The 942,753-nt window shown below is 38.2% G+C and overlaps 6 protein-coding genes and 1 non-coding gene across 15 annotated transcripts; 4 read left to right on the top strand and 3 right to left on the bottom strand.

The window, feature by feature from the left end:
* Window positions 1-3,112: 3,112 nt before the first annotated feature.
* LOC6542553 lies at window positions 3,113-6,677 on the bottom strand. 2 transcript variants are annotated; one of them, XM_026979066.1, is made up of 4 exons: window positions 6,482-6,677; window positions 5,771-6,247; window positions 4,865-5,096; window positions 3,113-3,355 (listed from the first exon to the last, which is right to left on the bottom strand). In XM_026979066.1, the coding sequence occupies exons 1-4, from the start codon at window positions 6,561-6,563 to the stop codon at window positions 3,157-3,159; spliced, it is 990 nt and encodes a 329-aa protein (XP_026834867.1). In that variant the 5' UTR covers window positions 6,564-6,677; the 3' UTR covers window positions 3,113-3,156. The 2 variants fall into 2 exon arrangements, with proteins under 2 accessions (XP_026834867.1, XP_026834868.1); XM_026979067.1 differs by lacking the exon at window positions 3,113-3,355 and adding an exon at window positions 4,426-4,795.
* A 24,802-nt stretch (window positions 6,678-31,479) lies between these two features.
* On the top strand, window positions 31,480-32,724 carry LOC6542882 (mitochondrial fission 1 protein). 4 transcript variants are annotated; one of them, XM_001970789.3, is made up of 6 exons: window positions 31,480-31,625; window positions 31,682-31,749; window positions 31,816-31,864; window positions 31,921-32,088; window positions 32,288-32,400; window positions 32,544-32,724. In XM_001970789.3, exons 1-6 carry the CDS (start codon window positions 31,581-31,583, stop codon window positions 32,563-32,565), a joined length of 465 nt encoding a protein of 154 aa, XP_001970825.2. In that variant the 5' UTR covers window positions 31,480-31,580; the 3' UTR covers window positions 32,566-32,724. The 4 variants fall into 4 exon arrangements, with proteins under 4 accessions (XP_001970825.2, XP_026835016.1, XP_026835018.1 ...); XM_026979217.1 differs by lacking the exon at window positions 31,682-31,749 and having other exon boundaries at window positions 31,483-31,625; XM_026979215.1 differs by lacking the exons at window positions 31,682-31,749; window positions 31,816-31,864.
* Window positions 32,725-98,211: 65,487 nt separating this feature from the next.
* On the bottom strand, window positions 98,212-129,724 carry LOC6541458 (2-hydroxyacylsphingosine 1-beta-galactosyltransferase). Of its 4 annotated transcripts, XM_026978689.1 has the most exons (8): window positions 129,343-129,724; window positions 129,082-129,224; window positions 122,982-123,064; window positions 120,587-120,644; window positions 111,830-112,013; window positions 99,478-99,774; window positions 98,626-99,413; window positions 98,212-98,572 (listed from the first exon to the last, which is right to left on the bottom strand). In XM_026978689.1, exons 2-8 carry the CDS (start codon window positions 129,114-129,116, stop codon window positions 98,404-98,406), a joined length of 1,614 nt encoding a protein of 537 aa, XP_026834490.1. In that variant the 5' UTR covers window positions 129,117-129,224; window positions 129,343-129,724; the 3' UTR covers window positions 98,212-98,403. The 4 variants fall into 4 exon arrangements, with proteins under 4 accessions (XP_026834490.1, XP_026834492.1, XP_026834489.1 ...); XM_026978691.1 differs by lacking the exon at window positions 129,082-129,224 and having other exon boundaries at window positions 129,280-129,724; XM_026978688.1 differs by having other exon boundaries at window positions 129,082-129,724.
* Window positions 129,725-155,053: 25,329 nt separating this feature from the next.
* On the top strand, window positions 155,054-158,303 carry LOC113564075 (troponin C). Its single transcript, XM_026978725.1, has 6 exons — window positions 155,054-155,224; window positions 155,328-155,357; window positions 156,586-156,619; window positions 156,673-157,071; window positions 157,133-157,153; window positions 158,220-158,303. The coding sequence occupies exons 2-6, from the start codon at window positions 155,355-155,357 to the stop codon at window positions 158,222-158,224; spliced, it is 462 nt and encodes a 153-aa protein (XP_026834526.1). The 5' UTR covers window positions 155,054-155,224; window positions 155,328-155,354; the 3' UTR covers window positions 158,225-158,303.
* Window positions 158,304-211,608: 53,305 nt separating this feature from the next.
* LOC26527053 (polycystin-1) lies at window positions 211,609-212,654 on the bottom strand. The gene is given in 5 exon segments (XM_015153125.2): window positions 211,609-211,623; window positions 211,699-211,720; window positions 211,722-212,322; window positions 212,377-212,581; window positions 212,646-212,654. Coding segments are annotated over 5 exon segments (852 nt in total).
* A 206,393-nt stretch (window positions 212,655-419,047) lies between these two features.
* On the top strand, window positions 419,048-924,229 carry LOC26526662 (dynein beta chain, ciliary). Of its 2 annotated transcripts, none has more exons than XM_026979208.1 (21): window positions 419,048-419,095; window positions 419,151-419,249; window positions 552,954-553,127; window positions 553,186-553,445; window positions 553,500-553,839; window positions 553,896-554,161; window positions 554,221-554,788; window positions 554,844-554,956; window positions 555,009-555,300; window positions 555,356-555,509; window positions 571,375-572,205; window positions 572,262-572,713; window positions 572,760-575,567; window positions 735,034-736,706; window positions 824,102-824,321; window positions 824,380-826,418; window positions 871,139-871,277; window positions 871,335-871,496; window positions 871,549-874,316; window positions 905,612-905,806; window positions 924,048-924,229. In XM_026979208.1, exons 1-21 carry the CDS (start codon window positions 419,066-419,068, stop codon window positions 924,145-924,147), a joined length of 13,683 nt encoding a protein of 4,560 aa, XP_026835009.1. In that variant the 5' UTR covers window positions 419,048-419,065; the 3' UTR covers window positions 924,148-924,229. The 2 variants fall into 2 exon arrangements, with proteins under 2 accessions (XP_026835009.1, XP_026835008.1); XM_026979207.1 differs by having other exon boundaries at window positions 419,066-419,095; window positions 871,335-871,501; window positions 871,554-874,316.
* Window positions 887,560-887,738, top strand: LOC6556278. The gene has a single exon (XR_046945.1). It is a non-coding gene; the product is annotated as a 5.8S ribosomal RNA (ribosomal RNA).
* Window positions 924,230-942,753: the final 18,524 nt, after the last annotated feature.

A 942,753-nucleotide genomic window follows, 5' to 3' on the forward strand; every position in this document is an offset into this window, starting at 1 on the left:
ATTTATAAGACTTGGGACACTCATAGGTAGTCTTGGATTCATTTGGATTATATGGTTTGGAGCACTCATTAGTAGCCTTTGACTCATCTGGTTTTAAGGGGGTTTTACGCTTAATTTTACGGAAGGTTTTCTTCTTTTTTGGGGTATGTAGAGGGGTTTCCTCTAGGTTACGACTTGGTTACCACTAGGTTATGACTTGGGGTACTCATTGGTAACCTTTGACTCATCTGGTTTTAAGTGGGGTTACCGCTTAATTTTACGGAGGGTTTTCTCTTTTTTTGGGGTATGTAAAACGGTTTCCTCTAGGTTGGATGACTTGGGGTACTCATTGGTAGCCTTGGACTCATTTGTTTGTATGAAATCGTAATCGTAAATCGTATTCGAAATGAAATTTCTGCCCAATAGTAAGTCATATTTTTCTGAAAAATTGTGAATAAAGAATGTTTGTTTAGTGGGACAAGGTTTGCTTGAATGCAACGAAACGTTTTGGTTCACTTTCTCTCTGCCATTTGACGGGATGGTTTAGTGCATTACTACTGTTGGTAATTTAAAAGGGTGCTACCTTGATTTATCTTTTGCTTAAATTCATGCATTACTTGCTGATTTGATACAGTAGGCTTTGAATTATTTTTTGGATTTTATTTTCTTTATTCTTACAGGTTTGGGGTGGATTTGTGTTAGAATTGAAGATATTTTTTGGTTTCGTGCAGTCATTGAAAGTTACTTAATATAACCTTCTTGTTGAGCTATTTGTTTGAGTTTAGATACTGTCTTTATGTCAGGTCTAGCAGGAGTCATAAATAACGTATCGGGCAGTTTTCTCATGATTACATATTTTACTGTATCGTTTAATGCATTTGTGTATAATAAGGTGTTGTTAATGTTGTTTTCTAGCATAAGCTTATTTGATATTGTGAATGATTTAGTTTCTAATTCTTCGACGAACTTCAACTTCCGTTGAAGGGTGTATTGTAGAGGCGACAGAGTAGTTCTTCACATGGTGCTTGCGTTGCTTGATGAGCGAGTTCATTAGAGTTGGCCAGGTTGTCGCCCTGCGGTTTGCATCTCAATTGCGCTAAAGAACACATGTTTTTGTCTGGGGTCGGTTGTTGGGTAAAGTTGAAGTATAAACTCGATCCTTCGGATAAAGGCACTGAGCTCTTGGGTGTTGCACTGAATGAAGGTATTTGCCTAATTTGACTTAAGGCTTGATTAAGTGTGATTCTGATAATAATTGGACTTGTTCGGTTGCCATATTTGATTTAGTTTTTTTTTTAGTTTTTTGTTTTTACACTTTTGTTAATCGTATGCAGTAGGTTGACTTTTGTGTGTCAACTACCGATTATACGTCGTTCTTTTGAGGATAAATAGAGTCGATTGTAATATATTACGATTTATGTTCACTTTATGTTTAATCTTTAAAAGATATGCTTGGTCGTACAAAGATCTTTTGCCACTAGATTAATATTTGTAAACGAGTCACACAATTTTTTCTTTTTATCCTACCGACTGCGCCATTAATTCAGACCGAGTGCTTCATAAAAAAAGAACACAGTTGAGTTTTTATGTATTATTAAACGTTTTTATTTATTCCAATAATGAAAGAACTAGAGCCTTTGGATTATCACTAAGTTGGATAATGAACTTCGAAGTTGAAGTTGGCTTAGCAGTTATCGGAGTTGATAACGTACTCAGTGCGATTAGTGTACATAGGCATAACTTTCATCTTCAAATGTGATAATTAATTTTACTATTTATAGAACATTCGATTTAAATAAAATGCTGATGTCATATGGAATATGAATAGCGAGAGTGAGATGGCACAAACTAGATCAGGACAACAGTAAAACAGTAAATGTCGGAGCGTCAGGTTAAAGGAAACAACGGTACCAAGCTGGACTTGGACCCGGCAAACGGTAAAGCCGTGGACTTTGGACCGGGAGACTGGAGCCATCGGAGAATGACGGTTAAAGGATCCTATATAAGCAGGCCGAGCGCTGGAAGCGGGACAGTCAAGGAGAACATCAGGGAATCAAACCAAAGGGTTTAAAACAAATAAAGATTAAGAAAACAAGAACTGCTAAGTGTTGTTACTGTTAGGCGGGTGATCACGTTTAATATTAATTTGGCGGGACGATATCCACAGCTAGCCTCATGTATTTTGAAGCTAGCAGACCAATAAAATCAGTTCTGGCGCCCAAAGCTGTAGTATACAAAAACAAAAAAAATCACTATTGGTAGATGTAGATTCTACCGCCTTAAGAATAAGGATTTCGCATATATTGCACAGAGGTTTCGCGGCTAAAACGGAAAACGACCCAAGGAATGATCTTTCCGCTTAGAGATAGGAGAAAACCCCTCGAATTTCTATAGCACGTCCGCAAACACGTACGGTTTGGACCTAAACATGATTCCCCGAGTAATGCCGGAATAGATGCAGGGGAAGGCTCTGAAATGGTTCATTTCCAGCAATAGAAACTGGAGGACTTGGTCCGAGTTATACTATCTCCAGGCATACTTCTTTGCCCAGGGGATACTTTGCTAAGCTTGCAGACAAGATGATGCAAAGAAAGCGAGGGTTTAGGGAACCATTCAAGGTCGAAATTCAGACCCTAAGTCCTCATAAAATACAGGAACAGGAAACGCTAGAGATCATTAAGGAAAACTGCACCCAGACCTACGAAGAGCTCTAAGATCCTACGATCTTATACGAATACGCAATTCGAAGGCGCTATTAAATGAATTTGGGCTGACTTTTTTGCCCCAAGGCCTCCCACTCTTTTACCTTTTTTCGCAAGTGCTCTAGTGATATAGCCACTTATCTTAGCCTCAGCTGAAATCGCCCCAGGCGATCAAAGAAGCTGATGAAGTTCACAGTTTATTCAGTCTGTTTCACCCAATCTAGTATACCCTTTTACTCTATGAGTAACGGGTATAAAAATCTTTACTAAAAAAAGTCTACCATATACAGATTTTTTGCGGCTTGAATGCTCAGCCTAAACAAACAAACCGAAAAAGGCTACGAAATACTAGAAAAAAAGCTCTTTACTAAAGCTCTAAGAAACATTTTTTATAACCTTTTTACTTCATAAGCATATTATAAAAAACAAAATCCGTTATTGATATGATTTTATTATTCTTAGCGCTATTTTTTGGTTATCGCATTTGTGATTTTTTAGATTTAAGATAGCGTACAATAAATGGTACAGAACCTAACGTGATACTTATTCTAGCCGGGGCAAACACTTTGTGTACGGCGTATGCCACAACAAAGGTGCTCCCTGTGGCCGCTTTTTCCATAATGGCGGGTGAAGCGATTCCAATAAATTCCAGAGCTGGGACCAAGTTTATGCCACTGTGAAGTACAGCGAGAACAACGTATTACAAATAAGGGTTCCAAGTAATTATATTCAGCAGGAAGGCACAATATAGGGCAACACCATTTTTTTTTTTTTGATTATATACATATTTTATATTTTTATTATTTATTTTACACCCGTTACTCGTAGAATAAAGGATTTACTAGATTCGTTGAAAAGAATAAAACAGGGAACGTTTCCGACCATATAAAATACATAAATTCTGGATCAGGATCCTTAGCCGAGTCGATCCTGCCATGTCCGTCTGTATGAATGTCTCGATCTCAGGAACTACAAAAGCTAGAATGTTAAGATTAAGCATGCGGCTTCCAGAGACAGCAACGCAGCGCAAGTTTCCAAATGTTGCCACGCCCTCCTCCCCTTTCCCTCCTTCCCTCACGGCACTCAATTTTTTAATTTTATTATTTTTTCCCCCAATTTCCACCAATATTCTAGAAAATGTTGAATTTTCTCGTTTGCACTTCCACTAGCAGAGTAACGGGTAGCTGATCGTCGAAGAACTCGACTATAGAATTCTTTCTTGTTTATTTTATAATTATTCTCCGAGCTTACACCCCTAAAGGGTATTTGTTTATAAGTTGTAGCAGAACAGTTGTAGACAGAACGTGACCATACAAAGTACGTACATATACACTGGGTCATCATCATTAAACGAAGCTCGAAAACTATACGCCCCAGAAAGTCGAGCCTAAGCCTGCAGACTCCAGTGATGCCTACGCCCCGGAAAAGATTGGACGACGAAAAACTCCGAAAATTATTTTACAATTTTTTAATTGAAATATTATGATCTTCTAATTAATGCATTATAATGCGGTTAAAATTCGTCTGGCGCACGTAAATAAGATTAATTGGATTTTTTTCTTTGCAAAAAAAAAAAAAAAGTCTAATATTTTGAAAATCAATGAATTATAAAGTAAATAAGCGTATTGCGAAGCTGGGTGAAAACGTTACTCAGAGAACGGGAGTCTAAGGGAAAGTTCGGTGGTTTCTCAAATGCTCATAACTTAAAATTTCTTTAAAACAATAAAAGTGATACATAGTGCTTATATATATACTTACCACCCAATTTTATAATACACAAATAATAATTATGTAAATGTGGTCAATTAAAAAAAAAATTCTGTATGTAGGAGTTGGAAAAATAAAGTAACTAGTCCGAGCTTTTTAGTTCATATATTACAGCGATTTCGGCGGACATACTAACTGACTGACAGACAAAATAAGAGACGGATGTGCAGACGAGGATAACTAGATCGACTCGTGTAGTAAAGCTTCCTTTAGTCCGTTAGATAGTTCGATTAAATTTAATATATTCATTTGCTCTACGTGTAACGGGTAGGAAGAAACTAAAGCTAAAATTAACTTTTTAAGATCTATAGAACTTCAAAAGCCAGTATTGTAATGTGGACGCTAGTCTACAAAGGAATTTGTAGTCAAACACTGGGGACATTTATAGTTGTCAACTTATTGTAATATCACCTTACCTTGATACAAGCATATAGAAACCGCCAAGAGAAATCAGAGAAATTCCTACATGAAAGGCCACAATAGGCGCTCCATATTCCTTAAACGCCCTCTTTAGCTGCTCACTTTTACCTAGTTTGGAACCTGTGGATGTTTTTGTGGAAAGCGACTTTGATATTGCTGCCTTTATTGTTGTAGGGTTTTGCATAGGCGATTGCGTGCTATATTTTCTTCGACCCTTCGTAAAAAACTCTGTAAAATTTGTTTAAAATATATGTTTAGATAAATGTAAGTGTTAAGAATGCATGTCAGAAAACTATACACACCATTTAAAAAAAAATTACACCTATTTTATTTCAGAGTTTTATACCCGTTATTCGTAGATTAAAAGGGTATTCTAATTGAAAGAAAAGTATGTAACAGATGAAAGGAAAGTGTTTTTGACTACTCTCAATCCATAGCCATGTTCGACCGTATGAACGTCAATATATTCATAAATATACATAAACGCTGAAAAGTGCATACGAATTCTAGTGACCTGCTACTGTGCAAATCAGTTTCAAAACGTTGTCACATTGAAAAATATTTTGATTGTTTTTTTACATTTTGTCTTGTCATTTGGTATTTCTAAAAAATCTAACGCTCCCACACTTTTAATGAATGTTTTTATTTTCATTTAATTTTATGAATTCTATTGCCAATTCATTGCAATATTGCAAATTTTGAGGTATAAGATATAGGATTCCTGGGAACTGTAAGCAAATCCTTAAAATGAGTTCCTGATATATGCAGACATGTTAAAGCATCTCTCTCTCTTACAATGTAAGATATTTTTGTAGACATGAATATGATATATCCATTTATAATAATATTCATTGATACTTATACATTTTTTTACTCTTTACTTTTTTAGCGAAGCTGCTCACCTTGGCCATTAGTTTTAAGAGTAGCGTTCTGATCGTAAGTCGCCCAATCCGCTCGCAATCTGTCGCGAAGACTGCTGTAGTGAGACCACTGCATGTTTTGCGCTGTAAACTTAAACTCCTGGGACCACTGTCCGCCAGGCATGTTCAGATGCGAAAACTTGTTGAGCCCCCCAAACGGTGTTGGTACATTGCTTTGCATTGCGGAATTAAGACTGATCAACCCAAAGCAATCATAGGACTGTAGATGGGGATCTTGACAAACACTTGAGTCGCTTAAAACTGCGTGAAAACTGTTGTCAATAGTGATATCAATGCTTGAGATTGGTGCTTGTGCATTAATCACTGTAGACGAAATATCACGCGAGCGCTGGGGGGAGAATCGAGTTGTTTCCGCAGAGTCCACATTGATTGGAAGAGGTATTAAGGCTTCATTCACATAATTTTCCATTGCGGCACTCAAGTGCAATTGCCGAATAGCTATGTACGCAAGTAGACACAAATATACAAATATTAATACGAGAATACGTACATACTATGCACATACATATGCACATACGTACAAACATATAACAATTGCGCATTAAGTAAAACGTGTGAACATATGTATATACGGTATACTAGTTCGTATATAACTACAGGCAGATATACATATATTGTTATTAATATTGTCTACCTGCCTATTTTTGACGACGACAAAAAATCGTACGTTACCTGGCCATCTTTTACTATGAAAAAAACAATCACGTAAAGGTCCTTTCACCATCGCAAACGTCTTGCCAGTTGTCATGTACATTTTTGGCAACGGCAAAATAAATGTTTATTCTGGTTAAAGGTCGACGATCAAGTCGACGGAACTCAATTGCGTATATGCAATCGCTGTAGATAAATGGAAAAAATAAAATATATATCGATATATTTTTTAGAAAAATATTTTTCTATCGTTATAAATTGATAAATATAGCAATATCACGGATACTTACGATTTATTTAATATTAATATATTATAATAAACTGTTTAAATAGTCACCAGCACATAATGCATGCGGAATGAGTACATTTTATGTTTAGAAAGCAACGATAGCATTTGAAAATACCTTTACTACGTCTTATTACACAAGTCTCGAACTTCAGGCGTTTAAGGGCTATAGCATTATAAAACTTAGTTGTTTCCCGCTTATCTTGCATGTTTATTAACATGTAAGCCTGAAGTTCCTTATATCAAAGTAATTTGAATTCTTTAGATGGATACGATGGAATACGCTTTAAAAAAAAAATTTATTGGGGAAAAGGGTTAGTTATTATAAATATGGGAATAATTTAATTTCCTGTTAAAAGTCTATTTGTACGGTTGTATAAAAATAGTTATGGTATTAAAAGGAATACACAACTTTAAACAATAGCTAATATGAATAAAAGATTGTTAGATTCGTTTTTGTAATATTCACCAGAAAGTGGTGGTGAAAATTTACATCGATTGATTTTTTACTAAGACATGACTTTGTGGAAAAATTAAAAAAAATTTTCGGTTTAACTGTCTACAAAATGTTATTCCAAAATTCGAATATATTTGTTTTCCGTTTAAAATAAATTTCTCAATGCATGTTGAATATGAGTTGAAATAACTGAGGTTCTCGCTTGGTTCTTATGACTTGAAGATTGAAGAAGGTTTCGATAAATTACTCTTGAATTACTCATCCTCGAAATTCGGTTCCTTACCTACTGTTTCTCGAAGTTTCAATAAAGCATTCAATAGAATCATAGATTAAATCTGACCATTTTTCTGACTTGGCAATTGTCTTATCATATTGGTGTTCACAAGGTTATTTTGTTGCGAAAAGCTGTTTCTTGTATTCTTGTTTTGTATTTATTCTTATTTGTTTTTTATATTTTTTTTTTGTTTTCTTGTCTATATTTTTTTTGTTATTGTTTGTTTCTCTTACATACGAAGATTATGTAGTCCTGATGGTCTGTCGAACCTGCCAACAGACTTCTATAGCTTTTATTTTGTCTCCTTCGATTTTGGGTGCTGCGTAGATCAGTTAGATCTGTCTTAGTTCAAATTAAATATATTATAAAGTGGGTGAAATGAGTAAATGAAATGTTTCGATTAATTTCACAAGTGCTTCTTTGTAGCTTGTTTATTGGGATTATGAATTTATGAATGATTTAAAGTGGTTTCGAATGAATTAAATTCTAATGTAAAATATGTAATTTCTAAAAATGTTGGTGAACAAAGTCAGCGAAATTATGTTCTTATATTATTTTTATTTATGATTTCTCCCGTTTGTGTTTTAATGTTTAATCATGATTTCTAACGAATGGGGTTAATTGTGAAGAAATTTAAAGTTGAAGCAGTGCTAGTTTCCGACGGAATAGTGTTGCGAAACGCTATACATAGGTAGATCAGCTCATTCACCCTTTAGTATTCAAACAATTGACAAATTTAATATACATACATATGTTATCTCCCACAGATCTAAGAAACATGTCGTCCTGAATTGCATTTTCGTATCATGACAACCCATGACTGATTTCCGTATTATGACAATTTCGGCCAATTAAGCAAACTTCATGCGATATTTAGCGGAATAAATAAATAAAGGATTATAAATTAAATATGTTAAGCCAAGAATATTTTAAAAAATACATTTTTGTCTTGACGGCTTGAACTCTGCTGACGGAAAGTTTCCATGAGTTTTTTTTCGTAATGAGAGAATGAATTTCGATTTCGATTTAGAAGTGGAAATTGGTGACCTCAAAATTATGCTTCTGAAAATAATGTCACCAGGCCTTTTTTTGTTAATAATATTAAAAATGAAGTCCTTAAATGCCATAGTCTATAGAAGTTTGACAGGATTGTACATACCTTGAAATACCTCTAAAGATTGTCAAAAAGAAAACTCTTTAACATTTGAATTTTGTTTTCCTTGGCTTATCTGTGAGGTATTGTTATGTTAGAGGGTGAATATTTCATGTTGTTATAGCTCTGAGTTTAGCAATTTTTTTCTGTGATCCCTTTATAATATATGTCGTGTAGATCTCTTTAGAAAGTAGAAACCAAAAATTGGTTTGGTTAAAATATGAAGCAAATCTAATACCAAGAAATATTTGTTGTGAAATAATTTCGCTGATTTCGCCGGGAATTAAATATTCAGAGTTAATTTTCCTTAAGTTTCGGTACCATTTTTCTTCGGACTGGCCGGGCTCTTTCCGGACCACCCAGACTGATGAGAGTCTGATAATGGCCAAATAATATCGTCTAAAGGCATTTAGTTTTTCTATTCCTTAACCCCCTGCTTTAACGATGCTGGGTATGGGTAATCCTTTTCGTATGCCGAGAAATCTAACAATGTTAATTTTTCTAGCGTGCATGCTTGCTTTGTAACTGGGTCGACAAAGAGTGTTTCTATGTTCTCCATCGTGTAATTGCCTACCAAATTTAATGTAGCTAGTAAAATAAATTGTATGGGTGTATCTGCTAAATTAGGTGGTTAGGTGCTATAAATTATTTATGTGTTAAATAAAAAAATTGGTAATTCGGCTTTGGTTTCGGAACTAATTGATTTTTAATGTAATTTGTCTTTAGACAGTGCCAAATAAAATTGTTATGATTTTCCCGTTCCCCGAAGTTACTTTGATGTAAGGTGACGAGAAATGATTGATACTGCCATGTCTATGAATTCTTGATCTTCGAAATCCACTTATCATACTGTATCGGACTGATTTAATGCGTTCTCGCTACAACATGCAGCGGCTTACTTAGTTTAGGTCCTTTCAAAAAAGTAACGGATTTAATTTGTTGATGAATACTTTCATATAAAATTTAACAATATATCTAACACGGGTCAAACATGGATGGACCTGATGGACCGATACCAAAACCATTGTTGGAGACTGATTCGGATATAAACAAGCTACATTATAATTTTGAGAAATAACAATTACCTGGGGAGTCACATAATGAGTACGCTGATTATTGATGACCGTGACATCATCTTTGCTACTAGATTTAGCTTTCCACATGTTAGTAAACGTATGTACAATACGTAAGTTTAAGTTTTTAAATAGAACATCAAATGCAATTGAACTTGTCGACCGTAATCCCAAATTTATTTTAAATGATTTCTCCACAAATTTTGCCATGTATTCATGTTATAGACATTTGTTATAAATGGCATATTGACCAATAACATTTCCCTAGACTCAAAAAAGGGTCAAGCCAAGCACGCTCTCAAGAAACAGGTTATCAAGTTAGTTGGTAAATTGGTCTGCGAATTATTCCTCTATGAGTTCGTATGTTGTCACGCTCATGTTGTCAGCGCCCATAAGCCGCACGAAACAATCACGCCCACACTTTTGAAAAATGATTAGATATTTTTTCATTTCATTAGTCTTGTAAATTTCTATCGATTGGCAAAAAACAATGTTTGCCACGCAATAAACTGTCACGCCCACATTTTTTAAAAATGTAAATTTTTTTTTTCATTTTATTATTTTTTCTCCCAATTTCTAACGATATTCCGGAAAATATTGAAGTTTCTCATTCGCAAATCCACTAGCTGACTCTCGCATGCTCCATAAGACTTAAGACTCAAAACGAGATTAACAAACTACACCTGATGCTGCTAAACGACGTTTAAAAATCATTCATCGATGTCACCTTTGTTAGGAGAAAATCCTTAAAGATGCTGGCCCGTCCTCTGGGATTGGATATTCTCGTATGGTACACGAGCTTAACCAGCAGTAGACAGTTCCGGACTCTCACTTGGTAGAGCATAGCAACTATAGACGTGTTCGCCTTTAATTTTTGAGTAATTAAATTAATTACGCTTGCGCTCACTAATAAGCTTTCCAATCCTCTATAAAGAGGTTGCAGCAGAATTTGTCTGCTGCTGAGTGAAGAACCACCCCTGAGTTTCCCACCCCAGTGAAGTACAGTTCCCTTAGGACCACATGTGCACATTGCCTTTAAGCGCTGTCTGTGCCAAAAGACAATCTTTAAGATTGAGCTTAATTATGTTAAGTTGATTACGATGTCTCATAGCTCGTTTTGTGACGCTGGCTTTGCAGATAGGACGTGTAAACCCATCTGTAGGGTGGTTTTTATCCACATCCTTGCTACAGATCGGGCATCTTTACAGTCAATCTTTTTCCTCGCTCATCGCACCATACATAGAAACCGAGCGAGTTGCCTTACAGTTGAAACCCATGTGGCCTATGCCCCAGAAGCATCTCGAAGGTCGTACCTCCTGAATGATGCGAATCCATGAGCAGTCTACGGTTACCGAGCCCTTTTTTAATAGCAACCGTCGCTACATCACCTGGATCCCTTTGAACGGTGCCACCAGGCAACTGCGAAGCTTCTTAGCTGTCGTTGGCTCATTCATTCTGCTGCAGGTTAACGGCATTCTCTGCGCATTCGTGCTCACCGTAGCCAAATTACGTAGATGCCGACGTCATTGTACCATTGCTAGGAGGCTTCGCTGGGGCAGGTTTCACTGGGACGCGCCTGTTATCGGCCGTAGTGTGCGCTTCTTCCAGCTCGGCTTCCGTCAAACTTGGACTCATGTTGATAGGTCTGACACAACTTTAAAGTGTACAGCGATCGTTTTAGCATCAACTGACAGCTAAGCTTGTGGAGGCAGTGAGGACTAATGACTGACGAACGGCACGGATCCAGTTATTTTTCAGGAACTTCTAAAATATATTTTCCTTATGTTGGTGAGGTGAGAGGCTTACTTTATGGTGGCAAATTGGTGCCAGAACATTCAAGTCTTTTTACAAGACAAGGACACTAATATAGTTAGATCGGTGCTTAGCCGTTTATAAGCGATACCTTTTTGAATGAAATTTGGATATCGATTTGGGTCAAAAGGCGTTTTTAGCCAATTCCTCTATCTGATTTCCATTGAGTTTATGATACAGGTCCCGATTGATAGGTTGGCTCCGCTTTGTAGGTCTCAAAAATTAAACAGACTTCAAGTGATTAATATGGAGTGCGCGTGTGGTCACCTATGCGGTCTGTATTCAACTGCCAGAGCCGAGCTTTATTTCACATGTTCTTTATTCCTAGGCTTTCTTAAGCTTATAAATGTAGGTTACAATTAAGGGTACTCGAATAGTGATATTTGTATATATGACTGCCCCACGAAAATTTTCGACGATCTTAATTGTAGAAGTAGACAATGGTATATTAGTTAACTAAGTTAACCGGACTGATCGTCCGCTCACCAGCACCGGTCAAATTGCTGACCAAGCATTTGGCCGGAAGCTCGCACATAGCCGGCAGAAGCTCTGCACATTGGCAGAAGCCGCTATGAAGCTTTTTCTATGTTAGCTTTTAAGTCAGTTCGTTTTGGTCAATCCAATAATAAAAGCACAAGCTCATAAAAATTACTCCGGCATCTGTCGTTATCATTATAAACTACCATAGCTATCTGAGTCCTTAGGACAGAAGCCAAAAGGAAGACAGTCATCTTCCCAACATAATCATCATAAATCTTTAAGTGAATTCCCCCGCTTCCGTACACCTGGAGATCATCGGCAAACCGGCAATATACTAGTGACTGCGGCGAGGGATCCCCCTGCAGTACTATACTTATATTAATTGGCACCCAACACTTACACTGCGTTTCCATAACAATTAAAAAATCTATGTGTGTTGTGAATTACATTTACGTGCTATTATTGCAAAATTTAAACATTCCAGGCGCTGCGCTGAAGAAATATTTAATTTTAATATTGATTGACCTGGTGATTTGTATTTTATTGTGCGTATTTTATTCCACTCTCGTGTATTACTTGAACACTGTTGCAAATATTAATTGACTTTGCGGGTTATATTCTATTGTGTGCATTTAATTCCACTTTCGCATATGTCTGGACACTGTCGTTTCATTTAAACTTGAATTCTCTGCATTAGCTCCACAGCCGTCTCGGGCTTTTTTTATCGTTGCCCCGCTCCACTTTGTTACCCGATACAGCATCACCTTATCGATGCTGGACGAACCAACGGCTCCGCTCAACGAGCCCTCGGTCAATGTTATTAGAACGCCGACTCAGCCCCCGCGACCCCTCGCCGTACTAATGTACCCTATGGGCAAGACGGCTTGAGTGTATATATACTCAGCTCTTCATGAGCAATTCATTCCAACAGTATAGGATTTCGAAACAATACGCCAGCGACTCAGAGTCAGAAGACGAAGGGACGACAAAAAATTCTGCACAGAGAAGTGATTATTTTAACACACCCATAAACAAAAAAATGTCTTTTGAAGCGGAACAAATGAAAACCGTTATTCTGGCACTGCAAGAATAAGCTGTAGAAAGCCGTCGCAGAGAAATAGAACTGCGCCAAACTATTGAAGAGCTATCCAACCGAATCGCGGCGGTACAGGTTAACCCCGCCCAGGTGGCAGCGCCTCCGATCAAGGTTTACTATCCGGTAAAAATTGAAGGAGAAGACCAGTGCAATGAAACATTGGACGCTGTAAAATGTCTTCCAGAATGGACGCAGGAGACATATGTCTCCTGGCGACAGGCAGCAATAGCCGCATACTATATGTTTAGGAATTATCAAAATAGTTCTCGCCACTATCAAGCAGTAGTAATCATCAGGGGCAAAATCAAAGGCCCTGCTGATGAGGTTTTATCATCTTTTGGAACTGTGCTGAATTTCGATGCGATTATAAATCGGCTCGATTTCACGTACAGTGACAAACGGCCGATACACGTTATCGAGCAGGAACCCTTAGACAGGGAAGCCTCCCGCTACTTCAGTACTATGAGGTTAAGAAAAAACTCACCTTGCTCACCAACAAGGTGACTATGTCATACGAAGCGTCGGCAGCAACGGTTTTATGCGAGAAGTTCCGCCGTGCGCGTTTTCGTGTCATGCCATCAGCGCTCGCCCTGGTGCAGGGCGTTTCCAACCACGAAAGGTACACCTTCGCAACTTCGTTTGCAAGAAGCCAAGAAGATAGGAACCGTAGACAATGCAGGAGCGCCAGGAGGCCCCTCCATAGGCCAACTCGCAGGGAAGTGCCGGGAAGAACCCACACTTTACTAGACCGCACAGGCCACAAGTGCACTCTGCTCCACGAAGCGACAGGGTGGCTCGAGGAAGCACACCGGAACACATGGACGTTGACCCATCATTGTCCAAAATGCAACCTTCCCACGCCCCGGCTTTCCCGAAATGGGCCGCTCGGCCCCCCACATCCAGTGCAGCATCCTGGGTCGACGATGATGTCATCCTAGAGTATGACTCGGATGCTATTAATTTTTTAGGGGAAAATCCCTGCTCCCCGTCATCAGACGAATCAGACCCGTCATTAACCTAAAAGCTACGTTTTTTATACTACCAGATTTGACCTCCTTCGACGCCATCGTTGGCCTAGACCTGTTAAAGCAGGCCGGCGCGTCCCTTTGCCTAGCTTCCGGTCAGCTCAAATGGGGCTCCGGAGTAGAGCAAATTGACTTTCACACTTGCCCCGATGTCAATTTTACCAACGTAGATTGCTCGGACGCACCGCCCTTAATTAAGGGCACTTTTTTAAAAATGGCATTATCCAAAAATCTAAATCCCCTACAATAACCCAATATGGGTCGTAGACATGAGAAGACGTCATTCTCAGTAAACAGAGGGAAGTATGAGTTCCGAAGACTTCCATTCGGACTTAGGAATGATGCAAGCATCTTCCAGAGAACAATTGACGACATTCTGCGAGAGCAGATCGGCAAGTTCTGCTATGTTTACGTCGATGACGTTATCATCTTTTCAGAAGATGAAAATGTTAAGCACGTAGATTGGGTTCTAAAGAGCCTATATGATGCCAACATGAGTATATCGGCAGAAAAGTCGCGTTTTTTTAAGAAAAGCGTGAGCTTCCTAGGGTTCATCGTCGCCACCAATGGTGCGGCAACTGACCCAGGGAAGGTCAAGGCCATAAAAGAATTTCCAGAGACCAAAGAAGTATTTGAGGTCAGATCATTCCTGGGCTTGGCCAGCTATTATCGATGCTTTATCAAAGATTTCGCATCAATAGCGAGGCCCATTTCAGACATACTGAAGGGCGAAAATGGGAGTGTCCAGTAGTCGAGGGGTATCCAGGTACAATTTTCCGAAGCGCAACAACGTGCCTTTGAGAAACTACGTTATATCCTGGCATCTGAGGACGTCATCCTCAGATACCCTGATTACAAAAAAGCGTTTGATCTAACGACACATGCTTCGGCCTACGGCATTGGCGCAGTGCTGTCCCAAGAGAGACGTCCGATTACAATGATCTCTAGGACATTGAGCGTCAGAGAGGTTAACTATGCTACCAACGAAAGGGAGCTGTTAGCCATAGTCTGGGCACTAGCCAAGTTGCGGCACTACCTATACGCGGTCAAAGAAATAAACATCTTTACCGACCACCAACCGTTGACGTTTGCGGTATCGGAATCCAATCCGAACGCCAAGATAAAGAGGTGAAAAGCACGCATCGATGAGTCCGGCGCAAGCCCCGAAAAAATAACCTCGTTAAAAAATGCCCTCTCCAGACAAAAACTCAATGTTGTTGGAGACCACGAATTAGAGTCGTGCGGGGCCACGGTTCACAGCGAACTTTCGCTTACACACACGATCGAGTCCACGGACAAACCCGTGAATTGCTCCCAGGCGCGCTAGATACCAAATTTTCTAAGGTCGTGATGAAAGACAAGGTTTTCGCTGTTATGGTAACTCCTCCCCCCCTAGCACGGAGTGAGGCATGGGTTGAACGAGGATCACTGGCCTACAGTTTGGAACATCTGTAGGTATAAGCCTTAGTACACTGGCGACGATAATCTGAACATAGTTTGATTTTTTAATGATGCAGATTGTGCTTGCTTGTCCAGGTATAAGGTATTTGCGGCATGATAAACTTTAAAATTTTGACTTCTAAAATACTTGGACTGTTAATATATTGTCGCTGTTAGGCTTTATTTCTAGTTGACATTTATTGTAGTTTATTTTATAGGTAGTTTGTTTACTGATAATGAAATAATTTTAATAAATGCAATTTCTTTTTGCTTGAATATTGGTATTTGAAGGGGAATTTCATTATTCCGGAATTTTATCTTACTTCTAACAATCGGTACAGTTTTTTTTTGGTATTTAGTATAGTGATATTTTGGAATCTTTAATGTTTCTAGGAAAAATTTTTTTTATTTTTGCTTTGAGATAAATCTGAATCTTAAATTTATTAATTTGTTCATTTTTCTTATATTCATTATGCCCTTTTTTTTAACGTAAACTTTTCAAAATTTATTAAGGTTACATTTATACTAGTATTATTTATATTAACAAGTTTATTTAAATAAAATGTATTATTATATATTTATATATATTTTTGTGTTAATGACTCTTTTTTTTTTTTATTAATTCAATTTCATTTGTTTTTATTTTTGTAGTTGTCAGTTTACACTCTTATTTCGTTTAGCTCGTGTTCGATGTTGATGTGGAATCCAGATCTGTTGCTACCCTTATTGACTATTCTATTAATATTCCTTCTTATCTTTGATTTATGAAGTTTTTGCTTTGCATTCGAGCCTTTCTTTGGACTTTCGATCTATAATGATTCTATAGATTTCGGTTAGTGTGGAATGCAACCGTTCAACTGGGGCATTGCTTGAAGATAGCTGAAACGAAAAGGTTAGATTGAAATTCGACACCTTGGTGGCAAATGACTTTTTTTGGTATGCCAAAATTTTGAATAAATTGCAAAATAGCCCTTGTGGTATTTATACTATCCCTGGTTGGGATCGTAAAAGCTGCCGCAAATTTCGAGAACTTATCTATTATTGTAACCACGTTTCGGCCGTTAGTAGTATACAAGTCCGTGTTTACTATATTTAATGGTCCATCCGGGGTTTCTGTTTTTTGATATGCTTGTTTAGGTGGGTTTCTGTCATATTTCAAAGTTTTGCATACATTACAGTTTTGAATTATCTGTTGGAACTCTCTTTTGAGTTTTAGTGTCACTTCATCCGCCCCTCTATGATTTGTATTTTCATATTGCGTACGAATTTTACTGTGAGCAAAATATTGTGAGTACGCCTTCTGAATTAAGTTAAATATTCTGTCTGTTGTATATACTGCGCAGATTTTGTTGGGTTTTAGAAGAATTTTTAATGTTTTGGCTAAGCTTTCTAAGTTAAACTCTGGGTTTATGATTGTTCGACGTACTTTATTTTTAAAAGGGACTATTGTAAAGGACTCGGAGTTCGGTCCTTCTCCAAGGATCAATTGAAGTCTGAAATCATTAAGTGGTTTCTCTGAGATATGAATATTGTCGTTTGGTTGTTCTGAATAAAAGGTAAAATCCGCTGTGCCTTCCAATGCTTCAATGTCATTACAGTTAATTTCTACATTGACTGCAACGCATCTGCAACAACATTTTGTGAACCTTTTTTATAAACAATTTCAAACTCGTATTCTAGTAGTTTAAGTCGCCAGCGGTCAAGATTACTGCCCGGTTCCTTAAAATTCATTAACCAAGACAGGGTCGATGGTCCGTAATAATTTTGAATTTTGTACCAAATATATATGGTCTGAAATGTTGAATTGCCCAAATAATCGCCAGCATTTCATTCTCTACTGTACTATAATTCTGCTCGGTATCGTTCAAAGTTCTGCTGGCGAAGGATACAGGTTTGTCGCTTTCTAAACTGCCTTGAGACAATACCGCTCCCAATGCTACATTGCTAGCGTCTGTAGTCAGAATAAATTGTTTAGAAAAGTATGAATATTGTAGGATAGGATCATTACATAGAAGAGTTTTGCATATTTCGAATGTATCGACGAAATTTTGGTAAGTTTTAACTGTCCTCTCTTCTTTTAATTGTGCTGTTAAAGGTTTGGTTATCCTTGCGAAATCACGAATAAACTTTCTGTAGTATCCTAGCAATCCTAAAAATGATTTAATTTCCTTCCTTGTTCTGGGGAGTGTAAAATTTGTTATTGCTGTTAATTTGTTTGGGTTAGTTAGTAACGGTTAATGCCATCAGCTGATATAACATGTCCAAGGTATTCTATTTCTTTTCTTAAAAATTCTGATTTTTTAACTTGCAGCTTGAGGTTTGTAGACTTTAGTTTGGAAAAAACCTTATGTAGATTTTGTATATGCTCTTGCAGCGAAGATGAGAAAATTATAATATCGTCTAAATATATTAAACAACATTTGCTGAAATGTTGCTGGAGCGTTCGTTAACCCGAAGGGCATTCTGGCAAATTCGTAATGGCCACCTTCTGCGGAAAAAGCTGTTTTTGCCATGTCTTCGGCAGCCATTTCGATTTGATGATAGTCACTAGCCAGATCTAAAGCGGATAAATAAGTGGCCTTTCCTCGTTTATCGAGAACGTCGGTAAGAACTGGCATAGGATATCTATCTTTAACTGTTTTTTCATTTAGTTTTCTGAAATCCACCACTAATCTCCAATATTTTCTTAAGTTTTTATCCTGCTTTTTAGGGTCCAACCAAACCGGTGCGCTCCATGGGGAATAACTATCTCTAATAATGTTCATGTCCAATAACTTTCTTATTTGGTTTTGAATTTGGTATTGTTTTTGGTATTTCTTTCGAAGTGTCCATACCTGAATCCTGAATCGCTTGGTGTATATGGGGATGTCATCCGTAGTTGGAATGCTATGTTTTATTGTATTGGCAAAAGTTAATTTGGTGTCTTCATCATAAAATATGTCTTTTAATTTTGAACTAAGTTTCTTTAATTCTATATACTCTTCCGTATTAAGGTGTTCTAGATGTAATTGTTTAAAAAAATTAGTATTCGGTTTGTCTTGTAATTTTACATAATCGGAAAAATTAAATTCTATAACATTGTCTTGTTCCCATTCTTCAACTACTATTGGCGTGCTAAAGTCGATATGTTTAAAGGAATCAGAATGATTTACTACTTCGATGTAGCTGATGTAATCTGTGGCCTGGTACAATCCTTCAGACGAAAACAGATCCGGATCGATTTTTTTTTGTTCTGTAAGAAATGTGCCATTTTGCAAATTTACTGATCTTTACACTCCCGGGTTCTAAAATATATAATTTAGGATTCGGTTCTCAATTGTGATTTTACCAAATCAATTTCTGCTCCTATTTGCTATAGTATATCCATGTCAATCACTCCGTCAAAGGTATTGTGAAATTTGAACAATAAAATGGAAAAATTTCCAGACGTGTTAAATTCTCTAAATGCAGGGTATCTGACTTCCTCAAGTATTTGATGCGAATTTAAGACTGTTGTCAAGGTAAGTGGTTGAGCAAGTTTTCTAGTTCTAGATGGGGTAGCAAATTCTGGATTCATAAGTGATCTGGAAGCGCCTGTGTCGATAAGAAAAACTAATGGTCGTCTTGCGAGGCTTCTTGACGAAAATTTTCAGGTGCTGAAAGTGCTTCAATATTGAAAAGGTTTCCCTGAAGTCTATTTTGTTAGTTTGCTTGTTCGGGTTTTTGCATAATGGCCAATCTCTGATCAGAGTTCAAATTATTTCGTCTGAAACGTGAATTTCCGTCGCGATTGTTATTTCCGTAATAATTATTACGGTGAGACTGATTCTGATTATTTCTATAATTATAAGAGTAAGGCTTGTTGGTTGGTTATCTGATTTATTCTTTATCGGTCTCCACTGGTCATTACGCTTATATGTGGAGGCCGTGCCACTACCTGTATTTTCAAATTTTCTTTTTCGGGATTGTTCCTGATAATAAATGTTTCTTGATAGCAGACTCATAGGCATTTATAAGGGAAGTAAGTTTAGCTGGACTAATGAAAGAACCCAGAGGTCATTTTATACCTGAAACAAATGTATTTAAACATATTTATTTGAATGACTCTTTCTTTGCACTAGCTACTGCACTCGGTAATTCTTGGTTTTCAACCTGATTAAACAGGCTTGTCTTAATTTCTGTAATCGTTTTAAAAAGCTTAGTAACTGACAAATTTTGAAGAGAATTTTGAATTAAAGAATGCAATTCGTACAGTAACGTAGACTCGTCGCGTTTGTCGGAAAATGTATTAATAAGGGTTTGTTTGATGTCGTGCCACAGAAGTGGAGTACAGTACGATAATAGCGCTTCATTTGCCTTACCCTCAATCTTGTTGCGAATTTAATTTAACAGAATTTAATTTAACAGAATAGCGAATTTAACAGAATTTTTCCATATGAAGTCATCTCTGTACCCTTTATTATTATCAATATCTCCTCAACGTTTACTATAAATTCCTTGAGTGCCTTAAGGTTACCATCGTATACTAGTAGAAACCTAATTGCATCCGGCTTAGGAAGGGAGTGAAAGTGGTTACCGGAATGGAATCGGTTGTGAGGGATTCCGAGTTGGATGCTATATCGTCTGTTGACAACTCGGGGTATATTCTAGTCATATTTCTGGTTAATATTTGTTTTGTTTTGTATTGTTTAATTGAGGCATTTTCGTTAAATTGTGTGTATTATGTAGTTTATGTTTAGTAGATTTATATATTATATATGATACGTTTTTAATTGCTTAAATATATGTTTTTGTTTTTAATACAAGTGTATAAAAGACTAACTTAATATATTTGCAAGATATATTTTAATTCTAATGATTAATTATTTTATGGAAATTTAGATGGCTGTTAAAGAAATAGAGAAAGAAACAAAAAAAATGAGAGCATAGTTGAAATGTTGTGTGTATTTTTTTTTATAATTTTTTTTTTTTTAATGTTGCCCTATTGCAACCGCCTTATTGCGTTTTGTTTTCTTTTTTCTGTATGCGAACATGTGTATGTACTAAGTTGTAAGTGTACTGGCATTGTCTGATGGCAGTTGCAGACAGTTTCGGTTCTAACCTTCAAACACGATCACAAATGCTCGAACTAGTATTACGTCGGTCTGAAACACGTGTTTTAACACAGGCGAACTGGTTGCATCCAGCCGACCACACATGTTCGAACTCACACTCACTAACTTTTTGATTATTTGATTGATTATGATTGATTTTTTGATAATCGTGGTTCCCTCCTTCCAATGGATGTGGAGTACGAGCCGACTGCGCCAGTTACCAAATTGCCTTAGGTCGAGACGGTGGGAGTCTACGATGTGCATCCATAGACATCTCTATGTACATATGAATTGTCTTGTATTTAATTGTGTAAATGATTTTTCTATGCGGATAATCAAAAGATCGACTGTTCTAGTAGGTGGTACAAATCAGAATGATCAAGCTTTATTAAAAAATAATGATCTATGCTTCTATGGTTACACGCTAGAGCTTTTTATCCCGTTAGTCGATTCTCTTAGAGTAGAGACGAAAGCTTTATTAGGTATTTATGTATGTCACTATTGTTATTCGTCAGTGCTTATGATCCCGTTCGTTGATATGCACAGAGTAGAGACGAGTTCGTGATGAAAGACAAGGTTGTCGCTGTTATTGTAACTCGCTCCCCTTGGAAACGCACTTTTATACTATTTGGGAACAAGAGGCGCCGCTCGATCAACTTCTCGTGCAAATAAACTTTGCTAGAGGAACTTGCCAACACTATTATCCCTAATCACACGTTGGCACAAATCCAGGACGAGGTGGTTCGGCAATTTCCGGCCACAAAATTCAGGTATTGCAAAAAAAGGGTCACCAACATTTTCGCGTTCGAAGAGAGGAAGGAGTCCTCCCAGCCGAGCACAACAGAGAGCTCACAGGTCGGCCCAAGAAAACGTGAAGCGGGTACTCTCCGAGTACTACTTCCCGAAAATTACCAAATTGGCTAGCGAAATAGCAGCCAATTGCAAAACTTGCGCCAATGCAAAGTACGACAGACATCCGAAGAAACAGGATCTCGGTGATACCCCAATCCCGGCCCATATAGGAGAAATATTACACATTGATATTTTCACAACGTATAAAAAATACTTTCTCACCTGCGTTGACAAGTTTTCTAAATTCGCTATGGTGCAATCAATTCCGTCTAGAACCATAGAGGATTTGAAAGCACCCCTTTTAAAACTCATGAATGTTTTCCCCAAAGCCATCTACTGCGACAATGAACCATCATTGAAATCGCAAACAATAGTGGCTATGCTGGAAAACCATTTCGGCGTCAGCATCTCAAATGCACCGCCCCTCCGTTTCCAACGGACAGGTGAAACGCTTCCACAGCACGTTGGTCGAACTCGCTAGATGCCTAACAATCGACAAAGGCTTAAGTGACACGGTGGAGTTGATCTTGCTGGCCACAGCCAGATATAACAAGTCTATCCACTCTGTCATTAACAAGAAACCGGTCGAGATCATGCGGGCAGATCCGGACGATTTTCCTTGTCCAGGAAAAAATCAAAAACACCCAAAATTTGACAAGAAACCGAGAAAACGCTTCTCGGTGGAACAGAGTGTTCCACGTCGGCGATAAAGTCCTAGTAAAGTCAAACAGGCGACTAGGCAACAAACTCACTCCCTTATGCGAGGAGAGGACCGAGGCAGACTTGGGGACCACAGTCCTAATTAAAGGGTGGTCCACAAAGCCAACCTCAGAGCAGAGCCCAGTTGTGGTTCCCTCGGGCAATTTTTTTACTTTTTTCATTACCCATAGCCGCTTGGTATAGTTTTCATTATTCGTAGTCACTCGGCGTAATCTTTTCACTATTAGTGGTGGTGGGCAGTTAGATACTCGGCTAACCTCTCTGAGTATAAGCGAGTGATTGACGAAACCGACAGTAAGGTCGATATGTTACCCCAGTCCCACATGAAGAAGCTCCTGAGCATTGATATCGCTCATCTCCGTGACATGCTTGACTCGTTGAGCGTCCATCACAGAGTGGCCAGGAGCCTAGACTTCTTGGGAACTGCGATGAAGGTTGTCGCAGGGACACCTGACGCTGAAGACTTTGAGAAGATAAGGTTTGATTGAGATCAAGATTCAAACCAATACTAAAACGCAAGTTCGAATTAACGAATTAAAGTTTCCAAAAGTGCACAAATCGATACAGGCTATCTTTACGAAATGCTATTAACGCGCAATAGAATCATTGTTATGGAACTACAGAACCTTATGCTAACAATCACACTCGCAAAAATCAACGTAGTTAGTCCAAACTTCCTGGACCATGCAGACTTGGAGAAAGTTTGGGGCGAGGAGCCCACCAACACCCCCATAAGGGAAATATTTTCCTTTGCGTCCGTGAAAGTTTTACAATCCTTTAACATTTTGCATTTCATAATAAAATTCCCCAAGATCATAATGGCCTGTAATAACATCACCGTCCTTCCAGTGGCACACCATGATACGGTGTTGAGGTTAGAGGATAATGTGGTGGCGGAGTGCAACTGAGAAATCCGCACCGTGAAGAACTGCTCCATATCACCCGGGGCGACGTTTTGCCAGTTATCTTCGGTGAGCTCGTGTGCCCAAGAACTCCACGCTGGAGCCATGGCACATTGCGACACACAGCAGAGCGACCTACATCCGATCACCTATGTCGACGAAGGAATAATCATCATCAATGATAGACCAGCACTCGTGCGCGTGGATAATGGAACAACATCCACATTAGAGGCACGCACTTAATAACATTCAATGAGAGTGCTATGGTCAATGAGACCGTCTTCATAAATCACGACATTGTCCAGAAAAGGGCACCGGGAGTAGCTAACTCCCCTGTCCTGAATATCTCGATGATACACGAGATCCTGAGCCTGCCATATCTTCACCGCTTGAGTGAAAAGAATTTGGAGCAGATCAGGAAATTCGAGAAAGACGTCGACGGATACCGACTAAGTCAGATAGCGCTGATTGCAGGAGCAATTTTCTGCGCTCTTATCTGCATCGGCCTAACTTGCCAGCGAGCCACGAGGGCCAGAAAATCCGCAGCCCAACTGAAGGAAATCCTCGCCCAAATAGGGTCGGCCGAGGGCGGCCTTGATCTTGAGGGGGGAGTAGTTAACTAAGTTAACCGGACCGATCGTCCGCTCACCAGCACCGGTCAAATTGCTGACCAAGCATTTGGCCGGAAGCTCGCTCATAGCCGGCAGAAGTCAGTTCGTTTTGGTCAATCCAGAGCACAAGCTCATAAAACTTACTCCGGCATCTGTCGTTATCATTATAAACTACCATAGCTATCTGAGAAGCCATAAGGAAGACAGTCATCTTCTCAACATAATCATCATAAATCCTCAAGTGAATTCACTATCCCCCGCTTCCATACGAGGGACACCTGGAGATCATCAGCCAACCGGCCATATACAAGTGACTGCGGCGAGGGATCCCCCCTTATGAACTTATTTTAATTTTTAAATTTGTATTTCTTTTTAAGTTGATCACTGTATATTTCATTATTCTTCTATATAAGGTAGTTTCCATCTTGATGGTAGTTTTGTACTAGCTTATACTTAGGGTTCGATTTACCAACTTTATAATTTTATACATAATCATTTTCAAAGTTTGCCTTATTATTGTTTTTTAAATCCAATAGTTCCATATTATGCTTTATTACTTTTGTTATGTTTTGCTGTTGCTCTGCTATTAAAAGTTTATTTAGGAACTCGATTGGTTTTAACTTTGTAGTAGAATAAATAGTATTATTATATCATATTACCAGTGCATTGAAAAGTCTGTATTTTTAATATTCAATTGTCAGATTGAGCGCTGTGGACGGTTTCATAATTTGTAGATTGGATTGAGAATAGATTAGGTCAAACGAAAAGTCATTGCTAGTAGTGGGGAATATACGGTGATCAGTCGAGGCACGAACCTGCAATTAGCCGAGACATATTCAATTGATTAAATAGAATTCTTGTTGGAAAATTGATTAAGTTTCAGTAAAACCCTGTTTGAAAATTGGTGCCTAGAAGGTGTATAAGAAAAACGAGCAATAGAGATCTCTTTAGGGTATATTACGTATTGAGTTTACTTTGCAGGGAAGACGCAATTCTACACAAAAATATTTGTGTATGAAAATAAGAACACGTGGGAGTTTTAAAGCTCCTTTTTAACGCTGCGGTTTAGAAAACTATTGCGAATAATTTTAGTTGGGTTTGAGAAATCACTTTAAGGATTATGAAAAGTTATAGTAAAACTAATGATAATAATAATAATACAAAAATTCGCGCACAACCAATCTTGGAAGGCGGAGCGCACAAGCAGTCATGAGAACGGACGTGAAGGGTTGATATTTCAGTTCGGCAGTTAAGCACCTTCCCTCTTCCCTTCTTTTCTCTGAAGATAACGTGAGGGGGGAACATTTGATGAGAAATATTTTAAAATATCATGCAAACAGTCGCTCCCGTATATTCCAGCTACTCTCGGCTAACAGCTGAAGAAAAATTCTATTGGTTACACAAGGTTAATACATCATTATCGATATTTACGTGCATCCGGAACCCAAAATACATAGTGGTGTAGTTTGTTATCCATCCTTGTCTTCCTTTTGCCCCTCTAATAATCATTTGACTGTAGTTGGGACCGAGATTTTAAGTCGAGAACCAATCGGATTGATTCTACGAGTAAAGCACATACATCATGATCAGTTCTTCAAATGCTTCAGTACTGCATACCAATGGATATGACTGTAGAGTTTATCGACTCAGTAAATGGAAAAAATTTACATTTAACCCAAGACTATTATGTAGCTATAATTGAAGGCGAGGAATATGTGTAGGCTTCCGACTCTGAGGTATCGGTAGATCATTTCTTAAGGGGACCATTTGAACCATCAATGTCATTAACCCCCACCAAAAAGAAGCAGAATTCGCGTCTCTTGAGTGGATCGATTTTCGTTTTGGGTCCCAACGCAGGACGTTTTAAATGTTACGACAATGTTAATACGAGACAATGGAGGCGACCATGAAATGCAATATGCAGAGCAATTTGATTTGGATGAACAACACACAGGTCCAGTTCATCGAGCCAAGTCAACCAAGCATTTATTTAAGATTAAGACAAGACGTTTCATTTGATTCTAGGTTTTACAGAAATGTATTCAATAAAACTATTTTACAAAATTCAATGATCAAATTTTTTTTTTGATTTGATAACATTCCTTTGATTTACGCATACTCTTAAATTCTGCATCGTACATCAGCAAGAGGTGAACAGTGTAATTACATTGCAACCAGATTTTTCGTTCGCTGGGACAGAAATACCAGCAATAATAAGAATATTTTAATAGCTGAAGTTATGCATTTTTAAGATATATTTTTTTTAACCGTTGCGTGAAGTAAACGATTTTGTTTTCGAACACAACTCACAATAAAACTTTGTGATTCTGAGGATAAAAATATAACATTTATATTGTATTTATATGTTTTGTAAGCAAAGTGTTAGTTTGTAAAGTATTCCTTTTAAAAAAGGTTTCGAATATTTCTATGCTTATAATATAAATCATGGAATCGTATTCACAATATACCAGACAAGAAAGGGTTTCAATAAGAGGTTCTCGAAAATCTTCCTTCCTTCCCGATCATTATGTTTTATTCCACTTGATCTGTATGGCATATTATAGCCTATTGAGTTTTGAACGTTTTCAAGTTCGAATAGTCAAATTCCACAGCTTTCAAAAGAACTTGAACTCCATTTACCATTAGATTAAAGCGTTGTATTTTAAAATGTTCAAAATTAAATGGATCTAGTCCTTTTAATCATACAAAAAGCTATAAAATGATCGTATTGTCTATTGAAGGCGTATTGTTTCCTGGGTAAATGTTACGACTTTACTGATAATAATAATGTAATAATATATAATAATAGCCAATAAAATGCTCGGGTTAACAATTACATGGTTATGAAAAGTTGTGCTTCTAATATCTTTAAATTTGATTCGGTATAGACAAAATTAATAGATAATAATAAATAAATAAAATTCAGTTTTTTTCATATTAAATTTAATTTCTAAGTCAACATTATTGACAAGCAGTTTCGTTTGATTAAATATATCACCGTAAATTTTTCTAAATAGTTCTACCTTATTACTATTTTGAAATATATTTTTCAGAGTTTCATTAGGATAAACGTATTTTCCTGATGCTAATCTTCCAAAATTTGGAAAATAACCTTGCGAGGCCAAGTGGCTTTCCGAGGCATCACTCCCATAGTTTAAAACTGTTTGCATATATGCTCTATAATGATAATTATTATCACTCTGCGATACTAATATGTTTTTTAAATATACTGATGAAATTCTAAATATTGAATGTATTGTTTACTAAACCGACTGAATATCCTTCAATGACGCTGTTATCATTTTTTTTCAATTGCACCACAAGTTGTAAATAGACACTTTATAGATCTCGATATGTTTCACCATTTCCCAAACAAACAAATTCGATTGCTGAGGTACCGTCCAATGATTCAATTGGATTATAAAAAACCTCTTCGGTTCGTAGAATTGAACTTTGCGTGGGGTGTGGTGCAAACAAAACTAATTCGCTTTTTTCACATTCATTTTCATAACATGGTTACTCATTTTGCGTTAGAAAAAAAATCAGTAATATTTAATTTCCTTGTTGATTTTTTTCTTTTAAGATGGGTTTGGGTATGTTTACGTTGTCGTTTAGTTGTTTATATAGCATTTTTTATAGCATTTAAACCCGAAATGAAAAGTGGTTTTATGTAGTTAAAAAGTCCACTAAAAAGTTTCTGATTCCTCGACCTTGTTGAATAATTCGCGGGGTTACATGTGCTATATTGGACAGCTCCACCCACACTGATTCAATTAATAATCCTGATAAAATTACAACAAAGACACTAGAATAATAAAAACAGTAACCAAAAAAGTGTGCATGTGTGCGTGTTGTGCTAGAAGACGATTTTCGGTCCGAAATCAATTTTGATCTAAGAAACGAATTTAATTACAGTTTTGGTCAATTTCGTTGTAATATGATCTAATAAATTATTATTTTAAAATTGATGCCGTGACTATTTCTTTTTTTAAGAAGTTATTTTAGCTACCGTTTAATATGAATATTTCTATTTTTCTTATTAATAATAATTTAACATTTTTAATGTTTTCGTGTTTTTATGGCGCTGACGACAAGTTTGAACAGGGGTTGAAGCGGTTTCTTTTTGTGGAGACGAACTTACAGCATTGAAATCTATATCATCCATATTGCAACTATCATATTTAAAAAGGTTGCGACCTGGTATTGTTCCTTTCCTCTTGGCATAAAATCAGTGATGAAATGCACGCCACAAAATCTACTACTTTTTTATCAGTCTTGTAAATTTCTAACGAATTGCTGAAAACCCGTTTACAGTCCCACTCTACCGCCCACAAACCGCCCAAGACTGCTACGCCCGCAATTTTGAAAAATGTGATATTTTTTCATTTTTGAATAAATCTTGTAAATTTTTATAGATTTGCCAAAAAACTTTTTGCCACGCCCACAAGCCGCCTAAAACTCTCACACCCACACTCTCAAGAAATTGTTAAGTTTTTTTTAATTCAATTATTTTTTCCCCCATTTTTACCGATATTCCAGAAAATTTTGAAATTTCTCTTTTGCACTTGCAGTAGCTGAGTAACTGTTATCTGATTATCAAATGATTTATAATCTTCAGCACATTTGAAAGGTACGTCCGAAAACTCTTCGTTTCTTGAAAGTGAAACGCCGGACTTTATCTTTTTTTTAACATTTGATAACTTAGCAGTTTCTTTTGATTTGAAATCTTCTTCATCAGTTTTTTGAGGTAAATCCGATAACTCATAATTGTTTGAAAGTGGTGAAAACTGTGGTTTTAATTTTGAAGTTCCAGGATTTATATCAATCAAATCTAATGTTTAAGATTCAGCTGTTCTCGTTAAATGTATGTATTATATTTGTTAATTTGAAGTATTCCATGATTTACTACGTTTTTTATTTTGATAGTAATTCACTTCTTGTCGAATCTTAATCCATTTATCAAAATCACTTATTTTGTTGATATTTAAAATTGGTAAAAATGTAGTAATTTTTAATACATTCCCTCGATCATTGTTAAGTAATTTTTGAAAGGAATTGGGATGCATTAAAATAACTTAATTTAAATTATGCTTATTTTTAATCGTTTTTAAAATTTTTCCAAAAATTCCTGAAAGCAATGAACTAATTAGAATTAGTAACAGCCACTTTTTTGAATTTGGACTTTTTCTTAGAGTTAGGACATGAAACGTATCGCAATGCATTTGTATACTTTTTTGAGGCATTTAGATGCGCCTTAGTGTCTTTATGATCTCCTCGTAATGTATTTAAAACTATTTCTACTATAGTTTTTACCAGCTCATTATCACCATTGCTTATAATTGCCTTTCGTAGCTTGTTGTTGACCCTTTTGATATCATACATATGTTTGTTTGTTTGCTTTCAAGCGATTTAGGCTCTTTTTGTAAACCATTTTCGTCGGAATAACACACTGTATATCCCGAATCAAAAATGTGTGATCTAAATAAAAATTCCATTTTTGCCCAAGTCCAGTTTTGTAGATATGAAATTTCAAAAATGTTTGAAACTTTTCAAAAATTAAAAAGTTGACTTTTTTTTTAAATTGCAATAAATTTGTTTGCTTCATTTGCCCACCCTTTAGAATTTTGAAAATAACTTTTAGCTTAAATGATGACGTCAGCGTCGATGGTGAATGCCAAAGCTCGGTCGTATCGAAAATTGGTGGATAAGTCGTGCGGAAAACGACTTGCTAATAGGGCAATATATAATATCATGTGCATTCATTTGCACGTGCTAATTTGGAAATATTAATTTCAAATCGGTGGTTTTTAAATCCTCGTCGCCAGTGAGATCGGTACTTGGCTCTGTTTGGCTAAAAGCGTTTTTAGCGTTGTATGATACATGTCCCGATTGCTAGGTGGGCTCCGCTATGTCTCAAAAATGTAGACTTTCAGTAATTAGTTTGGAGTGCGAGTGCGGTCACTTTTGCGGTCTATACTCAACTGCCAGATCCAAGCTTTATTTCACATTTTCTCCCTCTTATCTTAAATCTTAGGCTTGCTTAAGCTTATACATGTAGGTTATATGCCTACGTAACAACAAATATTTCTTTTTTAACTCTAGGGTGGACAATATACATATGTGTTTCTGAAACAAGGTTTGATTTGCTTGTTTCTAATTGTCCTCCTGAAATGTCTTTGTTTTTAAATTAAAATTAATTAAAAATCAAAGTAAATTAAAAAAATGATATTGATATATCATAAAAAATATGGGTAAACTTAACTTTCTAGCGCTAATAGTTCCCGAAATTATAGTGCTATAAATAGATAGACCGACTGATTCGTCAGTCGACTCAACTAGTAAACAAAATCGAGAAATATATACTTTATTGGGTTAGAAACGCTTCCTTTTACCTGTTACATACATATGTACTTTTCAACGAGCCGAGTGTATACTCTTCTACTGTTCGTGTAAGGTTTATTAATGTTAACTATAGGTGCCCTTCTCGAGGCTATAAAAAATATCAAAAAAGTAAATATACTTGATTTTAATATGCAAAATGATGAAAAAAATTGTATTATTGAATAACGACATTAGAATATTAAATGTATGACATAATTTAAATAACTCTGATGAACAAAATGAACGACAGCGCTATATTTAATTCCGTTAGACTACTGACTTGAATAATGCCATCCTCTGCCGTGTCATCCTAATGCCATGACTCCTTTAAGTTTAAAAGGAAATGTTGTACTCTTGATCTGTTTATGAATGCTTGAATGCAGGATTGCAAAATTGCAATCATTTTCCCATAATATACTTAAAAAATGTTATTTATAATAACGGCTATTATAAATTAAAAAGACACTTAACACACTTATTGTATTCATTGGGAATTACATGAATTCAGGAATTTATGATACAACTTTATTATGTAATATATTAATGTATTAATAAATGAAGCTACAACAAATTTTAGAATACCATGATATGTTAAGTTTTCAAAACATCAAATGTTATTCAATTTTGGATTACTGAAGTTTTGTGGACCATTGTTAAACATAATTCTTAAGGGGTGACTCGTATTACCTTGCAGCTTCTAAAACAGCACAAGCCCGTATTTTTTTAATAAATGTCTCAAAACAACAGTTTACAATACAATTAATACAATTATTTAAAGAATTAAAGTTAAGTATTATCCAATAAAGTTCTTGCATAATTTAGTCATAAAAGTCTGAAGCCCACACCTTATTAACAAAATATGTTTATTAAAATATTTAAAGATTAATAGCCCACAAATTACCAAAAATTAGATATTACGTACCGGTAATATTAAGTTGCGTGACCACTACTGCCTATTATGTTTTGACTATAATAGACTTTATACTATTATCCTTTATATTAGACTCTCTGCCGCTTTTAAAGCGATCAATACTAACTTTATTAACACATAATCATTTCTTACAAATAATTATATATTTGCTCGTTCCTTTACTATTTCCTATATCCCGTCTATCTTTTCGCGAATCGAGTCGCCGCGAACCTACAATGTAATAACATTTAAATTAAGTATTTTCCAAGCAAACAATCAAATACATGCGTGTGTTCATTCGTTAATATTCAGCCAATATTCGTAAAATTGCTTAAAACTCTTAATTATTCGTTGTTGGAGAGCACCTAGAAATTAAAAAAACCTTGGCTAATTACGAAGCACCCCTGATTAATTAGTCTTAGTGGGAATCGAGTATTAAACAGCCCACTAAAAAGGTGAAGTAGATCTCTGGGAATTGTGTATAAGTAGTTTATATTTTTCTAATGAACGGTCACTCTGCGCTTTACATTCTCTGTATAAAGTCGTTTTATTTGCTAATAAAAATTTTGTAAAACAATGGAGGATCTCTTAAACGAAGTGGTTCCACAAGAAGATTTAGAGGTAAAGTATAGAATTTTAGTATTAGTTATGAAATAAATATTTTGCTTATGCTCTAGAGATTCGAAAAAAAGTATCATCACGAACTTGAGTTGGATGGTGAAGTTACCACAGACACAAAGTTTGAGTACGCAATCCTAAATCTGAAAGCATTAGATTACCGCTGAATTCTTAATTTCTAATAACACAATAGGTACGCATTCTGTCTGGTCCGTAGTCGTTATACAAATGACATTAGAAAGGTGACTCACTCATAAAGCTCCTGAAACGTAAATATAATATTTTATTTATAATCCAGGGTATTATGATTTTGGAGGAATTGGCTCGTACTCATCCAGACGGAAGGCGTGACTATATATATTATCTTGCCTTTGGTAATGCTCGCATCAAGGAATATTCGTCTGGCTTAAAGTACTGCAGAGCTTTTCTTGACATCGAATCAAATGATCAAGTTCGCTCCCTAGAGGTTAGTAACATGCACAAACATGTCACTTAGCATTCACTGAAGAAAATAGCAATTTGTTTGTAATGTCCCATAGATTCAAATAATAGTTTGCCCCAGAAAATTTCTCTGACACCACCAATTGGGAGGTTCTAGAGAAAACTAATTTTAGATTTTGCGTAAAATATGTACACATTTAAAAAATAAATATTACATATTTCAGAAATATATTAAAAAAGAAATCGATAAGGAAGTGGCAAAAGGAATGGCTGTTGCAGGCGGAGCAGCTTTGGTACTTGGCGGAATATTGGGACTTGGCATTGCTATGGCTAGAAAGTAATATTTAATAATAAAACGTTTTTAACCGAAACATGTTCTTCTAGAAACAGTTGATGATCAGTTGATTATTAAAGATTTATAATTTAAATTAAATCTACAGTGACCTAATTATTAATACAATGTGTCGTTTTTTTTTTTAGTAAACAAAAACGGGAGAAATAGTAACGTCAACACTATTTAAGGAACATGAAACCTTCTCGAAAGGTGCACATCAAAGATGTTATGAAGTTGAATACTTGATATATATTAATTTACTAAATCAGCATTCCAATTAATATTTATGTACGATTAAATCAATAAATTATCCAATTGTTTCTGGTAGATTGATGTGTGTGTTAATTACATATGTATGTATGTATGCCAATGTGCTAAAGTTCTAGGCATTCTCTCTTCATCAGTGAATCATTCTTCAGTAATATACTCAAACGCTTAATCACCTCTCAATTTCTATGAAATTGACATTTCTAGGCATGTTCTAGGGATTCATTGCTTAGTAAGAAAAACACACACACGCTATTAGTCACCTGTTAATGCACATTTTAACTGGCTAATCATCACCGGATTCATCACTGTTTCACCACCATTCAATCACTAAATTCTCCCTAAGAAACAGAAATTTCCATCACCTGTTTACTGGCTTTTAATGTCCTATTTATTTCAAACTTTTATTATGAATCATTAGGGTATTTCATCGTTATAATGTTTTAAAACATTGTATTTTTACATATTATTTAAATATTTCATATTATTTAAGTTTAGGCAAACAAATTCCGCAGTTTCATATAAAATTCCGCAGTTTCATATAAAATCGGAGTAGGATTCTTCTTTTCAGTTAAGTCGGAATATGGGACCACATGTTTAATTAATTTTAAAATAAAAACGTATGTATTCAAATTTATGAAAAAAAATTACCTTAAAATATTGCATTTAAAAATAAAAGCAACAGCGGAAAAGGGAATTTTCATGAGAACTACATTTCAAAGGGTAATAATAAGCAAGAGAGAAAGTTATTCTGTGGGCAAGTCAAAGTTTTCAGTAGCTACTGTCTCCCATCTTTAACCCGAAAAGAGTGAGCAGTACCCAGGGTCTGCACTTGGTCCCCACAATTAACCAGAAGGCAAGCTCTAGTAACAGGTTTGCTATTCTCGACACGGACATATTTACTAATGAAGAAAACGGGGAAGACATGATGTCTGAGGATGCCGATGATGTTAGTGCAATCTGCAGAAATCAATACTGCCAGTATATCTCAGGAAACATCTAACGCCATCAATCAACTCGAAGATTCTAAAAAACCACCGCAAATTGTTGTTAATATTAGCAACTTAAATGATCTATTTGAGCTTATAAAAGAAAAGGCAAATCTAGATAACGTCGTAGTCAAAGCTAACCAAGGGGAAACAGTCAGAATATTTCCCAAAGACAGTGACACAGAAAAATTGTTAGATATATGGATGAGATTGGTATGCAGTTTCACACTGTTCACAGTTTGTCACCAAATGCTGACAGAAAAAGCACACAGAATTGTAGTAAGGGACTTACATCACAGCACACAAAACAAAGATATAACGGCCGATCTGAAATGTTTAGGCTATGAAGTACTTCACATTCACAACCCTAGTTCAAGGATTAATAAAGATGAAAATCTTAATATTGTTTTCATTAACATTAGGCCCTGCCCTAATATTAATGAAATTTATCACGTAAAGACCCTTTGCCACGATCACATGGCTAGTTATAAAGGTTGCCATAAGTACCAGGAGCTTCTCCGCAGATCTATGAGGCCTGCAAAGAAGGCGAATCATTTAAATAGGAAGAATCATGGGTTCAACCATAGGGATCAGCAACAGATTCCTTCCGTGCAGATTAATCGCCGTAAGAGTACCAACCAGTCAACTGAACATCAGCAACCAACACAACAACACCAAAATATGGTACAACATCAACAATCTATAGGCCCTGGGGTAAATACAAAAGTATCCTATGCCACAGTAGCAAAAGAATACTCTAATACAAGTCCCTCCAAGGATGGACCAGCTCAGCGACGTTTATATAACATACAAACGCAACAGTTATCGCAGCAACAACGACTGAACGTTCAGCAAAATAATTCATTTGACGTCCAAGCATTGTTACAACAGCAACAACAACAGTTCCAAGAATGGCAGCAGCAAATGCAAAAACAACAACAACATCAGTTTCTTATGTGGTTGCAACAGCAGCAACAAGATCAGCAACATCATAGAATTCAAACCAATCAACGACTTGAAAAACTTGAAAGAATGGTATTTGAAATAACCACCATGTTAAAGCAAGGAGCTGGGAATGAACATACCAACTAGCTTTATAACAACGCTTCATACCCACAATGAATCCGCTAAAGATTCTTATTTAAAAGCTAAAGAAATTGAGCTTTACGCGATATATAATATATAATGTATGGGATAAATGTTCATTTACCCATGTTTACCACCATTATGTTATTTTTTGTATTTTATATGTAACTTATATAAGTTGACGCACAAAATAAAACAAATCGCCAGAAAGTTCAAGACACGTCCCAAACTCCATTCCCTAAGCCAAAATAACTAAGGCCCTTCAGGAGGAGCGCACTGATAACAAACTGTAGGACAAAAAGAAAAACACCAATTCTAACAATCATGAAAGTACATCGAGGGATCATTTTTCTCTAAGCATAGTTTTAAGTAATTTAACAAAATGAATTGAAATGAAATGAATTGAAAACAAGACGAGTTCCCGGACTATCAGATAACCGTTACTTAGCTAGGGGAAGTGCTAATGAGAATTTTCAAAATTTTCATAATCGGTAGAAATTGGGGAAAAATTAATAAAATGAAAAATAACTCAAAAATTTTTTAATAGTGTGTGTCCTTTTTTTTGGCGGTTTGTAGGCGTGGCAACATTTGGAAATAAACTTGCGCTGCGTCTATGTCCTGGAAGCTGCATGCTTAATCTTAACATTCTAGCTTTTGTAGTTCCTGAGATCGAGGCGTTCATACGGTCTGATCGACTACGCTATTGATCCTGATCGGGACCTTCATCATCGGTCTACCTAGACACCCAAATAAAGATGTCCACGTTCTGCACGAGTTTCAGAGCCTAGCTTAGAGAGTTTGCGTGTTCGTCCCACCAAGTTCCGTGCGGAAGCCTTGTGCAAGCCTCTACAGAATCTGTAACTTATCTCTGCGACCCTTTGTGATCCCTTTCCATACCAAATATAACGCAAGCAATAACAGGGAAATCTCTAAATTCTCGGCTATCTCTAATATTTTTAAAAATCACACATTTGCAGCACCTTTGTAGGTCAATTATACGACCTTGTTAGCAAGGTTTTATGAAAGCAGATCAACAACCTTTTGGAACTAACTTCCTTCGTAATACAAGGATTCAAAAATATTCTTCAAACAGATGTCATATACAATCATTCACTTTTAGTTTAGTTTAGTTAGAATTTGATTTATTAGGTTTCCCTGTTGATCTTCTAAAATTGATTTTAAATTATCTAAATGGCAGTTCCTCTTTAAAAATACTCTTTCTTGTATTCTCAGTCACATGCGACGTCCCACAAGTGACCGTGTAAATATGGGATGCAAATCTTATATTCGTCTTCTTCCAGTAAACTAATGTAAAATCATTGTAGATCTAACATATCATTGCATATCTATTATCTCTAATCCTGACACTCATCCGATCTTAAAGCAATTAATACAAAATTTTTTATTACAAATAAGTATTTATTTCCTCCTTCCTTTACTGTTTCCTATATCGAGTCTAGCTTTTCGAGAATCGAGCGAAATGAACTTGACTCCATCCGCATTCCAGCCTCCTTCGCTGTTGCTAGGTGCCGCTCTCCTGCACCTAGACGTTGATGGACGTTTTAGGACACAATTTCTTTCAATTAATAAAGAATTAGCACAGAATCTTCAAGACTTTTATGAATATTCGAACATAATTTGGGACACTAAATCGAATATTCATCGTGGAAAAAGAGTAATAAAATAACGTAGACTCAAAATCTGATAGTACCCCACAGGAAAGGATAGCCATTTTGAAATGCCTAACAGTGCATTTATCGACAAATGTGATTTAATAAGTTTATAATATCTGCTTTACAGCCTTAGTACAGGGTAGGATAAATGGATGCTTTTGTAATGCCCTGCATGACAGTAATTAGGGCATGTCCTACATTTATGTAGTCTGCTCGAGTATCCGATGACAAGAAATAAACTGATATCCTATATAGGAAAACCACCAATGTTACCACCAAAACCGGTACAAACGTATAGGTTGGTACCGACCAAGCAAAACGCATATCATACGTATAAGCTCCAATTATTTACTTGACCCAACCCAGCCCATGCAAACTAGTGTTTACAATCCAATCCAAGCACACTGCGGCTCACCAAAACAGGTTGTACTAGATTCGTTGAACAGTATGTAACCATATCCGACGTATGCGACCATAATAAGTATATATAGTGACATATTTACTCTTCATATAAAAAGCTAAAGCCGATCTTTTCGAAAGCTTCACTCTTCAAAAGCCTCATAAATAACATTCTCCCAAGACACCAACCGCTTAACGGTAACAAGCTTAATGATCCGGTAAGCTTGACATATAAAGCTAAGTAGAACTTAAAAGGCTTATGCAATCCTCTGTAAAAGGTTTGCTGGGCCGAAAGAATACATTTGTAAATTAGTTCATAACTGACCTCTGGTGAAAAATTATCAAATAAAGATTATAAAAAGAAAAATATTATATATTTTTTATTAAATCAATCACCTAAAAAATTGTTTGTCGCAGTCGGTAGGATACTGAAAAAAGTCCTAGTGAACTCGTTATCCTTTGACAATCTAGTGAAAAGAGGAAACTTTTACGATCAATTAAACTTTTCTGATTGTACCCGCGAATTGGCCGCAACAAAGTGATGTCAGTTCGTTTAAAGGACTAAAATCGGTATCCGCACAAGAACCTGTGCGATCGGAGTTAATTTAAAGACCTAGTCTTGTGGCCTGCTTCGTGAAGTGAGACCGCCACTAAGGTGAAATACAATTAAAAGGTGCACAGTGCAATTCACTAAGACATCTGTCTCGACATTCTGTAGCAGTCTGTGAACAAAAACAGTAGCCCACTAAAATCAAAAGTGCGACCCCTTATTGTATAAAACAACAAAGAGTTAAAACAGTGCAGTTCACTTAAGGCATACTGTAGCAGTCTGTGAACAAGAACAGAAACTAACTTTTAAATAAAACAAAAATGGCGTTAACAGCGGAAAATCTATCTCAATTACTTCGGTAAATACGCCAAGTACCGCAATTCTCTGGAGTCCCATCAAGTCTCAGCTCGTTCATCAGACGTATCGAATACCTGTTGAACTTATACAAACGACATTCGACAGAAGGCAATCATATTTGGAGCCATCGAACTTGTCGAAATTGTCGGAGATGCGGAATTCCAATTTGGAATGCACAACGAATGGACAACTTTAAAAGACACCCTAATCACGGAATGCAAGACTCAGACGCCCCTGGAGGAACTACTAGGAAGGTTGTATCGCACACCTTTTAGACCGTTCAAAAATTAAGATAAACCGCCCAACAAGAAGGTCTATACAAAGACCCAAGTATTCCATTCCCCTTTATTCCATTAACAAATCCCACACAGATCCAAACCACTAACGTAAACAATCAAACCCCTTTTAAACAAACTCCTCCGACCAGACAACAGCAACTTGATCAGAACAGAAATTTATACAGACTTACTTCAGGACCGTCAAAACGGCACCCGAAACTACTATCAGCCCCCCCAACAACCAAGAGTGCCGAATAAGCGTTTTAAAGAAGGCAGCGGACAATCACGTATGCAGAGAGATGAATTCATCACCAGTACGAATTAGATTACGATAACGAAACTAAACACTATAATGACGAACGGTTCCACAAAGATCAATTGCAGAATACTCAGACAGAAATGTTTACAGATCAGCAGCCTGGGATTCCACCAATACACAAAGATCACGTTTAATAACCACAGATATAATATGCATAGTTAATATTGGCTCTTCAATAAACATGATGAGCTCAAACTTTTTCAACCTTCAAGTTAAAGATAAGCAAATAACTGTCCGAAGTATGACAGGCTATTCTAAATTAAATAAATATGTAGACCTTCCAGCCAACGGTCTTTTTAAACAAACACAAAAAATCTATATTCATTCATTTTCACCTTATTATGACATTCTATTAGGTAGAAAAATACTAATGGAAAATAACGGTTTAATAGACTACTTTCGGAAGGAAACAATAATTAACGAAAGAACAATTATTCACAAAGATCCATGTGACGGGAAAGTTGTAAGTTGTTGTAACCAAAAGTTGTAAGCCCTCTAAAAAGAAAACAACTTTACATCAGAAGTAAACTTTGCCATGGACCTTTATATAGACTCAGAACACACATACAGACTAGAACATTTAAATAGTGAGGAGAAATACAAACTTACAAATTTCACAGTTCATCAGAACGCAACGAAACCTACATTGAAATTACAGAAAAACCAATAAACTATTTTGCAAGATAAATTGAATTTATTAAAGATACCGTAGAGCAAGTAGAGACAACGAAATACTTTTCCAAAACAAAACTGACTATCAAATACACTGACATGACCCTGACAAAGGCAACAGATATCCCCATTAAATAGTTCTTAAATAATAACAGTGCTATTTACCTGGAAAACGATAAAGAGTTTTTAGGTTTTCAAAATGCATATCGAGAAAGCATTAACCCACATGGTAACGTGAAAATTCTTAAAAGTATCATAAAGTTAAAATACTTGAAATCTTATCCTGAATTTAAAGAATTCATTATTTTTCCGATTATAATAAACTAATTCAAAACATTATCAATGATTGCGTAATCTGTAACCTTGCTAAGATGTTATTGATGCAATAACCTTGCAATTTATTTTACTGATTTGTATGCAATTGACAACGAACAGTATTTATCTTGTATAGACGTATATTCAAAATTCGCTTCACTTATTAAAACAAACAGTAGAGATTGGTTAGAGGCAAAAAGAGCCCTTACTAGAATTTTTAACGACATGGGAAAACCAAACCACATACAAATAGATATTACCACAAGTAAAACAGGAATAACAGACATAGAACGCCTTTATAAAACCATAAATGAAAAAATCAGAATTATCAAGAAAGAAACACGAATGGAGACAAAAAGAAAAACATAACGAAAATAATAGAGGACAAAACGTTATTCATTATAAAAGCAAATTCAAAAAGAAAAAGAAAATTAATGACAGTAAATACTTGCATCAAACCGACACCTCCCAATCATCGGACTCATAATCACCAGAATAACTTGTACTGCGACACAAACTACAGCAGGAACACTTAAAATCAACCCAATAGAAAACAATCAAGGATTTATCTTGTTTGAATCTGGAACAATACAAATCCACATAACCTTTATGCACCACTGTCCCATAATAAATATTACAAAAGTTGAGGAAACGTTTAATAGTATGATTAAACAATGTCAAGAATTTAAAAACGTTACACAAATTAAATATTTAACCGAGAAAATGGAGAGAGAAAAGAATGGCATACGAACCTCAAAACGAAACAAACGAGGATTGGTTAACTTTGTAGGTTCCACATTAAAATATCTTTTTGGCACACTAGACGAAGACGACAGACAACATATTGATCAAGAAATTTCGACTCTATCACAAGACTCAGTGCAGGTCAGCACTCTAAACCACGTTATTGACAGTCTTAATAATGGCATAGAAATAATTAACACCCAGTCCAATTCTTTGAAAAAGAACAAAAAATATTGTATTATCTTTCAACATTGAACATTTTACCGAATATCGAGGACATTGAAATGGGTTCACAACTAACACGACCAGGAATATTTAATCCCAAACTACTAAAACATGACAATATTGGCAACGTTAATTACAAAAATCTGATTAACATAAAAACTTCCGCTTGGTATAACTAATTGAATATTCATAATATGATAATATTCATAATATGGGAATATGACAAATTAAAATAACTAATAGTATTCAACAATACACAAATGTAATATTTACTGAACACAGTGTAACCAAAGTCGAAACAATGTCACACATAGAAATTAAAGAAATGATTTTGTTAAACAATAAGAATAACACAATTTACAGAAACATACTAATAATCTTCATATCTGTTTTAGTTTTAATTTACATATTTTACTTTTATATGAAATGTAAAACAGCGCCACACAAAATTATTATCTCATATTAATTCTATTCTATAAATTCTATTCTATAAATATAATCTCATATCAATTAAAACAGAAATAGTTTTGTGGGCGTGGCAAAAAGTTGTTTGTCAAATCGGTAGAAATTTACAGGATTAATAAAAAACTGAAAAAGTATCAAAACATTTTAAAAAGGTGTTGGCGTGGCAAAAAAACTTTTTAGATAGATACAAGACAGATACAAAACTGAAAAACGATGTTACCAGATCAGGCCTTGTGGTTCTTAGTACGCATTTACAACAGCATTTTGCTTAAGGTCGTCGCTTTCTTGGATGTTTTTTTGAGGCATTGAGGCGGCGTTTTGGGGGCATTGTATTCCATTTTCACCGGAGATATGTCCACCTATACAGCAATCACCCAATCTAATCGGAATGATGTCTTACTTGCAATATCTGCTGACTTGTCTTAATGGAACAGTCTTAGAGCATAAAACCTTTTACAAATACCCTGGTGTCATTCTAGACAGAAGATTAACCTTTGGAAGACATGTCAGCGCGGTACAGCAAGCATTCAAGTCCAAGGCTGATGCCACCGAGAAACAAGCTGTCCTTGGAAAATAAAGTTAGGATCTTTAAGTGCATATTAGCTCCTGGCCTATTTTATGCTATCCAAGTAAACGGTATTGCTTGGTTAAGCGGTTAAGCTTGGCTTTACCCGATTTAGTGTGCCCGAATACATAAACATCGAAAATCCTGACACAAATATCTCTAAGTTCTGGCGGCTCAAAAATGAAACTTCACTAACTATCGATTGCCCTAAACCGTTCCGCGACATCCCCACCCCCCTGAAGCACTCACATTCACCACGTCCAGGACAGCTAGCATCGAAGCGGGACGCATTGTCGTCTCGGCTCGATCGTTATTCCACATCTTGCGGTGAACACCTCTTCCACGACGCCTCGTTTTCACTCTCTTCGTGGTAAGGCCGGATCACATATGAACACCAGATCTCCTCGACGAATGGGCTCGACGTGCTTGCACTATTTTTCCCTGCGCACAAGTGTTGGCAGGTACTCATGCACCCATCTCTTCCAGAATCGATCCCGCATCATTCTTGCTATGCTTCCTGGTAGCGCATCTGTTGGACACCTGTCAATCATCTTGGGGAAGATCCAGAACATCGGGTACTCCCTTCAGCAAATCGTTGGGTGTCAGTGGAGCCTCCTGGTCCACCGTCGACGAGAGTTCACTATGCTCTCCGCCTCAATCAACAGCTTCTCCAGTACGTGCTTCTTGGGCGCGATCTCCTTCATTGTGTGCGCCAGCACCTTCTTCACGCCCTGCACCATTCTTACCGAGGCGCCACCCTCAGCTGGGTTCGCCGGGCAATTAAAGATCATTTCGACTCCTTGAGACGACACCTCGCCCTGGATTTATGCAGGCTCAAATACTTCGCTGAACTTCCTGGCCTCTCTATCGGCTCCAACGAAGTTCTTCCCGTTGTCGCTTCTTATCCTGACCACCGGTCCATGGCGGCTCATGAAGTTCCTCATGGCGATAATACAGGAATAGACAAACCGTTGGCCATATCCAAGAGGATAGCCCTTGTGGTTAGATACGTAAACAATGCCACCCACCTTTTCTCCGTGTGACGTCCAATAGTCACAAATAGCAGTCCAAAATGATCCAGGCCGGTATACTTAAATGGCCATCCGTTGGTCTCCAGCTGGTCCTCTGGCAGGGGACCCATCTCTGGCTGCGCAGGTCGCGCCTTCCGTAGCTTGCATACATTGCAGTTGCTCATCACCTTCCGTAGCAGCCTCCGTAAGTTCGTAATCCAGAACTTCTGCCGGATCGCTCCAATAGCTGCCTCCACGTTTTGGTGGCACATCCTCTCGGGGTGATGCTGCGCAATCATCTCCGACAGTGCCTCTTCTTGAGACAGTATAATCGGCCGTCGCGCGCTGTATGTGTGTGCCATGTGAGCGCCGCGTCGTCGCTCCTTCCGCTGGCTCGCAATACTCCGTCCTCGTAACAACCCATACAGTCAGCTGCCCTTGGCGGCTTTTCCTTGGCTGTCTTCAGCAAACGCTTCTCGCTGCGATTTCCTTATCAGTTCGTGCTCTGCCTCAGCGCACTCCATCGACGTCAGTCCATGGTCCTTTCGGTCGCAACGTAATCCACGACATCGTCGAATAAATCTGAGCACCCATGAGGTGCTCCTCACCAATCGGTTGTAGCTCGAAAATCTGTGTAACGATATAAAGTTCACCATGACCAGGGCAAACTCACATTTCATATCCTCTTCATCTGGCGTCGAGGGATTCCAGTCCTCGCGCGATCTCGGGTAGCTCTCTTCTGATCCTCGTAGGAATGGTGGACCACTTAGCCACCGCGAACCAATACTTAGGTCCACGCACTCGCGTGGCCTTGTTGCGTCATCTGTCACGTTTTTGGCAGCCTGAATCCATCTTCATTGGGACGCCTTCGTGAATTCTAAGATCTCCGCCACCCGGTTTCCGACGAATTGCTTGTATCTCCGGTGGGTGCTGCTTATCCAGTGCAGTACAGTCTTAGAATCCGTCCATAGTACGCAGTTGCTGATCTCCACACAGTGCTCCTGCCTGACGGTGTCCATCAGTCTCGTACCCAATACGGCTGCTTGAAATTCCAGTCACATGATTGACATAGTCCTCATCGGAGCGCACTTCGTCTTCGAGCATATGAAAGTGCACCTGCACAACAATCCACAAACAAGTGCAGCTGTAGTGTCCGCAATCGTCCAGCGCCGAAGTAGTAGCGCGGACATCGAAACTCCTCAATCTTGTTCATTCTTGCCGCCAGCTCTCAAAGGCTGCGGATAACATGTCTGGTAAAAGTTTATCCCAGCCGACTGCTCTCCGCCAAATCTCTCTCATTAATACTTTAGCGGTCACCACGTAGCAGCTCAAAAACCCAATCGGGTCGAACGTGGACATGACCAGGCTAAGGAACTTCCTCTTCGTGGGGACACGTTCTCCTGTCATCATGTATTTGACGCCGAACTTGAAGGCAGCTGTAGCTAGCTGCCAGTACATTCCTGGTACATTCTACTCAGCTTCGGTTCATATGACGCTAACGATGGATTTAAGTGGGTTCAACGCTCTTTCCGAACTGGAAGAAAATCGACACAAATCAAACCCAGCTTCTGCATGTATATCTCTCACCTGTGACGAGACGGCGATAGCTTCTTTTTCACTGGGGACACTGTCGACGTAGTCATCCACGTAGTGATACTCGTTGATCGCCTGGACTGCTCGCGGATCCGAGCATAATCCGCATAATCCGGATCACATAATCCGCCGAGCAAGATGAGCAGGCCGCTCCGAACGACATCACCTGCATCTCATATATGTTGAGCTCCCGACGATCGTCTCCGAACCTCTGGGCACATCTATCCTGTGGGTGCATCAATACCTGATGAAACATCTCCTTGATGTCTGCACAAACCCCAACTGCTCCTTCCCGGAAATGGAAGAGCATCGCTGGGAGGGGCTTGTAGCGCTGTAGGCCTTTCATAAGCGCTGAATTCAGGGACACTCCGTTCACCTTGGCAGCCGCGTCGAAGACCAGCCGGATTTTTTCAGGCTTGTTCGGGTTCTCTACCCCGAAGTGCGGCAGGCACTTCCTGGGACCTCTGGACTTCTTGGGGCTCCAGTCGTCGCGCGTAACCCTTCTTGACGTAATCGTCCATAGCACCATTGTAGGCCCGCGCGAAGTCCATATCGCGCCTCATTTTCCATTTAACGTTGGCAAGTCTCTTGAGTGTCATAATGTTACTGTCTGGCAGTCTCACCTCGTCGTCTCTCCATAGCAGCCCGGTCTCATATCGTCGGCCTACTCTCTTAGTCGTGTCCTCCAGGATACTCAGGGCCCGCGAGTTACCAATATGGCTCCCATGCCCTCTCCCCCACCGAAACCCCACCGGTGGCAATAACAGCCAAAGGCTTTGACCGATGTCCCAACACAGCATAGCGACACTTTGAGCCGACTCAGCAGCAGCCACCAGCAGACAATGTAGCAATATCCGCTGCAGCCTGCCTCGCGTAGGCAGCCAAATTGCTGACGCCGCAGCAACGAACACTTCAGCCCCACATATGTACTCAAGTACATAAACCCTAGCATAAGATATGTATACGAGCCCTTCAAAATAAAATGTCACTTGGATTTCGATACTCAAAGAACACAGTCGAACTTTATTATTATTCAAATCGTACACAATATCATCTGGCAACGAAGACACAATATCATCAACGGCACGATCGCAAGCCCCTCTCCTCCCAGATAGTAATTGGCGCAGCCGGATTCGGAATGAACTTACTACATATGTTCGTACTCTTTGTCACGTAAGCAAAAGTGGAAAAGCTATTGAAACCAACAAAAGCAAAATTGTACAAAACAAAATTAGTCAGATATACGCAAAAGAATTTTTCAACGACCAACTAATGTGCAAATAAATTGTCAAAACCCATGTGTGCAATAAGAGAGAACGACATATATATTTATTCAAAAAAAAAAATGTAAAACAAAAATTTTACACTACGTCCAATTAATGTGCAAACAAAACATACATGTGCATACATGTATATGTGCAAAGTAAATCCAACCAATAATAATCGTACCTACAACATGTTCCTTCTGCATACGTAATTAAAGTAATATTATGTGTGTGAAAGGTCGCGGAATTAATCGTTGATCACTGCGGCTTCGAACTCACATTTGTACAAAATATACTGCATGAAAACAAAACATATATTGGCCCGCATAAAGCCAAGCGGAATCAATCGTTGATCACTGCGACTTTTGATTCACATTTGTATATATATATATAATAACGAGTTCGCGGTTGCAAGTTTTGAAAAAAATATAAGTTTTTATTTCAAGATAATAATACAACTTTGAATCGCAGTCAATTCACGTCTTAATGGTATAGTGGATGAATTAGAACTAAATCTGGAGTGTTAGTTGAACGCTTAGCAAACCCTTGGTCGACTTTGTTTATATGAACTTGAAGGCTCTCCTCTTTATTCAAATGGGTTGCGCTCTTTAAGAGAGTTGCGCCTGGAAAATTACCAGGATTTGTGCTGCGTAAGCTATTTGGTTGCTTAGTGGGAATAACGAATTTCGGCATCGGCGGATGTTTATGTCTATGAATCAATTGTTTATGTTAACGCGGCCGAAATTGTTATTGTCGCCACGAGCTTGGGATCTGACTTATGTGTTGGGGTTTGCAAGTTTTAGTGTGTTGCTGGGCAAATGGATTGGGTGGGTGTGATCAAGTGGTACATATGTACTGTGTGTGTGTGTGACAAAGAGTTATACTATGGTACATATGCTACTATATATATATGCAAAATATAGCACATAAAAACAAAACATACATCGGGCCACATAAAGCCAAAAATCATTAAAACACAAACAATATAAAAACCTTGCGCATACAAAGGGACAGAATCATTTGATGATCGCTGCCACTATATATGAAGTCTTTTTCTACTTGTACACAAAACAAATATGATCAGCACAAACAAATCAACGAGCAGTACTTAAAAAAAAAAAATGCTCATATGAAAACAACCCTATCTCAAGTAGTCAAATTACGAGTTCAGTAACAAAGACCGCTTCGAAAAATAAAAAACACACTTAAATATGAATACACTAACGTCAAAATATTACATAAACTAATCGAGCAAAAGGAAAAACACAACTACAATATACAAATATCAATACAACCATATACCTAAACATTATTATAAGTAATACACATATTTCTATACACTATAATATACATATAAGCAGTTAAAATACGAATTAAACAAACTAATAATAACTAAGAAAAGGGAAAAACATTTAAAACTAACAGAAAATAGATGAACAGGAAAATAGGATTTAGAGTTACCAGGTCAAGATCAGACTTAAGAACCCCCTCCTTACCAGAAATCAGAGAACAATCAGTCGAAGAAGTCATAATGCTCATTAGGGGCACCGACCAGACTCCCTATGGCCTCCTCCTTTTGAGAGCCATCAGGAACAAGATCATTGGTAGGGCACATGACGCACTCAATCTGACCAAGACAGTGCTTATCTGGGACGATATCAAAAACACCTTGACAAACCTATATTCGAGCAAAAAAACGGAGGCCATGCTACTCCGCGACCATCAGCATTTCTCTGGCAATATGTCAATATGCCAACTTTTCTACGGCATCTCATGAAGCCAACTCTAGAAGCCAACTAACAGACCAACTCAAAGAGGCAGTTATTAGGGAACCACTAATCCTCGAGACTAAAAACAAACTATACCTGGAAATTTGCCTAAACACATTCCTTATCAACCTCAGGGATCCCCTCAAAACATCCGACTCAGGGGACTAGACACAATATAAAAAGCTTACGAACTTTGTAGAAGAAAACAAGACTTCTACTTTCAGACAAAAAAATCAGACAACGACAACCAAACAAAACCATACGCTCGTAACAACAATAAAAACAACAATACCCAAAACAATACCCAAAACAAACCAACAAAACAGAACTCAAAATAACTACCAACAGAACAAACACAACCCGTTTAAACAACCGACTCCAACCAACAATCAAACACATAACATAGAACAAACCCAATCATTTTCTGAGCTATGCAACATAACTGAAAATTTTCAAATTTTCAGGCAGCTGCCTCAACTGCTCCACAGGATATTTAACAAAGCAACGACACGGTCCAATTCTACCTTTTACATGGGTAATATCTATCACAAAACAACCAATGAAAGTTCTTATAGACACCGGATCAACCAACTCTTTCTTGGGTCCATCCATACCATCATACCATAACAATACGAACAGCACTAAACACTCACAGTATAAACGAAAAAATCACTATCACTACATAAACGGAATTCCAACAAAAAATCAATGCAAACTTCCTTCTTTTTAACTTTCACCCACACTTCAAAGGACTACTGGGAATGGACATATTAACAGAACTTAAAGCTAAAATAAACCTAGAAAATTTCACTCTACAAACAAAAAGTTCAAAAAGCACAATCTTTATACAAGACAACCCAGCATCAGAAACATACTCTATACCAGCTTACTCAAAAATTATCCCAGTCAGTAATAAAAACGGTAACTTCAACTACCCACGAAGCACCCTCGCTAATCACTTGACGATATCAGAGGGAATATATAATTCAAACAATGGCTTCAGTAAAATAGAAGTAAATAAGGAATCCTGCGAAGACCAAAACCTACAATTAGACATGCCATTAACAACAATACCTTATAACTCTAACGAATTCGTTGAAGTATACAACCTAACCCCAAACGAATATTACGTCAAAATACAGAATGCTTGTCAAAAATACAAACCGAACACCTTAATTCAGAAGAAAAACAGGCCCTACTCAAACTATGCGCAAACTACATTGACTTATTTTACAGAGAAGATCAAAAACTCACTTTCATGAACAAAATAAAACAACATGTCCGAACAACAGATAACTTACCAGTCTGAGTCAAAACTTACCGCTACCCATTCTCACTCAAAGAAGAAGTTAAAAGCCTCCATGCTTTAACAAGATATCATAAGAACTAGCTATTCTCCATGAAGCGCCCCAGTTTGGGTTGTGCCAAAAAAATCTGATTCCACTATACAAAAATGGAGGCTAGTTGTCGACTATAGAAAACTTAACGAAAAAACTATTTCCGACAAATACCCAATCCCGAACATTAACGACATCCTAAACCAAGCTACTTCTCAACGCTAGACCTAGCAAGCGGCTTCCATCAGATAGAGATGAACAAAACAGACGTACCCAAAACAGCATTTACAGTCGAAGGCGGACACAAAATTTGAGTTTGTGCGTATGCCCTTCGGCTTAAAAAACGCACCGGCAACCTTCCAGAGAGTAATGGATAACGTTCTGGGCAAACACGTTGGCACTACGTGCCTTGTATACCTAGACGATATCATAATTTTCTCGCCATCCTTCCAACAACACCTACTTGATATAAATAACATATTTGAGAGACTTAGGGCAGCAAATTTTAAAATACAAATAGCAAAATCAAACTTCCTTCGTAAAGAAGTAAATTTCCTCGGACATATAGTCACAGAAGGCGGAGTAAAGGCCAATCCAGGCAAAATAATAGCAATTAAAAATTTCCCTCTTCCAACAAATAGGAGACAAATAAAATCATTCCTCGGTATACTCGGCTACTACCGAAAATTCATAAAAGATTTTGCCCAATTAACATAACCACTTACCCTACAACTTAAAGGAAAAAAACCTGTCGAAATCAATAGCGAATTTACACCAAGGCAAGCCAAATAACGATAAACCAATCTCTTACGCTAGCCGTACATTGTCCGACGAGGAAACTCGCTATTCCGCCACTGAAAAATAAATGCTTGCTGTCCACTTGGCTATTAAACACTACAGGCCATACCTTTTCGGAAAGAAATTCACACTTATTTCTGACCATAAACCACTAACCTGGAATACCGGGCCACTCTCAACAAACTCCAACTTTTAGAATATCAGTATGAATTCATTTACAAAAGAGGCTCACAAAACGTGGTTGCCGATGCCCTTAGTAGAATACAAAACCAGGCAGACGTGAACATTAATGACGCAACCCAAGAGAACCCTACAGACAGCATCCTAACATCAGAAAAACCACTAAATGACTTTAATATACAAGCAATCATAACTAAAGAAACGCCACCCTCTTATACCACAACAACACCCTTTAAAAACAAAATAAGACGAACAATAAAATAACCAGACCTAAACGGGGATAACATATTACAAATTCTTAAAATAATTCTTAAGCCAAACAAAACAACAGCGATACACACAACAGACGAGATATTTAAACTAATACAAGAAACATACAACAAGTATTTTACTCACAATAAGAATTTTAAATTACTAAGATGCCTAGACTTACTAATCGACATGAACGACCCAACCGAACAAGAACAAACTATCATTGAAAACTAAAAAATAACCACCAAATAACCACGGTGTAGACGAAACCTTCCTACACCTAAAAAGAACAATATATTTCCCACTTATGAAAAACAAAATAGCCCAGACCTTAAAAAGTTGCTCGGTATGCCTAACACTTAAATATGACAGACACCCACAAAAACAACCGTTTATAACACCAATCCATCACATCCTTCTCAAAGTTTGCATGCGCATACCCACTGACAAATAGAAATTGCATAAGTGTCGTAAACTCTCTAAAAAACTTCACCAGCCTATTCGGCATTCCTAAAAAACTTGTGTACGACCAAGGAGCAGAATTCTCAGGATCCATACTCAAAGATTTCTGCGACATACAATGCCAAGCAGTAACTCCCCCGTAGAACGACTACACTCAACACTCATCGAAATATATAGAATACTAACTGACACCAAAAGAAAACACTTTCAACCTTGCCAACATAACGAACTTATGGCAGAAACCCTACAGACATATAACAATACCATCCAATCAAGTACTAAACACACACCATTTGAATTGTTCACCGGACGCACACACATATTTGCAAAAACAAACAAATTCAACAACGAACATGAATACCTACGTGTAAAGAGGCTGCAATATAAGCAAACGTCTACATTTGTTGAGTTGATATATAATATTATTTCAAACTAAATTTTATTTCTCTAAATCCTGCTTAGGTAGCTAATATGAAATTTACATGTTCTAATCTTATCTCTAACTAGACCAACGCCGTGGTCATTTGTTCCTCAGACATGGGAACGCATTCCTTATCTACACGAAAATGCGATACGACCGCTTGCATCGTTGTTTAAGCGATTAATCCATGCAGGAGTTCGTGGTATTTTTATTATATCTCTAACGCTCAAGAGTTGTTTATTTTTAAATATACATGTGCTGCAGCGGTCCAATCGTTTTACGTACAATATATATATACATATAATATTATATGTATATCCGTGTTCAAGTGTGAACATTCTGCCAAAGGGCCAGCAAAGCTAGGCATATATCTTAACATTTACAGTTGAAAGGTTAGACTAAATTTAATATATTTTTTACTTTTCGCCTTTAATATCTTAAGGTAACAATTTTGTTTTAAGAACAACGATATAGTGGACTGTATTCTTTATTATTATAATATAACTTTATTCTTTATTTTTGTTTTATCTTAATTGTTAAATTTTATAGTGCTGACAAAGTTATCGCTTGCACTCGTTGTCTAACAGCAAATTCCCGTAGCAAATATATTATTGAGTTTACCATGATTATTAAATCAGTAATTAAACCAGCATGTCCGGAAATATGTTGGAAATCTAAGTCTTTCAATTTGTAATGATGTTCTTTCATATATTTAATTTCAGTATTCAATCGTTCGAATTCTGCAGTATGATTTAATATTGACAATTTCAGCGGATCCCAAATAATCTTCGGAACTTCACTAACTTCTCCTATATAAGGTGTTGATAGCGCTTCTACGCTTTCGGATTGAATATTATGGTGCGCAACTAAATATTCCTTGCAAGGGACACATTGGTTCTTGTGATAAATCCTTCCTGCATCCTTACTTCAGCCACACGGACCTTATCATCATTCCCTTTATGGACTTTTTCTACTTTTCCTAAAGGCCATCTTGCTGGATGACAATTCTCATCTTTTAACAAAACTATTTTCCCTTCTTCTATATTAGGAATATCTCTTCTTCATTTATTCCTTTGCTGGAGTGTATGCAAATATTCATTTTTCCATTTTACCCAGAAATCTTTCCTCATTTTTTGGATAAGTCTCGATCTATCCAAATTTCCGATTCTTTGATCCTCCATCGGTTCGATTATTTCTAAGGGCGGTCTTCCAATCAGAAAATGACCTGGCGTTAAAGCTTCTTGTTGTTCCATCTCATTAACTATAGTGTATAATGGTCTTGAATTTAAACATACTTCTATTTGACATAAAAGGGTTGACATTTCTTCATATGTCAAAATATTGTCGCCAATTATACGCTTTAAATGGTATTTCATTGACTTGACCCCAGCTTCCCAAATACCTCCGAAGTGACGTCCTGCCGCCGGAATAAAATGCCAGTCAATCCTATCCTTGTCCAGTTGCGCTGCAATCGCTAAATTATCTTGGATGGCCAAAAAATCTTGATCTAATTTCCTAGCAGCTCCTACAAAATTTGTTCCGTTATCTGAATATATATTGGCACATTTCTCTTGTCTAGCAATGAATCTTCTGATATCCAATACTTTCTTTGAATACAATTACGCATAAGGTAATGTACGGTTTCCTTACGAGCATCTTTAATTATCAAGTAAGATATATGACATTTATCTAAAATAATTGGATGTTTAAGTTCGAATTCTGCATCGGAGTTTTGTAGTCTTCCTCCTACTCTGAGGAGTCCATCCTTATCCAGAAACGGATTCAGTGACAATATTCTGTTAGTTGTACTGATTTCTTTGTTGTTTTGCAAATACTTTATCTCTTGACTGAACTGAAATTTTTGTTGCTTTTTTATGACTATCCTTTCAGCTAACTTTAATTCTTTTACCTGAAGGTAGGAAGGATACGATTCACTTTTTGGGTTTTTATTTTAATAAATCTGATTGTGTAGGCTATAATACGTATTAGTTTTTGAAAGCAGGAATACCTCTCCAACAAATTGCAAATAGGATCATCGGTTTTATTATTTATTATTGTATTTATAATTGTCGTTTCCTCTTTCAATAGCTGCCGAGACAATTGCTCTTTTGCATCAGCTAGCCATTTTGAACCTTTCCACCAAAGATCACAGTGTGTCAATGATTTTGAATCAATTCCCATAGATGCTAAATCAGCTGGATTTTCTTCAGATCTTAGATCAGATCCATTCAGTGTTGGCTAGTTTTCGAATGTCATCTGTTCTTCGTCTGATAAATTTAACCTTACTTTTGCCACTCTTGATCCATGCTAAAGTGATAGTGGAATAACTCCAAGCATAAATTTCTACCTTACTGGTTAATGACTCCTTTATTCTTTGGATCAGTAGGGATAAGAAATGAGCGGCACACAGTTCTAGCTTAGAGATAGTTTTTCTATTTCTTATAGGATTGACTCTACTTTTGCTAGCTATTATAGTTACCGCATCTCCTACTTTAGCATACACTACTGCAGCATATGCTTTTCTGAGGCATCAGCAAATCCATGTAGCTGAATATTTATGCCATTTCTAGAATTAATCCATCTTTGGATTCGAATATTTTCTAAATATAATAAATTTTCTTTATATGCTTTCCAGTATTTCAAATCTTCTGCTGCTAATTCCTGATCCCATTCACATTTGCTTATCCAAAGTTTTTGAATGAAAAGCTTTCCTAAAATAGTCACGGAAGCCAACCATCCTAAGGGATCATATATTTTAGATAATATCGATAGTACTATCCTTTTGTTTGTCAATTTGGATGACCCGCAACTTACTTTAAACTTAGATAAATCCTTTTGTGGTTTCCATTGAAGTCCACGAGTTCTAACACTCTCATTTTCAATAATACTAAGAACCTTGTTATCCCGAGTATCCTCTACTGTTGATATTATTTCTGAATTATTAGATATCCATTTTCTTAAATTTTGTCTTTTTGACAATTTTACTTTTTGTAATTCGTTTGAATGTAGTTGGACAACATTTTTGGCGTCCATGTATTTTTATTTTGACATTTATCTGCTATGTCCACCAGAACCCTAGTAGCTATGTATGGTACAGATGCCGTACCATAAGTGACTGTTGTTAGTTTATAATTTTTAATTTTTTCTTCTGGAGAATTTCTCCATAAAATATATTATATTGATATTTTTGGTCATTTTCATTTATTTTAATCTGACGGTACATTTTTTCAATGTCCGCAGAAACAACAAATTCCCATTTTCTTAACAATAATGTCAAAAATATCTTTTTGAACTCGTGGACCAACCCAAACTTTCAAACGTTCAAACTTTTATTATTTGAAGTTTTTGCTGAAGCATCAAATACTACTCTCAGCTTGGTCGTCAGGCTTGAATCTTTGATAACAGCCTGGTGTGGTAAAAAATACTTACCATCATTAGTTACTTTGACCATGTGTCCTAACTCGATATATTCTTTCATAAATTTAGAATAATCAACCTTAAGTTTTTTATTATTTTTTAATTTCTTCTCCAAATTTACTTTGCTTGCTTCTTTGAATCTCCTAAGGTGACATCTTGTTTAAATGGGATAGACACATCGTATCGACCATCTGCGTCTTTTGTTGTTGTTTTCATGAAATTATCTTCGCATAATTCCGATTCGATTTATTTTTTTTTCGTGAAAAATAGATAACCATCTAAATCTTTTAATTCTATAGTTGTAGCTACAATAGTAGGGCAGAATTGTATTCTACTTAACTTAGCTGTTAAGCTGTCTTCTTCGAGGCGTAGTATTACTTGTTGGTGGGATACAGGGTAGACGGCAACCTTCTTACACCTGAATTTAACTCTTGGGTAGGCTATTAGTATATGTATGATATTATTGGACTGTAGGATTTTAATTTTAGAGGATTCTAACGGACTGACTATTGGGATATCTTGTTCGAAGAAAGAATTTAGATCGGCATGATCGAGAATTGTTGGGTTTGCAATATTAGATCTGGCTAGAGTAATTGTGAGAATTAGATTTTGAATTTCAGTGCTTAATATCCTATTTCTTGCTAACAACGCTTCAAATAAGTGTGGTGTGTCAACCAAATCTCTCTTTTGAGCTTTAATGATTTTATTTATAGTGTCAGTTAGTTTGTTTATGTGTTTCTGTGTCTTTGAGTTTATTGCTATTTGCCTGGAGTTTGATTCTACAAGTTGGGCCTTTGTAATCTTAATTTTTAGTAAATCATCGGCATTAGGTGTGCCTGCAACTACCTTAAGGGCTGATCCCAGGAAATCTAAGCTTCTTGCAAACCTATGGTGCACTTTAAGTACGGACAACAGTGTTTTTAAGTGATCAGTGTCGACGTCTAACAATTTGCGCATATGCGACTGGGGAAAGGAATCAGACAATTTTTCCGTCTCGTCAATCATGGCCATGTACTCTGAAAGGTTGCTCAGGTGTCTGAAACAGTCTCTTTGTTCGAACACCCATACCTCCCCGTCTATAATCGGTATGTACTTGGCGTGCGAAAAGTCGGTAATCCTCGCATTGACCGTTGTTAAGATGGTGAGTAACAAGATGATGAGCCTGAAATTTATATATGATAGGGCTGTTTATTTTGCTTAAAAAATTACTTACTAGCTACTTCTAATTGGAAGGGAGCCTACCTAAGGTTGTCCTTATGGACCACCCTCCCCTTAATAAGAACAGATGTTCCCAGATCTGCCTCCACTTTTTGCTCTGAGCACAGCGGAGTCAGCTTGTTGCCTAACCTTTTGTTGTTTTTTTGGTACACTTCCTCACCAACTTCGAAGGTACGGTTCTGCCTAGAGGTATTGAATCTTTTCATGTTCTCTTGTTGGGCTTTAATCAACCTACCTCTGATGTCTACGCGATGTTCGTTGGACCCTGCATGGACAATTTCAATGGGTTTCTCGCGGGTAACAGAATGTAAGGTCTTGTTATACTCTACTGTTGCCCTAAGTATGAGTTCCAATGTGTCACTAATTTTTTTGTCCAACTTTAAGCATCTGGCGATTTCTGCCAAGGTGCTATGGAAACGTTCAACCTGACCATTTGAAGAACTGTGAAGCGGAGGTGCGTTCACAATGTCAATGCCATAGTTGTTCCTGAGCATAGACGTGATAGTCTCAGAATTAAAAGCGGCTTCATTGTCGCAATAAATCGTTCTGATGTTTGGAAAAATGTTTATAAGTTGTAGTAGAGGGCCTGTAATGTCAACTATCGTTCTTGATAGTATTGGTTGCACTATTGCAAATTTTGAAAATTTGTCAACGCAAGTTAAAAATTGTTTTTTATCGGTCGAAAATATGTCGATATGTAACATTTCGCCGGTGTAGTTAGGGACCGGTGTTTCCTCTAGCTCTTGTCTTTTAGGATGCCTGTCGTATTTGGCTTTGGTGCAAATTTTGCAGTTTGCAGCCACTTCCTTGGATAGGCTGCCCATTTTTGGGAAGTAGTGATCGCGAAGGATTTGTTTTACATTTTCTTGTGCTGCCCTGTGCGCACGGTTGTGTTCAGCTGTTATTATCTCTAGCTGTTCGTTTCTGTCAGTTATGTCCTGGACAAAGTTTTTGCAGTAGCGGAATTGGGTATCCGGGAAAAGCAAAAGTAGGTCGTGCTGAAAACTAGCTAATGTTGGTAGGTCGCAGTGTATAGCGTTCACGACCCCTGGGTTTACTATCTCTTTGAGTATTTTGATGTTGCTGTTTTTATCAGTGAATGTTATTAAATGTCGCATTTTGTTCCGGAATAGCCCTAAGTTCCGTTTTTGTGGGAAGTGTGCTTCTTCCAGAACAATTTGGTTTCTGAAGCAATTTAGAGGCTTGTTAGTGGCCTCGACCGTGTAGGTCAGTGATAATTCACTGTGGACGGTTGCAGCGTCCGATTGGGGTTTATCGTGCAGAGCGTTGAGGCTTTGCCTCGAAAGGGCATCTGCGACAAAATTTTCTTTGCCTGGCTTGTAGAAGACTTTGGCATTGTGTTGATCAACATATGCTTTCCATCTTTTTATTTTTGCGTTCGTGTTTTTGTCGGCAACCGCAAACGTTAGCGGTTGATGGTCCGTGAAAATGTTAATTTCTCTTGAACCGTACAAAAAGTTTTGCAATTTGCCTAGAGCCCAACAATAGCCAACAGCTCTCTTTCGTTGGTGGCGTAGTTGAGCTCTGCCTGCTTTAGTGTGCGTGAAATCATTGTGATCGGTCTACCGTTTTGGGATAGAACTGCGCCAATGCCGCTCTTACGCTAGCCGTACATTGTCCGACGAGGAAACTCGCTATTCCGCCACTGAAAAATAAATGCTTGCTGTCCACTGGGCTATTAAACACTACAGGCCATACCTTTTCGGAAAGAAATTCACACTTATTTCTGACCATAAACCACTAACCTGGAATATCGGGCCACTCTCAACAAACTCCAACTTTTAGAATATCAGTATGAATTCATTTACAAAAGAGGCTCACAAAACGTGGTTGCCGATGCCCTTAGTAGAATACAAAACCAGGCAGACGTGAACATTAATGACGCAACCCAAGAGAACCCTACAGACAGCATCCTAACATCAGAAAAACCACTAAATGACTTTAATATACAAGCAATCATAACTAAAGAAACGCCACCCTCTTATACCACAACAACACCCTTTAAAAACAAAATAAGACGAACAATAAAATAACCAGACCTAAACGGGGATAACATATTACAAATTCTTAAAATAATTCTTAAGCCAAACAAAACAACAGCGATACACACAACAGACGAGATATTTAAACTAATACAAGAAACATACAACAAGTATTTTACTCACAATAAGAATTTTAAATTACTAAGATGCCTAGACTTACTAATCGACATGAACGACCCAACCGAACAAGAACAAACTATCATTGAAAACTAAAAAATAACCACCAAATAACCACGGTGTAGACGAAACCTTCCTACACCTAAAAAGAACAATATATTTCCCACTTATGAAAAACAAAATAGCCCAGACCTTAAAAAGTTGCTCGGTATGCCTAACACTTAAATATGACAGACACCCACAAAAACAACCGTTTATAACACCAATCCATCACATCCTTCTCAAAGTTTGCATGCGCATACCCACTGACAAATAGAAATTGCATAAGTGTCGTAAACTCTCTAAAAAACTTCACCAGCCTATTCGGCATTCCTAAAAAACTTGTGTACGACCAAGGAGCAGAATTCTCAGGATCCATACTCAAAGATTTCTGCGACATACAATGCCAAGCAGTAACTCCCCCGTAGAACGACTACACTCAACACTCATCGAAATATATAGAATACTAACTGACACCAAAAGAAAACACTTTCAACCTTGCCAACATAACGAACTTATGGCAGAAACCCTACAGACATATAACAATACCATCCAATCAAGTACTAAACACACACCATTTGAATTGTTCACCGGACGCACACACATATTTGCAAAAACAAACAAATTCAACAACGAACATGAATACCTACGTGTAAAGAGGCTGCAATATAAGCAAACGTCTACATTTGTTGAGTTGATATATAATATTATTTCAAACTAAATTTTATTTCTCTAAATCCTGCTTAGGTAGCTAATATGAAATTTACATGTTCTAATCTTATCTCTAACTAGACCAACGCCGTGGTCATTTGTTCCTCAGACATGGGAACGCATTCCTTATCTACACGAAAATGCGATACGACCGCTTGCATCGTTGTTTAAGCGATTAACCCATGCAGGAGTTCGTGGTATTTTTATTATATCTCTAACGCTCAAGAGTTGTTTATTTTTAAATATAGACCCATGTTTGACAATACATTTGCTGCAGCGGTCCAATCGTTTTACGTACAATATATATATACATATAATATTATATGTATATCCGTGTTCAAGTGTGAACATTCTGCCAAAGGGCCAGCAAAGCTAGGCATATATCTTAACATTTGCAGTTGAAAGGTTAGACTAAATTTAATATATTTTTTACTTTTCGCCTTTAATATCTTAAGGTAACAATTTTGTTTTAAGAACAACGATATAGTGGACTGTATTCTTTATTATTATAATATAACTTTATTCTTTATTTTTGTTTTATCTTAATTGTTAAATTTTATAGTGCTGACAAAGTTATCGCTTGCACTCGTTGTCTAACAGCAAATTCCCGTAGCAAATATATTATTGAGTTTACCATGATTATTAAATCAGTAATTAAACCAGCATGTCCGGAAATATGTTGGAAATCTAAGTCTTTCAATTTGTAATGATGTTCTTTCATATATTTAATTTCAGTATTCAATCGTTCGAATTCTGCAGTATGATTTAATATTGACAATTTCAGCGGATCCCAAATAATCTTCGGAACTTCACTAACTTCTCCTATATAAGGTGTTGATAGCGCTTCTACGCTTTCGGATTGAATATTATGGTGCGCAACTAAATATTCCTTGCAAGGGACACATTGGTTCTTGTGATAAATCCTTCCTGCATCCTTACTTCAGCCACACGGACCTTATCATCATTCCCTTTATGGACTTTTTCTACTTTTCCTAAAGGCCATCTTGCTGGATGACAATTCTCATCTTTTAACAAAACTATTTTCCCTTCTTCTATATTAGGAATATCTCTTCTTCATTTATTCCTTTGCTGGAGTGTATGCAAATATTCATTTTTCCATTTTACCCAGAAATCTTTCCTCATTTTTTGGATAAGTCTCGATCTATCCAAATTTCCGATTCTTTGATCCTCCATCGGTTCGATTATTTCTAAGGGCGGTCTTCCAATCAGAAAATGACCTGGCGTTAAAGCTTCTTGTTGTTCCATCTCATTAACTATAGTGTATAATGGTCTTGAATTTAAACATACTTCTATTTGACATAAAAGGGTTGACATTTCTTCATATGTCAAAATATTGTCGCCAATTATACGCTTTAAATGGTATTTCATTGACTTGACCCCAGCTTCCCAAATACCTCCGAAGTGACGTCCTGCCGCCGGAATAAAATGCCAGTCAATCCTATCCTTGTCCAGTTGCGCTGCAATCGCTAAATTATCTTGGATGGCCAAAAAAAATTCTTGATCTAATTTCCTAGCAGCTCCTACAAAATTTGTTCCGTTATCTGAATATAATAGGTTGGAAAATATCTCCCTTCCGCTTTTTTGCTCTTTATTCAATGCCTTATAAAAAGTGTTACAGTGATCGGATTTAGTTCAAATATGCGCCGTTTTGTTCGATAATCTGTTTCCATCTAGACGGCAACTTCATAATACCTCCCCTCCTTATTTGCGAAGAACTCGGACAGCCACTTTTCACAAGCCTCTTTTGAGTTCAACTATACACCACCAAGGGCATTCGCCATGGACAAGAACAGGTGGTAATCACTTGGCGCTATGTCCGGGCTATATGGTGGATGCGATAAAACCTCCCATCCGAGCTCCCTTAGCTTCTGACGAGTCATCAACGAAGTGTGTGGTCTGGCGTTGTCCTGGTGGAACACTACACCCTTCCTGTTGGCCAATTCTGGACGCTTCTGGTTGATCGCCTGCTTCAAGCGGTCCAGTTGTTCGCAGTAGATGGTAGAATTAAGTCCATATGGGAGGCCATATGGGAGCAGCTCATAGTGGATGATTCCCTTCCAATCCCACCAAACACACAGCAAAACCTTCCTGGCCGTCAATCCCGGCTTGGCCACTGTTTGGGACGATTCACCGGCCTTCGACCACGACCGTTTTCGATTGATATTGTCGTATGTGATCCATTTTTCGTCGCCAGTCACCATCCGCTTCAAGAATGGGTCGAGTTCGTTCCGTTTCAGCAGCATATCGCAGGCGTTGATTCGGTCCAGAAGGTTTTTTTGCGTCAAATCATGCGGCACCCAAACATCAAGCTTTTTTTTGTATCCAGCCTTCTGCAGATGGTTTAAAATGGTTTGGTGACTAACTCCCATCTCCTGGGCGATGTCACGAGATGCCACATGCCGGTCTAACTCGATGTATTCCATGATTTGATCGGTATTTGTCGTCACAGGTCTTCCGCCGGCTGGCTTATCCATGGTGTCGTTTTCACCGGCTCTGAATCGTCGAAACCATTCCTCCGCGGTTCGAAGTGATAGAGTACCATCCCCCAAAACACCATTAATCTCACGGAACGTTTCTCTGGCGGATTTGCCTTTAACGAAGGAAAACTTTAAAATAGCGCGAATTTCGGCGTTAGTGAACTCCATGTTTACACGTCTATAACTGTTGAACGCAATATACAAATATCATGCATAGCGTCGTTTTGTAGGTTATGTCAAGACCTTTCAAATTATGTATAGTATTGCCAGATACGAGCTCTGTAGCGCTTTGTACATAGCCGCGAAATTCAAAAGACAAAAAGGCGGAAGGGAGATATTTGCCAAACTAATATATTGGCACATTTCTCTTGTCTAGCAATGAATCTTCTGATATCCAATACTTTCTTTGAATACAATTACGCATAAGGTAATGTACGGTTTCCTTACGAGCATCTTTAATTATCAAGTAAGATATATGACATTTATCTAAAATAATTGGATGTTTAAGTTCGAATTCTGCATCGGAGTTTTGTAGTCTTCCTCCTACTCTGAGGAGTCCATCCTTATCCAGAAACGGATTCAGTGACAATATTCTGTTAGTTGTACTGATTTCTTTGTTGTTTTGCAAATACTTTATCTCTTGACTGAACTGAAATTTTTGTTGCTTTTTTATGACTATCCTTTCAGCTAACTTTAATTCTTTTACCTGAAGGTAGGAAGGATACGATTCACTTTTTGGGTTTTTATTTTAATAAATCTGATTGTGTAGGCTATAATACGTATTAGTTTTTGAAAGCAGGAATACCTCTCCAACAAATTGCAAATAGGATCATCGGTTTTATTATTTATTATTGTATTTATAATTGTCGTTTCCTCTTTCAATAGCTGCCGAGACAATTGCTCTTTTGCATCAGCTAGCCATTTTGAACCTTTCCACCAAAGATCACAGTGTGTCAATGATTTTGAATCAATTCCCATAGATGCTAAATCAGCTGGATTTTCTTCAGATCTTAGATCAGATCCATTCAGTGTTGGCTAGTTTTCGAATGTCATCTGTTCTTCGTCTGATAAATTTAACCTTACTTTTGCCACTCTTGATCCATGCTAAAGTGATAGTGGAATAACTCCAAGCATAAATTTCTACCTTACTGGTTAATGACTCCTTTATTCTTTGGATCAGTAGGGATAAGAAATGAGCGGCACACAGTTCTAGCTTAGAGATAGTTTTTCTATTTCTTATAGGATTGACTCTACTTTTGCTAGCTATTATAGTTACCGCATCTCCTACTTAAGCATACACTACTGCAGCATATGCTTTTCTGAGGCATCAGCAAATCCATGTAGCTGAATACTTATGCCATTTCTAGAATTAATCCATCTTTGGATTCGAATATTTTCTAAATATAATAAATTTTCTTTATATGCTTTCCAGTATTTCAAATCTTCTGCTGCTAATTCCTGATCCCATTCACATTTGCTTATCCAAAGTTTTTGAATGAAAAGCTTTCCTAAAATAGTCACGGAAGCCAACCATCCTAAGGGATCATATATTTTAGATAATATCGATAGTACTATCCTTTTGTTTGTCAATTTGGATGACCCGCAACTTACTTTAAACTTAGATAAATCCTTTTGTGGTTTCCATTGAAGTCCACGAGTTCTAACACTCTCATTTTCAATAATACTAAGAACCTTGTTATCCCGAGTATCCTCTACTGTTGATATTATTTCTGAATTATTAGATATCCATTTTCTTAAATTTTGTCTTTTTGACAATTTTACTTTTTGTAATTCGTTTGAATTTAGTTTGACAACATTTTTGGTGTCCATGTATTTTTATTTTGACATTTATCTGCTATGTCCACCAGAACCCTAGTAGCTATGTATGGTACAGATGCCGTACCATAAGTGACTGTTGTTAGTTTATAATTTTTAATTTTTTCTTCTGGAGAATTTCTCCATAAAATATATTATATTGATATTTTTGGTCATTTTCATTTATTTTAATCTGACGGTACATTTTTTCAATGTCCGCAGAAACAACAAATTCCCATTTTCTTAACAATAATGTCAAAAATATATTTTTGAACTCGTGGACCAACCCACATTATATCGTTCAAACTTTTATTATTTGAAGTTTTTGCTGAAGCATCAAATACTACTCTCAGCTTGGTCGTCAGGCTTGAATCTTTGATAACAGCCTGGTGTGGTAAAAAATACGTACCATCATTAGTTACTTTGACCATGTGTCCTAACTCGATATATTCTTTCATAAATTTAGAATAATCAACCTTAAGTTTTTTATTATTTTTTAATTTCTTCTCCAAATTTACTTTGCTTGCTTATTTGAATCTCCTAAGGTGACATCTTGTTTAAATGGGATAGACACATCGTATCGACCATCTGCGTCTTTTGTTGTTGTTTTCATGAAATTATCTTCGCATAATTCCGATTCGATTTATTTTTTTTTCGTGAAAAATAGATAACCATCTAAATCTTTTAATTCTATAGTTGTAGCTACAATAGTTTCCTTTCCTTTGGATTTTTTACATCCAGAAACTATCCACACGAAATCAGTTTTTTGACCAAGGAGACCGTCTATTTTCTATAGACTGTTATTGTCGAACTGCATTTTCTTTGTTACATTCAGTCTGACTTAACGAGGTAGTTGTACCGCTCCCTCTGCTTCAGATTTTGGCTGTTTTTGTGTGTGAGTCTTCAAAGTCTTATGATCCTAACAAGAGTGTGTAGAAATTATATTTAGTCTATGTAATCCCGCGAAGTCCCAGTATCTTGTCACCGGACGTTACGCTGGATGTAATTCCTAGAAGGCACGGGTAGAGTGTCTTCGTGTGTTAGATGTTGTGATGGCGGCAGCGTCTGTTGCCGTCCAGTGGGTTTTACAGATGAACTGCAGTTAATTAGGTATGACGATTACGTTGGGGAGATTACTGCTCCCAATCACTGGCCTTGTGGCTCAGCAATTATATCAAAATAATATCAAAGTCAATTACGGCTTGTGCCGGAGCAATGTTTATTATCTGAGCGTAGGCTTCAAGATCTTTTTCAAAACTAAAACTAAAGCACAATATTCTTTTCCTAGAACCGTTGAAATGTATCACGCCACAAACTCATGGTCGGCAAGCCGACTCAGCACTCTTCGGCATCAGGTGTGCCTGCAACTACCTTAAGGGCTGATCCCAGGAAATCTAAGCTTCTTGCAAACCTATGGTGCACTTTAAGTACGGACAACAGTGTTTTTAAGTGATCAGTGTCGACGTCTAACAATTTGCGCATATGCGACTGGGGAAAGGAATCAGACAATTTTTCCGTCTCGTCAATCATGGCCATGTACTCTGAAAGGTTGCTCGAGTGTCTGAAACAGTCTCTTTGTTCGAACACCCATACCTCCCCGTCTATAATCGGTATGTACTTGGCGTGCGAAAAGTCGGTAATCCTCGCATTGACCGTTGTTAAGATGGTGAGTAACAAGATGATGAGCCTGAAATTTATATATGATAGGGCTGTTTATTTTGCTTAAAAAATTACTTACTAGCTACTTCTAATTGGAAGGGAGCCTACCTAAGGTTGTCCTTATGGACCACCCTCCCCTTAATAAGAACAGATGTTCCCAGATCTGCCTCCACTTTTTGCTCTGAGCACAGCGGAGTCAGCTTGTTGCCTAACCTTTTGTTGTTTTTTTGGTACACTTCCTCACCAACTTCGAAGGTACGGTTCTGCCTAGAGGTATTGAATCTTTTCATGTTCTCTTGTTGGGCTTTAATCAACCTACCTCTGATGTCTACGCGATGTTCGTTGGACCCTGCATGGACAATTTCAATGGGTTTCTCGCGGGTAACAGAATGTAAGGTCTTGTTATACTCTACTGTTGCCCTAAGTATGAGTTCCAATGTGTCACTAATTTTTTTGTCCAACTTTAAGCATCTGGCGATTTCTGCCAAGGTGCTATGGAAACGTTCAACCTGACCATTTGAAGAACTGTGAAGCGGAGGTGCGTTCACAATGTCAATGCCATAGTTGTTCCTGAGCATAGACGTGATAGTCTCAGAATTAAAAGCGGCTTCATTGTCGCAATAAATCGTTCTGATGTTTGGAAAAATGTTTATAAGTTGTAGTAGAGGGCCTGTAATGTCAACTATCGTTCTTAATAGTATTGGTTGCACTATTGCAAATTTTGAAAATTTGTCAACGCAAGTTAAAAATTGTTTTTTATCGGTCGAAAATATGTCGATATGTAACATTTCGCCGGTGTAGCTAGGGACCGGTGTTTCCCCTAGCTCTTGTCTTTTAGGATGCCTGTCGTATTTGGCTTTGGTGCAAACTCTGCAGTTTGCAGCCACTTCCTTGGATAGGCTGCCCATTTTTGGGAAGTAGTGATCGCGAAGGATTTGTTTTACATTTTCTTGTGCTGCCCTGTGCGCACGGTTGTGTTCAGCTGTTATTATCTCTAGCTGTTCGTTTCTGTCAGTTATGTCCTGGACAAAGTTTTTGCAGTAGCGGAATTGGGTATCCGGGAAAAGCAAAAGTAGGTCGTGCTGAAAACTAGCTAATGTTGGTAGGTCGCAGTGTATAGCGTTCACGACCCCTGGGTTTACTATCTCTTTGAGTATTTTGATGTTGCTGTTTTTATCAGTGAATGTTATTAAATGTCGCATTTTGTTCCGGAATAGCACTAAGTTCCGTTTTTGTGGGAAGTGTGCTTCTTCCAGAACAATTTGGTTTCTGAAGCAATTTAGAGGCTTGTCAGTGGCCTCGACCGTGTAGGTCAGTGATAATTCACTGTGGACGGTTGCAGCGTCCGATTGGGGTTTATCGTGCAGAGCGTTGAGGCTTTGCCTCGAAAGGGCATCTGCGACAAAATTTTCTTGGGCTCTGCCTGCTTTAGTGTGCGTGAAATCATTGTGATCGGTCTACCGTTTTGGGATAGAACTGCGCCAATGCCGCTAGCAGATGCATCTGTGGTCAGATCGAATGGTTTTTTGAAGTCTGGGTACATGAGCACGACATCTTCTGATGCCAAAATGTTACGCAGACGTTCAAATGCATCGCGTTGAGTTTCATTAAACTCAACGGAAATTTTTTTTGACATGTGTTTGCTTACTGAGCCGTTTTCCCCTTTTAGTATGTCTGTTATTGGTCGCGCTATGGCGGCGAAGTCCTTAATAAAAACCCTATAATAGCTTGCTAAGCCTAGAAATGATCTGACACTGTAGACATTTTTTGGTTCGGGGTATTCTTGAATAGCTCTGACTTTTTGAGGGTCGGATTTTGCTCCGTCCTTGCTAACTATGAAACCTAAGTATTCTACGCTCTCTTTAAAAAACGTAGTTTTTTCTTGGCTAACCCTCATGTTGGCATCGATCAGGCATTTCAACACAGTATCAATGTGCTGAACATGATCTTTCTCATTTTCTGAAAAAATTATGACGTCATCAACGTAGACGTAACATATTTTCCCAATCTGTTCTCGTAACACATCATCAAGTGCTCTTTGGAAAATGCTTCTTGCATTCTTCAGGCCGAACGGTAGGCGACAGAATTCATATTTACCGCCGTTCACCGAAAATGACGTCTTCTCGCGGTCGTGTTCCGCAAGGTAAATTTGATGGTACCCTGATTTTAAATCAAGGGTAGTGAAAAATTTAGCTTTCCCAAGGTTCGCTAGAATCATGGGGATGCTGGGCATTGGGTACCGGTCGGGAATGGTTTGTTCGTTCAGTTTCCTGAAATCGATGACCAATCTCTTATTTGGGTTACCAAATTCGTCCGTACCTTTTTTATCAACAACCCAAGTCGGGCTGTTGTAAGGTGACCTCGAAGGCCTGATAATGCCGTCCTTTAGCAAATGTTTGACTTCGTTGTTTACAAAGTCTGTGACACCCATAAGGTGTGGGTAGGCTCTAGAGTACACCGGCTCGTTGTCTACTGTGCGAATTGTGGCAGTGACAGCGGTGTTGAAAGGAAGGGCCTCATTAGCTGTAGAAAAAGCTTTTTTCCTCTTTAGGATCATGTTCCTGAACTCCTTTTTGATGGAGTTGGGAACGACAATGTCATTGACATCAGTGAAATTAACATCAGAACAGTTGTGATACTGTATCTTTTTCGATATGCCCTGATATTCTAGACAGTTCTCAGCTAGGTTTAACTTTACTCCGGCTTGTGATAACAAGTCGAAGCCAATGATGGCGTCAAAAGAGCTTAGGGTGTCTAGTAAAAAAAATGGTGAAGTGTGGCGAAAAATGTTCATTAGGCACTTTTGTTTAATCTCAGTAGAGCCATGTATTGAGCTTACTGAGAAAGGTTTGGCGACTGGCATTATGGTTTTTAGCTCCTTTACGGGCTTGACATAATTTTTTGCCGCGCCTGTATCGATAAGCATTTTTAATGTTCTCCCAGCCAACCGTCGTTCAATGAACGGTAACCGGGAGCGTCCTCTAAAAAATGTATCGAGTTTTCACTTGGGGTGTATTCATTATCGCTTTCGATTTCTTCTACTGCAGCCTTTGCTGCCTTTTCATAATCTGCCTTGATCTTTTTGGAATCTGCTTGGACTACATGGTTTAGACGCTGACGTCTAGGTCCTGTCCAGCGTTCTGACGAATTTCTTCGTTTTGGGGCATTCGAATCATTTGCTTGGTTTTTGTTGTATTCAGTGGGATGTCTAAACTTTGAAGACGTGTCGACTTCCATTGGTTGCGGGGCCTGCGCCTGGTTCTCTTTGTGACCTTGTTCTTGAGTGTTGCCCTTTTGGCGTTTAACAAAGTGGGGGTTCCTTTCTTGGTTGTGGTCCTCTTTATTAAATTTTCCTGCTTTGCCGTAGGTACGGTCCTTGGTATTTTCAGCTATTTGGGCCCGCTCTTCTATAGCTTTAGCATAAGAGCTTGCAAATATGCTCCTCTCAATGCTTGCTTCCGCCTCTCTGGCTAGGGCCAGAGCAGATGGCAAGTCTTTAGGCTGTGCTGGGAAAACTACTGCCCTGAGTGACTTTTTTAGCCCCGAGATGAAAGCGTGTAGGGCATCGGCTCTAACCTCAGCGTTGAGCAAGTCTGCGCCCTCCTGCTCATGCGACATTACAATTTTGTTGGTCACTAAGGTGAGTTTCTTTTCAACCTCATCATAGTACTGCATGAGCGACATGTCGCCTTGTCTGACCATGTCTAAGCTCTGTCTTAGTAAGCGTAAGGAAGTCTTGTCCGAGTATGTGCAATCTAACCTTGCCAATATGGCGTCAAAGTTCAGCACAGTGTTATGGGACACGAGCAGTGCTCCAGCTGCGCCTCGAACTTTGTTTCGTATTATGGCAACAGCCTGGTAGTGGGCACTGCTGCCGTTATGTGGTTTGAATAGTTCATAAGCATAGATGGCTGCTTGCCTCCATGCTACGTATTCATCCTGTGTACCCGTGAATTCCGGTACAGATTTGATTATGTCCAGTGGAATGTCGCACTGGACACCGGCTATGACAGTTATTTTCTCATACGTTATAATTTGCGGTGCTTCCACCCGTAGGCTCTGTACCTGGAAAGCTAGTGAGTTTATTTGTGCCTGCAATGCTGATTGCTGTTGGGTCAATGCCTGTTTGACGGCATCCTCAATAAGCCGTTGAACCAAAGTAGGGTCCATGGTGTTATCTATCGGGTCAACTTCTAACGACTGGTCTGTTCTGGGGTTGTATAATTCTGCTTCCCAACTGTCGTCGCTGTCGTACTCTTGTTTTATTACCCTCCAGCTCATTGGCTATTGATTGACACTACACGAATATTTGTTTGCCGATAAAAAACAATCGGCAGCCTTGTGGGCTATAAGGTTGCTCTTGTGCAAGATATAAGGTGTATTTAAGCAAATGATATTAGGTTTTCCTATTTGTGTTAGACCGCACCTATTAAAAGGTAAGGTGTCTTACGGTCAGCACTAACATTCTTTCTAATTGAAAGTATGCAATATAATATTTTTAAATGTTTTGATAAAAGTATGCAGCAGAAAAATTTTTTGGTGCAAAAAGTATGCAATATAATATTTTTAAATGTTTGGCAAAAGTATGCAGCAAAGATTTTTTGGTGTAAAAAGTATGCACTTGAAAATTAATTTTACGTTAATTAAAAGCTGTGTGGCAAATTATGTCTGTCACAAAATACTTCTGAATTATGCCGAAAATTCGATTTTCGAACTTACATGTTATAACAGTGAGTTCTATTGTCGTTGGGCGTCAATTATATTTAGTCTATGTAATCCCGCGAAGTCCCAGTATCTTGTCACCGGACGTTACGCTGGATGTAATTCCTAGAAGGCACGGGTAGAGTGTCTTCGTGTGTCAGATGTTGTGATGGCGGCAGCGTCTGTTGCCGTCCAGTGGGTTTTACAGATGAACTGCAGTTAATTAGGTATGACGATTACGTTGGGGAGATTACTGCTCCCAATCACTGGCCTTGTGGCTCAGCAATTATATCAAAATAATATCAAAGTCAATTACGGCTTGTGCCGGAGCAATGTTTATTATCTGAGCGTAGGCTTCAAGATCTTTTTCAAAACTAAAACTAAAGTACAATATTCTTCTCCTAGAACCGTTGAAATGTATCACGCCACAAACTCATGGTCGGCAAGCCGACTCAGCATTTTAGTGCAGCGCGGCGCGGCACTCCAAATAGGAAGTGTTCGCTTACCGCTGCTGGCCGTTCTTTGCGTAGAGCATTGAACTCAAACTGGCGCATCAGCATTTTCGCGCAAGCTACTTAGTTGCTAGGGCAGAATTGTATTCTACTTAACTTAACTGTTAACTTAGATAATAGGCTCGAAGAGATCGACGCTGTGTCGCATGAAATGACTTCGCAAAAGAACAACGTACGTCATCTGGAATATAACCTGATTTGGTGTCCTCTTTTTATCAGGCGCCCATAAACGTGTGGCTTCGACCTACTTCTTTAAAAATTTCAAAATTTTTTGGAATATCGGTAGAAGTTGGGAAAAAATTAAATTAAAAAAAAGCTTACAAATTTTTCAAGTGTGGGCGTGACAGTTTTGTGCGGTTTGTGCGCTTAGTAGTGGGTAAAACGATTTTTGGCAAATCGATAATAACTTACAAAATTAATAAAGATTTGAAATAAAGTTCAAAACAATTTTTAAAAGTGTGGGCGTGGCAGTTTTTTGCGGTTTGCATGCAACTTGCGCTGCGTGTATGTCCCCGAAATCTGCATGCCCAATCTAAACTTTCTACCTTTTCTAGTTCCTGAGATCTCGACGTTCATACAGACGGACATGGCCAGTTCGATTCGGATATTGATCAATAATATATATACTTTATATGGTGGGAAACGTTTATATGGTCTGTTACTTACTTTTCAACGGATCTAGTATACCCTTTTACTATACGATTAACGGGTATAAAAATATGAATGAATTCAACTACGATAAAATGAGTAGGTAAACCATTTTCAAAGGAGGTGCTGACGCGAGTAGGTCAAAAATGATGACATAAGGTTTGACGGACCACCATGATAAAAAGGGATCGTATTGCGCGGTCTGCGACGATCCATTTGGCACACGGACGTATGAAGCGTATGGAATGTGGCAGCTACATTGTCCGAACGTTTTACGATCAAGCGACAGCTAACCTTGTAGTGCAGTGAGGACTGATGTCTGACGAACGGTACGAATCAATTGTTTTTACAGGCACTTCTTACATTTATGTTCGTTATGTTAGTCAGGTGAGAGGCTTACCAAGATCCCACAACCCGAATACGACGAACTTACGCTGGCCACCTGGTGCCTGAACTTCAAATGCCTCTCGCTCGGCCCAAGTCCTTATTCACTAATACGCGGACGTAACAGAATTGGCGCCCAACGAAAGGACTGTTCGTTTCTTAAGGAATGGTGTTATTTGGTTCGACGATTTAGATTCCTGCAGTATGAGATTAACGTATCTAAACAGGCATAAAAATTAATTTGACTATTTAAAGAATATTGGACTTAAGTAGAATCAGTGTACACGAAACATTCTTTTACTATTTAGAATGAAATAAAGTTCTCAGCTTCTGCAACCCAGAACACGCGTAAAGTGTAAAACCCATCAGAAGCAAAAAGAGCAATGATGATCACCGCGAGTAAGTAAGCACTGCAACCAAAACCCGTGGATCAAGATCACGGAGCCGAGATGCTGAACGACGAGAGAGTCTACTGGGCTGAGGCTGCAACGGAAAGGACCTAACATGGTCCGAAAGGGATTGTGGGGTCATTGGTTAGTTTCCTGTGACAGGAGTGGTCATAACAGGCGTGCAATTCTTGGTGTTTACCCACTGTGGTTCTGGGAAGAGCTCTGGTTCGACCTATGACTAACCACCATAATATCCTAGGTCTTATTCGAGCCGGCACGGATCCCATATTCGAGGATGACGCAGGACGACGAGGGAACGAGTGCGCACATCAGTCTGCGAGGAGTGTCGGAGCCCATATTCTGTATCCCTTTTATAAAGGTGACGTAAATCTGAAACCCTGTCTTCTTCTTGGTCGGGCAATCACACAAATCATTAATTTGGTGGGACGAACAAACAAACTCTCTGAGCTAGCCGTATCAACTCGTAGCGAGCAGATAAGCGGAAAGATCGTTACAATAAAATAATGCACGTATATGCATTATTCAAGGTTGCCAATGGCTGTGCTTTCCATGCTACCGCCGTGCGAAAAAAAGCACGTTAACCCACGTATGCCCAGAATGGTAGCGCCGGTACCACGCTCCGGGCACCCTCCATTTATACGCCACGCATACCCTGAAACAGTCGACCGGGTCTTCGCCAAGATCCTGCTTCGCTGACGTGTTTTCCTTTACTGTTTAACCGTTAATCGTTTGACGTCTTCAGTCTACAGTTCGTCTGGTCCAAAGTTCAGCTTTTTGCCGTTGCTTTCTTGAAATCGGATCTTCTCGCTCTCATTTTCCAATCTCTCCTCCAACATTTTTTTCTACTAACTTTTATCCTGCAAACTCTCTTCAAAATACTAGGCGCTGCTGATCATTTCCGCGACGTTTCTAGTTTCACCGCCCATCTTTTGTCTTTGTCCTTCTTCCGTCACAATACAGTGATGGTATAGTACACCGAACCTCGCTGCCAGTTTGGCAGCGAATCCCTCAATCGCTTTCGACAAATTGTTATTGTCCTTCACTACAGGTTATTGCAGCTTGCAGGTCTCAAAAATTACTTTTATTTTATTTATTATTATTATTATTATTAATATTATTATTATTATTATTATTATTATTATTATTATTATTATTATTATTATTATTATTATTATTATTATTATTATTATTATTATTATTATTATTATTATTATTATTATTATTATTATTATTATTATTATTATTATTATTATTATTATTATTATTATTATTATTATTATTATTATTATTATTATTATTATTATTATTATTATTATTATTATTATTATTATTATTATTATTATTATTATTATTATTATTATTATTATTATTATTATTATTATTATTATTATTATTATTATTATTATTATTATTATTATTATTATTATTATTATTAATTATTATTATTATATTAATTATTATTATTATTATTATCCTTATGCAAGCCCTATATTGCTGGTAAAGGAAAATAATGGTTCGGATAGACTTTGTGTTGACTATAGAGAGTTTTTTGAGATAATAATACATTTTTATTAATCGTTAAGCAACCAATTAAATGATTTCAAAACGTAGGGACTAACGAAATTGTATCAAACATAACATGGAAACATAAAAGGAAGGATAAACTAACAATTTTTATTACAATGGGTTTTATATATATTTTGTTTTTGACTACTAGAGGAGCACCCGCGTTCGTTGCCTCCTTGTTGACCAAAGGTCTCCTGGATGTCGCCTCTTCAGTCTTAGCCTGGACGTCGGGTTAACCAAAGAAGCCGCTAGGTGGTTCGTGTGGGCCTGAAGTCGATCGTTGTAGCGACTTGAATGGCGATTGATATGTTGCCTAACAGTGAGGATTTTGAGGTCGTTTGCAATGTCCACATTTCTTGCATACCAGGGCGCATTTGTGATCGTGCCCGACGCTCGGTTTTGAACCCTTTGCACTCGCATGATGTTCGAATCGGAGGCCGTACCCCATATCTGGACGCAGTAGGTCATCGAAGGGACCACGATGGCTCTGTAGAGCAGCACTTTATTCCTTAGGCTTAGCTGGCTCGTTGGCTTCAATAACCAGTTTAGTTTCCTAAGCTTCCCGCGGCAAGTTGCTGCAATTTTATTGGTGTGCTGCCTCCACATGAGCCGCTTGTCCAGGATCAATCCCAGGTAAATCGCTTGGGGTGATTGGGGGATAAGACTGTCATGCAATTTGACCCTAGAGGACTTTATGCCTCAGGGAAAAATTGCAGTGCTGGGACTTGATTCCATTGATGGATATATTCCACCTGTTTGTCCACTCGCTATACAGGTCCAAGAATTGTTGGGTTTTCCTGGATGCCTCCAATCGACACGGCGAGTTTGCGATGAAGGCTGTATCATCAGCATTCGTTGCCAGAAGGGTACTGGGATCTCTGGGTCGGAAGTGTAGAGGGTGTATAGAACAGGACCCAGTACACTATCATATATATTGCGCAGTTGGCAGGAGTGATTTTAGCTTTAAAAACAAAGCAAGCCATTATGCCACACTCGATCAAATGCTTCCTTCATGTCTAGGAAGACTGCAGAGCTGTATTGTCCGTTTTCAAAGGCATCTAGGATATGCTGCGTTACACGATGTGCTTGTTCTGGGATTCCATGGTGGTTCCGAATGCCGAACTGGTGATCCGGAATGGCGTCCTGAACACAACTAACTGCCATCATTCTGCTAAGAAATATTCTCTCGAATATTTTAGAGAATGTGGGCAGCAAGCTTATTGGTCTGTATGACGCAACAAGGTTCTCCGGTTTGCCTGGCTTTGGTATCATCGATATCACAGCGCACATCCATTGTGTAGGAAAGTGGTGGATACGTAACATGGAGTTAAACAGGAGCACAAGAAAGAGTTTTTTGGCAGAGCTTTGGCAACTCTGCTATCGATACCGTCGAATCCTGGAGCCTTAATGGGGTGCAATTTTTGTATCTGTAGACAAACTTCATCCGGACTCACATGACGAATGGGCATGCAGTATTAATGAATGTCAGTGTTTCTTCGACGTATTCGGGCTTCGCAAGGTCGAATGGCTGAAATCGTCCTTCCAATCCTTCAGCAAAGGCCAAGGAAACTTCAGCATCAGATCTGCACCAAGTGTTGTCAGCACGCTTTATAGGCATTCTGCGAGGGGGCTGCTGTTTTACTGATCTTGCTGCTTTCCAGAGGTTAAATCTGTGTGCTTTTGTGGGATCAGCATTTCGTAGCAAATTAGCGAAATAATCGTTTTTTGTTTTATGGAACAACTTCTTCAGCTGGTCCTCAGCACGACGATAAGCTCTTTTATCGGCCGGATCGGCCGCAAGGGTCTTTTTGACCTCACCAGATCCAGGACCTCAGAGCATGAGGTGGGTCTGGTGAGTTTATAGTACCTTGTCCGCAGGTTGAGGATTCAGGACGAAGAGCTCGGTGGCGTCGTCAATGTTTTCAGGGGAGCTTAGAATCATGTTAAGGTTAACAAGTTGGTTTACTGCTGCCTGGAACCGAGGAATATTCGCGTTTTGAGGAAGAATATGCGTCTTTCGAGAGAGCTTTCGAGCAGCAGTACTTAGTTCGATTACCAAGGTGATGTGGTCAGAACTAAGTTCCAAGCTGTCTGAGATGGATGAAAGCTCAGAGTGAATTCCTTCGTATATTGAAAAATCGATTGCTAATGGCGTACGCTGGCTGTACGGGTAGTGCGTGGGCCCTCCGGTTGCAAGGACCTGGATATTTGAACCGAAGATATACTCAGCCAAAACTCTTCCACTGGCTGTAGAATTTCGAGAGCCCCAAAGTCGATGGTGTGCATTCCAGTCTCCGGAAATTAGGAATTTGGGTCCTAGTTCCTCGAATAATGTGTTGAAGTCATCGCTGGTGCGCAGAAAGTTTGGAGGGCAATAAATAGATGCAAATGCTATTTCGCCTTGGTCCGTTTTAACCTTGACTGCAACACATTGAGCACTTTGATGTTCCATAGTTAAAAATTGGTAGTATTTAAGACAGGACTTTATGAGCACTGCAGATCTACGGTGACGATCAGCAGGATGGTTGGATTGGTGAAATCCATGAAGCTTGTAGTATGACCGGGTGCAGAAGTGTGTTTCGCTGACCAACATAATATCAATGTTATGATTTCGCACAAAAAGCTCCAGCTCCAGAGCCTTGTTGACCAGCCCATCGGCGTTCCACACGCCAATTTTAAGTGCAATTTGACTTATGGTTGGGTTTGACGAACAGGGAGAACACCAGAGGCAGCTAAGGCAGATCCTGACGCGTGTTGCGAAATAAGGCCAGTGATGAGCAGTGATAACATTTGTTCTTGTCGCTGCCATTGCTGTTCAGTATGATGTTTTCGCATTTGATGGGATAAGTTTGGTTGGAGAGACGGTAGCTGCGGTTGTGGACCTTGATGTTGCTCTGGTCTTGAGTTTGAGTCCAGCACCGGTTGCAGCGTCTACCGGTTGCGATCCCTTTGTTGGCTCTGTTTGTTCTGCTTGCGGTTCCTACTTCTTAGTGGAGGAAATTGTTGCTGCTCCAGGTGACTAGTCCATTGCTGCGGACTGGCCTGCTGCTTTTGGATGGATCCCCCTGCAACGCTCCCGTATGAAAGCATAGGTACAATGCTTCTTCGTGCAGCTGGTGCAATAGCTGGTTGTTGAGGCTCACTATCTGCTGGTAGACGAGACAGCCCTTGTAGCTGGCTGTATGTTTACCGCCACAGTTGACGCATTTAACTTGATGGACTTCTCGCTGGCAGTCCTCAATGGCATGTTGCTGGCCACATCTTATACAAATAATATCCTTATGGCAGTTATTTTTTGTATGGTTAAAGGATTGGCACCGATGGCATTGCACGACGTTGTCCTTTTTGTGAGGAAGTTCGATGCGTATCCGTGGGCGACAGAGCGTCTTAAGCTCATGTATTTCCTTGTTGTTGGCAGCGGTTTCTAGTTCAACAAAAACAAGGTTAACGAGCTTTGTTTTGTCGAAACGGCTTCTGAGTCTATTGATAAACCTCACTTATGGCCCAGTGAGTTAAGGCTTTCCTTAATGTCCTCATCTGGGACAGAGTGATGTACACCTCAGATAACAATGCGGTAGGATCTCTCCTCTTTAAGCTGCCAGGTATGGAAGGGTACCTTTTTTAAAGTAAGCGATTTCGTTACGGCTCTGCACGTATCTGAGTCTGAAGCCAGGATCGAAACGGATTTATCTGGGAGGCATTTGATGGAATATTTTGTTGGGTGAACGGTTTTATATAATATATAAATCTGATGAGTCCGTTCAGAGATTCGTAATTTTTGACTACAATTTGTGAGGCGGAGGAGTTACGTTACTGCCTGAGGTCTGATTTGGGATAGAACTGCTGCTGGTGGAGCTCTTTTTGTTGGCTTGGTTGGTGCTGCTGGTGCTGCAACTGGCTTGATTGGAGTTGATGGGGCTGACCTGGTTGCTATTGGTGTTGTTAGAGCTCGTACTGGCGTGGATTGGGTTGTTGTGGCTGGGGCTTTGAAGATCGATAGTCGTCTCGTCTTCTGTATCCGTATCCGACAGAACCGCGAACTGATTGGCAGATACTGTTGGTTGTGGGCTTTTTGAGTTCTTTGTGATTTTGGCGATCGAATTGGGGGACCTTGACTCTAAGCGTCGCTTGTTATTCTTGGGACGTGGGGTCCAAAAATCGTCGTCATCTTGCTCAGAAAGAGAGTCTTGAGCTGCAATGGGTGGAGCATTGTTAGAGGACGGCGCTGCATATAAGGCGCTAAATTCATTCAATGAGCGATTCAGAGCATCTCTCATTTTTTGTTGGGCCGCAGTCACATCCGTTGCAATATCAAAATCACTTTCGAACATAGTGAAGGATTTCTACTGCTTGACACTGCTTTACCGACTTCAGGTTCCCGGTGCCCCTTTGGATAGGCTCCAATAAGGCGGCCGTGGCCGAGTGGCCAAGGTGGCCGACTCCCAGTCAGGTGGCATTCGGCTCGAGTCCCAGCTGAGCATACGAATTGTTTTGTTTTTTACTTCAATGATTTCAGGGTTTTTCTGAGACTTGCAACGACAGCGATTTGCAATTGTTTCTTATCCGTTTTTCTTTCACTTGTAATCCGCCGGGCTCACAAAAATTTTTGCCACGAAAGTGGACTTGCTAATAGACTCAACACAAAGAATTTCGCAGCGATGCAAAAGCAAGACTCACTATAGAGAGCTAAATTCAAACACAGTCGCTGATAAATACCCACTGCCACTTATACAGGACCAAATAAATAGACTTCAAGGAGCTTATTATTTTACATGTTTAGATATGGCTATTGGCTATTACCAAATTCCTTTAAATGCGGATTCAATTGAGTATACAGCGTTTGTGACACCCGATGGCCAGTATGAGTTTTTATCTATGCCATTCGGGCTTATAAAGGCGGCTTTGGTATTTCAGGGGATCTTGCAAATTCTTATGTTATTGTCTACATTTATGGACGGCATCATGATAACTGCGTCAACACAATGTGAGGCGTTAGAAAGATTACAAATTGTTCTAGATGTTCTGACAGAGGCCGGGTTTTCATTCAACATTACAAAGGGTTCCTTCTTGAAAACATCGGTTCAATGGTGAAATTCGCCCAAACCCTCAGAAAATTGTTGAGTTGACTGCTCTTCCGCCTCCACAGTCAGTTACATCGCTTAGGCAATTTATTGGATTAGCAACTTATTTCAAGCAGTTTATTAAAGGATTTTCACAATTGATGAAACCGTTATATTTTTTAACGTCAGACAAAAATAAACTTATTTGGAAAACGGAACATGAACAGATACGGAAAGAGGGTTTTTCTACTCTTACTGATAAACCAGTCCTTGTTATTTTTGACCCAAAATATCCAGTTCAGTTGCATACGGATGCAAGTTGCAGTTGCTATGGTGCAATTTTATTACACAAAATTAATGACAAGCCCCAGGTAATAGAATACTATAGCAAAACTACTTCACCTGCAGAGTCAAGATACCACTCGTCCGAGCTGGAAACTTTAGCTGTTGTAAACTCCATTAAATATTTTCGGCATTATTTGTTGGGCAGGAACTTCACTGTTTTTACCGACTGTAACTCACTTAAGGCGTCAAGAAATAAACCAGATTTGACCCCTAGAGCGTAACTTTGGTGTGCTTATTTGCAATTATTTACATTTGAAATTCAGTTCCTTTAGATGGTCAGTAATAAATAAAGTACATGAGTCGACCATGCATTTAGGTTGGGAAAAGACACTAGATAAAGTTTACGATTTTTATTGGTTTGATAATATGTCAAAATATGTTAGGAAATTTGTTGACAACTGTATTACTTGCAAAATGTCCAAATCAAAATGAGGAAAAATTCAGGCCGAATTGCATCCAATCCCTAAAGTCAATATTCCTTTTTTGAAATAATATAGGTTTTGGAGAGTGACAGGTACACTTTAAAGTCCTTAACCAATAAAAGAAATTACAAATATGCACATGAAGATTTGAGAAAATTGCCAGAGGGGCAAGTGCCCGAGGAGGTGAATGTGTGTGATGATTATACTTATAATGTTGAGAGTGATAAAACAGTTACAGATGGTGAAGAGAGCGAAAATGAAAATGTTAAAGCCACTGAAGAAAGTGAAGTCCACCAATAAGGGTGACGAAAGGCTTACTGCTGGCCAAAGAGAATGGTAGAGTAATTAGACCCTATAAAATATTGGAAGCACAAGTGCAAAACAAACTGATGTTGTTTTGAATGTGTAACTCTAATGTTGAATGAAGAAGAATAATTAATCTTGATAAAAATTACTTTATAATAAAAATTATGTGAATATGTTGGTTAAGGAAGCTTGATACTGTTTTGTGAAATTGACTTGATAAGTTTATACGAATTAAAATAAAAAATAAATAAATAAAAAAAAATATAGAAAGACAAAGAAGAGTCAGGATGGCCGTGTCGGTGAATAAAGATTACTGGTTTCTTAGAGTGTAAATATTTCGCATAAACTCGAATTATTTCATCATTTTATGTTTTGCGTCTTTGCATTGTGGTTGTTTCTCTTCGTTCTTGCAGGCGCCATTGGAGCGGGGCGACAACGACGCGTCGCCTGTCTAGCTGCACGACGATGCGTCGAGACGTTGTCGCCGAGTGTGGTTCGAGGTAATTTCAGGGCAGAAAAACGAGCAGATCAGTATGCTTGAGTTATCGCCTGTATAAACATCGAAACGCGCATCGCTCGAGCATACGTCGACATGTATATACATAAAACATATCGAAAAGCAATAGTTACAAAACTAGAAAACTAAAATAATCATCAAAGCATCAAATTTTTAAATATTTTTTTAGATATTTATATTACAACGAAATTGACCAAAACAATAATCAAATTCGTTTCTTAGATCAAAATTAGGCACACATACACACTTTATTGCTTACTGGTTCCACTCGGACATGACAATTTAAATAATTTTCTGGGAGGATGGACAATAGAGCAAGAACCTTAATTTTTGAACCCCGAAGCTAAAGTAGGCTACGATACCTACTAACCGCTTTTGAATTTGGTTGCATTGAAGTTGCATTTGGTTAATTAATATTACGGAAAAACTATTTATATCTTGCTAGGTATTCTTTAAATTATTTTATAATGATTTAAATTTCTGTGGACATTTGATTTTCATATTATCTTAAATTAATAAAAATATTGGTCTATTGACGCTGTAGGTTCTCTAAATAAAGGCCACATCTAGAATCCTAAGCTCAAGTTTTATAGTGTGAGCATCGTCGAGGAGCCAAAAGAAAAATCAAATTTACATAGTAGAGAAGGGACCTATTGTTATACATCGTTTTGATATATGGTGGCCAAAATGCCTATATCGTAGCTTTCACCTCTACATCGCCAAGCCCAGTGACTCTTTTATTAAAAACTCAGTGCAACAAACCGCTCAAAAATAAAGATTTGTAATATATTGCGATAAAGTCAATGACCTTAAAAAATTTTCTTGCATTATTTATGGAATAAAATCTGACCAGGCACAATTTCAAAAATTATCCAGATATTGCATAGGTATGAGAATGTAAACGGTTTAATTATCGGCCCGATTACCAGGCCCAATCGTAGTCGGCGGCATTGCTAGTCCAAAGGCATCCTCTTCCACTGGGGGAGATTCTTTTGTCATTATTATTAATGATTAATTATTACTTTTGCTAGAATTTTGAAAACGTCACAGCTTAGCTGCTCCCGTGCCGCTAGATTCCTAGCTCTGACCTGAGCCGACAGCTTTATTTGTTCAGTCATCCTTCATATGCATATTATATTTCCGGCTTCTGACTGTTTTGACTGCATTAATTGTGCATGGCCCTCCGTTAGCCCTATGACCCCTACCTATTTCGTAACTTAAGTAACTTCGTCAGGGTTGTCAATCCCAGGAAATATTTTAATTTTGATTCAGCAATCGATCGAATTTTTTCTCTTACTTGAACTTGTTAAATCAGCTTAATCTTCCTTAGCACCAAGAAGAACTCTTTCCCTGGTTCTGATTCTTTTTCCCTCAGCTCAGTTATCTGATTTTTGAGTTGTTCCGCGTATCTGGGCAGCAAGAAATACTTTAGTAATTGCGTTGTTAGCTGTGCGCAACGGTTGATTCTCGTTGGTATCCTGTTCCACAGTCACTTGTAACTCTTTCCGAATAAAATACATGGATGCATTTTAGACCAGCAACTAGGTGACCTATCTGGCCTCCATTGCTCCAATAGGAAGAGGATTGGTAGTTCTTTAATACTGTATGCACCAACCTCGGACTTGGTCCCCGATGCTTCACCATTCTTTTTGCTTTTTAATTTCCTTGTTTGTCTTCATCTCCGCATTCGATGCCGGTATCGGATGCTAGATTCCTATCCCACCTTTGTCCTACCGAGGACTACCCCAGTGTTGTGCTTACTGCTTCCATATGTTCGACCATTTGTTGGTTGTCCGAGGTGGATCCGATCGTGTCGTCGGGTACCGACTACCTGCCATTCGCACCTCCATACTGCGTTCACTCAATTGAACACACTTTCAAATAATGGACAGAGTGAGCTCCAGCAAGACATACTAACTAATTTCGATCGAGGCGCTCCCGACTCAGAACGAAGGACTCAGCATGTTAGGACTTCTCCAGACTTTGGTAGCGATCAAAGTGATCTTTCTTTGGATAGACCTGACAGGATTTCCAATATAATATATAATTGGCTAATTAAATTCAGTCGGTCAGCCAACGACATTGCCATTGTCTCACTGCGCAATGCCTGAATGGATACATCGAACTACATTCCCAATTGGCGTGTTCATAGATCAGCAGATAACGTGAATTGGAATGTATTATGCATGCGCGTTGTGAGGAGTCTTAAAACTCCCCACAAATCGAGGTGCAGGGGAGCTGCCTAGCAACAACGGAGAAGGCTGGAATATAGAAGGAGTCAAGGGCAACCAGGTCAAACGAGAAATAATGGACCTTGGACCCGAGCAAAGCGGAGAGACCGTGAAATAACGGTACCGCGCTGGACCTTGGACTCAAGCCGGCCAAGGGCACAGAGTTAAAACGGTACCGGTGCGGACTTTGGACAAACACAAAGAGGATGCACCGTGAACTAACGGGACCTGGGTTGGACCTTGTACCCGAGCGGGCCGTGCGCAGAAAGGGAAAATAACAGGATCCCCGCAGTCAGGGAGAATACGTAAGAGTACGCAAGGAGCTGTGCCCCGGGAAAACAAAATTTTCAGTGAGAACGCGAGCGGCGCAGGAAAACAAGGCGCGATCAGAAGGGTCAGTGGAGTCATTGGTCGGTCAAGGTGGTCCGGACCCACGGACGATACACCTCCCCACCATAACATCCTAAGCCCCAAGCTAAAACACGGGACCACGGTCGAGGACGCCGCAGGACAACGAAGGGCATCGGCAGCGCACAGGAACCTAGCACGGTCAGAAAGGTCAGTGGAGTCATTGGTCGGTCAAGGTGGTCCGGACCCACGGACGATACACCTCCCCACCATAACATCCTAAGCCCCAAGCTAAAACACGGGACCACGGTCGAGGACGCAGCAGGACAACGAAGGGCATCGGAAGCGCCCAGGAACCTAGCACGGTCAGGGCGGGTCAGTGGGTCATTATTCGGTCAAGGTGATCCGGGAAAGAGCCGGGAAAGGCTTGACCTAACGGACGATACACCTCCCCACCATAACATCGTAAGCCTCTTTCGAGCCGACACGGTCGTGAAGCAAAGGAAGGACAACGAGAGAGCGACACCGCGCAGCCGACGGCGAGCACCATAGAAATCTGTCATTGAAGAAGTCTGCAAATAAAGTTGTTCTAACCTAAACTCTGTTTTCTCTTTGGGCAATCACACAAATCATAAATTTAATGGGACGAACACACAAACTCTCTGAGCTAGCCGTTGCAATTCGTAGCGAGCACAAGTAAGAAAACCAGTTCGTTACAGCGTAAAGGAGAGAATAACACCAGAGTAAAGACCAGAATTGCTTAAAACACAGGCCCGTTAGAGCGCGAGAGCGGGACAGGGAAGGTATTTAGCTGCAAGCACCGTTAGCGGTTAACGCACATAGCTGCAAATTCCGTGGGAGGCAGGTACACGGAGGAGAGGTCCCATTACCGGTATAGGCCCCACGGAATAACGGCACAAGGAGCAGACGGGAGAACCGAGGTTTCTTCGCGGAGAGGGCGGCTCGAGTCCGTCTTTTCAAAATCGAGCTTAAGAGATGGCAGCACGTGGCGACGAAAGCAACCGAGAGATGCGGGAAACCGGCATCAGGGAACAGCCCGGAGCGTTTGGAGTAGGGATTCCGATTCCTATCTCCAGTTCCTGGCGTCACCTCTGGTGTCGCGATCCCCATCCTCGCTGGAGGACCCGGAGGAGATTCCGGATGTCCGTTTGTCGGATGACGAACCGACAACGGAGACGGAGGAAGTGGTGGAGACCGTCACCCTCTCCTCCGAGAGTGAGGAGGACGACGGGGGTTCCAACGGTGGTGTCGTCGGATGAGGAGGAACGGCATGCGACGCAAGGCGACGGGCGGATAAGCCTCGGGGTCGCGCCGCCGACCGAGGACCCGGCGAAGGTGCGGAGGTTTATGGAGGCGCGGGTCGCCACTCTGCGACGGATCCAGCAGCTGGTGGAGGCACGGAAGGCGGCCGCCGCCAGGGCCGCGTTGCAGGAGCGGTTGGCCCGGCTGCAGGAGGAAGAGGAGGCGCTGTGGGCATCACTACCACCGCCGCCGAAAACACCGACGCAGACACCACCGCCGACAGCACCGACGCAGCCGCCGTTGCCGCAGACACCACCGCCGACAACACCGTCGTAGCAGCCGCCACCATCAACGCAGCCACCGTCGCCGCGGACACCACCAACGCACCCGCAGCCACCACCGCCGACACCATAGAAGTAGCCACCATTGCCACGGACACCACCGCCCCAGGCTGAGGCGCACGTCGGGCAGGCGTTGCGCTCCATTGAGTTGGGCGGGCGCCGGTGGCACCAACAGACGCCGGCGGAGGAGACGCCGGAGTCCCGTGTGTGGGAGGAGGTGGGCGCGATCGGGTGGAGGCCGGTGCCCCGGGTGACGCGCGATTTGCGTTTGCGCGCCCGGCCTGTCGATGACAGCCCGGAGGAGGAGAGCCCACAGGAAGCGCCGCCGCCGCGGCGACCCTGCCCCCGCAGGCAGGTGTCGCTGGCAGAACAGGTATGGAGGGAGTTGCCGAGGGAGGAGGCCACCCCAAGTGGCCGAGGAGGCCAGAAGACGGCACGAGGGAGGAAGGACCGCTGGGCCAAACTATTCCTCCATGACGGCCAGCGCTACCGCCTCAAGGTGCGGAGGGGAGGGGAGGCCAAGGTCTTGAGGGCCGAATAAAGTGGCGTTAATCAATGTGTATTGATTGGGTCAGGGGAGGGTAAGGGTGGCACTGCACTACACAATAACAAAAAGTGCGGGTGTCATCCGCAGCAGCCAGGGATGAACGCGAGGGGAGGTGACGCGGGGCCAGGCACGCGGGCCGGCAGAACGACGCGAGGCTGCCGCGGGCGCGAGAACGAAGTGAGGCTCTTGCTGCCGCAAGTTGGCCTCCGGGGCGCTTGGTCCAGGGCCAGCCATGTAATGTGCAACGTTTGAAAGCACTGACTTTGCGGGGCACGCTATAGGGTCCAGCTCTAGCTCGTCGACGTTGGGGGTGGAGGTCTTCTTAGTCTGATCTTGCATTTGCTTATTATTTATCAATCAAGAATTGAGCGTGCTGCGACGGCATACGAAAAGATATCGGAAATCGGGTAGAGAAACGTAAACAAATCCCAAAAGAGACGGTTAGAGAAAGAAAAGAGGAGGGAAATTCAGTAATGAGACGTAGGTGTTATTACTTCATCGGAGACCCGCCCAACCTATGATCACCATCTTCGAGTCTCACTCGGGTGATCCCTTCTGATACCCCTTACGACTGCTGAACCATCTGCCGAGTTCAAACAAAAAACAATTACTCCACGATTTCTATAGTATACATTTTAATAATAATAAGTCTAACAGCATAATACATTTTTATTCCTAATATCGCAAACCTCTGCATGCGTACAAAATGGGTTGGATTAGGCAATGCCTAAGAGTAGCATTTAGATTATCAATAATAAGCCGAATATAAAGCAAAAGATACAAAATAATAATTAATTGAATAGTGCATGCTAAATAAGGATTACAGTAACGGTATCATTACGTTTTAGCTATAAATATATATATACGTTGTGTGTCTCTTAGGTTAATTAATAGTTTTCATAAATTTTTAATTTCGGTGGGCATGACTTAATCTTCTTTAAGTTTACTTTCTTTATAAATTCCCTAAACTTGTATTTCAGTGTTCATCGTGTACTTGGTTTTCTAACTAGATTTAGTTTAATTTTTATATTACACAAAATTTATTCTTTTAAGGAAGATAAGTCGGTTTTGTTTGGTTCGGTTTTAAGTAGTTTTAACTAAATTCATCTTGATTTTGATTACCAATTTATTTTAGCGTTTAATTGGCAAATTTACTTTTGTTTAAATTAAAATGTTTGGCAAAATACTAGCCAAAAATTATATTCTTTATTTGTTGTTACTCACAGTGAAATAATTTTTCCAGCGACGAAAGATCGATCTCCCGAGCGATGGCTGTAAACGAATGCGACTTAAGATCGCCATGGGTTAATTTAAACAAATAGTGTTCACAACATGTAGCCAGCTAAATCTTTTAAACCTTTCTCTTAAACTTAAAACCGTATTAGTTCATGACTGCATTTTAACGAGACGGCTTAATCATTTTTATGATATAATTTCTTAACTTCCAAAACTTTTAAATTTACAAAATTAATTTAATTTACGAATTTTTTTGTTTTGTTCAATTCCATTCCATTTCATTTCATTTCAATGATTCTCTTTTTTTCCAGTTAATAATAATTCGATTTGTAATTCAAATTAATTAATTTCAAAATTCTTTCTCGCAGTGTAATTAACGTCAATAAGCATTGGCAGCATAGCTCTCGCCGAAATTAGGGAACTCGTGACCGCTTATAAAACTAATGTGTGGCTCGCTTTTAATAAATGTTCGTCTCTATTATCAAGGTATCACTGTATGGGACCGAAAAACCCACATTTTATAATCCCAAATCTAACAGCCTGGGTTCGGACACGAGTATGGGACTTAAATCTGCCTTTTGGCCACCTTTACGACCACCTATGCCGACTGCACTGAGAACACTGAAGGACTACATTCCCTCGGTGCTCCGCCGGACGAAGAGGCTTAGCTCTGCATCCTTAGCTGCCGAGCTAGTTGCTGCGCCTTTCTAGGCGATGACGGGGCGAAAATCCCAATCGGCGTCTGGAAGACGTAGTCCCAATCGGCTTCTGGAAGACGTAGTCCGTTGATTCCTCAGCAATGGCGGAGTAGGCGCTCTGCCGTTCCTATTTCGAACGGTCGCGAAACAAAGATACGAACTCGGGCTTTAACAAATGAAGGTCCAAATTTGGCATTATATCCCGTTTGAAAACCACTCTGCCGAAAGTTACGACGAAATACCTCTTGCCCGTCCCTAAAATTTACGGTATTAGCTCGAAGATTGAATCGCTTTTCATTATCGTATTGCATCATTCGCATACGTTTCTTAGCCTCCGAATGTATAATCTCAAAAGAGTCTGGACGGTTGAACATGATGGACCTATCGTCGAGCAAATTAAGCTTTCTGAGGAGAGAATATTTTGAACCCTAGGTAACCATATGCTGACCGTAGACCATATAGTAGGGAGAGGTTCCAATACTAGAATGTACCGAAGAACGTAAAGCACAACAAATCCTGCTCAAGTATTCATCCCAGTCCTTCTGGTCAGAACGTACGTAGGCCCTAATTCCTGAGATGACTGAACGATTAACACGTTCTGAAGCGTTAGCTTGCGGGGCATGCACTGCTGTAAGTACGTGCATAACTCCGTACGAGCGCATCAATTTCTTAAACCCTTCTGCACGAAACTGGGAGCCATTATCTGAAACGATAGTTTCAGGCACCCCAAATGTCATAAAAATCTCATTCTCGAAGTAATTACCTACTACATCCGTATTAATCTTCTTAACCGGCTTCAGAAAGACATTTTTGAGAAGTGATCGAGCACTATAAAGATACCGATATTTCCACTTTGGGAGCGCGGGTAGGGACCGAGAAAATCAATAAAAAGACGTTGGAAATACCGCTGTGTCTCTGGAGCTCCCCTTGCGGTGATCGATTTGAAATTTAAAGGGCTGTAGAGCGATCGCCCATCGTCCCAACCGAGAATTTAAATCGCGATTGGCCATAAGCCACTTAAGCGACGCGTGATCTGTGATAATTTGAAACTTGTGACCTTCGACGTACGCTCGGAATTGTTTAAGAGCAACTATGGCCGCCAAACACTCTTGTTCCGTGACCGTATAGTTGCGTTGAGCTTGGTTCAGCTTCTTTGACACGAAAGCAATTGGTCGTTCGTCACCTTTCTCCGAAACCTGTACCAAAACTGCTCCTACACCTGTCTTGCTTGCATCACAGTGTATTGAGAAGGGCTTCGAAAAATCTGGATTACACAACACCGGTGCTTCCGTGAGGCATTTCTTTACCTCATGAAAAGCCTTAATTGCTTCCGGGGTTAGACTGAATTTTCGCTTTGTAGTCATTAAATCGGTAGATGGAGCAGACAAAGCAGCGAAACTTGGAACAAACTTTCTATACCAACCGCAAATGCCCATGAAACTTCTAAGTCCTCGCAAGGTTTTAGGAATCGGAAAATTAGTGATCGCTGCTACTTTATCAGGATCTGTGCGTATCCCGCCGTCACCAATGATATGGCCCAAATATCGCACTTGCTTCATACAAAAATGGCTCTTACCGACGTTAATTGTCAGTCCTGCTCTCCTTATGTGTAAAGCCAGCTCTCTGAGTACCTCTAAATGCGTCTCAAAGCTTGAAGAAACAATCAACAAGTCGTCTAAATAAACGAAAACTTTATTTCGATAATGCGGTGGTACTTTGTCCATCAGTCTAGACATAGTACTTGTCGCATTACAAAGGCCAAATGTCATAACTTTAAATTGGTAGAGCGGTCTACCTGGGACCGTAAAGGCCGTCTTGTCACGAGAATTTACCTGTAAGGGCACCTGCGAATAGGCATCCTTTAAATCTAAGCTGGTTATAAATTCTGCCTTAGGAAATCGACTTAAAATCCCGCTAATCTGAGGCAAAGGATATGCGTCCTTTACGGAAAAAATATTTACCTTCCGGCAGTCAAGACAAATCCGAACTTTGCCAGGCTTCGTTACCATCACTATAGGTGAAGACCAAACACTTTGTGACTCTTCTATCACACCCAACCGCAACATTCTGTCTATTTCCGTATACATACTCTTTTCCACGGCAGGTGATACCGGGAAATGACGTTGTTTTATAGGTTTTGCATTACCCACGTCAATGGAATGTGAGATTAGGCTGGTTTTACCCAGCCCTTCTTTTGTAAAAGAGGGAAAGCAATCGATTACGTTCCTTAGCTTTGCACTCTGAACGTCGGATAACATATGCGTATCATCCACACTGATGTCGCTGGACTTATGTTCAGAAACAACTACCTCCTCTATCGCTAAGCTTTTGGGAAGAAGATCATACTGCCTCCAGAAGTCTATTCCCAAGTATAAATCGTGCTTTAGAGATGGCACTATGTAAAGAGGTAAGCATTTCATAACATTTGCATATCTCGACCTTGATTCGTCCTGTTATTCGCTGAGGACTTCCGTCAGCTGTGACGATTTCCCTTTCCAAAGATTTGAATGCAGTGTTGCCTCTCTCCAGTTCAGATGCGAAACCGCCTCCTACACAACTTATAGACGCTCCCCAATCGAGCAGGCCATAAACGGTGCGATCCATTAGGCGAACTGGAATAAAAGGTCGAGGATCCCTGGCTACATGAGGATTGGCCCAAATATAATCTAGGCCAAGTTTGCAACGCTTCACCTTTGCCAAAAGATTTTTATGCGCCTTGAACTACGAGTTTTGCGCTTCCGTAAGTCCAGTAAATAATTCATCTTTGGTATGTCCGGTATTTCTCCTAATTTAGGAATCTTTTGATGAAGCAGGGAAATATTTTGACTAGCTGCTACATCTAATAATGTGGGGTTATCGACTTTACGCGATATCCAAGTTAATTCGTCGTTGTTGACTGAGTTCTTAAGACACTCGAAGGCGTCGGTCTGAACTGCAACCTCGACGTGCCGACTTTGGAGTTTTTTGCACATTTAACATAACTTGGCTTGGATGGGTTGGGAACTCCACAACCATAACAAAAAACTTGGCTTGTATGTGTTGGGAACTCCACAACCATAACAAATAACTTTCCGTTCTGCTAAACAGTCCTGGTGGCCTTCTTTCCTACAGTTCCAGCATATTAGAGAGAAGGCATCAATCCCTAGCTCTGTCTCAGTCTCAAAATTATTATGATCTTCTAAATCTTGAGCTATCTCTGAGATCTCACGCCTAAACGGACTGGACTTTGCATATCCATGAGCCTCCTTCACTTCATCTAAGAAGACCTCGCGACTTCGGCAAGTTTCTCTTAACTCTGACACTGTTTGAATCTCGACGTTGAGAATTTCATGCCTGATCTCGGGACGTAAGTTATTCTTTAAAACAAGCTTACGAGCGGACCAAGGAACTTCCAACTGATCAACTAATGCCGATATGCTATCGTAACAGCAGTCAAACGATTCACTGGTCTTTTGCTTCCTGTTTCTGTTGAGATCTTCGATGTCTACATCGTCCCTTTCCTCACGGAATTGTACTCTCATGGCGGAACACAACAAATCCCATTGGATTCTTCTCACGGACTTGTGGTACCTCCAATTAAACTCATAAGCTTTACCTTCAAAAAGGACACTGGCGTGTCTGCACAGTACAGTAAAGTTCCCTTCTAAGATCTGGTGTGTGAGGGCCTCCACTCTGTATATGAAGTTGTCCACCGACACTCCGACTCCAGAGAGCTTCACTTTCCACCTATTCAGGATCTGCACGACTTAATCAGGCCGGTTATTTAAATCGGACACAACACTTCTTTGAGAATTGGGTGACCCCGCCTGGCTTAAACCGTTTCGGTTATATCTATCCCTCTCTTGGAGCCGGCCTTGACCTTCTGCAGTATGTGAAGGTGAATTAGGTCTTATTTCTCTATTCGAATTCGTAATGGCTGGAGTAACGACCAATCGCTGTAAACTTTTCTCTACTGAGCTCTGAACTAACCCTACTAACCTCTCTGACAGAGACGTGAGCAATCTCCGCTCCATACGCAGCCAACTATTCGGGTCATCACGGTTTGATTGGTTTGCATTCGTATCTTCATAGGTGGTACTTTTAATACGTCGTTTCTTCTCCGATCCTGATGGTTCTATCGAAACATCTTCCAAAATCAAACCCTTAGAACTCGTTTGCGGACCAATTGGCCTGCAAGACTCTAAGCAAACGGGACATTTATCATTCCCCTTAAAATGACTCTCAATACACTTCTTGTGAAACTCATGCTGGCATAACGTCACGTACACGTCTGCACCAACTCTTATTTCGGTTTCGCACATCGGGCAAAACGGAGCCGAGGTACCGACTGGAGATCGAATCATCTCGAAAAAAGAAAAATAAGATAACGCTAAACCGAATGCGATAAAGATATTCGGTAGCACTTAGCTAAGTGAAAAAAAGATAAACTCAAAATACTCAAAAGATACTGATTGAACTCTATGCTAGATGTCTGGCAAGTCGAAGGGTATTAATATAGTTTACCGAAATTTCCTTTATGGAAGTTAAAAGTAATAGGTTATAGAAAAATAATAATATAGAGTGAAAGTTATCTGCCGAATCGTTCCGGACAGAGTGCCATTCGAGAACAACGCTGCTTGTTTTACATGGATACTTCCTACAGATAAATGAATGAAGGTAATATATTAAATCATTCCGGACAGAGTTTCATTGGAGAACAACTCGTCTGTTTTCCAAGAATAATTCCTGCGGAAAATAATAGCATTCTCCAACTTCGACTGGATATGACCTTCTCGTAAGATATGTCTATATATTCCAAGTCTTAGTTTTCGAATTCGATTTTGAAGTTGTTTGAACTAAGAGCAAGGTACTTGTGCTTGGGCCAGAAGAACAACTTAGGTTACTGTCCTTTGTGTATTCCACAAACAATTGAACGCCACACTACTAGTTCGAAAAGAAAACAAATTTACACGCCGTATGTTTTGGTCTGGTCTACATGATTCCATATGAGTTCCAGAAACTCCACGGTTTACAAGGTAAAATATACAATTATATAGAGTATAGAAGGAAGATGATAAAGAATATCAACCTTTGAAATTTATTTACCAATGAGTCTTAATGAGTGAAGACAGTACTCACTAAGGCCAACATGTTGGGCGCCACTTTCTTAATAAAATAATAATTATTATTACTGTAACGTGCAACGTTTGTAAATCAGTGTTTCGACCATGATCTGAGTTTGCGGGGCACGCTATAGGGTCCGGCTCTAGCTCGTCGACGTTGGGGGTGGAGGTCTTCTTAGTCTGATCTTGCATTTCCTTATTATCTTTCAATCAAGAATTGAGCGTGCTGCGACGGCATACGAAAAGATATCGGAAATCGGGTAGAGAAACGTAAACAAATCCCAAAAGAGACGGTTAGAGAAAGAAAAGAGGAGGGAAATTCAGTAATGAGACGTAGGTGTTATTACTTCATCGGAGACCCGCCCAACCTATGATCTCCATCTTCGAGTCTCACTCGGGTGATCCCTTCTGATACCCCTTACGACTGCTGAACCATCTGCCGAGTTCAAACAAAAAACAATTACTCCATGATTTCGATAGTATACATTTTAATAATAATAATTAGGTCTAACAGCATAATACATTATTATTCCTAATATCGCAAACCTCTGCATGCGTACAAAATGGGTTGGATTAGGCAATGCCTAAGAGTAGCATTTAGATCATCAATAATAAGCCGAATATAAAGCAAAAGATACAAAATAATAATTAATTGAATAGTGCATGCTAAATAAGGATTACAGTAACGGTATCATTACGTTTTAGCTATAAATATATATATACGTTGTGTGTCTCTTAGGTTAATTCATAGTTTCATAAATTTTTAATTTCGGTGGGCATGACTTAATCTTCTTTAAGTTTACTTTCTTTATAAATTCCCTAAACTTGTATTTCAGTGTTCATCGTGTACTTGGTTTTCTAACTAGATTTTGTTTAATTTTTATATTACAAAAAATTTATTCTCTTAAGGAAGATAAGTCGGTTTTGTTTGGTTCGGTTTTAAGTAGTTTTAACTAAATTCATCTTGATTTTGATTATCAATTTATTTTAGCGTTTAATTGGCGAATTTACTTTTGTTTAAATTAAAATGTTTGGCAAAATACTAGCCAATAATTATATTCTTTATTTGTTGTTACTCACAGTGAAATAATTTTTCCAGCGACGAAAGATCGATCTCCCGAGCGATGGCTGTAAACGAATGCGACTTAAGATCGCCATGGGTTAATTTAAACAAATAGTGTTCACAACATGTAGCCAGCTAAATCTTTTAAACCTTTCTCTTAAACTTAAAACCGTATTAGTTCACGACTGCATTTTAACGAGACGGCTTAATCATTTTTATGATATAATTTCTTAACTTCTAAAACTTTTAAATTTACAAAATTAATTTAATTTACGAATTTTTTTGTTTTGTTCAATTCCATTCCATTTCATTTCAATGATTCTCTTTTTTTCCAGTTAATAATAATTCGATTTGTAATTCAAATTAATTAATTTCAAAATTCTTTCTCGCAGTGTAATTAACGTCAATAAGCATTGGCAGCATAGCTCTCGCCGAAATTAGGGAACTCGTGACCGCTTATAAAACTAATGTGTGGCTCGCTTTTAATAAATGTTCGTCTCTATTATCAAGGGATCACTGTATGGGACCGAAAAACCCACATTTTACATTTTACACATGTTACATTTATCTAACAGCCTGGGTTCGGACACGAGTATGGGACTTAAATCTGCCTTTTGGCCACCTTTACGACCACCTAAGCCGACTGCACTGAGAACACTGAAGGACTACATTCCCTCGATGCTCCGCTGGCCGTAGAGGGTGCTCCGCCGGACGAAGAGGCTTAGCTCTGCTTCCTTAGCTGCCGAGCTAGTTGCTGCGCCTTTCTAGGCGATGACGGGGCGAAAAATCCCAATCGGCGATGGGGTCCGGCGCTGCTGCTTCTGGAAGACGTAGTCCGTTGATTCCTCAGCAATGGCGGAGGGGGCGCTCTGCCGTTCCTATTTCGAACGGTCGCGAAACAAAGATACTGCCAGAATTACAACAGAAAACTATGGGCATTACCATGCTTACCTTGCCTTTCGCCAACTTATTAGAAATTGAGAAAATTTTCCCTCTTGGGAAAGAAGCACTAAGTCGCTGAGGTTACGTTTAGTTATATTGAACCCGCACTCGATTAAAACGCGTATAGTCGCTTCGGAATTTTCCAAGAAAAGAATGAGACCGGAATTTGATCTCAGGCTGGTGAAGTTGGCCGTGGTTCCAACGGTGAGCTTTGGATTGCGACTCTGTTACAGCTGCTCACTATCGGTTGCTCCGATGCAGCTACAACCTAAGTGCAATAATTGGCAACGAACTATTTAAAGTGCATACTTTCAGGCCAAATATTTATATATGGGTCAAAACGCTTCAGGCGCCGTTACAGCCACCCCGGAGCATGAAGGGGCATTAATGGAGTGTGGAGCTGCAATCGAAAGAGAGGATTGGTAAAGATGGCGGAAAATTGACGCATAAAGCCGCAAGACATACCTCCATTGAGCTGCAACACCGAAAACACATGTTGAGAAAATCGGGATGGGGGCGCTGCGATAGCGGCGGTCGATCGATAGTGAGATCGATAGGGAACAAAAATACTGGATACACATAGATCTTCAACATGTAGTCACACTATTGGCAACAACCGGCACAACATGGCAACCACAGGAATATTGACATAAACAGGAAGGGGCAACGCCGACCGATCATGGTGAGGTTCGGTGGAGTTGCCAGATACGCAAGGGTGTAGAATTCAAAAGGAGGCGGGAAGTTTAAATACGGAGCTGGTGACGAGGAGCAGACGGCAGCAGATGAAGGAAGCTGGAGAAGGGCGCGTTGAGGTTCGAGATGCCAAGTCAAGACGCTAAACGATGGGGTCTACTAGGTTGAGACTGCCAGGCTGAGAACAAAACTCGCAGGGTCGACGAGAGGAGAGACGAGGAAACTGCCTATGCGAGGAAACACCAAAGCGGAGGACCGCCGGAAGCTCCATCTTTTCAAAAAACTTCCGAATGAAGAAGGAGATGTGGTCGAGGTGCAGGGGAGCTGCCTAGCAACTGCAAAGAAGGCTGGAATATAGAAGGAGTCAAGGGCAACCAGGTCAAACGAGAAATAATGGACCTTGCACCCGAGCAAAGCGAAGAGACCGTGAAATAACGGTACCGCGCTGGACCTTGGACTCAAGCCGGCCAAGGGCACAGAGGTCAAACGGTAACGGTGCGGACTTTAAACAAGCACAAAGAGGACGCACCGTGAACTAACGGGATCTGGGTTGGACCTTGTACCCGAGCGGGCCGTGCGCAAAAGGGGGAAATAATGGGATCCCCGCAGTCAGGGAGAATACGTAAGAGTACGCAAGGAGCTGTGCCCCGGGACAAGTAAATTTTCAGTGAGAACGCGAGCGGCGCAGGAGGACGGTCCCTGAGAGTGGAAAACCAGGCGCGATCAGAAGGATCAGTGGAGTCATTGGTCGGTCAAGGTGGTCCGAACTCACGGACGATACACCTCCCCACCATAACATCCTAAGCCCCAATCCTAAACACGGGACCACGGTCGAGGACGCCGCAGGACAACGAAGGGCATCGACAGCGCCATCGACAAGACCCTAGAACGTACAGAAGGTACAGTGGAGTCATTGGTCGGTGAAGAGCCGACCGGTTAAGAGCTTCAGCTTGACCTAACGGGCGATACACCTCCCCACCATAACATCCTAAGCCCCATTCGAGCCGACACGGTCGTGAAGCAAAGGAAGGACAACGAGAGAGCGACACCGCGCAGCCGACAGCGAGGACCAAAGGAATCTGTCATAGAAGAAGTCTACAAAAAAAGCTGTTCTAACCTAAACTCTGTCTTCTGTTTGGTCGGGCAATCGCACAAATCATAAATAAATCACACAAACTCTCTGAGCTAGCCTCTGAGTCGTAGCGAGCAAAACTAAGGAAAACAGTTCGTTACAGCGTAAAGGAGAGAATAACAACAGAGTAAAGACCAGAATTGCTTAAAACACAGGCCCGTTAGAGCGCGAGAGCGGGACAGGGAAGGTATTTAGCTGCAAGCACCGTTAGCGGTTAACGCACATAGCTGCAAATTCCGTGGGAGGCAGGTACACGGAGGAGAGGCCGTGTTTTTCTGTTATGGTTGTGGAACACCGGAGGTGTATAAGCCCAACTGCTCAAAATGTATTTCAACCTCGGTAAACTCCAAACAGGGCATTGTTTGTGCGAACAAAGCGGATGTCCGTCGTTAGCCTCGAAAACACAAACAGAACCATATTCTGTTTCAAATGATGTTCATTCCAAATTGCCTTCAACTCAACGTGACGTATCATTAACCCAAACATTCAATGCATAGCATTTGCTTTTTCAAATATTTAAATCTGATTTTATTCATCACCGAAAACGTCGATCATCACGGCGAATTCGCAAATTTTGGATTCGTAAACGATCATTCAACCGATTTACCGGCTCATCAATCATTCATAACAAAAACGATATTCGACAAAATATTGACATAATAATTGACAAAATATTTCACAAATATTGACATATTTGGTCAATCGGACTTAGCTCCCCTGGACAATGGCGCCAACAAAAGCGTTATAGGTGGTGAGCTAGCACAACATATAATATCAGTTAAGCCATTTAATAAATTTAAATCGGTTGTACGAACTGCTGACGACCAAACGCAAAATGGTGCATTTACTATACAAATTCCCTTGACTTACAACTCAATTGACAATAACTTTGAATTCTTAATAGTTCATTCAATAAAGTAAAGCGTACTATACAGAATGGATTTCTGGTATACTTTTGTGATTTCTATTAAGCAAACAGTTTCAGTCAACGAAGTCAACTGTGAACATGTCTGATTCACAAAAATCTAAATTTTAGAAAGTAGTAGACTGTACTGTCGTCGTAATAGACTTTTTCCCGTCGATCGAGGATGAGGGCTTAGGATTAACTAATCTGATAGAGCACAATATCGACACATCCAATTCGATACCAATAAAACAACGGTTAAGCCCTCTTTCGCCAGCTAAAGACTGATTGGTACCAGCGATTCGTATTTAATTATTCCACAGTCATTTTCCATCTTACAGAATTATTACGCGCCAAACCATAAGTTGAAATGATCAGGCTCAAGAAGCTAGTGATAATATCAAAGACAAGTTATGCTCTGATCCTTGTATAGTTCACCCTAATTATGCTTCACTACACGGAGTGGGTGTAGTTCTAGCTCAATGTGATAATTTCGGTTGTGAACGTCCTATAGGATTAATTTCTAAGAAGCTGAATAAAGCCCAACGTAACTATACAGTTAAAGAACTCGAATGCATGGCAGTGGTTCTGCCAATTAAAAAGTTCAGAATATATATTAACGGTCGTAGTTTCAAAGCAGTCACCAACCACTCAAGTCTTTGATGGCTAATGAACCAATCAGATGTAAGCGGTGGATTGGCAAGATTTGCTATAAAACCTTAGGGCTATTCATTCGAACATCGCAAGGGAATCGAAAATGTGGTTGCGGACGCTCTGTCTCGATCGTTCGAGGATATCGATGATATTGCTGCAACAGATTTTGAAATCCGCCCCGAAATTTATCTATCTTCCAGACCATTTCAGTCAGGAGAGTACTCTGCTCTCAGAGAAAATTTCATGTCTTTAAAACTACCTGATTTTAAAGTCATGGATGAGTTTATTTACCATCGCAGAACATTCCCCAATTGTAATGACGCTTTACCAGACTCCAGATTGCTGGAAATTACTTGTACCTGAGTCTTCACGTCAAAGCGTAATAAGCTCATGATCAACCAACATCTGCTCCTTGTAGGGTGGCTACATGTTTAGAGCACATAAGACGGCGTTTCTATTAGCCAAATATGGTGTACCCGAAACAGTCGTGAGTGACAACGGAACTCAATTTAAGAACCGTGATCTTTGACTTTCTTTCGAAATATGGCATTCGTCAAATATTTACCGGTGCATATGCTCCACAATTCAACGGAGCTGAGAGAGTTAATCGTTCTATTAATGCGGCTTCAAGATCTTACATTCGCTCCGACCAACACCAATGGGACGTATTCCTCAGTAGCATCAAATGTTCTCTTCGTAACTCGATTCATCAATTCATCTGTATATCGCCCTATCATATAACATATGATATCCCACGGTAATGACTATAACTGTTGCGCAAACTTAATTTACTCGCAAACGGTGACGTAAAATTGTCAAGGACTGGCGAATTTCAAAGAATTCGCTCCAAACTTTGCCAGAAATTTGAATAGGTCGCGCTCAATCCTCGTGATCCCTTGTATTTTTTGCAGTATGTAACAACTTTACCTTGTGTTATCTTCATCCTTTTGTCCGACCGCTCTCTGACTAACTCTCTAGCTGTGCTTGTGCCGTCTCTTTAAAGGTTGTGTTGATTTAATCGATAGGCAGGAAATTCAAAGTGAACCAGACAAGGAGCAGATGGCAGTGGATAAATCGAAAGAAGAAAATGCTGGAGCAGAGCTCAGAAAGGATATACGACAAGTCTACCAGACTGAGACCACAGTCTAGTTCAACTAATAAACACATTATACATACATAAAACTTATAAACAATACTACTTAGTCCACATAAGAGAGTGAAAAGACAAAGCAGCACACTAAGGAACTGCAGCGGTGACCTGGAACTGCAACGCTGAGGTATTTTCTGAATTGAAGAAGTCAGTCGTCAGTGGTTCTTTTTGTACACCGCAAAAGTATTTTGCAATAATGTAAAGTGGTTCCAACATATGTTGACAAACTCATATTTTATATTGTTAAGTTATCAGGTAAAACCAGTTATAACAAAAATTAAAAAAAAAACACCCTTACCATTGCATTTAATAGAGGCTGCTTGCGATGACACTGGGTAGGAACCTGTGAATCAATCAATTAAATATAGCTGAATAAAAACTGATCTAAAAACCTCGGTTATTCTGTTGTTTGGGCAACAAACAAACACGCTGAGATGCGCTCTGAGATAGCCGCTGCAAGCTTGCTCGCTGCAGAATTTAGTTTCAACAGAAAATTAGTTCCCATTTTTATATCCGTTACTCGTAGAGTAAAAGGGTATAATAGAATCGGTATATATATTCTTCATCAGGATCAAAGGTCCGTTTGTACATAGACGCAGCGCAAGTTTGTTAAATGATGTTGCCACGCCCACAAGCCGCCCAAAACTGCAACGCCCACACTTTTGAAAAATGTGTATATTTTTTAATTTTTTATTAGTATTGTAAATTTGTATCGATTTGCCAAAAAAACATTTTGCCACGCCCACTCTAACGCCGACATATAGATTTTCTGATCGAAGAAGTTTTAAGTAAAACAAGTTTTTATTAAAATCATAAATTCAGTGTCAAAAGGATAAATAGGCCGTTATACATTAATTTATGTAGTAAATCATAATTGTATTATACCATCTTTGGAACAGTCAAAAATTTTTAATATATCCTTTTTTTACGCTTTGAATCAAAAAGGAAACTTCTTAATACTTAAACACCCCATTTTACGAAAAAAGTGTAGTTCACATTTTTGAGAACTCTTTAATTATTATTATCATAGAGTTGCTAAAAAATTCAGTATCAAGTACAATTTTCGGCAGAATGATCGGCACTCTACTATTTTCGCGGCACTTCTTTTTAATTTTTTTTGTATGCGCGTTTTTTTAATTCTTTAAATAATTATAAAATTAACAAAGTTTGTACAAAATATTTTTGTATACAATATTTGAAATAGTCAAAAGTTTCTAATCGATCCATTTGTTTGACGCTTTGAATCACAACGTATTCTTCTTATTATTTAGGCACCCCACTATAGAGATATAAATTAGTTCTGTTAAATCTTCTTTGACTTCGATTTTGCTATTGTAAATATAGGAGAAATCAGGGAATGAAGACTCCGTACCTTCTCGGATCGGAAGTCAATGCGCTTCAGTGCTGAAAACAGGCCGTAAAGTAAAATTAAATAAACGGCCACTACGTCGAGTAAGTAGTATTGCCACCATCTAAAAGGAAAAAGGATTAATATGGTAACAAAAAAATAATTATCTGAACTCACGTCATATTTCGGGAGGGAGTCTGTAGATGATAAGCGCCATTGTGTCGCAGCACATATTCGGTCCAGTATATTGCAGTATCTAACGCGGTTGAGCGCTGGTCCAGAAAGAGCTTTTGCCGATATCGCGCTGAATTTCTGTAGCGAGGATCGTGAATTACTTTCATAATAGCCTTGTACAACTGATTGGCTGACAGCGTCTGAAGATCTAGCTTTATGGCATACCCATCGACTTCGGCCTTGGCTGAGTTAACGTCGTGGTCGCAGAATACCGGCATTGTAACTACGGGTACTCCGTGAAATACCGTCTCAAACATGCTAAGCAACCCTCCATGTGTTACAAACGCTCTAAGCTTGGGATGTCCCAAAATGTCCTGTTGCGGTAGCCATCGTGAAAGTTTTACATTTGATGTGATGTCTTTTATATCTGTGGAACTTCCTTCATACTTCCATAGCACATGATACGGAAGACGTGCAAAGGTCCTTACAAGCATGTTCCTCAACGCCTCTGGCATGTTCGCGGCTTTTACTGAAGAACCCATAGAAACATAAATGAATCCAGATGATCCAGAAGCACCGATGAATTCCTCAAGGTGGGTAGGAAGTTTTCTAGCTGGCCTACAGTGAATGCAAGCCACTTCTGCTACATTTGGATTAAAGGCTCTAGGATAAGACAAAACTGCGTGTCCATTTTGCAAAATGAAACTCACGTTGCGCGACATTTCATAGGGATGCGGGATTTGAGCACCCAGATGCTGTCGCATCACAAGGTGTGTCCGACGCATTACATACTATAGTAAAAATTAAAGTAATGGTCATTAGTTAATATAAGGCTAGGATATGAATTCCTCTCACCATGTGCATCAATGTTTGTCCTATCTGCATGGCCGTGTTAATAGCCCGTTCGTAAAGATTCATTGTGTCCGTAAATCGAGAATAGAAGTTTGGAGTAATAGAGTAGCTAACGGGATTGCCTGCATTCGAGATACTCCCTGTATAGAAGCCCACCGTGTTAATGTACATAAATGGAATCTTTAAGTCGTACATTAATCCCAAAAAGCACTCTGGGAAAGCTCCATCCAATATGACCAAATCAAAGCTTTTCTTGGTCAGCTCCTTAGTTTCTGAGTCACGAAGCATTGCGTCGCATGACTGTAAATTAAAAAAAAAAAATATTTTTTTGTATCGTCTCTCACTTTTCTCTTACTTTATCATTAAAAAAAAAAACTTGTTTTTTCCGGTCATTTCCATTCAAATGGACGGTTCCCTGGCATAGCGCTTTGTACTCTTCAGATGCTAATTAGAGAATTCGAGCTAAAGCCTTATGAACCGAAACAAGAAGAAAAGAACACTTATAATTTCACTTTATATGCCAAGAAACATCTTAGTTTCGCTTTCAAAATGATGAGCAAGACACACATATTTTTGGATTTCGAATCATTAAGCTAATGGATACAAAGATTCTGTGAAAATTGTTTTGAGTATGCAGTTTTCTGATGTGGACGTGTTTAAGATACGCGAAAGACCATTTATTTTAGACTCAGCTGGCTAGAACAATTGTTGTTCGTGCACAGTCTGATAGTGGTAGTGTGCATTTCGGCTGCACGATCGAGACGAATTAAATTTGAATTCAAATTTGAATCTGTTTTCGAGTGGACCCATTCTGAGTGAACGAAGACGCTTGAAGCGTTGCCAAATCGCTTATTTTATACAAGGTGGGTTCCAAAGTAAACAGGAGTTTTTGAATCTAGCGCTCTAATGCGTTAGAATCTGCCATCCGTATTCGACTTCCAGTAAAAATTTCAAAACGTTTCATCTATTGGAACTGAATTTATTGCGTTTTATATATTGTGTTTTTGTCATCGGTGCGAAAATGAGCTTCGAACCAAGAGCCAACATTAAATTTTGTTTTAAAATTGGTTAAACTTTTACCGAAACGTTTCAATTGATGAAACAAGTTTATGGCGATGATTGTCTATCCCGAAGAACATCATTCAAAAATATGGGAGGTTTCCTTGTTATAATTATACTGATAATTATATTATCATTATACTGACCTTTTTTTTTTTATTAACGTAAATATAATTGGTTATTGCTTTTTTTTTTTTGCTGACGCTTCCAACGTATTAGGCCAAATAGCCAGGTCGTTCAAGAGGCTCGAGTCCAAGAAAAAGCAGGAGCGCAGATATAATGGTAATAATGGTAACGCATTAAGCGGTGCGGTGCGGATATATCGTTTGTTTGTCGATCCAGTACAGAGGGGTTGGGGGAACTAACCAAAAAACGTAAAGCCGACGCCGCCGGCGTATTAGGCTAAGGAGCCGGGTCGTTTGAGCGGATCGAGTCTTTACGGCTTTCCATGAGCATTTTTGGGCGGGGGACGATTTTAGATTCTTTGGCCGACGCTGCCGACGTACTAGGCCAAGTAGCCAGGTCGTTTGTGTGGCTCAAAACCTGGAAAATAGGAAAACTGGTGCGGAGTCCGAATGTATAGGTCAAACTACCGCGGGTAGTAGATCCCGACGGTATCAACTGTACAGCTTATCCAACGACTAGCGGGAGGGGGTTTTTGGACATACACTGTCTTAGGTGGGCAACTTCACGGATGAACCTGGTAAGAGCTCACCAACAAATGGAACCACTGTTTCAGGTGGGCTAGTTCCCGTATGAACCTAGTAAAAGCGCACCAACAATAGGAACCACTGTACGAGGTGGGCCAGTTCCCGTATGAACCTAGTAAAAGTGCCCTAAGCTGTGGAAGATGAAGGCATGTTGGCTGGATGTAACCATATCAGGGCAACGACCGACATCTCCGGGGTTGTTTGTTGGGCTTAAGTACCGGAAGAGTCTTTGACTGAGGAGAGACCTGTTAATCGCAAAACAGCATCCCAGACGATTATCTTATTATAACAAGTTGTAGTGAGCAATGTTCATTATAGATCATGTCATATATTTAGCTACATACCACGCAGAATATCTAAAACGATTCCAAAGTAAAGAAACCCACATACATAAATAAAGGGGGCGAAAAAGAAAGTGTTATTCCAACCACCCGGTCACGCATGCAAGAAGAGAGACGTGCACGTGCAAGCCCGGGAGACACTAATCACGGCACGTAATCAAGAGAGTCTCGAGAACTTCGAAAACCATCCGGAAGAGGTAGGACACCTGACAGACCAAATGGGCAACGAAATAGATGAAGCAGCAGGAGGGATGGATCTACCACTAGGACCTCCTAGAGGTCGCTTCAGCGTGCTTCCGCGGTACTAGGCAAGTTCGGAAGACCGGTCGGATGCTGCTGACCGGCGGGAACGCGAAGTGATATATGTATTTAGTGAGGCAAAGAGAGACGCAATCGGAAATGAGCGCTCAAATAAACGCTTTGAAGAAGGAAGTGGCTGAGTTGCAAGCCTTTACGGAGTAACCAGGAATGGCACCACCACCTGGGCTACCAAGAGACCCCACGGATAGCTTTCTAAGAAATCAAGACACCCCGCCACTAGAACCAGTGTCGCAAGAGTGTTTTAACAGCCAAATGCATCTATTGAGGGAGCCTAGACGAACGGCTACTCCACAGAACATACAAAGCGTACCAGTGGAGGGAGACCAGTCATCAATTTCACCCCGAATTAGATCGGATTATATCATTTCAAGGTCGAGTACCAAAGGGGGTTCGGCTAGATAAATGGAACTTGAAATTCGACGGAACCGTCCGCGGTATGACTGTTGAAAGTTTCTTATTCCGTGTGGAAAGGTTACAAGAATTATATGGAATAAGTCGGCAACAAGTTTTCAGAGAATTCCATAATCTACTGGTCGGCGCAGCAAGCAAATGCTATTGGCAATGGTTGGCAAATGGTATAATGGAGGATCGAGCGGAGGATTTTGACTACTATTCACCCACTAGGGATATGAAGCGGGATATGTCACGATTCCATGAGGTCACTTGAAGTTTTTGCCGGAAGCCATGTAATGACGTTAAACACTCGTGTTTTTCACGGAGGCCGCTAGGCCAGATCGGGGCAACCAGGCGGGCCGGGAATTCGCCAAACCCGTAACTGTTCTCAAGCTCAAGCGGAAGCACTCACTCCTAGAACAACTAGAACAACGAGAGCAGGAATATGCATTGGCACGAGAACTCAGTGTCAACGGCGCCGAGGAAGGGCTGCCCACAAAACTCAAAAACTCTATGGAAGCAGAACCGAACACCAACGTCTTAGACGGAGCGTCGTGTACACAGTGATAAATATACCACAAGAAAACCGGTTCTTTGCCAAAACTAAGATTGATGGAGAAGAAATACTGGTCTTACTGGATACCGGTGGTAGTTGGAATTGCATTGAAAAGGGGGCAAAACATTCTTGAAAAACAGACCACAGCCGATAATAAAACTGGAGGAAGAAAGGTCACCGCCAGCGGCAACGAAATCAGAGTGTCAGGGGTTATTACACTACCGGTGGAATGGGAAGGCGAAACCAAAAACTTGGAGTTCCTGGGGTACGCTGTAGGAGGGAATGCATCAGCACGGATGATGCAAGAATACAGAAAATACGCGATTTCCCCAGGCCAAATTCCGCTAAAAAAATGCGAAGGTTTGTAGGCATGACTGGAATTCATGACTGTATTAAGAATTAACGTGTAAGAAATTTGGGTTTCAGACGTTTGAGTCCCTAAAGAACAACATGGCAGCAACACCTGTGCCGCAAAACTAAACAAGGCACAGAGAAACTACAGTATAACTGAACTAGAATGCTACCCCGCAATCATGACGGAAATCAAAGAGACTACGAAACAGTCCACATTAGTCCGAACGCAGCTCCAGAAAGTAACCTCACAGCCGCAATCCACGCTGGAGTGCATCGGGGAGTTCCAGCAGAGTGTGGAGCAAGGAGAAGAAAAACTCAAAGCGCTCCACTTCCGACTACTAAAGTTAGAAATGACAGGCCGACGACTCGCGATTGCCAGCCTATACACTCAGAGACACATTTCATCAAGGAGGGTCGGAAGCAGTTGTTCCGGTACCACGAAAGGTTAAACAAGTTCCGACTAAAACTCGCCCTCAATCAAGAGAATGATAGACGCTTCAGCGCCCAGATCCGCCGGATGATGCGTGCCCTAGATAGATCTAATCCCACGATGGGATTAATTTGTCTGGTGGAATACTTTCTGATGTTACAGGCAGGAAGATCCAAAGAAAAATCAACAATTTTGAATAAACAAATAAAATACGCAAAATATATAAGACATATAAAAAAATTGTAACCACGTGTTAAAATTGTCTGTGTCCGGCTAGCTCAGGAATAGGTCGAAGCCACACGTTAATGGGCGCCTGATGAGAAGAGAAATCCAATACAGAGGGCGTATGAGTTTCTTTTGCGAAGTAATTCCATGCGTCAACGCATCGATCACTTCGAGCCTTTTACGTACCCCCTATATGTAAATTCATTCGCAGATTGACACATAAAGGGGGGAAGGGGTACAACCATTTCGTTGAGCTATACAGAATGCAACCCAGAAAATGCAGTTCGGCAATAAACGGGTGTCAGATAACCAGTCCAACGATCTCACGGAAAATCTACTCCAGTAACGGGCATAGTTCAGAAACACGGTATTGACTCCCAAAGCACGGGTAATATGAAATATGACTCCTAGGTTGGGACACTTGGCCTATCAGACCGATGACCAGAGTAGCCAAGAAAAAACTCTGAGCCGGTATAAAAAGACTTCAGCAAACAGAGACAGGGAGAGTGGAGTCCTTTCTTCATCTGGAAGGTGTCATACTCGGGAGAAGACTGTCTGAAGCCAAGGCAAGGATTGCTGTCCAAAGTAAAATGTCGTGATTTCGTAGTCAAGAAGTTCAGAGAACCCGGAGAGGACATCTTCGCTCCAATCCTATATAAAGTTCTAGGATTCTAGAGTCTTGGACTGGAATGACAAGTGGGCAAACCAACCGACTGGAAGACAAGCGGAAGACCGACAATTCAAAGCAACGTACAAGAAGTCTCAAGATGGGGGGCAAGGTGTCCAAGGCCTCCGACAATACAGCCAATGTGATCAGCACAGCGTACCCTTGATTTCTTCTTTGTTGGTCTTTATGGCGATATTCAGATTAGTAAATAATACAAGCGGTCACTGCAGCGGCGTCATGACCATCACCATACATTGGAAAAGATTGTATCCAGCATTCCACAGCCTCAATAAGTTGCATCGGGAAAGTCGGAGTCCGCTCAGAATGTGTGAGCAGTGACAATAAAAAAAATATCAAATTAAGCTCGCATAAGAATAACCAACAAACAAAAAAAAAAGTCAAGCAAAAACAAATTTATAACAATAACTTCCAAAAACAAGTGTGGGATTCAAGTAATTTGAGAATCAGATAGCGGTCAGAGCATGTATGTATATATACACTTATATATAACAATAATTAGTGTATTTTTTTTTTATGAGTATGACGTTCTTTTTTTTCTCTTAACTTTTAATTATTGGTTCACGAATATATGCAGTGGTGGAAAAAATAATAGAAACACGTTGGTTGAATCATTGATTTTAAATTTTGTGCTCAGAACGAAAGTAATATTTTTTAATCTTTATTTTTTTTAATTCATATATAAGTATATTTTACATTAAGGAACAAAAATATTTTTTTCATCTTTATATTAACTAAAAATAATAATTAACTTCATTTTTGGCGCTTGGAAGAAATAATAGAAACAAAACCCTTAAAACTAAGAAAAACGTAATTTTTATGAATTATCTTATAAAAATAGTTGTAATATTAATATTTAGTGGTATTTCCTTTATTTTTTATAACTGCTGAGCATCGACGGGGCATTGAATTCACTAAATTGGCGCAAATTTCGGGGTTAATGGCATACCACTCTGACTTAACTTTTTTCCACAGCTCTTCCTTATTTTTTGATTTAAAACCTCAAATTCCTCTTTTTAATATTCCCCATAAATGTTCTAAGGGGTTTAAGTCCGGGGATTGAGCAGGCCACTCCATAACATTAATTTTTTGGTCCTGAAACCATTTCTAACAAGGGTTGACGAATGTTTCGGATCATTATCCTGCATGAACTCCCATTTTAAGGGCATTTCCTCCTCAGCTTATGGTTTCATAACATTCTCCAATATGTTAAAGTAGTCGGGAGCACACATCCTATCTTTTATCCGGAATATCGGACCAACTCCAGACGTGGAAAAGCATCCCCATATCATGATGTTAGCTCCACCATGTTTTACTGTTTTTTTTTTTTTGTGTGCTTTGGATCAAATGTGGTATTTTTTGGACGTCTGGACGTATTTTGCCATCAGATACGAACAAATTAATTTTAGTTTCATCAGACCATAGAACATTATTCCAGTTTTTAAGGTCTAGGTGTCGCTTTGGAAAATACAGTCGTTTAGAGATATTTTTTTTACTAAGCAGTGGAACTTTCCTAGCCGAGTGTGCCTTCAAATTCTTTCCAATTAGTCTATATCTTATTGTTCGACTTGACACTGATGTCTGGAAAGTATTTTTCAGGTCCGTCGACGAGATAAAAGGATTTTTTTGGATGTTCGAATCAAAAGGTCGTCGAACTTTTGGGATGTGGCTCGCTTCCTGCCCCGTTTCTCCTTCGTATCTTTATAATGAATCGCGGAAAACACTTTTTTTTGCAGAGCAGTGCATTAGTTCAGCAATTTCCCTTATTGTTTTTCCTTCGTTTTTTAGTTTTTATATAATATCTCGTTCTACAGGTGAACAGTGCACTCCGCGCCCCATTTTGAATATAAAGGCGAAATTAAACATTTTTTTTTTACAAAATCACTTATTATGAGCTAAACATACCTGAAAGTATTTAATATATTGATTTACTTACAAAATTAACAGGGAAAAACTCAAACAAATCGCAGAAACGTAGCTTGTTTCTATTATTTTTTCCAGCTCAAACACGTGACCACTTCAAATACCGCTATGTACCGCAAATAACAAGATCGAAATCAACTCAAAAAGAAGAGCACAATAAAGTACCCTTATGAGTGGCTAATGTGCTAACGGTTTATCCACACACACTTCTTACATAATTAGTAATTTTGTTTTACATGCAGAAGCGATTCTTTATTCTATTATTTTTTCCACCACTGTATGTATGTATGTATAATACCATCAGCATAGCAACACCCAGGATCCAACGCGCCTCAGAATTAACGTTGGGAAAGTTTGACGACCCACAGTTCTTTATATCATAGAACATAGTTCCAGTATGTTTTTTATATATCTTTTATATATACATATATTGTCCAAGGCAATATATCTCATGGATTAAATTTAGATGTTTAATGTTTAATATAGAAATCAAATATAACTTCTCAGCGGCAATATTTTTGATATGCAAAGACAAGAGCCCTCAGAGTGACGTTTGTTGTCTGCGCTGACAATTATTGTCAACTTTTTAGAGTATTTGTATACTAGCCGTTAATTCTTATATTACTCGTGGTAATAGTCAGCAATATATTAATTAATAATGATATGCTATTAAATTAACTACAACTAAATGAGTAGGTAAACATTTTCACAAGCGGGGCTGTGGCGAGAGGTGGGGTAGGTCAGAAATGATGGGGATCAAAAATGGGATCATATTGCGCGGCCAGTGACGTTCCACTTGACACACGGATCGTTTTACGATCAAGCTTATAACTAAGCTTGTGGGGCAGTGAGGACTGCTGACTGACGAACTTTCTTAACTTAATTTAAACTTATTCCTAACTTATTATGAACTTATTGACGAACTGTAATTATTTTTACAGGCACTTCAAATATTTATTCTCGTTATGTTGGAGTGGTGACTTACCAAGAGGTAAGGGGGCAAGAGGTAAGAGAGGCTTACCAAGATCCCACGACCAAATACGACGAGCTTACGCTGGCAACCTGTTGCCTGAACAACGGATGCCTCTCCCTCGGCCCTAGTCCTTTTCCAGGACACGACATAAGAACCGTCTAGAGGAATTTCTATTCCATTATTTGCTTAATGCTGATATTAATAAATGGGCTAGTACATTTTACTCAGCACTAGTTGACGCTGAAAAGGCCTTAACACCACCTTTTATCTAACCACAACAGAAACAACCAGGAAATTGAACAGCTGGTGCTTGAAAAATTACGATAACAAAAAGAGGAAAAGCATCACAGATCGCCAAACACCAGAAACAGCTTACAGATAGCCACACAGACTTACCAAAGCTTTAAAGGTAGAGCAAGAAAATTCCCAATTTCGGTACAGTGAAAAACTGCCGCCCACTAGTACTAAGCATCTACTGAGAGCTCTCCAAAATCTTCGGGTACTAACCAAAACTGGTTTACCTCTGCCAGGCCCTATTGAAAACTGGCCACGTAACGATAAAGAAAGAGACAGTGCGTTTGCTAAACACCTAAAAAAAGTATTCTAGCCGAATCCAGTTACCAACTGATTTATTCTTCTTTCGTCAACTGGCATCTATCCATCTTTGGAGCCAATTAGATTTAAGTCAAACGAAATTATTGAAGTCATACGCCAGAAAATGACCTGATAACCCATAAAATGATAATTGCGCTACCACTATGTGTAATACTGATTATTTGCAAACTTTCTATTCCTCAAAGGTGGAAAAGGTCCATTCCAGACAAAACGCAACCATCGTCATATAGACCAACAAGTCTTCTGACATATTTTACAAGGCTGTTTGAAAAAGTATTTATCCTGCATGTAATGAAATCCTATCACATTAATTAGGCTTTAGGGAGAATCATGGAACAATTGAACAGGTCAATCGGTTCACTTCAGAAATTCGTACTGCATTTGAACAGCGCGAATACTTCTCGGCAACCCTTCTGGATGTTACACAAGCAATCGATCGAGTCTGGCTGGACGGACTCATTTACAAAATAGCAAAGCTGTTACCCACTTAACAAACGAACCTGCCCGCCCATAGTCCTGAACACCACATGCATCCCGCAAGCTAAAGAGGTAACATATCTGGGAATCCACTTAAATAGGCGGCTCATCTGGTGCAAGCATATAGAATCCAAGAAGGCACATTTGAAACTAAAAGTAGTCAGCCTCCATTAATAACCCCTCCCTTATTCACTCGGATATTCCAGCGTTATTACTTATTACATTATTTATTACATCCAGTTGGTTAAGGTTTCTTCGGGGTCAGAGGCGGTGGCAAGGAATGTGGTGTCGTCAGCGAATGTGGCAATAGTTAAATTCCTGGAGGGAATGGTGTGAAGGTCTGCGGTATAGAGGATGACTCCAAGGACGCTGCTTTGTGGTACTTACTCCCTGTGCCACAATATCACGATGCCAAAATTGCGAGAGATGATTTTTTTATTTTTAACTTTAAGCTATAAGCTGTAATTAAATACCTTATAACACAGTGACACTCTGTTGCAGTATTTCCATACAAAGGCATATTCAAGTGCACGGGGAACATGAGCTCATCGGAACGGCTTAAACGCGGAGTCAGCATTCCCACGTTGACCAACCGCTGATATATACATGGGCACCTTAAACACGTTTTACACGTTTATACTTCTTAAATACATATAAATTTAACATAATTACATAGATATATATAAGTTTTACATAATAATGCCGCTCCGCTGCTGACAGCGCTGCAATGCAACTTAACCTATCTAAATGTCACAAAAAATTGTCAGTGACACTTAACGTCAACCGTTTAACCGGAGTAGGTTCTATATAAAACAAATTCATAGCTCTAAAAGCAAAAGACTAAGAGTGACATAAAATGTCAATGGAACCTTAACGTACATCAACAGAAATAAGAACCTTCTTTCCAACAGATATCTGGGACTCTACCGTTAACAGTGGTTATAAAGTCCTATATATAGCTATTATATATAGTCTTAATAATATATAAATTACAGTTTTAAATAAAGTAAATGTCAAAATAGTGGTTAAACAAATTCAAAATTTATAAGTTTAAAAAATTTGTTACTAATTTCCTCCTAAAATGAAATCATGATGATTAAGAAAGCTTTAAAAACAATTTGTATCTAAAAATATCGGCTTAGATAAAAAACAATTCCCAAGCATATCTGAGAGCAAAAAATTTAAAACGTTCATCTAATAACATATTCATTTGAATTTTCCTTTGGAAGAACATCTGATAGATAACTACTTTAAAAGTTATGGTTTGGGGTGTTATTGACGACACCTTTCTCTTAATAATCCAACAACCAAGCTCCTTAAAGAAAATGAGTATTTACATTGAAGAAAGGAGAAAGGGGTAATTATTAAAAAGTAAGAGGGTAAGGGTAGTATGAAGGGTTAGGAGTTGTTTAAGGGTCAGGCGCCGGCTTGGAGGTCATGGAAATGCTTAGCCGCCTTATTACCACCCCAGCCAAGTAGCTTGTTTGGTCACAAAGGTCCGGACGCTACTGAACCGGTCGTCGAAATGGCCAAACCTGGTGAGTTAGCTGCTGAAGAATAAATTTTGCAGATCTCTCAGGGTAGTTCTAGGTAAGACCTGGTAGTTCTGGTAGTTCTATTGTCGCCCTATATAGCCTTTTATTCAGAGCACTTTCTATATTACATTAATTAACTGCGTTGGCCCCATGTCTTCAGCCGCTCTAGCTGCATTGAAAGCTCATTCTAGAAAACATCGCCTTCATCTGCACACTGTTCGGGTTACTTGACTGCTTAGGCTTGTCCGGACTGTCCATTCTCCGGTAACCCCGGACTGGTAACGCTATAATCCATAGAGATCGGAGAGCACCAGATTTCCCTACTACTCTGTCAGTTTCTCGTCGATATTCCTTGCATATGTGCATTTTATACCTTCTGACACGCTGTCAGGGTGCAATTCTACCAGTCACTATGGCACTGACCTCGGCCACATAGCCGCCCACTTTCTATCCGCCGCGACGTGTAGTTTGGATTGGGAGGGTGTGGGTGTTAAGTGCAGGCTTGCCGGTGGGAGTTATACCGCTTCTGCACACTCGCAGATCCCCTTTTTAAAGTTCTTCGCGTTACCGATGCATTTGGCTTTTAGTCAAGATAAGCTAGCGAAAAAAGTTTTATTAAAAACAGTTACGTGTTTAACAGTTATCTTTATGTGATCGAAAGACTTAAAAGATTCGCACATACAGGGGCAAAAAATCTGTAAGCAAAGGGAAGGGTGGAAATCGTTTGGTAAGTTTGACTGATATGCAGACTGAATGCAGTTTGGCAATTAATAATTGCCAAATAGCCAGTCCAACGGCCACAATCGCTTATATGGAAATTCTACTCCGGTAATAGGGGACATAGTGAACCATTACTCATAGGTAGGATTACTTACCCAACCCAACCAAATGACTAAACGTTCTAATCCGGTATTAAATACCTTGGCTCGCTATAAAAGGGAATCTAGCCTGGATCATGAGAGACAATAAGCTGGATCACTAGAGCCAGAGTCGACTAGACCTATAAATCGATAGAGCTAGTGCTCTGTTGACTCTAAGTCTTAATAAAAGGAGGATAACAGAGAGAATCATATCGAAATTTGGGTCACAAAATATTGGAATATTATTATTCTAATTTCGTAATACCACTTAGAATTTTACATCAACTTTTTAATAAACTCTTCAACAGCGAGTATCATATGATTCATCGATCAATTTGGGACACGAATGTGTGAAGGGAAGGTAATGTGTCCAAAACACAGTTCGATAGTTTTACGATCAAGGCACTTTTAATATTTATTCTCGATCCCACGACCCAAATACGGCGATCTTATGCAAGGGCACTAATATACCTACATAACAAAAAAAAAATCAGAATATAATGCCCTATGTCTGCAATATACATAGTTGAATTATAATTTATTCATTAATTTTCGAGTATGAATTCACCGACATGAAGAGGACAAAAAAAGCTGCAATTCTGCAGATCTGAGAGACGAATATCAAAAGAGTGAATCTCTTACATCCCAGAGATACACGGAATCTTAATGTTTTTGACTTTAACCGTCAGTCGAAATTAATATGTATGCAAGCCGTTAAAATGTTCAGTCGTAACAACCGAAGGGCCTTTATTTTGAGAAACTGTGCAGGTAAAGTTTAGAATTTTGCTATCAGTAATACTATAAAAGGGAGTTTTAATCAATATAATCATTTTGCAAAGGGTCGATTCACTTCTTTATATTCCTGATACTCTAAAATCAGTTTAAATTTCGAACTTACTTCAAAAGCGTATCGCAGGCCATCCCAGGGCTTAATGGGCATTTCTCCAGCCATTCGTGAGCCCAAAAGATCCCAATTGGTATAGTTGTGGATATATTCAACTAGGCCGGCTGGTGTTATCTCATGCAGTCCTTCAATGTTGAAATCAGCAGGAAATCCACTTAGAAAGGTAATATTGTGTCCTCTGAAAGCATAGAAATTTGTTAATAACAGGTCTAAATAAGTTATAATTAATTATAATTTGGGCATTTTTTTTTTTTTGGGGAAATTTTTAATTGTTTGCAGATTGTTTAACTAAAGAGTATTATCCTTGTTTTTGGTCTTTGAGCTGTTGAAACTCAGAGATCCACCATGGCATCTTGGCTTTCTGAATAATTATTTTTGTTTGTGGTATGCTGCAGTTAACAGCTGCTCGTATGGCTTTGGTCATTTAGACGACCAAAGCTTTTGGCGAGACGAAAGCCCGTCTACTTAAAATCCTAATGTAGGTAAAATTATTTACGACAAAAAAAAAAAATTAATTAAATAAATTTTTATTGTTGCATAAGGTTTTAAGAAGAAATCTCCATCCAAAGTTAACCCAACCTCGCTAGATGCATAAGCAACCTCACCTGGGTATGTACTTAACAAAGTTTGTTTTAAATTTATTAAAATTAATTTAAGTTGAACAGTAAAGCGATTCTTTTTTTTGCTGAGTATTAAATTTTTGTTTAATTATAGTATAATTATTTATTTAATACTAATTATTAACCTAACGTGATATGTTCTAAGATATAAAAAGAATGTACTATTTATGTAAAGTAAAATGCATTTTTTTGGATATGTCTCGAAAGCGAGATCGATTCTTCTCGATAATTAGTTCTGATCTTGCCGATACCGAGATCGATTCTTCTCGATACCGATATCGGTTTTTCTCGAAAAATATAGCGAAAATATATTTTCTCAATATAGATAAGAATTATCGATAATCATTTGCAACATGAGAATTGTTCGATCTCGGTCTGAACATGATCCGTCTTGGCTAGATTTTGAGATCGAAAATAGAGAATGTTGGGAATGGTTTTTTCTCTGAGTGTAAATTTTTTTAATATGAGGATGAGTAAGGATAGTAAGGTACACTAATAAGTTTTTATATATTTTCTTTAAAAACTTCTGATACCAATCAAAAACACTTCTTAACGTGGTAAAGACTGGTGACGTTCGGCCCTCAACACACAAAAGCTCTGATATCAACTGTTTTTTTTTCAACAAGGAAAAGAAAAACATGCTTGGAAACTTGGCATAAGCATTCTGTTTTTCGGGAATATGTTAATAAAATCCTTCATATTTTACTATTAAAGAGTATGTTGTTAACTTTGGACGAACTTTCCATTATTCCTGAATACGAATTCGGATTCAGAAGAAGTCACGGGAACTCTGAAAATTGCCGCATGGTCATCAAAAACAAAAACTACAGTACTGCTGCTTTTTTATAGGTAGCCATTACCAACTTGCCCTCAATTTAAAAAAAAATGTCACCATTTTCTAAAATTAAAGGCAATTTTTTTTAAATTAATATTTAAAATATTAAATATTATAAAAAATTTTTCCCAAATAAAAAGATCAATTTTTTTTTTTATATTTTTATTAGATGTATTTTTTTGTATATATTTTTATTAAATTTAATTTTATAAATAAATAAATAATACTTGGACTTAATATACATTTTATTATTTAATATTTGTGTTATTATTAAGGGGGGCTGCAAAGGCGGACGATGATACATAAGCATACATAAATACATATGTGCGATGAAATTGTACGAATATAAGGAAAAAAAACAGACATAATGATATAACTTATATAATTTTCCCATTTTTCCATCCGGTGGAAAAACTCGACAACTTCTCCAACAAGCTCTAAGCGAATTATTCATCGTAGCTAGTCCGACTTCAACGATTTAAGCGTTAAGACGCAAAATTGTTGTTCTAAAGGGAACGAATATGAAGCCTTAAATTATTATATGTAATATTCTATTATTTTCACAAAAATAACCTTACGTATTGATAAACACAAAATTAAATGAATGTACTTACCATAAAAAATCTTAAGTAAGGCTTTGTCTCCCATTTCTTTCAAAAAAATCGTCTACGTCTGTTGTAATGTTCTTGTCTTCACAACAATTAATGCACAAATAAAATTCCCGAAAGATCGACGAAAATACATGGTAATTCGCCCTTAATTTCAGGGTAGGTGCCAACGAAAAAATTTCCCGTAATTTTATAAAATCAAGCTTAAATTGCGAAAGAAAAAATTTCATGGCGCGTTGTTTTGCATTTATGATCCGTAGCGTTGCCTTTAAGATGCGTTGTCCTGACTTTTTGAGTGCACTTTTTCTATTAGTGTACTTCAAGGGTCGGAAACTCTTCCTGTCACATACTTTTCAACGGAAAAGCAAAGCTCATTTCTTTCTGTAGTATTAACATCACATTGACTGGTTTCTTAAGGGATTTGGGAGCCAGTGGATGGTTGTGGCTGGCGTACATACTCGTATAATTGCAGGTTAATTCAACAGTCGATCATTATAGGGAGCTATCGTAACGACGTTTGTTTTAGATGGACCAGGCTGTAAAGTTATCTACTGACTGAAATATCTTTATTGCCTGAACTTTCTTGCTGAACAGAAAACCCTGTCTGTTTCGAGCGTGATGTTCGTAATCCGTTAGATGGCTATCATTGCAGTTCGTCTTATTAGTACATGTTTCTCCTTCTGTAATGAATTTTAAGGCTGCAATTATGTAGATGCGTTCTTGCAGAACTTTGCAGCAGTTACAGCGCATTGGAAGTGGAGTATATGGACGTACCTCGACTCTTTCGAATCCAATCCAATGAATATAAACTCTGGGAGGTTTGAAAGCTTACCTTTAAAATCGAGTTTCTTAATACAATGTTTTTCCAAATTGTGTAAGTAATATTAACAAAGAAGAGAGAATGCTATAGTTGAGTTCCCCGACTATCAGATACCCGTTACTCCGCTAGTGCGAACGAGAAATTTCATAATTTTCTGGAATATCGGTAGAAATTGCGAAAAACAATAAAAATAAATGTTACACTTATTTAAAAGTGTGGGCGTGATAGTTTTGGGTGATTTGTGCGCGTTAGATTGGGCGTGGCAATAAGTTCCTTTGCAAATCGATAGAAATTTACAATATTGATAAAAAAAAATTAAAAAATAGGACATCATTTTTCAAAAGTGTGGGAGTGGCAGTTAAGTGGCGTTAAGGTGAGAGTGGCATCATCATATAATAACGTTGCGCTGCGTCTATGTCTCTGGAGTTTGCATTTCCTGAAATTTCCACGTTCATATGGACGGACAGGCGGACATGGCCGGATCGACTCCACTACTGATCAAGAATATATACACGTGTATACTTTATATGGTCGGAAACTCTTCCTTCTGCCTGATACGTACTTTTCAACGAATCTAGTATACTTTTTTAACCTACGAGTAACGGGTATTATCAAGAGTTTGCCGATGGTTCTTATTTTTACAATCACAATTACAAGTCGAAACTATGTTTTAGCTACACACAGTTTCTGTAGAATTACTAGCATCTTTTTTAATTATATTTGGATTTTAAGAAGTGCTCTTTTAAAATTTTGAATGTTAATATACATTTTTTATATATGTACGATGGGTTTTGGGTTCGGTTTTCTTTTTCTTCTTCTGCGTCCATCTTGATAGGCACAGCAAGTCCCCTGTGTGTTCTCCTTTCGATCTTTCTCACCAGACTAACTGTGAGCGTCGCTCTCTCTGAAAGCTTTACTTCGTCACTTCTTAAGTATTTCATCATCCTCCGTTGACACGAAACTCTACAAAGCTACAACCACAGACGCCATGCTCATTTGATTATACCTACAAACGATGCTCTCTCAATAACGGCACGCTCTTTTTGATAAATGTGCCCATCACTTTATTCTTAACATGACTTAATATTCAAATAATAATTCTTTAGAACAACTTAATCTCCGACACGGCCTTCCTGACATGCACACGTCCTCGTGTGTTTTGTCGCATTACATAGTTCCTTTCATATAACATAACGTTTTCTTTCTCCATTCGTTTTATTTATTTTTTAACTCAACATAATAATTTCTTTAATTTTTATTCAATTTCATAAAAACAACATATCGGCATCCCTTGCCTTGCTCAAGCTCTTAATTCATATTTTCTGATTTTATTTCTTTTTTTCAAACAGTAACGCATCTTTTGCCACCAATCTCTCTCTCTCTCTCTCTCTCTCTTCAACTCTCTATCAATTCACTCTCTCTTATGCTCTTGCTGCACTTCTTGCAACGTTCTCACGCATCAGAATGCGTCATGGTCCCTCTGGTCCCACATAGCCCTCGCCACATAGTAAGTGCGGAGATAACTCTATGGTGTAGCTGTAGCTGTAGTGAACCAGAGTCTATGGTATCTCCGAGTGCCTCAGTCGGCGACCTCTCGCATTGGTCTGCATCTACCTTAACAGACATCGACCTTAACTTCTCGTGGACATACTTACACGTTCTTTTGCTCGTCAAAGATCTCAACATATACATCGGTCACCATCAAGCTTTTCCGTTATTACAAATGGACTCCTAAACTTCGGGTTTGGTGCCGTTCTTCGTTATTGAGCCAGACATTGTCGTCTACATCATATCGTACTATTTTGCCTTTATTTTCATCAAATCTATGCTAATCATATTCAGAATTTCTTGTTATGTTTTGCAAGGTCGAATACCTAACACATTCTATATCAACCTTTTCTTCTTCTATTAATGGCATCATGCCCATTGGTCAAGCTTCCTTGCCAATTCCAAAGGACTAATTTTTGTGACTCGATTAGCCGTGCAATTCATAGCCAATTGAACCTTCGTCTCTACAGCTGTTAGCATAGCCTTCAGAGTGCTACGCGCTCGACCTGGCCGTTTGCGCGACTAGCACCCGTTGCAGTAATATGTATACCGATTTAATGCTATTCTCTACAAACTTTCGCACATATTTGGACATATTTTGAAACCAATACTGCGTGTATACCTTATCCAAGGTCTTTTCCCATCCCAAGTGCATAATAGCTTCATGGACATGGTTTATTATGGATCACATGAATGCTCGTAGTATTACTCGTAGGGACCTATTTCGGCCTTAGGGATATTTCGGCCTATTTCGGATCTTAGTTCGTACGTTTTTGCTATTTCGTGTTGCAATTCGTTATTTTGCAGTTTCAGAAATTTCTTCATCCCTATGCTGTTCCGCAAGCAAACAGTTATCAGTTCTACACGAACTTCAGATACCTTAGTGACGTCAGAGCGTTTAGCATCTGGTAGTGGATTCCTAGACAGAAACTCTACATGTGCCATACTCTGTTCTTTTCTATACTCAATCTCAAACTTATACGATCTACCTTATTGCAGTCTGTATAAACCACAAATGGGCGGCCATGTAGATACCGGCGGAAATGTTTTACTCCATTGTATACAGCAAGTGTTTCAAATCATAAGAGTGATACGTTGACTCTATATCTGTAGTGCTCTTACTATAATACTCTTTGACTCTTGGCTTACCATCAATTTTGTGCATCAATATGGCACCGTCTGCGCTAGCATCAGTGTGCAGTTCAACCCGGTACTTGGGGTCATAAATGATTATTACGGAGTCACTGACTAGAGTTGATATTTTCTCTTGGCGCACCTGCTCATGTCTGTCATGCTATTCAAATTGGCTATTTTATGATGTAAGTAAGTATAATGGCTTCATAAGCTCGTAAAAGCGTGGAACAAATTGTCGGAAAAATTACGAAAAGCCAATGAACTGTCTCAGTTGTGTAACTGCTTGTGGCGGCGACAATGCAGCCAATGCTTGAATTTTGGGTGGATTTGGTCTTATTTCGCCATTCTCAATTTTGTAGCCAAGATACTTAACGCTCGTCTTCAGAAATGAGCACTTGCTCATGTTAAACGAAAATCCCACACTAGATAACTTTTGCAGCACATCTTTTAATCTAACAAAAGCCGCCCCCTTTGTTCCAGCTACGATCAGAACATGATCTTTATAGACTACAGCATATGAGTACGCCATCTCACCTAAAGCTTTCATTATGGCTCGCTGAAACACAGATGAAGCGTTCTTTAAGCCAAAGGGCATGGCTGCGAACTCATATTGTCCTTCTTTTGTGACGAAGGCTGTGCGTTCTATCGATTCTGGCTTTATTGGTATCTGATAGAAACCGCTCGCCATATCGAGGCTTGTAAAATACTTGCTTCCACACACTCTATCAATTTGGTCTGATATCAAGGGAAAAGAAGAGTTTAGTTCGCGGTAATCAATGCACAAACGATCACTGCCATCCATTTTCTTTACCAACAACATTGGACTCGCAAACGGGGAACTACTTAGGCGTATAACATTTGAAGCTAAAAGTTCCTGAATTTATTTATTACCAACAACTTTTCTTCAATACTTAACCTATATGGACGCCTCACTACGGTTTTATTGGCATCAATCAAACGGATCTCTAATTAACCTGTGGTAACACGGTTACTTGACATACCATTTATAAATTTTGGTGCATAGGATTTCAATATTTCTGCAAGTTCAGTCTTGTCGGTCTGACCCAGTTTACTATCTCTATTTATGAAATCCATATAATTCATATAGGCAATGCTAGTCACTGTATTGACGGTATGAATTTTATATAAAACAAACTCGCTCTTATTATCAATATACAGTTATTATCAATTCTTTTTCCCATGAACTTATCTGATAATTTGTCTTTTAATAGGGAAAACTGGACGAACGATACCGCAATTTCTTCATTGTTAATTTCTTTCCACTTTAATAGTAATGCTGTTACTTGTCTGTTACTGGTTACTTCCATCCAACCTATTTTTGCATTAATTATTTTGCGCCATGCAGCTGCGTCCGCATTTGCAACTTCGTTTAAACTTCGGTAGAGTCACTTTGTTGAGTTGCGCCTTCATTTTGGAGGTCTGCATAGATTAAAATAACTCCATAAAAGTTTTGTTTTGAGATTTAAATAATGCACGCCACTAATCGTTCGAGAGATCTTGGGATTAGGCCGATCCAACTTCTGATGACGGGTTTTGGGTTCGGTTTTCTTTTTCTTCTTCTGCGTCCATATTGATAGGCCCAGCAAGTCGCCTGTGTGTTCTGTGAGCGACGCTCTCTCTCAAAGCTTTACTTCGATTTCGCCACTTCTTAAGTATTTCATCATACTCATTTCGTTGATACGAAACTATACAAAGCTACAACCACATGTTCATTTGAGTATACCTACAAACGATGCTCTCTCAATAACGGCTCGCTCTCTTGATAAATGTGCCCAGCACTTTATTCTAAACATGACTTAATAATAACAATTTCGGTTATATTAAAATAATAATACTTTAGAACAACTTAGTCTCCGACATGTACATATGTACCTTTTAGGAATGATTTAGGATTTCATATATAATATACATATGTGAAATATTTTCTCTAAAATGTGTCCATTTTGATTTCCTACATTGCCAAGAAGGGCAAGCTATTTGAACAAACGGTTTTTGAAAAATGAAAATAAAAAAAAAGAAGCCTAAATTTCTCAATCACAATTACAAGTCGTAACTATGTTTTAGCTACACACAGTTTCTGTAGAATTACTAGCATCTTTTTCAATTATAATATAATATAATTTTATAATATATTTTGATTAATGTGCTTTTTTTAAATTTGTGAATGTTAAATTTTTATATATAAATTTGTTAATATATCTACATTTGCACCTATTGGGAATGATTGAGGATTTAATATATAATATATACGTAATATTTTCTCTAAAATGTGTACATCATATGATTTCCTACATTGCCTGACGCTATATTTTTACAGCCATAGTAAGAAGGGCAATCAAATTTGAACAAACGGTTCTTACAAAACGCAATTAACGAAATCGAAAAAAAACCATACAAAAAAGTGCGTAGCATTATTGTTGCGTTTCTCATTACTTGCATTTTCAATTTTGAATTTTTAATATCGTCAGTGATTTCTGTTGTCTAAGAACGGCTTTAAAATATAGGTTAGTATTTTGCAAGTAAGTAGCACATTATTAATAATATTTTTAAATTCTAAATTTGCTAATGATACGGAAACTTATGCTGTCCTAATGTACATAATAAAATGAATAAATGAAATGTAATGTACATAAAAAAATAAGGGAGAATCCTATAGTCGAGTTCCGTTACTTAGGTAGTGCAAGTGCGACCGAGAAATTTTAACATTTTCGGTAGAATTTTGCGGGAAAAAAGTTAAATAAAATAAAATTTCACATAAGTTTGCAAATTTTTGTTGTTTTTTTCAAATCGATAGAAATTTACAAGACTATTAAAACAATTGAAAAAATCTCCAAACATTTTGCAAAAGTGTAAGCGTGGCAGTTTGTGAGACTGTCCTGAGATCTCGACGTTTATTCGGACGGACTTACAGACGGACGGACATGGCCAGATCGACTCGGCTATTGATCAAGAATATATATACCTTATATAGTCGGAAACGCTTCCTTCTACCTGTTACATACTTTTCAACGAATCTAGTATACCCTTTAAAAATACGAGTAACTGACATCACACTTAAATACCGCTAATCGAGTTTTAAAGAAAACAAACGTCCCAAAAGAAAAAAATTCTTTTTACATTATAGGATACAAACAAATTTTAAATAATTTCTTATTTCATATATACCTGGATATTAATCCCTTAGCTAACTCCCAGAATGGTATCTTGTGTGACTTCGTTCCGCCTGAAAATTTTAAAAAATATATTTTTAATTTGTACACGAGTAAGGTTTATCTTAGATTATACGCTCAAGGTGAAAAAATAAGGGTATTCATTGTTTAATGAGAAGAGAGAGAAGCTCTCGAAAACATGTTTTATTATACCCGTTACTCGTAGAGTAAAATGGTATACTAGCTTCGTTGAAAAGTATGTAACAGGCAGAAGAAAACGTTTCCGATTATATGAAGTATATATATCCTTCATCAGGATCAATAGCCGAGTCGATCTGGCCATTACGTCTGTTCGTCCGTCTGTCCGTATGAACGCATCGATCTCAGGAACTACAAAACCTAGACATTAAGCATGCAGCTTTCAGAGACTTAGACGCAGCGCAAGTTTATTTCCAAATGTTGCCACGCCCACTCTAACGCCTACAAATCGCACTAAACCGTCACGGCCACACCTTTGAAAAATGCGATATTTTTTTTAGTTTTTTTTTATGTATTGTATATTTCTATAGATTTGCAAAAAAAAATTTTGTCACGCCCAAACCAACGCCCAAAACTGTCACGCCTACACTTTTGAAAAATGTGATATTTTTTCTCATAAAACTTTTTGACACATCCACTCTGACGTCCACAAATCGCACAAAACTCTCACACCCGCACTTTTAAAAATTGTTTTTGCTTGAATTATTTTTTCCCCAATTTCTACCGATATTACAGAAAATTTTTAAATTTCTCGTTAGCACTTCCACTAGCACTAGCTGAGTAAAGGGAACTCGACAATAGCATTCTATCTTTTTTCTTAAAAAAATTTAATTTAAATTAACAGTTTTTATAACTGCAGAGCGTAGGCGTCAGTAAAACCTGAACTTTCTAGCTTTTACAGTTCCCAAATCACAGCGCTCATACGGACAGACAGATCAAACTGACGAACAGGCGAACATGGCTATATCAACTCTGCTCGTCATACTGATATAGAATATGTAAACTTTATAGGGAAAACGCTTCCTTATAACTGTTAGACGCTTTTGAAACGTATCTCGTATAGTATCTACAATATGAGTATAACTAATGACAATCAATATTTAGTATACTTATGTTTTTAAATCACTTTTATTTACAAAATTAGATAAAGTAAAGTTTAGAAGTAAATAAACGTTGTATAATGTTTTGAATAACTAGACCAACGAAGACTTTCGTTGTATGCAGAAATTCTAAAGCTCGTTGACTCGACTGTTGAGTTTGAATATGCACTATATATTGTTTCGGATATGTCACTTTCACTGGTTTAAATAAACAAAAATGACAGAATGGTCCAGTTCGCTGGATATCAAATAACAGTGGAAGTGCTAACGAAAAATTTCAAGATTTTCTGGAATATCGGTATAAATTGCGAAAAAAGTAATACAATTTAAAAATTGTAACATTTTTTACAAAGTGTGGGGTAAAAGTTTTGTGCAGTTTGTGAGCGTGGCAAAAAGTTTTAGGGCAAATTAATAGAAATTTCCAATTAAAAAATTGGAAACATCAAAACATTTTTCAAAAGTTTGGTCGTGGTAGTTTTGGGCGGTTGTGGCCGTTAAAAAAATAACATCAACAAAATAATAAACAAGCTTGCGCAGAATCAGCGTCTATGTCTATGGAATCTGCATGCCTGATCTTAACTTTCTAGCTTTTATAGCTCCTGAGATCTCGACGTTTATACGGACGGCCAGACAGATGGACATGGCCAGATAGACTCGGCTATTTATCCTGATCGAGAATATATATACTTTATATACTTTTACTCCACGAGTAACGGGTAATACAAAAAAAATTTGTCTATGAGGTGGAAAATATTTTGCCGGCATCAAAAATTAATACTCCTTAGTCTACCAATTTTGATCTTTGGACAATGGCATTGTTCTTGCCCAACTTAAAGAACACTCAAAATGAAATGAAGAATTAATTTTGTTTTATGTATTGTCCATATCATTGTATATAAGCTTAAAATACGGTGGTATGGTCACCCTTGGTATATATCAATCTAAGAGAATAAAGTTTCATAGTTTAGTTTAAGGAAACACTTAATATTATTTATGACATGATGAGATTATATCAAAATCAACTGTAAAATCACCTGTTTTTGGTAGCCTAAAATGGCATGGCATTCGAAAGTAATAACTCATTAAAGACGCATATAAATTAAAAGTGAATATATAAAAGTTTAAAAAATTTAACATTTAATATAATTGGGTAAGCAATTTAAAGGTTTTTTAGATTTTTTACTAATAAACTAAGTTGTAGGTATCTCAAAAGTCAAACCTTATCATTTCTTATTGACTAACAGAATGTATATAGTCTTAAACTATTCTTACCTTGTGTAGCCATTAGGATGTCCGCAGCCAATGTGCCGCAACTCCAGATAATAAGAAACAATGCAATTTTTGAAAGCATGTTGCTAAAAAAGAAGTTTATTTTAATCTAGTGGGTGTCGGACTTGGACTACTTAGGTTCTACACCGGCTTTTTTATTTTAAACCATTTGTCGCGACGTCAGGTCAGTACGTGGGCTTCAGCCTAATAGACTTTTTATCTATTTAGCTTGCTATTTAAGTCTTTTAATCGACCGTATAGTACACGGCTCAAAATTACATAATGTATATATAATTGATGCGATTCCATTTAAATTAACTTTTAATGTCGTACAGTGTCAGCAAAAAGTCAACAGGTAGTAGACTGGACTACCTCTAAAACACAAGCAACAAACATTTGGGTAATAAAAAGATGTTCGCCCAAAACGAAGACCCTTTTAATACCCATACTTCCTACTCATTAATTTCATTTGTTATACTACTCATACTAATGCTAAAAACGGCTTTACTCTAAGAGATCATTATACATTTTCCTGAATGCATTAAGATATATACAAAAGTAACACGTGAACAGAAAATAACTTTAAAAAGCCATAGTTGTCATAGCCTTTTATCTTTACGAGTGAGAATTTGACAAAAATTTCATAAATGTGATATAAATAAATAAATAGAAAAATTTTCAAATCAAAAGATGGTCAACTATACTATGCTATGCTATACGCTATGGAAACCAACGAAAATGGCTACAAATACCTTATTGATCAGTCTTCTTGACTACAATGCTCTTTTGCAAAATATTCAATCGTACAAAACGTATGCAAACGTACAAAGAATATATCAAATAAACGTGGTGAAGACAAAAAATATTTGATTTTACGGCCACAAACCATCCAAAGCTGTCACCAAAGACATTGAAATAAAATTCAAGTTTCTTAAATGTTGTTGCCATTCCCACTCTAACGCCCACAAACCGCCCAAAACTGCAACACCCACACGTTTGAAAAATGTTTTGATATTTTTTCGTTTTTGAATTAGTCTTGTACATTTTTTCTATTGCGGGGAACTCGACTATAGGGTTCTATCTTGTTATACTACTCAGAGACAAAATTCTGATTCTATAAAACTACTTTACTCTTAGCGATAGTAGCCACATCGCCTGTGTTGAAAAGACCCCTTTACAACATAATTGCTGAAAAAAATTAAAACTTTATTTGCAAAGGTTCAAGAATGACATTTATGAGCATATAGCAAATAAGTATTTATACTTAACAAATTTAATTGTATTTGTCATTATTTGAAATTATTGAAATTATTTATAAAATTGTAAGTATTTTTAAAAAATACACCTATCTTTGCCAAGTCGGAGTTCATATATCCTTTCTGTAAAGAGCATATCACAATTAAAAATTCTGTTTTGAAGAAATACAACCCTTCTTTTTATTTTTTAAAGTAGTAATCCCTATACACGTCATTATTAAAATCTTCTGATTCTCGGTAATGCATTGGAAAACATAAAACGTTTATTTTTACCACGCCCACTACCACGCCCACTCTTTTGAAAAATGTTTTGATTTTTTTCGATTTATTATTTGTCCCTTCATTATTTGTCAGTTTCTGTAGGTATACCAAAAACGTTTTGCCGTTACATTTATATGTTTTTTTTTTTGTTAAAGCAAAACCGCGCTGACACGGGCGCGAAATCACAGTCTGCGGCTTCTTCCGCAGTTAGAAGCCTTCAAGTTCTGCTTGATATTAGGATGGGTGCGAACAACTTGATCACATTTATACTGCATGGAGATGGTGATGGCTAGCCGCTTTGTAGCGACTGTTGTGCACGAGCTCCGAATGGAGCTGGATGATGCTCGATGTTATTGTTTTTTTGCAGACATTCGTTTCGCTTTCTTGTTCCATAGACTTTAAGCTAGATTTAAAAACATGGGACATTTCACGGGATTGTGCTATTTACGATCGTTAAAGCAGAGTATAGAAGAGCAGGATGAGGCAATAAAATGCCTTATCGAAATAACTTACTATATTTAGTTCTTAAAATCGGAACACGTCATCTGTTCCTCTTCAGCATGTACATGCGATTCAATATTTAGAGTTTTGATTGTTAGCATTCAAATTCATTATTCATGTTTTCCACGGTACCGATACGCATTATTGAATCAACTTTGTCATAGCTGCTTATATCACCGGAGCTAAAAGAATCTCTCATCGCTACTAATTGGCGTTAAAGGAACTGCCGCTTGTGTAACATTTTAAGTCCGTTGCCGAAATGTACAAAAGAAGAAAACGCGACATTGGGCCTTGGTAAATTGCAGAAGTCTTACCTAGAGAAAGCAAGGCTGCAACTACTGTTTTAAGTTTACATATAATTAAAAAGAAAGTAAAGAAGCTAGCTTCGCCAAGCCGAATCTTAAATACCCCTGCAGTAATTATATTTTAAAAGAAAACATGGTGTGTACCAAATAAGAACAGCTTATTACATTAAAAACAATGATGACTAACATATACCCGTTTCTCAGTTAGTGGAAGTGCGAAAGAGAAATTTTAACATTTTTCCGACATATCGGTAGAAATGGAGACAAACAATAATAAAATGAAAAAAAATTAAAATAATTTTCAAAAGTCTGCGCGTGCCTGTTTTGCACAAACCGCGGAGAACTGCCCACACTTTCGAAAAATGCTTAAATATTTTGTCATTATTTTTGTTAGATTGGTAAATTTCTAACGATTAGCAGAAAAACTTTTTACCACGTCCACTGTAACGCCCACAAACCGACCAAAACTGTCAACCCTCACTTGTTGATATTTTTCATTTTTGTATATAATTTGTAAATTTCTATAAGTTTGCCAAAAAACATTTCTCCACACTCCACAAAAATTTTTGATATTTCTTTAAAAAATTGTACATTTATTTTTTAATTTCTTATACTCTCTCCAATATCTGTCGATATTCCAGAAAATGTTGACATTTCTCATTTGCACTACCACTATCTGATAGTCGATGAACGCGACTTTATTTTTAATACGACACTCTTAAAACTTTATTGTGTTATTTTTATTGATTTTCAAAAAAACTTTTTTCTACGAACCCCCTAACACAATTTCTTGTTTGCAATAACACTAGCTAAGTAACAGGTATCCAGAAAAATATGAGAGTGACATGTTTTTAAAATTTGCGGGCGTTTAAGTGTGCGTGGCTAAAATGTTTTTGATATATTAAAATTGGCACGACAAATTAAAAAAGAAGTGTGGGCGTCAACTAATCGATTTTGCACAATTCTGGATATCTTAAATAGACTATGCTCTACAAGGAAAGTATTTGTTTTGAGGAGAAACTAATATTAATTTTAAATTTTTTATAACTTTTTAAAGCATGGAATTGAGGATGAATAGAAGTGGCGTTTATCGAATATATCATTGTTTCAAACAATAATTAAACGCCAAGATTTAAGGTCGAAACGAATTTTTAGAGATTTTTAAGAATTCTAATTTTGTTTGTAATCAAATATTTAGAGTTTTAAAACATTAGTCTATTATTTAGTTGTTTAAGTTATAAAATAATTTGTTTCAATTTCATAGATAAAGTTAAACTTAAATATAAGTTTAATAGACCAATATTGTTTGCGAAATATAAATTGAATACTTAAAGTAATGCTATTAATGTTAGCTTCATACAATTTCTTAAAATCTTTATTTTAGTTGAGATTACGAAACAGGCTATTTCGGAAAAGAAAAGTACCGGATTTTATAGAACGCATGGATATGAGCGGAAAATATGCAGAAGAAAAGGGAAAATGTAGTCGAGTAACTTGGCGGAATTCAGATACCTAACGAGGTAGCATCCCTTGAAGTATCCAGATTGAACTGAAACATAGTCAATATTGGAGTGAATCAGCAAACAGGTGAGCGAAATTCCATGTTAGAAACGGCAGAAACATTATTTAGATGATGGGAAGTTTTAAATTGTTTTAGAACTTATTTTTGCAACATGCCAGGTAGTTTTTGTACGGAGCAATGTAATACAAAAGTAAACTTTTTAAGACGTCCTAGCCCCATATTGGTTAAGGAACAACAGATTAAACTTGCTCCTTTGGCGAGAGGGATATTTCTTACTAATTTTGATTTAACAATTAAGATTTCTTTATTTATTTACTTTGGGAAATTCAAAATGTAATTAGTTAAGAATAATTTGTAAAGTAAAGTATGTATATGAATCAGTAGGTGCATCAATTGAGCTTAACCGATCGAATTTGTCTTAAAAAGTCATCATAGTGAAAGTGCGAACGAGCAATTTTAACATTTTCTGTAATATCCGTACAAATTGGGAAGATCGGAAGAAGTGTGGGCGTGAGAAAAAGTTTTTAGGTAAATTAATAGAACAAGGCTGATGAAAATATATCAAAACATTTTTTAAAAGTGTGGGCGAGACAGAGTTGAACAGTTTCTGGGCTTTAGAGTGGGCGTGGCAAAACGATTGTGTGGCAAATTGATAGAAGCTTACAAGACTAATCAAAAAATGGAAAAATATCAACACATCTTTCAAAAGTGTGGGAGTGACAGTTTTGCGCGGCTAGTGGGTGTTAGAGTGGGCGTGGCAACATCATCAAAAGCATATTCTCAACTATCTTCCAGTCCCTAAGATCTCGATGTTTATACCTACGGACAGACAGACGGAAAGATAATTTATATAGCCTGAAACGCTTCCTTCTACCCGTTGCATACTTCTCAACGAATCTAGTATAACCCTTTTACTGTGCGAGTAACGTTTATAAATATCAAAATATTTTTTAAAAGTGTGGGCGTGGCAACATCAGTAAACAAACTGCGTCTATGTCTGGGGAATCTGGATGTTTTATCTCAACTTTCCAGCGTTTATAGTTCCTAATTAAGAATATATATACATTTTATAGTCGGAAAAGCTTCCTTCTACCTGTTACATAAGAATACGTATATATATTCATATATACTTTATAGGGTCGGAAATGATTCCTTCCACCTGTGACATACTTTTCAACGAATCTAGTGTACCCTTTTACTCCACGACTATCGCGTATAACAAGAGAGAAAGTGAAGGTTGATCAAAAATATATATACTTTATTTTCCCATTTCCTGTTACATATTGTTCAACTTCTACTCTTGTATAAGTTTTGTAGAATTGTAAAATTTCTACAACTAACTGGTATAATTAAATCGACGGGACCAACAAAAATGGTTTATTACAAAATGACGGTCGGGCTTAAAGAATTTACTGAACCAGAAACAGTTTTTCTATAATTGGCTTTTAAAAACATTAGTTAAAGATATAAATGTTATATACATTTTTTACGTTGAAATTACGATCAACCAAAAACTTGTTCTGCCTTATTTGGTTATTGACATTCATTGTAGAGGTTCATATGAAAAAAAAAATCTTAAATAAAAACATTTGTTTTCCTCTCCAATCCAGTCCAACTTCGTAAATTTTGCCTAACGCAAAGCACCCTGTAACCTTTTTGCCAACCGAAAAAGGTGTAATACATAACTATGTGTATACCTGGCCGTTCGGGAGGAACATTTTGACACAGTCTCGCAATGCGTAGGTGTCACACAACTTGCATGATAAATTTCACCTCACACGGTCGCACAGACGGCCTGACAGACGGATATACATATGTATCGATCGACTCGGCTAGTACTTTTTGAAGTGTTCAGAGCTAATAATATAATATATCTGACTATTGTAACATATATTTCCAAAAGAAAACAAGAGTAACAGAAAGAGTTTCAGATATCAGTTTCAGTGACAGTTTTGGATTCCTTTTTTTTTGCCATATTGACCATATTCATTTACAGCGTTTATATATATTTTATATTTTACACAAAGAAGATGCGATAAAAGATAAAAGAAGAGGGATCCGATCAATATTGTGTACTTATAATCTAGTAAACATATGTGTTTTGGTTTTACACCGTTAGCTTCCTTCTTGTTTCTTGCATGAAATAAATATTAATAAAGAAAACTTCGTTCGAGTTGCCGAAGTGTAATACACTGCTTTTATCCTTGAAATATAAATTAATGAGTTATTATAATAATAAAAATGTACCATTATCTTACAAACATCGGCGCAGAACGTAAAAATTACATTTCATCTAAATATCTTTTACCGAATCGATTGCAGTTATTGTATAATTTCATAAAATTATATGGAATCATAATCCAAAATCTTTTCCTTTATTCTTTTATTCGGGTTATTCGTACTAGGTGTATAAAGGGAGTCAAAAGTTTATGAATAGTAGAACACGCTTTACGTACACAAATACTCAAATCATTAAAGCCGCATGTTAATTTTTAAATATATTGTGTTGCACTTAATACCCTATGCATATGACTTGCAGTGAGATAAGTTTTCTGAGGCCCAGCAGTATTGCTATTGCTGAGACTGTGTTTCGTCACGGCAGTATTTGAAGGCATACAAAACCGTTAGCACACTTTCACCAGAGTAAACGAACTTTTAAACTCCCATTTTAATATATTTCAAAATGCAAATATTTAATCATAACAGTTAATAGCATTGTGCTATGTATAAAACAGTATGCAATTGGAGAAGAATAAAATGGGTGTTTCGAATGCGGCACATCATCCAATCTATCTCATTAGCACATTGACACTTAGCCCGAAAAACCAAAACAAGCCAACAAGCAACACGACTTTTCACTTTTCTTTAAAGTTTAAGCTCTTGCCCCGACGAAGTTTCTTCTCCGCGAGTTAACTGAAACAAACTGAACATTGAGCTTGCTTTTTCTGGCTCTGTTTAACGTCACAGTGAGAGACCGGTGTTACAGCAATATATGCATACAACGTGTTTAGGTTACGTTTCAATAATTTAAGTTGACGGGGTTGCATCTGCGGTTCGCAATTTGGCAATTGCTTGAATTTCTTAAAAATTGTATAACTAATTGGTATATTGTATTCTAATTAGCATATTTTTAACGAATATGTCTACATTTGGATGCATTTCACACCCTTATTTGGTTATAATTTGTTGCACCATTTAAAATGACCCATTAAAAAAGACAAATTTGTTTAAGCGTATCGGTAGGTATTGGCTTGATAAACATATTCCAATCTGCAATTCAAAATATTAGCCGGTCAATAATATAATTTAAAAACTAATAGGACTTTTAGGGAGAGTGGGAGAGTTAGGAAGACATTTTAAAATGTTGTTGCGATAGAAATTGGCAAGAAAACGAAGAAAAAAATTACATTTTTAATGTTTTAGGTGTGACATTTTTTTTTTGGTTTGTAGGCCTGGACAAATTTTTGTCAGCAATTTAAAATTAAAACAATACTTAAAGAAATAAAAGAAGTCAGCTTCGGTTAGCCGGTTAATAATATTTTCAAAACGCTTTAGACGAGTTCCTCGACTATAACATGCACGTTACTAAGCTATTTTGAAATATCGAAGGAAATTGGCAACATAATTACCATTTAAAAATTGTAAAAATGATCAAAAGTGTAGTCGCGGTATTTTTGGGCGGTTCGTGGTTCGTTTGATTGGGCGTGTCAGCGGCTTAAATCAGAATTAAACGGCGTAGGCGTCTCTAAAATCCTGTCCCTTGGCATAAGAAGAATACTACATCAACACTAATGATAAACATAAAACATGTACATAATTACAAAATAGACGCGAAGTTTCCAACTCCATAATAGGTCGCACAGACATGTTACATGATGTAAGTAAATTATTTCTGTTTATCCCCTTACTCTTGATCAGGATCAATTGCCGAGTCGATCTGGCCATGTCCGCCTGTTCGTTCGTGAACATCAGGATCTCAGGAACTATAAAAGCTAGAAAGATGAGCTAGAAAGCTAGAATCTTGATTTGATTACCGCGCGCAGCTTGGATATTTCTATAAGGTCTAATAAATAATTTTATTTATCACTCACCTTCACTGTGCCGCATCCATCGATGAAAGCGAATTCAGCTAGTGGCTGCTGTTAAAAAAAATTAAACACAAAAAGTGGAATAGCTCAGAATGTGTCCTGAAACTTAAGTTACATCTATTAGTTTGGCAAATATCTCCCTTCCGTCTTTTTGTCTTTTGAATTTCGCGGCTATGTACAAAGCGCTACAGAGCTCGTATCTGGCAATACTATACATCATTTGAAAGGTCTTGACATAACCTACAAAACGACGCTATGCATGATTAGTTTGGATATTGCGTTCAACAGTTATAGACGTGTAGACATGGAGTTCACTAACGCCGAAATTCGCGCTATTTTAAAGTTTTCCTTCGTTAAAGGCAAATCCGCCAGAGAAACGTTCCGTGAGATTAATGGTGTTTTGGGGGATGGTACTCTATCACTTCGAACCGCGGAGCAATGGTTTCGACGATTCAGAGCCGGTGAAAACGACACCATGGGTAAGCCAGCCGGCGGAAGACCTGTGACGACAAATACCGATCAAATCATGGAATACATCGAGTTAGACCGGCATGTGGCATCTCCCAGGAGATGGGAGTTAGTCACCAAACCATTTAAACCATCTGCAGAAGGCTGGATACAAAAAAAAACTTGATGTTTGGGTGCCGCATGATTTGACAAAAAAAACCTTCTGGACCGAATCAACGCCTGCGATATGCTGCTGAAACGGAACGAACTCGACCCATTCTTGAAGCGGATGGTGACTGGCGACGAAAAATGGATCACATACGACAATATCAAGCGAAAACGGTCTTGGTCGAAGGCCGGTGAATCGTCCCAAACAGTGGCCAAGCCGGGATTGACGGCCAGGAAGGTTTTGCTGTGTGTTTGGTGGGATTGGAAGGGAATCATCCACTATGAGCTGCTCCCATATGGCCAGACGCTTAATTCTACCATCTACTGCGAACAACTGGATCGCTTGAAGCAGGCGATCGACCAGAAGCGTCCAGAATTAGCCAACAGGAAGGGTGTAGCTTTCCACCAGGACAACGCCAGACCACACACTTCGTTGATGACTCGTCAGAAGCTAAGGGAGCTCGGATGGGAGGTTTTATCGCATCCACCATATAGCCCGGACATAGCGCCAAGTGATTACCACCTGTTCCTGTCCATTGCGAATGCCCTTGGTGGTGTAAAGTTGAACTCAAAAGAGGCTTGTGAAAAGTGGCTGTCCGAGTTCTTCGCAAATAAGGAGGGGGGCTTCTACGAGGGAGGTATTATGAAGTTGCCATCTAGATGGAAACAGATTATCGAACAAAACGGCGCATATTTGAACTAAATCCGATCACTTTAACACTTTTTATAAGGCATTGAATAAAGAGCAAAAAAGCGGAAGGGAGATATTTTCCAACCTATTATAATATAATAACCAATACAAAACTGAAAAATATTATATAATAATACAAATATAATATTATATATTATAATAATATTATAATAGTGGGCGCGGCAACATTTGAAAAAAACCTTGCGCTGCGCCTATGTCTCTGAATCATTCAAGATTGAAGATTGATTTTAAAATTAATTTTCAGCACCGGTGTTTCTGCTGAACGCAGTTTAATAAAATTCAGTCTAATACTTTAGTTACTAAAGGATGTTTAGTTAGGAAGCGTTTCTGGCCCTATAAAGTATATGTATTCCAGATCAGGAAGGCTAGGTCCGTCTGTCCATGTCCGTCTGTCTGGCCGTCCATATGAACGTCAAAGTTTATATGATGAGAGTTGGAGGTGGTATATATTGCGTCATTCGACCCAAAATATTTGAATGTACATCTTCATTATTTTTAGGATCACTAGGACCAATAGCACCATTGCGATGAAATTAAGAGTGTGGTTCACAACAGTGTTAGCCACGTTTTCGGAGGCGTTGGACTCCCCCATCTTGGAATATTCTTTGGAACAGCTTGAAATTGCTGGCAGCAGTGGGTTTCGCAGGTTATCCTTGGAGAAGGGAGATAAGAGATGGATGTCATTCAAGTATTTTCCCGTCCCTTCCGGCCCTACGGCTCTGGCCTTGCTATTTTGATTCGATTTTTTTAAGACAATCGTGAAGAGAGGCTGCAGTCTGGGAACAGTCCGTGCGTCATCCTCCTTCAACATATCCCATGTATTTTGGCCTGGCTAGAGCAAAACTGACTTTTGTCTACCTTTCGCAGTTTTGCAAGCTGCAGACAATACCTGACCTGGCTTAACATAGCTAAGTTTTTTTTAAAGTAGCGATATAGCGGTCTGCCAGGTACTGTAAACTCCCTTCTTATAGGTTTCATTGGTATTATCCAAAATTAGTATTTTAAATCGATTACGGAAATATAAAAAGTTTCCGGAAGTCGACTTTATAAACTGTCAATGTGCAGCATCTTTGATAGTACGTGAATTAACAGATTTATTCTTCCCTGTTCACTTTAGTTTGGGACACAGTGCGCATGACTTTTTATTTGAGCCTTCAATGTTCCTCTCTGTAATAACATTTTTTATTTTGCGTGTGTCTCTTGTTGTGTCCCTTGTTGTGTCCCTCCGGCATGTTGCCCCGGTCTGACTACACCGTTGTGTTCGCGTTAGCATTCATCCTTAGCGAATGTGAGTTATGCGTGTGAAAGACATAGTCGGTAAAGGATTCGTTTTGTCCTTGCTTCCTTTCCATCTATTTTTTTTACCTTCACAACAATCCTGTACGATAAAAGCTAATTAAATTTTCCTGGTAATCAAATAATAGTCGAAATCATAATCCTCTGCTCTATCCTTCATTAGGTGCCAGTATCATTTGCTGGTAATCTCTTTGGCAAAATCAATCAAATTTATCTTAAACCAAGGTTTTTTGATGGAAGTCTAATCAAAATCTGCGAATCTTTCGGTACAAGAAATATGAAGACGAAGTAAGTTGAGTTTGTAAAAAAGTGTAATAGTGAATTAAGAACTATATTTTATAACAAATATTTTTATACCCGTTACTCGTAGAGTAAAAGGGTATACTAGATTCGTTGAAAAGTATGTTACAGGATAAGGATCAATAGCCGAGTTGATCAGGACATGTCTGTCTGTTTGTCCGTATTAACGTCGAGAGCTTAGGAAGTATAATTGTTAAGATTAAGCATTCCGATTCCAGAGACATAGACGCAGCGCAAGTTTGCTGACCCATGTTGCCACGCCCACCCTAACGCCCACGAACCGACCAACACTGAGACGCCAACACTTTTGAAAACTGTTTTTATATTTATTTAATTTTGTATTAGTCTTGTAAATTTCTTTCAGTATGCCAAAAATGGGTTTGCCACTCCTACTCTAGCCGCCCAAACCGCCACGCCCACCGTGGTGGATGGGCGTAGTGTTATACACGTTACTCGTAGAGTAAAAGGGTATACTTGATTCGTTGAAAAGAAGCGTTTCCGACCATATAAAGTATATATATTCTTGATCAGGATCAATAACCGAGTCGAACTGGCCATGTCGGTCTGTCCGTATGAACGTCGGGATCTCTGGAACTATAAAAGCGAGAAAGATGAGATTACGCATGTAGATTCCAGACATTCCAGAGACGCAATTTTTTTCCCCAAATTTTGGCACGTCGACTCTAACGCCCAAAAACCGCACAAAATTATCACGCCCACACTTTTGAAAAATGTAATATTTTTTCATTTTTGAATACTTCTTAAAAATTGTTATAGACTTTTCAAAAAACTTTAGGTTACGCTCACTCAAACGCCCGCAAACCGCCCAAAACAGTCACGTCCTCACTTTTGAAAAAAGTAATATTTTTTAAATGTGATTTTTTTTCATTTTTGAATATTTCCTGCAAATTTCTATAGACTTTCCAAAACTTTTATCCACGCCCACTCAAACGCCGACAAACCGCCCAAAACTGTCACGCCCACATTTATGAATAATTTAATATTTTTTCACTTTTTTCATGTCCTGTATAGATTTGCCAAAAAAACTATTTGCCCCGCCCACTCCAACGCCCACAAACTCTCAAACGGTCACGCCCCCACTTTTGAAAACTCTTGTGATATTTTTTCAATTTTTGATATAATATATCTTGTAAATTTCTATAAATTTGCAACAATACTTTTTGCCACGCCACTTTTTGCTAACGCACAAAACTCTTACGCCAATTTCTTCATAAAAATTTGGCAGACATCGAAAGAGGAAAAGTCGAATAAAGAATAGATACATAGGTGCTCAAATAGTCATTAACAAGTCAGGTATTACGAGCGTGCAATTTTCGGAGCACGCTAAAAATGAATATGCAATCAAGAAAAGGGGAATTATTGGAAATTTGTAACTCTCGGGATGTCAACGGTGGAATAAAAAAAAGGTAAATTCTACAAAAGGTGAAATAAAGATACAACTGGGAATCGCAGGCGCGCCCAAACTCGAAACACGCTGAAAGTGAGTAAAGAAAAGGCAAATTCTGAGAACAGTGGAAGAAAGCAACGACAAATACGCGCCATAATTAAGTTAATCAGGAAGAGAATAGTGGGCAATTATATACCTAAAGAAATAAAATGAAAAATACAATAAAATGCAGTAAATATAATAAAAGAAAACAAAAAAAGTAATAAAGAAAACTTTAAAATAAATTAAAAAAAATAAAAAATGTAAATTGTAAATAGTAATAGTAAATAGTAAAAAGTAATAGTAAATAGTAATAGTAAATAGTAAATAGTAAATAGTAAATAGTACATAGTAAATAGTAAATAGTAAATAGTAAATAGTACATAGTAAATAGTAAATAGTAAATCGTAAATAGTACCATAGTCAATAGTCCCCTCGTCACTCTCCCTCGTCCCTCGTCAAACTCGTCCCTCGTCCCTCGTCCCTCGTCCCTCGTCCCTCGTCCCTCGTCCCTCGTCCCTCGTCCCTCGTCCCTAGTCCCTCGTCCCTCGTACCTCCAGTCCCTCGTCCCTCGTCCCTCGTCCCTCGTCCCTCGTCACTCGTCCCTCGTCCTCGTCCCTCGTCCCTCGTACCATCGTCCCTCGTCCTCGTCCCTCGTCCCTCGTCCTCGTCCCTCGTCCCTCGTCACCGTCCTCTCCCTCAGTCCTCGTCCCTCGTCCCTCGTCACTCGTCCCTCGTCCCTCGTCCCTCGTCCCTCGTCCCTCGTCCCTCGTCCCTCGTCCCTTCCCTCGTCCCTCGTCCTCGTCCCTCGTCCCTCGTCCCTCGTCACCTCGTCCCTCGTCCCTCGTCCCTCGTCCCTCGTCCCTCGTCCCTCGTCCCTCGTCCCTCGTCCCTCGTCCCTCGTCCCTCGTCCCTCGTCCCTCGTCCTCGTCCCTCGTCCCTCGTCCCTCGTCCCTCGTCCCTCGTCCCTCGTCCCTCGTCCCTCGTCCCTCGTCCTCGTCCCTCGTCCCTCGTCCCTCGTCCCTCGTCCCTCGTCCCTCGTCCCTCGTCCCTCGTCCCTCGTCCCTCGTCCCTCGTCCCTCGTCCCTCGTCCCTCGTCCCTCGTCCCTCGTCCCTCGTCCTCGTCCCTCGTCCCTCGTCCCTCGTCCTCGTCCCTCGTCCCTCGTCCCTCGTCCCTCGTCCCTCGTCCCTCGTCCCTCGTCCCTCGTCCCTCGTCCCTCGTCCCTCGTCCCTCGTCCCTCGTCCCTCGTCCCTCGTCCCTCGTCCTCGTCCCTCGTCCCTCGTCCCTCGTCCCTCGTCCCTCGTCCCTCGTCCCTCGTCCCTCGTCCCTCGTCCCTCGTCCCTCGTCCTCGTCCCTCGTCCCTCGTCCCTCGTCCCTCGTCCCTCGTCCCTCGTCCCTCGTCCCTCGTCCCTCGTCCCTCGTCCCTCGTCCCTCGTCCCTCGTCCCTCGTCCCTCGTCTCGTCCCTCGTCCCTCGTCCCTCGTCCCTCGTCCCTCGTCCCTCGTCCCTCGTCCCTCGTCCCTCGTCCCTCGTCCCTCGTCCCTCGTCCCTCGTCCCTCGTCCCTCGTCCCTCGTCCCTCGTCCCTCGTCCCTCGTCCCTCGTCCCTCGTCCCTCGTCCCTCGTCCTCGTCCCTCGTCCCTCGTCCCTCGTCCCTCGTCCCTTCGTCCCTCGTCCCTTGTCCCCTCGTCCCTCGTCCCTCGTCCCTCGTCCCTCGTCCCTCGTCCCTCGTCCCTCGTCCCTCGTCCTCGTCCCTCGTCCCTCGTCCCTCGTCCCTCGTCCCTCGTCCCTCGTCCCTCGTCCCTCGTCCCTCGTCCCTCGTCCCTCGTCCCTCGTCCCTCGTCCCTCGTCCCTCGTCCCTCGTCCCTCGTCCCTCGTCCCTCGTCCCTCGTCCCTCGTCCCTCGTCCCTCGTCCCTCGTCCCTCGTCCCTCGTCCCTCGTCCCTCGTCCCTCGTCCCTCGTCCCTCGTCCCTCGTCCCTCGTCCCTCGTCCCTCGTCCCTCGTCCCTCGTCCCTCGTCCCTCGTCCCTCGTCCCTCGTCCCTCGTCCCTCGTCCCTCGTCCCTCGTCCCTCGTCCCTCGTCCCTCGTCCCTCGTCCCTCGTCCCTCGTCCCTCGTCCCTCGTCCCTCGTCCCTCGTCCCTCGTCCCTCGTCCCTCGTCCCTCGTCCCTCGTCCCTTGTCCCTTGTCCCTCGTCCCTCGTCCCTCGTCCCTCGTCCCTCGTCCCTCGTCCCTCGTCCCTCGTCCCTCGTCCCTCTCCCTCGTCCCTCGTCCCTCGTCCCTCGTCCCTCGTCCCTCGTCCTCGTCCCTCGTCCCTCGTCCCTCTCTTCCCTCTCCCGCTCACCTAGTCCCTCCGTACCCTCGTCCCTCGTCCCCCCGTCCCTCGTCACTCGTACCCGTCCTCTCCCCTGTTCCCGTTTCACTTGTCCCCTGTCCTTCTGTCAATTGTAGTATGCTCCCCTAGTCCGTGCCGTGTGACTATTCGTAATGATATAAAAGGGCTTATATTCCTGGCACACCCTGTCCGAATGGTGTTACTCGCAGCCCACATCACGTAAGTGAAAGTTCAAAAATTACGTTAGTATGTTGTGTAGACAATTGTGAAACCAGTCTTCATCGATTAGCACGCTTCGGAGCGGCATTCTTCGGTTTGTGCATTCCTAACCAATGGAAGCGTTTCAACCTCGTTTACAAGAAGCGATAGCTTTCTTAAGGTTTTAACCTTTGACCCACGCGTCAAACTTAATAACGAACTTTAATTAAAAAAATTAAAAAAATAATTATATAGTTCTTGGGGTTAGCAAGGCAGCATTAACGTAATTTCTAAGAGGCGATAGCCTTAACGAAGCTCAGATGTATCGTTAATGGGCCAGTCACTTAATTTCGGTATGTATTTTAAAAGGCTTTAGAAAGGAATAGAAGAGAAAGAGCGCCAAGATAGGGCACCATCATAGAGAAATAGAAGATCGAAAAGACAATTTTTTGGAAAAGCGAATAAAAGAAGAAAGAAACCGTAATTTCTTGAAATCACGAGCCCACCAATATCTGGCAGACATCCAAAGAGGAAAAGTCGAACAAAGAATAGATACATAGGTGCTCAAGTAGGGAACGAAAAAAAAAAATCATCAAATACTGGTATCACGAGCGTGCAAATTTCAGAGCACGCTTAAAGTGAATAGGCAAACAAAAAAAGGGGGTTCTAAGAATTATTGCAAGAAAGAACAACAAAATCTTGGAATCCCGTCAAATAATCAGGTAGATAATAATTGGCAATTAAATAACTAAAAAATAAAATGAAAATAAAATATAATAAAATGAAGTAAAATACAATACAAAAATAAAAAATAAAACTAAAATTTCAAAAAAAAATAAATTAAGGAATTTTAAAAAATAAATAAAAGAAAATAAAATAATAAACTGAATAAAAAATAGAATAGGTAATCAGTGCGCTAAATTCAGTTATTGTGTTCTAAGATAAACCTCATCGTGAAAAAAAGAATTCTATAGCAAAGCGGTACAAGCGCTAAAACTGTCAAGTCTCTATTGCTTACGCTTTCTATAGTTACCAGGAGCAAAAGGGCTGAAATCAAGGCTAAGATTTTCGAGGTAAAGAATCTTTAAGCACCTATAATAACAAGGTAATAAGGTCTTCTCACGTACTAATAATTCCGAACAAGAATTTTGTTGAAAATATATATACAAATATTCATAAAGGCACAGTCTTTGTCTGCATAGACAAGCAGTTAGATACATCTGAAAGATGTAATTTCAGTTTTAATTTCATGTAATTTCAGTTATCCGCATGGAATTCTTGCTGCGTAGGAACTACTCAAAGAAATTAAGTTTGTATATTCAAACGTTCGTTCACTTCGTGCAGTGTTTCCGCTGCTTTCAATTCGACCATGCCGTCTATCACTGCAAGGGCAAGAAAAAGTGCTTCAGTTGCGGAGCAGAACACGGGAAAGAGGTAGTATGTTCCAGGACCGAAGGCGAAAGATTAGTGTTGTCCGGCCAGGAAGAAAGCATACACAATTTAAAAAAAAACAATAGAGAATGCTTTAGTTTCCCCGACTATCAGATACCCGTTAATCAGCTAGTGGAAGTGCGAACGAGAATTATCAACATTTTCTGGAATATCGCTCGAAATTAGGAAAAAAAATAATAAAATGAAAAAAAAAACTTTAACAAATTTTAAAAGTGTGGGTGGGACAGTTTTTGGGCGGGTTAAACGTTTTTAGGCAAATCTATTTAAGTTTACAAAATATGTAAAAAAAAATGAAAAAATATAAAATTTTTTTTTGACGTTTTTGCGGGGTTTTTAGGAGTTAGATTGGGTCCATGTCTTTGGAAGATGCACGCTTAATCTCAACATCCTAGCTTTTGTAGTTCCTGAGCTCGAAGCGTTTATACTGACAGACGAACTCACTACTGACAGTTCGACTCGGCTATTGATCCTGATCAAGAATATATATAGTTTATATGGTCGAAAACGCTTCCGTTTGCCTGTTACATTTCTTTTCAACTATTTTCTATTATTTTTCAACGAATGTAGTATACCCTTTTACTCTACGAGTAACGGGTATAAAAACGCTGAAGAACCTAACCATTCAGGAGGTACGCACAAGGTACCCTTTTTTGTTTCAAATGGGAACCCCCGCTATACAGGATGAACTGTCTTAGCCCTCTCAATTTGGGCATGATCAAACTAACAGTACTCTCGAATCGGCTAAGAGTATGAAAAGCCATAACTGTTATGCCAAAATAGCAAAGTGGGCAAATATCTAACGCCATAAACACATTGGCTCAACTCACCAAAATAAAAAACATCACAAACCTAGTCACTCCGGCATTCCGAAAATAAATGCACCGTCCCAAGGAACTTTCAACGTACTACTGAGAACGTAGAACGTAGAACTACAACATAATTGTAGCATGTCACACAGAATTATACAGGAGAGCTGGGAAAAGGAGTATGCAGAATTTGTTGCAAACAAACAGCGGGGCTTTTGCGAACTCTTTCCAGGAAGAATAAAAAAAAACACGGTTTAAAAATCCCAATTGCAAACTTAAACCTTTAGATATCAAAATAATAAATTGACTACTTCTCGATAACGCATTTGACAATTATACTTTATACAAAATATACGTTTCAAATAATAACATATGTGACAATTGTAACGTTTTCTATAAAACATCCCACATTATATTCAGCTTTTCCAACACTGCTACACATCACCTGAAAAAATACCAAGGCATCTATAATTTCTCTAAACATGAAAACATAAAAAAGAAAATTGTGAACGAGAAGTTAAGGATTGTCGACTGTCCGACGATTAAATAAAATAAGGAGATATACAGTTTGTACCACCATACACTTCAGAACCCATAAGATGGAATTAACAAGGATGAACTGGCGGGACGACTGAATGAGTCCCCATTATTAGAGGGTGCTGGAGACGAGCACATCCTAGATCTAGCCCAAGAGTTGGTCTTAGATGACGAGTCATCAACGAACACTAAATCGAAGCTGATTCCTGCAGCGGCTTCGAGGGCCAAGGGAGACCAGTGACTTGCTATAGCTGAAGGAATGTTGTCTTTGCAACACATACGCGCTAAAATAAAGCTAATAAGAAAGAGCTCCAGAAAATTCTTGCTCAAGAACTGCTTTACAAAGAGTAACCAATTGATCTTGTGAACAATATGACCGAATACTGTAGCTAAGCAGTGATCGGCGTAACAGTTTAATTTGCAGTACATCGACCACTACAATAATGTTAAAGAAGCAGTTGGGGTAAAAATACCAAGGCCCGACAAAAGTGCCGATATCGATAACGGTGGTGATATCGATGTTAACAACAGTGTTCGGCAACTGCGAGTTGCAAAGGATGTGAACCAAATATCTCATATATTTGGCCAAAGAATTCAATATGGATTACGATAGATTGTCGTGTGCTAACGCTTGGACTCAGGAAGTACGTAACATTACAGAAATGTACAACCTGGAGACGGAGTGCATGAAATTTGTGATTGTGTCTAAGCTGAAGGGCATTGATGAGCGCTGGTCGCACGCAAATGTACCATGCATCATTGAGCCGGATGATGTTAGCATTGTTGAAACAGCTGATGTTAGCATTCAGCAATAAACTTTTTAAAGCAGAATTAAAGAGGCATCATACATAAAAATTCTCAGTGTTTTATGAAGCTAATACGATATTTGCAAGCAGTATCTATATTGAGCCGGACGAGTTGATTAATAAGAAAGTAGAGGGATCCAATGCAACGCCAGAGGATACCTAGCTAAGGATTGTCGAAAGCTAGCAAGGTAACCAGTGGCAAATTCAGTCAATTTGTAGTCCAACGGGAGGAGAGGAAGGAAAGTGCTGCATATAAATAATAGGTTGGAAAATATCTCCCTTCCGCTTTTTTGCTCTTTATTCAATGCCTTATAAAAAGTGTTAAAGTGATCGGATTTAGTTCAAATATGCGCCGTTTTGTTCGATAATCTGTTTCCATCTAGATGGCAACTTCATAATACCTCCCTCGTAGAAGCCCCCCTCCTTATTTGCGAAGAACTCGGACAGCCACTTTTCACAAGCCTCTTTTGAGTTCAACTTTACACCACCAAGGGCATTCGCAATGGACAGGAACAGGTGGTAATCACTTGGCGCTATGTCCGGGCTATATGGTGGATGCGATAAAACCTCCCATCCGAGCTCCCTTAGCTTCTGACGAGTCATCAACGAAGTGTGTGGTCTGGCGTTGTCCTGGTGGAACACTACACCCTTCCTGTTGGCCAATTCTGGACGCTTTTGGTCGATCGCCTGCTTCAAGCGGTCCAGTTGTTCGCAGTAGATGGTAGAATTGAGCGTCTGGCCATATGGGAGCAGCTCATAGTGGATGATTCCCTTCCAATCCCACCAAACACACAGCAAAACCTTCCTGGCCGTCAATCCCGGCTTGGCCACTGTTTGGGACGATTCACCGGCCTTCGACCACGACCGTTTTCGCTTGATATTGTCGTATGTGATCCATTTTTCGTCGCCAGTCACCATCCGCTTCAAGAATGGGTCGAGTTCGTTCCGTTTCAGCAGCATATCGCAGGCGTTGATTCGGTCCAGAATTTTTTTTTGCGTCAAATCATGCGGCACCCAAACATCAAGCTTTTTTTTGTATCCAGCCTTCTGCAGATGGTTTAAAATGGTTTGGTAACCAACTCCCATCTCCTGGGCGATGTCACGAGATGCCACATGCCGGTCTAACTCGATGTATTCCATGATTTGATCGGTATTTGTCGTCACAGGTCTTCCGCCGGCTGGCTTATCCATGGTGTCGTTTTCACCGGCTCTGAATCGTCGAAACCATTCCTCCGCGGTTCGAAGTGATAGAGTACCATCCCCCAAAACACCATTAATCTCACGGAACGTTTCTCTGGATTTGCCTTTAACGAAGGAAAACTTTAAAATAGCGCGAATTTCGGCGTTAGTGAACTCCATGTTTACACGTATATAACTGTTGAACGCAATATCCAAACTAATCATGCATAGCGTCGTTTTGTAGGTTATGTCAAGACCTTTCAAATTATGTATAGTATTGCCAGATACGAGCTCTGTAGCGCTTTGTACATAGCCGCGAAATTCAAAAGACAAAAAGGCGGAAGGGAGATATTTGCCAAACTAGCTAGCAAACTAAGCTATTTTAAAACTTATTTTGACAGTCAAATTATATCTACGGCTACATCCTGCATTGTAGACTCTGGCAATCGAATATCTTTTATAAAAATATCTATCTAGCCTACTGAGGCCGAATTTAAAAAAATCCTGGAAAAATATTTTGGTATTAATAAAAGTCAATTAAAAATATATGAAACTATTTTATTTTTTGTATGAAAGGAAGAATAAAATGCTATTTCAATTGAAAGGTTGTTGCCAATGAGTCTATGATGTATAATTACATCGAGAATTTCGCAACAGAAATATGGAATATTGATTGTGTAGATAAAGGAACGTATGAAATAAACTAGAACAAAAGCATTTCTTATCAGATGCAATGTAGTTAGTCCCAAAAAGACGATCACAACAACCGAAATAAACTATTTGTAAAGAATGCGAAACCTTTTAGTTCCAGTCCTCGAAGAACAAACGCAGAAAAGCAAAAGTTTCAACAATAACTAGTTTCTGCAATTACAACAATAGGACCAAGCAAATCAGAATTTGCAAATTCCAAATTAGTCCAAAAGAAAACAGGGGACATTACTTACTGTGTAATGTGATTATGCATTGATTATAGAAAGCTTAACAAAGCACTGCTAAGGGAAAACAACCCTCTCCCATACATTGATCATCTTTTAAATATTAAAATTATTAATATTAATATTAGTTGACAAACAAGTATTTTCAAAGCTATTTGTTAGTGAAGTATACGGTTGTTCAATGTTTAGTAAAAAAATTATCGATCGTATGCATGGACAATATGATGGTGGCCAGCAAAGATAGTATAATAACAGCACCTATAAATATAATTATAAAATTATTACAACAAATTTTTTAAAGACACCCACAATAGATTAGAACTTAGAATGGATAAATGTTAGTTTTTGAAAAATATATAAAGTATTTTGGATTTTCAATGAAAAAGGCATTAGTGCGGATAATAAAGCCATTGAAGCTGTAAAAAATTGTACAAAGCTTTTTAGGTCTTGCTTTATATTTTTGAAGATTTATTCGACAATAGCAAAACCATTGTATGACCTTTTGAGAAAAGCCAACTCATTTCGATTTGGAGAAGGTATGAATTGTTTTATTAAGTTAAAAGGAAAACTTATCAAGCCACCGGTAGTAGCATTATATAATAAGAAGATTAACATAGAATTGCATTGCGACGCGAGAGTTACAACATCAGCCGTCTCCACGCCAACTTCCCCGCCCCGTAAACAACCACGTCTGAACGGTTAGTTCGTCACCCTTTTTTACAACATAGTGTAATAATGAACATCGTGAATTGAACGTGTTGATTATTCATTTATTGAGGAAACGAAGGAGCCACAAAGGTCAAGCAAGGAGAGGTCCCATCCTTCACATAAAATAATTTCGCAGTCGGCAACTGGACTATGAGGCTATAAAGTAGGAAGTTGTGATGGATTAATGATGCAGTAAATACAGGAAAACAATTTTTTTTAAGCTACGTAGGAGTTCAAATAGAACAATTACAGTGGTTTGAAATTTCCAGTAAATGAAATGAAATGAAAAAGGCGATCAGGAAGTGGTTAGCGGAATCCGTAGATTGATCCGCACGTAGAATGCGGAGTCCATAATGATGATCCGCACGTGGAATGCGGAGTCCGTAATGATGATCCGCACCTAGAATGCCAGGGTGGTTCCTTGTTGCATCTGTTGTTCTTAGGCAGATGATGCCGTCACGATCCGTCAATGGATCCTTTTCAACTTTCCAGGGGAAACGGCCACTCGGGGTGCTCCGACCGGGAATGAATGTAGCGTAGTCCGCACTGAAGTCGCGGTCGCGTGTGTAGCGCGTGTGACGCTCTAGATACAGTCGAGGACCTCGCTCGTGCCCAGTTTTTGCTTTTAAAGCCTGTGTCCAGGAGTAACCTAAATTAGAAGGGCTGATGCCCAAAACTGCACAGAATCCACATACCTAATTCAGTTGGAAATAAGTATCACCAGATCCTTACTGAAGCAAGTACTCTTTTCACGTGTTTCTTCTTTCAAATCAGTATAACAAGAGGCCTAAGTGACGCCGAGAATAAAGGCGGTACGCTTCTAACAGCAGCAAAGATACATTTCGGGTGATCTCGCGTTAGGAAATTGTAATTATTTATCCTAGTCAAAAATGGTACGGCTGCCAGATTATGAACTGGAATAAATAAATAACTGGATAAATAAACGCTCGAGATCTTGACTATTTGAAAATAGTTTAAAACCGCCCTCACACCGACAGATTTAAAGGCACTCGAGCTTAAAACTGGAAAAGGGTGGTTAGATTTTGCATTCCCAAATGTCTTGGCCTGTCCGTTTAGGACCTCCAATAAGTACAATGAATTCCCTATTCGTTTTTTTACTCTTGCCTTATCACCTATGTGTGCTAATTTGGCGTTGAAATGATCTGCCAGATTGCTTATCGGAAAGTTCCTTTTAATTACCAGCGGTCCTAGTTGAAAAGATCATGGTCGACTGCGAAGGTCATAAACTTTCTCATTCTGCACATAATCCTTCTCCATATGGCGACGAATGCTTGAACGAATTCGATCGATTTTATCGCCTTAGTTGTGCCGTAGTTGTGCTTAGTTCTAGTAAGCAGCGGTTTCTAAGAACGGTATAATCCTTTCTATTAGTGACCATGTGTTGGCCATATACTACCATGTAGGGTGACTGGCCAATCGACTGGTGTACGCGTACGAAAGGCCTCGTAAACAGATCGATTGTCTCGCTCGGCAGAATTGCGTTGCGGCGAATAGACTCCAGTAAACACTTGGGTGATCCCATAAGAGGTCAGGAATGAAACGAACTTTCTAATGTTTCCGGCACTCCTATGCAAGAGAAAATATCCTACCTTAGATACTGTATAATGACCTTCGTGCATTTTTTTACTGACTTTAGGAAGGAAAATTTTAAAAAATTATCTAAGATTATAAATATTGCTATATTTCCTCGTTTAGATAGCTGGAAGGGTCCCATAAAAATAATCGTACAATAAATAATTTAACGGTATAAACGTACAGTCTTTGAAAAGGCCGATGCGTAACCACCGGAGATCGATGGCTTTAACGATCGCGTGGGATATTTAGACGTCTGACACAGTTCTCACTTGCCTACAAAATCCCATACGTCGACAACCATACGTAGCCAGTATAAATACCTTCGGATATGTTCCACAGTTTTGGCGATCCCGCGATGGGCACCTACTGGTTGACAGTGCGCAGATTCAAAAACGGATTGTCTAAGTCCAACCGGAACAAACAACTTCCACTCGGTTTCGATATCTCCTTCCAGTGATGGAAACTTGGGGCGATGTTATAAATACTTATCAATGACTTGATAATCAGGAATATCAGCCTTTACGAATTTTTCTTTTAGCTCTAGATATTCCTTGCTTAAAAACGCGGGAGAATTCGATGGCAGGGTCGTTTTCGATGTCGATGGCTGAGATATTGTTTTCTACTTTGTAAGCTCGTGAGAGCGCATCTGCCACTATACAGGGTGCGTTATGAAAGTAATGCGCATGGTTTCATTGTCACGTAACTACCTGTCGTAGCACACTCGGACCTGTCTGAAAATTTGGGGCGGAGTCTCTCCTTTCCAACGCGCTCGGTCTCAGTTCGCTCTGAGCAATAGAAGTGGTAGGACGTGTCGTAGAGCGAAGTCATTTTTTCTGTTGTGTCACGGTGCGATGGAGCGTTCGCTGGAACAGCGGTACGCCATAAAGTTTTGTGAGCGACTTGGCAAAAATGCATCGGAAACTTATCAAATGCTTCGAGAGGCCTTTAAGGAGGAGTGCATTTCGAGATCTCAGTGTGGAAGGTGCTAAAACTGCACCAATACCGTAGGACGACGCATAACATTGGGTTATGAATGGTCGGTGGTAATTGGGATGTCGAAGAAAGGGTGCCAAACACAGTTTGGATTTGATCGTCTTAAACGATTCTTGAACAGCTTCAGTCCATTCTAAGACTGTTCCTTTCAGCCGGCTAGAGAGTGACGCAGTCACTGCTGAGTAGTTTGGTACCGCTCATACCTTCTCTGGGTTGACTTGAACAGTACCTTCGCACACAATAGGACCGAGGTACTCCACCCTTTTTAATCCAAACTGGCTTTTTCGAATCATCTAAATAGACGAACACGTGCTCCTTCATTGCGCAGGGAATTACTTGATGCATAAGGCGATGTGTGGAGAATATAGTGTGTGTGGAACATTTCCGGTTCTCTTTGGCCGGCGATAATGGATAGAACCTTTTTTTTAATAGGTTTCGCTTGTCTGGTATCGATCGTATGTTCGATTAACGTAGTCTTTCTCAACCCATATCGCGCTAACGAGGGAAATAAGTGAGTCACTGCTTGTAATTCACGATGTTGGCAGCCGTTAGCTGAAGTTGGGTCACGCCCATAGATTAGATTCTTCCTTAGACCAAGTAACGCTCATTCAACAAAATAATATAGATAAATGGTCGGATGTCATCTCCTTTGTGAATAAGAGAGGAAATTAATCCTTGTTTGAACAGGTGTTTTTGTGACCCATAACGTCTTAGACGGTCTGTGGACCGGCGTTTCGGACGCAAGTCGACCTCGTCTATAAAGATTTCTGCTCGTCATCTTTTGTATTCTTTTAATCGCTCTTCTAGTAAGGCTGTTCCAAGACGTGTCTGAAGGGGTTGGAATATTCGGTTCGAGGCTGGGCTCCGAGGTAACATTCCAATCATGAATGACCCACGATGACCCACGCCTTCACAATTCCAGCATTTGGTTGAGCGAAGGGCATTTACTTCAAGTTCTTGCTTATCCTCTTGATCAGCTTTAGCGTCACACATAACTTCTTGAACCACACGCTTAGCCCTTTCATGGTCTCCATAATAATTTGTTGATAACGTGCCAATAGAATTCTTCGTGCATATGGTATTCGCTACGTAAAGCAGAAAAAATGTCAATTTACAATGATTGGAAATCTCCGGGAATTCTGATCTAAATGACAGTTGTGGATCCGGAATGACGTTGTCCCACTCAAGTGGCACCTCTTCCACTCTAGCAGACGGACCTTGCGGGAAGTGAAGGATTCTTAGGGCAACCATAAATTTTTCGGTAATCGACGCTAAGTCTTTCTCGAACTGTCTCTTGAAAATGAGTTAGAAATTAGCTAATAAGGCTGTGAACTCGTTGCTCAGATAAAGTTTCGGTGTTGTTCGCCACACTTCCTGTGGACGCACGTGGAAAACGAGAGACTGCAGCTGCCTGGGTGCGCTGGGTTGCGTTTGACGGATTTCTCCTTAAACGTGCTGGGGGTCCTGATCTAGCATCGCAGGAACCCGAATTATCGCGGGTATGACTTCGGGTGTTGGGTAAATCGTGGGCAATCGTGTCCGCGGCGTTATTAGCACTAACCGGGATTGACAGGGTTGTCGACTGATGTGCTAAGCTCCTGCTATTGGTCGTGGTTAACCTGTTGAGCTCGTTTAATTTACATGCTGTACGACAGTTGAGACAAGTGTCATTGTTAAGCATCCACAGCAATATACACTTGCTATGAAATCTGTGACGGCAGGTGGTTTATGATTGGAACTTCGCTAGCTATTGTATCGTTACAAATGGTGAATTCAGAATTGCTAACAGCATGGTTGTCGGTAATAGGCATAATGGTACAACAAAATCTTCTTGAAATAACAATACTAAAAAAGACTGGCCTGGTTCAGATACTGTTTTCAACAATTTCAAGCTAGCTGAAATTATCCTTCTTCCCAACTACTGTACACTAAATCTACTATTAATGTTAATGTTAATTGTATGGTTAAATAAGGAGTGATCTGAAAAAATCCAATATCAAACAGTCTCGATATCAACCATCCGTCGTCAATCTGAAGATCTGGTCGGTATAGAGTTGTAATAATACAATACTATCATTACATACTAGAAACTACTTAGTGACATCTAGCTTCGGTTTGATACAATATCAAACTCATGTAATTATGACCGGTCTGGCTTGACTCAAATATGCCATTTTCACCAATTCCTTGACATAGAAAATATAAAGTCTCGGGAAGTGGAGGTATTCGTAGGGTTATCTAAAAAATTATCTATTCGATTGTTTAATCAAGTTTTATTCACCAAAATGAGATTTCTTTGAGAATTTAATTCGTTCCGGGCCCACCTTGGGCGCCAATTACTCTCACGCCCTAGAGTCTTCTACTAACTAACTTGCCGGCTAGGTTCAGGGCTGGGGTAGGTTGTTTTGACTCTCTTTTTGAATCGCAGTCGTCACTTTATCAATATGTAGATAGAAGCAAATTAAAAAGCCGACGGGAAATTATAAATGCAAGAAAGAAAAATAGCTAAGCTAGCAGGGGAAGATTTAGGTGGTGGTTTCTTCCGGTCTATACCCACCCTCCTGAAAATATGTTAAAATCAGTCATAATTTCCCCTTTGTTGCAAACCGTTCCTCCCTCAGGCGCCCTTCATTAGATTTACTCAATCATAAATTATCTCCATGTAATTATTAATCATTGAATACATTCTAGTAACGATAAATTGTAAAGAAACACATAGATTCGAATGTTGATGTGTAAATAATGAATATAGATTAGAGATAGGTGTCAAGTATTGGAGTAATTTTGGGAGGGTATAGTTGGCGATAGTATTGTAGCAATGATTAAAATTTGAATTTCAATGAAGAACAATAAATAGCCGAAAATATAAATATTCTTCCACAATACGGGTGGAAGATCACCACAATATCATTTACTCCGAATGGACCCGCTGCGGACAACTGCGCCTCGCTACGAAACGAGCAAGGGCCGCTAGGAGTTTCTTGGTTGTAAGATCGGAGGCTGGTTCCAAATGGATCGCCTTCGTGGAAAAACACTCAAACATATCTCTTCTTTAAGAGACACGCTCTCCCCGTGTAATTTTTTATTTCCAATGAGCCGGCATAGGCCCTCGAGAAGGAGACTCTATCTGTCGGAAAATCGCCAATCAGCTGGGCTTGTAATCTGTGCAAATTTTACACGAATTCACCAGAGCATTCAAAAGATTCTTGATTTTAGAAATCAAATACTTCGATAATTTGACTATCGCCGTGAAGAGTAATCTGGTGAGCAAATTGAATGAGAAGGCGAGACAGCCTACAGTCGTAGATGGCGTTCATAATATTGTAGGCCTCTGGAGGCCGAGAGACGGCCGCATGCCCTTAAAAGGCCGTGTTGGTCCATGAATGGAAATAGATTCAGTTTTTACCTGCCAGATGTTTCTGCTCTTGGCCGGTGCTGCGCAATGGAGATCAGAGTTCTTTCTGCCTCTCGGATTTCTTCACTAGTGGGTCGTGAATTGCCCCTGCGGCAGTGCATAAGAACACGTCGAACACGTCGAAGTGCCTTGTCCAATTTCGAAAAACGTTCGAGGAAGTCGATAGACGGGGCCTTGATAAAATGCACTCTGACCGCGCGCTGCTCTAGCTCTGTCACTGAATGAGTGTCGCTTTGCGCTGGCCATAGCTCTCGTGGCCCTTGCAGCCACTCTGGTCCATGCCACCGGAGATGATTACCTGACAATTCATATAGGGATACGCCTCGACTGGCTAGATCGGCGGAGTTTTGTTCAGATCGAACGTGTGCCCAACAGTTGACTGGTGCGGCTGCGTGATCTTGGCGACCCTGTTGGCCACAAACGTGGTCCAGTTGCAAGCAGGCCTTCGTAACCAGACTAGAATAATAGTGGAATCTGTCCATCAGCGGATATCTGAACTGGCGGTTGGCATATGCGGAAGGATTGCTGCCACCATTTCGGTTAACAGCGGTTTCGGGCATCACAGCGCTCTAGCCGGGGAAGGGATACGGTTTGGCTGTAAGCAGACGAGTTAAGATCCTTTGCCCCATCTCGTCGAGGATGTACATAGCCTCTCTATAGGCTTTCTGAGACGCGTCACAGAACCCTTGATGCTTTATGGTTACCTCAGACCCATCTCGGAACGCGGATCTGGTTGGGGTCGGAATACTCATCTAAGAGGCAACCTCTGACCCATTTCGATGGGAAGCTTATCGTCCTAGCCTAAGTCCTGCAACCAAAGCTCCTGCATGAACATTTTGGAACGGATGATGACCGACGCGAGCCACCCGGCAGTATCGAACAACCTAGCGATTTGGGACAAAACTTCTCACTTTGTATAAGAGTGTCCCAAAGCTATTTCAGAAGGGACGAAATATAATTCGTCGGACTTTTCCCTCCACCGAATACCGAGCGTCTTGGCCGTTCTTTCGGCATCGATGTAGAGGAACTCGCTATGAAGGATGTGCTCGGCCGGGACTTCTTTCAGTACGCCCTCGTGGTTTGATATCCACATTCTCAACCGAAACCCGGAGGAACTTAGTGCTGCTTGCAACTCTCCAACTTTGGGCTTCGTTCACAAAATTAGCCCCTGCTAAAATGTCGTCGTCGAACATGTACTGCTTAATAATGCGGCTGGCTTTTGGAAATGGCACTTGGACGTCCTCTGCCAGCTGTTTCAGTACTCGAAAGTGTTTATTTCTTCTGAAGCTAGGATTTCGGATTGGGACGTTAAGGATTGTTCCCATAAGGGGAGGGTCAGCTTTAGCAGTTTGCTCGCGCAGAGGAAAACCAACAAACAATCCCAGTTGTCAATGGATATACGAGAATGAGCTATCGCTGTTAAACACCCCTGAATCGTGGACTGCATCTCCTTTAGAGCATGACCAGCTATTTTGGATATCGAACTCAAGTATAACAGGAGCTTGAGTTTTCTAATGACTAAAAGTCGTTTGTTTTGGAACCGATCTTGAAGCCAACCCCTCATTCGTAAGACTTTGGGATTTGGAAGCGATGGCCTTTGCCTCGCCGCTTGTTTTTGTGAGGAGATCAAACAACTTCTCGACCTGTGTCAGCCTGGGTCAGACATCGAAGACTTTCGTATCGCAAGGAGGCAAGCGGCAACTGGACGAAATAAGCGGCTGGGAGGGTGCTTCCGCGACTTGAGGCGTTGCAATGTGTCGACGGATCCTTCTAGGGCAATGAGGGCCGAAAATGTTTGTACTCTCTTTTCCACTTTCGGTCGGGCAATGACACTTCTTGGAGTTCTTCCTTTTGGACTAGAGTAGACTAGGGTTGAGTTTGGGTTATTTCCCTGGCGCATATATCTTTTTTTGTCTCGCTCTATGAGCATACTCAGTTATGAAAGGAAGAAAAAATAAGGCAAGGAGGCCTGCACGCCGCAAAAAATTGGAAGAGAAAAAGAATGACCAAACAACCCGGCTCTGGATGGAATTAAAAAATTTAAAACAATAATAATTAATATTGTTCGAAATTATTAGCCAATAAAGTGATATTCTCAGCTTCGAATTTGGTTTAGGAACGACAAAGAGATCGCAGAACACTGTGCGACGATCAAAAGATTGCTGTCGGACGCTAAGTAAGGATACGAGGTCAGCCGCTCGCTTTATATAGGGCTTGGCGAGGCTTCGTGTGCGAGTGTAATTATTTGAGTTCGAATTTAGAAACACACGGAAAATCATGAAAAACGACTGCGAAACACAAATAAAACAAAGCTAACACGCCAAAAAAAAAACTATCTAGAAAAGCTGATAACTCCGGAGGGAAATATTAAATAATTATCGAAAATTATTTAGGTTGGTTGGATCTTATCTTTAGGAACCGGACAAAAATTTAAAACCAATTCGGGGAAAAAACTGCCAAAATTGCCTAAAAATAGGCAAAACAGCCAAACACTCTTACAAATTTGGCTATAATTCTTAAATAATTATTTGGATAGGTTTTAAAATATTTGTTTCCATTTTTTTTCTTTTTTTTTTTTTTTTTTGTGTTTCGGTCACTGTGTCCCCGTTTTTTGTCATTGCAGTTTGCTGACTGAGCAAAAAGGAGACGAGAGAACTTGCACTTAGACAAACCTATGTAAATGATGTATGTACGTGTATGTAGAAGTTTGCCGCTCAGCGCAGAATAGAGCGGGAGCTTGTAAATATATTTGTATGTATGTAAAGGCTGGAATGTACCGGTCCGCGCAGAATAGCTTGCATATTTTTGGTTAAACGTATAAGTGGATCGAAACTATTTTATATTTATTTTTTTGGAACGAAAGGGTTTTTTTTCCTTTTCTCAATTTGGATGTTTAGTTTATTTTTTTTATATATATATTTTTTTTGTTTAATAGGTTCAGTTTGTTGATTATTCATTTATTGAGGAAACGAAGGAGTTATTTAACACCACAAACAAACAGTTTTAAACAGAATTTAATCATTTGTTATGGTAAAGCTTTAAAGACTTAGACTAAGACAGACTAAGACTAACCCTAAGGGATTGTAAATTGTTAATTATTTATAACTAACTTATAAAGTATTTAAACAACGATTTAATCAAATTATTTAACAAAAAATTACTTAATTTTGATAATTTTTTAACCCAAGTTTTGTTATTAACTATAATCACCAGTTGTCGCTGCCTTAGGCGCATTTTATTGTTCTTGAGGTAGACCCAAGTCAATCAGCTTTCTATAATTTTTCCGTTGGCCGCTGCCGATGCTTGCAGGCAGTGGAGCTGCGAACCGCTTGCATTTAAGAATACAAATAATGAGTAACCTATTTATGTACGAGCGCTTATCAAAACTCAAAAACCATTCTAATTTCTAAAAAGCGTGAATGAAACGGCTAAGGACAGTGGAGGAATATTTGGCATGACTGGGACCAAATATACCGGCATTAAGAACAAGTAATAACAAAATATTAAGAATATAAAAAAAAAATTAAAATATTAATTCAGTAAGCCGAAGCTTATACCCATGCAGTAATATAACAAAAGAGTAACACCATAGGGAATAATAGTCACTGAGCTAATGAGAGTGCAAGCGAGAAATGTCAAAATTTTTGGCATGTCGAAGAAACTGGCAGGAAAATATCAAAATAAAAAAAAAAAAATAAAAAAAAATATAAAAAAAAAAAATAAAAAATATATTAGATTCAACTCTTTATCTTAACTAAATTGTTTTGAATACAAAATAAATTGCTAAATAACGTTAACGGATAAGGTTCTCAAAAATAATAAACGTATGCATTAAAATGTACTATTGTTCGCCTTTTTTTTTAACAAAGTTTTATACTCGTTACTCGTTGAGTAAAGGGGTATACTAGACTCGTTTAAAAGTATGTAACCAATAGAAGAAAGCGTTTCCGACCCTATAAAGTATATATATTCTTGATCAGGATCAAGGGGTCATGTTCGACCGTTTGTCTGTCCGTTCAGAAAGATAGAAATCATGCAGTTTTCAGAGACAAACAGCCACGTATTACTTTTTATACTTTTATCGTTTTACTTTATGTCTGGCCATTTTCTATTGGTATTTCACTCTAGGTTCCACAAACCACACAAAACTGCCACACCCTATTCTTTGAACAAATTGTTATTTTTTTTTTCAAACATTTTTCATTATCTGATAATCCTGATATCTCCTGTTTTTCATATTATCTTTCGGCTTGCCAAATTGTCACGCACGAACGGTATTGAATATGGTTTTATTTGCCAGTCACACCCACAATTGATAAAAATGTTTTGATTTTTTACCAAAATTTTTTTTTTTACCGATTTCTGTCATATCGAAAAATTATTTTCAATTTCTTTGTGGTACTTCTACTTGCTGAGTAAAGCGGTCTGATATTAAAGGAACTCGACCTGTGGCGCTTTATCATAGCACACAGTGCAATTATCAGTAATTAATGCATCAATATAAACTTCTTGGTAAACACTCTTCAAGTATAAAGATAAATAGAGATATAAATATTACTGTGAAACGACGAACGCCTAAGAACATAAGTTCCCCGTAACAGATATGGTGAAGCTGTCAAAAGAAAATATTGTTAACTCCTTTAAGGATGAAGGCTGATATGACCATGTATGCTGCTTTTACTGTTTATATACCAAACATTCTGATAAATAAAAAAAAACTAAACAAAGAATTTAAAGAAAAGGTTTATTTCTATTACAATTTAAGGAATAATAATTTCGGCATAAAGACCACCCTTATCCTCCGAGCGCTTATTGCTCTTATTTCCTTATCATCGATTAGGATGAAAATTTAGCCGTTTGTATACAGTTGTAGTCGCTTACATTTTTATTGTTGGCGTTTGGTAAAGCTTTGGCATTTTCCATTGCCGATGAACTTAGCTAACATATAACACAAATCGAATTGTTTAAAAGCTTGACGATAATTGAAAGTACAGTACCCTGTTTCTTTAGCACCTACGTCTCTTCTGGGACACTTTTTAGATTACCAAACATATCGTATAGTAATATAGTATTTTGATATTATATTTAAAGGTTTAAAGGTTAAAACAACTTTATAAAATGGTAAGTTACGATAATTACTCTGGTCAAACTGAAAATTAATGGAGTTACTAACTACACAGACCCAATTTCTTATATAAAATTGATAATTTTCTCTAAATATTACACTATCACTTGTCATATAATAAAGATATAAATATTTATTCTTGGCTTAAAAAAAACATTACTATACATTTAAAATTCAACAAACAAACAAATAAATTCAAATTAAAAGATAAAATTATTTTCATATATAAAAAAATTATTTCATTTGTGAAATACTTAGAACATACGTTGTTTAGCTCACAATTCTTTAGATTTAAAACGTTTTCGAAACTGTTTGCGAACTCCATCCAGTAAAGGTGATATTATTTCTAAAAACTTTTAAGCCAGTGAACTAAACAGAATAACATATCCAAACTATTCTAGACTATCAGGTTCCCGCTACTCAGCTAGTGGGAATGCAAGGGACATAGGCAAAAGATAAAAAATAATACAAAAGAATATATAATACAAGAATGCACAAAACGATCAACCTTTGTCGTGGTTGTCAATCAAAAGTAATATCATTGTTTTTGACCTACTCCACTACTCGCGTCAGAAACCCCTTAAAACTGTAATTATCAACACATTCTATTGTATTCGTTTTCTCTTGGGTTGGGTCATACAAAAAAGACTGATACTCGCCGATGAAAGTCGAATTTTATTCAAAATAAACAATGTAAAAGATTTATATAAAAGAAACTAAAAATAAGTTATTCCAAGAATACCCAAATTAAACGTATTTTACCTACGAAGACGAGACTATTATAAATATTTATAATATCTCTAATATATATAAATATATATAATATATATGAATATATATAATATATATAAATATGTAAAAAAAATGCTTAGGAGCACCTTTTGGCTTGCTGGGCTCCTCTTTTGGAGTGTTTTCTGAAATCGAAAGAAATTGGCTAAACAAAACAATTTTTAAAAGAATGGTCGTTGCAATCGTGGGCGGTTTCAATTTTTTATTTTTTCATATCAGTAGAACCCGGAAAAATTCCAATAATTTCTACTGAATATTTTCCCTGCATTTTTAACTAAAAAGAGGGTCGTTTCAAAAATTTGTTGTATGTTACACACCCACCCTCCCCCTCCACCACCTTTAGAAAAATAGATACCATTCTGACACCATATGTTTCCTTAACATATTAAATCATATTATCTTACAAATTTTAACTTATAACCTCACTTCTTGCAGGCTGATGGAGAATACGACAAGGAACAACTGAGAAGTAATTTCAAATTAAACTTACATTTATTATTTAAAAACAAAACGACTTATTAGTCCTTAGGAATGCTTTCAAGGCTTTCGACCACGACGGTGTAGGATGCATCGAGCACGCTGATGTATCTAGCATTCTCGAAATATTAGGTCAGAAATTGGAACCACCTGCGGTAAAGGCACTTATTAAAGAGGTAGATAAAGGAACAACCGGTAAATTGGATTTTAGCCAGTTCTGCAAGCTGGCAGCTCGCTTTATTGAAGTTGAGGAAGATGTGGGAGCTCTTCAAAATGAGTTAAAAGAGGCCTTTCGGGTATATGATAAAGAGGGAAAAGGATACCTTACAGTTGCAACACTAAGAGGCATTCTTCACGAATTGGACGATAAGCTTTCTAACCAAGACTTAGATATGATCATAGAAGAAATTGATGCGGATGGGTCTGGTACGGTTGATTTTGACGGTAAGTTGCCTAACATTTATAATTTATAATTAAACATTCAATGATACAATTTTTATTGCAGAATTTATGCAAGTTATGACAGGTAATATATGTCATCCTTAAAAAAAAGATTTGTTCTACATATGCAAACAAAATAATACATATTCATTTAAAACTTTTGCAAGCCACAAAACAATAACAAATTACACTGAATAAAATAAAACTCCTCTTGACAAGGTAGGAAATGTATCGATCTCACAAAAGATAATCAACTTTGGTAACGAAAATTTATTTAAACATTCACTATATAAATTTAACTCATACGGCGCGCATGTTTAAAAAAATGATTCCTGTCCGACCGACTATTTTCTATTGAAGGTGCGAAAGTAACTCATTTTTTACCTTATCAAGAGCTCTTTTTATTCGAATTGAGAAGTTTTTGGAGAGATTTCTTTCTGAATAAAGAAAGATATGTAACAGGTAGAAGAAAGCTTTTCCGACAATATCTTAATCAGGATCAATAACCGAGTTGATCTGGCCATGTTCGTCTGTTCGTATGAACACCTTGATCTGAGGCTTATAGTTTCTAGCTAGAAGTTGAAACTGAGCACGCAAGCTCCAGAGATATACACGACCCAAGTTTGTTCCCAAATGTCCCACTCTTAATATCCCACTCTTCTCAATTTTTTGTTGATTTTTTTTTGTATTTTTTTTTTGCCATTTCTATCGACGAGTAAATGGTAAAGGGTAGTATTATCGAGGAACTTGACTATCGATATAGTATCTCCTGTACGTATTATATATATATATTTTTTGTTTTTTCAAATTCATGAGCATCTTGTGCTCACATACAGTGATCAACTGACGCTGCACGTGTACAAGAGAGCTGCGGGCTCTAGAGCGCTTTCTCTCTCTGGCTCTTGAACAACAATTCGAGAGAGCCTGGAGAGCTAGTACAAAAAAATCGTGTACAAAAAAATCGTATGGCGTTACGCATCTTCTTATTCTAATGTCTTTGGTAATGGTACAAGTAATAGTATCTTGTGTTAGGCTAGTATCTTAATATCTTAGGCTAGTGAAATATGTTTTATCAAATATTTATTTTTTAATTTTAATATTTCTCTATATAAATATATATTTCTTTTAAACATTAAATTTTTCAATTCTAGGTTAACCTGTATTGCTCTTTTTGCCATGATTTTCAAGAGCTCAGATATGGCAATATGGACGTTTTATCAAAAATATAAACAATAATTAATAGCTATTTGTACTCAGTCAAATATTATAAAAAGCATCTGATTAAAATGTATTATCACTATTTATTTTGGACTTAAACTTAAACAAATAGTAACATTGAAAAATATGCCGAAATGGAACTCACTGCGGAGCTATTTTTGTTCAGCCGTAAATTCCCGTCTGATAATCGCTAAAACAATTGCAATCTTTCAGCACTCATTTTATAAGATGTAAAATACTCTGCATGGCAGCATCTCTGACTCTGCATGGCAGCATCGGATGCTACACTACTCCACCTCATAACATACCGGTATTGTTTATGTCTTTAGATGGATATTAAGATAATTTTGCTCTGCGTCTATGTCTGTGGAATCAGCATGCTTAATATCAACTTTCTAGCTTTTATACGGATGGACAGATATACTATAAATTTCGGCCACGTCTACGCTAAAGCCCACATGACTCCCACGCGCACACTTTTGAAATTTTCTTTTGTTTTAATTTAATTTTTACCAATTTCTATCGATATGCCAAAAAGATTGATAAACTTTCTCGTTCGCAATCCCACTAGCTTGTTTTAATTTTGTCCTGTTATATATTTTCTAAGACTATATTTGCCACTGCATTTTCTTTTTTTTTATAAGTAGGCTTCATTTCGATGGCAAAGGATGTCCACAATTAGTAGTAGGCTTTATGAAGGCTTTAATGAAAGATCTTTGTTTTCACATGCTTTCTCTACTTATAACTAAAATGTGGTTGTCGATGACTTTTAAATAAAAATAACACTTCATATTTTCCACATCAATTATTTGCTGGTCTGTTCTCTTTGTCAATTTGTTGGTTCCCGCTAACGAAGAAAAGAAGAAAGTTTTCTTCTGCTGAATGCACAAAATGTCGATGGCGTATAGAAGGTAGAATAGATAGAATTTCTTTCTCCGCTCTTGTCACTGTGTCCCAAAGCTGAAAACAAAGTAATGCTTGTACATTATTTATTTTTACAGGCTTAACTTACTCTGTTTAAATTTTTTAAACAATTTAAATCTGCTAAAATTTTACTATTTTGGGATCAGCTTCTTAGTTCTTTTGGGGAACAGCATCATTAATTAATGATGCGAGTAATTACTCGCCTTCTTTAAAATGTGTGCACTTGCTTGGGCTTCGCCTTCACTGTAAGCATGAAAACGCACATCGCAAATTTTCCTCCCACACATTTCAGAACATTTAGAAGTGTAAAATGAAAGGATGGCCTCTTAGCTATCGCTTACAAAATATCGGTTTCTGCTTAAATTATTCATGGACAACTACCCGCTCGTTACATTCTCCTGCAAAGCATTGACAAAATAATTCGATTTGTCCTTTTTGCATGACCGTTAGCTCTTGGTGTTCTCACGGCGTTGAGAATAAGCTTCACATTGTTCGACTTGCAATATTTTTAAAAATCTTTGGATGTAAATGTCCAACGTAGCTGGTGACTTCTTGAAGGGCATCTAGGACGTGCTTTCTTGTTGTTGTTTTTTTTACTGCTTGAACTATGGAAAACGTAGTGAAAGCGTCGACAAGGACCAAAATATGCTAATTTCGCTTTGAACTTTTCGGAAACGGTCCCAGGTGATCCATGTGAACAGTGGAAAATGGAATCGGCTTGGTGTCATCGTACCTTCCTGGCGTTCACCTGGTATTTTATACATTGCGCAGCCGACCCAGGACTTTATTAAGCTTTTTACAAAACAGATTTAAAATCCCACTGATGGTTTTATCTGTGCTCATGTGTCGGGCTTTGTCGTGGCATTCGTGGAGGATATGGAATCTCAACTGCTTCTTGTTCGATCACATACTCGTCATTTTCAGATTCCTCTCGGCTTTCATATCAGCTAAAATTTTCTGGATTTTCTCATCTTGTAGTTGTATGGCAAACAACAAGTCGGCTTCATCAATGACTGTTTTTGCACATCTGAGTTCCTGCTATATGAAGAATATCGATGTCATATTTTTGTAATCGCAACCACCATCTTGCAATTTGTGGTATGAGCTCTCGTTTTTCCATGTACGTTTTTTAAGTATTGTAATCAGTAATAACCTTTACCATTTTTCCATAAATGTAATATTTAAAACGTTCCAACGACTCGTCGACTGCAAAGGCTTCTAGTTCGTAACTGTGATAATTTTTCTCTGGCTTGGATGTGGCTTGTCTATAATATGCGATTGGCTTCAGTTATCTTTCTGCATCAAAACTCCGGCTAATCTAACGGAACTTGCATCTTTATGTACTTCATGTTCAGCATCTACGCGGTAGCTAGTTACAACAGGCTTTGACGTGAGGCATATCTTCAATTTTTCAAAAGCATCATCTTGTGTCTGCTCCCATTTGAACTTTTGGTCTTTGCGCAAAAGGATTCGCAATGGCTATGATATTATTGCATATTATCCAGGTACTAATTTCCGGAAATATTCAGAGGGACTTGGATGCAGCAAGTGCATTTTTTAGCCCAAACGGAAGACATTGAAACTCAAACAATCCATCCGTGATGATAAATTCAGTTAACTTTCTGCTCTCTGGTTCCATTTCAATCTGATAATATCCGCTATTCAGTTCTAGGGATGAGAAATATGCGAAACGCTTCGCTTCCTGCAATCTCTCCTCAATATTCGGTAGGGGGAATTTTCCTTTCTGATCAGCTTGTACAACATCTTCCTTCTTCGGCTCGGACACTCGATATGGCGCTTGAGAAACTACTTGGCCACTCTCAACAACATTTTGTGCCTGGACGACGTTTGTCTTGCCTATGTATTCCAATACTGTGGAAAGAACGTCTGCAAACTTCTCGAGCAAACTGCATACTTATTCTTTCTGAAAATTAACAAGAAAAATACTCTTGGTAGAACTTGTTACCGACTGATGAACTGCTCTGTTGACTTCTATCTCGCTTGGCTCGAATTTTCACACAAATTCAGCGCATGTAATGACATCTTTTCCCAACAACAAATCCTTCTGCAACAGATTGTCGTCTGCGATGTAAGCTTCGGCTGTCACCATTTTTCGATATTTCATTTCATTTTCGATTTCGATATCCACTACCATATCTTCGGTAAGGATACGTGAGCCTCCACATATGCCCAGAATTTTTATGAAGCACTCCTGTCGATCTGCGTCGCACCCTGGCTTGGCTTCCAGTATCAATGAAAGCGTTAAAGCCTTTCTCGTTGATGTAGATTATCCGTGTGAACATCAACCGTGTGATGATCAACCTGTGAGGCTTGGCAAATTTCATCGGCGGAATGAAACTTATTGCATTTGGAGCAACGCGTCTTTTTCCTCTCCTTTGGGCATGAATTTGAAATTGAAGCATGCTCTAGCTTCTCTTGGCTTTGATTGTATCATCTCATTTTCCAGCCTTACCTCAAGAGTACTGGAAATGAGTAAGAACTTTTTCTTATTTGTATTGGACCTCCCTCTTTTTATGAAATATGACTCTGTAGCGTCACGAAACTCCTTCATCGACGAAAAATTAATGGCTGCAATACTGTTTTGCAACTCTCTGAGCTGTAGACCACCTCTATGACTGCTGCTTCACTAAGCTTAAATCGCACTCTAAGTGCTGACATACGGAAACAATACTCCTTTACGGTTTCCTTCAATCGTCTAGTTGCATTTGCCATTCTGAAATGAATTTCTGCCTCGTCCGGCTCTGATCCGAATTCCTCTCGGATTGCTGCTGCAAAACTGTTCCATGTTGTATGTAAAATCCTCGAAGAATGGAGCCACATTTTGGAGGGACCCTTTAGGTTTGTGTATATAGCAAGAAGTAAAATTTTGCCTTCCCATTGATACGCATCTACCTCTTTGTTGACACGATCGATGGACTGATTCACGGAGATCGAATTCTCATCTTCGGGGTCATAGTCTGGTAAGGTACTCGCTATTTCCTTAACTGACGCTTGTCTACCATGCTTATCGCCGCTTGATCGCCAGGGTTATGGTTGATAAACTTATCTAATAATTTTATAACTCATAATTTGAACTGCTTGTGGCAAATCCACTTCTTCAGAATTCTCGTGTTCCACTAGTCTCTGCACTAGCTCTGCCCTGGAGCCTGCAACTCCCAAGTTCCTCTCTCATGGCAAATACCGCAACTGGTCTGCCCTGAGGTCCGCTATCTTGACCATCTTCTCCAAAAACGATCGCTCCTCTCCGAAAACTTTGTCTGTTTTCCTTCCTATGTACGCACAACCACAATCGTTTGCACGCACAGTCTTGCACCCCTGAGCACCTATGTCGCTACTTTACCACAATTCTCGTGATTTTCGCCTCCTGTGAATTTCACAAAGACGCTACACATACCTCCGGGTATACAAGTTAACTAAAGCTAACGTCGCTCCCACGGGCGCATGAAATACGACGACATCGGCATACTGCAACGTAAGCATTATGCCGGATGTCGATACGTAGCCGGCAGACACTGCAGATTTGCGTGGCCGCTACGAATATGGGATCGCAGCAATGTGATCCTAAGTTTGAATTCTTGTATTTTTATATTCAGTTCTGATTTTGCCTCCGACGCTACAGCTCCGCTTGGCTCGGGATAATAAAGCATTAAAAGTAAACTCCTAATCTTCTTATTGTAACGGCTCCGCCTGACGTCCGATTACTAAAAGCCGCGCGCGTTAACCGCCGGCAAACCTTTCCCTAATTGGCGCCCAACCAGTGGTATTTGACAGTGCGTCAGTCATTACCCACAAACTAAAAAATCTCTAAAAATCTAAAATTTTACTAAAAGTAAATAAAACTCAGCCACATCAACAGGGCTTAGTGACAAGCAAACTTAAAAATTTCTAAAAATCTAAAATCTAACTAAAAGTGAATAAAACTCAGCCACGTCAACAGGGCTGTAGTGACAAACGTCAAGTGCCAACAACAAAAACAAGTGCTTGTGACCACTGTTGCTTACAACAGAACAATCTGACAAGTGGCTACTGCTGACCTACGTCAACACAGGCAGCACAGCGGAAACGTCATTGAACTCGCCTCTTGAGTGCAGTTGGCCGAGGTGCGCTATAGCGCAAATTTAATTTCACGTAACACCGAAGCCGCTGGAGCTCTTCGGGCAGCGACTTATCAGGTTAGCGCGCAAGCTATCTGGACAGCGGGGAGGCAGAGACAAGCGGTGTACAACAACAGACACCGACTTCAGTTTGGGACGCAACACAACACCAAAAAATGTAAGTGGGAACCTTTCTTTAAACTGCCCTAAAACCTGCGAAATAAAAATAAGCATATAAGCACAGTTTTTGCAAGTGTCTTGTCTTAAATGTAATTAAATAATAAAAAGTTTTAAAATACGTGAAACTAGTAGTGGATTAAGTTGACGGAAAATAGTAAACTATTGGCAGCAAAAATATATAAATATTTGTTGAATAATTACAAAAAGCGGCGCACCAAACGCATGCGCGCACAAATATTTTTTTTCCGTCTGCCTTTGTTTCGTTTGTTTTGTTTGGTCGTTCAACGTAATACGATCCGTGGAATTTGGCAACTTTGTTGCCTCCATCCTCAAGCGTTGTGTTCAAGTTTTCGTTGTTTATATTAGAGGCATATGACTTCACCCTTCCTCTTCTATAGAACCACTCGCCGACAGTGTAGTGATTCTGACTCTGATTGCGACGACCATCGCATTCGCCGTTCAGTGCCAAGACGCACACACTCACCCCCACCCTCACCTCGTCCTACAGACAGCGTCATGGACCCAGACCAGTTGAAACTCATAATACAGGCAGCCGTCACCGCTGCCTTAGCTGAGCAAGCCGCTACAAATAAGGTCTTGATTGACAAAGTCGAGTCAAGAGAGAGGTGCAAGCTTATGCACCCATAGATAAGAAATGATATCCGCTGCGACGAGCCATTAGATGCCGTCAAATGCTTGCCCGAGTTTGCAGGCGCACATGAATCGTATGTTTCATGGAGACAGGCGGCTCTCGCAGCCTATCGTATTTTTAGGCCGTACGACGGCAGTTCACGCCATTATCATAAGAAACAAAATCAGGGGGGCCGCGGACGTTGTTCTAGCCTCTTTCGGCACAGTTCTTAACTTCGACGCGATTATAAGTCGCCTCGACTTCACGTACAGCGACAAACGTCCAGTTCACGTAATCGAGCAAGAGCTGGCCACGCTGAGACAAGGCAGCATGTCTCTGCTGCAATACTATGATGAAGTCGGCAAAAAGCTTACATTGTTGACTAATAAAGTCAACATGTCATACGAGCCGGTCCTAGCAAAGGGCCTCTGCGAAAAGTTCCGCGAAGATGCACTACGTGTGTTTGTTTCGGGACTCAAGCGTAGTCTCACAGATGTGCTGTTCTCAGCAAAGCCAAGAGACTTGCCGTCAGCTCTGGCGCTCGCGCAAGAGGTGGAATCGAACCATGAAAGATATGCGTTCGCTGCCAACTTCACGAGAAGCATTGAGGAAAAAGAACACAAGGCAAGTACCCAACAGCGGTTCAAGCCACCCCAACAAGAAGCACAGGCAAGCGGGTCAAAGAACCCACATTTTAGTAGACAGAACAAGCAGCAAGGCCAATCCGGCCAGCGAAATGCCGAGCAGCAAACTCGCGCCAGTGCTCCAGAACCAATGGAGGTAGACCCTTCGCTGTCAAGATATAGACAGCCCACCCAGGCCTCCGCTGGCGTCAGCAAGCGGTCGGCCATGTCCGATCGCTCTAACGGAAAGGGCAAGCAACAAAGGGTGAATCATGTAACCCAAGATGCCGGGCAGGGGCAGACCTCGTACGCCGAAGCCGCCAACGGCGCTGTGGCGCAGATCGAGGACGATGCCGAAAGTGATTCTGACGCCCTCAATTTTTTAGGGGAAAATCCCTGCTACCCGTCATTAGACGAAGAGTAGCAGGGCACGATATGAGCTTCCTTATTGATACCGGCACGTCCAAAAATTACATCAAACCACACAAGGGGTTGCGTGGCGTCCGTCCGGTTAACTCACAATTCACCTTGCATTCCATCCATGGCTCAACCACCGTCACACAAAAATGCCTTGTTGCGTTGTTCAACGTGAAAGCAACATTTTTCATTTTACCAGACTTGTCAACCTTCGATGGGATAATCGGTCTCGATTTGTTAGCTCAGGCTGGGGCGTCACTCTGTTTGGCCTCCGGTCAGCTCAAATGGGGTACGAAAGTTGAGAAAATCTCCTTCCACAAATGCACTGATGTGAATTTCACCGATGTGGATTGCTCAGATGCACCCGCTTCAGTGCGGGAGACTTTTCGGAAATTATTAAAGGCCAGAAAAAAGGCCTTTGCAGACCCAAACGAGGCTCTGCCATACAATACTTCGGTGGTTGCCACCATCAGAACGGTGAGCGAAGAGCCCATCTATGCCAAGCTGTACCCATATCCCATGGGCGTAGCTGACTTCGTTAATAAGGAGATCCAAGATCTTCTAAGAAACGATATAATTCAGAAATCGGCATCCCCCTACAACAACCCCATATGGGTAGTAGATAAAAAGGGCACCGATGATGCGGGAAACCGCAAGAAGCGCTTGGTGATAGACTTCCGCAAGCTTAACGAGCACACCATTCCCGATAAATACCCCATGCCAAATATATCAATGATATTAGGCAATTTGGGCAAAGCACGCTATTTTTCGACACTGGATCTTAAATCAGGATACCATCAAGTCGTACTAGCGGAGCGCGATCGCGAAAAAACTTCCTTCTCGGTAAACGGAGGAAAGTATGAGTTTAAGAGATTGCCATTCGGCCTCAGGAATGCCGCCGGCATCTTCCAAAGAACGATCGATGACATCCTACGGGAACAAATAGGCAAATTTTGCTATGTTTATGTTGACGATGTGATCATCTTCTCGCAAGACGAGGAGGCTCACATCAAACATGTAGAGTGGGTGTTAAAGAGCTTACAAGAAGCTAACATGAGAGTATCGATCGAGAAATCGCGTTTTTTTAAGAAAAGCGTGAGCTTTCTCGGGTTCATTGTCACCAGTAACTGTGCAACAACGGACCCAGAAAAGTTAAAGGCCATAAAAGAATTTCCAGAGCCTAAGACGGTATTTGAAGTCAGGTCGTTTCTGGGCCTCGCGAGCTACTATAGGTGTTTCATCAGAGACTTCGCTGCTATAGCAAGGCCCATTTCGAACATATTAAAGGGCGAAAATGGAACAGTTAGTAGGCATAGATCGAGGAACATTCAGGTGCATTTCTCTGAGTACCAGCGAGAAGCGTTCCAAAAGCTGCGCAATATATTGGCATCAGAAGATGTCATGCTCAGCTACCCGGACTATAAGAAGCCATTTGATCTAACGACAGATGCTTCAGCCCATGGTATAGGTGCGGTGTTGTCTCAAGAGGGCCGCCCTATAACAATGATTTCAAGAACTCTTAAAGACAGTGAAGCCAACTACGCGACTAACGAGCGTGTGTTATTGGCTATCGTTTGGGCCCTGGCTAAACTGCGGCATTAATTGTATGGAGTGAAAGATATAAATATCTTCACTGACCATCAGCCGTTAACATTTTCTGTGTCAGAATCAAACCCGAACGCAAAAATTAAGAGGTGGAAGGCCCGCATAGACGAGTTCAATGCTCGTCTATTCTACAAGCCCGGTAAAGAGAACCTGGTAGCGGACGCCTTGTCCAGACAACAGCTTAATGTGCTGGAGCAAGAAGAGCCCGAATCTTGCGCAGCAACGATTCACAGTAAGGTGTCTCTCACCCACACAATCGAGTCAACGGACAAGCCATTGAACTGCTTCCAGAACCAGATAATACTGGAAGAAGCACGTTTCCCGTCTAAAAATACCTATATTTTATTCGGGAAAGGCGCCACACGGTTAACTTCGTCTGCAGGGGGTCCTTATTAGACGAACTGGCAGACACAATCGTCCCAAGGGCCGTAAACGCCTTCCATTGCGATTTGCACACGCTCGCAATGATACAAGATGAGATAGTCCGGAGGTTCCCAGCCACAAAGTTCTGGCATTGCAGGAACCGTGTCGTGGACGTACTCAGAATCGAAGAAAGAAGGGAAATCTTAACTGCTGAACATAATAGGGCGCATAGAGCAGCGCAAGAAAATGTAAAGCAGGTATTGTCGGAATACTACTTCCCCAAAATGGCCAAGCTGGCCAACGAGATCGTGCAGAATTGCAGGACTTGTGCGAGGGCAAAGTAAGACAGGCACCCGAGAAAACAAGAACTCGGTGAAACACCAATACCGTCACACACAGGGGAAATGTTGCACATCGACATTTTCTCTACCGACAGAAAGTTTTTCCTCACTTGCGTCGACAAGTTCTCTAAATTTGCCGTCGTACAACCAATCACCTCGAGAACTATTGAAGACCTGAAGCCAGCGCTGCTTCAGCTCATGAACTTTTTCCCGAGGGCAAAGACCATTTATTGCGACAACGAACCGTCGTTGAAGTCGCACACGATCGTGTCCATGCTGTGTAACAACTTTGGTGTAAGCATTACAAACGCACCACCACTGCACAGCACCTCCAACATGCAGGTGGAGCGTTTCCATAGCACGTTGCTGGAGCTAGCCAGATGCATAAAGATAGACAAGGGCTTGAGTGATACGGTCGAAATAATAATGTTGGCCACTACCCAGTATAATAAGTCGATTCACTCGGTCATCGACAGGAGACCGGCTGACATCGTCCTAACACACCCCGATGAGCCACAGCCAGAGATACGCAATAGGATCCAGAAGGCTCAGACCGCGCTGAGGGCCAGAGAAAACGCCTCGCGGCAGAATAGGACATTCGATGTTGGCAAAAAAGTGTTGGTAAAATCCAACCGAAGACTCGGCAACAAGCTCACGCCGTTGTGCGAAGAAAGAACTGCAGAAGCGGACATGGGGACGGTCCTTATTGAGGAGAGGGTGGTCCACAAGGACAATTTAAAATGACGCGCCCAGTAGCGAGGTCATTGTACCGCTTAATTTTAAATTCTTTTAGCCACTTGGCGTAATTTTTAATAGATCTAAGAGTAGCGCCATCCGCGCACATCATATTCTTAAGCATTTTTATTATTATTGGTGTTGGGTTCCCCCTTGTCTACAGAACAGAAAAATCAATCATTCAAACTTTCACCCACAGGACCAACCTTATCCTTCTCGTATCTCTATCATTGGCATCGGCTCACATCACCGATTATTCGCGCGCCAAATACATTCCCATAGTCGATGGCCAGATCTTGGTGTGGGAGAATTTCGCCTACGTGAGACACTCCGCGAATCTTTCGGAGTACGCACGTGTAGTAGAGGAGACGGTCGGTCTGCTTAGCCACTTCCCGCAGTCACACATGAGAAATTTGCTGAAAGTAGATTCAGCACACCTCCGGGACTTGCTGGATGCGCTGGGCGCGCACCATCGAGTGGCCAGAAGCTTGGACTTCCTGGGCTCTATACTAAAGGTTGTAGCCGGTACACCTGATGCCAGCGATTTGCAAAACAGTAGGGTCGTAGAGGCGCGATTGATAGACGCGAACAATAGGCAGATAGAAATCAACACAAAAATCCAGAGTCAAATTAATAAATTAACTGCCACTGTCAACTTAATCCTCAAAACAGCAAAAGCGTCGCAAATTGACTCCGGTCATTTGTATGAAACGTTGCTCGCGAGAAATAGAATGCTCATGATGGAGCTTCAAAATTTAATGTTGGCCGTGACACTTGCAAAAATGAACATTGTTAGCCCAAATATTCTTGATCACGCAGATTTGAGTTCAGTTTGGCTAGAGGAGCCCACCAACACCCCCATAGGGGACCTCATGTCCGTATCGTCTTTATCATTAAATTTCCGGTAATTAAGTTCGCCTGTAAGAAAATTACTATTTTCCCCGTCAGTCACGAAGGAGCCATGCTACGTTTAGATGATGGCGTTATCGCAGAATGCGACAACGAGGTCTACACCGTCAAAGCTTGCACCGCATCAACCAGCGCCACCTTCTGCCAGCTATCATCAGGCAGCTCTTGTGCGAAAGAACTCCATGCAGGCGGCGAGGCCTCTACGAATATGGGATCGCAACAATGTGTTTCGTTTTCATGCTAGCTCCTAAGTTTGAATTCTTGTATTTTTATATTCAGTTCTGATTTTGCCTCCGACGCTACAGCTCCGCTTGGCTCGGGATAATAAAGCATTAAAAGTAAAAGCCGCGCGCGTTAACCGCCGGCAAACCTTTCCCTAATTTACACATGCATGTATACCTCCAGGTTCACCAAGATTCCTGAGTAATCCGCTTTGAATCCATCAGTCACGTAGAAAAGGATGCATTATCTGTAATTTGTAATCTCTAGACTCTAGGACCTCTAGACTTTTAGGAACACCTATCCCATTACAAACTTTCCACACCTATCCCATTACAAACTTCCCACTCCGACGACTCTTCTGCTGCGTCTGCTTCTCCGTGTCTCTCACACTGTTACTGCCTCTTACACATTGCCAACTCGAGTTATCCCACTTCTGAACTGTAAAATGAAAGGATGGCTGCCTTATCGATTGGTGGAGTGATTATTGTTGGCTAAGAAAACAATATGAAACTAAAATAAACTAACAATCGGTTTCACAAATCTTCTCGTGCGATTCTTTACGCGTGCCTTTTCAATCTCCTCTTCTTTCTCCAATATCTGTATCGATATTACCTCGTAGTAATCGCAATTGGACAACAACCCGTTGGTTACAAAAGCTTTACTCCTTGCAAGTGATGGCAAAAACAGCAAAACTTAACTTTTCTGTTGCACAAGACTTATATAATGTCTCGAATTAGAAAACGTCTGCAGACGTTTCACATCAACATGCAGCACGAAAGGTTACCTTATGTTATTGCATTATACATGGTCACGTCAGCTCTCCAGAGGACAATAAATTGCTATTCTATTTTTGCTATTGGTTTTCTTTCTAGGAAAACTAGTAATAAATTGTAAAAAGTATTGATGTTTCTTCCCTACATATGGAATAATCTTTATTCGATACTTTTAGTGACGACAGTAGGTACTGTCGATACATATTATGTGTTAGAGATTACAGAGCTATCGGATAGTTGTAATGCCCTTCCACAATGTAAGCTCACATATTATTATTCCATACAAATTTAAATTCTTAGTAAGCTCACAATAACTTTGTTTCTGAAGGCTCTTCGTTAATATATCGGCAACCATCTGTTTAGTCGTTCGTTGTCTTCAACAGTGACGGACGTGTTTAAACCGAGCTCTGCGAAAAGCATTCGATTTGTCAGTGTAGTGAAAGTTTAATAAACAGATCAATATATCAAAGTCTCCAAATAAGGCGAATTGACGCTCAGTTCGATGAGAGCACTAATATAGTTTTGAGTTTCGTAATTATTTTCAAATAACACGCAAAAAAAAAAACCGTTACAACAACAACGGGACCGGTACAACGGGAACGGTAGCGACAACTCACCTAATTTCGTCAACAGCAGCAGCCGCACTCATTGGGTCAGCGACCGCAACATATGTAAATTATATAAGTTCCTGTTAGGTCCAGTGTTATGTTATTTCCAGTAGGTCCAGAGATCTTCCTTCTTTAGCTGAGGTTCGTCTTAGACACTGTTTATGGAGATTATGTTGGAGGGCTTGACTTCGCCCCCTTAGTTATTATCACTAGCCTTGTGGCGATAGCGATTTGATTGTAAATAAGAACAATTGTGTTTAACGGCAATGAGCCGGAGCAAGCTGTGGTTTATTTGGTCACAAGATTTGAACTGAGTAGAAGACAATATTGAAACTAAGTTTACCCTCGAGCAATGCATCGCGCCACCACAAGTCGGCAAGCCGACTCAGCATTTCTTGCAGCGTGAAGCAACACTCCCGATAGGAAGTGTCAGCTTTCCGCTGCCAGGCGTTCTTCGCGTGGAGCGCTGAACCCAATTCTGGCGCGTCAGCATTGTTTATACAAAGCTACAAAGCTGTTTATAGTTGCTACGAAGCAATACATTGTTAGTTGTTAACTACTCCCCCCTCAAGTTTATGACCGTCCTCGGTCATGTTGAAAGTGTCGATGGTGCGCTGTATCTCCCTGGAGGCTCGTCTTCTCCTTAATGCCAGATAAAGGACGAGAGAGCCAATCAAGCCGAAGTTTAGGACCACACCAGCCACGAACCAGAGTCTGGGTGAGCCTTCAGATTCCACATCATTCATAAGGTTTTGGATGGAATGTAGGTTTTCGTTACTCATCCTGTGTAACAGGGGGATGCTGAGCACAGGGTCGTGGCCGACGATGCTAAGTAGTGGTGAACGCACAACGCCTGGCTGCTTGCTTAGTGTTTTCCGTAGATTTACGAATTCGGAGCCGTTGATGGTTGCCGTCCGCTCGAAGGTTACCAGGTAGGTTCCCTCTATCAGTGTTTCGGGGCTGCCATCAGTGCTAACGTGAGCTACGGCCTCGTTGATAATCACAACGCCGTCATCTACGGGGTTTACTTCTCGCAAGTGGCTGGGTTGAGTGTGGCATTGAGCGGCGTTTCCAGCATGGAGTGAGCGCACGCAAGTTTCGCGCCGAGACCGCTCGCAGAACGTGAAGTGTGTGGTATCTGTGCATCCGGTGACAGCAAAGGTGTCATGTTCGCATTCGGCCAGTGTGTCTTCGTCGAGGCGCAAGATGGTGTGTTGGTGAGATACAGGGTAGACGGCGACTTTCTTGCAACTGAACTTGACTCTAGGATAGGCAATTAAAATATGAATGCTATTCTCGGACTGGAGGACCCTGATCTTAGATGCTTCTATTAAGCTGACAATTGGGGTATCCTGTTCTACAAGAGACTTCAAGTCGGCATGATCAAGAATTGTGGGATTTATAATGTTTGATTTGGCCAAAGTAATAGTGAGAATTAAATTTTGTATTTCTGTAGACAGCATCCTATTTCTTGCCAGTAGTGCTTCATATAAGTGTGGAGTGTCAACCAAGTCGCCTTTACGGGCATTGATCACCTTATTGATGGTGTCAGTTAACTTATTTATCTGTTTCTGGGTTTCGGAGTTTATAGCTATCTGCCTGGAATTAGATTCTACTAGTTGGGCCTCTGTGATCTTAATTTTTAAGAGGTCCGTGGCATCGGGAGTACCCGCCACCACTTTTAAGGCTGTACCTAAGAAATCAAGACTCCTAGCTATCCTATGGTGGACTTTGAGAACGGACAACAAGGTTCTAAGATGGTCAGTATCGACCTCTAGCAACTTACGCATATGTGAATGGGGAAAGGACTCGGACAGTTTCTGTGTTTCATCTATCATACTAACGTACTCGGGAAGGTTACTCGAATGTTTCAAGAGGTCACGCTGTTCAAACACCAGCACATCCCCATCTAACACAGGAATGTAGTTGGCATGCGAAAAGTCGGTGATCCGAGCATTCGCTACTACCAAGGACATGAACATCATGAGGGTGAACCTGGAAATTAAAGACAAGGTGATACTACAGTGCTCGGGTTTTTCCTTAACATAACTTACTACCTAATTGTAGAGGGAATGCCTACTTGAGGTTGTCCTTGTGGACCACCCTCCCCTTAATAAGAACAGACGTTCCCAGGTCTGCCTGCACTTTTTGCTCGGTGCATAGTGGAGTTAGCTTATTTCCTAACCTCTTGTTGTTTTTTACAAACACGTGTTCTCCCACCTCAAACACGCGGTTTTGCCGGGAAGGGTTGCTTCTTCCGATGCTGTTTTGCTGAGCCTTTACTAATCTTGCCTTGATTTCTAGGCAGCGCTCGTGGGCCCCTGGGTGAACCACCTCAATTGGTCTCTCACGAGTAACTGAGTGCACGGTTTTGTTATATTCTATCGTTGCCCTCAAGATTAGTTCTACTGTGTCATTCGTTTTTTTGTCCAACTTCAGGCACCTGGCGATTTCTGCCAATGTGCTGTGGAACCGTTCAACTTGGCCATTGGACGAGCTGTGGTGCGGGGGCGCATTTACTATGTCAATGCCGAAGCTGTTCTTGAGCATTGAGGTGACAGTTTCTGAGTTAAATGCGGGCTCATTGTCACAATAGACCGTTTTGATATTGGGGAACAGGTTAATAATCTGCAACAGGGGTGCTGTGATGTCCACTATTGTTCTAAGCACCACTGGTTGGACTATTGCATATTTAGAAAATTTGTCAATACACGTCAGGAACAGCTTCCTGTCGGTTGAAAATATGTCGATGTGCACCATTTCGCCAGTATAACTGGGTATGGGCGTTTCCCCGAGCTCTTGCTTCTTCGGGTGTCTGTCGTACTTTGCTTGGGTGCATACCCTGCAATTAGCTACCACTTCCTTCGTCAGGCTGCCCATTTTTGGAAAATAGTAGTCTCGAAGGACTTGTTTAATATTTTCCTGCGTGGCTCTGTGCGCACGGTTGTGCTCAGCAGTGACGATTTCAAGTTGTTCGTTTTTGTCAGTTATATCTAACACGACATTCTTGCAATTGCAATTGAGTGACTGGAAAGTGCGTAATGAGGTCGTGTTGGAAGCTTGCTAGTGTAGGCAAGTCGCAATGAATAGCGTTCACGACGTCAGGATTAACAACTTCTTTGAGGGTTTTTAGCAGGCAAATCTTGTCAGTAAAACTGATCAAGTGGCGAGATTTGCTTCGGAACAGCACTAGGTTCCGCTTGAGCGGGAAACGTGCTGCCTCCAGAATGATCTGGTTTCTGAAGCAATTTAAAGGTTTGTCTGTGGTCTCGACCGTGTAGGTCAGGGAGAGCTCGCTGTGTATAGTTACAGCGTCTGACTGGGGCTCATTTTGTAAGGCATTAAGATTTTGCCTGGAAAGGGCATCTGCCACGAAATTTTCCTTGCCAGGTTTATAGAAAACCTTGGCGTTGTGTTGGTCTATATAGGATTTCCACCTCTTAATCTTAGCGTTCGTGTTCCTGTCGGCAACAGCGAACGTGAGGGGTTGATGGTCGGTAAAAATATTAATTTCCCTAGAGCCATACAGGAAGTTCTGCAACTTACCTAGAGCCCATACAATCGCCAGCAACTCCCTTTCGTTTGTGGCGTAGTTCTGCTCGGGCTGTTTAAGGGTACGCGATATCATGGTGATTGGCCTGCCCTCCTGGGATAGGACTGCACCGATACCACTTGCCGAAGCATCTGTAGTAAGGTCAAAAGGCTTTTTAAAGTCGGGGTATTTGAGTATGACATCCTCGGATGCTAGTATGTTTCGCAGCCTTTGGAATGCGTTGCGTTGAGTTTCATTAAACTCAACAGGAATTTTTTTAGACATGTGTTTGCTCACCGAACCATTTTCCCCTTTTAGGATATCAGTGATATGGCAGCAAAGTCTTTGATGAAGACTCTGTAGTAGCTGGCTAAACCAAGGAAGGACCTAACCTTGTAAACGCTATCTGGTTCAGGGTACTCCTGAATGGCCTTCACCTTCTCTGGATCGGATTTAGTTCCGTCCTGACTGACAATAAAGCCGAGGTATTCTACACTCTCTTTAAAGAATCTAGTTTTCTCCTGGCTTACTCTCATGTTGGCATCGATTAGGCATTTTAACACCGTATCGATGTGGCGGACATGGTCGGCCTCATTTTCTGAGAAAATTATTACGTCATCTACATAGACGTAACATATTTTCCCAATTTGCTCTCTTAGCACATCGTCTAAGGCTCTTTGAAAAATGCTGCTTGCATTCCTCAGGCCGAACGGTAAACGGCAAAACTCGTATTTACCGCCGTTTACCGAGAACGACGTCTTCTCACGGTCATGTTCCGCGAGGTAAATTTGGTGATACCCTGATTTAAGATCAAGGGTAGTGAAGAATTTTGCCTTTCCCAGATTCGCTAGAATCATGGGAATGCTAGGCATAGGGTAACGGTCCGGGATAGTGCGCTCATTGAGCTTCCTGAAGTCTATTACCAACCTCTTGTTCGGGTTACCGAACGCGTCAGTGCCCTTTTTGTCAACAACCCACGTCGGGCTGTTATATGGGGACCTTGATGGCCTGATAATGCCATCCTTTAGCAATTGTTTGACTTCGTTATTCACGAAGTCAGAAACACCCATGAGGTTTGGGTAGGCTCTCGAGTACACCGGTTCGTTGTCTACTGTCCGAATTGTGGCAGTGACAGCGGTGTTGAAAGGGAGAGCTTCGTGTGAAGTAGAGAAGGCCTTTTTCCTTCTCAGAATTGTGTCCTTGAACTCCTTTTTAATGGAGGCAGGCACCACAATGTCATTCACATCCGTGAAGTTCACACTAGGGCAGCTGAAAAAATGAAGTTTTTCACAAATGCCCTGGTACTCTAAAGACTCCTCAGCTAGGTTCAACTTGACTCCGGCCTGTGTTAACAGGTCTAAGCCTATAATAGCGTCGAACGAGTTAATGGAATACAATAGGAAGAATGGAGAGTTGTGCTTGAAGACCTTCAAAAGGCACTTTTGTTTGATTTCGGTGGAGCCATGTATAGAGCTCACCGAGAACGGACTGGCGACCGGCCTTACATTTTTTAGCTCCTTTACGGGCTTAATGTAATTTTTTGCCGCGCCGGTGTCAATTAACATCTTTAAAGTCCTCCCAGCCAACCGTCGTTCAATGAACGGCAACCGGGAGCGCCCCCTAAAAAATTCAATGAGTCATCGCTTGGAGCGTACTCATTGTCACTATCAATTTCGTCAACGGCAGCCTTTGCTGCCTTCTCATACTCCTGCTTGGGGTCTTTTGTCTTCGAGTCATTGGATTTGGGGGTGTCTTGGACAACGTTGTTCAAGCGTTGACGTCTCGGCCCTGTGGAACGGTCCGAAGAATTTCTCCTCTTAGAGGCATTGGACTCATTGGGTTTATTCGTATTATACTCAGTGCGCTGCCTGAACTTGGAGGACGAGTCGACCTCCATAGGTTGAGGTGCCTGCGCCTGGTTGTCATTGTTGGTCTGACCATTACCATTACCCTTTTGTCGCCTGACAAAGTGTGGGTTTCTGTCCTGGCCCTGTTCCTCTTTGTTGTCTTTTCCCTGTCTATTCTGGAAGCGGCCTTTGCCGTTTCCAGACGTCTGCGCACGTTCCTCTACGGCCTTGGCGTAGGAAGTGGCGAACATGCTCCTTTCAATGCTTGCTTCTGCTTCTCTGGCCAGAGCCAGGGCAGATGGCAAGTCTTTAGGTTGAGCCGGGAAAACCACAGCTCTGAGGGACTTTTTGAGGCCCGAGATGAAAGCATGGAGGGCATCGGCCCTAACCTCCGCGTTGAGCAAGTCAGCGCCCTCTTGTTCGTGTGACATCACAATCTTATTGGTGACGAGCGTTAGCTTCTTCTCGACTTCGTCATAGTACTGCATCAATGGCAGGTCCCCTTGCCTAACCATCTCCAGTCCGTGCCTCAGTAGGCGTAGGGATGTCTTATCTGAATACGTGCAGTCTAACCTGGCCAAAATGGCATCGAAATTTAGCACAGTGTTGTGAGACACGAGCAAGGCCCCAGCTGCGCCTCTGATTTTGTTTCGTAAGATAGCTACAGCTTGGTAATGCGCACTACTGCCATTATAAGGCTTGAATAGGTCATAAGCGTATATGGCCGACTGTCTCCAGGCCACATACTCGTCTTGGGTGCCAGAGAACTCTGGCACGGACTTGATTATGTCTAATGGTAAGTCACACCTAACCTCAGGATTCACAGTAACCTTCTCGTACGTGATGATTTGCGGTGCTTCCACCTGCAAACTCTGTACCCGCTCAGCTAAGGTGTTTATTTGTGATTGAAACTGGGTCTGTTGCTGTGCCAATGCCTGTCTGACGGCATTGTCGACAAGTGCTTGGATCTGAGCTGGATCCATGGTGTTGTTTATAGGGGGGCTAGCTAACGGCTGATCTACTATCGGGCTTGCTTGTTCCTCCCCCCAACTGTCCTCACTATCGTATTCAACCTTTATGTCTCTATAAGTACCTGCCCAACTCATCGGTTGGTTGACACAACACAAATATGTATTTTCGCCGAGCAAAAATGATCGGCTTATTATGTATGACAGGAAAAGGTATGCAATATAATAATCTTTTATTGGGTATGCAACGAAAATTTGTTTCGTCAAAGTATGCAATATTTTTTATTAAAAGAGGGTATGCAATGTATTTTATTAAAAACGGGTATGCAATGAAAAATTATTTGGTTTCTCTAAAAAGTATGCAGCACTTATTTTTTGATAAGGTATGCAACAAATTTTTACTCTGCCGAAAATATGCAAAGTTTTTGCGATTAAATTCAACGCACACTTATTACGTGGCCAGATACACAACTTTTTTTTCACTAGTAAATTTCTTGATTGCGTCAAAGAAGTATCTTGTAAAACTTACATGCTTTTCTAACTTAACTACCCTGTTTGTCGCCTGACAAAGTGTGTTAAATTAGATTGGTGGGTTCAGATTGTTGGTTGGGCGCCAATTATATAAGTTCCTGTTAGGTCCAGTGTTATGTTATTTCCAGTAGGTCCAGAGATCTTCCTTCTTTAGCTGAGGTTCGTCTTAGACACTGTTTATGGAGATTATGTTGGAGGGCTTGACTTCGCCCCCTTAGTTATTATCACTAGCCTTGTGGCGATAGCGATTTGATTGTAAATAAGAACAATTGTGTTTAACGGCAATGAGCCGGAGCAAGCTGTGGTTTATTTGGTCACAAGATTTGAACTGAGTAGAAGACAATATTGAAACTAAGTTTACCCTCGAGCAATGCATCGCGCCACCACAAGTCGGCAAGCCGACTCAGCATTTCTTGCAGCGTGAAGCAACACTCCCGATAGGAAGTGTCAGCTTTCCGCTGCCAGGCGTTCTTCGCGTGGAGCGCTGAACCCAATTCTGGCGCGTCAGCATTGTTTATACAAAGCTACTTAGTTGCTACGAAGCAATACATTACATAAATACAAACAAAAACGTAGGGTCGACCTTGCAGACGGATACGGACCACTACATTACTATCAAAAGGAAATTAAGCCCTCAAAACACATATACGGGGAACAAACCAAAAATTACACATGACAATAGTAACTCAACCTACATCGAAGCGCCAACAAAAACCAATAGGTTCAAGCTTCTGGCAGAGAAAACTTTTTTTTTTTTTTTTTTTTTTTTTTTTTTTTATTGTAGTTTATTAAGATATACAGGATAGCTATGAACCCTTTTATTACCTTATTTTCTATTGTTTCTGCCAATTGGCGCTCCGGCTATAGGGAATATTTAATATAGCTTTTTCTATTTTGGTCTAATACTCTCATGTTGTTTTATAATTAATATTTAGCTATTAAGCTATTGTTATCTTAGCACTAAGTCTCTTGGTTGACGTCTTTTGATCCTCTGCCTCGGTCGAGTAATGGTGAGATCATTAGCGAGACGATTCCTGTGGTTCATCAGTCTTGAGTTGTACCGACTGGAGTGGAAGTTGATTTGTTGTAGTACCGTAACTAGTTTTAGGTCCCTATGTAGCACGCTATTTCGAATGTACCACTCACAGCCTGTAATTAGTCTCGCTATTTTGTTCTGGGCCACCTGAATATTTTTGATTTGGCTATCTCTTGCTATCCCCCAGATTTGGCAACCATATTGCCAGATGGGAGCAATGACCTGCTTGTATAGGGTGAGCTTATTTCGGGTGGAGAGTTTACTGTTGCTTCTTAGGAGCCACCAGTGCTTTGTCACAGCTGCTCTCACCCTTGTTTTGATGGCTGCTATGTGGGGAGCAAATGTGAGCCGGCGGTCTAATGTTATGCCAAGATATTTGGCCGTACTACACTGCTGTACCATCTCCTCACCTAGTTGAACAGCAGGTGGTGTTTTCCTCCTTAGTGAGAAGCACACGTTAGCTGACTTTTGACCATTTATGCCAATATTCCATCTTCTTGCCCATTGCTCGTACCTGTCAGCGTACTCTTGTAGGCCGTCTGCTGCTTCATATTCGCAGGATGATCTGTAAGTAACACAGACGTCATCGGCGAAAGTGGCTAGAGTCATCCTGTCAGGGTTGGCGTCCATACTAGCATTTGGCTGCGGCATATCGTTGGTATACAGACAGTACAATAATGGACCCAGTACACTTCCTTGAGGCACTCCTGCACTGACCTCATGTATCCCTGAGGTTGCGGAGTGGAAACGTACTGCGAACTGCCTATTCGCCAAGTAGGACCGCATTAGCAAGTAATACGGTGCTGGTAGTGTCATTTTTATTTTGGCCAATAGGCCAATATGCCAGACTCGGTCGAATGCTTCCTTAATGTCCAAAAAGAGCGCATTGCAGTATTCTTTCTCATCGTAGGCTTGCAATATTTGGTCAACGATGCGGTGCAGTTGTTCTATTGAGCTGTGACCTGCACGAAATCCAAATTGGTGATCAGGGATGGCTCTTCTGGATGACATTATCCCAGCAATTCGGGCAGAGATAAGTCTCTCAAAGATCTTCGAGATTGATGGGAGGAGACTGATTGGCCGGTAGGATGCTGGGTCACTCTCTGGCTTTCCGGGCTTGTGGATCATACTCACTAAGCCAAATTTCCACTGGGCAGGGAAGTAATGCAACCTCAACATAGCGTTGAAGATCAACGTTATGTAAGAGATCGCGTGAGTAGGCAGCGCCTTCAGAGTAGCGTTGCAGATGATGTCGTGGCCTGGTGCTCTTTTAGAGGATTGGCGGTTTATGATCGCTGATATCTCACATTGGTCGAACGGGAGAATCGGTGCATCCATTTGCAGCGCTTGCTCAAGGACTTCCTGCGTTTCTTGTTTTTCCTGTTGGCTGGCAAGGTTAAAGGGCTTGAACCGTTCAGCTAAGTGCCTAGCAAACACTTCCGCTTGTTCCTTGTCAGAACGACACCATGTTCCGTTCTCATTAGCTAGTGGTGCCTTCCTGGGGCACCTCCTTTTTATGCTACGCGTCGCTTTCCATAGAGAATGCCTCGCTTCGCTTCCAGTACCAGTGTTGGTAAGCCTCTCGTCGAACCATGCAGCTTTATGGTCCACCAGTTTCTTACGGAGGATATGTTGAGCTCTGTTCCACTCTAATTTGTCTAGAGGGTGGCGGGACCTCATCCATCTTGTCCGAAGTCGTCTCTTTTCAGCAATTAAAATAAGAATTTCCCGTGTGAGGGGTATACCTGCTGCTACGGGTCTCTGTGTCAACGATCGTGTAGCTGTTATGGCTGCCGATTTCACCTTTACAGCAAATAGGTTGATTGCGTCCTCAATATCTTCTTCTGAGTTGATTTCTATATCAAGATACAGAGATTGCTCTAGAAGACCGCAGAACATTTCTAAGTTGGTGTGCCTGGTTATCAATCGATCTGCTGCAGGATATGTCAATGCTGTGACATCCAGCGTTATGATGAGAGGCAGGTGATCAGAGCTGAGATCAGGAGCCGATGTTATGGAAGCATGAATATCGAGAATGCCTTTCGTTACTGCAAAATCAATGCAGCTTGGAGTTCCTCTCCTACCGTACGGATACCGAGTAGGACTGCCTGTAGCCAGCGTGTTGACTTCCGTACTAAGAATAAGATCCGCGAGAGCGCGACCTCTTTGATTGCATCTTCCTGAGCCCCAGAGCCAGTGAGATGCATTCCAGTCTCCTGCAATTATAAATTTTCGATGATTTAGCGGTAGTATGTCAGCAAATTCATTTGTTGTCCATGTGAAACGAGGAGGACAGTAAATCGCACCAAAGTTGATCACACCAAGCGCTGTGTTTATTCCTGCAGACGCTATTTGTACTTTTTCGCTGGTAACAGGGCTCAGAGGAAAATGCACCAAGCTAGATTTTATAAAGATCGCAGCTCCTCCTCTAGCATTGCCAACACTTGGATCATTAGCTGGATATGCATCAAAGCCATATATTTTTGGCACAAAGTTTCCTCGGCAGTGAGTCTCACTAATTAGTATGACATCGATCTTATTTTGTCGCGCAAAGCACTCAAGCTCTGGCAGCTTCGTGGAAACGCCATCGGCGTTCCACATTAGAATGCGCAGCGGCATCATATTGTTGATCGTTGCGCTTGGAGGGCAGCAAGCAAATTAAGAATTTGCCCCTGCTGCTGTGTCTGCTGTTGCTGCTGTTTGAGCATCATCATCATCATCTCCGTCTGTTTATCCTGTAACGAGCGGAGTGAATCGATATTTCCATTGAGGGTTCGCATCATGTTTTCAATGTTATTTTCAAGAGATGAGTGAAATTAAGGAAATTAAGCCCTCAAAACACATATACGGGGAACAAACCAAAAATTACACATGACAATAGTAACTCAACCTACATCGAAGCGCCAACAAAAACCAATAGGTTCAAGCTTCTGGCAGAGAAAACTGACGACCTGTCATCAGAGCCATCAGAAATGGCAAAAATGAAGCCAAAGCCCCACCTTTTTTTTATCCGTGAGAAGAGCTCAAGCGCTCTAGTGAATCAACTGGTTTCTTTCATTGGAAATAACAATTTTCACAATACTACGTAAAGGGCACAATCCACGAAATTAAAGTCCAAACAAATACGGAACACAACTACAGAGAGCTCACGAAGTATCTAAACGACAAAATCGAAAATTTGTACACCTACCAGCTTAAAAGCAGCAAGGGTCTACAAGTTGTTTTTAAGGGCATTGAGCCCGAGGTGACGCTCGAAGAAATTACTGAGGCGCTACAGGAAAAGGGTTTTTCCGCTAAATCAGTTTTTAACATTCTGAACAAAGACAAGAACACGCAACTACTTTTAAAGGGTGAGCACGAACCTGAAACCCAGCACCTAAAAATATAAGAGATTCATCCAATCAACAAGCTACAGTTTCTTTTGGATCGTAGAATCACAGTAGAAGAGGTGCATAAGCGCAAGACTCCTGTACAATGTACGAACTGTCAAGAATATGGCCACACCCGATCTTACTGCACACTGCGCACTATATGTGTAATATGTGGAGATCTCCACTCCTATGGACACTGCCCAGAACATACCCAGCGAGAAAAGGTGCGGAAACTGTGGTGGCAATCACACATCAAACTACAGAGGCTGCCCAATTTACAAGGAGCTAAAGAGTCGTCTGCAGCTACGAGGAATGCCCACACTCGTCCCATTAAACACAAACCTATAAATCTTCTTACCCAGAGCTTCAGGAACTGCCTCCGGGTCCGTCCGCTTTAACACTAAAGTAAGGTTTGCAAATGCATTAAAAACTGGACAGCTGCCCTCAGCGCAAACTACACAAACAAGCAACCGAACACCTCCAACAAAGTACATCGAGTCTGGCAAGGACCAAGATTATCAGCCCTCAGAACGAAATGAAACGAAAATAGAAGCCATGATGTACATTCTGTAAAAAAGCATGATGGAGTTTATGTCGTTTATGAGAACCACCATGCAAAAAAGACAAAACTTTCTGATACAAATACTTGTATCACAACAGTCCAAATAAATAATGCTTTCCCTAGGTATAGCTATGTGGGATGCTAATAGTGTTTCACAATGTAAACGTGAACAAACTCAATTCCTATACGAAAAACACATCGACGTAATTCTTATCTCGAAAACACACCTTACAAACAAATACCACTTTCAAATAAATGGCTACCTTTTTTACGGTACTAAACAGACTGATGGTAAAGCCCGTGGAGGGACAGGGATCTTTGTAAGGATCATCACTATTACAATGGACTTTGTGAAAATTATATGCAGGCCACATCTATAAACATACAGATATAAAGATACACACGCAATAACCACCTTACCCTAGTCACCGTATATTGTACCGACAGCTTCAAAACAAGGGAAGATCAATACCTTACATTTTTCAAATCACTTGGAGACCATTTCCTAGCTAAACGCGGACGTCCTCGGTCGAGATGTACAGCCTCTTTTGTGTTGTGGTTGGCCTAGAGTCTTCTTTAGGAGATGGTGTTTTTTCATTGGTCACCTTAAGGGTTGCTTGGCGAATTTTCCTTCCGATTATGAATCGTGCTAGCATTTCAGCCAGCACCTATGAGTGTTGCAGACATTGTGAGGTTTGCTGTTATGCTGATGTTGTGACTTTAGTTCAACCGATCCAGTTCCTTTGTATTGTTTATAACATTTGTAGAGATAACACTTCGTCTACTTTTGTTTTCTTTGCCATTAGTTGCAATAGAGGTGGTGTCGCTTCGACGGGAGTCATGTCCTTTGAGATATAGGTGTCATCATTAGTTGCGTTTTCATACTGTATGAGGAACTTCCCATTCAGGTCCATATTTTCCCTGTCTATTTCGATTGTTCCCACGAAATCGCTTAACAGGAGCGTGCCGGTAAACAGCTCTTCATGGTTGGACACGTGTTGACTATTTATTATTTTGCATTGTGGTATTTGGTTTTTAACAAGTGTGTGATCCATTTGGTTTCGCATGGTTCTTTCATTCCTAAAATTGGCTGATTGCATTTGCTATATTTTCGAATTTTATATCATATTTTTTTTAATTCTGGATTATCTTTTTCTGTTTTTATGATTGTGTTTGTTATTTGATTTGGTTTAGTCTGTCGTTTAGTACCTTGTTTATTACAATTTGTTTGTTATTGTTGTCAAGTTGTTCATTTATTTTATTTGCAAATTATCTCGTGATTTTTATGGTCCGGCGCGCCGGCCAACCATTTTCAAGCTGTACCCAAGATTTCTTATGGCCTTGTTTTCCTTTGGAATGGCCTGAGCCTTCCGAGGCTTTCCTCTGCTCTTTAGAGTTCGAATGCGAGGAATGGGTATAATAGATGAAACATGTTGGCAAGAAAAGTAACCTGGAAGAATATCATGTTTTTAAATTATTTTTTTGAACCAATTTTCCTAAACGAGTTTTAATGGTTGTGTTTTTGTCTTCTGCAACTATTTCTTTTCTGTATTTTGGCTACAATTTGAAACGTAACCTTTTATCGATCCTAATATAGACTACGTCACCTTTGTTGTATGGTTTTAATGGCGATTTCTTTTGGTTGTGGTATAGAATAGTTTCTTCCTGTTTATTTTTCAATGTTTTCAACTTTTTGAATGACCTCTTTGCGTGCCGAATCTAGTGCTTGGGTCTGTGATTTGCCGGCGGCTGAAAAATATGTCTATTCGTTTTATTTTAGTGGACAGATGCATTGTACTCCTGAACGGCTTTGAAGATTATTTCTTCGAATGTCTGCGCCAAAGTCTTTACTTAAGCATCTTATAATCTCTGTTTGAATCGAGTGGAATCTCTCAACTTGGCCATTACTGGTAGAGGAATAAGATGGTGTCCTGTACTTGCATTTAGCTGTTCTTGCAGCAAAAATTTTATGTTGGCGGAGTTAAATGCTTTCTCGTAGTCCATAACGATCAACTTAGGCATATCGAAGGCTATCATTATTTCCCTTAGCGGGTGTTTCAAGTCTTCTGAGGCTTTTGATTTTAGCAGTTTAATTTGGGCGTACTTAGAAAATTTGTCTATGGCTGTGAGTACCAATTGCTTTTGTGTGGTGTAAATGTCTATATGGATGACCTGGCCGGGATAAGTAGGTATGTGAATTGGTTGGATTTCTCCATTGTTCGGGTGTCTGTCATGCAGCTTTCGCTGTCGCTTCAGTTTTTTCCGGAGGCTTTATACTGCGTACCTATGTGCCCTCATATCTTCTATCGCTACTATGTCGTCCTGTTCGTCTTTCTCAGTTATGTCTTTCACCTGTTTTTGTGTGTACCTGACCTTATACCCACTGAAATTAATCGGATAGATGGTCTGTATCTTTTCCATTCCATTCATTTTCCATTCTCGCTGCGGTAAGTAAGCAATTTACAAGATTTCTATAAATTCTATCTTTTAGTATCCCCGAATTAGTTCTTCTTCTGAATCCTCTTTCCTCTTGACGTTATGTCGGTGGTAAATGGGGAAGGGTATGGAGAATTCTTCGGACCTCCTCCTCCTCTGAGGTTAGCAGTAGTAAATGGTTCTTGAAAAAGTTAATCGGTGCATGTTCTACTGGTATCAGGTTATGTAAAGAGCTGTGATCCCTGTGAATGTGGTTGTTGTGGAATTCACTTGCGTGCCTACTGGAATTCTAGACAGGGCGTCTGCCACTACGTTGGAGGTGCCTGGCTTGCATCTAAGCTCGTGGTTGCACTCTTCTAGGTAGCTCTTCCAGCGTTTTAGTTTTGTATTATTACTTTTTGCGTTCAGAGTAAAGGTTAGGGGCTGGTGGTCGATGTATATCAATACATTGGTAGTACCGTATAGGTACATACGCAAACTCTGAAGAGCCCATACTATCTAACTAACATTTCTTTTTCATTTGCAGCGTAGTTCTCTTCGGTCTTCCTTAGAGTGGGAGAAATAAATGTGATAGGGCGAGAATCTAGTTAGAGGACTGCACCGATAGCATAATTTGATGCATCGGTAGGTAATTGGAACTCTTTGTTGAAGTTTGGGTAGGACAGAATGATGTCTTGAGATGCTAAAGTTCGTCTTATTTTGCTGAACGCATCTAGTGCTTCCTTATCCAATTCTAGTTAAGTTCTGTCAGGTATGTTTTTGAATGCACGTCCTCTAAGTAGACTTGTGAGTGGTTTGGCTAGCTTCGCGAAGTCGGGAATGAATCTTCTATAGTAGCTGGCTAATCCTAAGAATGACCGTAATTCCCTTAAGGTTTTTGGGGCCGGAAATTTTTTATTGCTTTCACTTTTTCGGAATTTGTTTTACCGCCATGTTTAGAAATAGTGAACCCTAAGAAATCGACATCTCCTTTGAAGAACTCGCACTTATCTATTTGGACTATTATGTTGGCTTTCTTAGTATTTCGAATATGGTGCTTAAGTGCCAGGCTTGTTCGGACTCGGGCTGACTGAAAACTATGATATCATCGATATACACGTTATGGTCTCGTAAAATATCGTCCAACGCTCTCTGTAATATTGATGCAGAGTTCTTGAGGCCGAAAGGTAGTCGGGTGAACTCGTATTTTCTACCGTTTATTTAGAATGCCGTCTTTTCTATGTCTTTTGGTTTGGGGATTTGATGAACCCACTTTTTAGATCCAAAACTGAGAAATATCTGTTGTCCATAAATTGTGCGATTATTCATCCGATCTCAGGGATAGGGTACCTATCCAAAATGGTGACAGAGTTCAGTTTTCGATAGTTATTGACTATCCTATACTACCTCTCTCCAGTGATCAGCATCAGCTTTCTTGGAGACTATCCATACTGGAGCGTTATATGGTGACCGTGAAGGTCTTACGATGCCATCTTGTAGCAATTGGGTTATTTGCTTTTCGACTTCTGGTCTCAATGAGGTATGGGTGTTATACACCAGTAAATCCGATGAAGTTCTTAACTCTCCTTCTACTTCTACTCCTAGTACTTCTACTTGGGTGGTGTATGTTAGTTTTATACCTAGCCCTGCTATGGCAACGGTTAACCTGCCACGCATTCTCGAAGAAAATTTGAAGCACGAGGAAATATTCGTTTCGAAATCGGACAACTATTCTATTCTATTTGAGCTTGGGATTAATGGGATTATTTGGGATTAATTAACTTAATACACAAATAGTTTATCATAAGAAAGCTGTTGAGAGCCGCCGTCGTCGCTGCCGCTTTTGTCCGTACAGCTGGCCGCGGCTTGGAATTTGCTGACCAAGCGCAAGTGGCGGATGTTCAGGCTACGCTGGCCAGTAGTCCCACGTCTTTGGAAATGCTGACCAAGTGCACGTTGTGTATGTAGCTTTGCATCGTGGGAAGTTGCGTTTTTCATAAATTTCCATATGCAGGGCGCCAGTAGCATGAAAACAATGTGGTTTTGAAATGACATCTCGTTTTTATTAAGTTTTCTTCAATCAACCACTTCTTGTTTAACTAAATAACTAAAATTTAAACAAATACTGTTTACGAGATTAACTCAAAAGTATTGTTAACACAAGCTGACAAAGTGTGTTCTGTAAACACTTGTTTTAATTCTCTAACTTCTCAATTTGCACTCTCAGAAAAATCGGCCTTCTTGAAGTGCTTGCCACAAAATTTACTTTTACAGGACAGTTCTAGCCTATCCTCTTAGACCGCAATTCCCTTCTGTCTTCGCCGTTGGTTACTGAAAAAAACTTTTGTCCGCAGTTTTAACACAAAAAGTTAGTGAGGCCCAAAATACTTCAACTTCTTCGAAAGTCTTCAAGATAATTAGTTGTTTGTGAGGCTCTACACTCGACTCTCAGGTGGGTGCATCTCAAACGAGTAGGCTTACCCCTCTAGATCGCTGTCGCAGACTGATCAGGTCGTGCCAGCCGGAGCGCCTATATAGGTACTGACGCGATCGAGAGTGACCATAAAGTATTTGCATACACCGATTATGACCGGCCCAGTTGACTTTTGTGGTCGATCCCGACATTTATTGAATTTATTTGTTTCTTGGGGTGTAGCAGTGCTTAAATTATAGCGTGCGTTTTATTATCTGGCTTAATGCTTAAACTAGAATGAAAATAAGTGTTTATGGTGGGACTACGATTCCAATCGTCTCGGTTGGCTAGATGATCGGGCTGTTGCTGAGCTTTGTTTCACATTTATCGATTATAAGGAAATTGTTTACTATTGAATACAAAATGCAAATTGCTACATACATCGAAAATATATATGATCTTAATTTAAAAACAGAACATCAGATACCCGTTACTCAGCAGGTGAAATAGATAGTATATCGAAATAAATTATATTATCGATATTAATTTATCGATAGTGTACGATATTTTAAGGAAGTAACATAACCAGAAGAGGATTCACTAGCGTCGAAGAAAATCTAGATCAGCAAATTGGGATCGTGCAGACAGAGTCAAGGTGTCAATTAGTAAAATAAGTCGTCGAGGGATCAAGTCCGAGCATAGAAGTTGGTGTGTCGGAGGGTCAATCGTCATTCAAGTCGTCGAAAGCCATTATCAGCAAAGTCGAGAAGTCGCCGTTCCAATTATTTGTCATACCTCAATTCTTGTTAAATCAACATATCCAACTATATTAAAAAACAGGCAATAATGTCTTACATATAAATTAGTTTTTGGCCGGCGAATAACGCGCGCGGCGAGTTACGAGTCTAATGTCAGGCGGTGCCGTGACAATAAAAGACAAGGAGCTCAGATTTATTATTTATTATTCCGAGCCAAGCGTAGCTGTGGCGTTGGAGCACAAAATCAAACTAAGCTTCAGAGTACAGAAATTAAAGGCAAATAATGAAAACGAAACGTATTGTTTCGAATCCATGCTCATAGCGGCCACGCAAATATGCTGTGTTTGTTGTCTATGCAACGACGTCCGGCATAATGCTTACATTGCAGAATGCCGTTGCTGTCGTATCTTATTTGATTTTCTGGCTGTGTTAACTTTAGTTCACTACTCACCTTTCAAGATGGAGGCCGCCCTCGGCCGACCTTATTCCGGCGATGCCACGTTCAATTGCGTTGTAGATCTTCTGGCCATTAGAACACGCCAGCTCACGAGGCCAACGGAAATGAGTAGACAACATACTGCTTCCATGATAAGTGTCACCTGCTGGGGGCGATCAGCGTCTATTTCCTCCTTGAATTTTCGGATTGTCTCCGAATTGCCTTCACTCAGGCGATGAAGGTAAGGGAGCCTGAGCACGCTCTGGCTAGCAGTAACATTCAATAGGGGGATTTTGCTACCCCCGGTGTCCTCTGAACGCTATCCCGCTTTATGAACATAGTCTCGTTTATCGCGGCGTGCTGGGTGAATGTTATGAGGTGCGTACCGTGCACACAGACTTCAATGCCATTGTCAATTTGCACCTTGGCGGTCTTGTCGTTGATGATGATTCCATCGTCCACATAGGTAATGGGGTCCAAACTGCTTGGTTGCACCCCGCAGTGCGCCATGTCGTCAGGGTGGAGCTCTCTGGCACATGTGCTACCCGATGACAATCGACAAAAGGTGGTGCTGGTCGATGCGGTGCAATCCTTGACGGTGCAGACTTCGTTATTACATTCAGCGATGACGTTGTCGATGATTCGCAGCATGGCTCCTTGGTGGCTAACGGGGAAGATAGTAATTTTCTTGCAAGCAAACTTCATCTTAGGAAACTTAATGATAAAGTGCCGTGAGTTATTGGACTGAAGAACTTTTACGGACGACGCGGACATGAGGTCCCCTATAGGGCTGCTGGTGGGACTCTTTTGCCGTCTTGAGAAATAAGTTGACTGTGGAGGCTAGCTGATTTATCTGGTTCTCAACTTTAGTGTTTATTTCTATTTGCCTATTGTTCGCGTCGATCAATCGCGCTTCTAAAAATCTACTCCTCTCTAGATCGAGTTCCAGCAGGGTGCTGTGGAAACGCTCTACCTGCCCATTGGAGGTGCTGAGCAGCGGTGGTGCGTTTATAACGTTAACGCCAAAGTTGTTGGAAACGAATTTGGAAACTTGTCGATGCAAGTGAGGAAGAATTTTATATCAGTGGAGAAAAAATCTATGTGCAAAATTTCACCTGTGTGTGATGGTACTGGCGTTTCTCCTGTTTCCTTGGGTATCTGTCGCACTTAGCCCTTGCACAATGCTTCTCCTACAATGCTTCTCGACCAGTGCCTGCTGACTGCGCCCTTTAACATGCTCGAAATGGGCCTTGCTAAGGCGGCAAAATCCCTAATGAAATATCTCTAGAAGCTCGAGAGGCCTAAAAATTATCTGACAGTGTCTTGGAACTCTCTTATGGCTCTGATTTTTCTAGGTCCTTGAACTCATACTTTCCCCCGCTAAAAGAGAAAGATGTCTTTTCGCGGTCACGTTCCGCGAGTGTAGTTTAATGATAGCCAGATTTAATATCTATGGTTGAAAAGAAGTGGGCTTTGCCCAAATTGCTTAGTATCATTGAAATGTTCGGCATAGGGTATTTGTCGGGAATAGTTCTCTCATTGAGTTTGCGGAAGTCTATTACGAGCCGCTTTTTACGATTGCCCGCGTCATCGGTTCCTTTCTTATCTACTACCCATATGGGGTTGTTGTAAGGGGATGCCGATCTTGAATCTCCTTATTGAAAAGTTAAAGCTTAGCATAGATAGGCTCCTCACTCGCTGTCCTGATGGTGGCAACCACTGAGGTATTGTAAGGCAGGGCCTCTTTGGGATCTGCAAAGACCTTCCACTTGGATCTCAACATTTTTAAAAAAGTATCTCGCACCGATGTGGGTGCGTCTCAGGAATCTTTGTCAGGATTGCTCGGACGTATGGAAGGAGATCTTCTCAACTTCTGTGCCCCATTTAAGCTGGCCAGAGGCCAATCAAAGTGATACACCGGCCTGCGCTAGCAGTTCGAGGCCGATAATCGCGTCGAAAGTTGATAAATCTGATAGGAGGAAGAAGGTCGCTTTTACGTTGAATAACGCGACAAAGCACTTTTGTGTGACGCTAGTTGATCCATGGATCGAGTGTACTTTGAACGGGGAGGTAACCGGACGGACACCACGCAGCCCCTTGTGTGGCCTGATAAAATTTTTTGACGCGCCAGTGTCGATGAGGAAGTTCATATCAATCCCTACTATTCGGGAAGCAGGGATTTACCCCTAAAAAATTAAGAGCATCGGCGTTGCTCTCGCTGTCATCACCGATATGCGATACGGCACCTTTCACGGCAGCAGAGTACGATTCTGTCCCCTGCCCATCCCCCTGTGTAACATGGTTTACCCCTTGGTGCTTATTTCTGGTGTTGTTCTGGATGTGGCCGACCGCTTGTTGACATCATTTGTTGCCTGAGTGGGCTGCCTAAACTTTGAAAGTGAAGGGTCCACATCCATTGGTTCTGGCATGCTTCTACGATTTTGCTGCTCAGCACCAAACTGGCCCTGTTGTTTGTGCTGTCTGTTAAAATGGGGTTCTTTGACCCACTTGGTTTTGCCTCAGTCTGTTGATATGACCTAGTACGCTGATTGGCGTTTGCCCTGTGCCCTTTTTCTTCGCTGCCTCTCGCGAAGTTGGCTGCGAGAGCATATCGCCAGGTGGTTCGCCTTGGAGAGATTGGTGTCACTGTTGCTGCAAAAAATGTCACTTTAGTTTTATATATACTCTGAAATACTCCGCAAGAAAAAAACCTCATCAAATTAAATTAATAACAACCCTTGATTGGGAAATACCCGGAAGCTCATGATTCTGCTTTTATTCATAGAGTAAGAGGGTATACTAGATTCTTTGAAAAGTATGTAACACGCAGAAGGAAGCGCTTCCGACCATATAAAGTATATATATTCTTGACCAGGATCAATAGCCGAGTCGAACTGGCCATGTCCGTCCGTCCGTCCGTCCGTATGAACGCCTCGATCTGAGGAACTACAAAAGCTAGAATGTTGAGATTAAGCATGCAGCTTCCAGAGACATAGACGCATCGCAAGTTTGTTTCCAAATGTTGCCACGCCCACACAGCGCACCAAACTACCACCGCCACTTTTTTTAAAAATGTGATATTTTAACACTTTTTTATTAGTCCTATTTGTTATCGGTTTGCCGAAAAACTTTTTGCCACGCCCACTCTACCACACAAAACTCTCACGCCCACACTTTTGAATTTTTTTTTTAATTTTTCTATTTTTTTTTTTGAAATTTTTGCCGATATTCAAGAAAATTATGAAATTTCTCGTTCGCACTTCCACTATTTCAGTAACGGGTATCTGAAAGTCGGAGAACTCGACTATCTTGTTATACTTCTGATGGAGATTGATTTTCTTGAGACCTCCGGCACCTGCATTTCATTAAAATTTGTTGTAAATAATCTTAGTTACATATACATATGTATATGGATAGGACAATATAAAATAAAATAAAGAAAAAATTAACACACACAAATGAATAGTCAATACAAAAATGATTGTTAATATACATATGTACATACATGTATAGTTGTAAGTGTGTAAGCCCATGTATTTAATTACATAGAGATGACTTTTTGCCACTTTTTTGGTGGCGGAAATAATTGCCCTCTCTTCGCTAGCGTAAAATTGAGAGCAAAAAAATCTAAAAATATAATTCACTTCCTTGTGTGAGTAAAAACAATAAGCAATAAAGTGTGCGTAGTTGTGGACGATTATCGGTCCGAAAGCAATTTTGATCTTAGAAACGCATTTGATTATTGTTTTGGTAAATTTCGTTGTAATATGATGTAATAAAAATTAATATTAATATGTGATAATATTTAAAAATTAATGACGTGACTATTATTTTTTTTAAGAAGACATTTTAGTATTCGTTAGTTAAAATCGACTCTCGAATTAGCTACCGTTTACATATGAATATTTATATTTTTATTATTAATAATCTGTAATATATTATATATAGATTTTGGCACCCAGGGAACACCACGGGAGGACATTACAATTGTAATGGGGTCGTTTATTTATATGACCTTCGAGTCGACTTGAAATATTGAAATGTTAAACATTAAAATATTTCCATGTTCCCCAACTACGCTAGTTTCGATATATATTATTTTTCTCCTTTTTTTAAATTTATTTTATATATATTTATTTTTAGACGCCAGTCATTTATTTATTTTTGAGATAGAATGCTGAGTTTTGCTTAATTTTTTTGTTTATCAGCTATCACATTGCACTTGCAATGCTTAAAAAGTAAAACTTTTATAAGTTTGTCGACTCGAAGGCATAAAATTGATATTTTAAACAGACATTATTTGAGTGAAACCAAAATGAGAAATCGCTACTTTCATTTGTGAACTAAATGCATTGCTCTAAAATAAATTGTATTATACACCGTCGTATTTTATTATTTTTAAAAATATTTTCAAAAACTTTAATGTGTATTTTGGAGATATTAAAAAAAATTATCAGATGGTGCCTTTAGTTTTCCAAAGTCAGATTCTACCCAGTACTTTTTCTCATGTATGAAAAGGTCTGATGGAGCTGTTAAATACCCGCTGTCTTTTAAAATCAACGATCTGCATTTATCGCAACTGGATCCCTTAGCAATATACCCAACAAAATATCAACTCGAAGTTAATTCAATGGGTACATCATTGCACAAAAAATCATCCATATTTTGGTGAACGTACCTCTCATTGCCTTGTACAATTTCTGAGAATGTACAGAATATTTTTGCTGCTGTATTTCCTTTTTTTTTTAACGCAAGGCTGATATATAATTGAATCGAACTCTATTGGCCACATAACATCATCATCTGATTCGCAATTCGAATATTGTGAAAATTAAAAAAAGTGTAGGGATATTAGTTTGGCAATTATTATATTAAATTCGCTAACTGAAGGATTTCTACAGTTACCACCTTTTGCTCGAACGCACGCAAATATATTTTCAAGGGGATCCTGGTTAACTCTACTAGTTAAAAAGAAAAAATGGTCCTTGTGGTCCCTAAATATATCTTTGACGAGTCCATATAAAGCTTAAGTATTTGGATCAAACCATCAAGACAATATATACTGTTCCCGTGATTTTTGAAGTTCTTAGGTATTCCTGCATTTCCTTCAGTTTATTCAAAACAGTGTTGTTAAATTAAAGCGCACATTTCATGGGGTTTTTGTCTGTTAATACTCTGCTATTCAAGCAATCAAAGTAGTCATTAACTTTTTGGACAAATGTAGCCGTTGAGACTGCAACTTCGGGACTATTTCGATGATATTGCTTGTTTTGATTACAAGTTTTAATTGCCGCTAAGTTGCCCAATTGCCCAAGTTTTCAACAGTGTGACTAAGCGTCTGAATTGCCAGACATACCCGCATAAGTTCAAATCTAGTTGGATTAACGTGACTTCTTGTTAATTTAGTCATTCTCGTTACTGATCTCTGATCTAATTTTAAACCTCTCGGATGACAAGTCCGGATGTCGGATGACAAGTCCGGATGTCGGATGACAAGATTAAAGTCAACAAGTCCGCCAGGGGTTTCAAAATTAGCTTTCAGAAAATTATTCCTTATTGACTTGAAAAGATGCGGAATGTCATAAAACATCTAATATTTTTTATTATTAAAGGTAATAGGGGTCTCATTGAATTACATTTTCTATTGTTACCTTCTTGATCATAAACCATACCCCTCACTTTAAACCCAATATATTCAACAATATTAATGTTTTTATAAATAATCTTTTTTAAGTAATCGCCTTTTATATTTGTTTCGGGGACGAAATAATTTAATATAAATTTCCATTTTTTTGAATACAATGAATAACAAATACGCAAATGTGTTCCCATTTTATTAGAGCGATCAATTAAATGCTCTAGTCCATCTATTATATCAACAGATACATTGTAAGTTATGATTTTTTTATTGCTACTTCATCACAAGTTAATATTCATTCTTTCTCAGATGCATTCATTTCTTTAACGGTTTCTCAAAGGGCTGAGTAGAAACATTCGTTATCTCCCGGCTGTAATTTTTTTATGCTGTTCCACTTTTGTCACGATGATGGACAGGGAATATTTAATTTAGGCTAGTCCTTTAAAAATGTATATGTTAAAGTGGACATGTAATATATGCTCTGTGCAAACAATTTTTTTTTATCATTCCATTTTGTATTTTGGACCTTTCGCCCATTTTCGCCAATATTTTTCCTTTTCCCGTTAAACTAATTTTGTCAAATTGAGAAAGTAGGTTTTTTTCGGACTTTAATTTCAACTTAATCACCTTTCGTTTCAAATTTAAATGTTCTTTTCTCAGCATTATAATTTGAATTTGTCTTTCATCAGACATTTTTTTTAAGCCAAATATTTTTTTTTAAATTTTTAATGTTTTCGTGTTTTTTGGCACTGACGATAAACTTCAACAGGGGACTGTGAGTGGTATCGTTTTTGTGTAGGCGATCTTACAGCATTGAAATCTATATCATCATTATTGACACTATCATATTAATTAAGGTTGCCATCTGAAATTGTGCCTTTCCTCAGATATTTTACCCCAATATCATCTGGGGAGAAATGTTCTTGGCATAAAAACAGTGTTGAAATGCTCGCAACAAAAATGACATTGTAAATTGGCACTTTTCCGCCCATTTTATTAAAATTGTTGGATCCCTTTCAGGAAACCTAAACAATTTAAGAGCGGAGCAATCGCGCCTGTGCACTGACAGAGCACTTCCGGTTTGACCGGATGCTCTTAAATAGCCGGCAAGCTTTGCATGTTGGCAGATGCCGCTATGAAGTCCTTTTTGGTTAGCTTTTAAGTCAGTTCGTTCTGGATACTGATAGGATAAAGAGCACAAGCTCATAATACAACAACTCCGGCTATCCGCACTTCACCCCCCAATTAAACTCCCATATTACGCTATTCACGGACTGCTGCGTGGGACCTTTCAGAGATCATACAGGATTGTCCGAATAGTTTATCTACCCGAATCCACTGCAAAAAAAAAAAACAATAAAGTAAGCATCTCGACCACACTCCACTGCACATTTGAATATTTTCGTAGGTTTCAATAATTAAAGAAGGAAACAAATTATTTCCGTACTATACTGCTTCGCCAGAATCAATTCTAAGGTTCCATGATTATATATTAAAATATTTAAATATTTTTTGTGAATTCTGAATTTCTATAATAATTAAAACGCCTATATGTTTTCGTCATTTTTATTTATAAATTGGTTTTAAGATTTTAATATCCGAGCCAATGCGCTAAAAATATCAACTTTCGAATACTGATTGACTTTGTAATTTATTTTTAATTGTGTGCATTTCATTCCGCTTTCTTAAGTTATTGGGACATTGTCTCTCGTTTATATCAGAATTCTCTGCATTAGCGTCGCAGCTATCTGAGCCTTTTTTTCGTTGCTTCACTTCACTTTGCTACCCGATACAGTAGCACATGCATTGCTGTGGCAATTTGTTGACATAGTGACATATGTACCATTGAACCACTTGACAAATACATACAGGTACACACACAAAAACGTACAACATATGTACCACATTACCACTTGACCACATACACACACACAATATCAAAATGTATAGCAACTCATAAGTCAGACCCCAAATTCTTTGTGGCAATAACAACTTCGGCCGCGTTAACATAAACAATTGACTTATAGACATAAACATCCGCCGATAGCGAATTTGTTATTCCCGCTAAGCAACCAACTTGCCCAGCAGCTAGGGCAGGAACTTACCTTAAAACCTATTTAGGGAATCGCACAATATTCCATGAACCATCTATAAAGTCAAGGTTCCATTAACGCTCCAAGTCCAGCATTAAAAAGGCAAAGACCTGGTCAATTTAAAATGGCACTTCAGAACATTTTCATCATTATGCCTCAGACAGCGAACAGGAACATGATTATGAAGAAAGAGAACAAATAAATATTATTATGAACAACATTAAGCTCCGTTGTATAATAGATACCGGATCTTCAATAAACATAATGAAACAAAATTTCTTAAATTTTCCCATAATAAATTGTAAAATGTAAGTACATACCATTAACGATACAATTAAACTAAATAGAAATATAAATTAATACCAAGTAAACTTTGCCCAACAAAGCAAACATTTTACATTCATAATTTTACGAATAATTATGATATTACAGTACAGACTTTTTAGAAGACACTAATGCCTTAATAAACTATGCAAAATAAACCGTTAACTTAAATAGACATAATGCATTATAAAAGAAAATTTAGATTCTGAGGACGAGACTGCATTAAAATGCCTTGATCCGCCATCGTCAAATGATGCAGAATTTAACTTCTCATTACAAAATGAGTTAAGGGAGTTTAATGATTTCAGACTTGACCATTTAAACAACAAAGAGGAAATAGCCCTTACAAGGGTTTTGCATGAGTTTAAAGATATACAGTACAGGGAAGGTGAAAATTTGTCCTTCACTAGTACAAAAAAAACATTCAATAAATACAAAACATGAGGACCCAATATATAATATTTTCGTAACGGAAAAACCAATAAATTACTATATAGGCAAATAGAATTTATTAAAGATAATAATAATAATACAGAAACACTGAAATACTTCCACAAAACAAAACTTAAAATTCATTATGAAGAATTGACTAATGCCTATGCCAAAGAATTAAGAAAAGAATATTTGTCCACAATTTACAATATGGCATAATTTACTTCCACAACGAAAGAAATTTCATTACATTTCAAAACGCCTACATAGAAATTGTCAATCCGAACAATATAACTAAAGTTATGAGAGCAACCATTAAATTAATAGATATCAAAAAAAAAAAAAAAAACAAGAAAAATCCACTGAGAATCCAGGTATAGAGAAACAAATTAACATTTTTTAAAGAAAAATATTACTACCGAGACTACCAAAAGTTAATACAGAACATTATTAATGAATGCGAAATGTGTAACATGTGCAAAACAGAACATAGAGACACTAAACTTAGTTATGAAATAACTCCAGAAATTTCTAATCGCGGAGCAAAATATGTCATCGACTTTTATTTAATCGACAATAAAACATTTTTTGCATTGACATTTATTCCAAATATGCTGCCTTAATTGAAGTCAGCTCTAGAGACCGTCATGAAGCAAAAAGAGCCTTACTCTAAATCTTTAATGACATGTGAAAACCGTCCGAAAAGGTTCTGCATTCATGTGTGCTGCATTACATTTATGGCTAAAGTCCGAAAATGTGAACATAAATCTCAAAACAAACCAAAAATGGAATTTCTGACATTGAAAGGTTCCAAAAAAATATCAACGAAAAGTTAAGAATCATAAATAGTGAGTCCGAACCAGAAATTAAATTAACAAAATTTGAAATTAATAACTATAATCATAAAAGTAAACATAATACAACTTATAAAACACCAGCTGATATCTTCATTTAAGCAGGAACTCCCGCAAATGACACCCAGCAAGAATAAATCAATAGAATAGATAAGCTGAATGAAAATTGACATAGTTATGAAGTAGATACTAGATATAGACAAGCACCGTTAGTTAGGAGTAAAACTACTAACCCTTTTAAGAAAACAGGACAAATAAAACAAACACATGAGAAACAAATAGAGGAAAAAAAATTGAGCATTGCAAATCAAATTCAAGAAACAAAAGAAATTTAATAAAAGTAAGTACAATTCCCGCTCAACACCCGAATCCCAAATGGAACCTAATTAAACAGCTAATCACAATAACCTTCATAATATGTTTTGTCCGCATCGTCAAAACCTAGAAGTGAACCCAATACAAGCTAAGAATGGATATCTAATATTTAACTATAAAAAAAACTATTAAAAAACTATTAACTATGAATATCACTATTTGTCCGTAAATTTAACACAAACTGAATAAACTTTTAACGATTTAATTAAACAACCTGAAGAATAAAGCAGTATAGCCCAAATCCATTATTTATCAGAAAAATTAGAATAAGAATAAAAAAACGCAGTAGGCATGCTTTAATGAATATACCGTACCGTACCGAATATAAATATCTTTTTGGTATCTTAGATGAGAATGATAAAGAATAACTTGAACAAAAAATATATAATCTTCCCAAAACTCAGTTCAAATTAATGAATTAAATGAAGTTATAAAAGCAGTCAATAGAGGTATTGCAAGCCTAGAACTTTTAATATTCAATTTGCAACATTTCACGGAATACATTGAAGACATAGAACTCGGTATGCAACTTACAAGACTAGTCATTTTAAACCCCAAGTTATTGAAACTCAACCCCTTATCACATGTAAATTCTGAAAAATATTTGATCATTAAATCTACTCACTACCTGGTTGAAATCGGTTTAAAATGAAATACTTATTATTTCTCATATTCGTAGAGATATCATTAAAACAGCACTTTTCAATATTATATCATACCCAGACAAAGATACCAAAATATTAATAGAAGTTGTTCATGATAAATTTTACATTCAAAATAATCAAGTTTATAATCAATACTGTATATAGTGTATATAAATTAGCTTTTTCCTCCGGTCCGGATGTCCTCTGCGACTCCAGAGGCTGGGAATGCCTTCTTCCTGAGTCCTCGGTGTGTCCGGCTGCTAAGCCAGAGAGTGATGACTTGGGAATGTCTTCCTACGGAGTCCACGGTGCGTCCGGCTGCTAAGCCACAGAGTGATGACTTCTTATGGAGATTAGGATGGAGGGCGTAACTTTGCCCTCTTGGTCGATCGCTGCCCTTTTGGCTCAGCGAGAATGTTCAAAATAAACAAATGGTATTTTTACGGCCAAGTGGCGGAGTAGCTGTTCTTTATTGTTAAAGTGCTAGCTTAAAACTCAATACAAAGAATCGAGAAAATATGAATTTACCCTAGCTCCAATGCATCACGCCATAAACCCATGGTCGCAATTCGGTACCCCGGATAATGGGTGTCCGATTGTCGCTGCCGACCGTTCTTAGCGCGGAGCGCTGAACTCAGTTGGGGCGCATCAGCATTATTTGTATGAAGCCACTTAGTTGCTAGGGCATTATGAACGTAAACTATGTGGCTGCTGACTCAAATATATTGAGCGCTCTATTAGTTGTTAACTTATATTTTAAAATCTAATAATCTTGGAGTAATTTATAGGTAGGACCCCAATCAAATTCAAGCTCTTGTCGGCAATGCTGTCAGGCAGGCATTATTGCAACAGCAAACTCAGTTTCAGACCCAAATAAATTCCCTAGCTGCTCGGGTACAGAGTTTGCAGGTGGAAGCACCGCAAATCATAACGTATGAAAAGGTTTCTGTTAATCCCGATGTTAGGTGCGACATACCTTTAGACATAATAAAGTCCGTACCAGAGTTCTCCGGCACTCAAGACGAGTATGTGGCCTGGAGACAATCGGCCATATACGCCTACGACCTTTTCAAGCCCTACAATGGCAGCAGTGCCATTACCAAGCTGTTGCCATATTAAGGAACAAAATCCGTGGCGCAGCTGGAGCCTTACTCATATCCCACAATACGGTGCTAAATTTCGATGCCATTTTGGCCAGATTAGACTGCACGTACTCGGATAAGACATCCTTACGCCTTTTGAGGCAAGGATTAGAAATGGTTAGGCAGGGTGACCTACCTTTAATGCAATACTACGACGAAGTTGAGAAAAAGCTAACGCTTGTCACCAACAAGATCGTAATGACGCATGAACAAGAAGGTGCTGACCTGCTTAACGCTGAAGTCAGAGCCGACGCCCTACATGCTTTTATTTCATGGCTCAAAAAGTCCCTTAGAGCGGTGGTCTTCCCGGCCCAACCAAAAGACTTGCCATCTGCACTGTCTTTGGCTAGAGAAGCAGAAGCAAGCATAGAGAGAAGCATGTTCGCAAACTCCTACGCCAAGGCCGTAGAGGAGCGAGCGCATACAGCTGCAAGCGGCAAGAGCCGTTTCCAGGGGAAACCCAATAAAGATAACAGGGAAGAGCAGGGACAGGACAGGAACCCGCATTTCTTCAAACGTCAAAAAAATAACGTTAACGGACAAACAAGTAGTGACAATCAGGCGCAAGCTTCTCAGCCAATGGAGGTCGACTCGTCCTCCAGGTTTAGACAGCGCACTGAGCATAACAAGAGCCACCCCAATGAATCGAATGCTTCCAAGAGAAGAAATTCCTCAGAACGCTTGACAGGTCCGAGACGACAACGTCTTAATAACGTTGTCCAAGAGGCTCCTAAACCAAAAGACCCCAAAGAGGATTATGAGAAGGCAGCAAAGGCTGCAGCCGAGGAGATCGACAGTGAGAATGAGTACGCTCCCAGTGACGACTCATTGAATTTTTTAGGGGACGCTCACGGTTGCCGTTCATTGAACGACGGTTGGCTGGGAGAACCTTAAAGATGTTAATCGATACCGGCGCGGCAAAGAATTACATTAGGCCCGTAAAGGAGCTAAAAGATGTAATGCCGGTCGCCAGCCCTTTTTCGGTGAGCTCAATACACGGCTCCACTGAAATCAAACACAAGTGCTTAATGAAAGTCTTCAAGCACACCTCCCCATTTTTCCTTCTGGATTCTCTCAATGCGTTCGACGCTATTATAGGCCTGAACCTGTTAACACGGGCCGGGGTTAAGTTGAACCTACCAGAGGACACCCTAAAATACCAGGGCATCTCTGAAAAGCTTCACTATGTCAGCTGCCACAATGTAAACTTCACTGATGTCAACGATCTTGTTGTACCTGCCTCCGTTAAAAAGGAGTTCAAGGACACAATAATAAGGAGGAAGAAAGCGTTATCCACGTCAAATGAAGCTCTTCCATTTAACACCGCTGTGACTGCCACTATTCGGACAGTAGACAATGAACCGGTGTACTCAAGAGCCTACCCAAATTTTATGGGTATTTCTGACTTCGTAAACAACGAGGTCAAGCAATTGCTGAAAGACGGCATTATCAGGCCATCAAGGTCACCCTATAACAGCCCGACCTGGGTTGTGGACAAAAAGGGGACTGACGCCTTCGGGAACCCGAACAAGAGGTTGGTCATAGATTTTAGGAAGCTTAACGAGCGAACCATTCCTGACCGTTACCCGATGCCTAGTATTCCCATGATTCTAGCGAATCTTGGCAAGGCAAAATTCTTCACTACCCTTGACCTAAAGTCAGGGTATCACCAGATTTACCTTGCGGAACATGACCGTGAGAAGACGTCCTTCTCGGTAAGTGGCGGCAAATACGAATTTTGCCGTCTGCCGTTCGGCTTGAAAAATGCAAGCAGCATCTTTCAAAGAGGCCTAGACGATGTGCTGAGAGAGCAAATCGGGAAAATATGTTACGTCTATGTAGATGACGTCATAATTTTCTCAGAGAACGAGTCCGACCACGTCCGCCACATCGATACTGTGCTGAAATGTCTAATCGAGGCGAATATGAGGGTGAGCAAGGAAAAGACTAGATTCTTCAAAGAAAGTGTCGAATACCTCGGCTTCATAGTCAGCAAGGATGGAACTAAGTCCGATCCAGAGAAGGTAAAGGCCATTCAGGAATACCCTGAACCCAAAAGCGTCTACAGTGTTAGATCTTTCCTTGGTCTAGCCAGCTACTACAGAGTCTTCATCAAAGACTTTGCAGCCATAGCTCGTCCGATAACGGACATCCTGAAAGGGGAAAACGGTTCTGTGAGTAGGCATATATCTAAGAAGATTGGTGTTGAGTTTAATGAAACTCAACGCAGCGCATTTCAAAGACTTCGTAACATTCTGGCATCAGAGGATGTCATACTCAAGTACCCCGACTTCCAAAAGCCCTTTGACCTCACCACAGATGCGTCAGCAAATGGCATTGGTGCAGTCCTATCACAAGAGGAAATCACCATGATTTCCCGTACCCTGAAACAGGCTGAGCAAAATTATGGCACAAATGAGAGGGAGTTGCTAGCCATTGTATGGGCCCTAGGTAAACTACAGAATTTTCTGTACGGCTCCAGGGAAATCAATATTTTCACCGACCACCAGCCTCTCACGTTCGCTGTTACCGACAGGAACACGAACGCTAAGATTAAGAGGTGGAAATCCTATATAGACCAACACAACGCCAAGGTTTTCTATAAACCTGGCAAGGAAAATTTCGTGGCAGATGCCCTTTCCAGGCAAAATCTTAATGCCTTACAAAATGAGCCCCAGTCAGACGCTGTAACTATACACAGCGAGCTCTCCCTGACCTACACGGTCGAGACCACAGACAAACCTTTAAATTGCTTCAGAAACCAGATCATTCTGGAGGCAGCACGTTTCCCGCTCAAGCGGAACCTAGTGCTGTTCCGAAGCAAATCTCGCCACTTGATCAGTTTTACTGACAAGAGTTGCCTGCTAAAAACCCTCAAAGAAGTTGTTAATCCTGACGTCGTGAACGCTATTCATTGCGACTTGCCTACACTACCAAGCTTCCAACACGACCTCATTACGCACTTTCCAGTCACTCAATTGCAACTGCAAGAATGTCGTGTTAGATATAACTGACAAAAACGAACAACTTGAAATCGTCACTGCTGAGCACAACCGTGCGCACAGAGCCACGCAGGAAAATATTAAACAAGTCCTTCGAGACTACTATTTTCCAAAAATGGGCAGCCTGACGAAGGAAGTGGTAGCTAATTGCAGGGTATGCACCCAAGCAAAGTACGACAGACACCCGAAGAAGCAAGAGCTCGGGGAAACGCCCATACCCAGTTATACTGGCGAAATGGTGCACATCGACATATTTTCAACCGACAGGAAGCTGTTCCTGACGTGCGTCGACAAATTCTCTAAGTTTGCAATAGTGCAACCTGTTACATCAAGAACAATAGTGGACATCACAGGCCCCCTATTGCCCCCTTTTCCCAAACATCAAAACGATCTATTGCGACAACGAACCCGCATTCAGCTCAGAGACAATCACATCTTTGCTCAAGAACAACTACGGCATCGACATCATGAATGCGCCTCCGCTTCACAGCGTGTCTAATGGCCAAGTTGAACGGTTCCATAGCACCTTGGCAGAAATAGCCAGATGCCTGAAGTTAGACAAAAAAACTAACGACACAGTAGAGCTAATCTTGAGGGCCACGGTGGAATATAACAAAACCGTGCACTCAGTTACTCGTGAGAGACCAATTGAGGTTGTTCACTCAGGGGCCCACGAGCGCTGCCTAGAAATCAAGGCAAGATTAGTAAAGGCACAACAAGACAGCATCGGAAGATGCAATCCATCCCGAAAAAACCGTGTGTTTGAGGTAGGAGAACGCGTGTTTGTAAAGAACAACAAGAGGTTAGGAAATAAACTGACCCCACTATGCACGGAACAAAAAGTGCAAGCAGACCTGGGAACGTCTGTTCTTATTAAGGGGAGGGTGGTCCACAAGGACAACCTTAAGTAGGCATTCCCCTTGCAGTTAGTTAGTAGGTTACTTTAAGAAAGCCCAAGCGTTGGAGTCTCACCCTATATCTAAATTCCAGGTTTGCCCTCATGATGTTCATTACCCTGGCAACAGCGAATGCCCGGATCACCGACTTTTCGCATGCCAACTACATCCCTGTCGTAGATGGTGATGTGCTGGTTTTTGAACAGCGTGACCTCTTGAGGCACTCGAGCAACCTGTCCGAATTCGCCTTTATGATAGACGAAACAGAAAAATTGTCCGAGTCTTTTCCCCAATCGCATATGCGTAAGTTACTAGAGGTCGATACTGACCATCTTAGAACTTTGTTGTCCGTCCTCAAAGTCCATCATAGGATTGCTAGGAGTTTAGATTTCCTAGGAACAGCCTTAAAGGTAGTGGCGGGTACTCCCGATGCCACGGACCTTTTAAAGATTAAGATCACAGAGGCTCAACTAGTAGAGTCTAATTCCAGGCAGATAACTATAAATTCCGAAACCCAGAACCAAATAAACAAGTTAACTGACACCATCAATAAGGTGATCAATGCCCGTAAGAATGACTTGGTTGACACTCCACACTTATACGAAGCTCTACTGGCAAGAAATAGGATGCTATTTACAGAAATTCAAAATTTAATTCTCACTATCACTTTGGCCAAATCAAACATCGTAAATCCCACAATTCTTGACCATGCCGACTTGAAGTCTCTTGTAGAACAGGACACCCCAATTGTCAGCTTAATAGAAGCATCCAAGATCAGGGTCCTCCAGTCCGAAAATAGCATTCACATTTTAATTGCCTATCCCAGAGTCAAGTTCAGTTGCAAGAAGGTTGCCGTCTACCCTGTATCTCACCAACACATCATCTTAAGCCTCGACGAGGACACGCTGGCCGAATGCGAGCATGACACCTTTGCGGTCATCGGATGCACAGATACCACGCACTACACGTTCTGCGAGCGGTCTCGACGCGAAACTTGTGCGCGCTCGCTCCACGCAGGAAGCGCTCTGCTCAATGCCACACTCAACCCAGCCACTTGCAAGAAGTAACTCCCGTAGATGACGGCGTTGTGATTATCAACGAAGCATCAGCTCGCGTTAGCACCGATGGAAGCCCAGAAATACTGATAGAGGGTGACCTTTGAGCGAACGGCAACCATCAACGGCTCCGAGTTCGTCAACCTACGGAAGGCCTTAAGCAAGCAGCCAGGCATTGTGCGCTCACCTTTTCTTAACATCATCGGCCACGACCCTGTGCTCAGCATCCCTCTGCTACACCGGATGAGTAACGAGAACCTACGCTCCATCCAAGACTTTAAAGATGACATGGAATCTGAAGGTTCACTAAGACTCTGGTTCGTAGCTGGTGTGGCCCTAAACGTTGGCTTAATTGGCTCTTTCGCCCTTTATCTGGTACTAAGGAGAAGACGAGCTTCCAGGGAGATACAGCGAACCATCGACACATTCAACATGACCGAGGACGGTCATACACTTGAGGGGGGAGTAGTTAACAACTGTTAATGTATTTCTTGCAACTAAGTAGCTTCGCGTAAACAATGCTGACACGCCAGAAATGGGTTCAGCGCTCCGCGCAAGAACGTCAGGCAGCGGAAAGCTGACACTTCTGATTCGGAGTGTTGCTTCACGCTGCAAGGAATGCTGAGTCGGCTTGCCGACTTGTCGTGGTGGCGCTATGCATTGCTGTGAGGGTAAACTTAGTCTCGATAATTGTCAACTCTTCAGTCTTAGTTTGGAGTTATAATAAACCACTACTTGCTCCGGCATACAGCCGCAAACCCAATTGAAATTATTATCAATTACATTGCTACGCCACAAGGCTAGTAAATCTCACCAAGGGGGCGAAGTCAAGCCCTCCAACAGTAATCTTCCTAAGAAGACCCAAACAGACGTGATCGTCTAACCACCGCCGAGGACAGAAGACTCTGGATCGTCGCGGGACAAAATTCATTTTATAGCTTGTATAGTCACGATATGCCGCAGCCAGATGTAAACCTATACAGGAAATCTATGTTGGCCACATTTGGCCACATTTGCGTCACCTACAGGTCCCGATGCAAGCACGACGCAGCCGATGGTATCCAAGACTTTGCAGATCGATTTTCGGTATGGGCAAAGCGTTGGAACATTGGCATCAACAGCAGTAAATCCACCAACGTCTGCTACTGGCAACTACTGGCTGCTCTGCTCGCGCAATAAAATGTCACTCTCCAACAAGCTGACAATTTACAAACAGATCATAGCACCAAACTGGAAGTACGGGTGCCAAATCTGGGGCTTGGCATGTGACAGCAAAATCAAAAGGATCCAGGCTATCCAAAACAAGGTCGCCAGACTCATCACCGGCTGCGAGTGGTTTGTGCGAAACACCACCCTGCACAGAGACCTCAAACTCGCGACGGTATTTGACGAGATACACCAGCACTCGAGTCGATACCATGACAGGCTGGAGCGCCACAAAAATCGACTTGCCAGCGCTCTAAACAGATCTCGCCCACCAAGGAGCCTCAACAGAAGGCAACCGAGGGATCTGATTTCCCGATCTCATTTGACTGGGGCCAGCAGAAGCTGACCATCATCATAAATTATTGTTATCTGTGATTGTTTTGTTATTGTTAAAATTTTGTTAAACTGATAAAGCTAACTAGACTATAGTTAGCCGGCGCGCCCAAATGGGCTGAATCAATAGAGAAAAAGGACATAAAAGGGGTTCCCAGACTTCACCGTACGCCTCTATAAAGCCTTAAGAAAAAAAAAAGAAAGCATTGTTTATACAAAGCTACTTAGTTGTTATGAAGCAATACATTGTTAGTTGTTAGCTTGCACAATGATGTTAGCTTGTTTCCTAGCCTTTTATTGTTTTTGACAAAAACCTCGTCTCTTACCTCAAAAAAACGGTTTTGCCTAGCTGGGTTGCATCATTCGATGTTGTTCTTCTGGGCTTTATCAGCTTGTCTCTAATGCCCGAGTGGGGGATCTCGACCGGTTTCTCCTGAGTGACAGAATGTAGGGTCTTATTATACTCTATCGTTGCCCTCAAGATTAACTCTGTCGTATCGTTTTTTTGTCTAGTTTAAGACACCTGGCGATTTCTGTTAAGGTGCTGGAATCGTTCAACTTGACCGTTTGACGAGCTATGCAGCGGGGCCGCGTTCACAATGTCAATGTGGTAGCTGTTTAAGTAATGAGGTGATAGTTTCCGAATTGAAGGCGGTTTCATTGTCAGATTGTTTGGATTTTGGGGAACAAATTTACGAGTTGAAGCAGGGGCCCTGTGACGTCTACTATTGTTCTGGACAGTAATGGTTGCACTATTGCAAACTTTGAGAATTTGTCAACGCATGTTAAGAATTGCTTCTTATCGGTTGAGAAGATATCAATGTGCAACGCCGGTATAGCTAGGAATGGGTATTTCCCCGAGCTCCTGTTTCTTAGGGTGTCTGTCATATTTGGCCTTGGTGCATATTTTGCTATTTGCAACCACTTTCTTTGCTAGGCAGCTCATTTTGGGGAAATAATAATCGCGGAGGACTTGCTTGGTATTCTCCTGAGCCGCCCTGTGTGCACGATTGTGTTCCGAGCAATTGTAGGGTAGGTCGCAGTGAATCGCATTTACGACATCGGGGTTCACGACCTCTTTTAACATTTCCAAAATGGTGCTTTTGTCGGCGAAATTGATTAAGTGGGGGTTTTACTACGAAACAATACCAAGCTTCGCTTTAGTCGGAAACGTGCTCTTCTATAACAATTTGATTTCTGAAGCAGTTTACTGGTTGGTCTGTCGCTCAGTGACAGTTCGCTGTGAATAGTCGCAGCGTCTGACGGAGGCTCACTTTGTAAGGCATTAACGTTCTGCCTGGAAAGAGCGTCAGCTACATGGTTGTCTTTACCCGGTTTGTAGTGGATCTTTGCGTTATGATCATCAATATACGTTTTCCACCTTTTAATTTTCGGATGGTCGGATGGTCCGCTTAAATGTTAATATCGCGAGGTCCGTATAGGTAACTTGCCTAAACCCCACACTATGGCAAACAATTCTCTATCATTCGTGGCGAAGTGTGGCTCAATCTCTTTGAGGGTCCTAGAGATCATAGTGATGGGTCTTTTATCTTGTGATAGAACCGCACCGATACCGTTCGCGGAAGCATCCTTCGTTAAATCGAATGGCTTCCTGAAATCAGGGTATCTGAAAATTACATCCTCTGAAGCCAAGACATTTCTCAGCCTTTCGAATGCATCTCTCTGCAAATCACCGAACTCCATAGGGGTCTTCTTGGACATGTGCTTGCTGACAGAGCCGTTTTCTTCTGTCATCAAGCCTGTCAAAGGACTCGCGATCGCGGCAAAGTCTTTAACAAAGCAACGGTAATAACTAGCTAGACCCAAAAATGACATTAGCTCATACAAATTTGTAGGTTCTGGGTATTCCTTTATGGCCTTTACCTTTTCTGGGTCGGTTTTTGCACCTCCATTGGTGATAATAAATCCTAGATATTCAACGCTTTGCTTAAAAAAGTGCGTCTTCTCGTTCGATACCTTCATGTTGGCATCACACAGGCTTTTTAAAACCCAATCTAGGTGCCTAACATGGTTGTTTTAATTTTCAGAAAAAATAATGACGTCATATACGTAAACATAGCTCGATTTGCCAATCTGCTCCCGTAAGACGTCGTCGATCGCTCTTTTGAAGATGCTTCCCGCATTCTTCAACCCGAACGGTAATCGACAAAATTCATACTTTCCGCCGTTCACCGAAAGGGAGGTCTTTTCACGGTCGTGTTCGGCCAAGTATATCTGGGTTTGTTTGCTTGTGGTGAATAATAGAAACAACATTATACACAAGGTTCGTGTGGAAGTTTAACGGTATTAGTTATTTTTTGTTTCTTAAATTGTGTTTTGTAGTATTTGCTTTCCCTATTTCGATTAGTGATTTTGTAATGGTCTTCATCTATTTTTTCTACATTTTTATTTGGTTTAAATGGGTTTTCTAATATTTATCTTAAATTCCTGTCGATCTTCATTTATTTTATCTATTTTATTTTCTTTAATTTTTTGAGTATCTAATATTGGATGCCCAGCGTATAAGAAAATTTGAGCAGGTATTTGTCCAGTCGTGTCATGTTTAATTTTATGGTTTTATGTTATGCGGATTTTTTCATTTATTGTTTTATGTAGTCTTTCGACGTCTGCTACACCGTTTTTTGTCGTGTTGAGTTGCAATTCGATTCCTTCTGCTTCAAGCAATCGCCTTAAACTCAAACTGGAGAGAGCTAATGCGCATTAATGAGTTCCTGCATTCTATCCAGTCCTTTGTTTTAATTTGCTCAAGTGTAGCGAACTTAGAATAAATGTCAATGCAACTGATGTTATGTTTTCCGACAAATTTGTGACGGCAATGTTCAGGATTATGTGTGATTTTAAAAGACATTTTGGTGTTTCTATTTTCTGTGTTAGCCAAATTACATATGGTGCTTTCGATGATTATATTCTGAATTATTAGTCTGCTATCGGGAAAGAAGTGATTTTCTTTAAATAATTTTGTCACTAATTTTCTTTACTAAATATTGTTGAATACTTTATTTTTATCGGACTTAACGAAAATTGTTTGTTTTTTGAAATAGGTTATTGGTTTTTCGGATAAATGAATACACTATGTTGGCATTTTAATGTATTCATAATGCCCGCGTTTGGTAAAGAATGCGATTTTAAATATTGATTCTAGTTTCATTTCTATTTGGTGAATATCCCTTACCAGATCAATAGTTGTGAATATTGACATTTCAAGGATTTCGTCCATGTTTGGTATTGGATATCTGTAAGGGATAGTTATTTGTTTAAGTTTCCTATAATCAATTACTACTCTAATACTTAATTTTTCCACAAGCATCAGTTTTTTTTTGGTACTACCCAGGTAGGACTATTGAATGGTAAATTACTTTCCTTAATTAATCCCTGATTAAACATTTCCTGTACTTAGTTTTCGACTTAAATTTCGTGCTTTTGAGCAAGTCGGTAATGTTTTGAATAAATTGGGGAGTTATGTGTTGTATTTGAATATAAAAATTTTAAATTGTTCCCGGTTCTGAAGTAATAAACTTATATATTTTTTGTCGAAAAGAGTAAATTTGCTATTTTTGTAATTTAAAAATGCTTGTGCATTATTCAACAATATTCTGCAAATTAGCATATCGTAATTATTAGAAAAACTGTGAACATAAAATGGTTGATTGCTGGGTAAGATAATCAAGCTCTTCAAAGTAATAGGGCCATTTGATGTTGAATTTTGAATAGAAAGTCAAAATATATTTATATTGATCGTGGATCCTGTGTCTATTAGGCATTTGTATGTGTAATCTTTATATGATATTTCTATGTATGTCTGGGGCTGTTAACTGAAAATTTTCGTTTGGAAATTATTTTGATTTTCCTCGTCGTCAATTTGGACGGGTGGTACTTGTTGTTGTGAATTAGTGAACCCAAGGTATTGATATTGGACCATCTAAGGGGTTGATGGTCACTAGCAATGATAAACTGTCGTTCTAGTAAATAATGTCGAAAGGTTTTTGTTGCCCAAACTATGGCGAGTAATTCTTGATGGTCACTAGCAATGATAAACTGTCGTTCTAGTAAATAATGTCGAAAGGTTTTTGTTGCCCAAACTATGGCGAGTAATTCTTTTTCGATAGCGCTGTAATTTAATTCTTGTGCATTCCTAAGGCCAAATGGTATTTTAATGTATTCATAATGCCCGCTTTTGGTAAAGAATGCAGTTTTAAATATTGATTCTGGTTTAATTTCTATTTGGTGAATTTCCTTTGCCAATGTAGGCCAATAAGACGGTCCTACCGTTACCGACAGGGTAAAACAAATATTTAAAATTGTATTTTATTTTTATTTTGATGTCACGTATTAAAATATAAGAGTTTGTTTAACTTAACATTCGTAGAATTTTAAATGTTGGTTTTTAGTTGCTAGTTGCCTTTTTTATATTAGTTTTCTAGTTCCACTTCCACTTTTTGAGTTAGACAACCGTATTGGAATTATAATCCAAGTCAAAGGGTTTCTCGTATTTGTGTTGGGAATTATTTAAAAGAACTAGTTTATAACATTTTATTTATTAATTTATACCACTTCCACTTTTTGTGTTGAGCAACCGAATTGGAATTATAACCAAAAGATGAAGGGTGTTCGCGTCTTTGCGTTGGAAAATTTGTATGAGAACTGGATTATAAAATTTAATTTATTTTCCACTCGATGTTCTTTTTTCGGATACTTTTTGTATCCCACAGACTGCGCCAGTGAAATGTTTATAGTCAAACCGAGTCGAACAAATGTCCCGTCCCGTGGACTAACACAACACTAAGAAATAAAATAATAAAAAGAGCAATGAAATACGTTCACATCTTTATTGCTTTATAGCTTAAGACTAACTCTTGCGACAAAAATATTTCTTGTGCTGCCTTTGTTTTCATTAATTTTGGGACCGAGCTATCCCGCTTGGGGTATTGGTTGTACACAATATCGAAAGATTTGGAGTGCCTGTAAGAAGAGCGGCATATTCTAGATAAAAAACTAATAAAGCTGCGTCTCATAATGGTCAGCAAAATTCCATATTTATATAAATATTAAGAAAGAGAACAAAAGCAGTATATTATTACTTACCATAACAATAATGTGTTCTGTGGACTTGTATATCTTCTTCGGTTTTGCATTCATGGATTAAAAAATTGTCAACTCCAATACAATACATTAGGGGCTTAAATCTAGCTTGGCTTTGATTGCAATGTAATAAAAATTGTGTCTCATGCGCCTTTCCGACCTTGGGGCTTATTGAGCACGTAGTACCTGCAGGGCCCATGTTCTTTTCCAAAAAAACCCAGGATTTTCCGTAATAAGTAATTTTTGGGTTATATCGATTCACAGCCTCTACATTAAGGTTTATTGAAAGTAAGCGCTTTTTAGTTTCCTTAACATCAAAAATAAGCCTTTTTGATGCTCCTTCCACTGGTAAAGACTCCACTCGCCAGATCCATTTAAAAATTTTTTTATTTCGACAACGCAAGCATTGTCACTTTAGATGAATTGGCATTTGTATAGTGTATTTTGTACCATTGCAATTGCTGACGCATGCAATATTTATATTTATTAAGTGCCGAGATGAAGAAAACACTATAGTTTGTTTTGTAGTAGCTGTACGAAGAGGATCGAAGGTAGATCTTATTAACAGCACGACGTGGAATGTCTGATTATTGGGTTGGCTATATGCAGGTATAATTATCCTATTACCTGTGTAGTAAACATTATTAATACTTATACATAGAAAATATATTCGAAACTTACATGTGCCCATGTTCTGTTGACACACTTCTGTAAGTTGTTTTTTATTTGATGTACAAGACCATTTATATCCTAAGTGTTGTGACCTCGCTCGATACAAAGACAAATCCCTACTGAGACCAGCACTTACAGATATACTCTTGCCGCGAAATACGTTTCGATAATTTCCACCTCGAATAGAAGGGAACAAGCGTTGAGAAGCCAAAGCCTGTTACTTGGCTCTAAAAAAGATAAAAGAGCGTGTAGCATTGTATCGTTAAACAAAATAGAACCTTAGACATTGTTATAGATTTAACGCTATAATCGAGTTCCTCACGCAATTTGTGTTTCACCATATGTTTATTAAAAAAAAACGAATTTTATTTAATAAACTAGTTTTATAATTTTAAATAAAGAACACCAATCTGCTTAATTTTAATCCTCAAACTGAACTCAACTTCTTATTTCAACTTCTTTTACGATCATAACTCGTTTTTGACCTTTTATGAGCTGCTTTCCCTTTTCCCTTTCCCTATACCCTTTTACTCTACGAGTAAGAGTGCTAAAGGGTATACTAGATTCGTTGAAAAGTATGTTACAGGTAGAAGGTAACAGGTAACAGTATGTAACTGGTCGCCTTTATCTCAGAAAGTGCAAAAGCTAGAACGTTGAGACTAAGCATGCAGCGCAAGTTTGTTCCAAATTTTGCCATGCCCACTCTAACGCAACAAACCACACAAAACTGTGTCTAAACATGTGTTTAGACATGATAAGTAGACAATCTATAAATATGTTCTATTTAAGGGCTGCAATAAACATGTCACGGGACAGCATAAGTGGCAACTACAGATAAGTACGATTGCAGTGGTCTATTGCCGAAGTGTCAAGAGATATGATCACGCGGGAGGTGACTAGCGCGGTCATAGGCTTCAAACATAGATTTAAGATAAACCTCAGCTGCATTGACCAACGCAGACTGCAGCGTCTTACAAGCGCTGCATTATATAATTAGATGATAAGAACCTATGTAAGAATGAATAAAAGGCGATGCCCTCGCAGTAGCGAGTTAGTTAGATTCAAACACCCGAATTGAACTAATTAAGTGTACGCATTAGTTTATAGTGTGAACATTTTGGTCCTTCGAGAAATTCTGTTGTTTTCCCCCACCAGTGGTAAGAAACACAGAAGAAAAACCAGCGCTTCAAAGTAAAAAGAGCAAGGTTATTCGAGTGATTCTGTTGTTTCCCCCACCAGTGGTAAGAAACACAGAATAAAAGACCACGCCTTAAAGTACTAGGACTATAAGGTGAAACATTGTTTTCTTGCTTTTTTTTGGCTGAGCAATCAGCTGTGAGTCGATGCATAGCTAGGTCAACTGGGCGACCAATCAAAAAATCCTCCAACGGATCACGCCAAAGAATACAAGCAGAAAGCACAAAAAAGTCACAATGATTGTTTTCCCAAGATGTTGTCGGAAAGATCTGTGAAATTGATGCAAGACCACGGAGAGCTGCAGAACAAAATACTGCAAGCAATCAAGGAAAAGGCATCCAGCAATAGAAGCATTGGTAGTTCGATTTACTACTAACAATAATGCGCTGGTAAATTTGGGAGTTGGCGATCATCAATATTTTAATGATAAAGTATTTATTAAAACTATGGATGCTGTCAAGGCCTACAAGGAGTCGCAATTAAAGGTAGAAACACTTGAAGAAATAAATATACCAAGTGGATCAAAATTATCTGATACCGCATCAGCTCGGAGATCCAGTTCAGTTGATAATCTGGTTCAATTGCTGGATAGAAGAGCGGACAGGGTGAGGCAACAGATGAGCTTAATCTACGAAACCCTGGATAGTTCAAGTGAGATTGAACTAGTCAAGCAGCTGGCAATGATGGAAAGTCATTGGTCCAACGTGACGGACACACTGAAACTGCTTGAAAACAAGTATGACAGAACTATCTTTGATCAAGATGAGGCAGACATTCTGCAATCTGAAGTTGCCGCACTAGAGATGGTACTTCAAATGAAGTTGGAACAGTTCAAAAGTTCCAACTGCGACGTGCCAGAACTCCCAAAAGTGGACCTTCCAACGTTCAATGGAAATGCGAAGGAATGGCCAACATTTTACGAGCTGTTCTCTGAACTAATAGACAGCAGGAAAGATCTCAGCAACACAAGGAAGCTGGGATATTTAAGAGCCTGCTTAAAAGGAGAAGCTCAAATGGTGGTTAGCCATTTGATAACGGGATCAGCAGCTAGCTATGCAGCAGCGTGGGAGCTTATCTGCAAACGCTATGAGAATAGCAGAAAAATATTTTCCCAACACTTCAACAAATTAATGGAACTGGAGTGCTTGCTGCCCCATGATGAGAAAAATTTAGGGAAGTTTTTGGATACTGCGACCGAGAGCATATTCATCATAAAGCAAAAAGGAAAAATAGGAAGCTCTGCTGACGTAATTTTAGCAGAAATTCTGCTACGGAAATTTGGAAAGCATAATGCAATCGACTGCAGAAAGGAAATTACATGCAATCGATGCTCCAAAAGACACAACAGCCTTCTGCATGAAGACACAAAACGCAGTATCAACAGCAATAGCCTTAAGCAAGGCCAAGACACACTATTGGCTACAACTGTCGTTTTAGAGAAACACAAAGCTGGAGGTTACAACGAGTTGACGGCGCTTATTGACGGTGGATCCCAGAAGACGCTGATTTCAGAAAAAGCAGCACAAATATTAAGGATTCTCAGAGTAAAGAGTACTATAGAGGTCGAAGGTATCTCCCAGACTACTCCATTTTAAAAAAAAAATGTCCACCTGACGATCAAACCAAAAATTCCAAGCAGCTTCAAAGCATCAACGGAAGCATTGGTTTTACCAACACTCCATAGAGCCCTTCCCACCAAAAAGTTTGATATTGATATCAACAAAGAGTGGAAGGGCTACAGGCTAGCAGATCCACGATTCAACGAGCCAAGCAGAATTGACATAGTGATAGGTGTGGATCTATTTCCCCTGATTCATAATCATAATGGAGAAAATAAAAACCGTAAATGGAATCTTGGGACAAAAAACCAAATTTGGATGAATTGTGTCCGGAAATATAACTCGAGCAGCAAAGCAAAAAATTATAAGTGCCACTACACTAAATCTAAAGGACCTGGAACGCTTTTGGGAATTGGAAGATGAAGCCGATGAGACGATTACAGACAATGCAGAACGAGGAAGGCAGATTTGTGGTTTCAATTCCATTCCACCAAGAGACAAAGCTTGGGGACTCTCGCAAACAGCCAATGGCAAGGCTTATGGAAATGGAAAAGAAGTTTCAAAGAAACCCAAAGAACTGGGCTGCATACAACGAATTCATGAAAGAATACCTTAAGATGGGACATATGGAATCTGTAAAGACAACGAGTAAAGGTAAATACTATTTACCCCATCAAGCAATCATCAGGCCTGGAAGCTTAACTACGAAGTTACGAGTAGTTTTTGACGCATCCGCAAAGACGACAAATGGATAGCCTCTTTGCCAAGAGGATAGCGTCTTAGCAGAAACAATAAGAGACGAATTTTATATGGATGACCTCATAACTGGTGGAGACACAGTCAACGAGTGCTATGAACTTCAAAGGAAATTGAGACAAGTGATGGAGAAGGCCGGCATGCATCTGCGAAAATGGGTTGCAAATGACGAACGTATTTTAGCCGACATTCAGGACGACGGTGCTACGGAGAAAATCTGCATTGAGGAGAATGAATCGATCTAAACCTTAGGACTCCAATGGGATCCGAAGAAGGATACATTTACGTTTTCGGCAGAAAACCCAATGCTAACACGCATAACAAAGCGGTTAGTGTTATCACAGTTGTCCAGAATTTTCGAACCACTAGGATGGTTGGCACCTGTAACGATTCAAGGCAAATGTTTCATTCAGGAACTGTGGAAGTTACCGATGACTTGGGACGTTGAATTGGAATCCAACTTAGCAAACTGGTGGATGGAATATGCTAAAGGCCTATCAGATTTAGAAGAAATTATCATTTCACGCTGGACTGGATGCTCCAAAGGTAATATGGAGCTACATGGATTCTGCGATGCATCAGAGAAAGCATATGCAGCGGCTGTGTATACAAAAGTAGGCGGCAGAGTTACCTTGCTAGCAGCAAGAAGCAAAGTAAATCCTATAAAAAACAGGAAAACAATTCCAAAGTTGGAATTATGTGCTGCGCATTTACTAGCTAAGTTATTAGCGAAAGTGCAGACTATATGGAGCAACAAGACTACAACGCATGCATGGAGTGATTCGCAAATTACTATTTCTTGAGAGTGCTAGAGTGGAAGATATCAATAAACTAATTCCCAATGTCAAATGGAATTACGTTAAATCGGGAGAAAATCCAGCTCTTTAAATCTGTGAAATTTGGTGGAGAGGGCCGAATTGGCTATCTATGGATGCACAACACTGGCCCACTCAAAAGGAATCGGAATTTGTTGTGGTATCCACATTGATAAAATCCGAAACCATCTTTTATCGAAGTATTCATCGATCGACAAACTTCTTAGAGTAATGGCGTATATATTACGCTTCAGAACAAAGCTGAGAGGAAAATCGCAACAGCCGTCACATCTTACGGTGGAGGAATTAAAGCTAGCGAAGATTGCTGTGGTAAAGATACAACAACAGCTAGATTTTGGACACGAAGTCAGACTACTCAAAAACAAAAGACCATTTTTTGGATAGTGATGGCGTACTTCGAGTTGGTGGACGACTACAAAACGCAATGATACCGTATAATGTAAAACATCCAATTATACTGGATAAGTCACATTTGACTTAGTTAATTGTGAAGGATTTTCATAAAGAAACTCTGCATGGCGGAATTAACATTATGAGAACTTATATTCAGAGGGAGTTCTGGATATTTGTCATACAAAATTCCTTAAAGAAATATTTAAGGGAATGTATTGTATGCATACGATACAAGCAAGAGATGTCCAGTCAACTAATGGGAAATTTACCAGTTTATCGAGTAACGGCTGATTACTCGTTTCAAAATACTGGAATCGACTACGCCGGACCGTTCCAGATTCGATGCTCAAAGGGAAGAGGTCAAAAAACTTATAAAGGATACATTTGTGTAATTGTTTGTATGGCAACAAAAGCGATACATCTCGAAGCTGTTAGCGACCTTTCATCAGACAAATTCCTGGAGGCTCTTCGACGGTTCTTTGCAAGACGAGGCAAGAGTGAGAACATATACTCAGATAATGGAACAAACTGGTCGGAAGACCTCTAATTGGAGCTCCTAAACATTTTGACGAAAGTAACACAATCAGCTCTTTGGATAGATGGAAGCTTATTCAACGCATCAGAGGTGATTTTTGGAGGAAATGGAAAGAGGAGTATCTGGTGTCATTGCAACAGCGAACCAAATGGCGCCAAGTAAAGCCCAATCTGAAGGAGGGACAGCTGGTTCTTATAAAACATGAGAACACTCACCCTGCAAGATGGCCAATGGGGAGAATCATTAGTACGACTAAAGGACAAGATGATAAAGTCCGGGTAGTCACGGTCAAAACAAACGAGGGGGAAGTAAAAAGATCGCTAAATAAGATCTGTCAACTTCCTGTTAGCGAAGCAAAACCAGCTGGAGCTGCAACGCCATCTATAACGGAGTCAATGCAGCTACGCAAGGACAAGAAGCTTAGGCAGCGAGTTCCAAAAGACAAAAGGAATGGCACTGCAAGCATAGCTACTGTGCTATGCTGTTTATTGATATTGCAAGCTACAACTGCGACAGAAAAATCGGAACCTCAAAAACAGGCCAAAGAACTTGGGAAAATTTACGACATCGACGCAAAAGCTGCAGTTATGGTGAACAAAATTTGTAAAATTGAAGTCGCTACATCCAGTTGGCAATTATTGTTTTATTATGACATGCAAGCCTATTTTGATGTCATAAAACAATCAGATGACTTCCTGGAAAAATCCCGCTTGGTTTGCAAAAAAATGGGAGACTTCAAGGACTACTGCGATTTCTTCGGCACGACAATATGGACAAAAATTGACAACATAAAAGAAAAAGACAAAATACTACGGCACCGTACCAACCGAAAGAAAAGGTTTATACTGGTCTTTGATATCGGAAATGCAAATAGAATACAGGAAAATATGCAAACGATCATAAAAAACGAAAAACATCTAATGGAATATGTTGACAATCAGACCTCGGTCATCAATGCCACGGAAGAATTAGTAAGAGCAACTAAGATAGAATTTGGGAAAACTGACCCAACAAGTCAATATTATTGCAGAAACCATGAATGAGCACTTTATGGTATATAAGGAGTCAATTAAATTCCTTATGTTATTAAATCAAGTGCGAAACTGGATTGAAGAGGCAGAAAGCCTTCAAGCAACAGCGATCTCAATGATAACGGACATTAGTGTAGGAAGAATTCATCCTACACTAATTGCGTCTAACAAAATGCTGGAGGAGCTCGAAAAAGTTAAGAAAAAATTAGGACGAAAACAAATGCTACCGGGTGGAAATTCAGTTATACAATTACCACTGATCTATAAAATGATGAAGGCACAAGCTATGTTGAAGGATAATGTCCTATTCATGAACCAAAATTGCCGATATACAACAATCAGCAAACGGATCTCTTTGAAGTAATCCCAATACCACTGTGGACAAACGGAACAAAGCTTATTCCGAAATTGAATTCTATATATTTAGCGTTTAATACAGACATAAATGCATATCACATAGTGTCTGAAATGGAAATTAACCAATGCAGACAAGAGGATTCGACAACATGGCTTTGCGAAAGTAATTGGGCATGGAAAAACGCGGAAGATCACTCTTGCGAAATATCTCCATTGAAACCAAGCAAGGCACACTCATGCGAAATGATGGAATTCCAAGGCAATTCGTTCATCAAAGAGATAAGTGGATCCAACCGTTGGCTATTTAGACTGTTTCGGAATACAACAGCTAATATAAAATGCAACGAACAGCATCAAGTTATAAGACTGCCCAATCAAGGCATTATACAACTACTTGCAGGATGCACAGCAATATTAGGGGATACAAAAATAATTACTCATCAAAAAGTAATTTCGACAACGTCTGACAGCGTCTTCCCTAGTTTACGAATTATAGATGACAATGAGACATGGAACGTGGTCCCGCTGAAGCACTTGATTGTCAACAACACTAATGAACTGCAAAATCTTCAAGACTCTGAAAAATAACAAAGTACACATTGATGACTTGATTTTCCACACGGCAAGCGGACACTCGGCCCTAGCGTTGACAACGATTATAATAATTATAATGGTCATTTATATCCGGAGGCAACACATAAATGAGAGACAACTACTGTCCGTACATTTCTCCCCCCCGGAGAATGTCTAAACATGTGTTTAGACATGAGAAGTAGACAATCTATAAATATGTTCTATTTAAGGGCTGCAATAAACATGTCACGGGACAGCATAAGTGGCAACTACAGATAAGTACGATTGCAGCGGTCTATTGCCGAAGTGTCAAGAGATATGATCACGCGGGAGGTGACTAGCGCGGTCATAGGCTTCAAACATAGATTTAAGATAAACGTCAGCTGCATTGATCAACGCAGACTGCAGCGTCTTACAAGCGCTGCATTATATAATTAGATGATAAGAACCTATGTAAGAATGAATAAAAGGCGATGCCCTCGCAGTAGCGAGTTAGTTAGATTCAAATACCCGAATTAAACTCATTAAGTGTACGCATTAGTTTATAGTGTGAACAACTGTCATATTAAAAAAATATTATGATATTTTTTTATTTTTTTTTATATATTTTGCCACCCCCCTTCTCACGCCGACAAACCATCCAAAATTGCCACGACCACAATTCTTAACTTTTTTTTATTAGTATTTTAAATTTCTATCGATTTCCCGAAAGAGTTTTTGCCACGCACACTTTACCGCCCAAAACTGTCACGCCCACACTTTTGAACATTTGATATTTTTTCGAATTGACCGCGTTAAGGAATGCTAAGCGGTTGCCTTCCAGAAGCAAACTCTTGAGCTGATCACCGATCTTAGTAAAAGGTATTTTCGAGTAAGGTGTCGATTACGCCATTCTAGGCTGTCACCCGAGCGTCGTCAACCAATAAACCTTCTAAGTTCTCATCACTTTACACGTAATGCGGTGCACGGAGGTGCGCGGCTGATTTTGGCGCACTCTCACCATAGTTCTGGATACTAACAGGAACAGTTGTTCGGCAGAGCTCATGGGAGATTTACGCATCATAAAGTAAACGCTTTCTTCGCAGAGGATCACATGGCACTTCACTCCTCCTCAGTCGTCCAATATAGATCTAGAGGTGCCAACGCCAGCTCTTTTTTTGCTTGTGGACTCCATGCCTCCGGAATATCGACCGCAGTCCATGTCCTTCGAGGAGCAATACCGCATTCATCATACAAGACATTTCCGGAATGCCTAGAGTCGAGACTGGCTAGCTCATCTGCTGCAGAGGCCCAAGTGGTGCCAGGAGGCTGAAGTATGACCGATTTTCGCCGTCACAATGGTTACTAGGACGTGCCGTGGAGTTGCACCCAGGGACGGGGTCAGCTTATATATACTTATTCAGAACCTTAGACCAGAACAATAAAGATGAGAGAGAACAAAAGAGTAATAATTTATCTGAAAATAACTTACATAAGTTCCTATCTAAGATTAGGAAGATTATGTTGGAAGGGGAACTACCCTTCTTAACTGGTGGCCTAGAGACACATTCAGCTTTCAAAATGATAGAAGATATTTAACGGCTGTTGCCGGAGTAATTAGCTCTTTATTAGTAGAGGTCTCGCTTAGAACTAAATACAAAGAATATGGAAAATATGAATTTACCCTAGCTCCAATGCATCACGAAATAAGCTCATGGTCGGCAAGCCGACTCAGCACTTATGCAGCGCAGTTCGGTGCCCCGGCTACTGGGTGTCCTATTGCCGCTGCTGACAGTTCTTAGCGTGGAGCGCTGAACTCAGTTTGGGCGCATCAGCATTTTTTATATGAAGCTACTTAGTTGCTAGGGCATTTTAAACGTGAACTATGTAGCTGCTTTTATATTGGTCTCTCTATCAGTTGCTAACTACTCCCCCCCTCAAATTATGACCGTCCTCGGTTATATTAAGCTTATCGATGGTTTGTTGTATCTCGACGGAGGCTCGCCTTTTCCTTAATGACAAAAAAAGGAGAAGTGAACCAATCAGACTAACGTTCAGGATTACTCCAGCCATGAACCAAAGTTTAGGGGAACCCGCGGCGTCAACCTCGTCCTTGAACCCTTGGATAAAGCGCAGGTTGTCGTTGTTCATGCGGTGTAGCAAGGGCATGCTCAGTACCGGGTCGTGGCCGACGATGTTAAGTAGTGGTGATCTTACTACGCCAGGCTCCGTTCCGTTGATGGTAGCTGATCGTTCGAAGGTCACCAAATGTGTTCCTTTGACGAGCACCTCTGGGCCGCCATCTGTGCTGATGCGGGCTGTTGCCTCGTTAATGATAACGATGCCTTCATCTATAGGCATTACAGCCTTGACAACGATTATAATAATTATAATGGTCATTTATATCCGGAGGCAACACATAAATGAGAGACAACTTCTGGCCGTACATTTCTCCCCCCCGGAGAATGTCTAAACATGTGTTTAGACATGAGAAGTAGACAATCTATAAATATGTTCTATTTAAGGGCTGCAATAAACATGTCACGGGACAGCATAAGTGGCAACTACAGATAAGTACGATTGCAGTGGTCTATTGCCGAAGTGTCAAGAGATATGATCACGCGGGAGGTGACTAGCGCGGTCATAGGCTTCAAACATAGATTTAAGATAAACGTCAGCTGCATTGATCAACGCAGACTGCAGCGTCTTACAAGCGCTGCATTATATAATTAGATGATAAGAACCTATGTAAGAATGAATAAAAGGCGATGCCCTCGCAGTAGCGAGTTAGTTAGATTCAAACACCCGAATTAAACTCATTAAGTGTACGCATTAGTTTATAGTGTGAACAACTGTCATATTAAAAAAATATTATGATATTTTTTTATTTTTTTTTATATATTTTGCCACGCCCACTCTCACGCCGACAAACCATCCAAAATTGCCACGACCACAATTCTTAACTTTTTTTTATTAGTATTTTAAATTTCTATCGATTTCCCGAAAGAGTTTTTGCCACGCACACTTTACCGCCCAAAACTGTCACGCCCACACTTTTGAACATTTGATATTTTTTCGAATTGACCGCGTTAAGGAATGCTAAGCGGTTGCCTTCCAGAAGCAAACTCTTGAGCTGATCACCGATCTTAGTAAAAGGTATTTTCGAGTAAGGTGTCGATTACGCCATTCTAGGCTGTCACACGAGCGTCGTCAACCAATAAACCTTCTAAGTTCTCATCACTTTACACGTAATGCGGTGCACGGAGGTGCGCGGCTGATTTTGGCGCACTCTCACCATAGTTCTGGATACTAACAGGAACAGTTGTTCGGCAGAGCTCATGGGAGATTTACGCATCATAAAGGAAACGCTTTCTTCGCAGAGGATCACATGGCACTTCACTCCTCCTCAGTCGTCCAATATAGATCTAGAGGTGCTAACGCCAGCTCTTTTTTGCTTGTGGACTCCATGCCTCCGGAATATCGACCGCAGTCCATGTCCTTCGAGGAGCAATACCGCATTTATCATACAATGATATGACATTTCCGGAAGGCCTAGAGTCGAGACTGGCTAGCTCATCTGCTGCAGAGGCCCAAGTGGTGCCAGGAGGCTGAAGTATGACCGATTTTCGCCGTCACAATGGTTACTAGGACGTGCCGTGGAGTTGCACCCAGGGACGGGGTCAGCTTATATATACTTATTCAGAACCTTAGACCAGAACAATAAAGATGAGAGAGAACAAAAGAGTAATAATTTATCTGAAAATAACTTACATAAGTTCCTATCTAAGATTAGGAAGATTATGTTGGAAGGGGAACTACCCTTCTTAACTGGTGGCCTAGAGACACATTCAGCTTTCAAAATGATAGAAGATATTTAACGGCTGTTGCCGGAGTAATTAGCTCTTTATTAGTAGAGGTCTCGCTTTGAACTAAATACAAAGAATATGGAAAATATGAATTTACCCTAGCTCCAATGCATCACGAAATAAGCTCATGGTCGGCAAGCCGACTCAGCATTTTGGGCGCATCAGCATTTTTTATATGAAGCTACTTAGTTGCTAGGGCATTTTAAACGTGAACTATGTAGCTGCTTTTATATTGGTCTCTCTATCAGTTGCTAACTACTCCCCCCCTCAAATTATGACCGTCCTCGGTTATATTAAGCTTATCGATGGTTTGTTGTATCTCGACGGAGGCTCGCCTTTTCCTTAATGCCAAAAAAAGGAGAAGTGAACCAATCAGACTAACGTTCAGGATTACTCCAGCCACGAACCAAAGTTTAGGGGAACCCGCGGCGTCAACCTCGTCCTTGAACCCTTGGATAAAGCGCAGGTTGTCGTTGTTCATGCGGTGTAGCAAGGGCATGCTCAGTACCGGGTCGTGGCCGACGATGTTAAGTAGTGGTGATCTTACTACGCCAGGCTCCGTTCCGTTGATGGTAGCTGATCGTTCGAAGGTCACCAAATGTGTTCCTTTGACGAGCACCTCTGGGCCGCCATCTGTGCTGATGCGGGCTGTTGCCTCGTTAATGATAACGATGCCTTCATCTATAGGCATTACAGCCCCCAGGTGGCTGGGTTGAGTATGGCACTGGGCTGTGTTTCCCGCATGTTCTTCACAGTCTACCAAGGTGTCTTCGTCGAGTCGTAGTATTACTTGATAATGTGATACTGGGTACACGAGGACTTTTTTACATCTGACCTTGACTCTAGGACTGAAGGACCCTAATTTTAGAGGCTTCTAATAAACTAACTACTGGGGTGTCTTGTTCAATTTGTGATTTCAGATCGGCATTTATTATGTTAGCTTTCGCCAAGGTTACAGTGAGAATTAAATTTTGTACTTCTGTTGTTAGCATTCTATTTCTCGCTAGTAGTGCCTCGTACAGATGCGGGGTGTCAACCAAATCGTTACTTCGGTCAGTTTGTTTATCTGTTCCTGAGTTTCGGAGTTTATGTTAATCTGTCTGGAGTTTGAGTCCACTAGCTGGACTTCTGTCATTCTGATTTTTAGGAAATCTGAGGCATCGGGAATTTCCGCAACTGCGTTAAGAGCTGTTCTTAAGAAATCTAAACTTCTCGCGATTCTATGGTGTGTTTTTATAACGGACAACAAGGTTCTATATCGACATCTTGTAGTTTGCGCATATGCGACTGTGGAAAGGACTCGGACAATTTCTCTGTATCATCTACCATACTGATATATTCTGAAAGGTTGCTCGAATGCCTCAAGTAATCACGTCGTTCAAACACCAGCACATCTCCATTTATGACGGGAATGTAGTTGGCGTGAGAAAAGTCGGTAATCCGAGCATTTGTCGCCGCTAGGGTGATGAACGTTGGGAGGACGAACCTGCAATTCAAACGTAGAGTGAGACCACGTATTAACTTAAATCTGGCTTACTATTAAAAAATATGCCTTACAGCTAATTTGAAGTGGGGGAATCTATTTTAGGTTGTCGTTATGGACGACCCTCCCCTTAATGAGCTATGTAGCGGGGCCGCATTCACAATGTCAATGTGGTAGCTGTTTTTAAGTAATGAGGTGATAGTTTCCGAATTTGTTTGGATTTTGGGGAACAATTTTACGAGTTGAAGCAGGGCCCCTGTGACGTCCACTATTGTTCTGACAGCACTGGTTGGACTATTGCAAACTTTGAGAATTTGTCAACTCATGTTAAGAATTGCTTCTTATCGGTTGAGAAGATATTAATGTGCAACATTTCGCCGGTATAGCTAGGAATGGGTGTTTCCCCGAGCTGCTGTTTCTTAGGGTGCCTGTCATATTTAACCTTGGTGCATATTTTGCAATTTGCCACCACTTCCTTTGCTAGGCTGCTCATTTTGGGGAAATAATAATCGCGGAGGACTTGCTTGGAATTCTCCTGAGCCGCCCTGTGTGCACGATTGTGTTCTGTCGTGATAATTTCCAACTGCTCACTTCGATTGGTAACGTCTATTACAATATTCTTACAGTATCGAAACTGCGTAGCCGGGAAATGAGCGATTAAGTCGTGTTGAAAACTTGCCAGGGTGGGTAGGTCGCATTTACGACATCGGGGCTCACGACCTCCTTTAGCGAAATTGATTAAGTGGCGAGTTTTACTACGAAGCAATACCAAGCTTCGCTTTAGTCGGAAACGTGCATCTTCTATAACAATTTGATTTCTGAAGCAGTTTACTGGTTGGTCTGTCGCTTCGACCGTGTAGGTCAGGGATAGTTCGCTGTGAACAGTCGCAGCGTCTGACGGATGTTGTAAGGCATTAACGTTCTGCCTTGTCTTTACCCAGTGTGTAGTGGATTTTTGCGTTATGATCATCAATATATGCGCTTTCCACCTTTTAGTTTTCGGATTTGGATTCCGATCGGACACCGCGAATGTCAACGGTTGATGGTCCGTATAAATGTTAATATCGCGAGTGCCGTATAGGTAGTGTTGTAACTTAAGCCTAAAGCCCACACTATGGCCAACAATTCTATTTTATTCGTGGCGTAGTGTGACTCACTCTCTTTGAGGGTCCTAGAGATCATAGTGATGGGTCTTTTATCTTGTGACCGGTGTCTTGCCTGTGCTGTGTCACAGTGGAGCCTAACTCCATGGGTTCTGGTGACTGGTTATGGGCCGCATTATTTTGCGGGAACTTATTTGGCTTTTTATAGTAATGGGGGTTTCTTCCGTGGCCATCCTCGGCCCTGCTACTTTTTCGTTGACCTTCCTGCGAACGGTTTTGGTTTTTTTCGCTACCCATAGGTAAATGACTTTTCTTCCACCGCCTTTGCATACGTGGCCGCGAAGGCGGTGCGCTCCATGCTCGAATCGGATTCCCTAGCCAAAGCCAAGGCTGAGAGTAAATCTTTGGGTTGAGCTGGCAACACTATGGCTCTCAAGGGTTCCCTGAGCCCCGAAATGAACGCGTGGAGGGCATCATTTCTAACCTCATTATTGAACAGAGCGGCGCTATCCGGTTCATGTGTCATAACGATTTTGTTCGTCACTAGTGTTAGTCCCTTTTCTACCTCATCATAGTATTGCATCAAGGTAAGCTCGCCTTGCCTAACCGTTTCAAGACCCTGCCTAAGGACACGCAGCGACGTTTTGTCCGCGTATGGGCAGTCTAGTCGAGCAATGATGGCATTGAAATTTAGTACTGTGTTATGGGACACCAGTAGCGCTCTCGCTACCCCCTGATTTTATTCCTGATAATTGTGACAGCCTGGTAGTGCGTCTCGCTCTCATTGAACGACCTGAAAATTTCACAGGCGTTCACTGCCGCGGCTGACTGTCGCCACGCCACATAATCGTGTTGGTCCCCCTCAAACTCGGGAATTGTCTTTACTATGTCGAATTTTAAGTCACATTTAACGTTTGGCTTAAATTCAATTCTCTTATATGCATCTACCTGCGGTGCTTCCACACGTAAGTTCTGGATTTGTTGCCTAACCTGATCTAGTTGGGTCTGAAATGATTCCATCAGCCTAGTCTCCTGCTGAGCTAGGGCCTGGTTAACGGCTCCTTCTACGATTGCCTGCAACTGAGCAGCGTCCATGTCTGTATTATTGTTAGTCGTCGAGCGAAAACCTTGTTCTTCAAAATCCCACCCGTCGTCACTATTGTCACTATATGGGATAACCAAACCAATTCTTGAAGGCTGCCGAATTGAATTCACTAATAAAACTTACATGGTTCCTTTTCTTAACTACCCTGTTAAGATACTCTAGTTTCGTAATTATTGTTGGGTGCCAATTAGGTTTATTATGTGTGTTAGGCCGATGAGCGTAGTCCACAAGTAGCGGGAGGTCGTTCCTCGCTCCAGTTGGAGATGACTAAGAGCGATTAGCCTGCTGGCCTATAGACTTAGTCAGTTTTCAAAATGAAGATAAGATAAATGAAATAAATGAAGAAGATATTTAACGGCTCTTGTCGGAGTAATTAGCTCTTTATTAGTAGAGGTCTCGCTTAGAACTGAATACAAAGAATATGGAAAATATGAATTTACTCTAGCTCCAATGCATCACGAAATAAGCTCATGGTCGGCAAGCAGACTCAGCATTTATGTATGCAGCGCAGTTCGGTACGCCGGCTACTGGGTGTCCGATTGCCGCTGCTGGTAGTTCTTAGCGTGGAGCGCTGAACTCAGTTGGGGCGCATCAGCATTGTTTATATGAAGCTAGGTAGGTGCTAGGGTATTATAAACGTGAACTATGTAGCTGCTGACTCAAATATTAGTTTCCAATTATCTCCCTTCCGCCTTTTTGTCTTTTGAATTTCGCGGCTATGTACAAAGCGCTCATATCTATACATAATTTGAAAGGTCTTGACATAACCTACAAAACGACGCTAAGCATGATTAGTTTGGATATTGCGTTCAACAGTTATAAACGTGTAAACATGGAGTTCAGTAATGCCGAAATTCGCCCTATTTTAAAGTTTTCCTTCGTTAAAGGCAAATCTGCTAGAGAAACGTTGCGTGAGATTAATGGTGTTTTGGGGGATGGTACTCTATCACTTCGAACCGCGGAGGAATGGTTTCGACGATTCAGAGCCGGTGAAAACGACACCATGGATAAGCCACCCGGAGGAAGACTTGTGACGACAAATACCGATCAAATCATGGAATACATCGAGTTAGACCGGCATGTGGCATCTCGTGACATCGCCCAGGAGATGGGAGTTAGTCACCGAACCATTTTAAACCATCTGCAGAAGGCTGGATACAAGAAAAAGCTTTCGTTGCCAAGTTTGCCACCATCTCCTTTAAATAGTTGATTTGAGCTTGCATACTTGTGCTTGCGTTTTGTTCCAATATTTCATAGTCGTCAGTATAATGTTCACCATTTGTAGTTTCGTCATCAATTCGATGACCCGAAGGATAACGTCCAAATAACTAATCTTTAAGTCTTTTAACTTCACGTTTGCAGTCGTTGCCGTTTTTCTCTCCACTGCCGGGCATACGTTGTTTCTCTCTCGTTGTTCTCTTTTTCTTTGCGATCAACCGTTAAAATTCCTTGCCGTTTGCAATTCCTCCCCGTTTGTCAATCTGCTTCAGTTTATCTTTTATTTATATTTCTATCCGACGTTTTGCTATTTCGTGTTGTTTTGTCGAACCTCTCAATCGCTCTTGTACAACCGTTTTGCGATTACGTGCCGTTTTGTTGTACGTCTCTATTCCACTCGACTGAATTGTATTTAAAAATTGATGCCGTGACTTTTATTTTTTTAAGAAGTTGTTTTAATATTCTTTAGTTAAAATCGCCGCTCCGCCAGGCTCCGTTCCGTTGATGGTAGCTGATCGTTCGAAGGTCACCAAATGTGTTCCTTTGACGAGCACCTCTGGGCCGCCATCTGTGCTGATGCGGGCTGTTGCCTCGTTAATGATAACGATGCCTTCATCTATAGGCATTACAGCCTTGACAACGATTATAATAATTATAATGGTCATTTATATCCGGAGGCAACACATAAATGAGAAACAACTTCTGGCCGTACATTTCTCCCCCCCCGGAGAATGTCTAAACATGTGTTTAGACATGAGAAGTAGACAATCTATAAATATGTTCTATTTAAGGGCTGCAATAAACATGTCACGGGACAGCATAAGTGGCAACTACAGATAAGTACGATTGCAGCGGTCTATTGCCGAAGTGTCAAGAGATATGATCACGCGGGAGGTGACTAGCGGGGTCATAGGCTTCAAACATAGATTTAAGATAAACGTCAGCTGCATTGATCAACGCAGACTGCAGCGTCTTACAAGCGCTGCATTATATAATTAGATGATAAGAACCTATGTAAGAATGAATAAAAGGCGATGCCCTCGCAGTAGCGAGTTAGTTAGATTCAAATACCCGAATTAAACTCATTAAGTGTACGCATTAGTTTATAGTGTGAACAACTGTCATATTAAAAAAATATTATGATATTTTTTTATTTTTTTTTATATATTTTGCCACCCCCCTTCTCACGCCGACAAACCATCCAAAATTGCCACGACCACAATTCTTAACTTTTTTTTATTAGTCTTTTAAATTTCTATCGATTTCCCGAAAGAGTTTTTGCCACGCACACTTTACCGCCCAAAGCGCTCGTATCTGGCAATACTATACATAATTTGAAAGGTCTTGACATAACCTACAAAACGACGCTAAGCATGATTAGTTTGGATATTGCGTTCAACAGTTATAAACGTGTAAACATGGAGTTCAGTAATGCCGAAATTCGCCCTATTTTAAAGTTTTCCTTCGTTAAAGGCAAATCTGCTAGAGAAACGTTGCGTGAGATTAATGGTGTTTTGGGGGATGGTACTCTATCACTTCGAACCGCGGAGGAATGGTTTCGACGATTCAGAGCCGGTGAAAACGACACCATGGATAAGCCACCCGGAGGAAGACTTGTGACGACAAATACCGATCAAATCATGGAATACATCGAGTTAGACCGGCATGTGGCATCTCGTGACATCGCCCAGGAGATGGGAGTTAGTCACCGAACCATTTTAAACCATCTGCAGAAGGCTGGATACAAGAAAAAGCTTGATGTTTGGGTGCCGCATGATTTGACGCAAAAAAACCTTCTGGACCGAATCAACGCCTGCGATATGCTGCTGAAACGGAACGAACTCGACCCATTCTTGAAGCGGACTGGCGACGAAAAATGGATCACATACGACAATATCAAGCGAAAACGGTCGAAAACACCGAAGGCCGGTGAATCGTCCCAAACAGTGGCCAAGCCGGTATTCACGGCTAGGAAGGTTTTGCTGTGTGTTTGGTGGGATTGGAAGGGAATCATCCACTATGACCAGACGCTTAATTCTACCATCTACTGCGAACAACTGGACCGCTTGAAGCAGGCGATCGACCAGAAGCGTCCAGAATTGGCCAACAGGAAGGGTGTAGTGTTCCACCAGGACAACGCCAGACCACACACTTCGTTGATGACTCGTCAGAAGCTACGGGAGCTCGGGTGGAAGGTTTTATCGCATCCACCATATAGCCCGGACATAGCGCCAAGTGATTACCACCTGTTCCTGTCCATGGCGAATGCCCTTGGTGATGTAAAGTTGAACTCAAAAGAGGCTTGTGAAAAGTGGCTGTCCGAGTTCTTCGCAAATAAGGAGGGGGGCTTCTACGAGGGAGGTATTATGAAGTTGCCGTCTAGATGGAAACAGATTATCGAACAAAACGGCGCATATTTGAACTAAATCCGATCACTGTAACACTTTTTATAAAGCATTAAATAAAGAGCAAAAAAGCGGAAGGGAGATATTTGCCAATCTATTATATTGGTCGCTCTATCAGTTGTTAACTTACATGCAGTGACCCTTCAGGCTTTAATTTGTATATACAGCACTCTGGGCACGCAGATCTGTACTACTTCACATACCTCCTCATGCGTGGAAACCAAAAGTTCCGCTGAATACGTTGGATTGTCTTATCTTTGCCGTGATGTCCAATGTCGTCGTGGTTGCTTTTTTTTATCCTCCAGCGGATTGCTTGGGGAACAACTAATTTGTTACCTTGGGCCGTATTGCGTAACTTGGTTCCATTGTGAAATCTTCTCCTTAGTTCTGAATACTTAAAATATCTGTGCCAGTATTGGCTCTTGCCTTTGCATCGCATACACCCAATCTTCATCAGTTGGTACAATCGCTAATACATTGCCTGTTACTGTAAGAGAAATTTCTTTGTGTAGCAGCGTTGGTTGTCTGCTCATCCCAAGTACGTGTAGAATATCCGCTCCTGGTCCGAACTGAAAAACTCAATACAGGGGATATACACACAACTGAGACGGGGATACGACGTAACTAGCGCGAATGCAAACAGCACGGCGTCACTTGTCCACGTATATTCCGCTTGTAGTTGCTCTACCCTTGCAATGAATTGATCCGATGTAATCGATCTCTTGATTAGATGAAACTACGGCAGAATTCCTATCATTTCTTTGATGCTTTCAAACCCGTGACCTTGAGCTTCTGGCTATGGCGATAAGTGCATAAGGGCGTTTGGTGTGTGCGTGTATCTCGATCCATCCAGCGTCTCTCCTGTTGCCCGTATGTGTGCCGTTGGCCAGTGCACAGTCCCGTGCCCTTGACCTGGTTGCTGCGTTCACGCCTTTTGGACTATCGTTGCCAAGTTTGCCACCATCTCCTTTAAATAGTTGATTTGAGCTTGCATACTTGTGCTTGCGTTTTGTTCCAATATTTCATAGTCGTCAGTATAATGTTCACCATTTGTAGTTTCGTCATCAATTCGATGACCCGAAGGATAACGTCCAAATAACTAATCTTTAAGTCTTTTAACTTCACGTTTGCAGTCGTTGCCGTTTTTCTCTCCACTGCCGGGCATACGTTTTTTCTCTCTCGTTGTTCTCTTTTTCTTTGCGATCAACCGTTAAAATTCCTTGCCGTTTGCAATTCCTCCCCGTTTGTCAATCTGCTTCAGTTTATCTTTTATTTATATTTCTATCCGACGTTTTGCTATTTCGTGTTGTTTTGTCGAACCTCTCAATCGCTCTTGTACAACCGTTTTGCGATTTCGTGCCGTTTTGTTGTACGTCTCTATTCCACTCGACTGAATTGTATTTAAAAATTGATGCCGTGACTTTTATTTTTTTAAGAAGTTGTTTTAATATTCTTTAGTTAAAATCGCCGCTCCGCCAGGCTCCGTTCCGTTGATGGTAGCTGATCGTTCGAAGGTCACCAAATGTGTTCCTTTGACGAGCACCTCTGGGCCGCCATCTGTGCTGATGCGGGCTGTTGCCTCGTTAATGATAACGATGCCTTCATCTATAGGCATTACAGCCTTGACAACGATTATAATAATTATAATGGTCATTTATATCCGGAGGCAACACATAAATGAGAGACAACTTCTGGCCGTACATTTCTCCCCCCCCGGAGAATGTCTAAACATGTGTTTAGACATGAGAAGTAGACAATCTATAAATATGTTCTATTTAAGGGCTGCAATAAACATGTCACGGGACAGCATAAGTGGCAACTACAGATAAGTACGATTGCAGCGGTCTATTGCCGAAGTGTCAAGAGATATGATCACGCGGGAGGTGACTAGCGGGGTCATAGGCTTCAAACATAGATTTAAGATAAACGTCAGCTGCATTGATCAACGCAGACTGCAGCGTCTTACAAGCGCTGCATTATATAATTAGATGATAAGAACCTATGTAAGAATGAATAAAAGGCGATGCCCTCGCAGTAGCGAGTTAGTTAGATTCAAATACCCGAATTAAACTCATTAAGTGTACGCATTAGTTTATAGTGTGAACAACTGTCATATTAAAAAAATATTATGATATTTTTTATTTTTTTTTATATATTTTGCCACCCCCCTTCTCACGCCGACAAACCATCCAAAATTGCCACGACCACAATTCTTAACTTTTTTTTATTAGTCTTTTAAATTTCTATCGATTTCCCGAAAGAGTTTTTGCCACGCACACTTTACCGCCCAAAACTGTCACGCCCACACTTTTGAACATTTTATATTTTTTTTCGAATTGACCGCGTTAAGGAATGCTAAGCGGTTGCCTTCCAGAAGCAAACTCTTGAGCTGATCACCGATCTTAGTAAAAGGTATTTTCGAGTAAGGTGTCGATTACGCCATTCTAGGCTGTCACACGAGCGTCGTCAACCAATAAACCTTCTAAGTTCTCATCACTTTACACGTAATGCGGTGCACGGAGGTGCGCGGCTGATTTTGGCGCACTCTCACCATAGTTCTGGATACTAACAGGAACAGTTGTTCGGCAGAGCTCATGGGAGATTTACGCATCATAAAGGAAACGCTTTCTTCGCAGAGGACCACATGGCACTTCACTCCTCCTCAGTCGTCCAATATAGATCTAGAGGTGCTAACGCCAGCTCTTTTTTTGCTTGTGGACTCCATGCCTCCGGAATATCGACCGCAGTCCATGTCCTTCGAGGAGCAATACCGCAGACTGATCGAGGAGCAATATCGAGACTGGCTAGCTCATCTGCTGCAGAGGCCCAAGTGGTGCCAGGAGGCTGAAGTATGACCGATTTTCGCCGTCACAATGGTTACTAGGACGTGCCGTGGAGTTGCACCCAGGGACGGGGTCAGCTTATATATACTTATTCAGAACCTTAGACCAGAACAATAAAGATGAGAGAGAACAAAAGAGTAATAATTTATCTGAAAATAACTTACATAAGTTCCTATCTAAGATTAGGAAGATTATGTTGGAAGGGGAACTACCCTTCTTAACTGGTGGCCTAGAGACACATTCAGCTTTCAAAATGATAGAAGATATTTAACGGCTGTTGCCGGAGTAATTAGCTCTTTATTAGTAGAGGTCTCGCTTTGAACTAAATACAAAGAATATGGAAAATATGAATTTACCCTAGCTCCAATGCATCACGAAATAAGCTCATGGTCGGCAAGCCGACTCAGCATTTTGGGCGCATCAGCATTTTTTATATGAAGCTACTTAGTTGCTAGGGCATTTTAAACGTGAACTATGTAGCTGCTTTTATATTGGTCTCTCTATCAGTTGCTAACTACTCCCCCCCTCAAATTATGACCGTCCTCGGTTATATTAAGCTTATCGATGGTTTGTTGTATCTCGACGGAGGCTCGCCTTTTCCTTAATGCCAAAAAAAGGAGAAGTGAACCAATCAGACTAACGTTCAGGATTACTCCAGCCACGAACCAAAGTTTAGGGGAACCCGCGGCGTCAACCTCGTCCTTGAACCCTTGGATAAAGCGCAGGTTGTCGTTGTTCATGCGGTGTAGCAAGGGCATGCTCAGTACCGGGTCGTGGCCGACGATGTTAAGTAGTGGTGATCTTACTACGCCAGGCTGCTTGTCTATTGTTTTTCCGAAATTTACGAACTCCGTTCCGTTGATGGTAGCTGATCGTTCGAAGGTCACCAAATGTGTTCCTTTGACGAGCACCTCTGGGCCGCCATCTCTGCTGATGCGGGCTGTTGCCTCGTTAATGATAACGATGCCTTCATCTATAGGCATTACAGCCCCCAGGTGGCTGGGTTGAGTATGGCACTGGGCTGTGTTTCCCGCATGGAGCGAGCGAGCGCAGATTTCGCGTCGAGACCGCTCGCAGAAGGTGTTGTGCGTGGTCTCCATGCACTCGGTGACCGAAAAGGTGTGTTCTTCACAGTCTACCAAGGTGTCTTCGTCGAGTCGTAGGATTACTTGATAATGTGATACTGGGTACACGAGGACTTTTTTACATCTGACCTTGACTCTAGGACTGAAGGACCCTAATTTTAGAGGCTTCTAATAAACTAACTACTGGGGTGTCTTGTTCAATTAGTGATTTCAGATCGGCATTTATTATGTTAGCTTTCGCCAAGGTTACAGTGAGAATTAAATTTTGTACTTCTGTTGCTAGCATTCTATTTCTCGCTAGTAGTGCCTCGTACAGATGCGGGGTGTCAACCAAATCGTTACTTCGGTCAGTTTGTTTATCTGTTCCTGAGTTTCGGAGTTTATGTTAATCTGTCTGGAGTTTGAGTCCACTAGCTGGACTTCTGTCATTCTGATTTTTAGGAAATCTGAGGCATCGGGAATTTCCGCAACTGCGTTAAGAGCTGTTCTTAAGAAATCTAAACTTCTCGCGATTCTATGGTGTGTTTTTATAACGGACAACAAGGTTCTATATCGACATCTTGTAGTTTGCGCATATGCGACTGTGGAAAGGACTCGGACAATTTCTCTGTATCATCTACCATACTGATATATTCTGAAAGGTTGCTCGAATGCCTCAAGTAATCACGTCGTTCAAACACCAGCACATCTCCATTTATGACGGGAATGTAGTTGGCGTGAGAAAAGTCGGTAATCCGAGCATTTGTCGCCGCTAGGGTGATGAACGTTGGGAGGACGAACCTGCAATTCAAACGTAGAGTGAGACCACGTATTAACTTAAATCTGGCTTACTATTAAAAAATATGCCTTACAGCTAATTTGAAGTGGGGGAATCTATTTTAGGTTGTCGTTATGGACGACCCTCCCCTTAATGAGCTATGTAGCGGGGCCGCATTCACAATGTCAATGTGGTAGCTGTTTTTAAGTAATGAGGTGATAGTTTCCGAATTTGTTTGGATTTTGGGGAACAAATTTACGAGTTGAAGCAGGGCCCCTGTGACGTCCACTATTGTTCTGACAGCACTGGTTGGACTATTGCAAACTTTGAGAATTTGTCAACTCATGTTAAGAATTGCTTCTTATCGGTTGAGAAGATATTAATGTGCAACATTTCGCCGGTATAGCTAGGAATGGGTGTTTCCCCGAGCTGCTGTTTCTTAGGGTGCCTGTCATATTTAACCTTGGTGCATATTTTGCAATTTGCCACCACTTCCTTTGCTAGGCTGCTCATTTTGGGGAAATAATAATCGCGGAGGACTTGCTTGGAATTCTCCTGAGCCGCCCTGTGTGCACGATTGTGTTCTGTCGTGATAATTTCCAACTGCTCACTTCGATTGGTAACGTCTATTACAATATTCTTACAGTATCGAAACTGCGTAGCCGGGAAATGAGCGATTAAGTCGTGTTGAAAACTTGCCAGGGTGGGTAGGTCGCATTTACGACATCGGGGCTCACGACCTCCTTTAGCGAAATTGATTAAGTGGCGAGTTTTACTACGAAACAATACCAAGCTTCGCTTTAGTCGGAAACGTGCATCTTCTATAACAATTTGATTTCTGAAGCAGTTTACTGGTTGGTCTGTCGCTTCGACCGTGTAGGTCAGGGATAGTTCGCTGTGAACAGTCGCAGCGTCTGACGGATGTTGTAAGGCATTAACGTTCTGCCTTGTCTCTACCCGGTTTGTAGTGGATTTTTGCGTTATGATCATCAATATATGCGCTTTCCACCTTTTAGTTTTCGGATTTGGATTCCGATCGGACACCGCGAATGTCAACGGTTGATGGTCCGTATAAATGTTAATATCGCGAGTGCCGTATAGGTAGTGTTGTAACTTAAGCCTAAAGCCCACACTATGGCCAACAATTCTATTTTATTCGTGGCGTAGTGTGACTCACTCTCTTTGAGGGTCCTAGAGATCATAGTGATGGGTCTTTTATCTTGTGACCGGTGTCTTGCCTGTGCTGTGTCACAGTGGAGCCTTACTCCATGGGTTCTGGTGACTGGTTATGGGCCGCATTATTTTGCGGGAACTTATTTGGCTTTTTATAGTAATGGGGGTTTCTTCCGTGGCCATCCTCGGCCCTGCTACTTTTTCGTTGACCTTGTTTCATCGTTTCATTGTTTCATCGTATCGTTGCCAAGTTTGCCACCATCTCCTTTAAATAGTTGATTTGAGCTTGCATACTTGTGCTTGCGTTTTGTTCCAATATTTCATAGTCGTCAGTATAATGTTCACCATTTGTAGTTTCGTCATCAATTCGATGACCCGAAGGATAACGTCCAAATAACTAATCTTTAAGTCTTTTAACTTCACGTTTGCAGTCGTTGCCGTTTTTCTCTCCACTGCCGGGCATACGTTTTTTCTCTCTCGTTGTTCTCTTTTTCTTTGCGATCAACCGTTAAAATTCCTTGCCGTTTGCAATTCCTCCCCGTTTGTCAATCTGCTTCAGTTTATCTTTTATTTATATTTCTATCCGACGTTTTGCTATTTCGTGTTGTTTTGTCGAACCTCTCAATCGCTCTTGTACAACCGTTTTGCGATTTCGTGCCGTTTTGTTGTACGTCTCTATTCCACTCGACTGAATTGTATTTAAAAATTGATGCCGTGACTTTTATTTTTTTAAGAAGTTGTTTTAATATTCTTTAGTTAAAATCGCCGCTCCGCCAGGCTCCGTTCCGTTGATGGTAGCTGATCGTTCGAAGGTCACCAAATGTGTTCCTTTGACGAGCACCTCTGGGCCGCCATCTGTGCTGATGCGGGCTGTTGCCTCGTTAATGATAACGATGCCTTCATCTATAGGCATTACAGCCTTGACAACGATTATAATAATTATAATGGTCATTTATATCCGGAGGCAACACATAAATGAGAGACAACTTCTGGCCGTACATTTCTCCCCCCCCGGAGAATGTCTAAACATGTGTTTAGACATGAGAAGTAGACAATCTATAAATATGTTCTATTTAAGGGCTGCAATAAACATGTCACGGGACAGCATAAGTGGCAACTACAGATAAGTACGATTGCAGCGGTCTATTGCCGAAGTGTCAAGAGATATGATCACGCGGGAGGTGACTAGCGGGGTCATAGGCTTCAAACATAGATTTAAGATAAACGTCAGCTGCATTGATCAACGCAGACTGCAGCGTCTTACAAGCGCTGCATTATATAATTAGATGATAAGAACCTATGTAAGAATGAATAAAAGGCGATGCCCTCGCAGTAGCGAGTTAGTTAGATTCAAATACCCGAATTAAACTCATTAAGTGTACGCATTAGTTTATAGTGTGAACAACTGTCATATTAAAAAATATTATGATATTTTTTTATTTTTTTTTATATATTTTGCCACCCCCCTTCTCACGCCGACAAACCATCCAAAATTGCCACGACCACAATTCTTAACTTTTTTTTATTAGTCTTTTAAATTTCTATCGATTTCCCGAAAGAGTTTTTGCCACGCACACTTTACCGCCCAAAACTGTCACGCCCACACTTTTGAACATTTTATATTTTTTTTCGAATTGACCGCGTTAAGGAATGCTAAGCGGTTGCCTTCCAGAAGCAAACTCTTGAGCTGATCACCGATCTTAGTAATAGGTATTTTCGAGTAAGGTGTCGATTACGCCATTCTAGGCTGTCACACGAGCGTCGTCAACCAATAAACCTTCTAAGTTCTCATCACTTTACACGTAATGCGGTGCACGGAGGTGCGCGGCTGATTTTGGCGCACTCTCACCATAGTTCTGGATACTAACAGGAACAGTTGTTCGGCAGAGCTCATGGGAGATTTACGCATCATAAAGGAAACGCTTTCTTCGCAGAGGATCACATGGCACTTCACTCCTCCTCAGTCGTCCAATATAGATCTAGAGGTGCTAACGCCAGCTCTTTTTTTGCTTGTGGACTCCATGCCTCCGGAATATCGACCGCAGTCCATGTCCTTCGAGGAGCAATACCGCAGACTGATCGAGGAGCAATATCGAGACTGGCTAGCTCATCTGCTGCAGAGGCCCAAGTGGTGCCAGGAGGCTGAAGTATGACCGATTTTCGCCGTCACAATGGTTACTAGGACGTGCCGTGGAGTTGCACCCAGGGACGGGGTCAGCTTATATATACTTATTCAGAACCTTAGACCAGAACAATAAAGATGAGAGAGAACAAAAGAGTAATAATTTATCTGAAAATAACTTACATAAGTTCCTATCTAAGATTAGGAAGATTATGTTGGAAGGGGAACTACCCTTCTTAACTGGTGGCCTAGAGACACATTCAGCTTTCAAAATGATAGAAGATATTTAACGGCTGTTGCCGGAGTAATTAGCTCTTTATTAGTAGAGGTCTCGCTTAGAACTAAATACAAAGAATATGGAAAATATGAATTTACCCTAGCTCCAATGCATCACGAAATAAGCTCATGGTCGGCAAGCCGACTCAGCATTTATGCAGCGCAGTTCGGTGCCCCGGCTACTGGGTGTCCTATTGCCGCTGCTGACAGTTCTTAGAGTGGAGCGCTGAACTCAGTTTGGGCGCATCAGCATTTTTTATATGAAGCTACTTAGTTGCTAGGGCATTTTAAACGTGAACTATGTAGCTGCTTTTATATTGGTCTCTCTATCAGTTGCTAACTACTCCCCCCATCAAATTATGACCGTCCTCGGTTATATTAAGCTTATCGATGGTTTGTTGTATCTCGACGGAGGCTCGCCTTTTCCTTAATGCCAAAAAAAGGAGAAGTGAACCAATCAGACTAACGTTCAGGATTACTCCAGCCACGAACCAAAGTTTAGGGGAACCCGCGGCGTCAACCTCGTCCTTGAACCCTTGGATAAAGCGCAGGTTGTCGTTGTTCATGCGGTGTAGCATGGGCATGCTCAGTACCGGGTCGTGGCCGACGATGTTAAGTAGTGGTGATCTTACTACGCCAGGCTGCTTGTCTATTGTTTTTCCGAAATTTACGAACTCCGTTCCGTTGATGGTAGCTGATCGTTCGAAGGTCACCAAATGTGTTCCTTTGACGAGCACCTCTGGGCCGCCATCTCTGCTGATGCGGGCTGTTGCCTCGTTAATGATAACGATGCCTTCATCTATAGGCATTACAGCCCCCAGGTGGCTGGGTTGAGTATGGCACTGGGCTGTGTTTCCCGCATGGAGCGAGCGAGCGCAGATTTCGCGTCGAGACCGCTCGCAGAAGGTGTTGTGCGTGGTCTCCATGCACTCGGTGACCGAAAAGGTGTGTTCTTCACAGTCTACCAAGGTGTCTTCGTCGAGTCGTAGGATTACTTGATAATGTGATACTGGGTACACGAGGACTTTTTTACATCTGACCTTGACTCTAGGACTGAAGGACCCTAATTTTAGAGGCTTCTAATAAACTAACTACTGGGGTGTCTTGTTCAATTAGTGATTTCAGATCGGCATTTATTATGTTAGCTTTCGCCAAGGTTACAGTGAGAATTAAATTTTGTACTTCTGTTGCTAGCATTCTATTTCTCGCTAGTAGTGCCTCGTACAGATGCGGGGTGTCAACCAAATCGTTACTTCGGTCAGTTTGTTTATCTGTTCCTGAGTTTCGGAGTTTATGTTAATCTGTCTGGAGTTTGAGTCCACTAGCTGGACTTCTGTCATTCTGATTTTTAGGAAATCTGAGGCATCGGGAATTTCCGCAACTGCGTTAAGAGCTGTTCTTAAGAAATCTAAACTTCTCGCGATTCTATGGTGTGTTTTTATAACGGACAACAAGGTTCTATATCGACATCTTGTAGTTTGCGCATATGCGACTGTGGAAAGGACTCGGACAATTTCTCTGTATCATCTACCATACTGATATATTCTGAAAGGTTGCTCGAATGCCTCAAGTAATCACGTCGTTCAAACACCAGCACATCTCCATTTATGACGGGAATGTAGTTGGCGTGAGAAAAGTCGGTAATCCGAGCATTTGTCGCCGCTAGGGTGATGAACGTTGGGAGGACGAACCTGCAATTCAAACGTAGAGTGAGACCACGTATTAACTTAAATCTGGCTTACTATTAAAAAATATGCCTTACAGCTAATTTGAAGTGGGGGAATCTATTTTAGGTTGTCGTTATGGACGACCCTCCCCTTAATGAGCTATGTAGCGGGGCCGCATTCACAATGTCAATGTGGTAGCTGTTTTTAAGTAATGAGGTGATAGTTTCCGAATTTGTTTGGATTTTGGGGAACAAATTTACGAGTTGAAGCAGGGCCCCTGTGACGTCCACTATTGTTCTGACAGCACTGGTTGGACTATTGCAAACTTTGAGAATTTGTCAACTCATGTTAAGAATTGCTTCTTATCGGTTGAGAAGATATTAATGTGCAACATTTCGCCGGTATAGCTAGGAATGGGTGTTTCCCCGAGCTGCTGTTTCTTAGGGTGCCTGTCATATTTAACCTTGGTGCATATTTTGCAATTTGCCACCACTTCCTTTGCTAGGCTGCTCATTTTGGGGAAATAATAATCGCGGAGGACTTGCTTGGAATTCTCCTGAGCCGCCCTGTGTGCACGATTGTGTTCTGTCGTGATAATTTCCAACTGCTCACTTCGATTGGTAACGTCTATTACAATATTCTTACAGTATCGAAACTGCGTAGCCGGGAAATGAGCGATTAAGTCGTGTTGAAAACTTGCCAGGGTGGGTAGGTCGCATTTACGACATCGGGGCTCACGACCTCCTTTAGCGAAATTGATTAAGTGGCGAGTTTTACTACGAAACAATACCAAGCTTCGCTTTAGTCGGAAACGTGCATCTTCTATAACAATTTGATTTCTGAAGCAGTTTACTGGTTGGTCTGTCGCTTCGACCGTGTAGGTCAGGGATAGTTCGCTGTGAACAGTCGCAGCGTCTGACGGATGTTGTAAGGCATTAACGTTCTGCCTTGTCTCTACCCGGTTTGTAGTGGATTTTTGCGTTATGATCATCAATATATGCGCTTTCCACCTTTTAGTTTTCGGATTTGGATTCCGATCGGACACCGCGAATGTCAACGGTTGATGGTCCGTATAAATGTTAATATCGCGAGTGCCGTATAGGTAGTGTTGTAACTTAAGCCTAAAGCCCACACTATGGCCAACAATTCTATTTTATTCGTGGCGTAGTGTGACTCACTCTCTTTGAGGGTCCTAGAGATCATAGTGATGGGTCTTTTATCTTGTGACCGGTGTCTTGCCTGTGCTGTGTCACAGTGGAGCCTAACTCCATGGGTTCTGGTGACTGGTTATGGGCCGCATTATTTTGCGGGAACTTATTTGGCTTTTTATAGTAATGGGGGTTTCTTCCGTGGCCATCCTCGGCCCTGCTACTTTTTCGTTGACCTTCCTGCGAACGGTTTTGGTTTTTTTCGCTGCCCATAGGTAAATGACTTTTCTTCCACCGCCTTTGCATACGTGGCCGCGAAGGCGGTGCGCTCCATGCTCGAATCGGATTCCCTAGCCAAAGCCAAGGCTGAGAGTAAATCTTTGGGTTGAGCTGGCAACACTATGGCTCTCAAGGGTTCCCTGAGCCCCGAAATGAATGCGTGGAGGGCATCATTTCTAACCTCATTATTGAACAGAGCGGCGCTATCCGGTTCATGTGTCATAACGATTTTGTTCGTCACTAGTGTTAGTCGCTTTTCTACCTCATCATAGTATTGCATCAAGGTAAGCTCGCCTTGCCTAACCGTTTCAAGACCCTGCCTAAGGACACGCAGCGACGTTTTGTCCGCGTATGGGCAGTCTAGTCGAGCAATGATGGCATTGAAATTTAGTACTGTGTTATGGGACACCAGTAGCGCTCTCGCTACCCCCTGATTTTATTCCTGATAATTGTGACAGCCTGGTAGTGCGTCTCGCTCTCATTGAACGACCTGAAAATTTCACAGGCGTTCACTGCCGCGGCTGACTGTCGCCACGCCACATAATCATGTTGGTCCCCCTCAAACTCGGGAATTGTCTTTACTATGTCGAATTTTAAGTCACATTTAACGTTTGGCTTAAATTCAATTCTCTTATATGCATCTACCTGCGGTGCTTCCACACGTAAGTTCTGGATTTGTTGCCTAACCTGATCTAGTTGGGTCTGAAATGATTCCATCAGCCTAGTCTCCTGCTGAGCTAGGGCCTGGTTAACGGCTCCTTCTACGATTGCCTGCAACTGAGCAGCGTCCATGTCTGTATTATTGTTAGTCGTCGAGCGAAAACCTTGTTCTTCAAAATCCCACCCGTCGTCACTATCGTCACTATATGGGATAACCAAACCAATTCTTGAAGGCTGCCGAATTGAATTCACTAATAAAACTTACATGGTTCCTTTTCTTAACTACCCTGTTAAGATACTCTAGTTTCGTAATTATTGTTGGGTGCCAATTAGGTTTATTATGTGTGTTAGGCCGATGAGCGTAGTCCACAAGTAGCGGGAGGTCGTTCCTCGCTCCAGTTGGAGATGACTAAGAGCGATTAGCCTGCTGGCCTATAGACTTAGTCAGTTTTCAAAATGAAGATAAGATAAATGAAATAAATGAAGAAGATATTTAACGGCTCTTGTCGGAGTAATTAGCTCTTTATTAGTAGAGGTCTCGCTTAGAACTGAATACAAAGAATATGGAAAATATGAATTTACTCTAGCTCCAATTGCATCACGAAATAAGCTCATGGTCGGCAAGCAGACTCAGCATTTATGTATGCAGCGCAGTTCGGTACGCCGGCTACTGGGTGTCCGATTGCCGCTGCTGGTAGTTCTTAGCGTGGAGCGCTGAACTCAGTTGGGGCGCATCAGCATTGTTTATATGAAGCTAGGTAGGTGCTAGGGTATTATAAACGTGAACTATGTAGCTGCTGACTCAAATATTAGTTTCCAATTATCTCCCTTCCGCCTTTTTGTCTTTTGAATTTCGCGGCTATGTACAAAGCGCTCGTATCTGGCAATACTATACATAATTTGAAAGGTCTTGACAAAACCTACAAAACGACGCTAAGCATGATTAGTTTGGATATTGCGTTCAACAGTTATAAACGTGTAAACATGGAGTTCAGTAATGCCGAAATTCGCCCTATTTTAAAGTTTTCCTTCGTTAAAGGCAAATCTGCTAGAGAAACGTTGCGTGAGATTAATGGTGTTTTGGGGGATGGTACTCTATCACTTCGAACCGCGGAGGAATGGTTTCGACGATTCAGAGCCGGTGAAAACGACACCATGGATAAGCCACCCGGAGGAAGACTTGTGACGACAAATACCGATCAAATCATGGAATACATCGAGTTAGACCGGCATGTGGCATCTCGTGACATCGCCCAGGAGATGGGAGTTAGTCACCGAACCATTTTAAACCATCTGCAGAAGGCTGGATACAAGAAAAAGCTTGATGTTTGGGTGCCGCATGATTTGACGCAAAAAAACCTTCTGGACCGAATCAACGCCTGCGATATGCTGCTGAAACGGAACGAACTCGACCCATTCTTGAAGCGGACTGGCGACGAAAAATGGATCACATACGACAATATCAAGCGAAAACGGTCGAAAACACCGAACACACCGAAGGCCGGTGAATCGTCCCAAACAGTGGCCAAGCCGGTATTCACGGCTAGGAAGGTTTTGCTGTGTGTTTGGTGGGATTGAAAGGGAATCATCCACTATGACCAGACGCTTAATTCTACCATCTACTGCGAACAACTGGACCGCTTGAAGCAGGCGATCGACCAGAAGCGTCCAGAATTGGCCAACAGGAAGGGTGTAGTGTTCCACCAGGACAACGCCAGACCACACACTTCGTTGATGACTCGTCAGAAGCTACGGGAGCTCGGGTGGGAGGTTTTATCGCATCCACCATATAGCCCGGACATAGCGCCAAGTGATTACCACCTGTTCCTGTCCATGGCGAATGCCCTTGGTGATGTAAAGTTGAACTCAAAAGAGGCTTGTGAAAAGTGGCTGTCCGAGTTCTTCGCAAATAAGGAGGGGGGCTTCTACGAGGGAGGTATTATGAAGTTGCCGTCTAGATGGAAACAGATTATCGAACAAAACGGCGCATATTTGAACTAAATCCGATCACTGTAACACTTTTTATAAAGCATTAAATAAAGAGCAAAAAAGCGGAAGGGAGATATTTGCCAATCTATTATATTGGTCGCTCTATCAGTTGTTAACTTACATGCAGTGACCCTTCAGGCTTTAATTTGTATATACAGCACTCTGGGCACGCAGATCTGTACTACTTCACATACCTCCTCATGCGTGGAAACCAAAAGTTCCGCTGAATACGTTGGATTGTCTTATCTTTGCCGTGATGTCCAATGTCGTCGTGGTTGCTTTTTTTTTATCCTCCAGCGGATTGCTTGGGGAACAACTAATTTGTTACCTTGGGCCGTATTGCGTAACTTGGTTCCATTGTGAAATCTTCTCCTTAGTTCTGAATACTTAAAATATCTGTGCCAGTATTGGCTCTTGCCTTTGCATCGCATACACCCAATCTTCATCAGTTGGTACAATCGCTAATACATTGCCTGTTACTGTAAGAGAAATTTCTTTGTGTAGCAGCGTTGGTTGTCTGCTCATCCCAAGTACGTGTAGAATATCCGCTCCTGGTCCGAACTGAAAAACTCAATACAGGGGATATACACACAACTGAGACGGGGATACGACGTAACTAGCGCGAATGCAAACAGCACGGCGTCACTTGTCCACGTATATTCCGCTTGTAGTTGCTCTACCCTTGCAATGAATTGATCCGATGTAATCGATCTCTTGATTAGATGAAACTGCGGCAGAATTCCTATCATTTCTTTGATGCTTTCAAACCCGTGACCTTGAGCTTCTGGCTATGGCGATAAGTGCATAAGGGCGTTTGGTGTGTGCGTGTATCTCGATCCATCCAGCGTCTCTCCTGTTGCCCGTATGTGTGCCGTTGGCCAGTGCACAGTCCCGTGCCCTTGACCTTGTTGCTGCGTTCACGCCTTTTGGACTATCGTTGCCAAGTTTGCCACCATCTCCTTTAAATAGTTGATTTGAGCTTGCATACTTGTGCTTGCGTTTTGTTCCAATATTTCATAGTCGTCAGTATAATGTTCACCAATTTGTAGTTTCGTCATCAATTCGATGACCCGCAGGATAACGTCCAAATAACTAATCTTTAAGTCTTTTAACTTCACGTTTGCAGTCGTTGCCGTTTTTCTCTCCACTGCCGGGCATACGTTTTTTCTCTCTCGTTGTCCTCTTTTTCTTTGCGATCAACCGTTAAAATTCCTTGCCGTTTGCAATTCCTCCCCGTTTGTCAATCTGCTTCAGTTTATCTTTTATTTATATTTCTATCCGACGTTTTGCTATTTCGTGTTGTTTTGTCGAACCTCTCAATCGCTCTTGTACAACCGTTTTGCGATTTCGTGCCGTTTTGTTGTACGTCTCTATTCCACTCGACTGAATTGTATTTAAAAATTGATGCCGTGACTTTTATTTTTTTAAGAAGTTGTTTTAATATTCTTTAGTTAAAATCGCCGCTCGAATTAGCTACCGTTTACATATAAATATTTTTATTATTAATTATCTGTAATATATGTAATTTTTTGGTACCCAGGGAACATCACGGGGAGGACATTACAATTGTAATGGGGTCGTATATTTATATGACCTTCGAGTCGAGTTGAAATAATAAATGTTAAACATTAAAATATATTCATGTTCCCCAACTAAGCTAGTTTTCTAACCATTGCTTTTCGATATAATTTGCTCCTTTTTTTTAAATTAATTTTATTAAATTTTTTTACTATATATAGTAACATATCCATTATTACACCCACAGCTCCCCATAAGATTATTATAAGCAACATACACTAGTATAAGCTCATATACACACAATAATGTAAACACAATATATCTAAGTCTAAGCACAAAATGTAATCAAAGAACGAGAGCCCTTCGATTAACCTTGGACGCAGCGTCATGTTCCAAAGCCACCCTTTCTCACAGATCGCAAATCATAAACATAGACACTTGTCGCCTTATCATAAACATAGGCACTTGCCGCCTTTATAAACACAGACTCTCGTCCCCTAATCATTTGCATTCGACCACTTCGCGAGCCAACTGAAATAATAAAATTTCGCGATCGGCGCCTATGCACTTGTCCCAGGATTCTTCAATTACCCCTATTCTTCAGAAGACTCTCTTCCAACTGGAAAATAGAGGTTTACAACCCAACTCTCTTAAACTTCGCTCTTTGGCTTCCCCAAATTGCCTATAAAACAGCAAGCAAGCCACCATGCAGCAGTTCAGTACTGAGTACGTTATCAACCGCGATAACACCGCTTAAGCCAATTTAACTTTCCAATTTCGTGATTATCAAATGGCTCTAGTTCTTTCCATAAATGGAATTAATAAAAAGGTTTAATAAAAAAATAAAACTCAATCGTGTGTTTTTTTTATTAAACCCTCGGTCTGAATTCGAAAATGGCGCAGTCGGTAGGATAAAAAGAAAAAGGTGTACGTTGTAAGTTGTAAGTTTACAAATATCCAAACGTATCTTTTAATGATTGAACCACGCGAATCGGAGCTAAGTGAACGTAAATCGTAATACAATAAACTCTATTTATCCGCAAAAGAACTACGTATAATCGGTGGTTGTCACACAATAGTCAACCTACTGCATACGATTAATAAAAGTGTAAAATCAAAAAACCAAAAGACTCTACAGAAACAAAATCAACTGTAGTGTGCGCTTATGTAATGTTAAGAACATTAAAGCACAATAAACATTCAAATACATAGCGACACTTTGTTGCTATGTTTATGTTGACGACTTCAAGTGGAAGTAACATGATCGTCCACTTGAAGGCTACAAGTATAAGTGCATGGTCAGCATTCTCACGCCGATCAAATACATAATACATAAGTGCATAACTCACTCTCTCTATAAGCACAGATATATAAGAGAGCCGCTCCGCTGCTGGCGGATCTGGCAGCGCAGCTACGCGGTTTTAGGTTTAGCCGAAATATACTTAAGAATGTATCGCCAGATACTTGTGAATGTTTGAACGGGCAGAACCTTTTTCTGCCCTACAATAAATATATTTGCAAACAAAGAAAGAATTCTTATTATTTATGATGGAACACACTACATGGCGACCGTGACAGTCGTCCAACGTTGGACAAATAGAAGAGCAACAGAAACTGCCTAGGAGGATATTAAATTTAACCACAAAAAACAATAGGAGCAACACTGCCAAGCCAGCAATAGCAACCACAAAAGATGCAGCAGACGCGGCAATAGAATCAGCAGCAACAGCTACAACAATTAAAAGAAAAACTATCACTACTCGCAACAATAAGCTGGACTGGACTACAATTCATCTGGGAATAAATCTGAGTGAGTAGAGTTTTATTGAGATATGGGAAAACATCGTGGCGATTTGAAGACCAAATTAAACAAACGCATAGCCCACGTAGGTGGCTAATATACGGTCAACAAACGCCACCGGTTTGGTCGAAAGCTCTAAAACTACATGCAGAGCTAGACCACTTGCTGCAATATCAGCAAAAACTGAAAACCCAAAAACTCGAGAAAACTCACTCAGATAATATAAGAAATATAACAATTATTAATGAAGTTCCGAAACCCAAGGCATGCCCAGCACCAGCACCGGCACTAACAAAGCCAAAGAAGACCTGCCCACCGGACTGTGAAGGAATCTGGAGTCCTTACTGCCTGGGAACTTGTGAGAAGCCATTAACAACCAAGAAATAGACAGCAGCGAGGGAGTGTCAGCGTGCCACCCCCGGCGACGCCCAGCTTGCACTAGGAGATCAACAACATTAGCAACCAATAGACAGCAGTGAGGGAGTGACAGCGTACCACCCCCGGCGAAGCCCAACTGAAACTAGAAGAACATCGGCAGCAGTACTAATACTAACAAAATTAAACAATCATATAAAAAGAAAAGAAAAATTTTGTAAGACACATTGTAAAATGGAGCATATACTATTATGCCCTATTAACCCAATATGGCCCGTGAAGCCATAGCTAGAATCAGGCAGGCAATAATGTTTAAATTTTTTTTTTAAATATACTAACTAAAACGATAAAATTTAAAGAGAAATAATTTGAGATATAAATGTCCATAGAGACAAATAAAATAAGCAAAACTGAAAATAAAGAAGATTTTTTACAAAACGTTGAAATTAGAATACCCAAAATGGGTTTAATAGACACTAAAACTGTTGACTCCACAGCAAATGTTATAAACAAAGTGGAAGTCCAAAATGCAGATTTGTTCTGGATAACCATAATATTAATTATAATTGCTCTAATTATGGTATCCAATGCATTAATAAAAATATATAAACTCCATAACAAGTGTCTTAGGAAACGATACCGTAGCGCTGCTAACGGTTTAGATAGTATTTAAAGAAAAATCATTTATGAATGAAATAAAAAAAAAAAAAAATATATATAAGATTAAAAAGATAAAAAAAAAAAAAAAAAAAACGTAATATTGCTATTATCTAAGAACCCAGAATATAGCGCACTATAGAAACGAGAACATACGAGTTAGGATAAACCAGTAAAAAGTACCCAGCATGGACTGGGAACAGCGTATTGATCATATAGAAGAATCAAAACAAAATCAAAACAATACAAGCTGTAACAATAAATAAGAATGCCCAAACATTAGTAAATAGTTATAATAAAGTAAGAGAGCTAATACAGCAGAACAGAAAGAATTTAGACAGTAAACAGTGTGCTAGGGTTTCGAAACTACTGGTGGTTTTAAGGGAAAAATTAATATTAATAAAAAATAAATTCAGCCTACAGATAGAAATTCCGACTATAGTAAACACTCCATTAACAATACATGTTAATGAAGAAAGCACTGACTCAGACGAAGAACATACAACTGTAGCTGAGAAAGACATTAAGAAGAAGATCTTCACGATCTAACAATACCAGCAACATTAGTGCTGGAGGAAGCAAGTACTACCAATAACGCAGCTGACTTAAAAAATAACTTAACCATGGCTGAACAAGCAGCAGCCATTAGGTCTTACATTAAGGATGTCGCTTGCGCAGTGCCAGAATTTGATGGACAAAAGATCCATTTACAACGATTCATTAAGGCAATCAAATTGGTAGACTTAGCTAAGGGACCATTTGATGACATTGCAGTTGAGGTTGTTAAGTCAAAAATAGTTGGCACAATTTTGAACTCAGTTGACAATGAAACGACAATTCCAGCAATTATAAACAAATTGCAGAAAGTAGTTGTCGGTGAGACCTCTGGTAATGTCAAAGCAAAGCTATTAACAGTTCAGCAAAGAGGTAAAACTGCAACGCAATTTACCGCTGAGGTTGATTGACTGAGAAAGCTATTGGAGGCTTCCGTTGTTGATGAGGGTATACCTCTGGAACATGCCACCAGTCTAAGTACTAGAGACGCAATTGACACTCTGATAAACCGCGCTGAGCACGAAAGTGTCAAAACAGTGCTAGAAGCAGGGACTTGCACCACTATGGATGCAGCGATAAGCGCATACATAAAAACGAGTGCAAGAGTTACCAGTGACATCAATAAAGTGATGTACTTTAGAGGTAACAGATCTAACAGAGGATACGGCAATGTCAATAGAGGCTATAACCGGGGTAGAGGCTCCAATACCAATGGTTATAGAGGCAGCTATAACAACAGTTGGCAAAATGGAGGTTACCAGAATAACGGTTATCAAAACCGCAATACTGGAAACAGTGGCCGCTACAATAGCAACAATAGAGGCCGCAATAATGGAAACAGAGGCCGTAATAATAATGGCAATAATGCCTATGTGCGAGTAACCCAAGATCAGGGAAACTCGCAACAGCCCTTGGGTACCCAGTAGGAGAAGATCGTAGAGTATACGCCATCAATTATAATCTCAACATATTCACCACATTCATTCACGTAGAAACAGGTGAGAAACTTGTTTTCCTTCTCGATACAGGTGCAGATATCTCTATTCTCAAAGAGAATTCTGACAAATTTTCTAATATTCAAATAGCTAACAAAATAAATATTCAAGGCATAAACCAACAGATAGTTCAGTCTCAGGGACAGACTTTTATTGAGATACAGACAGGTAAATACATTATTCCACATAACTTTCATTTAGTAGATAAAAATTTTCCCATACCGTGTGATGGAATAATAGGAATAGATTTCATTAAAAAATATAATTGCCAACTTGATTTCAAACCAGCAGAAGATTGGTTTATACTTAGACCCAATAATTTGAAATTTCCCATTTATGTTCCAATAACGTACAGCTCTGGTAATAACACAACTCTATTACCAGCAAGATCCCAAGTTGTCCGTAGATTAATGGTGTCATCAAAAGATGATAACATTTTTATTCCGAACCAGGAAATACAAACTGGTATTTATGTTGCAAACACAATAGCAGCATCTAGTAGTGCATTTGTCCGAATTTTTAACACAGGAGATTCTGATCGATTGGTCAATATAGAAAATTTTAAATATGAGCCACTTTCGGATTACAATGTAGTTCGGGCAAATAGCGAGAACAGAAATGAAACTGTTTTGTCTCAGTTGAGGAAAAATTTCCCAAAATTGTTTAAATTACAATTGGAAACTTTATGCAGTAAATATACAGATATATTTGCATTAGAATCAGAACCAATAACGGTTAATAATTTTTATAAACAACAGTTGAGATTGAGGGATGATGAGCCAGTATACACAAGGTATTATAGAAGTCCTCATGGTCAGGTAGAAGAAGTACAGGCCCAGGTACAGAAGTTAATAAAAGATAAAATAGTTGAACCATCAATTTCAGAGTACAATAGCCCTTTGCTGTTAGTACCTAAAAAGTCAAGCCCGGGTTCAGATAAAAAGAAATGGAGATTAGTAATAGACTATCGTCAAATTAATAAGAAACTTTTGGCTGACAGATTTCCACTACCGAGAATAGATGATATTTTGGACCAACTTGGTCGAGCAAAGTATTTTTCTTGCCTCGACTTAATGTCAGGTTTTCATCAAATTGAGCTGGATGAAGGCTCAAGAGATATAACATCTTTCTCAACCAACAATGGCTCATATCGTTTCACGCGATTGCCATTTGGTTTAAAAATAGCGCCTAATTCATTTCAGAGAATGATGACTGTAGCATTCTCTGGAATAGAACCGTCTCAGGCATTCCTTTATATGGATGACTTAATAGTCATCGGTTGTTCCGAAAAGCATATGCTTAGAAACCTCACTGAAGTTTTTGATAAATGCAGGGAATACAACCTAAAGTTACATCCTGAAAAATGTTCATTTTTCATGCATGAGGTCACATTTTTGGGACATAAATGCACAGACAAGGGAATCTTGCCGGATGACAAAAAATATGACGTCATTCAGAACTACATTACAAAAACCTTGGCCAAGGTCAAAAGACATTTTTACTGGAAAAATATGAGTAAACATATAAAAGAGTATGTAAGAAAATGTCAAAAATGCCAAAAAGCGAAAACAACAAAGCATACAAAGACCCCAATGACTATAACAGACACACCAGAACATGCTTTCGATAGGGTTGTCGTGGACACAATTGGTCCACTACCTAAGTCGGAGAATGGTAACGAGTACGCAGTCACTCTCATATGTGATTTAACCAAGTACTTAGTTGCCATTCCAATAGCAAATAAAAGCGCAAAAACAGTCGCTCAAGCTATATTTGAATCTTTTATTCTAAAGTACGGTCCAATGAAGACGTTCATAACGGACATGGGAACAGAATATAAGAATTCAATAATTACTGACCTATGTAAATATTTGAAAATCAAAAATATAACATCAACAGCTCATCACCACCAGACAGTTGGAGTGGTCGAACGAAGTCATAGAGTTTTGAACGAGTATATACGATCCTATATATCGGCAGACAAAACCGATTGGGACGTATGGCTTCAATATTTCGTATACTGCTTCAACACGACCCCATCTATGGTACATAATTACTGTCCATATGAATTAGTTTTCGGTAGAACAAGTAATTTACCAAAACACTTTAATAAGTTGCATAGCATAGAACCAATATATAATATGGATGACTACGCTAAAGAAAGTAAATATAGGTTAGAAATAGCATATGCTCGAGCAAGAAAACTGCTTGAAGCACATAAAGAGAAAAATAAGGGAAATTACGACTTAAAAGCAAATAATATAGAGTTAGAAGTAGGAGATAAAGTTTTATTAAGAAATGAGGTAGGACATAAATTAGACTTTAAATACACAGGGCCCTATAAGATAGAAAGCATAGGAGAAAATAATAATATTACGTTACTGACTAATAAAAACAAGAAACAAACAGTTCATAAAGATCGATTAAAGAAATTTCATTCATGAATGATTTTACACTTATATTTTTCATTTACACAAAATGTTTACTTCTTATTACATTCGTTCTTATTAATTCGTTCTTATAATATTATTTTCAAAAAAAAAAATATAAATATAATTTGCATTCAAAACAAAAAAAAAAATAAAAAAAAATATATATATATAAATATAATTTGCATTTCATAAATAAAATAACTACACTAGGTTACGTTATTTTGCAAAAGGAGGGAGATGTAGTGTGCGCTTATGTAATGTTAAGAACATTAAAGCACAATAAACATTCAAATACATAGCGACACTTTGTTGCTATGTTTATGTTGACGACTTCAAGTGGAAGTAACATGATCGTCCACTTGAAGGCTACAAGTATAAGTGCATGGTCAGCATTCTCACGCCGATCAAATACATAATACATAAGTGCATAACTCACTCTCTCTATAAGCACAGATATATAAGAGAGCCGCTCCGCTGCTGGCGGATCTGGCAGCGCAGCTACGCGGTTTTAGGTTTAGCCGAAATATACTTAAGAATGTATCGCCAGATACTTGTGAATGTTTGAACGGGCAGAACCTTTTTCTGCCCTACAATAAATATATTTGCAAACAAAGAAAGAATTCTTATTATTTATGATGGAACACACTACACAACCATGGCAACCGAACAAATCCAACTATTATCAGAATCCCACTTGTATCAAGCCTTAAATCAAATTAGGCAAATACCTTCATTCAGTGGAGACACCCAAGAGCTCAGTGCCTTTATACGAAGAATAGAGTTCATACTCCAACTGTATCCAACAACGGACCCCAGAGAAAAACATGTATTCTTCAGCGCAATAGAGATGCAGCTCGCAAGAGATGCCCAACGAGTGTCACAATTATCTGGAGCAACAACCTGGCCAACTCTAATGAACGCACTCATCAGCGAATATAAAACGCAAATACCATGTGAAGAACTACTCCGTCGCCTCTACAATACACTCTTCAACGGAAGTATCCGTAAGTTCGTCGAAGAATTAGAAACTAAATCATTCACAATATCAAAAAAGCTCATGCTATAAAATAACGTTAACAACACCTTATTATACACAAATGCATTAAACAACACAGTTAAAGATGTGATCATGAGAAAATTGCGCGATAGGTTATTTATGACAGTATCTAAACTCAAACAAATAGCACAACAAGAAGTTGTATACGAAATAACCTTTAATAACCGAACAAAACACCAAAATAACTCCAATCCTAACACAAATCCACCCCAAACTTCTAAAAATAAAGGAAATTATCAAAATTTCGTGAATAATGTTATGCACAACACAAATAAATCAAATCCCAACAATAATTCAAAACCAATTGAATCAAACCAGCAGGTTATGCATGAATTTAATCAAAAGCTAAATCAGGATCAGGAACCCTTTAAATTACCCACAACAAAATAGTAAACCCTCCCGTCAAACCGCAGAGAGAAAGTGCTAGTGACCAATACAAAATGGACACAAACGAAAACACAAACGAGAACATCTAAATACTGAACAACTTTCACACGTTTTGCTCATTATATTCAGTACAAAGAAGGTGAAAATTTGACCTTCACAAGTACGATTAAACACTCTATTCATACAAAGCACGAAGACCCTATCTATAAAAAACCATATAAATACCCCCAAGCATTTGACCAAGAAGTTAATAAACAAATCAACGAAATGATAGAACAAAAAATAATTAGGAAATCAAAATCCCCCTATTGTTCTCCAATTTGGATTGTCCCAAAGAAAAGCGATGCTTCTGGCAAACCAAAATTTCGATTAGTCATAGACTATCGTAACCTCAATGAAATAACCATTAACGACAAATTCCCTATTCCCGTAATGGACGAAATATTAGACAAGCTTGAACGTTGTCAATACTTTAAAACTATTGGAACACATAATGTCATTGAAAAGGGTATTTGATAAACTACGATCAGCAAATCTAAAATTGCAACTTCATAAATGTGAATTTCTGAAGAAAGAAACAGAATTTCTCGGTCACATTATCATGACAGACGGTATAAATCCAAACCCTAACAAAATAAATTCAATTGTTAATTTTCCTATCTCAAAAAACAACAAAAGTAATAAAATCTTTCCTTGGACTCTGCGGATTCCACCGTAAGTTCATTCCCAATTTTGCAAAAATAGCAAAACCCATGACACTTAAATTGAAAAAAGAAGCAATAATTAACCCAAAAAATAATGACTACATGTCCGCCTTCGAGAAACTTAAAGTACTCATTACGTCCGATCTAATCCTAATATACCCTAACTTCGAAAAGAAATTCTCATTAACGACAGACGCAAGTAATATAGCTATAGGCGCTTTATTATCCCAAGAACACAAACCTATTTGTTATGCAAGCAGAACACTAGACGAACACGAACTTAACTATTCAGTAATAGAAAATGAACTATTAGCAATAGTATGGGCAACAAAATATTTTAGATCTTTCCTGTTCGGTAGAAAATTCGACATGTTAAGCGATCATAGGCCACTTGTATGGCTAAACAATATAAAAGACCCTAACATGAAGTTACAGAGATGGAAGATAAAACTTAACGAATACGATTATAATATCCATGCGGATGCTCTATCCAGAATTCAAATTCATGAAAACTTCCTAGGAGAAGATCCAATCTCCCTTCCCACAGCAGCTACTATACATAGTGCATCAGTAGATAACCAAAATCACATTCCAATAACAAAAAGAATACTTCTGTAATAAAAAAATGTTATTTACTTCCCTAATGAAATCGACTTTCAGATATTTCAAAATGCTTATATTCAAATCATAATTTCCGACAATTTCCCTAAAACCATGAAAACCAGTAACAAACTAATAGACATTCAACATATGTTTGAAGTTTAAGAGTTCAGATATTTAAAAATGCTTATATTCAAATCATATCACTAACACTTCAGTTCAAAGAACTTTATTATTACCCCGATTACCAAAAGCTTATCCAAAACATCATAAACGAATGTGAAATCTGTAACATCGCTAAAACCGAACATAGAAACACAAAATTAACTATCGAAACAACTCCAGTAACCTTCAACCCCAGAGACAAATATGTCATGGATTTCTACTTAATAAACAATAAACAATTCCTATCATGTATTGACATTTATTCTAAATACGCCTCCCTGATAGAAGTAAATAGTAGAGACTGGCTTGAAGCTAAAAGAGCTATTTTACGTATATTCAACGACATGGGTAAACCCATGAAAATGAAAGCCGACAAAGACTCCGCTTTCATGTGCACCGCACTTAAACTCTGGTTAGATTCAGAAGGAGTAACCTTAAATATAACGTCAAGTAAAAATGTAATTATGACATCCAGAGATTTCATAAAACCGTTAATGAAATATTAAGAATAATATCAAGCGAAAATGAACCTGAAAACCAATTCACAAAATTCGAGAAAATATTTTACGTATACAATCACAAAAAACACAACACAACTGGTCGAGCACCAGCAGACATTTTACATTTTGCAGAAACCCCTTTCTGTAACACACAAGAAAGTAAAGTGAATAAAATTAACAAACTCAATGAAACTAGACAAGACATCAGTATAGACACCAATTTCAGAGAATCCCCTCTAGTTAGATCAAAAACGACTAACCCATTCAAAAAGACAGGAAATTTAAGACAAATAGACGAAAAACATTTTGAAGAAACAAATAGAGGTAGAAAAATAATACACTATAAATCTAAGTTTAAAAGAAAATTAATTAAAGTAAATATAATAACGATATTTCCAGGCCTACTCCCGAGCATGATACTCATGTTATGCCTCCTATCGACAATTAACACACAATACTTAAAAGTAAAACCTATCCAGGCCAAAAACGGTTACCTAATCTTTCAAACCGGATCATTAGATTTACCAATAAACTATGAATATCACTACTTATCTGTTAATTTAACTAAAACCGAAAACACTTATGAAGAACTTATCAAGCAAACTCAAATCTTTGAAACTATACCACAAATTCAGTATCTAACAGAAAAACTTAACAGAGAAAAGAACGATATAAGAATTGCAAAACGTAGTAAACGCGGTCTCGCTAATTTTATAGGAAGCACTAGTGTATGTTGCTTATAATTATCTTATGGGGAGTTGTGGGTGTAATAATGGATATGTTACATCCCCATCCTTAAGAAAAAAGCCTGTCCTCAGGCGCATATTTTAGGGTACAATACAAAGGTATTTACTTGGAGTACAACGTTTTCTGTTTCAGCGTGTATAATAGTTATGATATGTTATAAGCTCATATACACACATTAATGTATAAACACAAAATATCTAAGTCTAAGCACAAAATGTAATCAAAGAACGAGAGCCCACGATTAACATTGGACACAGCGTCATGTTCCAAATCCAGCCTTTCTCACAGATCGCAAATCATAAACATAGACACTTGTCGCCTTATCATAAACATAGACACTTGCCGCCTTTATAAACACAGACTCTCGTCCCTTAATCATTTGCATTCGGCCAACTGAAATAATAAACTTTCGCGATCAGCGCCTACGCCTACGCACTTGTCCCAGGATTCTCCAATTACCCCTACTCTTCAGAAGACTCTCTTCCAACAGGAAAATAGAGGTTTACAACCCAACTCTCTTAAACTTCGCTCTTTGGCTTCCCCAAATTGCCTATAAAAAACCAAGCATGCTTCCATGCAGCATTTCAGTACTGAGTACGTTATCAACCGCGATAACTCCGCTAAAGCCGTTTTAAACTTCCAACTTAGTGATAATCAAATGGCTCTAGTTCTTTCCATAAATGGAATTAATAAAAAGGTTTAATAAAATATAAAACTCAATCGTGTGTTTTTTTTATCAAACCCTCGGTCTGAATTCGTAAATGGCGCAGTCGGTAGGATAAAAAGAAAAAGTTGTACGACTCGTTTACAAATATCAATCTAGTGACAAAAGATCCTTGTACGACCAAACGTATCTTTTAATGATTGAACCACACGAATCGGCGCTAAGTGAACGTAAATCGTAATACAAGAAAACTCTATTTATCCGCAAAAGAACTACGTATAATCGGTGGTTGTCACACAATAGTCAACCTACTGCATACGATTAATAAAAGTGTAAAATCAAAAAACCAAAAGACTCTAGAGAAACAAAATCAACCATGGCAACCGAACAAATCCAACTATTATCAGAATCCCACTTGTATCAAGCCTTAAATCAAATTAGGCAAATACCTTCATTCAGTGGAGACACCCAAGAGCTCAGTGCCTTTATACGAAGAATAGAGTTCATACTCCAACTGTATCCAACAACGGACCCCAGAGAAAAACATGTATTCTTCAGCGCAATAGAGATGCAGCTCGCAAGAGATGCCCAACGAGTGTCACAATTATCTGGAGCAACAACCTGGCCAACTCTAATGAACGCACTCATCAGCGAATATAAAACGCAAATACCATGTGAAGAATTACTCCGTCGCCTCTACAATACACTCTTCAACGGAAGTATCCGTAAGTTCGTCGAATAATTAGAAACTAAATCATTCACAATATCAAAAAAGCTCATGCTATAAAATAACGTTAACAACACCTTATTATACACAAATGCATTAAACAACACAGTTAAAGATGTGATCATGAGAAAATTGCGCGATAGGTTATTTATGACCCTTGCTAACGACAGTATCTAAACTCAAACAAATAGCACAACAAGAAGTTGTATACGAAATAACCTTTAATAACCGAACAAAACACCAAAATAACTCCAATCCTAACACAAATCCACCCCAAACTTCTAAAAATAAAGGAAATTATCAAAATTTCGTGAATAATGTTATGCACAACACAAATAAATCAAATCCCAACAATAATTCAAAACCAATTGAATCAAACCAGCAGGTTATGCATGAATTTAATCAAAAGCTAAATCAGGATCAGGAACCCTTTAAATTACCCACAACAAAATAGTAAACCCTCCCGTCAAACCGCAGAGAGAAAGTGCTAGTGACCAATACAAAATGGACACAAGCGAAAATTTTCTTCAACCAGCCTCGGAATCAGAAAGCGATCCAGAGGAGTAGGTAATCCATTCCTAAACATTAAACTAAATAATATGACTCTCAATTGCCTAGTAGACACTGGTTCGTCTATCAATATTATGAAAGAAAATTTTTTTAATTTCCAATAAAATTCTCTAAAATGAAAGTCCACACTATAAATGGCACTATAGTATTGAACCAAAGCGTTTCATTGCATTCAAGCAAACTTTGTCCGACTAAACAAACATTTTTTATTCACAATTTCTCAGAAAAAATGATTTACTATTAGGCTGAAACTAGGCAGTCAACCAACACTCAAATGAACTATTCAACACAAACAGTCAACATAAATGGCTACCCATTTAAAATGTGGTACGATCACATCCTAACAGATGAGTCAAAGGTTACCAATGAGTACCCCAAGTCATCTAACCCAGAGGAAACCTCTCTACATACTCCAAAAAAGGAGAAAACCCTCCGTAAAATTAAGCGGAAACCTGACTTAAAACCAGATGAGCCAAAGCCATCTAATCCGGAAGAATCCAAGACTACCAATGTGTGTCCCAAATCTTCTGAATCTGAGGAAAACCCTCTTATTACCCCTTATAAAGAAGAAGCCCTTCTAGTAACATCCTTTAACTACGCCTTAAACGTATTCAGATTAGAACATCTAAATACTGAACAACTTTCACACGTTTTGCTCATTATATTCAGTACAAAGAAGGTGAAAATTTGACCTTCACAAGTACGATTAAACACTCTATTCATACAAAGCACGAAGACCCTATCTATAAAAAACCATATAAGTACCCCCAAGCATTTGACCAAGAAGTTAATAAACAAATCAACGAAATGATAGAACAAAAAATAATTAGGAAATCAAAATCTCCCTATTGTTCTCCAATTTGGATTGACCCAAAGAAAAGCGATGCTTCTGGCAAACCAAAATTTCGATTAGTCATAGACTATCGTAGCCTTAATGAAATAACCATTGACGACAAATTCCCTATTCCTGTAATGGACGAAATATTAGACAAGCTTGGACGCTGTCAATACTTCACAACCATTGATCTAGCTAAAGGTTTCCATCAAATTCAAATGGACCAACAGTCAATACCCAAAACCGCATTCTCAACAAAACATGGACATTACGAATATACTCGTATGCCTTTCGGTTTGAAAAATGCACCAGCAACCTTTCAACGTTGCATGAATAACCTTCTAGAAGATTTAATCTATAAGGATTGTTTAGTCTACTTAGATGATATTATCGTTTACTCCACTTCACTAGAGGAACACATAATGTCATTGAAAAGGGTATTTGATAAGCTACGATCAGCAAATCTAAAATTGCAACTTGATAAATGTGAATTTCTAAAGAAAGAAACAGAATTTCTCGGTCACATTATCACGACAGACGGTATAAATCCAAACCCTAACAAAATAAAGGCAATTGTTAACTTTCCTATCCCAAAAACTACAAAAGGAATAAAATCTTTCCTTGGACTCTGCGGATTCTACCGTAAGTTTATTCCCAATTTTGCAAAAATAGCAAAACCCATGACACTTAAATTGAAAAAAGGAGCAACAATTAACACAAAAGATAATGACTACATGTCCGCCTTCGAGAAACTTAAAGTACTCATTACGTCCGATCCGATCCTAATATATCCTAACTTCGAAAAGAAATTCTCATTAACGACAGACGCAAGTAATATAGCTATAGGCGCTGTATTATCTCAAGAACACAAACCTATTTGTTATGCAAGCAGAACTCTAAACGAATACGAACTTAACTATTCAGCAATAGAAAAAGAACTATTAGCTATAGTATGGGCAACAAAATATTTTAGATCTTTCCTATTCGGTAGAAAATTCGACATATTAAGCGATCAAAGGCCACTTGTATGGCTAAACAACATAAAAGACCCTAACATGAAGTTACAGAGATGGAAGATAAAACTTAACGAATACGATTATAATATCCAATACCTACCTGGTAAAGAAAATCATGTCGCGGATGCTCACACAGCAGCTACTATACATAGTGCATCAGAAGATAACCAAAATCACATTCCAATAACAGAAAGACCCCTTAATTATTATAACAGACAATTCGAATTCATAAAAGACAATTTTGACGACGTCCAGATAATAAAATATTTCCACAAAACTAGAATAAAAATTAGTTATAAAGAAATGACCGACACCCTTGCTAAAGACTTAATTAAAGAATACTTCTGTAATAAGAAAAGTGTTATTTACTTCCCTAATGAAATCGACTTTCAGATATTTCAAAATGCTTATATTCAAATCGTAAGTCCCGACAATTTCACTAAAACCATGAAAACCAGTAACAAACTAATAGACATTCAAACATATGCCCAATTCAAAGAAATCATTCTTAAAACACATAAAGAATATTTACACCCTGGCATAGAAAAACTAACACTTCAGTTTAAAGAACTTTATTATTACCCCGATTACCAAAAGCTTATCCAAAACATCATAAATGAATGTGAAATCTGTAACATCGCTAAAACCGAACACAGAAACACAAAATTAACTATCGAAACAACCCCAGAAACCTTTAACCCCAGAGACAAATATGTCATGGATTTCTACTTAATAAACAATAAACAATTCCTATCATGTATTGACATTTATTCTAAATACGCCTCCCTGATAGAAGTAAATAGTAGAGACTGGCTTGAAGCTAAAAGAGCTATTTTTCGTATTTCCAACGACATGGGTAAACCCATGGAAATAAAAGCCGACATAGACTCCGCTTTCATGTGCGTCGCACTTAAACTCTGGTTAGATTCAGAAGGAGTAACCTTAAATATTACGACAAGTAAAAATGGAATTTCTGACATCGAGAGATTTCATAAAACCGTTAATGAAAAATTAAGAATAATATCAAGCGAAAATGAACCCGAAAATCAATTCAAAAAATTCGAGAAAATACTGTACGTATACAATCACAAAACAAAACACAACACAACTGGTCGAACACCAGCAGATATTTTTATTTTTGCAGGAACCCCTTGCTATAACACACAAGAAAATAAAGTGAACAAAATTAACAAACTCAATGAAACTAGACAAGACTTTAGTATAGACACCAATTTCAGAGAATCCCCTCTAGTTATATCAAAAACGACTAACCCATTCAAAAAGACAGGAAATTTAAGACAAATAGACGAAAAACATTTTGAAGAAACAAATAGAGGTAGAAAAATAATACACTATAAATCTAAGTTTAAAAAGAAAAAGAAAATTAATAAAAGTAAATATAATAACGATAATTCCAGGCCTACTCCCGAGCATGATACTCATGTTATGCCTCCTATCGACAATTAACACACAATACTTAGAAGTAACACCTATCCAGGCCAAAAATGTTTACCTAATCTTTCAAACCGGATCATTAGATTTACCAATAAACTATGAATATCACTACTTATCTGTTAATTTAACTAAAACCGAAAACACTTATGAAGAACTTATCAAGCAAGCTCAAATCTTTGAAACTCTACCACAAATTCAGTATCTAACAGAAAAACTTAACAGAGAAATGAACGGTATAAGAATTGCAAAACGTAGTAAACGCGGTCTCGCTAATTTTATAGGAACAATGTACAAATACTTATTCGGCACCCTAAATCAAGAAGATAAAGAAGAATTACAACAACAAATAGGTGATATCTCTAAAAATAATGTACAAGTAAGCGAACTCAACCACGTAATAGAAGCCATTAATAAAGGAATTGAATTGACCAATCATCTAAATAGTAACTTTGAAGGAGAACAAATGTTAGCCTTAGTAATTTTCAACCTACAACAATTCACTGAATACATAGAAGACATAGAACTTGGTTTGCAACTGACACGCTTAGGTATCTTTAACCCAAAACTTTTGAAACACGATCAATTCTGAAAAAATTCTTAATATCAAAACTTCTGCTTGGCTTAAATTTGATACGAACGAAATTCTGATAATATCCCACATTCCGAGAGAAATAATTAAAACACCAGTTTATGAAATAATACCCAGACGAAAACAGTAACATACTGACTGAAACAATACATGACAAATATTTTTTACACAATAATCAAACTTACACAGCAAGTTCCCAACGCGTGGTCATAAATAAATGTATAACAGGTATACTAAACCAACTCTCAACACAATGTAGATACAGTAAAACACATTCTGATTTTGAAATAAAATATGTAGAACCTAATATAATTACAACTTGGAACCTTCCCAAGACTATTTTAAACCAAAATTGTATTAATAGAGAAATTACAATAGAAGGTAACAATATGATAAAAACATTTAATTGTTCCGTTCAATTAGAAGATATATTAATTAGCAACACAATGTTAGATTACACTCAAACTATCTATGTAAATAATAACGTAACAAAACTTGAACCACTAGAATACATTCACACAAAAGAAATAATCGAACAACACAATCAGACGAATAATATCTTTCAAATAATAATACAGCATTAATCATACTAGTTATAATTGTTGCATTGTACTTTATTTATAAATATAAAACTATACCCCAAAAATTAATTGTAAAATTCAAAAATCAAACCCCAGAAAACGAAACTATTATACACCCTGACACAGAAAACGTTGTACCCCAGGTAAATACCCCTGTATTGTACCCTAAAATAAGCGCCTGACGACAGGCTTTTTTCTTAAGGATGGGGAAGTAACATATCCATTATTATACCCACAACTCCCCATAAGATAATTATAAGCAACATACACTAGTATAAGCTCATATACACACATTAATGTATAAACACAAAATATCTAAGTCTAAGCACAAAATGTAATCAAAGAACGAGAGCCCTTCGATTAACCTTGGACACAGCGTCATGTTCCAAAGCCACCCTTTCTCACAGATCGCAAATCGTAAACATAGACACTTGTCGCCTTATCATAAACATAGACACTTGCCGCCTTTATAAACACAGACTCTCGTCCCCTAATCATTTGCATTCGACCACTTGGCGAGCCAACTGAAATAATAAACTTTCGCGATCGGCGCCTACGCCTACGCACTTGTCCCAGGATTCTCCAATTACCCCTATTCTTCAGAAGACTCTCTTCCAACAAGAAAATAGAGGTTTACAACCCAACTCTCTTAAACTTCGCTATTTGGCTTCCCCAAATTGCCTATAAAACAGCAAGCATGCCTCCATGCAGCAGTTCAGTACTGAGTACGTTATCAACCGCGATAACACCGCTTAAGCCAATTTAACTTTCCAATTTCGTGATAATCAAATGGCTCTAGTTCTTTCCATAAATGGAATTAATAAAAAGGTTTAATAAAATATAAAACTCAATCGTGAATTTTTTTTTATCAAACCCTCGGTTTGAATTCGTAAATATATATATTATAATTACAACTTCGCGGTTTGTTGGTTTATAAAAAAATATTTTTATTAATGAAAAACTTAAGCGAACGTCGGAGACAAATTCACGTCTTACACAATTGAAGTATGAATAAAATCTAAATCTAATTTGCAAAGCGAACGCTTAGCAAACCCTTGGGTGAGCTTATTTACTTCTTCATATTGAGCGTACATAGGCTCTCATTTATGTTTACGTTAATTAGGCGCTCTCTTGAGTGGATTGCGCATGGATACAGATCAGCCGAGTTTGAGCTACGTTGAAAGTTTTGAAACTTTAAGCTGTGTAAGCAGTTTTCACACTTCTAGTGGGAATAACGAATAAGACTGCGGATGTTTATGTTAAATTGTTTACATCGGCCGAATTTGTTATTGTCACCAAGAGGTTGGGGTTCTTAAGTGCTAAGGCATTCTTGGTTCTGTGTTCTATTGTTGCTAAGTAAGAGAATATATAAAGTGGCTGGAATATGTTGTAGATATATGTTATGTGGTTGAGCATTACATATGTCACTACCCCACCCTTAAAATTTAGCCTGTCCTCAGGCGGATATTCTTGGATACAATACAGGATTACTATCAAGTACTGTATTTAAATTTTCTGTTGTTATACTATTTTGTTTTTCTATTTGTTGTGAATTCTCTTTTTTATATTTAACAATTAATTTTTTGGGAATGCCTTTATATTTATAAATAAAATATAGTATAAGTGCAAGTATTATAATAGCAAGTATAGTTAATGTAAAGATTTGTAATGTGTTGAATATATTATTGTGTTCTTTATTTATTTCTATAGCATGTAGATATGATAATGGTCCTAACTTTGTTACATTGTTATTGATATAGACCGTTTGTGTGTAGTCTAGTGTTGTGCTGGTGATTAATATGTTTTCTAAATGCTTTTATTATATTGTCTCCTATTATAATTTCTCTATTAGTTATACAGTTTAAATTTAATACAATTTTTGATAATTTCCAAGTTAAAATTATGTTTGGTTCTACATAAGTTATTCCAATATTGTTATGTGTTTTTGAATATCTACATTCTGTTGGTATTTGATTTAATATTCCTGTAATACATTTGTTTATTATTGTTCTAATCTTCTGTCACCTTCACTTCTTGCGCTTAAATGGTTGATTACTTCAATGCCTCTATTGACTACTTCTATTATTTCATTCAATTCATTAATTTGAATACTATGTTGAGAAAGATCGTTTATTTTTTGTTCTAATTCTTCATTGTCATTTTGATCTAAAGCCCCAAAAAGGGATTTATATTCGGTACCTATAATATTAATTAAACCACGTTTATTGTTTTTTAAATTTAGATTTATAATGTTCAACTTTTCTTCCTCTATTTGTTTCTTCGTAATGTTTCTCATCTATTTGTTCTATACGTCCTGTTTTCTTAAATGGGTTAATTGTTTTACTTTTTACCAATAGTGCTTGTTTATATCTGGTATCTACTTCATAGCTATGTCTATCTTTATTCAACTTATCTATTTTTGATTGCTTCTCCTTTTGGGTGTCATATGCAGGTGTTCCTGCATAAGTGAAAATATCAGCTAGTATTCTACCAGTTGTATTGTGTTTGGTTTTATGATTATATACATAGAGAATAGTTTCAAATTGTGTTATCTTATTTTCTGGGTCGGACTCACTATTAATGATTCTTAACTTTTCATTGACTGTTTTATGGAATCTTTCAATGTCAGAAATTCCATTTTTACTTGTGATATTTATATTCACATTTTCGGACCTAAGCCATAAGTGTAACGCGGAACATATAAAAGCTGAATCTTTATCGGCCTTTATTTCGGACGGTTTTCCCATTTCATTGAAAATTTTAAGGAGAGCTCTTTTCGCTTCCAGCCAGTCTCTACTGCTAACTTCAATCAAGGCGGCATATTTGGAATAATTGTTTTATTATTGATTAAATACAAATCGATAACATATTTTTCTCTGGGATTAAAAGTTTCTGGTGTTAACTCATAGTTTAGTTTAGTATCTCTATGTTCTGTATTGGATATGTTACATACTTCGCATTCATTAATAATGTTCTGTATTAACTTTTGGTAGTCTGGGTAATAATATTTTTCTTTGAAAATCTTAGTTTGTTTCTCTATTCCTGGGTGTAAAAGTTCTCTGTGGCTTTTTAAAATAATTTCTTTAAATTCTGAATATGTTTCAATATCTTTTAATTTGATGTTTGATTTCATAACTTTAGTTATGTTATTCGGACTGACAATTTCTATGTAAGCGTTTTGAAATGTAAGGAAATCTATTTCGTTATGAAAGAAAATTACGCTTCTTTTAGTACAAAAATATTCTTTAATTAATTCTATTTGTCATTTCTATGTCATGAATTTTCATTTTTGTTTTATGAAAGTATCCTTTAGTTTCTACGGTATTATTATCGTCTGTTATAGATTCTATCTTCCTGTTGTAGTAATTAATTGGCCTGTCCGTTAAGGAAATATAAGATTTGTTATCTTCTTGAGCACTGTGAATAGTAAGTAGCTTATGTTGGTAACGAAATGTTACTGGAGGTTTCTCCTAGGAAGTTTTCTTCAATTTTTACTCTTGATAGAGCATCTGCTACATGGTTTTCTTTTCCAGGGAGATATTTGATATGGTAATCAAATTAATTTAATTTGATTTTCCACATCTGAAGTTTCATGTTTGGCTCTTTAATTGAATCAAGCAAAGCAAAGGCAAATTTTCTACCGAATAAATAGGACCTGAAATATTTATTGGCCCAAACAATAGCAAGGAGTTCTTTTTCTATTCCGGAATAATTAATTTCATGTTCGTTCAGAGTTCTGCTCGCATAGCATATAGGTTTATGCTCTTGCGAATTAGTTATGACAATATGCATAGTCTAATTGCGAAATAGAATAGCCAGCAAAATTGCTGGCATCAGTAGTTAGTGAAAAAGACTTTTTAAAATCTGGGTGTATTAATATGGGATCGGACGTTATTAACACTTTTAGTTTTTCAAAAGCTAAGTAATAGTCTGAGTCTTTGATATTTATTATTGAGCCTTTTTTTAATCGTAATGTCGTTGGTTTTGCTATTTTAGCGAAGTTTGGAATAAATTGGCGGTAAAAACCGCAAATACCAAGAAATGATTTTATTTCCTTAGTGGACTTTGGTATAGGGAAATTCACTACGGCTTTAATTTTTGTGGGATTTGGTTTAATACCATCTGTTGTAATTATATGCCCTAGGAATTCAGTTTCTTTTTTAAGGAATTCGCATTTGTCTAGCTGTAATTTTAAATTTGCTTCCCTGAGCTTTAAGAATACCTTTCGCAAAGACATTATGTGCTCTTCCAATGAAGTGGAATACACAATTATGTCATCCATATATACGAGACAGTTTTTGTATTAAATCTACTAAGAGATTATTCATACAACGTTGAAAAGTTGCGGGTGCATTTTTTATACCAAATGCCATTCGAGTATATTCAAAATTACCATTTTTGGTGGAAAAAGCTGTCTTCGCTATGGAATTTTCATCCATTTGTATTTGATGAAGACCTTTTGCGAGGTCAATGGTTGTAAAGTATTGGCAATTTCCAAGCTTGTCCAATATTTTATTCATTACCGGTATTGCGTATTTGTCATCAACGGTTATTTCGTTGAGGTTGCGATAGTCAATGACTATGCGAAATTTCGATTTTCCCGATGCATTTGGCTTTTTGGGTACTACCCAAACCGGAGAGCAATACGGAGAATTCGATTTTCTTATGATGTCTTCTTGCATCATGTCTTTCATTTAAATGTGTATTTATTTAAAGTAACTGTATTGGATGTATAGCATATAGTTGCTTTGGAATCTTCCAAATATTCCCTACCTAACAAAATGTCGTATTTTTCTGAAAATTTATGTAAATAAAATGTTTGCTTTGTCGGACATAGTTTACTAGGTTTTAATGCAATTTATGATTTTAAAATAATTTGACCGTTTATGTGTGTACATCCAATGGAGCTTTTGAGTTATTCGGACAATTGAAAAAATTTTTACTCATCAAATTTATAGAACCTGTGTCAATCAAACATTTGAGTTTGATATCGTTCATAGTTATTTGTATGAATGGGTAGGTTCTTCTTCTTCTACTTCTGATTCCGATCCCGAGGCAAGTTGATGAAAATTTTCACTGGTGTCCATTTTAGACTGACCACTGGAACTTTCACGCTGCCTTTTTTTGGGCTGGTTAGTAGTAGAATAAGATGTGGGTTTTTGATAATTTAGAGCGTTTTGCTCTCTACCTTGGACTAACTTTTGTTTGCACTCACTATATGTCGCTTGATTATTTTCAACTTTTTTTGAATTATTACTTGCATAATTATTTTGATTTTGTGTTTGAATATAATAAGGTTTTGTCCTTGATCATTATTATTTCCTTTAATCTTTATTTAATCTAGTCTTAATAATGTTGTTGTTGTAATGTCGTATATTGCTAAAGTCATGAACATTCTGTCTGGAATTCTTTTATAAATTACATCTTTTATTGTATTAGCCATTGCGGCGGTATAAAGAGTTTTATTTGTATAATTATTTTGTAGTGATAATTTACTTGAAAATTCGAACATCTTTTTTTCTAGTTCTTCTACAAACTTACGAATACTACCACTCCAGTACGTGTTGTAAAGTCTTCTTAGCAGCTCTTCGTATGAGGACTGATCGCAGTTCAGCCCAAGTGTTGCACTGTTGTAGCTGGGACACTTCTTGTGCGTGTTGGGACAGCTGCATCTCGATGGCATTGTAGAGTACACTATGTTGCCTCTTGCCTGTTATCGGGTATAGGGACATCACGAAGTACACACGTCTCACAAATGATGCCAATTCTCTTGTGGAACCGTCAAATGTTGAGATGTGGCGAATCTGGCCCAGAGCCTGAGGCTATTGTTGATTTTTGCTTTTGAATCACTCGGTAGGTTAATACCGGGGTTTTTATTTTTTTTTAATTTTAAGATTCACACACCTTCGTAGCGGTCCAATCAATGTTAGATGGGCTACACTAACCTGGTAACAGTCACACCTTTTATTTATTTTGGTGGGTCACGCTTTAATGGTCACTTGCTGTTTTTAATTTGTATTAATATTAAAAAATATTATTAAAATATTATTAAAAAAAAATAATAACCAACATCGAGAGTTAGATAACTATTCACAAATATTTTGTTACATAGATTCTTTTGCGGATCTGCTTTGTATAAACTGTAGTGACCAACTTAACTTTACACTGCAATAACTCTTCAAGACACCCTCTCCCTAAATTATAGCAGCTTTTGTGTAAAACAAAAAGTGAGAGAATTGTCTTAGACCAATCAGGACAGAATATGATCGTACGATTATACAGTTAGGGAAAGGAAAGCTATAACAGCGACCACCAGCATGCAGCTTCCCAGAGCTTAGATCATTATCGGATAAGACTTCGTGGCGAACGCTCACAATTTTTGACGCTGCCCATTTAAACTTCGCATACACGTGGAAATATAATTTAGTTATATATATCCAATCTCATAAAAACAAGAGTTGGGATATTTCAATAAATTTCCGTGTTCGATTCGTGTGAAAGTGGCAACGAGATTCGACCCCAAGGCGTAAGGAAGGCCAGGCCTATATAAGAGCATTTGGTTGCTCTACAGCCGACTACCCCCCCGTCTCGTCGACCGCCGCATCAGCCCATGTTTTAAACCCCGTTCGCTCCAAGAAGAGGCCATGAGGCGACATAACCTTCAGCAACAAGTTACGCAACCGGCCACCTGCCGAATGATAACTGGCCAAATATATTGGAAGGCTAGAGCTCATCCAGAATATTCAGCTATGCAGAAGTTTAGACGACCGGAGCAGATTTAATTATATTTGAACATCATCATCGTCACGCAGTGAAGATCATCTCCTATGACCAACGGAGGTCTAACTTTGTGATTTCGTCTTATCGCAACGCAGCGTAACAGCCAGCGGTTTCCTAAGGTCTTATCGCTGCAGTACTGCAGTTATATTTCGTGTTTTGTTTTGATTCTTGATTTTCTTTTGTATTGCGATTTATAATGAGTTAAATACTCGCAGATTGACGGAACTTTTGGCATTTAAATAGGAATTTAACTTAGAACCTTTAAAGTTTGACCTACAGCTCGACAATGTCAACGTGAACTTGGGCCCAACTTTACGCACATCATGGAGTGGATATTTAAGGTCGTGAGTACTACAAACAACAATGATATAAACATTATTATGAATTACCTATATTAAAATTCTAACAAAATGCCACTCGAACGTGCCATTTATTTAGCCTCATAAATAACATTCTCCCAAGACACCAACCGCTTAACGGTAACAACTTAATGAGCAGGTAAACTTGACATATAAAGCTAGGTAGAACTTAAAAGGCTTATGTTAATCCTCTGTAAAAGGTTTTCTGAGTTTTTACTTTTGTAAATTAGTTCATAACTGACCTCTGGTGAAACCTATCCAATAAAGATTATAAGAAGAGAAAATATATTTTTGGTTAATTAAATATATCACCTAAAAAGTTTATTGGCGCAGTCGGTAGGATACTGAAAAAAATTTTCTAGTAAACTCGTTATCCTTTGACAATCTAGTGAAAAGAGGAAACTTGTACGACCAAGTATCCTTTTGTGATTGTACCCGCGAATTTGCCGCAATAAAGTGATTTCGGTTCATTAAAAGTGACTAAAATCGGTATCCGCACAAAAACCTGTGCGAACGGAGCTAATTTAAAGCCCTAATTTTGTGGCCGCTTTGTGAAGTGAGACCGCCTCTAAGGTGTAACACAATTAAAAGGTGCACAGTGCAGATCACTAAGACATAAGTCTAGACATTCTGTAGCAGTCTGTGAACAAAAACAGCGGCCCACTAAAATCAAAAGTGCTAATCAGACCGCTACTATTGTATAAAACAAAAAAAGGTAAAACCGTGCAGTTCACTTAAGGCATAAGTCTCGACATACTGTAGCAGTCTGTGAATAAAAAAAATAAACTGAACTAAAACTACCGCAATTCTCTGGAGACCCATCAAATCTCAGCTCGTTCATCAAACGTATCGAATACCTGGCAATCATATTTGGAGCCATCGAACTTCAAATTGTCGGAGATGCGGAAAAGGTTTCCCAATTTGGACGCCCCTGGAGGAACTACTAGGAAGGTTGTATCGCACTCCTTTTAGAGGTAGCTTACGTATATTCTGCGACCAATTAGAAGATAAGTCAACTGTAATTATAAATAAGTTAACATTAGAAAATTACCGAAATAATACAGCCGTTTATACACAAGCAATGGCAACTACTATAAAAATACAATTCAACGCTTACTACCCGATAGGTAATTAATAACCTTAGCGAGACATGACATTTCAACCGTTCAAAAATTAAGACAAACCGCCCAACAAGAAGGTCTATACGAAGACCCAATTTCAAAAAAATCCGCTAGTCAGCCAAGACTTCATTTAAATTCGCTTAACACATAAACATTAATAAAATCAATAACAGTCACCCCAACCAACGATTCATTCGCCCCTTTTTTCCATTAACAAATCCCACACAGACCCAAAACACTAAAGTAAACAATTTCCCTTTTAAACATTTTCCTCCGACCAGACAATAGCAATTTGATCAGAACAGAAATTTATACAACGAATTCATAAGTAAGTCTTCAGGACCGTCAAAACGACACCCGAAACTACTATCAGCCCCCCCCCACAAACCAAGAGTGCCGAATAAGCATTTTAAAGAAGGCAGCGGACAATCACGTATGCAGACAGATGACATTCATCACCAGTACGAATTAGATTACGATAACGAAACTAAACACTACATTAATAACGACGAACAGTTCCACGAAGATCAATTACAGATTACTCAGACAGAAATGTTTACAGATCTGCATTATGATTCTATTAGGAAGAAAAATACTAATGGAAAATAACGGTTTAATAGACTACTTTCGGAACGAAACAATAATTAACGAAAAAAGATTCATTCACAAGGAACTAGATCCAAGTAATAATCACTCTTAAAAAAATGCACTCAAATTTAATGCACTCTTACAAGAAACCAACTGTACACCAGAAATAAACTATGCCATGGACAACAACATAGACTCAGAACACACATACAGACTAGAACATTTAAATAGTGAAGAAAAAAACAGATTTACAAATTTATTAAAAGAGTTCAGTAACATTTAATATTGCAAAAATGAAAACCTTACATTCACAAGTATAATACACAAACAAATTGAGGAAATGTTAAATCAAGGTATTATACGCGAAAGTGACTCCCCTTACTGCAGTCCAGTACCCAAAAAGTTAGATGCCTCTGGCAAACCGAAATTGGCAAGACCTCATTAACAAGCATTACCTTGTTTATTTAGATTATGTGATCATCTATTCAACATCTCTGAATGAACACCTACACTCACTGAGAAAGGTTTTTGAGAAACTTAGAGAAACAATTGGACCAATGCGAATTTTTAAAAAAGCAAACATATTTCTTAGGTCAAATTATAAGACCACAAGGCATACGACCTAATAAAGACAAAGTTAAAGCAAAGATTGCAAAACCTCTGACAATATTTCTAAAAAAGGAGCGAAAATAGACATAAGGAACGAAGTATACAATAAATCATTTGAAAAATTGAAAACACTCATAATGAACGACCCAATTTTGATTTGCCCTGATTTCACAAAAACATTTCAAGTCACTACTTTAGGCGCTTTATCTCGCGTCCAAATTGAAGAAAACATGGAGGCGTCAGTTCGTCAGAAAGCAACGAAACCTACATTGAAATTACACAAAAACCAATAAACTATTTTGCAAGACAAATTGAATTTATTAAAGATACCGTAGAGCAAGTAGAGACAAAACAAATCACCAAATGACCATCAAATACACTGACATGACCCTGACAAAGGCAACAGATATCCTCATTAAATACTTCTTAAATTATAACAGTGTTATTTACGATAAAACGATAAACGATAAAACGGAAAACGATAAAGACTTTTTAGTTTTTCAAAAAGCACATCGAGAAACCATTACCCCACACAGTAACGTGAAAAGTATCATAAAGTTAAAAGACATAAAATCTTATCCGGAATTTAAAAAATTTTTTATTTATCACCATTTTAAATTGTTACAATTGTATTGAAAAAATGATACGATTATTTAAAGAAACTCACTATTTTCCCGATTATAATTAACTAATTCAAAACATTATCAATGATTGCGAAATCTGTAACCTTGCAAAGACAGAACATAGACCAACAAAACTTGCTTTAGAAATAATTCCAAAGACAAATAACCCACGAGAAATTTATGTTATTGATTTGTATGCCTTACAAACAATGCCTTACCCCGACAATAATAGCCAAATTATTAAGGAAAATATAAAGGCAAATTCTACTCACATAACGACAATTGCATAGCTAACATAATAAAACTCGAAACACCAACTTGTACTTTTAAAAAATATCGTAAACAATCATCGTAAGATTCAATACATTAAACGAAATATAATTATAACCTGGAATATGACAAGAGAAAAACTTTATCACAATTGTAAATGTCAGGAGATTTATAATGAAAAGAATAAAATTATAAAAATATCCAACAGCACAGCAGAATTAAAACAAATTACAATATCTAATAGTATTCAACAATACACAAATGTAATATAATATTTACAAAACACAATGTAACCAAAGTCGAACCAATGTCACACATAGAAATTAAAGAAATGATTTTGTTAAACAATAAGAATAACACAATTTACAGGAACATACTAATAATATATCTGTTTCAGTTTTAATTTAATTATTTTACTTTTATATGAAATGTAAAACAGAGTCACACAAAATTATTATATCTTACCTAAAACCAAGTAAAACCGCTAACAAAAATATCGAAAAAGAAACAAAATCAAAAACAGAAATATTCGAAATTGAAAATCCAGTACCACAATTATATCCACAAATAATCGCTTGAGGACAAGCTAATATCTAAAGTGGGGGAGTGACATATTCACTCTTCATATAAACAGTTAAAGCCGATCTTTTGGAAAGCTTCACTCTTCAAAAGCCTCATAAATAACATTCTCCCAAGACACCAACCGCTTAACGGTAACTACTTAATGATCCGATAAGCTTGACATATAAAGCTAAGTAAAACTTAAAAGGCTTATGTTAATCCTCTGTAAAATGTTTGCTGGGCCGAAAGAATACATTTGTAAATTAGTTCATAACTGGTGAAACTTATCCAATAAAGATTATAAAAGGAAAAATATATATTTTTTTTAATTAAATCTATCACCCTTAAAGTTTATTATATATAGTAACGTAATTATGCCTTCCTCATAATTCACTTATACGAGTCTCGTTAAAGAAACAAACATTTCTCGATATTGCGCATCCACTCAAGCCGCAACCAAAACCCAGCCTCTAGGAGGCACATAGCCACATAGTACATAAGAATTCTTTCACCATATGTCTAAATATGTGTTTAGACATGATAAGTAAGCAAAGTATAAATATGTTCTATTTATTTATTTTTAAACATTATGGGCACTAGTTTCTAATTACAATTACCGATGACTTGGTCTAGAGTTCTCTTATTAAATTTTGTATTCTTCATATTAATAATAAATAAATATGGACTAATTGAAGAGCTTATCTGCAAATGCGCATATTCTAAAAAGATTAGAAATGTTTTAATTATATTACACTTTACTAATAAACACTAAAAAAATCTAAACACTAAACAAAAATATAAACGTACTTCTTTGAAAAATATATTAAAATCCTTAAACAGCTAAAATTTGTATTCTTATTTATGATTTTCTTCTTTCTGGATCTATATTGTTTATCTGCGTACCGCATTAAACCACTTTTTGTGCACCAACACAAGCATGAACACATTTATTAACTGAATTCACGGAACTTCCTGCCCACGGTACGTATAATGAAATATAAACCATAACGAGTTAAGAATTATTTTTAAACTAATTTTTAGACTAATTGAAGAGCCTAATGTTATTAGCTTGAAATGCTCATATTTTGAAAAGATTGGAAACGTTTTAATTCTTTTACACTTTACATACTAAAAATTGTATTATTAAGACTACGATTTTAAACGCCCAAGACGTACTGCTTTTAAAAATATATTAATATCCGTAAGCAACTAACATATTTAGTCTTATCTGTGACTTCCTACTTTCTGGATGTAGATTGTTTATCTGCGCTCCGCATTAAACCACTTTTCGTGCACCAACACAAGCATGAACACATTTATTATTCACGGAACTTCCTGTTCTCTAGTTGATAAGCTGTTAGAGTGTACGTACAGTGAAATATAAGCTATAACAAGTTGGGAAATATTTTTAAACACTATTGGCACTACTTTCTTACTACCGAATTAAAATTACCGATGACTTGGTCTAAAGTGTCCACTAGTTTATCGGAAGTTAGAAGGTACGTATAATGAAATACAAACCATAACAAGTTGAGAATTATTTTTAAACTAATTTTTAGACTAATTGAAGAGCCTAACTATAGGTACTAGTTTCTAATTACAATTACCGATGACTTGGTATATACTTATTAAATTTTGTATCCCTCACATAAATATTAAAAACATAGGGACTAATTGAGGAGGTTAGTTGCAAATGCGCATATTTTAAAAAGATTGGAAATGTTTTCAATTCTTTTGCACTTTACTAATACATTGCCATTTTAAACGCCCAAAAACAGGTATCAAAAATATAAACGTTCTTCTTTCAAAAATATATTATGTAACGAACTGTTTTCCTTAGTTCTGCTCGCTACGAATTACAACGGCTAGCTCAGAGAGTTTGTGTGTGATTTGTATGATTGCCCGATCAAAGAGAAGACAGAGTTTTAGGTTAGAACAGCTTAATTTGCAGACTTCTTCAATGATAGATTCCTATGTTCCTCGCCGGTGTTTGCGCGGCGTCGCTCTCTCGTCGTCCTTCCCTTGCTTCACGACCGTTTCGGCTCGAATGGGGCTTAGGATGTTATGGTGGGGAGGTGTATCGCCCATTAGGTCAAGCTGAGGCTCTTCCCCGGACCACCTTGTCCGACCACTGACTCCACTGACCCTTCTGACCGTGCCCAGATTTCCATTTGAAGGGACCGTAGTCCTGGGATCCCGTTATTTACCCCTTTTGCGCCCGGCGCCCGGCCCCCGGCCCGGGGGTGTCTGAAATAATGAATAAAAACGAAATGTTTAATTTAAATCAATATTCTTTGTTGATAAAGCTAACTAGACTATAGTTAGCCGTCAATAGAGAAAAAGGACATAAAGGGGTTCCCAGATTTCCCCATACGCCTCAATAAAGCTTTCAAAAAAAAAAAAATATATATAGTAACATATCCATTATTACACCCACAACTCCCCATAAGATAACTATAAGCAACATACACTAGTATAAGCTCATATACACACATTAATGTATAAACACAAAATATCTAAGTCTAAGCACAAAATGTAATCAAAGAACGAGAGCCCTTCGATTAACCTTGGACACAGCGTCATGTTCCAAAGCCACCCTTTCTCACAGATCGCAAATCGTAAACATAGACACTTGCCGCCTTTATAAACACCGACTCTCGTCCCCTAATCATTTGCATTCGACCACTTGGCGAGCCAACTGAAATAATAAACTTTCGCGATCGGCGCCTACGCCTACGCACTTGTCCCAGGATTCTCCAATTACCCCTATTCTTCAGAAGACTCTCTTCCAACAAGAAAATAGAGGTTTACAATCCAACTCTCTTAAACTTCGCTCTTTGGCTTCCCCAAATTGCCTATAAAACAGCAAGCATGCCTCCATGCAGCAGTTCAGTACTGAGTACGTTATCAACCGCGATAACACCGCTTAAGCCAATTTAACTTTCCAATCTCGTGATAATCAAATGGCTCTAGTTCTTTCCATAAATGGAATTAATAAAAAGGTTTAATAAAATATAAAACTCAATCGTGTGTTTTTTTTTTATCAAACCCTCGGTCTGAATTCATAAATGGCGCAGTCGGTAGGATAAAAAGAAAAAGTTGTACGACTCGTTTACAAATATCAATCTAGTGACAAAAGATCCTTGTACGACCAAGCGTATCTTTTAATGATTGAACCACGCGAATCGGCGCTAAGTGAACGTAAATCGTAATACAATAAAACTCTATTTATCCGCAAAAGAACTACGTATAATCGGTGGTTGTCACACAATAGTCAACCTACTGCATACGATTAATAAAAGTGTAAAAACAAAAAACCAAAAAACTCTACAGAAACAAAAATCAACCATGGCAACCGAACAAATCCAACTATTATCAGAATCCCACTTGAATCAAGCCTTAAATCAAATTAGGCAAATACCTTCATTCAGTGGAGACACCCAAGAGCTCAGTGCCTTCATACGAAGGATAGAGTTCATACTCCAACTGTATCCAACAACGGACCCCAGACAAAAACATGTATTCTTCAGCGCAATAGAGATGCAGCTTGCAGGAGATGCCCAACGAGTGTCACAATTATCTGGAGCAACAACCTGGCCCACCCTAATGAACGCACTCATCAGCGAATATAAAACACAAACACCATGTGAAGAATTACTCCGTCGCCTCTACAATACACCCTTCAACGGAAGTATCCGTAAGTTCGTCGAAGAATTAGAAGTCAAATCATTCACAATATCAAATAAGCTTATGTTAGAAAATAACGTTAACAACACCTTATTATACACAAATGCATTAAATAACACAGTTAAAGATGTGATCATGAGAAAATTGCCCGATAGGTTATTTATGACCCTTGCTAGACATGACATAACGACAGTATCTAAGCTCAAACAAATAGCTCAACAAGAAGGTGTATACGAAATAACCTTCAATGACCGAACGAAACACCAAAATAACTCCAATCCTAACACAAATCCACCCCAAACTTCTAAGAATAAAGGAAATTATCAAAATTTCGCGAATTATGTTATGCACAACACAAATAAATCAAATCCCAACAATAATTCAAAACCTATTGTATCAAACCAGCAGGTTATGCATGAATTTAAACAAAAGCTAAATCAGGGTAGAGCCCAGAACCCTTTAAATTACCCACAACATAATAGTAAGGCACCAAACCCTCCCGTCAAACGGCAGAGAGAAAGTGCTAGGGACCAATACAAAATGGACACAAGCGAAAATTTTCTTCAACCAGCCTCGGAATCAGAAAACGATCCAGAGGAGTAGGTAATCCATTCCTAAAAATTAAACTAAATAATATTACTCTCAAATGCCTAGTAGAGACTGGTTCGTCTATCAATATTATGAAACAAAATTTCTTTAATTTCCCAATAAAATTCTCTAAAATGAAAGTCCACACTATCAATGGCACTATAGTATTGAACCAAAGCGTTTCATTGCATTCAAGCAAACTTTGTCCGACTAAACAAACATTCTTTATTCACAATTTCTCAGAAAAATATGATCTACTATTAGGCAGAAACTACTTAGAGTCAACCAACACTCAAATTAACTATTCAACACAAACAGTCAACATAAATGGCTACCCATTTAAAATGTGGTACGATCACATCCAAAAAGATGAGTCAAAAGTTACCAATGAGTACCCCAAGTCATCTAACCTAGAGGAAACTCCTCTACATACCCCAAAAAAGGAAAAATCCCTCCGTAAAATTAAGCGGAAACCCCACTTAAAACCAGATGAGCCAAAGCCATCCAATCCAGAAGAATCCAAGACTACCAATGAGTGTCCCAAATCTTCTGAATGTGAGGAAAACCCTCTTATTACCCCTTACATAGAAGAAGCCCTTCTAGTAACATCCTCTAACTACGCCTTAAACGACGAGTTAAGAGAATCCAACGTATTCAGATTAGAACATCTAAATACGGAAGAAAGGGAACAACTTTCACACGTTTTGCTCGAATATAGTGATATTCAGTACAAAGAAGGTGAAAATTTGACCTTTACAAGTACGATTAAACACTCTATTCATACAAAGCACGAAGACCCTATCTATAAAAAACCATATAAATACCCCCAAGCATTTGACCAAGAAGTTAATAAACAAATCAACGAAATGATAGAACAAAAAATAATTAGGAAATCAAAATCTCCCAATTGTTCTCCAATTTGGATTGTCCCAAAGAAAAGCGATGCTTCTGGCAAACCAAAATTTCGATTAGTCATAGACTATCGTAGCCTCAATGAAATAACTATTGACGACAAATTCCCTATTCCTGTAATGGACGAAATATTAGACAAGCTTGGACGCTGTCAATACTTCACAACCATTGATCTAGCTAAAGGTTTCCATCAAATTCAAATGGACCAACAGTCAATACCCAAAACCGCATTCTCAACAAAACATGGACATTACGAATATACTCGTATGCCTTTCGGTTTGAAAAATGCACCAGCAACCTTTCAACGTTGCATGAATAACCTTCTAGAAGATTTAATCTATAAGGATTGTTTAGTCTACTTAGATGATATTATCGTTTACTCCACTTCACTAGAGGAACACATAATGTCATTGAAAAGGGTATATGATAAGCTACGATCAGCAAATCTAAAATTGCAACTTGATAAATGTGAATTTCTAAAGAAAGAAACAGAATTTCTCGGTCACATTATCACGACAGACGGTATAAAACCAAACCCTAACAAAATAAAGGCAATTGTTAACTTTCCTATCCCAAAAACTACAAAAGGAATAAAATCTTTCCTTGGTCTCTGCGGATTCTACCGTAAGTTCATTCCCAATTTTGCAAAAATAGCAAAACCCATGACACTTAAATTGAAAAAAGGAGCAACAATTAACACAAAAGATAATGACTACATGTCCGCCTTCGAGAAACTTAAAGTACTCATTACGTCCGATCCGATCCTAATATATCCTAACTTCGAAAAGAAATTCTCATTAACGACAGACGCAAGTAATATAGCTATAGGCGCTGTATTATCTCAAGAACACGAACACGAACTTAACTATTCAGCAATAGAAAAAGAACTATTAGCTATAGTATGGGCAACCAAATATTTCAGATCTTACCTATTCGGTAGAAAGTTCGACATATTAAGCGATCATAGGCCACTTGTATGGCTAAACAATATAAAAGACCCTAACATGAAGTTACAGAGATGGAAGATAAAACTTAACGAATACGATTATAATATCCAATACCTACCTGGTAAAGAAAATCATGTCGCGGATGCTCTATCCAGAATTCAAATTCAAGAAAACTTCCTAGGAGAAGATGATCCAATCTCCCTTCCCACAGCAGCTACTATACATAGTGCATCAGAAGATAACCAAAATCACATTCCAATAACAGAAAGACCCCTTAATTATTATAACAGACAATTCGAATTCATAAAAGACAATTTTGACGACGTCCAGATAATAAAATATTTCCACAAAACTAGAATAAAAATTAGTTATAAAGAAATGACCGACACCCTTGTTAAAGACTTAATTAAAGAATACTTTTGTAATAAGAAAAGTGTTATTTACTTCCCTAATGAAATCGACTTTCAGATATTTCAAAATGCTTATATTCAAATCATAAGTCCTGACAATTTCACTAAAACCATGAAAACCAGTAACAAACTAATAGACATTCAAACATATGCCCAATTCAAAGAAATCATTCTTAAAACACATAAAGAATATTTACACCCTGGCATAGAAAAACTAACACTTCAGTTCAAAGAACTTTATTATTACCCCGATTACCAAAAGCTTATCCAAAACATCATAAATGAATGTGAAATCTGTAACATCGCTAAAACCGAACACAGAAACACAAAATTAACTATCGAAACAACCCCAGAAACCTTTAACCCCAGAGACAAATATGTCATAGACTTCTACTTAATAAACAATAAACAATTCCTATCATGTATTGACATTTATTCTAAATACGCCTCCCTGATAGAAGTAAATAGTAGAGACTGGCTTGAAGCTAAAAGAGCTATTTTACGTATATTCAACGACATGGGTAAACCCATAGAAATAAAAGCCGTCAAAGACTCCGCTTTCATGCGCGTCGCACTTAAACTCTGGTTAGATTCAGAAGGAGTAACCTTAAACATAACGACAAGTAAAAATGGAATTTCTGACATCGAGAGATTTCATAAAACCGTTAATGAAAAATTAAGAATAATATCAAGCGAAAATGAACCCGAAAACCAATTCACAAAATTCGAAAAAATACTTTACGTATACAATCACAAAACAAAACACAACACAACTGGTCGAACACCAGCAGACATTTTTATTTTTGCAGGAACCCCTTGCTATAACACACAAGAAAATAAAGTGAACAAAATTAACAAACTCAATGAAACTAGACAAGACTTTAGTATAGACACCAATTTCAGAGAATCCCCTCTAGTTAGATCAAAAACGACTAACCCATTCAAAAAGACAGGAAATTTAAGACAAATAGACGAAAAACATTTTGAGGAAACAAATAGAGGTAGAAAAATAATACACTATAAATCTAAGTTTAAAAAGAAAAAGAAAATTAATAAAAGTAAATATAATAACGATAATTCCAGGCCTACTCCCGAGCATGATACTCATGTTATGCCTCCTATCGACAATTAACACACAATACTTAGAAGTAACACCTATCCAGGCCAAAAACGGTTACCTAATCTTTCAAACCGGATCATTAGATTTACCAATAAACTATGAATATCACTACTTATCTGTTAATTTAACTAAAACTCAAAGCTCAAGCTCAAATCTTTGAAACTCTACAACAAATTCAGTATCTAACAGAAAAACTTAACAGAGAAATGAACGGTATAAGAATTGCAAAACGTAGTAAACGCGGTCTCGCTAATTTTATAGGAACAATGTACAAATATTTATTCGGCACCTTAAATCAAGAAGATAAAGAAGAATTACAACAACAAATAGGTGACATCTCTAAAAATAATGTACATGTAAGCGAACTCAACCACGTAATAGAAGCCATTAATAAAGGAATTGAATTGACCAATCATCTAAATAGTAACTTTGAAGGAGAACAAATGTTAGCCTTAGTAATTTTCAACCTACAACAATTCACTGAATACATAGAAGACATAGAACTTGGTTTGCAACTGACACGCTTAGGTATCTTTAACCCAAAACTTTTGAAACACGATTCATTAACACACGTCAATTCTGAAAAAATTCTTAATATCAAAACTTCTGCTTGGCTTAAATCTGATACGAACGAAATTCTGATAATATCCCACATTCCGAGAGAAATAATTAAAACACCAGTTTTTGAAATAATACCATACCCAGACGAAAACAGTAACATACTGACTGAAACAATACATGACAAATATTTTTTACACAATAATCAAACTTACACAGCAAGTTCCCAAAGCTTGGTCATAAATAAATGTATAACAGGTATACTAAACCAACTCTCAACACAATGTAGATACAGTAAAACACATTCTGATTTTGAAATAAAATATGTAGAACCTAATATAATTACAACTTGGAACCTTCCCAAGACTATTTTAAACCAAAATTGTATTAATAGAGAAATTATAATAGAAGGTAACAATATGATAAAAACATTTAATTGTTCCGTTCAATTAGAAGATATATTAATTAGCAACACAATGTTAGATTACACTCAAACTATCTATGTAAATAATAACGTAACAAAACTTGAACCACTAGAATACATTCACACAAAAGAAATAATCGAACAACACAATCAGACGAATAATATTTTTCAAATAATAACACTTACAGCATTAATCATACTAGTTATAATTGTTGCATTGTACTTTATTTATAAATATAAAACTATACCCCAAAAATTAATTGTAAAATTCAAAAATCAAACCCCAGAAAACGAAACTATTATACACCCTGAAACAGAAAACGTTGTACCCCAGGTAAATACCCCTGTATTGTACCCTACAATAAGCGCCTGAGGACAGGCTTTTTTCTTAAGGATGGGGAAGTAACATATCCATTATAACACCCACAACTCCCCATAAGATAACTACAAGCAACATACACTAGTATAAGCTCATATACACACATTAATGTATAAACACAAAATATCTAAGTCTAAGCACAAAATGTAATCAAAGAACGAGAGCCCTTCGATTAACCTTGGACACAGCGTCATGTTCCAAAGCCACCCTTTCTCACAGATCGCAAATCGTAAACATAGACACTTGCCGCCTTTATAAACACCGACTCTCGTCCCCTAATCATTTGCATTCGACCACTTGGCGAGCCAACTGAAATAATAAACTTTCGCGATCGGCGCCTACGCCTACGCACTTGTCCGAGGATTCTCCAATTACCCCTATTCTTCAGAAGACTCTCTTCCAACAAGAAAATAGAGGTTTACAATCCAACTCTCTTAAACTTCGCTCTTTGGCTTCCCCAAATTGCCTATAAAACAGCAAGCATGCCTCCATGCAGCAGTTCAGTACTGAGTACGTTATCAACCGCGATAACACCGCTTAAGCCAATTTAACTTTCCAATCTCGTGATAATCAAATGGCTCTAGTTCTTTCCATAAATGGAATTAATAAAAAGGTTTAATAAAATATAAAACTCAATCGTGTGTTTTTTTTTATCAAACCCTCGGTCTGAATTCGTAAATATATATATTCTTTGTAAATTTTATGTACCTCTAGCAATGTAAACAAATGAGCAATATAATGTTACCAGTTCCTGTCAATGTACAAGTTATTGCCCTATAAGTTATTGTCCCACATCTTATATTTCAACATCATTTCTGGGTAAACACAAGTGCCCAAAATGCTGACCAAAGGTCTGCATTCTTTCCGCTGTCAACGACCAGCTAAAAGTGCGATCATCTGCACTTCTCCGCCGCGTAGCCGCTGACGACCACTGATTCGCTGCCGACGCCTGCTGCGACGCTGCCGACGCCACACTTGATTACTAGGGACTTAGGGAAATATTTTGTATCTCAGCTTTAGTTTCAAACGAACAATTACAATAAACGGTCGCTTGCGATCTACAAAATAAAAATCAATAAATTGTAATTATTTACTGGCGCCCGAACAGGGACCAGCGAATAACGCGTACGACAGACAAAATTTTAAATCGCGAAGCAAAATAAAATTTTGCAAAAAAATTCTTTGGTCAAATTAGTGCCGAAGAAACTCCCGTGAGATAATAAAAAATTCGCGGTCGGCATTTATAAAAAAAAAAAAAAAAAAAAAACTTTTGTTTTCCGGAAGAGGAAAATATTCAACGGCAGAATATTGCCCATCGGTGGATCACATCTTTTGTCAGGCCATCCCGCAGAAGACCTTCTTTGGAGTGCTGACGTGGATCCCCAGTAGCACATGGCAAAAAGGATGACCTTCACCCAGCCAGGAGGAGTGACCACGGCCATTTTATTGTAAGACAAGAAAGAAATATTTTTTTTATAAAATTTATTTTAAGATTTAAAAATTTAATACATTTATACTTTAACATTTCATCAACCCCAGATCAGTTTCGACAGTACATTTAAATTTTAAATGTCCCTTTTAATTTACCTACGGTTGTGAAAAATATAATTCAAGCTCGAACAGTTCGAATGATTTAAATTGCCAAGATCATAACACTCGTGCCCTTTTGTTTTGTTTAAGTTCGTTTTGTGTAAGTGTTGTCCGAGTTAAAAGCCAACATGGCAAATGAGAGACCGGTACCCGTAGAAAGACCCGACCTGCCTGAACGGCATCGCGTAGATATGAATGTTGAACAGTTGACAGGGTTAATTGGCCAAACGGTAGCCCAAATTTTACCTGGACTGATAAAACAAATGAACAATGACACACTTGACTTTACTGACGTGAGAGATCAGGTCGTCGAGCCTGAATACAGAAACAATTTAGGGGATTTTGACAGGGTACCTGATATCGTAAAATCGATCAGGGAATTCTCTGGGGACCCAGCAGAAATCGGCTCTTGGAAAAAGAGCGTTGATAGAATCATGGAAACTTATACCCCATTTGTGGGTACTGTAGTGACCAACTTAACTTTACACTGCAATAACTCTTCAAGACACCCTCGCCCTAAATTATAGCAGCTTTTGTGTAAAACAAAACGCGAGAGAATTGTCTTAGACCAATCAGGACAGAATATGATCGTACGATTGTACTGTTAGGGAAAGAAAAGCTATAACAGCGACCACCAGCATGCAGCTTCCCAGAGCTTAGATCATTATCGGATTAAACTTCGTGGCGAACGCTCACAATTTTTGACGCTGCCCATTTAAACTTCGCATACACGTGGAAATATAATTAGTTATATTTATATTCAATCTCATAAAACAAGAGTGGGATATTTCAATAAATTTCCGTGTGCGATTCGTGTGAAAGTGGCAACGAGATTCGACCCCAAGGCGTAAGGAAGGCCAGGCCTATATAAGAGCATTTAGTTGCTCTACAGCCGACTAGCCCCCCCGCCTCGTCGACCCACGCATCAGCTCATGGTTTAAACCCCGTTCGCTCCAATAAGAGGCCACGAGGCGACATAACCTTCAGCAACAAGTTACGGAACCGGCCACCTGCCGAATGATAACTAGTCAAATATATTGGAAGACTGCAGCTCATGCAGATTATTCAGCTATGCAAAAGTTTAGACGACCGGAGCAGATTTAATTATATTTGAACATCATCATCGTCACGCAGTGAAGATCATCTCCTATGACCAACGGAGGTCTAACTTTGTGATTTCGTCTTATCGCAACGCAGCGTAGCAGCCAGCGGTTTCCTAAGGTCCTAAGGACTGCAGTTATATTTCGTGTTTTGTTTTGATTCTTGATTTTCTTTTGTATTGCGATTTATAATGAATTAAATACTCGCAGATTGACGGAACTTTTGGCATTTGAATAGGAATTTAACTTAGAACCTTTAAAGTTTGACCTACAGCTCGACAATGTCAACGTGAACTTGGGCCCAACTTTACGCACATCATGGAGTGGATATTTAAGGTCGTGAGTACTACAACAACAATGATAAAAACATTATTATAAATTACCTATATTAAAATTCTAACAAAATGCCACTCGAACGTCTAAATAAAATAAGATCTGCATTTGACTAAAGATTATGTAACTATAATTGTTAATTTTATATTCAATTACTTATATATAATTGCTTTATACTTTACTTTTATATACTTTATTTTACCCATTGAATATAAACGAAAATGACGAGTTAGAGAATGACTAAGATAATTATGCGTAGATTAAAAATTGTTAGTTTGTAAAAGAGATTTAATGGAACCGCTTATTAAACTGAATTTATATAAATGGAATTATGATTGAAGATATATTGAAAAAGAATGAATTGTGAATAAATAGATTTAATGGTTTGTCGAGTACTTATGTTGAACACTTTCGTAAAAATTTGGTAGAGTTATTTTGAACTTGGCCAAGGGACAATGTAAATATTTTAAGTAGCATTGTCATGGTAGGGAGGGTAAAGACTTAGTGAATTATTAACATCAAAATTCCCAATACTTATCAGAATCTGTAGCTTATCTTCACACGTGTCGGCGTGTATCATTAGTATCAATATAAAGCCATTTCTTTTTTTTAATCGATAATCCAGTTTTAAATATTGTTTATGAGTAAGACGCACTTATTAAAATGTAGTAGCGTTTCGTACTATCCTAAGCTAAAAGAACCCCGACCTACGGCGAGCTAGACCCGAGCATAGCAAGAGTGCGCATCCAGTAATTACCACCCACTATTAAAAGACCAACTAGTTAACGCGCCCAACGCGTGAAGCACGACAAGTACAACACATTTTTGGCTCAGACGTGAAGCTCGAAAAGTCCTTAACTTGTTATAGCACACTAAGCTCTAAAGTAATCCATCCACAGTTAAAACACAATATAACTAATTCCAATAAATTAACATATTGGATTGAGAGTATCTATTTGGAAGGGATAGTAAAACTTAGGAACATGCGATTCAATTTGAAAGAGAATTGATCGAAAAAGTGGAACTGTTTCGAATCCACAGAAGCTCATCACCATACGTTTCTTTACTCAACTTTATTTACAATTTGATTTTTTTTGGAATACATTATACTTACACTTCAATAAGTCCGTATATTATCCGATTTTCAAGTAAATAAAAGCATGAGGCAATAGACCAGCTACAACCCACTAACAAATAGAGATACAACTAAGATTCTGATAGAAGTGATCGACATAAAGAAAGACAAGCCAAATAATTAGAACATAGAAATTAGAACCGGCACATCCGGCGTAAGCGAATGTCAAGATAATAATGATATTTTCCCATTAAGGAGAAATACCAGATCAGGCAGGATCCGAGGTACACCTCCTAGACGAGGAGTGTCTACCAGAAATACTTACAGAGGAAATTTGGATAGGATCTTAACAGAACCTCCAACGAATTCCAGTATGGCTCTTAGTACTCAACCAGAGTTGATGAACTTTATACAGTTTACTGTTAGCCAACAACAGGCTCAACTCATGGATAACCTTACCTCTTATTTAGGGAAGACTATAGAGACATCTATTAAAAGTCATTTAGACAACTTACAATTATCTCAGCCCACACATACAAATTACACACCTGACAGTGTCCAACCAAATACAGATTTGAGCAGGAACAATTCCAATCAAAATCGGTATTCTCAGAATTTAGACAATAATGTAGAAGAAAGAGGCGGAAACAGGAGCAATGCAAGCTCATATGTTAGCCCGGAAAAAGTATCAGGAATCATTCAAAAATGGGGATTAAAGTTCGATGGTAGCAAAACAAGCATCAGAATAGATGAATTCATTTACAGGATATGCTCACTCACAAAACAAAATCTATGTAATGATTATAGACTTTTATGTGACCATTTGTACCTTCTGTTTGCAGGAAAAGCATGCGATTGGTATTGGAAGTTTCATCGAAACAATCCAAATTTCGATTGGAACACATTTTGTGGCGAATTTAGGAAGAGATTCGAAGATATAGAGACAGATTATGATATTTGGGAGGGAATCCGAAAACGCAAGCAAGGAGAAAATGAAGCATTTGAAGATTTCCAGGAAACCATGGAACGGTTGATTGACAGACTGCAAAATGGAGTTTCCGAAACACAATTAGTTGAGTTATTGGTTAGAAATTCGAAGCCTAGCTTACATCATGAGTTGTTGCATCTTAAAATACCAAACAGAACACAACTCCGATACGAAGTGCGCAGGCATGAACAGTTTTATAACAATCTCAGAACGTCGTTGCAGACACCTTATCCAGACAGAACGACCCAGCCATCGATGAATTTTGTCAAAATGGACCCATAGTCACGTAGATTCCCCACATTTCAAATCCACTGAATACTTGGACTTAATAAAGACAATATCTAACAATCAATCAAGATTTCCCGATCTACAAATCAGGGATGGATATATTTACAAAAGAACTACTTTTGTATCAGACGATATAAAGCAAGAAAATCCATGGAAACTATGGATACCTTCAGCTTTAGTACCCGATATATTGTTTCAGGCTCATGATGCACCAAGTTCATCTCATTGTGGCATGAGTAAAACTGTAGAAAAATTAAAAAGATATTTGTTTTGGCCTTGCATGGTTACGCAAATACGCAACTATATATCTAATTGTGTAATTTGTCGTACCACGAAAAGTCCAAACACGGTTCTAAAACCGCCAATGGGTAAACCGTTAGCCTCAGACATGCCATTCCAAAAATTATATATTGACCTCTTAGGCCCATACCCTCGCACAAAAAAAGGTCACATAGGTTTGTTGATTGTCGTTGACCATAACTCCCGTTTCCACTTTTTGTTACCTCTTAAGAAGTTCACCGCTCCTAAAATCTGTGTCTACTTAAAGGGGGCTATATCCAGAAGTAATACTTTCTGATAATGGAAGTCAGTTTAAGTCAAGCTATTTCCAAGCTTTCCTTACTAGTTTTGGCTTACAACAAAAACTTACGGCCATATATTCTCCACAGGCTAACGCGAGTGAAAGACTTAACAGATCGGTGCTAGCCGCTGTAAGAGCTTATATAGGGAAAGATCACACAAATTGGGATAACAACTTAGACGCTATTAGCGGATCTTTAAGAGCGTCGTTGCATAGAAGCGCAGGTTCGTCACCTTACTTTCTGACATTTGGACAAAATATGATCCTTAACGGAAAGGACTATAGTCTCCTGCGTACGCTAAATATGCTAGCGGACGACACTCGGTTATCTAAACCGGAGGCTTTAGAACTGCAGAGACGGCAAGCTAAACTGAACCTAAACCGATCACATGAAGAAAACGCGAATAGATACACCCTACGCACGCGGCAGATAGAATTTAAAAATGGCGATTTCGTTTACGCTAGAAACTTTACACAAAGTAATGCAGTAAAGAAATTCAGTAGTAAATTGGCACCCGTATTTATCCCAGCTAAAGTTTATAAGAAACGTAGCTCGTACTACTATGAATTAGAGGATGAGAGAGGAAAGAAATTAGGAGTATTCCATTTGAAGGATATACAAGCTAGAAAACAAGGAGTTTCTTCAGATAAGGCTTCCTTGAAATAGTCTCGTTACCCTTATCTGTGGGTGTAGTGACCAACTTAACTTTACACTGCAATAACTCTTCAAGACAGCCTCGCCCTAAATTATAGCAGCTTTTGTGTAAAACAAAACGCGAGAGAATTGTCTTAGACCAATCAGGACAGAATATGATCGTACGATTGTACTGTTAGGGAAAGAAAAGCTATAACAGCGACCACCAGCATGCAGCTTCCCAGAGCTTAGATTATCGGATTAAACTTCGTGGCGAACGCTCACAATTTTTGACGCTGCCCATTTAAACTTCGCATACACGTTGAAATATAATTAGTTATATTTATATCCAATCTCATAAAACAAGAGTGGGATATTTCAATAAATTTCCGTGTGCGATTCGTGTGAAAGTGGCAAAGAGATTCAGATTCGACCCCAAGGCGTAAGGAAGGCCAGGCCTATATAAGAGCATTTGGTTGCTCTACAGCCGACTACCCCCCCGACTCGTCGACCCCCGCATCAGCTCATGGTTTAAACCCCGTTCACTCCAAGAAGAGGCCACGAGGCGACATAACCTTCAGCAACAAGTTACACAACCAGCCACCTGCCGAATAATAACTGGCCAAATATATTGGAAGGCTAGAGCTCATCCCGATTATTCAACTGTGTAGAAGTTTAGACGACCGGAGCAGATTTAATTATATTTGGACATCATCAACGTTACGAAAAGAAGATCATCTCCTATGACCAACGGAGGTCTAACTTTGTGATTCCGTCTTATCGCAGCGCAGTGTAGCAGCCAGCGGTTTCCTAAGGTGCAGTTACATTTCGTGTTTTGTTTTGATTCTTGATTTTCTTATGTATTGCGATTAATAATGAATTAAATACTCGCAGATTGACGGAACTTTTGGCATTTGAATAGGAATTTAAATTAGAACCTTTAAAGTTTGACCTACAGCTCGACAATGTCAACGTGAACTTGGGCCCAACTTTACGCACATCATGGAGTGGATATTTAAGGTCGTGAGTACTACAACAACAATGATAAAAACATTATTATGAATTACCTATATTAAAATTCTAACAAAATGCCACTCGAACGTCTAAATAAAATAAGATCTGCATTTGACTAAAGATTATGTAACTATATTTGCTAATTTTATATTCAATTACTTATATTATATATTTGCTTTATACTTTACTTTTATATACTTTATTTTACCCATTGAATATAAACGAAAATGAAGAGTTAGAGAATGACTAGGATAATTATGCGTAGATTAAAAATTGTTAGTTTGTAAAAGAGATTTAATGGAACCGCTTATTAAACTGAATTTATATAAATGGAATTATGATTGAAGATATATTGAAAAAGAATGAATTGTGAATAAATAGATTTAATGGTTTGTCGAGTACTTATGTTGAACACTTTCTTAAATATGTGGTAGAGTTATTTTGAACTTGGCCAAGGGAAAATGTAAATATTTTAAGTAGCATTGTCATGGTAGGGAGGGTAAAGACTTAGGGAATTATTAACATCAAAATTCCCAATACTTATCAGAATCTGTAGCTTATCTTCACACGTGTCGGCGTGTATCATTAGTATCAATATAAAGCCATTTCTTTTTTTTAATCGATAATCCAGTTTTGAATATTGTTTATGAGTAAGACGCACTTATTAAAATGTACTAGCGTTTCGTACTATCCTAAGCTAAAAGAACCCCGACAAGAGTGCGCATCCCTAGCGAAGGAAGTACAAGGTCCTCTTTATTAGTAATTACCACCCACTATTAAAAGACCAACTAGTAAAAAATCTATCGAACTAAGTACACTACAGTACTCCAAAATATTATGGTATACTTCATACCATAAGAAATAAAATTGTCGGAAGTGCCGACGTGGCACTCGAGTCCTACAGCATTCCGCTGGATTGGAATGCCATGTCAAGATGTCTCACTCTGCACTACGCAGACAAACGAGACATAACTACACTAGAATACCAAATGTCAATTTTGGTCCAAGGTAGCCAACAATCGGTGGAGGACTTCCACCAAGACGTTCATAAAAATCTCTCGCTTATTTTAAATAAGCTTAGCTGCATGCAAATGACCCGAGAATCCGAGCATTTAATTACAGAGATAAAGCTCTGGACACTTTTATTAGAGGCCTTCGAGGAGACTTACCTCGCCTCTTGGCTGTAAAGGAGCCAGCCGATCGCCCTTCAGCTTTGCATTATTGCTTAAAAGTTGAAAACCAAACATACAGATCAAACCATGCGGCAAATAAGGGGCAACAGTCGAGCTTCAGGGTAAACGGAAAACCCATACCGGCACCCCGCAATTTTCAGCCGGCGAATGCCTTTGGCCATCGACCGCCTCCACCGGTCCCTCCACGAAACTTCATGAGGGGACCACCACAACACTTAGGCTGCGCCAAGACAACACATGCTCAATTTCGGTAATGCACCGTTCACCGCACCCCGACAAAATTATCAACAACAATGGCAACAATATAATGCCCCACCCCGTCCTTTCGCGGCCAAACCGCAACCAAGACCAGAACCAATGGACGTGGACCGCAGTATACAGACGAGAAATGTCAATTATATGAACCGAACACATTTTGACGCCGGCAAACGACCGAGCGGACAGACTACAGACATTAACAAAAGACAAAGAACTTATAATATCCAAACTATGGGCATGGGACAGCCATGTGTCAAAATAGCTGGGCCCAGTTCAAGCATGACAGACTATCAACGGTCGATGCAAGAATATGAAACCCAGAACGACATAAATGGCACCATGGACGAATATTGCAACGAACTGACGGACTACTTAAATGACGATGAGCAACAACAACAAGTGTTGCATTTTTTAGATTAGAAGACTCCTCACTGCCATACTTCGAATGTAGAGTGAGGAGTGGAAAGGTTCTAAAGGTGTTGATCGACACGGGCTCCAACAAAAATTATATTCAGCCCAAACTGGTGTCGAATGCAATACCAAATAACAAGCCTTTCATAGCTGCCACTCCGGGTGGCGATATAAAAATAACACACTACAAGAGAGCAGACCTTTTTGACTGGGAAATAAAATTTTTCCTATTACCATCTCTTACGACATTCGACGCAATACTCGGCAAAGACACCCTGAAAGAAATGGGAGCACAGATAGATTTAGGAAATTTGACCATGACACTAGGAAATGGGAAGAGGATTGCTATCAAGGAACGAAGGTTCGAGGCTGTTAATATAATCAGCACCAGAATAGATCACTTAGGACAAAAACAAAAAGAAAAACTGAATCGGGTAATTATCCAGGTCTCTTCCCAGACCCAAACCAAAAACTGACCTTCACAACAAATGTAAAGGCAGCAATTCGAACAACATCGGATACACCTGTGTATTCGAAGTTTTATCAGTACCCGATGTCCCTAAAAGATGAAGTCAATAAACAAATAGCGGAGCTTTTGCGCGACGGAATAATTCGACCATCAAGGTCACCCTACAATTCACCAGTGTGGATTGTGCCAAAAAAACTCGACTCCTCTGGTAAAAAGAAATTCAGAGTCGTGATTGATTACCGAATACTCAATATGGTAACAGTGGCAGATAGGTACCCTATCCCCGATATAAACGAAGTTATAGCCCAACTTGGTGACAACAAAGTTTTCTCGGTGCTCGATCTTAAAAGTGGGTTTCACCAGATCCCACTAAAAGACTCCGATATCGAAAAGACCGCCTTCTCCATAATACATGGAAAATACGAGTTCACTCGACTCCCATTCGGTCTGAAAAATGCACCATCAATATTCCAACGCGCACTCGACGATATCCTTCATGAGCATATTGGCAAAATATGTTTCATCTATATCGACGATATCATTATCTTTAGCAAAGAAGATGAAAACCATTACAAAAACCTGGACATAATTTTCAAGACCTTGCAACAAGCCAACATGAAATGTCAGTTGGACAAATGCGAGTTCATGAAGAGGAAGGTAGAATTCCTGGGATTCGTCGTGTCCGACAAGGGCATAGAAACCAATCCAATCAAAGTACAGGCAATTTCAGACTTCTCAATTCCAAAAACACTCAAAGAACTGAGATAATTCTTGGGATTATCCGGATATTACAGGAGATTTATTCCCAACTACGCTAATTTGGCAAAACCACTTAGCTCGCTTTTGAGAGGGGAGGATGGACGAATTTCCAATTTCGCAGTGGGTGCTGTTCTTTCACAAGAAAACAGACCCATTTCATTCTTATCGAGAACACTCTCGAAGGCAGAGGGAAACTACGCCACAAATGAGAAAGAAATGCTAGCCATTATCTGGGCTCTAAAAAAGCTCAAAATTTACCTTTACGGTAAAGCAAAGGTGAAAATCTTTACCGACCATCAGCCTCTGACCCATTCCCTCAGCAGCTGGAATGGAAATGCTGTGGCCGACGCTCTGTCCAGAGGACCGACAGCCGCGCAAATAAACTCGGTAACCTCAACGATGCACAGCTCTGACAGTTCGAGCCATGGGTTGATACCTAGCGTTAAAGCCCCAATAAATGCGTTTAAAAATCAAATTTTCTTCAGGAAATCAGAGTCGGAGAATTACTCAGTTAGCATTCCATTCCCGACATTCCATAGGCATTTAGTGGACCGTAAATTGTTCACACCTGATAGCCTCTTGTCAGATTTGAAGAAATATCTTAACCCATCCGTGATAAACGGAATTTTCACATCCAAGTATGTAATGGGGAAAATACAAATCCTCTACCCCATCCACTTTAAGGGTTTCAAGATTAGATTCACTCAGACTGAGGTCAAAGACCTTGTTACCGAAGCCGAACAGGAGGAAGAAATACTTAGGACACACAACAGAGCACACAGAAACGCTTTGAAAAATAAAGCTCAGCTGTCTGAAAGAGTGTATTTTCCTAAAATGAGGAAAAAAGTTTCAGCTATCGTGAGTCAGTGTTTGGTGTGTAAGACCTCTAAATATGACAGACACCCCACACATCCGGAAATCAGAGAAACTCCCTTGCCAGAATACCCCGGACAAATTATTCATGTCGACATCTACTCGACAGAACGATATCTGGTTCTCACAGAAATCGACAAATTCTCCAAGCTGGCTCTCGGAAGAGTCATTAAATCGAAAGCTGTAGAGGACATTAGAAAACCCTTAAGAGATATCGTATTCTATTATGGAGTGCCCAAACTAATAGTAATGGACAACGAAAAGTCCCTCAACTCAGCTTCTATCAAATTCATGTTGACAGACCAGCTGGGCATTGAGCTCTATAAAGCACCTCCGTACAAGAGTACAGTAAACGGACAGATAGAAAGATTTCACTCCACACTCTCCACACATAGAAGCTTCGAAGAACTTCTCGATAGAGCTATCTATGAATACAACTTCACTGTCCATTCGGTCACAAAGAAACGGCCACTAGAGGTGTTCTTCGGTAGGGTAACTACCGCGTCACCGGAACAGTACGAACAACCTAGACTGGACAATGTAGACCGTCTTAGAAAGAAACAGGAAACTGACATTAAAAATTACAACCGGACAAGAAAGCCCATAAAGACCTACATCAAGGGCCAAGAAATTTTCGTTAGGGTTAATACAAGATTAGGATCTAAGCTATCAAACAGATTTAGGAAAGAAATAGTTAAGCAAGATAGGAATACTACAATACTAACAGAGTCAGGAAAAATAGTGCACAAAAGTAACATCAGATCATGATTACTTTCAGGATACTTACGTGGTCGCATTGACAAACGGACTCATTGAAATAACTAACTACACCGACGCACAGACTGTGACGATTTACAACGGGATAGGACAGATACAGATAGGAACAACGAGAATTGTCCATATCATTGACTTGTACCACGTACAACTGACCATTGGAAAACTAAAAGACTACATCGATCAGGACTTCAACGATGACAAGTCATATCACTTACTGAACTACGAACTGACGAAGAACTTGCTCGACACTGTGATCCTGGCAAAGACAAGGAAAACTAGATCGATAAATCTTATAGGGACGGCTTGGAAGTATGTTGCCGGTAGCCCGGATCACGATGACCTTGTAGCTCTGACCGACGGGATAAACAACTTGACGGATAACAACAATAGACAGGTAATAATCAATAGACAGCTAGAAAATAAAATGAACCTTCTAACTGACGTGACCACGAAAATACAAAACTGAATCAGAAAAGATTCTACCTTAAAGGATGAGTTGGCCATAAGGCTACAGAACCAGATTAGGCTCGTAAAAGAAGAGATAGTCAACATTAAATTTGCCATTCAATGGACAAGGCTGGGTGTTATGAACACATTCCTGCTAAACGAGTTCGAGTTGAAAGAGATCGACAGCCTACTGAAAATCAATAATATGCCGACTTCTGCCTTAACGGTCGAAGAAATGTTAAAACTCTCAGACGTTTCCGTTTTGCATAACGGAACTACAATTTTGTATATTATCAAAATCCCAATTTTAAAACCAACTAATTTCCTAAATTATCAAATAAGGCCGGTAAAGAAAAACAATAATATCATTAATTTACCAGATAAAGAAATTTTTAAATTTAAAGACGAAATGTACGGAATTAATGCCTTCTGCAAAAGTTCCAACAGTTTAAAAATATGTAAAGATAAATTCATTTGTAATTTAAGTAAAGACCTTTGTCTACCCGAACTTTTAAATGGAAAGCAATCAAGGTGTAAGTTCGCCAATGCAGAACACATCCCTGCAATAGAAGAAATAGAGGACGGGCTGATATTACTCAACGACTTCAATGGCACGGTGTACTGGAGGGACATTGAGAGACGATTGAGCGGCACTTACTTGATAACGTTCCTGAACGAGACCCTGAAAATCAACGGCCGAGAGTTCAGTAACAATGAAGTGGCTTCAACAAAACCTGCGCCACCACTGATACAGCTAACTCCTTCGAATTCTCTCGCTAGAAGCACTCGGGCAACTTCATCTGAATAACACATCCGAGTTGCGCAAACTTCGAAAGCACTCAACAATAAACAGAGTGTTCGGCGCAACAATACTAATGATGATTGCTGTCCTGATCTTCGTGACAAATCGGTGCTGCCGGAGAGAAAAAAAGGTGGTTCTTCAAATCGACGCACCTGGCATTCAAACCATTGACGCGGTGCCCAAACCACCACAGATCACTCCACCAACAATGCGTTTCAGCAACATCCCGTTTTTTTGATAACCGCTTGAGGACAATCGTCGATTAAGAGGGGAGGAGTTATTGCCCTATAAGTTATTGTCCCACATCTTATATTTCAACATCATTTCTGGGTAAACACAAGTGCCCAAAATGCTGACCAAAGGTCTGCATTCTTTCCGCTGTCAACGACCAGCTAAAAGTGCGATCATCTGCACATCTCCGCCGCGTAGCCGCTGACGACCACTGATTCGCTGCCGACGCCTGCTGCGACGCTGCCGACGCCCACACTTGATTGCTAGGGACTTAGGGAAATATTTTGTATCTCAGCTTTAGTTTCAAACGAACAATTACAATAAACGGTCGCTTGCGATCTACAAAATAAAAATCAATAAATTATAATTATTTACTTACACACTAAGAAAATACTAACATAACATACTCACCTATTTACTAACATTTTTGTCCAATTCCAAAACTCACCTCCACAATGTTAATTTCATATATGTACATTCTTGTACCTATATATTACAAACAATTGTAATCAGTGGCAAAATAAATTGTGGATACGGCCCAGAAATCATTCTGCTCCGTACCTCCTTCATGCAAAGTGAAAAAAAAAACCTAAAGCATCTCAAAACCATTTTCCCGCCAAAAAAAACACATGCACACACACCTACACAAGATGATGACGCTAATGCATCCAAAGCATTAAAACCCAAGCCGCTAAAGCACGGCAAAACCCCGTCGCCCCTCTCCCAAAAGGGAAACTCAAACTCAACATGCATAGCTCTCACTCACCCAGACAAACCTGCAGCATTTCTAAACAATTTTCCAGCCAAAACTTTTGCAGTGCTAGTAAGAGAAAACGCTAAGGTTTCTCCTACTCGAATGCACAAGTTTTCCAACGCAATTTATGACACGGTGCTCTCGTACGCCTACCGGGTGCAGCTAAAATGAACGTAAACCAAATCCCAATTTACTGCCTTGGCAGACAGTCCCAGTAAGCAGGAAACCTCCATCAATCTCTTTGACCAATATCTAGCAGATTATCCCGCTAATCGAAAAACTAAACTATAAATCTGAACAAATCTGAACCTGGCAGTAATATCAGAATCCAGGGTAAATCGATGGAAGCCTACAAAGCTATCCAAATCTATCCTTCATGACGAAAATATCCCCCGACACTCTTATCAGCCAAAGAGTTCGAATGGTTTCCAAATTGTAATCAGACATCTCCATCAGTCAACTCCGACTAAATGGATTGAAAGCCAACTTTAAAACATTGGTATAGCTACAAAATTCATCAGGGCAATGCAGTATAGGGATACAAGAAATGCTATGCGGATACATGAGGAGGAGGTTGTACCCAAGGCTGACCGCAGCCACCTGCTTCTAAAATCCCTTGGAGGACAAACAGTCAAGGTCGAAAGGAAACGGGTATTCAATGTCATCGCTGTAAAATCTTTGGACATAAAAAAACGTTAGAAACCCGTTTAAATGCATGAAATGTGACCAGCTGCATGCCGCGGTCTTATGCACTAAGCCTTTCGGCCTATTGTGGAAACTGTAAGGGAAACCACGTCAGGTGCTATAAGGGATGTCATATTTTCCCAGAAGCAAAGCAAAGATTATCCGTCAACAAAATCCAAGCCCAACAACGACTCTAGATAGGAAACCTAGGAAGGAGACAAGCCCGCCGACAACTAGCAAAAAGAGCATTGCTTCGCTTCGCTCACTTCCGTCCACCCCCAAGAGCACAAAATACCCACAAGGTAGAAAAAAATCAAGCGAACCAGGAGCAACCTTGTAGAAATCGTAACTCGCTTACTAAATGAAGAAAACGCTGTTCCAAAATCTCCGACAAATCCTCTTCGAGCAAGAGAACCAATATTCGTGTAAATACTCTTTCTAGTGCTACTAGAAAGTGACATTTATTATGACATTTATTATGACTCAGACGGTCACCCTTAAAATTGCTTTCTGGAACAAAATAGACGAGCTTTAGCTATACATCCAAAATCAAAATGCCCATATAGTTATAGTCACGGAGACCAGAATTGACAACAAATCCAGTAAATTAGTATTCCCAGATCCTAGATTCATCTTGATGGAAGTCAACCTAGACAGAAGCACCTTCTTCTTGGAAAAGCAAAACAGTATCCTTAAGAAAAATACAAACACTGAGCTATTTAAGAAAATTCTTGACGGAAAGGTACTTCTAAATACTGAGATAAGAGTAACTCCAGACATTAATGACGCCATAAATATTTTTATCAAAAACATAATGGACTCGGCTACCGAAGCAACAAAAGAAAAATCAACCAAATTTTCCCCTCAAATTAGAAACCAATAATGTCTTTAAATGGACGAAAACGAATAGGGAGACAATGGAAGCGTTTGTTTCCCAATTGGAAGGAAGATTTAAGCCAAATAATAATGTACCTGATTACCACATAGATAAGTTATAAAAGTTATATAACCAACCTATCACCCTTAAAGAATTTAACGATGAAATAAAAAACTTATAAAATAATAAAAAAGCACCGGGAAAAGACCTAATAACAAACCAGCTAATAAAAACCCTTCCGACTAAAGCTACCCTGTACCTTATCCTAATCTATAACTCTATACTTAGAATAGGAAACATGCACAAGTTAAAATAATCTTAAAACCAGGGAAAAATGCAAACGAGCCAATTTCATGTAGGCCGATCAGTCTACTCTCGGGACTATATTTGATATTTTGAGATATTTGATATATTTTAGAGATATTTGAGAGACTACTCCTAAAGTGACTGTTCAAGATAGATATATTTAAAAAATCAATACCTCTGCACAAATTTGGGTTTAGAATAGAGCACGGATCCGAGCAGCAAATAGCCAGGGTTACCCAGTTCATCCTCGAGGCCTAAGAGAGAAAGGAATATTGCTCGGCAGTTTTTCTCGACATTACGGAGGCCTTTGACAGGGTTTGGCATTTGGGACTGTTACTCAAATTAGCTATGATCCTACCGTACAACCTATACATCATCCTCGAAAGCTACCTTACAAACAGAACTTTTGAAGTAAGGACCAAGCAGGAGAGATTTCGAGAATAGGACAAATAGGAAGGAAGTAATCTTGGCCCTTTATTGTACTCAGTCTTCTCCTCAGACATGCCTCTTCCAAAGCTCGTCCCTCACTAACAGATAGAATGCTGCTCTCAAGATACGCAGACGACACTATAATCCAGAGCCCAGTCAAACTAGCAGCTGCAGCCACAAGAAACAACGAGAACTACCTCAAATCTTTTTCTGATTGGGCGGACAAATTGGGTATCTCAGTAAATGCTGCTAAAACAGGCCATGTCATGTATACGCTAAAAAATGACTTACCTACAAACCTAAAGACTATCAGGATTAAGGGGCAAACAATAAAGAAGGAAAACCTTGGCATAATCCTTGACAACAAGCTAACCCTAAGTTCTCAAGTCACAAAGCTAGTGGGTAAATATGCTACAGCCTACAGAAAACTTTCATGGATATTAAACGAAAGAAGCAAACTGCCTACTAAAACAAATATACTAAAGTCAATTTTGGGTCCCCTTGTGACGGATGCATAGATAAAAAGGGTATAAGTCGAGAAAAATAATAAAAGGAGAAAAATATGCAGAGCGGGAAGATATACTAGAAATCAAACTATAAGGGTCAGCTTCGGTGTTCAAAATAACTCTACCACATATTTAAGAAAGTGTTCAACATAAGTACCCGACAAACCATTAAATCTATTTATTCACAATTCATTCTTTTTCAATATATCTTCAATTATAATTCCATTTATATAAATTCAGTTTAGTAAGCTGTTCCATTAAATCTCTTTTACAAACTAACAAATTTTAACCTACGCATAATTATCCTAGTCGGCTGTAGAGCAACCAAAGGCCCTTATATAGGCCTGGCTTTCCTTACGCCTTGGAGTCGAATCTCTTTGCCACGTGTATATGAAGTTTAATTGGGCAGCGTCAAAAATTGTGAGCGTTCGCCACGAGGTTTAATCCGATAATGAATTAAGCTCTGGGAAGCTGCATGCCGGTGGTCGCTGCTATAGCTTTTCTTTTCCTAACTGTACAATCATACGATCATATTATGTCCTGATTGATCTAAGACAATTCTCTCATTTTTTTTGGGTTATACAAAAGCTCCTATAATTTAGGGCGAGGGTGTCTTGAAGAGTTATTGCAGTGTAAAGTTAAATTGGTCACTACACCCACAGATTTTGTCCAAATGTCAGAAAGTAAGGTGACGAACCTCTGCTTCTATGTAACGACGCTCTTAAAGATCCGCTAATAGCGTCTAAGTTGTCATCCCAATTTGTGTGATCTTTCCCTATATAAGCTCTTACAGCGGCTAACACCGATATGTTAAGTCTTTCACTCGCCTTAGCCTGTGGAGAATATATGGCTGTAAGTTTTTGCTGTACGCCAAAAATAGTAAGGAAAGCCTGGAAATAGCTTGACTTAAACTGACTGCCAATATCAGAAAGTATTACTTCTGGAACGCCAAACGTATAGAATATAGCCCCCTTTAAGTAATCACAGATTTTAGGAGCGGTGAACTTCTTAAGAGGTAACAAAAAGTGTAAACGGGTGTTATGGTCAACGACAATCAACAAACCTATGTGACCTTTTTTTGTGCGAGGGTATGGGCCTAAGAGGTCAATATATAATTTTTGGAATGGCCTGTCTGAGGTTAACGGTTTACCCATTGGCGGTTTAAGAACCGTATTTGGACTTTTCGTGGTACGACAAATTACACAATTAGATATATAGTTGCGTATTTGCGTAACCATATAAGGCCAAAACAAATATCTTTTTAGTTTTTCTACAGTTTTACTCATGCCACAATAAGATGAACTTGGTGCATCATGAGCCTGAAACAATATATCGGGTACTAAAGCCGAAGGTATCCATAGTTTTCATGTATTTTCTTGCTTTATATCGTCTGATACAAAAGTAGTTCTTTTGTAAATATATCCATCCCTGATTTGTAGATCGGGAAATCTTGATTGATTGTTAGATATTGTCTTTATTAAGTCCAAGTATTCCGTGGATTTGAAATGTGGGGAATCTACGTCAACTGTGGGTCCATTTTGACAAAATTCATCGATGGCGGGATCGTTCTGTCTGGATAAGGTGTGTGCAACGACGTTCTGAGAACCGCTTCGATGTTTTATAGTAAACGTAAACGCTCTCAACTTCACTGACCATCGAGCTAACCTTCCTGATAAATCCTTCTGCCGCATCAGCCATTGAAGGGCTGCATGGTCTATTATGACTAGGACTTCAATATACGCGCGGAATTTTTTTATTCCTTTTATAACGGCAAGACATTCTAATTCGGAAACTGAATAGTTACGTTGCGCTTTGGACAATTTTTCGGACAAATACGAAATCGGAAGTTCTACTCCATCTCGTTCCTGAGCCAGTACACAACCAACACCAAAAGAGCTGGCGTCACACAACAAAATGTATTGCTTAGAAAAATCTGGTGTTATGAGAATTGGTGAGGCAGTAAGACATGATTTCAAGTTTTCAAAAGCGGTTTCAGCCTCTTCGTTCCACTCAAGCGTATTCTTCTTTTTAAGAAGTTCCGTCAAAGGGAAACTAATAGTGGCAAAGTTTTCTACAAACCGTCGGTAGCATCCCGCTAATCCTAGAAATCTTCGCAACTGCTTAATCGAAGTTGGTTGTCGAAATTCTACTATCGCTTTAACCTTATCTGGGTTGGTTCTTATTTGTCCATTCCCAATTATAAAACCGAGATATATGATCTCCTTCATACAAAATTAAGATTTGCTGACATTGATAGTGAGATTTACTTTACGTATGCATAAAACTATCTCCTGTAGTAAAAGCATATTGGATTCAAAATCCTCGGACAAAACTAAGAAGTCGTCAAGATAAGCAAATACTCTATACCTAAGATGAGCTGGAATGACTCGATCCATAAGACGACAAAGAGTTTGGGCCGCGTTACATAGACCAAAGGGCATCATTTTATACTGATATAGCGGTCTATTCGGTATTGTAAACGCAGTGTATTGCTTAGAATTTTCGTCGAGCGGTATCTGCCAGTATGCATGCTTCATGTCAATACCACTTATAAATTTAGCTGGCTGTAACCGGCTTAAGATGCCGTCTATATGAGGTAGAGGATATGCGTCCCGCTGAGTAACCTTGTTTACCTCTCTAGAATCAAGACATAGACGGTTCTTGTCTGCTTTCTTCACTAACACGCAATTACTGCTCCAAGCGCTAGTTGACTCTTCGATAACATCTAAAGCTAGCATATAATCCACTTCAGCGAACATCAGCTTTTCAATGGCAGGTGAAACTGGCCAATGCCGTTGTTTAACAGGACTCGCATTTCCTACATCAATGCTATGTGTGGACAAGGTAGTACGACCTAAACCTTCGGAAGCAAAGGATGGAAATGTTTTTATTACTGTCTCCAGCCGAAGTCTTTCTCCTTCGTTCAGCTCATGATATTTTGGAGAATCTTCATCATCATCCAAAGTACCGATGTCTAATTCAGCAATGGTCGGATTGCTCATAATTTTATTTATAATCCAAACTTTTGCCAAAAATCAATGCCTAAATATACATCCTGTTGAAGTTCTGGTATTATAACAAATTCCAGATTGTCTATCGTATCTCTATACTTAATGGAAGTTATAAGTTTTGACACTACTTTGCTTGTTGTTCCTTTCGCAGCGCGAATTTCGCCAGAACATTTTTTTACGTTGTTGTGTTTAAGGAAGTTCTGGGCAGCCAGAATCTAATAAAGCCTTGTAAGTTTGACCCTCTATATTAATATCTGTATAGAGTCTTTGGTCAGAGCTAAGTACTATAGCTAAAATAAGTTTCTGTCGGTCACAACGAACCTTTTTCCAAAATTCTCTCAATCGGCTAGTGGATCGTCTGGGTTGTAAATGAGTCCCTATACTATCTACTTTACCAAATATTTCTCTACGCTTATTATTGTAATTTTGAATTCTTATATGTAAGGGTATAAAAGAAAAATGAATATCAGGTTGACCAAAGGTTCTATCTCCTGAAATGCATGGGCTTCAGTGGTTGATTTTGACTTAGCAACTTCTGAATCTACGGATGTATCTTGTTGTGTCGGTTTCCCGGATTACAGTTTGGACAAGTCGGCTTGTACTTTTTTTTAAGTCCGCAACCGTAACAAAATATAATTCTTTTAGCCATACAATCATCGAATCTGTGGCCTTGTTTGTCACAATTCCAACAAGTTGTGGTATTTGAATTTGGTTTACCTCTTCACCTACTCTTACTAAACCTGTCTCCTCTTCTTCGGTGATTAATTCTGCCACGCAAGAGCGATAGTTTTGGCTTAAACGTCCTGAGATTGTTATAAAACTGTTCATGCCTGCGCACTTCGTATCGGAGTTGTGTTCTGTTTGGGATTTTAAGATGCAGCAACTCATGATGTAAGCTAGGCTTCGAATTTCTAACCAATAATTCAACTAATTGTGTTTCGGAAACTCCATTTTGCAGTCTGTCAATCAACCGTTCCATGGTTTCCTGGAAATCTTCAAATGCTTCATTTTCTCCTTGCTTGCGTTTTCGGATTCCCTCCCAAATATCACAATCTGTCTCTATATCTTCGAATCTCTTCCTAAATTCTCCACAAAATGTGTTCCAATCGAAATTTGGATTGTTTCGATGAAACTTCCAATACCAATCGCTTGCTTTTCCTGCAAACAGAAGGTACAAATGGTCACATAGAAGTCCATAATCATTACCTAGATTTTGTTTGGTAAGTGAGCATATCCTGTAAATGAATTCATCTATCCTGAAGCTTGTTTTGCTACCATCGAACTTTAATCACCATTTTTGAATGATTCCTGATACTTTTTTCGGGCTAACATATGAGCTTGCATTGCTCCTGTTTCCGCCTCTTTCTTCTACATTATTGTCTAAATTCTGAGAATACCGATTTTGATTGGAATCGTTCCTGCTCAAATCTGTATTTGGTTGGATATTGTCAGGTGTGTAATTGTATGTGTGGGCTGCGATAATTGTAAGTTGTCTAAATGACTTTTAATAGATGTCTCTATAGTCTCCCCTAAATAAGTGGTAAGGTTATCCATAAGTTGAGCCTGTTGTTGGCTAACAGTAAACTGTATAAAGTTCATCAACTCTGGTTCCTAAGATCCTATCCAAATTTCCTCTGTAAGTAGTTCTTGTAGACACTCCTCGTCTAGGGGGTGTACCTCGGATCCTGCCTGATCTGGTATTTCTCCTTAATGGTAAAATATCGTTATTATATTGACATTCGCTTACGCCGGATGTGCCAGCTGTTGCCGCATTTAATTCAGCGAACAGAGTGTTATTAGAGTGAGATAAATTCGATTCGTTGCAATCTGCATTGCAAATTGGACATGTTTGTGAACTTTTTTTTGTGACAAAACGGTTGGTGCTAAGATTTCTTTACATATGGCACAGCTATTTTCAACGCCTTGTGAAGCTTCAACTGCATTACCTGCACTATGCTTGGCTGCCATGTTATTGTTGTTAAATATGTAGTAATTATTTGGTTTGTCTTTCTTTATGTCGATCACTTCTATCAGAATCTTAGTTGTATCTCTATTTGTTAGTGGATTGTAGCTGGTCTATTGCCTCATTCTTTTATTTACTTGAAAATCTGACAATATACGGACTTATTGAAGTGTAAGTATAATGTATTCCAAAAAAAAATCAAATTGTGAATAAAGTTGAGTAAAGTTGAGGACCCTGTACTTCCTTCGCTAGGGATGCGCACTCTTTTTATGCTCGGGTCTAGCTCGCCGTAGGTCGGGGTTCTTTTAGCTTAGGATAGTACGAAACGCTACTACATTTTAATAAGTGCGTTTTACTCATAAACAATATTCAAAACTGGACTATCGATTTATTAAAGGAAATGGCTTTATATTGATACTACTGATACACGCCGACAGTATTATTGGGAATTTTTGGATGTTAATAATTCCCTAAGTCTTTACCCTCCCTACCATGACAATGCTACTTAAAATATTTACATTGTCCCTTGGCCAAGTTCAAAATAACTCTACCACATATTTAAGAAAGTGTTCAACATAAGTACTCGACAAACCATTAAATCTATTTATTCACAATTCATTCTTTTTCAATATATCTTCAATTATAATTCCATTTATATAAATTCAGTTTAGTAAGCGGTTCCATTAAATCTCTTTTACAAACTAACAAATTTTAACCTACGCATAATTATCCTAGTCATTCTCTAACTCTTCATTTTCCTTTACATTTAGTGAGTAAAATAAAGTATATAAAAGTAAAGTATAAAGCAAATATATATAAGTATTGAATATAAAATTAGCAAATATAGTTATATAATCTAACTATAATCTAACTATAACTATATAATAATCTGGGTAGTCGGCTGTAGAGCAACCAAAGGCCCTTATATAGGCCTGGCTTTCCTTACGCCTTGGGGTCGAATCTCTTTGCCACTCTCACACAAATCGCACACGGAAATTTATTGAAATATCCCACTCCTGTTTTATTGGATTGGATATATATAATTAAATTATATTTCCACGTGTATGTGAAGTTTAATTGGGCAGCGTCTAAAATTGTGAGCGTTCGCCACGAGGTTTAATCCGATAATGAATTAAGCTCTGGGAAGCTGCATGCCGGTGGTCACTGCTGTAGCTTCTCCTTTCCTAACTGTACAATCGTACGATCATATTCTGTCCTGATTGGTCTAAGACAATTCTCTCATTTTTTTTGGGTTATACAAAAGCTGCTATAATTTAGGGCGAGGGTGTCTTGAAGATTTATTGCAGTGTAAAGTTAAGTTGTAAAAGAATTCTATAAACTGACTGTTCATAGGTTCTCAGAAACTATAAAATCGCATCCTAATATAGCTGTTCCCAGGATCTTCTCTAGGCACTATATCCCCAAAAGACGTGGCTGAAGTGGCAAAGGACCATATTACCCAAAAGCAGACTGGACTGAATGCATCTAGCTGAACTCCCCACCCTACTAAGACTAGAAGAAAAAGAGAAAGAGCTCACTAGAATAAAAAAATAAGGAAGAGAGGGAAAAAAAGGGAAAACCAAAAGTGGCCCCCAGATAGATGGTGTGAAATGGAAATAAATCTATACAATAAACGATATAGAAATGGCGATAGAAATAACCAGGGACGAAATCATACAAAAATTCAGAAGGCAACCTTTGAATGTCCAGAGGATATTCCTACCTGAATACGAAGGAGTCTAAAAAAATTAAACTAAAGCAAAAGACTAAAAGAAGAAGGCTAAGCAAAAGGCAAAAATTAAAAGAAAAAGGGGGAAAAAAGGCTACAGGCTCAATTACAGGTAACTTAAAAATAAAAATAGACTCACAAATAGAATGGTAAAAATAACTTATAAAACCTGCTGGATAACAGCTTGATAATGGTTCCAAGTCTTCTGCTGCCTACTGATGATTGCGCTCTCCTTGCGCAGGATGATAACCACAGAACTGGCGATGCGAAACTGCTCCAACTGCACCGAGTAAAATCCATCTCACCATTTCAACCATCACGCAGTCCTGCTCGTTGATATGGTTGAATCATTTTGGACAGAGACACACCAACGCATCACCCTGAAAGAAAGAGACAAGCATTAGTTTTCTTTTCTCCTTAAATTGTTCTTCTTTAATTCCATTCCTGGCCAACCGGCGCTTGTGATTATACGATAATCATATTTCACCAATCTGAGGAGACCAACGATGCAACAGCACCGACCCTGATGTCTAGGTATGTTGCTTGAAGAAAGTGCCTCTCACTTGGTGATTTTCGGGCATGTGGAAGTTGGTGGCATTCCTGCATCGCGGGACTCTGTCGTCTTTTGGACCATCTCAAAAGGCAAATTGGGTCGCCTGCGGGACGGCAGCGTGCTGACCTGGACTTGGACTGGCCAGGGCTGCGATGCGTTGGTGTTCCGCGGCGACAGCGTGGACATCATCACTGGCGACAGAGTTTGGCAACACACAATGGCATAATTTGCAATTGCAGGTTGACACGAGAGTTTGGTTTCCAACGCGAGTTCTGCTGTTCCCAGAAAATAAAATGAGACCAGATCATGTCAACACTACCGATAAATACCCACTCCGATAAACACATACTACAAATTGCGCTACCATCGATTACATAATGAGACCAAAAAGACCAAAAAATTGCACTATTGAATTCTAGTATTATTACTAAACAACTAAATTAGATTAAATTAATACATACCAAAAATACTAAGCAAAATACTAATTAGGAGTGCGCTATTGACTTCTAGTCAATAAATTACATTTCTACGGATTGCCAAAAATGCATAATATCTCTGGCCACGAATTTGCACCCCTGCCCGTGGTTGTTTGCCATGAGGCAGCAGAAAGATGTCTCCTAAGACACAAAGAATACAATTCGTCAAAAACTTATCCTAAATCAGCCAATAAAAGCACTAATACTACCAACTTAATAACAATTCTCAAACAATCTAAATTTATAATACAAAAGAGGGTAATAAAGTCCAGACGAACGCGACTTCTGAAAGATGCTCTGACCACAGCCTCCTAAATGCCACATTCCCGCCTGCCGTAAGCAACTCAGACTGCTGCCATGCGAGCACAGAGGATTTCTTCACTCCCATTGGAAACGGCACTACAACGACAAGGCTCCCCTCGTCCGGCTCTGTTTTTCCAAGATTGTGCATCTTGGTCGCAGCAGGCTGGAATTGAGCCTGAAAACCAAAACAAACAAAAAGCTCAATTCAGTAAAGAAAACAATTTTCACACAATAAAAACCACTTATCTTTCCCGAGATCACTCTGCCTATGATGCTGTGGAGCCAACTGCCAATCTCTAACATCACAGCCATTCCTCGTTTCAATAGACCTGAAAAGTAAAGAAAATAAAATTTAAAACAATTTTCAAAACACCCGCCAACTCAAAGTCCTTTACCTGAAACTTCAGCTGCATGACACTCCGAATAGTCCTCTATTGACTCTGCAGTTCATCCACCGAGATACTTGTGCTTTCAGTGCTTCGTGGTCGTGCGCCGACTAACACCTGAGCAGCCAACTAAAACGGGCCAACTGTCGTCAACTCAAGTTCGCCTATTCTGCGATCTAAACTGCAGGAAATCGGCAATTTGTTGATGCCGTCTCCTTCTTCCACTGCCCCCGCGCTGGCAAAGACCCTTGGCGAGGTTTGGATGAACCGCAATCAAACTGAAAATCGCATTCTCCAACCCCACCTCTCCGGCAGACTACACCTCGGCGATCTCCCTCACATGTTATTGAGGAATACCCAGCGCATCACTGGCCTAGTAACTCTGGTCCGCCGAAAAGAAAATTAGCTCTGTGACCTGTAAAGTTGATGTAAAAATGTTGTAGTTGATAAATACTCACCCAAAATCTCAGCCACCCAAAATGCACTTTCTTGCTCGCGGTAAACAACACAGACTGCTGCTAGCAAGTACAATTGACGCCCTTACTCCCACTGGAATCGGGACATCCCACTTACTTCCACGACAGGACTCTCCTAGCTCGGTTCTTTTTGCTGGGATCGCTGCTTCCTGGCGACAGCGGACTGAAAGGGACTCTAGGATCAATTCCCTAACATAGGATGGAGCCTCTCCTCGCCAGGCCCTGCTCGCTTAGATCGCGGCATCCTGGCGGCAGCAGGCTGTAAGGGACTCCTCCAGGTTGAGTCTCTTGCCATAGGACGAAGGCTGAAAAATTAGAAAAAATAAGATTTTTAACTAGTTGGTCTTTTAATAGTGGGTGGTAATTACTAATAAAGAGGACCTTGTACTTCCTTCGCTAGGGATGCGCACTCTTGCTATGCTCGGGTCTAGCTCGCCGTAGGTCGGGGTTCTTTTAGCTTAGGATAGTACGAACGCTACTACATTTTAATAAGTGCGTCTTACTCATAAACAATATTCAAAACTGGACTACCGATTAATAATATTGATACTAATGATACACGCCGACACGTGTGAAGATAAGCTACAGATTCCGATAAGTATTGGGAATTCTGGATGTCAATGATTCCCTAAGTCTTTACCCTCCCTACCATGACAATGCTACTTAAAATATTTACATTGTCCCTTGGCCAAGTTCAAAATAGCTCTACCACATATTTAGAAAGTGTTCAACATAAGTACTCGACAAACCATTAAATCTATTTATTCACAATTCATTATTTTTCAATATATCTTCAATCATAATTCCATTTATATAAATTCAGTTTAATAAACGTTTCCATTAAATCTCTTTTACAAACTAACAAATTTTAATCTACGCATAATTATCCTAGTCATTCTCTAACTCTTCATTTTTGCTTATATTCAATGGGTAAAATAAAGTATATAAAAGTAAAGTATAAAGCAAAAATATATAAGTACTTGAATATAAAATTAGCAAATATAGTTATATAATCTTTAGTCAAATGCAGATATTATTTTATTTAGACGTTCGAGTGGCATTTGTGTGATTGCCCGACCAAAGAGAAGACAGAGTTTAGAATGTAACAGCTTTATTGCAGATTTCCTTAATGACAGATTCCTGGTTCTCGCCTTTCTTCTGCGCGGTGTCGCTCTCCCGTTGTCCTTCCTTTGCTTCGCACCCGTGTCGTCTCGAATGGGGCGTACAATCGCGCGTCCTGATCGCGCCTTCTTTCTACTCTCGGGGACCGTCCTCCTGCGCCGCTCGCGTTCTCACTGCAAATTCTTTTGTTCCGGGCACAGCTCCTTGCGAACTCTCTCGTATTCTCCCTGACTGATTGTCGATTAACCGCTCGCACCTATGACCTCCGCGTATGTAGCTGACTCTCTGTCGTCCCTCTGTCCCTCGCAGGGATCCCGTTATTTCCCCGTTTTGCGCACGACCCGCTTGGGTACAAGGTCCAACCTAGGTCCCGTTAGTTCACGGTGCGTCCTCTTTGTGCTTGTCCAAAGTCCGCACCGTTACCGTTCGATCTCTGTGCCCTTGGCCAGCTTGAGCCCAAGGTCCAGCGCAGTACCGTTAGTTCACGGTCTCTCCGCTTTGCTCGGGTCCAAGGTCCATTATTTCCCGTTTGATCTGGTTGCCCTTGACTCCTTCTACATTTGTAGTGACCAACTTAACTTTACACTGCAACAACTCTTCAAGACACCCTCGCCCTAAATTATAGCAGCTTTTGTATAAAACAAAAAGCGAGAGAATTGTCTTAGACCAATCAGGACAGATCGTACGATTATACAGTTAGGGAACGAAAAGCTATAACAGCGACCACCAGCATGCAGCTTCCCAGAGCTTAAATCATTATCGGATAAAACGTCGTGGCGAACGCTCACAATTATTGACGCTGCCCATTTAAACTTCACATACACGTGGAAATATAATATATATATATCCAATCTCATAAAACAAGAGTGGGATATTGCAATAAATTTACGTGTGCGATTTGTGTGAAAGTGGCAAAGAGATTCGACCCCAAGGCGTAAGGAAAGCCAGGCCTATATAAGAGCATTTGGTTGCTCTACAGCCGACTACCCCCCGTCTCGTCGACCCCCGCATCAGCTCATGGTTCAAAACCCCGTCGCTCCAAGAAGAGGCCACGAGGCGACATAACCTTCAGCAACAAGTTACGCAACCGGCCACCTGCCGAATGATAGCTGGCCAAATATATTGGAAGGCTAGAGCTCATCCCGTTTATTCAGCTATTCAGAAGTTTAGACGACCGGAGCAGATTTAATTATATTTGGACATCATCATCGTCACGCAGTGAAGATAATCTCCTATGACCAACGGAGGTCTAACTGTGTGATTTCGTCTAATCGCAACGCAGTGTAACAGCCAGCGGTTTCCTAAGGTCTTATCGCTGCAGCACTGCAGTTATATTTCGTGTTTTGTTTTGATTCTTGATTTTCTTTTGTATTGCGATTTATAATGAATTAAATACTCGCAGATTGACGGAACTTTTGGCATTTGGATAGGAATTTAAATTAGAACCTTTAAAGTTTGACCTACAGCTCGACAATGTCAACGTGAACTTGGGCCCAACTTTACGCACATCATGGAGTGGATATTTAAGGTCGTGAGTACTACAACAACAATGATAAAAACATTATTATTTTGAATTACCTATATTAAAATTCTAACAAAATGCCACTCGAACGTCTAAATAAAATAATATCTGCATTTGACTAAAGATTATATAACTATATTTGCTAATTTTATATTCAAGTACTTATATATATTTGCTTTATACTTTACTTTTATATACTTTATTTTACCCATTGAATATAAGCAAAAATGAAGAGTTAGAGAATGACTAGGATAATTATGCGTAGATTAAAATTTGTTAGTTTGTAAAAGAGATTTAATGGAAACGTTTATTAAACTGAATTTATATAAATGGAATTATGATTGAAGATATATTGAAAAATAATGAATTGTGAATAAATAGATTTAATGGTTTGTCGACTACTTATGTTGAACACTTTCTTAGATATGTGGTAGAGTTATTTTGAACTTGGCCAAGGGACAATGTAAATATTTTAAGTAGCATTGTCATGGTAGGGAGGGTAAAGACTTAGGGAATCATTGACATCCAGAATTCTCAATACTTATCGGAATCTGTAGCTTATCTTCAAACGTGTCGGCGTGTATCATTAGTATCAATATAAAGCCATTTCTTTTATTAATCGGTAGTCCAGTTTTGAATATTGTTTATGAGTAAGACGCACTTATTAAAATGTAGTAGCGTTCTTACTATCCTAAGCTAAAAGAACCCCGACCTACGGCGAGCTAGACCCGAGCATAGCAAGAGTGCGCATCCCTAGATAAGGAAGTACAAGGTCCTCTTTATTAGTAATTACCACCCACTATTAAAAGACCAACTAGTTAAAAATCTATCGAACTACGTACACTACACATTTTTTGGCGCCCAACGTGTGGGGCCCGAGAAAATACACTACACATTTTTGAAGCCCAACGAGTGGAGCACGACAAGTACTATACATTTTCGGCTCAGATGTGAAGCTCGAAAAGTCCTTAAGTTGTTATAGCACACTAAGCTCTAAAGTAATCCATCCACAGTTAAAACACAATATAACTAATTCCAATAAATTAACATATTGGATTGAGAGCATCTAATTGGAAGGGATAGTAAAACTTAGGAACATGCGATTCAATTTGAAAGAGAATTGATCGACCAAGTGGAACTGTTTCGAATCCACAGAAGCTCATCACCATACGTTTCTTTACTCAACTTTATTTACAATTTGATTTTTCTGGAATACATTATACTTACACTTCATAAGTCCGTATATTGTCCGATTTTCAAGTAAATAAAAGCATGAGGCAATAGACCAGCTACAATCCACTAACAAATAGAGATACAACTAAGATTCTGATAGAAGTAATCGACATAAAGAAAGACAAACCAAATAATTACAACATATCTTAACAACAATATTATGGCAGCCAAGAATAGTGCAGGTAATGCAGTTGAAGTTTCACAAGGCGTTGAAAATAGCTGTGTCATATGTAAAGAAATCTTTGCACCAACCGTTTTGTCAGCAACAACATCGTGCAGGCATACATTTCATAAAAAGTGCATTATAAACCACTTAAAAAGTACACAAACATGTCCAATTTGCAATGCAGATTGCAACGAATCGAATTTATCTCACTCTAATAACACTCTGTTCGCTGAATTAGATGCTGCAACAGCTGGCACATCCGGCGTAAGCGAATGTCAAGATAATAATGATATTTTCCCATTAAGGAGAAATACCAGATCAGGCAGGATCCGAGGTACACCTCCTAGACGAGGAGTGTCTACCAGAAATACTTACAGAGGAAATTTGGATAGGATCTTAACAGAACCTCCAACGAATTCCAGTATGGCTCTTAGTACTCAACCAGAGTTGATGAACTTTATACAGTTTACTGTTAGCCAACAACAGGCTCAACTCATGGATAACCTTACCTCTTATTTAGGGAAGACTATAGAGACATCTATTAAAAGTCATTTAGACAACTTACAATTATCTCAGCCCACTCATACAAATTCCACCCCTTGACAATGTCCAACCAAATACAGATTTGAGCAGGAACAATTCCAATCAAAATCGGTATTCTCAGAATTTAGACAATAATGTAGAAGAAAGAGGCGGAAACAGGAGCAACGCAAGCTCATATGTTAGTCCGGAAAAAGTATCAGGAATCATTCAAAAATGGGGATTAAAGTTCGACGGTAGCAAAACAAGCTTCAGGATAGATGAATTCATTTACAGGATATGCTCACTCACTAAACAAAATCTAGGTAATGATTATGGACTTTTATGCGACCATCTGTACCTTCTGTTTGCAGGAAAAGCAAGCGATTGGTATTGGAAGTTTCATCGAAACAATCCAAATTTCGATTGGAACACATTTTGTGGCGAATTTAGGAAGAGATTCGAAGATATAGAGACAGATTATGATATTTGGGAGGGAATCCGAAAACGCAAGCATCATCATCGTCACGCAGTGAAGATCATCTCCTATGACCAACGGAGGTCTAACTTTGTGATTCCGTCTTATCGCAACGCAGCGTAGCAGCCAGCGGTTTCCTAAGGTCTTATCGCTGCAGCACTGCAGTTATATTTCGTGTTTTGTTTTGATTCTTGATTTTCTTTTGTATTGCGATTTATAATGAATTAAATACTCGCAGATTGACGGAACTTTTGGCATTTGGATAGGAATTTAAATTAGAACCTTTAAAGTTTGACCTACAGCTCGACAATGTCAACGTGAACTTGGGCCCAACTTTACGCACATCATGGAGTGAATATTTAAGGTCGTGAGTACTACAACAACAATGATAAAAACATTATTATTTTGAATTACCTATATTAATGCCACTCGAACGTCTAAATAAAATAATATCTGCATTTGACTAAAGATTATATAACTATATTTGCTAATTTTATATTCAATACTTATATATATTTGCTTTATACTTTACTTTTATATACTTTATTTTACTCACTAAATGTAAAGGAAAATGAAGAGTTAGAGAATGACTAGGATAATTATGCGTAGGTTAAAATTTGTTAGTTTGTAAAAGAGATTTAATGGAACCGCTTACTAAACTGAATTTATATAAATGGAATTATAATTGAAGATATATTGAACAAGAATGAATTGTGAATAAATAGATTTAATGGTTTGTCGAGTACTTATGTTGAACACTTTCTTAAATATGTGGTAGAGTTATTTTGAACTTGGCCAAGGGACAATGTAAATATTTTAAGTAGCATTGTCATGGTAGGGAGGGTAAAAACTTAGGGAATTATTAACATCCAAAAATTCCCAATACTTATCAGAATCTGTACCTTATCTTCACACGTGTCGGCGTGTATCAGTAGTATCAATATAAAGCAATTTCTTTTATTAATCGATAGTCCAGTTTTGAATATTGTTTATGAGTAAAACGCACTTATTAAAATGTAGTAGCGTTTCGTACTATCCTAAGCTAAAAGAACCCCGACCTACGGCGAGCTAGACCCGAGCATAAAAAGAGTGCGCATCCCTAGCGAAGGAAGTACAGGGTCCTCAACTTTACTCAACTTTATTCACAATTTGATTTTTTTTTGGAATACATTATACTTACACTTCAATAAGTCCGTATATTGTCAGATTTTCAAGTAAATAAAAGAATGAGGCAATAGACCAGCTACAATCCACTAACAAATAGAGATACAACTAAGATTCTGATAGAAGTGATCGACATAAAGAAAGACAAACCAAATAATTACTACATATTTAACAACAATAACATGGCAGCCAAGCATAGTGCAGGTAATGCAGTTGAAGCTTCACAAGGCGTTGAAAATAGCTGTGCCATATGTAAAGAAATCTTAGCACCAACCGTTTTGTCACAAAAAAAAGTTCACAAACATGTCCAATTTGCAATGCAGATTGCAACGAATCGAATTTATCTCACTCTAATAACACTCTGTTCGCTGAATTAAATGCGGCAACAGCTGGCACATCCGGCGTAAGCGAATGTCAAGATAATAACGATATTTTACCATTAAGGAGAAATACCAGATCAGGCAGGATCCGAGGTACACCCCCTAGACGAGGAGTGTCTACAAGAACTACTTACAGAGGAAATTTGGATAGGATCTTAGGAACCAGAGTTGATGAACTTTATACAGTTTACTGTTAGCCAACAACAGGCTCAACATGGATAACCTTACCACTTATTTAGGGGAGACTATAGAGACATCTATTAAAAGTCATTTAGACAACTTACAATTTTATATTCAATACTTATATATATTTGCTTTATACTTTACTTTTATATACTTTATTTTACTCACTAAATGTAAAGGATAATGAAGAGTTAGAGAATGACTAGGATAATTATGCGTAGGTTAAAATTTGTTAGTTTGTAAAAGAGATTTAATGGAACCGCTTACTAAACTGAATTTATATAAATGGAATTATAATTGAAGATATATTGAAAAAGAATGAATTGTGAATAAATAGATTTAATGGTTTGTCGAGTACTTATGTTGAACACTTTCTTAAATATGTGGTAGAGTTATTTTGAACTTGGCCAAGGGACAATGTAAATATTTTAAGTAGCATTGTCATGGTAGGGAGGGTAAAGACTTAGGGAATTATTAACATCCAAAAATTCCCAATACTTATCAGAATCTGTACCTTATCTTCACACGTGTCGGCGTGTATCAGTAGTATCAATATAAAGCAATTTCTTTTATTAATCGATAGTCCAGTTTTGAATATTGTTTATGAGTAAAACGCACTTATTAAAATGTAGTAGCGTTTCGTACTATCCTAAGCTAAAAGAACCCCGACCTACGGCGAGCTAGACCCGAGCATAAAAAGAGTGCGCATCCCTAGCGAAGGAAGTACAGGGTCCTCAACTTTACTCAACTTTATTCACAATTTGATTTTTTACTTACACTTCAAAAAGTCCGTATATTGTCAGATTTTCAAGTAAATAAAAGCATGAGGCAATAGACCAGCTACAATCCACTAACAAATAGAGATACAACTAAGATTCTGATAGAAGTGATCGACATAAAGAAAGACAAACCAAATAATTACTACATATTTAACAACAATAACATGGCAGCCAAGCATAGTGCAGGTAATGCAGTTGAAGCTTCACAAGGCGTTGAAAATAGCTGTGCCATATGTAAAGAAATCTTAGCACCAACCGTTTTGTCACAAAAAAAAGTTCACAAACATGTCCAATTTGCAATGCAGATTGCAACGAATCGAATTTATCTCACTCTAATAACACTCTGTTCGCTGAATTAAATGCGGCAACAGCTGGCACATCCGGCGTAAGCGAATGTCAAGATAATAACGATATTTTACCATTAAGGAGAAATACCAGATCAGGCAGGATCCGAGGTGCACCCCCTAGACGAGGAGTGTCTACAAGAACTACTTACAGAGGAAATTTGGATAGGATCTTAGGAACCAGAGTTGATGAACTTTATACAGTTTACTGTTAGCCAACAACAGGCTCAACTTATGGATAACCTTACCACTTATTTAGGGGAGACTATAGAGACATCTATTAAAAGTCATTTAGACAACTTACAATTATCGCAGCCCACACATACAATTACACACCTGACAATATCCAACCAAATACAGATTTGAGCAGGAACGATTCCAATCAAAATCGGTATTCTCAGAATTTAGACAATAATGTAGAAGAAAGAGGCGGAAACAGGAGCAATGCAAGCTCATATGTTAGCCCGAAAAAAGTATCAGGAATCATTCAAAAATGGTGATTAAAGTTCGATGGTAGCAAAACAAGCTTCAGGATAGATGAATTCATTTACAGGATATGCTCACTTACCAAACAAAATCTAGGTAATGATTATGGACTTCTATGTGACCATTTGTACCTTCTGTTTGCAGGAAAAGCAAGCGATTGGTATTGGAAGTTTCATCGAAACAATCCAAATTTCGATTGGAACACATTTTGTGGAGAATTTAGGAAGAGATTCGAAGATATAGAGACAGATTGTGATATTTGGGAGGGAATCCGAAAACGCAAGCAAGGAGAAAATGAAGCATTTGAAGATTTCCAGGAAACCATGGAACGGTTGATTGACAGACTGCAAAATGGAGTTTCCGAAACACAATTAGTTGAATTATTGGTTAGAAATTCGAAGCCTAGCTTACATCATGAGCTGCTGCATCTTAAAATCCCAAACAGAACACAACTCCGATACGAAGTGCGCAGGCATGAACAGTTTTATAACAATCTCAGGACGTTTAAGCCAAAACTATCGCTCTTGCGTGGCAGAATTAATCACCGAAGAAGAGGAGACAGGTTTAGTAAGAGTAGGTGAAGAGGTAAACCAAATTCACAAATTCACAATTCACAAATCCACAACTTGTTGGAATTGTGACAAACAAGGCCACAGATTCGATGATTGTATGGCTAAAAGAATTATATTTTGTTACGGTTGCGGACTTAAAAAAAAGTACAAGCCGACTTGTCCAAACTGTAATCCGGGAAACCGACACAACAAGATACATCAGTAGATTCAGAAGTTGCTAAGTCAAAATCAACCACTGAAGCCCATGCATTTCAGGAGATAGAACCTTTGGTCAACCTGATATTCATTTTTCTTTTATACCCTTACATATAAGAATTCAAAATTACAATAATAAGCGTAGAGAAATATTTGGTAAAGTAGATAGTATAGGGACACATTTACAACCCAGACGATCCACTAGCCGATTGAGAGAATTTTGGAAAAAGGTTCGTTGTGACCGACAGAAACTTATTTCAGCTATAGTACTTAGCTCTGACCAAAGACTCTATACAGATATTAATATAGAGGGTCAAACTTACAAGGCTTTATTAGATTCTGGCTGCCCAGAACTTCCTTAAACACAACAACGTGCAAGCAACAAGCAAAGTAGTGTCAAAACTTATAACTTCCATTAAGTATAGAGATACGATAGACAATCTGGAATTAGTTATAATACCAGAACTTCAACAGGATGTATATTTAGGCATTGATTTTTGGCAAAAGTTTGGATTATAAATAAAATTATGAGCAATCCGACCATTGCTGAATTAGACATCGGTACTTTGGATGATGATGAAGATTCTCCAAAATATCATGAGCTGAACGAAGGAGAAAGACTTCGGCTGGAGACAGTAATAAAAACATTTCCATCCTTTGCTTCCGAAGGTTTAGGTCGTACTACCTTGTCCACACATAGCATTGATGTAGGAAATGCGAGTCCTGTTAAACAACGGCATTGGCCAGTTTCACCTGCCATTGAAAAGCTGATGTTCGCTGAAGTGGATTATATGCTAGCTTTAGATGTTATCGAAGAGTCAACTAGCGCTTGGAGCAGTAATTGCGTGTTAGTGAAGAAAGCAGACAAGAACCGTCTATGTCTTGATTCTAGAGAGGTAAACAAGGTTACTCAGCGGGACGCATATCCTCTACCTCATATAGACGGCATCTTAAGCCGGTTACAGCCAGCTAAATTTATAAGTGGTATTGACATGAAGCATGCATACTGGCAGGTACCGCTCGACGAAAATTCTAAGCAATACACTGCGTTTACAATACCGAATAGACCGCTATATCAGTATAAAATGATGCCCTTTGGTCTATGTAACGCGGCCCAAACTCTTTGTCGTCTTATGGATCGAGTCATTCCAGCTCATCTTAGGTATAGAGTATTTGCTTATCTTGACGACTTCTTAGTTTTGTCCGAGGATTTTGAATCCCATATGCTTTTACTACAGGAGATAGTTTTATGCATACGTAAAGTAAATCTCACTATCAATGTCAGCAAATCTAAATTTTGTATGAAGGAGATCATATATCTCGGTTTTATAATTGGGAATGGACAAATAAGAACCAACCCAGATAAGGTTAAAGCGATAGTAGAATTACGACAACCAACTTCGATTAAGCAGTTGCGAAGATTTCTAGGATTAGCGGGATGCTACCTACGGTTTGTAGAAAACTTTGCCACTATTAGTTTCCCTTTGACGGAACTTCTTAAAAAGAAGAATACGCTTGAATGGAACGAAGAGGCTGAAACCGCTTTTGAAAACTTGAAATCATGTCTTACTGCCTCACCAATTCTCATAACACCAGATTTTTCTAAGCAATACATTTTGTTGTGTGACGCCAGCTCTTTTGGTGTTGGTTGTGTACTGGCTCAGGAACGAGATGGAGTAGAACTTCCGATTTCGTATTTGTCCGAAAAATTGTCCAAAGCGCAACGTAACTATTCAGTTTCCGAATTAGAATGTCTTGCCGTTATAAAAGGAATAAAAAAATTCCGCGCGTATATTGAAGTCCTAGTCATAACAGACCATGCAGCCCTTCAATGGCTGATGCGGCAGAAGGATTTATCAGGAAGGTTAGCTCGATGGTCAGTGAAGTTGAGAGCGTTTACGTTTACTATAAAACATCGAAGCGGTTCTCAGAACGTCGTTGCAGACACCTTATCCAGACAGAACGATCCCGCCATCGATGAATTTTGTCAAAATGGACCCACAGTTGACGTAGATTCCCCACATTTCAAATCCACGGAATACTTGGACTTAATAAAGACAATATCTAACAATCAATCAAGATTTCCCGATCTACAAATCAGGGATGGATATATTTACAAAAGAACTACTTTTGTATCAGACGATATAAAGCAAGAAAATACATGAAAACTATGGATACCTTCGGCTTTAGTACCCGATATATTGTTTCAGGCTCATGATGCACCAAGTTCATCTCATTGTGGCATGAGTAAAACTGTAGAAAAATTAAAAAGATATTTGTTTTGGCCTTGCATGGTTACGCAAATACGCAACTATATATCTAATTGTGTAATTTGTCGTACCACGAAAAGTCCAAACACGGTTCTAAAACCGCCAATGGGTAAACCGTTAGCCTCAGACATGCCATTCCAAAAATTATATATTGACCTCTTAGGCCCATACCCTCGCACAAAAAAAGGTCACATAGGTTTGTTGATTGTCGTTGACCATAACTCCCGTTTCCACTTTTTGTTACCTCTTAAGAAGTTCACCGCTCCTAAAATCTGTGTCTACTTAAAGGGGGCTATATCCAGAAGTAATACTTTCTGATAATGGAAGTCAGTTTAAGTCAAGCTATTTCCAGGCTTTCCTTACTATTTTTGGCGTACAGCAAAAACTTACAGCCATATATTCTCCACAGGCTAAGGCGAGTGAAAGACTTAACATATCGGTGTTAGCCGCTGTAAGAGCTTATATAGGGAAAGATCACACAAATTGGGATGACAACTTAGACGCTATTAGCGGATCTTTAAGAGCGTCGTTACATAGAAGCAGAGGTTCGTCACCTTACTTTCTGACATTTGGACAAAATCTGTGGGTGAGAGCTGAGAGCTGAGAGAATTGTCTTAGATCAATCAGGACATAATATGATCGTATGATTGTACAGTTAGGAAAAGAAAAGCTATAGCAGCGACCACCGGCATGCAGCTTCCCAGAGCTTAATTCATTATCGGATTAAACCTCGTGGCGAACGCTCACAATTTTTGACGCTGCCCAATTAAACTTCATATACACGTGGCAAAGAGATTCGACTCCAAGGCGTAAGGAAAGCCAGGCCTATATAAGGGCCTTTGGTTGCTCTACAGCCGACTAGGATAATTATGCGTAGGTTAAAATTTGTTAGTTTGTAAAAGAGATTTAATGGAACAGCTTACTAAACTGAATTTATATAAATGGAATTATAATTGAAGATATATTGAAAAAGAATGAATTGTGAATAAATAGATTTAATGGTTTGTCGGGTACTTATGTTGAACACTTTCTTAAATATGTGGTAGAGTTATTTTGAACACCGAAGCTGACCCTTATAGTTTGATTTCTAGTATATCTTCCCGCTCTGCATATTTTTCTCCTTTTATTATTTTTCTCGACTTATACCCTTTTTATCTATGCATCCGTCACAAGGGGACCCAAAATTGACTTTAGTATATTTGTTTTAGTAGGCAGTTTGCTTCTTTCGTTTAATATCCATGAAAGTTTTCTGTAGGCTGTAGCATATTTACCCACTAGCTTTGTGACTTGAGAACTTAGGGTTAGCTTGTTGTCAAGGATTATGCCAAGGTTTTCCTTCTTTATTGTTTGCCCCTTAATCCTGATAGTCTTTAGGTTTGTAGGTAAGTCATTTTTTAGCGTATACATGACATGGCCTGTTTTAGCAGCATTTACTGAGATACCCAATTTGTCCGCCCAATCAGAAAAAGATTTGAGGTAGTTCTCGTTGTTTCTTGTGGCTGCAGCTGCTAGTTTGACTGGGCTCTGGATTATAGTGTCGTCTGCGTATCTTGAGAGCAGCATTCTATCTGTTAGTGAGGGACGAGCTTTGGAAGAGGCATGTCTGAGGAGAAGACTGAGTACAATAAAGGGCCAAGATTACTTCCTTCCTATTTGTCCTATTCTCGAAATCTCTCCTGCTTGGTCCTTACTTCAAAAGTTCTGTTTGTAAGGTAGCTTTCGAGGATGATGTATAGGTTGTACGGTAGGATCATAGCTAATTTGAGTAACAGTCCCAAATGCCAAACCCTGTCAAAGGCCTCCGTAATGTCGAGAAAAACTGCCGAGCAATATTCCTTTCTCTCTTAGGCCTCGAGGATGAACTGGGTAACCCTGGCTATTTGCTGCTCGGATCCGTGCTCTATTCTAAACCCAAATTTGTGCAGAGGTATTGATTTTTTAAATATATCTATCTTGAACAGTCACTTTAGGAGTAGTCTCTCAAATATCTCTAAAATATATCAAATATCTCAAAATATCAAATATAGTCCCGAGAGTAGACTGATCGGCCTACATGAAATTGGCTCGTTTGCATTTTTCCCTGGTTTTAAGATTATTTTAACTTGTGCATGTTTCCTATTCTAAGTATAGAGTTATAGATTAGGATAAGGTACAGGGTAGCTTTAGTCGGAAGGGTTTTTATTAGCTGGTTTGTTATTAGGTCTTTTCCCGGTGCTTTTTTATTATTTTATAAGTTTTTTATTTCATCGTTAAATTCTTTAAGGGTGATAGGTTGGTTATATAACTTTTATAACTTATCTATGTGGTAATCAGGTACATTATTATTTGGCTTAAATCTTCCTTCCAATTGGGAAACAAACGCTTCCATTGTCTCCCTATTCGTTTTCGTCCATTTAAAGACATTATTGGTTTCTAATTTGAGGGGAAAATTTGGTTGATTTTTCTTTTGTTGCTTCGGTAGCCGAGTCCATTATGTTTTTGATAAAAATATTTATGGCGTCATTAATGTCTGGAGTTACTCTTATCTCAGTATTTAGAAGTACCTTTCCGTCAAGAATTTTCTTAAATAGCTCAGTGTTTGTATTTTTCTTAAGGATACTGTTTTGCTTTTCCAAGAAGAAGGTGCTTCTGTCTAGGTTGACTTCCATCAAGATGAATCTAGGATCTGGGAATACTAATTTACTGGATTTGTTGTCAATTCTGGTCTCCGTGACTATAACTATATGGGCATTTTGATTTTGGATGTATAGCTAAAGCTCGTCTATTTTGTTCCAGAAAGCAATTTTAAGGGTGACCGTCTGAGTCATAATAAATGTCATAATAAATGTCACTTTCTAGTAGCACTAGAAAGAGTATTTACACGAATATTGGTTCTCTTGCTCGAAGAGGATTTGTCGGAGATTTTGGAACAGCGTTTTCTTCATTTAGTAAGCGAGTTACGATTTCTACAAGGTTGCTCCTGGTTCGCTTGATTTTTTTCTACCTTGTGGGTATTTTGTGCTCTTGGGGGTGGACGGAAGTGAGCGAAGCGAAGCAATGCTCTTTTTGCTAGTTGTCGGCGGGCTTGTCTCCTTCCTAGGTTTCCTATCTAGAGTCGTTGTTGGGCTTGGATTTTGTTGACGGATAATCTTTGCTTTGCTTCTGGGAAAATATGACATCCCTTATAGCACCTGACGTGGTTTCCCTTACAGTTTCCACAATAGGCCGAAAGGCTTAGTGCATAAGACCGCGGCATGCAGCTGGTCACATTTCATGCATTTAAACGGGTTTCTAACGTTTTTTTTATGTCCAAAGATTTTACAGCGATGACATTGAATACCCGTTTCCTTTCGACCTTGACTGTTTGTCCTCCAAGGGATTTTAGAAGCAGGTGGCTGCGGTCAGCCTTGGGTACAACCTCCTCCTCATGTATCCGCATAGCATTTCTTGTATCCCTATACTGCATTGCCCTGATGAATTTTGTAGCTATACCAATGTTTTAAAGTTGGCTTTCAATCCATTTAGTCGGAGTTGACTGATGGAGATGTCTGATTACAATTTGGAAACCATTCGAACTCTTTGGCTGATAAGAGTGTCGGGGGATATTTTCGTCATGAAGGATAGATTTGGATAGCTTTGTAGGCTTCCATCGATTTACCCTGGATTCTGATATTACTGCCAGGTTCAGATTTGTTCAGATTTATAGTTTAGTTTTTCGATTAGCGGGATAATCTGCTAGATATTGGTCAAAGAGATTGATGGAGGTTTCCTGCTTACTGGGACTGTCTGCCAAGGCAGTAAATTGGGATTTGGTTTACGTTCATTTTAGCTGCACCCGGTAGGCGTACGAGAGCACCGTGTCATAAATTGCGTTGGAAAACTTGTGCATTCGAGTAGGAGAAACCTTAGCGTTTTCTCTTACTAGCACTGCAAAAGTTTTGGCTGGAAAATTGTTTAGAAATGCTGCAGGTTTGTCTGGGTGAGTGAGAGCTATGCATGTTGAGTTTGAGTTTCCCTTTTGGGAGAGGGGCGACGGGGTTTTGCCGTGCTTTAGCGGCTTGGGTTTTAATGCTTTGGATGCATTAGCGTCATCATCTTGTGTAGGTGTGTGTGCATGTGTTTTTTTTGGCGGGAAAATGGTTTTGAGATGCTTTAGGTTTTTTTTTTCACTTTGCATGAAGGAGGTACGGAGCAGAATGATTTCTGGGCCGTATCCACAATTTATTTTGCCACTGATTACAATTGTTTGTAATATATAGGTACAAGAATGTACATATATGAAATTAACATTGTGGAGGTGAGTTTTGGAATTGGACAAAAATGTTAGTAAATAGGTGAGTATGTTATGTTAGTATTTTCTTAGTGTGTAAGTAAATAATTATAATTTATTGATTTTTATTTTGTAGATCGCAAGCGACCGTTTATTGTAATTGTTCGTTTGAAACTAAAGCTGAGATACAAAATATTTCCCTAAGTCCCTAGCAATCAAGTGTGGGCGTCGGCAGCGTCGCAGCAGGCGTCGGCAGCGAATCAGTGGTCGTCAGCGGCTACGCGGCGGAGATGTGCAGATGATCGCACTTTTAGCTGGTCGTTGACAGCGGAAAGAATGCAGACCTTTGGTCAGCATTTTGGGCACTTGTGTTTACCCAGAAATGATGTTGAAATATAAGATGTGGGACAATAACTTATAGGGCAATAACTCCTCCCCTCTTAATCGACGATTGTCCTCAAGCGGTCATCAAAAAAACGGGATGTTGCTGAAACGCATTGTTGGTGGAGTGATCTGTGGTGGTTTGGGCACCGCGTCAATGGTTTGAATGCCAGGTGCGTCGATTTGAAGAACCACCTTTTTTTCTCTCCGGCAGCACCGATTTGTCACGAAGATCAGGACAGCAATCATCATTAGTATTGTTGCGCCGAACACTCTGTTTATTGTTGAGTGCTTTCGAAGTTTGCGCAACTCGGATGTGTTATTCAGATGAAGTTGCCCGAGTGCTTCTAGCGAGAGAATTCGAAGGAGTTAGCTGTATCAGTGGTGGCGCAGGTTTTGTTGAAGCCACTTCATTGTTACTGAACTCTCGGCCGTTGATTTTCAGGGTCTCGTTCAGGAACGTTATCAAGTAAGTGCCGCTCAATCGTCTCTCAATGTCCCTCCAGTACACCGTGCCATTGAAGTCGTTGAGTAATATCAGCCCGTCCTCTATTTCTTCTATTGCAGGGATGTGTTCTGCATTGGCGAACTTACACCTTGATTGCTTTCCATTTAAAAGTTCGGGTAGACAAAGGTCTTTACTTAAATTACAAATGAATTTATCTTTACATATTTTTAAACTGTTGGAACTTTTGCAGAAGGCATTAATTCCGTACATTTCGTCTTTAAATTTAAAAATTTCTTTATCTGGTAAATTAATGATATTATTGTTTTTCTTTACCGGCCTTATTTGATAATTTAGGAAATTAGTTGGTTTTAAAATTGGGATTTTGATAATATACAAAATTGTAGTTCCGTTATGCAAAACGGAAACGTCTGAGAGTTTTAACATTTCTTCGACCGTTAAGGCAGAAGTCGGCATATTATTGATTTTCAGTAGGCTGTCGATCTCTTTCAACTCGAACTCGTTTAGCAGGAATGTGTTCATAACACCCAGCCTTGTCCATTGAATGGCAAATTTAATGTTGACTATCTCTTCTTTTACGAGCCTAATCTGGTTCTGTAGCCTTATGGCCAACTCATCCTTTAAGGTAGAATCTTTTCTGATTCAGTTTTGTATTTTCGTGGTCACGTCAGTTAGAAGGTTCATTTTATTTTCTAGCTGTCTATTGATTATTACCTGTCTATTGTTGTTATCCGTCAAGTTGTTTATCCCGTCGGTCAGAGCTACAAGGTCATCGTGATCCGGGCTACCGGCAACATACTTCCAAGCCGTCCCTATAAGATTTATCGATCTAGTTTTCCTTGTCTTTGCCAGGATCACAGTGTCGAGCAAGTTCTTCGTCAGTTCGTAGTTCAGTAAGTGATATGACTTGTCATCGTTGAAGTCCTGATCGATGTAGTCTTTTAGTTTTCCAATGGTCAGTTGTACGTGGTACAAGTCAATGATATGGACAATTCTCGTTGTTCCTATCTGTATCTGTCCTATCCCGTTGTAAATCGTCACAGTCTGTGCGTCGGTGTAGTTAGTTATTTCAATGAGTCCGTTTGTCAATGCGACCACGTAAGTATCCTGAAAGTAATCATGATCTGATGTTACTTTTGTGCACTATTTTTCCTGACTCTGTTAGTATTGTAGTATTCCTATCTTGCTTAACTATTTCTTTCCTAAATCTGTTTGATAGCTTAGATCCTAATCTTGTATTAACCCTAACGAAAATTTCTTGGCCCTTGATGTAGGTCTTTATGGGCTTTCTTGTCCGGTTGTAATTTTTAATGTCAGTTTCCTGTTTCTTTCTAAGACGGTCTACATTGTCCAGTCTAGGTTGTTCGTACTGTTCCGGTGACGCGGTAGTTACCCTACCGAAGAACACCCCTAGTGGCCGTTTCTTTGTGACCGAATGGACAGTGAAGTTGTATTCATAGATAGCTCTATCGAGAAGTTCTTCGAAGCTTCTATGTGTGGAGAGTGTGGAGTGAAATCTTTCTATCTGTCCGTTTACTGTACTCTTGTACGGAGGTGCTTTATAGAGCTCAATGCCCAGCTGGTCTGTCAACATGAATTTGATAGAAGCTGAGTTGAGGGACTTTTCGTTGTCCATTACTATTAGTTTGGGCACTCCATAATAGAATACGATATCTCTTAAGGGTTTTCTAATGTCCTCTACAGCTTTCGATTTAATGACTCTTCCGAGAGCCAGCTTGGAGAATTTGTCGATTTCTGTGAGAACCAGATATCGTTCTGTCGAGTAGATGTCGACATGAATAATTTGTCCGGGGTATTCTGGCAAGGGAGTTTCTCTGATTTCCGGATGTGTGGGGTGTCTGTCATATTTAGAGGTCTTACACACCAAACACTGACTCACGATAGCTGAAACTTTTTTCCTCATTTTAGGAAAATACACTCTTTCAGACAGCTGAGCTTTATTTTTCAAAGCGTTTCTGTGTGCTCTGTTGTGTGTCCTAAGTATTTCTTCCTCCTGTTCTGCTTCGGTAACAAGGTCTGAGTGAATCTAATCTTGAAACCCTTAAAGTGGATGGGGTAGAGGATTTGTATTTTCCCCATTACATACTTGGATGTGAAAATTCCGTTTATCACGGATGGGTTAAGATATTTCTTCAAATCTGACAAGAGGCTATCAGGTGTGAACAATTTACGGTCCACTAAATGCCTATGGAATGTCGGGAATGGAATGCTAACTGAGTAATTCTCCGACTCTGATTTTCTGAAGAAAATTTGATTTTTAAACGCATTTATTGGGGCTTCAACGCTAGGTATCAACCCATGGCTCGAACTGTCAGAGCTGTGCATCGTTGAGGTTACCGAGTTTATTTGCGCGGCTGTCGGTCCTCTGGACAGAGCGTCGGCCACAGCATTTCCATTCCAGCTGCTGAGGGAATGGGTCAGAGGCTGATGGTCGGTAAAGATTTTCACCTTTGCTTTACCGTAAAGGTAAATTTTGAGCTTTTTTAGAGCCCAGATAATGGCTAGCATTTCTTTCTCATTTGTGGCGTAGTTTCCCTCTGCCTTCGAGAGTGTTCTCGATAAGAATGAAATGGGTCTGTTTTCTTGTGAAAGAACAGCACCCACTGCGAAATTGGAAATTCGTCCATCCTCCCCTCTCAAAAGCGAGCTAAGTGGTTTTGCCAAATTAGCGTAGTTGGGAATAAATCTCCTGTAATATCCGGATAATCCCAAGAATTATCTCAGTTCTTTGAGTGTTTTTGGAATTGAGAAGTCTGAAATTGCCTGTACTTTGATTGGATTGGTTTCTATGCCCTTGTCGGACACGACGAATCCCAGGAATTCTACCTTCCTCTTCATGAACTCGCATTTGTCCAACTGACATTTCATGTTGGCTTGTTGCAAGGTCTTGAAAATTATGTCCAGGTTTTTGTAATGGTTTTCATCTTCTTTGCTAAAGATAATGATATCGTCGATATAGATGAAACATATTTTGCCAATATGCTCATGAAGGATATCGTCGAGTGCGCGTTGGAATATTGATGGTGCATTTTTCAGACCGAATGGGAGTCGAGTGAACTCGTATTTTCCATGTATTATGGAGAAGGCGGTCTTTTCGATATCGGAGTCTTTTAGTGGGATCTGGTGAAACCCACTTTTAAGATCGAGCACCGAGAAAACTTTGTTGTCACCAAGTTGGGCTATAACTTCGTTTATATTGGGGATAGGGTACCTATCTGCCACTGTTACCATATTGAGTATTCGGTAATCAATCACGACTCTGAATTTCTTTTTACCAGAGGAGTCGAGTTTTTTTGGCACAATCCACACTGGTGAATTGTAGGGTGACCTTGATGGTCGAATTATTCCGTCGCGCAAAAGCTCCGCTATTTGTTTATTGACTTCATCTTTTAGGGACATCGGGTACTGATAAAACTTCGAATACACAGGTGTATCCGATGTTGTTCGAATTGCTGCCTTTACATTTGTTGTGAAGGTCAGTTTTTGGTTTGGGTCTGGGAAGAGACCTGGATAATTACCCGATTCAGTTTTTCTTTTTGTTTTTGTCCTAAGTGATCTATTCTGGTGCTGATTATATTAACAGCCTCGAACCTTCGTTCCTTGATAGCAATCCTCTTCCCATTTCCTAGTGTCATGGTCAAATTTCCTAAATCTATCTGTGCTCCCATTTCTTTCAGGGTGTCTTTGCCGAGTATTGCGTCGAATGTCGTAAGAGATGGTAATAGGAAAAATTTTATTTCCCAGTCAAAAAGGTCTGCTCTCTTGTAGTGTGTTATTTTTATATCGCCACCCGGAGTGGCAGCTATGAAAGGCTTGTTATTTGGTATTGCATTCGACACCAGTTTGGGCTGAATATAATTTTTGTTGGAGCCCGTGTCGATCAACACCTTTAGAACCTTTCCACTCCTCACTCTACATTCGAAGTATGGCAGTGAGGAGTCTTCTAATCTAAAAAATGCAACACTTGTTGTTGTTGCTCATCGTCATTTAAGTAGTCCGTCAGTTCGTTGCAATATTCGTCCATGGTGCCATTTATGTCGTTCTGGGTTTCATATTCTTGCATCGACCGTTGATAGTCTGTCATGCTTGAACTGGGCCCAGCTATTTTGACACATGGCTGTCCCATGCCCATAGTTTGGATATTATAAGTTCTTTGTCTTTTGTTAATGTCTGTAGTCTGTCCGCTCGGTCGTTTGCCGGCGTCAAAATGTGTTCGGTTCATATAATTGACATTTCTCGTCTGTATACTGCGGTCCACGTCCATTGGTTCTGGTCTTGGTTGCGGTTTGGCCGCGAAAGGACGGGGTGGGGCATTATATTGTTGCCATTGTTGTTGATAATTTTGTCGGGGTGCGGTGAACGGTGCATTACCGAAATTGAGCATGTGTTGTCTTGGCGCAGCCTAAGTGTTGTGGTGGTCCCCTCATGAAGTTTCGTGGAGGGACCGGTGGAGGCGGTCGATGGCCAAAGGCATTCGCCGGCTGAAAATTGCGGGGTGCCGGTATGGGTTTTCCGTTTACCCTGAAGCTCGACTGTTGCCCCTTATTTGCCGCATGGTTTGATCTGTATGTTTGGTTTTCAACTTTTAAGCAATAATGCAAAGCTGAAGGGCGATCGGCTGGCTCCTTTACAGCCAAGAGGCGAGGTAAGTCTCCTCGAAGGCCTCTAATAAAAGTGTCCAGAGCTTTATCTCTGTAATTAAATGCTCGGATTCTCGGGTCATTTGCATGCAGCTAAGCTTATTTAAAATAAGCGAGAGATTTTTATGAACGTCTTGGTGGAAGTCCTCCACCGATTGTTGGCTACCTTGGACCAAAATTGACATTTGGTATTCTAGTGTAGTTATGTCTCGTTTGTCTGCGTAGTGCAGAGTGAGACATCTTGACATGGCATTCCAATCCAGCGGAATGCTGTAGGACTCGAGTGCCACGTCGGCACTTCCGACAATTTTATTTCTTATGGTATGAAGTATACCATAATATTTTGGAGTACTGTAGTGTACTTAGTTCGATAGATTTTTAACTAGTTGGTCTTTTAATAGTGGGTGGTAATTACTAATAAAGAGGACCTTGTACTTCCTTCGCTAGGGATGCGCACTCTTGCTATGCTCGGGTCTAGCTCGCCGTAGGTCGGGGTTCTTTTAGCTTAGGATAGTACGAAACGCTAGTACATTTTAATAAGTGCGTCTTACTCATAAACAATATTCAAAACTATTATTTTCGATTATCGATTAAAAAAAAGAAATGGCTTTATATTGATACTAATGATACACGCCGACACGTGTGAAGATAAGCTACAGATTCTGATAAGTATTGGGAATTTTGATGTTAATAATTCCCTAAGTCTTTACCCTCCCTACCATGACAATGCTACTTAAAATATTTACATTTTCCCTTGGCCAAGTTCAAAATAACTCTACCACATATTTAAGAAAGTGTTCAACATAAGTACTCGACAAACCATTAAATCTATTTATTCACAATTCATTCTTTTTCAATATATCTTCAATCATAATTCCATTTATATAAATTCAGTTTAATAAGCGGTTCCATTAAATCTCTTTTACAAACTAACAATTTTTAATCTACGCATAATTATCCTAGTCATTCTCTAACTCTTCATTTTCGTTTATATTCAATGGGTAAAATAAAGTATATAAAAGTAAAGTATATAGCAAATATATAATATAAGTAATTGAATATAAAATTAGCAAATATAGTTACATAATCTTTAGTCAAATGCAGATCTTATTTTATTTAGACTTTGTTAGAATTTTAATATAGGTAATTCATAATAATGTTTTTATCATTGTTGTTGTAGTACTCACGACCTTAAATATCCACTCCATGATGTGCGTAAAGTTGGGCCCAAGTTCACGTTGACATTGTCGAGCTGTAGGTCAAACTTTAAAGGTTCTAATTTAAATTCCTATTCAAATGCCAAAAGTTCCGTCAATCTGCGAGTATTTAATTCATTATTAATCGCAATACATAAGAAAATCAAGAATCAAAACAAAACGAAATGTAACTGCACCTTAGGAAACCGCTGGCTGCTACACTGCGCTGCGATAAGACGGAATCACAAAGTTAGACCTCCGTTGGTCATAGGAGATGATCTTCTTTTCGTAACGTTGATGATGTCCAAATATAATTAAATCTGCTCCGGTCGTCTAAACTTCTACACAGTTGAATAATCGGGATGAGCTCTAGCCTTCCAATATATTTGGCCAGTTATTATTCGGCAGGTGGCTGGTTGTGTAACTTGTTGCTGAAGGTTATGTCGCCTCGTGGCCTCTTCTTGGAGTGAACGGGGTTTAAACCATGAGCTGATGCGGGGGTCGACGAGTCGGGGGGGGTAGTCGGCTGTAGAGCAACCAAATGCTCTTATATAGGCCTGGCCTTCCTTACGCCTTGGGGTCGAATCTGAATCTCTTTGCCACTTTCACACGAATCGCACACGGAAATTTATTGAAATATCCCACTCTTGTTTTATGAGATTGGATATAAATATAACTAATTATATTTCAACGTGTATGCGAAGTTTAAATGGGCAGCGTCAAAAATTGTGAGCGTTCGCCACGAAGTTTAATCCGATAATCTAAGCTCTGGGAAGCTGCATGCTGGTGGTCGCTGTTATAGCTTTTCTTTCCCTAACAGTACAATCGTACGATCATATTCTGTCCTGATTGGTCTAAGACAATTCTCTCGCGTTTTGTTTTACACAAAAGCTGCTATAATTTAGGGCGAGGGTGTCTTGAAGAGTTATTGCAGTGTAAAGTTAAGTTGGTCACTACACCCACAGATAAGGGTAACGAGACTATTTCAAGGAAGCCTTATCTGAAGAAACTCCTTGTTTTCTAGCTTGTATATCCTTCAAATGGAATACTCCTAATTTCTTTCCTCTCTCATCCTCTAATTCATAGTAGTACGAGCTACGTTTCTTATAAACTTTAGCTGGGATAAATACGGGTGCCAATTTACTACTGAATTTCTTTACTGCATTACTTTGTGTAAAGTTTCTAGCGTAAACGAAATCGCCATTTTTAAATTCTATCTGCCGCGTGCGTAGGTTGTATCTATTCGCGTTTTCTTCATGTGATCGGTTTAGCGTACGCAGGAGACTATAGTCCTTGCCGTTAAGGATCATATTTTGTCCAAATGTCAGAAAGTAAGGTGACGAACCTGCGCTTCTATGCAACGACGCTCTTAAAGATCCGCTAATAGCGTCTAAGTTGTTATCCCAATTTGTGTGATCTTTCCCTATATAAGCTCTTACAGCGGCTAGCACCGATCTGTTAAGTCTTTCACTCGCGTTAGCCTGTGGAGAATATATGGCCGTAAGTTTTTGTTGTACGCCAAAACTAGTAAGGAAAGCTTGGAAATAGCTTGACTTAAACTGACTTCCATTATCAGAAAGTATTACTTCTGGATATAGCCCCCTTTAAGTAGACACAGATTTTAGGAGCGGTGAACTTCTTAAGAGGTAACAAAAAGTGGAAACGGGAGTTATGGTCAACGACAATCAACAAACCTATGTGACCTTTTTTTGTGCGAGGGTATGGGCCTAAGAGGTCAATATATAATTTTTGGAATGGCATGTCTGAGGCTAACGGTTTACCCATTGGCGGTTTTAGAACCGTGTTTGGACTTTTCGTGGTACGACAAATTACACAATTAGATATATAGTTGCGTATTTGCGTAACCATGCAAGGCCAAAACAAATATCTTTTTAATTTTTCTACAGTTTTACTCATGCCACAATGAGATGAACTTGGTGCATCATGAGCCTGAAACAATATATCGGGTACTAAAGCTGAAGGTATCCATAGTTTCCATGGATTTTCTTGTTTTATATCGTCTGATACAAAAGTAGTTCTTTTGTAAATATATCCATCCCTGATTTGTAGATCGGGAAATCTTGATTGATTGTTAGATATTGTCTTTATTAAGTCCAAGTATTCAGTGGATTTGGAATGTGGGGAATCTACGTCAACTATGGGTCCATTTTGACAAAATTCATCGATGGCTGGGTCGTTCTGTCCGGATAAGGTGTCTGCAACGACGTTCTGAGATTGTTATAAAACTGTTCATGCCTGCGCACTTCGTATCGGAGTTGTGTTCTGTTTGGTATTTTAAGATGCAACAACTCATGATGTAAGCTAGGCTTCGAATTTCTAACCAATAACTCAACTAATTGTGTTTCGGAAACTCCATTTTGCAGTCTGTCAATCAACCGTTCCATGGTTTCCTGGAAATCTTCAAATGCTTCATTTTCTCCTTGCTTGCGTTTTCGGATTCCCTCCCAAATATCATAATCTGTCTCTATATCTTCGAATCTCTTCCTAAATTCGCCACAAAATGTGTTCCAATCGAAATTTGGATTGTTTCGATGAAACTTCCAATACCAATCGCATGCTTTTCCTGCAAACAGAAGGTACAAATGGTCACATAAAAGTCTATAATCATTACATAGATTTTGTTTTGTGAGTGAGCATATCCTGTAAATGAATTCATCTATTCTGATGCTTGTTTTGCTACCATCGAACTTTAATCCCCATTTTTGAATGATTCCTGATACTTTTTCCGGGCTAACATATGAGCTTGCATTGCTCCTGTTTCCGCCTCTTTCTTCTACATTATTGTCTAAATTCTGAGAATACCGATTTTGATTGGAATTGTTCCTGCTCAAATCTGTATTTGGTTGGACACTGTCAGGTGTGTAATTTGTATGTGTGGGCTGAGATAATTGTAAGTTGTCTAAATGACTTTTAATAGATGTCTCTATAGTCTCCCCTAAATAAGTGGTAAGGTTATCCATGAGTTGAGCCTGTTGTTGGCTAACAGTAAACTGTATAAAGTTCATCAACTCTGGTTGAGTACTAAGAGCCATACTGGAATTCGTTGGAGGTTCTGTTAAGATCCTATCCAAATTTCCTCTGTAAGTATTTCTGGTAGACACTCCTCGTCTAGGAGGTGTACCTCGGATCCTGCCTGATCTGGTATTTCTCCTTAATGGGAAAATATCATTATTATCTTGACATTCGCTTACGCCGGATGTGCCAGCTGTTGCCGCATTTAATTCAGCGAACAGAGTGTTATTAGAGTGAGATAAATTCGATTCGTTGCAATCTGCATTGCAAATTGGACATGTTTGTGAACTTTTTTTTGTGACAAAACGGTTGGTGCTAAGATTTCTTTACATATGGCACAGCTATTTTCAACGCCTTGTGAAGCTTCAACTGCATTACCTGCACTATTCTTGGCTGCCATAATATTGTTGTTAAGATATGTTGTAATTATTTGGTTTGTCTTTCTTTATGTCGATCACTTCTATCAGAATCTTAGTTGTATCTCTATTTGTTAGTGGATTGTAGCTGGTCTATTGCCTCATGCTTTTATTTACTTGAAAATCTGACAATATACGGACTTATTGAAGTGTAAGTATAATGTATTCCAAAAAAAAATCAAATTGTGAATAAAGTTGAGTAAAGTTGAGGACCCTGTACTTCCTTCGCTAGGGATGCGCACTCTTTTTATGCTCGGGTCTAGCTCGCCGTAGGTCGGGGTTCTTTTAGCTTAGGATAGTACGAAACGCTAGTACATTTTAATAAGTGCGTCTTACTCATAAACAATATTCAAAACTGGACTATCGATTAATAAAAGAAATTGCTTTATATTGATACTACTGATGCACGCCGACACGTGTGAAGATAAGGTACAGATTCTGATAAGTATTGGGAATTTTTGGATGTTAATAATTCCCAGGAAGTTATAAGTTTTGACACTACTTTGCGTATTGTTTCGTTCGTAGCGCGAATTTCGCCAGAACATTTTTTTACGTTGCTGTGTTTAAGGAAGTTCTGAGCAGCTAATCCGCCTACACAACTTATTGTTGCTCCAGAATCTAATAAAGCCTTGTAAGTCTGAAGTATAGAGTCTTTGGTCAGAGCTAAGTACTATAGCGGAAATAAGTTTCTGTCGGTCACGACGAACCTTCTTCCAAAATTCTCTCAATCGGCTAGTAGATCGTCTGGGTTTTAAATGAGTCCCTATACTATCTACTTTACTAAATATTTCTCTACGCTTATTATTGTAATTTTGAATTCTTATGTGTAAGGGTATAAAAGAAAAATGAATATCAGGCTGACCTAAAGGTTCTATCTCCTGAAATTCACGGGCTTCAGTGGTTGACTTTGACTTAGCAACTTCTGAATCTACGGATGTATCTTGTTGCTCAGAGAAACATCCTTTTGTCGGTTTCCTGGATTACAGTTTGGACAAGTCGGCTTGTACTTTTCTTTAAGTCCGCAACCGTAACAAAATATAATTCTTTTAGCCATACAATCATCGAATCTGTGGCCTTGTTTGTCACAATTCCAACAAGTTGTGGTATTTCGACGTTGAATTTGGTTTACTTCTTCATCTACTCTTACTAAACCTGTTTCCTCTTCTTCGGTGGTTAATTCTGCCACGCAGGAGTGATAAGGTTTCGGCTTAAACGTCCTGAGATTGTTATAAAACTGTTCATGCCTGCGCACTTCGTATCGGAGTTGTGTTCTGTTTGGGATTTTAAGATGCAACAACTCATGATGTAAGCTAGGCTTCGAATTTCTAACCAATAACTCAACTAATTGTGTTTCGGAAAATCCATTTTGCAGTCTGTCAATCAACCGTTCCATGGTTTCCTGGAAATCTTCAAATGCTTCATTTTCTCCTTGCTTGCGTTTTCGGATTCCCTCCCAAATATCATAATCTGTCTCTATATCTTCGAATCTCTTCCTAAATTCGCCACAAAATGTGTTCCAATCGAAATTTGGATTGTTTCGATGAAACTTCCAATACCAATCGCTTGCTTTTCCTGCAAACAGAAGGTACAAATGGTCACATAAAAGTCCATAATCATTACCTAGATTTTGTTCGGTGAGTGAGCATATCCTGTAAATGAATTCATCTATCCTGATGCTTGTTTTGCTACCATCGAACTTTAATCCCCATTTTTGAATGATTCCTGATATTTTTTCCGGGCTAACATATGAGCTTGCATTGCTCCTGTTTCCGCCTCTTTCTTCTACATTATTGTCTAAATTCTGAGAATACCGATTTTGATTGGAATTGTTCCTGCTCAAATCTGTATTTGGTTGGACATTGTCAGGTGTGGAATTTGTATGTGTGGGCTGAGATAATTGTAAGTTGTCTAAATGACTTTTAATAGATGTCTCTATAGTCTTCCCTAAATAAGAGGTAAGGTTATCCATGAGTTGAGCCTGTTGTTGGCTAACAGTAAACTGTATAAAGTTCATCAACTCTGGTTGAGTACTAAGAGCCATACTGGAATTCGTTGGAGGTTCTGTTAAGATCCTATCCAAATTTCCTCTGTAAGTATTTCTGGTAGACACTCCTCGTCTAGGAGGTGTACCTCGGATCCTGCCTGATCTGGTATTTCTCCTTAATGGGAAAATATCATTATTATCTTGACATTCGCTTATGCCGGATGTGCCAGTTCTAATTTCTATGTTCTAATTATTTGGCTTGTCTTTCTTTATGTCGATCACTTCTATCAGAATCTTAGTTGTATCTCTATTTGTTAGTGGGTTCTAGCTGGTCTATTGCCTCATGCTTTTATTTACTTGAAAATCGGATAATATACGGACTTATTGAAGTGTAAGTATAATGTATTCCAAAAAAAATCAAATTGTAAATAAAGTTGAGTAAAGAAACGTATGGTGATGAGCTTCTGTGGATTCGAAACAGTTCCACTTTTTCGATCAATTCTCTTTCAAATTGAATCGCATGTTCCTAAGTTTTACTATCCCTTCCAAATAGATACTCTCAATCCAATATGTTAATTTATTGGAATTAGTTATATTGTGTTTTAACTGTGGATGGATTATTTTAGAGCTTAGTGTGCTATAACAAGTTAAGGACTTTTCGAGCTTCACGTCTGAGCCAAAAATGTGTAGTACTTGTCGTGCTCCACGCGTTGGGCGCGTTAACTAGTTGGTCTTTTAATAGTGGGTGGTAATTACTGGATGCGCACTCTTGCTATGCTCGGGTCTAGCTCGCCGTAGGTCGGGGTTCTTTTAGCTTAGGATAGTACGAAACGCTACTACATTTTAATAAGTGCGTCTTACTCATAAACAATATTCAAAACTGGATTATCGATTAAAAAAAAGAAATGGCTTTATATTGATACTAATGATACACGCCGACACGTGTGAAGATAAGCTACAGATTCTGATAAGTATTGGGAATTTTGATGTTAATAATTCACTAAGTCTTTACCCTCCCTACCATGACAATGCTACTTAAAATATTTACATTGTCCCTTGGCCAAGTTCAAAATAACTCTACCAAATTTTTACGAAAGTGTTCAACATAAGTACTCGACAAACCATTAAATCTATTTATTCACAATTCATTCTTTTTCAATATATCTTCAATCATAATTCCATTTATATAAATTCAGTTTAATAAGCGGTTCCATTAAATCTCTTTTACAAACTAACAATTTTTAATCTACGCATAATTATCCTAGTCATTCTCTAACTCGTCATTTTCGTTTATATTCAATGGGTAAAATAAAGTATATAAAAGTAAAGTATAAAGCAATTATATATAAGTAATTGAATATAAAATTAACAATTATAGTTACATAATCTTTAGTCAAATGCAGATCTTATTTTATTTAGACGTTCGAGTGGCATTTTGTTAGAATTTTAATATAGGTAATTTATAATAATGTTTTTATCATTGTTGTTGTAGTACTCACGACCTTAAATATCCACTCCATGATGTGCGTAAAGTTGGGGCCAAGTTCACGTTGACATTGTCGAGCTGTAGGTCAAACTTTAAAGGTTCTAAGTTAAATTCCTATTCAAATGCCAAAAGTTCCGTCAATCTGCGAGTATTTAATTCATTATAAATCGCTATACAAAAGAAAATCAAGAATCAAAACAAAACACGAAATATAACTGCAGTCCTTAGGACCTTAGGAAACCGCTGGCTGCTACGCTGCGTTGCGATAAGACGAAATCACAAAGTTAGACCTCCGTTGGTCATAGGAGATGATCTTCACTGCGTGACGGTGATGATGTTCAAATATAATTAAATCTGCTCCGGTCGTCTAAACTTTTGCATAGCTGAATAATCTGCATGAGCTGCAGTCTTCCAATATATTTGGCCAGTTATTATTCGGCAGGTGGCTGGTTGTGTAACTTGTTGCTGAAGGTTATGTCGCCTCGTGGCCTCTTCTTGGAGTGAACGGGGTTTAAACCATGAGCTGATGCGGGGGTCGACGAGTCGGGGGGGTAGTCGGCTGTAGAGCAACCAAATGCTCTTATATAGGCCTGGCCTTCCTTACGCCTTGGGGTCGAATCTCTTTGCCACTTTCACACAAATCGCACACGGAAATTTATTGAAATATCCCACTCTTGTTTTTATGAGATTGGATATATATATATATAACTAATTATATAGCTTTTCTTTCCCTAACAGTACAATCGTACGATCATATTCTGTCCTGATTGGTCTAAGACAATTCTCTCGCGCTTTGTTTTACACAAAAGCTGCTATAATTTAGGGCGAGGGTGTCTTGAAGAGTTATTGCAGTGTAAAGTTAAGTTGGTCACTACAGTACCCACAAATGGGGTATAAGTTTCCATGATTCTATCAACGCTCTTTTTCCAAGAGCCGATTTCTGCTGGGTCCCCAGAGAATTCCCTGATCGATTTTACGATATCAGGTACCCTGTCAAAATCCCCTAAATTGTTTCTGTATTCAGGCTCGACGACCTGATCTCTCACGTCAGTAAAGTCAAGTGTGTCATTGTTCATTTGTTTTATCAGTCTCTCTTTTGAAGAGTGAAGCTTTCCAAAAGATCGGCTTTAGCTGTTTATATAAAGAGTGAATATGTCACTCCCCCACCTTTTAGATGAACCGCTTGTCCTCAAGCGATATAATTTCTGGATGTAATTGTGGTACTGGATTTTCAATTTCAACTATTTCTGTTTTTGATTCTGTTTCATTTTCGATATTTTTGTTAGCGGCTTTACTTGGTTTTAGGTAAGAGAATATCATATAAAAGTGAAATATGTAAATTAAAACTAAAACAGATATGAAGATTATTAGTATGTTTCTGTAAATTGTGTTATTCTTATTGTTTAACAAAATCATTTCTTTAATTTCTATGTGTGCCATTGTGTTAAGTAAATATTACAGTTTTAGTAGCTTAGGATTAAATATTCCTAGTTGTGTTAGTTGTGAACCCATTTCAATGTCCTCGACATATTCGGTAAATGTTAAATATTAATAGATTCATTATTTGTTCTTTTTTCAAAGAATTATTATTTCTATGCCATTATTGAGACTGTCAATAACGTGGTTTATAGTGCTGACCTGTACTGTGTCTTGTGATAGAGTCGAAATTTGTTGTTCAATATGTTGTCTGTCGTCTTCGTCTAGTGTGCCAAAAAGATATTTTAATTTGGAACGTACAAAGTTAACCAGTCCTCGTTTGTTCCGTTTTGAGATGCGTATGCCATTCATTTCTCTTTCCATTTACTCGGTTAAATATTTAATGTGTGTAACGTTTTTAAATTTTTGACATTGTTTGATTATACTATTAAATGTTGTCGATTTCGAAATCCCGTCGTTTTTTGTTATGTTTTTTGATTTTAATTTCTTTAATCATCTGGGTATCATAAGTACCCATCCTTGCGTAAAGAAGGATGTTAGCCGGTGTCTGTCCGGTTGTGTTATGTTTAGTCTTGTGGTTGTATACGTATAAAATTGTCTCCATTCGTGTTTCTTTATTTTCCCTACTGTTCTCAGTATTTATAATTTTGATTTTTTCATTTATGGTTTTATGAAGGCGTTCTATGTTTGCTATTCCTTTTTTACTTGCGGTATAATCTATTTGTATGTTTTCGTTGTTCAGCCAAATTTTTAAAGAAGTGCTTATAAATGCGGTTTTTGTCTGCTTTAATTTTCTTTGGTTTTCCCATGTCGTTAAAAATTCTAGTAAGGGCTTGTTCACACTATAAACTTGTGCGTACACTTAATGAGTTCAATTCGGGTGTTTGAATCTAACTGACTCGCTACTGCGAGGGCTTCGCCTTTTATTCATTCTTACATAGGTTCTTATCATCTAATTATATAATGCAGCGCTTGTAAGACGCCGCAGTCTGCGTTTGTAAATGCAGCTGAGTTTTATTCTTATAAAACGCCTATAAAAGGCCTATGACCGCGCTAATCACCTCCCGCGTGGTCATATCTCTCGACACTTCGGCAATAGGCCGCTGCAATATACGTCTACACAAGATAAATACTGTTCGTTGTCAATTACATAAAAAACAATAAAATAAATTTCTCGTGGCTCATTTGTCTCTGGAGTTATTTCGAAAGCAAGTTTTGTTGGGTTATGTTCTGTCTTTGCAAGGTTACAGATTTCGCAATCATTGATAATGTTTTGAATTAGTTTATTATAATCGGGAAAATAGTGAGTTTCTTTAAATAATCGTATCATTTTTTCAATACCAGGGTGTAACAATTTAGAATGTTGAAAAATAATGAATTCTTTAAATTCAGGATAAGATTTTATGTCTTTTAACATTATGATAATTTTCAAAATTTTCACGTTACTATGTGGGTTAATGGTTTCTCGATATGCTTTTTGAAAAACTAAAAAGTCTTTATCGTTTTCCAGGTAAATAACACTGCTATTATTTAAGAAGTATTTAATAAGGATATCTTTTGCCTTTGTCAGGGTCATGTCAGTGTATTTGATGGTCAGTTTTGTTTCATCTCTACTTGCTCTACGGTATCTTTAATAAATTCAATTTGTTTTGCAAAATAGTTTATTGATTTATTTTTAGTTTATTATTCAATGTAGGTTTCGTTGCTTTCTGATGCACTGTGTATTGTTGCTGCTGTTGAAATATTTTCTTCTTCGCCTACCACGTTTTCTTCAATTTTGACGCGAGATAAAGCGTCTGCTACATGATTAAGTTTACCTTCTAAATATTTGATTTGAAATTATATTCACTAACTCTAATTCGCCAACGTTGTAGTTTCATGTTAGGTTCTTTAATATTATTTGGCCAAACAAGTGGTTTGTGATCGCTCAAAATCTCAAAGGGGATTCCATATAGATATGGGCGGAAATATTTGGTTGCCCAAAGGATTGCTAGTAGTTATTTTTCAATAGTGCGATAATTTTGTTTATGATCATTTAATGTCCTGCTTGCAAAGCAAAATTGCTAGCGTCAGTAGTGACTTGAAATGTTTTTGTGAAATCAGGGCTAATCAAAATTGGGTCGTTCATTATGAGTGTTTTCAATTTTTCAAATGTCTTATTGTATTCTTCGTTTATTATGTCTATTTTCGTTTTTTTTTTAAATATTGTCAGATGGGTGTCACTTTAGCGTACAATACCTTGTTTTAACGGATACGAGTATGGTCTTTTGAAAACTGGGCTTTCGTGAACGGTTTTTATATCACGACGTATTATACTTGTTAATTTAAGGAATATTCATTTCATTTTTGGAATATTGAATGTCACTGAACTCTTTTAATAAATTTGTAAGACTGTATTTTTCCTCAATATTTAAATGTTCTAGTCTGTATGTGTGTTCTGAGTCTATGTTGTTGTCCATGGCATAGTTTATTTCTGGTGTACAGTTGGTTTCTTGTAAGAGTGCATTAAATTTGAGTGCATTTTTTGAAGAGTTATTATTACTTGGATCTAGTTCCTTGTGAATGAATCTTTTTTCGTTAATTATTGTTTCGTTTCGAAAGTAGTCTATTAATCCGTTATTTTCCATTAGTATTTTTCTTCCTAATAGAATCATAATGCAGATCTGTAAACATTTCTGTCTGAGTATTCTGTAATTGATCTTCGTGGAATGTAGTGTTTAGTTTCGTTATCGTAATCTAATTCGTACTGGTGATGAATGTCATCTGTCTGCATACGTGATTGTCCGCTGCCTTCTTTAAAATGCTTATTCGGCACTCTTGGTTTGTGGGGGGGGCTGATAGTAGTTTCGGGTGTCGTTTTGACGGTCCTGAAGACTTACTTATGAATTCGTTGTATAAATTTCTGTTCTGATCAAATTGCTATTGTCTGGTCGGAGGAAAATGTTTAAAAGGGAAATTGTTTACTTTAGTGTTTTGGGTCTGTGTGGGATTTGTTAATGGAAAAAAGGGGCGAATGAATCGTTGGTTGGGGTGACTGTTATTGATTTTATTAATGTTTATGTGTTAAGCGAATTTAAATGAAGTCTTGGCTGACTAGCGGATTTTTTTGAAATTGGGTCTTCGTATAGACCTTCTTGTTGGGCGGTTTGTCTTAATTTTTGAACGGTTGAAATGTCATGTCTCGCTAAGGTTATTAATTACCTATCGGGTAGTAAGCGTTGAATTGTATTTTTATAGTAGTTGCCATTGCTTGTGTATAAACGGCTGTATTATTTCGGTAATTTTCTAATGTTAACTTATTTATAATTACAGTTGACTTATCTTCCAATTGGTCGCAAAATATACGTAAGCTACCTCTAAAAGGAGTGCGATACAACCTTCCTAGTAGTTCCTCCAGGGGCGTCCAAATTGGGAAACCTTTTCCGCATCTCCGACAATTTGAAGTTCGATGGCTCCAAATATGATTGCCAGGTATTCGACACGTTTGATGAACGAGCTGAGATTTGATGGGTCTCCAGAGAATTGCGGTAGTTTTAGTTCAGTTTATTTTTTTTATTCACAGACTGCTACAGTATGTCGAGACTTATGCCTTAAGTGAACTGCACGGTTTTACCTTTTTTTGTTTTAAACAATAGTAGCGGTCTGATTAGCACTTTTGATTTTAGTGGGCCGCTGTTTTTGTTCACAGACTGCTACAGAATGTCTAGACTTATGTCTTAGTGATCAGCACTGTGCACCTTTTAATTGTGTTACACCTTAGTGGCGGTCTCACTTCACAAAGCGGCCACAAAATTAGGGCTTTAAATTAGCTCCGTTCGCACAGGTTTTTGTGCGGATACCGATTTTAGTCACTTTTAATGAACCGAAATCACTTTATTGCGGCAAATTCGCGGCTACAATCACAAAAGGATACTTGGTCGTACAAGTTTCCTCTTTTCACTAGATTGTCAAAGGATAACGAGTTTACTAGAAAATTTTTTTCAGTATCCTACCGACTGCGCCAATAAACTTTTTAGGTGATATATTTAATTAACCAAAAATATATTTTTCTTCTTATAATCTTTATTGGATAGGTTTCACCAGAGGTCAGTTATGAACTAATTTACAAAAGTAAAAACTCAGAAAACCTTTTACAGAGGATTAACATAAGCCTTTTAAGTTCTACCTAGCTTTATATGTCAAGTTTACCGGCTCATTAAGTTGTTACCGTTAAGCGGTTGGTGTCTTGGGAGAATGTTATTTATGAGGCTTTTGAAGAGTGAAGCTTTCCAAAAGATCGGCTTTAGCTGTTTATATAAAGAGTGAATATGTCACTCCCCCACCTTTTAGATGAACCGCTTGTCCTCAAGCGATATAATTTCTGGATGTAATTGTGGTACTGGATTTTCAATTTCAACTATTTCTGTTTTTGATTCTGTTTCATTTTCGATATTTTTGTTAGCGGCTTTACTTGGTTTTAGGTAAGAGAATATCATATAAAAGTGAAATATGTAAATTAAAACTAAAACAGATATGAAGATTATTAGTATGTTTCTGTAAATTGTGTTATTCTTATTGTTTAACAAAATCATTTCTTTAATTTCTATGTGTGCCATTGTGTTAAGTAAATATTACATTTGTGTATTGTTGAATATATATTCAATAAAGTGATAAAGTTATTCTCTTGACATATTCCAGGTTATAAGTATATTTCGTTTAATGTATTGAATATGGGATTGTTTACGATATTTTTGAAAAGTACAAGTTGGTGTTTCGTGTTTAATTATGTTAGCTATGCAATCTTCTTTGACAATATTCTTTGTTAGTGTATTTAGAACATAGTTGGTTGTTCAATTGTATTCATAGGAATGTGGGACATTAGGAATATTTCATTAGTAGCTACGTTATACCAGGCGTAAGTTTTTATGTTTATCATATTATTGTAATTAACGTTGCCAATATAGTCGTTTTAGTAGCTTAGGATTAAATATTCCTAGTCGTGTTAGTTGTGAACCCATTTCAATGTCCTCGACATATTCGGTAAATGTTAAATATTAATAGATTCATTATTTGTTCTTTTTTCAAAGAATTATTATTTCTATGCCATTATTGAGACTGTCAATAACGTGGTTTATAGTGCTGACCTGTACTGTGTCTTGTGATAGAGTCGAAATTTGTTGTTCAATATGTTGTCTGTCGTCTTCGTCTAGTGTGCCAAAAAGATATTTTAATTTGGAACGTACAAAGTTAACCAGTCCTCGTTTGTTCCGTTTTGAGATGCGTATGCCATTCATTTCTCTTTCCATTTACTCGGTTGTTTGATTATACTATTAAATGTTGTCGATTTCGAAATCCCGTCGTTTTTTGTTATGTTTTTTGATTTTAATTTCTTTAATCATCTGGGTATCATAAGTACCCATCCTTGCGTAAAGAAGGATGTTAGCCGGTGTCTGTCCGGTTGTGTTATGTTTAGTCTTGTGGTTGTATACGTATAAAATTGTCTCCATTCGTGTTTCTTTATTTTCCCTACTGTTCTCAGTATTTATAATTTTGTTTTTTTCATTTATGGTTTTATGAAGGCGTTCTATGTTTGCTATTCCTTTTTTACTTGCGGTATAATCTATTTGTATGTTTTCGTTGTTCAGCCAAATTTTTAAAGAAGTGCTTATAAATGCGGTTTTTGTCTGCTTTAATTTTCTTTGGTTTTCCCATGTCGTTAAAAATTCTAGTAAGGGCTTGTTCACACTATAAACTTGTGCGTACACTTAATGAGTTCAATTCGGGTGTTTGAATCTAACTGACTCGCTACTGCGAGGGCTTCGCCTTTTATTCATTCTTACATAGGTTCTTATCATCTAATTATATAATGCAGCGCTTGTAAGACGCCGCAGTCTGCGTTTGTAAATGCAGCTGAGTTTTATTCTTATAAAACGCCTATAAAAGGCCTATGACCGCGCTAATCACCTCCCGCGTGGTCATATCTCTCGACACTTCGGCAATAGGCCGCTGCAATATACGTCTACACAATATAAATACTGTTCGTTGTCAATTACATAAAAAACAATAAAATAAATTTCTCGTGGCTCATTTGTCTCTGGAGTTATTTCGAAAGCAAGTTTTGTTGGGTTATGTTCTGTCTTTGCAAGGTTACAGATTTCGCGATCATTGATAATGTTTTGAATTAGTTTATTATAATCGGGAAAATAGTGAGTTTCTTTAAATAATCGTATCATTTTTTCAATACCAGGGTGTAACAACTTAGAATGTTGAAAAATAATAAATTTTTTAAATTCCGGATAAGATTTTATGTCTCTTAACGTTATGATACGTTACTGTATCACGTTACTGTGTGGGCTTGTGGTTTCTCGATATGCTTTTTGAAAAACTAAAAAGTCTTTATAGTTTTCCAGGTAAATAACACTGTTATTATTTAAGAAGTATTTAATGAGGATATTTTTTTGCCTTTGTCAGGGTCATGTCAGTGTATTTGATGGTCAGTTTTGTTTTATCTCTACTTGCTCTACGGTATCTTTAATAAATTCAATTTGTTTTGCAAAATAGTTTATTGATTTATTTTTAGTTTATTATTCAATGTAGGTTTCGTTGCTTTCTGATGCACTGTGTATTGTTGCTGCTGTTGAAATATTTTCTTCTTCGCCTATTTTCTATATTTTTTCTATTTCTATTTTCTATTTTTTCTATATTTTCTTCTTCGCTACATGATTAAGTTTACCTTCTAAATATTTGATTTGAAATTATATTCACTAACTCTAATTCGCCAACGTTGTAGTTTCATGTTAGGTTCTTTAATATTATTTGGCCAAACAAGTGGTTTGTGATCGCTCAAAATCTCAAAGGGGATTCCATATAGATATGGGCGGAAATATTTGGTTGCCCAAATGATTGCTAGTAGTTATTTTTCAATAGTGCGATAATTTTGTTTATGATCATTTAATGTCCTGCTTGCAAAGCAAAATTGCTAGCGTCAGTAGTGACTTGAAATGTTTTTGTGAAATCAGGGCTAATCAAAATTGGGTCGTTCATTATGAGTGTTTTCAATTTTTCAAATGTCTTATTGTATTCTTCGTTTCTTATGTCTATTTTCGTTTTTTTTTAAATATTGTCAGATGGGTGTCACTTTAGCGTACAATACCTTGTTTTAACGGATACGAGTATGGTCTTTTGAAAACTGGGTTTTCGTGAACGGTTTTTATATCACGACGTATTATACTTGTTAATTTAAGGAATATTCATTTCATTTTTGGAATATTGAATGTCACTGAACTCTTTTAATAAATTTGTAAGACTGTATTTTTCCTCAATATTTAAATGTTCTACTCTGTATGTGTGTTCTGAGTCTATGTTGTTGTCCATGGCATAGTTTATTTCTGGTGTACAGTTGGTTTCTTGTAAGAGTGCATTAAATTTGAGTGCATTTTTTTAAGAGTTATTATTACTTGGATCTAGTTCCTTGTGAATGAATCTTTTTTCGTTAATTATTGTTTCGTTCCGAAAGTAGTCTATTAAACCGTTATTTTCCATTAGTATTTTTCTTCCTAATAGAATCATAATGCAGATCTGTAAACATTTCTGTCTGAGTATTCTGTAATTGATCTTCGTGGAACTGTTCGTCGTTATTAATGTAGTGTTTAGTTTCGTTATCGTAATCTAATTCGTACTGGTGATGAATTTCATCTGTCTGCATACGTGATTGTCCGCTGCCTTCTTTAAAATGCTTATTCGGCACTCTTGGTTTGTGGGGGGGCTGATAGTAGTTTCGGGTGTCGTTTTGACGGTCCTGAAGACTTACTTCTGAATTCGTTGTATAAATTTCTGTTCTGATCAAATTGCTGTTGTCTGGTCGGAGGAAAATGTTTAAAAGGGAAATTGTTTACGTTAGTGTTTTGGGTCTGTGTGGGATTTGTTAATGGAAAAAAGGGGCGAATGAATCGTTGGATGGGGTGAGTGTTTTGATTAATGTTTGTAGGTTCATAGCTGTTAAGCGAATTTAAATTAAGTATTGGCTGACTAGCGGTTTTTTTTGAAATTCGGTCTTCGTATAGACCTTCTTGTTGGGCGGTTTGTCTTAATTTTTGAACGGTTGAAATGTCATGTCTCGCTAAGGTCATGAATTACCTATCGGGGAGTAAGCGTTGAATTGTATTTTTATAGTAGTTGCCATTGCTTGTGTATAAACCGCTATATTATTTCGGTCATTTTCTAATGGTAACTTATTTATAATTACAGTTGACTTATCTTCTAATTGGTCGCAGAATATACGTAAGCTACCTCTAAAAGGTGTGCGATACAACCTTCCTAGTAGTTCCTCCAGGGGCGTCCAAATTGGGAAACCTTTTCCGCATCTCCGACAATTTGAAGTTCGATGGCTCCAAATATGATTGCCTTCTGTCGAATGTCGTTTGAGAGGTATAGGTTCAACAGGTATTCGATACGTCTGATGTCTGGGTCTCGAGAGAATTGCGGTACTTGGTGTATTTGTTGAAGCAATTGAGAAAGATTTTCCGCAGATAACGCCATTTTAGTTTTAGTTCAGTTTTTTTTTTTATTCACAGACTGCTATAGTATGTCGAGACTTATGCCTTAAGTGAACTGCACTGTTTTAACTTTTTGTTGTTTTATACAATACTTTTGATTTTAGTGGGCTGCTGTTTTTGTTCATAGACTGCTACAGAATGTCTAGACTTATGTCTTAGTGATCTGCACTGTGCACCTTTTAATTGTGTTACACCTTAGTGGCGGTCTTACTTCACAAAGCGGCCACAAAATTAGGGCTTTAAATTAACTCCGTTCGCACAGGTTTTTGTGCGGATACTGATTTTAGACACTTTCAACGAACCGAAATCACTTTGTTGCGGCCAATTCTCGGGTACAATCAGAAAAGGTTACTTGGTCGTACAAGTTTCCTAATTTCACTAGATGGTTAAGGATAAGGAATTTTTTTCAGTATCCTACCGACTGCGCCAATAAACTTTTTAGGTGATAGATTTAATTAACAAAAATGTATTTTTCCGTTTATAATCTTTATTGGATAAATTTCACCAGAGGTCAGTTATGAACTAATTTACAAATGTATTCTTTCGGTCCAGAAAACCTTTTACAGAGGATTAACATAAGCCTTTTAAGTTCTACTTAGCTTTATATGTCAAGCTTACCGGATCATTAAGTTTTTACCGTTAAGCGGTTGGTGTCTTGGGGGAATGTTATTTATGAGGCTTTTAAAGAGTGAAGCTTTCCAAAAGATCGGCCTAAAGCCGTTTATATAAAGAGTGAATATGTCACTATATATGTGGAAGAATTTTAAAGACACGACTTGAGTTCTTGAAGCTTAAAACCAGAGTTAAGTTTATTGTCAGAAAAATCCCTTTCAGAGTTCTCTGTTTCAATCTTATATATAAGTACATAAGTTCTTAATGTAAACATAACTGACATGCTGCCTTAGCATTAGGCTAGACGGGTCTCTTGCCCGACAATGTCGCTGTGCAACTTTGTGTGCTATATCAGCACTCGGCCGTATGCGGTGCTCCAGTTGCCGTCTTCCCGATTTTGTCCGACGATTTGTTAGAGGCGTGGGGTTTTAGGCGTGGGGTGGTAACTGCTCCCTCCCCAGATCGAAGTGACGGCCATAGCGAAGGTATGGGTGGCGCGTAGATTGGACGCCGATGATCTTTGTGGATGTGGACGACGTGTTTCGTCCGTCGGTGCAGCCATAAGATGACTGCTAAGTTTTTCTGAAGTTTTTCTAGGCTTAATACCGTAATAGTGGCATTCCTAGTTACTTCTCGCATAGGGGGAAGGGCAAAATCCAGATGTTCAGGAAACGTGTCAGCCGTGTCGTCGTAATCGATACCGTTAATCTGTATCTTTTCGTTAAAGTATCTGATTATGGTTAACCCCATTATTGAGAACTCAGAGCCGTTTGTTAGAGATATTTCCAGCTTGTTTACATTGAACGCGAATATGTAACCTCTCTCTGCCTCGAACACGTCGGTGATGGGGCCGGTTTCCCGTACATTGCAGGAACTGTTTTCTCCGTTCAAAAGGTGTTCCAGGCATGTGTTATTCTGCGGTGTGTCAGTGTAAAAGTCCTCGTCGCACAAGAATCCAGTTTGGGGCATTTACGGGTCATATGATACTTCTTATTATTAATATTATATATTTATATAGTTATTTATTGGTAATGGAAATAGCCTGGCGAGGGTATAAACAGGCTGTTTAAAAATTGGGACTTTGATATTACAAATAATTTTTTGTTCGTAGCTTAGCGTATTCACTTGTAGGAAATTATATACATTTTGTTCATTTTTGACTGTGATATTTTGTTTTTATTTTATCTATTGCCTGATCATTTAGGATGAATTTGGGAATTATATTTATTTTCGCTAATAAAATACTTCTGTTAAGTCATTTAAGTGGTTAATGAATAATTCTATGTTATAATTAATCCTGTTGTAGTGACCAACTTAAACTTTACACTGCAATAGCTCTTCAAGACACCCTCGCCCAAATTATAGCAGCTTTTGTGTAACCCAAAAAGTGAGAGAATTGTCTAAGACCAATCAGGACAGAATATAATCGTACGATTGTACAGTTAGGAAAAGAAAAGCTATATAATTAGTTATATATATATATATCCAATCTCATAAAAACAAGAGTGGGATATTTCAATAAATTTCCGTGTGCGATTTGTGTGAAAGTGGCAAAGAGATTCGACCCCAAGGCGTAAGGAAGGCCAGGCCTATATAAGAGCATTTGGTTGCTCTACAGCCGACTACCCCCCCGACTCGTCGACCCCCGCATCAGCTCATGGTTTAAACCCCGTTCACTCCAAGAAGAGGCCACGAGGCGACATAACCTTCAGCAACAAGTTACACAACCAGCCACCTGCCGAATAATAACTGGCCAAATATATTGGAAGGCTAGAGCTCATCCCGATTATTCAACTGTGTAGAAGTTTAGACGACCGGAGCAGATTTAATTATATTTGGACATCATCAACGTTACGAAAAGAAGATCATCTCCTATGACCAACGGAGGTCTAACTTTGTGATTCCGTCTTATCGCAGCGCAGTGTAGCAGCCAGCGGTTTCCTAAGGTGCAGTTACATTTCGTGTTTTGTTTTGATTCTTGATTTTCTTATGTATTGCGATTAATAATGAATTAAATACTCGCAGATTGACGGAACTTTTGGCATTTGAATAGGAATTTAAATTAGAACCTTTAAAGTTTGACCTACAGCTTGACCATGTCAACGTGAACTTGGGCCCAACTTTACGCACATCATGGAGTGGATATTTAAGGTCGTGAGTACTACAAACCAACAATGATTAAAAATATTATTATAATTACCTATATTAAAATTCTAACAAAATGCCACTCGAACGTCAAAATAAAATAAGATCTGCATTTGACTAAAGATTATATAACTATATTTGCTAATTTTATATTCAATTACTTATATAATTATATATATATATATATATTATATATATTTGCTTTATACCTTACTTTTATATACTTTATTTTACTCACTAAATATTAACGAAAATGAAGAGTTAGAGAATGACTAGGATAATTATGCGTAGATTAAAATTTGTTATTTTGTAAAAAAGATTTAATGGAACCGTTTACTAAACTGAAGTTATATAAATGGAATTATAATTGAAGATATATTGAAAAAGAATGAATTGTGAATAAATAGATTTAATGGTTTGTCGAGTACTTATGTTGAACACTTTCTTAAATATGTGGTAGAGTTATTTTGAACTTGACCAAGGGACAATGTAAATATTTTAAGTAGCATTGTCATGGTAGGGAGGGTAAAGACTTAGTGAATTATTAACATCCAAAATTCCCAATACTTATCAGAATCTGTAGCTTATCTTCACACGTGTCGGCGTGTATCATTAGTATCAATATAAAGCCATTTCTTTTATTAATCGATAGTCCAGTTTTGAATATTGTTTATGAGTAAGACGCACTTAATAAAATGTTGTAGCGTTTCGTACTAAGCTAAAAGAACCCCGACCTACGGCGAGCTAGACCCGAGCATAGCAAGAGTGCGCATCCCTAGCGAAGGAAGTACATGGTCCTCTTTATTAGTAATTACCACCCACTATTAAAAGACCAAAGTTAAAAATCTGTCGAACTACGTACACTACACTGTTTAAATACTGTATTTCTTCAAGATACCCTCTTGCAAGTTTAATTGTTTGTAAGTTTTGTATTGTGAGGTATCAAAGAATTTGCTTATCAAAATTTGATCATTATCTATATGGTCCGTGATATTTTCGAATCGGATAAGTATTTCATTGTTAAACATTTCTTGTCTTTGGAGATTGTCATTAATGACTTCAGAATTTTTCTTTATATTGTCTAGTTGTTCATGTATTTTATCGTCGTTGGCATCCATATTGCCGGTAACAACCTTTATTAGACTACCCAATCCGTTAACCAACCCGTGTTTGTTTTTATTTAATGGTGTAAGGGCTTTGAGCTTCACTTGGGCTTGGGTTTATTTGGCTTTTAAAATTGTGACGGAGTCCGTCAAATTCGGAGTCAGGGTCAAATTTATTAATGGTCAGATGAAATTGTTCCATACATTTGCTGTAGTCTTGTAAGTTAATTACATGACTAATTATTTTGTACCTTTTAATTAGTAAGTCTTTTCCTAATTCTATAGGGGTGTCCTCATTTAAGTAATGGACTTATATAGCCTGAGTTGACCCAAGGGTGAACCTGAAATGGTAAGCTAAGAGGTAGTGGGGTCAGTTATTATCAGTGTTAGGTAAGTCGTTGGTTTTGTCTTCTTCTGATTTCTGATTTCTAGTAGTTATCAATGTACGGCCTTTGTCGTGTTTGACTTTGTGAATCGAGAACCTGGGTGTAATCTTATTACGTCTGTTTTCCTTTCTAAGGACTAAATTGTCTGGTTGTAGGTCTATAGGGTCTGTTCGGGTCCCATTTAATTTTAAGGTTCTCCTAACTACGTAATTTGCAAGTTTTTCCGTAATGAGGGGGTATAACTTCTTGCGAAATTCATTTAATTTCGTCAAGTAGTCGTGTTCATTATTGAACTGGATTGTTTGATTGTTTTGGTTTGGACGGGTACGTCCGTTAAATAGTTCAAAGGGGGTATGTTTAGTCGCAGAATGAAAAGCGTTATTATATGTAATTAGGGCTTTGGACATTATCTTCTGGCGTCAAGTACTACTTTTCTTCATGTTAAAATAATGAACACTCCCCGCAAAAACGATTTTTCAGCCACAAGCTTCGACATGATTGATACTGCACAACAATTGCTATGAACACAATAAGGCAATGTCATATACTGATGAAGATGCGCTATGTCAGTAGCTTCCAGAAGATTATTTACTTTTGTCTGTGTGACTATGAATAGTTGGCTAGCGCCATCTTTCGTAAAACGCTACGAATTAATTCCAACACCTAGTATTATTCCATATATCTCAGTTAATGGCGAGTGAAGCCGTTCAACGGGAGAGTTACTAGAAGATTGTTGAAAGGACGTAACGTGCAGGTCAATGTTAAATTAAGTACAGAACTTGTTGAACATATCGCTAGCGAATTCTGCTCCCTGATCATAGATCAGCTTTTTAGGAATACCAAATTGGAAAATGAAATGTTTCAAGGCTTTAACTACGTTAATTAAATTCCTATTAGCTATAGGGTAAGCAGCCGCAAACTTAGAAAATTTATCGATAATAGTAAGGTTATAATTTTGGTTAATGGTATAAATATCTATATGTAGGTGTATGTCCAACGGTTTTGAAGGTAGTTCGGGTATTTGGTAGGTGATCTTTTGAGGTTGTCTGTCATATTTTAATTTTAAACATGTTTCGCATTTCTTAACTATCTGGGCTACTCTCTCTTTCATATGTGGGAAGAGATTTTGTCGTTTTATGTCTTATCGATCCCTTGATGTTTACTATTACCGTGATAGTCGGTTATAAATTTTTCGATCAACGTACTATCAGTTATTTTCGCCAGTAGGTTTGGTAGGATTTATCTACCATTTGAAAAACGTGGTCGGGGGCAAATGCCGCATATGTCTTGTTCGGTTTTAACGAATGCATAAGAATGCTAACTACATCGTCATACTGAAAATCGGGTCTATAGAATTTCCACCTAAGTTTGTGTTTAAACGGGGTCAGTGTGACGTAATTTATATTTGGTGTTATTTTTAACAGGAGCTGAATATTAAAATCATTAAGAGGTTTCTCCGAAATAGTTTGGGACGAATAGTTTGAGGAGTCAGTAGTGTTTCGTTATAGATGACAGAGGTCTCTGGTCGACTGAGAGCGTCAGCAATTACATTTTCAGAACCTTTCTTGTAGACGACTTCGAAATCGTACTCTTGAAGCTCGAGTCTCCACTTAACTATTTTAGAAGTTAACCAAGTTAATGGTTTGTGATCGGTGACTATGGTGAATCTTTTGCCAAAGAGGTAGGGTCTAAAGTATTGGACCGCCACTATAATGGCCAGCATTTCCTTCTCAATTGTGGAATAATTTGTTTCGGAAGTTGACAAGGTTTTACTAGCAAAACATACGGGTTTATCACTATAAATAGGACCCTGTGATAGGACAGCTTCTATTGCGAAATTACTTGCGTCCGTGGTTAGTGTAAAAGGTTTCGTAAAGTCCGGGTATTTGATGATTGGGTCGTTAGAAATTAAGGTTTTGCAAGATTCGAAGGCCTTTTTGAATTCGTCATCTACTATAATCGATTTATTGTCGCCCTTCAATTTTTTTGTCATGGGTTGGGTAAGTCTCGCAAAATCTCTGAGGAATTTCCTGTAGTAACCCAATAAACCGAGAAAATACTTAATTGACTTTTTACTGTGGGGACATGGAAAATTCGTAATGGCTTCGATTTTATTGGGGTTTGGCTTAACACCCTCTTGTGAAACAATGTGGCCAAGGAATTCTGTCTCCCGCCTGAGGAAGTTGGATTTAGTGAGTTGTACTTTAAAGTTGGCAGACCTGAAATAGTTTTCAAGTGTATGAGGTGTTCTTGTAAGAAAGTTGAGAAAATTATTATATCGTGTAGGTAGACTAGGCAAATAGTTCCAATAAGGTCTCCAAAAATATTGTGCATCACCCTTTGGAAGGTGGCTGGGGCATTTTTGAGAACAAACGGCATTCTAATGAACTCGTAGTGACCCGCCTCTATTGTAAATGCAGTTTTGGGTATGTTGTCGGAATTCATTTCTATCTTATGAAATCCACTTGCCAGATCAAGTGTAGAGAAGTATTTGTCTTTGCCCAATCTGTCTAAGATGTCCGCGATGTTAGGTATGGGGTATCTATCTGATATAGTCTTCTCGTTAAGTTTTCTATAGTCGATAACGAGACGCCATTTTTGTTCTAGGAGTAGGAGTGATTTTCTTTGGAACAACCCAGACGGGGGCGCTCCACGGGGAATAACTGGATTTAATGATGTCCTGATTTAACATTCCCTCTAATTGCTTTTTGACTTCCTCCTTATGGACGTAAGGATACCTATAAGATTTTGTATGAATGGGGATATCGTCCGTGGTTTTAATCGTGTGTGTAATCTTGTTGGTGAAGGTCAGTGATTTGTCTTCGTTGTAGAAGATATCTAGATAACTTTTGCAAAGTGAAAGTAGACTTTGCTTCTCTTCAGAAGAGAGGTGTTCGACGTCAAGGGCTTGTAAAGATGTTGCGGAGTCTTGGGGTTAAGGGATGTCTGAAGTGATACTAAAAAGTTCAACACTGTTGGTTGTGGTGTATGGCATGCTTTCTATCAGGTTATACCTTTAACAACTTGCAATTGAGTCGTGTTAGAAGTCGCCCTGTTTGGTTTCCACTGGTAGTGGCAAAATAGTTTTCGTATGTCCAGAGATAGTAAATATGTTCGAAGTTAGTTACTGTGGGTCCGTAATGGTATAGTGTTACTTGTGGTTTTTAAGTTTAGGTTGGGTAAATCTATTTCTGTTTTTAAGTAGGATAATAAGTCCATTCCTATCAAGCCATCAAAAAAAGAGTGGAATTTGAAAGGAAAAAAGGGAATTTTGCACGTGATAAGGTAGGGCATCCTCCTACCGGCTAACTGGGGGTGTCCTAAATCCTTAGGTGATGGGTTGTTGGTGAGGTTGTGCAGATATATGTGATTGGCTTTGGTAAGTTTGAGCAGAAATGTACAGGTATGTATGGAAGATTATTAAAGACACGACTTGAGTTCTTGAACCAGAGTCAAGTTTATTGTCAGAAAAATTCTTTTCGCAGTTCTCTGTTTTAATCTTTTATATAAGTACATAAGTTCTTAATGTAAACTGACATGCTGCCTCAGCATTAGGCTAGCCGGGTCCCTTGCCCGACAATGTCGCTGTGCAACTTTGTGTGCTATGTCAGCACTCGGCCGGACGCGGTGCTCCAGTTGCCGTCTCCTCTGTTCAGTGTCCGACGATTTGTAAGAGGCGTGGGGGCTTAGGAGGTGGGGTGGTAGCTAGCGCGTTAGGTTTTGGGGCTGTATTGTTTCAGAGAAAATAAGATAGAAAACTGCATCCGATATTTTTCTTTTCAAAAAGGTCCACGACAACAGAAGCTAAATATCACAGCTTCGAATTAGAGACATTAGCTATCATTTATGCACTTAGGCGATTTAGAATCTATTTACAGGGTAAACCTTTTAGAATTGTCACGGATTGTAATTCTTTAACATTGACGTTGAATAATATAGAATTGAACCCAAGAATAGCAAGGTGGGCTTTAGAACTGCAAGAGGTTGAATAATTAAAAAAAATATATTTTTCCGTTTATAATCTTTATTGGATAAGTTTCACCAGAGGTCAGTTATGAACTAATTTACAAATGTATTCTTTCGGCCCAGCAAACCTTTTACAGAGGATTAACATAAGCCTTTTAAGTTCTACCTAGCATTATATGTCAAGCTTACCGGATCATTAAGTTTTTACCGTTAAGCGGTTGGTGTCTTGGGGGAATGTTATTTATGAGGCTTTTAAAGAGTGAAGCTTTCCAAAAGATCGGCCTAAAGCCGTTTATATAAAGAGTGAATATGTCACTATATATGTGGAAGAATTTTAAAGACACGACTTGAGTTCTTGAAGCTTAAAACCAGAGTTAAGTTTATTGTCAGAAAAATCCCTTTCAGAGTTCTCTGTTTCAATCTTATATATAAGTACATAAGTTCTTAATGTAAACATAACTGACATGCTGCCTTAGCATTAGGCTAGACGGGTCTCTTGCCCGACAATGTCGCTGTGCAACTTTGTGTGCTATATCAGCACTCGGCCGTATGCGGTGCTCCAGTTGCCGTCTTCCCGATTTTGTCCGACGATTTGTTAGAGGCGTGGGGTTTTAGGCGTGGGGTGGTAACTGCTCCCTCCCCAGATCGAAGTGACGGCCATAGCGAAGGTATGGGTGGCGCGTAGATTGGACGCCGATGATCTTTGTGGATGTGGACGACGTGTTTCGTCCGTCGGTGCAGCCATAAGATGACTGCTAAGTTTTTCTGAAGTTTTTCTAGGCTTAATACCGTAATAGTGGCATTCCTAGTTACTTCTCGCATAGGGGGAAGGGCAAAATCCAGATGTTCAGGAAACGTGTCAGCCGTGTCGTCGTAATCGATACCGTTAATCTGTATCTTTTCGTTAAAGTATCTGATTATGGTTAACCCCATTATTGAGAACTCAGAGCCGTTTGTTAGAGATATTTCCAGCTTGTTTACATTGAACGCGAATATGTAACCTCTCTCTGCCTCGAACACGTCGGTGATGGGGCCGGTTTCCCGTACATTGCAGGAACTGTTTTCTCCGTTCAAAAGGTGTTCCAGGCATGTGTTATTCTGCGGTGTGTCAGTGTAAAAGTCCTCGTCGCACAAGAATCCAGTTTGGGGCATTTACGGGTCATATGATACTTCTTATTATTAATATTATATATTTATATAGTTATTTATTGGTAATGGAAATAGCCTGGCGAGGGTATAAACAGGATGTTTAAAAATTGGGACTTTGATATTACAAATAATTTTTTGTTCGTAGCTTAGCGTATTCACTTGTAGGAAATTATATACATTTTGTTCATTTTTGACTGTGATATTTTGTTTTTCCAGTATTGCTTTTATTTTATCTATTTCCTTTTCACTTAGGATGAATTTGGGAATTATATTTATTTTCGCTAATAGCATACTTCTGTTAAGTCATTTATGTGGTTAATGAATAATTCTATGTTACAATTAAACCTGTTTAAATACTGCATTTCTTCAAGATACCCTCTTGCAAGTTTAATTGTTTGTAAATTTTGTTTCGTGAGGTATCACAGAACTTGCGTAACTAGCGCGTTCGGTTTTGGGGCTGTATTGTTTCAGAGAAAATAAGATAGAAAACTGCATCCGATAGTTTTGAAAATTTTGTGGTGGAAACTAATATAAAACACATAAAAATTGCTACAGGGTCACCACAAGCCAATGGTCAAGCTGAGCAAGTAAATAGAAGTTTGGGACCGATGATTGCAAAACTGACTAGAAAAAGGAGAGTATTCGTTAAATAATAGCAGCATAATAGCAGTTACAAGACATCAAGGGGTTTTGAGCGCAAATAATATTCGACATTGGATGGAAGATGAAAATAAATATACATAAATTAAATTAATTGAGAAAATTACTGAAAACTAAAAGGAAAATTGTAAACTAAAATTGTATGCGTTGTATAAGTTGTGTATTTTTTTGGAAGAATAAGTTAAGACATATTGTAATCCCGAGATAGTGGGCTATCTCAAAGTCAGAATGGCCGAGTTGTATCAGGATTAACATCCTCTGGAAACATTATTCTGGTGTTCTGGCTATATTATTTTTTTATATTATATACATATATTTACGAATTCAGACCGAGGGTTTGATAAAAAAAACACCCGATTGAGTTTTATATTTTATTAAACCTTTTTATTAATTCCATTTATGGAAAGAACTAGAGCCATTTGATTATCACGAAATTGAAAAGTTAAATTGGCTTAAGCGGTGTTATCGCGGTTAACGTACTCAGTACTGAACTGCTGCATGGAGGCATGCTTGCTGTTTTATAGGCAATTTGGGGAAGCCAAAGAGCGAAGTTTAAGAGAGTTTGGTTGTAAACCTCTATTTTCTTGTTGGAAGAGAGTCTTCTGAAGAATAGGGGTAATTGGAGAATCCTGGGACAAGTGCGTAGGCGTAGGCGCCGATCGCGAAAGTTTATTATTTCAGTTGGCTCGCCAAGTGGTCGAATGCAAATGATTAGGGGACGAGAGTCTGTGTGGCGGCAAGTGTCTATGTTTATGATAAGGCGACAAGTGTCTATGTTTATGATTTGCGATCTGTGAGAAAGGGTGGCTTTGGAACATGACGCTGTGTCCAAGGTTAATCGAAGGGCTCTCGTTCTTTGATTACATTTTGTGCTTAGACTTAGATATTTTGTGTTTATACATTAATGTGTGTATATGAGCTTATACTAGTGTATGTTGCTTATAGTTATCTTATGGGGAGTTGTGGGTTTTTTTTTTTTTTTTTTTTTTTTAAATCAGATTTTATTTGGGTTGATTGAGGATATACAAATATATACACGTTTGCGGGTGGTTGGTGAGGGAGGAGGAGGAGGGGTTCGGGTTGTTTGGAATAAAGGGAACAAGGTAGATCCTGGAGTCCCTGCGGTACTACCGCTAGGCTATGCTTCGCAGGGCCAGGGTGCGCTCTGAGTTAATCCGGTGGGCGTATTCTGGCTCTTTCCCTCTCAGCTGCACGCAACCGCTTCATCGAGTCCGCAGCGAACTTGCTGAACTGGTCCCAGAAACACTGGTCCGAGATCATGCGCTCCCCTAGGGTCGACGGCTCCATTATATTCCCCATTAAGCCTTCCCGGTCGCGGTCGAATCTCCGGCAATTAAAAATGATGTGCTCGGCAGTTTCCTCGACGCCGCATTCTGGGCAGTTGCGGTCATCATCGTGGCCGAACCTGGTTAGATAGCTTCTAAAACACCCATGACCGCTTAGGATCTGGGTCAGCCAGAAGTTAACCTCGCCATGGCGTCTTAGGGTCCATCTGGTCACGTCCGGGATAATCCTGTGGGTCCAACGCCCCTTCGTCGACTGCTGCCACCGACTCTGCCACCTTTCCAAGCTATGAGCTCTGGCGTTGGCTTTTATGGCTCGCCTCTGAGCAGTGCTGCACTCTTCTCCGATCTGCTTAATCGCGTCGAAGATCTCCTTTGCCTCTACCGCCAACAAGTCTATTGGGATGGTCCCAGCTATGACCTGGGCTGCGTCATCCGATATTGTCCGGAAACCGGAGCACACTCTCAGGGCACACAGTCTGTGCGTCGCTTCCAGGCCCCTGATGTAAGACTGCCTGTTGGTAGCTTCGGCCCATATGGGGGCTGCGTATAGTGCTGTCGCCCTACAGACAGACTGTAGCAGAAGCCTGCGTCCCTGCCTAGGGCCCCTGCAGTTGAGCATTATTCGTGCTAGGGCCCTAGCGACGCTCGCCGCCTTCCGATTTGTCTCCGCCAGGTGTTCTTTAAACGACAACCTGGTGTCTAGCATAATTCCAAGGTACCGGATTGCCCTTACCGACGTGATGGTGGCGCCACCGACTTGGATGGTGGCTGTCTCGACCTGCTTGCGGCTGGATATCAGCACGGCCTCCGTTTTGTGGTCTGCGATATCTAGCCCGACCGATGTGAGCCACTCCACTATGGTGCAGATAGATGCATTACCAAGGCCCTCGGCTTCCCGAACTGTCTTTGCCACAATTACTATGGCAATATCGTCGGCGAAGCCGATCACCTTGGTTCTTCCTGGTAGTGGTAATCTCAGCACCCCGTCGTACATTGCATTCCACAGCAGTGGCCCAAGTACTGAGCCTTGTGGGACTCCGCAGGTTACCCTGTGCTCCAGTGTGCCCCCTTCTGTGTCGTAGACTAGTACTCGGTCGCTGAAGTATGACTTAAGAATGCCCACTAATGCATCCGGTACGCCTAGGTTCCGTAGGGCTCCTATGGTGACGTCCCATCTTGCCGAATTGAACGCATTACGGATGTCTAGTGTCACCACTAGACAGTACTCCTTGGTGCCTCCTTGCCACCTGGTCCCTTGCACTGCCTTCGAGGCGATCTCCTTCACTGTAGCGATCGCGTCCACGGTAGATCTCGCCTTCCTGAAGCCAAACTGCATTGGCGAAAGGTCCCCTGCAGCGGAGATGGCTACCTGCAGTCTACTGCTCAGGCATCGCTCGAAAGCTTTGCCCAAGTGGTCAATCAGGCATATCGGCCTGTATGACGATGGACTCTCGGGAGGCTTGTTTGGTTTTGGAAGAAGTACCAGCTTCTGTCTCTTCCAGCGCTTTGGGAAAAGGCCTTCCGTGAGGCACTGGTTGAAAACCTTTGCGAAGGCTTCCGGGTGCTCGTTCATTCCTAGCTTGATGGCGATGTCCGGGATTCCATCTGGCCCTGGTGCTTTTCCCGATGGCAAATCCCTGGCTACCTTGCGTATTTCGTCCGATGTGAATATCAGTGCCGATGCGTCCGCAGGAGCCGCGTCTGCAGCTTGCGGAGCCAAGGGCACTGCTGGGAACAGGTGTTCCACGATCGCCGTCATGTGGGCGGCGTCTCCGGCTTTCAGAGGTTTCGCTTGACTTAGCTTTTTTATTACTATTTTATACGCTGATCCTCATGGGTCCTGCTCGGCTGAATCGCATAGATCCAGGAAGCATCTCCTTTTTGACTGCTTGATGAGTCTCTTCAGGATCCGACGGTTTACCGCGTATTCTTGCCTCCGGAACTCGTTGTTGGGGAGGCCCTGCCCTTACTAAGGCTAACATTTGTTCTCCTTCAAAGTTACTATTTAGATGATTGGTCAATTCAATTCCTTTATTAATGGCATCTATTACGTGGTTGAGTTCGCTTACTTGTACATTATTTTTAGAGATGTCACCTATTTGTTGTTGTAATTCTTCTTTATCTTCTTGGTTTAAGGTGCCGAATAAGTATTTGTACATTGTTCCTATAAAATTAGCGAGACCGCGTTTACTACGTTTAGCAATTCTTATACCGTTCATTTCTCTGTTAAGTTTTTCTGTTAGATACTGAATTTGTTGTAGAGTTTCAAAGATTTGAGCTTGCTTGATAAGTTCTTCATAAGTGTTTTCGGTTTTAGTTAAATTAACAGATAAGTAGTGATATTCATAGTTTATTGGTAAATCTAATGATCCGGTTTGAAAGATTAGGTAACCGTTTTTGGCCTGGATAGGTGTTACTTCTAAGTATTGTGTGTTAATTGTCGATAGGAGGCATAACATGAGTATCATGCTCGGGAGTAGGCCTGGAATTATCGTTATTATATTTACTTTTATTAATTTTCTTTTTCTTTTTAAACTTAGATTTATAGTGTATTATTTTTCTACCTCTATTTGTTTCCTCAAAATGTTTTTCGTCTATTTGTCTTAAATTTCCTGTCTTTTTGAATGGGTTAGTCGTTTTTGATCTAACTAGAGGGGATTCTCTCAAATTGGTGTCTATACTAAAGTCTTGTCTAGTTTCATTGAGTTTGTTAATTTTGTTCACTTTATTTTCTTGTGTGTTATAGCAAGGGGTTCCTGCAAAAATAAAAATGTCTGCTGGTGTTCGACCAGTTGTGTTGTGTTTTGCTTTGTGATTGTATACGTAAAGTATTTTTTCGAATTTTGTGAATTGGTTTTCGGGTTCATTTTCGCTTGATATTATTCTTAATTTTTCATTAACGGTTTTATGAAATCTCTCGATGTCAGAAATTCCATTTTTACTTGTCGTTATGTTTAAGGTTACTCCTTCTGAATCTAACCAGAGTTTAAGTGCGACGCACATGAAAGCGGAGTCTTTGTCGGCTTTTATTTCTATGGGTTTACCCATGTCGTTGAATATACGTAAAATAGCTCTTTTAGCTTCAAGCCAGTCTCTACTACTTACTTCTATCAGGGAGGCGTATTTAGAATAAATGTCAATACATGATAGGAATTGTTTATTGTTTATTAAGTAGAAATCCATGACATATTTGTCTCTGGGGTTAAAGGTTTCTGGGGTTGTTTCGATAGTTAATTTTGTGTTTCTGTGTTCGGTTTTAGCGATGTTACAGATTTCACATTCATTTATGATGTTTTGGATAAGCTTTTGGTAATCGGGGTAATAATAAAGTTCTTTGAACTGAAGTGTTAGTTTTTCTATGCCAGGGTGTAAATATTCTTTATGTGTTTTAAGAATGATTTCTTTGAATTGGGCATATGTTTGAATGTCTATTAGTTTGTTACTGGTTTTCATGGTTTTAGTGAAATTGTCGGGACTTATGATTTGAATATAAGCATTTTGAAATATCTGAAAGTCGATTTCATTAGGGAAGTAAATAACACTTTTCTTATTACAAAAGTACTCTTTAATTAAGTCTTTAGCAAGGGTGTCGGTCATTTCTTTATAACTGATTTTTATTCTAGTTTTGTGGAAATATTTTATTATCTGGACGTCGTCAAAATTGTCTTTTATGAATTCGAATTGTCTGTTATAATAATTAAGGGGTCTTTGTGTTATTGGAATGTGATTTTGGCTATCTTCTGATGCACTATGTATAGTAGCTGCTGTGGGAAGGGAGATTGGATCATCTTCTCCTAGGAAGTTTTCTTGAATTTGAATTCTGGATAGAGCATCCGCGACATGATTTTCTTTACCAGGTAGGTATTGGATATTATAATCGTATTCGTTAAGTTTTATCTTCCATCTCTGTAACTTCATGTTAGGGTCTTTTATATTGTTTAGCCATACAAGTGGCCTATGATCGCTTAATATGTCGAATTTTCTACCGAATAGGTAAGATCTGAAATATTTTGTTGCCCATACTATAGCTAATAGTTCTTTTTCTATTGCTGAATAGTTAAGTTCGTGTTCGTTTAGAGTTCTGCTTGCATAACAAATAGGTTTGTGTTCTTGAGATAATACAGCGCCTATAGCTATATTACTTGCGTCTGTCGTTAATGAGAATTTCTTTTCGAAGTTAGGATATATTAGGATCGGATCGGACGTAATGAGTACTTTAAGTTTCTCGAAGGCGGACATGTAGTCATTATCTTTTGTGTTAATTGTTGCTCCTTTTTTCAATTTAAGTGTCATTGGTTTTGCTATTTTTGCAAAATTGGGAATGAACTTACGGTAGAATCCGCAGAGTCCAAGGAAAGATTTTATTCCTTTTGTAGTTTTTGGGATAGGAAAGTTAACAATTGCCTTTATTTTGTTAGGGTTTGGATTTATACCGTCTGTCGTGATAATGTGACCGAGAAATTCTGTTTCTTTCTTTAGAAATTCACATTTATCAAGTTGCAATTTTAGATTTGCTGATCGTAGCTTATCAAATACCCTTTTCAATGACATTATGTGTTCCTCTAGTGAAGTGGAGTAAACGATAATATCATCTAAGTAGACTAAACAATCCTTATAGATTAAATCTTCTAGAAGGTTATTCATGCAACGTTGAAAGGTTGCTGGTGCATTTTTCAAACCGAAAGGCATACGAGTATATTCGTAATGTCCATGTTTTGTTGAGAATGCGGTTTTGGGTATTGACTGTTGGTCCATTTGAATTTGATGGAAACCTTTAGCTAGATCAATGGTTGTGAAGTATTGACAGCGTCCAAGCTTGTCTAATATTTCGTCCATTACAGGAATAGGGAATTTGTCGTCAATGGTTATTTCATTGAGGCTACGATAGTCTATGACTAATCGAAATTTTGGTTTGCCAGAAGCATCGCTTTTCTTTGGGACAATCCAAATTGGAGAACAATAGGGAGATTTTGATTTCCTAATTATTTTTTGTTCTATCATTTCGTTTGTTTATTAACTTCTTGGTCAAATGCTTGGGGGTATTTATATGGTTTTTTATAGATAGGGTCTTCGTGCTTTGTATGAATAGAGTGTTTAATCGTACTTGTGAAGGTCAAATTTTCACCTTCTTTGTAATGAATATCACTATATTCGAGAAAAACGTGTGAAAGTTGTTCCCTTTCTTCCGTATTTCGATGTTCTAATCTGAATACGTTGGATTCTCTTAACTCGTCGTTTAAGGCGTAGTTAGAGGATGTTACTAGAAGGGCTTCTTCTATTTAAGGGGTAATAAGAGGGATTTCCTCAGATTCAGAAGATTTGGGACACTCATTGGTAGTCTTGGATTCTTCTGGATTGGATGGCTTTGGCTCATCTGGTTTTAAGTGGGGTTTCCGCTTAATTTTACGGAGGGATTTTTCCTTTTTTGGGGTATGGAGGAGTTTCCTCTAGGTTAGATGACTTGGGGTACTCATTGGTAACTTTTGACTCATCTTTTTGGATGTGATCGTACCACATTTTAAATGGGTAGCCATTTATGTTGACTGTTTGTGTTGAATAGTTCATTTGAGTGTTGGTTGACTCTAAATAGTTTCTGCCTAATAGTAGATCATATTTTTCCGAGAAATTGTGAATAAAGAATGTTTGTTTAGTCGGGCAAAGTTTGCTTGAATGCAATGAAACGCTTTGGTTCAATACTATAGTGCCATTTATAGTGTGGACTTTCATTTTAGAGAATTTTATTGGGAAATTAAAGAAATTTTGTTTCATAATATTGATAGACGAACCAGTGTCTACTAGGCATTTGAGAGTAATATTATTTAGTTTAATTTTTAGGAATGGATTACCTACTCCTCTGGATCGCTTTCTGATTCCGAGGCTGGTTGAAGAAAATTTTCGCTTGTGTCCATTTTGTATTGGTCACTAGCACTTTCTCTCTGCCGTTTGACGGGAGGGTTTGGTGCCTTACTATTTTGTTGTGGGTAATTTAAAGGGTTCTGGGCTCTACCCTGATTTAGCTTTTGTTTAAATTCATGCATAACCTGCTGGTTTGATACAATAGGTTTTGAATTATTGTTGGGATTTGATTTATTTGTGTTGTGCATAACATAATTCGCGAAATTTTGATAATTTCCTTTATTCTTAGAAGTTTGGGGTGGATTTGTGTTAGGATTGGAGTTATTTTGGTGTTTCGTTCGGTCATTGAAGGTTATTTCGTATACACCTTCTTGTTGTGCTATTTGTTTGAGCTTAGATACTGTCGTTATGTCATGTCTAGCAAGGGTCATAAATAACCTATCGGGCAATTTTCTCATGATCACATCTTTAACTGTGTTGTTTAATGCATTTGTGTATAATAAGGTGTTGTTAACGTTATTTTCTAACATAAGCTTATTTGATATTGTGAATGATTTGGTTTCTAATTCTTCGACTAACTTACGGATACTTCCGTTGAAGGGTGTATTGTAGAGGCGACGGAGTAATTCTTCACATGGTGTTTGTGTTTTATATTCGCTGATGAGTGCGTTCATTAGGGTGGGCCAGGTTGTTGCTCCAGATAATTGTGACACTCGTTGGGCATCTCCTGCAAGCTGCATCTCTATTGCGCTGAAGAATACATGTTTTTGCCTGGGGTCCGTTGTTGGATACAGTTGGAGTATGAACTCTATCCTTCGTATAAAGGCACTGATCTCATGGGTGTCTCCACTGAATGAAGGTATTTGCCTAATTTGATTTAAGGCTTGATTCAAGTGGGATTCTGATAATAGTTGGATTTGTTCGGTTGCCATGGTTGATTTTTGTTTCTGTAGTCTTGGTTTTTTTGTTTTTACACTTTTATTAATCGTATGCAGTAGGTTGACTATTGTGTGACAACCACCGATTATACGTAGTTCTTTTGCGGATAAATAGAATTTTATTGTATTACGATTTACGTTCACTTAGCGCCGATTCGCGTGGTTCAATCATTAAAAGATACGCTTGGTCGTACAAGGATCTTTTGTCACTAGATTGATATTTGTAAACGAGTCGTACAACTTTTTCTTTTTATCCTACCGACTGCGCCATTTACGAATTCAGACCGAGGGTTTGATAAAAAAAACACACGATTGAGTTTTATATTTTATTAAACCTTTTTATTAATTCCATTTATGGAAAGAACTAGAGCCATTTGATTATCACGAAATTGGAAAGTTAAATTGGCTTAAGCGGTGTTATCGCGGTTGATAACGTACTCAGTACTGAACTGCTGCATGGAGGCATGTTTGCTGTTTTATAGGCAATTTGGGGAAGCCAAAGAGCGAAGTTTAAGAGAGTTTGGTTGTAAACCTCTATTTTCTTGTTGGAAGAGAGTCTTCTGAAGAATAGGGGTAATTGGAGAATCCTGGGACAAGTGCGTAGGCGTAGGCGCCGATCGCGAAAGTTTATTATTTCAGTTGGCTCGCCAAGTGGTCGAATGCAAATGATTAGGGGACGAGAGTCTGTGTTTATAAAGGCGGCAAGTGTCTATGTTTATGATAAGGCGACAAGTGTCTATGTTTATGATTTGCGATCTGTGAGAAAGGGTGGCTTTGGAACATGACGCTGTGTCCAAGGTTAATCGAAGGGCCCTCGTTCTTTGATTACATTTTGTGCTTAGACTTAGATATTTTGTGTTTATACATTAATGTGTGTATATGAGCTTATACTAGTGTATGTTGCTTATAGTTATCTTATGGGGAGTTGTGGGTGTAATAATGGATATGTTACTATATATATATATAATAATAATGAGTTCGCGGTTGCAAGTTTTGAAAAAAAATATAAGTTTTTATTTCAAGATAAAAATACAACTTTGAATCGGAGTCAATTCACGTCTTAATGGTATAGCGGATGAATTAGAACTAAATCTGGAGTGTGAATTGAACGCTTAGCAAACCCTTGGTCGAATTTATTCAAATGGGTTGCGCTCTTTAAGAGAGTTGCGCATGGAAAATTACCAGGATTTGTGCTGCGTAAGCTATTTGGTTGCTTAGTGGGAATAACGAATTTCGGCATCGGCGGATGTTTATGTCTATGAATCAATTGTTTATGTTAACGCGGCCGAAATTGTTATTGTCTCCAAGAGCTTGGGATCTGACTTATGTGTTGGGGCAAATGGATTGGGTGGGTGTGAACAAGTGGTACATATGTACTGTGTGTGTGTGGTGTGTGTGTGTGACAAAGTGTTATACTATGGTACATATGCTACTTCCCCATCCTTAAGAAATTAGCCTGTCCTCAGGCGGATAATTTAGGATACAAGACAGGATTTACATTATTTTCTATTACTGTTACATCATTGTTTATAATATTTGATTCAATAGGAGTGGGTACTTGTCTTTTGAATTTGATTATAATTTTCTTAGGTATATTCTTATATTTGTAGATATAATAGAATATTATTATGACAACTAAAACTATTAAAATAGTAAATGAAATTATTTGAAATTATTATTTGCTTTGTTATGGATTTCAAAAATATCTTTAGCTTGTATATAAGAAAGGGCTTTTAATTTAGTGATATTGTTGTTAACATAAATCGTTTGTGTGTAATCTAACATAGTGTTTGATATTGAGATGTCTTCGATTTGTATGGAACAGTTAAAAGCCTTTATTATGTTGTCTCCCTCTATTATTATATCTCTATTTATGCAATTTTGGTTAAGTATGGTTTTTGGTAAGTTCCAAGTTAATATTATATTAGGTTCGACATAATTGATTTCAAATTCTTTATGAGTTTTTACATATCTGCATTCTGTATTAAATTGGTTAAGTATGCCCGTTAAGCATTTGTTTATTATTAAAGTTTTTGAAGATGCCAAATAAGTTTGATTATTTTGAACATAAAATTTATTTTGTACATTTTCTATTAAAATGTTTTGATTACTATCTGGATATGGAATTATTGTAAAGATTGGGATTTTAATTATTTCTTTTGGAATATGGGAAAATATTAGAATTTCATTTGTATCCGTTTTCAGCCAAGTGGAAGTTTTAATATGTAGAAGATTTTCTGAGTTTATATTTGTTAGATAATCATGTTTTAGTAATTTAGGATTAAAAATGCCAAGTCTTGTTCACTGCATTCCAAGTTCAATATCTTCTACATACTTAGTAAACTGTTGTAAATTAAATAATAAAATGTTTAATCTTTGATCACTGTAATGCACTTAATAAATTTATTAATGTTATGCCTTTATTTACTGTTTTTATGACTTCGTTGAGTTCATTAGCTTGGACGCTGTTTTCGGACAAATTTTGAATTTTATATTCTAGCTCTTCTTTATCTGCTTGATCTAAGGTTCCAAAAAAATATTTATAAATTGTGCCCATAAAATTAGCTAAGCCGCGTTTGCTGCGCTTTGCTATTCTAATGCCATTCATTTCTCTTTTTAATTTCTCTGCTAAATATTGAACTTGGGATAAAGTTTGATATTCTTCTGATTGTTTTACTAAGTTATCATATGTTTGTTCTATTTTTGTAATATTTACAGATAAGTAGTGATACTCGTAATTGATTGGTAAACTTATTGATCCAGTATTAAATATAAGGTAGCCATTTTTGGCATGAATTGGGTTAACTTCAAGATTTTGTCCTTGGACATGTTGGATAAAACATAATAGAAAATAGTAAAGGATCATCAAAATTGTGTAATTATGTTGGATTGCCTTGGTCGTTTTGGGTTGTGCTGGAATTATTGTTATATTTAGTTTCATTAATTTTCTTTTTCTTTTTATATTTTGATTTGTAGTCGGTTATTCTCTGCCTCTGTTTTTCTCTTCATAATGTTTTTCGTCAATCTGTGTAATTTCTCCTGTCTTTTTATATGGGTTTGTTGTCTTTGATTTTACTAATGGTGCTTGTCTATATCTGGTATCTACTTCATAACTATGTCTATTTGCGTTTAATTTATTTATTTTATTAATTTTCTCTTGCTGGGTGTCATGTGCAGGTGTTCCTGCATATATAAAAATATCTGCTGGTGTTTTACCTGTTGTATTATGTTTAATTTTATGGTTATAAACATAGAGTAGGGTTTCAAATTTTGTTATTTTATTCTCTGGGTCGGACTCAGTGCTTATAATTCTTAACTTTTCGTTGACAGTTTAATGAAACCTCTCAATGTCAGAAATTCATTTTTTTACTTGTTGTGACGTTAAGGTGAACATTTTCGGACTTTAGCCATAAATGTAATGCAGCACACATAAATGCTGAGTCTTTATCGGCTTTTATTTCGGACGGTTTTCCCATTTCATTAAAAATTTTAAGTAGAGCTCTTTTTGCTTCGAGCCAATCCCTAGAGCTGACTTCATTTAAGGCGGCATACTTGGAATAAACGTCAATACATGACAGGAATGTTTTATTATCGATTAAATAAAAATCGATAACATATTTTTCTCTAGGATTGAAAATTTCTGGCGTTAGCTCGTAATTTAATTTAGTGTCTCTATGTTCTGTTTTGCACATGTTACATACTTCACATTCGTTGATAATGTTCTGTATTAACTTTTGATAGTCTGGGTAGTAATATTTTTCTTTAAAAATTTTGGTTTTGTTTTTCTATACCTGGATGTAAGAGTTCTCTGTGGGTTTTTATTATTACTTCTTTAAATTCTGAATATGTTTCAATATCTATTAATTTACTGGTTGCTCTCATAACTTTAGTTATGTTGTTCAGACTGACAATTTCTAAGAAGGCGTTTTGAAATGTAAGGAAATCTATTTCATTATGAAAATAAATTACGCTATTATTTGTACATAAATATTCTTTTATTAATTCTTTTGCATATGCGTTTGTCATTTCTTTATAATGGATTTTTAGTTTTGTTTTATGAAAATATTTTCTTATTTCTGTATTGTTATTGTCGTCTTTGACAAATTCTATTTGTCTATTATAGTAGTTTATTGGTCTTTCCGTAAAGGAAATGTAATTTTGGTTATCTATGTATGGTAGCAGCTGAAGTGGGAGATTCGCCGTAGAGGTTTCCAATAAAACTTATTTAGTTTGATTTTCCATCTTTGGAGTTTCATGTTTGGTTCCTTGATATTATCGAGCCAAACTAAAGGTTGATGATCACTAAGGATCTGAAATTTACGACCAAAAAGATAGAACCTGAAGTATTTAGTGGCCCAGACAATAAAAAGTTCTTTTTCTATTGCTGAATAATTAAGTTCATGTTCATTGAGAGTGCGGCTAGCGTAACAAACGGGTTTACGATCCTGTGATAATACAGCACCTAGAGCGGCATTGCTTGCATCTGTGGTTAATGAGAATGTTTTTTCGAAATAAATTCACATTTGTCAAGTTGTAACTTTAGATTAGCTTCTTGTAATTTAGCAAATACTTTACGTAGAGATAACAAGTGTTCTTCCAATGAAGTGGAAAAAACTATTATATCGTCCATGTAAACTAAACAATCTTTGTAAATTAGGTCTTCTAATAGATTGATAATACAACGTTGAAATGTTGCAGGTGCGTTCTTCAGTCCAGTCGGCATTCGAATGTACTCGTAAGGTCCATTTTTTGTGGAAAAAGCTGTTTTTTGAATCGAGCTTTCATCCATTTGGATCTGATGAAAACCTTTTGCTAAGTCTATGGTAGTGAAATATTGAGACCTACCTAGTCGATTACTATCCTGAACTTTGTTTTACCAGAAGCATCGCTTTTTGTCGGTATTATCCAGATAGAACAGTAGGGAGAGTTCGATTTTCGAACAATGCCTTGTTGAATCATTTCTTTGATTTGTACCTCGACTTCTTTGTCGTAGGCCTGGGGGTATTTGTAAGGTTTCCTATAGATTGGGTCTTCATGTTTAGTTTTGATGACATGCTTTACATTACTTGTGAAGGTCAAATTTTCACCTTCTCTGTATTGTAAGTCCCTAAATTCTTGAAGAATTTTAGTAAGGGCATTTGACTCTTCTTTATTTAGATGGTCAAGCCTGAATTCATTTGATTCCCTTATCTCGTTTCCTATTGCATAATTTGAGGCTTCATCATCAGTGGATAATGATGGCTGTAAAACATTCAAATAGTCGGGGTTGTCTTCTAGGCTACCTTCTCGTTCTGGTAGGTAGTCCATTAAGAAACTGTTGTTGTTTAAAACTACACTTCTTTTGCCAAAGTTTATTTGGGCGATGGCGTCTTCTAGGAACCCTTTACCTAATATCGTATCGTAATTTTCGGAAAAATTATGAATATAAAAACCTTGTTTAGTAGGGAAAAGCTTACTTGGTTTTAGAATTATGATTTTCTTTAGGGTTATTGTACCGTTAATTGTGTGTGTTTGTAAATTAGTAGTTTTAACTGGGAAATTAAAAATGTTTGCTTATGATGTTTATTGTAGACCCAGTGTGTATAACACATCGGAGCGGTATATTGTTTAAAACAATATTTATGAAGGAATTGTGTCTTCTTCTTCGTCCGAGGCATGTAGATGAAAATTTTCGGACGTATCCCTTTTTGAATGGCCGCTGGTATTAGGTCTTTGCCTTTTTGTTGCCGGATTCGGAGCGGATGAAGAAACTGGATTTTGTTGATAGTTGTTGGAATAATTTAAAGGATTTTGTGTCTGTGCTTGGTTGAGTTTTTGCTTAAATTCTTGGAATAGGTGTTCAAAAGGCTGGTCATGGCTGTTATTGTTTTTGTTCATATATTGATTTTTATTTTGGCTAATTGATGTTTGATTATAATTTTGATTTCTATTTTGATTATTTGAAGTGTTGTTATAGTTTGGGCTGTACTGATTTTTATTTTGGGTATTTTGAGTATTTTGGGATTTTGGGTGATCGGACCATGTACTGTCATAACAACCCTCCTGCTGTACAATTTGCTTTAATTTACTGACTGTTGTTATATCAAATCTGGCTAATTGCATGTAGAGTCTATCTGGGAGTTTTTTAATAATTACATTTTTTACTGTATTGTTAATTGCGTTTGTATAAATGTGATTATGTAGATCATTAATTTCTAAAGCTAGCGTCAGCGTCTAAAGCGTCAGTTGATGGATATAGTTGAAGTATGAAGTATTCTTCTTATGAACGAGCTCAGTTCCAGTGTCGTACCGGTAAATGTTGGTACCTGTCGAATCTGACCAAGAGCCTGGTTCAGATGATTCTCGGAGAGTAGTTGCACTTGTTGTTGTGGTAGTGCCATTGTTGTTTCTCTTGTTTTTGCTGTTGTTGATTTTATTTTATTTTTCACTCCTGGTAGCGGTCACGCTTTTTGTTTTGCGGGCTACACACTGTCTTTGGTTGATATGCAAAACCTGGGGCTTCAGTTACCCTTTAGTGGTCTTGTCTTTGCAGCACTTATGTAATAATTTTTTTCTTCTTCTAGTAGCGGTCACACTATTATAATGGGCTACCAAGTTGAAGCGGTTTTAATTATTAAGCACTGTATGACTGGCGGATAGTTACTTCTTGTAGCACTGATTAGCCACAAAGTTGAAGTTAAATCACACACGAAGGTTCTTTGTTGGTCACTATAAGTTTAGGACCACCGACTGCGCCAATAACGAGTTCGCGGTTGCAAGTTTTGAAAAAAAATATAAGTTTTTATTTCAAGATAAAAATACAACTTTGAATCGGAGTCAATTCACGTCTTAATGGTATAGCGGATGAATTAGAACTAAATCTGGAGTGTGAGTTGAACGCTTAGCAAACCCTTGGTCGACTTTGTTTATATGAGCTTGAAGGCTCTCCTCTTTATTCAAATGGGTTGCGCTCTTTAAGAGAGTTGCGCATGGAAAATTTGTGAATTTGTGCTGCGTAAGCTATTTGGTTGCTTAGTGGGAATAACGAATTTCGGCATCGGCGGATGTTTATGTCTATGAATCAATTGTTTATGTTAACGCGGCCGAAATTGTTATTGTCGCCAAGAGCTTGGGATCTGACTTATGTGTTGGGGTAAATGCATTGGGTGGGTGTGATCAAGTGGTACATATGTACTGTGTGTGGTGTGTGTGTGATAAAGTGTTATACTATGGTACATATGCTACTTCCCCATCCTTAAGTAATTAGCCTGTCCTCAGGCGGATAATTAGGATACAATACAGGATTTACATTATTTTCTATTTCTGTTACATCATTGTTTATAATATTTGATTCAATAGAAGTGGGTACTTGTCTTTTGAATTTGATTATAATTTTCTTAGGTATATTCTTATATTTGTAGATATAATAGAATATTATTATGACAACTAAAACTATTAAAATAGTAAATGAAATTATTTGAAATTTATTATTTGCTTTGTTATGGATTTCAAAAATAAATTTAGCTTGTATATAAGAAAGGGCTTTTAATTTAGTGATATTGTTGTTATCATAAATCGTTTGTGTGTAATCTAACATAGTGTTTGATATTGAGATGCCTTCGATTTGTATGGAACAGTTAAAAGCTTTTATTATGTTGTCTCCCTCTATTATTATATCTCTATTTATGCAATTTTGGTTAAGTATGGTTTTTGGTAAGTTCCAAGTTAATATTATATTAGACCGACCCAGAGAATAAAATAACAAAATTTGAAACCCTACTCTATGTTTATAACCATAAAATTAAACATAATACAACAGGTAAAACACCAGCAGATATTTTTATATATGCAGGAACACCAGCACATGACACCCAGCAAGAGAAAATTAATAAAATAAATAAATTAAACGAAAATAGACATAGTTATAAAGTAGATACCAGATATAGACAAGCACCATTAGTAAAATCAAAGACAACAAACCCATATAAAAAGACAGGAGAAATTACACAGATTGACGAAAAACATTATGAAGAGAAAAACAGAGGCAGGAAAATAACCCACTATAAATCAAAATATAAAAAGGAAAAGAAAATTAATGAAACTAAATATAACAATAATTCCAGCACAACCCAAAACGACCAAGGCAATCCAACATAATTACACAATTTTGATGATCCTTTACAATTTTCTATTATGTTTTATCCCACATGTCCAAGGAAAAATCTTGAAGTTAACCCAATTCATGCCAAAAATGGCTACCTTATATTTAATACTGGATCAATAAGTTTACCAATCAATTACGAGTAATACTACTTATCTGTAAATATTACAAAAATAGAACAAACATATGATAACTTAGTAAAACAATCAGAAGAATATAAAACTTTATCCCAAGTTCAATATTTAGCAGAGAAATTAAAAAGAGAAATGAATGGCAAGAATCAAGCAGATAAAGAAGAGCTAGAATATAAAATTCAAAATTTGTCCGAAAACAGCGTCCAATCTAATGAACTCAACGAAGTCATAAAAACAGTAAATGAAGGCATTACATTAATAAATTTATTAAGTGCATTACATGAAAGCAATCAAAGATTAAACATTTTATTATTTAATTTACAACAGTTTACTGAGTATGTAGAAGATATTGAACTTGGAATGCAGTTAACAAGACTTGGCATTTTTAATCCTAAATTACTAAGACATGATTATCTAACAAATATAAACTCAGAAAAACTTCTACATATTAAAACTTCCACTTGGCTGAAAACGGATACAAATGAAATTCTAATATTTTCCCATATTCCAAAAGAAATAATTAAAACCCCAATCTTTACAATAATTCCATATCCAGATAGTAATCAAAACATTTTAATAGAAAATGTACAAAATAAATTTTATGTTCAAAATAATCAAACTTATTTGGCATCTTCAAAAACTTTAATAATAAACAAATGCTTAACGGGCATACTTAATACTAATTTAATACAGAATGCAGATATGTAAAAACTCATAAAGAATTTGAAATCAATTATGTCGAACCTAATATAATATTAACTCAGAAGTTACCAAAAACCATACTTAACCAAAATTGCATAAATAGAGATATAATAATAGAGGGAGACAACATAATAAGAGCTTTTAACTGTTCCATACAAATCGAAGACATATTAATACCAAACAATATGTTAGATTACATACAAACGATTTATGTTAACAACAATATCACTAAATTAAAAGCCCTTTCTTATATACAAGCTAAATATATTTTTGAAATCCATAACAAAGCAAATAATAAATTTCAAATAATTTCATTTACTATTTTAATAGTTTTAGTTGTCATAATAATATTCTATTATATCTAACAATATCACTAAATTAAAAGACCTTTCTTATATACAAGTTAAAGATATTTTTGAAATCCATAACAAAGCAAATAATAAATTTCAAATAATTTCATTTACTATTTTAATAGTTTTAGTTGTCATAATAATATTCTATTATATCTACAAATATAAGAATATACCTAAGAAAATTATAATCAAATTCAAAAGACAAGTACCCACTTCTATTGAATCAAATATTATAAACAATGATGTAACAGAAATAGAAAATAATGTAAATCCTGTATTGTATCCTAAATTATCCGCCTGAGGACAGGCTAATTTCTTAAGGATGGGGAAGTAGCATATGTACCATAGTATAAAACTTTATCACACACACACCACACACACACACAGTACATATGTACCACTTGATCACACCCACCCAATGCATTTACCCCAACACATAAGTCAGATCCCAAGCTCTTGGCGACAATAACAATTTCGGCCGCGTTAACATAAACAATTGATTCATAGACATAAACATCCGCCGATGCCGAAATTCGTTATTCCCACTAAGCAACCAAATAGCTTACGCAGCACAAATCCTGGTAATTTTCCATGCGCAACTCTCTTAAAGAGCGCAACCCATTTGAATAAAGAGGAGAGCCTTCAAGCTCATATAAACAAAGTCGACCAAGGGTTTGCTAAGCGTTCAACTCACACTCCAGATTTAGTTCTAATTCATCCGCTATACCATTAAGACGTGAATTGACTCCGATTCAAAGTTGTATTTTTATCTTGAAATAAAAACTTATATTTTTTTTCAAAACTTGCAACCGCGAACTCGTTATTGGCGCAGTCGGTGGTCCTAAACTTATAGTGACCAACAAAGAACCTTCGTGTGTGATTTAACTTCAACTTTGTGGCTAATCAGTGCTACAAGAAGTAACTATCCGCCAGTCATACAGTGCTTAATAATTAAAACCGCTTCAACTTGGTAGCCCATTATAATAGTGTGACCTCTACTAGAAGAAAAAAAAAATTATTACATAAGTGCTGCAAAGACAAGACCACTAAAGGGTAACTGAAGCCCCAGGTTTTGCATATCAACCAAAGACAGTGTGTAGCCCGCAAAACAAAAAGCGTGACCGCTACCAGGAGTGAAAAATAAAATAAAATCAACAACAACAAAAACAAGAGAAACAACAATGGCACTACCACAACAACAAGTGCAACTACTCTCCGAGAATCATCTGAACCAGGCTCTTGGTCAGATTCGACAGGTACCAACATTTACCGGTACGACACTGGAACTGAGCTCGTTCATAAGAAGAATACTTCATACTTCAACTATATCCATCAACTGACGCTTTAGACGCTGACGCTAGCTTTAGAAATTAATGATCTACATAATCACATTTATACAAACGCAATTAACAATACAGTAAAAAATGTAATTATTAAAAAACTCCCAGATAGACTCTACATGCAATTAGCCAGATTTGATATAACAACAGTCAGTAAATTAAAGCAAATTGTACAGCAGGAGGGTTGTTATGACAGTACATGGTCCGATCACCCAAAATCCCAAAATACTCAAAATACCCAAAATAAAAATCAGTACAGCCCAAACTATAACAACACTTCAAATAATCAAAATAGAAATCAAAATTATAATCAAACATCAATTAGCCAAAATAAAAATCAATATATGAACAAAAACAATAACAGCCATGACCAGCCTTTTGAACACCTATTCCAAGAATTTAAGCAAAAACTCAACCAAGCACAGACACAAAATCCTTTAAATTATTCCAACAACTATCAACAAAATCCAGTTTCTTCATCCGCTCCGAATCCGGCAACAAAAAGGCAAAGACCTAATACCAGCGGCCATTCAAAAAGGGATACGTCCGAAAATTTTCATCTACATGCCTCGGACGAAGAAGAAGACACAATTCCTTCATAAATATTGTTTTAAACAATATACCGCTCCGATGTGTTATACACACTGGGTCTACAATAAACATCATAAGCAAACATTTTTAATTTCCCAGTTAAAACTACTAATTTACAAACACACACAATTAACGGTACAATAACCCTAAAGAAAATCATAATTCTAAAACCAAGTAAGCTTTTCCCTACTAAACAAGTTTTTTATATTCATAATTTTTTCCGAAAATTACGAAAATTAACTTTGGCAAAAGAAGTGTAGTTTTAAACAACAACAGTTTCTTAATGGACTACCTACCAGAACGAGAAGGTAGCCTAGAAGACAACCCCGACTATTTGAATGTTTTACAGCCATCATTATCCACTGATGATGAAGCCACAAATTATGCAATAGGAAACGAGATAAGGGAATCAAATGAATTCAGGCTTGACCATCTAAATAAAGAAGAGTCAAATGCCCTTACTAAAATTCTTCAAGAATTTAGGGACTTACAATACAGAGAAGGTGAAAATATGACCTTCACAAGTACTGTAAAGCATGTCATCAAAACTAAACATGAAGACCCAATCTATAGGAAACCTTACAAATACCCCCAGGCCTACGACAAAGAAGTCGAGGTACAAATCAAAGAAATGATTCAACAAGGCATTGTTCGAAAATCGAACTCACCCTACTGTTCTCCTATCTGGATAATACCGACAAAAAGCGATGCTTCTGGTAAAACAAAGTTCAGGATAGTAATCGACTATCGCAAACTAAACGAAATTACTATTGATGATAAATACCCAATTCCTGTCATGGATAAGCTAGGTAGCTCTCAGGTAGCTGCTACCATACATAGTAGCCATGAAGATAACCAAAATTACATTTCCTTTACGGAAAGACCAATAAAATACTATAATAGACAAATAGAATTTGTCAAAGACGACAATAACAATACAGAAATAAGAAAATATTTTCATAAAACAAAACTAAAAATCCATTATAAAGAAATGACAAGCGCATATGCAAAAGAATTAATAAAAGAATATTTGTGTACAAATAGCGTAATTTATTTTCATAATGAAATAGATTTCCTTACATTTCAAAATGCCTTTTTAGAAATTGTCAGTCCGAACAACATAACTAAAGTTATGAGAGCAACCAGTAAATTAATAGATATTGAACATATTCAGAATTTAAAGAAGTAATAATAAAAACCCACAGAAAAAACTTACATCCAGGTATAGAAAAACAAAGCAAAATTTTAAAAGAAAAATATTACTACCCAGACTATCAAAAGTTAATAAAGAACATTATCAACGAATGTGAAGTATGTAACATGTGCAAAACAGAATATAGAGACACTAAATTAAATTACGAGTTAACGCCAGAAATTTTCAATTCTAGAAAAAAATATGTTATCGATTTTTATTTAATCGATAATAAAACATTCCTGTCATGTATTGACGTTTATTCCAAATATGCCGCCTTAATTGAAGTCAGCTCTAGGGATTGGCTCGAAGCAAAAACAGCTCTACTTAAAATTTTTAATGGAATGGGAAAACCGTCCGAAATAAAAGCCCATACAGAGTCAGCAATTATGTGTGCTGCATTACATTTATGGCTAAAGTCCGAAAATGTTCACATTAACGTCACAACAAGTAAAAATGGGATTTCTGACATTGAGAGATTTCATAAAACTGTCAACGAAAAGTTAAGAATTATAAGCACTGAGTCCGACCCAGAGAATAAAATAAGAAAATTTGAAACCCTACTCTATGTTTATAACCCTAAAATTAAACATAATACAACAGGTAAAACACCAGCAGATATTTTTATATATGCAGGAACACCTGCACATGACACCCAGCAAGAGAAAATTAATAAAATAAATAAATTAAACGAAAATAGACATAGTTATGAAGTAGATACCAGATATAGACAAGCACCATTAGTAAAATCAAAGACAACAAACCCATATAAAAAGACAGGAGAAATTACACAGATTGACGAAAAACATTATGAAGAGAAAAACAGAGGCAGGAAAATAACCCACTATAAATCAAAATATAAAAAGGAAAAGAAAATTAATGAAACTAAATATAACAATAATTCCAGCACAACCCAAAACGACCAAGGCAATCCAACATAATTACACAATTTTGATGATCCTTTACTATTTTCTATTATGTTTTATCCAACATGTCCAAGGACAAAATCTTGAAGTTAACCCAATTCATGCCAAAAATGGCTACCTTATATTTAATACTGGATCAATAAGTTTACCAATCAATTACGAGTATCACTACTTATCTGTAAATATTACAAAAATAGAACAAACATATGATAACTTAGTAAAACAATCAGAAGAATATCAAACTTTATCCCAAGTTCAATATTTAGCAGAGAAATTAAAAAGAGAAATGAATGGCATTAGAATAGCAAAGCGCAGCAAACGCGGCTTAGCTAATTTTATGGGCACAATTTATAAATATTTTTTTGGAACCTTAGATCAAGCAGATAAAGAAGAGCTAGAATATAAAATTCAAAATTTGTCCGAAAACAGCGTCCAAGCTAATGTACTCAACGAAGTCATAAAAACAGTAAATGAAGGCATAACATTAATAAATTTATTAAGTGCATTACATGAAAGTGATCAAAGATTAAACATTTTATTATTTAATTTACAACAGTTTACTAAGTATGTAGAAGATATTGAACTTGGAATGCAGTTAACAAGACTTGGCATTTTTAATCCTAAATTACTAAAACATGATTATCTAACAAATATAAACTCAGAAAATCTTCTACATATTAAAACTTCCACTTGGCTGAAAACGGATACAAATGAAATTCTAATATTTTCCCATATTCCAAAAGAAATAATTAAAATCCCAATCTTTACAATAATTCCATATCCAGATAGTAATCAAAACATTTTAATAGAAAATGTACAAAATAAATTTTATGTTCAAAATAATCAAACTTATTTGGCATCTTCAAAAACTTTAATAATAAACAAATGCTTAACGGGCATACTTAACCAATTTAATACAGAATGCAGATATGTAAAAACTCATAAAGAATTTGAAATCAATTATGTCGAACCTAATATAATATTAACTTGGAACTTACCAAAAACCATACTTAACCAAAATTGCATAAATAGAGATATAATAATAGAGGGAGACAACATAATAAAGGCTTTTAACTGTTCCATACAAATCGAAGACATCTCAATATCAAACACTATGTTAGATTACACACAAACGATTTATGTTAACAACAATATCACTAAATTAAAAGCCCTTTCTTATATACAAGCTAAAGATATTTTTGAAATCCATAACAAAGCAAATAATAATTTCAAATAATTTCATTTACTATTTTAATAGTTTTAGTTGTCATAATAATATTCTATTATATCTACAAATATAAGAATATACCTAAGAAAATTATAATTAAATTCAAAAGACAAGTACCCACTCCTATTGAATCAAATATTATAAACAATGATGTAACAGTAATAGAAAATAATGTAAATCCTGTCTTGTATCCTAAATTATCCGCCTGAGGACAGGCTAATTTCTTAAGGATGGGGAAGTAGCATATGTACCATAGTATAACACTTTGTCACACACACACACCACACACACACAGTACGTATGTACCACTTGTTCACACCCACCCAATCCATTTGCCCCAACACATAAGTCAGATCCCAAGCTCTTGGAGACAATAACAATTTCGGCCGCGTTAACATAAACAATTGATTCATAGACATAAACATCCGCCGATGCCGAAATTCGTTATTCCCACTAAGCAACCAAATAGCTTACGCAGCACAAATCCTGGTAATTTTCCATGCGCAACTCTCTTAAAGAGCGCAACCCATTTGAATAAAGAGGAGAGCCTTTAAGCTCATATAAACAAAGTCGACCAAGGGTTTGCTAAGCGTTCAACTCACACTCCAGATTTAGTTCTAATTCATCCGCTATACCATTAAGACGTGAATTGACTCCGATTCAAAGTTGTATTTTTATCTTGAAATAAAAACTTATATTTTTTTCAAAACTTGCAACCGCGAACTCGGTATTATATATATGAAAAAATTATTATTATTTTAATGAAAAAAAATATATTTTCTTTTTTATGATCTTTATTTGAATAAGTTTTACCAGAGGTCAGTTAAGAACTAATTTACAAATGTATTCTTTCGGCCCAGCAAACCTTTTACAGAGGTTTAACATAAGCCTTTTAAGTTCTACTTAGCTTTATATGTCAAGCTTAACAGATCATTAAGCTCGTTACCGCCAAGCAGTTCGTATCTTGGGGGAATGTTATTTATGAGGCTTTTGGAGAGTGAAGCTTTCCAAAAGATCGGCTTTAGCTTTTTTATATGAAGAGTGAATATGTCGTATGAAGAAATGAATGTCACTCCCCCACCTTTTAGATATTAGCTTGTCCTCAAGCGATTATTTCTGGATATAAGTGTGGTACTGGATTTGCAATTTCATCTATTTCTGTTTTTGTTTCTGTTTCTTTTTCAATATTTTTGTTAGTGGTTTTACTTGGTTTTAGGTAAGAGATAATAATTTTGTGTGGCGCTGTTTTACATTTCATATAAAAGTAAAATATGTAAATTAAAACTAAAACAGATATGAAGATTATTAGTATGTTTCTGTAAATTGTGTTACTCTTATTGTTTAACAAAATCATTTCTTTAATTTCTATGTGTGACATTGGTTCGATTTTTGTTACATTGTGTTCAGTAAATATTACATTTGTGTATTGTTGAATACTATTAGATATTGTAATTTGTTTTAATTCTGCTGTGCAGTTGGATATTTTTATAATTTTATTATTTTCAATATAAATCTCCTGACCGTTACAATTGTGATAAAGTTTTTCTCTGGTCATATTCCAGGTTATAAGTATATTTGGTTTAATGTATTGAATATAGGATTGTTTACGATATTTTTGAAAAGTACAAGTTGGTGTTTCGTGTTTTATTATGTTAGTTATGCAATGGTCTTTGACAATATTCTTTGTTAGTGTATTTAGAACATAGTTGTTATGTGAGTAGAATTTGCCTTCAATATTTTCCTTAATAATTTGGCCATTATTGTCGGGGTAAGGTGCAATTATGAAAATTGGTCGTTCAATTGAAATCATAGGAATGTGGGACATTAGGAATATTTCATTAGTAGGTACGTTATACCATGCGGAAGTTTTTATGTTTATCAGATTTTAGTAATTAATGTTGCCAATATTGTCATGTTTTAGTAGTTTAGGATTAAATATTCCTAGTCGTGTTAGTTGTGAACCCATTTCAATGTCTTCGATATATTCGGTAAAATGTTCAATATTAAATATTAATAAATTCAAATTTTGTTCCTTTTTCAAAGAATTGGACTGGTTGTTAATTATTTCTATGCCATAATTGAGACTGTCAATAACGTGTTTTAGAGTGCTGACCTGTACTGTGTCTTGTGATAGAGTCGAAATTTGTTGTTCAATATGTTGTCTGTCGTCTTCGTCTAGTGTGCCAAAAAGATATCTTAATGTGGAACCTACAAAGTTAGCTAGTCCTCGTTTGTTTCGTTTTGAGATTCGTATGCCATTTATTTCTCTTTCCATTTTCTCGGTTAAATATTTAATTTGTGAGACATTTTTAAATTCTTGACATTGTTTAATTATACTATTAAATGTTTCTTCAACTTCTGTAATATTTATGGTGAGACAGTGATGCATAAAGGTGATGGGGATTTGTATTGTTCCAGATTCAAACAAGATAAATCCTTGATTGTTTTCTATTGGGTTGATTTCGATTGTTCCTGCTGTAGTTTGTGTCGCAATACAAGTTATTATGTGATTATGAGTCCGATGATTGGGAGGTGTCGGTTTGCTGCAAGTATTTGCTGTCATTAACTTTCTTTTTCTTTTTAAATTTGCTTTGATTTTGCGCGTGTTAAGGGTGCTTGTCTAAATTTTGTGTCGATTTCGAAATCCTGTCGTTTTTTGTTAAGATTTTTGATTTTCATTTCTTTAATCATCTGGGTATCATAAGTAGGTGTGTCTGCGTAAAGAAGGATGTTAGCCGGTATCTGTCTGGTTGTGTTATGTTTAGTCTTGTGGTTGTATATGTATAAAATTGATTCCATTCGTGTTTCTTTATTTTCTCTATTGTTTTCAGTATAATAAGGATAATTCAGGATAATTCTGATTTTTTCATTTATGGTTTTATGAAGGCGTTCTATGTCAGCTATTCCTGTTTTACTTGTGGTAATATCTATTTGTATGTCTTCGTTGTTTAGCCAAGTTTTTAAAGAAGTGCTTATAAACGCGGAGTCCTTGTCTGCTTTAATTTTCTGTGGTTTTCCCATGTCGTTAAAAATTCTAGTAAGGGCTCATTTTGCCTCTAACCAATCTCTACTGTTTGTTTTAATAAGTGAAGCAAATTTTGAATAAACGTCTATGCAAGATAAATACTGTTCGTTGTCAATAGCATAAGAGTCAATAACATAAATTTCGCGTGGGTTATTTGTCTCTGGAGTTATTTCGAAAACTAGTTTTGTTGGTCTATGTTCTGTCTTGAATGTTTTGAATTAGTTTATTATAATCGGGAAAATAGTGAGTTTCTTTAAATAATCGTATCATTTTTTCAATACCAGGGTGTAACAATTTAGAATGTTGAGTAATAATGAATTCTTTAAATTCAGGATAAGATTTTATGTCTTTTAACATTATGATAATTTTCAAAATTTTCACGTTACTATGTGGGTTAATGGTTTCTCGATATGCTTTTTGAAAAACTAAAAAGTCTTTATCGTTTTCCAGGTAAATAACACTGCTATTATTTAAGAAGTATTTAATAAGGATATCTTTTGCCTTTGTCAGGGTCATGTCAGTGTATTTGATGGTCAGTTTTATTTTGGAAAAGTATTTCGTTGTCTCTACTTGGTCTACGCTATCTTTTATAAATTCAATTTGTCTTGCAAAATAGATTATGGGTTTTTTTGTAATTTCAATGTAGGTTTCGTTGCTTTCTGATGAACTGTGTATTGTTGCTGCTGTTGAAATATTTTCTTCTTCGCCTACCATGTTTTCTTCAATTTTGACGCGAGATAAAGCGTCTGCTACATGATTAAGTTTACCTTCTAAATATTTGATTTTGAAATTATATTCGCTAAGTCTAATTCGCCAACGTTGTAGTTTTATGTTAGGCTCTTTAATATTATTTAGCCAAACAAGGGGTTTGTGATCGCTCAAAATCTCAAAGGGGATTCCATATAGATATGGGCGGAAATATTTGGTTGCCCAAACGATTGCTAGTAGTTCTTTTTCAATAGTGCTATAATTTTGTTCATGATCATTTAATGTTCTACTTGCAAAGCTTACTGGCTTATTGTCTTGTGATAACACGGCTCCTATGGCGAAATTGCTAGCGTCAGTAGTGACTTGAAATGTTTTTGTGAAATCGGGGCATATCAAAATTGGGTCGTTCATTATGAGTGTTTTCAATTTTTCAAATGATTTATTGTATTCTTCGTTTCTTGTGTCTATTTTAGCTCCTTTTTTTAGAAATATTGTCAGAGGTTTTGCAATCTTTGCAAAGTCTGAAATGAACTTACGATAGTATCCACATAAGCCTAAGAAAGATTTAATTTCTTTTGATGTCTTTGGGAGAGGAAATTTTTCGATTACCTTAACTTTCTCTTTATTAGATCGTATGCCTTCTGGACTTATAATATGACCTAAGAAATTTGTTTGCCTTTTTAAAAATTCGCATTTGTCCAATTGGAGTTAAAGATTGGCTTCTTTAAGTTTCTCAAAAACCTTTCTCAGTAAGTCTAGGTGTTCGTTCAGAGATGTTGAATAGATGATCACATCGTCTAAATAAACAAGGCAATGCTTATTTATGAGGTCTTTTAGGACGTAATTCATGCACCGTTGGAAGGTTGCAGGAGCATTTTTTAAGCCAAATGGCATGCGAGTGTACTCATAGTGACCATGTTTGGTCGAAAACGCCGTTTTTGGTATAGACTTAGGGTCCATTTCGATTTAATGAAAGCCTTTTGCTAAGTCAATTGTAGTAAAATACTGGCATTTTCCTAATTTGCCTAGTATTTCGTCCATGTTAGGAATCGAAGTTTATCATTTATTGTTATTTCATTTAGATTTCGATAGTCCACGACCAACCTGAATTTCGGTTTGACAGAGGCATCCATCTTTTTGGGGACAATCCATAATGGACTGCAATAAGGGGAGTCGCTTTCGCGTATAATGCCTTGTTTTAACATTTCCTCAATTTGCTTATTTACTTCTGCTTCGTAGGAAAACGGGTACGAGTATGGTCTTTTGTAAACTGGGTTTTCATGAGAGGTTTTTATATCGTGACGTATTATGCTTGTGAATGTAAGGTTTTCATTTTTGGAATATTGAATGTCATTGAACTCTTTTAATAAATTTGTAAGTCTGTATTTTTCCTCAATATTTAAATGTTCTAGTCTGTATGTGTGTTCTGAGTCTATGTTGTTGTCCATGGCATAGTTTATTTCTGATGTAAAGTTGTTTTCTTGTAAGAGTGCATTAAAGTTTTCCGAAGAGTTCTCATCACATGGATCTAGTTCTTTGTGAATGAATGTTCTTTCGTTAATTATTGTTTCTTTCCGAGAGTAGTCTATTAAACCGTTATTCTCCATTAGTTTTTTTCTTCCTAGCAGAATACCATAATAAGGTGAAAATGAATGAATATAGAATTTTTGCGTTTGTTGAAAAAGACCGTTGGCTGGAAGGTCTACATATTTATTTAATTTAGAATAGCCTGTCATACTTCGGACAGTTATTTGCTTATCTTTAACTTGAAGATTGAAAAAGTTTGAGCTCATCAAGTTTATCGAACAGCCAGTATCAACTATGCATCTATATCTGTGGTTATTAAACATGATATCTATGTATTGGTGGGATCCCAGGCTGGTATTGGAAAATTTTCAGCTTGTTGATATTGCTGATCTGTAAACAATTCTGTCTGAGTATTCTGTAATTGATCTTCGTGGAACTGTTCGTCGTTATTAATGTAGTGTTCAGTTTCGTTATCGTAATCTAATTCGTGCTGGTGAAAATTTTCATTTGTCTGCATACGCGATTGTTCGCTGCTTTCTTTAAGACGCTTATTTGGCACTCTTGGTTGTTGGGGGGCTGATAGTAGTTTCGGGTGTCGTTTTGACGGTCCTGAAGTAAGTCTGTTCTGAATCCGTTGTATAAATTTCTGTACTGATCAAGTTGCTGTTGTCTGGTCGGAGGAATTTGTCTAAAAGGGGTTTGATTGTTTACGTTAGTGTTTTGGGTCTGTGTGGGATTTAATGGAATAAAGGGGCGAATGAATCGTTGGTTGGGGTGAGTGTTTTTGATTTGGTTAATGTTTGTATGTTTATAGGTATTAGGTGAATTTGATTTAAATTTTGGCTGACTATCGAATGTTTTTGAAATTGGGTCTTCGTATAAACCTTCTTGTTGGGCGGTTTGCCTTAATTTTTGAACGGTTGAAATGTCATACCTCGCTAAGGTCATGAACAACCTATCGGGGAGTGAGCGTTGAATTGTATTTTTTATTGTGGTTGCCATTGCTTGTGTATAAACCACCATATTATTTCGGTCATTCTCTAATGCTAACTTATTTATAATTACACTGGACTTATCTTCTAATTGTTCACAGAATAGACGTAAGTTACCCTTAAAAGGTGTGCGATACAATCTTCCTAGTAGTTCCTCCAAGGGCGTCTGAGTCTTGAATTCCGTGATTAGGGCGTCTCTTAAAGTTGTCCATTCGTTGTGCATTCCAAATACAATAGTAGTATAGTATATATATATATATATATGTATATAGTTTATACAATAGTAGCGGTCGCACTTTTGATTTTAGTGGGCTACTGTTTTTGTTCACAGACTGCTACAGAATGTCGAGACTTATGTCTTAGTGAACTGCACTGTGCGCCTTTTAATTGTATTACACCTTAGTGGAGGTCTCACTTCACGAAGCGGTCCACAAAATTAGGTCTTTAAATTAACTCCGATCGCACAGGTTCTTGTGCGGATACCGATTTTAGTCACTTTAAACGAACCGAAATCACTTTGTTGCGGCCAATTCGCGGGTACAATCAGAAAAGGTTACTTGGTCGTACAAGTTTTCCTCTTTTCACTAGATTGTCAAAGGATAACGAGTTTACTAGGACTTTTTTCAGGCGCCAATAAACTTTTTTTTGGTGATAGATTTAATGAAAAAAAATATATTTTCCTTTTTATGATCTTTATTTGAATAAGTTTCACCAGAGGTCAGTTAAGAACTAATTTACAAATGTATTCTTTCGGCCCAGCAAACCTTTTACTGAGGATTAACATAAGCCTTTTAAGTTCTACTTAGCTTTATATGTCAAGCTTAACAGATCATTAAGCTCGTTACCGTTAAGCGGTTCGTATCTTGGGGGAATGTTATTTATGAGGCTTTTTGAGAGTGAAGCTTTCCAAAAGATCGTCTTTAGCTTTTTTATATGAAGTGTGAATATGTCGTATGAAGAAATGAATGTCACTATATATATGTTTATATATATATAATTAAAAAAAAGTTGAAAATAACCAAGCGACATACAGTGAGTTCAAACAAAAGTTAGTCCAAGGTAGAGAGCAAAACGCTCTAAATTATCAAAAACCCACATCTTATTCTACTACTAACCAGCCCCAAAAAAGGCAGCGTGAAAGTTCCAGTGGTCAGTCTTAAATGGACACCAGTGAAAATTTTCATCAACTTGCCTCGGGATCGGAATCAGAAGTAGAAGAAGAAGAACCTACCCACTCATACAAATAACTATGAACGATATCAAACTCAAATGATTGATTGACACAGGTTCAACAATAAATTTGATGAGTAAAAATTTTTTCAATTGTCCGATTAACTCAAAAGCTCCATTGTGTAGTGTACGTAGTTCGACAGATTTTTAACTAGTTGGTCTTTTAATAGTGGGTGGTAATTACTAATAAAGAGGACCTTGTACTTCCTTCTCTAGGGATGCGCACTCTTGCTATGCTCGGGACTAGCTCGCCGTAGGTCGGGGTTCTTTTCGCTTAGGATAGTACGAAACGCTACTACATTTTAATAAGTGCGTCTTACTCATAAACAATATTCAAAACTGGACTATCGATTAAAAAAAGAAATGGCTTTATATTGATACTAATGATACACGCCGACACGTGTGAAGATAAGCTACAGATTCTGATAAGTATTGGGAATTTTGGATGTTAGTAATTCCCTAAGTCTTTACCCTCCCTACCATGACAATGCTACTTAAAATATTTACATTGTCCCTTGGTCAAGTTCAAAATTTATTTAAGAAAGTGTTCAACATAAGTACTCGACAAACCATTAAATCTATTTATTCACAATACATTATTTTTTCAATATTTCTTCAATTATAATTCTATTTATATAAATTCAGTTTAGTAAGCGGTTCCATTAAATCTCTTCTACAAACTAACAAATTTTAATCTACGCATAATTATCCTAGTCATTTTCTAACTCTTCATTTTCGTTTATATTTAGTAAGTAAAATAAAGTATATAAAAGTAAAGTATAAAGCAAATCGTCATAAGTAATTGAATATAAAATTAGCAAATATAGTTATATAATCTTTAGTCAAATGCAGATCCTATTTTATTTAGACGTTCGAGTGGCATTTTGTTAGAATTTTAATATAGGTAATACATAATAATGTTTTTTTTATCATTGTTGTTTTGCAGTACTCACGACCTTAAATATCCACTCCATGATGTGCGTAAAGTTGGGCCCAAGTTCACGTTGACATTGTCGAGCTGTAGGTCAAACTTTAAAGGTTCTAAGTTAAATTCCTATGCAAATGCCAAAAGTTCCGTCAATCCGCGAGTATTTAATTCAATATAAATCGCAATACAAAAGAAAATCAAGAATCAAAACAAAGCACGAAATATAACTGCAGTACTGCTGGCTGCTACGCTGCGTTGCGATAAGACGAAATCACAAGACCTCCGTTGGTCATAGGAGATGATCTTCACTGCGTGACGTTGATGATGTCCAAATATAATTAAATCTGATCCAGTCGTCTAAACTTCTGCACAGCTGAATAATCTGGATGAGCTCTAGCCTTCCAATATATTTGCCCAGTTATTATTCGGTTGCGTAACTTGTTGGCTGAAGGTTATGTCGCCTCGTGGCCTCTTCTTGGAGCGAACGGGGTTTAAACCATGAGCTGATGCGGGGGTCGACGAGACGGGGGGTAGTCGGCTGTAGAGCAACCAAATGCTCTTATATAGGCCTGGCCTTCCTTACGCCTTGGGGTCGAATCTCTTTGCCACCTTCACACGAATCGCACTCGGAAATTTATTGAAATATCCCACTCTTGTTTTTATGAGATTGCATATATATATAGTAGCATATGTACCATAGTATAACACTTTGTCACACACACACACCACACACACACAGTACATATGTACCATTTGATCACACCCACCCAATCCATTTACCCCAACACATAAGTCAGATCCCAAGCTCTTGGCGACAATAACAATTTCGGCTGCGTTAACATAAACAATTGATTCATAGACATAAACATCCGCCGATGCCGAAATTCGTTATTCCCACCAAGCAACCAAATAGCTTACGCAGCACAAATCCTGGTAATTTTCCATGCGCAACTCTCTTAAAGAGCGCAACGCATTTGAATAAAGAGGAGAGCCTTCAAGCTCATATAAACAAAGTCGACCAAGGGTTTGCTAAGCGTTCAACTCACACTCCAGATTTAGTTCTAATTCATCCGCTATACCATTAAGACGTGAATTGACTCCGATTCAAAGTTGTATTTTTATCTTGAAATAAAAACTTATATTTTTTTTCAAAACTTACAACCGCGAACTAGTTATTTTCGCAGTCGGTGGTCCTAAACTTATAGTGACCAGCAAAGAACCTTCGTGTGTGATTTAACTTCAACTTTGTGGCTAATTTGTGCTTAATAATTAAAACCGCTTCAACTTGGTAGCCCACTATAATAGTGTGACCGCTACTAGAAGAAAAAAAAAAATTATTACATAAGTGCTGCAAAGGCAAGACCACTAAAGGGTAACTGAAGCCCCAGGTTTTGCCAGTGACAAAGACAGTGTGTAGCCCGCAAATCAAAAAGCGTGACCGCTACGAGGAGTGATAAATAAAATAAAATCAACAACAACAAAAACAAGAGAAACAACAATGGCACTACCGCAACAACAAGTGCAACTACTCTCCGAGAATCATCTGAACCAGGCTCTTGGTCAGACTCGACAGGTACCAACATTTACCAGTACGACACTGGAACTGAGCTCGTTCATAAGAAGAATAGAGTTCATACTTCAACTATATCCATCAACTGACGTCCGCCAGTTACACGTCCTCTTCAGTGCAATCGAAATGCAAATTGGAGGCGACGCCCAACGAGTATCCCAGCTCAGTGCAGCTAATACATGGCCGGAATTGAAGGAAGCCCTAATCGCCGAGTTCAAGACCCAGACACCATTCGAAGAGCTTTTGAGACGACTATATAACACCCAATTCAATGGATCAGTTCGTAAGTTCATAGAAGAGCTTGAAGCAAAATGCTTCGTAATAACAAATAAGCTAGCTTTAGAAAATAATGAACTACATAATCACATTTATACAAACGCAATGAACAATACAGTAAAAAGCGTAATTATTAAAAAACTCCCAGATAGACTCTACATGCAATTAGCCAGATTTGATATAACAACAGACAGTAAATGAAAGCAAATTGTACAGCAGGAGGGTTGTTATGACAGTACATGGTCCGATCACCCAAAATCCCAAAATACTCAAAATACCCAAAATAAAAATCAGTACAGCCCAAACTATAACAACACTTCAAATAATCAAAAAAGAAATCAAAATTATAATCAAACATCAATTAGCCAAAATAAAAATCAATATATGAACAAAAACAATAACAGCCATGACCAGCCTTTTGAACACCTATTCCAAGAATTTAAGCAAAAACTCAACCAAGCACAGACACAAAATCCTTTAAATTATTCCAACAACTATCAACAAAATCCAATTTCTTCATCCGCTCCGAATCCGGCAACAAAAAGGCAAAGATCTAGTACCAGCGGCCATTCAAAAATGGATACGTCCGAAAATTTTCATCTACATGCCTCGGACGAAAAAGAAGACACAATTCCTTCATAAATATAGTTTTAAACAATATACCGCTCCGATGTGTTATACACACTGGGTCTACAATAAACATCATAAGAGCAAACATTTTTAATTTCCCAGTTAAAACTACTAATTTACAAACACACACCATTAACGGTACAATAACCCTAAAGAAAATCATAATTCTAAAACCAAGTAAGCTTTGCCCTACTAAACAAGTTTTTTATATTCATAATTTTTCCGAAAATTACGATATGATATTAGGTACAGGGTTCCTAGAAGACGCCAATGCCCAAATAAACCTTGGCAAAAGAAGTGTACTTTTAAACAACAACAGATTCTTAATGGACTACCTACCAGCCTAGAAGACAACCCCAACTATTTGAATGTTGTACAGCCATTATCCACTGATAATGAAGCCACAAATTATGCAATAGGAAACGAGATAAGGGAATCAAATGAATTCAGGCTTGACCATCTAAATAAAGAAGAGTCAAATTCCCTTACTAAAATTCTTCAAGAATTTAGGGAGATACAATACAGAGAAGGTGAAAATTTGACCTTCACAAGTACTGTAAAGCATGTCATCAAAACTAAACATGAAGACCCAATCTATAGGAAACCTTACAAATACCCCCAGGCCTACGACAAAGAAGTCGAGGTACAAATCAAAGAAATGATTCAACAAGGCATTGTTCGAAAATCGAACTCACCCTTCTGTTCTCCTATCTGGATAATACCGAAAAAAAGCGATGCTTCTGGTAAAACAAAGTTCAGGATAGTAATCGACTATCGCAAACTAAACGAAATTACTATTGATGATAAATACCCAATCCATGACAGGGATGAAATACTAGATAAGCTAGGTAGGTCTCAATATTTCACTACCATAGACTTAGCAAAAGGTTTTCATCAGTTCCAAATGGATGAAAGCTCGATTCAAAAAACAGCTTTTTCCACAAAAAATGGACATTACGAGTACACTCGAATGCCGTTTGGACTGAAGAACGCACCTGCAACATTTCAACATTTGCAACATTAACAATCTATTAGAAGACCTAATTTACAAAGATTGTTTAGTTTACATGGACGATATAATAGTTTTTTCCACTTCATTGGAAGAACACTTGTTATCTCTACGTAAAGTATTTGCTAAATTACAAGAAGCTAATCTAAAGTTACAACTTGACAAATGTGAATTTATGAAAAGAGAAACAGAGTTCTTAGGACACATTGTAACTACTGAAGGCAGAAAGCCCAACCCAAATAAAATAGAAGCCATACAGAAATTCCCATTACCTAAAACTAATAAAGAAATAAAATCATTTTTAGGACTTTGCGGTTTCTACCGTAAATTTATCCCTAACTTTGCAAAAATTGCTAAACCCATAACACAAAAACTAAAAAAAGGTTCTGTTATAAATGCTAAAGATACCGAGTATAAATCAGCCTTTATTCTGTTCTTCTTCTGTTATAAATTCTAAAGATACCGAGTATATATCAGCCTTCGAAAAATTAAAATTTTTAATTATGTCCGAACCAATATTAATTTACCCAAATTTCGAAAAAACATTCTCATTAACCACAGATGCAAGCAATGCCGCTCTAGGTGCTGTATTATCACAGGATCGTAAACCCGTCTGTTACGCTAGCCGAACTCTCAATGAACATGAACTTAATTATTCAGCAATAGAAAAAGAACTTTTAGCTATTGTCTGGGCCACAAAATACTTCAGGTCCTATCTTTTTGGTCGAAAATTTCAGATCCTTAGTGATCATCAACCTTTAGTTTGGCTCGATAATATCAAGGAACCAAACATGAAACTCCAAAGATGGAAAATCAAACTAAATGAGTTTGATTACCATATAAAATATGTACCAGGAAAAGAAAACCATGTCGCCGACGCACTTTCACGTGTAAAAATAGAAAACTTCTACGGCGAATCTCCCACTTCAGCTGCTACCATACATAGTAGCCATGAAGATAACCAAAATTACATTTCCTTTACGGAAAGACCAATAAACTACTATAATAGACAAATAGAATTTGTCAAAGACGACAATAACAATACAGAAATAAGAAAATATTTTCATAAAACAAAACTAAAAATCCATTATAAAGAAATGACAAGCGCATATGCAAAATAGTTGATAAAAGAATATTTGTGTACAAATAATAGCGTAATTTATTTGCATAATGAAATAGATTTCCTTACATTTCAAAATGCCTTTTTAGAAATTGTCAGTCCGAACAACATAACTAAAGTTATGAGAGCAACCAGTAAATTAATAGATATTGAACATATTCAGAATTTAAAGAAGTAATAATAAAAACCCACAGAGAACTCTTACATCCAGGTATAGAAAAACAAACCAAAATTTTTAAAGAAAAATATTACTACCCAGACTATCAAAAGTTAATACAGAACATTATCAACGAATGTGAAGTATGTAACATATGCAAAACAGAACATAGAGACACTAAATTAAATTACGAGTTAACGCCAGAAATTTTCAATCCTAGAGAAAAATATGTTTTCGATTTTTATTTAATCGATAATAAAACATTCCTGTCATGTATTGACGTTTATTCCAAATATGCCGCCTTAATTGAAGTCAGCTCTAGGGATTGGCTCGAAGCAAAAAGAGCTCTACTTAAAATTTTTAATGAAATGGGAAAACCGTCCGAAATAAAAGCCGATAAAGACTCAGAATTTATGTGTGCTGCATTACATTTATGGCTAAAGTCCGAAAATGTTCACATTAACGTCACAACAAGTAAAAATGGAATTTCTGACATTGAGAGATTTCATAAAACTGTCAACGAAAAGTTAAGAATTATAAGCACTGAGTCCGACCCAGAGAATAAAATAACAAAATTTGAAACCCTACTCTATGTTTATAACCATAAAATCAGATCAGAACTTTGTGATTCCGTCTTATCGCAACGCAGCGTAGCAGTCAGCGGTTTCCTAAGGTCTTATCGCTGCAGCACTGCAGTTATATTTCGTGTTTTGTTTTGATTCTTGATTTTCTTTTGTATTGCGATCCGCTGGCTGCTACGCTGCGTTGCGATAAGACGGAATCACAAAGTTAGACCTCCGTTGGTCATAGGAGATGATCTTCACTGCGTGACGATGATGATGCTTGCGTTTTCGGATTCCCTCCCAAATATCATAATCTGTCTCTATATCTTCGAATCTCTTCCTAAATTCGCCACAAAATGTGTTCCAATCGAAATTTGGATTGTTTCGATGAAACTTCCAATACCAATCGCTTGCTTTTCCTGCAAACAGAAGGTACAGATGGTCGCATAAAAGTCCATAATCTTTACCTAGATTTTGTTTAGTGAGTGAGCATATCCTGTAAATGAATTCATCTATCCTGATGCTTGTTTTGCTACCGTCGAACTTTAATCCCCATTTTTGAATGATTCCTGATACTTTTTCCGGACTAACATATGAGCTTGCATTGCTCCTGTTTCCGCCTCTTTCTTCTACATTATTGTCTAAATTCTGAGAATACCGATTTTGATTGGAATTGTTCCTGCTCAAATCTGTATTTGGTTGGACATTGTCAAGGGGTGGAATTTGTATGAGTGGGCTGAGATAATTGTAAGTTGTCTAAATGACTTTTAATAGATGTCTCTATAGTCTTCCCTAAATAAGAGGTAAGGTTATCCATGAGTTGAGCCTGTTGTTGGCTAACAGTAAACTGTATAAAGTTCATCAACTCTGGTTGAGTACTAAGAGCCATACTGGAATTCGTTGGAGGTTCTGTTAAGATCCTATCCAAATTTCTTCTGTAAGTATTTCTGGTAGACACTCCTCGTCTAGGAGGTGTACCTCGGATCCTGCCTGATCTGGTATTTCTCCTTAATGGGAAAATATCATTATTATCTTGACATTCGCTTACGCCGGATGTGCCAGCTGTTGCAGCATCTAATTCAGCGAACAGAGTGTTATTAGAGTGAGATAAATTCGATTCGTTGCAATCTGCATTGCAAATTGGACATGTTTGTGTACTTTTTAAGTGGTTTATAATGCACTTTTTATGAAATGTATGCCTGCACGATGTTGTTGCTGACAAAACGGTTGGTGCTAAGATTTCTTTACATATGACACAGCTATTTTCAACGCCTTGTGAAACTTCAACTGCATTACCTGCACTATTCTTGGCTGCCATAATATTGTTGTTAAGATATGTTGTAATTATTTGGTTTGTCTTTCTTTATGTCGATCACTTCTATCAGAATCTTAGTTGTATCTCTATTTGTTAGTGGATTGTAGCTGGTCTATTGCCTCATGCTTTTATTTACTTGAAAATCGGACAAATTGTCCGATTAACTCAAAAGCTCCATTGTGTAGTGTACGTAGTTCGACAGATTTTTAACTAGTTGGTCTTTTAATAGTGGGTGGTAATTACTAATAAAGAGGACCTTGTACTTCCTTCTCTAGGGATGCGCACTCTTGCTATGCTCGGGACTAGCTCGCCGTAGGTCGGGGTTCTTTTCGCTTAGGATAGTACGAAACGCTACTACATTTTAATAAGTGCGTCTTACTCATAAACAATATTCAAAACTGGACTATCGATTAATAAAAGAAATGGCTTTATATTGATACTAATGATACACGCCGACACGTGTGAAGATAAGCTACAGATTCTGATAAGTATTGGGAATTTTGGATGTTAGTAATTCCCTAAGTCTTTACCCTCCCTACCATGACAATGCTACTTAAAATATTTACATTGTCCCTTGGTCAAGTTCAAAATTTATTTAAGAAAGTGTTCAACATAAGTACTCGACAAACCATTAAATCTATTTATTCACAATACATTATTTTTTCAATATTTCTTCAATTATAATTCTATTTATATAAATTCAGTTTAGTAAGCGGTTCCATTAAATCTCTTCTACAAACTAACAAATTTTAATCTACGCATAATTATCCTAGTCATTTTATAACTCTTCATTTTCGTTTATATTTAGTAAGTAAAATAAAGTACATAAAAGTAAAGTATAAAGCAAATCGTCATAAGTAATTGAATATAAAATTAGCAAATATAGTTATATAATCTTTAGTCAAATGCAGATCCTATTTTATTTAGACGTTCGAGTGGCATTTTGTTAGAATTTTAATATAGGTAATACATAATAATGTTTTTTTTATCATTGTTGTTTTGCAGTACTCACGACCTTAAATATCCACTCCATGATGTGCGTAAAGTTGGGCCCAAGTTCACGTTGACATTGTCGAGCTGTAGGTCAAACTTTAAAGGTTCTAAGTTAAATTCCTATGCAAATGCCAAAAGTTCCGTCAATCCGCGAGTATTTAATTCAATATAAATCGCAATACAAAAGAAAATCAAGAATCAAAACAAAGCACGAAATATAACTGCAGTACTGCTGGCTGCTACGCTGCGTTGCGATAAGACGAAATCACAAGACCTCCGTTGGTCATAGGAGATGATCTTCACTGCGTGACGTTGATGATGTCCAAATATAATTAAATCTGATCCAGTCGTCTAAACTTCTGCACAGCTGAATAATCTGGATGAGCTCTAGCCTTCCAATATATTTGCCCAGTTATTATTCGGTTGCGTAACTTGTTGGCTGAAGGTTATGTCGCCTCGTGGCCTCTTCTTGGAGCGAACGGGGTTTAAACCATGAGCTGATGCGGGGGTCGACGAGACGGGGGGTAGTCGGCTGTAGAGCAACCAAATGCTCTTATATAGGCCTGGCCTTCCTTACGCCTTGGGGTCGAATCTCTTTGCCACCTTCACACGAATCGCACTCGGAAATTTATTGAAATATCCCACTCTTGTTTTTATGAGATTGCATATATATATAGTAGCATATGTACCATAGTATAACACTTTGTCACACACACACACCACACACACACAGTACATATGTACCATTTGATCACACCCACCCAATCCATTTACCCCAACACATAAGTCAGATCCCAAGCTCTTGGCGACAATAACAATTTCGGCTGCGTTAACATAAACAATTGATTCATAGACATAAACATCCGCCGATGCCGAAATTCGTTATTCCCACCAAGCAACCAAATAGCTTACGCAGCACAAATCCTGGTAATTTTCCATGCGCAACTCTCTTAAAGAGCGCAACGCATTTGAATAAAGAGGAGAGCCTTCAAGCTCATATAAACAAAGTCGACCAAGGGTTTGCTAAGCGTTCAACTCACACTCCAGATTTAGTTCTAATTCATCCGCTATACCATTAAGACGTGAATTGACTCCGATTCAAAGTTGTATTTTTATCTTGAAATAAAAACTTATATTTTTTTTCAAAACTTACAACCGCGAACTAGTTATTTTCGCAGTCGGTGGTCCTAAACTTATAGTGACCAGCAAAGAACCTTCGTGTGTGATTTAACTTCAACTTTGTGGCTAATTTGTGCTTAATAATTAAAACCGCTTCAACTTGGTAGCCCACTATAATAGTGTGACCGCTACTAGAAGAAAAAAAAAAATTATTACATAAGTGCTGCAAAGGCAAGACCACTAAAGGGTAACTGAAGCCCCAGGTTTTGCCAGTGACAAAGACAGTGTGTAGCCCGCAAATCAAAAAGCGTGACCGCTACGAGGAGTGATAAATAAAATAAAATCAACAACAACAAAAACAAGAGAAACAACAATGGCACTACCGCAACAACAAGTGCAACTACTCTCCGAGAATCATCTGAACCAGGCTCTTGGTCAGACTCGACAGGTACCAACATTTACCAGTACGACACTGGAACTGAGCTCGTTCATAAGAAGAATAGAGTTCATACTTCAACTATATCCATCAACTGACGTCCGCCAGTTACACGTCCTCTTCAGTGCAATCGAAATGCAAATTGGAGGCGACGCCCAACGAGTATCCCAGCTCAGTGCAGCTAATACATGGCCGGAATTGAAGGAAGCCCTAATCGCCGAGTTCAAGACCCAGACACCATTCGAAGAGCTTTTGAGACGACTATATAACACCCAATTCAATGGATCAGTTCGTAAGTTCATAGAAGAGCTTGAAGCAAAATGCTTCGTAATAACAAATAAGCTAGCTTTAGAAAATAATGAACTACATAATCACATTTATACAAACGCAATGAACAATACAGTAAAAAGCGTAATTATTAAAAAACTCCCAGATAGACTCTACATGCAATTAGCCAGATTTGATATAACAACAGACAGTAAATGAAAGCAAATTGTACAGCAGGAGGGTTGTTATGACAGTACATGGTCCGATCACCCAAAATCCCAAAATACTCAAAATACCCAAAATAAAAATCAGTACAGCCCAAACTATAACAACACTTCAAATAATCAAAAAAGAAATCAAAATTATAATCAAACATCAATTAGCCAAAATAAAAATCAATATATGAACAAAAACAATAACAGCCATGACCAGCCTTTTGAACACCTATTCCAAGAATTTAAGCAAAAACTCAACCAAGCACAGACACAAAATCCTTTAAATTATTCCAACAACTATCAACAAAATCCAATTTCTTCATCCGCTCCGAATCCGGCAACAAAAAGGCAAAGATCTAGTACCAGCGGCCATTCAAAAATGGATACGTCCGAAAATTTTCATCTACATGCCTCGGACGAAAAAGAAGACACAATTCCTTCATAAATATTGTTTTAAACAATATACCGCTCCGATGTGTTATACACACTGGGTCTACAATAAACATCATAAGAGCAAACATTTTTAATTTCCCAGTTAAAACTACTAATTTACAAACACACACCATTAACGGTACAATAACCCTAAAGAAAATCATAATTCTAAAACCAAGTAAGCGTTGCCCTACTAAACAAGTTTTTTATATTCATAATTTTTCCGAAAATTACGATATGATATTAGGTACAGGGTTCCTAGAAGACGCCAATGCCCAAATAAACCTTGGCAAAAGAAGTGTACTTTTAAACAACAACAGATTCTTAATGGACTACCTACCAGCCTAGAAGACAACCCCAACTATTTGAATGTTGTACAGCCATTATCCACTGATAATGAAGCCACAAATTATGCAATAGGAAACGAGATAAGGGAATCAAATGAATTCAGGCTTGACCATCTAAATAAAGAAGAGTCAAATGCCCTTACTAAAATTCTTCAAGAATTTAGGGACATACAATACAGAGAAGGTGAAAATTTGACCTTCACAAGTACTGTAAAGCATGTCATCAAAACTAAACATGAAGACCCAATCTATAGGAAACCTTACAAATACCCCCAGGCCTACGACAAAGAAGTCGAGGTACAAATCAAAGAAATGATTCAACAAGGCATTGTTCGAAAATCGAACTCACCCTTCTGTTCTCCTATCTGGATAATACCGAAAAAAAGCGATGCTTCTGGTAAAACAAAGTTCAGGATAGTAATCGACTATCGCAAACTAAACGAAATTACTATTGATGATAAATACCCAATCCATGACAGGGATGAAATACTAGATAAGCTAGGTAGGTCTCAATATTTCACTACCATAGACTTAGCAAAAGGTTTTCATCAGTTCCAAATGGATGAAAGCTCGATTCAAAAAACAGCTTTTTCCACAAAAAATGGACATTACGAGTACACTCGAATGCCGTTTGGACTGAAGAACGCACCTGCAACATTTCAACGTTGTATTAACAATCTATTAGAAGACCTAATTTACAAAGATTGTTTAGTTTACATGGACGATATAATAGTTTTTTCCACTTCATTGGAAGAACACTTGTTATCTCTACGTAAAGTATTTGCTAAATTACAAGAAGCTAATCTAAAGTTACAACTTGACAAATGTGAATTTATGAAAAGAGAAACAGAGTTCTTAGGACACATTGTAACTACTGAAGGCAGAAAGCCCAACCCAAATAAAATAGAAGCCATACAGAAATTCCCATTACCTAAAACTAATAAAGAAATAAAATCATTTTTAGGACTTTGCGGTTTCTACCGTAAATTTATCCCTAACTTTGCAAAAATTGCTAAACCCATAACACAAAAACTAAAAAAAGGTTCTGTTATAAATGCTAAAGATACCGAGTATAAATCAGCCTTTATTCTGTTCTTCTTCTGTTATAAATTCTAAAGATACCGAGTATATATCAGCCTTCGAAAAATTAAAATTTTTAATTATGTCCGAACCAATATTAATTTACCCAAATTTCGAAAAAACATTCTCATTAACCACAGATGCAAGCAATGCCGCTCTAGGTGCTGTATTATCACAGGATCGTAAACCCGTCTGTTACGCTAGCCGAACTCTCAATGAACATGAACTTAATTATTCAGCAATAGAAAAAGAACTTTTAGCTATTGTCTGGGCCACAAAATACTTCAGGTCCTATCTTTTTGGTCGAAAATTTCAGATCCTTAGTGATCATCAACCTTTAGTTTGGCTCGATAATATCAAGGAACCAAACATGAAACTCCAAAGATGGAAAATCAAACTAAATGAGTTTGATTACCATATAAAATATGTACCAGGAAAAGAAAACCATGTCGCCGACGCACTTTCACGTGTAAAAATAGAAAACTTCTAAAGACCAATAAACTACTATAATAGACAAATAGAATTTGTCAAAGACGACAATAACAATACAGAAATAAGAAAATATTTTCATAAAACAAAACTAAAAATCCATTATAAAGAAATGACAAGCGCATATGCAAAATAGTTGATAAAAGAATATTTGTGTACAAATAATAGCGTAATTTATTTGCATAATGAAATAGATTTCCTTACATTTCAAAATGCCTTTTTAGAAATTGTCAGTCCGAACAACATAACTAAAGTTATGAGAGCAACCAGTAAATTAATAGATATTGAACATATTCAGAATTTAAAGAAGTAATAATAAAAACCCACAGAGAACTCTTACATCCAGGTATAGAAAAACAAACCAAAATTTTTAAAGAAAAATATTACTACCCAGACTATCAAAAGTTAATACAGAACATTATCAACGAATGTGAAGTATGTAACATATGCAAAACAGAACATAGAGACACTAAATTAAATTACGAGTTAACGCCAGAAATTTTCAATCCTAGAGAAAAATATGTTTTCGATTTTTATTTAATCGATAATAAAACATTCCTGTCATGTATTGACGTTTATTCCAAATATGCCGCCTTAATTGAAGTCAGCTCTAGGGATTGGCTCGAAGCAAAAAGAGCTCTACTTAAAATTTTTAATGAAATGGGAAAACCGTCCGAAATAAAAGCCGATAAAGACTCAGAATTTATGTGTGCTGCATTACATTTATGGCTAAAGTCCGAAAATGTTCACATTAACGTCACAACAAGTAAAAATGGAATTTCTGACATTGAGAGATTTCATAAAACTGTCAACGAAAAGTTAAGAATTATAAGCACTGAGTCCGACCCAGAGAATAAAATAACAAAATTTGAAACCCTACTCTATGTTTATAACCATAAAATCAGATCAGAACTTTGTGATTCCGTCTTATCGCAACGCAGCGTAGCAGTCAGCGGTTTCCTAAGGTCTTATCGCTGCAGCACTGCAGTTATATTTCGTGTTTTGTTTTGATTCTTGATTTTCTTTTGTATTGCGATCCGCTGGCTGCTACGCTGCGTTGCGATAAGACGGAATCACAAAGTTAGACCTCCGTTGGTCATAGGAGATGATCTTCACTGCGTGACGATGATGATGCTTGCGTTTTCGGATTCCCTCCCAAATATCATAATCTGTCTCTATATCTTCGAATCTCTTCCTAAATTCGCCACAAAATGTGTTCCAATCGAAATTTGGATTGTTTCGATGAAACTTCCAATACCAATCGCTTGCTTTTCCTGCAAACAGAAGGTACAGATGGTCGCATAAAAGTCCATAATCTTTACCTAGATTTTGTTTAGTGAGTGAGCATATCCTGTAAATGAATTCATCTATCCTGATGCTTGTTTTGCTACCGTCGAACTTTAATCCCCATTTTTGAATGATTCCTGATACTTTTTCCGGACTAACATATGAGCTTGCATTGCTCCTGTTTCCGCCTCTTTCTTCTACATTATTGTCTAAATTCTGAGAATACCGATTTTGATTGGAATTGTTCCTGCTCAAATCTGTATTTGGTTGGACATTGTCAAGGGGTGGAATTTGTATGAGTGGGCTGAGATAATTGTAAGTTGTCTAAATGACTTTTAATAGATGTCTCTATAGTCTTCCCTAAATAAGAGGTAAGGTTATCCATGAGTTGAGCCTGTTGTTGGCTAACAGTAAACTGTATAAAGTTCATCAACTCTGGTTGAGTACTAAGAGCCATACTGGAATTCGTTGGAGGTTCTGTTAAGATCCTATCCAAATTTCTTCTGTAAGTATTTCTGGTAGACACTCCTCGTCTAGGAGGTGTACCTCGGATCCTGCCTGATCTGGTATTTCTCCTTAATGGGAAAATATCATTATTATCTTGACATTCGCTTACGCCGGATGTGCCAGCTGTTGCAGCATCTAATTCAGCGAACAGAGTGTTATTAGAGTGAGATAAATTCGATTCGTTGCAATCTGCATTGCAAATTGGACATGTTTGTGTACTTTTTAAGTGGTTTATAATGCACTTTTTATGAAATGTATGCCTGCACGATGTTGTTGCTGACAAAACGGTTGGTGCTAAGATTTCTTTACATATGACACAGCTATTTTCAACGCCTTGTGAAACTTCAACTGCATTACCTGCACTATTCTTGGCTGCCATAATATTGTTGTTAAGATATGTTGTAATTATTTGGTTTGTCTTTCTTTATGTCGATCACTTCTATCAGAATCTTAGTTGTATCTCTATTTGTTAGTGGATTGTAGCTGGTCTATTGCCTCATGCTTTTATTTACTTGAAAATCGGACAATATACGGACTTATGAAGTGTAAGTATAATGTATTCCAGAAAAATCAAATTGTAAATAAAGTTGAGTAAAGAAACGTATGGTGATGAGCTTCTGTGGATTCGAAACAGTTCCACTTGGTCGATCAATTCTCTTTCAAATTGAATCGCATGTTCCTAAGTTTTACTATCCCTTCCAATTAGATGCTCTCAATCCAATATGTTAATTTATTGGAATTAGTTATATTGTGTTTTAACTGTGGATGGATTACTTTAGAGCTTTTCGAGCTTCACATCTGAGCCGAAAATGTATAGTACTTGTCGTGCTCCACTCGTTGGGCTTCAAAAATGTGTAGTGTATTTTCTCGGGCCCCACACGTTGGGCGCCAAAAAATGTGTAGTGTACGTAGTTCGATAGATTTTTAACTAGTTGGTCTTTTAATAGTGGGTGGTAATTACTAATAAAGAGGACCTTGTACTTCCTTCGCTAGGGATGCGCACTCTTGCTATGCTCGGGTCTAGCTCGCCGTAGGTCGGGGATCTTTTAGCTTAGGATAGTACGAACGCTTCTACATTTTAATAAGTGCGTCTTACTCATAAACAATATTCAAAACTGGACTACCGATTAATAAAAGAAATGGCTTTATATTGATACTAATGATACACGCCGACACGTGTGAAGATAAGCTACAGATTCCGATAAGTATTGAGAATTCTGGATGTCAATGATTCCCTAAGTCTTTACCCTCCCTACCATGACAATGCTACTTAAAATATTTACATTGTCCCTTGGCCAAGTTCAAAATAACTCTACCACATATTTAAGAAAGTGTTCAACATAAGTACTCGACAAACCATTAGATCTATTTATTCACAATTCATTATTTTTCAATATATCTTCAATCATAATTCCATTTATATAAATTCAGTTTAATAAACGTTTCCATTAAATCTCTTTTACAAACTAACAAATTTTAATCTACGCATAATTATCCTAGTCATTCTCTAACTCTTCATTTTTGCTTATATTCAATGGGTAAAATAAAGTATATAAAAGTAAAGTATAAAGCAAATATATATAAGTACTTGAATATAAAATTAGCAAATATAGTTATATAATCTTTAGTCAAATGCAGATATTATTTTATTTAGACGTTCGAGTGGCATTTGGTTAGAATTTTAATATAGGTAATTCAAAATAATAATGTTTTTATCATTGTTGTTGTAGTACTCACGACCTTAAATATCCACTCCATGATGTGCGTAAAGTTGGGCCCAAGTTCACGTTGAAATTGTCGAGCTGTAGGTCAAACTTTAAAGGTTCTAATTTAAATTCCTATCCAAATGCCAAAAGTTCCGTCAATCTGCTAGTATTTAATTCATTATAAATCGCAATACAAAAGAAAATCAAGAATCAAAACAAAACACGAAATATAACTGCAGTGCTGCAGCGATAAGACCTTAGGAAACCGCTGGCTGCTACGCTGCGTTGCGATAAGACGGAATCACAAAGTTAGACCTCCGTTGGTCATAGGAGATGATCTTCACTGCGTGACGATGATGATGTTCAAATATAATTAAATCTGCTCCGGTCGTCTAAACTTCTGCATAGCTGAATAACCTGGATGAACTCTAGCCTTCCAATATATTTGGCCAGTTATCATTCGGCAGGTGGCCGGTTGCGTAACTTGTTGCTGAAGGTTATGTCGCCTCGTGGCCTCTTCTTGGAGCGGCGGGGTTTTGAACCATGAGCTGATGCGGGGGTCGACGAGACGGGGGGTAGTCGGCTGTAGAGCAACCAAATGCTCTTATATAGGCCTGGCCTACCTTACGCATTGGGGTCGAATCTCTTTGCCACTTTCACACAAATCGCACACGTAAATTTATTGCAATATCCCACTCTTGTTTTATGAGATTGGATATATATATATTATATTTCCACGTGTATGTGAAGTTTAAATGGGCAGCGTCAAAAATTGTGAGCGTTCGCCACGACGTTTTATCCGATAATGATTTAAGCTCTGGGAAGCTGCATGCTGGTGGTCGCTGTAATAGCTTTTCGTTCCCTAACTGTATAATCGTACGATCTGTCCTGATTGGTCTAAGACAATTCTCTCGCTTTTTGTTTTATACAAAAGCTGCTATAATTTAGGGCGAGGGTGTCTTGAAGAGTTGTTGCAGTGTAAAGTTAAGTTGGTCACTACAAATGTAGAAGGAGTCAAGGGCAACCAGATCAAACGGGAAATAATGGACCTTGGACCCGAGCAAAGCGGAGAGACCGTGAACTAACGGTACTGCGCTGGACCTTGGGCTCAAGCTGGCCAAGGGCACAGAGATCGAACGGTAACGGTGCGGACTTTGGACAAGCACAAAGAGGACGCACCGTGAACTAACGGGACCTAGGTTGGACCTTGTACCCAAGCGGGTCGTGCGCAAAACGGGGAAATAACGGGATCCCTGCGAGGGACAGAGGGACGACAGAGAGTCAGCTACATACGCGGAGGTCATAGGTGCGAGCGGTTAATCGACAATCAGTCAGGGAGAATACGAGAGAGTTCGCAAGGAGCTGTGCCCGGAACAAAAGAATTTGCAGTGAGAACGCGAGCGGCGCAGGAGGACGGTCCCCGAGAGTAGAAAGAAGGCGCGATCAGGAGGGACAGTGGAGTCATTGGTCGGTCAAGGTGGTCCGGACTCACGGACGATACACCTTCCCACCATAACATTGTACGCCCCATTCGAGACGACACGGGTGCGAAGCAAAGGAAGGACAACGGGAGAGCGACACCGCGCAGAAGAAAGGCGAGAACCAGGAATATGTCATTAAGGAAATCTGCAATAAAGCTGTTACATTCTAAACTCTGTCTTCTCTTTGGTCGGGCAATCACACAAATCATAAATTTGGTGGGACGAACACACAAACTCTCTGAGCTAGCCGTTACAACTCAAGCTGGAGGGCTTGGTCGAGGAAATGCGGAAGACGCTGTCCGAGTTCATCGAACAGATGGTAGACGAGGCCGAAACGGTTGCCGTACTGGAGGCTCTACAAAATATGTACGGGAAGAGACCGGCCGTAGAGGTGAAAGTCACCGGCGTTGAGGGACTGGTGAGGAGCCTCGATTTCACCAGCATGATGGAAGCCAGCGGAGGCAGATCCGAAAGGCAGGAGGGCAGTCATGAACGGCGGGAAAACAGCCGTTCGAGGAGAGAGAGTCGGGAGGCCAGCCGGTATCGTCGGGATACCACAAAAGCAGCCCCCCAAGATTACGCAAAGTTGGCGAAACAGGTGCGAGAGTGGAGTTTCCGGTACGACGGGCACGAAAAGCCGTTGGAATTCCTGGAGCAGGTGGAGTGGTCAGCGATGACGTATGGGCTGGACATCAACCAGAACTGCTGAAGGGCAGGGCCTTAAAGTGGTTCATTGCCAACAACAGGTTCTGGAAGACATGGGCAGAGTTCATTGAGAGCTTCCAAGAATTCTTCCTGCGCAGAGGCTTCATGGCAAAGCTGGCGGACCAGGTCAGGCAGAGGAAGCAGCGACATGGCGAATGCTTCAAGGACTACATGGTGGACATGCAGACTGTCATGAGACCCTTGGGGTTGTCGCAGAGAGAGATACTGGAGCGGGTAAAGGAAAACAGCACCCCAGCCCTGCGCATGTTTGTTCGTCCGTACGAGTGCCGGCGAGTTCGAAGAGCTGGACATCCAAAGGGAACGGTTCGAGCTGGAGCGGACTCACAGGCCTCGCCACCAGCGGGATTTTCCAAGAGGGTAGCAGAACGCGGTGTGCAGGAGGTGCCAGGAGGACACCACGGGTCCGTCGAGCCACGACACCAACGGGCGGGGGCCGGACTCGGTGCGGCGGGGGTTTGTATTAAACCCGGCGCAAGCCTGCCAGGATCATTGGACCTGGGAGTGCCGGAACCGACCGATCAGTTTTTGCTGAATTTGCGGGAGGCTCGGCCCGAGCACCGTCGAGTGCAATCAGGCTTCGCAAGGTGCCGCCCCTCAAAATTAATGGGCAAACTGAAGGCGGAGGAAAGGTAACTGTCCGCCACAGTCCTTATAGATGGAGTGGAAGTTAAGGCCACGATAGACACCGGAGCCACGGCTAGTTTCATCAGCGAAGAGCTGGCGGACATGGTGCGGGCGTCGGGAGAGGTCGTACCCACGACGAGAGAAGTGCGGATGGCGGATGGTCGGTACGAGGAGGTCACATCGCTGATCGAGGTGGATATTGGACTTGGAGAGAGGACCGTACGGATGCAGCTGCTGATCCTCCACAACATAATCGACGCTCTAGTGTTGGGATGGGATTTCCTAATGAGAGTGGGAGCAAGGATGGAGTGCGCGGGACTGAGCGTCACGATTCCAGCGGATCCGGCGGTTAAAAGCAGGCCGCACGAGAGACTGTCAGTAGCGGTCGTGGAGAAGGTGACGGAATTCGCGGAGAACGATGTCGACGACTTCCTGCGGTCGGAGTTGGCCAGGTTAGCAGGAGTACAAGGGACATCAACGATAGCGGTGCATAAAATAACAATGAAAGACGATCAACCGGTCAAGCAGCGTTACTATCCGAAGAACCCGAAGATGCAGGTGGAAATTGACGCCAAGGTCGACGAATTGTTACAAAAAGGATGCATCGAGCCGTCGAGGAACCCATACAGCTCACCAATAGTGATGGTGAAAAAGAAGACGGGTCAATGGAGGTTGTGTGTGGATTCTCGCCAGATAAACGCAAGGTCCGTAAAGGACGCGTACCCAATGCTAATAATAAACTACATACTGGACCAGTTAAGGGAGGCGAAGTACATAAGCAGCCGGGATTTGAAGGACGGGTACTGGCAGATTCGGTTGGAGGCTGAAAGCCAGCAGTATACGACATTTACAGTGCCGGGAAAGGGACTGTTTCAGTGAAAGGTAATGCCATTCGGACTGCACTCCGCGTAGGCAACGATCCAGCGGGCGTTCGACCAGGTAATAGGACCCGAGATGATGCCGCACGCCTTCGCATATCAGGACGATATCATAGTGATCGGACGGACGCTGCAAGAGCATATACGCAATTTGAAGGAAGTTTTCCGGAGCCTGCGGAAGGCAAACCTGAAAGTAAATGCGGATAAGTGCAAATTCTTCAGAAAGGAGCTGCAATACTTGGGCCACCGAGTGACGGATCAAGGCATTGGGACGGACGCGGAAAAGGTAGCGCAGCTGAAGCCCCCAGGAAAGGTGAAGGAGCTGAGGCAGTATTTTTTTATTCTGCAACGGAAAAAGAATGCTTAGCAATAGTATGGGAAACATATAGGAAATTGAGACCGTATATGGAGATTTCGAAGTCATATTGTTGAAGTTCCAGTGCCCATCTTGCGAGTCTTCCGGACTGGCTCTCGATGCTATTTAGCCATTTCAAGGCCATGTGATCCGTTATCACTTTAAAATGGTAGCCCTCCAGGTACGGTCTCAAATTCCAAACGGCCCATACTATCGCTAAAAATTCTTTTCCCGTTGCAGAATAATTCCTTTCCGCTGAACTCAGCGTTCTACTGGAGTATCACCCGCTCGCCTTGATCGGAATGTTGTCTGAGGATCGCGCCAAGCCCATAGTCGCTAGACGACTGCAACACCAACGTCTTCGAGAAATCCGGGCATGCAAGGATTGGGTCGGCGACCAGCCTGGCATTGACGGCCTCAAATGCTTTTTGGTGAGCGTCCGTCCACGCCCACCTTGCCTGCTTCTTGAGGAGCCCATTCAGTGGTTGTACCAGCGTCGCAAATTCGGGTCTGTACCATGACGCCACTCCCAGGTACTGCCTCAGCTCCTTCACGTTTCCTGGGGGCTTCAGCTGCGCTACCTTTTCCGCGTCCGTCCCAATGCCTTTATCCGTCACTCGGTGGCCCAAGTATTGCAGCTCCTTTCTGAAGAATTTGCACTTATCCGCATTTACTTTCAGGTTTGCCTTCCGCAGGCTCCGGAAAACTTCCTTCAAATTGCGTATATGCTCTTGCAGCGTCCGTCCGATCACTATGATATCGTCCTGATATGCGAAGGCGTGCGGCATCATCTCGGGTCCTATTACCTGGTCGAACGCCCGCTGGATCGTTGCCTACGCGGAGTGCAGTCCGAATGGCATTACCTTTCACTGAAACAGTCCCTTTCCCGGCACTGTAAATGTCGTATACTGCTGGCTTTCCGCCTCCAACCGAATCTGCCAGTACCCGTACTTCAAATCCCGGCTGCTTATGTTCTTCGCCCCCCTTAACTGGTCCAGTATGCAGTTTATTATTAGAATTGGGTACGCGTCCTTTACGGATCTTGCGTTTATCTGGCGAGAATCCACACACAACCTCCATTGACCCGTCTTCTTTTTCACCATCACTATTGGTGAGCTGTATGGGCTCCTCGACGGCTCGATGCATCCTTTTTGTAACAATTCGTCGACCTTGGCGTCAATTTCCACCTGCATCTTCGGGTTCTTCGGATAGTAACGCTGCTTGACCGGTTGATCGTCTTTCATTGTTATTTTATGCACCGCTATCGTTGATGTCCCTTGTACTCCTGCTAACCTGGCCAACTCCCTGCATCCGTACGGTCCTCTCTCCAAGTCCAATATCCACCTCGATCAGCGATGTGACCTCCTCGTACCGTCCATCCGCCATCCGCACTTCTCTCGTCGTGGGTACGACCTCTCCCGACGTCCGCACCATGTCCGCCAGCTCTTCGCTGATGAAACTAGCCGTGCTGACCACTCCACCTGCTCCAGGAATTCCAACGGCTTTTCGTGCCCGTCGTACCGGAAACTCCACTCTCGCACCTGTTTCGCCAACTTTGCGTAATCTTGGGGGCTGGTTTTGTGGTATCCCGACGATCCCGGCTGGCCTCCCGACTCTCTCTCCTCGAACGGCTGTTTTCCCGCCGTTCATGACTGCCCTCCTGCCTTTCGGATCTGCCTCCGCTGGCCTCCATCATGCTGGTGAAATCGAGGCTCCTCACCAGTCCCTCAACGCCGGTGACTTTCACCTCTACGGCCGGTCTCTTCCCGTACATCTTTTGTAGAGCCTCCAGTACGGCAACCGTTTCGGCCTCGTCTACCATCTGTTCGATGAACTCGGACAGCGTCTCCGCATTTCCTCGACCAAGCCCTCCAGCTTGATCCCTAGAGCGCTCGCTATGGCGCGAAAGTCGTCCTTTTTCAGGCTGTACAGCCACGACTTCTTCATATTATTCTCTGTTCTTTTGGCCAGGACAATCACGGTTGGGCGCCAGATGTAACGAACTGTTTTCCTTCAGTTTTGCTCGCTACGAGTTGTAACGGCTAGCTCAGAGAGTTTGTGTGTTCGTCCCACAAAATTTATGATTTGTGTGATTGCCCGACCAAAGAGAAGACAGAGTTTAGATTGTAACAGCTTTATTGCAGATTTCCTTAATGACAGATTCCTGGTTCTCGCCGTTCTTCTGCGCGCTCCCGTTGTCCTTCCTTTGCTTCACACCCGTGTCGACTCGAATGGGGCGTAGGATGTTATGGTGGGAAGGTGTATCGTCCGTGAGTCCGGACCACCTTGACCGGCCAATGACTGCGCTGACCCTTCTGACCGTGCTAAGTTCCTGTGCGCTGCCGTCGTTGTCCTGCGGTGTCCTCGACCGCGGTCCCGTGTTTAGGCTTGGGACTTAGGATGTTATGGTGGGGAGGTGTATCGTCCGTGAGTCCGGACCACCTTGACCGACCAATGACTCCACTGACCCTCCTGATCGCGCCTTGTTTCTACTCTCGCGTTTTCACTGCAAATTCACTCGTTCCGGGCACAGCCCCTTGCGAACTTTCGCGTATTCTCCCTGTCTGATTGTCGATTAACCGCTCGCACCTATGACCTCCGCGTACCAGTCAGGCGACTGGTGACAGCAGATCTCCAAGCACTCGCCCCTCAATGGAGTACCGACTTCACATAATCGATCGTAGTACCAACGTAAAGTCATCTCACTCCTACCTGTTTCGATAATCAAGGAAATGCATCGTCGCAAAGACGACTTCAAACTCTACGCGGCCAACGACTCTATAATTGATACCTACGGCACGCTAAATCTAACCTTTGGTCTCAACCTACGTCGTTGCGAACGTCCAATCAGTAATCATCGGAGCAGATTTCCTCACGCACCACGGCCTCATCCTCGACCTCAAAAGTAAACGCCTTATGGATCCCTCAAAAGCTGTTTCGACCAAAACTCTACAACGTTTCTACGTTGCAATTTCCAGCGTGCAAATTTCCAGTAGAATAGATCGCCCGTACTCCAATCTTCTTAGTCGCTTTGTGCAGATCACACACCCTAATGTGCCTTTAGCAACCCGCATTCATAATGAGGTTGCGCATTACATTCAGACAACTTGCCCACCTGTTTTCTAAAAGCCAAGACGGCGAAAAATTAAAAGGTGCACGGGATTTCGATCTCTTACTGCAGCAAGGAGTGATTCGTCCCTCCAGCAGCCAATGGGCCAGTCCTATTCATTTGGCACCCAAGAAGAGCAACGAATGGCGTACTACTGGTGATCATCGCAAACTTAATGCTTCCACTATTTCAGATCGCTACCCGTGGGGAAGACATTCTTCAACGTCTGCATGTATGCTCGGTTTTCTCCACAATCGATTTGGTGCGTGCCTACCACCAGATCCCAGTCGCACCAGATGATATTCCGAAAACAGCCGTCACTACACCGTTCGGCCTTTTCGAGTTCGTCGGCATGCCACCCGGACTGCGCAATGCAGCGCAAACCTTCCAGCGCCACATGGACAACCTGCTTCGTGACTTTCCATTCTTAGGATGCTATATGGACGACAACATCGTGTTCTCCACAACGCATGAGGAGCATTTGAGGCACCTCCAGACAATCTTTGAGATTTTGCAGAGGAACCACCTACAAATTAACCCTCAAAAGTGCCAATTTGGTAAAATTGAGGTAATTTTCTTAGGGTTTGTAGTGTACGTAGCTCGACAGATTTTAACTAGTTGGTCTTTTAATAGTGGGTGGTAATTACTAATAAAGAGGACCTTGTACTTCCTTCGCTAGGGATGCGCACTCTTGCTATGCTCGGGTCTAGCTCGCCGTAGGTCGGGGTTCTCTTTGCTTAGGATAGTACGAAACGCTACTACATTTTAATAAGTGCGTCTTACTCATAAACAATATTCAAAACTGGACTATCGATTAATAAAAGAAATGGCTTTATATTGATACTACTGATACACGCCGACACGTGTGAAGATAAGCTACAGATTCTGATAAGTATTGGGAATTTTGGATGTTAATAATTCCCTAAGTCTTTACCCTCCCTACCATGACAATGCTACTTAAAATATTTACATTGTCCCTTGGCCAAGTTCAAAATAACTCTACCACATATTTAAGAAAGTGTTCAACATAAGTACTCGACAAACCATTAAATCTATTTATTCTCATTTCAATATATCTTCAATTATAGTTCCATTTATATAAATTCAGTTTAGTAAGCAGTTCCATTAAATCTCTTTTACAAACTAACAAATTTTAACCTACGCATAATTATCCTAGTCATTCTCTAACTCTTCATTTCCGTTTATATTTAGTGAGTAAAATAAAGTATATAAAAGTAAAGTATAAAGGAAATAGTCATAAGTAATTGAATATAAAATTAGCAAATATAGTTACATAATCTTCAGTCAAATGCAGATCTTATTTTATTTAGACGTTCGAGTGGCATTTTGTAGAATTTTAATATAGGTAATTCATAATAAGGTTTTTTATCATTGTTGTTTGGTAGTACTCACGACCTTAAATATCCACTCCATGATGTGCGTAAAGTTGGGCCCAAGTTCACGTTGACATTGTCGAGCTGTAGGTAAAATTTTAAAGGTTCTAATTTAAGTTCCTATTCAAATGCCAAAAGTTCCGTCAATCTGCGAGTATTTAATTCATTATTAATTGCTATACAAACGAAAATCAAGAATCAAAACAAAACACGAAATGTAACTGCAGCACTGCAGCGATAAGACCTTAGGAAACCGCTGGCTGCAACGCTGCGCCGCGATAAGACGGAATCACAAAGTAAGACATCTGTTGGTCATAGGAGATGATCTTCCTTGCGTTACGTTGATGATGTCCAAATATAATTAAATCTGATCCGGTCGTCTAAACTGCTGCACAGCTGAATAAAATGGATGAGTTCTAGCCTTCCAATATATTTGGCCAGTTATCATTCGGCAGGTGGCCGGTTGCGTCACTTGTTGGCTGAAGGTTATGTCGCCTCGTGGCCTCTCCTTGGAGCGAACTGGGTTTAAACCATGAGCTGATGCTGTTTTTATGCGATTGGATATATATAATTAAATTATATTCCACGTGTGTATGAAGTTTAGTTGGGCAGCGTCAAAAATTGGCAACGTTTGGCGGCCCATCGGGGTTTTCTCGCGGAAACTATCTCCGGCAGAGCAAGGCTATTTTCGCTGGTTTCATCCATTTCAAGCACATTCTAGAGGGTCGTCCATTCATCATCCAAACCGAGGATAAACCACTAAAATACGCTTTCAGGCAGAAAGCAAGCAAAGCATCGCTTCGACAACTCCGCCAATTGAATTTTATCTTCCAATACTCAACGGAGATTGTGTACAATCCCGGGGAAAACAACGCAGTGGCAGACACCTCTCATGCATCAACACCATAAGCATGCCGTCTAGCTTCAGTGCTCAAGCGATATTCGAGGCCCAACAAGCCGACGATGAAATGGCTGAGCTTCCTCGAACCACATCCCTTATTCTACAAGTAAGGAACATCGACAACCTAGACATCTGGTGTGACATCTCGGATGGACGCGAGCGGCAATATTTACCCAAAAGTCTGAGACGCCAAGCTTTGGATGCAGTACATGGATTGGCGCATCCCAGCGGCCGTACAACTGCAAAGTTACTTAAGCAGCAGGTTTGTCTGGCCAGGAATTAACCGTGTTGTCACCCTCTGGTCCCGACAGTGCGTTCCTTGCCAGCGGGCCAAAATCCATCGCCACACACGCAGCCCGGTGGAAAAGATCGATGTCCCTGACAATCGTTTCGAGCACATTCACGTCGATCTGATTGAGCTTCCCACTATCTGTAACTTACGCTACTGTCTTACCATCATCGACCGCTTTAGCAGATGGCCTGCAGCTATTCCACTATCCAACATTTATTTATACATTACATTATACATTCATTATACATTCCAATTTGATTTATACATTAAGTATTTGAAAGGATAGAATGAGATAGAATAAGATAGAATGCTATAGTCGAGTTCCCCGACTATCAGATACCCGTTACTCAGCTAGTGGAAGTGCTAACGAGAAATTTCAAAATTTCAAAAAAACATACAACTTTTTTAAAAGTGTTGGCGTGAGAGAGTTTTGTGCGATTTGTGGCCGTTAGAGTGGGCGTGGCAAAAAGTATTTTGGCAAAACTTTAAAAAAATAAAAAAGTGAAAAAATATTATATTTTTAATAAGGGTGGGCGTGACAGTTTCGGGCGGTTGGTGGGCGTTGGAGTGGGCGTGGCAACATTTGGACAAACAAACAAACTTGCGCTGCCGGTTTGTCTCTGGAAGCTGCATGCTTAATCTCCACACTCTAGCTTTTTTAGATCGTGAGATCGAGGGGCTTGCAGAGTACTAGTAATTATCTCAGTGTATTTAAGAAGTAAGCGTGTATTTGTAGAGAACAGTAGAACTAATAAAGAAGCACTATTGCGACTCTGTCTAAGCTTTAGATTCTGGCTGTTTAATGTGTGAATCTTCAAGTTCTTATGATCTTAAAACAAGCTCGAAGTGATCGGGGCTGTGAGCATTATTATTTATGAATAATTAACTCCAACTTAACTGATTTGCGATAACTTAACAACCTTTTAGAAGAGAGAGGCATGTATGAAGAAATAAACCTTACAAGTACAACTACCCAAAAGCCAAATATCTCCAAAGAGCCAAAAAAGTTGTTTAATCACAATAATAACCTGATTTATAATAATATCAGAAGATATCCAACACCCCAAAAATTTATCGAACACCACTAATTAATAATCCATATCCAGCCCCTAAATTATAACTACCATCCCACACATTGTCACCCCAATTCCAACAATAATTTTCAACCAAGCCGACATGACAATTTTTAACATCCGTCCAACATGCATTTGAGCAGAATAGATTTAGACAACAACCACAATATAAAAGTCAACAATCAGTACCTAATTCGAGTTCCCATGTGTCCAAACAACCAATAAAGCGATCAAAGCGAATACCAAGATTCTCATTCATACCAGCAATGGACCGCTCATTGTCAATAAATGTATGATTATACCTATACATTTTGTTCCCAGCACCAACAGAATTTAACTCTGTAAACTACGACCTCTTATTAGAAAAAAAACTTTTGGCAGATGGAAAAGCAACAAGAAGATAGCGCGATCAATTGGTGACTCTTTGCAATAACAAATACGAATTAATCGAATGCAAAGCAGCCAAGAAATGAGTCACTTTCAATATGAAACCATGCTCACACCATGCTCAGACAACCTAGAAATAATTCACTCCGTGAATTCATACCACGTACAATCTAGCCATTTATTCCAAATTATGCAGTTACCCACAGGCTTATGACCAAGAGGTCGAATGCAAAATACAAAATATGACAAATCAGGGTATTATACGTGCCAGTAACTTACCTTACAATAGCCCAATTTCTTAAGTCCCAAAGAAACAAATTGCACCAGGCAAACAGAAATTCCGAATTTTAATAGACCACAGAAAATTAGGCGAAATCACAGTGGGAGACAGACAGAAAATCCCTAAAAAATTCCGAACAGGGACGAAATTTTAGGAAACCTACCCAAATGCAACTACTTCACAACTATAGACTTATCAAAGGGTGCCCACCAGATCGAAATGGATACAGATTAAGTTTCACAGACAGCCTTTTCCACCAAGCATAGTCATTAAGAATACTAGCGCATGCATGAATGATTATCTGTACATCCCCGACATAATTGTACATCCCCGGAAGAACAAATACAATCCCTCGGACTATTTTTCGAAACACTGGCAAAAGCTAACCTTGACAAGTGTGCGTTCTTAAAGCAGGATACCACATTTTTATGTCACGTCCTTACACCAGACAGCATAAAACCAAACCCTGATAAAATTAAAGCTATTCAAAAATATCCAATTCACACTTAACCAAAAGAAGTAAAAGCTTTTCCTGGACTGACAGGATACTACCGTAAGTTCATTCCAAACTTTGCAGACGTAGCTAAAAGCATGACGAAAAATATAAAAAATTTATTTTTTGTGTTATTGACACTACCAACCCAAAATATGACTCGGCACTCAAAAAGTTAATAAATCTAATATCAGAGAACCCCTTTACCGCACAAAACTGTCACGCCCACACTTTTGAAAAATGTTTTTAAAATTTCTATAGATTTGCCAAAACAAGTTTTGCCACGCCCACAAACCGCCCAAACCTGTCACGCTAACAATTTTTAAAAATGTTTTGATATTTTTTCATTATTGAATATATCTTGTAAATGTCAATAGATTTACCAAAAAACTTTTTAACACGACCACTCTAGCGCTCACAAAAAAAAACTCACAAGCCCACAAAAATTTTTAATTTTAATTAATTTTTTTTTAATTATACTTCGTATATTTACTTCGTATAGTATACTTCGTTGAAAAGTATGTAACTGGCAGAAAGAAACGTTTCCGACCATATAAAGTGTATATATTCTTGATATCCGTCCGTAATTCCGTATGAACACCTCGATCTCAGGAACTACAAAAGCTAGAATGTTGAGGTTAAGCATGCAGTTTTTATTTTTTTTCGTTTTTCGAGAGAGCAGCAAAACTGCTTAGGACAAGCTTTAAGATTTGAATGGCTAAGTGACGTTGCCAAAGAATTGTTTATAAGAACGGTTACTGCGCATGCAGTATGAAAACGATTAAGTGCTTTATTGTTTACTGTTCTTTGAAATAATTTAATTGGCCGGTTTGGGTGGCATAAATACGTCACTATATATATTATTGATCAGGAGCAATAGCCACGCCTACACTTTTGAATTTATTGTTCATTATTTTTAGTTTATTATTTTTTTCTCTAAGTTTTAGATCCTTAGCGAACTTACCTGTGGCGTTTGATGTTTTGATTACGGCCATTTTTAGATGCATCCACTTAGTAGCCATTTCTTCATTAATTACTTCGAGGTTGAGAGTTGTCATGGTCCTCATAATGGCTCTGTAAATGACATGTACTTTTCTGGACTCTTTCCTTTTCAGTACCTCTATAAACGTTGTTTAGGTAGCAACTCTGTGCCTAGGAGCAAATGAATTTGTTGTCATATGTGAAATCAGATTTAATAATTGAAATCATATATCTAAGCTACTGAACACAAATTATCAAAAGAAAATTTAAATCACAATGGCAGACGAAAAGGAAAAGAAGGAGCCGGTAAGTATGTTCTAGACATTCAACTTTTAAGTCTAATTGGCAAAGCATTTTGCAGATCGACAACCGCCCAGAGTTTTTCTGGAACTATCTAACGAAGACAATGCGTCTTAAGTTGGATAAGTGGACTAAAATGATATCAACAAACGAGTTTAGGGTGAGTTCCTATTTCAAATATTAATTTAATTTGTATCTTCACGTAATTGTAGTAGACTCATGTTAGATAATAATGAACAGTGAGTCTAGCAGGTTCCATTTAGTCGATTGATAACACTTTTGAATTTTGTTCACACTATAAACTAATGCGTACACTTAATGAGTTCAATTCGGGTGTTTGAATCTAACTGACTCGCTACTGCGAGGGCATTGCCTTTTATTCATTCTTACATAGGTTCTTATCATCTAATTATATAATGCAGCGCTTGTAAGACGCTGCAGTCTGCGTTGGTCAATGCAGCTGAGGTTTATCTCAAATCTATGTTTGAAGCCTATGACCGCGCTAGTCACCTCCCGCGTGATCATATCTCTTGACACTTCGGCAATAGACCACTGCAACCGTACTTATCTGTAGTTGCCACTTATGCTGTCCCGTGACATGTTTATTGCAGCCCTTAAATAGAACATATTTATAGATTGTCTACTTATCATGTCTAAACACATGTTTAGACATTCTCCGGGGGGGAAAAATGTACGGCCAGTAGTCGTCTATCATTTATGCGTTCCAGCTCCAGCTGGTTTTGCTTCGCTAACAGGAAGTTGACAGATCTTGTTTAGCGATCTTTTTACTTCCCCATCGCTTGTTTTAACCGTGACTACCCGGACTTTATCATCTTGTCCTTTAGTCGTACTAATGATTCTTCCCATTGGCCATCTTGCAGGGTGAGTGTTCTCATGTTTTATAAGAACCCTCTGTCCCTCCTTCAGATTTGGCTTTTCTTGGCGCCATTTGGTTCGCTTTTGCAATGACACCAGATACTCCTCTTTCCATTTCTTCCAAAAATCACCTCTGATGCGTTGAATCAGCTTCCATTTATCCAATTCCCAAAAGCGTTTCAGTTCCTTTAGATTTATTGATGTAGTGGCACTTATAATTTTTTGCTTTGCTGCTCGAGTTATATTTCCGGACACAATCCCTCCAAATTTGGTTTTTTGTCCCAAGATTCCATTCACGGTTTTTATTTTCTCCATCATAATCAGGGGAAATAGATCCACACCTATCACCATGTCAATTCTGCTTGGCTCGTTGAATCGTGGATCTGCTAGCCTGTAGCCCTTCCACTCTTTGTTGATATCAATATCAAACTTTTTGCTGGGAAGGGCTCTATGGAGTGTTGGTAAAACCAATGCTTCCGTTGATGCTTTGAAGCTGCTTGGAATTTTTGGTTTGATCGTCAGGTGGACACTATTTTTTGATAGTTGAGTAGTCTGGGAGATACCTTCGACCTCTATAGTACTCCTTACTCTGGGAATCCTTAATATTTGTGCTGCTTCCTCTGAAATCAACGTCTTCTGGGATCCACCGTCAATAAGCGCCCTCAACTCGTTGTAACCTCCAGCTTTGTTTTTCACTAAAAGAACAGCTGTAGCCAATAGTGTGTCTTGGCCTTGCTTAAGGCTATTGCTGTTGATACAGCGTTTTGTGTCTTCATGCAGAAGGCTGTTGTGTCTTTTGGAGCATCGATTGCATGTAATTTCCTTTCTGCAGTCGATAGCATTATGCTTTCCAAAGCATCTAAAGCACATGTTGTTCTTTTGAACGAATTCTTTTCTTTTTTCGATTGATTGTGCTCTGAATTTGAGACACTTTATCATATCGTGGCCATCCTTAGAGCAAAAGGCACACGATCTAACTTGCACTTTTCTTGTAGCAAGCTGAGCGGTATTTTTGGTAATGGCGCTTACTGAGTTATATTGTTGCTCAATAAACTCCAGTACATCTTGTAAGGACTGTATAGCTCTTGCCTTTTTTACATGCTGTTCATACAGCTGCAAGGCTTCTGGCGAAAATTTCCGCAGCAGAATTTCTGCTTAAATTACGTCAGCAGAGCTTCCTATTTTTCCTTTTTGCTTTATGATGAATATGCTCTCGGTCGCAGTATCCAAAAACTTCCCTAAATTTTTCTCATCATGGGGCAGCAAGCACTCCAATTCCATTAATTTGTTGAAGTGTTGGGAGAATATTTTTCTGCTATTCTCATAGCGTTTGCAGATAAGCTCCCACGCTGCTGCATAGCTAGCTGCTGATCCCGTTATCAAATGGCTAACCATCATTTGAGCTTCTCCTTTTAAGCAGGCTCTTAAATATCCCAGCTTCCTTGTGTTGCTGAGCTCCTTCCTGCTGTCTATTAGTTCAGAGAACAGCTCGTAAAATGTTGGCCATTCCTTCGCATTTCCATTGAACGTTGGAAGGTCCACTTTTGGGAGTTCTGGCACGTCGCAGTTGGAACTTTTGAACTGTTCCAACTTCATTTGAAGTACCATCTCTAGTGCGGCAACTTCAGATTGCAGAATGTCTGCCTCATCTTGATCAAAGACAGTTCTGTCATACTTGTTTTCAAGCAGTTTCAGTGTGTCCGTCACATTGGACCAATGACTTTTCATCATTGCCAGCTGCTTGACTAGTTCAATCTCACTTGAACTATCCAGGGTTTCGTAGATTAGGCTCATCTGTTGCCTCACCCTGTCCGCTCTTCTATCCACTAGTTGAACCAGATTATCAACTGGACTGGAGTTCCGAGCTGATGCGCTATCAGATAATTTTGATCCACTTGGAATATTTATTTCTTCAAGTGTTTCTACCTTTAATTGCGACTCCTTGTAGGCCTTAACAGCATCCATAGTTTTAATAAATATTTTATCATTAAAATATTGATGATCGCCAACTCCCAATTTTACCAGGGCATTGTTGTTAGTAGTAAATCGAACTACCAATGCTTCTATTGCTGGTATAGATGCCTTTTCCTTGATTGCTTGCAGTATTTTGTTCTGCAGCTCTCCTTGGTCTTGCATCAATTTCACAGATCTTTCCGACAACATGTTGGGAAAACAATCACTGTGACTTTTTTGTGCTTTCTGCTTATATTCTTTGGCGTGATCCGTTGGAGGATTTTTTGATTGGTCGCCCAGTTGACCTAGCTGTGCCTCGACTCACAGCTGATTGATCAGCCAAGGAAAAGCAAGAACACAATGTTTCACCTTATAGTCCTAGTACTTTAAGGCGTGGTCTTTTATTCTGTGTTTCTTACCACTGGTGGGGGAAACAACAGAATCACTCGAATAACCTTGCTCTTTTTACTTTGAAGCGCTGGTTTTTTTCTTCTGTTTTTCTTACCACTGGTGGGGGAAAACAACAGAATTTCTCGAAGGACCAAAATGTAAAATTCACAATTGCTGATGTATGGCCTCAACACGCCTTACCACAATTTATAATGGTACACAAAGCAACCTTTAACTATAGACTATAAGGTGCTTGTTTTATTTAAAAACATAAAAGATTCTTTTGTATCATTTTGCTTTTTATATTTATACTCTGTTCCTTACCTTTGGTAGGGGGATACAAGAGTCAATTATTTTTGCTACCTTTAGCTGCAAGATTAACTTAGCAATGCTTAAAGGAGCTGGCCTTTCTCTGAATCCCTTACCATATAGGGGGAAACTGCAGAGTCGAATCCGGCTCGAAGGACCAAAATGTTCACACTATAAACTAATGCGTACACTTAATGAGTTCAATTCGGGTGTTTGAATCTAACTGACTCGCTACTGCGAGGGCATCGCCTTTTATTCATTCTTACATAGGTTCTTATCATCTAAATATATAATGCAGCGCTTGTAAGACGCTGCAGTCTGCGTTGGTCAATGCAGCTGAGGTTTATCTCAAATCTATGTTTGAAGCCTATGACCGCGCTAGTCACCTCCCGCGTGATCATATCTCTTGACACTTCGGCAATAGACCACTGCAACCGTACTTATCTGTAGTTGCCACTTATGCTGTCCAGTGACATGTTTATTGCAGCCCTTAAATAGAACATATTTATAGATTGTCTACTTATCATGTCTAAACACATGTTTAGACAATTTAGTTTGATGTTTCTTTATTAAAGGGGTAGCAGAGAGGGTACTGCTCCCTTTGAAAAATAAATGTTGAATGTATCTAAAAATCAAATCGGTCGCGGGTTCGCTGCCCGCAGAAGCTGGCAGCGGCCAGACTGCTTATGTGTATGTATGAATCACATTATACATTCGAGGCATGTCTGTCTTCTTCTGCGATCGAAAACTCAGTGACCGGTAACAGTGTTGCAATAACGCGTAGAACCTAAGTCTACACGCAATACCAACACAGTTTGGAGACTTATTTCACTCCACACACATCAATACCAACACACATAATGTAACTTTTCTAAATTCCTGGTGTTACGAGGACTGACTGGTTTGACAGCCCTTTTTAATAATTAATATCAAATTAGTACAAACGATATTGTATAATTCTTATTTAATTTATTAACGACTTCGTTTATTATACATACAGCATTAGTTAAGTGCGCTTGGTATGTAAGTGTCGCGAGAGACCGATTTGAACAAAAACGAAGAACGAAAATGTATGTGTTTGTATGTATATATATGTATGTATGTATGTTATATATATACCGAAAGCGCGGCACTTGAAACTAGCTGTATGGTATGCAAACCAAGCATATGTGATCCACTATGCACTTCTCAAAATTTTGTATTTAACTTTTGAAACACGTGTACAAAAGAATTTTTTAAAAATGTTTGAGTTTTTTGTTCGCTTAGAGCCTTTACATTGAATATGCACAAAGCGTTTTTTAATAATTATTAAAAACGATATTTTAATAATTAACCGAACCGAAAATTAGTGGTGTATCACGTCGGGGTCACCAATGTTACGAGGACTGACTGGTTTGACAGCCCTTTTTAATCATTAATATCAAATTAGTACAAACGATATTGTATAATTCTTATTTAATTTATTAACGATTTGGTTTATTATACATACAGCGTTGGTTAAGTGCGCTTAGAATGTAAGTGTCGCGAGATACCGATTAGAACAAATCGAAGAGCGACTTACGACTGACTTGAAGAGTCCAAAGCAAAAGCGTAAGAAGCTGAGCATGCGCAAAAGCTCGTTAAAGAAGAAAGCGATAATAACATAGTGAGATAATTGAAAGCTAATATGTGCAAGAAGTGACCGATTACAGTGGGCAAGAAAGATTATTTGAAAATGTGATTTACGTTAAAGTTTAAATTGGCAAAAGTATAAATGTTTTAGAGAAATTAAATAGATCGCTAGTTCTGCTCCCGACACCTGGTTAATCCCATTCTTAACGGAAATATATCTATCTCGCTATCCCGCTCGCGACCAAACTAAGTTTGACAGGAACTTAACAGTTATTTGCCACGCTTCCAAGAGGAGGAGAATGCGTACTCAATGAATATGCAAAACGAAATAAGCAAACACAAAGTAACAGAAACGGTCGTTATATTTGTCTGCGACACGGCCTTCCGGACCCTGCACACGTCCTCGTGTGTTTCCGATTAAAAACACATTCTCTTTTCTTAATTCATTAACATTATTATTATTTTATATCTTTATTATTAAAGAAAATTGAGAGATTTCTTTCAAATTTCATTTTTTAGTTTATCATTGAATTTTAAGCCCTGAGATCCGGATTACCACCAACTTTTATTCGTTTACATTCTTATTTCAATACATTCATTTATACATTTAATATACATTCATTTATACATTCAATACATTCAGTTTATCAAACTGCACACAGCTTACAACTCGACAAACAGGCCAACATACATGGCACACAGTTGACGCAATCTATAGGCCGGCCAACTAACCAACACCAGATCGTTTCCGGAATTCGAACTAATCTGCCACAAAATGGCGAACCCATAACTCGGGCAGCCATCTGAAGGGAATGTCGTTTCCCGTACCGATCCGAAGGTTTACAAAATCTTAATCAATTTCAAGATCAATTTATTTTTAAGTAGAACATGGACACCAACCTTGTGTCTCACAACAGTAGCTTTATTCTTGTCAAATCATTCTTTATCAATTTTGGCATTTTTTTCCATGTTACATTTTGCTATTTCACTAACCTTTTCAATATCGACAGTTATAAACCTATCGTTGTCTACGATAGCAAAACTACGACCTTGATCAACGATCAATCGAGAAGGAACACCAAATAAAGATATTAAAGACCTTACTGCCTTAATGCAACTTATCTAGCTTTATGGTATGGGATAAATAGACAAATATGGTAAATGCGTCTATTAGCACTATTATATATTCCTTCTGATCATTTTTGCCGCTAAGTTTTGCTGTAATATCGGCATGAACTGTATTCCACGGGATGTCAATCTTAGGAATGGGATGCAGTTCGGCTTGCATTTTGCAAGATGGAGGCTTTGAACATATTTGGACATTTTATCAAACCAATAAAACTCGTACAACTCGTTTTATCCCATCCAAGGTGCATGATTGATTCGTGGACATTGTTGACAGCGGACCACCTAAGCCTAGCTTTGAGATTATAGGCAGACAACGGAGCTTTAGAAACAATAGAAGCAGTTTCTTCGTCTCTTTGCTGTTCAGCCAACAATCAGATATTTCTGTCAAAGTGATATGCTTTTCGACTATACCTGCCTAAGTCCTAACACTTTCTGGAACTGGACTCCGAGACAGAAAGTCAACATGGGTGAACATACGTTCACCAGGGGTATACTCAATATTAAAATCAAAACTTTGCATGTACGACCACCACCTATGGATCCTGTGATTTAACCCTATTTTTGTACGGAAGGCTTTAGGCGAATTGCAATCGGTGAACACAACGAAATGACGGCCATGCAAGTAATGACGGAAATGTTTTATGGAGTTGTATTCGGCAAGAGTGTACGTAGTTCGACAGATTTTTAACTAGTTGGTCTTTTAATAGTGGGTGGCAAATACTAATAAAGAGGACCTTGTACTTCCTTCGCTAGGGATGCACACTCTTGCTATGCTCGGGTCTAGCTCGCCGTAGGTCGGGGCTCTTTTAGCTTAGGATAGTACGAAACGCTACTACATTTTAATAAGTGCGTCTTACTCAAAAACAATATTCAAAACTGGACTATCGATTAATGAAAGAAATGGCTTTATATTGATACTACTGATACACGCCGATACGTGTGAAGATAAGCTACAGATTCTGGTAAGTATTGGGAATTTGGATGTTAATAATTCCCTAAGTCTACTTAAAATACTTACAGTGTCCCTTGGCCAAGTTCAAAATAACTCTACCACATATTTAAGAAAGTGTTCAACATAAGTACTCGACAAACCATTAAATCTATTTATTCTCATTTCAATATATCTTCAATTATAATTCCATTTATATAAATTCAGTTTAGTAAGCAGTTCCATTAAATCTTTTTTACAAACTAACAAATTTTAACCTACGCATAATTATCCTAGTCATTCTCTAACTCTTCATTTCCGTTTACATTTAGTGAGTAAAATAAAGTATTTAAAAGTAAAGTATAAAGGAAATAGTCATAAGTAATTCAATATAAAATTAGCAAATATAGTTACATAATCTTCAGTCAAATGCAGATCTTATTTTATTTAAACGTTCGAGTGTCATTTTGTAGAATTTTAATATAGGTAATTCATAATAGGGTTTTTTATCATTGTTGTTTGGTAGTACTCACGACTCCATAGTACTCCATGATGTGCGTAAAGTTGGCCCAAGTTCACGTTGACATTGTCGAGCTGTAGGTCAAACTTTAAAGGTTCTAATTTAAGTTCCTATTCAAATGGCAAAAGTTCCGTCAATCTGCGAGTATTTAATTCATTATTAATTGCAATACAAAAGAAAATCAAAACAAAACACGAAATGTAACTGCAGCACTGCAGCGATAAGACCTTAGGAAACCGCTGGCTGCTACACTGCGCTGCGATAAGACGGAATCACAAAGTTAGACCTCCGTTGGTCATATGAGATGATCTTCCTTGCGTAACGTTGATGATGTCCAAATATAATTAAGGCTGATCCGGTCGTCTAAACTTCTGCACAGCTGAATAATCTGGATGAGCTCTAGCCTTCCCATATATATTTAGCCAGTTATCATTCGGCAGGTGGCCAGTTACGTAACTTGTTGCTGAAGGTTATGTCGCCTCGTGGCCTCTTCTTGGAGCGAACGGGGTTTAAACCAGGAGCTGATGCGGAGGTCGACGAGACGGGGGGGTAGTCGGCTGTAGAACAACCTAATGCCCTTATATAGGCTTGGCCTTCCTTACGCCTTGGGGTCGAATCTCTTTGCCACTCTCACACAATCGCACACGGAAATTTATTGAAATATCCCACTCTTGTTTTTATGAGATTTGATATATATATATAACTAAATTATATTTCCACGTGTATGTGCAGTTAAATGGGCAGCGTCAAAAATTGTGAGCGTTCGCCACGAGGTTTAATCCGATAATGAATTAAGCTCTGGGAAGCTGCATGCCGGTGGTCGCTGCTATAGCTTTTCTTTTCCTAACTGTACAATCGTACGATCATATTATGTCCTGATTGGTCTAAGACAATTCTCTCACTTTTTGGGTTACACAAAAGCTGCTATAATTTAGGGCGAGGGTGTCTTGAAGAGTTATTGCAGTGTAAAGTTAAGTTGGTCACTACACCCACAGATAAGGGTAACGAGACTATTTCAAGGAAGCCTTATCTGAAGAAGCTCCTTGTTTTCTAGCTTGTATATCCTTCAAATGGAATACTCCTAATTTCTTTCCTCTCTCATCCTCTAATTAATAGTAGTACGAGCTACGTTTCTTATAAACTTTAGCTGGGATAAATACGGGTGCCAATTTACTACTGAATTTCTTTACGGCATTACTTTGCGTTTTGTTCCGTTCGCAGCGCGAATTTCGCCAGAACATTTTTTTACGTTGTTGTGTTTAAGGAAGTTGTGAGCAGCTAATCCGCCTACACAACTTTTTGTTGCTCCAGAATCTAATAAAGCCTTTGACCCTCTATATTGATGTCCGTATAAAGTCTTTGGTCAGAGCTAAGTACTACAGCGGAAAAAAGTTTCTGTCGGTCACAAGGAACCTTTTTCCAAAATTCTCTCAATCGGCTAGTGGATCGTCTGGGTTTTAAATGAGTCCCTATACTATCTACTTTACCAAATATTTCTCTACGCTTATTATTGTAATTTTGAATTCTTATATGTAAGGGTATAAAGGAAAAATGAATATCAGGTTGACCTAAAGGTTCTATCTCCTGAAATTCATGGGCTTCAGTGGTTGATTTTGACTTAGCAACTTCTGAATCTACGGATGTATCTTGTTGCTCAGAGAAACATCCTTTTGTCGGTTTCCCGGATTACAGTTTGGACAAGTCGGCTTGTACTTTTCTTTTAGTCGGCAACCGTAACAAAATATAATTCTTTTAGCCATACAATCATCGAATCTGTGGCCTTGTTTGTCACAATTCCAACAAGTTGTGGTATTTGAATTTGGTTTACCTCTTCACCTACTCTTACTAAACCTGTCTCCTCTTCTTCGGTGATTAATTCTGCCACGCAAGAGCGATAGTTTTGGCTTAAACGTCCTGAGATTGTTAAAAAACTGTTCGTGCCTGCGAACTTCGTATCGGAGTTGTGTTCTGTTTGGGATTTTAAGATGCAGCAACTCATGTGTTTTAACTGTGGATGGATTACTTGTCTTGGACTTGTCGAGCTTCACGTCTGAGCCAAAAATGTGTAGTACATTTCGGGTCTCACGTCTGGCTTCAAAAATGTGTAGTGTACGTAGTTCGACAGATTTTTAACTAGTTGGTCTTTTAATAGTGGGTTGTAATTACTTATAAAGAGGACCTTGTACTTCCTTCGCTAGGGATGCGCACTTTTGCTATGCTCGGGTCTAGCTCGCCGTAGGTCGGGGTTCTTTTAGCTTAGGATAGTACGAAACGCTACTACATTTTAATAAGTGCGTCTTACTCAAAAACAATATTTTAAACTGGACTATCGATTAATGAAATGACATTATATTGATACCACTGATACACGCCGACACGTGTGAAGATAAGGTACAGATTCTGATAAGTATTGGGAATTTGGATGTTAATAATTCCCTAAGTCTTTACCCTCCCTACCATGACAATGTTACTTAAAATATTTACATTGTCCCTTGGCCTAGTTCAAAATAACTCTACCACATATTTAAGAAAGTGTTCAACATAAGTACTCGACAAACCAATAAATCTATTTATTCACAATTCATTATTTTTGAATATATCTTCAATTATAATTCCATTTATATAAATTCAGTTTAGTAGGCAGTTCCATTAAATCTCTTTTACAAACTAACAAATTTTAACCTACGCATAATTATCCTAGTCATTCTCTAACTCTTCATTTCCGTTTTTATTTAGTGAGTAAAAAAAAGTATATAAAAGTAAAGTATAAAGCAAATAGTCATAAGTAATTGAATATAAAATTAGCAAATATAGTTTCATAATCTTCAGTCAAATGCAGATCTTATTTTATTTAGACGTTCGAGTGGTATTTTGTAGAATTTTAATATAGGTAATTATACTCACGACCTTAAATATCCATTCCATGATGTGCGTAAAGTTACGCCCAACGCGTGGAGCACGACAAGTACTACACATTTTTGGCTCAGACGTGAAGCTCGACAAGTCCTTAACTTGTAATAGCACACTAAGCTCTAAAGTAATCCATCTACAGTCTCCAGTTCGTATGAATGGTAACGCGATTCTGCTGATAATGTCATCTTGCTAAAATATTCGATAGCTGGAGGCTTCTTTTCAATTCAGTGCAACAAAATAGCGCCATAGCAATCGGAACTAGCATCATTATGAAGCTCAGTAGCAAATTGTGGGTCGAATATTGTTACGAGGACTGACTGGTTTGACAGCCCTTTTTAATCATTAATATCAAATTAGTACAAACGATATTGTATAATTCTTATTTAATTTATTAACGATTTGGTTTATTATACATACTGTTCACACTATAAACTAATGCGTACACTTAATGAGTTCAATTCGGGTGTTTGAATCTAACTGACTCGCTGCTGCGAGGGCATCGCCTTTTATTCATTCTTACATAGGTTCTTATCATCTAATTATATAATGCAGCGCTTGTAAGACGCTGCAGTCTGCGTTGGTCAATGCAGCTGAGGTTTATCTCAAATCTATGTTTGAAGCCTATGACCGCGCTAGTCACCTCCCGCGTGGTCATATCTCTTGACACTTCGGCAATAGACCACTGCAACTGTACTTATCTGTAGTTGCCACTTATGCTGTCCCGTGACATGTTTATTGCAGCCCTTAAATAGAACATATTTATAGATTGTCTACTTATCATGTCTAAACACATGTTTAGACATTCTCCGGGGGGGAAAAATGTACGGCCAGTAGTTGTCTCTCATTTATGTGTTGCCTCCGGATATAAATGACCATTATAATTATAATAATCGTTGTCAACGCTAGGGCCGAGTGTCCGCTTGCCGTGTGGAAAATCAAGTCATCAATGTGTACTTTGTTATTTTTCAGAGTCTTGATGCGCATTTGAAGATTTTGCAGTTCATTAGTGTTGTTGATAATCAAGTGCTTCAGCGGGACCACGTTCCATGTCTCCTTGTCATCTATAATTCGTAAACTGGGGAAGATAGATATTTCAGACGCTGTCGAAATTACTTTTTGAGGAGTAATTATTGTTGTATCTCCTAATATTGCTGTGCATCCTGCAAGTAGTTGTATAATGCCTTGATTGGGCAGTCTTATAACTTGATGCTGTTCGTTGCATCTTATATTAGCTGTTGTATTCCGAAACAGTTTAAATAGCCAACGGTTGGATCCACTTATCTCTTTGATGAACGAATTGCCTTGGAATTCCATCATTTCGCATGAGTGTGCCTTGCTTGGTTTCAATGGAGATATTTCGCAAGAGTGATCTTCCGCGTTTTTCCATGCCCAATTACTTTCGCAAAGCCATGTTGTCGAATCCTCTTGTCTGCATTGGTTAATTTCCATTTCAGACATTAGGTGATATGCGTTTATGTCTGTATTGAACGCAAAATATTTAGAATTCAATTTCGGAATAAGTTTTGTTCCGTTTGTCCACAGTGGTATTGGGATTACTTCAAAGAGATCCGTTTCCTGATTGTTGTATATCGGCAATTTTGCTTCAATGAATAGGACATTATCCTTCAACATAGCTTGTGCCTTCATCAGTTTATAGATCAGTGGTAATTGTATAACTGAATTTCCACCCGGTAGCATTTGTTTTCGTCCTAATTTTTTCTTAACTTTTTCGAGCTCCTCCAGCATTTTGTTAGGGGCAATTAGTGTAGGATGAATTCTTCCTTCACTAATGTCCGTTATCATTGAGATCGCTGTTGCTTGTAGGCTTTCTGCCTCTTCAATCCAGTTTCGCACTTGATTTGATAACATAAGGAATTTAATTGACTCCTTATATACCATAAAGTGCTCCTTCATGGTTTCTGCAATAATATTGACTTGTTTGGTCAGTTTTCCCAAATTCCGGTTTGCTTCTATCGTAGTTGCTCTTACTAATTCTTCCGTGGCATTGATGACTGAGGTCTGATTGTCAACATATTCCATTAGATGTTTTTCGTTTCTTATGATCGTTTGCATATTTTCCTGTATTCTATTTGCATTTCCGATATCAAAGAACAGTATAAACCTTTTCTTTCGGTTGGTACGGTGCCGAAGTATTTTGTCTTTTTCTTTTATGTTGTCAATTTTTGTCCGTATTGTCGTGCCGAAGAAATCGCAGTAATCCTTGAAGTCTCCCATTTTTGTGCAAACCAAGCGGGATTTTTCCAGGAAGTCCTCTGATTGTTTTATGACATCAAAATAGGCTTGCATGTCATAATAAAACAATAATTGCCAACTGGACGTAGCGACTTCAATTTTACCAATTTTGTTCACCATAACTGCAGCTTTTGCGTCGATGTCGTAAATTTTCCCAAGTTCTTTGGCTTGTTTTTGAGGTTCCGATTTTTCTGTCGCATTTGTAGCTTGCAATATCAATAAACAGCATAGCACAGTAGCTATGCTTCCAGTGCCATTCCTTTTGTCCTTTGGAACTCTTGTCCTTGCGTAGCTGCATTGACTCCGTTGTAGATGGCGTTGCAGCTCCAGCTGGTTTTGCTTCGCTAACAGGAAGTTGACAGATCTTATTTAGCGATCTTTTTACTTCCCCCTCGTTTGTTTTGACCGTGACTACCCGGACTTTATCATCTTGTCCTTTAGTCGTACCAATGATTCTTCCCATTGGCCATCTTGCAGGGTGAGTATTCTCATGTTTTATAAGAACCAGCTGTCCCTCCTTCAGATTTGGCTTTACTTGCCGCCATTTGGTTCGCTGTTGCAATGACACCAGATACTCCTCTTTCCATTTCTTCCAAAAGTCACCTCTGATGCGTTGAATAAGCTTCCATCTATCCAAAGAGCTGATTGTCTTACTTTCGTCAAAATGTTCAGGAGCTCCAATTAGAGGTCTTCCCACCAGAAAATGACCCGGCGTTAATATGTCCTCACCATCGTTTTCGCTCCTTACAGTGACTAATGGGCGCGAGTTTAGCACTGCTTCGATTTGACACAGCAGCGATGCAAATTCTTCATATGTAAAGCTGTTTTCACCAATAAGTCGTTTAAGGTGATGCTTCACTGATTTTACGCCGGCTTCCCATAAACCTCCCATGTGGGGGCTTCCCGGGGGAATAAAGTGCCACTTGATGCCTTCTTTTTCTAGTGTAGGTGCTAACTCATTATTGTTTTTAATGGCAGCTAAAAATTCTTTGTCCAACACTCTTGAAGCTCCTACGAAGTTTGTTCCATTATCTGAGTATATGTTCTCACTCTTGCCTCGTCTTGCAAAGAACCGTCGAAGAGCCTCCAGGAATTTGTCTGATGAAAGGTCGCTAACAGCTTCCAGATGTATCGCTTTTGTTGCCATACAAACAAATACACAAATGTATCCTTTATAAGTTTTTTGACCTCTTCCCTTTGAGCACCGAATCTGGAACGGTCCGGCGTAGTCGATTCCAGTATTTTGAAACGAGTAATCAGCCGTTACTCGATAAACTGGTAAATTTCCCATCAGTTGACTGGACATCTCTTGCTTGTATCGTAGGCATACAATACATTCCCTTAAATATTTCTTTAAGGAATTTTGTATGCCAAATATCCAGAACTCCCTCTGAATATAAGTTCTCATAATGTTAATTCCGCCATGCAGAGTTTCTTTATGAGCATCCTTTGCAATTAACCAAGTCAAATGTGACTTATTCAGTATAATTGGATGTTTTACATTATACGGTATCATTGCGTTTTGTAGTCGTCCACCAACTCGAAGTACGCCATCACTATCCAAGGATTTAGCGCCTGTAACTTACTCTTTGGGTCTAATGGTCTTTTGTTCTTGAGTAGTCTGACTTCGTGTCCAAAATCTAGCTGTTGTTGTATCTTTACCTCAGCAATCTTCGCTAGCTTTAATTCCTCTACCGTAAGATGTGACGGCTGTTGCGATTTTCCTCTCAGCTTTGTTATGAAGCGTAATACATACGCCATTACTCTAAGAAGTTTGTCGATCGATGAATACTTCGATAAAAGATGGTTTTGTAGATATTCGGATTTTATCAATGTGGATACCACAACAATTTCCGATTCTTTTTGAGTGGGCCAGTGTTGTGCATCTATAGATAGCCAATTCGGCCCTCTCCACCAAATTTCACAGATTTTAAGCGCTTGTGGTGATATCCCTCTTGAAGCCACGTCTGCTGGATTTTCTTCCGACTTAACGTAATTCCATTTGACATTGGGAATTAGTTTATAGATTTCTTCCACTCTAGTTCTGACGAACTTATCTTTGCTGCGCTTGTTCTGTATCCAAGCAATAGTAATTTGCGAATCAATCCATGCATGCGTTGTAATCTTGTTGCTCCATATAGTCTGCACTTTCGCTAATAACTTAGCTAGTAAATGTGCAGCACATAATTCCAACTTTGGAATTGTTTTCCTGTTTTTTATGGGATTAACTTTGCTTTTTGCTGCTAGTAAGGTGACTCTGCCGCCTACTTTTGTATACACAGCCGCTGCATATGCTTTCTCTGATGCATCGCAGAATCCATGTAGCTCCATAATACCTTTGGAGCATCCAGTCCAGTGTGAAATGCTAATTCCTTCTAAATCTGATAGGCCTTTAGCATATTCCATCCACCAGTTTGCTAAGTTCGATTCCAATTCAACGTCCCAAGTCATCGGTAACTTCCACAGTTCCTGAATGAAACATTTGCCTTGAATCGTTACAGGTGCCAACCATCCTAGTGGGTCGAAAATTCTGGATAACTGTGATAACACTAACCGCTTTGTTATGCGTGTTAGCATTGGTTTTTCTGCCGAAAACGTAAATGTATCCTTCTTTGGATCCCATTGGAGTCCTAAGGTTTTGATCGATTCATTTTCCTCAATGCAGATTTTCTCCGTAGAACCGTCGTCCTGAATGTCGGCTAAAATACGTTCGTCATTTGCAACCCATTTTCGCAGATGCATGCCGGCCTTCTCCATTACTTGTCTTAATTTCCTTTGAAGTTCATAGCACTCGTTGACTGTGTCTCCACCAGTTATGAGGTCATCCATATAAAAGTCGTCTCTTATTGTTTCTGCTAAGACGCTATCCTCTTGGCAAAAGCGATCTGCCAACTCTCGTAGACATCGGACTGCTAAGAAAGGTGCTGCCGAGGTGCCATATGTTACGGTTGTTAACTTGAACTCACTGATCGGCAATTTTGGATCATCTCTCCATAGGATATATTGGTATTCTTGGTCTTTCTCAGCAACCTTTATTTGGCGATACATTTTTTCAATGTCGGCTACCATAACATATTGCCACTTGCGCCATTTAATTAGAATATCGAATATATCCTTTTGAATCTTAGGGCCAGCTATAATAACGTCATTTAGGCTTAGTCCATTTGTCGTCTTTGCGGATGCGTCAAAAACTACTCGTAACTTCGTAGTTAAGCTTCCAGGCCTGATGATTGCTTGATGGGGTAAATAGTATTTACCTTGACCCGTTGTCTTTACAGATTCCATATGTCCCATCTTAAGGTATTCTTTCATGAATTCGTTGTATGCAGCCCAGTTCTTTGGGTTTCTTTGAAACTTCTTTTCCATTTGCATAAGCCTTGCCATTGCCTGTTTGCGAGAGTCCCCAAGCTTTGCCTCTTGGTGGAATGGAATTGAAACCACAAATCTGCCTTCCTCGTTGATGACAGTTGTTTCTTGGAATTTTCTTTCGCATTCTGCATTGTCTGTAATCGTCTCATCGGTTTCATCTTCCAATTCCCAAAAGCGTTCCAGGTCCTTTAGATTTATTGTTGTAGTGGCACTTATAATTTTCTGCTTTGCTGCTCGAGTTATATTTCCGGACACAATCCATCCAAATTTGGTTTTTTGTCCCAAGATTCCATTCACGGTTTTAATTTTCTCCATCATAATCAGGGGAAATAGATCAACACCTATCACTATGTCAATTCTGCTTGGCTCGTTGAATCGTGGATCTGCTAGCCTGTAGCCCTTCCACTCTTTGTTGATATCAATATCAAACTTTTTGCTGGGAAGGGCTCTATGGAGTGTTGGTAAAACCAATGCTTCCGTTGATGCTTTGAAGCTGCTTGGAATTTTTGGTTTGATAGTTAGGTGGACACTATTTTTTGATAGTTGAGTAGTCTGGGAGATACCTTCGACCTCTATAGTACTCCTTACTCTGGGAATCCTTAATATTTGTGCTGCTTCCTCTGAAATCAGCGTCTTCTGGGATCCACCGTCAATAAGCGCCCTCAACTCATTGTAACCTCCAGCTTTGTTTTTCACTAAAACAACAGCTGTAGCCAATAGAGTGTCTTGGCCTTGCTTAAGGCTATTGCTGTTGATACTGCGTTTTGTGTCTTCATGCAGAAGGCTGTTGTGTCTTTTGGAGCATCGATTGCATGTAATTTCCTTTCTGCAGTCGATAGCTATATGCTTTCCAAAGCATCTAAAGCACATGTTGTTCTTTTGAACGAATTCTTTTCTTTTTTCGATTGATTGTGCTCTGAATTTGAGACACTTTATCATATCGTGGCCATCCTTAGAGCAAAAGGCACATGATCTAACTTGCACTTTTCTTGTAGCAAGCTGAGCGGTATTTTTGGTAATGGCGTTTACTGAGTTGTATTGTTGCTCAATAAACTCCAGTACGTCTTGTAAGGACTGTATATCTCTTGCCTTTTTTACATGCTGTTCATACAGCTGCAAGGCTTCTGGCGAAAATTTCCGCAGCAGAATTTCTGCTAAAATTACGTCAGCAGAGCTTCCTATTTTTCCTTTTTGCTTTATGATGAATATGCTCTCGGTCGCAGTATCCAAAAACTTCCCTAAATTTTTTTCATCATGGGGCAGCAAGCACTCCAATTCCATTAATTTGTTGAAGTGTTGGGAGAATATCCTTTAGAATTCCTAGGAGAATTCTCCTTTTAAGCAGGCTCTTAAATATCCCAGCTTCCTTGTGTTGCTGAGATCCTTCCTGCTGTCTATTAGCTCAGAGAACAGCTCGTAAAATGTTGGCCATTCCTTCGCATTTCCATTGAACGTTGGAAGGTCCACTTTTGGGAGTTCTGGCACGTCGCCGTTGGAACTTTTGAACTGTTCCAACTTCATTTGAAGTACCATCTCTAGTGCGGCAACTTCAGATTGCAGAATGTCTGCCTCATCTTGATCAAAGACAGTTCTGTCATACTTGTTTTCAAGCAGTTTCAGTGTGTCCGTCACGTTGGACCAATGACTTTTCATCATTGCCAGCTGCTTGACTAGTTCAATCTCACTTGAACTATCCAGGGTTTCGTAGATTAGGCTCATCTGTTGCCTCACCCTGTCCGCTCTTCTATCCACCAGTTGAACCAGATTATCAACTGGACTGGAGCTCCGAGCTGATGCGCTATCAGATAATTTTGATCCACTTGGTATATTTATTTCTTCAAGTGTTTCTACCTTTAATTGCGACTCCTTGTAGGCCTTGACAGCATCCATAGTTTTAATAAATATTTTATCATTAAAATATTGATGATCGCCAACTCCCAATTTTACCAGCGCATTGTTGTTAGTAGTAAATCGAACTACCAATGCTTCTATTGCTGGTATAGATGCCTTTTCCTTGATTGCTTGCAGTATTTTGTTCTGCAGCTCTCCTTGGTCTTGCATCAATTTCACAGATCTTTCCGACAACATGTTGGGAAAACAATCACTGTGACTTTTTTGTGCTTTCTGCTTATATTCTTTGGCGTGATCCGTTGGAGGATTTTTTGATTGGTCGCCCAGTTGACCTAGCTGTGCCTCGACTCACAGCTGATTGATCAGCCAAGGAAAAGCAAGAACACAATGTTTCACCTTATAGTCCTAGTACTTTAAGGCGTGGTCTTTTATTCTGTGTTTCTTACCACTGGTGGGGGAAACAACAGAATCACTCGAATAACCTTGCTCTTTTTACTTTGAAGCGCTGGTTTTTTTCTTCTGTGTTTCTTACCACTGGTGGGGGAAAACAACAGAATTTCTCGAAGGACCAAAATGTTCACACTATAAACTAATGCGTACACTTAATGAGTTCAATTCGGGTGTTTGAATCTAACTGACTCGCTGCTGCGAGGGCATCGCCTTTTATTCATTCTTACATAGGTTCTTATCATCTAATTATATAATGCAGCGCTTGTAAGACGCTGCAGTCTGCGTTGGTCAATGCAGCTGAGGTTTATCTCAAATCTATGTTTGAAGCCTATGACCGCGCTAGTCACCTCCCGCGTGGTCATATCTCTTGACACTTCGGCAATAGACCACTGCAACTGTACTTATCTGTAGTTGCCACTTTTGCTGTCCCGTGACATGTTTATTGCAGCCCTTAAATAGAACATATTTATAGATTGTCTACTTATCATGTCTAAAAACATGTTTAGACACATACAGCGTTGGTTAAGTGCGCTTAGAATGTAAGTGTCGCGAGAGACCGATTAGAACAAAACGAAGAGCGACTTACGACTGACTTGAAGAGTCCAAAGCAAAAACGTAAGAAGCTGAGCATGCGCAAAAGCTCGTTAAAGAAGAAAGCGATAATAACATAGTGAGATAATTGAAAGCTAATATGTGCAAGAAGTGACCGATTACAGTGGGCAAGAAAGATTATTTGAAAATGTGATTTACGTTAAAGTTTAAATTGGCAAAAGTATAAATGTTTTAGAGAAATTAAATAGATCGCTAGTTCTGCTCCCGACATGCTCCCCCCGTTGGAAGAGGCATCCTTTCAACCGAAGTGGTATCGACGGGCAGAACAGCAATCTTGTTGACGGCTCTCTTGATTAGTCCAGAAGAAGTGCGTATTATGACAACACGCACGCTTCCATCTTCGCCAGGAATGGTTTCTTCAATTCTTCCCAATCGCCATTGAAGTGGAGGAAGGTTGTCTTCTTTGATGACGACAATGTTGTTTGGCTCCAGATTTCGAACGGCCTTGCACCACTTGCCACGCTCTTGAAGAAGAGAGAGGTAATTGGAGCTCCACTTTCGCCAAAAGTTTTGCTGAATTTGGCAGACGCGTTGCCATCGACCAAGACGATTAAGGTCCAAATGCGTGACGTCAGGCTCATCGAAGGTAGCAAAGGTTGACCCAATCAAAAAGTGACCAGGAGTCAAAACACCTAAGTCGCTAGGATTTTCTGTAATTGGACAGAGAGGTCGTGAGCTTAGCATAGCAGAGATTTCACAAACAAGAGTGCGCAGTTCATGAAAGGTCAGGATCGTTTTTCCAACAACTCGATAAAAATGAAATTTGGCCGATTTTACAGCCGCCTCCCATAATCCACCAAAGTGAGGAGAGCGAGGTGGGATAAAATGCCATTTTACACCGATTGAGGAAAGGGCGTTGTTGAAATCCTTGGTTTGCGGATCACTGAGGAAGAGTTGACGAAGTTCCTTGAGCTCATTCTTTGCACCAACAAAGTTTGTTGCGTTGTCTGACCAAATTGTATTTGGTTTTCCTCTGATACAACTCGTATTAATCCAGTCTCGTCGATAAATGGATGCAAGGAAAGTAGATCGCTTTTGGATGAGAGTTCCTTTTTCGAGTGCAAAGCCTTAAACTCGTCAGCAAAATGAATCAATTGTATGCCTTTGATGAGTAAATAAGTGCCACTTCGAATGTCTTGAACCGTAAGTTCACCCTTTGTGCGAGGGCGATCTTTGAATCGAAGTTCCAAAAAGCGATGAATGTAAGCGAAGACTCGCTGCAGTTTGCCAAATGAGTTTTGATATTTGCAGCTAAACGATATATCAAGTTGATGAGCTGCAACTAAAACTTGACGACGACGTTCGGGAACGTTCGGGTGGCCCGATTGCAGGCCAATTGTTTGACTCTGAGCGTAGAAAGGCAGGCCCTTCACACCATTGGCTCGATGTGACTAGCTCAAGAGGCGAACATCCACGAGATAATATGTCGGCTGGGTTCATCTGCGTTGGCACATGTCTCCATGTCATGTTTTTGCTATTATCTTGTATTTGAGCCACCCTGTTAGAAACAAATATGTTGAAATTGGATGGGGCTTCACGAATCCAGGAGAGCGCTATAGTTGAATCCGACCAACAATAAAAGCTGCAAGAAAATGGAGCGATTTTAGAGATGTTGTATATGAGGTCAGAAAGTAGGTGTGCTGCAGCCAATTCCAATTTGGGGATTGTGAGTGTTTTTAAAGGAGCAACTCTTGATTTAGCACAAAGTAAATGCGAAGTAATAGATCCTTGACTTTCTGAGCGAACATATATACAGGCACCATAAGCGGATATGCTGGCATCGCAGAATCCATGTATTTCCAAAGACGCAGAAGGAAGCAAAACGAAACGAGGAAATTTGAGATATCTGGCAGTTGAGAATTGCGATTTATGCTCCAACCATGATGTATGAAGATTTAAAGGCAAGCTTTCATCCCAATCGAGCTTGTCTTTATGCAACAACTGCATGAATATTTTGAGTTTTGTAACTATGGGAGATATTAAACCAAGAGGATCATAAAATTTAGCGATGGTTGACAGGATGGATCTTTTTGTTGCTTTTTCGACAGCGAGATCTGTTGAGAAATTAAAGATCAAATGATCGCGACTTGGGTCCCAAACAAGACCAAGAGTTTTTGTAATGTCAGTTCCGTCGTGAAACTGAAGCAGCTTTTCTAAATCCTCTTCAGATTCGCCTTCGAGAGCGGCAGCTTCATTGGAGAAACCATTTTCTTATTGGGAAGTGACCACGTCGTAACAGCTCTTTGACCTGCATCCGAATTTGCGTTACTTCAACAGAATTGCCTCCCGAAATTAAGTCATCTACATAAAAGTCTCGGCGAATGATATTTGCTGCAAGTGGTAGATCAGTCTCCTCGTCCTGAGCTAATTGCTGCATAGCTCGAATTGCTAAGAAAGCAGCCGGCTTAGTTCCGTAGGTCACCGTATCCAAAGTGTATACCTTGACCTCGTCATCAGGATTGTCGCGCCACAAAATGCACTGCAGATATTGATCAGGATGTGTCATGCGGACACAACGGTACATCTTGCAAATATCGCCACACAAGGCAATCCTGAAAAATCGGAATCGAAGTAACGTGGTGAATAGCTTGGGTTGAATTGATGGTCCAGCCAAAAGAAGATCATTCAATGATTGGTTTGTGGTTGATTTTGCTGACCCCTGAAATACAACACGCAATTTTGTTGTTGTACTATTCGTTTTGCGAACGCAGTGATGTGGCAAATAGAATTGAGGCAAAGTAGACTGCTTTTTAGAAAGCGTCATGTGTTTCAAATCGAGGTATTCCTTAAGAAAGGCTGAGTATTGCAACTTTAAATCCAAGTCTTTAGCAAATTTGTTTTCGAGAGACTTAAGACGGCGTAATGCACGCTCATAAGAGTCTCCAAGAGAGTTCAAAGGAAATTTAGCTGGCAAACGAACTGAGTATTGTCCAGAGCTGAGTCGAGAATATCCCTTTTGAAATAGCTGCTCACACAGCAAATCATCGTCCGATATGGAAGATGCAGATCCAACGCAATGATCTATCTCCCAAAATCTTTTCAAAATGTTAGGTAAATCTTCAACTTCTGGAGAATGGGATGCTTCTAAGTTTGATACAGCCAATGCTGAAAGGCTTCTTGATGAGGGAGCAACAATTCCACCTACGATCCAACCGAGTCGTGTCTTTTGAAGATAGGGCAAATTTTCTGCAATTTTAATTTGGCCCGCGCAAAGTAATCCATAATATAGATAATAATAGGTCTATTCGTTGGCTTTTATTAAATAGTGGATCCGCAAGATGAATGTTCAGAGGAATATTCCAATCAGAAGATTTAATGTCAAAATGCGGATGATAGCCGGTGATTGTGTTTTGTACGGCAGCAGTAAGCGATGTGTGATACGATGAATCACGAGATTTAAGCTCAACGTCGATTGAACTATTTGATGAGAGAGAAGTTTCTCCAACTCCCGAAATCCGTATGCCAGTTCGATGGGATTTCAGCCGAAGTTGGTTGGCAAGGCGAGTGGTGATTAAATTTAGTTGAGCTGCATTATCTAATAGAGCTCGACAAGGAACAAAAACTCCAGAGCGATTTTTGAGATAAACTACAGCTGTGGCTAGCATCACGTATTCGGTCTGATTTTCATTTTTGGGCTTAGGTGATGCAATCGATGTAGATTTAGATACAAGAATAGAAGATGAATTGGGCTGAGAATCAAGAGGAGATTGCCTAACGACAGTGCTGGTGCTCAAATCCATGTGAAGCAATGAGTGGTGTTTGGATTGGCAATGCTTGCAATGCCCAGACTTGCACTGTTGTAAGCTGTGCCCTTTATGAAGGCAGTTTAGGCAAAGATGAAGACGCTTTGCCTCCTTGTAACGCATCGTTGGAATCAAATTCAAGAATTTAGGGCACTTAAACAAATTATGGTCTTTGGCGTTGCACAATGGGCAAGAGGGGCCAGACGAAGAGATGAGGGCATTTCGATACGGTTTTAATTTTCCCACCTGAGCGCTGGATGCTTGGGTTACCACAGCGTTTTCCAAATTTTCCATCATTCGGCATCTCTTCTCTAAAAACGTTGACATCTCAGTCCATTTCGGAAGCTTGTACGTTGGCAAAGACTCTTCCCATTTTTCGCGTGTAGCTGGATCCAATTTTGAAGCGATGAGATGAATCAGCACTCCATCAGCAATTTCCTGCGATGATGCTATTGTGCTCAAAGCCCGTAAATGTGAATTAATTTTTTTTTTTTAATTAATTCACGTAGACTGCTTGCAGAACCTCTCTCAACACCTTTGAACCCAAAAATTGACCGTACGTGTGCCTGAAAGTGTAATAATTTGTTATCAAAACGTTTCAATAATAAATCCAATGCGATATCATAATTTTCACTTGTCAGCTCCAGGGATCGTATAGTGTCCAACGCAGCGCCATCTAAGCAAGATCTTAGATGCTGAAATTTCTCCACTTTGCTCAGATCCTCGAGGTTTCCAACTGCGTTCTTGAACATGGAGTAAAAATCTGGCCAATACATGTCAGAACCGGAGAAACGCGGTAATTTGAATTCAGGGAGTCGAGAGCTGCTAGCTGAACACCGAAAAGTACTTTGATCCTCGATCACATTTCGAATTACCGTGGAATTAGCAATTAAGGATTTTTGTAAGCGATTGAGTTCACGATTTAATTTTGATCTGACACTGCAATAGACTTGGTTAAATTCGGTTCGCGCGTCAGAAGTCAACTCCAATAAGTCGAGCTTCTCTAGAGCGGTCTGAGATGCGTCAAAGTCTGATTGCATTCGAGCAGAAATTTCAATGCGCACCTCAAGATCCGACTCATCAAAATTATTTAGCTCTTCTTGAGTTAAAAAGTTGTTTAAAGCCACGATTTGCCGATATATTGAAGACGATTTAGCCTTATAAAAATCAATGTCCCTTGATGCCACAGTAGGGTTAGGAGATCCCGTAATCTCCGAATTCATTTTTATAATTTTTCGAAAAGTCTAAAAACTGCACAAAATGTATATAAGGTCCGAATGTATATACTCTTAAAGGTTAACCTTTGAAACAGCTATTTGGTCACTTCGAAATATCACGCGATAGAAAAGAACGAAAATGTATGTGTTTGTATGTATATATATGTATATATGCATGTTATATATATACCGAAAGCGCGGCACTTGAAACTAGCTGTATGGTATGCAAACCAAGCATATGTTATCCACTATGCACTTCTCAAAATTTTTTATTTAACTTTTGAAACACGTGTACAAAAGAGTCCAAAGCAAAAACGTAAGAAGCTGAGCATGCGCAAAAGCTCGTTAAAGAAGAAAGCGATAATAACATAGTGAGATAATTGAAAGCTAATATGTGCAAGAAGTGACCGATTACAGTGGGCAAGAAAGATTATTTGAAAATGTGATTTACGTTAAAGTTTAAATTGGCAAAAGTATAAATGTTTTAGAGAAATTAAATAGATCGCTAGTTCTGCTCCCGACAAATATAGTGAGAACAAATAGATATTAGTCAAAATAAATATTACTGCCGTATTGGCTCATGCTCCAATTCCCTCACAAATGATTTGCTTTTTGAAGTTAGGACGTAAAGAGGTTACAGCAGTTATGAAAACTTTGGTAATAATTGGGGAAAATACGAGGCAAGTCCACTAAATTGTCTCCATTGAGGGATGGGCCGCGGGAGTGGCAAATTAACAAGGGCTTGAATTTTGCTATGGTTTGGTTGAATCTCACCTTCTCTAACTTCAAAACCCAATTTCTCTATACAAGACTTGAGAAACGAGTGTTTTGCAATATTAAAAGAAAATCTTGCTTGAGTAAGTGTTTACAATACTACTCGTAGCCTGTCAAGAGCCTCTTTCTTTACTATCATTACGTCATCCATGTAGACAATGGCGTATGAATGGGTAAGATCACCTAAGGCGCAATTAATGGGTCTTTGGAACACAGCAGGGGCATTTTTAAGACCGAATGGCATAGTCAAATATTCGAATTGGCCTTCTGGGGTAACGAACGCCGTGCACTCAATTGAATTCGGGTGAATTGGGATATGGTGAAACCCGCTACCCATGTCTATACAACTGAAAAACCTGGCACCAGTCAGCCTAGCAATCTGATCTGAAATAAGCGGCAATGGATATTTCTCAGACTGTATTTGCATTACACAGAGTCGGTCTGTACCATTTTTTTTTGAGCAAGCAACATAGGGCTCGCAAAGGGTAACTAGGTCTTATAATGTTTGATTCTAAAAGGTGTTGAATTAGATGCCGAACTTTTTCCTTTTCCTCTACACACAACCTATACGGGGGCTTTGAACCGTCTTAGTTTGGTCGATAAAGCGAATTTCTAGGTGTCCTGTAGTCACACGGCTTTGTGGTATTCCACTAATAAATGATCTCGAATACTCTTGCAATATTGATAACTATTGGTCTCTATTAGATCCTATCTACATTAACCAAATCAGGATTGCATTCAGAAACCTCATTAGGTAATATAGATTTTTCGTTAAACATAGTAAGAGCCTTTGATGTAATTGTCACGCCGATTCCCCGGCTCAAAATATATCGACCAATCAGCGCGTTATACCTGATGTAATCGTCTATACCTGATGTAACCCTATATGAAACATTTCAAATGAACGTTTACAAATCACCACATTTGCCAATATCTGTACAGTGCTACTACCGGTTATAATATAATTTTTCTTAATTCCTGGTTAGTCCCATTCTTAACGGGAATATATCTATCTCGCTCTCACACCCGCGACCAGACTACGTTCGTCAGGAACTATATCAGTTATTTGCCACGCTTCCAAGAGGTAGAGAATGCGTACTCAAAGAATATGCTAAACGAAATAAGCTAACACAAAGTAACAGAAATGGTTTTAAATTTAATTTTTATTTTTTAAATTGTTGAAAATTAGATAATATAAATTTATGTGTTTATAATTATATGTTGGTAATATTAATAAGTCAAAAAAAAAATTTTTTTAACTGAATAATTACAACTCTTTTTGAAGAACACCCTTGTTAAATTAGGTCTCTAACTGAACTGAACTAATCTATATTGATTGACGTTCAAGCCTCGGTTTCGAGATTTGTAAATATGGATTTGAAAATGGATTTAGATTGGATTTTACGATTTTGAGAGAGTTATCTTGGATTCAAGTTCATTCGCTCTGGAATACAAGTGCTCTTGGATTCTTAAGATTTTGTTTATTTGAAATTTAAAAGTTTTGTTTTCGAGTTTGCGAGTTAGTTAATGACAATTATGTCAGGGTTTAGGCAATGAATGTTTAGTCTACCAGTGGTATTATTATGGTATTATCTGGTATTGATTGGGTACATAATAAGTAGCGTGGGGTATATTGGTTATACTGTGTATAAGTTAAATTCGAGTTTAAATTTTACAAGTTTAAACTCTTCAGAGTTCGTTTTTATTGAACGTCAAATTGGGACTGAATTCTTATTTCTTAATCTACCCTGAATCTAGCTGTGGGTCGTCGGCAGAGGCAGCGCTGTGGTGGGCAGAGGCAGCGCTGTGGTCGGCGTCGGCGGCGCTGTGGTCAGCTTTGGTTACCTTTTTTTTGTTGCTGCCTCCAGCTGCAGAAGTGCCAGATCTGCAAGATCGGCACTATTGGGCTAAAAGTGGGGGTCGAGCCGGATACTCGTGTTTATATTGTTCTTCGGAAATTGCGCTTTGGAATTTTTGGACTTCTACAAAATTGTCGCAAAGTTGCAGCAAGATATTGTTGAGCAAATGTTTTTACACTGACAGAAAATGTATCCGTTGTTAACTCTCCCTCCTCAAAATCCTTGTTGTCCCCAACAAGCGTTAGAAATATGAGAAATATTGTTGAATTCAGGTAATTTGCTGGTCTTCCTATATTGGACCTGAGGCAGGGTTTTTTGGATTTCTACTGTTACTGTTTCTTTCTTGTTGCAGATGAATTTAAAGATGGATATGATGAGCGTGAAGGCGCAAATCACTATAAATATCGCGATGCGATTTATTAGCGATTCGCTCTCTATTGTTTGTAGGTATTTCGTGTTTTTAATGTGTAGTGATTTTAGAGCTTCTAGGGATAAGACTTCGACACGTCTTGCTTCTTGAGGTGTAATCTGGATTCTCGGTATTCCTGGCTTCATAACCGTCGTCTCCTTATTTGTAAAGTTCCTGTTATTGATCCTAATAGTCTCGTCCCAGAAATGTATCAAGTATGTGCCTTTCGTCTTTTGGGAGGTTCCGTTCGCTGTGATCGTGCCGTTAAAGTTGTTGAGTAATACAAGTCCGGTGTCGATTTCCTCTATTTGCCGGATATGCGGATTCTGCGTTGCTGTAGTCACACAGGGCTTCCTTTCCCTGAACTAATTTTGCAATACAATTTGATTCTCTTATATCGATACTATTCTCTTTACAACATATTTTTATATGGTTTAGTACTGTACAGTCATACGGTAGGGCTATTATTAAATTTCGGTAGACAAAAATTTCGTTAGTTTCTAAGTGGACAATTCTTTGATTTTTTATTACTGGTTTTACAATCCAATTCTCATAATTTGTTGGTTCTAATTCTGGTATTTTTACGATGTAGACGAGGGTAGTTTTATTATGTAATATGGAGACGTTAACATATCCTAGCATTTCTTCTAAGGATAGTGAGGAAATGTTATTTTTTTGGAAAATTCTGTCTATTTCTTGGAATTCAGATTCGCTGAGCAGCATGGTGTTTATTACATTGATCTTTGCCCATTGAATGGCGTATTTTATGTTTGCTATTTCTTCCTTAATCAGCCTAACCTGATTTTGCAGGCTAGTTGCTATTTCGTTACTGAAATGCTCGTCTTTCTGTATTGTGTTCGCTAGCATGTTTGAGACTGAAGTTAAGTTGTTTATTCTATCCTGCAGTTGGTTGTTTATAATGATCTGGTCATTGTTGTTCGTAATTAAGTTAATGAGATTTCTTTCTATCATTACTAAATCATCATGGTCTGGATTTCCCGCAATGTATTTCCACGCAGTGCCTATAAGATTGATTGATCTTCTCTGACGATGCTTAGGTGTTATCGTAAGTGTGCTCAACGCAGAGAGCGATTGAGTGATTTCGTGAGTCAAGGTGTGGTATAAATAACTATATTTTAGCTCATTTATGGTATGTTCTCTAATTTTTAACAATTCTGACCGTAATTGCTCCAGATCTATTACGGGAACTAGTTTTACTGTAGATATTTTCAATTTTCCTGTCCCCCTGTAAACTGTTACGCTGTGAGCATCGATAAAGTTTGTGACCTCCTTAGTCGCCATAGCCAACGGCAACAATAGTATTAATAATTTCATCCTGTAATAATTTCATCCTGTAATAATAACAATGGTTGTTTAGGGTTATGGGCCGATCCCTCACGATCGGATAGATAACCCCAAGCGGACGACTTCTAGTGATGTTACGGGGTTTAGGGCTTTTCCTCTGATCTCCAAGTCGGACGGACAGTCAATGGTTCAATAAAATTCTGATAAAAGTATCAGTGCAGTTTCAAATTCGGTGCCATTTCAGAAATAAAAGGTTAATAACCAAAAAATATAATTATAAGAAACAAATCAATGAGCAACTATGAGAACAAGTCAACAATAATGACATCTCAAAATCAATATAAAGTATGCTAAAGAAGAACCCACGTGTGGCTGTACGTGCCGGCGATATCCTAGTTTCCTGGTCAAGTGTCCCAGATAATTCGCTAGGGGTGACGTCAGGATCGATGAGTAGCAAGGAGAATCCAATATAAATGCAAAATTTTTAGAGCTATGCGTGTTTTATTTACCGTCCCGGACTAATTCGGACAATTGATTTCCCTAAGTATTTCTCGGACTAATCGCTTTTAATGTTGCTTTTGTGGACTATTCTGCCTTCTGTGGTCACTATCGTTGTTTTCCGATTTTCCTTGACGAATTCCTTTTTAAAACGGGGAGATAATTTGGAACCTAGTCTAGTGTTTATTTTGACAAATATTTCTTGTCCCGGTAAGTACGTTTTAATGGGTTGCTTTTCTTTATTGTGGTTTTCTAAGTCAATTATTTGTTTCTGCTTAAGTTTCTCTATGTTGTCTTGTCTGCTTTTTTCGTATTGTTCTGGGTCTATGGTCACATTCCTGCCAAAAAATACTTCTAACGGTCGTTTTTTTGTGACCGAATGTATCGTGTAGTTATATTCGTAAACGGCTCTGTTTATGAATTTGTTTTAATTTAAGGCATCTCATAATTTCTGAAAGTGTGCTATGAAATCTCTCTATCTGTCCGTTAACTGAGCTTTTATAAGGTTGGGCTTTGTAGTTTTCTATATTTAATTGGTCCCTTAGCATGAAGGTAATGGTTGCCGAATTGAATGATTTCTCGTTATCCATTACAACGAATTTTGGTACCCCATAATAAAATAAAATGTCGCTTAGAGGTTTCTTTATGTCTTCTGTCGCTTTTGATTTTAAAATTTTAGCTTGTGCCAGTTTTGAAAATTTATCTATTGCTGTCAATACTTAATGTTTTTCTGTAGAAAATATATCGATATGGATTATATGTCCAGGATATTCCGGTATAGGGGTTTCCGTAATTTGTGGGTTTGGTGGATGCCTGTCGTACTTCGTTACCTTGCACACCTGGCATTGTTTGACAATTTTTTCAATTTTGTGTTTCATCTTAGGGAAATAATATTTTTCAGCTATTTGTTTTCTATTTTCGTCGGCGTTCCTATGAGCTCTGTTATGAGTTTCTAAAATTAATTCGTCCTACTCCGTATCTTTTCCCACATCCCCTACCTTTGTTTGAGTAAATCTAACCTTAAAGGTCCCAAAGTGTTCTGGGGAAATTTCCTGTATTTGTCCCATTAATGCTTCAGTTGTAAAAATTCCGTTTATCACGGATGGGTTTAAGTAACTTTTTAGTAACTGGATCAAATCGTTTCTGTGGAATTCTGGTCTAGAGATTGGTTGCCTATGGAAGGTGGGAAATGGATTAGTAAATTTATATTCAGGTGGTCTACCCATGAAATGCCCAGCATTTCTTTTTTCGCTGTTTCATAGTTTTCCTCCGTTTGGGACAAAGTCCTAGATAAAAATGCTATCGGTCTGTCCTTTTGAGAAAGTACCGCCCCGATCACATAGTCAGAAGCGTCTGTCGTAAGTGTGAATTCCTCGTTAAAATCTGGATAATGTAATATTACGTCTTCGGAAATTAAGGTGTTTTTTTTAGCTTAATGAATGCCTGCCTAGCTTCATCGTCAAGTACAATGCCTTTCCTTGATGATGCTTTCTTTGATATTCTGCCATCCTCACCTCTTAATAAATTGGTAAGGGGTTTCGCTAGTGCAGCATATCCCCTTATAAATCTCCTATAGTAACCGGATAGACCAAGAAAGGATCTCAATTCCTTCAGTGTTTTCGGACAAGGATAATTAACGATAGCTTCTACTTTAGTCGGACTTGTTTTGATTCCTCTGTCTGATACTACAAATCCTAGAAATTCGACCCTATTTTTAAAGAATTCGCACTTATCAAGATTGCATTTAATATTGGCTTTTCAAAGCGTGTCAAAAATCTTTTCTAAATTCTGTGAATGTGTCTCGTCGTCCTTACTGAAAACAATTATATCGTCGATATAAATGTAACAGATTTTTCCTATGTGTTCCCTGAGAATATCATCTAAGGCTCGCTGAAATATAGCTGCGGCATTTTTCAACCCGAAGGGGAGCCTAGTGAATTCATAATTGGCGTTGTTGATAGAAAATGCTGTCTTTTCCATATCGCTCTCCTTTAAATCGATTTGGTGAAACCCGCTTTTGAGGTCTAAGACGGAAAACATTTTATTGTGTCCTAATAGAGCTAGTACTGAATTAATGTCCGGTATTGGGTATCTTTCGGCTATTGTCACATTATTTAATTTCCTGAAGTCCGTTACCATTCTGTAATTTTCCATATTGGATGCATCAATCTTTTTCCGTACCATCCATACAGGTGCGTTATACGGTGATCGCGATTTTCGTATTATACCATTCTCTAAAAGCTCTGCTATCTGTTTTTCTACTTCGTCCTTTAAGGCCATTGGGTATTGATAAAATTTCGAGTAATCGGGAGTGTCGATAGTTGTACGGATTTCGGCTTTTACATTTGTGGTGTAGGTCAGTTTCTCGTCCGGTTCTGCAAAAAGTTTCGGATATTTTCGTATGAGATTAGTTAATTCTGTTTTTTGAAAGGTTGTGAGATGTTCTGTTCTAGGAATTATAAGGTTGACGGCTTCGAATTTCTTTTCCTTTATACGAAGTGTATTACCATTTTTGTCGATTACTGCTCCTAATTCTTTCAAGCTGTCGTTCCCCAAAATTGCGTCGAATGTACTGAGTGTAGGTAGCACAAAGAATTTTATGGTTACACTTGGATCAATAAATAAGCTTGCTGTTTTGTAGTGTGTAATTCCGGTGTTGCCTCCTACTGAGGTGGCAATAAAAGGGGTTTTATTTCTTTGTGGGTTGGTTACGAATTTGGGTGAAATGTAATTCTTATTTGAACCTGTATCTATTAGTATTTTTAGAGTTTCTCCATTCCTCGATCTACACTCAAAGTAAGGTAGGGAGGAATCGGTTATTCTAAAAAATTAATAAGGGTGTAATCGTACTGGTACTCATGTTCGTTATGGTCGATGGCGTCTACGTATTCTGTTAGTCTCGCCGCAGTCTGGTTGTACCTCGTCCTGGGTGTTTAAGATTTCCACGTATTCCTCCAAGGATGGGCTTGTTTCTTCGGTTATCTCAGGAACTTCCCCCCCTGACTGGATATTAAAATTCCTAGTTCTTTTCGTGGCTTCATTTAGAGGGTATGGTGGTCTTTTCCCAGTTGAAAGAGGGTTCGGTCTGTTCATATAATTAACCTGTCTCGTTTGCATGGATTTATCAATATTCATGGGTTCGGGTCTCGGTTGAGGTTTTGCCGCAGATGGCCGAGTTGGTTGGTAAGGTATTACAGGTTGATTTATAATTCGGGATGGACTGGGTCGGCTGGGATTATAGGTAGGCATTTGCTGACGCGGTTGGTTAAATACGTTGTAATCAGGTTTAAATAATGGAGACGGAATCTTGGTGTGAGCATTTGCAGTTGGGAATGCCCATTGTCCCAGCCCTGCCGGTCCTTTAACGGTAGCGTGATTAGCGCGGAATGCTTGATTCTCTAGCTTAAGACAAAGGTGGAAAGCGGAGGGTAAATCAGTAGGCTCCTTCATTCCCAGAAGGCGTGACAGATCTCCGCGGAGTCCTCTCACGAATGTGTCCAGAGCTTTATCCCTAAACATCTTTGTCATCAGCTGTTCTGCCTCAGCTCCTAATTCCATGCAGCCTACCTTGTTTAGAATTAATGAAAGGTGTTTATAGACTGCTTGGTGGAGTTCTTCCACTGATTGCTGAGGTCCCTGGCATATCGTTGTCATTTGATATTTAAGTGTTCCCAGATCCCTCTTGTCTGCGTAATGTAAAGTAAGGCATTTGGAAATTGCGGGCCAATTTAGAGGAACATTATATGATTCTAATGCAACATCTGCATTACCGGTGATTTTATTACAGATGGTATGCAAAATGCCAAAATACTTCGCCGTACCCACGGTGTGTTCATACGTTTTCAGAACCCTATCGACTCCCTTTTTCCAGGAACTAAATTCTGCTGGGTTTCCCGAAAATTCTCTTAAGCTCTTTACAATGTCAGGCACTCTATCTAACCCATCAAGATTTGCCCGAAATTCTGGAGAAATCTCCTGATTTACGGCTGCGGAAAAATCGAACCCTGGGTTCTGAGCTTGTCGTAATAAAATTGGCAACTGCTCATTCAAGATCTGTGTAATGGTTGCGTGTAATTCGTTAGCTGCCATGTTGACTCTATTTTGTTGGTATAATTCCTGCCTTTGAGCTACTGCTGTTGTTGAGCCAAAATCACTTGCTCGGCTTGCTGCTGCTCGGTAATAATTGCTGGTCTAATTTGGTTTTGCTGATTAGCCATCTGATTTTCCGAAATAATATTATTCACTCATGTGCCTGATACTGAATCTATTGTCAAGTCCCGTATTATTAATTGAAATTAAAATCCTGATAGTTGTATTAACAAATTTTCCTGATTCCCTAAAATTATGGTTTTAGGTTTTGTAATTCGAAGTGGGAAGTGGGGCTCTTTGGTTATTTAAATTTTTTTACTGTAGCTACTTTTTTTTTTACATTTTTCCTGTTCGGGTATTGTTTTGTTAAATTCCGGTTTTATTTTCCGGTTTATTATTTGCATTCATTCATTCTCACTATTACTTTTGCATTTGTTTAATTGAATTTGAATTTCGTTTTGCTTATTCGTTAGCTTTGTTTGCTCTTGGCATTCACTTATTACTTAACTTAGGAATTGATGTGGCTCCTCCTGGTGGTCCGGATTTTTTCCCTTTTGCTCAGCTGCTGAGGATCCTGCGACGCACACCTAATGGAGTTGTCCTGCAGGCGGGCCAGACAGTACACGAGTCCACCTTGCCGGCTTCCGTATTAGAGAAGGAGTCCCCGCGACTTAGACGTTGTGTTGACCAGTGGAGTCGCGCAGGATAATCGTCCTGCGCTAATCGAACTTAATCGGATTTCCTCTCACTGGTCCCTGTTCGGGCGCCAGTTAAATTCGAGTTTAAATTTTACAAGTTTAAACTCTTCAGAGTTCGTTTTTATTGAACGTCAAATTGGGACTGAATTCTTATTTCTTAATCTACCCTGAATCTAGCTGTGGGTCGTCGGCAGAGGCAGCGCTGTGGTCGGCGGCGGCGGCCCTGTGGTCAGCTTTGGTTGACGACGGAGGCAGCTGTAGAAGTGCCAGATCTGCAAGATCGGCACTTTTGGGCTAAGAGTGGGGGTCATTGCGCTTTGGAATTTTTGGACGTCTACAAAATTGTCGCAAAGTTGTAGCAAGATATTGTTGCGCAAATGTTTTTACACTGACAGAAAATGTATCCGTAATTATATGCTCAGGAGGCATATGCCTAAGTCTAAGGGACTTGAGGATATGTCAATATGTACATATTCTTTATGATATTTCTTTTGTATGGCCATACTATGCATTATGAATGGAAAATCTTCAATCTTTTACTTTTTATTTCATTTTTGTTCTTTGATATTATTAATTATATTTTTATTGTTTTCTACACTTTCAACTTTATATGGGCCATTTAAAATTTAATGTGTGAACTGTTTAATTTTAGTTTAAAATTTAATTTGTGAACTGTTTAATTTTAGTTGGAAATTTTTAATGTTCCTATCATTTTGAAAAATGTGAAATGTAAATTTTATTATTTTTGAATATAGGTTGGTCTTCTAGCCATTTGCAAAAAAATTGTTTGCCGCGCCCACTTCTACGCCCACAGACCGCCCAAAACTGTCCCGCCCGCAATTTTCAAAAATTTGATATTTTTTCATTTTTGAGATATATTATATCTTGTAAATTTATATATTTAAATATATATTATCTTAATATACTAGGTGTTGGAATTAATTCGTAGTTTTTTTTGCAAATTTTCGTGATTTATTATGAGGGTATCATTACAGTAACATTGTTACGAGGACTGACTGGTTGGACAGCCCTTTTTAATAATTAATATCAAATTAGTACAAACGATATTGTATAATTCTTATTTAATTTATTAACGACTTCGTTTATTATACATACAGCATTAGTTAAGTGCGCTTGGTATGTAAGTGTCGCGAGAGACCGATTAGAACAAAACGAAGAGCGACTTACGACTGACTTGAAGAGTCCAAAGCAAAAACGTAAGAAGCTGAGCATGCGCAAAAGCTCGTTAAAGAAGAAAGCGATAATAACATAGTGAGATAATTGAAAGCTAATATGTGCAAGAAGTGACCGATTACAGTGGGCAAGAAAGATTATTTGAAAATGTGATTTACGTTAAAGTTTAAATTGGCAAAAGTATAAATGTTTTAGAGAAATTAAATAGATCGCTAGTTCTGCTCCCGACATGCTCCCCCCGTTGGAAGAGGCATCCTTTCAACCGAAGTGGTATCGACGGGCAGAACAGCAATCTTGTTGACGGCTCTCTTGATTAGTCCAGAAGAAGTGCGTATTATGACAACACGCACGCTTCCATCTTCGCCAGGAATGGTTTCTTCAATTCTTCCCAATCGCCATTGAAGTGGAGGAAGGTTGTCTTCTTTGATGACGACAATGTTGTTTGGCTCCAGATTTCGAACGGCCTTGCACCACTTGCCACGCTCTTGAAGAAGAGAGAGGTAATTGGAGCTCCACTTTCGCCAAAAGTTTTGCTGAATTTGGCAGACGCGTTGCCATCGACCAAGACGATTAAGGTCCAAATGCGTGACGTCAGGCTCATCGAAGGTAGCAAAGGTTGACCCAATCAAAAAGTGACCAGGAGTCAAAACATCTAAGTCGCTAGCATTTTCTGTAATTGGACAGAGAGGTCGTGAGTTTAGCATAGCAGAGATTTCACAAACAAGAGTGCGCAGTTCATGAAAGGTCAGGATCGTTTTTCCAACAACTCGATAAAAATGAAATTTGGCCGATTTTACAGCCGCCTCCCATAATCCACCAAAGTGAGGAGAGCGAGGTGGGATAAAATGCCATTTTACACCGATTGAGGAAAGGGCGTTGTTGAAATCCTTGGTTTGCGGATCACTGAGGAAGAGTTGACGAATGTGTGAATGTGAATGTGAATGGATGTGTCATGCGGACACAACGGTACATCTTGCAAATATCGCCACACAAGGCAATCCTGAAAAATCGGAATCGAAGTAACGTGGTGAATAGCTTGGGTTGAATTGATGGTCCAGCCAAAAGAAGATCATTCAATGATTGGTTTGTGGTTGATTTTGCTGACCCATCAAATACAACACGCAATTTTGTTGTTGTACTATCCGTTTTGCGAACGCAGTGATGTGGCAAATAAAATTGAGGCAAAGTAGACTGCTTGTTAGAAAGCGACATGTGTTTCAAATCGAGGTATTTCTTAAGAAAAGCTGAGTATTGCAACTTTAAATCCAAGTCTTTAGCAAATTTGTTTTCGAGAGACTTACGACGGCGTAATGCACGATCATAAGAGTCTCCAAGAGAGTTCAACGGAAATTTAGCTGGCAAACGAACTGAATATTGTCCAGAGCTGAGTCGAGAATATCCCTTTTGAAATAGCTGCTCACACAGCAAATCATCGTCCGATATGGAAGATGCATATCCAACGCAATGATCTATCTCCCAAAATCTTTTCAAAATGTTAGGTAAATCTTCAACTTCTGGATGAGGGAGCAACAATTCCACCTACGATCCAACCGAGTCGTGTCTTTTGAAGATAGGGCAATTTTCTGCAATTTTAATTTGGCCCGCGCAAAGTAATCCATAATATAGACCACCTCCAATTAAAAGGTCTATTCGTTGGCTTTTATTAAAAAATGGATCCGCAAGATGAATGTTCAGAGGAATATTCCAATCAGAAGATTTAATGTCAAAATGCGGATGATAGCCGGTGATTGTGTTTTGTACGGCAGCAGTAAGCGATGTGTGATACGATGAATCACGAGATTTAAGCTCAACGTCGATTGAACTATTTGATGAGAGAGAAGTTTCTCCAACTCCCGAAATCCGTATGCCAGTTCGATGGGATTTCAGCCGAAGTTGGTTGGCGAGGCGAGTGGTGATTAAATTTAGTTGAGCTGCATTTTCTAATAGAGCTCGACAAGGAACAAAAACTCCAGAGCGATTTTTGAGATAAACTACAGCTGTGGCTAGCATCACGTATTCGGTCTGATTTTCATTTTTGGGCTTAGGTGATGCAATCGATGTAGATTTAGATACAAGAATAGAAGATGAATTGGGCTGAGAATCAAGAGGAGATTGCCTAACGACAGTGCTGGTGCTCAAATCCATGTGAAGCAATGAGTGGTGTTTGGATTGGCAATGCTTGCAATGCCCAGACTTGCACTGTTGTAAGCTGTGCCCTTTATGAAGGCAGTTTAGGCAAAGATGAAGACGCTTTGCCTCCTTGTAACGCATCGTTGGAATCAAACTCAAGAATTTAGGGCACTTAAACAAATTATGGTCTTTGGCGTTGCACAATGGGCAAGAGGGGCCAGACGAAGAGATGAGGGCATTTCGATACGGTTTTAATTTTCAGCGTTTTCCAAATTTTCCATCATTCGGCATCTCTTCTCTAAAAACGTTGACATCTCGGTCCATTTCGGAAGCTTGTACGTTGGCAAAGACTCTTCCCATTTTTCGCGTGTAGCTGGATCCAATTTTGAAGCGATGAGATGAATCAGCACTCCATCAGCAATTTCCTGCGATGATGGTATTGTGCTCAAAGCCCGTAAATGTGAATTAATTTTGTCGCTCAATTCACGTAGACTGCTTGCAGAACCTCTCTCAACACCTTTGAACCCAAAAATTGACCGTACGTGTGCCTGAAAGTGTAATAATTTGTTATCGAAACGTTTCAATAATAAATCCAATGCGATATCATAATTTTCACTTGTCAGCTCCAGGGATCGTATAGTGTCCAACGCAGCGTCATCTAAGCAAGATCTTAGATGCTGAAATTTCTCCACTTTGCTCAGATCCTCGAGGTTTCCAACTGCGTTCTTGAACATGGAGTAAAAATCTGGCCAATCCATGTAAGAACCGGAGAAACGCGGTAATTTGAATTCAGGGAGTCGAGAGCTGCTAGCTGAACACCGAAAAGTACTTTGATCCTCGATCACATTTCGAATTACCGTGGAATTAGCAATTAATTTTTTAAAAATGTTTGAGTTTTTTATTTGTTTAGAGCCTTTACACCGAATATGTACAAAGCGTTTTTTAATATTTATTAAAAACGATATTTTAATAATTAACCGAACCGAAAATTAGTGGTGGATCACGTCGGGGTCACCAATGGTACGAGGACTGACTGGTTTGACAGCCCTTTTTAATAATTAATATCAAATTAGTACAAACGATATTGTATAATTCTTATTTAATTTATTAACGACTTCGTTTATTATACATACAGCATTAGTTAAGTGCGCTTGGTATGTAAGTGTCGCGAGAGACAGATTAGAACAACCGAAGAACGACTTACGACTGACTTGAAGAGTCCAAAGCAAAAGCGTAAGAAGCTGAGCATGCGCAAAAGCTCGTTAAAGAAGAAAGCGATAATAACATAGTGAGATAATTGAAAACTAATATGTGCAAGAAGTGACCGATTACAGTGGGCAAGAAAGATTATTTGAAAATGTGATTTAAGTTAAAGTTTAAATTGGTAAAAGTATAAATGTTTTAGAGAAATTAAATAGATCGCTAGTTCTGCTCCCGACAAACATTATTCAAAGTATTGTCCATCGTTATCTACAACTTTTTGCCATCTTTCTGGTAAAGTTCAAATACCACGTCGAACAAATTCTTCTTCTTTCGATTCGATGAATGAATCGATCCAATTTTTGGTCATGCCGTAGTTTTCGAAGTGCTGCTCGAAGAACTTCCCATTTCAGCGTTTCCAAATAAGTTTTCAAGACTTTCGCAACATGGGGTCTTCCATTGTCATGAAGCAAAATTACTTTGTCGTGACGATCTTTTCATTGCGCCCGCTTTTCCTGCAATGCTTTGTTCAAACGCATCAATTGTCGTCTGTATACGTCACCAGTAATGGTTTCGTCGCCAGTGACTATACGATGCAAAAATCCCTTCCTTATCTGTCGTTGAAGAAGAATCTCACAGGTGGTTAAACGCCGTTGAATGTCCCTTGGCTTCAACTCATATGGAACCCACGTTCCCTGTTTTTGTACCATTCCTATGGCTTTGAGGCTTTTTCCGACCTTCGAAAAGTCGACTCCAAGTGATGTGGACAACTCCAGAATTATTTGGTACGGGTCTTCATCAAGCAACGCCACCAAATCTTCATCTTCGAACTTTTTCGGTTGTCCAGGATGTTCCTTGTCTGCATGTTTGGTCAGCGAGAGTATATTCACCGTATACTTCCACTAAAATACGATAATCTTTCGTAAAACGGTGCGAATTAATTCCAACACCTAGTATTTAAAGATATATTATCTTGTAAATTTCTATAGATTTTCCAAAAATTTGTTTGCCACGCACACACGTTGTTTGCCACGCTCACAAACCGCACAAAACTGTCACGTCCACACTTCCCTAATAACGAAGACTTTCCGATTTTACAGAGGGCATACACTGAAATCATAAGCTCTAGCAGTCTCACCAAATTTTTAAGATGTACCGAAGAGCTAATAGACATCTTAACGTACGCCGAATTTAAAGACTTAATATTGAAAAGGCATAAAGAAGTTTCGCCTCCAGAAAAAACCACTAACTGGTTTAAAAAAGAATACTATTTTCCAGATAGCCAAAAATTAATCCAGAATATCATTAACGAGTCCGGAATCTGTAGTATAGCGAACACAGAACACCAAAATACGAAATTTACCAAATGTCAATTCTAAAAACAACTTCGGAGATATTCAACGTAAGAGAAAAATACGTGATAGATTTCTATCTCGCCGGAAACCAAATATTTCTATTATGTCTATTCGAAACTTTCATCACTCATTGAGGTGAATAGTAGATATTGGTTAGAGGCAAAGAGGGCTATAACGAAACTATTTAATGACATGGGAAAACCACAGGAGATGAAAGTCGGTAAAGACTCAGCATTCATGTGCGTAGGTCTGCAGAATTGCAATAAACTACAAGTTACTACAAGTAAAAACGGCGTGTGCGATATACAGAGGTTCAAAAAGACCGTAAACGAGAAATTAAGAATCATTGGTAGCGAGCAAAATATAGAAGATAAATAAAATACGAAACAATCCTATATGTCTACAATCACAAAACTAAACATAACACTACCAAAAGATCTCCGGCGGATATCTTTTTGTATGCAGAAAGCCCAGACTTGTGATTACTTTTCTGTATAATACCCCTTGTCACCAATGCACTAGGACTCATACAAATACTTATACCTACATATACTTATATATTCATATTTTTTTAAAATTATTTATTACATCTATTTTGTATTTGAATTCTTTACCATAGATTATTGTGCCTTTATTAATCATTCTCTAATTTTCTTTTGTTTTTTTTTTTATTTTCAACAGAACAGATTTCCTCTTTTTTTTTAATTTTAGACTTTGTTTAAGTCGTCTGACCTACTTTTCATTATTCTTTTTGTTAGAAATTTGTCGTGGAATAAATAAATTTTAACAATTAGGTATCCACACTATATATTATAATATCAAGCTATATTCTATTGTTATATTATTATCTGTACGGTGCTTTGTGATACGGATAAAATTTTTAGTTCAATAGTTTGTCTGTCGTCATCGTCTAGTGAGCCACAGAGGTATATGTGAAACTTACGAAGTTAAACAGTCCTAGCTTGTTTCGTTTTGTTATACATATTCATTTTAGTTTTCATTTTTTATTACGTAATTTATTTGTGTTATGGTGCCAAATTCCTGACTTTCATGTTTGTGGATTATATGTTTCCATAAAGGTAATAGGAATTTATATTTTTCATGATTCAAATAAAATAAATCTGTGTTTGTTTTCAATACGGTTTATTCCTATTGTTACTGCTGTAGTGGGCGTCACCATAACATAATGACTGTTATTATGTAATTATTATTTATGTATTATTATTATGTAATTATTATGAATCCGTTGATTGGGTTGTATTGGTTGGCTGAAAGTATTTGTAACAGGCATTTTATGAGTGAAATCTGTGACTCTTTTGTTACTTCATGCTCGATAAAAATGATGTTGGTGTATTGTTGAATGGTATTAAATATTACAATTTTTTTAACTTTCTGTACAATTGAATAGGTTTAAGTTTTTGATATTTTCTATAAAAATATCTTGATTTTTACAGTATTGATAGTTTTTCTCGAGACATCTTCCAAGATACAAGTATATTAGGCTTAATGTATTATTATATCTGAAATGGTTTACGATATTTCTGGAAAGTACAAGTTGGTATTTCGTGTTTGATTATGCTAATGGTCTTTTATAATATTCTTTGTTTGTGTTGTTAAAACATAATTATTGTGTAGATAATTTGTGTTATGTTAATTGTGAGACAGTGGTTCAAATAAAATAAATCTGTGATTGTTTTCAATAGGGTTTATTCCGATTGTTACTGCAATAGAGGTAGTCGCTTTCACGTTAGTTATCTTCTGCTTCATAAGCGAAGGGATATTATGTATATACTGAGTTATCGTGAACGGTTTTTATTTTTTAACATATGATGCTGGTAAGAGTTAGGTTTTCTTTAACAGAATACTGGTTATCTTTAAATTCCTTCAATAATTGTGTTACCTTTTCCTTTTCATTGGCTAAGTCGGTATGTGTAATCAGAGTTATTGTCATTGTTTATTTTAATTTATTTTAGCTGTAAAATGATTTTCTTGTATAATTCCTTCGAAATTTGTTGAAGAATTTCGTTGTGTACACTGTTATTGATCTTTGTGGAACTGTTCATCATTGGTCAGCTATGTTTTTGTAATCTATCTCGTATTGAAGGTGACTTTCATATGTATGCATACGAGTTCATCCGCTGCCTTCTCTAAAACGCTTATTTGGTAAACTTGGTTGTTGAGGGGATCGAAACCTTGTTTACATTTGGTCTTTGGGTCTGCATAGGATTTATGAATGGATTAAACAGGATACTTAATTGTTGATCAGGCTTTTTATTTATGTTAGTATTGGTATTAGTGCTTGAGTTTATAGTTTGTATTTAGTTTTGAGAAGTCTCAATTTTTAGAAAGACCTTGCTGGAAGATTTGTCATAATTTTTTGATGTCATGCCTTGGTAGATCCGTGAACAACCTATCAGGACGTGAGCATTGAATACTGTTCTTTATTGTGGTTGATTATTAATAAACTAATGAATTATTTTGCTTGTTTTCTGAGACTAACTTATTAATAATAATAGTTGACTTCTCTTCTAACTGTTCACAAAATTGACGTAAATTAGCTTTGTGGGATGTACAATATAATGACAGACCTTCTTGGCATCGCCGATGCTTTCTGTCGAACATCATTGGTTGGATATAAGTTAAGCAGGTAATCATTAGTCTGATAAACGAACTTACGCTTCTTGGCTCTCCAGAGCACTCCGACACTTGTCATATTTGTCGAAGGAGTTCGGTTAGATTATACAGTTATAATGCCACAATATAATAGATAATTTGGTCATACAAATTACCTTTTCCCCTATATTTTGAAAAGACTACGGATTTTCTAGGATTTTTCATTCGATGTCCTACCGTCTGCGGCAATGAAATATTTAAGAGTTTACTTAAATAAAAAGTATAATTTTATAATTTTTATTTTATAGATTTGTAGTTCATTATACCAAACATTCATTCTTAACGAGGACCACGTCATCCACAGCTTACCCAGGCTTGGGAGTGCGCCACTTAGATATCTGCTGTAGCTAGGTTAAATACTCTTCCTTCTATCGGGACCAGAAAACGGGGTAGGCGATGCGCTGCAAGCTATACAAGCGTTTATTGAAGTTTAACTTTGTCACCATTCAAAAAATGCGCTGGAGTTAAAACATCAAGATCGGCAGGGTTTTCTGAAATTGATACTAAAGGTCGAGATTTAACTACCGCAGATATGTGTCAAAGAAGGGTTCTCACCTCATCGAAGGTCAAAAAAGAAGAGCCCACAGCACGATAAAAGTGATGCTTAGCTGTTTTCACTGCAGCTTCCCAAAGACCACTCGATATTCTCTACCAGGCAAAAATCGAACCCTGCATTGGTGTGGTCGTCGCTGAGAAATACACGCCTCAGTTCAAGCAAATCGTTCCTTGCGCCAACAAAGTTAGTTGCATTGTCGGACCAAATTTGTCGTGGCATATAAACCGTTTTAGGCCGTGCAAGAAAGCAACTGTAGAAAGATACTTAATGAGCTCCAAATGTATCGCCTTGGTTGCAAAGCAAAGAAAAACACACACGTAGCCACACAAACAAAAAAGCCAAACGATGTTGGTGGCAGTGACTTTAAACGCATGAGATCCATCAAGACGCTCTTTTGCTAGATCCGTCATTATGTGCTCAGTTAGTCGAGGTTTGGTTCGAAAACACCTGACGCACTTGCTTACTGCCCTGTTTACTGGATTCCTCCCCCCAATAAGCCAATATTGGGATCAAATTATGCTGAGAAGAGCACGAGCACGATTTATAATGGCCCTTGTTGATCGCCCAGTTGATCCTTTAGATGATTGGGTGGCGTCCATTGAAAGTTCTTTAACCGAACATCTACTCGAAGAAGCATAACTTGGTCAATGAAGGGTGACAGCAAGGCAAGTGGACTAGACGGATAAGTCCTGCAAGGATTATAAATGAGCATACTGAGCACGCTGAACCAGACCCACTTTGAACGTCGGTGACAGTAAGCCTAAGATGTCGAGTGGGCGAGACTTTGAACAAAGTAGCTGCTGTGAGATCGCCCCCTAGTCATGACATATACATAGGCTCCGTAAGCTTCAAGGCTGGCATCGGGCCAAAGAAATGCTTTCGTGCCAAGACAACTTTTCCTTGCACAGCAGCTGAAGAAAAATCTTGGACTTTGTGATTACCTGAGCAGCCAAATTAAGAGGAGCGTAGAACCGATAGATTGCGGCTTGATGTTGATTGAAGCTTTAAAAATGAAACCAACAGCTGTTCAGACACCGGATCCAAGGCGAGGCCTAGCGTTTTTGTAAAATTGCCTCCATCTTCAAACTTTAAGAAGGACTCCTTATAATATTCCGAAACTCCTTCCAAAACAGCCGTTACATTTCCTTTGTTTAAAATTGCCTCTGGACAAGAGCGCGGACGTCTAATGGCTTCTTCTTTGGAGCTGACGCCAGACATCAAGTCATCAACATAAAAGTCACGGCGAAGAATCTCAGCACCCACTGGAAATGTCGCCTCCTCGAGCAGGCTTAGTGTCATAAGTAATCGTATCCAGCTTAAATAATCTTGATAGAGAATCTCCAGCATAGATAATCTTGAAGAGAATCTCTCCACACAATGCAATGGAAATATCCTCAGCCGAAATATTGACACACCAGTGCATTTTACAGATGATTACATTTTACCTGAAGAAGTTGACGCCGATCCATCAAAACCGGCGCGAAGCTTTGTGGTGATGCTTTCATGACACAGTGATCAGGCAAAAATTACCGACAAGAATTGGATTCTTCTTCATCTGCAAGTACTCCTCAATAAAAGCCTTGTATTGGGCCTTGACGGCTGTACGATGCTCTCTCAAGATTTTCTCTCAATAGATAAGAATCTTTGCAGAGCTTGCTGGTAGGACTCAACAGATCTAAACTGAACTTGGAAATAGAACAAAATAATCCCCAAGCGAGCAAAGTGTTTAACGAAATGCGCTTCACAGTCAAGCTCTTCCCTAGTAGCCCGGACAATGAATCCCGGCAGATGTTTGACTTTACCAACAATTCAACTCGCTGGGGGCGATTAAACTCTGGATCCGCAAGCTTCAGGTTATGTGGTATGTAAACGTCGATGTTAAAGTTGAGCTGATGTTCGGTTATATTGGAAGTAATAACAGCAGTGATAGATGTCAAGTACTCAAAGGTTCGAGAACGTATTGTTAAGTTAACTGACAAATCATCTTGAAACTAACAAGCAGACGACTTTGTCTTTCTAAGCTGAAGCTAGTTTACAAATCGTGACGTTATTAAGCGGTTCTGCCGTATGATTATATAAATCTGAGGCCACCATTTCAGTAAGCTGAGATCTTTCGTGTGACGACACCAAGGCTAAGGGTCCCAAGTGAAGCAGAGTGTGGTGCTGAGATCCGCAGGAGCGGCTATGGCCGGAGTTGCACTGACTCAATTGGCTGCCCGGCGCATAGCTTGCCATGACAAAATCCATAGTCTACTGTAGTGACCAACTAAACTTTACACTGCAATAACTCTTCAAGACACCTAAATTATAGCAGCTTTTGTATAACCCGAATAGTGAGAGAATTATCTTAGACCAATCAGGACCGAATATGATCGTACGATTGTACAGTTAGGCAAAGAAAAGCTATAGCAGCGACCACCGGCATGCAGCTTCCCAGAGCTTAATTCATTATCGGATTAAACCTCGTAGCGAACGCTCACAATTTTTGACGCTGCCCAATTAAACTTCACATACACGTGGAAATATAATTTAATTATATAAATCTAATCTCATAAAAACAAGAGTGGGATATTTCAATAAATTTCCGTGTGCGATTTGTGTGAAAGTGGCAAGGAGATTCGACCCCAAGGCGTAAGGAAGGCCAGGCCTATATAACAGCATTTGGTTGCTCTACAGCCGACTACCCCCCGTCTCGTCGACCACCGCATCAGCTCATAGCTTAAACCCCGTTCGCTCCACGGAGAGGCCACGAGGCGACATAACCTTCAGCCCACAAGTTACGCAACCGACCGCCTGCCGAATGATAACTTGTAGTGTACGTAGTTCGATAGATTTTTAACTAGTGGGTCTTTTAATAGTGGGTGATAATTACTAATAAAGAGGACCTTGTACTTCCTTCGCTAGGGATGCGCACTCTTGCTATGCTCGGGTCTAGCTCGCCGTAGGTCGGGGTTCTTTTAGCTTAGGATAGTACGAACGCTACTACATTTTAATAAGTGCGTCTTACTCATAAACAATATTCAAAACTGGACTACCGATTAATAAAAGAAATGGCTTTATATTGATATTAATGATACACGCCGACACGTGTGAAGATAAGCTACAGATTCTGATAAGTATTGGGAATTTTGGATGTTAATGATTCCCTAAGTCTTTACCCTCCCTACCATGACAATGCTACTTAAAATATTTACATTGTCCCTTGGCCAAGTTCAAAATAACTCTACCACATATTTAAGAAAGTGTTCAACATAAGTACTCGACAAACCATTAAATCTATTTATTCACAATTCATTATTCTTCCAATATATCTTCAATTATAATTCCATTTATATAAATTCAGTTTAATAAACGGTTTCATTAAATCTCTTTTACAAACTAACAATATTTTTATCTACGCATAATTATCCTAGTCGTTCTCTAACTCTTCATTTTTGTTTATATTCCGTAAGTAAGATAAAGTATATAAAAGTAAAGTATAAAGCAAATATATATAAGTAATTGAATATAAAATTAACAAATATAATTATATAATCTTTAGTCAAATGCAGATATTATTTTAATTAGACGTTCGAGTGGCATTTTGTTAGAATTTTAATATAGGTAATTCATAATAAGGTATTTATCATTGTTGTTGTAGTACTCACGACCTTAAATATCCACTCCATGATGTGCGTAAAGTTGGGCCCAAGTTCACGTTGACATTGTCGAGCTGTAGGTCAAACTTTAAAGGTTCTAAGTTAAATTCCTATTCAAATGCCAAAAGTTCCGTCAATCTGCGAGTATTTAATTCATTATAAATCGCAATACAAAAGAAAATCAAGAATCAAAACAAAACACGAAATATAACTGCAGTGCTGCAGCGATAAGACCTTAGGAAACCGCTGGCTGCTACGCTGCGTTGCGATAAGACGAAATCACAAAGTTGAACCTCCGTTGGTCATAGGAGATGATCTTCACTGCGTGACGATGATGATGTTCAAATGAAATTAAATCTGCTCCGGTCGTCTAAACTTCTGCATAGTTGAATAATCTGGATGAGCTCTAGCCTTCCAATACATTTGGCCAGTTATCATACGGCAGGTGGCCGGTTGCGTAATTTGTTGCTGAAGGTTATGTCGCCTCGTGGCCTCTTCTTGGAGCGACGGGGTTTTGAACCATGAGCTGATGCGGGGGTCGACGAGACGGGGGGTAGTCGGCTGTAGAGCAACCAAATGCTCTTATATAGGCCTGGCCTTCCTTACGCCTTGGGGTCGAATCTCCTTGCCACTTTCACACAAATCGCACACGGAAATTTATTGAAATATCCCACTCTTCTTTTTTGGATATATATATTGGATATATATATGGATATATATTGGATATATATAATTAAATTATATTTCCACGTGTATGTGCAGTTTAAATGGGCAGCGTCAAAAATTGTGAGCGTTCGCCACGAGGTTTAATCCGATAATGAATTAAGCTCTGGGAAGCTGCATGCCGGTGGTCGCTGCTATAGCTTTTCTTTTCCTAACTGTACAATCGTACGATCATATTCTGTCCTGATTGGTCTAAGACAATTCTCTCACTTATTGTGTTACACAAAAGCTGCTATAATTTAGGGCGAGGGTGTCTTGAAGAGTTATTGCAGTGTAAAGTTGGTCACTACACGGTCTCCTAAGATCTTATCGCTGCAGTGCTGCAGTTACATTTCGTGTTTTGTTTTGATTCTTGATTTTCTTTTGTATTACCATAAATAATGAATTAAATACTCACAGATTGACGGAACTTTTGGCATTTGAATAGGAATATAAATTAGAACCTTTAAAATTTGACCTACAGCTCGACAATGTCAACGTGAACTTGGGCCCAACTTTAAGCACATCATGAAGTGGATATTTAAGGTCGTGAGTACCAAACAACATTGATAAAAAACCTTATTATAAATTACCTATATTAAAATTCTACAAAATGCCACTCGAACGTCTTAATAAAATAAGATCTGCATTTGACTAAAGATTATATAACTATATTTGCTAATTTTATATTCAATTACTTATGACTATTTGCTTTTTACTTTACTTTTATTTACATTATTTTATCCACTAAATATAAACGAAAATGAAGAGTTAGAGAATGACTAGGATAATTATGCGCAGATTAAAATTTGTTAGTTCGTAAAGGAGATTTAATGGAACCGCTTATTAAACTGAATTTATATAAATGGAATTATAATTGAAGATATATTGAAAAAGAATAAATTGTGAATAAATAGATTTAATGGTTTGTCGATTACTTATGTTGAACACTTTCTTAAATATGTGGTAGAGTTATTTTGAACTTGGCCAAGGTACAATGTAAATATTTTAAGTAGCATTGTCATGGTAGGGAGGGTAAAGACTTAGGGAATTTTTAACATCCAAAATTCCCAATACTTATCAGAATCTGTAGCTTATCTTCACACGTGTCGGCGTGTATCATTAGTATCAATATAAAGCCATTTCTTTTATAATCGATAGTCCAGTTTTGAATATTGTTTTTGAGTAAGACGCACTTATTAAAATGTAGTAGCGTTTCGTACTATCCTAAGCTAAAAGAACCCCGACCTACGGAGAGCTAGACCCGAGCAAGAGTGCGCATCCCTAGCGAAGGAAGTACAAGGTCCTCTTTATTAGTAATTACCTCCCACTATTAAAAGACCAACTAGTTAAAAATCTGTCGAACTACGTACACTACACTACAGAGTCCTGCATCGCTGCATTTGGAATTAAATTACGAAGAGCAGGGTTCTCCAAATGATCCTCCCATTTAACCTGACTCATCGGATCCAGCTTTTGGACAAGTAGTTGGACTATAATGCATCCAGCAATTTGTTCTGTTGTACCCCATCCGTTTAGACCGCGAATATGGCCGTTGAATTTATCCGACAGCTCACGAAGCATTGAAACGGAACCACTCTGCACCTTCCTTAGCCTCACAAACTCAGTTTTATATGCCTGAAATACCAAAAGACGATTAGCAATTCTGTTTTGTAACAAATCCAATGCGATAGCATAGTTGCCATCCGATATTTCCAGTGAGCAAATGGTTTCCACTCAGACGTGATGCTGCAGCTTTTCGATGTTTGTGAGGCCAGCCAGGATGGTAATCGTGGTAAACATAGAATAAAAGTCTAGCAAGATAGCATAGCTTCCAGCGAAATTTTGGAAGCTCAAGAGGGGGCAGAGACGGTGCCATATTCCGAGTGAAGGCTGCTGATGGCCACAATCGCACGGATAATGCCGCCGGAGAAATAGCATCCTATCTTGTTTTATTATAATAAGTTTTGTGTATAGTGGTGCCAAATCTATTTCTGCTATTAACAGATTTTCATTTAAAATTATGATATTGATTTATATTATACATTGTGTTACTCTTATTTTGTTCATTTTATTTCCGTATATTTTTGTATTATTAATTGTATTTTAGAAATTTTGTTTAAGAATGGTATGGGTTAAGTGCCAGCTTACTATTGTGTTCGGTTTTATGTATTTTATTTTTTAATCCGTGTGCACTGGCTTAAAATTCCAATGGTTAACCCCATTATTAAACACTTAAGTGTTATTGGGGACACTTTTTTTGTTTATTTATTTATATTTTATATATAACGACGCCTGTGTCGTGCCCAAATCAGACTGCGGATCCAGCGTGCTTTGTTAGAGTTATCCCAACCGGTTTGCCAGTTGGACAGGCTTTTTCTGCTGGCCTCCTTTTTTTTCCTCAGATCTTGCGCTACGCGCCGCTGTTCTACGCGGGTGATACTCCTTGCCCTTACGTACCAAAAGGAACCAGGTTCGGAAGGCGTAGGCTATCATCGCGCAGAGTCGCCGCTCGTCGAACGCTTCGACGCCGCGCATGTAAGACTTGGTCACAGCAGTCGCTGCGTAGAGCAGCTGGTCAGCATCTTTCGAGTAGCTTACTTTGGGCCCCTCGTGTTTAGTAGCATTCGCGACAAGGACCCAGCAATTGCGCTGGCTGTTTTATGTGCGTACTAGAGGTACTTTCGGAAAGACAGGCGAGTGTAGATCATGACTCCAAGACACTTTTTTTGTGAGGCTACATAATACTCCAGAGCAACGGTCCCAAAACAGAGCCCTGTAGGACTCCGGCCTTGAGCCCTCAGTCGATTCGAGGACGAGCACCCGTTTGCTGAAGTAGTTTCTTACATCCTTGCGCAAATAACCTGGGACCTTCAATACCCTCAGTAATCCGTACTGCTTCGTAGAAAGTCCCCCTGCAGCCGCTATTGCTTTGTCGAGCATTTCGATTGCGATCACCTTCGGCTCCTTGATCTTAGGCACCTTTGTAGTGATTGGCATGTCCAGCGTAGACCACCACATTTGTCCGGAACGTCACAAATTTGACAAAGAGACAACAACACAGCAGGCCGTCCCGCACTTATCCGCTTGCGGGGCCCTGCCACAGCCCTAGCGTACATGGATATCGCAAGAAATCGTGGTGCAGCCTACTCCTTCGCTGTGTATCCCTCCGTGTCAATAGAACACGATTAGATTGAAGGTTTATCTAGAGGAATATTATCGTGGGCACATGTCACTTCTAAGAATACTCTCTGTTGGCTCTTCACAGCATAGCGCTAGCCATGTTCTAGCCATGTCGATGTCCGAATATTATCGTACAAATTCCATTCCTAGCTTCCATAGACATAAAATATACTGACACGAATAATTACAGTATTACAGATAATATAATAGACAATCTAAGCCCCTTCCATAATCAACGGCATTCACACGACTGAATTTATATAATGGGAAAAATTCAGTCAAAGCACGATTGACCCAGTCCAGGGTAGGAGACTTGGAAGACGAAACTAAACAAGAAGACATTTTTTTCAAGTACATATTTAGAGCACATCTGGAAAACAGCTTTCAGAAGAATAAAAAAAATAAAATAAAAAAAAATAAAACACTTCATCAAGCACTGAAAAGTTTACAATGAAGCTGAGGAAACCCAATGCGGAAGGTCAAGAAACTCATATTGCAGACCACCCAGGTCAAAAATTGCACATTCACATTTATTCTACTGAATGATTATTTCCCTTCGCGTTACTTACATTACTTATTTCGGTGTCCCTAAACATATCGTTATGAACATCGATGTACCAATTCCCAATGAATTAAATTGATTCATTCATTTCAAATGGAATTTTATACTGAAGGAATACTTATATTCAACACATTCAGAAATAGAGAAAATGTCTCAAAAGAGAAGACACACAGAGAAATTTTTTCGGTAAGAGAGTGGACGGCAATACGAAACAGCTAATAAATATAACCTTGGAAAATTAAAAAACATACCTGGGTATGGGTAAACACTAGATTAGGTTCCAAGCTTTCCCCAAGAAATAGGAAGGAAATAGTTATGGAAAACAATCACACCACAATAATAAATAAATCGTGAAAAACAGTATATTAAAGCAATGAATTTCAAATTTTCACCTCATTTACATACTGAAAATAGACTTTAACGCATTATATTCTATAACCTTCATCATGAGATTTTCACAACCTATTCCATTCTGACAGCAGTTCCTTAATTTATTTATTAATTTATTACCAACTATGAATACAAATAAACTGTTCGTCATCTCAGCTGGGCTATCTAAGCATCTAAGCTCGCTCACGCGGTCTCTTTCTCTTGTTCTCACGAGCCTGCACCATTGTTTTAGTGTTCTGCTGTTCGCTCTGCAATTAATTTGCTCATTACTTTCGCTTTCGTAACCCATGCATGCTTGCAGTGATGCCAATTTCGTTCTAACAAACAAATAATGGCTATCAATTTAAATCAAATTTTTCTTCGAGGAAAAATATTTAAAAAGGTCAGAAAAAAAAATAAACTAATTCTCTTCAGTGGGTAATACGCAAGATCCATAATGCAACATCAGTGTCTGCATAATTTCTGTAGCGCTCAAAGCAGATTTCTAAGAATCTGTTTGCCCATGTTGGTTTAACTGCTAGTTTCATAACCTATTGGAAGCAAGGAAACCAACGTCGATTCTTTGCCATCAAGGGCAGCGCAGCCGACAGCTAAAGACTCACAGCTTGTTAGGGACAGTTCAGGTAGTTTAGTTTCTAATTGGATTTAAATCAATAAAGGCGTTGCTTTTGAAGTCCAATTCTTTTTATTTTTATTCCCGTTACTCGTAGGGTAAAAGGTTGAGTGGCGTGGCAACATTTGGAAACCAAACTTGCGCTGGGTCTATGTCTCTGGAAGCTTTGCATGTTTTATCTCAACATTCTAGCTTTTGTAGTTCCTAATATCCAGGCGTTCATACGCACAGACGGACATGGCCAGCTCGACTCTGTTAATAATATATTATATATAAAGGGCGATTTTTGAAAAGTTTGCTTTAAATTGAAAAAGAAAATGCACAGATAGAAGATTTTATTTACTCGAAAGATAATTCGATGGCATTAATATGGAATATAATTTCGGGCAAATGACTACCGCGAATGATTTTTCAGAAACTGCATACTGGAAGTCCAATTATTAACCACTTTGGACCCGTATGTCGGCAATAGCCCGTTCAATATTGGCTTCTAGGACCAGAATCGTGGTCCGCTTGTTCGCATAGACCAACGACTTCAAATACCCCCACAAACAATAATCCAATGGTGTAATATTGCACGAATAATATTCGCCTTCGAGATCCTTTGTGAGATCTGTTAACAGAGAGCCGTGAATAATCGATTTAGGTTAACTTTCAAGCCGTAGAATTGTGGACAAAATTTATCGCACATATTTTTGTCATTGTGACTGATTTTTCTTCTACCAACTCTATTATCGCTGGTATTGTTAGATCGTGTGGATCTTGTTCTTTTTCCTCTTCCTATTATTCTTCCATTTCTTCTACTTGGTCTACATGGTGTCTAATCTATTTCTGGTTTTAAAAGACTACTTCTACCAACTCTATTATCGCTGGTATTGTTAGATCGTGTTTTTCTTTGAAATAGTCTTCAAATTCTTTTTCGGTTTCTTCTACTTGGTCTACATGGTGTCAAATCTATTTCTGGGCTAAAAAGATTTTAATTTAAAATTATGGTATGGATTTCTATTTTAAATTGAGTTGCTGTTATCATTTAGTTTCCTTCTCTTTTTATATTAATAATTGGATTTTGGCAACTTTTTCATCAATTTCATAATTTTGTTTTTTTGCATTCCGTCATTTATCAATCGAAAGCGTCGTTGCTTTTAAATTGAAAAGGAATGCACAGGCTTTAAACGACTTTAAATACCCACAAAAAAAATAATCCAATGGTATTATTATATTATTATTATTATATTGCACGATCCGGGAGTCATGCCACTGTACCATTTCTGGAGACAGCATTGTTAACAAACACTTTGCCTTCGCACTGTTAGAATCTAGACCATCGACTATATTTCCGTGGTATATTGATCTGCAGTTTTTGCACTCTGTTGTGTATTAAGCAACTATTATTAATTAAGTTTTAATTGATGCCTTTAATACACTGTGAGGAGTCTTAAAGCTCCCCACAAATCGAGGTGCAGGAGAGCTGCATAGCAACAGCAAAGAAGGATGGAATGGAGTAGGAGTCAAGGGCAACTAGGACAAACGGGAAATGATGGACCTTGGACCCGAGCAAAGAGGAGAGACCGTGAAATAACGGTACCGCGCTGGACCTAGGACTCAAGCTGGCCAAGGGCACAGAGGTCGAAGCGGGCCGTGCGCAAAAGGGGGAAATAACGAGATCCCCGACGCCTATAAAGGGGAAGCGCAAGCGCAGCTCGGGACAGTCAGTGAGAATACGTGAGATTGCGCGAGGAGCTCTACCTCAGGCCAGACAGTCGGTGAGAATACCTGAGAATACGCGAGGAGCCCTACCTCAGGCCAGACAGTCAGTGTGAATACGCGACGAGCTGTACCCCAGGTCATAAAGTCAGTGAGAGTACGCGAAGAGCTGTACCCCGACGAGGGCGACGCAGGACAACGAAGGACATCAGGCAGCGCACAGAAAGGGTCAGAAGGGACGGTGGAATCATTGGTCGGTCAACGTGCTCAACGTGGATGGACGGTATGAGGAGGTCCCATCGCTGCTCGAGGTGGATATATGACTCGGAGAGAGTCATATTTCTTAACGCGAGTGGGAGCAAGGATGGAATGCGCGGTACTGAGCGTTACGATACCAGTGGGTCCGGCGGTTCAAAGTAGGCCGCACGAGAGACTGTCAGTAGCGATAGTGGAGACGGCGTCGGAATACGCGGAGGAGGATGTCGACGACTTCCTAAGGTTGCGGAAGTTCGAAAACTTGCAGCGCTGCCCAAAATACTCAAACTCAAGCACTTTAATTTCCTGTGGGTTTCAATGTTTATGTTATGATCTTATCGTGTTACAACTCTCTTACTTTACCAGAAACTATCGTGGGTTCTCTGACATCGATCAGAGGTATCGATTTACTTTCGATTGGGCTGCCCTAGTGCTAGAAACGCTTTGCCGAACTAGTTCTTAGAATTTATCGTAACACTCCCCACTGGTATATTCCGGTAGGATTCTACCCTCCTTTGTGGCGGGTCTCACGGTAGCGCTCCTTACTTGACCATTGTAGTGACCAATTTAACTTTACACTGCAATAACTCTTCACGACACCCTCGCCCTAAATTATAGCAGCTTTTGTGTAAAAGTAAAAGCGAGAGAATTGTCTTAGACCAATCAGAACAGAATATGATCGTACGATTATACAGTTAGGGAAAGAAAAGCTGTAACAGCGACCACCAGCATGCAGCTTCCCCAGAGCTTAGATCATTATCGGATAAAACTTCGTGGCGAACGCTCACAATTTTTGACGCTGCTCATTTAAACTTCATACACGTGGGAATATAATTTAGTTATTTATATATCCAATCTCATAAAACAAGAGAGGGATATTTCAATGAATTTCCGTGTTCGAGTGACGGACGGAGAGTGGACGGCAATACGAAACAGCTAATAAATATAACCTTGGAAAATTAAAAAACATACCTGGGTATGGGTAAACACTAGATTAGGTTCCAAGCTTTCCCCAAGAAATAGGAAGAAAATAGTTATGGAAAACAATCACACCACAATAATAAATAAATCGTGAAAAACAGTATATTAAAGCAATGAATTTCAAATTTTCACCTCATTTACATACTGAAAATAGACTTTAACGCATTATATTCTATAACCTTCATCATGAGATTTTCACAACCTATTCCATTCTGACAGCAGTTCCTTAATTTATTTATTAATTTATTACCAACTATGAATACAAATAAACTGTTCGTCATCTCAGCTGGGCTATCTAAGCATCTAAGCTCGCTCACGCGGTCTCTTTCTCTTGTTCTCACGAGCCTGCACCATTGTTTTAGTGTTCTGCTGTTCGCTCTGCAATTAATTTGCTCATTACTTTCGCTTTCGTAACCCATGCATGCTTGCAGTGATGCCAATTTCGTTCTAACAAACAAATAATGGCTATCAATTTAAATCAAATTTTTCTTCGAGGAAAAATATTTAAAAAGGTCAGAAAAAAAAATAAACTAATTCTCTTCAGTGGGTAATACGCAAGATCCATAATGCAACATCAGTGTCTGCATAATTTCTGTAGCGCTCAAAGCAGATTTCTAAGAATCTGTTTGCCCATGTTGGTTTAACTGCTAGTTTCATAACCTATTGGAAGCAAGGAAACCAACGTCGATTCTTTGCCATCAAGGGCAGCGCAGCCGACAGCTAAAGACTCACAGCTTGTTAGGGACAGTTCAGGTAGTTTAGTTTCTAATTGGATTTAAATCAATAAAGGCGTTGCTTTTGAAGTCCAATTCTTTTTATTTTTATTCCCGTTGCTCGTAGGGTAAAAGGTTGAGTGGCGTGGCAACATTTGGAAACCAAACTTGCGCTGGGTACATGTCTCTGGAAGCTTTGCATGTTTTATCTCAACATTCTAGCTTTTGTAGTTCCTAATATCCAGGCGTTCATACGCACAGACGGACATGGCCAGCTCGACTCTGTTAATAATATATTATATATAAAGGGCGATTTTTGAAAAGTTTGCTTTAAATTGAAAAAGAAAATGCACAGATAGCAGATTTTATTTACTTGAAAGATAATTCGATGGCATTAATATGGAATATAATTTCGGGCAAATGACCACCGCGAATGATTTTTCAGAAACTGCATACTGGAAGTCCAATTATTAACCACTTTGGACCCGTATGTCGGCAATAGCCCGTTCAATATTGGCTTCTAGGGCCAGAATCGTGGTCCGCTTGTTCGCATAGACCAACGACTTCAAATACCCCCACAAACAATAATCCAATGGTGTAATATTGCACGAATAATATTCGCCTTCGAGATCCTTTGTGAGATCTGTTAACAGAGAGCCGTGAATAATCGATTTAGGTTAACTTTCAAGCCGTAGAATTGTGGACAAAATTTATCGCACATATTTTTGTCATTGTGACTGATTTTTCTTCTACCAACTCTATTATCGCTGGTATTGTTAGATCGTGTGGATCTTGTTCTTTTTCCTCTTCCTATTATTCTTCCATTTCTTCTACTTGGTCTACATGGTGTCTAATCTATTTCTGGTTTTAAAAGACTACTTCTACCAACTCTATTATCGCTGGTATTGTTAGATCGTGTTTTTCTTTGAAATAGTCTTCAAATTCTTTTTCGGTTTCTTCTACTTGGTCTACATGGTGTCAAATCTATTTCTGGGCTAAAAAGATTTTAATTTAAAATTATGGTATGGATTTCTATTTTAAATTGAGTTGCTGTTATCATTTAGTTTCCTTCTCTTTTTATATTAATAATTGGATTTTGGCAACTTTTTCATCAATTTCATAATTTTGTTTTTTTGCATTCCGTCATTTATCAATCGAAAGCGTCGTTGCTTTTAAATTGAAAAGGAATGCACAGGCTTTAAACGACTTTAAATACCCACAAAAAAAATCTTCCAATGGTATTATTATATTATTATTATTATATTGCACGATCCGGGAGTCATGGCACTGTACCATTTCTGGAGACAGCATTGTTAACAAACACTTTGCCTTCGCACTGTTAGAATCTAGACCATCGACTATATTTCCGTGGTATATTGATCTGCAGTTTTTGCACTCTGTTGTGTATTAAGCAACTATTATTAATTAAGTTTTAATTGATGCCTTTAATACACTGTGAGGAGTCTTAAAGCTCCCCACAAATCGAGGTGCAGGAGAGCTGCATAGCAACAGCAAAGAAGGATGGAATGGAGTAGGAGTCAAGGGCAACTAGGACAAACGGGAAATGATGGACCTTGGACCCGAGCAAAGAGGAGAGACCGTGAAATAACGGTACCGCGCTGGACTTAGGACTCAAGCTGGCCAAGGGCACAGGTCGAAGCGGGCCGTGCGCAAAAGGGGGAAATAACGAGATCCCCGACGCCTATAAAGGGGAAGCGCAAGCGCAGCTCGGGACAGTCAGTGAGAATACGTGAGATTGCGCGAGGAGCTCTACCTCAGGCCAGACAGTCGGTGAGAATACCTGAGAATACGCGAGGAGCCCTACCTCAGGCCAGACAGTCAGTGTGAATACGCGACGAGCTGTACCCCAGGTCATAAAGTCAGTGAGAGTACGCGAAGAGCTGTACCCCGACGAGGGCGACGCAGGACAACGAAGGACATCAGGCAGCGCACAGAAAGGGTCAGAAGGGACGGTGGAATCATTGGTCGGTCAACGTGCTCAACGTTGATGGACGGTATGAGGAGGTCCCATCGCTGCTCGAGGTGGATATATGACTCGGAGAGAGTCATATTTCTTAACGCGAGTGGGAGCAAGGATGGAATGCGCGGTACTGTACGCGGTACCAGTGGGTCCGGCGGTTCAAAGTAGGCCGCACGAGAGACTGTCAGTAGCGATAGTGGAGACGGCGTCGGAATACGCGGAGGAGGATGTCGACGACTTCCTAAGGTTGCGGAAGTTCGAAAACTTGCAGCGCTGCCCAAAATACTCAAACTCAAGCACTTTAATTTCCTGTGGGTTTCAATGTTTATGTTATGATCTTATCGTGTTACAACTCTCTTACTTTACCAGAAACTATCGTGGGTTCTCTGACATTCTTAGAATTTATCGTAACACTCCCCACTGGTATATTCCGGTAGGATTCTACCCTCCTTTGTGGCGGGTCTCACGGTAGCGCTCCTTACTTGACCATTGTAGTGACCAATTTAACTTTACACCCTCGCCCTAAATTATAGCAGCTTTTGTGTAAAAGAAAAAGCGAGAGAATTGTCTTAGACCAATCAGAACAGAATATGATCGTACGATTATACAGTTAGGGAAAGAAAAGCTGTAACAGCGACCACCAGCATGCAGCTTCCCCAGAGCTTAGATCATTATCGGATAAAACTTCGTGGCGAACGCTCACAAATTTGACGCTGCTCATTTAAACTTCATACACGTGGGAATATAATTTAGTTATATATATATCCAATCTCATAAAACAAGAGAGGGATATTTCAATGAATTTCCGTGTTCGATTCGTGTGAAAGTGACAACGAGATTCGACCCCAAGGCGTAAGGAAGGCCAGGTCTATATAAGAGCATTTGATTGCTCTACAGCCGACTACCCCCCGTTTCGTCGACCCCCGCATCAGCTCATGGTTTAAACCCCGTCGCTCCAAGAAGAGGCCACGAGGCGACATAACCTTCAGCAACAAATTACGCAACCGGCCACCTGCCGAATGATAACCAGCCCAAATATATTGGAAGGCTAGAGCTCATCCCGATTATCCAACTATGCAGAAGTTTAAACGACCGGAGCAGATTTAATTATATTTGAACATCATCATCGTCACGCAGTGAAGATCATCTCCTATGACCAACGGAGGTCCAACTTTGTGATTTCGTCTTATCGCAAAGCAGCGTAGCAGCCAGCGGTTTCCTAAGGTCTTATCGCTGCAGCACTGCAGTTATATTTCGTGTTTTGTTTTGATTCTTGATTTTCTTTTGTATTGCGATTTATAATGAATTAAATTCTCGCAGATTGACGGAACTTTTGGCATTTGAATAGGAATTTAACTTAGAACCTTTAAAGTTTGACCTACAGCTCGACAATGTCAACGTGAACTTGGGCCCAACTTTACGCACATCATGGAGTGGATATTTAAGGTCGTGAGTACTACAAAACAACAATGATAAAAATCTTATTATGAATTACCTATATTAAAATTCTAACAAAATGCCACTCGAACGTCTAATTAAAATAATATCTGCATTTGACTAAAGATTATATAACTATAATTGTTAATTTTATATTCAATTACTTATATATATTTGCTTTATACTTTACTTTTATATACTTTATTTTACCCATTGAATATAAACAAAAATGAAGAGTTATGACGAAGAGAATGACTAGGATAATTATGCGTAGATAAAAATATTGTTAGTTTGTAAAAGAGATTTAATGGAACCGCTTATTAAACTGAATTTATATAAATGGAATTATGATTGAAGATATATTGAAAAATAATGAATTGTGAATAAATAGATTTAATGGTTTGTCGAGTACTTATGTTGAACACTTTCTTAAATATGTGGTAGAGTTATTTTGAACTTGGCCAAGGGACAATGTAAATATTTTAAGTAGCATTGTCATGGTAGGGAGGGTAAAGACTTAGGGAATCATTAACATCCAAAATTCCCAATACTTATCAGAATCTGTAGCTTATCTTCACACGTGTCGGCGTGTATCATTAGTATCAATATAAAGCCATTTCTTTTGTTAATCGATAATCCAGTTTTGAATATTGTTTATGAGTAAGACGCACTTATTAAAATGTAGTAGCGTTTCGTACTATCCTAAGCTAAAAGAACCCCGACCTACGGCGAGCTAGACCCGAGCATAGCAAGAGTGCGCATCCCTAGCGAAGGAAGTACAAGGTCCTCTTTATTAGTAATTACCACCCACTATTAAAAGACCCACTAGATAAAAATCTATCGAACTACGGTACACTACACATTTTTGGCGCCCGAACGTGGGGGCTCGAGAAAATACACTACACATTTTTTGAAGCCCAACGAGTGGAGCACGACAAGTACTACACATCTTTGGATCAGACGTGAAGCTCGAAAAGTCCTTAACTTGTTATAGCACACTAAGCTCTAAAGTAATCCATCCACAGTTAAAACACAATATAACTAATTCCAATAAATTAACATATTGGATTGAGAGTATCTATTTGGAAGGGATAGTAAAACTTAGGAACATGCGAGTTAATTTGAAAGAGAATTGATCGACCAAGTGGAACTGTTTCGAATCCACAGAAGCTCATCACCATACTTTTCTTTACTCAACTTTATTTACAATTTGATTTTTCTGGAATACATTATACTTACACTTCAATAAGTCCGTATATTGTCCGATTTTCAAGTAAATAAAAGCATGAGGCAATAGACCAGCTACAATCCACTAACAAATAGAGATACAACTAAGATTCTGATAGAAGTGATCGACATAAAGAAAGACAAACCAAATAATTACAACATATCTTAACAACAATAATATGGCAGCCAAGAATAGTGCAGGTATGGCAGTTGAAGTTTCACAAGCCGTTGAAAATAGCTGTGTCATATGTAAAGAAATCTTAGCACCAACCGTTTTGTCAGCAACAACATCGTGCAGGCATACATTTCATAAAAAGTGCATTATAAACCACTTAAAAAAACAAATCTCACTATCAATGTCAGCAAATCCAAATTTTGTATGAAGGAGATCATATATCTCGGTTTTATAATTGGGAATGGACAAATAAGAACCAATCCAGATAAGGTTAAAGCGATAGTAGAATTTCCACAACCAACTTCGATTAAGCAGTTACGAAGATTTCTAGGATTAGCGGGATGGTACCGACGGTTCGTAGAAAACTTTGCCACTATTAGTTTTCCTTTAACGGAACTTCTTAAAAAGAAGAATACGCTTGACTGGAACGAAGAGGCTCAAACCGCTTTTGAAAACTTGAAATCATGTCTTACTGCCTCACCAATTCTCATAACACCAGATTTTTCTAAGCAATTCATTTTGTTGTGTGACGCCAGCTCTTTTGGTGTTGGTTGCGTACTAGCTCAGGAACGAGATGGAGTAGAACTTCCGATTTCGTATATGTCCGAAAAATTGTCCAAAGCACATCGTAACTATTCAGTTTCCGAATTAGAATGTCTTGCCGTTATAAAAGGAATTAAAAAATTCCGCGCGTATATTGAAGGCCAGGATTTCTTAGTCATAACAGACCATGCAGCCCTTCAATGGCTAATGCGGCAGAAGGATTTATCAGGAAGGTTAGCTCGATGGTCAATGAAGTTGAGAGCGTTTACGTTCACTATAAAACATCGTAGCGGTTCTCAGAACGTCGTTGCAGACACCTTATCCAGACAGAACGACCCAGCCATCGATGAATTTTGTCAAAATGGACCCATAGTTGACGTAGATTCTCCACATTTCAAATCCACTGAATACTTGGACTTAATAAAGACAATATCTAACAATCAATCAAGATTTCCCGATCTACAAATCAATGATGGATATATTTACAAAAGAACTACTTTGGTATCAGATGATATAAAGCAAGAAAATCCATGGAAACTATGGATACCTTCAGCTTTAGTACCCGATATATTGTTTCAGGCTCATGATGCACCAAGTTCATCTCATTGTGGCATGAGTAAAACTGTAGAAAAACTAAAAAGATATTTGTTTTGGCCTTGCATGGTTACGCAAATACGCAACTATATATCCAATTGTGTAATTTGTCGTACCACGAAAAGTCCAAACACGGTTCTAACACCGCCAATGGGTAAACCGTTAACCTCAGACAGGCCATTCCAAAAATTATATATTGACCTCTTAGGCCCATACCCTCGCACAAAAAAAGGTCACATAGGTTTGTTGATTGTCGTTGATCATAATACCCGTTTTCACTTTTTGTTACCTCTTAAGAAGTTCACCGCTCCTAAAATCTGTGACCACTTAAAGGGGGCTCTATACGTTTGGCGTTCCAGAAGTAATACTTTCTGATAATGGGAGTCAGTTTAAGTCAAGCTGTTTCCAAGCTTTCCTTACTAGTTTTGGCGTACAGCAAAAACTTACAGCAATATATTCTCCACAGGCGAATGCGAGCGAAAGACTTAACAGATCGGTGTTAGCCGCTGTAAGAGCTTATATAGGGAAAGATCACACAAATTGGGATGACAACTTAGACGCTATTAGCGGATTTTTAAGAGCGTCGTTGCATAGAAGCAAAGGTTCGTCACCTTACTTTCTGACATTTGGACAAAACATGATCCTTAACGGCAAGGACTATAGTCTCCTGCGTTCTCTAAATATGTTAGCGGACGACACTCGGTTATCTAAACCGGAGGCTTTAGAACTGCAGAGACGGCAAGCTAAACTGAACCTAAACCGATCCCATGAAGAAAACGCGAATAGATACAACCTACGCACACGGCAGATAGAATTTAAAAACGGCGATTTCGTTTATGCCAGAAACTTTACACAAAGTAATGCCATAAATAAATTCAGTAGTAAATTGGCACCCGTATTTATACCAGCTAAAGTTTATAAGAAACGTAGCTCGTACTACTATGAATTAGAGGATGAGAGAGGAAAGAAATTAGGAGTATTCCATTTGAAGGATATACAAGCTAGAAAACAAGGAGTTTCTTCAGATAAGGCTTCCTTGAAATAGTCTCGTTACCCTTATGTGTGGTGTAGTGACCAACTTAACTTTACACTGCAATAACTCTTCAAGACACCCTCGCCCTAAATTATAGCAGCTTTTGTGTAAAAGAAAAAGCGGGAGAATTGTCTTAGACCAATCAGAACAGAATATGATCGTACGATTATACAGTTAGGGAAAGAAAAGCTGTAACAGCGACCACCAGCATGCAGCTTCCCCAGAGCTTAGATCATTATCGGATAAAACTTCGTGGCGAACGCTCACAATTTTTGACGCTGCTCATTTAAACTTCATACACGTGGGAATATAATTTAGTTATATATATATCCAATCTCATAAAACAAGAGAGGGATATTTCAATGAATTTCCGTGTTCGATTCGTGTGAAAGTGGCAACGAGATTCGACCCCAAGGCGTAAGGAAGGCCAGGTCTATATAAGAGCATTTGATTGCTCTACAGCCGACTACCCCCCGTTTCGTCGACCCCCGCATCAGCTCATGGCTTAAACCCCGTCGCTCCAAGAAGAGGCCACGAGGCGACATAACCTTCAGCAACAAATTACGCAACCGGCCACCTGCCGAATGATAACCAGCCCAAATATATTGGAAGGCTAGAGCTCATCCCGATTATCCAGCTATGCAGAAGTTTAGACGACCAGAGCAGATTTAATTATATTTGAACATCATCATCGTCACGCAGTGAAGATCATCTCCTATGACCAACGGAGGTCCAACTTTGTGATTTCGTCTTATCGCAAAGCAGCGTAGCAGCCAGCGGTTTCCTAAGGTCTTATCGCTGCAGCACTGCAGTTATATTTCGTGTTTTGTTTTGATTCTTGATTTTCTTTTGTATTGCGATTTATAATGAATTAAATACTCGCAGATTGACGGAACTTTTGGCATTTGAATAGGAATTTAACTTAGAACCTTTAAAGTTTGACCTACAGCTCGACAATGTCAACGTGAACTTGGGCCCAACTTTACGCACATCATGGAGTGGATATTTAAGGTCGTGAGTACTACAAAACAACAATGATAAAAATCTTATTATGAATTACCTATATTAAAATTCTAACAAAATGCCACTCGAACGTCTAATTAAAATAATATCTGCATTTGACTAAAGATTATATAACTATAATTGTTAATTTTATATTCAATTACTTATATATATTTGCTTTATACTTTACTTTTATATACTTTATTTTACCCATTGAATATAAACAAAAATGAAGAGTTAGAGAATGACTAGGATAATTATCCGTAGATAAAAATATTGTTAGTTTGTAAAAGAGATTTAATGGAACCGCTTATTAAACTGAATTTATATAAATGGAATTATGATTGAAGATATATTGAAAAATAATGAATTGTGAATAAATAGATTTAATGGTTTGTCGAGTACTTATGTTGAACACTTTCTTAAATATGTGGTAGAGTTATTTTGAACTTGGCCAAGGGACAATGTAAATATTTTAAGTAGCATTGTCATGGTAGGGAGGGTAAAGACTTAGGGAATCATTAACATCCAAAATTCCCAATACTTATCAGAATCTGTAGCTTATCTTCACACGTGTCGGCGTGTATCATTAGTATCAATATAAAGCCATTTCTTTTGTTAATCGATAATCCAGTTTTGAATATTGTTTATGAGTAAGACGCACTTATTAAAATGTAGTAGCGTTTCGTACTATCCTAAGCTAAAAGAACCCCGACCTACGGCGAGCTAGACCCGAGCATAGCAAGAGTGCGCATCCCTAGCGAAGGAAGTACAAGGTCCTCTTTATTAGTAATTACCACCCACTATTAAAAGACCCACTAGTTAAAAATCTATCGAACTACGGTACACTACACCATCAGCGCTAATCTTCACATCCAGTATACGTCCTTTTGGCTAGATCTCGGATTTTCAGGGTCGCAAATGTCAGGCGTTGCAGGAGGGATGAACTTTCATTTTATCTCAGGACCGGTGAATTCAGTAGTCAGTTGGTCCTTGGCTAGCGCTTCAAGATGTCTTCGTAGCTCGGTATTAGCCCCTTGGAAGTTAGTTCCGTTGTCGTCCCAAAGCTCAACTGAACTACCGCTCCGAGCTATGAAGATGCGAATTGCTAAAATACAAAAGTCTGTGGTTAAGAAATACGCTACCTCCAAGTGTATTGCTCTTGTAGAAAGACACGTAAACAATACGCCGTATCTTTTCTCCGAGCTTCGTCTGACTGCTACCAGAAGAGGTCCACAGTAATCCACTCCTGTGTAGCTAAAGGAACGATGGAATGCAGCCAGCCTTGGATATGGGAGTTCCGCCATCCGTGGTGGCCTAGGTGCTGCCCGTCGATTTTTGTATATTTGGCAGGCCTGACGTACTCTAGCCACTGTCGGCCTTAGCTTGAATATCCAAAACCTCTATCACAGCTCGTTGATCAAAGTTTCGTGATTGGCGTTCAGAAGTTTTCTGTGAAGTTCCGTAATCCGGTTTTCACTAGGTAGTACCACTCGGTCCTGACCGCTGCCCATCTTAACGCATTCTTAAATCCGTAGTACGCCATTATCGTCGATGTACGGTGCCAGTTTGTACAGCAAGCTGTTCCCTGTCAAGGGTCGTCCCTTGAGCATCAGTGCTATCTCGTCTTGGTAGTGCTCCGCCTGTGCTTCCGACCACACAGTCCTCTCCGCAATTAAAGGATCCTCTTTGGTGATTAAATCTTCGGCTTCCATCTGGGTAAGGTACTTTCTTTTCCAGCGTCGTAGGCTCCAGATCACTCTAGACATACTCCGCAGGAGCCTCATCCAGGGAAAAGCGTGTTGGGTCAATGAGCGGGGTACCACTCAAGATTGCATCGCTAGCGCAGACTACAACAAATTGCGCTTTTAACTCAGAATCAGCCTTGTTGTCTTTGGCGACCGTTTCCGTCGGCCAGCCTTCGGGTTCCTACCACCGGAACTTCGGTCCACGCAGCCAGCGGCTTCTGACGGTGAAGTTGGGTACGCGTGTCCACTTAGTTGCTTCGTCCGCCACATTTTGGGACTTCGGAACCCAGCGCCAGTCTTCCAGACTAGTGACCTTTGGGATACCCAAAACGCAACAAATTGTTTGTATTTCCTCTGGTCCGAGCGTATCCAGCTTAACACCGTTCTCGATTCGGTCCAGAATGTCCGCTTGCTAAGGTTCGTGGTCAGTGACTGCTCCATTCATTACGCTAATCTGGCTCCCAGAATTGCTCCCATTAATTTCCGGCTTGGAATAGATATCTGCTTCAGTGGTACTACCTTTGTTTTGCTGCCCAGTAAGCAGCATTGTATGTCGGGGCCATGTAGGTAGCACACAGCTGCAAACCCGTTTTCACCGGCGTCTACAAAGGTATACATTTCGACCTGTTGCTCCGACATCGTCTTGGGCATATATCATCTGGAGATAGACATTTTCTCAACGTTAGGGATGTGTTAAAGCCAGCGTTTCCATTTATTCCATTCTTTCTCACAAATGGGATTGTCTCACTGGCATCCCGATCGCCAAATTTCCTGGAACACTATTTTAGCGTACATAACGTACAAAGAAAGGAGTCCTAGCGGATCATAGATTGACATCATCATGCTTTTCCCCTTGTTTATATCGAGGGGATACACGGTATCTAATCATGTCGTCATTCATATCCTACCACATTCCGAGCCCTTTCTCTTCTCCCAGTGCTTTCAGGACCGTACGGGAGTTAGAAACCCAGTTGCGTATCTGGAATCCTGATTTCAAGTGTATGTGGGGGACGGCCATGGCCAGGTTAATTGCTTCTTCTTCTGTGTCAACGCTATCCAACATGTCATCTACATAGTGGTTTTCCTGTATGGGTATTTCCTTGGGTATTGTTTCTCGAATTCTGTGGCATTTTTATTTTTCACAAATTGCGCGCAGCTTGGGGAGCAGCTAGCTTCAAAGATCATTACTTGCATGACGTAGTTATCCCGAGTTTACGTGTCAGGATCTATGAATACAAATCGTTGATAATTTTGGTCCTCAATGCTTATTTTCTCCTGGTGAAACATTTCTGCAATATCTCCTCCAATTGCTATACTCTTTTCCCTGAATATGCGTAGTATGGGTACCAACTGTGCCAACTGATCTGGTCCTTTCAGCAGCATCGTGTTAAGAGAGACACCGTTAGATTTCGCAGCTGCGTATCACACAATGCAAAGCTTTCCCGGCTTGTTGACGTTGGCCACCGGAAATATTGGTAAGTACCAATATGGCTTTTCGACTGCTTCTTGTGGTGTGATTGCTCTGGCGTATCCTTTCCGAACGTACGTAGCCAGATCCGGCTGACGCAACAGCTTCTGATTAAGGCAGTGTGCGCGCTTAAGGGCTTTGGGCAAGCTGTCGGGTAGGTCGCTATCCTTATACTTCCATAGCAAGCTTGTCTCGCCCTTCTATTCGCTTCGTATTCGTATCTAATTGGCGTATAGCCAGCAGGTCGTCGTCGGATTGGCTTACACACTTCACTCCATAACCAGTGTCCTGTTCAGACCATATACTGTCTGAAAAGTCGCAGAATCTCCTTATTATTTTCCTCCTCACACTTGCATATCTGGAACACGTAATACCTTGGGGCATCTGTGTCCGTACCGCCACCTTTGAAGGTCTTTTCGACGATCGGGTCCCCTAAATTGCCTTCCATTGTGCGGAGGGCGCGTCCAGGGTACAGTTGTCAAGGCCTATTAAAAGCCGGGGCTGGGCCCGATCATATCCTTCCAGCGGTAAATGCTTTAGGTGCTTGAACTTGCTCTTGAAGTGTTCCACACTGTAGTGTACCGTAGTTCGATAGATTTTTAACTAGTTGGTCTTTTAATAGTGGGTGGTAATTACTAATAAAGAGGACCTTGTACTTCCTTCGCTAGGGATGCGCACTCTTGCTATGCTCGGGTCTAGCTCGCCGTAGGTCGGGGTTCTTTTAGCTTAGGATAGTACGAAACGCTACTACATTTTAATAAGTGCGTCTTACTCATAAACAATATTCAAAACTGGACTATCGATTAACAAAAGAAATGGCTTTATAATGATACTAATGATACACGCCGACACGTGTGAAGATAAGCTACAGATTCTGATAAGTATTGGGAATTTTGGATGTTAATAATTCCCTAAGTCTTTACCCTCCCTACCATGACAATGCTACTTAAAATATTTACATTGTCCCTTGGTCAAGTTCAAAATAACTCTACCACATATTTAAGAAAGTGTTCAACATAAGTACTCGACAAACCATTAAATCTATTTATTCACAATTCATTCTTTTTCAATATATCTTCAATCATAATTCCATTTATATAAATTCAGTTTAATAAACGTTTACATTAAATCTCTTTTACAACCTAACAATTTGTAATCTACGCATAATTATCCTAGTCATTCTCTAACTCTTCATTTTTGTTCATATTCAGTGATTAAAATAAAGTATATAAAAGTAAAGTACAATACAAATATATATAAGTAATTGAATATAAAATTAGCAAATATAATTACATAATCCTTAGTCAAATGCAGATATTATTTTAATTAGACGTTCGTGTGGCATTTTGTTAGAATTTTAATATAGGTAATTCATAATAAGGTATTTATCATTGTTGTTGTAGTACTCACGACCTTAAATATCCACTCCATGATGTGCGTAAAGTTGGGCCCAAGTTCACGTTGACATTGTCGAGCTGTAGGTCAAACTTTAAAGGTTCTAAGTTAAATTCCTATTCAAATGCCAAAAGTTCCGTCAATCTGCGAGTATTTAATTCATTATAAATCGCAATACAAAAGAAAATCAAGAATCAAAACAAAACACGAAATATAACTGCAGCACTGCAGCGATAAGACCTTAGGAAACCGCTGGCTGCTACGCTGCGTTGCGATAAGACGAAATCACATTCGGCAGGTGGCCGGTTGCGTAACTTGTTGCTGAAGGTTATGTCGCCTCGTGGCGTCTTCTTGGAGCGACGGGATTTAAACCATGAGCTGATGTCGGCTGTAGAGCAACCAAATGCTCTTATATAAGCCTGGCCTTCCTTACGCCTTGGGGTCAAATCTCGTTGCCACTTTTACACGAATCGCACACGGAAATTTATTGAAATATCCCACTCTTGTTTTTATGAGATTGGATATATATAACTAAATTATATTTCACGTGTATGTGCAGTTTAAATGGGCAGCGTCAAAAATTGTGAGCGTTCGCCACGAAGTTTAATCCGATAATGAATCGAGCTCTGGGAAGCTGCATGCTGGCGGTCGCTGTTATAGCTTTTCTTTTTCTAACTGTATAATCGTACGATCATATTCTGTCCTGATTGGTCTAAGACAATTCTCTAGCTTTTTGTTTTACACAAAAGCTGCTATAATTTAGGGCGAGGGTGTCTTGAAGAGTTGTTGCAGTGTAAAGTTAAGTTGGTCACTACACCACAGATAAGGGTAACGAGACTATTTCAAGGAAGCCTTATCTGAAGAAACTCCTTGTTTTCTAGCTTGTATATCCTTCAAATGGAATACTCCTAATTTCCTTCCTCTCTCATCCTCTAATTCATAGTAGTACGAGCTACGTTTCTTATAAACTTTAGCTGGTATAAATACGGGTACCAATTTACTACTGAATTTCTTTACGGCATTACTTTTCGTAAAGTTTCTAGCATAAACAAAATCGCCGTTTTTAAATTCTATCTGCCGTGTGCGTAGGTTGTATCTATTCGCGTTTTCTTCATGTGATCGGTTTAGGTTCAGTTTAGCTTGCCGTCTCTGCAGCTCTAAAGCCTCCGGTTTAGATAACCGAGTGTCGTCCGCTAACATATTTAGAGTACGCAGGAGACTATAGTCCTTGCCGTTAAGGATCATATTTTGTCCAAATGTCAGAAGGTAAGGTGACGAACCTGTGCTTCTATGTAACGACGCTCTTAAAGATCCGCTAATAGCGTCTAAGTTGTCATCCCAATTTGTGTGATCTTTCCCTATATAAGAGGTATGGTTATCCATGAGTTGGCCTGTTGTTGGCTAACAGTAAACTGTATAAAGTTCATCAACTCTGGTTGAGTATTAAGAGCCATACTGGAATTCGTTGGAGGTTCTGTTAAGATCCTATCCAAATTTCCTCTGTAAGTATTTCTGGTAGACACTCCTCGTCTAGGAGGTGTACCTCGGATCCTGCCTGATCTGGTATTTCTCCTTAATGGGAAAATATCATTATTATCTTGACATTCGCTTACGCCGGATGTGCCAGCTGTTGCAGCATCTAATTCAGCGAACAAGGTGTTATTAGAGTAAGATAAATTCGATTCGTTGCAATCTGCATTGCAAATTGGACATGTTTGTGTACTTTTTAAGTGGTTTATAATGCACTTTTTATGAAATGTATGCCTGCACGATGTTGTTGCTGACAAAACGGTTGGTGCTAAGATTTCTTTACATATGGCACAGCTATTTTCAACGCCTTGTGAAACTTCAACTGCATTACCTGCACTATTGCCATAATATTGTTGCCATAATATTGTTGTTGAGATATGTTGTAATTATTTGGTTTTTCTTTCTTTATGTCGATCACTTCTATCAGAATCTTAGTTGTATCTCTATTTGTTAGTGGATTGTAGCTGGTCTATAGCCTAATGCTTTTATTTACTTGAAAATCGGACAATATACAGACTTATTGAAGTGTAAGTATAATGTATTCCAGAAAAATTAAATTGTAAATAAAGTTCAGTAAAGAAACGTATGGTGATGAGCTTCTGTGGATTCGAAACAGTTCCACTTGGTCGATCAATTCTCTTTCAAATTGAATCGCATGTTCCTAAGTTTTACTATCCCTTCCAAATAGATGCTCTCAATCCAATATGTTCATTTATTGGAATTAGTTATATTGTGTTTTAACTGTGGATGGATTACTTTAGAGCTTAGTGAGCTATAACAAGTTAAGGACTTTTCGAGCTTCACGTCTGAGCCAAAAATGTGTAGTACTTGTCGTGCTCCACTCGTTGGACGCAAAAAAAAGTGTAGTGTATTTTCTCGGCCCCACGTTGGGCGCCAAAAATGTGTAGTGTACCGTAGTTCGATAGATTTTTAACTAGTTGGTCTTTTAATAGTGGGTGGTAATTATAAATAAAGAGGACCTTGTACTTCCTTCGCTAGGGATGCGCACTCTTGCTATGCTCGGGTCTAGCTCGCCGTAGGTCGGGGTTCTTTTAGCTTAGGATAGTACGAAACGCTACTACATTTTAATAAGTGCGTCTTACTCATAAACAATATTCAAAACTGGACTATCGATTAACAAAAGAAATGGCTTTATAATGATACTAATGATACACGCCGACACGTGTGAAGATAAGCTACAGATTCTGATAAGTATTGGGAATTTTGGATGTTAATAATTCCCTAAGTCTTTACCCTCCCTACCATGACAATGCTACTTAAAATATTTACATTGTCCCTTGGTCAAGTTCAAAATAACTCTACCACATATTTAAGAAAGTGTTCAACATAAGTACTCGACAAACCATTTAATCTATTTATTCACAATTCATTCTTTTTCAATATATCTTCAATCATAATTCCATTTATATAAATTCAGTTTAATAAACGTTTACATTAAATCTCTTTTACAACCTAACAATTTGTAATCTACGCATAATTATCCTAGTCATTCTCTAACTCTTCATTTTTGTTCATATTCAGTGATTAAAATAAAGTATATAAAAGTAAAGTACAATACAAATATATATAAGTAATTGAATATAAAATTAGCAAATATAATTACATAATCCTTAGTCAAATGCAGATATTATTTTAATTAGACGTTCGAGTGGCATTTTGTTAGAATTTTAATATAGGTAATTCATAATAATGTTTTTATCATTTTTGTTGTAGTACTCACGACCTTAAATATCCACTCCATGATGTGCGTAAAGTTGGGCCCAAGTTCACGTTGACATTGTCGAGCTGTAGGTCAAACTTTAAAGGTTCTAAGTTAAATTCCTATTCAAATGCCAAAAGTTCCGTCAATCTGCGAGTATTTAATTCATTATAAATCGCAATACAAAAGAAAATCAAGAATCAAAACAAAACACGAAATATAACTGCAGCACTGCAGCGATAAGACCTTAGGAAACCGCTGGCTGCTACTCTGCGTTGCGATAAGACGAAATCACAAAGTTGGACCTCCGTTGGTCATAGGAGATGATCTTCACTGCGTGACGATGATGATGTTCAAATATAATTAAATCTGCTCCGGTCGTCTAAACTTCTGCATAGCTGAATAATCTGGATGAGCTCTAGCCTTCCAATATATTTGGCCAGTTATCATTCGGCAGGTGGCCGGTTGCGTAACTTGTTGCTGAAGGTTATGTCGCCTCGTGGCCTCTTCTTGGAGCGACGGGATTTAAACCATGAGCTGATGCGGGGGTCGACGAGACGGGGGGTAGTCGGCTGTAGAGCAACCAAATGCTCTTATATAAGCCTGGCCTTCCTTACGCCTTGGGGTCGAATCTCGTTGCCACTTTCACACAAATCGCACACGGAAATTTATTGAAATATCCCACTCTTGTTTTTATGAGATTGGATATATATAACTAAATTATATTTCACGTGTATGTGCAGTTTAAATGGGCAGCGTCAAAAATTGTGAGCGTTCGCCACGAAGTTTAATCCGATAATGAATCGAGCTCTGGGAAGCTGCATGCTGGTGGTCGCTGTTATAGCTTTTCTTTTTCTAACTGTATAATCGTACGATCATATTCTGTCCTGATAGGTCTAAGACAATTCTCTCGCTTTTTGTTTTACACAAAAGCTGCTATAATTTAGGGCGAGGGTGTCTTGAAGAGTTGTTGCAGTGTAAAGTTAAGTTGGTCACTACAACACTTAGGGTTTATTCCGGAAGGCTAAGAGCTTTAACCGAGTGAACGTCGCGTAGATCATACGACTTAGTCATACCAGTACAAGAAATTCTAAGATTAACTTTCACAGATTTTTCTTCGTATCGGTGCATGCCTGCTGTCCATTGCATGCGGAGCGGTTGTGGCTGACCTTTCACTCCTAGAGCCTCCAGCAGTGGTTCGTCAATTAGCGTTAGACAAGATCCGACAGCGGCGTTAGACAGATTCACGACTCTGTTGTAGCAATGGGTTATGCCTCTTCGGACACCCTTCCACGCCGCACGTGCGTGCTACCTACGTCTGGACCATATGATTTGAGAGGCACCCATAGTCTAAGTCTCCTGACTTCATCCAACGATCGCGTAGTGTCATATCAGTAAACTCCTTACACTCCTGTTAGAAGTTACACCTGCAGCCCTTCGAGCACACCTTGCATACTTTACGAACCGCATGTGCATTCACCACACCTCGCCTCTCATGTCTTGCTTGAGAACTGGGAATCATCACATTGTTCGTTCCTTGCGCCATCTGAGAAATCCAAGTGCTTAAGTCTGCTAGGGTACATGCACTCAGAATCATCTTGTGCATTCCCCAAAAGGTCTGTAATATTCAGGGTAGCTTTGAGTAAGAGCTTGGTTGTTTAGATATGGTTCTAGTTTAGACGCCTGAAATCAACCCGAAATCAACCCAACCTGCACCAGTCCTCGACAGAAGCTCCTTCCGTCTGTGTAGCACTTGCTGTCTCAGTTGTAAAATGTTATCTTCTTCTTCCAACAACCTAAGCTCCGCCTGCAGGCGTAGTGTTTCCATTTTTGAGGCGTTTGCTCCATCCGCTTCTACCTCATCTTGATCACCGCATGCACGGACTTGATTAGGGCCTTTTGACACCTTCGCTGATCTTTCTTGATACGATTATCATGTAATCCTGCTTGTGGACATCAGTGTCGCACTCTCCGCAGATCCAACCTGACTCGACATTCATTGTTGCGGCGCACCTAGGATGGCACATGTCGTTCACAGTCGTCGCCATTGCAGCAGATTGTGACTTCTTCGTCCCATATCTTGCACAGGGAGTATTGAAAATCATTCCTTTCCTGGACGCTGGGTGTCGCAGGTGTGTCCATGATAAGTTTAGCACGTGTCACAGTACCGCTCTGATTAAGTTTCACCATCAAAGAAATTAAAGAATGTTACAAAATACTCAAGCTCACGTCGTTTTCAATAGACTATTAGTGCGAGCAGTTCTAGGCATGCACTTTAAATTCCTGTGGGTTTCAATGTTTATTTTATGATCTTATCGTGTTACAACTCTCTTACTTTTAGTCCGCTCACTACTCGTGCCAAATCAGAAAGAAAGATAGATTCACCGCGCGCCCACCTTTCCAGAAACTATCGTGGGTTCTCTGATATCGATCAGAAGAATCGATTTACTATCCTATTGGGCTGTCCTAGTGTTTGAAACGCTTTGCACAAAATAACAATGACAGTTGTTATTTGAATTAAAAAATTAATTAAATGAATAAAAAATAACAGACGATCAACCGGTCAAGCAGCTTTACTACCCGAAGAACCCGAAGACCCAGGTGGAACGCCAAGGTCGACGAATTGTTGCAAAAACGATGCATCGAGCCGTCAAGGAATGGTGATGCTGAAAAAAAAGACGGGTCAATGGAGGTTGTGAGCTGCTACATAAGCAGCCTGGACTTGAAGGATGGATACTGGCAGACTCCGTTGGAAGCGGGAAGCCGGCATTTACGATGCCGGGAAAGGGCTTATTTCAGTGGAAAGTAATGCCATTCGGACTACACTGCGCGTCGGCAACGTTCCAGCGGGCGTTGGACCAGGTGATAGAACCCGAGATGATGCCGCACGCCTTCGCATATCAGGACGATATCGTAGTGATCGGACGGACAGTGTCCGAACATACAGAGCATATGCGCAGCTTGAAGGAAGTTTTCCGGAGGCTGCAGGCGCGAACCTGAAGTGGAGAAGGCAGCGCAGGACAGACGCTACTATAATCTCCGGAGACGGCCGTGGAAACCCAAGGTAGGGGACACAGTGTGGGCCAAGGAATACCACCATTCGAGGCCAAGGCTCGACGGGCCGTTCAGGATAAAGAAGTTCACTTCACCAGTTATCTGCATCCTGGAACACGCGGCAATTAAGAAGGTGAAAACGACTCACATAAGAAACTTGAAGCCGGGAAGCGGGGCGCCGGCGGGCCAGAGGACACCGAGTGCTAATAACAGTAGCAGAACCCCCTTTGGTGATGAAGGGGGGAAGATGATACGGGGTATCGAAAAGCACAAAAGTCACTCATACACATACACAGGCCCGAAAGAGCGCGAGAGCGGAACAGGGAGGGTATGCAGCTGCAAGTACCGTTAGCGGTTAACTGTACCCCGTGTAGTGTACGTAGTTCGATAGATTTTTAACTAGTGGGTCTTTTAATAGTGGGTGATAATTACTAATAAAGAGGACCTTGTACTTCCTTCGCTAGGGATGCGCACTCTTGCTATGCTCGGGTCTAGCTCGCCGTAGGTCGGGGTTCTTTTAGCTTAGGATAGTACGAACGCTACTACATTTTAATAAGTGCGTCTTACTCATAAACAATATTCAAAACTGGATTATCGATTAACAAAAGAAATGGCTTTATATTGATACTAATGATACACGCCGACACGTGTGAAGATAAGCTACAGATTCTGATAAGTATTGGGAATTTTGGATGTTAATGATTCCCTAAGTCTTTACCCTCCCTACCATGACAATGCTACTTAAAATATTTACATTGTCCCTTGGCCAAGTTCAAAATAACTCTACCACATACTTAAGAAAGTGTTCAACATAAGTACTCGACAAACCATTAAATCTATTTATTCACAATTCATTATTTTTCAATATATCTTCAATCATAATTCCATAAATTCAGTTTAATAAACGTTTCCATTAAATCTCTTTTACAAACTAACAATCTTTTTTATCTACGCATAATTATCCTAGTCGGTCTCTAACTCTTCATTTTTGTTTATATTCCGTAAGTAAAATAAAATATATAAAAGTAAAGTATAAAGCAAATATATATAAGTAATTGAATATAAAATTAGCAAATATAATTATATAATCTTTAGTCAAATGCAGATATTATTTTAATTAGACGTTCGAGTGGCATTTTGTTAGAATTTAATTATAGGGGATTCATAATAATGTTTTTATCATTGTTGTTGTAGTACTCACGACCTTAAATATCCACTCCATGATGTGCGTAAAGTTGGGCCCAAGTTCACGTTGACATTGTCGAGCTGTAGGTCAAACTTTAAAGGTTCTAATTTAAATTCCTATTCAAATGCCAAAAGTTCCGTCAATCTGCGAGTATTTAATTCATTATAAATCGCAATACAAAAGAAAATCAAGAATCAAAACAAAACACGAAATATAACTGCAGTATTGCAGCGATAAGACCTTAGGAAACCGCTGGCTGCTACGCTGCGTTGCGATAAGACGAAATCACAAAGTAGGACCTCCGTTGGTCATAGGCGATGATCTTCACTGCGTGACGATGATGATGTTCAAATGTAATTAAATCTGCTCCGGTCGTCTAAACTTCTGCATAGTTGAATATCTGGATGAACTCTAGCCTTCCAATATATTTGGCCAGTTATCATACGGCAGGTGGCCGGTTGCGTAACTTGTTGCTGAAGGTTAGGTCGCCTCGTGGCCTCTTCTTGGAGCGACGGGGTTTAAACCATGAGCTGATGCGGGGGTCGACGAGACGGGGGGTAGTCGGCTGTAGAGCAATCAAATGCTCTTATATATAGGCCTGGTCTTCCTTACGCCTTGGGGTCGAATCTCGTTGCCACTTTCACACACAAATCGAACACGGAAATTTATTGAAATATACCAACTCTTGTTTTATGAGATTGGATATATATATAACTAAATTATATTTCCACGTGTATGTGAAGTTAAATGGGCAGCGTCAAAAATGTATGAGCGTTCGCCACGAAGATTTATCCGATAATGATCTAAGCTCTGGGGAAGCTGCATGCTGGTGGTCGCTGTTACAGCTTTTCTTTCCCTAACTGTATAATCGTACGATCATATTCTGTTCTGATTGGTCTAAGACAATTCTCTCGCTTTTTGTTTTGCACCAAAGCTGCTATAATTTAGGGCGAGGGTGTCTTGAAGAGTTTTTGCAGTGTAAAGTTAAGTTGGTCACTACACCACAGATAAGGGTAACGAGACTATTTCAAGGAAGCCTTATCTGAAGAAACTCCTTGTTTTCTAGCTTGTATATCCTTGTATATACTCCTAATTTCTTTCCTCTCTCATCCTCTAATTCATAGTAGTACGAGCTACGTTTCTTATAAACTTTCGCTGGGATAAATACGGGTGCCAATTTACTACTGAATTTCTTTACTGCATTACTTTGTGTACTTTTTAAGTGGTTTATAATGCACTTTTTATGAAATGTGTGCCTGCACGATGTTGTTGCTGACAAAAGGGTTGGTGCTAAGATTTCTTTACATATGGCACAGCTATTTTCAACGCCTTGTGAAACTTCAACTGCATTACCTGCACTATTCTTCGCTGCCATATTATTGTTGTTAAGATATGTTGTAATTATTTGGTTTGTCTTTCTTTATGTCGATCACTTCTATCAGAATCTTAGTTGTATCTCTATTTGTTAGTGGATTGTAGCTGGTCTATTGCCTCATGCTTTTATTTACTTGAAAATCGGACAATATACAGACTTATTGAAGTGTAAGTATAATGTATTCCAGAAAAATCAAATTGTAAATAAAGTTGAGTAAAGAAACGTATGGTGATGAGCTCCTGTGGATTCGAAACAGTTCCACTTGGTCGATCAATTCTCTTTCAAATTGAATCGCATGTTCCTAAGTTTTACTATCCCTTCCAAATAGATACTCTCAATCCAATATGTTAATTTATTGGAATTAGTTATATTGTGTTTTAACTGTGGATGGATTACTTTAGAGCTTAGTGTGCTATGACAAGTTACGGACTTTTCGAGCTTCACATCTGAGCCAAAAATGTGTAGTACTTGTCGTGCTCCACTCGTTGGGCTTCAAAAATGTGTAGTGTATTTTCTCGAGCCCCACACGTTCGGGCGCCAAAAATGTGTAGTGTACGTAGTTCGATAGATTTTTAACTAGTGGGTCTTTTAATAGTGGGTGATAATTACTAATAAAGAGGACCTTGTACTTCCTTCGCTAGGGATGCGCACTCTTGCTATGCTCGGGTCTAGCTCGCCGTAGGTCGGGGTTCTTTTAGCTTAGGATAGTACGAAACGCTACTACATTTTAATAAGTGCGTCTTACTCATAAACAATATTCAAAACTGGATTATCGATTAACAAAAGAAATGGCTTTATATTGATACTAATGATACACGCCGACACGTGTGAAGATAAGCTACAGATTCTGATAAGTATTGGGAATTTTGGATGTTAATGATTCCCTAAGTCTTTACCCTCCCTACCATGACAATGCTACTTAAAATATTTACATTGTCCCTTGGCCAAGTTCAAAATAACTCTACCACATACTTAAGAAAGTGTTCAACATAAGTACTCGACATACCATTAAATCTATTTATTCACAATTCATTATTTTTCAATATATCTTCAATCATAATTCCATAAATTCAGTTTAATAAACGTTTCCATTAAATCTCTTTTACAAACTAACAATCTTTTTTATCTACGCATAATTATCCTAGTCGGTCTCTAACTCTTCATTTTTGTTTATATTCCGTAAGTAAAATAAAATATATAAAAGTAAAGTATAAAGCAAATATATATAAGTAATTGAATATAAAATTAGCAAATATAATTATATAATCTTTAGTCAAATGCAGATATTATTTTAATTAGACGTTCGAGTGGCATTTTGTTAGAATTTAATTATAGGGGATTCATAATAATGTTTTTATCATTGTTGTTGTAGTACTCACGACCTTAAATATCCACTCCATGATGTGCGTAAAGTTGGGCCCAAGTTCACGTTGACATTGTCGAGCTGTAGGTCAAACTTTAAAGGTTCTAATTTAAATTCCTATTCAAATGCCAAAAGTTCCGTCAATCTGCGAGTATTTAATTCATTATAAATCGCAATACAAAAAAAAATCAAGAATCAAAACAAAACACGAAATATAACTGCAGTATTGCAGCGATAAGACCTTAGGAAACCGCTGGCTGCTACGCTGCGTTGCGATAAGACGAAATCACAAAGTAGGACCTCCGTTGGTCATAGGCGATGATCTTCACTGCGTGACGATGATGATGTTCAAATGTAATTAAATCTACTCCGGTCGTCTAAACTTCTGCATAGTTGAATATCTGGATGAACTCTAGCCTTCCAATATATTTGGCCAGTTATCATACGGCAGGTGGCCGGTTGCGTAACTTGTTGCTGAAGGTTAGGTCGCCTCGTGGCCTCTTCTTGGAGCGACGGGGTTTAAACCATGAGCTGATGCGGGGGTCGACGAGACGGGGGGTAGTCGGCTGTAGAGCAATCAAATGCTCTTATATATAGGCCTGGTCTTCCTTACGCCTTGGGGTCGAATCTCGTTGCCACTTTCACACACAAATCGAACACGGAAATTTATTGAAATATACCAACTCTTGTTTTATGAGATTGGATATATATATAACTAAATTATATTTCCACGTGTATGTGAAGTTAAATGGGCAGCGTCAAAAATGTATGAGCGTTCGCCACGAAGATTTATCCGATAATGATCTAAGCTCTGGGGAAGCTGCATGCTGGTGGTCGCTGTTACAGCTTTTCTTTCCCTAACTGTATAATCGTACGATCATATTCTGTTCTGATTGGTCTAAGACAATTCTCTCGCTTTTTGTTTTGCACCAAAGCTGCTATAATTTAGGGCGAGGGTGTCTTGAAGAGTTTTTGCAGTGTAAAGTTAAGTTGGTCACTACACCACAGATAAGGGTAACGAGACTATTTCAAGGAAGCCTTATCTGAAGAAACTCCTTGTTTTCTAGCTTGTATATCCTTGTATATACTCCTAATTTCTTTCCTCTCTCATCCTCTAATTCATAGTAGTACGAGCTACGTTTCTTATAAACTTTCGCTGGGATAAATACGGGTGCCAATTTACTACTGAATTTCTTTACTGCATTACTTTGTGTACTTTTTAAGTGGTTTATAATGCACTTTTTATGAAATGTGTGCCTGCACGATGTTGTTGCTGACAAAAGGGTTGGTGCTAAGATTTCTTTACATATGGCACAGCTATTTTCAACGCCTTGTGAAACTTCAACTGCATTACCTGCACTATTCTTCGCTGCCATATTATTGTTGTTAAGATATGTTGTAATTATTTGGTTTGTCTTTCTTTATGTCGATCACTTCTATCAGAATCTTAGTTGTATCTCTATTTGTTAGTGGATTGTAGCTGGTCTATTGCCTCATGCTTTTATTTACTTGAAAATCGGACAATATACAGACTTATTGAAGTGTAAGTATAATGTATTCCAGAAAAATCAAATTGTAAATAAAGTTGAGTAAAGAAACGTATGGTGATGAGCTCCTGTGGATTCGAAACAGTTCCACTTGGTCGATCAATTCTCTTTCAAATTGAATCGCATGTTCCTAAGTTTTACTATCCCTTCCAAATAGATACTCTCAATCCAATATGTTAATTTATTGGAATTAGTTATATTGTGTTTTAACTGTGGATGGATTACTTTAGAGCTTAGTGTGCTATGACAAGTTACGGACTTTTCGAGCTTCACATCTGAGCCAAAAATGTGTAGTACTTGTCGTGCTCCACTCGTTGGGCTTCAAAAATGTGTAGTGTATTTTCTCGAGCCCCACACGTTCGGGCGCCAAAAATGTGTAGTGTACGTAGTTCGATAGATTTTTAACTAGTGGGTCTTTTAATAGTGGGTGATAATTACTAATAAAGAGGACCTTGTACTTCCTTCGCTAGGGATGCGCACTCTTGCTATGCTCGGGTCTAGCTCGCCGTAGGTCGGGGTTCTTTTAGCTTAGGATAGTACGAAACGCTACTACATTTTAATAAGTGCGTCTTACTCATAAACAATATTCAAAACTGGATTATCGATTAACAAAAGAAATGGCTTTATATTGATACTAATGATACACGCCGACACGTGTGAAGATAAGCTACAGATTCTGATAAGTATTGGGAATTTTGGATGTTAATGATTCCCTAAGTCTTTACCCTCCCTACCATGACAATGCTACTTAAAATATTTACATTGTCCCTTGGCCAAGTTCAAAATAACTCTACCACATACTTAAGAAAGTGTTCAACATAAGTACTCGACAAACCATTAAATCTATTTATTCACAATTCATTATTTTTCAATATATCTTCAATCATAATTCCATAAATTCAGTTTAATAAACGTTTCCATTAAATCTCTTTTACAAACTAACAATCTTTTTTATCTACGCATAATTATCCTAGTCGGTCTCTAACTCTTCATTTTTGTTTATATTCCGTAAGTAAAATAAAATATATAAAAGTAAAGTATAAAGCAAATATATATAAGTAATTGAATATAAAATTAGCAAATATAATTATATAATCTTTAGTCAAATGCAGATATTATTTTAATTAGACGTTCGAGTGGCATTTTGTTAGAATTTAATTATAGGGGATTCATAATAATGTTTTTATCATTGTTGTTGTAGTACTCACGACCTTAAATATCCACTCCATGATGTGCGTAAAGTTGGGCCCAAGTTCACGTTGACATTGTCGAGCTGTAGGTCAAACTTTAAAGGTTCTAATTTAAATTCCTATTCAAATGCCAAAAGTTCCGTCAATCTGCGAGTATTTAATTCATTATAAATCGCAATACAAAAGAAAATCAAGAATCAAAACAAAACACGAAATATAACTGCAGTGCTGCAGCGATAAGACCTTAGGAAACCGCTGGCTGCTACGCTGCGTTGCGATAAGACGAAATCACAAAGTAGGACCTCCGTTGGTCATAGGCGATGATCTTCACTGCGTGACGATGATGATGTTCAAATGTAATTAAATCTGCTCCGGTCGTCTAAACTTCTGCATAGTTGAATATCTGGATGAACTCTAGCCTTCCAATATATTTGGCCAGTTATCATACGGCAGGTGGCCGGTTGCGTAACTTGTTGCTGAAGGTTAGGTCGCCTCGTGGCCTCTTCTTGGAGCGACGGGGTTTAAACCATGAGCTGATGCGGGGGTCGACGAGACGGGGGGTAGTCGGCTGTAGAGCAATCAAATGCTCTTATATATAGGCCTGGTCTTCCTTACGCCTTGGGGTCGAATCTCGTTGCCACTTTCACACACAAATCGAACACGGAAATTTATTGAAATATACCAACTCTTGTTTTATGAGATTGGATATATATATAACTAAATTATATTTCCACGTGTATGTGAAGTTAAATGGGCAGCGTCAAAAATGTATGAGCGTTCGCCACGAAGATTTATCCGATAATGATCTAAGCTCTGGGGAAGCTGCATGCTGGTGCTCGCTGTTACAGCTTTTCTTTACCTAACTGTATAATCGTACGATCATATTCTGTTCTGATTGGTCTAAGACAATTCTCTCGCTTTTTGTTTTGCACCAAAGCTGCTATAGGGCGAGGGTGTCTTGAAGAGTTTTTGCAGTGTAAAGTTAAGTTGGTCACTACACCCGGGTCAAGTGAACAGTCAGTGAGAACGCGAGAGGCACAGGAGGAAGGTCCCTGCAAGTGGACACGGTCAGAAAGGAAGGTGGAGTCATTAATCGGTCAAGGTGGTCCGGGGAAGAGCCTCAGTTTGACCTAACGGGCGATACATCTCTCCACCATAACATCCTAAGCCCCATTCGAGCCGACACTGGCCAGTGGTCGCGAACAAGGGAAGGACGACGAGAGGCCGACACCGCGCAGCCGACTAAATCTATCATTGAATAAGTCTGCAAATAAAGCTGTTCTAACCTAAAACTCTGTCTTGTCTTTGGTCGGGCAATCAAACTCTGAGCTAGCCGTTGCAATTCTAGCTAACTTAACTAACTTAACTTTCTAGCCGTAGAATTCAGGTATTGTGGACTAAATTTATTGCACATATTTCCAGCACTGTTTCTCATTGTGACTGATTTTCTTCAGTGGTTCTAGTGATCAAGTCTGTTTCAGAAGGTTCTTATACGTCTACGAACTCTATTACCGCTGGTAATGTTAGATCTTGTAGATCTTTTTCATTGAAATCCTGTTCCGATTCTCTTCGGTTTCTTTTACTTGGTCTACGTGGTGTCTAGTTAGTTGCTGTTATCACTTTGTTACCTTCTCTTTTTATATTATTAATTGGAATTTTGGCATTTTGTTTAAGAATGGTTTGGGCTAAGTTCCAGGGTACGATTGTGTTTGGTTCTATGTATTTTATTATTTCATCCGTGTGCAAATAATAATTTGGTTTAATATTGGTGACATCTTTATGTCATATATTCATATATTATGTTATATTCATATCTTTATTTATTTATGATTGTCCAATGTAGCTGATATCCGTTGGAGTCTGGGAATGGGATTATTATACCAGCTACTCGTAGAGTAAAAGTAGAGTACTCGTAGAGCAGAAGGAAGCGTTTCCGACCATATAAAGTATATATATTCTTGATCACGATTAATAGTAGAGTCGAACTGGCTATAAACGTCTGTCCGTCGGTCTGTCCGTATGAACGCCACGATCTCAGGAACTACCAAAGCTAGAACGTTGAGATAAAGCATGCAGCTTCCAAGTTTATTTCCAAATATGGTCACGCCCACTATAACGCCCACAAACCGCACAAAACTACCATGGCCATACTTGAAAAATTTTATGATATTTTTCAACTTTTTTATTAGTGTCTAAACATGTGTTTAGACATGATAAGTAGACAATCTATAAATATGTTCTATTTAAGGGCTGCAATAAACATGTCAGGGGACAGCATAAGTGGCAACTACAGATAAGTACGGATGCAGTGGTCTATTGCCGAAGTGTCAAGAGATGATAACAAGGGGAGGTGACTAGCGCGGTCATAGGCTTCAAACATAGATTTGAGATAAACCTCAGCTGTATTGACCAACGCAGTCTGCAGCGTCTTACAAGCGCTGCATTATATAATTAGATGATAAGAACCTATGTAAGAATGAATAAAAGGCGATGCCCTCGCAGTAGCGAGCCAGTTAGATTCAAACACCAGTACGCATTAGTTTATAGTGTAAACATTTTGGTCCTTCGAGCCGGATTCGACTCTGCAGTTTCCCCCTATATGGTAAGGGATTCAGAGAAAGGCCAGCTCCTTTAAGCATTGCTAGGTTAATCTTGCAGCTAAAGGTAGCAAAAATAATTGACTCTTGTTTCCCCCTACCAAAGGTAGGGCAAAAAGATGCAAAAGAATCTTTTATGTTTTTAAATAAAACAAGCACCTTATTATATAGCTAAAGGTTGCTTTGTGTACCATTATAAATTGTGGTAAGGCGTGTTGAGGCCATACATCAGCAATTGTGAATTTTACATTTTGGTCCTTCGAGAAATTCTGTTGTTTTCCCCCACCAGTGGTAAGAAACACAGAAGAAGAAAAAAACCAGCGCTTCAAAGTAAAAAGAGCAAGGTTATTCGAGTGATTCTGTTGTTTCCCCCACCAGTGGTAAGAAACACAGAATAAAAGACCACGCCTTAAAGTACTAGGACTATAAGGTGAAACATTGTGTTCTTGCTTTTCCTTGGCTGATCAATCAGCTGTGAGTCGAGGCACAGCTAGGTCAACTGGGCGACCAATCAAAAAATCCTCCAACGGATCACGCCAAAGAATATAAGCAGAAAGCACAAAAAAGTCACAGTGATTGTTTTCCCAACATGTTGTCGGAAAGATCTGTGAAATTGATGCAAGACCAAGGAGAGCTGCAGAACAAAATACTGCAAGCAATCAAGGAAAAGGCATCTATACCAGCAATAGAAGCATTGGTAGTTCGATTTACTACTAACAACAATGCGCTGGTAAAATTGGGAGTTGGCGATCATCAATATTTTAATAATAAAATATTTATTAAATCTATGGATGCTGTCAAGGCCTACAAGGAGTCGCAATTAAAGGTAGAAACACTTGAAGAAATAAATATACCAAGTGGATAAAAATTATCTGATAGCGCATCAGCTCGGAGCTCCAGTCCAGTTGATAATCTGGTTCAACTGGTGGATAGAAGAGCGGACAGGTTGAGGCAACAGATGAGCCTAATCTACGAAACCCTGGATAGTTAAAGTGAGATTGAACTCGTCAAGCAGCTGGCAATGCTGAAAAGTCATTGGTCCAACGTGACGGACACACTGAAACTGCTTGAAAAAAAGTATGACAGAACTGTCTTTGATCAAGATGAGGCAGACATTCTGCAATCTGAAGTTGCCGCACTAGAGATGGTACTTCAAATGAAGTTGGAACAGTTCAAAAGTTCCAACTGCGACGTGCCAGAACTCCCAAAAGAGGACCTTCCAACGTTCAATGGAAATGCGAAGGAATGGCCATTTTACGAGCTGTTCTCTGAACTAATAGACAGCAGGAAGGAGCTCAGCAACACAAGGAAGCTGGGATATTTAAGAGCCTGCTTAAAAGGAGAAGCTCAAATGGTGGTTAGCCATTTGATAACGGGATCAGCAGCTAGCTATGCAGCAGCGTGGGAGCTTATCTGCAAACGCTATGAGAATAGCAGAAAAATATTCTCCCAACACTTCAACAAATTAATGGAATTGGAGTGCTTGCTGCCCCATGATGAGAAAAATTTAGGGAAGTTTTTGGATACTGCGACCGAGAGCATATTCATCATAAAGCAAAAAGGAAAAATAGGAAGCTCTGCTGACGTAATTTTAGCAGAAATTCTGCTGCGGAAATTTTCGCCAGAAGCCTTGCAGCTGTATGAACAGCATGTAAAAAAGGCAAGAGCTATACAGTCCTTACAAGATGTACTGGAGTTTATTGAGCAACAATATAACTCAGTAAGCGTCATTACCAAAAATACCGCTCAGCTTGCTACAAGAAAAGTGCAAGTTAGATCGTGTGCCTTTTGCTCTAAGGATGGCCACGATATGATAAAGTGTCTCAAATTCAGAGCACAATCAATCGAAAAAAGAAAAGAATTCGTTCAAAAGGACAACATGTGCTTTAGATGCTTTGGAAAGCATAATGCTATCGACTGCAGAAAGGAAATTACATGCAATCGATGCTCCAAAAGACACAACAGCCTTCTGCATAAAGACACAAAACGCAGTATCAACAGCAATAGCCTTAAGCAAGGCCAAGACACACTATTGGCTACAGCTGTTGTTTTAGTGAAAAACAAAGCTGGAGGTTACAACGAGTTGAGGGCGCTTGTTGACGGTGGATCCCAGAAGACGCTGATTTCAGAGGAAGCAGCACAAATATTAAGGATTCCCAGAGTAAGGAGTACTATAGAGGTCGAAGGTATCTCCCAGACTACTCAACTATCAAAAAATAGTGTCCACCTAACGATCAAACCAAAAATTCCAAGCAGCTTCAAAGCATCAACGGAAGCATTGGTTTTACCAACACTCCATAGAGCCCTTCCCAGCAAAAAGTTTGATATTGATATCAACAAAGAGTGGAAGGGCTACAGGCTAGCAGATCCACGATTCAACGAGCCAAGCAGAATTGACATGGTGATAGGTGTGGATCTATTTCCCCTGATTATGATGGAGAAAATAAAAACCGTGAATGGAATCTTGGGACAAAAAACCAAATTTGGATGGATTGTGTCCGGAAATATAACTCGAGCAGCAAAGCAAAAAATTATAAGTGCCACTACATCAATAAATCTAAAGGACCTGAAACGCTTTTGGGAATTGGATAGATGGAAGCTGATTCAACGCATCAGAGGTGATTTTTGGAAGAAATGGAAAGAGGAGTATCTGGTGTCATTGCAAAAGCGAACCAAATGGCGCCAAGAAAAGCCAAATCTGAAGGAGGGACAGCTGGTTCTTATAAAACATGAGAACACTCACCCTGCAAGATGGCCAATGAGAAGAATCATTAGTACGACTAAAGGACAAGATGATAAAGTCCGGGTAGTCACGGTTAAAACAAACGATGGGGAAGTAAAAAGATCGCTAAACAAGATCTGTCAACTTCCTGTTCGCGAAGCAAAACCAGCTGGAGCTGGAACGACGACTACTGGCCGTACATTTTTCCCCCCGGAGAATGTCTAAACATGTGTTTAGACATGATAAGTAGACAATCTATAAATATGTTCTATTTAAGGGCTGCAATAAACATGTCACGGGACAGCATAAGTGGCTACTACAGATAAGTACGGTTGCAGTGGTCTATTGCCGAAGTGTCAAGAGATATGATCACGCGGGAGGTGACTAGCGCGGTCGTAGGCTTCATACATAGATTTGAGATAAACCTCAGCTGTATTGACCAACGCAGACTGCAGCGTCTTACAAGCGCTGCATTATATAATTAGATGATAAGAACCTATGTAAGAATGAATAAAAGGCGATGCCCTCGCAGTAGCGAGTCAGTTAGATTCAAACATCCGAATTGAACTCATTAAGTGTACGCATTAGTTTATAGTGTGAACAATTAGTCTGCTATCGATTTGCCGAAAAACTTTTTGCCAAGCCCACTCTAACGCCCACAAACCGCAAAAAACTGCCACGGCAACACTTCAGAATGTTATGATATTTTTTCACTATTTTATTATTCTTGTAAATTTCTATCGATATGCAGAAAATCAATTTGCCACGTCCACTCTATCGCTCACAAACCATTTTACCACGCCCACTTTCCCAAAACTGAAACGACCATATTATTACAAAACTTGATATTTTTTATTTTTTTTATTAGATTTGTAAATTTTTAATAGTTTTGGTTAAAAACTATTGGTTTTTGCCACGCCCACACTTATTATACTTCTTATTATTATACTCGCAGAGTAATAGGGTATACTAGATTCGTTGAAAAGAAGAAAACGTTTCGGAGTATATTTAGTATATATTCTTGATCAGGATTAATAATTTCGGGTGGGTAAAAAGGCGCGTTTGCCCAGAGCTGGCAAATACATAGAGCTTTTCGTTTGCTACTATTATTCTTGTGTCTTTGCTACGACTATACATTTATTTTCAGCTATCTTATCTTGCTATGCTTAGCAAATTTTCTTTTATACCTTTTAATACAGTATTCGATACCAAAAGTAAAAACTATGTTGAATCATTCGAATGGTTAAAACTTCAGATCCATTGCTGATATATCCAGATATTCTTTAAACTGATGTAATATTTTTTAAAGCCACGGAATTAAAAATTTTAATAAAATTTTCCTTCCGACCGTACGGGATTTTTCTTAGTTAATTTCCGCAGTTTATCTGACCACACGGGATTTTTTGTTATAGAAATCTACACGCATGAAGATTCTTTTGCGGATCCATTTAATTTAGAAATCAGTTTTAGTTTTGCTGGTCAGGTTAGCTAGTTGTATAGCATATCCTATAAATGACCAGTACTGTACTAAAAGGACTTCCTATTTTAATGATGATCCTATTAACTGAATAATTACAACTCTTTATTTTGAAGAACACCGACCTTCTTAATTTAGGTCTCAATCTGAACTCAACTTAGTGATCTAGATTGATTGACGTTCAAGCCTCGGTTTCAAGCTTTTCTTATATGGACTTTGGATTTTATGATTTAGAGAGATTTTATGATTTGCAGTTATTTGCATTTCTCCTGGATTCAAGATTTTGTTTATTTGAAATTTACAACTTTTGTTTTCGAGTTTGCGAGTCCGAACTTTAAACGTTGGAACGTGACAATTATGTGAGGGTTTAGGCAACGAATGTTTAGTCTACCAGTGGGAGATTTCTCTCAATTACATCCTTTATTCACATTCTGGTAATTATCTGGTATTGATTGGGTACATAATGGGTGTGGTTATACTGTGTATATGCTCGGTAGGCATATGTTTAAGTCTAAGGTACTTGAGGATAAGTCAGTATATAATGCCGATTTTTAGGAAGTTTGCTTTAAATTGAAAAAGAAAATGCACAGATAGCAGATTTATTTTACTTCAATTTACTTGATAATTTCGATGGCATGATGGCATAATGATGGAATATAAATTCGGGCAAATTTCCACTACGTGGGTTTTTCAGAAACTGCATCCTGGAAGTCCAATTATCAAGCACTTTTCCAAGCATCTGGGGCCGTATGTCGGCAATAGCCCGTTTAATATTGGCTTCTATGGCCAGAATCGTGGTGGACTTGTTCGCATAGACCAACGACTTTAAATACCCCCACAAAAAATAATCCAATGGTGTAATATTGCACGATCTTGGAGGCCATGGCACAGGACCATTTCTGAAGATAACGCTGTTACCGAACAATAAGTCGATGGTTTGACGGGCTGTGTGGCAAGTTGCACCGTCCTGTTGAAACTAAATGTTTTATAGACCATTTTCGATCTTGGTCTAATGAAAAGTGATCGACTTTTCGAAACAAAAATTCTTCAAGCACGGCTCGGTAGCGGTTGCCGTTGACGGTAACATTCATTCCTACGTCGCCTTTAAAGAATTACGGCCCTATAATACCGCTTGCTCTTAAACCGCAACATACTGCGCATTTCTGCATGATCGGCTGCTCATGGTGTGCTTGTGGATCGGTATCGGCCTATATGCGGCCCCGAATTTAGTTTGTTTACCACACCACCGAGACAAAAGTGAGTCCCTGAACAAAATTTTTCGCAAAATCCCCGAATTCTCTTTAAAACCAGTTCGTAAATCAGGAGAATTTTCTACGGCTTGATATACAAATCTTTGCGAATGATTTTCGCAGAGGTGTAACTCCTGCCCAATGTGACGAATCGAAGAGTACGGCTCTTCTGTTACACTAGCCTCAACGGCCGCAATATTTTTTTCAGTATGCACTCTATGGAGTGAATTGGGTACGAAACTTCTCGATAGTATTGCGCACAGTCCGAATTGATGGCCGATTATGAGCCGCAAGAAACGGGCCGCATTATGAGCCGCATTAAAGATGGCTGAATGGAATCCGTCTAAAAAACACCCGATACATTATATGGTCGGAAACGGTTACTTCTGCGAGCAACGGGTATAAATAATTACCATTATCCAGATCTAAAATATGCTAAGAAAAGCAGCAAATAGAATTACATCGAAATACCTGAGTCCTATAAATTACTTTTCACGACAAATTGAACTAATAAAAGGAAATAAATATACTAGTAAGGTTACACTTCATTTCCAAAAACTATACAAAATATATCTTATAAAAATTACAAAAACCCAAGCCAGGGAAATAATTAAATGAGCAAGAGGAGAACAATAATTAATTTACGTTAATCTTAACTATTATAATTGATCTTGTTTAATACTGCAGGCTGCGTGGCCCGACAGTCCCCTTGTAAAGATGTTGAAAATATTACAATTTCATATTAATCTTGTAGCCAATGCTGATATATAATATTTTTCCATATAACATGTTATGCTTACAACACTGAAATGTAAAGGGTGCACGTCACGGACTTCCTTTTTTGCGAACATCCTTTTTTTCGTTGAATTACATGTACAACACAGATCATGCGGATTGTACAATACATCTACTGTATTGTATTCTACAAGCAACAGCACATATGTTGACAAGCTCATCATGCATCAGGCATTTGCTAGCCGCACGGATCTCAGTCCAAATGACCTACAGTGCAGAACACACCTACTGCTGAAAAATATTTAAATTACGCCCCTCAGTTATGAGTATAAAGCATTAAGCGCAGAAATTCGTAGAAGTAATTAATGTTTTTTGGATGACAAAGGACGGAGGCATAACGTAGGACACCGTCAGAATTCCAATTTCATGTACGAAAAAATATGCAGCAGTTAATCTGGAGAAAGTAAGGGCTAGTGCAAGAGCATGGAAAGTCAAAAAAAAAAAAAAATTTAGAAAACTTTATAGAAGTCAGTGCCAGCGATCCTAGCATAAATAGTATTGAAAAAATTAATGGGGACATTAGAGAACTTTGTAACCCGGTGGATGGTCAAAAGATCCACCTACAAAAATTCATAATGGCTATATATAAAATATGTCTACCTCGCAATGTAATGTAATTTTCAAAACTTTGTTAATATTGCTTTACTCGATTACCGTTAGGACTTACTTGCCGAATTCTTTGCAAAGAATGATGACTATTTTATCCTCTTCACTTGGGCCTTCGAGAGCATTCCTTTAAATGTTTTGACATTTGCAGAAAAATATATTCGAAAAAAGGCTAATTAGTTTCGTTTTTAGGACATAAATGCATAGATAGGAAATGTAGGGGTAATTACTAATAAAGAGGACCTTGTACTTCCTTCGCTAGGGATGCGTACTCTTGCTATGCTCAGGTCTAGCTCGCCGTAGATCGGGGTTCTTTTAGCTTAGGATAGTGCGAAACGCTACTACATTTTAATAAGTGCGTCTTACTCATAAACAATATTCAAAAGTGGACTACCGATTAATAAAAGAAATGGCTTTATATTGATACTACTGATACACGCCGACACGTGTGAAGATAAGCTACAGATTCTGATAAGTATTGGGAATTTTGGATGTTAATACTTAAAATATTTACATTGTCCCTTGGCCAAGTTCAAAATAACTCTACCACATATTTAAGAAAGTGTTCAACATAAGAACCAAACCATTAAATCTATTTATTCACAATTCATTCTTTTTCAATATATCTTCAATTATAATTCCATTTATATAAATTCAGTTTAGTAAACGGTTCCACTAAATCTCTTTTACAAACAAATTTTAATCTACGCATAATTATCCTAGTCATTCTCTACTCTTAATTTTTGTTTATATTTAGTGATTAAAATAAAGTATATAAAAGTAAAGTATAAAGCAAATATATATAAGTAATTGAATATAAAATTAGCAAATATAGTTATATTATCTTTAGTCAAATGCAGATCTTATTTTATTTAGACGTTCGAGTGGCATTTTGTAGAATTTTAATATAGGTAATTCATAATAAGGTTTTTAATCATTGTTGGTTTGTAGTACTCACGACCTTAAATATCCACTCCATGATGTGCGTAAAGTTGGGCCCAAGTTCACGTTGACATTGTCGAGCTGTAGGTCAAACTTTAAAGATTCTAATTTAAATTCCTATTCAAATGTTGAAAGTTCCGTCGATCTGCGAGTATTTAATTCATCGCAATACAAAATTCAAATCGCAATACAAAAGAAAATCAAGAATCAAAACAAAACACGAAATATAACTGCAGCACTGCAGCGATAAGACCTTAGGAAACCGCTGGCTGCTACGCTGCGTTGCGATAAGACGAAATCACAAAGTTAGACCTCCGTTGGTCATAGGAGATGATCTTCACTGCGTGACGATGATGATGTCCAAATATAATTAAATCTGATCCGGTCGTCTAAACTTCTGCATAGCTGAATAATCTGGATGAGCTCTAGCTAATAATCCAATATATTTGGCCAGTTATCATTCGGCAGGTGGCCGGTTGCGTAACTTGTTGCTGAAGGTTATGTCGCCTCGTGTCCTCTTCTTGGAGCGAACGGGGTTTAAACCAGGAGCTGATGCGGGGGTCGACGAGACGGGGGGTAGTCGGCTGTAGAGCAACCAAATGCTCTTATATAGGCCTGGCCTACCTTACGCCTTGGGGTCGAATCTCTTTGCCACTTTCACACAAATCGCACTCGGAAATTTATTGAAATATCCCACTCTTGTTTTTATGAGATTGGATATATATATAACTAATTATATTTCCACGTGTATGTGAAGTTTAAATGGGTAGCGTCAAAATTGTGAGCGTTCGCCACGAAGTTTAATCCGATAATGAATTAAGCTCAGGGAAGCTGCATGCCGGTGGTCACTGTTATAGCTTTTCTTTCCCTAACTGTACAATCGTACGATCATTTTCTGTCCTGATTGGTCTAAGACAATTCTCTCACTTTTTGGGTTATACAAAAGCTGCTATAATTTAGGGCGAGGGTGTCTTGAAGAGTTATTGCAGTGTAAAGTTTAGTTGGTCACTACACCCACAGATAAGGGTAACGAGACTATTACCTTATCTGAAGAAACTCCTTGTTTTCTAGCTTGTATATCCTTCAAATGTAATACTCCTAATTTCTTTCCTCTGTCATCCTCTAATTCATAGTAGTACGAGCTACGTTTCTTATAAACTTTAGCTGGGATAAATACGGGTGCCAATTTACTACTGAATTTCTTTACGGCATTACTTTGCGTTTTGTTCCGTTCGCAGCCCGAATTTCGCCAGAACATTTTTTTACGTTGTTGTGTTTAAGGAAGTTCTGAGCAGCTAATCCGCCTACACAACTTATTGTTGCTCCAGAATCTAATAAAGCCTTGTAAGTTTGACCCTCTATATTGATATCTGTATAGAGTCTTTGTTCAGAGCTAAGTACTATAGCGGAAATAAGTTTCTGTCGGTCACGACGAACCTTCTTCCAAAATTCTCTCAATCGGCTAGTAGATCGTCTGGGTTTTAAATGAGTCCCTATACTATCTACTTTACTAAATATTTCTCTACGCTTATTATTGTAATTTTGAATTCTTATATGTAAGGGTATAAAGGAAAAATGAATATCAGGCTGACCTAAAGGTTCTATCTCCTGAAATTCACGGGCTTCAGTGGTTGAGTTTGACTTAGCAACTTCTGAATCTACGGATGTATCTTGTTGCTCAGAGAAACATCCTTTTGTCCTTTTTGTCGGAACGTTTCTCTAGCGGATTTGCCTTTAACGAAGGAAAACTTTAAAATAGCGCGAATTTCGGCGTTAGAGAACTCCATGTTTACACGTCTATAACTGTTGAACGCAATATCCAAACTAATCATGCATAGCGTCGTTTTGTAGGTTATGTCAAGACCTTTCAAATTATGTATAGTATTGCCAGATGCGAGTGTAGCGCTTTGTACATAGCCGCGAAATTCAAAAGACAAAAAGGCGGAAGGGAGATATTTGCCAAACTAATATAATTCTTTTAGCCATACAATCATCGAATCTGTGGCCTTGTTTGTCACAATTCCAACAAGTTGTGGTATTTCGACGTTGAATTTGGTTTACTTCTTCACCTACTCTTACTAAACCTGTTTCCTCTTCTTCGGTGGTTAATTCTGCCACGCAGGAGCGATAGGGTTTCGGCTTAAACGTCCTGAGATTGTGATAAAACTGTTCATGCCTGCGCACTTCGTATCGGAGTTGTTCTGTTTTGGATTTTAAGATGCAGCAACTCATGATGTAAGCTAGGCTTCGAATTTCTAACCAATAACTCAACTAATTGTGTTTCGGAAACTCCATTTTACAGTCTGTCAATCAACCGTTCCATGGTTTCCTGGAAATCTTCAAATGCTTCATTTTCTCCTTGCTTGCGTTTTCGGATTCCCTCCCAAATATCATAATCTGTCTCTATATCTTCGAATCTCTTCCTAAATTCGCCACAAAATGTGTTCCAATCGAAATTTGGATTGTTTCGATGAAACTTCCAATACCAACCGCTTGCGTTTCCTGCAAACAGAAGGTACAAATGGTCACATAAAAGTCCATAATCATTACCTAGATTTTGTTTGGTAAGTGAGCATATCCTGTAAGTGAATTCATCTATCCTGATGCTTGTTTTGCTACCGTCGAACTTTAATCCCCATTTTTGAATGATTCCTGATACTTTTTCCGGGCTAACATATGAGCTTGCATTGCTCTTCTACATTATTGTCTAAATTCTGAGAATACCGATTTTGATTGGAATTGTTCCTGCTCAAATCTGTATTTGGTTGGACATTGTCAGGTGTGTAATTTGTATGTGTGGGCTAAGATAATTGTAAGTTGTCTAAATGACTTTTAATAGATGTCTCTATAGTCTTCCCTAAATAAGTGGTAAGGTTATCCATAAGTTGAGCCTGTTGTTGGCTAACAGTAAACTGTATAAAGTTCATCAACTCTGGTTGAGTACTAAGAGCCATACTCGAATTCGTTGGAGGTTCTGTTAAGATCCTATCAAAATTTCCTCTGTAAGTATTTCTGGTAGACACTCCTCGTCTAGGAGGTGTACCTCGGATCCTGCCTGATCTGGTATTTCTCCTTAATGGGAAAATATCATTATTATCTTGACATTCGCTTACGCCGGATGTGCCAGCTGTTGCAGCATCTAATTCAGCGAACAGAGTGTTATTAGAGTGAGGTAAATTCGATTCGTTGCAATCTGCATTGCAAATTGGACATGTTTGTGTACTTTTTAAGTGATTTATGAAATGTATGCCTGCACGATGTTGTTACTGACAAAACGGTTGGTGCTAAGATTTCTTTACATATGGCACAGATAGCTGAATAGATGGATAGATAGATATAGAAAATAGTTTCAACGCCTTGCGAAACTTCAACTGCATTGCCTGCACTATGCTTGGCTGTCATATTATTGTTGTTAAGATATGTTGTAATTATTTGGTTTGTCTTTCTTTATGTCGATCACTTCTATCAGAATCTTAGTTGTATCTCTATTTGTTAGTGGATTGTAGATGGTCTATTGCCTCATGCTTTTATTTACTTGAAAATCGGACAATATACGGACTTATTGAAGTGTAAGTATAATGTATTCCAAAAAATAAAATTGTAAATAAAGTTGAGTAAAGAAACGTACGGTGATGAGCTTCTGTGGATTCGAAACAGTTCCACTTGGTCGATCAATTCTCTTTCAAATTAACTCGCATGTTCCTAAGTTTTACTATCCCTTCCAAATCGACGCTCTCAATCCAATATGTTAATTTATTGGAATTAGTTATATTGTGTTTTAACTGTGGTTGGATTACTTTAGAGTTTAGTGTGCTATAACAAGTTAAGGACTTTTCGAGCTTCACGTCTGAGCCAAAAATGTGTAGTACATTTCGGGTCTCACGTCTGGCTTCAAAAATGTGTAGTACTTGTCGTGTTCCATGTTTACACAAAAATGTGTAGTGTACGTAGTTCGGCAGATTTTTAACTAGTTGGTCTCTTAATAGTGGGTGGTAATTATAAATAAAGAGGACCTTGTACTTCCTTCGCTAGGGATGCGCACTCTTGCTATGCTCGGGTCTAGCTCGCCGTAGATCGGGGTTCTTTTAGCTTAGGATAGTGCGAAACGCTACTACATTTTAATAAGTGCGTCTTACTCATAAACAATATTCAAAAGTGGACTACCGATTAATAAAAGAAATGGCTTTATATTGATACTACTGATACACGCCGACACGTGTGAAGATAAGCTACAGATTCTGATAAGTATTGGGAATTTTGGATGTTAAAAATTCCCTAAGTCTTTACCCTCCCTACCATGACAACGCTACTTAAAATATTTACATTGTCCCTTGGCCAAGTTCAAAATAACTCTACCACATATTTAAGAAAGTGTTCAACATAAGTACTCGACAAACCATTAAATCTATTTATTCACAATTCATTCTTTTTCAATATATCTTCAATTATAATTCCATTTATATAAATTCAGTTTAGTAAACGGTTCCACTAAATCTCCTTTACAAACAAATTTTAATCTACGCATAATTATCCTAGTCATTCTCTACTCTTAATTTTTGTTTATATTTAGTGATTAAAATAAAGTATATAAAAGTAAAGTATAAAGCAAATATATATAAGTAATTGAATATAAAATTAGCAAATATAGTTATATAATCTTTAGTCAAATGCAGATCTTATTTTATTTAGACGTTCGAGTGGCATTTTGTAGAATTTTAATATAGGTAATTCATAATAAGGTTTTTAATCATTGTTGGTTTGTAGTACTCACGACCTTAAATATCCACTCCATGATGTGCGTAAAGTTGGGCCCAAGTTCACGTTGACATTGTCGAGCTGTAGATCAAACTTTAAAGATTCTAATTTAAATTCCTATTCAAATGCCGAAAGTTCCGTCGATCTGCGAGTATTTAATTCATCGCAATACAAAATTCAAATCGCAATACAAAAGAAAATCAAGAATTAAAACAAAACACGAAATATAACTGCAGCGATAAGATCTTAGGAAACCGCTGGCTGCTACGCAGCGTTGCGATAAGACGAAATCACAAAGTTAGACCTCCGTTGGTCATAGGAGATGATCTTCACTGCGTGACGATGATGATGTCCAAATATAATTAAATCTGATCCGGTCGTCTAAACTTCTGCATAGCTGAATAATCTGGATGAGCTCTAGCCTTCCAATATATTTGGCCAGTTATCATTCGGCAGGTGGCCGGTTGCGTAACTTGTTGCTGAAGGTTATGTCGCCTCGTGGCCTCTTCTTGGAGCGAACGGGGTTTAAACCAGGAGCTGAAGCGGGGGTCGACGAGACGGGGGGCAACCAAATGCTCTTATATAGGCCTGGCCTTCCTTACGCCTTGGGGTCGAATCTCTTTGCCACTTTCACACAAATCGCACACGGAAATTTATTGAAATGTCCCACTCTTGTTTTTATGAGATTTGATATATATATAACTAATTATATTTCCACGTGTATGTGAAGTTTAAATGGGCAGCGTCAAAATTGTGAGCGTTCGCCACGAAGTTTAATCCGATAATGAATTAAGCTCTGGGAAGCTGCATGCCGGTTGTCGCTGTTATAGATTTTCTTTCCCTAACTGTACAATCGTATGATCATATTCTGTCCTGATTGGTCTAAGACAATTCTCTCACTTTTTGGGTTATACAAAAGCTGCTATAATTTAGGGCGAGGGTGTCTTGAAGAGTTATTGCAGTGTAAAGTTTAGTTGGTCACTACAGAAAGAGATAAAAATATCGAGGTAATCAATTATTACGTAATTCCCCACGGTGCAAATTGACGCCCTGTCAGCGCTATATCACTTCCGATATCCTGCCAATGAGTGCAGTGGCATTGGGAGGCTGGGCAGTGCTTAAAGCTGAAGAAGAGACTGCAATTTTAAAATTCAGAAAAGTGTGATGCTTAGACCCACAAGCAGTGACTTGAATTGCATTGTCGTAGTTGATGGCCTCCTTTAAGGCAATTCATACACAGAGCAAGCCTTATCACCTCTTTAGGTCAATCAGATGGCGTCAGCTACCGGAACCGGGAACAATAGTAAATTTCATGACTTACATATGACAGAGCAAGAAGACAATAGTATTTGGGGCGATCGCTATAAATGAGAATATGTTATCGCTTCTATTCTTTCCCACCTGGCCCCCTGGCGTGTGAGTTGCCATAGCGTAGTCCACGGCTTCCAAAGTTCTGCAGAGCCGGATCGAGAGACGCTCTTCCCATTTGGCTTGAATTGTTGAGTCCAGTTTTTAGAGATGGGCTTGCACTATGATGGCTCCGACGATCTGCTCAAGCGAGCCAAAGCCTTTATCCGATTTATCCGTAGTGCTGCAACTTCTCAATGTTTGTAAGCTCCGGATTAACCTGAGTATCTATAATACTCATAAACATTGAGTAAAGGTCTGTCTAGTTCGCATAACGTCCGCTGAATGTTGGAAGCCACAAAGGCGGCAATGCAGGCGACCTGTGTCGCCGTGGATGCTGTGGATAACTAAAATTATTCGGCGTGACACCTTCGGCAAACGTGGAATGTGGAGTAAAATTGTCATTACGCTTGGCTATTTCCACTCGTACGCTAGCCTTGAATTACACGGTAAATTTGTCGAAGTTTTCATTTAATTCGCTGACAATTTCGTAAAACTCCAGTTCCTCTAGCTCGCTGTGAAGCGTCTTGAAAGCCTCACAAGCAGCGTTGGTTCATCGCAGACGCGATTTGCAACCTTCGTACCCTTGCGTATAATGCAGTTGACTTACGCTGCTTACATTATCCATGGCAAATAGCTTTAGTATCAACACAGCGCAAGCACAGAATAACAGAACGAACGGTAAAGTATATAACCAAACGGTATTTAACATCATTGTGTTTTATCATCTTTATCTTAATTATATCCAGTGGTGCATATAACGGTGTTAGCTCTATTTCCGGGTACAATAATTTTTACTTAATGTTTAATGTTAATGTTTTCGATTTCGATTCTGCATCAGGATAAGGGATTATTTTAATTGTGTTTTGATCAGTTTTTGGTTTATGGGTATGTGTGATATGATTAGTAATTCGTTGTCTTTGTGATTCATCCAAGTTGATGTTTTAATCAGTAGTATGTTTTCGCGGTTAACGTTAATAAGCAAGTAGTTTTGGGTTGAAAAGTCCTAAGCGTGAAAGTTGTAGTGTACGTTGTTCGACAGACTTTAACTAGGTGGTCTTTTAATAGTGGGTGGTAATTAGTAATACAGAGGACCTTGTACTTCCTTCGCTAGGGATGCGCACTCTTGCTATGCTCGGGTCTAGCTTAGGATAGTACGAAACGCTACTACACTTTAATAAGTGCGTTTTACTCATAAACAATATTCAAAACTGGACTATCGATTAATAAAAGAAATGGCTTTATATTGATACTACTGATACACGCCGACACGTGTTATCTTCACAAGCTACAGATTATGATAAGTATTGGGAATTTTTGGATGTTAATAATTCCCTAAGTCTTTACCCTCCCTACCTGACAATGCTACTTAAAATATTTACATTGTCCCTTTGCCAAGTTCAAAATAACTCTACCACATATTTAAGAAAGTGTTCAACATAAGTACTCGACAAACCATCAAATCTATTTATTCACAATTCATTCTTTTTCAATATATCTTCAATTATAATTCCCTATATATAAAAATATAGTTATATAGTGACGTATTTGCGCCACCCAAACAGTCCAATTTAATTATTTCAAAGAACTATAAACAATAAAGCACTTAATTGATTCCTATACTGTATGCCATCTGCGCAGTATGCGTTTTAATAAACAATTCTTTAGCAACGGCACTTAGCCGTTCTTGTAAGCAAATCCTAAAGCCTGACCCAAGCAACTTTGCCTGCTCTCAATGAAGCTTCTCCCAACTTAAGTATCCAAGAGCAACGCTCTCCCAAAATACAATATTCCTAAAATACTGAGGCTTCTCTTCAATCTCAAATTTTAAAGGTTCTAATTTAAATTCCTATTCAAATGCCAAAAGTTCCGTCGATCTGCGAGTATTTACTTCATTATTAATGGCAATACAAAAGAAAATCAAGAATCAAAACAAAACACGAAATGTAACTGCAGCACTGCAGCGATAAGACCTTAGGAGACCGCTGGCTGCTACGCTGCGCTGCGTTAAGACGGGATCACAAAGTCGTCTAAACTTCTGCACAGCTGAATAATCTGGATGAGCTCTAGCCTTCCAATATATTTGGCCAGTTATCATTCGGCAGGTGGCCGGTTGCGTAACTTGTTGGCTGAAGGTTATGTCGCCACGTGGTCTCTCCTTGGAGCGAACGGGGTTTAAACCATGAGCTGATGCGGGGGTCGACGAGACGGGGGGTAGTCGGCTGTAGATCAACCAAATGCCCTTATATAGGCCTGGCCTTCCTTACGCTTTGGGGTCGAATCTCTTTGCCACTTTCACACAAATCGCACACGGAAATTTTTTGAAATATCCCGCTCTTGTTTTTATGGGATTGGATATATATAATTAAATTATATTTCCACGTGTATGTGAAGTTTAATTGGGCAGCGTCAAAAATTATGAGCGTGCTGCATGCCGGTGGTCGCTGCTATAGCTTTTCTTTTCCTAACTGTACAATCGTACGATCATATTTTGTTCTGATTGGTCTAAGACAATTCTCTCACTTTTTTCGGTTATACAAAAGCTGCTATAATTTAGGGCGAGGGTGTCTTGAAAAGTTATTGCAGTGTAAAGTTAAGTTGGTCACTACACCCTCAGATAAGGGTAACGAGACTATTTCAAGGAAGCCTTATCTGAAGAAACTCCTTGTTTTCTAGCTTGTATATCCTTCAAGTGGAATACTCCTAATTTCTTTCCTCTCTCATCCTCTAATTCGTAGTAGTACGAGCTACGTTTCTTATAAACTTTAGCTGGGATAAATAAGGGTGCCAGTTTACTACTGAATTTCTTTACGGCATTACTTTGTGTAAAGTTTCTAGCGTAAACGAAATCGCCGTTTTTAAATTCTATCTGCCGTGTGCGTAGGTTGTATCTATTCGCGTTATCTTCATGTGATCGGTTTAGGTTCAGTTTAGCTTGCCGTCTCTGCAGTTCTAAAGCCTCCGGTTTAGATAACCGAGTGTCGTCCGATAACATATTTAGAGAACGCAGGAGACTATAGTCCTTGCCGTTAAGGATCATATTTTGTCCAAATGTCAGGAAGTAAGGTGACGAACCTGTGCTTCTATGTAACGACGCTCTTAAAGATCCGCTAATAGCTTCTAAGTTGTCATCCCAATTTGTATGATCTTTCCCTATATAAGCTCTTACACCGGCTAACACCGATCTGTTAAGTCTTTCACTCGCGTTAGCCTGTGGAGAATATATGGCTGTAAGTTTTTGTTGTACGCTAAAACTAGTAAGGAAAGCTTGGAAATAGCTTGACTTAAACTGACTGCCGTAATCAGAAAGTATTACTTCTGGAACGCCAAACGTATAGAATATAGCCCCCTTTAAGTAGTCACAGATTTTAGGAGCGGTGAACTTCTTAAGAGGTAACAAAAAGTGGAAACGGGTGTTATGGTCAACGACAATCAACAAACCTATGTGACCTTTTTTTGTGCGAGGGTATGGGCCTAAGAGGTCAATATATCATTTTTGGAATGGTCTGTCTGAGGTTAACGGTTTACCCATTGGCGGTTTTAGAACCGTGTTTGGACTTTTCGTGGTACAACAAATTACACAATTAGATATATAGTTGCGTATTTGCGTAACCATACAAGGCCAAAACAAATATCTTTTTAGTTTTTCTACAGTTTTACTCATGCCACAATGAGATGAACTTGGTGCATCATGAGCCTGAAACAATATATCGGGTACTAAAGCGGAAGGTATCCATAGTTTCTATGGATTTTCTTGCTTTATATCGTCGGATACAAAAGTTGTTCTTTTGTAAATATATCCATCCCTGATTTGTAGATCGGGAAAGTTTCAATGAAACTGGCCAATGCCGTTGTTTAACAGGACTCGCATTTCCTACATCAATGCTATGTGTGGACAAGGTAGTACGACCTAAACCTTCGGAAGCAAAGGATGGAAATGTTTTTATTACTGTCTCCAGCCGAAGTCTTTCTCCTTCGTTCAGCTCATGATATTTTGGAGAATCTTCATCATCATCCAAAGTACCGATGTCTAACTCAGCAATGGTCGGATTGCTCGTAATTTTATTTAGTAATCCAAACTTTTGCCAAAAATCAATGCCTAAATATACATCCTGTTGAAGTTCTGGTATTATAAATAACTCAAGATTGTCTTACACAACTTATTGTTGCTCCAGAATCTAATAAAGCCTTGTAAGTTTGACCCTCTATATTAATATCCGTATAGAGTCGTTGGTCAGAGCTAAGTACTATAGCGGAAATAAGTTTCTGTCGGTCACGACGAACCTTCTTCCAAAATTCTCTCAATCGGCTAGTGGATCGTCTGGGTTTTAAATGAGTCCCTATACTATCTACTTTACCAAATATTTATCTACGCTTATTATTGCAATTTTGAATTCTTATATGTAAGGGTATAAAGGAAAAATGAATATCAGGCTGACCTAAAGGTTCTATCTCCTGAAATTCACGGGCTTCAGTGGTTGACTTTGACTTAGCAACTTCTGAATCTACGGATGTATCTTGTTGCTCAGAGAAACATCCTTTTGTCGGTTTCCCGGATTACAGTTTGGACAAGTCAGCTTGTATTTTTCTTTAGTTCCGCAACCGTAACAAAATATAATTCTTTTAGCCATACAATCATCGAATCTGTGGCCTTGTTTGTCACAATTCCAACAAGTTGTGGTATTTCGACGTTGAATTTGGTTTACTTCTTCACCTACTCTTACTAAACCTGTTTCCTCTTCTTCGGTGGTTAATTCTGCCACGCAGGAGCGATAGGGTTTCGGCTTAAACGTCCTGAGATTGTTATAAAACTGTTCATGCCTGCGCACTTCGTATTGGAGTTGTTCTGTTTTGGATTTTAAGATGCAGCAACTCATGATGTAAGCTAGGCTTCGAATTTTTAACCAATAACTCAACTAATTGTGTTTCGGAAACTCCATTTTGCAGTCTTTCAATCAACCGTTCCATGGTTTCCTGGAAATCTTCAAATGCTTCATTTTCTCCTTGCTTGCGTTTTCGGATTCCCTCCCAAATATCATAATCTGTCTCTATATCTTCGAATCTCTTCCTAAATTCGCCACAAAATGTGTTCCAATCAAAATTTGGATTACTTTAGAGTTTAGTGTGCTATAACAAGTTAAAGACTTGTCGAGCTTCACGTCTGAGCCAAAAATGTGTAGTACATTTCGGGTCTCACGTCTGGCTTCAAAAATGTGTAGTACTTGTCGTGTTCCACGTTGGGCGCCAAAAATGTGTAGTGTACGTAGTTCGGCAGATTTTTAACTAGTTGGTCTTTTAATAGTGGGTGGTAATTATAAATAAAGAGGACCTTGTACTTCCTTCGCTAGGGATGCGCACTCTTGCTATGCTCGGGTCTAGCTCGCCGTAGATCGGGGTTCTTTTAGCTTAGGATAGTGCGAAACGCTACTACATTTTAATAAGTGCGTCTTACTCATAAACAATATTCAAAAGTGGACTACCGATTAATAAAAGAAATGGCTTTATATTGATACTACTGATACACGCCGACACGTGTGAAGATAAGCTACAGATTCTGATAAGTATTGGGAATTTTGGATGTTAATAATTCCCTAAGTCTTTACCCTCCCTACCATGACAACGCTACTTAAAATATTTACATTGTCCCTTGGCCAAGTTCAAAATAACTCTACCACATATTTAAGAAAGTGTTCAACATAAGTACTCGACAAACCATTAAATCTATTTATTCACAATTCATTCTTTTTCAATATATCTTCAATTATAATTCCATTTATATAAATTCAGTTTAGTAAACGGTTCCACTAAATCTCCTTTACAAACAAATTTTAATCTACGCATAATTATCCTAGTCATTCTCTACTCTTAATTTTTGTTTATATTTAGTGATTAAAATAAAGTATATAAAAGTAAAGTATAAAGCAAATATATATAAGTAATTGAATATAAAATTAGCAAATATAGTTATATAATCTTTAGTCAAATGCAGATCTTATTTTATTTAGACGTTCGAGTGGCATTTTGTAGAATTTTAATATAGGTAATTCATAATAAGGTTTTTAATCATTGTTGGTTTGTAGTACTCACGACCTTAAATATCCACTCCATGATGTGCGTAAAGTTGGGCCCAAGTTCACGTTGACATTGTCGAGCTGTAGATCAAACTTTAAAGATTCTAATTTAAATTCCTATTCAAATGCCGAAAGTTCCGTCGATCTGCGAGTATTTAATTCATCGCAATACAAAATTCAAATCGCAATACAAAAGAAAATCAAGAATTAAAACAAAACACGAAATATAACTGCAGCGATAAGACCTTAGGAAACCGCTGGCTGCTACGCAGCGTTGCGATAAGACGAAATCACAAAGTTAGACCTCCGTTGGTCATAGGAGATGATCTTCACTGCGTGACGATGATGATGTCCAAATATAATTAAATCTGATCCGGTCGTCTAAACTTCTGCATAGCTGAATAATCTGGATTAGCTCTAGCCTTCCAATATATTTGGCCAGTTATCATTCGGCAGGTGGCCGGTTGCGTAACTTGTTGCTGAAGGTTATGTCGCCTCGTGGCCTCTTCTTGGAGCGAACGGGGCTTAAACCAGGAGCTGATGCGGGGGTCGACGAGACGGGAGGCAACCAAATGCTCTTATATAGGCCTGGCCTTCCTTACGCCTTGGGGTCGAATCTCTTTGCCACTTTCTCACAAATCGCACACGGAAATTTATTGAAATGTCCCACTCTTGTTTTTATGAGATTGGATATATATATAACTAATTATATTTCCACGTGTATGTGAAGTTTAAATGGGCAGCGTCAAAATTGTGAGCGTTCGCCACGAAGTTTAATCCGATAATGAATTAAGCTCTGGGAAGCTGCATGCCGGTTGTCGCTGTTATAGATTTTCTTTCCCTAACTGTACAATCGTATGATCATATTCTGTCCTGATTGGTCTAAGACAATTCTCTCACTTTTTGGGTTATACAAAAGCTGCTATAATTTAGGGCGAGGGTGTCTTGAAGAGTTATTGCAGTGTAAAGTTTAGTTGGTCACTACAGAAAGAGATAAAAATATCGAGGTAATCAATTATTACGTAATTCCCCACGGTGCAAATTGACGCCCTGTCAGCGCTATATCACTCGATGTCCTCCTTTAAGGCAATTCATACACAGAGCAAGCCTTATCACCTCTTTAGGTCAATCAGATGGCGTCAGCTACCGGAACCGGGAACAATAGTAAATTTCATGACTTACATATGACAGAGCAAGAAGACAATAGTATTTGGGGCGATCGCTATAAATGAGAATATGTTATCGCTTCTATTCTTTCCCACCTGGCCCCCTGGCGTGTGAGTTGCCATAGCGTAGTCCACGGCTTCCAAAGTTCTGCAGAGCCGGATCGAGAGACGCTCTTCCCATTTGGCTTGAATTGTGGAGTCCAGTTTTTAGAGATGGTCTTGCACTATGATGGCTCAAGCGAGCCAAAGCCTTTATCCGATTTATCCGTAGTGCTGCAACTTCTCAATGTTTGTAAGCTCCGGATTAACCTGAGTATCTATAATACTCATAAACATTGAGTAAAGGTCTGTCTAGTTCGCATAACGTCCGCTGAATGTTGGAAGCCACAAAGGCGGCAATGCAGGCGACCTGTGTCGCCGTGGATGCTGTGGATAACTAGAATTATTCGGCGTGACACCTTCGGCAAACGTGGAATGTGGAGCAAAATTGTCATTACGCTTGGCTATTTCCACTCGTACGCTAGCCTTGAATTACACGGTAAATTTGTCGAAGTTTTCATTTAATTCGCTGACAATTTCGTAAAACTCCAGTTCCTCTAGCTCGCTGTGAAGCGTCTTGAAAGCCTCACAAGCAGCGTTGGACGCAGACGCGATTTGCAACCTTCGTACCCTTGCGTATAATGCAGTTGACTTACGCTGCTTACATTATCCATGGCAAATAGCTTTAGTATCAACACAGCGCAAGCACAGAATAACAGAACGAACGGTAAAGTATATAACCAAACGGTATTTAACATCATTGTGTTTTATCATCTTTATCTTAATTATATCCAGTGGTGCATATAACGGTGTTAGCTCTATTTCCGGGTACAATAATTTTTACTTAATGTTTAATGTTAATGTTTTCGATTTCGATTCTGCATCAGGATAAGGGATTATTTTAATTGTGTTTTGATCAGTTTTTGGTTTATGGGTATGTGTGATATGATTAGTAATTCGTTGTCTTTGTGATTCATCCAAGTTGATGTTTTAATCAGTAGTATGTTTTCGCGGTTAACGTTAATAAGCAAGTAGTTTTGGGTTGAAAAGTCCTAAGCGTGAAAGTTGTAGTGTATGTTGTTCGACAGACTTTAACTAGGTGGTCTTTTAATAGTGGGTGGTAATTAGTAATACAGAGGACCTTGTACTTCCTTCGCTAGGGATGCGCACTCTTGCTATGCTCGGGTCTAGCTTAGGATAGTACGAAACGCTACTACACTTTAATAAGTGCGTTTTACTCATAAACAATATTCAAAACTGGACTATCGATTAATAAAAGAAATGGCTTTATATTGATACTACTGATACACGCCGACACGTGTTATCTTCACAAGCTACAGATTATGATAAGTATTGGGAATTTTTGGATGTTAATAATTCCCTAAGTCTTTACCCTCCCTACCTGACAATGCTACTTAAAATATTTACATTGTCCCTTTGCCAAGTTCAAAATAACTCTACCACATATTTAAGAAAGTGTTCAACATAAGTACTCGACAAACCATCAAATCTATTTATTCACAATTCATTCTTTTTCAATATATCTTCAATTATAATTCCCTATATATAAAAATATAGTTATATAGTGACGTATTTGCGCCACCCAAACAGTCCAATTTAATTATTTCAAAGAACTATAAACAATAAAGCACTTAATTGATTCCTATACTGTATGCCATCTGCGCAGTATGCGTTTTAATAAACAATTCTTTGGCAACGGCACTTAGCCGTTCTTGTAAGCAAATCCTTAAGCCTGACCCAAGCAACTTTGCCTGCTCTCAATGAAGCTTCTCCCAACTTAAGTATCCAAGAGCAACGCTCTCCCAAAATACAATATTCCTAAAATACTGAGGCTTCTCCTCAATCTCACTTGCATTTGATTTTTATTCTTAAGCTGAATACTGAACAAAAAAGATCACAATCCAACCCGATTTGTAATTTCTTTTATTTGACAAAACTTCGGTTACAGCGTTGGTCTTAGTTACTGCAACGGTCCATTTAATAGACTCAAAAGTGAATAAATACACAATTATATAATCTTTAGTCAAATGCAGATCTTATTTTATTTAGACATTAGAGTGGCATTTTGTAGAATTTTAATATAGGTAATTCATAATAATGTTTTTTATCATTGTTGTTTTGTAGTACTCACGACCTTAAATATCCACTCCATGATGTGCGTAAATTTGGGTAAAGTTCACGTTGACATTGTCGAGCTGTAGGTCAAATTTTAAAGGTTCTAATTTAAATTCCTATTCAAATGCCAAAAGTTCCGTCGATCTGCGAGTATTTACTTCATTATTAATGGCAATACAAAAGAAAATCAAGAATCAAAACAAAACACGAAATGTAACTGCAGCACTGCAGCGATAAGACCTTAGGAGAACGCTGGCTGCTACGCTGCGCTGCGATAAGACGGGATCACAAAGTCGTCTAAACTTCTGCACAGCTGAATAATCTGGATGAGCTCTAGCCTTCCAATATATTTGGCCAGTTATCATTCGGCAGGTGGCCGGTTGCGTAACTTGTTGGCTGAAGGTTATGTCGCCACGTGGTCTCTCCTTGGAGCGAACGGGGTTTAAACCATGAGCTGATGCGGGGGTCGACGAGACGGGGGGTAGTCGGCTGTAGAGCAACCAAATGCCCTTATATAGGCCTGGCCTTCCTTACGCTTTGGGGTCGAATCTCTTTGCCACTTTCACACAAATCGCACACGGAAATTTTTTGAAATATCCCGCTCTTGTTTTTATGGGATTGGATATATATAATTAAATTATATTTCCACGTGTATGTGAAGTTTAAATGGGCAGCGTCAAAAATAATTTCTTTCCTCTCTCATCCTCTAATTCATAGTAGTACGAGCTACGTTTCTTATAAACTTTACCTGGGATAAATAAGGGTGCCAATTTACTACTGAATTTCTTTACGGCATTACTTTGTGTAAAGTTTCTAGCGTAAACGAAATCGCCGTTTTTAAATTCTATCTGCCGAGTGCGTAGGTTGTATCTATTCGCGTTTTCTTCATGGGATCGGTTTAGGTTCAGTTTAGCTTGCCGTCTCTGCAGTTCTAAAGCCTCCGGTTTAGATAACGGAGTGTCGTCCGCTAACATATTTAGAGTACGCAGGAGACTATAGTCGTTGCCGTTAAGGATCATATTTTGTATAAATGTCAGAAAGTAAGGTGACGAACCTGTGCTTCTATGTAACGACGCTCTTAAAGATCCGCTAATAGCGTCTATGTTGTCATCCCAATTTGTGTGATCTTTCCCTGTATAAGCTCTTACAGCGGCTAACACCGATCTGTTAAGTCTTTCACTCGCGTTAGCCTGTGGAGAATATATGGCTGTAAGTTTTTGCTGTACGCCAAAACTAGTAAGGAAAGCTTGGAAATAGCTTGACTTAAGCTGACTGCCATTATCAGAAAGTATTACTTCTTGAACGCCAAACGTATAGAATATAGCCCCCTTTAAGTAATCACAGATTTTAGGAGCGGTGAACTTCTTAAGAGGTAACAAAAAGTGGAAACGGGTGTTATGGTCAACGACAAACAACAAACCTGACCTTTTGTGCGAGGGTATGGGCCTAAGAGGTCAATATATCATTTTTGGAATGGTCTGTCTGAGGTTAACGGTTTACCCATTGGCGGTTTTAGAACCGTGTTTGGACTTTTCGTGGTACAACAAATTACACAATTAGATATATAGTTGCGTATTTGCGTAACCATACAAGGTCAAAACAAATATCTTTTTAGTTTTTCTACAGTTTTACTCATGCCACAATGAGATGAACTTGGTGCATCATGAGCCTGAAACAATATATCGGGTACTAAAGCGGAAGGTATCCATAGTTTCCATGGATTTTCTTGCTTTATATCGTCGGATACAAAAGTTGTTCTTTTGTAAATATATCCATCCCTGATTTGTAGATCGGGAAAGTTTCAATGAAACTGGCCAATGCCGTTGTTTAACAGGACTCGCATTTCCTACATCAATGCTATGTGTGGACAAGGTAGTACGACCTAAACCTTCGGAAGCAAAGGATGGAAATGTTTTTATTACTGTCTCCAGCCGAAGTCTTTCTCCTTCGTTCAGCTCATGATATTTTGGAGAATCTTCATCATCATCCAAAGTACCGATGTCTAACTCAGCAATGGTCGGATTGCTCGTAATTTTATTTAGTAATCCAAACTTTTGCCAAAAATCAATGCCTAAATATACATCCTGTTGAAGTTCTGGTATTATAAATAACTCAAGATTGTCTATCGTATCTCTATACTTAATGGAAGTTATAAGTTTTGACACTACTTTGCTTTTTGTTCCGTTCGCAGCGCGAATTTTGCCAGAACATTTTTTTACATTGTTGTCTTTAAGGAAGTTCTGAGCAGCTAATCCGCCTACACAACTTATTGTTGCTCCAGAATCTAATAAAGCCTTGTAAGTTTGACCCTCTATATTAATATCCGTATAGAGTCGTTGGTCAGAGCTAAGTACTATAGCGGAAATAAGTTTCTGTCGGTCACGACGAACCTTCTTCCAAAATTCTCTCAATCGGCTAGTGGATCGTCTGGGTTTTAAATGAGTCCCTATACTATCTACTTTACCAAATATTTATCTACGCTTATTATTGTAATTTTGAATTCTTATATGTAAGGGTATAAAGGAAAAATGAATATCAGGCTGACCTAAAGGTTCTATCTCCTGAAATTCACGGGCTTCAGTGGTTGACTTTGACTTAGCAACTTCTGAATCTACGGATGTATCTTGTTGCTCAGAGAAACATCCTTTTGTCGGTTTCCCGGATTACAGTTTGGACAAGTCAGCTTGTATTTTTCTTTAGTTCCGCAACCGTAAAAAAATATAATTCTTTTAGCCATACAATCATCGAATCTGTGGCCTTGTTTGTCACAATTCCAACAAGTTGTGGTATTTCGACGTTGAATTTGGTTTACTTCTTCACCTACTCTTACTAAACCTGTTTCCTCTTCTTCGGTGGTTAATTCTGCCACGCAGGAGCGATAGGGTTTCGGCTTAAACGTCCTGAGATTGTTATAAAACTGTTCATGCCTGCGCACTTCGTATTGGAGTTGTTCTGTTTTGGATTTTAAGATGCAGCAACTCATGATGTAAGCTAGGCTTCGAATTTTTAACCAATAACTCAACTAATTGTGTTTCGGAAACTCCATTTTGCAGTCTGTCAATCAACCATTTCCATTTCCTGGAAATCTTTAAATGCTTCATTTTCTCCTTGCTTGCGTTTTCGGATTCCCTCCCAAATATCATAATCTGTCTCTATATCTTCGAATCTCTTCCTAAATTCGCCACAAAATGTGTTCCAATCAAAATTTGGATTACTTTAGAGTTTAGTGTGCTTTAACAAGTTAAGGACTTGTCGAGCTTCACGTCTGAGCCAAAAATGTGTAGTACATTTCGGGTCTCACGTCTGGCTTCAAAAATGTGCCCCACGTTGGGCGCCAAAAATATGTAGTGTACGTAGTTCGGCTTTTTAACTAGTTGGTCTTTTAATAGTGGGTGGTAATTATAAATAAAGAGGACCTTGTACTTCCTTCGCTAGGGATGCGCACTCTTGCTATGCTCGGGTCTAGCTCGCCGTAGATCGGGGTTCTTTTAGCTTAGGATAGTGCGAAACGCTACTACATTTTAATAAGTGCGTCTTACTCATAAACAATATTCAAAAGTGGACTACCGATTAATAAAAGAAATGGCTTTATATTGATACTACTGATACACGCCGACACGTGTGAAGATAAGCTACAGATTCTGATAAGTATTGGGAATTTTGGATGTTAATAATTCCCTAAGTCTTTACCCTCCCTACCATGACAACGCTACTTAAAATATTTACATTGTCCCTTGGCCAAGTTCAAAATAACTCTACCACATATTTAAGAAAGTGTTCAACATAAGTACTCGACAAACCATTAAATCTATTTATTCACAATTCATTCTTTTTCAATATATCTTCAATTATAATTCCATTTATATAAATTCAGTTTAGTAAACGGTTCCACTAAATCTCTTTTACAAACAAATTTTAATCTACGCATAATTATCCTAGTCATTCTCTACTCTTAATTTTTGTTTATATTTAGTGATTAAAATAAAGTATATAAAAGTAAAGTATAAAGCAAATATATATAAGTAATTGAATATAAAATTAGCAAATATAGTTATATAATCTTTAGTCAAATGCAGATCTTATTTTATTTAGACGTTCGAGTGGCATTTTGTAGAATTTTAATATAGGTAATTCATAATAAGGTTTTTAATCATTGTTGGTTTGTAGTACTCACGACCTTAAATATCCACTCCATGATGTGCGTAAAGTTGGGCCCAAGTTCACGTTGACATTGTCGAGCTGTAGGTCAAACTTTAAAGGTTCTAATTTAAATTCCTATTCAAATGCCGAAAGTTCCGTCGATCTTCGAGTATTTAATTCATCGCAATACAAAATTCAAATCGCAATACAAAAGAAAATCAAGAATTAAAACAAAACACGAAATATAACTGCAGCACTGCAGCGATAAGACCTTAGGAAACCGCTGGCTGCTACGCTGCGTTGCGATAAGACGAAATCACAAAGTTAGACCTCCGTTGGTCATAGGAGATGATCTTCACGGCGTGACGATGATGATGTCCAAATATAATTAAATCTGATCCGGTCGTCTAAACTTCTGCATAGCTGAATAATCTGGATGAGCTCTAGCCTTCCAATATATTTGGCAGTTATCATTCGGCAGGTGGCCGGTTGCGTAACTTGTTGCTGAAGGTTATGTCGCCTCGTGGCCTCTTCTTGGAGCGAACGGGGTTTAAACCAGGAGCTGATGCGGGGGTCGACGAGACGGGGGGTAGTCGGCTGTAGAGCAACCAAATGCTCTTATATAGGCCTGGCCTTCCTTACGCCTTGGGGTCGAATCTCTTTGCCACTTTCACACAAATCGCACACGGAAATTTATTGAAATATCCCACTCTTGTTTTATATATAATTAAATTATATCTCCACGTGTACGTGAAGTTTAAATTGTGAGCGTTCGCCACGAGGTTTAATCCGATAATGAATTAAGATCTGGGAAGCTGCATGCCGGTGGTCACTGCTATAACTTTCCTTTCCCTAACTGTACAATCGTACGATCATATTCTGTCCTGATTTTTCTAAGACAATTCTCTCACTTTTTGGGTTATACAAAAGCTGCTATAATTTAGGGCGAGGGTGTCTTGAAAAGTTATTGCAGTATAAAGTTAAGTTGGTCACTACAAAGTTGCATGCCCATTTCTAAGTCCTCTATGTATTCAATGAATTGCATAAGTTCGTATACAAGAGTGTTGATGCTATTGCGATTATTCCATACATTTTAAGTCGTTGTAGTCCGTCGTTCATAAATTCATTTCAAGTAGTTGTATTGAATTTTCAGCGATTGAATCTAATTTTTCCTGAAAATGCACTCCATCATTTTCATCAAGTGTACCAAAAAGATATTTAAAAGATGAACCTATTACGTTTAATAGTCCACGCTTCCGTCTTTTTTTTTTTGGTGAATAGTTATTCCGTTTAATTCTTTAAGTAATTTATTATACAAATATTATATGCGGGGTGTGTCGTTTTTTATTTTATTCCCAAAATAATTAATCAAAGTGTTAATTTTATTTAAATTAATATTTAGGCAATGATGTTCAAATGCTGATGGTATTTGAATTGGTTTACTTGAAAAAAGCAGATAGCAGTGATTGGTGATTGTTTTTTTTTGAATTTGTGGGCCGTCCCAAATAATAGAAGTAACATTTCCTTAAACTGTAGAGGACCTAATTTATATAGAGTGTCTATATCAAATTCTTGTCTGTCAATATTTTTTTTCTATTTGCCTCTCTTTAATTTTTTGAGTGTCTAAAAGTATTATGCTTATTATAAGTGTTATGAGTATTATGAGTAGTATTATGCTTGGTTTTGTGATTGTATATGTAAAGAATGGTTTCTGTTACGAGGACTGACTGGTTTGACAGCCCTTTTTAATAATTAATATCAAATTAGTACAAACGATATTATATAATTCTTATTTAATTTATTAACGATTTTGTTTATTATACATACAGCATTAGTTAAGTGCGCTTAGAATGTAAGTGTCGCGAGAGACAGATTAGAACAAACGAAGAACGACTTACGACTGACTTGAAGAGTCCAAAGCAAAAGCGTAAGAAGCTGAGCATGCGCAAAAGCTCGTTAAAGAAGAAAGCGATAATAACATAGTGAGATAATTGAAAGCTAATATGTGCAAGAAGTGACCGATTACAGTGGGCAAGAAAGATTATTTGAAAATGTGATTTACGTTAAAGTTTAAATTGGCAAAAGTATAAATGTTTTAGAGAAATTAAATAGATCGCTAGTTCTGCTCCCGACATGCTCCCCCCGTTGGAAGAGGCATCCTTTCAACCGAAGTGGTATCGACGGGCAGAACAGCAATCTTGTTGACGGCTCTCTTGATTAGTCCAGAAGAAGTGCGTATTATGACAACACGCACGCTTCCATCTTCGCCAGGAATGGTTTCTTCAATTCTTCCCAATCGCCATTGAAGTGGAGGAAGGTTGTCTTCTTTGATGACGACAATGTTGTTTGGCTCCAGATCTCGAACGGCCTTGCACCACTTGCCACGCTCTTGAAGAAGAGAGAGGTAATTGGAGCTCCACTTTCGCCAAAAGTTTTGCTGAATTTGGCAGACGCGTTGCCATCGACCAAGACGATTAAGGTCCAAATGCGTGACGTCAGGCTCATCGAAGGTAGCAAAGGTTGACCCAATCAAAAAGTGACCAGGAGTCAAAACATCTAAGTCGCTAGCATTTTCTGTAATTGGACAGAGAGGTCGTGAGTTTAGCATAGCAGAGATTTCACAAACAAGAGTGCGCAGTTCATGAAAGGTCAGGATCGTTTTTCCAACAACTCGATAAAAATGAAATTTGGCCGATTTTACAGCCGCCTCCCATAATCCACCAAAGTGAGGAGAGCGAGGTGGGATAAAATGCCATTTTACACCGATTGAGGAAAGGGCGTTGTTGAAATCCTTGGTTTGCGGATCACTGAGGAAGAGTTGACGAAGTTCCTTGAGCTCATTCTTTGCACCAACAAAGTTTGTTGCGTTGTCTGACCAAATTGTATTTGGTTTTCCTCTGATACTAACGAATCGTTTAAGAGCAGCGATAAATGATGACGTAGAGAGGTCTTCAACCACTTCCAAATGTGTTGCCTTAGTGGTGAAGCAAACAAAAATTGAGATGTAGCATTTGGATGCAGGCCTGTTTCTCACTTCAGATTTGCAATAAAATGGGCCACAAAAATCGACTCATGTGATGAGAAATGGGCGATTTGGCTGCACACGATCGGCTGGCAATGGAGCCATGATATGCTCGCACAACTTTGGCTTCAAACGAAAACATCGTACGCACTTGCTGACAATGGCTGCAACTGTTTTTCGTCCACCGATTGGCCAAAATCTTTGCCGAATCGTAGCAAGAAGACTTTGTGGTCCAGCGTGTAGGAACTTGTGATGGTAGAACAAAATCATTGATGAAGTCACGGCATGTCGTTTTGGAAGCAGTATGGGATGTCGCGCGTTGAAGTCCAAAAGTGAATTTTGCAATCGACCGCCAATTCGTATTAATCCAGTCTCGTCGATAAATGAATGCAAGGAAAGTAGATCGCTTTTGGATGAGAGTTCCTTTTTCGAGTGCAAAGCCTTAAACTCGTCAGCAAAATGAATCAATTGTATGCCTTTGATGAGTAAATAAGTGCCACTTCGAATGTCTTGAACCGTAAGTTCACCCTTTGAGCGAGGGCGATCTTTGAATCGAAGTTCCAAAAAGCGATGAATGTAAGCGAAGACTCGCTGCAGTTTGCCAAATGAGTTTTGATATTTGCAGCTAAACGATATATCAAGTTGATGAGCTGCAACTAAAACTTGACGACGACGTTCGGGAAGCTCTGCTATAGGTGGCACGATTGCAGGCCAATTGTTTGACTCTGAGCGTAGAAAGGCAGACCCTTCACACCATTGGCTCGATGTGACTAGCTCAAGAGGCGAACATCCACGAGATAATATGTCGGCTGGGTTCATCTGCGTTGGCACATGTCTCCATGTCATGTTTTTGGTATTATCTTGTATTTGAGCCACCCTGTTAGAAACAAATATGTTGAAATTGGATGGGGCTTCACGAATCCAGGAGAGCGCTATAGTTGAATCCGACCAACAATAAAAGCTGCAAGAAAATGGAACGATTTTAGAGATGTTGTATATGAGGTCAGAAAGTAGGTGTGCTGCAGCCAATTCCAATTTGGGGATTGTGAGTGTTTTTAAAGGAGCAACTCTTGATTTAGCACAAAGTAAATGCGAAGTAATAGATCCTTGACTTTCTGAGCGAACATATATACAGGCACCATAAGCGGGTATGCTGGCATCGCAGAATCCATGTATTTCCAAAGACGCAGAAGGAAGCAAGACGAAACGAGGAAATTTGAGATATCTGGCAGTTTATGCTCCAACCATGATGTATGAAGATTTAAAGGCAAGCTTTCATCCCAATCGAGCTTGTCTTTATGCAACAACTGCATGAATATTTTGAGTTTTGTAACTATGGGAGATATTAATCCAAGAGGATCATACAATTTAGCGATGGTTGACAGGATGGATCTTTTTGTTGCTTTTTCGACAGCGAGATCTGTTGAGAAATTAAAGATCAAATGATCGCGACTTGGGTCCTAAACAAGACCAAGAGTTTTTGTAATGTCAGTTCCGTCGTGAAACTGAAGCAGCTTTTCTAAATCCTCTTCAGATTCGCCTTCGAGAGCGGCAGCTTCATTGGAGAAACCATTTTCTTATTGGGAAGTGACCACGTCGTAACAGCTCTTTGACCTGCATCCGAATTTGCGTTACTTCAACAGAATTGCCTCCCGAAATTAAGTCATCTACATAAAAGTCTCGGCGAATGATATTTGCTGCAAGTGGTAGATCAGTCTCCTCGTCCTGAGCTAATTGCTGCATAGCTCGAATTGCTAAGAAAGCAGCCGGCTTAGTTCCGTAGGTCACCGTATCCAAAGTGTATACCTTGACCTCGTCATCAGGATTGTCGCGCCACAAAATGCACTGCAGATATTGATCAGGATGTGTCATGCGGACACAACGGTACATCTTGCAAATATCGCCACACAAGGCAATCCTGAAAAATCGGAATCGAAGTAACGTGGTGAATAGCTTGGGTTGAATTGATGGTCCAGCCAAAAGAAGATCATTCAATGATTGGTTTGTGGTTGATTTTGCTGACCCATCAAATACAACACGCAATTTTGTTGTTGTACTATCCGTTTTGGGAACGCAGTGATGTGGCAAATAGAATTGAGGCAAAGTAGACTGCTTGTTAGAAAGCGACATGTGTTTCAAATCGGGGTATTCCTTAAGAAAGGCTGAGTATTGCAACTTTAAATCCAAGTCTTTAGCAAATTTGTTTTCGAGAGACTTAAGACGGCGTAATGCACGCTCATAAGAGTCTCCAAGAGAGTTCAAAGGAAATTTAGCTGGCAAACGAACTGAATATTGTCCAGAGCTGAGTCGAGAATATCCCTTTTGAAATAGCTGCTCACACAGCAAATCATCGTCCGATATGGAAGATGCAGATCCAACGCAATGATCTATCTCCCAAAATCTTTTCAAAATGTTAGGTAAATCTTCAACTTCTGGAGAATGGGATGCTTCTAAGTTTGATACAGCCAATGCTGAAAGGCTTCTTGATGAGGGAGCAACAATTCCACCTACGATCCAACCGAGTCGTGTCTTTTGAAGATAGGGCAAATTTTCTGCAATTTTAATTTGGCCCGCGCAAAGTAATCCATAATATAGATAATAATAGGTCTATTCGTTGGCTTTTATTAAAAAGTGGATCCGCAAGATGAATGTTCAGAGGAATATTCCAATCAGAAGATTTAATGTCAAAATGCGGATGATAGCCGGTGATTGTGTTTTGTACGGCAGCAGTAAGCGATGTGTGATACGATGAATCACGAGATTTAAGCTCAACGTCGATTGAACTATTTGATGAGAGAGAAGTTTCTCCAACTCCCGAAATCCGTATGCCAGTTCGATGGGATTTCAGCCGAAGTTGGTTGGCAAGGCGAGTGGTGATTAAATTTAGTTGAGCTGCATTATCTAATAGAGTTCGACAAGGAACAAAAACTCCAGAGCGATTTTTGAGATAAACTACAGCTGTGGCTAGCATCACGTATTCGGTCTGATTTTCATTTTTGGGCTTAGGTGATGCAATCGATGTAGATTTAGATACAAGAATAGAAGATGAATTGGGCTGAGAATCAAGAGGAGATTGCCTAACGACAGTGCTGGTGCTCAAATCCATGTGAAGCAATGAGTGGTGTTTGGATTGGCAATGCTTGCAATGCCCAGACTTGCACTGTTGTAAGCTGTGCCCTTTATGAAGGCAGTTTAGGCAAAGATGAAGACGCTTTGCCTCCTTGTAACGCATCGTTGGAATCAAATTCAAGAATTTAGGGCACTTAAACAAATTATGGTCTTTGGCGTTGCACAATGGGCAAGAGGGGCCAGACGAAGAGATGAGGGCATTTCGATACGGTTTTAATTTTCCCACCTGAGCGCTGGATGTTTGGGTTACCACAGCGTTTTCCAAATTTTCCATCATTCGGCATCTCTTCTCTAAAAACGTTGACATCTCGGTCCATTTCGGAAGCTTGTACGTTGGCAAAGACTCTTCCCATTTTTCGCGTGTAGCTGGATCCAATTTTGAAGCGATGAGATGAATCAGCATTCCATCAGCAATTTCCTGCGATGATGCTATTGTGCTCAAAGCCCGTAAATGTGAATTAATTTTGTCGCTCAATTCACGTAGACTGCTTGCAGAACCTCTCTCAACACCTTTGAACCCAAAAATTGACCGTACGTGTGCCTGAAAGTGTAATAATTTGTTATCAAAACGTTTCAATAATAAATCCAATGCGATATCATAATTTTCACTTGTCAGCTCCAGGGATCGTATAGTGTCCAACGCAGCGCCATCTAAGCAAGATCTTAGATGCTGAAATTTCTCCACTTTGCTCAGATCCTCGAGTTTTCCAACTGCGTTCTTGAACATGGAGTAAAAATCTGGCCAATCCATGTAAGAACCGGAGAAACGCGGTAATTTGAATTCAGGGAGTCGAGAGCTGCTAGCTGAACACCGAAAAGTACTTTGATCCTCGATCACATTTCGAATTACCGTGGAATTAGCAATTAAGGATTTTTGTAAGCGATTGAGTTCACGATTTAATTTTGATCTGACACTGCAATAGACTTGGTTAAATTCGGTTCGCGCGTCAGAAGTCAACTCCAATAAGTCGAGCTTCTCTAGAGTGGTCTGAGATGCGTCAAAGTCTGATTGCATTCGAGCAGAAATTTCAATGCGCACCTCAAGATCCGACTCATCAAAATTATTTAGCTCTTCTTGAGTTAAAAAGTTGTTTAAAGCCACGATTTGCCGAAATATTGAAGACGATTTAGCCTTATAAAAATCAATGTCCCTTGATGCCACAGAAGGGTTAGGAGATCCCGTAATCTCCGAATTCATTTTTATAATTTTTCGAAAAGTCTAAGAACTGTACAAAATGTATATACGGTCCGAATGTATATACTCTTAAAGGTTAGTGAACCTTTGAAACAGTTATTTGGTCACTTCGAAATATCACGCTATAGAAAAGAACGAAAATGTATGTGTTTGTATGTATATATATATATTTATATATATGTATGTATATATATGTATGTATATATATGTATGTATGTATGTTATATATATACCGAAAGCGCGGCAATTGAAACTAGCTGTATGGTATGTAAACCAAGCATATATGATCCACTATGCACTTCTCAAAATTTTGTATTTAACTTTGTTTAGAGCCTTTACACCGAATATGTACAAAGCGTTTTTTAATATTTATTAAAAACGATATTTTAATAATTAACCGAACCGAAAATTAGTGGTGGATCACGTCGGGGTCACCAATGTTACGAAGACTGACTGGTTTGACAGCCCTTTTTAATAATTAATATCAAATTAGTACAAACGATATTGTATAATTCTTATTTAATTTATTAACGATTTGGTTTATTATACATACAGCGTTGGTTAAGTGCGCTTAGAATGTAAGTGTCGCGAGAGACAGATTAGAACAAACGAAGAACGACTTACGACTGACTTGAAGAGTCCAAAGCAAAAGCGTAAGAAGCTGAGCATGCGCAAAAGCTCGTTAAAGAAGAAAGCGATAATAAAATAGTGAGATAATTGAAAGCTAATATGTGCAAGAAGTGACCGATTACAGTGGCCAAGAAAGATTATTTGAAAATGTGATATACGTTAAAAGTTAAGTTTGCAAAAGTATAAATGTTTTAGAGAAATTAAATAGATCGCTAGTTCTGCTCCCGACAGTTTCAATTTTGCTTAGTTTAGCTTCCTCATTATTAGATGAATTATTTATTCGAATTTTTTTATTTATTGTTTTATGTAACCTTTCGATATCTGCTACTCCGTGCTTTTCTGTGTTGAGTCGTAACTCAATCTCCTCACCTTAAAGTCATCGCTTAAGAGCCAAGAGCCATTAGTTTATTATGGTTTGAATTGGAGGTTGAGAATTTGGAAAATAATGGCATTCTTTAAATAACTGTAATTTTTTGGATACTTGCGTGCAAGAGTTTTTCATGTGATTGCAATATTATTTCTTCGAATTCTGCATATGAATGCACGTTTTTTAATAAGATGAGACTATGAATAATCTTTGTGTAGTTGGTATTAATGATTTCTTTATGTACTGCTTGTATAAATTCAAAATCTGCATCACTCATAATGTACATGGGGATGTATTTGTAAATGAAATGATCAAGCAAAAATTGCTTGGTTGAAATTGGTTGGTTTTTCTATTTTATTATTATCTGTTTTACCGAATATGATATGAATATGGCGAGTAATACCTTTTCAATCGCACTGTAATTTAATTCGTTTTTATTTAGTGTTCTGCTAATGAAAGATATTGGATGACCGTTTTGAGAAAGAACGGCACCAAGGGCTACGTTACTAGCATCTGTGGTAAGGACAAATTTTTTCAAAATCGGGGAGTTGTAGAATTGGTTCACTTATTATCAAGGCTTTTAGTTTCTCAAATGCATCTAAATAAATTTGATTTTTTGTGTCTATTTTCATTCCTTTTTTAAGACATTGTGTCAGAGGTTTTGCTATGTCAGCGTAATTGGGGATAAATTTGTGGTAATAATCGGTTAGTCCGAGGAATGCTTTGATCTCTTTTATATTAGTTGGAATTGGGTATGAAACGATAGATTTTACTTTAAGAGGGTTTGGTTTAATTCCATTCGGAGTTACAATATGACCAAGAAAACTGGCTTCTTTTTTTAAGAATTCGCATTTGTTTACTTGCAATTTTAAATTTGCTTCGGACAATTTATTAAAAAACAATTGTAATGAATTTAGATGTTCATCAAGCGATGAAGAAAAAACAATTATGTCATCCAAGTAAACTAAACAATGCTTATACAGCAGTGGTCGAAGAATGTTATTCATGCACCTTTGAAATGTTGCTGGTGCGTTTCTGAGACCAAATGGCATCCGAATGTATTCGTAATGACCGCTCTTGGTGGAGAATGCAGTTTTCTGGATTGATTCTGGGTTCGCTAGATCTATTGTAGTAAAATATTGGCACTGTCCTAGCTTACCAAGTATTTCATCTATGTTTGGCATGGGATATCTATCTGGAATTGTTATTTCGTTCAGCTTCCTCAAGTCATTTACAACTCTGTACTTCTCTTCACCCGAAGCGTCACGTTTCTTAGATACAACCCAACAGGGGCTTTTATATGGTGAATTGCTTTCTGTAATTAATCCTTGCTTAAGCTTTTCTTGTACCTGCTTTTTTACTTCTATTTCTTGCATATGAGCAAGTGGATATTGCTTAGAAGAAATAGGAGAATTGTGTGTTGTGTTTATTACGTGTTTTATCGTATTAGTGAATATTAAAGGATATCATTCTTGATATTGAAGATTCTTGAATTTATTTAATAATATTTTTTATTTAGAATTTTCCTCCTCATTTAATCGAAACAATTTAAAATCTAATTTTTTTATGAAAGTCGGAATTAATTTCTCAATGTAAAAGGGTGTACTTTATCATAAATTGAAACTGTAGAATTTTTATAGTTTTTATCACTGAGTAATTTTCTGCCAATTAATAAATCATAATCTTCTGAGAAATCATGTAAATAAAATTGTTCAGGCCTGTTAAAAATATTCGTTTTGTATTATGGCACCGTTAGATAAAAGCATCGCATTTAGATAAGATATTTTATCTTATCATGGTAATGGTCGATCCTTTTTGTATTTATGACCTTTGTGTGTAATTTCTATGTATTGGTGTTGTCCAAAGCTGGTAACCGAAAATGCTCGTTAGATTGAGAAATATTTTAATTTTGTTCGGATGGCGTCATAAGTTGATTACTGTCAGTCTGGGTTTGGTATTGATTGTAGTCAAAGAACGCTTGTTCATAAAAATGTTGATTACAGTTTTGATCAGTTGGTCCATATTCTTGTGCATCTTGTAGTCTAAGTTCGTCGGTAGACATTCTGGATTGGTCGCTGTCAGCTGGTCTAGGACGTTTAAAAGTTTGTTTAATGTTGGAGATGGAGTTGTTAGTTATAGTTTGTTGTGTTTGTGGAAATGGATTCCTATTAAAATTAGGTTGTAGGTTTGCAAATCTAGGTGCATCGAATTGATTTTGTCCAGGTCTCATGGGTGGTCTGTTGAACATTTGTCGTTGTTGAGTTTGAATGGGTGGATATTTTGATTGAATGGGTGGATACTGGTATGGATTAGGAAAAGGCTGTAAGGGTTGTTGATATGGAGGATATCTGGATTGATAGTGAGTTTGCAAGTGTGGATTCATTTTGCTTGTACTTGCATGGGGAGTATTATTTTCAATTTTAGTTATAATATTTTTTTTTAAGTTTTGCTTCGTATAAGCATTTGCGTGTTCTTCATAAATCCCCTCATTTTCTGCTATGTTAAATCAGGAAGCCAAAATACAAAACAAATTAGTTGGTAATTTTGGAATAAGTATCTTAATGGAGTCCCTAATTGCTTGCAAATAAATTATGAGGTCGGTATTATTACCTTCTAGATGTAGCTTAGATATTAAGAGTTGACGCCGACTTTCAGCTTCCTCGCAGAATGTTCGTAAATTTCCTTTGTAAGCCGTCTCCCGGAAATTTTCCAGAAGTTTGTAATTTGGCGTTTGTGGTTTGTATTCGCCAATTAACCTTGACCTCAATTTGCGGCAGTCCTCAATGCTTGGTAGTCACAATCATCTTATTACTTGTCCATCTATGTTTCGTTCCACAGCTCCGAGCAGAATGCGTTGTTGTCGCAGGTCGTTAGTTGGGTAGAGTTCTAGGATGTAATCCACTCTACTAATGAACGTATAAAGCGCTGAGGGATCTCCTTTAAATGAGAAAATGTCTTCGCGCTTCGCCCAGGTTGTTTTCGATTAGGGTTACGAGTTGTGGTGCAGCAATATTAGGTAGTTCCATTATTTATTTTGTTTTAGTTTTATGTTTTCACGTTTTTGTCTTCTGGAGTTTGTTATTGTTGATTTTTGTAAACAAGTTAATTTAGATGTATTATATTTTTTTTCTTTTTGCTTATTTGGTAGCTTAGTTGAAAAAATTACTACTCTTCTATAATTTTATTATTTGTAATGTTTCTTTCTCCTGCCGTTGGACTTATGGAATTAATTTTTTCTTGGGGATTTTCGTTGTTTTTCTTCCACTTTTTTAGGAAAACCGAAATGGATTTAAATTCCAAGTAACGAAAATCACAAGCGTAATTGTTCACGAGTACAGGATTATAAAAGTTAATTTATTTTCCACTCGCGGTTCTTTTGTTTCGGATACTTTTTTTGTATCCTACCGACTGCGCCAGTAAAATAGTTTTTGTTTTGAGTCGAAATTTTGAGTCGGAAATAAAAAAAACTCCGAATAAATCCGCTTTCCGTTTTTATAGATTGAATGTAGGCGTAAGACTGATAAATGGTGTGAGAAATTAAGATTGTACTGGGTTAGTGGGTTGTTTACTTAATCTGCGCAAGAGCGCTTCTTGCTTATGCTTATGTGCATACGTATGGAAAAAGAATTCTTATGTAATACGTAGCTATGTGCCTGCCTAGAGGCTGGGTTTTGGTTGAGGCTTGAGTGGATGCGCAATATCGAGAAATGTTTGTTTCCTTAACGAGACTCGCAATATTGAGAAATGTTTGTTTATTTAACGAGTAATCGATACGGCGGACCACCGCGGTCGGTCTTTGTATAAGTGAATTATGAGGAAGGCATAATTACGTTACTATATAGCTATATAATATAACTATAAACTTTACATGAGTATATATGTAAGCAATTAATTCCTGCTGGCATGAGAGAGTTTGTCTTTACGAGCGCTAAAGATAAGAATGTATAGAAGCGGTTGGTTAGATATATACGCAAATAAATAAGCGTTGACTTACGTTAATCCTAACTATTACAATTAATATTGTTTAATACTGCCGGCTGCGTAACCCGACAGTGTCTATTTAAGAAAAATATATCTTTTGTAGTATATTTAAACAAAACAAATAATTGAATTCCACACATAATATTATAATGCCTTTCTTATAATTTCATTGACTACATTTATAATAAGTTATAATAAGCAGTGTTATAAGTTAAAAACTTTCAAAAAAAAACAAATGGTAAAATATGTGAAATCAAAAGAAGATACACCAAAGAAACATATTGTAAACGAACTACCAAATCATAGCAGAATACCCTAGTCCTAGCCTGAGGACAGGCCAAATTCAAGAAATGGGGGCGTGACATAACCATAATCTGGTCCCACTACCTTACATATAAATACAGTATAAAACTAACTTCGAAAATAAAGTATTTTAAGATTAAAAAATAATATATAAAAAATAAAACAATAATGTTCTAGACATATTCGTACTAGGGTTACACGGCAACTTCCCTCAAATGGAAAAAAAACAGCATGTCGTGTAACAGACATAGGGCTAAGAAAATGTTTTAGGAACCAGAGTTCAGAGCCTCTACCTGCACCTTGCAACACTTCATTTATCAATAGACAACCACCAAATTCCAGCACCAAGAATTCGTCATTACCAATTGGGACAGCAACCGGTCGCTGGCCTCACAACGGAAGTCAACTTTTGTTAACTTCGGTTAACAGCTTAAACTCGACGTCTTCACCACCACCACCAACAACAGTTTTAAGACCACAAAGTAAAGTTTTTCCTTTTGCCCACATTAAAATCATTTCAGATTTGAATCATTTCAAATCAAATCAATCAGAAGTTAAAAATCAGCAAAAATATTATAATATTAAAAAATCTCAAAACGTCATCGAACGTAATCAAAATAAAATCGAAGCACTCAACACAATTATTCCGGGAAAATCGCACTTTGCCGATTTGCGAAAAACAAAGCTATTCGATAACTTAAGTCGAGTCCTGACCGAACCAAAAATCTGACCGCAATAAATGTGAATGTGATTTACCATTACTCCCTCCGAAACCGTCAAGACCCCGCTGAATGACGATGTCATCAAGGGCCACAGCAACAACAGCTCAGCAGTCTACATATTCTAGGGAACATACACTTACAACAGCTTATTGTGAAATAAGCCTATGCAAGTTAGCAACTAGTAATATTAGTATAAAATGCTGAAAAAATGGTAAAAAACGTTCAGCGCTCCGCGCTAAGAACGGACAGTAGCGGAAATCGGAGACTCCTTATCCGGGCTACCGGCGTGATGCATTGGAGCTAGGGTAAATTCATATTTTCCCGTTTCTCTGTATTCAGTTCTAAGCAAGCACTTTAAGAATAAAGGCTAGCAAGTCCGACACTACCCCGTTAAATACATTTGTTTGATTTAAATCATTCTCGCTGAGCCAAAAGGCCAGTGATCAGCAAAGGGCCAAGTAACGCCCTCCACCATAATCATCGTAAGATGTCACCCCACCTGGATAAATCCTGGACTAAGAACCGATCAACGTACTTCTTATCTGCCGAAGCCACTTAACTTGAGGACCATTAGGAAATACTTAATTGTCGCCCAACGAACATAAAGAACCCAATATCTTAACAGGGTAGTTAGAAAAAAAATCATTTAAGTTCGATAAGTGAATTCAATTCGGCAAATTTCAGGAGTTGATTTTTTTCTTTTTTTTTTGTGAATGTTTATTAAAGCATACGGGGAAATCTGGGAACCCCTTTGTGACCTTTTCTCTATTAATTCAGCCCTATTGGGCGCGCCGGCTAACTATGGAATAGTTAGCTTTATCAAATTTATCAAAATTTTAACAATTACATAACATTCACAAGTACGTGGGCTTCCTCGATATGTTCGGTGGAAAGTGCTGAATGGTATGATTTCAGCAACCTGAAATATGGAGCAGGCCAATGTGCCACACTCGAACAAACGTTTCTCGAATGTCCAAGAAGAATCTGTTGCAATATTCCTTATTGTCGATGGAGCTGCTTGAAAGTACAATGGCCAGCACGAAAACCGAACTGGAGCTCTGGATAATCCTCTGCGCTTCCATGATCCTTACAATCTTTGTAATTCTAAATTTAAGGGAGAAGACTGATCATCGGCTATCTCGCAAGGTCCAAACGGCGTGATTTGTAGATCCATTTGAAGCGTTTGGGTCAACTGGTCCTGAGTTTCTTAAACCTGTTGCAGGCTGGCAAGATTGAATGGTTGAAATCGCGCGGCGAATACCTCCGCTTGTTCCAAGTCGGTTCGACACCATGTCATATTACTATCGATTATAGTCCATGTCCCTTCCTCGTACAACTTCTTTGTGGGATTTAGAAGCACAAGGTTACCTTCCGACGACTAACAACAATACGAAGATGGACGCTGCTTAGTTGCAGGCAATTATAGAAGGAGCCGTTAGCGAGGCCCTAACTCAGCAGGAGTTTCATACCCAAAGCAAATTCTACTTCCGGTGTTTCCACCTGCAAGTTTTGCATTTGTTTCCTAACCTCATTTAGTCAAAGAATTATCATAGATCCAAACATTAGATGTGAGGTAAAAGTTGAACTGTTAAGGAACTGTGAAACCGTTACACCTGACCATTCGATGTAGCCGTAGTAGTAGTTATTTTGGTAGTTATTTCTTAGTAGAGATGTGATGGTATCAGAATTGAATTTATTGTCCCAATATATTGTTCTGATTTTTAGGAGCAAGTTTACTAGTTGAAGCAAAGGCCCTATGACAATACCACTGCGAATTTAGTGAACTTGTCGATACACGTTAGGAATTTCTTCTTATCGGTCGAAAATATGTAAACGTGCAACATCTCGCCGGTGTAACTAGGTATAGGCGTTTCCCCGAGCTCTTCCTTTTTTGGTGCCTGTTATACTTGGCCTTGGTACAGACCCTGCAATTTACAACCACCTCTTTCGTTAAGCTGCTCATTTTCGGGATGCTCATCATTACTCACGGAGGATTTGCCTGACGTTTTCCTGACCCTTATTTTCCCTGTGCAGTGATAATTTCCAAAATTGTGTTGCCGGGAACTGGCAGTAGGTCAGCGAAAGCTCACTGTGAACTGGCACTAATATTCTGCCTGAAAATAGCGTCTTTACCCGGTTTGTAGTGGATTTTTGCGTTATGACCGTCGATATCTCCATCCATCCATCTTTTTCTGCAATTTGCCTAACGCCCACACTAGCCAACAATTCTCATTCGTTCAGGCTCTTTTTAGTGTCCTAGAATTTATTGTGATAGGTCTTTTTTAGCGATAGGACCGCGTCGATACCGTAATTGTTTCCTGAAATCAGGGTATCCGAGGATCCCATCTTCGGAAGCCAAGACATTTCCCAGCCTCTCGAATGTATCCCTCTGCATGCTACCGAACTCAATAGGAATTTTCCTAGACGTGTGTTTACTGATAGAGCCATTTTCTCCTTTCAGCAGGTCTGTCAAAAACCTCACTATTGCCGCGAAGTCTTTAACGAAACATCGGTAGTAACTGGCTAGGCCTAAAAATGACCTAAGCTCATACAGATTCGTCGGTTCTGGGTATAATTTTATCGCTTTTTCTTTTTCTTGGTCGGTTTTTGCACCACCATTGTTTACAATAAATCCAAGATATTCCACACTTTGTTTAAAAAAAAATTTTTCAAACTCGACATTCTCGTTCTTTTCATCTTCATCTTCAATTTCGTCGTCTCCGGTTCCTCTTTATCAGCTCTTTAAGCAAATTTGCGCTTAGTGCTTAATAATTAAAATCGCTTCAACTTGGTAGCACACCATAAAGGTGTGTCCGCTACTAGAAGTGAAAAAATTACATAAGTGCTGCAAGGACAAGACCACTAAAGGGTAACTGAAGCCCCTGACAGTGACAGTGTGTAGCCCGCAAAACAAGAAGCGTGACCGCTACAAGGAGTGAAAAATAAGACAAAAAACAAAATTAACAATCAACAACAACAACTAAAAGAAGAAAAAACAACAATGGCACTACGACAGCAACAAGTGGAACTACTCTCCGAGAATCATCTGAACCAGGCTCTTAATCAGATTCGACAACATTTACCGGTACGACACTGGAACTAAGCTCGTTCATAAGAAGAATAGAGTTCATATTTCATCTCTACCCATTAACTGACGTCCGTCCGTTACACTTCCTATTCAGTGCATTTGAAATGCAAATTGGAGGCGACGCCCAACGAGTATCCCAGCTCAGTGCAGCTAATACCAGAATGATGGTACCAAATAATGGCCACGCCAAAATACATTTTGACGAAAGAAGCGTAGATTTAAACAACAACAATTTCTTAATGGACTACATACCAGAACGAGAAGGTAACCTCGACTGTTTGAATTATCCACTGATGATGAAGGCACAAATTATGCAATTGGAATCGAAATAAGGGAATCAAATGAATTCAGGCTTGACCATCTAAATTCTTCACGAATTTAGGGACATACAATACAGAGAAGGTGAAAAATTTGCCTTCACAAGTACTGTAAAGCATGTCATCAAAACTAAGCATGAAGACCCAATCTATAGGAAACCTTATAAATACCCCCAAGCCTACGACAAGGAACCTAAACAAAGTTTAGGTTAGTAATCGACTACCGCATACTAAAAGAAATTACTATTCATGATAAGTACCCAATTATTGTCATGGATGAAATACTGCTAAGCTAGGTAGGTCTCAATATTTCACTACCATAGATTTAGCAAAAGGTTTTCATCAGATCCAAATGGATGAAAGCTCGATTCAAAAAACAGCTTTTTCCACAAAAAATGAACATACACTCGAATGCCATTTGGACTGAAGAATGCACATGCAACATTTCAACTTTGTATTAACAATCTTTTAGAAGACCTAATTTACAAAGATTGTTGAGTTTACGTGGACGATATAATAGTTTTTTCCACTTCATTGGAAGAACACTTGTTATCTCTACGTAAAGTATTTGCTAAATTACAAGAAGCTAATCTAAAGTTACAATTTGACAAATGTGAATTTATGAAAAGAGAAACAGAGTTCTTAGGTCACATTGTAACTAATGAAGGCATAAACCCAACTCAAGTAAAACAGAAGCAAAAGGTTTTCATCAGATCCAAATGGATGAAAGCTAGATTCAAAAAACAAATTTTTCCACAAAAAATGAACATACACTCGAATTCCATTTGAATTGAACTGAAATCCAACCCAAGTAAAACAGAAGCCACACAAAAATTCCCATTATCTAAAACTAATAAAGACAAAATCATTTTTAGGACTTTGCGGTTTCTCCCGTAAATTTATCCCTAACTTTCCAAAAATTGCTAAACCGATAACACAAAAACTAAAAAAAGGTTCCGTTATAATTTTTAAAGATACCGATTATATATCAGCCTTCGAAAGATTAAAATTTTTAATTGTGTCCGAACCTATATTAATTTACCAAAATTTCGAAAAAACATTCTCATTAAACACAGATGCAAGCAACGCCGCTCTAGGTGCTGTATTATCACAGGATCATAAACCTGTTTGTTACGCTAGCCGTACTCTCAATGAACATGAACTTAATTATTCAGCAATAGAAAAATAACTTTTAGCTATTGTCTGGGCCACTAAATACTTCAGGTCCTATCTCTTTTGGTCGTAAATTTCAGATCCTTAGTGATCATCAACCTTTAGTTTGTCTCGATAATATCAAGGAACCAAACATGAAACTCCTAAGATGGAAATTCAGACTAAATGAATTTGAATATATATATATACCAGGAAAAGAAAACCATGTCGCCGATGCACTTTCACGTGTAAAAATAGTAAAACTTAAACGGCGAATCTCCCACTTCAGCTGCTGCCGTACATAGTAGCCATGAAGATAACCAAAATTACATTTCCTTTACGGAAAGACCAATAAACTACTTATAGTATATAAATATAGTATAGTCAATAGAATTTGTCAAAGACGACAATAACAATACAGAAATAAGAAAATATTTTCATAAAACAAAACTTAAAATCCATTATAAAGAAATGACAAGTGCGTATGCAAAAGTATTAATAAAAGATTTTTTGTACAAAAATTTTATTTTGTGTACGAAAAATAGCGAAATTTATTTTCATAATGAAAAAGATTATGAAAATATTATGAAAAAGATAATGAAAAAGACATTTAAAAACTCCTACATAGAAATTGTCGGTCCGAACAACATAACTAAAGTTATGAGATCAACCACTAAATTAATAGATGTTGAATCATATTCAAAATTTAAAGAAGTAATAATAAAAACCCACAGAACTCATACATCCAGGTATAGAAAAACAAAATAAAATTTTTTTAGAAAAATATTACTACCCAGACTATCAAAAGTTTATACAGAAAATTATTAAGGAATGTGAAGTATGTAACATGTGCAAAATTACGAGTTAACACCAGAAATTTTCAATCCTAGAGAAAAATTATCGATTTTTATTTAATCGATAATAAAACATTCCTGCCGCCTTTATTGAATTCAGCTCTAGGGATTGGCTCGAAGCAAAAAAAACTTTACTTAAAATTGTAAATGAAATAGGAAAACCATCCGAAATAAAAGTCGATTAAGATTCAGCATTTATGTGTACTGCATTACATTTATGGTTAAATTCCGAAAATGTGAACATTAACGTCACAACAAGTAATAATGGAATTTCTGACATTGAGAGATTTCATAAAACTGTCAAGAAAAGTTAAGAATTATAAATACTGAGTCCGACCCAGAAAATAAAATAACCAAAATTGAAACCATACTCTATGTTTATAACCAAAAAATTAAAAATAATACAACAGGTAAAACACCAGCAGATATTTTTATATATTATTTGCAGGAACACCTGCACGTGACACCCAGCAAAAGAAAATTAATAAAAATTAATAAAACAGAAAAAGAAAATGAATGAAATGTATTCCATGTATACCCAAAACGACCAAGGCAATCGAACATAATTACACATTTTTGATGATCCTTTACTATTGTCTATTATGTTTTATGCAACATGTCCAAGGACAAAGTCATAAAGTTAACCCAATTCAAGCCAAAAATGGCTACCTTATATTTAATACTGGATCTATATTTTACCAATCAACTACTACTTAACACTACTTATCTGTAAATATTACAAAAATAGAACAAACATAAACTTTATCCCAAGTTCAATATTTAGTAGAGAAATTAAAAAGAAAAAAATGAATGGCATAAAAATAGCAAAGCGTAGCAAACGCGGCTTAGCTAATTTTATGGGGACCATTTATAAATAAGAAGAGCTAGAATAAAAAATTCATATTTTTGTCTGAAAACTGCGTCCAAGCTAATGAACTCAACGAAGTTAGAAAAACAGTAAATGAAGGCATAAAATAATAAATTTAGGATATTAAATGCAATAAATGAAGGCGATCAAAGATTAAACATTTTATTTTTAAATTTACAACAGTTTACTGAGTATGTAGAAGATATTGAACTTGGAATGCAGTTAACAAGATTTGGCATTTCCTAAATTACTAAAACAGGATTATCTAATTCATAAACTCAGAAAAACTATTTTGTTTGTTACGCTAGCCGTTTTCTCAATGCACATGAACTTAATAATTCAGCAATAGAAAATAAACTTTTAGCCATCCAGGTATGGGGAAAAAAAAAAAAAATTAAAAAAAAATATTATTACACAAAATTATTATCATAAGTTAATACAGAACATTATTAATGAATGTGAAGTATGTAACATGTACAAAACATAGAGACATTAAATTAAATTACGAGTTAACGCCAGAAATTCTTAATCCTAGAGAAAAATATGTTATCGATTTTTATTTAATCGATAATAAAACTTCCTGTCATGTATTGACGTTTATTCCAAATATGCCGCCATAATTGAAGTCAGCTCTAGGGATTGGCTCGAAGCAAAAGAGCTTTACTTAAAATTTTTAATGAAATGGGAAAACCGTCCGAAAAAAATATTTTAAAAAATGGATAATATTAAAAATGGAATTTCTGACATTGAGAGATTTCATAAAACTGAAAAATAAGAATTATAAATACTGAGTCCGACCCAGAGAATAAAATTACTAAATTTGAAACCCTACTCTATGGTTATAACCATAAAATTAAACATAGTACAACAGGTAAAACAACAGCAGATAATTTTATATATGCAGGAACACCTGCATCCCTTTATCCCAAGTTCAATAATTAGTAGAGAAATTAAAAAGGGAAATTAATGGCATAATAATAGCAAAGCGCAGCAAACGCGGCTTAGCTAATTTTATGGGCACAATTTATAAATACCTTTTTGGAACCCTAGATCAAGCAGATAAAGAAGATCTAGAATATAAAATTCATAATTTGTCCGAAAACTGCGTCCAAGGTAATGAACTCAACGAAGTTATAACAGTTAATGAAGGCATAAAATAATAAATTTAGGAGATTAAATGCAATAAATGAAGGCTTTCAAAAATTAAACATTTTATTATTTAATTTACAACAGTTTACTGAGTATGTAGAAGATATTGAACTTGGAATGCAGTTAACAAGATTTGGCATTTTTAATCCTAAATTACTAAAACAGGATTATCTAACATATAAACTCAGAAAAACTTTTACATATTAAAACATCCACTTGGCTAAAAACGGATACAAATGAAATTCTTATATTTTCCCATATTCCAATAAAAATAATTCAAACCCCAATCTATACAATAATTCCACATCCAGATAGTAATACAAACATTTTAATAGAAAATTTACAAAATAATTTTTATGTTCAAAATAATCAAACTTATTTGGCATCTTCAAAAAATTTAATTATAAACGAATAGGCATACTTAATCAATTAATTACAGAATGTAGGTAATTACATATGTTGATTCCAATATAATATTAACTTGGAACTTCCAAAAACCACACTTAACCAAAATTGCAAAAATAATAATAGATAATATTTTTAGAACATAATAAAAGCTTTTAACTGTTCCATACAAATCGAAGACATCTCAATATCATTTACTATGTTAGATTACACACAAACGATTTATGTCAACTAAATATCACAAGCTAAAGATATTTTTAAAATCCATAAAGCAAATAATATATTTATAATATATTAATATTTAAATATACATAATATATTTCAAACATTAACTATATTAATAGTTTTAGATGTCATAATAATATTTTATTATAACTACAAATATAAGGCAATGTCTAAGACAATTATATGCACGCCTATTGAATCAAATATTGTAAACAATGATGTAACAGAAATAGAAAATAATGTAAATCCTATTTTGTATCTCAAATTATCCGCCTGAGGACAGTCTAATTTCTTAAGGATGGGGAAGTAGCATATGTACCGTAGTATAACACTTAATTACACATACTCACAAACAGTACATATGTACCACAGTACCACTTGATCACAACCACTCAATTACACCAATATCAAATGGTACATTTGCCCAGCAACACACTTAAACTTACAACCCTTGCACATAATTCAGACCCAAAGCTCTTGTTGATAATAACCATTTCGGCCGCATTAAAATAAACAATTGATTCATAGAAATAAACATGCGCCGATGGCGAATTCGTTATTCCAGCTAATCAACCAAATAGCTAACGCAGCACAAATCCTGGTAATTTTCCATGCGCAACTCTCTTAAAGAAACAACAAAGAAGAGAGCTACTCAAGCTCATATAAACAGAGCCAGAAAATGAGGTTGAGCAATTGATTAAAGATAAATAGTTGAACCTAGAGTTTCTGAATAAAACACCAAGGGGAGAAAGTAATAAGAGAACATGGCCAGTTCGACTCGGCTATTAATCTTGATCAAGAATACTAAAAGCTAGAAAGTTGAGATAAGGCATGCAGATTTCAGAGACTAGACGCAGCGCAGGTTTGTGATGTTGCCCACTCTAACTCCCACAGACCTCCCAAAGCTGCCCCTTAAAACTGTTGAAAATGTTTTGAAATTTTTGAATTTTTTTATTAGTATTGTAAATTTCTATCGATTTGCCAAAAAAATTTTTGCCAAGCCCACTATACCGCCTTATCGTTTGGAAAAATGTGATTTTTTTTTTTCTCCATTTTTATAGATGCTTAGAAAAGCTGAGTAACGGGTATACCATTCTCTCTTCTTTTATTTATTTTTGGAGTCGCTGTTGAGTTTTTTGGTTAATATACCTGAAAGCCAATAACATTTTTTTTTTTTAATAGGATGTTGTTATAGACTTTTTGAACAATCCCATAAAGAAACGGATAATATTCACAATCAACTCCGGTGGGCAACTTTATCCATCCTATAGCTTTCCAGTCAAACCACGGTCTAAAGTTGCTTACTTTATTCGGTACTTAACACCACTTCATTTAACTGAAGAAAATATGCTTAATGTGAGTATAAAATAAATATGCTACATTATATATGATATCTAATTTTTTAACAATTTAGTCGCTTCTTATTGGTGATCTATTACCAAATCCATTAGCAAATTTATCAATACTTTGCGATGAAGTGTTTTTTCCACTGCTAAATAACACAGTAAATCAAATGGGATGGACCAATGTGATCGCAAACGATATGAAGACAGAGTCTCAAGAAATGCGAAATGGAATTGCCCAGATGAAAGGGCTTGTTATAAACCGTACAATTTTTCCTCTTCCTATTTGCATGGATGAAGTCATGCAAGCCGCTCCAGCTATTGCCCATGGGTAAATAATGTAAATGAAGTTTATACTGTATAAGATTTTGGTTGCCTTTTTCAGTGATATTTCCGTAGTAAACCCTCTAATGAAGCATTCGCTTGAATTCATGGTGGTAAAGTGGCTTGATTCCGTTGAAGACCTCGTGAATATAAAAGCTGGAGAAAAGATATACTCAAAAGAAAATTTTCCACTACCAGAAGCAATATTTTCCTTTTGGGAGTCACGTTTGGAAAACCTTGAGAGCTTGGCTGAGCAATTAGGAGATCGGCGTATAAAGACTATTGGTTTTGTTCTTGAAAAAATTCAATCAATTTTCGAACATTCTTATCGCAGAATTGTTGAACTAGTACTTGAATCTTTGGCAGAGGCTAGAGACATAACTAAATGCTTGTCCCCGTTGGTACATAATATAATTTTTCAAATTACTACTTAAAAATTAAACAATAATAATTTTAGAAAAGGAAAATGGACAAGTTTGAGACAAACGATATGGATGAGAACCGACAGGATATTCGACCAATTATGCTAACTATTGGATTAGTGTGGGGTCACTCGCGGTATTTTCACACTTTGAATAACATGACACTTTTTTTTAACTTGTTTCATAACTCTTTAATCGACTGCGTCAACAGAACAGTAGAGCCAGATTCCATATTCCAAGGTGATGTCGACGAAGCCTATAAGAAATTGGACATAAATATGCAGCACCTGGAGTATTACAAGTAGGTATCAATATTTCAACTCAATTAAAAGAAAGGTATTGATTTATATAGTAATTTAGATATATATACAATGAATGCCGAAACTCTCTTAAGAAATTTAAAATAGGTACAACATTTAACTCTCAGGATTGGACCTGGCATCCCGATGAAATATTCGGTCGATTAGATAAATTTTTGGTCCGAATGGAAGAGCTAAAGGATCTATTTAATACTGGCCGCGATTTTCAAAAATTGGAAAAAATTGTAATGGGGGGGCTTAAGGGCAGGCAGGTAACTTCCGCTCTTGAGAAAATTCTTGAAGAATACAACAGCATATATCGTGAATGGACAAACATTCAGTACAACCCCATTGACCCGGATGCAGAAAATTCTCAGTTCCAAAGAGACCGTTTAAGCTTTAAAGCTAAGACTGATGTAATGGAGCGCATGGTATCATTTCAGTTTGAAAAAGCTCTTGAAGACACACATGATTTGCTTTTGGCAGGCTCATTACTTCTTCGACCTATTATCAGAAAACACGTTGAACCCCTGATGCATGTTATTGTAGATGATTTCGAGGAAGAGATCATGTGTGTTAAAAAAGAATTTAACAGCTTCAAGAACGGTTTTATGATGTTTGGATTAAGTGTGAGTACGAAGTAATTTTAAAAATTATTATTCTTTATGTTGTGGATTTACTTAGGAGCTTCCAACGGATGATTGCTTTCCAAAGGTTTCCGGTGCTATTTCGTTTCTTAAAAAACTTAGGCATCGTATCATTGGTTTGCACAAGGAGCACGAACTTTATGAATATCCGTATGTAGAGAATAATAATACATGTACGAATTGAAAAATTTTTTTTTTATAGACTTTTTGACAACGAACGCGGAGGTTACGTTTCTGAGATTTTTAACCTTATGGTACAAGAAATAGATGACTTTACGAAAATATTATTAGACAAATGGACTATTGAGTGTTGGCAGGGCATTCAGCAAGATATCATTCTAACTCTGCTTGAAAAAGATGAGACAAATAAACTAAGGGTTAACTTTACTGAGCGACTTATATTTGCTCTAAAAGATATTAAAGTTGTCCGACTTCTTGGCTGTGATGTTTCCAGTAACTTGACAAAATTCTTTAGTCGGGAAGACGAGCTTTGGGTAATTTAAACTTTAAAAAATAATTGTATTTAATTTAATATTTATTATCGTACAGCAAGCTCGTATTAAGCTCATGCGGATTGCAGAGTGGTATAATGACACATTCGAGCGTGCACACCCCACCGAAAAACGATTAATTGCAGCGGAAATGATTTTGATCGAGGAGCAAATGAAGCCTTTACTCGATTCCATTAAGTGGAGCGCATATAGTAAGTTTTTGTAATTGACGGATTTATTCTTTTAAATGTCTTGTCCGCAGTTCATTTTATTACCAAGGTAAACTCCTTAGTCTGTTTCTTCAATATTTGTAAAATCTACTTTTCACTGAACGGCTCGATGCGCAACAAGATAGATGCAATATACGAACGAGCCAATTTATAAATATAAGTAAGATCAGCTAATTATGTGTTAAATAAGGATTGAGAGGGAATTTCGCAGTATACACCCCAGGATGTCATTAGGAGCTTTTTTTCACGCTGCCATGGTCAACGGGATTTCACAAAATAATAATATGTGTCAGCATGGGGTTGAAAATTTCTGCTTTTTTATTCATTATTTTGTATTCAATAAGCTTCAATAATCTTCGCATCCTTAATTTATCTTCCCATTTTTCTTAATAGTTCTTATTCTTAGAATAATAATAATATATAATAATATAATAGGTTGGAAAATATCTCCCTTCCGCTTTTTTGCTCTTTATTCAATGCCTTATAAAAAGTGTTACAGTGATCGGATTTAGTTCAAATATGCGCCGTTTTGTTCGATAATCTGTTTCCATCTAGATGACAACTTCATAATACCTCCCTCGTAGAAGCCCCCCTCCTTATTTGCGAAGAACTCGGACAGCCACTTTTCACAAGCCTCTTTTGAGTTCAACTTTACACCACCAAGGGCATTCGCCATGGACAGGAACAGGTGTTAATCACTTGGCGCTATGTCCGGGCTATATGGTGGATGCAATAAAACCTCCCATCCGAGCTCCCTTAGCTTCTGACGAGTCATCAACGAAGTGTGTGGTCTGGCGTTGTCCTGGTGGAACACTACACCCTTCCTGTTGGCCAATTCTGGACGCTTCTGGTCGATCGCCTGCTTCAAGCGGTCCAGTTGTTCGCAGTAGATGGTAGAATTAAGCGTCTGGCCATATGGGAGCAGCTCATAGTGGATGATTCCCTTCCAATCCCACCAAACACACAGCAAAACCTTCCTGGCCGTCAATCCCGGCTTGGCCACTGTTTGGGACGATTCACCGGCCTTCAACCACGACCGTTTTCGCTTGATATTGTCGTATGTGATCCATTTTTCGTCGCCAGTCACCATCCGCTTCAAGAATGGGTCGAGTTCGTTCCGTTTCAGCAGCATATCGCAGGCGTTGATTCGGTCCAGAAGGTTTTTTTGCGTCAAATCATGCGGCACCCAAACATCAAGCTTTTTTTTGTATCCAGCCTTCTGCAGATGGTTTAAAATGGTTTGGTGACTAACTCCCATCTCCTGGGCGATATCACGAGATGCCACATGCCGGTCTAACTCGATGTATTCCATGATTTGATCGGTATTTGTCGTCAGAGGTCTTCCGCCGGCTGGCTTATCCATGGTGTCGTTTTCACCGGCTCTGAATCGTCGAAACCATTCCTCCGCGGTTCGAAGTGATAGAGTACCATCCCCCAAAACACCATTAATCTCACGGAACGTTTCTCTGGCGGATTTGCCTTTAACGAAGGAAAACTTAAAAAAAGCGCGAATTTCGGCGTTAGTGAACTCCATGTTTACACGTCTATAACTGTTGAACGCAATATCCAAACTAATCATAGCATGCATAGCGTCGTTTTGTAGGTTATGTCAAGACCTTTCAAATTATGTATAGTATAGCTCTGTAGCGCTTTGTACATAGCCGCGAAATTCAAAAGACAAAAAGGCGGAAGGGAGATATTTGCCAAACTAATATATTCATTTTTGTCTACTATGGTATTTGCATTTAAATCTGGATTATACATTTAAACATATATCATATAAACTGACGGAGATGTATATTCTTGTCCCACATGGTAAAATCCACTAATAAAATGGCTTCCATAGGTCTGGGGTTAAGCTGAAAAGTGTAATTAAAGGGACGGCTAGAAATAATGGGCACTCACCCACCACCTTATCGACCTATTTATTATTTCGTATACGGAATACTGTGATTACGGCAGAGAGTCAAAATTAGAGATAAGAGGATAACGTCTATTCTAGTTAGAACATAAAACTCTGTAGGGGTCATGCAAGTTATAGTTAGATCTATAATGATTTTAAACTATCTTATCTATCTTATCTTATCTTATTTTCTTAGAAACCTTCCTGGAATAAAGATGTTTAGTCGACTAGGCAAGGTCGATCAAAATAGTAAAAAGTCACGTTCATAACCACCAGAGAAAGACCGGTCAAATGTAGCCTAAAGTATAAAGTATATAGCCATAAAGTATAACCTGAACTCCTACCGTACGTGCGATATACGAACGCAAGTATATGCGACGTCTTTTTGAGATGCCAATTGCATTAATATTTATTTGCAAAAGTGAAAAGCTAATATTCGTAATCAGCAAATCAGCTGACTGGTGTTACCAGTCGTCGGCTAAATCCGCTGGTGGCTGTGTCTGGTTCCGATAACGAGGACCAGTATCGACATAGGTGTCGACATTATCCTTTTAGTTAAAAATTCCTCCGCCAGAATACGTAAACAGGAGAACCCAGGGAAGGAGAAACTGAAGACGATTAATCCACCACCCATCTTTATGACAAATATCAAGACTCTATCTAATAGCATTACGTAAACGACGTGCAGTATTTAAAGAGGTCTTGGTAGTAATACTATTTTTAGGGTAATGTTTTGATATGATATTGTTTCATATTAAGTAAGTAATTGATCGTTTATCGTAAAATCTATATTGGCTGTTGGAAAATCCGATGAGAGTCCTAGAGTTATCGAATATATTATCAATATATCGTGTCCAGCAGAATCGCGTTACCATTCATATAAATTGAAAACACTTGCTGAATCTCGCACAAAGGTAGAACTGACGCGGTCGTGGCTGTCTATCAAATTTGACAATAAGGTTATGGCTCTTGTTGTCTTGCTGTTGCTAATCTATTATCTTGTTGATGGATACCTCTTCAGGATACTCCTTAATCGATATTCTGATAACTGCTCCACTAGTTATCTATAGATGATATCAATATATGACCTACCGATATTTCAGCGCCATGATTTATGTTGATGATTTAAAAGGACGATTTCCTATAAGCTCTGAATTAGGGATACGTAGTTTTTGCGATGCCGGTATCGAGGCTTATATAGCCCGTGTTTACATCGTTTTTATTTCAAAGGGATAAAAATAGTCTTTGATAAATCTTATAAGTGCGTAAGCCAAAATAGAGAGATACAACAAAGTACTCTCAATAGGCACGCACAAATATTGGTAGAATGCTTAAATGAAGCACGCCAATTACTAAATATAAATAAAGATAGATTAACTATACATTTAACGCAAGCGTTAAAATTTTTAAACAAGTTTAGAGAAAACTTGTTACTAGTAAGGAAAAGGCATAATTTAAATCTGACTGTCCCTACAATATTCAACTCATCAGTTGAAATTGAAACAGGTGACAATACAGAAGTATCGGAAGACTCCGATCAATATAATAAAGAAGAGGACTCTGAACAGGAAATTAAGGATGAAGACCTACATGATCTTACAATACCGGCAACAATTAAATTGCCAGAAATAGGAGAAGAAGAAAGTTCAGAGCTTACAAACACAGACTTAGAACACAGTATGACTGACTCAGCCGCAACTTCAAGGGAATACATGCGACAAATTTCGTCCGCGATACCCGAGTTCGATGGCAAGAAAGTCAACCTAAACAGTTTTTTGACGAAAGGAGATCAGGAGATGTTAGCCGTTGAAATCATTAAGACAAAAATAATTGGACCTTTGTCATACAAAGTTGAAAATGAAAGGACCATTATTGGAATCATAAGTGTATTAAAGGCATCAGTTAAAGGCGAATCACCTGATGTCATTAAAGCTAAATACACAACAACGTGGTAGTGGTAAAACTGCAGCGCGGTATACCACAGAAATTGAAAATCTACGTAGATCGCTTGAGGCAGCCTACGTAGATGACGGACTAGACACAAACAACGCAGATAAGTTCGCGACGAAAGAAGCGATCACTGCGATGATAAAGAATTGCGATCATGATAAGCTCAAGACAATTCTAGAAGCAGGTAACTTCAGCACTATGAATAGTGTAATAGAAAAATACATACACTGCTGTACGGAAATGACCGGCAACTCGAACAATGTTTTCTTCTATAACAATAGAGGACATTCTCGAGGAAAGTCATCGATCAATAATAGGTTGGCAAATATCTCCCTTCCGTTTTTTTTTGCTCTTTATTCAATGCTTTATAACATTACAGTGATCGGATTTAGTTCAAATATGCGCCGTTTTGTTCGATAATCTGTTTCCATCTAGACGGCAACTTCATATACCTCCCTCGTAGAAGCCCCCCTCCTTATTTGCGAAGAACTCGGACAGCCACTTTTCACAAGCCTCTTTTGAGTTCAACTTTACACCACCAAGGGCATTCGCCATGGACAGGAACAGGTGTTAATCACTTGGCGCTATGTCCGGGCTATATGGTGGATGCAATAAAACCTCCCATCCGAGCTCCCTTAGCTTCTGACGAGTCATCAACGAAGTGTGTGGTCTGGCGTTGTCCTGGTGGAACACTACACCCTTCCTGTTGGCCAATTCTGGACGCTTCTGGTCGATCGCCTGCTTCAAGCGGTCCAGTTGTTCGCAGTAGATGGTAGAATTAAGCGTCTGGCCATATGGGAGCAGCTCATAGTGGATGATTCCCTTCCAATCCCACCAAACACACAGCAAAACCTTCCTGGCCGTCAATCCCGGCTTGGCCACTGTTTGGGACGATTCACCGGCCTTCGACCACGACCGTTTTCGCTTGATATTGTCGTATGTGATCCATTTTTTCACCATACGCTTCAAGAATGGGTCGAGTTCGTTCCGTTTCAGCAGCATATCGCAGGCGTTGATTCGGTCCAGAAGGTTTTTTTGCGTCAAAACATGCGGCACCCAAACATCAAGCTTTTTTTTGTATCCAGCCTTCTGCAGATGGTTTAAAATGGTTTGGTGACTAACTCCCATCTCCTGGGCGATGTCACGATATGACACATGCCGGTCTAACTCGATGTATTCCATGATTTGATCGGTATTTGTCGTCACAGGTCTTTCTTTCCATGATGATGCTTCCATGGTGTCGTTTTCACCGGCTCTGAATCGTCGAAACCATTCCTCCGCGGTTCAAAGTGATAGAGTACCATCCCCCAAAACACCATTAATCTCACGGAACGTTTCTCTAGCGGATTTGCCTTTAACGAAGGAAAACTTTAAAATAGCGCGAATTTCGGCGTTAGTGAACTCCATGTTTACACGTCTATAACTGTAACTGTAACGCAATATCCAAACTAATCATGTATATTGATTAATAATAGCGTCGTTTTGTAGGTTATGTCAAGACCTTTCATATTATGTATAGTATTGCCAGATACGAGCTCTGTAGCGCTTTGTACATAGCCGCGAAATTCAAAAGACAAAAAGGCGGAAGGGATATATTTGACAATCTTTATCAATAAATTATATATATAAAAGTTTACCAGATATATTCAAATATAAAATATAAAGTTTTTTGAAAAGTCAATAAAAATTTACATTTGTGCTTTCAAATCCTTTTCAATTAGTCGATTTCATATTGTTCGACTTGACACTGATGTCTGGAAAGTATTTTTCAGGTCTGTCCACGACATAAAAGAATTTTTTTTGGATGTTTGAATCAAAAGGTCGTCGAACTTTTGGGATGTGGCTCGCTTCCTGCCCCTTTCTCCTTCGTATCTTTATAATGAATCGCGGAAAACACTTTTTTTGCAGAGCAGTGCATTAGTTCAGCAATTTCCCTTATTGTTTTTCCTACTTTTGTTTGGTTTTTTTATTATATCTTGTTCTACATCTGAACAATGCACTCCGCGCCCCATTCTGAATATAAAAGCCGAAACTAACCATTTTTTTTACAAAATCACTTATTATGAGCTAAACATCCGTAATACCAAAAATCCGCCGATACCAAATTCGTTATTCCAGCTAAGCAACCAAATTGCTAACGCAGCACAAATCCCTGCCTAGTAATTTTCCATGCGCAACTCCCTTAAAAGGGCGTAGTTATTGGCGCAGTCTGTGGTCCTATTGAATCTTCCCGCAAAAGAATCTTCGTGTATGATTTAAAAACTTCAACTTCCAGCTATTGCCATATAAGAGCTCTGTAGCGCTTTGTACATAGCCGCGAAATTCAAAAGACAAAAAGGCGGAATGGAGATATTTGACAATCTTTATCAATCAATTATATATATAAAAGTGTGGGCATGGCAGTTTTAGGCGTTAGTGGGCGTGGAAAACATTTTTTTTTTATCAAATTTAAAGAAATTTACCAGATATATTCAAAATTAAAATATAAAGTTTTTTGAAAAGTCAATAAAAATTTACATTTGTGCTTTCAAATCCTTTTCAATTAGTCGATTTCATATTGTTCGACTTGACACTGATGTCTGGAAAGTATTTTTCAGGTCTGTCCACGACATAAAAGAATTTTTTTTGGATGTTTGAATCAAAAGGTCGTCGAACTTTTGGGATGTGGCTCGCTTCCTGTCCCGTTTCTCCTTCGTATCTTTATAATGAATCGCGGAAAACACTTTTTTTGCAGAGCAGAGCATTAGTTCAGCAATTTCCCTTATTGTTTTTCCAACTTTTGTTTGGTTTTTTTATAATATCTCGTTCTACAGCTGAACAATGCACTCCGCGCCCCATTCTGAATATAAAAGCCGAATCTAACCATTTTTTTTACAAAATCACTTATTATGAGCTAAACATCCGTAATACCAAACATCCGCCGATACCAAATTCGTTATTCCAGCTAAGCAACCAAATTACTAACGCAGCACAAATCCCTGCCTAGTAATTTTCCATGCGCAACTCCCTTAAAAGGGCGTAGTTATTGGCGCAGTCTGTGGTCCTAGTGAATCTTCCCGCAAAAGAATCTTCGTGTATGATTTAAAAACTTCAACTTCCAGCTATTGCCATATACGAGCTCTGTAGCGCTTTGTACATAGCCGCGAAATTCAAAAGACAAAAAGGCGGAATGGAGATATTTGACTATCTTTATCAATCAATTATATATATAAAAGTGTGGGCATGGCAGTCTTAGGCGTTAGTGGGCGTGGAAAACATTTTTTTTTTGTCAAATTTAAAGAAATTTACCAGATATATTCAAAATTAAAATATAAAGTTTTTTGAAAAGTCAATAAAAATTTACATTTGTGCTTTCAAATCCTTTTCAATTAGTCGATTTCATATTGTTCGACTTGACACTGATGTCTGGAAAGTATTTTTCAGGTCTGTCCACGACATAAAAGAATTTTTTTTGGATGTTCGAATCAAAAGGTAGTCGAACTTTTGGGATGTGGCTCGCTTCCTGTCCCGTTTCTCCTTCGTATCTTTATAATGAATCGCGGAAAACACTTTTTTTGCAGAGCAGTGCATTAGTTCAGCAATTTCCCTTATTGTTTTTCCTACTTTTGTTTGGTTTTTTTATAATATCTCGTTCTACAGCTGAACAATGCACTCCGCGCCCCATTCTGAATATAAAAGCCGAAACTAACCATCCGCAATACCAAACATCCGCCGATACCAAATTCGTTATTCCAGCTAAGCAACCAAATTGCTAACGCAGCACAAATCCCTGCCTAGTAATTTTCCTTGCGCAACTCTCTTAAAAGGGCGTAGTTATAGGCGCAGTCGGTGGTCCTAGTGAATCTTCCCGCAAAAGAATCTTCGTGTGTGATTTAAAAACTTCAACTTCGTAGCAAAAAAGTGTTACGAGAAGTGACTTATTCGCTTAAAAAAATTTTAAAATCAGTTCAGCCTGGTAGCCCATCATAAAGGTGTTACCGCTATTAGAAGTGCAAGTTCAAAACCACTAATGAGCAACTGAAGCCCAATGTTGGACCTAAGTGTAGCCCGCAAATCAAACAAGCGTGACCGCTACGTGGAGTGACAAAACTTGAAACCCCAGTGCAAAGTGCGCTTACTAAGTTAAACAACAACAACAACAACAAAAAATCACATCCCTGTGTGAAATGGAACAGTGCGACAAGTGTAGTTACTGTCGGAGAATCACCTCAACCAAGCACTAGGTCAAATTAGGCAAGTGCCTCTATTCACTGGAGTGATACAAGAATTGGTCTCGTTCATTAAAAGGATTGAGTTCATATTGCAGCTGTACCCAACGACGGATATCCGCCAGACCCATGTATTCTATAGTGCTCTAGAAATGCAGATTAGCGGCGATACCCAATGGGTGTCCCATCTAAGTGCGGCAAGGACTTGGATTGAGCTGAAGGAAGTATTAATATCCGAATTCAAGACCCAAACACCGTTAGAATAGTTACTAAGACGACTCTACAATACCACATTCACAGGATCAGTGCGTAAGTTCATCGAAGAAATTGAACAGAAATGTTTTGTAATTGTCAACAAATTTGCCTTAGATCAATTAAACAATCAAATATACACGAATGCCATGAATAGTAATGTAAAAGATATTATTGTACGAAAACTTCCAGATAGATTATTTATGTAATTGGCTAGGTACAACAGCAGATTAAAACAAATCGCACAAGAGGAATGCGTTCATGACATCTCATTGTCCAGGGCTCCAAAAGCTTCGGTTCACAGAGCCGAAGGGGAAGGTCCTCCTCTCGAGCAGTTAATTGGGAATATGGCCGAAACATAGCCCGATCGTTGTACAATCAAGCTTACATCTATGCTTGCTGTAAGGACTGCTGACTGCCGAATCAACGGAAATCAAAAACCTATTCAGGGAATCGCACAAAAACTAAACATAATCTTCCCGCTCGCGTAAAATTGAGAGCATAAAAATCTAAAAATAGAATTCACTTGCTTGTGTGAGTGAAAACAGTAAACAAAAAAGTGTGCATTTGTGCGTAGTTGTGCTAGAAGACGATTTTCGGTCCGAAATCAATTTTGATCTTAGAAACGAATTTGATTAATTTTTTGGTCAATTTCGTTGTAATATAAGCTAAAAATATATTATTTAAAAATTGATGCCGTGACTATTAATTTTTTTAAGTTGTTTTAATATTTTTTAGTTAAAATCGGCGCTAGAATTAGCTACCGTTTACATATAAAGATTTTTATTATTAATTATCTGTAATATATGTAATTTTTGGTACCCAGAGAACATCACGGGGAGGACATTACAATTGTAATGTGGTCGTATATTTACATGACCTTCGAGTCGACTTGAAATAATAAATGTTAAACATTAAAATATTTCCATGTTCCCCAACTAAGATAGTTTTCTAACTATTGCTTTTCGATATAAATTGCTCGTTTTTTTAAATTCATTTTATTAAATTTTTGTACAATATATATAATTATATATTATGTTGGTAATTTTTATTAACTGAATAATTACAACACTTTATTTTTGGAGAACACCGACCTTCTTAATTTAAGTCTCAAACTGAACTCATCTTGTTGATCTAGATTGATAACGTTCAAGCCTCGGGTTCGAGGTTTTCAAATATGGACTTTGGATTTTAAGATTAGGGAGAGAGAGCTATGGAGTTATCTGCATTTCTCTTGGAGAAGTGCATTCGCTCTTGGATACAAGTGCTCTTAGATTCTTAAGATTTTGTTTATTTGAAATTTAAAACTTTTGTTTTCGAGTTTGCGCGTCCGAACTTTGAACGTGGGAACTTGACAATTAGGCAAATAATGTTTAGTCTTCCAATGGGTGATTTATTTAAATAACATCCTCTATTCGTATTACTTGGGGTTTTTCCGCTTGGTCTTGGTGCTGGGATTCTGCTGACAGTTTTATTCTTATCTAGGGGCAGAGTACATAAAGGGTAATATGGGGTATGCTGATTTACAATTGTGAGGTGTAGTTGTGTGTGTAAATAAGTAGGCATGTGCTTAAGTCTAAGGGACTTATGGATATGTCACTCCCCCAACCTTTGTTTTTGGCCTGTCCTCAGGTCACTAAATTTGGACAATTTGGGTACAACATAACATTATGTGATTGAATTAAATTGTTTTCTGCTTGAATATTATCAATAGTTACTGGGTGCGGATGTTCTTCTTTTGGCTTACAATATTTTATCAGTACAGAACTAGGCTTATAGTTGCAATTACAAAAGTTGTCACACATATTATTTGGAATACATTGTAGTATTTTTATTATTTCCTGGGTTTGTAAATACTCTATGGGTTCTAATTTTGTAACATTATTAGTAATGTAAATTGTTTGTGTAAAATCTGCTAGATTGTTTGAAATTATGAAATCATCAATTTGGATTGTACAATTTTTAATCCTTACAATATTATTTCCTGATATTACAATTTTGTTGTTAGTGCAATCTTGATTCATAGTTGTTTCTGGTAGATTCCGTGTAATTGGTATATTCGGTTCTATGTAATTGATCAGAACATTTTTATGAGGGTTAGTGTATTTACACTGAATTTCTTCTTGTTTAAACAACTATGGATTTGTCATATATTACTAGCTCTTTTTCCTTATGGTATACTTGATTATTGAAAATATAGAACTTATCGAATATTTGCTCAGTTAGAATATTATTATGTTCATCTGGGTACGGGACTACTTGAAAGATTGGAACTTTTGTGACTTCGCTTGGAACATTGGAAATAATTAAAATCTCGTTTGTATCTGTTTTAAGCCAAGTTGATGTTTTTATTTTTAACATTTTTTCTGAGTTTTCTGAGTTTCAAGTAATCATGTTTTAAAATTTACAAGATTAAAAAACAAATAAAAATATCACGCAACAAGTTTTGGACATTTTGTGAGCATTGGAGTGGGCGTGGTAACATATCAAAACAAACTTGCGTTGCGTTTATGTCTCCGAAATTTAAATCTACGAGTAACGGGTTTAATAAAGATATATAAACTTTCTATACACTTTCAGTCCAACACAGGGTAAACAAAGCATATAGAGTGCTAAGATCTAAATAAAATCCCTTTTTTTTTCTTCTTTTTTTATTTACAATTTGCCATAAGCAAGTTTGACAATAAGTAGATTTTATAATTAATCTTAAATTAAAACAGGCAGTAGTTATCCATTAAGCCCTACTACATACTCTATGCATAACACGTTTTAATACTTAATGCCTGTCAGGGAGATCGACGTTCTGACGTTATTATTATTATTTGCCAAACTTAAGGCTAAGTTATTTTCATGGCTTCTTAGTGTGTCCACATATTTTTTACTATTTGCTATTTCTTCCTTAACATAAGGGATTCCTAAGTCTTTATGGATACTTCCATTTGAGATATAAAATGGAGCATTAACAATTTGTCTTAATATTTTTGATTGGTAGCGTTGTAGAATCTCAATATTTGAGTTGCTGGCTGTACTACAGAGCTGTATGCCATAAGTCCACACGGGCTTTAGTATAGCTTTGTATAAACGGACTTTATTTTCCAGAGTGGTTGCAGATATTCGGCGAAGCAAGCAAGTCATCTTCAAACTTTTTAAATTTAGTTTCTGGCCCTTTGCTTTTACGTGGTTTTCCACGTTAGTCTGCGATCGAGGTGCAAGCCATGGGTAAGAATGGGTAAGCTCATTTGGCAGGGTGACTCGAGAAAGTTATCAACTTCCCTTTCTGTTTGCGGGTTATCGATATCATTTGGCTTAAATATAGAGTGCAGGAGTAGCTTATCATGTTCGTCATCAGATCTACACCATTCGCCATTACAGTTTCGGACTACTGTGTTTCTACTGTTTTTTCTTAAAGCTGACAGTAGTTTGTTAAGATCAAATGCAGCCTTGTTATACGATCTTTTGTCGGCAGGGTATAGAGTTTCTTGCCATCTTTTACGCAGATTTCTGTTGTGTTGTATTTGTTGTCAGATTTCAGCTGAGAGATAGAGCTGATTTATTTGTGAGTTTCTGGCTGGAAGCTTCGTACATATGTAGCTTGCTTTAGGGATCTTGTTTGTGAGAAGCTCAACAGCATGGTCTATCTCCTCTCCTGATTTTAGCGAGATATCCAGACTGATAGCAGTTTCCAGGTAGCTTTTAAACGCATTGATATCAGTATTTGCAGAAATTACTCTGTATGGTTTTGTCAATATATGAGCTACTGTGCTGTATGTCACTATTAATGGAGAATTTTCTTTCCATTATTCGCATGTATGATTGTGGGATTCCAAAGTATGCTACGAAGTGTCTATTAGGTCTGGTTTTGTCAATCTGGAGCTCCACCAGGGGTGCTTAGCATTGAAAAAATTTCTTTAAATCTGCTTCTTTGAGAGAAAATTTTGGGGGAAGATAAATTGCTGTTACAGATACGTCCGCATGCATACGTTTGATCTTGACCGTGGCAGCCTGCAAAGCATTATCTCTAATGCTGTCCATAATTTAAAATTTTAGGACGTGTTTAATTAAAATAGTTTAATTAAAATAGCGCCACCATGAGCTCTGCCCGAGAGGTAGTCAGTTCTAATTATATCATATCCAACAACCTTGATATAAGATTTGCTGGTGAAGTTGTAGTGTACGTAGTTCGATAGATTTTTAACTAGTTGGTCTTTTAATAGTGGGTGGTAATTACTAATAAAGAGGACCTTGTACTTCCTTCGCTAGGGATGCGCACTCTTGCTATGCTCGGGTCTAGCTCGCCGTAGGTCGGGGTTCTTTTAGCTTAGGATAGTACGAAACGCTACTACATTTTAATAAGTGCGTTTTACTCATAAACAATATTCAAAACTGGACTATCGATTTATAAAAGAAATTGCTTTATATTGATACTACTGATACACGCCGACACGTGTGAAGATAAGCTACAGATTCTGATAAGTATTGGGAATTTGGATGTTAATAATTCCCTAAGTCTTTACCCTCCCTACTATGACAACGCTACTTAAAATATTTACATTGTCCCTTGGCCAAGTTCAAAATAACTCTACCACATATTTAAGAAAGTGTTCAACATAAGTACTCGACAAATTATTAAATCTATTTATTCACAATTCATTCTTTTTCAATATATCTTCAATCATAATTTCATTTGTATAAATTCAGTTTAATAAGCGGTTCCATTAAATCTCTTTTACAAACTAACAAATTTTAATCTACGCATAATTACCCTAGTCATTCTCTACTCTTCATTTTCGTTTATATTCAGTGAGTAAAATAAAGTATATAAAAGTAAAGTATAAACAAATAGTCAAAAGTAATTGAAAACATAGTTACATAATCTTTAGTCAAATGCAGATCCTATTTTATTTAGACGTTCGAGTGTCATTTTGTGGAATTTTAATATAGGTAATTCATAATAGGGTTTTTAATCATTGTTGTTTTGTAGTACTCACGACCTTAAATATCCACTCCATGATGTGCGTAAAGTTGGGCCCAAGTTCACGTTGACATTGTCGAGCTGTAGGTCAAACTTTAAAGGTTCTAAGTTAAATTCCTATTCAAATGCCAAAAGTTCCGTCAATCTGCGAGTATTTAATTCATTATTAATGGCAATACAAAAGAAAATCCAGAATCAAAACAAAAGACCTTAGGAAACCGCTGGCTGCTACTCTGCGTTGCGATAAGACGGAATCACAAAGTTAGACCTCCGTTGGTCATAGGAGATGATCTTCACTGCGTGACGATGATGATGTCCAAATATAATTAAATCTGCTCCAGTCGTCTAAACTTCGGCATAGCTGAATAATCTGGATGAGCTCTAGCCTTCCAATATATTTGGCCAGTTATCATTCGGCAGGTGGCCGGTTGCGTGACTTGTTGCTGAAGGTTATGTCGCCTCGTGGCCTATTCTTGGAGCGAACGGGGTTTAAACCATGAGCTGATGCGGGGGTAGACGAGACGGGGGGTAGTCGGCTGTAGAGCAACCAAATGCTCTTATATAGGCCTGGCCCTCCTTTATTTAAATTTATTGAAATATCCCACTCTTGTTTTTATGAGATTGGATATATATATAACTAAATTATATTTCCACGTGTATGTGAAGTTTAAATGGGCAGCGTCAAAATTGTGAGCGTTCGCCACGAAGTTTAATCCGATAATGATTTAAGCTCTGGGAAGCTGCATGCTGGTGTTCGCTGTTATAGCTTTTCTTTCCCTAACTGTACAATCGTACGATCATATTCTGTCCTGATTGGTCTAAGACAATTCTCTCGCTTTTTGGGTTACACAAAAGCTGCTATAATTTAGGGCGAGGGTGTCTTGAAGAGTTATTTCAGTGTAAAGTTAAGTTGGTCACTACAAAGTGTGTCTCGGAAATTAACATAATGTCAATTTCATTCGTTTTTATAAAGATGGATAATTCATTTACATGGTTGGAAAACCCATTGGCATTCCATATTTCTAGGTTAAGGATTTACTTGCATATTTTGTTTACAAGTAACATTATCATGTTAAGTAAATTTTTAGTAAGTTCACACTGTTTCTCTTTTCTCTCCAGTAAAGTGTTTGTGTTGCTATTTCCTGCTGCAATTTTGGCATAAGATTGATAATCGTTACTTTGTTGGGTGTATGTTGGCTTGTTCTGTATTTTTCGGGCAGATGTTGCTTCGGTGTCGAGAAGACCATTTTACACAGCGGTACGGTTTGTCACAATTTGTTTTTGTATGTCCGAATTCCTGCCAGCGATAGTATTGAACGATGTCATTGGTTTTGCGGGGTGGCTCTATATTGACAATAGCGTTAAATATGTCTCGGTTTTTGTTGTTAGGCTCAATATCTACATAGAACATGTTCAGTGACGTTTTGGTCGCAGGGCTTTTAATATTACTTATGTTTCTAACAACATGACCTTTTATTTCATCTAAATTTGTAGAAAAATGCAAATTCTGAATAACAACTCTAAATGCTCTGTCTTCCTTAGCTGGTATGTGTGGTACTTCACACAATCATTATTAAGTTTTTTGACTAATTTTCTGAATTCTTCAATACTTTTAACCATTACTCTTACATGTCCATCACGTGGATTCTTAAAATAGTAAAGTTCTCTTTTGATTTTAGAATTAAGATAGGCTAGAATTATATCATTGACGTCAGACAGAATGATAGATGGGGGCTTAGCAGAATCAAATACGCCTTCAATACGTCTTCAAATACCATTTCGAGATCTTCGTTTTTGTCATCGGTGCTTATCAGCAACTACAAACTTATTGTTGTATTTTATGATGTAACACAAGAAATAACTGAAGCAGAAGCTTCCGCACAAACTAGGCACGTCTAAACTCAAAGAGTGTTCGATCGCGACTTCCCACAAGCTGGCTGTTTGAGCGAAGATCCGTTGCTGTATCGCTTTAAAATGCTAATTTTCCTCAATTATGAAAATAAAATTTGTAATAAAGCCACTTCCAGTCTGACCAGATAAAATGAACGTGATCATTTAAAAGTGAAATATGGCTTGCATTCTAATTATTGGTCGGACAACTTTATTCCCATAATTATACCAGTTAGTCGTAGAGTAAAAGTAAAAAGTATATAACAAATGTTTCCGACCATATAATAGCCAGCGATCTGGCCATATCCGTCTGTCCGTTCGTCCGTCCGTCTCTCTGTATGTCTGTCCGTCTGTCCTTATAAACGTCTTGATATCAGGGACTACAAAAGCTAGAATGTTGAGATAAAGCACGCAGCTTACAGTGAGTTAGATGCAGATTGTTTCGAAATGTTGCCACGCCCACTCCAACGCCCACATACTTTTTTAATTTTTTCCTATATATTTTGAAAATATCTATGAGCTTGCCAAAACAAACTTTTTGTTGCCCACAAATCGCGCGAAACGGGTATCTGATAGCCGGGGAGCTCGACTATAGCATTCTACTTTGTTTTATTTTTAGATTATATATTTTATATTTATAGTTGTTTCCCATAATTTACTATTTATTTTCAGGCCAACGTTTTATTGTTATGATTTTCAAAATGGTGAAATACTTACATGATCGCTTAGTAGCTGCTCAAGAAAATCTTGAAGCCATTAAGGAGAGCATTCGATCTTGGGGAAAAGTTCCCCTCTTCCAACGCAAGGACTTGAATCCTGTACTTTTACTCCACACTGATCCGCGTGAGCCTATTTTAAGCTTAAGAGCAGCAAACGCAGCAGAGACACAGCGTCTTATAGATCTTCTTATGTACGTAAATTTAAAGTTATTTTTTGATATTCCGCGTCGGTATAGTTTACCTCCTGGAGAGCATGGGGAGGAGGATGAAGAAAGCGATGGGATTTGGCCTCCAATTATCAGCCTGTCTGTAATGACAAGTGTTAAATTTAAGAAGAAGAGAGAAGTGGTTGATGAAGAAGATGATTTAGAGGAGTTTGAGGAGGAACAATCGGACAGTGAAGAAGAGACCATTACACCTTTTCATAGGTATGAGCTTCTTAACGGCTTAAGTCAGGAGGAGCGCGCACTTTTCCGCGAGTATGAAATTTATGTTGACGAAATAATTGCTCAACATTTAGTTGATTCCGTTATAACTAGTAGCACCTACCTACGAATGGAGGTGGACAATCGATATGAGAACAATGCGCCAATCTTTGAAATATTTATGGAACTGCAAGAACCAAACGTAGTTTACTTTCTAAATCTTGACACTTCCTCTAAGACAGGATTTGCATTTTTTATTGAAACAATATTGGACGATATGAATAATATGATGAGTCTTTTAAATCGGGTCGCACAAGATCCCACAGAAATCACTAATAGGCCTCCTACCAGCTTCTTTGGTGAGTTACACGATTTTTGAAATATTTATTATATCAGTATTTTTAATTATTCATAGATGAGCTGCAAGATAAATCCGAGCTAGATAAGCAGCGAGTAGAAATTATGAACAAAATAAAGCTCGGTCTTCAGGCCATACGTGTCCATGGCAAGGGATTTATGGAATTTTCAAGTTTGTGGATTTGGGACAAATCAACGTATTTATCTGAAGTAAAAAAATTTGGTCGTAATTTAACACTAGACGAACGCGACGCTGAGGCTGACGTGGAAGGTAGCTCAGGGGTTAAGCTTCTAGGCTTGGAATATCCACCACTTTCTGTCTATAAAGAACAGTTGGATAAGTTCATTGAGTTACAAGATCAAATACGCACATGGGAAACTTATGAAGACTTTTTTGTATTTTTGCGTTTGAATATGACTGGCTTTAAAGTTTCTGTCCTAAGTCAAGTTGGACAATGGATTAGCCTCTTCAAATTGGATTTAATTAACCGCGTTAAAAATTCACTGAAGGTAATTTGTTGTAATAGTTTTCAATTTTTCATATATTTATTTATAGGAACTTCAAGACTTTGTGGATGAGGCCAATATAGTGCTCAAGATAGAATTACAAAAGGACGATTTTGAGGGTTTAGTCAAGATTTTATCCGTTTTAAATCAGATTAATGAAAAACAGTGTATTTATGACTCAATGTTTGATCCACTTAAGGAAATTATTGACTTACTTAGGCAATACAATTACGAGTTCAAGGACACTGAGCTAGCGCAAATTAATGAGCTGCCAGATGCCTGGATGAAAGTAAAGCGACTTGCAGCTACAACAAAACAACTAATTGCTCCCATACAAAGCTATCAAGTAGATTTAATTGAGAAACGAATTCTTCTTTGCGACAGTATGGCCAACACTTATAGAAAGAAGTTTCTGTCAAAAAAATTCTTTTTTGTACCATGTTTAAACTGTTACGAACTTATCGACGAGTCAGACTTGGAAATAGTTGCGCTTGAAGAGCGTCAGAAAAGTTTAGCAGAGTCTGCTGTCCTTTTTGAATTGCAAGGTCCAGATGCTTTGAAAATCGAACTTTGCCGTTTTGACCTCAAGCTTGTTAAAATAATGTGGGACTTTGCAATAACAATACAGTCAACAATTAATGACTGGAAAAAGACACCTTGGAAGAAAATAGACATTGAAAACATGGACCAAGAGTGTAAAAAGTTCGGTCGTGAACTAAGGGGCCTAGATAAATCCATGCGAACTTGGGAGCCCTTTATTTTTATGGAGGCTTCACTCAAGAACCTCATGACATCATTGCGAGCCGTCACTGAGCTTCAAAATCCTGCAATCCGTGACCGCCACTGGATAGAGCTGATGCAGACCACTAAAGTCAAGTTTAGTATGGACGACTCTACGACATTAAAAGACTTGATTGATCTTAATTTACATGAATACGAGGAAGAAGTAAAAAATATTGTCGATAAATCGGTAAAAGAGATGGCTATGGAAAAACAGCTCCGAGACATAGCAACCGCTTGGGGCACGATGGAGTTCGGTACAGATATTCATGACCGTACCAGTATTAAGCTATTAAAAGCATCTGAGGAGTTAATCGAGACTTTGGAGGACCATCAAGGTCAGTTACAGAATATGGCATCATCAAAGTATATTGCATTCTTCGAGCACGAAGTTCGACTTTGGCAAAATAGACTTTCCAATGCAGACCAGATTATAGGATCGTGGTTTGAAGTGCAACGTAAGTGGCAATATTTGGAGAGTATTTTCATTGGTTCGGAAGACATTCGATCTCAGCTGCCAGAAGACTCAAGGCGTTTTGACTACATTGATAAAGAGTTTAAGGCGCTTCTTGCTCAGATGAACGCAGACCGCAATGTTGTTAGGTCAACAAACCGATCAGGCAGCAAACTTTATGAACACTTAGAAATGCTACTTAAAATGCTTTTACTCTGTGAAAAAGCTTTAAATGATTATCTAGAAACTAAGCGATTGTCATATCCTCGATTTTATTTCGTATCATCAGCGGATCTTCTTGATATTCTGTCAAATGGCAACAATCCTGCTCTTGTCGCACGGCACCTTACGAAACTTTACGACTCAATGGGAAAATTAAATCTTATTTCCGGATCTAAAAATGCTGCCGGTATGGTTGCAAAAGAGCTGGAGGAATATGTTCCCTTCCTAGAGAACTGCGATTGCAGTGGGAAAGTAGAGGTGTGGCTGAATAGAATAACTGATAAGATGCGTGATACCTTAAGGGATCAGCTAAAGCGCTCCTTAACATTTTATGACCATAAGCCCCGACATGTGTGGATATTCGAGTGGCCTGCGCAGCCAGCTCTTGTTGGCACTCAAATCATGTGGACTACAGAGACAAACGACGCATTTGCTAAGGTTCAGCAGCGCTATGAAAACGCATTGAAAGACTACAATAAAAAACAAATAACCCAGCTAAATAACCTAATAATTTTACTATTAGGTGACCTAACAGCTGCTGAGCGACAGAAAATTATGACTATATGCACAATAGATGTGCACAGTCGTGATGTTGTTGGAACTATTATAGCTAAGAAAGTTGAAGTGCAAACAGCTTTCCAGTGGCAAAGCCAGCTAAGACATCGGTGGGATCCGAAGATTGATGATTGTTTTGCTAACATATGCGATGCTCAGTTTCGTTACGACTACGAATACCTTGGAAATACACCCCGGCTTGTCATCACGCCACTTACAGATCGTTGCTATATAACTTTAACGCAGTCACTTCATTTGGTAATGGGAGGAGCTCCAGCGGGTCCCGCTGGAACAGGTAAAACGGAAACCACTAAAGACCTTGGACGAGCGTTGGGAATGATGGTTTACGTATTTAACTGCTCAGAGCAAATGGATTACAAGTCCATTGGAGATATCCACAAGGGATTGGCTCAAACAGGTGCTTGGGGCTGCTTTGACGAGTTTAACCGTATTTCAGTCGAGGTATTATCAGTAGTGGCTGTCCAGGTTAAGTGTATTCAGGATGCCATCAAGAGCAAAAAGCAAACATTCAGTTTTTTAGGGGAGCATATCGCTTTACGCGCAACAGTTGGTGTGTTTATAACTATGAATCCAGGTTATGCAGGGCGAGCGGAACTGCCTGAAAACCTTAAAGCTTTATACCGCCCTTGTGCTATGGTCGTTCCCGACTTCGCCTTGATTAGTGAAATTATGTTGGTGGCCGAAGGATTTCAAGAAGCCCGTTTGCTGGCTCGCAAATTTATAACCCTCTACACTCTATGCAAGGAATTATTATCAAAGCAAGATCATTATGACTGGGGCCTACGAGCAATAAAATCGGTTCTCGTCGTTGCCGGAGCTCTTAGGGTAAGTTACTACAACATTTTTAGGTGTCATAATTTTATACGGATAATTTTATACATATATACGGATTGGCTATTACGTCATCAGTTCTCACTGCCACATAAGCTTGGCAATGTTTTGGCCTTATTCCCTCCCCTTTACACGTCCGTGGGCCAAATAGATCGTCGCAAGTCGCTCATTTAATTGTAGTTACATGGATATTATATTTTTATTCATTAATATATTATTGGCTAGGGCCATGTGTAAGAAAAAAAAGGTATAATATACGGAAGCTACAGAAAACCAATTTACAACCGGGGAACGGCAACAAAAAAATGACTGCTGATAGGCGCCGCTGAATAATTTACTTTATTTTAAAAAATACGAGAATATATTTATGGTGAACGGATAATAAGAAAATAGTTAACTGTGTTCCGGTAATCTTACCCGAATATAATCCTGCGGTATGAGATCTCTCCGATCTGAGCCACCATCTTTTTCTCCTATTACTGGGTCACTGCACTTTTTTTGCGTGTTATTGTATTTTGGTTTTACTTTATTTTGGCTGGGACTTAAAAATGCATAGGCTCCCTTTTTTTCTTTTGTTTTTTACTCCTGTAATTATTTGGGTCTAATTTGCTGGTTTATACCGCAAAGCGGAATACGTGTGTTAGTGATGTGTTATTGCGGATGCGACATTCTGGATGCACGACGATCTTTTCTAACGCTTGATCTATTGTACTTCACCAGTTTCTATATCGCTAGAAACACTAGCACTATAGCGATCAACACGCCTAATTGCGTTTTGCGGATTTTCTCGACCCTTCTGGGTCAACGATTCTTCAAACCTTCTTGAATCCCACAATTTTTTTCTTTATCGGAGAGACTGTGTCTTCTCTGGATTCGTAATCTGATGTCTCTGAGAGCGACTGTGTGCTTGGAAAAGAAACCTTTTTCCCAGGGAGACGGTGAACCTTCTGGACTTGAACTCTTCTGTCGCCTTGGGCACGAGATCTATAGTCCACCTCTTGGACATAAAAACTATAGTCCTCCCGATTTTTAGTGGGATTAGGTATTTTATACTGAACTAGAGATTTATTTTGTTTACTCCATAATCGGTTGTATGGGCTAAATATTTCTTAGTTTTGGGAGTTAGTGCCCGACTGATAACATTTGCCAATTATGGCATATTTCAATGGGAAGTATTTTCGAACTGCATATTCTTTGTTGCTATTAGTCTGACTCAACGAGCGAGTTGCACCCCTCACTTAAGTTTCTTGTTTGTTTGATGGGCGAATATTACTATCATATAAACAGGCCGACCTATACATTGTTATACATTGTTGTATAAAAGCTTTATATACACATAATTCGTTTGTACTATGTTCTGTTCCTTTTATACCAGAAACTCTTCATATACGCTACGCAACGTTGTAGAATATGAAATCAGTTGTCATGGTTGCAGTTATAGAGATAGAAGTTTAACCTTCTTTGCAAGTTAACGATAACAATGTTGGGTAGCTTTGCGTATTTGTCAAAGGAGCTGTGTAAAAAACGGTTTGTAAACTTTATAATACCAAAAATTTGTTTTATAAAAATCTGCAGCTCAAAAAATTAAATTTTTGTTGGTATTATTTTCCAGCTTATCTTATTACCTAAAATTAGCTTAGGAGCATAATATAGATCGTTGATATTAAATCACTGAAGTCGTATTACAGTTTTGCTCGCCAGCTTAGGTGCATTGCATTGCATTTAAGACTTGGAGATTGTACTATTTTTGTCCGTTTAGATGTTATCTGTTGTAGTGTACGTAGTTCGAGAGATTTTAACTATCTGGTATTTTAATAGTGGGTGGTAATTACTAATAAAGAGGACCTTGTACTTCCTTCGCTAGGGATGCGCACTCTTGCTATGCTCGGGTCTAGCTCGACGTAGGTCGGGGTTCCTTTAGCTTAGGATAGTACGAAACGCTACTACATTTAATAAGTGCGTCTTAATCAAAAACAATATTCAAAACTGGACTTTTGATTAATAAAAGAAATGGCTTTATATTGATACTACGGATACACGCCGACACGTGTGAAGATAAGCTACAGATTCTGATAAGTATTAGGAATTTTGGATGTTAATAATTCCCTAAGTCTTTACCCTCCCTACCATGACAATGCTACTTAAAATATTTACATTGTCCCTTGGCCAAGTTCAAAATAACTCTACCACATATTTAAGAAAGTGTTCAACATAAGTACTCGACAAAACATTAAATATATTTATTCACAATTCATTCTTTTTCAATATATCTTCAATCATAATTCCATTTATTTAAATCCAGTTTAGTAAGCGGTTCCATTAAATCTCTTTTACAAACTAACAAATTTTAACCCACGCATAATTATCATAGTCATTCTCAAACTCTTAATTTTTGTTTATATTTAGTGAGTAAAATAAAGTATATAAAAGTGAAGTATATTTGCTTTATACTAATCATAAGTAATTGAATATAAAATTTAGCAAATATAGATATACAATCTTTAGCCAAATGCAGATCTTATTTTATTTAGACGTTCGAGTGGCATTTTGTAGAATTTTAATATAGGTAATTCATAATAATGTTTTTTAATATTGTTGTACTCACGACCTCAAATATCCACTCCATGACGTGCGTAAAGTTGGGCCCAAGTTCACGTTGACATTGTCGAGCTGTAGGTCAAATTTTAAAGGTTCTAATTTAAATTCCTATTCAAATGCCAAAAGTTCCGTCAATCTGCGAGTATTTAATTTATTATTAATTGCAATATAAAAGAAAATCAAGAATCAAAACAAAATGGAACTGCAGCACTGCAGGGATAAGACCTTAGGTGACCGCTGGCTGTTACGCTGCGATAAGACGGAATCAGAAAGTTAGACTTCCACTGGTCATATGAGGTGATCTTCCTTGCGTAACTTTGATGATGTCCAAATATAATTAAATCCGATCCGGTCTTCTAAACTTCTGCACAGCTGAATAATCTGGATGAGTTCTAGCCTTCCTATATATTTGGCCAGTTATCATTCGGCAAGTGGTCGGTTGCGTAACTTGTTGCTGAAGGTTATGCCGGCCTCTTGGTCTCTTCTTGGAGCGAACTGGGTTTAAACCATGAGTTGATGCGGTGGTCGACGCGACGGGGGGGAGAAGTTGTCTGTAGAGCAAACAAATGCCAAATGCCCTTATATAGGCCTTGGCCCTTCTTCCGCCTTTTAGTCGAATCTCTTTTCCACTTTCACACAAATCACACACGGAAATTTATTGAAATATCCCACTCTTGTTTTTATGGGATTGGATATATATAATTAAATTATATTTCCACGTGTATGTGATGTTTAATTGGGCAGCGTCAAATATTGTGAGCGTTTTCCACGAGGTTTTATCTGATAATGAATTAAGCTGTGAATTAAGCATGCCGGTGGTCACTGCTATAGCTTTCCTTTCCCTAACTGTACCTTCGCACGATCATATTCGATCTTGATTGGTCTCAGACAATTCTCAGAGTTTTTGCGTTACACAAAATCTGCTATAATTTAGGGCGATTGTGTCTTAAAGAGTTATTGCAGTGTAAAGTTTAAGTTGGTCACTGCTATAGCTTTTCTTTTCCTAACTGTACAATCGTACGATCATATTCTGTCCTGATTGGTCTAAGACAATTCTCTCACTTTTTGGGTTACACAAAAGCTGCTATAATTTAGGGCGAGGGTGTCTTGAAGAGTTATTGCAGTGTAAAGTTAAGTTGGTCACTACACCCACTGATAAGGGTAACGAGACTATTTCAAGGAAGCCTTATCTGAAGAAACTCCTTGTTTTCTAGCTTGTATATCCTTCAAATGGAATACTCATAATTTCTTTCCTCTCTCATCCTCTAATTCGTAGTAGTACGAGCTACGTTTCTTATAAATTTAGCTGGGATAAATACGGGTGCCAATTTACTACTGAATTTCTTTACGGCATTACTTTGTGTAAAGTTTCTAGCGTAAACGAAATCGCCGTTTTTAAATTCTATCTGCCGAGTGCTTATGTTGTTTCTATTCGCGTTTTCTTCATGGGATCGGTTTAGGTTCAGTTTAGCTTGCCGTCTCTGTAGTTCTAAAGCCTCCGGTTTAGATAACCGAGTGTCGTCCGCTAACATATTTAGAGTGCGCAGGAGACTATAGTCCTTGCCGTTAAGGATCATATTTTGTCCAAATGTCAGAAAGTAAGGTGACGAACCTGTGCTTCTATGTATCGACGCTCTTAAAGATCCGCTAATGGCGTCTAAGTTGTCATCCCAATTTGTATGATCTTTCCCTATATAAGCTCTTACATCGGCTAACACCGATCTTTTAAGTCTTTCACTCGCGTTCGCCTGTGGAGAATATATGGCTGTACGTTGTTGCTGTACGCCAAAACTAGTAAGGAAAGCTTGGAAATAGCTTGACTTAAACTGACTGCCATTATCAGAAAGTATTACTTCTGGAATGCCAAACTTATAGAATATAGCCATCTTTAGGTAATCACAGATTTTAGAAGCGGTGAACTTCTTAAGAGGTAACAAAAAGTGGAAACGGGTGTTATGGTCAACGACAATCAACAAACCTACGTGACCTTTTTTTGTGCGAGGGTATGGGCCTAAGAGGTCAATATATAATTTTTGGAATGGCCTGTCTGAGGTTTACCATTGGCGGTTTTAGAACCGTGTTTGGACTTTTCGTGATACGACAAATTACACAATTGGATATATAGTTGCGTATTTGCGTAACCATAAAAGGCATCATGAGCCTGAAACAATACATCGGGTACTAAAGCCGAAGGTATCCATAGTTTCCATGGATTTTCTTGCTTTATATCGTATGATACAAAGGTAGTTCTTATGTAAATATATCCATCCCTGATTTGTAGATCGGGAAATCTTGATTGATTGTTAGATATTGTCTTTATTAAGTCCAAGTATTCCGTGGATTTGAAATGTGGAGAATCTACGTCAACTATGGGTCCATTTTGACAAAATTCATCGATGGCTGGGTCGTTCTGTCTGGATAAGGTGTCTGCAACGGCGTTCTGAGAACCGCTAAGATGTTTTATAGTGCACGTAAACGCTCTCAACTTCATTCTAAGCTATCAAGCTAACCTTCCTGATTAATCCTTCTGCCGCATCAGCCATTGAAGGGCTGCATGGTCTGTTATGCCTAGGAAATCCTGGCCCTCAATATACGCGCGGAATTTTTTAATTCCTTTTATAACGGCAAGATATTCTAATTAGGAAACTGAATAGTTACGTTGTTCTTTGGATAATTTTTCGGACATATACGAAATCGGAAGTTCTACTCCATCTCGCTCCTGAGCCAGTACGCAACCAACACCAAAAGAGCTGGCGTCACACAACAAAATGAATTGCTTGGAAAAATCTGGTGTTATGAGATTGGGCGAGGCAGTAAGACATGATTTTAAGTTTTTAAAAGCGGTTTGAGCCTCTTCGTTCCATTCAAGCGTATTCTTCTTTTTAAGAAGTTCCGTGAAAGGAAAACTAATAGTAACAACATTTTCTACAAACCGTCGGTACCATCCCGCTAATCTTAGAAATCTTCGCAACTGCTTAATCGAAGTTGGTTGTGGAAATTCTACTATCGCTTTAACCTTATCTGGGTTGGTTTTTATTTATCCATTCCCAATTATAAAGCCGAGATATATGATCTTCTTCATACAAAATATAGATTTGCTGACATAGATAGTGAGATTTGCTTTACGTCAGCATAAAGCTATCTCCTGTAGTAAAAGCATATGGGCATATTCAAAATCCTCGGACAAAACTAATAAGTCGTCAAGATAAACAAATACTCTATTCCTAAGACGAGCTGGAATGACTCTATCCATAAGACGACAAAGAGTTTGGGCCGCGTTACAGAGACCAAAGGGCATCATTTTATACTGATATTGCGGTCTATTCGGTATTGTAAACGCAGTGTATTGCTTAGAATTTTCATCGAGCGGTATCTGCCAGTATGCATGCTTCATGTCGATACCACTTATGCATTTAGCTGGTGGTAACCGGCTTAAGATGCCGTCTATATGAGGTAGAGGATATGCGTCTCGCTGAGTAACCTTGTTTACCTCTCTAGAATCAAGACATAGACGGTTCTTGTCTCCTTTCTTTACTAACACGCAATTACTGCTCCAAGCGCTAGTTGACTCTTCGATAACATCTAACACATACATCTAGCATGTTATCCACTTCAGCGAACATCAGCTTTTCAATGGCAGGTGAAACTGGCCAATGCCGTTGTTTAACAGGACTCGCATTTCCTATATCAATGCTATGTGTGGACAAGATAGTACGACCTAAACCTTCGGAAGCAAAGGATGGAAATGTTTTTATTACTGTCTCCAGCCGAAGTCTTTCTCCTTGGTTCAGCTCATGATATTTTGGAGAATCTCCATCATCATCCAAAGTACCGATGTCTAACTCCGCAAAGGTCGGATTGCTCGTAATTTTATTTAGTAATCCAAACTTTTGCCAATGCCAATGCTTCAATGCCTAAATATACATCCTGTTGAAGTTCTGGTATTATAAATAATTCAAGATTGTCTATCGTATCTCCATACTTAATGGAAGTTATAAGTTTTGACACTACTTTGCTTTTTGTTTCGTTCGCAACGCGAATTTCGCCAGAACATTTTTTTACGTTGTTGTGTTTAAGGAAGTTCTGAGCAGCTAATCCGCCTACACAACTTATTGTTGCTCCAGAATCTAATAAAGCCTTGTAAGTTTGACCCTCTATATTGATATCCGTATAGAGTCTTTGATCAGAGCTAAGTACTATAGCAGAAATAAGTTTCTGTCGGTCACGACGAACCTTCTTCCAAAATTCTCTCAATCGGCTAGTAGATCGTCTGGGTTTTAAATGAGTCCCTATACTACTTTACCAAATATTTCTCTACGCTTATTATTGTAATTTTGAATTCTTATGTGTAAGGGTATAAAGGAAAAATGAATATCAGGCTGACCTAATGGTTCTATCTCCTGAAATTCACGGGTTGTCTTTTACCTAGCAACTTCTGAATCTACGGATGTATCTTGTTGCTCAGAGAAACATCCTTTTGTCGGTGTCCCGGATTACAGTTTGGACAAGTCGGCAACCGTAACAAAATATAATTTTTTTAGCCATCATCGAATCTGTGGCCTTGTTTGTCACAATTCCAACAAGTTGTGGTATTTCGACGTTGAATTTGGTTTACTTCTACCTACTCTTCTAAACCTGTCTCCTCTTCTTCGGTGGTTAATTCTGCCACGCAGGAGCGATAGGGTTTTGGCTTAAACGTCCTGAGATTGTTATAAAACTGTTCATGCCTGCGCACTTCGTATCGGAGTTGTGCTCTGTTCAGGATTTTAAGATGCAGCAACTCATGATGTAAGCTAGGCTTCGAATTTCTAACCAGTAACTCAACTAATTGTGCTTCGGAAACTCCATTTTGCAGTCTGTCAATCAACCGTTCCATGGTTTCCTGGAAATCTTCAAATGCTTCATTTTCTCCTTGCTTGAGTTTTCGGATTCCCTCCCAAATATCAAAATCTGTGTCTATATCTTCGAATTTCTTCCTAAATTCGCCACAAAATGTGTTCCAATCGAAATTTGGATTGTTTCGATGAAACTTCCAATACCAATCGCTTGCTTTTCCTGCAAAAAGAAGGTACAAATGGTCACATAGAATTCCATGATCATTACGTAGATTTTGTTTGGTTAGTGAGCATATCCTGTAAATGAATTAATCTATCCTGATGCTTGTTTTGCTACCATCGAACTTAAATCCCCATTTTTGAATAATTCCTGATACTTTTTCCGGGCTAACATATGAGCTTGCATTGCTCCTGTTTCCGCCTCTTTCTTCTACATTATTTTTGCTAAATTCTGACAATACCGATTTTGATTGGAATCGTTCCTGCTCAAATCTGTATTTGGTTGGATATTGTCAGGTGTGGAATTTGTATGTGTGGGCTGAGGTAATTGCAAGTTGTCCAAATGACTTTTAATAGATGTCTCTATAGTCTTCCCTAAATAAGAGGTAAGGTTATCCATAAGTTGAGCCTGTTGTTGGCTAACAGTAAACTGTATAAAGTTCATCAACTCTGAGTACTAAGAGCCATACTGGAATTCGTTGGAGGTTCTGTTAAGATCCTATACAAATTTCCTCTGTAAGTATTTCTTGTAGACACTCCTCGTCTAGGAGATGTACCTCGGATTCTGCTTGATCTGGTATTTCTCCTTAATGGGAAAATATAATTATTATCCTGACATTCGCTTACGCCGAATATACCAGCTGTTGCAGCATCTAATTCAGCGAACAGCGTGTTATTAGAGTGAGATAAATTCGATTCGTTGCAATCTGCATTGCAAATTGGAAATGTTTGTGTACTTTTTAAGTGATTTATAATGCACTTTTTATGAAATGTATGCCTGCACGATGTTGTTGCTGACAAAACGGTTGGTGCTTAAATTTCTTTATATATGGCACAGATATTTTCAACGCCTTGTGAAACTTCAACTGCAATACCTGCACTGTGCTTGGCTGCCATATTATTGTTATTAATATATGTTGTAATTATTTGGTTTGTCTTTCTTTATGTCGATCACTTCTATCAGAATCTTAGTTGTATCTCTATTTGTTAGTGGATTGTAGCTGGTCTGTTGCCTCATGCAATCTTGGCGCCAAAAATGTGTAGTGTACGTAGTTCGACAGATTTTTAACTAGTTGGTCTTTTAATAGTGGGTGGTAATTACTAATAAAGAGGACCTTGTACTTCCTTCGCTAGGGATGCGCACTCTTGCTATGCTCGGGTCTAGCTCGCCGTAGGTCGGGGTTCTTTTAGCTTAGGATAGTACGAAACATAAGTGCGTCTTACTCAAAAACAATATTCAAAACTGGACTATCGATTAATAAAAGAAATGGCTTTATATTGATACTACGGATACACGCCGACACGTGTGAAGATAAGCTACAGATTCTGATAAGTATTGGGAATTTTGGATGTTAATAATTCCCTAAGTCTTTACCCTCCTTACCATGACAATGCTACTTAAAATATTTACATTGTCCCTTGGCCAAATTCAAAATAACTCTACCACATATTTAAGAAAGTGTATAACATAAGTACTCGACAAACCATTAAATCTTTTTATTCACAATTCATTCTTTTTCAATATATCTCCATTTATAATTCCATTTATATAAATTCAGTTTAGTAAGCGGTTATAAAAGTAAAGTATAAAGCAAATAGTCATAAGTAATTGAATATAAAATTTAGCAAATATAGATATACAATCTTTAGCCAAATGCAGATCTTATTTTATTTAGACGTTCGAGTGGCATTTTGTAGAATTTTAATATAGGTAATTCATAATAATGTTTTTTATCATTGTTGTTTTGTAGTACTCACGACCTTAAATATCCACTCCATGACGTGCGTAAGGTTGGGCCCAAGTTCACGTTGACATTGTCGAGCTGTAGGTCAAATTTTAAAGGTTCTAATTTAAATTCCTATTCAAATGCCAAAAGTTCCGTCAATCTGCGAGTATTTAATTCATTATTAATTGCAATACAAAAGAAAACCAAGAATCGAAACAAAACACGAAATGTAACTGCAGCTCTGCAGCGATAAGACCTTAGGAGACCGCTGGCTGCTACGCTGCGATAAGACGGAATCACAAAGTTAGAACTCCGCTGGTCATATGAGGTGATCTTCCTTGCGTAACGTTGATGATGTCCAAATATAATTAAATCCGATCCGGTCTTCTAAACTTCTGCACAGCTGAAGGCTAGATGAGTTCTAGCCTTCCAATATATTTGGCCAGTTATCATTCGGCAAGTGGTCGGTTGCGTAACTTGTTGCTGAAGGTTATGTCGGCCTCTTCACACAAATCACACACGGAAATTTATTGAAATATCCCACTCTTGCTTTTATGGGATTGGATATATATAATTAAATTATATTTCCACGTGTATGTGAACTTTAATTGGGCAGCGTCAAAAATTGTGAGAGTTCTCCACGAGGTTTTATCTGATAATAAATTAAGCTCTGGGAAGCTGCATGCCGGTGGTCACTGCTATAGCTTTCCTTTCCCTAACTGTACAATCGTACGATCTTATTCTGTCCTGATTGGTCTAAGACAATTCTCTCACTTTTTGTTTTGAAGAGTTATTGCAGTATAAAGTTTAAGTTGGTCACTACACTGTTTGAAAACTATTTTTGAAGCCCTGTCAGCCCGTCGAGGCCTGACGAATAGACGGGCTTAACACATTGAAGATCTGAAAGCAGCGGCGTTTAGAGTGGGAAAGAATGGGACTTTCTCCAGAATATGGTAACGAATGTATATATTGTTTGAACAAAATGGGTAGATTGGGTATGGCCTGATCCGATGCTTCCATAGAATTTCCAAGAAATAACAAGGAAGGGTTAGTATTACTAAAGTTATAAAACTGCTTCGGATCCTGCCCGAACTGGAACTTACAAGAAGGATTGAACTTTACATTTCTTAGTTGTGTCAACTCTTTATTAAAAGAACCAAGATCAATAAAACCAGAGCTAAAAAAATTTAATTACTGTGTACAAATTTTTATGGCATCTGCCATAATTTAGCAAGCGTAAAGATCGGACCAATTTACGACAGATATAAAAGCCTCAGAAAATAATGCTCAGAAAAAAAAACTTGTCTGATTTTTCTGTAACAACAGTAGAATGATATAAACTTAAGGTTGAGTAAGAGGAGATACACTCAACAATATATCGATGCCGTGTGCGGTTTGCTCTAAAATAGCTCTCGCAGTTCGGCAAATTATGTTTTATTGCCTTGGTCGTTTTGGGTTGTGCTGTAATTATCGTTATATTTAGTTTCATTAATTTTCTTTTTATATTTTGATTTAGCTTGGGTTATTTTCCTGCCTGTTTTTCTCTTCGTATTGTTTTTCGTCAATCTGTATAATTTCTCCTGTCTTTTTATATGTGTTTGTTGTCTTAGATTTTACTAATGGTGCTTGTCTATATCTGGTGTCTATATGCTGGGTGTCATGTGCAGGTGTTCCTGCATATATAAAAATATCTGCTGGTGGTTTACCTGTTAAATTTTATGGTTATAAACTTTTCGTTGACAGTTTTATAAAATCTCTCTCTCTCTCTCGTTAATGTACACATTTTCGGGCTTTAGCCAATCCCTAGAGTTGACTTCAATTAAGCTGCATATTTTGAATAAACGTCAATACATGACAGGAATGTTTTATATTTTTCTCTAGAATTGAACATTTCTGGCGTTAACTCGTAATTTAATTTAATGTCTATGTTTTGTACATGTTACATACTTCACATTCATTTATAATGTTCTGTATTAACTTATGATACTAATTTTGGGTAATAATATTTATTTTTTTAATTGAAATAATAATAATGAGAATAATGAGAAATAATGAGAATGTTTTTTCGAAATTTGGGTAAATTAATATTGGCTCGGAATTAAAATTTTTCAAGGGCTGATATACATTCAGTATCTTTAGAATTTATAACGGAACCTTTTTTTTAGTGTTTGTCTTATCGGTTTAGCAATATTAGCAAAGTTAGGGATAAATTTAAGGTAGAAACCGCAAAGTCCTAAAAATGATTTTATTTCTTTATTAGTTTTAGATAATGGGAATTTTTATATGGCTTCTATTTTATTTGGGTTGGGCTTTATGCCTTCAGTAGTTACAATGTGACCTAAAAGAAGTTTAGAAGTTTTCTATTTTTACACGTGAAAGTGCGTCGGCGAAATGGTTTTCTTTTCCTGGTACATATTTTATATGGTAATCAAACTCATTTAGTCTGATTTTCCATCTTTGGAGTTTCATGTTTGGTTCCTTGATATTATCGAGCCAAACTAAAGGTTGATGATCACTAAGGATCTGAAATTTACGACCAAAAAGATAGGACCTGAAGTATTTAGTGGCCCAGACAATAGCTAAAAGTTCTTTTTCTATTGCTGAATAATTAAGTTCATGTTCATTGAGAGTACTGCTAGCGTAACAAACGGGTTTACGATCCTGTGATAATACAGCACCTAGAGCGGCATTGCTTGCATCTGTGGTTAATGAGAATGTTTTTTCGAAATTTGGGTAAATTAATATTGGTTCGGACATAATTAAAAATTTTAATTTTTCGAAGGCTGATATATACTCGGTATCTTTAGAATTTATAACGGAACCTTTTTTTAGTTTTTGTGTTATTGGTTTAGCAATTTTTGCAAAGTTAGGGATAAATTTACGGTAGAAACCGCAAAGTCCTAAAAATTATTTTATTTCTTTATTAGTTTTAGGTAATGGGAATTTCTGTATGGCTTCTATTTTATTTGGGTTGGGCTTTATGCCTTCAGTAGTTACAATGTGTCCTAAGAACTCTGTTTCTCTTTTCATAAATTCACATTTGTCAAGTTTTAACTTTAGATTAGCTTCTTGTAATTTAACAAATACTTTACGTAGAGATAACAAGTGGAAAAAACTATTATATCGTCCAAACAATCGTCTAAACAATCTTTGTAAATTAGGTCTTCAATAAATTGTTAATACAACGTTGAAATGTTGCATGTGCATTCTTCAGTCAAAATGGCATTCAAATGTACTCGAAATGTCAATTTTTTGTGAGAAAAGCTGTTTCTTGAATCGAGCTTTCATCCATTTGGATCTCATGAAAACCTTTTGCTAAATCTATGGTAGTATTTCAGTATTTCATCGGGTACTTATCATCAATAGTAATTTCGTTTAGTTTGCGTCGCAAGCTTTAGCTGCTGCCTGGTATTATACGCAATAACTTCTTTTGGTTCCCCTTTCCACAGTTCCCCTGGGCAAGCAGTATTGCAGGTTGGACAACTTTTCTTGCTCGCAAAATGAGTTCGAATGCACTTTTTATGGAATCGGTTCCCGCACTTTGTGTTGAATGAATCTGCATAGGAAATATGTGTTTTACATAGGGCACACAACACTGTGAAGATCCCGCGCCCACTTCCTTATCCGAGGGGTCTAGTCCCATTATAACCAGACCTGTACTCTGTTCTATCTTGTGTCAATCCGATACAGCAGTTCCTCGGTTCCGATTAGCCCTGTATTCTACACTATTTTCCGTGAATTCACTTGTTGTAGCCATCAATACAACCAAAATGCCAACAACAACAAATATAAAAGAAATAAATAGAATATAAATAAAATAACACTCTATCAACCCGTAATTATCCGACAAATATATCCTAACAACATTTTACTCCATTGTTAACCAAGAGTTCATTGACCAATTGTTTTTTTATTTTCTGAGAGAGACAAAGAAAGAAGAAAAAGGAAAATTGACTACGCCAACACCTTGCGGAGCTTTGTTACTTTGACAAGCGCTGCCACGCATGTAGTCTATATAGGGACATACCATAAATATCAATCCAAGCACTCTGAATTTATTGGCTTCTCGACCGCGGCCACGCTATCTTTTTGTCAATTGCGGCAGTTAAGCGAATCTTATATTTTTGGCTATTCCGAACCCAAAGCAATTGACTTTTTACAACAAAAAATTTATGTAAATTTTCAATACTGCACTGGCTAGCTACCAACATACTCTAAAGCGATAGGTACTACATTCCAATGCTTAAGAAAGATTGATCAAATGATTGAAATTAAAAAGGGATAGTACTTTGTAGTAGAGCAACTCTACGTAGTGAAGCTCTACACGATACATTATTCAAGATATTATTTATTTATGATTTTTCTTGGCAATCCTTTCGGGGCCCCACGTTGGGCGCCATAATTCTTAAGTTATTATTTATTGTTATTCCTGTAACGAACAACGATGAGCTGAAGGTCTTCCCTGCTGATATACCCGCACGCATTTTAGTCCGGCTTTATCTCGTCAGCGAGTGTCGTGGTGTTATTAAGAGGTTGCTGTACGAATTAAAAGTGTATGCATGTCAACCGGCAACGAGCCTAAATCAGTCGTCCCTAGTGGTTATGCAAAAAGATATAAGGATTAATAGGGAGTTTATCTCTGTGCACACACCCCGGATGTTATTGGGGGTGTTAGTTTGTAGTGTACGTAGTTCGATAGATTTTTAACTAGTGGGTCTTTTAATAGTGGGTGATAATTACTAATAAAGAGGACCTTGTACTTCCTTCGCTAGGGATGCGCACTCTTGCTATGCTCGGGTCTAGCTCGCCGTAGGTCGGGGTTCTTTTAGCTTAGGATAGTACGGAACGCTACTACATTTTAATAAGTGCGTCTTACTCATAAACAATATTCAAAACTGGATTATCGATTAACAACAGAAATGGCTTTATATTGATATTAATGATACACGCCGACACGTGTGAAGATAAGCTACAGATTCTGATAAGTATTGGGAATTTCGGATGTTAATGATTCCCTAAGTCTTTACCCTCCCTACCATGACAATGCTACTTAAAATATTTACATTGTCCCTTGGCCAAGTTCAAAATAACTCTACCACATATTTAAGAAAGTGTTCAACATAAGTACTCGACAAACCATTAAATCTATTTATTCACAATTCATTACTTTTCAATATATCTTCAATCATAATTCCATTTATATAAATTCAGTTTAATAAACGGTTTCATTAAATCTCTTTTACAAACTAACAATATTTTTATCTACGCATAATTATCCTAGTCGTTCTCTAACTCTTCATTTTTGTTTATATTCCGTAAGTAAAATAAAGTATATAAAAGCAAAGTATAAAGCAAATATATATAAGTAATTGAATATAAAATTAGCAAATATAATTATATAATCTTTAGTCAAATGCAGATATTATTTTATTTAGACGTTCGAGTGGCATTTTGTTAGAATTTTAATATAGGTAATTCATAATAAGATTTATATCATTGTTGTTGTAGTACTCACGACCTTAAATATCCACTCCATGATGTGCGTAAAGTTGGGCCCAAGTTCACGTTGACATTGTCGAGCTGTAGGTCAAACTTTAAAGGTTCTAAGTTAAATTCCTATTCAAATGCCAAAAGTTCCGTCAATCTGCGAGTATTTAATTCATTATAAATCGCAATACAAAAGAAAATCGAGAATCAAAACAAAACACAAAATATAACTGCAGTATTGCAGCGATAAGACCTTAGGAAACCGCTGGCTGCTACGCTGCGTTGCGATAAGACGAAATCACAAAGTTGAACCTCCGTTGGTCATAGGAGATGATCTTCACTGCGTGACGATGATGATGTTCAAATGTAATTAAATCTGCTCCGGTCGTCTAAACTTCTGCATAGCTGAATATCTGGATGAACTCTAGCCTTCCAATATATTTGGCCAGTTATCATTCGGCAGGTGGCCGGTTGCGTAATTTGTTGCTGAAGGTTATGTCGCCTCGTGGCCTCTTCTTGGAGCGACGGGGTTTAAACCATGAGCTGATGCGGGGGTCGACGAGACGGGGGGTAGTCGGCTGTAGAGCAATCACATGCTCTTATATATAGGCCTGGCCTTCCTTACGCCTTGGGGTCGAATCTCGTTGCCACTTTCACACGAATCGAACACGGAAATTTATTGAAATATACCAACTCTTGTTTTTATGAGATTGGATATATATAACTAAATTATATTTCCACGTGTATGTGAAGTTAAATGGGCAGCGTCAAAAATGTATGAGCGTTCGCCACGAAGATTTATCCGATAATGCTCTAAGCTCTGGGAAGCTGCATGCTGGTGGTCGCTGTTATAGCTTTTGTTTCCCTAACTGTATAATCGTACGATCATATTCTGTTCTGATTGGCCTAAGACAATCCTCTCGCTTTTTGTTTTACACAAAAGCTGCTATAATTTAGGGCGAGGGTGTCTTGAAGAGTTTTTGCAGTGTAAAGTTAAGTTGGTCCCTACACCACAGATAAGGGTAACGAGACTATTTCAAGGAAGCCTTATCTGAAGAAACTCCTTGTTTTCTAGCTTGTATATCCTTCAAATGGAATACTCCTAATTTCCTTCCTCTCTCATCCTCTAATTCATAGTAGTACGAGCTACGTTTCTTATAAACTTTAGCTGGTATAAATACGGGTGCCAATTTACTACTGAATTTCTTTACGGCATTACTTTGTGTAAAGTTTCTAGCATAAACGAAATCGCCGTTTTTAAATTCTATCTGCCGTGTGCGTAGGTTGTATCTATTCGCGTTTTCTTCATGTGATCGGTTTAGGTTCAGTTTAGCTTGCCGTCTCTGCAGTTCTAAAGCCTCCGGTTTAGATAACCGAGTGTCGTCCGCTAACATATTTAGAGAACGCAGGAGACTATAGTCCTTGCCGTTAAGGATCATATTTTGTCCAAATGTCAGAAAGTAAGGTTATCCATGAGTTGAGCCTGTTGTTGGCTAACAGTAAACTGTATAAAGTTCATCAACTCTGGTTGAGTACTAAGCGCCATACTGGAATTCGTTGGAGGTTTTGTTAAGATCCTAACCAAATTTCCTCTGTAAGTATTTCTGGTAGACACTCCTCGTCTAGGAGGTGTACCTCGGATCCTGCCTGATCTGGTATTTCTCCTTAATGGGAAAATATCATTATTATCTTGACATTCGCTTACGCCGGATGTGCCAGCTGTTGCAGCATCTAATTCAGCGAACAGAGTGTTATTAGAGTGAGATAAATTCGATTCGTTGCAATCTGCATTGCAAATTGGACATGTTTGTGTGCTTTTTAGGTGGTTTATAATGCACTTTTTATGAAATGTGTGCCTGCACGATGTTGTTGCTGACAAAAGGGTTGGTGCTAAGATTTCCTTACATATGGCACAGCTATTTTCAACGCCTTGTGAAACTTCAACTGCTTTACCTGCGCTGCCTGCACTATTCTTCGCTGCCATAATATTGTTGTTAAGATATGTTGTAATTATTTGGTTTGTCTTTCTTTATGTCGATCACTTCTATCAGAATCTTAGTTGTATCTCTATTTGTTAGTGGATTGTAGCTGGTCTATTGCCTCATGCTTTTATTCACTTGAAAATCGGACAATATACGGACTTATTGAAGTGTAAGTATAATGTATTCCAGAAAAATCAAATTGTAAATAAAGTTGAGTAAAGAAACGTATGGTGATGAGCTCCTGTGGATTCGAAACAGTTCCACTTGGTCGATCAATTCTCTTTCAAATTGAATCGCATGTTCCTATGTTTTACTATCCCTTCCAAATAGATACTCTCAATCCAATATGTTAATTTATTGGAATTAGTTATATTGTGTTTTAACTGTGGATGGATTACTTTAGAGCTTAGTGTGCTATAACAAGTTACGGACTTTTCGAGCTTCACGTCTGAGCCAAAAATGTATAGTACTTGTCGAGCTCCACTCGTTGGGCTTCAAAAAATGTGTAGTGTATTTTCTCGTGCCCCACGTTGGGCGCCAAAAATGTGTAGTGTACGTAGTTCGATAGATTTTTAACTAGTGGGTCTTTTAATAGTGGGTGGTAATTACTAATAAAGAGGACCTTGTACTTCCTTCGCTAGGGATGCGCACTCTTGCTATGCTCGGGTCTAGCTCGCCGTAGGTCGGGGTTCTTTTAGCTTAGGATAGTACGAAACGCTACTACATTTTAATAAGTGCGTCTTACTCATAAACAATATTCAAAACTGGACTATCGATTAACAAAAGAAATGGCTTTATAATGATACTAATGATACACGCCGACACGTGTGAAGATAAGCTACAGATTCTGATAAGTATTGGGAATTTTGGATGTTAATAATTCCCTAAGTCTTTACCCTCCCTACCATGACAATGCTACTTAAAATATTTACATTGTCCCTTGGCCAAGTTCAAAATAACTCTACCACATATTTAAGAAAGTGTTCAACATAAGTACTCGACAAACCATTAAATCTATTTATTCACAATTCATTACTTTTCAATATATCTTCAATCATAATTCCATTTATATAAATTCAGTTTAATAAACGGTTTCATTAAATCTCTTTTACAAACTAACAATATTTTTATCTACGCATAATTATCCTAGTCGTTCTCTAACTCTTCATTTTTGTTTATATTCCGTAAGTAAAATAAAGTATATAAAAGCAAAGTATAAAGCAAATATATATAAGTAATTGAATATAAAATTAGCAAATATAATTATATAATCTTTAGTCAAATGCAGATATTATTTTATTCAGACGTTCGAGTGGCATTTTGTTAGAATTTTAATATAGGTAATTCATAATAAGATTTATATCATTGTTGTTGTAGTACTCACGACCTTAAATATCCACTCCATGATGTGCGTAAAGTTGGGCCCAAGTTCACGTTGACATTGTCGATCTGTAGGTCAAACTTTAAAGGTTCTAAGTTAAATTCCTATTCAAATGCCAAAAGTTCCGTCAATCTGCGAGTATTTAATTCATTATAAATCGCAATACAAAAGAAAATCGAGAATCAAAACAAAACACAAAATATAACTGCAGTATTGCAGCGATAAGACCTTAGGAAACCGCTGGCTGCTACGCTGCGTTGCGATAAGACGAAATCACAAAGTTGAACCTCCGTTGGTCATAGGAGATGATCTTCACTGCGTGACGATGATGATGTTCAAATGTAATTAAATCTGCTCCGGTCGTCTAAACTTCTGCATAGCTGAATATCTGGATGAACTCTAGCCTTCCAATATATTTGGCCAGTTATCATTCGGCAGGTGGCCGGTTGCGTAATTTGTTGCTGAAGGTTATGTCGCCTCGTGGCCTCTTCTTGGAGCGACGGGGTTTAAACCATGAGCTGATGCGGGGGTCGACGAGACGGGGGGTAGTCGGCTGTAGAGCAATCACATGCTCTTATATATAGGCCTGGCCTTCCTTACGCCTTGGGGTCGAATCTCGTTGCCACTTTCACACGAATCGAACACGGAAATTTATTGAAATATACCAACTCTTGTTTTTATGAGATTGGATATATATAACTAAATTATATTTCCACGTGTATGTGAAGTTAAATGGGCAGCGTCAAAAATGTATGAGCGTTCGCCACGAAGATTTATCCGATAATGCTCTAAGCTCTGGGAAGCTGCATGCTGGTGGTCGCTGTTATAGCTTTTGTTTCCCTAACTGTATAATCGTACGATCATATTCTGTTCTGATTGGCCTAAGACAATCCTCTCGCTTTTTGTTTTACACAAAAGCTGCTATAATTTAGGGCGAGGGTGTCTTGAAGAGTTTTTGCAGTGTAAAGTTAAGTTGGTCCCTACAAGTTGCCCACCCTGCCATGGCTAACGCGATTCCACAAAATTCTTCATTAGGCCGCTTGTATGATATTGGTCTACGTGAGTTCTTGGGTCAGCATGGAGTTAAAAACGGGTGTTTCTACTCAAACATAATTGGATTTTATTCACTAAAAGTAATAATAATTCTAAATTGAACTTCTATAATATTCGCATGTTTACAGTCTATATCTAGCTTTCGTTACCATTTTAATTCTTATATTAATTGAGCACTTGTGCGGTTCTTAATTACATAGTCTAGTACGAGTTAATTTCTTTTTGTTTACTGTATAAGATACGTGAAAATCTTTGGCAAAAATAAGACTTCCCTAGCTTCATTGCATATATATTCACACAGAACATTTTACTATTGTATATTTACTTCATAATGGTTTACTAATTGCTTAGCTTTTTTAATTTGAATTCAATACAACAAAATATGCATATAGGTAAATTTCAATCATACTTTGAGTTATACATTGAACTTATTAAAGTATATATCTTGTTTTCGTAACCATTTGAATTCTTATAATAATTGAGCACTTGTGCTATTCCCAATTACATAGTATAGTTCATTTCTTTTTATTTACTGTATGAGATACGCGAAAATCTTTGGTAATTCAAAAATAAGACTTCCTTAGCTTCATTGCATATATATTCACACAGAACATTTTAATATTGTTTATTTACCTCATAATGGTTTACTGATTGCTTAGGTTTTTTAATTTAAAGTCAAAACAACAAAATGTGCATATATGTAAATTTTAATCATACGTTTAGTTATACATTGAACTGCCGGTCACTTAATAAATTGGTCATTCTTGGCTCACCTGGTAAAATCAACTGATGAAAGCGCTTCCATAGTGTGGATTGTCCCCAAAAAAACTGCTGCATCAGGAGAACAAAACCGCAAGTTGAATAAAGTAACTATTGCGGATAAATATCCCATACCTGAAATCAATGAGGTACTCTCTCAACTCGGAAACAATAAACTGTTTTCCGTACTTGATCTCAAAAGTGGTTTCCACCAAATACCGCTGAGAGCGTGAGTTACAATCCTGTGGCCGGGGGAGGAAAAGCTTTCAAAAAAACAACTGTGTAGTTCGGGGTATGAAACGAGAGTGAGTCTCTTTATTACAAAAAGTTGTATGCTTAGGCAAAATGTCTCTTCGGCCGAGTTCGTGTTGGCGATCTTCGTTAAAACTCCTCGGCTCTGGACTTGTTGCCGGGTCGGTGTTGTTTCCCTGTGGCCGGGGAGAGGGGCATGTTAACTCCTCCCCCCCCCCATTCCGAAGAGAAGGCCATAAGGGGAATGGCCGGATCGGAGAAAGGTGATTAGGTGACGTGTTGTTGGTGTATGCCACGAACTCTGACGACATTTTGAATTTGACAGTTTTTTTTTTATGTTTTCGACTTTAACTGTAATGCATAAATTAAATAAGTATTCAATAGAGTGTAATTTAGAGGTTAGTGAACATGTGACAATAGACGTTAAGATGTTTGTGGATTGTTTTGTTGTTTTCTCTTATTTTTGTTGTTCTTTTTCTATACATATGTATATTTCTTGAATTATTTTTATTGATTTTATTTATGTATTTATTTTTTTGAAGTGGTTCTATTCTCGCAGTGCGTGGGGTGCAAAAAGAATTCAACAGTGTACAGCGAACACGGCGTCAAGCGTCGCGACGCCACTCTGGCGCGACATCAGCTCTTGGCGGCAGCCAATGTACAGTGATGCGTCGCATACACATATAAGTTATAAGATGGTGTGGGCGGTTGGCAATAGTATATCCCTCGCCGCTGTCTCCCAGTGTAGATAGCCGGTTGGCTGTTGCTAGTTGTCTAGTGAGGGGCCGGTTGGCCGTCCTGTTTCTATGATGAAATAGGATGATTAGGTTGGAAGGAGACTGTCCTTCAATACCGCTGGCCTAGAGACTCAGCCGGTATATTTTGTAATAAAAAGGTTTAACGGCTAGTTTCGATATATGAGCTTGTGCTCTTTATTAATTGAATATAAAATCAGAACTGAACTTAAGAACTAACAAAAGCTCATGCATGACCGGATACCCGTGGCAGACCGCTGACCAAGCGCATTTTGCAGAAGTCATATGATCGCTGCTAGCCAATGGGACAAAGCCACGGCCCATAAGGGCGCAATATGTTGGCTCAGCTCTCGGCCCAATTAGGGTGGACCCAATTTGGGGTGGACCATACATGAGTGGAGTAATAATTATAATATTAAATGCTTAATATTAATAAATTATGGGTAATAAAATGATTAACAGCCAATTCGTCAATGGATTTTTGCTACTGGGATGCCTCCCGTTTGCGCCTGCAGTGTTGTTGCAGCAGGACTAAGCCGCATAACGTGAAGCTAACGGCGACTCCCTGAGCTGTTCGTCGAAGATAGATTTAAGGTCATTGTGATTAAAAATAACTGGATTTATCATATTGTTTTTTGCGAGTGTGATCGTGAGCATGCAATTTTGTATTTCTGAAATTAGTATTCTATTTCTGGTTAAGAGGGTCTCGAAAAGGTGGCCGGCGTCAACCAGCCCGTCCCTTTTCTCTTTGAGGATTCTGTTTACTGTCTGTGAGTTGGTTAATATGTTTTTGTGTTTCTGTGTTTATTACTACCTGCCTATTGTTTGCCTCTATTAGGGCTGCTTCGTTAGTTTTGATTCTAAAGAGGTCCTCCGCGTCGGGCGTGCCCGCCACGACCTTGAGTGCCGAGCCCAGGAAATCCAGGCTCCTGGCCATTCTACGGTGCACGGTAATTTCATCCAGCTTGTTCTGGGCATGGTTGATGTCGACTTCCAGAAGTTTCCTCATGTGGGACTGTGGGAACAGTTCAAGCATTTTGACTGTAGAGTCAATTATGCTAAAAAGCTCAGACAGATTTGTCGAGTGCCTAATCAGGCCATACTGTTCCCATACTAATACATTCCCGTCTAACACCGGGATGTATTTTGCATGCGAGAAGTCGGTGACTCGCGCGCTTGCGGTGGTTAGAAGTATGATGGATATTACGGAAAGCCTGTGGAAATTATAGCATTTGGTGAGTGTTTAATATAAGGGTGAATGTGGCAGATGAAATGCCTATTTGATATTGTCCTTATGGACCACCCTCCCCCTAATGAGAACAGATGTTCCCAGATCTGCTTCCACACGCTCTTCTGAATAAAGCGGAGTCAATTTGTTACCTAACCTTTTGTTGTTACGTAGGTGTACTTTTTCACCAACTTCAAAGACTCGGTTTTGTCTAGAAGGGTTAATTCTGTCCAGGTTAGCTTGTTGTGCCTTGTCAATTCTATCTTTGATTGCCAACATGATCTCGTCATTGCCAGCGTGGATAACCTCCACTGGTCTAAACTTTGTGACCGAATGTAGCGACCTGTTGTATTCTATCGTAGCCCGTGAGATCAATTCCACAGTATCCTCTATTTTTTTTTATCAATTTTGAGGCATCTGGCGATTTCTGCCAGTGTTCTGTGAAACCTTTCAATTTGGCCATTGGAGCTACTGTGTAGCGGTGGTGCATTGACAACATCGATGCTGTATTGGTTTTTAAGCAACGACGTGATTGTCTCAGAGTTGAAAGAGGCTTCGTTGTCGCAATATATGGTTTTGATATTTGGGTAGAAGTTTACCAATTGGAGAATAGGGGCTCGTACATCGATGATTGCCCTAGAAACTAAGGGTGTGGCGATGGCGAATTTGGACAATTTGTCAATACAGGTTAAGAAGATTTTTCTGTCAGTGGAAAATATGTCGATATGCAACATTTCTCCAACGTATGAAGGTATTGGGGTATTCCCTAATTCCTGTTTCTTAGGATGGCGGTCGTATTTGGCTTTATTGCAGACTTTGCAATTTGCGACCACTTCGCTAGCTAGTTTAGACATATTCGGGAAGTAATAATCCCGGAGGATTTGTTTAGCGTTCTCTTGTGCAGCCCGATGGGCGCGATTGTGCTCAGTGTTAGTGATTTCAAGCTGTTCATTGACGTTGGTAATATCGCTGACGAAGGCTTTACAATGCCAAAACCTTGTCGCAGGAAACTCCTGCCTCAAGGCATGTTGAATACGCGCCAGGGTAGGGAAATCACAGTGAATCGCGTTCACGACATTGGCGTTGACAATTTCTTTAACGGATTCTACAAGCGAGTCTTTGTCATTAAAGTTAATGATATGGCGAGTTCTATTTCCGAAGATTATGAAGTCTCGCCGAAGCGGTTGGTTTGCTTCTTCCAAAATGATTTGGTTTCTGAAGCAATTCAGAGGTTTGTCTGTGGTTTCTATAGTGTACGAAAGGGAAAGCTCACTATGCACCGTGGCTGCATCGGACTGGGCCTCGGCCTCTAAGTTGTTCAGGGGTTGTCGAGATAGCGCGTCCGCTACCAGGTTTTGTTTTCCCGGTGTGTAAAATATTTTCCCGTTGTTCTCATCAATAAATGCTTTCCATCGCTTAATCTTAGCGTTGGTGTTTTTCTCGGATACCGCGTATGTGAGGGGCTGGTGATCTGTAAAGATCCTTACCTCTTTGGTACCGTATAGGTAATTTTGAAGTTTGCCTATTGCCCAGACTATCGCCAACAATTCTCTTTCGTTGGTGGCGTAGTTCAGTTCGCAGTCTTTCAGTGTACGAGAGATCATGGTGATGGGCCTCTTGTTCTGGGACAATACCGCGCCTATACCACTGCCTGAAGCGTCAGTGGTTAGGTCAAATGGTAATTTGAAATCGGGGTACGTCAAAATGACATCTTCTGATGCTAGGATGTTACGCAGGTGATCAAACGCATTGCGCTGGGTTTCATCAAATGTAACAGGATCTTTTTTCGACATGTTTTTACTCACTGTACCGTTTTCCCCTTTGAGAATATGAGTGAGAGGCCTGGCAATGGAGGCAAAATTCTTCACAAAGCTTCTGTAATAGCTCGCCAGGCCGAGGAAGGACCTAAGGCTAAAGAGATTTTTGGGTTCGGGGAACTCTTGTATTGCCCTGACTTTTTCAGGGTCTGTTTTCGTTCCCCCCCTAGTGACTATGAAGCCTAAGAATTCTACGCTTTCTTTAAAGAATTTAGTCTTTTCTCGTGCCACCTTCATGTTGGCCTCGAGTAGTCGCTTAAGCACTATATCGATGTGCTTAACATGTTCGGTTTCGTTTTCTGAAAATATAATGACGTCATCGACATAGACGTAACATATCTTGCCTATTTCTTCCCTCAGCACATCATCGATGGCTCTTTGGAATATGCTACCTGCGTTTTTTAATCCGAAAGGTAATCGGCAAAACTCGTATTTCCCTCCGTTAACTGAGAAAGAGGTTTTTCCCGGTCCTTCTCGGCCAAGTATATCTGGTGATACCCTGACCTTAAGTCTAGGGTAGTAAAGTATCTGGCTTTTCCCAAGTTTTCTAAAATCATGGGAATGCTTGGCATAGGGTAGCGGTCAGCAATTGTTTGTTCATTTAGTTTCCTAAAGTCGATTACCAAGCGCTTATTTTTGATGCCGTTATCGTCAGTCCCTTATTTGTCAACTACCCATGCAGGGCTGTTGTATGGGGATCTGGAAGGCCTTATTATGCCATTGCTCAGCAGCTCTTTGATCTCGTTGTTAACAAAGTCTGCTGCCCCCATGGGGTAGGGGTATAATTTGGAGTAGACGGGTTCGTCACTCTTAGTTCGAATAGTGGCGGTGACCGAGGTGTTGAAAGTTAGCGCCTCGTTAGAGGTCGAAAACACCTTTATTCTTTTCAGAATAACATTTTTAAATTCGGCTTTCACCGAATTTGGTACCACTATGTCATCAATTTTAGTGAAATTAACGTTTTCACAGTCAAAGAATTTGAGCTTTTCAGTGACGTTTGCGTATTTTATTACGCTGTCGCCTAAGTTCAATGCTACTCCTGCTCGCGTTAGCGAGTCGAAGCCTATTATAGCATCGAACGTGCTCAGTGTGACCAACAGGAAAAATGGGGCGTCTAACCCAAAAATGCGCATTATGCACTTGTTCTTGACGTCACTGGAGCCGTGAATAGAGCTCACAGTAAAGGGGGTCTCGACCGGCATTACATTTCTTAGCTCCTTTACGGGCTTAAGGTAATTCTTTGCCGCCCCCGTGTCGATAAGTATTTTTAGTGTTCTACCAGCCAACTGTCGTTCGATGAACGGCAGTCGGGAGCGTTCCCTAAAAAATGTAACAGATCTCTAAGTTTGTCGGAGTCGTTACCTTCTTCAATGCTGGCGACTTCCGCTTCAGCTGTGACGAAATAACCTGACTCTTCCTGCTCGTGGGATTGAGTTATATTATTGACACGCTGGCGTCTTTGTCCTGAATAACGCTGAGATGAATTCCGTCTTTTGTTGTTGCTATTATTATGAGGCTTTCCCCAATTTGTTTCCTGCCTAAGTTTGGCTGTCGAAGGGTCGATCTCCATAGGCTGTACTTTGTTATGGTCTACAGTTTCGGGGTCCCCGCGCTTCTGCCAGGGGCTGTTCTCTTGGGGCTTGCTTTGGAATTGCTTAGGAATGAAGTGTGGATTTTTATCCTCTCCTTTCCATTGCTTTCCCTGAAATTTATTAGTACGCCTGTTGCCATCGTGCACAAGGGCCTTGTCTTCGATGGCCTTCGCGTATGACGCCGCGAATGCACTTCTTTCAATGCTATTTTCAGCCTCCCGCGCAAGCGCTAACGCAGTCGTAAGGTCTTTTGGTTGTGCTGGTAGCACCAGTGCTTTGAGCGGTCTTTTCAGCCCTGCAATAAATGCGTGTAGGGCATCGTCCCTAACCTCCTTATTTAAGATAGTTGCCGTGTCCGCATTATGTGACATAACTATTTTGTTCGTGACGAGAGTGAGTTTCCTCTCGACTTCGTCATAGTATGCCATAAGATCGGCATCACGTTATTGAACCATCTCGAGATTTTGACGTAATACTCGTAGGGACGTTTTGTCCGCGTATGTGCAGTCCAGCCTAGCCAGAATTGCATCGAAATTTAGCACAGTATTATGTGACGTGAGGAGCGCTCGCGCGTTACCACAAATTTTGTTTTTAATAATTACCACTGCTTCATAGTGGGCCTCGCTGCCCTTATATCTCTTGAATACCTCGTACGCATCTGATGCGGCCTGCCTCCAAGACACGTATTCATCGTGGCTGCCGCTAAAGGTTGGGAGCGATTTCACAATATCTAACTTGACATCACACTTTATGCTGGGGTCTGGCGTTACCCTTTCATAAACTTCTACTTGGGGTGCCTGCACAGTTAACGAGCTGACCTGGTTTCTAACTGATTCAATTTCTGCCCGCCAGCGCTGCTCCTGTGCGGTTAGCGCGGCGTTGACGGCATTTGTTATGAGCGCTTGGACCATTTCTGCATTCATTTCTGATGCGTCTGGATGTCTGACTGCGGGGCAAAATCCGATTTCTTCACTATCGTCACTGACTACTTCTTGCTTCACTTCCCTATATTCCCAATTCATCGGCCGCAAATGAAGCTGAGTGAATTAGTTGGCAGTAATATGGGTGGCGAATAAAGGTAAAATTTGCGTTTCGTGCACCGCTTTTAGTTGGCCAACACTTGTAGATAAGTCAGGGTCTGGCGACGATGTACAATATTTTAGAGGAGTCACAACACAGTGGGCGAAGTATAACAAATTTGAGAGAAAATATAATAATAAACCCGCAGAATTTATATGTGTAAAACTTAGCAATCGTTTGCTGGAGTTGCTGCACAGAGAGTGGAGTCACAGAAAATTGGAGAAAACATCACAATAAAAACGCTGAGTTATACATCCCAAGAAAAATTCCAGTTGGGAAATGGTTGGCGAAGCACAGGCTTAGCAAACACACAGATATACTGGGAACAAAATTTCTACGTTTTTTTTTTATTTAAAATTAGACACATGCAAATTAAGTAAATTCACAGAGTACTCCAGGGGAAAGGTGCGGGGCATAATCGCCACACAAAAATGCAAAGAAATATATATATCGGGATTTTTCACTGTACGGAATTTTTACAGGCGAGGTATGCAGAACTCATAGGCACACTTTATTTATTCGTTTATTACAGTATTATGACCTGGTGCTATCTTAGTCTCACAGTCACTTACATTTTATGATCTTCAGGGTAGGTTCGAAGAGTAGTTGGGCGTCAGTTATAAGATGGTGTGGGCGGTTGGCAATAGTATATCCCTCGCCGCTGTCTCCCAGTGTAGATAGCCGGTTGGCTGTTGCTAGTTGTCTAGTGAGGGGCCGGTTGGCCGTCCTGTTTCTATGATGAAATAGGATGATTAGGTTGGAAGGAGACTGTCCTTCAATACCGCTGGCCTAGAGACTCAGCCGGTATATTTTGTAATAAAAAGGTTTAACGGCTAGGTGCCGGAGTTTCGATATATGAGCTTGTGCTCTTTATTAATTGAATATAAAATCAGAACTGAACTTAAGAACTAACAAAAGCTCATGCATGACCGGATACCCGTGGCAGACCGCTGACCAAGCGCATTTTGCAGAAGTCATATGATCGCTGCTAGACAATGGGACAAAGCCACGGCCCATAAGGGCGCAATATGTTGGCTCAGCTCTCGGCCCAATTAGGGTGGACCCAATTTGGGGTGGACCATACATGAGTGGAGTAATAATTATAATATTAAATGCTTAATATTAATAAATTATGGGTAATAAAATGATTAATAGCAATAGGAGGAATAAAAATAGGCCTGCTGATGCTAACCTGGGAGTCCGTTGTTAACTTACATGCTTACTTGATCTTGCCGAAGGAAAGTGTATCACTGTGTCAAATTTTAATTTTATTTATTATTTTTTTTTCCTTTATATGTAAAATAAATTTGCGTTCATGTAAATTGATAAGTGAAAACGATCCCGGTGCCTTAACAGCGATCGCGGATCAAGGCATTTTAATGCAGTCTCGTCCTCAGAATCGAAATTTTCTTTACATAAATAATGCATTATGAAGTTATGCCTATATAAGTTAACGGTTTGTTCTGCATAATCTTTTAAGGAGGCTTCTAAAAAGTCTCTCCCTAACAGAATATCATAATTATTCCAAAATTAATTATGTAAAATTTTTGCTTTGTTGGGCAAAGTATACTTGGTTTTAAATTTATAATTTTTTTTCAGTTTAACTGAATTAATGACCATTATTAACTGACCATTAATGGTCTGTAATTGCATTTTCCAATTTTTTATGGAAAAATTTCAGAAATTTGGTTTAAATATGTTTATTGAAGATCCGGTATCTATTACAACAACGGAGCTTAATGTTGTTCATAATAATATTTATGAACGAGTTTGTTCTCTTTCTTCTTGATCTTGTTCCAGTTCGCTGTCCGAGGCATGTTGATGAAAACTTTCTGAAGTGTCCATTTTAGGTTGACCACTGGTGCTAGGTCTTTACATTTTTAATGCCGGATTTGGAGTGTTAATGGAACCCTGACTTTATAAATGGTTAATGGAATTTAAAGCGATTCCCTGAATAAGTTTTTGGGTTTTTTTCTGAATAGTCTGGTTTTGTTAAGCATTGCTAGAACTTGCTGCTTGGATTATAATTTCCCTTATTCCTAATAGTTTGTTTTTATTATTTGCGTTTTGCAAAGTAAAGTTTTCTTTTTGTGAGTTTATATTGTTTGTTGTTTTACAAAGCATTTCTGTTCAATTTCTTTGACGAACTTACGGACTGATCCTGTGAATGGGGTATTGTAGAGTCGTCTTAGTAACTTCCCGAACGGTGTTTGGGTCTTGAATGCGCTATTTTTAACGTGGTACCTCGCAGTCCTGTGGGAAAAAGTTCTTGGTTTCGATGATGACGGCTCTTGCTAGAGGTGTAGATGTTTTTGTCGTTTCTTGTCCGTTGATTCGGCAGTTAGCAGTCCTTACAACAAGCATAGATGTAAGCTTGATTGTAAAACGATCGGGCTATGTTTCGGCCATATTCCCTCCTCCTCACACGTCCGTGTGACAAATGGACTGTCGCGGGCTGCGGAATACATTCCCCTTTTGTCAAAGCTGTCCGTCAAACGTTATGTCATCATTCCTGAGCTACTCCACTTCTCGCGTAACTATGCGACGTTAATTTGCGATTTGTTTTTTTGCCACTGCTTTGCTCATACATCCTAAGCGGACTCCGTCTTTCACGATGTGACTTATTGAGAATATGGGATGTTGGATACAATCCTTTCCAATGCATGGTGATAGTCACGACGCCGCTGCACTGACCGCAGCTAGTTTCACTAGGGGTTCACTAGTATTAATAACGCAATTAACACCAACACTTACGTGATGAAATTAATGATGTGTTGCATGCCTATCTCGTCCTTGTAGCCATTCTTCTTGTGTTAATCACATTGGCTTTGTTGGTGTGGGGTTTTTACTCCTTGCTGCCCATCTTGAAACTTCCTATCTATTGGTTTGAACAGCAGGTCTTCTTTCACAAGGCGTCCTTTTGACTAATTGTTTAAAGAGGGGATCTACATAGACGTGGTGTCGTTTTGCTTGCATGTCTTGACTCCTACTGCATTCCAGCCTTCTTTACTGTTGCTAGGCAGCTCTCCTGCACCTCGATTTGTGGGGTGTCTAAGACTCCTCACAGCGCTCTCTATCTCTCTCTCTGGCTTTTGAACAAGAATATAAAACGCAAATACCATGTGAAAATACCACTCCGTCGCCTGTACAATACGGAAGTATCCGTAAGTTCGTCGAAGAATTAGAAATAAATCATTCACTATATCAAATAAGCTTATGCTAGAAAATAACATTAACAACACCTTATTGTATACAAAAGTTAAAGATGCGATCATGAGAAAATAACACGATAGGTTATTTATGACTCATACTAGACATGACATAACGACAGTATCTAAACTCAAACAAATAGCACAACAAGAAGGTGTATACGAAATGACCGAACGGAACACAAATCCAAATTAAATTACCAACAAAGTAATTATGCACCAAACCTTCCCGAAAATTCTCTTCAACCAGCCTCGGAATCAGAAAGCGATTCAGAGGAGGAGGTAATCCATTCTTAAAAATGAAATTAAATAATATTACTCTCAAATGCCTATTAGGCACTGGTTCGTCTATTAATATTATGAAACAAAATTTCTTTAATTTCCCAGTCAAATTCTCCAAAATGAAAGTCCACACTAATTGAACCAAAGCGTTTCATTGCATTCAAGGAAACTTTGTCCCACTAAACAAACATTCTTTACCCACAATTTCTCGGAAAAATATGATTTTACTTTTAGGCATTAACTGTTCAACACAAACAGTCAATATAATGGCTATCCATTTAAAATGTGGTACGATCATATCCAAACAAATGAACTCAAGGTTACCAATGAGTCATCTAATCTAGAGGAAACCCCTTCACATACCCCAAAAAAGGAGAAAGAGCTCCGTAAAATTAAGTGGAAACCCCACTCAAAACCATATGAGTCAAAGGTTACCAATGAGTACCCCAAGTCATCTAACCTAGAGGAAACCACTCCACATACCCCAAAAAGGAGAAAGCCCTCTGTAATATTAACCCCACTTAAAACCAGATGGGCCAATGTTTACGAATGAGTGCCCCACACCATCTAATCCGGCAGAATCCAAGACTACCAATGAGTGTCTTCTGAATCTGAGGAAAACCCTCTTATTACCCCTTTCATAGAAGAAGCCCCTCTAGTAACATCCTCTAACTGAGCCTTAAACGACAAGTTCAGAGAATCTAACGTATTCAGATTACGTGAATACGTAATAATACGTATTTAGAATTAAATACAGAAGAAAGAGAACAACTTTCACACGTTTTGATCGAATACAGTGCTATTCAGTACAAAGAAGGTGAACTTGACCTTCACAAGTACGATTAAACACTCTATTCATACAAAACACGATGACCCTATCTATAAAAAAACATAAATACCCCTAAGCATTGATCAAGAAGTTAATAAAAAAATTAATGAAATGATAGAACGAAAAATAATTAGGAAATCTAAATCCCCCTGTTGTTCTCCATTTGGATTGTCCCAATACATACATAATATATAATATATAAAATAATATTTATATAATATAAAAAAAATAATATAACATGAAGTTATAGAGATGGAATATAAAACTTAACAAATTATAATGTCCAATACCTACGTGGTAAAGAAAATCTGGTCGCTGATGCCCTATCCAGAGTTCAAATTCAAGAAAACTTAATAGGGGAAGATGATCCAATTTCCCCTTTCCACAGCAACTACTATACAAAGTGCATCAGAAGATAACCAAAATCACATTCCAATAACAGAAAGGCCCCTAATTGTTATAACAGACAATTCTAATTCATAAAAGACAATTTTGACGACGTCCAGATAATAAAATATTTACACAAAACTATAATTAAAATCAGTTATAAAGAAATGACCGACACCATTGCTAAAGACTTAATTAAAGAATACCGCTGTATTAAGAAAAGTGTTATTTACTTCCCTAATGAAATCAACATTCAGATATTTAAAAATGCTTATATTCAATCATAAGTCCCGACAATTTCACTAAAATCATGAAAAGCAGTTGCAAACTAATAGACATTCAAACATATGCCCAATTCAAAGAAATCATTCTTAAAACACATCAAGAATATTTACACCTTGGAATAGTGACCAACTTAAACTTTACACTGCAATAACTCTTCAGGACACCCCACCCTAATTCATTATCAGATAAAACCTCTTGGCGAACGCTCACAATTTTTGAAGCTGCCCAATTAAACTTCACATACACGTGGAGATATAATTTAATTATATATATCCAATCAAATAAAAACAAGAGTGGGATTCGAACCCAAGGCGTAAGGAAGGCCAAGGCCTATATAAGGGCATTTGTTTGCTCTACAGCCGACTTCCCCCCCGTCTCGGCGACCACCGCATCAGCTCATGGTTTAAACACAGTTCGCTCCAAGAAGAGGCCAAGAGGCCGACATAACCTTCAGCCAACAAGTTACGCAACCAGCCACCTGCGAATGATAACTGGTCAAATATATTGGAAGGCTAGAGCTCATACAGATTATTCAGCTGTGCAGAAGTTTAGACGGGCGGACCGGATTTAATTATATTTGGACATCATCAACGTTACGCAGTGAGCATCACCTCATATGACCAGCGGAGGTCTAACTTAGTGATTCCATCTTATCGCAGCGCAGCGTAGCTGCCAGCGATCTACTAAGGTCTTATCGCTGCAGTGCTGCAGTTGCACTTCGGTGTTTTGTTTTGATTCTTGATTTTCTTTTGTATTGCAATTAATAATGAATTACTAGAAGATTGTCGGAACTTTTGGCATTTGAATAGGAATTTAAATTAGGACCTTTAAAAGTTGACCTACAGCTCGACAATGCCAACGTGAACTTGGGCCCAACTTTACGCACATCATGGAGTGGATATTTAAGGTCGTGAGTATTAAAAAACAATAACAAAAACATTATTATGAATTAACAATATTAAAATTCTACAAAATGCCACTCGAACGTCTAAATCAAATAAGATCTGCATTTGGCTAAAGATTGTTTAACTATATTTGCTAATTTTATATTCAATTACTTATATCTATTTGCTTTATACTTTACTTTTATATACTTTATTTTACTCACTAAATATAAACGAAAATGAGGAGTTAGAGTATGACTAGGATAATTATGCGTAGGTTAAAATTTGTTAGTTTGTAGAGATTTAATGGAACCGTTTACTAAACTGAATTTATATAAACGGAAACATAATTGAAGATATATTGAAAAAGAATGAATGTTGAATAAATAGATTTAATGGTTTGTCGAGTACTTATGTTGAACACTTTCTTAAATATGTGGTAGAGTTAACTTGGACAAGGGACAATGTAAATATTTTAAGTATTAACATCCAAAATTCCCAATACTTATCAGAATCTGTAGCTTATCTTCACACGTGTCGGCGTGTATCAGTAGTATCAATATAAAGCCATTTCTTTTATTAATCGATAGTCCAGTTTTGAATATTGTTTTTGAGTAAGACGCACTTATTAAAATGTAGTAGCGTTTCGTACTATCGTAAGCTAAAAGAACCCCGACCTACGGCGAGCTAGACCCGAGCATAGCAAGAGTGCGCATCCTTAGCGAAGGAAGTACAAGGTCCTCTTTATTAGTAATTATTACCCACTATTAAAAGACGAACTAGTTAAAAATCTGTCGAACTACGTACACTACACATTTTTGGCGCCAAGATTGCATGAGGCAATAGACCAGCTACAATCCACTAACAAATAGAGATCAAACTAAGATTCTGATAGAAGTGATCGACATAAAGAAAGACAAACGAAATAATTACAACATATCTTAACAACAATAATATGGCAGCCAAGAATATTGCAGGTAATGCAGTTTCACAAGGCGTTGAAAATAGCTGTGCCATATATAAAGAAATCTTAGCACCAACCGTTTTGTCAGCAACATCGTGCAGGCATACATTTCATAAAAAGTGCATTATAAATCATTTAAAAAGTACACAAACATGTCCAATTTGCAATGCAGATTGCAACGAATCGAATTTATCTCACTCTAATAACACTCTGTTCGCTGAATTAGATGCTGCAACAGCTGGTATATTCGGCGTAAGCGAATGTCAGGATAATAATTATATTTTCCCATTAAGGAGAAATACCAGATCAGGCAGGATCCGAGGTACACCTCCTAGACGAGGAGTGTCTACCAGAAATACTTACAGAGGAAATTTGGATAGGATCTTAACAGAACCTCCAACGAATTCCAGTATGGCTCTTAGTACTCAACCAGAGTTGATGAACTTTATACAGTTTACTGTTAGCCAACAACAGGCTCAACTTATGGATAATCTAACCTCTTATTTAGAGAAGACTATAGAGACATCTATTAAAAGTCATTTAGACAACTTACAATTATCTCAGCCCACACATACAAATTCCACACCTGACAATATCCAACCAAATACAGATTTGAGCAGGAACGATTCCAATCAAATTCAGTATTCTCAGAATTTAGACAATAATGTAGAAGAAAGAGGCGGAAACAGGAGCAATGCAAGCTCATATGTTAGCCCTGAAAAAGTATCAGGAATCATTCAAAAATGGGGATTAAAGTTGGATAGTAGCAAAACAAGCATCAGGATAGATTAATTCATTTACAGGATATGCTCACTCACCAAACAAAATCTAGGTAATGATTATGGACTTCTATGTGACCATTTGTACCTTCTGTTTGCAGGAAAAGCAAGCGATTGGTATTGGAAGTTTCATCGAAACAATCCAAATTTCGATTGGAACACATTTTGTGGCGAATTTAGGAAGAGATTCGAAGATATAGAGTCTGATTATGATATTTGTGAGGGAATCCGAAAACGCAAGCAAGGAGCAAATTAAGCATTTGAAGATTTCCAGGAAACCATGGAACGGTTGATTGACAGACTGCAAAATGGAGTTCCCGAAGCACAATTAGTTGAGTTACTGGTTAGAAATTCGAAGCCTAGCTTACATCATGAGTTGCTGCATCTTAAAATCCTGAACAGAGCACAACTCCGATACGAAGTGCGCAGGCATGAACAGTTTTATAACAGTCTCAGGACGTTTAAGCCGAAACCTTATCGCTCCTGCGTGGCAGAATTAACCACCGAAGAAGAGGAGACAGGTTTAGAAGAGTAGGTAGAAGTAAACCAAATTCAACGTCGAAATACCACAACTTGTTGGAATTGTGACAAACAAGGCCACAGATTCGATGATGGCTAAAAAAATTATATTTTGTTACGGTTGCCGACTTGTCCAAACTGTAATCCGGGACACCGACAAAAGGATGTTTCTCTGAGCAACAAGATACATCCGTAGATTCAGAAGTTGCTAAGTAAAAGACAACCCGTGAATTTCAGGAGATAGAACCTTTAGGTCAGCCTAATATTCATTTTTCCTTTAGACCCTTACACATAAGAATTCAAAATTACAATAATAAGCGTAGAGAAATATTTGGTAAAGTAGTATAGGGACATTTAAAACCCAGACGATCTACTAGCCGATTGAGAGAATTTTGGAAGAAGGTTCGTCGTGACCGACAGAAACTTATTTCCGCTATAGTACTTAGCTCTGACCAAAGACTCTATACAGATATTAATATAGAGGGTCAAACTTACAAGGCTTTATTAGATTCTGGAGAAACAATAAGTTTTGTAGGCGGATTAGCTGCTCAGAACTTCCTTAAACACAACAACGTAAAAAAATGTTCTGGCGAAATTCGCGTATTCGTATGGAGATACGATAGACAATCTTGAATTATTTATAATACCAGAACTTCAACAGGATGTATATTTAGGCATTGAGTTTGGATTACTAAATAAAATTACGAGCAATCCGACCATTGCTGAATTAGACATCGGTACTTTGGATGATGATGAAGATTCTCCAAAATATCATGAGCTGAACGAAGGAGAAAGACTTCGGCTGGAGACAGTAATAAAAACATTTCCATCCTTTGCTTCCGAAGGTTTAGGTCGTACTACCTTGTCCACACATAGCATTGATTTAGGAAATGCGAGTCCTGTTAAACAACGGCATTGGCCAGTTGCTTCGCATGCTAGCCTTAGATGTTATCGAAGAGTCAACTAGCGCTTGGAGCAGTAATTGCGTGTTAGTGAAGAAAGGAGACAAGAACCGTCTATGTCTTGATGTTAGAGAGGTAAACAAGGTTACTCAGCGGGACGCATATCCTCTACCTCATATAGGCGGCATCTTAAGCCGGTTACCACAACTAAATTCATAAGTGGTATCGACATGAAGCATGCATATTGGCAGATACCGCTCGATGAAAATTCTAAGCAATACACTGCGTTTACAATACCGAATAGACCGCAATATCAGTATAAAATGATGCCCTTTGGTCTCTGTAACGCGGCCCAAACTCTTTGTCGTCTTATGGATAGAGTCATTCCAGCTCGTCTTAGGAATAGAGTATTTGTTTATCTTGACGACTTATTAGTTTTGTCCGAGGATTTTGAATATGCCCATATGCTTTTACTACAGGAGATAGCTTTATGCTGACGTAAAGCAAATCTCACTATCTATGTCAGCAAATCTAAATTTTGTATGAAGAAGATCATATATCTCGGCTTTATAATTGGGAATGGATAAATAAAAACCAACCCAGATAAGGTTAAAGCGATAGTAGAATTTCCACAACCAACTTCGATTAAGCAGTTGCGAAGATTTCTAAGATTAGCGGGATGGTACCGACGGTTTGTAGAAAATTTTGTTACTATTAGTTTTCCTTTCACGGAACTTCTTAAAAAGAAGAATACGCTTGAATGGAACGAAGAGGCTCAAACCGCTTTTGAAAACTTGAAATCATGTCTTACTGCTTCGCCAATTCTCATAACACCAGATTCTCCAAGCAATTCATTTTGTTGTGTAACGCCAGCTCTTTTGGTGTTGGTTGCGTACTGGCTCAGGAACGAGATATGGAGTAGAACTTCCGATTTCGTATATGTCCGAAAAATTGTCCAAAGCACAACGTAACTATTCAGTTTCCGAATTAGAATGTCTTGCCGTTATAAAAGGAATTAAAAAATTCCGCGCATATATTGAAGGCCAGGATTTCCTAGTCATAACAGACCATGCAGCCCTTCAATGGCTGATACGGCAGAAGGATTTATCAGGAAGGTTAGCTCGATGGTCAATGAAGTTGAGAGCGTTTACGTTCACTATAAAACATCGTAGCGGTTCTCAGAACGTCGTTGCAGACACCTTATCCAGACAGAACGACCCAGCCATCGATGAATTTTGTTAAAATGGACCCATAGTTGACGTAGATTCCCCACATTTCAAATCCACGGAATACCTGGACTTAATAAAGACAATATCTAACAATCAATCAAGATTTCCCAAACTACAAATCGGGGATGGATATATTTACAAAAGAACTACTTTTGTATCAGACGATATAAAGCAAGAAAATCCATGGAAACTATGGATACCTTCGGCTTTAGTACCCGATATATTGTTTCAGGCTCATGATGCACCAAGTTCATCTCATTGTGGCATGAGTAAAACTGTAGAAAAACTAAAAAGATTTTTTTTGGCCTTGTATGGTTACGCAAATACGCAACTATATATCGAATTGTGTAATTTGTCGTACCACGAAAAGTCCAAACACGGTTCTAAAACCGCCAATGGGCAAACCGTTAACCTCAGACAGGCCATTCCAAAAATGATATATTGACCTCTTAGGCCCATACCCTCGCACAAAAAAAGGTCACATAGGTTTGTTGATTGTCGTTGACCATAACACCCGTTTCCACTTTTTTTACCTCTTAAGAAGTTCACCGCTCCTAAAATCTGTGATTACTTAAAGGGGGCTATATTCTATACGTTTGGCGTTCCAGAAGTAATACTCTCTGATAATGGCAGTCAGTTTAAGTCAAGCTATTTCCAAGCTTTCCTTACTAGTTTTGGCGTACAGCAAAAACTTACAGCCATATATTCTCCACAGGCGAACGCGAGTGAAAGCCTTAACAGATCGGTGCTAGCCGCTTTAAGAGCTTATATAGGGAAAGATCACACAAATTGGAATGACAACTTAGACGCAATTAGCGGATCTTTAAGAGCGTCGTTGCATAGAAGCCCAGGTTCGTCACCTTACTTTCTGACATTTGGACAAAATATGATCCTTAACGGCAAGGACTATAGTCTCCTGCGTACTCTAAATATGTTAGCGGACGACACTCCGTTATCTAAACCGGAGGCTTTAGAACTGCAGAGACGGCAAGCTAAACTGAACCTAAACCGATCCCATGAAGAAAACGCGAATAGATACAACCTACGCACTCGGCAGATAGAATTTAAAAACGGTGATTTCGTTTACGCTAGAAACTTTACACAAAGTAATGCCGTAAAGAAATTCAGTAGTAAATTGGCACCCGTATTTATCCCAGCTAAAGTTTATAAGAAACGTAGGTCGTACTACTATGAATTAGAGGATGATAGAGGAAAGAAATTAGGAGTATTCCATTTGAAGGATATACAAGCTAGAAAACAAGGAGTTTCTTCAGATAAGGTAATAGTCTCGTTACCCTTATCTGTGGGTGTAGTGACCAACTTAACTTTACACTGCAATAAGACACAAGACACCCTCGCCCTAAATTATAGCAGCTTTTGTATAACCCAAAAAAAATGAGAGAATTGTCTTAGACCAATCAGGACATAATATGATCGTATGATTGTACAGTTAGGAAAAGAAAAGCTATAGCAGCGACCACCGGCATGCAGCTTCCCAGAGCTTAATTCATTATCGGATTAAACCTCGTGGCGAACGCTCACAATTTTTGACACTGCCCAATTAAACTTCATATACACGTGGAAATATAATTTTATTATATATATCCAATCGCATAAAAACATCATCAGCTCATGGTTTAAACCCAGTTCGCTCCAAGGAGAGGCCACGAGGCGACATAACCTTCAGCCAACAAGTGACGCAACCGGCCACCTGCCGAATGATAACTGGCCAAATATATTGGAAGGCTAGAGCTCATCCAGATTATTCAGCTGTGCAGAAGTTTAGACGACCGGATCGGATTTAATTATATTTGGACATCATCAACGTTACGCAAGGAAGATAATCTCCTATGACCAACAGATGTCTAACTTTGTGATTCCGTCTTATCGCGGCGCAGCCAGCGGTTTCCTAAGGTCTTATCGCTGCAGTGCTGCAGTTACATTTGATTCTTGATTTTCTTTTGTATAGCAATTAATAATGAATTAAATACTCGCAGATTGACGGAACTTTTGGCATTTGAATAGGAATTTAAATTAGAACCTTTAAAATTTTACCTACAGCTCGACAATGTCAACGTGAATTTGGGCCCAACTTTACGCACATCATGGAGTGGATATTTAAGGTCGTGAGTACTACCAAACAACAATGATAAAAAACCTTGTTATGAATTACCTATATTAAAATTCTACAAAATGCCACTCGAACGTCTAAATAAAATAAGATCTGCATTTGACTAAAGATTATATAATTGTGTATTTATTCACTTTTGAGTCTATTAAATGGACCGTTGCAGTAACTAAGACCAACGCTGTAACCGAAGTTTTGTCAAATAAAAGAAATTACAAATCGGGTTGGATTGTGATCTTTATTGTTCAGTATTCAGCTTAAGAATAAAAATCAAATGCAAGTGAGATTGAGAAGCCTCAATATTTTAGGAATATTGTATTTTGGGAGACCGTTGCTCTTGGATACTTAAGTTTGGGAGAAGCTTCATTGAGAGCAGGCAAAGCTGCTTGGGTCAGGCTTTAGGATTTGTTTACAAGAACGGCTAAGTGCCGTTGCCAAAGAATTGTTTATTAAAAAGCATACTGCGCAGATGGCATACAGAATGGGAATCAATTAAGTGCTTTATTGTTTATAGTTCTTTGAAATAATTAAATTGGACGGTTTATATAACTATATAACTTTTATATAACTATATTTTTATATAAATAGAATTATAATTGAAGATATATTGAAAAAGAATGAATTGTGAATAAATAGATTTAATGGTTTGTCGAGTACTTATGTTGAACACTTTCTTAAATATGTGGTAGAGTTATTTTGAACTTGGACAAGGGACAATGTAAATATTTTAAGTAGCATTGTCATGGTAGGGAGTGTAAAGACTTAGTGAATTAACATCCAAAATTCCCAATACTTATCAGAATCTGTAGCTTATCTTCACACGTGTCGGCGTGTATCATTAGTATCAATATAAAGCCATTTCTTTTGTTAATCGATAATCCAGTTTTGAATATTGTTTATGAGTAAGACGCACTTATTAAAATGTAATAGCGTTTCGTACTATCCTAAGCTAAAAGAACCCCGACCTACGGCGAGCTAGACCCGAGCATAGCAAGAGTGCGCATCCCTAGCGAAGGAAGTACAAGGTCCTCTTTATTAGTAATTACCACCCACTATTAAAAGACCAACTAGTTAAAAATCTATCGAACTACGTACACTACACATTTTTGGCTCAGACGTGAAGCTCGAAAAGTCCTTAACTTGTTATAGCACACTAAGCTCTAAAGTAAACCATCCACAGTTAAAACACAATATACCTAATTGCAATAAATTAACATATTGGATTGAGAGCATCTATTTGGAAGGGATAGTAAAACTTAGGAACATGCGAGTTAATTTGAAAGAGAATTGATCGACCAAGTGGAACTGTTTCGAATCCACAGAAGCTCATCACCAACTTCTTTACTCAACTTTATTTACAATTTGATTTTTTGGAATACATTATACTTACACTTCAATAACCCCGTATATTGTCCGATTTTCAAGTAAACAAAGCATGAGGTAATAGACCAGCTAAAATCCACTAACAAATAGAGATACAACTAAGATTCTGATAGAAGTGATCGACATAAAGAAAGACAAACCAAATAATTACAACATATATTAATAACAATAATATGGCAGCCAAGCATAGTGCAGGTATTGCAGTTGAAGTTTCACAAGGCGTTGAAAATATCTGTGCCATATATAAAGAAATTTAAGCTCCAACCGTTTTGTCAGCAACAACATCGTGCAGGCATACATTTCATAAAAAGTGCATTATAAACCACTTAAAAAGCACACAAACACACATAACACTCTGTTCGCTGAATTAGATGCTGCAACAGCTGGCACATCCGGCGTAAGCGAATGTCAAGATAATAATGATATTTTCCCATTAAGAAGAAATACCAGATCAGGCAGGATCCGAGGTACACCTCCTAGACGAGGAGTGTCTACCAGAAATACTTACAGAGGAAATTTTGATAGGATCTTAACAGAACCTCCAACGAATTCCAGTATGACTCTTAGTACTCAACCAGAGTTGATGAACTTTATACAGTTTACTGTTAGCCAACAACAGGCTCAACTCATGGATAACCTTACCTCTTATTTAGGGAAGACTATAGAGACATCTATTAAAAGTCATTTAGACAACTTACAATTATCTCAGCCCACACATACAAATTCCACACCTGACAATGTCCAACCAAATACAGATTTGAGCAGGAACAATTCCAATCAAAATCGGTATTCTCAGAATTTAGACAATAATGTAGAAGAAAGAGGCGGAAACAGGAGCAATGCAAGCTCATATGTTAGCCCGGAAAAAGTATCAGGAATCATTCAAAAATGGGGATTAAAGTTCGATGGTAGCAAAACAAGTATCAGGATAGATGAATTCATTTACAGGATATGCTCACTCACCAAACAAAATCTAGGTAATGATTATAGACTTTTATGTGACCATTTGTACCTTCTGTTTGCAGGAAAAGCAAGCGATTGGTATTGGAAGTTTCATCGAAACAATCCAAATTTCGATTGGAACACATTTTGTGGCGAATTTAGGAAGAGATTCGAAGATATAGAGACAGATTATGATATTTGGGAGGGAATCCGAAAACGCAAGCAAGGAGAAAAAGAAGCATTTGAAGATTTCCAGGAAACCATGGAACGGTTGATTGACAGACTGTAAAATGGAGTTTCCGAAACACAATTAGTTGAGTTATTGGTTAGAAATTCGAGGCCTAGCTTACATCATGAGTTGTTGCATCTTAAAATCCCAAATAGAACACAACTCCGATACGAAGTGCGCAGGCATGAACAGTTTTATAACAGTCTCAGGACGTTTAAGCCGAAACCTTATCGCTCCTGCGTGGCAGAATTAACCACCGAAGAAGAGGAAACAGGTTTAGTAAGAGTAGGTGAAGAAGTAAACCAAATTCAACGTCGAAATACCACAACTTGTTGGAATTGTGACAAACAAGGCCACAGATTCGATGATTGTATGGCTAAAAGAATTATATTTTGTTACGGTTGCGGACTTAAAGAAAAGTACAAGCCGACTTGTCCAAACTGTAATCCGGGAAACCGACCAAAGGATGTTTCTCTGAGCAACAAGATACATCCGTAGATTCAGAAGTTGCTAAGTCAAGGTCAACCAGTGAAGCCCGTGAATTTCAGGAGATAAAACCCTTAGGTCAGCCTGATATTCATTTTTCTTTTATAGCCTTACACATAAGAATTCAAAATTACAATAATAAGCGTAGAGAAATATTTAGTAAAGTAGATAGTATAGGGACTCATTTAAAACCCAGACGATCTACTAGCCGATTGAGAGAATTTTGGAAGAAGGTTCGTCGTGACCGACAGAAACTTATTTCCGCTATAGTACTTAGCTCTGACCAAAGACTCTATACGGATATCAATATAGAGGGTCAGACTTACAAGGCTTTATTAGATTCTGGAGCAACAATAAGTTGTGTAGGCGGATTAGCTGCTCAGAACTTCCTTAAACACAACAACGTAAAAAAATGTTCTGGCGAAATTCGCGCTGCGAACGGAACAAAAAGCAAAGTAGTGTCAAAACTTATAACTTCCATTAAGTATGGAGATACGATAGACAATCTTGAATTATTTATAATACCAGAACTTCAACAGGATGTATATTTAGGCATTGATTTTTGGCAAAAGTTCGGATTACTAAATAAAATTACCAGCAATCCGGCCATCGCTGAATTAGACATCGGTACTTTGGATGATGATGAAGATTCTCCAAAATATCATGAGCTGAACGAAGGAGAAAGACTTCGGCTGGAGACAGTAATAAAAACATTTCCATCCTTTGCTTCCGAAGGTTTAGGTCGTACTACCTTGTCCACACATAGCATTGATGTAGGAAATGCGAGTCCTGTCAAACAACGGCATTGGCCAGTTTCACCTGCCATTGAAAAGCTGATGTTCGCTGAAGTGGATAACATGCTAGCCTTAGATGTTATCGAAGAGTCAACTAGCGCTTGGAGTAGTAATTGCGTGTTAGTAAAGGAAGGAGACAAGTACCGTCTATGTCTTGATTCTAGAGAGGTAAACAAGGTTACTCAGCGAGACGCATATCCTCTACCTCATATAGACGGCATCTTAAGCCGGTTACCACCAGCTAAATTCATAAGTGGTATCGACATGAAGCATGCATACTGGCAGATACCGCTCGACGAAAATTCTAAGCAATACACTGCGTTTACAATAGCGAATAGACCACTATATCAGTATAAAATGATGCCCTTTGGTCTATGTAACGCGGCCCAAACTCTTTGTCGTCTTATGGATCGAGTCATTCCAGCTTATCTTAGGAATAGAGTATTTGTTTATCTTGACGACTTATTAGTTTTGTCTGAGGATTTCGAATCCCATATGCTTTTACTACAGGAGATAGCTTTACGTAAAGCAAATCTCACTATCAATGTCAGCAAATCTAAATTTTGTATGAAGGAGATCATATATCTCGTTTTTATAATTGGGAATGGACAAAAAAGAACCAACCCAGATAAGGTTAAAGCGATAGCAGGATTTCAACAACCAACTTCGATTAAGCAGTTGCGAAAATTCTAGGATCGGCGGGATGGTACCGACGGTTTGTAGAAAACTTTGCCACTATTAGTTTCCCTTTGACGGAACTTCTTAAAAAGAAGAATACGCTTGAATGGAACGAAGAGGCTCAAACCGCTTTTGAAAACTTGAAATCATGTCTTACTGCTTCGCCAATTCTCATAACACCAGATTCTCCAAGCAATTCATTTTGTTGTGTAACGCCAGCTCTTTTGGTGTTGGTTGCGTACTGGCTCAGGAACGAGATATGGAGTAGAACTTCCGATTTCGTATATGTCCGAAAAATTGTCCAAAGCACAACGTAACTATTCAGTTTCCGAATTAGAATGTCTTGCCGTTATAAAAGGAATTAAAAAATTCCGCGCATATATTGAAGGCCAGGATTTCCTAGTCATAACAGACCATGCAGCCCTTCTATGGCTGATACGGCAGAAGGATTTATCAGGAAGGTTAGCTCGATGGTCAATGAAGTTGAGAGCGTTTACGTTCACTATAAAACATCGTAGCGGTTCTCAGAACGTCGTTGCAGACACCTTATCCAGACAGAACGACCCAGCCATCGATGAATTTTGTCAAAATGGACCCATAGTTGACGTAGATTCCCCACATTTCAAATCCACGGAATACCTGGACTTAATAAAGACAATATCTAACAATCAATCAAGATTTCCCAAACTACAAATCGGGGATGGATATATTTACAAAAGAACTACTTTAGTATCAGACGATATAAAGTAAGAAAATGGAAACTATGGATACCTTCGGCTTTAGTACCCGATATATTGTTTCAGGCTCATGATGCACCAAGTTCATCTCATTGTGGCATGAGTAAAACTGTAGAAAAACTAAAATGATATTTTTTTTGGCCTTGTATGGTTACGCAAATACGCAACTATATATCGAATTGTGTAATTTGTCGTACCACGAAAAGTCCAAACACGGTTCTAAAACCTCAGACAGGCCATTCCAAAAATTATATATTGACCTCTTAGGCCCATACCCTCGCACAAAAAAAGGTCACATAGGTTTGTTGATTGTCGTTGACCATAACACCCGTTTCCACTTTTTGTTACCTCTTAAGAAGTTCTCCGCTCCTAAAATCTGTGACTACTTAAAGGGGGCTATATTCTATACGTTTGGCGTTCCAGAAGTAATACTTTCTGATAATGGGAGTCAGCTTAAGTCAAGCTATTTCCAAGCTTTCCTTACTAGTTTTGGCGTATAGCAAAAACTTACAGCCATATATTCTCCACAGGCGAACGCGAGTGAAAGACTTAACAGATCGGTGTTAGCCGCTGTAAGAGCTTATATAGAGAAAGATCATACAAATTGGGATGACAACAGACGCTATTAGCGGATCTTTAAGAGCGTCGTTGCATAGAAACACAGGTTCGTCACCTTACTTTCTGACATTTGGACAAAATATGATCCTTAACGGCAAGGACTATAGTCTCCTGCGCACTCTAAATATGTTAGCGGACGACACTCGGTTATCTAAACCGGAGGCTTTAGAACTACAGAGACGGCAAGCTAAACTGAACCTAAACCGATCACATGAAGAAAACGCGAATAGATACAACCTACGCACACGGCAGATAGAATTTAAAAACGGCGATTTCGTTTACGCTAGAAACTTTACACAAAGTAATGCCGTAAAGAAATTCAGTAGTAAATTGGCACCCGTATTTATCCCAGCTAAAGTTTATAAGAAACGTGGCTCGTACTACTATGAATTAGAGGATGAGAGAGGAAAGAAATTAGGAGTATTCCACTTGAAGGATATACAAGCTAGAAAACAAGGAGTTTCTTCAGATAAGGCTTCCTTGAAATAGTCTCGTTACCCTTATCTGTGGGTGTAGTGACCAACTTAACTTTACACTGCTATAACTCTTCAAGACACCCTCGCCCTAAATTATAGCAGCTTTTGTGTAAAACAAAAAGCGAGAGAATTGTCTTAGACCAATCAGGACAGAATATGATCGTACGATTATACAGTTAGGAAAAGAAAAGCTATAACAGCCACCACCAGCATGCAGCTTCCCAGAGCTTGAGTCATTATCGGATTAAACTTCGTGGCGAACGCTCACAATTTTTGACGCTGCTCATTTAAACTGCACATACACGTGAAATATAATTAGTTATATATATATCCAATCTCATAAAACAAGAGTGGGATATTTCAATAAATTTCCGTGTGCGATTCGTGTGAAAGTGGCAACGAGATTCGACCCCAAGGCGTAAGGAAGGCCAGGCCTATATAAGAGCATTTGTCTCGTCGTCTCGTCGACCCCCGCATCAGCTCACGGTTTAAACCCCGTTCGCTCCCAGAAGAGGCCACGAGGCGACATAACCTTCAGCTAACAAGTTACGCAACCGGCCACCTGCCGAATGATAACTGGCCAAATATATTGGAAGGCTAGAGCTCATCCAGATTATCCAGCTATGCAGAAGTTTAGACGACCGGAGCAGATTTAATTATAGTCACGCAGTGAAGATCATCTCCTATGACCAACGGAGGTCTAACTTTGTGATTTCGTCTTATCGCAACGCAGCGTAGCAGCCAGCGGTTTCCTAAGGTCTTATCGCTGCAGTGCTGCAGTTATATTTCGTGTTTTGTTTTGATTCTTGATTTTCTTTTGTATTGCGATTTATAATGAATTAAATACTCGCAGATTGACGGAACTTTTGGCATTTGAATAGGAATTTAACTTAGAACCTTTAAAGTTTGACCTACAGCTCGACAATGTCAATGTGAACTTGGGCCCAACTTTACGCACATCATGGAGTGGATATTTAAGGTCGTGAGTACTACAAACCAACAATGATAAAAAACATTATTATGAATTACCTATTCTACAAAATTCTACAAAATGACACTCGAACGTCTAAATAAAATAAGATCTGCATTTGACTAAAGATTATATAACTATATTTGCTAATTTTATATTCAATTACTTATATATATCTGTTTTATAATTTACCTTTATATACGTTATTTTACTCACTGAATATAAACGAAAATGAAGAGTTAGAGCATGTAATGATGCGTAGATTAAAATTTGTTAGTTTGTAAAAGATATTTAATGGAACCGTTTACTAAACTGAATTTATATAAATGGAATTATAATTGAAGATATATTGAAAAAGAATTAATTGTGAATAAATAGATTTAATGGTTTGTCGAGTACTTATGTTAAACACTTTCTTAAATATGTGGTAAAGTTATTTTGAACTTGGCCAAGGGACAATGTAAATATTTTAAGTAGCATTGTCATGGTAGGGAGGGTAAAGACTTAGAAAATTATTAACATCCAAAATTCCCAATACTTATCAGAATCTGTAGCTTATCCTCACACGTGTCGGCATGTATCATTAGTATCAATATAAAGCCATTTCTTTTTTTTAATCGATAATCCAGTTTTGAATATTGAATATTTTGAATATTGACGCACTTATTAAAATGTAGTAGCGTTTCGTACTATCTTCACTGCGTGACGATGATGATGTTCAAATATAATTAAATCTGCTCCGGTCGTCTAAACTTCTGCATAGCTGGATAATCTGGATGAGCTCTAGCCTTCCAATATATTTGGCCAGTTATCATTCGGCAGGTGGCCGGTTGCGTAACTTGTTGGCTGAAGGTTATGTCGCCTCGTGGCCTCTTCTGGGAGCGAACGGGGTTTAAACCGTGAGCTGATGCGGGGGTCGACGAGACGGGGGGGTGGTCGGCTGTAGAGCAACCAAATGCTCTTATATAGGCCTGGCCTTCCTTACGCCTTGGGGTCGAATCTCGTTGCCACTTTCACACGAATCGCACACGGAAATTTATTGAAATATCCCACTCTTGTTTTATGAGATTGGATATATATATAACTAATTATATTTCACGTGTATGTGCAGTTTAAATGAGCAGCGTCAAAAATTGTGAGCGTTCGCCACGAAGTTTAATCCGATAATGACTCAAGCTCTGGGAAGCTGCATGCTGGTGGTCGCTGTTATAGCTTTTCTTTTCCTAACTGTATAATCGTACGATCATATTCTGTCCTGATTGGTCTAAGACAATTCTCTCGCTTTTTGTTTTACACAAAAGCTGCTATAATTTAGGGCGAGGGTGTCTTGAAGAGTTATTGCAGTGTAAAGTTAAGTTGGTCACTACAGTTTCGGCCATATTCTCAAGTAACTGCTCGAGAGGATGACCTTCCCCTTCGGCTCTGTGAACCGAAGCTTTTGGAGCCCTGGATTCCAAATTGGCTTAGATCAACCTAGACATCTTTTCGGTTAACTGTGTTAATAAGTCATGCTGCATTTCCCGAACTGCATCTAGCACTATGCTTTGATCTCCCTCGTTTGATCTTGACTTGTGCTCTCCATCACTCCATCACTCCGACCCTTTGGTTCTCGTCTTCGGATTGCAAACTCGCAAGCCTTAGCTGCTGGCTGGTATCCTTCGCAATAACTTCTTCTGGTTCCCCTTTCCACAGTTCCCCTGGGCAAGCAGTATTGCAGGTTGGACAACTTTTCTTGCTCGCAAAATGAGTTCGAATGCACTTTTTATGGAATCGGTTCCCGCACTTTGTGTTGAATGAAACTGCATAGGAAATATGTGTTTTACATAGGGCACACACCACTGTGAAGATCCCGCGCCCTCTTCCTTAATTGAGGGGTCTAGTCCCATTATAACCAGACCTGTACTCTGTTCTATCTTGTGTCAATCCGATACAGCAGTTCCTCGGTTCCGATTAGCCCTCTATTCTACACTATTTTCCGTGAATTCACTTGTTGTAGCCATCAATACAACCAAAATGCCAACAACAACAAATATAAAAGAAATAAATAGAATATAAATAAAATAACACTCTATCAACCCGTAATTATCCGACAAATATATCCTAACAACATTTTACTCCATTTTTAACCAAGAGTTCATTGACCAATTGTTTTTTTATTTTCTGAGAGAGACAAAGAAAGAAGAAAAAGGAAAATTGACTACGCCAACACCTTGCGGAGCTTTGTTACTTTGGGAAGGGCTGCCACGGATGTAGTCTATATAGGGACACACCATGAATATCAATCCAAGCACTCTGAATTTATTGGCTTCTCGACCGCGGCCACGCTATCTTTTTGTCAATTGCGGCAGTTAAGCTAATCTTATATTTTTGGCTATTCTGAATCCAAAGCAATTGACTTTATACAAACCAAAAATTTATGTAAATTTTCAATACTTTCTTCGTGGCTAGCTACCAACATACTCTAAAGCGATAGGTACTACATTCCAATGCTTAAGAAAGATTGATCAAATGATTGAAATTAAAAAGGGATAGTACTTTGTAGTGGAGCAACTGTACGTAGTGAAGCTCAACACGATATGGACGCCTCATTATTCAAGATCTTATTTATTTATGATTTTTCTTGGCAATCCTTTCGGGGCCCCACGTTGGGCGCCATAATTCTTAAGTTATTATTTATTGTTATTCCTGTAACGAACAACGATGAGCTGAAGGTCATTTTAGTCCGGCTCTATCTCGTCAGCGAGTGTCGTGGTGTTATTAAGAGGTTGCAGCAATTGGGTGCTCAGTCATAACTGTACGAATTAAAAGTGTATGCGTCTCAACCGGCAATGAGCCTAAATCAGTCGTCACTAGTGGTGGTTATGGAATAATATAGAAGGATTAATAGGGAGTTTATCTCAGTGCACACCCCAGGATGTTATTGGGGGTGTTAGATGCCCAACCTGCCAAAGCTAACGCGATTCCACAAAAATCGTCATTAGGCCGCTTGTATGATATTGGGTCAGCATGGAGCAGCGTAATTGGATTTAATTCACTAAAAGTAGTAATTATTCTAATTTGAACTTCTATAATATTCGCATGTTTAAAGTCTATATCTAGCTTTCGTTACCATTTTAATTCTTATATTAATTGAGCACTTGTGCGGTTCTTAATTATATAGTCTAGTACGAGCTAATTTCCTTTTATTTACTGTATAAGATACGCGAAAATCTTTGGTAATTCAAAAATAAGACTTCATTGCATATATATTCACACATAACATTTTAATATTGTATATTTACTTCATAATGGTTTACTGATTGCTTAGGTTTTTTAATTTAAATTCAAAACAACAAAATGTGCATATATGTAACTTTTAATCATAACATTAGTTATATATATACTGCCGGTCTCGTAATAAATTGGTCATTCTTGGCTCACCTGGTAAAATCAACTGGTGAAAGCGCTTCCATAGGTCGGTGGTTAAGCTGAAACATATAAATAACGGGTTGCCCAAAAATAATCGGATTCATCGCCTTATTGGCTTATCTACTTTCTCGTAGGCGAAATAATTTGGCTACACATTTTAATGTTCACTGATTTCTACACTTCTTTCAGTTGGTTGACTCCATTCTATTCATTCATGACTCATTTATATATTTACGTTACACCTATGTTTCTTATGTTTTCTACCTAGCTTAGATGCCAAGCTTCTTGTTTACAACTTTGAACGATATTATTTTACTATACTAGCTTTACACCTATGACAGCATCTTTCTAGGCGGCAGACTTCTTTGAGTTCAACGTGTGGTTATAGATTAGATAATTGAACAGATTACAAGTATCCATAAAGACTTACGAATCCCTTATGTTAAAGAAGAAATAGCAAAACATAGTAAAAAATATATAGAAAAAAAAAATCTACACTATTCTGATGATTGATATATTATGCCTAAGCTTTAATATTACTTACTAATATTATAATAATATAACTTACTTAATATTGGTTTATTAATATTTATCATCTTTTATTAGTATTTTGGTATCTTTGTCTGGGTATGGTATAATATTTAAAAGTGCTATTTTAATGATAGCTTTAGGAAATAATAAGTATTTCATTAGAATCCGATTTCAACCAGGTCGAAGTTTTAATGTTCAACAATTTTTCAGAATTTACATGGGATAAGGAGTCGTGTTTCAATAATTTTGGGTGCAAAATGCCTAGTCTTGTAAGTTGCATACCGAGTTTTATGCCTTCAATGCATTCTGTGAAATGTTTCAAATTGAATATTAAAAGTTCTAGTCCTTGATCACCTTCATAAATTCACCTTCAATACCTCCATTGGTTGCTTATATTAGTTTTAGTTTTTGGGATTATTATTATCATTATTATTATTCTCATTTAACGTGACAAAAGGTATTTATATGGGGTACCCTTAATATTAATTAAACGACGATTACTGAGGTTTTATTATTCTTATTCCATTCATTTCCCAATCTAATTTTTTTGTTCAGTTTTTGTTAAATTTACGGACAGATAGTGAAATTCATAGTTAATATTAATTCAGCCTATGTTAATTATTAGATAACCATAGATAACCATCACTTCTAGGTTTTGACCACGGATGATTTGGACAGAACATATTATGAAGGTTGGGATTCGGGTGTTGAACTTTACATGTACTTTTATTAATTTTCTTTTGTTTCTTGAATTTAGATTTGTAATGATAAATTTTTCTTCCTGTATTAGTTTCTTCGTAATGTTTGTCATCTGATTTTTTAAAGGGTTTAGTAGTTTTACTCTTAACTAACGGGTTTTGTCTAATTTGGTATCTACTTCGTAACTTTGTCTGTTTTCATTCAGCTTATCTATTCTATTAATTTTATCTAGGTGGGTGTCATATGCGGGTGTTCCTACATAAGTGAAGATGTCAGCTGGTGTTTTACCAGTTCTATTATGTTTAGTTTTATGATCATACACATATAGTTTCAAATTTTGTTAATTTAATTTCTGGGTCGGACTAACTATTTATGATTCTTAACTTTTCGTTGATAGTTTTATGGAACCTTTCAATGTCAGAAATTCCAGTTTTACTTGTTGTGACATTTATGTTCGCATTTTCGGACTTTAGTCATAATTTAATGGTTGCTCTCATAACTTTAGTTACTTTAGTTATTGTTCGGACTGACAATTTCTATGTAGGCGTTTTGAAATGTAATGAAATCTGTTTCGCTGTGAAAATAAATTATGCTATTCTTTGTGCACAAATATTCTTCTTTTTTCTTCTTTTTTCATAATGAATTTTAAGTTTTCTTTTGTGGAAGTATTTTATTGCTTCTGTATTATTATAATTATCTTTAATAAATTCTATTTGCCTTTATAGTGATTTATTGGTTTAATTGTGTTGGTAGCGAAATTTCACTAGAACTTTCACCTAAGAGATTTTTTTAAATTTTTACTCAAGTGCATCGGCTACAAGATTTTCTTTACCTGGGAGATATTTTATGTGGTAATCAAACTCATTTAATCTGATTTTCCACCTTTGAAGTTTCAAATTTGGTTCCTTTATTATCTCGAGCCATACTAACAGCGTGTGATCGCTTAACATCTCGAACCTGAGAACCAAAGAGATAGGACCTGAAATATTTAGTGGCCAAGCGACTGCGGTGTTGTGTTGTGTTATGTTTTGATTTTGATTTCTTATTTTGAATTTGGCATACAGCATCATGAATGGGTTAAATGATACAAATCTTAAATACAAATACAATAAAATAAGTGCAATTATGACAATGGTCATTAGTATGTAAAGTGTAATGTTGTTTTCTGAAATCATTTTAACGATGTCGTTATGTTTTACAATTTTTATTTTTGTTATATTAAGTGGGGTGTATAGTGGTGTCAAGTCTATTTCACTTAAAATTATGCCATCGATTTCTATTTTGCATTGGGTTACTCTTATCATTTTGTTTCCTTTTATTTTTAAATTATTAATTGGGTTTTGGCAATTTTGTTTAAGAATGGTTTGCGTTAAGTTCCAAGTTACAATTGTGTTAGGTTCTATGTATTTTATTATTTCTTTCGTGTGCACTGTCTTAAAATTACAAATTGGTTTTAAGTGTTTAATAATATTAGTGACACATTCATTGTTTATTTCTTTATTTTCAGCATTGTAAATTTTATTTGTTCTTTCAAAATATGATTGTGTGTCTGTGTAACCTAGCTGATAGCCGTTGGAATCTGGGTAAGGGATTATTAATTGTGGTTATTAATGAAAAGTTAATGGGTATGTGGGATATGAATAATAATTGGTTATCATTGTAGTTAATCCAAGTGGATGTTTTGATGTTTAAAATATTCTGGCTATTCACATTCTCAAGTTTGTCATAGTTTAGTAATTTGGGGTTAAACAGTCCGAGTCTGGAAAGCTGCATGGCCATTTCCAAATCTTCTACGTATTAGATTGTTAATGATGTTGTTGTTATTTTCATGATTCTGTATCTTTTGCATTCCGTCATTTATTAATCGTAAAGCGTCGTTGTACGTTCATGTAGTTTTACTGAGTTATGGGCGTTCATGTCAAGTTTCTTCTGTATTTCTACTCGATCATTTTCATCGAGTGTGCCAAACAAGTATTTGAAAACTGAGCCCACAATGTTAATAAGTCCCCGTTTGTTTCTGTGCTGCAGGGTTATTCCGGCTAGTTCTCTTTTCATTTTATTGTATAAAAATTTGACTTGGGGTGCATGGTAATTGGTTTGCAGCCTTTGCTCAAAATAGTCGGCCACAATGTCTATTTCAGTTAAATTGATTCTCAAGCAATGATGTTCAAAGGAGGATGGTATCTGGACTGGTTTATCGGAAAAAAGGAGATATCCGTGGTTGGTGTCAATATTATTAATTTGAATCTTGTGTCCGTGGACCGTTGTGATCAGCACAAGCAATAATGTTATCAGGTGCCAGGTGCCTGTGAAATTGAAAGTTGATTATTTTTCTTTCGCTTTCGTGTTTTTGTAGTAGTGAGTAACTCTATTTCTATTAGTGATTTTGTAATGGTCAGAGTCTGTCTGTTCTACATTTTTGGTTTGTTTAAATGGGTTTTCTAATTTGCCTTTCTGTAGTGGGCCTTTTCTGTATCGAGTGTCAACTTCATATTCTGCTCTGTCGTTATTTATTTTGTTTATTTTGTTTTCTTTGTTATGTTGGGTGTCAAAATTGGCTGTCCAGCGTAGAGAAATATGTGTGCAGGGGTCTCGTGTTTGGTATCCAGTGGTATCGTGTTTGGTCTTGTGATTGTATATGTTAAGTATTGTTTCTATTTTACTTAATTTGGCTTCGTCGTCGTCGGATGTTTTGATTATGCGAATCTTTTCATTAATTGTTTTATGTAGTCTCTCTATGTCCGCCACACCAGTTTTTGTTGTGTTAAGCTGCAATTCAACTTCCTCACTCTCCAGCCATCGCTTTAGGGCCAAACTGGAAAATGCGCCGTCTCTGTCTGCCTTTAGTAATTTTGGTTTGCCAAGCTGGCAATATACGCATAGGCGCATTTTTGCATTCTTCTAATGTGGCAAATTTTGAATAAATGTCCATGCAACTAACGTAATGTGTGCCTTCAGATGAATAAATGTCTATCATGAATATTTCGCGGCAATGTTCTGGTTTGGGTGTGGTTTTCATTCGCATGTCTGTGCTGCGGTGCTCCGTTTTTACCAGATTGCAAATATTGCATTTGTTTATTATATTCTGGATAAGTAGCTGGCTATTAGGGAAATAATATAGTAAGTTTCTCCGAAAAGTTTATTTGTTTTTTGTATGCCTGGGTGTAGAAGTTTTTCATGAGTAGTCAAGATCAACTCTTTAAATTATGCGTAAGTGGTTATGTTTTTCAATAAAATTGAGCTGCGTAAGATTTTTGTATATTTGGTGTTTATGGTTTGCTTGTGTGCGGCCTGAATGACTTCAAAATCTGCGTCACTCTCAATGTACAACGCACTCTTCTTACCGCAAAAATGGTCTATCAAATATTGTTCAGCTTTTTCTCTGGTCATAGTGTCCATATAAAATATTTGAACGATTTGTTTTTTAAAATATTTAGTAACTTTGATGACTGGTGGTCCTTTTGAGAATATTACCTGTCTGTTAAATGTGTTTATTTGTCTTTCTGTAATAAAGATTAAGTCACTATTGTCTTCCTCTGCACTATGTTGGGTTTGTTTGCTCAAGTATGTTTCCTCAATTTTTATTCTGGACAGGGCGTCTGCTACGCAATTTTCTTTTCCTTTTATATACTTTATGTCAAAATCGAATTCGGATAATTTTACTCTCCATCTGGTGAGTTTTGAATTTGGGTCTTTCATGCGGTACAACCAGCTAAGTGGTTGGTGGTCACTGGATATTTCAAAGTGTCTTCCAAGTAGTTAGTGTCGAAAAGTTTTTGTCGCCCACACTATTGCTAAGAGTTCTTTTTCAATTGTGCTGTAATTAGTTTCGTGCTCGTTAAGCGTTCGGCTAATGTAACTAAGTGGGTGTCCCTCTTGTGAGAGTACAGCTCCCAAAGCGACATCGCTTGCGTCTGTGGTTAATGTAAATTTTTTTGTAAAATCGGGTACTTTAAGAATTGTGTCCTCTGATATTAGATATTTTAATTATTTTTTGAATGCCGAATCATATTCTGGGTTGGTAGTGTCAACTTTCGTATTCTTTTTTAAATATTTCGTCATAGGTTTGGCTATGTCTGCAAAATTTGGAATGAACTTACGGTAGTATCCCGTCAGTCCAAGGAAAGCTTTTATTTCTTTTGGTTTAGTGGGAATTGGATATTTTTGAATAGCTTTAATTTTTTCAGGGTTTGGTTTTATGTCGTCTGGTGTTAAGACATGTCCCAGAAATGTGGTTTCCTGCTTTAGAAACTCACACTTGTCAAAGTTTTTCGAAAACCAGTTCGAGCGATTGTAGGTGCTCATCAAGGGATGTTGAGAATACAATTATGTCGTCCAAGTACACGAGACAGTGTTTATTTAAGAGTGGTCGCAAGATATCATTCATGCACCGTTGAAAGGTGGCTGGTGCCTTTTTTAATCCGAATGGCATGCGTAAGTACTCATAATGACCGTGCTTGGTAGAAAAGGCAGCCTTTGAAACTGAATCTGGATCCATTTTGATTTGGTGAAAACCCTTTGCCAGGTCTGTAGTTTTGAAATAATTGCATCTGCCTAGTTTTCCTAAGACTTCGTCCATATTTGGGATCGGGTGTCTGTCTCCTATTGTGATTTCATTCAATTTTCGGTAGTCTATTACAATTCTGAATTTTTGTTTGCTTGATGCATCTTGTTTCTTTAAGACTACCCAGATGGGGTTGTTGTAAGGTGAGTTACTGGTACGTATAATACCTTGATTTAGCATATCTTGTATTTGGCTTTCGACTTCTTGTTCATAAGCCTGTGGGTAACTGTATAATTTAGAATAAATGGGTAGATTGTGCTTGGTACTAATGGTATGTTTTGTTTGATTAGTAAATGCCAGTTTGTCACCCTCGTGGTATTGTATGTCATGGTATTGCTGCAGGAGTGCACACAATCTATGTATTTTTTCATTATTAAGATGTTCCAATCTGTATAGGTCTGATTTTATTATGGGTGAACTATTTCTTGGTTGTCTGAGCATGGTGTCAGGTGCCATGCTTACGTTTTGAAAGTGACTCTGTTCTTGTGCTGATTTGCCTTCGATTAATTCGTATTTGTTGTTGTAAAGAGTCACTACTTGATCGCGGTAACTAATTGTTGCTTTTGCCTCTGCCAAAAGTTTTGTTCCTAATAAGAGGTCGTAGTTTTCAGAGAAATGGTGCAATAAAAATTCTTTTGGTGTTGGGAACAAAATCTTTGAAGGTATGATTATACTCTTGTTAACTATGAGCGGTCCATTGCTGGTTTGAATAAGAATATTAGTAATTTGGATTGGTAGGTCAAATATATTTTGGGATATCATGTTAACCGTGGATCCTGTGTCAATAAGGCATTTCAAATTATTTTCTTTGTATTTAATTGTTATATATTGGGGTTTTCGATTGGTGTTAGAAATTGGTCGAGGTGCAAAGTTTGCATGTTGGCTTGGTTGAAAAATGTTGTTTGTATTAGGGTGATAGGGTGTTGGATGACGATATGGTGGGTTATTAATTGGTGGTGTTTGATAAATTTGTGGGGCTGGTTGTAATTCGGATTATAATTTCCCTTATTCCTAATAGTTTGTTTTTATTTATTTATTTTTTATTTTATTCATTTTTATCTCTTGTATTAACATTTAAATTTAATATTTTTAAACTATTTCATTTAAATTAATTATTTTCTTGATACGTAAAAAGAAAAATTTTAAAATTTTCATTATTTATAAATTTTTTATCTTTAGGTGGATTACCCCCATTTTTAGGATTTCTTCCTAAATGTCTCGTTATTCAACAATTAACACCCCAGGATGTTATTGGGGGTGTTAGTTGCCCACCCTGCCATAGCTAACGCGATTCCAAAAAAATCTTCATTAGGCCGCTTGTATGATATTGGTCTTTCGTGAGATCTTGGGTCAGCATGGAGCAGTGTAATTGGATTTTATTCACTAAAAGTAGTAATAATTAAAGTCTATATCTAGCTTTCGTTACCATTTTAATTCTTATATTAATTGAGCACTTGTGCGGTTCTTAATTATATAGTCTAGTACGAGCTAATTTCCATTTATTTACTGTATAAGACACGCGAAAATCTTTGGTAATTCAAAAATAAGACTTCATTGCATATATATTCACACAGAACATTTTAATATTGAATATTTACTTCATAATGGTTTACTGATTGCTTAGGTTTTTTAATTTAAATTCAAAACAACAAAATGTGCATATATGTAAGTTTTAATCATAACATTAGTTATACATATTATACATATACTGCCGGTCACGTAATAAATTGGTCATTCTTGGCTCACGTGGTGAAATCCACTGGTGAAAGCGCTTCCATAGATCGGTGGTTAAGCTGAAACATATAAATAACAGGTTGCCCAAAAATAATCGGATTCATTGCCTTATTGGCTTATCTACTTTCTCGTAGGCGAAATAATTTGGCTTTCAATAAGGCATTTCAAATTATTTTCTTTGTATTTAATTGTTAAATATTGGGGTTTTCGATTGGTGTTAGGAATTGGTCGAGGTGCAAAGTTTGCATGTTGGCTTGGTTGAAAAATGTTGTTTGTATTAGGGTGATAGGGTGTTGGATGACGATATGGTGGGTTATTAATTGGTGGTGTTTGATAAATTTGTGGGGCTGGATATGGCATTGGTGAATAATGTAGGAAAGGTGTTGGATATCTTCTGGTGTTGTTATTAGTCTGATTAGTATTGTGATTAAAGGGCTTTTGTGGCTTATCAGAAAGATTTTGTTTTTGGATAGGTGTATATGTGTGATTTATTTGTTCGTACATGCCTTTCTCTTGTAAAAGGTTTATAAGTGATCGCAAATCTGGTATGTTATGATTATTTATTCTTAAAGAAATGTGTGTAGGTAATGTTTCAATAAGGGATTCTATACTGGATTTAGTTAATCTTAAATAAAGGGTTTTTTCTTCAAGGTTTTGTTCTAATTAAAGCTTACTGGTGAGTGTTTGTCTGCGGTTTTCTGCTTCTTCCAGGAATGCTCGTACACTGCCTCAGAACGGGGTCTTCCGAAACTCCTCCAAAAGAACGTGGTTAGGGGTCTGGGGTTTATAGTTGAGTACTAGTTGTCGTCTAAGGTGGGGCCAGGTGGTCATGTCGTTGGCTCCAATGCAGCCCATAACGTCTCCGCTGATGCTGCGCTCGATATGCCCAAATAGGATCTGCTGTTGGCGTTCATCTCCGGTAACATAAAGGGCCAGTATGTAGTCAATCCGGCTCAAAAAAGGTGTATAGTGTGCTTGGATCACCGTTGAATTTCTCCACATTGCCAATCTGGTAAGCAACCTGGGACATGTTGTTATCTGACAGGGGTGGTACGGTTGTCATTTTGCTGACGTTTTTTTTTTTTTTTTGTGTTTTTTGTTTTTTTTTTTTTTGTTTTTTGAAAACAAGTTTATTTATTTGTTGTTATTCTTATTTGGTTTTATTTTTTATTTAGTTGACCTTTGACTTCGGTCTGTCTTTATGTATCTTAGTTTGTATCTTATTTATTTATCTTACTCAATATATTTTTTTTGTTTGTTTTTTTTTCACTTATTTATGTATTATTCTTATTTTTAAGTTTTTCTTAATGTACTTTTTTTCACAAGGGTTGGATTACAGCTTTTTTGTGATGTTTTGAGGTAACCAATTGGATTTACGACCTCTCACAAACGACGTCTTCCTGATATAAAATTAAGTTTTGTTGTTGACACTGCGTTACACGGTTTCGCGTTATTGTCCAGGTTTTTAATAAACTTAACACGATATTGACCGGGTGTATTGTATTGACATGGATGTCTAAAAGCGTGGTGTTTTTCGATAGAGTTAACCCTATCACGACCGACTGCGCCAATTGTGTATTTATTCACTTTTGAGTCTATTAAATGGACCGTTGCAGTAACTAAGACCAACGCTGTAACCGAAGGTTTGTCAAATAAAAGAAGTTACAAATCGGGTTGGATTGTGATCTTTATTGTTCAGTATTCAGCTTAAGACTAAAAATAAAATGCAAGTGAGATTGAGGAGAATCCTCAGTATTTTAGGAATATTGTATTTTGGGAGAGCGTTGCTCTTGGATACTTAAGTTGGGAGAAGCTTCATTGAGAGCAGGCAAAGCTGCTTGGGTCAGGCTTTAGGATTTGTTTACAAGAACGGCTAAGTGCCGTTGCCAAAGAATTGTTTATTAAAACGCATACTGTGCAGATGGCATACAGTATGGGAATCAAATAAGTGCTTTATTGTTTATAGTTCTTTGAAATAATTAAATTGGCCGGTTTGGGTGGCGCAAATACGTCACTATATAACTATATTTTTATATAAACGGAATTATAATTGAAGATATATTGAAAAAGAATGAATTGTGAATAAATAGATTTAATGGTTTGTCGAGTACTTATGTTGAACACTTTCAACTTGGCCAAGGGACAATGTAAATATTTTAAGTAGCATTGACCACTAGGTCCTTGGCCTTTTTAATGCCGGATTTGGAGTGTTAATGGAACCCTGACTTTAGAAATGGTTAATGGAATTTTGTGCGATTCCCTGAATAAGTTTTTGGGTTTATTCTGAATAGTCTGGTTTTGCAAAGTGAAGTTTTCTTTTTGTGAGTTTATATAGTTTGTTGTTTTACAAAGCATTTCTGTTTAATTTTTTTGACGAAGGTACGGACTTAGTAACTTCTCGAACGGTGTTTGGGTGTTAAATGCGCTATTTTTAACGTGGTACCTCGCAGTCCTGTGGGAAAATGTTCTTGGTTTCGGTGATGACGGTGTAGAGGTGTAGATGTTTTTGTCGTTTCTTTTCCGTTGATTCGGCAGTCAGCAGTCCTTACAACAAGCATAGATGTAAGCTTGATTGTACAACGATCGGGCTATGTTTCGGCCATATTCCCAATTAACTGCTCGAGAGGAGGACCTTCCCCTTCGGCTCTGTGAACCGAAGCTTTTGGAGCCCTGGATTCCAAGTTGGCTTGGATCAACCTAGACATCTTTTCGGTAAACTGTGTTAATAAGTCATGCTGCATTTCCCGAACTGCATCTAGCACTATGCTTTGATCTCACTCGTTTGATCTTGACTTGAGCTCTCCATCACTCCGACCCTTTGGTCCTCGTCTTCGGATTGCAAACTCGCAAGCCTTAGCTGCTGCCTGGTATTCTACGCAATAACTTCTTCTGCTTCCCCTTTCCACAGTTCCCCTGGGCAAGCAGTATTGCAGGTTGGACAACTTTTCTTGCTCGCAAAATGAGTTCGAATGCACTTTTTATGGAATCGGTGCCCGTACTTTGTCTTGAACGAATCTGCATCGGATATATGTGTTTTACATAGGGCACACCACTGTGAAGATCCACCACCCGTTATCTTCGTAATCCGAGTGGTCTAGTCCCATTATAACCAGAAGTTCCTCGGTTCCGATTAGCCCTCTATTCTACACTATTTTCCGTGAATTCACTTGATGTAGCCATCAATACAACCAAAATGCCAACAACAACAAATATAAAAGAAATAAATAGAATATATATAAAATAACACTCTATCGACCGGTAATTATCCGACAAATATATCCTAACAACATTTCACTCCATGTTTAACCAAGAGTTCATTGACCAATTGTTTTTTTATTTTCTGAGAGAGACAAAGAAAGAATAAAAAGGAAAATTGACTACGCCAACACCTTGCGGAGCTTTGTTACTTTGGGAAGGGCTGCCACGGATGTAGTCTATATAGGGACACACCATGAATATCTATCCAAGCACTCTGAATTTATTGGCTTCTCGACCGCGGCCACGCTATCTTTTTGTCAATTGCGGCAGTTAAGCTAATCTTATATTTTTTGCTATTCTGAATCCAAAGCAATTGACTTTATTCAAACGAAAATTTATGTAAATTTTCAATACTTTCTTCGTGGCTAGCTACCAACATACTCTAAAGCGATAGGTACTACATTCCAATGCTTAAGAAAGATTGATCAAATGATTGAAATTAAAAAGGGATAGTACTTTGTAGTGGAGCAACTCTACGTAGTGAAGCTCAACACGATATGGACGCCTCATTATTCAAGATCTTATTTATTTATGATTTTTCTTGGCAATCCTTTCGGGGCCCCACGTTGAGCGCCATAATTCTTAAGTTATTATTTATTGTTATTCCTGTAACGAACAACGATGAGCTGAATGTCATTTTAGTCCGGCTCTATCACGTCAGCGAGTGTCGTGGTGTTATTAAGAGGTTGCAGCAATTGGGTGCTCAGTCATAACTGTACGAATTAAAAGTGTATGCATGTCAACCGGCAATGAGCCTAAATCAGTCGTCACTAGTGGTGGTTATGCAAAAATATAGAAGGATTAATAGGGAGTTTATCTCAGTGCACACCACAGGATGTAACGAAAATAATAATCAAAAATAATCGGATTCATCGCCTTATTTATTGGCTTATCTACTTTCTCGTAGGCGAAATAATTTGGGTACACATTTTAATGTTCACTGATTTTTACAATTCTTTCAATTGGCTGACTCCATTCTCCTAAGAGATTTTCTTACATTTTTACTCAAGTGCATCGGCTACATGATTTTCTTTACCTGGGAGATATTTTATGTGGTAGTCAAACTCATTTAATCTGATTTTCCACCTTTGAAGTTTCAAATTTGGTTCCTTTATTATCTCGAGCCATACTAACAGCGTGTGATCGCTTAACATCTCGAACCTGAGAACCAAAGAGATAGGACCTGAAATATTTAGTGGCCAAGCGACTGCAGGGAGGTATTTCTCTATTGTGGAATAATTAAATTCATGCTCGTTTAGATTTCTACTGGCATAGCATATGGGTTTATGATCTTGCGACAGTTCCGCGCCTACAGTAAATTGCGTCAAATTGGCGTCAGTAGTTAATGAAAGGCTTTAAAAATTCGCATTTATTCAGTTTTAGATTTAAGTTAGCTTCTCTTAGCTAAAAGAATACCTTTCGCAAGGACAATATGTGTTCTTCCAATGAAGTGGAGTACACAATTATGTCGTCTTCTAAGAGATTATTCATGTAACGCTGAAAAGTTGCAAGTGAATTTTTTAAACTAAATGGCATTCGAGTGTATTCGAAATGGCCATTTTTAGTGGAAAAAGCCGTCTTCGCTATTGTATTTTCATCCATTTGTATTTGATGAAAACCTTTTTCTAGGTCAATGGTTGTGAAATACTGCCAATTACCAGGCTTGTCTTATATTTCATCCATTACTGGTATAGGGTATTTGTCGTCAATGGTTTTATCTTTGAGGTTGCGATAGTCAATGACTATGCGAAATTTTACCTTTCCCGATGCGTCTTCTTTTTTTGGTACTACCCAACTAGGAGAGCAATACGGAGACTTGGACTTTCTTATGATGCCTTGTCGCATCATGTCTTTCATTTGTTTTTCGACTTCATTATCGAACATTTTGGGGCCGAACATATAAGGCCTTTTATATATTGGTCCTCATGGTTTGTATTTATTGAATATTTTATTGTACTAGTGAAAGTCAAATTTTACCGTGTACTGAATATCTTTAAACTCATGCAAAACCTTTGTGAAGGCTATTTCCTTTTCGTTGTTTAAATGGTCTAGTCTGAATTCATTGAAAAGAAGTTCAATTCTGCATCATTTGACGATCGCGGATCAAGGCATTTTAATGCAGTCTCGTCCTCAGAATCTAAATTTTCTTTACATAAATAATGCATTATGAAGTTATGCCTATATAAGTTAACGGTTTGTTCTGCACAGTCTTTTAAAGAGGCTTCTAAAAGGTCTCCCCCTAACAGAATATCATAATTATTCCAAAATTAATTATGTAACATTTTTGCTTTGTTGGGCAAAGTATACTTGGTTTTAAATTTATAATTAATTTTCAGTTTAACTGAATTAATGACCATTATTAACTGACCATTAATGGTCTGTAATTGCATTTTCCAATTTTTTATGGAAAAATTTCAGAAATTTGGTTTAATTATGTTTATTGAAGATCCGGTATCTATTACAACAACGGAGCTTAATGTTGTTCATAATAATATTTATGAACGACTTTGTTCTCATTCTTCTTGATCTTGTTCCAGTTCGCTGTCCGAGCCATGTTGATGAAAACTTTCTGAAGTGTCCATTTTAGGTTGACCACTGGTGCTAGGTCTTTGCATTTTTAATGCCGGATTTGGAGTGTTAATGGAACCCTGACTTTATAAATGGTTAATGGAATTTTGTGCGATTCCCTGAATAAGTTTTTGGGTTGATTCTGAATAGTCTGGTTTTGTTTAGCATTGCTAGAACTTGCTGCTTGGTTGTAATTCGGATTATAATTTCCCTTATTCCTAATAGTTTGTTTTTATTTATTTATTTTTTATTTTATTCATTTTTATTTCTTGTATTAACATTTAAATTTAATATTTTTAAACTATTTCATTTAAATTAATTATTTTCTTGATACGTAAAAAGAAAAATTTTAAAATTTTCATTATTTATAAATTTTTTATCTTTAGGTGGATTACCCCCATTTTTAGGATTTCTTCCTAAATGTCTCGTTATTCAACAATTAACACCCCAGGATGTTATTGGGGGTGTTAGTTGCCCACCCTGCCATAGCTAACGCGATTCCAAAAAAATCTTCATTAGGCCGCTTGTATGATATTGGTCTTTCGTGAGATCTTGGGTCAGCATGGAGCAGTGTAATTGGATTTTATTCACTAAAAGTAGTAATAATTAAAGTCTATATCTAGCTTTCGTTACCATTTTAATTCTTATATTAATTGAGCACTTGTGCGGTTCTTAATTATATAGTCTAGTACGAGCTAATTTCCATTTATTTACTGTATAAGACACGCGAAAATCTTTGGTAATTCAAAAATAAGACTTCATTGCATATATATTCACACAGAACATTTTAATATTGAATATTTACTTCATAATGGTTTACTGATTGCTTAGGTTTTTTAATTTAAATTCAAAACAACAAAATGTGCATATATGTAAGTTTTAATCATAACATTAGTTATACATAGTTATACATATACTGCCGGTCACGTAATAAATTGGTCATTCTTGGCTCACGTGGTGAAATCCACTGGTGAAAGCGCTTCCATAGATCGGTGGTTAAGCTGAAACATATAAATAACAGGATGCCCAAAAATAATCGGATTCATTGCCTTATTGGCTTATCTACTTTCTCGTAGGCGAAATAATTTGGCTTTCAATAAGGCATTTCAAATTATTTTCTTTGTATTTAATTGTTAAATATAGGGGTTTTCGATTGGTGTTAGGAATTGGTCGAGGTGCAAAGTTTGCATGTTGGCTTGGTTGAAAAATGTTGTTTGTATTAGGGTGATAGGGTGTTGGATGACGATATGGTGGGTTATTAATTGGTGGTGTTTGATAAATTTGTGGGGCTGGATATGGCATTGGTGAATAATGTAGGAAAGGTGTTGGATATCTTCTGGTGTTGTTATTAGTCTGATTAGTATTGTGATTAAAGGGCTTTTGTGGCTTATCAGAAAGATTTTGTTTTTGGATAGGTGTATATGTGTGATTTATTTGTTCGTACATGCCTTTCTCTTGTAAAAGGTTTATAAGTGATCGCAAATCTGGTATGTTATGATTATTTATTCTTAAAGAAATGTGTGTAGGTAATGTTTCAATAAGGGATTCTATACTGGATTTAGTTAATCTTAAATAAAGGGTTTTTTCTTCAAGGTTTTGTTCTAATTAAAGCTTACTGGTGAGTGTTTGTCTGCGGTTTTCTGCTTCTTCCAGGAATGCTCGTACACTGCCTCAGAACGGGGTCTTCCGAAACTCCTCCAAAAGAACGTGGTTAGGGGTCTGGGGTTTATAGTTGAGTACTAGTTGTCGTCTAAGGTGGGGCCAGGTGGTCATGTCGTTGGCTCCAATGCAGCCCATAACGTCTCCGCTGATGCTGCGCTCGATATGCCCAAATAGGATCTGCTGTTGGCGTTCATCTCCGGTAACATAAAGGGCCAGTATGTAGTCAATCCGGCTCAATCCGGATCACCGTTGAATTTCTCCACATTGCCAATCTGGTAAGCAACCTGGGACATGTTGTTATCTGACAGGGGTGGTACGGTTGTCATTTTGCTGACGTTTTTTTTTTTTTTTTTTGTGTTTTTTGTTTTTTTGTTTTTTGAAAACAAGTTTATTTATTTGTTGTTATTCTTATTTGGTTTTATTTTTTATTTAGTTGACCTTTGACTTCGGTCTGTCTTTATGGTATCTTAGTTTGTATCTTATTTATTTATCTTACTCAATATATTTTTTTTGTTTGTTTTGTTTTTCACTTATTTATGTATTATTCTTATTTTTAAGTTTTTCTTAATGTACTTTTTTTTCACAAGGGTTGGATTACAGCTTTTTTGTGATGTTTTGAGGTAAGCAATTGGATTTACGACCTCTCACAAACGACGTCTTCCTGATATAAAATTCAGTTTTGTTGTTGACACTGCGTTACACGGTTTCGCGTTATTGTCCAGGTTTTTAATAAACTTAACACGATATTGACCGGGTGTATTGTATTGACATGGGTGTCTAAAAGCGTGGTGTTTTTCGATAGAGTTAACCCTATCACGACCGACTGCGCCAATTGTGTATTTATTCGCTTTTGAGTCTATTAAATGGACCGTTGCAGTAACTAAGACCAACTCTGTAACCGAAGGTTTGTCAAATAAAAGAAATTACAAATCGGGTTGGATTGTGATCTTTATTGTTCAGTATTCAGCTTAAGACTAAAAATAAAATGCAAGTGAGATTGAGGAGAATCCTCAGTATTTTAGGAATATTGTATTTTGGGAGAGCGTTGCTCTTGGATACTTAAGTTGGGAGAAGCTTCATTGAGAGCAGGCAAAGCTGCTTGGGTCAGGCTTTAGGATTTGTTTACAAGAACGGCTAAGTGCCGTTGCCAAAGAATTGTTTATTAAAACGCATACTGCGCAGATGGCATACAGTATGGGAATCAATTAAGTGCTTTATTGTTTATAGTTCTTTGAAATAATTAAATTGGCCGGTTTGGGTGGCGCAAATACGTCACTATATAACTATATTTTTATATAAACGGAATTATAATTGAAGATATATTGAAAAAGAATGAATTGTGAATAAATAGATTTAATGGTTTGTCGAGTACTTATGTTGAACACTTTCTTAAATATGTGGTAGAGTTATTTTCAACTTGGCCAAGGGACAATGTAAATATTTTAAGTAGCATTGACCACTGGTGCTAGGTCTTGGCCTTTTTTATGCCGGATTTGGAGTGTTAGTGGAACCCTGACTTTAGAAATGGTTAATGGAATTTTGTGCGATTCCCTGAATAAGTTTTTGGGTTTATTCTGAATAGTCTGGTTTTGCAAAGTAAAGTTTTCTTTTTGTGAGTTTATATAGTTTGTTGTTTTAAAAAGCATTTCTGTTCAATTTTTTTGACGAACGTACGGACTGATCCTGTGAATGTGTAGAGTCGTCTTAGTAACTTCTCGAACGGTGTTTGGGTGTTGAATGCGCTATTTTTAACGTGGTACCTCGCAGTCCTGTGGGAAAATGTTCTTGGTTTCGGTGATGACGGTGTAGAGGTGTAGATGTTTTTGTCGTTTCTTTTCCGTTGATTCGGCAGTCAGCAGTCCTTACAACAAGCATAGATGTAAGCTTGATTGTACAACGATCGGGCTATGTTTCGGCCATATTCCCAAGTAACTGCTCGAGAGGAGGACCTTCCCCTTCGGCTCTGTGAACCGAAGCTTTTGGAGCCCTGGATTCCAAATTGGCTTGGATCAACCTAGACATCTTTTCGGTTAACTGTGTTAATAAGTCATGCTGCATTTCCCGAACTGCATCTAGCACTATGCTTTGATCTCACTCGTTTGATCTTGACTTGTGCTCTCCATCACTCCATCACTCCGACCCTTTGGTCCTCGTCTTCGGATTGCAAACTCGCAAGCCTTAGCTGCTGCCTGGTATTCTACGCAATAACTTCTTCTGCTTTCCCTTTCCACAGTTCCCCTGGGCAAGCAGTATTGCAGGTTGGACAACTTTTCTTGCTCGCAAAATGAGTTCGAATGCACTTTTTATGGAATCGGTGCCCGTACTTTGTCTTAAACGAATCTGATGAGCTGAATGTCATTTTAGTCCGGCTCTATCACGTCAGCGAGTGTCGTGGTGTTATTAAGAGGTTGCAGCAATTGGGTGCTCAGTCATAACTGTACGAATTAAAAGTGTATGCATGTCAACCGGCAATGAGCCTAAATCAGTCGTCACTAGTGTTGGTTATGCAAAAATATGGAAGGATTAATAGGGAGTGTATCTCAGTGCACACCCCAGGATGTAACGAAAATAATAATCAAAAATAAACGGATTCATCGCCTTATTTATTGGCTTATCTACTTTCTCGTAGGCGAAATAATTTGGGTACACATTTTAATGTTCACTGATTTTTACAATTCTTTCAGTTGGCTGACTCCATTCTCCTAAGAGATTTTCTTACATTTTTACTCAAGTGCATCGGCTACATGATTTTCTTTACCTGGGAGATATTTTATGTGGTAGTCAAACTCATTTAATCTGATTTTCCACCTTTGAAGTTTCAAATCGAGCCATACTAACAGCGTGTGATCGCTTAACATCTCGAACCTGAGAACCAAAGAGATAGGACCTGAAATATTTAGTGGCCAAGCGACTGCAGGAAGGTATTTCACTATTGTGGAATAATTAAATTCATGCTCGTTTAGATTTCTACTGGCATAGCATATGGGTTTATGATCTTGCGACAGTTCCGCGCCTACTGTAAATTGCGTAAAATTGGCGTCAGTAGTTAATGAAAGGCTTTAAAAATTCGCATTTATTCAGTTGTAGATTTAAGTTAGCTTCTCTTAGCTAAAAGAATACCTTTCGCAAGGACAATATGTGTTCTTCCAATGAAGTGGAGTACACAATTATGTCGTCTTCTAAGAGATTATTCATGTAACGCTGATAAGTTGCAAGTGAATTTTTTAAACTAAATGGCATTCGAATGTATTCGAAATGGCCATTTTTAGTGGAAAAAGCCGTCTTCGCTATTGTATTTTCATCCATTTGTATTTGATGAAAACCTTTTTCTAGGTCAATGGTTGTGAAATACTGCCAATTACCAGGCTTGTCTTATATTTCATCCATTACTGGTATAGGGTATTTGTCGTCAATGGTTTTATCTTTGAGATTGCGATAGTCAATGACTATGCGAAATTTTACCTTTCCCGATGCGTCTTCTTTTTTTGGTACTACCCAACTAGGAGAGCAATACGGAGACTTGGACTTTCTTATGATGCCTTGTCGCATCATGTCTTTCATTTGTTTTTCGACTTCATTATCGAACATTTTGGGGCCGAACATATAAGGCCTTTTATATATTGGTCCTCATGGTTTGTATTTATTGAATATTTTATTGTACTAGTGAAAGTCAAATTTTACCGTGTACTGAATATCTTTAAACTCATGCAAAACCGTTGTGAAGGCTATTTCCTTTTCGTTGTTTAAATGGTCTAGTCTGAATTCATTGAAAAGAAGTTCAATTCTGCATCATTTGACGATCGCGGATCAAGGCATTTTAATGCAGTCTCGTCCTCAGAATCTAAATTTTCTTTACATAAATAATGCATTATGAAGTTATGCCTATATAAGTTAACGGTTTGTTCTGCACAGTCTTTTAAAGAGGCTTCTAAAAGGTCTCCCCCTAACAGAATATCATAATTATTCCAAAATTAATTATGTAACATTTTTGCTTTGTTGGGCAAAGTATACTTGGTTTTAAATTTATAATTTTTTTTCAGTTTAACTGAATTAATGACCATTATTAACTGACCATTAATGGTCTGTAATTACATTTTCCAATTTTTTATGGAAAAATTTCAGAAATTTGGTTTAATTATGTTTATTGAAGATCCGGTATCTATTACAACAACGGAGCTTAATGTTGTTCATAATAATATTTATGAACGACTTTGTTCTCTTTCTTCTTGATCTTGTTCCAGTTCGCTGTCCGAGGCATGTTGATGAAAACTTTCTGAAGTGTCCATTTTAGGTTGACCACTGGTGCTAGGTCTTTGCATTTTTAATGCCGGATTTGGAGTGTTAATGGAACCCTGACTTTATAAATGGTTAATGGAATTTTGTGCGATTCCCTGAATAAGTTTTTGGGTTGATTCTGAATAGTCTGGTTTTGTTTAGCATTGCTAGAACTTGCTGCTTGGTTGTAATTCGGATTATAATTTCCCTTATTCCTAATAGTTTGTTTTTATTTATTTATTTTTTATTTTATTCATTTTTATCTCTTGTATTAACATTTAAATTTAATATTTTTAAACTATTTCATTTAAATTAATTATTTTCTTGATACGTAAAAAGAAAAATTTTAAAATTTTCATTATTTATAAATTTTTTATCTTTAGGTGGATTACCCCCATTTTTAGGATTTCTTCCTAAATGTCTCGTTATTCAACAATTAACACCCCAGGATGTTATTGGGGGTGTTAGTTGCCCACCCTGCCATAGCTAACGCGATTCCAAAAAAATCTTCATTAGACCGCTTGTATTATATTGGTCTTTCGTGAGATCTTGGGTCAGCATGGAGCAGTGTAATTGGATTTTATTCACTAAAAGTAGTAATAATTAAAGTCTATATCTAGCTTTCGTTACCATTTTAATTCTTATATTAATTGAGCACTTGTGCGGTTCTTAATTATATAGTCTAGTACGAGCTAATTTCCTTTTATTTACTGTATAAGACACGCGAAAATCTTTGGTAATTCAAAAATAAGACTTCATTGCATATATATTCACACAGAACATTTTAATATTGAATATTTACTTCATAATGGTTTACTGATTGCTTAGGTTTTTTAATTTAAATTCAAAACAACAAAATGTGCATATATGTAAGTTTTAATCATAACATTAGTTATACATAGTTATACATATACTACCGGTCACGTAATAAATTGGTCATTCTTGGCTCACGTGGTGAAATCCACTGGTGAAAGCGCTTCCATAGATCGGTGGAACATATAAATAACAGGTTGCCCAAAAATAATCGGATTCATTGCCTTATTGGCTTATCTACTTTCTCGTAGGCGAAATAATTTGGCTTTCAATAAGGCATTTCAAATTATTTTCTTTGTATTTAATTGTTAAATATTGGGGTTTTCGATTGGTGTTAGGAATTGGTCGAGGTGCAAAGTTTGCATGTTGGCTTGGTTGAAAAATGTTGTTTGTATTAGGGTGATAGGGTGTTGGATGACGATATGGTGGGTTTTTAATTGGTGGTGTTTGATAAATTTGTGGGGCTGGATATGGCATTGGTGAATAATGTAGGAAAGGTGTTGGATATCTTCTGGTGTTGTTATTAGTCTGATTAGTATTGTGATTAAAGGGCTTTTGTGGCTTATCAGAAAGATTTTGTTTTTGGATAGGTGTATATGTGTGATTTATTTGTTCGTACATGCCTTTCTCTTGTAAAAGGTTTATAAGTGATCGCAAATCTGGTATGTTATGATTATTTATTCTTAAAGAAATGTGTGTAGGTAATGTTTCAATAAGGGATTCTATACTGGATTTAGTTAATCTTAAATAAAGGGTTTTTTCTTCAAGGTTTTGTTCTAATTAAAGCTTACTGGTGAGTGTTTGTCTGCGGTTTTCTGCTTCTTCCAGGAATGCTCGTACACTGCCTCAGAACGGGGTCTTCCGAAACTCCTCCAAAAGAACGTTGTTAGGGGTCTGGGGTTTATAGTTGAGTACTAGTTGTCGTCTAAGGTGGGGCCAGGTGGTCATGTCGTTGGCTCCAATGCAGCCCATAACGTCTCCGCTGATGCTGCGCTCGATATGCCCAAATAGGATCTGCTGTTGGCGTTCATCTCCGGTAACATAAAGGGCCAGTATGTAGTCAATCCGGTTCAATCCGGATCACCGTTGAATTTCTCCACATTGCCAATCTGGTAAGCAACCTGGGACATGTTGTTATCTGACAGGGGTGGTACGGTTGTCATTTTGCTGACGTTTTTTTTTTTTTTTTTGTGTTTTTTGTTTTTTTTTTGTTTTTTGTTTTTTGAAAACAAGTTTATTTATTTGTTGTTATTCTTATTTGGTTTTATTTTTTATTTAGTTGACCTTTGACTTCGGACTGTCTTTATGTATCTTAGTTTGTATCTTATTTATTTATCTTACTCAATATATTTTTTTTGTTTGTTTTGTTTTTCACTTATTTATGTATTATTCTTATTTTTAAGTTTTTCTTAATGTACTTTTTTTTTTCACAAGGGTTGGATTACAGCTTTTTTGTGATGTTTTGAGGTAACCAATTGGATTTACGACCTCTCACAAACGACGTCTTCCTGATATAAAATTAAGTTTTGTTGTTGACACTGCGTTACACGGTTTCGCGTTATTGTCCAGGTTTTTAATAAACTTAACACGATATTGACCGGGTGTATTGTATTGACATGGGTGTCTAAAAGCGTGGTGTTTTTCGATAGAGTTAACCCTATCACGACCGACTGCGCCAATTGTGTATTTATTCACTTTTGAGTCTATTAAATGGACCGTTGCAGTAACTAAGACCAACTCTGTAACCGAAGGTTTGTCAAATAAAAGAAATTACAAATCGGGTTGGATTGTGATCTTTATTGTTCAGTATTCAGCTTAAGACTAAAAATAAAATGCAAGTGAGATTGAGGAGAATCCTCAGTATTTTGGGAATATTGTATTTTGGGAGAGCGTTGCTCTTGGATACTTAAGTTGGGAGAAGCTTCATTGAGAGCAGGCAAAGCTGCTTGGGTCAGGCTTTAGGATTTGTTTACAAGAACGGCTAAGTGCCGTTGCCAAAGAATTGTTTATTAAAACGCATACTGCGCAGATGGCATACAGTATGGGAATCAATTAAGTGCTTTATTGTTTATAGTTCTTTGAAATAATTATTTTGGCCGGTTTATTGGCCGGTTTGGGTGGCGCAAATACGTCACTATATAACTATATTTTTATATAAACGGAATTATAATTGAAGATATATTGCATTGACCACTGGTGCTAGGTCTTGGCCTTTTTTATGCCGGAATTGGAGTGTTAGTGGAACCCTGACTTTAGAAATGGTTAATGGAATTTTGTGCGATTCCCTGAATAAGTTTTTGGGTTTATTCTGAATAGTCTGGTTTTGCAAAGTAAAGTTTTCTTTTTGTGAGTTTATATAGTTTGTTGTTTTACAAAGCATTTCTGTTCAATTTTTTTGACGAACGTACGGACTGATCCTGTGAATGTGTAGAGTCGTCTTAGTAACTTCTCGAACGGTGTTTGGGTGTTGAATGCGCTATTTTTAACGTGGTACCTCGCAGTCCTGTGGGAAAATGTTCTTGGTTTCGGTGATGACGGTGTAGAGGTGTAGATGTTTTTGTCGTTTCTTTTCCGTTGATTCGGCAGTCAGTAGTCCTTACAAAAAGCATAGATGTAAGCTTGATTGTACAACGATCGGGCTATGTTTCGGCCATATTCCCAAGTAACTGCTCGAGAGGAGGACCTTCCCCTTCGGCTCTGTGAACCGAAGCTTTTGGAGCCCTGGATTCCAAATTGGCTTGGATCAACCTAGACATCTTTTCGGTTAACTGTGTTAATAAGTCATGCTGCATTTCCCGAACTGCATCTAGCACTATGCTTTGATCTCACTCGTTTGATCTTGACTTGTGCTCTCCATCACTCCATCACTCCGACCCTTTGGTCCTCGTCTTCGGATTGCAAACTCGCAAGCCTTAGCTGCTGCCTGGTATTCTACGCAATAACTTCTTCTGCTTTCCCTTTCCACAGTTCCCCTGGGCAAGCAGTATTGCAGGTTGGACAACTTTTCTTGCTCGCAAAATGAGTTCGAATGCACTTTTTATGGAATCGGTGCCCGTACTTTGTCTTAAACGAATCTGCATCGGATATATGTGTTTTACATAGGGCACACACCACTGTGAAGATCCCGCGCCCTCTTCCTTATCCGAGGGGTCTAGTCCCATTATAACCAGACCTGTACTCTGTTCTATCTTGTGTCAATCCGATACAGCAGTTCCTCGGTTCCGATTAGCCCTCTATTCTACACTATTTTTCGTGAATTCACTTGTTGTAGCCATCAATACAACCAAAATGCCAACAACAACAAAAAAATAAATAGAATATATATAAAATAACACTCTATCGACCCGTAATTATCCGACAAATATATCCTAACAACATTTCACTCCATGTTTAACCAAGAGTTCATTGACCAATTGTTTTTTTATTTTCTGAGAGAGACAAAGAAAGAATAAAAAGGAAAATTGACTACGCAAACACCTTTCGGAGCTTTGTTACTTTGGGAAGAGCTGCCACGCATGTAGTCTATATAGGGACACACCATGAATGTCAATCCAAGCACTCTGAATTTATTGGCTCCTCGACCGCGGCCACGCTATCTTTTTGTCGATGTCGGAAGTTAAGCTAATCTTATACTTTTGGCTATTCTGAATCCAAAGCAATTGACTTTATACAAACAAAAATTTATGTAAATTTTCAATACTTTCTTCGTGGCTAGCTACCAACATACTCTAAAGCGATAGGTACTACATTCCAATGCTTAAGAAAGATTGATCAAATGATTGAAATTAAAAAGGGATAGTACTTTGTAGTGGAGCAACTCTACGTAGTGAAGCTCAACACGATATGGACGCCTCATTATTCAAGATCTTATTTATTTATGATTTTTCTTGGCAATCCTTTCGGGGCCCCACGTTGAGCGCAATAATTCTTAAGTTATTATTTATTGTTATTCCTGTAACGAACAACGATGAGCTGAATGTCATTTTAGTCCGGCTCTATCACGTCAGCGAGTGTCGTGGTGTTATTAGGAGGTTGCAGCAATTGGGTGCTCAGTCATAACTGTACGAATTAAAAGTGTATGCATGTCAACCGGCAATGAGCCTAAATCAGTCGTCACTAGTGGTGGTTATGCAAAAATATAGAAGGATTAATAGGGAGTTTATCTCAGTGCACACCCCAGGATGTAACGAAAATAATAATCAAAAATAATCGGATTCATCGCCTAATTTATTGGCTTATCTACTTTCTCGTAGGCGAAATAATTTGGGTACACATTTTAATGTTCACTGATTTTTACAATTCTTTCAGTTGGCTGACTCCATTCACCTAAGAGATTTTTTTAAATTTTTACTCAAGTGCATTGGCTACAAGATTTTCTTTACCTGGGAGATATTTTATGTGGTAGTCAAACTCATTTAATCTGATTTTCCACCTTTGAAGTTTCAAATTTGGTTCCTTTATTATCTCGAGCCATACTAACAGCGTGTGATCGCTTAACATCTCGAACCTGAGAACCAAAGAGATAGGACCTGAAATATTTAGTGGTCAAGCGACTGCAGGGAGGTATTTCTCTATTGTGGAATAATTAAATTCATGCTCGTTTAGATTTCTACTGGCATAGCATATGGGTTTATGATCTTGCGACAGTTCCGCGCCTACAGCAAATTGCGTCAAATTGGCGTCAGTAGTTAATGAAAAGCTTTAAAAATTCGCATTTATTCAGTTGTAGATTTAAGTTAGCTTCTCTTAGCAATGAAGTGGAGTACACAATTATGTCGTATTCTAAGAGATTATTCATATAACGTTGAAAAGTTGCAAGTGAATTTTTTAAACTAAATGGCATTCAAGTGTATTCGAAATGGCCATTTTTAGTGGAAAAAGCCGTCTTCGCTATTGTATTTTCATCCATTTGTATTTGATGAAAACCTTTTTCTAGGTCAATGGTTGTGAAATACTGCCAATTACCAGGCTTGTCTTATATTTCATCCATTACTGGTATAGGGTATTTGTCGTCAATGGTTTTATCTTTGAGGTTGCGATAGTCAATTTTACCTTTCCCGATGCGTCTTCTTTTTTTGGTACTACCCAACTAGGAGAGCAATACGGAGACTTGGACTTTCTTATGATGCCTTGTCGCATCATGTCTTTCATTTGTTTTTCGACTTCATTATCGAACATTTTGGGGCCGAACATATAAGGCCTTTTATATATTGGTCCTCATGGTTTGTATTTATTGAATATTTTATTGTACTAGTGAAAGTCAAATTTTACCGTGTACTGAATATCTTTAAACTCATGCAAAACCTTTGTGAAGGCTATTTCCTTTTCGTTGTTTAAATGGTCTAGTCTGAATTCATTGAAAAGAAGTTCAATTCTGCATCATTTGACGATCGCGGATCAAGGCATTTTAATGCAGTCTCGTCCTCAGAATCTAAATTTTCTTTACATAAATAATGCATTATGAAGTTATGCCTATATAAGTTAACGGTTTGTTCTGCATAGTCTTTTAAAGAGGCTTCTAAAAGGTCTCTCCCTAACAGATTATCATAATTATTCCAAAATTAATTATGTAAAATTTTTGCTTTGTTGGGCAAAGTATACTTGGTTTTAAATTTATAATTTTTTTTCAGTTTAACTGAATTAATGACCATTATTAACTGACCATTAATGGTCTGTAATTGCATTTTCCAATTTTTTATGGAAAAATTTCAGAAATTTGGTTTAATTATGTTTATTGAAGATCCGGTATCTATTACAACAACTGAGCTTAATGTTGTTCATAATAATATTTATGAACGAGTTTGTTCTCTTTCTTCTTGATCTTGTTCCAGTTCGCTGTCCGAGGCATGTTGATGAAAACTTTCTGAAGTGTCCATTTTAGGTTGACCACTGGTGCTAGGTCTTTGCATTTTTAATGCCGGATTTGGAGTGTTAATGGAACCCTGACTTTATAAATGGTTAATGGAATTTTGTGCGATTCCCTGAATAAGTTTTTGGGTTCATTCTGAATAGTCTGGTTTTGTTTAGCATTGCTAGAACTTGCTGCTTGGTTGTAATTCGGATTATAATTTCCCTTATTCCTAATAGTTTGTTTTTATTTATTTATTTTTTATTTTATTCATTTTTATCTCTTGTATTAACATTTAAATTTAATATTTTTAAACTATTTCATTTAAATCAATTATTTTCTTGATACGTAAAAAGAAAACTTTTATAATTTTCATTATTTATAAATTTTTTATCTTTAGGTGGATTACCCCCATTTTTAGGATTTCTTCCTAAATTCTTCTAAATTCCTTATTCAACAATTAACACCCCAGGATGTTATTGGGGGTGTTAGTTGCCCACCCTGCCATAGCTAACGCGATTCCAAAAAAATCTTCATTAGGCCGCTTGTATGATATTGGTCTACGTGAGATCTTGGGTCAGCATGGAGCAGTGTAATTGGATTTTATTCACTAAAAGTAGTAATTATTCTAAATTGAACTTCTATAATATTCGCATGTTTAAAGTCTATATCTTGTTGAGCACTTGTGCGGTTCTTAATTATATAGTCTAGTACGAGCTACTTTCCTTTTATTTACTGTATAAGATACGCGAAAATCTTTGGTAATTCAAAAATAAGACTTCATTGCATATATATTCACACAGAACATTTTAATATTGAATATTTACTTCATAATGGTTTACTGATTGCTTAGGTTTTTTAATTTAAATTCAAAACAACAAAATGTGCATATATGTAAATTTTAATCATAACATTAGTTATACATAGTTATACATATACTGCCGGTCACGTAATAAATTGGTCATTCTTGGCTCACGTGGTAAAATCCACTGGTGAAAGCGCTTCCATAGGTCGGTGGTTAAGCTGAAACATATAAATAACGGGTTGCCCAAAAATAATCGGATTCATTGCCTTATTGGCTTATCTACTTTCTCGTAGGCGAAATAATTTGGCTACACATTTTAATGTTCACTGATTTCTACACTTCTTTCAGTTGGTTGACTCCATTCTATTCATTCATGACTCATTTATATATTTACGTTACACCTGTTTCTTATATTTTCTACCTAGCTTAGATGCCTAGCTTCTTGTTTACAACTTTGAACGATATTATTTTACTATACTAGCTTTACACCTGTGACAGCATCTTTCTAGGCGGCAGACTTCTTTGAGTTCAACGTGTGGTTATAGATTAGATAATTGAACAGATTACAAGTATCCATAAAGACTTACGAATCCCTTATGTTAAAGAAGAAATAGCAAAACATAGTAAAAAATATATAGAAAAAAAAAAACTACACTCTTCTGATGATTGATTTATTATGCCTAAGTTTTAATATTACTTACTAGTAATATTACTTACTTAATATTGGTTTATTAATATTTATCATCTTTTATTAGTATTTTGGTATCTTTGTCTGGGTATGGTATAATATTTAAAAGTGCTATTTTAATGATAGCTTTAGGAAATAATAAGTATTTCATTAGAATCCGATTTCAACCAGGTCGAAGTTTTAATGTTCAACAATTTTTCAGAATTTACATGGGATAAGGAGTCGTGTTTCAATAATTTTGGGTGCAAAATGCCTAGTCTTGTAAGTTGCATACCGAGTTTTATGCCTTCAATGCATTCCGTGAAATGTTGCAAATTGAATATTAAAAGTTCTAGTCCTTGATCACCTTCATAAATTCACCTTCAATACCTCCATTGACTGCTTATATTAGTTTTAGTTTTTGGGATTATTATTATTATTATTCTCATTTAACGTGACAAAAGGTATTTATATGGGGCACCCTTAATATTAATTAAACTGAGTTTTATTATTCTTATTCCATTCATTTCCCAATCTAATTTTTTTTGTTTAATTTTTGTTCAGTTTTTGTTAAATTTACGGACAGATAGTGAAATTCATAGTTAATATTAATTCAGCCTATGTTAAATATTAGATAACCATTGGGCTCACTTCTAGGTTTTGACCACGGATGATTTGGACAGAACATATTATGAAGGTTGGGATTCGGGTGTTGAACTTTACATGTACTTTTATTAATTTTCTTTTGTTTCTTGAATTTAGATTTGTAATGATAAATTTTTCTTCCTGTATTAGTTTCTTCGTAATGTTTTTCATCTGATTTTTTAAAAGGTTTAGTAGATTTACTCTTAACTAACGGTCTTTGTCTATATTTGGTATCTACTTCGTCTGCTTTCATTCAGCTTATTTATTTTATTAATTTTTTCTAGGTGGGTGTCATATGCGGGTGTTCCTACACAAGTGAAGATGTCAGCTGGTGTTTTACCAGTTGTATTATGCTTAGTTTTATGATTATAGACATATAGTTTCAAATTTTGTTAATTTAATTTCTGGGTCGGACTAACTATTTATGATTCTTAACTTTTCGTTGATAGTTTTATGGAACCTTTCAATGTCAGAAATTCCAGTTTTACTTGTTGTGACATTTATGTTCGCTTTTTCGGACTTTAGCCATAATTTAATGGTTGCTCTCATAACTTTAGTTATATTGTTCGGACTGACAATTTCTATGTAGGCGTTTTGAAATGTAATGAAATCTGTTTCGCTGTGAAAATAAATTATGCTATTCTTTGTGCACAAATATTCTTCTTTTTTCTTCTTTTTTCATAATGAATTTTAAGTTTTCTTTTGTGGAAGTATTTTATTGTTTCCGTATTATTATAATTATCTTTAATAAATTATATTTGCCTTTATAGTGATTTATTGGTTTAATTGTGTTGGTAGCGAAATTTCACTAGAACTTTCACCTAAGAGATTTTTTTAAATTTTTACTCAAGTGCATTGGCTACAAGATTTTCTTTACCTGGGAGATATTTATAACCTGGGAGATATTTTATGTGGGAATCAAACTCATTTAATCTGATTTTCCACCTTTGAAGTTTCAAATTTGGTTCCTTTATTATCTCGAGCCATACTAACAGCGTGTGATCGCTTAACATCTCGAACCTGAGAACCAAAGAGATAGGACCTGAAATATTTAGTGGCCAAGCGACTATGCTCGTTTAGATTTCTACTGGCATAGCATATGGGTTTATGATCTTGCGACAGTACCGCGCCTACAGCAAATTGCGTCAAATTGGCGTCAGTAGTTAATGAAAAGCCTTTAAAATTCGCATTTATTCAGTTGTAGATTTAAGTTAGCTTCTCTTAGCTAAAAAAATACCTTTCGCAAGGACAATATGTGTTCTTCCAATGAAGTGGAGTACACAATTATGTCTTCTATGAGATTATTCATGTAACGCTGAAAAGTTGCAGATGAATTTTTTAAACTAAATGGCATTCGAGTGTATTCGAAATGGCCATTTTTTGTGGAAAAAGCCGTCTTCGCTATTGAATTTTCATCCATTTGTATTTGATGAAAACCTTCTAGGTCAATGGTTGTGAAATACTGCCAATTACCAGGCTGGCCTAATATTTCATCAATTACTGGTATAGGGTATTTGTCATCAATGGTTTTATCGTTGAGGTTGCAATAGTCAATGACTATGCGAAATTTTGCCTTTCCCGATGCGTTGTCTTTTTTTTGGTACTACCCAACTAAGAGAGCAATACGGAGACTTGGACTTTCTTATGGTGTCTTGTCGCATCATGTCTTTAATTTGCCTTTCGACTACATTATCGAACATTTCGGGGTGTTTATAAGGCCTTTTATGTATTGGTCCTCATGTTTTGTATTTATTAAATATTTTATTGAACTAGAGAAAGTCAGCCTCCGTGTATTGAATATCTTTAAACTCATGCAAAACCTTTGTGAAGGCTATTTCCTTTTCGTTGTTTAAATGGTCTAGTCTGAATTCATTGAATTCCCATTTCTCATTTTGTAACGAGAAGTTCAATTCTGCATCATTTGACGATCGCGGATCAGGCATTTTAATGCAGTCTCGTCCCCAGAATCTAAATTTTCTTTACATAAATAATGCATTATGAAGTTATGCCTATATAAGTTAACGGTTTGTTCTTCATAGTCTTTTAAAGAAGCTTCTAAAAGGTCTCTCCCTAACAGAATATCATAATTATTCCAAAATTATTAATGTAAAATTTTTGCTTTGTTGGGCAAAGTATGCTTGGTTTTAAATTTATAATTTTTTCAGTTTAACTGAATTAATGACCATTATTAACTGACCATTAATGGTCTGTAATTGCATTTTCCAATTTTTTATGGAAAAATTTAAGAAATTTGGTTTAATTATGTTTATTGAAGATCCGGTATCTATTACAACAACGGAGCTTAATGTTGTTCATAATAATATTTATGAACGAGTTTGTTCTCTTTCTTCTTGATCTTGTTCCTGTTCGCTGTCCGAGGCATGTTGATGAAAACTTTCTGAACTGTCCATTTTAGGTTGACCACTGGTGCTAGGTCTTTGCATTTTCAATGCCGGATTTGGAGTGTTAATGGAACCCTGACTTTATAAATGGTTAATGGAATTTTGTGCGATTCCCTGAATAAGTTTTTGGTTTGATTCTGAATAGTCTGGTTTTGTTTAGCATTGCTAGAACTTGCTGCTTGGTTGTAATTCGGATTATAATTTCATTTATTCCTAATAGTTTGTTTTTATTTATTTATTTTTTATTTTATTCATTTTTATCTTTTGTATTAACATTTATATTTAATATTTTTAAACTATTTCATTTAAATCAATTATTTTCTTGATACGTAAATAGAAAAATTTTAAAATTTTCGTTATTTATAAATTTTTTATCTTTAGGTGGATTACCCCCATTTTTAGGATTTCTCCCTAAATGACTTGTTATTCAACAATTAACACCCCAGGATGTTATTGGGGGTGTTAGTTGCCCACCCTGCCATAGCTAACGCGATTCCAAAAAAATCTTCATTAGGCCGCTTGTATGATATTGGTCTACGTGATATCTTGGGTCAGCATGGAGCAGTGTAATTGGAGTTTATTCACTAAAAGTAGTAATTATTCTAAATTGAACTTCTATAATATTCGCATGTTTAAAGTCTATATCTAGCTTTCGTTACCATTTTAATTCTTATATTAATTGAGCACTTGTGCGGTTCTTAATTATATAGTCTAGTACGAGCTAATTTCCTTTTATTTACTGTATAAGATACGCGAAAATCTTTGGTAATTCAAAAATAAGACTTCATTGCATATATATTCACACAGAACATTTTAATATTGAATATTTACTTCATAATGGTTTACTGATTGCTTAGGTTTTTTAATTTAAATTCAAAACAACAAAATGTGCATATATGTAAGTTTTAATCATAACATTAGTTATACATAGTTATACATATACTGCCGGTCACGTAATAAATTGGTCATTCTTGGCTCACGTGGTAAAATCCACTGGTGAAAGCGCTTCCATAGGTCGGTGGTTAAGCTGAAACATATAAATAACGGGTTGCCCAAAAATAATCGGATTCATCGCCTTATTGGCTTATCTGATCCTGTGAATGTGTAGAGTCGTCTTAGTAACTTCTCGAACGGTGTTTGGGTGTTAAATGCGCTATTTTTAACGTGGTACCTCGCAGTCCTGTGGGAAAATGTTCTTGGTTTCGGTGATGACGGTGTAGAGGTGTAGATGTTTTTGTCGTTTCTTTTCCGTTGATTCGGCAGTCAGCAGTCCTTACAACAAGCATAGATGTAAGATTGATTGTAAAACGATCGGGCTATGTTTTGTAGTGTACGTAGTTCGATAGATTTTTAACTAGTTGGTCTTTTAATATAGGGTGGTAATTACTAATAAGGAGGACCTTGTACTTCCTTCGCTAGGGATGCGCACTCTTGCTATGCTCGGGTCTAGCTCGCCGTAGGTTGGGGTTCTTTTAGCTTAGGATAGTACGAAACGCTACTACATTTTAATAAGTTCGTCAATATTCAAAATATTCAATATTCAAAACTGGATTATCGATTAAAAAAAAGAAATGGCTTTATATTGATACTAATGATACATGCCGACACGTGTGAAGATAAGCTACAGATTCTGATAAGTATTGGGAATTTTGGATGTTAATAATTTTCTAAGTCTTTACCCTCCCTACCATGACAATGCTACTTAAAATATTTACATTGTTCCTTGGCCAAGTTCAAAATAACTCTACCACATATTTAAGAAAGTGTTCAACATAAGTACTCGACAAACCATTAAATCTATTTATTCACAATTCATTCTTTTTCAATATATCTTCAATCATAATTCCATTTATATAAATTGAGTTTAGTAATCATTGTTGGTTTGTAGTACTCACGACCTTATATATCCACTCCATGATGTGCGTAAAGTTGGGCCCAAGTTCACGTTGACATTGTCGAGCTGTAGGTCAAACTTTAAAGGTTCTAAGTTAAATTCCTATTCAAATGCCAAAAGTTCCGTCAATCTGCGAGTATTTAATTCATTATAAATCGCAATACAAAAGAAAATCAAGAATCAAAACAAAACACGAAATATAACTGCAGCACTGCAGCGATAAGACCTTAGGAAACCGCTGGCTGCTACGCTGCGTTGCGATAAGACGAAATCACAAAGTTAGACCTCCGTTGGTCATAGGAGATGATCTTCACTGCGTGACTATAATTAAATCTGCTCCGGTCGTCTAAACTTCTGCATAGCTGGATAATCTGGATGAGCTCTAGCCTTCCAATATATTTGGCCAGTTATCATTCGGCAGGTGGCCGGTTGCGTAACTTGTTGGCTGAAGGTTATGTCGCCTCGTGGCCTCTTCTGGGAGCGAACGGGGTTTAAACCGTGAGCTGATGCGGTGGTCGACGAGACGGGGGGGTGGTCGGCTGTAGAGCAACCAAATGCTCTTATATAGGCCTGGCCTTCCTCACGCCTTGGGGTCGAATCTCGTTGCCACTTTCACACGAATCACACACGGAAATTTATTGAAATATCCCACTCTTGTTTTATGAGATTGGATATATATATAACTAATTATATTTCACGTGTATGTGCAGTTTAAATGAGCAGCGTCAAAAATTGTGAGCGTTCGCCACGAAGTTTAATCCGATAATGACTCAAGCTCTGGGAAGCTGCATGCTGGTGGTCGCTGTTATAGCTTTTCTTTTCCTAACTGTATAATCGTACGATCATATTCTGTCCTGATTGGTCTAAGACAATTCTCTCGCTTTTTGTTTTACACAAAAGCTGCTATAATTTAGGGCGAGGGTGTCTTGAAGAGTTATTGCAGTGTAAAGTTAAGTTGGTCACTACACCCACAGATAAGGGTAACGAGACTATTTCAAGGAAGCCTTATCTGAAGAAACTCCTTGTTTTCTAGCTTGTATATCCTTCAAGTGGACTCCTAATTTCTTTCCTCTCTCATCCTCTAATTCATAGTAGTACGAGCTACGTTTCTTATAAACTTTAGCTGGGATAAATACGGGTGCCAATTTACTACTGAATTTCTTTACGTCTAAGTTGTCATCCCAATTTGTGTGATCTTTCCCTATATAAGCTCTTACAGCGGCTAACACCGATCTGTTAAGTCTTTCACTCGCGTTAGCCTGTGGAGAATATATGGCTGTAAGTTTTTGCTATACGCCAAAACTAGTAAGGAAAGCTTGGAAATAGCTTGACTTAAGCTGACTCCCATTATCAGAAAGTATTACTTCTGGAACGCCAAACGTATAGAATATAGCCCCCTTTAAGTAGTCACAGATTTTAGGAGCGGAGAACTTCTTAAGAGGTAACAAAAAGTGGAAACGGGTGTTATGGTCAACGACAATCAACAAACATATGTGACCTTTTTTTGTGCGAGGGTATGGGCCTAAGAGGTCAATATATAATTTTTGGAATGGCCTGTCTGAGGTTTTAGAACCGTGTTTGGACTTTTCGTGGTACGACAAATTACACAATTCGATATATAGTTGCGTATTTGCGTAACCATACAAGGCAAAAAAAAATATCTTTTTAGTTTTTCTACAGTTTTACTCATGCCACAATGAGATGAACTTGGTGCATCATGAGCCTGAAACAATATATCGGGTACTAAAGCCGAAGGTATCCATAGTTTCCATGGATTTTCTTGCTTTATATCGTCTGATACAAAAGTAGTTCTTTTGTAAATATATCCATCCCCGATTTGTAGTTTGGGAAATCTTGATTGATTGTTAGATATTGTGTTTATTAAGTCCAAGTATTCAGTGGATTTGAAATGTGGAGAATCTACGTCAACTATGGGTCCATTTTGACAAAATTCATCGATGGCTGGGTCGTTCTGTCTGGATAAGGTGTCTGCAACGACGTTCTGAGAACCGCTACGATGTTTTATAGTGAACGTAAACGCTCTCAACTTGATTGACCATCGAGCTAACCTTCCTGATAAATCCTTCTGCCGCATTAGCTATTGAAGGGCTGCATGGTCTGTTATGACTAAGAAATCCTGTCCTTCAATATATGCGCGGAATTTTTAATTCCTTTTATAACGGCAAGACATTCTAATTCGGAAACTGAATAGTTACGTTGTGCTTTGGACAATTTTTCGGACATATACGAAATCGGAAGTTCTACTCCATCTCGTTCCTGAGCCAGTACGCAACCAACACCAAAAGAGCTGGCGTTACACAACAAAATGAATTGCTTGGAAAAATCTGGTGTTATGAGAATTGGCGAAGCAGTAAGACATGATTTCAAGTTTTCAAAAGCGGTTTGAGCCTCTTCGTTCCATTCAAGCGTATTCTTCTTTTTAAGAAGTTCCGTCAAAGGAAACTAATAGTGGCAAAGTTTTCTACAAACCGTCGGTACCATCCCGCTTATCCTAGAAATCTTCGTAACTGCTTAATCGAAGTTGGTTGTGGAAATTCTACTATCGCTTTAACTTTACCTGGATTGGTTCTTATTTGTCCATTCCCAATTATAAAATCGAGATATATGATCTCCTTCATACAAAATTTAGATTTGCTGACATTGATAGTGAGATTTGCTTTACGTAAGCATAAAGCTATCTCCTGTAGTAAAAGCATATGGGATTCAAAATCCTCAGACAAAACTAATAAGTCGTCAAGATAAACAAATACTCTATTCCTAAGATAAGCTGGAATGACTCGATCCATAAGACGACAAAGAGTTTGGGCCGCGTTACATAGACCAAAGGGCATCATTTTATACTGATATAGTGGTCTATTCGCTATTGTAAACGCAGTGTATTGCTTAGAATTTTCGTCGAGCGTTATTTGCCAGTATGCATGCTTCATGTCGATACCACTTATGAATTTAGCTGGTGGTAACCGGCTTAAGATGCCGTCTATATGAGGTAGAGGATATGCGTCTCGCTGAGTAACCTTGTTTACCTCTCTAGAATCAAGACATAGACGGTACTTGTCTCCTTCCTTTACTAACACGCAATTACTACTCCAAGCGCTAGTTGACTCTTCGATAACATCTAAGGCTAGCATGTTATCCACTTCAGCGAACATCAGCTTTTCAATGGCAGGTGAAACTGGCCAATGCCGTTGTTTGACAGGACTCGCATTTCCTACATCAATGCTATGTGTGGACAAGGTAGTACGACCTAAACCTTCGGAAGCAAAGGATGGAAATGTTTTTATTACTGTCTCCAGCCGAAGTCTTTCTCCTTCGTTCAGCTCATGATATTTTGGAGAATCTTCATCATCATCCAAAGTACCGATGTCTAATTCAGCGATGGCCGGATTGCTGGTAATTTTATTTAGTAATCCGAACTTTTGCCAAAAATCAATGCCTAAATATACATCCTGTTGAAGTTCTGGTATTATAAATAATTCAAGATTGTCTATCGTATCTCCATACTTAATGGAAGTTATAAGTTTTGACACTACTTTGCTTTTTCGCAGCGCGAATTTCGCCAGAACATTTTTTTACGTTGTTGTGTTTAAGGAAGTTCTGAGCAGCTAATCCGCCTACACAACTTATTGTTGCTCCAGAATCTAATAAAGCCTTGTAAGTCTGACCCTCTATATTGATATCCGTATAGAGTCTTTGGTCAGAGCTAAGTACTATAGCGGAAATAAGTTTCTGTCGGTCACGACGAACCTTCTTCCAAAATTCTCTCGATCGTCTGGGTTTTAAATGAGTCCCTATACTATCTACTTTACTAAATATTTCTCTACGCTTATTATTGTAATTTTGAATTCTTATGTGTAAGGGTATAAAAGAAAAATGAATATCAGGCTGACCTAAGGGTTTTATCTCCTGAAATTCACGGGCTTCACTGGTTGACCTTGACTTAGCAACTTCTGAATCTACGGATGTATCTTGTTGCTCAGAGAAACATCCTTTGGTCGGTTTCCCGGATTACAGTTTGGACAAGTCGGCTTGTACTTTTCTTTAAGTCCGCAACCGTAACAAAATATAATTCTTTTAGCCATACAATCATCGAATCTGTGGCCTTGTTTGTCACAATTCCAACAAGTTGTGGTATTTCGACGTTGAATTTGGTTTACTTCTTCACCTACTCTTACTAAACCTGTTTCCTCTTCTTCGGTGGTTAATTCTGCCACGCAGGAGCGATAAGGTTTCGGCTTAAACGTCCTGAGACTGTTATAAAACTGTTCATGCCTGCGCACTTCGTATCGGAGTTGTGTTCTATTTGGGATTTTAAGATGCAACAACTCATGATGTAAGCTAGGCCTCGAATTTCTAACCAATAACTCAACTAATTGTGTTTCGGAAACTCCATTTTACAGTCTGTCAATCAACCGTTCCATGGTTTCCTGGAAATCTTCAAATGCTTCTTTTTCTCCTTGCTTGCGTTTTCGGATTCCCTCCCAAATATCATAATCTGTCTCTATCTCTTCGAATCTCTTCCTAAATTCGCCACAAAATGTGTTCCAATCGAAATTTGGATTGTTTCGATGAAACTTCCAATACCAATCGCTTGCTTTTCCTGCAAACAGAAGGTACAAATGGTCACATAAAAGTCTATAATCATTACCTAGATTTTGTTTGGTGAGTGAGCATATCCTGTAAATGAATTCATCTATCCTGATACTTGTTTTGCTACCATCGAACTTTAATCCCCATTTTTGAATGATTCCTGATACTTTTTCCGGGCTAACATATGAGCTTGCATTGCTCCTGTTTCCGCCTCTTTCTTCTACATTATTGTCTAAATTCTGAGAATACCGATTTTGATTGGAATTGTTCCTGCTCAAATCTGTATTTGGTTGGACATTGTCAGGTGTGGAATTTGTATGTGTGGGCTGAGATAATTGTAAGTTGTCTAAATGACTTTTAATAGATGTCTCTATAGTCTTCCCTAAATAAGAGGTAAGGTTATCCATGAGTTGAGCCTGTTGTTGGCTAACAGTAAACTGTATAAAGTTCATCAACTCTGGTTGAGTACTAAGAGTCATACTGGAATTCGTTGGAGGTTCTGTTAAGATCCTATCAAAATTTCCTCTGTAAGTATTTCTGGTAGACACTCCTCGTCTAGGAGGTGTACCTCGGATCCTGCCTGATCTGGTATTTCTTCTTAATGGCAAAATATCATTATTATCTTGACATTCGCTTACGCCGGATGTGCCAGCTGTTGCAGCATCTAATTCAGCGAACAGAGTGTTATGTGTGTTTGTGTGCTTTTTAAGTGGTTTATAATGCACTTTTTATGAAATGTATGCCTGCACGATGTTGTTGCTGACAAAACGGTTGGAGCTTAAATTTCTTTATATATGGCACAGATATTTTCAACGCCTTGTGAAACTTCAACTGCAATACCTGCACTATGCTTGGCTGCCATATTATTGTTATTAATATATGTTGTAATTATTTGGTTTGTCTTTCTTTATGTCGATCACTTCTATCAGAATCTTAGTTGTATCTCTATTTGTTAGTGGATTTTAGCTGGTCTATTACCTCATGCTTTGTTTACTTGAAAATCGGACAATATACGGGGTTATTGAAGTGTAAGTATAATGTATTCCAAAAAATCAAATTGTAAATAAAGTTGAGTAAAGAAACGTATGGTGATGAGCTTCTGTGGATTCGAAACAGTTCCACTTGGTCGATCAATTCTCTTTCAAATTAACTCGCATGTTCCTAAGTTTTACTATCCCTTCCAAATAGATGCTCTCAATCCAATATGTTAATTTATTGCAATAAGGTATATTGTGTTTTAACTGTGGATGGATTACTTTAGAGCTTAGTGTGCTATAACAAGTTAAGGACTTTTCGAGCTTCACGTCTGATCCAAAAATGTGTAGTGTACGTAGTTCGATAGATTTTTAACTAGTTGGTCTTTTAATAGTGGGTGGTAATTACTAATAAAGAGGACCTTGTACTTCCTTCGCTAGGGATGCGCACTCTTGCTATGCTCGGGTCTAGCTCGCCGTAGGTCGGGGTTCTTTTAGCTTAGGATAGTACGAAACGCTACTACATTTTAATAAGTGCGTCTTACTCATAAACAATATTCAAAACTGGATGATCGATTAAAAAAAGAAATGGCTTTATATTGATACTAATGATACACGCCGACACGTGTGAAGATAAGCTACAGATTCTGATAAGTATTGGGAATTTTGGATGTTAATAATTCCCTAAGTCTTTACCCTCCCTACCATGACAATGCTACTTAAAATATTTACATTGTCCCTTGGCCAAGTTCAAAATAACTCTACCACATATTTAAGAAAGTGGTCAACATAAGTACTCGACAAACCATTAAATTTATTTATTCACAATTCATTCTTTTTCAATATATCTTCAATCATAATTCCATTTATATAAATTCAGTTTAGTAAACGTTTCCATTAAATCTCTTTTACAAACTAACAATCTTTAATCTACGCATAATTATCCTAGTCATTCTCTAACTCTTCATTTTCGTTTATACTTAGTGAGTAAAATAAAGTATATAAAACTAAAGTACAAAGCAAATATATATAAGTAATTGAATATAAAATTAGCAAATATAGTTACAAAATCTTTAGTCAAATGCAGATCTTATTTTATTTAGACGTTCGAGTGGCATGTTGTAAGAATTTTAATATAGGTAATTCATAATAAGTGTTTTAATCATTGTTGGTTTGTAGTACTCACGACCTTAAATATCCACTCCATGATGTGCGTAAAGTTGGGCCCAAGTTCACGTTGACATTGTCGAGCTGTAGGTCAAACTTTAAAGGTTCTAAGTTAAATTCCGGAAACCGCTGGCTGCTACGCTGCGTTGCGATAAGACGAAATCACAAAGTTAGACCTCCGTTGGTCAAAGGTCACTGCGTGACGATGATGATGTTCAAATATAATTAAATCTGCTCCGGTCGTCTAAACTTCTGCATAGCTGGATAATCTGGATGAGCTCTAGCCTTCCAATATATTTGGCCAGTTATCATTCGGCAGGTGGCCGGTTGCGTAACTTGTTGGCTGAAGGTTATGTCGCCTCGTGGCCTCTTCTGGGAGCGACGGGGTTTAAACCATGAGCTGATGCGGGGGGTCGACGAGACGGGGGGGTGGTCGGCTGTAGATATATAGGCCTGGCCTTCCTTACGCCTTGGGGTCGAATCTCGTTGCCACTTTCACACGAATCGCACACGTAAATTTATTGAAATATCCCACTCTTGTTCTATGATATTGGATATATATATAACTAATTATATTTCACGTGTATATGCAGTTTAAATGAGCAGCGTCAAAAATTGTGAGCGTTCGCCACGAAGTTTAATCCGATAATGACTCAAGCTCTGGGAAGCTGCATGCTGGTGGTCGCTGTTATAGCATTTCTTTTCCTAACTGTATAATCGTACGATCATATTCTGTCCTGATTGGTCTAAGACAATTCTCTCGCTTTTTGTTTTACACAAAAGCTGCTATAATTTATGGCGAGGGTGTCTTGAAGAGTTATTGCAGTGTAAAGTTAAGTTGGTCACTACAGTTTCGGCCATATTCTCAAGTAACTGCTCGAGAGGAGGACCTTCCCCTTCGGCTCTGTGAGCCGAAGCTTTTGGAGCCCTGGATTCCAAATTGGCTTAGATCAACCTAGACATCTTTTCGGTTAACTGTGTTAATAAGTCATGCTGCATTTCCCGAACTGCATCTAGCACTATGCTTTGATCTCCCTCGTTTGATCTTGACTTGTGCTCTCCATCACTCCATCACTCCGACCCTTTGGTCCTCGTCTTCGGATTGCAAACTCGCAAGCCTTAGCTGCTGGCTGGTATTCTACGCAATAACTTCTTCTGGTTCCCCTTTCCACAGTTCCCCTGGGCAAGCAGTATTGCAGGTTGGACAACTTTTCTTGCTCGCAAAATGAGTTCGAATGCACTTTTTATGGAATCGGTTAACGCACTTTGTGTTGAATGAATCTGCATAGGAATAATGTGTTTTACATAGGGCACACACCACTGTGAAGATCCCGCGCCCTCTTCCTTATCCGAGGGGTCTAGGTTGATAACACTCTATCAACCCGTAATTATTCGACAAATATATCCTAACAACATTTTACTCCATTGTTAACCAAGAGTTCATTGACCAATTGTTTTTTTATTTTCTGAGAGAGACAAAGAAAGAAGAAAAAGGAAAATTGACTACGCCAACACCTTACGGAGTTTTGTTACTTTGGCAAGCGCTGCCACGCATGTAGTCTATATAGGGACACACCATGAATATCTATCCAAGCACTCTGAATTTATTGGCTTCTCGACCGCGGCCACGCTATCTTTTTGTCAATTGCGGCAGTTAAGCTAATCTTATATTTTTGGCTATTCTGAATCCAAAGCAATTGACTTTAACAAACGAAAATTTATGTAAATTTTCAATACTTTCTTCGTGGCTAGCTACCAACATACTCTAAAGCGATAGGTACTACATTCCAATGCTTAAGAAAGATTGATCAAATGATTGAAATTAAAAAGGGATAGTACTTTGTAGTGGAGCAACTCTACGTAGTGAAGCTCAACACGATATGGACGCCTCATTATTCAAGATCTTATTTATTTATGATTTTTCTTGGCAATCCTTTCGGGGCCCCACGTTGGGCGCCATAATTCTTAAGTTATTATTTATTGTTATTCCTGTAACGAACAACGATGAGCTGAAGGTCATTTTAGTCCGGCTCTATCTCGTCAGCGAGTGTCGTGGTGTTATTAAGAGGTTGCAGCAATTGGGTGCTCAGTCATAACTGTACGAATTAAAAGTGTATGCGTGTCAACCGGCAATGAGCCTAAATCAGTCGTCACTAGTGGTGGTTATGGAAAAATATAGAAGGATTAATAGGGAGTTTATCTCAGTGCACACCCCAGGATGTTATTGGGGGTGTTAGTTGCCCACCCTGCCAAAGCTAACGCGATTCCACAAAAATCGTCATTAGGCCGCTTGTATGATATTGGTCTACGTGAGATCTTGGGTCAGCATGGAGCAGCGTAATTGGATTTTATTCACTAAAAGTAGTAATTATTCTAATTTGAACTTCTATAATATTCGCATGTTTAAAGTCTATATCTAGCTTTCGTTACTATTTTAATTCTTATATTAATTGAGCACTTGTGCGGTTCTTAATTATATAGTCAAGTACGAGCTAATTTCCTTTTATTTACTGTATAAGATACGCGAAAATCTTTGGTAATTCAAAAATAAGACTTCATTGCATATATATTCACACATAACATTTTAATATTGTATATTTACTTCATAATGGTTTACTGATTGCTTAGGTTTTTTAATTTAAATTCAAAACAACAAAATGTGCATATATGTAAGTTTTAATGATAACATTAGTTATACATATACTGCCGGTCTCGTAATAAATTGGTCATTCTTGGCTCACCTGGTAAAATCAACTGGTGAAAGCGCTTCCATAGGTCGGTGGTTAAGCTGAAACATATAAATAACGGGTTGCCCAAAAATAATCGGATTCATCGCCTTATTGGCTTATCTACTTTCTCGTAGGCGAAATAATTTGGCTACACATTTTATTGTTCACTGATTTCTACACTTTCAGTTGGTTGACTCCATTCTATTAATTCATGACTCATTTATATATTTACGTTACACCTATGTTTCTTATGTTTTCTACCTAGCTTAGATGCCAAGCTTCTTGTTTACAACTTTGAACGATATTATTTTACTATACTAGCTTTACACCTGTGACAGCATCTTTCTAGGCGGCAGACTTCTTTGAGTTCAACGTGTGGTTATACATTAGATAATTGAACAGATTACAAGTATCCATAAAGACTTACGAATACCTTATGTTAAAGAAGAAATAGCAAAACATAGTAAAAAATATATAGAAAAAAAAAATCTACACTATTCTGATGATTGATATATTATGCCTAAGCTTTAATATTACTTACTAATATTATAATAATATAACTTACTTAATATTGGTTTATTAATATTTATCATCTTTTCTTAGTATTTTGGTATCTTTGTCTGGGTATGGTATAATATTTAAAAGTGCTATCTTAATGATAGCTTTAGGAAATAATAAGTATTTCATTAGAATCCGATTTCAACCAGGTCGAAGTTTTAATGTTCAACAATTTTTCAGAATTTACATGGGATAAGGAGTCGTGTTTCAATAATTTTGGGTGCAAAATGCCTAGTCTTGTAAGTTGCATACCGAGTTTTATGCCTTCAATGCATTCTGTGAAATGTTTCAAATTGAATATTAAAAGTTCTAGTCCTTGATCACCTTCATAAATTCACCTTCAATACCTCCATTGGTTGCTTATATTAGTTTTAGTTTTTGGGATTATTATTATTATTATTATTATTATTATTATTATTATTATTATTCTCATTTAACGTGGCAAAAGGTATTTATATGGGGTACCCTTAATATTAAATAAACGACGATTACTGAGTTTTATTATTATTATTATTATTATTATTATTATTATTATTATTATTATTATTATTATTATTATTATTATTTGGTATCTACTTCGTCTGTTTTCATTCAGCTTATTTATTTTATTAATTTTTTCTAGGTGGGTGTCATATGCGGGTGTTCCTACATAAATGAAGATGTCAGCTGGTGTTTTACCAGTTGTATTATGCTTAGTTTTATGATTATAGACATATAGTTTCAAATTTTGTTAATTTAATTTCTGGGTCGGACTAACTATTTATGATTCTTAACTTTTCGTTGATAGTTTTATGGAACCTTTCAATGTCAGAAATTCAAGTTTTACTTGTTGTTTCTCTCATAACTTTAGTTATATTGTTCGGACTGACAATTTCAATGTAGGCGTTTTGAAATGTAATGAAATCTGTTTCGCTGTGAAAATAAATTATGCTATTCTTTGTGCACAAATATACTTAATTTTTTCTGTAAGATTATAATTATCTTTAATAAATTATATTTGCCTTTATAGTGATTTATTGGTTTAATTGTGTTGGTAACGAAATTTCACTAGAACTTTCACCTAAGAGATTTTTTTAAATTTTTACTCAAGTGCGTCGGCTACAAGATTTTCTTTACCTGGGAGATATTTTATGTGGTAATCAAACTCATTTAACCTGATTTTCCACCTTTGAAGTTTCAAATTTGGTTCCTTTATTATCTCGAGCCATACTAACAGCGTGTGATCGCTTAACATCTCGAACCTGAGAACCAAAGAGATAGGACCTGAAATATTTAGTGGCCAAGCGACTATGCTCGTTTAGATTTCTACTGGCATAGCATATGGGTTTATGATCTTGCGACAGTACCGCGCCTACAGCAAATTGCGTCAAATTGGCGTCAGTAGTTAATGAAAAGCCTTTAAAATTCGCATTTATTCAGTTGTAGATTTAAGTTAGCTTCTCTTAGCTAAAAAAATACCTTTCGCAAGGACAATATGTGTTCTTCCAATGAAGTGGAGTACACAATTATGTCTTCTATGAGATTATTCATGTAACGCTGAAAAGTTGCAGATGAATTTTTTAAACTAAATGGCATTCGAGTGTATTCGAAATGGCCATTTTTTGTGGAAAAAGCCGTCTTCGCTATTGAATTTACATCCATTTGTATTTGATGAAAACCTTCTAGGTCAATGGTTGTGAAATACTGCCAATTACCAGGCTGGCCTAATATTTCATCAATTACTGGTATAGGGTATTTGTCATCAATGGTTTTATCGTTGAGGTTGCGATAGTCAATGAAGTGGAGTACACAATTATGTTGTCTTCTAAGAGATTATTCATGTAACGCTGAAAAGTTGCAAGTGAATTTTTTAAAGTGGAAATTTTGCCTTTCCCGATGCGTTGTCTTTTTTTTTGGTACTACCCAACTAGGAGAGCAATACGGAGCCTTGGACTTTCTTATGATGCCTTGTCGCATCGTGTCTTTCATTTGTTTTTCGACTTTATTATCGAACATTTGGGGGCCGAACATATAAGGCCTTTTATATATTGGTCCTCATGGTTTGTATTTATTGAATATTTTATTGTACTAGTGAAAGTTAAATTTTACCGTGTACTGAATATCTTTAAACTCATGCAAAACCTTTGTGAACGCTATTTCCTTTTCGTTGTTTAAATGGTCTAGTCTGAATTCATTGAAAAGAAGTTCAATTCTGCATCATTTGACGATCGCGGATCAAGGCATTTTAATGCAGTCTTGTCCTCAGAATCTAAATTTTCTTTACATAAATAATGCATTATGAAGTTATGCCTATATAAGTTAACGGTTTGTTCTTCATAGTCTTTTAAGGAGGCTTCTAAAAAGTCTCTCCCTAACAGAATATCATAATTATTCCAAAAATTATTAATGTAAAATTTTTGCTTTGTTGGGCAAAGTATACTTGGTTTTAAATTTATAATTTTTTTCAGTTTAACTGTACCATTAATGGTATGTACTTGTATTTTCCAATTTTTTATGGAAAAATTTAAGAAATTTTGTTTCATTATGTTTATTGAAGATCCGGTATCTATTACAACAACGGAGCTTAATGTTGTTCAAAATAATATTTATGAACGAGTTTGTTCTCTTTCTTCTTGATCTTGTTCCTGTTCGCTGTCCGAGGCATGACTTTCTGAAGTGTTTATTTTAGATTGACCACTGGTGCTAGGTCTTTGCCTTTTTAATGCCGGATTTGGAGTGTTAATGGAACACTGACTTTATAAATGGTTAATGGAATTTTGTACGATTCCCTGAATAAGTTTTTTTCTTCACGATCGGAGAGAAAATGTCTTGAACACGAATCTCTATCTCTTCTCCCTCCGAGAATGACTCTTTTAGAATGTCGAGAACATCGACTCCCGAGAATGACTCCTTTCGAGAATAACTCCTCCCGGTGAATGTCTTCTCTTTCGTGTTTTCGGTGTACTTCCGTCATCGGTTCTATGGGCAAAGTGTTCTCACCTAGGAGTAATATTTCACTCTTTCCATTATCTTGGGAGTCAATGTCCAACTATGAACTTTGTTTTTGGATTGCTTATTTGACTCTAGTTTATTGTCGAACTAAATTTCCTTTGTTGTACTCGGTCTCCGAGAGGTAGTTGTGCCCCTTCTTCTGCTTCAGATTCTGGCTGTGCCTTGTTTAGTTTTGCAGACATGTACGCGAATCGGGTGTTCTCCGCCTGCGTCATCGTTCTGAAACAGAACTCCTCCCACTCCTCACAGCGCTCTCTATCTCTCTCTCTGGCTTTTGAACAAAAAGTCGAGTACACAAAGTACTGAAAGGTGTATAGGTTGCCCGGATCACCGTTGAACTTCTCCACATTGCCAATCTGGTAGGCAACCTGGGTCATGTTGCTGTCTGATAGGGGTGGCACGACTCTGGGTTCTGTCATTTTGTCGTTGTTCTCAAAATAATTTAATATTGTTATTTTTTGTTTTACTTTATTTTATTTACTTAATTTTTTTTTTTTTTTTATTTGTTGTTTTACGACTCTTAGTTTGTATGTATCTTATTTTGTCTCTTCACTAATTTATTTTATTTTTAGTTTTTGCTCTTAAGATAGATTTTGATTTACACATGGGTTGCACTATTGCTTTTCGTGGGGTTCTGAGGTAACCAATTGGATTTACAGCCTCTCACAAATTCAATAGCGTCTTCCTGATATTAAATTCAGGTTTGTTGTTGTCGAGGCTCCAATCAAAACTTTACACGATATTGACCGTCGCATGGGTGTCAAAAAACGTGGGTTTTTTTAGATAGCGATTAAATAGATTTTAACACTATCACGACCGACTGCGCCAGTTACATTATTATTTGCTTTTGAGTCTATTAAATAGACCGTTGTAGTAACTAAGACCAACGCTGAAACCGAAGTTTTGTTAAATAAAAGAAATTGCAAATCGAGTTGAATTATGATCTTTATTCTTCAGTGTTCAACTTAAGACTGAACATTAAATGTAAGTGATATTGAGGTGAAGCCTCTGTGCTTACGAAATATGTTAAATTTTTTTGGGTTAGGTCAGGCTTAGGGATTTGATTAAATGAATGGCCGCTGCCCAAGAATTTGTTTATCGCTGCCAAAGGATTTGTTTATCGAAAAGCATGCTGAGCAGAGGGCATACAGTACAGGAAGTGCTTTATTGTTCATGGAATTAATGAAATTGGCCAGTTTGGGTGGCGCAAATACGTCACTATATAAAATATAAAAAAACGAATCCACGGTAAGTTATTTAGAAAAAAATATAAATACTTTATTCAAATAATTTTACAATCGCTGAAGCGGAGACAATTCACTTCTTAAGTATAGAGCGAATTAATTAAATCTAAATCTGGAGTTTGAGTTTGTGAGTTAAACGCTTAGTCGACTTTGTTTATATGAGCTTGAGTGGCTCTCCACTTTGTTCAAATGGGTTGCGCTCGTTAAGTGAGTTGCGCATGGAAAATTACCAGGATTTGTGCTGCGTTAGCTATTTGGTTGCTTTGCGGGTATACCGAATTCGGCATGTTTCATTTGATATTGGTGTGAAATTAATCTTACCCACTCGGGTGTGATCAAGTGGTACATATGTACTGTGTGTGTGTGCGTGAATATGTGTTACAAAGTGTTATACTATGGTACATGTGCTACTTCCCCATCCTTAAGAAATTAGCCTGTCCTCAGGCGGATAATTTAGGATACCAAATAGGATTTACATTATTTTCTATTTCTGTTACATCATTGTTTACAATAGGAGTGGGAACTTGTCTTTTGAATTTGATTATGATTTTGTTAGGCATATTCTTATATTTGTAGATATAATAAAATATTATTAAGACAACTAAAACTATTTAAATAGTAAATGTAATTATTTGAAATTTATTATTTGCATTATTATGTATTTCAAAAATATCTTTAGCTTGTATATAAGAAAGGGCTTCTAGTTTAGTGATATTGTTGTTGACATAAATCGTTTGTGTGTAATCTAACATAGTATTTGATATAGAGATGTCTTAGATTTTTATAAAACACTTGAAATCTTTTATTATGTTGTCTCCCTCTATTATTATATCTCTATTTATGCAATTTTGGTTAAGTATGGTTCGACATAACTGATTTAAAATTATAAATTTATTAAGTTAAGCATTTGTTTATTAATAAAGTTTTTTTAGATGCCAAATAAGTAGGATTATTTTGAACATAACATTTAATTAGTACTTACTAGTTTTGATTACTATTTGGGTATGGAATTATTGTAAAGATTGGGGTTTTAATCATTTCTTTTGGAATATGGGAAAATATTAGAATTTCATTTGTATTCGTTTTCAGCAAAGTGGAAGTTTTAATATGTAAAAGTTTTTCTGAGTTTATGTATTAGATAATCCTGTTTAAGTAATTTAGAATTAAAAATGCCAAATCTTGTTAACTGGATTCCAAGTTAAATATCTTCTACATACTCAGTAAACTGTTGTAAATTTAAAAATAAAATGTTTAATCTTTGATCGCCTTCATTTATTGCATTTAATCTCCTAAATTTATTATTTTATGCCTTCATTTACTGTTTTTATAACTTCTTTGAGTTCATTAGCTTGGACGCAGTTTTCGGACAAATTATGAATTTTATATTCTAGCTCTTCTTTATCTGCTTGATTCAAAAAAAGGAATTTATAAATGGTCCCCATAAAATTAGCTACGCCGCGTTTGCTGCGCTTTGTTATTCTTATGCCATTAATTTCTCTTTTTAATTTCTCTACTAAATATTGAACTTGGTATAAAGTTTCATAGTCTTCTGATTGTTTTATTAAGTTATCATATGTTTGTTATATTTTTTTAATATTTACAGATAAGTAGTGATACTCGTAATTGATTGGTAAATTATTGATCCAGTATTAAATATTTAGTGGCCAAGCGACTGCAGGGAGGAATTTCTCTATTGTGGAATAATTAAATTCATGCTCGTTTAGATTTCTACTGGCATAGCATATGGGTTTATGATCTTGCGACAGTTCCGAGCCTACAGCAAATTGCGTCAAATTGGCGTCAGTAGCTAATGAAAAGCTTTAAAAATTCGCATTTATTCAGTTGTAGATTTAGCTTCTCTTAGCTAAAAGAATACCTTTCGCAAGGACAATATGTGTTCTTCCAATGAAGTGGAGTACACAATTATGTCGTCTTCTAAGAGATTATTCATGTAACGCTGAAAAGTTGCAAGTGAATTTTTTAAAGTGGAAATTTTTTTTTTTTAGTGGAAAAAGCCGTCTTCGCTTTTGTATTTTCATCCATTTGTATTTGATAAAAACCTTTTTCTAGGTCAATGGTTGTGAAATACTGCCAATTACCAGGCTTGTCGAATATTTCATCCATTACTGTTATAGGGTGTTTGTCATCAATGGTTTTATCATTGAGGTTGCAATAGTCAATGACTATGCGAAATTTTGCCTTTCCCGATGCGTTGTCTTTTTTTTGGTACTACCCAACTAGGAGAGCAATACGGAGCCTTGGACTTTCTTATGATGCCTTGTCGCATCATGTCTTTCATTTGTTTTTCGACTTTATTATCGAACATTTGGGGGCCGAACATATAAGGCCTTTTATATATTGGTCCTCATGGTTTGTATTTATTGAATATTTTATTGTACTAGGGAAAGTTAAATTTTACCCTGTACTGAATATCTTTAAACTCATGCAAAACCTTTGTGAACGCTATTTCCTTTTCGTTGTTTAAATGGTCTAGTCTGAATTCATTGAAAAGAAGTTCAATTCTGCATCATTTGACGATCGCGGATCAAGGCATTTTAATGCAGTCTTGTCCTCAGAATCTAAATTTTCTTTACATAAATAATGCATTATGAAGTTATGCCTATATAAGTTAACGGTTTGTTCTGCATAGTCTTTTAAGGAGGCTTCTAAAAAGTCTCTCCCTAACAGAATATCATAATTATTCCAAAAATTATTAATGTAAAATGTTTGCTTTGTTGGGCAAAGTATACTTGGTTTTAAATTTATAATTTTTTTCAGTTTAACTGTACCATTAATGGTATGTACTTGTATTTTCCAATTTTTTATGGAAAAATTTAAGAAATTTTGTTTCATTATGTTTATTGAAGATCCGGTATCTATTACAACAACGGAGCTTAATGTTGTTCATAATAATATTTATGAACGAGTTTGTTCTCTTTCTTCTTGATCTTGTTCCTGTTCGCTGTCCGAGGCATGTTGATGAAAACTTTCTGAAGTGTTTATTTTAGATTGACCACTGGTGCTAGGTCTTTGCCTTTTTAATGCCGGATTTGGAGTGTTAATGGAACACTGACTTTATAAATGGTTAATGGAATTTTGTGCGATTCCCTGAATAAGTTTTTTTCTTCACGATCGGAGAGAAAATGTCTTGAACACGAATCTCTATCTCTTCTCCCTCCGAGAATGACTCTTTTAGAATGTCGAGAACATCGACTCCCGAGAATGACTCCTTTCGAGAATAACTCCTCCCGGTGAATGTCTTCTCTTTCGTGTTTTCGGTGTACTTCCGTCATCGGTTCTATGGGCAAAGTGTTCTCACCTAGGAGTAATATTTCACTCTTTCCATTATCTTGGGAGTCAATGTCCAACTATGAACTTTGTTTTTGGATTGCTTATTTGACTCTAGTTTATTGTCGAACTAAATTTCCTTTGTTGTACTCGGTCTCCGAGAGGTAGTTGTGCCCCTTCTTCTGCTTCAGATTCTGGCTGTGCCTTGTTTAGTTTTGCAGACATGTACGCGAATCGGGTGTTCTCCGCCTGCGTCATCGTTCTGAAACAGAACTCCTCCCACTCCTCACAGCGCTCTCTATCTCTCTCTCTGGCTTTTGAACAAAAAGTCGAGTACACAAAGTACTGAAAGGTGTATAGGTTGCCCGGATCACCGTTGAACTTCTCCACATTGCCAATCTGGTAGGCAACCTGGGTCATGTTGCTGTCTGATAGGGGTGGCACGACTCTGGGTTCTGTCATTTTGTCGTTGTTCTCAAAATAATTTAATATTGTTATTTTTTGTTTTACTTTATTTTATTTACTTAATTTTTTTTTTTTTTTATTTGTTGTTTTACGACTCTTAGTTTGTATGTATCTTATTTTGTCTCTGCACTAATTTATTTTATTTTTAGTTTTTACTCTTAAGATAGATTTTGATTTTCACATGGGTTGCACTATTGCTTTTCGTGGGGTTCTGAGGTAACCAATTGGATTTACAGCCTCTCACAAATTCAATAGCGTCTTCCTGATATTAAATTCAGGTTTGTTGTTGACACTGCGTTACACGGTTTCGCGCTATTGTCGAGGCTCCAATCAAAACTTTACACGATATTGACCGTCGCATGGGTGTCTAAAAACGTGGGTTTTTTAGATAGCGATTAAATAGATTTTAACACTATCACGACCGACTGCGCCAGTTACATTATTATTTGCTTTTGAGTCTATTAAATAGACCGTTGTAGTAACTAAGACCAACGCTGAAACCGAAGTTTTGTTAAATAAAAGAAATTGCACATCGAGTTGAATTATGATCTTTATTCTTCAGTGTTCAACTTAAGACTGAACATTAAATGTAAGTGATATTGAGGTGAAGCCTCTGTGCTTAAGAAATATGTTAGTTTTTTTTGGGTTAGGTCAGGCTTAGGGATTTGATTAAATGAATGGCCGCTGCCCAAGAATTTGTTTATCGCTGCCAAAGGATTTGTTTATCAAAAAGCATGCTGAGCAGAGGGCATACAGTACAGGAAGTGCTTTATTGTTCATGGAATTAATGAAATTGGCCAGTTTGGGTGGCGCAAATACGTCACTATATAAAATATAAAAAAACGAATCCACGGTAAGTTATTTAGAAAAAAATATAAATACTTTATTCAAATAATTTTACAATCGCTGAAGCGGAGACAATTCACTTCTTAAGTATAGAGCGAATTAATTAAATCTAAATCTGGAGTTTGAGTTTGTGAGTTAAACGCTTAGTCGACTTTGTTTATATGAGCTTGAGTGGCTCTCCACTTTGTTCAAATGGGTTGCGCTCGTTAAGTGAGTTGCGCATGGAAAATTACCAGGATTTGTGCTGCGTTAGCTATTTGGTTGCTTTGCGGGTATACCGAATTCGGCATGTTTCATTTGATATTGGTGTGAAATTAATCACACCCACTCGGGTGTGATCAAGTGGTACATATGTACTGTGTGTGTGTGCGTGAATATGTGTAACAAAGTGTTATACTATGGTACATGTGCTACTTCCCCATCCTTAAGAAATTAGCCTGTCCTCAGGCGGATAATTTAGGATACCAAATAGGATTTACATTATTTTCTATTTCTGTTACATCATTGTTTACAATAGGAGTGGGAACTTGTCTTTTGAATTTGATTATAATTTTGTTAGGCATATTCTTATATTTGTAGATATAATAAAATATTATTAAGACAACTAAAACTATTTAAATAGTAAATGTAATTATTTGAAATTTATTATTTGCATTATTATGGATTTCAAAAATATCTTTAGCTTGTATATAAGAAAGGGCTTCTAGTTTAGTGATATTGTTGTTGACATAAATCGTTTGTGTGTAATCTAACATAGTATTTGATATAGAGATGTCTTAGATTTTTATAAAACACTTGAAATCTTTTATTATGTTGTCTCCCTCTATTCTTATATCTCTATTTATGCAATTTTGGTTAAGTATGGTTCGACAAAACTGATTTAAAATTATAAATTTATTAAGTTAAGCATTTGTTTATTAATAAATTTTTTTTAGATGCCAAATAAGTTGATTATTTTGTACATAAAATTTAATTTATACATTTTCAATTAAAATGTTTTGATTTCTATTTGGGTATGGAATTATTGTAAAGATTGGGGTTTTAATCATTTCTTTTGGAATATGGGAAAATATTAGAATTTCATTTGTATCCGTTTTCAGCAAAGTGGAAGTTTTAATATGTAAAAGTTTTTCTGAGTTTATGTGTTAGATAATCCTGTTTAAGTAATTTAGAATTTACTGTTTTTATAACTTCTTTGAGTTCATTAGCTTGGACGCAGTTTTCGGACAAATTATGAATTTTATATTCTAGCTCTTCTTTATCTGCTTGATTCAAAAAAAGGAATTTATAAATGGTCCCCAAAAAATTAGCTAAGCCGCGTTTGCTGCGCTTTGTTATTCTTATGCCATTAATTTCTCTTTTTAATTTCTCTACTAAATATTGAACTTGGTATAAATTTCATAGTCTTCTGATTGTTATATTAAGTTATCATATGTTTGTTCTATTTTTTTAATATTTACAGATAAGTAGTGATACTCGTAATTGATTGGTAAATTATTGATCCAGTATTAAATATAACGTACCCATTTTGGATTGAATTGGGTTAACTTGAAGACTTTGTCCTTGGATATGTTGCATAAAACATAATAGAAAGTAGTAAAGGATTATCAAAAATGTGTAATTATGTTGGATTGCCTTGGCTGTTTTGAGTTGTGCTGGAATCATTCATATACATGGAATACATTTCATTAATTTTCTTTTTCTTTTTTTATTTTTATTTATAATGGGTTTTTTTCCCGCCGATATAAAAATCAGATAAAAAAAATGCATCACACATAAATGCTGAATCTTTATCGGCTTTTATTTCGGATGGTTTTCCCATTTTTTTTTTTTTTAAATTTTAAGTAAAGCTCTTTTTGCTTCGAGTTAATCCCTAGAGCTGACTTCAATAAAGGCGGCAGGAATGTTTTATTATCAATTAAATAAAAATCGATAACATATTTTTCTCTAGATTTGAAAATTTCTGGTGTTTACTCGTAATTTAATTTAATGTCTCTATGTTCTGTTACACATGTTACATACTTCACATTCGTTAATAATGTTCTGTATTAACTTATGATAACGATTTATTTTTTTTTTAATTATTTTTTTTTCCCATAGCTGGATGGCTAAAAGTTCTTTTTCTATTGCTGAATTATTAAGTTCATGTGCATTGAGAGAACGGCTAGCGTAACAAACAAAAAAGTTTTTCTGAGTTTATGAATTAGATAATCCTGTTTTAGTAATTTAGGATTAAAAATTCCAAATCTTGTTAACTGCATTCCAAGTTCAATATCTTCTACATACTCAGTAAACTGTTGTAAATTTAAAAATAAAATGTTTAATCTTTGATCGCCTTCATTTATTGCATTTAATCTCCTAAATTGATTATTTTATGCCTTCATTTACTGTTTTTCTAACTTCGTTGAGTTCATTAGCTTGGACGCAGTTTTCAGACAAATTATGAATTTTTTATTATAGCTCTTCTTTATCTGCTTGATCTAAGGTTCCAAAAAATTATTTATAAATAGTCCCCATAAAATTAGCTAAGCCGCGTTTGCTACGCTTTGCCATTCATTTTTTTCTTTTTAATTTCTCTACTAAATATTGAACTTGGGATAAAGTTGCATAGTCTTCTGATTGTTTTATTAAGTTATCATATATTTGTTCTATTTTTGTAATATTTACAGATAAGTAGTGTTAAGTAGTAGTTGATTGGTAAAATATAGATCCAGTATTAAATATAAGGTAGCCATTTTTGGCTTGAATTGGGTTAACTTTATGACTTTGTCCTTGGACATGTTGCATAAAACATAATAGAAAATAGTAAAGGATCATCAAAAATGTGTAATTATGTTGGATTGCCTTGGGTTTTTTGGGTATACATGGAATACATTTCATTCATTTTCTTTTTCTTTTTTATTAATTTTTATTAATTTTCTTTTGCTGGGTGTCACGTGCAGGTATTCCTGCATATAATATATAAAAATATCTGCTGGTCTTTTACCTGTTGTATTATTTTTAATTTTTTGGTTATAAACATAGAGTATGGTTTCAAATTTGGCTATTTTATTTTCTGGGTCGGACTCAGTATTTATAATTCTTAACTTTTCTTGACAGTTCTATGAAATCTCTCAATGTCAGAAATTCCATTATTACTTGTTGTGACGTTAAATGTAATGCAGTACACATAAATGCTGAATCTTAATCGACTTTTATTTCGGATGGTTTTCCTATTTCCTTCACAATTTTAAGTAAAGCTTTTTTTGCTTCGAGCCAATCCCTAGAGCTGACTTCAATAAAGGCGGCAAAAATGTTTTATTATCGATTAAATAAAAATCGATAAATTATTTTTCTCTAGGATTGAAAATTTCTGGTGTTAATTCGTAATTTTGCAGATGTTACATACTTCACATTCGTTTATAATTTTCTGTATAAACTTTTGATAGTCTGGGTAGTAATATTTTTCTAAAAAAATTTTATTTTGTTTTTCTATACCTGGATGTACGAGTTCTGTGGGTTTTTATTATTACTTCTTTAAATTTTGAATATGATTCAACATCTATTAATTTAGTGGTTGATCTCATAACTTTAGTTATGTTGTTCGGACCGACAATTTCTATGTAAGAGTTTTTAAATGTAAGGAAATCTTTTTCATTATGAAAATAAATTTCGCTATTTCTCGTACACAAAATAAAATTTTTGTACAAAAAATCTTTTATAAATACTTTTGCATACGCACTTGCCATTTCTTTATAATGGATTTTAAGTTTTGTTTTATGAAAATATTTTCTTATTTCTGTATTGTTATTGTCGTCTTTGACAAATTCTATTTACTATACTATTTTTATATACTATAAGTAGTTTATTGGTCTTTCCGTAAAGGAAATGTAATTTTGGTTATCTTCATGGCTACTATGTACGGCAGCAGCTGAAGTGGGAGATTCGCGGTATAAGTTTTACTATTTTTACACGTGAAAGTGCATCGGCGACATGGTTTTCTTTTCCTGGTATCCTTGAATATATATCAAACTCATTTAGTCTGAATTTCCATCTTAGGAGTTTCATGTTTGGTTCCTTGATATTATCGAGCCAAACTAAAGGTTGATGATCACTAAGGATCTGAAATTTACGACCAAAAGAGATTGGACCTGAAGTATTTAGTAGCCAAGACATGAGCTAAAAGTTATTTTTCTATTGCTGAATAATTAAGTTCATGTTCATTGAGAGTACGGCTAGCGTAACAAACAGGTTTAAGATCCTGTGATAATACAGCACCTAGAGCGGCGTTGCTTGCATCTGTGGTCAATGAGAATGTTTTTTCGAAATTTTGGTAAATTAATATAGGTTCGGACACAATTAAAAATTTTAATCTTTCGAAGGCTGATATATAATCGGTATCTTTAGAAATTATAACGGAACCTTTTTTTAGTTTTTGTGTTATCGGCTTAGCAATTTTTGGAAAGTTAGGGATAAATTTACGGTAGAAACCGCAAAGTCCAAAAAATGATTTTGTCTTTACAATTTTCAATTGCTCTGAAGAGGACGTGGAACTGACGGACGTCAGTTGATGGATAAAGTTGAAGTTTGAACTCTATTCTTATGAACGAGCTCAGTTCCAGTTTCGTACCGGTAAATGTTGGTACCTTTAGAATCTGACCAAGAGCCTGGTTCAGAGGATTCTCGGAGAGTAGTTGCACTTGTTGTTGTGGTAGTGCCATTGTTGTTTTTTCTTGTTGTTGTTGATTTTATTTTCTTTTATTTTTCGCTCCTCGTAGCGGTCAGGGTTTTTGTTTTGCGGCTAGTCTTTGGTTAATATGCAAGACCTGGGTCTTCAGTTACCTTTTAGTGGTCTTGTCTTTGCAGCACTTTTGTAATTATTTCACTTCTAGTAGCGGTCACACCTTTATGGTTTTAATTATTATGCACTGTATTACTGTCGGATATCCACTTCTTGTAGCACTGATTAGCCACAAGTTAAAGTTAAAGTTAAATCACACACGAAGGTACTTTGTTGGTCACTATAAGTTTAGGACCATCGACTGCGCCAATAACGAAACCACGGTAATTCATTTAAAAAAAATATAAATTCTTTATTCAAATAACTGTACAATCGCGGAAGCGGAGACAATTCTCGTCTTAAGGGTTTTTGCGCATAGAAAATTACCAGGATTTGTGCCTAACACAGCTATTTGGTTGCTTAGCGGGAATAACGAATTCGTTATTCCACATCGGTGGATGTTTATGTCTATGAATAAATCTTTTATGTTATTGTCACCAAGAGCTTGGGATCTGACTTAAGTGTTAGGGTTATAAGTTTAATTGTAAAATTTAATTTAATTTAATTTCATATCATTTGCAAATTATTGGGGAAATCATTTGATATTGGTGTGATTGAGTGGGTGTGATCAAGTGGTACATATGTACTGTGTGTGTGTGAGTATGTTTGTGTAACAAAGTGTTATACTATATAGTGTTATACTATATATATATATATAGTGACATATGTAATGTTCATTCGACTACAATTCACCAGTGTGGATTGTCCCCAATCAGGAAAACAAAACCGCAAGTTGAATAAAGTAACTATTGCGGATAAATATCCCATACCTGAAATCAATGAGGTACTCTCGCAACTCGGAAACAATAAACTGTTTTCCGTACTTGATCTCAAAAGTGGTTTCCACCAAATACCGCTGAGAGCGTGAGTTACAATCCTGTGGCCGGGGGAGGAAAAGCTTTCAAAAAAACAACTGTGTAGTTCGGGGTATGAAACGAGAGTGAGTCTCTTTATTACAAAAAGTTGTATGCTTAGGCAAAATGTCTCTTCGGCCCAGTTCGTGTTGGCGATCTTCGTTAAAACTCCTCGGCTCTGGATTTGTTGCCGGGTCGGTGTTGTTTCCCTGTGGCCGGGGAGAGGGGCATGTTAACTCCTCCCCCCCCCCAGTCCGAAGAGAAGGCCATAAGGGGAATGGCCGGATCGGGGAAAGGTGATTAGGTGACGTGTTGTTGGTGTATGCCACGAACTCTGACGACATTTTGAATTTGACAGTTTTTTTTTTTTATGTTTTCGACTTTAACTGTAATGCATAAATTAAATAAGTATTCAATAGAGTGTAATTTAGAGGTTAGTGAACATGTGACAATAGACGTTAAGATGTTTGTGGATTGTTTTGTTGTTTTCTCTTATTTTTGTTGTTCTTTTTATATACATATGTATATTTCTTGAATTATTTTTATTGATTTTATTTATGTATTTATTTTTTTGAAGTGGTTCTATTCTCGCAGTGCGTGGGGTGCAAAAAGAATTCAACAGTGTACAGCGAACACGGCGTCAAGCGTCCCGACGCCACTCTGGCGCGACATCAGCTCTTGGCGGCAGCCAATGTACAGTGATGCGTCGCATACACATACATGCTTACTTGATCTTGCCGAAGGAAAGTGTATCACTCTGTCAAATTTTAATTTTATTTATTTTTTGTTTTTGGATTGCTTATATGACTCTAGTTTATTGTCGAACTAAATTTCCTTTGTTGTACTCGGTCTCCGAGAGGTAGTTGTGCCCCTTCTTCTGCTTCAGATTCTGGCTGTGCCTTGTTTAGTTTTGCAGACATGTACGCGAATCGGGTGTTCTCCGCCTGCGTCATCGTTCTGAAACAGAACTCCTCCCACTCCTCACAGCGCTCTCTATCTCTCTCTCTGGCTTTTGAACAAAAAGTCGAGTACACAAAGTACAGAAAGGTGTATAGGTTGCCCGGATCACCGTTGAACCTCTCCACATTTCCAATCTGGTAGGCAACCTGGGTCATGTTGCTGTCTGATAGGGGTGGCACGACTCTGGGTTCTGTCATTATGTCGTTGTTCTCAAAATAATTTAATATTGTTATTTTTTGTTTTACTTTATTTTATTTACTTAATTTTTTTTTTTTTATTTGTTGTTTTACGGTTCTTAGTTTGTATGTATCTTATTTTGTCTCTTCACTAATTTATTTTATTTTTAGTTTTTGCTCTTAGATTTTTTTGATTTTGATTTTCACATGGGTTGCACTATTGCTTTTCGTGGGGTTCTGAGGTAACCAATTGAATTTACAGTCTCTCACAAATTCAATAGCGTCTTCCTGATATTAAATTCAGGTTTGTTGTTGAGACTGCGTTACACGGTTTCGCGCTATTGTCGAGGCTCCAATCAAAACTTTACACGATATTGACCGTCGCATTGGTGTCTAAAAACGTGGGTTTTTTAGATAGCGATTAAATAGATTTTAACACTATCACGACCGACTGCGCCAGTTACATTATTATTTGCTTTTGAGTCTATTAAATAGACCGTTGTAGTAACTAAGACCAACGCTGAAACCGAAGTTTTGTTAAATAAAAGAAATTGCAAATCGAGTTGAATTATGATCTTTATTCTTCAGTGTTCAACTTAAGACTGAACATTAAATGTAAGTGATATTGAGTTGAAGCCTCTGTGCTTAGTCGATTTTGTTTATATGAGCTTGAGTTGCTCTCCTCTTTGTTCAAATGGGTTGCGCTCGTTAAGAGAGTTGCGCATGGAAAATTACCAGGATTTGTGCTGCGTTAGCTATTTGGTTGCTTTGCGGGTATAACGAATTCGGCATCGGCGGATGTTTATGTCTATGAATCAATTGTTTATGTTAACGCGGCCGAAATTGTTATTGTCACCAAGAGCTTGGGATCTGACTTATGTGTTAGGGTTGTAATTGTGTTGCTGGGCAAATGTTTCATTTGATATTGGTTTGAAATTAATCACACCCACTCGGGTGTGATCAAGTGGTACATATGTACTGTGTGTGTGTGCGTGAATATGTGTAACAAAGTGTTATACTATGGTACATGTGCTACTTCCCCATCCTTAAGAAATTATCATGTCCTCAGGCGGATACTTTAGGATACCAAATAGGATTTACATTATTTTCTATTTCTGTTACATCATTGTTTACAGTAGGAGTGGGAACTTGTCTTTTGAATTTGATTATGATTTTGTTAGGCATATTCTTATATTTGTAGATATAATAAAATATTATTAAGACAACTAAAACTATTAAAATAGTAAATGTAATTATTTGAAATTTATTATTTGCATTATTATGGATTTCAAAAATATCTTTAGCTTGTATATAAGAAAGGGCTTCTAGTTTAGTGATATTGTTGTTGACATAAATCGTTTGTGTGTAATCTAACATAGTATTTGATATAGAGATGTCTTAGATTTTTATAAAACACTTAAAATCTTTTATTATGTTGTCTCCCTCTATTATTATATCTCTATTTATGCAAATTTGGTTAAGTATGGTTCGACATAACTGATTTAAAATTATAAATTTATTAAGTTAAGCATTTGTTTATTATTAAAGTTTTTTAAGATGCCAAATAAGTTTGATTATTTTGAACATAAAATTTAATTTGTACATTTTCAATTAAAATGTGTTGATTACTATTTGGGTATGGAATTATTGTAAAGATTGGGGTTTTAATCATTTCTTTTGGAATATAGGAAAATATTAGAATTTCATTTGTATCCGTTTTCAGCAAAGTGGAAGTTTTAATATGTAAAAGTTTTTCTGAGTTTATGTGTTAGATAATCCTGTTTTAGTAATTTAGATTTAAAAATGCCAAATCTTGTTAACTGGATTCCAAGTTAAATATCTTCTACATACTCAGTAAACTGTTGTAAATTTAAAAATAAAATGTTTAATCTTTGATCGCCTTCATTTATTGCATTTAATCTCCTAAATTTATTATTTTATGCCTTCATTTACTGTTTTTCTAACTTCGTTGAGTTCATTAGCTTGGACGCAGTTTTCAGACAAATTATGAATTTTTTATTATAGCTCTTCTTTATCTGCTTGATTCAAAAAAAGGAATTTATAAATGGTCCCCAAAAAATTAGCTAAGCCGCGTTTGCTGCGCTTTGTTATTCTTATGCCATTAATTTCTCTTTTTAATTTCTCTACTAAATATTGAACTTGGGATAAAGTTGCATAGTCTTCTGATTGTTTTATTAAGTTATCATATATTTGTTCTATTTTTGTAATATTTACAGATAAGTAGTGTTAAGTAGTAGTTGATTGGTAAAATATATTTCCAGTATTAAATATTAGGAAGCCATTTTTGGCTTGAATTGTGTTAACTTTATGACTTTGTCCTTGGACATGTTGCATAAAACATAATAGAAAATAGTAAAGGATCATCAAAAATGTGTAATTATGTTAGATTGCCTTGGTTGTTTTGGGTATACATGGAATACATTTCATTCATTTTCTTTTTTATTAATTTTTATTAATTTTCTTTTGCTGGGTGTCACGTGCAGGTATTCCTGCATATAATATATAAAAATATCTGCTGGTCTTTTACCTGTTGTATTATTTTTAATTTTTTGGTTATAAACATAGAGTATGGTTTCAAATTTGGCTATTTTATTTTCTGGGTCGGACTCAGTATTTATAATTCTTAACTTTTCTTGACAGTTCTATGAAATCTCTCAATGTCAGAAATTCCATTATTACTTGTTGTGACGTTAAATGTAATGCAGTACACATAAATGCTGAATCTTAATCGACTTTTATTTCGGATGGTTTTCCTATTTCCTTCACAATTTTAAGTAAAGCTTTTTTTGCTTCGAGCCAATCCCTAGAGCTGACTTCAATAAAGGCGGCAAAAATGTTTTATTATCGATTAAATAAAAATCGATAAATTATTTTTCTCTAGGATTGAAAATTTCTGGTGTTAATTCGTAATTTTGCACATGTTACATACTTCACATTCGTTTATAATTTTCTGTATAAACTTTTGATAGTCTGGGTAGTAATATTTTTCTAAAAAAATTTTATTTTGTTTTTCTATACCTGGATGTACGAGTTCTGTGGGTTTTTATTATTACTTCTTTAAATTTTGAATATGATTCCACATCTATTAATTTAGTGGTTGATCTCATAACTTTAGTTATGTTGTTCGGACCGACAATTTCTATGTAAGAGTTTTTAAATGTAAGGAAATCTTTTTCATTATGAAAATAAATTTCGCTATTTCTCGTACACAAAATAAAATTTTTGTACAAAAAATCTTTTATAAATACTTTTGCATACGCACTTGCCATTTCTTTATAATGGATTTTAAGTTTTGTTTTATGAAAATATTTTCTTATTTCTGTATTGTTATTGTCGTCTTTGACAAATTCTATTTACTATACTATTTTTATATACTATAAGTAGTTTATTGGTCTTTCCGTAAAGGAAATGTAATTTTGGTTATCTTCATGGCTACTATGTACGGCAGCAGCTGAAGTGGGAGATTCGCGGTATAAGTTTTACTATTTTTACACGTGAAAGTGCATCGGCGACATGGTTTTCTTTTCCTGGTATCCTTGAATATATATCAAACTCATTTAGTCTGAATTTCCATCTTAGGAGTTTCATGTTTGGTTCCTTGATATTATCGAGCCAAACTAAAGGTTGATGATCACTAAGGATCTGAAATTTACGACCAAAAGAGATTGGACCTGAAGTATTTAGTAGCCAAGACATGAGCTAAAAGTTATTTTTCTATTGCTGAATAATTAAGTTCATGTTCATTGAGAGTACGGCTAGCGTAACAAACAGGTTTAAGATCCTGTGATAATACAGTACCTAGAGCTTGCATCTGTGGTCAATGAGAATGTTTTTTCGAAATTTTGGTAAATTAATATAGGTTCGGACACAATTAAAAATTTTAATCTTTCGAAGGCTGATATATAATCGGTATCTTTAGAAATTATAACGGAACCTTTTTTTAGTTTTTGTGTTATCGGCTTAGCAATTTTTGGAAAGTTAGGGATAAATTTACGGTAGAAACCGCAAAGTCCAAAAAATGATTTTGTCTTTACAATTTTCAATTGCTCTGAAGAGGACGTGGAACTGACGGACGTCAGTTGATGGATAAAGTTGAAGTATGAACTCTATTCTTATGAACGAGCTCAGTTCCAGTTTCGTACCGGTAAATGTTGGTACCTTTAGAATATGACCAAGAGCCTGGTTCAGAGGATTCTCGGAGAGTAGTTGCACTTGTTGTTGTGGTAGTGCCATTGTTGTTTTTTCTTGTTGTTGTTGATTTTATTTTCTTTTATTTTTCGCTCCTCGTAGCGGTCAGGGTTTTTGTTTTGCGGCTAGTCTTTGGTTAATATGCAAGACCTGGGTCTTCAGTTACCTTTTAGTGGTCTTGTCTTTGCAGCACTTTTGTAATTATTTCACTTCTAGTAGCGGTCACACCTTTATGGTTTTAATTATTATGCACTGTATTACTGTCGGATATCCACTTCTTGTAGCACTGATTAGCCACAAAGTTAAAGTTAAATCACACACGAAGGTACTTTGTTGGTCACTATAAGTTTAGGACCATCGACTGCGCCAATAACGAAACCACGGTAATTCATTTAAAAAAAATATAAATTCTTTATTCAAATAACTGTACAATCGCGGAAGCGGAGACAATTCACGTCTTAAGGGTTTTTGCGCATAGAAAATTACCAGGATTTGTGCCTAACACAGCTATTTGGTTGCTTAGCGGGAATAACGAATTCGTTATTCCACATCGGTGGATGTTTATGTCTATGAATAAATCTTTTATGTTATTGTCACCAAGAGCTTGGGATATGACTTATGTGTTAGGGTTGTAAGTTTAATTGTAAAATTTAATTTAATTTAATTTCATTTCATTTGCAAATTATTGGGGAAATCATTTGATATTGGTGTGATTGAGTGGGTGTGATCAAGTGGTACATATGTACTGTGTGTTTGTGAGTATGTTTGTGTAACAAAGTGTTATACTATGTAGTGTTATACTATATATATATATATAGTGACATATGTAATGTTCATTCGACTACAATTCACCAGTGTGGATTGTCCCCAAAAAAACTGCTGCATCAGGAGAACAAAACCGCAAGTTGAATAAAGTAACTATTGCGGATAAATATCCCATACCTGAAATCAATGAGGTACTCTCGCAACTCGGAAACAATAAACTGTTTTCCGTACTTGATCTCAAAAGTGGTTTCCACCAAATACCGCTGAGAGCGTGAGTTACAATCCTGTGGCCGGGGGAGGAAAAGCTTTCAAAAAAACAACTGTGTAGTTCGGGGTATGAAACGAGAGTGAGTCTCTTTATTACAAAAAGTTGTATGCTTAGGCAAAATGTCTCTTCGGCCGAGTTCGTGTTGGCGATCTTCGTTAAAACTCCTCGGCTCTGGATTTGTTGCCGGGTCGGTGTTGTTTCCCTGTGGCCGGGGAGAGGGGCATGTTAACTCCTCCCCCCCCAGTCCGAAGAGAAGGCCATAAGGGGAATGGCCGGATCGGAGAAAGGTGATTAGGTGACGTGTTGTTGGTGTATGACAGTTTTTTTTTTTATGTTTTCGACTTTAACTGTAATGCATAAATTAAATAAGTATTCAATAGAGTGTAATTTAGAGGTTAGTGAACATGTGACAATAGACGTTAAGATGTTTGTGGATTGTTTTGTTGTTTTCTCTTATTTTTATTGTTTTTTTTATATACATATGTATATTTCTTGAATTATTTTTATTGATTTTTTTTATGTATTTATTTTTTTGAAGTGGTGCGTGGGGTGCAAAAAGAATTCAACAGTGTACAGCGAACACGGCGTCAAGCGTCGCGACGCCACTCTGGCGCGACATCAGCTCTTGGCGGCAGCCAATGTACAGTGATGCGTCGCATACACATACATGCTTACTTGATCTTGCCGAAGGAAAGTGTATCACTCTGTCAAATTTTAATTTTATTTATTTTTTTTTTTTCCTTTATATGTAAAATAAATTTGATAAGTGAAAACGATCCCGGTGCCTTAACAGCGATCGCGGATCAAGGCATTTTAATGCAGTCTCGTCCTCAGAATCTAAATTTTCTTTACATAAATAATGCATTATGAAGTTATGCCTATATAAGATAACGGTTTGTTCTGCATAGTCTTTTAAGGAGACTTCTAAAAAGTCTCTCCCTAACAGAATATCATAATTATTCCAAAAATTAGTAATGTAAAATGTTTGCTTTGTTGGGCAAAGTATACTTGGTTTTATTTTTTTTCATTTTTCAGTTTAACTGTACTGGTATGTAAATTAGTTTATTATTTGTGTTAGGAGACGGTCCCCCGCTGCAGTCACTCTACCTTGGCCGGTTGGCCGATGAGCGTAGTTCACAGGTAGCGGGCGGTCGTTCCTCGCTCAAGTTGGAGATCGCTAAGTTCGTCTAGCCGCCTGGCTGTAGTTCCTATGTTGGAATAGGAAGATTATGTTGGAAGGGGAACTACCCTTCTTAGCTGGCCTAGAGACTCAGTCAGTTTTCAAAATGATAAAAGATATTTAACGGCTGTTGCCGGAGTAACTAGCTCTTTATTAGTAGAGGTCTCGCTTAGAACTAAATACAAAAGAATATGAAAAGTGTGGATCTACTCTGGCTCCAATGCATCACGCCATAAACCCATGGTCGGCAAGCCGACTCAGCATTTATGCAACATAGCTCGGCACCCGGATAAGGGGTGTCCGTTTGCTGTTGCAGACCGTTCGTAGCGCGGAGCGCTGAACTCAGTTGGGGCGCGTCAGCATTGTTTATATGAAGTACTTAGTGTTTGTGTATTGCTGACATAAATGTTGGTGCTCTTAGTTGTTAACTACTCCCCCTCTAAGATTATGACCGTCCTCGGTTATATTGAGTTTATCGATGTTGAATCTCGGCGGAGGCTCGCCTTCTCCTTAATGCCAGAAAAAGGATGAGTGAACCAATCAGACCAATGTTAAGGACTACTTAAGGACTACCAGCCGCAAACCAAAGTTTGGGGGAACCCGCGGCGTCAACCTCGTTTCGGGATCGCTCGCAGAAAGTGCTGTGCGTGGTTTCCATGCACTCGGTGACCGAAAAGGTGCTTCCTCGCACTCTGCTAAGGTGTCTTCATCGAGTCGCAGGATTGTCTGATAGTGTGATACCGTTTATACGAGAACCTTCTTACATCTGACCTTCACCCTAGGATAGGCTATTAGTATATGAATAATGCTATCGGACTGAAGAACCCTAATCTTAGAGGCTTCTAATAAGCTAACTATTGGAGTGTCTTGTTCAATTAATGAGCTCAAATCGGCATGATTAAGGATTGTGGGATTTACTATGTTAGCTTTAGCCAGTGTTATTGTGAGAATTAAATTTTGGATCTCTGTTGTCAGCATTCTATTTCTCGCTAGTAATGCCTCGTACAGATGCGGGGTGTCGCCCAAGTCGTTGTTTCGAGCTTTAATAATTTTGTTCACGGTGTCGGTCAGTTTGTTTATTTGTATTTGGGTTTCGGAATTTATATTAATTTGCCTGGAGTTGGAATCTATTAGCTGGGCTTCGGTCATTTTGATCTTTAGAAAATCTGAGGCGTCGGGAGTTCCCGCAACTACCTTAAGAGCTGTCCCTAAAAAGTGTAAGCTTCTAGCGATACGGTGGTGTATTTTTAAAACGGACAACAAGTTTATAATGTGATCTGTATCCACGTCTAACAACTTGCGCATATGCGACTGTGGAAAGGAAGCGGACAATTTCTTTGTTTCATCTACCATGTAAATATAATCAGACAGGTTGCTCGAATGCCTCAGGCAGTTACGATGCTCGAACACCAATACATCTCCATCTACGACGGGAATGTACTTGGCGTGGGAAAAGTCGGTAATCCGAGCACTTGCCACTGCCAGGGTGGTGAGTGTTATGATGGCGAATCTGCAAACCAAACGTAGAATGAGACCACGGCACATGTACTTAAATCTGGCTTACTACTAGGAATAGGCAAATAAAAGTGGGAATTTTATTTGAGGACCACCCTCCCCTTAATAAGAACAGACGTTCCCAGGTCTGCTTGCACCTTTCTTAATTATTTCTGTCGTATCGCTGATTTTTTTGTCTAACTTAAGACACCTGGCTATTTCTGTCAAGGTACTGTGGAATCGTTCCACTTGACCGTTTGACAGGCTATGCAGCGGGGCCGCATTCACAATGTCTATGTGGTAGTTGTTTTTAAGTAAGGAGGTGATAGTCTCCGAATTGAAGGCGGCTTCATTGTCGCAATATATCGTTTTGATTTTGGGGAACAAATTTACGAGTTGAAGCAGGGGCCCCGTGACGTCCACTATTGTTCTGGACAACACTGGTTGCACTATTGCAAATTTTGAGAACTTGTCAACGCATGTTAAGAATTGCTTCTTATCAGTTGAGAAGATATCGATGTGCAACATTTCGCCGGTATAGCCTGGTATGGGTGTTTCCCCGAGCTCTTGTTTCTTAGGGTGCCTGTCGTATTTGGCTTTGGTGCATGTTTTGCAATTTGCAACCACTTCCTTTGCTGGGCTGCTCATTTTGGGGAAATAGTAATCGCGGAGAAATTGCTTGGTATTCTCCTGAGCCGCCCTGTGTGCACGATTGTGCTCTGTCGTGATAATTTCCAACTGCTCATTTCTATTGGTAACGTCAATCACCATGTTCGTTCTTACAGTATCGAAACTGCGTAACCGGGAAATGAGAAATTAAATCATGTTGAAAACTTGCCAGGGTGGGCAGATCGCAGTGTATCGCATTCACGACTTCGGGGTTCACGACCTCCTTCAGCATTTCCAAAATGGTGCTTTTGTCGGCGAAATTGATTAAGTGGCGAGTTTTACTACGAAACAACACCAAGCTCCGCTTTAGTCGGAAACGTGCTTCTTCTATAATAATCTGATTTCTGAAGCAGTTTACCGGTTGGTCTGTCGCTTCGACCGTGTAGGTCAATGACAGTTCGCTGTGAATAGTCGCAGCGTCTGACTGAGGCTCATTTTGTAGGGCATTAATGTTTTGCCTAGAAAGAGCGTCAGCCACATGGTTGTCCTTACCCGGTTTGTAGTGGATTTTTGCGTTATGATCATCAATATACGCTTTCCATCTTTTTATCTTCGGGTTTGGATTCCGATCGGACACCGCGAATGTCAACGGCTGATGGTCCGTATAAATATTTATATCGCGAGTGCCGTAGAGGTAGTGCTGTAACTTGCCTAAGGCCCACACTATGGCCAACAGTTCTCTTTCATTTGTGGCGTAGTGTGACTCGCTTTCTTTCAGGGTCCTAGAGATCATAGTGATGGGTCTTTTATCTTGCGATAAAACCGCACCAATACCGTTCGCAGACGCATCCGTCGTTAGATCGAATGGCTTCTTGAAATCGGGGTATCTGAGAATTACATCTTCAGAAGCCAAGATGTTTCTCAGCCTCTCAAATGCATCTCTCTGCAAGTCACTGAAGTCAATAGGTGTTTTCTTGGACATGTGTTTGCTGATAGAGCCGTTTACTCCTTTCAGCAAATCTGTCAAAGGCCTCGCTATCGCCGCAAAGTCCTTCACGAAGCAACGGTAATAACTGGCCAGACCCAAAAATGACCTTAGCTTATACAAATTTGTAGGCTCTGGGTATTCCTTTATGGCCTTTACTTTTTCTGGGTCGGTCTTTGCACCTCCATTGGTAACAATAAATCCCAGATATTCAACACTATGCTTAAAGAAGTGTGTCTTTTCGCTGGATACCTTCAGTTGGCATTGCACAGGCTTTTTAAGACCCAATCTATATGTTTGACGTGGTCATTTTCGTTTTCAGAAAAAATAATGACGTCATCTACGTAGACATAGCATGATTTGCCAAATTGTTCTCGTAAGACGTCGTCGATCGCTCTTTGGAAGATGCTTCCCGCATTCTTCAACCCGAACGGTAACCGACAAAACTCATACTTTCCGCCGTTTACCGAAAAAGAGGTCTTTTCGCGGTCATGTTCGGCCAAGTATATCTGGTGGTAGCCGTACTTTAGATCTAACGTCGTAAAGTACTTAGCTTTTCCTAAGTTCGCCAGTATCATGGGGATGTTTGGCATTGGGTACTACTTATCAGCGATGGTTTTTTCGTTAAGTTTCCTAAAGTCTATAACCAAACGCTTATTTTTGTTCCCAAATTCATCCTGGCCTTTTTTGTCTACAACCCATGTTGGTTCTAATGATGCCTTTCTGAAGTAAGTCTGCGATTTCTCGCTTTACAAACTCAGATACACCCATGGGATGCGGGTATTGCTTGGAGTATACCGGCTTATCATCGCTTGTGCGAATTGTGGCGACAACAGAGGTGTTAAACGGCAGTGCCTCGTTAGAGGCTGAAAATGCCTTAGATCTGTTTTCGATCATGCCTCGAAATTGTGCTTTTACAGGCTCTGGTACGGCGATGTCATCTACGTTAGTAAAATTAACATTATCGCAATTATGATGCTGAAGCTTCTCAGAAACAGAACCATAATTTATCGTACCTTTCTCTGCGTCGAGTTTTGCTCCTACTTGAGCTAGGAGGTCAAATCCAATTATACCATCGAATGGTGTCAGTGCGTCCAAGAGAAAGAACGCAGATGTTTTTCCAAAAATCATTAAACATTTTTGGTGAACCCTGTTAGAGGCATGAATGGAACTAACCGTGAAAGGGGAATCGACGGGCACTACATGTTTAAGCTCCTTTACGGGCTTGATGTAGTTTTTTGCCGCCCCTGTGTCGATTAAAATTTTTAGTAGTCTCCCTTGGAGCTGTCGTTCAATGAACGGCAGTCGGGAGCGCTCCCTAAAAAATTGATCTGATCATTTTCATCAGACTCGTCATCTATCTCGGTAACGGCCGCTGCCGAATCTTTTCTGGCCTCGAGTACTCTCGGCCTTGGCGTTTGTAGGCTGACCGTTTCCAAAGGAGGTCTGTTGCCTATGTTGGGTTACAGTGGAGCCTAACTCCATAGGCTCAGGTGCTTGATTCTGATAGTTGTTATTATTCTGGGCAAAATTATTTTGTTTACCCTGCTTCTTGTAAAAATGAGGGTTTTTCCCTAGGCTGTCCTCGGCCCTGCTATATCTTCCATGCGGCTCCTTTGAGCGGTTTCGATCCTTTCGGTGCTCATAGGTGGTTGCCTTGTCCTCTAAAACCTTTGCATATGTATTGGCAAAGTTTGTGCGTTCTATGGTAGCCTCGGACTCCCTAGCCAAAGCTAAAGCTGAGGGCAAATCCTTGGGCTGCGCTGGCAAGACTATGGCCCTCAAGGGCTTCCTAAGAGCAGCAATAAACGCGTGGAGAGCATCCTCTCTAACTTCATTATTAAACAGAATAGCACTGTCGGGTTCGTGAGTCATAACGATCTTGTTTGTTATTAACGTCAATCGTTTCTCTACATCGTCGTAATATTCCATTAGGCTAAGCTCTCCTTGCATAACTGTTTCAAGTCCCTGCCTAAGTACGCGCAGCGACGTTTTGTCTGCGTAGGTACAGTCCAGTCTAGCAATAATGGCATCGAAATTTAGGACTGTGTTATGGGCAACTAGTAGCCCTCTCGCTGACCCCCTAACTTTGTTCCTGATAATCGAGACAGCCTGGTAGTGTGCCTCGCTACCCTCATACCGTTTGAAGATTTCGTATGCGTCTACGGCTGACTGCCGCCATGAAACATAGTCTTCCTGTTCCCCCGAAAAGTCTGGCAATGTCTTCACAATGTCAAGCTTAACCTCGCACCGTACTGTAGGTTCTGGGACTATTTTTTCGTATGCCTTTACTTGTGGTGCTTCTACACGAAAGTTATGCATCTGCTGTTTAACCTCATCTAATTGTGCCTGGAAATCCTGCTTTAGTCTGATTTCTTGTTCAGCCAAAGCCTGGCTAACAGCTCCAGCTATAATAGCTTGTAGCTGTGCGGCGTCCATGGCAGCAGTGTTACTTGTAGTATTCGGACAAAAACCTACTGGCTCTACACCTCGACTTTTATTTCTCTATATGCCGTCCAACTCATTTACCATTGGCTGACACCACGCAAATTAATTCTTTCCGAGCACTGTCGGTCGGCTATGCGGGGCGTGATATTTGTACGCGCGAGAAATATAAGGCGACACAAAGGAAAAAAAAAAAAATGTTTCCCCTAAAAACGACAAAGAAAAGGTCTGCGCAGAAGAAATATTTATTCCTTATTAATTTCTTTGGGCAGTAGCTCAAAGTAAAGTAAAGTAGAATTTACGTTTGGTAAAAGTAACTTGGGGTATGCTACAGAATTTACTCTTGTAAAAAATAAGCTGTGTAAAATCAATAGCTCAAGGTAAAGTAAAGTAGAATTTACGTTTGGTAAAAGTATGCTGTGGAAATATTGCTCCCGAAAAGCATGCAAAAAAAAGGCTGTTACCTTTTTTTATCTATTTGATATTCCACACTAAATTCCTCAGGTTGCCGAGTGACTTCACTAATCAAACTTACATGGCCTGTACTCTTAACTTCGTTGTTATGTTAAGATATTACTAAGTCCAGGTCCTTAATGCACGTTGGGCGCCAATTAGTTTATTATGTGTGTTAGGAGACGGTCCCCCGCTGCAGTCACTCTACCTTGGCCGGTTGGCCGATGAGCGTAGTCCACAGGTAGCGGGCGGTCGTTCCTCGCTCAAGTTGGAGATCGCTATGAGCGTCTAGCCGCCTGGCTGTAGTTCCTATGTTGGAAGAGGAAGATTATGTTGGAAGGGGAACTACCCTCCTTAGCTGCTGGCCTAGAGACTCAGTCAGTTTTCAAAATGATAAAAGATATTTAACGGCTGTTGCCGGAGTAACTAGCTCTTTATTAGTAGAGGTCTCGCTTAGAACTAAATACAAAAGAATATGAAAAGTGTGGATCTACTCTGGCTCCAATGCATCACGCCATAAACCCATGGTCGGCAAGGCGACTCAGCATTTATGCAACATAGCTCGGCACCCGGATAAGGGGTGTCCGTTTGCTGTTGCAGACCGTTCGAAGCGCGGAGCGCTGAACTCAGTTGGGGCGCGTCAGCATTGTTTATATAAAGTACTTAGTGTTTGTGTATTGCTGACATAAATGTTGGTGCTCTTAGTTGTTAACTTGTACTTGCATTTTCCAATTTTTTATGGAAAAATGTAAGAAATTTTGTTTAATTATGTTTATTGAAGATCCGGTATCTATTACAACAACGGAGCTTAATGTTGTTCATAATAATATTTATGAACGAGTTTGTTCTCTTTCTTCTTGATCTTGTTCCTGTTCGCTGTCCGAGGCATGTTGATGAAAACTTTCTGAAGTGTCCATTTTAGATTGACCACTGGTGCTAGGTCTTTGCCTTTTTAATGCCGGATTTGGAGTGTTAATGGAACCCTGACTTTATAAATGGTTAATGGAATTTTTTGCGATTCCCTGAATAAGTTTTTTTCTTCACGATCGGAGAGAAAATGTCTTGAACACGAAATCGGTTTCTCCCACTTTGGTCACGAATCTCTATCTCTTCTCCCCCCGAGAATGACTCTTTTAGAATGTCGAGAACATCGACTCCCGAGAAGAGGTCCTCCCGAGAATGACTCCTTTCGAGAATAACTCCTCCCGGTGAATGTCTTCTCTTTCGTGTTTTCGGTGTACTTCCGTCATCGGTTCTATGGGCAAAGTGTTCTCACCTAGGAGTAATATTTCACTCTTTCCATTATCTTGGAAGTATGGAACTATGAACTTTGTTTTTGGATTGCTTATTTGACTCTAGTTTATTGTCGAACTAAATTTCCTTTGTTGTACTCGGTCTCCGAGAGGTAGTTGTGCCCCTTCTTCTGCTTCAGATTCTGGCTGTGCCTTGTTTAGTTTTGCAGACATGTACGCGAATCGGGTGTTCTCCGCCTGCGTTATCGTTCTGAAACAGAACTCCTCCCACTCCTCACAGCGCTCTCTATCTTTCTCTCTGGCTTTTGAACAAAAAGTCGAGTACACAAAGTACAGAAAGGTGTATAGGTTGCCCGGATTACCGTTGAACTTCTCCACATTGCCAATCTGGTAGGCAACCTGGGTCATGTTGCTGTCTGATAGGGGTGGCACGACTCTGGGTTCTGTCATTTTGTCGTTGTTCTCAAAATAATTTAATATTGTTATTTTTTGTAACAGATTTTAACACTATCACGACCGACTGCGCCAGTTACATTATTATTTGCTTTTGAGTCTATTAAATGGACCGTTGTAGTAACTAAGACCAATGCTGAAACCGAAGTTTTGTTAAATAAAAGAAATTGCAAATCGAGTTGAATTATGATCTTTATTCTTCAGTGTTCAACTTAAGACTGAACATTAAACGTAAGTGATATTGAGGTGAAGCCTCTGTGCTTAAGAAATATGTTAGTGTTTTTTGGGTTAGGTTAGGCTTAGGGATTTGATTAAATGAATGGCCGCTGCCCAAGAATTTGTTTATCGCTGCCAAAGGATTTGTTTATCGAAAAGCATGCTGAGCAGAGGGCATACAGTACAGGAAGTGCTTTATTGTTCATGGAATTAATGAAATTGGCCAGTTTGGGTGGCGCCAATACGTCACTATATAATATATAAAAAAACGAATCCACGGTAAGTTATTTAGAAAAAAATATAAATACTTTATTGAAATAATTTTACAATCGCTGAAGCGGAGACAATTCACTTCTTAAGTATAGAGCGAATTAATTAAATCTAATTCTGGAGTTTGAGTTTGTGAGTTAAACGCTTAGTCGACTTTGTTTATATGAGCTTGATTGGCTCTCCTCTTTGTTCAAATGGGTTGCGCTCGTTAAGAGAGTTGCGCATGGAAAATTACCAGGATTTGTGCTGCGTTAGCTATTTGGTTGCTTTGCGGGTATAACGAATTCGGCATCTGCGGATGTTTATGTCTATGAATCAATTGTTTATGTTAACGCGGCCGAAATTGTTATTGTCACCAAGAGCTTGGGATCTGACTTATGTGTTAGGGTTGTAATTGTGTTGCTGGGCAAATGTTTCATTTGATATTGGTGTGAAATTAATCACACCCACTCGGGTGTGATCAAGTGGTAAATATGTACTGTGTGTGTGTGCGTGAATATGTGTAACAAAGTGTTATACTATGGTACATGTGCTACTTCCCCATCCTTAAGAAATTAGCCTGTCCTCAGGCGGATAATTTAGGATACCAAATAGGATTTACATTATTTTCTATTTCTGTTACATCATTGTTTACAATAGGAGTGGGAACTTGTCTTTTGAATTTGATTATAATTTTGTTAGGCATATTCTTATATTTGTAGATATAATAAAATATTATTAAGACAACTAAAACTATTAAAATAGTAAATGTAATTATTTGAAATTTATTATTTGCATTATTATGGATTTCAAAAATATCTTTAGCTTGTATATAAGAAAGGGCTTCTAGTTTAGTGATATTGTTGTTGACATAAATCGTTTGTGTGTAATCTAACATAGTATTTGATATAGAGATGTCTTAGATTTTTATAAAACACTTGAAATCTTTTATTATGTTGTCTCCCTCTATTCTTATATCTCTATTTATGCAATTTTGGTTAAGTATGGTTCGACAAAACTGATTTAAAATTATAAATTTATTAAGTTAAGCATTTGTTTATTAATAAATTTTTTTTAGATGCCAAATAAGTTTGATTATTTTGAACATAAAATTTAATTTGTACATTTTCAATTAAAATGTTTTGATTACTATTTGGGTATGGAATTATTGTAAAGATTGGGGTTTTAATCATTTCCTTTGGAATATGGGAAAATATTAGAATTTCATTTGTATCCGTTTTTAGCAAAGTGGAAGTTTTAATATGTAAAAGTTTTTCTGAGTTTATGTGCTAGATAATCCTGTTTTAGTAATTTAGAATTAAAAATGCCAAATCTTGTTACGTGGATTCCAAGTTAAATATCTTCTACATACTCAGTAAACTGTTGTAAATTTAAAAATAAAATGTTTAATCTTTGATCGCCTTCATTTATTGCATTTAATCTCCTAAATTTATTATTTTATGCCTTCATTTACTGTTTTTATAACTTCTTTGAGTTCATTAGCTTGGACGCAGTTTTCGGACAAATTATGAATTTTATATTCTAGCTCTTCTTTATCTGCTTGATTCAAAAAAAGGAATTTATAAATGGTCCCCATAAAATTAGCTAAGCCGCGTTTGCTGCGCTTTGTTATTCTTATGCCATTAATTTCTCTTTTTAATTTCTCTACTAAATATTGAACTTGGGATAAAGTTTCATAGTCTTCTGATTGTTTTATTAAGTCATCATATGTTTGTTCTATTTTTTTTTAATATTTACAGATAAGTAGTGATACTCGTAATTGATTGGTAAATTATTGATCCAGTATTAAATATAAGGTAGCCATTTTGGATTGAATTGGGTTAACTTCAAGACTTTGTCCTTGGACATGTTGCATAAAACATAATAGAAAGTAGTAAAGGATTATCAAAAATGTGTTGGATTGCCTTGGTTGTTTTGAGTTGTGCTGGAATCATACATATACATGGAATACATTTCATTAATTTTCTTTTTCTGTTTTTAATTTTATTTATAATGGGTTTTTTCCCGCCGATATAAAAATATCTGCTGGTGCTTAATGAAATGTTTAATTTTATGGTTATAAACATAGAGTAGGGTTTCAAATGTTGTTATTTTATTCTCTGGTTCGGACTCAGTATTTATAATTCATAACTTTTCGTTGACAGTTTTATGAAATCTCCTAATGTCAGAAATTCCATTTTTACTTATAAATGTAATGCATCACACATAAATGCTGAATCTTTATCGGCTTTTATTTCGGATGGTTTTCCCATTTTATTAAAAATTTTAAGTAAAGCTCTTTTTGCTTCGAGTTAATCCCTAGAGCTGACTTCAATAAAGGCGGCAGGAATGTTTTATTATCAATTAAATAAAAATCGATAACATATTTTTCTCTAGATTTGAAAATTTCTGGTGTTTACTCGTAATTTAATTTAATGTCTCTATGTTCTGTTTTGCACATGTTACATACTTCACATTCGTTAATAATGTTCTGTATTAACTTATGATAATTATTTTGGTTAATAATAATATATATTTTTTTTTTAATTATTTTTTTTTCCCATAGCTGGATGGCTAAAAGTTCTTTTTCTATTGCTGAATTATTAAGTTCATGTGCATTGAGAGAACGGCTAGCGTAACAAACAAAAAAGTTTTTCTGAGTTTATGAATTAGATAATCCTGTTTTAGTAATTTAGGATTAAAAATGCCAAATCTTGTTAACTGCATTCCAAGTTCAATATCTTCTACATACTCAGTAAACTGTTGTAAATTTAAAAATAAAATGTGTAATCTTTGATCGCCTTCATTTATTGCATTTAATCTCCTAAATTTATTATTTTATGCCTTCATTTACTGTTTTTCTAACTTCGTTGAGTTCATTAGCTTGGACGCAGTTTTCAGACAAATTATGAATTTTTTATTATAGCTCTTCTTTATCTGCTTGATCTAAGGTTCCAAAAAATTATTTATAAATAGTCCCCATAAAATTAGCTAAGCCGCGTTTGCTACGCTTTGCCATTCATTTTTTTCTTTTTAATTTCTCTACTAAATATTGAACTTGGGATAAAGTTGCATAGTCTTCTGATTGTTTTATTAAGTTATCATATATTTGTTCTATTTTTGTAATATTTACAGATAAGTAGTGTTAAGTAGTAGTTGATTGGTAAAATATAGATCCAGTATTAAATATAAGGTAGCCATTTTTGGCTTGAATTGGGTTAACTTTATGACTTTGTCCTTGGACATGTTGCATAAAACATAATAGAAAATAGTAAAGGATCATCAAAAATGTGTAATTATGTTGGATTGCCTTGGTTGTTTTGGGTATACATGGAATACATTTCATTCATTTTCTTTTTCTTTTTTATTAATTTTTATTAATTTTCTTTTGCTGGGTGTCACGTGCAGGTATTCCTGCATATAATATATAAAAATATCTGCTGGTCTTTTACCTGTTGTATTATTTTTAATTTTTTGGTTATAAACATAGAGTATGGTTTCAAATTTGGCTATTTTATTTTCTGGGTCGGACTCAGTATTTATAATTCTTAACTTTTCTTGACAGTTCTATGAAATCTCTCAATGTCAGAAATTCCATTATTACTTGTTGCGACGTTAATGTTCACATTTTCGGAATTTAACCATAAATGTAATGCAGTACACATAAATGCTGAATCTTAATCGACTTTTATTTCGGATGGTTTTCCTATTTCATTTACAATTTTAAGTAAAGCTTTTTTTGCTTCGAGCCAATCCCTAGAGCTGACTTCAATAAAGGCGGCAAAAATGTTTTATTATCGATTAAATAAAAATCGATAAATTATTTTTCTCTAGGATTGAAAATTTCTGGTGTTAACTCGTAATTTTGCACATGTTACATACTTCACATTCGTTTATAATTTTCTGTATAAACTTTTGATAGTCTGGGTAGTAATATTTTTCTAAAAAAATTTTATTTTGTTTTTCTATACCTGGATGTACCAGTTCTGTGGGTTTTTATTATTACTTCTTTAAATTTTGAATATGATTCAACATCTATTAATTTAGTGGTTGATCTCATAACTTTAGTTATGTTGTTCGGACCGACAATTTCTATGTAAGAGTTTTTAAATGTAAGGAAATCTTTTTCATTATGAAAATAAATTTCGCTATTTCTCGTACACAAAATAAAATTTTTGTACAAAAAATCTTTTATAAATACTTTTGCATACGCACTTGCCATTTCTTTATAATGGATTTTAAGTTTTGTTTTATGAAAATATTTTCTTATTTCTGTATTGTTATTGTCGTCTTTGACAAATTCTATTTACTATACTATTTTTATATACTATAAGTAGTTTATTGGTCTTTCCGTAAAGGAAATGTAATTTTGGTTATCTTCATGGCTACTATGTACGGCAGCAGCTGAAGTGGGAGATTCGCGGTATAAGTTATACTATTTTTACACGTGAAAGTGCATCGGCGACATGGTTTTCTTTTCCTGGTATCCTTGAATATATATCAAACTCATTTAGTCTGAATTTCCATCTTAGGAGTTTCATGTTTGGTTCCTTGATATTATCGAGACAAACTAAAGGTTGATGATCACTAAGGATCTGAAATTTACGACCAAAAGAGATAGGACCTGAAGTATTTAGTAGCCAAGACATGAGCTAAAAGTTATTTTTCTATTGCTGAATAATTAAGTTCATGTTCATTGAGAGTACGGCTAGCGTAACAAACAGGTTTATGATCCTGTGATAATACAGCTCCTAGAGCGGCGTTGCTTGCATCTGTGTTTAATGAGAATGTTTTTTCGAAATTTTGGTAAATTAATATAGGTTCGGACACAATTAAAAATTTTAATCTTTCGAAGGCTGATATATAATCGGTATCTTTAAAAATTATAACGGAACCTTTTTTTAGTTTTTGTGTTATCGGTTTAGCAATTTTTGGAAAGTTAGGGATAAATTTACGGGAGAAACCGCAAAGTCCTAAAAATGATTTTGTCTTTATTAGTTTTAGATAATGGGAATTTTTGTGTGGCTTCTGTTTTACTTGGGTTGGATTTCAGTTCAATTCAAATGGCATTCGAGTGTATGTTCATTTTTTGTGGAAAAATTTGTTTTTTGAATCTAGCTTTCATCCATTTGGATCTGATGAAAACCTTTTGCTAAATCTATTGTAGTGAAATATTGAGACCTACCTAGCTTATCTGTATTTCATCCATGACAATAATTGGGTACTAGTCATGAATTGTAATTTCTTTTAGTATGCGGTAGTCGATTACTAACCTAAACTTTGTTTAGGTTCCTTGTCGTAGGCTTGGGGGTATTTATAAGGTTTCCTATAGATTGGGTCTTCATGCTTAGTTTTGATGACATGCTTTACAGTACTTGTGAAGGCAAATTTTTCACCTTCTCTGTATTGTATGTCCCTAAATTCGTGAAGAATTTAGATGGTCAAGTCTGAATTCATTTGATTTCCTTATTTCGTTTCCTATTGCATAATTTGTGGCTTCATTATCAGTGGATAATGATGGCTGTAAATCATTCAAACAGTCGAGGTTGTCTTCTAGGCTACTTTTCCGTTCTGGTATTCAATCCATTAAGAAACTGTTGTTGTTTAAATCTACGCTTCTTTTGCCAGAATTTATATGGGCGTTGGCCTCTTCTACGAAGCCTGTGCCTAATATCATATCATAATTTTCAGAAAAATTATGAATATAAAAAACTTGTGTAGTAGGGCAAAGTGGTTTGAAAATTATGATTTTTAGGGTTCTTGCACCGTTAATGGTGTGAACTTGTAAATTAGTAGTTTTAACTGGGAAATTAAAAATGTTTGCTCTTATGATGTTTATTGTAGACCCAGTGTCTATAACACATCGGAACGGTATATTGTTTAAAACAATATTTATTAGGGAATTGTGTCTTTTTCTTCGTCCGAGGCATGTAGATGAAAATTTTCGGACGTATCCATTTTTGAAAGGCCGCTGGTACTAGTCTTTGCCATTTAGTTGCCGGACTCGGAGCGGATGAAGAAACTGGATTTTATTGATAGTTGGAAGAATATTGTTGATAATTTAAAAGATTTTGTGTCTGTGCGTGGTCGAGTATTTGCTTTTATTCTTGAAATAGGTATTCGCAACAGCCTTGAGAATAATAACATTGCTGTTATTATTTTTGTTCATAATAGTTTGTCAAATATCCCTTCCGCTTTTTTTGCTCTTTATTCAATGCTTTATAAAAAGTGTTACAGTGATCGGATTTAGTTCAAATATGCGCCGTTTTGTTCGATAATCTGTTTCCATCTAGACGGCAACTTCATAATACCTCCCTCGTAGAAACCCCCCTCCTTATTTGCGAAGAACTCAGACAGCCACTTTTCACAAGCCTCTTTTGAGTTCAACTTTACACCACCAAGGGCATTCGCCATGGACATGGAACAGGTGGTAATCACTTGGCGCTATGACCAGGCTATATGGTGGATGCGATAAAACCTCCCATTCGAGCTCCCGTAGCTTCTGACGAGTCATCAACGAAGTGTGTGGTCTGGCGTTGTCCTGGTGGAACACTACACCCTTCCTGTTGGCCAATTCTGGACGCTTCTGGTCGATCGCCTGCTTCAAGCGGTCCAGTTGTTCGCAGTAGATGGTAGAATTAAGCGTCTGGCCATATGGGAGCAGCTCATAGTGAATGATTCCCTTCCAATCCCACCAAACACACAGCAAAACCTTCCTGGCCGTCAATCCCGGCTTGGCCACTTTTTGGGACGATTCACCAGCCTTCGACCACGACCGTTTTCGCTTGATATTGTCGTATGTGATCCATTTTTCGTCGCCAGTCACCATCCGCTTCAAGAATGGGTCGAGTTCGTTCCGTTTCAGCAGCATATCGCAGGCGTTGATTCGGTCCAGAAGGTTTTTTTTGCGTCAAATCATGCGGCACCCAAACATCAAGCTTTTTTTTGGATCCAGCCTTCTGCAGATGGTTTAAAATGGTTTGGTGACTAACTCCCATCTCCTGGGCGATGTCACGAGATGCCACATGCCGGTCTCGATGTATTCCATGATTTGATCGGTATTTGTCGTCACAGGTCTTCCGCCGGCTGGCTTATCCATGGTGTCGTTTTCACCAGCTCTGAATCGTCGAAACCATTCCTCCGCGGTTCGAAGTGATAGAGTACCATCCCCCAAAACACCATTAATCTCACGGAACGTTTCTCTAGCGGATTTGCCTTTAACGAAGGAAAACTTTAAAATAGCGCGAATTTCGGCGTTAGTGAACTCCATGCTTACACGTCTATAACTGTTGAACGCAATATCGTTATGTTATAGTTTGGGCTGTACTGATTTTTATTTAGGTATTATGAGTGTTTTGGGATTTTGGGTGATCGGACCATGTACTGTCATAACAACCCTCCTGCTATACAATTTGCTTTAATTTTCTGACTGTTGTTATGTCAAATCTAACTAATTGCATATAGAGTCTATCTGGGAGTTTTTTAATAATTACATTTTTTACTGTATTGCTTATTGCATTTGTATAAATATGATTATGTAGATCATTATTTTCTAAAGCTAGCTTGTTTGTTATTACAAAGCATTTTGCTTCAAGTTCTGCTGTGAACTTACGAACTGATCCCAGCTGCACTGAGCTGGGATACTCGTTAGGCGTCGCCTCCAATTTGCATTTCAATTGCACTGAAGAGGACGTGGAACTGATGGACGTCAGTTGATGGATAAATTTGAGGTATGAACTCAATTCTTCTTATGAACGAGCTCAGTTCCAGTGTCGTACCGGTAAATGTTGGTACCTGTCAAATCTGACCAAGAGCCTGGTTCAGATGATTCTCGGAGAGTAGTTGCACTTGTTGTTGTGCTAGTGCCATTTTGGTGGCCATTTCCTCTTGTTGTTGTCGTTGTTGATTTTATTTTATTTTATTTTTCACTCCTCGTAGCGGTCATGCATTTTGTTTTGCGGGTACACACGGTTATATACACGGTTAATATGCAAAACCTGGAGCTTCAGTTACTGTATTACTGTCGGATAGCCACTTCTTGTAGCACTGATTAGCCACAAAGTTAAATCACACACGAAGGTACTTTGTTGGTCACTATAAGTTTAGGACCATCGACTGCGCCAATAACGAATCCACGGTAATTCATTTAAAAAAATATATAAATTCTTTATTAAAATAAATGTACAATTGCGGAAGCGGAGACTATTCACGTCTTAAGTATCGACCGAATGAATTAAATCTATATGAATAAATATAAATAAATCTATTTATATGAGCTTGAGTGAATATATATCAAACTCATTTAGTCTGAATTTCCATCTTAGGAGTTTCATGTTTGGTTCCTTGATATTATCGAGACAAACTAAAGGTTGATGATCACTAAGGATCTGAAATTTACGACCAAAAGAGATAGGACCTGAAGTATTTAGTAGCCAAGACATGAGCTAAAAGTTATTTTTCTATTGCTGAATAATTAAGTTCATGTTCATTGAGAGTACGGCTAGCGTAACAAACAGGTTTATGATCCTGTGATAATACAGCTCCTAGAGCGGCGTTGCTTGCATCTGTGTTTAATGAGAATGTTTTTTCGAAATTTTGGTAAATTAATATAGGTTCGGACACAATTAAAAATTTTAATCTTTCGAAGGCTGATATATAATCGGTATCTTTAAAAATTATAACGGAACCTTTTTTTAGTTTTTGTGTTATCGGTTTAGCAATTTTTGGAAAGTTAGGGATAAATTTACGGGAGAAACCGCAAAGTCCTAAAAATGATTTTGTCTTTATTAGTTTTAGATAATGGGAATTTTTGTGTGGCTTCTGTTTTACTTGGGTTGGATTTCAGTTCAATTCAAATGGAATTCGAGTGTATGTTCATTTTTTGTGGAAAAATTTGTTTTTTGAATCTAGCTTTCATCCATTTGGATCTGATGAAAACCTTTTGCTAAATCTATTGTAGTGAAATATTGAGACCTACCTAGCTTATCTGTATTTCATCCATGACAATAATTGGGTACTAGTCATGAATTGTAATTTCTTTTAGTATGCGGTAGTCGATTACTAACCTAAACTTTGTTTCGGTTCCTTGTCGTAGGCTTGGGGGTATTTATAAGGTTTCCTATAGATTGGGTCTTCATGCTTAGTTTTGATGACATGCTTTACAGTACTTGTGAAGGCAAATTTTTCACCTTCTCTGTATTGTATGTCCCTAAATTCGTGAAGAATTTAGATGGTCAAGTCTGAATTCATTTGATTTCCTTATTTGTGGCTTCATTATCAGTGGATAATGATGGCTGTAAATCATTCAAACAGTCGAGGTTGTCTTCTAGGCTACTTTCCCGTTCTGGTATTCAGTCCATTAAGAAACTGTTGTTGTTTAAATCTACGCTTCTTTTGCCAGAATTTATATGGGCGTTGGCCTCTTCTACGAAGCCTGTGCCTAATATCATATCATAATTTTCAGAAAAATTATGAATATAAAAAACTTGTGTAGTAGGGCAAAGTGGTTTGAAAATTATGATTTTTAGGGTTCCTGCACCGTTAATGGTGTGAACTTGTAAATTAGTAGTTTTAACTGGGAAATTAAAAATGTTTGCTCTTATGATGTTTATTGTAGACCCAGTGTCTATAACACATCGGAACGGTATATTGTTTAAAACAATATTTATTAGGGAATTGTGTCTTTTTCTTCGTCCGAGGCATGTAGATGAAAATTTTCGGACGTATCCATTTTTGAAAGGCCGCTGGTACTAGTCTTTGCCATTTAGTTGCCGGACTCGGAGCGGATGAAGAAACTGGATTTTATTGATAGTTGGAAGAATATTGTTGATAATTTAAAAGATTTTGTGTCTGTGCGTGGTCGAGTATTTGCTTTTATTCTTGAAATAGGTATTCGCAACAGCCTTGAGAATAATAACATTGCTGTTATTATTTTTGTTCATAATAGTTTGTCAAATATCCCTTCCGCTTTTTTTGCTCTTTATTCAATGCTTTATAAAAAGTGTTACAGTGATCGGATTTAGTTCAAATATGCGCCGTTTTGTTCGATAATCTGTTTCCATCTAGACGGCAACTTCATAATACCTCCCTCGTAGAAACCCCCCTCCTTATTTGCGAAGAACTCAGACAGCCACTTTTCACAAGCCTCTTTTGAGTTCAACTTTACACCACCAAGGGCATTCGCCATGGACATGGAACAGGTGGTAATCACTTGGCGCTATGACCAGGCTATATGGTGGATGCGATAAAACCTCCCATTCGAGCTCCCGTAGCTTCTGACGAGTCATCAACGAAGTGTGTGGTCTGGCGTTGTCCTGGTGGAACACTACACCCTTCCTGTTGGCCAATTCTGGACGCTTCTGGTCGATCGCCTGCTTCAAGCGGTCCAGTTGTTCGCAGTAGATGGTAGAATTAAGCGTCTGGCCATATGGGAGCAGCTCATAGTGAATGATTCCCTTCCAATCCCACCAAACACACAGCAAAACCTTCCTGGCCGTCACTTCCGGCTTGGCCACTTTTTGGGACGATTCACCAGCCTTCGACCACGACCGTTTTCGCTTGATATTGTCGTATGTGATCCATTTTTCGTCGCCAGTCACCATCCGCTTCAAGAATGGGTCGAGTTCGTTCCGTTTCAGCAGCATATCGCAGGCGTTGATTCGGTCCAGAAGGTTTTTTTTTGCGTCAAATCATGCGGCACCCAAACATCAAGCTTTTTTTTGGATCCAGCCTTCTGCAGATGGTTTAAAATGGTTTGGTGACTAACTCCCATCTCCTGGGCGATGTCACGAGATGCCACATGCCGGTCTCGATGTATTCCATGATTTGATCGGTATTTGTCGTCACAGGTCTTCCGCCGGCTGGCTTATCCATGGTGTCGTTTTCACCAGCTCTGAATCGTCGAAACCATTCCTCCGCGGTTCGAAGTGATAGAGTACCATCCCCCAAAACACCATTAATCTCACGGAACGTTTCTTTAGCGGATTTGCCTTTAACGAAGGAAAACTTTAAAATAGCGCGAATTTCGGCGTTAGTGAACTCCATGCTTACACGTCTATAACTGTTGAACTCAATATCGTTATGTTATAGTTTGGGCTGTACTGATTTTTATTTAGGTATTATGAGTGTTTTGGGATTTTGGGTGATCGGACCATGTACTGTCATAACAACCCTCCTGCTATACAATTTGCTTTAATTTTCTGACTGTTGTTATGTCAAATCTAACTAATTGCATATAGAGTCTATCTGGGAGTTTTTTAATAATTACATTTTTTACTGTATTGCTTATTGCATTTGTATAAATATGATTATGTAGATCATTATTTTCTAAAGCTAGCTTGTTTGTTATTACAAAGCATTTTGCTTCAAGTTCTGCTGTGAACTTACGAACTGATCCCAGCTGCACTGAGCTGGGATACTCGTTAGGCGTCGCCTCCAATTTGCATTTCAATTGCACTGAAGAGGACGTGGAACTGATGGACGTCAGTTGATGGATAAATTTGAGGTATGAACTCAATTCTTCTTATGAACGAGCTCAGTTCCAGTGTCGTACCGGTAAATGTTGGTACCTGTCAAATCTGACCAAGAGCCTGGTTCAGATGATTCTCGGAGAGTAGTTGCACTTGTTGTTGTGCTAGTGCCATTTTGGTGGCCATTTCCTCTTGTTGTTGTCGTTGTTGATTTTATTTTATTTTATTTTTCACTCCTCGTAGCGGTCATGCATTTTGTTTTGCGGGTACACACGGTTATATACACGGTTAATATGCAAAACCTGGAGCTTCAGTTACTGTATTACTGTCGGATAGCCACTTCTTGTAGCACTGATTAGCCACAAAGTTAAATCACACACGAAGGTACTTTGTTGGTCACTATAAGTTTAGGACCATCGACTGCGCCAATAACGAATCCACGGTAATTCATTTAAAAAAATATATAAATTCTTTATTAAAATAAATGTACAATCGCGGAAGCGGAGACTATTCACGTCTTAAGTATCGACCGAATGAATTAAATCTATATGAATAAATATAAATAAATCTATTTAAATGAGCTTGAGTGGCTCTCCTCTTTGTTGTGGTTCTCCTCTTTGGTTGCGCTCTTTAAGAGAGTTGCGCATGGAAAATTACCAGGATTTGTGCTGCGTTAGCTATTTGGTTGCTTAGCGGGAATAACGAATTTGGCATCGGCGGATGTTTATGTCTATGAATCAATTGTTTATGTTAACGCGGCCGAAATTGTTATTGTCACCAAGAGCTTGGGATCTGACTTATGTGTTAGGGTTGTAATTGTGTTGCTGGGCAAATGTTTCATTTGATATTGGTGTGATTGAGTGGGTGTGATCAAGTTGTACATATAAGGTTGTCAAATATCTAATATAAATGTATTTATTACGTTAATTTTCGTCCATTGAATGGCATACTTTATATTTATTATTTCTTCTTTAATGAGCCTAACTTGGTTTGAAGATGTTATCTCTTCCGCAAATTGATCATTTTTTCTAATAAAATTATTTCCATGCGGTGCCCAGTAAATTAATGGCTCTAACGGGTCTACTGTTATGGAAGAGGGAGTTAATAGTGTAGAAAGTGGATGTTGCGGGAGTTTGAAAACTTCCAGCGCTGCCCAAAATACTCAAGCTCACATCGTTTCCAATAATCTTTATTAGTGCGAGCAATTCTAAGCAAGCACTTTAATTTCCTGTGGGTTACAATGTTTAGGCTATGATCTTATCGTGTTACAACTCTTACTTTTAGTCCGCTCACTACTCGTTCCAAATCAGAAAGGAAAGCTAGATTCACCGCGCGCCTATCTTTCCAGAAACTATCGTGGATTCTCTGATATCGATCAGAGGTATCGGTTTACTATCGATTGGGCTGCCTAGTGTTATAAACGCTTGGCCGAACTAGTTCTTAGAATCTATCGTAACACTACCCACTGGCATATTACGGCTGGATTCTACCCTTCTTGCCTCGATAGATAGAGCTGCAAGCTTTGTGGCGGGTCTCACGTATATTCCAGAGATAGTCTTCACGGTAGCCCTCCTTACTTGACCATCGGCGGTAATCTTCACATCCAGTATACGTCCTCTAGCGGTTTGTTGTTGTGGTACCATTTACCACGTTTCGTGATGACCGGCAAATATTCCAAGAGCCGCCGCCTCCAGAACATGTCTGCAAGCTCCTGCGGTGCCATCCAGTTTCGTTTAAGCAGAATTCCACTGGAGCTACCAAGCAGGAAGTGGCTTGGTGTGAGGGCCTCCTCAATCACGTTTTCTAAAGGGATTTAGGTTAGCGGCCGAGAGTTGACAATCATATCTACCTCATCCGAGGGTCGTGCGCTTGTTAGAAGGGAATTCAGGGCTACTTTCACCGAACGCATTAAGCGTTTCCAAGACCCACCCATGTGAGGCGATGCAGGAGGGATGAACTTCCATTTTATCTCAGGACCTGTAAATTCCCTAGTCAGTTGGTCCTTGTCTAGCGCTTCGTAGCTCGGTATTAGCCCCTTGGAAGTTCCGTTGTCGCTCCAAAGCTCAACTGGACCGCCGTGCCGGGCTATGAAGTTGCGAATTGCTAAAATACAAGAGTCTGTGGTTAAGGAATACGCTACCTGCAAGTGTTTTGCTCTTGTAGAAAAACATATAAACAAAACGCCGCGTCTTTTCTCCGAGCTTCGTCTGACTGCAAAAGTAATTGCAAAATTTCAAAAATCCAAAGTAATCCACTCCTGTGTAGCTAAAGGGACGATGGAATGCAGCCAGCCTTGGATATCGGAGTTCCGCCATCCGTGGTGGCCTAGGAGTTGCCCGTCGATTTTTGCATATTTGGCAGGCCCGACGTACTCTAGCCACTGTCGGCCTTAGCTTGGATATCCAAAACCTCTACCGCAGCTCGTTGATCAAAGTATATCAGTTGCGTAATCCGGCTTTCACTAGGTAGTACCACTCGGTCCTGACCGCTGCCCATCTTAACGCGTTCTTGAATCCGTAGTATGCCATATTCGTCGATGTACGGTGCCAGTTTGTACAGCGAGCTCTTCCTTGTCAAGGGTCGTCCCTTGAGCAGCAGTGCAATCTCGTATAGGTAGTGCTCCGCCCGTGCGTCGGGCCACAGAGTCCTCTCCGCATTTCCTCTTGGCTGATTAAATCTTCGGCTTCCATCTAGGTTAGGTCGTTTCTTTTCCAGCGTCGTAGGCTCCAGATGGCGCTTTTAACTCGGAATCAGCGTTGTTGTCTTTGGCGACCGTTTCCGTCGGCCAGCCTTCGGGCTCCTGCTACAGGAACTTCTGTCCACGCCAGCGCCTTCTGTCGTCCGCCACATTTTGGGACGCCGGAACCCAGCGCCAGTCTTCCAAGACTAGTGACCTCGAGGATTTCGGATACCCGAAACGTAACAAATTTTTTGTATTTCCTCTGGTCCGAGCGTATCCAACTTAGGAAGCGGAGTCGGTCCAGAATGTCCGCTTTCGTAGTCAGTGACAGCTCCACTGAGTACGCTATTCTGGCTCCAGGCATGGAATAGATATCTGCTTTAGTGGTGCTACCTTTGTTTTGCTGCCCAGTAAGCAGCATTGTATGTCGGGGCCACAGCTGAAACGTAGGTAGCACACAGCTGCAAACCCGTTTTCACCGGCGTCTACGAAGGTGTGCATTTCGACCTGATGCTCCGACATCGTCTTGAGCATATAGCATCTGGGAATAGACATTTTCTCAACATCAGGGATGTGTTGAAGACAGCGTTTCCATTTAATCCTCACAAATCGGAATGTCCCACTGGCATCCTGATCGCCAAATTTCCTGGAACACTATTTTAGCGTACATCAGAAGAATGAAAGGAGTCCTAGCGGATCATAGATTGATATCATCATGCTTAGGAACACTCAATGAGGAGGGCGACGCTTTGCTTGGAGTATTTCCCCTTGTTTATATTGAGGGGATACACGGTATCTAATCATGTGTTCATTTGTATCCCACCACATTCCGTGCACTTTCTCTGTGTGCTTATCGTCGCCATCATCCAGTGGTATCGTTATAGATTTCTCCTCTTCCAGTGCCTTCAGGACCGTACGGGAGTTAGAAACCCAGTTGCGTATCTGGAATCCTGCTTTCAAGTGTATGTGTTGGACTGTCTTGGTCAGGTTAATTGCTTATTCTTCTGTGTCAACGCTATCCAACATGTCATCTACATAGTGGTTTTCCAGTATGCATTTTACGGCTCTTGGGTATTGTTTCTCGAATTCTTTGGCATTTTTGTTTTTCACAAATTTCTTTACGCTTTTCCCAAAATCTGCGTAGTATGGGTACCAAGTGTGCTAACTGATCTGGTCCTTTCAGCAGCATCGTGTTAAGGGAGACAACGATCGGGTCCTCTAAATTGCCTTCCCTTGTGCGGAGGGCGCGTCCCAGGGTACAGTTGTTAAGGCCTGTTAAAAGCCGGGGCTGGGCCCTGTCATATCCTTCCAGCGGTAAATGCTTTAGGTGCTTGAACTAGCTCTTTAAGTGTTCCGCATTTAGGGTTTGTTCCGGAAGGAAATTCGAAGATTAACTTTCACAGATTTTTCTTCGTAGCGGTGCATGCCTGCTGTCCATTGCATGCAGAGCGGTTGTGGCTGACCTTTCACTCCTAGAGCCTCCAGCAGTGGTTCGTCAATTAGCGTTAGACAAGATCCGTCGTCTATAAAGGCATACGTTCAGATTTCTTCTCGTTTGCATGAAGCGTCACGGGGACCACGCGAAACAATACCGCTGCGTCGGCGGTGAGCATTACAACTTGCTTGCATTAGTTCACGACTCCGATGTAGCAATGGGTTCTCTGATCTAAGGGAATTCTTTCATTTGCAACAACAGCAAGTCAATGATTATTTCAGGCCTTCCAAAATGCATTTCCAAAGTAGACAATATTTGCGGATCGCAGTCTCCATGCAGCATAAGGATCCTAACCGCTAACTTCGCTGGTCCCTCCAGCGCGTGGCTTAGGCGCATTAGATTTTCTGCATCGGAAAAGCCACATAGCTTAGGTGCATTAGATTTTCTGCATCGGAAAAGCCGAGTTGTGTGGCTTTTGATGATCGTATTTTGACTGATCGTATGTGGCCAAGAACATGGGCAAGTCCTCAGGTTTCCCGGAAAGGAAACCTCAGGTTTTCCTTTACTAGTTCAGCCACATTGGTCTTCCGCACTGCCAGGTGCTCCGCTGATATTCTTTCTGCTGGCCGGCCTGACCTAGCGGTAGGGGCTTGACTCGACATCCCGTGTTGCGGCGCATGTTTTCACAGCCGTCGCCATTGCAGCAGATTGTAATTTCTTCGTCCTATATCTTGCACAGGGAGCATTGAAAATCATTCCTTTCCTGGCCGCTGGGTGTCACAGGTGTGTCCATGATAAATGTAGCACGTGTCAGAGCACCGCTCTGAACAAGTTTCACCATAAAAGAAATTAAAGAATGTTGCGGGAGTTTGGCAGCAGCGCTGCCCAAAATACTCAAGCTCACGTCGTTTCCAATAATCTTTATTAGTGAGAGCAATTCTAGGCAAGCGTTTTAATTTCCTGTGGGTTACAATGTGTTTTCGTGTTACAACTCTTACTTTTATTCCGCCCACTACTCGTTCCAAATCAAAAAGGAAAGCTAGATTCACCTCGCGCCTATGTTTCCAGAAACTATCGTGGGTTCTCTGTTACCGATCAGAGGTATCGGTTTACTATCGATTGGGCTGTCCTAGTGTTAAAAATGCTTGGCCGAACTAGTTCTTAGAATCTATCGTAACAGTGGAGAAAGTTTGATTCATTTCGTGGTTCAGGATATTGTATTTGTCCGTAGTTTCTAGGTTATTTTCTATGTGTCCAGATAGTTTATTTAGTGTGTATCGATATGCTTCAAGTCAATGTTATGTATTAGTCTGGTTGTTGATGTTCTTATTTTACCTATTCCCTTATAGATCGTCGCTGTTTGTACTTCGTAATTTCCATGGTTGCGTCTGCTCCGGTCAGCGTCCCGAGAGTCAGTATTCTGCAAAAAAGGTCAGTCACTCATTAAGTTACTTTCATGTACTGTTCTGCCCGTCTCTGTTATTATAGTGGTTTCTTTGTGTTCTTTAACTATTTCCTTTTTGAATTTGGGTGATAACTTTGAACATAATCTGACGTTAATTCTAACGTAAACTTCGTCGCCTGTCTGTTTTAATGGGTTTTCGTTTATTGTTGTGGTATTGTAGGTTTTTTCGAAATCTTCGGGACCGACTGTCGATACTCTACCAAAGAAAACCTCTAGCAGATTTTGTCCTGTGACCGAATGGATCGAGTAATTATACTCGTACACAGCTCTATCCAACAGTTCTCCGAAATTCCTATAACTTCCATCCTTCTTAATACACCTAATTATTTCTGAGAGTATAGAATGGAATCTCTCGATTTGTCCATTGACTGTACTCTTATAGGGTGGTACTCGGAAAACTTCAATGTTAGCTGATCCTTGAGCATAAATTGAGCGTTGAGGCTGAATTGAGAGCCTTTTCGTTGTCCATTACGACGTACTTGGAAACGCTGAAATAAAAGACAATGTCTCTTAATGGGAGAAGATTGTCTTCCACCGCTTTAGATTTAATTATTTGAGCTTGAGCCAGTTTAGAAAATGTGTTAATTGCAGTCAACCCTAGCATCTTCTCAGTGGAGTAGATGTCGATATGGACAATATGACCTGGGTAATTCGGAAGCGGTGTCCGTTTCAATTCCGGGTTTGGGGGATGTCCGTCATATTTCCCCTCTTTGCAAATCCTGCATTGCCCAACTATAGTGTCCATCTTCCTCTTCAGTTTTGGAAAATAAAATCTTTCGGACAGTTGAAGCTTATTTTCATAAGAACTTCTATGAGATCTATTATGAACTTTAAAGATTTCTTCAACTTGGTCGGCCTCGTTTTCCAAATCTGTTACCTTGGATTGGGTGAAACGAATTCTATGAAGCGGACTCTTGAAGCGGACTGGGTATATTTCTTGAATGTTACTCATTATTGGTTCTGAGGTTTGTATGCCATTAACGACAGATGGGTTGAGGTATGTCTTGAGAAGTTTTATTAATTCGTCTTTGTGGTATTGTTCCCTGTGAATCTCGTGTCTATGGAAAGTAGGGAAGTAAAGAGAAATATTTGATTTCTATATACGTTTATGGGGTCTTCCATGCTAGGAATTATATCGTGAGTTAATCTCTCGGCACTATTTTGGGTTGAAGTTACTGAATTGATCTGGTTAGGGGAGGCTCGTGACAGAGCGTCTGCTACTACGTTCCCCTTTCAGGCTTATATTTCAACTCTTAGTCATATTCTTCCAGAGTCGCGTTCCACCTTTTGATTCTTGCATTACCATTCCAATTACTCAAGGAATGGGTCAAGGGTTGGTGGTCGGTATTGATCTTGACCTTGGCCCTACCATAGAGATAGTTCCTAAGAGTCTTCAATCCCCATACTAAGGCCAGCTTTTCTCGTTGGCAGCATAGTTTTCCTCTGCTCTTGTCAATGTCCTGTACAAGATGGACACATTGCGCCCAAAGCGTAGTTGGATGCATCGATTGTCAATTGAAGTACTTTCTTAAAATGAGGATAGCTGAGTATAACCTCTTTTGAGATCAAAGCACTTTTTAGTTTTCTGAAAGCTTGTAAAGCTTCTTCGTCAAGTTCTATTGTCTTAGCCTTGGATTGATTTTTGGACACACGTCCATCTTCCCCTCTTAAAAGAGAAGTCAGGGGCTTAGCGAGTCTAGCTTAGTCCCTTATGAACCGCCTGTAATACCCAGATAATCCAAAGAATTATCTTAATTCTTTCAAAGTCTTTGGGTTTGGGTTGGCAAAACTTTGTCCAGTTGACACTTCATGTTAGCGTCATTAAGAGTTTTAGAAGTTGTTTCCAAGTTTTGTGATTGTGTTTTCTCATCTTTGCTGAAAACCACAATATCGTCTATATAGACGATATAGATAGATATCTATATAGATATAACATATTTTTCCTATGTAGTCTCTAAGAAAATCGTCTAGAGCACGTTGGATAATAGATGGAACATTTTTGAGACCAAAGGGGAGTTGCGAGAGTACCTCATTGATTTCAGGTATGGGATATTTATCCGCAATAGTTACTTTATTCAACTTGCAGTTTTGTTCTCCCGATGCAGCAGTTTTTTTGGGGACAATCCACACTGAGGAATTTTAGTATGACTTTGACGGTCGAATGATGCCATCATTGAGAAGTTCCTTTTCTGGTTTGTCTACCTCTGCTTTAAGAGACATAGGGTATTGATAAAATTTTGAATAGATGGGTTCGTCCGATTTTGTCCGTATGTCTGCATTGACGTTAGTTACGAGCGTTAGCTTTTCGTTCGGCCTGGCAAGGAGTTGTGGGTATTTATTGGTCAGTTTATTTAGTTCTTTGATTTGTGGTGGAGTCATATGGTCGGTACGGAAGCAAATGCTGTTCACTGCCTCGAGTTTATTTTCCTTAATATGTAATTTAACACGTTTTTTAATCATCATTAGATTCTTATTGGAGTAAATAGTAGTTTGCAATTCTTTCAGGATATCGGTTTTTAGAATAGCATCAAGAGCTTTCAGTGTGGGAAGTAAGAAAAATTTAATGGGAACGTCGGAAATGTTAAACAAATTAGTTTTTATATGATGGGTTATTTTAATGCTACCTCCTACTGAGATTGCTTCGAAGGGTATTGGGTTAGAGACCCAACGAGGCTGAATATAATTTTTTTTGATCCCGTGTCAATTAGAATTTTTAATGTCTTCCCGCCCCTACATTTGCTTCGAAGTATGGCAAGGAGGAGCGGGTAATTCTAAAAGATGTAAATCCGTAGGTTCTTCTTCCATCTGGTCTGGTACTAATACGTCTTCCCTATCTGTGTATTATTGTAGGGTCTCATCGAATTCTCCTACTACGTTTTCCTGTTCCAGGATTTGAGCGTAGTCCTTTTCGGTCATGTCAATTTGTTCGTTGTCATATATCTGGATGTTAAAGTGTCTTGGTCTTTTATCGCCTATTGCTTGGTATGGTGTGGTTGGACTTTTAGTCCTATTCATAAAATTAATTTGCCTAGAACGGATACTAGAGTCGACCTCCATTGGTTCTGGTTTGGTAATGGTTTAAGTGCCAATGGTCGATGTGGTGGGGTTGGAAACCCGTTATCGACAGCTATTTTCCTTGGGAATGAATGCGGCCTAAATTATTTGGTACGGTGATTGGTATTGTTGTTGTGGTGGATCCTGATTAAAGAATTGCTGGTATAGATGTGGTTGTTATTGCACCGCTAGAACATCATTATAATTGATCTTGTTTCTGGGTAAGGGTACCGATATAAATTGTGCTGGTCTAAAACGCTGTTTACTATGGTTGGCATGGGCTGTCATTTTGGTTCTCAAGCTTCAGGCACAAGTATAGTGCTTGGGGCAAATCTTGTGGTTCTTTAATACCCAGAAGTTTAGGTAAGTCAAAGCCCTAAGAAAAGTTTCCAGGGCCCTGTCCCTATAGAAGTGAGTCATGACCCTTTCTGATTCTGATGCTCTAAAGTGTTTAAATCACGTTTATCTGCATAATGCAGAGTCAGACATCTGGATATGGCGGACCAATCCAACGGCACATTATAAGATTCTAGTACCGCGTCTGCGTGACCTGTTATTTTATTTTTTATGGTTAGCAGGATACCGAAATATTTTGGCTGCCCCAAATAGTGCCTTGTAGGCACTCAATAATCTCTCCACTGACTTTCTCCATGAATTAAATTCGGTTCGATTACCAGAAAATTCTCGTAAGCACTTAACTAAAGGTCGTTAAATTTTGTCTCAGAGCAGGATCAACTCCGATCTTTAATTGCCGGGGTTTTAATTTTTTATGTTGTTTATGTTTTTGTGTATCCGGGAGCCTGTCTCGATCGCGAAAGGTTTTTATTTAATTTTTTTTCTTTGTAACCGTCACTGTGCAGGATTTTTTCAGCACCTAACACAAGCTTAGTTTTATTCACTAGGGATAAGTATAGTCTATGGTCCTTGAATGATGTTGCTAATTATGTTTTAATTTCCATCCATGTCGTTGCTCTTGCTTGTATTACAACTTCCAGCACTAAGTCCGTGATCAGGAGTTTCACCGCTCCATATATTACATATGCCTGCCTGGCATCTTGGGTGGGATATAGATTGAGCGGTTGTTGCAGATGACAAATCCGGACAACTTGCTAGGTTTGCCATCGTAGTAATACAATACTTTAATCTGGCCAAGTAATTGATTCAGGTGGATCTCAGAAAGTTGTGGATCTGTCATATTGTAGTATTTGTAAAAGTATATTCTGGTTGTTAATGCTTTCTAACTAAAGTAATTGAGTAATTTTGGGTTAAAAACGCCAAGACGTGAAAGTTGCATGCCCATTTCAATGTATACAGTAAATAGCATGAGCTCATAAACGAGTGTGTCAATACTGTTGCGGTTATTTTCATAGTAAGTGAGTTTTTGCAGTCCTTCATTCACAAATCTTACGACATCATTTAATTTATGAACGTGAATTGAATTTTCTGCAAAATTTAAAAGATTTCAAAGATATTATGTCAAAGAATCCACGTTTCTGCCTAATTTGCTGATGAATAGTTATACCATTTAATTCATTCAGTATTCAAATATTTCATTCTATTTACCAAAAGATTTAGTAATGACATTATTTCAGTAAAATTAATTCTTAGACAGTGATGTTCATATACTACCGGAATTTGAATTGAATTGGATTACTTGAGAAGAGTAAATAGCCAAGTTTGGAATCTGAGTTGGTTTTTTGAATTTGTTGGGTATGGCACGTGATGAATAACATCACAATAAATAACACAATAACATCAACATCATTATACACAAGGTTCATGTGGAAGTTTAACGATGATGTTTATGATGTTTTATCTTTTGTTTTTTAAATTGTGTTTTGTAGTATCTGGTTTCAATTATGAATTTTTATTTTCATTAAATGGATTTTATTATTTTCCTTTCTGAATGGGACCTTTTCTGTATATAGTGTCTATATTGAATTCCTGTCGAACTTCATTTATTTTACCTATTTTCCATTCTAAAATTTGTTGAGTGTCTAATATAGGATGCCCAGCGTGTAAGAAAAATTTTGTGGGAAAGGAGTTATTTGAATAATTGGTCGTGTGTTCATGTATGGATTGGTTTCGAAATAATTAGGTTGTTAGGCATCTGCTGTGTGTAGGTGGGTCTAATTGGTTGCATGTTGCATATTTATTAAAATGAGATTTGAAGGGTTGGGAATATTGTGGGTAATTTGGTCGATATTGAGTTTGGTTATTAGAACTGAATTAGTGTGATTTAGAATTCTGATTAGGATTTTAGTTTTTATTAAAATTTTCCAGATTTTTATTTAATTCAAAATAAATATGTTTTTTATAAATTCCCTCATTTTGTGCAATAGTAATTAAAGAACTAAAGTCTGTAGTATCATGATGAGCCAAAATAGTGAATAATTTTATTGGTATTTTTCTGATCAGTATCTTAATGGAATCTTTAAAAGCCTGAATATAAATAATAAAATCTGGTTGCTTACCTTCAAGGTGTAATTTCGAAATCAACAACTGACATCGTCTTTCCGCTTCTTCTCAGAATGTAAGGTGTCTCCTTGAAGATTTCCAGTACTTCGGTGTTTGGGGTTAATTCTGCGATTAGTCTCGATTTGAGGGTAGGCCAATCTTCGATGTTCGGAAGTCCCAAAAATCGTCTTACTTGACAGTCCAAGTTCCTTTCGATGGCTCCAAGTAGGATCCTCTGTTGTCGCAAATCATTAGTTTGGTAGAGTGAAATTACGTAGTCCACTATGCTAACGAAGGTGTAGAGGGTTTCTGGATCACCCTAGAATGGAATGATGTCTGTAAGCGCAACGATTTGAGTTGTGGTAATCAGTGGTGGCGTCAATGCTTTTAATTTTGTTGTTTTATAAAAAAAAAATTATATTTTTCTTTTTTGTTTTTACTTTTTTAAGTATAAAAGTTTGTTTAAATTAACTTTTTTTTTTAGAATTTATCGTGTTGATTTTACCTGCTAGTTGCCTTTTGACTTTATGTTTTGGTTTAGTTTTTACTTTAAGTTTTTTTTTCTTGGTTTAGTTTTACTTTGGTTTAGTTTTTACCTTCACTTCCACTTTTTTGTTATTATTATAATATTATTATAATATTTTAATTATAATTATAATCCAAGTTTAAGGGATTTGGCGTATTTATGTTCGGACTTATTTACAAGAATTTAGTTTTCACTCGAGTTTCTTTTTTTTCGGATACTTGTTGTATCCTACCGACTGCGCCAGTAAAATCTTTACAGTTAAACCGAGTCGAAATCCCGTCCCGTGGACTAAGAACAACGCTAAGAAATAAATATTCGTATATACTGAGTATATGAATATGTCACTATATATAGTAACATATCCATTCTATACCCACAACTCTCCATAACATAATTACAAGCAACATACACAAGTATAAAAATCATATACACACATTAATGTCTAAACACAATATATTAAAGTCAAAGCACAGAATGTAATCAAATTACATTTGCCCTTCGATTAACCTTGGAGACAGCGTCATGTTCCAAAGCCTGCCTTTTTCACAGATCGCGAATCATAAACATAGAATCTTGTTGCCTTTATAAACATAGACTCCCGCTTTTGGCTACTCCAAATTGCCTATAAAACAACAAGCATGTTTCCATGCGCAGTTCAGTACAGAGTACGTTATCAACCGTGATAACTGCGCTAAGCCAACTTCAATTTGGAAGTCCGTTGTTGAACTTAGTGATAATCCAAAGGCTCTAGTTCATTCCTTATTGGAATAAATAAAAAGTTTAATATTACATAAAAACTCAATCGTATTTTTTTTTATTGAACCCTCGGTCTGAATTCGTAAATGGTGCAGTCGGTAGGATAAAAAGAAAAAGTTGTGCGACTCGTTTACAAATATCAATCTTATCAGAATCCCACTTGAATCAAATTAGGCAAATACCTTCATTCAGTGGTGAAACCCAAGAACTCAGTGCCCTTATACGAAGGATCGAGTTCATACTCCAACTGTACCCAACAACCGAAGCCAGACAAAAACATGTATTCTTCAGCGCAATTGAGATGCAACTCGCAGAAGATGCCCAACGAGTGTTACAATTATCCGGAGCAACAACCTGGCCAACTCTAATGAACGCACTCATCAGTGAATATAAAAAGCAAATACCATGTGAGGAATTACTCCGTCGCCTCTACAATACACCCTTCAACGAAAGTATACGAAAGTTCGTCAAATAAGCTTATGTTAGAAAATAACATTAACAACACCTTATTATACACAAATGCATTAAACAACACAGTTAAAGATGTGATCATGACAAAAATTGCCCGATAGATTATTTATGACTCTTGCTAGACATGACATAACGACAGTATCTAAACACAAACAAATAACACAACAAGAACGTGTTATACGAAGTAATTTTCAATGACCGAACGAAACACAGAGGAGGAGGTAATGCATTCTTAAAAATTAAATTAAATAATATTACTCTCATATGCCTAATAGACACTGGTTCGTCTATCAATATTATGAAACAAAATTTCTTTAATTTCCCAATAAAATTCTCTAAAATGAAAGTCCACACTATAAATGGCACTATAGTATTGAACCAAAGTGTTTCATTGCATTCAAGCAAACTTTGTCCCACTAAACAAACATTCTTTATTCATTTATAATTTCTCAGAAAATTATTTCTGATACACAATTTACTATTAGGAAGAAACTATTTAGAATTATCCAACACTCAAATTAACTATTTAACACAACCAGTCAATATAAATGGATACCCATTTAAAATGTGATACGATCACATCACCCAAGTCATCTAACCGATAGGAAACCCCTCTACATACCCCAAAAAAGGAGAAAATCCAAGTAAAATTAAGTGGAAACCTCACTCAAAACCAATGAGTACCCCAAGTCATCTAACCTAGAGGAATCCCCTCTGCATAGCCCAAAAAAAAAGAAAATCGTTCGTAAAATTAAGGGGGAACCCCACTTAAAACCAGATGAGCCAAAGGTTACGAATGAGAGCCCCACACCATCTAATCCAGAAGAATCCAAAACTACAAACGAATGTCTCCAATCTTCTGAATCTGAGGAAAACCCTCTTATTTCCCCTTACATTGAAGAGGCCCTTCTAGTAACATCCTCTAACTACGCCTTAAACGACGAGTTAAGAGAATCTAACGTATTCAGATTACGTATTCTAAATACAGAAGTAAGGGAACACCTTTCACAAATACAGTGATATTCAGTACAAAGAAGGTGAAAATTTGACCTTCACGAGTACGATTAAACACTCTATTCCTACAAAACACGAAGACCCTATCTATAAAAAACCATATAAATACCCCCAAGCTTCTGGCAAACCCAAATTTCGATATCGTAACCTCAATGAAATGAAATTGACGACAAATTCCCTATTCCCGCTGTCAATACTGCACAACTATTGATCTAGCTAAAGGTTTCCATCAAATTCAAATGGACCAGCAGTCAATACCCAAAACCGCATTCTCAACAAAACATGGACATTACGAATATACTCGTATGCCCTTCGGTTTAAAAAGTGCACCAGCAAACCTTTCATCGTTGCATGAACAACCTTCTAGAAGACTTAATCTATAAGGATTGTTTAGTCTACTTAGATGATATTATAATTTACTCCACTTCATTGGAGGAACACATAATATCATTGAAAATGGTATTTCATAAGCTACGATCAGCGAATCTAAAAGTGCAACTCGATAAATGTGAATTTCTGAAGAAAGAAACAGAATTTCTCGGTCACATTTTGTCGACAGACGGTATAAAACCAAACCCTAACAAAAAATGCTATTGTTAATTTTTTTATCCCAAAAACTACAAAAGGAATAAAATTTTTCCTAATCCGTATTCTACCGTAAGTTCATTCCCAATTTTGCAAAAGAGTAAGTGGAGTTTTATCACACTCCACTTCAAAGAACTTTATTATTACCCCGATTACCAAAAGCTTATCCAAAACATCACAAACGAATGTGAAATCCGTATCATCGCTAAAACCGAAAATAAAAACACAAGATTAACTATTGAAACAACCCAGAAACCTTCCACCCCAGAGATAAGTATGTCATGGATTTCTACTTAATAAACAATAAACAATTCCCATCATTTATTGACATTTATTCTAAATACGCCTCCCTGATAAAGTAAACAGTAGAAAAAGCTACTTTACGTATATTCAACTAGAAAACTACGTAATTCAACATATATATATTTCGTCCCAGACGAAAATAGTATCATACTAACTGAAACAATACATGACAAATATTTTTTACACATTAATCAAACTTACCCAGCAAGTTCTTAAAGCTTGGTCATAAATAAATGTATAACCAGGTCTCAACACAATGTAGATACAGTAAAACACATTCTTTTTGAAATAAAATAAGTAGATCCTAATATAATTACAACCTTCCCAAAACTATCTTAAACCAAAATTGTATTAATAGAGCAATTATAATAGACGGTAACATGATAAAAACATTTAATTTTTCCGTTCAATTAGATGATGTAATAATTACTAACACAATGTTAGATTACACTCAAACTATCTATGTAAACAATAACGTAACAAAACTTGAACCACTCGAATACATTCACACAAAAGAAATAATCGAACAAAACAATCAGACGAATAATGTCTTTCAAATAATATCACTTACAGCATTAATCATATTAGTTATAATTGTTGCATTTTAATTTATAATATTAGTTTGGCAAATATCTCCCTTCCGCCTTTTTGTCTTTTGAATTTCGCGGCTATGTACAAAGCGCTACAGAGCTCGTATCTGGCAATACTATACATAATTTGAAAAGTCTTGACATAACCTACAAAACGACGCTATGCATGATTAGATGGATATTGCGTTCAACAGTTATAGACGTGTAAACATGGAGTTCACTAACGCCGAAATTCGCGCTATTTTAAAGTTTTCCTTCGTTAAAGGCAAATCCGCCAGAGAAACGTTCCGTGAGATTAATGGTGTTTTGGGGGATGGTACTCTATCACTTCGAACCGCGGAGGAATGGTTTCGACGATTCAGAGCCGTTGAAAACGACACCATGGATAAGCCAGCCGGCGTAAGACCTGTGACGACAAATACCGATCAAATCATGGAATACATCAAGTTAGACCGGCATGTGGCATCTCGTGACATCGCCCATGAGATGGGAGTTAGTCACCAAACCATTTTAAACCATCTGCAGAAGGCTGGATACAAAAAAAAGCTTGATGTTTGGGTGCCGCATGATTTGACGCAAAAAAACCTTCTGGACCGAATCAACGCCTGCGATATGCTGCTGAAACGGAACGAACTCGACCCATTCTTGAAGCGGATGGTGACTGGCGACGAAAAATGGATCACATACGACAATATCAAGCGAAAACGGTCGTGGTCGAAGGCCGGTGAATCGTCCCAAACAGTGGCCAAGCCGGTATTGACGGCCAGGAAGGTTTTGCTGTGTGTTTGGTGGGATTGGAAGGGAATCATCCACTATGAGCTGCTCCCATATGGCCAGACGCCTAATTCTACCATCTACTGCGAACAACTGGACCGCTTGAAGCAGGCGATCGACCAGAAGCGTCCAGAATTGGCCAACAGGAAGGGTGTAGTGTTCCACCAGGACAACGCCAGACCACACACTTCGTTAATGACTCGTCAGAAGCTACGGGAGCTCGGATGGGAGGTTTTATCGCAATAAAGGTGTGTAAAGCGACAAAACATCACATGGGTTAGACAGGATATTCGAAAGACTATGTCGAATTTGTAGGGCTCTATCGGCATCGAAAATGTACATAGTCCAGTTCAAATTAGCGTTGCGTATTCAAATACTCACACTGAACACGTGCTAATCGAAATATACTATAGTTACAATATTGACGAGTTCTGCAGTGGATGTCAAGGAACAGGTGTTAAGTTGTGTACAGCGACAAAACATCACATGGATTAGACAGCAAATTAGCGTTGCGTATTCAAATACCCACAGATACGGCTTTTAAATGCTACAAGAACAAGCTAAAAATTCCATTTTTTGCGTTGCGTATTCAAATACCATGTTTATGATCCCACAGATCCAACTTTTAAATGCTAAAATTTAAAAGAACTTTAATAACAAACTGCAGCATCTGTTGCACATTGAGATCCACTTTACAGTCATAAAACAACTGCATAAAATTATTAGGGAACTAGAACAACCAGTCGAAACCGTACAGCTTAAAAAAGGATGACTGCGTCCTGCCCAGAATGCGATGGAAGTGCAGAGCGAAAAGGACGAGCAAAACCATATGAGAAGTCGAGAGGAATCGTACAGAACCGGACAGGAAGTCTGCCACCGGAACTTCAAACACAGAAATTATTGAAAAAGTTTTAGCACAAAACTGGCAGTGATCTTTATAAAATTGCGAGTTCGGAAAGAAGCTAGGAGGAGAGATCGAGGATCTTCAAGGAAAATTTATCGGTAAATATCACACCTATTAAAAGGATTCAGCTCAACAAGCTTATTCATATCTTGTTTGTAGCGCTGAAAGAAAGAACTTTCCAGTGCTGGAGAGAATTCCTTTATGTCCTTTGCCGGCTGAGGCTGTAATGTTGTTGTTGTAGGCAATGTTGTTTTGCTGGTGCTGTCTTGCAATATCTACATAGGAGACGCTGCCTCAAAAGATGGTAATCCGTCTGCCACCAGTGGTCGGTAAGCTGTTCACAAAGACTCTGTACGGCCTCCCTAAGCGGAACTATATTGCTCATCCTGTGTATGCATCGGCAGCTTAGAGCCTCATAACATCACCTCAAGCTTCGACGTTACACACATACGTCAGGCGGAATGGAAGCTGTTATTCTCTTCCACAGGCAATCTTCATTTTTGAATATATCTTGCAAATTTCTATAGATTTGCCACGCCCACTCTAACGCGCACAAAACACGCGAAACTGTTAAGCCCACACTTTTAAAAATATTTTAAGTTTTTTTTTCATTTTATTATTTTTTCCCAATTTCTACCAATATTCAGGAAAATGTAGAAATTTCTCGTTCGCACTTTCACTATTTGATTAACGAGTATCTGACAGTCCGGTAACTATGTAACAGGCAGTAGGAAACGTCCTATCCTACGCTAACAGGCCGCACATTTTCTTTAATTTGCCAAAGAAATTTTCTCCACTTTTTAAGTTTTTTTTTTTATTTTTTACCAATTTCTACAGATATTCCAGAAATTGTTAAAATTTATTTTTTGCACTTCCACTAGCTGAGTTACGGTAGTCGGGGAACACGACTATACTATTATAATACTATAAATATTTATAATAAATATATATACTACTACTCAAATATACTCGTTACTTGTCGAGAAAAAGAAAAAGTGTATGTTGCTTATGTTATGAGTAGTAGGGGAGTTGTGGGTGTAGAATGGATATGTTATTTCCCCATCCCTAAGAAAAAATTCTGTCCACAGGCGCTTATTTTAGGTTATAATACAGGGGTATTTACAAAAACTGTCTGTTTCAGGGTTTATAACAGTTTCGTTTTATGGGTTTTAGAATTTAGAATTTTACAATTTTACAATTAATTTTTGGTGTAATTTTATATGGGGTAATTTTATAATTTTAAATGAAGTACAATGCTACGATTATAACTATTATGATTAATGCTGGAAGTGTTATTATTTGATAGATTGTGTTATTCGTCTGATTGTGTTGTTCGATTATTTATTTTGCCTTAATGTATTCGTGTGGTTGAAGTTTTGTGACATTATTGTTTATATAGATAGTTTGAGTATAGTCTAATATTGTGTTGGTAATTAATATTTCTTTCAATTGAATGGAACAATTAAATGTTTGTATCTAGTTGTTCCCTTATAATATTATTATAATTATAATATAATTAATTTAATATAATATAATATAAATAATTAATTTATAATTATAATTATAATTATAATTATAATATTTTTAATAATACTAAAATATAATAAAACTAAATATATAACACTAAAAATATAATACTAAATAATTATTATAATAATAGGTTGGAAAATATCTCCCTTCCGCTTTTTTGCTCTTTATTCAATGCCTTATAAAAAGTGTTACAGTGATCGGATTTAGTTCAAATATGCGCCGTTTTGTTTGATAATCTGTTTCCATGTAGATGGCAACTTCATAATACCTCCCTCGAAGAAGCCCCCCTCCTTATTTGCGAAGAACTCGGACAGCCACTTTTCACAAGCCTCTTTTGAGTTCAACTTTACACCACCAAGGGCATTCGCCATGGACAGGAACAGGTGGTAATCACTTGGCGCTATGTCCGGGCTATATGGTGGATGCGATAAAACCTCCCATCCGAGCTCTCGTAGCTTCTGACGAGTCATCAACGAAGTGTGTGGTCTAACGTTGTCCTGGTGGAACACTACACCCTTCCTGTTGGCCAATTCTGGACGCTTCTGGTCGATCGCCTGCTTCAAGCGGTCCAGTTGTTCGCAGTAGATGGTAGAATTAGGCGTCTGGCCATATGGGAGCAGCTCATAGTGGATGATTCCCTTCCAATCCCACCAAACACACAGCAAAACCTTCCTGGCCGTCAATCCCGGCTTGGCCACTGTTTGGGACGATTCACCGGCTTGATATTGTCGTATGTGATCCATTTTTCGTCGCCAGTCACCATCCGCTTCAAATCATGCGGCACCCAAACATCAAGCTTTTTTTTGTATCCAGCCTTCTGCAGATGGTTTAAAATGGTTTGGTGACTAACTCCCATCTCCTGGGCGATGTCACGAGATGCCACATGCTGGTCTAACTCGATGTATTCCATAATTTGATCGGTATTTGTCGTCACAGGTCTTCCGCCGGCTGGCTTATCCATGGTGTCGTTTTCACCGGCTCTGAATCGTCGAAACCATTCCTCCGCGGTTCGAAGTGATAGAGTACCATCCCCCAAAACACCATTAATCTCACGGAACGTTTCTCTGGCGGATTTGCCTTTAACGAAGGAAAACTTTAAAATAGCGCGAATTTCGGCGTTAGTGAACTCCATGTTTACACGTCTATAACTGTTGAACGCAATATCCAAACTAATCCAAACTAATCATGCATAGCGTCGTTTTGTAGATTATGTCAAGACCTTTCAAATTATGTATAGTATTGCCAGATACGAGCTCTGTAGCGCTTTGTACATAGCCGCGAAATTCAAAAGACAAAAAGGCGGATATTTGCCAAACTAATATAACTATTATAATTTATCTATTGATACAATTTTGGTTTAAAATAGTCTTGGTTTCAAGATACATACATATTACATATTTTATTGCAAAATCAGAATGTGTTTTACTGTTTCTACATTGTGTTGAGACCTGGTTTAATATACTTTTTATACATTTATTTATGGCCAAGCTTTTAGAACTTTCAGTGTAAGTTTGATTGTTTGATTAAAATATTTGTCATGTATGTTAGTATGTTACTTTTTATACTTGTTACTCGTAGAGTAATACATATTCCTGATCAGGTTCAATAGCCGAATCGATCTAACCGTTTGTCCGTCCGTCTGTCCATCTGTCCGTATGAACGCCTCTATCTCAGGAACTACGAAAGCAAGAATGTTAAAATTAAGCATGCAGCTTCCAGAGAGATAAACGCAGCGCAAGTTTTTTTCCAAAGGCCCAATCTAACGGCCACAAACACCCCAAACCTGTCACGCCCACACTTGAAAAATGTTGTATTATTTTTTAGTTATTTGTATCGATTTGCACAAAGACTTTCTGCAACGCCCGCTCTACAGCCCAATACTGCAAAATTTTAAGTTTTCCCATTTTGTTATTTTTGTTCCCCATTACTACGGATATTGCAGAAAATGTTGAAATTTACCGTTTGCACTTCCCCTAGCTACATTTTTTTTTTCTTTCTTTCATTTTATTTACAATCTGTCTTAATTGGACAATAAGTAAATGTTGTAATTAATATTAAAAAATAACAGAGGCAGAAGAATTCATTAAGTCTACTACATAATGTAATTTTTTTTTTTTTTTAAATATATTTCTACTAGCTAAATAACGGGTTTTTGAAAGTCGTGGAACTCGATTACGTGACGTGGATTTCGATTAGAAGATTGGCGAGTGGAATCGCAGGCAGGACCCTTTTAAAATGGTCCTAATGGGCAAAAATGTACTAATTTTGTTAGGGGTTATGTACAACCTCTGAATAGCTTCGGCAGATCTAAAAAAATCAATACAACGTACCCCCAAATATGTGCTGCGCAACACCTCTTCGGATGGAAAAAGGCAGTTAATCTCCCAAATAGATTTTATCTGCCCGCCGCACATGTCTGTGCTCGGCGCATAAGCGAGCACTGCTTGTTTGTTTAAACTGAACAGCGAGAGTTTTATTTTCGGATTTCTTTATGTAAACTGGGGGTTTAAAATTTTTTTTTTGGAAAGATTTCTCTCTTTTATACCGGAATGACTAGTACATATCGTGTTTTTTTTTCCCGTGTATTTATGTGTGCCTTTGCCAAAACCAGCGGTTTTCTTTAATAATTAACTGGCTCTTCCACACAAAATCCAAAGTCCTAAGCGTGAAGACTTTCATAACTATTGTGTACCGATATAAAAGAAACCACCTTGATTTAAATAAGAAGAAAGAGTTAAGAAATTAACTCAACTTGATCAACTGGACACAGTTAAGAAATTTTAAGTCCAGTCTATAAAAAAAATTTAAGGATATCTGCTAAATTTTAAGGTATATTTTGTTGTGGTATATTTTGTTCCTTCTATTTCTAACAAACCTCCTTGGTTCAATAAAGATGTGACACACATAAGAAATTTAAGATCCGCCAACAACAGATCATATTTGGGCCTACATACCAGAAAATATCCATGCCTTTCCTACATTATAATTCACCAGCGTCCATATCAAGCTCCACAAAGTTATCCAACACCACCAAACACACCATCATAATCCACCTTATCGTCATCCAAAACAATGTATTTCATCCAAGCCAACATGCAAACAAGGCTCTTCAACCAAACCAACGTGTAAACACCTCAACCAATTTCTAATACCAATCGAAATAATGCATTCGATCAGAATAGGTTCAGACAACAACACCAATATCAAAATCACCAATCAACACAAAACGCAGGTTCCTATGTACCCAATCAATAAATAAATCAAAAAAAATAAATAAAGCGATTAACACAGGCTGAAAGTGGGCAGACTAAGATGAGTATTGACGAATCATTGTACCAAGAGGACCATTCGGAATATTATCCAGAATATCAGCATCAAACTGAAAACAATCATAATTTAGAAACAACCCAACAGCCACAGGAGATTAATACAGACGAGACAAGCAATGACAACCAAGAACCCAATGTTAAACAGGCCCTACATTTTCATGCACAAGCCTTGGAAAAAAACCCCAATATACGTATAATAGTTAAATACAAAAAAATTATTTGAAATGCCTTATTGATACCGGATCAACAGTTAACATGACATCCAAAAACATATTTGACTTAGCAATCCAGAATACTAATATTCTTATTCATACCAGCAACGGATCGCTCATTATCAGAAAAGTATAACTGTACCTTCATAGAATTTGTTTGCAACAGCAAACGAATTTTTACTGCACCCCTTTTCCGAGACTTACGATCTCTTATTACTTACGATCTTACAATAAGTTACTGCGACCAAGAAGTAACTCTGTGCAACAACAAATACAAATTATTAGAAAGAATAGCAGCACAAGAACAGAGTCATTTTCAAAATGTAAATATGATACCTGACATCATGCTCACACAACCAGAAAAAATGTCACCCATATTAGAATCAGACCTATACAGATTGGAACATTTAAATAACGAAGAAAAACAAAGATTGTGTATACTCCTGCAGCAATACCATGACATACAGTACCATGAAGATGACAAGTTGACATTTACTAATCAAACCAAACATACCATCAATACAAAGCATAATCTACCCATTTATTCTAAATTACACACTTACCGGCTTACAGTCTTATTACTGTTACAGGCTTATAAACAAGAGGTCGAAAGCCAAAAGATAGCCGAAAGATATGCTAAATCAGGGTATTATACGTTCCAGTAACTAACCTTACAATAGTCCCATCTGGGTGGTTCCAAAAAACAAGATGCATCAGGCAAACAGAAAGTTAGAATTGTAATAGACTACAATAGACTAACAGGCACAAACACCCAATCCCAAACATGGACGAAATTTTAGGAAAGCTAGGCAGATGTAATTATTTCACAAAATGGCAAAAACGTTTTCAACAGATCGAGATGGACCCAGAATCAGTTTCAAAGACAGCCTTTTCCACCAAGCACGGTACGAATATTTGCGCATGCCATTCGGATTAAAAAACGCTCCAGCCACCTTTCAGCGGTGCATGTATGACATTTTACGACCACTCTTAAATAAACACTGTCTTGTGTACCTGGACGACATAATTGTATTGTCGACATCCCTTGATGAGCAGCTATAATCGCTCAGACTAGTTTTCGAAAAACTAGCAAAGGCCAACCTTAAATTACAGTTTGACAAGTGTGACTTTCTCAAGCATAAAACCACATTTTTAGGACATGTTCTAACACCAGACGGAATAAAATCACACCCTGCAAAGATTAAAGATATTCAGAAGTATCCTATTCCCACTAAACCAAAAACAATAAAAGCTTTTCTTGGACTGACCGTAAATTCATTCCAAACTTTGCAGACATAGCCAAACCCATGACTAAATGTTTAAAAAAGGACATGAACATTTATACTACCATCCCAGAATATGACTCAGCATTGAAAAAAATTAAATACCTAATATGAGAAGACCCAATTCTTAAGGTACCCGACTTTACAAAGAAATTTATTTTAACCACAGACGCAAGTGATGTCGCTTTGGGAGCAGTACTCTCACAAGATGGACACCCACTTAGTTACATTAGCCGAACGCATAATGAACACGAGGTCAATTACAGCGCAATTGAGAAATAACTCTTCGCAGACAAAGACTTTCCGACAGTACCTACTTGGACGACACTTTGAAATATCCAGTGACCATCAACCATTAAGCTGGTTGTACCGTTTGAAAGATCCAAATTCAAAACTAACCCGATGGAGAGTAAAATTATCCGAACTCGAATTTGACCTAAAGTATATAAAAGGAAAAGAAAATTGCGTGGCGGACGCACTATCCAGAATAAATCTGGAGGAGACATACCTGGGCGCAGAAGAAGATAATAGTGACTTGATCTTATTACAGACAGGTGCTATTTTTGAAGGGACCACCAGATATTAAAATAATCTAGTATTTCAAAAAACGCATAACTCAGATTTATTACGACAATATGACCAGGGAAAAAGTTGATTGACCATTTTTGCGCTAAAAAGATTGCGTTTTAATATATATTGAAAGTGACGCAGATTTCGGGATCATTCAAGCCGTACATAAACAGACTATAAACACTAAATATACCAGAATCGTGCGAGGCATGATTATACTAAAAAACATAACCACTTATGCAGAATTTAGAGAATTGATCTTAAGCACTCACGAAAAACTTCTACACTCTGGAATACAGAAAAGCTTTTCGGTTAATGGTACTATTTCCCCAAAAGCCAACTACTTATCCGAAACATAATAAATGAATGCAATATCTGCAATTTAGCAAAGACAGAGCACCGTAACTCAGATATGCCAATGAAAACCACACCCAGACAAGAACATTGCCGCGAAAAATTCATGATAGGCATTACTAATCTGAAGGCAAACATTACGTTAGTTGCATGGACACATTTGAAATTTGCCACATTAGAAGAAATAAAAACAAATGACTGGATAGAATGCAAAAATGCACTTACTTATGCGTATATTCAACCAGCTGGGCAAGCCAAAAATACCAAAAGCAGACAGAGACCAAACCTTGAACACATATTTCTCTACGCTGGACAACCAATACTAGACACCCAACAAAACAAAGAAAACAAAATAAACAGTGACAGAATAGTATACGAAGTCGACACGAGATTATGCTTTTGATTTTTTTGATTATTATGTTTTTTGATAAACAACGATAAACAAAGCAAAGCCTAACCTACCTAAGCAGTTTTGTCTGCTCTCTTTGGGACTTCTCCTCAACTTAAGTATCCAAGAGCAATGCACAGAGGCTTCCCCTCAATTTCACTTACATTTAATTTTCAATCTTAAGCTGAGCATTAAATAATAAAGAACAAAAATCGGTCTCGATACTTTAATCGTCTTTTTATTTGGAGAAAACTTTGATTTCAGCGTTGGACTAAGTATGTATACGAAACGGTTAATTTAATTAATTAAAGGCAATTTGTTGTAGCCTTTAATTTGTGACTAATAAGCATAATAATAAGCAGAGATAAGCATAATCTGAAAACGAACTGCAGAACACTAACCTAAAAGAACACGAGATAAAAAAGGAAGAGAAAAAGATGCGAGCTTGGATGCTCCTGCAGCTTATCTGTAAATTTAAAATTTCTCATCAACCGAACTCCTTGATTTGTTTTGAAGATATTTATATAATATATAATATATAACTGTGAAGTTCTTAAATGGTCATACAAATAAATAAATGAATGTCGGTATAGTGAGCGGGATAACAACAAGAAAAAAAACGTGTAATAATAAAAGAATATAAAAAAAAATTAAATAAAAAAAAATTAATTTTATTTATTTTAAATAAAAATTAAAATAAAATTTAAAAGTATAAATCGTATATATTTCTCTTATAAGTATAGTACCGGCAATATATATATATTTATAATTATATGACAATGAATAATTTTAACATTTTTTCTTAGCGCGACGATAGACAGCGGCCTGAGGATCAAGTCCTAATGCGAGCCTTGCGAGACTTTAATATTCCGAAAATTGTTACAGATGATGTACCAGTATTCATGGGCCTAATTGGAGACCTGTTTCCGGCACTAGATGTACCGCGCAAACGTAACCCGGAGTTCGAAGCAGTTATTAAACGGTCCGCTCTGGACTTAAAGCTGCAGCCAGAGGACGGATTTATTTTAAAAATTGTTCAACTTGAAGAACTTTTTGCGGTACGTCATTCTGTGTTCATAATCGGATTCGCTGGAACAGGAAAATCAGAAGTATGGAAGACACTTAACAAGACTTACCAAAACCAGAAAAGAAAACCTCACTATAACGACCTTAACCCAAAAGCTGTTACTAATGATGAGCTATTTGGCATCGTCAACCCATCAACGCGCGAATGGAAGGATGGACTTTTTTCTATTCTTATGAGAGACCAGGCGAACCTAGGTGGAACAGGTCCCAAATGGATTGTTCTTGACGGCGACATTGACCCTATGTGGATTGAAAGCCTTAATACTGTGATGGATGATAACAAAGTGCTTACCCTGGCCAGCAATGAGCGCATTGCTCTTACCAAGGAAATGCGCTTGCTTTTTGAAATCGCATCTCTGCGCACGGCTACACCAGCTACTGTATCAAGGGCAGGTATACTTTATATCAATCCACAAGATCTGGGATGGACCCCGTTCATCCAGTCCTGGCTTGGAACCCGTACAAATTCAAGCGAAGTTTCAATGCTGAACGTTCTTTTTGACAAGTATGTGCCCCCTCTCTTGGACATATTTCGAAACCGACTTAAGTCTATAACTCCCATATCGGATATAGCACGGTTGCAAATGACTTGCTACTTACTAGATAGCATGCTAACTCCCCAGAACGTGCCGAATGATTGCCCAAAAGACTGGTATGAGATTTACTTTGTTTTCTGCATCGTATGGGGCTTCGGCTCATCGTTGTTTCAGGATCAAATTATAGACTGGCGTAACGAATTCAGCAAATGGTTCCTAAACGAATATAAAGCTGTAAAGTTTCCTTCATCGGGAACCATATTCTCTTTTTACATTGACCATGAGACAAAAAAATTTTTACCATGGACAAATCTTGTACCACAATTTGAGTTGGATATGGATTTGCCTTTACAATCAAACTTAGTGAACACAGCTGAGACTACTCGCTTGCGATTTTTTATGGATACTCTTATAGAGGACGATCACCCGCTGATGTTGATCGGACCCTCAGGATCGGGTAAGACCATTCTTATGAATGCAAAACTGAGTGCCTTAGCTTCCGATAAATACTCTGTTACAAATGTTCCTTTTAATTTCTATACCACTTCTGAGATGTTGCAGCGTATTCTTGAAAAGCCTTTGGAAAAAAAAGCAGGTAGAAACTACGGCCCCATTGGAAACAAACGAATGATATACTTTGTGGATGACATGAACATGCCTGAAGTTGACAAATATTTCACAGTTCAGCCGCATACGTTGATTAGGCAATTTATGGACTATCACCACTGGTACGACCGGCAAAAAATGACATTACGTGACATACATAAATGTAATATTGTAGCGTGCATGAACCCATCAGCTGGGTCATTCAAGATCGACCCCCGTCTTCAGCGGCACTTTTGCTCATTTGCAGTAAAGTAAGTTTAATGCTTAGAACTATTATTAACTACTACTATTAATAACTATTATTAATGTTGAAATTTAATTTATTAAAAAATTTTATATAACATCTTAAATAACCATCCTATAATAGGTTGTCGAATAGATTAAGAAAATTTCGAGCGAGCCGCGAAAATATCAAATTTTTTGAGTGGTTTTACTACCTGATGTTCTAAAATTAATGGGAATATAAATGAAATCAATGCTATAGTCGAGTTCCCCGACTATCAGATATCCGTTACTCAGATATTGGAAGTGCAAACGAGAAAATTCAACATTTTCTGGAATGTCGTTAGAAATTGGGAACAAAATAAAACAATGAAAAGAGCGGTCTTGACAGTTTTGCGATGTTTGTGGACGTTAATTATAATGGCAAAAAGTTTTTCGGCAAATTAATAGAAGACGAAAAAAGTCAATTCAAAAGACAATTCAAAGAAGACAATTCAAAAGTAACATTTAATAAAATAAAGAGGTTAAGATCATGTTAATGAGTGACCGAACCTCCCAAAGTATCAATAGGCAGCACGGCTAGCCTGTGGACAGGTCGACAACATGATCCCTTGCTGGTTCGAATTTGGGTCACTCGAATAAATCCGTCTTTGACAGGTACGACCCCTTCGATGCCTCCGATTTTCCATTGCCCCTACAAGAAGATTATCGTCTTGAATGAGGACCATTGCGTCCACCCTAATGCTCAATGATGGTGTCCTCCACTTGGTTCGTCCTCGAAGCTCGTTTATGTAATCGGCTGATCATATTCGCCAAAACGGTTGCTTATCAGCTTACGGCGAGGGGTAGGGCACTGACCTGATCGTGAACAACAACCTATCTAAAAAGTTCCGCTCGGCTTTCCGTATCGTAGGTCGGTACTCCCAGGGCCGACAAAGCTTTATAATATATTAAGTCGATACAGTGCATACATATGACAGAGTCTTAAAAGGATTCTACGTTATTTAAGAGAAACAATTGGCATGAAACTAATTGTTAAAAAAAAAGGAAGTGTTTAAAAATATGGTGAATGGATATGTAGATTCTTATTGGAGAGGTAACGAGACAGATAGGAGAAGAACAACAGGTTTTTTTTTTAAATAAAATTCATGGAACATCTTGCTGCTGAGTGAAAGTTAATTATTATATTGAGGTTTTTTTACCCGTTACTGGTAGAAAAAACTTCGTTCCGAAAGAATTAGTTGAAATTATGTCAATACGTTTTACAAATGTCTTAGAAAATAAGGGTCTCTGACACAAAAAAATATAATCACAAAATATTATCAATGCAATTATTTTGAAGTTTTTCTTAAATGGTGCAAAACTGAGTACATGCCGTTTGTTTTTGTTTTTGAATTATTACTATTCTACTACTATTAAAAAAAATATAAGAGTTGTATCATTTACTTCGTTCGTTTAGTTTTTATGTGCTCCCAATGAAATTCCCCGTTTGCCCTTCAACTAGTTGAGTAACGGGTATCTGATAGTCGGGGAACTTGACTATTGCGTTCTGTCTTTTTTGTATGTCAAAATTTAAAATTAATCTTTTGAATTATATAATCCATTATAATATGTGAAAATAAAAGAAATTTTTTTTTTATTTTTATTATAAAGAAAATATTCAAGAATAAGACTTATAATACTAAAAATAAAGATTAATTCGGGTGTTATTATGGAAGGTCGAAGTAGGAAAGTAACTCTTCTAACTTCCCGTGCATCGCATCTGTAAAGACTCCGTGAACGGCTTACGGTTACATTTCTGTATGTTTTTCAAAGCATGTATTCTAGAATACAATACTTTTGTAATAGTTATTGTTCTGGATAATTTCCAGGATCAATCGATCCGGCCACGTCCGTCTGTCCGAATGAAGACCTCGATATCGGGAACTATAAAAGCTAGAAAGTTGAGATAAAACATGTAGATTTTAGAGACAATAGACACACAATTGAATAATGTTAATATAATATATTTATACTCTTAGAGTAAAGGCAAAGTCATTAGAGAATAAAACATAATTTTGAACCCGATTTTTTTGTGCTATTTTATCGATTGCGGCCACCATGTAAAAAACTCTAATAAATGTACATAATAATACCTAATTAATATCATAAATTACTTTATACTAGAATAATTGTCGTTACAGTATTCAGCTCGCGACGTGGAAAATATATTTGAAGTTAATGATTCTTTTGTTCGATAATCTGTTTCCATCTAGACGGCAACTTCATAATACCTCCCTCGTAGAAGCCCCCTCCTTATTTGCGAAGAACTCGGACAGCAACTTTTCACAAGCCTCTTTTGAATTCAACTTTACACCACCAAGGGCATTCGCCATGGACAGGAACAGGTGGTAATCACTTGGCGCTATGTCCGGGCTATATGGTGGATGCGATAAAACCTCCCATCCGAGCTCCCGTAGCTTCTGACGAGTCATCAACGAAGTGTGTGGTCTGGCGTTGTCCTGGTGGAACACTACACCCTTCCTGATGGCCAATTCTTGACGCTTCTGGTCGATCGCCTGCTTCAAGCGGTCCAGTTGTTCGCAGTAGATGGTAGAATTAAGCGTCTGGCCATATGGCCACCAAACACACTGCAAAACCTTCCTGGCCGTCAATCCCGGCTTGGCCACTGTTTGGGACGATTCACCGGCCTTCGACCACGTCACCATTAATCTCACAGAACGTTTCTCTAGCGGATTTCCCTTTAACGAAAGAAAACTTTAAAATAGCGCGAATTTCGGCGTTAGTGAACTCCATGTTTACACGTCTATAACTGTTGAACGCAATATCCAAACTAATCATGCATAGCGTCGTTTAGGTTGTAGGTTATGTCAAGACCTTTCAAATTATGTATAGTATTGCCAGATACGAGCTGTAGCGCTTTGTACATAGCCGCGAAATTCAAAAGACAAAAAGGCGGAAGGGGGATATTTGCCAAACTAATATTAGCTTGCGATGTGACAAAATTTGAAGTTAGTGATTCTTAGGTGCTTATGTCCGCTGGTCCTGCCTCAAGAATTCAAATTTTCGATAAACAGGTTGCACATTTGTATGTACTTTATTTATTTTTTTTTTTTTTAATTTATGTAAAATTACCATAATAAATTGTTTTTGCCTATGATGATTTTGAATTATGTATTATGTATTATTATTATTATGTATTATTATGATCAATAGCTGCTGTCTGCCCGTTAGCATGAACGCCTCGATCTCAGGAACTACAAAAGCTTGAATGTTGAGATTAAGCATGCAGCTTCTAGAGTTTATTTGCAAATGTAGCAACGCCCACTCTAACGTCCACAAACGCTCATATTTAAAAAATTGTTTTGATTTTTTTAACTTTTGAATAGATCTTGAAAATTTCTACAGGTTTACCAAAATACTTTTTGCCACGCCCACAAACCGCCCAAATATGTCACGCTCACAATTTCTGAAAAATGCGATTTTTTCATTATTTTGTTTTTATATTACACATTTCTTATAAATTTAAATAGATTTAGTTTAGATAAATTTAAACCGCCCAAACTGTTACGCCCACACTATTGAAAAATGTTGTGATTCTTTTTCACTTTTTCATATATGTATATTGTAAATTCCTGTAGATTGGCCAAAAAACTTTTTGCCACGCCGACTCTACGCCCACACTTTTAACAAATTTTTAAGGTATTTTTCATTTTATTATTTTCCCCAATTCTTACCGATATTAAGGAAATTTTTGAAATTTCTCGTTATCACTTCCACTAGCTGAGTAAGGGGTATCTGATAGTCGGGGAACTCGACTATAGCATTCTATCTTGTTTCGTCTGAAAAATTTTAAAGCTATTTTAACATAACAGCCTATTTGGTGTTGTAATTCTTCTTTATCTGCTTGATCTAAAGTGCTGAATAAGTATTTTTAAATTGTTTCCATTAAGTTAGCAAGACCGCGATTACTACATTTTGCATTTCTTATACCGTTCATTTCTTTGTTAATTTGCTTGTTAATTTTGTTTACTTTATTTTGCTGTGTTATAGGCAGGGGTTACTGCAAAAATGAAGATGTATGCTGGAGCTCGACCGGTTGTGTTGTGTTTTGTTTTTGATTGTATATGTGAAGCCTTTTCTCGAATTTTGTGAATTGGTTTTTAGGTTCATCTTTATTTTTCATTGATGATTTTATGTACTTGTTGTTATATTTAAGGTTACTCCTTTTAAGTCTAACCAGAGTTTAAGCGTGATGCTCATGTAAGATGAGTGTCAGCTTTTATTTCTATGGGTTTAACCAAGTCGTTTAATATAAGTAAAATAGCTCTTTTATCTTCAACCAATCTCTACTGTTTACTTCTATCAGGGAGGCTCATTTAGAATAAATGTCAATACATGATAGGAATTGTTTATAATTTAAGTAAAAATCCATGACTTACTTGTCTCTGGGGTTGTCTATGTTGGGTTTTAGAGATGTTACAGATTTAACATTCGTTTATGATGTTTTGCAACAGCTATTGGTAATCTGGGTAATAGTAAAGTTCTTTGAACTGAAGTGTGAATTTTTCTATGCCAGGGTGTAATAATTCTTTTTGTGTTTTGAAATTGTTTGGGCGAATGTCTATTAGTTTACCACTGGTTTTTATAGTTTTAGTGAAATTGACGTGACTTATGATTTGAATATAAGCGTATTGAAAGATTTGAAAGTCGACTTCATTAGGGAAGTAGATAAGACTTTTCTTAGTGCAGAGGAATTCTTTAATTAGGTCTTGGCGAGGGTGTCGGTTATTTCTTCATAACTGATTTTTATTTTAGTTTTATGGAAATACTTTATTATCTTGACGTCGTCAACATTGTCTTTTATGAATTCTAATTGTCTGTTATAATAATTAAGAGGTATTTCTGTGATTAGTGATTTTGGTTTTCTTTTGGTGCATCGATCTGGATCTGAGTCGATAGCATCTGGATTAATATGTCGAATTTGTTACCGAATAGGTAGGACCTGAAATATTTTGTTGCCCATACTATAGCTAATAGTTCTTTTTCTATTGCCGAATAGTTAAGTTAGGTTTATGCTCTTAAGATAATACAGCCTGCTATGTTACTTGCATCTGTTGTTAGCGAACATTTCTTTTCGAAGTTAGGGTATATTAAGATTGGGTCGGACGATGAGTACTTTACGTTTCTCGAAGGAAGACATGTAATCATTATCTTTTGTGTTAATTACTGCTCCTTTTTTCAATTTAAGTATCATAGGTTTTGCTATTTTTGCAAAATTGGAAATGTACTTATGGTAGAATCCGCAGAGTCCAATAAAAGATTATATTCCTTTTGTAGGTTTAGGTTTGTTTAATAGCGTCTGTCGTGATAATTTCTGTTTCTTTCTTCAGAAATTCACATTTATCAAGTTGCAATTTTAGATAAGCTGATCATAGTTTATCAAATACCCTTTTCAATGATATTATGTCCAATGATATTATATCCAATGAAATGATTCTTCGAATCATAAAAAGTAATCAACATTGTCTTGATTAGAGACTTCTGAAAACGCAATTATTTTTGTTTTGGCTCGCCTTTGGACTTCCATTCAGCAGATTTACGCTTAGTTTCAGGGTTAAGAGGTTAAGAGGTCATGTTATGAGTTCGACCGAACACCTACTCGGTGTTCCCAGCCCAAGTATAGGCTTCTCTTTAAGGGGAGGGTTGTAAGGTATTTAAATAATAAACCACTTAATTGATTTCCATACTGCATGCCATCTGTGCAGTAAGCATTGTTATAAGCAATTCTTTGGCAACGGATGCTTCTCCCGAAGTGCACTAACATATTCTTAAAGAACTGAGCCTTCTTCAATTTTACGTACATGTGATTTTTAGTCTTAAGCTGATCGCTGAAGATTAAAGAATATAATTCCAACCCGGTTTCTTTTACTTGTAGGTCTTAGTCTATTAAGCCGGTCCACTAAATAAGTTTAAAAAATAAATAAGCGTAATGTTAATTCTATTGAATCGCTATCGAAAAATAAAGATTACGCTTTTAGACAGTTTTAATAAAAACCTCGACAACGCGAAACCGTGTAAGACACTGTTAACTACGATACTGAATCAGGAAGACGCTATTGAATTTGTGATTGTAAATCCATTTGTATACCTCCAAACAGGATGGTTACCTCCTGGCAGGATCGCCATTTTAGCTGAAGGATGGATTGATTATTATTTATTGTTTTGTTTTTATCGAGTATATTTTAAATCTCTAGTGTAAGTTAGTTCAGGGCGAAGGCGGGAGCATAATAAAGCTCTCTCTCGCTCTTTGCGAATTCTCCCCGCCTTCGCCAACTTTCGTTAAGCTAGGCTCTAAGTATGTATTATTATATGGAAAAATGGAAGTGAGATCGAAATTTTAAATCGTTAAGAGCACACCCGTTCCTTTCGTCCCCGCCGCCAAAATTTAATTATTTGCCACCATAGTTTTTGGTTGTTCTCGGATTTTTCCTTAATAAAATAATTACAATTTCACCATGAAAAAGCTAGAGTGCAAATCTTGTGAAAAATTTGAATCTATCTTAAGAAAAACTAAGAAAATTAATAAATAAATAAGTGAAAAAGGTCTAAATAAAACTAAATAAAAAAGTAAAAATAAATAAAACACAATAATAATAAATAAATAACTTGAAAACAACAACAAGAAAATCAGCGAAATGACAAACGTGACACCTCTGTCGGATAGCAACATGACCCAAGTTGCCTTCCAGATTGGCAATGTTGAGAAATTTAACGGTGACCCGGACACGATATTCATCCTCAGTGAGCCGAATGGACTACATACTCGGCCTTTATATTACCGAAGATGAACGCCAACGCCAGATCGTATTTTGGCATTAGAACAAAACCTTAAAGAAAAAAGTCTAAATTTAAGACTAATCAAATCCAGTATAGAATCTATTATTGAAAAATTTCCAACACATATATATTTAAGAATAAATAACCACAACGTAACTGATTTGCAATTACTTTTACAAGAGAAGGGCATGTATGAAGAAATAAACCATACAAATAATTCTACCCAAAAATAAAATCTCTGATAAGCCCCAAAAAATCCCTTCAACACAATTCTAACCAGACTAATAACATCAGAAAATTTTCTAGAGCATTCGGTTTAAAGTTAGTTATAGTTTAAGCCAAATATTTGATGTAGCTTTTCTTCGAGTCTGTAGAAAGCATTTGTTCATAATCTTATAATTAATGCATAAATTGACAAATTGTATTTTACAACGTAATCAAGCCTGCTGACTTCGTGGGAATCTCTGTTCGTACTGCATAGCCGCAATTATAAAACAGTTATGTATGTGACGGAAAAAAGCGCGCGTCCGACAAAAAAACACGTATAAGTTGAATAAAGGATTATTTATTTATTTTAAAAGAATGTTATTCGGACCAGTGGTCCGGATTTATTTGCACAAAAATTGGCACTAAATCTGAATAACATGTTTGGGTGATATTTATGCACCAGCTCCGTCGCTGACACTGACTGCGTCGGTGCCAACTCCGTCGCTACCTCTGCCTGCGTCGGTGCTGTTGGCTGCCGTCAGCGCTCTCACGGGAAGCCCTCCAGACGCTGATCTTGCAACTGCAAGGCCGGATGCGCGTGCAGGATTTCGCTGTTTGTGGTTCCACCTTTAAAATCGAGTGACCCCACTCGTTGCGGTCGTTGATCCGTTTGTCATTGGTGGTTCGGTTTATATGGAATTTTGTAACCTTCTTAATCAAGATGCGGATCGGTATTACGACGATTCCGGTGATTATGACGCAGCTCATCAGAATATCAGTTGTGTGGGAGGTCGTCTTTACAAGCTCTAGGGCATTAGTATTATCATGACCAATTCAATTCAAGATTCTGATTTCTCAAGATTTTTAATTGTCATCTCGGTTTGGAGGATTGCCGGCATAGATTGATGGTGTATGGTGTACTTGTTAAAGAAGACTTGTTCATCAATTTTTATTGTGGTATTGCTGAAGTTAATGACAAATAATCCATTAAGTGTTGACGTTGTTCCGTTGACTGAGATCTTGCCGCTGAACTTGTTGAGTAGGATAACTCCGGGTGCGATTTTATCGATTGTGGGGATGTTGTTGATTGTTGATTCTAGTGCAGGTGGCAGGGCGACTTCTTATGAGATTTGGTAGGCAAGATGAATTACTAATGTCTATCAAATTTTTATTTTTACAAATCGTTATTTCATTATATCTATTTTATTTTGTAGTCTTTGCGAATATTTTTTCCTTATTTTATTGACATATTGGCCAATGTTTATTGGTTTGATTCGAATTTATTCGCATAGCTAGATTAACTAATATAGATTAACTTTGGTCCGTTACTCGCTATGCTTACTTCTGCTATGTGCATGGCTTCCTCAAATTTTCTTTAAGGTAATTGATTCTGATCTAATATTCTTTTAACTTCATTGATCTCCTGGTCTCCTATTTGAGGATTGCTAATGTCTGCTTTTTCCCACTGTATGGCCTGATTGGGATAAAGAATTTCCTCTTTCTGCTAGTATTGTAGTGTGTTCTGTTTTCCTTGACAATTTTTTTTTTTGTATATGGCTGACAACTTGGTGCTTATAATCTTTTATTATTTTGTACGAATATCTCTTGTCCAGGATAATATTTTTTTATCTGCTCTCTACTTTTATTATGGTGAGCTAAATCTTTATCTTGTGTGAAGATCTTAGCGATCTTTGTCTGAAATATTCTGTCTTTCTGTCTGTAATAGTTGGGTCGAATGAAACTTTTCTGCCAAAGAATAAATCGACTGGTTTCCTGTTTGTGGTTGAGTGTATTGAATAATTATACTTGACGACTGTTCTCTCTATAAGGTCGTTTAATGGGGTTGAATAAAAAGGTGGTGCTTTTTAGATATTTATATTGAACTGGTCTTGCAGCATCCGCATTATGGGACCTGATCCAAGGGATTTTTCGTGTTCTATTATCACTACCGAAGTTTATTAATGTTTCTTTCAGGGTTTTCTTGGGTTGTTCGTGAATTGACTATCTGAGCCTGTGCGAATTTAGAAAATTTATCTATTGCTTTTAGGACCACATTTGAGGAAAAAGCCGACGTGAATACAAATTATTGTGGGTATTGTAGCAAGATCCAATTCGGCGCCGACCCCCACGGGCAGCGACACAACTATAGAACATTCAACCCGGACAATGTGCGAAGTCAGGATTCTACATAAACAACGTTGGAACATCACAGCGGGGGCATCCGCAACGCAAGGGCTTTCGCAGCGGACGGCACCCAAATGTGACGTTTCATGAAAATCAAAGCAAAAAATATACAGCATTCTTATTTGAACCACAGAAGAGAGAAGACGTTTATTCTAAAAAACCATTATACAAAGGACTTCAAACTGGCGCAGCCGAAACAGAAGAACATAAGGAAACAACGCAAAAACACCCAGGAAACAAGGGACACCAATATAACTAACAAGGAATGGAGACCACAGGAATACTAGCCATATTACTGTAATGCAGGTAAGGGGTCGTGGCCAAGTGATCTCAACAAATGTGTGCAAAATGTTAAAATAAATTCCAAATGAATAAAACTATCCAAATTAACAATTCCGTTCAATTGAATTCAACACCAAAGCAACAACAATAAAAAAAAAAAAAAACTAAAACCCGATTATTACAATTAAATTGCATACACCATGAACGAAACATATTTAAGCAGGCTTCAATGACTGATTGCCGCTGTTTAATGCATCGCGCATTTAAATATGTGAACATTAATGCATATATACAAGAAAACATATTTAAGCAGGCTTCAATCGCTGATTGCCGCTGTCTAATGCACCGCGCATTCAAATATGTAAACGTCCCATAGTGCAATAAAATTAGGGGAAATAAACCCCAAATATAACAGTTAAAATTGCGCACTGCCAAACAAACATATTTAAGTAGGCATCAATCGATGATCGCAACTACCTGATGCATCGCGCATTTAAATATATTAAAATATATATACGGTGCAATAAAAATCAAGGGATATAAACCTGAAATGTCACAGGTGAAATCAAGCACTCCCAAACAAAAAATATTTAAGCGGGCATCAATCGCTGATCACCGCTAGTGCACAAAATATGTAAAATATAGTCACACTGCGAGAGAGAAAATATAACAAAACCATTTTGTTGTGTGGCCGATGAAGAGTTGGAGGGGGTGTTACTTTAGCCAGCTGCTGTTCGACGTCCCCGGTTCCCAAGAAATCCGAAACACGAGTTCTGCAAACCGACGGCGGCTCATGGTAAGTAGTAAGAATGGATTCTAGTAACGCCACCGGGGGTTCTAGGACTATTAGACTTTCGCCCAATGCAAACAACATGGCCAACGCTAGTACCATTCTGACCACGTACATGAACACCTCAATAAGCACCACATTGAACCCGAAAGATATATTGCCTTTTGTCAAACTATTGCCAACCTTCGAGGGGACTCCAGGGACCCTCCAAAAATTTATCGTAAGCGTAGAAGAGGTGAGATCAGAGGGACGGATCAGACGCCGTACGGGCAATTATTACTTCGTACACTAAGAAATAAGGTAATAGGGAAAGCGGACAAAGCCCTGAACATGCTGGATACAAAACTGAACTCTCTGAGCGGAATTTCAACTATACGCCGACTTACTACAGACAAGACAACCAGAGGAATTCGTAACAGTGGAATTCGTATCAACGAAACAATCCCTTCCGACAGGAGCCGAACCGCAACAACGACACTAGGGGCCGTGACAATTTTAGAGCAGGACCATCTAACCCGGGACACCATCTAACCCGCAGGGAACCCGGCCCAATCTTCACAATTTACATTGTTAAGTAAAAGAACACACGGTTCATCCCTTCCCTATGTAACGCTAGCATTTAGCGACCCTTCTAAACCTCTAAAATTCCTCACCGAAACCGGTTCCACGTACTCCTTTATTGACCCAAATATTATTTCAAACGAACTAACCCGAGCACTGGACGAAGACATCCGAATCACTACCGTCATGGACAGTTACACATTAAAAACGGCAACTCTCTGCCTATACCAAGGGAATTTGGGGAGCAGGGCGATATAAATCTCATACTCTTCAAATTCCACCCTTTCTTCAACGGGCTCCTTGGTATCCTCACGAAACACAAGGCAAGAATAGATATCGAGAAGATAAAACTCGAGTCACCCCTTAACCGACACCTCGATCGATATAATAACGCAGGTTAACAGGGGAACGGAAGAGATCCGTATTCCACCACAAAGCAAATCTCGTGTTATGTGGATACAGACGAGGGAATTTCCTCTGCAACCACTTGGGAATTTATACTGACCTCTCTATCACAGGTGGCCTTTACAAAACCGTCAAAGGACACAGTTTCCTAGAGGTAACAAACAACTCCGAGGACGAACAAACACTTTGTCTGGACCAGCCGATAGAGTTTGGTATCGGCTACAACAATGACGACCACGACCAAATCTATAGCTTGACGCTGGGGACCGACACCCCTCGGAAGCACGAACGACCGATCGATTCAAAAACTCAGAAAAAAACCAGTTCAGGTAGTTGTTCTACAACGAAAATGAACCTCTTACCTTCTCAAACGCGGTCAAACACGCTATCCCAGCATTCAACAATCACGGAGTGTCATCTCAGTAAACTCCTGACACTCCTGTACAGACCTGCAGCCCTTCGCGCACACTGTGCGCATTCACCACACCTCGCCTCTCAGTTCTTGCTTAAGAACTGGGAATCATAACATTGTTCGCTGCTTGCGCCATCTGAGAAAGCCAGGTGCTAAAGGTGCTACTGTACGTACATGCGCTCAGAGTCATCTTATGCATTCCCCAAAAGGTCTGTAATATGCAGGGTAGCTTTCATACCATATCCTGAGTAAGAGCCGGGTTGTTTAGATATTGTTTTAGTTTAGACGCCTTCATGGTGGCGCACACATTTAGCACCTCATTTTGGGCCTTCCAAAACGCATTTCCAAAGTAGTCTGCATGCAGCATAAGGCTCCACTTCGGTGGTTCCTCCGCTCTGCCAGCTGCTCCGCTGATATTCTGTCTGCTGGCCGGCCTGACCTAGCGGTAAGGGCTTCCTACCAGTCGCTAGGGGCTTCTGTGCCGCTTGTGTACTGCTTGCCTCAGGCATCTTTTCTTCCCAACTGAAATCAACCGGCCCTGCTCCAGTCCTCGACAGAAGCTCCATCCGTCTCTGTAGCACTTCCTGTCTCAGTTGTAAAATGTTATCTTCTTCTTCAACAACCTAAGCTCCGCCTGCAGGCGCAGTGCTTTCATTGTTGATTCGTTTGCTCCACCCGCTTAGAAGCGGGTAGACCTCATCTTGTTCACCGCCTGCACGTGCTTGATTATGGCCTTTTGAAGATACAACTTCGCTGATTTTTCTTGTGCAGTGAATCTAGCTTTCTTTCTGATTTGGCACGAGTAGTGAGCGGACTAAAAGTAAGAGAGTTGTAAAACGATAAGATCATAACACGATAAGATGCAACCCACAGGAAATTAAAGTGCTTGCCTAGAATTGCCCGCACTAATAAAGATTATTGGAAACGAATTGAGCTTAAGTATTTTGGGCAGCGCTGCAAGTTTTCGACATTTCGGCCCGCAACATTCTTTAATTTCTTTTTTGGAGAAACTTGTTCAGAGCAGTGATCTGAAACGTGCTACATTTATCATGGACACACCTGTGACACCCAGCGGCCAGGAAAATAATGATTTTCAATGCTCCCTGTGCAAGAGATGGATCAGGCTGGATCTGCGGAGAGTGCGACACTGAAGCAGGATTACATGATTATCGGATCAAGAAAAATCAAAAAAAAAAAAAATTTTGTAAAAGAATAAATAAAGATATATTGAATAAATAAAGAAACACAAATTAAGGTATATTTATGATCATTTAAAAAAAAAAGAGAAAGAATTAAACAGACGATACACGATACAAACAAGATATATTAGTTTGGCAAATATTTATTTATTTAGAAATAAATTATTCAAAAAAAAAAAATAAATAAAATAAAATAAGAATGGAAAAAGTCATTGAACAGACTCTAATGATCTTAAGTAAATTTCATACGCTTATAAGCGTATATGATTTTGAAGAGGAATACATAGAAACCTTCGACTTGTATGCAAGTCCATTATTCCATTGTTCCACAATAGAAAAGGCAATCGTACCATATGTGAAAATAACATAGGTAATAGAAGATAATATATTTTTAGGAGAAGGAGAAGCAACAATTTATAAAGTTCGCTTGCACATATAAATCTATATTAACATATAAATGAACTGGCCCGAAATAAGAAACGAGCTAAAAGAAATTAAAACGACTTTCGACAAGTCTTATAAGTGCATGACGCAAAATAGAGAAGTGCAACCAGACTTTTCCACAAATATTGGTAAGATGCTTTAATGAAGCACGCCAATTGATACACAGAGAAAGAAAAAGAATAACAAAAAGTCATTTAAGCCAATCAATCAAATTTCTTAACAGGTTCCGTGAGAACTGGTTAAAGGTCAAAAGACACAATTTAAATGTAACTATCCCAACGATTTTAAGCACACATCGTTGAAATCGGTGAGGATATCGAATGTTTGGAGAATCTGGAATAGAAATCAAAGATGAGGATCCTCACGATCTTTCCATTCCAGCGGTAATAACATTAACCAAATTACTCGAAGAAGAACTTTCAGATTTAAATACTTCAAGTATACCAGAAATACACAAAATGACAGACTATGGCGCAACGTCAAGGGAATATGTGCGACAAATTTCGTGCACAATACGTGAGTTTGACGGCAAAAAGGTAAACCTAAATCGATTCCTCACGGCTCTACGGCTAACAGATCTGACAAAAGAAGATTAGGAGATGCTAGCGGTAGAGGTAATCAATAAGATACTTGTTGGACCATTATCGGTAATAAATGTATTGAAGGCATCAGTTAAAGGGGAATCGCCTGATAAAGCAAAACTGCTTAATACACAACAGCGTGGCAAAACTACAGCGCAATATACCACGGAAATAGAGAATCTACGTAGGTCGCTTGAGGCAGCCTACATAGATGATGGTTTAGATTCAAACAATGCAGACAAATTCGCTGCAAAGGAAGCCATCTCTGCAATGACTAAGAAGTGTGAGCACGATAAGCTCAAAACCATACTGGAAGCTGGAAATTTCAACACAATGAATAGTGTGATTGAAAAATACATACACTGCTGTATAGAAATTACCGGCAATTCAAATAGTCTATTATTCTATAATAATAGAAGACACTATCGAGGAAATAATTACCGAGGAAATTAAAAAAATTTTAATGGCCGAGGAAATTATAATTTCTATAATAACAATTAGAGAGGCCGAGGTTACTCAAGAGATAACCAAAATAATAATAGAGGTGGAGGTTACTCAAGAGGTAACCAAAACAATAATAACAACGCAAATTATGAAAGCAGTGTCCGAAACATTCAAACGGAAAACGAACATGCCCCCTTGAGCAACACTCAGCAGTAAAACTGTACAAAATTATTCTTAGTTTATGCATTTTTATACAATTAAATAATATGAGTACCAATTCATGGGTAACTCTTTTTATAGATACAGGTGCAGAAATTTCCCTGCTTAAATGCAGAAACAATAGTCTAAACGATTTAAATTCAAAAAACACGGCACGGCAAAATATTTTTCAACGCTCGACCTAACTAGCGGTTTTCATCAAATCGAGATGAAACAAGAAGATATCGCCAAAACAGCCTTTACAGTCGAAGGGGGTCACTACGAATTCATACGAATGCCCTTCGGCTTAAAAAACGCACCAGCTACTTTCAACGGGTTATGGACAGCGTTCTCGGCGATCTTAGCGGCACCCTTTGCTTAGTTTATCTTGACGATATTATAATTTTCTCGCCTTCCCTATAAAAACACCTATTGGACATAAAAATGGTATTCGAAAAACTTAGAGCATCAAACTTTAAGCTACAACCTTCAAAATCAGAATTCCTAAGGAACTAGAAAGAGAATTTCTAGGCCACATAGTCACAAACCCGAACAAGATAAGCGCGATCAATAAATTCCCTTTCCCCACCAACAGAAGATCCATCAAATCTTTCCTCAAATAGGAAAAAATATTTACAGCCCTCTTTCGATTTCGATAATATTGCTAAAATCTTGAAAGGAACCCTATAACCTATCAGGATTTGCGCATTCTTGGCGGACGATAATAATACCGCATTAATCGAAAATACATTCTTAACGTATTTTGCACACAAAAACACTTTAAAATTATCAGATGCAAATCACTTCTCCACCAAATCGTAGGAAATCCCGAACAAAATAAATTCATTCACGAATATCACACTAATAGCAATCACAGAGGCATAGATGAAACATTCATCTTCACAAACCTTCACCTTCACCTCAAACGAGAAACCTACTTCCCCAAATATGAAAAAAAAAATTTTTGAATTAATTAGGAATTGCGAAACCTGTCTAAAGCTTAAATACGACAGGCAACCACAAAATATTGTATTTGAAACCCCAGAAACCCCAACGAAACCCCTTGACATAATACACATAGACATCTACACCATTAACAATAATTTTAACCTGACAACCATAGACACGTTCTCGAAATTCGCAGTTGTCTACCCCATTCCAAATAGAAACGGTATCAATTGCACCAAAGTAATCAAAAATTTTTTCAGTCAATTTGGACTACCCAAAAAACTAATTCACGACCAAGGAGTAGAATTTTGCAACGACATATTCCGCAAGTTCTGCTCTCAATATAATATACTTTCCCATGTCACATCCTTCCAACAATCTTCAAGTAATTCTCCAGTAGAACGCTTACAGTCCTCTTTGACAGAGATTTAAAGAATAATACTACACACGAAAAAAAAAACACAAACTACCTACAGACCACGAAGAAATAATGTCTGAAACTGTAATAACATATAATACGGCAATCCACTTCACCACTAAACACACCCCTTTTGAACTTTTTAATGGTATGACCCATTTATTTGACAAAACATTAAATCCCAATAATGAACATGACTATTTAAATAAACTATATACGTTCCAAGACAAACTATACTCTGATATAAAAGAAAAATTGTCCACAAAAGCCCAACAAAGAACAGAAAAGCTAAACATAAGCAGAGTAGAACCAACAACAGTTCAACCTAACAGCACAATTTTCAGAAAAGAAAACAGGAGAAATAAATTAACACCACGGTTTTCCTTACACAGAACAGCAAAAGACAAAGGAAAAACTCTAGTACCCACAAAAAATCAAAAATCCGCAAATCAAAAATTGGGAAAATATTCAAACCAAATGACTTAAACCTTTCCACCTGCATTCCAGATCTTGCCATGGGGCAACCAATCTATCTCCATCCACAACTTCAATAGCACCAACCTCTTAGAAAAAGTGCCGCTAGGGAAAACACTCGTGATAGGAAACTATAAAAAAATTACCCACATAATCGACCTGTCCGAATACACCAACTGTATTGAAAAATTATACCACACTATCGATACCCTAAGACACGATGAAACACTCACCGACTCTATATCAATACTAAATGCTAAACTCGCCCAATCTCAAAGTAAAATAGACGCACTAACACCCTTTTCACGCCACAAAAGACTTATTAACTGGTTAGGTAGTTTAGTCAAAGTCGTCACTGGCAACATGGACGCCAATGATGCAAAGAATATAGAAACAGAAATTAACCACTTTAAAAGCCAGTCCACACCATCTCAGATAACTTCAAAATACAGAACTCGTTCAATGATAAAGATCAACTACGGTTCAAAAACTTAACAAGACACATTAACAATGAACAGAACTTGATTAAAAACTTCTTTGAAAACACTCCAAATACAATCTACACAAAAATATAATATATAACAATGAAGAAGAAATAAAGAAACTACAATATATAAATAGGCTTAACTATTATATAGATTTATTACTTAGTCAACTAAGCTACATTATAAAAAGTACACTCCTTGCCAAAATTAATGTTATTCCTAAACTGATTTTAGATAAGACAGAAATAACCAAAATCAAACAAATTTTTAAAACCCTGAACTACACAATAAAATCCGAACAAAACATTTATAATATGTTAAAAATGAACACACTCAATTACCAAGACAAAATAATTTTCAGTATCAAAATTCTTATTTTTCTAAATTTTAACTACGAAATGGCAAGACTAATTCCACTTCCAATAAATTCCACACAATTTGTAATAGCACCTAAGAACTTAATATAATATAATATATATAATATGTTATATGTTTTCAACCCTGTAATAGAAGAACAATTCGTCTGCGAAATCGATTCCATCAATAATCTTAAAAATAATACTTGCCTGGGACACCTTATCCAAAATAAGACCAGCTAATGCGACATAAAGGAAACGGGACTCACGACTGATGTGTTCGAACCGGAAAAAGGATTCATATTTGTATTTAACGGGAACCAACCTCCCAATCATCTCCTTCAACTAGACCTTAACTAATATCAATGGATCAGCTGTAATAAAGTATATCAATGAAATAAACTACGACAACACGGCGGTATCAACAGAAGAGCATCCCGACTTCATCCTACCACCAATGCGGAAACTAATAAAAAATGCCACTATCATACTAACCTTGGAAAGACTTCACCTGGATACATTCACAACATCCCTAGTCGCCGTAATACTCACCTGGACACTTCGTAGTGACACCCACATCTTCCATACCGGGCCCGACCACATTCTTCCAATCGTCGCTCCACCAATTCCTACGTTATGGCCGTCGCTTCAAACTGGTGGGGGGGAGGAGTTACCGACCCATCGGTACCATACACCATTCCCTGGCTACTTTCTGGATCATACAACTCCGCTCTGTTCTTCAATATCTCGCGAAGCTCCCCGGATGTAACTCACGCAAGACACACTGCGGACGCTGTTGGTGGTGGTGGTGGCACTGCAATTCTTGTTAAATATTTATTGATTAGTTAGCTGTTTGTATTTTTAGTAGTTAACTCTCCCTCCTCAAAAATTTTGCTAGTCCTCGGCAGTTTTGTTTATTTTATTTATTTTAATCTTTTTTTTTTGTTTTTTAAGATGGGATATTGTTAAATTCTCGATAAATATATTTGGGTTTTGATATCGTATTTATCGGGATGGTATTATTTCTTTTTTTTTAGTGTTTTTTATTATATTTGTAGGATAACTTTCTCTTTTGGTCGACAAAAGAATTTTGCAGCTGAAATAATTATGATTATGACGCAAATAACGGTAAGTATGGTTATGCGATTAGCCGTAGAGTGTGTTGCCAATTCGGTTACGTGCTTTGTTTTTTTTTTTATGGATAGTTTTTAATGCTTTTAAGGATAAAATTTATAGTCGCTCGGCTAATTTTGGAGTCATCTGTATTAGTGTTATTACCGGTATTTCAGGTCACACAGGTATTCCTTTCCCTGAACTAGCTTAAAAATACATTTTGTGTTATTTAGTTTTACAATTTTGTCCTTATTACACATTTTTAAATCCACTCTGTCCGAATACACCAACTGTATTGAAAAATTATACCACACTATCTAGGGTATCGATGAAACACTCAACGACTCTATATCAATACTAAATGCTAAACTCGCCCAAACTCAAAGTAAAATAGGCGCACTAATAGACGCACGTGAAAAGTCACGCCACAAAAGAGGTCTTAACTGGTTAGGTAGTTTCGTCAAAGTCGTCACTGGCAACATGGACGCCAATGATGGAAAGAATATAGAAACAAAAATTAACCACTTTAAAAGCCAGTCCACACCATCTCAGATAACTTCAAAATACAGAACTCGTTCAATGATGAAGTTCAAATACGGTTCAAAAACTTAACAAGACACATTAACAATGAACAGAACTTGATTTAAAACTGTTTTGAAAACACTCAAAATACAATCTGCACAATCTAACAATGAAGAAGAAATAAAGAAACTACAATATATAAATAGGCTTAACTATAATATAGATTTATTACTTACTAAGCTACATTATAAATATTACACTCCTTGCCAAAATTATTGTTATTCCAAAACTTATTTCAGATAAGACAGAAATAACCAAAATCAAACAAATTTTTAAAACCCTGAACTACACAATAAAATCCGAACAAAACATTTATAATATGTTAAAAATGAACACACTCAATTACCAAGACAAAATAATTTTCAGTATCAAAATTCTTATTTTTCTAAATTTTAACTACGAAATGGCAAGACTAATTCCACTTCCAATAAATTCCACACAATTTGTAATAGCACCTAAGAACTTAATATAATAGGTTCGCAAATATCTCCATTCCGCTTTTTTGCTCTTTATTCAATGCTTTATAAAATGTGTTACAGTGATCGGATTTAGTTCATATATGCGCCGTTTTGTTCGATAATCTGTTTCCATCTAGACGGCAACTTCATAATACCTCCCTCGTAGAAGCCCCCTCCTTATTTGCGAATAACTCGGACAGCCACTTTTCACAAGCCTCTTTTATGTTCAACTTTACACCACCAAGGGCATTCGCCATGGACAGGAACAGGTGGTAATCACTTGGCGCTATGTCCGGGCTATATGGTGGATGCGATAAAACCTCCCATCCGAGCTCCCGTAGCTTCTGACGAGTCATCAACGAAGTGTGTGGTCTGGCGTTGTCCTGGTGGAACACTACACCCTTCCTGTTGGCCAATTCTGGACGCTTCTGGTCGATCGCCTGCTTCAAGCGGTCCAGTTGTTCGCAGTAGATTTTTGAATTTCTACAACATCATAACATCAGAAAAATGACAATAAATATAAAAAAAATTTAATTTCTAAATTTGAATGCAGATCTTTAGAGAATTGCTCCAGAAACATTTAGAGGTATGCCACTTCAAAATCCGATTAAGATAAGTTGAGTTATGGACTTTAGAACTTCAGTCTTTGGACATTTTTAAATTTCTACAACATCATAACATCAGAAAAATGACAAAATATATAAAAAAAATTTAATTTCTAAATTTGAATGCAGATCTTTAGAGAATTGCTCCAGAAACATTTAGAGGTATGCCACTTAAAAATCCGATTAGGATAAGTTGAGTTATGGACTTTAGAACTTCAGTCCTTGGACATTTTTGAATTTCTACATCATAACATCAGAAAAATGACAAAAAATATAAAAAAAATTTAATTTCTAAATTTGAATGCAGATCTTTAGAGAATTGCTCCAGAAACATTTAGAGGTATGCCACTTCAAAATCCGATTACGATAAGTTGAGTTATGGACTTTAGAACTTCAGTCTTTGGACATTTTTGAATTTCTACAAAAATGGCGTCTGGCCATATGGGAGCAGCTCATAGTGGATGATTCCCTTCCAATCCCACCAAACACACAGCAAAACCTTCCTGGCCGTCAATCCCGGCTTGGTCACTGTTTGGGACGATTCACCGGCCTTCGACGACGACCATTTTCGCTTGATATTCTCGTATGTGATCCATTTTTCGTCGCCAGTCACCATCCGCTTCAAGAGTGGGTCGAGTTCGTTCCGATTCAGCAGCATATCGCAGGCGTTGATTCGGTCCAGAAGGTTTTTTTGCGTCAAATCATGCGGCACCCAAACATCAAGCTCTTTTTTTGTATCCAGCCTTCTGCAGATGGTTTAAAATGGTTTGGTGACTAACTCCCATCTCCTGGGCGATGTCACGAGATGCCACATGCCGGTCTAACTCGATGTATTCCATGATTTGATCGGTATTTGTCGTCACAGGTCTTCCGCCGGCTGGCTTATCCATGGTGTCATTTTCACCGGCTCTGAATCGTCGAAACCATTCCTCCGCGGTTCAAAGTGATAGAGTACCATCCCCCAAAACACCATTAATCTCACGGAACGTTTCTCTAGCGGATTTGCCTTTAACGAAGGAAAACTTTAAAATAGCGCGAATTTCGGCGTTAGTGAACTCCATTTTTACACGTCTATAACTGTTGTAGGGACCAACTTAACTTTACACTGCAATAACTCTTCAAGACACCCTCGCCTTAAATTATAGCAGCTTTTGTATAAAAGAAAAAGCGAGAGAATTGTCTTAGACCAATCAGAACAGAATATAATCGTACGATTATACAGTTAGGGAAACAAAAGCTGTAACAGCGACCACCAGTATGCAGCTTCCCCAGAGCTTAGATCATTATCGGATAAATCTTCGTGGCGAACGCTCACAATTTTTGACGCTGCCCGTTTAAACTTCATACACGTGGAAATATAATTTAGTTATATATATCCAATCTCATAAAACAAGAGTTGGGATATCGCAATAAATTTCCGTGTGCGATTCGTGTGAAAGTGGCAACGAGATTCGACCCCAAGGCGTAAGGAAGACCAGGCCTATATATAAGAGCATTTGATTGCTCTACAGCCGACTACCCCCCGTCTCGTCGACCCCCGCATCAGCTCATGGTTTAAACCCCGTCGCTCCAAGAAGAGGCCACGAGGCGACATAACCTTCAGCAACAAGTTACGCAACCGGCCACCTGCCGTATGATAACTAGCCAAATATATTGGAAGGCTAGAGTTCATCCAGATATTCAGCTATGCAGAAGTTTAGACGACCGGAGCAGATTTAATTACATTGGAACATCATCATCGTCACGCAGTGAAGATCATCTCCTATGACCAACGGAAGTTCAACTTTGTGATTTCGTCTTATCGCAACGCAGCGTAGCAGCCAGCGGTTTCCTAAGGTCTTATCGCTGCAATACTGCAGTTATATTTCGTGTTTTGTTTTGATTCTTGATTTTCTTTTGTATTGCGATTAATAATGAATTAAATACTCGCAGATTGACGGAACTTTTGGCATTTGAATAGGAATTTAAATTAGAACCTTTAAAGTTTGACCTACAGCTCGACAATGTCAACGTGAACTTGGGCCCAACTTTACGCACATCATGGAGTGGATATTTAAGGTCGTGAGTACTACAACAACAATGATAAATACCTTATTATGAATTACCTATATTAAAATTCTAACAAAATGCCACTCGAACGTCTAAATAAGATAAGATCTGCATTTGACTAAAGATTATATAATTATATTTGTAAATTTTATATTCAATTACTTATATATATTTGCTTTATACTTTACTTTTATATACTTTATTTTACTTGCGGAATATAAACAAAAATGAAGAGTTAGGGAACGACTAGGATAATTATGCGTAGATAAAAATATTGTTAGTTTGTAAAAGAGATTTAATGGAAACGTTTATTAAACTGAATTTATATAAATGGAATTATGATTGAAGATATATTGAAAATAATGAATTGTGAATAAATAGATTTAATGGTTTGTCGAGTACTTATGTTGAACACTTTCTTAAATATGTGGTAGAGTTATTTTGAACTTGGCCAAGGGACAATGTAAATATTTTAAGTAGCATTGTCATGGTAGGGAGGGTAAAGACTTAGGGAATCATTAACATCCAAAATTCCCAATACTTATCAGAATCTGTAGCTTATCTTCACACGTGTCGGCGTGTATCATTAGTATCAATATAAAGCCATTTCTTTTGTTAATCGATAATCCAGTTTTGAATATTGTTTATGAGTAAGACGCACTTATTAAAATGTAGTAGCGTTCGTACTATCGTAAGCTAAAAGAACCCCGACCTACGGCGAGCTAGACCCGAGCATAGCAAGAGTGCGCATCCCTAGCGAAGGAAGTACAAGGTCCTCTTTATTAGTAATTATCACCCACTATTAAAAGACCCACTAGTTAAAAATCTATCGAACTACGTACACTACACATTTTTGGCGCCCGAACGTGTGGGGCTCGAGAAAATACACTACACATTTTTGAAGCCCAACGAGTGGAGCTCGACAAGTACTATACATTTTCGGCTCAGATGTGAAGCTCGAAAAGTCCGTAACTTGTTATAGCACACTAAGCTCTAAAGTAATCCATCCACAGTTAAAACACAATATAACTAATTCCAATAAATTAACATATTGGATTGAGAGTATCTATTTGGAAGGGATAGTAAAACTTAGGAACATGCGATTCAATTTGAAAGAGAATTGATCGACCAAGTGGAACTGTTTCGAATCCACAGAAGCTCATCACCATACGTTTCTTTACTCAACTTTATTTACAATTTGATTTTTTCTGGAATACATTATACTTACACTTCAATAAGTCCGTATATTGTCCGATTTTCAAGTAAATAAAAGCATGAGGCAATAGACCAGCTACAATCCACTAACAAATAGAGATACAACTAAGATTCTGATAGAAGTGATCGACATAAAGAAAGACAAACCAAATAATTACAACATATCTTAACAACAATAATATGGCAGCGAAGAATAGTGCAGGTAATGCAGTTGAAGTTTCACAAGGCGTTGAAAATAGCTGTGCCATATGTAAAGAAATCTTAGCACCAACCGTTTTGTCAGCAACAACATCGTGCAGGCATACATTTACACGCATTCATTTCAAACATGTCCAATTTGCAATGCAGATTGCAACGAATCGAATTTATCTCACTCTAATAACACTCTGTTCGCTGAATTAGATGCTGCAACAGCTGGCACATCCGGCGTAAGCGAATGTCAAGATAATAATGATATTTTCCCATTAAGGAGAAATACCAGATCAGGCAGGATCCGAGGTACACCTCCTAGACGAGGAGTGTCTACCAGAAATACTTACAGAGGAAATTTGGATAGGATCTTAACAGAACCTCCAACGAATTCCAGTATGGCTCTTAGTACTCAACCAGAGTTGATGAACTTTATACAGTTTACTGTTAGCCAACAACAGGCTCAACTCATGGATAACCTTACTTTCTGACATTTGGACAAAATATGATCCTTAACGGCAAGGACTATAGTCTCCTGCGTTCTCTAAATATGTTAGCGGACGACACTCGGTTATCTAAACCGGAGGCTTTAGAACTGCAGAGACGGCAAGCTAAACTGAACCTAAACCGATCACATGAAGAAAACGCGAATAGATACAACCTACGTACACGGCAGATAGAATTTAAAAACGGCGATTTCGTTTATGCTAGAAACTTTACACAAAGTAATGCCGTAAAGAAATTCAGTAGTAAATTGGCACCCGTATTTATACCAGCTAAAGTTTATAAGAAACGTAGCTCGTACTACTATGAATTAGAGGATGAGAGAGGAAAGAAATTAGGAGTATTCCATTTGAAGGATATACAAGCTAGAAAACAAGGAGTTTCTTCAGATAAGGCTTCCTTGAAATAGTCTCGTTACCCTTATCTGTGGTGTAGGGACCAACTTAACTTTACACTGCAATAACTCTTCAAGACACCCTCGCCTTAAATTATAGCAGCTTTTGTATAAAAGAAAAAGCGAGAGAATTGTCTTAGACCAATCAGAACAGAATATAATCGTACGATTATACAGTTAGGGAAACAAAAGCTGTAACAGCGACCACCAGTATGCAGCTTCCCCAGAGCTTAGATCATTATCGGATAAATCTTCGTGGCGAACGCTCACAATTTTTGACGCTGCCCGTTTAAACTTCATACACGTGGAAATATAATTTAGTTATATAAGTTAACAACTAAGAGCACACACTATTAAGAGCACACATATACCAAATTAATTAATATAAACAATGCTGACGCGCCCAAACTGAGTTCAGCGCTCTGCGCCACGAACGGTCAGCAACAGCAATCGGACACCCCTTATCCGGGGTACCGAGCTATGTTGCATAAATGCTGAGTCGGCTTGCCGACCATGGCTTTATGGCGTGATGCATTGGAGCCACAGTAGATTTACATGTTCATATTCTTTTGTATTCAGTCTTAAGCCAGAGCTTTAATAAAGAGCAGCTATTCACTCCGGCTCGCAGCCGTAAAATATCATTTTATTATTTGAACATTCTCGCTGAGCCAAAAGGCCAGCGATCGACAAAGAGGGCAAAGTCACGCCCTCCAACATAAACTTCATAAGAAGATATTATCCCTGGTAGCAGCCAGCACCAGATCCCCACCGCCTGGAGACCACCGGACACATCCCGACGGAGGAACACATTAATTTATATATCCAATCTCATAAAACAAGAGTTGGGATATCGCAATAAATTTCCGTGTGCGATTCGTGTGAAAGTGGCAACGAGATTCGACCCCAAGGCGTAAGGAAGACCAGGCCTATATATAAGAGCATTTGATTGCTCTACAGCCGACTACCCCCCGCATCAGCTCATGGTTTAAACCCCGTCGCTCCAAGAAGAGGCCACGAGGCGACATAACCTTCAGCAACAAGTTACGCAACCGGCCACCTGCCGTATGATAACTAGCCAAATATATTGGAAGGCTAGAGTTCATCCAGATATTCAGCTATGCAGAAGTTTAGACGACCGGAGCAGATTTAATTACATTGGAACATCATCATCGTCACGCAGTGAAGATCATCTCCTATGACCAACGGAGGTTCAACTTTGTGATTTCGTCTTATCGCAACGCAGCGTAGCAGCCAGCGGTTTCCTAAGGTCTTATCGCTGCAATACTGCAGTTATATTTCGTGTTTTGTTTTGATTCTTGATTTTCTTTTGTATTGCGATTAATAATGAATTAAATACTCGCAGATTGACGGAACTTTTGGCATTTGAATAGGAATTTAAATTAGAACCTTTAAAGTTTGACCTACAGCTCGACAATGTCAACGTGAACTTGGGCCCAACTTTACGCACATCATGGAGTGGATATTTAAGGTCGTGAGTACTACAACAACAATGATAAATACCTTATTTGAATTACCTATATTAAAATTCTAACAAAATGCCACTCGAACGTCTAAATAAGATAAGATCTGCATTTGACTAAAGATTATATAATTATATTTGTAAATTTTATATTCAATTACTTATATATATTTGCTTTATACTTTACTTTTATATATTTTATTTTACTTGCGGAATATAAACAAAAATGAAGAGTTAGGGAACGACTAGGATAATTATGCGTAGATAAAAATATTGTTAGTTTGTAAAAGAGATTTAATGGAAACGTTTATTAAACTGAATTTATATAAATGGAATTATGATTGAAGATATATTGAAAATAATGAATTGTGAATAAATAGATTTAATGGTTTGTCGAGTACTTATGTTGAACACTTTCTTAAATATGTGGTAGAGTTATTTTGAACTTGGCCAAGGGACAATGTAAATATTTTAAGTAACATTGTCATGGTAGGGAGGGTAAAGACTTAGGGAATCATTAACATCCAAAATTCCCAATACTTATCAGAATCTGTAGCTTATCTTCACACGTGTCGGCGTGTATCATTAGTATCAATATAAAGCCATTTCTTTTGTTAATCGATAATCCAGTTTTGAATATTGTTTATGAGTAAGACGCACTTATTAAAATGTAGTAGCGTTCGTACTATCCTAAGCTAAAAGAACCCCGACCTACGGCGAGCTAGACCCGAGCATAGCAAGAGTGCGCATCCCTAGCGAAGGAAGTACAAGGTCCTCTTTATTAGTAATTATCACCCACTATTAAAAGACCCACTAGTTAAAAATCTATCGAACTACGTACACTACACTGTTGAACGCAATATCCGAACTAATCATGCATAGCGTCGTTTTGTAGGTTATGTCAAGAGCTTTCAAATTATGTATAGATACGAGCTCTGTAGCGCTTTGTACATAGCCGCGAAATTCAAAAGACTAAAAGGCGGAAGGGAGATATTTGCCAAACTAATATAATAAAAGTAATAGTATGTTTTCAACCCTGTAATAGAAGAACAATTCGTCTGCGAAATCGATTCCATCAATAATCTTAAAAATAATACTTGCCTGGGACACCTTATCCAAAATAAGACCAGCTACTGCGACATAAAGGAAACGGGACTCACGACTGATGTGTTCGAACCGGAAAAAGGATTCATATTTGTATTTAACGGGAACCAACCTCCCAATCATCTCCTTCAACTAGACTAATATCAATGGATCAGCTGTAATAAAGTATATCAATGAAATAAACTACGACAACACGGCGGTATCAACAGAAGAGCATCCCGACTTCATCCTACCACCAATGCGGAAACTAATAAAAAATGCCACTATCATACTAACCTTGGAAAGACTTCACCTGGATACATTCACAACATCCCTAGTCGCCGTAATACTCACCTGGACACTTCGTAGTGACACCCACATCTTCCATACCGGGCCCGACCACATTCTTCCAATCGTCGCTCCACCAATTCCTACGTTATGGCCGTCGCTTCAAACTGGTGGGGGGGAGGAGTTACCGACCCATCGGTACCATACACCACCCCTCCCTCTAAACCACAACGCCTACACACATAGAAGACATCGAACCGGGAAGCTTTGCATTACAAAGTTGCAATATAAACATCAACGACGAGTCAGCCGCCTACATCCGCTCAAAAAAGCTGACACCACATTCTTTTCGCTCAGACAGGACAACGCATACAATTCCATATACATACTTATAAACATACTTATACTTTCTGCTGTGTCAGATACTTTATTTCCAAGAACTTTAACATTGTAATACACACATACATATTCAATGTTTGCATATTTAAGAACAAGAATGAAGACGAGGAGCAGTTGATGTAGAGCAGCAAGCACTTGTGGACATATCTACTATTTAATCTCGCGACAAATATCTGATTGAATTCCCTGGCTACTTTCTGGATCATACAACTCCGCTCTGTTCTTCAATAGCTCGCGAAGCTCCCCGGATGTAACTCACGCAAGACACACTGCGGACGCTGTTGGTGGCACTGCAATTCTTGTTAAATATTTATTGATTAGTTAGCTGTTTGTATTTTTAGTAGTTAACTCTCCCTCCTCAAAAATTTTGCTAGTCCTCGGCAGTTTTGTTTATTTTAATTTTTTTTATATTTTTTTTTAATCTTTTTTTTTTGTTTTTTAAGATGGGATATTGTTAACTGGTGGCGCCACCGACTTGGATGGTGGCTGTCTCGACCTGCTTGCGGCTGGATATCAGCACGGCCTCCGATTTGTGATCTGCGATATCTAGCCCGACCGATGAGAGCCACTCCACTATGGTGCAAACAGATGCATTACCAAGGCCCTCGGCTTCCCGAACCTTTTTTGCCACAACTACTATGGCAATATCGTCGGCGAAGCCGATCACCTTGGTTCTTCCTGGCAGTGGTAACCTTAGCACCCCGTCGTACATTGCATTCCACAGCCGTGGCCCAAGTACTGAGCCTTGTGGGACTCCGCAGGTTACCCTGTGCTCCAGTGTGCCCCCTTCTGTGTCGTAGACTAGTACTCGGTCGCTGAAGTATGACTTAAGAATGCCCACTAATGCATCCGGTACGCCTAGGTTCCGTAAGGCTCCTATGGTGACGTCCCATCTTGCCGAGTTGAATGCATTACGGATGTCTAGTGTCACCACTAGACAGTACTCCTTGGTGCCTCCTTGCCACCTAGTCCCTTGCACTGCCTTCGAGGCGATCTCCTTCACTGTAGCGATCGCGTCCACGGTAGATCTCGCCTTCCTGAAGCCAAACTGCATTGGCGAAAGGTCCCCTGAAGCGGAGATGGCTACATGCAGTCTACTGCTAAGGCATCGCTCGAAAGCTTTGCCCAAGTGGTCAATCAGGCATATCGGCCTGTATGGGCCTCGGGAGGCTTGTTTGGCTTGGGAAGCAGTACCAGCTTCTGTCTTTTCCAGCTCTTTGGGAAAAGGCCTTCCGTGAGGCATGGTTGAAAACATTTGTGAATGCTTCCGGGTGCTCGTTCATGCCTAGCTTAATGGCGATGTCCGGGATTCCATCTGGCCCTGGTGCTTTTCCCGATGGAACCTTGGCTACCTTGCGAATTTCATCCGGTGTGAATATCAGTTCCGATGCGTCCGCAGGAGCCGCGTCTGCAGCTTGCGGAGCCAAGGGCACTACTGGGAACAGGTGTTCCACGATCGCCGTCATGTGGGTGGCGTCTCCGGCTTTCAGGGGTTGGGAAGGCCCTGCTCCCTTTGCTGACGCCGTCTTGCCCGTAGGCAATTTCTGCGTACCTCTGCGATCTCCTCTGTCCACCAATAGACTGGCCCCCGATTACGGGGATGGCTCCTCGACACCTTCATGCTGGCTCTAAATGCCGTCTTAACTGCTCGAGTGAGACACTCTACGCTGTCCACTGCGTTCCCGCCGATGACAGGATTTCCAAGTTCCCTCAGGAAAGTGTCCCTCTGGAGCGTCCTTGGGTTAAAGTGCCTTTGCATTGGTGGGGCTGCAGTGCGTCTTCTGCTGGTAAGGTCACAGATTATCGCTTTGTGGTCACTAGCCGTGTATACGTCGCTGAGGGACCATTGTGCGCGCTGGAATAGCGAGCTACTGCAAAATGTGAGGTCCACTACCGATCCGGCTCCAGCTCTGCTGAAGGTGTGCTCCGATCCTGTGTTTAAGAGAGCGACGCGAAAACTTCCTGGAGGGTTCGTCCTCTTGCGTTCGTGTGGACTGAGCCCCATTCTTCTGCCCAGGCGTTAAGGTCCCCCGCGATGACCACGTTCCGCTCTCCTCTTGCGTCGTTAGCCAGATCCTCTAGGATTTCTGAAAACTCCTGAAGGGTTAGTCGTGGTGGTAGGTAACAGCTGTACAGGCACAGGTCACCAACCACCCCCCGAACATAGAATGAGCCGATGCGCAGGTTCCTTGGTCGGCTTACCCCGTTGGTCAAGATCGCGGCGCTCTTTGTCTCGTCGAGTATTTAGTCCATCCCCGGGGTTTTATATACGGCTCGCTAATAAGAGCAACGTCAGCTTGAGTTTCGCGCATTGTTTGACTCAGCAGGTGGTGCGCAGCTTCGCAATGGTTGAGATTAATTTGGATAATCTTCACTTTCTCAGTGGCTTGGTACTCATGGGGCATCTTCTACTACCCGCAATGTGCTTTGCGTCGGCTTTCCTGGCACTGGTGCATAGGAAGCATTTGGCCTCTTGTGTGCAGCTGGCTATCTTATGACCGGTTTGTCCGCACTTGAGACAGCAGTCGCTACGATTTGCAGGGCTCTTGCATGGCACCGCAATGTGGCCGAACTCCAGGCACTTGAAGCATCTAGGTCTAGCCTCGCTCTCCTTGACTCTGCAGACTGTCCATCCCACATTCAGCTTTCCCTTGGCCAGGACCGCTTGCGTCTCGCTACACGGCAGGCCTAATGTTGCCGTTTGAGTATCCCTGAAGGAGGGTCGAAGGCTTCTCAGCTTTATTGAGCTTGGGTCAACATTAAACTTCATTAAACTCCTGCAGTTGACCGTCACTTCGCCTCGTAACCAAAGCCGAGACCTCGCTGTAGGTCTTGCCTTTTGCTTCCACTATCACCGCGTCGGGTCTCCGCGTCAAGCGTGCTTTCTTCCTCGCCTTATTCTCAACTATTCTGCAGACATAAATTAAATTTCCATGGTTGGAAATTGGTTCTCCAGCTACATGTTGTCGTTGTAGTTGATGTAGACTTTGCTTTTATACAATTTCTTCAGGCCGAAACCCCCGTCCTCCCACCAATCCCTTTTATCCCCCGTGACCCCGGACCTGCCACTTTGAGGAGTTAAGCAAAAATGCCTGCCAGGATGTGCTTCAGTATCTTTGTGGGCTTGTGTGTGCGGGTGGGTGAGTGCTGGGGATTTTTATAAAGCCTAAGGTAGTTTGATGTTATTTTATTTGATTTTTTTCGCCTGCCTGTCCGCCTTATGTCCATCTCTTCGTGCCAGGAGGAGGATGCCCTAGAAAAATGTTCGAAATGAAATGCCAACAGAGTGTAAACAAAACCATATACTCCTCGACTAGGTATTTATATGTACGAGTTATATGGCGAATGTGGGTACACACCCACTGTATATTTTGAGACTTCGCAAGAGAAGCGGCTAATTTGGCAAACCAACATATCAACCAAGCTGCGGGGGATGCGGGGCCTGGAGGACTCCGAACATAATGTTGACACTGGGCAAGAGAAAACCAATAACGTCGGATTGGTTTTGGTTGTGCAAAGATATTTGATGGAGCTAGAATTTGTAGTATAATTTTGGAGGCTAATTTTGGAGACATCTGTATTAGTGGTATTCCCGGTCACCCAGCTATTCCTTTCCCTGAACTAGCTTAAAAATACATTTTGTGTTATTTAGTTTTACAATTTTGTCCTTATTACAGATTTTTAAATTAATTTTGATAATTTGTTGTTTCAATTTCTCGATGTGGATTTATGGAATATATTATGGACTTCTGCAATTTCTAATGTGTAATAATATTACACTAATTGTAATGTTTTTATAATATTTAGTTTTGCCCATTGAATGGCGTATATAATGTTTACTATACCTTCCTTTTTTTATTAATAATTATTTGGTCGTTATTATTTGAAATTAGGTTGCTTAGATTAGCATCCCTTTGATTTATCTGGCCTGTCTATTTTTAAATGATAAAGTGATAGTGCCTAATGCTGCGATTGTTTTGACTATTTCATGGCTAAGGTATGGTAAAAGTAGCTATTTTTTAGGTCAGCGTATTTTCCCTTCTCCTTTGTATCTACAAGCAATACTTCAATAGTATGCAATACAATCTTGTTATAGTATGCGCGTCAGTGTAGTTTTGCCATTACCGATGGTAAAACCATTAAAATTAAAAAATACCAATTGTTACGATAGATTCTAAGATCTAGTTCGGCCAAGCGTTTCTTACAGTAGGGCAGCCCAATCGCTAGTAAACCGATATCTCTGATCGATATCAGAGAACGCACGATAGTTTCTGGAAATGTAGGCGCGCAGTGAATCTAGCTTTCCTTTCTGATTTGGCATGAGTAGAGAGCGGACTAAAAGTAATAGTTTTAAAACGATAAGATCATCACCTAAACATTGTAACTATCAGGAAATTAAAGTGCTTGCCTAGAATTGCTGGCACTAATAAAGATTATTGGAAACGACGTATTGAGTATTTTGGGCAGCGCTGCAAGTTTTTGAACTCCCGCAACATTCTTTAATTTCTTTTACGGTCTTTCAGTTCAAAACGGTGTCATTTATTATGGACACACCTGTGTCCAGCGGCCAGGAAAGGAATGATTTTCAATGCTCCCTGTGCAAGATATGGGACGAAGAAGTCACAATCTGCTGCAATGGCGACGACTGTGAAAACATGTGCCATCCTAGGTGCGCCGCAACAAGGGATGTCGAGTCTGGTTGGATCTGCGGAGAGTGCGATACTGATGTCCACAAGCAGGATTACATGATGATTGGATCAAGAAAGATCAGCGAAGGTGTATCTTCATAAGGCCATAATCAAGCCCGTGCAAGCGGTGATCAAGATGAGGTAGAAGCGGATGGAGCAAACGGAGGCGGAGCTTAGGTTGTTGAAGAAGAAGATAACATTTTACAACTGAGACAGCAAGTGCTACAGAGACGGAAGGAGCTTCTGTTGAGGACTGGAGCATGGCGGGTTGATTTCAGTTGGGAAGAAAAGATGCCTGATACATGCAGTACGAAAGCGGTACAGGAGCCCCTTGCGACTGGTAACACCCACAGGATATACAAGGAAGCGGCGCGCAGAAGTCTTCGCTGTACCCATGGATGTTGAGCACCAGTGGGGACCGTAATTCTAACGCCAGGTCAGGCCGACCAGCAGAAAGAATATCCGCGGAGCAGCTGGCAGCGGCGAAAACCAATGTGGGTGAACTAGTAAAGTTTTCCGGGAAACCTGAGGACTTGCCCATGTTCTTGGCAACATACGATCAGTCAACCGAGCTGTGTGGCTTTTCTGATGCTGGAGGGACCAGTGAAGTTAGCGGTTAGGAGCCTTATGCTGCATGCAGACTGCGTTTCGCAAATATTGTCTACTTTGGAAATGCGTTTTAGAAGGCTTGAAATAATCATTGACTTGCTGTTGAAGCAAATGAAACAATTCCCTCAGATCAGAGAAAATAAGTGGGAGAGTGTGTCGACACCATGAAGTCGTCTAAACTAGAACAATATGTAAACAACCCGGCTACTCAAGAGATGGTATCAAAACTACCCTGCATATTACATACCTTTTGGGGAATTCATAAGATGACTCTGAGATGACTTAAAATCATAAGATGACTTGAAAAGAGGATTCCAGATACGCAACTGGGTCCCGTACGGTCCTGAAGGCACTGGGAGAGGAGAAATCTACAACGATACCACTGGATTATGGCGACGATAAGCACACAGAGAAAGTGTTCGGAATAAGGTGGGATACGAATGACGACATGATTAGATACCGTGTATCCCCTCGATATAAACAAGGGGAAATACTCCAAAGAAAGCGTCGCCTTACTAAACGAGACGAGAGTTCCTAAGCATGATGATGTCCTTTCATTCTTCTGATGTACGCTAAAATAGTATTCCAGGAAATTTGGCGATCGGGATGCCAGTGGGACAATCCCATTTGTGAGGAAGAATGGATTAAATGGAATCGCTGGCTTCAACACATTTCTGATGTTGAGAAAATCCCCAGATGCTATATGCCCAAGACGATGTCGGTGCATCAGGACGCAATGCACACCTTCGTAGACGCCGGTGAAAACGCCGGTTTGCAGCTGTGTGCTACCTACTTTTCAGCTGTGGCCGCGACATACAATGCTGCTTACTGGGCAGCAAAACAAAGGTAGCACCACTGAAGCAGATATCTATTCCACGCCTGGAATTGATGGGAGCAACTCTGGGAGCCAGATTAGCGTACTCAATGGAGCTGTCACTAACCACGAAACTTAGCAAGGGGACATTCTGGACCGACTCGAGAACGGTGTTAAGCTGAATACACTCGGACCAGAGGAAATACAATCAATTTGTTGCGTTTCGGGTATCCGAAATCCTCGAGGTCCTGTGGTAGGAGCCCGAAGGCTGACCGACGGAAACGGTCGCCAAAGACAACAACGCTGATTCTGAGTTAAAAGCGCAATTTGTTGGAGTCTGCGCTAGCGATGCGATCTTGAGTCGTACCCCGCTCATTGACCCAACACGCTTTTCCACCTGGATGAGGTTTGTATGTATGGCTAGAGTGATCTGGAGCCTACGACGCTGGAAAAGAAAGGACCTAACCCAGATGGAAGCCGAAGATTTGATCAGCCAAGAGGATCTTTTATATGCGGACTCTGTGGTCGGACGCACGGGCGGAGCACTACCTATACGAGATTGCACTGCGGCTCAAGGGACGACCCTTGACAAGGAAGAGCTCGCTGTACAAACTGGCACCGTACATCGACGAATATGGCATACTACGGATTCAAGAACGCGTTAAGATGGGCAGCGGTCAGGACCGAGTGGTACTACCTAGGGAAAGCCGAATTACGCAACTGATATACTTTGATCAACGAGCTGCGACAGAGGTTTTGGATATCCAAGCTGAGGCCGACAGTGGCTAGAGTACGTCGGGCCTGCCAAATATGCAAAAATCGACGGGCAGCTCCTAGGCCACCACAGATGGCGGAACTGCCATGTCCAAGGCTAGCTGGATTCCATCGTCCCTTTAGCTACACAGGAGTGGATTACTTTGGACTTTTCAATTAGTTTTGCGGTCAGACGAAGCTCGGAGAAAAGATACGACGTTTTATTTACGTGTTTTTTTAAAAGAGCAATACACTTGGAGGAAGCGTATTCCATAACCACAGACTCTTATATTTTAGCAATTCGCGACTTCATAGCCCGGCGCGGCAGTCCAGATGAGCTTTGGAGCGACAACGGAACTAACTTCCTCTAATACCGAGCTTCGAAGACATCTTGAAGCGCTAGACAAGGACCAACTGACAAGGGAATTCACAGGTCCTGAGATGAAATGGAAGTTCATCCCTCCTGCATCGCCTCACATGGGTGGGTCTGGGGAACGCTTAATGTGTTCGGTGAAAGTAGCCCTGAATTCCCTTCTAACAAGCGCACGACCCTCGGAACCTACCCTAACCTACATCCCTTTAAAAAACGACATTGAGACATGTTCTGGAGGCGGTGGCTCTTGGAATATTTGCCGGTCATCATGGGAACGTGGTAAATGGTACAGCAACAACAAACCGCTAGAAACCGCTACAGGAAATTAAAGTGTTTGTCCAGAATTGCTCGCCCTGGGCAGCGCTGCAAGTTTTCGAACTCCCGCAACACCTATAAAAGGAAAACAAAAATTTTGTTTTATTAAACAATAAAGTTTTTGGCGGGCTTGGGCCGATCCCTTCATGATCGGATTGGTAACCGCAGTCGGATGACAGTTGGTGATTGGTCTTTATATTTTTTTTTATTGTTTTTATTTGTTTTACAAATTTTTTTTGGCCTGAACGGACTTATGTTTAATTTCTAAGAGTTTTTCGGACTTCTTAATTATTAATTATTTAAAATTTCTGGTCGCTTTTTATATGTTTATTTGTTAGTAAATTTTAATAGAATTTAAACATTTCCAATCTGTTTAAAATATGCGCATTTGCAGATAATAACATAAAGCTCTTCATTTAGTCCCTATTTTTTTGTAATAATAATGTAAAGAATACAAAATTTAATAAGTAAACTCTAGACCAAGTCATCTATAATTATAATTAGAAACTAGTGCCCATAGTGTTTAAAACTAATTCTTAACTTTTGATGGCTTATATTTCATTATACGTTCCCTCATGGTTTCGGCAAGAGTGGAATGGAATATTTCTATTTGTCTTTTATAAGGAGGAGCTTTCTAAATTTTTGATGCCTGATTGGTCTTTTAACATGAAGATAATGCTCGCTGAGTTAAACCATATTTCATTATCCATTACTATAAATTTGGGTACGCCGAAGTAAAACAAAATGTCATTCAAGGGTTTTTTTATATCTTCTATTGATTTTGAATTTATGTTTTGACTAGCACAAGCTAGTTTGGAAAATTTATCGATTGCTGTCAGAACTAATTTTCTTTCTGTCGATATGAATTGTGTGATCTGGATATTCCATAATTGGCGTTTCTGCTATTACTGGATTAGGGTGGCGCCTATCATATTTTACTTATTTACATACTTGACATTGCTTTACGAGAGTAGCTTTTTTTGTTTATCTTAGGGAGATAATATTTCTAATCTAATTTCCTTATGATTAAATATTTGGTTTTTAAATTCGTTAATCGGTACCTCGATTAAATTGTGGTTTGAGCTTTAAACACTATGTTGTGTTGAGGTAATCGAATTTATTTGATATCTTTTAGGGGCCCTAGAGAGAGCATCTGACATATATTTTCCTTTCCTGGTTTATAGAGGAGTTCTTTGATGTATTCGTCAAGGTATGTCTTCCATCTCCTAATTGCTATACCTCCTTTCCAATTACAGTCGTGTGTAAGCAGTTCATGATCTGTATAAATTTTCACTGCTGTCCCTTCGTACAGATAGCCTTTGAATGTTTTTACTGCCCAACATATGGCCAACATTTTTTTTTGCTGTTTCTGGGGTTTTAGATATGAATGATATTGGTCTGTCAGTTTGGGAAAGTACTCCTCCTATTGCGGCATCTGAGGCATTCTTTATTAAAGATGGGATATTGTAAAATGACATAATGGGATATTAAGGTTCTTTTGATTTTTACAAACGCCTTTATGGTGTTCCCATATATATGGGGTATTTTTTTTTTACAAGGGTGCTGGCTTAGTTTTGTTTTTTGAGATTGTGTTCTGGGAATTATTACGTTTATTGAATCAGATTTCTTTTCTTGTATAGGGACATTCATGCCAATTTTTAGGGTCATTAATTTTTTTGATGTCGATTACAGCACCTAATGCTTTTAAGCTGTCACTTCCCAGTATAGCGTCAAACGTCTTGAGTTTAGATAGTAGGAAAAACTTCACTATAGTATTTTGGTCGTTGAATAAGTTTGCCATCTTGTAATGGGTTATTTTAATGAGACTGCTTTTAAGAGACTGTTTGAAATGCATTTTTGTTTTGGGACAAATTTGGGCTGAATATAATTTCTATTTATATTTATATTAATATGTTAAGCACTTGTTGGCTCCTGACTTTGCATTGAAAATATGGTGATTAGAAGTTGGTTACTCTAAAAAATTAAGATTAGTGTATTCGTATTGATATTCTTCATCATTTTCCTCAAATTTTCCTCTTGGTCTTGCTCTTTCTTGGCTTGCAATTAACTGTTCATATTCGTCAAGTGTGATGTTAGAATATTGTGTGTCTGTTTGTTCGTCTGTACTTGTTTGAATGTTAAAATTTCTTTGCCTTTTGTTAGCTTCGTTCTGGCGGTCTTTTTCCCGCTTCCATCTGTTGTGGACTATTCATATAATTTATCTGTCTTGTTTGAAGGTTTTGGTTGTGCTTGGCAGTTAATGGTCGTGGTTAGGGTTAGAAATTGTGGATTAGTATTTTGTGCGGTCTGGGGGAATGGTCTTGTTGGTGGCTGCCCAAAATTATTACTAGGTCTGATCGTGACATAAGGATTTCTTGGTGAATTCTTTGTTTCTTTGTTGTAATTGGGGTTTTGTGGAAAATGTATTTGTTGTGGAACTGTAGTCGGCTATGGTGGTAGATTTCTATGTGCAATAGGCTGTCCCTCAATCGTCGCGTGCTTTATTTTCTAGTAAGTAGTGAAGGGTAAGACATTTGGAAATAGCATTCCAATTAAGGGGAACATTATATGATTCGGTATCTGCGTTACCGGTAATTTTATTTCTAATAGTATGTAAAATTCCAAAAATTTTTTGGTGTACCTATGGTGTGTTCATATGTCTTTAATATTCTATCAATTCCCTCTGGATTGCCAGAAAATTCGCGAAGACTTTTTACTATATCGGGAATCTCATCAAGATCAGCTAAATTTGCTCGGAATTGTGGTAAAATTTCTTGGTTTTCTGCGATTGTAAATAAATGTGATGGATTTATTTTTGCTTGAAATTATTTCGATTTTGTTAGTGTGTTGTTTCTGTTGTTTTTTCACTTATTCACTAGCTTACATCATTTGAATGGTGCGGCTACCCCTCCTGATGGTCCGGATGTTGTCCTGTTCGCTTTCTACGTGGGATCCTGCGATACACACAAAAATAGAGGGTGTCCTGCGGGCGTACCTGACAAGACTTGTATACCACCATCAGCAAAATTTAATTTTCCAATCCTGTGTTGCTCTCCGATTTCCAATTTGTTGGAAGGATCACTTCAAATTACAACAGGGTTTTGTTCTTGGGCCAGCTTTTAGTTTTTTTGCACTAAACTGAACTTAATCACTTTTCCTCGCACTGTTCAGGCGCCAATTAAATTCCACTTTAATTTAACAACACAAAAGCTACGAGACACTCTTGTTCGGCCACCGAATATTTTTTCTGTGCCTTGTTTAGCTTTTTGGAGACGAAAGCGATTCGTTGCCTCCTACACCGCTTTTGCTAGCATCGCAGTGGATGTAGAAAGGCTTCGAAATCGGGACTCCTAAGGACTGGCGCTGAACATCGTTTGCGTTGGAAAGTGGCGCTGCTTTATTGGCAGAGAGTGCAAAGAACGGGAATTGATCCACTATTTCTTGTAAGGTTTTCTTCTGTTCCTCAGTTAGGTTATGAGCATTAAGCTCTGAAATTCCAATCTCTGGAGGCAGTAAGTCGAACAGTTTCGAGAAATCAACGCCTATGAAGAGGTTCTGCCTTAATGAAGGAACAAAATATAATATTTATAAATAAAAAACTATACCATAAAAATTAATTGTAAAATTCAAAAATCAAACCCCCAGAAAACGAAAGTATTATACGCCCTGAAACAGAAAATGTTGTACCCCACGTAAATACCCCTGTATTGTACCCTAAAATAAGCGCCTGAGGACAGGCTTTATTCTTAAGGATGGGGAAGAAACATATACATTCTATACACCCAAAACTCACCATAACATAATTATAAGCAACATACACTAGTATAAAACCAGACACTAGAATAATAAGATGCGTAACGGCCATACATTGGCTTTGCACTATGCAACCACTTTTTTGGTGGCGGCAATAATTGTTCGCATAAAAATCTAAAAATAGAATTCACTTGAGTAAACAGAAAAGTATGCTTGTGTGCGTAGTTGTGCTAGAAGACGGTTTTCAGTCCGAAATCAATTTTGATCTAAGAAACGAATTTGATTATTGTTTTGGTCAATTTCGTTGTAATATGAGCTAATAAAATATTATTTAAAAATTGATGCCGTGACTATTATTTTTTTAAAGAAGTTGTTTTAATATTCTTTAGTTAAAATCGCCGCTCGAATTAGCTACTGTTTACATATAAATATTTTTATTATTAATTATCTGTATATATGTATGGTACCCAGGGAACATCACGGGGAGGACATTACAATTGTAATATTTATATCGTATATTTATGTGACCTTCGAGTCGACTTGAAATAATAAATGTTAAACATTAAAATATTTCCATGTTCCCCAAATAGGCTAGTTTCCTAACTATTGCTTTTCGATATAATTTGCTCCATTTTTTTAATTCATTTTATGAAATTTTTGTAAAATATATTTATAATAGGTTAGAAAATATCTCCCTTCCGCCTTTTTGTCTTTTGAATTTCGCGGCTATGTACAAAGCGCTACAGCTCGTATCTGGCAATACTATACATCATTTGAAAGGTCTTGACATAACCTACAAAACGACGCTATGCTTGATTAGTTTGGATATTGCGTTCAACAGTTATAGACTTGTAAACTTGGAGTTCAGTAACGCCGAAATTCGCGCTATTTTAAAGTTTTCCTTCGTTAAAGGCAAATCCGCCAGAGAAACGTTCCGTGAGATTAATGGTGTTTTGGGGGATGGTACTCTATCACTTCGAACCGCGGAGGAATGGTTTCGACGATTCAGAGCCGGTGAAAACGACACCATGGATAAGCCAGCCGGCGGAAGACCTGTGACGACAAATACCGATCAAATCATGGAATACATCGAGTTAGACCGGCATGTGGCATCTCGTGACATCGCCCAGGAGATGGGAGTTAGTCACCAAACCATTTTAAACAATCTGCAGAAGGCTGGATACAATATCAAGCGAAAACGGTCGTGGTCGAAGGCCGGTGAATCGTCCCAAACAGTGGCCAAGCCGGGATTGACGGCCAGGAAGGTTTTGCTGTGTGTTTGGTGGGATTGGAAGGGAATCATCCACTATGAGCTGCTCCCATATGGCCAGACGCTTAATTCTACCATCTACTGCGAACAACTGGACCGCTTGAAGCAGGCGATCGACCAGAAGCGTCCAGAATTGGCCAACAGGAAGGGTGTAGTGTTCCACCAGGACAACGCCAGACCACACACTTCGTTGATGACTCGTCAGAAGCTAAGGGAGCTCGGATGGGAGGTTTTATCGCATCTACCATATAGCCCGGACATAGCGCCAAGTGATTACCACCTGTTCCTGTCCATGGCGAATGCCCTTGGTGGTGTAAAGTTGAACTCAAAAGAGGCTTGTGAAAAGTGGCTGTCCGAGTTATTCGCAAATAAGGAGGGGGCTTCTACGAGGGAGGTATTATGAAGTTGCCGTCTAGATGGAAACAGATTATCGAACAAAAGAATCATTAACTTCAAATATATTTTCCACGTCGCGAGCTGAATACTCTAACGACATATTTTCTAGTATAAAGTAATTTATTTAAATAATTCGGTATTATTATATACAAGTATTCACCTATAACTATTTCTATGATTTATTTAAATAATTATCATGTTAAGGCAATGCAAAATTGTTTTTTACTTGGTGGCAATTGAGCATAAATAATATAGGTTGAAAGTCAATAAACTTCTGAAGTGAAGGGCATATTTTGTCAAATTTACAATATATGAGCATACGTGTGCACACATTATTCTATTATTATTATTCTAGTGATTTTGATAAAACTCATATTATTGTCTAACGTCGATTAAGCCACATGTTTGATAGCCACCATTTCTCACAGATCGCGAATCAAAAACATAGATTCTTCGCCTTTATAAACATAGACTCTCGTCGCCTAACTGTTTGCATTCGACCACTTGGCGAGCCAACTGAGTACTGAGTACGTTATCAACGGCGATAACTCCGCTAAGCCAACTTAAATTTCGAAGTCCATTGTCCAACTTAGTGATCCCAAGGCTCTAGTTCTTTCCTTATTGGAATAAATAAAAAGTTTAATAATACATAAAAACTCTATCGTGTTTTTTATTAAACCCTCGGTCTGGTAATATTCATAAGTTAAAAAAATATAATTTTTATTAACTTAATAATTAAAACTCTTTATTCTTTTGACTTTGGATTTTAGGATTTAGCATTCGGGGTGATTTGTCTCAGTTACATCATATGACAGTCTGGTTCTTATCTGGTATTGATTGAATACATAATGGGTAGTGTGGGGTGGGTTGGTTATACTGTGTATATGCTCAGTAGGCATATGCTTAAGTCTAAGGGACTTGAGAATGTGTCCGTCCCCCAACCATTGACTATGGTCGTTAAAATTGGTTACATCATTATATTTATTTCGGGGTGAATGCTGTAACGAACTGTTATTCTTAGTTTGCTCGCTACGAATTGCAACGGATAGCTCAGCGAGTAATTTATGATTTGTGTGATTGCCCGACCAAAGAGAAGACAGAGTTTAAGTTAGAACAGCTTTATTGCAGACTTCTTTAATGACAGATTCCTAATTCTCGCCGTCGGCTGCGCGGTGTCGCTCTCTCGTTGTCCTTCCTTTGCTTCACGACCGTTTCGGCTCGAATGGGGCTTAGGATGGGGAGGTGTATCGCCCGTTAGGTCAAGCTGAGGCTCTTCCCCGGACCACCTTGACCGATCAATGACTCCACTGACCCTCCTGATCGCGCCTTGTTTTCCACTCTCAGGGAGCGTCCTTCTGCGCAGCTCGCGTTGTCACTGAAAATTCACTTGTCCCGGGGCACAGCTCCTTGCGTACTCTCGCGTATTCTCACTGACTGGTTGTCCTCTTGCACGTACGGCTCTTCGCGTGTTTAGCTGACTGTCTGTCGCGCGGCCGCGCCGGGATTGCGACCGTACTCTGCCCGATTATCCTCTTGTACGTATGACTTACGCGTATTTAGCTGACTGGCCCGAGCTGCGCTTGCGTAGGCCGCGAAGATCCCGTTATTTCCCCTTTTTGCGCACAGCCCGCTCGGATACAAGGTCCAACCCAGGTCCCGTTAGTTCACGGTGCGTCCTCTTTGTGCTTGTCCAAAGTCCTCACCGTTACCGTTCGACCTCTGTACCTTTGGCCGGCTTGAGTCTAAGGTTGCGTAAAATCTGCTAGATTTATTGAAATTATGAATTCAATGAATTATGATTCAATAAATTATTAATTGAAAGTATATATTTCCTGATATTACAATTTGGAATACTTGATTATTAAAAATATAAAACTTATCAAATATTTGTTCAGTTAGAATGCAGTGGGTGAGGAACTACTTGGAAGATTGGAACTTTTGTGATTTCGCTTGGAACATGTGAAATAATTACAATTTTGTTCGTATCTGTTTTAAGCCAAGGTATTATTTTTTATCCATAACATTTTCTCTGAGCTTACTTGTTTGAAGTAATAAGGTTTTAATAGTTTCGGGTTAGATTCCTAGCCTAGTTAATTGCATACCCAATTCGATATCCTTTATATATTCAGTGAATTGTTGTAAATTGAATATTAATATCGCAATCTGTTGGTTCATTTCTTTTTCCGCTCTTAGCTTGTTTATAATGTCTATTCTGCTATTGATTACGTATATAACCATGTTTAAGTCCTGGTTTTTCACGGAATTCTGTGAAAGGGTATCCTGGTCTAATATACAAAATAAATATTTATACACTGTTCCTACTACATTTAAAAACCCTCTTTTAATTCGTTTAATAATTCTCATTCCATTGATTTCACGTTTTAATTTCTCAATTAAATATTGAATTTAGGGTACATTGAGAAAACTTTTGCCTCTTCTACTATTATTTTATTTCTTAGCGTTGTTCTTAGTAAACGGGTCGGGACGGGACATATATATAGTGACATAATCATAATCATAATCTGTTATTGCAAATCATTTCTCAACGCCAATTCGTCGCTTTAACGTAAACACACCAAAGCAAATCAAAGCAAAAATTAATGTAAGCAAATCAAAGGCAACGGCACTAAGCCGATATTGTAAACAACAGCGAGCAGAACAAAGCTCTTATTTTTATAAACAAATTTCCTTTGAACTGATTGATGTTCCCTTCTGAAACACTCTCAATTATTAAGCAATACGCTCTTTTATTTTTTTTACCACTGAGGCTTCTCAGCACTAGTTTTAAAACATAAGTTTTAGTCTTAAGCTGCACACCAAATAAACCAGACACCTTTAACATTATTATTATTAAATAATTAAAAAAACAATTACTCCTGGTAATTTGAGGAGCTATAAATTTATTTATCTGATTACAGTAAAATAAAATTTTATTATATATATTATAACAACGAATCTGAATAACGAATTTACAATTGCGGAAGCGGAGACAATTCACGTCTTAGGTATAGAGCGAATGAATTAAATCTAAATCTGGAATGTGAGTTAAACGCTTAGCAAACTCTTGGTCGACTTTGTTTATATGAGCTTGAGTTGCATTCTTCTTTGTTCAAATGGGTGGCGCACTTTAAGAGAGTTGCGCATGTGAAATTACCAGGATTTGTGCTGCGTTAGCTATTTGGTTGCTTAGCGGGAATAACGAATTCGTCATCGGCGGATGTTTATGTCTATGAATCAATTGTTTATGTTAACGCGGCCGAAATTGTTGTTGTCACCAAGAGCTTGGGGTCTGACTTATGTGTTAGGGTTGTAAGTTTAAGTGTGTTGCTGGGCAAATGAACCATTTGATATTGGTGTGATTGAGTGGGTGCTATCAAGTGGGACTGTGTGTGTACGTGTGTATGTAAGTATGTGTAAATAAGTGTTTGTTTACTATGGTACATATGCTACTTCCCCATCCTTAAGAAATTAGCCTGTCCTCAGGCGGATAGTTTAGCATACAAAATAGGATTTACATAATTTTCTATTACTGTTATATCATTTTTAAAATATTTGATACAATAGGAGTGGGTAATTGTCTTTTGAATTTGATTATAATTTTCTTAGGTATATTCTTATATTTTCAGATATAATAAAATATTATTATGACAACTAAAACTATTAAAATAGTAAATGTAATTATTTGAAATTTATTATTTGCTTTATTATGGATTTCAAAAATATCTTATGGTTTTAAAGCTTGTATATAAGAAATGGTTTCTAATTTAGTGATATTGTTGTCATAGTATTTGATATAGAGATGTATGGAACAGCTAAAAGCTTTTATTATGTTGTCTCTCTATTTATGCAATTTTGGCTTAGTATGGTTTTTGGTAAGTTCCAAGTTAATATTATATTAGATTCGACACAACTGATTCAAATTCCTTATGAGTTTTTACATATCTACATTCTGTATTAAATTGACTAAGTATTATTAAAGTTTTTTAAGATGCCAAATAAGTTTGATTATTTTGAACATACAATTTATTATGTACATTTTCTATTAAAATGTTTTGATTACTAGATATGTATAGAAATGGCTCTTCCTTAAGGTTCCAAAAAGGTATTTATAAATTGTGCCCATAAAAGCCCATAAATTGTGCCCAAAAATTAGCTAAGCCGCGTTTGCTGCGCTTTGCTATTCTTATGCCATTCATTTTTCTTTTTAATTTCTCTACTAAATATTGAACTTAAGATAAAGTTTCATATTCTTCTGATTGTTTTATTAAGTTATCATATGTTTGTACTATTTATATTTTTGTATTTACAGATAATTAGTGATACTAGACATTTTTTGGTAAACTTATTGATTCAGTATTAAATATAAGGTAAAATAGTAAAGGATCATCAAAAAAGTGTAATTATGTTGGATTGCCTTGGTCGTTTTGCGTTGTGCTGGAATTATCATTATATTTTGTTTAATTAATTTTCTTTTTTATTTTGATTTAAAATTTAGAATAATATATTGACTTATTATCCTGCCTCCATTTTTCTTTTCGTAATGTTTTTATCTATTTGGGTAATTTCTCCTGTCCTTCTATATGGTTTTGTTGTCTTAGATTTTACTAATGGTGCTTTTCTATATCTACTGTCTACTTCATAACTATTTCTATTTTCATTAAAATTATTAATTTTATTAGTTTTCTCTTGATGAGTGTTTCTGCATATATGAAATTATCTGCTGTTGTTTTACCTGTTGTATTATGTTTAATTTTATGGTTTTAAAGATAGAGTAGGGTTTTGAATTTTGTTATTTTATTCTCTGGGTCGGACTCGGTATTTATAATTCTTAACTTTTCGTTGACAGTTTTATATAATCTCTCAATGTCAGAAATTCCATTTTTAGTTGTGTTGTAGTTGCCGTTAATATTCACATTTTCGGACTTAAGCCATAAATGTAATGCAGCACACATAAATGCTAAATCTTCATCGGCTTTTATTTCGGAAGGTTTTCCCATTTCATTAAAAATTTTAAGTAAAGCTCTACTTGCTTCGACCCAAACCCTAGAGCTGACTTCAATTAAGACGGCATATTTGGAATAAATGTCAATACATGACAGGAAAGTTTTATTATCGATTAAATAAAAATCGATAAATTATTTTTCTCTAGGATTGAAAATTTCTGGTGTTAACTCGTAATTTAATTTAATTGGTCTATGTTCTGTTTTACACTGTTACATACTTCACATTCGTTGATTCTGTATTAACTTTTGACAGTCTGGGTAGTAATATTTTTCTTAAAAAATGTTAGTTTGTTTTTCTATACCTGGGTGTAAGAGTTCTCTGTGGGTTTTTATTATTACTTGTTAAAGAAGTTAATTAAGTTTAATATTCATTTATTCTGAATATGTTTCAATATATATAAATTTACTGGTTGTTCTATGTTGTTCGGACTGACAATTTCTATTTAGGCGTTTTGAAAAGTAAGGAAATCTATTTCATTTTGAAAATAAATTTCGCTATTTTTGATTTAATACAATTTTTGATAATTTCCAAGTTAAAATTATGTTTGTTTCTACATAGGTTATTCCAATATTGCTGTGTTTTTGAATATCTACATTCTGTTGGTATTTGATTTATGTAATTATTCATGTAATACATTTGTTTATTATTGGTTTTCTTGAGTTTTGTTTATAAACTTGATTATCTTGATTATCTTGAATATAATATTTATCATTTACATTTTCTATAAGTATATTATTACCTTTGTCTGGATATGGTACAATGTTAAAAAGTTCAGTTTTTATAATGTTTCTAGGAATATGGGAAATAATAAGTATTTCATTTGCATCTGATTTTAACCACGTAGAAGTTTTTATATTTAACAATTTTTCGGAATTTACATGTGATTATGGATCATGTTTTATTAATTTGGGATTAAAGATACCAAGTCTTGTTAATTGTATACCAAGTTCTATATCTTCAATGTATTCAGTAAATTGTTGTAAATTAAAAATTAAAAGTTATAATCTTCTGTCACCTTCACTTATTGCGCTTACTATGGTTAATTACTTCAATGCCTCTATTGACTACTTCATGCAATATATTAATTTGAATATTATGTTAAGAAAGATCGTTTATTTTTTGATTTTATTTTTTTTTTTATTTTGATCTAAAGTGCCACAAAGGTATTTATATGCGGTAGGTATAATATTAATTAAAGCTCGTTTATTGCTTTTTATTATTCTTATTCCTTTCATCTATCTGTCTAATTTTTCAGGTAAATATTGGATTTCGGCTATAGTAATTGTAATCTTCAGCTTGTTTAATTAAATTTGCAAAAGTTTGTTCGGTTTTTGTTAAGTTTACGGAAAAATAGTGATATTCATAGTTCATAGGTATATTAATTGACCCTGTTTTAAATATAAGATATCAACTTTTAGCTTGTATTGGTTTCACCTCCAGGCTTTGACCACGGACGGCACGGACGAAACATATTATAAGTGTTATTATGAATAACTGTTTAATCGGACCCCACTTGATTTTCGGGATTTGAACTGGAATAGTATTTACAGTTATTAATTTTCTTTTGTTTTTTAAATTTAGATATATAAGGTTCAATTTTTCTTCCTCTATTTGTTTTTTCGTAATTCAGAAATTCAGTAAATAAGAAATTTCATTTTTACTTGTTCTGATATTTATATTCACCTTTTCGGACCTCAGCGTTTGGTTTTATGATTATGTATAGTTTCAAATTTTGTTATCTTATTTTCTGGGTCGGACTCACTATTAATGATTCTTTACTTTTCATTGACTGTTTTATGGAATCTTTCAATGTCAGAAATTCTTTTTTTACTTGTTGTGATATTTATATTCACCTTTTCGGACCTAAGCCATAAGTGTAACGCGGAACATATAAAAGCTGAATCTCTATCGGTTATTATTTCTGACGGTTTTCCCATTTTATTGAAAGTTTAAAGGAGAGCTCTTTTTGCTTCAAGCCAGTCTCTACTGCTGACTTCAATCAAGGCGGCATATTTGGAATAAATGTCAATGCATGACAGGATTGTTTTATTATTGATTAAATAAAATTCAATAACATATTTTTCTCTGGGATTAGTTTCTGGTGTTAACCCATAGTTTAGTTTAGTATCTCTATTTTCTGTTTTGGATATGTTACATACTCGCATTCATTAATAATGTTCTGTAGTAACTTTTGATAGTCTGGGTAGAATTATTTTTCCTTAAAAAGTTTGTTCTAGAGTCCCCTGTGGGTTTTTAGTATTACTTTTCGGAATATGTTTCAATATCTATTAATTTACTGGTTATGTGGCTTAGTTTAGTTATGTGGTTCTGACTGATAATTTTTATGTAGGCGTTTTGAAATGTAAGGAAATCTATTTAATTTTGAAAATAATTTACGCTACTTTTTAATACACAAATATTTTTTTATTAATTCTTTTCATTGCAAATTTTATTTTAACAGAGAAATTATTTTAACACAGAACAGCCAGCTTGTGGGAAGTCGCGATCGAACACTCTTTGAGTTTAGACGTGTCTAGTTTGTGCGGAAATTCAGTTATTTCTTGTGTTACAATCATAAAATACAACAATAAGTTTGTGGTTGCTGATAAGCACCGAGTAACTTTTGACCCTCTTTGCTGCCAACAAGAGCGATAGCGACGAAAGCCTAACTGCTTTGAAATAGCAGAGAATAAAATCAAAGCCAAAAAAGAGACAAAGCCAAGCTTCTCTCAAAGTTCAAAGAAAAAAAAATGTACTGGACAATTCATCAAGCACCAGCGCTCTTTTAAGCGACGGAATGCCCGACATAAGACGAAATACAAAGGGTGTAGGATCTATCAGGAACTCTTGTGAAAAAAATCAGCAACCAATCGAAAATTACTGAATAGCAATAGAGACCAGAGTAAAAAAGATTTAGGAATCCCGCAATCGTTTGCTCCCCCTAACAAACCAACATATACCCAACAGAGTAACGATTATCAATCTTATGCCAAAATTGCTGAAGGAAATAGCAAAACAAACACTTTACTGGAAAGAATAGAGAAAGATATAGAAAAACAGTTTGAACTTACTAATAATTTAGTTAGCATGATAATGTTACTTGTAAACAAATTATGCAAGTAAATCTTAACCTAGGTATATGGAATGTCAATGGGGTTTCCAAACATGTAAATCTTTTCCATCTATGTTCCATCTTTATAAAAACGAATGAAATTGACATTATGTTAATTTCTGAGACACACTTCACCAACAAATCATATATCAAGGTTGTTGGATATGATATAATTAGAGCTACCACCCCTCGGGCAGAGCTCATGGTTGAGCAGCTATTTTAATTAAACAAGGCCTAAAATTTAAAATTATGGTCAGCATTAGAGAAAATGCTATGCAGGCTGACACGGTCAAGATCAAATGTATGCATGCGGACGTATCTGTAACAGCAATGTATCTTCCCCAATATTTGCTCTCAAAGAAACAGATTTTAGGAACTTGGACCACAGTTTATAGTAGGAGGCGACTTCAAGGCTCAGCACCCCTGGTGGGGCTCCAGATTGACAATTCGGAAGGAAGTGAACTGTACAAATGCATAGTAAACAACAGCATAACAACACTTTCAAACGGCAAGCCTACATACTGGCCTACTGACAGTAGAAAGATACCAGACTTAATAGACTTCGTAGCATACTTTGGAATCCCACAATCACACATGCGAATAATGGTAAGTTTTGATCTAAGCTCAGACCATTCTGCAATAATAGTGATACAGTACAGTAGCTCATATATTGACAAAACCGTACAAAGTAATTTCTGCAAATACTGATATCAATACGTTTAAAAGCTATTTGGAAGCAGCTTTCAGCCTGGATATCTTGCTAAATTCAGCAGAGGAGATAGACTATGCTGTGGAGCTTCTCACAAACAAGATCCATAAAGCGTGAAAGATGCAAAAAACTCTCTACCCTGCCGACAAAAGATTGTATAACAAAGCTGCATCTGATCTCAAAAAACTACTGTCAACTTTAAGAAATTAATCTCCCGCTGAATATCTTATCTGAATTATCTTAATTTATGGAGAGCAACCAAATATCTTAAGCGACCTGCAAAAAGAAACACAGTAGTCCGAAACTGTAATGGCGAATGGTATAGATCTGATGATGAACAAGCCAAAGGATTTGCTCAAAACGTGCACTCTGTATTTAAGCCAAATGATATTGATAAACCGCAAACAGAAAGGGAAGTAGATAACTTTCTCGAGTCACCCTGCCAAATGAGCTTACCCATTCGTAAAATCAGTATTAATGAAGTTTCATCAGAAATTAAATGGCTAAATAGTAAAAAGGCTCCAGGTTCGGACAAAATAGATGGCATAACCTTGAAAAATCTACCACCAGGAGTTGGAGTCCCACAAGGAAGCGTCTTAGGACCTGTCTTATACACCGTGTACACGGCCGATATTCCGGTAACAAATACCTGCAAATACCTTCCTCTAAAGAGGAAGCCTCACAACTCCTTCAAGCAGAGCTACGCCTTATTGAAAGCTGGTTCTTTCTATGGAACGTCAATCGCCCTGAATATGCGCAAATATATTTTGCATTAAGGAGAGGTGACTGCCCAGAAGTGTCATTTAATGGATCCCACAAAGTAATTGCATAAAGTACCTTGGCTTGCACCTCGATCACAGACTAAAGATTGCCTGGTTGCTTAGCCGAAAATCTGCAACCACTCTGAAAAATAAAGTCTGTTTATACAAAGTTATACTAAAGCCCGTGTGGACTTATGGCATACAGCTCTGGGGTACTGACAGCAACTCAAATATTGAGATTCTACAACGCTACCAATCAAAAATATTAAGGCAAATTGTTAATGCTCCATTTTATATCTCAAATGCAAGTATCCATATAGACTTGGAATCCCTTATCTTAAAGAAGAAATAGCAAAAAAAAATATATAGACAGATTAGGAACCTATGAAAATAACATAGCCTTAAGTTTGGCAAATAATAATAACAACGTCAGAAGACTTAAAAGATTTCACGTGCTAGGTATTAAGTATTAAAACATGTTATGCATAGAGTATGTATGTTAATTTAGGATTAATTATAAAATTTACTTGTAAATAAAAAGAGAAGAAAAAAAAAAAAAAATGTATTTATTTGCATACGCACTTGTAATTTCTTTATAATGTTTTTGTTTTATGAAAATATTTTCGTATTTCTGTATTGTTATTGTCGTCTTAGGCAAATTCTATTTTCCATTATAGTAGTTTATTGGTCTTTCCGTAAAAGCAATGTAATTTTGGTAATTTTCATGGCTACTATGTACGGTAGCAGCTGAAGTGGGAGATTCACCGTAGAAGTTTTCTATTTTTACAAGTGAAAGTACATCGGCGAGATGGTTTTCTTTTCCTGGTACATATGTTATATGTACAAACTCATTTAGTCTGATTTTCCATCTTTAGAGTTTTACATTTGGTTCCTTGATATTATCAAGCCAAACTAAAGGTTGATGTTCATGTTCATTGAGAGTACTAATAGCGTAACAAAGAGGTTTATAATCCTGTGATAATAAAGCACATAGAGCGGCATTACTTGCATCTGTGGTTAATGAGAACTTTTTTTCGAAATTTGGGTAAATTAATATTGGTTTGGACACAATTAAAAATTTTAATTTTTCGAAGGCTGATATAATATATAATCGGTATTTTAGAATTTATAACGGAACCTTTTTTAGTTTTTGTGTTATGGGCTTAGCAATTTTTACAAAGTTAGGGATAAATTACGTTGGAAACCGCAAAGTCTAAAAAATGATTTTATTTCTTTATCAGTTTTAGGTAATGGTAATTTTTGTATGGCTTCTATTTCATTTGGGTTGGGCTTTATGTCTTCAGTAGTTACATAATTTTTTTTTTCATTAATTCAAATTTGTCAAGTTGTAACTTTAGATTAGGTTCTTGTAATTTAGCAAATACCAAATTCCAATGAAGTATAAAAAACTATTATATTGTCCATGTAAGTTAGGGTGAACAGAAGGGTGATTTCGATTTCGGAACAAAGCCTTGTTGAATCATTGCTTTGATTTGCACCTTGACTTCATTGTCGTGACTTGGGCTATTTATAAGGTTTACTATAGATTGGGTCTTCATGTTTAGTTTTGATGACATGCTTTACAGTACTTGTGAAAAATAAATTTTCACCTTCTCTGTATAATAAGTCCCTTAATTCGTGAAGATTTTTAGTAATGGCAATTGACTCTTCTTTATTTAGATGGTCAAGGCTGAATTCATTTGATTCCCTTATTTCGTTTCGAGTCGAGGTTGTCTTCTAGGCTGCCTTCTCGTTCTGGTATGTAGTCCATTAAGAAATTGTTGTTGCTTAAATCTACGCCTCTTTTGCAAAAATTTATTTGGGCGTTGGCGTCTTCCAGGAAGCCTTTACCTAATATCATATCATAATTTTCAGAAAAATTATGAATATAAAAAAATTGTTTAGTGAGGCAAAGCCTTAATTCAATTTAAAAATTTTGATATATTTTAGGGCTATTGCACCGCTAATGTTGTGAACTTGTAAATTAGTATTTTTAACTGGGAAATAAAAAACGTTTGCTCCTTTGATGTTTATTGTAGACCCAGTGTCTATAACACATCGGAGCGGTATATTGTTTAAAACAATATTTATGAAGGAATTGTGTCTTCTTCTTCGTCCGAGGCATTTAGATGCAAATTACTAGGTCTTTGCCATTTTTTGGCGGATTTAGAGCAGATGATGAAACTGGATTTTGTTGATAGTTGGGAGAATTTTGTTGATAATTTAAGGGATTTTGTGTGCGTGCTTGGTCGAGTTAGTGGTTAAATTCTTGGAATAAGTATTCGAAAGTATTCGAAAGTATATTTTTGGCTAGTTGATGTTTGATTATAATAATTTTGATTTCAATTTTGATTATTTGAAGTGTTGTTATAGTTTGGGCTGTACTGATTTTTATTTTGGTTATTTTGAGTGTTTCTGGATTTTGGGCGATCGCGACCATGTACTGTCATAACGACCCTCCTGCTGTAGAATTTGTATTAATTTACAGACTGTTATGAAAAATCTGGCTAATTGCATGTAGAGTGCATTTGTATAAATATGATTATGTAGATCATTATTTTCTAAAGCTAGCTTGTTTGTTATTACAAAGCATTTTGCTACAAGTTCTGCTATGAACTTACGAACTGATCCATTGAATTGTGTGTTATATGGTCGTCTTAAAAGCTCTTCAAATGGTGTCTAAGTCTTGAACCCGGCGATTAGGGCTTCCTTCAATTCCGGCCATGTATTAGCTGCACTGAGCTGGGATACTCGTTGGGCGTCGTCTCCAATTTGCATTTCAATTGCACTGAAGAGGACGTGTAACTGACGGACGTCCGTTGATGGGTAAAGTTGAATGAAGTATGAACTCTATTCTTCTTATGAACGAGCTCAGTTGAGTCGATCTGTCGAATCTGACCAAGAGCCTGGTTCAGATGATTGTCGGAAAGTGGGAGACCAGAAGGAGTTATTGCGCAGAGCACCAGGCAGCAGGTAAGGCTTGCGAGTTTGCAATGCGAAGACGAGGATCAAAGGGTCGTAGTGATGGAGAGCACAAGTGAAGACCAAAAGAGTGGGCGTGAAGACTTACAAAGCATAGTGCAATTTGAAATCCAGGACTCCACAAGCTTCATTTCACAGAGCCGAAGGGGAAGTTTCTCCTCTCGAGCAGTTACTTGCCATAGACCCAGCGCAGTCGTATACAATGCGAAATATGGTGCAGGCCGACGTCGATATCATAAATCAGTTCAAACCGTTAAATAGAATGAATTATGCGTTGCACTGCGCAGCCAGTTTAGAGAAACTAGAAGAGATGTTAATTAGAGATCGCAAACAAAAGGAAAAATAATGTTTTTATACCTTTTACGATGAGGTGGTTCAGTTAACTGATAGTTTGGATTGTCAATTAGAAGTAAAAGCTCTAATATAAATATTAAAGCGAAATTTGCGGCCGGAAATAAGGCATGAAATTTGAAATATTCCAACAGAATTTCGCTGCCCGAAATTTGTCGGAGGCCTGAATGTTTCCTCGATGAAGTTAAGCGGGACCATATATAATAGGTTGGAAAATATCTCCCTTCCGCTTTTTTGCTCTTTTTTCAATGCCTTATAAAAAGTGTTACAGTGATCGGATTTAGTTTAAATATGCGCCGTTTTGTTCGATAATCTGTTTCCATCTAGACGGCAACTTCATAATACCTCCCTCGTAGAAGCCCCCCTCCTTATTTGCGAAGAACTCGGACAGCCACTTTTCACAAGCCTCTTTTGAGTTCAACTTTACACCACCAAGGGCATTCGCCATGGACAGGAACAGGTGGTAATCACTTGGCGCTATGTCCGGGCTATATGGTGGATGCGATAAAACCTCCCATCCGAGCTCCCTTAGCTTCTGACGAGTCATCAACGAAGTGTGTGGTCTGGCGTTGTCCTGGTGGAACACTACACCCTTCCTGTTGGCCAATTCTGGACGCTTCTGGTCGATCGCCTGCTTCAAGCGGTCCAGTTGTTCGCAGTAGATGGTAGAATTAAGCGTCTGGCCATATGGGAGCAGCTCATAGTGGATGATTCCCTTCCAATCCCACCAAACACACAGCAAAACCTTTCTGGCCGTCAATCCCGGCTTGGCCACTGTTTGGGACGATTCACCGGCCTTCGACCACGACCGTTTTCGCTTGATATTGTATCCAGCCTTTTGCAGATTGCTTAAAATGGTTTGGTGACTAACTCCCATCTCCTGGGTGATGTCACGAGATGCCACATGCCGGTCTAACTCGATGTATTCCATGATTTGATCGGTATTTGTCGTCACAGGTCTTCCGCCGGCTGGCTTATCCATGGTGTCGTTTTCACCGGCTCTGAATCGTCGAAACCATTCCACCGCGGTTCGAAGTGATAGAGTACCATCCCCCAAAACACCATTAATCTCACGGAACATTTCTCTAACGAAGGAAAACTTTAAAATAGCGCGAATTTCGGCGTTAGTGAACTCCATGTTTACACGTCTATAACTGTTGAACGCAATATCCAAACTAATATTTTGAAGTGTTGTTATAGTTTGGGCTGTACTGATTTTTATTTTGGTTATTTTGAGTGTTTCTGGATTTTGGGCGATCGCGACCATGTACTGTCATAATGACCCTCCTGCTGTAGAATTTATTTTAATTTAGTGACTGTTGTTATGAAAAATCTGGCTAATTGCATGTAGAGTGCATTTGTATAAATATGATTATGTAGATCATTATTTTCTAAAGCTAGCTTGTTTGTTATTACAAAGCATTTTGCTTCAAGTTCTGCTATGAACTTACGAACTGATCCATTGAATTGTGTGTTATATGGTCGTCTTAAAAGCTCTTCAAATGGTGTCTAAGTCTTGAACCCGGCGATTAGGGCTTCCTTCAATTCCGGCCATGTATTAGCTGCACTGAGCTGGGATACTCGTTGGGCGTCGTCTCCAATTTGCATTTCAATTGCACTGAAGAGGACGTGTAACTGACGGACGTCAGTTGATGGGTAAAGTTGAATGAAGTATGAACTCTATTCTTCTTATGAACGAGCTCAGTTGAGTCGATCTGTCGAATCTGACCAAGAGCCTGGTTCAGATGATTGTCGGAAAGTGGGAGACCAGAAGGAGTTATTGCGCAGAGCACCAGGCAGCAGGTAAGGCTTGCGAGTTTGCAATGCGAAGACGAGGATCAAAGGGTCGTAGTGATGGAGAGCACAAGTGAAGACCAAAAGAGTGGGCGTGAAGACTTACAAAGCATAGTGCAATTTGAAATCCAGGACTCCACAAGCTTCATTTCACAGAGCCGAAGGGGAAGTTTCTCCTCTCGAGCAGTTACTTGCCATAGACCCAGCGCAGTCGTATACAATGCGATATATGGTGCAGGCCGACGTCGATATCATAAATCAGTTCAAACCGTTAAATAGAATGAATTATGCGTTGCACTGCGCAGCCAGTTTAGAGAAACTAGAAGAGATGTTAATTAGAGATCGCAAACAAAAGGAAAAATAATGTTTTTATACCTTTTACGATGAGGTGGTTCAGTTAACTGATAGTTTGGATTGTCAATTAGAAGTAAAAGCTCTAATATAAATATTAAAGCGAAATTTGCGGCCGGAAATAAGGCATGAAATTTGAAATATTCCAACAGAATTTCGCTGCCCGAAATTTGTCGGAGGCGTGAATGTTTCCTCGAAGAAGTTAAGCGGGACCATATATAATAGGTTGGAAAATATCTCCCTTCCGCTTTTTTGCTCTTAATTCAATGCCTTATAAAAAGTGTTACAGTGATCGGATTTAGTTTAAATATGCGCCGTTTTGTTCGATAATCTGTTTCCATCTAGACGGCAACTTCATAATACCTCCCTCGTAGAAGCCCCCCTCCTTATTTGCGAAGAACTCGGACAGCCACTTTTCACAAGCCTCTTTTGAGTTCAACTTTACACCACCAAGGGCATTCGCCATGGACAGGAACAGGTGGTAATCACTTGGCGCTATGTCCGGGCTATATGGTGGATGCGATAAAACCTCCCATCCGAGCTCCCTTAGCTTCTGACGAGTCATCAACGAAGTGTGTGGTCTGGCGTTGTCCTGGTGGAACACTACACCCTTCCTGTTGGCCAATTCTGGACGCTTCTGGTCAATCGCCTGCTTCAAGCGGTTCAGTTGTTCGCAGTAGATGGTAGAATTAAGCGTCTGGCCATATGGGAGCAGCTCATAGTGGATGATTCCCTTCCAATCCCACCAAACACACAGCAAAACCTTCCTGGCCGTCAATCCCGGCTTGGCCACTGTTTGGGACGATTCACCGGCCTTCGACCACGACCGTTTTCGCTTGATATTGTATCCAGCCTTCTGCAGATTGTTTAAAATGGTTTGGTGACTAACTCCCATCTCCTGGGCGATGTCACGAGATGCCACATGCCGGTCTAACACGATGTATTCCATGATTTGATCGGTATTTGTCGTCACAGGTCTTCCGCCGGCTGGCTTATCCATGGTGTCGTTTTCACCGGCTCTGAATCGTCGAAACCATTCCTCCGCGGTTCGAAGTGATAGAGTACCATCCCCCAAAACACCATTAATCTCACGGAACGTTTCTCTGGCGGATTTGCCTTTAACGAAGGAAAACTTTAAAATAGCGCGAATTTCGGCGTTAGTGAACTCCATGTTTACACGTCTATAACTGTTGAACGCAATATCCAAACTAATCATGCATTTTTAGAGACGAACTGAACCATCATCTACCTCAAACAATTCTGATTTAATCTCGATACGCTGATAGACTAGTAATTCTGAAACATGGCTCTTAAACGCCGTACCCTTCTTATAATATATTATATTATTATTATATATGGTCCCGCTTAACTTCTTCGAGGAAACATTCACGCCTCCGACAAATTTCGGGCAGGGAAATTCTGTTGGAATATTTCAAATTTCATGCCTTATTTCCGGCTGCAAATTTCGCTTTAATATTTATATTAGAGCTTTTACTTCTAATTGACAATCCAAACTATCAGTTAACTGAACCACCTCATCGTAAAAGGTATAAAAACATTATTTTTCCTTTTGTTTGCGATCTCTAATTAACATCTCTTCTAGTTTCTCTAAACTGGCTGCGCAGTGCAACGCATAATTCATTCTATTTAACGGTTTGAACTGATTTATGATATCGACGTCGGCCTGCACCATATTTCGCATTGTATATGACTGCGCTGGGTCTATGGCAAGTAACTGCTCGAGAGGAGAAACTTCCCCTTCGGCTCTGTGAAACGAAGCTTGTGGAGTCCTGGATTTCAAATTGCACTATGCTCTTCCCTTCCGCTTTTTTGCTCTTTATTCAATGTTTTATAAAAAGTGTTACAGTGATCGGATTTAGTTCAAATATGCGCCGTTTTGTTCGATAATCTATTTCCATCTAGACGGCAACTTCATAATACCTCCCTCGTAGAAGCCCCCCTCCTTATTTGCGAAGAACTCGGACAGCCACTTTTCACAAGCCTCTTTTATGTTCAACTTTACACCACCAAGGGCATTCGCCATGGACAGGAACAGGTGGTAATCACTTGGCGCTATGTCCGGGCTATATGGTGGATGCGATAAAACCTCCCATCCGAGCTCCCGTAGCTTCTGACGAGTCATCAACGAAGTGTGTGGTCTGGCGTTGTCCTGGTGGAACACTACACCCTTCCTGTTGGCCAATTCTGGACGCTTCTGGTCGATCGCCTGCTTCAAGCGGTCCAGTTGTTCGCAGTAGATGGTAGAATTAAGCGTCTGGCCATATGGGAGCAGCTCATAGTGGATGATTCCCTTCCAATCCCATCAAACACACAGCAAAACCTTCCTGGCCGTCAATCGCGGCTTGGCCCCTGTTTGGGACGATTCACCGGCCTTCGACCACGACCGTTTTCGCTTGATATTGTTGTATGTGATCCATTTTTCGTCACCAGTCACCATCCGCTTCAAGAATGGGTCGAGTTCCTTCCGTTTCAGCAGCATATCGCAGGCGTTGATTCGGTCCAGAAGGTTTTTTTGCGTCAAATCATGCGGCACCCAAACATCAAGCTTTTTTTGTATCCAGCCTTCTGCAGATGGTTTAAAATGGTTTGGTGACTAACTCCCATCTCCTGGGCGATGTCTCGAGATGCCACATGCCGGTCTAACTCGATGTATTCCATGATTTGATCGGTATTTGTCGTCACAGGTCTTCCGCCGGCTGGCTTATCCATGGTGTCGTTTTCACCGGCTCTGAATCGTCGAAACCATTCCTCCGCGGTTCGAAGTGATAGAGTACCATCCCCCAAAACACTATTAATCTCACGGAACGTTTCTCTAGCGGATTTGCCTTTAACGAAGGAAAACTTTAAAATAGCGCGAATTTCGGCGTTAGTGAACTCCATGTTTACACGTCTATAACTGTTATCCAAACTATTCATGCATAGCATCGTTTTGTAGGTTATGTCAAGACCTTTCAAATTATGTATAGTATTGCCAGATACGAGCTCTGTAGCGCTTTGTACATAGCCGCGAAATTCAAAAGACAAAAAGGCGGAAGGGAGATATTTGCCAAACTAATATTATAAGAAGGGTACGGCGTTTAAGAGCCATGTTTCAGAATTACTAGTCTATCAGCGTATCGAGATTAAATCAGAATTGTTTGAGGTAAATGATGGTTCAGTTCGTCTCTAAAAAGCTAAACAAGGCACAGAAAAGCTATTCGGTGATCGAACAAGAGTGTCAGGCAGCTATTGTAAGTGTTAAGAGCTTTCGTTCTTACATAAAAGGCTATGATTTTACCACTGTCACAGATCATGCCTTCAAATGGATCTGTTCACCATTGAATTCTATGCATTTGAGATGTCTTTTATGTATGCCCTTTGGGCAATTACTTCATCGGCCATTGTGTGATTCTGCTTGATTCTGAATCTGTTAATTCTTGATCTGATGATATATCTTGAATTAAAACAGCGGCTATGGAAGGTTTTTTTCAGAATTTTCAGTATCAATGTAAGATTTTTGTTACTCTTCCGAGTTAATTTTTTCTGTTTTCTGAAGCAACACTTTTTCTAACGTTTCCTTGATTATCATTGACATTATATGAGAGTTTATTTTCGTATCATAGATTAGTTTTATTTCCATTTATATATATTTTTGTGTTCTATACGTTGGATATATACAACCCTTTATTTTAAAGAACATCGACCTTTTTAATTTAGTTCTTAAACTGAACTTTGATATAAATTGATTGACGTTCAAGCCTTAGAAGGTTAGAAATATAAGTAGGCATATTCTTAAGTCTATGTCACTTATGTCACTCCCCCAACCAATGACTTTGGCCTGTCCACAAGTCGTTAAAATTGGATGCATCATTATATTGTTTTCGGGTTGAATGTGTTCTCTTACATTGATGTCTTGTTTCGAATGTTCTTCGTTTTGTTAAGAATATTTTAAAATAAGTTTCTTAGGAATATTCTTGAACTTATATGCTAGGTTAGCTTATTGCAAGGTTAAGCTTATTATCACAATAACGAAAGTTGTAACGCATATAATTTGGAATATATTAGTTTGGCAAATATCTCCCTTCCGCCTTTTTGTCTTTTGAATTTCGCGGCTATGTACAAGGCGCTCGTATCTGGCAATACTATACATAATTTGAAAGGTCTTGACATAACCTACAAAACGATGCTATGCATGAATAGTTTGGATATTGCGTTTAACAGTTATAGACGTGTAAACATGGAGTTCACTAACGCCGAAATTCGCGCTATTTTAAAGTTTTCCTTCGTTAAAGGCAAATCCGCTAGAGAAACGTTCCGTGAGATTAATAGTGTTTTGGGGGATGGTACTCTATCACTTCGAACCGCGGAGGAATGGTTTCGACGATTCAGAGCCGGTGAAAACGACACCACGGATAAGCCAGCCGGCGGAAGACCTGTGACGACAAATACCGATCAAATCATGGAATACATCGAGTTAGACCGGCATGTGGCATCTCGAGACATCGCCCAGGAGATGGGAGTTAGTCACCAAACCATTTTAAACCATCTGCAGAAGGCTGGATACAAAAAAAAGCTTGATGTTTGGGTGCCGCATGATTTGACGCAAAAAAACCTTCTGGACCGAATCAACGCCTGCGATATGCTGCTGAAACGGAACGAACTCGACCCATTCTTGAAGCGGATGGTGACTGGTGACGAAAAATGGATCACATACGACAATATCAAGCGAAAACGGTCGTGGTCGAAGGCCGGTGAATCGTCCCAAACAGGGGCCAAGCCGCGATTGACGGCCAGGAAGGTTTTGCTGTGTGTTTGGTGGGATTGGAAGGGAATCATCCACTATGAGCTGCTCCCATATGGCCAGACGCTTAATTCTACCATCTACTGCGAACAACTGGACCGCTTGAAGCAGGCGATCGACCAGAAGCGTCAAGAATTGGCCAACAGGAAGGGTGTAGTGTTCCACCAGGACAACGCCAGACCACACACTTCGTTGATGACTCGTCAGAAGCTACGGGAGCTCGGATGGGAGGTTTTATCGCATCCACCATATAGCCCGGACATAGCGCCAAGTGATTACCACCTGTTCCTGTCCATGGCGAATGCCCTTGGTGGTGTAAAGTTGAACTCAAAAGAGGCTTGTGAAAAGTGGCTGTCCGAGTTCTTCGCAAATAAGGAGGGGGGCTTTTACGAGGGAGGTATTATGAAGTTGCCGTCTAGATGGAAACAGATTATCGAACAAAACGGCGCATATTTAAACTAAATCCGATCACTGTAACACTTTTTATAAGGCATTGAATTAAGAGCAAAAAAGCGGAAGGGAGATATTTTCCAACCTATTATATATGGTCCCGCTTAACTTCTTCGAGGAAACATTCACGCCTCCGACAAATTTCGGGCAGCGAAATTCTGTTGGAATATTTCAAATTTCATGCCTTATTTCCGGCCGCAAATTTCGCTTTAATATTTATATTAGAGCTTTTACTTCTAATTGACAATCCAAACTATCAGTTAACTGAACCACCTCATCGTAAAAGGTATAAAAACATTATTTTTCCTTTTGTTTGCGATCTCTAATTAACATCTCTTCTAGTTTCTCTAAACTGGCTGCGCAGTGCAACGCATAATTCATTCTATTTAACGGTTTGAACTGATTTATGATATCGACGTCGGCCTGCACCATATTTCGCATTGTATATGACTGCGCTGGGTCTATGGCAAGTAACTGCTCGAGAGGAGAAACTTCCCCTTCGGCTCTGTGAAACGAAGCTTGTGGAGTCCTGGATTTCAAATTGCACTATGCTCTTCCCTTCCGCTTTTTTGCTCTTTATTCAATGTTTTATAAAAAGTGTTACAGTGATCGGATTTAGTTCAAATATGCGCCGTTTTGTTCGATAATCTATTTCCATCTAGACGGCAACTTCATAATACCTCCCTCGTAGAAGCCCCCCTCCTTATTTGCGAAGAACTCGGACAGCCACTTTTCACAAGCCTCTTTTATGTTCAACTTTACACCACCAAGGGCATTCGCCATGGACAGGAACAGGTGGTAATCACTTGGCGCTATGTCCGGGCTATATGGTGGATGCGATAAAACCTCCCATCCGAGCTCCCGTAGCTTCTGACGAGTCATCAACGAAGTGTGTGGTCTGGCGTTGTCCTGGTGGAACACTACACCCTTCCTGTTGGCCAATTCTGGACGCTTCTGGTCGATCGCCTGCTTCAAGCGGTCCAGTTGTTCGCAGTAGATGGTAGAATTAAGCGTCTGGCCATATGGGAGCAGCTCATAGTGGATGATTCCCTTCCAATCCCATCAAACACACAGCAAAACCTTCCTGGCCGTCAATCGCGGCTTGGCCCCTGTTTGGGACGATTCACCGGCCTTCGACCACGACCGTTTTCGCTTGATATTGTTGTATGTGATCCATTTTTCGTCACCAGTCACCATCCGCTTCAAGAATGGGTCGAGTTCCTTCCGTTTCAGCAGCATATCGCAGGCGTTGATTCGGTCCAGAAGGTTTTTTTGCGTCAAATCATGCGGCACCCAAACATCAAGCTTTTTTTGTATCCAGCCTTCTGCAGATGGTTTAAAATGGTTTGGTGACTAACTCCCATCTCCTGGGCGATGTCTCGAGATGCCACATGCCGGTCTAACTCGATGTATTCCATGATTTGATCGGTATTTGTCGTCACAGGTCTTCCGCCGGCTGGCTTATCCATGGTGTCGTTTTCACCGGCTCTGAATCGTCGAAACCATTCCTCCGCGGTTCGAAGTGATAGAGTACCATCCCCCAAAACACTATTAATCTCACGGAACGTTTCTCTAGCGGATTTGCCTTTAACGAAGGAAAACTTTAAAATAGCGCGAATTTCGGCGTTAGTGAACTCCATGTTTACACGTCTATAACTGTTATCCAAACTATTCATGCATAGCATCGTTTTGTAGGTTATGTCAAGACCTTTCAAATTATGTATAGTATTGCCAGATACGAGCTCTGTAGCGCTTTGTACATAGCCGCGAAATTCAAAAGACAAAAAGGCGGAAGGGAGATATTTGCCAAACTAATATTATAAGAAGGGTACGGCGTTTAAGAGCCATGTTTCAGAATTACTAGTCTATCAGCGTATCGAGATTAAATCAGAATTGTTTGAGGTAGATGATGGTTCAGTTCGTCTCTAAAAAGCTAAACAAGGCACAGAAAAGCTATTCGGTGATCGAACAAGAGTGTCAGGCAGCTATTGTAAGTGTTAAGAGCTTTCGTTCTTACATAAAAGGCTATGATTTTACCACTGTCACAGATCATGCCTTCAAATGGATCTGTTCACCATTGAATTCTATGCATTTGAGATGTCTTTTATGTATGCCCTTTGGGCAATTACTTCATCGGCCATTGTGTGATTCTGCTTGATTCTGAATCTGTTAATTCTTGATCTGATGATATATCTTGAATTAAAACAGCGGCTATGGAAGGTTTTTTTCAGAATTTTCAGTATCAATGTAAGATTTTTATTACTCTTCCGAGTTAATTTTTTCTGTTTTCTGAAGCAACACTTTTTCTAACGTTTCCTTGATTATCATTGACATTATATGAGAGTTTATTTTCGTATCATAGATTAGTTTTATTTCCATTTATATATATTTTTGTGTTCTATACGTTGGATATATACAACCCTTTATTTTAAAGAACATCGACCTTTTTAATTTAGTTCTTAAACTGAACTTTGATATAAATTGATTGACGTTCAAGCCTTAGAAGGTTAGAAATATAAGTAGGCATATTCTTAAGTCTATGTCACTTATGTCACTCCCCCAACCAATGACTTTGGCCTGTCCACAAGTCGTTAAAATTGGATGCATCATTATATTGTTTTCGGGTTGAATGTGTTCTCTTACATTGATGTCTTGTTTCGAATGTTCTTCGTTTTGTTAAGAATATTTTAAAATAAGTTTCTTAGGAATATTCTTGAACTTATATGCTAGGTTAGCTTATTGCAAGGTTAAGCTTATTATCACAATAACGAAAGTTGTAACGCATATAATTTGGAATATATTAGTTTGGCAAATATCTCCCTTCCGCCTTTTTGTCTTTTGAATTTCGCGGCTATGTACAAGGCGCTCGTATCTGGCAATACTATACATAATTTGAAAGGTCTTGACATAACCTACAAAACGATGCTATGCATGAATAGTTTGGATATTGCGTTTAACAGTTATAGACGTGTAAACATGGAGTTCACTAACGCCGAAATTCGCGCTATTTTAAAGTTTTCCTTCGTTAAAGGCAAATCCGCTAGAGAAACGTTCCGTGAGATTAATAGTGTTTTGGGGGATGGTACTCTATCACTTCGAACCGCGGAGGAATGGTTTCGACGATTCAGAGCCGGTGAAAACGACACCACGGATAAGCCAGCCGGCGGAAGACCTGTGACGACAAATACCGATCAAATCATGGAATACATCGAGTTAGACCGGCATGTGGCATCTCGAGACATCGCCCAGGAGATGGGAGTTAGTCACCAAACCATTTTAAACCATCTGCAGAAGGCTGGATACAAAAAAAAGCTTGATGTTTGGGTGCCGCATGATTTGACGCAAAAAAACCTTCTGGACCGAATCAACGCCTGCGATATGCTGCTGAAACGGAACGAACTCGACCCATTCTTGAAGCGGATGGTGACTGGTGACGAAAAATGGATCACATACGACAATATCAAGCGAAAACGGTCGTGGTCGAAGGCCGGTGAATCGTCCCAAACAGGGGCCAAGCCGCGATTGACGGCCAGGAAGGTTTTGCTGTGTGTTTGGTGGGATTGGAAGGGAATCATCCACTATGAGCTGCTCCCATATGGCCAGACGCTTAATTCTACCATCTACTGCGAACAACTGGACCGCTTGAAGCAGGCGATCGACCAGAAGCGTCAAGAATTGGCCAACAGGAAGGGTGTAGTGTTCCACCAGGACAACGCCAGACCACACACTTCGTTGATGACTCGTCAGAAGCTACGGGAGCTCGGATGGGAGGTTTTATCGCATCCACCATATAGCCCGGACATAGCGCCAAGTGATTACCACCTGTTCCTGTCCATGGCGAATGCCCTTGGTGGTGTAAAGTTGAACATAAAAGAGGCTTGTGAAAAGTGGCTGTCCGAGTTCTTCGCAAATAAGGAGGGGGGCTTCTCGAGGGAGGTATTATGAAGTTGCCGTCTAGATGGAAATAGATTATCGAACAAAACGGCGCATATTTGAACTAAATCCGAAGGGAAGAGCATAGTGCAATTTGAAATCCAGGACTGCACAAGCTTCGTTTCACAGAGCCGAAGGGGAAGTTTCTCCTCTCGAGCAGTTACTTGCCATAGACCCAGCGCAGTCGTATACAATGCGAAATATGGTGCAGGCCGACGTCGATATCAAGAAGAGATGTTAATTAGAGATCGCAAACAAAAGGAAAAATAATGTTTTTATACCTTTTACGATGAGGTGGTTCAGTTAACTGAAAGTTTGGATTGTCAATTAGAAGTAAAAGCTCTAATATAAATATTAAAGCGAAATTTGCGGCCGGAAATAAGGCATGAAATTTGAAATATTCCAACAGAATTTCGCTGACCGAAATTTGTCGGAGGCGTGAATGTTTCCTCGAAGAAGTTAAGCGGGACCATATATAGTAGGTTGAAAAATATCTCCCTTCCGCTTTTTTGCTCTTTATTCAATGCCTTATAAAAAGTGTTACAGTGATCGGATTTAGTTTAAATATGCGCCGTTTTGTTCGATAATCTGTTTCCATCTAGATGGCAACTTCATAATACCTCCCTCGTAGAAGCCCCCCTCCTTATTTGCGAAGAACTCGGACAGCCACTTTTCACAAGCCTCTTTTGAGTTCAACTTTACACCACCAAGGGCATTCGCCATGGACAGGAACAGGTGGTAATCACTTGGCGCTATGTCCGGGCTATATGGTGGATGCGATAAAACCTCCCATCCGAGCTCCCTTAGCTTCTGACGAGTCATCAACGAAGTGTGTGGTCTGGCGTTGTCCTGGTGGAACACTACACCCTTCCTGTTGGCCAATTCTGGACGCTTCTGGTCGATCGCCTGCTTCAAGCGGTCCAGTTGTTCGCAGTAGATGGTAGAATTAAGCGTCTGGCCATATGGGAGCAGCTCATAGTGGATGATTCCCTTCCAATCCCACCAAACACACAGCAAAACCCTCCTGGCCGTCAATCCCGGCTTGGCCACTGTTTGGGACGATTCACCGGCCTTCGACCACGACCGTTTTCGCTTGATATTGTATCCAGCCTTCTGCAGATTGTTTAAAATGGTTTGGTGACTAACTCCCATCTCCTGGGCGATGTCACGAGATGCCACATGCCGGTCTAACTCGATGTATTCCATGATTTGATCGGTATTTGTCGTCACAGGTCTTCCGCCGGCTGGCTTATCCATGGTGTCGTTTTCACCGGCTCTGAATCGTCGAAACCATTCCTCCGCGGTTCGAAGTGATAGAGTACCATCCCCCAAAACACCATTAATCTCACGGAACGTTTCTCTGGCGGATTTGCCTTTAACGAAGGAAAACTTTAAAATAGCGCGAATTTCGGCGTTAGTGAACTCCTGTTTACACGTCTATAACTGTTGAACGCAATATCCAAACTAATCATGCATTGCGTCGTTTTGTAGGTTATGTCAATTATGTATAGTATTGCCAGATACGAGCTCTGTAGCGCTTTGTACATAGCCGCGAAATTCAAAAGACAAAAAGGCGGAAGGGAGATATTTGCCAAACTAATATTATAAGAAGGGTACGGCGTTTAAGAGCCATGTTTCAGAATTACTAGTCTATCAGCGTATCGAGATTAAATCAGAATTGTTTGAGGTAGATGATGGTTCAGTTCGTCTCTAAAAAGCTAAACAAGGCACAGAAAAGCTATTCGGTGATCGAACAAGAGTGTCAGGCAGCTATTGTAAGTGTTAAGAGCTTTCGTTCTTACATAAAAGGCTATGATTTTACCACTGTCACAGATCATGCCTTCAAATGGATCTGTTCACCATTGAATTCTATGCATTTGAGATGTCTTTTATGTATGCCCTTTGGGCAATTACTTCATCGGCCATTGTGTGATTCTGCTTGATTCTGAATCTGTTAATTCTTGATCTGATGATATATCTTGAATTAAAACAGCGGCTATGGAAGGTTTTTTTCAGAATTTTCAGTATCAATGTAAGATTTTTGTTACTCTTCCGAGTTAATTTTTTCTGTTTTCTGAAGCAACACTTTTTCTTACGTTTCCTTGATTATCATTGACATTATATGAGAGTTTATTTTCGTATCATAGATTAGTTTTATTTCCATTTATATATATTTTTGTGTTCTATACGTTGGATATATACAACCCTTTATTTTAAAGAACATCGACCTTTTTAATTTAGTTCTTAAACTGAACTTTGATATAAATTGATTGATGTTCAAGCCTCGGTTTCGAGCTTTTCAAGTATGGACTTTGGGTTTTAGTATTTAGAGAGAGCTGTGGAGTTATTTGCATTTCTCTTGGATTCAAGAGCAATTGCTCTTGGATACAAGTGCTCTTAGACTCTTAAGTTTTTGTTTATTTGAAATTTAAAATTTTTGTTTTTTTGAACGTGGGAACGTGACCATTACGTGAGGGTTAGAAATATAAGTAGGCATATTCTTAAGTCTATGTCACTTATGTCACTCCCCCAACCAATGACTTTGGCCTGTCCACAAGTCGTTAAAATTGGATACATCATTATATTGTTTTCGGATTGAATGTGTTCTCTTACATTGATGTCTTGTTTCGAATGTTCTTCGTTTTGTTAAGAATATTTTAAAATAAGTTTCTTAGGAATATTCTTGAACTTATATGCTAGGTTAGCTTATTGCAAGGTTAAGCTTATTATCACAATAACGAAAGTTGTAACGCATATAATTTGGAATATATTAGTTTGGCAAATATCTCCCTTCCGCCTTTTTGTCTTTTGAATTTCGCGGCTATGTACAAGGCGCTTGTATCTGGCAATACTATACATAATTTGAAAGGTCTTGACATAACCTACAAAACGATGCTATGCATGAATAGTTTGGATATTGCGTTTAACAGTTATAGACGTGTAAGCATGGAGTTCACTAACGCCGAAATTCGCGCTATTTTAAAGTTTTCCTTCGTTAAAGGCAAATCCGCTAGAGAAACGTTCCGTGAGATTAATAGTGTTTTGGGGGATGGTACTCTATCACTTCGAACCGCGGAGGAATGGTTTCGACGATTCAGAGCCGGTGAAAACGACACCACGGATAAGCCAGCCGGCGGAAGACCTGTGACGACAAATACCGATCAAATCATGGAATACATCGAGTTAGACCGGCATGTGGCATCTCGAGACATCGCCCAGGAGATGGGAGTTAGTCACCAAACCATTTTAAACCATCTGCAGAAGGCTGGATACAAAAAAAAGCTTGATGTTTGGGTGCCGCATGATTTGACGCAAAAAAACCTTCTGGACCGAATCAACGCCTGCGATATGCTGCTGAAACGGAACGAACTCGACCCATTCTTGAAGCGGATGGTGACTGGTGACGAAAAATGGATCACATACGACAATATCAAGCGAAAACGGTCGTGGTCGAAGGCCGGTGAATCGTCCCAAACAGGGGCCAAGCCGCGATTGACGGCCAGGAAGGTTTTGCTGTGTGTTTGGTGGGATTGGAAGGGAATCATCCACTATGAGCTGCTCCCATATGGCCAGACGCCTAATTCACATTTTCGGACCTAAGCCATAAGTGTAACGCGGAACATATAAAAGCTGAATCTTTATCGGTTATTATTTCTGACGGTTTTCCCATTTTATTGAAAGTTTAAAGGAGAGCTCTTTTTGCTTCAAGCCAGTCTCTACTGCTGACTTCAATCAAGGCGGCATATTTGGAATAAATGTCAATGCATGACAGGATTGTTTTATTATTGATTAAATAAAAATCAATAACATTTTTCTCTGGGATTAAAAGTTTCTGGTGTTAACTCATAGTTTAGTTTAGTATCTCTATGTTCTGTTTTGGATATTTTACATACTTCGCATTCATTAATAATGTTCTGCATTAACTTTTTTGGTAGTCTGGGTAATAATATTTTTCTTTAAAAATGTTAGTTTGTTTCTCCATTCCTGGGTGTAAAAGTTCTCTGTGGTTTTTTATAATTATTTCTTTAAATTGTGAATATGTTTCAATATCTTTTAATTTGATATTTGATTTCATAACATTAGTTATGTTATTCGGACTGACAATTTCTATGTAAGCGTTTTGAAATGAAATCTGTTTCGTTATGAAAGAAAATTACGCTTCTTTTAGTACAAAAATATTCTTTTATTAATTCTTTGGCTTGGACATTTGTCATTTCTATGTAATGAATTTTAATTTTTGTTTTATGAAAGTATCCTTTAGTTTCTACGGTATTATTATCGTCTTTTATAAATTCTATCTGCCTGTTGTAGTAATTAATTGGCCTCCCGTTAAGGAAATAAGGAAAGATTGGTTATCTTCTTGAGCACTGTGAATAGTAGCTTGTGTTGGTAACGAAATGTTACTGGAGGTTTCTCCTAGGAAGTTTTCTTCGATTTTTACTCTTGATAGAGCATCTGCTACATGGCTTTCTTTACCAGGGAGATATTTTATATGGTAATCAAATTCATTCAATTTGATTTTCCATCTCTGAAGTTTCATGTTTGGCTCTTTAATTGAATCAAGCCAAACCAATGGCCTGTGATCACTATAGATCTCGAATTTTCTACCAAATAAATAGGACCTGAAATATTTAGTGGCCCAAACAATAGCAAGGAGTTCCTTTTCTATTCCGGAATAATTAATTTCATGTTCGTTCAGAGTTCTGCTCGCATAGCATATAGGTTTATGCTCTTGCAATAATACCACGCCTATAGCAAAATTGCTGGCATCAGTAGTTAGTGAAAAAGACTTTTTTAAAATCTGGGTGTATTAATATGGGATCGGACGTTATTAACACTTTTATTTTTTCAAAAGCTAAGTAATAGTCTGAGTCTTTGATATTTATTATTGAGCCTTTTTTTAGTCGTAATGTCATTGGTTTTACTATTTTAGCGAAGTTTGGAATAAATTAGCGGTAAAAACCGCAAAGACCTAGAAATGATTTTATTTCCTTAGTGGACTTTGGTATAGGGAAAAACACTACGGTTTTAATTTTTGTGGGATTTGGTTTAATACCATCTGTTGTAATTATATGCCCTAGGAAGTCAGTTTCTTTTTTAAGGAATTCGCATTTGTCTAGCTGTAATTTTAAATTTGCTTCCCTGAGCTATAAGAATACCTTTCCAAAGACATTATGTGCTCTTCCAATGAAGTGGAATACACAATTATGTCATCCATATATACGAGACAGTTTTTGTATATTAAATCTGCTAAGAGATTATTCATGCAACGTTGAAAAGTTGCGGGTGCATTTTTTAAACCAAATGGCATTCGAGTATATTCAAAATGACCGTTTTTGGTGGAAAAAGCTGTCTTCGCTATGGAATTTTCATCCATTTGTATTTGATGAAAACCTTTTGCGAGGTCAATGGTTGTAAGGTATTGGCAATTTCCAAGCTTGTCCAATATTTCATCCATTACCGGTATTGGGTATTCGTCATGCGAAATGCGAAATTTCGATTTTCCCGATGCATCTTGCTTTTTGGGTACTACCCAAACCGGAGAGCAATACGGAGAATTCGATTTTCTTATAATGCCTTGTTGCATCATGTCTTTCATTAGGTTCTCGACTTCTTCGTCGAAGCTTTGTGGGTATTTGTATGGACGTCTGTAAATTGGGTCTTCGTGTTTAGTTGTTATGACATGTTTAGTTGTACTTGTGAAGGTCAAATTTTCTCCTTCTTTGTACTGTATGTCACTAAACTCGTATAAGACGCTGGTGAGGGCTTTCCTCTGTTCATCGCTTAGATGATCAATATTCGGGGAATCTAGTAGGTTTTTTTTTTAAACTCTCTTTAGGTGTTTTTTCTTCTTTATTAATATCGTGATGTCGCAATATAAATGTGTATTTATTTAAAGAAACTGTATTGAAAGTATAGCATATAGGTGCTTTGGAATCTTCCAAATATTCCCTGCCTAACAAAATGTCCTACTTTTCTGAGAATTTATGTAAATAAAATATTTGCTTTGTCGGACATAGTTTTCTAGGTTTTAATGCAATTTTTGATTTTAAAATAATTTGAAATAATCCAATGAAGGTTTTTGAGTTAATCGGACAATTGAAAAAATTTTTACTCATCAAATTTATTGATGAACCTCATAGTTCATAGTTATTTGTATGAATGGGTAGGTTCTTCTTCTTCTACTTCTGATTCCGATCCCGAGGCAAGTTAATGAAAATTTTCACTGGTGTCCATTTTAGACTGACCACTGGAACTTTCACGCTGCCTTTTTTGGGGTTGGTTAGTAGTAGAATAAGATGTGGGTTTTTGATAATTTAGAGCGTTTTGTGCTCTATCTTGGTCCAACTTTTGTTTGAACTCACTGTATGTCGCTAGGTTATTTTCAACTTATTTTGAATTAGTATATGCATAATTATTTTGATTTTGACTTTGCTCTGCTTGAATATGATAAGGTTTTGTACTTTGGTCATTATTATTTCCTTTATTCTTTTGAGAATCATTATTTTTAATACTGCTTTGTGATGTAGATAGACTGTTTGATTTATTTTTTTCTTTATTTAATATAATCTACGATACGATTGTATTAAATAAAGAAAAAGCTACGATACGCTTGTAAAGAAAAAGCTAAATCAAGCAGTGCCTTCCCTTTGCGCTACTTGTCTTAATAATGTTAATGTAATGACTAAGATCATGAACATTCTGTCTGGATTTCTTTTATAAATTTCATCTTTTATAGTATTAGCCATTGCGGCAGTATAAAGAGTTGTATTTGTATAATTGTTGAAATTCAAACATCTTATTTTCTAGTTCTTCTACAAACCTACGAATACTACCACTCCAGTACGTGTTGTAAAGTCGTCTTAGCAGCTCTTCGTATGGGATTTGGATTTTTAATTCATCAATGAGGACTGATCGCAGTTCAGCCCAAGTGTTGCACTGTTGTAGCTGGGACACTTCTTGTGCGTGTCGGGACAGCTGCATCTCGATGGCACTGTAGAGTACACTATGTTGCCTATTGTCTGTTGTCGGTTATAGGGACATCACGAAGTCCACACATCTCACAAATGATGCCAGTTCTCTTGTGGAACCGTCAAAAGTTGGGATGTGGCGAATCTGGCCCAAAGCCTGATTCAAATGTAACTCGGATAGAATCATAATTTGTCCACTGGGTTGTGACATGTTGTATGCTCTTGTTAATTTTTCTTTTAACTTGCTCGGTAGATTGACACCGGGGTTTAGCGGTCCAATCAATGTTAGATGGGCTACACTGACCTTCTTTGTACTGTATGTCACTAAACTCGTATAAGACACTGCTGAGGGCTTTCCACTCATCATCGGTTACATGTTCAAGTCGAAGTTACTTAATATTTGGGGAATCTAAAAAGTTTTCTTTTAAACTCTCTTTAGATGTTTCTTCTTCTTCATTAATACCTTCAAGTCGCAATTTAAATGTGTATTTATTTAAAGTAACTGTATTCGATGTATAGCATATAGTTGCTTTGCCTTAGCACATAAGATAAACAATTATTAAATTCCATAAGAACCCCAACTTCTTGGTGACAATAACAAATTCGGCCGATGTAAACAAATAACATAAACATCCGCAGTCTTATTCGTTATTCCCACTAGAAGGGTGAAAACTGCTTACACAGCTTAAAGGGTCAAAACTTTCCACGTAGCTCAAACTCGGCTGATCTGTATCCATGCGCAATCCACTCAAGAGAACGCCTAATTAACGTAAACATAAATGAGAGCCTATATACGCTCAATATGAAGAAGTAAATAAGCTCAGCCAAGGGTTTGCTAAGCATTCGCTTTGCAAATTAGATTTAGATTTTAGTCATACTTCAATTGTGTAAGACGTGAATTTGTCTCCCACGTTCGCTTAAGTTTTTAATTAATAAAAATATTTTTTTTATAAACCAACAAACCGCGATGTTGTAATTTGCGCAGTCGGTAGGATCCGCGTGTGAACATAATCTTTTAGAGCTAATAGATTAGTTCGAGAGTAATGAAGCGCAGCTCGTGGCGAACAAAGTTTCGTTTGTGCTTCAGTTTATACAAAGCAGATCCGCAAAAGAATCTATGTGACAAAATATTTGTGAATAGTTATCTAACTCTCGATGTTGGATACTATTAATACAAATTAAAACTGCAAGTGATCATTAAAGTGTGACCCACCAAAATAAATAAAAAAGGTGTGACTGTTACCAGGTAGCCAGTGTAGCCCATCTAACATTGATTGGACCGCTACGAAGGTGTGTGATGTGATGTCCCTATACCCGACAACAGACAAGAGGCAACATAGTGTACTCTACAGTGCCATCGAGATGCAGCTGTCCCGACACGCACAAGAAGTGTCCCAGCTACAACAGTGCAACACTTGGGCTGAACTGCGATCAGTCTTTATTGATGAATTCAAAACCCAAATCCCATTCCTAATTCGATATCTTCTATATATTCTGTGAATTGTTGTAAATTGAATATTAATATCGCGATCAGTTGGTTCTTTTCTTTCTCTACTCTGAGCTTGTTAATAATGTCTCTTCCGCTGTTGATTACGTCTATAACCATGTTTAAGTCATGGGTTTTCACGGAATTTTCTGAAAGGTTATTGATTTTTCCTTCCAACTCATCCCTATCGTTCTGGTCTAAAGTGCCAAATAAATATTTATACGCTTTTCATACTACATTTAAAAGGCTTCTTTTACTTCGTTTAAAAATTCTTAATCCATTGATTTCCCGTTTTAATTTCTCAAATATATATTGAATTTTGGGTACATTTGGAAAAACTTTTGCCTCTTCTACTAGGTTCCCAAACGTTAACATTGTCTTCGTTATGTTTATGCTTAAATAGTGGTATTCGTAGCGTATCGGAATTTCTATTGTTCCTGATCGGAATTTAAGGTATCCACTCTGGGCACTGACTGGGTTTACTTCTATATTACTGCATTGGACCATGGTGATAAGGGGTATCATACAGCTAAGTAACATGAGAAGTATGTGGCATCGCTTAACTCTCTTCGGGAGGTCTGGAATTTACTTTTTTTAATTTTCTTCTGCTGATTAAATTTTGACTTATAGTGTAAGATTATCTTACCGCGATTTGTCTCTTCAAAATGTTTTTATCCAATTGTTCAATTTGTCCTGTTTTCTTGGATTGGTTGGATACCTTGCTTTTTACAAATGGGGTTTGTCTAAATCTCGTGTAAAATGCAAAATCATTAAGTCTGTTGATTTTGCTGGACAAGTCTGGGCTTCCTACATACAAAAAGATATCTGCCGGAGATCTTTTGGTAGTGTTATGTTTAGTTTTGTGATTGTAGACAAATAAGATTGTTTCCAATTTTGTACATCCATCTTCTATATGTTGTTCGCTAGCAATAATTCTTAATTTCTCGTTTACGGTCTTATGGAACCTCTCTATATCGGACACGCCGTTTTTACTTGCAGTGACGGATATGTTTACGCCCTCGGATATTAACCAATTCTCCAGAGCTATGCAGATGTATGCAGATGTATGTATGAAATGATAGTGGACAGACTGGGATGAGTATTGACGAAATATTGTACTAGGAGGACGATATCTATCAGCAGAGTGTCCCATATGTCTATTTTTACTATCGAACCTACGACCATTCGGAATATTATCCAGAATATCAGCATCAAACTGAAAACAATCATAGTTTAGAAACAACCCAACCGCCACAAGAGATTAATACAGACGAGACAAGCAATGACAACCAAGAACCCAATGTTAAACAGGCCCTACATTTTCATGCACAAGCCTTGGAAAAAAACCCCAATATACGTATAATAGTTAAATACAAAAAAATTATTTGAAATGCCTTATTGATACCGGATCAACAGTTAACATGACATCCAAAAACATATTTGACTTAGCAATCCAGAATACTAATATTCTTATTCATACCAGCAACGGATCGCTCATTATCAGAAAAGTATAACTGTACCTTCATAGAATTTGTTTGCAACAGCAAACGAATTTTTACTGCACCCCTTTTCCGAGACTTACGATCTCTTATTACTTACGATCTTACAATAAGTTACTGCGACCAAGAAGTAACTCTGTGCAACAACAAATACAAATTATTAGAAAGAATAGTAGCACAAGAACAGAGTCATTTTCAAAATGTAAATATGATACCTGACATCATGCTCACACAACCAGAAAAAATGTCACCCATATTAGAATCAGACCTATACAGATTGGAACATTTAAATAACGAAGAAAAACAAAGATTGTGTATACTCCTGCAGCAATACCATGACATACAGTACCATGAAGATGACAAGTTGACATTTACTAATCAAACCAAACATACCATCAATACAAAGCATAATCTACCCATTTATTCTAAATTACACAGTTACCGGCTTACAGTCTTATTACTGTTACAGGGTAACAGTCAGTAAATCAGGGTATTATACGTTCCAGTAACTCACCTTACAATAGTCCCATCTGGGTGTTCCAAAAAACAAGATGCATCAAGATCCAAATTCAAAACTAACGCGATGGAGAGTAAAATTATCCGAATTTGATGTTGATAAAAAAAAAGAAAATTGCGTGGCGGACGCACTATTCAGAGGACGCACTAAACTCGAGGAGACATACCTGAGCAATCAGATCCAACATAGCGCAGAAGAAGATAATAGTGAATTGATCTTTATTACAGAAAGACCTTTAAACACATTCAACAGACAGGTGATATTTTTGAAGGGACCACCAGACATTAAAATAACCAAGTATTTCAAAAAACTCATAACTCTGATAAAAAGAGTGCGTTGTATATTGACAGTGACGCAGATTTCGGGATCATTCAAGCCGCACATAAACAGACTATAAACAATAAATACTAAAAAACAAAATCACTTATGCAGAATTTAAAGAATTGATCATAAGCACTCACGAAAAACGTCTACACCCTGGAATACAGAAAACAATAAATCTTTTCGGGGAAACTTAATATTTCCCCAATAGCCAACTACTTATGCAAAACATAATAAATGAATGCCATATATGCAATTTAGCATAGACAGAGCACCGTAACACAGATATGCCAATGAAAACCACACCCAGACCAGAACATGGCTGCGACAAATTCATAATAGACATTTACTCATCTGAAGGCAAACATTACGTTAGTTGCATAGACATTTATTCGAAATTTGCCACATTAGAAGAAATAAAAACAAAGGACTGGTTGGAATGCAAAAATTCACTTATGCGTATATTCAAACAGCTGGGCAAGCTAAAAATTTTAAAAGCAGAAAGAGATGCCGCCTTTTCCAGTTTGGGCCTCAAAAGATAGCTGGAGAGTGAGGAAATCGAATTGCAGCTAAACACAACAACGACCGGTGTGGCGAACATAGAAAGACTACATAAAATAATTAATGAAAAAATTCGCATAATCAAAACATTCGATGACGACGAAATCAAATTAAGCAAAATAGAAACATTACTTAACATATACAATCACAAGACCCAACACGATACCACTGGACAACCAATATTAGATACCCAAAAAACAAAGAAAATAAAAAAAAAACAGTGACAGAATGGTACACAAATGCGACACGAGATACAGAAAAGGCCCACTACAGAAACGCAAATTAGAAAATCCATTTAAGCCGCCAACCAAAAATGTGGAGTAAACGGACTCCGACCATTACAAAGTCACTAACAGAAAAAGAGTTACTCACTATTACAAAACACAATTCAAAAAACGAAAGCAAAATAATCAAATTTCAATTCCACAGGTGCGTGGAACTTGATGACATTTTTGCTTATGCTGATCACAACAGTTCATGGACAGCAATACAAATTAATAATATTGACACTAACCACGGCTATCTCCTTTTTCTGATAAACCAGTCCAAATACCATTCTCATTTGAACATCAGTGTTTGAGGATCAACTTAACCGAAATAGACCCCGCTGCTGACTATTTTAAACAAAGGCTGCGTACCGAATACCATGCACTTTTTGCACAATTTTTGAACAATAAGATAAAAAGAGAACTAACTGGAATAACCCTGCAACATAGAAATAAACATGGACTTATTAACATTGTTGGCTAAGTTTTTAAATACCTATTTAGGCCCACTTGATGAAAATTATCGAGCAGAAATAAAGAAAAAAGTTCATGTAATTTCACTTACGTTATACGATTGCTAAAGGACGAAATGCAGAAGATACAGAAATACGAAAATTACGACAACATCGTTAACACCCTTTACGAACTTATGCAGTTTACAGAATACATAGAGGCCCCGGAAATGGGAATGCAGCTATCCAGACTCGGACTGTTTAACCTTAAATTACTAAACTACGACAAGCTTGAGAATGTACAGCCAAAATATTTTGAACATTAAAACATCCACTTGCATCAATTACAATGATAACCAATTATTAATCACACCCCACATACCCATTAATTATTCATTAATAAACACAATCAAAATAATCCCTTACCCAGAACGGGTAACGGCTATCAGCTAGAATACACAGAATATCAATCATATTTTGAAAAAGAAAATAAAGTTTACAATAAAGAAAATAAAGATATAAACCAAGAGTGTGTCACCAATATCATTAAACATTTAAAACCAATTTGTAATTTCGAGTCAGTTCACACGCAGTCAGTGAGTCAGTGCCGTCATAGAAATCAATAGTATAATTTAAAGTAAAAAATCTCTTAAAACCAGAAATAGATTTGAACCCATTATACACACCACGTACCATAACAAAAATAAAAACTGTAAAACACAACGACATTGATGAAATGATTTCACAAACAAAATGTTACACTTTACATATTATTGACTATTGTCATCATTACACTTATATTATTGTACTTATATTTAAAATACCTATCGTTTAACCCATTCATGATGTTGAACGCAAAATTAGAATTCAGAAAAAAATCAAAACACACCACAACAAATAGAAATGGAAGAAGCTCCATTACCCGTACGATATCCATCACTCCCAGTCCAAGTATAGGCTTCTCTTCAAGGGAAGGGTAGTGACGTATTTGCGCCACCCAAACCGGCCAATTTCATTAATTCCATGAACAATAAATCACTTAATTGGTTCCCGTACTGTATGCCCTCTGCTCAGTATGCGTTTTGATAAACAAATCCTTTGGCAACAATAAACAAATTCTTTAGCAACGGCTCTTAGCCATTCATGTAAACAAATCCCAAAGCCTAACCTAAGCAGGTTTGCCTGCTCTCTCTCTGAGGCTTCTCCTCAATATAAGAATCCAAGAGCAATGCTCTCCCTAAGCATCCAAGAGCAATGCTCTCCCAAAATACACTAACATATTTCTTAAGCCTTCTTAAGGCTTCCTCTCAATTTCACTTACATTTAATTTTCAATCTTAAGCTGAGCATCAAACAATTAAGAACAAAATTCGGTCTCGATACTTTAATCGTCTTTTTATTTGGAAAAAACTTTGATTTCAGCGTTGGACTAAGTTCGTATACGAAACGGTTCATTTATTAGATTCAAGGCAATTTGTTATAGCTTTTTATTTATAACTATATACTCAATATATCAATAGTCGATTCGATCTGGCCATGTCCGACCGTCTGTCCGTATGAACGCCCCGATGTCAAGAATACAAAAGCTAGAGTGTGAGAATCAACTTAACTGAAATAGAGATTATTTTTAGCACAGGCTTCGTATCGACTACCATGCACAACAGGTTAAATGGAAAGAGAACTAGCCGGAACAACCGTACAACATAGAAATAAACGGAGATTTATTTACGTAATGGGCTCAGTTTTTAGATATCTATTTGGCACTCTTGATGAAAATGATCGAGTAGAAATACAGAAGAAACTTGACATAAACTCCCATAACTCAGTAAAACTACTTGAACTCAACGACACTATACGATACAGTGTTATGAAATTAACACTCTTTTATTCGAAATAATGCAGTTTACAGAATACGTTGAAGATTTGGAAATGGCCATGCTTTCCAGACTAGGACTGTTTAACCCCAAATTACTTAACTATGAGAATGTTGAATGAGAATGAAAACTTGAGAATATGAACAGCCGCCAGAATATTTAAAACATTAAAACATCCACTTTGATTAAATACAATGATAACTAATTATTAATCATATCCCATGATGAACTTTTCACTAATAAACACAATCTCGTATCCAGACTCTTACACAGGCAAAGGACACATAACCATATTTTGAAACAGTAAATAAAGTTGACTAAGCTCAAGTTTACTAATGTGTAAACACCTAAACACCTAAAATCAATTTGTAATTTTAAGGCAGGACACACGAAAGAATGATAATCGGATGGTGAATATGGCGGGTGGGGCAGAACTTCCCATTTCAGCGTTTCCAAATAAGTTTTCATGACTTTCGCAACATGGGGCTTGCATTGTCATGAAGCAAAATTACTTTGTCGTGACGATTTTTATATTGCGCCCGCTTTTCCTTCAATGCTTTGTTCAAACGCATCAATTGTCGTCTGTATACGTCACCAGTGATGGTTTCACCCGGTTGGAGCAGTTCATAATAAATAATGACGAGTTAATCCCACCAAATTCTTTCCATGAATATTCTGCCTGGGAGATGATGTCGATGCATGACCGGGTAAGTCCCACGATTTTCTGCGTTTGGGATTGTCATAGAGTACCTACTTTTCGTCGCCAGTGACTTTTCGATGCAAAAATCCCTTCCTTCCACTAAAATACGATAACTTTCCGCGTCACTTCTTTATATTAAAATAATGAAGTAACACCCCGCAAAAACGATTTTTCAGGCACAAGCTTCGTTTGATACTGCGCAACAATTGCTATGAACACAATAAAGCAATGTCATATACTGGTGAAGATGCGCTATGTGAGTAGCTTCCAAGAGAGTATTTACTTTTGTCTGTGTGACTATGAATAGTTGTCTAGCGCCATCTAATAGCGGTACGAATTAATTCCAACACAAAAAAACAAAATTTGTAATTTTAGGCTAGTGCACACGGATGAAATAGTAAAATACGTAGAACCAAACACAAACATAACCCATGAAACATAACCAAACTATTCTTAAACAAAATTGCCAAAATCCAATTAAAAATATAAAAATGTAAGGAAAAAAAATGATAAGAGTAACTAACACAATTTAAAATTAAAATCAATAGCCCAATTTTAAACTAGTTTTAAACTATAATGTATAACTATAGGAGTCCATTATAGAGTTGTCTAACAATAAAGATTGCTTAATCTGAAACCCTGTCTTCTCCTTGGTCATCACACAAATCATTAATTAGGTGGGACGAACAACCAAACTCTCTGAGCTAGCCGTTGCAATTAGTAGCGAGCAGAACCAAAAGTTCGTTACATGGCGCCCAGCCGTGATTCAAGAATGAATTCAAGAAGATGACTTTGGTTTAGTTTTTGGTTTGGTCGAGGAAATGTCTCTTTCATGTTCGAATTCATCGAACAGACCACAAAGGAGCCCGAAACGGTCGCAATACTTTAGGCGTTAGAGAAGGAATACGAAAGGAGATCAGCCGTAAAGGTTAAAGTCACCGGAGTGGAAGGTCACCAGGTGAGGAGCCTCGACTTCACTAGCATGACGGGGCCGGCGGGAGCAAATCCGAAGGAGTTTGGACAGGAATGACGGAAAGGCAGCTGCGAGAGGAAGGAGAGTTAGGAGGCCAGCCGTGCGCATCGGGATACCGCGCTGCAAGATTACGCTAAGGTGGCAAAACAGGTGCGTCAGTAGAGCTTTCGTTACGACGAGCACGAAAAGCCGTTGAAATTCATGGAACAGGTGGAATGGTCAGCAATGGTCATGCCAGAACTGCTAAAAGGCACGCCCTTGAAGAGTTTTATTGCCAACAACAGGTTCTCGGAGACATGGACAGAGTTCATATAGAGCTTCTTCCTGCCCAGGAACGCTATTATCCAAAGAGCCCTAAGATGCAAGTAGAGATCAACACCAAAGTCGACAAATTGTTATAATAAGGGTGCATCGAATCGTCTAGGGGCCCGTACCAACTCACTATTTAGTGGAGGTTGTGTGTGGATTTCCGCCGAATAAGCGCAAAGTCCGTGAAGGACGCGTACCCGATCCCGATAATAAATTACATTCTCGAAGCAGGAAGCCGGCAGCTGAAGCCCCCAGGAAACGTTTTGTGCGACGCTGGTGCACTGAACGCACTCCTTTAGAAGCAGGCAAGGTGGTAGTGGACGAATGCCCATCAAAACGCATTCGAGACCGCCAAAACCAGGCTGGTCGCCAACCCAATCCTGGCATGTTTCGACTTCACAACGGCGTTTGTATTGCAGAGGGACGCCAGCGTCAGAGCGTGGAGATCGGGTGATATCCTACTCCAGTAGGACCTTGAGTGGAGAGAAACTACTCTGCAATCTGGACCGTACCTGGAGGGTTACCGCTTCAAAGTGATAGCGGATCACATGGCCCTGAAATGTCTGAATAGCAGCGCGAGCTGCTGATCCGGAAGGATCGCAAGGTGGGAGCTCGAACTTGAACAGTGCGACTTCTAGATTTCGTATAGAAAAGGCCAGGTGAACGTCGTAGCGGACGCTCTACCCCTACAGGAATAGAGTCGCAGGATAAGAGCAAAGGACGAAGGCCACTTGGACAAGCAGCGGGGATGCAGGTGGACGGAAGAGTGTGTACCGGCCAGGGAGAGGCAGCGCGTCATGGCGGAGAACCACGACATGCCGACGGCAGGGCACCTAGAATTTCGGAAGATAATTGCTAGGGTGGCGGTCCGCTACCACTGGCCGGGAACGCACCGGGACGTAAGAAAGAACTGACGTACGTAAGGAAGTACCCGCAATACCTTTATTAAGCTGTGGAGTTAATCGGTATGGAAGCGCGGCCATAGTGGCGGTCGATCGATAGTCCGATCGACAGAAAAAATTATGGATACACAAGGATTTTCAACACTACTCATACTACGGACAGCAATCGGTACGAAGTGGCAATGCTTGGAACAACGATACGACAAGGTAGTGGCAACGCCGGCCGCTAATATCGATAGCACGATAATGGTGAAACAAAAGGTGGTGAAACTCAAAGGAAGACGGCAAGTTCAAATACAGAGCTGGAAAAGAGCGCTAAACAACAGTGTCTACTAGGCTGTGACAACAAGGCTGAGATCGCGAAGGTGCAAGGTCGACGGGAGGAATCTGGAGACGGGCACAAGGGACATCGAGATGCCACGTCAATGCACTAAACGATACGATCTACTATGCTGAGACAACAAAGCTGATGTCAAGAAGATGCAAGGCGACGAGTAGAGGCTGGAGAAGGGCGAAAGAAAGTTCGAGATGCCAAGTCGAGATGCTGAACAACGTGGTCTAATAAGCTGAGACTGCCAGGCTGAGAACGAAGGGCGCAGTGTCGACGAGGAGTGGAACAAAAAAGCTGCCTATGCGAGGAGACACCCAGGCTGGTAATCGCCAAGAGACCACCACTTTTTCAAAACTTCTGAAAGAAGGGGGAGATGTGAGGATTCATCTTTACGGTGAATTGTTGCTGCCCCCTGTTCTTCTATACCGTTCAGCTGCTGCCTAGATGGGGCGTCCGTGACCATCTTTTCCTTCCTTTCGTTTCCTCTAAGCGAGCTTTCCATCTTTTTATTTTTGCGTTCGGACTAGGAAACGAAGCTGAGTACATTAGTGTATAGATGCTGAGATCACTCACCGCGTACAGATAGTGGCGTAGTTTGGCCCACACTAGCCAGTAACTCTCTTTCGTTTGTCTGTCTGACAATGTCCTCAACATTATTGTCGTCCGATCCTTCTTAGGATAGTACCTCAACAGGTCATGGGTTGGAGCTTCTGTTGTCAGAACAAATGTCCTCTTGTAGTCTGGATAGCTTAACATGATGGCTTCTGAAGCCAAGGTGCTGCACAAATTATGGATTTGGGACACATTTTTGGGATTATTCTCTGGATTGTGATGATAAAGCGCGACTTGCTTGACATGAGCCCGTTTTTCTACCGAGAATCAACAGAATCATTTTTGTTAATTTACTGAAAATGAGGTCTTTTCGCGGTCTTGTTTCGCTAGTACAATTTGGTGATACCCAGATTTTAAATCAAGTTTAGTAAAAAAAAGGCTTTGTCAAATAGTGGAAAAGTTAGGCATTGTATACCTGTCGGGGATTTTCCTCTTATCGAATTTACGGAAGTCGATGACTAAGCACATACTACACATATGGTGTTGTTGAGACTGATTTTTTAAATTTCCCGTTTTTTAGCAGATCTTTATTGACGAAATCTGCTCCTGCCATTGGGTACGGGTATTGCTTCGCGTATATTGGTTCCTCGTTTAACACGAATTCACTGTGAGGGGCTAATTTGGGGTTTATTAAGTATTGTTACCATCGGTGTTTCCACCAGGAGTGCGTAGGAGTTACAACGCACGAACACGAAATTTTCGATCCTCATAAACTGCAGCCTGTAGCTAATTTTGCCAATAATGAAACCACTTCTTTGCTTATAAATAAACCGCTTCTCAATAAAAACCAAAAAATAATAAAACAAATCCCTACCTGTATATATCTAATATAAATATCAAAAACTTAATAATTGGCGCCCGTGACCAAAGGTTCCATAATTCACAAATATATTAAAATGTGGTGTGGAAAACTTTACACTGAGAAACACGTCAACAATTTGTGAAACTCTAAATTGCAAATCATCGGAAATACCCAATACCCAAGCAAAAAGGTCCTAAAAAAACTATATACTTTGAAACATCTAAAAATATATCTCTATCAAATTGCAAATCATCGAAAAAAAATAATCATAACACACAAACAAAAAGTAAGAAAAAGTCTGGTGAGTTAGTATTATATTCATTTATTTGAACTTATACTTACAGGGTGCGTTATGAAAGTAATGCGCATGGTTTCATTGTCACGTAACTACTTGTCGTAGCACGCTCGGACCTGTCTGAAAATTTGGGGCGGAGTCTCTCCTTTCCAACGCGCTCGGTCTCAGTTCGCTCTGAGCAATAGAAGTGGTAGGACGTGTCGTAGAGCGAAATCATTTTTTCTGTTGTGTCACGGTGCGATGGAGCGTTCGCTGCAACAGCGGTACGCCATAAAGTTTTGTGTGCGACTTGGTAAAAATGCATCGGAAACTTATCAAATGCTTCGAGAGGCCTTTAAGGAGGAGTGCATTTCGAGATCTCAGTGTGGAAGGTGGCACAAGGCCTTCAAGGAGGGTCGAGAGGAGGTCACCGACGATCCACGTTCCGGACGTCCAATAACATGGAATAGTGACGGAGGATTTGCAAATGCGAAAGGTCTGTGCGAAGCTTGTGCCGAAGTTGTTGACGGAGGAGCAGAAAAACGTTCGAGTTTTGCGCTGTGAAGAATTGTTGGCCTTGTGCCACCTTCCACACTGAGATCTCGAAATGCACTTCTTAAAAGCCTCTCGAAGCATTTGATAAGTTTCCAATGCATTTTTGCCAAGTCGCACACAAAACTTTATGGAGTACCGCTGTTCCAGCGAACGCTCCATCGCACCGTGACACAACAGAAAAAATGACTTCGCTCTACGACACGTCCTACCACTTCTATTGCTCAGAGCGAACTGAGACCGAGCGCGTTGGAAAGGAGAGACTCCGCCCCAAATTTTCAGACAGGTCCGAGCGTGCTACGACAGGTAGTTACGTGACAATGAAACCATGCGCATTACTTTCATAACGCAACCTGTATACAAAATATTTTTTGACTTAAATTTTAAAATTTTTCTGACATATCGATAAAAAGCATAAAAGGAAATGGCAAATCAAAGGCAAAAGGCAAGTTAGAAGGGGCGTGGCCAAAGTGTTTTTGGTATACCGATAGAAATTGGCAAATTGTTTATTAATAAATAAAATAAGTGCTTTATTATTTATAGTTCTTTGCTGTCTGGAGGTCCTTTTGAGAATATTACTTGTCTGTTAAATGTATTTATTGGTATTTCTGTAATAAAGATAAGTCACTATTGTGTTTTTCTGCACTATGTTGGGTTTGTTCCCTCAAGTATGTTTCCTCAATTTGTATTATGAATATATGCTACGCAATTTTCTTTTCCTTTTATATAATTTAAGTCAAAATAGAATTCAAATAATTTTACTATATCGGGTGAGTTTTGAATTTGGGTCTATCATGTGCGGTATAACCAGCTAAGTGGCTGGTGGTCACTTGATATTTCAAAGTGTTTTCCAATTAGGTAATTTCGAAATGTTTTTATCCCCAAACAATTGCTAAGAGTTATTTTTCATTTGTGCAGTAATTCGTTCGGCTAATGTTACTGAGTGGGTCTCCCTCTTGTAAGAGTATAGTTAAAGTTAAAGCGATATGCCGTCTGGTGTTAAGACATGCTTGACACTTGTCAAGCTGTAATTTAAGGTTGGCTTTTGCTAGTTTTTCGAAAACCACTTCGAGGTATTGTAGGTGCTCATCAAGGGATGTTAAGAATACAATTATGTCGTCCAAGTACACGAGAAAGGTGGCTGGTGCTTTTTTAATCCGAATGGCATGTGTAAGTACTCATAATGACCGTGCTTGGTGGAAAGGGCTGCCTTCGAAACTGAATCTGGATCCATTTCAATTTGGGTTTCCACCTTTGCCAGCTCTATAGTTGTGCAATAATTGTATCTACCTAGTTTTCCCAATATTTCGTCCATATCTGGGATTGGGTCTCCTACTGTGATTTCATTAAATTTTCTAATACAATTCTGAATTTTTGTTTGCCTGATGCATCTCGTTCCTTGGGACTACCCAGATGGGGCTATTGTAAGGTGAGTTTCTGGTACGTATAATACCCTGATGTAACATATCTTGTATTTGGCTTTCGACCTCGTGCTCATAAGCCTGTAGGTAACTGCATAATTAGGTATAAATAAAAATAAAAATTCTTTTGGTGTTGGGAACAAAATCTTTGTTGGAATGGCTATAATCTTGTTAACAATGAGCGGTCTATTGCTGGTTTGAATAAGAATATTAGTATTTTAGTAAGTCAACTAAGTCAAGTTGAGTAAGTAACTTGGAAAGTCAAATATATTTTGGTATATCATGTTAAATGTGGATCCAGTATCAATAAGGCATTTTAAATTATTTACTTTGTATCTAATTTTTATGTGTTTTGGTTTTCAAAGGGCTGTGGCTGAAAATTTTCAGGTGGTTCGACATTGGGTTCTTGGCTATCGTTGTTTGTTTCGTCTGTATTAATCTGCTGTGTCATTTGTGTTGTTTGTGGGCTTTGATTGTTTTCGTCAGTTTGATACTACTTCGGATAATAGTCCGAATAGTCGTAAGTTGGATTGTAAAAATTTTCATAAGGAGCATATTGCTGATAAGCAGCGCTCTCTTGATATAAAGATTCATCAATACTCATCCCAGTCTGTCTACGGTCAGCTGGTCTTCATCGCTTCATTGGTTGGTTGGCCATATGCGAAGCCGAATTATGTGCTGATTATTGATTTGGATATTGGTGTTGTTGTCTAAACCTATTCTTATCAAATGCATTGTTTCGACGGATGTTAAAAATTAGTCGAGGTGCAAAGTTTGCATTTTGGCCTGGTTGAAAAATATTGTTTGTATTAGGTTGATAGGGTGTTGGATGACGATATGGTGGGCTATTAATTGGTGGTGTTTGATAAATTTGTGGGGCTGGATATGGCATTGGTGAATTATAATGTAGGAAAGGTGTTGGATATCTTCTGTATGATTAGTAATGTGATTAAAGGACTTTTGTTTTTTTATCAGAGATATTTTTTGTTTTTGGATAGGGGTACTTATGTGATTTATTTGTTCGTACATCCCTTTCTCTGGTAAAATGTTTATAAGGGATCGAAAATCTGGTATATTATGGTAATTTATTCTTAAATAAATGTGTGTAGGTAATTTTTCAATAAGGGATTCTATACTGGATTTTATTAATCTTAATTAAAGGGATTTTTCTTCAAGGTTGTTGCTGTTGGTGTTCATCTCCGGTAACATAAAGGGCCAGTATGAAGTCAATCCGGCTCACAAAGTTGTATAGTGTGCCCGGATCACCGATGAATTTCTCCACATTGCCATATTTTAATTATATTTCCAATTTTTACCGATTTTCCAGTAAATTATGAAAGTTTTAGTTCGCACTTCCATTAGCTCAGTAACGGGTAGCATTCTATCTTATTTTTTTGTAAGTCTTGTAAATTTTTAACGATTAAAAAAAAAAATATTTGCCACACCCACTTTAACGACCACAAACCGCTTAAAACTGTCACTCATAAAAAATGTGTTTGTATTAAAATTTATTTTCATCTTATTATTTTTCTTCCTAATTTCTACGCATATTTTAGAAAATGTTGAAATTTCTCGTTTGCTCTTTAAGCTGAGTAACGACGAGCTGAGTAGTCGACCATAGAAATATCTCTTGTTAAAATTGTTTGGTTTTTTTTGTATTTGCCAATTGATTTAAAAGAGCTTTAAAATATATGCTAGCAAATTATGCTACACGAGCGTTTTCTCTAGTTAAGATTCTTTTACAAGAGATCGCTTAAATAAATGGCTTTTAATATGTTTTCTCATTATTATCACAGCCCCCCTAGCCAGGATGCTCTATTCCATATCCTTAACTCGATACTCTCGCAGCACATGGACAACCCCGTTCAGAAATTCGACAAATCAGTCATAAAGCTTTGTGAAAGTATGGTAACTACGGCTATAACTCTGCATTTAAAAGTGGTTTCTTCGTTTTTACCTACTGCGATAAAGTTCCATTATAATTTTAATTTACGGGATATAGCCAATATATTTACGGTAAGCTTTAAAAATACATCTTTCTTATAAATTCTGATTTAGGTTTTTCGTATTTTAGGGTGTACTATATTCCAACTTCGAAACCTGCCCCAATTCTAACCAAATGGTAAGACTTTGGATTCACGAATGTTACCGTGTTTACGGCGACAAATTAGTAGACTACACTGATATTAACAGTTTCAAGAAAATAGTGTCTGATATAGTTCGCAAAGGAATAGAAGGTGTCAACGAAGAAGTTGTATATTCCCAGCCGCTTATTTACTGTCACTTTTCAAAAGGTTTGACAGACATTAAATATATGCCTATATCAGGATGGGAACGCCTAAAAAGTCTATTAGATGAAGCACAAGACCGATATAATGATTATATAGGCGCCATGAATTTGGTTCTTTTTGACGACGCAATGTCTCATGTGTGTCGTATCAGTCGAATTCTTGAATCATCCAGAGGGTATGCTCTTCTTATTGGGGTTGGAGGATCGGGAAAGCAAAGTCTTACTCGTTTGGCATCATTTATTTCATCTTTAGATGTGTTCCAGATACAGCTTACAAAGGACTACAGTGTAAGCGACCTTAAAGCAAACATCGCTACTTTATACATGAAGGCTGGCGTAAAGACAAGTGCTTGCTGCTTTCTTATGACTGACTCGGAAGTAGCACGAGAACAGTTCCTAGTCCTTGTGAATGACCTTCTCGCTTCAGGTGATATCCATGAACTCTTTCCAGATGACGAGGTGGAGAATATTGTCAACGCTGTTCGAAATGAAGTAAAGCAACTGGGAATTGTGGATAATCGTGAAAATTGCTGGAAGTATTTTATCGAAAAGGTTCGCAGCTTGCTTAAGGTAGTTCTTTGCTTTTCGCCAGTGGGCGCTACTCTTCGTGTTCGATCTCGCAAGTTTCCAGCCTTAGTTAACTGCACCACTATTGACTGGTTTCACGAGTGGCCTCAGCAAGCATTAGAGTCAGTCTCGCTTAGATTCCTTTCGGAAATCACAGTGTTGCCAAAAGAACTGGCTTTACCTGTGTCAAATTTTATGGCGTTTGTACACAAAACAGTAAATGACATCTCTAAACTTTACTTAGCCAATGCGAAGAGGTACAATTATACCACTCCAAAATCATTCTTGGAACTGATAGCACTATATGCTAAGTTGCTGCACGAAAAAGTAAAAGCCAATCTGGATCGTCGCCTGCGTTTGGAAAATGGACTAATTAAATTAGCGAGTTGTACAAAGGAGGTGGACGCCCTTCAGGATGTTCTTAAGGTTCAAGAAGTTGAACTAAAGATTAAAAACCAGGAAGCTGACAACCTTATTATAGTTGTTGGAACTGAAAATGAAAAAGTATCCAAAGAAAGAGCATTCGCGTCAAAAGAGGAAAAGAATGTTCGTCAAATAGAAGAGGATGTTACAGCAAAGGCCAAACTTTGCGAAGAAGATTTTCTTAAGGCTCAGCCAGCCCTAATTGCTGCCCAGGAAGCACTTAATACATTAAACAAAAATAATCTGACAGAACTTAAATCTTTCGGGTCACCACCTGATGCTGTGGTTAGTGTTTGTGGTGCAGTTTTGGTCCTATTCTCTAGCAAGGGTAAAATTCCGAAGGACCGCAGCTGGAAAGCTTGTCGGGCTTTGATGGGAAATGTTGACAAATTTCTCGACAATCTTATTAATTATGATAAAAAGCATATTCATCCAGACGTAATTAAAGCTCTTCAACCTTATATTTTAGATGCAGAGTTTAGTCCGGAAAAAATATTAGCGAAGTCATCAGCAGCCGCTGGTCTCTGCTCTTGGGTTATTAACATTAATCGTTTCTATGATGTATATCTTATTGTGGAGCCAAAGGAAAGAGCGCTTTTGGAATCCGAGAGAGAGCTTAAAGATGCCCGTGATAAGTTAACTGCTCTAAACCTAAGGTTAACCGAACTAGAAGAACAACTGAATGCGTTACAAATGGAGTACGATGAAGCCCTAGCCAAAAAACAAAAGTGCCAGGATGAGGCAGACAAAACAGCTTTTACCATTGATATAGCCAATCGATTGATTGGAGGTCTCGCAACGGAAAAAATACGTTGGATGGAATCCGTCAAAAGGTAAGTGAAAAGTATTATATTTATATTTATATTTATGATATTTCTCCTTTTTTACGTAATAAATTAATTATAAAAGAATTAAATTCAATGTATAGCCGACGAAATTTCACGTTTAAATTTGGATTTTAAATTATTATTATTTTATATCATCGTCAGACGTCATCTAACTCATTATGTTCAATTCGGTGCAGAAAAATAGTGCCATAACCGTCTGCACTTGCCGACGGCAAATATGGAGTTCGAGAGAAAATTGTGCAGTTATAGTAAGAATAGGGAGTTTAAGCCTTTGACGAGTGCGGTTCTGAGACGTTGATCGAAAGACGGAAGATCAATTCAATACTTATTTGCTATATTTTTTATATCCTTTGTCATTAATAAAAATAATTACCATAATTCACTGCAGCACTTTGATATTGTTATCTGCTTCTCTAATAAATTCTTCACTACACTTGAACTTTTATTATGATATTTTTTCTTCTTATTCTTGTTTATCAATTTAATTAAACTCGCCTGTTCATACTTGGGTGCTTCAAAAATTGTGGATCTAGTGCACACGAACTTCCCTAACACATGTAGATGAATCCGATATTGCTGCCCGGATCTCTTATACATCACCAAGCACCACTGGGATATTAGAAAGACTCCCACTTCTTGAACATAAATATTGAATGGAGCATAAAAATTGAAAGTGCATAAAAATAACATTTATTCCCCGTTACACAATCTGTAGCGTGTAACGGTTGGAGAAGTGTTTTGGCTCCGGAGGAATCTGTGGTTGCGATGCTCGCCTTAGAATCCAATCGTCGGCTTTGGGGGTGGTCTGGCGTACAGTTCCTACGTATTAACTACGTATTAATTATATACAAAAACAAAACAATCTTCAGTTTTAAGGTCCGGAAAGTTAATTCGCATTAACCTTTGCTCTTCGTTTACACGCGGTAAGGAATCAGGAACAACGTTCAGAGTACCCTTACGATGTTCGATTTTAAAGCGATATCTTTGAAGAGCTAACGACCATCGAGCTAACGGTGAGCTGAGATCATGATTGGACATGAGCCATTTCAGCGAAGCATGATCAGTTATAATCTTAAACTCATAACCTTCTACGATTGCTCTGGAATTCCGCAAAGCTACTATCGCACCAAAACATTCTTGCTCAGTCACCGTATAGTTGCGCTGAGCTTGATTTAACCTCTGTGATTAACTTCTCCTTCTTCGGGTACCTGTTATAACGTCTCCCACTCCAGACTTGCAAGCGTCGCAATGAATGGCGAATGGCTTAGAAAAGTCCGGGCTACATGTGTTAAAGAAGACTTTCGCTTCGTTGTCATTAGATAAGTCAACGGAGCTGAAAGTGTTACAAAATTTGGTACAAACTTACGGTACCAACCACACAAATCCATAAAGCTTCTAAAGCCTTGAAGAGTTTTCGGCACCAGAAACTCGCTAATTGTTTTCACCTCTTCAGGGTCGGTTCGAATACCGCCATCACCTATCATATGTTATGCCAAGATATCAAACTCTTCGCATGCAGAAATGACTATTGCCAATATTGATTGTCAATCCTTCAAGCTTAATCTGCACGGCTATCTCGCTGAGAACGTTAAGATGACTCTCGAAATCAGGTGACACTACCAAGAGATCATCAAAGTACACAAAGAGGTCGTTCCTAAGATAAACAGGAACAACTTTATCCATCCATAGTGCTGGTGGCATTAAATAGCCCGAAAGGCATCACCTTACATTTGTACAGCGGCCTACCAGGCACTGTAAAAGCAGTGGCACCTGCCAATAATCATCTTTTAAGTCAAGACTAGTTATAAATTCGGCTTTAGGTAACCAACTTAGGATTCCACTGATTAGAGGAAGTGGACATGCATTCTTTTCAGTGAAACTATTAACCTTCCGGCAATCTAATTAAATTCTCACTTTGCCTGGTTTCGTAACCATGATAATAGAAAAAGACCACGCGCTATCTGATTCTTCAATCTCACCTAGTCTTAACATTCTATAAATTTCTTCATACATACTCTTGTTTAACTGGTTTTTGCATTCCCTACGTCAATCGAATGAGTTATCAAGCTAGTTTTTCCAAGACCATTATCAGTAAACGACGGAAGCCATGTTATGACACTATCTAGCTTGGACTTCCTTTCTTCAGTTAAGTCGTGTTGATCAACTCCGACCTTGCTCTTAACTTCTATCGATTCGAATTCAGATATCTGCAAATTCTTTGCAAGAAGATTATACAGCCTCAAAAAATCTATGTCCAAGTAAAGATCTTGTTTTAGAGAAGGCACTATATAGATATGTATAGTTTTTAAAACATCTCCATATTCTACATCGATTTTCATGCTACCTACAATCCGTTGTGGACTCCAATCTGCTGTGGTAGCACTAATATTCCTTTTGATATGAGTTCTTTGGCTAATTCACCGCCGAAACAACTTATGGAAGCAACGAAATCAAGCAACCCATAAACGGAACGATCTAGTATCCGAACAGATACAGATAGAAATATAATACACGTATTTTAATCCGATTCCGCAGAGTCTCAGAGTATGCCAAAATGATCTGATTATCTTAAAGCTTCGCGATAATGAAATTATTAAGATATTCAAAAGAAAAGTATGATTTTTGTATTTTAGGTAAATTTTTCATTTTACGATGTAGTAGACAGACATCGCTAATTGGAACGTCAGGGGTTGTAATTGGTGTTGCTTCTAAATTTGCAACAATCTTAAATCAGTCATTGTTGACTGATGACGTCCAGCATTCGAAGTCTTCGGTTTATGTTGCGACTTCGTAATGCCGGATCGCGAGTTTTTTGCACAGTTGAACACACTTTTTTTGCACACACACTTACAATTCGGTTTGTATGTGCCGTTTGTATAGCCGTAACAAACGACATGCTTTTCCGACAAACAATCCTGGTATCTGTGACCATCTTTGCGGCAATTCCAGCATACCAAGGAAAATGCGTCAACTTCCAATTCGCGTTCCGATTCGGATTCGTTTTGCGAACCTTTTTTTGGACTTAACTCCGAGACTACTCGTCTGAAAGGAGTTACTCCTAGACATCGTCATAGAAAACATTGACATTCACGTCGACGACAGCTTTCTCTCAATTCGGGTACATTTCCAACATCTACTTTCAATAATTCGTGTCAATAATTCGTGTCAATAATTTCAGGGCTTAAAGTGTTCTTGAGAACACGAGCAAGTTTTCGGGTAAACCATCCAGCTGATCGATTAAGTCCTTTACACTGTCGTTAAAACTGTTGAATGTCTCATTAGGTTTTTGTTTCCTATTTCGAATCAACTCCTCAATGTCTACATTGACCCTTCTTTGACGAAATTGACAACGCAATGCGGATAAATAATAAAATTCGTTGGCTTTACCCTCGAAAAGAACGCTGACATGCCTACACAGGACTTAAGAGTTTCCTTCTAATGTTTGGTGTGTAAGCGCTTCTACTCGATAGATAAAATTATCAATTGTTACTCCTGACCCAGAGTATTTTAATTGCCATCCGTTCAAGATGTAAACGTCTTTGTCGCGTCTATTAATGAGATCGGACGAGGAACTTCTATGCGAAATGGGGGTTCCTAGATTAGGCGTAACCACCCGTACACTTGGTACTTGATCCCCGTCACTAGTATGTGGGTAATTAACTTCTACTAACGGTGCAGGAGTATTTGCCCTTGCATCATTATTAGCAACTGTATTAGTAGGTGTTGCGAAATGTCCTCGAACACTTTCGACTACTGTGGTTTGAACCAATTCTGCAATTTTCCCCAAAAATATATTGAGCATTCTACGCTCCATGCTAAGTAAAGTGATAGCAATATTAGAGATTCCGGACGTACCGGAAACTTCATCAGCTGGAGTTCTTGTTTCGCTAACCTCCGTTTGACGACTTCTAGATTGAGATCGCGTTTGTAACACTTTATTGTCGATTACTGGTCTACAAAGCGTTTCGCAAGAAGGATAGCTTCCGCTTTTCTTGAAGTGAGCTTCTGTGCACTTTTTTATGGAATTCATGATTGCATGACGTTTTAAAAGTATCAGCTGCCAAGTGATCGGTCTAAACCCATTTAATCAAGCCTTTAGCTAGCTTCAGTTAAGTTTTGATCGGCTAATAGTAATTGATTTCAAATTATATAGCAAGATTTCATAATAATCCAAAGATTTCATTTCGATTCGTAAGGCGTTTGTAAGAGATCAGAAAAGAATAACCTCACCATTTGGTCGGCGTTTATATAACTCACTCAGGATAATTCCAACGATGAAGATCGATCTCCGACATGGGTCGCTGAAAATTAAATATACTTACTCTTGCCCTATTTCGACATGATAACTCCTCGAAATCCCTTAGCACTCGCCTTCACTTGCTTCTTAGCCATAACAAATTCATTATAGATTAAGAAATTTTTTTTTTTTTAAACCAGTTATTCAATAAATTTAAGCAATAATAAACTTTTACAACCTTCTTCATTAATTTTACCTCTAAGCACTGTTTCATGTTAATATTAATATTATTTAATTCACATCGTTCTCAACAGAAAATCTCTGCTTCGGAGCATTGCCATTCGTTGTTTCTTTAATCTGTGAGGTTAAACTTGATCACTGATCGGTCATGGCAAAGCGCAAAAATATGAAAGTGGGGTTTAAGCTGACATGGCTCGCAGACCAAGATCTCGGTTATTACAGCAACAAAATAACACAAGAAAGCACAATCTGATGCTGGGGTGCTCCTTTCTGTGACTCGTTCTACCCGCCGATGATGCGCTGCGGGATCACATTCCCTCGAATTTGTAGCAGCGCATCCGTGCTTATATTCCACTCTTACTGGCCGAGAGCCCCTCTTTGGAGTTCAGCCTGAGGGGTGCTCCTCTGCCGATGCTTTAGGTTATTTCAAGAACTGCTCTCCTCTTGAGCTTCCTTAACTCCTTACGAGTCTATTACGTGGGTTGAATTATGTTCTATTATCTGTGAATTCGAACTAATTAATAGTCGCATCGCCTTGGCAGCAACTCTGGAATACCTGTGCCCCGAAATCCACAGTCTGGAAGTTTCCTATTGGGATTCTCCGCTGATGAGGATCAATCCTTGCTGTGCAAACTTTGCACCAGTAACGGCGATGATTTGTCCCGTCTGGTTTACCACAGCGCCGGTACACACAAGTTGTGCGATCTGCATGCTGTTTGAGGTTATATAAAATCCAAGCTGCATACGCAAACACTCACTGATTTAGAAAATCCCTTGTGGCACTTTGTATCCACCAAATATAGACTAAAAAATATAAATATAAATATAGAATATTTCACACTTTTATACGTTTTAACACGCTTTCACACAGTAAGCAGAACTTTTTGCGGGAATTAAAGCTTGATCAGCGATGGCAACCGGTCATACGAGGCAGCTGACATCGCTATCGATATTCGTATCGATACAGCAAGCTTACCATCGATATCTTCTCACTATGGTGACACTGGTCGATCTGGCAATATGAATATGGATCTGTTTCCAATATGAAATATCGATATCTGGTATATACCAAATCTAGACTTAAGCTGAGTTTGGTACTTACGCAAATCAAAACAATAACATTGAGTTTTGTAGTCGCTACAGGCGCCGCTACAATTCATATGTCAAATGGATTGTCGCCGGCCCTTATGTCAAGCTTGTCTGTCAAAAGTTATGTTTTTGTTTTTGACCTTCTCAACTTTTCAAGTGAGTAACCCCTTAAACGGTAGTTAGCAACATATTCTGTCGTAATCTATTTCATATTATAAATTTATTGAATAATAATTTATATTGGTTGGTGACATAAGTAATAAGCAAATAAACTTTAATAGTTTTTGTTGATAATATATTTACTCTTGCAGCGGAGAGTATCGCATTTGCCCCCGAAAATGTCAAATTCCTTTTTGGCATATGAATAGAAATTGGGAACAACATTCTTATATTATTATAATGGTAACAAATTCAAAAATGTTTTAAAGTTTTGGGGCGACAGTTTTAAGCGGCTTGTGGGCGTCAGAAAGGGCGTGGTAAAAAACATTTGCTGACTATTCACGCCGCTCAAAGGAGTCTTGTGATTGCTTATACCATAAATAAGTCTGATAATCGACGTTAAAAATTAATTTTATTGAAATTGAATTATGAATTCCTATTGATCATCATTTATTTTATCTATTTTCTTTTCTTCAATTTTTCAAGTAGTCCAGCGTATAAGAAAATTTTTCAGTCGTGTCATGTTTAATTTTATGTTTGTATTTGTAAAGAATTGTTTTTATCTTGCTTAATTTTACTTCTTCGTCATCATATGAATTGATAATCAATAAGGATATTTTCATTTATTGTTTTATGTAGTCTTTCGACGTCTGCTACACCGTTTTTAGCCGGGTTGAGTTGCAATTCGATTTTTGTTGTCCAAACTATGGCGAGTAATTAAGTGTTCTGCTAATAAAGGATGACCATTTTGAGAAAGTATTGCCCTAAGGGCTAAATTACTGGCATCTGTGGTTAAAGTAATTTTTTTTTTGAAATATGGTAAATATTATATGGTTCTCTTATTATAAAAGCTTTAAGTTTTTTGAATACTTCTATGTAGTCTAGGTTTTGTGCATCTATTTTTGCTCATTTTTTGAACATTTTTTTTGCTAAGGTTTTTCTATGATTGCGTAATTACTCGTGCATTTTTCAACAATTTTCTGTCAATTAGCATATAATAATTATTAGGAAAACTTCGTACATAAAATGGTTGATTCATTTTAAAAATACTATTGCTGGGTAAGATAATCAAGTTCTTCAACGTAATGGGGCAATTTGATGTTGAAACTTCACATCTGGAATTTTGAATATGAAGACAAAATATATTTTTATTGATCATATTTATCGTAGATCCTGTGTCTATTAGGCATTTGTATGTATAACCTTTGTATGCTATTTTTATGTATTCGTTTTTAGTTTGGCTCTAAAATATTTAGATTTTGCTCGTCGTTCATTTGGTCGGGTGGTACCTGTTGTTGCTCTTTATTAGTGAAGGTATTGATTTTGGTCATAATACTGTTGCTTATAATAACTGGGTTAAAATTCTTCGTATTTTGTCCGTCTACTCCGCGTCACAATACTCCAGAGTGACAACTTGCAGAAAATAATTTCACAAAGTTATTAAATACGCAACAACTTTGCCTTCTCGATCTCAAAATGTTTTCTGTTGCAAATTCTTTTTCTTTTCTTGATTTCCGCACCAAAGTTTAAAATATAACGTAGAATATCGTTTAGGTATGTAAATGCAGGTATATAGTGAAATGTTTAAAGTTAAACCGAGTCGAACTAATCTCCCGTTCCGTGGACGCTAAAAAAAAAAAATAATAATTAGATCAATTATATAGGTTCACGTCTTTATTGATTAACTCTCAGCTTAAGACTAACTCTTGCGACAAAAATATTTCTCGTGCTGTCCTTTTGTTAAATTAATTTTGGGACCCAGCTATTCCGCTTGGGGTATTGGTTGTATACAATAATGAAAGATTTGGAGAGCCTGTAAGGAGAGCGGCATCGCTCACTCCGGATGTGGTTGTTTATATTTAATGTGGATTGCGTGGGATCGCCTACTCAGCATATTCTTATATATTCGAACAGTACTAGATATGTGAATATGTCACTCCTTCCCCTTAAAAGGGTTGCCTATGCTTGTTCTGGCATTACAGGGTACAATGCAGGCAACTGTTTTTGTTGTTGTGGTTCTTGATTATTTTTCTCTTGTGTTTCTTGATTATTTTTTTCTTGTTTTCTAAGTTTTAAATATAAGAACGTTTTTGGATTTATTAATTAATTAATTTTAAAACGTCATTATGTTCTACCATTTTTATCTTAGTGACATTTTGGTCATAATACTGTTGCTTATAATAACTGGGTTATAATTCTTCGTATTCGAGCGCGTCTTGAAATCTAATTTCGTCATTAGACATTTTGGATGGTCCACTGCCTGATGGTCTTGGTCGTTTAGTAATTTGGAAGTTAGTATTATTAGATGAGGAGTGAGGAGGGGTATGTGGAGATGTAGTTGGGGGTATGCATTTCCTCTAAAATGTGCTGTTTGAGGATTTGGGATTTTATTGTAATGTTTTGGGAAAGGACTTTTGGGAATACTTGGTTGTATGTTCATGTACGGGTTGGGTCGGAAATAATTTTGTGTGTGCCACATAGGTTGGTTGTTGGGCATCTGCAGTGTATAGGTGGTTCTAAAAGGTTGAGAAAGGATGACAAGATTAGGGATTGAGTTTCTATTACAGATTTTATTCAATTCCAAATTAATATGTTCTTCATAAATTCCCTCACCTTGTGCAATAGTAATTACCGATCTTAAGTCTTTAATATCATGATGAGCCAAAATAGTGAATAATTTTATTGGTAGTTTTCTGATCAGTATATTAATAGAATCTTAAATAGCCTGCATATAGATAAGAATATCCGGTTGGTTACCTTCAAGGTGTAATTTCGAAATCAACAAATTACCGCTTCCTCGCAGAATGTCTCACTGAAGCTCTCCAGTAGTTTGTAGTTCGGTGTTTGGGGTTTAAATTCTGTGATTAGTCTCGATTTGAGGGTAGGCCAATATTCGATGTTCGGAAGTCCCGAAGATCGTGTTACTTGACCGTCCAAGTTCCGTTCGATGGCTCCAATTAGGATCCTCTGTTGTCGCAAATCATTAGTTTGGTAGAGTGAAATTACGGCTGGTGAAGGTGTAGAGGGTTTCTGGATCCCCCTTGACTGGTATGATGTCTTTCTGCTGCCGACGGGCTTCGGCAAGATTGGTGTCGTTTGACGCAACGATTTGGGGTGCGGTAATAAGTGGTGTTGTTTCAGTGCAAAACAAATTTTATTCTTTTTATTTGTTTTTATTTATTTAATAACAATTTTTAACAATATAAAATATTGTTGAAATAAATTTTTTTTTTTGTAAAATTTATTGTGTTGATTTTAACACTACTCAAAATATTCTTATATACTAATGTGTGAATGTCACATATATATAAGGGAAAATCAACAAAATTGCTGCGCTGATCTGGGCAAACAACATTTCCATGTTGTTCGGCTTATTAAACGTCCACGAAACCAAAGTTAAACCCAAATCCGAAGAACACTTCCGAACTGTGTCTAAATACCTGGAGGGCACAAAAAAGAACTTCTACACCTATCAACTAAAAAGCAGAGAGCGATTCAACAAGCCCTTAAAGACAAGGGCTTTTGTAATAAAAATGTAAACTACATAATAAACAATAACAAAACGCTACAATCACTCTTCAAGATGGATCTCGAATTTTAGTAACTGTGAAGGATACAGTATGGCAAACAGTACAGAGGCTGTACTGTTTATTCGTGTGCTCATGTGTCTCATGCGACGATCGACAGCTACGCGTCAACATAATATGGAAAATGCGTATTATAACTCAACGCAAAAAGTACTTTTCGTCAAAGCAGCCAGATCACGTGACCTAATAACTACAAAAATGGTAATGGACCTTCCGTAATGTGCTATCGAGGTCATCCGTAAACTCTTCAATGGAATCATAAGTCTCAACTTAAATACCCAAGTAAATTATAAAATCTATAATTATAATACCTTCTAACCCGCATAATACCATAAATGGAACTATCGAGCAAGTTAACAGAATAACACCAGAAATTCGCGAATCCTTTGGCTCAACACCGTATGGCTCACAAGTGTCGCATGCATAAAATTAAAACACACTTGCCTGTATAAATTCTACCAAAAATTTCATCTAACGCGCATAATACCATAATTGGAACTATCGAGCAAGTTAAGAGAATAACATCAGAAATTCGAACAGCCTTCGAGCATTCCTCGATGCAGCTCAAGCATTCAACCGCGACTGGCTCAAAGGTCTCATGCATAAAATGAAAACACACTGGCCTAGTTACACTTTATCTCCTTTATCTCAACCCGGCAGTCTCAGCCTAGTAGACCCCGTCGTTTAGCGTCTTGACTCGGCATCTTGATCCTTTCGCCCTTCCCCAGCTTCCTTCATCTGCTGCCGTCTGCTCCTTGTCACCAGCTCTGTATTTAAACTTCCCGCCTTCCTTTGAAGCTTTTCACAGCCTTTCGTGTCTAGCCACCCCACCGTGTGGGGTTTGCTTTGCTGGCTTAAAGCAAAAAGAGCTTTCCTTAAAATTTTCAATGAAATGGGAAAACCGTCCGAAATAAGAGCCGATAAAAATTCAGCTTTCATATGTTCCGCGTTACACTTATGGTTTAGGTCCGAAAATGTGAATATAAATATCACAAGTAAAAATGTAATTTCTGACATTAAAAGATTCCATAAAACAGTCAATGAAAAGTAAAGAATCATAAACAGTGAGTCCGACCCAGAAAATAAGATAACAAAATTTTAAACTATACATAATCATAAAACCAAACGCAATACAACTGGTAGGATACCAGCTGATATATTAATTTATGCAGGAACACCTGCATATGACATCCAAAAGGAGATAAGTTGAATAAAGACATAGCTATGAAGTAGACACCAGATATAAACAAGCTCCATTGGTAAAAAGTAAAACAACTAACCCATTTAAGAAAACAGGACGTATAGAGCAAACAGATGATAAACATTACGAAGAAACAAATAGAGGAAGAAAATTGAACATTATAAATCTAAATTTAAAAAACAAAAGAAAATTAATAATGGTTGTATACAATAACGAAAGATTGTAGTGTACGTAGTTCGGCAGATTTTTATCTAGTTGGTCTTTTAATAGTGGGTGGTAATTACTAATAAAGAGGACCTTGTACTTCCTTCGCTAGGGATGCGCACTCTTGCTATGCTCGGGTCTAGCTCGCCGTAGGTCGGGGTTCTTTTAGCTTACGATAGTACGAAACGCTACTACATTTTAATAAGTGCGTCTTACTCATAAACAATATTCAAAACTGGACTATCGATTAATAAAAGAAATGGCTTTATATTGATACTAATGATACACGCCGACACGTGTGAAGATAAGCTACAGATTCTGATAAGTATTGGGAATTTTGGATGTTAATGATTCCCTAAGCCTTTACCCTCTCTACCATGACAATGCTACTTAAAATATTTACATTGTCCCTTGGCCAAGTTCAAATAACTCTACCACATATTTAAGAAAGTGTTCAACATAAGTACTCGACAAACCATTAAATCTATTTATTCACAATTCATTCTTTTTCAATATATCTTCAATTATAATTCCATTTATATAAATTCAGTTTAGTAAACGGTTCCATTAAATCTCTTTTACAAACTAACAAATTTTAATCTACGCATAATTATCCTAGACATTCTCTAACTCTTCATTTTCGTTTATATTCAGTGAGTAAAATAACGTATATAAAAGTAAAGTATAAAACAGATATATATAAGTAATTGAATATAAAATTAGCAAATATAGTTATATAATCTTTAGTCAAATGCAGATCTTATTTTATTTAGACGTTCGGGTGGCATTTTGTAGAATTCTAATATAGGTAATTCATAATAATGTTTTTTATCATTGTTGGTTTGTAGTACTCACGACCTTAAATATCCACTCCATGATGTGCGTAAAGTTGGGCCCAAGTTCACGTTGACATTGTCGAGCTGTAGGTCAAACTTTAAAGGTTCTAAGTTAAATTCCTATTCAAATGCCAAAAGTTCCGTCAATCTGCGAGTATTTAATTCATTATTAATCGCAATACAAAAGAAAATCAAGAATCAAAACAAAACACGAAATATAACTGCAGCACTGCAGCGATAATACCTTAGGAAACCGCTGGCTGCTACGCTGCGTTGCGATAAGACGAAATCACAAAGCTAGACCTCCGTTGGTCATAGGAGATGATCTTCACTGCGTGACGTTGATGATGTCCAAATATAATTAAATCTGATCCGGTCGTCTAAACTTCTGGACAGCTGAATAATCTGGATGAGCTCTAGCCTTCCAATATATTTGACTAGTTATCATTCGGCAGGTGGCCGGTTGCTGAAGGTTATGTCCCCTCGTGGCCTCTTCTTGGAGCGACCCCGTTAAACCATGAGCTGATGCGGGGGGTCGACAGGACGGGGGTAGTCGGTTGTAGAGCAACCAAATGCTCTTATATAGGCCTGGCCTTCCTTACGCCTTGGGGTCGAATCTCGTTGCCACTTTCACACAAATCGCACACGGAAATTTATTGAAATATCCCACTCTTGTTTTTATGAGATTGGATATATATATAACTAAATTATATTTTCACGTGTATGTGCAGTCTAAAAATGCGTCAAAAAATGTGAGCGTTCGCCACGAGCTCTGGGAAGCTGAATGCAGGTGGTCGCTGCTATAGCTTTTCTTTTCCTAACTCTATAATCGTACGATCATATTCTGTCCTGATTGGTCTAAGACTATTCTCTCACTTTTTGGGTTACACAAAAGCTGCTATAATTTAGGGCGAGGGTATCTTGAAGAGTTATTGCAGTGTAAAGTTAAGTTGGTCACTACACCCACAGAAAAGGGTAACGAGACTACGTCAAGGAAGCTTTATCTGAAGAAACTCCTTGTTTTCTAGCATGTATATACTTCAAATGGAATACTCCTAATTTCTTTCCTCTCTCATCCTCTAATTCATAGTAGTACGAGCTACGTTTCTTATAAACTTTAGCTGGAATAAATACGGGTGCCAATTTACTACTGAATTTCTTTACGGCATTACTTTGTGTAAAGTTTCTAGCGTAAGCGAAATCGCCGTTTTTAAATTCTATCTGCCGAGTGCGTAGATTGTATCTATTCGCGTTTTCTTCATGGGATCGGTTTAGGTTCAGTTTAGCTTGCCGTCTCTGCAGTTCTAAAGCCTCCGGTTTAGATAACCGAGTGTCGTCCGCTAACATATTTAGAGTACGCAGGAGACTATAGTCCTTGCCGTTAAGGATCATATTTTGTACAAATGTCAGAAAGTAAGGTGACGAACCTGTGCTTCTATGTAACGACGCTCTTAAAGATCCGCTAATAGCGTCTAAGTTGTCATCCCAATTTGTGTGGTCTTTCCCTATATAAGCTCTTACAGCGGCTAACACCGATCTGTTGTCTTTCACTCGCGTTAGCCTGTGGAGAATATATGGCTGTCCGTTTTTGCTGTACGCCAAAACTAGTAAGGAAAGCTTGGAAATAGCTTGACTTAAACTGACTGCCATTATCAGAAAGTATTACTTCTGGAACGCCAAACGTAAAGAATATAGCCTCCTTTAAGTAGTCACAGATTTTAGGAGCGGTGAACTTCTTAAGAGGTAACAAAAAGTGGAAACGGGTGTTATGGTCAACGACAATCAACAAACCTACGTGACCTTTTTTTTTATATACTTCCGTATTTGCGTAACCATACAAGGCCAAAACAAATATCTTTTTAGTTTTTCTACAGTTTTACTCATGCCACAATGAGATGATCTTGGTGCATCATGAGCCTGAAACAATATATCGGGTACTAAAGCCGAAGGTATCCATAGTTTCCATGGATTCCCTTGCTTTATATCGTCTGATACAAAAGTAGTTCTTTTGTAAATATATCCATCCCTGATTTGTAGATCGGGAAATCTTGATTGATTGTTAGATATTGTCTTTATTAAGTCCAAGTACTCCGTGGATTTGAAATGTGGGGAATCTACGTCAACTATGGGTCCATTTTGACAAAATTCATCGATGGCTGGGTCGTTCTGTCTGGATAAGGTGTCTGCAACGACGTTCTGAGAACCGCTACGATGTTTTATAGTGAACGTAAATGCTCTCAACTTCATTGACCATCGAGCTAACCTTCCTGATAAATCCTTCTGCCGCATCAGCCATTGAAGGGCTGCATGGTCTGTTATGACTAGGAAATCCTGGCCTTCAATATATGCGCGGAATTTTTTAATTCCCTTTATAACGGCAAGACATTCTAATTCGGAAACTGAATAGTTACGATGTGCTTTGGACAATTTTTTGGACATATACGAAATCGGAAGTTCTACTCCATCTCGTTCCTGAGCCAGTACGCAACCAACACCAAAAGAGCTGGCGTCACACAACAAAATGAATTGCTTAGAAAAATCTGGTGTTATGAGAATTGGTGAGGCAGTAAGACATGATTTCAAGTTTTCAAAAGCGGTTTGAGCCTCTTCGTTCCATTCAAGCGTATTCTTCTTTTTAAGAAGTTCCGTCAAATGGAAACTAATAGTGGCAAAGTTTTCTACAAACCGTCGGTACCATCCCGCTAATCCTAGAAATCTTCGCAGCTGCTTAATCGAAGTTGGTTGTGGAAATTCTGCTATCGCTTTAACTTTATCTGGATTGGTTCTTATTTGTCCATTCCCAATTATAAAACCGAGATATATGATCTCCTTCATACAAAATTTAGATTTGCTGACATTGATAGTGAGATTTGCTTTACGTAAGCATAAAGCTATCTCCTGTAGTAAAAGCATATGGGATTCAAAATCCTCAGACAAAACTAATAAGTCGTCAAGATAAACAAATACTCTAGTCCTAAGATGAGCTGGAATGACTCGATCCATAAGACGACAAAGAGTTTGGGCCGCGTTACAGAGACCAAAGGGCATCATTTTATACTGATATAGCGGTCTATCCGGTATTGTAAACGCAGTGTATTGCTTAGAATTTTCGTCGAGCGGTATCTGCCAATATGCGTGCTTAAGGACTTAACTATACATAATCATAAAACCAAACGCAATACAACTGGTAGGATACCAGCTGATATATTAATTTATGCAGGAACACCTGCATATGACATCCAAAAGGAGATAAGTTGAATAAAGACATAGCTATGAAGTAGACACCAGATATAAACAAGCTCCATTGGTAAAAAGTAAAACAACTAACCCATTTAAGAAAACAGGACGTATAGAGCAAACAGATGATAAACATTACGAAGAAACAAATAGAGGAAGAAAATTGAACATTATAAATCTAAATTTAAAAAACAAAAGAAAATTAATAATGGTTGTATACAATAACGAAAGATTGTAGTGTACGTAGTTCGGCAGATTTTTATCTAGTTGGTCTTTTAATAGTGGGTGGTAATTACTAATAAAGAGGACCTTGTACTTCCTTCGCTAGGGATGCGCACTCTTGCTATGCTCGGGTCTAGCTCGCCGTAGGTCGGGGTTCTTTTAGCTTACGATAGTACGAAACGCTACTACATTTTAATAAGTGCGTCTTACTCATAAACAATATTCAAAACTGGACTATCGATTAATAAAAGAAATGGCTTTATATTGATACTAATGATACACGCCGACACGTGTGAAGATAAGCTACAGATTCTGATAAGTATTGGGAATTTTGGATGTTAATGATTCCCTAAGCCTTTACCCTCTCTACCATGACAATGCTACTTAAAATATTTACATTGTCCCTTGGCCAAGTTCAAATAACTCTACCACATATTTAAGAAAGTGTTCAACATAAGTACTCGACAAACCATTAAATCTATTTATTCACAATTCATTCTTTTTCAATATATCTTCAATTATAATTCCATTTATATAAATTCAGTTTAGTAAACGGTTCCATTAAATCTCTTTTACAAACTAACAAATTTTAATCTACGCATAATTATCCTAGACATTCTCTAACTCTTCATTTTCGTTTATATTCAGTGAGTAAAATAACGTATATAAAAGTAAAGTATAAAACAGATATATATAAGTAATTGAATATAAAATTAGCAAATATAGTTATATAATCTTTAGTCAAATGCAGATCTTATTTTATTTAGACGTTCGGGTGGCATTTTGTAGAATTCTAATATAGGTAATTCATAATAATGTTTTTTATCATTGTTGGTTTGTAGTACTCACGACCTTAAATATCCACTCCATGATGTGCGTAAAGTTGGGCCCAAGTTCACGTTGACATTGTCGAGCTGTAGGTCAAACTTTAAAGGTTCTAAGTTAAATTCCTATTCAAATGCCAAAAGTTCCGTCAATCTGCGAGTATTTAATTCATTATTAATCGCAATACAAAAGAAAATCAAGAATCAAAACAAAACACGAAATATAACTGCAGCACTGCAGCGATAATACCTTAGGAAACCGCTGGCTGCTACGCTGCGTTGCGATAAGACGAAATCACAAAGCTAGACCTCCGTTGGTCATAGGAGATGATCTTCACTGCGTGACGTTGATGATGTCCAAATATAATTAAATCTGATCCGGTCGTCTAAACTTCTGGACAGCTGAATAATCTGGATGAGCTCTAGCCTTCCAATATATTTGACTAGTTATCATTCGGCAGGTGGCCGGTTGCTGAAGGTTATGTCCCCTCGTGGCCTCTTCTTGGAGCGACCCCGTTAAACCATGAGCTGATGCGGGGGGTCGACAGGACGGGGGTAGTCGGTTGTAGAGCAACCAAATGCTCTTATATAGGCCTGGCCTTCCTTACGCCTTGGGGTCGAATCTCGTTGCCACTTTCACACAAATCGCACACGGAAATTTATTGAAATATCCCACTCTTGTTTTTATGAGATTGGATATATATATAACTAAATTATATTTTCACGTGTATGTGCAGTCTAAAAATGCGTCAAAAAATGTGAGCGTTCGCCACGAGCTCTGGGAAGCTGAATGCAGGTGGTCGCTGCTATAGCTTTTCTTTTCCTAACTCTATAATCGTACGATCATATTCTGTCCTGATTGGTCTAAGACTATTCTCTCACTTTTTGGGTTACACAAAAGCTGCTATAATTTAGGGCGAGGGTATCTTGAAGAGTTATTGCAGTGTAAAGTTAAGTTGGTCACTACACCCACAGAAAAGGGTAACGAGACTACGTCAAGGAAGCTTTATCTGAAGAAACTCCTTGTTTTCTAGCATGTATATACTTCAAATGGAATACTCCTAATTTCTTTCCTCTCTCATCCTCTAATTCATAGTAGTACGAGCTACGTTTCTTATAAACTTTAGCTGGAATAAATACGGGTGCCAATTTACTACTGAATTTCTTTACGGCATTACTTTGTGTAAAGTTTCTAGCGTAAGCGAAATCGCCGTTTTTAAATTCTATCTGCCGAGTGCGTAGATTGTATCTATTCGCGTTTTCTTCATGGGATCGGTTTAGGTTCAGTTTAGCTTGCCGTCTCTGCAGTTCTAAAGCCTCCGGTTTAGATAACCGAGTGTCGTCCGCTAACATATTTAGAGTACGCAGGAGACTATAGTCCTTGCCGTTAAGGATCATATTTTGTACAAATGTCAGAAAGTAAGGTGACGAACCTGTGCTTCTATGTAACGACGCTCTTAAAGATCCGCTAATAGCGTCTAAGTTGTCATCCCAATTTGTGTGGTCTTTCCCTATATAAGCTCTTACAGCGGCTAACACCGATCTGTTGTCTTTCACTCGCGTTAGCCTGTGGAGAATATATGGCTGTCCGTTTTTGCTGTACGCCAAAACTAGTAAGGAAAGCTTGGAAATAGCTTGACTTAAACTGACTGCCATTATCAGAAAGTATTACTTCTGGAACGCCAAACGTAAAGAATATAGCCTCCTTTAAGTAGTCACAGATTTTAGGAGCGGTGAACTTCTTAAGAGGTAACAAAAAGTGGAAACGGGTGTTATGGTCAACGACAATCAACAAACCTACGTGACCTTTTTTTTTATATACTTCCGTATTTGCGTAACCATACAAGGCCAAAACAAATATCTTTTTAGTTTTTCTACAGTTTTACTCATGCCACAATGAGATGATCTTGGTGCATCATGAGCCTGAAACAATATATCGGGTACTAAAGCCGAAGGTATCCATAGTTTCCATGGATTCCCTTGCTTTATATCGTCTGATACAAAAGTAGTTCTTTTGTAAATATATCCATCCCTGATTTGTAGATCGGGAAATCTTGATTGATTGTTAGATATTGTCTTTATTAAGTCCAAGTACTCCGTGGATTTGAAATGTGGGGAATCTACGTCAACTATGGGTCCATTTTGACAAAATTCATCGATGGCTGGGTCGTTCTGTCTGGATAAGGTGTCTGCAACGACGTTCTGAGAACCGCTACGATGTTTTATAGTGAACGTAAATGCTCTCAACTTCATTGACCATCGAGCTAACCTTCCTGATAAATCCTTCTGCCGCATCAGCCATTGAAGGGCTGCATGGTCTGTTATGACTAGGAAATCCTGGCCTTCAATATATGCGCGGAATTTTTTAATTCCCTTTATAACGGCAAGACATTCTAATTCGGAAACTGAATAGTTACGATGTGCTTTGGACAATTTTTTGGACATATACGAAATCGGAAGTTCTACTCCATCTCGTTCCTGAGCCAGTACGCAACCAACACCAAAAGAGCTGGCGTCACACAACAAAATGAATTGCTTAGAAAAATCTGGTGTTATGAGAATTGGTGAGGCAGTAAGACATGATTTCAAGTTTTCAAAAGCGGTTTGAGCCTCTTCGTTCCATTCAAGCGTATTCTTCTTTTTAAGAAGTTCCGTCAAATGGAAACTAATAGTGGCAAAGTTTTCTACAAACCGTCGGTACCATCCCGCTAATCCTAGAAATCTTCGCAGCTGCTTAATCGAAGTTGGTTGTGGAAATTCTGCTATCGCTTTAACTTTATCTGGATTGGTTCTTATTTGTCCATTCCCAATTATAAAACCGAGATATATGATCTCCTTCATACAAAATTTAGATTTGCTGACATTGATAGTGAGATTTGCTTTACGTAAGCATAAAGCTATCTCCTGTAGTAAAAGCATATGGGATTCAAAATCCTCAGACAAAACTAATAAGTCGTCAAGATAAACAAATACTCTAGTCCTAAGATGAGCTGGAATGACTCGATCCATAAGACGACAAAGAGTTTGGGCCGCGTTACAGAGACCAAAGGGCATCATTTTATACTGATATAGCGGTCTATCCGGTATTGTAAACGCAGTGTATTGCTTAGAATTTTCGTCGAGCGGTATCTGCCAATATGCGTGCTTCATGTCGATACTACTTATGAATTTAGCTGGTGGTAACCGGCTTAAGACGCCGTCTATATGAGGTAAAGGATATGCGTCTCGCTGAGTAACCTTGTTTACCTCTCTAGAATCAAGACATAGACGGTTCTTGTCTCCTTTCTTTACTAACACGCAATTACTGTTCCAAGCACTAGTTGACTCTTCGATAACATCTAAGGCTAGCATGCGTTATCCACTTCAGCGAACATCAGCATTTCAATGGCAGGTGAAACTGGCCAATGTCGTTGTTTAACAGGACTCGCATTTCCTATATTAATGCTATATGTGGACAAGGTAGTACGACCTAAACCTTCTGAAGCAAGGGATGGAAATGTTTTTATTACTGTCTCCAGCCGAAGTCTTTCTACTTCGTTCAGCTCATGATATTTTTGAGAATCTTCATCATCATCCAAAGTACCGATGTCTAATTCAGCAATGGTCGGATTGCTCGTAATTTTATTTAGTAATCCAAACTCAATGCCTAAATATACATCCTGTTGAAGTTCTGGTATTATAAATAATTCAAGATTGTCTAAGTTATAAGTTTTGACACTACTTTGCTTGTTGTTCCTTTCGCAGCGCGAATTTCGCCAGAACATTTTTTTACGTTGTTGTGTTTAAGGAAGTTCTGAGCAGCTAATCCGCCTACAAAACTTATTGTTGCTCCAGAATCTAATAAAGCCTTGTAAGTTTGACCCTCTATATTAATATCTGTATAGAGTCTTTGGTCAGAGCTAAGCGGAAATAAGTTTCTGTCGGTCACGACTTCCAAAATTCTCTCAATCGGCTAGTAGATCGTCTGGGTTTTAAATGAGTCCCTATACTATCTACTTTACTAAATATTTCTCTACGCTTATTATTGTAATTTTGAATTCTTATATGTAAGGGTATAAAGGAAAAATGAATATCAGACTGACCTTAAGGTTCTATCTCCTGAAATTCACGGGCTTCAGTGGTTGATTTTGACTTAGCAACTTCTGAATCTACGGATGTATCTTGTTGCTCAGAAAAACATCCTTTTGTCGGTTTCCCGAATTACAGTTTGGACAAGTCGGCTTGTATTTTCCTTTAAGTCCGCAACCGTAACAAAATATAATTCTTTTAGCCATACAATCATCGAATCTGTGGCCTTGTTTGTCACAATTCCAACAAGTTGTGGTATTTCGACGTTGAATTTGGTTTACTTCTTCACCTACTCTTACTAAACCTGTTTCCTCTTCTTCGGTGGTTAATTCTGCCACGCAAGAGCGATAGGGTTTTGGCTTAAACGTCCTGAGATTGTTATAAAACTATTCATGCCTGCGCACTTCGTATAGGAGTTGTGTTCTGTTTGGGATTTTAAGATGCAGCAACTCATGATGTAAGCTAGGCTTCGAATTTCTAACCAATAACTCAACTAATTGTGCTTCGGAAACTCCATTTTGCAGTCTGTCAATCAACCGTTCCATGGTTTCCTGGAAATCTTCAAATGCTTCATTTTCTCCTGGCTTGCGTTTTCGGATTCCCTCCCAAATATCATAATCTGTCTCTATATCTTCGAATCTCTTCCTAAATTCGCCACAAAATGTGTTCCAATCGAAATTTGGATTGTTTCGATGAAACTTCCAATACCAATCGCTTGCTTTTCCTGCAAACAGAAGGTACAAATGGTCACATAAAAGTCTATAATCATTACCTAGATTTTGTTTGGTAAGTGAGCATATCCTGTAAATGAATTCATCTATCCTGATGCTTGTTTTGCTACCGTCGAACTTTAATCCGCATTTTTTAATGATTCCCGATACTTTTTCCGGGCTTACATATGAGCTTGCATTGCTCCTGTTTCCGTCTCTTTCTTCTACATTATTGTCTAAATTCTGAGAATACCGATTTTGATTGGAATCGTTCCTGCTCAAATCTGTATTTGGTTTGATATTGTCAGGTGTGTAATTTGTATGTGTGGGCTGAGATAATTGTAAGTTGTCTAAATGACTTTTAATATATGTCTCTATAGTCTTCCCTAAATAAGAGGTAAGGTTATCTATAAGTTGAGCCTGTTGTTGGCTAACAGTAAACTGTATAAAGTTCATCAACTCTGGTTGAGTACTAAGAGCCATACTGGAATTCGTTGGAGGTTCTGTTAAGATCCTATCCAAATTTCCTCTGTAAGTATTTCTTGTAGACACTCCTCGTCTAGGAGGTGTACCTCGGATCCTGCCTGATCTGGTATTTCTCCCTAATGGGAAAATATCGTTATTATCTTGACATTCGCTTACGCCGGATGTGCCAGCTGTTGCAGCATCTAATTCAGCGAACAGAGTGTTATTAGAGTGAGATAAATTCGATTCGTTGCAATCTGCATTGCAAATTGGACATGTTTGTGTACTTTTTAAGTGATTTATAATGCACTTTTTATGAAATGTATGCCTGCACGATGTTGTGGCTGACAAAACGGTTGGTGCTAAGATTTCTTTACATATGGCACAGCTATTTTCAACGCCTTGTGAAACTTCAACTGCATTACCTGCACTATTCTTCGCTGCCATAATATTGTTGTTAATATATGTTGTAATTATTTGGTTTGTCTTTCTTTATGTCGATCACTTCTATCAGAATCTTAGTTGTATCTCTATTTGTTAGTGGATTGTAGCTGGTCTATTGCCTCATGCTTTTATTTACTTGAAAATCGGACAATATACAGACTTATTGAAGTGTAAGTATAATGTATTCCAAAAAAATCAAATTGTAAATAAAGTTGAGTAAAGAAACGTATGGTGATGAGCTTCTGTGGATTCGAAACAGTTCCACTTGGTCGATCAATTCTCGTTCAAATTAAATCGCATGTTCCTAAGTTTTACTATCCCTTCCAAATAGATGCTCTCAATCCAATATGTTAATTTATTGGAATTTAGTATATTGTGTTTTGACTGTGGATGGATTACTTTAGAGCTTAGTGTGCTATAACAAGTTAAGGACTTGTCGGGCCTCACGTCTGGGCGCCAAAAATGTGTAGTACTTGTCGGGCCTCACGTCTGGGCGCCAAAAATGTGTAGTGTACGTAGTTCGTCAGATTTTTAACTAGTTGGTCTTTTAATAGTGGGTGGTAATTAGTAATAAAGAGGACCTTGTACTTCCTTCGCTAGGGATGCGCACTCTTGCTATGCTCGGGTCTAGCTCGCCGTAGGTCGGGGTTCTTTTAGCTTAGGATAGTACGAAACGCTAATACATTTTAATAAGTGCGTCTTACTCATAAACAATATTCAAAACTGGACTATCGATTAATAAAAGAAATGGCTTGGGAATTTTGGATGTTAATGATTCCCTAAGTCTTTACCCTCCCTACCATGACAATGCTACTTAAAATATTTACATTGTCCCTTGGCCAAGTTCAAAATAACTCTACCACATATTTAAGAAAGTGTTCAACATAAGTACTCGATAAACCATTAAATCTATTTATTCACAATTCATTCTTTTTCAATATATCTTCAATTATAATTCCATTTATATAAATTCAGTTTAGTAAACGGTTCCATTAAATATCTTTTACAAACTAACAAATTTTAATCTACGCACAATTATCCTAGACATGCTCTAACTCTTCATTTTCGTTTATATTCAGTGAGTAAAATAACGTATATAAAGGTAAATTATAAAACAGATATATATAAGTAATTGAATATAAAATTAGCAAATATAGTTATATAATCTTTAGTCAAATGCAGATCTTATTTTATTTAGACGTTCGAGTGGCATTTTGTAGAATTCTAATATAGGTAATTCATAATAATGTTTTTTATCATTGTTGGTTTGTAGTACTCACGACCTTAAATATCCACTCCATGATGTGCGTAAAGTTGGGCCCAAGTTCACGTTGACATTGTCGAGCTGTAGGTCAAACTTTAAAGGTTCTAAATTAAATTCCTATTCAAATGCCAAAAGTTCCGTCAATCTGCGAGTATTTAATTCATTATTAATCGCAATACAAAAGAAAATCAAGAATCAAAACAAAACACGAAATATAACTGCAGCACTGCAGCGATAATACCTTAGGAAACCGCTGGCTGCTACGCTGCGTTGCGATAAGACGAAATCACAAAGCTAGACCTCCGTTGGTCATAGGAGATGGTCTTCACTGCGTGACGTTGATGATGTCCAAATATAATTAAATCTGATCCGGTCGTCTAAACTTCTGGACAGCTGAATAATCTGGATGAGCTCTAGCCTTCCAATATATTTGGCTAGTTATCATTCGGCAGGTGGCCGGTTGCGTAACTTGTTGCTGAAGGTTATGTCGCCTCGTGGCCTCTTCTTGGAGCGAACGGGTTTTAAACCATGAGCTGATGCGGGGGGTCGATGAGACGGGGGGTAGTCGGCTGTAGAGCATCCAAATGCTCTTATATAGGCCTGGCCTTCCTTACGCCTTGGGGTCGAATCTCGTTGCCACTTTCACACAAATCGCACACGGAAATATATTGAAATATCCCACTCTTGTTTTTATGAGATTGGATATATATATAACTAAATTATATTTTCACGTGTATGTGCAGTCTAAATGAGCAGCGTCAAAAAATGTGAGCGTTCGCCACGAGCTCTGGGAAGCTGCATGCAGGTGGTCGCTGCTATAGCTTTTCTTTTCCTAACTCTATAATCGTACGATCATATTCTGTCCTGATTGGTCTAAGACTATTCTCTCACTTTTTGGGTTACACAAAAGCTGCTATAATTTAGGGCGAGGGTATCTTGAAGAGTTATTGCAGTGTAAAGTTAAGTTGGTCACTACACCCACAGAAAAGGGTAACGAGACTACGTCAAGGAAGCTTTATCTGAAGAAACTCCTTGTTTTCTAGCATGTATATACTTCAAATGGAATACTCCTAATTTCTTTCCTCTCTCATCCTCTAATTCATAGTAGTACGAGCTACGTTTCTTATAAACTTTAGCTGGAATAAATACGGGTGCCAATTTACTACTGAATTTCTTTACGGCATTACTTTGTGTAAAGTTTCTAGCGTAAGCGAAATCGCCGTTTTTAAATTCTATCTGCCGAGTGCGTAGATTGTATCTATTCGCGTTTTCTTCATGGGATCGGTTTAGGTTCAGTTTAGCTTGCCGTCTCTGCAGTTCTAAAGCCTCCGGTTTAGATAACCGAGAGTCGTCCGCTAACATATTTAGAGTACGCAGGAGACTATAGTCCTTGCCGTTAAGGATCATATTTTGTACAAATGTCAGAAAGTAAGGTGACGAACCTGTGCTTCTATGTAACGACGCTCTTAAAGATCCGCTAATAGCGTCTAAGTTGTCATCCCAATTTGTGTGGTCTTTCCCTATATAAGCTCTTACAGCGGCTAACACCGATCTGTTGTCTTTCACTCGCGTTAGCCTGTGGAGAATATATGGCTGTCCGTTTTTGCTGTACGCCAAAACTAGTAAGGAAAGCTTGGAAATAGCTTGACTTAAACTGACTGCCATTATCAGAAAGTATTACTTCTGGAACGCCAAACGTAAAGAATATAGCCCCCTTTAAGTAGTCACAGATTTTAGGAGCGGTGAACTTCTTAAGAGGTAACAAAAAGTGGAAACGGGTGTTATGGTCAATGACAATCAACAAACCTACGTGACCTTTTTTTTTATATACTTCCGTATTTGCGTAACCATACAAGGCCAAAACAAATATCTTTTTAGTTTTTCTACAGTTTTACTCATGCCACAATGAGATGATCTTGGTGCATCATGAGCCTGAAACAATATATCGGGTACTAAAGCCGAAGGTATCCATAGTTTCCATGGATTCCCTTGCTTTATATCGTCTGATACAAAAGTAGTTCTTTTGTAAATATATCCATCCCTGATTTGTAGATCGGGAAATCTTGATTGATTGTTAGATATTGTCTTTATTAAGTCCAAGTACTCCGTGGATTTGAAATGTGGGGAATCTACGTCAACTATGGGTCCATTTTGACAAAATTCATCGATGGCTGGGTCGTTCTGTCTGGATAAGGTGTCTGCAACGACGTTCTGAGAACCGCTACGATGTTTTATAGTGAACGTAAATGCTCTCAACTTCATTGACCATCGAGCTAACCTTCCTGATAAATCCTTCTGCCGCATCAGCCATTGAAGGGCTGCATGGTCTGTTATGACTAGGAAATCCTGGCCTTCAATATATGCGCGGAATTTTTTAATTCCCTTTATAACGGCAAGACATTCTAATTCGGAAACTGAATAGTTACGTTGTGCTTTGGACAATTTTTCGGACATATACGAAATCGGAAGTTCTACTCCATCTCGTTCCTGAGCCAGTACGCAACCAACACCAAAAGAGCTGGCGTCACACAACAAAATGAATTGCTTAGAAAAATCTGGTCTTATGAGAATTGGTGAGGCAGTAAGACATGATTTCAAGTTTTCAAAAGCGGTTTGAGCCTCTTCGTTCCATTCAAGCGTATTCTTCTTTTTAAGAAGTTCCGTCAAATGGAAACTAATAGTGGCAAAGTTTTCTACAAACCGTCGGTACCATCCCGCTAATCCTAGAAATCTTCGCAGTTGCTTAATCGAAGTTGGTTGTGGAAATTCTGCTATCGCTTTAACTTTATCTGGATTGGTTCTTATTTGTCCATTCCCAATTATAAAACCGAGATATATGATCTCCTTCATACAAAATTTAGATTTGCTGACATTGATAGTGAGATTTGCTTTACGTAAGCATAAAGCTATCTCCTGTAGTAAAAGCATATGGGATTCAAAATCCTCAGACAAAACTAATAAGTCGTCAAGATAAACAAATACTCTAGTCCTAAGATGAGCTGGAATGACTCGATCCATAAGACGACAAAGAGTTTGGGCCGCGATACAGAGACCAAAGGGCATCATTTTATACTGATATAGCGGTCTATCCGGTATTGTAAACGCAGTGTATTGCTTAGAATTTTCGTCGAGCGGTATCTGCCAATATGCGTGCCGATACTACTTATGAATTTAGCTGGTGGTAACCGGCTTAAGACGCCGTCTATATGAGGTAAAGGATATGCGTCTCGCTGAGTAACCTTGTTTACCTCTCTAGAATCAAGACATAGATGGTTCTTGTCTCCTTTCTTTACTAACACGCAATTACTGTTCCAAGCACTAGTTGACTCTTCGATAACATCTAAGGCTAGCATGCGTTATCCACTTCAGCGAACATCAGCATTTCAATGGCAGGTGAAACTGGCCAATGTCGTTGTTTAACAGGACTCGCATTTCCTATATTAATGCTATATGTGGACAAGGTAGTACGACCTAAACCTTCTGAAGCAAGGGATGGAAATGTTTTTATTACTGTCTCCAGCCGAAGTCTTTCTACTTCGTTCAGCTCATGATATTTTGGAGAATCTTCATCATCATCCAAAGTACCGATGTCTAATTCAGCAATGGTCGGATTGCTCGTAATTTTATTTAGTAATCCAAACTCAATGCCTAAATATACATCCTATTGAAGTTCTGGTATTATAAATAATTCAAGATTGTCTAAGTTATAAGTTTTGACACTACTTTGCTTGTTGTTCCTTTCGCAGCGCGAATTTCGCCAGAACATTTTTTTACGTTGTTGTGTTTAAGGAAGTTCTGAGCAGCTAATCCGCCTACAAAACTTATTGTTGCTCCAGAATCTAATAAAGCCTTGTAAGTTTGACCCTCTATATTAATATCTGTATAGAGTCTTTGGTCAGAGCTAAGCGGAAATAAGTTTCTGTCGGTCACGACGAACCTTCTTCCAAAATTCTCTCAATCGGCTAGTAGATCGTCTGGGTTTTAAATGAGTCCCTATACTATCTACTTTACTAAATATTTCTCTACTCTTATTATTGTAATTTTGAATTCTTATATGTAAGGGTATAAAGGAAAAATGAATATCAGACTGACCTTAAGGTTCTATCTCCTGAAATTCACGGGCATCAGTGGTTGATTTTGACTTAGCAACTTCTGAATCTACGGATGTATCTTGTTGCTCAGAGAAACATCCTTTTGTCGGTTTCCCGAATTACAGTTTGGACAAGTCGGCTTGTATTTTCCTTTAAGTCCGCAACCGTAACAAAATATAATTCTTTTAGCCATACAATCATCGAATCTGTGGCCTTGTTTGTCACAATTCCAACAAGTTGTGGTATTTCGACGTTGAATTTGGTTTACTTCTTCACCTACTCTTACTAAACCTGTTTCCTCTTCTTCGGTGGTTAATTCTGCCACGCAAGAGCGATAGGGTTTTGGCTTAAACGTCCTGAGATTGTTATAAAACTGTTCATGCCTGCGCACTTCGTATCGGAGTTGTGTTCTGTTTGGGATTTTAAGATGCAGCAACTCATGATGTAAGCTAGGCTTCGAATTTCTAACCAGTAACTCAACTAATTGTGCTTCGGAAACTCCATTTTGCAGTCTGTCAATCAACCGTTCCATGGTTTCCTGGAAATCTTCAAATGCTTCATTTTCTCCTTGCTTGCGTTTTCGGATTCCCTCCCAAATATCATAATCTGTCTCTATATCTTCGAATCTCTTCCTAAATTCGCCACAAAATGTGTTCCAATCGAAATTTGGATTGTTTCGATGAAACTTCCAATACCAATCGCTTGCTTTTCCTGCAAACAGAAGGTACAAATGGTCACATAAAAGTCTATAATCATTACCTAGATTTTGTTTGGTAAGTGAGCATATCCTGTAAATGAATTCATCTATCCTGATGCTTGTTTTGCTACCGTCGAACTTTAATCCGCATTTTTGAATGATTCCCGATACTTTTTCCGGGCTTACATATGAGCTTGCATTGCTCCTGTTTCCGTCTCTTTCTTCTACATTATTGTCTAAATTCTGAGAATACCGATTTTGATTGGAATCGTTCCTGCTCAAATCTGTATTTGGTTTGATATTGTCAGGTGTGTAATTTGTATGTGTGGGCTGAGATAATTGTAAGTTGTCTAAATGACTTTTAATAGATGTCTCTATAGTCTTCCCTAAATAAGAGGTAAGGTTATCTATAAGTTGAGCCTGTTGTTGGCTAACAGTAAACTGTATAAAGTTCATCAACTCTGGTTGAGTACTAAGAGCCATACTGGAATTCGTTGGAGGTTCTGTTAAGATCCTATCCAAATTTCCTCTGTAAGTATTTCTTGTAGACACTTCTCGTCTAGGAGGTGTACCTCGGATCCTGCCTGATCTGGTATTTCTCCCTAATGGGAAAATATCGTTATTATCTTGACATTCGCTTACGCCGGATGTGCCAGCTGTTGCAGCATCTAATTCAGCGAACAGAGTGTTATTAGAGTGAGATAAATTCGATTCGTTGCAATCTGCATTGCAAATTGGACATGTTTGTGTACTTTTTAAGTGATTTATAATGCACTTTTTATGAAATGTATGCCTGCACGATGTTGTGGCTGACAAAACGGTTGGTGCTAAGATTTCTTTACATATGACACAGCTATTTTCAACGCCTTGTGAAACTTCAACTGCATTACCTGCACTATTCTTCGCTGCCATAATATTGTTGTTAATATATGTTGTAATTATTTGGTTTGTCTTTCTTTATGTCGATCACTTCTATCAGAATCTTAGTTGTATCTCTATTTGTTAGCTGGTCTATTGCCTCATGCTTTTATTTACTTGAAAATCGGACAATATACAGACTTATTGAAGTGTAAGTATAATGTATTCCAAAAAAATCAAATTGTAAATAAAGTTGAGTAAAGAAACGTATGGTGATGAGCTTCTGTGGATTCGAAACAGTTCCACTTGGTCGATCAATTCTCGTTCAAATTAAATCGCATGTTCCTAAGTTTTACTATCCCTTCCAAATAGATGCTCTCAATCCAATATGTTAATTTATTGGAATTAAGTATATTGTGTTTTGACTGTGGATGGATTACTTTAGAGCTTAGTGTGCTATAGCAAGTTAAGGACTTGTCGGGCCTCACGTCTGGGCGCCAAAAATGTGTAGTACTTGTCGGGCCTCACGTCTGGGCGCCAAAAATGTGTAGTGTACGTAGTTCGTCAGATTTTTAACTAGTTGGTCTTTTAATAGTGGGTGGTAATTAGTAATAAAGAGGACCTTGTACTTCCTTCGCTAGGGATGCGCACTCTTGCTATGCTCGGGTCTAGCTCGCCGTAGGTCGGGGTTCTTTTAGCTTAGGATAGTACGAAACGCTACTACATTTTAATAATTGCGTCTTACTCATAAACAATATTCAAAACTGGACTATCGATTAATAAAAGAAATGGCTTGGGAATTTTGGATGTTAATGATTCCCTAAGTCTTTACCCTCCCTACCATGACAATGCTACTTAAAATATTTACATTGTCCCTTGGCCAAGTTCAAAATAACTCTACCACATATTTAAGAAAGTGTTCAACATAAGTACTCGATAAACCATTAAATCTATTTATTCACAATTCATTCTTTTTCAATATATCTTCAATTATAATTCCATTTATATAAATTCAGTTTAGTAAACGGTTCCATTAAATATCTTTTACAAACTAACAAATTTTAATCCTAGACATGCTCTAACTCTTCATTTTCGTTTATATTCAGTGAGTAAAATAACGTATATAAAGGTAAATTATAAAACAGATATATATAAGTATATAAGTTTAAAGGTTCTAAGTTAAATTCCTATTCAAATGCCAAAAGTTACGTCAATCTGTGAGTATTTAATTCATTATTAATCGCAATACAAAAGAAAATCAAGAATCAAAACAAAACACGAAATATAACTGCAGCGATAAGACCTTAGGAAACGCTGAATAGAAGGAGAAAGGAATATCAGACTGACCTTAAGGTTCTATCTCCTGAAATTCACGGGCTTCAGTGGTTGATTTTGACTTAGCAACTTCTGAATCTACGGATGTATCTTGTTGCTCAGAAAAACATCCTTTTGTCGGTTTCCCAAATTACAGTTTGGACAAGTCGGCTTGTATTTTCCTTTAATTCCGCAACCGTAACAAAATATAATTCTTTTAGCCATACAATCATCGAATCTGTGTCCTTGTTTGTCACAATTCCAACAAGTTGTGGTATTTCGACGTTGAATTTGGTTTACTTCTTCACCTACTCTTACTAAACCTGTTTCCTCTTCTTCGGTGGTTAATTCTGCCACGCAAGAGCGATAGGGTTTTGGCTTAAACGTCCTGAGATTGTTATAAAACTGTTCATGCCTGCGCACTTCGTATCGGAGTTGTGTTCTGTTTGGGATTTTAAGATGCAGCAACTCATGATGTAAGCTAGGCTTCGAATTTCTAACCAGTAACTCAACTAATTGTGCTTCGGAAACTCCATTTTGCAGTCTGTCAATCAACCGTTCCATGGTTTCCTGGAAATCTTCAAATGCTTCATTTTCTCCTGGCTTGCGTTTTCGGATTCCCTCCCAAATATCATAATCTGTCTCTATATCTTCGAATCTCTTCCTAAATTCGCCACAAAATGTGTTCCAATCGAAATTTGGATTGTTTCGATGAAACTTCCAATACCAATCGCTTGCTTTTCCTGCAAACAGAAGGTACAAATGGTCACATAAAAGTCTATAATCATTACCTAGATTTTGTTTGGTAAGTGAGCATATCCTGTAAATGAATTCATCTATCCTGATGCTTGTTTTGCTACCGTCGAACTTTAATCCGCATTTTTGAATGATTCCCGATACTTTTTCCGGGCTTACATATGAGCTTGCATTGCTCCTGTTTCCGTCTCTTTCTTCTACATTATTGTCTAAATTCTGAGAATACCGATTTTGATTGGAATCGTTCCTGCTCAAATCTGTATTTGGTTTGATATTGTCAGGTGTGTAATTTGTATGTGTGGGCTGAGATAATTGTAAGTTGTCTAAATGACTTTTAATAGATGTCTCTATAGTCTTCCCTAAATAAGAGGTAAGGTTATCTATAAGTTGAGCCTGTTGTTGGCTAACAGTAAACTGTATAAAGTTCATCAACTCTGGTTGAGTACTAAGAGCCATACTGGAATTCGTTGGAGGTTCTGTTAAGATCCTATCCAAATTTCCTCTGTAAGTATTTCTTGTAGACACTCCTCGTCTAGGAGGTGTACCTCGGATCCTGCCTGATCTGGTATTTCTCCCTAATGGGAAAATATCGTTATTATCTTGACATTCGCTTACCCCGGATGTGCCAGCTGTTGCAGCATCTAATTCAGCGAACAGAGTGTTATTAGAGTGAGATAAATTCGATTCGTTGCAATCTGCATTGCAAATTGGACATGTTTGTGTACTTTTTAAGTGATTCATAATGCACTTTTTATGAAATGTATGCCTGCACGATGTTGTGGCTGACAAAACGGTTGGTGCTAAGATTTCTTTACATATGGCACAGCTATTTTCAACGCCTTGTGAAACTTCAACTGCATTACCTGCACTATTCTTCGCTGCCATAATATTGTTGTTAATATATGTTGTAATTATTTGGTTTGTCTTTCTTTATGTCGATCACTTCTATCAGAATCTTAGTTGTATCTCTATTTGTTAGCTGGTCTATTGCCTCATGCTTTTATTTACTTGAAAATCGGACAATATACACCCTTATTGAAGTGTAAGTATAATGTATTCCAAAAAAATCAAATTGTAAATAAAGTTGAGTAAAGAAACGTATGGTGATGAGCTTCTGTGGATTCGAAACAGTTCCACTTGGTCGATCAATTCTCGTTCAAATTAAATCGCATGTTCCTAAGTTTTACTATCCCTTCCAAATAGATGCTCTCAATCCAATATGTTAATTTATTGGAATTAAGTATATTGTGTTTTGACTGTGGATGGATTACTTTAGAGCTTAGTGTGCTATAACAAGTTAAGGACTTGTCGGGCCTCACGTCTGGGCGCCAAAAATGTGTAGTACTTGTCGGGCCTCACGTCTGGGCGCCAAAAATGTGTAGTGTACGTAGTTCGTCAGATTTTTAACTAGTTGGTCTTTTAATAGTGGGTGGTAATTAGTAATAAAGAGGACCTTGTACTTCCTTCGCTAGGGATGCGCACTCTTGCTATGCTCGGGTCTAGCTCGCCGTAGGTCGGGGTTCTTTTAGCTTAGGATAGTACGAAACGCTACTACATTTTAATAAGTGCGTCTTACTCATAAACAATATTCAAAACTGGACTATCGATTAATAAAAGAAATGGCTTGGGAATTTTGGATGTTAATGATTCCCTAAGTCTTTACCCTCCCTACCATGACAATGCTACTTAAAATATTTACATTGTCCCTTGGCCAAGTTCAAAATAACTCTACCACATATTTAAGAAAGTGTTCAACATAAGTACTCGATAAACCATTAAATCTATTTATTCACAATTCATTCTTTTTCAATATATCTTCAATTATAATTCCATTTATATAAATTCAGTTTAGTAAACGGTTCCATTAAATATCTTTTACAAACTAACAAATTTTAATCTACGCATAATTATCCTAGACATGCTCTAACTCTTCATTTTCGTTTATATTCAGTGAGTAAAATAACGTATATAAAGGTAAATTATAAAACAGATATATATAAGTAATTGAATATAAAATTAGCAAATATAGTTATATAATCTTTAGTCAAATGCAGATCTTATTTTATTTAGACGTTCGGGTGGCATTTTGTAGAATTCTAATATAGGTAATTCATAATAATGTTTTTTATCATTGTTGGTTTGTAGTACTCACGACCTTAAATATCCACTCCATGATGTGCGTAAAGTTGGGCCCAAGTTCACGTTGACATTGTCGAGCTGTAGGTCAAACTTTAAAGGTTCTAAGTTAAATTCCTATTCAAATGCCAAAAGTTCCGTCAATCTGCGAGTATTTAATTCATTATTAATCGCAATACAAAAGAAAATCAAGAATCAAAACAAAACACGAAATATAACTGCAGCACTGCAGCGATAAAACCTTAGGAAACGCTGGCTGCTACGCTGCGTTGCGATAAGACGAAATCACAATTCTAGACCTCCGTTGGTCATAGGAGATGATCTTCACTGCGTGACGTTGATGATGTCCAAATATAATTAAATCTGATCCGGTCGTCTAAACTTCTGGACAGCTGAATAATCTGGATGAGCTCTAGCCTTCCAATATATTTGGCTAGTTATCATTCGGCAGGTGGCCGGTTGCGTAACTTGTTGCTGAAGGTTATGTCGCCTCGTGGCCTCTTCTTGGAGCGAACGGGTTTTAAACCATGAGCTGATGCGGGGGGTCGATGAGACGGGGGGTAGTCGGCTGTAGAGCATCCAAATGCTCTTATATAGGCCTGGCCTTCCTTACGCCTTGGGGTCGAATCTCGTTGCCACTTTCACACAAATCGCACACGGAAATTTATTGAAATATCCCACTCTTGTTTTTATGAGATTGGATATATATATAACTAAATTATATTTTCACGTGTATGTGCAGTCTAAATGAGCAGCGTCAAAAATTGTGAGCGTTCGCCACGAGGTTTAATCCGATCATGAATTAAGCTCTGGGAAGCTGCATGCCGGTGGTCGCTGCTATAGCTTTTCTTTTCCTAACTGTATAATCGTACGATCATATTCTGTCCTGATTGGTCTAAGACAATTCTCTCACTTTTTGGGTTACACAAAAGCTGCTATAATTTAGGGCGAGGGTATCTTGAAGAGTTATTGCAGTGTAAAGTTAAGTTGGTCACTACAAGATTTGGATTGCCTGTAAGGAGAGCGGCATCGCTCACTCCGGATGTGGTTGTTTATATTTAATGTGGATTGCGTGGGATCGCCTACTCAGCATATTCTTATATATTCGAACAGTACTAGATATGTGAATATTTCACTTCCTTCCCCTTAAAAGGGTTGCCTATGCTTGTTCTGGCATTACAGGGTACAATGCAGGCAACTGGTTTTGTTGTTGTGGTTATTGATTATTTTTTTCTTGTGTTTCTTTATTATTTTTTTCTTGTTTTCTAAGTTTTAAATATAAGAACGTTTTTGGATTTATTAATTAATTAATTTTAAAACGTCATTATGTTCTACCATTTTTATCTTAGTGACATTTTGGTCAAAATACTGTTGCTTATAATAACTGGGTTATAATTCTTCGTATTCGAGCGCGTCTTGAAATCTAAATTCTAAATAGACATTTTGGTTTGTCCTGCCTGATGGTCTTGGTCGTTTAGTAATTTGGAAGTTAGTATTATTAGATGTGGAGGGAGGAGGGGTATGTGGAGAACTAGTTGAGGGTATGCATTTCCTCTAAAATGTGCTATTTGAGAATTTGGGATTTTATTGTAATGTTTTGGGAAAGGACTTTTGGGAATACTTGGTTGTATGTTCATGTACGGGTTGGGTCGGAAATAATTTTGTGTGTGCCACATAGGTTGGTTGTTGGGCATCTGCAGTGTATAGGTGGTTCTAAAAGGTTGAGAAAGGATGACAAAGGATGAGAATATTGTGGATAACTTGGTTGATATTGAGTTTAGGTATTTGTACTGAATTTGAGGGGTTTTTGATTTAGATTAGGATTTGAGTTTCTATTACAGATTTTATTCAATTCCAAATTAATATGTTCTTCATAAATTCCCTCACTTTGTGCAATAGTAATTACCGATCTTAAGTCTTTAATATCATGATGAGCCAAAATAGTGAATAATTTTATTGGTAGTTTTCTGATCAGTATATTAATAGAATCTTAAATAGCCTGCATATAGATAAGAATATCCGGTTGGTTACCTTCAAGGTGTAATTTCGAAATCAACAAATATCCGCTTCCTCGCAGAATGTCTCACTGAAGCTCTCCAGTAGTTTGTAGTTCCGGTGTTTGGGGTTTAAATTCTGTGATTAGTCTCGATTTGAGGGTAGGCCAATATTCGATGTTCGGAAGTCCCGAAGATCGTGTTACTTGACCGTCCAAGTTCCGTTCGATGGCTCCAATTAGGATCCTCTGTTGTCGCAAATCATTAGTTTGGTAGAGTGAAATTACGGCTGGCGAAGGTGTAGAGGGTTTCTGGATCACCCTTGACTGGTATGATGTCTTTCTGCTGCCGACGGGCTTCGGCAAGGTTGGTGTTGTTTGGCGCAACGATTTGGGGTGCGGTAATAAGTGGTGGCGTCATTGTTTTTAATTTTGTTGTTTCAGTACAAAACAAATTTTATTTATATATATTTTTATTTGTTTTTATTTATATAATAATATATTGTTGAAATAAATTTTTTTTTGTAAAATGTATTGTGTTGACTTTAACTGCTAGTTGCTTTTGTTTTTGTTTCGTTTTTTGTGTTGGAATTGGAATTATAATCAGGGATATCGCGTACTTATGTATGTTGGGAATTAGTTACGAGAACTGGGTTAAAAAATTTAATTTATTTTTTTTTCGGATACTTTTTGTATCCTACCGACTGCGCCAGTTAAACCGAATCGAAAAAAAGTCCCGTCCCGTGGACTAAGAACAACGGTAAGAAATAAAATAATAAAAAGTTCAATGAAATAGGTTCACGTCATTGATTAAATGTTAGCTAATACCTCATAACAATCTCGTATTAACTCTTGCGACAAAAATATTTCTTGTGCTGCCATTTTGCTTACATTAATTTTGGGAGCAAGCTAACCCGCTTGGTTGTATACAATAACAAAAGATTGTAAGCAAAGAGTAACAAAAGAGTAAGCGACATCGCTTACTTATATTTATATTTAATGTTGATTGCGTGGGATGGCCAACTCAAAATATTCTTATATACTAATGTGTGAATATCACATATATATAAGGGAAAATCAACAAAATTGCTGCGCTGCTCTGGGCAAACAACATTTCCATGTTGTTCGGCTTATTAAGCATCCACGAAACCAAAGTTCAACCCAAATCCGAAGAACACTTCCGAACTGTGTCTAAATACCTGGAGGACTCAAAAAAGAACTTCTACACCTATCAACTAAAAAGCAGAAAGCTATTCAACAAGCCCTTAATAAAAATGTAAACTACATAATAAACAAAAACAAAACGCCACAATCACTCTTCAAGATGGATCTCGAATTTTAGTAACTGTGAAGGATACCGTATGGCAAACAGTACAGAGGCTGTACTGTTTATTAGTGTGCTCATGTGTCTCATGCGACGAGCGACAGCTACGCGTCAACATAATATGGAAAATGCGTATTATAACTCAACGCAAAAAGTACTTTTCGTCAAAGCAGCCAGATCACGTGACCTAATAACTACAAAAATGGTAATGTAATGTAATGTGCTATCGAGGTCATCTGTAAACTCTTCAATGGAATCATAAGTCTCAACTTATCTGCCCAAGTAAATTAAAAAATCTATAATTATAATACCTTCTAACCCGCATAATACCATAAATGGAACTATCGAGCAAGTTAACAGAATAGCACCAGAAATTCGCGAATCCTATGGCTCAACACCGTATGGCTCAAGTGTCATAAAAGTGCATAAAATTAAAACACACTTGCCTGTATAAATTCTACCAATAATTCCATCTAACGCGCATAATACCATAATTGGAACTATCGAGCAAGTGAAAACACACTGGCCTAGTTACACTTTATCTCCTTTATCTCAACCCGGCAGTCTCAGCCTAGTAGACCCCGTCGTTTAGCGTCTTGACTCGGCATCTTGATCCTCGCGCCCTTCCCCAGCTTCCTTCATCTGCTGCCGTCTGCTCCTTGTCACCAGCTCTATATTTAAACTTCCCGCCTTCCTTTGAAGCTTTTCACAGCCTTTCGTGTCTGGCCACCCCACCGAACCAACCCATGATCGAGTTATCCATATTGTCGGCCGGCATTGCCACTTCTTTTTTATATCGATGTTCCTGAATGAACAATGAAACAATGAACGATGAAAATCCATGTGTATCCATTCCCTATCGATCTCACTATCGATCGACTGCCGCAATCGCAGCGCCCCCATCCCAATTTGCGGCAGAAAGAGCCTCATCTCGTTCATGTGCCCGCGGCAACCCTCGCGCTTACTTACGGCTGGATTGTCATGGACTAATGCGGCGCTGGCGACCGGGGTGGTGTTGGCGTGCGTGTCGGCCGCAGCGGTGGTGTTGGCGGCAACGGCGGCTGCGTCGGCGCCGTTGGTGGAGGCTGCGTCGGTGGCTGCGGTTGTGACGGCGGTGGTGGTGTTGCCCACAGCGCCTCCTATTCGTGGAGGACAACACAACCGCGGTCTGTGTCTCCAACAACTGGAGACACCGCATGGTGGCGACCCGTGCCTTTTTAATCTCAGAGAAAAATATGTTATTGATTTTTATTTAATCAATAATAAAACATTCCTGTCATGCATTGAAACTTATTCCAAATATGCCGCCTTGATTGAAGTCAGCAGTAGAGACTGGCTGGCTTAAAGCAAAAGGAGCTCTCCTTAAAATTTTCAATGAAATGGGAAAACCGTCCGAAATAAAACCGATAAAGATTCAGCTTTCATATGTTCCGCGTTACACTTATGGTTTAGGTCCGAAAATATGAATATAGATATCACAAGTAAAAATGTAATTTCTGACATTAAAAAATTCAATAAAACAGTCAATGAAAAGTAAAGAATCATAAACTGTGAGTCCGACCCAGAAAATAAGATAACAAAATTTTAAACTATTCATAATCATAAAACCAAACGCAATACAAATGGTAGGTACCAGCTGATATATTCATCTATGCAGGAACACCTGCATATGACACCCAAAAGGAGATAAGTTGAATAAAGATAGACATAGCTATGAAGTAGACACCAGATATAAACAAGCTCCACAAGGAAACAAATAGAGGAAGAAAAATTGAACATTATAAATCTAAATTTAAAAGACAAAAGAAAATTATTACAGGAAATACAATTCCAGCTCAACTTCCGAAAATCAAGTGGGGTCCGAGTAAACAGTTATTCATAATAACACTTATAATATGTTTCGTCCGTGCCGTCCGTGGTCAAAGCCTAGAGGTTAACCCAATACAAGCTAAAAATGGATATCTTATATTTAAAACAGGATCAATTAATATACCTATGAACTATGAATATCAGTATTTGTCCGTAAACTTAACAAAAACCGAACAAACTTTTGCAAATTTAATTAAACATTCTGAGAATATAGTACTATTGCCCAAATCCAAAATTTAAACGAAAAATTAGACAGAGAGATGAATCGAATAAGAATAATAAAACGCGATAAACGTGGTTTAATAAATATTATAGGTACCGAATAGAAATACCTTTTTGGCACTTTAGATCAAAATGATAAAGAAGAATTAGAACAAAAAATAAACGATCTTTCTCAACATATGAATATCTCTCTCATTAATGAATTTAATAAAAAATGTAGTCATAGAAGTAGTCAATAGAGGCATTGAAGTAATCATCCATTTAAGCGCAATAAGTGAAGGTGGCAGAATATTAAAACTTTAAATGCTAAATGTAAATGCTAAATATTATATTCAAGATAATCAAGTTTATAAACAAAACTCAAGAAAACCAATAATAAACAAATGTATTATGTATTGGAATATTGGAATAACTTATGTAGAACCAAACATAATTTTGGAAATTATCAAAAATTGTATTAAATCAAAACTGTATAACTAATAGGGAAATTATAATAGGAGATAATATAATAAAAGCTTTTAATTGTTCTTTTCAAATAGAAAACATGTTAATTACAAGCACAACACTAGACTACAAACAAACGATTTAAATCAATAACAATGTAACAAAATTGGAACAATATTAGAACTACACACAAGTGGTTTATATCAATAACAATGTAACAAAATTAGAACAATATCTACATGCTAAAGAAATAATTGTTACATTAACAAACTTGCTATTATCATACTTGCAAATATACTATATTTTATTTATAAATATAAAGGCATTCCCAAAAAATGAATTGTTAAATATAAAAAAGTGAATTCACCACAAATAGAACAACAAAATAATATAACGGAAAATATAAATACAGTACTGTACCTGTATTGTATCCTAAAATATCCGCCTGAGGACAGCCAAATTTTAAGGGTGGGGTAGTGACATATTTAATGCTCAACCACATAACATATATCTACACAACATATACCAGCCACTTTATATATTCTCTTAGCAACAATAGAACATAGAACCAGGAATGCCTTAGCACATAAGATAAACAATTATTAAATTCCATAAGAACCCCAACTTCTTGGTGACAATAACAAATTCGGCCGATGTTAACAATTTAACATAAACATCCGCAGTCTTTTCCGTAATTCCCACTAGAAGGGTGAAAACTGGTTACGCAGCTTAAAGGGTCAAAACTTTCCACGTAGCTCAAACTCGGCTGATCTGTATCCATGCGCAATCCACTTAAGAGAGAGCTTAATTAACGTAAACATAAATCAGAGCAAATACAGAGCAAACAAATATGAAGAAGTAAATAAGCTCAGCCAAGGGTTTGATATGCGTCCGCTTTGCAACTTAGATTCAGAGTTTATTCATACTTCAATTGTGTAAGACGTGAATTTGTCCCCGACGTTCGCTCAAGTTTTTTGATTAATAAAAATATTTTTTTATATAAACCAACAAACCGCGAAGTTGTAATTATATATATATTATAATAATTAATTATTATATGAACTTCTTAATAATGCTGAAACAAGTATAGAAAAGGAATGGAATATACGAATACGAATGCTAGGAATTTAAATTAGGAATTTAAAATTTTACCCAAAGGCAAAATGTTGAAGTATTTTCAATATGATAAAATAAGTGGAAATATAGAAAATGGAAACGGTGTAGCTACTTTTATGGCTTTCTCAGTCGCTTCCCTTAGCGCGCTACAATGAAAGTATCAACGTTTATTTCCTAGAACGAGAAGTCCGGGTAAACCGCTGCACCACTTCATACTTGGGATTGTGAACTGAAACTGTTCACATGAACTTGGAATTCCCAGTAAGTGTGATTCATTAACTCGCATTGATGACGTCCCTGTACAAAATAGTTAATGCTATGTAATGGCGGGCACAACAAAAATTATATTACATATATTATGTGGCTTTAAAATGTAAAAATAAAACTTCGAATATTGGAGATCGGAGACATCAAATTCGAAAATGGAAATCGAATTAAAACTTTAATTCAAAAATATCAAAATATTAGTTTGGCAAATATCTCCCTTCCCTTTTTGTCTTTTGAGTTTCGCGGCTATCTACAGAGCTCGTATCTGGCAATACTATACATAATTTGAAAGGTCTTGACATAACCTACAAAACGACGCTATGCATGATTAGTTTGGATATTGCGTTCAACAGTTATAGACGTGTAAGCATGGAGTTCACTAACGCCGAAATTCGCGCTATTTTAAAGTTAAAGTAAAGTTCCTTCGTTAAAGGCAAATCCGCTAGAGAAACGTTCCGTGAGATTAATGGTGTTTTGGGGGATGGTACTCTATCACTTCGAACCGCGGAGGAATGGTTTCGACGATTCAGAGCCGGTGAAAACGACACCATGGATAAGCCAGCCGGCGGTAGACCTGTGACGACAAATACCGATCAAATCATGGAATACATCGAGTTAGACCGGCATGTGGCATCTCGTGACATCGCCCAGGAGATGGGAGTTAGTCACCAAACCATTTTAAACCATCTGCAGAAGGCTGGATACAAAAAAATGCTTGATGTTTGGGTGCCGCATGATTTGACGCAGAAAAACATTCTGGACCGAATCAACGCCTGCGATATGCTGCTGAAACGGAACGAACTCGACCCATTCTTGAAGCGGATGGTGACTGGCGACGAAAAATGGATCATATACGACAATATCAAGCGAAAACGGTCGTGGTCGAAGGCCGGTGAATCATCCCAAACAGTGGCCAAACCGGGATTGACGGCCAGGAAGGTTTTGCTGTGTGTTTGGTGGGATTGGAAGGGAATCATCCACTATGAGCTGCTCCCATATGGCCAGACGCTTAATTCTACCATCTACTGCGAACAACTGGACCGCTTGAAGCAGGCGATCGACCAGAAGCGTCCAGAATTGGCCAACAGGAAGGGTGTAGTTTCCACCAGGACAACGCCAGACCACACACTTCGTTGATGACTCGTCAGAAGCTACGGGAGCTCGGATGGGAGGTTTTATCGCATCCACCATATAGCCCGGACATAGCGCCAAGTGATTACCACCTGTTCCTGTCCATGGCGAATGCCCTTGGTGGTGTAAAGTTGAACATAAAAGAGGCTTGTGAAAAGTGGCTGTCCGAGTTCTTCGCAAATAAGGAGGGGGGCTTCTACGAGGGAGGTATGAACCAAAATCATTCCTGGTGATCTTGACAAAATTGACGGAAGTCATGCGAAGAAAAACAGCACCATGACCTACAAGATGAATAGAAGATGGAGATGAGAAGGATAGGCGCGGCATAAGTGTGATGAATGTACGGCTAGTGTATGCAGCCGTGTATGCAGAACGACGTTTACCTTGAAGTTTTTTTTCCGCGATTTCCTTCGAAATATCCTTCTACTGTCCTTAATCGGCACTGCAGACCACCCACTACGCTCCACTAGAGATTAGAGGGGTTACTACTCCGTTCCGATTATTCACTTTCAACGCAGCTGTTCAATTCAAAATCGACAAATTTGGGAATAATAAACACGTAGGAAACAATAATAAACGTATTACTTACTTAAACTGAACACACTAATCCGCATGCTTTGCGTGACCCATTTAATCCTGCAATGAAATATTGAACCTCCCACAGCAGCGCACCCATCATAGCATACTGAAAGCAAGCAAGTACCTGAAAAACGAAGAAAAAAAATTAGAATCAGACAAAACAAAATGAAATACATAAAAAACTTATCTGATTTATATTTCGTCTCCATTTCCATGGTAAAACAACCGGCGGCTCCAAGATGACACCCCTCACGCAACTACCTCAAGACGCAGCGCTCCTGTGCAACGCTCGGTATGCATCGACCGAGCTGCAATCGATGTCTCCTCTGCCTCAACGCAGCCAGTTGCACCGTAGCGGCTTCAATATTCAGCCAAATGACGGCTGCGCGGGACTCATCTCCAAATTCCCTGCAATTTCATTAAAATTAACCCCGTTTTAATTCTTCCGTCGGCTACAAATAGAGGCCAAAAACTCCAAAAGTCCAGGGGCGATGGCTCCTGAGGCCTCCAGAATCTCGGTACTTCTACCAGTAAACTCAAAAAGTTACGTTCTGTTACCTAAAACACCTAATACCTAAACCAACATTTTACATCTCAAAACGCGAATAATTGCAGCTAATTATTGCTTTTCAAGTAATCAGAGGCATAATAATTCAAGGAGGTGGTGGACATAAGTAAAGTTGAAAAAAGCATCAGATATGATATTTTTTTACAGTAATACAATACATGCAATACAATACAACAAATATTTTATTTTCAAGTCTGCAGAAGAAGAAAATATTGGTTAATAGGGATATGTGTGTGGTAGGGATATTTTGTGGTCAATCCAAGTATATGTTTTGATGAAGAGTATATTCTAGTTGTTAATGTTTTCTAACTTGTCGTAATGGAGTAATATTGGATTAAAAGATCCTTTCTATGTCTTCTATGTATTCAATGAATTGCAAAAGTTCATATACGAGTGTCTCAATACTATTGCGGTTATTCTCATAGTTAGTAAACTTCTGCAGTCCTTTAGTCACAAAATTTATGACATAATTTAGTTTATGAAGTTGAATTAAATTTTCTGCTATTAGATCTATTTTTTGTTAATTTGTACCCTATCGTTTTCATCAAGTGTGCCAAAAAAAAAAAAAAATATATATAAAATTGTATAAGTATTTCATTCGGCCGAGTCTAAGATTCTGTTACCAAAAGAATTAGTGATGACATTAATTTCCGTTAGATTAATTCTTAGACAGTGATGTTCATATACTACTGGTCGGAACCTCGGTTGGTTTTTTAAATTTGTTGACTGTGGCCCGTGGTGAAAAAATAAAAACAGCATCATTATACACAAGGTTCCTGTGGAAGTTTAACGGCATTAGTTATCTTTTGTTTCTTGAATTGTGTTTTGTAGTTATTGGTTTCCCTATTTCTATTAATGATTTTGTAATGGTCTTCATATGTCATCTACATTTTTATTTGGTTCAAATGGGTTTTCTAATATTCCTCTTTGAATTGAAATATGTCACTATATATATTTTAGTCTAGTTTCGCATTTACAACAAATAAAAAGAGCGAACAGTATTTTTGAAAAGTTTTGTAAAGAAGAGTAAATGAAAATATATACATAATGGTTTGCAATTGGAAGAGTTGAACAAAACATAAGGGGGGGCACTAAGTTAAATGCTGTTGTCGTTCAGCCTACATCACCTACATCACATTAGTCTAGCTTTCCGTGAATGGTTTCTAAGCGTACATGATCTTTGCTAGATCGCATCGTTTTCTGCTGTTAGGTGTGAGTTGCTCGTCGCGTTGGCTCTGAATAATACGAGGAGGCTATGCTGCGTCTATCTAAACTAGGAGCTAGACTAAGGGGCTGAGACTTGCGTACATTTCCTCTGGAGGCCATGCTGAAGTGCTGCTACAACTACGAATAAAACAAACTGCTCTGCTTGGCTATACTGCGCGGAGCAAGGTCATGGTGCCTCCGGGGTGGAGGGCGAGGGCGTGAATCCCTGGCGGCGGCGTGGTCTGGGGTCCGGTGACAGCCGCTTTCAGTTGGGCCTTAGCATCAGCATTCCATAATGTTGCTGCTGATGATGTCCCTACATCATCATCTTTTGCTTTTGCTGCTGTTGTTGCTGCTGCTGCCTGAATTGTTGCTATTGGGCTGTCACCACTTATTCTTGAGAGGTTGTGTAGGTCACGGCGCATGCTGCTGGCTGGGATACCATAACTGGAGCACTAACTTTCTGCTCCGACTGGGTGCGAATGAGTTGCGGGGGGGATGTATTCGGCTATGGAAGCGGATCATACATCAGCATGGGCGGTGGCGGAGGTGATGTCTCCACGCTGGGATGACGAGCTGGCGGCGTGACAGCCGAGCCATTGGAGCTGTCAGACTTCGCCGTGTGTCCCTGGTTCCTTGGTCCATTCCCGCCGTACAGTTGCTGCGGGTCACGTCGGTCATACTTGTGGTTTCCGTCCATCGGCATGGAACTCGTGCGACTGATGCAGGGGATCAGGCACGATCTGTGCAGGAGGCTGCATTTGTGCTGCTGGACTCCCATGTTGGGCTGCCTTTCTGCTTTAGCTGCTGGATTGGTTGCTGCTGTCCTCGCATGGAGCCCCTCATTCCGTAGATGCTCTGGCTGCGTCTGATTTTGGACATTTTGGTTCTGCAAATGTGATGATTGATGCTGTTGCTGTTGCGTATCGGGTAAAGACTCTGTGCAGGTACCTGGACGCGCCACAATGTCCCGATTGATGGCTGTATTGCTCGTGGCGTACAGGCTGGTCAGAGTGGGCAAGCGGCAGTACAGCAGTGATCGGGTTCCTCCGTACAGAGGCTTCTGCTGCTAATCGTACTTCGAGGAGAGCGGTGGAGCAGTGTACAGGTTCTGGCATTTACAAGAATTTTAATTTGTCACACCATTTAAAACTTACTTTCACCAATTGGACTAGCTTTTATAGCCACTAAGATCTCAATGCTTATATTGACAAACAGACTAGTCGGCTCGTATAACTACTTGATAAGATCGGAAACGATTATTTTGGCCTTGCACACAATCTGCAACGCATATATGCGCATTTCAAATACGAATTATTAGATATCTTTTTATATTTCTTTCCACAGCTTAACTTCTGGTATTCAACAACTACCCGGTGACATTCTTATTATTTCATGCTTCATTTCCTATGTTGGGTGCTTTACGCGTGCTTATCGCCAGGAGTTGCAAGAAAAATTGTGGATGCCTACGTTCAAGAATAGTCAGGTAAGCAAATTAATTGTAACTGTTGGAATTTACGAGCAAATAATATTTTTCATAAAGCCGCCTATACCTTCAACGGATGGAGTGGATCCTTTTGAGATGATTTGCGATGATGCGCAGATTGCGGAGTGGAACAACCAGGGACTACCAAGTGATCGTATGTCAGCGGAAAATGCTGCTATTTTGGTGCAGTCTGAACGATATCCCCTTATGATTGACCCTCAACTGTAAGTTTAGCTACCAATATAATCTAAAATCACTTTCTATTTAAATCCAAAGTCAGGGAATTAAGTGGGTCAAGGCTAAGTATGGAACTGGGTTGGTAGTATTACGACTTTCGCAACGGAACTACCTTGATCAAGTTGAGAGAGCTGTAAGCAATGGAAGTGTATTACTTATTGAAAATATTGGTGAAAACATTGACCCGGTCTTAAATCCTCTGCTAGGACGACAGTTGATCAAGAAAGGCACCGTCTTAAAGATTGGAGATCGAGAAATTGATTTTAATGCTAGATTTCGACTAATTTTACATACCAAATTAGCAAACCCGCATTATAAGCCGGAGATGCAAGCACAAACAACTCTCATAAACTTTACCGTAACCCGAGATGGACTAGAGGATCAGTTGTTAGCCGAAGTTGTTAAAGTGGAGCGCCCCGATCTAGAGGCAATGCGCACACGCCTAACCCAACAGCAGAATCACTTCAAAATTACACTTAAATTTCTAGAAGACGATTTGCTTGCTCGCTTATCTTCTGCTGGAGACAATGTTCTTGAAGACGTAACTCTGGTGATGAATCTAGAAAAGACAAAAAAAACAGCTGACGAAATTGAAGTCAAAGTTGCAGAGGCAAAAATAACTGGGGTCCAAATAGATTCAGCCAGAGAGGCTTACCGTCCAGCCGCCGAACGCGCTTCTATCATATACTTCATTCTTAACGACCTATTTAAAATCAATCCTATATACCAGTTCTCGTTGAAGGCATTTACAGTGGTATTTAATAATGCAATGCTCAAAGCAATGGCTGCTGAAAAGCTAAAAGACCGCGTAGAGAACCTAATAGACTCGATAACTTTTTGTAGCTTTGTCTACACCTCTCGCGGCTTATTTGAGCAAGACAAGCTTATTTTTTTAACACAATTGTGCATTCAGATCCTTGTAAACCTTGGTGAAGTAGAGCCTACCGAACTTGATTTCTTACTGCGCTTTCCTTATATGCCGAATCAGACGTCCAATTTCACATGGCTAACTCACGTTGGGTGGGGAGGTATAAGAGCGCTTAACAACCAGGCAGTATTTAAGGGCCTTGAAAAGGACATTGAAGGGTCGCACAAGCGCTGGAAGAAGTTTGTAGACTCAGAGAGTCCTGAAAATGAGAAGTTTCCAGGAGAATGGAAAGGAAAATCCGCCATTCAAAGGCTCTGCATAATGCGATGTATACGCCCTGATCGAATGTCATACGCCATGCGTTCCTTTATTGAAGAAAAACTTGGGTCAAAATATATTGATGCTCGCTCTATGGAATTCTCTAGGACTTTTGAGGAATCCAGTCCAGAGACTCACATTTTCTTTGTTCTCTCCCCCGGCGTTGATCCACTAAAAGATGTTGAAAAGCTTGGAAAAGCTTTGGGTTTTAGCTTTGATCATGAAAATTTTCACAGTGTATCGCTTGGCCAAGGCCAGGAAATAGTCGCAGAAAACGCCATTGAAACTGCATCCCAAAATGGCCACTGGGTCATTCTACAAAATATTCACCTGGTCGCGCGCTGGTTACCCAGTCTGGAAAAAAAAATGGAGTCGTCTCTTAGTAACGCCCACACAAACTATCGTCTTTTTCTCAGCGCTGAACCGGCTGGTGATCCTGCCGCTCATATATTACCTCAAGGAATCCTTGAATCAGCCATAAAGATAACAAATGAACCTCCTACTGGGATGATGGCCAACATACATAAGGCCTTAGACAATTTTAGCGACGAGACTTTAGAAATGTGCTCGAAAGAGACTGAATTTAAAGCTATTCTATTTTCTCTTTGCTATTTTCATGCCGTGGTAGCCGAGCGCAGGAAATTCGGACCACAAGGCTGGAACCGTAGTTACCCGTTTAACGTGGGCGATCTGACAATATCAGTTTATGTGCTATACAACTACCTGGAGGCCAATACAAGAGTACCTTGGGAGGACCTACGATATCTTTTTGGGGAGATTATGTATGGAGGTCACATCACAGACGACTGGGACCGTCGCTTATGTCGTACTTATCTGGAGGAATTCATGCAGCCAGAGCTAATTGATGGGGAGCTAGAGTATTGCCAGGGTTTTCCGGCTCCTGGAATACTTAAATATACTGGCTACCACAATTACATAGATGACAACCTTCCATCTGAAAGTCCATCTCTATACGGCCTTCACTCAAATGCAGAGATCGGGTTTCTCACTACTGTTTCTGAACGGCTCTTCCGAATAGTTTTCGAACTGCAGCCAAGAATGACAGGTGGATCTGGTAGTGGGGGTGAGACAGTCTCACAAGAAGACATTATAAAAAACATAATAGAGGATCTACTTGACAAAACTCCAACACCATTTAACATTTTGGAATTAATGGGTCGTGTCGAAGACCGAAGTCCATACATTATTGTGGCATTCCAGGAGTGTGAGCGAATGAACAATCTAATGACTGAGTTAAAGCGCTCTCTTAATGAGCTTGATCTCGGCCTTAAAGGAGAATTGACTATCTCATCTGTAATGGAGGATTTAATGCTATGTCTTTACATGGACCAAGTGCCGGAACAGTGGACTAAGTTGGCCTACCCCAGCATGCTAGGCCTACAGTCCTGGTTCTCAGACTTAATGTTGCGGCTGCGAGAGCTGGAGGGTTGGGTGGCCGACTTTCGCATGCCGTCATCAATTTGGTTGGCAGGATTCTTTAATCCTCAGTCCCTCCTTACAGCTATTATGCAGCAGACAGCGCGCAAGAACGAATGGCCCCTCGATAGAATGTGTCTTAATTGTGATGTGACCAAGAAGTGGAAAGAGGAGTTTACGTGAGTATCACGCTTTCTTAAAAACTAAAAGGTTTTAATTACAATTGAAATCAAAAATATTTTGAATATTCAATATATATTAACTCGTTACATTTTTGTATGACACGTTTTCTTACAGAAATTTTGAACAAACGCCTAAATTCTGAACGGTGGGGAAGCGTGGTGGGGTTGGCAGCCTAGAATTATAATTAAAAAATTTTGCATGAAAAACCAATTAAAAAATTTGAGCCCGATAAATCTTTCGATCGAATGCGTGAAGGTGAACGGGAAGCACAATCTTACGAATAAGCTTAATATACATGATCTCCGCATAAATACTATCCATCCGAAAATTTTCAAATACCGGGTGTGAAAGCATTTTGAGGCTTATAGACGTTGAAATGCGCGTGGCCAAATCTTTTTCGGCATATCAAAAGAAATTTCGCGACAAAAAATAAAATAAAAGAAGAGACAACCCCAGTCGAGTGTCAGTTTTGGGATACTATTGGGCGTGGAATAAAAAAACCAGATAGAAATAGAAATTAATAAGTGTATCGAAGTGATTTGCTGGTCTGCTCGCTACGCTGTTGATTTTGTATGTTCGTCCCACCAAATTAATATAACGTGATCGCCCGTTTTTCAGTAACAATGTAGTATACACATATATAAGCTCCATTAAAAATGCCACCACCCGCCTGGTCAACTACACAAAAATTGCAGGAAGAATTAGACCATCTGCAAAATTTAATAAAGCAAAAAAAAACAGGCCCCAAACCAAAACTTACTCAAATATAAGGAGATTAACAAACAAAGCAATTAACAAATATCAACCGCCTCCTAAAAAACAACTCCCAACAAAGAAGAAGACGTGCCCAGCGGACTGCGAGGGAATTTGGAGTCCTTTCTGTCAAGGAACCTGTGCAATGACCAGCACCGGTAACGCCTGAGCCCACAGGCCCCGGACAGCAGTAGCAGCAAATTGTCTTCGAGGGAGTGTCAGCGTGCCAGTACCGGCGACGACCAACTGACACAGGACAACGAAAACATCAAGATCAAGCAGATATTTTTTTTAATACAATATTTAAGATATAATAATATAATACACATAAAATTGTAATATTGAGCGGTACATTTACTGCCCGTTAAGCTTGTAAACTTGTATAGTCCACAGAACTACTATGTAGGAAAATGTAAATCGAAAATAATAAGGCTGAAATAGGAGGTTTGGAAAACCTAAATAGAAATATATATATTATAATTATATATATATTATAGGATTAATAATATAAAATAATGTAAAAGAAAGCAAAAAAAAAACCAAAAACAAATTATTCTAATTAAACATATACAAAAATGGGTTGGTTTAGATCTGACGATCAATATGTAAGATCAATCAATATGTAAGATCAATAATGTAAAAATAGTCGACCATACAGAAGACATTCAGTCATTGTGGTTCCTTCTTTTAATTTTAACCATTGTAACAGTCGCTCAGTTTATATTAACGCTATACGTTAAACATAATAAAATAATAAAGAAGCGTTATAATATATAAGCAGAAAAGCAAAAAAAAAAAAAAATTTTTAAAAGAATAAATAAAGATATATTATTCATTCAAAAAAAGGCACAAATAAAGATATATTTATATGAACATTTTTAAACAAAAAAAAAAAAAAAAGAATTAAACAGACAATACAAACAATATATTTAGAATTAAAATCATACACAAAAAAATATTTTAAAAAAGTCATTGAAGAGAGTGAGGGAACCCTTATTCATTCTAATATCTACACAGATCTGAAGTAAGTTTCATACGCTTATAAGCGTATATGATTTTGAAGAGAAATACAGGGAAACCTTCGACTTGTATTCAAGGCCATTATTCCATTGCTCCACAATTGAATAGGCAATGGTATTATCAGGTATTACCATATGTGAAAATAAAACAGGTAATAGAAGATAATATCTTTTTAGGAGAAGAAACAATTTATAAAGTTCGCTTCTATATTAACATATAAATGGACTGGCAAGAAATAAGCAACATTAAAGCAAAACTGCTTAATACACAACAGCGAGGCAAAACTGCAGCGCAGTAAACCATCATCAATGATGGTTTAGATTCAAATAATGCAGACAAATTCGCTACAAAGGAAGCCATCTCTGCAATGACTAAGAATTGTGAGCACGATAAGCTCAAAACCATACTGGAAGCTGGAAATTTCAACACAATGAATAGTGTGATTGAAAAATACATACACTGCTGTACAGAAATTACCGGCAATTCAAATAGTGTATACTATCGACGAAATAATTACCGAGCAAATTACCAAAATTATAATGGCCGAGGAAATTATAATTTCTATAATAACAATTATAGAGGCCGAGGTTACTCAAGAGGTAACAAAAATAATACTAGAGGTGGACGTTACTCAAGAGGTAACCAAAACAATAATAACAACGCAAATTACAACAACAGTGTCCGAAACATTCAAACGCAAAACGAGCATGCCCCTTGAGCAACACTCAGAAGTAAAACTGTACAAAATTAATCTTTTTATACAATTAAAGAATATGAGTACCAATTCAGGGCTAACTCTTTTAATAGATACAGGTGCAGAAATTTCCGTGCTTAAATGCAGAAAGAATAGTCTAAACGATTTAAATTTAAAAACACAACAAATATATCAGGAATAGGGCAAGGGACAATTCAGTCTCTAGGTACACTACATTTAGAAATGTGTATTGCTAATGCAGCAATACCATAACGCTATACCACAGAAAGTCATAAGCCAGAAATTCCAAGGCAAGTTGACAAATTAATAAGGGATGACATTGTCGAGCCGTCTATTTCAGAATATAATAGCCCACTTCTCTTGGTACCCAAGAAATCACTGCCTAACTCGGCGGAAAAGATATGGCGATTAGTAGTCGATTATCGTCAAATCAATAAAAAAAACTGCTACCAGATAAGATCCCACTTCCAAGAATAGAAGATAATTTTGATCAATTAGTTCGAGCAAAATATTTCTTGTGCCTAGACCTAAAGTCAGGATTTCATTAAATACAATTAGACGAAAGGTCAAGAAATATCATTTTCAACTTCAACCGGAGCATACCGCTACACACGATTACTATTTGGCTTAAAAATGGCCTCAAATTCTTTCCAAAGAATGATGACTCTTGCATTTTCAGGCTTAGCGCCTTCATAAGCATTTCTGTATATGGATGATTTAGTAGTCATAGGTTGTTCTGAAAAGCACATGCTTAAAAATGTAACCGACGCTTTCACTTTATGTAGGCAACATAATTTAAAGCTACATCCAGAAAAATTTATTTTCTTTATGAAAAGGGAGGTTACTTATTAAGGTCATAAGTGTACTGACAAAGGTATATTGCCAGATGACTCTAAATAAGAGGTGATAAAAAAAATTACCCCCAACCAGTAAGTGCAGACGAAGCTAGACTATTCGTCGCATTTTGTAATGATTACAGAAGATTTATTAAGAACTTCTCTGAGAAATCACGCCTCTTAACGAGGCTTTGTAAAAAGAAAGTTCCTTTTGAATGGACAAGCGGTTGCAATGAAGCATTCGAATATCTTAAAAGGGAATTAATGAAACCAACACTTCTTCAGTACCCAGATTTCAGCAAACAATTTTGCATAACCACAGATGCTAGTAAAAAGGCATGTGGAGCGGTATTATGTATATCAAGACCATAACGGTCAACAGCTACCAGTGGGATACGCTTTAAGAAGCCTCATAAAAGGCGAAAGTAATAAGTCCACTACAGAACAAGAGCTAGCAGCTATGCACTGGGCAATAAATCACTTCAGACCATATACGTATGGTAGGCATTTCTTAGTATAAAGTGACCATAGGCCACTGTCACACCTTTTTTCGATGAGAAACACCAGTTCAAAATTAACAAGAATGAGACTAGACTTGGAGGAGTTTGAATTCACAGTAGAATACCTCAAGGGGAAGGATAATCACGTTGCCGATGCTTTGTCCCGAATAACCATCGGAGAACTTAAAGCAATGAATAGACAACTACTGAAGGTCACAACAACAAGACAGAAAAATACCTGCGCAGGTGAAAAATTGCATGAACCAAATAAGAAAGAAGAAAATATAAAAATGCCCAATATCTATTAGGTAATCAATAAAATTGATGCCAAAAAATATGTTATACGCAAAATAGACAAACATAAGTTTTTGTTAAAAAGAGGAAAAAATATTATAACACGTTTTGATATGATTAATTTTTATTCTAATGAAATAATCGATTTAAATCAATTCTTTCAAAGGCTTAATGAAAAAGCAAGAATAAATAACATCATTCAAACACAATTGTCACCAAGTGAACAAATCTTCGAGTTTGCCACTATAAAGAATTTTAAAGAAAAGGGGAAATAAAATATTAAAATATTTAAAAATAGCGCTATTGAACAAGGTGACTTAGATAGATAAAAATGATAAGGTTCAAATAAAAGCAATAATGTCTAAATATCATGACGATCCGTCAGAAGGAGCCCATTCAGGATTTTCTAGAACCCTGAAGAAAATAAAAAACTTGGCGCTATGTCCGGGCTATATGGTGGATGCGATAAAACCTCCCATCCGAGCTCCCGTAGCTTCTGACGAGTCATCAACGAAGTGTGTGGTCTGGCGTTGTCCTGGTGGAACACTACACCCTTCCTGTTGGCCAATTCTGGACGCTTCTGGTCGATCGCCTGATTCAAGCGGTCCAGTTGTTCGCAGTAGATGGAAGAATTAAGCGTCTGGCCATATGGGAGCATCTCATAGTGGATGATTCCCTTCCAATCCCACCAAACACACAGCAAAACCATCCTGGCCGTCAATCCCGGCTTGGCCACTGTTTGGGGCGATTCACCGGCCTTCGACCACGACCGTTTTCGCTTGATATTGTCGTATGTGATCTATTTTTCGTCGCCAGTCACCATCCGCTTCAAGAATGGGTCGAGTTCGTTCCGTTTCAGCAGCATATCGCAGGCGTTGATTCGGTCCAGAAGGTTTTTTTGCGTCAAATCATGCGGCACCCAAACATCAAGCATTTTTTTGTATCCAGCCTTCTGCAGATGGTTTAAAATGGTTTGGTGACTAACTCCCATCTCCTGGGCGATGTCACGAGATGCCACATGCCGGTCTAACTCGATGTATTCCATGATTTGATCGGTATTTGTCGTCACAGGTCTTCCGCCGGCTGGCTTATCCATGGTGTCGGTTTCACCGGCTCTGAATCGTCGAAACCATTCGTCCGCGGTTCGAAGTGATAGAGTACCATCCCCCAAACCACCATTAATCTCACGGAACGTTTCTCTGGCGGATTTGCCTTTAACGGAGGAAAACTTTAAAATAGCGCGAATTTCGGCGTTAGTGAACTCCATGTTTACACGTCTATAACTGTTGAACGCAATATCCAAACTAATCATGCATAGCGTCGTTTTGTAGGTTATGTCAAGACCTTTCAAATTATGTATAGTATTGCCAGATACGAGCGCTTTGTACATAGCCGCGAAATTCAAAAGACAAAAAGGCGGAAGGGAGATATTTGCCAAACTTATATCTACATATAAATGTTTAAATGGCCAGTCAGATATGGCTGGCTTACCCATAGGAGGCTTTAAGGATTGATTTGGGGCCTTAGTGGATTTACACACATCACAAGCCCGAACATACGAGCGCACCTGTGACACCATGCCTGGCCAATAAAAGTTACGCCTTATAAGCTCCAAAGTCTTAGGGGATTCATAATAAAGTTTTTATCATTGTTGTTGTAGTACTCACGACCTTAAATATCCACTCCATGATGTGCGTAAAGTTGGGCCCAAGTTCACGTTGACATTGTCGAGCTGTAGGTCAAACTTTAAAGGTTCTAAGTTAAATTCCTATTCAAATGCCAAAAGTTCCGTCAATCTGCGAGTATTTAATTCATTATTAATGGTAATACAAAAGAAAATCAAGAATCAAAACAAAACACGAACTGAAGCATTGCAGCGATGAGACCTTAGGAGACCGCTGGCTGCTACACTGCGCTGCGATAAGACGAAATCACAAAGTTAGACCTCCGTTGGTCATAGGAGATGATCTTCACTGCGTGACGATGATGATGTTCAAATATAATTAAATCTGCTCCGGTCGTCTAAACTTCTGCATAGCTGAATAATCTGGATGAACTCTAGCCTTCCAATATATTTGGCCACTTATCATTCGGCAGGTGGCCGATTGCGTAACTTGTTGCTGAAGGTTATGTCGCCTCGTGGCCTCTTCTTGGAGCGACGGGATTTAAACCATGAGCTGATGCGGGGGTCGACGAGACGGGGGTAGTCGGCTGTAGAGCAACCAAATGCTCTTATATAGGCCTGGCCTTCCTTACGCCTTGGGGTCGAATCTCTTTGCCACTTTCACACAAATCGCACACGGAAATTTATTGAAATATCCCAACTCTTGTTTTATGAGATTGGATATATATATAACTAATTATATTTCCACGTGCATGCGAAGTTTAAATGGGCAGCGTCAAAAATTGTGAGCGTTCGCCACGAAGTTTTATCCGATAATGAATCAAGCTCTGGGAAGCTGCATGCTGGTGGTCGCTGTTATAGCTTTTCTTTCCCTAACTGTATAATCGTACGATCATATTCTGTCCTGATTGGTCTAAGACAATTCTCTCGCTTTTTGTTTTACACAAAAGCCGCTATAATTTAGGGCGAGGGTGTCTTGAAGAGTTGTTGCAGTGTAAAGTTAAGTTGGTCACTACAGCCTTTAACGAAGGAAAACTTTAAAATAGCGCGAATTTCGGCGTTAGTGAACTCCACCTTTACACGTCTATAACTGTTGAACGCAATATCCAAACTAATCATGCATAGCGTCGTTTTGTAGGTTATCTCAAGACCTTTCAAATTATGTATAGTATTGCCAGATACTCTGTAGCGCTTTGTACATAGCCGCGAAATTCAAAAGACAAAAAGGCGGAAGGGAGATATTTTCCAAACTAATATATATATATATATATAAGCAGTTGTTGGTGGTTCTGGAGGTATTGCAGGATCATCAGGATGTCAAGTTTCTTTTCGATGTTTTCCACACGATTAGTTAAATCAGTGTTGGGGTCGTCAGTAAAGCTTGCTTGTGCAAATGAATGCGTATCCATTGCAGTTGGGGTATCTTCTGCGTTTAATCTTGGCTTGAAATAAGCGAGTTATCCTTTCATTTCGGAGATGGTCTTGGAATTTTAGCAAGTGTCTAGTGACCGCGTTTTGCGGCTTTGATTTGTAGGGCAGACGGAAGGCATTTTTTTGAGGTTGGGGGCCTGTCATTTACATGTGTTTCTTGTTGCGTCCTTGATTACCCTTACTTTGTTAATGTCTATGTTATTGGCTGCAAGTTTTCTTCTTTCAGGTGCATATATGATCCCCAGAGCAGTTGACGCAGGATGCGGGGCTAGATCCTGCCACCATAGGCGCCAACAGAAAATGTCTTTATCTATTATTTGGTTGTCATTGTATTTGTATTATTTTTTGCTTTGGTATAAATCAATGACTATTGCTATTTAATACTGAATTAAAAGACTTGATTGTGCTGCAGTAAATCCACCTTTTCCCTACCGCTGGTCAGATTCTTGCAGTAGGCTTTTTTGGGTGTCCACTTGTTGCTGCTTTTGTTGATTTGTTGTATTCCTTTCAGTAAATTAATTGATGCCGTCTTTTCATAATTTACTACCCGTAACTCGTAGAGTTAGAGGGTATATTAGATTCGTTGAATAGTATGTAGCAGGCAGAAGGAAGCGTTTCCAGCCATATAAAATATATATATACCATATACTATATATATATAGTGACGTATTTGCGCCACCCAAAACCGGTCAATTTCATTAATTCCATGAACAATAAAGCACTTCCTACTGTATGCCCTCTGCTCAATATGCGTTTTGATAAAATAATCCTTTGGCAACGATAAACAAATTCTTGGGTAGCGGCACTTAGCAATTCATGTAAACAAATCCCAAAGCCTAACCTAGGCAGTTTTGCCTGCTCTTTCTGAGGCTTTCCCCAACTTAAGCATCCAAGAGCAATGCTCTCCCAAAATACACTAACATATTTCTTAAGCACAGAGGCTTCTCCTCAATATCACTTACAATTAATTTTCAGTCTTAAGTTGAAAACTGAAGAATAAAGATCATAATTCAACTCGATTTGCAATTTCTTTTATTTAACAAAACTTCGGTTTCAGCGTTGTTACTAAAACGGTCCATTTAATAGACTCAAAAGTAAATAATAATGCTAATGGCGCAGTTGGTCGTGATAGTGTTAAAATCTATTTAATCGCTATCTAAAAACAACATGCTTTTAGACACGCATGCGACTCTCAATATCGTTTTAAGTTTTGATTGAAACCTCGACAATAGCGCGAAACCGTGTAACGCAATATCAATAAAAAACATGAATTTAATATCAGAAAGACGCTATTGAATTTGTGGGAGGCTGTAAATCCAATCGGCAATAAAAAGCATTTGAAAATCAAAATCTATCTTAAGAGCAAAAACTAAAAATAAAATAAATTAGTGAAGAGGCAAAAAAAAGAAATCAAATAAGATACTTACAAAATAAAATCCGTAAAACAACAAATAAAAATAAAAAGAAATTAAATAAATAAAATAAAGTAAAACAAAAAATAACAATATTAAATTAACTTGAGAGCAACGACAAAATGACAGAACCCAGAGTCGTGCCACCCCTATCAGACAGCAACATGACCCAGGTTGCCACCAGATTGGCAATGTAGAGAGGTTCAATGGCCGAATTTATACTGCCCCTTTATGTTACCGGAGATTAACGCCAACAGCAGATCCTATTTGGGCATGTCGAGCGCAGCATCAGCGGAGAAGTCATGCGCAGCATTGGAGCCAAAGACATCAACACCTGGCCACAGCTAAGATGACAACTGGATCTCAACTAACTCGACTCTAACCACATTGTTTCGGAGGAGTTTCGGAGGACCCCATTCAGAGGTAGTGTACGAGCATTCCTGGAGGAAGCAGAAAACCGCAGACAAACCCTTACCAGTAAACTTGAATTAGAACAAAATGCTGAAGAAAAAGCTTTACATTTAAGATTAATAACATCCAGTATTGACCACTTCTACAAACCACAATTCAAAAAACGAAAGAAAAATAATCACAACAGTTCATGGACAGCAAATTCAAATTAATAATATTGACACCAACCACGGCTATCTCCTTTTTTCTGATAAACCAGTCCAAGTACAATCCTCCTTTGAACATCATTGTTTAAGTATTAACTTAACCGAAATACACACTGTAGCTGCGTACCGACTATCATGCACCCCAAATTAAATTTTTCTACAATAAGATAAAAAGAGAATTAACTGGAATAACCATGCAACATAGAAATAAACGTGGACTTATTAACATTGTGGGCTCAGCTTTTAAATACCTATTTGGCACACGTGATGAAAATGATCGAGCAGAAATACAGAAAAAACTTGACACACTCCCATGACACAGTGAAGTTACATGAACTTTATGACGCTTTACGATTGATAAACGACAGAATGCAGAAGATACAGAAATACGAATATGACGACAACATCGTTAACTCCCTTTTATACGAACTTATGCAGTTTACATAATACAAAGAGGATCTGGAAATGTTTAACCCCAAATTACTAAACTTCGACAAGCTTGAGAATGTAATCAGCCAAAATATAAAGAATAGCACGTGTTGGGTGGCAAACAGATTTGAAAATACCCGCTTTGAGGACAGCGGGTTCAAAAAGCGGGCAGTGGTTGCCGACCTCATGCATTATTCGAAATATATATTTCGGAGCATGATGATTTAAATTTGGTTAGTTACAAATAAAGTATATTATTATCCGTACAAATTTGTTTCTCAGTTCTTATGAACATGGGACTTGGCTCCGCGGTTAATAGGAATATACGACTTTAGAAATATCTAATTTAGAAATCATATGCGTTCGATTTTACGTTATGTATTACCAGAGAGTTATATGGATAAAGATCAATTTTAAATTTATCATCAAATTGCAAATGATTTAACTCAAAATTTATATTGGTTAAACAAAAATTGTACATGTGTGGATACAATAATTATGTATGTTGGAAACAAAATGATATTTTAAAATGAAATATGTATAATATAAATACAAAATTATAGAAATACATATATTTACGAATTCAGACCGAGGGTTTGATAAAAAAAACACACGATTGAGTTTTATATTTTATTAAACCTTTTTATTAATTCCATTTATGGAAAGAACTAGAGCCATTTGATTATCACGAAATTGGAAAGTTAAATTGGCTTAAGCGGTGTTATCGCGGTTGATAACGTACTCAGTACTGAACTGTTGCATGGAGGCATGCTTGCTGTTTTATAGGCAATTTGGGGAAGCCAAAGAGCGAAGTTTAAGAGAGTTTGGTTGTAAACCTCTATTTTCTTGTTGGAAGAGAGTCTTCTGAAGAATAGGGGTAATTGGAGAATCCTGGGACAAGTGCGTAGGCGTAGGCGCCGATCGCGAAAGTTTATTATTTCAGTTGGCTCGCCAAGTGGTCGAATGCAAATGATTAGGGGACGAGAGTCTGTGTTTATAAAGGCGGCAAGTGTCTATGTTTATGATAAGGCGACAAGTGTCTATGTTTATGATTTGCGATCTGTGAGAAAGGGTGGCTTTGGAACATGACGCTGTGTCCAAGGTTAATCGAAGGGCTCTCGTTCTTTGATTACATTTTGTGCTTAGACTTAGATATTTTGTGTTTATACATTAATGTGTGTATATGAGCTTATACTAGTGTATGTTGCTTATAGTTATCTTATGGGGAGTTGTGGGTGTAATAATGGATATGTTACTATATATATTATATGAATATTATTATATGGTGAAACAAGTATTAAAATATAATGGAATATACGAATACGAATGCTATATAAAAATGCCCGTAATCGAATTAAAAGAGATTTAAAATTTTACCCAAAGGCAAAATATTGAAGTATTTTTCAATATGATAAAATAAATGGAATTATATAAAATGGAAATCTATAATATTTATATTGCTTATTTCAATTCGAAAAATATGAATGGAATATGAAGAATGAAACATTATTCTGGTTGATCCTGCCAGTAGTTATATGCTTGTCTCAAAGATTAAGCCATACATGTCTAAGTACTAACGAATAAAAAGTGAAACCGCAAAAGGCTCATTATATCAGTTATGGTTCCTTAGATCGTTAACAGTTACTTGGATAACTGTGGTAATTCTAGAGCTAATACATGCAATTAAAATATGAACCTTATGGGACATGTGCTTTTATTAGGCTAAAACCAAGCGATCACAAGCGATCGTTATATTGGTTGAACCCTAGATAACATGCAGATCGACGACAGATCTTTCAAATGTCTGCCCTATCAACTTTTGATGGTAGTAACTAGGACTACCATGGTTGCAACGGGAAACGGGCAATCAGGGTTCGATTCCGGAGAGGGAGCCTAAGAAACTTCTACCACATCTAAGGAAGGCAGCAGGCGCGTAAGTTACCCACTCCCAGCTCGGGGAGGTAGTGACGAAAAATAACAATACAGGACTCATATCCGAGGCCCTGTAATTGGAATGAGTACACTTTAAATCCTTTAACAAGGACCAATTGGAGGGCAATTCTGGTGCCAGCAGTCGCGGTAATTCCAGCTCCAATAGCGTATATTAAAGTTGTTGCGGTTAAAACGTTCGTAGTTGAACTTGTGTTTCATACGGGTAGTACAACTTACAATTGTGGTTAGTACTATACCTTTATGTATGTAAGCGTATTACCGGCGGAGTTCTTATATGTGATTAAATACTTGTATTTTTTCATATGTTCCTCCTATTTAAAAATCTGCATTAGTGCTCTTAAACGAGTGTTATTGTGGGCCGGTACTAATACTTTGAACAAATAAGAGTGCTTAAAGCAGTCTTCAAATGCCTAAATATCCTGTGTATTCTGATAATGAAATAAGACCTCTGTTCTGCTTTCATTGGTTTTTAGATCAAGAGGTAATGATTAATAGAAGCATTTGGGGGCATTAGTATTACGACGCGAGAGGTGAAATTCTTGGACAGTCTTAAGACTAACTTAAGCGAAAGCATTTGCCAAAGATGTTTTCATTAATCAATAACGAAAGTTAGAGGTTCGAAAGCGATCAGATACCGCCCTAGTTCTAACCATAAACGATGCCAGCTAGCAATTGGGTGTAGCTACTTTTATGGCTCTCTCAGTCGCTTCCCGGGATTTGTCTGGCTAATTCCGATAACGAACGATACTCAAATATATTAAATAGATATCTTCAGGATTATGGTGCTGAAGCTTATATTGCCTTATTGTGTTTGAATGTGTTTATGTAAGAGGAGCCGTACCTGTTGGTTTGTCTCCTTATAAGGTCACTAGCTTCTTAAATGGACAAATTGCGTCTAGCAATAATGAGATTGAGCAATAACAGGTCTGAGCTGCACGCGCGCTACAATAAAAATCAACGTGTATTTCCTAGACCGTTTTCATGCTTGGGATTGTGAACTGAAACTGTTCACATGAACTCGCATTGATTACGTCCCTGCCTTTTGTACACACCGGCCGTCGCTACTACCGATTGAATTATTTAGTGAGGTCTCCGGACGTGATCACTGTGACGCCTTGCGTGTTACGGTTGTTTCGTAAAAATTGACCGAACTTGATTATTTAGATGAAGTAAAAGTCGTTACAAGGTTTCCGTAGGTGAACCTGCGGAAGGATCATTATACAATACAAATACATTTTGAATTTACCAAAATTACTTACCAAATTACAAAATTAAAAAATTTACAAAATTTAAATTACCAGATTATCAAATTTAGATATGATATGATTATAGAATAAAACGATTATGTATTGTTCATCTTAGTTATGAGCATCCGTTGGCTAATGCAACAACCTAAAATATACAATGTAGTACCTGGTACCCATCAGGTCAATGTTTTATATAAATTGCAGTATGTATCGCCCAAACATAGTTATATATAAACCCTAAATAACCAGATTATATGATACATAATGCTTATATGAAACTAAGACATATCGCAGCATTTATTTTAGGTATAAAAATACATTTATTGAAGCAATTATGCCAGTAAAATTGTGTATTTTTAATTTCTTTCAATAAAAGCAAAATTGACATTATATAAAAATGAATTATAAAGCTCTAAGCGGTGGATCACTCGGCTCATGGGTCGATGAAGAACGCAGCAAACTGTGCGTCATCGTGTGAACTGCAGGACACATGAACATCGACATTTTGAACGCATATCGCAGTCCATGCTGTTATGTACTTTAATTAATTTTACAGTGCAGCTTGGACTACATATGGTTGAGGGTTGTATGACTATGCTAATTAAGTTGTTTATAAATTTTATAAGCATATGGTATATTATTGGATAAAATAATAATTTTTTTATTCCTAATATTAAAAAATATATATGAAAAACATTATCTCACATTTGGATGTGAAAAACGAAGATAAATATTTTCTTTTTCAAGTTCTTTTCAAGTTTTTTTTTTCGCCACATACTGAGAAATGTGTAGCATACAAAATTGAATTATTTTTCATCTAGAATTGTCTCTTATTAATGATTCGGAAATAGAATAAACCTGGTTATGTTATTATTCTTCGTTGGTTCGTTTAATAGAAAACACTTTGCTGCAAGAAATAATTTAAAAAAATGTTTTTATCATTATATATATAGAATTAATGAGAAATTAACGATTTAGGTCCTTCTTCAATGAGGCCATTTACCCATAGAGGGTGCCAGGCCCGTATAACGTTAATGATTACTAGATGATGTTTCCAAACTAAATATAACCATGAGACCGATAGTAAACAAGTACCGTGAGGGAAAGTTGAAAAGAACTCTGAATAGAGAGTTAAACAGTACGTGAAACTGCTTAGAGGTTAAGCCCGATGAACCTGAATATCCCTTACGGAAAATTCATCATTAAAATTAATTAATTAATATGATTACAGTGCCTTTATTTTTCGGAATTATATAATGGCATAATTATCATTGATTTTTGTGTTTATTATATGATATTTATTGTATGATTAACAATACGAAAGATTCAGGATACCTTCGGGAACCGTTTTGAAACACGGACCAAGGAGTCTAGCATATGTGCAAGTTATTGGGATATAAACCTAATAGTGTAATTAACTTGACTAATAATGGGATTAGTTTTTTAACTATTTGTAGCTAATTAACACAATCCCGGGGCGTTCTATATGGTTATGTATAATGTATATAGTAGCATATGTACCATAGTATAACACTTTGTCACACACACACACCACACACACAGTACATATGTACCACTTGATCACACCCACCCAATCCATTTACGCCAACACATAAGTCAGATCCCAAGCTCTTGGCGACAATAACAATTTCGGCCGCGTTAACATAAACAATTGATTCATAGACATAAACATCCGCCGATGCCGAAATTCGTTATTCCCACCAAGCAACCAAATAGCTTACGCAGCACAAATCCTGGTAATTTTCCATGCGCAACTCTCTTAAAAAGTGCAACCCATTTGAATAAAGAGGAGAGCCTTCAAGCTCATATAAACAAAGTCGACCAAGGGTTTGCTAAGCGTTCAACTCACACTCCAGATTTAGTTCTAATTCATCCGCTATACCATTAAGACGTGAATTGACTCCGATTCAAAGTTGTATTTTTATCTTATATACTTAAACTTATATTTTTTTCAAAACTTGCAACCGCGAACTCGTTATTGGCGCAGTCGGTGGTCCTAAACTTATAGTGACCAACAAAGAACCTTCGTGTGTGATTTAACTTCAACTTTGTGGCTAATCAATGCTACAAGAAGTAACTATCCGCCAGTCATACAGTGCGTAATAATTAAAACTGCTTCAACTTGGTAGCCCACCATAATAGTGCGACCGCTACTAGAAGAAAAAAATTATTACATAAGTGCTGCAAAGGCAAGACCACTAAAGGGTAACTGAAGCCCCAGGTTTTGCCAGTGACAAAGACAGTGTGTAGCCCGCAAATCAAAAAGCGTGACCGCTACGAGGAGTGATAAATAAAATAAAATCAACAACAACAAAAACAAGAGAAACAACAATGGCACTACCATAACACTCCGAGAATCATCTGAACCAGGCTCTTGGTCAGATTCGACAGGTACCAACATTTACCGGTACGACACTGGAACTGAGCTCGTTCATAAGAAGAATAGAGTTCATACTTCAACTATATCCATCAACTGACGTCCGCCAGTTACACGTCCTCTTCAGTGCAATCGAAATGCAAATTGGAGGCGACGCCCAACGAGTATCCCAGCGCAGTGCAGCTAATACATGGCCGGAATTGAAGGAAGCCCTAATCGCCGAGTTCAAGACCCAGACACCATTTGAAGAGCTTTTGAGACGACTATATAACACCCAATTCAATGGATCAGTTCGTAAGTTCATAGAAGAGCTTGAAGCAAAATGCTTCGTAATAACAAATAAGATAGCTTTAGAAAATAACAATCTACATAATCACATTTATACAAACGCAATGAACAATACAGTAAAAAGTGTAATTATTAAAAAACTCCCAGATAGGCTCTACATGCAATTAGCCAGATTTGATATAACAACAGTCAGTAAATTAAAGCAAATTGTACAGCAGGAGGGTTGTTATGACAGTACATGGTCCGATCACCCAAAATCCCAAAATAATCAAAATACCCAAAATAAAAATCAATACAGCCCAAACTATAACAACACTTCAAATAATCAAAATAGAAATCAAAATTATAATCAAACATCAATTAGCCAAAATAAAAATCAATATATGAACAAAAACAATAACAGCCATGACCAGCCTTTTGAACACCTATTCCAAGAATTTAAGCAAAAACTCAACCAAGCACAGACACAAAATCCTTTAAATTATTCCAACAACTATCAACAAAATCCAGTTTCTTCATCCGCTCCGGATCCGGCAACAAAAAGGCAAAGACCTAGTACCAGCGGCCATCCAAAAATGGATAGGTCCGAAAATTTTCATCTACATGCCTAGGACGAAGAAGAAGACACAATTCCTTCATAAATATTGTTTTAAACAATATACCGCTCTTATGTGTTATAGACACTGGGTCTACAATAAACATCATAAGAGCAAACATTTTTAATTTCCCTGTCAAAACTACTAATTTACAAACACACTCCATTAACGATACAATAACCCTAAAGAAAATCATAATTCTAAAACCAAGTAAGCTTTGCCCTACTAAACAAGTTTTTTATATTCATAATTTTTCCGAAAATTACGATATGATATTAGGCACAAGGTTCCTAGAAGACGCCAACGCCCAAATAAACTTTGGCAAAAGAAGTGTAGTTTTAAACAACAACAGGTTCTTAATGGACTACCTACCAGAACGAGAAGGTTGCCTAGAAGACAACCCCGACTATTTGAATGTTTTACAGCCATCATTATCCACTGATGATGAAGCCACAAATTATGCAATAGGAAACGAGATAAGGGAATCAAATGAATTCAGGCTTGACCATCTAAATAAAGAAGAGTCAAATGCCCTTACTAAAATTCCTCAAGAATTTAGGGACATACAATACAGAGAAGGTGAAAATTTGACCTTCACAAGTACTGTAAAGCATGTCATCAAAACTAAACATGAAGACCCAATCTATAGGAAACATTACAAATACCCCCAGGCCTACGACAAAGAAGTCGAGGTACAAATCAAAGAAATGATTCAACAAGGCATTGTTCGAAAATCTAACTCACCCTACTGTTCTCCTATCTGGATAATACCGAAAAAAAGCGATGCTTCTGGTAAAACAAAGTTCAGGATAGTAATCGACTATCGCAAACTAAACGAAATTACTATTGATGATAAATACCCAATTCCTGTCATGGATGAAATACTAGATAAGCTAGGTAGGTCTCAATATTTCACTACCATAGATTTAGCAAAAGGTTTTCATCAGATCCAAATGGATGAAAGCTCGATTCAAAAAACAGCTTTTTCCACAAAAAATGGACATTACGAGTACACTCGAATGAAGAACGCACCTGCAAAATTTCAACGTTGTATTAACAATCCATTAGAAGACCTAATTTACAAAGATTGTTTAGTTTACATGGACGATATAATGGTTTTTTCCACTTCATTGGAAGAACACTTGTCATCTCTACGTAAAGTATTTGCTAAATTACAAGAAGCTGGTCTAAAGTTACAACTTGACAAATGTGAATTTATGAAAAGGGAAAAGGAGTTCTTAGGACACATTGTAAGTACTGAAGGCATAAAGCCCAACCCAAATAAAATAGAAGCCATACAGAAATTCCCATTACCTAAAACTAATAAAGAAATAAAATAATTTTTAGGACTTTGCGGTTTCTACCGTAAATTTATCCCTAACTTTGCAAAAATTGCTAAACCAATAACACAAAAACTAAAAAAAGGTTCCGTTATAAATTCTAAAGATACCGAGTATATATCAGCCTTCGAAAAATTAAAATTTTTAATTATGTCCGAACCAATATTAATTTACCCAAATTTCGAAAAAACATTCTCATTAACCACAGATGCAAGCAATGCCGCTCTAGGTGCTGTATTATCACAGGATCATAAACCCGTTTGTTACGCTAGCCGCACTCTCAATGAACATGAACTTAATTATTCAGCAATAGAAAAAGAACTTTTAGCTATTGTCTGGGCCACTAAATACTTCAGGTCCTATCTTTTTGGTCGTAAATTTCAGATCCTTAGTGATCATCAACCTTTACTTTGGCTCGATAATATCAAGGAACCAAACATGAAACTCCAAAGATGGAAAATCAAACTAAATGAGTTTGATTACCATATAAAATATATACCAGGAAAAGAACCATTTCGCCGACGCACTTTCACGTGTAAAAATAGAAAACTTCTACGGCGAATCTCCCACTTCAGCTGCTACCATACATAGTAGCCATGAAGATAACCAAAATTACATTTCCTTTACGGAAAGACCAAAAAACTACTATAATAGACAAATAGAATTTGTCAAAGACGACAATAACAATACAGAAATAAGAAAATATTTTCATAAAACAAAACTAAAAATCCATTATAAAGAAATGACAAGCGCATATGCAAAAGAATTAATAAAAGAATATTTGTGTACAAATAATAGCGTAATTTATTTTCATAATGAAATAGATTTCCTTACATTTCAAAACGCCTTCTTAGAAATTGTCAGTCCGAACAACATAACTAAAGTTATGAGAGCAACCAGTAAATTAATAGATATTGAAACATATTCAGAATTTAAAGAAGTAATAATAAAAACCCACAGAGAACTCTTACATCCAGGTATTGAAAAACAAACCAAAATTTTTAAAGAAAAATATTACTACCCAGACTATCAAAAGTTAATACAGAACATTATCAACGAATGTGAAGTATGTAACATGTGCAAAACAGAACATAGAGAAACTAAATTAAATTACGAGTTAACGCCAGAAATTTTCAATCCTAGAGCAAAATATGTTATCGATTTTTATTTAATCGATAATAAAACATTCCTGTCATGTATTGACGTTTATTCCAAATATGCCGCCTTAATTGAAGTCAGCTCTAGGGATTGGCTCGAAGCAAAAAGAGCTCTACTTAAAATTTTTAATGAAATGGGAAAACCGTCCGAAATAAAAGCCGATAAACACTCAGCATTTATGTGTGCTGCATTACATTTATGGCTAAAGTCCGAAAATGTTCACATTAACGTCACAACAAGTAAAAATGGAATTTCTGACATTGAGAGATTTCATAAAACTGTCAACGAAAAGTTAAGAATTATAAGCACTGAGTCCGACCCAGAGAATAAAATAACAAAATTTGAAACCCTACTCTATGTTTATAACCATAAAATTAAACATAATACAACAGGTAAAACACCAGCAGATATTTCTATATATGCAGGAACACCTGCACATGACACCCAGCAAGAGAAAATTAATAAAATAAATAAATTAAACGAAAATAGACATAGTTATGAAGTAGATACCAGATATAGACAAGCACCATTAGTAACATCAAAGACAACAAACCCATATAAAAAGACAGGAGAAATTACACAGATTGACGATAAATATTATGAACAGAAAAACAGAGGCAGGAAAATAACCCACTATAAATCAAAATATAAAAAAAAGAAAATTAATGAAACTAAATATAACAATAATTCCAGCACAACCCAAAACGACCAAGGCAATCCAACATAATTACACAATTTTGATGATCCTTTACTATTTTCTATTATGTTTTATCCAACATGTCCAAGGACAACATCTTGAAGTTAACCCAATTAATGCCAAAAATGGCTACCTTATATTTAATACTGGATCAATAAGTTTACCAATCAATTACGAGTATCACTACTTATCTGTAAATATTACAAAAATAGAACAAACATATGATAACTTAGTAAAACAATCAGAAGAATATGAAACTTTATCCCAAGTCCAATATTTAGCAGAGAAATTAAAAAGAGAAATGAATGGCATTAGAATAGCAAAGCGCAGCAAACGCGGCTTAGCTAATTTTATGGGCACAATTTATAAATACCTTTTTGGAACCTTAGATCAAGCAGATAAAGAAGAGCTAGAATATAAAATTCAAAAATTTGTCCGAAAACAGCGTCCCAGCTAATGAACTCAACGAGTTCTTTAATAATAAACAAATGCTTAACGGACATACTTAACCAATTTAATACAGAATGCAGATATGTAAAAACTCATAAAGAATTTGAAATCAATTATGTCGAACCTAATATAATATTAACTTGGAACTTACCAAAAACCATACTTAATCAAAATTGCATAAATAGAGATATAATAATAGAGGGAGACAACATAATAAAAGCTTTTAACTGTTCCATACAAATCGAAGACATCTCAATATCAAACACTATGTTAGATTACACACAAACGATTTATGTTAACAACAATATCACTAAATTAAAAGCCCTTTCTTATATACAAGCTAAAGATATTTTTGAAATCCATAACAAAGCAAATAATAAATTTCAAATAATTACATTTACTATTTTAATAGTTTTAGCTGTCATAATAATATTCTATTATATCTAAAAATATAAGAATATACCTAAGAAAATTATAATCAAATTCAAAAGGCAAGTACCCACTCCTATTGAATCAAATATTATAAACAATGATGTAACAGAAATAGAAAATAATGTAAATCCTGTCTTGTATCCTAAATTATCCGCCTGAGGACAGGCTAATTTCTTAAGGATGGGGAAGTAGCATATGTACCATAGTATAACACTTTGTCACACACACACACCACACACACACAGTACATATGTACCACTTGACCACACCCACCCAATCCATTTACCCCAACACATAAGTCAGATCCCAAGCTCTTGGCGACAATAACAATTTCGGCCGCGTTAACATAAACAATTGATTCATAGACATAAACATCCGCTGATGCCGAAATTCGTTATTCCCACTAAGCAACCAAATAGCTTACGCAGCACAAATCCTGGTAATTTTCCATGCGCAACTCTCTTAAAGGGCGCAACCCATTTGAATAAAGAGGAGAGCCTTCAAGCTCATATAAACAAAGTCGACCAAGGGTTTGCTAAGCGTTCAACTCACACTTCAGATTTAGTTCTAATTCATCCGCTATACCATTAAGACGTGAATTGACTCCGATTCAAAGTTGTATTTTTATCTTGAAATAAAAACTTATATTTTTTTCAAAACTTGCAACCGCGAACTCGTTATTATATATGTCGCAGTTTCGTTGTTATTTGCCATAATGCTCGCGCAGTGAGTTCCGATCGCACTGAAGTCCTACGCACAACTGCCTTGTGTCGCACTCTTCTTCTCCGTGCTTACCATCGAACCACACTCGGCGTCAGCGACAACACGCTGGCGCCGCGCTAAAACGGTTCTTCCCAAAACTACAAACTTCAGGCAACCAATAACTGCGCAAATAGAGGCTGATGCAATATTTCCATTATGATGAAATACACTACCAGAATACCCATACACTAACACATGCAAAATTATGCTCCGACACGGCCATCCTGACCATTACACGACCTCGTGAAATATTATCATAATGCTTTTTCTGTAATGCAACAAAACCATTTTTAAATTACACTTACATTAACAAATTAAATTTCACACCTCAATATCATTCCTAGAGCAATACAAAACTTTTTAACATAATTCATTCATCATTTCATTACCATATCTAATGCGCCACACGCCATGATCAAAACAATTGTTTTGCACTTGTGCTTACATTATTATTATAAATTTCATTATAAGCCCTTCAGGCCTCCGCAGTGTCACTTGCTAAAGCTTATACTCTAATCATTTCATTACTGTCTCTTTCAACAGCTTTCTTTTCCATTTCCTTATCACTGTCTCTCTCAACAGCTTCATTTTCCATTTCTTCATTACTGTCTCTTTCAACAGCTTCATTTTCCATTTCTTCATTACTGTCTCTTTCAACAGCTTCATTTTCCATTTCTTCATTACTGTCTCTTTCAACAGCTTCATTTTCAACCATTTCATTTAAATTCTTTGTACATTTTTCTAATTCTTCTTGTACTTGCCAATCTGGCATTTTTCTTATGTCATCGTGAGCATATTTATATTTTCTATTGTTCGTCAACGTCCTGAGCATATATCTATCCCCCTCCAACAATTCGGTTATTTCAAAAGGCCCTCCAAACTTCGGACTTAACTTTGTTTGATGCCTTTCTTCACTTCTCAACAACACGAAATCTCCAACTTGACAGTTAACAACTTTGGCTTTTCCTTTATCAAATTGGCTCCTGCTATATGCTGCTGCAGCTGAAATATTGTGAACTGCCTGCGCTCCCACCTCTGTCAAATCAATCTCGTCTGCCGTATCGCAAGGTGGAAGCAACCAATAAACAGTTCTAAGGGACTTGCCTTGGTTGCTTTACTAACCGTACAGTTTAACGCTAATTGAACCTCTCCCAACGCATCTTGCCAAGCGCGGCTGCTAGTCTCAACTGCAGTCAATAAGTTCTTTAAGGTGCTCATAGTGCGTTCGACTTGCATAGGGTGAGCAGCTCGGTTTTACAATCTTACACTCCAATAGATCCTTAATTTTTTTCACGCACCAACTCTCTTTCATTTGGACTAAGCCTATATGGTCTTCTTTGAACAATTTTATTTGGGTCTACCAATTTAATTTTCATTTCCCCTGAGCTAACCCCAGACAAAGGAATTCCGTTAATAAAAGATTTTGAGTATTTTCCCATTAGACTCTTTAACCTCCTCATATCTTCACCAACAAGATCAGCAATCAACTCGCATATTTGAACTAAATCCGATCACTGTAACACTTTTTATAAAGCATTGAATAAAGAGCAAAAAAGCGGAAGGGAGATATTTGCCAACCTATTATTTCGCTCCATGAAGTCTAGCTATATGATCTGATATAAGAGGCAAAGGATATCTATCTGAGACCGTATTTGAATTTAATTCTCGATAATCAACTAACATTATGGGACTTGCATAGGGTGAGCAGCTCGGTTTTATAATCTTACACTCCAATAGCTCCTTAATTTTTTCACGCACAACTGCACTCTGTCGCACACTTCTTCTACGTGCTTACCATCGAACCACACTCGGCGTCAGCGACAACACGCTGGCGCCGCGCTAAAACGGTTTTTCCCACTACAAACTACAGGCAACCAATAACTGCGCAAATAGAGGCTGATGCAATATTTCCATTATGATGAAATACACTACCAGAATACCCATACACTAACACATGCAAAATTATGCTCCGACATATATATAATTACAACTTCGCGGTTTGTTGGTTTATAAAAAAAATAATTTTTTATTCAATCAAAAACTTAAGCGAACGTCGGAGACAAATTCACGTCTTACACAATTGAAGTATGAATAAAATCTAAATCTAATTTGCAAAGCGAACGCTTAGCAAACCCTTGGCTGAGCTTATTTACTTCTTCATATTGAGCGTACATAGGCTCTCATTTATGTTAACGTTAATTAGGCGCTCTCTTGAGTGAATTGCGCATGGATACAGATCAGCCGAGTTTGAGCTACGTGGAAAGTTTTGACCCTTTAAGCTGTGTAAGCAGTTTTCACCCTTCTAGTGGGAATAACGAATAAGACTGCGGATGTTTATGTTAAATTGTTTACATCGGCCGAATTTGTTATTGTCACCGATAAGTTGGGGTTCTTATGTGCTAAGGCATTCTTGGTTCTATGTTCTATTGTTGCTAAGTAAGAGAATATAATATATAAAGTGGCTGGTATATGTTGTAGATATATGTTGTGTGGTTGAGCATTACATATGTCACTACCCCACCCTTAAAATTTAGCCTGTCCTCAGGCGGATATTCTAGGATACAATACAGGATTAGTATCAGGTACTGTATTTATATTTTCTGTTGTTATACTATTTTGTTGTTTTATTTGTTCTGAATTCTCTTTTTTATACTTAACAATTAATTTTTTTTGGAATGCCTTTATATTTATAAATAAAATATAGTATAAGTGCAAGTATTATAATAGCAAGTATAGTTAATGTAACAATTTGTAATGTGTTGTATGTATTAGTGTGTTCCTTAATTATTTCTTTAGCGTGTAGATATGATAATGGTTCTAACTTTGTTACATTGTTATTGATATAGACCGTTTGTGTGTAGTCTAGTGTTGTGCTTGTGATTAATATGTTTTCTATTTGAACAGAACAATTAAAAGCTTTTATTATATTGTCTCCTTCTATTATAATTTCTCTATTAGTTATACAGTTTTGATTTAATACAACTTTTGATAATTTCCAAGTTAAAATTATGTTTGGTTCTACATAAGTTATTCCAATATTGTTATGTGTTTTTGAATATCTACATTCTGTTGGTATTTGATTTAATATTCCTGTAATACATTTGTTTATTATTGTTTTTCTTGAGTTTTGTTTATAAACTTGATTATCTTGAATATAATATTTATCATTTACATTTTCTATAAGTATATTATTATCTTCGTCTGGATATGGTACGATGGTAAAAAGTGCAGTTTTTATAATGTCTCTAGGAATATGGGAAATAATAAGTATTTCATTTGCATCTGATTTTAACCACGTAGAAGTTTTTATATTTAGCAATTTTTCGGAATTTACATGTGATAATGGATCATGTTTTAGTAATTTGGGATTAAAAATACCAAGTCTTGTTAACTGCATACCAAGTTCTATATCTTCAATGTATTCGGTAAAGTGTTGTAAATTAAATATTAAAAGTTCTAATCTTCTGTCACCCTCACTTATTGCGCTTAAATGGTTGATTACTTCAATGCCTCTATTGACTACTTCTATTACTTCATTCAATTCATTAATTTGAATATTATGTTGAGAAAGATCGTTTATTTTTTGTTCTAATTCTTCTTTGTCATTTTGATCTAAAGTGCCAAAAAGGTATTTATATGCGGTACCTATAATATTAATTAACCCACGTTTATTACGTTTTATTATTCTTATTCCATTCATCTCTCTGTCTAATTTTTCAGTTAAATATTGGATTTGGGCTATAGTACCATATTCTTCAGCTTGTTTAATTAAATTCGCAAAAGTTTGTTCGGTTTTTGTTAAGTTTACGGACAAATAGTGATATTCATAGTTTATAGGTATATTAATTGATCCTGTTTTAAATATAAGATATCCATTTTTAGCTTGTATTGGGTTCACCTCTAGGCTTTGACCACGGACGGTACGGACGAAACATATTATAAATGTTATTATGAATAACTGTTTAATCGGACTCCTCTTGATTTTTGAGAGTTGAGCTGGAATGATATTTACTGTTATTAATTTTCTTTTGTTTTTTAAATTTAGATTTATAATGTTCAACTTTTCTTCCTCCATTTGTTTCTTCGTAATGTTTCTCATCTATTTGTTCTATACGCCCTGTTTTCTTAAATGGGTTAGTTGTTTTACTTTTTACCAATGGTGCTTGTTTATATCTGGTATCTACTTCATAGCTATGTCTATCTTTATTCAACTTATCTATTTTTGATTGTTTCTCCTTTTGGGTGTCATATGCAGGTGTTCCTGCATAAATGAAAATATCAGCTGGTATTCTACCAGTTGTATTATGTTTGGTTTTATGATTATATACATAGAGAATAGTTTCAAATTGTGTTATCTTATTTTCTGGGTCGGACTCACTATTAATGATTCTTAACTTTTCATTGACTGTTTTATGGAATCTTTCAATGTCGGAAATTCCATTTTTACTTGTTGTGATATTTATATTCACATTTTCGGACCTAAGCCATAAGTGTAACGCGGAACATATAAAAGCTGAATCTTTATCGGCCTTTATTTCGGACGGTTTTCCCATTTCATTGAAAATTTTAAGGAGAGCTCTTTTCGCTTCCAGCCAGTCTCTACTGCTAACTTCAATCAAGGCGGCATATTTGGAATAAATGTCAATGCATGACAGGAATGTTTTATTATTGATTAAATAAAAATCGATAACATATTTTTCTCTGGGATTAAAAGTTTCTGGTGTTAACTCATAGTTTAGTTTAGTATCTCTATGTTCTGTTTTGGATATGTTACATACTTCGCATTCATTAATAATGTTCTGTATTAACTTTTGGTAGTCTGGGTAATAATATTTTTCTTTGAAAAGGTTAGTTTGTTTCTCTATTCCTGGGTGTAAAAGTTCTCTGTGGCTTTTTATAATTATTTCTTTAAATTCTGAATATGTTTCAATATCTTTTAATTTGATGTTTGATTTCATAACTTTAGTTATGTTATTCGGACTGACAATTTCTATGTAAGCGTTTTGAAATGTAAGGAAGTCTGCTTCGTTATGAAAGAAAATTACGCTTCTTTTAGTACAAAAATATTCTTTAATTAATTCTTTGGCATGGACATTTGTCATTTCTATGTAATGAATTTTAATTTTTGTTTTATGAAAATATCCTTTAGTTTCTACGGTATTATTATCGTCTTTTATAAATTCTATCTGCCTATTGTAGTAATTAATTGGCCTCTCCGTTAAGGAAATATAAGATTGGTTATCTTCTTGAGCACTGTGAATAGTAGCTTGTGTTGGTAACGAAATATTACTGGAGGTTTCTCCTAGGAAGTTTTCTTCAATTTTTACTCTTGATAGAGCATCTGCTACATGGTTTTCTTTACCAGGGAGATATTTGATATGGTAATCAAATTCATTTAATTTGATTTTCCATCTCTAAAGTTTCATGTTTGGCTCTTTAATTGAATCAAGCCAAACCAATGGCCTGTGATCACTGTAGATCTCGAATTTTCTACCAAATAAATAGGACCTGAAATATTTAGTGGCCCAAACAATAGCAAGGAGTTCCTTTTCTATTGCGGAATAATTAATTTCATGTTCGTTCAGAGTTCTGCTCGCGTAACATATAGGTTTATGCTCTTGCGATAATACCGCGCCTATAGCAAAATTGCTGGCATCAGTAGTTAGTGAAAAAGACTTTTTAAAATCTGGGTGTATTAATATGGGATCGGACGTTATTATCACTTTTAGTTTTTCAAAAGCTAAGTAATAGTCTGAGTCTTTGATATTTATTATTGAGCCTTTTTTTAGTCGTAATGTCATTGGTTTTGCTATTTTAGCGAAGTTTGGAATAAATTTGCGGTAAAAACCGCAAAGACCAAGAAATGATTTTATTTCCTTAGTGGACTTTGGTATAGGGAAATTCACTACGGCTTTAATTTTTGTGGGATTTGGTTTAATACCATCTGTTGTAATTATATGCCCTAGGAATTCAGTTTCTTTTTTAAGGAATTCGCATTTGTCTAGCTGTAATTTTAAATTTGCTTCCCTGAGCTTTAAGAATACCTTTCGCAAAGACATTATACGCTCTTCCAATGAAGTGGAATACACAATTATGTCATCCATATATACGAGACAGTTTTTGTATATTAAATCTGCTAAGAGATTATTCATGCAACGTTGAAAAGTTGCGGGTGCATTTTTTAAACCAAATGGCATTCGAGTATATTCAAAATGACCATTTTTGGTGGAAAAAGCTGTCTTCGCAATGGAATTTTCATCCATTTGTATTTGATGAAAACCTTTTGCGAGGTCAATGGTTGTAAAGTATTGGCAATTTCCAAGCTTGTCCAATATTTCATCCATTACCGGTATTGGGTATTTGTCATCAACGGTTATTTCGTTGAGGTTGCGATAGTCAATGACTATGCGAAATTTTGATTTTCCCGATGCATCTGGCTTTTTGGGTACTACCCAAACCGGAGAGCAATACGGAGAATTCGATTTTCTTATGATGCCTTGTTGCATCATGTCTTTCATTTGGTTTTCGACTTCTTCGTCGAAGCTTTGTGGGTATTTGTATGGACGTCTGTAAATTGGGTCTTCGTGTTTAGTTGTTATGACATGTTTAGTTGTACTTGTGAAGGTCAAATTTTCACCTTCTTTGTACTGTATGTCACTAAACTCGTATAAGACACTGGTGAGGGCTTTCCTCTCTTCATCGTTTAGATGATCAAGTCGAAATTCATTTGTTTCATTGAGTTCGTTGTCAATTACATAATTGACATACTCAATATTTAGAGAATCTAATAGGTTTTCTTTTAAACTCTCTTTAGGTGTTTCTTCTTCTTCATTAATATCTTCAAGTCGCAATTTAAATGTGTATTTATTTAAAGTGACTGTATTGGATGTATAGCATATAATTGCTTTGGAATCTTCCAAATATTCCCTGCCTAACAAAATGTCGTATTTTTCTGAGAATTTATGTAAATAAAATGTTTGCTTTGTCGGACATAGTTTACTAGGTTTTAATGAAATTTTTGATTTTAAAATAATTTGACCGTTTATTGTGTGTACATCCAATGGAGCTTTTGAGTTAATCGGACAATTGAAAAAATTTTTACTCATCAAATTTATTGATGAACCTGTGTCAATCAAACATTTGAGTTTGATATCGTTCATAGTTATTTGTATGAATGGGTAGGTTCTTCTTCTTCTACTTCTGATTCCGATCCCGAGGCAAGTTGATGAAAATTTTCACTGGTGTCCATTTTAGACTGACCACTGGAACTTTCACGCTGCCTTTTTTGGGGTTGGTTAGTAGTAGAATAAGATATGGGTTTTTGATAATTTAGAGCGTTTTGCGCTCTACCCTGGTCTAACTTTTGTTTGAACTCGCTGTATGTTGCTTGGTTATTTTCAACCCTTTTTGAGTTATTACTTGCATAATTATTTTGATTTTGATTTTGCTGTGTTTGAATATAATAAGGTTTTGTACCTTGGTCATTATTATTTCCCTTGTTCTTTTGAGATTCATTATATTTACTACTGCTTTGTGATGTAGATGGACTGTTTGATTTAGTTTTAACTTTTTCTGTATTTGATACAATTGTATCGTAAAGGCCTTCCCTTTGCGCTACTTGTCTTAATAATGTTGTTGTTGTAATATCGTATCTTGCTAAAGTCATGAACATTCTGTCTGGAATTCTTTTATAAATTACATCTTTTATAGTATTAGCCATTGCGGCGGTATAAAGAGTTGTATTTGTATAATTATTTTCTAGTGATAATTTACTTGAAATTTCGAACATCTTATTTTCTAGTTCTTCTACAAACTTACGAATACTACCACTCCAGTATGTGTTGTAAAGTCTTCTTAGCAGCTCTTCGTATGGGATTTGGGTTTTGAATTCATCAATGAGGACTGATCGCAGTTCAGCCCAGGTGTTGCACTGTTGTAGCTGGGACACTTCTTGTGCGTGTCGGGACAGCTGCATCTCGATGGCACTGTAGAGTACACTATGTTGCCTCTTGTCTGTTGTCGGGTATAGGGACATCACGAAGTCCACACGTCTCACAAATGATGCCAGTTCTCTTGTGGAACCGTCAAATGTTGGGATGTGGCGAATCTGGCCCAAAGCCTGATTCAAATGTAGCTCGGATAGAATCATAATTTGTTCACTGGGTTGTGCCATTTTGTTGGCTATTGTTGATTTTTGCTTTTGAATTTTATTTAATTTTAAGATTCACACACCTTCGTAGCGGTCCAATCAATGTTAGATGGGCTACACTGACCTGGTAACAGTCACACCTTTTATTTGTTTTGGTGGGTCACGCTTTAATGGTCACTTGCAGTTTTTAATTTGTATTAATAGTATCCAACATCGAGAGTTAGATAACTATTCACAAATATTTTGTCACATAGATTCTTTTGCGGATCTGCTTTGTATAAACTGAAGCACAAACGAAACTTTGTTCGCCACGAGCTGCGCTTTATTAATCTCGAACTAATTTATTAGCTCTAAGAGATTATGTTCACACGCGGATCCTACCGACTGCGCCAATTACAACTTCGCGGTTTGTTGGTTTATAAAAAAAATAATTTTGTATTCAATCAAAAACTTAAGCGAACGTCGGAGACAAATTCACGTCTTACACAATTGAAGTATGAATAAAATCTAAATCTAATTTGCAAAGCGAACGCTTAGCAAACCCTTGGCTGAGCTTATTTACTTCTTCATATTGAGCGTACATAGGCTCTCATTTATGTTAACGTTAATTAGGCGCTCTCTTGAGTGAATTGCGCATGGATACAGATCAGCCGAGTTTGAGCTACGTGGAAAGTTTTGACCCTTTAAGCTGTGTAAGCAGTTTTCACCCTTCTAGTGGGAATAACGAATAAGACTGCGGATGTTTATGTTAAATTGTTTACATCGGCCGAATTTGTTATTGTCACCGAGAAGTTGGGGTTCTTATGTGCTAAGGCATTCTTGGTTCTATGTTCTATTGTTGCTAAGTAAGAGAATATAATATATAAAGTGGCTGGTATATGTTGTAGATATATGTTGTGTGGTTGAGCATTACATATGTCACTATATATATTATATTGCCAGATACGAGCTCTGTAGCGCTTTGTACATAGCTGCGAAATTCAAAAGACAATAAGGCGGAAGGGAGATATTTGCCAAACTAATATATTTTTTTAATGTTTCTTTGTTAATTCACTTTGAATGCCAATATACATATTACAATTACATATACATATTACAATGACCAACGATAGGACTTCGCTGTACGGTAGCTCCTCGATTTCTAGCTGCGGGGTCTTGATCCTCTTTGCTGGCTGAACTCTGGTAGGTTGGGGGGTCAGTTCTAAAGGCCTTAGGGGTGTTGTCGTTTTGATTCAGGGGTGGGATCCTTTGGACATTAGACCCTTTGCTGAACGCCGTGCGCTCTTCTACCGCTGTGGGTGCACTTGTATCATAGCTTGATTCGACGGCCAAGTTAGCCGCCGTTGGGGCGGGTTTGGGGGGAATGATAGTTAGGGGCTCCAGAATTTCCACATGTGTGGCTGCCACCTGGAGTAGTATTGTTATTCACAGACATTCAAACTAGATTTGCATTTTATACCTTCTGCCAGGTGTGCGTGCTTATACCTTACGCCAGGTGTTGGGTTTACTGCCGGCTCAGATACGGCTCAGACGCAGACCATTCCGCCGGCCTTGGCTATTTGTCTGCTCCTTGACCTTTAACACCTATAGTTACTAGCCCAGCCTGGTGGTGCTATTTTCGCTGTGATAGCGCCACCTGCGGTTGGAGACTCCTGCGCCTTGTGCAGCGCTACCGGACACCATATATCGGTCTTTTACCAACACTGGGTACTCAGCTGGCTTAGCGAGCAGCTGGCGTGTCATTGCATCTCATGTTGCACACAAAGAAACAGAAGAGAATGCTCAGAGCGGAAATTTTGGAGTTTTTCCGGGAACGTTAACGTGATACGCCCATCTTCAAACACTTCCCTCGTGCCCGTATATGTATAGTGTGTATTGTGGTATATGTATTGTATGTATTGTGGAGTATTGTGTACATCGTACATTTCTGTAGAGCGCCCTGGCCTGTCTGATTGAGTAAATAGATGAAATCCTGTGTATTAAAGTGGTTGATGTCTTTGCATCTTTAATAAAGGGATATGGGCAGTGAACGATTAGATACCGAAATCTATACAACTGACGATAAAGTAGAAAAATCGAAAAGACTTTTCCCACTTGTAAAGTACAAAGGGCTTTTTATTTTTTGATCATTAGCATTTATGAATATATATTATTAACGTAAATAAATAAAATATTCTTATTTAATTTTAGAACTGCTCCCCGGGAGGGTGCCTACATCAACGGTCTTTTCATGGAGGGTGCACGATGGGACATAAAAATGGGAACCATTGCAGACGCATTTTTAAAGGAACTTTTTCCTGCTATGCCTGTACTTTATATAAAGGCAGTTACGCAGGACAAGCAAGATACTAAAAATGTCTATGAGTGCCCAGTTTACAAAATTCGGTATGTATCACTATGTTATTTTAATTTCCTTATACCAGTTATTATATAATATATGTTACTCGTAGAGTAAGATATGCTAAGATTAGAAAGTAAGTAACACGTTGAAGGAAGCATTTCTGGCCACATAAATTCCTAATTAGGATCAACCGCCCGTATGAACGTCGATATCTGAGGAACTACAAAAGCTAGAATGTTTAGATTAAGCATGCAGCCTACAGATATAGACGTAGCGCAAGTTTACGTCCAAAGTCCAAGTCCAAATGTTGTCACGCCAACTCTAACGCTTACAAACCGCACAAAAACTGTCACGCTCACAATTTTGAAAAATGTTTTGATATTTTTTCACTTTTGAATATATCTTGTAAATTTCTATAGATTTACCAATAAACTTTTTGCCACGCACAAATCTGTCACGTTCATAATTTTGAAGAATATCATATTTTTTTATTTTTAATAATCTTGTAAATTTCATATTATGTAAATTTCAATATATTTGCCAAAAAAAAATTGCCACGCCCACTCCAACGCCCACAAACCGCCCAAAATGGTCACGCCCACAGTTCTGAAAAATGTTATAATATTTTTTCATATTTTATATAATATGTTATATTATGTAAATTTCAATAGATTTGTCAAAAAACTTGCCACGCCAACAAACCGACCAAACCTCGTACGACCACACATTAACTAAATTCATTTTTTGAATTTTTTTTCCCAATTTCTACCGATATTCCATAAAATTTTGAAATTTCTCGTTCCACTAGCTGAGTAACGGGTATCTGATAATCAGCGAACTCGACTATAGCATTCTATTTTGTTTTTGCACGAGACGCCGTAGGACGACGAAGGACATTAGTCAGTGCACAGGGGCCTGGCATGGTCCAAAGGGACGGTGGAGTCATTCGTCTGCAAAGGTGGTTCGGGTAAGAGCGTAAGCTTGTCCTAACGGGCGATACACATCCTCACCATAACATCCTAAGCCTCATTCGACCCGGCACGTGTTAGCGATCGAGAACAAGGGAAGGACAACGAAGGAGCGAAGCCGCGCAGCCGACGGCGGGGACTGTAGGAGTCCATCGTTGAAGAAGTATGTTAATAAAGCTGTTCGAATCTAAAACTCTGTCTTCTCTTTCGTTGGAAAATCGCACAAATCATAAATTTGGTAAGACGAACAATCAAAAACTCTCTGAGCTAGCCGTTGCAATACAATGCGAGTAGAACCAAGGAAAACAGTCTAAATGATTTTTCTGCCATAGCCTAGGGATCGAGCTGGAGGGTTTGGTGGAGGAAATACTTAAGACGCTGTCCGAAGTGGTTCATTGCCAACAATAGGTTCTGGGAGAGCTTCCAGGCCAAAAGTTTCATGAGAAAGCTGGCGGACCAGGCAGAGGAAGCCACCGACATGGTAAGAGTTTCAAAGACTACATGGTAGACTACTACATGGTTCATGGTATACGCTGAAGCGAATAAAGGAAAACAGCACCCCAGCCCTGCGCATGTTTGTTCGCCAGTACGAGTGCCGGCACCTGCATGCCCTGATGGCATGTGATTGACGAACTGGACACCCATATGGAACGGTTCGACTTGAAGCGGATCCGCCACCAGCGTGATTTTCCAAGACGAGAACAAAACGCGGTGTGGAGAAAACGCCAAGAGGACACCATGGGTCCGTCGGGTCACGACAACAACAGGCGAGCGGTGTTTGTATTAAACCCTGCACAAGCCAGCCATATGCAGCTACAAATTCATACCAACAAGTTTATACCAAACTATCCCTTATTTTGAATAAAATTACTTGCATGGAAATGGGAAAAGAATCAATAGATCTCTTTGCCAAATCCTACACGGATTATAATCATTAGAGGCCTGCACGGCCCAGACTGTTGGCAAGCAAAGAGCCTGCAGCTATGCGAGAAGTTAGAAAATCAACAAAAACGTTGCAAACAATAGCCAAACCTCTTCAAGTAAACTCGAAGGCCCTAGTAGAGGTACACCCCTACTGAGAAAATCCCTTCCGGACGAATCGCGGGGTTCAATTTCAAAATTTCGTATAGGATGGGCCAGCTGAACGTCATCGCGGAAGCTCTGTCAAGACAACCTCTACAGGAATGGAGCCGTAAGATAAAAGCGGAGGACGAAGGGTACCCAGACGTGCAACAGGGATGCCGGTGGACACCTAGGAAGTCCGAAGACGATTGCGAGGGTGGCAGCCCGGTACCTCTGGCCGCGAATGCCAACCGAGGACCCGGCGGAGGTGCGGACGTTCATGGAGGCACGGGTCGCCACCATGCGGTGGCTCCACCAGTTGAACCAGATTATCAACTGGACTGGAGCTCCGAGCTGATGCGGTATCAGATAATTTTGATCCACTTGGTATATTTATTTCTTCAAGTGTTTCTACCTTTAATTGCGACTCCTTGTAGGCCTTGATAGCATCATTAAAATATTGATGATCGCCAACTCCCAATTTTACCAGCGCATTGTTGTTAGTAGTAAATCGAACTACCAATGCTTCTATTGCTGGTATAGATGCTTTTTCCTTGATTGCTTGCAGTATTTTGTTCTGCAGCTCTCCTTGGTCTTGCATCAATTTCACAGATCTTTCCGACAACATCTTGGGAAAACAATCACTGTGACTTTTTTTTTTGTGCTTTCTGCTTGTATTCTTTGGCGTGATCCGTTGGAGGATTTTTTGATTGGGCGCCCAGTTGACCTAGCTGTGCCTCGACTCACAGCTGATTGATCAGCCAAGGAAAAGCAAGAACACAATGTTTCACCTTATAGTCCTAGTACTTTAAGGCGTGGTCTTTTATTCTGTGTTTCTTACCACTGGTGGGGGAAACAACAGAATCACTCGAATAACCTTGCTCTTTTTACTTTGAAGCGCTGGTTTTTTCTTCTGTGTTTCTTACCACTGTTGGGGGAAAACAACAGAATTTCTTGAAGGACCAAAATGTTCACACTATAAACTAATGCGTACACTTAATGAGTTCAATTCGGGTGTTTGTATCTAACTGACTCGCTACTGCGAGGGCATCGCCTTTTATACATTCTTACATAGGTTCTTATCATCTAATTATATAATGCAGCGCTTGTAAGACGCTGCAGTCTGCGTTGGTCAATGCAGCTGAGGTTTATCTTAAATCTATGTTTGTGGCTTATGACCGCTCTAGTCACCTCCCGCGTGATCATATCTCTTGACACTATAGACCACAATAGACCACTGCAATCGTACTTATCTTTAGTTGCCACTTATGCTGTCCCGTGACATGTTTATTGCAGCCCTTAAATAGAACATATTTATAGTTGGTCTACTTATCATGTCTAAACACATGTTTAGACATTCTCCGGGGGGGAAAAATGTACGGCCAGTAGTCGTCTCTCATTTATGCGTTGCAGCTCCAGCTGGTTTTGCTTCGCTAACAGGAAGTTGACAGATCTTGTTTAGCGAATTTTTTACTTCCCCCTCGTTTGTTTTAACCGTGACTACCCGGACTTTATCATCTTGTCCTTTAGTCGTACTAATGATTCTTCCCATTGGCCATCTTGCAGGGTGAGTGCTCTCATATTTTATAAGAACCAGCTGTCCCTCTTTCAGATTTAGCTTTTCTTGGCGCCATTTGGTTCGCTGTTGCAATGACACCAGATACTCCAGCGTTCCAGTTCCTTTAGATTTATTGTTGTAGTGGCACTTATAATTTTTTGCTTTGCTGCTCGAGTTATATTTCCGGACACAATCCATCCAAATTTGGTTTTTTGTCCCAAGATTGCATTCACGGTTTTTATTTTCTCCATCATAATCAGGGGAAATAGATCCACACCTATCACCATGTCAATTCCGCTTGGCTCGTTGAATCGTGGATCTGCTAGCCTGTAGCCCTTCCACTCTTTGTTGATATCAATATCAAACTTTTTGCTGAGAAGGGCTCTATGGAGTGTTGGTAAAACCAATGCTTCCGTTGATGCTTTGAAGCTGCTTGGAATTTTTGGTTTGATCGTCAGGTGGACACTATTTTTTGATAGTTGAGTAGTCTGGGAGATACCTTCGACCTCTATAGTACTCCTTACTCTGGGAATCCTTAATATTTGTGCTGCTTCCTCTGAAATCAGCGTCTTCTGCGATCCACCGTCAATAACGTTTTTCACTAAAACAACAGCTGTAGCCAATAGTGTGTCTTGGCCTTGCTTAAGGCTATTGCTGTTGATACTGCGTTTTGTGTCTTCATGAAGAAGGCTGTTGTGTCTTTTGGAGCACCGATTGCATGTAATTTCCTTTCTGCAGTCGATAGCATTATGCTTTCCAAAGCATCTAAAGCATATGCAGTTCTTTTGAACGAATTCTTTTCTTTTTTCGATTGATTGTGCTCTGAATTTGAGACACTTTATCATATCGTGGCCATCCTTAGAGCAAAAGGCACACGATCTAACTTGCACTTTTCTTGTAACAAGCTGAGCGGTATTTTTGGTAATGGCATTTACTGAGTTGTATTGTTGCTCAATAAACTCCAGTACATCTCGTAAGGACTGTATAGCTCTTGACTTCTGGCGAAAATTTCCGCAGCAGAATTTCTGCTAAAATTACGTCAGTAGAGCTTCCTATTTTTCTTTTTTGCTTTATGATGAATATGCTCTCGGTCGCAGTATCCAAAAACTTCCCTAAATTTTTCTCATCATGGGGCAGTAAGCACTCCAGTTCCATTAATTTGTTGAAGTGTTGGGAGAATATTTTTTGCTATTCTCATAGCGTTTGCAGATAAGCTCTTTGAGCTTCTCCTTTTAAGCAGGCTCTTAAATATCCCAGCTTCCTTGTGTTGCTGAGATCCTTCCTGCTGTCTATTAGTTCAGAGAACAGCTCGTAAAATGTTGGCCATTCCTTCGCATTTCCATTGAACGTTGAAAGGTCCACTTTTGGGAGTTCTGGCACGTCGTAGTTGGTACTTTTGAACTGTTCCAACTTCATTTGCAGTACCATCTCTAGTGCGGCAACTTCAGATTGCAGAATGTCTGCCTCATCTTGATCAAAGACAGTTCTGTCATACTTGTTTTCAAGCAGTTTCAGTGTGTCCGTCACGTTGGACAAATGACTTCATCTTTGCCAGCTGCTTGACTAGTTCAATCTCACATGAACTATCCAGGGTTTCGTAGATTAGGCTCATCTGTTGCCTCACCCTGTCCGCTCTTCTATCCACCAGTTGAACCAGATTATCAACTGGACTGGAGCTCCGAGCTGATGCGGTATCAGATAATTTTGATCCACTTGGTATATTTATTTCTTCAAGTGTTTCTACCTTTAATTGCGACTCCTTGTAGACCTTGACAGCATCCATAGTTTTAATAAATGTTTTATCATTAAAATATTGATGATCGCCAACTCCCAATTTTACCAGCGCATTGCTGTTAGTAGTAAATCGAACTACCAATGCTTCTATTGCTGGTATAGATGCTTTTTCCTTAATTGCTTGCAGTATTTTGTTCTGCAGCTCTCCTTGGTCTTGCATCAATTTCACAGATCTTTCCGACAACATCTTGGGAAAACAATCACTGTGACTTTTTTTTTTGTGCTTTCTGCTTGTATTCTTTGGCGTGATCCGTTGGTCGATTTTTTGATTGGTCGCCCAGTTGACCTAGCTGTGCCTCGACTCACAGCTGATTGATCAGCCAAGGAAAAGCAAGAACACAATGTTTCACCTTATAGTCCTAGTACTTTAAGGCGTGGTCTTTTATTCTGTGTTTCTTACCACTGGTGGGGGAAACAACAGAATCACTCGAATAACCTTGCTCTTTTTACTTTGAAGCGCTGGTTTTTCCTTCTGTGTTTCTTACCACTGTTGGGGGAAAACAACATAATTTCTTGAAGGACCAAAATGTTCACACTATAAACTAATGCGTACACTTAATGAGTTCAATTCGGGTGTTTGTATCTAACTGACTCGCTACTGCGAGGGCATCGCCTTTTATACATTCTTACATAGGTTCTTATCATCTAATTATATAATGCAGCGCTTGTAAGACGCTGCAGTCTGCGTTGGTCAATGCAGCTGAGGTTTATCTTAAATCTATGTTTGTGGCTTATGACCGCTCTAGTCACCTCCCGCGTGATCATATCTCTTGACACTATAGACCATAATAGACCACTGCAATCGTACTTATCTGTAGTTGCAACTTATGCTGTCCCGTGACATGTTTATTGCAGCCCTTAAATAGAACATATTTATAGTTTGTCTACTTATCATGTCTAAACACATGTTTAGACAACAATTTTCAAACACAGGTCGACAACCATTTATTCCACAATTGGCTCATGTTTCACAGACCCCTAGAGTAACTTACTGTATATGTACCTAATAACTTATTATGGTGGGCACTACCAACAATACTATGTTAACCTGCCAACACAGCCACCAAGACCATCGGCTCCAAAGCCACAACTTAGGCCAGAACCTATGGAAATAGATAGAAGTATGCAGACAAATCAGATAAACTACATGAACAGACCCAAATGTGGACAGCATGAAAAGAGACCACCACCACAAGGACTAAAAACAAAGAAATTTTCGTCTGGACACCGCTAGCGAACAAGAACAAATTACAGAATACAACAACGAACCACTAGAAACTGACGAAGCAACACTCGATGAATACTATTTAGAAACCCCAGATTTCGAGCAGAAAACAGATGAGGCAGAATATACTGTATTATATTTTTTAGAGTAGAACCCTCTTCGTTACCCTGCTTCCAATCTAAAGCATATCCAACCAAGATTAGCTAAGAAACCAATCAAAGGGCCAACTGAAGGCGGAGAAAAGGCAACTGTCCGCCGCCACAGTGCTCATAGACAGAGTGGAAACTAAGGCCACGATGGACACCGGAGCCACGGCTAGTTTCATCAGCGAAGAGATGGCGGACAGGTTGCAGGCGGTGGGATAGGTTTTACCCACGTGGAGAGAAGTGCGGATGGCAGATGGACAGTATGAGGAGGTATATAGGAGGTGAGATATAGGACTCGTAGAGAGGACCGTACGGATGCAGCTACTAATCCTCCACAACATAATCGACGTTCTAGTGCTGGAATGGGATTTCCAAAGGATTACCAGTGGGTCCGGCGGTTCAGAGCAGACCACACAAGAAACTGTCAGTAGCGCTCGTGGAGAGGGCGTCGGACTTCTCGGAGGAGGATGTTGACGACTTCCTAAAGTCGGAGTTAGACGGTTAAGAAAGAGTGCAAGGGACATCAACAGTAGCGGTGCACAAGACCACAAAGAAAGACGATTAACCGTTCGAGCAGCGTTATTACCCAAGAACCCGAAGATGCAGGTGGAAATCAACGCCAAGGTCGACGAATTTTTGCAAAAAGGATACATAGAGCCGTCGAGGAGCAGATACCGCTCACTATTAGTGATGGTAAAAAAGAAGACGGATCAATAGAGGTTGTGTGTGGATTTCAGCCAGATAAACGCAAGGTCTGTGAAGGTCGTGTACCCAATGCCAATAATAAATTACATACAGTACATAAACAGCCTGGCCTTGAACCCTGGACCCGAGATTGATGCCACACGATTTCGCATATCAAGACGATAGCGTATGATCTACGGGCGTAAGTGCGCTACGGGCGGCGAACCCGAAAGTAATTGGGGATGTGCAAATTCTTCAGGAAGGAGCTACAATACTTGGGTCACCGCGTGACGGATCAAGGTATTGGAACGGACCCGGAAAAGGTAGCGGCAATAGCGCAGCTGAAGCCCCCAGGAAACGTGAAGGAGCTGAGGCAGTACCTGGGTGTGGCGTCGTGGTACAGACGTTTTGTGCCCGATTTTGCGGCGCTGGTGAAGCCACTGATTTCGCTGCTCAAAAAGCAGGCAAGGTGGGAAAGGGCGGACGCCCACCAAGAAGCCTTCGAGGCCGTCAAAACTAGGCTTGTCGCCGATCCAATCCTTGCATGCCCAGATCTCAAAGATCATGCCCAGATCTGATTCAAAGTCGATCGTGTTGAAGACGTACGCCAGCGACTATTGGCTTGGCGCTATCCTCACACAGCATTTCGATCAAGGCGAGCGGGTGATATTTTACTCCAGTAGAACGCTGAACGGAGCGGAAAAAATTACTCTGCAACGGAAAATGAATGTTTAGCGATAGTGTTGGCCGTCAGGAAATTAAGATCGTACCTAAAGTGTTACTATTTCAAGGTGATAACGGATCGCATGGCCTTGAAATATCTGAATAGCATCGAGAGCCCTTCCGGACGAATCGCGGGGTTCAATTTCAAAATTTCGTATAGGATGGGCCAGCTGAACGTCATCGCGGAAGCTCTGTCAAGACAACCTCTACAGGAATGGAGCCGTAAGATAAAAGCGGAGGACGAAGGGTACCCAGACGTGCAACACGGATGCCGGTGGACACCTAGGAAGTCCGAAGACGATTGCGAGGGTGGCAGCCCGGTACCTCTGGCCGCGAATGCCAACCGAGGACCCGGCGGAGGTGCGGACGTTCATGGAGGCACGGGTCGCCACCATGCGGTGGCTCCACCAGTTGAACCAGATTATCAACTGGACTGGAGCTCCGAGCTGATGCGGTATCAGATAATTTTGATCCACTTGGTATATTTATTTCTTCAAGTGTTTCTACCTTTAATTGCGACTCCTTGTAGGCCTTGATAGCATCATTAAAATATTGATGATCGCCAACTCCCAATTTTACCAGCGCATTGTTGTTAGTAGTAAATCGAACTACCAATGCTTCTATTGCTGGTATAGATGCCTTTTCCTTGATTGCTTGCAGTATTTTGTTCTGCAGCTCTCCTTGGTCTTGCATCAATTTCACAGATCTTTCCGACAACATCTTGGGAAAACAATCACTGTGACTTTTTTTTTTGTGCTTTCTGCTTGTATTCTTTGGCGTGATCCGTTGGAGGATTTTTTGATTGGGCGCCCAGTTGACCTAGCTGTGCCTCGACTCACAGCTGATTGATCAGCCAAGGAAAAGCAAGAACACAATGTTTCACCTTATAGTCCTAGTACTTTAAGGCGTGGTCTTTTATTCTGTGTTTCTTACCACTGGTGGGGGAAACAACAGAATCACTCGAATAACCTTGCTCTTTTTACTTTGAAGCGCTGGTTTTTTCTTCTGTGTTTCTTACCACTGTTGGGGGAAAACAACAGAATTTCTTGAAGGACCAAAATGTTCACACTATAAACTAATGCGTACACTTAATGAGTTCAATTCGGGTGTTTGTATCTAACTGACTCGCTACTGCGAGGGCATCGCCTTTTATACATTCTTACATAGGTTCTTATCATCTAATTATATAATGCAGCGCTTGTAAGACGCTGCAGTCTGCGTTGGTCAATGCAGCTGAGGTTTATCTTAAATCTATGTTTGTGGCTTATGACCGCTCTAGTCACCTCCCGCGTGATCATATCTCTTGACACTATAGACCACAATAGACCACTGCAATCGTACTTATCTTTAGTTGCCACTTATGCTGTCCCGTGACATGTTTATTGCAGCCCTTAAATAGAACATATTTATAGTTTGTCTACTTATCATGTCTAAACACATGTTTAGACAACAATTTTCAAACACAGGTCGACAACCATTTATTCCACAATTGGCTCATGTTCCACAGACCCCTAGAGTAACTTACTGTATATGTACCTAATAACTTATTATGGTGGGCACTACCAACAATACTCTGTTAACCTGCCAACACAGCCACCAAGACCATCGGCTCCAAAGCCACAACTTAGGCCAGAACCTATGGAAATAGATAGAAGTATGCAGACAAATCAGATAAACTACATGAACAGACCCAAATGTGGACAGCATGAAAAGAGACCACCACCACAAGGACTAAAAACAAAGAAATTTTCGTCTGGACACCGCTAGCGAACAAGAACAAATTACAGAATACTATTTAGAAACCCCAGATTTCGAGCAGAAAACAGATGAGGCAGAATATACTGTATTATATTTTTTAGAGTAGAACCCTCTTCGTTACCCTGCTTCCAATCTAAAGCATATCCAACCAAGATTAGCTGAGAAACCAATCAAAGGGCCAACTGAAGGCGGAGAAAAGGCAACTGTCCGCCGCCACAGTGCTCATAGACAGAGTGGAAACTAAGGCCACGATGGACACCGGAGCCACGGCTAGTTTCATCAGCGAAGAGATGGCGGACAGGTTGCAGGCGGTGGGATAGGTTTTACCCACGTGGAGAGAAGTGCGGATGGCAGATGGACAGTATGAGGAGGTATATAGGAGGTGAGATATAGGACTCGTAGAGAGGACCGTACGGATGCAGCTACTAATCCTCCACAACATAATCGACGTTCTAGTGCTGGAATGGGATTTCCAAAGGATTACCAGTGGGTCCGGCGGTTCAGAGCAGACCACACAAGAAACTGTCAGTAGCGCTCGTGGAGAGGGCGTCGGACTTCTCGGAGGAGGATGTTGACGACTTCCTAAAGTCGGAGTTAGACGGTTAAGAAAGAGTGCAAGGGACATCAACAGTAGCGGTGCACAAGACCACAAAGAAAGACGATTAACCGTTCGAGCAGCGTTATTACCCAAGAACCCGAAGATGCAGGTGGAAATCAACGCCAAGGTCGACGAATTTTTGCAAAAAGGATACATAGAGCCGTCGAGGAGCAGATACCGCTCACTATTAGTGATGGTAAAAAAGAAGACGGATCAATAGAGGTTGTGTGTGGATTTCAGCCAGATAAACGCAAGGTCTGTGAAGGTCGTGTACCCAATGCCAATAATAAATTACATACAGTACATAAACAGCCTGGCCTTGAACCCTGGACCCGAGATTGATGCCACACGATTTCGCATATCAAGACGATAGCGTATGATCTACGGGCGTAAGTGCGCTACGGGCGGCGAACCCGAAAGTAATTGGGGATGTGCAAATTCTTCAGGAAGGAGCTACAATACTTGGGTCACCGCGTGACGGATCAAGGTATTGGAACGGACCCGGAAAAGGTAGCGGCAATAGCGCAGCTGAAGCCCCCAGGAAACGTGAAGGAGCTGAGGCAGTACCTGGGTGTGGCGTCGTGGTACAGACGTTTTGTGCCCGATTTTGCGGCGCTGGTGAAGCCACTGATTTCGCTGCTCAAAAAGCAGGCAAGGTGGGAAAGGGCGGACGCCCACCAAGAAGCCTTCGAGGCCGTCAAAACTAGGCTTGTCGCCGATCCAATCCTTGCATGCCCAGATCTCAAAGATCATGCCCAGATCTGATTCAAAGTCGATCGTGTTGAAGACGTACGCCAGCGACTATTGGCTTGGCGCTATCCTCACACAGCATTTCGATCAAGGCGAGCGGGTGATATTTTACTCCAGTAGAACGCTGAACGGAGCGGAAAAAATTACTCTGCAACGGAAAATGAATGTTTAGCGATAGTGTTGGCCGTCAGGAAATTAAGATCGTACCTAAAGTGTTACTATTTCAAGGTGATAACGGATCGCATGGCCTTGAAATATCTGAATAGCATCGAGAGCCCTTCCGGACGAATCGCGGGGTTCAATTTCAAAATTTCGTATAGGATGGGCCAGCTGAACGTCATCGCGGAAGCTCTGTCAAGACAACCTCTACAGGAATGGAGCCGTAAGATAAAAGCGGAGGACGAAGGGTACCCAGACGTGCAACAGGGATGCCGGTGGACACCTAGGAAGTCCGAAGACGATTGCGAGGGTGGCAGCCCGGTACCTCTGGCCGCGAATGCCAACCGAGGACCCGGCGGAGGTGCGGACGTTCATGGAGGCACGGGTCGCCACCATGCGGTGGCTCCAGCAGCTGTTGGAGACACGGACGGCGGTTGTGTTGTCCTCCACGAAGAGGAGGGGCTGTGGGCAACACCACCACCGCCATCACAACCGCAGCCACCGATGCAGCCAACACCGCCGCAGCCGCCGACACGCCAACACCACCGTGGTCGCCACCGCCCCAGGCTAGGGAAGGGCCACGGTGCGACCAGGCGCACGTCGGGTTGGCGTTGCGCACTATTGAGATGGGCTGGCGCCGGTGGCACCAGCAGAGAGAGCCCGCAGGAGGAGAGCCCGCAGGAGGAGAGCCCGGAGAAGGAGAGCCCGCAGGAGGAGAGCCCAGAGAAGGGCCCCATGGATGTGGCCCGCACCCAGGAAAGCGCTCCGCCCCCACACGGCAACCACCGCTATGACCCTGCGCCCGCAGGCAGGCGACGCTGACGGAGCAGCAGTGGAGGGAGCTGCCTGCGGAGGAGTGGACGTGCCAAATGGCCGAGGAGGCGAGATGAGGCTCTTTCTGCTGTAAATTGGGATGAGGGCGCTGCGATAGCGGCAGTCGATAGTGAGATCGATAGGGAACAAAAATACTGGATACACATGGATTTTCAAAACGTGATAATGCTATTGGCATTGATCGGCACAACATGGAAACACAGGAACATCGATATAAAAAAGAAGTGGCAACGCCGGCCGACAATATCGATAACTCGATCGTGGGTTGGTTCAGTGGGGTGGCCAGACACGAAAGGCTGTGAAAGGCTTCAAGGGAAGAGGCGGTAAGTTTAAATACAGAGCTGGTGACGAGGAGCAGACGGCAGCAGATAAAGGAAGCTGGAGAAGGGCGCGAGAATGAAGATGCCGAGTCCAGACGCTAAACGACAGGGTCTACAAGGCTGAGACTACCGGGCTGAGATCAAGAACGCGCAGGTCGACGAGGGCAGTCAGGAGCGGTGTATGTGGAGGATCAAGATGCCACGTCTAGACGCTAAACGACGGGGTCTACTAGGCATGTTAATAAGTTGGCAAATATCTCCCTTCCGCTTTTTCAATGCTTTATAAAAAGTGTTACAGTGATCGGATTTAGTTCAAATATGCGCCGTTTTGTTCGATAATCTTTCCATCTAGACGGCAACTTCATAATACCTCCCTCGTAGAAGCCCCCCTCCTTATTTGCGAAGAACTCGGACAGCCACTTTTCACAAGCCTCTTTTGAGTTCAACTTTACACCACCAAGGGCATTCGCCATGGACAGGAACAGGTGGTAATCACTTGGCGCTATGTCCGGGCTATATGGTGGATGCGATAAAACCTCCCATCCGAGCTCCCGTAGCTTCTGACGAGTCATCAACGAAGTGTGTGGTCTGGCGTTGTCCTGGTGGAACACTACACCCTTCCTGTTGGCCAATTCTGGACGCTTCTGGTCGATCGCCTGCTTCAAGCGGGTCCAGTTGTTCGCAGTAGATGGTAGAATTTAGCGTCTGGCCATATGGGAGTAGCTTATAGTGGATGATTCCCTTCCAATCCCACCAAACACAAAGCAAAACCTTCCTGGCCATCAATCCCGGCTTGGCCACTGTTTGGGACGATTCACCGGCCTTCGAACACGACCGTTTTCGCTTGATATTGTCGTATGTGATCCATATTTCGTCGCCAGTCACCGTCACCATCCGCTTCAAGAATGGGTCGAGTTCGTTCCGTTTCAGCAGCATATCGCAGGCGTTGATTCGGTCCAGAAGGTTTTTTTGCGTCAAATCATGCGGCACCCAAACATCAAGCTTTTTTTTGTATCCAGCCCTCTGCAGATGGTTTAAAATGGTTTGGTGACTAACTCCCATCTCCTGGGCGATGTCACGAGATGCCACATGCCGGTCTAACTCGATGTATTCCATGATTTGATCGGTATTTGTCGTCACAGGTCTTCCGCCGGCTGGCTTATCCATGGTGTCGTTTTCACCGGCTCTGAATCGTCGAAACCATTCCTCCGCTGTTCAAAGTAATAGTACCATCCCCCAAAACACCATTAATCTCACGAAACGTTTCTCTAGCGGATTTGCCTTTAACGAAGGAAAACTTTAAAAGACATGTTTACACGTCTATAACTGTTGAACGCAATATCCAAACTAATCATGCATAGCGTTTTGTAGGTTATGTCAAGACCTTTCAAATTATGTATAGTATTGCCAGATACGAGCTCTGTAGCGCTTTGTACATAGCCGCGAAATTCAAAAGACAAAAAGGCGGAAGGGAGATATTTGCCAAACTAATATTATATATTTCCAATTTTTTATTTGCCTTACCCACTCGCCCACAAACCGCCAAGAACTGCCACGCCCATTTTTTTGAAAAATGTTTGAATATTTATTCAGTTTTGTATTAGTCTTGGAAATTTCTATCGATTTGCCGAAACACATTTATATCTGATAGTCGGGGAACTCGACTATAGCATTCTATCTTGTTATTTATTGAATCTTCTCAACAAAAACAATAAGTGTATAAAATAATATACTATAACCTAAGTAGCAGACATGTGGACTGGAGCGTTATGAATGGCCCTGACAAATTATGGCTGGGTTGGAAAGACGGTACACTACTCAAGTTCCTTACGAGAGGATTTGGGTGGGCATAGAGTTTTATATTGTAGAACGTTTTTTGCTTGTCGATCACTGTAAATGTTTTGGTTTCGATCATACCATGGTGCTGCATCTTTATGTCTATGTTGATTCCGCTCGCGTTCCCCCAGAGCTTGGAGCTATACGTCCAAATTGGCTTGAGAGTGGTGTTGTAGAGCAGGACGTTGTAGTCGAGACGCAATGGCGATTGGGCGTTTATAATTCTTTTTAATTTAATTTTAGGTGTAGTTCCTTGCATTCGAAATGTCTACGCTCTGATAGACTTCTGTCGAGGTGGATGCCGAGATATGTTATTTCATTGTCTTAGGGGATCTGCGTATTATTCAGGCAGAGCGGAAGGCATCTGGAGCGGCTGAGGATCGCATGGTCTCAGCGAAGGTGGATGATGTTAGTCGGTCACTCGTAGGAATATCCGCCGTGTAAAGGACGAAAAGAGTTGGCTTCGATAGTGTAGTTGTCGGATATTGTTGTGGTACATCTCTCTGCGAAGGCTCTGCTGTAGAGGTAAGACTCAAAGAGTTTGTGAGTGTAACTAGGCCAGTGTGTTTTCATTTTATGCATGAGACCTTTGAGCCAGTCGCGGTTGAATGCTTGAGCTACATCGAGGAATGCTCGAAGGCTGTTATTGATGTTATTTGATGTTATTTTCTTAACTTGCTCGATAGTTCCATTTATGGTATTATGCGCGTTAGATGGAATTTTTGGAATAATTTAGACAGGCAAGTGTGCTTTAATTTTATACGCTGTTGAGCCATAGGATTCGCGAATTTCTGTTGTTATTCTTTTAACTTGCTCCATAGTTCCATTTATGGTATTATGCGGGTTAGAAGGTATTATAATTATAGATTTTTTTATTTACTTGGGTAGATAAGCCGAGACTTATGATTCCATTGAAGAGTTTACAGATGACCTCAATAGCACAGTACGGAAGGTCCATTACCATTTTTGTACTTATTAGGTCACCGCCTTTATTGGTTTTTGCTCCCTGATGGCTTTTGTGATCTCATACGGCCGAAATGATGTTAACGTAGGTTCAGACTAAGAGTGGATTTGCGTAAGAATATAGGCATTTGCCGCAGGATTTGGCTCGAAGACGCCACTGAAATGTAAGGCAAATGTTTCGGATTTGTCTTTTTCGCTGTGGGCCCAACAACCTGTAGAATTTCTTATCGGGGTGACGGTTTCAATCGGGGAGCTTCGATTTGGGTGAGTCCTCCACTTGGGATGTTTTTCGATATATTTTAGTTGTGCATTTTCGGCATCTTGTTTCAGAGCGCGGTTTAGTTCGCGGGTGGCTTCAGTAAGGCGATATCATCATGACGATCTGCTGGTTTGGTTTTAGACTTCCACATCCATCCGTATTGGTGTTGAGATCCTGGCTGTATGTATGCTTCGATATTAAGCAGGGGAGTTAGCTCTATGTGGGCACTCACATACTTTCTATGTTTCATCCAGTTTGTGTTGTGTTACGTCAGGCTGTAGGGGTGGTCTGTAATTTCTTGGTTTTGAAGAAGGGTTATCAACAAGGGCGACATCTCGGGATGTTTTTTTGACACCGCGAAATCAATTAGATTTGGTATTTTTCTGAGGTCTGCTGAAATCCTCGAATTGACCTTCAGAGATAGTAAATCGAAGTAAATCGTTTCTTGACTGCAATTGCAAGTAATTAGTTGCAAACCTTTGCTGAAAGTGGTTTATGATGAGTTCTCTGATTTAGATGTCGGTTCCGCCGTGGTCTGAGTGATAAGTGCGGTAAAAGGTGTAACCCCTTATGTGGAAGTTTTTGCGAGTAGCATGGCGTCGATGTGATTTACGTTTAGGAATTGCGTTATTTCAAGGTTATGCGAAATGCAGTTGGCATTCCACATGGATATAAGCACGTTAAACATTTATTATTTGGACTGTTGTACTACAAGCAATTGAATCACCATATTCTAGTTTTGAACAAGGGTTTCCATAGTCGTTTTCATAAAACACATAAACACATTTCATAATACATGGTAAACATCATAGTTTCTTAGTTGCTTTGTGGCTTTCCTGGGCATACTGAGTATTTCCAGAGCTTTGCTTCATGACTGTTCGTAAGACTTCTGAGTAGGAGATGCCCTTGGTGGTATTTAGCGTACCGAATTGACTGCTTCTGCGAATTTTCATGTATTTTGTTAACGCGTTGGTGTCTCTCGTCGCATGCGACACGCATGCATTGCGACACTGCTTATATACCGCGCAGCCTCTGTAGTTTTCCGTATGGTTTCCACATTTTTTTGTGGTCTTCGCAGTCTTCGCAGACTGACCGAAGAGTGAAGTATGTGTTGGTGTGTTCGCAGACTGACCGAAGAGTGCAGTATGTGTTGGTGTGTTCATACTCCACGCAGTACAATGCAAAGACCGTAGCGTTTGTGTGGTTCCTTCATGGTGATCCTTCGGTGCAATAAGAACTGCACCTTGTAGATCAGGTGCAATTTGTTTTTCTTTAGGGCTTCGCTGTCTGGTTCGAGCTCGATCTTGAAGAGTGGTTGCGTCGTTTTGCTTCTGTTTATTATGTTGCATATATTTTTGGCGCTAAAGCCGATGTCTTTAAGGCCCCCTCAAAGGGGCCGTCGTCAGGTTCGATTCCTTTTAGTACAACATGTTGGTTTTTAGTTGATAGGTGTAGAAGTTTTTGTTGGTTTGCTCCAGGTATTTAGACACAGTTTGGAAGTGTTCTTTAGATTTGGTTTGAACTTTGGTTTCGTGGATGTTCCTTTTAATAAGCGAGCTTGAGCTCTTTTTCCTTATATAAATAAGTGGGGGTTCTCCGAATCTGCTAAGATGGAAAATCGGTTATCATTGGAACTTCTTCGCTTTGGTTGGAACGGGTAATCTTTGGAGAATATATGGAGAAATCGAATCGAATGGAATGCTAGCACTAGGAGTAATTGAAAAGACGAGTAGTACTTGGAGTTTTCCAACGAATCTAGTGGTAAAACCAAGAAAGGTTCGATTGTGCAAGGATTTTGATTATTATTATAATAAGCAAATTACTGAAAGGCAATAATACAATACAATACAATACTACTTACAAGATCGACCTCAAGATAAACGCCTACCGGCAGGTCTCATTATCCAAACATTCGTGTGCTGTTACAGCGTTTACAGTCTCTGGGCACCCGTTATATCAGTTAACTAGCCCTTCCGACTTTAACGCTCCGCACACTATGTGTGTCTGGGTCTCTCAGCCGCCAGCAGTTTCTAAATTTATTTATTACCAACGTTGGATACACAATTAAGCTTTTCGGCGCCAATTTCGTTATCTATGCAGAAAAGCTGCGTGAGCATCTAAATTCGCATTCTCGCGCTTTTTCTTTCTTTTACTCACACGCCTGCAGCTTTCCTGGCACCTGCGCTCTGAAGTTTCCACACCACAAGCAGCACAAAACTTTCACGCCCACACTTAAAAAAGGTGATGTTTTGTCATGTTGAAAATTTATATCTTGAAAATTTCTATAGATTTTCCAAAAAACTTTTTGCCACAACTACTCCAACGCCCACACACCGCACAATACGCACACACTTTTAAAAAATTTTGTGATATTTTTTCACTTTATATATCTTGTAAATTTCTATAGAAACTTTTTGCCACGCCCACAAAACAATAAAAACTTTTACGCCTTCACTTAAAAAAAATTTTAAGTTTATTTTTAATTTTATTATTGTTCCACAATTTCTACCGATATTTAACGCCCACAAATCTTTTGATTAGTCTTGTAAATTTTTATCGATTTGTAGGCACGCCAATACTTGAAAAATTTTTAAATTTCTATTCATTTTAATACATAAAATCTAACCAATTTAATGATCTTCCTACAGGCTGCGAGGACCCACCTTCGTTTGGACATTTAACTTAAAAAGCCGGGAGAGAGCCAGCAAGTGGACCCTAGCAGGGGTTTGTCTTCTTCTGCAGACTTGAAAATAAAATATTTGTTGTATTTTATTGCATGTATTGTATTATTGTATGTATTACCTATTATTAAAAAATATCAAAAAAAAAACTTTATAAGCAATAATTAGCTGCAATTATTCGCGTTTTGAGATGTATTATGTTGGGGTGGTGTTTTAGGTAACAGAATGTAACTTTTTGAGTTTACTGGTAGAAGTACGGAGACATATTGAATCCACAATTTATTTGCTTCTGATTACAGGTGCAATATATAGGTACAATTCAACAAATTTTTGGGCAGTGGGATTGACTGGTAACATTAGCATTGCACAGATTGTTTACATTTATGAAATTACTTTAAGATTATAAAGAAGACGTTTAATTAAAACTAACATTGATTTTTGATTTATTTTTAGTTACTCCCGCCAGAAGGACAGAAGCATTGAGATAGTGGCCTCAGGATCCACCCCCCTTGGATTTTTGGAGTTTTTGGTCCCGATTTGTAGCCGACGCAACAATTTAAACCGGGCAAGCGTTGCAGGTAAGGATAATGGTGGTAGAAATCTTCAGCGGTATTTATTTTCCAATTATGTATTTGCAATCTTATTAGGCCAGGCCTCCTTGTCAAGTTTTACCATGGAAATGGAAACGAAATATTATGTATTTCATTTTGTTTTGTCTGATTCTAATTTTTTTCTTCGTTTTTCAGATACTTGGTTGCTTTCAGTTTGCTATGATGGATGCGCTGCTGTGGGAGCTTCAATATTCCATTGCAGGATTAAATGGGTCACGCAAAGCATGCGGATTAGTGTGTTTAGTTTAAGTAAGTAATACGTTTTTTATTGTTTCCTACGTGTTTATTATTCCCAAATTTGTCGATTTTGAATTGAACAGCATCGTTGGAAGTGAGTAATCGGAACGGTGTAGTAACCCCTCTAATCTCTAGTGGAGCGTAGTGGGTGGACTGCAGTGGCGATTAAGGACAGTAGAAGGATATTTCGAAGGATATCGCGGAAAAAAGAACTTCACGTAAACGAAGTTCTGCATACACGGCTGCAAACAGTAGCCGTACATTCATCGCGCTTATGCCGCGCCTATCCTTCTCATGTCCATCTTCTATTCATCTTGTGGGTCCTGGTGGTGGTTTTCTTCGCTTCTGACAATTTTGTCTGGATCACCAGGAATGATTTTGGTTCACCCCACAGCGCCATTTCTGCTTTCCAAAAGTGGCCCACTGGGCACATTATATCATAACCTTGAACTTCAAATCAAGAAAGGTTAAGGTCGTTTCGACCCTAAGGCCTCTAATCATTCGCTTTACCAGATAAGATTATTTTATATAATATTAAAATGCACCATCTATCCTGAGGGAAACTTCGGAAGGAACCAGATACTAGATGGTTCGATTGGTCTTTCGCCCCTATACTCAATTCTGACAATTGATTTGACAATTGATATACTCAATTCTGACAATTGATTTGCACGTCAGAACTGTTTTGGTCTTCCATCATGGTTTCCCCAGACTTCAACCTGATCAAGTATAGTGCACCATCTTTCGGGTCACAGCATATATGCTCAAGGTACGTTCCAGTTAGAGGCATAAATAATATAAATATACATTATACATAACAATATAGAACGCCCCGGGATTGTGTTAATTAGCTATAAATAGTTTAAAAAAACTAATCCCATTATTAATCAAGTTAATTACGCTATTAGGTTAATTACGCTATTAGACTCCTTGGTCCCTTTTTCTAGACGGGAAGGTATCGATGAATCTTTCGCATTGTTAATCATACAAGTGCATATAATAAACACAAAAATCAATGATAAATATGCCATTATATAATTCCGAAAAATTAACGCACTGTAATCATATTAATCTATCAGCACTTTATCAAATTAATAACATTTATTCTGTGTTAAAATGCAAGCAATTGAATTGGAATAAACTATAAGTTATATTTTATGATAAATTGGTATATGCCAATAGATTAAAATGTCCTTATATGGAAAGAAATGCACACTATCCTCATAATATTATTTAAATATTACAATTTTAATGATGAATTTTCCATAACGGATAGAAAAATCTTCGAGAAAGAGCTATCAATTGGCTTACACAATTGGCTAAGCAGACGCTTAGCAAACCCTTGGCTGAGCTTATTTAGGCTCTCATTTATGTTTGCGTTAATTAAGCGCTCTCTTGAGTGGATTGCGCATGAATACAGATCAGCCGAGTGCGAGTATAAGTGCAAGTATGATAATAGCAAGTATAGTTAATGTAACAATTTGAAATGTGTTGTTATGTATCAGTGTGATCTTTAATTATTTAGCATGTAGATATGGTTCTAATGTTGTTACATTGTTATTGATATAAACCGTTTGTGTCTAGTCTAGTGTTGTGCTTGTTATTATATGTTTTCTATTTGAACAGAACAATTAAAAGCTTTTATTATATTATCTCCTATCATAATTTCTCTATTAGTTATACAGTTTTGATTTAATACAATTTTTGATAATTTCCAAGCTAAAATTATGTTTTGTTCTACATAAGTTATTCCAATATTGATATGTGTTTATCAATATCTATATTCTGTTGGTAATTGATTTAATATTCATGAAATACATTTGTTTATTATTGGTTTTCATGAGTTTTGTTTATAAACTTAATTATCTTGAATATAATATTTATCATTTACATTTGTTTATTATTGGTTTTCATGAGTTTTGTTTATAAACTTAATTATCTTGAATACAATATTTCTCATTTATATTTTCTATAAGTATATTATTATCTTTGTCTGGATATGGTACAATGTTAAAAAGTGCAGTTTTTATAATGTCTCTAGGAATATGGGAAATAATAAGTATTTAAGTAATATTTAAACTTTACACTGCAATAACTCTTCAAGACACCCTCGCCCTAAATTATAGCAGCTTTTGTATAACCCAAAAAGTGAGAAAATTGTCTTAGACCAATTATGACAGAATATGATCGTGCGATTGTACAGTTAGGGAAAGGAAAGCTTATAGCAGTAACCACCGGCATGCAGCTTCCCAGAGCTTAATTCATTATCGTACTAAACCTCGTGGCGAACGCTCAAAATTTTTGACGCTGCCCAATTAAACTTCACATACACGTGGAGATATAATTTAATTATATATATCCAATCCAATAAAAACAAGAGTGGGATATTTCAATAAATTTCCGTGTGCGATTTGCGTGAAAGTGGCAAAGAGATTCGACCCCAAGGCGTAAGGAAGGCCACGGCCTATATAAGGGCATTTGTTCGCTCTACAGCCGACTTCCCCGATCGCTCCAAGAAGAGGCCACGAGGCCGACATAACCTTCAGCCAACAAGTTACGCAACCGGCCCCCTGCCGAATGCTAACTGGCCAAATATATTGGAAGGTTGGAGCCAATCCAGATTATTCAGCTGTGCAGAAGTTTAGATGACCGGATCGGATTTAATTATATTTAGATATCATCAACGTTACGCAAGGAAGATCACCTCATACGACCAGCAGAGGTCTAACTTTGTGATTCCGTCTAATCGTAGCGCAGTGTAGCCGCCAGAGGTCTCCTGAGGTCTTATCGCTGCAGTGCTGCAGTTACATTTCGTGCTTTGTTTTGATTCTTGATTTTCTGTTGTATTGCAATTAATAATCGCAGATTGACGGAACTTTTGGCATTTGAATAGGAATTTAAATTAGAACCTTTAAAGATTGACCTATAGCTCGACAATGTAAACGTGAATGTCAACGACCTTATTTAAGGTCGTGATTACTACAAAACAACAATGATAAAAAACATTATTATGAATTACCTATATTAAAATTCTACAAAATGCCACTCGAACGTCTACATAAAAAAGGAACTGCATTTGGCTAAAGATTTTATAACTATATTTGCTAATTTTATATTCAATTACTTATGACTATTTGCTTTATACTTTTATATACTTTATTTTACTCACTAATTATAAACGAAAATGAAGAGTTAGAGAATGACTAGGATAATTATGCGTAGGCTAAAATTTGTTAGTTTGTAAATGGTAGTTTTGTAGTTTTTAATGGAACCGCTTACTAAACTGAATTTATATAAATGGAATTATAATTGAAGATATATTGAAAAAGAATGAATTGTGAATAAATAGATTTAATGGTTTGTCGAGTACTTATGTTGAACACTTTCTTAAATATGTGGTAGAGTTATTTTGAACTTGGCCAAGGGACAATGTAAATATTTTAAGTAGCATTGTCATGGTAGGGAGCGCAAAGCCTTAGGGAATTATTAACATCCAAAATTCCCAATATTTATCAGAATCTGCACCTTGTCTTCACACGTATCGAAGTGTATCAGTAGTATCAATATAAAGCCATTTCTTTTATTAATCGATATTCCAGTTTTGAATATTGTTTTTGAATAAGACGCACTTATTAAATGTAGTAGCGTTTCGTACTATCCTAAGCTAAAAGAACCCCGACCTACGGCGAGCTAGACCCGAGCATAGCCAGAGTGCGCATCCCTGGCGAAGGAAGTACAGGGTCCTCTTTATTAGTAATTACCACCCTCTATTAAAAGACCAACTAGTTAAAATCTGTCGAACTACGTACACTACACATTTTTGGCGCCCAACGTGGGGCCCGACAAAACCTAAACTTGTTATACCACACTACGAGTGGAGCTCGACAAGTACTATACATTTTCGGCTCAGACGTGAAGCTCGAAAAGTCCTTAACTTGTCATAGCACACTAAGCTCTAAAGTAATCCATCCACAGTTAAAACACAATATAACTAATTTCAATAAATTAACATATTGGATTGAGAGCATCGATTTGGAAGGGAAAGTAAAACTTAGGAACATGCGATTTAATTTGAAAGAGAATTGATCGACCAACTGCAACTGTTTCGAATCCACAGAAGCTCATCACCATATGTTTCTTTACTCAACTTTATTTACAATTTGATTTTTTGGAATACATAATACTTAAGCCCATATATTTTCCGATTTTCAAGTAAACAAAAGCAGGTTGCAATAGACCAGCTACAATCCACTAACAAATAGAGATACAACTAAGATTCTGATAGAAGTGATCGACATAAAGAAATACAAACCAAACATATTATTTTGGCAAATATCTCCCTTCCGCCTTTCTGTCTTTTGAATTTCGTGGCTATGTACAAAGCGCTATATGGCCAGCTACGGGAGCTCGGATGGGAGGTTTTATCGCAACCACCATATGGCCCGGACATAGCGCCAAGTGATTACCACCTGTTCCTGTCCATGGCGAATGCCCATGGTGGTGTAAAGTTGAACTCAAAAGAGGCTTGTGAAAAGTGGCTGTCCGAGTTCTTCGCAAATATGGAGGGGGGCTTCTACGAGGGAGGTATTATGAAGTTGCCGTCTAGATGGAAACAGATTATCGAACAAAACGGCGCATATTTGAACTAAATCCGATCACTGTAACACTTTTTATAAAGCATTGAATAAAGAGCACAAAAGCGGAAGGGAGATATTTGCCAACCTATTATATCAAATACATATATATACCAAACAACATATCTTAATAACAATAATATAGCAGCCAAGCATAGTGCAGGTATTGCATTTGGAGTTTCACAAGGCGTTGAAAATAGCTGTGCCATATGTAAAGAAATCTTAGCACCAAACGTTTTGTCAGCAACAACATCGTGCAGGCATACATTTCATAAAAAGTGCATTATAAATCACTTAAAAAGTACACAAACATTTCCAATTTGCAATGCAGATTGCAACGAATCGAATTTATCTCACTCTAATAACACTCTGTTCGCTGAATTAGATGCTGCAACAGCTGGTATATCCGGCGTAAGCGAATGTCAGGATAATAATGATATTTTCCCATTAAGGAGAAATACCAGATCAGGCAGAATCCGAGGTACATCTCCTAGACGAGGAGTGTCTACAAGAAATACTTACAGAGGAAATTTGGATAGTATCTTAACAGAACCTCCAACGAATTCCAGTATGGCTCTTAGTACTCGGAGTTGATGAACTTTATACAGTTTAGTGTTAGCCAACAACAGGCTCAACTTATGGATAACCTTACCTCTTATTTAGGGAAGACAACTTGCAATTACCTCAGCCCACACATACAAATTCCACACCTGACAATATCCAACAAAATACAGATTTGAGCTGGAACGATTCCAATCAAAATCGGTATACTCAGAATTTAGACAATAATGTAGAAGAAAGAGGCGTAAACAGGAGCAATGCAAGCTCATATGTAAGCCCGGAAAAAGTATCAGATATTATTCAAAAATGGGGATTAAAGTTCGATGGTAGCAAAACAACCATCAGGATAGATGAATTCATTTACAGGATATGCTCAATTACCAAACAAAATGTAGGTAATGATTATGGACTTCTATGTGACCATTTGTACCTTCTGTGTGCAGGAAAAGCAAGCGATTGGTATTGGAAGTTTCATCGAAACAATCCAAATTTCGATTGGAACACATTTTGTGGCGAATTTAGGAAGAGATTCGAAGATATAGAGACAGATTATGATATTTGGGTGGGAATCCGACAACGCAAGCAAGGAGAAAATGAAGAATTTGAAGATTTCCAGGAAACCATGGATCGGTTGATTGACAGACTGAAAAATGGAGTTTCCGAAACACAATTAGTTGAGTTATTGGTTAGAAATTCGAATCCTAGCTTACATCATGAGTTTCTGCATCTTAAAATCCCAAACAGAACACAACTCCGATACGAAGTGCGCAGGCATGAACAGTTGTATAACAATCTCAGGACGTTTAAGCCAAAACCCTATCGCTCCTGCGTGGCAGAATTAACCACCGAAGAAGAGGAGACAGGTTTACTAAGAGTAGGTGAAGAGGTAAACCAAATTCAACGTCGAAATACCACAACTTGTTGGAATTGTGACAAACAAGGCCACAGATTTGATGATTGTATGGCTTCAAGAATTATATTTTGTTACGGTTGCGGACTTAAAGAAAAGTACAAGCCGACTTGTCCAAACTGTAATCCGGGAAACCGACAAAAGGATGTTTCTCTGAGCAACAAGATACATCCGTAAATTCAGAAGTTGCTAAGTCAAAGACAACCACTGAAGCCCGTGAGTTTCAGGATATAGAACCTTTAGGTCAGTCTAATATTCATTTTCCTTTATACCCTTACACATAAGAATTCAAAATTACAATAATAAGCGTAGAGAAATATTTGGTAAAGTAGATTCTGGAGCAACAATAAGTTGTGTAGGCGGATTAGCTGCTCAGAGCTTCCTTAAATACAACAACGTAAAAAAATGTTCTGGCGAAATTTGCGCTGCGAACGGAACAAAAAGCAAAGTAGTGTCAAAACTTACAACTTCCATTAAGTATGGAGATACGATAGACAATCTTGAATTATTTATAATACCAGAACTTCAACAGGATGTATATTTAGGCATTGATTTTTGGCAAAAGTTTGGAATACTAAATAAAATTACGAGCAATCCGACCATTGCTGAGTTAGACATCGGTACTTTTAATGATGATGAAGATTCTCCAAAATATCATGAGCTGAACGAAGGAGAAAGACTTCGGCTGGAGACAGTAATAAAAACATTTCCATCCCTTGCTTCAGAAGGTTTAGGTCGTACTACCTTGTCCACATATAGCATTAATATAGGAAATGCGAGTCCTGTTAAACAACGACATTGGCCAGTTTCACCTGCCATTGAAAAGCTGATGTTCGCTGAAGTGGATAACGCATGCTAGCCTTAGATGTTATCGAAGAGTCAACTAGTGCTTGGAGCAGTAATTGCGTGTTAGTAAAGAAAGGATACAAGAACCGTCTATGTCTTGATTCTAGAGAGGTAAACAAGGTTACTCAGCGAGACGCATATCCTCTACCTCATATAGACGGCATCTTAAGCCGGTTACCACCAGCTAAATTCATAAGTGGTATCGACATGAACCATGCGTACTGGCTGATATATAATTGGGATTTATAATTGGGAATGGACAAATAGGAACCAACCCAGATAAGGTTAAAGCGATAGTAGAATTTCCACAACCAACTTCGATTAAGCAGTTGCGAAGATTTCTAAGATTAGCGGGATGGTACCGACGGTTTGTAGAAAACTTTGTTACTATTAGTTTTCCTTTGACGGAACTTCTTAAAAAGAAGAATACGCTTGAATGGAACGAAAAGGCTCAAACCGCTTTTGAAAACTTGAAATCATGCCTCGCCAATTCTCATAACACCAGATTTTTCCAAGCAATTCATTTTGTTGTGTGACGCCAGCTTTTTTGGTGTTAGTTGCGAACTGGCTCAGGAGCGAGATGGAGTAGAACTTCCGATTTCGTATATGTCCGAAAAATTGACCAAATCGCAACGTAACTATTCAGTTTCCGAATTAGAATGTCTTGCCGTTATAAAAGGAATTAAAAAATTCCGCGCATATATTAAAGGCCAGAATTTCCTAGTCATAACAGACCATGCAGCCCTTCAATGGCTGATGCGGCAGAAGGATTTATCAGGAAGGTTAGCTCGATGGTCAATGAAGTTGAGAGCGTTTACGTTCACTATAAAACATCGTAGCGTATCCAGACAGAACGACCCAGCCATCGATGAATTTTGTCAAAATGGACCCATAGTTGACGTAGACAATATCTAACAATCAATCAAGATTTCCCGATCTACAAATCAGGGATGGATATATTTACAAAAGAACTACTTTTGTATCAGACGATATAAAGCAAGAAAATCCATGGAAACTATGGATACCTTCGGCTTTAGTACCCGATATATTGTTTCAGGCTAATGTTGCACCAAGTTCATCTCATTGTGGCATGAGTAAAACTGTAGAAAAACTAAAAAGATATTTGTTTTGGCCTTGTATGGTTACGCAAATACGCAACTATATATCTAATTGTGTAATTTGTCGTACCACGAAAAGTCCAAACACGGTTCTAAAACCGCCAATGGTAAACCGTTAACCTCAGACAGGCCATTCCAAAAATGATATATTGACCTCTTAGGCCCATACCCTCGCACAAAAAAAGGTCACATTGGTTTGCTGATTGTTGTTGACCATAACTCCCGTTTCCACTTTTTGTTACCTCTTAAAAAGTTCACCGCTCCTAAAATCTGTGATTACTTAAAGGTGGCTATATTCTTCTATATACTTTCTATACTCTCTGAGTATACTTCTATACTTTCTGATAATGGCAGTCAGTTTAAGTCAAGCTATTTCCAAGCTTTCCTTACTAGTTTTGGTGTACAGCAAAAACTTACAGCCATATATTCTCCACAGGCTAACGCGAGGGAAAGACTTAGAAGATCGGTGTTAGCCGCTGTAAGAACTTACATAGAGAAAGACCACACAAATTGGGATGACAACTTAGACGCTATTAGCGGATCTTTAAGAGCGTCGTTACATAGAAGCACAGGTTCGTCATCTTACTTTCTGACATTTGGACAAATTATGATCCTTAACGGCAAGGACTATAGTCTCCTGCGTACTCTAGATATGTTAGCGGACGTTATGTTACTCGGTTATATAAACCGGAGGCTTTAGAACTGCAGAGACGGTAAGCTAAACTGAACCTAAACCGATCCCATGAAGAAAACGCGAATAGATACAACCTACGCACTCGGCAGATAGAATTTAAAAACAGCGAAACGTAGCTCGTACTACTACGAATTAGAGGATGAGGGGAAAGAAATTAGGAGTATTCCATTTGAAGGATATACAAGCTAGAAAACAAGGAGTTTCTTCAGATAAGGCTTCCTTGAAACAGTCTCGTTACCCTTATCTGTGGGTATAGTGACCAACTTAAACTTTAGACTGCAATAACTCTTCATGACACCCTCGCCCTAAATTATAGCAGCTATTGTATAACCCAAAAAGTGATAAAATTGTCTTAGACCAATCAGGACAGAATATGATCGTACCATTGTACAGTTAGGGAAATGAAAGCTTATAGCAGTGACCACCGGCATGCAGCTTCCCAGAGCTTAATTCATTATCAGATTAAACCTCGTGGCGAACGCTCACAATTTTTGACGCTGCCCAATTAAACTTCAAATACACGTGGAGATATAATTTAATTATATATATCCAATCAAATAAAAACAAGAGTGGGATATTTCAATAAATTTCCGTGTGCGATTTGTGTGAAAGTGGCAAAGAGATTCGACCCCAAGGCGTAAGGAAGGCCAGGCCTATATAAGAGCATTTGGTTGCTCTACAGCCGACTACCCCCGTCTCGTCGACCGCCGCATCAGCTCATGGTTTAAACCCCGATCGCTCCAAGGAGAGGCCACGAGGCGACATAACCTTCAGCCTACAAATTACGCAACCGGCCACCTGCCGAATGATAACTGGCCAAATATATTGGAAGGCTAGAGCTCATCCATATTATTCAGCTGTGCAGAAGTTTAGACGACCGGATCGGATTTAATTATATTTGGACATCATCAACGTTACGCAAGGAAGATCACCTCATATGACCAGCAGAGGTCTAACTTTCTGATTCCGTCTTATCGTAGCGCAGTGTAGCCGCCAGCGGTCTCCTAAGGTCTTATCGCTGCAGTGCTACAGTTACATTTCGTGTTTTGTTTTGATTCTTGATTTTCTGTTGTATTGCAATTAATAATGAATTAAATACTCGCAGATTGACGGAACTTTTGGCATTTGAATAGGAATTTAAATTAGAACCTTTAAAGATTGACCTAGCTCGACAATGTCAGCGTGAACTTGGGCCCAACTTTACGCACATCATGGAGTGGATATTTAAGATAGTGAGTACTACAAAACAACAATGATAAAAAACATTATTATGAATTCCCTATATTAAAATTCTACAAAATGCCACACGAACGTCTAAATAAAATAAGATCTGCATTTGGCTAAAGATTATATAACTATATTTGCTAACATTATGTTCAATTACTTATGACTATTTGCTTTATACTTTACTTTTATATACTTTATTTTACTCACTAATTATAAACGAAAATGAAGAGTTGGAGAATGACTAGGATAATTATGCGTAGGTTAAAATTTGTTAGTTTGTAAAAGAGATTTAATGGAACCGCTTACTAAACTGAATTTATATAAATGGAATTATAATTGAAGATATATTGAAAAAGAATGAATTGTGAATAAATAGATTTAATGGTTTGTCGAGTACTTATGTTGAACACTTTCTTAAATATGTGGTAGAGTTATTTTGAACTTGGCCAAGGGACAATGTAAATATTTTAAGTAGTATTGTCATGGTAGGGAGGGCAAAGCCTTAGGGAATTATTAACATCCAAAATTCCCAATACTTATCAGAATCTGTAGCTTATCTTCACACGTGTCGGCGTGTATCCGTAGTATTGTTTTTGAATAAGACGCACTTATTAAATGTAGTAGCGTTTCGTACTATCCTAAGCTAAAAGAACACCGACCTACGGCGAGATAGACCCGAGCATAGCAAGAGTGCGCATCCCTAGCGAAGGAAGTGGAGGAAGTACAGGGTCCTCTTTATTAGTAATTACCACCCACTATTAAAAGACCAACTAGTTAAAATCTGTCGAACTACGTACACTACAAAATTTTTCGGAATTTACATGTGATAATGGATCATGTTTTAATAATTTGGGATTAAAAATACCAAGTCTTGTTAATTGCATACCAAGTTCTATATCTTCAATGTATTCAGTAAAATGTTGTAAAATAAATATTAAAAGTTCTAATCTTCTATCACTTTCACTTATTGTAATTATATGGTTGATTACTTCAATGCCTTTATTGACTACTTCTATTACTTCATTCAATTCATTAATTTGAATACTATGTTGAGAAAGATCGTTTATTTTTTGTTTTAATTCTTCTTTATTATTTTGCTCTAAAGTGCCAAAAAGGTATGTATATGCGGTACCTATAATATTAATTAAACCACGTTTAGTGCGTTTTATTATTCTTATTTCATTCATTTCTCTATCCAATTTTTCAGTTAAATTTTGGATTTGGGCTATAGTAACATATTCTTCAGCTTGTTTAATTAAATTTGCTCGGTTTGCTAGTTTGTTCGGACAAATAGTGATATTCATAGTTTATAGGTTTATAGGACCACGGACGGCACGGATGAAACATAATACATAATTTGAAAGGTCTTGACATAACCTACTAAACGACGCTATGCATGATTAGTTTGGATATTGCGTTTAACAGTTATAGACGTGTATAGACGAGGTCACTAACGCCGAAATTCGCACTATTTTAAAGTTAAAGTAAAGTTCCTTCGTTAAAGGCAAATCCGCTAGAGAAACGTTCCGTGAGATTAATGGTGTTTTGGGGGATGGTACTCTATCACTTCGAACCGCGGAGGAATGGTTTCGACGATTCAGAGCCGGTGAAAACGACACCATGGATAAGCCAGCCGGCGGAAGACCTGTGACGACAAATACCGATCAAATCATGGAATACATCGAGTTAGACCGGCATGTGGCATCTCGTGACATCGCCCAGGAGATGGCAGTTAGTCACCAAACCATTTTAAACCATCTGCAGAAGGCTGGATACAAAAAAAGCTTGATGTTTGGGTGCCGCATGATTTGACGCAAAAAAACCTTCTGGACCGAATCAACTCCTGCGATATGCTGCTGAAAAGGAACGAACTCGACCCATTCTTGAAGCGGGTGGTGACTGGCGACGAAAATGGATCACATACGACCATATCAAGAGAAAACGGTCGTGGTCGAAGGCTGGTGAATCGTCCCAAACAGTGGCCAAGCCGGGATTGACGGCCAGGAAGGTTTTGCTGTGTGTTTGGTGGGATTGGAATCACTATGAGCTGCTCTTATATGGCCAGACGCTTAATTCTACCATCTACTGCGAACAACTGGACCGCTTGAAGCAGGCGATCGACCAGAAGCGTCCAGAATTGGCCAACAGGAAGGGTGTAGTGTTCCACCAGGACAACGCCAGACCACACACTTCGTTGATGACTCGTCAGAAGCTACGGGAGCTCGGATGGGAGGTTTTATCGCATCCACCATATAGCCCGGACATAGCGCCAAGTGATTACCACCTGTTCCTGTCCATGGCGAATGCCCTTGGTGGTGTAGTTGAACTCAAAAGAGGCTTGTGAAAAGTGGCTGTCCGAATTCTTCGCAAATAAGGAGGGGGGCTTCTACGAGGGAGGTATTATGAAGTTGCCGTCTAGATGGAAACAGATTATCGAAGAAAACGGCGCATATTTGAACTAAATCCGATCACTGTAAAACTTTATATAAAGCATTGAATAAAGAGCAAAAAAACGGAAGGGAGATATTTGCCAACCTATTATTTATTACAGTTTACAATTTTTGAGTTTTTCCTTACATTTAATTATATAATATATCAAATACATATATATACCAAAAAACATATCTTAATAACAATAATATAGCAGCCAAGCATAGTGCAGGTATTGCATTTGAAGTTTCACAAGGCGTTGAAAATAGCTGTGCCATATGTAAAGAAATCTTAGCACCAACAGCAACAACATCGTGCAGGCATACATTTCATAAAAAGTTCATTATAAATCACTTAAAAAGTACACAAACATTTCCAATTTGCAATGCAGATTTCAACGAATCGAATTTATCTCACTCTAATAACACTCTGTTCGCTGAATTAGATGCTGCAACAGCTGGTATATCCGGCGTAAGCGAATGTCAGGATAATAATGATATTTTCCCATTAAGGAGAAATACCAGATCAGGCAGAATCCGAGGTACATCTCCTAGACGAGGAGTGTCTACAAGAAATACTTACAGAGGAAATTTGGATAGGATCTTAACAGAACCTCCAACGAATTCCAGTATGGCTCTTAGTACTCGGAGTTGATGAACTTTATACAGTTTAGTGTTAGCCAACAACAGGCTCAACTTATGGATAACCTTACCTCTTATTTAGGGAAGACAACTTCCAATTACCTCAACCCACACATACAAATTACACACCTGACAATATCCAACCAAATACAGATTTGAGCAGGAACGATTCCAATCAAAATCGGTATTCTCAGAATTTAGACAATAATGTAGAAGAAAGAGGCGAAAACCGGAGCAATGCAAGCTCATATGTAAGCCCGGAAAAAGGGGATTAAAGTTTGATGGTAGCAAAACAACCATCAGGATAGATGAATTCATTTACAGGATATGCTCAATTACCAAACAAAATGTAGGTAATGATTATGGACTTCTATGTGACCATTTGTACCTTCTGTGTGCAGGAAAAGCAAGCGATTGGTATTGGAAGTTTCATCGAAACAATCCAAATTTCGATTGGAACACATTTTGTGGCGAATTTAGGAAGAGATTCGAAGATATAGAGACAGATTATGATATTTGGGACGCAAGCAAGGAGAAAATGAAGAATTTGAAGATTTCCAGGAAACCATGGATCGGTTGATTGACAGACTGAAAAATGGAGTTTCCGAAACACAATTAGTTGAGTTATTGGTTAGAAATTCGAATCCTAGCTTACATCATGAGTTTCTGCATCTTAAAATCCCAAACAGAACACAACTCCGATACGAAGTGCGCAGGCATGAACAGTTGTATAACAATCTCAGGACGTTTAAGCCAAAACCCTATCGCTCCTGCGTGGCAGAATTAACCACCGAAGAAGAGGAGACAGGTTTACTAAGAGTAGGTGAAGAGGTAAACCAAATTCAACGTCGAAATACCACAACTTGTTGGAATTGTGACAAACAAGGCCACAGATTTGATGATTGTATGGCTTCAAGAATTATATTTTGTTACGGTTGCGGACTTAAAGAAAAGTACAAGCCGACTTGTCCAAACTGTAATCCGGGAAACCGACAAAGGATGTTTCTCTGAGCAACAAGATACATCCGTAGATTCAGAAGTTGCTAAGTCAAAGACAACCACTGAAGCCCGTGAGTTTCAGGATATAGAACCTTTAGGTCAGTCTAATATTCATTTTCCTTTATACCCTTACACATAAGAATTCAAAATTACAATAATAAGCGTAGAGAAATATTTGGTAAAGTAGATAGTATAGGGACTCATATAAAACCCAGACGATCCACTAGCCGATTGATTCTCCAAAATATCATGAGCTGAACGAAGGAGAAAGTCTTCGGCTGGAGACAGTAATAAAAACATTTCCATCCCTTGCTTCAGAAGGTTTAGGTCGTACTACCTTGTCCACACATAGCATTAATATAGGAAATGCGAGTCCTGTTAAACAACGACGTTGGCCAGTTTCACCTGCCATTGAAAAGCTGATGTTCGCTGAAGTGGATAACATGCTAGCCTTAGATGTTAGCGAAGAGTCAACTAGCGCTTGGAGCAGTAATTACGTATTAGTAAAGAAAGGAGACAAGAACCGTCTATGTCTTGATTCTAGAGAGGTAAATAAGGTTACTCAGCGGGACGCATATCCTCTACCTCATATAGACGGCATCTTAAGCCGGTTACCAGCTAAATTCATAAGTGGTATCGACATGAACCATGCGTACTGGCAGATACCGCTCGACGAAAATTCTAAGCAATACACTGCGTTTACAATACCGAATTGACCGCTATATCAGTATAAAATGATGCCCTTTGGTCTCTGTAACGCGGCCCAAACTCTTTGTAGTCTTATGGATCGAGTCATTCTAGCTCATCTTAGGAATAGAGTATTTGTTTACCTTGACGACTTATTAGTTTTGTCTGAGGATTTTGAATCCAATATGCTTTTACTACAGGAGATAGCTTTATGCTTATGTAAAGTAAATCTCACTATCAATGTCAGCAAATCTAAATTTTGTATGAAGGAGATCATATATCTCGGATTTATAATTGGGAATGGACAAATAAGAACCAACCCAGATAAGGTTAAAGCGATAGTAGAATTTCCACAACCAACTTCGATTAAGCAGTTGCGAAGATTTCTAGGATTAGCGGGATGGTACCGACGGTTTGTAGAAAACTTTGTTACTATTAGTTTTCCTTTGACGGAACTTCTTAAAAAGAAGAATACGCTTGAATGGAACGAAAAGGCTCAAACCGCTTTTGAAAACTTGAAATCATGCCTCGCCAATTCTCATAACACCAGATTTTTCCAAGCAATTCATTTTGTTGTGTGACGCCAGCTTTTTTGGTGTTGGTTGCGTACTGGCTCAGGAGCGAGCTGGAGTAGAACTTCCGATTTCGTATATGTCCGAAAAATTGACCAAAGCACAACGTAACTATTCAGTTTCCGAATTAGAATGTCTTGCCGTTATAAAAGGAATTAAAAAATTCAGCGCGTATATTGAAGGCCAGGATTTCCTAGTCATAACAGACCATGCAGCCCTTCAATGGCTGATGCGGCAGAAGGATTTATCAGGAAGGTTAGCTCGATGGTCAATGAAGTTGAGAGCGTTTACGTTCACTATAAAACATCGTAGCGGTTCTCAGAACGTCGTGACAGACACCTTATCCAGACAGAAGTCCCAGCCATCGATGAATTTTGTCAAAATAGACCCATGTTGACCCACATTTCAAATCCACGGAATACTTGGACTTAATAAAGACAATATATTACAATCAATCAAGATTTCCCGATTTACAAATCAGGGATGGATATATTTACAAAAGAACTACTTTTGTATCAGACGATATAAAGCAAGAAAATTCATGGAAACTATGGATACCTTCGGCTTTAGTACCCGATATATTGTTTCAGGCTAATGTTGCACCAAGTTCATCTCATTGTGGCATGAGTAAAACTGTAGAAAAACTAAAAAGATATTTGTTTTGGCCTTGTATGGTTACGCAAATACGCAACTATATATCTAATTGTGTAATTTGTCGTACCACGAAAAGTCCAAACACGGTTCTAAAACCGCCAATGGTAAACCGTTAACCTCAGACAGGCCATTCTAAAAATGATATATTGACCTCTTAGGCCCATACCCTCGCACAAAAAAAGGTCACATTGGTTTGCTGATTGTTGTTGACCATAACTCCCGTTTCCACTTTTTGTTACCTCTTAAAAAGTTCACCGCTCCTAAAATCTGTGATTACTTAAAGGGGGCTATATTCTATACGTTTGCGTCCAGAAGTAATACTTTCTGATAATGGCAGTCAGTTTAAGTCAAGCTATTTCCAAGCTTTCCTTACTAGTTTTGGTGTACAGCAAAAACTTACAGCCATATATTCTCCACAGGCTAACGCGAGGGAAAGACTTAGAAGATCGGTGTTAGCCGCTGTAAGAACTTACATAGAGAAAGACCACACAAATTGGGATGACAACTTAGACGCTATTAGCGGATCTTAAAGAGCGTCGTTACATAGAAGCACAGGTTCGTCACCTTACTTTCTGACATTTGGACAAATTATGATCCTTAACGGCAAGGACTATAGTCTCCTGCGTACTCTAGATATGTTAGCGGACGTTATGTTACTCGGTTATATAAACCGGAGGCTTTAGAACTGCAGAGACGGTAAGCTAAACTGAACCTAAACCGATCCCATGAAGAAAACGCGAATAGATACAACCTACGCACTCAGATAGAATTTAAATACAGCGAAACGTAGCTCGTACTACTACGAATTAGAGGATGAGGGGAAAGAAATTAGGAGTATTCCATTTGAAGGATATACAAGCTAGAAAACAAGGAGTTTCTTCAGATAAGGCTTCCTTGAAACAGTCTCGTTACCCTTATCTGTGGGTATAGTGACCAACTTAAACTTTAGACTGCAATAACTCTTCATGACACCCTCGCCCTAAATTATAGCAGCTATTGTATAACCCAAAAAGTGATTAAATTGTCTTAGACCAATCAGGACAGAATATGATCGTACCATTGTACAGTTAGGGAAATGAAAGCTTATAGCAGTGACCACCGGCATGCAGCTTCCCAGAGCTTAATTCATTATCAGATTAAACCTCGTGGCGAACGCTCACAATTTTTGACGCTGCCCAATTAAACTTCAAATACACGTGGAGATATAATTTAATTATATATATCCAATCAAATAAAAACAAGAGTGGGATATTTCAATAAATTTCCGTGTGCGATTTGTGTGAAAGTGGCAAAGAGATTCGACCCCAAGGCGTAAGGAAGGCCAGGCCTATATAAGAGCATTTGGTTGCTCTACAGCCGACTACCCCCGTCTCGTCGACCGCCGCATCAGCTCATGGTTTAAACCCCGATCGCTCCAAGGAGAGGCCACGAGGCGACATAACCTTCAGCCTACAAATTACGCAACCGGCCACCTGCCGAATGATAACTGGCCAAATATATTGGAAGGCTAGAGCTCATCCATATTATTCAGCTGTGCAGAAGTTTAGACGACCGGATCGGATTTAATTATATTTGGACATCATCAACGTTACGCAAGGAAGATCACCTCATATGACCAGCAGAGGTCTAACTTTGTGATTCCGTCTTATCGTAGCGCAGTGTAGCCAGCCAGCCAGCGGTCTCCTAAGGTCTTATCGCTGCAGTGCTACAGTTACATTTCGTGTTTTGTTTTGATTCTTGATTTTCTGTTGTATTGCAATTAATAATGAATTAAATACTCGCAGATTGACGGAACTTTTGGCATTTGAATAGGAATTTAAATTAGAACCTTTAAAGATTGACCTATAGCTCG

This window comes from Drosophila erecta, unplaced genomic scaffold (genome assembly GCF_003286155.1).
Source record: "Drosophila erecta strain 14021-0224.00,06,07 unplaced genomic scaffold, DereRS2 tig00000055-arrow-pilon, whole genome shotgun sequence".
NCBI classification, from domain to species: domain Eukaryota; kingdom Metazoa; phylum Arthropoda; class Insecta; order Diptera; family Drosophilidae; genus Drosophila; species Drosophila erecta.

Bases quoted from the DNA above. Each gene is read 5' to 3' on its own strand.
- LOC6542553 (XM_026979066.1), bottom strand. From the start codon at position 6,563: ATGTACATGACAACTGGCAAGACGTTTGCGATGGTGAAAGGACCTTTA. The intron at 6,248-6,481 runs GTAACGTACGAT...TTGCGTACATAG, and splicing joins TCATAGTAAAAGATGGCCAG to CTATTCGGCAATTGCACTTG. The intron at 5,097-5,770 runs GTGAGCAGCTTC...CAAATTTTACAG, and splicing joins TCTTAAAACTAATGGCCAAG to AGTTTTTTACGAAGGGTCGA.
- LOC6542882 (XM_001970789.3), top strand. From the start codon at position 31,581: ATGGAGGATCTCTTAAACGAAGTGGTTCCACAAGAAGATTTAGAG. The intron at 31,626-31,681 runs GTAAAGTATAGA...CTTATGCTCTAG, and splicing joins TTCCACAAGAAGATTTAGAG to AGATTCGAAAAAAAGTATCA. The intron at 32,401-32,543 runs GTAATATTTAAT...TTTTTTTTTTAG, and splicing joins GGCATTGCTATGGCTAGAAA to TAAACAAAAACGGGAGAAAT.
- LOC6541458 (XM_026978689.1), bottom strand. From the start codon at position 129,116: ATGAAATGTAATTTTTACGTTCTGCGCCGATGTTT. The intron at 123,065-129,081 runs GTAAGATAATGG...CTTCTTTTTTAG, and splicing joins TACGTTCTGCGCCGATGTTT to CAACATGCTTTCAAAAATTG. The intron at 112,014-120,586 runs GTATATATGAAA...CTATGCTTTCAG, and splicing joins GCTAAGGGATTAATATCCAG to AGGACACAATATTACCTTTC.
- LOC113564075 (XM_026978725.1), top strand. The intron at 156,620-156,672 runs GTAATTTCAAAT...ACGACTTATTAG, and splicing joins CGACAAGGAACAACTGAGAA to TCCTTAGGAATGCTTTCAAG. The intron at 157,072-157,132 runs GTAAGTTGCCTA...TTTTTATTGCAG, and splicing joins TGGTACGGTTGATTTTGACG to AATTTATGCAAGTTATGACA.
- LOC26526662 (XM_026979208.1), top strand. From the start codon at position 419,066: ATGGCAGACGAAAAGGAAAAGAAGGAGCCG. The intron at 555,510-571,374 runs GTAAGTTTTTGT...ATTTATTTTCAG, and splicing joins CATTAAGTGGAGCGCATATA to GCCAACGTTTTATTGTTATG. The intron at 871,497-871,548 runs CAACTGTAAGTT...TCTATTTAAATC, and splicing joins ATCCCCTTATGATTGACCCT to CAAAGTCAGGGAATTAAGTG.